The sequence below is a fragment of the Nyctereutes procyonoides genome, unplaced genomic scaffold (genome assembly GCF_905146905.1).
Source record: "Nyctereutes procyonoides isolate TBG_1078 unplaced genomic scaffold, NYPRO_anot_genome, whole genome shotgun sequence".
Taxonomy (NCBI): domain Eukaryota; kingdom Metazoa; phylum Chordata; class Mammalia; order Carnivora; family Canidae; genus Nyctereutes; species Nyctereutes procyonoides.
The window spans coordinates 31,280,380-32,371,657 of record NW_026575051.1 but is presented as its reverse complement, the minus strand read 5'-3'; the positions used below and the strand labels follow the sequence as shown (position 1 = coordinate 32,371,657).

At 35.4% G+C, this 1,091,278-nt stretch overlaps 1 protein-coding gene, 2 non-coding genes and 1 pseudogene across 3 annotated transcripts; 2 read left to right on the top strand and 2 right to left on the bottom strand.

Annotated features, from left to right (window-relative positions):
• Positions 1 to 2,657: 2,657 nt before the first annotated feature.
• Positions 2,658 to 7,837, top strand: LOC129512374 (ATP synthase subunit alpha, mitochondrial-like; annotated as a pseudogene).
• A 143,550-nt stretch (positions 7,838 to 151,387) lies between these two features.
• On the bottom strand, positions 151,388 to 151,493 carry LOC129513167 (U6 spliceosomal RNA). Its single transcript, XR_008665152.1, has one exon. It is a non-coding gene; the product is annotated as a U6 spliceosomal RNA (small nuclear RNA).
• Positions 151,494 to 223,620: 72,127 nt separating this feature from the next.
• ADGRB3 (adhesion G protein-coupled receptor B3) lies at positions 223,621 to 929,128 on the bottom strand. The gene is made up of 31 exons (XM_055329612.1): positions 929,033 to 929,128; positions 927,167 to 927,938; positions 654,983 to 655,093; positions 648,696 to 648,857; positions 642,590 to 642,767; positions 632,021 to 632,094; positions 631,404 to 631,568; positions 614,694 to 614,795; positions 614,216 to 614,322; positions 592,634 to 592,828; positions 574,561 to 574,629; positions 571,211 to 571,319; positions 537,139 to 537,291; positions 536,219 to 536,294; positions 522,595 to 522,697; positions 510,293 to 510,336; positions 379,277 to 379,403; positions 377,552 to 377,655; positions 373,381 to 373,483; positions 292,221 to 292,371; positions 289,568 to 289,637; positions 286,980 to 287,046; positions 284,327 to 284,412; positions 277,760 to 277,858; positions 277,264 to 277,435; positions 266,493 to 266,588; positions 264,986 to 265,025; positions 259,651 to 260,294; positions 249,618 to 249,653; positions 234,403 to 234,507; positions 223,621 to 224,414 (listed from the first exon to the last, which is right to left on the bottom strand). Exons 2-31 carry the CDS (start codon positions 927,921 to 927,923, stop codon positions 224,226 to 224,228), a joined length of 4,494 nt encoding a protein of 1,497 aa, XP_055185587.1. The 5' UTR covers positions 927,924 to 927,938; positions 929,033 to 929,128; the 3' UTR covers positions 223,621 to 224,225.
• On the top strand, positions 435,185 to 435,293 carry LOC129513242 (U6 spliceosomal RNA). Its single transcript, XR_008665204.1, has one exon. It is a non-coding gene; the product is annotated as a U6 spliceosomal RNA (small nuclear RNA).
• Positions 929,129 to 1,091,278: the final 162,150 nt, after the last annotated feature.

Below are 1,091,278 nucleotides of genomic sequence, written 5' to 3'. Positions count from 1 at the left end.
GAAATCATTTTTTGTCATATGACGGATAAAACTTTTTTTGTGTGTTTCTTATCTGACTATCTTGCTTTCTCTGCTATCATCACACTGGTCATATGAGCCAAATGTCTCAGCATTATCCAATTGGCTCTGATTTCTTACGTTCCCCTATCGGTTGAACTGTTCCTTCTTCCTGTTACACCCTTCCCTACTTTTTGTCTTAAGAAAATCCTTATTCTTAAGATCTCAGTTTTAACATTATCTCCTCAGGTACTCCTAAGTCTCCCAGACAGTTAGGTGGCACCTACTTTACTCACATGGCACCCTGTAAAGTGTGTTTTGATTTATTGCTTTGACATCTCCTGCCTCTGAATTGCAAGTGCTTGAACACCCTTCTGGGTTTGTCATCCTTGGTGCCTGGAATAATTCCTCGCACATGGAAGACACTGAGTTGATGGGTGATTTTGCTAGTTAGAAGCTCTAAGTCTGAATATATGGATTAAGCGTATATGAACTGCATGAGCTTAAGGGGATGTGTTTGTGTGTGTGTATTATATGTATATACACACCCACATACGGCCTGTTTTTAAGATTTATTTTGAAAATACTGCCATATTTGTCTTGAATACTACATATACATTTTATTACTGCTAGGAATACTTTGTTTTTATTTGTGTCAGATCAACGTCAACTTTTTATTTGGCTAGTTATTTTTTTAAAATATGTTTTTCTTCTTAGATTCTATACATTTGCTTCTTACCTATGTAGAAGTTTACTTTTATTCTAACAATGTTCCCCTCCCCCCATTCATGAAATGGTTTTAGCTTTATATTTTATAAAGCTGATTTAAGTGTTGTGACTTCACTAATGAAAGATATATTTTCTTTGAAGTCCTCTGAAAAAAATCTCTAGAGATCATCCATAATGATGACTCTAAAAGGTCAAGGCCTCTTATTTTATGCAAAGTTCAAACAAGTAATTAATTTGTTCAGCCATGCAGCAAGGTGCTGGCAAAATTGGGACCCTGGAACTGACTTCTATCTCGGTGCCACTATACCAAAAGAAATGAAAATGCATATTGTATTTTTTTTAAAAAAGGAAAAGGAAAAAAAAGCTCCAGGAAAACAGCAAGCAATACAGGAAAAAAACGTTTCAAAGTACACTACTGAGCTTTTTAGTGACTGCTGTGCATATAGCCATAGTAATATACTCTTAGAATTAATCCATAGAACATAGTAGACATTGATTATAGCACTGAATGTAAGTATCAACCTTGACAATGTAAAAAGACAGCTGTTAAAAATTGGAAGATTGAAAGAGCTGGTGGAAGAAGACCTAAGCAGAGAGGTTATTAATATCCTTCATGGGAGAGTGGTAAGGGGGTGGGGAGACATGAAGAAAGAAATTGAGAGATATTGTCTCTGGTAGAGGGAGCAAAGAAAAAAGGTGTGAGCATATTAAAATTATAAGGGTAACCAACAAAGCATCATAGAATACTAATAATTTGGGGGCTAGGGGAAGAAAGGCAAGCAAGGGGAAATTGTCTCAAGCAGGCAAAATTTTCTCACCATGGGAAGTCAATAGATATTTAAGATGGATAAACTTAGAAATAGCAATATATTGAAATGTAACAAAAGATTAAAGCAAGTATTATTTAAAAAGAACTCAGAAAATAAAGTCATTGCAATTATACATAAATATATCTTTGAATTTCATGGTAGCAAAGACAGACTACAATGGATGATGAAGTTTTATATTTGATAAAAGGAAGCACTAAATTCCTAGAGGTAATTTTTTTGGCACCAAAATTTAGAAGTTACATTGTGAATTTTTATGTAAAGAATGCTAATAATGAACAAATGTCTTTGCTAAAATTTAAATAGGCATAAGCAAGGAGACAGAATTTGGGAATACCAGGAAGAAATAGGTTGGCTACCAAGAAGCCTCAAAGTGAATTAGCTTTATCTATATACCATTTATTCATTCCACTCAGCAAATATCCAAGCTCCTACTTATTCCAGGCATTGGATGATAGCTACTGATTTTCTAGGATTGAAGAAGATAATCTCCATCCTTTCAGAACTTGGTCTAGGAATTTGTAGCCAAGGGGTTCTTGGCATTAACTGGACTTTATCAATATTTACTAGGATTGTATGTGTCTGTTATGAATACATTTAAAAAATCACTTTTATAAAAAAATAAAAAATAAAACTCACTTTTATCAAGTTAGAGTTACAATAGAAATCATTCCCATAACTAGAATGCTCTTCATCTCCAACCCACAACACGTCCTCTCTTCATGTCATAATCAGAAGGCTATTTGAGCATGCAATTGAAGTGATGTGAGAGAAGTAATTTTAAGGGGTATTTCAGGTATTTGGTGATGCTTGATTAAGTACTCAACTCTTTCAGCAAAGACCACCTCCAGAGTGACCAGATTGTTCAAGTTACCCAGATTGAGTTGTACTGCCCTGGACACAATCCTGTTCACATACCACTGTGTTTAACTGAATTTCAGTTGATACACTTCTAAAACCACCCATCATCTTCAACTGTGAAAACTTTCTTCTCAGAACAAAGCCAATAAGCAAATATTAAGTCATGATTTAGGGACAATGTTTCTGTGGAGAACTTAGCTAGTATGGTATGTAGTTTTCTGAATGGTTCCCTCATTGACTAATATGTGTTTCAGCTCTACATTGAAGCTGCTGGATGGTACTCAAATCAAGGTTGAGCTCCTTGACAAGTATGTAAAGAAATGTCTTCTGTTAATAGCGAAGAATAGGCAACAAAGTTAATACTTGGAAAAATTAGGGGGCACTTAGAGCTATTCCACTTCCATATCAAGAGCTAGGGTATTTGTAGGCCAAGACAAAATGTGTATCTAAAATAAATGTTATATTTGTACAGAGTTCATTCATTATCCAACTAGTGGTTACCATGTGCCAGAAACTATTCTGGACTTTATTTTAATATTTAATGAAAAGCTCCATCAAATTTGGTAATATCTAATGTCCTCACCAGTTCTAGTTCCTCTTTCTACTATATTTATCTGAAGTTTTTAAGGACCTCAGGTGTATGTGTGTAAATATTTGTACACACATGCATAAAATTTCATTTGATATAAGGGAAGACCAGTCTACCCAGTAAAAGAAGAAATGTAATGTTTATCCCTGATGTATACAATAACTTAAATGCTGACCAAACTATATAATTAAGTCTGAAAAGTCTTCCATAATGGAGAGATCTAATGATTCATTAATATGAACCAATATTTGAGGCCTAATATATAACAAGCTTATATGAACAGGAGACACATAAATGAAAAAATAAAATGATGCCTATTCTCAAAAGATGTTTAGAAACCATGGAGCAAATTCAAAAATAGAAAATGGTACTGTGAACAAATGATATAAAAGATACTATAGAATGCAGTGAAGCTAAGAGTGATATCTTGTAATGCTTAGGGAAGGCCTAAGACTTGAGATAAACAAATGTTAACAATTACAGGCAAAAATCATCCAACCAAAAAGAAACTGGCTTCTATTTAGTGAGCCTATGATGATCTTAGACAGTGGCAAGGAGCTAACTGTGGGGAAGTCTTGAAGAGGCCATGTGAGTGGGAAGGAGGGCTGCCTAAGAGGTGAGACAGACCAGTAACCCATGAGCAGAAAGTGTACAGCCTGTCTCAGCAGTAGCAATATGTAGTACTCTGAAACAAATGTCCTCTCAAAATTAGTCTCAGCCCTGGGAAAAAGAGGGGAATTCTAGAAGGGGGATTGTTAGTATATATGAAAAAGAACCTTTTCAAATGCTTTTAGCATGTTGTTTCATAGTTTGTGTTTTTAATGAACAAACTTAACTTTTATTCTGAGGTGATGTGAACTTGTAAAAGAATTTATACAATCCGAAGTTGTGGCTGACCAAGAATGGAGAAGGCAATGATCTCCAAAGCTATTTCACCAGGGATCTGTTTGACCCGTATCTTCTTATATGGAACCTAGTGGGAGAAATGATGGACAAAATGATCTATAAGGTACCTTCCACTTCTAATATTTGTGTACTATTTCTCTGTTGGTCATAGAGAATTATAAATGTGACTCCAGGGTTGAAAATTGTACTAATAATTTTTCTCTGAGTCACAGTTCCTGGATTTGTAAAGTTGGGATAATACTATCCCCTTCATAGAATTATTGGAGGCACTAAATTAGTATAAAATGCTTAGTATAGTGCCTTTTAGGTGGTAAACTCTCAATATTTATTAGCTATTGTTAGTTCTAAGATGGTTTCCTTTATTTCATAATGCTCTTTAATTATCAAATCTCCACACTATGTTTGAGAAATGATCCTATACCTCAGGATTAGGTTAAGTACCTAATAGATTCAAAGCTATTTTGTAGGTACTTCAAATAGATTTAATTCAAAATCTAAATACCTAATAGATTAAAAAACAAGCATTTAATTGTATTATGAAAGCTCAAAATATAAGAAACCCTAGAGAGTAAATATTTTTGAGACTTAAAAGAACTTTTGTAATATAAATCATCACTATTAATGTCTCTATTTTTTAGAGATCTTTTTTTTTCAGATTGTATTTCAAAACTCCAAATAATGAGATGCAAGTATACAACGTCCCAGTTATTTCAAGCATAGCAGCAATATGTTGTAGTTAGAGCACTAATTATGAAGCATAAGCCATTGTGCTCCACCTTCTTCACATTGCTCCCTTGCTGGGTTGCTTTGAAAAGACTACATTATAGCCTTTGTCTTCTAGGTTTTTGTTTTTCTGTTTACTTAAATGTTAAAAGTGAAGAATTTCTCTTCAGTTCCTCATGGGAACATAGTGAATTCAAAAAATAACACTGGTAAAGCTTTTTTTTCTTTTAAAGTGAATAAAATATTATACATGTGCCATCATTGTAAAGTGCAAAAACAAAGTAAAATGAATGTTTGCTGTCACTTTGCAATATATTACATAAGCTTGTCTCCTCATACACCTCCAGCAAGCTTGATTCCATCAACAGTGTGGTTAAAGTAGAAAGGACGGACCCCGGATCAAATTCCAACCTGAGTTACTTAGTAGCTGGGTGAACTTGGGCAAGTTATTTTACATCTATAATCCTATTCCTTCATTTGTAAAATAGGCTCACATTATCTACCCACCTGAGTTATCAAAATTCACAGCACCCAGAACATAGTAGGCACTCAATCAATATCACCAAGAACCACTTATACATACCTACAGCCGTTAGAAAGGCAGAGAGTTTTAAACTTGAAATGAATTTGAATACTTTTGGGTGGGGCATATATTCTCCAGTTGTCCATATTTCCAACCCAAAAGCATCACATGTGAAAATACATGTTCTAAGAAAGGCTTTTGAGTTTGGCCCTGGGCCTTGGGTTCCTCATCTAGAGTTCAGATGGATAAGCTTCCCAAAGGAGTGGTTAAATGAAAAACAAATTTATTTCCCCATTCATTTACTAACATTTCCTGTGGGCTGACTAAGAACAGAAGTGGAGAGCTACAAAGATATAATAAAGCATAGGCCCTGTCCAAAGAGTTTTCCATTCAATAGCAGTTTTTTCTGAAATTTGCAACTAAAATTATGTAGTATATTATGACCAGGGCAAATCAGTGTGGCAGTATTTAAAAGCATGTAAATACCAAAATATAGTGAATTAATTTTCTGTCTCACCTTTCTGTCGTCTTATTCTTAATCCTTTCCTAAAACTTTGAAAGCTGAACCTCTAAGTCTTCATCTATATGTCTTCAGGTGTCAGTTTTGGGTGTAAACATACAGTTTCACAGTATCCACAATGAACGACCCCCAGGAGGCTTTCTCAACGTGGGTAGCTGTCCATCATCTCAGCTTCTCCCTATTTAGTTGTTGAAGTAATCTCTGAGGATTTTGTTTCTCTCTTTCCGAACTATCCTTCTCTTTAGTTTGACAGAAAAAGAAACTTCAAAGGTGGAGGCTCCACATTTCCCAGCATGACTATTTTTCTCCTCGGGAAAAGGAATTTCTCCCCCACTCAGCCGTTGTGCCCCAGTCAGTCCGGAGGCTGCGGCAGCAGAGGAACTACCCGAAGAGAGGCTGCAGAGATGCTGTCGTATCCCCTTGGTCGTGGCCCACAACCTCCTTCAGTGGGCCGGGCTGGTCTCCAAAAATGCTTTGGGATCACCCTTCATTGCTGCAAGGAACCTCCATGCCTCTAACACTCGTCTTCAGAAGACTGGCACTGCTGAAGCGTCCTCTATCCTTGAAGAGCGTATTCTTGGAGCTGACACCTCAGTCGACCTTGAAGAGGCTGGGCATGCCCTAAGCACTAGGGATGGTATTGCCCATGTACACGGGCTGAGGAATATTCAGGCCAAAGAAATGGTAGAGTGTTCTTCAGGCTTAAAGGATATGTCTCCGAACTTGGAACCTGACAATGTTGGTGTTGTCATGTTTGGAAATGATGAACTAATTAAGGAAGGTGATACCGTAAAAAGAACAGGAGCCACTGTGGACGTTCCAGCTGGCCAGGAGCTGTTGGGCCATGTTGTAGATGCCATTGGTAATGCCATTGATGGAAAGGGTCCAGTTTGTTCCAAGACCCGTAGGTGACTTGGCCTGAGAGCCCTTGGGATCATTTCTCGAATCTGTGTGAGAACCAATGCAGACTGGCATCAAGGCTGTGGATAGGTTGGTGCCAACTGGTCGTGTTCAGCGTGAGCTGATTATTGGGCCGGCAAACTGGCAAAACGTCAATTGCTATTGACACAATCATTAATCAGAAACGTTTCAAAGACAGAACTGATGAAGTTATACTGTATCTACGTTGCTGTTGGTCAGAAGAGATTTACGGTTGCCCAGTTGGTGAAGAGACTTACAGATGCAGATGCCATGAAGTACACCCTTGTGGTGTCAGCTATTGCTTCTGATGCTGCTCCACTTCGGTACCTGGCTCCTTATTCTGGCTGTTCTATGGGAGAGTATTCTAGAGATAATGGCAAACATGCTTTGATCACCTACAATGACTTATCCACACAGGCTGTTGCTTATCGTCAGGTGTGTCTGCTGTTCCACCAGCCCCTGGTCGTGAAGCCTATCCAGGTGATGTGTTCTACCTACACTCCCGTCTGCTACAGAGAGCAGCCAAAATGAACAATTCTTTTGGTGGTGGCTTCTTGACTGCTTTACCAGTCATAGAAACACAAGCTGTGATGTGTCTGCTTACATTCCAACAAATGTCATTTCTGTCACTGATGGACAGATCTTCTTGGAAACAGAATTGTTCTACAAAGGTATCCGCCCTGCCATTAACGTCGGTTTGTCTGTGTCCCGTGTTGGATCTGCTGCCCAAACCAGGGCCATGAAGCAGGTGGCAGGTACCATGAAGCTGGAATTGGCTCAGTATTGTGAGGTTGCTGCTTTTGCCTAGTTGGGTTCTGACCTTGATGCTGCCACTTAACAACTCTTGAGTCGTGCTCTGCGATTGACTGAGTTGCTGAAGCAAGGACAGTGTTCTCCCATGGCTATTGAAGAATAAGTGACCATTATTTATGCTGGCGTAAGAGGATACCTTGATAAATTGGAGCCCAGCAAGATCACAAAGTTTGAGTGTGCTTTCTGGGCTCATGTTATCAGCCAGCACCAAGCCCTCTTGGGCAATATGAGGGCCGATGGAAAGATCGCAGAACAGCCAGATGCTAAGCTAAAAAAGATTGTAACAAACTTCTTGGCTGGATTTGAAGCTTAAACTCCTGTGGATTTACATCAAATGCCAGTTTGGTTTTGTTGTCATTTATTCTAGTAATCAGTTCCATTTGTAAAAGGATTACTCTCATGTTCCAGAGGTACAGAAATTACCTTAAAAATAAAGGTTCCATATTGCTTGGTGGAAAAATAAAAGGAAAAGGAATTTCTCACCTTTCCTTTTGTCAGTCAACTCTTTCTCCTGAACTTCTTTAAAACTTCTGCAAATTTTTGCCTTGATCCAGATTGCCTATATGTAAAAGGGCCAAACTTCCCCACCCCTATACATTAAAACAACTTTGAAAAATGCACCTAACAACTCAACACATTTAAAGCTAGATAAGAATTTGTTCCCATACTATAAATTTTTTAATGAGCTAATCAAAAACCAAACAAAAAAGAGTTTGCTCTTACTACATGAAAATCAATATCAAAGCTATACTCTCTGTTCTGACTGTCCTTTTGAAACAGAGACATAATAACATATATTTGTAAGATTTGCCACTTTCAGAATCATTAAAGAAAAGTAAAATAATTGGAATCTATAAATTTCCAGATGACTGCACAAAAGAGAAAGTGGAGCCAAGGGGATGCCCTGGCTATAGCCTCAGGAGCCCCATCTGAGGGATTTCTACTTCTGTGTCACCATTTACATAAATATCAGCTTGACTGATATTTAGTGAGGACAGTAACCACACCTTGTCATTCTCTTCAGACATGGCTTTGGTTGAGCCCTCCATCTCTGTCTCCTTTCTGACTTCCTACCCAGTCTCAGCAGGTTACCCCCACTTATTAACTCTGGGATCTGGGGTGACTTGCTGTGAGAATTAGCAATAGCATATGTAAAGTGCCTATAGGGATGCTTAACGTTTAGTAGGCATTCAGTAAAAGGTAGTTGCTATTATTTTACACACTGGTGTTCCTGCAAACAGAACTAGACCTTCCCAACAGTCTCTCTTAGTAGCTGGAATAATGGGTTGCTAATTGAGTCCATCCATCCACATTCTCCCACCCTCCCTGGGTAAAAGCCATCCCTGTTGGGAATGTTTAGGCATGTGGGCACAGCAGATGTTTTCTGTGAAAAGGAACTTGTGTGATTATTTCAAGGATTATATAGTTTTTGAAAATGTAAGGACCTTACTTAGTCTTTTATTCAACCTTCAATTAACAGATACTGAGAAGGTAATCTAGCTGTGGCTATGTTAAAATTTCAAGATGTATCATTCTTTACATTTACAGCAGCATTCCTACGACATTACTTGCCTGAGAGCAACAGTTACAAAGAGTCATGGGGGCTTACCAAATGGAAGCTCTTTCCATCAGAAACATATTGTGAACTTTTACTGTGTGCCAGACTCCAGGTGATGCTGAGATTACAAAGACAAACACAACCTGCAAGACAAAAATCCTTCCCCACCTTTGAGGAAGTCACATTTCATAAACGGGCTTACATAGGAGCTTTCAGAAAAGCAGATTATATGACTGAATGACAGAGTGTGTGAGGCAGATACTATCAACACTCTGTATCACTAAGACTCCTGTCCACCTATAAGTCATGGTTACCAACATTGTTTCCAAAATCCTTCAGCATCTTCTCCACAAATAATGTGTGACCTTCGCTAAACAGTTTTTTATTTGATTATAGGCCACTTGATCTGTAATGATGTTTTCCAGCATTTAGGCATTCTAGAACCCACCTTGCCCAGTGCATGTGTGTACCTCTGTTTCAACTCTTTTTTTTTTAGGATTTTATTTATTTATTTATAAGAGACACACACACAGAGAGAGAGAGAGAGAGAGAGAGAGAGAGAGAAAGAGGCAGAGACACAGGCAGAGGGAGAAGCAGGCTCCATGCAGGGAGCCCGATGTGGGACTCGACCCCGGGTCTCCAGGATCAAGCCCTGGGCTGAAGGCAGCGCTAAACCACTGAGCCACCCGGGCTGCCCATCTGTTTCAACTCTTAACTGTACCCAACAAGCTAGGAATTGATATATCAATTCCTTATCACTTTTTCCTGGCCAGAATACCAACTGTGGTTGTTTATTGTACCTCACTGATAATCAAGCATGAAAGAATCGGGGTTTTTATGATTAAAAATTAAAAGTGTGGATCCTTTTAAATATAAAAATCTTTAGGTAAACACCCTGGCAAAAGTAAAGGATTAGGAAATATTAATGCTGGGCTTTGATTTATGATGTTGAGATTTTAAAAATAAATATTTACAGACATGTAAAGAGATTCTTTCATACATACCAGAGAAAAGCAGGCTGCTCCATTCCTATACCTGTAGAAATTAGAAACAGTGCTGTGACTTCTGTGTTGTCTCTCTCTCTCATGTGCCTAAAACCCTAAGGCTTCCTGATTTGGGCACAGTGTAGTTTGTACTTTATTGTAAACGATACTAAGAATATTAATAAAATTGGCATTTCAAAAATATACTTTTCACCTACGTGTTCAATCCTGTATTTCCGTCCTTATTAAGACTTGGAATATTCATTCATTTTTGAAAGGAAAATGTCCCTGTTTAAAAGTAAAAAGGGTCAGTGGGGAAAATATAGCTTAGATTTCAGAAATTCACTATGGACACAAATTTTTGGAAGTTTATTTTAAGCTGTGCAAGGAGCTGATTTTGGTGTATGCATGCCTTCGACTAAAAAAATTATAGAATCTTGTCAACTTAGATAATAGTGTTTCATGTCAAGTTTCTTGTACTGTATCCTCACTTTTAGAAAAAAGGTAAGGATTGGTTAATATGGTGAAATCCATGATTCTATGGATTCTATGGATTCTATGGTTCTATGATTTTGCTCAGTTTAAATACCTTTAAATTTTTACTTTATATAACATGGATTTTTTGGGAGGTTACTATTATTAAAAACTGAGTTAAATTTACAAGGCAGAAGAGCAGCCCTTGTGGTAACTTGTTTGGTGTTCTGGCTGCTTGACTTCATCTTTCTCAAAATTTGGCTCCCATTCCAGAAGCATCAGCATCACAAGAAAGGTGATGAGAGGAAACTCTAATGGAGTTGATTTATCCAGATGGTACCCTGAAAATGTCCTCCACACTTCCCAGCTTTCCAGAGCAGCCTTTTCCCCTTTTCCCTTTGTCCTCTTCCACACTGTTTTTCCTCTGTATTTTTTAAAATTGATTAGTTTATTTTTATAATTTTTAAATAATATTTTAAAATTTAAATTCAATTTTTCAACATATAGTATAACAACCAGTGCTCATCTCATCATGTGCCCTCCTTAATGCCTGTTACCCAGTTACTTTTTCCCCTCAACCACCAACCCTTCTGCAACTCTTTGTTTCCCAGGTTTAGGAGTCTCTGTATTTTAGACTGTTTTTTTTTTTTTTTTTTTTTCAGACTGGTAAACCTGTTCTTAGCTGTGAGTTTCTTCCATTTTAGTTTGTCTATTAAAATTTTTAACTACTAATTATACATATATATTATATAATAATTATATAATTTAAATTTTAGTTAAGTGGCTATATATTAAAGTTTAAATGATCATATGCTACATAAATTAAAATCATTTAATTAAATAATATATACTTATTTTTCCTAGAAAGTCTATTTTTGTACTCTGATGTCTAATTCTAAGGTTTATCTTTAATTATTTTGTTTCTTCACTTCTTCCTCAAAAAGAATGCTTTGTTCTATTTTTATTATCAAGATGTAATTAGCATACAAATTACATTAGTTTCAAGTGTATAACATACTGATCTGACAATTCTATACATTACTCGGTGCTCACAATGATAAGTGTGGTTACCATACAACATTATGAAAATATTATTGGCTCTATTCCCAATGCTGTACTTTCATCTCTGTGACTTATTCATTTCATAACTAGAAGTTTGTACCATTTATTTATTTATTTATTTATTTATTTATTTATTTTATTTTATTTATGATAGTCACAGAGAGAGAGAGAGGCAGAGACACAGGCAGAGGGAGAAGCAGGCTCCATGCACTGGGAGCCCGATGTGGGATTCGATCCCAGGTCTCCAGGATCGCGCCCTGGGCCAAAGGCAGGCGCCAAACCGCTGCGCCACCCAGGGATCCCTCCTCTTAATCCCCTTTATCTATCTCACCCATCCCTGCTCCACTTCCCCCCTGCAATCACCAGTTTGTCCTCTGTATTTAAAGAATGCTTTATTCTTCCTTTTCTGGGGTTACACAGTCCCTTGAAGTATATTCTAATTTTGCCTTGCTTGCTCATATTATGTTTCTTCAACATTCAGATTGCTTTGCATCCTACATCACCATTCCCAGTGAGTGTCTGTTAGGGTGGATCAGTGGTGAATCACTTGACCAGTGATTGCCAGTTCTGGGAGAGAGAGATTCTCTGTCAACACAGGCAGGAAAGGGGGCAATTAAGCCCACCAGGTGGTTTCTGCCCTGAGCTTCCCCTCAACCAAGACTGTGAAGATGTAGCAAGCCCTCATAAGACCAAAGATAGCAAGCAAGCAAATACATTCTCCTGCGGTATCCTGTGGCCCCTCGGGGAACCACAGAAATCCCAACATGCTTCAGTCCTGAAGGAAAGGGCATCTGAACCACCTTTGGTACATCAGCTGTTTTAGTTTTCAAGGAAAATAATTTATATACCTACCTTCTCCACTGGGGATCATGCCACCTACCCTCCACCAGTCTGACTGCCCTGCTTGTTTGAATCCACCAAAGAAATGGAAGGGAAATGTGATCAAACTACTAGAAGAAAAATATTAGATGGCTTTGCTAATCCTAATAGTTCCTTTAGCAGATATTTTTATATCTCCTATGTATACAAAAGTATAACCTATGTGTAATAACATTTTGTTCCTTTTTATGAACAAGGGCTGAGTCATTCATTTTATTACTTTCCCCAACAAACGTGACTATTAGTTCTTTATAATTTAGCTTGAACCCAAGCTTTGGCACAACTTAACCACATCATTACAATATAAAGAAAACAGAGACATTGGGGTACCTGGGTGGCTCCGTGGTTGAGCGTCTGCCTTCAGCTCAGATCATGATCCCAGGGTGCTGGGATCAAGTCCAGCATGGGGAGCCTGCTTCTCCCTCTGACTAAGTGTCTGCCTCTCTCTCTCTGTCTCTCATGAATAAATAAAGTCTTTTTTAAAAATGGAGACATTGCATTGTATTTCCATGTAGGGAACAGATTCAGGCCTAAGTGTAAGAAAACTTTATAAGATGTGTTATCAGAGATTTAGATCCCATTCAGAAGCCATAAATAAAATCTTAAATACCACACTGTTAGATAAAAAATAAATACTTGCTACTAGGAGTCTTTTCCTACTAAGAATTGATTAGATTGGTTTATTATGGAAGTAATAAGTCCTTATTTTATTTCATTTTTATAGGTCTTTTTAAAATATTCTTTTTTTTTAAACATATATACAACCTTCTGAAGTACTACTGCATTACATAACCACTCATGTGAAATGTTCCTCCTGGGGTTGTGCACTGTAGCAACCCTGTCCATATATAACTTTACATAAATGTGTACATATGATCATACATGTACAATGATCACAAATTAGTGAAGTCTCTCTGAGTACCCCTCTTGCTCGGTAACTCTCTCTCCTTTTCATTTCTTTTTTTTATATATTTCCCTACCTCTGCAGACGATAAGCCATGTAGTGAACTACCACATTAGAAACTTCTTATATTATTCCACATTTAAATAACCATGTTTATAACTATATTTAAGTAATTATAGGTAATCTACAGAATCCTTTTTTTTTAGCCTTTGTTTTATAGGAGATATTATATGTTTATTTCTTTATTACTGGCTGTACAAATCTCAACAAATGCTCTGGAATATCACTATTTCCCTTAAAAATTCTTTTGCTTATTCTAAATATTATAGTTATTTTTTCAAATAAAACTTTCATCTGTAAAATACACAGATCTTAAATGTCTAATGACTTTTTTAAAAAAGATTTTATTTATTTGAGAGAGAGAGAGAGCACAAGTGGGGGTATGGGGTAAAAGGACAGGGAGAAGCAGACTCCTTGCTAAGCTGCCTGGGGATCCCAGGATTCTGAGCCTATGTCCTGAGCTGAAGGCAGACACTTAACCAACTAGACCACCCAGGCACCTCTAATTTAATGACTTTTGATATAATATACAAATTCTTGTAAGCAATACCCCAATCAAAACCTTCCATCATCTTAGAAATCCTCTGAGTGGCATCTTGACGTCTGGTTGTTGGCTATCACTGATAAGGCTGCTAAGAACATTTGCACACATGTTTTTGCGTGGGTAAGTTGATTCATTTGACAGACCAATGAATTGATTTATCGTGTAAGTATTAAATATAGCTAAAACTAAAAGGATGGAACATAGGAAGTGTTGGTGAGAATGCAGAAGCAACTGAACGGTCATGTGCTACTGGTGGGAATGAAAATGGAAGATGGTGGGAATGAAATGTACCATTTCATTTTTTTTTCCTTCATTTTAAGACTGCTTCTAAAAAAAGTTAAACAGGCATTACTGTATGACCTTGCCTTTCTACCACTTGGTGGTATTGAATGAAATGGATGCATCTTTCTTTCCTCCAGGACTGAAGAAAATTGATATTTCTGTGGTTCCCTGAGGGTGCACAGGTTGCAGCGGAAGAATGTATTTTTTTTGCTTGCTATCTTGTTCTTATGAGGGCTTGCTACATCTTCACAGTCTTGGTTGAGGGGAAGCTCAGGGCAAAAACCACCTGGTGGGCTTAATTGCCCCCTTTCCTGCCTGTGTTGACAGAGAATCTCTCTCTCCCAGAACTGGCAATCACTGGTCAAGTGATTCACCACTGATCCACCAGAACAGACACTCACTGGGGATGGTGATGGAGGATGCAAAGCAATCTGAATGTTGAAGAAACATAACATGAGCAAGCAAAGCAAAATTAGAATACACGTCAGGGGACTGTGTAACCCCAGAAAAGGGAAGTCACACCAATTGCAGAAAACAAAGCACTTCACTTTGAGGAAGTGAAGATACAAAAGAATTAAAAATAAATCTTAAAGAAATGACATTAGAACGCAAAAATAGACTTTCTGGGAAAGATATGTGTATATCATTTAAATGGTTTTAACATATATAGCATATGATCATTTGAACTTTAATATATAACCATCTAACCAGAACTTCATTAAAATTATATAGCTATTATATAATACATACATTTGGTAAGCATTAAAATTTTCAATAGATAATTTCTTATTACTGCCTTTTTTTTTAATTTTTGTTTATTTATGATAGTCACACACAGATAGAGAGAGAGAGGCAGAGACACAGGCAGAGGGAGAAGCAGGCTCCATGCACCGGGAGCCCGACGTGGGATTCGATCCCGGGTCTCCAGGATCGCGCCCTGGGCCAAAGGCAAGCGCCAAACCGCTGCGCCACCCAGGGATCCCGTTATTACTGCCTTAGGAGTCTTCTCTATTTAAGTGCAATTTAGACATCATCTAGTGATTTGAAAGGAAGTTTTTTTTGTTTCACAGATTTTGGGACTTCTTCCAATGAATGGTTCCCTCCTTTTGAGGATTGTTTTCTCTCAATTTTCACTCACTTTGGCAGACCTAAATCTTATCCTTGACATCTCAGGCAAATAAAATAGTTTTCTGCTTGAGTTCTGGTGACTCTGTTCCTTTTGGACTAAGGTAGGCCCTCAGGAAAAACGCTCCCTAAAAGTAGGTCTCAACCATGCATTTCCATTCTTTCAAGGCTCGAATCCCTTCCAATTTTTGTCTGTTTTTGATCACTCTCCATTGCTTTTAAATATTTTTTTAATATTTACATTTTATTCAGAATTTATCATTGTAATATGCAGGAGGTTGTCAGAGGTGGTTCTCTACGATGCCCCTACACATTGTATGACAGCTTCCGTCCCAGGCAATCTTTACAAGGATGTTTGAATAGAAAACACCCTTAGAAAATAGAAGTAGGTGCTCTGTTTTGCCATGAAAAATAGTCTTTTGATTTTGACCTAGGAATCTTATTTCATATGCTAGCATCGATTAAACTGTGGTAGGCTAAATAGAGTAAAATCACAGACTCTCCACAGCCCTTAATGACTCCTATATTTGTTATCCTACTTGTGGGCGACCACGTACAAGCGAGCCCTGAGAACCGTTGCTCAAGCCCTTTCTCAAGTGTCTACCAACTATTCACCCTTTAGGCTCCTGAGCCTTTTGAGTGAATGAGGGACGCAAGTCCGGGCCTGGTTTGGTTCAGTTACTCCAGCTAGTTCGTGGTCACCCACATTTCCCCCTTTTTTGTTTTAAGATTGAGGAAATGTAATTGAGCATCCATGTTGAATCTGTGCTGTCTTGCTTTGGCCTGAACCACACACCATGCAAAGAATGAAATAATCATAATAGTAAATATGATTATAAACATCCAGAATGAATATCTTAATAGGTTGCCTGGATTAAATCCGTGCAGGCCATCCAAGATATGAGCCACCATTTTAGCCGGGTTTGTCACACCTATTTGAGAATGACTGATAATGGAAATTTTCTTTTGCAACTTTAACAAATTAAGACTTATATTACTATGAAACCATATTCCTGGTAGATGTTTTTTAACTTGTCCCCATGTTACATTAGTGGCTTTTATAGGGGTGACACATATATGCTGAAACCCGCCATGGCAAACCAAGGACATCTGGGTTTTAAACAGGGTTAGCTGATTCCCTAGAAACTCTACTGCCTCTTCAAGCCCATCAAGAAGACTGAGAACCTTTTGATCTACACACTCCTGAGTAGACAGCGCATAAGAGATGTTTTTTGCTAAGTGGTTAACATATTGTGCTGTTTGTATACCCTGGGATAAGGCCACAGAGGCTGCAGCAGCAGTAGCTATAAGAGTAACCAAGGCAGTAATACCGGCCATCAACAGCCCAAGGAAGCGTTTCAATCTTTTCAATTGTAGCTGCATTTCCACAGCAAACTGATAACCATGATTAGCATACCAAGGGCCTTCAATCTCAACAGGTAATAGTAAATAAGGCGGTTGCATAGTCAAAAAGATAGTGACAGGACCTGTTTGAGGTGAGGGCAAGTGCACAGGCAAACAATTGGTTAATACACAATTTTTACATTCTAGTTCAAATAACATATCAGCTCCATTATTTTGCATAAAGGAAAAATTTGTTGTCCCATATCCCACCACCAATAGGAATGGCCTAGGCACACAGGCCCGTATAGTAAGATTAGAGTCCTTTGTGTTTGTGTAGCCGTTCTTAGCCATCTGTATCTTGGCTGGTCCCATAGTGGCTACCAATTTTGCAGAGTTCTGTGTAGTACATTTCTCCGACGGTGGAAAAAACTCTGGGTATAGTCACATTATGCATTGGTCGACCAGGTGGATATGCAATATAGCACAGAGGCTCCTTTCTTGTCATTCTCCACCAGTCTGTGATAGAAAATTCGGGGATGCCGTGAGGAGAGATGACCAAAGGTGTCTTCTGAAGGCACTCCATCCAAATAGGACCTAAAATAGCATAGGTTAAATCTTGAGGACAATTGGGGTACCCGGGAGGGTGCCTACCTTGTTGAGGGTCACTGGGAGGGGTGTCACCAGTGACCTCATAAACGATCCACCTTTCTTTCTTTTCTTTTTTTTTTTAGAGCTTTATTTTTTTTAATTTTTATTTATTTATGATAGTCACAGAGAGAGAGAGAGAGAGAGAGAGAGAGAGAGAGGCAGAGACACAGGCAGTGGGAGAAGCAGGCTCCATGCACCGGGAGCCCGATGTGGGATTCGATCCTGGGTCTCCAGGATCGCGCCCTGGGCTAAAGGCAGGCGCCAAACCGCTGTGCCACCCAGGGATCCCACGATCCACCTTTCTAACGTTATGTCAAGTTGGGATGGAGGGTTTTCATTCTTTTCCATTTCTGAGAGATATGTCACTATGTGAGGTACTGGCTGAACTACCAAGCAACCATTAACTGGTTTTTAGTTACATAGTGGCAATTGGAAACACAAGGGTACCTGAGCTACCAGGCCCGTTCAATTGATAGAATGGTTTGCAACCTCCATGCCATCAGAACTACTCCCTCCAAAATATTCTGTCATATTGGTGTGTATTTGGGGAGTAGGATCATCCCAAGTAACTCGCCTTATAGTAGGTGGGTCAGGTACATAGGCCCAATATACAGCCGCTTCGCCAACAGGAGGGGTTGTAATAGCTACTACAGTAAGAAGGATAATAAGTAAGGACTCATTAGGCTGTGTCTGTTCAGCCAGGCTTATCGCTTGATTGATCAGTTTCCTTATCCAGGCCCAATGGTGCGACAGGAGATGTCTCTTCCTTCTTTTTTGTGGGCGAGTTATCGTCACACTGGCTAGTCTCTGGCGTAGGGGCGAGGAGTCGACACCATCGTTCCGGGAGCCATCGCAGGGTGTCCTCATCCTGGAGGAAAATACAGACAAACCCACACCCCTTGCGAAGGACAGGGTCGGGGCCCTTCCAAATGCCAGTCAGTGGATCTTTCCACCTAGCGTAAGGGAGAGGAGAAAAATCTGGATGCCAAAACCGTTCAGCTACCGTCGGTCTTATATCATCAACATTCAAAAATTTTAAAATATAAAGAGTTAGAGTTAAATGCATATGGGGAGAGTATTTCACTGTTCCATGTAGTATCTCCCCCTCTTTTAATTTTTTAAGGTAAGATTTGAGAGTACTGTTAGCTCTTTCAACTATGGCTTGACCTTGTGAGTTGTAGAGAATTCCTGTAGAGTGCTTAATTTTAAAGGTAGCACAAAGGTTCTGGAAAGTTTTGGAGCTATAAACTGAGCCATTATCAGTTTTTATGGCCTTAGGGGTTCCCATTTGGGAGAAGGCTGAAAATAAATGATTTTGAACATCAGTAAAGGCTTCTCCAGAATGTGCAGTAGCGTGGATATATCCAGAGAAAGTATCAATAGAGATATGTATATATTTTAAGCGGCTGAAAGCAGGAAAGAGGGTAATATCCATTTGCCAAAGATGATTAGGCATCAGTCCTCTGGGATTAACTGAATAAGTAAGAACAGGATGGTGGATTGGACAGGCTGGATGGTTTTTTACTATTTGACGGGCCTCTTCTCTAGTGATGTGAAACTGTCTACGAAGAGCTGAGGCATTTTGATGAAAACTAGCATGACTCTGCGTGGCCAATTGTTTGTTGTTTGTGTTTGTTCTATAAGTATGAATAATGGTGTCAGCAATGTGGTTGCTTTCAGAGAGGGGACCAGGCAAATTAGTATGAGCCCGTATGTGGGATATAAAAATAGGAGGTTGCCTGGCCCATAATATTTGCTGAATACTAGAGAATAAGTGATATAGTTCTTCATCATTTGTGAGTATATAAGCGTGTGGCAAGGCTGGAACAGCTCGAGCCAGGTAGTGACTGTCAGTGAATAGACTGCAGAGTTTAGGAAACATTTGCAAAGCCAGTTGGACAGCCTTCAGTTCAGCTCTCTGTACTGACTTAGTGGGATAATGATTTTGATAAGTTGTTTTAGACTTAGAGGATTCCTTGTAAATTCCAAAGTGCCCTGTTTTATCAGCATTAACAAATATAGTGACGGCGTTAGCCAGAGATTCTGTTGCTATAATTGTAGAACTGAAGACAGACGTGGTAGAAAGAAATTGCAAAAGTCTGTCTGCGGGAAGAGGATATTTAAGTTGTCCGGGATAACAGGACAAAGCTATTTGCCAATTTAAACTTATACTAAATAAAGTTTGTACCTTATCTGCAGTTAATTAGTTTTGCCCATTGAGCCGACGTTCCGGCAGTCAATGGCTCTGCCCAGATGGTCTCCGTTTTCGTGGTTAGGGCTGCCCCCGTACACCTGACTCCTTTTTTTTAAATGTATGTATGTATGTATTTATTTATGATAGTCACAGAGAGAGAGACAGAGAGAGAGAGAGAGAGAGAGAGAGAGAGAGAGGCAGAGACACAGGCAGAGGGAGAAGCAGGCTCCATGCACCGGGAGCCCGACGTGGGATTCGATCCCCGGTCTCCAGGATCGCGCCCTGGGCCAAAGGAAGGCGCCAAACCGCTGCGCCACCCAGGGATCCCTCACCTGACTCCTTTTTAGACAAAACTGCTGCTCTTATCAAGAGCAGACTAACAAATTAAGGAAACTTTTGAACAGAAAGTAGACTTTCAATCTTATACTCTCGTACTTTAAAATCCATTTACTTTGATATTAGTTTGTCCTGACCACATCTAAAATTCCTTTTCAAGGACTTCCCTTCATAACACTTTTACATATTTTTTTGTATTTAGAATTTGTTTTAAGCCATTTTTTTTTCAGTCAGTCTCATTTGGGACAAAATTACTCTCTTCTTTTTTTTTTTTTTTTGAACAAAAATATATTCCCATTCCTTACATTTTTTTTACATATCTTTTTTTTTTTTACATACAGAGTTGCTTTTTTATTTTTCATTTTTTTATCAGTTATCAGTTTTATTTTAGCAGAGTTTTTTTATTTTTTTTATTTTTAGGAACCTTAGTGTCCAGTGAAAACTAAGGAGTAACCGATTTTTGAACATCAGAACTTTTTAGACGGCAAATTTATGAAACAGTTAAGCATAAAGCATGTTCATCAACAGATTTAAATCAACGTTTTAGTACTTTTCCTTGTTTGGAAAATACCTAGATGTCCAATGAATTTAATTTTATTTATCATCAACATGTGACTAAGGTTTTAGGTTACCAAGGACTTCGAAAGGTATCTTAACAATTACTTATGAAAACTTGTAAACAGACAATTAATTATCAATTTAGTCAATTTTTTTTACTAACAGATTGCATAAAGATAACAGAGCTAATGTGACTTTTAGTAAACCTCAATAGAATAAAAGTTTTAGGTTTAGTAGTGATAATTTTCAAGACCTGTTTACTATGTTTTATCTGGATCCATTTAAAGTTAATCAATTTGCTCCCCATCATTAATTTTTATCTGAGACACTGGTGGGAGAATCTGGAGGGGGCAGTGTTAAGTAATTGGTGGTGATGGTGACTCAATCACCAAATTATTATTTACTTTTGTTCCTCTGAAGAGGTCTGAACATCATTTTCAGGGAGGGATTCATGAGAGGGTATAGAGATTAATTCAAAAGTGTGTTGTGGATCTAAAATCTCTCTTATTTCCTCCCAAATTTGCATGGTGCCTGGAGGACAGGCCATAGGACCATGTTTTTTAAGTTGATTTTTAATTTCCTGCCCTACCCTTTGCCAGGCATCCAAACTGACAGTCCCTTCTTTTGGAAACCAGGGACACAAGTCTGATACAGTACAAAAGAATTGTTGCAAGGCCTTTTTAGAGACCTTGGACCCTTCTCGCTTCATAAGGGCCTGCAAAGCGGTCATAAAGAAGACCTGTTCCATAGATTGTGACTGTCCTATATTTTTTTACTCCTGTCGTGGCCCTAAGTAACTGGGCTCCCCTTACCTGATTGTCAGCGACGACTTACCTATATGTGCACCTCTCTTGCATGTGCTCAGGTCCCTGTTCGGGCGCCACTTGTTGTGCGCGCTGCGGCAACACGATCAGGGTCCTGAGGATTAAGGGATGAGGAAAATAAAAGAAAAGTAAAGAGATGGGGACAGGAGGGACACAGTGGATGATGTCCAAGCAGTGCCAGCTTTATTCAAGGTTTTACAACATTTTATAGCATGAGCAAAACAAAGCCAAGAAGGTGTTTATTTTTAGCAGGTTTGTGAAACCCTCCAAAGTTCCCCTTTCTCAGCATGCAAGACAGACTCACGGGTGCCAGAACACCTTGGTAAATAGATAAACTTGTTGCTCCAGATGTGCATACTTCAAAGGAATATTAGATATGGTAAACAGACCAGCAAGGACAGACAGACCCTTATTTACATTTATGACCACGTCAGAATAAGTTGTATCTATTGTGGGCGATCACATACAAGCGAGCCCTGAGAACCGTTGCTCAAGCCCTTTCTCAAGCGTCTACCAACTATTCACCCTTTAGGCTCTTGAGCCTTTTGAGTGAATGAGGGACGCAAGTCCGGGCCTGGTTTTGTTCAGTTACTCCAGCTAGTTCGTGGTCGCCCACACCTACTACTATTGGAAACTGAACCAGTTTCTTGTTTAAACACTGCATGATATTTCAGGATGTGTAGACATATTTATTCAATCATTCTCACATTGATTAAAATGATTTTTCTTCTCTTGCTCTTTCCCTCTGCCACTATGAATAATTTAATAATAAATGTACCCTTGTAAACAAAACCATTCTGTTCTGGTGTGTGTGGGTTTGTTTGTTTTTGTAATTTGATAGATTGCCAAGAAAATGATGATTTTGTCCTTATTGCAAATCTATTTACTTGTCTATTAACTCTGTTTATATCTTTTGCCATACAAAGTATTTAAGCTTTATGTAGTCAACTCTATCTGTACCAGTATTAAACATTGTTTTTTTAGCTCCAAAGTCCAAAGTCATTCCAAATATTGGAGCTAAGACTCTGCAAACCACTTTTGTCCTTGCAGCTGGCTTCTTGTTGGGTATGAAGCAGAGGTCCAAGATCAGGTTTAGGATCCTGGGCTCCTAGCGTCAGATAACCCCAATCTATTTTGTTCTCCCAGCCCTGGAGTAAGAGAGTATATGTGTGTGCATGTGCACATACTTCTTCCCGCAATTACTGTCTCGGGATTACCTCAGTGTCTTCTTGCTCATTGAATGCTCCAATAACTGTGTACCAAATTTGGCATATTAAATTCCCTTTGTTGAAATAATCAATGCATTTATTGCTTTCCTTACTGGATCCTGACTAACACGCAATTTTGTAAAAACTTGTAGGCTTTGATTTTTAATATATTTTCTAAATATTAGTTTGTACATGTCTTAGATTCCTTATAATACTTAATTTTCTATACATTGAAATATATATCTGAAATTTAGTTTTGGATTGTTGTATAAGAGAAAGATCACATTTTAATTTTTTCCTGATGAATACTCATTTGGAATAGCAGCCATGTATTAACTAATAGGGTTCTCCCATTGAGTTAATCATGTTAATTGTCATATATACTAAAATATTTCTGTAAACTGATTAGTTTTTAAAATACACTGCTTATTCCATATTGCATTATTATAGCAGCTTCATATTTTGATATTTAAAATTTCTGCTTCTACTTCTAGATGCTTAAGGCTGGAAATTTTAGAAAGTTATTAATTTTGATTTTGAAATATTAATCTAGTGTACAGTTTTTTCTCTAGATTTTTATTAATTCCAGAATATTTTTTCTAGAATATCTTTAGCTGATGGACTTATAATATATAAAGCTTAATTTGAATGAAGATAATATGTTAACATTGTTAAAACAATGTTTTTTGTTTTAAAATTTATTTCATCTGTTACTAATTTGGGTTTATAAAACTTTTGATCGATAATCTTTTGGTATATCTTTGCTCTCCATTTGCCTCAGACTTTCTCTGTCACTTGTAATCTTTGTATAGGTGAAATTTTAGTTTATTTCTTAGTATTGTCTAACAATGTCTTTTAATTGAAAATTTAAGTTCATTTAATGCCATGATTTTTCATATATGTAGACTTTTTCCTGTATATTTTATCGAGGTTTTTATTTATCCTGAATTTTTTTTTTTAGTTTCATTTTCTCCTTTCTCTCTCTCCTTTCTTTTCTTCTTTTGAATTGATCAGGCTGTATTGCATTGGGAATTATCTCTTTTCCTATTATTTCAGTCCATACTCTGAGAATGTAAAGCCAAGATATGGTCAATATCTTTATGCTCCCCTTAAACCAGAGATTGGTAAACTTTTTCTTTAATGGGGCAGATAGTAAATATTTAAGGTTTATCAGGTCATAGAATCATTCTGCAGCTACAACTGCCATCGTAGTATCAAAGCAGCCGTAGACACTAAATAAACAAGATGTTGTTGTGTTCCATTGAAGCTTTATTTATAAAAATAGATGCTGAGCTGCTACCAAGTGCCTAGAGGGTGGAGCCTCTTCAATGCCAAGGGTCCACATGATAGGGAATATCAAGACACAAACTATTGTGAGTTGAACTGTGCCCCACAAAAGTATATGTGGAAGTTCTAACTACCAGTATCTGTGATTACATCTGTAAAGACTTTATAGATATAATCAAACGGAAGTGAAGCCATACTGGATTGGGATGGACTATAAATCTAATGACTGGTGTTCCTCTAAGAAGGCCATTAAGAGATACAAACAAACACAACAGAGAAGATGGCCACGTGAAGGCAGAGGCAGAAATTAGAGTGATGCTGTTGCACCCAAGGAACACCAAGAATTGATGGCAACCACCAGGATCTAAGAAGAGGCCAGGAAGAATTTTTCCCTAGAAACTTCAGATGGATCAGAGCCCTACCAACTCCACCATTTTGGATCTATCCTCCCAAACTGTGAGAGAATAAATTTCTATTGTCTCAAAATATAAGAAAATAAGAGGCAGGGAAGGTTTAGTCCAAGCACTATAGTTCGTCAACCTCTGTCATGAGGATCAATTAGTTTAGAATGTTTCAATGCTAGCCATCCCATGCTTTTACAGCTGACATTCAAATGTTGCCATGATGGGGCTCCTGGGTGGTGCAGTTGGTTGAACATATGATTCTTGGTTTGGCTCAGGTCATGATCTTAGGGTAATGAGGTCAAGCCTGGCATCAGACTCCACACTCAGCCCAGAGTCTACTTGAGATTCTCTCTCCCTCTTCCTCTGCCCCTCTCCCACTCTCTCTCTCAAATAAATAAGTAAATAAGTAAATAAATAAATAAGTAAATAAATAAATAAATCTTTTTAAAAAATGTTGTCAGGAAACCTAGCAGTTTCTTTTTCAAAAAGGCTACAAATTGGATGTTATTTTATTGTTTTATTTTTATTATTGTTACCATTATTTTACATTAGTTTGTATTTAGATTTATCCATATATTTACCATTTAATTCATCATTTTTTCCTGTTTCTCATATATTAAGTGTGGAATGGTTTTATCTTGAATTGCAATTTTGGATTTTATTTTAGTGAATACAAATGGTGAAAACTTATTTATCTGAAAATGTTTTTATTTAACTCTCATTCCGGGGAAGTAGCTTCTTTGTGCATAAATATCTAAAAGTTAAAACTTACTCCACTGCCTTCTGGGTTCCGTTGTGTGCTGCTGGGAATGCAGCTGTCCATTGGTGCCCTTTCTCTCTAGCTGCCTAAAATGTCATTGGCAGTTTCATCATATTGTGTCTTGTTGTGGATTTCATTTGTTTAGTAGATATGTTGAGTATCTACTCTATGTTGAGCATACTTTTAGGAATTTGGGATAAATCAGGGAAGAATGAAGACAAAAACCTTCAAAGAAGATTATACTTTGTGGGAATAGGAAGAGACATAAAAAACAAGCATCATGAACAGTATGTTAGATATGTGCTACTGGGAAACAGTAGATCATAGTAAAGGTGACTAGGAATTCTGGGGGGATGGATCAAATTGCAGTGGAAAACAAGGTGGTCAGAATATGCTTCATTAAGAAAGCTATAGTAGAAGATGTGAATGAGAACATTGGCTAAATGGACATGTAAGGAGAAAGCACACTATGCAGAAGAAACAACTAAACTTAGGTCAAAATACTCTTATTGTATAGGAGTAATGGCACTGAGGTCAGTGTAGCTGGAATGGAGCAAGTATGAGAGCAATAGGAAGAAACAATAGAGAAGTACAGAGGGCACAGCATGCAGTGTTACTATAGAGATTGGATTTTATTCAACATTTTGAATAAAGGAGTGACAAAAAGTGACCTTTTTTAAAAAAGATTTTATTTATTTATTCATGAGAGACACAGGCAGAGGAAGAAGCAGGCTCCATGCAGGGAGCCTGATGTGGGACTTGATCCTGGGTCTCCAGGATCAGGCCCTGGTCTGAAGGCGGCGCTAAACCGCTGAGCCACCTGGGCTGCCTAAGGTGACCTGTTTTAAAAAGATCACTAACCAGCTTCTAAGTTGAGAATAGGTTTTAGGAAGCAAGGGTAGAAGCAGAGAGAACTGTAGAAATCTATTTCAGTAACTCCAGGGAGAGATGATGGTGACTTAGATTAAAGTTGCAGCAGTGATGGTGATAAGATGTGTTCAGATTCTGGATACATTTGGAAGGTAGGACCAACAGGATTTCTATTAGATTAGATGTGGAATGTGGGAAACAGTGGAGAGGTAAGGATCAGAGTAATCAATCACAGGATGGAATAGCATCAATCTCCCTTAGAATTCATTGGCCTTCTTCTAAATGAGGGTTATAATTGTAAAACAAAAAATTCTGGGAGATTCTCAGGCTTTATCTTTTTATTTCCCCTTTCTAGAATTCCAGTAAAATGTATATTAGACTCTTCTCTGTGGTTTTAAATCTTTTTGTTCATATTTTAAATCTGTTTCTCTGGGCTTCATTCTGAATTAACTTCTTCAGATTCACTATATACCTTAATCCAGATCTCTAATCTGATGTTTAATTTATATGCTGAGTTTTAATTTCATTAAAAAAAATTATCATTCCACTACCAAACACTCTCCCAAGGCAGTGAGATGACTCGTGTCTAGAGCTATTGTCATTTGCTCTCAGGAATCATTGCCCTTCATTGACTGATAGCCAATATCTTAAAAACTGTTGTTAATATTTTGTCTGTCTTGATATTTTGTTGTCTTAGTTGGAAGGTAAATCTGGTCCTTTATTACAACTTGGTTAGAAGAAGACATGACATGAAATATAACATTTAACCTGTGCTTAATAAAACGTTCCAGACAGAAGGTAGAGCAAATAAAAAAGTTTAAGACAGAAAGGTGCTTGACATATTCTAATCATTAAGAGAAGATGTGTTCTAATAACTAAATGAACAGTGAAAAGGAGAATTGTCTCAGATGAGGGTGGAAAGAAATGCAGAGCCCTGATCATGCAAGGATTTGATTACTTTGTTATCTTTGTATTTTTAATATATAAACTGCATATGTAGGTTTATGACTACTGTATCATCTTTATGAGTTGTGCCTTTTATACTGTTCTTTAATTCTATTTGGTCCTTTCAAACTTTAGTCGTACCTACTCTAAAATTAATATTATGATGTCTTTACTTTTGTTGAATTTGACTGGAATCTCTTTATTTGTAGTATACCTTTGTCATTTTGGTTGTTTTTTAAAGATTTTATCTATTTATTCATGAGAGACACACAGAGAGAGGCAGAGTATAGGCAAAGGGAGAAGCAGTTTTCACATGGGGAGCCTAATGCGGGATTCGATCCCAGGACCCCAGGATCATGCCCTGAGCCGAAGACAGACACTCAACCACTGAGCCACCCAGGTGTCCCTATGATTTTGTTTTGATTGTTTTTATAAACACTACATTGTCTTGGTTTGTTTTTTAAATGAATCTAACAATCTCTTTAATAGGCAGAGTTTATTCTCTTCCCTTTTTTCTCTAAGGATTGATACATTTTTAAAAAGATTTTATTTTTTTCTATTTGAGATGTAGAATGAGCAAGAGAGAGCATGAGTAGGTGGAGGGGCAGATGGAGAGGAAGAAACAGGCCCCCGGCAGAGCAGGGAGCCCAATGCAGGGCTTGATCACAGGACCCTGGATCATGACCTCAGCAGAAGGCAGATGCTTAACCAAATGAGCCACCCAGGCATTCCAGGATTGATACATTTTTATTTGATGATTTGCCTTATTTTAGTTTGTTTAACGATTTGATTTACATTGATTTTTCTCTTCTTTATTTTTGTAGTTTAGGTCAGTTTGCTGTTCATTTCTTTTTTTTTTTTTCTTTTGTTAATTTGGAAGCTGAACCACAGTTTTCCATTTCATGAATTATTACTTTGTACTCAAAATCTTTCATCTACTTCTCTACTATTATTTAAAATACATTGCCAATTATTTTGTCTATTCAGATGTTCTATTTTCCCACCTATCTGTTCTGTTTTTCCCTGCTCCCAAATTTTATTAGATGAGAACTGTATAATATTTTGACTTTCCTCCTTTCTTCTTTGTGTCACTCCCAACTACATGAAGCATCTGGAAAAATTTTGCTTTCCTTATATCATTTCTACTGTATTAATTCTTAGGTTTTGCCATATTGATTGTGGATTTTATATCCACAATTAGATCTAGATCACAATTAGAATTTCCATTGAATTTTATTTGTAAGAAACTACTTTGTTTTAGGGTGCTTGTTTTATGTTTAAATAACATTAAAATTAATAATAATATCATATGATTTAATGTCACATATAAAGTATATAATATACTATCATGACATATATTTCAATAACACTTCCACAGGGTCTAAGAGATGAATCTATTCAGACCTGTCCATGTTTTCCATTATTTCTTTTTTAGGTCTCCATCTTGAAGTCTCTGTTTTGCTTCATTATTTTCAGTTTGAGTAGAAAGTGTTTTCTAGATTATTGTTCTCAATTGGTGGAGTACGTGATATGCTCTCTAAAAGCTATACAAATAGCTTTTGGGTGGTATTTTTGGCTGGGTATAGAATTCCTAAATTACAATACTTTTTTCCCGTTAGTCTTCTAATTAGGTCTGTTGTAATTTGTTACAACAGCAATAGGAAATTAATATACCAATTTTTAAAATTTTAGACTGTGGTTTGATATATTTCTTGCACTGATTCTTTATGCTTGTAGTTCAAGGATCAAAAACATTAGCCTGTCTCTCACTTCTCCTACTAAAATAGCTATCTATCTATCCATCCATCTATCCATCCATCCATCCATCCATCCATCCATCCATCTAAGTATAATTAACATACAGTGTTACATTAGAGAAAGTGGATGAGTGGGGGAGGGGCAAAGGAGGAGAGAGAGAGAGAGGAAAGAGAGAGAGAGAGAGAATCTTAAGCAGGCTTTGTGACCAATGTGGAGCCTGATGTGGGGCTTGATCACAACCCTGAGATCATGACCTGAGCTGAAACCAAGAGTCAGATGCTTAACTAACTGAGCCACCCAGTTCCTCCTATTTTTTGGAATAATTTAAGAAGAATAGCTATTAGCTTTTCTTTTCTTTTATTTTTTTAAAAAGATTTTATTTATTTATTCGAGAGACAGAGAGAGAGAGGAAGAGAGAGAGAGAGAGAGGCAGAGACTCAAGCAGATGGAGAAGCAGGCTCCATGCAGGTAGCTGGAGGTGGGACTTGATCCCAGGTCTCCAGGATCAGGCCCTGGGCCAAAGGCAGGCGCCAAACTGCTGAGGCACCCGGCTGCCCCACTATTAGCTTTTTAAAAAATGTTTGGTAGCATTCACCTGTGAAGCCATCTGGTCCTGGACTTTTGTTTGTTGGGAGGTTTTTTTTTTTTAAGATTTTATTTATTTATTCATGAGAGACACACGGAGAGAGGCAGAGACATAGGCAGAGGGAGAAGCAGGCTCCCTGCAGGGAGCTTGATGTGAGACTTGATCCCAGGACCCCAGGATCATGACCTGAGCCAAAGGTAGATGCTCAACCACTGAGCCACCCAGGTGTCCCATGTTTGTTAGGAGTTTTTGATTACTGATTCAATTCATTTTTAATAATCATTCTGTTCAAATTTTCTATTTCTTCTTGATTTAGTTTTGGAAGCTGTTTCTAGGAATTGATCCATTTCTTCTAGGTCCGATTTTTGGCATGTAATTTTTCAACATTGTTATTGTTATTTCTTTTTGGGGACAGCAAAGCAAAGTTTATTGAGTGATAGTACAAATCTCCTGAAAAGGGAGGGAACCCAAGAAGGTTGCTCCCATTATATTTTCTTATAATTGTTTGTATTCTGTGGTGTCAGTTATTTCTCTCTTTTCAGTTCTCACTTTATTTATTTGAATTCCCCCTGCCCCTTTTTCTCTTTTTCATAAGTCTGGCTAAAGGTTTATCATTTTTAAAAATCTCTTGTTTCACTGACCTGTTCTATCAGGTTTTTAAAAATTTCTATTTGTTTATTTCTGCTTTAACATTTTTAAAAAGATTTTTATTTATTTATCATGAGAGAAACAGAGACATAGGCAGAGGGAGAAGCAGACTCCCTGTTGGGATCCCAATGTGAGACTCCATCCCAGGACCCTGAGATCACGATCTGAGCCAAAGCAGACACTCAACCACTGAGCTACCCAGGTGCTCTCTGCTTTAATCTTTATTACTTCTTTCCTCTCCTGGCTTTGGGCTTTGTTCTTCTTTAGGTTAAGTTTGGGTTGTTTATTTGAGATTTTTCTTACTTTTTGAGGTAAGCCTGTATTGCTATAATCTTGCCTCTTAGAATAGTTTTGCTGCATCCCAAAGATTTGGCACCATCGTGCTTTCATTTTTATTTGACTCCATGTAGGATTTAATTTCTTCTTTGATATATTGATTGACCCACTCATTGTTTTAATGTTACTTAACCTCCATTTATTGGTGTTCTTTTTAGATTTTTTTCTTGTGATTGATTGCTAGTTTCAGACTGTTGTGCTCAATTGTTGAGACTTATTTTGTGGCCTAACATGTGATCTATTCTGGAGAATGTTCCACCTGCACTTGAAAAGAATGTGTATTCCACTGTTTTTGAATGGAATGTTCTGAATATAATGTCAGATTCATGAGATACAATGTATCATTGAAAGCCATTGTTTCTTTGTTAATTTTCTGGCTGGATTATCTGTCTGTTGATGTAAGTGGAATGTTAATGTCCCCTACTGTTATTGCATTACCACCAATTTCTTCCTTTATGTTTGTTAGTAGTTGTTATACGTATTCAGGTGCTCCCATGGTGGTGCATAAATATTTACAATTATATCTTATTCTTGGATTTTTTTCCTGTTATGATGGTGCAGGGTCCTTCTTTGTCTCTTGTTAGTCTTTATTTTGTGAATCTCTTGACTGATTTTTAACCTGGAATTAATCCCCACAAATCATAAATCTCATGAAGTTAAGCCCTACTGTTTTTCAGAACCAAATGTTATGAGGACTTGTCTTCTCAGTATAGATCCCCAGTGTGTGGGTGCCTAGTGTGGTGTCCATTCCTCTCTATTAGGCTATAAGTCTCCTAATCAAAAAACCTGGAGGAAGCCTGCCTGTCTCCTGCTGTCTTTGTAGTCTCTCATGTTCCAGGCCAAGGATCACTCATTCCATCATTTCAGCTCTTCCTTGGTCTCTTCAGGGCCAGGGATTCTCTACATGCTTGCTCAGTGTTGCTATTGACGTTTCCACCTGGTATTCATAACACCTCGCTATGACCCTCCACCTAAGGCTTTCTAGTGCTGATCTCCAGGTTCTAACCCTGCCCCAACAGTTATCATCATACCATTTCTTTCATTTAGGAGGCCCACTGGGTGCAAAGTTTCACTTCATTTGGTTGCATGTTGGCACCATCAGCCATTTGACTCAAATGGGGAAGAATGATTGAAATTGGTGCTTGAAAAGAAAGATGCTATATTGAGGTCATTATCTTCCTGAATTCCACAATTGTGGATTTTTTTCTTTATACTTCTGAATAATTATTCTTCATATGTCTTATTTTTTCATTAAATTCAATGTATAGGGGTACTTGGGTGGCCCAGTGGTTGAGCATCTGCCTTCAGCTCAGGACTTAATCCTGGGGTCCTGGGATTGAGTCCTGCATCAGGTTCTGCTCAGGGAGCCTGCTTCTCCCTCTGCCTGTGTCTCTGCCTCTCTCTGTGTCTCCCATGAATAAATAAATAAGATCTTTTAAAATATATAAATTCAATATATATCATGTATTGATTATGTTTTTATAATCATATCATCTCCATTCAAGAATTTGTCTTCATCTCCAGTATTCTGGAGCATGTCTTCATTTGACTCCTTTAAAAAGGTTAATACATTTTCAGATACTCTGCATACCTGGGAATGTCATATTGCTTACTTTCCATACAAATAATACCTTGAATCATTTTTTGGACTATTTATGAGATTTCTTCAGATGCAACTCTTCCATTCTTGTCTTGATTGATCCAGAGGAGAAAAATGTTTCTCTGAATTTTTATTTTTGACCTCTTTAATACAATTCTACTTTCAAATTTTATGTTTGAAAATCATTTTTACTTGTAGCTAATTATTTTTTAAAACCTGAAACATGGAACATGGTGATGCCTATTCTAAGTTACAATTTTTGCTTATGTATGGGAATTTTTCTTAAGTTACATACTTTATTAGTGATGTCAACATCCATTCATCCTGTATTCTTTGGAAAATGCTGCCATTTTTAGGTTAAATTTCTTGCTTTGTTCTCCCTGAATGTCATCTTTCTGTGAATTTATAATATTTATAGTTATTTCTTCAGTGACCAGGATATGGTTGTTACTTTCATCTTCTATCTTACGGATTTGACATTTAGTCATGAGGCTTGCTTTTATAAGGTTTCAGGTGAGGTTAACATATATGAAAAGCCTACTGTATATGAGGAACAAATGTAATGTTAATATTATTTTTCACTAGAAAACTTCAATACACTGTATTATACAACTGTAGGACACCATTTACTTTATATTCCTCAGGGCTGTACAGTGGGATGTTTCTGACTAGCCTAGAAAATACCATAAATCTTGTTTTACATATGGAGAAACACAGAGAGGTTGAGTGATTTTTTGATGATGACATGGTGGATAAATAGCCAAATCAGTTTTAAACCCAGATCTTCAGACTCCAACTTTCACACTCTCTTTGTTCTATCATACAACAACTTCCCATAATAACCAGCTTTTGGCTGCTTCCAACAGTGATTTTATTTGGTCTATTACAGATTTCATTTTGTTTTTTACTTTATCCTGGGCTGTTCTTGTTTAATAGATGTCCTGTCCCTTTTTATCTCTTTGAGAATAGATTTTATCCCTTTTCTAAAATCTTCTTGCAGCAAATCTATTTTGGGGTTATGTTTATCTCTGAGCTCCCATAGTTTTGCTCTACTTTAGTGTTACAAAAGTTTTTCAATGATACAGATTTTTTTTTCTGCATACTCACACTATCTTGAATTTAATCTGTGGAACTTTTGTGTTTCTACTGAAAATTATCTTTGTGTGAATTTTTGCATAGTGTCCCATATATATGTGTGTGTATACCTTTATATGTGTATGTGTGTATACATACATGGAGATGGTACCTATCATTTTTGCTTATGTGTCTGCTTATTAACTTTAGAGAAATCCATACCCATCTACAAACATATAAATATTCCAACATTTTTGTAAAGGATGATTGCCCCTTGAAAAAACAATATTCTTTTTGTTGAATATCCCTCAGATTGCCCAAATCCCTATAAGGTAGGGCCACTTTCCCACATCACATTTAACATCTTATTAGAAACAAGTTCTTTCTATTGTAATTATTTTAACTCTACATTCTAAAACTCCCCTTCAAATAATAGGGGCTAACTTATTTTGGAAACTAGATTATTCTCAGTAGATGTTCTCAAGTTATCATGAATAGGAAAAAACAATCAGTACCTGCAAAATATCCACTTACATGACATCTCTTCAAAATGAATATGGGTTTATTTTATTATATTTCCTGCTTGTCTGATAATACTGAGGAATATTCTATTTGTTCATTTGAACTACTTTGTTTTGAACTGTTTGGCTTGGAGCAAAAAAGAAACTAAATTAATCAGGGTGGCATATTCCTGTCCAGTGACTTATATGAAATGAAATTGATAGCCTAGTCTTACATTATACAGATAGTCCTTGCTATTGAAATAAACTCTACATTTAGAAATTCACTTTTACTAAATATACAAGAAGAGAAAAACATTTATCTATCATTCTCAAACATGGTTGGTTTGCAAGCTGGCTTTGGCCCCACCTTACTTCTTTTGTCAAATTATTCAGACTGAAAATAGTTCAGGATAGTAAAAAATGACATGTTTGTTGTTCCCACTTATAATTTGTTAAGCTTACCTCATACATTAAATGAGTAGAGGGGTTAAATATTAAGGTCCATAAATTTTCAACAAGTAATTCAAAGCCCTTTTAATTATGTTTGTACCTCTAAACAACATTCCAATGACTTCAGTGTCTTGATATGGCATAGTTTCTAAGCTCTCAGAACTAGCACAAAATTATATAAAACATAATTTGACTAGTCAATGGTAATAGGAACTTAACCTGAACATATCCTGAGTCTTTGATTTTGTAGTCTTGGTTTGAGGTTTTGTCTTTTTTTTTTTAAATGTCTTCCTGTGAAACACTGGACCCAAGACTACTTTTAATAATCTGTAATTAATGTGTTGGGCTCCATCTTTTCAGAGTGGAAGTTCATTTCTTCTTGCAACTTTCTAATGCCTTGGAGATTTTGCTTGAGGCCTAGCATAATGGATATTTGCTACAGGACAAATCCAAGGAAGTCCAGTGCCATGAGGAGAGGATTTTCAGGCTTTTCCGAGGTCCCAATGATGATGATGATGATTATGCTGCTGCTGATGTCATCTAAATTAAGTAGTACTCCCAGGAAACTCATGACCATGGTCTCTGTTTCCATCAACAGCTGGAAGGAGCAGGGCTGTCTAAGATCCCTTGGGATATTCTTTCATATTCCACACAGAAAGATGAAAACTTTTTTTCCTTGCCTTATTTACTTAGACATTTCCAAATGCCCACTCATGAAGTATATCCACTAACTTTTCAGGGGTCTAAGAGGTATTGTAGAATGTTAATCCAGAGATTAATGAGGTACACATACCTGGATTTTAGCTAATTTTTTCTCAAATATAAAGTAGAATGCTCTGTACATATCAATTTTTAAAAGAACCAACACACACACACACAAATAAAAGAACCAACAGATTCTGAAATGTGTATGTATATAAGTCTATATATACTATAGCAGCTACCCCAAAATACCTTTTTTCTTAACATCTCATTGAAAGAATAAAAGATTAAGATCCAACAATACATGGTAAATTGGATAGCAATTCTATTAATTGCCAATTTGTGTGAAGGGTCTGTTTTGCCTTTTCAGTTATTATAATTATTTATAGGGCTTTCTTGAATTCACTTGCCTCAGTCTTCTGAACTCTAATATCTTAAATTTCTTTTTCTTCTAATTTAGAAGTTTTTAGGAAGTTCTTCAGGACTAGGACTATCATACTTTCACTGGATAAACACAAGAAACCACCATGAGGATATCCACAGAGGCCACAGAGGCTTGATGAGCACACCTCACCAAGCCATGGGGACACATGAGGTAAGAGTGGAAGGTAGGATGGGTGAAAGAAGATTAAAAAAATATGAGAATGAGGGCAACTTGGCAGCTCAGTTGGCTAAGCAACTGCCTTCGCTGGGCTCGGGTCATGGTCCTGAGGTCCTGGGATCCAGCCCTGCATTGGGGTTCCCTGCTCAGTAGGGAGCCTGCTTCCCCCTATTCCTCTGCCATTACCCCCTGTTTATGCTCTCACACTCCCACTCTCTCTCTCTCAAATAATAAATCTTTAAAAAAAATATTTAAAAAATCAACTCAGAGAATGAATAGAGAAACCAAGATAGTTAATAATCTACAAATGGAATTGGTTATCAATATTTACAACCTCTTGAATTTCAAAAAAATAGGATCAAATGTTGATCTAATCAAGATGTTAAACATAATATAAAATAAGTGGATTGGGAAATTTTAGGAAACCAAAATATGTGAAATACAAATGAAACTTTGGCATAAATGTGCTCAGAATTTATTATATCTACAGAACTGACAACATGCATGGATTTTTTTTACTGACACACAAATACATTTCCTGCCCCCAATACAAAATACTATAGCTCAATAAATACAAAAGTATATGTTACTCCACTTATAATTTGTATATACTACATATTTTAAAATGTCAGCCTACAATTTGATTCAATTTTCTTTCTAAAATTCACAATTATGCAAACAGTAAGTACATTTAATTCTATATAATTATAGCACAAAAAATACTTCCAGAAATATATAAATTTTATTTTTATTATATAGGACACATTTATTACTTTGGATGTAAAATATAAGACCCCAATTCCCTAATAAAAGTATCAGGTTCCAGTTTTAAAAGTTATTCTGTCTTATGGAAGTAAAATTTCTCCATTTAATGAGCTGTTTGACATCCAGATTTTAATATTCTTCTTAAAGCTTCAAGAAACTACTCTTCTATAATATGAAACAAAGTATTATTTTGATATATTCTGAACAAAAGAGAGGATAGAGATTAGAAGCTGAATGTCACATTGTTTTCTCTATTCCTAGGTTTTACTGTTTGCTAAGCAGCTGATATTGACAATAATTTTGAGAAAACTACATTTTTCCTCATATTTCTTTTCATCATAAGGATTTTATATGCTTCTCTGAGTTGTTAACTTTTCCTTTTTTGATCGGAGGTTTATTTCCTATTGTGTAATTGGCACGTATACACACATCCACCCTTTCCTCTAGAATAATTAGAATCATTTGCTAGCTGATAGCTTCAGCTGGGGTTTGGACTGGTGACTTAGGACACATTTTATTGTTTTCTAATTACTCAGCTGCAAATTAACGCGTGGATTTGGTTAGTCTTGCTTGGACTTCCTATACTTTGCCTATAAAGAGAGAATTCATTAACTTTCCTCTTTAAACATAGTGTCTGGTTGTTTCCTTGAGGGACAGTTCTTTTTAATGTGTGCCGTTGGCTAGAAAATGTAAGTGTGGGTCCATTTAATATAATTTTTATTCTAGTTGTTAAACTGGGTGTATCCAAAGTGGTGAGCCTCTGTAACATAATCAGAAATAGTCCAAACCTGCAACCTATCAGCCTAGAATGTCTTACTGGAGAAGTGGAAATTCATGTTAACATTTATATAACTTTTGAGGATTTAGGGATTTAAGATTTAGTTGGGAATTAGTGCCATCTTGTATTATGACCTCAATGCTTTCTCATTGCCTGCCCCTCAACAAACACTGCAGCCCTGCAAAAAAATTAGCATTTCCTCCTATTTGGAGTGGGGGGTCAATACAGAGAAGTAGGAGTGGGTGGCTTTGGGAGTAGGAAACTAATCCACCCTGGGTAACAGTTGTCCAGTTAATTGATGTTCAGAGGAAAAATATGAACACATTTATTTAATAACCTTGGGACCTAGGCAATTTGCCTGACTTCTCTAAACTTCTATTTCCTGATCTGTAAAATCGAGATAATCATGCCACTTGTGGCATTGGGTTGTTCTAAGAGTCAGGTAAGATAATTTAAGGAGCTTAGCATAGACCTCACACAGTGAAAGTTTGATAAATGGTGGATTTTCAGGACACTTTGTATTCCAATGTATACTGTGAACTTTCAAAGAGTGATACATGATTATTACTCTGTCTTGACTGCAGCTAACAGCATATCTTATTTTTCATTATGCATCTGGGATTATCATTTCGTAGAAACAACTTTAGAAGATACTTTTCAAGGGATGGTGTTTTATATACTACATTATAAGTATGTATTATAAAAAAAGGTAATTCCACAAATAAAATGCAAACTAATTTAAAAAAACAAGTAATAAAAAATTTGTTAATAATGTCAACTTTCTCTTTTAAGTCAATTCCCAATTATTTTAAATTTAAATACAACCACTTAAATATGTTAATACTGCTTTGCCAAGTCATCAGACAACATTCCTTGTTGCTTCTTATAGCTACAGTATCTATCACATATGGGCTTTCATTCTTGGCCACTTCTAGAATTGACGAAGGGCTTTCTCTTCCACTGCATATATAGACTTTGTGATATTATCTCCAAGATCATACAAATAGTCATTGTGATTTTGTGGTGTTTACTAAAGGCATTAATTGGTCATATAAAAATTTGTTTACGTATACTCTAATTTGGTATTTTCCCATTTTGTAATATAGTAGAAGAAGGGGAGAAGGGAATGGAAGTACTCAGGTCTCCTTACCTCTGAGCATCTCTGTCTATGCTTTCCACTGTTTATGTACATAAAGTAGGGTACCCCCCAATCTGACCTCATGATCCATTTAAATATAATCCTTCTCCTAGGGCCAGTGGTGACTCCATTATCCTATTGAGCACTGGGGGCTCAAACAGTGGTTATTTTTCTCCCCTCCCCCACAGTTTATTCACTTTGCCACAGGGAATAAATCAGTTGTTGAACACTGTAGAGTCTGTCCTTATATCTGCTGACTCATCCCTATTGTTATAGTCATCAGGCTAAGTTAAGATCCTTTTTATTCTTCACCTGAAAATAACTTCCTGCTTGATTCCCTTTTTCTAATCTCTTCCCATTCTTACCCTTTATCATGCTGCCAGATTAAGGTCTGAAAACATAGCCCTGACCTTTTCCTTAACCTGCTTAAAAAATATCTGTAGCTCCATACCCACTAAAAAATAAAACCTTTTTTCAAGTCAATTTAAGTTCCGATTACTTCATTATAAATATTAGTTCTCCTATGTCTCTACAGATTGAATTCAGCCCTCAGTATCCCACTGCCATTTTCTCCATAAAAACTACTCAAATTCTCTTCTCATTCCTCCTCACCTATCCAGCTCTAAAGAATACTTTTCTTCTGCCATATGTACTTTATTTTTACTTAGCAATTATAGCTATATCTGTACATACATACATATATACACACAGACACACACATATATAAAATACTTGGTAAATATAAAAAATACATCATGTTTTTACCAAGTAAAATTTATTTACATATATAAATGGATAATATGTATGTATATACATGTATATACATTTGTAAATACAAATCTCAACTACAACCATTTTATTTTATTTTTTTAAAAAGATCTTATTTATTTTATTCATGAGAACACAGAGAGAGAGAGAAAGGCAGAGACACAGGCAGAGGGAGAAGCAGGCTCCACGCTGGGAGCCTGATGTGGGACTCGAACCCGGGTCTCCAGGATCACACCCTGGGTGAAAGGCGGCACTAAACCGCTGAGCCACCCAGGCTGCCCTCAACTACAACCATTTTTAAGGTGAGCCTTTGTCTAAATCATTTTCGGCCTCTTCCACAGTACATAATAGAGAATCCATTTCTCCCTTGCCTGTCTGTGTCTCCTTTCTGGATGCAGAGGGCGACAGCTATTTGCTTTGGTTTTGCCCAGACTTGCCATTGGTCTGTGATACTAATACGAGTACCATTGCATCAGCTATGGTATACTATTGAACATGTACTGGAATACTGTGCTTTTTCTTTAAAAGTAAGTCTCCTTTGCCTCTTCACTGAATAAAGTTATATTCCTTCTTTATTCTTTCAGATTGAAATTGGTTTATATTCCAAGGGGGTTGAGGCCAGGTAAGAAACTATAACAGGGCAGAAGAACAGAAGAAATAATAGGTTCCAATCAAAGCACCAAAGAAAAATTAGAGAAACTAGACCAAAAGGATTTTATTTTAGTTACATGAGAAAAGGAAGATTATTCAGTCTACATGATAACTGGCCAAATCTGCTTTAATTATGAATTTTGAATCACCTTCTGTGTCAGTCCAACCCCTGATTAATGAACTAAATGGTGCTAAAATGAATTTGCCCATATTGAACATGGCCTAATGAGATTTCTTTATATAAAAAGATATTATTGGTATCAATCTTTCAAGAATTTAAAGAATGTCTTAAAGTCATTTGAGCAGTAGCCATCTTCCATTTTTTGTTTATTAAACAATTACCTGGTTTCTTTTTGATATTTCCTCATTTGTAATTTATTGAGCACCTACCATGTATCAACTTCTCTTTAAAAAAGTACACATCACCTTTTTCCTCAAAACTGTTACTGAAAAACTGCATTTAACCTGATATTTGTGATCTACTGACAAACAACTAAAAACAGTTGTCATTTCAAAGCTTTTTTCTCTTCCTTGTGTCTCCAACAGATGACATAAGTAAGTCTGCATCTTTCTTTTTTTTTTTTTAATCCCAACTCCTTTTCATGGTCCACTGTGTTTTCTCTGTATCCCTTGCTTCTTTTTGTTCCAAACCCTTCTTTCTTAAGATAGACTTTCTGAATCACTCCTTATCAGCAGGGAGTCAGGCTGCATGCAGAATAGTCAGAGGCAGACTATTGGAAACTTGCGGTTTTTTAATTTAAAGGTTGACTGGGTTACCCTGTAGGAGAGAGGTGTGTTGTTTGTTTGTTTGTTTTGTGTTTTTCTTTTCATGGATTCACAGAAAAGAAGTGGGCAAGGTGGTTCCCAGGAAGAAAAGTACTAGAAAATTGCAGCAATCATAAGCCCTGGGCAATGATAATAACAAAACCTTGTCTTAAGGTCACCTGACCTAAGCTACAGGAGTTAGGTTTTTCCTTTCTTGGGTTATTTGGCAAACCTACCCCTACAAAATTTGTACTGCAGCCTTAAATGTCTGCATATTGGCCTTCAGCCCTCAGTGAACATATGTGAACCTGGGTCACTACCCTTCCCATTTCTGCTCTACTTTCTATTCCCAACAGCTCAAGCTAGGCTTAAATTCTCCTTCAGCAAGGGACTCAATCCTCATCTAATGGTGACTCATGTGCAATGTTGCGAAATGAGAGCTCTTATGTAGGGACTGAAGAGGCATTGCCCTCAAGCTTATGTTAGGCCTAGGAGCTGGAGACTGTTGTGAAATGTTTGTAGAAATAAAAGAAAGAAGGAAAGGGGAGGAGGGCGGGGGGTGGGGGTGAATGGGTGACAGGCACGGAGGGGGACACTTGACGGGATGAGCACTGGGTGTTATTCTGTATGTTGGTAAATTGAACACCAATAAAAATTAATTTATAAAAAAATAAAAAAAATAAAAAATAAAAATAAAAAAAATAAAAAAAAAAAAAAGAAAGAAGGAGAGAATGGAAGAGAGGAAATCATGAAAAAAGTGGTAAATGGATAGGGAATGGGACTTCAGGAGACAAGTGTGGAAGATAAAACCTACAGCATTAGTTAGTAAAGCACTAACTGTTGTAAAAGATAAACCTACAAATTTCAATTATTTAATCCAAGAGAAATTTATTTCTTGCTCACAGAAGTCTAAAACAAGTGTTTCTGATTGTCAAGCAGCTGTTTTTCCAAGCTAGGATTCAGGGATGGATCCAGATTCTTCCCATTTTATGACCCTGCTACCTTTAGTGTGTGGCTTCTAAGCTACTCTACATCAAGCCAGAGGAGGCGACAAGAATTTATAATATCAAATGTGAAGTTATCCAGGCCTGGAAGTGTGAAACATCTCTTTATTCACATTGGCTAGAACTCAGTTATGTGGCATGGATGAAGGCAAGGGAGTCTGGAAATATAGTCTAGCTGAGTGCCCATGAAGAAAAGTGGGTTGGATAAATACCTAGCCAGTTTAACAACACTCACTTAATTTTGCACAAGGAAAACCCTGACTGTAACCCAAAAGTATAGGTCTATAGGTTGGAATTATCATATTTTTGCAATGAGAGCACTTAAAGGTTGAATAAAATCTAGAGAACATTTAGATTATATAGATTAACATCTCTCAAAAAAAAAAAAAAGATTGCCATCTCTGCCTTCTGATCATCTTAATGGCTAATGCTGATATTTTGGTTCCAACTTCTGGTCATAAAAATCTTGCAGAATCAAAGGCCTGATCCTGTTATACTAATGGAAACTTGATTGTATTCTTTGTCTAAGAGGGTCAAGCATGAGCAACAATGTTTTCCAAATATTTCTACTTTATAATAAACCACTACCATATATCTCTAAAAGATTTTAACCTATACAATGTCACTCTTTTAACATATGCAATATCATATATAAATATAGTCATACTTTCATATATATATGAAAGTACACCTTAGTAAAATCATTTTAAAGATAAAATTATAAAAAGTCAAAATGACCTAAGAAAGCTAATTCAGCTTCAGATTTTTAGATATTCCCTGTTATGTACCAAGGACTGTGTTAACAGAGATATATTTCTCCATCATTTATTAAGTTTGTTCAGGTCAGAGCAGAACTTGAGTCAACTTTTAGCTGGCTAACATTTCAATGGTACAGAATTCTGAGTTGAAACTTTTTTGTAGCACTTGAAATATGTCTTAGTGGTATTCATGGTTCCTAATAAATCTTTTGTCATTTATTTAATTATTTTCCCTATATATAAGATATTGTTTTTCTGCTTTTAAGGTTTTCTCTTTGTCTTTATGTTCAGAAGTTTAATTTTGACGTGTCTTGGTGTGAATTTCTTTGGATTTATCCTATTCATGATTTTATCAGCTTCTTGAATCTGTAGGCTTATGCCTCTTACCAGTTTTAAAAAGGTTTTCAATTATTTTTTCTTCAAGTATATTTCAGTCTCACCTTGTTCCTCTACTCTTTCCAGGACTCCAACGACAGAATGTTAGATCTTTCATTATAGTCCCATAGTTCCCTGAGGACCTTTTTTTACTTTTTTTTCCCAGTCTATCTTCGCCCTATTGTTTAGATTGTGTAATTTCTATTGCTCTATCTTCCAATTCACTGAGTCTTCCCATTATCTTTTTCTTTCTGCTGTTGAGCTCAGGTTCTGAACTTTTATTTTTGATTATTGTATTTTTCAGTTCTAAAATTCTCCTTTTTTAAAAAAAGATTTTATTTATTTATTTATTCATTCATGAGAGACACAGAGAGATAGAGAGAGGCAGAAACATAGGCAGAGGGAGAACCAGGCTCCCTGTAGGTAGACTGATGCAGAATTTGATCCCACGACCCCAGGATTACAACCTGAGCCAAAGTTAGATGTTCAACCACTGAGCCACTCAGGAGCCCCAGTTCTGAAATTTTCATTTGGATTTTCTGTATGTCTTCTATTTCTTTTTAAAGAACTTCTTCTTCTTCTTCTTCTTCTTCTTCTTCTTCTTCTTCTTTCTTTTTTCATTTGTTTCAAGTGTATTTATAATTGCTTGCTCAAGCATTTTTATCAGAGCTGTTTAAAACTTTTATCAGAAACTTCTGATCTGTGTCATCTTGGTATTAACATCTATTATCTTTTTTCATTCAGTTTGAGATCTTCCTGGTTTTCTTTTTTTTTAATTGAAAACTGGACATTTTCATATTAAGTTATAAATAAATTTTATTTTTATTTTTGAAAGATTTTATGTATTTATTCATGAAAGACACATAGACAGAGGCAGTGAGATAGATAGAGGGAGAAGCAGGCTCCTTGCAGGAAGCCTGATGTGGGACTCAATCCCAGAACCTCAGAATCACGACCTGAGCCAAAGCAGATGCTCCACCACTTAACTACCCAGGCATCCCTAAGTCAATTTTATTTTAATTGACTTTCTCTGAAACTGGCCTAGCAGGGGAAGTGGTGCAGGAGGTAGTCACCAAATGGTTTTATAAGTCCAGGTATCCCATTCAGACTGCTGATATCTCATTACTGTTGGGCAAGGGTAAGGGTTTCAGCTTCCCACATGGTTCCATGACACCATGTTTAGGATTGCTATGTTATATTGGGCAACACTGAAAGTCCTGACTCTTCCCTATGCCTCCTCTGACAACATTCCAGGAGAGAGGGAGTGGGACACTTCATTTCTGCTGGATAAGAATAAAAATTCAGACTTCTATGTTATCTCCACGAATACTGTAAGAGGTGGGGGTGTTACCAGATGGTGAATGTGAGCATCTTGGCTCCCTACTTGACCTTTATGACAAAAACCAGTGGGAGTGTTCAGATGCCTTGTTACTACCTTTAATGGGTAGAAGTCTAGGCTTCCACATCATTATTTTTGGGTATGTGGATGTAGGATAATTTCTGTGGTGTTTGTCTAGAACAGAGCAGTTATTATCTACAAGTTTTCTATCTTCCTGTGCTATACCTTTCCTGGTCCTTCGACTAAAGACAGCAGGCTTTTGTTGGAGGGTTTTTTTTTTTTTTTTTCTGGTGGCATTTCTGGGTTACTGGCTTCTTTAGGACCTAGTCTGGCATATATTTGGTAAAAGAAAATTGAGGGAACTTACCACAGTGTCATTTCTCAAGTCAAGTTTCCTAACCAGTCTGCTTTCTTCCCTCTATCCTTCATAGTCTTTTTATGTTGTTCTATATCTAACATATAGGGGTTTTAGTTGTACTTAGCAGGGCAATAGGGAAAAGCTTGTTTATCTTCTCAGAAATAGAAGTCTAGTCTTCATGAAATTTTTTTAACATGCTCAGATTTGTGTTAAGGAGTGAATTTGTTGTGATAAGCACTGGATATTGTATGGAAGTGTAGAATCATTACATTGCCCAACTGAAGTTAATATTATACTGTATGTCAACTAAATTGCATTTAAATAATTTTTTTTAAAAAAAGAAGGACCACTGTGAACATAGTAAGGCCTGTTACAGATCTAACAAGACTCAGAGTTAGATTGTGAGGATAAGGAAGATAACACAGGGACAGAAAAGATGGGAGTAAGAAAAATTGAGCGAAAGACCAGTCATATACATACCCTCTGACCCTAAAATCCTATATGACAATGGGAAGCTAGGGTGGATATATATTCTTCATAATATTTCATAATGATGTTATAGAAACAAAATAACATTAGTCAATGGAAATCAAACGGTTTTTTTTTAAAGTAAAGATGCAAATTGGACATTCCTTGAATTGATTTTCAGTGAATTGATTTACAACTGTTTCATGTAAGGCAGACAATGAGGTCTAATAGTTACAGGTTTTATGAAAAATCAGTAACTGATTTCATGAAACTCTTATGTCAATCTTCAGTAAAAGCTGATAACTAAACCTAATTCAGTGAAAGCAATTTTTGAAAATTATGCTAGTAACCATGTACTAACATTCATCAGTAATTTAATATGTCCAGTTACTAATATGTATTGCTTTCTATCATCTGATACAATTCATTGATAGCTATGGTTTAGGACCTTTTTTTGATCACTAACTCCTTTGAAAGCCTGATAAAAGTTGTAGAAACTATACAGAAACATGTAAAGAGATTTGATACCTGAGACACAGCATGATTAAATACTGGCTGGCAGCTGTTTGGACTGGCCAAGCATACATTCTTATTGGATTGTGCCTAAGACATACAGGTAGTTAAATATTTTAAATATAAGCCCTGCATTATCAACCCCTAATTTTGTATAAAATGTCAAGAAGTTCCTGAACACCCCCCAGATCTGTTTCTGAACCAATTAGATCGCATGTATGTTAAGGTAGGAGCTCCTGATCTAGATATGTATGGACTACTTATCTTTCAAAACATTTTCCATAAGTATTAGTTTTCTGATCCAGGTTTCTATTACTTAAGTCTGTTACTTTATCTTAGGCGAGGGTTATATACAATTAGAGATGGCTTCAGTACGTTCTCATTCATTATTTAATCAAATTTTGGCTATATTCCCAGCTTTAAGCATAACTCACTTACCTTGATTCTCAAGGCCTTCTGGAGACTTGAGTCCTTGACATTTAGCAGCTTCTCTTGGTATCAAGCTTTCCACAGCATCTCTTGTATAGATTGCTTTATGCTAGTCCCTTGTTTCTCAAATTACAGTATATGGATCAGCTGCATTGGGATCTTGTCAGAAAGGCAGGATTCATACCTATTGAACTAGGATGAAGATTTTAACAAGATCCCCAAGTGATTTGCATACTCTTAAAGTTTGAGAAGCAATTCTCTAGTAAATAATTTATTTCTTCAGCAAGATTGTGTTTGCCTCCAAGTACAGAGAAAAGTTAGAATATACTTTGTATAAGATGCTAGGTTACCCAACAGTGAATTTTAACTCTCTTTCCAAATGAATCTACATGTAGAATTTACTAAACTTCTCTAAAGATTTTGTTTCTCAGGTGAAAATTTGTTCTTGAGATTGAATTTGAAAGAATGTGTGCATTTGGTTGTCTCTCAACAATAATTCCCTTAAGACATCACACCAGATGATTGCAGTTTTCCATTTAGCCGGAATAGAACTACCTGAAATGATGTAAAAAGGCTCATCTCTTTTATAAATTTCAGAATCTTTATCTCTAATGCTGATGATGGGGATGGCTAGGGTTGCCAGATAAAATAGAGAACACCCAGATAAATTTGAATATCAGATGAGCAAGAAAATGCTTTTTCAATATAAGTATGTCCCAAATATTGTGTGAAACATCTTTAAATATTAAATATTCATGGAACATAGTTATACTAAAAATATTAATTGTTGATCTGAAGTTCAAACTTAATCGAATGACTTACAGTTTTATTTGTTAAGTCTGGCAACCCTGGAGGGCAAAACTTAAATGAAACAAATTAATGGGAAATCAGAAGATAATATTTGAATATCAATGTTTATATTTTGACATAAAACATAAAGGCACCCTGTGAGCCTCCTGAGATCACTTTCTTAGTGTCAGGAAAGCCAAATTTATTCCTACCAAATTGGTGGAGAAAGCGAATGGAAAGGACTTTGATTTTGTATTAATACAGGTCTTGCTTTTAAGAATGCATATACCTTTGATGTAACACATCAAGCACCAGTCCAAATCTCCAGTCTCCATGGTATGAGAAAACCAGGCATGCTACCAGGCAATTAGCTGTTGACAGCTGCTAAATTCAGTGGAGATTTCTGCAGTTATGTTCTTTGAGATGTTAAATTCTGGTGGCCTTGACTGCATAGCTACAGAGAGTGGGATTACTCCAATTTATTACAATGAACTGTCCTTGTAGAAGATGTACCTGTAGCTCGTTAGGCACGGAATAGGAAAATGCTTGTTAATTCTGTCTTATAACTCAACCTAAATTAAATTTGACAAGCATTCCAAAAATACATAATTTTCCAGGTAACCAGTTTCTTCAGCAGCTTAGATGATATGAAGAAGTAATAAATTGGATGACAATTAATTCCTTGGGTAACTTATTCCTATGAATTTATTTTATTTTAAGATTTTATTTATTTAATCATGAGAGACACAGAAAGAGAGGCAGAGGCACAGGCAGAAGAGAAGGCTTCATGAAGGGAGCCCTATGTGGGACTTGACACCGGGGCTCTGGGATCATGTCCTGAGCCAAAGGCAGACGCTCAACCACTGAGCCACCCACGCATTCCTATTCTTATGGATTTAGACTAGTTTGGGCTATAAAGTGCTCCTGGGTAGTTGTAGAGTGAATTATACCAGAGGAGTGTTTCCCATCAGCAATTTAAATGCTGCAAGCACACTGTTAGAGACTAATGCATTTCAGTGTACCATCATCTAAAGATGGAGAGGTTTTGTCTGTAGTAGATGGTAGAGTTGAACACTCAGTTGAGAAATCCATACTTTTCTCTTGGTTATTTCACCATCATAATGATGGCAAAAAACTTACTTTGTTTTTAAAAACTCTTTAGTATAGAAAATATCAAACAACCACAAAAGTAGAGAATATTATAATAAATTCCCAGGCACCTACAGCTCATTATCACAATGTTTCCTCTATTTCCTCTCTCCCTGTGGAATATTTAAAAAAAAAACCTCAGACATCATCTTTCACTTGTTTATAATATCAGACTGTATTTGAAATGCAAGGACTTACTTTCCTTTTAAAATATAGCTATGTTATCATCAGAATTTTCCCTAAATAAATAATAATTCTTTAGCATCAAATATCTAGTGATCCTATTCCCCTATCATTCTGTAAATATTAATTTTGTTTTTGTAGTTTGTCTGAATTGGTGTTAAAATAAGGTGTCATTTTATCTGTAGGTGTTTCATCCATCCCTTTTTTTTTCCTTGCTGATTTTTTTGTTAATAAATTCAGTATTTGACCTGTGAAATTTGTGAATTGCATTCCTGTATTATCATTTACATGTTCTTCTGCCCTTATTTCCTGTGAATTGGTAGTTAGAGCTAGAGGCTTCATCATAGTTAGGTTTAATTATTCTGGCAAAATTACTTCATAGGTGGTGCTGGGTATTTCCATCAGGAGGGACATAAAATTTAATTGTTTATGTTAGTATCATGATCACTGTAAAATGATGACATAAAAATCCATTTAATAATTGGATTAGTTATATAAAGAGAAACTTTTCCTCATTAACTGTTTGCTTATCTGAGGTATAGTACATGTAGGGAAAGCAGAAAAATGCTGGGTTATTTCACTTTATTTACCAGTTTTCAAAATTATGTTTTGGTTTCTTAGAATACCTCAAAGGTGATCAGTGAGATTTTTAAAAAAATTATTATTATGTACCCATGGACTGAAACATATTTCATATGTTGTAATGTATTGTAGTTATTATCCTTTCTGGTGCTCAAATTGTTCCAGTGGGAGCTTATTCACATTGATTCCTGAGTCCTTTTGACGTGATTCTAATGATTTTTCTTAGCTTCATTTTGTTTTTTGTTTTTTTTTTTCTGGGATACTAAGATTTTCTACGATCATTCTAGTCATTTTTTTTTTTTTTGCCCCAGAACTGGATAAATCATTTCTCCAAGGAGCCCTGGTTTCTGTCAGTGGGAAAAAGTATTTATAGACAACAACAATAACAGAATTAGTTACTCTATTCTTTCCAGGCAGGATTCTATTTTATCAGTGTAACTTCAGAATAGAGAGAGGTGGGATTGCTGGATCAAAGGGTAAATACATATGCAATATCAGAAATATAAATGTGAAACAGTTATAAAAACATATCATTTGATAAAATAATTCTTTAAATTTTATTTACATATTCATGAGTTTGGAAAAATAGTTTTTTAATTTTAATTTTTTAATTAATGTTTGCCTCATCAATTAGCCCAAAAAAGTATACAATAGTTTTTACTTAAAATTCACAACTGAATTTATAGATTTCACATATAAGTGAAATTATATGGTATTTGTCTTTCACTGTCTGGTTTATTTCACTTAGTATTATACTCTCTAGGACCTTCCACATTGTCAAAAATGGCAAGATTTCATCTTTTTTTAAGGCTGAGTAACATTTTGGTATCTATGTATATCATATATATCACATATATATATATTTCATTGTATATGTATACATATATATATCATATCTTCTGTATACATTCTTCTACTGATGGATACTTGGGTAGCTTGTGTCCATCTTGGCTATTATAAATAATGCTATAATGAATATAAGAGTGCATATACCTTTTTTGAGTTAGTGTTTTTGTTTTCCTTGGGTATATACCCAGTAGTGAAATTACTGGATCATATGATATTTCTATGAGTAAATTAAGAATGAAACTGGACTACCTTCTTATACCATACATAAATAAACTCAAAATGGATAAAAGACCTAAATGTGAGACCTAAAATCATAAAACTCCTAGAAGAGAATATAGTAAGTAATTTCCTTAACATTGGCTGTAGCAACATTGTTTTATATATGTCTCCTAAGGCAAGGGAAACAAAAGGAAAAATAAACTATTGGAACTACACAAAAATAAAATATTTTGCACAAAAAGGAAATCATTGGCAAAATGAAAAGGCAACCTACTGAGTGGGAGAAGATATTTGCAAATGATATATCTGATAAAAGGTTAATATCCAAACTATGTAAAGAACTTATATAACTAAACATACACAAAATAATCCAATAGAAAAATGGGCAGAAGACCTGAACAGACATATTTCCAAAGAAGTTATACAGATGGCTAACAGATACATGAAATGATGCTCAACATCACTCATCATCAGGGAGATGCAAATCAAAATCACAATGAAATGCCACCTTACACCCATCAGAATGGCTAGAATCAAAAAAGACAAGAAACGAAAAGTGTTGGTGAAGATGTGGAGACAAAGGAACCCTCATGCACTGTTGGTGGGGATGTAAATTTTCCACTGTGGAAAATGACATGGATGTTCCTTAAAAAATTAAAAGAACCCTATGATCAAAGTATTTTTTTGTAAGCTTATAGTATTTATAGTTCTGAAGTTAATAAAGCTTAAAACTTCTCTAAGACCTTTAGGAGACCCTTATAATTTAATTAGTGTATTAGTTTGCCAAGGCTGACATAACATAATTCCGCAGATTGGGTGGTTTGAACAATAGAAATTTACTTTCTCACACTTTTGGAGGACAGAAATCCAACATCAAGATATCAGCAAGTTTGGTTTCTCGTTAGACTTTTCTCCTTGGCTTGCAAACGGCCATCTTCTTCCTGGTTTCTCTTTGTGCACGCAAGTATTTGTGTCTGTTTTGGATTTGGGCCCACCCTAATAGCCTCATTTTGACTTAATCACCTATTTAAAGACTTATCTTCAAATACAGTCACATTCTGAGGTACTGGGGGTTAAGGGTTCAGCTATATGAACCTTAATAACCTTAATTTTGAGAAAACACATGCAGCCAATAACATGTCCAGTTCTCCATAGGGGTTGTGACATTTAGCATTTCCACGAACACTGCTTGGAAGGCCCCTTTCTTCACAATTTCATCAACATAATACCTTGCCAAACCTTTGAATTTTTGACAGAGTGTAAAGAACGATATCTCAGTGTAGTCACTTCTATAAACTATTTTATATAAACTATTTTATTGAAGTATGGCATGCATGAAGTTAAGTACACAAATATAATATATAGGGTATTATTAATTTTTCCAAAGTTAAGATACATATGCAGTCATTACCCAAACCAAGGGAGAATACTGTCAGTATCCCAGAAGCCTCTCTCTGTACCTCTTAAGTAATTTACCTCCTCTCTTAGATGACACTTAGATGACTTCTATTGCCAGATTCTTTTTGCCTATTTTTTGAACTTAATATAGATGACATCATATAGTAGGTACTCTTCTGTGCCTGAATCATTTTATTTCTATGAGATTCATCCATATTGTTTATTTAGCAATAAAATATCCCCTTTCATTATAAAATATCCCACTATATGAATATACTAGCGTTTATCCATTCTGTTTGTTTCTGGCATTTGGTTTGTTTCAAGTTTGAGGCTGTTTTGAATAATACTCAGCCTATGATGTAAGTACATTCAGCTTTAATAGGGAACAATTGATTTTCCAAAGTAGTACCAATTTACTCTAACAGTAGTGATTATGACCTCCAGTTGATACTCATCCCACCAACACTACACATGGTTAAATTATAAACATTTAGGTGGGTAAGAGATGGTTTCTTATAGTTTTAATTTGCTTTCTCTTGATGACTAATGATGTTGAGCACATTTTTATGTGCTTAGGGGCCATTTGTATCATCTTATTTGTAAAATATCTAGTCATTTCACTTGGCCATTTTTTCTCTCACCATGTTGTCTTTTTTTATACATTCTGGAAAAATCTGTTCTTTATGTTTTCTATATATGAGTCCTTTCTTGGATTTAGATATAACAAACAAAAAAAAGAGATATAACAAATATTTGCCCCTCTTCTGGGTTGCAAATTATTTTAATGATAAACTTTTATTTTAGAACAGTTTTAAGCTTGCAGAAAATCGCAGAGAGTACACAGCATTTCCATATACCCTACACCCAGTTTCCTCTATTATTATTTTCTTTTTTAAAATATTTTATTTATTTATTTGAGAGAGAAACAGAGATAGTGAGAGAGAACACAAGCAGTGGAGAGGGAGAGGCAAGCTCCTCACTGAGCAGGGAGCCTGATGTGGGGCTCAATCCCAGAACCCTGGATCATGACCAGAACCAAAGGCAGACACTTAACTGACTGAACCACCCAGGTACCCCTCAGTTTCCTCTATTATTACAGGGACACCTGGATGTCTCACTGGTTGGACATCTGCCTTTGGCTCAGGGCATGATCCCAGTCTGGGGATCAAGTCCTACATCAGGCTCCCTGTGAGGAGCCTGCTTCTCCCTCTGTCTGTTTCCCTGCCTCTCTCTGTGTCTCTCATGAATATATAAATAAAATCTTTTAAAAAAATCCTACATTAGTATTGTATATTTGTTATAATTAATGAATCGATATTGATACATTATTGTTAACTAAAGTTCATATTATCCAGATTTTCTTAGTTTTTAACTAATTTTTTTTCTGTTTTAGGATCTTATCTATGTTATCATGTTACATTTAAGTGTCATATCTTCTTAACCTCCTCTTGGTTGTGACAGTTTATTAGATTTCTCATTGTTTTTGATGGCCTTGTGAGTTTTTAAGGGTATTAGTCATGTATATTGTAGAATGCTCTTCATCAGAATTTGATGTTTTTCTCATGATTAGACTGGCATCATAGGCTTTTGGGAGGAAGACCATATAGATAAAGTGTCATTTTCATCGCATCATATCAAGAATAAAATACTTATCGACATGACTTGTTGCTGTGGATGTTAACCCTGCTCACCTGGTTGAGGTAGTGCTTGTCAGGTTTCTCTTTCAAAAAGTTTTTTCCCATTTACATACTGGACCCTTTAGAAGGAAGTCTCTGTCTTCAGCCCACACTTTCAGAGTGGAGAGTTCCACTGTTATACTCCCTATCCTTTAGGGCAGAGTATCTATATAAATTATTTGGAATTCTCTGCATGGAAAATATGTCTCTTCTCCCCAATTTATTAATTTATTTAATCAATTTATATCAATATGAACTCAAAGATATTAATTTACATTGTAATCCAATGCTATTTTATTTTGTTGTTCAAATTGTTTCAGCTTTGCCTGTTACGAGCTCTTTCATGGCTTCTGTGTCCCTTTGATGTACTCTCAATAATGTGGGATGTTTTTTTGAACACTTTCTGGCACTACAAGGATGTTCTAGTCTCATAAAATTCCTATTGAAGTCCTTGAATCAGCCATTTCTGTGAGAAGCTCTGATTCCCTTTATTGGAGAATGATAAAGAAGCCAAGATCAGGGCACTAAGTGGGTTCCTCACTCCTGGAGTATCATTGCTTCCAGGCCTTCTCATTTGATAGAGCAAGGCAATATATGTGTATATGCCATCCTGTGCGTGCACATGTATCTACACATATTTCCATGTGTAAACATTTGTATCTATGATAGTTAAATTAATTCACCTGATGAGTTTATACTCGGCTAAACCAATTCATATGCAGACTCTAATCCATAATTCATGGACTTTTTAGCTTCTTTTGCTTGTGTATCAATAACCTTCGATTCTAACAGAAAAATCTAGCTCCCACTATCTACCACCTATTCACTTAATTGTTCAATTCCAGTATACATATGTAGTGATTCCAGAATTTAAAAAAATATGCAGTCTTTTTTTTTTAAGATTTTATTTATTCATTCATGAGAGACACAGAGAGAGAGAGAAGCAGAGACACAGGCAGAGGCAGAAGCAGGCTCCAGGCAGGGAGCCCCACATGGGACTCAATCCAGGGTCTGCAGGATCAGGCCCTGGTGTGAAGGCGGCGCTAAACTGCTGAGCCACCCAGGCTGCCCAAGAATTATTAATTTTTTACATCTGAGGGATACAACTTTATCAAATAGAATATTGTTTCTTTTGCCTTTAGTGTTAAAGACACTTATTCCAGTTACCTAATTGAACACCCATCTCCTTCAGGGAAGTTGTTTCATAGTGTAAGACATTTAGATTGTTTTGTCATACTCTAAATCAACTTGTCCAAATCGCCATTTATGTGCTCCTACCAATTTGTGTCTTTGGTGACTTCTGCTCTAGGTAAGCGGATCTCTGTTGCTATATTAATCTGCCTGTGCCTATTTCCCTAGATTTTGGAGTGGTGGTTTGCCCTGAAATCCCATTTCTCCAATGGGTTAAGCAAATTTGTTTATATACAGTTTGTTTACATTTGTTCTTTAAGGAAAAGGTGACTTCCAATTTCTTTACATGTTGGAGATTTGGCTTGATTTTTTATACTCTTAATGATGTCTTTTGATGAATTGATGTGCTTTTTTTAAAAAATATTTTATTTATTTATTCATGAGAAACAGAGAGAGAGAGAAAGAGAGAGGCAGAGACACAGGTAGAGGGAGAAGCAGGCTCCATGCAGGGAGCCCAATGTGGGACTCGATCCTGGGTCTCCAGGATCACGCCCTGGGCTGAAGGCGGTGCTGAATCACTGAGCCACCCAGGCTGCCCAATTGATGTGCTTTTTAATGAAATCCAAATTATCATTTTTTAAATCTTTTTTTGGTTACTGTTTTTTTCTACTTTATTTAAGCAATATTTGCCTTCCAAGGTTGTAAAGCCTTTTTCTATATTTTTATCTAACAGCTTTATTGTTTTATCTTTCACATTTGATCTACGATCCATCTGAGATTCATGTTTGTGTGTGGTGGAGATGGAGTTAGGATTTACTTATTTTTCCCATGTGGATTTTCAATTGTTTCAGTACCATTTAATGAAAATTCCTTCCTTTTTCTACTATTTCTATTGCAGTTCACCTTCACTGAAAATTAAGTAATACCTATTTAGACTGTTTCTAAACTCTATTCTGTTCCAATGGTCTATTTGTTATTCATTATATCAATCACATTGTTTAATTACTGTAGCTTTAGAATGTCTTAATATTTGGTAGTGTAATGTCTTAATGTTTAGTAGTAAAAGTCCTTTAATTTTATGTTTCCTCAAAATTGTCTTCTCTATCATTGTCCCCTTGATTTCCATAAAAATTTTAGAATCAGTTTGTCACTTTCCACCAAAATCCCTGCTAAAATTTGAATGAAATTGCATTGAATCTGTAGAGTGATTTGAAGAAAATTGATAACTTAAAAATATTGAATGTTCCATCTTTGAGTAGTACAAAACTCCATTTATGTTGCTTTTATAAAATCTGGTGGGTTTTTTTCCCTGTAGTGTTTTTATTTATTTCTCAAATTAAGTCCTAGGTGGCTAATATTTTTGATGTTATTATAGATTGTTTTTTTTAAGTTCATTTTCTAATTATGCTTTTGTCTACTACATACAATAATAATTTTTATGTTGTCCTTATAGCTAGTTACCTTATTAATTTATTAAGTCTAGTAGTTTGTAATAAGCCTTTTACATTTTTCTGTGTATACTATTATATCATCTGTGAATAACAGTTGTACTTCTTCCTTTCGAGTCTTTATAACTTTTATTTGTTATTCTTGCCTTAGAGCAATGATGAGGACTTCTTCATATTGTTGAATAAAATCATAGTAGCTGACTTTCTAATTTTATTTTATTTTTAATTTATTTTTAAAAGATTTTAAAAATTTATTCATAAGAGACACACAGAGAGAAGCAGAGACATAGGCAGAGGGAGAAGCAGGCTCCCTTTGGTGAGCCTGATGTGGGACTCTATCCTAGGACCTGGGGATCATGACCTGAGCCAAAGGCAGACACTCAACCACTGAGTCACCCGGGTGTCCCGGACCTCCTTATTTTAGTCTCAATACCAGAGGATAAAGCTTACAGTATTTCAGCTTTAAGCAGGACATTTACTGGGTAGTCTCTTTTTTTTTTAGATTATATAATTATTCATATCATACAAAGAAATTTCTTTTTCATTCCTATTTAATAAAATTATATATAAATATATATATAATATATAGAAAGAATGAGTGGTAAATTTCTATCAAATTTTTTCTGTTGATATGATCTACATGTTTTTTCTCCTTATTTTGATAATGTGGTTAATTACATTAATTGATTTATGTATTTTTAAAAATTTACATTCATGGATTAAATCCAATGAGATCGTGATATATATATGTATATATATTATTAGATTTGATTTATTAGTTTTCTTATAGGTGTTTCACATCTATGTTGTGGGAGAAATTTTAATGCAGTTTTCATTTCTTGCAATATTCTTAGCAAGTATTGATATCAAAGTTATGCTGGCATCAGGGAAAGTGCACTTTCTTTTTAAAACCCTGGAAGAGTTTGCATAAGATTGATGTTATATATTTGAAAGAATTCACTAATGAGGTCATCTGGTCCTGGAGTTTTCTTGGTGAAAATGTTTTAAATTATAGACTACAGTGCTTTAATAGATATAGATGCATTTGATTTTCTGTTTTTTATTGTGTCAGTGTTGCTTAATTGGATTTTTAAAGAAATCTAATTTTTACTTAATCTGTTTAATATTTGCAAGATCTCTAGTGAAGTCCTTTTAACTCCAAAATTGGCAATTTATGTCTTCTTTGTCTTGATCACTTTTTCCCAAAGATTTATTGATTTGATTAGCTTTCCAAAAAAATCAATTTTTCGTTTTTAAAATTCATTTTCTTTTTTTAAGATTTATTTATTTATTTATTTATTTATTTATTTATTTATTTGAGAGAGAGATAGAGAAGAAGAGCAGGAGAGCTGGCAGTAGGGGCAGAAGGAGAGAGAATCCCAGGCAGACTTCATGGAGAGTGCAGAGCCCATGCGGGGCTCTATCTCAGTATCATGATCTGAGCCAAAACCAATAGTCAGATGTTCAACTGAATGCACCATCAAGGCATCCCTCCTCTTTTTGTTTTATATTTTATTTATTTCTGCTTTTTTCTGTCTTTTAAAGTCCTCCCTTCCACCTTCTTGGATCTTCCTTCTTTGTTTCCTTCCTCCTTTCTTCTTTCCTTTTTTTGTTCCTTCCCTCCCCTTACCCCCAATTTCTTTCTCCCCTTCAGGGAGCCTGATGTGAGACTCGATCCCAGGACCCTAGGATCATGACCTGAGCCAAAGGCAGATACTCAACCACTGAGCCATCCAGGCACCTTTATTGTTATATTCAATAATTTTCTGTTGTTGGAAATGTAAGTTGCTTCTAATTTTTAATGCTATACATGAGTCTACATATCTACCAACTTTTTTTGTGCAGTTTTCTTGTAAGAATGATGTATTTATCACCAAATTCAGACATTCTTTAAAAATTAATTTAGAAAATCACAAGCAATATTGAAAGGAAAGCTCAATTCCCTCCATTGGCCAATTTAATATACCTTTATATTCTGGCCTGGGAATATCTATAGGGTTCAACATTTCAAGCATTATCCAATTTAAGTAATACATGCTTTAGTATACATGAAGTTCCTCAAACAATGTGTTGGTGATAATATCAATTCTATGGTTAAGAAGCCTATAATTTCTTAGAAATACTGCTGTTGTACACATTTAATTCTAATATAAGGCAGAGGATTACAGAGATTTAATGGATGTATGGTGCTTATCACATAGCAAATGTTTGACTAATATGTTGAAATAAATTCTATTAAACATGATTCTATATCTCAGGGAAATGAGTGGATATTTGTGATGAGGAGAATACTGGAGAAGGCTCTATGCAGCAGCTAGTCTTTAAACTCTTCTGCCATAAGAGGACTACTCTGGGCAACAGCATGACCAAAGGCTTGAGAGTGGAGGCTCTCAAGAAAAAGAGTCTGCTGCAGCTGTGGATGATGCCAAAACACAAGGCCTTAAAATCTATGTATACATGTATTCTAGGTTAGCTGGTAAATACGGTCCTAAAAAATTATGTGGAATCTAATTTTTGTGAACTAATGGCTATTGTAGGGAGAATAAGCATTGTTCCTTTATTAAAGGGAAGAATTGTTTTTTAAATGTCTAATTTTTATCTAGATATTTACATAATAGTTTGGCTTCAAGTTGGCTATGTCTGTGTTATTATACTCTTCCCAGAGTTTAACAAAGTTATTTTGGTCTGTTTGTCTCTCTCTCTAAGATGACTGTACATAATAACTTATAGTTTGGGATTTGGGACTTAATTCATGCAAAAATAGACTTTTTGAATAGAGAGAATGTGAGTTATTTTCTGGAATTTATAAAAATAAGCATGGAAATGTAGGAATGTAATGTCTATAGTAAGAAAGAAAAAGGAGAAACAGAAAAGAAAGTCTTTGCTTTCATTATGTTTATCTCTGCTTCAACCCCTCTGTGGTGACTGGCAGGCCATTTGGAATTTGCTCGTTTCTTGCTTCCCTGTGCTCTGAAAAGCATCCAACTTCACTCCTTCATGGAAAATGTCTCTAGTATTATCCTAAGGGGTATGGTATCATCACCCTTTTATTTGATACAAGGCCAAAGCTACTGAAAGGTTAACTAGCAGTTATTTATAAAGCACTTCAGAAATAAAAAGTGTTCTACAAAAAACCAAGGTTATTAAGACATTGGCAGCATATATCAGAAAGTGGAAATTTTTCTGCTGGCTTCGTTTTTGCTTAATCTTTAAAAATGAAGATGTCAAACACTCAAATTTCAATTTAATTCAACAAATATTTATTGAGCACTATGATTTTCAGTTTGTAGACATAGATGAATAAAACTTGGTGCTTCCCCTAAAGAGGTTCAGTATTTAGTAGCTGGATACACAGATACACAGCTCATTATAATACAGGGTAAACTCCAAACTTTCCTCAAAATGGTAGAGAATCGGTAGTGTAGGTATCAAAGTGAGAGGGTACTTTTACCTGGAGTTAATTAGAGAAGAGTGATGTAGAAGGGACATTTGATCTGAGCCCTGAGGGATGGTAAATTTTTAAAAGAGTAAGTACTGAGGAAAGGGGATTTTAAGTAGAGGTAACTGAGGTTAGAAGTGGGAAAGGCATTTCAGGGAAAATAGGCTGTTAAGCCCAAACAGGGTCAGATTATAGAAGACCTTTAACCCTAGCCTAAGGAGGCAGTTGAGAGCTGCTGAAGGCTTCTGAGAGGGGGAAGTGAGGAAGGTAATGCCCAGGGCATGACTAGACAGAAAAAGTAGGCACTTGACAATTATTTATGTCATCCAATGGATCACACTTTTTTAAGGTACATTCTAATGCTGAGATCCGTTTCCTTGGATTAGTTCCTGTTTTCACTCAAGGTCATGGGTTAAGTTTCTGCTAAAATCTAAGTTGTGTTTTAATGGTATCTGTCCTCTACCTTGTAAAAATGCTTCTTTTTACTTTTTTCCCCCTACATCACCCACCAACATTGATCTCCTTTCTGCTTGGCTCAGCCTATTCCCCCAACCTCCTTGAAGACAAGGCCACTTTCCTATTCACTCTAGCACTGGCATCTCTAGTCAGGTTACTTTTGTCTTCCTACTGACTTTAGGTTTTAGTATTTCCCCAGATAATGGAGAGCTAGATGTACTTTCTGAACTTCTGATATTCCTTGTTCTAAGTTTTCAATGCTCAGTGTGACTCATTGTAGAGAAGAATGAGAGTAAAGTGTGAGTAAAACAAAAACAGAACCCTGACAGAGCGTGGAGAAGGAGATTCAAAGCATTTTTAAAACAAATTGAAAAAAAAATAAAATTAGAAAAAAATAAATAAAACAAATTGAACTCCAATAAAAATATGCAAAATAAAAAAAAACTATCCATTAAGCAAGATAATATCTCTGCCTCAGCTTCTTTGTGTATCAAAAGGAAAATAATAGTATCTACTGCATGGGGTTGTTAAAAAATTAAATTAGTTAATATTTTGAGCAAAATGTTTAGTGAGGTGACTTCTCCATGGTTGCCACTCAGTAAAGATGAACTTAAAACATAAAGGCAAAAATCTAATAGATATCTTAAAATAATTTTAACATGGAAACAATGTTATTTTTACTGAAACCCTTATTCTCATTCTACTTTCCCTTATTTTCTTTCTGCTTCATCTTGTTCCAGGTTCTTCTAGTATTTGTAACCTTGAGATAACATATCATAACCTGCTTTAAAGAAATTCTTCTCTCTCCCAGAAATCAACTAGTAGAAGGAAAGTCAAGTAACAGCCGGAGAGACACTACCTCAATTAAATAAGTGAGTTGTACTGAAATATTTCTTGCTTAACTCCAAATATCTTGGATTACTTCTTATAGATGAAGCATGGGCCATCTCAGCATGTTTTATCTGATGGTGATATGATCACATATTTTACTCAGCCAATTTCAGTCATATGATAACTTAGATTAGTGGTTCTCAATCAAGAGCAATTTTACACACACCCCTCTCTCACTCCCGAGAGTTTTTGGCAGTGTTTGGAAACATCTTTGTTTATCGAAAGTGGGATGTGTTACTGGCATCTCATGGATAAAGACCAGGGAGTCTGTTAAACATCCTATAATACATAAGATGGCTTTTACAACAAAGAAATACCCAGCCGCAAATGTAATAGTGCCAGAGTTGAGAAACTCTGGCTTACATTGAATCAGTCTACTCAGTGCCAGCTGAGAGCGAGGTTCTGAGGAGATGAGTGACTTACCAAGCATACTTGAATGGGGAATCCTGACCCAAGGCAGGTAGAATGACAGTTCTGTGATCCAGTGAAAATTTCCAACAATCACAGTGTGAAACAAACTCTGCCGATTTGTCAATTTTGTCAACATGATAGAAACAGGATATTCAGGGTATCACATGGCTGCAGGGCAGGGCTTAGGTAAATGACTGTTTTTGTGTTTCTTCTGATGGAGACCCTCCCAACAGGTATGAATGGTGACCTGGGACAGTTTGAGGACATTATCAGCTAAGTGGTTAGCTCAGCATTTTTAGCACATTGCAATGGAATCAAGAGAACAGGAAGAAAAGATGTCACAGAGACAGTTATTTAAATTATTTACAATAAGATAGATGTAAATGTTGGAATTAAAATATGTTCAAAATTCTTTGACATTCTCTTCAAAGGGTGAAACCTAATTCTCTTCCCTTTGAGTTTGGGTTGGACTTAGTAACTCACCTGTAATGATGGGCTAAAGCAGAAGTATGATATGTGACCTCTAAGGTTAGTTACAGAAGACATGTGATATCTGCCTTGCTCTCCTTTTTGGATCACTTGTTCCAGGGGAAGCCAGCTACCAGGTCATGAGAACACTAAAGTAGCTTGATGAAGAGGTATGTGTGACAAAAAATTGAGGCCAATAGCCATGTGAGTGAAGCATCTTGAAACAGGTCCTTGGCCTCAATTAAACCTTCAGATGAGTGTTTGAGAATAGCATGAAAATCCTAGCATGAGCCAGACCCCTCATTTTGAATTCCTGACCCCCAAAAACTGTGATAATGTGTACTTATTGTTTTAAGCTGAGAAATTTTGAAATAATTCATTAAGCATCAATATATAACAAACAAATACTCAGAAGGGAGTTTTTAAAGATTAATTTAGAGAGAGAGAAAAAGAGAGCACAAGTAGGGGGAGGGGCAGACAGAAGAAAAGAGAGACTCTTAAGGAATACTCCTAGCTGGATACAGAACCCAAAGCTGGGCTTGATCCCACAACCCTGAGACCATGACCTGAGCCAAAAATCAAGAGTTGGATGCTTGACTGACTAAGCCACCCAGGCACCCCATGAGTTGTTTTTTAATGACTGTTATAAATAGTATGCAGGCAGTTTGGGTATACCTTTTGAGGGGAGGGAGTCTCATTATCTATGTAAGAGATAGAATTTTGATTCAAAATTGTGTGGTTAAGAATATGGGCTCCTGGGCAGCCCCGGTGGCTCAGCAGTTTAGCGCCACCTTTGGCCCAGGGCGGGATCCTGGAGACCCAGGATTGAGTCCCATGTGGGGCTCCCTGCATGGAGCCTGCTTCTTGCTCTGCCTGTGTCTCTGCTTCTCTCTCTCTATCTCTCTATCAAATAAATAAAAAAAAAAGTAAAATCTTAAAAAAAAAAAAAGAATATGGGCTCCTGAACTAGACTGTCAAGGTTCTACGCTGACTAGCATTGTGACGCTGGATAGATTAATTTCTCAGGCTTTATAGTCTCTTCATTTAAAAAACAAAGATAATAAATAATAGTTATAAAGTGCTTATTAATATTTCTGGAATATAGTAAACATAAAACAAATATTAGCTGTTATTATTTCTGTAGTTCTATAACCTTACACTCAGATGGTGATTTATGTTTATAAAATTCTCTGCCTGCATTATCATAAATCTTGGAGGCTGGTTCGAATGGGACCAATGAATGAATTCTCAAATCAAGTTATTTAGGGCTATCTTCATCTGAGCTCTTGTCACTCACAGCTCTGGGCTTGTCTTGACATGGCAACACAGAAAGCCAATTGTGTTAGGACCATAGTAGCAGTTGCTTGTTAAATATTGTCATAAGAACAACCTCAAATATATTTGCATGAGAGACAAATTCGTAAAATGTTCATAGTTTTTAACAGCTTGGTTCTCAGTGAATGATCTTTCCCCTGAACTCATAAAGAAGACATATCTAGTTTTAGTACCAGGTAGGTTAATTTCTCAAAGAAGGAGAGTTGATCTCCAGTGTCTTATGCTCTTGCCTACAACTAACTTTTACCTTCTGGTTAATGTTGATGACAATGTTATGTGAATTTCAAGCATCTGGTACAAATCTGAAACTTGAAGTATAGAATTGCAAAATGAAATTTAAATTTACCAAAACTCTTCTCAGAACTACATTTCTATTTAAATAAGAGCTATCAGACCTGCTCCTGGCCATTTGCTTTCTCTGTTACATGTATCTGTGAGCTTTTAGAATAAACCCAGTGTTATGCACAGAATTTGCGTGTCCCTGAAATTCCATATGTTGAAAACCAAACTCCAATGTGATGGTATTAGGAGGTGAGGCTTTTTAGGGGTGACTAGTATTAGATGAAGTCTTCAACATGGAGCCCTCATGAATGGGATTAGATTAGAATGGGATTAGGATTGGAGAGAAAGTTTACATCCTATCCTTGTAAAGATACAACAAGAAGTCAGCAGCCTGCAACCTGCAAGAGGGTCCTTGCCAGCACAGTCTGTTGCTGTGAAAATCTTAAGATTTTCAGCTTCCAGAACAGTGCAAAAAAAATTTGTTGTTGATAAACTACTCATTTTATGATATTTTGTTATGCAGTCTGAGCTTAGACACCTAGGCATGGTTTACTAGACAGTGCCACAGTTGGGTTAATTGTGTACTTAACAAAGTGAGAGTAAAGCAGAGCAATCTATGGCTTTGGATATTTTTTATGATTATTTTAAACCTGGAAGTAGCATAATAAATGGGGAGAAATTTTAGAAAATTTTGCTGGGAGAATAAAATATAAGAAAATATACCAAGAGTATGTCTTTCCTGCTTTGAGTAGGAAATGGCAGATTTTCATCATGTTTATTAAAAAGTACCAAGAATAAAATTAAAGCACTTTTGAACTGTATGCACTTCTAAACTCTAAAAAAAGTACTACATGGCTCAAGAAACAGTAAATTAATAAAAGACAACTTGGTGACATTTGTTGTATGGGGAGGGAAATTTCCTTCATTAAAACTGACACTGTTTAAAAAATCTCAATGTCATCTCAAATCATGGTGCATTTTTGTGTGTGGCTAACCTGTTTACATCAAAAAATTTACTGAAATCAGTCTATGTTTTGTCATTTTTACTAAGGTAAAGTCTTTAGCAATAGCATTTCAAATCTTTCCTTGATATAAATTGCTGAAGTGATAGAAAGAAGAGAGGTAACTATTGGGGGAAAAATACTCCCCTTTTTGTAAGAAGAAAAATATTTTGAAACAAATTTTTTTTAATAAATTAGTATAACAGTAGTTTCAAATTTTTAGGGTTGTTACCAATATAAGTTATCATTATGAGTTAGTATTAATAAGGAATTTGGAACAGTGCCTTGCATAGAATACATATTATATAAGAGCTAGTTAAGTGCATAAATAAAAGAATTCTTAGGATTCAACCATTTAGGGAAGAAATAAATGCTAGTGACAATGCTCTATGAGATGAGTGACCAGAGGTATAATAGGAATGTAGCAGCAAGTAGCTGAACACTTATTTGTGTGATGACTTAGATCTGTTATCAAATGAAGCTGATCCAAATCATTCATATAGGTCTACAAAGGTTTTCTAGATATAACATGACACAGAATAGTTTTCTTGAATATTGAAAATGCTTTCCTCTTTTTTCCTTTGTTAGGGCTTCACCTCCAGTTGGTAGGTTCTAGATTAGTCTTTCAGATTTGTTCTTTAAGGATTTAGTGCTGAAGTTTTTTCATCAGAATGTTCCCTAACCTTATTATATTGTCCTTTGAATTTGTCTTGTGCAATTTCAACATGGTCTATCTTTCCAAAACACACACACACACACACACACACTTGGCAATCACAGAACTATCCCAACATGAATGTTAGACAAGTTTCTACTGAAGTTTGGATTTCTTGGTTGTCAGATTTCATTTACCCTCTAGGATGATTATTCAATATCAGGGAAGAAATGGTTGGAAATTCTGCTTCTTTCTGAAGTAAATTGAAACTTTCTGTGATAATCTTAATAATTCACATTTGCTTTAGGCTTTACAGTTTAAAAAACACTTTCTAGAAATTATCTCATTTGATTCTCACAACAGTCCTATAAAACATTAATAGTATTCGCTTTTTATCTGATGAGGAAACTGAGTCTCAGAGATTAAATTACCTACCCCAATATCACCACTATGTGTGAAGACTTTCCCTAAACTCTCTTCCTGACTAACCTTCAGTACATCACTCAAGGCACTTTAAAATCAGGATCAATCCGGGGTGCCTGGGTGGCAGATTTGGTTAAGTGTTTGGTTCATGTCGTGATCTCAGGGTCATGAGATTGAGCTCTGTGCTCAGAGCAGAGTCTGCTTGAGATTCTCTCTCCCTCTGCCCCTCCTGCTATGCCCCCTCTCTCTAAAATAAATAAATCTTTAAAAAAAAAAACTGGGATCAAGACCAAAAAATTCAAGATGGTTAGCAGTTTTTTCACTCTTTTAAAAAAAGTTTTCTGACAAATATGTTTCACCCTTCCTCCATAGTTGCTTAAGACAAGTTTGAGTCTCACTTAGCTGCCTATTAATGCTTTTGGTTTGAGATTTTTTGATTTTGTGGGAGGCAGAATTTTAAAGATGTCTCCCATCATTCCCATTTTCTTGCTATTCAAATTCCAAAGTAGGTATTACTATGAAGGGACTTTGCATATTTAATTAAGATAACTAATCAGATAACTTTAAAATAAGACTATCTTAGATTTTCTCAGCCAAAGAGGAAGTAAAAGAGAAAGCCAGAGGAATTAAAAGCATTATTGACTCCATATACAGTTGCTGGCTCAAAGATGGAGGAGGCCGTGTGGGAAGTCTGAGAATAATTCTGCCAACAACCAATGAGCTTGGGAAAAAAAAACCCCGAGCCCCATATGAAAACTGTAGCCCTGACTAATGCCTATGGGACCCTGGGCAGAGAATCCAACCACACTGTGCTGGACTTTTGGCTTATAGACATGTAAGATGATAAATGAGTATTGTTTTAAACTGCTAAATATATGATACTTTGTTATGCAACAATAGAAAACAAATACAGAGTTGTACATTTAAAGCCTATGAAATTTGAAGGAGAATACCTGTTATTTTTATTTACCATGTGCTTGGCCCCATTCACATGACCCTTTTCCTGGACACCAAGACGAGAGAGTAGTACAGTCTCCATTCATCATTGTCAAAAAGCACATGGCTCCAGGGGATTTTGAACAGCTCCTTCACATCTTATCAAGAGACTTTTACTACTCCCTAAGCAACAGTAACATTGTTCTATTTTATAAATAAAAGAGGTCTGAACCACTTTAAGAGGTCATACATTAAAAAAAAAAAGAGGTCATACATTGTGTAATTCCAATGGTGATGATGTTATCTGCTAAAGTGTATACATGCCACTTCATCTACCTAAACTGAGCAGGGCCACACACTTATTGTAGTCTCAACGCATTTTTTATTTTGTATGACTCTAACTGATCCCCTGGCACTAGACCAAAGGTCCCTTCTCCTCTTTGTACACTTGGGAAAAAAAATTCAGCCAGCACCTAAGTCCCATCTAATTGGGCATTTTGTTTGGACCATGAGTTGTATTCCTAGCTATTGTAGGCTTGTGTTCCTCAGAAATTCCTATGTTAAAGCCTTGTGCTCTATTACCTCAGAATGTGACCTTATTTGAAATAGGGTCATTATGGATGTAATTAATTAAAATGAATTCATACTAGAGTAGGGTGGATCTCCTAGTCTTTACTGGTATCCTAAAATTAAAAAAAAGGGAAAATTTAGAGACAGATATACACACATGAGGAGAATCTATACAGAAATGAAGACAGAGATCAGAATGATGCAGCAGAAGCCAAGGAATGCAAATCATTGCCAAAAGCTAGGAAACACATCTGGAACAGATCCTTTCCTCACTGCCCTTAGAAGGAACCAGCACTGCCAACACCTTGATCTTGGACCTCTACCTCTAGAACTGTGAGACTAAATTTATGTTGTGTAAGCTGCAGTTTGTGGTATTTTGTTTTGTTTTGCAAACTAATATACTAGGCAGTGTGGGAACCATTCCCAAATCAGCCCTCACTGTAGCTGATGAGTGGCAGAGATAACCTGTTCCACATGCTTGTGTCAATCTTGTTATAATTTTGCCCTTTTTGGCAAGCTTCTTCTGACACTACCAAAGTGTTCTGCAATCTGGTGTCATCTTTACACCTTTTCCCAATCAAGTCTGCCCATACAATCATATATTCATCAGATAACCTAAAGCTCCACATGGAGGAACATCAAGTAACAGAACCTAGAATAAGCATATAACTCATTAATGTGTGGTGGGCCAAATATCTAAGAGATAGTTTGTTACTTGTCATAAAAAAATTTTAAGTAAAGATGCAAAAAAATATTTCCAAAGAATTACCATAATTTTGTGAGTAAGCAAGGCATTGGGTTTTCTGAAGTTGACAAAATCAACTCATGGTCCTTTACATCAATATAAAAATTTACAATAGAGAAAGGTACCAGGGATTAAGTTTTTACTAATTATAATAATGTCTTGTATCAAAAGCAAAAAAAAAAAGTCAAGTATTTTTAACATTTTTCTGTCAAGTAAAGCATGCATTTAGCAACAGAATGTTTTTCTTATTCATATATTTAGCAACCTTAAGAGCTAGTGTTTGATAACAGGGAAAAAGGGATAATCCAGATTTGGGAACCATGGGTCTCACTTTCAGTTTCTTGACATTTTGCATGATTTTGAGCCATGGTTGTAACTCTTCTCTGCCTGGTTCTTCATCTGTGAAGTGGGAGTGGATGGGCTGCCACTATATTCTTCCCTAGGATGAAATACTAGCTGTGGAAATTAAGTTCGTTGAAAAATATGTCCAATATATATATATTCCCAAGGAAATAGGAAAACTATTTCTGTATACGTTTGTGTGAAAATTCATCTGTCACTGTGCCTTCCAAGTCCCAGCTTATTGGAATCATTTTCTATCAAGATTTGGTTGACAAGAGAGGAAAGTGAGCAGGGCATGGAAGCTAGAATTATAGGAATAGCAATAGGCAATGCCTGCATCAAAGGAACCAAGACTGGAAGCAGACCAGGAGGGGCAATTTCACTATTGTGAGCTTCTACATTTAATATTAGTATTGATATTGTCAATGCCATATGACATTTTGCAAATATGCTGAGGTTGGGATAATCTTCTGTATGTATGTGTGTACATGTATGTAAATATGTATGTAAATGCATATGCATGATTATATGTATATTAAACTGCTTGTATATATATGTATGTATATGTTTATAGATGTATATATATATACACACAAAATACTTTGAAGCTTCATAGAATGAAGACATATATAACAAGTACTTTATATAAATACTGAAGCAAAATGGGAAAGACATATATAATATGAATTTCCAGTTTTGAAAGATTTATCTAGCAATATTCACCCTTATGTTGTATTCTTAGATTTGGAGCCTTAAGAAACTCCTAAAATACAGTGTTGTGACAAGAAATCAAGTAGGCTAACTAGGGCAGATTGATCTAAAAAACTCATTATAAAATCTTACTCATGCTCCAAGGCTCAGTTATTTTTCTTTGAAATGTTTCTGGTCTCTCACTACCCTTTTCTGATGCCCCCAGCACGGAATTTATTCATTCCACTACTATAAATTTACCATATGGGATTAGCTCAGAAATTGCTTTCTCCCTTCCTCATACAAATACTTTGGAGTTTTGGTGCTGAGGCCACAGCAAGTGGCTAACACAGACACTGTCAGGACTGGATCTTTTATCTTTCCTCAACTCCAAGCAGAATGTCTGTAGCTTAGGGGCACTTGAGTGCATTTGATTCCATTGAATCCCTTGTGTTTGTGTGGAACATTGACTTATGCCTGTCTTCACATCAAGCCTCTAGTCACTGGTCATGCCTTTATTTCTCTGACTTCCTGTTTTTGTGACTTAAACTATTATTGAGATCCCTAGAATAAGGGATGACAGAGTCAATAAATATTCATTGAATAAGTAAATGAACTTCTACATGATTTGCTGCTGTGTAGTGCCACAGCTCAGATGCTGTGGTCAAACTTGTATTTAAACCCTATGGTGGCCACTTGTTAGCATTGTGATTGCGGGCAAGTCCCTTAATCTCTGTAAGCCTCATCAGTAATATGGAGCTAACAGTATTCACCTTATAAGGTTAGTTAAAAACAAAATGAGATAATCCATGTGATATATAATTACCTTATGATTTGCATTGTCTTTTTGTGTTTATGACCTGTAATTACAGGGGGCATTTTTATTCATGTTTATATCTTTAGAACCTCGTCCAATATACTCTGATTTAACCGTGAGTGGCAATGTTGGATAAATGACAGGGTCATGGCAGGTCACTGGAGTTTTTTTTTAAAGACTTTTTTGAAGCAGTTTTAGGTTCACAGCAAAACTGAGAGGAAAGTAAAGAGGACTCTTATATGCTCCCTATTCCCCAAACTGCACAGCCTTCCCCCACTATTGCCATGCCCCACCAGAGTGGTACATCTCTTACAACTGATGAACCTACATTGCACATCATAATATGATGGGTCACTGGAACTTTATAATGGCCTTCTCTACCCATTCACGTTCTTTCTGCTGGACTTGATTAGTCTTTTAAAACTTCTCAGTATTTTTCCAAATCCCTTATGAACAATGTCCAAGAAATCCAAACAAAGCCTTGAAAGGTGAGTCATAGAAAGAATCTTTGTTAAAGACCGTAAAGCATCCACTCCAATCATTGTAAGTAGGAGGGCTTACATGGCTGGAAGAGTAACAAGAAGAGCTGGAGGAACAGACCATAGGCTGGGGTTCCTAGAGACCTATTCCAAGACCATCCCCGGAGAGGGAGCTGTTGATACTGCTGGGTTCAAAAGGCTGTCATTGCTACAGAACCTTGGAACAATTGTTGTGACTGCCCCAAACCACACTGCTTTTCCCTCCACCCACCCTAGCTAAGCGGAGGCCCTGCATTCTCTTCCTTTTTAAATTACAGTCTAAATCAAAGTCTCATGCAGATGTGTTGACTGCAGAATCTGTCACATGCCTGCACTGCAGCAAATTCAGGTATTGGGATTCCATGATAGGAAGGAATGATCTGAAGGAAGCTCGGAGTGTTTATAGACTTGAAAGAAAGTCAGTGTTCTGGAGTAGAAGGAGTAAGGGAGTAAGACAGCTGTGTTGTGAAGTATGGGTTTATATGGCAGGACTTTTGTTGATCTGAATGAAATATATTAGGATGGATATTTAATCTTTCAATGGTTCAAGAACAGTACCACGTTAAAGAGAGAGAGAGAGAGAGAGAGAGAGAGAGAGAGAGAGAGAGAGAAGAGAGAAGAAAGAAGAGAGAAGAGAGAAGGAAGAGGAGAAAGGCTATCCAGTGAGGGGGGATATGGAAATATTTACTGGGACTTTAGGTAGTTCCCCTGGATTTTACTTGAGTTTTAATTGCTCATTCCTCAGATATCTCAGAAAGACAGGAGAGATAGATTACTTGGTTTTAAATAAAAGTATAGTCAGGGACAAAGAAAAAGTCTGTCATGCAGGGAGAGCATTTCTGGACTCAAAGCCTAGGGAAACTGCTTGTGTCTACTGGTTTATTCAAATAGGAAGCAAGGGTCACATTGATTTGCTTTCAGATGCGTCTCCTGCCAGGGCATAAGCTCTTGAAGCTGGGTAAATATTTCATGTCCCTGCCTTAGGCCAGGTTACTCTGACTTCTGACTGCTAGTTACCAATGAGACAATGTGCTACTAGCCTAAGATCCACATCTGTCTCACCTGAGATAAAAACATCTCCAAATTTCTTCCTCTGAAGGAAATGGGCATTAACAGTTTGTGAAATTGCCTCTTTAAAATCAGATATAAATTTTGCTTTTTGTTTTTTTTTTAAAGATTTTATTTATTTATTTATTTGAAAGAGAGAGAGAGAGAAAGTGTGAGCGCATGAGTGAGGGACGGGTAGAGGGAGAAGCAGACTCCCTGCCGAGCAGGGAGCCAGACATGGGGCTCTAAATCTACCAATCTTTTCATTTAGCATCCCTTCCTTCAATTATGTTCTACTTAGGGAATCTGTTTTCCTTTGCACTTTGTGCATATTCACATTTATTTCTATCAACCTCTTTTATAAGTTATCTTTTTATTTTTATCCACTAAATATTGTTAATTCTTTAACTTACCTGGACTATATTTTGAGTGAGGTGGTAAAGTGAGAAACTAGTTTTAAATATCTAGACATTAGGCAATTATTTCAGCATTATTGCTAAGACAGCATTCTTTTGCTACTGATTCATTCACAACTCTACTGTTCTGCTAAATTCTGATTTACAATATTGTCTGCTTCTGACTTCTGTGATAGTTCATTCATTCTGTCTGTTCTCATGTTATCTACTAAATTTGTACTCAGTTTTAATTGATGAAAAAGGTTTCCTCATTGCTTTCATATAAATTTTTTTTGCCTCTTCAATTTATTCTTTTAGCTGAATTAACTTTAGGATCACTTTTCAGTTTTTTAAAAAAATTACCGAAGGTTAAGTTGAAATTCATTAGAACAAAACATTAATTTGAGAGAGATTGGAATATTTACCACATTAAGTCTCTCCATTTAGTCGGGTTCTATTTATGTTTCTGAGAAATATTTAGTCATTTATACAATATAGATCCTGCAAACACTTTCAGATGTTTTTTCCTACATGTGCTAAATTTTCTTGTGCTAATAAAGTTTCATCCATTACATTTCTTTTTTTTTAATTTTATTTATTTATTTATGATAGTCACACACACACACAGAGGCAGAGACATAGGCAGAGGGAGAAGCAGGCTCCATGCACCAGGAGCCCGACGTGAGACTCGATCCCGGGTCTCCAGGATCGCGCCCTGGGCCAAAGGCAGGCGCTAAACCGCTGCGCCACCAGGGTTCCCATCCATTACATTTCTATGTGAATATTCTTGGTATTTAAAAAGGCTATTACTTTTGTAGCAGCCTACATTCATATATTCTGTTGATACTCTAAAAGCTCTTCCTCTGTTGATTCATTTGGGTTTTCTAAGTGCACAACTTTTCAATTTATTAAACTTCTGACTAAATTTTTTTATTGTGTCATCAAAAGTTCCAGATAGCATCAAGCAATAGCAGTAACTAGTAGCTGTATGCATATTATCTGTGCGTTGTCCCTCAATTTAAAGTAATTCTGTATATGTTTCTCAGTTATATATGAGGTTGGCTTATGGGCTAAAACATGTTTTCTACATCATGTTAAGGAAGTATTCTGCTCTTATTATTTTATTAGGAGATCAGTTGCTTGAAAATCAGGACTATTTGCTGAAAATTATCAAATGGCTTTAGACATGCCACCCCAATTAGTCTGAATTTTTCTTTTTGACCTATTAATAGGGATTATTATATTAATAAATCTTTATTCTTAAACTATTTTTGCTTTTATAAAATAAGCCCTGCTTGCCATAGGGTGCCATTCTTTTGATATTGTTCTAAATAATTTATTTTCACAACTCTATTTATGGTCATAATGGATTGTGGTTTTATTTTTGTTTTATCTTTTTAAAGGGTTGTTATTTAGTTTATACCAGCTTGGTAAAATAAACTCAGGTGACTTTATGATTCTTGTTTTGGTGGTGATAAGAGAGCATTTAACACTAGATTGAAATTCTTAACATATTTTTAAGTGTATAATACAGTATTAGTAGCTGTAGGTACGATGTTGTACAACAGATCTCAAGAACATATTCATTTTGTATAACTGAAACTTTATGCCTGTTGAATAGCTACATCAATCTCTTCCTCCTCCCAGTACCTGGCAACTACCATACTACTCTCTGGTTCTATGAGTTTGACTATTTTAGATACCTCATATAGTGAATTATATAGCATTTGTCCTTCTGTGATTGGATCATGTCATTTAGCATAAGGCCATGGTTCATCCATTTTGTGGCATATGGAAGGATTTCCTACTTTTTAAGGCTAAAATAATATTCCATTGTGTGTATATACCACATTTTCTTTATTCATTCATCAAGGGACATTTAGATTATTTCCATATTTTGGCTATTATATATAATGCCACAATAAATATAGGAGTACAAATATCTCTTTGAGATCTTGATATCAATTCCTTTGGATAAATACCTAGAGAGGGATTACTGTATCATATGGTAGTTCTATTTTTGATTTTTTGAGGAAATTCCATACTATTTTCTTTCCTACCAACATTCTACTTTCCCACCAGCAGTGTACAAGGGTCCTCCACATTCTCCCCAAGACTTGTTATCTTAAAACAAAAATAATAGCCACCCTAACAGGTATGAGGTAGTATTGTGGTTTTGATTTTCATTTCCCTGATGCTTACTGAAGTTATCATTTTTTTTTTAAATTTATGATAGTCACAGAGAGAGAGAGAGAGAGGCAGAGACGAAGGCAGAGGGAGAAGCAGGCTCCATGCACCGGGAGCCCGACGTGGGATTCGATCCCGGGTCTCCAGGATCGCGCCCTGGGCCAAAGGCAGGCGCCAAACCGCTGCGCCACCCAGAGATCCCCTGAAGTTAGCATTTTTTATCTACATCTTGCCCATTCATATCTTTTCTTTGGAGAAATTTCTATTCAAGCCCTTACTCATTTTTTAATAAACATTCTGGAACAGTTTATGTAGCATGACAGTCACTTTAAAGTTTAACCAAACTTACTAATAGCTTCTGTGGATCTAGTGACTTTTAGGGTTGTCAGTAATGCTTCTAAATTATTTTCTTTGGTGAGTGATTTCTTCCAATTTTATTTTAAGTTTTGAAGAAATTCAAAAAGAATGCTGAGTCAGAATGTGATGAACTGTCCTGGGTACATAGCTTGAAGAAGAAAGGACTTGTATGCATATCAACTTTTTCTTAAATCTTTTTTTTTTTTTTTTTTTTTTTTTGGTAAAACCTTCCAGCTCTGAGTGCCTGGAATTTCCATTCCAGACACCCGCTGCTTTATCCTCTCCCAGGAGAAAATGCTTTAGTCTTTTGGGTGGGAGAGAAGCAATTAGGGGGCTGTAACTGGAGAAGAGAAGTACAGATTTGCTTCTTAAATCATCTTACAACCACTCTTCTGTTTAGTGTCATTCTCAGAGGTAGCTGATACTGCCGAAGGCTGGGCCTTTGAGGGGATTCTATAGTGTAAACTAGCTGGCGATACCTACCACTGGCTAAAGATTCAGCTTTTTGGATCTGTTAGGTTAATCACTATGTATCCATCAGCTTCTCTTGTTTCCCAAGTCCTGTTAGTTCTGATGTCTCTGTCCTTGTGGATTTATACTGTATAAAAATCACTTCTAGTGAGATTTTGTGGGACAGTGAAGCTGCCTGCATTGTTTACTTCCATATTTTGGGGTGTCCTCTTTTTAAAAAACTTTTTATATTAAAAAATTTTAATTTATAAGAAAGCTGCAAGAACATTACCCTTAGGTTTATCAATTGTTAACATTTTTTAAATCAGATTTGCTTTATCTTTCTATATATCTATTGCATATTATTATTAGTTCGGCATCTATTTTGCAAAAAGCACATTCTCTTAATAACCATTATACAGTTATAAAATTCAGGAAATTTGACATTTTTTTAACATTGATCAGATATTATTATCTAAAAGACAGTCTGTATTCAAACTTTGCTAATGGCTGCAACAATGTCCCTCTAGCAACTGAGCTTCTTACAATGCATCTAGTTGTTGTGCTGCTATATATATCTCCAGACATGTGTATAACTATTATAGGGTATGAAAGGTAACTTGGAAGTCTTGGACTGGGGTAAATAAGGGTACAAACAATAGGATTTGTTCCAATGCTTTTTGGGAGACAAAACCTAAATGAAGCTTACTATCTTTGCATCTCAATCTTTAAGCAACAAAAATCATGTATTTAACTTACTAGGCATAAAGAAAGATAATGATAAATAAAGATGAGAACTTAAAAATGAAATTGAATTTGGTTACATGAGACAAATGTTGACATTACATATTTGTGGTCAAAAGTCATACAAGTATCATATCTTAGATACTCTTGAGCATTATTAAAGCAGTACAATAGAAGTAACTTAAAATCATCTTTACAAAATAGGTATTCCCTGACATGAAGTGGAAACTTTTATTATGAGCTATTAATTCTTTTAAAATGCTACCTATTGAATGATTTCATTCAAAATAATTTGGTAAAGTAAAATATAAGAACTGATATTTAGTGAAATCAGACTGTGATGACAACATAAAAGAATGTTTATGTGTCATAGTCACAAAATCAAATCAGGAAACAATAGGTTTAACATTTTATTTATGGATTTAAAGAAGAATCAGAGGTAACATTTAGAAGCAACTTATATCTATTTACTTCGGGTTTTTTAGGAAAACACACTCTGTGTGTACCCTGTTTTTCTTTCTTTCTTTCTTTCTTTCTTTCTTTCTTTCTTTCTTTCTTTCTTTCTTTCTTTCTTCCTTTTCTTTCTTTCTTTCTTTCTTTCTTTCTTTCTTTCTTCTTTCTTTCCTTTCTTCTTTCTTCTTCTTTCTCTCTCTCTCTCTTTTTTTTTTAGAGAAAGAGAGAGAGCGTGTGTGCACGTGAAGTAGGGGAGGGGCGGAGGGAGAAGGAGAGAGAGAATCTCAAGCAGGTTTCACACCCAGCACCCAGCCCAATGCAGGGCTTGATCTCATGACCTTGATATCATGATGTGAGATGAAATTAAGGCTCAAACAACTTCACTGACTGGGCCACCCAGGTGCCCCACCATGTTTTCTTTTTTATCCCACAGTCTGATAATTTTTGTGTTTTGTAATTTACTGTCCCTTCGGCCTTCATTTTGAGTTTGAGGTTTATGGGGTTGGGACTGAGGTGAAGTTAAAGGGAAGTTTCATGGTGTTGACACAGCCTCACCACCCATTACATTTAGGAATCCAGCTCGCTGATACTCCTTTATGTTATAATTAGACTTACAAGAATCTGATTGCCACCTGTGAATGCCAAATATGCTTCCACACTATGTTTCACATTTTATCTGCAGAGGCAGAGCACCCAGGAAACAACCAGCTTAAAGAATGTGCAAATTCACACCCCTGAACTGCTGAGAAATTCTTTAGCTCCAACTTAGTAACTGTCAGAGTGAGCTATATTTGCTCTCCCTGACTGACATGTAACAGAAGTTCAAGAAGTCACTTATTTTTCACTCCATTATTACAAATGTGACTAAAAATAGACATAGAATGCAGGGATTTTGCTCCAAAGTTGAAGAAATCATAGTGAGCAACACCTGCCACACAGAACATGGTAATTAGCTTAGATATTCCAGCTGGCCTTTCCTGGACTGTTGAGGACACCCAGACAGCTAGTGAGGGTTAGATTATCCTCTGAGCAGAAAGCCAGTGAGGAAATACTTTCCTTGGCTAAGAGGACTCACCAGCCAATGTGGGTGTCCTGGATAATTTCATTAAGACAGGGCACTCTTATGCTCAATTTTAATTCAGTCACAGTCTCCAAAATATTTCTTCTGGCATTGACATTTCCTGGGAGTAATTTGAAAGAGTGGAGGCATAATCAAGGAAATGAAATGTTTCTATTTCTCTACTAACTTTAGAACTGTAGTGGAATAAATGCCAAGGCTGAAACCTTAGCTGAATGTTCCCAGAAAAGAGGTAGTTACCACTTGATGAGAACAAGAGGAGAGACTGAAGAAAATGTCATCTATCCACAGACCACCAAATTGAGCCCAAGGTTGGGTGTATTATGAGCCCCAACACATAACTTCAACACTGAATTTAGATATATGTATGGCATGCATTATGACAAGAATTTAGTCTAGGATCCAGATGAATGTGTATGGAAGCAGCTGGATTCTACAAGATTACTCTCTTTAATTTTATGACTTTTAGTGAGTTGACAGCTCATGTCAGACAACCAGACTCCAACCTAAGTAATGGTGGGGGAAAGAAGCTTGTAAAGTGAAGCTGAAAAGGGCATGAGGAAAGCAAGTAGTACTTCTGAAATAATTGAAGATTTTTCAGAGCAGTTATATTGAATTTGAGCTTCTGGATTAAAAAAAAAATAGCATGTGAAGCACTGTCCTCCCTCCCTCCTTTCCTTCCTTCCTTCCTTCCTTCCTTCCTTCCTTCCTGCCTGCCTTCCTGCCTTCTTGCCTTCCTTCCTTTGTTCCTTCCTCCTTCTCCTCCCCCGCCCCCCCCCTTTTTTTTTCTCAGAAAAGCCATGATTTGTACTACTTTGGTGCTAAGAGGTAATGTGTGTAGGTTGATCTTTGGTATAGTATTAAATTGGGGTCATGCTGGTTTCATTCTGCTGATAAAGGGTTATGTGCAAACTTCATTTGCCATTCTTTCTACCCTGTCCCCTTCCAAACACAGAATGGTCTTCTATTTTTTTTTTTTTTTTTTTTTAGTCTTCACCTCTTTCAAAAGCTTGTTCACTTCACTTATCAATAGCGACACTGTTGTCTAAATCAATCTCTCTAGAGCAGTGTTTTTCAAACTGGAGGTCCTGATCTATTAGTAAGTCTTGAAAATCAATTTTGTAAGTTGCAACCAGCATTAAAGAAATAAAGTAGAAGGGAATATATGATACATTGCACAATGGGAAGAGTCCTGTTTTAATGAAATTGGTTTAGTTATATATGTATAAGTATACTACAATAAAATATAAATATATTCCTTAGTGTGGGACACAGATAAGAAAGGTTGAAAAATGCTGCCTAGGAAAGATGGGGATTCATTGGTAGCTGCTGTGGGAGTTTTCATAGGCAGTGGTGACAGTGTTTTGTTGATACTCTTGTTTTCTGACCTTGGAGTGGCATTAGTTTCCGTTTTCCAGGCCTTGTCCTTCAGATAGTTTAATAATCTCTCAATATCATTTAATTATTTTAACTGCCTAAGTGAACCAAAGTTGAACCATAGTAGCTTGCTAAGGTTTCTGTAGAGTAATGTAGAAGAGTTAAATGTTAATCCACCTAACACTGATGCTACAGAGCTATGAAATGGAAAGATCAGTCATAACTTGTCACAAATTCAGAATTAATGTAGTTTACCCCCCCCCCCCCAGGAAATACAAAGAAAGCTAATTTGAGTTCTCCAGTTAGGGCCAAACAGATCCTCCAATGAAGCAATGATACGGTTATTGGTAATAATATTTAGAATTTTAATAAAAATTAATATATCACATCATTCTTAGTTAATGTTCATTGAAAACGACTGTTATACTTGGCAGTTCAAAATGGAAAGGGTATAGAGGGCACAGTCACCAGATGAAATGGTTTCAAGTATTACAGTATGCCTCTGTGCTAATATTTAAATCCATATGTTAAACATTTATAAGGATTAGGATCTAAATGGAGTCCTAGGCTAGAGTATTATATATATCACTTCATTTATAGTGATATAATATGGTAAGCAATCTAAATATTGATCAATAGGGAATTTTAACAATTGGATATCTATACAATTGACTATTCAGTGAAAAAAGAAACTTTTCTTTATGTACTGACATGAAATAGTCTTTGAAAAAAGTTTAGTGAAAAAATCCAAGTGTAGACTAATTCTTTTTTTTTAATAATAAATTTATTTTTTATTGGTGTTCAATTTGCCAACATACAGAATAACACCCAGTGCTCATCCCGTCAAGTGCCCCCCTCAGTGCCCGTCACCCATTCACCCTCACCCCCCGCCCTCCTCCTCTTCCACCACCCCTAGTTTGTTTCCCAGTTAGGAGTCTTCATGTTCTGTCTCCCTTTCTGATATTCCCTACCCATTTCTTCTCCCTTCCCTTCTATTCCCTTTCACTATTATTTATATTCCCCAAATGAATGAGACCATATAATGTTTGTCCTTCTCCGATTGACTCATTTCATTCAGCATAATACCCTCCAGTTCCATCCACGTTGAAGCAAATGGTGGGTATTTGTCATTTCTAATGGCTGAGTAATATTCCATTGTGTACATAAACCACATCGTCTTTATCCATTCATCTTTCGATGGATACCGAGGCTCCTTCCACAGTTTGGCTATTGTGGACATTGCTGCTAGAAACATCGGGGTGCAGGTGTCCTGGTGTTTCATTTGGGGTAAATCCCCAGCAGTGCAATTGCTGGGTCGCAGGGCAGGTCTATTTTTACCTCTTTGAGGAACCTCCACACAGTTTTCCAGAGTGGCTGCACCAGTTCACATTCCCACCAACAGTGTAAGAGGGTTCCCCTTTCTCCACATCCTCTCCAACATTTGTTGTTTCCTGTCTTGTTAATTTTCCCCATTCTCACTGGTGTGAGGTGGTATTTCATTGTGGTTTTGATTTGTATTTCCCTGATGGCAAGTGATGCAGAGCATTTTCTCATGTGCGTGTTGGCCATGTCTATGTCTTCCTCTGTGAGATTTCTGTTCATGTCTAATTCATATAGGTAAGCCCTATTAGGTTCAAAAAAGAGAAAATTACATATTCATTTGCTTAGGCATAGAAATAACTATGGAAAAGCCACAAGAAACTGATGGCAAAGGAGAAAGGGGGACAGAGGTGGTTATTTTTCCTATTACCTTTAGGACATTTTGAATTTTGTATTTTAAAAAAATCAGTATATTTAAAATGAAAAACACCTTTTTACATGCTGATTTTTACCCGGCCTATCTGGTTTTTAAACTCATTTTGCTCTTTTTATCCAACCCTTAACATAATGAAAATTATAGGCTCCTAAAACTCTCCATTTGGTAGAATATGGAATTGAGGTAAGTAATTAGCCTTGATGAATCCTGAAATACTGGGGACCCTGCAGCTTGTGACTTTCCAGAGTAAAATTTGGCCCTTGTTACTTGGACCAAGTGTGTTTTGGCATATTGTAAGCGAGTAGCAACATCTGCTTTATTATTTTGCATAGAGTATGACCACTTGTGTTTTTACAAATGGCAGGTATTTAAAACATAACACCAAATGTGCACAAATAAAAATCCCCAGTGTTGAGGGCTCAAGTGCTATCATAACTCATTGATGCTTCTGAAATTGACTATTTTGTGCCACCCAGGATATCATTTGCTAAGATGAAACCCTTGCTAGTGTCTACTTCCTATCAAGGCATTGCTATGAATATATGATAAACAAAAATTATATTTTATATTTATGAAACAGATAAAAAAGTCTGATACAATATGCTAATTTCTATAAAAGACTGGAACCTATAGCAATAAGAACAGCATTTGGACCATAATTGTTTAAAGAACCCAAGAGAAAAGAAAATAATCAGATACCTTTTTTTTAATTAGATAACTTTTAATAGGATTCATATCTGTGCATTGGTTTAAGAATTAAAATGCCGACACTGTCTATAATTTCTATTTTTCCATTTCCTTTGATTTTTTCTAGTACTGGAATAAAATAAATCCAACATGGCTCTTTATTTTCTTTTAGAGCTCTTATTTGGTATATTTGATCTGTAAAAATAAATATTCTCATATCCATAGTATTTTTCAAGAACTTTAGATCAATTTCTTGAGACTAGCTAAGTAGGTGCTTTAATAATATTCTATATTCTGCAGAGTTTTATTAGTGGAGGTATAATTGTGAGATAAAACTTGTTTAAACTTCCAGGTTCAACTCTATAATATTTAATTCATTGCTTGCATTTTAAACGGTGTCATATTTTCCACTAATACAACTTTCATGCCATCTGTTGGGTGAGGGGATATTTGAAGTCATGCCAGTTGGCAGCAATAGTTATTGGTGAAGCTGAAATTTGGCACCTAATACCCTCCTCTTCTCTATCCCTACCACTTAATGCATTCATCCACCAATAAATGTACTTGAGTTATAGTGGATAGTGTTAAACAGTTCAGCCACTCACAGAGAGTCTCTTTCTCTCTCTTTCTATCTTTCAAATAGTGATCACAGTGAATTCTGGAGTAAAGACAATTACTCGTCTCAATATGAATTCTAGAATAGAAAATGTTATAGTCTGCTTCTCCCTCTGCCTCTCCACCCCTACCACCGTCACCCCCAGCTCATGCTTGTTCTCTCTCTCAAATAAATACATAAAATGTTAAAAATAAATAAATAAATCTCAATAGATCATGGATTTGGCAAGAATTTATAGAAGCTTCAGTGATATCCTTTGCTACCAAAGCTGATGTTCTCTTTCCTTATCTAGCTGTTGGTTGACTTCAGCAATACTAACACTTTGGATGCTGATTTAACTCAGATTATAGATGTTTCTTTCTTTCTTTTTCACTTTGTGGGGAGAGAGGGAGAGAGAAAGAATCTTTTTTTTTTTTTTAAGATTTATTTATTTATTTATGAGAGAGAGAGAGACAGAGAGAGACAGAGAAGCAGAGACACAGGAGGAAGGAGAAGCAGGCTCCATGCCGGGAGCCCGATGCGGGACTCGATCCGGTGACCCCAGGATCGCGCCCTGGGCCAAAGGCAGGCGCCAAACCGCTGAGCCACCCAGGGATCCCCAGAGAGAAAGAATCTTAAGCAGGCTCCACACCCAACATGGAGCCTGACTTGGGCTCCATCTCAGGACCCTGAGATCATGACCTGAGCCGAAATCAAGAGTCGGATGCTTAACCAACTGAGCCGCCCAGGTGCCCCTAGATATTAATTTTTAAAAAGAAACACCGTCGGGTTTTATCTGGTTAGAAAATTATTTTAAATAATGCAAACAAATTAATAATTCAAATTATATTTGCAAATATTATTAAAATTTCAGTTTCTTCTTAGTGATAATACATGCCTGATGATGCTTTTGCAGGTTCAAAATTCTTTAGGTAGTTATTGATAATCAGCTTCTGCCTTCCTGCAAAACTGCTATATATTCAATTTGAGCAATATTCAATTTGAAGCTCAGTTAGTCCTTTCCCAATGAGACATCTACACTTGTTTTTCCATTTGTATTCTCCAAACACAAACTCTCACAAGGATACTGCTAGACTGTTCCATTAGGAAAAGTGGTAAGGATATATCCTTGAATCACCTAGGTAGAATGACCTTATTTCAAAATGTCTTAGAGAAACTACCACTTCATCAATTACATGCATTAAACAGTGTTTTCTTCAGTTTTGCTTTTGATAATGACAAACTCTTCCTACTGAATCGAATGTTTTATATAGGGATACAGAGTAGTATCTAGAGAGCCAGCCTCAGAATTAAAAGCATGGACTTTGTAACAAACTAGGTTTCAGTTCAGATGTCAGATCAAGACTTAGTGTCTGTGTGACCTTGTGCAAGTACTGAATCTCTTGAGTGTCAGTTTTTATATATGAAATGGGAAAATAATTATATCCACATCAAAGACAGAATTAAATAACAGGTGTGATTTGTATTTTTCTTTTGTGGTCAACTGCTTTTGCTGTTTTGTTTGTTTGTCAAACATAGGGGAAGGGAGGGAAAAATAAAACAAGAGGGAATCAGAGAGGCAGACAAACCATAAGAGACTCCTAATCATAGGAAACAAACTGAGGGTTACTGGAGGGGAGGGAGTTGGGGGTGGTGGAGTAACTGGATGATGGACATTAAGGAGGGTACTTGATGTGATGAGCACTTGGTTGTTTTTTTTTTATTTTTAAAAAAATATTTATTTATTTATTCATTCATTCATTCATTCATTCATTCATTATGAGAGACACACAGAGAGAGTGGAAGAGACACAGGCAGAGGGAGAAGCAAGCTCCCTTCAAGGAGCCTGATGAGGGACTTGATCCCCAATCCCAGGATCATCCTGAGTCAAAGGCAGACGCTCAAACATTGAGCCACCCAAGCATCCCAAGCACTGGGTTTATATAAGACAGATGAATCACTGAACTTCGTCTGAAACTAATAATACACTATACGTTAATTAATTGATTTAAATTAAAGAAAAAAAGATTAAAAAAATAAAATAAAAATCTACATCCTGGCTCTAAAGACAGAATGTAATAAAAAAATCTTGATGTTTTACTTATTGATTTGTAATTTTGTTTTGTATGTAAAGTTAATAATTTGATTTATTTGTTGTTAACAATGGTTCCCAATTCATAGCTTTGCATTTTATGATATTTTAAATAAGTAGATTTAGAATTTTGGTGTCGGCAAAATTGCCTTATCCTCTCCAGACTATTTCTTCCATTATGCTTTATGTTAAGAAAGTCCTTCCTTATTCAGGGAGCATATATATATATATATAAAACTTGATTTTTATGCTTCAGTTTTACCTTTATTTCTTTATTTGTGATACATTTAGTGTATTATGTCATATGACATCATAAATGAATGTTCTTCCAAATAATTAGTAATTTACCCAGTGATATTAATTGAATAATCCTTCCACTTTTTCATGTTTTTAAAAATATTAAATCCTATTTTGCTAGGATTGACTTCTAGGCTATTTTTTTCTGTTACACTGATCTTTCTGTATATTGTTCTGTCTGTTCTTCACTGTTGAAAATTTTCTGTGTTTATAGCACACACATTACCACCTGGTGTGGCCAGGCTTCCTCCATTACACATTACCAGAATTTTTTTTGGGGGGGGGGTTCCTCCCATTTTTCAGATATGCTTTAGAATTTATGTAATATTTTTAATAAATTTTATTTTTGTTTTGAAAACATTGTACATGCACATGGTAAACAACAAACAATAGAATGAAAAACATTCCACCCAACCCTGACCCTTGTTGTCTACCCCAGAGGCAAATTACTTAGTGATTAAAAACTGTTCTGGAGGCAGAGTATATGGTTTCAAATCACAGCTTGCAGTTGCTGGTTATGTACCTTAGGGAAATTACTTAACCTCTCTGTGCCTCAGTTTCCTCATCTGAAATATGGGAATAATAATTTTATTAACATACAGAGTTGTTTTGATGATCAAATAATATAAGTAAACCATTTAGAACAATGCCTGGAATTGTAAGTGGTCTGTAAAACATAGCTATTGCTACCAATAACAAAAGTTTTTTGTAAATACTTCTAGAGATAGCCTATGCAGATAAAAGCACATGTGCTTTACACAAATGGAAGCAAGCCATGTACATGCTTCTGTAACTCTTTTTTTAATGGACTATGGAGATCACTCTATATGAGCATATATATATATATATATATATATATATATATATATATATATATCTGTACATTTTCTTTTTAAATAATGCATAATATATTCTTGTATAGATGTATTATTTATTGGAAGTCTTGTTAATGATTGTTGTTTCTAGTCTTTTGTGAGTACAAACAATGCTGCAATCTTTATGTACGCATATGCATATATTTGTTGATCAATTCCTTGAGGTGGAATTGCTGAATGAAAACATGTGTTCATATTAAATAGTAATAGACCTTTTTGACTTGACCTTTCCAGATATTGTATCAACTTGTATAGCCATCAGTAATGCATGATAGATTCGGTGTCAATGCACTATTATTAACACAAAGATCTATGAAGCTTGGCTTTTGCTAGTTTGAGAGGTGGACATTGGCCTCTCACAAATTTTTTTTTTAAGATTTTATTTATTTATTCATAGAAACACAGAGAGAGAATGAGAGGCAGAGACACGGGCAGAGGGAGAAGCAGGCTCCATGCCGAGAGCCTGACGTGGGACTCGATCCAGGGTCTCCAGGATCACACCCTGGGCCGAAGGTGGCGCTGAACCGCTGCATGACCAGGGCTGCCCGGCCTCTCACAATTCTAATTTGTATTTGCTTAACTATGGTTAAGGATCATTTCTTCTCTAAAGCTTTGAGATGTATATTTATTTTTATTTGAATAGTCAGTGAATATCTTTCGCCCACTTTTTATTGGAGATTTGGTCTTTCTTTATATTTATCTGTAAGATCTTTTTGAATATTAGGAATATTTGGTATTTGACAACTATGTGGCAAATATATTATCCCCATCTTTCATTTGTCTCTTATGTAGCTTATGAATTTTTTTGTGTGTTGCAGACATTTAGAGTTGCTATGTGGTCAAGTCAATATTTTTTCTTGTGACTTCTGGGTTTTGTTACTGGCTTCTGACTTTTCTTTTGAATCAAGAGCTTGGTAGTAGGTCACATATGGTCTTCTCTGGATCTTCTTTGTGTTATTTAGAAATGAGCTCAAGAGAATGAAGTGTTAGGAATAATACACTCAATTTGTGATAGTGATCTAACTCAATTTAACAGGTTTCAAGGCATGCCACCAGAAGATTAGAGTAATGGAGTCAGAAGAAGACAATCATTATTACATATATCTGTCATAGGAATGAGCTTAGTGTCCTCTCTAGATGAGGCTTCCTGCTGTTATGCTGTCCAACCTATAGGCCATAAAATAGAACTTCCATTTTGTCCCACTCGATAACTTCTTTTCTATGGGCAAATTACTAAAAGTGGAATTTTGGATCCAAGAACAGACATATTTTTAAGGTCTTTGATACCTATTCATGTATGATCACCCATAATTCGTAGAAATTGTTAACAATAGATTAGAGTCCCCTTTCCTAGAGTTCTTGTTAAAATTTTAAAATCTCTTCCAATTTGCAGGTGAAATACATAATCTCTTTAGTGGTATAATTTATATTTATTTAGTTGCTAGTGAGACAAAAATGTTTTCACTTGTATTCTTTCAGAAAATGATTATGTACTTAAATTGTTTTTTATTTTATGATATTTGGCCTTTTGTAATGGATTTATAAATGCTCATTATATACAGTTGATCCTTGAATAACACAAGTTTGAAATGTGTAGATGCACTTATACATGGATTTTTTTTTTGGTAAATATAGTATGGCACTGTAAATGTATTTTGTCTTCCTTAGATTTTTTTTTTACATTTTTAAAATTTTTAAAATTTAACTTCAATTTGCCAACATATAAGAAAACACCCAGTGCTCATGCCATCAAATGCCCTCCTTAGTGCTTGTCATCCAGTCACCTTATCCCCTTATAATTTTCTTAATAACATTTTTTTCTCTGGCTTGCTTTGTTGTAAGACTACATTATACAATGCATATAATAACTTACAAAATATGTGTTAAATCATCTATATTATCAGTAAGGCTTCCAATAGGCTTTAGTAGGTAAGTTTTGGGGGAGTCGTAAGTTATATGTAGATTTTTTACTATGTAGAGGGTCAGCACCCCAAGCTTTACATTATTCAAAGGTCAACTGTATTAAGATTTTAAATCCTTTAACTGTCATCTAGTGTAATGAATATTCAACAATCTAAAAGCTCTCCTAGATTTTAAAATATATGTATAAAAATACCTATATTTGATTTTTATACATCATTTTTCTATTTTGCTTTTACATATAAAGCTAATATAAATATAAATGTGTTCATAAATATAATTAAATGCCTATATAACTCTGTATTATTTCTTCTTAGATTTGAGATAACAATGTGACTAAAAAAGATATTAATTTATGGTGGCATATTGTTTTGAAATTTGTTTTTAAAAAGTCTCTTTGGGGGTACCTGGGTTGCTCAGTCTGTTAAGCATCTGCCTTTGGCTCTGATCATGATGGCAGGGTCCAGGGCTCTGAGAGCAAGCCATGCATCAGGCTCCCTGCTCAGTAAGGGAGTCTGTTTTTCACTCTTCCTCTGCCCCTCCCCCCACTTCATGATCTCTGTCTCTCTCTCAATTAAATAAATAAATAATATTTAAAAATAAAACACAATAAGAAAGCCTCTTTGTTAGAAGTTTTATGTAAGTTTTGGAAGTTATCCTTCTAAGTTTGTTTGAGGGAAAAGGACATTTTGCCTTTGTAATGTTGCTTCAGAAGATTTCTTTTATTAAGGAGTTTGAAGTATGTTTCTTTAGTTACTTACAAGATGAAATTTCTGCTGCCTTGTGTTCAATTACTTCAATTTATATAGATTTTTGAAGCTGGAAGATGCTTTGAAAGGGATTCTTCATGTCATTGAGCATATGCAATGCTCTCTTAAAACAAGCCATCATGTTGAAAGTCTATATAACTCAATTGTTTATCTGTTTCACAAAATATGCCTTACTGATCAATTTTAAGTCATTTTCTTGTGTTCCTGTTAATGCCTGCCTCAAGGTTTCAGGGTCAGTTTATCAAATACAACAGTAAGCACTACTACTACTAATACCTAACAGGTATTATATAGTTACACTGTGCCAGGTGTGTTCCAAGTATTTTTAATGTATTGTCATTAAACCTCACAAAAACTCTATAAAGTGAGTTATGGTATCATGTCCATTTTATAAATGAGAGAATTCAGGCACAGAGGATAACTTGCCCAAGATCATTCAGGTCAAAGAGCTAAGACTAGCTCTATGGAGCCCCAAATGAATCAGAAAATTGTATTTTTATATAAAATCTCCAAATTTGCTAATATTTTTAACTTAAGTAAATTTTAAATATTCTGTAAATTGAGAAAACTGGACTGCAACTTACAGAATGAAACTAGACCACTTTCTTACATTATACACAAAAATAAATTCAAAATGGATGCAAGGCATCAAATGTAGCCATCAAAATGGATCAAGGCTTTATCATTTGAGGTATGAAACCATCAAATTCCTAGAGGAGAACACTGGCAGCAACCTCTTTGACCTTGGCTGTAGCAACTTCTTACCAGACATGTTACCAGAGGTAAGGGAAACAAGAGCAAAAATGAACTATTGGGACTTCCTCAAGGTAAAGAGCTTCTACACAGTGAAGGAAATAATCAACAAAACTTAAAGGCCTTGAGTGATGAGCATTAAGGTGGGCATGTGATGTGATGAGCACTGGGTATTATATGCAATTAATGAGTTATCGAACTCTACATCTGAAACTAATGATGTAGTATATTTTGGCTAATTGAATTTAAATTAAAAAGATGAAAACAAACAAACAAACAAAAACCTCTAAAAGGTAGGCTATGGAATGGGAGAAAATATTTGCAAGTGACATATCTAATAAAAGGTTAGTATCCAAAATCTATAAAGAACTTGTCAAACTCAATACCCAAAAAACAAAATCCAGTTAACAAACGGGCAAAAGATAGGAATAGACACTTTTCCAAAGAAGATATCCAGAAGGCTAACATACACATGAAACGATGTTCTACATCATTCATCATCAGGGCAATACAAATCAAAACCACAATGAAATGAAATCACACAATGAAATACCACCTCACACCTGTCAGAATGGTAAAATTAACAACACAGGAAACAACAGATGTTGGTGAGGAAGTGGAGAAAGGGGAACACTCTTTCGCTGTTGGTGGGAATAAAAACTTGTGCAGCCACTCTGGAAAACAGTATGAAGATTCCTCAAAAAGTGAAAAGTAGAACTACCTTATAATCTAGTAATTGTACTATAAGGTATTTACCCAACGGATACAAAAATACAGATTTGAAGGAGTACATGCACCCAATGTTCATAGCAGCATTATCAACAATAGCCAAATTATGGAAAGAACCCAAATGTCCATCAACTGATGAATGGATAAAGAAAATGTGGTATATATATATATATACACAATAGATTATTACTGAGCCATCAAGAAGAATTAAGACTAGCCATCTGCAACCATGTGGTTGGAGTTAGAGTGTATTATGCTAAGCAAAATAAATCAGAGAAAGATACCACATGATTTCACTCATATGCGGAATTTAAGAAGCAAAGCAGATGCACATATAGAAGAGAGGGAAAAAAGAGAGAGGGAAACAAACCATAAGAGACTCTTAAAGATAGAGAACAACAACAACAAAAAAAGATAGAGAACAAACCGAGGGTTGATAGAGGGAGGTGAGCAGGAGGTAGGCTAGATGGGTGATGAATATTAAGGAGGGCACTTGATAAGATGAGCACTGTGTATTGTATGTAAGTGATGATGAATCACTGAATTCTATTCCTGAAACTAACATTGCACTGTGTATTAGCTAACTAGAATTTAAATTAAAAATTGAAAAGGAAAAATATTGTGTAAATCAACAAAATGCAGGCCATAGACAAAATATCTGTACACTGAATGCAGCCCTTGGCTGCCATTTCAGTTCAGATTTATAGGATTCCTTACTCATTTATATCTTTCAGGTACTCCTGGCTTTGCTCAATACTGCTGCTTTTCTGGATTTTCCTATGGGCCATCCATCATACTTGTCTCTACATTGTTAAGTTGGGCTTGCTCACTCATTTCTTCTGATTTAAAAGAACAAATAGGCACATCTGAAAAGAAGGAGAGAGTGGGAGGGAGAGAGGGAGAAACACACAGAGAGAAAGAAACAGAAAGAGAAGCTGTGGACATTTGAAGTACACTGAAATAGAATATGACAGTACTGTTGTGAGATTATCAGAAAATCTTACAAAGAAGCTATTCCTTCCTTCTTATTCCTTTTAGAGGTTCTGTGGACCTAAAAACTGCAGTGCTCTATCTCGTTAGTCAAGTGCATTATGTCTATTACAGGTTTATATTATCTCTTATCTCTGTCCTGTTGTCTATAACCTCCTTTTAGAGCTAGAAAACTCCTCATTTGAAATACCTTCCCTGTCCTCTTTCTTGTGTAACATTGGTCACAGTTATGCTCCTTTATGTTTTGGCATATATATTGCTAGCGATCCTGGTCTTCACATTTCAACTGTACTTTAATTGGGATATTTCATTTGAATCCCTAAGCTTGTCAGTTTCACACCGTCCTGCTCACAACATCCAGCAGAGAGCTCAGTCCCATCAGCTCTCTCCTCTCTGAGTTGACATGGTTGAAGTGCTCTACAGGCAAGGGATGCTTTTATTCCAGAAATAGAGAGAAACTTCGTGAACTGAAGGGCTGGTGTGTGACCTGCAAAACCAAAAATGGGATTGACTAAACTGGGACATCTCTGCCTCTTCCTGCTGCACTAAAATAGAATATATTCAGCTGACCCGATTTGTAGTCTGGTGTTTGAGTGCTCTTGTGATAAAGGCTACAATAATGACAGGGAATAAAATCTAAACAATCACCAGCATTAATATATATATATATATATATATATATATATATATCCATATATCTATATATAAATATAGATATATTTATGGAATTCATTTAAAGATATCTGATGTTACATTATGATTTTTTTAAAAGAGATCATGATTGAGGATTTACTTTTTATTATAGTTAAAAAAAAAAACTTCCCTCTCATTTTTTTTCAAAAGTACTCCTTTGAATCATGAAGTACTAAGCAACCAGATATATCATAAAAAATATATTTTTCCGTATTTTCTAAGCTTTCTATTTATATTTGTTTCATATTTAGAAAAAAAATACTTTTAAGACCAAAGGAAAAGGATTGAGGGTAAAGCAGAAAGGATGTTGTCAAAGTAGCCGTGCCGTACCTTTTTGTCACCTACCCTAGGATGCTCCAAAGAGCCAAATGAGGAATTACCCATGAGTAAAGAATATTTTTTACATTTTTAAATGTTTGGGAAACAAACAAACAAACAAAAAGAATAATATTTTGTGACATATAAAATTATATATAATTCAAATTCTATAAAGTTTTATTTAAAAAAGTTTTATTGGATTTGTGTATAGTGCTTTCATAGTATAGTCTAAATTATTTGCTATCTGCCCCTTTTCAAAGAAACTTGCTGATCCTTAAATCACAGTAAAATTTTTTACTATATCCTTCTTAATTTATAAAAAAATCAATGTGTTTTATTGATTGCTAGCTCACTCTTTTCTAGTTCAGCTGAAAGTTTTCCCCCAAATCATTACTTTATATATATTTGCTCTGCAAAATTATTTTTAGCTTTAACTTTAGTAAGACATGCCAATTATCCCTATTTCTATCTGTATTTGTGCAAAAAAATATTCCCAAGCAAATAAAAAATAAAACAAAACCTTGAGGCTATATCCAGTCTTTAGCAAAGCATAAAGGAAGAAGCAGAAGTGAAATTAGATTTAGGAAATAGTCCCTAGCATGTCACAATACTCTAACACTTTTATTGAGCCTCACCATCACCTGATAGAAGCCACTTGAATTGCCGATCTGCTCTCTAGCAATAATAAACACCATTTATTGTGATGTATAATGTAAATTCCATACTTATATTAGCATAAGCTGTCTTTGACAGTCTTGCCCCAAACTACTCCTTGTCTTATCTTCTAATACATACTTGTCTTGTACCCTCTGTCTCTGCCACAGCAAATCTTTCATTCTTCCCAATATATGCTTTTCCTAGTCCATCCATTTTCCTTACCTGAACCTTCTTGCTCACCATTATTATCTCTGTGTTTGAATGTACTCAAAATTTGTGATGACAATACCCTGTGGTCCAGATCATATATCCTCTTAATTTATTTCATTTCTATGGCATGATAATTTCATGTCTTCAAGAAGTAGAGGCGTTTCAGAAATAGGGATGCTTGGGTAGCTCAGTGGGTTAAGCATCTGCCTTCAGCTCAGTTCACAATCCTGGAGTCCTGGGATCGAGCCCCACATTGGGCTCTCTGCTTAGCAGGGACCCTGCTTCTCCCTCTCCCTCTGCCTGCTACTCCACCTGCTTGTGTTCTCTCTTTGTGTCAAATAAATAAATAATATCTTTAAAAAAAGATCATAGAGCAAAAGTTTTAATGTTCATTTGTTTCTCATTAAATAGATGTCCAAACTATACTTAGCTATTACTTCCATGTTCTTGGTCTTCCATTAAGGGGTGGGAAACTGAACAATCCTAGATCTAGACCTTGTTTTGCTTATATTTAGGTCATGGAATATAATGTATATAGTGAAGCAAAGAATTACAAGTTCTCACCTCCAGGGACTGGAAATGATATCCTAGTTCTCTATTTTTAGGGGCTAAATGGGAAGAAATTGTGGCTGCTGATGAAATTATTTACATCCTCCTTGAAGATTAATTCTTCCAAGTATGCAAAGGTTTAAAAAGTGCTTAAGCTAATAGCAGAAAATTAGCCCTCAAGAACTTGGAATATGGAACCCTGGGAAGGGAACTTTGAATATACTAGGTTTCCTTCTTTAGTGCAAACATGAAAACATCTCACAGGAAAAAAAATAAATGGATGCAGTAATCTTTGACATACCCTGCTTTGGAACAACAAACATATACTTATTAATATTATTTATTCTAATACAAATAAAATATTTTTTTCAGGAGGATAATAGGAGTTTGGGATTTTCTTTAAAATTTTCCATAGAAATCTGGCAAGTTCTACTCATATTTTAAATTTAGCTTTTGTTATACTCCTTAAATCTGCCAGGCAGAATTAATTACTTATCTTTTCTGCCTCCCAATATTTTATTCTGTCATAGTACTTAGTATTTTGTATTACACTTTATATTTCTGTCTCCTCACAAGAACTAAAAGCTTCTGGGAGAATATATGTATGGTATACATCTGCATAGAAAAGGATCTCACTAAAATGTTAATGACTATTAGCTTTAGATAGTAAGATTATTTGTGACCTTTTATTTTTTATCTTATTTTAAATTCAATTAATTAGCATATAGGGTATCATTAGTTTCAGATGTAGTTTCAGTTATATTTGTCAATTGTATATAACAGTTCTCATTACATCACGTGCCTTCCTTCATGCCCATCACCCATTTACCCATCCTCCACCCACGTCCCTTCCAGCAACCCTTAGTTTGTTTCCTATTGTTATGATTTGTCTCCCTCTCTGATTTAATCTTATTTTATTTTTCCTTACCTTCCCCTCTGATCCTCTATTTTGTATCTTAAATTCTACATATGATGAAACCATATGATAATTATCTTTCTCTGATTGGCCTATTTTGCTTAGCATAATACCCTCCAGTTCCATCTATATCATTTCAAATGGCAAGATTTCATTTTTTATGGCTGAGTAGTATTCCATTGCATATTTATAGCAGAACTTCTTTATCCATTCATCTGTTGATAGACATCTGGGATCTTTCCATAGTTGCCTATTGTGGACATTGCTGCTATCAACATTGGGCTGCAGGTGATCCTTCGGATCGCAAGGTTTGTGTCTTTTGGGTTAATACCTAGTAGTGCCTTTCCTTTTTTGTTTATTAAACTTTTGTTTTTTTTCTAATATTTTGTCATTTTTTCAGCAAGTATTTATTGGCTTTTTGCTAGTTATTGTTCTAGGCATGAGGTAATATGTAATCAGTAAAGCAAAACAGCAAAATCTCTGTTCTCATGGTTATATTCTTGTGGGAAGAAACAGATAAAAAACGTAAAAAATAAAAAGGAGGAGGAGAAAAAAGAATGAGGAAGGCAAAAAAAAGGAGGAGGAAGAGAAAAGAAGAGATAAGAAATAGTAAGAATAGTAATAGAGAGTGATTGATAATGGCTATAGATCATTTGGAAGTAAAAGCAAGTTAAAGTTTGGTTCCTAATAGGGAAAATCTTGTTAAATAGGGAATAATATATAGTATTTAGAAAATATAAGCATATTTGTATGCCAGAGACTCCGTTAACATATTCTCTGGCAGTAAAAATTTATTTTCAGAAAAAAATTGTACTGGAAACCTCAAATCCAAGCTGTGTAAAGCCTTTCTGCTGTTCTGGATAGTAGTGATGGGTGGGGATTAGATGGAGCTCTGGCCTCTCAGTCTCCTGACAACTCCACTAACTGCCTTTGCCCTTAAAGAAATAGAAATGTAAGGTACAGCCTAGTGACTATAGTTAATAATACTGTCTTGTATATTTGAAAATTGCTGAGAGTAGGTTTTTTTTTTTTTTTTTTTTTTTTTTTGAGAGAGAGAGCACACATTAGCCAATGAAGCAGGGCAGAGAGAGACGGAGAAAGAGAATCCTAATCAGGTTTCATGCCCAGGGTGGGTCTGATGTGGTGCTCAATCTCATGATGCTGAGATGACCTGAGCTGAAATCAAGAGTTGGAAGCTTGCTTAACCAACTAAGCCACTAAGCCACTTAGGCATCCTAAGGAAGTAGTTCTTAAAATTTCTCCTCACAAGAAAAAAAAATGTAACTATGCATGAGGATGAACGTTAACTAGACTTCTTATGGTAATCATTTTGCAATTTATTCAAATACCAAGTCATTAGGTCTCATGTACCTAATGAGATTTTATTTACATCTCAATAAAAAATGACTATTATTTGTAGATCTACCAGAATCTAGAATATATATATATATATATATATATATATATATATATATATATATGTATATATTTAAAGTTTGAAAGAGGAGTTAATTCATGAGTTAGATTCTTGGTAGAAATAGGTTAGGATGTTAAGAGCACAACTTTGAGAAGGAGGTGGGACATAGTTCTTTGGCAGAGAGAAATAAATATGAAAAAGGAGGAATCTACAGAAATGTTAGGATAATATCAGTGGTGGATTGGAATGATTTTAGCTCTGTCCACATACCTCCAGAATTATCACCAAAACTACCACAAGCAATCATCATCATCTTTAAAATGGGGATTTACTTTTTCTTGATATTATTTAAAATGTGAATAACTGACCTTTAGAATATTTTATGTTTATTGGCCCAAAACAATATGCTATCATGGAAACCAATGTGCCTGTTTGTAAATGCAATTTCAAGACTTGGATCCTAGTCCTCCCTGCAAACCAGATCAACACACTATGCCCGTCCTCTCTAAGGGCCAAAAGGAATGGGAAAAGAGAAATCACATTGGATAGCTACATTTTTCTCAGGGAAGTAGAAGGTTGGTTCATAGATATAAATTTGTGAATTTGAAAAAAAGGAAAAAGATATTTGGAGTGGGAATGAAAGGCACCTAATAAATAAAATGAATTTGGATAATGTGGCCTACAGGCATTCTCAGCTCTTACTATGATACACAGTTATTTGTTTTACTCATTTTCTTCCTTATCAGCAGTAACAGGTAATCATCTTTCCTACTTCCCTGAAAATTCACTCATTTAATCTCAAAATACTAATTTAACTATGATCTTAAACTATTGCCTTCACTACTGTTTACCTTATTTTCATTTGCCCATATGTACTATTAATCTAACATACTAGTAAAAGTATATAGTGTTGAACCACTTGGATAAACAACAGAATTCTGATGAAAAGAAATTTCAAATAGAGATTAGAGATAATGGGGCCCCTTTAATACACTGGGAAGAAGTTAAGAGTTGGATGTGACAAAGGATCTAATGTTATAGGTAGGTTATTACTGTTAACATAGATTCTGTATTGGGGCTAGGCTGATAAGAAACTATTATCTGTCCATCGAGGGAGGTAATTGTGAAATCTAATGATTGCTTCAAGGAAGAATAGGATGACAATTCTAAGGAGGAATCGATGCTTCTACTCCGATACAGGTCTAGGACTAGGGATTTAGTGGGTGTGACAGCTCCTTTGCTGTAGAACACTACCTATTAGTCCTGGAGTCAGGAGGTAGGTGAAGGGACCAGGTAATATTTAGGTCTCCCCCACACACACACTTAGTGAGAGATTTGACTGCTTCTGGAAGGGGAAAGGACAAAGTGATTTAGCCAACTGTGGGGGGAAAAAGAATAGTAAAACAATCAAATCTAAAATAGGAGGCAGGGCAACCCGGGTGGTCCAGCGGCTTAGCGCCGCCTTCAGCCCAGGTCCTGATCCTGGAGTCCTGGGATCGAGTACCACGTCGGGCTCCCTGCATGGAGCCTGCTTCTTCCTCTGTCCGTGTCTCTGCTTCTCTTTCTGTGTGTCTCTCATGAATAAATAAATAAAATCTTTAAAAAAAAATAAAATAAAATAGGAGGCAAATTATACATGACAGTAAGGTCCAGCCTTTGATCATATGGAGACATAGACATTAGTTTTTCCCATCTCTTGATAATTCCCCTCCTTATTCCTGGTGAAGTTCCTCTCTCTATGGCTGAGGGAGCTGGATTCCCTTACTGTGGTGCTTTCTGTTAGATTACCTTTGGCAGGAAGCTTCTAGACCTAGTCTACCTCCCACAGATCCTCAGACTTCCTTCTTTCTCATCATGATGTCAAAATGAGTGCTATGGATTGAATTGTGTCTCTTCTCCCTTCAACTCCCTAATTTATTTTTTGACTTTCTAATCTCCAATACCTCAGAACGATACCTTACTTGGAAATAGGGTCTTTGCAGATAATCAAATTAAGGTACGATCATTAGAGTAAGTCCTAATCCAACAGAGCTGTGTCCTTATAAATAGGGGAAATTTGGACACAGAGATAGAGACATAGGGAGAACACAGTGTGAAGATAGAGGGAGAGATGAGATAGTGTATCTATCTACAAGTCAAAAAACAAACAAACAAAAACAACAACAACAACAAAAAAACCTAAACAAAAAACCAAAAACACCAGATACCCAAAGGTCACCAGCAAACTTCCAGAAACTAGGAGGGAGGAATGGGACACATTGTTCTTCACAACCCTCCAAAGGAACCAACCCTGCTGATACCTTGATCTCAGATTTCTAGTTTCCAAAAATGTGATACAAAATATTTCTGTTGTTCAAGCCACAGAGCATGTGGTACTTTGTTACAGCAGTCCTAGCAAATTAATATATTGGGGGAAAGCAATTTAAGCAATTACTTTCTAAAGTAATAAGAACACATGACAAAGGCATTAGTATTGTCCCAGACTGTTCATAGTTCTTAACAATTGAGAACACCATGTGCATTTGAAGCTTGGGGGTGAAAAGTGGAGTAGGAAACAGGAAGTATGGTTGAAAATTTGTAATAAGAGCCATTATACCCTCAGGGTCACCTCTGCCACCTTCCACAAGTATGCAACATCCCAGCTGGAAACAGAGGCTTATCGTCTAAGAAGTCCACCCAGAGAAGCTCTGGATTAAAGGAGCAGAAAGTACAGCTGATAGGAGGGAAAACTGCAACATTGTACCTTTCTTTTTTTTTTTTAAACTTTTTTTTTAAATTTTTATTTATTTATGATAGTCAGAGAGAGAGAGAGAGAGAGAGAGAGAGAGAGAGAGAGAGAGGCAGAGACACAGGCAGAGGGAGAAGCAGGCTCCATGCCCTGGGAGCCCGACGTGGGATTCAATCCCAGGTCTCCAGGATCGCGCCCTGGGCCAAAGGTAGGCGCTAAACCGCTGCGCCACCCAGGGATCCCAACATTGTACCTTTCAACCAACATCTTTCCATTTCTTCCACCTCCCTGTCCTGGTAACCACTGTACCACTCTCTGCTTTTAAGTATTCAACTTTTTAAGATAACATATGTAAGTGAGACAATGCAGTTTCTTTCTTTCTTCTATGTCTGATTTATTTCACTTAGCATAATGTCTTCCAAGTTCATCCCTGTTGTTGCAAATGGCAGGACCTCCTTTTGAAAAGCTGAATAATATTCTATTTTCTGTATTTAAACCATGATTTCTTTATCCATTCATCCATTGCTGGACACTTAGATTGTTTCCATATCTTGGCTATTATGAATAATACTGCAAATAACAAGAGAACATAAGTGTCCTTTTAATTCACTGGTTTCATTTACTTTGGGTATATACCAGAAGAGGCAATGCTACATCATATGGTAATTCTATTTTTACTTTTTAAAATAAACCTCTACATTGTTTTCCATAATAGCTGTGCCAGGTTACATTCCCATCAACAGTGAATAAAGTTTCCCTTTTCTCCATATCCTCGCCTACACATTTTAAAAAAAATAATAGCCACTTTTAAGATATTTTAACTATATGGCAATCTAGGTGATAATTAGTCAAGTTTTATATTTTAAATTACAATTTTTGAAATTGTTTGTTAAAATAAAGAAGTATATCTAATTCTTGCAAAAAAACTTGAAATGTTAATAAAACCTGAGATTTTTAGCCACTGACTTCCCAGTTTCATATAAAAGGCAACTTGATTTCATCAATTATTTGTATTTTTTAAGAAACAAAATCAGTAGTCTAATAATGTGTATATAATCAAATAATTGATTTTTTCTTTTAAAAAAATCAGATAGTTTATAGATAATGTGTATATTTTTCAACATTTCCATTCTCAGTAGTCCTCTTTTCTAAACATTGCTAGAAATTTTAAGGAAACTAGAGATAATCTTTTTGTTGCTTCCTATTTTTCACTGCCTCTCTTCTTTCTCCAGGATGGGCACCTTAATTTTGAGAGGTGGTAATGGTGAGGGGGCATGTTTGTGGGATATGTTGCTTGCATTGCTCCAATGTTTGTATTACAGTTCAGTTTCCTTAATGAAATTTTTGGCTAAAAGCAAGCAGAAAGAGTACTCAGAGGAGTATTATCAGAGATAACATTTTGTGCTCTCTTGACTCATATGTTAATCAAAAGGAATTCACTTAATTGAGCCTTTTTAAATTTTTTAATGGAAAGTTCTCAGAAATCAACTGTAATCTAAATTCCCAAATGGAAAAATGGAAAATCAGCAAATTGAAAAACTTAACTAGATAAATGCATTTGTGTTTATTTTACACATCCTGATTATAATTGTAAAATATTTGCCATAAATGGGGTGAAATTTTTGGTAATGCAGCACAATTGCACATCTTTACTGTTGACAGTTTCTTTATTTAGATTCTATGAGCTCTTTATAATTCTTAATGACTTAGCCTGAAGCAACATTTTTTTTGTGTGTGTGTGTGAATGAAAGGTTTATCTATTCACAAGTGTAATGTTTTTGCAAAGAGTACTATTATAACACGATCTCCTTCCCGTGATAGGTAAAGGTCAAGCTCAGGAACTTCCTGTTATTATTGCAGATATTATTTTGGGTGTGCCATTATAGGAAAGATAAAGATCGGACTGGAACTGAGCCATCATGCACTTTATGCAGAGGGAAAATGTCAGAACCAGACAGAAGATAGTAGAATTTATAGCCATGATATAGGGGTGACCCCATCACTCTTGGATGGTACTACAAATTGGTAATGAGGACACCTCTGTGTCTAATTAATGCCAATTCTTCAGCATACAATATTTGTGACACATTCAATTTATGAAGTTCTCCATCTTCAAACTTTCCTAGAGTTTAAATTTAGTGATACCTGCTCCTACTGCCTCACTACTGAGATACGTATTGTGTCAATTGACCTTCAGAATTATGGAGAAGAATGAGAAAGAGATGTGCTTTTTTCAAATTAACCTATGATCACAGAAAAGTTACTTACCTTTTTATCACCCCAGTTTCACGTCCTGCCTTCTCATCACATCATAGAGATTTCATTTTTATTTATCTTTAATTTTTAACTTTTTAAAATTTATTTATTCATGAAAGACACACACACACACAGAGAGAGAGAGAGAGAGAGAGAGAGAGAGAGAGGCACAGACACAGGCAGAAGGAGAGGGAGAAGCAGGCTCCATGCAGGGAACCTGACGTGGGACTCGATCCCTGGTCTCCAGGATCACACCCTGGGCCGAAGGTGGCACTAAACCACTGAGCCATCCGGGCTGCCCTACATCATAGAAATTTCTGATAATAAACATTAGTGCCTTAAAATAGTATTTCACATACTATTGCTACACAATTGTTATTATTAAGGAAAAAGTTTTCAGAGTTACTGAAAGTAGAATGAAAGACTCCTAATTCTTCAGGGACACCTAAGTGTAAACTGCCTGGACAATTGTCTCTAACATCCAAGCAACCTGAGGTAGATTACCATGCATCCTATTCTTAGGCTCTCAGAGGATAGAAGACTATTCATTTCTGCAGGAGCCTCTATTGAACCAAGCTCCCTTTTCCTAGTGTAAATCTCATTTCAATAAAAATGTAAACCCATTTTCCCACCTTTTAAAGCCTTCATACTGGGGAAAAAGCTGGAAATATCCTTTATGTAAAATTTTTCTGTGTTTCAAAGTAGTTATAATCCCATTGCTTTCATTTCTGCAAATTAAAAAAACTCAAATGCTTTATTTGTTCTTCATAGGCTTTATTATTATCCTACCCATAATTTTGGCATGCCTTTTCAGGATCTTTCTCAAATTCTTCAAATTGCTTTTAAAATATAGAGATCAACATTAAGCTTGTACAAGTATGGGGGAATTATTGCCTGTTCTCATCTGGCCAACTCCTCTTAAGTATTGAATTCTTAAAGAACCCAGTCTTGACTCATAAGAAACTTAGGGTTTCTTATCAGTTCCCACTTTTTAAAAGTGGGGTCCTGTGGAAGCCAGTGATTTCCACAATTGTGGTAATGTTTGGTTCAGGACTCAAAGGATTGAGGAGTAAGGTGAAATCATCCCTTTTTCTGGCCCCACACTCATATTGTACCCCCATCGGAGAACTGTTGAATTTCTTTATCCTACTTTGGTAAAGATAGCATAATTAGGAACAAAAAATGTTTAAATACTTTGGGAATAAGAGAGCTATTAGTTGGCCAACTTGACATTACAATTTAGAGATATCTTCTCAATTAGTAGAAGTATGCCAGTGGTTGTTTTTTTAAAAAATCTGAAACTCTTTTGAAACTTCATATATATTTATCTATAATTTGTACATTAGTACATTTATGATAACACATACATATGTTTATTGTGTCTCCTCAGTGTGTTAGGCAGTGTGTAGAAAGGAAGCATAGTTCTGGTTTCCTATCATTTTGCAACACTGCAGCAGGTCACAAATAGAATATATGTCTGTATAAATATGACCGCATGTATTTAAAATATATAAATGTTATAATTCTGCTTTTCTACTTTAGAATTTATTGTTTATTTTTTTCTTATTAAGAAAAGCAAGGTAAACGTAACGTATATTGCCAGACACATGGATCTAAATATGACACATCTCACTTCTTTCCAGACTCATACTTTTTCTGAAATGAGCTGGAGTTTAAGAAAGATTTTTAATGAAGGAGGTATGATGTTTTAACAGATGGCAGATGGGAGCTTGTTCTAGGTTTTTGAAATAGCATAAACTGCCCTATAAAGCATCTATAGAAGTAGAGAAACAGAAGGGAAAATGAGTGGTGTTTCTTGATTAGTGTGCTGGTAACAGGTGGGGAATATGATGGAGGTGATATAGGTAGGCGGGCTGGGGAGAGTGAGGTGGACATCCAGACTTTCTGGCAAGGCAAGATAGAACACCACTGAAATCCTTTGAAGAAGAAGATAATTTTTGCAGCAGCAAAAGAGGAAGAACTAGCTTTTTGCTAATTGAGAAGAAATACAATACAGATAGTAAAGAGAAGACTTCACATATGGTGAACATTCAACCTGACTAGAAAGCATTCCAGCAACCCTGTCTAGCTTCCCACTGTTAATTTCCCCACCTAAGAATAGGTCTCTGAACTAAGTGCAATGAAGAACAAGTTTAAGGGAAGAATCTCTACTTTCCATAAACACCCACTCATCAGCATTCCAACACATGCATGCTACAACTACGTGGTACTGAATTTACAATGGTCAACAAAATAGTGATGGTTCTTAGTTCTTGTGGAGATTGTAATTTGGAGAGGAAAAAGAAAAAGTAAGCAAACAAGCAAATACCTTACAAATTGTTCTGGAAGCTACAAAGAGGAGATAACAGTGCATAGTAAGAGAGACTGTTGGGAAATGGAAGGGAGAGTGAGAAAATCATTTTGGAGAGCATCATATCAAGAAAAGTTTCCCTGAGGAGATGATATTTGAAGTTAGACATGAGATCAAAGAAGTTGGCAGCTAAGGGAAAGAAAGAGCATTCTAGGTAAAAGAAACAGCCTTTGTAATGATTTTTTGTGTGTGTGTGCCAAAACCCAGGAACAAATGTAATGATCTTAAGGAAAGAAAGAATTTAGTGTGTTTGAGAAGTTAAAGAGAGCCCATGTGCCTGGAATGTGAGATGCAAGAAGAGCGAAGAGCAGTGAGCCATGGGACAGGGCCAGAGCATGCAATCTTGTAGGCCATATTAAATTCTTTTATTTGGGATCCCTGGGTGGCGCAGCAGTTTGGCGCCTGCCTTTGGCCCAGGGCGCGATCCTGGAGACCCAGGATTGAATCCCACGTCGGGCTCCCGGTGCATGGGGCCTGCTTCTCCCTCTGCCTGTGTCTCTGCCTCTCTCTCTCTCCATATGTGACTATCATAAATAAATTTAAAAAAAATAAATAAATAATTTTATTTTATCCTAAGTGAAGTGGGAGGTAATTGGAGAGTTTTTTACAGGATTATGGCATGGCAAGATTTACGTTTTTATGAGATTGTTTTGGCGATTATATTGAAAATGAGTGGAGCAAAGTAGACAGGATTATACATAGATAAGATATAATAATTTAGGCAAGAAATGATGGTGGATTTCATTATATCAGGGTCAAGTTGAGACGAAGAAAAGTGAATGGAGTCAAGATATTTTTGTATTTGAATTGACAAGGCTTGAAGGTAGATTAATTATGAGTGATGACAAAGAAGGAGGAATCAAAAACAATCCCCAGCCTTGAGCAACCAGGTGAATACTGTTACCATCTGTGGGGATGTGGAAGACACACAGGAAAGAAATTGGGGGTCTGAGAATTGGAGGCACTATTTTTTAGATACATGAAATTTCCTGATGCCTATACCACATCTAATTGGAGATATCAAATAGTTGCTTAACATGTGAGTCTGGAGTTCAGAAAAGGTATCTGAACTATGCTATACATTGGGAAGTTATCAGCATATACTTGTTATGTGACATTTTTATATGGACATATATAGTGTAGCATACACCTATTCTGTGGATATGAGGTATTGAGGATATAAAAGCAAATATATTTTATCATGAAGTTAAATTTGCCATCTTTGATAGCTCAGGTCATATGAACTCTAGATTTTACTCAAGGATGGGCTTTGGTACCTAGCTCAATTTTACTTAAACAGAGTTTTGTGGGAATTTCAGGATGTATTTGAAGACAGCTGGCTTAATGGGTTTTGAAGATCGTGTTCTGCCCGGCAAAAGGTGAGAGAATATAATTAGGATTCTCTAATGCAAACCTTTAGCCCTCATCAGTTTTGCAATTACTGCCTTACTTCTGTAGTTGGGCTCGAAGGATTATTTTTTTCTTTGCCACTTCCACAAATGGTCGAGGGCATCTGTAGTAAGTCACCAATTAGAATCATTGCATTATTCTTCTTGCCTTTTAGCTATTGTAATAATAATCCTGATTAGCATTTTGTAGTAATCTTTTATGACTTCAAATTATTTTAAAAAGCACTAATTATTCCTCAGTATACTCTTGTGTTAAGGATGCAAAAATGGAAGAACAGGTAAATTGATGCCATTATGACAGCTGTTGTTTATTCAAACCTTCACTGAAATTGTTTGCTAGGTGAAATTTCTTACCTGGTGAGTGCATTTCATTTGCTATTTAAAAACAGAATGACAGAAAAACTACAACAGAGTTACAAAGAATGGTCACAGGAAAATTTGACCTCAATTATTCTAAAGACTGAGAAACTGAATCCTAGATAGCTGAACTATAGTCTGTACAACTATATAAGTACATAACTATATATAAACCTTTATAGCTTTATATATTGTATGCAATACATATAACTTTATATATTATATATAATTTTAGATATAACTATATATATAAAACTATAGATTTGTCTCTTTATCAGACATGGAATGTCAAATATTTACATAAAATATTTTGAAAATAGCCTTTCATCTTCTTAATCAGAACAAACTAAATATAATTTAATCTTTTGTAGATGATTTAGAATCATTGTTATGAACATTCACTGCTGTACTACACAATAATGTTGTCTTCCCAGAAGCTATGGAGTTTGTCTTCCAGTCTGTCCACAAGAGGGCCACAGACAGCTGTACTCTTGCCTTGATCTGCTTTCATTCCTTCTTGTTCCTGTTCCTGCCTATAACTCTTTTTTAACTGCTTCATTTACTTATTTCTCAATGTCATCAGACTAAGTCAATGCGTAAGGAGCTCTACTGAATAAAAATTCACAAATTTTAGAACATATAAATGTATCTTGGTTACTTTTTTGTTAAGCTCCTTACCTCTGTTTAGAGACATGAGTCACAATCAGAATAATATAAATCCACTATGTTACTTACTGATCTACCTACAGAATGATTCTACGTTACTATGTATAGATTCTCATTTGAACTACCATAGTACCACAAACCCAAGCAGAGATAGTAATGTAAAAAACCATCTGGAAACAGTGAATTCCATAGAGCTATGAACACAACTAATTTAAAATTTTACCATATGCATTTATTCCAGGAATAGAAGTCTGATTTAATAGTATTTTTAAAAATCAATAAATAGAATTCACATCAATAGATTAAGATATAAAAATAATATGATTGTCTCAGTGGATACAGTAAATGTTTCCTAAAATTCAGTAAATGTCTATAATAAAAATTATCAGAAAACTAGGAATAAAGGACTACTTTCTGAACATTATGAAGGGTATCTATAAAAACCTACAGCAAACAATATTCTTGATGAAATATTGAATTCTTTCCCTTGAAGTTGAGAATAAGACAAAGATATTCCCTCTCATCACTTCTATTTAACATTTATATTAGAAGTAAATCAAGGGGGAAAAAGGTAGAACTAGAAAGGTAGAAAGAAAACTGTCACATTTTTACATTGACATGATTACATTGGTAGAAAATCTTTTAAAAACTACAAATATTAAAAATAATGCAGTTAGTAAGGTTGCTGGATATAAGGTCAATATACAAAAATAAAATCATATAGATAAAAATAAATGTCGTGTGAGTGCATGAAACACAACAGAATATTGCTGAGAGAAATGAAACGATTTAACATGTTCATGAATTTAAAAATTTAATATTGGTAAAGAGTCAATTCTCCATAATTTTATTTGTATATTTAATTCAATCACAGTCACAATCCTGACAGTTTTTTAGTGGAAATTGACTAGCTGATACTAAAATTTAGATGGAAATTCAAAGGACCTAGACTAGAAAAGCTTGTCTTACCAAAGAAGAACAAAATTGGCAACATGAATACTAACATATTAGTTACCTATATCAAGGTAACTAACTAGTATATAGGTACACTTCAAACCTTTTGAGGGTATTGGCTAATAGTGGCCACAGGATACTGGAAATATTCTATATCTTTTTCTATGTTTTATGTTTTACCTCAATTTTAAAATAGAATAAAATTGGTTATTAGGAAGTCTCTATAATCAGTAATGTGTATCTGTTAAAGAGGATTTCACAGGCAAAAACACAAAGTACATAACAATAATCCACCACCAGGGGAGGAAGAATTTGTTTCCAAAGAATAGGAAATAATAGAGCAATATAAGAATAATGCTAAAATAACTGTTTAAAATCAAAAGAATAAATCAATGATTTATCAGAGACAAATGAAGAAATAGAATCTATGGAATAATGACAAAATAGTCTATGTATGTATTTTTGTATTCCTTCTGTCCTTCCTTCCTCCTTTCCTCAGGTCTGTTTAAATCTAAAACTCATGCTTTGTTCCTTTATCCCACTAAGTTACTGCCATAAACCATTACACAGATTAAAGAAACTATTTCAATTACCATATTGTTGTTGAAGTATTTAGATTCTAATGAAAGACAAAATTAGTAAAAATAGATTTGAAATTTGAGCATTTTTATTAAATATAAGAAAAATGAATTTGTATTCATATTTAAAATCCATATATTAATATATTCATCATACTTTCCATATATTAATTATAATAAAATACAATGCTTATAAAATCAAAAGAAGCTACAAAGTTCAAGTATTCTTGGATACATTATCTCTAAAAATATCTACGTATTGGCTCTGATGCAAACTAGTGAATCAATAACCCTTAAAAATTTTGAAGTAGAAATAACTTAATTGAAAATTATGAAATTAGCTTTTTTTCATCTTAAATTATAATCTTTTGATGGAAGCTGACAATGACTAGTTTATTTTTAATTGTGTTTGTTTACACATAAATATTAATCCTTTCCCAGGAAAATAAACTAATAATATAATGGATAAAGTATATAAACATGGTCAATACAGTATTTTGACACCTCTGATACCTAAACTCCAAAGTATTTCATTTACTTTGATATTCTAATGCAGTATGTGTAACTTGAACTGTACAAAAGAAGCTCGTCGAGTTAGCACCTTTTATTTGTTCTGAAAGAATGGAAATAAAATGTTTGCAAGATTGCAAGAGTTTATTGTTCTTTACCAGTAAGCTGAATTCTGGGTCATGACAATCCAGTAACATAGCTATAAAAATGAGTCAAGATGCAAATATTGGCCTTCTACTCAGAAAATAAATCACTTGAAAGGCTCAGCAGTATAATAAACTGACAATTCAAACAACTTGTCAGGATACATTTCTTGTCTTATGGCATGAACAAGTCATAAATTCAGACTAGAGGCTATATTTTGCCTTTTGTTTTTATTTTGGAAATTGTTATGGTGGGTGATTTATGGAGAATATTTAAGTTAGATGAATTTTTTACATTAGTGATGAATTTTATGGTTTGAAAATATAGAGTGTAGTTTAGTTGCCATACTTTGTGTCCTGAACATTGTTATGTTGGGTAAAGCTACTCTCAGATCCAGAAGAATATAGTCAATCCCATGACAGCTGACAACTATGCTCTTACATTTCTTCCTTGACACTTACTCTATTAATGCTAACTATTCAGCAAGGCAGTCTGTTATATTCAGTAGAGACAGCCAGGATTCACTTAGGGATACCCAGGAGATATGAGTTATCTTAGGGGAGTATATTCCTAAGGAATTTCATTCCTAGGTTTAGGAAAGTTAGTCCAATATTAGGTGGACTAAAGGAAGCAAAGGCCTTCTTGCATTAACATCTGGCATTGTTATATCTGGCTATCTCATAGTAAAGAAAGAAAGTTACTTTTAATTTTTAAATAGTTGAGGGGGGGGAGGATAAAGTTGGATAACTCTAGATGCCTCCTTGCATCTGCTGGAAGGAAAAGGTCATATATTTTAGAACTGAGACTTGGGTTTCAAAGCAAGAGAGTGATACTCAATCAGGAAACCCTTTCATCATAACTCCCCATATTATTCAATTACCCCTAAAAGCATATTGCTTTTTATTATTATTATCACCGTCATCATCATTATTTACTAAGCATTGAAAAACTTTGCCTCACCTTGTTGATTAAATAAAGTCAAACAATGTGACTTGTTTCAGTTGAAAGCATTGTTTCTGTTTGTGTGTGTGTGTGTGTGCTTTTTGCATATATCTATAGATTTTATATTTATGCTGCAAATCCATATAAACATCATTTCTTAAATGTACAGGAGTCATGCTATGTTGATGCATAATTTAGATGCTTTGGTCCTTTTTGCTCCAGTATAGGCCCAGGGTAGTGGGTTTTTTTTTTTTTTGTCATGTTTGAAACTATTCTCACTAATTATTAGTTTTGTAATCTGGGGCCCATCACTTTACCTCTCTAAGCCTCATTTTATTTCTTTACAGAATGTAGATAATAATTGTGCCTACTTTGCTGGGTTGTTGTGACACATTCAATACAATGCACGACAAGGAATAATATATGATAGGCATCCATGAAACTCTTAAAAAATTTTAGCCAACTCTTATTAAACAAAGTTTCCAGAGGTCAGGAATGATATTTATAGACAAGTCTCTTGGTAAAAATCCCATTCTTGCACAATATGCCTAAAGGCTTCTGATAAATGCTGTTTGATTGCATGATTCTGAATGATCAGATGAGAAGGATTCAGAATTTAGGAGCTTTCTGGTACCACAAATAAATGAGTCAGTAGAATATAAAGCAATAATAAATTAGAGATTCCATGGCATAATTTAGTAGCCTTTCAATGGTCTGTTAACTGTTCTTTGAAAATGGCATTGTCTTGCCTTAACCAAATTTACTACTGACATTAAGTGGAGAAATTAAAGACAGTTCTGTATTTGGTAGGGGTGGGTTTCTGACAATAGATCTGACAGCTTGGAACAGGAAGGGGCTGTCATGTTTAGGGAGCAGCATTAAGATCCTCTTGATCCTGGAATATGTCACCAGTTATTCACAGATATTTTTATTCCTATGTTTCCTTTGCAAAATAGGCTCATTGCAAATATATACATAATCTTGCACTTCTCAAATTTAAAAAAGAGAGAAAAAAACCCAAATCATTGGAATAGTAGAGAAAGTAATATCATGATAATAAATTTCAACTTCAGCTCTGAAGAGAGATCTCTCTGCTTTAATTTTGAGCATCTTCTAATTGTTTTCTTTAAAATAAACATTGTAGTTTCCATTTAAACCTAGGCATCAAATTCTCTTTAGGTTTTCTGACCATCCAGTTTATGCAGAAATGCTGGTCTTAAAATTAGCTAATCTACAATTTATATAGGGAGTTCTTGCATTTTCTCGTGATTTCTTTATTTGTATAACCGGGTAGATGGAATAATCCTTTGAGTTTACTGAGTTTTTCAGTTGTAAGGCTTTTTGTTGCTCCCTGCACTTCAACTTTTCTAAAATCATGTGCCTGGTATAGAGTTTAACTTCAAAATGAATTTAAGATTCTATTGCCTTGATAATTGCATAATATATCCTTGAGATTTATTGTGAAAAATGACTTTTAATGGCTAGAAAACATTATATTTATATACTTATACATATATTTAAAACATATATCTTTTAAAATTGCATATATATTTAAGAACTGATAATATTCATATTTATGTACCAAATCCACATGAAAAGTAAGACATTTATTTAATGGCAAGTATTATAGAGAAATATTTACTCCATGGAGTAGAGAAGAGATATTATTGATCTATTTTGAGACACAAATTATATATCGTGGGAATTCTAGTCTTCTCTGTCTTACACAGGGGGAAACAGAAGAACCAGACTCTAATTGCCAATATCTACTGTGTTCCAAAGACTTACTTATCATGACTCCTGAGAATCATGAAAAAAATATGAGTGAATGGCATATCAGGATTTATAGTCCATCATATTTTTCTTTCTCTTTTTTCAATTCATTTTTCTCTGAGGTTTTTTTGGAAAATGGTACAAGGTATATTTAAAACTTTAAATTGCTGATAGTTGAATCCATTGTTGAGTCCCTTTTCCCTTCTTATGGGAATCAGAAAAACCTGATTTGTGATTCGTAATTTTTAAAATCTGCATTTCCTATTTTCTCTTCCATTCTTTAGCTCTTATGTAGATTCTTTTTCATTGTCCTGCCACTGTGATTCTTTACAAAAAATTAAGACAGTGTTAGTACAGTAAGTGTAGCAGAGCCTGCTAATTGTCAACTCCAGAAAGAAACCTGGCATTTACTCCAAGCAGCAGATAGAGTCTCTAATTCCCAGCTTGCAGAGTGTGGTGGCAATCAGATATTGCTGGGTAGGGCTCCAAGGAAGGCTCCTCAAAGGGAGGAGATAGATGACTTGGTAGGACATGTGCCCTTTGTCTACACTTTGTCATTCTTCTTCCTGCCTGGAATGTGATAAAATGGACAGTAAAGTGACCTAAAGAAGGAAGCTATGTTCTACTGGTGGAGCAGAAAGTTATGAGGAACCTGGGTCATTGATAACTTTGGAGTTGCTAGACCTCCATTAAGCGAGAGAAATAAACCTTTGTCTTGCTTAGGCCATGTATTTGGTTTTCTATGATGCACAAACAAATCTAATCCCATAATACATTTATACAAGATTTTGGGGAGCTGTATTTCATAGAAAATTCAAATACATTTCATATTTTAAAAAATGTCTGCAGCAAATAGATGTATACACATAGGCACATTTATACATACATATATATGGACACACTTTTTCTCTATGGACACTTTCTAAATATGAAAGAGTATAAAAATTAAATAATAACCACTTATATTCCCATTACATAGATATATACATTGTTAAAGTGTTTTTCCTTCTATTCTTATTTTTTAACTATTTTTTTTTTTACAAAATTGAGATCATCTTTATACTTCTATACCTGCTTTTTTTTTTTTCATTTACAACTAGGTCATGAACATTTTTCCATATCATTAAATATTCTTCCAGAATCTAATTTTAATAATCACATAGTTGTCTATTTTTTTAATCTGCTGCAGTTAATTTACCTAATCTCTAATTGTTGGATATTTAAATTGTTCTCAACTTCTTACAAATTTTAAATCAATCTTTTTATACATCATGATTGTTTCTTTATAATAAATGTATGGAAATGACATTGTTAATCATGGTTTAAAGTGACTCAAACATTTCTAAAATTCTTGGCAAATTTGGTCAAATGGTTTTCCAAAAAGGACATTCCCTTTGTCCCTAATATAAAGTATGGCCATTTAAATTATATTGTATAAGTTGACTGATAAAAAGTGGTCTCTCTTTTTAAAATTTGATTGTGTTAATTTGATTATGAATGAAATCAGCTCTTTTTAATATATTTATAGGAAATCATATTTTTCTTATCGGTTTATAAAAGTGCATTAGACTTTAAAGATATCAACATTTTAGGGGTGCCTGGGTGGCTAAATCCGTTAAGTGGCTGACCCTTGATTTCGGCTCAGGTTATGATCTCAGGGTCCTGGAATCTAGCTGCGCATTGTACTCCACATCCAGCAGGGGGTCTGCTTAAGGAATCTCTCCCTCTATCCCTCCCCCCACACATGTGCTCTCTCTCTCTCTCTCTCTCTCTCAAATAAATCTTCTTTAAAAAAGGGGATATCGACATTTTAGTATTAATTTACATTGTCCTGCCTGGCATCTATAAATACTTAACAAATCTTTCTTAATTCTTTTAATATTTAATGATTGGAACATAGGAAAGATCCATTTTGGGTTTTAGCAGAAAATAAATGAGAGGTGTTCTGTTTTGGGTAAGTTGTTCTGGGGTGGTTTGGATGAGTTGTTCTGGGGTGTTTTGGATGAGTTGTTCTACAGCAGTATCCAGAGAGGGGTGTGGGCACTCATTGTGGTGTATGAAGAAAATATTAGAACTTCCATTTGTGTTCATTTTTAATTTTTAAAGGAATTAAGCTTTACTCAGTGTCCCCTGTGGATGCACACTGGCTGTCGCACATGGTCTCTGAGTTCTGTAGCAGGATATATTATGCATAGTAAGTGAGGTTTCCTGCACAGAGTTTAGATCTGCACTTAAGGGTGGGGGGGGGTGCTGACAATGGCACACTAATGTGTCTAATCAGGGCCCTGCCACACACTGACATTATTGGATAAGTGGATTCCCAGAATTTATTATTCAGTTTTAACTACATATACTTCAGGAATGGGAAAGAGTCTTAAATATTAATATGGGAATTGTAGTTTAAAAATTATATCAATATTGTAAGTGCGTGTGCACCACAACAAAGTGTTAGAGCTGACACTTCTCCCTGGTGTTCTTTGTCAATCACATTCATTGTTAAAAACAATGATCATCTTCTTGGATCTGACAGGGTCCACCAAATACATTCACAATTATCTGCATACAAGTTTTACATTAACAGTGAGTGAGAAAATGACTGCTTTTTGTATTATGGAGTTTATTGCAAGTGAGCATTTGGAAATTTTTCAACCTTTCAGCAATAAGAGAGCCAGTGATAAAGGGTTTTTTATATTTATATATACACATACAATCACATATGTGTGCATATGTACATACACACATATACACACTCACCACATTAAGAAACTTGAAACAATTCTCTACTTATCTTAGAAACTTACCTGGAATCTAACATATAACAAAATATTAAACTAAGATTTTCAAAAATAAGGCAGAGAGTTCAATAACATTGCACTCAATATATTTAGGCAATAAATAAATAAATAAAACTTAAAAGTACTGAAAATATTATATTGTAAATGTTTGTTACCTTTCATTTAAAATTTTTCTTTAGGTATTATAATGTATTCAGCATATTAATATACTAGTAAAATTATAAATATATATGTATATATATGTGCTGTATGATAAAAAATTTTGTACTGCTAGGAAAACATTATAGAAGAAGCTTAGAGACTGCTGATTGAGTAGAAAATTGGAAATTAGAATGAAAGACTGCCATTTTGTGGATAATTGAGCGATTAAAGGCACCCAGTGATTGTATGTTGAATGAGAAAAAGACTAACCAGAGAGCTGCTCTGTCTCATAACCCTTTCAAGTTGAATTGTAGATAGAAGCCTATAGGGAAAAATTCAGAATCTATACTAGAAACCAGAGTGAAAATGTGAAGGGCTTTGGGTCCAGCAGTCCCCAGCTTCAATGTTTCCACCATTTCCTAGTTGTATAATTTGAGCAATTTATTTCTCAGAAACTCAGGTTCCATGTACATAAAATGTAAGCAATACTCAATTCTTAGAACTACTTTAAGCATTTCTTAAGCAATGTATGGGATACTTAGCATTCTGCTTAGCACACAATACGTACTTCATAGTGACAAGTTTTCTTATGACATTCTTCAAAGCACATTTTCAGTAGCCAATTTGCTCAATGTTATGTCATTATTTGGGAAACTAAATATTCTAGCAATTATCAGATGAGGCTGAATTTCATTTGAGAATAGAAGTCACTACCATTTCTTTCATTATCATTACTAAAGTGAGATGAGCTGGTATTTAGTCCAATTTTACAATTTAGGATATATTTCTACTTGGTGTATAAGGTTATAAAAGATTTATATTACCTGTAGTATGTTCCAAAAGCATTTATGGTTAATTTTATCTCTGATCCCAGGCCATCTTGCATCTTAAATCCTTTTATTAGACTAGACATCACATCTTTTTGATTTCCCCCTTTGCTGTTTATTAAATCATGTTGCTTTATAAAATATCCCCATGCACTTTTATCTTGCCCTCCCATCTCTCCACCCATCCCCATTGTGCTCAAGACACTACTTTTAGACCATCTGTTCTTTAGACAGAACAGTGCTGCTGAACAGTGCTGCCTCCCTACCAGGAAATCTTGAAAACATCTTTTGTAGACTTTCCAGTTTATCTGCAGGTGCTGAGAAATTCATATTTTATCATCCCCAGGGGTCCAAATGCTATTCAGAAAACCCAGTCATTGAGCAAACCTTGTGTTTAATTACTGCTGTCAGTCACCTGTCAGCAGAAATGATGTACTCATCTTTGGCTTTTCATCTATGAACCCAAGAGGATGAGGATGAGGATGAGGATGAGGATAATGGCAGGCTAACTTGAATCTAGACATGCTTGGACATCCGTCCTCTTCCCACACAAATCTTTCCTAGCCTCTCCTTGTGATTCTTATGAACTCCCATGGTTTTATCTCTGCTTGCCCTAGGGCCCTGCCTGGTGTCTAGCTCTCAAACCCCATAACATAGGTAAGAGAAAAGTAGGCACCATGTGCAGTTTCTTTCTTTCTTTCTTTCTTTCTTTCTTTCTTTCTTTCTTTCTTTCTTTCTTTCTTTCTTCTTTCTTTCTTTCTTTTTTTCTTTCTTTCTTTCTTTTTTCTTTCTTTCTTTCTTTCTTTCTTTCTTTCTTTCTTTCTTTCTTTCTTTCTTTCTTCTTTCTTTCTTCTTTCTTTCTTTCTTTCTTTTTTTTCTTCTTCAGCTGTAACAGACATATAACTGTACGTTTAAGGTATATAATGTGTTAATTTACTACATTTGTATATTGCAATATGATTGCCACCATAGCTTTTAGCTAAAACCTCCATCATGTCCCACAATATCATCTCTTCTCTGTGGTAAGAACATTTAAGATCTAGTTTCTTAGTAACTTTGAAATATATGACACAGTACTGTTAACCATAATCACAGTGCTGTGCATCGGATCCCTGGAACTTATTCATCTTCTAACTACCAGTTTGTATCTTTTGAACAACATTTTCCAAACTCTGCCACCCGCCATTCCTTGGGAACCACCATTCTAATTTCTGTTTCTACAAATACTGTATGATATCACTTACATGTGGGATCTAAAAAAAAACAGTTCTTTTTTCTATAACAGCAGAAGAGTTTTTAATTCCATTTTTAAAAAATCAAATGGCCTTTTATTATTTACTTGTTAACAAACTATTTGTAGTACATATTGTATTTATTTCTATCTCCTTTTCTCCAGGATCTTAGAACAAACTGTATAGGACTGACTTGGGAAATGAGAGACATATTCACATTGTCATGTCACAGGTCAGTGATTCCTAAACTTGGCTGCACATCGAAATCATTTGGGAAAGTTTCCTTTTAATTGTAGGTTTAATTATATGTTCTGGACCTGAACTTAAGTTCCTAAAACTTGCTGAATGTGAATATTTGGGGTGGGGTTCAAGAATCCCACCAAACATTTCACCTCTGAGTGACAATCAGTGAGTGCTTCTGAACTACGTTCAAGAATCATATTTTCCTCCTACCTCAGAGCAAGGTCTGTGTTTCTTTTCTCCTTAATTTCTCTCCACATCCTCCATTTTTGGAGTTTTTCCGTAAGTGGTTTTCAAACCTTTCCTTCCTCATCATACATGATTACAGTAGGTGCAACAAGGAGATTGAAATTAAGGTATAATTGAAAGGACAAAGACAAATTAAGAGGCCTAATTCTCCCTGTAGAAAATAAGAGAAGAACCTTATCCCCATTCCTCTCCTTAGAGAATTGATTTTAGAAAACTCAAAATTGTATGTTTTTTTCCTTTCTTTAAAATTTTACAAATCCTTTTGAAAACTGCATAAGCCATTTGTCAGGTTTATGACCCATGGATGTCTTTCTCAAGGATCCAGAGTCAATTCTTTGAAATGTAAATATCAAGATAGAGAGCACCCATGTCTCCCAGTTGCTGTGGGGGGTAGAAACCTAACTTCAGTGGGTGCCTTGCTCCAAGTTGTAAAACTGCTTCCTGTTATAAAGATATGAGAAGTTTTTTCTCCCTTGGGTTAAAGCCAATTAGTTAACATGGATGGTCATTCCAATTACCAGGTAAAGTTAGGAGGAACTGGATGTGACCTATGGTTCTGTCAAGGCCTCTTACTTAAGGACTAGTTATTTATCTTGAAAACACATGGAATGGATTGTATCTGCCCAGCTACATGAAAGGGTGAGATTTCTTTCTGTCTTTGCAATCCCTGAGCAGACGGTGATGCACATCACATTCTAGTTTAATGTTTATACAATAATCCAAATGTTCTCTTTCTCTACTACATTTGTGGAGAGGATTTCTGTGCTGGGGGATTTTGTTTTTAATTGTATTTCCCCAACACAATCAGATAAGGGAGGGCTTATGTTTACAGTGAATAAGATCAATTTCACTGACTGGTATAGGCTCTGAAGACGACAAGGAAGAGAAATAAGAAAAAAGTGGACTGTAGTAGAATATCTAAGAGTAGATGGGGGCAAAAATGTATGAGTGACCTAAGACACCTAAGATGAATGGTTATGTTAAAATAAAAATCAGTGGCTCTTGTTCCTATTTTCGTAGTTACCTTGGGGTTGAGGTCTAAGAATGAAGCATCTGTAGGCTGTGGCTTTCCTAAAGGCAGGCAGGACTGGGCTGAAGGAGTAAGAGTTCTGTTTCAAACCGAGGCTGATGTGAGTTATGCAAAGAGTTATAACTTAATGACATATTCTCTTTAAGAAAAAGAAAATTTCTGACAAGCACTTCAAAAAAGTAACAACAACTGGCAAAGAAATCAAGACGACGAACAAAATGTTCAGTGAAACTGGAATAATCAGTCTTTGGGGATATGGACAGGAAGAGTTTAACTAAAACAAACACAAGATTTGAGAGCCACTCTGTTCCCATGCCATCTGACAAGTTTCTGCTTCTTCCATAAGTCTGCTGATAGGCAACTGTCTGCCTCGCCAGGGGAGGTTGGCCATAGAGCTACCTCAAATGGTAAGTGCAAAGAATTGGGAGTGAGCAGCCCTCATGCACTCCAAAAAATCAGTTCTCATATGGTTCTCATTCAGTGTTTCCTTCAGCTGCTCCTGATACTTACCTGTAGGTAGCCTTTTGGCTGACATCAGAATCTGTTCATTTGTAAGACTGTTCTAAGAGCTCTGCTAGAATTTAATGTGAAGAGACAGACTACACATCACCATCAAAGAACTGTAGGCTGAGTTTACCTAAATGGCCCCACAATTTGTGGATAAAGATTTAGTCTACGTCTGCAGTTCCACAGGGAGCGAACTACCTGGATGTTGGATCAGGAACCATTTTGAGTTCTGACATTTGAGTTCTTGACAAGCCAGTACACTTCTGTTTGTTTCATGAACTGGAACAAGTATAAACATTATCTGATAAACTTTCTGTTTTTTAGTTTACATATCTGTCTAGTGTGCTAGTATAGGCATGCTGAAGGCATGCTGGCATAACTTCTAGGGCCTCAAAACATCTCTTAAATAATAAAGGACATAAACCCTGAAAGTAGAATTAGACCCAGCGACTTCAGTGAGAGCATGGCACATCTGTCCAATTTCTTACACATAATGGTAATGTGCATTGTCTCATGAGGGTTTTCCTAGGCAGTGCAGAACTGTTTGCCTAAATGTTCATCATATGCACTTTTGTCTGACCTATCCTGGGACAGATCTTCCTTTGGCTGGGCTTACACATTGTGATTCAGGTATTAGAAGACATTCTGAGTTTTAAGAATGAGAACCTGTTACCTCATGAATAAGTGTGGCTCACTTTTGCTCAAATTTATTCAAATATATCCATCAGGTATTTAGTAGTTGTATATAGTATGAGGACCTTGGAAATAAAAATAAAACAAAATAAAGGATTCCAATTCTTTAAAAGTGTACACTCTCCTTGAGCATAAAAGTTCAAAACACGTGACTCAAAGAATGTAATAAAATATACAATCTTATTTGAATATATTGCACTTAATTTTAAGTAGTGAGAAAAAACAAACATACTTCAGGATATGTATAGACCTTTAATTGCTTTGAACAATTTGTAAAGGTGGTCAAATGGAGGAGGAGAAAGTGGGCTGTCTAGCACGAGCTAGAAGCATGAGCAGATGAATGGAAGTGTGGGAATAATCATAGCCAATTAACAAATTTTAAAGGTACTAGTCTCTGCAAAAAAATATTACTTACTGGAAAGCATATCACCTACGATGAAATACAAGTGACAAACACATCCTAATTAATGGAGGATCTTGTTTAACATAAAATTGTGTCTCTCACTATGTAAAAATCCTGAGTTATAGTAGAAACACTGATGTCAAGAACCCAGTATTGGTCTATTTTGTTGGTTGGCTATATATTAACTCCATGTCCAAAATAATTTTATAGCAAATGTTGGCTTTTCCAGTTATCTTGGCATCATTCCTTCTAGAAAGAAGGAGGCAGAGAGAAGGAAAGGGCATTTCCTTATTTTAGAGATACATCTTTCCTTTAAGGACACTTCCTGGAAGCTACATACACAAGTCCACTGGATTCTCATGGATTTCATTGGCTATAACAAGATGCAAGGGAAGCTGAGAAATTTAGTCTTTATTTCAGGCTGTCATGTGTTTAGCTAAAAAAATTAGAGGTTCTATTACTATAGAAGGTAAACATAAATATAGGGAACAACTAACCATCAATGCTATAGAAAGTGATGAGGTAAAAGAATACTTTGAATGAGTCTAGACCAGGGCCCTGTTAACTATTTTCTGTGAAGGACTGGAAAGTAAATATTTTAGGGTGTGTGAGCCATACAGTCTTTGGTGTAACTATTTCACTCTAACATAGGCAGTGGTACAAAAGAGCCATGGACAATAAGTAAAGGATCGTGGCTGTGTTCTAACGAGACTTGATTTACAAAAAGCAGATTGAAAGCAAAATTTTGCAGTGTTATATAGTTTTGTAATTCCTGCTCTAGATTATAAACTGGATTTGATCAGTAAGAGTCTTTGAAAATTTCATGTGAAGGGCAATGGGAGGATAGAAAACGTCATGGTAGAAAGACCACTGAGCTACTATTTGGGAGATCTTGAGTACAATCCTAGCCTACCACAAATTAGATTTACAAATTTGAGAAAGTCATTTTGCCTCACAGAATAACAGTTTCCTCATTTTGGTAATGAGAGGATTGAACAGAAACTCTCTAAACTTATTTTCAATTCTCAAAGACTGTGGAGATAGTGGAATTAAGATGTCTAATTGGGGGATGCCTGGGTGGCTCAGTGGATGAGTGTCTGCCTTCGGCTCAGGGTGTGATCCCAGGGTCCTGGGATCGAGTCCCACATTGGGCTCCCCATGGGGAGCCTGCTTCTCCCTCTGCCTCTCTTTCTGTTATCTCTCATGAATAAATAAATAAAATATTTTTTTAAAAGTGTCTAATTGGAAAAGTTTTGGAGGGATCCTGGTGAAATGGTGAAGCTAGGTCAATAAAATGGGTAAGCTAGGAAAAATAGAAAATTTAAGACATTTTAAAAGAAAAATAAACAGAAAACAAACGATGATTACTTAGATAGGGGCTTAAGGCTAGTCATAAAGTGCCTGCTAGATTTTGAACAACGGAGCTGAAGGGATGTTGGTTCCACATCAAAGATAAAAATGTAGAAGGAGATTCCATCTCTAGTAAAAATCCCAAGGAGATTTTTCTTCCCCAGTCCAGATTTTTCCCTTTTTTTGTCAGGAGTCAGCAAAGTTTTCCTGAAAAAGCCAAGCAGCAAAATATTTTAGGCTTTATGTGCCATACCGTCCCTGTCATAATGACTCTGTTCTACCCCTGTAGACAGCCAGCCAGAGACAGTATGTAAACAAATGAGCATGGCTGTGTTCCAATAAAATTTTATCAATGGACATTAAAATTTCAACTTCATATGATGTTCATGTATCACAATTATTCTTCTTTTGATTTTTTTAACCATTAAAAATGTAAAAACTATCTTAGCTTGCAGGCTATACAAAAACATGTGATGGACCAAATTTGGTCACATGAGCTATAATTTGTCTGTTCCTTTTCTATGTGCAAGCAGTTCTCTAGCAATAAGATTTCAGACCTCTCAACATTGTCATTCTGAGAGTGTGGAGGGAGAAACTGGGCATGGGTAGTTCTACCCTTTCTGTTCCCTTTGGTTTTAGGAGTTAGGAGTACACTTCATTCTGTTTCTCCAGAGAGGCTCTGCCAAATTGGGGATGTGATACACTATGTATTAAGGAAGACTTTTCTGGTCCCGTACAAGGTACATCTGTTGAGTTCTGGAATTCAGTATTGGGAAATTCACTAGGCCACATACATAAACTACACCCTTTGGTGGAGATTTATCTGGGTAATATTTTGACCTGCAGCATATTGATCTTATTGGGTTCAGAATGTGAACAGTAAGAGGAGAACTATTTAGCAGGCTACCTCAAATACCTTGAAAATTGGTATCTCTTCCTATGGACTAACAAATCATTGTTTCAGAGACTTGGTCACAGATGTCAGTGACTGGGAGTGCCTAGAATATATTAGTTAGTGCATAAATGAATGAATGTGCAAATGCTAAAGCAGGGGAAGGTCTAACTTAATACTCGGTCGGAATAGGATTCTGAATTGGGTCAGGGGACAGAGGTTGATGGACTGTAACCAAAACTGGGGTTATCCTCACACAGTTTTGAAACTACCTATCAGCTGATGCATATGGTTGTCAGTACTTTTTACTCAAGCTATTAGGATTTGTAGGAAAGACTGAAATGACTAAGAACTTGACTTAAACCAATAAACTCTTCCTAGTACAGATATATTGAATTTACTTTAGAGAAACAAACATAACTAACATGTACTTTTTAAATTTTGGAGCGATGTTTGAGAAAAAAAGTTAACTTCTTTTTAATAAAAAGTGTGTTTTTGTACATCTCAGAGGCAGAGAAAGAAAATCCATGAAAAAGAGATTTATTTGGACTCCTAATTAATGCATATAAATACAACAGGCAAATTGACAGCAATTACTAAAACTGCCATCCAGATTTAAAACCAGTGCTAAAGGATTTTACATTTCAGCTTTGTAAGCAATCTGGCCTCTTCTTTTCTTTTTCTTCTTAAGGTTTCTATTCTCTTCTAGAGAAGTTGGTCTAGAAAACACCATGCACCTATATCCCACCATGTGGCATCTGGGCATAGTATTTTCCTTAACTCCACCTTGGCTGTTCATTTTTTTTAAAAAGATTTTATTTATTTATTCATGAGAGACAGAAAGAGAGAAAGAGAGAGGCAGAGACACAGGCAGAGGGAGAAGCAGGCTCCATGCAGGAAGCCCAACATGGGACTCAATCCCAATTCTCCAGGATCACGCCCTGGGCTGAAGGCAGTGCTAAATCACTGAGCCACCGGGGCTGCCCTACCTTGGCTGCTCAAATGAAACTCTTTCTTCAACGTGCAGCCCAAGTTCCACATCCTTGAGAATGTCCTCCCTGAGTACCCCAACTCTCATTCATTTTCCCTTCTCTAAACTTGTAGCTCGAAAAATCTATTCCTTTTTATTCAGCAAGATGGATGTTGTTAACATTCAAGACCTACTCCCACTGATCATATACAGATCTTGACAGAACTATAGGGAAGTATTTTCTGGATCTATAGGCTCATTTTGTTGCATAGTATTTATAAAATTATTTTAAATAGGGCAGCCTGGGTGGCTCAGCAGTTTAGTGCTGCCTTCAGCCCAGGGTGTGATCCTGGAGACCCGGGATCAAGTCCCACGTCAGGCTCCCTGCAGGGAGCCTGCTTCTCCCTCTGCCTGTGTCTCTGCCTCTCTCATAAATAAATAAATATAATCTTTAAAAAATTATTTTAAATGTACTGAGTAGCTATAAATGACACACTGGTCACAATCACTCTTTGTGCAATTGGGCTTAATTATAGTAGATTGTGGGAGGTGTTCATTTTCCAGAGTTTTAATATAACTCCATCCCTTTACCTCCTGTTTAAAAAAGTCTAGCTGAATACAAGTGAAAGTGAAGTTTGGTATTAGGCAGTATTTCATTTATCTATTGCTGAGAAACAAACCAGCCAAAATTTAATGACATAAAACAATGATATTAATTTTGCTCACGTATCTGCAATTTGGGCATGGCTTGGTGGAATGCATGTACTTGGTGTCAGTAAGAGTGGCTCAGTGTGGGGGCCCAAGGGACTGATTCCAAGATGGCTTACTCACACAGCTGGCAAATTGGTGCTGGCTGCTGGTTGCCAGCTCAACCAGAGCTGAGAGACAGAGGTGTTAGTTCCTTTCCACGTGAGGCTCTCTGTGGGCTGCCTGGGTTTTTGCACAGGTGATATCTGCTTTCCCAAAGCAAATATCCCAAGAAAACAAGGCAAAAGTACATGGCACTTTTATGACCTTGACTCAGAAGTCACTTAATATCCATCTTCTCTACTTTGTTGGTTGAGGCAGTCTCAAAGACTTATCTAGGTTTAAGGGGAAGGAATATAAATGCTACTTCTTGTTAGAGCATAGCAATATTCTAGAACAGGATGTAGGATAGAAGGTATTGTTACAGACATCGTTGGAAAATATAGTATGTCACAATGGAGATAGCTTTAAAGGATATTAACAACTGATTATAACACACTAGTATTTAACATTTTATAGAGGTTCTGCTGACTCATAATTCAATGTTACAAATTTAATTTTAAATTTATCTTAAATTATTTTCTCATTGTCTTATGTGTGTATGCTTCATACCCCAAACTAGATTATATAGTGTCCCTCTTCGTCTCTCACTACTGTCTTCGGAGTGAATTTTAGTTTATCTGATATAAGGATGGCTACCCCTGCTTTCTTTTGCGAACCATTTGAATGGTAAATGGTTCTCCAACCTTTTATTTTCAGGTTGTAGGTGTCCTTCTGTCTAAAATGAGTCTCTTGTAGACAGCAAATAGATGGGTCCTGCTTTTTTATCCAGTCTGAAACCCTGCGCCTTTTGATGGGGTCATTAAGCCCGTTCACGTTCAGAGTTACTATTGACAGATATGAGTTTAGTGTCATCATGATATCTATTTAGTCCTTGTTTTTGTAGATTGTTCCACTGAACTTCTTCTTAAAGGGGAATTTTAAGAGTCCCCCTTAAAATTTCTTGCAGAGCTGGTTTGGAGGTCACATATTCTTTCAGTTCCTGCCTGTCTTGGAAGCTCTTTATCTCTCCTTCCATTTTGAATGAGAGCCTTGCTGGATAAAGTATTCTTGGTTGCATGTTCTTCTCATTTAGGACCCTGAATATATCCTGCCAGCCCTTTCTGGCCTGCCAGGTCTCTGTGGAGAGGTCTGCTGTTACCCTAATATTCCTCCCCATGAAAGTCAGGGACTTCTTGTCTCTTGCTGCTTTAAGGATCTTCTCTTTATCTTTGGAATTTGCAAGCTTCACTATTAGATGTCGAGGTGTTGAACGGTTTTTATTGATTTTAGGGGGGGATCTCTCTATTTCCTGGATCTGAATGCCTGTTTCCCTTCCCAGATTGGGAAAGTTTTCAGCTCGGATTTGTTCAAATACATATTCTGGCCCTCTGTCCCTTTCGGCGCCCTCGGGAACCCCAATTAAACGTAGATTTTTCTTCCTTAGAGTGTCATTTATTTCCCTTAATCTGTCTTCATGGTTCTTTAATTGTTTATCTCTTTTTTCCTCAGTTTCCCTCTTTGCCATTAACTTGTCTTCTATGTCACTCACTCGTTCTTCCACCTCGTTAACCCTCGTCGTTAGGACTTCTAGTTTGGATTGCATCTCATTCAATTGATTTTTAATTTCTGCCTGATTGGATCTAAATTCTGCAGTCATGAAGTCTCGTGAGTCCTTAATGCTTTTTTCTAGAGCCACCAGTAGCTGTATAATAGTGCTTCTGAATTGGCTTTCTGACATTGAATTGTAATCCAGATTTTGTAGCTCTGTGGGAGAGAGGGCTGTTTCTGATTCTTTCTTTTGAGGTGAGGTTTTCCTTCTAGTCATTTTGCTCAGTGCGGAGTGGCCAAAAACAAGTTGTATTGGGAGAATGAGAGAAAGAGAGAGAAGGAAAGAAAAGAGAAAAAGAAAAAAGAAAAAGGAAAGAAAAAGGAAAGAAGAGAAGAAAAAGGGAAAGAAAAAGAAAGAAAGGTGAAAAAAAAAGGGGGTGGGGGAAGCAATCAGAAATCAAAAAGAAAAGAAAAAAGAAAAGAAAAAAAAAACACGGGGGAGTATTTCTGTAGAGTTTGAGTCCCTTGACTTCCCCTGGAACTGGTCCGTCCAGCTGGTCTTCTGGGGGAGGGGCCTGTTGCGCTGATTTTCAGGTGTTAGCACTTGGGGGAGCTGCTCTGCCCCTGCCTGCTGCAGGGCTCAGAGGGGGTTGTTTACCCCGTGAGGTCTCAGGAGGAACAGTTGCAGTTGCTATGGCAACTCTGAAAGCCTGGATTCAGCCTCCGCAGGAACTCAGGGCTCTCGGCTCTCCGTCCGCAGGGCCTGGAGGCTCCGGGGCGGGGCCGCTGATCTGCTCAGCTCGGGGCAGGAGCGTCCTTGCTGTCCTGGGCCCTCCCGGCCTCTGCCTGTCCCGGGGGGAGGCCGTATCCTGGGCTGTGTCCCGGCGCCCTGTGCTCCGGGGCCTGCGTTGTTGGATTCGCGCTCCCGCCCCGCAGCCCCCTCCCTGGAGCCGCTCCTGAGCCCCTCCGAACTGCTCCGGTGCGTGCTGCAGCCCTTAGGGAGCTCGGAGCACTCTCCTGCGCTTGCAGGTGCCTGTTAGTGTCCCCGGGAGCCCGAGGGCATCCCCGCTCTCCTGGGTCCTGCTCCAACTCCCTGCGAGCCCCTTTCCGCCCGCCCGGGAAGGCTGGTGCAGCTCCTGCTCCTCCGGGACGGGGCTCTCCTGTCCTGGGGACACTCGCCCCGGCCTCAGCCCGGCTCCTCGCGGGGCCCCTCCCCCTCGGAGGCCTTTTGTTTCTTTATTTCTTTTCCCCGTCTTCCTACCTTGATAGAAGCGCGGACTTTTCTCACTGTAGCATTCCAGCTGGTCTCTCTTTAAATCTCAGGCCGAATTCGTAGATTTTCAGGATGGTTTGAAGGTTATCTAGGTAATTTGTTGGGGACAGGTGATTTGGGGACCCTACTCCTCCGCCATCTTGCCCCTCCTCTACCCCAAACTAGATTAAAGGGCAAGGACCATGCCATGTCTTATAATTTTTAACCTAGGTGAGAAATACTCATTGGGAGGTGAGTAGAGAATAGTTCATGCCATAAATTCTATCTAAATAAAGAAATCAGACATGTTTTAAGCAAAATCTGAGTAAATATCCAGTTGAGTATGTCAGTCATCTTGAGAGGTTCCACACCTTTTCCAAGGTAAAGGCTCTCCTGGATAACATTTTACAAATTCTTAGTACAACTTGCTTCTTGGGCTCTATCAGATGCCTGAAGATGTGTGAGATTTGGGGGGCTGGATGCTGGGACAGCATCACAAGTGGATGATCAGTGAAAATCAATCACGACTTTGCCAACAGCTTGGCCTAGAGGGCTCACTATAAGCTATCCAAGTCACACACACACACACACACACACACACACACTTTACATAGTATAAATACATGTCTATCTTTATATATACAGACACATAGATCAATCTAGATAGATCAATCTAGGTAAACAGATCACTCATGAATCTGGTCCCTTCTCTGCATTTCCACTGCCATAATCCTGAACTAAACCTCCATTATCTCTTACCAAGTTTCAGCATTCTCTTTGTCTCTGTTCTCTGTTTCTACTTTTGCTTACTGTGAGTTTATATCATAGTAATGAGAACAGATTTTTTTTTAAATGTAAATCAGGGGGCACCTGGGTGGCTCAGCGGTTGAGTATCTGCCTTTGGCTCAGGACTTGATCCTGGTGCCGGGATAGTCCCACATTGGGCTCCCTGCAAGGAGCCTGCTTCTCCCTTTGCCTCTGTCTCTGCCTCTATCTTGTATCTCTTGTGAATAAATAAATAAAATCTTTAAAAAAAATGTAAATCAGAATTCTGATTTATGTTACAGCATGGATGAATCTTGAAAACATTATGCTAAGTGAAAAAAACGAGACTCAAAGGACATATGTTGTAAGATTCCTGGCCTCTGCTTACCCTCTGGCCTCACCATTCCCATCTTCTGCTTTTGTTTGGTGGGGTTGTAGCCTACCTTGCCTCTGTGTTGCTCTTTGAATATGTTCACAGTGTTTCTCAAGGCTATTTCTCCTGCTGTGGCCTTATCTGGAATACTTCCTCCCCCCCCCCCATAATCTTCCATCACTCACTCCCTTATTTCCTTAGATCTCTGCTCAGCTGTCACCTTTACTGAGAAAACTTTTTTCTTCATCCTATTTAAGGACACTCAACATATCCCCTCACAACTTTACAGTTGCTTTTCTCTCTGCCCAGCTTTACTTTTCTTCATAAAACAACCACTAACTGGCATCATATTACAGATGCTTTTGTTTATTGTCTGTCTTCCCAGAGTACAAACGCTTGGCAGTTAGGGGCCTTGTGTGTCTTGCTCACTGCTATATCCCCAGTGCCCAGAACAGTGGTTAGAGGCATGAATGAATAAAATAAAAATAGGTTCTTTTATTTATGTAGTATAGTTGACCCTTGAACAACATGGTTTTGAACTGTGTGGGTCCACTTATATGTGAATTTTTAAAAAATAAATACAGTACAGTATTGTAAATGTATTTTCTTTTATTTATGATTTTTTAAAAAAGATTTTATCCATTTATTTGAAAGAGAGAGTCAGAGATAGCAACAGAGTGAGAGAGGGTACAAGCCAGAGAGGAGAGGGAGAAGCAGGCTCCCCACTGAGTAGGGAGCCCAATGCTGGGCTCAATCCCGGGGACTCTGGGATCATGACCTAAGCTGAAGGCAGACACTTAACAAATTAAGCCACCCAGGCACCCCTCTTTATGATTTTCTTAATAACATTTTCTCAGGACACCTGGGTGGCACAATAAGTGTCTGCCTTTGGCTCAGGTCATGATCCCAGGGTCGTGAGATCAAGCCTCACATCAGGCTCCCTGCTCATTAGGGAGCCTGCTTCTCCTTCTCCCTCTGCTTTCCTCCTGCTTGTGCTCTCTTGTTTTCTCTGTCATATAAGTAAATGAAATATTTTTTTAAAAATAACATTTTCTGGGGCAGCCCTAGTGGCTCAGTGGTTTAGCGCCACCTTCAGCCCAGGGCCTGATCCTGGAGACCCGGGATCAAGTCCCTTGTCGGGCTCCCTGCAATGGAGCCTGCTTCTCCCTCTGCCTGTGTCTCTGCCTCTCTGTGTGTCTCTCATGAATAAATAAATAAAATCTTTAAAAAAATAACATTTTCTTTGTTCTAGCTTACTTTATTATAAGAATAGAGCATGCAATATATGTAACATAAAATATGTGTTAATTGACCATTTATGTTATCACTAATGTTTCTAGTCAACAGAGGGCTATTACAAGTTAAGGTTTTTTTGGAGAGTCAAAGCTTATATGTAGATTTTCATCTGTGCTGGGGAGTTGGTGCTCCTAAACCTCACATTGTTTAAAGGTCACCTGTACTTAAATAATTTCAGTAGTACTATAACATGTATTCCCAAAATAATCCCAGAATATATTCTCAAAATCATTCTGGGGGTTTTCAGGGATATGTTATGTACCTTATATAGAATCACCAATGACAAATATTTAATGTATATTATGATCCAGTATATGGTTACAATTATTATCACAGCTCCATATTTATTATGTGTTTACAATATGTTCCAGGGACTGAGGTAAGAGCTTCATATATATTATTTTATTCACCTTAATAATAAATATATAAATTAAATAATATACTCTCATTTTATAGATGAGAAAATTAAGATTTAAAGCAATAACTTGCCCAGTGTTAGTCAGTTAGTGGCACTGATTTAAACCCAAATGGCTACTCATTATATTAGTCATAAAAATGATGCTGAAAATCAGGGTTTTTCAAACATGACTACAAATCAGAATTATTTGGGGAGTTTAAAAATGTTTTTAGATCTCAAACCCAGACCTATGTATTACATTAATATTTTGAACTAATAACTAAAGAATTATCTGATCCCATTTATTTTCTTATGTCCTGGCCTATTGAGTAAACTTTGCTACAGGTGAGGGTCCATAGATACCAGAACAACAACAACAAAAAGTCATTTAAAGCCCTAAATGGATTTTTTAAAATTCAAAGTAGACACAGTAATCAGAAAAACAAAACTTTTTAACGTGCTTTAGATTTCCAAAACCAAACCAAACCAACCCCACACGCTTGATGGGAAATGTTGGGATCCATATCTGTGAAAGGAAGTTTATCAGATTCTACTGTGAGCAATAGACTGAAGAAAAAATAGACAAGGAGCTTATTCCTTCCACTGGGAGAAAAGGTAAAAGCTCTCCAGGACTGGCTGCAAAGAGACTCAGACCCACATACTCTCTCTCACCTCACCCTTTTCATGGAGTCATCTCTTGTTCTCAGGAATGTAAAGCATAGAATTGTGGAAGCAGTAATGATGCAGCAACAGTGAAGATCAATCCAAGTATGACTATGTCCCCTGAGCCAGTTGGTGAAACTGTCTAACTGGGCAGAGGGAAGCAGTTATGAAAGTCAGGTGGTTTATCTCTGTCCTAAGCATCACTTAAAAGATATTTTTAAGAAATGCTATGTTTTATTAGAGCTCTAAATTCCAAATTGATCTCTCTCCCTCTCTCTCTGTGTGTGTGTGTGTGTGTGTTTGCGTGTGTATGTTTAATACCTTGGAATCATTGTGTACTTCTGATGAAAATTACTTTAAAAATAAACATAAAAGAAATAAAGATTTGGTTTGTAATACTTCTCAATCTAAGCATGTTTTAAGTCACAGTTTTTAATTGTATGCAGTGGGCTGACTTCTTTAAAAGTAGTATTCATGCCTTTCTGTAATCCCTTCTTTTTTTAAGATTTATTTATTTATTCGAAAGAGCACAAGTGGGAGGAGGGGCAGAGAAAGGGAATATCCAGACTCTCGCTGAGCATAGAGCCTGATGCAGGGCTCCATCATAACCCAGGAGACCAGGACCTGAGCTGAAACCAAGAGTTGGTCACTTAACCAAACGAGCCATCCAGGCACACCTGTAATCCCCTCTTCTTGAGTATGTGCTAGACCTAGTAATTTATTTCTAAGAGAAAGTGATGGGATGTCATTTCGATGATTAAGTTAACAAAAGCTGTGACTTACACTTTGGTAGGGTGCTCTCGCTTGCTAGAAGATTCTCTTTTGCATTCTTGGCTTTCTCACTTTGATGACGTAAGCTACAGTGTGGAAGAGGCTCATATGGAAAGAAACCAAGAGTGGCCTCTGGCCAACAGGTAGCAAGGAATGTCTACAGTCCACTCACAGGAATTAATTCCTGCTATCAACCACAAAAATGAGATTTGAAGTGAATTCTTCCCTAGTTGGGCATTGACCTCAGCCAGGCAACACCCCGATTGCAGCCTGTAAGAGACCCTGAAGCAGGAGCCACAGCTACACTAAATCTGGTCTTCTGACCTACAGAAACTGTGAGATAATACATCTTGTTGTTTTAAACCACTGTATTTTGGGGTGATTACTCACACAACAGTAGGTGACTAATATCCTGGGATAACTAAAGCAAATCTTAATCCTAACATCTGCAAGAAAATGAAATGAATCCCTGCTTTAGAAAATATAGCCACCCTAAACCAGGCGATTGATAAACAACTAGATATTTATCTTCCTTTGTATGACCTTCATTCCTTTTTTAAAAGGGTTCATCAATGAAAAACTAGTATTGGATTAAAAAAACAAAATACAGTAATTTTAGAAGTGCTCATCTTCGGTATGAATTATTTCACACTTTTTGCACTGAGCCCCATGTTCAGGGTTTGTTAAGTACCAAGTTTTGGTAGATGTTTCCAATAGTATTTTCTTTGTGCTCTGCACTGAATGATACAAATTGATGTTTGACCTCAATGATAATTCTGTAAGCCTATATTATAAACATATGCCAATTAAGCAGAAAGCAATAAATGTAAAACCAAGAATATATATATAGCTTTGGGCATAGGTCACTTGAGTTAGTGCTCCAACCATAGGCACCCATGCATTTGTATGAGTGTTGAGTTCCCATAACAAGAATCCATATTTTGTCAAGATTTCATTGTAACTCTCTCTGTAAATTCTCCTGCCAAGCCCATGTTGGAGAAAAAGCAGTAAAAATGGATTCCCTCACCTCATTAGAGAATTATAGTCCAGTAGTACTAAAATAATGATTGTCTCAAATGCCAATTACTCATTATTTCTTGCAAATCTTCAGTCTCACAAATCAAATTTGGGTTTACCAATTAGGTTTTATTCTGCTTCCTTTGGTGTGACCAAAGATAGCTTCTAATGTGACAAGTTGCATATGGATGAGTGAAAAGCCATGAATAGAAAGCAAGAATAAATTAGTTTTCTACCAATCATAGGCAGTAGCTTGCAATGGTCTTTGCCTTACAGATGTTTAATAAATACAGACCCTTCATGGTTGGAAACATTCATCCTGTGCTACTTGGACCAGATTCATATTGTTTAACAGTCTTACTCTATGAATTAGATGTTTCCTGGGAGATAACTGTTATGAGTGAGTTATTAAGATAACCTCACAGGAAAAATAAAAAAGAATGATTGCTTTTCAATGATGACACTTTGTTTAATGGGGCAATATTTTTCTTTACAGAACCTATTGCTTTCTGGCTAAAGGTAATGAGAATGCAGGCAGAGCTGTAGCCTGACATCAGTTATTTTCAGGGTGTGAGGGCTGGGACATCCCTTGCACCCCCCAGCGAACATTAAATGTAACTGACAGTGGGAATAAAGCTACTGCATTGAAATGGTTTACTAGTTTTTGCTTTTGTTTTTACAGAAACAGTATGCACAGCGAAATATAAATCAACATAGAGGCTGGGCTAAGTTTCCAGAGTTTAATATAAAAAAACATATGTGAAGAGGATTAATATGACTGCGCATTATACAATTAAGCAGTCATTTTTCCTTCAGCTCTCACATCAAACATCAATACTCATCTTTATAGCTATATAATTTATTGGTTTTATTAATAAGTGCTCATTTTGGGCAATTTAAAGAGTACAAAATATGAAAACATAAATGACCCATACTCTATTACATAGATCTGTGTTATTTTTTCTGCCATAAATCTGTGTGTGTGTGTGTGTTCAGCTTTGCTATTTACTATCCAATATTGAGCAAATTACTAAACTCTTTGTGTTTTGGCTTCTCCATCTCTAAAATGATGACAATAATAGTATTTTTCATAGGATTGTTGTGAAAATTAAATAAATTTATGCATATATATGCCTGGCACATGACAAATAAAACCTATTATTCTTAGGTACATATTGCTTGATTCAAATTGAAATTATATTATACAAAGTATTTTTTTAACAGCAACATCTTAGGAAAATTATTTCTAGTTCATAAAATAGTCTTTTACAATATGATTATAAATGGTTAGATAGTATTTTGTCATATGAATGTACCATAATTTAACAAATTACCTCTTATTAGATGTGTTACTTTTGTCATTATAAATATAATGTCACAACCAACATCGTTTTATCTCCATGTTTACCACAGATATGGCTCTTTCTTTAAAATAAAGATATAGAGAGGAAATTCTTGAATCAAATGACATTTATAATTTAAAGACTTTTGGTAAATACTGCCCATTTGCTCACCAACTGACACCTTCCATGGGAAATCTGTGAGTTCCTTTTTTTCCCAAACCCAAACAATATAAAAAATCCTCTTTACTCTCCTTATTCCTTAAAAAACCAAACCAACACCAATTTCAAAGCCTGTAACTATTTTAAATAGGTAAAAACAATACCTGAATTTCCATTTTTTAACTAGTGAAGCTGATTTTTATGTTTATTGATCCTTTCTATTTCTGTTCTTTTCTTTTTTCTTTTCTTTCTTTCTTTCTTTCTTTCTTCTTCTTCTTCTTCTTTCTTTCTTTCTTTCTTTTTTTTGTCTGGATCTCTGAAATCTTTATAATAGTTGCCATTAGGTGTAAATTTAGAGAAACTGTAAAGTCTCTTTCTATATCTTTAAGGACACATAGGCAATGCCATACCAAATTGGTACTCTGTTAAAACACAGGTACGTTAAGCTTCAGAAATTTTCAACTTAAAAGCTGACAAAGATTATTAAATCAGTTAATTATTGAACTGATCTGGTTTAAGAAACAAAATGTAAGTGAGGTTTTACTTGACTTGCTTCCACACGAGGGCTCTCAATGCTGCTAATCTTCAGTTTTGGAGGAAATTTTTCTTTTTAGAGATGCTAACATGAAGATTTTCTTAATGGTGAATTTCAATTTGGTTATTAATACCTTGGTTTTTAGGAATGTTCTACTCTTCCATGTGAAATAAAATGTAAAGTAAAATGTTACACATGATGTGATCAACTGAATAAAAAAATCCAAGAGCATCTACAAACTATTTGAACTGAGAAATCAGATCAAGTTTGCTGGATGCAAAAATCATTACACAAAAATTAACAACACTTCTATACTCCACCTAATTAGAATATGTGGTTTTTAAAGCTTATTCAGTATAGCAAGAAAATCTATATGGTATTTTTAAAAGATAAACTGAGACACACTGAATTTTTTAGAAGTATATTTGAGCATACATCAGTTGGAATCAGGCAGCACCCAACCAGAAGTGGTTAGGAAACTCCACCAACAGGAGTAAGGAGAGAGTTTCTATTTTATAGAGAAGATAGGGAAGCCAAGCATGGAAATTATTTGGTTGACTGTGGCTTAAGCAGTTGCTGTTATTTGGGAAAGCCTTATCTGGCAATTTGTGGTTGGTTGTTCCTAAGTTTCATTTTCTCTGGCTTAGTTTTTGATTATTATGGAGGCTACCAAAGTATTAGAGCCACCCCAGTCTAGTGGCCTCCTTGTTTAATCACTTTCATAGTATCTAAGAATAAATATAACAAAAGTCATTCAGTTCTCTTTTGGAGAGAATTTTAAATTTTTACTGAAGATAGATCTAAAAAATGGAGAGAAAATGGAAATACCATGTGTTGAAAGACTCAACATTGTTTCTATTTTGCACAAATTAATTAGTAAGTTCAATACTATTCTAATAAATCTCAGAAGTACTCTTCTTGGAACTTGATAAAGTTATTTTAAATTTGGATGGGACAGTGAAAGGCAAAGGATAGCCAACAGTTTCAAAGGAGAAGAAGAAGAGAAGATAGAAGAATATTTATTTATCCTACCTGAGTTCAAAACCTATAAAGTCATCATAATTAAAACGGTAATACTGGTACTGGATTAGACAAATAGGTCAAACTGAACAGAATTTAAAAATCTAAGAATAGACCCATGTTTATAATAACTTCTCAAAGGATGAATTTGCTCTATAAATTCATGGAGAAAGGATAACTATTGAAAATATGGTGCTGAGACAAAAATCACTATCTACATGATAAAAGTAAAATAATACTCTCAATATGTACTTTATAAAAAATCTCAGGTATATTAAAGACATATATAGGGGTACTTGGGTGTCTCAGTGATTGAGCATTTGCCGTGGGCTCTGGTAGTGAGCCTCGGGTCCTAGGATCGAGTCCCACATCAGGTTCCCCACAGGGAGCCTGCTTCTCACTCTGCCTATGTCTCTATCTCTCATTCTGTGTCTCTCATGAAGAAATAAAATCTTAAAGAAAAAGACCTATATAGAAAAGCCAAATTCTAAAAGTTTCATGAGAAAAATAGACAATATTTATGACATCAGGATCAAGAAGAGTTTCTTAAATAAGAAACAAAATGCACAAACCATGAATGAAAGTATTGATCAAGTTCTCTATATTAAACAATACCACTGAATGTAAAGATAAATTCCAAATTTGGAAAAGATATTTGCAAACTATAGATCTAACAAAGATTGATATTCCAAACACACAAAGAATATCTACCCCTCCTAAGAAAAGAAACACATATTTCTCTCTCTTTCTATGTGTGTGTGTGTGTGTGTGTGTGTGTGTCTACTTACCTACCTACCTACGTATGATTCATAGAAGAAAGCTGAATGGCTAATAAACATATGAAAATATGTTCAACCTTACTCATTGTTCCAGTCAGGGTCACTCAGGAAACATTAATCATACCAATTTTGAACAGGGAAGTTTTAATATAAAAAAACTAACTAGTAAAAAATGGTTAACTGCTAAAAGAAACTAAAAAGAACTCTAAGGATACAGAAGTTGCTAATGCATAAAACAGTTATTATTTCTAAGCTGAGGGAGAACGAATAAGAAATACTCTGCCTTCCTTCTCCCCTAAAGCTGTCAATGAAGGAAATTTGCCAGAAGACATGATCTGGAAAAGATCCAGATGAGCAACCAGCCAGGTGGCTGAGAAGTTTGCCAGAGCGCACGGGTAGGCTAGAGTCCAACTGTGCAGGCCACAAAGGTGAGTGTCTGCTAGCAGGTCTCTTGCATATGAATTTACCAGCTGCTTGCTCAACAGAAAAGGACACTGGATTGAAGAAGGGAAGCCTTCCTCTCAGTATGGCTTTGCACTCCCTCCAGTGACCTCTACTGATAGAACCTAACATAGAAGGACAAATATTTATAGGGTACAGCTTCAGTATCACAGAGCAGGACAAAAAAGAGTGGATTTGGAATTAAGAGTCAGTAAATTGATGCTGGCACACTGGTAATCAGGATAACGCGTGTAAAACAACAAGGAGATACTACTGACAAAACAACTAGGTATGAGAATAGCAAATATTCTCAAGGATGTGGGGAAATAAGAACAATCATACATTGCTAATGAGAATGTAATCAACAAGCCTATTTTGGATAACAGTTTGTCACTGAGCAAAGCTGAAGATAGGCATATCTTACAGCATGCAGTGCTACTTCTAGGTATATATCCTGGGACGGGGGGGGTGGTGGATATTGCACATGTGTATGGGGTGATGTGTATAATGATATCTATCTCAGATATATATTTAATGACCCCAAGTTGGGCATAACATAAATGTCTACCAGTTAGGGTATTATTCAATAAACTGTGGGATTTTTGTGGTATTTTAACTATGTAGCAATATAAAAGGATGTATTATCCCTAACTGCATCTACATTGATATTTTTCAACAATAATGGTGAGTTAAAAAAGAAAGTTGCAGAAGACTTTTTTAGTATGATGTGATTTATATAAGTTTTTACACCACACAGAAACATACGCCATATGAAAGATTAGTAAACTTATCTGTAAAGAGCCAAATAATAAATATCTTAGGCTTTGTGGGCCACATATAGTCTCTGTTACATATATGCTTCTTTTTTTCAGTCTTTTAAAAATAGAAAAACTTTCGTGACCCATTGGCCATATAGGACAGGCCAAGTCTAGATTTGGTACACAGACTATAATTTGCTGACTTCTGCTCTATATTGTTTATGGACATGTATGTATGTGAGAAAATGGATAGAAAATCTTTAATAATAGTGTCAAAATGGTGGCTACTTTCAGAGGAAGTAATATAATCAAATGGGTAAATTATGGCAGAATGTTAATATTTTCTGGCTTTAGGAGATGATGACATAAGATTATCTATTATGATCTTCCATATTTTCTGTATATTTAATATACTTCATAATTAAATATAACTTGAAAGAAAGCATAATGAAAACCCTGTGCATATATAGTTTGCAGATTGGGACTAGGAAACTATAGGTATGATCTAGTTAATAATAAGCAACAGAATTGTTTTCAATTTATTTTTGTATCATTTATATAAATATCTATATTTAGAATTAAAGCTAAGTGTCTTGTTTGCAATATCAGTTTATAATATCAGTTCTCCATAATATTTAGGAAGAGATAAGGGGAAAACTGTTTAAGAAAACAAAACATTCAAAAGATAGAGATAGAAGCCTAGATATAAAAGAGAAAATTATTTGAGGCAGATATTGAGTTTGTGATGAAAAAAGCTAAGGTAGACATAAAATCAGAGAGACCAAACTTTTAAAATGTTGGGTTTAAATGTTGAGTCAGTAGCTTCATATACATGCCCATATTATGGATTGGGGGCATAAGAAATTTTTTCCTATTCTTAAATTCTTATGGGAAAGCAGTAATATTTGAGTTAAAGAATACAAATCATGACAGATCTTATTTAACAGTCGTAGCATCTGCATTTAAAAATACCTTGGAATGCTATTGTTTTGGTAATGATAAAATCCGGGTCACAGAGAGCAGTGTTCTATAGAAATGCCAAGGAGATAGAGTCCTTTTTCAAAGTTGTTGGAGTTCTTAGGTTTCTGTTTTATCTCTGTTGAAGGTCGTAGGGCATCCTTTTTTTTAATGTGTAATGTAATGTAGTCTAACATTAAATGGAGTAGTCTTTTAATTTTAACTTACCTAACATCTTATTGTAATACTGCCAGGAAAGTAATTTTAAAAATATGACTGAACCAAAAATAGAGGTCATTATACAACAGCTAGTACATGCTTAAGGAGGTCAAAAGCTCTTTAGAAGCATTAAGTAAAATTTGTAGCTCTCTGGAGAAGTAAATAAATATTATTTTCCTATGGAGCAGTAATCTTGACCAAGAAGAGTATTGTGTTGTCATGAATGCTTAGTTCAAAGTCAAATGGTGAATCATTATCTAGGATGCACAGAAAATTTAGGATTCTCCTTCATATTCCCTTGAGAAGCTATTGCACAATTAAGACTCTAAGTGTTAATTATGGAAAAACCAACAAAAACCAAATAAACAAAAAACAAAGAAATAAAAGGCGAATGCAGCTTAGAACTAACGATAACATTAATTTTTATAATAAAGGACTTTCTTAGTTCTAAGAGTGTTCATCTAGTTGAACCACCCACACCTCTATCTTTGATTTCTGTGAGTGTAGTTTGATGATGATGGTTACTGCTAAATACCTCATGGTCATTCTCAGCTTATGACATGCATGGAAAACAACTTTAGCTTTGGGGAGAAATTTCCTCTAGAAACATGATATTCATTTTGGATGATGAAACAAGTAATATAACCAGCAATGTAAATGAATTGCTTATTAATGGCATGCATACAGTTAGGTCTACATAAAGTGAAAACCATTCTTAATGAGGAAATTTAATAATTGACACAAACGCTTGTAGGATATGGTCTTCTAGAGCATTTAAAATATATATCATTATATTTCAGGATGAAAAGGTGATTTTTCTCAGGTTCTAAGATATATGGTTAATAATCACTCAGCGATATTGCTACTTAGCCAGATATGCAATTAAAATGTTGCAAGATTCTAAGGTTGGTATTATAGAATAAGAGAAATGTTAGCAGTAAGTTTTCGATAGGCAATAAGATAGATTTTTCACAAGGTTCTAATAAATGGTGAGTACCTACTAAAGTTTATGAATCAGATGATCTGATTATTAATACATTAAACATTAAATAAATAGATTCCATTTGGGGCTTCATTTGGGAATTTGTTTTCTTAAAAAGGTGTTGCTATTGCTCCAATTTAAAATCTAACCATAAAATCCAAAGAATAAGTAAAACAAAAGCATCTGTATTACAGCACAGTTTAGCACATTTCCCAACATAATTGATTTCAGGGAATATTGCTGTGCTAGCATATTTCCTCTTCTAGCACTCCTGGGAATATTGGAGAAACAGGACAGCTACACTTAGTGCAGGGTTATAATAATAAGTTTAATTAAGATAAAACAACATTAATTCAATGGTTTGACTATGAAGTTGGCAACACTTCTTCCTCTGTCCTGCCAAAGTTATAATCTCATGAGTGTCTGTCGGCTGGTTTAGAAAAGCTGAATGAGGGGAGTTTTCCTTTCAGGCTTCCTTGAGGAAAGTGTACTTTCCTCTTGCACAGACAGTTCCTTGTTTACTCAATGCAATTACCTCTAAGACTCTTGGCACTGGTAAAATCCCAAAGTTGCCATCTCAACCTCATACCTATGTTGTTTATGTAAAAACTAGATTCTTGTGACAACGAACGTTTAATGATTTTTGCCACAGGATGGATAACTTCTCACTTTTGACCAGAAGGCTCAAAGGCTTTCTCGTGTGCAAATCCATCCCCTGGATATGAGATTGAAGAGAATTGTTGATGTGTCAACCAACCCCAGCATTTTACTAATTTGCTGATAATTAGGGCACATGAACCTGTTCAAACTATAGGGTAAGGATGGTTAGCACAAATATGACCTAAAGTCTATATTTACAAAGAGAGATGGAATTAATTAGGTCCAGAGTTATTCTCTTATTGAGAATGCCCTCTATGAGATCCCTCACAGATGAATCTTAGACTTTCTGTAGTAACAGATAATCCCATAATATATATTTCATATATATGTATATATTTCATATTTATTTTAATATTGGATGCTGTGGTTCTGCTGCATATGCCATTCCAGGATTGAGGATGAAGGAGAAGCCCAAATTTAGGACATGCTGATTTCGTTGCAAAGAGAAAAAGCAAGAGAGATGAAGAAAACTCAGAATGCCTCTTAAAGCTTAGATGCTGCATAAAACCTTGCTACTCAAAGTTTGGTCTAATGACTAGCAATTTCAACGTCACTTGGGAGGTTATTAGAAATACAGTATCTTGAGGCCCCACTAGACCTACTATATATGAACTTTCATTTTAACAAGATCTTTAAGTAATTCATAGACACATTAAAATTTGAGAAATGTGGTTGGTGTACATCATACTTCCTCATGATCATTGCCTTTCACATGACCAAGCTCAACATGAGTGAAGGAAGCACACAGGGAAACACCACAAGTTGTATAGCAAGTGACAGGGATAAATAATCTTTCAGGAAGACAGAAAAAAACAAAAACAAACAAACAAACAAACAAAACCTTGAAAAAAATACAATACCTAAAGCTGCTGTGTATAGCTGAGATTAATTATCTTTTGAGGCAGCCCATTTCAATTGTTGAATATAACAATCTAATTTTCAGCCATTGATTTTACTTTTTTCCTGAAGAAAGTATTTACTCTTCATTTCATAGAAAGTTTATTCAATGATTAAAATGCATTTCCTGTGTTATTCACTCACCTGGGTATTATTCAAATTAAACAGACCTCCTTTCTTCAACATTTTCCTTGGATTGTCCAGCTCACTATTCTGGCATATCTACTTCATAGCCAAACTGTTCAGGTGGGGTAAACTAGAATACTGAATGTGACTCTTTAGTATCTGCCCAGCATAAAAAAATAATGAGGATGTTTGATCTTTCTTTAATATAATATAATACTTCTATAATATGTTTGCATCAGATTTGCGGTAGTTTGCTATTGTGGGATCCTACTGTGTTTATGCCAATATCATAGAGCTTTTTCATATCAGCCACTATCAAACATTCCTTTCTCATTTGCATCCAAGCAATTGATTATTTGAAGTCATTATTAGGGCTTTACCTTAATTTTTTTTAATCTGCTGAATTTTCACTTGATTTTTCTTAATTCCAATTTATCTAATGATGTTATATAAGTTTTGGGTGTACAATATAGTGATTCAACAATTCTATGCATTACTCAGCACTCATCATGATAAATGCACTAATCCCCATCACCTATTTTACCCATCTCTGACTCATTTTCCTTTAGTTAAGATCTAATTTTTGTCCTTTATTATCTTGTTCGGTTGTTTTGTTTCTTAAATTCCACATGTGAATGAAACCATATTGTATTTGCCTTTCTCTGATTATTTCACCTACCATTACACTCTCTAGATCCATTCATGATGTTGCAAATGGCAAGATTTCATTCTTTTTTTATGATTGAGTACTATTCCATTGTGTTTATTTACCACATCTTCTTTATCCATTCATGTATCAATGGATGCTTGGGCTGCTTCTGTAATTCGGCTATTGTAAATAATGCTGCAATAAGCATAAGGAGTGCATAGATCTTCTCAAAAGAGTGTTTTCATATTCCCTGGGTAAATACTCAGTAGTGGAATTACTAGATCATATGGTTATTAGATTTTTAAGTTTTTCAGGAACCTCTATACTGTTTTCCACGGAGGCTGCATCAGTTTACATTCCCACCAACAGTGCACAAGTGCTTCTTTCTCCACATCCTCGTCAACACTTGTTGTTTCTTGAATTTTTGAGTTCAGCTATTTGGACACGTGTGAGGTGGTACCTCATTATGGTTTTGGTTTACATTTCCTTGATTTTGAGTGATGTTGAATGCCTTTTCTGTGTCTGCTGGCCGTCTGTATGTCTACTGACAAACTGTCTGTTCATGACTTCTGCCCCATTTTTTACTTGGGTTATGCACTTTGGGGGTGTCGTGTTTTACAAGTTCCTTATATATTTTGGATACTAATCCTTTATTGGATATATCATTTCCAAGCATCTTCTCCTGTTCTGTAGGTTGTATTTTAGTGTTGTTGATGGTTTCCTTTGCCGTGCAGAAGCATTTTATTTTGATGTAGTCCCAATAGTTTATTTTTGCTTTTGTTTCCCTTGCCAAAGGAGTCGTGTCTAGAATAATGTTGCTACATCCAACGCCAGAGAAATGACTGCCTGAGCTCTCTTCCAGGATTTTTATGGTTTCAGGTCTCATTTAGGACTTTAATCCAGTTTGAGTTTATTTTGGGGTATGGTGTAAGAAAGTGGTCCAGTTTCATTCTCTGGCCTGTAGCTGTCCAGTTTTCCTAACACCATTTGTTGAAGAGACTGTCTTTTCCCCCATTGCATATTCTTGCCTCTTTTGTTGAAGATTGATTGACCACGTAATTGTGGGTTTATTTCTGGACTCTCTGTTCGGTCCCACTGATCTATGTGTCTGTTTTTGTGCCAGGATCATACTGTTTTGGTTACTACGGCTTTGTCATAGATCTCGAAAACTGGGATTGCTCTACCTCTGGTTTTGTTGTTCTTCTTCAAAATTGCTTTGGCTATTTAGGGGCTCTTGTGGTTCCACCCAAGTTTTGGGATTATTTGTTCTGGGTCTGTGAAAAATGCTATTGGTAATTTTTTTTGGATTTTTAAAATTTATTTATTCATGAGAGACACAGAGAGAGAGGGAGGCAGAGACATAGGCAGAGGGAGAAGCAGGATCCATGCAGGGAGCCCCGATGCAGGACTCAATGCCAGGCCTCCAGGATCACACCCTTAGCCTAAGGCAGACGCCCAACTGCTGAGCCACCCAGGCATCCCTGCTATTGGTAATTTGATAGAGACTGCATCAGATCTGTAGATTGCTTTGGGTAGTATGGATATTTTAACAACATTTGCTCTTCCAATCCATGAGTATGGGATATTGTTCCATTTGTCTGTGTCAGCTCCAATTTCTTTCATTAATGTTTTAAGAGTTTTCAGAGTACAGGTCTTTGAACTTCCTGTTTCAGTTAATTCCCAGATATGTAATACTTTTTGGTGCAATTGTAATTGGGATCGTTTTCTTAATTTCTCTTGCTGTCTACCTCATTAATAGTGTATAGAAATGTAACATTTCTATTCTGTGTATTGATTTTGTATCTTGTGACCTTATTGACTTCATTTGTCAGTTCTAGTAGTTTTTGGTGGAGCGTTTCAGGTTTTCTATATATAGTATCATGTCATCTGCAAGTAGTAAAAGTTTTACTTCTTCCTTACCAGCTTGGATGACTTTTATTTCTTTCTTTTTACACATTTAAAAAAAGTTTTTATTAATTTGTATTTGAGAGAGAGAGTGTGTGCACAAGCACGGGGGAGGGGCAGCGGGAGAGGTGAAAGCAGTTTCCCTGCTGAACAGGAAGACCATGGGGCTAGATCCCGGGACCCTGTGATCATGACCTGATATGAAAGCAGACACTCAACCTATTGAGCCACCCAGGTACCCCTACTTGTCTTTTATTTCTTTTTGTTGTGTGATTGCTGTGGCTAGGACTTACAGTACTATATTAGATAAAAGTGGTGAGAATGGGCATCCTTGTCTTATTCCTGACCCTAGGGTAAAAAGTCTCAGGTTTTCACCATTGAGGATGATGTTATTTTGTTTTTTCATATATGATCTTTATTATACTGAGGTTTGTTCTCTCTAAACCTACTTGGTTGAGGGGTTTTGCCATGAATGGATGTTTACTTTGTCAAGTGTGCTTTCTGCATCAAGTAGATTTCAAAAACCTTATTTGTTCTCCCAACTCTTGTTTGTTAGTCAGGACTTTAAAGCCTTGAGTGATATGCTCTACATTCCTTCCAAGATTTTCCCATGCCTCCATTTTTGAAATGAATCCAAACTGTCTTAGAAGTTTGACAAGACTCAGGAATCCCTTATCTTGAGCCATTTCTATAGATTCACATAGGAGATATAATTTTATTATCTGGAGGAACCATGAATTCTTGCTGTTACATAAATCTTGAAGGAGATGAGGCTGATGAATCAAAATATTGGCTTTATGAGTTTTGTCAAACTCTCTGGGACAGTTTGGTTTCATTCTCATAACATAAGTGGCATCTGGGAGAAACTTTTATAGAAGCTCAGATCACTATGCATATAAAACCAAGGAATTAATAAGAGAGACTCTGAGAGTTGAGCTACTTTGGTGTAATATGTAACCCTTCATTTATGTGTTGAGATTTGCAGCATCGGTGTGTGAAAATTTCCAATATGGATGGGAAGGCTTAGGAGCATAAACTTCACAAGAACACTTGCAAAATCTGAAAGGCATAAGATTTGATAAAGTGCACAGATAAAGATCACAAAAAATCACGTTATGTTTTAGACTATGTAGTGGGTTGGAAGAACAATAGTAAAATTTTAACTGATGTTTTGTTCTTTACCTTGATTTTTTTAGAAAATCCTGACCACGTTCATTTTTTTAAAAATCCATATATACTCCAATAAGATTTCTATAATATCTGAATACTTGGATCCTCTGTATTTTTTAGAGTAGTTTTAAGTTCACAGCAATACTGAGCATAAGTTACATTTACCTCTTGCCCCAATACATGCACAGCCTTCCCCACCATCATGATTTAGTTCTTCCTTTCGTGAAAGGCGCTAAGAATCCCCAGCTAGTTCTGAGTATTTTATTAAATATTGTATCCTAATAATTTTTCAGAAGGTTAATATTTACTTTCCATGGGCCAAACCTCATACTTGTTTTTAACTTGTGATTGTTTCTTTCCTTCTGATTTACATTCTTTTACTCTCTGACTTCTTTATACTACCTATGATTCCCTCTGTTCCTTGGAATCGTTTTCTTCTTCCTTTCCTTCCCTCAAATGATAGGACCTATTGTTTTTGTGGTGTACATGATAATTGATGACATGATTATTATCACTAATGATTGTGCTGGATTATAGTAATATCAATTATACATGTTTGTACCTATAATTTACTTGGTGTTTGTTCTGTACCAGGCACTGTATGAAGCACCTAAAAAAAGCACTTCATTGACAGGTGAGACAACTGAGGCAGAAAGGCTTTGTGAGTTAGTGATTCTAACAATGGTAAGACATGCTACACAAGAGCAAAACCTTTTAATGCATTGTTTTCTATGCTGATCAGACAGTTTAATCTGGTGTCTTCATTGTAATAACTTATTTTTGGTATGACTGCACTGGTACACATCATGAGAGGAACATTTCTTTCTTTAGCTGACATGTACCTGCTTCAAGGGCTGTCCAATTGCTCTATGAAGAGACTTCTGCTTACTGCTCTGGCTCAGATTTCAGACCTACACAATAACAATCTCTTTACAACAATGAATTCCATATCAAGTAGATCTGTGTTTAACAGCCAAAAATCACTTTCTTTCAATTGCAGGGGACTGTGTCCATTCAAACAGAAGTTTCAGAGTTCACATTACTTTAAAAAGGGCAGAAAATATAGTTGGTTTAAATGCTCACATAGTATTGTGCTTTTTGCCATTGAATGGTTTAATCTCTAAAACTGCCTGATACAGACAACTGGTTTTTATTGCACAGTGGTTAGGCATGTAAGCTCGCAAGCTAGGCTGGCTTATTTAGTACTTGGCGTCATCACCACCTATGAAACTTGAGCAGATTACTAAACCTTTCTAAGAATCAGTTGCTTCCTCTGTAAAGTGGGAATCATGATTGAGCCTATAAAAATGTGTGGATTGAGGTGCCTGGGTGGCTCACTTAGTTAAGTGACTGAGTTGGTTTCAGCTTAGGTTGTGATCTCAGGGTCAGGAGATCAAGTCCCACATTGGGCTCTGTGCTTAGCACTCAGTCCACTTGGGACTCTTCCCCTCTGTCCTTCCTCCCTGTTCTCTCTCTCTCTTAAATAAATAATCTTTAAAAATAAATAAAATGTAATAAATAAATAAAATTGTGTGCATTAAATAAAATAGTATATGTAAAGCATTAAGTACAGTCTCTTATACATGGGGAAGCACTCAATATATATTAGAACCTACCATCATTATTACTAATAATAAATATATGCCTTTCCATCTATCTGTGGTGGTTTTCTCCTGTAAATATATAAAGGGCATACCATTTATTTCAACAAATATCATATGCTGAGTTGTACAGTTTATCTTGTTATAGAAATATTTTTCCCTCCATCTAGATTATAAGTCCCTGCATGAAAAGGTTCATGTTAATGTCATCATCCACATAAACTACCTATATGTATCTTTATTTAATATACATTTACATATGATTGACTGCAGGGTGCATATACTAGATAGACTTAACAAGTTGTGTTAAGTGAGTAATAAGTCATTCATTCAATACAGAAATTGAGAACCCACTATGTGCCTGGCACTATTTTAGGCTCTGGGTCTATCATAGCAAATAAAGCGGTTCTATTTCAAAGACAGAGGTTTTGTGTATTTCATTCTGTGGCAATTTGGGGTTGAGAACATGCTGGTGAAATATGAAAGTGTAAAGATATGGCTGGGAAATTTTTGATGTTGAGATGGTGAGATAGATCATAAGGAGGTCAAGATGTTGATTATGTTACAGGGAGGCCTGAGGTACTGTTCTCTTGAGTCATGAACTGCTGTACAATGTTCCCTTTAGCAGCTCGGTTTTTGCTTCCCTGTCTCATTACTGCTTTTCTGCCCCTGGCCCTGCCTGTCTCCAGTGTCCATCATTCATGCCTGTAGCACTTATTGGACTTTTTACTGTGACTCCAATGTTTGCTTAAATTGTGCCTGTCCTTTGATATTTATCTGATACGTTTATGTGGCACAGAGAGAGAGAGAGAGAACAGTTTATCCATTTAAGGCTGATAATAATTGATCAGAGGTAATCTATAAAAGAAAGTGGAGGCTAGGGTAATCAAATCTACTGCATATACTGTTTTTGTTTATGTAATAACCATCCATATAGTTTATGAAGATTAATCTGTGCTTAACATGCCAAAGAAAATGCACAGTACTACATGTAGATCATTTATATTCTCTTGATGCTGTATGGTAAGGACCAGAGGTGGAGAGGATAGATTAAAAGGTAATGAGCTCTTCATCTGAAATGTAAGCTTCTGGTGAGGCAGAGATTAAAAGAAGCTTTTCTACTTGTTGCAGTTATAAGAAAGCCAGTATTAGAGATGCTCCATTTTACTCATGAGATTTTTGGGCAAATATGCTCCACAACTACGATTCTATCTTCCTCCAGTTTGATCATATTCTCTCACTAATCTAGCAGCATCTGTTTCCCAAGTAATTTTTCACTCATTTCCTTATATTCTGCTGCACTGAGATATGACATTCAAGGATCCATTTAGTACATGCTGGGACAGTTAATAGTGCTGAATGACATCATTTTTGGTCACTCTGATACATTTAATGACAGAACTGAGACTGGATCAGCTACTTTTTCTCAACCCTGTCCTATTCAGTCTCTATCTTTCCTTCTGACTCATTACAAAAGGGATGAATCTTTAAAAAAGCTTCTTTCCTAACCCACCTCTACTCCTCTTGGACCTGAATAATATCCCTGAAAAGAAAACTCCACTGCTTTCTTGGTGCATCTTTCTCAAAGTTAAAACTTTGCCTAATCTATAATCTTAAAATTGTTCCATGGAGCTCACAGAACTCTAAGATAAAGTAATCAAGGCAGGCAGCTTAATTTAACAACAAAAGTAAGATACAAAATAGGTGGGGTGTCTGTATATTAAAAAGATACTAAATTTAAGTGTAGCGTGTGGCCTGTTATCAGATATTTTCAGCAGAGTCAACTCTACTAGCTCATTGAAAATCTTGTAAAGATTATGGATTGAGGGTCTTGAGCTCAGGGTAGGATGGGGTGGGTGCACTCTCGGGAAGTACTGGGATTCTCTCTCTTCTGTAGTTGACTTTGAAGAGTCAAAACTGAAGAGGTTCCATCACGTCTGTAAAAACCTAGTTGGTTCTCAGATTAAGAACAAGAAGCTTACCCAATTTGCTGATAAAAATACCTACCTGATAAATGATTTCTAAAAATTTGATTTGTAACTAAGAATTGTATTTTTCTACTTTATGTTAGGACTACAATTTAGAACTTTTTTAGTGCTAGAAGATACAAATTTTAAAAGCAAAAATTCCATTTTATTTTGCTTTTACTTTTTTGAAACTTTATTGTTCTGCGAACAGTTTTGGTTGACAGCAGACTTGTGAGGAACACATTGCCCATATATCCTCTGCATCTACCCTGGCGTAGCCACTTCTGTTAACATTGTTTCCCAACCCAGTGGTATTTTTATAACAGCTGATCAACCTGCACAGACACATCACTACCATACAAAGTCCACAGTAGATGTTAGGTTTTACTTTTGATGTTACACATTCTATGAGCTGGGACAAATTTGTAATTAATGTATCCCTAATTATAATACCACACAGAGTATTTTCACTACTCAAAAACCTCTGCTTTACCTATTTTTAAAATTCAAATATAATTAATATACAGTATTTAGTTGCAGGTGTACAATATAGTGGTTCAACAATACTATACATTCCTGAGTGCTCATCATGATAAATTACTCTTAATCCCATTCACCTATTTCATGCATTTCCTTACCCAGCTTCCTTCTAGGTACCATCAGTTTGTTTTCTATGATTAAAAATGTGCTTTTGGTTTGTCTTCTTTTTTTCTTATTCATTTATTTTGTTTCTTAAATTCTACCTATGAGTGATATCCCATAGTATTTGTCTTTCTCTGACTGACTTACTTCACTTATTTCACATCATCCCCTCTAGATGCATCCCTGTAGTTGCAAATGGCAAGATTTCATTCTTTTTTTTATGATTGAGTACTATTCCATTGTGTTTATTTACCACATCTTTATCCATTCATGTGTCAATGGATGCTTGGGCTGCTTCTGTAATTCGGCTATTGTAAATAATGCTGCAATAAGCATAAGGAGTGCATAGATCTTCTCAAAAGAGTCTTTTCATATTCCCTGGGTAAATACTCAGTAGTGGAATTACTAGATCATATGGTTATTAGATTTTTAAGTTTTTCAGGAACTCTATACTGTTTTCCACGGAGGCTGCATCAGTTTACATTCCCACCAACAGTGCACAAGTGCTTCTTTCTCCACATCCTCGTCAACACTTGTTGTTTCTTGAATTTTTGAGTTCAGCTATTTGGACACGTGTGAGGTGGTACCTCATTATGGTTTTGGTTTACATTTCCTTGATTTTGAGTGATGTTGAATGCCTTTTCTGTGTCTGCTGGCCGTCTGTATGTCTACTGACAAACTGTCTGTTCATGACTTCTGCCCCATTTTTTACTTGGGTTATGCACTTTGGGGGTGTCGTGTTTTACAAGTTCCTTATATATTTTGGATACTAATCCTTTATTGGATATATCATTTCCAAGCATCTTCTCCTGTTCTGTAGGTTGTATTTTAGTGTTGTTGATGGTTTCCTTTGCCGTGCAGAAGCATTTTATTTTGATGTAGTCCCAATAGTTTATTTTTGCTTTTGTTTCCCTTGCCAAAGGAGTCGTGTCTAGAATAATGTTGCTACATCCAACGCCAGAGAAATGACTGCCTGAGCTCTCTTCCAGGATTTTTATGGTTTCAGGTCTCATTTAGGACTTTAATCCAGTTTGAGTTTATTTTGGGGTATGGTGTAAGAAAGTGGTCCAGTTTCATTCTCTGGCCTGTAGCTGTCCAGTTTTCCTAACACCATTTGTTGAAGAGACTGTCTTTTCCCCCATTGCATATTCTTGCCTCTTTTGTTGAAGATTGATTGACCACGTAATTGTGGGTTTATTTCTGGACTCTCTGTTCGGTCCCACTGATCTATGTGTCTGTTTTTGTGCCAGGATCATACTGTTTTGGTTACTACGGCTTTGTCATAGATCTCGAAAACTGGGATTGCTCTACCTCTGGTTTTGTTGTTCTTCTTCAAAATTGCTTTGGCTATTTAGGGGCTCTTGTGGTTCCACCCAAGTTTTGGGATTATTTGTTCTGGGTCTGTGAAAAATGCTATTGGTAATTTTTTTTGGATTTTTAAAATTTATTTATTCATGAGAGACACAGAGAGAGAGGGAGGCAGAGACATAGGCAGAGGGAGAAGCAGGATCCATGCAGGGAGCCCCGATGCAGGACTCAATGCCAGGCCTCCAGGATCACACCCTTAGCCTAAGGCAGACGCCCAACTGCTGAGCCACCCAGGCATCCCTGCTATTGGTAATTTGATAGAGACTGCATCAGATCTGTAGATTGCTTTGGGTAGTATGGATATTTTAACAACATTTGCTCTTCCAATCCATGAGTATGGGATATTGTTCCATTTGTCTGTGTCAGCTCCAATTTCTTTCATTAATGTTTTAAGAGTTTTCAGAGTACAGGTCTTTGAACTTCCTGTTTCAGTTAATTCCCAGATATGTAATACTTTTTGGTGCAATTGTAATTGGGATCGTTTTCTTAATTTCTCTTGCTGTCTACTTCATTAATAGTGTATAGAAATGTAACATTTCTATTCTGTGTATTGATTTTGTATCTTGTGACCTTATTGACTTCATTTGTCAGTTCTAGTAGTTTTTGGTGGAGCGTTTCAGGTTTTCTATATATAGTATCATGTCATCTGCAAGTAGTAAAAGTTTTACTTCTTCCTTACCAGCTTGGATGACTTTTATTTCTTTTTGTTGTCTGACTGCTGTGGCTAGTACTTCCAGTGCTATGTTAAATAAAAGTGGTGAAAATAGACATCCTTGTTTTTTTCATGGTCTTATGGGGAAAGCTGTTTTTTTTCACCATTGAATATGATGTAAGCTGTGAGTTTTCATATATGGTCTTTATTATGCTGAGGTATGCTCCGTCTAAGCCTAATTTGTCAAGAGAGCCTTTTTTTTTTTATCATGAATAGTTGGTGTACTTTGTCAAATGCTTTTTCTGCACATATTGAGATAATCATTCGCTTTTATCCCTTGTCTTATTAATGTGATGTATCATTTTGATTGATTTGCAAATACTGAAGCCCTTTACATCTCTGGAATAAGTCCCACTTGATTGTGTTGAATGATTTTTTTTATGTGTCATTGGATTTGGTTTGCTAATATTTTGTTGAGGATATTTGCATGTCTGTTCATGAGAGATACTTGCCTGTAGTTGTCATTTTTTTGGTAATATCTTTATTTTGTTTTGGTGTCAAGGAATTGCTGGCCCGTTAGAATGAATTCGGAGTCTTTCCTTCCTCTTCTATTTTTTAGAATAGTTTGAGAATAATAGGTATTAAGTCTTCTTTAAATGTTTGGTAGCATTCACGTATTAAACTATCTGTTCCTGGACTTTCATTTTTGGGAGGTTTTTTTTTTATTACTGATTCAATTTGATTGCCAGTGATTGTTTAAATTTCTTATTTTTTCTTGGCTTACTTTTGGAAGGTTATGTGGTCCTAGGAATTTATCCATTTCTTCTAGGTTATCCAATTGTTGACATATGATTTTTTATTATCTCTTTTATTACTCTTTGTATTTCTGTGGTATCTGTTATTATTTCTCCTTTTTCATTTCTCATTTTACTTGAGTCCTCTCTCTTTCACTCTTTCTCTCTTTTTTTTAAGATAAGTCTGGCTAAAGGTTTATCAGTTTCATTGATATTTTCAAAGAACTAGCTCCTGGTTTTGTTAATGTATTTGATTGGGTTTGTTAGACATTATTTAATTTATTTGTACTATGATACTTATTCTTTCTTTTCTTCTACTGATTTTGTGTTTTGTTGGTTCTTGTTTTTCTAGCTCATTTTGGTGTGAAGTTAAATTGTTTATTTGAAATTTTTCTTGCTTCTTGTGGTAGAACTGTATTGCTATAAACTTTCCTCTCAGAACATCTTTTTATTCACCCAAAGATTTTGGACTGTTGTGGTTTCAATTTCATTTGTCCCCATGCATATTTTGATTTCCTCTTTGATTTCTTGGATGACTCATTCGCTGTTTAGTAGCATGTTATTTAACCTCCATGTATTGGTGTTCTTTACAGATTTTTTCTTGCAACGATTGGTAGTTTCATACCATTGTAGTTGGAAAAGATGCATTATATGATTTCAATCCTTCTCAATTTATTAAGATTTGTTTTGTGGCCAAACAAGTGCTCTTTTCTGGAGAATATTCCATGTGCACTTGAAAAGAATGTGTATTCCACTGTTCTGGGGTAGAATGTTCTGAATATATCTGTTAGATCCATCTGATCCATTGGATGTTGATATTTGGTCTGGAGGATCTATCTATTGATGTAAATGGGGTTTAAAGTCCCCTTCCATTATTGCTTTGCTATTGATTTCTTCCTTTATATCTGTTAATAGTTGCTTAAAATGTAAAATTTTAAGTTGAACACTAAGTTATCAACAAAGAGTCACTGTGCCTGAAGTTTGGTCTCTCCTACTTCTCATAATATAAATGCCCTGGGAAATATGCAAACAACCCCAGACCTCTATAGACAGTTTGAAAGCCACTGTGCTAGAATTTAAATTTCTAATAGGTTTCATAGACCAGTGGTTTAAAAGGACAGGCTCTAAAGCCAGATGATCTAGGTTCTAATTCTAGCTATGGAATTTACTAGTCTGATGAACTTGGTAACATCATTTGACTTTCTCTGCTTCATTTCCTTTAGCTCTAAAATGAGGATGATAATATCAAAATCATAAAGTTGTAAGAATTAAATGAGATATTATAGGGGTTCTTAACTATTTATTGCTATGGACCACTTTGGTGCAATTGAAAATAACATTTTTTTCCAATCCATAAAATAAAATATATTAAATCATAAAAGAAACCAACCAGGCAGCCCTTGTGGCTCAGTGGTTTAGCGCCGCCTTCAGCCCAGGGTGTGATCCTAGAGACCGGGGATTGAGTCCCATGTCAAGCTCCCTGGGTGGAGCCTACTTCTCCCTGTGTCTGTGCCTCTCTCTCTCTCTTTCTCTCTCTGTGTCTCTCATGAATAAATAAATAAAATCCTTAAAAAAAAAAGAAACCAACCAATCATTTTGAAATAGAGTTATTAAATTATTATATATATTTTAAAAATATTATTTATTTATTCATGAGAAACACACTGAGAGAAGCATAAGTAGAGAGAGAAGAAGACTCCTTGAAGGGAGCCTGATGCAGGACTTGATCCCCAGACCCTGGGATCATGCCCTGAGTTGAAGGCAGATGCTCAACCACTGAGCCACCCAGGAGTCCCAGAGTTATTAAATTATTAAAGATCATGTGATACAGTAGTATACATGATTCTTTACACATTAACAAGATCTGATGCTGAGTCTAATAACTCATAATTTCAATGTAGTGATGAGCATAAACAACTATTTCAAATTATATTTTGTAAGTGTAATGTGTGATGAAAATATTTGTGTTTTCTTTTGAAAGAAACACTAAATTTCTATTGAAAGGAGTGGTAAATTTCAGTTAAAGGTTATTGAAAATAAATATGTAATTTTTCTTATTTAAATTTCTGAATTCCTGAATTTTACTGGACTCCAAATTGAGAACCCTTGTAGTAGAGGGTTTTGCCATAGTATTTTACAGATTAGGTGTTTAAAGCCTACTTGTTACAGTTATTACCATCATCATCACCACTGTCATTATTACAGAAGGGAGAAATATATATTTGGAATTCTTAATTTAGCAATAATGTTTTAAGGTTCTTAGGAGATACTAAAAAAAGTTGAATATTTGCTAACAATATGGACTAAAATATGACAGTATCAACTTTTTTTAAAAATTGAAATTCAAATTAGCTAACATATGGTATAGTATTGGTTTCAAAAGTATAATATAGTGCTTCACCCCTTACATATAACACCCAGTGCTCATCCCAACAAGTGCCTTCCCTAATACCAATCATTCATTTAGTTCATCCACCCACCCTCCTCCCCTCCAGCAACCCTCGGTTTGTTCTTTTAACTACAGAATCTCTTATGGTTTGCCTCCCTCTCTGTTTTCTTTTTTCTTAGTAGAAACTCTATACAAGGATATTTTCTTAAAATCAAAATACCAAAATTTATAAATATGAACAATAAGATGACCTGCTATGTCTAAAGTGTTTTTCACTTTTGTTTTTCAGGGTTTTTTCCTTTTCAATGATAATCCTAATATGTTGTTAGGATATCCCATCTCATCAGTAATCTCCACATTTTGTCACACTAAATAGATAAATAATTTAGCTTTAAAAACCACTAGAAAATCTAAATATATAAATCTATTCAGAAGTCTCTTGAGAGACTGGCCCAAGAACAAGAACAATATTACTTGACTTTGCACAGGTTAGATTAGTTTTGCCTAATACATCTTAGTCTGGCTTAATTCAATCAACATTATCTTTCTGAGTTGCATCCATACTAAATTCATGTAGTTGAAGTTATTAGTTGCTGAATTGCATTCCATTGTGTGAATATATCACAATTTGTCCATTTTTCTTTATGGGCCATTAAGATATTTTCCAGTTTGTGGCCATTAAGAATGAATGTAACAGTTCTGGGTCTTAGTTGAACATGTGAATGATTACTGTTTGGCATTTACCCCTGAGTAGGATTATTGGGTCTAATTGTATAAGCTACCACATAAGATGGAATAATCAAATCAGACCCACATGAATCACAGAGATCTTATCTTAGCAAACTTTATTAAATAATTTCAATTTGAAGACAATTGAAAATTTCAGGAAGAGCAGAGAGAGGTTTAGGATATCAAAGGTAGTTTCCCAGGACCTGTCTTTTTCTGTCCAACATGTGGCTCAGAATAATAGATAAGATCTCTGTGTTACATCTGCAAAGTCACTTCATACAGCAGGAGCATTTAAATTGTGAAGCCAGAGAGCTGTGTACCTTAGGTGAAATCCTCTAGAGGGCCATCTCTCATATACCCTTGGTTCTTTTTCTATAGATAATCCTTAACCAGGACATCCTGACAAGGGTATTTCAGAGATAAGGTCACTTCTTCCTAGCAAATATCATTAGTCTATTTATCCACAAGTCCATTTATGAAGAAGATTAGACTGGATGACCCCAAGAGCCTTTCTCTCAAAGATTTTTCCTTGGTGTAGCGATTAGATCAAACCCAGTTGTTTTAACTCCTTCCTCTCAGCATAAGCAGCTTTAACAGATACTGCCAGCTTTACAAAGTGGTTGTATTCATTAATCTTCTAACAGTAGTATATGAGCATTCTCATTGCTCTATATCTTCACTAACACACTTCCCATTGTTTTTCATTTGTTTGCCGTTTCACATATATGGCAAGAGTGTAGTGAAATTTCTTTGTGGTTTTCATTTGCATTTCTCTGATGACTGGTAAAGCTGAAGTTTTCTTCATTGGCTTTTTGGATTTCCTCTTTTGGAAAGTGTTTGTTCAGCAATTTTTGCCCATTTTTGTAATGGATTTGTGTGCTCTTTTCCTATTGACCTCCAGGGGCTCTTTATATATTCAACATATTTTTTTTAAGACACGCATCACCATACACAGTTACAGAATTTAATTTTTTCTTGTGATGAGAACTTTTAAGATTTACTTTCTTAGCAATGTTCAAAAATATGAAATGCTTTATGACGTTGTGTGTCATCCTTGTACAGGGGTCTTGCTAATCCTCTCTGTATCTTTCTGATTTCAGTGTATATGGGCCAAAATGAGCATGAGAATACATTTTTTAAAGATAAACTGTTATGAATACTTTTTCCCACTTCATGTTCTGCCTTTATTTTCTTATTAGTAATTTTTTTGATGAGTAGCAGTTCTTAATTTTATTATCCAGTTTCCCATGTCTTTTTGAAATCTAAAGTGACGTACTAATGACCTTCTAAATTTCTTCATCCATTAGTCCTAATTTGGGAAATAAGGGATTCTGGAAAGCCATCTAAAAGATGATGCCTTAGAGGGAAGGAAGAGAATAACCATAAATGATTTAATGCCGCTTTGGTCATTTTGCATAACCACATAATTTACATTGTCATACCTTATGTTCTGATTGGTTGGCCCTGTTGCATTCTGACTATTTTGGCATTAGAAGATCTGAGAACTTGTGGCTTTTTTGGCTCAGTAGTATCTATTTGCTACTTTAGGTTCAAAATATGTTGCCTAATCCCTACTTTCCACATCAGATAAACAGAATTTATGTGTGTATTCTCTACCCAGTAGTAGAACCAAGTACATTCCATATCTCCTTTGTTTTCTAGATAAAAATATATATTTTTTAATTTTCAGAGAAAAATGGGCTTCATCACCAAGGTTCTTCTTCAGCCCCTTCTTAATGGTTCACTTGTTTGAATACAGCAATTGTAAGAAATTTGTCTATAGTTCTTACTCCTAAATATGTAACTGTGTTTTGGTATTGTCAGGTTTTGGATTTTAGCAATTTTGATAAGTACATAGTGATATATTCATTGTTGTTGTTTTAATTTGCAATTCTCTGATAACAAGGGATGTTATGCATATTTTCAAATGCCGACTTGTCATCTTTATATTCCCTGTGGTGAGGTGTCCAGATCTTTTGCCCATTTTCTCCTTGGTTACTTATATTATTACTATTATTAAGTTTTGAGTTATTTGTATATTTTTAATATAAGTCTTTTATCAGAGAGTGTTTTGCCTATATTATTACCCAATCTGGGCCTGTCTTCATTCTCTTAGTAGTATCTTTCACACACCAGAAGTTTTTAATCTTAATAAAGTCCAACATTTTTCTTCATGGATGTATTTTTGTATTGCATCTGAAAATTCTTTGCCATGCCCAAGAACACCTAAAATTCCTCCTGTGTTTTCTTCTAGATGTCTTATGGTTTTGCACTTTACATTTAGATCTATGATCCCTTGTGATTTGATTTTTGGAAATGGTAGAAAGACTGTGTTTAGATTTTTCTTTTTTTCAATGTAAGTGTCCAGTAGTTCCAGCACTACTTGTTGAAAAAACTCTCCCTTCTCTATTGAATTGCCTTTATTTTCTGTCAAAGATCCTTTGACTGTATCTGTGTGGGTCTGTTTCTGAGTTTTCTATTCTTTTCCATTGATCTATATGCCTATTCTTTTGCCAATACCATACTGTTCTGATTACCGTAGATTAGTAAATTTTGAAGTTAGTGTCAATCTTTAAACTTTATTCTTCTCTTTTAGTTATTTTTTTATTACTCCAGGTCTTTTGTCTTTCCATATAAACTTTAGAATCAGTTTGCTGATATCCATAATATAGCTAGCTGGGATAATGATTTGCTCTGAATCTATAGGCCAAATTGGGAACAAATGACATCCTAACCTTATTGAGTTTTCTGGTCTATGGACTTTCCATTTGTTTAGATTTATTTTTAAAGTTTTTTAAATCAAAATTTTGTAGTTTACACAAATATACAAACTCTGCACATTTTGTTAGATGTATTCTTTTGTACTTCATTTTTTTTGGTGCTATTGTAAATGGTATTGTATTTTTTTCACTTCAAATTCCAATTTTTCAATTCTGGTATGTAGGAAAGCAATCAACTTTCACATATAAACCTCATATCCTGTAACCTTATTGTAATTGTATATTAGTTTCAAGAGTTTTGTTATATATATACATGTCTTACTGTCCTTGCTAAGACTTTCAGTACAACATTGAATAGGTGTGGTGAAAAGGAACATTCTTACCTTCTCCCCATTATTAAGGAGACTCACTAGTTTATTAGCATAAGTATGATGTTACCTGCAGGGTTTTGTAGATGTTCTTATTCAAGCTGAAGAAGTTTCCCTCTATTCTAGGTTGCTGAAAGATTTGTTTTTTTTTTTAATTGTGAATAGATGTTGGATTTTATCAAATGCATTTTTTTGCATCAGTTGATAATGTCATAGGCTTTTTTCTTCTTTAGTCTGTTGATGTGGTGGATTACATTGATTGATTTTCAAATATTAAATCAGTCATGCCTGCCTGGTGTAAATATCACTTGGTCTATGTTGTATAATGATTTTTATACATTGTTGAATTTAATTTGCTAATATTTTGTTGAAAATTTTTGCATCTGTGTTCATGCATGGCCTTGTGGAATGAATTAGAAAGTATACCCTCTGCTTCTGTTTTCTGGAAAAGACTATGGAGGACTAGTATAATTTCTTCCCTAAATGTTTGGTAAAATACATCAGTAAAATCATATGGGCCTGGTATTTTGATTTCATTTCCTTAATAGATATAGAACTACTGAAGTTTTCTCTTTCTCCTTTTATCATGTCTCGTAGTTTGTATCTTTCCAGGAATTGATCCATTTCATTTAGTTATCAAGTTTGGGGGCATAGAGTTATTCATAAATTTTTTATTATCCTTTTACTATCCACAGGATCAGTAGAGATGAGCCTTCTTTTATTTATTTTAATGTTATATTTTCTCTCTTTTTTTCTTGGCTAGCCTGTAGGTTTATAAATTTTATTGAGCTTTTCAAAGAACCAGTTTTTAGTTTTGTTAGCTTTTTATATTGATTTCCTGATTTTAATTTTACTAATTTCTGCTCTCATTTTAATTATTTTTTTCCTCTGCCTGTTTTTGGCTTATATTTCTCCTCTTTCTCTCACACATACACTCACTCACTCACCACTCACTCATTCATTTAAATTTCCTAAAGAGGAAATTTAGATTATCAATTTTCAGATCTTCTTTTCTAAGCAATTAATAGCAATTTAATACTATAAATTTCCCTCTAAGCACTGCTTTTGTTGCATTTCACAAATTTTAACATTTTATTTTTATTGTCACTTAACTTCAAATATTTAAAAATTTCTCTTAAGACTTTTTCTTTGGTCATGTATTATTTATATGCTACTTAATGTCTAAACATTTTTGGATTTCAAGCCATCTTGCTATTATTGATTTCCAGTTTAATTCCATTGAGATCTAGAGCATACTTTGTATGATTTCTATTTTTAAAATAAATTCTTATGATACGTTTATGGCCCAGAATGTTGTCTATCTTGGTCCATACTCTATGCCAGCTTGAGGAGAATATGTGTATTTTTCTGTTGTTGAATGGAGTATTCAGTAAATATCAATTAAATCTATAGATTAAAAGTGCTGTTCAGTCAACTTTCCAATAAAAATATTTCACTCTATGGGATCCCTGGGTGGTGCAGCGGTTTGGCGCCTGCCTTTGGCCCAGGGCGCGATCCTGGAGACCCGGGATCGAATCCCATGTCAGGCTCCAGGTGCATGGAGCCTGCTTCTCCCTCTCCCTATATCTCTGCCTCTCTCTCTCTCTCTCTCTCTCTCTGTGACTATCATAAATAAATTTAAAAAAATTATAAAAAAATATTTCACTCTAAATTGGCACACATACCTTATAGCAAAGTATTTTCAATTTCTCCCTCTCATTCTTTATAACGTTGAGGTCCTTCAATTCACTTATCCATATGTTATCATCACCCAGTTGTATTAATTTGAAGACTTATCTATTATATCTAATAATAATAAGAAAAATTAAAAATCTAAATTTTGTTTTTACTTTCTTTGATGCCTGTCTCCTCCTCCTCCTCCTCCTTCTTCTTCTCCTCCTTCTTCTTCTTCTTTCTTCTTCTTCTTCTTCTTCTTCTTCTTCTTCTTCTTCTTCTTCTTCTTTCTTCTTCTTCTTCTTCCTCTTCCTCTTCTTCTTCTTCTACCATAGATCCAAGTTTCTGACCTATATATTGTTTTCTCCTCCAGGAAGAATCTCTAACATTTCTTATAGATAGCTTTAAGATTTTACTTCTCTTTCATTTTTGAAGGATAAATTCACTAGTATAGAATTTGAAGTTAATGGCCTTTTTTTTCTTTCAACAATGTAAATATTTCTTTCTACACTTCTCTGTTTGCATATTTTCAAGTAAGAAGTTCAATGGAATTGATATCCTTGTTTCTTTATAGGTAAGATGTCCTCTCACCACTACTGACTTATTTCAAGATTTTCTTTTTGTCTTTCATTTTCTACAGTTTGAATATGATATATTTAGGTTTATTTTATTTTTTTGTTATATTGCTTGCTTATTTTATATTTGCTTTATTTTATTTTATTTTATTTTTTATTTTTTTTTTTACAATAGTCATACAGAGAGAGAGAGGCAGAGACACAGGCAGAGGGAGAAGCAGGCTCCATGCACTGGGAGCCTGACGTGGGATTCCATCCCGGGTCTCCAGGATCACGCCCTGGGCCAAAGGCAGGCGCCAAACCGCTGCGCCACCCAGGGATCCCGCTTTATTTTATTTTATTGGAGCTTTTTGGACCTGTAGTTTGGTATTTACCATTAATTTTGGAAAATTCTTAACTATTAAAACTTTAAATATTCCCTTTTCCTTATTTATTTTTTAAGATTTTGAAATCTTGCATGCATAAACAGGGGGAGAAGGAGAAGCTGGGTCCTGGCTAAGTAGGGAGCCTGACATGGGTGGGGCTTGATCCTGGGATCATGGCCTAAGCTACCCAGGTGGCCCTGTCTTTGCCTTTTGAAATTTCAACTAAGTGTATTTTACACCTTTTGAAATTATTCCACAATTCTTGGATATTCTATTCTTTTTTTGTTTTTCCTGATTCTTTTTTATCTTTGCATTTCAGTTTTGGAAGCTTTTATTGACATATTTTCAAGTTCATAGACTCTTTCCTTTTTCATGTCCAATGTACTAATGAGCACACCAGAGGATTATGCAGTTCTGTTACTGAATTTCTGATTTTTAGTGGTTCCTTTTGATTCTTTCTTAGAGTTTCCATATTTCTACTTTCATTACCTATCTATTCCTGCCTGTTGTCTACTTTTTCTTGTAGAGATTTGATTATATTAATCATCATGATTTTAAATTCCTTATCTGATAATTCCAAAATCTGTGTCCTGAGTATGATGCTTTGTCTCTTCAAACAGTTTCTCCTTGCCTTTTAGCATGCATCGTAAAATTTTTTTTTTGAGATTATTTATTTGAGGGAGAGAGCAAGGGCGAGTGTGAATGGGTGGAGGGGCAGAGGGAGAGAATCTTCAAACAGACTCACTGCTGACCATGGAGCTTGTGCAGAGTTGGGGGTGGATCTCACCTTGCATGAGAGGAAGACCTTAGTTGAAACCAAGAGTGGGAGGCTTAACCCACTGAGCAACCCAGCCCCAACATGCATTGTAAATTTTTATTGAAAGTCAAGTATGATGTGTAGGTAATAGAAACTGGGACATTTATAAGCTTTAACAATAAGGCTTTACACTAATGTGGTTAGGATTTGGATTTTGTTTAATGTTTGCTGTAGCTGTAGGTGTCAAGAGCTTCAGCTTCCTCCTCTTCTCCCACCTGCTTTTGTCTCTGTTTCCCTGAATAACTCCTCTTAAACAGTATCTTTCTGGTAGCTCCTTCAGTGGATACCCTGGAGCTCTGTTGCTGTGGTGGTAAGGTGTAGGGCAGGGGTAAGTTTTGTAATGTTGTAATTAAAACTCAGTCTTTCAGAAGACCCATATCCCTGGACTGTGACCTTCCCAAGTATCTCTTCACTCCCCCCCCCCTTAGGTGAAATAGGATGGCTAGAAGGAAATGGAGTTGGTTAATTACACCTTTATTCCAAGTAGGATAAAGAACTTATAAAGTCTTTTCCCTTTGTTATGGAGAAAAACTGAGGATAATTCAAAATGGTTACTTTTCTCCTCCTCCTACTAGAACCATGAGGGGGCTTGTCTTGGATCTTCACTGTAAGAACCTATGGAGTTCCTGGGACTAAAACATTTAAAGGTGTGCCCCCTCACAAGACTGCACCCTCAGGTGTTCTCACTCTCAAATTAGTCCAGATTCCGCCTCCAGCAATTCACTAAAATTACATTTAAGTGTTTCCACCAATTAATGGATCCAGCAGCTGCTGCTCCAACAGATCTCTTATGTGATTCTATATATTTACCTTATCACTCCAGATTTTGGTAGCCCTGTCACTTTAGCTCTCTAATGGGTCCAGAAAAAGTCACTGATTTCTAGTTTGTTTAGCTTTGTTCTCATTGAAAGAATCAGAGTCACTACTTCTAAGCTTTTTACCTGTCAGAGCTGGAACTGGAGCTTGAATATCTTTTTTATAAATAAAAACATAAAACTTTGTATTTAACATTTCAATGAATATGGAATTTTCACAGAGTTTTTAAGTCAAGATGATTTTAAAATAAATAAAAGTGAATATATTGAAAAGTAGAGTAGTCAAATCTTATTTACCCAAAGGTTTATTTTACTTATAGATTGTCTGTAGCCCTGCCTTGTCACATTTTCCTTCAAGTGTTTCTGATTTGGAGCAATGTTCTTACTCATATAAGACTTAACTGAAGTGGTTGGAGTGGGGAAGAAAGAGGACAGAAAAAACATCTAAGATTTTTTTCTCTGTTGGAAGCATAACGTAAGCAGTAAGGAACAAGGTTGAGGTAAAGTGAAGTGTTGGGATTGTGGAAATGAATTATAATCTTTCTCAGGCCCCTAATTATCCCTAATTGAGTAGGCTAAGTAGAAAATAGGAGTAAAAAGAGCTTGGTGAATGCTATTAAGGGAAAGACCTTGCAAAGTGTGAGATTCATTCTCTTCACCTTGTGAAATTTTTCACTTCATTCGCAGTGGCTAACACAGTTTTCAAAGCCTTTATGTCATATTCATCATCAGAGAAGGCTTATCCTATTCAAGATTTGACAGTCTTTTAAAGACCTTCTTCTGTGATGGTTTGCCTCCACTAAAGAAGAAGGGCTATACATTAGTATTTGGGATGTTATATCACAAAATCTTTTTTAAAGATTTTATTTATTTGAAAGAGAGAGAGAGCTCCTGTGCATGCGCACATGCACAAGCATGGGGAGGAGCAGAAGGAGAGGGAGAAGCAGACTCTCCGCTGAGAAGGGGCTGATCTCAGAACCCGAGATCATAATCTGAGCCAAAGGTAAAGGCTTAACGGGCTGAGCCACCCAGGCACCCCTATATCATGAAATCTTTAATCCCTCCTCACATTAGCAGGTAATATCCTTGGAGCTTTCTTTCTGAAGAATATAGTATATTCTAATTTGGAAGGCAAGTAAAATGCTTTCACAAGCATTAGTGCTTAATTGACAATATACAGCTCTTGATGAAGTATCAGAACAATTTTGTTTTCCAAAAGAACTCCATCTATTAGTTACCCATTGCTGCTTTTAAAAATGGCCCCAAATTCAGTGGCTTAAAATCTTGTATTATCTTTCTGCTGTAAGGTGGCTCACTTAGTTGGCTGGCAATTTGATAGTGGCCATTGGTCTCAGAGACCTCAGCTTATTCCACCTGGGTCTCTCTGATGGATAGCTTGAGTGTCCTAATGGCATAGTGGCTGACTTCACCGAGAGTAAGCAACCCAAGAACCTAAACACCCAAAGTGGAATCTGTGATGTTCTTTATAACTTTAGCTTGAAATTCACTCCCACTATATTCTCTTAGATAACAGTAGCATGATTCAGCATGCCCTAAACAAGGGCATAAATAGCAGGAAGCACAATTATCAACAATAGCCAAATTATGGAAAGAGCCCCAGTGTCCATTGATTCGTGAGTGGATAAAGATGTGGTATGTACATCCAATAGAATATTACTCAGCCATCAAAAAGAATGAAATCTTGCCATTTGTAACCATGTGGGTGGAGGTAGAGTGTCTTATGCTAAGAGAAATAAATCAGAGACAAATATCTTATGATTTCACTCATATGGAGTTGAAGAAACAAAATAGATGAATATAGGGGGAGGTGGAAAAAGGAGAGAGAGAGAGAGGCAAACCATAAGAGACTAAACTGTAGAGAACAAACCGAGGATTGATGAAGGGGAGGTGGTGGGGGATGGGCTAGATGGGTGGTGGGCATTAAAGAGCGCATGGTTGTGTTGAGCACTGGGTATTCTATGTAAGTGATCAATCACTAAATTATAATTTTAAAACCAATATTACAGTATATGTTAATGAACTAGAATTTATATAAAAATTTGAGAAAAAAGAATACCATAAGAAAAAGTACTCTAAAAATTAAAAATAATATTATTGATTACTGTTTGTGGTGGGTCTAGATATTCACATTTTAAACATGAATTCCTATTTGTTTTTGAGGCTGATTATCAGAATTGGAGAAATACTGTGCTTTAATTCTTTCTAAAGCTACAAAATCTTAAGTGTGAGACCTAATGCCTATGTAAACACTATTTTCAGGATGTTTTCTATTTCTATTTTCTATTTTCTTTCTGAACTGAAAAAGAAAAAAAAAAAAAAAAGAAAGCATAGACCATCAAAGATAGCTTGGAAGCTCACTACTGCTTGAATATGTATTTCAAATTTTTAGAGGTATGTAATAATTTTTATCATTTTAAGATGTGTATATTTTATTTTATTTTTTTAATGTTAGTTTTTTTTAGAATTTATTTATGATAGTTACACACAGAGAGAGAGAGAGAGAGAGAGAGAGAGGCAGAGACACAGGCAGAGGGAGAAGCAGGCTCCATGCACCAGGAGCCCGACGTGGGATTCAATCCCGGGACTCCAGGATCGCACCCTGGGCCAAAGGCAGGCGCCACACCACTGCGCCACCCAGGGATCCCAAGATGTGTATATTTTAAATTACTTTTTTCCCCACACAATAGTTCCTTAGAAGTAAACCTCTGTTATTCACTGTTTTTTAATACTCCTAATTGTCTAATGGTTTAAATTATATTCTTTTTTTTCTCCAATATTATTCTTAAAAACTTAAGGAGAAAATATTTCTTTATAATAGCAATGTGAAAAGTTAGAGCCATCTACTAAAATCCAGTTCTGTGTCTTTGGAGGAGATAGTCCATATTGATAGGCGATAGTTCATATCCATATCTGTATTTTGTCCATAGTAAATTTTGAGGTTAGGTACATTCATGCTGTTATGGGTTTCACAAAGTTAAACATGCTTTGTTTTTTAGTTGCATTCTTTCAAAGCATTAGCTTTTAATAAGCTGCATTCACTGCAGATCTTTAAGAGGGGGCAATAATAAGCAGCATTTCCCAAAGTTATTGGAGCATGGAACACTTGGCCCTGAGGACATTTTGCATTGGTGTTTCATGAAACACACTTTAGGAAGTGTTAAATATCTTTTTTCACCCACATCTTGTCTCTATATAAAATTTAGCATTATCAGCAGTGTTTATGTTTGAACCTTTCTCCATACCTTCCTGGAGCTTATTTCTTCATGCTATAGGCGGCATGTTTGTTTTTTTTTTTTTTTTTTTTTAGGCAGCTGTCACCCAACTACATACAAATCTTCAAATAATCTTAAGTTTTTTTTAGGATAAAAACCAGTCCCTTTAATAAGTCTTTGCATAGTCTGGCCCCTTCACATGTGCCCCCTTTCTCTACATTCACACTGACTTTCTCTCAGTGTTCTACTACTTGCTATGCTCTTCCCACCCCAAGGGTTTTTGTTTGCTGTAACTTCTGCCTATATCTCTCTTACCTTCCCTTTGTACCAGATTAATTCCAACTTGTCTTTTGTACACAAGCTTGTATTACATGAAATGTCCCTCCTTATCTTACTCATTGAAAGCCCTCAATTATAAGCATGTTCTACCCTTTCAAGTACTTTGAAGTATTTTGTATTCATTTGTGTTATTATTTGATTACAGTCTGTCTCCCACAATAAGTTATAAGTTACACTCAAAGACTAATGCCCTAGCTGGCATTACTCCATCTCCTAGATATTGTACTGCTAATTAGCATTAAGATATTAAAATGCAATGTTATTTATTTATTTATTTATTTAATATATTTATAACTTACAACAAAATTTATCACTATTTAAATCTCTTATCCAAAATATTCTTCAGGGGCAGCCCGGGTGGCTCAGTGGTTTAGCGATGCCTTTAGCCCAGAGCCTGATCCTGGAAACCTGGGATCGAGTCCCATGTCAGGTTCCCTGCATGGAGCCTTCTTCTCCCTCTGCCTGTGTCTCTGCCTCTCTCTCTCTCTGTGTCTCTTATGAATATATAAATAAAAATAAAAGAAAAAAAACCAAAATATTCTTCACATTTAGTAAATGCATAATATTTGTCAATTGCTTTCTTAACAACCAGCAGTCACTACTGTCACCAGGTGAAAAGGGGGCGAAAGCTCCTTGGAGCATTACTTGTTAGGCTGAGGGCAATCTTAAGGTGAAGAATTTATTATTTTTATTTGCATGCTATAGTCTTCGATGGAGCCATCAAAGCAGTCTTCTTCATTACCCCATTATCAACACCAATATGTATTCATTCAATTAACTATGTTTAGGAAACTATAAAACATATAAAATAGCATTTAGTAAGAAAGTACAGCAGAAGTAGCTGCCATCCTATGCCATAGAAAACAATGGAGAAATTATTTGTATTATTTTTGCTAGTCCTAGGTAAAAGAATATTGGAAATAAATCTGAAGTAGAGCATTGTGAATGATGATGGTTTAGAATGTATAGGAGATACTGGATAGTGTCTATAGCAAACCTATTTCTAAGAAAATGCCACAAAAACCCTGGAAATAATCCAATAGTAAAGCATTTTAAAGCTGGGTTGGCAGTTTCATCAGTGATTGAATAGAATCTGAAAGGACTAGCATGGTGGTTTGAAAGAAATGCAGCAATAGCAGAAAGTAATACCAAGTTGCTACTTTGATGTTACTGCTGGATTTCAGAATTATTGAACTATAAAACTTGCCATGAAGAGTTGACTAAGGCATGTTGCCCACTTTCATTTAATTTGCTCTTCTTCTACTTTATTCCAAATAACCACAATCTCTTAACTTAAAGCAGAATCAAAATGGTCTTATAAACAGAGATACCAAGTTCTTGGAATTTGTCTATGGTTGTGCCTGTGGTATGGAGCCAGTCATTATGTATCTCTATATTTTATACCAGAAGTAAGCACATTTACTTAAAAATTTCACCAGAGAAGGTTCTTAAAATTCTGTTAGATTTTGAAATGGAAATTTTATATATCCTTCTGTAAATGGTGACAATGAGACAGAGTATGTATTTATAAAGGACTTATTAAATCTGGCATTCTGCTGTATAGTTTACATAAGATGTATTTGTTATGCTATTCAAATTATCATGTATAATTAATGTTATTGTTTTCAATGTAAGTATGCCATTTTGTTGATTTCGTACCCAAAGGAAGCCTCTTTATTTTCTTGCATTGTTGCAGAGTAAATTATGATTTCCACTAGCTTTTCTCCCCCACTAAACTCTAGTTATTCATTGCTATAGCATAGAAACTAGATTGCCCTACTCAGCGTCATTTCATCCCTCTTCTATATGGCCTTTTTATATTACAGAAATAGCCTTCAACAAATTACACTTTGAGACTCCCTTGCAGCTGGGCTTCTTCACATCTTTAGGTTTCTCCAAGCAGATATACCCACAGAAATGAGCAATGAGAGGGGCACAGTACCATAAAGAGAGAGAATTCTTCTGGCAGTATGTTTGAAAAAAATAACAAGGCCTGTGTCCTGGAGTGGAACAAATGAGGGGGATGTCTCAGGGGAGAGGATTGATGATCATATTCTGTAGGTGTTTGTAAGGGATTTAAAGCTTTTGGTTTTATTTTGAATGAGACTAGAAGCCATTGAAAGATTTTCAAGGAGGGACACATATGTGTAAATGGATTTACATTTTAAAGAGAGTGCTTTAGCTGATATGTTGAATAGAGATTGTAATGTGCCAAGGATGGAAAGAGGAAGAACAGTTGGAAAGTCATTGCAATATCCAAAAGGGAGGGATGTCTGGGTGGCTAAGTCAGAGAACTGAATAAGCATCTGCCTTCCGCTCAGGTAGTGATTTCCCCATCCTGGGATGGGCTGGAAGCTCAGTGAGGAGTCTGCTCCCTTTCCCTCTGCAGCCCCCCTTCTTCCTTTGTCTCTCAAATAAATAAATAAAATCTTAAAAAAATAATCTAAAAGGGAGATGATGATGGCTTCTGTTGGGTATTAACAATGGTGGGTGTTCTCAGATCTTGGGTATATTGTGAGGGCAGTGCCAAGGGATTTACTGGATTTTTCTCATCCCATATGAAGGATAACTCTTACACTAGAAAAGGTGAGTTGCCAGGTGTATCAAGGAGGAGAAAGGCTCTCCTCTTTCAAATACTGTCCATAAGCAAAGAAGGATGAAGACTGAGAAATAATTGGCAATGTGGATGTTATAGGTGACCTAGGTAAGAATAGTTTTGGTGAAATTAAGCATAAACAACATTTAATGGTTTAAGAAAGGATGAGAGGAGAGCAATTGAGACAGCATAGACCAAACTTTCAAGAAGTTTTGCTCTAGGAAAGCAAAGCAATAAAATGTGACCTGGCAACAAATAGAGAAAGGAACTTTTTTTTTTAAAATATGAGATAAACAACTGCATTGTTATGTTAATAGCAGAGAATATTTCTTGATGTAATACAGACAGCAGAGATTGGTAGAAAGATGTTGTTGAGTAGTAAACGAGAGAGAAATCATTATTCATGTCGATGGTTTGGTTTTAGATGGAAGTAGGGATAGTTCATCTCTAGTAATGGGCAAGAAGGCAGAGCATACAGGTATAGATACAGGTAGGGATCTGGAGGTGCTCTTAATTGCTTCAATTTTATCAGTGAGGTAGGACTCAAGACCAACTGCTGAAAGTGAATTTGGGGTAATTATTGGATCAATTAATAGTCACATGGTAATGAGATAGCTCTCAGAAGGTTAGTTCAGGCTGAATCAAATCTCCAGCCAATGCCTGTGCATGACTGGATATAGAATAGGGGAAGGTGAGTAGAGATAATTGAGTCTGAATTTTTCTAGGAGGATACCAGTAAGAACTAGGCAGGACATCAGGACCCCAATCAAGAAAACTGGGGCTCAGGGTAAGTACTGATTGCAGCAGTGGATGGGATCTGGAAAATACTTAGAAAATCAATGCAAACTAGGAAGGGGCACTGAAGAAGGGAGACTCAGTTTTGTGGGTATGGGATACCGAGAATCCATCCCATGGCTAGTTAGATCCTAGCAGAAACACTAGCCCCCATTCTACTAATATTCTGCTCAAGTACAAGGAAGGCTGAATGGGCATGTGGAAACCCTTTGTTGCTGGAGCTTGAGATCATTGGAATAAACAGAAAATTGCAGAATTCAGCTTGTTTTTAGTCTATCTACATAATGACAAATGATGGAATCCTATCAATTATGTTAATGTTTTGTCCACATAAGCATGTAAATTTGAGAAATAGCTGAGTATCCGGCTTGTTCCAATATGGTCCTGATATCTCAAAATAAGGCAATAATTTCTAAGTGAAGCAGTTTGTAAAATGTTGTGATAATATGCTCCTTATAAACAATTCAAATGTTTACACTGTAATATGTTATTCTGTGAGGAATATATGTCAGATGAGAAAGCTGTATGATAGAGAAGCAAAATACCCAAGATCACAAAGTGGTAAGTGACAAATTCAGAACCCAATTCTGATTTTGATTCAATGAATACTTACTAAGTTACTATGTGCCAGACACCTGCTGGGCAGTTTGCTTTGGCCTCCTTAGTTCCAGTCCTATGCTTTTTCTAAGAAAAACAACAACAACAACAACAAAAACTCCCAAAACTGAGAAAGCTTCTGTCACCAAAAGAATTATTTTTTTCTTCATGCTAGAAAATGTGAAATAATGTTGACATCTTATGTCCATCGATATACTCCTATTATTTTTATTAATAAATGGTTTCAACTAAATGGTTTCAACTTAAATCTGTAAATATTTTTATAAGCAGCTATCACTTTTTCTCCTGCAGAATTCTAATGCCTATCTTGCAACTTTTTTTGTTTAAAATATCATCTTTTGGGGGCATCTGGGTGGTTCAGTGGTTGAGCATCTGCCTTCAGCTCGGGGTATGATCCCAGTGTCCTGGGATCGAGTCCCACATCAAACTCCCCACAGGGAGCCTGCTTCTTCCTCTGCCTATGTCTCTGCATCTTTCTCTGTGTCTCTCATGAATGAATAAATAAATCTTTAAAAAAATAAAATAAAATATCTTTTTAAACTGTATATTGTAGAAATGAAGACTGTTTTCAATTTGTCAAAGAGGAGAAGTGTTGGTGTTGCCAGTATTATGGCAATTAATATCAGTGAATTCATGTCCTACCATTTTTCCAATGAATACTCAGGTTTTTACTTCAGACTAGTGTGCATAACAGAAAACTAAGAGGTGGTAAGAAGTTTGAGCCCCTTCTGCACTTGCATTCATCTTGTAGGCAGGTGTTTATAGCTACTTTAAATGAGTGTTCAGATAATATGGTGCATTTTGTCATCACTATGCCACAGCGAATAATCAGACTCAAGAAAGAGATCTGTGCTTAAAGAAATCTGTCAATAAGTTGACAAAGTTGATCTCTATAAAGAGCTAATGGGCTTGACTATTTAAGAGCTTGCTTGGGAGGGCATTATGAAGACAAAACTCCTAACAATGCCAGTAGCATTGCAGGCTAAAGCTTCAATTATTTACTGTACTAGGATTTTATGATCAATATTCCTTTAATTTATACAGTTTGGAAGAAAGATAGGACTTTATGTAGCAGTATTTCACTCTACCATCTGGGGAAGGTTGTTTTTAAAGAATATGTATGACTATTTGAAAATTCCATCATGATGTGTGAAACTTGGTATGGGTGATAATAAAACATATATATTAAAGGTCCTTCTTTAGGAAACAAGGGACTAGAAATTGGTATGCTTGTTCTAAGCGTATCCATCAAGGTCTCTGATTTTCCTTTGCCTAACCTGGTTGCTTTTCTGAAACCTAAATGGCTTCTTAATAGAGCCGTGTAAGTAGCAATGGGCAGAGTTACCTTCATAAAGAGTGAACATATTAGAGAAAATCCCAAAAGAATTTTCAGACTTATTTAAAAGCTGATTTTTTGTTAAAAGACCTAAACAAACTAGAACTGAGTGACTAGTCAGTTCCATTGCTAAAGAAGGTAATTTTTATTGTTTATAAATATCAAATACTTTTGGTGGGGCTGCCCCTACTGCTCCTACCTTGTGCCTTTAAATTTTGTATACTATTATGCATTAATTTTATTCATTTTTTGAATGAACCGTACTTTCATATGTTTCAGATATTAAAATAGTATCAAAAGGCATACATTGAGAAATTTTGCTCCTACCTCTGTTTCCTTCCATCCCCAAATATTTTCTTGATAATGTTTATAAGGCATCTCTAAGCTTTCTGGAGATGCAACCCTCCTTCTCAAAAGAAGATCCATTACAAGTCAAGTAAAGTGTTAAATGTCCTTGCTAGTTGTTTCATTGAATAATTACCATAGTAGGTAGGCAAAATTATAGAAAGCGTCAATGTTTTTCTTTTCCCTTTTGGTCTGCATAAACATATCCTCTCTTACAAGCGGAGAAATCTGTCTCTCTGGATTTGTACATATAACAAAATCAATATATACATGAAATGATTCAGTAGTCCAAAGGGAGAAGACAAATCAGATAAAATGGTCCCTGTGGAACTGACTACCTTAAGAAAAATGACAAATTAAAAAAATAGTAATGTGTCTATTCAACAAGATTCAAAGTGATCTTGCATTTATACAAACATAATTGGAAATTAGAAAGTTTTATTTCTGGTGACTCATGATTATGGAATTTGAAAAACACATTTGAGTCACTTGAGCCATGGTAGATACCACAGAAAAGTAGATTGGTGAATTAGGTTCTTGAGCTGTTTGTCTATCAGAGAACACAGAGGTAGAAAGTAAAGGAATAGGGTATAAGTGACATAGAGGATAGATCCAAAAAATCATATATAGGCATAATAAAAATACATAAAATTGTTTCCCAAATTGCTTGAATGTAATAGCCTCCTGAACATTTATGTGCTTGAATGTAATAGCCTCCTGAACATTTATGTAAAATTTCTGCTTCCTGTGCCCCTTCCTCAAAGATACTAGTCTAACATGCTGGGGTTTGAACTTAGGTATATCTGTTTTTCAAAATAAAAACATTGGGGATCCCTGGGTGGCTCAGCAGTTTAGTGCCTGCCTTCCACCCAGTGTGTGATACTGGAGTTCCAGGATCGAGTCCCACATCAGGCTCCCTGCATGGAGCCTGCTTCTCCCTCTGCCTGTGTCTCTGCCTCTCTCTCTCTGTGTCTCTTATGAATAAATAAATAAAATCTTAAAAAAAAAGAACATTACATGATTTTAACGATATGGAAATTTTAGGAAACACTGCCACAAATAAAAATATCAAGCTAACTTTAAAACAAAATTAAAAAATAAATACACACTATTTCTGAGAATTTAAAAAAGACTTATCTTCATAATAAAGGATACATAAAATACCAAGCAAAATTAATAAAAAGAGACACATTCTAGCAAATTGAATTTCAAAAATACAAGGCAACTCCTTTAAGTATCCAAACAGAAAAACTTATAAAAGACAAAAATCATTTGTCATACTTCAGCAAAACTAAATGTTAGAAGAATAGGAAGAAATGTCAACACAGTTTTGGTAGGAAGAATATATTCCCTGGAAAGCTGTTGTTCATTGGAGGACTAAGAAAGACATTTGCAGATGAGCAGCTCAAAGTATTTCATCTGTTTACTTCTCCTGCAATTATTACACAAAGAAGAATTTTAATTAAAAACTAGAGGAAATCCCAGAAAGGGGAGGGACACAAGGGGGAGCCCCCAAATCTATGTATAAACTCTTGAATCCTTGCCTGATTCTGGAACTGCTTGTGTGTGGAATAAGACTCCACCCATCTCCTGCCCACTGCTCCACTATCCAGCCTCTCTCTACCTACCCCAGACAAAATAACAGAGCTGCACAGAGATTTTTAGCGGCTGTCTGGATGCTGGGTAGATAGAATTTATAATTTGATTGCTACCAATCTAGTGGCATTTAGAAAATACCTCAGATTGTCCATGGAACCTGGAGGGTCATAGTTTAGGAGTAAGAACCATGTCTCAAGTGTAAGGACAAACTGAAATGCATATGCTTACACAAAGCCTGAAACCACACTTCCACACTCTCAAAGTGATCCTCTACTAATTTGTTTGTTGGAACAAAACTCAATACTCTTCAAAGGAAAATAACAGCCTTTTGTATTGGAATCCAAATGGGGAGTAAATAGATCAATAGAGTGGAATAGTTCATAAACAAACCCAAACAAACATACTGTATTAGGTAGCACTAGGTTCAGTTGAAGTTAACTGGGCAGGGGGGAACCCTCAAGATAGTAGTGGCTGAAAAAAAGTTCTACAGTGTGTCACTCGTGATTAGTATACAATAAAAGAAATCTAAATATATGAAGAAAAAATATAATTTATAGTCAAGAGAAAAATACAATTAATTATTCAGACCATGAAATTAGCAGACACAGACTTTAAAATAATTATAGTTAAAATGTTAAGGGATCTACAGAAAAAGATAGAAATAATAGGAAGAAAATAAGAAATTTCTAGAAAGATATACAAAGTCTAAAAAGAAACTAAATGAAAATACTAGATCTAAAAAAATTTTTGAAATAAAACTTACCTATATGTTTTTAATAAATGGCATAGGAACAACTGTTTGGGAGGGGGGGGAATTAGACTTCTCTCTGACACTCTGTAGCAGACAATATGATTCAAATGTAAAAATATGTAATTTTATATAAAAATGTGAAATAAAGTATTTAAAATAAAGCCATAAAATCTTTTAAAATATAGGTAATATTTACATTATTTTTTATTTCATACATTTTTTCTCTGCTTTTTGGAAGTTTTATTTTAATTCCAGCCCATTAATATACAATGTTATATTAGTTTCAGATGTACAATATAGTGATTCAGCACTTCCATACAATACCCAGTGCTCATCACAAGTGCCCTCCTTAATCCCCATCCCCTGTTTCACCCATCCCCCCCACCTCCTTCCCCTCTTGTTTCCATCAGTTCTCTATAACTAAGAGTCTTTTTCTTGGTTTCTCTCTTTTTCCATTTGCTCATTTGTTTTGTTTCTTAAATTCCACATGTGGGTGAAATCATATGGTATTTGTCTTTTTCTCACTGATTTATTTTGCTTATAACATTATACTCTCTGGCTCTTTGCAAATGGCAAAATTTCATTCTTTTTTATAGCTGAATAATATTCCATTTTTATATATGCACAAACACACATACATGCCACATCTTTATGCATTCATCAATCAATGGACACTTGGGCTGCTTCTCTTATTTGGCTATTATAAATAATGTTGCTATAAACATAGGAATGCATTTATCCATTTGAATTAGTGTTTCTGTATTCTTTGGGTAAATATTGAGTAGTGCAATTGCTGGATTGTAGGGTAATTCCTTTTAACTATTTTTTAAATCTTGAGGAAATATCATCAATGTTTTCCACATTGGCTGCACCAGTTTGCATTCCCACCAACAGTACAAAAGAGTTCTTTTTTTTCCCACATGCTCACCAACACCTGTTGTTTGTGTTTTTTTCTTCTAGCCATTCTGACAGGTGTGAGATGATTTCTCATTTTTCTTTCTTTCTTTCTTTCTTTCTTTCTTTCTTTCTTTCTTTCTTTCTTTCTTTCTTTCTTTCTATGAGAGACACAGAGAGAGGGAGAGAGAGGCAGAGACATAGGCAGAGGGAGAAGCAGGCTCCATGCAGGGAGCCCGACGTGGGACTTGATCCTGGGTCTCCAGGATCACGTCCTGGGTCGAAGGCGGCGCTAAACCTCTGAGCCACCCAGGGATCCCTTCTCGTTGTACTTTTGATGTGTACTTCCCTCATAAGTGATGTTGAGCATCTTTTCATGTATCTTTTGGCCATTTGTATGCCTTCTTTGGAAAAATGTCAAGCCTTCTGCCCATTTTTATATGAATTATTCATTTTTTGGTTATTGAATTTTATAAGTTCTTTATATATTTTGGATACTAATTATTTATTGGATATGCCATTTGCAAATATCTTCTCCCATTCCACAGGCTGACTTTTAGTTTTGTTGACTGTTTCCTTCACTGTGTGAAAGCTTTGTATTTTGATGTAGTCTCAATCGTTTATAAATTTTTTTTTAAAAAAAAGTTTGTACAAGGATCCCTGGGTGGCGCAGTGGTTTGGCGCCTGCCTTTGGCCCAGGGCGCGATCCTGGAGACCCGGGATCGAATCCCACGTCGGGCTCCCGGTGCATGGAGCCTGCTTCTCCCTCTGCCTGTGTCTCTGCCTCTCTCTCTCTCTCTCTCTCACTGTGTGCCTATCATAAATAAATAAAAATTAAAAAAAAAAGTTTGTACACTTGCTGCCATGTTGCGAATGACCTTCTCCACTTTAAGATAGTTTTATTGTAAAATGAATATCCTCCTAAATTAAAATACAAACTGGAAAAACATCTTTAACATATATGTTACCATTTTAATACAAAGATATCAATTAGTAGAATCAAAGTTCTAATAGAAAATTGGCAGAAAATAAGTTTAAAAAGAACCTTGTAAGTGAAGAAATACAGATGGCCAGGAAATGTGGAAAATATTCAGTCTCAGAGCAGTAAGAGATGCAAGTAAAAACAAGGGAGATGACATTTTTTGCTTATCAGATTAGCAGGTTAATGTAGTTTACAAAATATGTTGACAGCAATGTGGGGAACCGGGCATATATACTGTGTAATTGGAATGCAAAATAATATAACTTTTCTAGAAGGCATTCTATGAAACAATATATAAAAATTATTAAATATGGCATTCTCTTTGACTTGACATTTTAATTGTCAAAATGTATCCAAAGGAAACAAGTATGTGGAGACAGATATTCAATAATACACATATGTGTATACTTATAATACAAAAGAAACAATCTAGTTGCCCAAAATAAAGGCATTTGTCAAGTTACACTTCACTTATTTAATGTGTAAAGCCATTAACAATTATATTTTAGATGTATATTTCTTGCTACAATATATATAATATGTTAAGTGAAGAAAAGCAGGTTTTAAAATGAATCATATAATTATACTTTTGCTAAAAATTAGCGTCACACATTCATATACATATGTGTTTGTATAGGTAAGTCTCAGATAATACGCATCAAAATAGTAAACATAGTTATGTATGGGTGATGGAAATATAAGTGATTTTTAAAAAAATTGTTATTTATCTATGATAGTCACAGAGAGAGAGAGAGAGAGAGAGAGAGAGAGAGAGAGAGGCAGAGACACAGGCAGAGGGAGAAGCAGGCTCCATGCACCGGGAGCCCAACGTGGGATTCCATCCCGGGTCTCCAGGATCGCACCCCGGGCCAAAGGCAGGCGCCAAACTGCTGCGCCACCCAGGGATCCCTATAAGTGATATTTTTAAATTGTCTATGTAGGTTTCCTAAACAAAATGATACAAGTTAAACATAGTTTTTATAGACTTTTTTATCCTCCCTATGTTCTGGCTATATTCCATGTCACAAGCATGTTGAATAAATAAATAATCTTTAGAAAAATGAAGGATTACTGCATGTAACAATCAGCACTGCGGTTGAGTTGCACTTAGGGTTAAATAGGTTTCTGTAGGCTGGCATGTCCACCATGTATAATGTCGACAGTAGGAGCAAATATATTTGAGGTTTCAAATAACATCCTTTGGAATAAAAAGTATTGTAGGATAGGAACTTCATGTTCTGTTCTAATCACTCTGTCCCTTTGGCAATCACTTGCTCTTTAGGGCCATTATGAGTCTGAATAAACAAGAGACAATCTGTGTTCATACTTTGAGTGGCAAGTTTAATTTAGACAATCTACAAATTTGAGAAAAATATTCCGTCAACTCCCTGTGAGCTCTTTCCCCCCTCAAGTTGGCTAAAGCTTTTCCAGTCTTTCCATAGCCATGGTTGGGATCAAACATGTGTATATAGAGCTCTCAGTGCAATTTAGCATCAGCATCCAATGCAACTCAGTCAATTGTAAGCCCTCGAGAGCTCCTTTTAGAATCACATCTTTGGTTTCCCTGGTGATGTAGACATCTGCACTCATGTGAGAACAATACACAACTTTGTTATCAGAAGTATAAGCTACTTGAGTTGTGTACAGGAAGGAAGAAAATCAGAACCTGCATAGCATTTAGATTAAGCCTCTGGGGAAAAATGTGGAGAATTTAACTGGGAATATGCTATATGATGCTGAAATATTAAAATTGAATGTTTATAATCAAAGCCCAGTGAATGAGTAAACTTTTTTTCCTTTCTTCCTGGTTTAGATTTAAACCTCTAGTGGGAAACCACAGGCCCCTTTTAGCAATTTGTATTAAATTATTTTGTTGTTATTATTACAGGTAGTCTTTGCACAGTAGTGCAGGAGCATTAAATGGCTGTGGAACATGAAACCATGCGTTATGATCTCACTAATAAATGGGAAAAAAATGTATGATCTGGGACCATTAGAAATTGTTGCCCAAACATTAAAAACTTTCATTGTTGGTTTTAAGTATATAGGAAAATGTCTTTAAATCCTAAAACTCATATTTAATGGTGCTATTTAAAATATTAGAAACAATAATTACAGTGTTTCATTTAAAAAGATGATCGAGGGTAGTTTGAGCAGTTTTTGCCTTATTGTTGTCATCTAAACTATAATAGAAACTGAGCATCCTTCCATGCCTTGGCAATTGTCATACTCCTTTCTAAGTTTGGATCAGGTTTCACCATTTTATCCTTTGCCCTTTGAATGTTGTGAAATTATCTCCAAGAATTCCTTTAGTAAGAAGTTTTTTTTTAATTTTTTTTATTTTTATTTATTTATGATAGTCACACAGAGAAAGAGAGATTGAGGCAGAGACACAGGCAGAGGGAGAAGCAGGCTCCATGCACCGGGAGCCCGACGTGGGATTCGATCCCGGGGCTCCAGGATCACGCCCTGGGCCAAAGGCAGGCGCTAAACCGCTGCGCCACCCAGGGATCCCTAGTAAGAAGTTTTTGACAGAGTCGCTTCCTCTGGCACATGATCCTCCTTTTCCTCAAAACCACGTGCCTCATGTATGTCGACAGCTTCAGCTTCGCCTTTATTCTGTGCTCCGGCTACTTTAGGCCTCCCCAATAGCACCAGTGTCAACATCCATCCCACAGCCAACCAAGACTTTATTTAAATTCCATTCAAATCCTTCTCTCCCAGTGTTCTCACTTTTGGTTACTTTGCTGCGCTTTCATTTTTGTTGGCCAATTCCTTCTTTGATTACTCATTTTGATAATAAGTCACATGGATTTAAAACTGGGAAACAAACAGGGAGGCACCACAAGCAGGCACTATTGTATGTGCGAACTGAATGGGGTTATGCAGTAACCAATCACCGACAGACCTTGGAAAAAGTGATGTGATTGGTCACTGATCATGAAGCATATCTGTTATTTATCTTTGTTATAACATCTCACAGTTGTTATAACATGGTAACTGAAATTTGAATTGTACTGTTGGGAAACTGCTGTTATTTAAGCTGTGGTAACTAGAATTCTTGCAAAGTGAGGATGGTACTGGATTAGAATTATATGTTCAAAATTTAGATCAGAGGAGACAAATTCCTGTGGGGAAAACCAGAGCTGCTTCTCAATTTCTGGCAGCAAAATTCTTCTGAACTATTTTATATGTAACTGTGGGTTGAACAACAAATCATTTTGATGGCAGCACTATCCAAAAGACTTGGTTGCATTAATAGAGCTAATACACGTGTGGAGTACAGCTGATGTAGACCAAAACTGACACTCAGAGTGAGTCTGTTTGGCAGAATTGTAGAAATAGAATTGTTTGTCTCTGGGCATCAGAGGGAAATAAAGCAAGTTGGAAAAAATGATGGAGTGGTTCTGAACCTCATAAGAAAAGTAGAGACACTCCAATTTCAACAAGAGAGGGGTTTTCCACAAGGGCCCCTCATTATCTAAGTTAATTACATTAAAAATTTTTCCATTGTTTTCTTTCTTTTTGTGGCACAGTGAATTCTTTTTCCGAGGTCTAAATATCATGCAAAATAGAACATATTTTTAAAGAATGAAATGGATAACATAATATCCGAATGACTAAAATAAAATTTGAAAGAAGAAAAGTTTCTAATAAGGCAAAGATTGTGTAGTGAACATGAAAACTTTTTAAAAGGCAGTGGGTTGCACTTCTAAATCAATTAACAAAAACTTTTTTTTAACTTTAGAGTATGAAAGGATTTGTCAAAATAGCTTTTAGAAAAATAATAAGAATGCTCAAGAATATTAAAATAGTGTCAAGAGATCAGATCCGTGTTTTAATACATTTTGTGAATCAGGATTGGAGATTATAAAAGGTAAGAATTCTGTGCAGCATAGAATTGGTATTTGCAGCTTCATGAAAGGTAGATAAATGGAAACTTCAATACTGGGAGAGATGATCATAGAAGAACCCATACATATAGGAGCAATAAGTAAAGAGATTATGAGAACAGGTAGGAATAAATTCTATTTCATCTTCAGTTTTTATTCATTCCCAATGGTATTCCATTAGTAAATAAACAGAATGTGGCTCTGCTACTTAGGTTTGCTAGAATAATTGATAGAGTGCCTTGTGAATTGGATTGATTTCCCAAACTGGGTTTAGCAGGCTTGAAGAAGAGCAGTTGGGAATATTGCAATCTGGCTGACAAATCAAAGCCTGATGATAAATGTGAGTAGGTCCAGTTGGAGGTAGGAAGGAGCTGGTGGGGTGCCTCAGCAGTCACTATTAGATATGATCATAATTAGCATTTTTATTAGGGAATCTGAATAAGGAGTAAATATCAAGCTAATGAAACAGCTGAAAAATGAACTGGGAGCATTAGTTTATAGCAGTGAGTAATGTAATAAAATATAGGTAGGTAGAAACTGAAGACCTATAAGAAAGAAAAGAAAAACAAAAGGGAAATTTTGTTCAGTAAGATGATGAATCATTTCCACAAGGATTTTAATCTGAAATTCAATTATAAAGTACTCTAAAACTGCATAATAATAACTAAAGTTGCCTGCATAGACAATAAACCTGGGCATTATAAGTTGTGATCAGGGTTTTGTCATCCCCAGTAATTATTCTCCCTGCCTACACCCATATCTCATCTATGATAAAAAACAAAACAAAACAGAACAAAAAAAACACCAGAATGAATTGCCTGGGATTGGACTTCTATGGCCAGAATATCATACATATTGTCACATACACACATGTAAATAGTCTTTGACAATAAAGCCCATAAATATTTCCTTTGCTTATGAAGTAACATTGGAATCCCTTTTTCTAATCACAAATATGGTATGGAATATAAGCGTAGATTCATCCTGAGTACGAAGGGAGAGTGTGAGGTTATGAATACATGCTCAGGTTAAGCCCTGAGACATGGTCCCATTAGGAGGAGCAAGGATGCTGTATATATAAAACAAAAATTCCCAAGGAATAGGTCCTTGCTTCTTTCCTTCCTCCTCTTTTGTCCCTCCTTTGATTTTTTTCCCCCCTCACACATCTGGATATCCAAAGAACATACATGATGCTGGCCATTTTTAATCTCCAGAATAGCTTGCGCATTAAATTTTGCTATTCTCTGATTTATTAAGGCAGAACTCATCAATGACAAATGGATTTCAGTGCTTATTTTAAGATCATAGATCTAACTTTCAATAAGCAGGGTTTCTGAGGCTTTTGATGGCCAAGCAAGAAGCAGCTGGTGGTAGCTATAATTTAATACCAAAGCCAAATTCCAAACATGTTTCTGTTATTTAACATTTATACAATTGCTCCTTTGTTTGGAGCACGAGGCTGGCGCAATCATTGAAGCATCTGACTCCTGATCTCAGCTCAGGTCTTGATCTCAGAGTCCGAAGTTCCACGCCCAGCAGGGAGCCTACTTAAAAAAAAAATGAAAACAAAATAATAATCCTTAAAAAAGCCTATTGTTCCTATGTTCATTTGGAAAATTGAATGGGCAAATAACTTTTTAAATTTAATTGAACAGCAAAACCAATATAGCCAATGAAAACCAAATCAGAACCAACAAATTCACTTGAAAAGGCTTTCCTTGGCTACTCTCTACCCCCTAACTCAGAGAAAAAGAACAGCATTAATAGCAAACTAGAATAAAAGCTAAGGGCAAATATTTTTCTGGTCTCTATGGAAAAACTTTTCTTCAAGTTTTACCTTGTAGGTAAAATTGCAGTGATAAGAGCAATTATGTCTACTTTGCCTGAATAACCAAGGTATTCAAATCCACTCAAATCCGGTCTGTTCTAGCTGAGACTTGTTCTATTTTTTTCCTCAGAATATAAGTCCCCTCAGCAACCTGACAGATTCTTTGGTTGTCTTGTTACTGCCTCTAAACAAAGGGCACCCTCTTTTTTTCTGAATAAAGCAGCATTTTATAAGTGAAATGGTTTGAAAAGTAAACCTCTAACTCTCTAAAATCTTTTTCTTTATACCTCTACTGGAATTAAAAAACAAAAATCCGAAAGCAACCAATCAAAACAACAAAGACCATCACCAGCAAAAACAGAGCATCAAAGATTTTCACCTAAGGACACGTTCAAAACAAGGCAGGAAATGTAATGGAAACTGCAAAAACAAAACTAAAATCATTTATCACTTCCTTATAATGCTTCTTTGTTTAAATATAACTAGCAATTATTCTACCAGTTAAGCAATATAATCATTATATGTGGGAACAATTTCTCACTTAATTCTTTTTAAAAATTTTTTTGTTAAAATTCTTATTAAAGTATAGCTGATATAAAATAGTAAATTAGTTGCAGGTAGACAACATAGTGATTAGACAATGCTATCCATTGTTCAGTGGTCACCAAATAAATGTAGTTACCATGTCCCCATATAACATTAATACAGTATTACTGGCTGTGTTCCATGTGACATATTTTTCATCTCTGTGTCTTATTTATTTTATAACTGGAAGTTTATACCTCTCAATTCCTATTACCTATTTTATGCGTCTTCTGACACACCTCCCTTCTGGCAGCCACCAGTTCTTTGTATTTATGATCTGTTTCTGGTTTTGTTGTCTGTCGTTGGTGGTGGTGGTGCTTTTTTAGGGGTGTTTGGGTTTTGTTTTGTTTTTTTAATTTTTTTCAGACTCCATGTATAAGTGAAATCATACGCTATTTGTCTTTCTCTAACTTCATTTAGAATAAAGCCTCTAGGTCCTTCCATGTTGCTGCAAGTGGCAAGATCTCATCCTTTTTATGGCTAAATAAAATCTCCTTTATCCATTCATCCAGAGATAGACACCTAACATTACTTCTATATCTTGGCTATTGTAAATGATGCTATCATGAACATTGGGGTGCATATATTTTTTTCAAATTAGTGTTTTTGTTTTCTTTGGGTAGATACCCAGTAGTGGAATTACTGGATTGTACGGTAGTCCTATTTTTAACTTTTTGAAGAATCTGCATACTATCTAGCATATTAGATGCTACTATCGTATGAGGGTTCTATCTTCTCCACATCCTCGCCAACATTTGTTATTTCTTGTCTTTCTTATATTAGCCATGCTGTAAAGAGTGAGGGGACAGACATCTCACTGTGGTTTTGATTTGCATTTCCCTAATGATGAGTGATGTTGAGCACCTTTTCATGTGTCTGTTGGCCATCTGCATGATTTTGCAAAAATGTCTTAGGTCCTCTATCCATTTTTTAATTGAAATGTTAGGAATTTTTTGGTGTTGAGTTGTAGAAGTTCTTCATTTATTTTAGATATTAGCCCCTCAATGGATAGATCATTTGCAAATATTTTCACCCATTCAGTAGGTTGCCTTTTTGTTTTATTGTTAGTTTTCTTTGCTGTGCATAAGCTTTTTATTTTGGCATAAGCTCAATCGTTACATTTTGTTTTTATTTCCCTTGTCTGAGGGGACAGATCTAAAAAAAATACTGTTAAACCTAGTGTCCAAAAATTTACTGCCCATGTCTCCTTCTAGGAGTTTTATGTTTTCAGGTCTCATATCTAGATCTTTAATCCAATTCAAGCTTATCTTTGTGCATAGTGTGAGAAAGTGATTGAGTTTCATTCTTTTGCATATAGCTGTCCAGTTTTCCCAGCACCAATTTTTAAGGGATTGTCTTTCCTTCACTGTATATTCTTGTCTTCTTTGTCATAGATTAATTGGCCATAGAAGCATGGGTTTATTTCTGGGCTCTCTATCCTATTCTATTGATCCTCGTGTCTATTTTTATATCAGGACTATACTGTTTTGATTACTATAGCTCTGTAGTACACCTTGAAATGTGTATCTCATTGACTTATAACCTCCTGAGAATATAGTATCATTGTTCCTACTTTGCAAATGGAGAATGAGAGGCACGGAGAAAATCAGAACTTGCCTAGAGACACATAGTCTGAGAAGAAAGTTTTGAAGAACCCACACTCAACCAGCTCTGCCCTACCAAGCTACTCCCTTTATGTCCCATTTTTGGTAACTCCATGCTCAAGAAGTTAAAAAACATATCTCACTCATTTTGTAAATGAAGTTCAACAATATAGGTGGCTCAATGGCAATTCAGGTGGAACTCTTCAATTCTGGCTGAAGCATTTATTCTGTTTTCAATTTTCTAGTTGTAATTTAATATCCTACAGTACTAAATGAGTTTTTGTGTTGTGCTGCCTAGCCCCTGCAGAGTAGGCAAATGGATAGGGGTCTGCTTAGCAGGCAGATTTATGTTAATATATGATTGATGGAAAGGTTTTCTGCATTCTTCCTGAAGGGAAAAAGGCTGATTATGAACCTTAATTACATCTGTAGAATCTCTTTTGCGTATAACATAACATTATCATGGGTGTGATATCCCATGGCAGAGAAGAATGGATTATACAAAGCATGTGTAGCAAGAGGCAAGAATCTTGGAAGCCGGCTTAGAATTCTACCCAACGCCAAGTAGGAGATGTGAAATTTTTATTGCCTTACATAGAATAGAGAAAAATAAAAACAAAACACCAAAACAAAACACCCCATTTAGTCTATCTACCAATAGTTTTGAATTTTACCCAACTCCTGGGATCATGGAAAATAGCTACAGTTAAGAAATGCTGCCACTCTTTTTTATTTGGGAAAACTGCTCATGGAAATAACCACCATTCCCTCCATGACTTAGTTAAGACTCAGGAATACCTTCTTTGTTTACCTATAACAAGGCCAGATAAAGACCCTCTAATTCCCTAATCTTTGCCTCATAAATGATTAGCTAAACTGTTTGGTCTCCAATAATCAAAAGAAACAAACACCCATTAATCTGATTTGATCAAAGTCTAGTTAAACTTCTCTCCTTCCCACAGACCCCTGCACTTTGGTCCACCCTCAACTTGAATCAGCATACAGCTTCTCCTAATTGGCTCACCTCAGGGTAGAATGTTCTCTGATCTACTGTCCTGTCACTGCGCCATCCCTTTTCTCCTCTTCCCTACCTCAGGCTCTATCTAGTCCTGTTTATTCCTTCTATAAAAGAGAAGTCCCCTTCTGTGTAACTTGGAGAGGCTTCAGATCTTACAGTTAGAGAAGTCTCTTTTCAACCCTCTTGAAATAATCCTTTCAAATAAAAGTGTCTCCTTACCTAAGTCCCAGTTTATGGGTTTATTTTGGACTTCGTTTTCATCTTCGTTTTTTGGTTTTGGTGTTTTCTGGTCCATCTGTGCCCTTTAAGACAATATTCTCTTCAACTAATGTGAGTGATTTTTTTTAAATCATTCCTCCAAAAGCAGGACAATTATTCCTATATCTCAGGCTGCTGTGTCCTGAGACAATGACCCAAGTGAGCCATGCAGAAATCTCCACACAGCTATAGTTCCTTTCCTTGGAACAGTTAATTAAAATTACCCTTCTCACACTGCAATGAATTTAATCTGGTTTGCTTAAATTAACATTGGACTAAAATTAAAGTAAGAATTTTAAGGACGAAAATGGTAAGGAAAGGTCACAACAGTTTTAAATTTATGAGATTGCCCTAGGTGTTGGCAGTGTGTTAAAACTAGATTTATTTAGAGGCTAAGTTAGAATAAGAGATATCCTAGTCCTTTAATTTGGTTGTGCCCTGTGATCTATATGGAGTAAAACAAACCTTATCAAATCCATGGTCTTCAAATGAAGTCTTATAGCCTCTTCTAGGAAATATTAGTCATGTTACATTTTCATTTGGGATTTTTTTTAGATTTCTGATGAGATCAGTATGAACTTATAACTGATTTTTAATATATTTTCAAAAATCAAAAATTTTTCCTCATGGTAATTGGTCATTATTCCTTTATTTAATGATCAACTCTATTATGAGACACAAAATTAACTATTATGCCACAGTTAAAATTATGAGAGGACTAATTTGCTCTCTGATATTAGGTAGGTTCAAGGTTTTCAAAGCTTGAGTTAATGAAACTCTTTGGATTGAGAAAATTTAGACCTTTCCTTTCAAAGTCTCAACATTCTTTTCAAATTTTAAAAGCTCCATTTCTACCTGGAAGAGTTCATTTACCAGACAGAGATTTAAAAAGCAAGACAGGACTTAGAGCTTAGAATTAATGGAGTCAAGCAAGTTTTAAAATCTCTACTGGGCTGAATTATCAGTAATAAACACTAGATTTTTAGATTTGAACAATGTCCATTACTATACAACATCTATAATCTGGTCAAATTAATTTAAAGCACCTGTAATGTAAAACCTAAAGCCACTAGCAAAGCAGAAAATTTGCTTGATTTAATATGTCTCCTGTCTCATGTTAGCATAAATGTGGTGGTAATTTGATAAAGAATATAGGAAATCTGACTTATTGGGAATTAAGTAGATCCATGTCAAGTCATGTTATTATAATCTTCATCTGTTTTTTTTTTTTCTAGTTCATAGCTCACGTTTGAGGACACTGGACCATACTTTCTTAAAAGCTGATACAAAGGATTAAAATGAAATTACTTGGAATTTGGGTACCTATATATTTCTACAATTCTCTGAGTCTCATTAAATCTTTAAAATCAGATGAAAATTCTATAGATTAAAATATAGAAATAGTAGCATAGTAGGATTTTTGGCACCTTGGAACAAAGAAGAAATAGAATTGTTTCCTAAAATGTAATACTTCAGGTAGTTTTAGAAGAAACAGTAAAAGGAATTAATCTTGTCTAAATATTAAATTATTATTATACTAATATTATGTTTTAATCTTAATCTATGGATAAATGACCATATCAAGCAGAGTGTCATATAATGTTGAGATCCACCAAAAAAGTTATTTTAAAATATTCTCTTTTTCATTTCAAAACTTCTGCTTTTATTCATTATATTCTTTACTTCTAACCCAGAATGAGGAGAGAATTCTTTATTTCATTCCCTCTCACTCCCCCAGGCACCTTCTGTGTTTATTAAATCCTACTCCACTGGCTCCTATCTACCTGCCTCTGGATATTTTCAAGCCATTAATTTTCTCTTTTTGCTTCAAGGCCAATCTTTCCCTTCAAAGCCAATTTTTCTTAAGTTTATATATGCCTGTTTACTCATCTGTTAGGCCAAACTCTGTCCTCTGAGATGTGTCTATTTCCCAACCATTAGTGACTCAACATTTCTACTGATTGGTTATCAAAACCTTGAGAAGGAAAAAACCAAAAAACCAAAAAAGAGTAGCCATGTATCTAGAAGCGTGCACAACTCAGCCTTGGTTGTTGCACACTGGTCTGACTCTCACAACTAGACCATGGTATTCTTTTTGGACATAAACCATCTCAAAGAATATCAATTTCAGACAAAGTTACTCTAAGATCATGATAAGGTGGATGAGAAAGGTCACTGGGCAAACCTACAAAATACCAAACATCCCACCTTCTCTGATATGAGTGACTATTACTTCTTTACCAACTGTAGCTGTATTCTCATTCCAGCCTGCAGGTTTTTACAGGTAAGATTTGTGGAAATACTTAATCATAGGGCTGACTATGTGTATTTAAATGACCTGGATCCAGTCAGAGTACTCCGCATCCCTGACAACAACGTCATATTTCCTTTCCATGTGGAGAAAACCCCTTGGTAGTGAGGAAGAAGAATTAAGCCCACAAATTTTACAAAAGAGGGTTAGAAATGGAGACAGTGTCCTGAGGTCTCCATTATGATTCTCATCTTAAGTGTTCCTGAGGCCTCATGTATTTCTGCCTTTGCCAGAATTTGGCCATTCAACTGTTCCTTAGATTCTGGGAATTCATTAGTTTATCTTAGTTTCTTAGTTCCAGCTGGGTTTCTGTCACAGGGAGACTAAATATTCTAAACTGATAGCCTCATTCACTTTCCTCTGCTGGTGCCCATCCTGGTACTTTGGGGCCAGAATGCTAAACAAGAAGATAAATTGTGTTTCTGGTGGGAGAATTGTAAAGAAAGGGTATATTTAAAAACAGACTCTGCTGACCTTGACCAAGATCTAAAGGTTTGGTAAACATCCCTTGTTACATGTAGTTAAGACTTGTGCTAGATCTTTCTGTGATCCTCCAGACATTTTTTAATTCTGGAAAACACTCTAAGTGAAAAATGCCTTTTCATTTGAAAAGCAACATCCTTAGAGAATTTGTATGGGATGAACACGGCAGGAAAGTGAATGGTATATAAACTTTGAAAAGGAAAAGAAGAGACTAACATCTAGCTAAATAAACTATGTTCTGATTTTAATTTCCATTTTTTTCTTTAAAAATTATATTTAGTATTGAAAGGTACAGCTCTGCAGTTTTCAGAGATAATAAACCTGAATCTTGTAAATAAAAATAAATGAGCATCACTAACATGTTTTATTTTGTTACCATATTTCTCCCCTATCTGGAAAAAGATCCTCGTTAGTTAACAAGTAACTAAACATAAGAGAAGGGAGAGCCATGGTTTTCATATTTGGTTCTAGGCAACTTCTCTTTGTGATGAAAAATAATGTTATTGTTGCAGTAAATTAGTTCTTTGGAAGTCTCATGATTCCTAGACAAAGCCTTACCAGAGACCCAGAAAAAAAAGGACCAGAAGAAAGGATGTTTGATTTCTTGAAGTTAAAATGATGACATGGTTAATTGGGTGTTAGAATGAAAGAGTAATAACCCTGTCAAAGAAGTGTAGTTTCTTTTGATATTCTCATGTAATGTGGTCTGCTGAGGAGTCCTCAAAAGCCCTTGTCGATTTCTTGAATTATTCATTCAGGAAGTATTTATTGAGCACCTGTCCTATGCCATGGGCTATTCTAGATTCTACAGATACAGTGACAAACAGAATATACAGAGTCTCTGCCCTCAAGGAGCCTACATTCTCTAGTAGACAGCAATATAGTGAGAATCTGAGATATGGCTCATCTTCAAGCTTGCAAATAGTTCTAATTATAATGACCACCATCTCTCTATTGGACAAGAAATTTGTATTGACCACAATAGAAGTACAAAAGCAGGCTTCACTTAATGAATGTTACTGTGTAAAGCAAGTCCCTTTGGGCATGCTCTTGTACCTGAATACCTGCTTTGCAGATATATTGAGCCTGGTCATATGGGTAAAGTCATCAGCCCTCTTTTTTCTACTTGTAAGTGAACTATGTAATCTATTTTCCAAAGTAGGAATCCTTTAAAAGTGAGAGGAGGCACTAATAATAATTATGCTAGGACAAAAAGCATAAAGTTAGCTTTTATTCCTGACTAACTTTAGGAACTAACTTCCTGACCAGCCTTCTCCTGATCCCTTATTTCTATATGCTCAATCTGCTGATCAGAGCCATTCTGCTGGGGTGGTCTGATCTAAAACAGCCATCCTGTGCCACCTAGCAAGACTCTTGAGCTTCAGAAAAAACCTGGTTGATTCTGAGGACACAAAGGAGACTCCAATTTTAATTTCCCCAGTTTGCAGAGCTTCTCAAAACCGTCAGCAGGGAACCCTTGATATTTCGATGACTTCAACCCCAGTTCTACAAGGAAGGAGATATTCCTTACCCAGAATGACCAATTTTTATCAGCTTAAAATAAGGCTAAAGGACATGTTTGAATTTTTGGTTCTTGGGGCCCTATAAGCTAAGATTGCATTCTGTGAGAGCTTTTTACAGTGCTTCTGCTTGGTGATTTGGCAACTGAGAAATTCTTAGGGCTGCCACCCCAGATGAGTAGGGCAAGATGACATGACTTATTAAGGCCTTTCAGTTTCTTATCTTTATGATATAATACTTAATGCTTCATGAAAGTGACACTTTTACTAGACCAGGTAGTAAACCATGTAATCATTTTGCTTGACAAATGTTGATGCAGTAGATTAATGGCTTTGAATGCATTGTTGTTATTTGTCATTATTTAACCTGATTGTACTCCAATAGTATTGCTGTTGAGTAAGATACATTGTGTGTGCTTTAAGAAACATCTGTTGTGATATTTAAATCTCATATATAAGTGAAAATTGGGGTCAGAAACAGAGTAGGGGAGATTTAGGGAGAATCTTATGGTATCGGGGTGGGTAATTATTCAGTAATTATCAACTGTATTTCATTTGATGAATTAACCTACATTTCCTTCTGACTTCATTTGTTCAGCCCTCTTTCTAGCACTTTTCCTCAGAAATTCTGTGCTCCTTCCCACCACTAGTCTTTAGATCATTTCTAGAATGACCTGGAAGACCATATCAGTCTTGCTCTCTATTGAGGTCCCAATACCTTGAAGAGCTCATGATATAGAGGCTATAAATTGAATAAAGCAATAAAAATATTTTAGTAATTTATGTGGGTTGATAATGTGCAGGATGTTAGCAACTTTTGAAACACAAAAGTTGCCAAAATATGATCTATGCTCTTGAAAATTATTTGGCCACACTGTTTTCTTATGGATATATATATAATTTCAGTTAATGTATTTTTTTTTCTACTTTAGAGATTAAACAAGCATCTCTGTGATTTAACTGAGGTATATCTAACAAATATTTCTAAAACATAAACCCTAATCTATCATTTTAGTTTATTTATTTTGACTTGAAAGACTTCCTTCAAGAGTACCCTATTGAATGCAAATAAACTCTTGACTGTTAATAATCCTCAAGGCTGATATTAGCTCCCAAGTGACAGAACATGAGCCAGAGGAACACGGTGTCACCCGCAGTGTTCAGTTTGCCTCCAGTGTGCCCCACAAGGGCCCATAGTAATGTTTTTTACATGGGTTCCACAACACTTGAAAACCCACAGCTTTGTGGGAAAAGACTCCACAATAACCAGTATGTAATATATTCAAGATTATAGAATTTGCAAAATAGCAACCGTAGGCATGGTTTTTTCTTTTATGAATTTACAGCTGTTACTTTGTGGATAACAACCATGGATCAAGAGGTGGGAAAATATATACCTCTTATTTCAAATTAAGATAATCATCATCAGTTTTTAGAAAACTTATACGTGAAGGTATTAATGCTGCCTTGAAGTTTTGTGTTATTAGCTTTTCTTTATATTTAACTTCTTTGAAAATTTGGTACCAGTAGTGAAGATGAGGTTTTGATAGATGGAATGAAGACTGGTTTTGCCTTTGAAAAATGTGTTTACTCCTTGAGCACTCAAATCTTTCAAGGCAGCATTGGTAATTTGGAGAAAGCTGGGAGTGCTCCAGTTATGTTTTTGGCTATGAAGGACAGAATGTAACATCTCTGTATGTCAGATTTTCAGCTTCTTACAGAAGCATTGTTACTACTTTATAATTCAATTGCCTTACTTAATCAGAAAAATGCTATTATGGTGTAAAAATTTCCTCCAGCCTCTAGTGAGTGCTCTACAAAGCCATACTATTCTAAATATGTACTGTTGATTCAATGAAAGCATTAAAATGAAAATGAAATGTCCGACCAACAGGTTACAAAGATGTTCAAAGCACTAAATAGATGATGGTTTATAAAGAGTTTAGAAAATTTTAGATGACATGGAAAAATGTACTGTGGGTAAGGAGATATACAAAATTAAAATTATGAATCATCCTTTCTACATAAATTAATTTAACTAATTAACATTATGAAATCTTGGGCTTGTTATAGATTGACTGGAATGATGTAAGACTATTCTGACCTAGAGAATTGTCACCAGTGCCATTTAGACATTCTGAGAGCTAGGCAAGCTCTACCACATTTTATAAGCCCACACATTCATCTTCCATCCAAACATAATGGATCCAAATGTGTTACCCGACTAAGAAACAGAGAATGTCAACCCTGAGCTCATCTCTTTCTGAGGACAAATTTCTTTAAAATTTTTGAAAAAAAAGATAAAATTATATTTGAGAAGGTATGGTGCTATTATGAATAAATCATCTAATATAGTAAATAATATTTCACATCTGTTTATTAATATATGAAAACTAAAGCAATATGAAAAGCAATCATGTGAAATGTAAAATAAAACACGTTACAGATCATTCCTTAATATAAAAATCTCACTATTCTTCTGGCTCTAATAGAAAGGTTTTAGCTTTTATTTCACTTGTGAAATTTATGCATGCCTCTCTACTCTTCAATCTGTCTTCTTCTATTTATATATTATCATATCATGGAAAGAGAAGATGCCAAGGATATGCAGAGGCCAAGCCCACCCAGTTTGGTATTCTGAAATACAGATAAAAAATAAGTCCTGATGATGTGCAGAAGAAAGGAATTCTGCTTCTAGGACAGAAAGCAGTCTCCTACCACTTTTCTACCACTTATTTCTTCTGGGCTTGCTTGAAATAGGCAGTATTTATATTTTTTACAGTGGCATAGCAAAACTTCAAAAAAAATGTAAATGGATAAGCTGTGTTGGAAAGATTTTATTTCTGCCTCTTTTCCATATTGTGAGTTCTTTGTTAGGGTTGACTTTATCTACCTAACCATCCAACCCCACCACTTAGCAAAGTGTTTGGAACATATAAAGTCAGTACTCAAATTTTTTAGTGAATGAATGAATGAATGCGAAATATGTAAAGATGAGAATAAGAATGACCGAGACTAGGTCAAGTGTCAATGATGGGCAGAGGGGTCAGCAAATTTGTAACTCTTTACACACGTGCCTTCTCAGTGTGAGTTGCTATAAAGGTGTTTGTCTCTTTGCTCTCTTCCTTCTACTCTTTATTTTCATAGAAACATAAAATACATTAGCTTCACTCTTGCTTTGCCAATTGTCTGCTGCCTGGAGGTCCAGACTTCTGTTCCAAAAGAAAGCATATTCTCCTGTTTTGTTTTGTTTTGTTTTGTTTTCCCCCCAGAAGGACTGTTCTTCCTATACTTCATCAAATTATCTTGACCTTGACCTGAATATGGTAGCTTCTCATGTTTATGACTCAGGAGAGATCCTGAACATATGTATATATCAAATTTCTGAAAAAAATCACGTTTTGCTCAAGGGTTCTCAGTAATCCATTTCCAGCTAAAGTTCTCTTATTTTTTTCCATGTACTCCATATTAGCAAAAGGTCACATTTTGGGTTTTTCTGCTTCTTCTAGAGAGCTTTACTGATGAAAGCATCACTTCAAATTTCTCAAGTTTAACCTGTTGACAACTCTTTCCCTAAGGAAACTCCTGGTATTTATTTAAAAGTGTTTTTATTCATATTTTATGCTCTATTTAAAAAAACTTTATTGTGGGACGACTGGCATACAATAAACCATATATACTTAAAGTGCAAAATTAGTTAAGTTTTGAAGTATATTTTGCAGGAGAGGAAAAGCTTTTCCTTTACTCGTCTAGGTGTTTTTTGGCCAATGTGTTAATTAAATTGACATAAGATTAGCAGGGAAAAAATCAAATTTGATATTGCATGTACATGAAGACATGAGAAGCTCAAAGATAGACAACTGAGGCTTATGTGCCATCCTGAGCTAAGGAGGAGTTGAAATCGGGGCTTCAAAGAAAGACAATTCACAGGAGGATGAAAAGAGCAGATATTTGGTAAATAAATGTTTGTCATGTCAGGGAGGGACAATGAGACACAGAGAGGAATTTGAACAAACGGACTCTGCCTATATTCTTTATAAGTTTTCTCTGGTGGTAGTTCTCTTCCTAGATCAGGCCCTCTGTCTAAATTCTTGGAGGCAGTAAGGGGGAAGTAAAAAGTTCTTCCTGAGTGTGTTGGGCCTGACTTGTCTTCAGTTCAAAATAATCCACATGCCAAAGTGACACATTTTAGGGAGGCTCATTCTGAACTGCATTGGTATTCAGAGGTGAAACCATCACTAAAACCAGGAGAATTGACCTATTTGTCACTCCTGAATTGTATTTTGATCTCCAGGGCCATTCTCTTCAGGCCCTGAAAGAAGTAAGTTAAGGAGTAAACTCAGTTGGTTTTTATTTTTAGTTATTCTCTCTCTCCTTCCATTCCTGGGGTATTATTATAACTTATAAAAATGATTTTTTTTACAGTTTAAAATAATTCTATTACTTCTTCTATATGGCACTGCTGGGTGTTGCTTATGTTTTTTCTTATGGAAGGGACAGCAAGTTTCCCTGAATATCCATACTTCTGCTCTTCCTTTATAATAGCTACCCAGAGTTTTAGCTGGACAGACACGTGTTGTCTCAACAACCAAATTTCCCCATTTCCTTTGCGGTTAGGTGTGACCAGGTTCTGTCCACCGGGATGTAAGCAGAAGCAGTGAGTCCAAATGTCAGTTGTTCTCTTGAAGGGGAGTTTATGTGCTTCCCTTTTAGCTTTCTGATAGCCTAGAATGTGTCTTAGACCATGAGATCCAAACTGCAAGTTGATGGTGGCATCACCAACGGCAGAAGGAAGGGTGGCTTCGGACTTTTAGACCAAACTGTTCTGTGAGAGAAAAATAAGCTTCTGTCTTCTTGAAGACAGTGCTACTTGGGTTTTTTCATTACCAAACCCATATTGTAATTAGTGTACTTCTGTCTTATAATTAGGGAGGACTTCAATACAGCGTGGATAAGTGAACAAAACTGTACTTTGAGCTATCCTATTACAGTAATTATTTGTTTCTTCTAAAATAAACTCAAGGGTAAAAGTGGACTATTTGAAATCATTTCCAATGAGTACACTAAAAAACTCAGACATTTATTTAAGAAAATGTTTTAGCAAGATTGGCAACCTGATGTATTTACATAGCTGCTGCTTCTCAGACTTCAATATAGTTCCATGAAAGTGTGTTCCCAAGAATTGTCCTTTGGAAAATTACCTGGCTACATGTACTAGGCTCACTTATTATATCCAGAACATTAATATTCTTCTTTCTCTGGGTTATCACTGCTTTACCTTCATTGTAATGGCAGTTAGAAACTTTTCTACAATGATAACAAGATTTGATTTGATACCATCAAGTAAATAGCCCCAGCATGATGCTTTTTCAGTGCTCTGCCAGGAAGGACTGAGTATTAAATATATCATCATTTTATACTTTTTATATGCAGAAAGGCTAGTTTGACATTATCTCAGTGCCACAGCTGCACTGATTTTCATTGCTACCCTCACACCCCTCAACATTTGGAGCCCCTTTATTATAATGGAAGATATGTAATGAAGGTAGTTCTGAAAGGCTGTAACATGCAGACGTTTACCTCTGCCGAATTGAAATATCAGGCTCAGCAGAGGAACAGGTTGCCTAGCAACTGATACTGCAAGCTCCAGCGACTGCTCCTGCCCACTGAGATTGACAGGGGAGCCATCACAGGCTGCCTGTACCTTTCTATTTAGCAATTCTTCCAGTGAGACCAAAGCCTCCCCCGGGTGGGGGGTGGGAGGGGTTACATATTAACATTTAAAGAATGAATATGTATGTAACATATCTAATAAACTATATATAATATAGTTAGAAACTTTTCTTAGAAAAATCCCTATATTAATTGAGAGAATCTAGAAAATGAAGGAAGTAGAAAAAGGAGTATTTGAAAAAGACCAAGATAAAAAATGGACCTACTGCAGGCTATGGCTTTCCATTTTATATTGAAGTGCAGTTTATTTTGGCTGAGAGGCATGTCTAATGCATGCATGACTAGGCATGTCCAAGAAAATTTGTCTTAGACTCTAACAACCACGAATGACTTCTGAGTATTTGAACAGGTGGAAGTACATGTTTCCGTACACTGTTTTATACTTGTTATGTGTTGTGCTCAAATTGCTGAGCAGTACCAGCAGGCTGATTTAACAGTGCAAATTTTCATCCTCTGAGGACGTGATTTTTTGTTGTTGTTGTTATGGTCCAAATAATTAGCTCCCATGAAGTACTCCTTTTCTGTGCTGGTTCACAGATAGTATTTATTTATTGGAGTTTGTGAAATACGTAAAAATGAAACACCATTCGAAATGCATCTCTTTAAAATAAATTCAACGTCCTCTTGTGTGTGGAAGTCCTTTTGTGAAATGTTGAAGCCAGGAATTGAAACCTCTTTTGTTCTAAAGGAAAATGAAGAATTTATTTTCAGATCCTTCATATTCTGGAGACAAATCATTAATTATAACCTCTATCTTATTTCAAATAAAATTAAATTCATATTGTACCGTAAATTTCATCTAGATATTAATACTTTTATCCTCGTGACTCTAAAGCACATAACCCAGTTAGCCTAGTTTAAAAATACATAAACCTTCTGACCCAACAATTCCTCTAGTAGGAATTTATCTTCAAATAGGCTCCCGATACATGGAAATGTATAGGGTTAAGGAATTTTAATGCAACATCACTTACAAGAGCAAAAACCTGTTAACTTAAATGTCCATTAATAGGATACCAGTGATAAAACTATTGTATAATGGAATACTGGGGAACCATCATAAATAAATTTTTATAGGAAATATAACCAAGCTATATTGTTAAATAGATAAAAATTAAAGAAGAAAATATAAAGAAAACCCTGGAATAAATACATATTTATATACGGATATAAACTTTTACTTTTGGAGAAAATGTTTAGAGTGCACTGGAAAGTAGGGTAAGGAGGGATATTTTCTTGTTTACCATAAACTCCTTTGTCTTCAAAAAAATCACAAATATATTACTCTTATAATAAAAAATGCTAAAACACATATTGCTTAGTACCAATAGTAGTAAATGTATTATTTCTGTTTTGTGCAGACATACAAACTAAAAAAAAATCATATCATTTTAACCCAGCATCTTCAGAATCATCTTGTCTTTAATAATCCTGTTAGGGAAAAGATTATAGATGGTGTCCCTAGGTCTTCCTAGAGTCTTAAGAGTATTTCTAGGATCTTAACTAAATTAACTCATGAACTTTCTGAATTACAGGCAATTATCTTTTGAAGTCCTGAGAAGAGTTAGGGAATTAGGAAGTAGCAAATGTAATACTGTTCTTTCTTTCTCTCTTTGGAGCCCCAAAGCCAATAATATAATTATCTTCTATTAAGTCTATTTTATCCTCCAGGAAAATAATGAAAAAAATATTAATCAAGTGGAGCTGTGGCCTTATATCATCTCTTAAGCAGGGTATTTATGCAAGAATCCATAAAATACATATTTTATTTGGGAGGAAATTGTGTCTCTGCCTTGAATGATGATGTCTGCCATGTAACCACTCCCATGGAAACAGCTTATATGTTTGTTAAAGAAAAGTGATGACTAACTTAGTTGCCAGGAAGTTGATGGTTTAAGGGAATAGACAGATTTTATGACGGTTTCCTAAACTTGGTTGAAAAGGAGGTAGTTTAAACACAATCAATTTGGGTTTTTATTTACAGCAAGTGGATCTGGCTTCTGGTTACTGAAAGTTTCTGAAAGGAAGGTTAAACTCTGGGGACCTCTAAGTAAATATGGTACACACCCTGTAAAAGGATTAAAAGAGGAATGTGTGAGTTATTTACTAACTTGCACAATTACAGCGCTGAATAAGCCTGCCGCCCTTGAGAAGGACTCCATTCAGCCATCTGGTTTCCTATTCAAATGGTCTGTTTTGCTCAGGTTTGGGTTTTTTGCCTCAACCATCTCAGATTTTATATTTTTAGATATCCTCACCCTAAGGCAAACCCTCTTGACACATTGCCGACACAAAATGACAATGAGTGTCTCAAGCCAGGAAGCTTATTGAGCTCAGAGCTCAAGTCAGATAAGCCCTTACTCATCCTGGGCTTGTCTTTTCCTCCCTTCCCTCATCATATGGCTGAGCAGTGCAGCTCATCTTAAGGATAGCATCAGGAGATGGAAGAAGATAAAATGTACATGGTTTGTTTCATTTCTGTGTTTAAGATAGTGGTGTGATCTAAGGCACATTGGCCTGAAACGACTAAATTATGGCAGCTAGGTTCTGGTGCTGTCTCTGTCATTCTCAGCCTTCATCTCACCCTCTTCCTGAAAATTCAGGTTTTGAAATCAGACAGATTTGACTGCTTGTGACTGATTGGTTAACCTCTGAGTTTCTTAGGTTCCACATCATTAATACGGGGATTCTAATAACAAAATTGTTAGACTGTTTTGAGAATTAAATGAGAAAATGAGAATTAAATGAGAAAATACTTGGTAATATGTCTCAGCATAATGATTGGTAGATGTTAGGCAACTGTATTTTCTCCTCTTCCATGAAGAAAAAATACAACTTTTCCCCCCCAAAAGGAAGAAAAGCAAGTGAAGCAAGGATATTTTGTGTTGTCTTAACGATCTTTGAAATATTGATGTTGGTTATTTTGCAAGTTTATAATTGACAATGAGGTTGCCTCTCTGTGACCAGCTCTCTAAATAGCCCACTTTGCTCCCATTTTTGTTCATTTTTTTTTGCCTTCTTCTCCAGTCCAGGCAAGCATCCTGATTCCCACTCCTCTGAGCACGGGCTGCCTCCTTCTCTCATATGCTTTGTTCATAGGATTTTCCTTCCTGGAATGACTTTCTCTCTGTCTCTCTCTCTCTCTGTCTCTCTCTCTTAATCAACCCATCAAACTTACTCACTTTAAAAAGGTGTAGGTTAGGTTCCATCTATTCTATAAAGCCTTCTACCTACAGCTTACAATGACCTCTCCATTTCTTTTTTTTTTTTTTAAAGATTTTATTTATTTTTTTAATTTTTATTTATTTATGATAGAGAGAGAGAGAGAGAGAGAGAGAGAAAGAGGCAGAGACACAGGCAGAGGAAGAAACAGGCTCCATGCACCGGGAGCCCGACGTGGGATTCGATCCCGGGTCTCCAGGATCGCGCCCTGGGCCAAAGGCAGGCGCCAAACCGCTGCGCCACCCAGGGATCCCGACCTCTCCATTTCTTATACTCCTCTAGAGGAAAAGAGCAGGACTGAACTTTGCCTCTTCATTCAGGTCTGTTTCCTACAGTAATGCTAGAGTTTGCTTGGTGTAACTGCTTCACTTTTACCACACAGAGATCACCATGACCCGAAATCACCAGGCCCCTGGCTTATAAGTCTGTGTCTTTGGCCCTTCTATGTAGTACCTGAGAAACTCATTCTTCAAGATTTCTCTGTAGGTGCTTTTTTCAGTCTCCCCTCAAAGCTTTCCTCCTGTGTTCTCACTGTCCCATGGCAGTTCATTTCTTTTCTGGAGCACTTGCCTCAGTATAATGTGATGCTTCATCTGACTATACATCTATACTGTCTAAACTCTACATTTATACTGTAACGCAGGCCTCTCATGGGTAGGGGCTTTGTCTTATTCTTTTTATCCCTGGGTCTTGGAAATTAGAGTGTGCTTCATAAGAATGGGAAAAAATGAGTTAGTCTGTCAAGATTCTCAAATTGTATTATATGCCCAACCCATCTCTCTGAAAGATCCTGAGTGCTAGACTTTCATAACCACCATAGTACCTCCCAAATGATGGCACACAGTAGGTGTTCAATTGATACTTGTTTTTGGTGTGGTATCAATTCCTACCATCTGCTGCTGGGTATGCATGGAAGGTTATTGATGGTTACTTGTTGGTCTCCATAGGCCCAGAGACCTATGGGGACTTTTCATCTTTGATTACATTATTCTTTATGCTTTGGCCCACAAGAGCCAGCAGCATTGAGGGGGCTGGCTTTTTATTTCTCTACGATCACATTTTTACTTGCTGATGTAAAGAAAGCAAGTCCTGGACCGTGGATCCACATATTTTATTTAACAAGAGTATAAAAATAATTTACCTAAATATAAAAAAGTAAAAGCTAATTAGAAATTACAAACTAATCACATATCTTTTTAAGAATTGCACAATGTGTAATTTTCCAAAAGCAGTCACCGTTATTATCTAGTTGAAACTCTTTGAGAAAGAATAAAAGAATAACCTAACATCTGTTCCTGGTTTTAGGAATAGCTTTGGGCAGTTTTTATATAGAATAGGGGCTTACTACAACAAACTAACTCACATTCATTTCTTTGCAATATCCAGGGCACCCTATGTGAAATCACAAGGTCAATCAATGTCTAATGAATAAATAAATAATATAGTTGAAATGTTCTCGTACAATCCTGCCACTGGGGACTACCTTAAAGTAGATTTTCTTGAGCATGAAAAAGTCTACATTAAGCCAAATGTCATTGTAGAGAGTTTGCTCTTATACTATCAGCACCCCCTGACTACTAGCAGCTATGTCCTTTCTTTCAGGCACACTCTACTGTAGTAACTGATTTTTCCCCCACATAGATTAGAAATTTTATTTATATGTGAAATGTTACTCTGTCTTGGTTATTATTGCTGTGTAACAAAAAAATAAAAACTTTGTGGTGTGAAACCACCATCATTTAATTATGGTCAGAGATTCTGCAGGTCAGGAAATTGGATAGGGCACAGCAGTGATGCCTGGAACCTCAGCTGGGAGAACTCAGAGGTTGGAGATTGCTTAATGGCTGGCCACTGCATCATCTGGAGGCTTCTTCACTCCTACGTCCAGGCTGGATGACTCAAAGTCTAAAACTAGCAACCAGTATGCTGGCAAAGTGTCCTATTTATGTGACTTGGCTTCCTCACAGCATGATGACCTCAGGCTGGTCCAGGGCTTCAAGCACAAGTATCCTAGCAAGCAGGCTAAAACTTGTATTACTTTTTAGGATCCTGCCTCAGGTGTCACATAGTGTCACTTCCACTGTATACTATTGGTTGAAGCAGTCACAAGCCTTCAGAAAGTCCAGGAGTAGGGACATAGACTCTACCTCTCAATCAGAGGAATATCAAAGAATTTTGAGGCTATGATTTAAAATCACCACATTCTTATTTATAGAAATACATCAATACATCATGTTGACTATGGAAAGTCTTGAACATAAATATCCATAACTAGACCATAAAGGTACAACTATTGAACATCTGCTTTTTGCCAGCCTGTAAAAAACCTGCTGTGTGTCATTCTACTTAAATATAGTATTTTCAAATTACATCTGTGAAAAGCAAACCTTACAGTAGGTAGAGTAGACTGGAATTTAGGGGTCATTTGATTTAACTTCCCACGTAATACAGAAACTGTCTACTTTACCTTGCCCAACTATATTCCCCTTTGATACTTCCACCATAGGGAGCTACTTGTTTGTGAAGAGAGCTATTTGCTCACAACTTTCAATACTATAATTGTATTTTATTAATACTGAGTCAAAAGATGCTTCTTCTTTGATCTTGATTTTCCCTATTATAGCAATGCAAAATAAATATAATCCCTTTTTTGTATGACTACTTTTGTATGACTTCTTTTTAAATAGTTGAAGGAACGTAATATATGTCTTATGAGTTTTCCTTCTAGGCTATCTTCAGAACTTCAATCTTTAAGTCAATTACCTAAATGTCAGGACCTATATGTTCCTAACTATCTTCTTCTGAGTGGTTTCAGGTTTGCCCATGATCTTTTTAAAATGTAGTTTCAAAAGTAAATTCAGCATTCAGTACTTAAGTTGGTTAGTAAGCAATAAGCTACAGCTGAGAATACCTCCTCCTTTGATATGGACAATATATTCCTATTAACATAATCCAATATTGCATTTGCTATTTAAATTAGTCATATCCTAAAACTATCTTAGCACTTTTCATGCTAAATAGTCTTGCCTAGTCATTGTGAAGCCTCAGAGTCAGATGGCTAGGTTTCAGATTTTGGTCCATCATTTCTACCTATATGACCTTAAACTGAACACTCTGTGCCTTAGTTTTCTCATCTGTAAAATGAGGATAATAGCATTATTGTGAGCGTTAAAGAAGGACACTGTAAATAAGGTATTGAACCAAATCTATACTCAGTAAATATTAGCTATTGTTTTCAAGTAAACCCAATTTACATGAATCACAATTAAATCAGCCCCCTTTCTTCCTGTAACACGTGTTCTTGTGTAGTATTTTGAACATGAAGCGCATACCTTCAGATTATCCCTGTATATTCCATTGGGTTAGCTTGGAAACCATCTACTGCTATATATTTTATTCATTTTCTGTGTTTTAATATTGTAGGCATTCGGTCATCTGCAGGGTTGTTTGTTTGATGTACCTTCTCTGTCCTTATTAAAGCCACTGATAAATTATTGAATGTGATGAACAAAGGCCAAAGAACCAAATCAATGGAAATCCTTTCTCTCCTTCTCACCTGCTCCCCTCCATAATCCCTGCTCCCACACTACTCCTCTTCTTCTGAGTGATACTTCTGGAGTGCTCTGCCCAACCACTAATATCCTCACCACATGACCTGGCCTCAGACCTATATTATTTCTTCCAGTTCTGAAACTTCTGGGCTCTGAACAGTCCTGGTACATTGCAGACACTCAAAAAAGACCCAAGCCAGCATTCCAATAATTGGTGTTGGTGGTGTTTATGAAAACAATGATACAGTGATTCCAGGCCCAGAGGAAAAACCTTGTGATATGGTTCTGAGGGGGTAAATATTTGTTGTTTATATTTAGAAAACTTAGCCTTTGGTGATTGCAGTATAGGGTGTATATGCATGCGTGTGTGTGTGTGTGTGTGTGTGTGTGTGTGTCTTTGTGAAAAGAGGGAGGGAGGAAGGGAAAGAGGAAGTAAGAGAATAGGAGATAAGGAGCTAGAAAAGTAGAACTCAATTCTTAAGGGCTTTGAAAGCTTTATTAAAGAGCTGGCCTTCATCCAGTCAGCAGATTGGAACCGTAGAAGGTTTTCTAAAGTATGGCAGTGAAATAATTAGATTTTTGTTTTAGAAAGATAACTGCGGACAAGAATGGATAGGAGACTGAACTAAGGCAGTGGCGGAGGGGAAGGAGATAATGGAATTGACTGATAGAAGTTTGGAAGTGCTATCAATAGGAGTTGGTAGCTGATGGAAAGGAGGAAGGGTGAATGGGCAGAGAGGGATGCTGGTAACTCTGAGGTGTGTAGCTTGATTAGATGGGATGGATGATGGTGAGGATACCCCTGACTAAGGTAGAGAACAGTGCTAGGGAAGACAACGTCTTCAGTCCTGTACTCTTGGGAGTTTGTTAGCTTGAAGGGTAATAAGCAGATAGAAATGAGGTAAGGAGTTCAGAACAGGGAAGGTCTAATCTGTCAGTGGATTCCATCATCACCAACACAAACATGAATAAACCTTGTAAAGGCAGTGTTTTGGAATCTGTGCTGTCTCCCTGGCTTGCTCACTTTTTTTTTTTTAAATCTAGTTTGTTTGTTTGTTTTATAATGATTGTTATTCTTTATTTTTTTACATTTGTTTTTATTTAAGTTCAACTTGCCAACATATAGTATAACACCCAGTGGTCATCCCATCAAGTGCTCTCCTTAGTGCCCATCACCCAGTTACCCCATCCCCCCACCACCACCCCTTTGGCAACCCTTTGTTTGCCAGAGTTAGGAGTCTCTCATGGTTTGTCTCCCTCTCTTATTTTTCCCACTCATTTTCCCCTCCTTTCCCTTATAGTCTCTTTCACTATTTCTTATATTCCACATATGAGTGAAACCATGTGATGATTGTCCTTCTCCAATTGACTTACTTCACTCATATAATACCCTCAATTCCATCCATGTTGAAGCAAATGGTGGGTATTTGTCCTTTCTAATGGCTGAGTAATATTCCATTGTATGTATGTATATATCACATCTTTGTTCTCTATTCATCTGTCAAAGGACACCGAGGCTCCTTCCACAGGTTGGCTATTGTGGACATTGCTGCTATGAACATCAGGGTGCTGGTAAATCCCCAGTAGTGCAATTGCTGGGTCATAGGGTAGCTCTATTTTTAACTTCTTGAAGAACCTGCACACTGTTTTTCAGAGTGGCTGTACCAGTTTGCACTCCCACCAACAGTGCAAGAGGGTTCCCCCTTCTCCACATCCTCTCCAACATTTGTTGTTTCCTGCCTTGTCAATTTTTGCCATTCCCACTGGAATGAGGTGGTATCTCATTGTGGTTTTGATTTGTATTCCCCTGATGGCAAGTGATGCAGAGCATTTTCTCATGTGCTTGTTGGCCATGTCTATGTCTTCCTCTGTGAGATTTCTGTTCATGTCTTTTGCCCATTTCATGATGGATTGTTTGTTTCTTTGGTGTTGAGTTTAATGAGTTCTTTATAGATCTTGGAAACTAGCCCTTTATCTGATACGTCATTTGCAAATATCTTCTCCCATTCTGTAGGTTGTCTTTTAGTTTTGTTGACTGTTTCTTTTGCTGTGCAGAAGCTTTTTATCTTAAGTCCCAATAGTTCACTTTTGCTTTTGTTTCCCTTGCCTTCATAGATATATCTTCAGAAGTTACAGTGGCCAAGTTCAAAATGTTGTTGCCTCTGTTCTCCTCTAGGATTTTGATGGATTCTGGTCTCACATTTAGATCTTTCATCCATTTTGAGTTTATCTTTGTGTCTGGTGTAAGAGAATAGTTTCATTTTTCTGCATGTAGCTGTCCATTGAGAGTGACATTTTCTGTGGGCTTTTCATAAATGGTAAGATATTGAGAATGTTCCCTCTATCCCTACACTTTGAAGCATTTTAATCAGGCAAGGATGATGCATTTTGTCAAATGCTTTCTCTGCATCTACTGAGAGGATCATATTGTTCTTGTTTTTTCTTTCTTTATTTATTTTTTAAAATTTTTATTTATTATTTATGATAGTCACACACACACAGAGAGAGAGAGAGAGAGGCAGAGACACAGGCAGAGGGAGAAGCAGGCTCCACGCACCGGGAGCCCGACGTGGGATTCAATCCCGGTTCTCCAGGATCACGCCCTGGGCCAAAGGCAGGTGCCAAACCGCTGCGCCACCCAGGGATCCCTCTTGTTTTTTCTTTAATTGATGTGATCTATCAAATTGATTGTTTTATGAGTGTTGAACCAGCCTTGCATCCTGGAGATAAATCCCACTTGGTCATGGTGAATAATCCTCTTAATGTACTGTTGGATCCTATTGGCTAGTATCTTGGTGAGAATTTTTGCATCCATGTTCATCAGGGATATTGGTCTATAATTCTCCTTTTTGCTGGGGTCTTTGTTTGGTTTGGAATCAAGTTAATTCTGGCCTCATAAAATGAGTTTGGTGTCTTGCTCACCCTTGCAGCAGAATCCGAATTGCAGTTATTGGGTGCGATCTACTTATGTCTTCATCTATAACAACACCTACAGGGGAGAGGGCAGTCCTTTCTTCAGGATTTTAGGAAGATAATAGAAAAATAAGTTACAAATAAGAGAATCTACACTAAAAAACAAATTCAAAGTAAATACAGTTAAGTTCAAATTTAGTCATGGGCAATCTCTAATAAATAGTGGCACTCAGTCTCATCCAAATTCTGGACCTTTTACAGTGTGAAACTGGTGAGAATCTTTAGTCAGAGGTGGAGAAGATTATTTTCTTCCAGGTTCTCCTGGTCTTATTCTATATTCCATGCTGCTTTTGTCCCATTCCAGAAAGTGCTGCCCATAAATTCATCTGTAAGTGCTCACATTCTACTTTTAGAACACAGCCATTATTATGGTATTCAGAGGTTCCTTATTTCATGTTTTATCCCAAATATGTGTTCTCAGTTATCAATCCTGGAATTTCTTCTTCTGCTGTATGACTGGTCTGCTCTCCTTACCTTCAACTTGACTACCTTTTCTTTGTTTTGCCTTCATGTGCCCTGTACTCCATTCCAAGGGGAGGAAGAAAGAGGAGCTAAAGAATTCAATAGTAAGAAATTAAGAAAATATTCCAATAGTAAGAAATTAAGAAAATATTCAATAGTAAGAAATTAAGAAAATATTCCCTGCTTTTTTTTCATAGGCAGATTAACTTCCCAGTTGTGTCCAAATTAGAAACAGTTCCCCCCACTGGCAGATATTTACACACTATGATGCTTCTTGTATAATTGTATTAACACGCTTCGCAATCTCTTCTACTTCTGGATTTCACTGTCTTGTTGGCTCCCCATGAACAGTTGCGGTTAAAGCCATGAATGTAAATGAGCTACCCCAGGGAGACAGCAGAGACTTGATGATGGTCTCCTGATAAACAACAATATGTAAGGAAGAAAAAAACTGGCAGATGAGAATAAGAAGGAAATTTTACTGTGGTAGTTGTGTGTAGTACTGTGGTACTGTGTGTAGTTGTGGATCATCAATTCTACTTCTTTTTTCCTAAAATGTTCATAGGCCATTCATTTAATAATCTATTCTAGACTTCTGCCTGAGGTGGATGTTAAGTTCACTGATCTATAGTTTTTGGAATTCCTGGGATATTTGCCCATCTCACGCCTGGCATATTTCCCAGGTTCTGTTATCCTTCCGTGAATACACTGAGAGACTCTGAGTTCCCTACTGCTTGTTCTTCAGCATTTCCGCATACTATTCATCTGTTCCCTGAGGCTTATGTCCATTTAAAGGTGTGGGTGCTCTATCACCATCTCCTTGCCCCTTTCTGAAATTTAAATTCTGATTTTTTGATTACTCTTAGAAGTGATCTCAACTCTAGTTATGAAATAGGAAATGTTACAGGAAAATAAGTTCAAAACCTATGGAAAACAAATTAGAAAGGATATGTAACACAAAAATTCTCTGGTCTACCTATACTAAATTTCACACTCCAAAGCTGATTAATTTCACAGAGAATGGAATCTTTCTTTGAATGTATTTAATGTTCTTTTAGAACATTTTTATTCTGTTAAACTACTAATTTTTATTACCTGCCCTCACCCTTAAAGTCTCATGTGGATTTTACCTTTTCTCAGGTAATCACTTAAAGCTGTTAAGGACCAGGTCCAGTTGCATATACCAGAAGCCCATCAAAACAATGCTTAACCCATTGAGATATTTATATTTCACACAAATGAAAGGAGTCTAGTGGCAGGCCAGAACTCTTAGTGTGGTCCAAGAGTCATCAGAGACCTGGCTACCTTCTCTCTTGCTACTCTTTTGTGCTTTCATCGCCCATGACAGCCATCAATAATAGCCTTCACACTGGCATTACAGCCAACAGGATGGAATGAGAAGGGCAATCTTTCCTTTTAAAGAGATTTTTTTTTTTTTTTGGAAATGCAATGCAATACAGTCCTTTATATACAACCCATGGCCACACACAGCTGTGAGAGAGACTGGGAAATGTAGTCCTCTGACAGGATAACATTGTGAACAATTAAAAATCTAAGCTTTGTTTAAGAAAGAGAAGAATGGATTTCTGGCAAGCAACCAGCTATCTTTGCTATATTATTTTTCCTGAATTCATATTCTACTTATGAGAGATACTATTTATTTAGGATTGATTTTAAACAGCCTTGTTTTCTTGAATTTGAATGTAATTTTTTTTTCAATTTTACACTTCTTTCCATTAGCTGCCCAGCTTCATAATTACTTCTTAGCTAATCACAGGATGTTCTTAGATAGGTCAGTCTCAGCTCTCCTCAGCACAGTTCAATCAGTCTTTTGTAGGAGTCAGGGACAATGGAGGTGAGTGACAATCTCTTGATCTTTATATTAAGTTGTTGATGATTTTTGAGCTCTGAGATGAAATAATTCCTATCTGGATTTTGTAAACACTGGAGAACAAGTCATAGAGAAGAGAGACTTTAAAAATCACACACGTAGTTTCTGTTGTGTCTCCTGTACACTTCCATTCCTACATGGAAAAATATTTTTCAAATAAGGTTGCTATATGGGATGGCCCTGGCCTACATCCCACTATTTCTTCCTCCCTTAGCTATTTTGCCTTAGACACTATTAGGGCTTTCATTCCTCAACCCCTTTATTATTATGTCAGAGGTCATAGATACTAGGTCATATCTCCTGACTCTACTCTCTTAAAGGTGACATCTACTCTATAGGTTCAATTGATACCTATGAGCAGATTGTCCACATATGTATGTCTTCAGTACAAATATTTCCTTTCAATTGTACACTGACTACTCATTCCCCTAGATGACATCTTCTGTTGACTATCCCAAAACTATCTCAACTTGAACAAGCCCCAAATTAAATTCATGCTCTACATCCCTGCTTTTGTCTCCTACCCTAAGACTTTTCTTTAGGTGTTATCTGTTAGAGATTGTCACTAATATCCATCGGGTTGCAGAATCTGGACATCATAGCTATTTTTGATACCTTTCTTTTCCTCCCACCACCTACCCAACCCAATCTACATTCTGCTGACTTTACCATCTAACATTTAAATCCAATCACTTCTCTCCCTTTTTTTCGGCCATCATCTTATCTCAGATGACTGCCACCTTTCATTCACCTACTTTGCCACATTGTGATTTGTCTTTCCCAACTCTCTCCACCCAGCTCGTTTCTAGTTCTGTCCAGAGTAATGTTTTCAAAAGGCACATCTGAACACATCATTCTCTTGTTTAAAATACTTCACAGTTCCTCATTTTTTCTTGTGCTAAAGAGTTCCACAAGATAATCTACAACGCTCCATTTAATGTAGCAATGGCTAAGCCTCAAACTCTTGTGTATTCTTCAGCACATGACTTATTTGGAACTTCATTCTCTGTCTTACTCTTCCATCACAAGGACTTTGCATATGCTGATCTCCTCACCTTCTGCTTTTCACCCACATAACATGTAACACCTCCTCACCAGATTGATGCTCAATTACTATTATTTATGGATGTACTTATGAAGTTTGCAACCAGGTCAGATCCTCTTCTTATGTGCTCTCATGGTACTGTGTACTAGTGCTTCTCTTCCTCAGACACTTTATTTTAGGAATTTCTGATTAACAGTGGTCTCCATCACAAGACTGCAAGTTCCACAAGGTCTGGGATCATGTTTGTTTTCACCATTGTGTTCTCAGCTCTCAGAGCAGTTCCTGGCACACAGGAGACAATAATATTTGTTGACTGAATGGATGGCTATATAAGTCTTTTAGGACTGATGCTTTTTTGGGATGACATGGGTGAGGCTGCAATGGCAGTATGTGTTTAGACTGGGCTTTGTGTGTACCTGAAGGCAACAGCATGTCTTTTGCAGCTTTTACTGGTAAACAGAGCTGACTCCAAGCCAGACTGTGAAGCTTCTTTTGTGCCCTGTCTGTGTCCTTTGACTGCCTCTGTTTCTGTCCCCTTCTGCTCTCTACTCTCAAACTCTTTCACCTCTATTAAAACAGGAAAGCACCTGCCAACAGACATTTACACTTATTTTCATCACATGTCTCTACTTTCTGTGCCTGTTTTTCCCCTAGGTATTGATCCTTTACCTTCTCACCTTCAAATCTTCTCATTTTTAGTATCTGTCTCCTTCTTTAAAAGAGATATGGGTCTGAGACTGATCATTTTGCCTTTCCTCACCCTTCATTTTTTTTAAGCTTTATTCTGGGAGGAAGCTATGATCTTACAGGGCCAGAGCTGCTGGAAACACACTCTTAGGGACTAAGGAAGTTGAGAAGAATGGATCCTGTTATCATGGACTTCCCTTAGGACTCAGCTATCACAGCTGCTTATGATGCTTTGTGCAGTATTTTTCCTGCACAAGGACAGTTGGTCAAGTAGGTGGGAGGTGACTAAAATCTAGTACAGGCCTTGCTTGCCAAGGCATGCACCCTGTGTGGGTATGCCTCCACCCAGGAAAAGGGCGTTTTTCCTTCTGAGTTGTGCAAAGTTATCATAAGGGTCAGAGGCAATGCTGTAGACTGTGTTCTGCTCTCCCATGGAGATTTCTTTCTTTTTTTTTCCCCCCATGGGGTTTTTCAATCAACCTTTCTCCTGCCATGACTTCCAGCTGCTCTTGCCATGTCCTCTCTCCCTTTCTTACACTCCTGATTCTTCCCCTCAGCTCCTGTTCTGTCCTTTCTCTCATAACTCCCAAATTCATGTTTTATATTTTCCACTAATTCTATTATTTTATTATATACTTCTTTCTATAAATTTGTCTTTTATTTCTTTTTTTTAAGATTTTATTTATTCATTCATGAGAGACACACAGAGAGAGAGAGAGACAGAGACAGAGACACAGGCAGAGGGAGAAGCAGGCTCCATGCAGGGAGCCCGATGTGGGATTCAATTCTGGGTCTCCAGGATCACGCTCTGGGCTGAAGGTGGTGCTAAACTGCTGAGCCTCCCAGGCTGCCCTGTCTTTTATTTCTTAATTGAAGTAAAGTTGATATAAATATTATGTTAGTTTCAGGTATACCACATAGTGAATTGACATTTATGTACATTACAAAATGCTCACCATGATAAATATAGTTGCCATCTGTCACCATACAAAATTATTACAGTATTATTGAATATATTTCTTCTGCTATACTTTATATCCCTGAGACTTTACTTATAACTGCAAGTTTGTACTTCTTGATTTTGTACCTTTTTTGCCCATTCCCCACGCCCCCTTCCTTTTAGCAACCACCAGAAGGTGGTTATCTTCTATGTTTATGGGTTTGTTTCTGTTCTCTTTGTTTTACTTTTTAGATTCCACATCTAAGTGAAATCATACAGTATTTGTCTTTCTCTGACTTATTTTGCTTAGCTTATCCTCTTGGCTTATCCATTCATGTTGTCACAAATGGCAAACTTTAATTCTTTTTTTTTTTGATTGAAAAATATTCAATTTTTCACCACCAGGGCTGCCCAACACTTGTTATTTCTTATCTTTTTGATGCTAGCCATTATGACTGGTATGAGGTGATGTCTCATTGTTGGTTTGATTGGCATTTTCCTGATGATTAATGACATTGAACATCTTTTTATATGTCTGTTGGACATCAATATGTCTTTGGGAAAATATTTTGAGTTCTCTGTCCATTTTTAAGTCAGATTGTTTTGTTTGGTGTTGAGATGTAGGAGTTTTTAATACATTTTGATATTAACCCTTTATTGGACATAACTTAAAAATATCTTTTCCCATTCAGTGGATTCCCTTTTTATTTTGTTGATGGTTTTGTTTGCTGTGCAAAGGCTTTTTAGTTTGATGTAATACCAATTGTTTATTTTTGTTTCCCTTATCTGAGGAGAAAGATCCATATATATATGGATATATAGATGGATATAGATACAGATACACATGTAGATATAGATAGATAGATATATTGCTAAGGCCAATGTCCAAGAGTGTACTGCCTATGTTTTCCTTTCAGAGTTTTATGATTTCAGGTCTCATATTTAGGACTTTAATCCATTTTGAGTTTGTGTATGGTATGAAAAAAATGGTCAAGTTTTATTCTTTTGCATGTAACTGCCCTGTTTTTCCAGCACCATTTATTGAAGAGACTTCCTTTTCCCCATTGTATATTATTACCTCCTGTGTCACAAATTAATTGACCATATAAGCATAGGTTTATTTCTGGGCTTTCTATTCTGTTCCATTGATCTATGTGTCTGTTTTTGTGCCAGTACCATACACTTTTTGATTACTATAGCTTTGTAGTATGGTTTGAAATCTGGAAATGTGATGCTTTCAGTTTTGTTCTTTCTTAAGACTGCTTTGGCTATTCAGGGTCTTTCTTTTATGTTTATTTAAGTAACACATGCACAGGTTGAAAAGTCAAGTGGGTCTATAAGGCTTCTTAGGGGAAATAACAGACACTTGCCTGTTATGCCTCACCATTTCGTGTTTTTCATTGAAGTGTATATTCAACGCATACGTATTAAGGAACTTGTATATACCACACACCCAAGCACCTAAGTCCTTGAGATCCATGAATGAATAAAATAGACAAAAATCCCTGTCCACATAGACTTCTATCAGACTGAAGGACCATAGACAAAAAACAATACATATAATAAACAATAAATTATATGTCTGATTGTAGTAGGAGCAATGGGGGAGAAAACAGAGTAGGGAAAGGGGAATCCTGAGCATGGGAAGGAATTTCAGACAGAATTCTAAGAAAAGACCTGAGGGAGTGAATCGTTAAGGTGTGAAGATATCTCTCTTATATATGGAATTTAAGAAACAAAACAGAGGATCAAGGGAGAAGGGAGGAAAAATAAAACAAGATGAAATCAGAGAGGGAGGAAACCATAAGAGACTTTTAATCATAGAAAACAAATTGAGGATTACTAGAGGGTAGGGGGGTGGGGGGATGGGGTAACTGGGTGATGGATATTGAGGGCACGTGATGTAATGAGCACTGGGTATTATAGAATACTGATGAATCACTGACCTCTACCTCTGAAACCAATAGTATATTATATGTTAAAAAATTGAATTTACATAAAAATAATTTTTTAATTTTAATTTTTATTTATTTTTTAAGGATTTTTATTTATTTATTTGACAGAGAGACAGAATGACCACAAGCAGGGTAAGTGGCAGGCTCCCATGAGAAGCCCAATGCAGGGCTCAATCCCAAGCCGCCGGGATCATGACCCGAGCCAAAGGCAGATGCTTAACCAACTGAACCACCCAGGCACTCCTGATTAATTTTTTTTAAAAAGGCGTGCAGATATATGGGCAGATATTGATTCACGCAGACCAGACTGCACAGAACAAAGAAGCAGGCAGCAATGACTGCTGTGACTAGAAAATGTAGGAAGCTGATGTGGCTGAAACAGAGGCAGCAAAAGATAGAGGAAGAGATGAGAATAGGTGGGTAAAGGAGGAGTAAACCATTCAGGACATTGAAAATCAGGACAATAGCTTACAACTTTTGTAGCAGTTTCTACTGTTATTAAGTACATTTTATAAAATAGTAATACCGTTAATTTTGATTTTTTTGTTTTTGTTTTTAAGCAACTGTTTCTTCCATTTTCAATGACATGGTTTAACTCCTTCACCTCACCTTACCCATCATCAACACACATTTCACCCCTCCCCTTTTCCCAGTATAGTTATATAATTGTATTTATATCAATATCAATGATTCCATTATTATAACCATGTAAATGCTATTCACACAGTTGATCTGTATAGTATACTTTCTCTTTATCATTTGATTTCTATGGAGGTTCTGCTATCCTGGTGGTTCTCAGTGTGTGGTGCTTGGGCTCTAAGGGTCCCCAGCATCTTTTTAGGGGGTCTACAAATTCAAAACTGGTTTTACAGTAATACCAAGACAGTATTTGCCTTTTTCTTTCTTTTTTTCTAAATATTTATTCATTTATTTGAGAGAGAGAAAGAGAGAGAGAGAGAGAGACAGAGAGAGCATAAACACAAGGAAGGGAGGGGCAGAGGGAGAGAGCGAGAATCCCAAGCAGACTCTGGGCTGAATGCAGAGCCTGACATGGGGTTAAATCTCATGACCCATTAAATCATGACCTGAACTGAAACCGAGATTTGGACGTTTAATTAACTGAGCCACCCAGGTACCCCTTCAGTACAAATAAAGCAGTGGCATTAAACTTTACTAAAAGTTACTGTGTTGTTCTTCACTGCAAATCAGTCTCAGTACAAAACAACAACAAAAAAAGGAAAGCACAGCACAAAGCCAGTTTCACATAAGAATGACATTAATGGATCAGTAGGAATTGCTAATTGTATTAAATCTCAACCCTTGAGGGATGCCTGGGTGGCTCAGTGGTTGAACGTCTGCCTTTGGCTCAGGGCATGTTTCCAGGGTCCTGGGATCGAGTCCCACATCAGGCTTCCTGCATGGAGCCTGCTTCTCCCTCTGCCTGTGTCTCTGCCTCTCTCTCTCTTTGTGTGTCTCTCATGAATAAATAAATAAAATCTTAAAAAAAAATAGGTTATGGGTGTATTCTTGCCATTTTAAAATAAATGAATAAAATTTAAAATTAGCACTCTACATTTGAGCACAAGAAATATTTGGGACCCACTGTGCTGCAGGGCGGGCTTTACTAGGGATTCATTGTGCGTAGCCGCTTCACAGACAGCATCTTAGCATGTAACGGCAGTCTAGTGTTGTCCTCCATCTGCTAACTAGAAATCTCAGTGCAAGACAATGGGGGGAGCTCATGGTTGATGATAACCTTACCTTGGGACTGGGGAAGGGGGTCATATGGGAAGGTTCTTTAGGTAATATGAGGATACTTTCTTGATTGTTAGGAAGGAAACCTGGACTATAATGGTTTGGTGAAGTGAGCATTGAATCACGACATAAGGCACCTATCAGATTCATAGTGGGCAACCACTGCTCCAGATATTCCATGTGGATGCTTAGGGCGGCGGGGGGGAAACAACAAGGACATGGGTCTCCATGTGTTGAAATAGTGTGGGAGGGTCCAGCTTTTAAAGGTTGGGGTTAATTGGGCGATCTGTTGGGGGTGGTTCAGGGGGTGGCTAAGGGTTGGCGTGGGGGGTTTTTGTCTGGCGGGTGGGTTGTAAATGTTATTGACTAGCATGCTAGGGGAGGGGCAAAGATGGTGGGGGCGTAGGTGGGGGTTGCAATGTATTGAATGTGAGATTAAGGGGTGAACTTTGGGTATATGACTGGAATGTGTTGGTTCGAGTATAAGTGAAGGTGTCAGCGTGCTGTGGGTGGGGGGATGTATACTCCACAACGTGGGGTGTGGGGGGGTGCTAGGGGGGGAAAATTGATGACATTATAGTGAGGGGCGCCCTGGCTTGCATTTTAAGTTGGGGGTGAACTACGTGGGGTGGGATTTAGACGTAAGGCGATAACTGGTGCTGTCTGGGGGTTTATTGATTCGGGGGCATTTTTTGTTGTCAAATAAGGGTGCGTTTTGGCGGGTATGAGGAAGGGTTTAGGGGGTTTGCTAAGTTGAGTGTTGTATGGTGGTGTGAGGCTGGTTGAATTTTTTTAGTCACTGTATTCTGGGAGGTGGAAAGGGTATGGTGAGGCTTCCTGGCTGAATGTTGTATTTGCATAGTGGCGAGTTAATTAAGGTTGTTGGGTTATTCTTTGTGGGGGACGTGAGGGGGATGTATCTGGTTATCTGGATTTGTATTGGTGTGGATTATTATATAAAAATCGTTTACCTGGGGATATATTCAATTGTGGGCATGGTGTTCAAGGAATGAATTGAAGGTGTAGGGTGTGTGTTTGGGGGTGGGGGTGTTTCTGGTGTAGGTTGCGGGAGATTGTTGGTGGTTGTGGAAGTAGTTTCTGGGGTTTTAGTAAAAATGTCCTCGCTACCTTTCATTGTGGGACAGTAGAGAACTGAAGGGAATTTTCTGTATTACTTTAGCAGTTCAAGGTCCAATAAATCTTATAGACATATTTTCAAGTAAACATTGGCAAATTTTTCTTTTTGTACAGTATTCTTTTTCTAAGGAATAAGTGATCCCTGTATTTCTTTTAGAAATGGTAGATCAGACTCTGAGGTCAGTAAAACAGGATATTGCTGCATAGTTTGCAAATATTCTATTGTGTATGGAGAACCTAGGGTTAACCACTGCACTGGAGAAGCTTTTCTAGAATATTCCCAGATTTGGTATGGTAGGCAAAGTGAGGCTCAGGCTCAAGGTTAGGAAAGGTTTGGAGATTGCTGCTATAACCCTGCTGAGTGTCAAAACTCTGCAGAGGAGAAAGTCAGGTTAGGCAGGGCTCAATTCAGGATGTGACATTAGGTAAAATATAATCATTTACTGAACACTTACTTTATGTTAGAAAAAATGATTTTAGAAGCCAGATTCAGTTTGGAATCAAAGGGAGAAGACCTTTTATAGATAAGGTGAAGTAAATAAGTGACTACAGCTCACAAGGTTATGTGTACCCTCTTACCAACCAATATTAGTGATATATTTCACTTCAAATTCTTCCTCTCATTGACATCCCAAAATACCCTTTTAGTTTTACTGATTACATCAGGAAATGAGTCTCCAAGCTGGTAATCTACTTTTTAATAACTTAGTTCTTAATTGCTTTTGTTATTCTAGTGAGAAAAGAAAAAGATTTCTTTATTCTCAGAAAAAGGAGTAAATTATTGCTGCTGGTGGGTTTATATATTGGGTCAGGTCAATCTTACTGCATATTTCAATACCTCTTACACTCCCTGGAGAAAGAAAGCATTTTCATATCACATTTCCTATCACATTATGTAACTAGATTTTGTCACCAAAACAACAATGGACTCCATCCTATTTTCTGTGATGTGGTATGCAATGATGGACAGCAAATGCTAACTTTCTTCTCTTTTCCTATGATAGAGTTTGGGAGCATTTGTGATTTCACTTTAATTAAAAACAAATTTTCCTTCTTTGTCATAGATTGACTATATGATTGTGGGTTTATTTCTGGGCTTTCTATTCTATTCCGTTGATCTATTTGTCTATTTTAGTACTCGTCCCATACTGTTATGATTACTACAGCTTTGTAGTATATCTTGACATTTGGTATTGTGATACCTCCAACTTTGTTCTTCTTTCTCAGGATTGCTTGGCTATTCAGGATTTCCTGTGGTTCCCTACAAATTTTAGTATTATTTGTTCTGGTCTTGTGAAAAATGCTACTGGTATTTTGGTAGAGATTGCACTGAATCTGTAGATTGCTTTGGGTGATATGGACATCTTAACAATATTCTTTCAATCCATGAGCATGGAATGTCTTTCCATTTGTGTCACCTTCAGTTTCTATCATCACTGTTTTATAGTTTTCAGCATATAGATCTTTTACCTCTTCGGTTAAGTTTATTTCTAGGTATTTCATCCTTTTTGGTACAATTATAAATGGTAATATTTTCTTAATTTCTGTTTCTGATACTTCATTATCAGTGTATAGAAACATTACTGATTTCTGGGTATTAATTTTGTATCCTACAAATTCACATAATTCATTTATTACTTCTAGTAGTTTTTTGGTGGAGTCTTTAGGATGTTCTATGTATAGCATTTTGTTGTCTGCACACAGTAACAGTTTAACATCTTTCTTTTTCTTCTCTGATTGCCGCCATGACTAGGACTCCCAGTACTATGTTGAATAAATGTGATGAGAGTGGACATCCTTGTCTTGTTCCTCATCTTAGAAGAAAAGCTCTCAGTTTTTCACCATTGAGTATGATGTGATCTGTTGATTTTTCATATATTGCCTTTATTATGTTGAGGTATGTTTCTTCTAATCCCACTTTAAGAGTTGTCATGAATGGATGTTGAATCTTGTCAAATGCTTTTTCTGCATTTACTGAGATTATCTATGATTTTTGTCCTTTGTTTTGTTGATGTAGTGTAAATAATGGAACAGATGGTAGCTATACTTGTGGTGAACATAGCATAATGTATAAACCTGTCAAATAACTAAGTTGTACATCTGAAACTAATGTAACATTGTATGTGAACTATAGTAACATAAATTTAGAACAAAATCAATTTGCTAAAAATTTAAATTTTCAAAGCTTTCCTTATCAAATAGTAAAATGAGGCACGAATTTCTCCCCTCAGACAGAAGCATGAAACACTTTTATATCACTTACAAGCCATGGGCTAGTAATAAGGTGGTATTCATGAAGAGGGATTCATGTTCCAGAGACTTCTGCCATTGAATACAGAGTCACATGACTTCTTTACTACGTATATTTTCCCAATATTATCTTCATATATTTTGCTAATATGACTAATCTCAGTAGTCTATATTTTCTGGGTCAAAATATTTTATTGGAATCACAGTCTGAGTAGACCTCAAGAAAATTCAACACACTCTCTATCAGGTAGTAAAGTTATTAACTACTACTTTGCTGTCCCACTTCCTGCACAACTAGAAAAATAATTATGTCCATGAACAAATACCTGCTCCTGCTTTCCCTCTTCTTCTTTTCTTTCTTGCGTTCTTCTCCTCTGATCTTCTGGTTCGATAGATTTTCATCTCTTAACCATAAGTAATCAGAATAATTATTCCTTTAGACCTTTGGGAATAGTTAGCTTTTGTTTTTACCACCAGTCAATAGCCAAAGAAGAATGAACTCCTGAAGATAAAGAATCTTTATGAGTACTTTGGTAAAATATAAAAATGGACTTTAAGCAGATTGAAAAACAGCATTAGTTTCTGTAGATACAATATTTTGGTGGTACCATATTTCCCCTATGATTTTATACCATTTACTAGAGATCCAATTTTCTCTAGACATATAGGTAAAAAAAAAATCTGCATTAGAGAAAAGTTAAGCTTAATTGTTCACAATAACAAATGGAACACAGCTGGAATACTCCTGGAAACTAGTCTTTACAAAGTACCCTGTAGCTGAATAACCCTGTTGGTCTCTCTATATCTCATCTGTATCTCCATTATTTATCTGTTTTTTTTTTTTTTTTTCCCTTTCAATGTCTGCCATGCCTTGACATTACTTCACTTAAAATGCTTCTTGGGGATCCCTGGGTGGCGCAGCGGTTTGGCGCCTGCCTTTGGCCCAGGGCGCGATCCTGGAGAACCAGGATCGAATCCCACGTCGGGCTCCCGGTGCATGGAGCCTGCTTCTCCCTCTGCCTGTGTCTCTGCCCCTCTCTCTCTCTGTGTGACTATCATAAATAAATAAATTTAAAAAAAAAAAAAAAAAGCTTCTTGGCCTTTTTTTTTTTTGCAGTGTCTCCCAGGACTAAATGCCTCATAATCCCCATGAGTATTATATGCTTTTGCGTAGCAAAGAAACACATATTTGTTTCCTTGTCCCCAAATTTCTTTCTACATATGCCTTTTGTATTTCTCTCAACTTAGCTGTCAATTCTCATTTTCATACTTACTCTCTTCCTTCTACTCTCTCCCTGCCTCTCTTTTTCTCTACTCCTCCATCCACCAGCTGCTAAAAATAATGATTATGTTTTTAATCCATTTATTGTTGAAAAACCATAAACCATGCAGAGTAATAAATTGATGTTCATTATCTAATTTATATTTTTGAACACTTCTTTTCCATTTTTTATAAATTTTTTTAACAGAAAAACTTTGATGTGCAGGAATTTGCAATATCTAGGCTTTATAAGTATAACTTGAAACTTAAGAAAAAGAGAGTCAGGGCAGCCCCGGTGGCGCCGCGGTTTAGCGCCGCCTGCAGCCTGGAGTGTGATCCTGGAGATCCAGGATCAAGTCGCACATCGGGCTCCTTGCATGGAGCTTGCTTCTCCCTCTGCCTGTGTCTCTGCCTCTCTCTCTCTCTCTCTCTCTCTCTCTCTCTCTCTCTCTCTGTGTGTGTGTGTGTCTCATGAATAAATAAAATTTTAAAAAAACTTAAAAAAAAGAAAAAAAGAGAGTCATTACTAAATGACTTCAATTTCTGCATATGTGGTTGTGAGTACAAAGTAGAATGGATTGCTCACGCTCCTTAACCCTCAACTTAGCAAGTACTTCTGGGGCAGCCCTTGCTTGACCAGAGAGTATATGCACATACACGATTTTGCAGGCGTATGTTGTAGAACTAGGCAGATGCCTGTAAACGCCTACTAGCTTTTCTTAGAATAAAAGAAGCAAGATTTCTTCTAACAATAAAATAATTTTCAAAGATTTTTCTTTTTGAGTGTCAAGTGATAGATTCTGAAAAAATATCTACCATGCTAGAATTATAACATTGGAAGTTAATTATACTAATTAAAAGAGGGTCAGGAAGGTCTCTGCACAGCTGCGGTGAAGTGAAGCATTTGAAATTGTGGACAAGGGATAGCATCCGGCTATATAAACACATGGTTGTCATAATGTCGATGTCAACAGAAAAGATGTGCAACCTCAGCTCTGAGATGTCCCAGAAAACATGTCGGGTATACATATAAGCAGAAGGTCTCTGCTTGGGTTCCTCAGAAATCTGAATGCAATGTGATTATTAACAATTTCTTGGCTATTCCACAAAAGCACTTATAGAATTATTATTTTTTGTACAAAATGTACAAAACAATCTCTAGGGTATGAATCTCTTCTGATACCTTCATAAAAAAGATTTAAAGAAAGGCCACAACTGTAATTATAATTCAAGTATTTTTAAAAGCCTAATAAAGTTTTTCATGAGATAAATAATCCGCTCAAACAAAGAAACTGTGCTGATGATGATGCCTGGTCCCTGGTTAGGAGGCCATAGAATGGATTTCTATGAAAGACTATTTGCTGCCTAATTTGTCAGGGATAAAAGTTGTTTCGGACTGCTACTCTGCGCCTTTCTGTGGCAAAAGAAAAGCACTTGGCCCACACTGAGGCTAATGCGCCATCCCAAGCACCACTCCACCTAAGTCAATCAGCCTCAGTACAGTTTCACATGCACCTTCATGTTTCCTTCTTTAAGGTAGTTTGGTAAATGAATTTCCCAGAAAATGAGGACCCAGAGCAGTAAAAGTGCAGGACCATGATTGTAACTGAAGAGCTTCAATGCAAAGCATGGTTAAGTGTCATGCTTTAGTTTTGCACCTCCCTGTGAGAAAGGGTGGGTCCAATTATCTCTTGTCTGATGAATGACCAAGAATGATATTGTACAAATAAAGTGCTCTATCCCAAGTCTCACATCCAATGGACCATTTGATAGGGCTTATCTGCCTGGAGGATGGGTCCAAGGAACTCTAGAAGTGAAAAGGAAATGGGTAGTTGCCAGAAAGCTGGGTACACTTACACTCCCAAATCCTAAAACAAAGCAAAGAAAGTCCAAGTAGAATGGCTTTTGTGGTGGAGATGGTCTGTTCAGAGTGATTTTTGGAAAGGGTGGCAGCTGAAACTGTCTTCTAAGTGATGAGATGGCTGGACTCTGAGGGAGGAGGAGGCTCTGCCATGAACTCGCTCCATTCTTGATTCTGCTTTCCTGATCCTTGGGTCACTGGGAAGGTTAGGGAGCAAAAGGTCTCACCACTTGCTTCCAGTGCTCAATTTCCCTCTGCTCCCATGAAAGGGAAAATTGGTACAGAGCCATCATGCAAAAGCCCTGGACCATCCCCTCCACCCAGGCCCAGACATGAAAACCACTGGGCATGTTCTTATTTAAAGACATCAGATGGTCAGAGTTTGTACTGAAATATTTCTAAAGCTATTCAAATTAGTTTGGTTATTAATTCAAATAACAACTATGCATTATAAATCTGTAAAGGTATGAAAATATATCTGTAAATATACCTGGCCAATTTGACATTTGTATCATCACAATTATTACTCCTGCACTGGGTTAATGCTGAAGAAAGTTATTGTCATAATTTCTTAAGAACAACAAGCTACTCCTCCCATAATTAGAACTACTAGTTGCTAGACATTTTGTCCAAAATTCATGACAGTTTACTACAGGGGAAAAAAATCACAAGTCTGTTGTTGGACTGATATTCAAGAGAATTCTAGTAAGTTCTGGACACAGAGCTAATCTTCCTTTCATGGTTATTATGCTCCTTTTCACTTTGGAAATTCTATGAGAGGATAAAAACATAAATCCAAGACTATCTGTAACTTTTATTTACCTATATGATTCCCTGGCTAATGATGATGCTTACACGTAACTTGTGTCTTCATTTTACCTTGAGAGTCAAAATTTGTGATAATTGTCTCTTCAAAGGTCAGAGAATTTACAGTGGGACAAATCCAGGCTGTGTCCTAGCTCCTTCTTCACATTAATGACTTGATACCACTTCTTCATCAACTGGATATTTTACCATCCCTCCTCCACAAATTATAGAACAGAAAGATATAATTAATCTCCTGTAGTATACCCCCTCCTAACATGACTTTATGATCATGAGATAATATGACCATAAGTGATATCTCACCCTCTGATGTGATCATAATCTGCAAGTGTGACTTTAAATGAACAACTTCAAAGCCCTAATTGCAATTTTTAGTAAATATCTAATTGACTCATTATTGCTAATCTGTTACCTTATGTTACATTTTGTAGCCAGTTTATCCTACATGAATCACTGGAAAATTAAACCACTTCAAAATTAGATTTTCCATACATACCAAACTTAAAAAATACTTTAATGAACATAATATGGTTCAATAACCTGTTGATAATATTCTCCAAGCAAAAGTCATCATTTTGAGGTTCTATGATGTAGAGCTTTGGGATCTCAGTGCCCTTGTGTTGAACTAAACCTAAATCTGTGGGGTTTTTTTTAATTTTTATTTATTTATGATAGTCACACACACAGAGAGAGAGGCAGAGACACAGGCAGAGGGAGAAGCAGGCTCCATGCACCGGGAGCCCGACGTGGGATTCGATCCCGGGTCTCCAGGATCACGACCTGGGCCAAAGGCAGGCGCCAAACCGCTGCGCCACCCAGGGATCCCTAAATCTGTGTTTTGAGGAAGTTCTTGGTGGTTCTTTCCCAGTACTATTCTGTGTGAGAGAAAGTGATCCTTTGGATACTAATCCTCTTCTCCTTCATCCTACAGATCTCCCTGATTTCATCCCAAATATTTGCCAGCAAGTTTAACCTAAAACTTTCTGCTGCCAAAAAACTATTCAGAATTATTTGGAGCTAAGACTCTAGGCTAAACTGTGAGGATGAATCTTGGCTCTGCCATTTATTGCCTTATATGATATTGGCAAAGTTATAGATCTCAGTTTCTTTATTTGTAAAATGGAAATAATGAAAGAACCTGCTTTATAGGTTAGTTTTGAGGATTAAATGAATATTTATAAATATTTATAAAGTTTTATAAACACTTAGAAGAGCTTAAAATTATTACTAAAACTGTTTTGAGAAATCCTGTTCATGGGTAGTTTATTGAAGTATAATGTTCTCCTTTTCTTTTATTTTTTTCATTCAGCCAGATCATGGGATCAAGTACTAGATTTGTACTTGAAGCACAGTGTTTTGACTTTTGAAAGCTATTTTTGGTGACTGTATTTGGGTATTAAGTATTTACTTGTTTTAGGTGTTTCCAGAGAAGCAGAACCAATAGGGTGTGTCTGTGTGTGTGTGTGCATGTGTGTGCGTGTGTACATAGATTTATTTTAAGGAATTGAATCATGTGATTTGGGGACTGGCAAGTCTGATATCCAAAGAGCAGACTAGCAGCTGGAGATTCATGGAAAGGTTGATGTTGCATCTCTAGTCTGAAGATAGTCTGGAGGAAGATTCTTCTTCCTTGGGGGACCTCAGCCTTTTTCTCTTAAGGCCATCAGCTGATTTTGTGAGGCTCACCACCCACATTATGGAGGGTAATCTGCTTTACAGAAATTCTACTGAGTTATGTCAATCTTGTCAAAAAAATACTTCACCATGTCACCTAGATTGGTGTTTGATCAATATCTAGATACTGTGATCTAGTCAGGTTGAAATATAATTAACCATCACATTACTCTTCAAGAGAGGACACAAAAATTACCTTTGTAGCCCTCAGGGGTTTTATAAGGAGATTGTTGATAAAGAATTCAACATGTAATTCAGCATGAGGTTTTATGAGAGGCACTTCTTGGTTGATTTGTTTCTGTAGAGGAAGTGCTGGCCATTATCTTAGGCACACTATAAACTATGTAACTAACTGCAGTTTCTATGTGTATATTAGTTCAGAGCCATCATTTGGCACAGATTTAGATAGGAGTCTAGGACCTTGAGGCATACAATTTAGGTACTAAATTAATCTGTGTCATCTTGATTGTCCTTGCTCATTTTATTTTAAGTAACTTATTATTAATCAGTGCTTTTTACTTTTAAAAGATAGATTTATTTATTCATTCATTCATTCATTCATTCATGAGAGACTCAGAGTGAGGCAGAGACATAGAAAGACAGAGAAGCAGGCTCCTCACAGGGAGTCTGATGTGGGACTCAATCCCCCAACTCAGGATCATTCCCTGAGCCTAAGGCAGATGCTCAGCCACTGAGCTACCCAGGCATCCAGTGCCTTTTCCAGATATTCCTATTACATGTTCTTCTTTCTTTTCCTTATGGATCCATCAAGTTATTGCAATTGTTTGTTGGTCTGTGTGTCCCCAAAGATACTAAGTCCCTTGAAAATAGAGACCAAATTTTGTTCACTGTTGAATCACCACCTCCTAATACAGTATCTATACGGCAACTGGTTCGAAATAAATATTTGTCGCATACCATATATAGTTTTTAAACACCTTGACTCTACATCAGAATAAAGCACAACATACTTGCAACCTAAGATCATCTTGAAGTGTCTACATAAAATACTCTCTGAATTTTAGGAATGAAATTCTAGATCTGAGAGAGAGAGAGAGAAAAAGAGATATTAGATAATGCTAGGCATTCATCTGGAAAGTTGGCAAAACTCTAAATTGGTTAAAAGAATAGGAATTGAAATGCTGACCTTCAATTCCAATCTTCATGACTCTTTTCTTTGGTTGAAAATTACTTATTAAAAGGGATCTGAACCCTCTAACTGGAGTTTTGTGGTTTTGGCGAGGAGGAAGTTGTATTCAGAGACACTCCTCAAAAGGCTTGTAGGTCTTTTACATAGGTGTTTGCTATCAGAACAATCATTTTCACCATGAATTGTTTGTTTTCATGTAAGAAATGCTAGATGTATCCTGTCAGTGACTCTAGTGAGTTAAACTTATAAATAAGTCTTATATATTTAGCTAGTTTTCAGGTGTCAATCTGTTAGTTTACCTGTGACCAAGAAGGTCTAACTATTCTCCTCAGTTTAACTAAACTTTAGACAGGTAGCTTCTTCACTCTATGCCCCTGACCTCTCTGACTAGCAAGTTGTATGGTGTAAATGTACAAGTAATAGTCCAAACCAAGAGAGGATTGGTAAACTCAGATTAAGGAAAATTAAGTGTTCTAGATTATAATATTTACCATTTTCACTCTGGAATTATTTTTGTTTAAAGAGCTATAGTTATTGTTGGGGCACTGGGGTGGCTCATTTGGTTGAGTATTTGAATCAGTTTTGGCTCAGGTCATGATCTCAGGGTCACATCAGACTCTGTGCTCAGCAGAGAGTCTGCTTGAGGATTTCTCTCTCACTGTCTCCCTCTGCCCCTCTCCCCACTCACATTCTCTCTTTCAACTAGATAAATCTTTAAAAAAAAAGAACCATAGCTATTTTCTAATATTAGAAAATTCTTCCTATTAATCACTGCTGGTTGAACATTAATTTTTGAAAAAGTCTTCTCAATCCAGTGGGCTTGGTTTCTTACCCTATGACAGTGTTGAACTTTACCTGAGCCCTATACTCTTGGAAAACAGCAATAGTCAGGAATTCCCCACACCCTTTTGTGTTCTAGGAAACAACTTATTGCAAAAGAACCACCCTTGTGACATTGAATAAGACTCTCAGGTGAATCCAAATCCCTTGTATACTTATGACAAAGTCAGACACAGACCCTTGAAATTCCTATCCTTTGTCTCAGAAATTGGTAGGCGAATGGTTTGTCCCCACTGACCAATCTGAACAAAATACTTGCTAACTTAACTTTGCCAAACTTCAGTTAGGTGTCTCTCCCAGTCGGCTGGTCACAAAGAAAGACACGTCCAATTGAACTACCCAATCAGGCCGTCTGCTCACCTCACTCTACCACATCGGATTCTTTCTAGTCTTGTTGGCTTTTCCCTCTGAAAGAAAAGCCCTTTCTGCCTGGCATCTGGGATTCTTACAGGTTTTACAGTTGGGAGTGTTTTCCCTATTGCAATAGTTTTTTCAAAGGAAGTCTCTCCTTATCTAAGTCTGGATTTGTTTTTTGACACCTGAATATAATTGTCGTTTTCATTGGCTGATAACATTTCTTCTATCTGTATATTCTATGATTCTTGGTTCTGCTATTACTACCCCAGTTATGAATTTAACTACAGAAGTGTGTCAGGGGAAGATGATTTTGTCATTGTAGAAACCTTTGTGCAGATTGACGTGCTGGAGACATATTTGTTTTCATATTCTTCAATGAAGCAATATAAACGTGTGGCATTTTATTTTGACATAGAGAACTCGAAATAACTAGTAAACATTTTCTAAGAAGTTGTGAATGATTTCAAATCTGCAATCTAAATTTTCTGAAGCAGTGACTTAGTGACTGCAACTTCTTAAAATTGTGATCGTATGTTTTTAGAGAGTGTCTGAAGCCAATCTGAAAATTCGGGTTGGCCTTTCTGTCTCCTGCTGCATATATGCAAGTAATCACACAACTAGTGAGAAAGCAGCTACATTTGAAGAGGATTTGAAAGGTAAAGTGGTGCAAATAGAATTGCATAATGGACTATAGAACCAAATCTATTTAAGATCACTTGCTATTTTGATCAGCTATCCTTTTCTGCTACAATTAGCTACTGGCCTCACTACCTCTAAGTCAGCTGATGATACATATTTTCAGTTTTATGCCTCTACTACTAGCCTGAAAAGTATCTCCATGGGATTTGTGTTTATTGGAACTGGGGACTTAATCTGGAAGGGACAGTAGAAACTTCATGGAATGTTAATTAATTATTGCCTCATGTGGTAATCTTAAGGGCAAAAAGACAATATAGGGTAATAATAGCTTATAATATTTAAATAATATTATTACTTTCACATTTGAATTTTCCATCTTTAGTAGATTGTGAGCTACCTAAAACAGAGGCCCTATATTCTCCTGATAAACAAGTAAATACATAATAGTTATTCAAGAAACACTTTTGAATGTGTGACTTGATATGAATGCATGGCTGTAAGCAATACTAAAATAAATTCCACAAATAATTCAACAAACATTTATTGTGTGAACATTATTGTGCTAGGTCCCTTAAGAGGTACAAAAATGGATCAGACATGAATCCTGCCCTCCAGGCACTTACAGTCCACCAGAGGATATCAGAAATGTGTATAAATAACAAGGTAGAAGTTTTTTAAAAAGTCCTAAGAGAGGTACAGAAGCATTGCCATAAGAGTTCCCGGGAGAAATTATTTCTTGCTTGGAAAATCATGAAAAACTTTGTGAAGATGAAGTATGAGGTGGACCTTGAAGCATAAATAAAATTTAGATCTGGGGGAAGGGGAAGGCTTACCAGTCCAAGGGCACAAAGTTCTCAGCAGGTTGTGAATGCAATGGGCTCAGAGAGAACTGCCCAGGACTGTCGAAGGGGCAGCTGCAAGTCAGCTTTGGCAGGGTACATGTATATGCTCGTGCAGTGGAAACTTGCAAGAAGTGGACTAAAAAGAGAGCTTCCTTAAACTTATGATTCCTTGGTACTTACTGACCTGCCTGTGTTGTTTTCCTTATAGATTAAACAAAACAAAACAAAAAGCACCCCTACAACTTGACATCCCTCTTAGAGTAACAAAAAAAGTTACCCTAACATTTTCAAGTATGCAGTATCTGGTTAGCTTTCATATATTGATCTGATATTGAATTACTAGAACTAGAGAAAAATAGAAGTGAGAAAAATAGATTTCATTTTATGGCAGTGACTATTATAGTTGTACAAGAAATATTAGTCTAATATATTGAGTTTGTTTTCTAAACATAGAATTTACGTTTTCAAATATATGCTTATTGAGGTTTTTTTTTTTTTCCACTCAAGATTTTCCAGTTTGAAATGAGAAACTGCCTATATGGTTTTCATTCACTCTATAGGTTACGGAGATGGAGCTAAGCATGTGTATATATATGGATATGTAATATATACACACACACATATGTAGGTATATATACACACATATACATATATGCATATGTATGTATTTATAGATATGTGGATATAGAAAGAAATGAGAGAGAAATTTGCTAAATATTCCTATCACCAGAAAGTCATCTTATAAATTTAATAAACATTTAATATTACAATTACAGTATAATTAGCATGAAGTTTATTCTATAGAAAAATCACTCCTTAGTTATGTTATATTCTGCTGTTGCTTTTATTTTTAAAATCTGCTTAAAAATATATTTTTAACATCTTTACACTGAGAACATTCTAAGTATCTGACAGGAGTTCAGCCTGAGCTGGGCAGTTTTTAAGGCTCTAGCTTAGTGGTGCACTTGAGTGTTGAAGCACCTTTGTCTCTGGCTGGACTCATGGCCTGCAGGGCTGCGTCCCCAGGTCATGGGTAGCCGGAGCCAGCTCACTTTATTTTCTGACAGACCACACAAGACCATGCAGTTTAGGTTTAACAATAAACTAATCTAAAGAAACGTTCTAGGAATTTTGAAGACCTTAATCTCCTTTCTACTCCCTATACTTCCCTTAGACTGAAAGAAAGAATCTCATCATCCATTAAAAGGATGACAAAATTGCTGACATGCTTTGCACTATGTTTCTTTTAATGAAGCTTTGAGAAAGCAGAAGACATCACCGGTGTGGCTTTCCACTACAGAGGACACCAGGGACCAGCTTACCTCAGATTTCCCACTTTCAGACCAGACATAAAGCATCTACTAAATACAATCATTCCCCTTTTCCTTCTGCTAGAGAATATACAGATAAGATTTTTTAAAAAATCCTGAATAAGTTCGTTTTTTTGTATGCTATGAAGAACTATAGTACAAGTAGTTTCTTTTGTGAAACATGCAATGGACTTCATTACTTATAATAAACATTTTCCCTGTATTATTTTTTGTATGGCAACTTATTGTTTTCTACTAGTAGTTGTATTTTTGCCACGAGATAGAAAAAAACATAATATTTATGTAAGACTATGATGGCAGATTTCTGACAAGCCCCATTTACATGGTACATTGTTCCAAAGGATGTTTGAGTAGAAAATACAGAAGCATTATACAAACCTACTATTACATTTGAGAAATCATTAGCCTCAAAGGAGTAATAACGGTATGCTATTAAAACTGTGAATACATTTTCAGTATCTGTATTGAAAAAAAATTATAAATATGTAAATTTCTGTTCAACAAATCCAAAATAAAATGCACTAAAAAACTGATATGTAGACAAAAGTTTATTTACACCATACAACATTTTAAATATTTTATACACAGTTGCAGCAGAGAAAGCTACTCAGAGCTTTCTAGAGAAAACTGCAATAATAAAGATGTGAAATATATTATTCATATAAAAGTGAGATTATTACTTTATTGCATTTAAAGCAATGAAGAATGTAGCTCAACAAACATTCATTTAATGACAAAAACTTTGCTTTTATATTATAAAGTAAAAAGTGTAGTAATGGCCAAACAGACTGTTATAAACTTTAAAAACTGCATAAATATATACATTGTGCTTCATGGTGAAGTTTTTTGAAAACTAAACCATATGAAGCGGTTACAGCATGAATCGTTGCTTGAGGTTTATCTATAAAGATTACCTTACAAATCCATTCCACGGGTACTTACAACACAGGATGGTCAGAACTGTACACCTGGTCCTCTCTCCACTAGCCTTACTAGTGAGAAGTTACCATATGCAAACATCACTGACATTTGGCACATGAAGGTCCTGACATAGGATAGTCACACTGTCCAGATAGAAATGTCAGGCTTCCCAAGTCTTAAGTGTCAGTGCAATAAATTGTTTCATATCCACCTCAGTCCATTTTGATTTTGTTAAACTTCTGTTTGAAAGTCACCCTCTTGCACATCCAGAGGCAAATTCAGACACTTCTCCCACTCTGCTGGCCTCAGTTCCAAAGCATCCTTTGCCTCTGTATCTAAGACATTGATTGTGGTATAATGTTGGTATTCACTGGGGTTTTTGAAAGTGTCCCATGGATTCTTGTTTGGTGCTGGGTTTTCCTGTTGAGGAAAGAGGGGAAAGAGTCATTATTTGATGATGAGTATTACTGCTTGTTTAAGTTCCCAGGAAGAGAGCATGTTTGTGACCCTAATCCAGTTGATATGATTCAGAGATGATTTGAAATTGTGGCCAGCTGCAGGAAATGGTTTTGATTTTAGTTTTCTTTCATTGCACAAACTGATGAACACCTTCTTTATGTTATCCTAAAATTTTCCAGCAATCAAAGGAATTGAATAATTTATGGAAGGCAAAGTAGATGATGTTTTGTTTTGGGTATCTTGTGAAATGTCAGCATAGCTATATACTCAGGTAGGAAGGGGGTGTTACTGCAAAGACTAAATGTAGAAAATTTACGTATTTCGACAGAGCCTTTGGTGAGATAAAATTTGAAGATATGTAATGGGGCAGGTTATAAATAATAAAAACAGTCCCCCAAATGGCCATATTTCATAAAACTGAATTTCATTAACTTTGCTTAGTTTTTAAGAAATTATCCTTTTTAGAACATCAAAATGCTACTATGTCCTTTGTGTAATTTATTTTTTCACTGCTGTATATTCCACCACAGTTTTTTTAATGTATTTGGGCAGCACACTAATTCAGCAAAACTCATTCTTCCCTTTAAAGAACACAGCTTTCTCGAAAATATATCTAGCAATATAAGGGGTTAAGGAATGTCTACCAGCCAGAATTCCTTATGTTCCAAAGTATATACCGTCTTACTACTTAAGATTTAAGATATGCCTAATTATGACTCCACCCAGACCTTCTATGTTGTAGGGACACAATAAATATGAGTAGACATGATTCAAAGTTTCTATAGCCTGATTTTTTGTTAAGATTTAGAAGTGAACTTAATTTATTTTAAATAAGTGTTAAATGAGAGAATTTGAGTGGAATAGACCAAGCTGAGTGACATCAAAGAACAAGAAGGAAATCATAACTGAATTCTCTTTAGAACAAATTAAATTAAAACCCCTAAACAACTATAATTGTTGAATGTGTCCTTTATTCCTCCCCCTCCACCCTAAATTCTAGCCTACAACTGCTTATAATTAATTAGCAGGGGGTACATAAAACAGGTACTGCAATTATTGTCTGGGTTCTATTGAGGATATTAAAAATCACTCAAAAAAATCACTCTCAAGTATAGATAAAAGAGACAACCCTCTAGAAATTAAATTATTAAAATCCTCAATATATTAGATGTTTTTAACACATATAAACCTTAATCATGAGGAGATACAAGAAAACAATAGTTAATAGTTAAGATGTGATAAAGTTTTAACCTTTAGGATATGTGGAAGGGATTAATTCTGATTTAGTCCAATATCCTAAAGTCTTATGAACTATCTAGTCTTATAACTCTTCCCTTCCCCTCCTTCCTTGCTCCCTTCAACTAATATTTTTTAGCTGCTCTGTGTTGGGCATCATATTAGGCACTAGGGAGGATAAAGTGATAAATCAAGGATGGAAAGCCAACATGGTTCACTAGGAAGCATAAGATTTAAGGGGTGATTTAAGGTCCAAATTCCAGTTGCTCCATTTCATATGAATGTAACTCTGAGCGATATACTCAATTTCTATGAACTTCAACTTTAATATTTGCAAAACATGGATAAGTTTTATATTTGAGGCCAAAGGAATTGGCAAACTGCAGATTACCTATATTGTAGGGTTGCAAATTTTTTTAAAAAAAGTTAAGGAGCCTGGCCTAACACCTAGTATTAAATAAATGACCTTTATGTAGTAATTATACTTATTTTGAAGGTGTTTATAGTTAAATGAAGATATAAATATATAGATATATCTGCATCTATAAGGGGGTATGGACAAGGATGGAAACAAGGCTTCTTTTTGTGGAAAGCATATAACAGAATTGTCACAGAAGAATGAGCTTGGTCATAAAGATTTGTGTGATTGGAGGCTTGGTGGATGAACAGGCATGCATACTGAGAAGTAAAAATCCAGAGAACATGTGGATGGGACAACTCTGAGAAAAATAACCAATTCATTTTAATTGGAGTGAAAAAGAATAGAATAAACAGGCAGAAGGTGGATTGAAAAGCCAGATCATAAGGGACACGGTATGCCAGGCCACTCAATTTGGAATTTATTCTGTATGCAATAGGGAATAGTTGAACATTTCAGGGCACTACAGTGACCTGAATCATCAGTCACTGACTGAATGGTTCACTAGTGTGAATTCTGCTGCATCAAGCCACAGAGAGGACTTCTTCATCTTAGACAAAGGCTGTGTCTTTTTTTTTTTTTTAAATTTTTGTTTGTTTTATTTATTTATGATAGGCACACAGTGAGAGAGAGAGAAGCAGAGACACAGGCAGAGGGAGAAGCAGGCTCCATGCACCGGGAGCCCGACGTGGGATTCGATCCCGGGTCTCCAGGATCGCGCCCTGGGCCAAAGGCAGGCGCCAAACCGCTGCGCCACCCAGGGATCCCCAAAGGCTGTGTCTTAAAGGAGCTTTCTGGGAATCCTTAGTTTGACAAAGTTCAATTAATTCAGTCCTAAAAGGATTCAAGATATGTAAATTATTTGGCTTTGAAAATTATTTATGTTTGGAATAGATGTGATTTTCCATTTATATTTTGAAGATCAAGCACCACAGATCCATGAACTAAAATGGTCAATTTTAAACTTTGTCTGAATGTCTAGATTCCAACAATATTATTGCCAGTATGACTGACTGAATTTCTGAGGTTATATAATTAATAAGGTTGGATTTCTTGTTCATCTCCTCTGGCCTCCCATGGTATTCCCAGTAGTACTGTAGTTCTTGCCATTGTTCACAAATGTGTGGAAATCCTTTCGGTCTGAGACCCATGCTTCTTTAATGGTAAAGAACTACTGTACCCAGCAGTAGTACTCATACAAACAGAGCACCACATACACACAAAAAATCAAACAGTGAAGATAACTTAAGGGACCTAGAGAACAACATTGAGTGAAATAATATTTAAGGGTCCAAGAGAAGAGAGAGAAAGGGACAGAAAACTTACTTGAAAAAATAATAGTTGAAAATTCCTGACCTTGATGAAGGGAATAGACCTGTGGGTCAAGGAAGCCTAGATCTTTCCAAAATAAGATATACCCAGAGAGATCTGCACCAAGACACATTATAATTAAAATGTCAAAAGTTAAAGAAAAAAAACCTTAAAGGCAGTGGGAAAAAAATAAAACAAACAAACAAACTCAAACTTGTTATGTACAGGGAACCTCCATAAGTATATCAGCAGATTTTTTGGGAGAAACTGCAGGCTAGAAGAAAGTGGCATGATGTAGTCAATGCTGAAAGCAAAAATCCCAACTAAGAATACAAGGTAGTAAAAATAATGGCCACAACAATTAGTTATGGGAAACACAAAATAAGAGATGTGAAATGTGACATCAAAAACATCAAACATGGCAGGGTATTAAAATTTAGAGTTTTAAAATGTGTGCAAACTTAATTTGCTAACAACTTAATATAGATTGGCATATATATGTATACATATACATGCCTCATGGTAACAACAACGCTAAAACCTGTAGTAAATACATAAAATTAAAGAAAAGCATCAAACCATAATGGAAAAGAGCAAGAGAAGACAAAAGGAAAAGAGAACTACAAAAACAGATAGAAAACAAAGTGGCAATAAGTACATACCTATCTATAATTACTTTAAATGCAAGTAAATTCTTCCATCAGAAGATACAGAGTGGCTGAATGGATTAAAAAAAAAAAAACAAAACAAGACACATCTACATGCTGCCTATAAGAGACTCACCTCGGTTTAAGGACACACACAGACTAAAAGTGAACGTACGAGAAAAGATGTTGAATGCAAATGGAAACCAAGAGAAAGCTGGGGTAGCTATACTAAAAGTCAGACAAAATAGACTTTAAAACAAAGACTAATAAAAGACAATGGGCATTACATAATGATAAAGAATTCAATCCAGCAAGACGATATAACCTTGTACTCATGCACTCAACTTAGAAACACATAAATGAATAAAGCATATGTTAACAGACCTAAAGGAGAAATTGATAATGGTACAATTACACTAGGGGACTATTACACATGCAGACAGAAAGTCAAACATTAGACTTAAAGAATTCATTAAGCCAGATGGATTTAATAGATATATCCAGAACATTCCACGTAACAGCAGAATATGCATTCTTTTAAAGGGCACATGGAACATTCTCTAGGATAGGTTATGTGTTAGTTACAAAACAAGTCTCAATAAGTTTAAGATGACTGAAATTATATCAAGCATATTTTTAGAACATAACCCATGTAACTGAAAACCAATGATAATAATAAACAATATGCTACTCAACAACCAGTGGGTCAACAAAGAAATCAAAGAATACAATACCTTGAGACAAATAAAAATGAAAATAAAGGACACTAACATCTATATGATACAGAAAATGCAGTTCACAGGGATACAGGCCTACCTCAGGAAATAAGAAAAATCTCAAACATTCTAACTTTACTAGAAAAACAGAAGCAAAGCCCAAAGTTAGCAGAAGGGAGGAAATAAAAGATCAGAGTGGAAATAAATGAATAGAGACTAAAAAGACGATAGTGAAACAAAAAGCTGGTTCTTTGAAAAACTAAACAAAGTGTATAAGCTTTAGCTAGACTAAGAATAAAAAGAGAAAATGTTCCAATAAATAAAATCAGAAATGAAAGATGTTATAACTAATACCAAAAAAATAAAGCATCATAAGAAAATACTATGAATAATTTATGCCAATATATTGGACAACCTAGAATAAATGAGTACATTCCTAGAAACATACAATATTCCAAGACAGAATCATGAAGAAATACAAAATGAATAGACTGATTACTAGCAAGGAAATTGAATCAGTAATCAAAAACCTCCCAACAAACAAAAGTCCAGGCAGGACCAGATGGCTTCACTAGTGAATTCTATCAAGCAATCAAAGAAGATTTACTACCAGTCCTTCTCAAACTCTTCCAAAAAATTGAAAAAGAAGAAACGCTTTCAATCTCCTGAGGCCAATATTACCCTGATACCAAATCTAGACAAGGATGCCACACAAAAAAAGGAAATTACAATATCCCTGATGAACACAGATGTAAAAATCCTCAACAAAATACTAGCAAACTCAATTTTCAACAATATATTAAAAAGATATTCCATGATCACATCTGATTTATTTCATGTATGCAAGGATAGTTCAACATCTGAAAATCAATCAATGTGACACACCATATTAACAAGATGAAGGATAAAAGTCATATAAGCACTTCAACAGATGCAACTAACACATCTGACAAAATTCAACATGACTTTATAATAAAAAAGTCTTAAAAAGGTGGTTACAGAGGGAATGTACCTCAAGATAATAAAGGCCATATATGCCAAGCCCACAGCTAACACTATACTCAGAGATGCAAAGGAAAAGCTTTTCCTCTAAGATCAAGTACAAGACAAAGATGCCCACTCTTGCCACTTTTCTTCAGTACAGTATTGGTAGTCCTACCTGAAGCAATTAGGCAAGAAAAGGAAATAAATGACATCCAAATTGGAAAGAAGTAAGTAAAACTGTCTTATTTGTAAAGAACATAATTTTATGGGTAAAAAGCCCTATGGACTCCTCTAAAAAAACTGCTATAACCAATAAATTCAGTCAAGTTGCAGGATACACATACAAATATCCTTTATGTTTTCATACACTAACAACAAACTATCAGAGAAATCAAGGAAACAGTTCCGATTATACCAAAAAAGAATAAAGCAGGAATAAATTTAACCAAGGAGGTGTAAGACTTACACACAGAAAACTACCGAATTTGGTGAGTGATAATGAAGAAGTCACAAATAAATAGAAAGATATGCTATGTTCACAGACTTGAAGAATATTGCTCAAATGTCATATTACCCAAATATAATATTACCCATATTATATAGATTTAATATAATCCATGTTAAAATAGCAATGGCATTTTTCACAGAAATAGAAAAATTCTAAAATGTACATGGAACCATGAAAAATCCTAAATAACCAAGCTATCTGGAATAAGAAGAACAAAGCTGGAGCCATCATGCTCCCTGATTTCAAACTCTTATCACAGAGTTATAGTAATCAAAGCAGTATAGTATTGGCATAAAAACAGATATTTTGAATAATGGAACAGAATAAAGAGCCCAGAAATAAACCTATGCATATATGATCGATAAATTTATAACAAAGGAGGCACATCAAAACCACAATGAGATATTTCACACCTTTGGAAATGTCTATTACCAAAAAGACAAAAAATAAAAAGTGTTGACAATGATGTGGAGGAAAAGGAACCCTTGTGTACTGGTGCAGCCACTATGGAAAACAGTATGGAGGTTACTAAACTAAAAATAGAACTATCATATGATCCAGCAATTCCACTTCTGGGTATTTAAAGAAAATGAAAATACTGGTTTGAAAAGGCATATGCACCCTTATGTTCATTGCAGCATTATTTATGTGGCCAAGATATGGAAATAATAAAATGGATAAAGAAGATGTGGTTTATAGATATACAATGGGATACTACTCAGTCATAAAAAATAATGAAATTTTGCCCTTTTTGTGACAACATGTATAGACTAGAGGTTATTATGCTTATTATGAAATAAGTAAGACAAACACCATATGATTTCACTTATATGTAGGATATAAAAAACAAATGAAAAAACAAAACAAAACTCATAAGTGTAAAGAATACATTGCTGGTTGCCAGCAGGGAGGGGGTTTTGGAGGAAGGTGAAATGGGAAAAGGAGGTCAAAATATACACACTTCAAAGACAAATAAATCATGGGGATGTAATATATAGAATGAGATTATAGTTAACAATATTGTATATTACATCATTTTATATGCTGGCAGGAGGAAACTAGATTAACTAAGTGATCATTTTGCAGTATATACAAATATTAAACCATTACTAATATGTTATGTTAATTGTATCACAATAAAAGAATTACAAACTCAATATAAGTCAACATGGATGAAGCTTCTAAAGATGCTAATTTGGCCTTAGGGTATATACATAGAAATGGGATGTTAGCTGAATATGAGAATTCAAGGCCACCTGGACCATATGAAGGCCACCAGGGCATTTCCCATAGCTCAGGGTTCCAGGCCAGTCTAGCTGTCACTTCTGGGTAAGTCCCTTTCTTCCTCCCTCCCTCCATTCTTTTCTTTTCCTCCTTCCTTTTTTTTCTTCCTTTCCTCTCTTCTTTCTTTCCTTCCTTCTTCTAACCTACAATACTGGAGACAAGGGAATGAGAATTTGTTTATTCTATATTCTAAAAGAGTGAAGATTTGGAGAAGCTCCTTGGGGGGAAGGAATCTTGATGGAGAATAGTTTGTGAGACACATTCAAAGTAAAAGAATTCTTTCAACAGTGCCTTTTCTTTGTAGTGTGATTTAGATGTTGTCCTGCCTGGAAGCAGGGAAAGGGACTAAATGGTCTTTTGGGTTCCCTTTGATTCCCAAAATTCTACATAATTACCATCATTTGCAGTGCTAGGCAGGTGTTGTGAGTTAGTAGCCAGAAAAAAAGGAAAAGACTTTGAGATTTTTGTTTTGAAAATGTCTTTCTCCATCCAATTATGCGATTTTTCATTAGCAATGTGCCACACAAATTATGACTGAATTAAGGATAATGAACTCACTCACATGTTCATTATTAATCAAAACTGAATAAGGAACTCTTTTTTTTCCTGTTCTCAGATATTTAGGACAATAGTCAAGCAGCAGTGACAGCTCTATCCTTCCCACTCCTAACCTCCCAAATGATAAATATTTATAAATCTTTTCTAGAATAGGCGTGCTGCTGCAGAGATGTGGAGTAATTAGTAGGCTATTTTGGTTGTCAGGAAACTGAGATACAGATATTTGTGCCATTAATGATTTAATACCCAGACCATACAACAAGGGGAAATTACAATCATATTATAGCAGTCAGCCAGCTGTATCTGTTGCATAAGCCTTTCAGATTTGTAAACATAACCCTCTCTCTCTCTCTCTCTCTCTGTCTCTCTCTCTCTTTCTTTAGCAAATGAAGTTTCTTCCATTTATTTCAATGTTAGCTTTCAGTATTCCAAAATGAGTAGCTAATGTGTTTAGGTCTAATCTCAATGGTGCAATTCTCATTTGCCTGGCAAACTAAAAATTGATGGCTCAATATCAGGAGCAGATAAGAAAGAACCACTCACTACATTCAAGGGTCTTCTATATGCCCACTATTGTGTTGATGATACCAAGTAATGCATGATTCTTGCAATAAGGAGGAAAATAGGTTGATATACACGTGAATTATTTATGGACCATTTAAGAGTTAAGGTCTCTTGTATTTCTTATAATCTTCATTTACCAAACACGATTAAGGGATGCCTGAGTGGCTCAGCAGGCTAAGCATTTGTCTTCAGTTCAGGTCATGATCTCGAGGTCCTGGGATCGAGCACCATGTTGGGCTTCCTGTGGGGAGTCTGCTTCTCCCTCTCCCTCTGTCCCTCTCCCCCCTCCCCACTTGTGCTGTTTCACTCAAATAAATATATAAAAAATTTTTTCAAAAAGCCAAACATAGACTGAACTATCAGAAACATTCAATAAGCCAAGAACAGGTATGTACTGATAAATTACCATGACCAGCCTTGTACTAGTACTGAGAAGAATACAGGAGAAACAAAGGTACATAAATTCTGTTCATGTACTAGTACTGAGAGGAATACAGGAGAAACAAAGGTACATAAGTTCTTGTTCATGTACTAGTACTGAGAGGAATACAGGAGAAACAAAAGTACATAAATTCTTGTTCATGATAAACTGATGTTACTAATTAGGAAGCTAGGACTTAGACCCACAACACACATACCCAAGGCTCACTAGAGTTGGTGATCAAACACCAACACAAACACATGTCTCTTAGAGTGATATATATATGCCAGAATATCAGATGTTAGGAGGAGGGGAAGGACTGCAAAGGTATAAGGCAAAGCAGGAGTACCATATTTGGAGTGAGGAACAGTGGAGTCAGATGGTAGTCCAGCTCTATCTCTCATAGTTGAGTCTCAGCTTCTTAAACTCTCACATGCCCTTCCTGCTTTGGAAAGTGTTAAAAGTGTTATGAGAATAAAGAAAGCATTTACTCCTTTCTATTTTCTTTGTTCAATGTAGGAAAAATTGAGGGTTAGAAACCTGAGCTGGGTAACTTGTCCATGATCAGATAGTTCTTGGTTGAGCTTTGTACTCAAATAATCATGGAGCCTTCTCTGAAGCTATGACTGTGCCATGTCCACGGTAACTGCAAAATACCATTTGATGAATTCCTATGCTACGACTGTAGTAGTATGAATGAATGAGAAGAAAATAGTCTAACCAAATATCAATGCTTTCAATGTTGATGTGTTTCTCAAAACTCTTGTTATAGAACAAGTGAATCCTGAATTTCCTGGAGCCAAAACTTAACATTTTGGTTTCATGTAACAAAGTGAAACCAAGTATATATTCATATATGTATATGAATATAATGTATCTATATACATATATACACATACACATAATATAAAGAAATATGTAATTATATTTTTGACCTTAAAATGTCAGACATTCAAATTAAAATGTAAAAATTTAGTCAACTATTTGGGTGTTTGAATGATCATTTTAATGATGATAAAAGGGCCACATGAACCTAACACATTTTTGTTATATAACTAATTCCAATTAAAGCTTATAACTGATAATACATTTAAATACGAATAAAACTGCTTAAAGAGTCTATCATTCCTAGTTTGTTTCTTAGTATATTCCAAAATATATTGTGGAGCATTATTTTTTTTTCTATGTATGCCACTTCTGTGTTCACAAGACAATGAAAAGCTCCTGGAGGGCAAGGATAATGGCTGACAGGATATATCATTAGTGTGGTGCCAGGCACTGATGGAAGTAACACATACTCACCATACTACTTGTATTTGGTATATCCCGAAATCTGTCCAAAGTTTGAAACTTCTGATTCAGCTCCTGAAACAGTTCCATATGCCTCTTCCTTGTATGCATGACCTTCTGCAAAAGAAAATAGAAAGTCTCTCATTTCTAATTTGATTTACACATTTTAAGAAGAGACTTAATATTTTTGCTTTAACTAATAAGGAATGTAAGTTTGGCAGGAACCAGGAAGTCCCCAAAGACACCACAAATGCAAATAAGCTGCATCTAATCTTTGTTTCATAGTCAGCACTTCTTGAGCATGAAGAATTGGCTTTATTTCCACTTACAAGATTACCAAAATATAGTTTTCTCTTGTGGGTGCATTAAAAATGTAGCAGTCATTCCTGTGTAAGATTTTCATCATTCAAAGTTAAAGCTGTTTTACAAAAATTGTTGTAATATAAAAAAATGTTTAAAAATTTGGACTTGTAAAGCACCCAAGTCTCTCAATGTTTGTCATGGGAAATATTACTTTTTTTATGTTTTATTTCCATAAACACTAAAATCCTAGCTGGCTGTACTAAAGGGGGAACAAAATCCCAGTCACTGCCATTTAAGGCTGACTCAAAGCACTAAAGTGTCTGAAATATATGTGAGTTCTAAAATCTTAGAGTTTCCATGAATAATGATGGAGCTTTGCAGAAGGAAAATCTGACCCATAAGTTTCATTTATTTATTTTCAAGATGATACAGAATCTTACAAATTAGGCCTCAAAGCAAAAATTGTGTGGTTGATGAGCTTCTCAAATCACTGATACAAATATATTAATCCTCTTTCTTTTCTAAATATATTAATACTCTTCATCCTTGGTTACATCCTTTTCTCCCAACTTCATCATAATTCAACAAATAGAGTCCTAAATAAAAATGACCTCAGGGTAAATATCATGGACTGAATCTTTTTCTGTTACAGAGTATTTAACAGAGAAGATAAATTCCCTGTATTTACAAGTGTTATTTTAAAGGAGAAAATACCTTCCTAGATTTTAATTTTCTAAAAGTTAAAAATCGATATTTCAGTGATTTTTCAAGATTATGCCTCTATGTTTGTGCAAGATTCTATAGTATTTTAAAGCATGTGCTTCATAACTCAGCATTTGCTCATGTGGGCTTCATGGGTATATTATACTCATGCCTAAGCTATGATTTGAACATTTGGTCTATTGTTTTAATTACCAAGTATTTTCAAAAGTAAGGATTTGTTTTGGAAAAGAAATATATCTTTGGGGGAAGATCTATAATGCCTAATTTTCTTCTAAAAAGACACAGAGAACACAATCTTGAGGGGGGAAAAAAAGCAAGAGAGAAATGCAAATTAAATCTTTAACATATTTTAAAAAGTCTTATTCTCTGTTATGCCAAATTTAATTTCCTATATTTAATGAATCTCTGTGTTTAGGCAATACTTTGTTTAGCTAGTTTCTTCTGTTTTCATTAGCCTACTTTTATGAGAGAATTCTGACATTTTAAATCTTGTTCTTTTGCTCCTCTTAGTTGGCTGTTAACGAATCAGGTGCTTGAGGATGAGAACATGGCAACATTACTCATGATGAGGACATGAAACATAGCAAGCAATTACAGAGCGATTAACTCCCCATCAGTTTTGGGGAGAGTACAGGAAATAGATTTGCAGGATTTACAGAGAAACACCAGGCAAACATAATTTGACTAGCAATGGCTGATGGAGATTTATGAGAGGGAGGATTTGCATAAGCAACTCAGTGGAGGGATTTTGAGGACCACATAGCTGGCAAACATAATGAAATACATTTTATCCCTGGGGACGCAAATATTCCCATGTAGTACCAGGGCCTAAGACACTGATTAAAATACCGATTTGTGCTGTAAAAAATACCTTTTTAAAAAAACTATAGTCATCAGAATATGAACTCTGGCTCTAACTTTCAGATAATGTTTTTCATAATAATGAATCTTACCATGTAGTTAATTTTTTGCTAGGGTAGTAGGACTAAAGTCTTGCTACTGACATTTCTCTAAATATACTTCATTCTGTCAGTTAATACATATTCATGAGCATCACATATTGTACTAGATACTGAAGTAACAGGGATCCAGGTGCAAAATCCAGTAGAGTTTCCCCCCTCTTCTAGCTCAAGGTAGAATGGAGGGTATAGGCATTAATCACCTAAGAACACAAGTACATGTTATTTTAGAACTGAGATAAGTAAAACAAATGGTAAGGCTAATAAGAGTAAGTGATATGGGAATTCACTAAGATAAATGCAAATAGGGCAGATTCCCAAATTTTTACACACTTATTTTGAAGTTGAAAATTTTCAAATCAATTATTCCTCATCTTGTTTATTCTCTTTTCCATTTCCAAAATTCAGAGAATATCTGGTATAATTTTTATTTTTAAAATTTTTTAAAAGAGTGTATTTATTTATTCATGAGAGAAACAGAGAGAGAGAGGCAGAGACACAGGCAGGGAGAGAAGCAGGCTCCATGCAGGGAGCCCAATGGGGGACTCGATCCCCGGACTCCAGGATCACGCCCTGGGCTGAAAGCAGGTGCTAAACCACTGAGCCACCCAGGGATCCCCATCTGATAGAATTTTTAGTCACGTGCCCTTTCTTCAATGGGATTGTTCCTTTCCAAAGACAAGAAGCACATATACTCTTGTAAAGTAGTTGATGTTATTGGCACAGCTTCCTCATTTTAAGGTGTGCATGTGATGATTTTGTCTGTGTAGTCTCCATTTATCTTTCATCCTATGATAGGGTCCTGATTTTGCCTTGGGGGAGTTAGCCTTCCCACTTGATGGAAATGTCAATGGAGGTCCCTACTGTCTAGTGGCGGAAAGGTCAGTTTTTCCATATCCTTCCAACAAGGTTCTCTTCTGGTTGGTACTCAGTCACTCTCTGTCTCTTGCAACCAAATGTTTCTATTGAATAAAGCATGTTTAATGAAGCAAAGTGTTAAATCTATCCCACAACGAGGATATGTTAAATGATTATAGTTTTTACAATCATATTCTGATTGAATAGGTAGCAGCTGATTCTGAACTGAGTGGATTTTATTTTGAGGAGCTACAGTATTAAAATATACTCAGAAATATATATGGTGGACACAAATGTTATATAACCCAAAAACATTTTGCAACGTTCTACATAGGTTCATGAAAGCTACTCTGAATACTAAAGCTCATGGATGCTGTAAGGAAGATGGAAAGAAATTAAAATTTGGATGCTGAAATCTGGGGCCCTTCCTACATAGAAACATTACTTGCAAAAACATGCCAGATAGTCATTCTAATTTGAAATTATCACCTTGGCACAGCCAGAAATCACCATAGCAATGATGGCCTGGTGGTTCCAACAGAAGTACCACACTAGACCTGCCAATCAATAGCTTGCCTATCTGTCATGGGGTCAGTTTGATTTTCCATGCACGATTCCTTTCTGTTCACAGACTTAAGTACACCTTTCAGCTTTTTCAGTCAGGGAAGCTTCCATTGACATGGCAGCCAGAATCACAGTGAATACTGGAGAGTTTCCAACCCAGAAAAGTTTTGGGATAAAAATGTGGCTGGGTTTTAGTTTTCAAAAATAATAAGAGTTTCCCCTTATCTATTTGCTTCTCTAATTTTTATTTGTATTACTCATGCCTTTGATGGTTTTAACCACCTAATTCAAAGTTTTTGTGCTTCTAAATCTTACTGGTCCATTTTAAAATGGCTTTTTTTGGATTTTACTCACCTTACGGTTTCATCTGTTTACTTTTTTCTTTTGTGGCTGAAACATCTTGTGTCCGAAACAAATTGACTTCTGTGAAAAATTCAATTTTCTAAAACCTTGTGAAGATGATAAAACTATAACTCAAGTAGATTTTCTTCTTAAATAAGCAAATATATTCTAATTGCCACTATATATAAAATTCAGGTTGCTTGAGTTATAACTCTTGTCAAGTAACATAGGCATCTTTTGCAATAAAGAGAAATGCTCAGTAATGTTCCTTTCAGTCAGGTTATTATGACATCATTCTTTGAAGCTGCATATGAACCCTATCCTGAGAGGACCAGCAACCTAGCTACACAAAAATATCTCCTGATATAGCTTATTTCATAAAACTCTTATCTGTCATTTTATGTCTTTGTAACTCAAGAGAGGCTGTGTTTGCAGTCTTTTAATTGTTGATATGAAAGAAAAAGTGTTAGGTTGTGTAGTACTTTCATGAAATTTCAGATATTTGAGAAAAAAATCAGGATGTGAACAACCTGTATGTTTTGAGCACCTACTCTATCTCAGGCACTCTTTTAAATACTTGGGACATGTCAAATCTAACAGTTCTAGATCTGGAAAAACTTGGAATTTAGATTTTAGTTCCATCACTTTCAAATTGTATAGTCAGAAGCATAAAATGTAATCTCCCTGTAGCTCTAGTTTTAGCAGTCAGAATAACCTTACAGGGTTGTTCTGAAGATTTAAAAGGGATACATCACCTGTCACTAGAGGACATACGTAAGAGCCACTTAAGAAATGGTAGGCATTATTATCTTTCTCATACCTCACAATAACCCAGAGAGGTAGGAGTCATCATCTCACTTTGCTGACGAGGAAACTGAAGCTCAGGAGGCTAAGTAAAGGTCCCAAGCTCCCATCAGTGGTGAGACAGCTAGAATACACTCTGAATCCAAAGACAATTCTCTTTGCATGCTGCTATCTTAGATACATCCTATATTCAGGGAGCACCCTCCTATAGATTATTCAAGTTTATGACTTATTTAGATGGAAAAGTGAGTGAAAGAAACACTCTTGTTTCTTGTTACAGGTGCCTTCTGTAGCCAAGCCCATAAACTGGATATTGATCACCCTAAAACTATCCCATGGTACTGCAACTATCTTTGGAAGGGCTGTCTCCATGTCTTGTCTCTGAACACCTTGTGGACAGTGACTTCTCTTTGTATCCCTGACACACAGCGTTTGATATTTAGTAGGTGCTCAATTAATGTGCTCAATTAATAAATGAATTAGATGGCATATGTATACAGGCCATGGAAGGTGCCTGCAACAAGGAAGGCTGGCTATCTTAAGTCTTATCTTCTCTCCTATTTAAGGGGTCTCCCCACTGAAGAGGAGACTTCTTTTATTGGCCCCAGAGAGGAACACTCTTCAAATTCTATTGTGTCTCTCTTCAAATTTTATTATGCTTTCTTATTTTCCACATAAGTAGCTTATAAAGGGCCTGCAGGTGGGTTTGAAACTAACCACTTGGAAGTTTTGTTTTCTAAAATCAGAAGTATGAATCATAGAGTTGGGATTTAAGTCTGAACTACAGATAAGGTAGGCATTACTATATGTCAATGCCTGTTGACTGTTTTAGAAACTGTTTTAGAAACAGGGACATTTTTAGAAAAAGTTGGAGAATCTCTCAACTATAAACTTTAGATTATGGGGCCTGGGAATCATGTGCTGATAGAATTTAGAAACCACTTTGCCTAAATAACCTTTTCTAGCCTTAGGAATATAGACATCTATGCTCTCATTGTTCATATTTACTAGTATAAACAAACCTATGGTTATTTTTCTTTTTTTGTATTGCATAGGAGTCCTCAATCCAGAGTGGGCTGTTGAACATTAGTTTGAATTGATGGAAAACTAATGTTAAGGAGCAACACACACTGCAGGAATTAATCTTGATTTTTGAAGCTGTACTGTGAAAAAGGAATGATTTATGTACCTTTCTTGGCCAGAGTCCCAGAGTATCCTTAAGATAGAACCTGAAGCCCCATGGACTACCTGACATTACCAGTGTCTAGTTAAGATTCAAAAATATTTCCATTTAAATAATTATATATTCAGGACTTAGACAAAGGATCTAAAAAAACTGAATAAGGTAGGTATTATTTTTTATTATTTCACTGTCACCCAAGGATATACTTGGCTGCAAATATTTGCAACAGTTTAATTTAGCATTATAGAAAAGACAGATGCAGCATAAGATTAGATTGCTCAAATGTTTCCTCTCAAATTGTGCTGATTGCCTGACAGTGCACTTATTGTAGGAGTTCGGGACAAAGCAGAAAGGAGCTTATTATGAGTAAGATATTTCTTTGGAACTGTAAGCTTTATATTTTGAAAGTAATATAAATTTTATTTTCTATGCCACAGCTTAGCTGTATTCATAACAAAATAAAATTAATATAAAACATTTTATCTTACTTATATTCCCCCAAATCTACTAAAAATTCAAGTCCCCACAAAGATGGACATAATTATCCTGGTTAGATGCCTTTTTGTGCTCTCTGCTCACTCTTACTTCTCCTAAGTTTGAAAAGCATGGTTTACTGGATGTGTGGTGTTCATTAGGAACTTCAAAGGAATATTCTATGGTGTTTTTAAGAGGTTCCATGGAAGAATGTGACAAGGGATATCCTCATACATTTTTTAAGATTTTATTTATTTGGGAGAGGGAGATGGATACGGAGAGGGAGAGAGAGAGAGAGAGAGAGAGAGAGAGAGAGAGAGAGAGCAGGGGGAGCAACAGAGGGAGAGAGAGAAGCAGGCTCTCTGTTAAGCAGGAGCCTTATGTGGGACTTGATCACAGGATCCTGGGATCATGACCTGAGCCAAAGGCAGATGCTTAACCAACTGAGCCATTCAGGCACCCCATCTCCATGTTTTTTGAAGAGACGATAAAAATAAATACCCTTCTATGCATATATTTTTAACATGGAATGGATAACATTGTTGATTGTAATTTGAGACGTTTGCAACTGCATTCCTAGGAATTCCTTAAGATTTGCCCTCAATCCAAGATGACAATTTAAGCTATCTCCCTGATATTTCTCATTTAACATCTGATTAGGCACCTTAATCCCCAAGATATTAAAATGCAATTTGGCCTAACAAGATGTATGCTTGATTTTCCTAAATCTCTGTCTGTGATATTACTAGAAATCCAGGTTCAGACCTGCAGGATCCTCTTTCATCTGCTCCCCTATGTTCAGTTAAGAACCCTGTCCGTGTTCAGGTAAGGACCAAATCCAAAAATCTTGACTCTGCCACATCCCTTCATTCCTTTCTTTTGCTACCACTTCATTTTTCTTTTCTGGATTAGTCATTTCCGATTTTGTATTTCAACTTCCTCATTCACCCTACTCCAATCTTTCCTACCTATTACTGCCATAGTCATCTTTCTAAATTCCAGATCAGAGCAAATCATTCCCACTAAAAAACAAGCAGAACATAATAGAAAAGAAAGTTTTAGCAGCTTTTGGTAACAAATTAGGTAAAATTTCTTCCCTTGGAGTGCAAGCTCTTCACTATATGGTTTCTAAATTACTTCCCCCTTTTATCTATAGACCTCACATTTCAGTGAATTTTAATTTGCTTCTAGTTTCTTGAGTATGCCACACTTAAGTCAACCTCCATATCATTTCCTCTTCCTTTAATTTCCACCTGTCATTCATTGCCTTGAGTTGCATATCATGTAAATATCTTTGAAGTCCAGTGTGGCTGTCTTTGAGGTGTTAGCTCCTTAATCCATTTATTATAGTGGTCTTTGCCCCAACTCAGATATATTCTTTGATAACTTTTTATTCAAGTACACTGGTCTAATTTCAATTTTAAATTATTCTTTACATAATAATTTATTGAATGCCTACTATTGTGAAAATTAATAAAGGAATCCTCTTTCAAAATGGGGCAATCCATGAAGGGAGAACTCTCATGCACTACTACTCATCAAAATCTACATAACCAGTAGGAAAAAGAAAGATTTTCTCTCAACCTGGCAACAACAAGCTGCCTGCACATGAGTTAATAAGAAGCTGTCACCACTTCAAACTCTTTTTCCCCCCATAAACTTTTGTTCAAAACAACCCTTGCAACTTTCTCCTTTCCTCTATAAAAGGATGCTGTCCCACTTTGTTATCTGGACTTGCTTACTGTTTGCCATAGTTTGCATGCACCAAATTGCAATTCTTCTGCTATTCCCAAAAAACTCATTTGCTGCTCAGTAATATTTCTTGTTTAATTTTTAAAGTTGACATTATATAGTGTCAGAAGTAGGATAAGAAGGTGATGAATCTTGATGAACTAACAACTCCAGGCATTATGAATGGTAGCCACTTCAGCCTCTTGCATTATGAGTAATCTTTTTATTTTTGGCATGGTGAGCCTCTTGTCAGAGGCACGCTTCCTCCTTTTGGGTGAGCTCTCTGACTTTATTCTTGAAGGAATCAGCCTTTTGGTGACTACTTATTTGTTTGCCAAACCTTTGGTTTTAAAGTATGGGATCACAATCCTCTAAATTTTTCCCTAAGGATCTTCCTTCTGGGACCCTGGCCAATTTTGTATTCAAAACTATGGCCCTTCTTCATGTGTGTTCTTAATCAAATGGACCAACTGAACCCAAGATAATTTGAACTCCTATGGCTACTATGAAGAACTTTTTTTTTTTCCTGCAGAACCAAATTAGAAGACCACAGCTCTAAAATTAAACAGACTAAATAGGATGGCTATTTTAATTGGTACCTGGAGTCTTCCAAATGTATCCAAGACTCTAAAATCACTCTTTGCAAAATAAGGTTTCTAAATTAACCAAGACACATAAATAATTAAAAGTAAATAAAAGGGGCTCTGAGGCTACTATTTCCCTTCCCTGTCCTAATGGTCTCCAGTATCAGCTTCTTCTTTCCCTTCTGCACCACCCTCACCTACTCTATACCTTCTATACCCTCATCTACCAAACTATGGCCCATAATTAAAGAATTTATTAAACCCAGGGAGGAACCTCAAATGTTTTTATAAATGGATTACCTCCTGAAATTAGTGAATTAAAAAAAACAACACAATATCTTTAAGTGTCTTCTCTTTTTGCATCTCTCTATTTATGAAGACTATGTATGTATGTTATAGATATGGTATTTTTCTACTTCTGAGTGATATAACCAAAGCTAATTTATGAAATAAGCCCTATTAATTTGGCTTGAAAATGAAGCATTTATAAATTATCAGAAATGTAAAAGATACTAACTCAAATATTTTTCAGGTTCACATGATTTGGGAAAATATTTAATTTAATAGCAAGTTTAAGGCTGTTGTTTCAATCAAAATGTGTGTCTTTAGAGTTCTCAGCATTAAACATAAAACCTTCATTCTAGCTAGGTTTATTAAAAGTGCAGTAACTTCATGTTACTTCTTTTACAAAATTTGTGAGCAAGAAAATAGCTTAGGCTGGTGGTTAGTTATCTAATGTCTCAAGTTTTTGTGGGTAATCTAAACATAATTGTTAAGAATAAGTAAATTAAAATAAATGTAAGTAGGATAAAGAGTCTTTAGGTAAAGTTTTGCCAGGTTAAAAAAATGATGGATATTCACTGAATATATATATATATATATTTTCTAAATAAGATAGAAAATGGACACCTTAATTGACATAGGCTTATCCATTTCTGGCTTCTTTTTACAGGGAAACAAAAGATACTTGGGTCTATAAATGAACATGTTTTGCATCACATTGAAAAATTATACTTTGATAGAGTATATGTCTCTAGAAATTATGAAATGTACTCATGAAATTGCCAACCTAAAAAAAGCTATTGTAAAAGACAGTTCATAATAGCATACTTAGTTTTCATTAAAAATTAAGGTTTTTTAAGGGTTAAGAATTCTAATTAAGGTTTATAAGTGTAAACAATTCTAATTAACGTATATAATTAAAGCTGGTAGAAATAATAAGGGAAATAGCTCTGTATACAAGGAAAGTAGGGTATGTTTTTTGCTTAGAAAAAGTACAGGGTAAAAAAAAAGTATGAAGTATGGAGATACATTTCTGTTGAGGCAGATAGAAAGGATAGACTAAGATGGACATAAAAAGTTTTAGAAGGTCTGTGAAAAAATAATCTTGGAAAAACTTTTAATATGATCCAGCTAAATAAATTTGTTATAGGGGTTTAAAAATAAGTTTTAATATTAATAGTGTATTTATGTAAAATTGAACCATAATTTTCCTTTTATCTGCTAAGAGGACAAATTTTTCTTGGACTATTGGTCTGCTTCTGATAATAGATTATAAAAAGTTTTCCTTTATACTTTAATCTGGCTTTTTTAAAAAAAAAAGGATTCTATGTTTTTTTAAAATAATTTTCTGTATTTGCTGTCTTTAACAGGTCTCTGATTATGTAAGTTTTAACTCAGATCTATGTATCTTTCTGTATTTGCTTTTTAACAACTTCTATTGTTACCATGGTTAAATGGATAGCTAAGTATTATTTCATAATCCTATTTGACCCATGATACTATTTGACCAAATGTTCTAAAATCTTTTGATATTTTGGACAAATTTCCCCAAATCCAATTCTAAATAGTCTTTTTGACCTTGAACTAACTTTGGGTTTTCTTGAAATTTTCTAAAACATCACAATAGATTTGTTCTTTCTCCTTATAAAAAGAGAGATACTAAGCCCCTTAGGGTTATTCAATATGTTAAATTACATGAGAAACATTTTCAAATAAGTGAAAATAAACCATCTAAGGTTTTGTTATGCAGGTGAATGTTATTAACATAAATATTTTAGAAATTATGTGAAGTTCCTGGAAATCTGGTGTCTTGGTAAAATGTTATTGGCCATGATTCCAATTATCTTAAAATATATGGAAAACCAAATTTTCTTGTCAACTCCATCATAATGAACTTGCATCATATCTTTAATAATGGACATTTTAAGTCTTTTCATTTATAGGGAGTAACGTTTTTATTCAGATACTTTTACAAAATGTACCTACAGAAGTGATTTGTTTTCAAAGAGATTCATGGAAAGAACTCAGAAAAAAGTGCTGGTTTCTGATAACTTTGAGACCATAAAATTAAACTGGGTAAAAATTTCCAGAACTAATGTAAAAACTAGATTCAAGCAGAACAAGAATAACATGGCATTGAATGAATGGAGTAAGATTATTATAATTTTTATGACTCCTAGTTTTCAAATATTACTAGTCCTTCAATGTTTTGCTTGCTACATTAAAAGGACCCCCTTTTCTCCTCTCTTTAAAGCTATTCTCCTCTCTTTAAAGCTATATGAAATACAGCACTTTGGTAAAATATAACTTTGTAAACAGTGATGAAATATTTACTTTTTCTCCCTACCTGATCCCTCCAGAATTTGGAAACTCTTGAGTACTTTTTCACATGGCAATATACGTTGGTTATTTGCATAAATTCAATGAGAATCTGTTTTCCTTGTAATAATAAATAGAAATATTGGCTACTTTACCAAGGCTCTGATTGGATTATTTTCAGAGAGATGTACATAGACTCAGATTTTACAGGACAGTTTTTAAGGAACAAAGGCTACTTTATGGAGCCAATAAAGCTCCTCAGAAAAATCAAATTGGCACCTTGCTTACAAAGTTCTAGAAAAGCAGTTTTGAAAAGTGCTTATATGGTGAATTACTACTCTTGCTACACTTGAGGCAGGCCAAGTTTAATGCACACAAATTAGATATACTGTGATTATCTTTGGTAAAAATCAGGGTAAGTATAGAGAGAAAATTTATGTTTGTACCTTCGTCTGTATGATATTCTAATCCTGTTAATAAACTGTAATAGATCCCAAATTATTCTGGTTTTCTCAAGTATCTGCCTACCATACTCCCAACTAATGTTTCCATTTTTTCCCCCATGCTTCTGATTTGGAACAAAAACTGCCCTTGAACTTCTTTGAAAGGAACTATACCAGGTCCTCCTCATTACCCAAATGATAGCCAGACTTTGGGGGCTTGAATCTTGGACATACATTCCACAGCTAAAGATGGCTGCACCTGACATCTGGTCTTCCAAACCCTGGAGATTTTTCAATCAAATGGATAAGAAAGAGAAGTAGTTGACATTAAGGCAGATTGCTTCCACTCAAGACATCACATCAAGACTTTATATTTCAAATATTAAAGTCTGTCTTTTCCCCCTTATTGCCTTTATCTTGGCATTCTCCTGGAAAAATAAAGTCATCACCTGTATCTCCCAGACCATTGCTAAGGGTGATAAACTCTGGAATTTAGAACATTATTTTTTCAGGCAAAGAGAAAACCTGACTGATTCCTGACCTCTGATGTATTTAGCTGGTTACTTTCAGGTCTGGGTTCTTCATGTAGGATCTTATACAAACTAGATTTAATTTTTTTTAAATCTTATTTATTTAAGAGATAGAGAGAGAGAACACAAGCAAGAAGAGGGAGAGGGACAAGCAGACTCCCCATTGAGCATGGAGCCTGATGTGGGGCTTGATCTCATGACCTGAGATCATGATCTGAGCCAAGCCAAAATCAAAGAGTCAGACACTTAACCAACTGAGCCACCCAGGTGCCTCCACAAACTAGATTTATTATTATGCTTCTCTTTTTGTGTTGTACAATACTTTAAAAATTTTGTGCTTGTTGCCTGTCAAACCCTTGCAAAAATAAACTATCCAAGAGGATGATGTTGGTTCAATGTTTCAAGATGATCTCTAAAGCTTATAGCTTTGATAAGAGGTAGTCCTTAAATGGGAAATGCTTGAGAGCTCTCTATTCTATTCCTTGTTACTCATATGTGGCCTTAAACAGTTTCCAATAACCATGCTCTTTCCTTCCACAGTGGGATATGACAACCAGGAAAGGTCCTTCCTGGCACCAAGGGACAAAATCACTAAATACAGAAAACTGATTCTTGATTGACAGTGCTTTAAAGAAATGTTTAAAATAGTACCTTACAACTTCCTCTTTTCCTTCCAGGCTTGCATATCTGGAATTGCAATTCCCAAATAAACTCATTTGCTACATGATAACCTTGGTTTTTTAATTTAATTTTTAAGGTTGACACTATATATTAGATCTCTGCTTGGAGCTGAGAATGCAAGTCTAGTAAGGAATCTGGTCACAGAATAAAGGAATATCAATATTTTCTGTATACTCTCCTGAAAGTAAGAATTGATGTTATATCATTTTGACTAGTCAACACTTTGCTCTATTTATTGCTAAAAATGCAATGTTTTCTTGGAGATTGGCAACATGAAAGAACTTTTCCCCAGGTATAACATTTACTAGCCCATTTTTTATGTATATACAAAGTTGAGAGAATATTGTTATTGTGTATAGATTCTGGGGAGTGTATATGGTCTAAAGGGAAGCTATCTTCAGGAGCCCAGCATAGAAATCTGCTTGTAAATGGCAAAATGCCTATGTTGGCCACTGTGTGGTAAAGCTGATGGGGTGGGAATTGGGGGACTAGCAAGTAGTTTGAGATAAACAAAATTTATCCAGCATGAATTAAAGTGGAAGGAGGCAAGTCAGGCTCTTTGTCAAGGACCATCCACAAAGTACAAATATATCATATTAAAATTTATCAGCATTTGCATCTTGCAGTAATTTTTCTGAATACCATCTATGAGATATCTGCCACATAACTACAGTTGCACACAGACTAAGGAGAGTGGTACTAAAAAGTCTGTCAAGAAAATGCAATATCTCAAAGTGTCCTCCCACCTCCCAATTTTACACATCTAGCAATCATGCAATAACCATAGTAATTAAAGAGCTAACTACTCAGGGCTGTTGAGTTTTGACATCTTTCCATTACCAGTAAATGTTTTGATAATACCATGGTTATATGTTGGGATACTAAGCAGCAGGAAAAAAGCATCCGATTAAGGAATATGGTACCAGTTGCCATAGGGAATATATGAAAAAGGAATAGTTTTTCTAATGCTCCAAGTGATCCAATATGATTAGATTTCTTTTCAGAACTTATGATTATATAGCTTTGGTTCCCTTGAGGCTTAATTTTACATTTAGGTTTTTACTATATTTTGTCAATGTTGCCCCATGTATTAATTTCCACCTTCTTTCCTTTGTATTAACATAACTTATTGCTTTCAGGACAAAAAGAAATGTATACACAATGATCCTCTACTTTGGGTTACCTAAAGAATAGAAAAAAAATTATTTGTCCCCTAAAAGGCAATAAAAAAATGAAAAAAAAAAGATATCTGAATGTTTTTTTCTTTGTAGCCTAAAATTTAGGATAGAATGAAGTTTTTATCCTAGGCCACAGGTTGCTACAACTGAGATGCATCAGTAGGAAATTTTGCCACATAATCATTGAGGTCAGATTCATCATTATTATTTTGTTTCTTGTCTGAAAGCTTACTAAAAATGACCAAATCTCTTTGGACCCTTTTCAGGGTAAAACTAGAGCTTGTTCACCATTGTAGTAAATAAAAACAGTTAAGTCTCACTTTTGGTACCTGATATATATTGCTGAGCTACAAGATTCATCTACATTCACAAAATGATTGATTTAGGAGTTTCCATATCTGAAAGGCTTCCATAGTTTTAGGAATATCAGCTAAGATTCCCAAGTTCTATGTAAGCATCACAACAGTACAAATATGCTAGAGAAATTTATAATGTATTATATCCAATTATGTCAGCAGGCTATGAATCATATCCAATTATCAAGATGCATAAGTGCCTTTTATGTGACGCTCAAACATCATTAATTTTGTGCTTAGCATAAGCTGCTCAAATGGTATGATTTCAGTAATTTCTAGCATCGATATTACAACATCAATATAAATTCAATGCAAATTGGAAAATGAACATCTTCATCTTGTTTATATCTGTGAAAAGGCATTTACTGAACACAGGAGCACACTGAACCAACACTTACTATTGGAAAAAAGAATCTAGAATGTATCACAGAGAACCTAATAATAGGAATCAGTACATAAGGCAAGTCCCAGAGAAAGCCTAGCTAATCAGCTAAAGCATTCTCACTCTCTTCAGGTAGTCACTCAAGTAAAACCAATATAATTGTTATAAATGTGAGAAATGAAGCAACCAACATTCTTACCTCACAACAAACTGAATTAATCAAATCCAACTCTCACCATAAATTGCTCATTTGTCTTAATATTTATAAAATGAATTCTTTGTCCTGAATACCTCAGTTTGGCATATATCTAAGTCAATTAGAAGTTAAAAATTTTTTTCTACACCTAGTTTTATAGTATGGCTTTTAATTAAAAATGTTTCACTTCTCACTTAATTTTTAAAATGTAGAGCTCAAAAAAAATAAATAAAATGTAGAGCTCCTACATACTACAGAGTAATATTTTCAAGTAATTATATGTCAATTTTGAATTCAAGCAATTAAAATTATTTTAAAAATCCATAGAAACTTACCTCAAAGTCAAGGTCTGAATATCGTGATTTTCTTCTCTGTTAGATTTTTTAAAAGGAGAAAAACCAATATAAAGTTATGTTAAGTCATTCAAATAAAATGAAAATTATTATCTTCAATAAAATGACCTGCATCGTTGTATTACAAGTATTTCCTTCACATAAGAATATGTCAAAATTTTTATGATAAAAATCATTTAGTTATCTCAAAATTTCCCACAAGTTTATCTCCAGTCTGCATTTCTACCAAAATTTCTCTGGCCTTCTGTTTGAGTCCTAAAGTTCTGTATCTCTCAACCACAGATTTTTTTTGGTATTTGATCATTTTCCATGATCGGAAAATCCTAATTTCTGGTTCTTAGAAACTGAAGTATGTATTCTAATTTAGTAAATAATAATAATAATAATAATAATAGTCCACACCCTAGTGAAACATGAATGCAGATGTCAATATCTCAATGTTCGTCTGTGGCTTCTCTGTTAATCAGCTCCTGGATCTAGTTATACATCAGTATGTAGACAATAAGCCTGATAAAATCAGGAAAAATTACTTAAATGAAATTAGTGTGATTCTATAAATATTAGTGTAGGAAAGGTACACTTAACATGTGCTAATAGGGATTTGGTATTGAAGGAGATATCCGGTAGATATAGAAAATGTCCTCTAAATTTTTAGAGAACAAAAGCAAGTTTCCCATGTGAGGTTTGTTTTGTTTTAATTTGGATTTTTTTGGAGGAAGTGGGGGTAAAACAAAAAATAAACATTAGAAACAAGTAATATTTAGGCAGTCGAATATGTATTCCTAAAGACAAACTTTTTTTTTTCTTTCTCTTCTGCTATCCCAATACCTACCTTAAGTTCAATAACCTAACAGGGAATCCTATCCATGATAGTTGATTCTTGTAACTGCTAAATACTAGACAGACAGGCAGAAATACCATTTATTGAAAAACATGTCAACATTTTTGTAGCTAAAGTTACAATGTCACTGTAGAACCAGAGCCTCCCTATGCAACCAACTCCCCAAAGCATGCTTTACTAGACAGAAGGGGATATATTCTAAAAGAAAGATTTTGTTTAAAAAACAATCTATAAATTTTGAAATTATTTTATTTTGGTGGAGCTGGATCACAGAGTCCAGTCTTCAAGGTATGATCAAGGAGAGCATTGAGGAAATTGCTTTATTAAATGGAAATAGCCCGTTGATATCACTTTGATCTTGTCTCTAGTATCATGGTAGCCTAGCCCTGGTGACATCTTGGAAGGAGACAAGTGTATAGGAAGGCATTTCACCCAGGCCTCCTTTGCCATCTCCCGCCACTATTCTTATCTAACTGTATTGTATAAAAATCAGGCTTCAATGTAGTGCATCACTCTTTGCTGCGATATGCTATACTGAATGTCAGTATTTCCATTCTGCTCTTGAATGCTTTGCCTTCTTGGCACTGTGACTCAGCAGGATACTTTGTAAGTATATGTTAAGCAAAATTATTTTCTTAATACAGCAAAATGCAAGAATGGGAACAGTTTTAAGCAATCATTAGAGAAGATTAATCATGAGCTTTGAAGTCCATTTAAAAATTAGTGAGATCTTATGAAAAACTTTCAGCTAGCCAGCAGAGTAAGAGGCCCTTCTGCTGCATGAATTGAGGGGTCCTATGCCAAAGGTCTTAAGAACCGTATGTTGCTCTGTTTCCGAATGTACAGCTGTGTAGCCTAAGAACTGGGAATGCTGATGGACGCATGTCACTAAAGGTTCCATATTTTAGGAACAAGAAAAAAGATGGAAACCTAGAAGAACAGCAGAAAGAGATTTCGCTTCTGACAGCTGATGTCACCTATGCACCTACACTGATATAAAATATGAAAAAAAATGGATATACTCCTACAAATAGATTTCCTTCCCTTCTAAGTCCTATAAAATTTAAATTCTAACATAAAGCTATAGCATAACTAGCAGCATTGAAGGATTAGACTAAGAAATAAACAAATGAAAGATTTCAGTCAAAAGAGCTTAAAGATGAAGGTGGCGGGGATGAGCAGTGAAGATTTAAAAATTAGAGAATGGGAAAAATATGGCAGTTTGTCCTATTATTTTGTATACCCATAATACCGGCCAAGTATGACCCATAATACTGACCAAGTGTATCAACCTTTCATAGTTTATAAAGTACTTTAACATTTGTACTAACTGCCCTGTGGGATGGTCAGAAAAGTACTTTTTATACCTATTCCATGAATTAGGAACAATGAGGACCAGAATAGTTAAAATAACCTGTTTACTTCACCTGGGTAGTAAGCAAATGAGTTGGGATTCACACTCAGATCTTCTGACTCCAAACCTTGTGTTTTATCCACTGTCTCTCACTACTAGCTCAGTGGTAAGAGTGGCAATATTTTATAGCCAAGATGCCTGTGATATTTTTGCTGATTGTTACTAGAAATGTTACCAGTGATTTAGCAAGAATAATATTTGAGGACCCAGTCAACCCAAGAGGACAGAGATGTCTTCTATCCATAAAGTAAGGTCAGGCAGATTAACTTTTATTCATCAATTATATTTTAAAAGAGAAAAAAAAATCAATATGATACTTATTTGAGATAAAAATCTAATGGCAATATAAAAGAATTTGTGTTGACTACAACAACTTAAAAACCATTCAAAAAAAAAAAACCATTCAAACATGAGATACTTTATGAGCAATGATACAATAACAAATAGGAGCCAACCTGTACCTCCATGATGTATCTTCCATTGCAAAATCTAGTTTCTCTTAAAGAGATATCTGGCACTGGGAAATCATGGTGTAATGCAAGAACCAGAGTGTTCAATTTTATCATCCTTGGTATACAGTGCAGTATGTTGGAAAGTCTTTCAAAGCATTTAAAGTTTGTGGAAACTGACTGACTTATGTGTTTATTCAAATGTCCCTCTGAGTTTTCTGGGAAGTTACTGTAAGGTATAAAACTGGTTAGAAAAAGCGGTTATATGTTTAAAAAATGAGATTCTATCAATAAAAATAAGTCATAACAATTTTTCTGATTAAGTTGATAACCGAAGAACTGCTACACTTAAATTTAAAATAAGCCAGGGTGGTATTAAAATATTTCATGAAGATAGGAATCCCTCTGTCTATACATCCCCAACTTCTCAAATAACTTGATACAAAAATAAAAATAAACCTTTTTGTCATAGTGGGTGATAAAAAGAAATCTTTTCAGTTCTTCTATGTGGTTTCCTTTTCCTAATTTTCCATTTAGAATTCACCCTAACTTGTATTCTATCCTCAACACTCTATTAAAATTCTTGTCAAGGTCTCTGATGAGCTCCATCTGGTCAATTCCCAGGGTCAACTTTCTGTCCTTATCTTGCTGGACTGTCAGAGGCTTTTGAAATTTAATCATTTCCTCAAGAAAGCACATGATCTTAGCTTTTCTTTATCCCCCTCCTGTTTGCTGTAGCTCATTCTGAAGTGTCCTTTGGTGGCTCTTCCTTATCTTACTGTCTTCTAAGTGTTGAGTTCCTGAATTATCTTTTTTACCTCTTGTCTCCTGGATGATAGCATTCATTCCATGGTGGTAAATATCATCTTTTAAGTTCCAAACACTCTTTTCTTCTTCATTACAGTCTTCCCCATTACAGAAAATGTCATATATCTAGTTGGTCAAGTCAGACTTAGACATTTCGTTCCCCCCAATCTCTCACCCTGCATATCAAATCCACCAGCAATTGGTATCTATTCACCTCTGAAATCTCTCTTGATCCACCTATTCTTGTCCATCTCACTTTCACATCTACAATCAAAGACAGTCTCCTATTCTGTCTGGATAACTTTGGTAGCTCCCTAACTGTCCTCCAACTTTCTGCTCTATCCCCTCTCCTAGTACCACTGGATTCTGATCCTTTCCCCCAAACCATCAAAGGGATGGATGTATAGATGGATGGATGGGTGGAGAAATGATCCTGACAATCTTTCACTTAATAGTCCTTGTTTACTTCAGTTGTTTTACAAGGCTCTCCAAAATCTGGTTTCTTCTTCGTATGACTGACAATCTCTTAAGGAGCTCACCAATTGTTACACAGGACTTCTAATCCTGTGAAAATATTCCAAACTCTTTTCTATCTCTGTATTGTAGTTTCTTTTGCCTAAGACATCCCCTCATCCTCCAGATAGGTCCTCATAAGCCGTGTTCCTTCTTAACTTTACCCCATACAGCACTTCAAGAGACTCAGACCACCTTATCAAGTCTCTCCCTCACATCCATGGTCCTTACCCAGTCTAATACACTCTTAGATTACTCATTTGTTACCAATTAATTCTATATGTTTTCCATAGGGTTTATTCACCACAGGGAGAGGATCCACATCTGTCTTGATCACTTTTTATATCTTCAGCATCTACCAAAGGGCCTGGCCAATAATTCACAAAATTATTGATGAATAATTGAAGAAGGTACACTACAACAGCTAAACAAGTCCAAAATAATGACTTACTTCTTGTTTTTGTTTTTTGTTGTTTTTCTCATTCTTTGGGAGAATATAGATAAGTAGGCAAACTAAATACACAAAGAAAACCATTACGAATGAATTGACAGCCAAAAGGATCAAGACAACTGAGGGGAATGCAGGCTTATCATTAATGGAAGTTAAAAAAAAAAACAGGGAAATTTAAGAGTAAGGAAATGCACAAGAGCATGAGGCTATACAGAGGAATGCTTAGCAACTTTATGCATTGAGGCATCTCTCCATATCTAAATCCTCTAAAATGATGAATAGTTTCTCAAAGGGAATAATTCATTGTTTGTGTCACTTAAATTAAACTGGACCAAACACTAGAAAATTTGCTGCAAGGAATAAATTGCAGTGACTAATAAATGGCAGTATGATATGACTGCCATTAAAAGTTTTATTACAGAGTGAACAATGAACACACTCAATGAGAAAGCTTTGATACTAAATCCATTCAAAATATCTGTGAAAATAAAACCTGAGGATAATTAATTTTGAAAAATGACTTATTGCAGCTAATTTTGTTTGCATGCTTGCATAAAAGACAAAATTCTCAAATCTAGGAGCAAAAACAAAACACCAAAGAAGAACAAGCCCTCCTCTCACCACAGCTATGTGAGAAAAAAATGTAAAAAAAGGAAAAGTGACTTCTGCACAATGATCAGTTCTATAATGGTTCCTGTTAGAGTCTCCAAGCTCCCAAGTGAGGCTATAATATTTTGCCTAAGCCCTAAATACTGATTTAGCAGTACAGCATTGAAGCTTCTTTGCAGAAATTCAAGATATAATGGTAATGAAATAATAACAACACAAACTTACATCTAAAGTGCTTCTTATAATTCTCAAAGGGTTTTCACATACATTATCTAATTTGGTCCTCACCAGAGCTTTATGGGAGGTAACTGTGATGTGACATTATAGCTAACATGTTTTACCTTTAAAAACCATTATGGTGAGAGTTCTATAATTCATGTATAGAAAACTGGAGTATAAAAATAGAGGCTAGAATGGTGTCCCTTTCTATCCATTTACAAATTGAGGGAGACTTATCTGACAATGTTTTCAGATATATAGTTAAATTTATACTGAAAGGGTCAGAAAAGCTAGAGTAGCAAAACTTTCTGCTCTTGATAAAACCATTTTGTAATCTACTATCTAACTCTGACTAGTCATTAAGGGTTTCTGCATAAAGAAGTAAAATTAAGACACAATTTGTCAGGAGAATAAGAGGAACCACTTAACGTATTTACCTCTAAGCAAACTGTTTCATAAGAATTCTAGTGATAGTGAAGCTGAGAAGCCACATACAGGATTGCCAAGGTAACCTAGAGATTAGCAGAAGTAACTATCCCCCCAGGCTGGACAAAGGAACATGGCATTGTGACTTAAGCCCAGAGGCACCTGGGCAAAGCTGGAAGCATTAAGGAACTGTCACTAAAGAAACACAAAATGGTATCCAAAGCAGAATGTGCAGGGGAGAAATATCCAGGGATATTTTGGGATATCCCAGAAGTACAGGAACCTGCATCAACCTTGAGCGACACAGGGGGAAAAGGTGCAGAATGGGCCATGTGCCAAACAGGCCCAGGACATGCATACAAACTGGGAAGATTTTTGAGTGAGGAAATGTTTATTATTTAAATATAACAGCTACAGGCTTTGGAATAAATGCCACTGTTCCAAAGGTTGAAAGCAAATACTGACCCATTTTCTTATAATACCTAAAATTTTTCAAAGAATAAATAGAACCACAATCCAAAATTGAAACTGTTTCATAGTCCTCAAAACGACCTGAGAACTACGATACCTCAATATTTTCCCTACCTGCTCCATAGCACCTAGTGGTTACTTGCTTTATATACACACCAAATAATCAACACATTTTTTTCATTAATTGAAGGTGCATGACTTAAGTGCTGACAGTTTTATTCTTCAGTTTTAAAATATTTTAAAAATATTTATTTATTTATTTTGGAGGGGGCAAAGGAGAGGGAGAGAAATTCTCAAGCTGACTCCATGCTGAGCAAGGAGCCCGATGTGGGGCTAGATCCCATGACCTGCAAGATTATGACCTGAGCGAAAATCAAGAGTCAGACACTTAACTGACTAAGCCACCCAGGCACCTCTGACAGTTCTATTCTTCTTAACCTTAAAGCACTTAGAGGATATTGAGGGCTGGAGCCATTGTGAGGATTTCTACCATATTAAAATTGCAATTATCCTATTGTTGTGGAAACTGAATCTTTCAGAAACTAAAATTTTCAGAATTGCTCATCAAGCCCATTCTGAGAATGGATACAGTTTGGAAGATGGAAGATAACACATTATAAGAAAAAGAAGAAGAAGAAAAAAAGAAGATAATATTAGGCAGGGAGAAAATCTGGATAAGCTGTTATGCCAAGAAACTTTGTGCATTCATCAAACTTTTTTATACTCAATAACTGGAGGTTAGCTAAACAAACTCCCCTGGAGCCTAGAACCTTTTCTTCTGGCACTGCTTTCAGGATTGGGGAGCCTCCCTCCTTCTTCGTTGCCTCCCACTTATATGAATAAGTACTACACGCTTACCCACTCTTTGGCTTTCGTTTTCTCTCCCTCAAACTTTGGTTTTTCTTGCCTTCCCTCTTCCTTATGCCTACCACATGCTGTGCTACAAACTGGTAGCTTTTATCTTCTTTTCCTTCTCTCCCCAACTCCACCTCCCACCATGGCAATTTATGAATACCCACTTCTCTGGAAGAAACTTCCTGAATTAACATGAACATCGCTTTTATTCTATTCTTGAAAGGATCCAGATGCACCTGGGCATCCTTTGCCGCTGCAGCTTCCCGGGCTGGATGTTCCTGCGGTTTTGAACTTTCTTCTTGCTCAGAGTGGAAGATGACTCAAATTATTCTATGGCTTGGGCCTCATGTCAAATACATTTTCACCCACTTGTGTCTCTTCACGTTGTCTTCTAAGACTCCAGGCACCTCCTGGCCACTGTTGATCCTCTCTTTATGTAGATACTCCAGTCATCTTTTGGCTTTTTCTATGATGTCAGGATGTCATCTTCCCCACTGGCTGGCCCTGCAGATACAGTCTAGCAGAGTTGATAACTCCATTTGACAATGCGTCCCCCTGCTCATAAGGAAAGCTGCACCATCGACTTCATCTTCATGGGTCACAGTTCTATCTCCAAAATCTGCTAGTTGTGATACCTATGTTTTATCCATTTTGTGTCTTTATTCACCATAAGACCATGTGTCTGCAAGGGTTAAAACTAACTTTAAAGTTGCTCTCCTGCTAATGTCCAGACACATTACTGTCTCTTTTAGACAGCATAAAATTGATCAGGACAGAAAGATTCTTTTCCTGGATGTACTATGCAGTTGCTCTGTAACCTTGAATAAATTACTTTACTTTAAGGATTATAACAACTTATCCATTGCACAGAGGTGTTGTGAAGATTAATTAATTCATGTTTTTAAGGTGATTTGAGGATCTGCTAATGAAAAATGCTATATAAATGCTAATTTTTATTATTAATTCCCACATCTACATATTTTCTTTCAGCTGTCTCCTAAAATGGTCACCATAAGCAATTACTATTGAACTCTTTTAAAGAATGAAAATGAGGAACCGAATTTTCATTCTGAATCCTGAATTTTCTTCCTTTTCAAGATGTAAGCCTTGTGATCTCTAAGTTATTTAAATGCAGATCTTTTGGCTGAATCACAGTTATATATGATGCTTATACTTAATAATAAGGATATGGAGATTTGGAAAATTGCAAACTGAACAGAGGAACACTTGGAAATTTAGTCTATTGTTCAAGTACACACAACCTATACAATATCAAACCCAGAAAGGATTTTAGGCTTTTAGATGTAAAGCATTTTTATATTAAGTAAGATATTTTAATGCAATTTTATTCTAACCCCTTTAGCACATTTTAAATAGTCATTCTATAGAGAAGACTCATATGGTCATTATGATTTTCAAGTAGTACATCAGAATTATGATTACTCATGATGTTATATTATTATACTCACAACTCAGTGAAAATCCTTTTGAAACGTTTGTGATTTTGCATAAATATGTAGTTTGTACTTATGTGGCCATACTGTAATAGACCTCCTAGTCTCTGGGATACACAACTTAGAAAAAGAGAAATAGTAGTTATTCTGCTAATTCAGAAGGACAGGACACTTTTGTCTAGTGGTAGTGAGAGTTCCTGCCACTCTAGAATTAACTTGGCCTCACTGTCTCATGCTTTTGGTTCTGAGAGATGATTCATCTCAGAAACCCTATTCTGTTTAAGATTGATCTAGAATCTAGGGATTTATTCTAGATCCCATCTACTTTCCCATTTTTCCCATCTAGAAGTTTCTTGATCCAGTTGGGAAAAAAAGTCACAATCACACTACTCACCAAATTGCTCTAGCCTTACCAGATCTCTCTTCATGTTTACCTACTAGAAGGAATGGGTTTGTGAGGAGAAAGGGGGGACAACTGCCTCTGGGCACTTTTGAACACTAGAACATATAATGATCAGCATATTTCTGATGGAAAGGGTAAGCAACCAGTTATAGTGTCTTTCTCACATAGTGTCTTATGAAATGATCTATCATATTAAAACAATTCACAATACACACAAAAGAGTGCACGTATTGCATTGTATACTAAAGACACATTGTAATATATCAGCAGTAGGTTTACAGCAAAATTTCAAGGTACAAAATATAAAAGTCACATACAAAACAGTAACATGATATGTGGAAATAAAAAAATAAGACACATTCCTTAGATCTTACTTGATTGATTGTAATTTAATATGAATGATATTGACAACTGTTGACTATTGTGAACTTCACTTTATGAGTAGAAAAGAAACTGAGGGGACTTTGCTTTTATAGAAAAGTCATGTGGTCGGACCTCAGAGTCCTGACTCTTAATCGATCAATGTTCATTTCTCCCAAGAGTTCACAATTTAAGATAAAAAATTTTACTGGTCGTCATTATGCAAGGGCTGAGAGCAAAACATTTACTCTGAAAGATATTGATCTAACATAAAAATAGAGTTTATAATCAGAGTAATGGAAGACTCCACAGAAACATTCCAATTTTTTTTTTTTTAATGGATGCCTTCACACAGAAGATCCAGATTTGGGCTTAAAATGTAATACCATCCAGGAGCTATTTTAGCCACCAAAATATTATCTCTGGTACCTGAGAAACATCAGGAGGACCTTCTATTTTTCATCTTTATGAGTGTTCTACTTGGTTCCCATTTGAAATAATTATGACTGATATCCTTTTAAATATAGAGGGCTCCTTTTTCAAAACATGATCTTGAAAAAGAGCATTCTGATGTACCACTGGAAAAAAAAAAAGTATGTCTTGAATCTTAATCCCAACATGCCAAAAATTTTTGGATGATACATAACTGCAAAGAGTCACTCTTCTTCCTCAGTGTCATATGATTCAATTTCTTAAATATCAAATATTTCAAATATCAAGAAAAGGTTTATTCTATTGCTTACCTCTAATGAACTCATTGATATCGTTGACCCAGTTTCACTTCTTGATAGTCCTGCATTATCATCCAACTCAGAGGCCATGAAATTCTTCACAGCTGTGCGAGGCTCAAAGGGCAAATTCTGCATATGTTCCTGGGGTGCAAGGTGTTGATCTAAGTTCATATTGAACTGGTCCATGACAGGTGGATTCATGTTGAATTCCGGATTCACTTTGTAGTGCAATAGCCTTTCATGTGGCAAGGTTTCCATACCAATATTCATTTTGCTTTCCTCTTTCATTGATGGCTGGGTATTTACAGAACTTCTGGGCATCACGATATAGTCACTTTCCATCATTCTTTCTTGAGGATGGACTATGTCCATATCAGCTCCTCTCAAATTGTCATCGGTACATAAGTACACAGTTCTTCGCAATTCACTGTTTTCTTTTTTCAAACACTGATTGCCCAGCTCATTCATACTCATGGGCATATGCATACCCGTGGGTTGCTGGATAATGACTTTGGAAATGACGTTTCCAGGCAGTGTGGAATAGCTAAGCCCTTCAGGATTTGTTCCCTTTTCTTCTTCATCATCATTTAGAGAAATCCTAGAGAGTGTTCCTGTTATTGTTGCTGCTCGGCAAGGACCAATATCCTTATGAAGAACTGTAAATTAGGATATACAAATTCATAAAAGAAAGTTAATGTGTTTTTATTTTTTCACTACTGCATTTTGCCATCTTTCTATGAAACAATTTCCTGAAAAAATTAAAAAAATAATATTTAAAACATTATATATCTATTGTTTGTATATGGCTCAGATTACTCAATCACTCTTTATTGATTCTGACATGCCTTCATAGATCTCAGGTAGTTCATAGCTAAAACATATCTGAAAGTTGACTAATGGACTTCCAAAAATCTCAATACTATATGCATAGCTTTCCAGAGGAAAGACAGATACCAGAGAAGTTTCTCCATCAAGCTATTGCAAAGAGTTTAATGAAATCATGGATATATTTCACATGAATTTGACTTTCTCTCAAAGGCTTTTCCCCTAAAGAATTCTACAAGTTCTATTCATTAAAATACTTCTTGAAAGAGGTAATCAATGAGAATTTCATCCTACTGCATTAGAAATTCCTCCAAAATTATGCATGTTGAAAATTAATGAGCATTTATCTGTGAAGTCCATATGGTCAAGGTAGATACAGGGTTCAAAAGTATTTACCATCTTCAGTTCCATGTGGGGGAAAAAAAAAAAGAATTTCTTTACAAGATCAATCCATATGCTCGAATGCCCTCGAGGGGGTATTAAAATTGCCACTGATTTTAAGCAGGAAAAAACTGTATGAGCTTCTGAAAACTCTATCCAATTTAAAGCTTGAAAAATAATGACTTAGAAAAATTCAAAATGCATGATAACTGGCAGTAAGGGGGTGGTGGTGGAAATGAAAACATAAACCAAACCAAACCAAAATAAACTAACAAAAGAATTCAGAATTTTTAATTAAAATGTACTTTAGCATTTTTCTTGTCTCTATATGAGAAGAAAGTCATATTTAATAGATAATAATAGAATGACTTGAGGAATGCTTAGCTGTAAACAAATATCAATTTTGAGGTAGGGAAGAATGAAATTCTGAAGAAGTATTCTTGGTAGTTTTGGTACTGAAAGAAAACAGAAAAGCACTGTGTGCAAGGTGGCTTAACATGTGCACTTAACTCTCTGCTCTACCTACAAAGCAGAGCAATTGTTGCCAAAAATTTCTTTAGGCAGATGACTATAAAATATTTAGTTTGAAAAAAAATATTTAGTTTGTTGTTTCCTAATGAAAATTTCAGATACATTGAATTTTACCCATTTTTATTCAATTTTCCAATAGCATCATGATTATTCATTAAAGCAGAGATTAAAAAAACAGATTACATCTTTCCCAACTACAAAGAAGACTTCAAAATGATTTCAAACATGCATCATTCAAAAAAATGCATCATTCATGGAGTATCTTTTATCTTTAGAGATACTGTATTTCATTACTGTATTAGGTCTCTTTATTTCAGACACTAAAAATCCTGTTAAATCTGTATCTACATTTTTTTATTAATCCATAATTTGGTTGTAAGTTTTTGTATTTATTATTTTAAAAAGCAGAATAATTCAATTAAAAAAAGTTATTTCCCAACCTCAGATCAGTAATGAATTGCAGTTGCCAGAAAAAAATTATCTAAAAACATTACAGGGCAAAGCATGTTAAATTAACAGACTTAATGACATTATAAATAAAATACTTTAAAAAAACCTCCAAATTCAGGGAAGAATATTTTAAATCTTTAACTGCATGCAAAAACTAATCCAAAATTTAAAGCAGTACAATTTAAAGGCCCATTATGGGAACCAGTCACATTACTTTAAGGACATACATAATTTTATACTTTTATAAATATATTAGAAACTATAAAGTCAAGTTTGGTACTGAATATTGATTTTATTGTCTGTATTTGTACAAGATATGTTTATTTTGCATCATTAATATGATTTGCAGTTAGAGTTACCATATTTTTATCACATGACACAGCTATCTTTACTGAAAAATTGTGTATCTTAAGTATTTGGGGAAATATAATTCTTATGAAGTAGTGTATACTCCATATGTGAGATATGTCTGCCTCTTGGACTTGTTTAAAATGGATATCTAAATTTTGAATGGAAACATAAACAAATTCATATCACTTACACATACAAACATGATGTTGAAGTGATGAGACTTTTATGAGAAATTACGTTGTAAAAGGCAAAATGCAAACACAACACAGCAAGACAAAAAACGCCTATATATTTTGCATAATCAGTATATATTCCACCCTTTGGGAAAGTGAATTTCAACAAAATTTGGAGTCAACAAAACTCAGAGTCCATGAATTGAAGCTTTAAAATTGAATTGAACAGGAGGCCTCTAGAAAAACTCAGAGGCAAGCTCCTGATGAGCTGAGTTAAAAAGGGCACAGACAAAAAAAATGAAAACACCACAAAAATATTTTCCAATAAGATAATGGTCCTGGGCTGTATTAGGAGTACTAAATCCCAGAATGAAATGAAGTCTGGGGAGATGGAGTATATTTAACAAAAGAGCAGGCTTGGGGAGGATGGTCTAATACAATGGTTCTCCAGCATCACATGCATCAGACTACCTGGATGGCTTGTGAGAACACTGATAACTGTACCCCACCCCACAGTAGGTCTGGGGGAGGGCCTGAAAATCTGCACTTCTAACAAGTTCCCAGGTAATGCTAACATTGTAGGTCTGGACAGAACCATTTTTTTCCTCTTTTGGTTCTCTATCAAGAAGAACTGTATAAAGAGTACACCAAAAAAGGCTGAAAGGAAACTAATTAAATGTAGGAAAATAGGAATTAAATGAATACCTAATTATTTTAAAGAAAGTCAGGCTTCTGGACCCCAGACAAGTCACATCCATCTTAGAATACAGATGTAGAACCTGGCACCATGGCTAGTGATCTTTGAGAAATTATGGAGAGCAGATAGAGCAAAGGAAAATGTTTTATCAGTTTTCCAAAAACAGAAGTGGTAGACTTTGGAAACCAAACACTCACAAGATTGTTTCTTAGCAAAAAAAAAAAAAAAAAAAAAAAGATTGTTTCTTAGCAATATTTCTCTAGATATTAAACATGAAAGAGTGATTCCTAATACCCTACCCCCAGGCCTACTATGGGTTGCTAAGTTATGACAGTTTTTCTACTACTCTGCTATGACCATACTCTTCATAGAGTATTTTCACTGAATTCAGAAATGAGAATATGAACTTAGTCTCTCATTGTCTTGTGATTATGACAATTCTGTAATCTCAGAGCCTGCAAAGATGTTTTATAGTTATGAGCTGAATCTGAAAAGTATACTTAAAGGGAATCAGTGTGGGGTGGGTGGGAGGTGCCCTATAACCAAAGCAGGGTTCTATACTCACCGCCTTCCCATCCAACTCCTTTATTGACAGTTTGAATAAATATTTAGAAGGTATTCTTATCAAACTTTCAATACCCAAAAAATTTCAAACGGACAGAATGCTAACCTGATACTAGCAAAATAGCAAATAGAGATAAATGCAAGGCTAGATTTTTCTTCAAGGAAAAAATTCCAGAACCTTTAGATAATCCTCTGCCAGTAAAATTCTGACAACTACTAAAAAAAGTCTTAGGGATTTCAGATGACAACAAATTGCAAGTAGTAATGTACCAGGTGCTATGAAATGAGATGCAAATGTCGATAACATTAATATAAATAAAGAGCCAACTGTGAGAATTGCTGACATTTGGGCACAATCTAAAAATTATTAACAAATTGGAGGCTACGTGGGCGCCATGGCTGCTCAGGAGGGTGCTATGAGGAATAAATGAGGAACCACAGTTTGGTCTGGAAAAAAACGGCTTGGATTGGACATTTGCCTCCAAACATCTGGATACTTAGATGAAATAGATAGCCACTCTTATTCTAGTAGGCAGCACTAAAGTCAATGAATACAAGGTAAAAATAAGGTATATTATATATTCCAACAGAAAGAAGCATTTGCAACAGCTGGAATTATCCAAAAATGAAGAGATTCCTTTCAAACTCTTGAGTCATCTACCCCGGGTGAGAATTTAGCCCCAGACTGAGGACAGACATTGTTCCCAGGACCCCAGCCCTCTACGGCAGAGAGTGCTGCATGGTTTCTTCTTGGGCCCCACTAAGAATGTAGCAATGGCAGCAGCTATGATACACACAAACACACAGGATGTACTTCAACCTTGCAACAACCAATATTCCACAAATGATGAAAGTGAGGCAAAAAGAGGCCAAACTGGCCTTACACCTGACAACCAGTAAGCAGTGGAGCAGAAGTCTTACGTTTCCAAGTCCTCACTTTTCTGTTGTCACTGTGTTTCCTATTAACCATTCTTAGTTTCTCTGCCAATCCTCATTTTTCCTTCACCCCCTACTCTCTCCCCTCCACCACAATTTGCTATTACAATGCTTCCCTTTGAAAGGTTCTATTTATTAATCTACGTGAATACGTGATGTGTAAACTGCAGCACTGTCTTTAAAATCAAAATCATAAAATGATTTAACATCCCTAATGATATATTTTTTAAAATTTTTATTTATTTATGATAGTCACACACAGAGAGAAAGAGAGGCAGAGATACAGGCAGAGGGAGAAGCAGGCTCCATGCACTGGGAGCCCGACGTGGGACTCGATCCCAGGTCTCCAGGATCGCGCCCTGGGCCAAAGGCAGGCGCCAAACCGCTGCGCCACCCAGGGATCCCCCTAATGATATTTTCGAAATCCAAATATTCTTACCTGATCGACAGGCAATGTCTACATCCTTTTCAAAGTCTGTCTGTAACAACAAATAATAAGGTATAGGATCACCATTTAATGAAGACCTCAAGTGACTTTTATGCACTAGATTAACTGAAGTTTATAGATATCTGACTAGGCAGTACCAGATTATTGTTTTGTGTAAAAAAAGTTTCTCAGGGAATAACTGAATTGTTTTCATGCCTATTTCCTAGAGACCAAATGTTGAATTAAAACAATGGAAAAATGGTATAAAATTTTAATAAAGCAATACATTACCCATTGTCATCTTCAGTCAGGAGACTGACACCATATATAAAAGGATAGAGTTTCAAGGCAATTCTTTAAACCACAATAAAAAAACTATGTGCATGATTATGAACATATTTAAATAAATGTCTTTGCTATTTGTATTTGTAATATATTCACTTTGAATATATTGTTTATAATGTAGTATCTTATAATACAGCTTTGTCAAACCCTTAATAGTCAAACTAGGCTCTTCTAATGATCCATTTTCATTCAAATTGACAAAAGACTTTTAGAATTAGGAATTAAAATTGAAGATAAAACAATACTAATCTGGTCTACAACCTGCTATCATCCCCATATTTCCCACAAACTTTTAAACGATCAGTTAATTTTTTTAACATTAAATTAGTCCATCTTAATCGAGTTCTTTCAGTCATATACTGGAAGATATCATTTAGAAATTCTAAAATTTATTTTATATTTTAAGTTAGAAATTTCAGTATTTATTTGTTTCAATACAGAGTTGATAATTCCTTCTCAAGCCTGTTATTAGTATATCATTTCAACTATTTTATGTTGCCTAATCCAAAACCATTCATAGTAAATTGAGCATATTGTAAAAGAAATTTCCATTTAAGCCCTGCTTTTAATAAATCATAGTTTGAATTTTAGCTCATTTCTCAAAGACACCGAAGTGTTTATGTCTAAAGTATCGCTTAATCTCAACAATTGAGCTTGTATACAATGACTGACCTTTGATTGGAATTGTGGCTATGCCCTTCTACCTTAGGGCGGTGGTTCTAATCTTGGGCTGCATATTGGAATCACCAAGACCTGGGTCCCCACCCCCTCCCCAGAGATTCTGATTTCACTTGTCTGGAGTGTGGATTCTAATGCACAGCCAAGGCTAAGAACCATTGCTTTATGAACAGAAGTGCAGGTCCATAGTGTTCTGCCCTGTAAACATGCTTCCTGTGGATAAATTATTTTCCCTCATTCTGTGCATAGGTGCAAATATGCTCTGGTGTTGCATACAAACCCCACACTCAACACATCAGGGGGCCAGTAGCAGATCCAGGACTCCTAAACCATCGAGACAGAATGGTTATCCAGTATCTATAAATCTGTTAATGAACTAAAGCCAAAGTCACTCAAAATGGGACTTGGATACTATTTTAGTAGTAAGAATATTTTTTTTTATTCCTGTCACAAATCATGACTTAAATCACCAATAAGAAAGAAAATAAAAGCTCACCATTATTTGAGCGTGCCCATTAGGAAAAGAACTTGAAGAATCAGCATTGATGGGATCCTGACAGTTTCTCAATCGGCATCTAAATGCATCCTGAACCTGTAGGAGGGGAAAAAACCTATTAATTTTCTTCTCTCTTGGTAATGACCAGATACTGTCTATATAGGCAATCAACTTTGAAATGGTAACTCTCATTGTTTTAATTTAATACCCATTTTATTTACTTTTGTTTACTTCTTCACACATATACTGGTGACCCCAGACTTGATGTCACAGACATTTATCACTTGCCATAATCATTTTTTTAAAGATTTTATCTATTTATTCATGAGACACACACACACACAGAGAGAGAGAGAGAGAGAGAGAGAGAGAGGCAGAGGCACAGGCAAAGGGAGAAGCAGGCTCCATGCAGGGAGCCCGATGTGGGACTTGATCCTGAGACCCCAGATCACGCCCTAAACCGAAGGCAGATGCTCAACTGCTGAGCCACCCAGGTGTCCCCACTTGCCATAATCTATAGGGGAGAGTGCTGGGAACTCCTCAGTTTTCACCAGGGCTGCATCTGGCTGAAAATCAGTAATTCTTGCCAGAGGGCAGATTTATTTTCACTGCTACGAACTATGTGTACGTGTCTTTCAAGGGGGATTTATTACTTGGTATGGCATCATCTTCATAATAACTTTAAACATTGTGGAAATGAGATTACTCAATGATCTTTTGACTGGAATGGATTTGGGATTTTCCCTTTATGTCTCATGGAAGAGATCATACTGGGGAAAATATTTCTTGTCTCCCTTCAAGTACTATGTGCCCTGTTGTAAAAACAACACACAATGAAACAAAAAAAAGATAATACAAGTGCTTTTTCTGGTTGTCTTAGAAAAGACGAAGATCACTTTGAAAAGCCAAATTTCCTTAATAGGCAGTCACAATTGGATTCTAAGTAAAGACACACATATCACAAGGAAATTTGAAGAACATTAAATCCTTTATTAAACAAGTGAGTAAACACGAATAAATGAATAACACACAAATCAACTGATAGCTATTCTGATCATATGATGCCTTCATATTATCATGTCCTTTCTACTTCCTGTGGCTCATTAGGCTCCTAACAAGCTATTGACAGATATTATCACAAGTAGCTTCTTATCCCAGTCAATAGCAAGGTCATTTTATTCGTATTTTGTTGTTTTGACTTCACAGGACTGATACCCTCCTTCTAGTTTATTATAATCTGTTTTATTGGATTAAAAAACAAAGTAGAGACGATGTTGCATATCCCCGGTTTTACTGAAGTGCCATCATGCAAACAACCACAGTAAACACCTTAATGAACTATCTTTACTTTTGAAAAGCACCAACATAAAATATCCTGTCACAGTTCTGCTGTAAGATGTGCATAGTATACATATTGGCCAGAAGAAAACTGAGCTTATTGTTTTCAGCTCCTCTCACCCATGTCATAAGTCATTATTGCAAGATTTGGAAAGTGACACAGGATTTAGTCACTACCCCAGAGTTCTGGCCAACTTGTACAATAAGGAGACCTTTGTCAACTTCTTTTTCTCCAGGATTCATGTTCTAATCCTGATGATATAGCCACTAGAGCTGTGAATTTAGGGAGCGGAGGATGAACTCTTATCTCTTTTCTATCCTCTGATTCTAAATATTTCTAAATCTGAGATTTACTGGGAAAAAAAAGAATGAGGAGTTGCCTGATCTAAATGAGCAAGATAATTTCTTCTTTTTCCCTTCAAACACATCAATACAAGCATAGACTCAGTGAAATTGAGTCTTATCATCTTTTCTTAAAGAACTGAATAAATATTTAGAACTAAATCATCCAGCTTATCTCTCCTTGAAGGAGACAGAACATGGAAAAAGTTAGATTCTTTAGATAAAAATGCTCCAGGTTCCTCCTTTTTCAGTTAAGAATAGCTATAAGCCATAGAGTGACATAGTAATAATCAAAAATTGGTAATGAGTCTAGTGTCTGCCAGATGATTACTATTTGCTATACAGAAATCTACTCTGGGGAAAAACACTAAGAAAAGGTATCTGTTTGCAGAAAATGAAAAAATCAAAAGAACTAACGTCAGAAAACAGGTATGTGCTAATTTTCTGTTTGTGCCCCAAGGCAACTGTTAAAGCAGCACAATTTATAAAGGTAAATAAATAGTATGTTAGAAATATTGCCTTCTAGGATCCTGCCTGTCACATGAAGACTTTTTTTTTTTCAAATCTATTTCTAAATACTAGCATATATAACATATGAAAGTGGCACTTGGTAATACTAAACATTCATTTAACCGGTCCACGCTAACAACTATTTTCAGACCTTCAGAGTGTAGCTGTCAAGGATATTTTTGTCTGACAATGAAATATCGAAAAGCAACTTCTGTTAAATTTCTCTTCAAAATTCACTATCTGATTGCTTGAAGGAGATATAAAAGAAATCTAACTCTTTTTTCATAACATGCACATACAAAATCAGTACTTTAAACTACCAAATTCCCAAATATGACAATGGATTAAGGGCATTTCTACCCTAGAGAATGATGTCAGCTTTATGAATCAGTCAAAGCTATTCGGAAGAAACATAAAACAGAAAAGCATAAAAATTCTTCAGTAAATTCAAAGTCATTTTAATGATCATATAAATGCCATAATATAAGTGCTAGATTCTCTGACACATTTAGTGCTACTATTACTTCTAATTCAGAAAGTTTTGCAGGAGAAATTCCACTTGATTCCAAATACTCTGTTTGATTTTTACAAAATCTTAAAAATGTATTCAGGCAATCTACATGAATTAGTTTAACTATTTGTCCAACACTTTCAGGGAGGAATGATGAGGCTAGATTTCAATTTTTTTTAATTTTTATTTATTTATGATAGTCACAGAGAGAGAGAGAGAGAGAGGCGCAGAGACATAGGCAGAGGGAAAAGCAGGCTCCATGCACCGGGAGCCCGATGTGGGATTCGATCCTGGGTCTCCAGGATCGCGCCCTGGGCCAAAGGCAGGCGCCAAACCGCTGCGCCACCCAGGGATCCCGAGGCTAGATTTCATAATGAATATTTCTCAGCACAGAAAAAAGGATTTCAGGAGGTACAGTACCTGGAAAATATATCTGCAGCTATTTGGAAACATTTTGATAATTAACTGGATTTTCTATCAAGTAAACAAAAAGACTTTTATCTTTGGTGAATCAGTGAATTGTGTTAATGGAGAACAACTGGAATTTTTTAAAAAGCAAGTCTACAAGGACCATAATTCTAGACAAGAAGAAAGCATAAAAAACAAAGAGCCTATATTTGGCTATTCCATACTGACACTAAAATCTTCTGTGCCAATTGTCATATTTACAGTGCAGGACAATAATAGTCTTGGTGTTTCTTGCCTTGTGGTTAAGATTTGAAGAAAAACAATTGTTGAAAGATTTATATATTTATCTTAAACTCCTTCACCTGACTTAACTATTTGTGGGGAACAAGACACTTGTTTTAGGTAACAATTTAATTAAATAAGTTTTTATATAACTCCAAGCTCTTGCAATATTATCATTTTAAACTTACACTAGACCAGTACACACATTTTAAAAATAAGTTTGTCTTGAATAATTAAATATTTGACATATTACGGCACAATTAAAATCTAGCCTCCAAAATGTCCTCTCTTTACAATACTCCATCAAGAGGTCTTTAACCTTAATTGACGCCAGACAAAAGATTTAAAAGTATTGAGGAAGTAGCAAAGAATAGCTATGTAAATAGTCTTGGAATATTTAGGGCACTTTAAGGAAATCTAATGTCATGTTGGGAAATGAAAAGAGAATGTCAAGAAACATCTTAAAAAAACAAACAAACAAACAAACAAAAAAACAGAATAAGCCATCAAGGCTATCTTCTGAAAGTATCCAACAGAGCCACCACCAAAGTTATCCTGACTAGTTCCTGCTGGGGGCTGCTCCAAAAACTCCTGCAAAAGCTATCCATCTTTTTATTGTGGATGGTTTCCTGGGTGAGACATGAATTCAAAGAAGTTTGCAGGGGTGTGTCTTGCTTCCGTCTCCCTCCACGGGAGAGCGATCTGGTTCCTCTCAGGAGCAGCAAGCCCAGTTTCTCGGTTGGTCCTGACTCTGAAGGCAGCTGGCAGAGTGTCACTGCGAAAGTTGGTGCCAGATTTAGAGATTGCTGGGGAAGAGCACCGAGCAATGTTTGGCAGTGTTGCAATTTAGAGAAACCTCACGGAAAGAGCTGCACAGTGTGAGATGGGCTCTGTATTTAGCTACCGTGCAGCTCAGACCCCAAATCTTTACCTTTTAAGAAGACAGTTTTACTTCTAGATATTCTTGATTTCCTATTCCAGAGGATCATTTTAAGACAAGCAAGAAAATTAAGTTACATCCTTATAATTATTTGAGAGTGTTAGCTGGGGGTGGTGGGGCAGGGAAGGGAATTTCTTATGCATTCTATTTTTTTTTCCTGGATCTAATGTCTACTATTGTTTCTATGGATTCATATTAAACAAGTGATTCAGCTCTTTTTAATCATATTAAATTCCGTATAATTTAATCATTAAATGAACCAGTAAGATTATTCTCAATTTCATGTGTATCATCGTCAATTGACATAAATAACACAAATGACTTCACATTACAAAAGTATTACATGACTTCTCTGATAGCAAGGGAAAAAATGGGTTATCTTTTGCTTTACATGGAAGGAAAATATGGACTTCAGTCCTAACAACTAACAACTTTCTCCTGGAATCTTTTAACACCAAAGGACCTATCACTTACTCTCAAAATTATAGCCTTTTCCTTTTTTAAATATCAGTTTTGGGGGTAACATAACGCTTCCCTAGAGGGTATTTCACATATATGATCTGAAATAAAAATGTAACATTTCTTTAGCATGCAAATTAGAAAAGGAGGAAAGGAAATTCTATGTCAGACATTACTACCACTTATGCCTTCACAGAAGATACTTCACTTTAGCCTCATGACATCCACTTTAAGGCAGGAAATAAAAACTTAATTCATGATTTCTATTTTATATTTATTTTAAATTTCTATTCTAGACATAGTCAACCTTCTGCCACCAGTTTAACAATGTTGAAAGGTGGGATCCCAGGGAGCTGGAAGGAGTGGGAAGTGGGATTTGCCCATTCTTTTGGCCAGATACACAGAATAATTTTAGGTAGAACAAGCCATGATTTTTTACTACCTGGAAGACATGCCTGAGTTTGCCAATATTTGCCATAAACTCTGTGTCTCAATTTGTTCACTGATGCCACTTTATTCATCTGATTTCATGCTCTCGTTAAAGCTCCTAGAGCTCTGCCTGGGGTTGGAGAGCCACAGGTACAGATTAAGACTGATATACATATTCATAATATAATTATAATTATGCTCAAGTCAGAAAAGCCTAATCTGGAGGGAGAGGTAGGATTTATAAGACATGGAATAAGGGAGGTTGGTGATTTCTGGGAATAAGTATATAGGAATATAAGCATATGATCCTTGCTTATGTCAAGTCCATGTTCCTATTTAAAGGCAGTTTTGTGCTTTCCATTTTCTGTTCTGATAAAATACAGCTTCCTTGCAGGACCTGGAGCCATTCTCCCATTTCCAGGAAACAAACAAACAGGGATCCCTGGGTGGCGCAGCGGTTTGGCGCCTGCCTTTGGCCCAGGGCGCAATCCTGGAGACCCAGGATCGAATCCCACATCAGGCTCCCGGCGCATGGAGCCTGCTTCTCCCTCTGCCTGTGTCTCTGCCTCTCTCTCTCTCTCTCTCTCTCTCTCTGTGACTATCATAAATGAATTAAAAAAATTTTTTTCTAAAAAAAAAAAAAACCCAAATCTTTAAATGTATTTCTTCTTGAACTTTCAATTTGGCCTGATAAAGACAAGGCTTTTAGCAACTCTCACCTTTCTCCCTTAAATGTTTGTCCTTTTGAGTAAGCTGAAAAATCTTAGAATCAACAATTCCCTAACCCTCCCTCCCTGGACCGCTCACTAATTCTATGAAATTTATTGAACTTCTTCATGACGTGATACACAGTGGCCTTTTACCATGATCACTGAACACCGCAATGAGAAAGCTGTTAAATATCCCTTAATGCTGTGCACTCAAATGTTGTCAGTATTGTCTTTCTCTTGAGGCTACAGTTATAACCACGTTTTCAAAAAAACATTCTAGTGTCTAGGATCCTATGATTTGCTTTATGCCTCCAGGTACCCCAGATGGTCCCAGAGAAGACTACTCTATATTCACCACAGGCTCCATTCCATAGAAACCACATGCCTAGTAATCTCTCCCCATTTTCCTTTATTTGAAACTTTTACTTCCTTAATCCTTTGACCCCATATTTGCCCTAGGACCCATTACTTTCTGAGGTCTCCTATCTCCTACTCCCTCATCTCCAAAGACTAACTGGAACTCCTGCCTTCCCTCATTAAGGGAGTGCACAGACACACACTGCCATACTAATGAGTCATACCTAATTTCTCTGTAAATGGTCAGGCTTGGAGATTCATGCAACTCTCCACCAGAACTATAGCATATGCAATATGACCTCTTTTTAAATGGCTGTCTAGTTAACATTTATTTTTCTAATGGTTTGGGGAGAATATCGGTTTTAGATGAGATTGGTAAGGATGCTTGTCTGTTTTATGTATTCATTGTCATGTACTTGTAAATCATTTTGTTTATCTGTATTCTTTATGGAAATAAGACCAAATTGGAAATTGGAAGGGAAAAAAAGGCAGAGGGGAATGAGAGGAAGAGAGGAGGGAAAGAAAGAAAAAGCTGTTCATGTTTATTTCAAGCACTTTGTTACAAAATCACTTCACCGGTTTGGATGAAGATTCTGAGACCTCATCTGGTGCAGCCTAACCTCCTGCCGGTGCTGGGGGAAGAAAAAAGAGGATCTTGGCCCTTCTACTGCCACTACCCAGCAGCCACAGGACCCTCACCTACTGATACAACAAAGTCATCTATTTAAGCACTTGCCTTTTCCCTTCCATTTAGTGAAAGGGTTTTATTGTAGCTTATTTTGTATCACAATCTTGTTATTTTCCCCCTCTGACATTAAGCTGTAAGATTGTCTTAGAGCCAAGCACAGCCAGAGACAGGAGAGATGAGAAGAATGTGCAGGCACCAAGAAAGCGGTTTCCTAGCAACAGTAACTATTTCAAAGGTTTCATAACTTGTGTAGTTTGAATTTCCATAGCAATGTGGGGAATAGTAAATAGTAGATGTCGTTATGGGCTTAATGCAAATGAATTCTAATCAAGAAATGACGAATAAAAGAAGGAAGCATCTATATTTATTCTATTACATTCTGTCTTACAAGGTATTATACATATTAGCTTCCAAGATCTATGTTTTGTTGCTGAAAGTAATGTGTGGTGAATCGTTTGGTTTAATTATTTTTCTTCTTATTCCCTCCTCCTGTTGTTTTCTCTTTTGTCAGAGGTACCTACTAAAGCAATTCAATAGAGAAAGTTGCTCCAGAAGAAGCAGCTGTATTTTCAAGATTACAAATTTTATGAAATTTATATATTGAGATGTCAATCTGGAGGTCACAACAAATTGCTATGCAAATAATCAATTTGCTTCTTTTTTTTTAACGTTGAATATAATTGAGTTGACAATAACAAAGTGATCATTTCTCCCTTCCCTTCTGACTTGAAATGATTTGGTTTTAAAATTGGATCCACTAAAAGCAAAGGCACATTTAGAATAAATCAAGCCCCATACATATCACATTTAAAATGCCAGTTATACTATTTCGTTTCTTTTCTCCTTCTTAAACTGCAAGGCTATATTCCTCCCCTGTGTACACCCACCTCCTTCACAGGAAGACTGCAAAAGTAAATATAGGAAAAGGCTTTTGAATTCATATTGAAAGAATCATTAAAGACTACAAACGACCAAATTATGTTACTGCGTGTCAAAAATACACATAAATAAATATATGTATATTTGTATTCAGTCTCTCTCTAAATCAAAGGAAATATTTCTTACATTGCTTATACATTTTTAATAAAGAAAACCCATACAAATCATATTGGATTATTGTGAAAAATGTTTTAAAGTGAAAAAAGCAGTAAAGGGAAAATTGTATTCCCAAGATCACCTATGGGATTATCAGGTAGTTTGACAGGAGTCATTACCCAGTATTTTATAGGTAGCTAGCTAGACAATTTTCTTTGGTGTATTTTTATGGAACTTTTGTTCACAGAAGACACTGGGAATATGGGGAGATGCTCCTCATCTCTTGGACTGTGGTTAATGTTAGCGCAGTGTGACCACAGGTAATATGAGACAGACCTATTGCTGGTGTGTTAGGTGACATATAGGTAACAGATCAAAAAGATTCCTCTGAACCCAGTGAAGCCATCTTATGATGTGGTCCTCGGGATTTGCAAAACCCTTTTAAACAAGGTTCTTTTGGTTTTTCAGTAAAAACTTCCCTTGAGAAAGTCTGAAAGGGACTTGAAACTGAAATCTGCTCTGTGTACTTATAGCAGTGTTACAGGATATTTTTAAGGTCAATGCAAAAATAATGGATGTGTGATTTTTCGATTTCGGTGTTGGAATGATAATTATGACACTGCTATTAATTTATCAGCTATAAAACTATTCAATTTGAACTAATCATTGGAAATGCAATAATAACAGGGCCAATATTCATATTTTTACTTCCTACTAAAACAGCAAACTTATATTTACAGACATCTATTTTAGCAGAAGCATTTATTATGTGATTTGATTTAATTACCTTTAAATCATATTTTTCAGAGTTATTAGTCCAATTAGCAAGTATGGAAAAGTTCTGATGGAAATAAATTTTTGTGCCAAATATTTTTTTTCATGTAAACTGCAAAACTTTGATAATAAGCCATCAAAATATCCGGCACTTAAAAACCCAAATACTTTTTATCATAGCCTAGGACTATATAAAAAGCTTATTTCTGAAGAAAAAGAGAGGCTTGTTTAGAGATGGGACACTTTTCTTCTCTTTAAGACCTACTGTGTTAAATAAATTACATAAATACATTATGCATCTTGATTAAAACCCACAACTGTTCATTCTTATTTATCAATCAAAAATGTGTCATGTGTCTATTCACTTAGAACAATTTGTTACATAAACATATTACAGATAATATTAATGCAGAAGACCCACAAGATAGCTATAGTTGGAGAATAACAAAGCCCTAAGTTATTCAATTTCCCTTTTACTTAAATTTGGTCTACAAAGTATTGAATACTTTCAAGATTTTTAATGCTGATATCCTAAATAGAAATTTAGGATGAGGGAATTAAAAGGCTTGGCAACTATAAGCTACATTGTTGTTGTTGCTTTTAAGATTTTATTTATTTACTCATGAGAGACAGAGAGGCAGAGACATAGGCAGAGGGAGAAGCAGGTTCCCTGCAAGGAGCCCGATGCAGGACTTGATCCCAGGACCCCAGGATGACACCCTGAGCCAAAGGCAGACGCACAACCACTGAGCCGCCCAGGTGTCCCAGCATCAGGTTTTTAAATGATGAAATATTGCCTCCTTTGCAAAGTGAAGTCACTCTTCTTTTCATCATATAATGTTCTAGGAATACACATATGGGTTTATTGGTTTATTGCTGACATCTGTACCTTACTGAAGTAGCTCAGAAATATTGTTCTCTCCATCTGGTAAATCAGGTAAAAACCTTTGGTTACTTTCACATATCACTGTAAAAACTGTGTGGTGTGTAGTCATATGCACATGAGTCTTTCTGCAATGTGCACATCATAATGAAGTTCTCAAACAAGCTGGCTAATGCAAAGTGACAGTGTGGACCATTTCCTCAAAATTACCAGCATGGCACTGTGTCATTGTGTTTTAGTCACCAACATCCCCAGAGTAAACACTAAAATGACTCATAAACCTTGTAAATACAGTGTCAGTGCTTGCAAGCACTCAGCATAATTTTTGCACTGGTTGAAAAACAGTATTTGCTCCCTAAACAACTCACGTCCGACATCTATTGCTGCTCAGTGGATTTGGTGCAGGTTAGGGTCTCAATTCACGAAGGAGGACTTGTTTTCCTCACTGCTGACAATAAATCTCAACCATGACCTGAAGAAATGCTGTGATTATAGATCTACAGTTCCAGGGGACAATCACTGCCTTTTGTGTTTCATTGTGTACATTATTTTTTGGTATTTTCTAAGTATAAACATCCATCTCAGAATCATTTACCTTTAGCAACCTTACTTTAGTATAGAGACACAATAACTCTTCAGTAATCTTCAACATTTTCTATCTAAAATGAAATTAGTTTAAGGATGAAGGAATGGGATACACTGTGTGCAGAAGCATGAGTTTGGGAATGGGTTTAAGAGATATCATTGTACTATGATTATGAACTATGCCTCTCAAAAATATGCCACCCCACCCTCTTATCCACCAATGTTTCTAAAGGACTTCTCTCACCTAATGATGTCTCTTGAATATACTTTCCCTGGTTCCTGGCACCCCCAGGAGCATCTTCTCTCCACAGTCCGTTTTAACTGTCACTTTCAAGGTCCAAGGAGCCCTCTTGAACTTTGCCTTAAAGATTCCCCTTTAGCTTTAACTTTCCAATGGTTGTCTTTAGGGAGATGATTTTAATTTGAAGATATTAACATAAAAGATCCTATTGGTTAATAAGGAAAATATTCATCTAACCATCATCCCTCTCTCTGCCGGAGCAATTCTCTTTCCTCTTACCTCTCGCCGAAGAATGCAGTGGACCATGACTATCACAAAGCCTTGCAATGAATCAAACACAGCAAAAAGTATTTGAAACAATATGGAGCGTTTGTCTGTCATGGCCAGAACTGCAGACATCCACGTCAGAGCCAGAAGGGGCAACACCACACAGGAACTCCAGAGAGACGCCCTGTTGAGAGACCCAGAGAGCAACATTACGTAGCTGCATGTCACACCCCAGGCAATCTCCAAACCCCCGTCCAACAAAGCATTCTTGTATGTGGCACCAAGACCGTTAACTTGGAAACCATAAAGCAGAGAACACTGGATAATTTTATTTATTTTTTTATAGCCAATCCCACAATAGTTATAAAGGCAGTTGCCAATTATAAGTATTTAAGTATGCTCTTAGCTCCAATATTAGCAAACATGATATTTTTTTTTCCACAGTACCATTTTCTCACATGCACTGTAAAAGATTTGTAACAAGAAGATGTAAATGATTGGGACTAACATGGCGTTACTGGCGGTGGTGGCTGACAAAGCTGTTGTTGAAACTACTCCACACTTGGCACATTTGAGCGTCAAACCGCTATGAGGCTCACTCATCTGACTGCAAACAAACAGAACACCCACAAAAAGAACAAAATATTGAATTTTCACCAAAAAAAGTTGCCGCTGCAAGTTAGCTTTTAAAAACGATTTCATGCAGAAAAGTTTATTTATCAAAGATGAATGATCTAGGTGGTTTTAATGATGCAATTACACTACACATTATTTTTGTAATATTTACCTTTTAATTAGATGGGCCTTTGTGGCACGCAAAGCATATTTCCATCAATTATACCATAAATGGCCCTGTGTCTATGGTTCACAATTGTCCAATACACTGAGTTAACATAAGCATGTGCTTGTGTAGACATACAGTGAAAACCCTTTATTCAGACCCCTGATTATCAAACACACCAGAACTCCTAACTTCAAAGATTTTCATTATCATTTGCAGAAGGAAAAAATCTTCTGAAATGTAAACATGTATCTCAGAAGTCCAATATAAGAAGATATATATTTTAGGTCTTTAATCATTTGTGGGAGAAATAGTCTTTATCTCAACGGATTCATGTTTTGAAATTTCTCACAGCATCAATGAATCATCTACATTGTATCTACACTATATTATTTTAGGATGATCTGAATATAGGGCTGATAAAATTTGATGAAATATTACTTTATAATAAAAGGGGTGATATTTTAATGCTTTAATAAAACACATTTAACATTAAGTTCAAAATATTCTTTCTGAACAATTTTTCATAAGTTTCAATCCAACAGGATTTAATTGGTCTATTCTAGTCTGGAGGATTTCGCAGGTAAATTTGGATTCAAATAATTCAGATTCAACCTACTATATCATAGAAGCAAAGGCATGCTACACAAAAAACTTTGTGCACATTTTACTTTAGAAAAGAGTCCCTTGAAAATGACTGGTTTATTAGAACATAACTCTCTTATGAAAAATCAAAAAGAAATTACTTGAATCAAAGTTCAAAACATCTTGAAATAATTTTCTGTGGTACACTTTTCTTGTCCATTCTTTTGTGGTGCTAATGTCTAAAATACGTTTTCCCAGTAGGTCTTTTTAAAAACAATATTTAGTGGACATGTATGTAACAAAATTGGCAAAACAGAGAAAAATCATAAGATGATCATAATTCAGAATATCTGGTTTCTTTTAAAGAAGTGCACACGTTGGGGATCCCTGGGTGGCACAGCGGTTTAGCGCCTGCCTTTGGCCCACGGCGCGATCCTGGAGACCCTGGATCGAATCCCACATCGGGCTCCCGGTGCATGGAGCCTGCTTCTCCCTCTGCCTGTGTCTCTGCCTCTCTCTCTCTCTGTGTGACTATCAAAAATAAATAAAAATTAAAAAAAAAGAAGGGCACACGTTTTCAAATAGTGCTTGGATGAGACAATAAATCTGTAAGCTATTAAGTAAGTAGATTTATTGACCAGTAGACCCCCGGAGAAAAATCAAAGCTTTTAGAGTTAGATATGAGGGAAGGAAATATGATACTAAATCATTCATTTTACTGATTCAACCCAGGACATGTATCCTAGCACATGTGACCAAATTTTTCATAATAACAAATAAGTAATACTCTATCTAGCTTGGATCATGAGTGTCTCAATGGGCAAGCTATTGTGTTTGAAACTACTCCCAAAGGAATACCTACCTACAGCAGTATTCTCCACAGTGGCTGCACATCAGATATGCAGATCTGATGCACATCTGATGTGTATATATATATATATATATATATATATATATATATATAGTAAAACCCCAAAGGCTCCAATTCAATGGGGTTCAGGTGTCTGTGCCTTTTTGTTAAAGATAGTTATTTATTTATTTATTTATTTATTTATTTATTTATTTAGAGTGAATGAGGGAGAGAGAGAGAGAATGAATGGGGGAGGAGAGATAGAAAAGGAAGGAGAGGGAGAGACAATCTCAAGCAGACTCTACCCCAAGTGCAGAACCCACTGTAGGGCTCCGTCTTCCCACCCTAAGATCATGACTAGAGCCAAAACCAAGAGTTGGATGCTTAACCGACTAAGCCACCCAGTGCCCTGGGCATCTGTGTTTTTTAAAGTTCCACAGATTATTCTGAGAAAAGCAGGAATGCACACAATTGCCCTATTATATATTTGATATCTTCAATTTTGCTAAGCTCCATCAGACTAATATTTAAAAAATATGACTGATCTATTGTTTCTCTTTTCAGAGAAGATATGCTGTTTGGTATTTGTGCTTTGAACACAAATGTAGCTATCTTTCTCAATTTAGGAATACTGTCTCTAGGCTCTAAAATAAAATTGAAAAGCTAAAAATGACTAAAAATTAATTTTAATTTACTACACAATATAAGCAAGTGTTTTAGCCCTAAGAAAAACTCATTTGGCCTAAGTATGGGCTTTCCCAAAAACAAATTTTAAGCCATTATTCGAAATGCTTATTTCTCTTTGAGATTGATTTGTGATTGACTAAAATGCCTATACGTACTTCCCTTAGAGCTAACTGTCAAAAACTATGCTTGATGTTAACTGGTTGGACACTTTTGGAATTCTATTCTTAGATATATATGGAACAGAGGAATGATAGGTTACCCAGGGAGATAGAATATTTTCCCTAGTTTGTATGAGTGCTTCGGAAATAATATAGTATGAAGAACACATCATCTAAATGCTAACAAGGTTGCTGCAATGGGAAATAAAATATTATTTCTTTGTTACAGGGAAAAGTATACATTTATAAAATAAAAAATGCTAACAGTTAAAAAAAATTAATTTCCCATAAGTTCAAATGTTACCCTAACTACCAGGGCACCAACATGGTCATTTCACCTAGGTTATTCTGTTTGCTTCTGCGGGGTCTTGGAGTCTACTAGCTTCCTTTTCAAACCTTATTTTTCTTTGCTTAGAAAACAACAACAACAACAACAACAGCAAACTTCCCTGATGTGTTCATTATTGCTATTACATAAAATTCCCTTACAAGAAAATATTCCCTTTCCCTTTGGAAAAAGCTCATGGACAAGACCCTGGTAGTTTCCTTAATTTAAGGAAGATGAGGTAAAGCAATTTAAAATAGTAGATATGAAAGTTCCATTGCAAAAAAAAAAAAAAAAAAAAAAGAAAGAAAGAAAGAAAAGAAAAGAAAAAGAAAGAGAGAGAAAAAATTGAAATATTATGCTTGAGATATTTGTTAACCAGAAAAATACTCATATTTGAATATCTATGCCACTTTATCTTTTCTTTCTTTTCAGTTATTTTGTATAAGATGTATTAATTGCAATCAATCCCTCTGGTAAATATATTTCATGTATTAGAATAACAATATAATTGAATATTATAAAACTTGTCAAGCTAGTGTATTATTTCTTAAATATTCATTCATTCATTTCTTTATATTTATTAAACATGAACTATTGCTTGACAGTTTCTAATAATTAATTATAAAAAGGAGAAAGCAAACAAAAAAATGGGAAGAGGTACATATTGATTCTAGATAATAATGTTTCAAAAAACAATACTTGATATCTATATATTTCAACTTGAAATTTCAGGTCAACATTTATAATTAGGAGCATCAATTTTTAAATTAATTAGCTTCATGTTCAATGTTTCTTTAGTTAATTCTGATTACTTATTGTTCACTAAAGTCTTTATGACTGTCTTCACTGATTCTCTGTGGGCTAAAATTAACTTTAAATACTTATACCTTCAATTACACTTCAAAATAGTAAATTTCAATCGATACACACTTACGCAAAAATTGCATTTTTATATTATAGAAAAAGTCCTTAAAACCTAAAATCATAAAAAACCTCAAATCATTAACTTGTTAATAATTGTTTTCCACTTTGAATAGTAACCAGCATTCTGCTTTTATAACACATATTATCATTTCTATTTCTCCAGCAATGGCCTTTGAACTAGAAAACCATAGATTCAATTTTTCCAGTAAAGGGGATGTAACTTCTAATAATATTTTCATAAAGAGATGTTTTAAAATTAATACATAGATTAAAGTGGATAATTTCTAAATTCATAACATGACAATGCTGTTATTTCTCTTAAATGTATGTCATCTCTTACAGAGAACTATGTAAATCAAACTGGATATTACATATAAAGCAATTAAATGAGAAAAATATTGATGGCAAATTTAATAAATCATTAGCATTATACTCATTCTGATGATCTCATCTCTCGCTCCCTCTTTTTTTTTTTTTTTGACCACAACGTCATGAATGGTGGAATCTCAGAATCCCTTGACTGACAGAAGTCAAGATCATTTGAAAACAATCTGTTTTCTTCATTTAAATCATAACAGTAGCCATCATTTGCTGATTGAGTTCTTGTTATTTGTTATCTAATATATTCTTTGTACACATTATATTTCATATACTCTACCATGAGGCAGAAATGATTATCCCCATCTTATAGGTGAGAAGACTGAATTCCAGAATAACTAAATAACAGGCCCAAAGACACACATAGCCAGTAAATTGTAGAGCTAGATATTGAGTATGACTTTGTTTAAAAATATTTTTTACCTCAAAGCTTTATCCTAACCATATATATATATGGTATATATACCATATGTATACAGACCCACAGACACACAAATTTATGCCACTAGTGGTAGAACTGAGTTTCTATACTTCGTATTCACTATGATAAATTTATTCCTACATGATTAATATAGACAGAAATACTGAAGCTATTGCTCCAATTCCAACCATACACAGAAGACTACAAGAGTAATAGTGTGAAAGCTTCAAGTTCAAATGGTATAGAAAGCTCAGTGTCTGTGCCAGTTCAAGTTTACCTAAAGTTGCAATGGAGATTTATCTGAAGTGGAAAAAAAAGTCTCTAAGTGGGAAGTGACACCCCTCCTTTGGAAGGAATCTCCAATGATGTTTTCATTACATCATTGCAGTTCTAAAGCTTGATATGAATGATATCAATTTATAATATTTGAAGAATTAAAGCTAGTCTTTTACTAGGTGGAACAAAACCTAGATTACCATATAAATCACTGTATAGACTATAGAAACATAAAGGACTTAAAATTCTCACTGGTCAGTGATCAAATCCTGTGACTGTTAAATAATAGCATAAACTATTAAAGAAATAACAATTGTAGGATAAATTTTGGATGAAAGTACTGTTAAACAGAAAGGAGAGAGATATAAAGTTTTTATAAGAAAAAATACAAAGGGAAATTCAAAAGCATTAATATTTCGTTCAAATTTCTACAAATTTATGTGAGGTGGTGACCATGTAACCTTACAAAGCTGCTATCAACCTGCTTATGAAATGTTATTAGCCATTAAGTGTGGTGATATCACACTCTTAGACAGTAAAATTAAAGAAGATGCTTTTCTAAATTTTATAAGTGCTTAAAATGTACAAGTGAAAATTATGAATAAGTCTTCCTAGCAAGTTATAGTCAAAACATCATAAAAATGAAAATATATGACAAGAACCATGTTTCATAAGTGATTATTTCATGTGAAGAAATTTTCTGATATATACAATTAAAGAAAATGTAGTATTTATGCCCAACTACGGTTTGCTTGTCTTGATTCAGTTGTGTCACACACTTACATTATGTTCAACTGACCCTCCTGACCCAGACTAGGGGGCCTTGCTCACCTAAATATTTTAATACTGATTCAAAGGGGCACATGAACCTAATGTTTATAGCAGCGTTATCAACAATAGCCAAATTATGGAAAGAGCCTAAATATCCATCAACTGATGAACAGATAAAAAAGATGTGATATATCTTTATTTATATCTATAGATATCTATCTGACACACACAGTGGAAAAAATATTACTCAGCCATAAAAAGAATGCACTCTTGCCATCTGCAATGAGGTAGATGGAACTAGAGTATATTATCCTAAGTAAACTAAGTCAGAGAAGGATAAATACCGTATTTCACTTATATGTGAAATTTAAGAAACAAAGCAGATGAACATAGGGGAAGGAGGGGAAAAAAAAGAGAGAGAGAGGCAAACCCTAAGACACTCCTAACTATAAAACAAACTGAGGGTTGCTGGCAGGGGACGGTAGGGGATGGGCTAAGTGGGTGATGGGCATCAAGGAGGGTATGTGATGTGATGAGCCCTGGGTGTTATATGTTAAGTGATAAATCACTCAATTCTACTCCTGAAGCTATTATGTTAACCAACTAGAATTTAAATAAAAACTTAAAAATAACAAGTATTTTAAGTCCAACTGTAACATTTAATCGTATCTTTACAAACAGGCAATTTGCACAAACAAACCCAGATTTTCTTAATGGTCTTTTAAATTATTTTTAGATGTTGATCGCATTACTTAAGGATAGCACATCGAAACCTGAATGACACAGTCTACCAGACATACTGTTTCATCAGGAACAAAATTCAAAGCACACTTAAAATGCAGTCAATGATGAACTGGAATTGGAGTATGTGATTCACTGATTAAAGGACCTTCAAAATCCACCAATTGCAGCTTACCCGGCTCTGTGTTTGAGCTTTTTATCTAGGATCCCATCTCTGGAAACAAGTTTATTAAATACCAAAATGCCAATCACCATGTTGACCTGTCAAACAGAAACAAAGGTTGACCTTTCAATGATATTGAAGGGAATCAGGTCCCCCTTTTTCCTGAAAACCCTCTTTTATTAATTTATAACCATTTCTGAATTATATTGACAATAAAAACACCTCTCAAATATTTCATAAGTGCATAAAGGAACAGAACAATTTGACAGTGGTGTGCTCCTTTAAGTTTTAAAGTACATTAAGCACATTTAATGTCTACACTTTGCAGTTAACACTGAGGAAATTACCATTTAATTGTCTAACTTTTAAATGGTGCCATACTCTGCCAATCTGGTATTCTAAGTCACCCCTGATTAAAATCAATTGGCCAAATGAGTTTTACCATATGAGAGTCAAAAGATTTTCAGTCTCACGGTGTGAGACTAGGTTGAGCCCTGGCAGCCAAAGGTGCTAAAGATTTGCTAATTTCTCCAGCAACTGAGAGCAGAATGCCTACATTCTTCACGCAGTGTGGCTATTTCTCCTGTGAGTGGAGCACATTTTGATGTACCATGCTTTTCCAGAGGAAGGGGAAAGCCTATTCAACTCACCAGAATCCTTTAAGAGATGGACACTAACACCAATTTTTATAATGTGCTCTACTGAACACTTCTTAGCTTTTTCTAAGACTCCCTTATTCTCACTTAAAAGGTCTTTGCATAATACATCTGAAATGAAATCACGCGTATTTTTCTTTCTCAAGTAAAATTGCAAAAAGCTGTAGAGATAGCTGTGGTCTATTTGTAGCAGCTTATTATGTTAAGCAACCACAGTTCTCTAACCTACCAGTACTTCCTGATAAAGAAATCCAGTCCAACGCTGAAACCAAGATAATCAAGGAAAAATATTTTCTCCTTTTTTTCCTTCCTGCCCCTTACCCTCCATGATCAACAGAATCTTGGTGCATCCCCCAATACAAATAGTGAAGCCTTTACATTGAAACTAGAAGTTCACAAAAACCTGTTTTAAATTAAACAGGATGACTAGGAAAAAAGAAAAGAAAAGAAAAGAAAAAAGAAAAGATAGATTCCATTTCCCCAGCACATTGGCCAGATGAAATATAAAGCTGAAATCTATTTAACTCATAGTATAAGGAAGATCCAAAGCAACTGTTGGGTAGGGATTAGGAGTCATCACCTTTCATAGCTTCCCAACAAGATACCATTTGATCAAAAGCAAAACTTACTCATCTTCAATTTCTCACTATATGAACTAAGAAAAAAATTATATTCCAAGGATTCTATTAATCTATAATTTAATCGTGAGGGAATCCATCACTACTCCAAAGACTATATTTTGGTTTTTCAATTATACACATACTCTGTTTCTCCATTTTAGGGTTATATGTATATTACCTTTGTAGTTTAGGGAAATGATTCAATAGATTAAATAAGAATTCAATGCAGCAAACAAAAATGTGTCTAATAGCTTTCAATTTCCCTATACTCTTCTTTAACACTCATGCCTAGATTTTTTTCCTTTTTTTTCTTTTATTATTTTGTGAATCATGGACAGTTTTGCTCCCTGTTATAGTTTAGAGGAGGGAAAGCAAACCTTAAAGAATGAAAAAGTCATATAGAGTTCTTAAGAAAGATATGGTTAGCTTCTAATTTATTGAATGAATTGTTCAAGAAACCAAAGGGTAATGTTCCAATTAGAATTCTAATTGCACAGCAATGCAGCTCTTTGTATTTAATTTAGACCATTTTCCCCCTTACATTTTCCTTTAAAGATTTATAAGACAAGCAAGATTTGTAATCAATAATATCAGAATGAAAGAAAGAAAAGCAATTGGTAGAAAATTTTCATGTTTCCCTAATTACACATGTAAAGGAATTACTGTGTTCCCAAAAAGAAACATTTAAAATCCTTATGCACAAAATATGGCAGGGACTCTCAAGTGGGAGTGGTTTTTACACACAGGGAATATTGGGAAATGTCTGGGGATGTTTTTGACTTTTACCAACTGACAATCCTACTCTTATCTAGTGTAGAGCCCAGGGATCCTGCTGAACATCCTAAAATATAGAGGAGAGCCCCATGACAAACAAATATCTTGTCCAAAATTCTGTGGCACTGAAGTCAAAAAACTGTGACATCTGGACATGTATTTGCTTATTGATATTTGGTAGCAGGCAGCAGTTGTCAAGATTGAGAGATCTTAACAAGACAGATCATACAGAACAGTATTAAGGTGAAATGATAATAAATGAAGAAATTCTGTACATTTAACAAGGAAGAATTCGTTGAAACTTACTCAAACTTCTTCACAAATGTGAAATTATTGTAAGAGAAATCCCACACTCCCATGTTTAATAGTCTTCAGTCTTCAAAATAAGAATATTTTAGAGTAATAAAGGACTAAATAGCAGTTGATATTCAAATTAAAGTACTAACTAATAAGGAGTAATACATTTGGACTTTAAAATTTCTACAGAACAATAAAATAAAATAAAATAAATAAAATAAAATAAAATTTCTACAGAACAAATACAAAACCATCACTCTAATTGAAGCAAAGTAGTCTTTGTTGAATAAGAAAACAGATGTTGATTTTGATGTTTACCAGGACAACAGCGGCTGCAGGTCCAACAAAAGCGTAGAGTAGTCCTCCTTCAAGAGAGAGCCAGCAGCTAAAAATAACATCAGATAAAAACTAACAAAAATTAGTGATAAGTGTTAAACCACTGAAGTGTGATACAAATTACTTGAATTACGTACTTAGCATTTGAATTTTGGCACATTTCAAAGGTTTGTAATTAAACAAAAATGCATTAGGGAGATGTGGAAAAAGCTAAAATTAGAGCGTTTCATGTGTGAAAAATACTATATACCTTTCACAGAAGAGAAACTTTTATTATAAGGCAGTTAAAACATTTTAGACAAATTACTCTTTTGGTAAGGTTTTTATATTGACTTTCAGTACAAAGGTGACTATTACGCAAGTTTTGTAAAATGCTGCTTTATATCCATTATGAAAATTTTCAAATAATCTTTTAAGCAAGAACAGCATGCCTTTAGTCTTGCATATGTCATTTATGGGTTCTTCCTTGAGGCCACTGAGATATTGGGAGAAATTTGTTTAAAAGTTGCAGGGAATGGATAATCTGTATTTTGTTTGTTTTCCCCTTCTGATTTTACTTTTGCCCTAGACTACTAAGAAAATTCACTAAAGATAAGCTTTTGAATAAAAATAAGTGCAGCTGTGTTTATTCCAATTACTAAATTCACCAAGAGATGCAGGTTTACATTGATAGAGACATGGTAACCCATTTGAGTAAGAACGCTTATTCTCTCATAGCAGAGGGACATGAAGAAGACATGGGGCTCAGCACTGGAGGCTTCACAAGATGGCCTATGTGCATGTGTATGGTCCAGGAGAGTCAATATAAGGAAAACACCAGGAAATGTTTTATCTCCGTTGATGCAATGAGTCATGCTCACTACTTCATGCACCTATTTTTGACGTTTGACCCGGTCAATATTTCTTCTAGGTCTACAGAATCAACATGCTGGCTCCAAAATTAATGACAATTAATAATAACAATTAACAACAATTAATAATATCTGTTTTAAGAATAAATTTTCCTGTATTGGTTATGGTTCTGGTTATTTGACCTAGGCATTTGTTAAAACTCACAGAACTATACACTGAACAGCATGAATGTTACTCTGCATAAATTATACTTTAAAAAATTTTAATCCAGTAAATTATATATATGTATATATGTCTATCTACCTACACATACATGTCAATACATATATCAGTATATACATAATGCAAAAGTGTGTGTATGTGTGTATTCAAAGTCTGCATTTAGCTTATTTCTTCTTGCCATAAGAGTGGACAGATAAAATTCTGCTTTCCCACTTTGGGGTTGATATCTGTTTTTTAAATAAAATACCTGGAGAAAAAGCCTTTAGTATGATGGAACACTGTAGTCTAGTGTCTCTTAGACTGCCACTACATTTATACTATATTTTTCTGTAAGTTAATCTTCAAACTGATATGTACTCATTATATCATATTCAGTCTTAATCACAAACTCCTTTAAAAGTTAGACCCATGTCATCCACAATCCTATCTCTTTCTACACCCCAAACACAGTGCCTTTCAAATACTAGATTTATACCAAAGAATTATACTGTTGTAAAAAGTAATGGCTTAAAGGTAATAGTGCTGTAGAAAGCAAGACTCTACAACAGAGATTATCAGGGAATTTGCTTATTTGTGTGTTTATAATATAGATTGCAGAGGAAAAACAAGTGTTCTAATGACATGAGTTCTTAAAATTCCTTTGAAATTCCTTTCAGGTAGGCAGATGACATGATGTCTCTTGGCACAATCTCCATCTGGATGAACCCACCAGAAGGCCTAATTAGTGGTAATTCCTATTGCAAACCTGAAGACAAATAGAAAATCTCACTTTAAAAATTTATGCTTCTAAAAGATGTGCATATCTCTTTCTCCACTTCTCAACTGCCTCCACAGCTTGAAAGAGCAGATGAAGTAAAATATGAAAGTGTATTGTTTTACAATTTAAATATTAAACATAAACCTTACTTATAAATTCTCTCATAGAATTTATCAGTGTTATAGCTGTGTTATGATGGGCTGATACCATCCATACCCCTTTTCTTCCCTCTAATTTCTCCCAAAGCCTAAGCTTTTTCTAACATATAATCTACTGATTCCCCGATCTGTAAATTTTAGTATTACCCAAACATAGCAGCAAAACTTGAGCTAACATGACACAAATATATTGGTTGATACCAATATATATTATCAGCAGTGAAATCAGAAACTCAGATCAGAATCATATTCTAAAAGGTAAACACCAAGGCTTATTCAGTTCTTAAAAAATGTTATTTGTGATTAAACATACAGAGTAAATACTGAAACATTTTTAAATGCACTGGTCTCATGAAGCAAAGGGAAACTGAAACAAGGACTCTGAACAGGGCTTTAGCATTTATTTCTTAACCTCTGTGCACTGAAGCTACCTTACAGCATTCCGTACTAATGCAATTCCTACCATAGTTAATGACTCAGTGACAAAATGCAAGCCATCAGCGGTGCCAACCGAGACTAATGAAGCATATATGATGATTTACTTAATTATAAATATGATTTATCACTGTGGATGGACTTACTAGTGATCAGTGCCATATCCTTTCGTCCTTGTGAAGCCTACTGATGTGGCCACTACTAATGCTGGTAAACCTGCAAGAAAAATATTGTCACACTTCACATTCAGCCATAATCACTGTACACTCTGGCTCAAGAAAAGCTAGGATAGACTCAAAATGCTTACATTGGAGGAACTACCTTTGGATGAATTCTTGCATAAAGTATGTTTCCATCACAAAATTTCTTTCAAGTACAAAAAAATGAGAGCGACAGCTAGGTTTTTTAACTCAGTGCATTTCTCTAATGTTGCTAGGTTACCACCACATTTGACATAGGTTTAAAGGAAACTAATAACAGAGATTTAGTATATCTTTTAAGTTATTTTTTCCCTAGGGGTTTACACTGTTATAAAGGAAATTTATACTTATAAAATCAGAAAGGCAAAAAATGGATATTCTGCTGTGATGGAATATCACAGAATTGGAACATTCAAGTTGGCCCCATAGTGATCCACATCAAGTTGTACTTACAATAAGACAGAAAAAGTAAATCACATCACATAATTCTTTCTTTATGATTAACTTATAATAACAAGAATGGATCACGGTTAAAGGCCCTACAGAATTAATTTTGGGGCCTCCTGATTATCTTCCTTTAACAATCCTGAAGGGAGGTCAGAAAATACATGACAGTTTCTCTTCATGGACTTCTAGGTAGGTATCACTCCACACATTGCTCAGTACCTCTTGGAATTCAACTGCCTACATATCTGTGCAAATACTGACCTAACAGTCTTAGTTTATATTTATATGAATCACCCTTTCCTTACTCCAGTTCAGTGGACCATCCCTGTGTTTTGGTGAACAGAGCTCAACCTAATCTATGCTTTTTTTTTTTTTTTTTTTTTAATTTTGGTCATCACTTCTTTTCAGGAAGACGATGTTTGCCTTTTCAGGTTGAAAAATCCATCATCTAATTATCTTCTTGAGTATCTTCCACCCGTTTTCTTTCCTCCTATCGTTTCCCCTCCTTCTTGCCATTCTCCTCTGTGAGTCTTTTCAAGTGACATCACATTCCTTCATGAGGTTTAATGACAAAAACTATGAGAGCACCTCAGAGGGATACATCATATTTTTAAATAGATATACATCTCCCCCACCCCGTATACACACACACACATATATAGAGTTGACTTTTTTATTGACTAGACCAAGTTCATTAGAAAAAAAAAATCTCTCCTGTGTCATAGCTAAAGCATTAATAAACTTCATTCTGTACAATTTAGATTAATTTTTTTCTAGATTTATTATGTTTCACTTTGCCGTAATGAAATTCATATGCCACTAATCTGCCAATTCAGACTTCCCGATGGTCTAGCACCATCAGCTTAGCTTTTTTTGCTACCCAGAGTAGTTTCATATTATCTGTAACCTTGGAGATCAGCTGTGAGATCTCTCCTCATGCCATCTTTGGTAATGATGTTATTAAATAAGCTAGTTACCAATCCAGAAAATTGCCACTCTTTATACTTAAGGAAAGTCACTTACCTGAATTCCATATTTCTTGGATTTATGACACTAGATCATAACAAAAGTGTGCCCTGATTCAACACCAATCTAACTTTAGAAGGTCTTTGACATGAAATCCAGACAAAAGTTTTATGAAAGTATAAATAGAATACATTCTCCGATTTCTTCTTAATGGCTTTCCCATTTGCCTGTGCAAAGAGCCCTAATATGTTAATCACACATGACAGAATCTTGCTGAAACCTGATGGATACTCTTTAAGTGATCTTGATCCTACTTTTTCCAGTATAAATTATTCTGTTATTTTAATAAGACCACTTATTTGGAATTTTTCAGACTCCGTCAAGCATCCTATTCTCTAGTCTTCTGGTATATCAGGTATTTGTTGTATATTTGGCCCAAAATTCTGCCCCCCCCCCTTTTTTTTTAGTTCAAGTCTTCTGAAACTCAAAGGCAAAGATGACAAAACTCTGAGGTTTTCTGAAACTAGTTTCTTAAATTAATTAAACTAATTAATTCTAATTAAACATTAGAATTGGCCTTATGAAAAACAGATCTTCAAGGTGTCCATTTTATAAGGTAATATGAGAAGAACTTTTCCTAATAAAGATAAGCAAATAATTAGTTAATTCTCAGTCTGTCAACAATTCTATTTTTCCTCTCAGGACTCTACTGACTAGCTATGAGATTTCATTCATTCTCTAAATGACTTTCTTCCTGTTACATGGATAGTTGTAATCCTTAATTGCTTTGAGCTCTCTCAGAACAGACTTTTCAAATTTTTCTTGTGGGGAGTACACATGACTGGTAAACATGACTAGTACCTGGTTTGAGCCCAGAACATTTTAAAACATTTTGCATTTTCAGAACATATTAGTAGAGACCATTTTGCTTTTCTGCTCATAGCTATCCAAGCTATCACCATTGCTTAACTGACTGGCTGGCTACATGGCCATCCAATATTTACTCCTTTTTAAAGTTTCAAATGCTCAAAGAATGTTCAAAAATGACCTGCTTCATATATTTCTACTTCCATATATCAAATTGGACACAAAGAAAAGTAGCCTGGGGATAATCACACTCTACTGCTTCGTTATGTGTTCAAAGCCATTTTAACAAGAACATGAAAGGATATATTAATATGCTTACCCCATCCAAGGCACAAAAAACGTTTCCTTATAAGCCGTGTCCTAATTTTTCCAGTTACAGCCATATATGATTGCCACGCCTCAGTCAAAACCCAACAGAATGAAGCCAGGAAGAAAAAGTGCAAAAATGCAGTTGTGGTTGTACAGATGCTCTGTGGAAACAAAAAAGACTCACACTGAATATGGTGGTGGTGGCAGGAAATCATGTGTCCTCCAGAGGATAGTTAATCTTCAACTCACTGATATTATTTCAAATATCTACCTCTTCTGTGTGACAGAGCAATTATTTACAGAAATTAGAAACCCTGCAGTCTTTATGCTGTGTTCAATATCTGTGATAGAAAAAAAAGTCCTAAAAAAAAGTCCTAATTCCATTTGCATGTTCAATTTTTTATGAGAAGCCTAAATGTAAATTAAAACCCGGGGGAGATTACAATTATTACTTTACTTGAATTTTTTTTTCTTGAAATATAACTACAGGGAGTGGTCCTATCTTTAAGTTACTGACATCTTGCATAATTCTTTGGCTATATTCTTTATTCTCCCATTTTGGGTGATTATTCTTTATTGTTTTATCTGTATTGATGTTAATATTACATCCCAACAGACATCCAAAACAAAGAACTGCCTTTATACAAGTGAGATATTCCAAGTGTGAGAGCTATAAAACTGTAAAATGAGATTTGGCTAATAGCCTACTACAAAAAGCCATATGTATTTTAAAGTACTTAATACATTGTTCTGTATTATTACCTTACAATGTGTGTTGTAATCAAATCATTTTGAAAAGTTAATTTTGAGTCACTGGCAGTACACAGCCATGATTTCACAGATATTTTACTTTATGCAACTTAATCATTCTGAATGCACCAACATTAGTTACTTGTGACTCATGTGTAAAGATGAGCAGCTTCATTTTGGTAAGGGCTGCTACTTTTTTTTATTTGTGTAAATCTTGTTCAAATGAAGTCTTCATAAATCAAAGCCAGTAACTAACTACTCTCTTGTCAGTCTTAGACTTGTGATTTCCAAAAATTGAAAAGAGCAAAACATATAACTAGAAAAAAATAATAAAAAAACTCATTGACAGAGAAATAAAAGTACAACCTTCATGGTCTCGCCTCCACTCCACTATATTGCTAAAGCAGAATATCTTTGTAAAATTTTGGCCCAAATTATTCCTATTATTTGTTTATTCTATTGAAATTCACCAGATGTTAATTCAGATTTTTAGTTCTTTTAATCCTATAAAAATAACTTTACCATGTTTATCTCACCAGGTTTTTTTTAAATGCTCAGAGATAATGTACAGAAGCTGAGTAACACTGTGCTAGGCATATAGCATGTGCTTTAACTGATCATGGCCATAATCATCATTATTTTAAAAATAGTACTAAAAAGAGCACTACTAGTTTTCAGTATGTGATTCCTTATTCCATGTAGCCCTTAAATATACTCAGGTACTTAGATTTATTATCACAAAGATGGCAACTTTCAGTATGATAAAGTCATGGATTTCTAGCACCTTACACCTGCTTCAGACATAATGTAGTAGCTTTAACCAACTGTGATTCCTTCTATACTTGAGACACTGAGACTTTTCTTCCAAGTTAAGGCTTAAATATTTGCAGCTGACTACTTTGCTCATTCCTGATCTGTAGTTCCTGATCCCAATTTGAATTTCAAAGCTAACTCTTCCCTTTAATACCTGAAGACTAGTTACACTTTCTAATTCACCTGTCATTTCCTTCCACCAGTTTGTCTCATCTCAATTGTATGTGCTAGCAAAATTATCCCTTCTCCATTTTTAAACTATCAGTGTAAGATTATATAAAACAATGTAAAAATGTTGAAATGTTAAATGTGAAATACTGGATGCACTGAAATTTTGTAAGAGATAACTGCTCAATGTGTCAATACAGAGACTTTTAATTTGCACTTTCTATATTATGTTTGTTGCCTTGGGACTTTTTGGTATGTACTTAAAGTCTAATACAAATTGAAATACAAGTAATTTGGGGCTACTAACATTTATTTCAATAATCCATGTCTCTCTGGACAAGAATATTACTGCCACATGTGGAAAAAAAGTATAGTAACTAGAGAAATAAGAGCCATTTCTATGAGCAATAGCATTCTACTGTGATGAGATGAATATTTATATATATCTAGAAAGTGCTCTAACTTGAAGAAAAGCATCTCAACCTAAAGAATGTGTATATATGGACTAACGTGGTCTGAAATCACAAAGCTAATCTTACACAAAGAGTATAACAACATATATGTTCCTGGAAAATAAAGAAAGGGAGATACATTTTGCTTCATCATCATATGAAGAATCAGTATATATAACCTAAATCCCCAACAACAACCCAAAACGATCAATCTCCCTTGGAGAGATTTTTACACCAATAAATCTCAAACTCTGATTCATTTTTTCTATAAACAGGTTTATATCTTGTCATTTGTTCAGTTTTCTTACTATTGGACCCACTGTCATGACCTCCAGTTTTACAGCTTCTCCTTATTCACCCATGTGTTTGCTTTCAACTCCCACAATAGCTGAGTCTTGACAGCTTGCCATTCTAAACCTGAGACTCACTAGCACCACAATCACATCATTAAATTCTTCTGCTTATACTTGCCTTGCCAAACCTCAATTTGGTCCTTTACAACTGATGAGCATTGTTGACAAATATTACAAACTTGAAAGGGTTATTGAAATAGGGTATTGAAATTGGCAAACTGAGCACTGTTCATATAACTGTCACCCTCATGTATACCATTCACTCCAAATCCTTAGGGACAACAGAGAAGATTTCATAAAATAACTGGAAAGTAAAGAAGTATAAACTGTAATATATTGGAGACAGTGAGAGATGCCTGAAAAACAAAGCAGATGAATGGAGACAGAAGGATGCCCCAGCTCAAAGCAAGATATTAGAAGCAGAGATGAAGACATGGAAGTAGGGGATTAAGATACATGGTGACACACAGTGCTAACATCTGTTTGAAAGTACTTTCATAAGGAAAAAATAGATAAAATTTAAGGAAAAGCAGCATTTAAAGAAATATTATGGAAAAGCTTCTCAGAACTTCAAAGATCCTCTCGGTTGAAGGATAAATTAAAGATAAAACACACACGGGCGCGTGCACACACACACACACACACACACACATGCACACACCACAATATGTTGTGATGAAATTTGTGAATATCAAGAATAAAGAGAAAATCTTAAAAGCTGTCAGAGTCAAAAGAAAGATTACTCACAAAGAACTAAAAATCAAATTGACATCAGATTCCTTGCAACCCAGGATACAAGAAGACAGTAGAATAATATCTAAGCATTCTAAGGGAAAATAACTTTGAAGATACAATTCTACACCCACCAAAACTATTCAAGTGAGAGGAAGAAATAAAGGTATTTTTAGAATTAAAGGAACTTTGAAGTTTACTACATCAGGATTCTCTCTGAAAGAACTGCTAGATGATATAAGCCAATAATAATAAGAAATTACAGGAGGAGTGAATGAAATAAAAGACATAATGGGGGGATCCCTGGGTGGCGCAGTGGTTTGACGCCTGCCTTTGGCCTAGGGCGCAATCCTGGAGACCCGGGATCGAATCCCACGTCGGGCTCCCGGTGCGTGGAGCCTGCTTCTCCCTCTGCCGGTGTCTCTTCCCCTCTCTCTCTGTGTGTGTGTGACTATCATAAATAAATAAAAATTAAAAGAAAAAAAAAGACATAATGGGTAGCAAAGAGAGTAATAAAATACATTGTCTTAAAAATGTTTATTTAAAAGCTTGACTAAACATGTTTTAATTTTTAAAATACAACCACTAAGCTATCAAATTTAAAATAATATTAATGAAGGTTAAAATATGAGAGATAAGATCAGGAGAAAATAAAAGTACGCTAAGCCTTTTTGTTGTTGTTCTTAGGTATATGAGAAATACTAACTCTAAAGTTAGAAAAATGTTTGAACATTTATATTAGCAATGTTAAGGTAACCACAAAATATAGAAACAAATAATATATTTATAATATAGTAGAGAAAAACAGAACTAAAGAAAAATTAGCCTAATTAAGGGTGGGCAAAGGAACAAAAATAAGCTAGAAAATATGATAAATGAAAAAAAATAACAAAATTCCAAGGATATCAAAAATTATAGCAATGGGAATATTTTAAACTCATTATATAAAAGTTGAGGACTTTTATATTAGATAAAAAAAATCAAAATCTAGTAATGTATTTTAAAGAGACATATCTCAAACCCAATGACACAGGAAGATTAGGAATAAAGAGATTGAAAAGGACTACATTAAGCAAATGTTAACATGCAAAAATCAGATGTCACAATATTAATACTGAAAAAAAGCATTAAAAGATGAAGGACTTTTCACAGTGATAAAAGAAGCAGGTCATAAAGAAGTTTCCGAAACAACACACCTCTAAGAATTTTTGAAAATATGTGAAACAAAAACGAAGAAAACTACAGGAATAAACTGTCAAACTATGTTTATAATGAAAGACTTACTATGCATCTCTCAGAAAGTCATGGGAAATTTGGGCTCTTTCCATAGTTTGGCTATTGTTGACAATGCTGCTATTAAACATGAGGGTGCATGTTTCTCTCTGAATTAGCATTTCTGTATCATTTGAGTCAATAAAGAGAAGTGCAAATCTCTAGATTTGCTAGATCCCAAATGTCCATCAACTGACAAATGGATAAAGAAGTGGTATATACTGGAATATTACTCAGCCATAAAAGGATGAAATCTTGCCATTTGCAAAGACATGGATGGTCCTAATGAGTATTACACTGAGTGAAATAAGTCAGAAAATACAAATACCATATGATTTCACTCATATGTGGAATTTAAGAAACAAAAAAAATGATCATAGGGAAAAAAGAGAGAGGGGGCAAATCAAGAAACAAACTCTAAATTATAGGAAACAAAGTGATGGTTACCAGAGGGGAAGTGAGTGGTGAGATGAATTAAATAGGTGATGTGGGTCAAGGAGTGCACTTGTTGTGATGAGTACTGGGTATTGTACATAAGTGTTGAATCACTAAATTGTATACTTGAAACAAATACTACACTTTGTGTTAACTGGAATTTAAATAAAAACTTAAAAAAAAGAAATATATCTCCTTATTAAGAAACCTAAGAGGATCTATTTTTAAATTGTTAGAAATAATAAGAAGAATCAACAAACTGGCTAGATACAAGATAAATGCACAAAAACTTTATCTCTCCTCTCCCTTCCAAATCATGTTAAAATTACCAAGTTATTAAGACACAGTAAAAAGAACAGGCAGTAGACAACAGTGAACTCAAGATGTTGGCAAATTCAGATGTTGAGAGAAGAAGACTTAACTGACTTAGAGTAGCAGAAAATGTGATAGTGTAAGTGCTTATAGAGTATGGGAGTCAGCGATGGAAATATTGATGGCAATGGACCAAATTCACTCTGCAGACCTTCAGAAGGTTTTAATACTTGGAAACAACAGGGACCAGAAACAGAAGGATGACTCTGCATGGGGCTGAAAAAGAGAGAGGCTGGGTGAAAATCTATATACAGAAAAGCTGAAACTCTGTTTCCTCCCAAACTCAGTACAGTCCTGCACTGTCATAAGGAGGTGAGTCTCTGGAAAATTGAGTGGGTTCTGAACCCAAGCATCAGTTTCATTACAGTGTACAATGCAGATACAAGTGTAATATTAAACTCTAAGCACCCTCCTCTTATTTTCTCCTTACTTCTGTTCCCAGATGTCAGCAGGTCAGAGATTAAAATTCACCCCCAGAGGGGGAAAAATCTTCATATGCTGGCTCATCCTTCACTAACACTATGAAATCTACCTTTCAATAAGTCCATCTACCCATAGAACTTCAAGTCACTTTTTAGGGCCTTGCTTTTATATATGAATACACAGCCAAGGATATTCCGATAATTGAAAAAAATCTTCCAATATGGAAAAAAAGAAAAAGGCCAAGAAAAGAAAAAGTGGGGGAGTGTGGAGAAACTATAGAGGTAACAGAAAAATAAAAACTTCAAAAAACAGTCTAAGTTCTTCAGAAACAGAAAAGAAACTGCGCCTACAAAACAAAATCACTGGGGAAAAATAATCAGATGAAAGAAAAGGTCCTATTCATAATGCCAACAGAAATCATAAAATAACTCAAATACGGTTAAAAAATATGTGCAGAAAATCATAACATTGGGCAGCCCGGGTGGCTCAGCAGTTTAGCACCACCTTCAGCCCAGGGCCTGATCCTGAAGACCCAGGATCGAGTCCCATGTGGGGCTCCCTGCATGGAGCCTGCTTCTCCCTCTGTCTGTGTCTCTGCCTCTCCCTCTCTCTATGTGTCTCTCATGAATAAATAAATAAAATCTTAAAAAAAAATAAAGAAAATCATAACATTTAATTAAAGGACACAAAACAAGCTACCATTAAATAGAAAAATTTATTATGTACATGTATGTATTAGAGAATCAGTGTCCTACAAATGTCAATTTTTCCCAAACTGATAAATATATTCAATACAATTCCAATCAAATCTTAATTTTTTTCCTTTAGTTTGACAAGTTAATTCTAAATCACAGAGAAAACCAAAGAATAGTCCAGAAAGTCTAGAAAAAAGAGAGAAGCATAGAGTGTTTTTCCAATGATATAAAACAGAATAATATGTAGTCAGATGATTATCATCCCTATTTGCACATGAGGGTTTGGAGAGACTAAGAAACTTGGCCAAGGCCTCATGGTTAATGAGCGAGGAGGAGGAGTTAATACATTGTCTCTGGCCCCAGGGCTTGTGCATTTCCTTAACTACCTCATACTGTTTTCTGACAATATTTTTTGCATATCCATAGACTAATCCTCACAATCGTTTTTTATCCTCTCAACTTTCTTCCTTATTCTTAAACAGATAATCCTGCCTTCAACATTACTGATGAGGTGCAGACTATTCATATTATTGTTATCTTCATATTCCCTGCACTCCCTTAATTTCTCCCTTAATTTCATCTACCCACTTCCTCCTTTCTGAAGCAGGCCCTTCTCTTTCCAGGGTATGGCATAGTAGAGTTAAGAGATAGGTTCCTGGAGTTGCAACGTGGGTTCACACAATGACTGCTGCATTTACTGGTTGTTATTTACAATTTCTGTGCCTCTCTTTCCTCATACAAAAAAATGATGATAACTATAGCATCTACCTCATGAGACTGTTGTAAAGATTAAACAGCATGATATATGTAAATCTGATACATAATCACTTTGATCCTATAGTTGGTCAACTATATACTCTTCTCCTTTAGTTAGATCCTGAGATTACATAATCTCTTAGCCTACAAATCTATTGAAATCTCTATCTTCAACTAATCAATCAACCTTCTTTTAATTGGTTTATTCACAGTAGTTCTCACTGGGTTGTTTTTTTCCCTCTTTCCAATTGTGATCAAATTTCTTGAAAGATTAAAATAACCATCAGCTTCTTTACTACCTGTTTATAGGTTTTATTTCCATCTAGCATCTCCCTTGAATTTCCCTCTTACAGGAATCACTCATGACTATCTAATTTCCAAATCTAACAAATGGAATTTTTTAGATTTTTTTACTTTCCCCAAAAGACTTTGACCTTAACATTCTCACAAATTATTAGATTTTTACTGTAGGGTCTAAAATTCTACAATAGTATGAATATTGTCTAATTAAAAGTCTGACTGAATTCTAGAATTAATTTTTGCAATATATGTTTTCCCAGAAAATTTTATATTTTCCAATGTCTTACTATATGATTGTATATAATGTTCTTGTACATTTTAAGAAATACTATTTTTTTGCTTCTGAAGTTGCTTATCTATGTTTCCTATTTATCAAAGATGTCTGTTTTACTAATTTATTTAAAATTTTAATGATTCCTTAAGTCCAACTAGAAAGATATTACATTAGTACTGAGATGAATTTCTTAAAGTGTAAAATATAGTTATTTATTCTTTTCATTTGGCAGACTTTTAAGGTTTCTAAGAACAAAATACTATGTTTACCTTATTCCCAACATTCAAATAAATCAAAAGGTGTTAGCATTTAAAAATAAGCAATCATAGATACCTATTATGTAAATATTTCAAAAAGCAAAAAAGAAAATGTTTTTGATGAAAGATATAGGATATAAAAAAAATTCCATGGAATAGAGAATTCAGAGAAGCTTGCTTTTGCTAGAAATATGAAAAACAGAATTTTGAGATGAAACATTTCAGTAGAATATTTAGAAACTCTCAAACAGTACCAATATCTGCATACTTTAATTGCAGTATTTATGGAGAAATCAAGAATTATTTAAGTTACTGCAACATTTAAAAATCTTAGACAAGCTGAAATCATTCCTCCATATGAAGAAATTCTCATTTGAATTATTTAATTTCCTTCACTCACACACTAATTTGTCTATAATAAACAGACAACATGATGACTAGAGTTAATACTGCTATATGACATATAGGAAAGTTGAGAGTGAATCCTAAGAGTTCTCATCACAAGGAGAAATTTTTTCTTCATTTTTTTTTCTTCTTTGCATTGTATTTCTATGAGAAGATAGGTGATTTTGGCTGAATCCGTTGTAATCACTTCACAATATATGCCAAATCTAGCCATCACACCAAATGCCTTAAACTTATAGTGATGTATGTCATTTATTAATAAAACTAGAAAAATTATAAATATGTATATCTTGATATTCATGTGGAATAAAAACAAGTACAAGACATATACAATATAATTTTGAGATGCACCTGTAACTCCTTACATGTGAATGATGCTATGGGAAGAAATTCTGGTTCATCACTATAGTGATTTCAAAGACAGTTTTCTGTTACCTTTGTGCAAGCCCTTTTTATCCATTATCTTACTTATTTCACTCTCACAGTAACTTATTTTAAGTCTGCAAACAACAATTTTTTTGCAACAATGCTGTAAGGTAAATATTTTATAAATGAGGAGATGAAGCTCAGAGAGGTTAAATAACTTGTCTGAAGTTACACAATTAGCAAATGATGGAGCATATGCTCTTTTCATTACAACATATTGCCCTTTCCTGTGATTTTGCTGATATTTATATTACTATGATTATACTATACCCTTTCAAGCCAGTACAAATTGTTTTCAAATAGCAGTATGTAGATGATAAATGAATAGATGTTATAATATACAAACAAAACTGACATTAAATGATTAAGTTTGTTTTTTTTTTCCAAATCACTACCAACAGAAGAATGTACCATTTAAAAGTATAGTTTTGGTTATGAAGATTCCATCAACACGGGTGCAAATGTAGTTTGAGGTTATCTGGATAGAGCACCTTAATCCCAATAAGATGCCCGGGGGGCATTGTGCCTATCATCTTCATCATTTCATAAAATTAAATTAAAGGCTCATTCCATAGCTCCTGTCACTTGCTATATCAACAGCAATGTCATTTGTAGACAACTGACAAACGTCTCTCATATATCCAAATACTGAGTCTGTTCATTCTTCCTCTTGTATATAATGGAAAATATCAATAGAAGAGATTTGATAAGGCTTTAGTTTTCTCTTGAAAACTCTTGTTTCACCATTAAAAATTTGCAACGCTTGCTTAAAAACTATGGCACAAAGCTATGATGAGGAAACATTCTCTGACCCATCTTTTTTGAAAAAAATTAAAAAGCTTTGGAAAACCAGAAATTGCTAATATAAAGCCATGTGTGATATGAAATAATTAATGAAGAAATACAAGCAATTGATAGATGAGTACCTCAAACAATAACAATTTTTAATTGCTAGATTTTTATAATTTCATATTAAAATAAAACATTATTATTAAAAAGAAAAGAAATGCTAGTTAGATGTCAATAGAGATAAAAATCTGTTTGACAGATGTCAAAACGATGTATCTTGCAGAAAACATGTTCATATTTTGAAGACCTTGTAAAGTTTGTCACACATAACGGGAAAATCCGAGCCTTTGAAATGCGTCCTTTGGGAGTCCAAACATTTGTACATCATACACAGCAGATGCTGCATTATACACTGTTATCTCCAAGCTTAGAAAATAACAATTTTATTCAAAATGAAATATAATTAAGTCACTTGCTAAATAAGGCCAAGAGTTCAACTAAAGTTTTACTAATAATTCAGAAATTTTAAAATGTATTATAAGCTCTAAGATATCTCTAGGAATTGATTTATACTGTGTTCTATAACTGAAGAGAAAATCGATAGTCAGTGGATTTATATCTTCTGGTATAATTAAGTACCATATCTAGTCACTCAAAAAAGGATAGTCGTAATGAAAATACAAGGTTGCCTTCAACTTGTATCAAGCAGAGCAAACAAAACTGTAGCTCTGTTTCTGAGATTTTTTGACAAAATATTTCTCTGTGGATTTGGAAGGCAAAGGAAAGTAACACTTTTATATCAAGAAGAGATTTGTTTATTCTATTTATCGAGTTTAATCAGCAGTCAGACTTGGTGTCACAAGATTATTTCAATATAGAATGAAAATAGTTTTGGGGACACCTGGGTGGCTCAGTGGTTGAGTTTTTGGGGACACCTTTGGCTCAGGAAGTGATCCTGAGGTCCTAGGATTGAGTCCCACATTAGGCTCCCTGCAGGGACCTTGCTTCTCCCTCTGCCTGTGTTTCTGCCTCTCGTGTCTCTCATGAATAAATAAATAAAATCTTAAAAAAATAATTTTTGATACAGAGGTGGCATAGTATGAAAATGTCCTAACCGTCAGAGGCAGGCGGTTTTCAACCTTGATTGCACAGTGTTATCACCTGAAGAGCTCTAAAAATGTGGATCTATAAGTACTATTCCCTAAGATTCTGATCTAATCATTTGAGGGTGGAGCTTCTGTATTAGCATTGGTAAGGATCCCCGGGTAATTCTAATGTGCAGGCAGGGTCCACAATTAGCAACTTGAACAATCGCAGACTGACTCCTAGCAATGGAAGCTACCAAATGTGTGACCTTGCACAAATGATTCACTTCTGACAGCCTCAAAGTCTTTGATCTGTAAGATGAGAGTTAAAGTATCTACTACACTGGGTTACCTTAAAATTAGACATAATAAATGTAAAGTGTTTAGTTCTCAGTGGGTTCTAAAAAGTATTAAAAAATAATGACCATTCATGTAAATTCTTAACCCATCTGAGTAACTTATCTAGTCTTCACTAGTTCCTAAAGTTCTGGAAAGAGTAATGAAAATGGAGCCTTCTGCTATGCATTCATATTTTAATTTAGAATGATGTTAGAACTAATAGACTTCTTTATATAACCTGCTTTGAAAACAAAATCAAATAGCTAACAATGAAAGATGTGGGGAGAAAAAGAACAAAATAGAGTAATGCTGGCCTTGATGGTATTTTGGAAAAAGGCAGATTATCAGTTGATCTTGTCCTCTGGATTTCTCCAGATATCTGAAGGGAAACACCTGATGTTGAACAACCACAATAGTTGAATTATGCTAAATACTATAATTGGGCCAGTTATAGAACTCTGGGAATGGTGATTTAGGGAGATCTCAAAAGAACTCCTACTCCAAAATACCAATGTCAACCTTGAGATTGGATAGTTCCATACATGCTTACCTTTTAAATCCCTAGTTGCTTATCTCTAAGCCACCCAACCCCAGATATTTCAAACCCAACATGTCTAATAATTAACTTTTCACTTTCCCCATTGAGCTAGTTTCTCCTTTTGTGTAATGACTTCACTGACCTCTCTATTTCCATGACCTTAGATGGGGCCATCATTACTCTCTCCTAAACTATTAGTGACAGAGGGAGATTTCTGTGAAGAGACCACCCTTCTATTGGATCTACCTTCTTTGAAAAGAAGGAAGTGAAGCTGTAGAGCTAAATATGACAAGATGTTCCTGTTCTTTCCCCTCTACAAATTAAAAAAAGAAAGGTCTTAGAATATACCTGGCATATACTAAGTCCTAAATAAATATGAGTTGTAGTCATCAGTGTTTTAATAATAATTAGAAGGGGAGCTGAATATAAGATTTTTTACAATAAGAAATACTAAAATATGTTAAATGTTAAGTGATGAATCAAATAAGGAAACTGAATGGGGACACTTGACAGGATGAGCACTGGGTGTTATACTATATGTTGGCAAATTGAACTCCAATAAAAAAAAATACAAAAAAAAAAAAAAGGAACTGAATCAGGAAAGATAACTGATTGCATCAACTACAGAAGAAATCTGATAAAAATGAAATTTAAAGCGCATGAGAAGAACTGGCCTTTGATAAAAGAAAATCCTTTCTTGACTTAAAACATGTAAAAAGGAACAAAGTCTAGGTGAAAATGTAGATAAGATAAATGTAGTGGGAAGGTAACAGGATGGCTACCAAATTCTCTTTGGAATAGGAGTGGAGTCCATTGTTAAAGTTAAAGCTGTAAAAATGAGATAAATGGTTTAAATACATTTGAACAGACGAGAAATTCTTTGTTGATAACTGGAAAACCAGATAACATGGAAATGCCAGGCAGCATTGAAGCCTCTTTGATACATGCATGAAGTAATCATGCATGTATCAGCTCAAAACCAAAGACTATAGCACAGATCTCCCTCCAACCACCTCTGAAATCATGAATTTTAGTCTCCTGCAAAAGTAAAGAAATACTGGTTTTACTATTTTTCTAGAGGAGTTTTATCTGGGTCCCTGTTTTAATGGATCATCTGGTACATAGTTCCATATTCTTCCCCCTTTGACTACTCATGACACACTCCTTTACTACTAGGCCTAAGAAGATATAAACCAGCACTATAGGAAATAATGGAAGCTTCTACCAAGAACAAATCAAGATTTTCGTCCATTGGTTGGGAAGTGCTGAAATCACAATGTAACAAATCCCTTGTACTGAAGCAAGATTGAAGAAGGGTCTCAAGTTGCTTCTTATCTTTTAATAAACAATTACCTTTGAAAGTTTAGAATCCTACCAGGCTAGAGTCTCAGTTTCTCAGCAGGTGGAAAAGATGACTATGGTCAGAGTACTATAATTCTTATCGGCAAAAATAACAGATGGCAAAACAAACTATTTCCAGTACCATTACTTTTATAAGCAATGGCTATAAATACCTTTTTGGAAGACATTCATTTACTGGAAAAGAACAGTTTAGTCCAGGCAAACCGTAATCAGATCTTTTTCTTTACCATGTCTTAAAAGGTTGTATCATTGAGGAATTTAGGGTGAAAATATTTACTGAGTACCCAGTATATGAAAAATCTTGTATGAGGCAAGTTTTAAACATTTTACACAAAAATATAAAAAATTACATACTTGTAAAAACATCCTTGCAAGCAATTATGACATATGTGTGTTTAAAATGGATTACTGTAATGAGTAAAGAAGATAAGGATACTTCAAATTCTGAATTTACTTTTTTAATAAAATAGATTGTTAAAATTAATTTCTTTTATCAATATAAAATATAACTAAAAAGAAATATAAAATATAACTGAATTTTATTAGTACGGTTCACTTTTAAATCCAGACCCTAATCAAGACTAGCAAAAAGTTGATTGAAAGGAGGAAGGAAATACATTTCTTAAAAATTTTTATCTGAGAGAAAGAGAGAGAGAGGGAGGGAGGGAGGAAGGGAGCAGGAGAGGAGAGAATCTTAAGTAGACTCTCTGCTGAGTGGGGAGCCTGATGGGGAGCTTGATCTCACAACCCCTAGATCATGACCTGAGTCCAAATCAATGGCTGGATGCTCAACTGAATGAACCACCCAGGCACCCCAGGAAGTACATTATTTTACTTTATTTTTACAACGTTAAAAAATTAGTAGTGTATTACATAATAACCCTGAACTTTGTTTAGGAATGGTGACAACTGGATCACAATGTTTCTTGGTTGACCCCAAGCTTTATTATGAATCTCCTTTGGTTTCAACATGACATGTCCTGCTTTATATCATTTCCTCTTATCATATTTAAAATTTTTATTATAACCAAAGCAGTAAAAAGTGTCAAGAGGAAAATAGAAGCAAAATCCCAAAGACCACTATGTCAAAAATAGATTTTACCAAATATTTTAAGTATAGTCTTCTATTCTTATATTAGACTTTAAATTATACAGTTTAAAGTAATGTGGATGAGCTGAGAAACTCCCTCCATTTTTACTCACAAGTATAACAGTAGCATAGGGAGAGAAAAAGAGATCTGGGCCCAAGGGTGACAGGGAGAGGGTGAGGAGGGGTGGAGAAGGAGTTGAAATGTGTTCCCAGTCTTCCCCAAAGAGCTATAATTTCATTCTCCTCATTTTAAGAGGGTGAAAACTGTTCCTCTCACCCCACCTCCAACCTTGCCTCCCTCTATTCTTCTCTATACATTTTTGCCTTCTGAGGAGAGGCGTGGCAGTAGTCAAAGTTAGTATTGGAGCAGGAAAGAGAGAAGAAAGAGAATCCAATTACATCTAACAACCTGTCCTCCTACTTTGACCACAATGTCTTAATGCCAGGATTCCACAAGGAAGAGAGCTTTGTGCAGAATCGACTTGATTCAGATGAACCAAATAGGGTACTTTATAAATAACTGAATCATTTCAAATCAAGCTAATATTGTATAAATAATGTCTGTCTTTTCTAAGTACCTACTTATTTATCTTATTCAGTTCAATATGAATATGCCAAGTGTATATTTCTAAAAGGAATCAGATTATGATTCATATTCAGTTCTCAATTATAGCTTCTCAGTGCATGAAATATTCTCCTGTAGTAAATGAAGTACTTTGAGAGGAATACACATTCTTTCAGGTTTCTAGGATCCCATTTAGTGCATGACTATAGCACATAATGATTGTGTCTCAAAACAATGCAACACCTTTTTTTCCTCCAAGAATTCAAAATCACTTTCTCTTGTATTATCCTATTATTTGTTGGAAACTCCTATTCTTTGCTTATTTCATTGATTATAGCTTCTTGGGGTCAGGTTTGTTTTCTTTTTGTTAAGTCCAGTGGAATATCTAGCACATAAATTTTATCTAGTAAATAATTATTGCATGAAAAAATTAAGAAAATAACTCTTATGAATAATTTCAAGGAAGCTTTTGTTCTAAATATATATGCTCTTGCTTAAAGATAATTGAGGAATTTTTCATCATTGTTGTAGAGAAGACCAGCTTCCCCAATCCTTGCTCACTCCTTGCCCACATAACAGAACCTTAAAAAAAGTAGTATCTGTAGGGCAATCCAGAATAAAAAGTGGATTCCCCATCCTTTCATTTAAGGTCATATAATTAGATTCTTGCCAAGAGAAGATTAATGAAGACAGTATGGGAGACTTTGGAAAGTATCTTTTTCTTCTTTCTTTTTTCCCCTTTGTTATCAGATGGAATATTTACATGATGGCTGGAGCTAGAACAGCAATCTTGGACACTGAGGTGGAGATTGCAAGTGAGAAAAAATTCAGAAGGAAATGGGTCCCTAATGATCCAGGGAGCTGCCTACATTTATGTGAACATGAAATAAGCTTTTATCTTTTTTACATCACTCTCGTTTTGGATTTTTCCTATAATTTAGAGCCAAAGTTTAGCCTAAATATTACATTTGGTATCAGTACATAAAGGACAAACATGTATTATCGTGCTTTCTCTTGATAAAATATTATATATTGTGCTTAAATGTGACTGAAGAGCCAACTGGAATAAATTATACTTATTTTCCAAGCTCTGAAGTCAATCCAAATATTCACATTTTATTTAATAGTCTCTGAACTATATATTCCTAACTCCACTAAATCCCTGTCACTTAGCAATAATATCTGTACAGTAAGTTTTAAATAGAACTTTAATACTCTACTTTGGGACTCATGGGTGGCTCAGTCAGTTAAGCATCTGCCTTTGGCTAAGGTCATGACCTCAGGATCCTGGGATGGAGCCCCACATCTGGCTCTCTCTTCTGTGGGGAGTCTGCTTCTCCTTTTCCTTCTGCCCCTTCTCCCCTTCTTATAAGATCCCTCTCTCTCTCTCTCAAATAAATAAACAAAATCTCTTAAAAAATACTCTCTGTATCATTTGATCCTTATACCTAACAAGAAAAGCAGGTACAAGCACTGTAATTTTTATTTTATGGATGAACAAAACATGCCCAGTGAAGCTGAGTGACCTTCCCAAAGTCACACAGTAAGGACCCAAAGTCACGTCTTCTGATTTATTTCAGGTCTCATTTACTTTCCTTCACATCAAAAGGTCTTAGTGGATCTATCTGAACTAGGAATGACCTATATCATCTAAAATTATACTGGAGCAGATCTTAGACATTTAAAACTTCTCACTAAAGAAAATTTTTACATTGTTCCTCCCTGCCTTTCTAGTATACAGAAGTCAAGATTCCTGGGCTTTATATTGTCCCTAAGTTTGATATTACCACTAGAATTTACACTTGAGTTTAACATTTAATTCATAACATGGAATGAACCACCTCACACCTTATTTGGGATTCGGTGTTCTGTGGCAAAGAGTAACATGTGGCCCAGCCACAAACCCCAACTATTTCTCCAACAGCAAGACCACTTTCCCTGGTTCTTCCACTGGGATGTCTAGTTGGCTTGTAATGAATTAGAACTACTAACTATGTGATCCTTCCAGTACCTTTCAGTATAGATTCTGAAATTGAGAGGGCTCATAAGGAAAAATGTTCCTGCCTGTTTCAGTAAATAAGGCAGAAATAGGTCAAGTACAGCACTTCCAAAAGTGAGAAAAGTTTAAAAGAATCTAGGAGATATGGTTAAAATGTTCACTTAACTATTTTAAATAGGATGTTGATGGAACTCAAAATATACCAATATACAAATTATTTAAAAAAAAAGATTATGATACCTCACTTTTTTTTTTTAACTTGACTTATTTTTAATGTGGATCATTCAAGCATGGAGACATGGAGCTTTGTTTAAAAAGTAGCACTTGGCACAAGTGTGATTCTGAAATCCATAAGAAATTAAGCTACATTTTGTAATCAGTTTCAATATGATTGATTCTTTAATATCATAACTTTATAAAGGATAATGACATTAAGATAAATTATTAGAATCAAATAAAAGTCAATTAAAAGGAGTCATTACTGAGAATGTGATGCAGCTGTACATCATACTCTACTTTGAAACTAGGGTATGAGCCTAATCAGGAAAGCAAGGAAGTTGTTGGTGACAAAAAAGGCTATTTTTACAAACATAACTAATACAGTGTCTTGAGAAACAAAGGGTGAAGAGAAGGAAAAGGTTTCAGTCATGTAAACTACAAATTACAGTACAATGTAATAGGGGCTATTGTAAGAAGCTATGATTTCCAGGTGAGTAATATGATGATGGGATACTCTGGGGAAATCTTGCTTGACCACCAAAGTCGGTGATATGCTCTTGTATGTTCCACTGGTTGCTATCCTCCTGGATAAGTCTGTTTCACATTGCATTATCACAGCTTAATTGTCTGTCTCTACACTCCTTCCCCCACCCCCACATACACATTAGGATTAAAGTATCAGGAGGGAGCTTCCATTTGCTATATTTTGTTGCTGTCATCATTATGTCCCCAAAATTGAGTATTGAGCCTGACCTGTGTTAAGAAACAAAAACAGCTGCTGAATGAATGAATGAATGAATGAATGAGTGAATTATACTGAATGAATGAATACTTTACACTTCTTTATTTTTTATAGAGTGTAAGTAAAGACTTTATAGAAGTCTTTAGAAGTTTATAGAGTGTAAGTAAAGACTTTATAAGTCTTTACACTTCTATATTTATGGTTATTGATGTGGCTAGCTTATCTCCCTGAATGTAAGCTTCCTAAAGCATCTCTATTTTCAGTTCACCTCTCTATATGTTACTTTGGCTAGCATATGAGTTATCAATAAATCCATAAATGAAAAGATGTTCTTATTTTTTCCAAGAGTAAAAAGAGGCAACATGTTATATTTTATACATGATGAAGACTAGAGACTTTAGATAAAGGCAAAACAAAAGATCAATCTTAATGATCTTGCTTTTAAAAAGAAATTATGTGTTGGATGATAATACATCAAGACATCATTGGGCTTATGTAGATAATATTGTGATGTTTCTAGAGGATTCACTGACAAATTCTGTGGTAAAATATAGTATAATATACTCTGGATTTCTATGGTATAAAAGAAAATTCAAACTAATTTACTCATCCCTCCCCTCCCCCAATTTGAACATATATTTATAATCAATGATAAAGACTATACAAGGGCTTGAAAAGTAAGAGAAAGCTCTGTGGTCAAAGAAATAGCCCCAGGATGATTACTTACAAGAGTCTTAGGCCAGGTGGCCTATTTAGCTAGATCTTGACAAATGTGATCACACCGTGGGTCTGGTGCCTATGTGAGCTAGTTGGTTTTACTCTGTTTTTTTCTCCCCTTCCATCCCTCCCATCACAAACTCTGACACACTCATCTAATTGGCCCCAGAGTAACTGTGAAGGAACTTAAATGCAGAAAGACATAAATCTGACTCTTAGTTCTTAAAAAAGGATTAAAGTAAGTTAGGAGCATCTCGATCATAGCAGAAGGGCATCAACTTACTATAAATGAAAGATAATTTCACAGTTCTAGTCGGGAAGTAACTCATGTTCTACCAATCTCTATTAACCAGAAAAGTAAACTCTGTGAAAATAATAATAATCACTGTAATAATGGCTTGTGGAACTGCCACGATTTGAACATCTTATGATAAATAATCAGAGAAGGATTAAATAATGTCCCTTTGTCTTAGGATCAAATATATTTAGGAGAAATATAATTTAGGAAAATTGTATTTTTAATGACTACTAAAATTCCTTTGTTTTGTTTTGTTTTACTTTGTTTTGTTTCAATTTGAGTAGCTACTATGTGCCAGGTACTCCACTAAGTGATTAGCTGCATTTACTTCTAACCTACAAAGATCCTTCCAGAAAGTATTACTGTTTGTTATTACTATTACCATATTCAGATAAGGAAAATGGGGCTCCAATAGATTAAGCAACAAGATCAAGGTCCCATAAAATGTGATGAGGTATGCTGGGATTCAAATCCAGATTCCCTGAACTACGCAGCCCATGCTCCTATGACTCCATACTTCCTCTTAAATATTTGAAAACTACAGATTCACACATGATCCACAACAGACTTGGAGACTAAAACATGCTCTTAGCTATGATCCTTCACGTGCAAACCATTTTTTAAAAATAGAAAGACTAGTACATATCTTCAAAGTTGAAAATTGTTGATAGAAATAACTGCCCTGTCTATAGGGAGACAAACTGAGAAAAATAAAAACATAAGATATCTCTGAAGACAGGAGGAGTCAAAGTGGGATTCAAGAATATAACTCACTACCAACTACTGTAGAGTTAACTGCTGCATTCAGTATGACAAAAATGAAAAAGAAGAAACATGGGGACATGCAGCTTTGACAAACACACACTGAAAGATAACTCTGAAAGAAGCAAAATCATAGATTTTCCTTGAGTTTAAGGTACCTAAGATTCCAAATCAATAGAGTTAAAACATAAAGATGACAAAAAGTTGCAGCATCTAAGATAACTAGTTTCATTTTTATTAACATCCAGTAGCTATTTTTACCATATCCCCACTGCTAGTAGGAAAAGAGTCTAAGAAACATATTATCCAGGAGAGAAAAGAACATTTTAACTTTCTCTTTAAAAATCTTTTTATTTTTTGCATGTCTTTGAAGTCCTAGGATCAGGGGTTTAAACTTCTTTAACACATTCGGGTTATGTGCATGTTATATTTCTGTTTTGATTCAAAGTCTGGAGAAAATAAATGGGATTTCCATGATGATTTAATTATACACAAAATGTAATTTTTAAGGAGAAAATCTACAACATCAACAACCCAAGGTTTAAAATGTTCAAATTGCTTTGCTCTTCAGTTATAAACCAAGTGTTAAAATTTTGGTTCAACCTGAAAATTAGAAAATAAGTACACAACCTTGTGTTTTGTTTGTTTTTTTTTAAATTTATGATTTGGTGGAAATTTTTGCTTAGAATATTATTGAAAGAAGAACAAAACAGAAAGAAAAGTTAAAAGCAGATAAATGTGAAAGGTAAGTCCCAAATATACGCAGAGTTGACAGTATTCGCAGAGCAGGGAAAGCACCCTGAGGTCAAGGAGAGTATCTTTGAGAAGAGAGTCATAATTCACAGAAGACTGTTATTAAGCTGAAGATGGGGTTCTATTTTGTGACTAAACCAAACTCCAAACTCTTGAAACATAAAAGCTACTTTTTCCAGGCCTCTCATTAAACAAATGGTCTTTCAGACAGAGGTTAGTTTTATGTGAAATTAAAAAAAAAATCGTTTCTGTTATCCTGTAGGAGAGAAGATTTAGGGTGAAAATGAGCAATACAGGCAAACTTGAGATGAAATGGCCTCCAAAAAGGATCAGGTGATAGAAAAGGAAGTAAATAAAGGCCCAAACTTTGTAAGAAGGAATGTGTTGAGTGTTAAGAACTGCAGGACAGACTAGTAAGGAGGGTAACCTGACTAAACTTCAGATAGGCTTCTTCCTGACTATAGGCCACCTCCCTTTCCTCAGAGTATTTACTTTAGAGAACTTGGAATTATAAACTTTTTCTTGGCCACTTTGAGATGTAAATTTTTTACAGTGGGAACAGCAGAGGGGACAGCAGAGGGAGAGGGAGAAGCAGGGCTGCAGGGCTCTATCCCAGGACCCTGAGGTCACGATCTGAGCCGAAGGCAGATGCTTAACAACTGAGCCACCCAGGTGCCCTGGAAACGTCTTTCTTAAAAACTAGAAAGCAGGTCTTTGAAATGTATTCATCAAGAAGATGGTGTCCCTGTCGCCTAGTCTCTGCCAGAAGGTAAGAGCCAAATGTGGATAAGCAACCATGTGCAAACATGGATGGCCTAATCACACTGACCAACCTTCCCCCATCACCCTCTGGTACTTTCCATTAGGTGGCCCCAGCATTTAATGATATTCCCTCTTTTTGTTTTGGCAGAGTTGAGTTCAATCTCTTTACCCTATTTCAATTGTCTGTTTTCTCTGTTGCAATAAAAATGTTCTTTGCCCTTTTTTTTTTTAACTATTTTTAACAAGTCTCAGTGCAATTTTTCTTTTATAAGAGAAGAAGCTTGGTGCCACTGAATCCCTACGTGAGTAATCCTATCTGACTCTCATAGTGACTTCTGAATGTGTGAGGACACAGAAACTCCAAGAGGCCAAGCAACAAAGTAAATATACTTAGTAAGTGGAAGAACAGGACTTCAAACTATGACCTCTTTCTCAGTTAGGCCAAGTTCTTTCCACCTTCTATGTGAAAGAAAAAAGTAGTGACACAAATGACACATGTAAAAAAAAAGAAATTTGACAGAATTTGATTTTGAATATATTTTTCTTACTAAAATCATGCATCAAAACAAAACTAAAACTTCTATTTTGAGTGCAACTCAAAATAGTACTTTCTTGGTGTTCATGTGCTTGGCTGCTTCTCCCATTTGTAAGGTGCTCCTAATTACCAACCACGACCCTTCTTTCCAAGTTCATCTTGTATAATTTGTGAGCCATCTTTTGGAAATGTTTTATTCTCCTTTCACTTAAGGCCTTTGAAAACCAATATTCCCCCTCTCTTCATACCAGTCTTAGCAAGCTGCCTGCTGAGGGAGAAAAGCTCAGAGCTCTCTGCTTTGCCTCCCTCTGTCTTAATGATAGGAAATGAGAGTACTTTAGGTGGCTTTTCTTGAGGTAGAAGTTTCCATAAACTTTTCTAAGTGGTTTGGAATGGAATTAACAAAAAGCAGGAAGCAGTGACAGAGTGAGATTTCCCAGTATTTGCTGGGTTGGCATGTCTGTTCTATGGACATCATACATTGACACACAATCTCTATTGGAAACAACCATGACCTTCACTATCAACACCACAACAAAATTCAGAGCACCAAGGATTGCTGACCAAACTCTTAATGTTTCCACTGCTGATGTCATTGATGTAGTTGTGCATCATTTCAGCCGCATGGCCTTCCTGAGTGGAAGTCTGAGAAAGAGAGGAGTCAGGCTAAATGCTGCTTCAATGTGACAAGACTACAAGTAGAAGCCTATGAGATAGTCAAACTTTTACCCTGTTGATATCCTCAATCTTTTAAAAAGGCAATTACAGATTTTCAGAAAGAACAATGTCTAAAAATGGATCCATCATAATCCTAGGATGGAGTCTAATGAGCCATGGGATCCCTTGAAGGTGATGATAAGTTCAGAGTCTGAGTTCTGACTATTCTGCTGAGCACTCCGTAAAGCAACGTGTCTTGGTCTCTATCTCCCTCATAGGAATGGTATGAAGATAATATGACATAATTCAAGTGAATATATTTTGAAATAAAAGCTTGGTAAGTTAGGAGAATTATTTTTATTACCAAGAGAGTGGCCATCTGTTTCTGAAGAACTCAAGTGAGAACATGACTATTTGCTTTATATGGAGTAATTTTCAGATAATACGTTTTCATTGCCTCCTGTACTGGAACATTACTTGAGCTGAAAGATACTCTGTCTCATAAATTCTCTGACATGTGTAGTGCTCTAATTATTTGTAAGGAAGACATCAATTCAATTAACTTTTGATAAATACAGCCATGATCCAGAATGTGCACTTGGGAGATGGGAAAAGTAGGATAAGCAAGCAAGAATAATATAAGTGAATAAGTAATGAAGAGACTAGAAACATGGCTGAGTCTCTTGTTTGTAACTTGTTATTACAGGAAATAACCATCCATACTGGTTATTTACCATGATTAACCTTCATACATCTATTTAATTGCTTGAAATTTTTAGTGCAATTCTGTCAATTGTATTCACTACAGCTATTAACAATAATAACTCTATCTCACTTTGGACATCAGTTAGCTGAGTTCATATGGAAATTATGACAAAATGTTCCATGTTGGTGAGAGTCACCAACAAAGTGCAATTTACTGTTGGGCTTAAATGCCAACAGAAGCAATGAGGGTAACACAACTACTCAGGATAGTTGTAAAATATTATAGGTACAGTTTACATATGTACATATGATGCTACTGGTCTATTAAGTAAGAAATATTTTCTTGAATTTTCCCCCAAGATGTCAAAGAAATTTTCTGATTCATAGGTATATTTTAGTCTGGCCCCGACATGTGAACGAGGAGACTATGCCAACATTTGGAACAGAACAAACAAGGGAAGACAATGAATATAAACAATTGACCTTTCACGGCACTGTGGTTGATTATACTTTGCAGATTATTGACTTTCTTTCTTTGACTCCATTAAGAATGCTAGCTACTGTCAAAAATAAAGGTGGAATACTGCACATCTTTAATCTTTCAGGTGCTAGTGTTAGAGGCTACTGTGTTCCCTGTGTGGGTGTTTGCATGAGAAAGCATCTTTTCCTAGGATGGAGGAATTACCACAGGGAAACCCGCAGTCACTCTCACTCCTGCCTCTCTCCATTGCACAGTTCAAAGTGTGAAACACTATTGTTCCAGGGAGTATGACCTTTGCTCAGCCTTTGGAGCACCTGCCCACTCTCCTCTCAATGCACTACACTGTGGTCCTCCAGGGAAAAGCCTCAGGTTCTCCAGCTGCTCTTCCAGCATTGTTCGGGGAAAGGAAGTTCAGTTTGGAGATTGGAGGGGAGGAGAGCAGGATGCCCATTTGCCAGAAGATGAAGTTCTTTAATCTAGCCCCACTAGCTGCAATCCTGACCTAAGGCTTGATCTGCTTCTCAATTGGAAGTACAACGACAGTCAGAAACCCTGACTGAAAAACACAGGGAGAGATGGCAAACATTGATCAAATGAAGCTCCACTGTTTTGTTTCTGCTGTTGCTTTGTTATTTATAGATTAGATCTTGATTTCAAAGATCCTTGCATCTACTGACATAGATAATTGAAAATTGGCTGCAGTTTTTTAGTAACATCAGGCAGTAAAGTTGATTACTTTCTTTTTTCCCTTTATTGCCAAATCTTGGCACTGCCTGCCAGGTCAGTCAGAGCAGGTTTGCTGCAGTGAGAGAGTTACAAGCAAAGGTACAGAAGCCAGGAGTGACACAATATCATCAAATAGATCCTCAATTGTTCTCAGTAATTATGTTTTCAGTGATAAATTGGACAAGATAATATAGAATGCAGAATGTAAGTTTTAGCACCAAAATAAAAATTACAAAAAAATTTTTTGTTAGTAAAAAAAATCTTGTTTGTTAGTAAACAAAAGGGGGCGGTCCAGGGGGCAAAGATCAGAAGTCATTCCTGTGTCTTCCAGGACAAGAAAAACAACTAACCTAGGAACTGAATCATTATATAACCCAGGCAATATCTCTCCTGAAGCATTATCAAGAGACCAAATGTGAACATTTCCAGCCTCACTGCACAGGTTTTATCTTCATTATATAAGTACCATATGTGTAAGTCTTATTTTAAGAGCTAGCACTGCACTGTCCTAGTAGAATGACACGTGAAAAATATTCAATGTGGGAAGTGTCGGAGAGGATTGTAGAGAACCCAAAGGCTGCAGCTTGCCATCAAAGGCTCTATATTAGGTAAGAGACAGCATTTAGTCAAATCACTATCACTTTCCTGTCCCTCTGCTTGGCATGTTGAAATATTCCACTTCTATTTTTCTCCATCTGTCCTATTTACCTTGTAACTCCACATGCAAATTTAGGTACAGCTAAATATACAATGCCTTTTGAAATATGACTTATGAAATGTGCATGTGTTAGAAAAAGATTCAGATTTTCAGAAAACATTTTATACCTCTGAATCTATCTTTGAAATGAGGCCTATTTTCTTTAGCACAGATGAATATACAGAATGACCAATTGTGCACTGCAATCTTAATGCTTTTAAAAAAGCTTTTAAACAAGCTGTGTTAATCAAAGTGAAGTCAGGAAAACAGAAACCATTCTAGGTGTTTCAAGAAGAGTAAATTTAACACAGAGAATTGGTTAAACAAGAGAGAGAACTGCTGGAAGAACAGTGATGCAACTTGGAGATTAGCAACATAGGGAGATGGCACCACACCAACTTCAGAGGGTCTTCAAACTTGGTGGTAACCCTAGACCTGGAAAGATGAAACCTTGCTCTGGGCTCTTCACTTAAGAAGGCCCTACTGTGTTACTTCCCATCTATGTTCCATCCTAGCTGGGAAGAACTTCCCTACCATGGAAAAGAAACCTCTGAGGCAAGAGGACATACATACCCAGGTTCCATGCCCTGCCCCCTTTCAGACTAAAGTCTAGGTATACAAGTCCTTGGCTTTCCCTACGCAAGTAGAAGTAGAAGTCCATCCCAGGGTGTGAGTGGACCTTTCCCTGGGTCTACCTTCCAAGGGGCAGTACAGATCCTTAGAGCCCAGAGGATGCCAAAAGGAGGCAGTCATTTAAAGGGTCAACACAAACTAGATTGGGAGATAAGGGAAACTCTGGGTAAAGAATTCTTGGCTGAAGATTTAGGATTCTTATAGTTCCTAGATAGTGGGAAGAGAAAAGATTGACAGGTAGATAAGTAGCCAAGCCTTGGGTGTGGGAAATGAGAGCTAATGAATAAGCAAATATGGGTATTTATTCTGCAGATTCCCAAACAAGTGATATTTTCTTTTAATTTTTCATTATGAAGGTATATTTGTTCAAACTGAAAAAAAAATGGAAAATAACTACCTGTATTTGATGTATAACTTTTAAATATTGGACATAGATATGTGGGCCTCCTTTCCTATCCTTACCCTGGATCCTACAGATAGGACTAGCTGGATAAAGTGGAACTGCTAGAACCTTCTAGTGGGGGCTGGACTCATGATGGGGAGATGCTGAGTGGGTCATGGGACAGTTCAACAGGAACCAGAATCACAGAGAGGTGCAGTCACTGTAAGGAAAGAAATACCCTGACTTCACACCACCTCCTCTCCCCAGTCCTCCTTCACAGTATCCCATTGGCAGAGCCAGCCCAGAAGCCTGAAGGCAATGGAGTGTGACAAATACAATTCCCTGGGATTTGGAGAAGAGCAGAGCAGTGAAAGGGGCTGGGAATGGAAATAAGGGCAGACAGATGAAGGATGTCACACAAAACAAATAAACTAACGCATTCTGTTCCAGACTACAGTAGTCCTCCCCTATCTGTGGTTTCACTTTTCAGTTTCAGTCATCCACTGGGGGTCTTGGAATGTGTCCCGCGTGGATAAGGGGGGACTGCTGTACTTGACCTGGTTCAGAAACTCTAAGAGAAAAGAATGCATACTGTACCTGTCTTTATCTTATGTGCCATTTGCTTTCTAAATAAGGACAAAGAACTGGGGTGACCTGGAGGATAATATGTAACTCCTCACTATACTTCTTCATAATAATTATTCATCCCTCTATCTCTAGAAAACGTTTGCCAAGAGGTTAGGGGCTGCTATAGGCTTACTCATTGAAGAATCCACAACATACATAAAGTTGGATATCTTCTGTACACTGAGCCTCAGGTTAAGGAATATAGAAAATATTATTATGAGTAACTCCTGAATCTTAAAAACAATGCAGTTACTTAATGCTAATGGTATTAAGTTGGAATTCATAAAAATAATAAAGAAGAACATAAATAAGCAGCAGCAGAGTACTTGGGGAAAACCAAATTTCTACCTTGGAATCTTAATTCTGCTGTTTATAAATAGTTATTTATATCTTTCAGTGAAATTCTAAAGTTTCTGGAGCTTGGGTCTCACTTCTTTCAAATATGGATAATAGTATCAACCTTTTTAGTTATAAGTTCTAATTCATAGGCATAAATACCCTGGCACATATCTGTTATCTAGCAGATACTCAAGTAGTGCTTAATAATAACCATGATGATGATAATCACAGTAATAATGAGTAAGAAATTGATGGAATACTGAGGCTGAGCTGAGGGAGGGGACAAAACCACAAGGCTAATGAAGTAGCCCTCATTTCTATTTTCCAGAAAAGCAAATGAAGACATTTTCAAAAAAAAAAAATAATGCAAGAAATATTAAGAAGAGGATGACAAAGCTGCCCTTAGAAACCCATTTCCAGTGTTAAATATTTTATTCCTCACTGCTAATCTTAATGCTTTTACCAATATTTTTCTTTCTATATAATCAGATATGACTCAAAGTGAAAGCTGAACACAAATGGAATATCAGATATTCTTCTGGTAAAGATAATAAACTTTGGCTTAGAATTATCATAAGCAAAAAAAATGCTAGAGGTTTAAAAACTTCTTTAGAGTAAAGGTCAATCTTATATTCTTGTTTTATGTATTTTCATAGTAACTTAAACTTTAACATATCTTTAAAAAGTTATTAACTTCTTAAGGTGTTTCATAAGATTTTGCCCAGGGCACTGTTCTATGTGGTACACACTTCCAGAAGCTAGAAAATTCACTCTCTAGGGTTTTAGACTTTTACTATAATATTCATTTACTTATTTGTTTGAAATAAAGACTCTGCTTTTATTATAGCATTTAAGGCTTGCAAGAGAATAACAATGAGATAGAACTGCATAAGTATGTTTGAACATAACACATTTTGAATTTAAGGAGCTTTAGTCATATATCGACAAATATAATTAAAGACTTAGAATCCCACTCAGGTAAATAAGCAGTTAGCCTTCATCACTGCAGGATTAGGAAAACTTGACCGAAATCAGAAGTGACCTTTGCTGGGGGGAGGTGTATGGGTGTCTCCCTCTCTCTCTTCCCTCTCATCCTCCTGTGCCTCCAGCCAACAAGGGTTAATGTTTTGATGACACCATCATCAGCCCTTGTTACTAATTACCTCAGAACTCTGTCTCTAGCAACTTCTGCGATTGCTGCTTCCTGTTGCTGTCACTCCCTTCTGTAATTAACCTTGCTATTTTTAGCTACAAAGCACAGATCTTGTGGCAGGCTTCTTCAGGATTCTATTTTATATTTCAATGGCCGGTTACTGACTGATTTTTCTCCTGGGAAAGGGTCTATAATCACTCACTTACATTGATAATGGGGATGATCAGCCCTTCCCCACCACTCCCCTTTCATTCTCATCATATTCAGTACAATTAATCCTCTGAGTTTAGCAAGTGAGACTGAAATCTTTACTCTGGGCTGACTGGCCACCACTATGGTCCTTAGGTGTGTGCATATCAGCAACTGGTGAAGGTAAACTAAGAAAATCCAATGTTTCTGAGGGTCTTTATAAAACAGACTTCTTTCCTTACAGCTCAGAGGCTGCGTGCACTCGAAAGATGATAAGGTGATTCTCAGAATGGCTGTGCCCTGCACAGTTGCATATCACGGTGGCTGCCCACGGTGTGACATGCAGGCCAGCAAGACACAGCAGGACATAGTGCAACTAGCCAGTGTCAGACACCATGGAAAAGCACAGTGGTGAGCTAGAGAAACTGCTCTCCAGGCTCAGGCTGCTCACGCCCCTGTTTGTAGCTGAGATGAGAATGCATGGCAAGGATGCTTATGGGGACAGGAAAGCACACCTTCATTTGCCACCAATCAAACACCCTAGGGCCTGGTCTGTCATTGCTACGCAACCTGGCCTCTCCTGCTACATACAAGGCAGGTGTCGCCGGGGCATAAAACAGGGCCAGGTAACTGAGTGGGCTGGGCTTGAAAGAGATGCAGCTGCAAAGAAAAGTCTCTAAGGCCTGAAATAAAATCCATTCTTATTGGATTACAAAGGAGGAGAGGCAATGAGCAATACCTGCCTTTCATTTTTTTTTTCTTTGTTGTTGTTCTTTGGGGTTTCTTGTTTGTTTTTGTCAGAGTTCTATTAAAAGTGCTAAAATGAGGGATCCAAGGGTGGTGCAGCGGTTTGGCGCCTGCCTTTGGCCCAGGGCGCGATCCTGGAGATCCGGGATCGAATCCCACGTCGGGCTCCCGGTGCATGGAGCCTGCTTCTCCCTCTGCCTCTGTCTCTGCCTCTCTCTCTCTCTCTCTCTCTCTCTCTCTGTGACTATCATAAATAAATAAATTTTTAAAAAGTGCTAAAATGAAATTTTGGTTGTTTTGACAAACTGGGCCTTTATTGAGGCCCACATCTTTTCCAGTGAGTGAAAGTTGTGTTAGGGCCTCTGGTGTGTGGAGGATTTACTTAAGTAGTTTTGTCAGAGGTGTGATGTGTAAGGCAGCTCCAGGTTCTACCACTCCAAAGTGATCTCTTTCTTCCATGCTATGCTGCCTCCCTCCTTTGTGATTTGTTTCAATGACTAGCATTAGTGCCACTCTCTTGGGTAGAAAACTGGACTCTCTCTCGAGTGGTCACCTCCGAAATATCTTCATGTTACTCAATGATCTTTGGGACAGGGCCCGCCTCTCCAATTTTTCTTTTTTTTAAAGTAAACTCTACACCAAACATGGGCCTCGAACTCACAACCCTGAGATCAGGAGTCGAATGCCCTACTGACTGAGCCAACCAGACACCCCTCTCCAGTTATTTTAACATCTCATTAGCTAACTGCTTTTTTCGTTTCTTTGGAGGGGATGGGAGATACAAATAGACCACAAAAAAAAGGGAATAAACATAAGATGGAAATGTTTCACGTTGAGGGGTGGGGCGATGTGATACACACATCACATAGGGGATGTGTGTATATGTGGACTGATGGAGAAGGAAGTATGGAGTACAAAGAGGGACTCTGTTCCTTTGAATGACAGTTGACTCTGCTTCTATCAATAATGCGACTTGGACATATAAAAGAAAACTTGACAGAAATATTTTGTTGTTTTTTACCATTCCACATATAAAGGTGCCATTATTATCAGCATAAATTGTGTACCAGACCCAAAGGTAAGGTCTTTAATTAAAAACATATAAATAAACAACTACACTGGGAGAGCTAAAACCAAACACTTATCCAGAAAGTATACTAGTTTAAAGCTAATGACTCCCTTGGGGGAGACATATCTGCAAGAATTGCCATTGGATTGTTGAACCTTAAACCAATCTATCAAGATATAACAATGTAAAAAGATCTGAGTGAAAATTCATCTCAGTTGCTGGAGAATGGTAAGCAAAGAAAACTGTTTCAACTGCAATATAAAAAGTACTGTCAGAAACTAAGTTTAATGGCTACTGCAAGTTTCAGTTACCCAAATCACAGAACACACTGAGAATTCAAACCTCCACCTTTTATTTTTTTAAAGCAAGTTTCTGAAAGTTCCTCTATGCTTTAAAGCTACCTTCCCTAAACAATAGAATACAAGAATTAGTGCATTGAGACTCCTGGAGATAACATATATTAACTGGAATTTCTCAATTATAGAAGAGATTCAAATAGAAAATCAGGCCATCACACAAATCACTTTCATCTACAAGAACAATCTGGTTTATTAGAGAAGAAATTGACATGAGTTTGTATTCAAAGAGATGTGTATAATGAAAAAGAGTATGGGATTTGGTATCTAGGGCATCTGGGCTTAAATCTTGACTCTACCATATAGCTCTGTGACCTGGGCCTTTGTAAAGCCTCATTTTTTCAAAAGTAAAAAAACAGGGGGGGGGGGGCAATTACACTGTCTTTGGTTTGTTGTGAAGTTGCACTAAATCCACATTTGCAAAGGTACTCAGCTTGATGCCTGCTACATAAGAGACCCTGTTTCTCTTTCCTTAATGCAATAGTTTCTTCCATGAGAGATTATGTGGAATGCTGACATAATTTCATTTTTAAAATGGAATCCGCATGTTAGAAGTTTTCCCATTCTTCCCTCAACCCAAAGGAAACCTTAATTCATTTGGGGACTGATGGGTTTTTGCCAGTCCTTTTCACTTAGTTGTCCTTCTCCGGTCTGCAGGTGAGTGTTAAAAATACAGGCACAAAGTGCCATCAGAAAATGAAAAGCAAGCAGCTTACCTCTGAAGGGGAGAGGTAAAATACACATGCATGGTTATCATAGCTATTGCTGGTGCACGTGCACACACACACAGACACACACACACTCAAAAACTACAGCCTTCTGGGTATCTTCACATTTTCTTTGGGGGCAATTATGTTCATATGTTTTGAGCACAAACATACAATAAAATATTATATCATGTGAGTATAGGGTATCCAGAGCTACAAATCTCAAAATGGCTGTTCAGTGTGAAGTGGTTTAACACACTCTAGAATGTTGTGCCAGAGAAGGGACTCGGAAATATTAGGTTAAAGAAAATCAGTGCATCGTCATGCTAATATTAATCTTATCAGAGATGTTAACATGGTGGGTCACAAACATGCTGTGTATATAAATAGCACAGGTATTATATAGTCATTTAATTCCTAAAAAGAATGTGATGATTTTTACAGAACTTGATTCTACCTCTTTTTTTTTTTTTTTTTTAGGAGTTAGAATTTTTATTCTCTTTCCTTATGATAAGCTGCTCCCTAACCAAGAGTTGGATGAGTTTCACTGTGGATTTAAACATGGGGGGTTTTTACACATAGTATTTATGCAGGTTTCCAGTTTTTAAAATACTTCAATATGGTTTCTTCCTGGTCTAATATTTGTGATGGCAATGTTCTCTTACTTGGATCTTGAGTCATTTTCTTGGCAGGACTTCCTCTGGATCTGTGGATGTGCTGCTCACTCTAGCCCTCATTTAACAGTCTGGTCTTACTGCACCTGGGATGTCTGGCACACACAGCTTTTGGTGATAAGACAATTAAAAAGGGACAGGTAAATAGCATCTCCTTTGTAACTTGAAGCTCCTGCAATGCCGTCAGAATAAGCACTTCCAAGTAGGAAGCAAGAGGCCCCAGAACTAGCGTGGGAGGAAGTAGGATAGATAAGTAGCAGAGGAGGATATTAAAGAAAAAGATTGTGAGAAGAGAAGGGGCAAATTACAATTTCTAGAACTAGAAAAGAAAAAAAAAAGAATGATTAAGAATGAACTGTCGAGAAAAGTTATCCAATGCTAGCCTTCCCCCAGACAAATCATTTCTTGTTTATTTATCTTTATTTGGTTTTCTTGTTGTTTTTTGCAGCCTATTTTTTTAGAAGCAAGAGTGGAACAAGAGTGGGCCAAGGGACCATGAAGGCCCAAATTTCAGAGGTGAAACTGCCCACGTTGGGCAAAAGCCATTTAAGGAGGCGGGGACAGGATTCCTTTGCTTCCTTTAGTTGAGGAAGCATTTAATTAAATAACTTGTTTTACCTAAAACCTAGGCAGACCTATGCTGGTGGACCTGGAGGTAATGGGTAGGAAGAAAGAGCGGCCAGTCTCAAATAGGTCAGAATGAGTAATGAGTCCAGTCTAGGGCTGGACAGGGGTAGGGTGTGAAGAGATAATACAGAATCTTAAAGTACACACAGGAATTCTTGAGGAGGGCAGTGTCACAAGAGAGTGCTATTTTAAGAAGATATGTGAATGGGGTGGAGGATTGCTTGTAAGGAGAGGAAACTATGAGGCTGTTGGAGGAAGACAGGTTTGTAAAGACAGTAAAGGGACTAGACTACGAATGAACTCATCAAGAGTCAGGCTCAGAGGCTAGTTTATGTTCTTTTTCTGAACCATTCTGTATAGAAGCAGTCATTTCTGTTTTCTCTGGCAGAATTTCTTCTACAGACTTCTTAATACTGGGAACTGGTACCACCACCATCTCATGTCCTATGGATTAAACATTTATGCCTCTTGGGCAAACAAACCCAAAGTAAAAACTCATAAATTCTAAAGCTTTCTTTGAGCATCTTACTACTCCCCAAAGGTGTTAAGTGTTTTTTTTTTTATTGTCAACCTTAATCATTTTTTCCATTTCAGATGAATAACTGTACCCTTAATACTGTTTATCTGCAATTTCTTGCCAAGTTCATTTGTTAAATCCAACTTTCATTTTATTTCTTTAGTATTCTTCTTACAGTCCTCAATCCTCCCTGCTGGTTTTCTGCACCTACCATAAACTCTTATAATGATCATTTTTTTCTTCTTTCCATATTTTTAGTGAAGAAGATTAAGTCAGAACATGTAAGTAACTGGCTGTATACCAGTGACTAGACATCACAGGAAACTCCTTGAGTCAACTGTCAGGTTAAATGGCAATGTTCATATAAATCTAAACAAACCCAGGTTACTGTTGAGAGCAATCTACACAATGTCAAACTATCTAGCACAAGCAATCTACAGAATCTACAAAAAATTCCTGCTTCAGTTTGCATTTATATTCCTTTTAGAAAGATTCAGGGAAGGGGCTAGACGTTGAAAACCAATAATCAGGGCTCCATGCCCAATTTTACGTGATGCCTATCAGGTCTTAGTTGAGTGCCTGGCCAAGCTTACAGTCTTAATTCTGACAGTTTGCACCTCTCTCAAGTTGCCACTGTGGGAATCACAATGCTCATAGTCAAGCAGATCAAGTCAGCTGATATGGTTGTATTCTCTGACCTTTACCAAGAACACAACAGGGATCAATTATTTTCATTGCCTGATACAGTCCAGAGGAAAGCTGGACTGCAAATGTAGTGGAAAAAATAGGATGACTACGTGCAAAGTATACACACAAAGGCAGTGTGCCAGAAGGAAGAGATGAAAGGAACAAGGAAAGAGAGAACAAGGAAAAACAATGTAGATCCCAGGATTCTGCTCCAGACCAGCAATGCCAAGTAAGACGTACGGGGACAGATGCTCAGTTCTACTTTGCTTCTGACAAGCCTCCAAATATAAATCTTAAGAACAATGGGGATAAGAGCTTCTTCATCACTTACATAGAACAGCAGCAAAAGTAATTTTGGGTAAAAAAAAGAAGCATCCTTCCAGATCCCCTTTTGTGGAATAATAAGCCAGCAGCCCATGAGTCATTGCTGTGGTTTTGTTTGTTGGTTGGTTTGGTGGTTTGTTTTTGTTTTTGTTTTTGTCTTTTCAGGGAAGGGTGTACAGACTATATAGTCAGTATCTCATGGCACAGCATTTTAATGGGGGAATATGTGCAAAGCTCCATCTTATAGGTGACACCACCCTGCCTGAACATGCTTGATTGGTCTAAGTCAACGTTTAAGATGTGAATGCCTTCCCCATTTCTGGTGAGACTTGCTTAGAATATATGTGAATATGTCTGTATATCAAATGAGGAAGTACATACTGATTTACTGAAAAATAATAATCATAGGCCCAAAGTGAATTTACTGTTTTATAATTCCTATTTGTAATCACAGCTACTAGCTAGTGCTTTTTTTATCATATGCCAACCAATGTGCTAAACTTTTTTCACAAGAGAAGATAACTGAGGTATTAAGAAGTCAGGTAACTTGCCCAAGTTCACACAGCCATGATTTGAAATAGAGGTTCAAAACAATGTCCAGCTTCTTCAGGAGGTCTTCCTTAGTGGAATGAAGCAGCCCAGCCTCCCACTTGACCAAGAATATGATGACCTCTCCAAAAGACATGACAACTGTTATACAATCAGTTGGGTGGCAGCGTGCTCCCTCCCAAGCCCTGAGAAAAGGGTGAAGCATGAAATTGTCTGTAGGCCCCTGGGCTTGGCTGCTCTCTGGGGTATCATTGGTGTATCAGTCTTGTTTGATTTTCATTACAATCTAATCTCTTGCTCAAAGCATATTCTAATTGTGTCACTACCCTGTGACAAAACAAAAGCAAAAACAAATATCTTTTAATATATCTCTCAGTACCTCTGGCAATTTCCTAGAGAATAAAGTTCCAATTATTTTCCCAGGCTCATCTCCCTCTGTTCTGATATCCTGTCTTTGGAGCAGCCACTGGACTGCTAACAATCACTCTGCTCTTGCCTTGATTTTTCTCCTTCACATGTTTGCATCCTCATTACTCCATCTCTATTTCTTTTTCATTTTTTTAAGATTTTATTTATTTCAGAGAGACAACGTGAGCACGAGAGTGCATATAAGAGGGAGGAGGGAGAGAGGGAGAAGCAGGCTCCCAGCTGAGCAGGGAGCTCTACAGAGGGCTTGATCCCAGGACGCTAAGATCATGACCTGAGTGGAAAGCAGATACTTAATAGACCCAAGCCATGTAGGAGCCCCTCTATGTATTTTTCTATCTACATGTCCCTTGCTAGCTCAAATGCATTTGATCTACAGTGACATCCCTCCCTTGCTCTCACAGAATTCTACATGGAACCTCTTATCCTTCGTCTATCTTATAGTGCTTTGAATGCTAAGATGACTTCCCTACTATATTTTAAGCTACTTAAGGACAGGGGTTGTGCTATGCTTGTTGTTGTTATAACACTAGGTTTGGCAATGCTACCTAACCTAGTGATTGAGAGTATTAATACAATGAACTTACTTGCTAAGCTCCCATCCCACAGAATCAGATTTAGTTCTACACAGCTTATGGTCACCCAAGAAATATTAGTCAGTTTAAACTCAACAACAATCCTATTATTAATGCTTTTATATATTTTCCACCCTCTCATCTGTCCTCTATGAGAAAACAAAACAAAGCAAAACCCAAAATGACAAACTATTATAACTCTGACTTAAGCCCTTTAAGTACTTCTTGAAATTAAGATTTAAAAAAAATCAAATTATGAAAAATTATATTACTTATATGGAGGCCTAAGTGCATTTCCACTGACTTCTTACAAAAATAATTTAGACTTTTTGTTGCCTTCAGTAAGTCTCTCTCTTTCTCTCTCTCTTTAAGTTTAATTTTGTGAACTTGCAGCTATATATTGGTTGGGGTATTTTTTATTGCTCTTTTATTTTGGTGTCTAATATCCTTTTAGTTTCACAAAGCCCATCTTATCATTTGGTTCTGGGAATAAATATCAAGCATCTTATGGCTTCTCAAAACAGTGGGTGGGTTTCCACATAAGCTACTTTTTAAATCAGATGTTCCCATCCTGATTCATCCCCTTTGCCAAATGATTCTCCTTTGGCACCCTTTCTCTTGAGAAAACTGGGTGGGAGGCAGAAGTGAGACTCTATGTGGGACTGAGAAAGGAACTGATTTCCAGCCTAACCCCTGGGTGTATAGGGAGGGCCTTCTGGCGGAAGTGCAATGTGAGCCACACTTTTCTCTTTGTGAGCCTTGCCTGCTAGCCAGTGAACTATGGGAGATCTCCCTACTGAGGCTTTACTCTTTCCCCCTCTAGCGAATACATCTGAATCAGGATGCCAATAAATTCTTAAGGAAGCTAGTTTAGTCTGCCACCAGGGAATTAGCCTTTTCCTCCAGGGATTGGATATGCTGCACCAAATTTAATAAATTTCATTCTTTATCATAGCTATCCATTGTGTAATTTCAATTGGCTTCCAATACAGAGTAAAGCTTCCGTATTTGCCTTAGAGCAGATTCTTTCAAAATGAACCCTTCTCAATGGCTTCACTTATCTAATTCCTCTGGACCTTGGCAGGACAGGCTGCGCTGAGACCCACAGCAGCCTTGGCAGGACCTTGGGAGATTTGTATCCGGGAGACCCTGAAGCTGTGCAGATTGAGGTACACAGGCACAGAAGGGCAGGAGGCCCTCTACAGTGGCATGGACCCTCCCCACCCACTGGGACCAGGCCTCTAGGGTTGGCAAAGAGAGAAGCAACTGTTCTACCTTGGGGTGCAGCTCTCCTGTGCTAGGTTTCCAGAAGCAGCAGAATAGTCATACTGGCTGCCAAGTTGTGTAAGGCTCTCTCACACCACCAAAGAGGTCCTTCCTCTAGCTTCCCATCTATTCTATAGAATGTTTCCTGGAAAGTGAGTAAAAGTGCTAATCTTCCATGAATCAGGATTTGTGTCTGAAAACAGGCTCAAATTCCCTAATAAATACGTGTAAGAGCCTGGCTGTATATCCCTGTTGGACCCTCTATGTAGGCAGAGCATGCTGTTTTTGCCTCTCTTTCAGAGAATATTGGAACAGCAGAAAAGCAGCCACATAGAGGATCTGAATCAGAAAACATGCTCCAGTGGAAATGTATGCTCTAAATTACCAAACAAAGTTGTTCCTTGGTCTGTGGCTTAATTAAATGCTGCGAGGCTGACTGAATTGCTTAGTTCTCCAGGTAGCATTGTCCTTTTGACTAAGCTTTCCTACTAATTAATTTGGCCTGCTGCTGTATTTTCAGGAGGGGATTCTGAAAGACTGGTTACTAGGACATCTTAGTTTGACAGAAAGGAGATCCCACTGAGATTCTGTTTCCTGTTACAGAAAACTTGGTGGGTTTTTTTTTTTTCTCTCTCTCTCTTTTTCCATTATGTTTCTTATAAATTTTGTTTTTTTGTAGATACAGGAACATACAATTTTCTTCTGCCACTGAAGTCTACCTGGGGTATTGGCTATTCAGAGCCACTGGATACTTTTGTCTTTGAGAACTAGATCAGATACTTATATCATGTGCCAGTCATTAAACTTGGGTCTTGGGATTAGAGATATGGGTTAAAACCTGTTCTCTACCCCCAAGAAAGTGAAGCAAAGCCTTGGTTGGCACTTCCTGCATACAAGACACTCTTCTAAGTGCTTTACATATATTGACTCATTTAATCTTCACAACATTCATGTGAGATAGGTATTATTCTTCTCATTATATATATATATACGGTAACTGGGACACAGAGAGGTTAAAACACTTGCTCAAGGTCACATAACTAAGAAGTAACAGCGCTGGGATTCCAAGCTGGCAGGCTAAGGCCCAAGTCCTTGATTTTAATCATGATACTGCCTCAGAGGAAGACAGAGACTAGAGATAAATACACAACACTGATAGTGGTTGCATAATAGGGGTGGAGCTACAAATGGGAGATGGGGCAACGCTTCCTGGTGAGATCAGGGAAAGCTTTAAGATCCTTTAGCCACAAGGTGAAATGTTTTGTGGCTTTGTCCAGTGAAAGCCACAGGTGATCTGGCCTCACGCTTCTGTTACAACAAAGAATATTTTTCTGCATTAGCAGATTAAAGAGCAAAACTGAAAAACAGGAACATGTATTTTTAAAAGTCCCAATGCTTTGCCCTTCCTCCTGGCTCTGGCTCTCAGCTCTTTTCTGTGGAATGCATCTCCTGACAATCGCTAGGGAGCCCACCCAGGAAGCAGGAGCACAGATGCCCCACAACTGTGGGAAGTCAATAATACAGCAGCTGAAAGCAGTAAGAGGCTTTACTCTAATATAGTTTTCTTCTCTTGGAGGTTTTGTTGGAGACACAAGATACAAAGAGGGAGTAGTGACTGCCTAGTGTAAAAAGGTGAAATGCAAAGGTGGTTTCAGTCTAATGCACATGAATAGGACCTTCCCATCCTCCTATTTGCCCCCTCCTTTGTTTCCAGGAAAAGGAAATGTTGGAGAGGAGGTCATCAAGAGAATATGACCACCAGTTCACCTGTGAGCTGGACCTGGCATTCAGGGGCTTCTCACTCACCCCCCTGTCCTTGGACTGTGTGCTCCACTTGCCTTTCCTGCCCCCAGAGGCTGCCCCAAGGATACAGCCTTGAGATAGAAATGTGGTATTGAGACCTCTGGACAGTATACAAGACTGAACCCAGTAAGATCACTATAAACATTTAAGATTGTGGCAGGCAGATGCAGAGATCCACATTGCAGCTACCCAAGACAAGCCTCATAAGTCAGTTCCCCTGTTCATTAAACTTGCCACCCACCAGTCTGGATCAGTTTGCCTCTTTCTTTAGTCTGTCTTTTGCCCTCAGTGTATGGAGCCAGTACAGGAACCAACCATTGTTGAGCCAGCCCGATGATGGAAGAAATTGACTTTAGGAAAGAGGCATCTGAGAGGGAAATCCCACACTGGCCATGGACCTCTATGTCGGGGAGGGAGCCATATGTCAGATGCTTGTGGATTGCTATGTAAATATTGGGATGCCCTTAAAAGGCAAACTGGTCTAATGCGCTTGTTTGAGGAACTAGGCATCATATACTGAGGCAAAGAAGAGGAACGCATGGTTGCCGCAGGGGGCTGGTCTCAACTACGTGCTGTTCAACTGGACACAGATGCTCAGCTACAGGCTGAGGCACAAGTCAGAAAGTTGGAAGATGAGCTAAGATGAAAGAAGGATGTGCAGGTGTCCACTACTCTGCTGGCTTTGAGGCTAGCAGATGTGGGAGAGCAGGATAATCGACTGAAGACCTTAGTGTGTTACTCGGCAAGCCTAAGAAAGAACAAATTGTCTCGCATTATGGCCCAAATGCTTGTGACAACCTGATTGGGAAGATATGAGGTAAAATCCCCGAAAAAAAAAAAAATAATGAAAATCATGAGGGTGTTGTGGTGATCTGATGAGGAAATGGACAGGGTGCCCCATGCCATCCAACCCCCAATACAAAGGAAAACTTGAAATAGCAATTACCCTAGACTTTGGATAATAGAAAAAAAAAAACACACCCTGAAACCCCTGAGAGAAAACTTGCATTCTTTCTCCATCCCTTGAAGTTATAAATCTTGTCATGTCTTTAAAATGTAAGCACAGTTAGAGATAACCCAAACACTGCCCATAGGGACTGAAGTAAAAAAAATAAAAAAAATAAAATGAGGTAAGAGGCTTTTTAAATACAGACTTCAAGAGAAGCTCCCTTGCTCCCAAATTTAGTCCCTAGCCTCTGTAAGGTAACTCATTCAGGGCTACCCTTTGGGAATGAAAGCTATGGGCCCGTTTGTGTCTGTCAGCATGCTCATGTATGTCTATGGATGTATTCTTGTGTGTGTGATGTTCTCCTACCTCCTGAGGGTATGGTGAAAATTAATTTGCAAAAGAGTTAAGATTTTGTTTGTTTGTTTGTTTTTTGTCTCTACCTTCCCCCCCCCCCCCCAAACTGTTAGAAATAAAGATGAAAGAAAAGGACTGTATACACAGAGTGGGTCAGGAAAATAGAATGTTTTCTTTGGTGGGGGGTGGTAAGGAAAGACATGAAGGACATGTTTTGTTTTAAAGAGAAAAATAAAGAAATTAATTTTGTTCTAAAATAAAATGATTGTTCTGGGATTAAAAAAAGAGAGAGAGAGGGAGAAGAAAAGCTGAATGGATATATACAATTGTAGGTTTGTGAAAAAGAAATAACGAGAGAGGAATTTTATATGTAGTCAAGCTAAGATTAAAATGGATTTAAGTTAAAAAGAAGAAAAGAAAAATTTTAATATCAAAGGTATAGTAGTACAAAATTAGAATTTGGTTTCCTTTCAGTCAAAAGGACAAAGTTTTTTTAGATTATTGGTCTGCTTTTAATAAAAAAAAAAAAAGTAAACAAAAGTTTTTCTTTACCTTTAATGTAAACTGCCTAGAAAACGACAATTCCATTTTATCTTTATCAAGTCTTTGATTACTTAAGGAAACTGAGTTTTCTCTATTAAAAGCCGTAGTTTTTTACACCTGTGTAGTTTTGTGTATATGTTAAATTTTGTGGGAAACACTGTCAAATAAGAGACGCTCAACCTTTTTAGTGGCTATTTATAGGAAATTACTAAAAATATGGTATGTCCTGATATAATGTTGTAATTTTAAAACATATGTCACAGGGATGCCTGCGTGGCTCAGTGGTTGAGTGTCTGCCTTTGGCTCAGGGCGTGATCCCGGGGTCTGAGGATCAAGTCCCACATCCGGCTCCCTGTGAGGACTCTGCTTCTCCCTCTTCTTGTGTCTCTGCCTCGTCTCTCTCTGTCTCTCATGAGTAAATACATAAAAATCTTTTTTTTTTTAAAAAGTGAAAGTAACTTAAAAAAATAAAACAGATGTCACAGAAGTAACCAAACTCCTTTGTCAGCTGCACTATAATGACCTCTTATTGGACAGTTATTGTTTTACTCTGATGTTTTTGCAAAAGTGTTCCTACAAAGGTGCTTCATCTTCAAGGAGATTCATGGAAAATACTGGCAAATACAGGTGTCTGTGTGGAGGCCGAGAAAAATCAAGGCCATTCCACCTCAAGTTTATTTTTTTATTTTTTTAATTTTTTTTTAAATTTTTTTATTTATTTATGATAGTCACACACACATGCACACACACAGAGAAAGAGAGAGAGAGAGGCAGAGACACAGGCAGAGGGAGAAGCAGGCTCCATGCACCGGGAGCCCGATGTGGGATTCGATCCCTGGTCTCCAGGATCGTGCCCTGGGCCAAAGGCAGGCACCAAACCGCTGTGCCACCCAGGGATCCCTCAAGTTTAGCATTAGCACAAGTACAGCCATCTTAGGCCCCTGTGAATAAGAGCTGAACTTTACAGGAAAAACTGCAGAATGTCCTCAGCAGAGAATCCCATATCAGAAAGACAACAGAGCCCACACCCATGGCAGAAAGCCCCATATTAGAATGAGAACAGAGCTCAATGCCCTTGAAAGCCCACATCAGAATGTAAACAGAACTTCAGAAACTCCTCCACCCCTTCTGAAAATCCCGTAGACCAGCCCATAAAAAACCCAGCTGTAACCCACTTTGGGGTCCAAGTCCCTGCTCCGCAGTGTCGGGTATACTTGGACCCAAGCTCGAGCTTGTAAATAAACCCTCGTGCGCTTGCATTGGTGTCGGCTTCTTGGTAGTTTCTTGGATTCGCAATCTTGGGCACAACAGTCTGATAACTAAGATCATATCCCTGAACTGGGTAAGACTGAATTACACGAGATAATAACCCAAGAGCTGTCCCTATTCTCCTCCCCCTTCAGTGAAATAGGCTCATCAGGTCAATGATATAACATTTAACAGGTGAAGACTTGCCTCTGCTGCTGGACACTTCTGCAGGCTTCACTCGACTATCTATGAGTGAAAATATGGGCAGTGAACCCACAGAAAATTGAAGGTTCAGGCACCACCATAAAGTTCTAGGGAGTCAATTGGTCAGGTAAGGTATGTGTTTTTCCCAATGCCATGATTGAGAAAATACAAGCCTAACCAAGGCTTGTATACAAGAATACAAGAATATAAGAATATCAAAGAGAAGTAGTCTTTGTAGGTATTTGGGGATTTGGGAGGACTTTTAGTTCCCACCTGGCACAGTGTTTTCATCCCTTACTCTGCCTGGTAAAGAAAGAGCACATATAGGACAGGGAATCAGAGTAGCAAGCCACCTTTGAGAAGGCAGAAGTACTGGTGATGCATATTAAAGCTCTGGGCATCTCTCAAAGAGGGCCACCATTTATGTTAGATGTGTCTGTGACTCCAGAAAATATGAGTTCAGCACTATGATAAAGGCAATAGAAGAAGAGAGTACCACTAGGATTTTGGACCCACCTCTGGAAGGGGGCAGAAACCTCACAGCCCTCATAGAGAAATCTATATACCCTCATAGAACAACAGTTCCTAGCAGTGTACACAGCATTTCTCCAGAGGTTCTGGAACAAACTGCGGCAGCCAGTGGGCTGAACTCAGAGCAGTTGGGCAGGTGATGGCTCAGAGCCCTGGCCATTATTAATCCTTTCCACTGGCAGTTGGGCTACTTTACAGGGATTAAACTATGGCTTGGACCTTACAAAGTCAAAGGATGGATGATCATGAGTGTGTCCTTGTGGGGTCAGGATCTATAGAGGATATTTGGGTTTGCCTGCAAGAGCCTGAGGCAGTCCTCACGGTTTTCCACATCTCTGCTCATGAGTCAAGGATGCCCCCTTGCAATCAGGACTAGCCCTAGCAACTGACTGGCCCTTCAGCAGATGCAGTCATACCTCATTTTATTGCACTTCGCAGATAGTGTTGGGTTTTTTGTTTGTTTGTTTGGTTTGTTTTTTTACAAATTGGAAGTTCAAGATTTCCAGGGAGGAAATAACTGCAGATGTGGTGGAAACAGCAAGAGAACTAGAATTAGAAGTGGAGCCTGAAGATGTGACTGCATTGCTGAATCTCTTGATAAAACTTGAACAGATGAGCACTTGCTTCTTATGGATGAGCAGAGAGTGGTTTCTTGAGATGGAAACTACTCCTGGTGAAGATGCTGGGAAGATTGTTGAAATGACAACACGGGATTTAGAATATTGCATAAACTTCATTGACGAAGTTTTGGCAGGGTTTGAGAAGCCTTGACTCTAATTTTAAAAGAAGTTCTTTTATGGATGAAATGCCATCAAACAGCATCACATGCTACAGAGAAATCATTCATGAAAGACAGGTCAATCGATGCGGCAAACTTTATCATTGTCTTCTTTTAAGAAATTGCTACAGTCACCCCAGCCTTCAGCAACCACCACCCCGTCAGTCAGCAGCCATCAACACTGATGCAAGACTCTCTATCAGCAAAAAGATTCCAACCCACTGAAAGCTCAGAAGATGGTTAGGAGTTTTTTAGAAAAAAGGTATTTAATTAAGGTATGTACATTGTTTTTTAGACATAATGCTACTGCAAACTTAATAGACTACAGTATAATATAAACATAACTTTTATATGCATTAGGAAACCAAAAAATCCCCTTTGACTAGCTTTACTGCAGTGGCCTGGAACCAAACATAGTATCTCTAAGGTGTGTCTGAATAACAGATTGGGTGCATATGAAGAATGGACATTGTTGCACCTGGATGAGATGGCATATTGCCAATTATGTCAGATTATCCTTGAAATTTAGTGATGTGGTAATGCAGTACCAGCATGTCCTGTATGTTTCAAACAATGCCCAAGGCAACTGCCAAAGGAGTCTGGGGCCATTCACCAGAGTTTTCAACTGGTGAAGGATTGGTAAATGGACTATATTGGCCCTTCCCTCTGAGTGAGGGTTCTAAATATGCCCTGGTTTGTGTGAATACTGTCTAGCCTGATTTAGAATTTCCCCTGTCACCACACACACAAGGCTGTCACCACACAAACCAGCCTGCCACCAAAAGGAAATTACAGAAGTTCAGTACCATGTACAAATACCTTTATCAACTAGACAGTGATCAAAGGTCATGTTTCAAAAGTTATGATATGCAAGACTGGGCAAAAAAAAAAAATGGCCCATAGGACATTAAATGGAAGTTCCAATCTCCCCTATAACCTACAGGCAGGGTTGGTAAAGAAGAAAACTTGAATATTAAAATAGCAGATTAAATAACTAATAGGTAAAACCACCTTGGCTGAGTGGATTAAATAGCAGATTAAATAACTAATAGGTAAAACCACCTTGGCTGAGTGGTCCAATATTTCACACATTTGAATGATCAACCAGTTAAGTCCTGTTGCCCTGTATGCTACACCGGGGACCCTGGCTGAGGCATCCAGTGCCATAAAGGTATGGAAGTGGAGAGAAACAGCCATTGTCTCCACGCCTGTGAAGGAGCATTACCTACTGTAATTTGCAATGAGATGTCCCACCAGGATGGATGAGTACTTTGCACCCTTGTGTGAAGGGGATCTACTCAATCTCCACTGGGATCCCACTGTCTTGTTGGAAGTCACATCTACTAAAATACACTGTAACTGGAATGGAACACACACCATTGAAAGAGGGGAAAAGGTGGGAATTTTGGTCTGCTCTACCCTGCTATGAATACATCTCCTTACTCCTGACAGTGCTGTTTCACCTGGTCAACATGAATAGTACGCACACCCAGCCCAAATTCCTAAAGCTGCCACATTTCCCTCTCCTCAAGGCCAGGCAGGAACATTCTGTATTCCATGGTACGATCATTAGGACACTGTCTTTGTTCCCTCCATGCCCTGGAGGATGTTAAAACATACATATAAACCTTACTAAATCCACTAAACAAGGTTTAAATAATAGCCAGCAAAGCCTGCCTTTACTGAACACTGAAGTATCTCTAATGAGTAAAACTGACTTCAAAAATAAAATGGCCTTAGACATTATCACTGTCTCCCAAGGAGTCACCTGTGTCATTATCCAAAAAGAATGTTATATGTTCATACCTGATGAATCTATTAATGCATCATCTTTATTAAATCACATGAGGACACAATAAATGACCTAAGTGATCTAGCTAAGCTTAGGAAACTTAGTAAATCAATGGTTGGATCATGGAGTTCTTAGTGGGAAAAAAACTGTTACTGATTTGGGAAATCATTGTTTAATCTGTGTTTTCTCTCACATATACCTGTACTGTCGTTGTGGCATCTGCCTTCAGTGTAGCCAGAAAGCCACCACCAAGGGAGCCATCTTCATGCTGGTGAAATACGCTGCTGACCGTCCAAGGTACATTGCAAAAAAGGGGACATAAAAGATTGTAATAGCAGGTTATGAAACATAAAGTGTTGAGGTAGGCTATTGAGAGGACATGACTGTTGGTTGACAGGTGAGCTGGACTCCAGCAATCAGAATCTCTTCTCTCCTTCCCCTGTCCCTGGAATATGGGCTCCACTTGCCTTCCCTGCTCCCAGAAGATGCCCCTAGAATACAGCCTTGAAATAGAAATGTGGTTTTGAGACCATCTGGAATGTATACATGACTGAACTCAGTCTTAACTGAGTTCAACATAAACTTTTAAGATTCTGACAGGTCGGTGCGAAGATCTACTTTTCTTGTCTTGTGGCCACAAAGCAAGCCTCGCAAGTGACTTCTCTTGCTTATTAAATCTGCCACATGCCAATCTGGAGTGGTCTGCCTTTTTCTCTGGTTCCTTCCTGCCTTTTGTTTATGGGGCCAGCTTGTGAACCAATGGGAAAAACTTACTATCTCTTCTTAAGAGAGCTGGATTCTATAGACAGACATCAAGCTTTTACTCTTTGGCCAAAAGAGGTCCATATTTTAATTGATTCACTCATGGTATTATTAACCTTGAAATTGGTAATGTCAGGATGAAGCATATTTCTCAAAAATTTCAAAATTAGTCTTTCTGGGATATACAAAAATATAGAGAGAATTAATTCATGATAGGTCAAAAAATACATGATAGATCAGAATCAGTCAGAATCAATTTTTAAATGTAGGCAAGAAAACATTTAAGAAACAGCTAGATAAATACATTCTCTCTCTCTCTCTCTCTCTCTCTCTCTATATATATATATATATATATATATGCAATATATATATAGAATGTATTTTCCATATAGATGGAATACATTTCCATATAGATGGATATATATATATATATATAGAATGTATATATGGAATATATATAGAATGTATTTTTACATATGTGTGTGTATGTGTGTTTTTTTCTTTTTTCTTTTTCTTTTTTAAACTGTCAAGTGAGTTATCGAGGAAAACAGGAAGGGAAGTAATAAATGAATTCTTGGAATAGAATTCTTCTTCTAGGACTTTGAAGACCAGAACATTAAAAACCTTCTTTTTCTTTTCCAAGAATTCCATGAAGTTCCTTATTTCTGAATCATATCTAAATGTGATATTAGTGATAGTTTAAATATAGTGAGCACATTTCTGTATGCCAGGGCCTGCTACATATTTATATATCTTTTGTATTATCTTTAATACTCAAATAACCTCTAAGACCAACAATATTATTACTCTCATTTTGTAGACAAGGAAACTGAGGTCAAATTAGAGTAGAAAAACAAAGACATAAGAAGTTGAACCTTCAGCCTGATATTTTCACCAGGACACTGATCCATCTCTATAGCACACAATGAATAAATGCTTAATAATTATTTAAACCTGGTTGTTATGTCTTAAGCCCTTTTTTTAAAAATGCCTTGATGAAATGAGGATGAAATTATAGCAAAATGTTTCTTGCTTTCTCAGAAAAGCAACTGATTATAATGTACGAATACTTTTACTATAAAAATAGATTAAAACTGTTTTTCTAGGATGCCACACTGTATAGACCAGCCACTTTCCGCCCCCCACTATGTCTCAATAGTTCATTGACATTAGATTCTGTGCAAGTGGTGATGAATGTGTATCTCAACACCCTATTCTTTGAAAAGACAACTTTTCCTTGAAAGATATGTTCATAAAGCATCATTAAGAAAAAATATACCTTGGGACGCCTGGGTGGCTCAGTGGTAAAGCGTCTGCCTTCAGCCCAGAGTGTGATTCTGGAGTCCCAGGATCAAGTCCCACATCGGGCTCCCTGCATGGAGCCTGCTTCTCTCTCTGTCTATGTCTCTGCCTCTCTCTGTGTGTCTCATGAATAAATAAATAAAATCTTTTTTAAAAAAAAGGAAAAAAGAAAAAATACACCTCGGTGTCAGCTATACTAAAATTTTAACAAATTAAAAAAATGATACTTTGTATGCAAAATGCAGCACAATTCTTTCCAAGGATAGACCATCATTCTTGGTATGTGATGCAATCATTAAGGAGCAATAACAGTAATAGTTAACATCCATCAATTCCTTGCCTTGTGCAGATACTGTTCTCAGCACTTCACTTGTATTATCTCTATCCCTTACATCAACACTATGAGAGGATCGCTAATACCACCTTCATTTTACAGATTCTGAAACTAAAGCCAGAGTGACAAAATAACTTTCCCAGGCAGCCCCGGTGGCTCAGCTGTTTAGTGCCGCCTTCAGCCCAGGGCCTGATCCTGAGATCCAGGATCGAGTTCCGCGTTGGGCTCCCTGCATGGAGCCTGCTTCTCCCTCTGCCTCTCTCTCTTCCTCTCTCTCAATCTCTCTCTCTCTCTCTCTCTCTCTCTCTCTCTCTCTTCCTCTCTCTCTCTGTCTCTCATGAATAAATAAATAACATCTTTAAAAAAAATAACTTTCCCAAGATCTCAGAGCAAGTGGTGTCACCAGGAAGCTACACCTGGTGTAGCTTATGATCTTATGATCTTAACCATAATTTCTTCTATTTCCTGATGCAGTATTGATGATACTGGTAATCAAGAGCAAGAGGAGCTTTAGTTCCCTAGAAATCATTAGTAGCAGATCACTAATCTAAAATGATGCTAATGATGTGACCTGAACTTGACATTGTGGCAATTTATGCAAGGACAGCTGCAAACCCCTTTGAAGTCCTTCAGCAAGGCTTTACACTACAAACCCACAGCTCCTGCTTGGGCTGTGCCAGCCCAATGACTACTTGATGCATAGAATATCTTGTCTTGTCTTTATCAGTGTATCTAATATATTTATGCTGGATCTTATAAAATGCAAGACAATGGGCCACTCTATTCAGTAGAGAACAACAACGACTGGTATAGAACAGAGTTGTAAAAGTCCATTTTTAGGAGAGTGGGTGGAGCAGGGGTTTGGGACTATAGTAACGATTCTTTGTTTATGTTTTTGTTTTGTTTTGAGAGAGAGAGAGCGAGAGAGAGCAGGAGTGGAGGGGAGGCGCAGAGAAGGAGGCAGACTCTCCACTAAGCAGGTAGCCTGACGCAGGGTTCCATCCCAGGACCCTGGGACAGGACTGAGCCGAAGGCAGCTGCTTAACTGACTGAGCCACTTAGGCTCCCCAAAGATTATGTGTTCTTTTTTTTTTTTTTTTAAGATTTATTTATGATAGACACAGAGAGAGAGAGGCACAGGGAGAAGCAGGTTCCGTGCAGGGAGCCCGACGTGGGACTCGATCCCGGGACTCCAGGATCGCGCCCTGGGCCAAAGGCAGGCGCCAAACCGCCGAGCCACCCAGGGATCCCCAGATTATGTGTTCTTAAAGCACCCTATAAATAAATAGTCTTCATGAGGCTGGAAGGTCCTTAGGCTGATAAGCTATGAGGGAAAAAGCAGTGAGAGAAGCTAATTCACACTATCTGCATCTTGTCAATTTATTCCTTCTCAGAAGATAATTCTTTCTCTGGATTCTCCTCTGGTGGCTGATGAAAAGATCTTGGGATGTCCCTCCAGAGCCCCCGAAGAAAAGGGGTTAAAACTAGAAGCCTTTCACAAATATTATATACATTTATTGAAAAAACAAAACTTTCATAAGAATTTATTTGGCCATCTTTTTCATACAGAAACTTCCTTTTTCCCCATTCGCCTTGTGATATTTTTTATTTTAGCTTGATTCTGATTTAGAATGACTTATACTTGAGTGGTTGTTTATTTGCTTCTTTTTCAAAACTCATTTCAATGTCTCCTGACCACAGTCTTAATTCATAAGACTGCTTATTTTAATTTTTTTCTCTTCCATTGCCTCTTTGTTAATATCTTGATATTTAGTGTCATTTGTGACTGTAATTAAAATGGTTCTAATTTTCCTCTTCCTGATGATGTCTAGTCCCTCTCCCTAAGCATAAATGAAGATATTTCACAGAAATAGGGTAAATACCAGATGCTACAGAAATCCAGGAGAGTCTTGTCAATAATTCATCATTATTGTTTTCTACATCCTGTCCATATTTTTTACCTTATGGGAAAGCCCACTGTTGATGCCAAACTGGATTGAAGTAAGATTTTGTTACTAATATCATTTAACACCATGCAAAAAACAACAGTTAATATTTAATTACCATGGGGATGCTGCAATTAAAGTGAAGAGAAAAAAATGGCTAGGACTGACTTGGATTTGGTGAAATGACACTGAAAAATACCTTACAGCATATATATTTGAATATGTTATTTTCTTATTTTTTGAAGGATTCTCCTTTCCTCCCAGAAAGTACTGTCCCTTGAAACTCAGAAGAAATTTTTCCCTTAACCTTAAAAAGTATTTAGACATTATAAAAAATAAGTGTTTTCTTATAATCACATGCACTGAGAAAATATCTACAGGTCTACTGAATTTTTTAGAATTATACATAGCCCCGAGCATTATTTAATTCATAATCATATTTATTCAAGGGTCTTCTTTAACCAAAATATATCAAAAAGTAAAGCAAGAATGGATTATTTCATGTGTTTTATAGGACAAGATCTTAATATTTTTCACAGTAGTCGCTGGATCAATATAATATAATCTCAGTTATTTCCCACCCTCTTCCTGCCAAAAAAAAGAAAAAAAAAGTGAAGTTAAAAGACAAAAACCTTTACATAGAGCCTACAGTTGGGAATTCTAGGCCAACAAGTTATTATAATTACTAAGCAGTAATATTTCTTCCTCCCTTGCTCCTTCTCTTTCTAGTTTTCTTTTCAATTTTTAAAAACCATAAAGTCTAGACTCATGAGCACTTTTTCCTAAAGAATTCCAGTTGAAATAAAGATGGAAGAGGAAACTATAATGACAGTTCAAACTCTGAAGCACTTTTAGATTTTGTACAAGGAGTTCACTCTATTCAACGTAGTGCTGTGTGGGATTTTGGGAAGAGGCAACATTAGATCTCAACGCTTTTGACATCCCAAGCCTACACGGCATAACTGGGGAGTTCCTCTCGTGAATCCATGATATGCCCAACTGTTCACTTTAAGCATATTTCCTCTATCTTTCCTCTCAAGGAAAACAAATCTTCTCTAAACCGATGAGGAGTAGGTAATGGTTAATTATATAGTCTACCAAATGAAGAATGCTAAATGGATACGATGGGATGTGGAGCATGAGCAGTACATCAATGCATTTCTAAGACTTAGTTTCTCTCCTTGACCAAGGATCTCATTGATGTTTTATTCCTGCCCTGCCCAGAGCCTCCTTCACTAAGAAGAATATGCAAAGAGAGGATATAAGAAGGATTTTAAGCACCTTTCTGTTGCCTGATGGACTTGTTTCAGAGCACAGCCTCATCTGTCCAACTGGATTTAACCTACTATTTTGGCTAGAATAAAAAAAAGAAAGAAAGAAAGAAAGAAAGAAAGAAAGAAAGAAAGAAAGAAAGAAAGAAAGAAAGAAAGAAAAGAAACACAACTACCAACACGAAAGACAGTCTCTTTCTCAGCACATGTTTATTTCCCACACTGCTGCACGCTGCTTCAATAATGAACTCTACAATTCTTTGTTTGTTGGCATGAACACTGCAAGTCAGGTAAAAATGTTTAGCTGTGTGTGACCTGGGAATTGAAGAGTAAAACTCACAAAATTGGTTTGGCTTAGAACCTAAGAGTTTACCCAGAGGTGAAAGGTTTATGTACCATCATAGCAAACATTGATTTTTGTTTTTTCCTTCTCAGATATTTTAAAATGCAACTTGGAACTGCAAATACTTCAGTGTATGGATAATCTTTTTCATCTCCTTGAACTTGTTTTGCTCAAAATGCCCATTTCAGTTCCTTCTAGGTTAAACAAAGATTCATTGATCCAAGATTTCTCTATTCACATTTTTACCCCACTTCCTGAAGATATCTGCCACTACCACACCCTGGCACCAATTTCAAGATATACAGCTTGGTTTTCCAAAGCTGTCTTTTCTATTTTGATTCAATGCATTTTCTATATTTTAGATGGCTGGTGACTGATGAGAATTTATCCCAAGTACACCTCATTTTCCATAATCATAGCTCATATGATAAAGAGATAAAGTCTGGTAGACCACAGGCCCTCTCCTCCATTACTAGAAGAAACATGTTGCATCTGAAATCTTTGTGAACATTTCACAACTACTCAAGGTCATCTTGCTGTTTTCCCTCAGCATTAGTGGATTTATAGAGTCACAAAAGAAAGTTGAAAGCTGCCACATTATTTTTAAATGTTTTACATGTAAACATTCCCCAAATGGATCGACAAACTATCAAAACCAAAGGAAGGATTCTTTTAATTCTTAGAGTTCCTAATCCCCATTCACTATTTGATTCTATCTTCTACACACTCGTCCTGTTTTCAAATTCTTGAGTACTATAGACAGCCAACAGAAAGGATTTCCAAGTTTATAATACAAACCACATGGAGCTAAATGTTCCATTTTTCTAGATAGTATCATTTATTTTTTTTTAAATCATGCTGTATGTAGCCAATAAAACTACTCTTCTTAGTAGCCTCTTCTTCTTCTCAAGAAAACTGAAATGATAACTGCGTACATTCCTATATACAATCATGAACTTCAATCAGCAGAGCCCAACTAGATTAACACAGAAGTAAATTTTAACAGAAAATAGTTCTTTTAAAAATGATAATAAAGCAAATATAATCAAGAATCTAGAATAGAGGGAAAAACCTCAAACATATGAAATGACTTAAAAATTATTTATTGTGGGCCCAGATCTTCTCCCTCACCACCACCACTCTGCTCTTCTTATTAGATGCAGGGAAACAGGTGAGACTGCTGGTCTGATGTCAAATCTTTTCTCTTCCTCTGCCTCCTAAAGTCACCAATGCCTTTATGGCTGCTCTGTTCGAGCTCATCTCTTACGTGCCTGTAACAGACTTTCACTTTGCTTCTCTGCTTCTAGTCTCTCCTCATTCTACTTCATCCAGCACATTATAGCCAACTTTGTGTAAAGTACAGTGCTCTTCTGACATCACTCCCATGCCATTTGAGGCCCATCTCAATCCAGTTCCAGCTCTCCTCCTTTCTTTCCAGATATGCTTTGTGTTGTAATTGCACTGCAGCACTAGTTACTGTCCACTCATTCTGTGTTTCTTCTTGGCAAGGATATAAATAGATTTCCTATTTAAACCTTAACTCTCTTTCCAATTCCATGTCCTCCATAGAGCTTTCCCTAATTTCTACTTTCCATTCTTACTTTTGCTATGCAGAATTATTTCCTGTTTTCTCTCTTGAGCTAGACAATAACCACACTGTGTCCTAATTATCTGCTGACCTGCCTGTCGCTTCGAGGGCAGGCACTGGAACCCATTTGTCTCTGTGCCCCTAGCACCTGAATGAAAGGAAAGCTGCAACAATAAATCTCAGAATGTATTTCAAATCCAGATGGAAATTCTTCTATTTGGAACAAACTTTCCTATACCTACCCATTGGCCAGGACATGTGTGTGTATACATATGCACCTGTGTACATTTGCCTTTTTTGTTTTAGATCATTTAAAAATTTTCTTTCCTAGTCTTAATTATTTTTATTCTTAATTTGCTTGGAATTTTTTTTTGTATGTGAACTACTTCTTACCTTTCAGATGAGTACAGATATGTGGTATATGCAACAATAAGAACTGATGTCTTTGTGCACTGTGATTTTTATTAGTAAGCTAGGAAATATTCAAATGTTCTTAATGTGCCATACTTACTAAGTTAGGAATGAATTCATATTTAAGAAAGCCAAAGCCAAATAACAAAGCTGACACAAAAAGTCTTTCCAATTAATCTGGAATTTTAATTATAATATTTCATCCTGTTATTGGAAGGATGGTGTTTGTGTTTGCATGAGCTTTCAAGTACAAGTGAGAGCTGAAGAGCCCTAGAGCACATGATGAGAGGGAGGGATAGGGGAGAAGAAGAGACAGAGAGAGGTACTTGCATTTCTGACCTGAAACAAGTTAGATATGTTTCACATGATATTTTGACTTTAAAAAGACAATTTAAATTCAGGATAAAATGCTACATAATTAAGGGTAGTTTGATGTTTTCTTATTGATTTATACATTACTCAAAATGTTACTTGTAAATAGAAAATGAATCTGGATGAGTTCATTTTTTTAAAAAAATTGTTTTTGGACCTCAGGTGTACAAATACTGGATTAATCTTAATCTCTGATGTGTGAAACTCTCATTACTAATCTATCTATACATGGTTCTCTATTTTCTTACTTTATTTTATTTTATTTTATTTATTATTTTATCTTATCATGAGAGACACATAGAGAGAGGCAGAGACATAGGCAGAAAGAAAAACAGGCTCCCCGGGGGAAGCCTCAGGTGGGACTCAATCCCAGAACACCGGGACACAACCTGAGGCAAAAGCAGACACTCCAACCACTGAGCCACCCAGGTGCCCCATGGTTCTCTATTTTCATTCATTGATACATTTATTCATTGATGTATTAATAATGTAAAGTACCCATGCCTCAGCCACCCAGCACAAAAGACAGAACCTTGGAAATATATAGAGCCATCTGGTCCTCTGTCCACCAATTTCCTAGTCTCTTAATTTCTTAACTCTCATCCACTTTCCTTATTAGTTTATTTCATATTTACATATTCTCTCATTTAATCCCTCCTATGGGTAAAGGATGTCATTCTAGTTTTTTTACTAGAACAAAACACTGGAAAATTTATTCATTAATGACACAATGTGTGGCTTCCCTGATTTAATGCAAATTACACAATATACTTTTATGATAACTAATGATTTGAAGAATATTGTCAGCTAATCTAAGGCCAATGAAGAGAAAATTGTCATACTACCAATTTACTGAATTGCCTGAAAAAATGCCTGTTCCTTGTAAATTTTTCTATGTTAAAATATTATTAGTTATATATACTGTAAAAACAGCACAAAAACAAAAGATAATAACACATAGAAAATCAACTTGAATTAATTCACACCACTGTGTACTGTACCAAATGAATGTGGGGAAGGTGCCATTCCTAAACCATGAGGCAGTGAGGAAAATTTGAGAAGTCAGACCTTTTTCTCCCTGCGATTTGCAATATGATTATGGCTTATAGTTTAAATTGTTACTAAAATTTGATTGATTCAATTAAGTCAACTAGTGGTTTTGAGTTGGATCAACTCAGTCTCTACCTTCTTTAATTTCCTCCTCAATAATATATATATATCTATATTTTATATTATATATATACATATAAAATCTGTTCTAAAAGAATAATTTGATTATTCTTAAAGATTCTTTCAAAATAATATATAACCTTATTTTCTTTTCTCAATATTTAAGTCTTACAGATTGATTCATTTTATTGTTAAAAATATTTTTAATTTCATTTTGTTTTATATATATTATTAAGAGATATTTCTTTATTTAGCGTGAGAATGTGTGAGAGTGGGGGAAGGGACAAGGGGGTAAGGGAAGGAGGCGGAGAGGAAGAGAGAGAACCTCAAGCAGATTCCCTGAGTGTGGAGCCCAGTACAGAGCTCAATCCCAGGACCCTGAAATCATGACCTGAGCTGAAATCAAGAGTTGGATGCTTAACTGACTGGGCCACCGAAGCAACCCTAAGTATGCCCATAAGCCTACTCTTGAAACCAAACTCTGTAAAGTTCACTCAAGAGACACTGGCCAAATAAGAGCTGATGTTTGCAAAGAACAGAGGAAGTATTCCAAATCCCAAGGTTTATCTCTGTAACAGCCTTCTTGTTGCTATGTTAACAACAGTGTGCTCATTTACAATTAATTGATTTAACTGATGAATGTACTTAACATTATGTACCAAAAGCTCTAATCATGGAAAACCTAGTGATCTAAAATCCATCTCTGACAGGAATTCACTGCTGGAAGTCTAACATCAAAATGTCAGCCATAGTGGAACAACCATGCTCATTAAGTATAACAAACCCATGACAAACTCCAAAAACTTCCATAGCCATGCATGCAGCTCTAATGAGCCAAGGTATAAAGAAGAGAAACATTCTACTTTATACTTTTGTGTTACAAAAATGCTCCTTAATCAACAAATTTGTTCTCGAATCTTTAATTTTACAGTCTTTACTAGTGTGTTAGTACTACAAATATTTCTCATATTTGGTAAAAGAAATCTGTAGGACAGTGAAGTATAATGTAGCTTCTACAATATTTGTTTTTAAATTTCAAAAGGAAGTTATAATATAGGCAATCCTATTTGATAAAGTGTCAAGAATATGGTATGTTAAAAAATGAAACATAGTAATAAAAATTTTACTTATTTGACCACTTCTGAGTCCCTACTTCTGAAGTTATGTGATACTACAAAATGATTACTTCTGTGGACACATCAGTCAGCGATATTCCCTGATTTGGATTGAAATGTAAATAACTTAGTGCTAGTACTACTCTTATAGAAATATAAGGCTAACGCTAACTAAAGAAACACAAAAATTTGATAGATACATATTCATGCAATTCAAATTCTGATTAAGAGAACCACTTGAAATATAATTTTGAATGCATAATTATAAGCATAAACTATTTTGTCAAAATATATGTATCAGCTTAGTTCAAATTACAGGAAAGCCTATCACTTCAAAATGATCTTTTTACACTTAAGAACATTTTTAAATGATGGAGATTCTTAGTATTTTTATCCTTTTCAAGTGAAAGCTCAAGAAATATCTTTATTCAATAAAGACAATCTTAATACATCATTTTTCTTTATATTCTAATAAACACCTCTCTATTCTTTATTTTAGTGTGGCTGGGAATACTATTTCTGGAACTAGACAAACCTAAGTTCAATATTTGGTTCTGTCTATACTAACTGTGTGATCTTGGACAAGATGTTTAACATTTGTAGGTTTTAGCCTCCTCATTTCTAAAGTGGGGAAAATAAACAACCCAATTTTAATGAATTGTTTAAGGAATAAAGATGATTTATATAACATGCTTGATATAATGTTTTATAGAAAAAAATAAATGCTCAGTAAACATTGGATATCATAACAGTACTTATGATGATGATTTCAAGTAATTAGACTAACAGTCCAAACTGCACATGTGAATAGCTGAACCAGAAGGAATCTCCATGAACACTTGTTCATCTTATTTTAGAGAGGAAAACATCAAGGCCGAGAGAGTTTCAGTGACATCCCCATCACGTCAGCCTTTTTACTCCCTGTTAAGTGTTATATTAAGTAGTTTGCCCCCAGCCCTTGCTAGCCCATTTTAGGAATGGGTAACACAGGGAAGGTAGTGCTAAAGGTGAGGTGAAATGAGGCTTTTCTCTAATGAACAGAGAAATCTCATATGACAGAAAAGCGAAGTTAAATCACTGAATTGATTGCTCAGAAAATCAATATGAAGTTTCTATCCACAGAAATGCTTCCAAGCTGAGAACAAGGGGTCTGGAAGTCTGAGGAATAAAGGGCATGGGTCCATAAGACAGGATGTGTCAACACTTCTGTGTGGATACCCACAATGCCTTGGAAGGCTGAAAGCAAATCAGCCTTCCAGCTACCTTAAAATGTTAGTGGGGTCATCTTGTCAAAACCGTGATTGCTTAGAGAGAAGTCTAATAGGAACAGCAATAAATTCAACTGGATATAATGTCATAACTGTTTAATGTAATACATTGGAACTGACTTCTTACCTATCCAAAAAAGAAGCAGCCTCTTTGAGAGTACTCAGTTTAATAATATTGCTCGAGCAATTAAGATATAATAATTCCTTAGCTTTTAAATAATTTATTATGAACCTGGACTTTAAGTCTGTAATTGCACATATGTAAAAATTTTTTAAAATTATAATCATACATTGTAAAAAATGTTGGAAAAATTATATGACAAATCTTTATAGTTACGTATCCAAATACTATCACTTACTGTTCAAATCTTTATTGTCTGATTATTACTTTTTGGTCTGATTATTATTTTTAATAAGATCATAAAGTTGAAAAAAGTAATATAACCACATATAGCTGTAAAAAACATTCTAAATGCTTTTGAGTTTAATAAAAAAAAAGGAATCTTCAAAACTTCTTATTTTACAAATTGTGAATAAAAAATATTTTTGAGTTGAATATACTTTCTGGTTTGCAAATACATATATTCCACATCCTTGAGTATTTTAATATAAATCAGAAACAGAACTCTAACAAATCAGAATTTATTTATTGATGAATGAGCCATTATACAAAAGTAGCATTATTACCCTCATGCCATGCCTTTCAGGACTGCACTTAAGAGTTTACAGTTGTCAAAGTGAATGATGGCAACACTGCCAATGGATTTACTGCCCAGTGGCCAGAAAGTCAACATCACACACTTACGCCAGGATGATATGAGTCCCAAACCTAGTTGTAAACTGATTAATTTAAATCTCACTGAAAATTAAATGGAACCAAAATCGATTTTCAATTCAGTTTTAAATATTTATTTCATTATATCAATACTTTTAAGCTTTAAGTAGCTTCTATATAAAAGTATTTTATTTGATATATCAAATTTTATGTATATAATGTAGCTTTTCAAAGTCATCTAATAGGAAAAGATTATTGTCAAAATGTAACATTGAAACTAGTGAACAGATTAATACCCCAACAAGTACAAATCACTCCTATGTTCTATCTGTCATAATAAAGCTTTTGTAGACTGAGATTAGCCTTTTGTGCCAAGATCTCTAGAGAAAGTAATGTGCATTGAGCCTCAAGGGAAAACTTTCTATCTATATCTAACTAATGCTTCCAGAGACTTTGGGCTGCTCCCCTCGCTGTTGCAAAGTACACAAAAGTACTAAAAAACTAAAATAGCTATCTTTGAATTAAAAGCCAAGCAAACATACAAAAACATTCAGATTTTATTTTTTAGCCATTACTGTCAACAAGAAACAATTAACACCCTACATAGCCCTTTGAAAATACATACACAAATATCTGATTATTACCTTTAATTATTCAGTAAACATTTCATGCCATGAACCATATTTTCCTTTTCTGTGTCCTCTTTTTTTTTAAATTATCCAGCAGAAAAATTTTTTAAAACCGCTACTCACATAAACCGCACTGCCCTTTCCCAAAAAGATTAGAAAGCTTTTGAAAACTCTCCCTTTATCTTAATATATTTTCAGAAAGGATTCAAATAATTTGAAATATTTCTGTAATTCTTTTCAGTTATTAATAATGTAAATAATGGACCATGGAGAGGAACAAGGACTAAGGCAAGCAAACCACACTTGCCTTGAAGGAGTCATTTGTCTTTTGTAGATGAGCTGATTTTTCCAAAAAAAAGGGCAATTCACTTACCTCAGTCTATCATAGATTTGGGGTAAGCTAATTGAAGTGTCCTTCAGGACACACAGAAGCCAGCATTTGGGGAAAATAGATTGAAACTGTCCAGGAGCAATTTCTATTTTTAAAATTAACCAATAACCTCAAGCTTTTGAGGTATTTAAGTAGAGAAGTAGTATTTTTAATTTTTTTAAAAAGTAGGGCCAAAATTATTTCATTTTTAGAACATGTAATTTGGTAATTTTCATCTAAATTAGTTTCAATTTAGAGATGTTTTCATAATGAGGTTAAATTTTAATCAAATTTAGAGATGTGCTTTTTTTAAACTTTTTTTTTTTTAAAGATTGTATTTATTCATGAGAGACAAGCAGAGACATAGACAGAGGGAGAAGCAGGCTCCTTCCAGATAGCCCAATGGGAATTCCATCCCTGGACCCGGGATCACGCCCTGAGCCGAAGGCAGATGCTTAACTGCTGAGCAACCCAGGTGTCCCAGAGATGTGCTTTTTAAGAAAAATATATAATGTTAGGCAGTTTCTCCATCTGGAAAATAGGATTATGACAGGGTCCGCAAGGTTGTTTTAAGAATCAGATGTGAGATTTTAGCCACATTAATGACGAGTTTTCTTGTGGAGGTGGGGGTGAGTGAAGTTCTGTGAAAATATTTATATTTTGTTCTATGGACTACTGACTATTCTATCTGTATCAATCCCTTTGTTACCTTATGTTGTCTATTATAAACTACGTGACTCAATCCCGGCTGCATATCAGTACCACTGGTGATGCTTTTTACAAGTCTAGTTTCCTGGGCTCAACCCTCAGAGATTCTAATTCAGTCAATTTTACAGTTTAAGTCCTGGGACTCCCAGCTTTAAAAAACTTTCTGGGTGACTCTGATGAGCAGCCAGGATGAGAACTACTATATAAGGCAATCAATGTTCCACTTATTTGTTCCTGCTGAAAGGCTATTATATGGACTTCAGTAAGAGGTAGAAAGAGAGGGAGAAAGAGAGTAAGACGATTAATTATATTTGGATAGTGATCTTAGTAGGAGAGAAATGAATAGGACTGTGTTTCTTGAACAATGATCCAAACTTTCCAGAAATTTAATGCACCAATAAGATACAAAAAAAAAAAAAGAACAAGATCCTGAAGATATTGTAGGACAGCTAGTTTAGAAACAGATACTTTTCTGGGAATTATGTAAAAATATGTCTTTTAATCTTGAAAACAACTGTCATTACAATTCATTGCTGTTATTTTGTATCCTACAGGATAGCTTGGTGAGTATGTACAGTGAGTTTGGATGATTACCACCAAGAGGCACGTTTCTGAGAAGATCCAGAGTGACAACACAAGTAGGAGTTCAAGCAGGATAGTGAGACAGTACAGTCAGCATTCACATGACTCTTGGAGCAAGATACTCAAGTTATTATATCAATCCAAAAGAAAAGGGAGAGAAAGAAGACACACTTGTCTAGGGAGAAAGATGGTCTTAGGACAAAGACACATTGAAAACAAAGAGGATAAAAGATATGTTTAAGAAGATACAGTAATAAAGCCAGAAGAAAAATAGATTTTTAAGACTGACAGTTCCAGTTAAGACTAATCACAGTGAGAGTTTTTAGCACATGAAAGCAAAGCCCTACTGGGCTTTAAATAGCTATGCTTGGTTTCTAGGTGTAAATCTCCTTAGTCTATAGATCACAGATACTCTATTTGTATTTAACTTTTGTACTTCAAGTAAAATAAATTTCCCTAGAGAGATTCCTCCTCACTTTGTAAATTGGCTTTTTCAAGAAATCTTAATTGGATGTAGTTTTCAGTGTTTGTCTTTGATTTGGCAAAAAATGGGGAAAAGCAGTGAATAAGGATTATAATATATGTCCCCATCTCCATAGATGAGTGGATTTCTGTGTCCAAGGATATTGCTCTTGGACTCTGGAGCTGAACTGCTTGCCATGAGAGGTAAGGATATATATGGAGGGGGAGGAATATTTTCTTTACACAGAAGACGCCTAAATGAGGTTCACCCAGGCATCAGATAGCCAGCCAAAGCAGAGTTTCTGTTCTGTTTCTTTGCCAATTATTTCCTTTTATCAAATATGCCTCAGTTTCCTGCATTTTCCATTTGTAAAGTAAGGGTCTTGACTGAAATTAAATCATGAAGACATTATATGAATTCCTACATCCATCTCCCTTAGCATTTAATCTGTCTGAAATTTCACTTACCTAGAAGCCTCCCCAAATTAATCAAAAAAGCAGACTAATGATGTACTTGCACTTTAAAAACAGACTTGAAAATTTGAAGGTTGCAGTTTTCAAGTTTAGCTTCAATTTCTAAACACAGAGTGAACATATGGACTTACACATGAGGCAGATATGATACGTGTATCTCTGCTGGATTGCTGCTGCTTCCAGAGGGTACTGTCCTACACTGTGCTGCTGTTAAAAAATGTGAATGCTGCTTGAGAGAAACAGTGACTCCACTCATAAGTCATCCAACTTCTTTGTGTCAAATGCAATAGTCATTTAGATACCATCACATGCAAAATCTTCCTTCTCACCATCATGATCTTTCAAAGGAAAACCTGAGAGAGATTTTTCTGAAGCATGGCCAATTATATGTCTTAAATAAAGCAGATGAATGAGAATAAGGGTTTGTATCCCCCATGGGCATCAGTACATGAATAAGAATATTCACTGATGTCAGCCATGGTTCTGTACGTTAGTATGTAAAGAGAGTTGCTTCATTCCTTTGCCTCACAGACAGTAACCTGAAGAGAGTCAGCAGACTGATGTTTGTGGCTTCCTTTAATACCTCCCAAGAGCTATTTTCTACTAAAGATAAATGATACCTACAATTAACCCTAACTTTAGTCCTTATTTTCCAATAAATAGATTCATAATACTTCCTGAAACTTCTCCAGTTGACTAAATCCAAAATGACTCCCTTTTGTAGAGAAATCTGACATCTATATTTAGAAAAATGCTATGTGTAAAGTCTCAGATACACTATTATATTTAAAACTCAATTGTTGGAATTTTCATGGGGGTTGATAGGAAAAATTGAGGAACTGCCAATAAATGGTAGATTTTTTTTTTTTGAAACACAGAAGCAATTGAAAATAACATATTATGCCCATGGTTCTAACCACCCACTGACAAAACCATTTGTGTAAGTAAAGAATTCATATTCATAAGACCAAGGGGAACAAGGATAAAACATAAAAACTCCTTCTCAAAAGTGCTTGTCTTTCACTACTTCCAAGTCTTCCATGTTTTCTACTAAAGGACTTCTCATATCTAAAGTGCCAAAAATTTATCTATGTTTATTTAGAAAAATGAAATAAAATGAAGAGCCAGGAGTAAGCAGGTAAGTGAAATTATCCTTGTTTTTTTAAGGTAGGATCTCTATGAACCACCGTGATAACTCTAAATAAATAGTATTTTCTATAGCAGTAGCCAGAAGATGATATAAGGCCACTGTCTCAGATCCCATCCAAAGTACAATGACTTAACAAGAGATATGGCTATTCTTGGTCTTTTGTGGCATATTTTGCTACTTTTCTCCCCTAAAAATGTTACTCTTGCCTTATCCACGTATTCATAAGAGATATAGAATGCATTACAAGCAAGAAATGCTGACACTGATTATAAATGCTTATGACCTGTCAATAAAGATGGACCCTCAGGGCCCCTGGGTGGTTCATTTGGTTTTGTCACTTTGTCTCTGGTGGTGATCTTAGGATCCTGGGACCAAGCATCACCTCCCTGCTCAACAGGGAGTCTGCTTCTCCTTCTCCCTCTGCTCTTACCCCCTACTCATGCTTTCTCTTTCTCTCTCTCTCTCAAATAAATAAAATATATATATTTTTTAAAAAAGATGGACCCTCTATTTTCACCTACATTGTTTCATAAAACAGGAGATAATGCTATATTTATTCTAGTATTAACAAGACAAATACCAATGTACATTTGGAATTCTCAACTGAACTTTGATTTTTTCAATGCTGGTCACATTTGGGTATATAATATAGAATTCTCCTTTACATAAAAGTATAAAAATGCTGAGGAACCTGGGTAGTGCAGTCAGTTAAATGTCTGACTCTTGGTTTCAGCTCAGGTCATGATCTCAGGGTTGTGAGATCAAGTACTACATCAGGTTTCATACTCAGCGCAGAGTCTGCTTAGATTCTCTCTCTCTGCCCCCTTCAAAAATAAAAAAAAAAAAATCTTTTTAAAAAAGTGTAAAACTTCTTTGGTGTTCATTGGTAATTTTCACTTCCCAACCAAAGTGAAAATTCGTAGAAAGATAACCTAATTACCTAGGTCCATTTGCAGAAAGATAACCTAATTACCTAACCTAAACCAAAGATTTGCCATGGATTACTAAATATTAGATGTTGTATATAACAGCTTGAAAGATAATTCCATACTATAAAACATGAATTCATATATATGCATAAGTTTATTCATTTAGGACTTATTATGTGGCACTTGAATCAAAGAACAAAAAAAGATCTTGAACACTTGAATGCCTTTTCTAAGCTCTACAATTTTCTTTTCTTTTTTTAAAGATTTTATTTACTTATTCATGAGAGACAGAAAGAGAGAGGCAGAGACAGAGGCAGAGGGAGAAGCAGGCTCCATGTAGGGAGCCTGATGTGGCACTCGAACCCAGGACCGTGGGATCATGCCCTGAGCCTAAGGCAGACACTCAACCGCTGAGCCACCCAAGCGTCCCACCTCTACAATTTTCTAATAGATGTAATAAGTATATAGAAATTAGCCTATTTATATAACAATTTCTATTATATTCAGAAACCACTGAATCTGTATTTTAGGGTCAAACCTGTTTTCAATTCTCTACATTGATAGTTCTTCATTCTAGATGAACTTCGATTCCAAATGAACACCATAAAGAAGTTTTTTTCATTCTGCTCTAAAACCTACAAATCTACTGCAAGCTGAATTTAAGGTATTTCTGAAAGTCTATCAGTTTAACAGCTTGAGACCTTTTTCTTACAAAAACATGCATTTCCCTGCAGGGTTCTAAAAAGTTTCCCAGCAACACTCATTAAGAGAGGCCACAGCTATAGATTAGCCTTGCTGCTACCATTTTCCTTATAAAGTGTTTTTTGGTGACAATTTTCTATTCAGTAGTGCAACTGCATATAATTATTCAAATACAAAAGCCTGTTGTAAAAGAATGTGGAGATGATGGCAAAATCACCAAAAAGCAAATGAACTGCTTTGACTTTAGAGACAATTTTGTTGTTCACTGTATTTACTGACAATTACCATTAGGAAGGATTTTTGTGTGAGAGACTCAGGGCAGATTTGGTGCATTTGCAGAAAGATAATGTTCCTAAATACAGTTTAGATTGGTTCAGATGTATAATAAACAAAATAATTCACATCTTTGATATGCTGATGTATCATCACTAAATTACTGGGAGAAAATACAATAGCTACTGTTAATGTCTACATTTTAATACAGGGCCCAGGAAAATTAGAATATACGAATGAATAAAAGAAATGCTGGACTAAGATGGAGTTTATGGAAATAGCAATAAAAATACTGGACAAGGAGAGAATATCCCTTTTGTTTTCGTTCTAGATCAGACTCTTAGACTCAAAGCTATAAGAAAATTAAAGATGGTTTCCCTTTAACCCCTGCAAGCAGAGTCCAATACTCCTCTTGCTCCACCTCAGCCATCCAACTTCCATCAAACATATATACATATATTTGAATTTTGCTGCTAAGAAAATTGTTGCTGAGAAAACTTAATGGCTTACCTAAGATCATCTTTAGTTTAGTGACAGTTAAGATTTGAGACAAGGACCTTTGTGCTATGCCAAGTTGACTCTGAAATAGCTTCCAGAAGGAAGTCCTAATACTGAGACAAAGTAAATGGATGTATTTCTGTTCTGAGGAATGCTGCTCTCTTCTCCTTGTACTCCTTAAAGATAGGCAAATATACTTGTAGCGTAGGGCCTATTACTTTTGTGTATATGAATTACTGATTTGGGGACAATAGGACACAAAAGCCTGGTAAGATGCATGAGAGTATACTGCTTTGCTGTGTAAAAACAGACACAAAATATTTTTCCCAGAAGCTATACTCATCTCATCTGGTCTACTGTGCACTAAAAAGACAGGATACATTAAAAAAATTAGTTTGACTCTTAAAATGTCCCTTCTTTGCATCTTCTATCCCCATAAGAGAATTATAAAAACAAAAAATCTATAACTGAGCTCAAACCACATCACACACATAAACATACACACACATATACACACATATGATTTTATGTATTAAAAAATACTTTATACAAGGCAGCGCTACAGAAGAGATGATGTTTGGTCATGTAAAGTTAAATTAAACAATATTTTTAAGCTTCTAGTTAACTTTTTTCTAGTCTCTAACGCTAATTTTGTACTACAGCTTGTGATAAACTAAAAGGAAAACAGTGGCCCAGCTAAGAGGATTCCATTTATTTATTTTTATTCTCAGATATATTCAATGCCTTCTTTACATCTGATTACATTAATATAATGGGAATATATAATATTTGCTAGAAAAAATATTTGCTGGATTATACTCCATGGCAGTATCGAAAATAGAGAAGCAGGGGAAAAACAATTAATGTGTTCTCATTTAAACTTTACAAGGTTAAAACTAACCATATGTTCTTGAACATGGGCACAGGAGAAACCATTATTGCTGTGCAGTCAGAGGGCTGACAAATTGGCTGCAACAAGGCTAGTTATTGAAAACTTGTAAGCTATCTATTACTTAAAATTATTTCCCATGTAGGCCCAGCTCTTGTTGAATTTCATCTGCTTAGAGCTAAGAACTTGCATTAATTTACACTGTACTGACTCATTTTCTTATTAAGCAAATTTGAAATGATATGATATTTTTGGCTTTGCTGGATTTCTTTCTCTTAATATCTTATGCTTTTCTCCAAGAAGGTCAAAGAGTTTAATATTAATCTTCATAACATTGCTTTGGTATATTCTTATCCTTATTTGACATACAGTAAAGCTGAGATAAGTAGAAGATTACAAGGAATAGACTAACACAGGAGAAGTACTGACAGGCAAACTTCAGCCTTTTATTTCTTACCCTACCCTACCCCCCTACCCTATCCACCATTCCATTTTCTGTTGCAAGAACCAGGATGCCTATCAGAATCACCTGAAGAGTATTTTCAACTTAGTTGTGCAATTCCTGAGGGCATAGTAGAATTTGGAGGGGGTGTGGGGAAGGGAGATTGAAAACTCTCTATGTGGTTCTAAATACCTGTCTCCTTTACCCTGGTTGAGAATCACTAATGTCTTAGAGTAGTTTCCCAGTACATGCACTTATGTTCTTAAATATATTTCCCTTTATAAGTCATCCTTTTAAAAATGTTTATCCCATTATAACAAATTTCTAATTTTCATTCTGGGACCCTGGACTATACACCATTTAGTCTTCAGAAAATGGTTGTGAGAGCTAATATTTTTGACATATAAAGGTACCTCATTTCTTTAATGACTTTGTAATTTTCCCTTTGCTAAATGCACTAACTTTAATATTTTCATACTCAGTACAATTTCCAACTATTTTTCACTTCTATGTACATGTGGATTCAATATGCAAACATTTCTTATGTTGCCAAGTTATCCCTTTTACCAGTAATCTAGGAAAAGGACATTGATATTGCATATTATTCATGGCCTCCTTCAAGTTCCAAGAAAAAGACATAATTATGGCAGGGTGGGATTTTTAAAAGTAGAAAAATCAATTCCTTTCCATCAATATTATTCTTAACTCTGAAAACTGCTAGCTTTCCTCTCATCCCTAAGAATTCCTTTACTGATCTTGGAATTATCCCTACTAAGTAGAAATATTGTCTTTTTTTTTTTTTATCCTTCCCTGTGAATACAATTCCATCTCTGAAAATAGAACTTAAACATATTCTTCATATTGCTAGCTACAGAGATTTCATTCAAATCTCTCTCTTTTCTAGTAAATGGGCTCTGGAAGTTTAACAAGGATCCTCTTCTTAGCTGGCCATGAGGTCGGGGAACCTGCACAAATATATCCCAGCTTCTCCACAATAGAATTACAACCACATCTCTACAAATAGATAGGACTGCCAACAAGCATTAAATACACTGTGATGAGGTACCCTGCATGATACCCTAAAAAAATCTAGTTTTCCCTTGATGTGCATAGCTAAGCTCTATTATCACCAAAAGAAATTACAAGTGGGTATCCAGGGGAGAATGTACACTGAAAATGTACTTCTCTCACAAAATTCACACCATCTCCCTTTGAGGCCTTAATGCAGACCAGTCAACTAAATCTTAAACATGATCAGCAAACAAAATGAAATAATTAACTTTTCCCCCATCTGTCTATTGTGTTTTTGCCATTTGTTTTCAATTGAGTTTATCACCACTTACTAGCAGTGGAAATAGGTAAACAGTATTTTGTTTACTTCAGATGGCACTTTTCACTTACAACCAATAGCTAATGAAGCCAAATGAGAGGACTGCCGGATACAGGATTTGCAGGGATGCAAATGGATACAGGATAGAATATAAAACACATTTCAGGAAAAAAAAAATCAGTCCTTCTTGAATAAAAAAAGACACTAACAAAGAAAATCTGGGAAATGATTATAAGATTTATAACTTTAGGATTTAATGACCAAAACTGCACCACTTTTTCTTGACATGATAGAAACTAAAAGAAAAAAGATACTAATAGAAATAGTTATGCTACATACTCATATTTTCATGTTATTGATACAGCCTTCCAGGGATGTTTGGAAAAGCTTTCTAATAGTAAAACACAATTTAATACAGTAAGATTGTTTTCAGTATTTGAGGAAAAACAACAACAACAACAACATGCACACACAACCATGCTATTACTTTATTATTAAAAAGGACCAGGATCTATTAATGACATATTGGTAAGTGGCTTATTTTGCCTTTTGAATTTTTGTTACATTTGCATTAATAGGCAAAAGAGTGGCTATTTTTGGATATTTGGATGTTGATAAATTTAAAGGAAGCCAGACATAGAATAGTGTATACATTAAAAAAACAAAAACAAAACCCAAAAAACAACCTTATCAGTGAAATGTAAAAAATAAATGGTTGCTAGACAGAATATTCACTGATGTATTTTAAACTTGTTCTCATTCACTAGAAGTGAAGTCAGAGGGGGTTTGCTTGGCATAAATTCTGTCTTGTGCTCTTTTTTCCCTGTAATTTGAGAAATACTTTGCTCCCATATACAAAGTGTGCCACTAGCTTCTGATTCCCTGGAGAGGAGCACAGCTGCTTACTTTCTAACTCTCTACACATACTTTTCTTGTGTATACCTAGCCAAAAGAACATAAAGAGACATGCTGACATGCCTGAAGAGAACATGGTCCATGAACTTTTGATCTTAGATATAGTTTTGTTCTCAGCTGGTAATTACAAGCTCAAGAAGTTTCAAGGAAATAAATTAAGTCTGTAATTGCATGTGTTTTGATTGAAATATATAGCATTAAAAAACAGTCCCTGTTTTTAAAGAAAACATATTTAGGAAGCAATCAAATGAAAAGCCTCAAAAGAGTGAAGGATTGAAGGATCACAAAAAGGAAAGAAAAAATTGCTTGGAACAGAATATTTTCCCTAGAGAAGAATATAGATGGCCCTATGAACTCCGGATTCTCTTCCACTTTTTCTTCAACTTAAAACATGAGCATTATGTCATAGCCCAAAGGAACACTACAATTAGTGATGCTCTCTCTCCTTTCTCAGTAGCCTTATCTAATTGGTCATAAAATCTTTATGATTCTATTTCATGAAGCAGAGCCATACCCACTGCCACTAACTTAACAGTTATTGAAAGCAGATATCGGTTATAGACAAAGGATCTAGAAAAAGGATCTAGAGTAGACAAAATAATCTTGAAAAAGAAGAATGAAGTTAGAGAATTCAAATTTTCTGATTTCTAGACTTAATCTAAATTTTTTTCAAAGGTACGAAAGTAATTCAATGGGAGAAAAAGTCAGTTAGATATCAATATGGAATGAAATGAACCCTAACCCCTACATCATATCATACACACAAAAAAATAATTTGACATATGATAGATCTACATAAGAGGTAAAATTATAAGGCTTACAGAAAATAATATATCTTCAATATCTTCTAAAGAATAAGCAAAGATCTTTTTTTTATAGAGAACTCACAAAACAGAAACAATAAAAGAGAAATATGATAAAATATACTTCAGAAAATTAAAAACTTATATTCCGCAAAAGATGCCATTAATAAAATGCAAAGGTAAGCCACAGACAGAGAAAATTAATATGAAGGTATAATGTTATATAAATGAAAAAAATATATATATCAAAAGACTTGTATCCTAAATACATTTCAAAACCCCTTTCAAAGCAGTAATAAAAAGACAAACAATCGTATTTTTTAATGGAGGAAGAGCTTGAACAGAGACTTCCTAGCAATAAACATAAATGGCCTATAAGCACATGAAAAAATACTAAACCTAGTTAGCTATTAAGAAAATGTAAATTAAAATATTGGCAAGGATATGGAACACTGAACTATCACAGATTGCTGGTTAGTGTATAAGACAGTACAATAATTTTGGAAATCTGTTCAGTTCTTTTTTTTTAAGTTAAAAATACTCTAACTTGCCTTTAACCCAGTAATTCTACTCCTAAGTATTTATCCAAGAGAAATAAGAATATATGATCATACAAAAATTTATACATATAGTTTAAAGCAGCTTTATCCATAATAACAAAAAAATTGAAAACAATCTTAAGTCCTGCTATTTGGAGGTTGGATCAACAAACTGTTACATTCATACAATGGAATCATATTCAGCAATGTAAAGGAATTAACTAAGAATACACACGACAATATAGTTGCATCTCAAAAATACACTGAATGAAAAAAGCCAGACCAAAAAGGTACCCATATGAAATTCTTAAATAGACAAAACTGACATATGAGGACAGAAATCAGAACAATGGTTGCAACAGGGGGCGCAGTAGCCTGGGACAGGTCAGGGATAACTTTCTAGGGTGATGGTAATTTTTCATATTTTGACTATAGTATTGGTTATATAGGTACCTGTTGGTCAAACCTCAACATATGACTCATTGTGCAATTCACTGAATGTAAATTTTACCTCAATTAGAAGTTTATTGTGTGCCAGTTTGTTGTATCCTAGGTGTAATTTTACTTGATTCTCATAACATCCCCTCCCCACTGCTAGATTAGGAAAGAATAGTTTAACAATGGAGAATTATATATTTCCTTCATTCAGTGAAAGATATTTAGTGGGTGCTTGCTGCTATGTGCCAGGCACTGTGCTAGGCACTAGGTATGTAGTAAAAATCAAGTAGAGAATGTCCCTTCCCTTCTGAACTTAAATAAAACTAAGATGGCAAATTAAAGCAATGGTTATAAAGAAGAGAATGGGTTCAATGAGAAGGAGTAATGAAAAAACTATTGCAGTGTTTTAACTTGGGGGGAATGGGATTTCAGGGAAGTCTTCTGTGAAAAGGATATATATAAGTTAACAAGGCTAGCCTAAGAATGAAAGCAGATGAACTCTGGCAGAGGGAGGAATATATGAGAAAGCCCTAAGGCAGGGGAAATAGTTGTATGCTAGGCAAAGCACATAATTGATGGGACACTTTTTTAGTGGCCTTGCTAATAATTGCACCAGGACAAGAGGCACAAACCAGGCATACGGTCACCTGACTTATGGCTTATTAGCTACTTCTACAGTGATTCTAGTAGAAGGCCAACATGCCAGGAATACAGTGAATGGAAAAGTAATGAATATGAGGTGTTGAAGTGGGAGAAGTATTTAGAGGCCAGGTCATTTAGGAGCTTGTGGGCTAGATTATTTTGGATTTAATTCTGGGTGTAAAAGAAACTTCACTTATTTTAATTGAAGTGTTTTAAGCAAACAAGTGCCATGATCTGATTTACAATTTAAAAAGATCCCCAGGCTGGTGTGTGGAGCATGGTTAAATAACTTGACAAATGGTACATAGCCAGGAAATGGCAAAGCTTAAAAATCCCTCATTTAGAATAAGTGATGATCCTATTACACCTGGGATGATTAGCCACCTTACAGCAGATCATCCAGCCCCAGTCAAGCCTTCAGATGACTATGGCTCTCACATTTGGAATGCAGCCTCATGAGAGATTTGAAAGAGAACTGCCTGAATAGATTGCTCCCAAATTCCTGACTCATAGAAACTGTGAGGATTATATTTACTTTTAAGCCACTAAATTTGAGGTAATTTGTTATGCAGTAATAGAAAATATAGATTATTCATTTCATTTCTATAAAGGGTGTTCTTTCTTAGGTATAAAGGATTAACTTTGTAACTTTATTTTGAAAGCCAGGAAAATATGTAACAGAAGTTTCTGAATAGAAATAGATGCTATTAGTTCTAACAAAAAGAAATACGTAAATGAGAAAGAAAATCAGAAAAACAGAATTAATTCATATTTTGTAAAAGCCATCTACCACATTCCCATCCATTAGAAAATACCCTTTTGAAATACAAATAAAATTTAATGAACAATAAGAATATAAAATACACAAAGATGAAATTCATTTAAAATTCTTTATAGTCTGGATGCTGTGCATATATTAATGTATCATCTACCAAAGCCATGTCCATCTATAGAGATATATAAAAACTATGTATATTGTAGTTTACCACAGAACCACAAACAGGCCCTCATTGTGAATATTCATGAATTAAAATTTATCGATGTATTTCTCCTGTTAATCATTTCTTCTCTACATTACAACTGAAACCTTAATCTTTGATTCAGTACAGTAGCACCCTAGGATGACTATAAATATTTTAATTCACTCACTTTGAATTTCATACATCTTAAATTTTGGAGTTAAGACCTAGACTGAACTCAGTCACATGCCTATTTCTTTCTTCAAGGCTTAAAGTTTAAAATTAACTGACTAGCATCACAAAAGGAGTGAAAACCAAAGTTTAATCTTCAAACATGCTTATTTTTTTCTGGTAATAGGCATCGGTGTTTGTGCTTTAGTTCTAAAGTTTACCATAGTAATGCTTAAAATATACATAATAATAATAATCCAGCTTTTAGGATAGAGTGAGGACCAGAAGTGGAGAGGTTCAAAAACAAAACAAAACAAAACAAAACAAAAAAACAAAAAAAGAACTCTGTTCTGTGTATGGATGACTTTAGTGAAGATATAGCTCAGCCCTGCCATTTCTCTTTTCTGTGTCAGATGTTACTTTTCTGCCCAAGATTGTCAGATGACAGACTTTCTTTAATAGGAGCTTTAACAATTATGGCTGAACATTAAGAAGTCTTCTACAAAGACAGCCAGCTTTGTTGTCTCATGCAGTGGTCATTTGTTACCCACTTTTAGCTTCTTGAATTCATAAAATATCCTGCTTGGTTGAGGGTGATTTGATTCATGTTTAATTTTAATTTTTATATACTGTTAACTAATAGTTACCATATGTGAAGAAATTCTGTTTATTTCTTGCTTCCAAGGAAGGAATTCAAAGTGTTTTTTCACTCCTTTTTATCTCTGTGGAAGCCTTTTCAGAAATTGCTGAAGGTCTCCTGTTTTAGTTCTTCAGGTTACATGCACGGAGTAAACCTTGGGTAGACAACTTCAGAACTGAAGGTCATTCTGACATAAAAGCATCAGCCTAAAAATGGCCTAGCCTCATCTTACATTATAGTTTTCTCTAAGTCCAACCACATCCACTTCTGTCTAGGGTTGCTTTTGAGCTACAACAGCAAGACTGAGTCATTGTGATAGATGGTATGACCCACAAAACCTAAAATCTTCATTATGTGGTCCTTTACCTCAAAAGTTTGCCAACCCCTGAATTAGATTCTGAAGTATTTGTGAAAGGAGTTCTCTCTTATACTCTTCACCCATCTTACACTGAGACAAATTTTGCCTTGGTCAATGATCTTTAATAATAACCTTAATCCTCCTCTCTTCATCCCTTTTTCACCTTAGAGAGGTATAGCCCCAAAGTTTGTATAATGGGCCATGGAAAGCTCTATTATAATCTTACCTCAAGGGCTTTTGACTTTTGTGGGAATATGTGATTTAAAATAATTCACTTTATGCGGGCTTTTTTTTTTTTTTTAGCACTTTAGTACTTTACCGTGTATTCAGAATTCTCAAAACATAATCAGTTTTAATCATACAACATGGCTCCCTTGTTGACATTAGCCAAACTTCTAACCGGTTCATATTATGTACTGAGAAGAAGGAGAGTGAAAAGTCATTTCTCTATTGGCTTAATTCTAGGGAAGAAAAACAGATAATCTTCAACCTTTTTGCAAAGGCACAGGGCAAGAGTGGCTGCAGTGGATGTGGGATACCCTAGGAAGCACAAAAACTGCCCCTCTCCCCTACCAGAGAGTAGAAATGGAAGACCAAAAGCCCTATTAGAGGCTGTCCCATCCTGGAGAGAGAAAGGTTTTCTTTTTTTTCTTAAGATTTTGTTTATTTATTCATGAGAGACACACACAAAGAGAGAGACAGAGACAGAGACATTGGCAAAGGGAAAAGCAGGCTCCACTCAGGAAGCCCGATGTGGGACTCCATCCTGGGACTCTGGGATCACACCTTGAGGCAAAGGCAGACGCCCAACCGCTGAGCCACCCAGGCATCCAGAGAAGGGTATTTTTATAACTCATCTATCCAGAAGGAATGTCCTTTATTTCCCATGAAGTCAGTTTATGTACTAGAGATAGCTTTGAATGTGGGTGATGATTAGAAACTGCAGTTAATCTCCTGAATCCTACAGACCCACTGTTTGAAGCTGAGGAATGGCATAACCAGGCATTTACTTTTTATTTAAATTTAAGATATTTTTCACAGTAATATGAAAGATGAGATAACACAAACTAAAGCTAAATTAGCAGACCAGAGTTTAAAGAATGTTATGGTAGTCCAACTGAGAAATCATGAACGTCAGTGCTAAAGTTGGGGTAGTGAGGATGGAGACGAGGAATTGACCATATTAAGGAGTTTCTTTATATTGCCTGGAGAACCATTCTGCTGCTTGAGGATGAATGAACAAAGGTAATTAGAGTAGGCCTGGCATCTCTAAAGCAACTACCAGCATTGAAGCCTGAGACTTATGATCTACTTCTGCCCTGCTGAATGAATGAATGCTCACTCTGGGACTTTTGCCCAGCTTTGTAGTTTGACCTAAGAACACACACTGAGTGTGTAAACTGGCACTCAGGGTTATCTGGCTCCTGATATCTCAAACCATTTTAGTAACTCCTTATTGTCAAATAATTCCACTTTCATTTTCTTTGCTTGTTTCAAACCAATCCTTCATATTGATCTTTTGCTCTATTTTGAAATTGACTTTGATAATGTAATCTTTGACTTCTACCACACAAAACTAGAAATGTATAATCAGGGGCTAAGAAAGTTAAAGCTCACTCACTTTGTGATCAAAATAATCCTTCATTGCTGGGATCCTGGGAAAATCAGGAAACTAACCAACCATTCTGTTCTCTGGTTAGATAAAGGCTTTCAGAAATCTAGAAGAACCTTGGCAGAGTTAGTAAGATACCTCAAAATGGACTCAAATGAATCACACATAAGCTTATTACATTCAAATCCTTTTACAAACATCATAGCAAGTCAATAAATTAGATTTTAATAAATCTAAATAGGAAGCTTTAGCTTCAGCCATTAGGATCACACACACATTTGAGACATAATAAACATACATATGGGACATTATTGGTAGGAAATGAGTTCTATGAGAGGAATTATGAATAAGTACATTTCTTTTGAAGATTATGAACATTATTTTACATGATCTACCAAGTGAGAAGTTTCACATTTGTTAGGTTTCAGAGTCTTCTTAACTAAAACTCAGGAACCAGATCATCTTTAAATATGCCATCAATCATTTAGAGCTTAGAACAGGCACCAGGAAAATAGTCTTTATCAACATATTTCTTAGATCCTGTCTATGGTGGGAAATCCTAATCTTTATACAACTAACTACAACTACTAGCTTTGGAGGTATAGGCCCAAATGATGGACTCAAACAAATGTGTTTACTCATTCATCTGGTAAATATTATATACTTTATGTACTCAGACTATATTTTGGCAATAAATTTAAGAATACATGTAACCCAGCCCTACCCTAAGAAAAGTATAGTCTGGTTAGAAACAAATAGTATAATAAGAGATTGTAAGTATGCACTGGAAATTATGGAGTGCCAAAGATGGTGTACCTAAGAGTGGAAGGTAGAGAAAGGTTTCCTACACAAGAAAGGACCGAGCCGTGTAGGAGAATGAACATAAGCCAGATAAAGATGTTTGGGAAATAGAGTGGGGTGGAGGAGAGTAATAGCGCTTCAGGGCAGCAAGGGTAGCAAGGAAGAATAACCCATAAAATAATTTTGATAAAGTATAAGCAGCCTGATGTTGCTAGTGTGACAAAAGTCAGTAAAACAGAATGAGAATGGAGAGGTCAGCATAGGTCATGTTTAAGGTTTCTCAAGTTTTATAAGCTACAGAATCTTTCTCAATAAAATTTATTTCTGAGCCCCAATATATTACTGCAAGAAAATCAGTAAACAGAAACCTTTATAGACAAATAAAACATTTTTCACTACTTGTGTCTGAGCAGTTTGAAAATCACTTCAATAAGGAGGTGAGAAAGCAGCAACAAATGCATAGGGAAGTGAAATGGTCAGATTTGAATTTTCACTCCACGACTTGGGCCACAAGGTAGAGAGTATGTTTAATGATGCTGGAAGTGGTAGACCACTGAAGATAATTAGTACCTGACAGAGGAAAAAGCTGGCTTTGAGAAGCATGTGATGGTGTAACTGGCACAGGGGGGATGACTTATTGTATCTAATACCTGAGGTAGCAGACATTAAGGCTAGCTCTCACAATCTCAGCTTATGTAACTGGATTGGAGCCCACAGGAAACATGTTCAGTTTATACATAATGTGTTGGAATGTGAGGCAGGGATACAAATGGTGAATTTAGCAGTGAGCAGAAAATTGGACAAGAGGAAATCTGAAGCTCAGAGGAGAAGTAGAAATCAGATACACACCTGGGAATCATCATTATCATCATCACCATAATCACAGATACTGTTTAAGGAGTGCTTTAAAGTGCTGATAGGTACCATCTCATGTTACCTTGACGACACCACTATAAGGTAAGCGTTAACAAGAAGTTAAGGTCCAGAGAGACTGAGTATCATACTCAAGATCATATAATTAGGAAGTGGCAAGCTTAGGGTAGGGACTTAGGTCTATCTAGCTTAAAATGCCTGTTCAACCATCACCACCCAAGAGATGGTTATGTCCAAGGAAGTATGCAGAGCACTGAATCTCAAGAGGAGGGGCAGAACATTTCAGAGAGTACCAGGAGGGGAAGAATGGGTAGCTGAAAAGACATTTTCAATATTTTTTCTCAGATATTGAACACATACACATTCAAAGGCCAGACATGTAGGTAAATGGGTGAAGAATTTGGGCCTCCAGCAAAAAAAAGTCATGGAAGAAATAGGTACATTACAGGGTGCTTCACTTAATTAAATGTATTCAAATTTAAGATTTTACTTCTAAAAAAAACTCATAATCCTGACAACACAAAAACATCCTCCATTAGAATGACCGCTGCCTTTTAGTTTGGCCTATCTTTACTAATTATCTCTACACAAACTAAAGAACAAAAACAGTATTTTATAAAAGGGAAATAAGCATGAGATAAAGGAAAAAAAAACACTTTGTAGAGTGCTGACTCTTAAAAAGTGTCCTAACACAGAGAATTTTTATATTTTTAGTAAGAATGAATTAAAAGACATAGCTCATTATGTAGTTCAGTGGTCCGTACACCAAGAAACATGGGTTAAATTCCTCCTAAACAGTGCTAAGGAAATGTTTACCCATCTGAAATAATTTGAGAAGCTTCCTTTGATATGTTAATGAGAAGTTGTGTTGGGTTTCATAAGACCGAAGATAGTGTCTAACTGCCTTCTCACAGTTGACTATTATTTTTTAAATACTTAACTTTTAGGATGCCTTTTTAGGATGCTTATAATTTATTTCATAACACTTTGGTATTCTCAGTATAATACTATATATGTGCCAGTTAGTGTAACCTTTAAATCTAGGAGCTGTCCAGGAATGCACACACCAGGGTAGTCAGCCGGCACTATATTCAAAATGGCCATCCTCCAGAGGTGGCAACTCCAAGTCCTTTTGATCTAGGTAGATTTGTCCACACTCAACACTTACTTATCAAAATGACTATAAAAGGTTGGTCTTTATTGATGAACTCGTGTCTGGTTAATCACTATTGTGGGTGTATTAATGGGCTCCCTTTGATTAAAATAAAGGCTTAGGGATATGTGGACTAGCTAATATAATTAAACACTTCTTACTCTTGATGTAACTCTATGAAAGATTTCATTGAAGCCTATATCCAGCATGTCTTAGAGATGGGACCCACAGTTTTATCTCATTATTCTGTCTCCAGACATTCGAGTAGGAGGATTTCTGATTGCATCATGCTCACTAAAGGGCCCAGAAGACTGCTTCAAAAGTCTTGCTATGTCTACCTCAAGTGAATATTGCACACAAAGTGTGGTCAAAGTATCTAAAATGTCAAAGACTTAGGATTTTCACTGAGTTTATAAAACAGGTTTCTTCCTGATATGCTAATAAGTATTTATCTAAAAAAATATATAGCTGTGTGATAGAATCTGGACTTGATGTTCTTTCATTATAATCTGATAGCTTCTTTGTGGGAAAGAAGCTATCTCAGCATTTCAAACTTCTTGGGTGGCTACTATTGTCTAACAAAGAGAGAGAGAGAGAGAGAGAGAGAGAGAGAGAGAGAGAGAGAGAGATTTGCCAAATTTGGCTTCCATCAGTTAAAAAGCATGTTATGAAGTTTTTAATATGATAAATCATTTCAAAGTCTTTTGGAAAGAAGCATCTATATATTTTGTGATTTAGAAAAGCATACTCTCAATATGTTTCCAAAATAATCTTTGTTTTCTGCAAAACAGTAGGACCAAAAATAGTTTATATGGTTCAAAAAAATTGCATAGTTCTTCACAAAGTCTTCACAAACACATTTCAGTGATATATGAACATTTCAACCAGGGTTGAAGTTACACAGATATCCAAGGGCAATGACCCTTTATGAGAGAGTTTGAAATATAATGAAGCAATTTATCATTAAACTTTTAAATGTATTTTGAGAGATTTAAGAAACCACATTTGATTCCTTATTTTGCTATTAGTGATTGACTCAATAGCTTAAAGATTTGAATACCTCATACATTAAACAATAAATTATTTCAGCTTGTTTCTATCCTAATTCAAAAGAAATACTCAGTAATGAGATAATTGAGTCAATTAGATTCCAACAAGCAGTTCAGAGAAAGACCCCAATATGACACTTCAAAACTACTCTGGATATCAGCACCAAATACCAGTTTTCACACAAACTAGCCAGGACAACTCTCAGAGGTAGTACCAAATAACTTGTTCATCAAGAAGTACTCTCATGTGTTTCTATTTTACCAAATGTGGAATACTAAAGCATCAATCAAAAGTTACTAAGGAAGTCAAAAATAGAATTCTGATCAATTATAAAATGTCCACAGCAGCAATGGGGTCCTACACACTGTAGCCAGTGATCAATATTTTGTCTTTTTAAAATACTTTCCTGGAGTCTATACTGATCATTTGTTTATACAGATGATACATTTTGTATTTTCTCTTTCTTTTAAATCATTAATCCCAAATGTAGTCAGACAGGTATAGCTTTCATATACTGCTATTTCACATATAAAATGAAGTAGGATGAATTTAGTGATAAAATATATGATTCTTTTCCCCATAAATTTGATATAGTTAAACATGACTAAAAATAAAATCCCAGCGTTCACATTTTTCCCTTCTAGTCACAATGCTAGTGAATTATCCTAGGCTTGCAGAATCATCTATTCAGAGCCAGTAAAGCAAAATTAACATAGCATAAGAGAAAATCAATAATTTCTCAGTTTCTCATCATTGCTACCCCCTCCCAAAAGCTCTTCCCCATAAGCATCAATAACTGTAGCAGCAAAAATTATCATAGGCTATCTGGAACAGAACTACTATGGTCCCCAAACCATATGGAATCTATTGTGTAGTTAATTACCTGGGGAGACTATTTTTTTTTTCTAAGCCCATACCAGCTATTTCTTTTAATCAGAAAAGTAAAACTGGACTTGTCTTGTCTTTGACATTAAAATATTTGCAAATATCAAAAAGACATCTCCATGAAAACAACAACAACATTGAAAGGCTAGGAAAGGCAAAATGGCCAAGAAGAATGTAATTTCTTGAGACCAGTTTCTGAATACTATTACCAATTAGACCTATATAATATGGTAGTCACTGGCTGCATGTAGTCAGTGAGCACTTGAAATGTAGCTAGTCTAAATCTTGAGATGTATTATAAGTATAAAATACTGAAGACTTATAGAAATACAAAATATTTGTATTTACAGAAATATAAAATTCTGAAGACTAAATAAAAATATTATGAAATATTGCAATAACACTTAAAAATATTAATTATATGTTGAAATGGTCATCTCTTGGGTATACCGAGTTATATATACTATTAAAATTAATTTCATCTGTTTCTTTTAATTTTTAATGTCACTGATAAAATATTATAATTGCATATGTAACTTGCCTTTGTGGTTTACATTATATTTCTATTGGACAGGAATGATTTAGACAATAATCACTTTAATATGTAATAAACCTTGAGAAAAATTCTACCATTTGATCATCTGGCTTAGAATTTGTAAAAACTTTGCCATATACTATGAAACAATCTTAAAAGCATATTTCCTACTGAAGATCAGGTAGTTTTCCATATTGTAATGAGTGTTTGGAGGGTAAACAATGACAAAAAAAGGGGCTTTTGGTGGGAAAAAAAACAAAAAACAAACAACAAAACAAAAACTAACTATGGGCTTGAGCTAACTCTAGTTTGCTTTTTTTATGATTTCCAGACCCAATAAATAATCCTACCTCATGAGGAAAAGCTCTTCTTTTCTGCATGGAGTTCCAAGAACAAATAGTTCAAGAATTGTGAATAGGTGTTAACAAGCAAATGGGCCTTTCTAAGAGATGTGAAGCCCTGCCCAGGTAAACAGCCAAAAAAGTAAGGGTGAGTGAGATAAGTAATTTAGTAATTCCTAAGGGTTTACAGTCTCATCTTCTCTCCCTCTCTACTTCCTTCCCCTCACTTCCCCTCTCCTTCCTAGCTTGAGCCAGTGTTGACTCCCACTTTCTCTGGTGTTGGTTATTTTGTCCACTTCTTCCTCCTCTTCTAATTCCTGCTGGCATCTTGCTCAACCTTTCATCTTTCTCCTTTCTTCCTTTTCCCATTTAAATTTTTTTTAAAAAAATTATGATACATAGTCATAAAAAGGAAAAAAACAAAACAAAACATTCAAATACATGAAAGTTCTTTTTACTTCCACAGGGCCCTTTACAGGGTAGGGTTTTTAATTGTTTTTGTTTGGTCCTTCAGGGTTAGTTAACTCTCACTGGGGCTCTCCCTCTGGCCTAGACCAATATGGTTCAAGAAGAAATCTTCATTTAGAATCACCTAAGCAGATTCCTAGGCCCTAACTACCCAGATCCAAAATCAGATTCTTTGGGCTGTAATCAGCAGTCTTAGGAGCACAGGTTAGCAAAATAGACTATCCATAATTCTTGACATTGATATGTTCTACATATATCTAATTTATCAAAAGAACCTACTGAAAAGTACATTCAATTTTTTGTTTGTTTGTTTGTTTTTAATGACAGCTTCTGGGAAAGAAAGGAAGTTCAACTATTAGCTTTAGTAGTTGACAATAAAAAAGTTGAGAAAACAGGCCCAGATTAATCAGCAAATGTTATCAAGGCAATGTTTACCAGAATTCCTTTGAGACTGCATTAAATTAATTTAAGATTGCTAGTATGGGTTTCTTATATTCAGAGTAGTTTAATAAAGAAAGCTGATAGTCATTTCTGAAAAAGACAACGTCCTTCAACTCAATTCAATTTGTATGAATGGGACCTATACTTCTACATACTGCTCAAAGTGACTATGCAATTCAAGAATCTCAGTACTGGTTGAATATCAAAATGGTTTTTGAAGTAAAACTTTTTGAAAAGCATTAAATCTAGTGTTGCTTTTACCTAGCACTCTCTTCAATTGTTGCCAATAGACAATTTTGGGGTAGATTTTCACGATCTATGTTATACTCTTAAGCAATTTATAGTTGACTTTTAGGAATCAGTGTGTTAGTAAAGTAGACCAAAACCCAGGCAATTCTATTTACAATTAGGATAATGAATCAAAATTTGTGCTTTTGATGTTCCAAAACTTTGAACTCACAGAGCTTTGATAAAATGTTTAATAAACATATCTTTACTATTACAAACAGCCTCTCAATCCCCAGGAAATTAAGCCAAGGGAATGTATTTCTGGTCTAGATTAGGCAATACTTTTATTTAAAAACTAATGAAATAATTTTATTTAAAAGAATAATTGTCAGAAGTTCATTTTATGTGATTATCAATAATAAATTTATGTCAAAACATAAACACACAAATAGAATAACTACCAGTCATACCTTATTATGTGTCTGAGTCTGTCCAACCAGTATGAGGATGTTGGATGAGATGATAGACAGGCAGAAGTTAATTAGAATTATAGATCTTTCAGAGCGTATGTACCTAGCCAGAGAGAGAGAGAGAGAGAGAGTGTCCAACTTTAAAATTCAACAGAAAGATGAAGAATTCCATATTATGCAAATTGGTAAAATTCATCCAGAAAAGGAATCACTAAAATATATCCTTTATAGAAGAAAATATATGATTTTTTTAATAAAGATTATTCTTAGATACTCAATTTTATAGTGACATGGCATGTTCTAGAGTCCTTTAGGATAATTTTATTTTCTTTCAACATTAGTATGAACAACATGGCATTTCTGAAAGAGTCAAGGTTGTACATCTGCTATCAATATAATACTTTTTACTAAAAATATAAAGTTTCTTGGAAATACAATTACTATAATTACCATTATATATATGTTTATTATCATATAAAATCAATAGAAACCAAAAGGAAAAATCCCACACAGATTCTCATGTATCTCTGTATACTAGAAAGCAACCATTACTTCCACGAAACCATGAACACTCATCCACCATTTCAAACACTCAAATATTTTTAAATAATTTATTACTTTTTATATTATTATTTCCCTAACAAACTGCTCCAAAAAAAAGGAAAGAAAAAAAATGAATCTCATTTCCAAAAATTAGTCCAACCCACAAATGATAATTCATTAGGCTGGAAAATTACTTGGTGTCTGCCATATTTTATCCTTATGAAGAAGTGTTTGTATACAGTCTGCTATATAATTTTTAAGTGCATCAAGAATGTAAGCTATTGAGACAACTGCTCAGAATCCAATGTTCTACCAGTTGTTTACCCTGAAAGGGTAACAGTTATTTTGTTTTACTGTACCCTGTGGTAAATCACTGACTGACAGTAACAAAAAGACATACTTGTACTTGCTGTGTATTTGAGACTGTTCAATTTGTATTAGTACATGGAATCACTTTCCACAGCAGGCGTGTGTTTACTGTGCAGTGTTAGGTGGGGTGCCAGAGATCTGGAGGCATTCTTTGGAAAATAAAATCTATCAAAGTTCTTTCTCTATATCTGCCTTTGAAGAATATTTAGAGAGAAGTCCCACATTCCATCACATATTTGAGAAGACAAAGCAAAACAAAAATAGGAGTAAGAATAAAATACAAAAAGCTATTTCTTATTATAAAAAAATTTCCTTTCTTCACAAAACAGATCCAAATAGGAATAACCTAGGTCAATTCTCAATACAAAATGCCCTCAAGAGTTGCTTAACCTTGTCCCTGCACCATCAGTATCTAAAAATATAATAAACCACACACTGGGAAGCTAAAGACATCATCAAATATTAAGTTGTTTCTTCTTTTGTGAGTGGGAGATGTAACAAAAAGTTGAAGGGCTGCACAAAATTGACCCTTTATATGATATTAGTGGTTTCATGACAGCACAAGCACACATATAACATTATTAAAAGGGTTTCAGTGACATCATTTGCTCTGTAAATAGGAAAATCTTGGTGATAAAAGACCCAGACTAACCACCCTGAAGAATCTTTAGATATTTCTATTGTTCATTTATATTGAGTGAGATTATTGCCTTAAAATTTTCTATTAAATGTCTCAACTTCCAAAACTTTTTATAAACATATTTGAAGTTTTAAACAAAATTTGTAAATGCATCATTTCAGTACATAGATTAAAAAGATATGTTCAGTTGCTCTTTTATGTAATAATATAATGCTACAGACATATTTGTAGATGAAGAGGACATAACTTAGTGTATTAACTTTTTGATGAACATTTCTAATGAACTATAAGAGACATTAACAATTTTCAAAATACTACATTATATATAAAATAATTCTGATGTTCATACATTTTATAAATCAGAAAATTTTAAAATTTAAACTTTTTTTTTCATTTTTTAAAATTCAGTCAGCCAACATATATTACAATTCTCATATGGTTTCACTCATTTGTGGAAAATTTAAACTTTTTAATTAGAAAAAAGTCAGTAGGATCCTGAGTATTACCATAGAGTAATACCATACACTAATGTTACAAGATAAATTTTATGTTTATAAGATTTATTAAATTCATCATGCTACAAGATTCACTTAATAATTTAGGAATCTTCCTCTATAAAATTATTAATATTACTTCAATTCTTCTATTTATAGGGAATGAGTTAATTAGACACTAAATACTAGGAATCAGAATTTATGCTGTTTCTTGGTACTCTCTTCTACACCTCTCAGTTTTACATACTAACAGAGCCTTTCAGATGTTTGGATAATTCTTAGAAGATTAGTAAGTGATTTCCCTGGATTTTCTGGATTAAAGAAAAGTTTATTATGAACTAATTAATTTTGTGCTTCCTTATATATCATTTATACTGGCAGTGTTTGTGCTACTGTTAGCTATAGGTATTTAGGGATGAAAAAAAGGTAAAATTGGTACCTGAATCCTAAGTATTAAGAAATGGAACTTAGCTGTAATTACTTCAGTGAGTATGAATTATGACTATTGCAATTACTTAATATCCTGGCCATTAAACACTGCCTTATTTCCCAAAAAGTGCAGTTTAGCCAGTTGTGGGAGACAAAGTTGTCTTCTTCCTAGCCTTTGTCCATTTTACTCTTCCAATACCAGGGCAATGTCTACTTGACTGACCCCTTAAGCCTGGATTCCATTATTTATAATGCCATGCATAGACCAAACATTTCTTTCATTTCATGTGATTGGTCATATTTTTTCAGATTTTCAAAGAACCTTTATTATGTTCCTGTGTCAGTGGAACAAGAATGTGTACATATTTTTGTTTGAAGCATGAAAATTTTAATATCCTTGACAATTTAATATCTGGGTAATTAATTCTTATCCTCAAAGAGTGAACAATATAATAGACAGCATTTTTTTGGAAAGGATGTTAAATCAAATGACCTTTCCTTATTAAATTATAATTACTTCTTCAACTGAGTTGTTTTTTAACTTAAGTAACAGTAAAACACAAGGACTAGCTAGCTACTTTTACAATTTTATATTGCAAATATTCAGGAAATAATATATAATTGTCTATTTACTAATATAACCATTTTGAAACATTTTAAATAATCAAGATGGCTATAAAAATGTTTCACACTTAATAGTATTTATTATTTTAAAATATTTTATTTATTTATTCATGAGAGACACAGAGAGAGAGAGAAAGAGGCACAGACACAGGCAGAGGGCTCCATGCAGGGAGCCCAACATGGGACTCCTAGGACTTGATCCCGGGTCTTCAGGATCACGCCCTGGGCCAAAGGCAGTGCTAAACCGCTGAGCCACCCAGGCTGCCCACACACTTAATATTTTTAAATCCAACAGGAAGTTTGGCCATTTGGTTATGTACTGTTTATCAATATGTGAGTAGATATAATAAAATGTCTAAAATATACAGGTCTAACTTTTATTCATAGAAGGAATCTTAGAGAAATACTAAATTTTCATATACCACTCAAGCAGATGCAATTTCAAACATTGTAGAACAAAGTTTTCAATCATATCCCCTTGCTTATGTATTTTTTACTTCTTTAACCAATTTGTCCAAATCTGGCATTTTTGGAAATATTCAACCAAGAGGTCTTTCCAATAGCATTGTGGTATTATGTTAATGCATTAATAATATGAAGATTTACTCATTGTCTGGAATATACTGAAAGCGTGTGTTTAAATTCTTAAATTTAAAGCTTAAAACTTAAGAGTTTGGAGACCATATGTCTATAACAGAGAAATTACTTTGTACCAATTAAACTCTCAAACTCAATAGAAATTGGGATAAATAAAACAGACTGAACTTGGGGAGATAAGAATACCATGTTTGAGAGTAAGCAACTTGTTGAAAGCTACCATCATTTGAATTGGGAAGAAAAGTGTGTGTGTTTTGTTTATTTTCTCATCATACAAGAAAATTAGGTAATTTTATTATTATTACTATTATATTATTGAGTTCATTTATTCTAGTTCAATCACAGCAATTATAACTTTGTTCTAAGAATACTTCTTTTAGTAAATTAAAAAGAAAGGAGATACAATGATTATCATATTGCCAGATTTAATCTGAATAAGAGTATCCCATTTGAAGTGCATTATTTGATTACATACCTCCATAATGCTGCATAGACAACTGCGAGGGTGATCAAGGCCAAGCAAGAAAGGCCACTGCCTACTATTAGGGTAACTGAAGGTGTACCAGAGGATTCCATGATCTGTAAATTAAACAAAAGAAACACAAAAAGGAGAGATGATTTTTTATAAATGAAAATAACTTCTAAACTCAGCAAAACTAACCTAATACTCAAAACAGCCAATATAGTTGTTATAGTTACCAGATTATTACCCAGTAACCACTTTGTTCATATATTCTCAACCTCTAAAATGACTAATTCTGGCTCCCCCCCTCTCTCCCACTGTGAAGTAATAAAGGCCTTAGAGTTTTAAATGCTTGATTATGGCATATTACCCACTATGGCTTTCTACAATAAATAACTGAACCTAAAACTTGGTGAATATTCACATCTTAAATTTTCTTTATCTGAAATTTGAAGCAGCATTCATTTTTTTTCAACAAATATAGTCCAGTTATGTCACAGTATGCTTTTTGGTAAAATTTACTTCGATCTTCCCATTTATAACTCATTGTTACCCCAACCTGGTACCTAGATACTGAAAAATTTTCAAACTTTTTGACTTTTGACAACTTTTTCTAAGTCAAGCATTCTCTTATTTAATTTTACTTGCTTGGCCTGTAAGGCTATAGAAGAAAATAAAATTTCAAATGCAAGAACTTACAACATATTTTGTGGGGTTTTTTTTCTATTAACAAAATATGAAGAGATAATTTTCACAATACCAGTATCAGTCCCTAAATACATGACCTTGACAAATAAGCCTTATATATTTTAAGACAAATATAAAGATTGTAAGCAGTCACTGATTTGAGAGGTTTCTTTCTTTAGACACTAACATGATACTAACTAATGAGATCTGTTGTTTTTCTTATTTTTAATATTGGAAGTTTGAAGAAATACACTTTAACATCAAGTGTATTCCAATCCTTAGGTAAGCACATTAAATTATATTATGTATTTTTGTCAACAAAATAAGTAAGAAGAGTGAGGCATATTTAGGCCAAATTTAGACAGAAAGTCACATTCATCTTAATAATTATTCTTCAGCATTTCATTTTTTTTGGAAATAATTTTTCAAAATAGAGTTGATGAGGATATTATTTTTCTTTTAGACAGTTTATGCAGCTGTTTATATCAGAAACTAGTTTTTTTTTTTTTACAAGCTTAGACACTTTTAAGGAATGATTTTACAGTTTCAGGCAGTCCGTGCTTTCATGAAAACTTCATTTGTTTGTTTTTTTTTTAATAAATATCCAAGGACACCCCCAGAAAACCTGTACTGAAAATATCCAATGCAGATATGCAATATGTTTGGCTTATAGTGTCTGGGGTCTTCATTCTACTACCAACAGTATTCTCACAAATTCCCCGGACCACATTTCAGTTCTAAAATAAAGGTTAAGTTTGCAATTATTTTTATTTGAAAGTTTGTAGCATATTAGTAATATGATGGAGTACATCCTCAAAACTATACTGCAGAAATTTCAAGTTAGAAGACATAAAATTGAGTAGAATTTAGTTATAGCACACCAACTAGAATTCATTTTACCAAGCTACTGTAGCTAAGGAGGAGACGAACCCAATTTTGCCACCCTGCAACATTTTCCATTTCCCCTTTTAAAATGCAGTTCCCTGGAGAAACACTCTCCACAATGTCCCTGCCTTTGCATTAAAGCCTTGTTTTCCCTTTGTTACTTACTATTTCTCTAGGTTGCTGAGCCAAAATGGCGAAGGTAGAGAGACGATCACATAAGCATTTCGTATGGGATGCATCGGTAAGCACAGTTTTACATCCCTGGGTGGACCACGTTCCCAAAGACTCGTTCCTGCAAAGGGGGGGAGGTGGGGGGAGATCGGGATAAATACGCCTGACGGCCAAATCCGTAAAGAAGAAAATGCAGTTTAATTGAGAGAATCGTCTACTGTAATTCCCGTTCAGGAAAAAAAAAATCTACTTGTTGTTGAACAGAACGTAATTTAGATGCATCTCCAGTAATGCAAAGCGAGAGTGTTTGGAAAAAGCAAGCAGGCGGGTGCAGCGTGCAAAGAGCTGTCCAGCGCCGGAGGTGCTGAAACCAGGACTAGCTCTGTCCAGCCCTCTGCGAGGAACAGCAGCGGCGGTGGCAGCACGAGCAGCCGCCAGAGCGTTGGCAGCCACTTCCTATGCTCATCGGATCGTTTCAAACACTCAGAGTGTAAAGAGGCTTTTCAGATTTTCATACCAGCTCTGATTCTCGTCCTGTATTTTTGGATCGTGAATGCTGGCTTTTAAAATGCGGATTTCTCTGAAAAGCCTGCCTAAAAGGTTATATAGCTTGGGTTGGGTGATAGGATCTTTTCCGCTGCTGGTTAGGGATTTTTCCTCCCTTTAGAATTAGCTGCTGTGAAAATTTCACCCTGGAAACGGGAAGCAGCAGCAGCGGCATCAGCTGGTTACGACTCTCATTGCTTTTGCCTGGTATCCAGGGGAGGGGTAGGTTTCAGACATAAGCTTCCCACTCCACACTTCATTCAGCCCAACACGCCTCTGAAGCCCTTGACATTTCTTCCCCTGACCTGCCTCTCTGCCCTGGAGTAGAAACATTTAAGCTAACATCAAGTCTCCTAGAACATTTGGAAGAATAATCCTACCCCAAAGTCCAGTACGAAGGGGGAAAGAAGGGCCTGCTTCAATTTTCTCTTTGGTATTGCCATTCAAAATTCTAAAGCATATGGTTTATTTCCCACCCCAGCAGAACAATAAAAATGGTATCAACCTACGCTTTCTTAGTAGGGGGGCAAGAGAGGGGAGAACCCTTCCACCCTCAGCTGAACTACTCTGCAGGAAGAGGAAGAAAAAAAAAAAGCTAGAGAGTTTGACCAATCAACTTTATTATCATTACACGTGTTATATACTGAATGCACCACTTTTCTCCTCCCCTCCCCCAAGTATGGAAACTCTCCAACTAGCAAAACCTATGTATGTGTGTGTTTTAATTCTGAACCACATTATTATCTGTGTTAAAAATTACTCTAAAATTCGAGCAAACACCACATAATTTTGAATGTGGTGCTTTCGATTTCACCTACTCCATCCTTGAATGCCTAAAGCTATTGGGTTAAATATGCATGCAGTCTATTTCTGAGAGATTTAAATGAGAGGCTTCTCTGTGACAGTTGGACTTCCAAGCTGAGCTACAGAATATAATTCACACTATCCTTTTTGATATCTGGAAGCAATATTCTTAATATATATGACTTTTTATTATTAGTATTCATCACTCAGTACTCTTAATTACAAATTATTTTAAGAAGGAATACACTGTATTTGAGAAGGACAACATACAAATTTAACTAAGTTCACCCAAATACTTTTAAGTATTACCAATTCAAAATTAGGAGGTCTCTTTTCTTTCTCATAATGTCATGCCAAGTCAAATTTAAAAATATATATCAGTTATACCTTTAACCAACTGCAACAGTATTAAGTTCCAATTCTACCTAACCATAGCAGCATTCAATTTATTTCATTAGCTGTCTGTCTCTTATCTTCTTGAGACAAACAGTTAAGGCCAAATGAAAAACATTTAACTTAGTTGATAAAAGTTTAAAGAAAGATATAGTTAAGAGAACCTAACATGTTTTAAAGCATAACGTCTGCATTATTCATCCTGGATGGCAGCTCTCCTTTGATGCAGTATGTTTCCAAGGGGGAGTCTAGTGCTTAAACTTTCCACATCATGTAGCTATAATCAATAAAACAATCTAAGTCTTAATAAGGAAAAAAATACTTTACTGTAAGACTTCCTATGAGACAAATTTATATATTTGTATCCAGGTAGTTAAGAAAATGTTAGCATCACTAAACTTTGGCTGTCAGATATTAAGTCTATGTTCAATATAATGATGCTGGACTCTGAAGATCATGTAGATTTGACATGACATCGTTAGAAAAGTAGGTCAATTTATTTTGTTTGTTCAAGATTGCATTTCTGACCCGACCCAGCTCAGGCAAAATTGGAAAATGACACCAGTCTACATCAGCCCAAGTATGAAATACTACAAATCTTACTGGGCCCCTTTTCATGTGCACCTTCCTGAGGCTACACAGCCTGTGTCCCTACCTTTCTTTGGAATTATCATCTCTTTGTTGATTTTATCTGATTAAACTAATAAATAATATGAGTGATTGAGTATAGTGTGATGTACACTTCTCAGTTTAAAACAAGGACTAAAACAAAAAATAATGCATCTGATAGGAGAACATCAGAATTTGGAGCATTTGAGTAGTAGAGTAAAATCTTGAATGGTAAGAGGATAGCTACCAACTTCTACATTTGGTCACTCCCAAGAGCTGAACAATAAACATGATACCATTCTCATGTTATATTTTATATTGTTTCATAAAACCCCTTAATATTTTAAAACCATATAAACTCTAATAAGTTAGTTTCTAAATCACAAGCATACATGTCATTATTACAAGACCTATAGTATGTGTCATCTGTATTTTCAAATACTTCATAACTTATTCCTACTGTACAAAATTCTTTGAAAGCATGGTACACGTGTCTGATTGATTTCAGGGAGATCTTGTAAAGCAAACTCATATTTGGTAGAGCTAATGTGAAGCAAAAAGCTTTCCCAGTCCCCAAAGAACAAAGTTTTCAAACATGTGGATTATTCCAGCAGTCATATTATTCTTCCAATGTCATAGTTTTTTTCATGCTATGATTAATGGTATATCTATGAATTACTTTTAATTATTAAGTCTAGGTTGTCATAAATAAGGCAAACATGTACAATGAAATATCTATGAATACTAAAGATATAATAGACTGACAATGTCAGAAAAGAACACAAAATAATGATACAGATATACATGTTATACTGAAAATCACATATTTCTTTTTCACGATGTCTTTCCTGGGCATTAAAATTTATTTCAAATAGTTTTCAAAAATAACTAGGCCTGCAGAAATTCCATACAGCCAGCACATTCTTTGTGGGTTACACCTACATTCACCCATGTTAGCTGTTAGCTGTCATCTGTACCTCTTCTCCTTCTTCCTATTATTAGGCTGGCTAAAAGAAGAAGAATCTGCCTGTCCCAAGTATTCAAAAGTACATACCCACAAGCACAGAATTTTGTGAAAATATAAGACACAAAATCTATTACATTATAGTTTAATACTTATTTGAAGCCTTTCCCCAATTTCCTAACAGTCTACCTAGTTTCTTTTGGATCTGAGTATATCATTGATTTCCTGGGAGCTTTAAATAATATAGAATATGACTTTATTCTCTAGTATTTAAGACTACAGAAAAAATTATCTGTTCTCTTTGACAAAAAGTTGTTTGGTAAAGCCTGATAGCAAAAACTTTCAGTAACGCATCTCCAAACTGTTCCAAGAAATCAAACTTTATCTTTTGAAATATCAATATAACTCGACTTTTCACTTGAATCATTCTTTTATAAAACTGTCTATTCTGCTTTATAATAAATCAATGTGCAAAGTATTTAATAAGAATAAGTTATACACTTTAGGGGGGTTTATTATCTCTTAAGATATTAATGGTTCATTTATTTAAAATCAAAATAACTACAATGGCAATTCAAAAATTCACACACAATTTCTGAGTACACTATTCTTACGATGTATATATCCTGAAAGAAGTAATTGTTTCCCATAATAATAGTTATTAATTTCTAAAAATTAGGTGAATCTATATTATTTTTAATGTCTAGATTACACCCATGTAAATGATGTGTATATGGCTCTTGGTGTAAATTATTCCCACAGTAAATTTTGGAGTACAAATGAGCAAATGTTCTCAATTTTGAGTTGAAATAGTATTTGAGCGTAATTTCTACTCTTTAGACATTGCAAATATTGAAAATATTATTATCTCTAGCAACTGTTACTATGTCAAGAGAGTGAATAAAAAATTAGAAAGTTTTGCTAGATATAACCTTAGTGAGTACCTAGCCCATCGGTTTTCTATGCTTGATTACATTAAGATTATCTAGACACCTTTAAAAATTAAGCCCCAGGGTGGCTTAACACTCCCCAGATGATTCTAGTGTGCAGCCAGTGTTAAGAACCACTGATCCATCCCAACTACTTAGTTTTATAGACAAGAAAAGTGAAGTATGGAGAATTTAGGAAACTTGTTTTAAGTCAGAGTGAGAAGCAAAGTTGAGTTCCTCACTTCCATACTAAAAGTTTGTAAGACTAAATTTTAATTGCAATCTCTTTTAAAACAGAATGTAACATGTCCTATGAAGTTATAAGTTATATATAAATACACTTGCAAAATAATTTACACTTGTAACCATTTTGGCTCTAGTGTCAGAGTTTTAACAAACTGAGTTATCAATGGATAAAGTTAGCAAAAGGCAGGTAGTTGTCATACTCTATGGCATATATCTTATATTTAAGTAATATATTCTATGATACATTAAAGAAAAACATTGATTTTTATACCAATTTTTCATGACATAAAACATATCCTATATCTGTAGTGAGATCATTTACTGTTTGGGGTGATACAAAACCTTAAATTCCAAATTCTGAACACATAATAAGGTGTAAAAGTTGTGAATTATTTTTTCATTTTAAAAATGATATTCTCTTTATTGTGATTCAGTGGAAGATTGTTATTTAAAATTATGTTTATATCAATCATAATGATGACTGTATATAGTCACAATTATACTATTGTGTATGTATACATGTAACAATAAATAAAGAGTAACACCACATAAAGTATATATATTTCATTCAAAGGGATGAAATTAAGGAGCAGTTATTTTGCTACCACCAGAAAGAGCAGTTATCATACACTGTGCTGGGCCTAGAATTAACAGTGACCCCTCTATACCAAAACACTAGATTTCTAATTTGTTATAGAGAAATGAAGTAGTTCCAAGAATATTCTATATTTAGATCTTCCCTCACAATCCTCTGTGTCTATTAATGCTTCCCATACAACACTAGAATATTAGTTGATAAATTCATCTCACTTTCTTTAGTTATAAATTAAACTCTCCATGCCATACTAGAATCTAAGTATTTTTTGAAAACTGTATCTTTTTGCTTTGAAATCTCTGCCATGTGGCTTTTCACTTAGTAGGGACTAAATGATGTTTGTTTAGTTAATTTAATGATTATTTACATTTCAAGAAATGACTGTTAGTACTGCTGGATCCAGACAAATTGTCTTAGCTCTAATTCATTTGTTGTTCTTCAGCATATAGTGGAAATGTAATCTGAAGAGTATCAATGGAACTAAACAGGGTCATCTATTTGTTTTTGGTCTTCAAACGTCATTTGATGATGAATTCTGAAAGACTCAGCATGCTATAGTGATTATGTTCAATCCAGCAGCAAGACCTTCACTAACCAGTCAATAAGTATATAGTGTGTGCTTTTCAAATGCTAAAGTAGAAGACATATTTATTTTAAAAATAACATATTTTCTTTCTTAGAGAACTGATAATCTGATTGGGAATATAATTCTTCCCATCAAAAGGTACAATTTATTTCTTTTTCCTTTGAATCTTGGTAAACCTTATGACTTGATTTGATCAAAAGAATGCAGTGGAAATTATTTATGACATCTGAGCCTAGATTTCAGGAGACCTTGCAGTTTTTATTCCTATCATCTTTTCCACTATCAAGTGAAGTAGCCCAGGTGCACTTCACTGAATATAAGAGACAGCACCAACTACCAGACATGTGAATGAGACTATACTAGATCATCCAGCCCCAGGTTGAACTACCAGAGGAAACTGCAATCTCATGAATGACACCAGATGAAACCAGCAGAAGAACCAACCAGCTGAATCATACAATTGTGAGCAAATAAAATAGTTGCTGTTTTAAGCCATTAAGATTTGAGGAGGTTTGTTATATAATAACTGGTACACTATCCAATAATTTCTCATATGCCCTTTGTCTTTACCCTGATTTGTTGTTGCCCATGACACGTATCCCATCTAATGTATTAGGTATGTATTTTTAAAATCATTTTTTTGCCTGTCTTTATTTACTGAAATGTAAGCTTCTTGAGAACAGGAATATTGTTATGTTCACTTTAGTATTTCCAGATCCTAAGAGTGTCTGACACATGGTAGGTGCTGAATAAATGTTTGTCGAATAAATGCCCAGTACAGATTTTGACCTGATATAAAAAGTTGGACTTTCCTAGACTATAAATTCATTTGTTTATTTAACAAATATTTTTTCAGCATCTAATACAATGCAGACACTGAGCTAGGTTATTTTGTGGACATATAAGATTTGCACATTATCTTTTGGAGCTTGAGAGCTTCAGTGGAAATTATCTTGCAGGTATAGTGTCACTGCCTCTTTGTCATAAAATACACATTAAAACCAAGAACACATTGCCCTTAAGGGTCACTGAACGTCATTTACAAGAATGGTAGTACCAGTTTTATTGCCAGTAATAGCTTGTATTTATTTATTTATTTATTTATTTACCCTTAAAATCGTGGTAAGAACATTTAAAATGAGATCTTCCTAATTTTTTTTTAAGATTTTATTTATTCATTCATGAGAGACACATACATACACACACACACACACACACAGAGAGAGAGAGAGAGAGAGAGAGAGAGGCACAGACACAGGGAGAGAGAGAAGCAGGCTCCATTCAGGGAGCCCAATGTGGGACTCGATCCCGGGTCCCCAGGATCACACCCTAGGCTGAAAGCAGTGCTAAACTGCTGAGCCACCTGGGCTGCCCTCTTCCTAATTTTTTAAATGCACAATACAGTATTGACTATAGACACAATGTCGTACATCAGATTTCTAGAATTTATTCATCTTGCATAACTTAAATTTAATACCTGTTGAATAGAAATTCTCCATTTCCTCCTCCCCAAGCCCCTAGCAATTACCATTCCTAAAGTATAAGCAACAAAAGCAAAACTAGGCAAGTGGATTGTATCAAACTAAAAAGCTTCAGCGCAACAAAGGAAACAAATATCAGAGTGAAAAGGCAACCTCCAGAATGGGAGAAAATACCTGCTAACTATAGATCTGATAAGAGGCTAAAATCCAAAATACATAAGGAATTCCTATAACTCAATTGCAAAGCAAAAACAAAACTGACAAAGTGGAAAAATATTTTTTGTTGTTGTTTTTAAAATTGGAAATCATAAGAGTAGAAAAAAGTATGGGAAGAAATAACATTAAGGAAGCAAATCTACTGGGTTATAAATATGTATAAATATCCTCACCATAATTTATTAATAATTAAAGGTTAAAATATGCTAGCTGCCATCATTAATTAGTCAATAGGCAAATAATAATAATCACACTAATGAAAATAACACTTAACATTTACAGAATATCTAACTCAATGTTAGGTGCTATAGTAGATACTTTAAATATATATTTTTGAAACCTAAATAAGAAAATTAAGGTAGATATTGTTGTAATTATCCCAGATAGGATTATTGAAACAAATGGATTTAACGCCTCCATCTAGAATCATGAGGACCCTAGAGATATAAGAGCCTGGGGTTGGAAGTTGACTAGAGATCTCAATCTGCATAACAACCATGCAAGCCTTGGACTGCCTACCTTTGGCTTTATTATATGTTTAAAAGAAATAAATGGACCCATGAGATTGAGGCTATGCTAAAGCTTCCCAGCTGGTAAAGGACTGTGACAGGAATTGAACCCAAATCTGAAAGACTTTAAAGTAGATCTTCTTTTCTTTGTTCTTTCAGTGAGGAGTAGATACAACAAAAGCACACAATCAGAGTTAAGAACATGCAGGGACGGCACTCAGAAAGGGGACAGCATTTTGAGAATTAAAATCTCGAGTCCTCTGCCCTATTGTTTCTGAGTACCACAGCAAACATTTGTTTATATTTACTCTTTTTCATCTTCCTCTTAAGTGTGTTTCTTCCCTTTGAAATCCCAGATCCCTATGCACTTCTCCTTAGTTCAGGATTACACATATACTTCATTTTGCCTGTCTTTGGAATTCCGTGCCTGTATAGATTCCCTGTATAGAAGAAATCACATTTTACTTTCTCTTGTTAATCTGTCTCATGTCAATTTGATTCTTAGTTCAGCTAAGAAGAACTAGAAAGGCAGAGGAAAGTTTTCCTCCCCAGCAATACCTTGGGAAGAAATTACAAGATTTGCGAATTCTTTTATAGTTTTTAACAACTTCTAAGTCAAATCACCATACTATTAAATGTTATTTGCCAAAAGTATTTCCTAAAACAGTGTAAGAGGTACACTTATGATTCACAATAGTTTTCCATAGGCTAAAATTCTGACACAATAATATTCAACAGCAGAATCACTGAGTAAGCATCTTAGGCAGCTATTTGTATTACACTACTTTTTTCCCTCCATTCCATTTGAAATTATAATTATGATGTGGCTTGGCTGTAAACTGATCTAGTCATACTTCTGGCACTGGGTCACAGGTTAGCTGTTTTCTAAGTTAAAAATTTGAGCATATGTCTGTAATGTTAACCCAAATGAGAAGGATAGATCTCAACAATTTACTGTTGAGATGTGAAACTAAGACATCAATTAGAGGTTGAAGTTTAATTCACTCAAAATCCTGATGCTTTGTTTCTGGGATAGAGCTGGGGATATGTGATTTTGATATCAGAGTTCTTAGTTTCAAAAAATAGAAATCTTAAATCTTGAATTAATCATACTTCAAAAATATGATTCATTTCCTACATGGAAAATGCAAAAATCATTGGACATTTATATAGTTTAAATGACTACTTGGATGACATGATATTCTTAGAACTCTGACAAAAGGAAACCTGAATATTAGAGTAATGTTTCTCTGCTCACTTCCTCAGTATATTATGTGCAATTTGGGAACATGTATACTAATAGAAAGGAAATGGAAATGATTGGAGTGGCAGAAGAAAGTATACCATACACAAACACATAGAAATGAAATGAAGTGGTCTGCAATATGAAAAACTAAATTCAATTAAAATATAAACTAAGAAAATAATCTGTTCACAGCCAAGTGGTTCATAGTCACATATTTATTCAAGCAATTTTGTCCTAGCTCCAATATCACTCATTTGCAACTATTGAATTCTTTAAAAAGTAATCAATATCGCAGCATTGCAGTGTTTAAAGTCAAAAAGCTCATTCAATAAAAGTCAGGCTGCAAACATTTTGTACCTATGTGATGAGAGAGATAAGTACATGCACCAAATCAAACTATAATAATGGCGTCAGTAAATATTAGAATAACTTTTCATCAGGTTTTTTCCTTCTAATTAAAATTACACTCTGAATGTGTTTGTGACAAGTTTCAAAAGAGCTTGCCAGGTTTCCTCCTCTTTTACATTATCTATAGCACCTATAGGAAAACAAATATCTTTATCCTGAGTATAGTTTTTGTTGTCTGTGTGGATTTTTTGTTTGTTTGTTTTTTAAACCATAGATATGGCAATGGGAAATTTGGCTTCTTGTTTCAGCTGCATCGCACCAGAGTGCTATTATCTGGAGGAAGTCCTTAGCCTACTCAGGGACTCAGTGTTCTCATTTATAAAATTAGATAGTTGCATGTTCTACCTCACTTATAGAAATGTTGTGTTGATAAAACTGAAGATAATGGATATATTCATCAATTATTTATTTAGTGGATATATGAGCTAAGCATTATCAATGGGAATGAAAATCATATTTTTAAAAGTTAAGACTCCTAAATAAATGCAATTTATTGTGATGATCATATATACTGTTTTTTTGATAAGAAACCATGTCAGAGGAGTCAAGTGACATGAAAAAGATTTTTCATCAAAGATGATCTCTTATGGCAGCACCATAACATTTCTAGGTTTGACTAAGGGGAATGACTAAGTCCATGTTTAGATGACCCATAGTTAAAAGAAATAAAGTAACTAATGTCTTCTATGAAGAAGAAAGAGATTGGTATGAATTGAGTTTCACCAAGAATTTTTTTTTTGTTGTTACTATAAAGATTTTAAGAACTGACAACAGAATCCGAGATTACTGAAACTTTGGGGTCACATAACCACATGGCCAACAGCTAAATCACATTTTACATCACAGGTGGACTAGTGAAATATGAAGTAAAGTATATATTACCAGGGAAGGAATACATGTCATACTCTGACATGAAATGCAAAGGATGTAATCTATCTCCCAAATACTGCCATTAGCATGAAATCATCAATGAAAACCTTTCCTTCAAAGTACTTTCTTTGGATATTAGGAATATTAAAAATAAATGCTCTGTTAAGTATAGTCGAGAATAATATATGAAAGTACAAAAAAATGTAGTGATTTCTGCAACCTTCTGGCTTTGAGGGATCTTGAAGATAGATCTCTTTTGTGGGATGCCATAAATTACCCACCCCCCACACACAAAGCAAAAAAGATGTTAGGTAAGTGAGGGTAGAGTGGGTGCTATAGCTGAAAAGGGTTCACAGAGAAAGTATTGTTCTAAGACTCCAGAACATCTCATACCACTTATTTGCCAAGCTATACACTCCTGACTACATGGCAACTTAACCTGAGAGCAGCAATGGAAAGTCAAGGGAAGCCTGTGCTTTAATTCCTCAATGGTAAGATATGCAGAAAAGGATAATGAAGAGGCAGGAGTGTGTATGACTGAATTACGTAACGTGATTTTTTAAAGTTCAATGCTCAAATTGATTTTTTTAAAAGATTTATTTATTTATTTTAGAGAAAGAGACAGAGTAAGAGAGAGAGACCCTGTGCTCACTCACACAAGAGTCAGGGGAGGGGGAGAGGGAGAAAATCTCAAGCAAACTCCCCACTGAGTGTGGGGGCAGACAAAGGCTTGGTTTCATGACCCATGAGTTAATGACCTGAGCCCAACCCAAGAGTCTGACACTTAATTGACAGAGCCACTCAGGTGCTCCCTTAAGTTGATTTTTAAATTTTCATGAATACATTTGAAAAAGCAGTATTCTATGAATTTATGGATAGGTGAAATTAGGGCTTTTTAGGTGCTGATGTAGACACCCTGAAATACCAGCTTTCATAATTTGGAGAGTATGAAATTTTGCTTTAACCTCCTACGTTTGTAAATTTATATAAAATGCTTTCATGCCTTTTTTTGTACTAGGCATAGAGATTTCAAAGACTGAAAGACAAACATAGTCTCTGCTCTCAAGTACAATGGAGACAAATATACAGCTTGTCCATCCCCACCCAATTAAGAAAATTCCAAAACCTGGAACACAATTAGAAACTGTAGGTGTGTGGCTAGTGCTGTGGTGACAAACGGAGAGAACTATGTGAGCCCATTTCTCAAAAGTCTGGCATCTAAAGAAATATGTGTTGCCATATATTTGAATAAATGTGCATTATATTTTCCTATCATGCTGCTGCTCCTCTGGAACTATGGTTACTTTCTACATTAATAAGGCAAGCAGCGAAAATTCATGGTTGAAGGACATCAGTGAACCCTCCATGGCATAATTAACATTTTAATGAGCAGTCAAGGCCTTTCCTGTTTTGGATCTCAACTTTGTGTCTCCAGAGTGGATCTCAATCTGTTGAGCTCAGAGGATGAGGTGATTCTGTCTTAGTGAGATTTTAAATAAAAGTAGATTACATTGGCCACTATTTCATCTTGATATTGCCCTCTCTTTTGTTAGGAGAAAACTCACTCATATTTGAATGTGCCATGTCGGTGTCCAGCAACTAATTTTCAGCTCTAGTTTCCTTTTTAGTACATATAAAACATGTACCCACAACACTTACATTCCAAGAATGGCTAATTTTCAGTAACTGACTGACTAATTGCAAGTTCCCCTTATTTGTAAGGTGCAGTGGGCTAACTGCTACATGGGGACACAATAATTTGCAGAGGAAGCATTGGGTAATGCTTGTAATTTAATTATTTGCAAATCAAACTGCCTAATACACCAAAGGCACTAAACTTCTTCTTTGGTGACAAGTTTGAAGGTCATTAAAAAGCTATTTGTTTTGAGGTTTCAGAAAGTAAAGTACCTAAAAAATGTTCTAATGGATAGAAGAAACACTTTTATTCTCAGATAAAAATCTTTCAAAATATTAAAAACCAATCTCCTTATTTTCATTACTTAGGGAAAAAAAAATTAAAAACCTGTCATGAGAAAAATTCCTATGGGAAAGTTTCAAGTATCTTAAAAATGAAGCTTATAATAGGAAAGTCTTCTCTGTCATAATTAATATAGCATCACTAATATAAAAGTCTGGGCTTCTTCTCCCATCTTTCTATCTCCTTTCTGACTGCTGCAAACCCATTACTATAATGTACATTATAGTATAGCACAATATATGTTATAGTATTATTCTTGTTACATAAAGGCTGCAGAATCTCAGGAAATTTTGACATTTATTTCTTGGTGACAAGAAAGCATAGCTCAAGTTATCTCTAAAGATGTGAACATTAATAATCCACGCAGATAGTGAAGCAGTTCAACCACTACTTTAAATTTTGCTTACTGGTTCAGTCGTAAAAACCAAGGACATCATGCACATTTACCTATGAGTTACATAATCTTTTAGCAAAGTTGCATACTGCAGTTATGTTCATTGTATCCTTCAGTTATCATGTTTTTCTCTTAACCATAGTCAAGTATATAAAAAAGTTAAAATATAGATATGTCTGCCATAGTTAGTTGATAAATTTTATAAAGAATAGTTGTTACACATTATCTGCCAGTGAAGTAAATTTCATCTGAAGAAGAGGACTCCAAGTTCTCTAAAGAGAATCAGACATGAACATAATGTTACACAATATAAATAACCTAGTTTTGTAGCCAACTAACTAGAATACATAGAAAACCCTAGGAAATAAGAAATTTTCCTATTACGGATAAATTTGAGAAGACTGGTATAAAGACTGGGTATTCTCATAGTGGTATATAAAATTTATTTTGCACAATTCCCAACTTTGCAATTTTAACACAGAGAAACAAATTACCTATGCTCATACTTTTCTAATTCAGGCCATGGAATGTATCTTTAGTGTTCTAGAGTTTAACTGTGGCCATTCCCAGGGACAAACAGTTTCAACAACAGCCCTGGAAAGTATAATAACTACATTCTGGAGCAGTAGTTTTATATTACTAAGGCAACTTCTGGACCTTTTAATACATGAGACAAATGCTGATAGAAATCCATGGCATCTCCAAGTGAGAGTAAGGATATTTCATGAACTAAGTGCTGCTGTGGAAAATATTGAAGAACTCAGTTGATCAGAAAATCCATTGTGGATGACCCCACAAATTCTTACTGGCTCCAACTTCCAGTGAGTGTTACTTCTTTCCCCTTTCTGAGTTCTCTTCACCTACTTAGGCTCCTTTTTCTACCAGGCTTGCCAAACAAAGTCTTTATGGCAAAGTCAAGCACAAAAGAATAGGAAAAAGAGAACAAACTTGCTTTTGGAGTCTCCCGTCTATATCCTAGCAGTTCTGTGTGATTTCCTTTAGGTTCTGAGTACAGATATCCCTACAGTAACTCATTTTTCCATATCCTTATGAATTATGTTTCTTTTCAAATCTTATATGACAGGACAGAAAAGACTATTGTTCACTGTTACTCAGCTGCTCTTTTCTCTTCCCCCTCTTCCCCAAGAGCCAAAGTAGATTGAAGTGATTCCTGTTTATACTTCTACATCAGAACATAAACTGTCTAGGGCTGAAGTTTATATAGAATTCTGACATGAATAGGGAAAATACTACTAATGGATTCTAAGATTGGACTGTTTATTTATTTATTTATTTGTTGGGGGGAGAGACAGAAGGAGAGGGAAAGAGAGAATCTTAAGCAGGCTCCATGCTCAGTGCTAAGCCCAACACGGGGTTTGATCTCACAACCCTGAGATCATGACCTGACTTAATGACCTGAGCTGAAAACAAGAGTTGGATGCTTTACTTACTAAATCACCCAGGTGCTCCTCATCTTTTTTATTTTTTTGTTTTTTTATTAAATACCTATCTAGCTCCAAAGGAATGAAGGTAGGGGAGGCTACAGCTACACTACTCTTAATTTTACGAGATCCAAATCTTACTCTCAGATACACCTCAGGAATGATCCAAGGACAGAGAACTCTTCTACCTGGCAGTCAAGGGGACTGTGAAGAGAAGCAAATCAGGGTCTTTAATCATCTTAGATCTTAGCAGCACAAAGGAGAAAATATGCTAGAACCAAATCATCCATCTCCTGCAGCATCTTTCAGCCAAATCAAAGGCCCTGTGGGACCAGAGCTGAGATGTGCTGTAGCCCATGGGACAGTGGGTGACATACTGCTTCTTTCTCTTGTAGCCAAGCCACCTTGAACAAAACTGCATTCCTGCTGTCTCACACAGCCTTCCTTATCAGCCATGTTACTGAACTATAGATAATTTATGGCTGCAACACTCAGAAATAAGAGACAGGAAAAACAGATGCTCAGGGCTGGGTTTTGTCACTTTCCTGTGTGCTGCCTTTTGCTTCATGAAAATCATTTTCCCCCTATACAGGTTTAATTGCAATCACTATACATATGAGCTTTAAAGACCAGTCCTTATATTAGACCTGGTGTTCAGTGCAGTAATAATAAGCCTCCTCCCTTCTTTGTGACTACTGCCAGGCCTCCAGAGGGCTCATTTACTCTAATAGGACCACATGGTCACTATCTCCAGAAGAGTCTTTAGTGAAACTCCTTCTGGATGAGGCATCTACCCCACCCACTCAAGACTCAGAGAATCTGAGGATACACTCTTATAGTCATTAAGCTGGACTAGAAATAGTGGCTGAAAGGAGGCATGGGGCTACAAGTACCCTTATTGTTCCAGGAAATAGAATCATGCCCTTTAGTGTCTTTTCCTTTTTTCCCCAATAAACCCTGTTAAAAAAGAGACAACAGGCCCATAACAGAATAATTAGTGCTAAGGACATCTCCGAAGGAGACTTAATACCTAACTTAATTGCAAATTTAATCTCCTCTAGGAATGTAATCTTAACCAGTCAGTTCGGAATTTCCTGTTCAGCACTAGCGATGTAGTACAATTGACTGATCCTTCTTGTTCCCTAAAGAATGGTGACTTTGCCTGATAGAGTCTACTCTTTTCCTTGTCCCTCCATATTTTCTGTCTACAGAAGTATTCTAGATTGTATTGCTTCTCAGAGCTCCTTTCTATTTGCTAAATGGGATGCTGCTTGATTCATAGATCACTGAATAAAGCCAACTTGATCTTTAAATTTAATCAGTTGAATTTTGTTTTTTAACTGCACCTTCATGGTTTCAGGACAAGATAGGCTACAAATGAAAGTAAGGCTGGCAGCTCTGTGCCCCCTTTCATCTCTAAACCCAAAGGCATTCAGTTCCTCTGTTGATTAAGAGCTGATATCACCCATTGAAGAGAATCATTTAAACATCAAAGCCAGTGGGATCTTTTGTCCCTTAATTCTTTTTTTTTTTTTTTAAGATTTATTTATTGTTTGAGAGAGAGACAGAAAGAGAGCCTGAGTGCACACACATGGTGGGGGAGAGATACAAGGAGAGGGAGAGAGAGAATCTCAAGCTGACTCTCTGATGAATGTTGAACCCCCTGATGCAGATCTTGATTTTATGATCCTGAGATCATGATTTGAGTCTAAATCAAGTGTCAAATGCTTAACCAACTGAGCCACCCAGGCACCCACCTGTCCCTCAATTCTCATCACTGCTGCTCCACAAGTGATGGGTGGGCTCTTTCTAGTTATTTTGTTCAAGAAGATACTTTGTTCTGGGACTCCATAGGACTTTTCCAGGTCTATCTAGGCTACATTTCTGTTTCTACAGAACTGACACCCACAAGGTCTCATTTCATGTGTACTTGGAATGGCCTTGCTCAGAGACTCTAAATCTAAATGTTCTCTTTCCTCTAGTCTCTCACAGTAGATTCCATGATTATGGACTATTACTCAGTCCTAGTCTTACCATATTAATTGTACTGAGTGTTGGCTCAGCCTTACTTATATTTGCACTCTCCTTTGTCTGGGTGGACAGTATCAGGAACACCCACAGATAATCTCAGCAAGGCCCTGTGGGTGACCCTTCCTTTAACGAGGTGCTAAAAGCCCTTCAAATTACTTAGCTTCTCAATAGGAACCCTGATCTTGAATTGGTCTTAAGCAAATTTTCTCACTAACTCTAGGTATTCAAATGCAAATGACCCCAGGCAGCAGTCTTTGGAGATGGAAAGCAGTTCTGTTTAGAGCCATTAGAGCCTCTCAATCAAGCAAATTCTTTAGTTTAGGGCCTTCCATCCATCCTCTTAATAAAGTGCCTACAATTGTCAGGCATTTACTAGACTTTTAGGGAGAAGAAAAAGATACTCTGGGGGTGCTTGAGTGGCTCAGTTGGTTAAGCGCCCAACTCTTGATTTCGGCTCAGGTCACAATCTCATGGTTGTGAGACTGAACCTGGCTTCACAGCATTACACTCAGCAGGGAGTCTTGATGGAAATTCTCTCTCCTCCCTCTCTACCCCTCTCCTCCCCAAATAAATAAATCTAAAAAAAAAAAAAAAATACCCTGATGCTGAACCACTATAATACTTAAACTAGGGTCAGTATTTAGCAGCCTACAAATATGAACGGGGGAACACCCATTTATTTAGATTATAGTCTCCTATGCCAATAGAAATTTTGAAAATAACCTTTGTGTTCTAGAAAGTAGTCAAGGCAGCTAAATCAGTTCAGATTTGAATTTATTGTAACAATCTAGGTCAAATGTAAAGAATTACAGAGTTGACAACATTTTGCTTGAGGATTATCAGGATTTAAGAGATGCATTTCATTGTGTGAAAGACAGATACTCATACTTCTCCCCCTTGAACAAAAATGAGAGAATTTTGTTTTAATGGTGAGAGGTCTTTAAATAAGCCCTAAGAATATTACTATGAAAGAATAGATGAGACCACTACTAATGAGCCCTGGCAATTTTCCCCCTACTGCAGTCTTTAAAATGTTTCTAATAAGAATCATGGGAATAGGCTACATTAGTTTTCTTGTAGGTCTTTCAAATACCTTATTTAAGCAAAAAAGCTTGCGTTCAGTTAATATATTCCTGAAAAGAAAATGTCTAACTTTTAAAAGCAATAAACATTTCATAAGATGAAAAGTTTGAATGAAATATGTTTATATATATGTTTATGTTCCTTTTGTTACCCTTTTTTTAAAGCTAGGACTAAGAAAAAAGGAAAATGGGAAGAATCATACTTTATTTGTCCTCTCTTTTCTAACATTTTGAAATAATTTTAGACATAAAAATGCTGCAAAATAGTACACAGAATTCCTGTATGCCTTTACCCAGCTGTCCCCAATATGTTAATCTGACATAACTACAGTATAATTAATCTAAATCATGAAATTAACATTAGCATTTACTATTAACTAATCCATAAACCATATTTGAAATTCACCAACTGTACCTCTAATTCCCTTTTGTGATCCAGCATCCTGCAATGCAATTAGTTGTCAAGTTCCCTCAGTCTTCAATTTGGGACAGTTGTTATTTTTCATGATCTTGGCTACTGTGAAAAATGCTGACCACTTATTTTGTAAAATGGCCCTCTATTTAAGTGTGTGCTCATTATCTTAAGTATAGATTGAGGTTATGTATTTTTGACAGGAATGTAACAGAAGTGATGTTTTGCCCTTCTTGGTACATCATATCAGGAGATACATGATACACTTATTCCTGATGATGTTGACTCTGATCACTTGGTTAGGGGACATCTGCTATATTTCCCCAATTCTTCCATTTGTAAATAAATATCTTTTGGGGAAATGTATTTTCTTCTAAGATATGCACTCTTTCAGAAATTAAGACATAGATGATATTTTAGGTGCCCTCTTCTAGGGATAGAAAATATCTCATTTCCTTCTAGACACCAGTATGTTTTAAAATCACCTCCTGAGATTCCTGGGTAGCTCAGCGGTTTAGCGCCTGCCTTTGGCCCAGGATGTGATCCTGGAGTCCCGGGATCAAGTCCCACATTGGGCTCCTTGCATGGAGCCTGCTTCTCCCTCTGTCTATGTATCTGCCTCTCTCTCTCTGTGTCTCTCATGAATAAATAAATAAAATCTTAAAAAAAAAATAAAGTCACCTACTGATGGCTCCTCTGGAGAGTGCTCATCTTAATTTTAAAAGTTAGCAGAAAAACAAAAAACAAAAAACAAAACAAAACAAAACTTAGATTTGAGGAGTCAAGTCCATATAGCTAATGTCACTAGTACGGTAGCTGGTTTAGTTACTTTTTAGGTTGATCTTTGCCAGAATTTCCTTCCACAAATACAGTTGAGCTCTTAGATATAATGCTTTGCCCAATAATATAAAGGCAATCTCTTTTGCTTAGCAGAAAAATAAAATGGATCTGAATCATCAGGAAGAGAGGATGTTTTAACTCAGTACCCTAGTCAAGTAGCACTGACTGTAGTATTTAATAGGGCTCTTGACAACCCCTATCAGGTCCCATATCTGGTCATTTATTATTAAGCTGATGTGCCAGTATAATATCACCCCCATTGACAACTGGAACAAAAAAGATAAAGATTTTTAAATTCATCATACATATTCATGTCTCTGTGTCTTTGTTAATGTTGTTCCTCCTGCTTTGTTGTCCTGCTGCATGGGATATTCTTCTTTCACTAGCTCAGGTCAACTACCATGTCCTCATTGAAACCTTCCTTGATATCACACCTCAGGGTGGCTGGTTGTTCTAGCTCTGTGTTCTGACAGTATTCTTTATACTTGCTTAGAGCAAATAGCATATTATACAGTGGTTGATTATGGGGGGGAGGGTTCTTACACCCCTACTCAGTTTTCAGGTCCTCAACATCAAAGACTACTTTATTCTACTTGGAACCACCATATGTAGCTTTGAACATATAGACTGGTAAATGTTGAGCAAATGAACTACAAACTTCAAAAATATTAAAACAGTAAAGGCTGTATTATATTCTACTGATCTATTTATTGATCCATCTATCCAATCTTGCTTTACTTTTATCGTTATAGAAAGATTTATTTATTTTTTTAAAATTTTTTAAATTTTTTTTATTTATGATAGTCACACACACAGAGAGAGAGAGAGAGAGAGAGAGAGAGAGAGAGAGAGAGAGACAGAGACACAGGCAGAGGAAGAAGCAGGCTCCATGCACCGAGAGCCCCACGCGGGATTCCATCCCGGGTCTCTAAGATCACGCCCCCGGCCAAAGGCAGGCGCCAAACCGCTGCGCCACCCAGGGATCCCGTAGAGAAAGATTTAAAGTGACATTTAAATATATATAATAGGAGATAAAATGTTGAACAAAAATAGATGTGAAAAAGTGAGGCAGGGGGCACCTGGGTGGCTCAGTGGTTAAGCATCTGCATTTGACAAAGGGTCATGGGATCAAGTCCTGCATCAGGCTCCATGCAAGAAGCCTGCTTCTCCCTCTGCCTCTCTCTGTGTCTCATGAATAAATAAAATCTTTAGAAAAAAAGAAAGAAAAAGTGAGGCAGGAAGGAAGAGCCAGGAGTGTATCAAGCAAAGTACATGTTATAATGTCTTGCATTTTTGCTAGGGATGGGATCTAAAGTAAGCCATATATTAATATGGAAAAAAAATTCCTAAACTGTCATTAAAACCAAGGCACCATGCTGTGTAGCCACTAAATGTTGTGCATGATGATTCCTTTACCTAAAAACAAATATATGATAAATATTAATTCCTAAAAACAAACACAGCAATAACCCTAATTCATGAAAAAATATTTAGTGATTGCCTGGCAAGGTTTATTAAAGCAATGCACATGTACCTCTCACTCACATTTATGATTTTGAAACAAAGCTCCCTGGAAACCAGGGCATGTTACCCATAAGGTAAATGCCGTGTGAAAGTTAAGAGTAAAGCAACTCTGTTGGACTTTTTTCATTCCTAGAATTAATAAATATACAGTGAAGAAAATTATGCCCTCTTGAAAGCTTTTTTGAGGGGGAATGAGTGAGACATGAATAGCTGAATTTGTTCATGTACGTGCACTTTAATTTTGTGCTAAGTATTTACATTCACTACCAAAAAACACAAAGTGACTTCTCTGTGAAATGAAGACCTTATTTATCACTTTTACCCACTTGAGGATCTCATTAGATTGGTGGGTCAGACGGAAACATTATTTGATATTACAGAAACACTTTGGTCAGGCTATGCATTAGCTTTATTATACAAGATAATATCATTTTTCCTCTCACTGCTTTATTAATTTAAAACTAATATAATGTCTGCTACCTCCCATCACCTATCTACTTCTGCAAAGAGGCAGCTCAGGCCCACAGATCAACAAGAAATTTCTAAAATCAGCGGGACGAAAAACTGATTCAGACTTGCTGATAAAGGTTACACTCAAAGACCTTTAATCAAACATTACCCATTCTTCTTTTCTAACACATTAAGTTTTCTTATCAAACCAGTAGTTTCATCGTATGCAATGGGATTAGAAAGGGGATTACCTAGCCAATTAAATATTTCAAATATTCTGCCCACCAAATCAAGGAAGGAGCAGTACAGTCAGGGAGTACAATTTTATGAATGTTCATTAGTCTGGAAGAATAAAAGAAAAAGGGCATATTTCAGTTTCTACTGGAGTGTGTTTTTTTCCTTTAAACTAAAACTTTTCTGGAAAAAAAATACGACAGTCACCTCTAGCCTTAAAATTCATTTTGAAATGTTGTAAATTAGCTCTCTTGTTAGGTCACCTTTTGAAAAATTCAGTATTCCACATAAGATGGGAACTCAAAATAGTGTGTCTCAATTACTCTTAAATGTAAAGCCTTGGGCTTCTCCCACTTCAGGCTAAATAAACTCTTGCTCTCACTTTAATTTTTTAAATGTAGCTGCATGTGATGTTTTCATCAATTCAGCAAAGATAATTAAAAGACATTATTGGAAAAGGCCATCACCAAGCATATTTCCCAGGCAAATAAGCAACAAGTAGAATGAATTTTGATGCTTTTGCAGATACTTTATTATTGTAAGTGTGATTATAATCATATTTGATTTCTTGCAAATTCTCTATGTCAATACTGGAAATTAATTGTACTCCTATGTTAGGACTTACAGGGGCCAGAAAATATAAAACTTCCAGAAATGAGAGTGGATAGGTGTTGCAAAGAATAATATATGAGGTGGAGAGTAGAAAGCATTGTTACTGGAGAGATGGCCAGGGGCCAGTTACTAAAGGAATATAAAGGCTGCATTTTTAAGATTGGTCTTTGTATTGTAGATGAGGACAATATTGAAAGGTTTTAAAGGACAATGATGTGACTTCTGACACCAATAATTGGTAACAGGGGTGCAATCTCAGTGTAGCTATGAGTAACATAAAGGAATGAAGAGAATAAAGTAAAAGGAAGAAATTAAAAAAAGACAAGAGAAAGGGTTCTGCCACTTTTTTTTTTTAACCCTAAAGCCAAGATCTTGACAATGATTTTTTTTTTTTGCTAATGAATGACGTAGATAACAGAATGTAGTGGCTCAAATGATAATGACAATAAAATACGGCAATAATTATCTAATGTACTAGACAATGGGTTTGTATTTTGCAGGATTAAGATGTGTTCTAAAACTGTTTTCACAACCTCTTTGCATAATGCTGTCCTCATTTCACAAGTAGCTTTTTATTAAATATCTGTATTATTACCTGGAGCTCTTTTCAGGCATCTATACTATATCCTTTAGTGGTTGTGATCAATATGTTATGTGACTATGATTACTATCTGTCATAGTGTTAATTTTCACATAATATTTGCTGTTATAATTATGCACTAGCAGCTGGGAAGACTAATTTATTACTTGACTATTATCATTGAAGGTCATGTAACTCCAAAATCCTGTTAAAGCATTTGATCACATTTTGCATGTTCTGCCAGAGAAAGGCTTTCTTCTGGCAACTCTTCAGACTTCTGTGGACTTTATCACTTTTTTTAACCAGTGAAGCTGAAGCAAGTAGGTACTTATTTCTGGTGACTGCCAATAAAGAATCTGATTGCTTAAATGCCCTCTGTTCTCATACTCAGCTTTTCTTAATTAGGTAGTTGAAAGAGAGGGTGTTTATAAAAATTCAGCTATGTGTATACTCAACCATCAAATATTAGTTGGAGACTTAGTTCTAAATATTACTTGAAATCCAAAGTAGTAAACTTCATTGTATTCAGGTATACAGAAGAATACTTTCAATTCCACCTATGAGAAGGTCTATTAATATTGCAGATATAAATTGTGGCTTATAGGATGATTTTGAGACAAGCAGGAGAGTTTATCTACCCATCTAAGTATAAAGTGGAATGGAAAGCATAGATTGGAATGTTACAGAATGTATGATAAGTGGGATAATGTAACTGATAAAGCATTCATATCTTAGATGCAAAAGAAAAGAGTCAGGATCCATTTCAGCATGTGAAAAAGTATAGAGGCTTTTGGAATTTATCAAAGATCTCTCAGAAAACTTCAGTTAGACATTAGTACTATCTCAGAATTATTCTTAATATTAAAAAGCAAAATGGGAACCTAAAACATCAATTTAATGAGACAATCTGTCTATCAATATTAGAATATTTGTAACTAGGGGCACCTGGGTAGCTCAGTCAGTTAAGGGCCCTACTCTTGGTTTAGGTTCAGGTTGTGATCTCAGCATCCTATGAGCCTCGAGGAGCAGGACAGGGTTCCTCTCAGGAGGGATTCTGCTTCCCCCCATCCCTATACCTCTGCCCATCCCCTGCTTGGCAGTCTTTTTCTCTCTCTCCAAACTAAATAAGTAAATCTTTAAAAAACAATATTTATAACTAAAACACAGCCTCACTAAACACTTGTGAATTAACAGAAGCAGTATCTCCTCAAGATAAACCCAAGTTCAACTTCTTATACACAGAACACTCATAAAGGACTACAAAACACACTGGCAGACCAAGCTGACAAGTAAGAATCATGTGCCACTGGAATACTTTGAATAGAATTCAAAAGACAAAGAGCTCTATAGCAGAACTCAGCTTTTGACCCAGATAAGATTTTTGAGAGTAATGGTAATGCCATATCACTAGACCCTTATTTGTGTGATTTTTTTTTTGTTATTTGTGTATTTTTTAATCACAAAGGGTAAATAATAAAAGACATTGGTGTTTGATGAAATGACAGGTTGGACTGGAGAGGGGTGGGAATATTCTGAAGGTGATTGAAGTAATCTATTCAGGGAAAGAGTAGAATCCAAGTAGGAACTCCAGTATACAAAAGCTCCTGTGGAAGGAGAGACATATCATAAAATAGATGAAAGTGTCTGCTCCTGATTTTTTTTTATGGTAAGCTCCACATGCAGTGGAGGGCTCAAACCCACAACCCAAAGATCAAGACCCAAGCTGAAATCAAGAGTCAGAGGCTTATCCTATTGAGCCACCCAGGCACCCCTACTCCTGATACTTTAAATCAATAAATGATAACTATAGAAGAGGAGGTAGTCCAAAACAGAATTTCAGGAGTTGGTCATTTTTAGAAGTTAGGAAACAAACAAAAAATTGGATGAATACGATAAAATGAGAAGGATGGAGAAGTCAGAGAAAAAAATGTACAAGGCAAGAAAAATACACCCAAAAGGAGGAGGGTGGGAAAAAATAATGGTAGCGTAGGCAGTCAATAGTGCCAAATATTACAGAGAGAGGTGGTCCAGAAACAAACATCTGGGACAAGGTCCTGGAAACTCTAAGGAACCAGAGGAAGAAGCTACATCAAGCCAGAGCGGAAAGCATGAAGACGCAGCAACTGTAAACCATCCTGTGAAGATATTTTAGTAAAGAACTTCAAGAAATGAAGTATTAGTTCAAGAGAACCAGAACAATACTGTAAAATAAAGGAGAAATAATGATGGTGATTATTTGTTGTTTACTTCTTCAAAGGGAAAGGACCTGGTTGGAAATGCTTGAAGAAAGAGAGAAAACAAAGTACTATGTGGGACAAGGTCCTAGGAGGACAAAGACAGAGTGGGAAAGGAGTAGTGATTTCTGTGGTAAAGCTATGAAGTCGTATGTTCTGTGAATCATTTTTGTCATCTTACATTATTTAAATAAATGTATCTTTTTTGCATTTCTTTAGTGAACCAATAACCATAGCAAAATATGCTCTAAGTTTCCTTCTGAAACTGCATAATAGATTCTAGCTTTGGCTTAGAAAAAAACTTTCATTTCTTTAATTTCTGACTGCATTTAAAATTCCACTTTGCGGGTCTAGGAGTTGGCTTCTTCTAGTTTTCTGAAAACCACCTGCTTGCAGATCTCTGTTTTTGTCTGCAGCACAGTGGTGGTGTGTAGCTTGCTAAAGCCCTGTGGGTCTACCGGAAGTGCAGCAACAGAAACCTGCAGAGGCCTCACACATCTCCCAGCTGCTTTCCTTAGGTCATAATGGCCACTTGTCTAACAATGCTTAGATTTCAGTTTTGAACAGAAACATACTAAATGTGGTCAGAATCTTCAGTCAAGTGAAAATTACATGTTACATATAGGCAATACCCTGTTGGTGGCCTAGACCTTGATTCTCAACATTTAGTCTCAGGTGTCATCAGGGTTTGTGCTCAGACCTTTGCTCCTTTCTAATTCACATGTCTCTTCAGTAATTTGATCTGTCAATGTGGGTTTAATTTCACTTGTATACTGATGACAACAGATTGATGTTATAAAATTAGCCATAATGTTCTCTCTGCCACATCTGTGCTATACGCTTGCCAAACTAATGTCAAGGATAGGGTATCTAGAGATTTTCTTCAAGTTATCATTATCAAAATTGCTGTTTTTATGAAATGCAAGCACCACTCTTACCTTTTGGTTTCTCCCTCTCAGTTTCTTTAAACTTCATATTGTAAACCAACACCTTGAATAGGAGAATACCAGATCCCAAAAATCTTTTTGTATTTTTCTAATTAAAAATTCATTTGTGCTTTAAAAAGTGTACATAAACCAGAAAACTGATGACACCAAGGTCCAGTAATCTAAATATAAAAACACTTTACTTCTGCTTCGGAAAACAAATGCCAGAACTATGTGCATTTTCATCTTAAGAAATTCTGTTTTGTTTATCAGTGAAGGCTCAAAAACTTTAATACCAAAAAATAACCCCATTTGATTAGGATTATATCAGTTTCAAAGGACATGTATATACATGATCACTTTTAACTCATATAGAAATCTTGCAGTGCAAGAGAGGTGTTATTATTACCCTCATTTTGCAGCCGAGACCATGAAGAATACAGAGCTCAAATAACCTCCATAAGATCATCTGTAAATCAGGTAGCTGAGCTAAGGAGCTAGTCCAGGCATTTTGGATTTGGACCTCAAGATCTCTCTATAATTCCACATTACCTCCAAGCCATGTGTACTGTTTTTGAGAATGTTCATGGCTTCTATCATAGTAATGTTTTGTACTAAACAACTGTAAGATAAAACAGGATGTGTCTTTCTTCTCTTAGAGGCTAATCCAAACTTAGCTTTTAGAAACCTGTAGAAGTAATCTTGGTATGGCTGAATGTCAGGGAAAATTCTATCTTTCCTTGGGTACAATAAGAGAAGTTAATGTTTCTTTAATAATTATCACACACTAGGAACTCTTTTAAGTGCTTGAAGTGAATTATCTCATTTAGTTTTCACAATAATATTATAAAGATTATTATTATTATCCCCATCTTACCAATGTGGAAACTATGGCCACAGCAATTTAACTTACCCAGCTGGCTTAAAGCAGCAGTCTTATTCCAGAGCCTGTGTAGTTAACCTCTGTGCATATTCCCTTTTAACTAAAATATCTGGAATGCAACTGATCTTTTGAGAAAGCTTTTCCCCTAGAATAGTAATGTAGCACCTACAGAAGTGTTGGCAGAGACGTGCTGAGCAATGAAAAAGAAAAGTGAGGGAAATAAAGTTTTCAGAAGAATAAGTCTATCCACTTTAGAGATATTTACTGCCACACCCATAGCTGTTGGGAAGGGCATCATCTTTCAACACATTTCGTTTGACCTTCACTTGTACCCTTGGCCTGCCTTGGTGGCACCAAGTAATGATTTGTATTTGGTCACACATTCAGTTGCTCTATGGTTCTCATCATTTGCTCCAGCCCCTCAGCTAGATTCGTATTAAGTGATCAGACTTTTTTTTTGGATTTTGCTAGATGGTATGAGTAGTATATATAAAATGATATCCTGGCACTTAATCAATTAATTGGTCCTAAGTAAATGTACTTGCAACACACGATATTTGGATATCACTGACTCACTCATTCATTCATTAATTCAGTGGATTCACAAGATACTTAAAATAAAACTCAAACTCCTTCCAGATGACTGTAAGTCCTCATGGGATTTGGCCCTTGTTAATTACCCAGACTTATCTCTTACACCTTTCTCCTGTGCTCCCTTATTTCTATTTTTTTCTGTTGAATATGCCAAATTTATTCCTGTTTCAGAGCCTTTGTAGCTGCTGCTACCTTTGCAGAAGGTACAATCCTCAGATGCTCAATTCATTCAACTATCTCCTCAAAACCCATTTCTTCTAAGAGTCCAAAATCCTTCCTCATCACCTTATCCAAAACGCCATTCCACTACTCTCCTACTCTTCATCCTTTCATACTGCTTTTCCTTTATAACACTTACGGTAACTGCCATTGTATACTTTCATTCCCATTTTTCTACTCTAGAATATAAACTCATGAGAGCAGGGGCTCTTTCAGACTCATTCATCTCTATTTCTTGTGTCCTGAATTGCAGGTGCTTGAGTGCCTAGTCTTTTCCAAGAAATCTAGACCTAGATTTTGAATCCTGGCTATAGACCTTTGCTGGGAACTTGGGCAAGCCATAACCTTTGAACTGAAGGAGAGTATGCAAGGCAGGGCCTGACTCACGGGAATTGCTCCTAAGTATGAGGCTAGGGAAGTCTGCAGTTCTAGCAGGCCTTACAGGGAGGAAGGGTTGGGAATGTAATTATAAATAAAACTGACAAACTATGGCTCCCACAAAGTCCATATTCTGATGGGGAAGATTGATATAAAAATAATAATTATTTATTATAGCAGGTGGCAATGAGTTAATAAACTGAATAGCTATAGTACATACCACTTTTAAGAGGTTCAGAAGCACAGAAGTAGAAAATACTATCCTACCTGAAGAACTTACAATTATTCATATACATACAAAATAATTAAATGGCATGAAAAACCAAAGCAATGATTAGAGGTGTAAGGGTACTAGGGAATCAAAGGAGGTAATTTTTTTTTAAATTTTATTTATTTATTCATGAGAGACAGAGAAAGGGAGAGAGAGAGAGAGAGAGAGAGAGAGAGAGAGGCAGAGACACAGGCAGAGGGAGAAGCAGGCTCCCTAAAAGAAGCCTGATTCAGGACTCCATCCCAGACCTCAGGATCCCACCATAAGCCAAAAGCAGACCTCAAAAGCTGAGCCACCCAAGCATCCCGAAAGGAGGTAAGTTTTGAATTGAATAAGGGAAGATGGGATGGATGGATGTGTACAAAAGGGGAGAAAGCTTTATTCACTTGAGATTAAATCTTTGTCAAAGTACTTTATGAACCATTCTTTATTTCAAACTATCTTATTTCCTCCCAGCCTTTAAACTGTCTAGCCTCTTACCTTTGGTTGACATTATACTCACATCAATAAAACAGTTACACTTGATACGATATGTAATATGAAGGTTTAATTTACACCTGACTCCAAGCTTTTTCTGTGCCTTAGTTGTGAAAAATTAATTAGATGACAGAGGGGGCCAGAAGTTCCACACTTAGAACAGGTGAGTGGAAATATAAAGTTTTAATAGTCAGTGGAAATTTAACTTGAGTATCTGATATGCCTTATTTATTCATTTTCCATGAAATAGCATGCTCAAGGATATATATGTATTTGCATACATTTTCTTATTTTGAAGTCTTGAAATGAGTCAATATTTTGAGTTTTTCATTTAAATATGTAAGTGGGTAACTGAAGTGTACAAAAATAATCTTTAGAATAGTGATCATAATAACGTAGATCTATGTTAAGTATTCTTTCCATACACAAAGATATAATAAATAAGGGTGGGAGGAAAATTCTGCAGATGACAGATATGTTTATGGTCTAGATTATGATGATGATAGGTTTATACTAACCTCCAAATGAATCAAGTTGTATGACACCTCAATAAAGTAGTTTTAAAAAAAGAGTGTGTTGCTTTCAAAATTCAGACCAAACATAAATCTACTTACTTAAAATAATGTACATGTAGGCAACATTATAAACAAATACCATATGTAAAATACATTAAAAAATAAAAATGCTAAAATATTTTTGATTTGAGAAAATGACAAACTACCTGAATATTAACACGACTGAATATGAAAACAGAATATTAAGTTGAACAGTGAAAGCTCAATGCAAACTAACATCTGCTAGCAGGATTTTTATCTTTAATCTCTGTCTTGCACTCAAGGAACAGCACTGTAGATAGTATTACTATTAATAACATAATGATAAACTCTACTAGACACACACATATACATGTACACATATGGTTGGCAGAGTGCAAAATGTAATTATTTCTAGTTCTCACAATGACCTGGCAGGATGGTGGTATTATTTCCATGTTGCAAAGGAGATATTGAAGCCCTAAGAGGTAAAGTAACCTGCCTGCAATCATGCATCCAAATTCAGATCTGTCTGACCCAAAAGACTTTGCCTCATCCACTATGCCTCACTGCTTTTTGTTAGATGTGAAACAACCCTTTTGTGATAAACCAAAGAATTGTCTCCCCCACCCTTTTTAATAGTAAAGGGCAGAGGGATAGCTTCTGTAAGAGCAAAAATGTATGAAAGAATTTTGCTTGTGGCCAAGAATTCCCCATGATTGATATGTAGAGAAGAGTCTTCTATGCCAGAATAGCAGGACTGGTTTTTATTGTATACAGGAAGTTGTTATTCAACAATTTTGAGCCAGAAAGTGATAAGATCAGAGACTGGATTATAGAGGTACATTAAGTCTGAAGGCAAGAGACCAATCAGTAACAGCTCCTCATATGGCTATACTGGGGATTATATGTGTCCATTTTTCTGAAGTACTTAGAACAGACCTTGGTGTATAAAGAGTTGTGCAAGAATTAAACAATCAAGCCCTTGGTATTTTAACTACCCACTAGAGAATCTCTCTTATCCTAATGAATGTTACGTTCTTTTTCCTCTAGGGATACATCTGGACATATAAAAAATAGCATGGCGACCTTCTGTAAACACATACTTTAATTAACTAATTAATTTTTTATTGAGGTATAATTGACATAGAATCATTTTAGTTTCAGATGTACAACATAATTATTTGTTATTTGTATGTATAGATTGTGAAACTGACGTAGGAACGAGTTGGGGTAGGTAGAGAAAGATAAGGGAAAGACCCAGAGTCCGGCTCCTACCCATCCCAAGAAAACAGAGATAAGACAGTAAAAACAAAAAATAAACCAGGCTCCCTAGCTGCAAAATGTTAGGGAGTATCCCCCTTTAATGGCTACTAAGTAATCAGAGAAACTCACCAGATCACAAAGAAATATGTCATTAAGGTGTCATCAATAGTCCCTGCTCAAACCAAGATGGCACAAGAATCTCAAGGCCATGAGCTACCTGACTAGGCTCACAGAAATCCCAGATGTAGAGAAATATTATGGAGGAGATATTAACCTGAGAGAAGGGAATACCTTGTTTGGGTTCATGATATTTACAAAAACATCTTGTTTGTTATCATGATAGTTACAAGTCCACCATGTTTGTTCTAAATATCCACTCTGATATTGACAAGAATACAGAATACCATAAATTCACAAGAAATTTACCAAGTTCCCTGGTCAGTTTCCTGTAAAAGACAGACCATAAGAGCCCTCAGTGGCAACCCTGTCTGAACCCCTCTCACTGCTGAGAGCTTTCTCTGTATGTCTGCTTAATAAACTTCTATCACTTTGCTCACTCTCTATTATCCACAAGATTCATTCTTCGACTTTGTGAGACAAAAACCAAGCTCTCCTGTATCAAAATGACCAGGACGGTAAGTCTAATTAAATCTATTTTTATTTAATTTTTACATTTTTATTAAGTTTTTTTTTAAAGATTCTATTTATTTATTCATAGACACACACACACACACACAGAGAGAGAGAGAGAGAGAGAGAGGCAGAGACACAGGCAGAGGGAGAAGCATGCTCCATGCAGGGAGCCCGACGTGGGACTCGATCCTGGGTCCCCAGGATCACACCCTGGGCTGCAGGTGGCGCTAAACCGCTGTGCCACTGGGGCTGCCCAAGGTTTTATTTTAAAGTTAAGTCTCCCTTTTTTTTTTAAAGATTTTATTTATTTATGTATTTTATTGGTTTTTTAAATTTTTATTTTATTTTATTTTATTTTATTTTTTAAGAGAGAGAGCAAGCACACATGTGAGCATGGGGAGGAGGAAAGGAGCATGAGAGACAACATGAGCTGGAGGCAGAGCTCTATCCCAGAACTCAAAGATCACAACAGAAGCTAATACCAAGAGTCAGAGGCTCAACTTAATGAGCCACCTAGGTGCCCCAAATTAAGTCTCTCTTTTTAAATAAAAACAAAAGAAATTAACGACACCTTATTTGCTTTGCTCTTCCATTATGTAAATGTTATGGACTGATTCTTGACCTTCCAAATTAATATGTTGAAGTCACAAACCCCAGTATCTCAGAATATGATAAAGCCTTTAAAGAGGCGATTAAGTTAAAATGAGGCCCTTTGGTTGGGGTCCTAATCCAATAGGACTGGTATATTTGTAAGAAGACGAAGAGACACCAGGTGCACGCATGCACGCAGGAAAGACTATGTGAGGACACAGTGAGAAGGCCTTGTTTACTAGCCAGGGAGAGAGGCCCCAGGAGAAACCAAATCTGCTTACCCCTGATCTTGAACTTCCAGCCTCCAGAATTGTGAGAAAATAACTGTCTGTTGTTTAAGTCAACTAGCCTGTGGTATTTTGTTACCACAGCCCTAATGAACTAATGCAATTAGGTTGACCTGTTTAACATTTTATGGAGACCAGTATGATGACTCAGTTATTACATAGAACTCTAGTTAGGACTTTAATTCACATAAAATTGGCAAGGGAAAGATTTTTGTTATACAAAAGCTTATGAGGTTATGCACTTGTGTATTATAACATACATATCATACAATGAATGGAAACCTCTGTTTAAAAGTAATTTGAGATTCTCTGGGTAGTACAACTTTTAGTAAATTCATTTTTCCTTTGAAATCAATAGTTGTTTCCTAAACTCCAAATATCAAAAGATAAATAAAACCTTGTGACATATTTATGTTTTGGTCAAGCATAAAGAAAAAAAGAAAGTTTATTTAAATTGATGTTTTAGAAAGACAGCATAAGCCAGGGAGAGAAAAAGGGACTGCGAATACAGCTAGTACTCTGCTCAGTCTGGTGTTGTCTGGTCTTGTATATATAAAGGCTCTTTGTGTATTGGTTTCTTCAAATGTAAAAATAATAAATGAAACCTTAACCTCCCTGACAGGAATTTAGGAGAACGTGTGGATAGAATAGTAGCAGAATAATGAGTAAAATTAGGGCTTTCAATTGCTTCATGCACAATGAAGATCCAGTCAATCTCTTAAACTTTAGAGTACCTTCTTGCAATTTGTACAGCTTGGAAATATTTCCATTAATGAAACTCCGAATACTGAGAGGATTCAAGTCCAATTTTTCCAACAAGGATCCAGTAAAAAGTAGGTATGCATGGAAAGGCTTGTCTGTTAACTTCTAGGATATATGGGGTATCTTTCTCTCTTTCTCTCCAGATCCATTACCACTCAAACACAGTGGGACCAATGTGTCTGCCAACTCTAACTTATCTAAAAACACACCCCCATATCTGACCATGAAATCTAGCCATTTGTCTACTTAATAAATGAAAAACACTAGCAACTAATATTTACTGAGTACCTGCCAAATGCCAGACATTGCTTTCAGCTCTTTACAATGTATTAGCATATTAACATCTCATAATCTACTATTATTATACTTTGCTGAAATGAGGTAAGAGATACCAAGTGCCCAAGTCCACACAGCCAACAAGTATAGATTTGATCTCAAGGCCAGGCTGTGTAGACCCAGAAACTCCACTCAAACATCAAGCACTACAGGTTCTAATAATATAAAACTCTATTTCTGAGCATCAAAATCTCTCTAGCAATGTTTAGAGGGTAAGTGATTTGATTACAATCATGTGACTCATAAACAGCACAACCAGGTCTAGAAGCCAATGCATCTCACATTCAGGTTCATTCTCCTACAACAAAAAAATGTTTTGGGCAACAGAGAATGGAACTCAGGGCTAATTCACCTATTTACCTTAAGCTGCCAAACTATGCCTTTGTCAGGAAGGAATTAGAAAGACATTAAAAAATTCTACCAAGCTTCTGGAAAACCTGTAGAGGAGCTAGTTATAGCATCCAGCCTCAGAGATAAATGCCTTCTCCATAATGGTCTAGCCCTGTCAGTATCAGCATCACTTGACATATATAAGCCCCCTGAGAAGCATGGAACACTGTATTAACTGCTGTCTAAGGCCCAGTTCAATAAAACACCATGTACTTCCATCCCAGTCTATCTAGAGATGCTGTCTCCCATAGTTCTATGATTTTGAGTAAGTTTCCTTCCCATTTCCTTCACCATCTGTCATACACCTTACCTTTTTAAAAAATTAAAATGAATCCAAGCTTATTTTGTCTTGGAAATTTATGGCAACTCCTGTGGTAAATGGAAAAATAAGAAAGAGAAATTTCAAAATGGAACTTAATAGTTTACAAAGAGAAGCAATAAGGATGAGAAAGACAGGGAGAAGGAACATTATGGAAATGAAAATGCACACAGTGGATGGAGAAGAAGGATGGAGGAAAAATGGTAATTGGGAAAAGGAAAATGAGTACCACGTATCAGGTACTGGAATGAACAAGAGCTTCATCAATTTTCCTGGCTCTATTTTTTCCCCCTAGGAGACTGGACTTGGGCTTCCCATGGGTCAACTCCTGAAACAATGTCATCTTAATTGATGCTATATTTCAGAGTTCACATGGCACTTCACGTCCCGTAATTCATAGGGCAATCCTATGACATATTCAAAGTAGGTTAGTATTTTGCTCTGTAGGTAAGAACATTAAGATTCAGAGTGTTAAATAGTTTTGCAAAGATCAGACAGCTAGTCAGTGGCAGAGCTCAGGTGCTCTGACTACACGTGCCATGTTCTTTCTATGCCATGATGCTACTTCTGTAGTGTGTTCTACTGTTGGGTCATGGTGTCAGGAAAGGTGAACTAACTCTATTTCTCTTAGTCCTAAGCATCTTGATGTCTCCAGTGTTCACACACACACACACACACACACACACACACACACACACACACATTTTCTCTCTCTTTCTCTTTTCCTTCCCTGATTTTGTGTAAGACTGAGCTGAGAGGAGAGGCCTGAGAAAATGTATAGATACTGAATGAAGCACATCTGTATTCAGTAATGGATGTTATTTCCCTTCACCAAATCCTTTCTCATTGAGACAACAAATGCAGAGGACTAAATAAATCACAGAATATAGCTTTTATTTCAAGTATTTTTTCATGGTGGCAAGTACCTGCAATCTAGTGAGGTGACCACATGGCCTGCCTGCCTAGCTCTGAGAAGAGAGGAGCCAGCAGAAGATGGAATGCTGAGTCAGAGGAAGACATGACAAGACCTGGAGAGTGCAATTGGCTGTGGATAGGGTGGGAGCTTGATGAAAATATGGCAGACTATCTCACACAAGAATCTCAGAGAGTAAATTGAAGTCTTGATTTAAAAGCAAAAAGAATCTAGTTTAAGGTAACTTGATGATTTGAACTCATGATACTGAAATATAAGGAAAGGAATAACCATCAATATCAGTTTCCCCATAAAAATTCTAGGAAAATAGTAACTTACCAAGCATATGTTTCCTCCCCCAAATAACTGTATTTGTAGCAAAATGTTGTAGTCAGCAGTGAAAAAGTATGATAAATCCATGTAAATAAAAGCTCTCAGTGGGCAGGGAATGTTTTTGTATTGTTCACTGTTGTATCCCTCCTACTTACCTTAATGTGGAACATAATCGGCCCTCTAAAATTTGTTTAATAAATAAAAGACTATGAAGTAAAATATAAGTTAAGTATTTCAAAATATAAGTAAGATCTCCTAAAAAGAGGTCAGCATTACACATACAAAACAGCTGATAAACCACTGAAAGACTTCAAGTTTTAAAACCATTTTATCATTTTCTACTGTAAATGACAGAAGTGATAGGCCAAAAACCACAAGACTAAGATTAAAGCTAAGGATTTCTATATCACCAGGATCTTGCCTACCAAGTTGTCCTTCCCTTACTCCCCTCAACCTAGTTTCTAATTCCTTTTTCTAGACTTAGATAAAGAACAGTCACTCACAGTGGTCCTGTAAGTGCATGTTGTTGCTTTCGACTCAGCGAGGTGGAGTGAAAAAAACACTGACCTAGGAGTGAGAAGCCACGGGTTCCAGTCTCAGATTCACCACTATATATAATCTTAACTAAGATTCTTAATATATAGAGACTACTATTTCACTTCCAAGGGGGAAGTAATATTTGTTGAGAGAATCAGATGGAATTAAGTATACGAAAGTGTTTTGTAAACTCAATAGCATTGTACAAATACAAAACATTGTCATAGTTACGTTCTGTAAAGGATCTCTCTTTCCTTTTTTTTTTTTCTCTTTCCTAAAATAAGATTAGATGCTATTAGTAAACAAGATTCAAAGTGCTGTATGTATCTTACAAAGTAAAGAGACGAGGCTTTTATTGATGAGCAATCTAAGGTCAATGCTGAGTCACTTTAGCAAAAATTGGCCTAAATTATAATAGATGTGTCTATTTTAATTCTGAGAGATTCTCTAAGGAGAATAATATTGAACTAAATGATACTTTTACCAGACAGAATTCTTTTTCACAAAATGAATGTGAATATTAATATGTGTTAACTCCAGTTGCAGTCACATTAATAACATTCCTTTTTTTTTTCTTTTTTTTTAAATTTTTTATTTATTTATGATAGTCACAGAGAGAGAGAGAGAGAGGTAGAGACATAGGCAGAGGGAGAAGCAGGCTCCATGCACCGGGAGCCTGACATGGGATTCGATCCCGGGTCTCCAGGATCGCGCCCTGGGTCAAAGTCAGGCGCCAAACCACTGCGCCACCCAGGGATCCCATTAATAACATTCCTAATAAAGCAATAAAAGGTCTTTATGCCTCTTCTTGTGCTGAGTCAATAGCAAATCCTGAAATCTTTCACTGTTGCTACAAAATCTTTAATATGAAACAGCACCACTTTGGATAAACAGTGGTAAGAATTCTAAGGACAGAAAGGGCTGGTGCATATGCAAACATCAACCTATACTTGAACAGATAATCATTTTTAGGTGACTAGTTCCCATAGGAATTAACACCCAAGTATAGGGTCAAATACTGATGAACCATTCATGTCTCAATTCTGACTCCACTGCAGAAAATAACGTTATTGGTAAATTTCTGACATTCAAATGTTATTCTCGAACTATAGAACTGTATAGTACACAGACTGTTCCAGAAGAAATGATGATAATTTTAATGGATATCATTTCATAGAATGACTATGTGCAGGAAGAACATGAAACTACTTCCTGTTCTATTCAGTTTTAAAATATTTTACTTCATTTTTTTAAAGATTTTATTTATTTATTCATGAAAGACACACACACACACAGAGAGAGAGAGAGAGAGAGAGAGAGAGAGAGAGAGGCAGAGACACAGGCAGAGGGAGAAGCGGGCTCCATCCAGGGAGTCCAATGTGGGACTCAATCCTGGGACTCCAGGATCACGCCCTGGGCTCAAGGCAGGTGCTAAACCGCTGAGCCACCCAGGGATCCCCTGAAGAGGCATTTATAATTCAATTTTAGTTACTTGTTCAGTCCAATAAGGATAAATGGAGACAAATGATTTATCCAGATATGCACATCCCAAATGTGTCTGTTGTAATTAAGATAAATTTAAATGATTAATCTCAGACACATAGATATTTTAAAATGAGTTTATGTTTTTAAATATTAAAGCCTTGGACATATAATGGCCAAAAAATTGTATTAGTTGTGAAAAGTCATGAATTGTAACCTAGTAAAAAGAGACTCCAGGAGCGAGATATAGTAAAAATGCCCTTCAAATATTTCTTGGGTAATAGTTCCCAGAGCAAAAGGCATTATATGGAGAGTATTCCTTTTCCTATGTAATTATTATTGTATATATTTATTTTTTTAAACCTTAGAAAACAACCTCATAGTTTTATTAAAATGACAATATCACTCCATTCTCCCACCACATTTAGATCAAGGTGATAATAAATACATTATTAGCTATCTGAAAATACAAATATTTTAGAAAGAATCCTCTTAAAAAGAAACCACGCCTTAACATCATTTCTGCAAAGAACCAGTACCCTTAGTTTATCACCAATTTAGTCATCACTCAGACAAGCCACAAAATCGTTCATTCCTTGAATGACCCCAAACTAAAGGGACTTGACAGCCTCCAGGTCCTTTTACTTTTGCTGATTTCAGGACTCTCTGGACGAAGCAGAACTTGGTGACCAGCCAATGCTGGCTCATTCAGTATATCTAGCTGTGACTCCCTTTCACGTTCACTGTGCCTTCAATCTCCTTTCAAGAACCACTTTTGTCAGAAGCAGTAGAAGCTTCATAGAAAGGTGGACTTTTCAAAGTTCCTGTATGTAGAACATTTGCCTAGACAACGTCTGTCTTTGATTTGTGCTGAAACTGAAGTAACTAATTTTCATTCTGCTTTTAAACTGGTTAAGCTACAGGAAACAAAACTCATCAGGTAACAACTTCAAAGAGGATGATAAGTCTTAATGTGAATGGTGCTAAGAGAAGTTACTATTGATGGTACATCACTGTCTGAATTTGAATGTTACACGAGTCACATAATTTCCCTTTCAAGATAAAAATATCATTCAATAGAGACCTGATCTAATACAGGTTATTGTTAATTAGTTCCGTCAGAAACAATCATTAACGTATGCTCTCCTATAATTTTAGTAGATCACCAGTCAGTCTCAGAGAAATTATAGCAGCTATTATTGCCCGAAGCCTCATATCCGGTAAAAAAATCTTCTCTGACCCATAAAGCTTCAGATCCAACATTATGGGTAAATATGATATAGTTTTTAGTTTTTAGTTTTAAAATTGTTATTTAAATTACCTAGAAAGATTTTAAAGGCAAAAAATGATTTCATTTTCTCTTGAGAAAATGACACTCCCTTGTCCCATTCCCCCACTTATCATACAGGCCACACACATTGCAAAAACACAAAGCAGTATAAATCCTATGAAGAAATAAGTATTGTTTTTGACTCCTCCCTTCTAATTTCAGGGGAAAAATCACATTTCAAATGTTACTTTTACCATTCTAATTATTATTATCTCACAGCTGAACTTGGACATTGACAAATCATTTCAGCTTCATGTCTGCTTAAAGAACATTTTGCTGTGAGTATCCATAGGATTAGGGGCCAAAGCGATTGGTAATAGCATCACTTTGTTTTTTAAAAAAATGTACACACACACTCACACTTACCAGCTAGAATTTTAAAACTAGAATTTTAAAAACTAGAATTCTGACTTCCCTTCTTTTACTCAGTTTCATTACTTTGGTACTTTTGAACTTTGAGTTGGTATGTTTGCTACTAAAAAACAGACTCCTTAACACACAGACATTTTATTGGAAATATAAATTCAAAATGCATCAGATGCCAGATTCTTGTATAAGGCTGCCATTTAACATTTGGGAATCCACAATATGCTAATTGCTTCTCAGAGCATACAGAAGTCATCTTGTATTCTTTGCAACTTAAAAGTCAATGATAAGTAGGTTCTGCTTTTGAGAGATAAGACACATACACATATTTTATTTCCTTCAATTACATGAATAGAAACCTAAATAGAGCCTCCTGAAATAAGATCAACATATGCTCCTTGTAAAAGAAGTGATAAAAATGAGTGAGGTCCTTTAAAAGTTCAGAAAGCATTTTGCTATTCAGAGAGCATACAGTGTGAATAGTGGCAGATAAAAGGAAAGCAGAAATTCTAAGAAAGAAAACCCTGCTCCTTATACCAATATGCCATGTTCTGTTCTGTGCTGAAAATGTTCCTGGATCTGGTCTAATCTGGTGCTTGGGTTATATAGTAGTTTTTCGTTCATGAAAGGTGTGGCAGGGCTTATATACTCTCTTAGCAGTCCTGTGGCTAAAGGAGCTACCATCAAACCTTTTAATGTATCAGTGAATAAAAGTCTGTAAATCTGTAAGATGAGTTTTCATGCTGTAGTCTCTATTCTTGACAGGTCCTATGCCATTTATCAATATTAGATGAGGGAGGTTATATGTATAGTACAGCTTTTTGAATTTTCATTAAATTTAGCTTTCAAAATGGCATTATAAGTGAAGGCACACTTATTGCCTATGTTCTTCTGTATGTGTCACTTTCCATATGTTAAGGAAGCATTTCCTGGAAACTGGCTAATGTCATTTTAGATCATAAAATAATTTATGTAATATTAAAAAGTAAAATCAATTAAGGATGTGAACTCTTTAACACATTAGATTCTTTGTGAAGTCTAATTCCACGTGTGTATATGTGTAGGTGGCTTCTTGTGCTTAATTAAAAAGTAAAAGAAAACAAAACAAAACCCCCCAAAAACCCATCATACAGAGAACATACTTTTCTGTCCATTGTATTTTAATAATTTAAAACTTTAGGGACTCCTGGGTGGCTCAGCAGTTGAGCGTCTGCCTTTGGCTCAGGTCGTGATCCCAGAGTTCCGGGATTGGAGTCCCTGCATGGAGCCTGCTTCTCTCTCTGCCTGTGTCTCTGCCTCTTTCTGTGTGTCTCTTATGAATAAATAAATAAAATCTTAAAAAAAAACTAATTTAGGGTGGCTCAGCGGTTTAGCGCTGCCTTCGGCCTGGTCCTGGAGACCTGGGATCGAGTCCCACGTCAGGCTCCCTGCATTGAGCCTGCTTCTCCCTCTGCCTGTGTCTCTGCCTCTCTCTCTGTGTCTCTCATGAATAAATAAATAAAAATATTAAAAAAAAACTAATTTAAAACTTTAAGAGGAACCTAGGTAGCTCAGTCAGTTAAGGGTCTGACTCAATCTCAGCTCAGGTTTCATTCTCAGGGTTGTGAGTATGAGCCCTGTGTTGGGCTCCACACTGGGTGTGAAGCCTACTTAAAAAAAAAAAAAACAACAACAACAAACAAACAAACAAAAAAAAAAAACTAAGAATAGTAATTTAAAACTTTAAAATTAGACATTTTAAAAAATGATTATCAAGTAATTATCAAGTAAGTTTTAGGGCATATTATTTTCTGCCCCAACAAATATGCCCCATGAAAATTGTATTTAGGATAACAAGGAACTTTTTCAGAACATTTTTCCTTCATTATGGAGTTCTTTTTCTAGTTTACATGAAAGTAACTTCTATTCTTTTCACAGATGTGTATGCACTTTTTTTTTAAGAAGCCAATAAGATAAAATATTTTAAAAGGTCAAATTCCTCTAGCAGGGAGATAATGTCAAACTAGTTTATAACTTTAAAAATAAAAATAATGCTGCTTTTGGATTTTATTTTGGATGTTTTAGGATGGCAAATTCCATGATAGAAAATTGCTAAACTTTATGTACAACTAATGTACATACAGATTAGTGATGTATTCCACCTTGCTTTTTTCTTGTTTCTTGTTTGTTACGCTTTATTTTGTTGGTAGTGGTAGTAGCTATGATGGTGATAACTTGTTTTATTTAGGTTAGAGGGAAGGAAATTTACATCTACACCCCCCCCCCCCAGTTATAGGATAAAAGGCAAACTGTGGGATTCATCTGTTTGTTTCTTATAGCATTTAGGAAACATATGTACCAAGTGATGGAAATGACATTAGAAGCTAACAGACAGGAACTCATTTCTTCGTAATGGATGGACCTACAAAGAGTCATGACTTCAGTCATGATTTGCTAAGGCTATAAGGAGGTGGAAGTGCTTTGAAATTGTTGAATCCATTTCTTTATGGGCAAACATAAACTGTTTGGCCACCAGCCTCCGTTGTTATTTGATTTATTAAGATAAAAAAAAAAAAGCTTTACTCTTTTGCCTACATATTTTAACATTTTCTAGAGTTACTACATTAGCTTTTGTAAATTTATTTTTACTTCAACTGGAATAAACCTGCTGTGCTAATTAATATCATAATAACTTACCATAATATACAAAAGATTAAGGTCATAATTTATTTGTATTGTCCTTTCCATAAGGCACAAGAAATAATATTAGAATGTTTTCCATAAAAATGAGTTTACTCAGACCTATGAAACTTATCTTCATGCACATCTTTTCAAGTCCATAGTGTTTCAGAAAGTCTAATCTGAACTTCTTTATCATAGAGGAATCAAGATGTAAAGATGAGTTAACATTTATGATTAAAATGTGGATCTACTTTTATTCTTCACATATATCATTTTAAGTTTTTAATTGCAGATTGAGGGTAAAAATAAATTAATAATCTGGCCATGTCCTCTTAGAATTTGCTGAATGATTTTAATGTATAATAAGTACTTTGGTAAAGAGCTCTGTACCAGAATCTTGAGTCCACTGCATTCAGCAATTTAAACTTACTGAAGCACTTCACAAATTGGAATTCCAATTTGAAAGAATGAAGGTCTCCTAAAAACGTGAAGCACTCCGATAATTTTAAATTATTTTCTACTTTGTAAGTTCAGACTCCCCACTACTTATAAGAGAAGTACTTATAACCAAAAGGAAAGTACCACAATAATTTCAAATCACCATGTTTAGTGTAGGACAGTTTTAAGGCTCTGAAGTACTTATGGGTTTTCTTGTTTCATTTGAAGTCTTTCAATTTGAAAGTCGAGCAGTTTTTATAATGTAACAATTCAAAATGTGTTAAGTGATTTCAAATTTAACCAAAACTATGGCAAAAGTAGGGTACATATGGTGAGAGAAAAATAAAAACATAATAATATTTTACAGGGGAGTTAAATCTACAGGGGAGTTAAAATGTCCTATAAGTGGTATAAAATAATGGGGTGGGAAGGGTAAACATTCATGTAATAGAAATATCAGATTTTTTTCTTTTTTAATTAGCTCTGCTCAACATGGGGCTTGAACTCACAACCCAGAGATCAAATCACATGCTCAGGGTACCTGAATAGTTCAGCTAGTTAAGCCTCTGACTTGATTTCAGCTCAGGTCATGATCTCAGGATTTGTGAGATGGAGCCCCATGTGCTGGGGGTGGGGCCTGCTTAAGAGTCTCTCCCTCTTCTATTGCCCCTCCCCTGCTCCCTCTCTGAAAAAACACATAAAAGTTGAAAGCTCTGCAGCCTGAGCCAGCCATTGCCCCCCATCTAATATCAGATTTTTAAAGTAATAACCCAGAACATGTTCACTGACTTTTAAAAGGAAAGATTTAAAAAAGAACAAGATCTGTATGCTTTAGTTTTTCAATCTAGTTTGCTGGAGTCATTTTAGTCTCAAGAGAATCAGTCATATGTACTTTCCTGATTCTGTACTATTCTTAAACATGTTGGTAGCTTGAAATAAGTCATGGTAGGAGTATTTATGCCATCAAAATTGGCAAATACTACCAATTACGGCCTTTTTTCCTCCTGAGTCCGTTGGTAAACATTTCCTAGCATACTACTACTTACAGGTTTGTGCTATCCAATTAATTTCTTTGCTAGACTCTTCCAATTGTAAGGGGCAGTGATTCACTCTGGTTGCCTAAAATAATGGGGAGGATAATGGTGGTTTTGAAAGACTAAGGGGGAAAATAACTTGCAAACAAGAAGAGTCCCAGGTCAAGTAAGAAGAACCAAATAGTGAAGCACCAAGAACATCACTGAAATACCAACTTGAAGGTCAGTGCTTCAGAATCCAAGGCAGCTAGGTTCCTCAGCAGTAGTATCTTAGCTTGGGATTCCTTAGGTAGATTTCTGCTTCCATATGCAACTCTATGCTTATCTTCCCACTATTAGCTGCTTCTTCAAACTCTACTCTGCAACTTTTCTCTATTGTCGTAGCTTAGAGATGCTGAATTACTTATGACTCTGACACATGTTGTTTTAAGATCCCTCCTGCCTTATGTTTGCATCTGTGTGTATCTTTTCATTGTTAGTCCTTGCTTGCTGCCAAATACTTGATTCTTTCCATATTTTCAAGCCAAGAGCACAGAGGTTAGGAAATCTCATGAACCAATTTCTGTGATGGACATCTTCCATGAAGGTCCTCCTACTGGAATCACTGGATATTGAAGAATTTGTTTATTGTATATCTCCTCCAGATATTAATGGAAACACAATGTCAAGCAATATTGTCTCTAAATACAAGAAATTATGAATGTTTTGATTACAGAAAATCTAGTTTACTAAAGTACTAGAGTAAAAAAAAAAGAATAAGGTAAACAAGTACAAAAACAGCGGTATGGACATTCAAAAAGGGGGGGGCAGCTCTGTTTCTGGCTACATGACGGCAGTTTCAAGGCAAATAGTTTTAAATGGCCTTTGCAGATAGATTATTTATGAAACAAAGCTGAAAAAGATGGCATTCTAGGCAGAAAGAATCTGGGAGTTGTTGGGAATCATTATTCATAGGTCTATCACATTTTTTCCACATCTTTGGAGCAAGTCACTGACTGACATTTTTTTCTAGAATCTATGCCAAGATACAGATAGTATACCCCTTTAGAGCAAGGGATGGAAATTCTCCCTGTTAATTATAGAAGATTCCATTTTTCTGAGCTTAGTGTTCATTTATAACCCACCGTGAGTACTGGTATTGTCCCACTCCCTTCCTGTCAACCTGTGTGAAGTGGAGCTTGAAGAACTGGCACAAAAAACGCTGATACTCTGGCTCCTGTTTTTGCATCGAATAACAAACTATCCTTTGTCTCTGTTCCAGGAGTCTCATGCTATCTACCAGCATCCATGAAACCACTGGGCTAACTTAATAGACTGCAAGTAGGGGAAATCTCAGATTCTTCACAGTTCTTGAGGGAAGTGAGACATAACAGACCGTGCATGTTTCAAATACAGGCTGGATAGAGGAGACCTGGCAAGAATACTGGAAAATCTAGCAGGTTCCACTTGGTTTTTGATTGTCAGGATGAGGTGTTTTTATTTAGTTAAGTAGTCAGTGCTGAGCCACTATGAAGGTTTCTGAGCAGAGAAGTGGTATCAGGGACAATGTTTGAGAAAGGTTGTTTCTAACAGTGGTGTATACATAGGACTGATTTGAGTGGGGAGAGGAAGAATTAGGCAGTCCAGAGTGGAGACCACTGCGGGAATTATGACACCTGTCATTCAAGTCTTGTCTATGGCACGGCAGTAGGAATGGGGAGGTAGGCTTGCTTTGAGGCCCGGAACAGAAACAGAATTTATAGGAATTAGCTATTAGCCAAACTTAAAAAGGGAGAAAAACACAAGAGTTAATGATTCCAATAGAAGCTTAAAATGTCTACCTGTTTAATAGTTCTTTTAAACATAAAAGAATCAAACTTAAGGAGATAGTATTAAAATGAAGATAGAGATTTATGGGAAAAGATAATTATCACAATATTATTTATTATAGGGAAAAATGAAAATAATTTAAATATTCAGTGATAAGAAAACTATGCAGTGACCATGCAATTAAAATATTTGTTAAATATTCAAATTTAAAAATATTTGATGAGATACATTTCCTTAAAAGTTCCTTAATGAAAATATTTTTAAAACATTGGACTATATTCATTGATAATGTCTATGAAACAAAGGAAACATTTTTTTTTAAATGGTACAATATCAACTGTATAAAAATCTTCAAAAAATTTAAAGGAAATTTACCTATTAGCTAATGGAATTATGGATATTTCAACTCTGCACATCTTTACTTCTTAGATATTTTTTATAATGTATACCTACTACCTTTAAAAGTTTTTAAAAAATCATTTAAACAAAAAAAATGAGTTTAGGAATTCAATCTATAAGACTACCAAATGTAGTATTATCTTTTGCAAAATAAGAATATTACAAAGGAAGAGTAACATGAAGGATATATATTATATAGAATAAAACATCAAAATTAAATGAGCTATTTAATTTAAAATGAGAGCTTTATTATTTACCAGTAAGTGATTAAAAAAATCCCATTCTCTCATTCTCTGAAAACATTATCCTATCAGCTAAAGTATTTTCTCCAAGTATAGCTTAGTTGAAGCTTTGGAGTGAACACATTCCCATTCCTCCACGTATCCCCTTACTTTATGCTTTATCCACTTTCATCTAGGGGGTCATGAAAACTTCCAGGGTGCTCCCAACATTGTTTCCTTTGCTCTGCATCCTTAGGCTTTCTCCTGACTTGCACATTTTTCCATTCCCTGACCTTTTCTATCCACCTGACATTATTTTTCAGGATTTCTCTCCCTCTTTCTAGGTCCTCCTCTGTTCTATAGATAAGGACAAAGAATAGCAATGACCTACAATCAGAAAAAAAAAAAGAAAAAAACAAACAAAAAACAAAAAATAATGCTACAAGGTAAATTAACTGTTGGAATATCCCTTTCATTTCCTTAATGATTTAATCAAATAAAAATACAAGTGTCTATTTTCATGTATACTGCTACCTTCTTAGTCCAAGTTACCATTATTCCTCACTTTCTACTGCAAATAATTGTTCTGTTTTATCCAGTAAGTGTTCATAAAAATATAAATTATTAAGAAAATTAAAAAAAATTAAGGATGCAGACCATTGATTTATTCTTATGTTTAAAAAACTATCCAGTGCTTCCTAGTTCTCCTAGAAGAGAATTCAAATAGTTCTCCTGGTCTAGAGGGTCGTGTCTGATCTGGATCCTGCCTGAAACAGTCCATTCATTCCAGGCACACTGGCATCCTTTTCGTTTTCATCCTAGGCCACTCGGTCTGCCTATTCTTTCCGCTTGGAGTGCTTGGACCAGATCTCCTGTGGTAGGCTCTTTGTTGCCCCATAGTCTATAGCTCCAATGTCTGCTCCTCACAGAGGCCTCCCTGACTGCAAAGGACAGTTCCTCTCATTACTCCTATTTCTACTGGAAAGTCTCTCTTCCACTTGTTTACTTGTTTTAATCCTTCTTTTCCTCCAATAGGAGATAGATTCCCTGATAGCAGGAATCTTGTCTATGTTAGGTCACTGCTGCACCACCAAAAGAAGGACATGTTTAAACAGAGTTTTAGCCCTTCCACAATAGAACAAAATATCAGTGGTTGTAGAAAAAGATATTTATCCCCTCATTCACATAAAAGAAATGTAGGTTTGGGTAGTTAAAAGTGATATGGAGGCCCCATGATCTTTTTTTTTTTTTAATTGAAGTTCGATTTGCCAACATATAGTATAACACCCAGTGCTCATCCCATCAAGTGCTCTCCTCAGTGCCCGTCATTTAGTTACCCCATCCCCCGGTTTGTCTTCCCTTCCACTACCCTTTGTTCATTTCCCTGCATTAGGAGTCTCTCATGACCTTACTAGAAACTCAGGATCTAATCTTTCTGCTCCACCACTGTCAACACACAATCTCCAACTACAAGATCATACCATGGTCAAGAAAGCTGCCATAGCTGAAACCATGAAGTAGAAGACTTCCTGGAAGTCATACGTAACATCTTCACCTTGCATCTGACCAGAATTAATCATATTGCTATCACTCACTTCAAAGGGGACCAGGAAATATGGTATTTACTCTGTGTGGCAATGTGCCAGCGTCACACATTGAGATCCATTACCAAGGCAGAAGGAGAAGATGTGTACTGGGTAGCAGTCTCTCCCACAGGATATCAGGTTAGACAGGTTCCAAGGTTTAGTGATATAACCAAAGGCTCTCTTTTTGTCTCTCTGCTCTTTCTTCAGGTTTGCTCTTGGAGTAGTTATATAAGATCTCTATATAAAACTTTTTTGTTTACATCCAGAGAGACAGACAGACAGACAGACAGACATATCTCAGGTTATTTTCTCAATAGAGAGAGGGAGTATCTTTCCTATATACCCTAAAATATGTCTCCTGCAATCTCACTGGTCATAACTAAGTCAACAACTATATCCAGTGGGGAGGTTAAACTAATTCGCTTGGGTCTAAGTCACCTGCACCTTTAGAGCAAAAGAAATGGAGTTACCTTATCCCTAAGCAAAGGCACTGTGGGTAGGCCCTGGGGATACCTCATTAACAATCAAAATAATTACCCAGAGCAGGAAGAAAAGTTGAGTGGGTCATTTTGGGGGGTTATGCACATTTTTCAACCCAAGTCAAACAACGTGTCATAACAAGTGTTATCTCCTAGTTTTGTTCAATCTATTTGTTTTTATTTCTCATCCTCACTAACTAAAATCAACTCAGGAAGTAACACTGTCCAATATGGGGATCACTATGTGACTATTCAGCATTTCAAAGATGGCTAATATAAACTGATATATGTTAGAAGTATAAAATGCAACACTGGATTTCAAAGCCATAGTATGAAAAAAAGAACAGAAATCTCTCTTCATAAATAATTTTATATTGATTACATGTTAAATGTTAACATTTTATATATACTGGGTTAAATGAAAGATATTATTAGAATTTTACTTGTTTTACCTTTGAATGTGGCTACTAAAAATTACCATATATATGGATCTTATAATATGTCTGCTAGCCAACACAAACAAAATTATTGCCTTCTAAGAGACTACTTTACATGAGCTCTTCACCTTGACTACTTCTATCTTTAAACAAACTTGAACTACAACTCACACACTAACTGCACACCCAGCTCCTACTCCCTACTTACTTTTGGCGCTCTTGCCTTCATTCCATCTCTTCCATAAAGCCTTACCATGATTCCTTCCGGACTGGAAGTCACATCTTCCCCTTCTCTGGCTACCATACAACTCTTGCTGTGCAGATTTATGGCGGAGAACACACTTTGCTTTATAGTACAGTGAAATGTTTATATGTTTTAGCACTTCTATAGACTTCATCCTTTTCTAGGTAGAAGTTTTGCTTCTGAATCTTTGTATCTTCCCTTAATCCCTTGGCTATGATAGGAGTTAAACAAAATATCTGAGGATTGAGAATAAATAGTGCTGCTGAGAGAGACAAAGTGACAGGCCTATTCTGGAAGAGAGGCTGAGGAATTAGAGTGCTAGAGAAAAAGCAAGGGTCCAGAGGCTTTTGAAAGTGATGAAATACAAGTTATATGGCATAAAGAAAAAGAACACTTCCTATGAAAGCTAAAAGTATGCAGTTTAGAATCCACGTCATTCAGAGTATAGATCTAGGGGCTTTTTAAACAACAACAAAAAAATTTTCCCCTCCCACATACACTTGAACTAAAAATGGTTTAAGGGAAATCATTTTAGACTTGGCCTTACTATAAAAATTTAGAAAATTACTTTTGAGCGTCTCAAAGCAATTCAGTCTATAACAGTAGTAAAATGTTCATGACATTTCAGCATTCTGGGGCCCCTTGAGAACAGAGGTAAAGAAAATCCATCCAAAGTTTTTCCTTAGGGTCAACTTCCTTCATTAATGGTACTCAGAAATTGCAGTGCTTCCTGAAGCCTAAATGATCGTCTTCAGTTGACTTCCTGGTAGAATTATTAGGTTTCAAGAGCACACCAGAGAGCCTTCTAGCAAATTTTAAATTTTTCTGCACTTAGCAAGCCAAAGACCCCAAGGCTGCTATGACAGAACAAAGGCTACGCATGATAATCTAATTCAAGGTCAGTTTTAAACTATCATCTAAGCAGGCCACAGTTCCCAGGAAAAAGTTCATGAGCCACTGCATTAAGCAAGGTTGAATCTTCCCAAGATCTTAAATTAGAAACCAATAGTTACAGAATATTAACCTTTAGTTTTTTTCCCCCCAGAAGATCTTGTTTCCATTTCTGGTCAAAACTATCATCTTCAGCACATTCAACTTGCAAACTTCTTGCAAGATCCTCATACCTGCTGTATTTATTTAGACCAAGCTTTGTAATTACACTACTTGAGATAACCTACAGCACTGTAAAATATAAATTTATAATAAGAGAAATGGGCTAAGAAAACAAGGCTAGGTAAATAAACTATGCTCATAATTGCTAAATGTGGGCTACATATTTTAAAATAAGTTGCATTTTCAGTAGTCAGTTGTAAAATTATAAATGAAGATTTATAAGTGGATATTTGTTTTTTCAGTCCATCCACCAATCTGATCTAGTGATCTCTACTACCATCACTATCTATTCTTGTTAAGGTATATCTGTCCTCTAAACAGGATGACTACAGAGGAACTATCTTTTTGCCTCTGCACACTACCATATGCTTTTTTCAGTACAGCAGATACTCATTGCATTATTAGAAAGAGGTACTGAAAGGATGCCTGACTGGCTCAGTTGGTTGGTCCTCCAGCTCTTGACTGGCTCAGGTCATGATCTCAGGGTCATAAGATCAAACCCTGGGCAGCCCCGGTGGCTCAGCGGTTTAGCTCTGCCTTCAGTGCATGGGATCGAGTCCTGTGTCGGGCTCCCTGCATGGAGCCTGCTTCTCCCTCTGCCTGTGTCTCTGCCTCTCTCTCTCTCTCTCTGTCTCTCATGAATAAATAAATTTAAAAGTCTTAAAAAAAAAAAAAAAGATCAAACCCTGCATCAGGATCCATGCTGGACATGGAGCCTGCTTGGGATTCTCTCTCCTCTCCCATAGACCCTCCCCCTTCTCTCCCTTTAAGACATACCACATTTCTATGGTCAACATTATAAAATAATAACATGTCAAATTGAAATGTTATCTTAAAAAAAGTTTATGATGTTCTTTATAAATTTAGTTTGTAGTTCAACTGTGTATCAATTCTCGTAACAATTGTAGACTGAATTAAATTCTGACTTTTGCAACAAAATATAAGATAGGACAAAATGGCATTCTTTCAATAATTTTGGTAGGATATGGGTAATTCAATATTACTTACAGAAACTTCAGGAAATCACATCTTGTCAAATTTGAAATTTCAGTTTGCAATTGATTCTAAGTTGGATATTACATATGAATTATAATCAGTAAGGGACTATTAAAAGGCTTTGACTGGACGTGTGGGAAAATGCTACCGTGGATTGCATAAGGTGTTTTAATTGGGTAGGTGACTAGTTTTATAGAACATCATTTAATTGGAGAATATTTTCCTTATTTTAACCTTTGGTTCTCTATCAACTTCATAACTTAGGTACTTGGTGAATATTTAGGTAATTAGTATATCCCTACATTAACTAGTCAATTAACTTTATTTGTTCCTTCTCCATTGATTTTTTTTCCCACGCTAGAACTCTGCTTTTAATTCAAAGTTTAATTATTCAGATAGCTACAGTCATATTAGCCTAAAACTGTTCTTTAACTGATGAAATTGAACTCAGCATTTTCCCTGTCTCACTACTGGTAGTATACTTTAACTTTCTATTGATTAGGAAACTTTCCTTGATAGTCATGGACTCAATTTTTGGATTTGAAACTATGTATCAGGTAAGAATTTCAGACCAAGTAGTTAAGCATAAAATATGTGTAAATATATTTAATTTTCTAAAACTTAATTTCTAATATGAGCCTTAATTCTTCATCCAGGATCCAGGGACTTAAATAATTTCTCATTATGAGCAGATCATGCATTATCTCTTACTCTGGACTGCAAAGTCACCATTTAGATTTATCTAACTCCCTCTCAGCTGCTTCTCTATTCCTCCTGAGCACATAGGAAAAATTCTATTGCTGTGGGAAACTCACTGAGGTTACATAAGAATATTAACCATCTTAATGCTAGGACCCCATGCCCCTTACAGTAGCACCTGAGAACTCCATGAGGCTGACTTGGCCCTCTGTCCAGCTCTAATAAAGGCTGGCCAGCAATTTCTATGGTACAGCTTCTGCACCCTGTTGAAAGCAGAAAATTCTGGGGGCTGGTTTTTGTTTTGGGTCCACTTTAGGAATGTGGCACATGTTCCTTCTGTTCTTATATTCACAAACATATTGGTGGAAAACATATTATCTTCTGAGCCAGGAAAACATTATTTAGAATTGGTGTGAGAGGAAAAAAAAATCCCAGGAAAAGCCAAATCACTCAATTTAGATGTCTGGCAAGGAAATATAGGAAGAAACAGTGGAAGATCCTAAACCAATTTGGATTAAATTGTATGAACTAGAAGAATAGAGGCATAAAACTGAAATTAGGATCAGCTCTGGAAAAAGAAAGCTTTTTTTCTTTTCTATCTGAATTTTTGTCCTGAAGTTTGTACCTTCTGAAAACATGTATCTGTTACTTCTTATTTTAAAACCTGTGATGAATTTCTACCAAATAAAGAATAAAGTTCCTACTCCCCAAAATCCTCCTGATTTGGCTCCAACCTACATTTTCAACCCATTTTCTCTCTATACTACAAGCTATAGACACAATGATCTATTTGCCAAATTGCAAACAAGTACGGAAGCATACTTCAACTCAAACTGATCTCCATAGGTTGATGCACAAAACCAGCAATGAAGTGCCAAAAACGAGATGAGAGAAATAAGGCCTCCAACTCTCTGAGAGTTAAACTAAGTCAACATGTACCAGAACAGAGAAGATAAGAGTTTTTTTTTTTTTTTTTACAGGAATAGCAGGTTATTAAAGACTTGAAAATAATCTAATTGTTAGAACAAACATCAGTCAAAAGAATTTCTTAAATCTAAAATGGATTTATTATTAGTGGTAGAGTATCAATAGGGAAGGGACAGTCTGGAAGCAAATATTGGGAGTTGACTGTAATTACTCAGAGAGTTCCTTGTAATCACTGTTAGCACACAATGGGGTTGTCCCTATAATGCAGATTGAAGGATAGGATTACAGGACCTAATGATGCAACCCCAGTATTTAATATCTGTGAGCACAGGATCTGGGATACCTGGGTGGCTCAGTGGTTGAGCATCTGCCTTTGGCCCGGGTTGTGATCATGGGGTCTAGGATTGAGTTCCACATCAGGCTCCTCATGGGGGGGGGGGGGCTCCTCTCTCTCTCTCTCTCTCTCTCTCTCTGTGTGTGTGTGTGTGTGTGTCTCATGAATAAATAAGTAAAATCTTAAAAAAAAATCTATGAGGACAGGATCTTTGTCTTTTTTGATCACTGTTATACCTTTGGTGCATGGCTGGCGTATAGACATACTCTGTTGAAAAATTAAGTCTCACCAACTCCCACAGTTCTGATCTCTGTGTTCCTGGCAATTTTTTTAATTATGATGTAACTTCTCATACAGATAGGACAAAGAGTGGAGGTACTTATTAGTGAATGGGTTATGACTTAATAAAGCATTTTAGTTTTTTCATTGGTTTCTAGTGATTATGTATAAATTGAATCTTCTAAAAATTGATGATCCCTAGAAACACTAATAGTCAAGTTTGTAAATCTATAAAGCCCAGAGTGAGACCATGTGATCTACAGGGTGAGACTATTTGACCATACTACAGTTCTCCTCATTGTCAGGGTTATTCTGAGAGATCAAGTGATCTCCCTTTTTTGACACAGCTGTAATGCAGCACATACTTTCTCCAGGCTACAGAACTTGCCCAAACTATGGTTTTTATCATCTTCACTCATAAACCAGCCCTTCCGAGAAGTCTTCCCATGGGTTCCCTCTTCTGTATTCAGATTGCATATAAAGCAATCTGTCAAGAGATTAAATAGAGGGTGTTCTTCCATTGTTTTTTTTTTTTTTTAAGATTTTATTTATTCATGAAACACACACAGAGAGCAGCACAGACATAGGCAGAGGGAGAAACAGGCTCCATGCAGGGAGCCCGATGTGGGACTCGATCCCAGGACTCAGGGATCACGCATTGAGCCGAAGGCAGACGCTCAACCACTGAGCCACCCAGGCATCCTTTTTCCTCCATTGTTAAATGAAAACTAATGCCTGCCTTGCTGAAGTGTGGTGACTATTAGTGATAGCATAAGGTAAAATTCCAAATACATGGTGAGAGTACTCAGCTCTCAGCAAATGGCAGCTATTTTAAGTACTGCTTCAGCAATTTGTTGATATTTCTAATACTGTATCTCAATTCAATACATTTTAATAAGCATGTTTGCGGATTATCTTCTTGACTCAAGTAATTAAATGTAGCCTCTTTGTACCTTGGCTTTTTTGACTATAAAATATAGACAAAAATAATACCCAGACTCATTTGGATAAGTGTCTGCCTTTGGCTTGGGTCATGATCCAAGGGTCCTGAGATTGAGCCCTGAGTAGGGCTCCCTGCTCAGGGGGAAGTCTGCTTCTCTCTCTCTCTTTCTCAAATAAATAAATAAAATCTTTAAAAAAATAACACCTATTTCACAGAATTCTTGTGAAATTTATATTGTGTTATACATGTAAGTAGTTAGAACTGTGCCTCATGCCAATTGTAAGCTCATTATACTAGCCATTATTATTATTAGTAGTAATATTTCTAGAGCTTAGAGACTTGTGAATAAAGATAATTATTGTTAGATAAGCAACCCCATAGGTATATGAAAAGACCAAAGATGGCCCAAAGAACTAAAAATGCCTTTTATTACTGTTGGAGGAGGCCTCCTGGAAGTAGTATAATGTGAACTTGTGTTTGAAGGATAAGATTTACTAAGCAGATAAAAGATGGGGTTGTGAGATGAGAACACTGACTCCAGGAAGGTACATGGAGTCCAAGAGAACAGGGTGTATTTTGGGAAGTAGATTAAACTGGTACAGCTGGGGTATAAAGACAGGTTGAGGGTATGGCTGCTGGGGAGAGGGTAATGCCAGAAGAGGACACAGGGATGACACAGATCTTGTGTCCTACTAAAGAGTTTGTATTTTATCTTGAGATTCTTAGGTTAGAGTTCTTAGACCTTTGTTGGCTTAGGAAATGGGCCTCAGAAATACTATAAACACCTAGAAATTAAATATAAGATCTTGTAGATGCATTTTAAGTGGGAAAATGTTCATGGCTTTTGTCAGAGTTTTAAAAGGATCTCTAACCCTAAAGGGAAGAACCACTTTTACTGGTTGGACAGAAAGGATTTAAGCAGGATCAGGCTTGGTTTTAGAAAGGTCCCTCTAGTGGAAGAAAGCTGGCTGGGAGAGATTTGGATCCATGCCTGAGGAACCTGTTAATGGTCTGGCAGAGGGGCCTGAAGGAAGAGGGAAAGGAAAGGTGTGGAGAGAAAAGGGTGACTACTCTCCATTTGGCATTAAAATGACTAGTTCTTTCTTGTACAAGGATTTGTGGAATGTCTAATATGTGCCAGCACTGTGCTAGCTGCCAGAATAGAAAATTCTAGCCCTTACAGAACTTTGAAAGGAATAGAGGAAACAAACAATGGAAAATTATCTAATTATAGTTGTGATTAGTGCTGTGCCTCCCTTTCAAAAGAAATTTCCAGAGTTCAGGAGCCATGTTTTACTCATCTATCTTCTAACAGTAACTTGCGGACAAGAAATACTCGATTAATATCTATCTAATAGAATAAATATTTCATTTTATCCTGGTCTGCTGACTTGTTCTGAGGGATTACCTGTCCTGATAATAAACATATCTATATAGGTTTCCAGGATGGTGCTAATGTCTGTTTTATCCTTCAGTAACAAGATCCTGCTTTGTGAGACAAATCTTGTGCTAACCTAAAGTTTACAAGTCACAACATAATAAATTCATTTCTTTAAGGAATCATATCCAAGGAATCCAATCATTCCCAGGTATATGATTATATCTGCTTGCCTCTCTTCTCCTTTGGGGAAAAATACTAGAGATACAAAGCTAAAGTAGACATTATTTCTGCCTTCAAAGATCTCATAACAACATGGACAATTTGGTCTTTATGGCAGGGGATAATGATAGAGGAACAGGCTCATACCTGAAAGTTATCTCAACAGGCATCTAGAAATACTGATCTAGAATTTAGGAGAAATTAGGAGAAAGCCATGGTTGAAACTAGAAATGGCTCAAATAATGTAATAGTTTTCTGCATATGTACTTCTTTACTTTCTCAAATAATGCAATACTCTTACTAACTTAGTGAAAAGGTTATGTAATATTTACAATTCAACCAGCTCCTTCATCTATCGTCAGGTGATCTTGGGGACAGACATCTGCCTGTCCATCCTTTTGCAACTGGACTTTGGGTTACTTCAGTTATGATTCCCTAACTGAATGGATTAGCATTTGTAAGACTAAAAATGCAACATGTCTCTGCCACTTTTAATTTTTTTTGTATGGTTTACAGGGTTTCACTTACTAACTTTCTGAATAATAATTAGCCTTTTCAAAATTATGTCCATTTGTACTTTGCTGAGCATTAACTATTTATCTCAAGGTATATGAGTTGGGTGGGGAAGCACCTGGTTGCAGTAGAGGTAGAAACAACTGTTTGGTTAAAATAAAGAATCAGGTCTTTGATATATTTATAGATTCATGAGCTAACTTTTCTATTACTTTTGCTATGGCTAAAGTAATTTTTTTTAGATTGTATTTATTTATTTATTCATGAGAGACACACAGAGAGGTAGAGACATAGGCAAAGGGAGAAGCAGGCTCCTCGCAGGGAGCCCGATGTGGGAGTCGATCCCGGGAGTCTGGGATCATGCCCTGAGCCAAAGGCAGATGCTCAACCACTGAGCCACCCAGGTTCCCATGGCTAAAGTAATGTTAAGGAAAACACATTCATACATGGGCCCCTCTGTGAAATGAATGACTCAAAGCTGTCTTGGGATGATGTGATATGGTTAAGACATCTTTGCTCCCTTCTCTCTTTTTGAAATGATTAAGAGAATTGATAACAAGTTGAACTAAATGTCAGCCAAAATCAATAACCAGGAGGTGAAAGCAGGCTGAAGCAAGTGAATTGACTTCGGACATAAAAGCTGGCCAAGGGAATAGAATCCCCAGCCAGAGAGGCTAAACTGCCCTCTGGTGCCATGACAAAAGAAAATGAAACCTGCTATTGAAACTGGATGTAACCCACCCCAGAGGTTGGATGGGAATGGTTGATGGGATCAAGCAGGCTGCCTGCCTCAGCTAACAAGACAGCTTCTTAGTGCACAGTCTCAACCAGACTGTCAAGCTTCAGGAAAAAGTAAAATTACAACATCATGTATTTCTATGCAAAAATAATTGTAAAAATAACACTCAAGTCTACTCATGCTACACAATTTCCTACACTTTTTTTAAAAAAAATTTATTTATTTATGATAGTCACAGAGAGAGAGAGGCAGAGACACAGGCAGAGGGAGAAGAAGGCTCCATGCACCGGGAGCCCGACGTGGGATTCAATCCGGGGTCTCCAGGATCGCACCCTGGGCCAAAGGCAGGCGCCAAACCGCTGCGCCACCAAGGGATCCCAATTTCCTACACTTTTAAAGTCATTTACTTCATGCTTGCTTCGGCAGCACATATACTAAAATTGGAATCATACAGAGAAGATTAGCATGGCCCCTGTGTAAGGGTGACACACAAAAATTCGTGAAGCGTTCCATATTTATAAATAAATAAATAAATAAATAAATAAATAAATAAAGTCATTTACTTCTACTTTTAATTTTCTCTTCCTTTTATGGAATGGTGCTCCATTTTTATGTTGATTTTCCTAGTAATTTCAACAGTTGTGCCCTTGATTATATTATTAATTTGCAGTCTAGTCTAAGCTTTAGAGACAGTGATAGAGCAAGAGAGAGACACAGAAAATGAGAGAAAGAATGAGAGAAAGAGATCTATGTTTGAAGGGAAGGCCTGTACTTCTTTATTTAGAATGATCCATTGCCTTTATCTTGTAATGTTAGTGACCAAACCCAAAGTATCTTTTCTAATAGTCCAGGCCGAAACCACTCTTGATTCAAATATGCTCAAAGGTAAATAAAAGAACAATTTTATTTGCCTTCAATTGTTGAAACCTTTAATGGAATGTAACTCCACACAAATCTTTTTATAAATGTTGAAAGCTATTTTCAAATATTTTATTTATAGAGGAAGTTCAGAGCAAAATTTGGAGATATGATTGCTAAATATATTGACTAAGTATCGATTTTCAAAACATATAAGAATATTAATTATCCTAATATAAAGGTCACAGAGATTACTGAAACAGCTTCCTAAGTAGTCTCATCTCCATTTTCAGCACCTCTCCAAGCCGGATCCATTCATGGCACTTACTTGCTTAAATTTCTTTACAGCAATGGTTCTCTGATTATGGTCTCCAAATCAGTACCATCATCATCACCTTGACCACCACTAATTCTTGCTTCCTAGAACTGACACCCTTCTGTAGTTCCTTCCCAGTAAGTATGGGCTGGATTTAGTGACTTTTACTTCTCCCTGACAGAATACGGCAGATATAATGGGATGTCACTTCCAAAATTAGGTTACATAAACAAACAAAAAAACTGTGGCTTTTATCTTGGGGCCTCTCTCTTGCTTGCTATCTCAGAGGGAAGCCAGCTGCCATATTGTGAGTTGCCCTGTGGAGAGTCTACATAGCAAAGGACTAAGGGAGGTCTTCAGCTAACAGGCAGCACGGAACTGATGAAGCCCTCAGGCCAATAGCCTGAGTAGGAATCTTTGCAGTAACCTCATGAGTGATCTTAGAAGCAGTTCCTCCTTCAGTCAAGCTCTCAAACGAAACCAAAGCCCTAACTGATACATGACTTCAGCCTTCACCTGGATTCTTGACCCACAAAAACTGTGAGATAATAAATGTTAGTTCTTTTAAACCAATTAATTTGGTGATGATTTGTTATGCAACTATAGATAATGAATATCCCTGGGAACTTGATAAAAATACAAAATATGAGGATCTATTCCAGACCTAGTGAACCAGAAATTCCTGGGGTAGGGCCTAATAATCAGTGTTCTGACAAGACTTCCAGGTGATGCTGATGCATATTCAAATTTGAGAACCAGTAACTTACACAAGAAAGTCTAAAACAGGGATCCCTGGGTCGCGCAGCGGTTTGGCGCCTGCCTTTGGCCCAGGGCGCGATCCTGGAGACCCGGGATCGAATCCCACGTCGGGCTCCCGGTGCATGGAGCCTGCTTCTCCCTCTGCCTCTGTCTCTGCCTCTCTCTCTCTCTCTCTCTGTGACTATCATAAATAAATAAAAATTAAAAAAAAAAAGAATGAAATTCTAAAAAAAAAAAAAAAAAGTCTAAAACACTTAGCTAAGCCTACAAGATACATTCTATGGCTTTAAAACAAAAACAAAAAATCCTGTTCGCTCATCTTGTGTCATTAATCCCTAACAATTTTCCATTCCAACCCATTTCAGCAGCAGCAGTTGCAGATGAACATGTCTTAACAGCCATCAGCTGGCCTCTTAGATACTGAAAACTATGTTAACTACATATAGTATCTAGTTTATTAATAATTAGGAGAGTAATGATAAATACCACTTGTTGAGTACAGACTCCATAACAAATCACTCTCTGTATAACCGTCACATGAAAATTTACTAGCCACACTGTGAAAACTATAGTGTTATCACCCCATTTTAAAACTGAGGAAAACAAGTTTCAGAGATAAAGTCACTTGCCTTACATCACATGGAGAACTATTAGAGTCAATATTTAGCATGATTCTGACTGCAGAGTTTGCACATTGAGCCAATGGGTCACACTACTTCCTAGAATATGTAGACTGCAATTCTTTGAGTTCCCTGTGTCCTCTCTGGTCTCAAGGCCTCTTCCATCTAACTGCCTTTAGGAAACTGTCTAACTCTTTCTGGCAAATATAAATGCCTATTCTTCATGCTTAGTGAAAGCTTATTATATGCCTGAAAACATTCCAGATATTATAGATTTGGCACTAGAAGAAAAAAATAAACCAACAGACAAAAATTATTACATTGGAGCTTATATTCTATTTGGGGGTTGGGGAGACAACCTAAAAAGATATAAAAAATTAATAATTATTCTAGATAATGAGGAAGTAGCATATAATAACACAAGGAACATGTGTAGAAAATCTGGTAGTGGTGGAAGAAGTACGTTCTGATATTAAATACAATAGTTAGAGAGTCTCATGCTAAAGGACAGCATTTGAACAAATTTCTGATGTAGACCAAGAAGGGAGTTTGGGGTAGGAATTATCATGACTAGATAAAAGCAAGTGTAAAGGTCCTGAGGTGGGAGAGTGTCTGCCATGTTTGGAAACATCAAGGAACAAAATGCAGCTGGAGTGAGACAAGTTAAAGAGCAGGTAGCAGGTGATGAGGCCAGAGAAAGAATAGAAGAGAAACATCAAAAAGGGCCTTACAAACCATTGTAAAAATTTTGGAGTTTTCTCTGCATGGAACGGGAAATCACTAAAGGATGTTGAATAGAAGGATGTTGAATAGAAGGGCATGGCTTATTTTGTTGTTTAGCACTTTGGCTGATGTGTTGAGAATAGACTATATAGGCAAAGGTAGAAGCAAATAGACCAGTCAGAGTGGTTAGAAACCCGTTTTAATAATCTAGGGTCAAAAAAAAAATAATCTAGGGTCTATATCAGTGATCATGGAAGCTTGGGCCATAGTAACAACAGTGGGAATGCTGACATGATTAAATTCTGGATACATCTTAAAGACAGAGCTGACAGTATTTATTAAAGGATTTGATATGGAATGTGGAAGAAAAGGAGTCAACTTTTTTTGGTTTGAACAACTGAAAGGATGGAGTTGTCCTTTACTGAAATAGGGAAGAATGTGTAACATATAGATGTGGGGAGAAAGTTCAGGATTTTGGGTTTGGAATGTTAAGTTTGTGAAGCATGTTAGCTATCTAAATGGAGATATCCAAGGGGAAATCAGATATATGGAGACAGTCAGAGGAGTATTTGGTAACAGAGATGTAAATCTGGAAGTTATCTGTTAACACACAATATTTAAAATGATGAGACTAGATGAAATTGAGAAAATGAATATAGTAAAATCCTGATCACTCCTTGATTAAATGCATATACTCAAATATAGCCCTTTCTCACTCTTTTCTTATCTTCTTAAATCTTTGGTAAATATATATTATATGCTTGGCAACCAGCTAAACCTTACACCCAGTTTGCCTGCTTGTTCATTTGTCTCCCCACTAAAGCCAGAGTGTATTGAGCTAGGACCCATTTATATTCATGTTTCCATTCCAGGCACCTGGCATGTAGTAAGTTTATAATCCATGTTTTTTGAATAGTCTGTTAACTATAATCAACTCTATTAAGACTTGACATAGGAAAATAAGACAAAATCAATCAATTATAGTCCATACAGAATATGATTACCATGTTTAAAATGCAGATGGAATATAAGGGATTCAGTTTAGTCTGGAATCTTTACGTTCTATTTTATTATTAAAGACATATTAAGACATAAAACTTAAAAGTGGGTAAGGAAGTTAGGCCAGCATATGGAAGAAACTTCAGAAACAATGAAAGGAGATGCATTAGTGGGAGCTGAGGTCCAGTTTACTTATGAGTGTCTGCATTTCAGATTCTACACAAGAATCCAAAGGTCATCTTGAAACTTCAGACATTAGACTAAAGCCATACTTTCTCTGTGTTCTATACCTGAGTAAACCTGAGAATAATTTCCTAAGACATAGCAGAGAGGGGGGTTTTGGAACCCAAGAGAAGTAAGAGAAGATGTAATAACTCTCTAAGAAAACTAGAATTGGAAGTTCGATTCTGGCTTATTCAGATCAAAAAGATTGAAAAATTGTGATAATCAAATGAAATTATAGTCCACATTACTGTATACTTTGGAATTGGGAGACGACTAGCTCAGTCTGGAAAGTGCTCTTAGGTTCACTTTGAAGTAGACGAGAAAAAACTGAATGGAAGCAAATGAAAAAAATAATGTCTTCAAGCAGTTTTCAGAGAAAGCTGTCACAACACTTTAACAATGCTGACAGACTTATCAGAGAGGGACATTTCTTCCCCCATAATATCCTCCAGTGAGCAGTGTCATTAAAAAAGTTTATCAATAATGTGTATTCAAAATAAATTTAATTTTTCTGTTCCTATTTCTATGAAGCTATATTTAATTTGAATGAAGTGTAATCCTTAGCCAGATTATCTTTCAATTAGAACAATATTCATCTATTCATATTAATTCTGAGACTACTCATGCTTATTTATTTATTTATTACTTTCTTTGAATTTTAGCTGAGGGTGAGAAAATTAATAATATGTATTTTTCTTTTTTTATTTTTTTTAATATGTATTTTTCATTCTAAGTTTAATCACCTTAGATTATATGAAATTAAGAGTTAGAGTTATAAGAGATGGGGGGAGGAAGATTCAATTATCCAAAGCTATTTAATATAATTAAATAAATATTAATCAGGTTCATCTGGTGCCCAGGGAACTTCATCAACTGTTGTAGAGGAATGAGTGGACAAGCAAAAACAACAACTACAGCGACAACACAAAATCCCTGACTTCAAATTATTTGTAATACGGTAGGAAAGAATCATGGAAGGAAATAATGAATAAAAAAAGCATCATAAATGCTATTAGGATTCATATTTGAATGCGAAGATTAAGCAAGTGATGACATTAAAGAAATCTAGTTACTGTTTGTTGAAAAAAAAAAAGAATGAATTGGTAAAATGCATCAGACAGGATAATTCTATTCCAAGTAACAAAACACCAGTCCAAATATATCTAGGCTTAGATATAAAGAATTTATTAATAAATTGCACTAAAAAAGAACCCTAGATATAGGTAGTTCTATAGTTCAAGAGTTTTGTAGCTCAGTGATTACAGGATTCTAGTCAATTTGTAATACACTTGGACTTTTCCTTATCATTGCAAGTTGACCAACACCATTACAAATATCAATTCCTCACATAGAAATACTCAGAATCACAGAGAGGGACCTGGAATCTTTTCAGAAGAATATTTTTTTTTATTATTAAATTAAAGAGGTAATTTGTTGTCAGAAGCTTGCCTTTCCTCATTCTCCACTATGCCCACATGTTGCCCTATATTCCTTAGCTAGATGGCCAAGCCCAGAAATGAAGTCTGGGAAAGAATGTGTGACATTTGAGCTTTTGTTGGGAGACATGAGCTCTACCAAAAAAGAAAAAAAAAAAAAAAAAAAAAGGAAATTGCTGTGGAGTGGGAAAATAATATTGGATGCTCTCAGAAATATGATCCCCTTAGGTAATTTCTTTGAGCACTATATAATACCATCATCACCATCATCCCCCAACTGCAATGTCCTCACAATTTCTCCACTGGAATACAAAAGCTCCCTATATATCTATGCCCATGACCTCACCTGTGGTCTTCGGCATCTGATGCTTACAATTTACATCTCCATGCTTCAGTGGCTGGCTCTTTTATATTTTTACTTTTTTTTCTTTTTCTTTTACATTTTTAATAACCATTTTATATTACTTATCAACTGTTTTTCTTAGCACTTGATGAATACTAACTCATGCAATTCTCACACCAACCCTAGTGGGTAGGGTTGTTATCATTCTGATTATAAATGAGGAAACAGAGGCTCAATGAAATTAAGTAATTGGCCTATAGTTATACACTAATAAAGTGCTAGGTGGAATATGAAAAACAAGCCATTTGGATCCAGACTGGGCATCTTTACCACTTCGCTGTGCTAATTCCTCAGTGGCTTGAGGAAACATGGTGTCTGTTCTCACTTGCAAACTCAGACCTCTTGTAAGGAAGCTGGTTATTTTGAGAGTTTTAATAGACATTGTTATGACATAGCTTGGGTGAATAGTAACCTAGTTACCTAACATCCCTGGGCTTTAGTTTCTTAATTGGCAAAATGAAATACAAAAACCAACAAAACATGACCTCCAAAGTAATTTTCATCTTAAACATTCAATTACAGAATTAACAATTAACTGAAGTAGAATTGACTGAAGTTCAAAGTCAGACTCTTATTTCCGTAACAACACTAGTCTTCCTATTTCCATTTTTGTCTTTTTACAGTCCATTATCAACTCAGCGAGCTGGGAAATCTTTTAAAAATTAAACCAGTCCCAGTGTTCCCTTAAAGGGCCCCATATAATGTCCTCAGGACCCCACAGGATGTCTTCAGACTATCTATTTTCTTACCAACTATGCCCCCACAAGCTGGACTTTATTCCTTGCCATACTTAGTAAGGCCATTGTCCTTGTGTTCTTAGCAGCAAATCCTCTTGTCCCAGCTCTTTACAGGCTTCTCCTCACTCAGATTTCAACTCAAACATCACCTTCTCACAGTGGCTTTTGCTGGTCTGCCATCCACTAAGGCCCCCTGAGCCCCTTGGCTAATCCAATTCTTCATCACACTGTCCTGTTTTATTCTCTTCCCAGCATTTTCTCATTTTCTGAAATCATCTTGTTCATTAATTGGAGGGCAGAAACCATGCCCATTTTTAAAACTAATACCTAAAATAATGATAACTTGGTAAAAGGAGCTTCTCATTTCTGTGTAAAACAATCAAAATACTTTGGGGCTTAATTGAGATCAGGTTCATAATTAAACATTTTCAAATGAAATGAATGAGCATATATAAAACTAAATAAATAAGTGGTCTTCCATTTTGTATTTTTGACTTGTATTAAATATTTGTTATAAACATAAGGACATATACAGACACTGTCAGATCACCATATTAGTGAAAAGGACTAATTTTTTTTGGTAGTGGAGAGGTGTTATCTAAATATCAGTAGTCAAATAGTTACAGTCATGTGATTTCTCTCATTTACAGTTTCTAAATGAAGAAACAAATCTCTCTCCATTTTACTTAACTGTATCTTCCTCTTCTAAGAAGCAGTGAAAATTTATGTATTTTTGGAAACATATCAGTCTATGAAAAATTTTCAAATCATAGAGATTACTGTATTTAACATCTGCTTTAGAACACAGATTCCATATTAGATGACAGCAGAGTAACTGACTGGGATTGGTGAGAGTTGGCTGTTCTTAATTCCCTACCCTGTGATGTTTCAACTTCCTGCATCTAATAATCCTTTAAAAAACACTATTGGCTTAAATTTTGCAGTAATGTAGGATTTATAATGTACCTTGATAAAGAACAAAAGATATTCACTGATGTACATGATGGGATAATATTAAATTTTGTGCTTTCTTTTATTTTCTTAGAAGCAAACAGAACACTGTGAATTGTCATTTCTATTTTGGCAGATGGAAACAAGCACACAAAACCTGCCTGGTGGCCTATACCAAAATGTAGATGCTTAAAGTTAATGGAGGTGCAAAAAGAAAAAAAAAAGTTAATGGAGGTGCTATTTTAGGAGATATGGCTCGGAAGGGCAACAATGCTAAGGTGTGAAATACTCATTTTATTCCTTTCTCTCCTTTTCTTAGCTATAGTGGACATATTCTTTCACAAGAGGCAATTTGTCACTTTAGATTATTAGCTATAAGAAAATTGGGTTTCAAATACAAATTAATAAATCAGATTATAAATCAGTCAGATTTTAGAATATAGGTTTCCCCCATCCCACCCTTACTATCCGAAAGTAGAGCATTCCTATGAAACCTTTTGTAAGCAAAGAAATAATCATCATTTTGTAAAAGCAAAATCCTCTTTAAATTTCTTTCAGTTAGCAAAAACAATTACTAATGTAGGTCTTTCGTAAAAATAAAGTGTCGTATGGCAAACTTTCAGATAGAAGGGGTAGCCTGTACTTGTAAAGACTATTAGGGATTTCAGTGCTGCTAAGACTATTTAGAGTTTCAGTGTCATTTAAATAACCAAGTGCCAGGAAAATGTATTTTCAATGTTCTCTACTCTTTTTACTTTTAACTCATCAAAGTTACTGCAATTTTAAGACTTTTAAAAGCTGATCATTTTATGTATAAAGAATATATATGATCTCAGTAAATACAAACGGTCTTGGTAAAAAACAGGGAAATCCAATACCTGTGATTTGAATAAATGAATGGAGGGACAGATGACTCTACTGTGACAGATACAAATACTGTTCAGTTAAGCTGAGCATGTAAGGAGCATAAAGTGTGAGCTAGAGCCTATACTAGGCACTGAGGACATCCAATTGAAGGAGCAAGTCTTCAACCTTTAGACCTGCTCTCTAGGGTGGAGACTGACACTAACAGAAGCTCAGGACCATGTGCTATGTGTTAAGTAAGTGGTCAGTGAGGGGTGTTTTGGATAAACAGAAAGTGGATCTGACATGACCTGAACTGGCCATGAAGTGTATGGAGAGAGCTCTAGGCAGATGGAGCAGAATGAAACAAGGCGTGGATAGTGTAGTGAGTGGGGGGAAAGTACAAATGGATGACTACATGACATGACAAGGCACAAGTATTGGAGAAGACAGAACAATGGGAGATGGGGCTGGATCATGAAGGGCCTTCATCAATCATGCTGAAGAGCCTGCACTTTATTTAATGAGGTGTTGGGGAGCCATCAAAAGAGAAAATACTGTAGTGGAAAAATGGAAGATAGATTCCAGATCTAAAGACCAAAGGTCAAATCATGTCTCTTACGGCAGTTTTTTTTTTTTTTTTTTTTAATAGATGCAGGTCTCTCATCATCACATGAAGAGTAGGGGCTATCCTTAAAACCTGACACTGATCCATTATGGAGAGACAATGAGTAAGCAAAGGACTGTGGGCAAAGGAAATGCATGTATAAAAGGTGACTATAAAATCACCAATCAGTTTTGATGTGGCTCCAGGAATTAGATTCATTATTACATCATTATAGCTCATTCTGTTTTATTAAAATTAGGCAAGACCTACACTTACTATTGTGTCTCTAATGTAATTTAAATTATTCCTAAAAAAAAAAAAATCCTAATATTAACCTTTTTAGGGAGAGTCTGAGATACCTCAATGATCTTTATCTGATAGATTTCATTTGAAATTTCCCACATTTTTATATCGCCATGACATTAAAGTTGACAACTCTTCTTTAGGACAGGCTGTAGTGTTATACTTTGTTGAAAAAGAGCTTCCATGAAAGCCAGTTACAGCATTTGGAGAGTCAAAGTGTCAAACCTGTCATCTTTGTTGTTCTTTCCATTTACTTTCTCACCCTATTCTATAGTGCTTCCCAGGCTTCCCTGCTTCTTCCCATCCCAACTTATTTCATTTGTCTATGAGTCTTTAAGTATTAAATTTATCAAGCTTGAAAAACGACTGCAATACAATTCCCTGACTCTCAAAAGTTATATGTTCAGAAATGGGGAAAGGGTGAATCTTTTAGGATAACTTTATAAATGGTCTCCTTTTTGTCCCACCTGCCATGAGTCAATCTGTGTCTATGCTATCTTCCTCTGTCTTCTATAAACATTTTCTGCTTTTAACAGAGTTTTAGAACTGAAAATGTAATTCTTCATGTGAGTGTCTTGAGATTCCTACATTCCTACATTTAGAGGCAGTCTTCTTAATATCTGGGAGGACACTTTATGCAGAAGTCACTTCTATGGATATGTGTTGTTTGTTAGGAGATTCTAAGCTCAGCACCTGAAAATGTTTTATAATCTTTTCCTTAACATTGACTTATTTAGTAGAAAATATGATCATAAATTGAGAGCCTCAATGAAGTGCCATGACCCTTACTTTAGCCACCAATATAAATGACTTCTTTTATAATTTATTTAGACTGCATATACTGTTACAGTATAGTATAAAAAAATGCAAAAACAATTTCTCTACTTGCTCCACTAGCTTCTTAGACAACCAAATACTGTTGTAAAATACTACATAAAATCAATATAAATATGTCACTAAAAAATTCTTAAATGCGTATCAGTTTTGAAGGGTCAACTTTGATATTTATAAAACAAAATCACATGCCCAGTTCTGCTTAAGGATTCAGGCACTTAACACACTTGTAGATTTAAAAACTGTGAAGCCAAATAACTGCCCCTCTGAGTGAATTGGGACACACAGAATTAGCTATTTGTGTTCTTGTGATGAGGGGCAAGTCACTAACAGCACCTGTAATTAACCACCTGCTCCTCTAATTACAGAATCACAGATTAGATATTCTGGAAAGCAATTCGTGTTCCACATTTCAGATTAAAGATACAGATTTACATAATAGGAGAACATTTATCCCACTAATGGTTTCTAATAAATTCACACTCAATTTGCATTAAGAAGAGTCACATTTGGGACCTGAATTTAAACACGATCTTTTCAAGATTTTTCTCTGGATGCTGTGGAAGCTACAAGAAACAGTGGCTACTTAAGATAAATCCATTTGGAGGGATAAATATAGAATAATGAATGTATTTTTGACACATAAAAATCAGATTTAGAGCTTGAAAAGAAATAAGATTATTCTTTTCTCAGTCCAAAACATTGGCTTTAAAAAAAAAAAACAAAATTAAAATGCATTAGTGATATTTTTTGGGGCCCTTTCAAATAATATAACAACTTACCAAACCACTCACTGCATTAAAAATATAGGGACAGGAGACCCTAGATAGGATTTTAAGAAAAAGGTTAGTTTCACTCATTCATTCATATTCATTTAGTCCAACAGTTAGTGAGCATTTACTCTATGCCAGGCACATTTTAAATGTAGCAGTGAATATAAAAGACAGAAATCTTTCCCTTAATGTAACTTGTAGGAGCAGGAGCAAGTACTAAGCAGGATAAATAGGTAAAATAATACAGTATTTGACCAGTAAATGCTGAAGAGAATAAATGAAGTGGTGGAAGGAAGACAGGAAGAGTCAGTGTGGGGGCAGAGGGTTGATATTTCAGAAGAGTGGACAGAGAATGCTTCATCGAGAAGGTGATACTTGAGTAAACAGCTAACAGAAATGATAAAGCAAATCTCATAGCATTCTAGGTAGCACAAAGACTATTCTGTGGGTGGCTGGTATGAAGAAAAGCAAGGAGCAGAGTGAAATAGAGAACGAAGGGGAGAGCAGTAGGAAATCTGGTAGGAGAGGTGATCAGGGAGAAAGATATTCATGTAGAACCTTAAAGTTAATAGTACAGAGGTAGGTTTTTTACTTTGGGTGAATAGTCTGGGGGGAACTTGTTAACTGTTGGAATGGAAAGGGAAAAGTATGTTGTAAAATCTTTGAAGTTGAGAAATCGGGGTATCTGAGTTATGAACAGCCTAAGTACTCCATTTTAAAATGAGAAATCAAAGCACAGAACAATTAGGATTTGCCCATATATAGCTAGTAAGAAGCAGAGTTGGAACTTGAAGCTAAATTCTAACTCTATCACATATGCAGTCTCAACATTTCACAGGTTCAGGAAGAAATGTCTTAGCTTCAAGGAGACTAGAGATTGGTATTGATGAGTTTAAAAATCAGTGACCCTAAGCTGAACAATCAAATTACAAAGTGTTGGGGAAAAATGGAATTCTCCAACATTATGCTTTGATCTTGCTTTTGGCAAGTATTTCATTTATTGAATATCTTTAAACAGAGCATGTTTCATGGGGCGCCTGGGTAGCTCAGCTGGTGAAACATCTGCCTTCAGCTCAGGTCATGATCCTGGGGCCCTAGGATTGAGCCTGCATTGGGCTCACTGCTCAGTGGGGAGTCTGCTTCTCCCTCTCCCTCTGTGCTTGTGCTCTCTCTTTTGCTCTACCTCAAATAAATAAATTAAATCTCAAGGGGAAAAAAAACACAGAGCATGTTTCACAAAGATTTCAAGTAGTTAAACTGATCTGTGCCTATATTTTTTCTTTAGGGGTTAAAGTTGGTCTCAAAAATTGGTTTAGGGGAAATGTGATTTGCATATGCAAAATGTATCTGTCCTGTTCTATAGTTGGATATGAGTGTATGTGCACAGATAAGCAGTGCTTCACAGGAAAATGCTCTATGGCCACTTAGCTCAGTTGGTTAAGGCTTCACGGTAATTAAATTGGAGCAGGAGTTCTTCCCTATGTGGGCTTCTATCTTGGCCTCATCACAGCTGCAGAATGCATCCCAAACCCTGACCAGCTGTCTTGAAAATGCATGCCCTTGGTCAAAAGGACAGAGCCATAAAAGTCAATCACTATGGATGGAAAAAAGATTGCTCGAGAATATGCCATGCTCATAGTGGGTCAGCAGCATCCTTTTAATACTCACAAGCAACCCACTGATTAGTCTTGAGTTGGAGTAAAGCTGGTTACCTCCCTGACTCATAACAACAAAGGCAGATGAGCAGCAATTTTGTTTCTTGGTGTGAATGTCTGCGGGGGCCTCTGCTGAGCATTTCTCTCTCAGTGGGTCCCTCTGTGTGGGAGTATGTACATGTTCTAATCTGGGATGTGATCAAATAAGACTACATTTTGTTTTTCCTCTGTGTTCTTCTTGAAAGGCTCAGTCCAAATTCAGTTTTCATGAATTGTGCTACTCGAATCTTATGTATCAGGCACTAGAGGCTCTTGAATTCAGAGCATAAACTTAATGATATAATATTGCCAATTATATGTTGCTATTAAGTTTAAGTCTTTACACATTTTTCAAGATGCTGTGCTTGCATCTAAGATGCTAAGCTGCTAAAAGCTTTTGACAAGTTTTGACAGAGATCAGTTTCTAAAATGGCATATTCAATGAATCATGTAGGCTATAGTGCAGGAGGCAACACGTGATAGAGGCATGGATATGGATTCCAGTTCTAGTCTGTGCTGTGGCACTCAACAATTAATAAAACTTGAAATAGGGGCATTTCATTTCAATGGATCTTAGTATAATAACTGTGTCAGATAAAGTGATGTCTAAATTTCCTTCAAGACATATAATGTTTCTAGTGGGTTCACTTCCTACTGAAAGTTGTGAAAAATATATATTTGAAGTCAAGATAAATTAGTTGTTACTAACACCATGATCACTGGCACTGGAGAGACCTGTGTTGTCTCTGGTGAGCTTATATAATGAAAATAACTTAAAAACGTATCTCCTCATTTGTAAAACAAGAATTAAAACCCAGAAGCAATTTTTGGGAGGATTAATTTGGGTAACAAGTGAATGGCATGTAATAGTAAGAAATGTTAGCTATTGTCTCTTTCTCTACATATCCCTACATAGTTTATGTATATAAATAATTTTATTATACTAGTAATGCACAAGAAAAAAGTTTGTCACATAAATGCAACCTTATCCAACAGATACAGCTCATAATATGAGAGACAATGAAGATATACTCACAATAAAACCTGAGTGCAAAATACCTAAAATCCCTATATTGGCAGTTACTTTTTATACTCATAGAGTACTTGAGAACCCATCCTAAAAGTACTGAGTCCCACAGGTGTTTGTTGGCATTTGATTGTCAGTAGGGACAGTCCTTGTAAGGCCACTGCCAGGCTAGATGAGCACTGCCATCGGGGAGGTGAACAGCTGAGTGGCAGTGAGCTGTACAAGCCCAGGCTAGAAGGATGAGTCCTGTAAAGAGCTATCTTAGGGAAGCGCAGTATGAGCTTATGGTGAGCTTATCACTCAGTATGGTGATACCAGGTACCCAGTGTGGAGAAAAGGTGAGGTGAAAAAGATGAAAAGAGGGCTAAACAGCTCCCAAATCCCTGGGTCACTACATATTGAGTGACTGGACTTGGTTCAGCACTGCTTCCCTGCCACCCCCTACCCGCCACACAGACAGACATGGGAACTAGTTATCTCATGCTAAGCTACTTTTCTCAGTAGTGGTCAGTTTTCAAACAGAAATTCTTTGGCTTAGAGTTAACTCAAATCTGCTTATTCTGAATAGGGCCATGCACTAGTTAATTTTAAAGTAAAATAATTTGTTCCTCTAGCATCTTTTGATGGACATAATGCAATTTTTCTCATATGAACATTTTTCTTCTTATAACCTTTGATTTCCTTAACCATTTAAATTCTGATGTGAATTTCATCATATAGTTCTCCTTCTTAGTCTTAATGGCAGCTTTACAATGGAATATTCTTATTATTCATTATAATTTATTAACTTAGCACTTTATAACGTTAATGTTGTAAATATCATTAATTTAGAATTCAAGGAAGAAAAAAATAGCAGCCTCCAAAAATAAATCATTGCACCTGATAACTCATTTTAAACACCAAATAATGTTACTGGGCCAGTGTCCTCTCCCCAAGAAAAGAACGTATCAAAGAATCAAATAACTTGTCAATGGGTATGTGGAGGTTTGGGGTTGCTAAGTTTCATTTTAAATTTCACTCTAACTTTGGCACATTTATGTTGTGAACACTTGAACACTGGCTGCCACTGAATAAGTTTATCCATAACCTGTGACAATAGGATGATGGTATCATGTAGAATGATTACATAGCTATGCTTGAGCCTCAAAAAGACCCTGGAAATTGGCAGCTGAATATACATCAGGCACACACAAAGATTCCTGAAATAATTAACTACAAACTACTTGTAGCTACTATCTTCAACAACTGTTGTCCTGATTCTGGGACAACATTGATGAATAAAGTAGATGTGACAGAGATTGCCAACTATTCTCCAAAAATCTTTTTCCCTCTTCTTCCAGGGAACACAGTATACCATCTATTACAGGCTTCTTCCTTGTAGTTAGGTATGGTAATTATGTGCTTCCTTGTTTTTATTTAGGTAGGACACACTTTTAGCTGATACCCAAAAGAATGAACATAGAAGTAATAGGCCTGGGTCACTAAAACTTCCCATAATTGCTTTTCCACATTATTCTCCACTTTCTGTTGTCTGGAATGGACTTGGCGCCAAAGCAATGTCTGAAAACATGTTGAAGATGGAAACATGTCCATCAGGTGGGTTGCTGAATGACAACTTGGAGAAGGCCATCCTGCCAACCTCTTCACCTACTATACTTCCTGTTCTGTCAGCATGAGGAAGGGAAAGACATTGATTGTGTTTGAGTTATTGTAAATTAAGGAACATTTTCTTACAGAAACTGGTATACTACAATATAGTGAACACTACAATTTGAGAAATTGTTCTTTTAAGCCACTGAGATTTGTTTTTCATTTACCATAGCATAAGCTACTCCATCTAGAATTCCACTGATCACAGGAAATGTATTTTCATAGATTAATTTTAACATTTTATGAATTGGTGATCTCTTTAGGAAAGGATAAAAAAAATCACTGAATAGAACCAAAGAGGAATAGTTGTCTGAGAGAAAAAACAAGTCTGTTTAGAGACAAGGGGAGAGTGCAGACCTTTGTAAACTTTTGCATTAAGATTCCATACCTGGCACTCATGGAATGCAGAGTATAAGGGAGCACACTGGCTATCCAGTTTTCTTTCACATTTGAGGCTCAGAGAGATCTTATGAAAAAAATACTACTACACTGGTGTTGTAGGGAGAGGAAACATTTTTTATTGGAAAAAATATTTTTAAAAGGACACTAACAGGGATCCCTGGGTGGCTCAGTGGTTTGGCACCTGCCTTCGGCCCGGGGAGTGATCCTGGAGTCCAGGGATCCAGTCCCACATAGGGCTCTTTGCATGGAGCCTGCTTCTCCCTCTGCCTGTGTCTCTGCCTCTCTCTCTCTCATGAATAAATAAAATCTTTTTTTTTTTTTAAAAAAAGGACACTAACAGTGAGGAATTTAAGTCCTGTTTTTTACTCTATGAAATCAATGGCCTATAGAAGATATTATTTATTCATACTAGATAATGTATTTATACAACCAGAAAGTATCACACAGAGCATTATTCAAAGTAGATGAATATTTTCCTGTAACTGTACATGAAAACAAAATTGGCTGTTATTTGAAGTTCTGGGTTCTAAATACAGTCTGGCTAAAGGAAATGAAGACAGTCAAAGAGGAACTAAAATGATTAAAGGAAATGGTTCAAGACAGAAGAAAAAAAAATTCTTTATTTTGAAGATGGGGGGAAAAGATAGTAGGTAGAGAATAACCAAAAGGAATACAATCATGAGGGGAATTTTTAGAAAGAAATGCATTTTCTTGTGGAATTCCAAATTTATAGACCTATAGAAATAGACAAGAAGTTTAATACTAAATAAATCAAAGTAATTACTTTTCAATATAGTAAGATATGTATTTCTGTAGCAAAAAGCATTTGTAGCATTTAGTATGGGCTAAACAAGATATAAAGGACTTATTTGCATTTATAAGATATATAATCATAGAGAAAAATAGATGTTAGTTATATATTCCGAAGTTTGGGAGGGGGTTATCATATATTATGACTTTTTTTTACCTAGAAATTATTTTATGATACCCATGTTACTTACAGAATATGTAAGAAAAACATTTTACTCAGGATGACATTTCTTATGTTCTAATATTTTTAATAGCCTAAGTCATTACTTTATAACTATCTATGTATGTTTGTATATATACACATATACAGATACATGTGCACATATATATTTATATGCACAGATTTAAATATGTATCTATACATACCTGTATATATATATTCATGATAACTAAGGACATATTTCTGAAGCTATTTCCTTTCATTAAAGATATGCTAAGGAGGAGATATCACAAGTTATTATTTAATTTTGGTCCCTGTACTTTTCCTCCTTCCTCAGTAAGACTAAATCGAAGTTGGTATTTTCCTTTGTATTTCATTTCAATTACACAGGGAATCTCTTGTAGAGAGAACATTTTCTGTTTTATGTTCTGTTTATAGTCACAGACTAACCAGTTTTGGCTTTTCCAAATTCAACATTTGGCATTTTTTCTTTTTCTCTTAATTGTCCCTGTAGTCTCTTTTCCTGTTTATTATGGATCTTTTTATCCTCCAGCAGATTTTTGATAATCATAAATCAAAAATATGAGTTGCTGAATTTTCCAAGTCAGAGTCGAAATTGGTCTTTTGGTATCATTGAGACACAAGAGACTGCAAATTTCTAGTAATTATATACTTTGACTTGCTGGATTTTTTGAGCCAAGAATTTTTATTTTCTTTAAATAATGGCATTGAAAGTATAAATGCCATGTTGTCTATACTCTCAAAGTTTATATGTAAAAATTAATTCAAGTATAGCCTTTCTCCTTGCTTAATATGACAGTACATTTGTTCTGTTGAATTAAGAGAACTTCTTTAAAAAAGACAACTATATTTTTGGTGACATTAGTGTATAGAGTACATTTTTATGGGCCTTATTGAAATCAATGTTATCAGGTGAAAATCTGAAAACACTATTTAAAGAGTCCTGATGTAATGCATTAAAAATCCTTAACAAATAAAATATGCTTGTGATTTTTACTGAATAGTATTCACATCTGTTTGGCTACTTCTGGAAGAAAACAGAAGATAAGAAGTCTATAATGGACAACAAAAGTCATTACTTAGCATAAGCAGCTCTGTTACTTATTTGGAATTCAAAAAGCTTCTTATTTCAATGTCTATATAGTAAATGGTCCTTCATGTCTTTAGGGAGTACTTCAGGGTTCCTCTTAAATGAATTTCTCAATGTATTGAAATTTACACTCCTCAGAAAATACTGTGAAAAGAGAAGATCTTTCCACAAAACCAAAACCAAAACCAAAAAAAAAAAAAAAGAAAGAAAGAAAAGAAAAAGAAAACACTCTGATCAGGGACCGCTTGTTTGCAAAGGTGAAGTTTACATTTAGAAAATACACACATTAAAACCTATGTAGTCAATCTTCTCTGACTAAATGTATTCTATGGAGATATTACTCTTCAAATTTTCAAACCTAGTTTATATTTCCTTATTGTCCAGAGGCTCATGCATGATATTCAAACTGTCTCCAATTATTTTAGTTATATATGTACATAAGTCCCCTCAATTAGAGAATTCACTTTACTAGGCTCAGGGGACAGAAATGGTCCTTCTGATTTACTAGTATTATCCTCCTGTCTTCCTTTTTCTGAACTGGCTAATTTTACTACCATACTAAAAGAATGTAAGAAGAATCATATGTGCAATAGGACACACAAAGTACCATGTGGTTATGGAGAAGCAAAAGGCATACTCCTTAGTCTCAAGTATGTTCTCACAATTCAACTGGTAAAACAGACACAGAAAGTTATCTGACAATGATGTAGTGTATGACTGGCCACAGTAAATAATTAGTGCTCTAAAGGCTAATGTTATGCTTCAGTTATGCTGAAGAGGAAAAGCTTTAATGAGACAATAGTACTTGACCTGAGCTCTCATTGAAGGTAAGGGTTGAACTGGTAGAGAAGAGTGGAGAGCATGAATAGTGACAGCAAAAAAAAGGACACTGTAGGGGATGGTTTGCAGGGAAGTGTGTGTATTTAGTGCACAATTTGAATTGAGTGACAACTCAACTAGTCCCATTTAAATCCTGGTGCTTCAACTGTAAAGACACACATGGAAACTGTACATGTTGTAATTACACACCATGGACTTGTATTCAAACTTAAAAATACTTTCCTCAACATTGTTTGGTGCTAGATATAACGAGAATTTTTAGTGTCATCTCTCTACTCTATTTAAGTTAAAGATAATTTCAATATTAGCTTTCAGTACTCTACTATTTGACTTCCATGACAAGTCCATGATTTCTAATTAAATGTCTTATACCAAAAAGCTTTTGAGTTAAACATTCTTTTTTTTTCTAATTTCAGCTAATTTATGTTAGGTTTTAATCTTGGAATAATTAATGGCTATCTTTCAACACTTGAAATTCATGGCTTCTTTTCAGAACATCATTCCGTTTAATGATTCTTAATTCTCCTCCGGAAACTATTTTCACAAAAAAATATAATTAAAAATTGGGAGGAAATCAGCAAAAAACCCCACAAACAAAACAACACACAAAAAAACTTTCTATGTCCCATATGATTTAATATTTCACAAAGAAGAAAAGCATGCTCAGAAACAGACTTAGGATTTGTTAGGTGGAAGAACTATTAAATTCTCAAGCAGAAGAAAAGTGATACAGTAGGAAGGAGTGAAACACAGAAAGAAAGGATGGGAAAAGAATTTGCTAATCATATGCAGGTAAAATTTAACAAGCACAGACATTTGAAATAAACATAGCAATGACTAAATTTGGGAAGTATAAACATAAGGTATATATAAATGTCTGGAAAACAGTAATGGATAAGGCAGGAGTGCATGATGACAGGAGTTAAAGAACCTCAAATCATTGTATTCAGAAAAAGGTATGAGAATCGGATCCACATTACACTTTGTTAAATCAAGTTTATCATTTAAAAATGATGGGTAACTATTAAAAGATCTTCTGAAACCACAGAAGGGGGAAAAAAGAAAATAAAAAAGACTCAAGTATCCAAAAGACAGACAGAAAGGGAGAAAAAAAAAAGAAACCTGGAGTGAGACACTTGCAAATCTACATAATTCATAATAGCACCTTTTCCTCTGTTGGAAGGCTATTAGTGTCAATGAGGGATATGGGGGCTCTAAGAGAGCAAATAGGTTTTGGGTAAAAAGGAGTTGTGAACCAAGCATATTAGTTGGTCAAGACTAATGTATAACAAGAATGATAACTAAGGCTTTTCCAGCATCTTTCTTACCAACCAATCTCTACAAAAAATGGTTACAAATAATTAGAGTAGATTATTTACTAGGAAGGAAAATGTAATGAGACAGAGCATAGGAAAGGTACTCAAGTTGAGGACTGACCATATATTTTTGTATCAACAAAAAAATTTAGTATAAATCTCCCATATTCTGATTCTTTAGAATATAAAGATTCAGTGAATAGTAAAAAGCCATTGACAGTTCCAATTCAGTGAAAGGACTCTCCTAGCATCTTACCTGAACTGGTGTCTGCTATGGATTCACATGGAACTAAGATTGGAAGACTAAGAGATTACAGTGAATATAATCTGGGAAGCAATAATCTAACAGCAAGTGTGTAACTATTTAAGAATAGCACTTTTTAAAATTCTACATTTCCAATGTGTGATACTCTTTCCAGTCCACCAATATTGTTTTCTCAGGCTTTTATTATTTTACACCTTCTTCTTCCAATGTTCCTATTTCTTTTCTTTTATTCTTTCAAGTGACACTTAATTCTTTTCTCCTATTTTTTTTTTTACCATGAATTCCTTCACTTAAGCTAATTTCCTCCTTCATCCTTTTTTTTCCTTCATTGTTTCTTATTCCTTATTTCCTCGGTACTACTCTCCAACTTCTTTATTCTACCATTTTCTCTTTCACTTTTTTTAAAAAATAAATATTTATTTATTTCAGAGAGAGAGAGAAAGATGGGGGGCAGAGGAAGAGAGAGAGAGAATTCCAAGCAGATTCTCCGCTGAGCATGGAACCCAACATGGAGCTCCATCCCATGATCCCAATATCATAGACCCAAGCTGAAATCAAGAGTCAGATGTTTAATGGACTGAGCCCCCAGGCTCCCCGCTGTCTTTCACTTTTCTGTTTTCCCCTCATCTACATCATCTATAAACTTTTTAAAAAAGTTCTATTAGGTTCCACAGGAGCTAATCAAATCCTGCACCTATGCACTAAATTCCTATCCTCCAGTAGTAGACAGTATAAGTTAGGATTTGCATTACCTGGGCTCAAATTTTTGCAGTCTCACATACTAGTTGTGTGGGTTTGGCCATAACACTTTTGTATTTCAGACTAACTTCAGATTAACTCAACTGTAAAATGAAGGTAACAGTAATACCCATTAGGTTGTTAAGATGAAATTAATATATGTAAAGAATATAGAATAGAGCTTGATATAAGTCAGCATTTTATCTATTATTATATGCTCAAGACACTGTGTTAGTCCCTAAGTACACAGAGTTCAAATATGGCTACATGTTCAGAGGGAATTCATTATCTAATGGTGTTCCAGAAGGGTAAATCCCCCACCTAAGAAGAGGCTGACTAAAATCATTGCCACATGTAAAAAGAATTCACAACCTGAAAAGGGGCTGGTCTCCAGCTTATTGCAGCATTATTCACAATAGCCAAGATATGGAAACAACTCAAAAGTCCATCAATGGAAGAATGAGTAAAGAAGATATGCTCTGATGGGACTCTTGGGTGGCTCAGCGGTCTAGCGCCTGCCTTCAGCACAGGGTGTGATCCCAGAGTCCCAGGATGGAGTTCCACATGAGGCTCCCTGCATGGAGCCAACTTCTCCCTCTGCCTATATCTCTGCCTCTCTGTGTCTCTCATGAATAAATAAATAAAAACCTTAAAAAAAAAAAAGATATGCTCTGAGATTATTACCTCAGAGATAATGTGGGTTCAGTCCCTGAGCACTGCAATAAAGCAAATGTGACAATAAAGCTAGCTCAATTAATTTTTTGGTTTCCCAGTATATATAAAAGTTATGTTTATACTATAGTCTATTAACTGTGCAATGGCATTATGCCTAAAGAACCAACATATAACAATGTCTATAAAAATCCCCAATGTAGTTCATTAAAAAATGCTCTATATCTAAAAAATGCTAATCATCACTTGAACTTTCAGCAAGTCACAATCACTGATCGCAGATTACCATAACAGATGTAATAATGATAACATTTGAAATATCAGAAGGATTACCAAAAATGTGACACAGAGACATGAAGTAAGCAAATACAGAAGAATGACACTGATAGACTTATTCCATGCAGTCGCTACAAACCTTAAATTTGTAAAAAGTCCAGTATCTGTGAAGTGCAATAAAATGAGACATGTCTATATATTGTAATATAATTCAATCATGAGAAGGAACAAGATCGTACTGTTTGTGACAACATGGGTAGTCCCTAAATGCACACTGTTGAGTGAAATACATCAGAAAATGAAAAACAAATATATTATCATTTATATGTGGAATCTAAAAAAGCCAAATTTCTAAAAACAGAGCGTAGAACTGTGGTTACCAGGAGCTAAGGGTGGGGGAAATGGACAATGTTGGTCAAAGAGTACAAACTTCTAGTTCAATGAAAAATAAGCTTGGGGGCTCTATGCACAATACTATAACCACAGATAACAATACTACATACTTGAAAGTTGCTAAGGGACTAGATCTTAAATGTTGTCATTACAAAAAAGAAATGGTAATTATGGGACAAAATAGAGGTGCTAATGAAAGCTAAGGTGGTAATGGTATTGCATTATATAAGTGTATCCAATCAGCAGGTGTGCAACTTAAACATGCACAGTGTCATAGGTCAATAATAAAAGATTTAGATGAAACCCAGTTGATTCAGTGCAAATTCAGCAACCTGGAAAAGGAAGACATCTCAAATTGATCCTTAGATTCTTATAAAGATCGGGTGTTGTAAGGCTATAGGAAATAAAATTTATGATTAATTTTAAATGAGTATAGGAAGGCCCCCAAACTGGAGTAACTAAGTTCCTTGAAGATAGTCTGAAAATCAACAGTTTAAACAGTGTCAAACTTACACATTGAAAAATGGTGTGAGAAGAAAGTAGCACCATTCCATTTACATTTTTATTGTGTGTCTTGTTGAGAAAGTACTAAAAATAGATTGCTTGGCCTCAAGCCTAGATCAATGATTCTTGGAGCTTCTCCTCCTCCTTCTTTTCCTTTGGGATCAGGGTGGGTTTTTAACTACTGTGTGATTCACCAAATGGCAGAAAAAGACTTAAGAAATTCTATGGTTACAGTTACTATATATTAAAGGCAGAGAAGGAAATTTTTAAATGATCAGTATTATAGCAGAATAAATATTTATCTTCAAATCATGGACCACAGAATCCCCTAATAGCTCTCTTTGTTTAAACTGAGGTTTCAGATTTTACTAAATGACTCTAAGCTGTGGATTTTGTCATTTTGGCTTTGGAGAATTAAGTCTTTAAGTAAAATTGATGTGGCAAAGATAGAGAAATACATTTGACTTTCAAATAAAGGTACAGCTCTTAGATACTTTTTCTTATAAACAGAGAGATTATAGTGAGTTTAAGTAGAAGTGTCTTAAATACTGATAATAAGCATAGAGAGTTCACAATCAGCTTATATCTTTCACAGACTGGGTATAGCTTATCTACATTTTCTCACTAGAAAGAGAGTTAACAGATTTTTTTTTTTTTAATGGAGAATCTGTCCTTATGTGAACACATTATGCTGACTCTTAGCATTTGATTTCCTTTCTCTATAGGGAGACAGCTCTGGGATCTCTTTAGAGGTTGGGTATGAAGGAAGCATTCAAAGGCATCTGTGTCCAAATACCATGCCAGAAGGAACACTATTATCTTGGTAGCAGATTTGCTCTGTGGGCCCTTGCCTCACACAAATTCCTGGGTTCTGAAGCTGTCAGGTAGAAAAAAAAAAAAAATTTAGAAGTTGGGAAAAGCGGATTCTAAGCTGTTCTCAGTGTTAAGAGTTTTTGAAAGAAAGGTCTGAATAAGAGGTTTAGGAAAAAGTTCCAAATAAGAAGTTGATCTATTCTGGAATAAAACTGGATTTCTGCAATACAAACGAAGGAAGCTTAAGTTTTTTAATACTATGATGTAGTTGTTTTTTGTACATTGTCCTTAATATATTTTGAGTAGTTGATATTATAACCTCATTTTTATAACAGAAGAAAGACAGACACAAAAAAGCTATGGTAGGTCCAAGTTACTCAAAGATAGAGTAGAAACTGGATTAGAGGCTAAATTTGTAGTTTCAAACCTAGAAATAACCAGACCATCACACCCTCACTTGATGGTTAAAGAAAGGGTCACATTGATTGCATGTATTTTATGATATTGGGGAAATTTTTCTAATTATGGCTGACTCTAGCCATACTTATGTTCAACTATGAGAAACCAGGGAAACACATAAGCAACATAAATTTACAGCAGCAGTCATTTCTTCAGGATAAGAAGAGAAAATAAAAATTATGGAAGTCTTCATTTAGTAGTAGGTATCAGTATTTAACTTCCAAAAGAAAAATAAAACACTATGTGGCTAAATTTGTTTCTCTCTTAGTATTTTTAAAGCAACATAGACATCAAGGCTTGAATATGATTATGAAGGCAGTAATTACTATATGTGGAACAAAAAGCACAAGGCAATTTTTTTTTTACGGCAGATTTAGACATTATCTGATATTAAGGCTTCAATCCTCAAAAATAATTTTGTGTAGTTTATGGGTCAGACTGACCTGTACAGGATCAATTTTAACAGAAGTCCGAGATCAGAAATAGACTTATAATGAGAGAGAACACAGCTCAGGAACTGTCATGATAGAGAGGAACCATGTAATTTCGAACCAAAAAGAGATTTACATAGGGTGTTGTATACTTCTTTTCATACAACAGATGGCAAAAGACCCAGTTTGGAAATGACAATTTAGGAATACCATCTTCAATGACAAATATTCAAATACAAAGGCAAAAAACATAAAGTTTAATTCATTTCAAATTAATATCAATCAACCCATATGCAAATAATAATACGAGGATGTCAAGCGGGAAATGATCCCATAAATACTGTATTATCTTTTTCTCTCAAGTGCTGAATCTATTAATATTTACTGATTTCCTAAAATACGTTAAACAGAATCTGGTATAAAAGTCTAAATAAAAGTAATAACATGTGGGCTTGTACTGAATGTTTCAATGTCACCTCTAGACTTCAATTTACAGGGTTGAGAATAGAAGAGGAATCTCAGTTTCTAACTTTCCTTTCAGTTTTTAAAAGTACTGGGAATATAGTTTTGGGCATACCATAGGTGATCTGATCAGTCCAGGTGATAGCTATATTTGGGCCTTAGAGATTGCTAGAATATTAACAAACTGCCATGACAGTGCTTAAACCCAGTCTCAAAATACACATTTGAGTATTTTATCCATTGACAGTGAAACACAATCACTATTAATGGTAAATTAATTATTTTCATTAGACAACATTTGTGAAGCACCATAGTGTAACATACTTTGCTGGGTATTAAAAGTTCAAAATAATATGGTTAACAATCAACTTTAGGTGAACATGGAATCCTTTACATATTTATTTTAGAATTGTTCTTGGTTTTCTTTGACATGGTCTGAATCTCAATCTATAGTGACTTTCAACATGAAAACTAAATTCACCTTAATCTTATAAATGTATTCTTATCCTAGAGTTTTCCCGATCACTTCTAAATTAAAACATAGTGTCTTTTAGATGAATACAGTCATATTCAAACATTTCCATTGTCTTTTTCCATTCAATATTCTTTCCAAATTCTCCTTTCTCTAACTCTTGAACCTGATTAAAATCTGTGCCACAATAGGCCAAAGAATAGTTTTTCAAAGGGAGCCCAGTTACCCAGACAAATTGGTAACAGACTGTGAGTCTGGTTTTGGCCAGTTCTCTACTGGTCAATCGTTACTTCATCTGTCCAGTGAGCATATCCAGCTTCTGACCACCAAGTGGTCTGTTTGATGGTTTTGGGGAATTCAGCTAAGTACTCATACATAGTCTCTAAACTTCATTCATCCTTCTAAAAGATACTTCCAATGGTCAGCTTATTCACTTGCCTTTATGGGGTCCTTTACCTCACTGGGTAGAACATGGGAGTCCAAGCTACTTTCCTTGGTTATCTCTAGGCCCACAAAAACAAACAAACAAAAACAGAATGCCTACCACACAGGAAGAAACAGCAAGGAAAACAAAACAACACAAAACAGAATTCCCATCATGTTCATTTTGACTTTGCAGGATACTGGGGAAGGGGAATTTTTGATGTTTTCTAATTTATTTTTCCACTCTCTAATCTCTCTTCAGTCCTTTCATGATGATGTAGGAGTGGATTAAGAGGTCCTACAACCAAGTGAGTTCTAGCCAGGGAACTGGATGCTAAATTCCTTAATAGTTAAAATCCTTAGATGTGCTAGGGAGACATGTCCAATACATATCCCCATGGTAGGAACAGGGAAGACTAATGTATCTTTTGTTCTTCCTCTCTCCAGACTCCAACCCAATCTCACTTCCCTAAACTCTTATATCTTTCTGGCAGCAAACCCCAGTATATCTGCTCTGCCTCATGTTCAACTGGGGAAGAAGAAAGTCTGGACTGAGGGGAATAGTTTAATTAGGAGCTAAAGAGTTTAATCTCCATTGTTCTCTGCTTAGAGATTCCTCTCCAGTAATCCAGCAAACTCATCTTACAGCTGAAAGGGTCAAACTCTAGAGGAAAAGGAGGAAGGGAATCTTCGTGATACTCATCTTCTTCTATGGCAGAAGATACTCATCTTCTTCTATGTTTGGCCTTAGACTTCTATTCCATATTTAGACTCAGTTGCTGAAGTGAATAGCATAGGGAGTACAAATTAAAAGATACGGACTTGACCTGGCCCAAAATGTGGGATAGAGCACAAGTTTCTTTAGCTCTTTTCTGCTTCCTCAATTCACTGAAATTATGTAAATGCATTTTTCTTTTCTCTCTCTCTCTCTCTCTCTTTTTTTTTTTTTTTTTTTTTGAGAGGGAAAGAGAGAGAGCACATGAACAGGTAGAGGGGCAGAAGGGGAAAGAGAGAATCTTAAGTAGGCTCCATGCTTAGCATGAAGCCCAATGCGGGGCTCGATCTCACAACCCTGAGATCATGACCTGAGCCAAAATCAAGGGTCAAATGCCTAGCAGACTGAGCTACCCAGGTGTCCTGACATAAAATGTATTGTTAAGATAAGACCCGAGAGCCAAGTAGAAATTCTGAGAATATGAATACAGATAGAACTAGATTGAAAGAAAAGCCAGAGCATACAAAACTGCCTCCAACAGAGAATTGTATTCTTAAAGAAGTACTAGAGAACTTTATCCATTCATGTGTCAAAGGACATCATGAGAACTCTCAGAGTCATTAAAGAACTGAAATAAACAATTGCTGGCTAATCAGATCCCCTCTTCCTCTGTAAGGTAATTTGAGTTAAGTCTGAGAAGTTCTCAAAAGATGTGCCTAATCTCTCTGGGGAGAGTTTCTAGTATGGTGCTAGAGCTAAAGAAAGCATCAGATTGGAGGCTAAAGGAAGTTCTGGACTTCCATAGATATGGAAGAAACACCCACACAGAAAAGATAACATCTTCCAATAGGAACATTAAGTTGGCAATTGTCTGGTCTACCTGCTTGTTCACTGCCTAGGAATCTTAAAAAGAAGTCTGCCTATCTCCACCTCTACCTGGTGATACAGATCCTGCAGTGAGCCTTCCCACCCAAAGGACAGAGTTGGAGGAGAAAAAGAGCATCCCTCCATATCAGCTATGTACAAAAACCAAACAAAACAAAAACAAAAATCTACCATCTTTTATCCATTACTATGAACTGGCAAGTGAACTTCTCAAGGCATTTGAAAAAAAAAAAAAAAACAATAGCAAAAAGAAAAATGCTAGGAAATAGAAATAGAATGACAGACTCTAGGGGAAATGATATAATCTGACAAAGACAATAACTTCAATTTTTTTCTAATTGTTTTCCTCAGGGAAATTTCATAGCATATTGCATACATGAGAAAAAGAATAGGCTGTTATGTGGAAAGAATGAGTCAAAAAGAAAACATCCTTGGAAATTGAAGTTATACCTTAAATTTTAAAAAAATTCAGAGGAAGTACTCAATAATAAAATGAAGTTACTGAACATTAAATTAGTGACCTGGAAAATAAATAGCTAATATTAATTTATCATCCCAGATGAAGTCATTAACATGACATAATGTTCTTATAATGTAGGTATTATTATTACTACTGTGCTCATTTTATAGATGAAGAATCACAGACTATATTGAGATTGAGTAACTAGCTCAAGGATCCAGAACAGGTAAGTGGTAAATGCATAATTCTAACCTGGAGTGTGTAGTATAGAAAAAGACAAATATGTAGAAATTATAGAAAGAAACATTAAGACAGATGGAGATATCCAGAAAATCCATCATCTATCTTATAAGAATATTACAAAGGATGAAATAATGAAAAAGAGGAAATAAAGAAATAGAAGGAATTTTCCTTGGGTTGCAGAGAGATCAGAATCTTTAGCTACATGAGAACAACTTTTGGAAAAAGAAGATAAAACAACTACCTAGATACAAACTCTATGTCAAACATAAAGATAATGAGAAATGCTAAATGTTTCAGAGGTTTGAAATTATCATCTACAAAAGAAAAAAAAATAGTCACCTGCAATGCTGCATGGTTGGTGACTCTATAGCTTAATAGAGAAATAAATCCTAGAAGTTTAATTTTTAAGTAATTTCTCAATCCAATTAAAATGCAACAGGAAGAGAACTTTGGATGGAAGCCAAATCATGTACTCCCTGTGCCAGAATTCTCCAGGGGGTTCCTATTTCAGTCCAAGAAATTCAGTCCTTACAAAGGCCCACAAGGCTCTTTACATTTTGTATCTCATTCTCATTTCTTAAGTCTCACTGTCAGCCCTCTCTGGTCACAGTGGCCACCTTTTTACTCCTATATGTGCTCCAATTCCAAGCCTCTCTAGTATCTCTTCTGATCTCTCTTCCCCAAATATCTACATGGCTCATTCTTTCACAACCATCAGGTCTAGATTCAAATGTTACCTTCTTAGTGATTCCTTCTCTAGGCACTCTATGTAAAATTGCCTTTCCCTTACCTCTCCATTATTAATGTCCTTATCCCATTTTATCGTTTTCTGTAGCATATCATATTAAAAATAATTTGTGTATCTTATTTATTGCCTGCCTCCAACCACTGAAATATCATTTACAAGAGGGTGTAGATGTTTTTGAGTTTACCATTATATTACATGCATCCAGGTAGATGCTCAACATATATTTGCTGAATGAATGTGAACAATCTGCATGAATATTATGGAAGTAAAAGCTTCCAAAACAGTCACATTAGGATTGTCTTAAGTTGTACTTATATTAAGCAAACCTTTTAAACTTTATTATTTAATCCTACATATATTACTTTCACTCTCTATTCAGTGTATTAAAATACATAATGGTAGCTACCTTGTAACTTCTCAGACCAGTGAGATTAGTCTATATTCTGAATATTTATTCATTTCCATGTAGACTATACTTGCTCTCCAATCAGAAACCTAGAAAAATGATTAGGATGGCTAATAGGTCACACTTTTGTCTGAAAATCAGTATAGCAGAATCAAGCTGGTGTCAAAAATATTTGAAATGTTTTACACAAAACCCAGCAAAAAACGAAAATGTTAGTGACCTCAAATGTAAAAACTCATGCCACGTAACAACTCCTTTAAATCTTAAAACTGCTTTGCCACCACACAGACCTGGTCTTAGCAAATAGCTTAAATATCTTTGGTTGTAACAAAATGAAAGAACAATGAATTTTCCTGGAAAAGTGTTTCCAACAGTACATCTTTTATTTTTAAATTATCTGTAGACTTCTGTAAAACTCATAAACCTCATACCCTACTTTGTGGAAAAGTAGAAAAATGAGCCTAAAGATTGCAAACCAAATGTAAACAGATGTAAAAAGATAAATGCATATACTTAGAGAAGAAAATGGATATTGAAAAAGTTTTCTCTCTTATAGTAAAAAATACACACTTCTCTTATTTCTGTATCCAATTGAAGTAAATAGATTATTAAATTCAAACAGCCATTCTTTCTATTGAATTACACAAGTAACATCAGCAGTCTCTTTGCCAAGCAGTCATCTTTATTACCTGTGTTTTAAAGGTCTACCAAAATTTCAAGAGAAACTCTGATATTCCATTAGAATACCTTCCAATTGTAATCACTAATTTTTCTTCTTGAAAGCAAGAAGATATCAGAGAAAATAGAGGCAAATTCTAGGACCCCTCCCCTCCCCATCTCTAGCTTCTTGTCTCTTATCCTTGGTACTCATAAGGTGCTTTATATGCACAAGGTTGTTAATCTACATGGTTGTGCATATCAATTTGGTAACACAGTTACCATCATTATCTACCCTTTAAAGGTATACAAGTTATGGCTCAGGTAGAAAGACCATCTCGCCCAACTCAGTCAGGAATCCCTGGTCTTCTATTGTCAAAACCCATAATATTCCCATTCTGAAATAGTGGTCCCTGGTTCTTGCCTCTTGGAGACAATATACAATGTTTCTCAAGTTTGGGTGTGCATTAGAATCAACTGGCAGACTGCCTAAAGAACAGACTGCTGATTGGTAAGGTCTAGGATGGGGATGCATTTCTAACATGTTCCCAGATGATGCTGATACTGCTGATCCAGGAACCATACTTTGGGAAGCATTGCAATATACAAATATATATGGTCCGACCTTTAACAAAATGATTCAGAGCTCCAGACTCTAGTTCCTATCCCACAGATCTAATTCATGTGTAGATTTCTCCATTTTGTTAATGGCAACGCCATTCTTCTAGTAGCTCAGATCAACAAAGTCTTTGAAGCCATTCTTGAATCCCCTATATCTCAACAAACTCTAAATCTAATCTTTCAAACAATGTCCTGAGTCTACTACTTCTTACCACCTCTACTGGTACCATCCTCATGGAGACACCAGAATCTCTTACCCAGATTACTGCAATAGACCTGCCTACTTATGCCCTTCCCTACCCACAGCCTCCTGGGGCTGTTTAACACAGAACTACCACATAAATAAACTTTCTCATTTTCCTCCTCTTTGCTCACATCTTCCATCTCAATGAGAGCTATGCTGACCACATCTCACCACAATCTCCATCCAAATCACCTTGTTCTACTTTTTGGTTATTTTGTACCACATATTAACTTCTATAATGTAATTTGCTGTTTCTTATTCATTGTCTGTCTACTCATTTTAGAATTACATGCTCCAAGAGGACGGGAATCTTTGGCTTTTTTGCTCACTCATGTATTCCAAATCCCTACTATTGCCTCACACATAGTAGGCACAGATAAGTATTTGTTGAATGAATGAATGAATTCCTTCTCACCTAGCAGTTCATCATAGTCTGATAAGTCCATGCTAACGATCTGATCTTAGCATCAGCCATTCATCAATATTCTCTCTGAAACAACTTTTTAGCTCAGCTAGATACAGAAAACACAATTATCAATAATTGCTGACTTCTATGTAAATCAGAAATTTTCTGTGACAGTGATTAACTGGCAGAAAGGCATGTGGACTCAAACTATTATTAATAACAAATGTCAGCTTTGAGAAATCTGCAATGCAAAGTACCAGTATGTGTCCATTACAATAGCAGCTCCAATTCTTTCTGAATAGAATAAAATATGAACCAAATTATAGCTTATCTATCATATACTCTTAATTTCAAGGAAAAAAAATTAGGGCATATCTATCATATACTCTTAATTTCAAGGAAAAAATATTTAGAATATTGTTACCAAAAAAACAATTTAATTATAGATAGGCCAATTATAAATTTGATTAATTATTAAGTAATCACTTTCAAAACTTTATATGTTCCCACTTAAAATAAGTATATTAGTTACTGAGACATAAATGCATACTCTTTGGATAAAAAATGGTGGCCTATTTATGAGTTACTGGGAGCACTCAGACACTGAACACCTAGGGCTGTGATCAGACTCCTTCAACATCTAATCCAGTCTTCAGTGTAATGTGATGCCCTCCGCTGCAGAAGCTGGAAATCTAAACTATGACATGTCCCGGAGACCCCTGCAGCTAGGGTTCTGTTTTTTTTTTTTTTTTTTTTTTTTTTAAGATTTTATTTATTTACTCATGAGAGAGAGAGAGAGAGGCAGGCAGAGACACAGGCAGAGGGAGAAGCAGGCTCCATGCAGGGAGCCCGACGCGGGACTCGGTCCTCGGTCCCCAGGATCAGGCCTTGGGCTGAAGGTGGCGCTAAACCGCTGAGCCACCACGGCTGCCCGCAGCTAGGGTTCTGAATGTGATTTTGGTTTCACTAATTACATGCACTTGATTGAGGACTGATTTTACAACACAGGTAAATCAGAAAAGCAGCAGGGGGCCAAGAGTCCATTTTGCGTGTGGATGAGGAGTCTGAAACTTTCTCTCTCATGTGCAGCTTCTGGATTATGGCAGCAGCAGCACTTAACCAGGTGCTGGCCACATTCTGGGTTGAGGCTTTGGGGTCTCTTCTAGAAACTCAGCTGTCAATTCAGTAAAGCCACTTAATACTGTATGTTAACCTTGGTAGAATGAATTCTTTCTTGGCAATTTGAATATGCCCAGTAGAGAATCCCAAGACTGGTACATAGTCATCAATGTACAAGTTAAAATAAGTTTTTGATCTCTACAGGGGTGTACTATACCAGAATTACACCATATTGGGAAGGATCACAATGCTTATTTCATTCAACCTTCTCATCTTATAGGTGATGAAGTGGGAGCCAGTTACTTTCTCAATTTGATTGATGATAGAGCCATATCTAGACTCCAGAGGCCCCTGCCTACTTGGTCAAAGTAATTGTTGCTATCTCACATAGATCTGGGCCTACAAATATTAATCATATTGTACTGTTCCTTTGGTAACTTTGTGAAATGCATTTATTGGTTGAAGAGTCAGAAAGATGGGGATCCCTGGGTGGCTCAGCGGTTTAGTGCCTGCCTTTGGCCCAAGGCGTGATCCTGGAGTCCTGGGATTGAGTCCCACATTGGGCTCCCTGCATGGAGCCTGCTTCTCCCTCTGCCTGTGTCTCTGCCTCTCTCTCTCTCTCTTTCTCTCTCTCTCTCTCTGTCTCTCATGAATAAATAAATAAAATCTTAAAAAAAAAAAGATAGGGAAGGAAAATGTGGCCATCAGACAACATTGTTGTATGTATATACACACTTTAAGTTAGTCATTGTAGAAATGAATGATACAACTTTGCACCATGGATACTGGCAATGCCTAAACCAGGCAGTAGTGAAGAGAAAGTATGCTCCTTGGAGACCACTGTATAATAAGCTCCCAAACTTAATTTTCAATCTGATTCAATAAAACACATCATACTCAGACACAAGAAGATAAGACAATAGTTAGAGGACACTGAAAATTTGTCTTGGGTTTGGACCCTGCTGCCTTAAATCTCAAGATAATGACAAATTTTTAAATAAGCTGTCCTTGATTCACCACTCTTTGTTCTGAACTTGTTGAGATAATTAAATTTTAAAATAATGTTTATCCCTGAAGTATTACCTATTGCCTACAAGAGTTTGGCTTACTATAATATGGCTATGATATTACTTATTAGAGGGTGATGATTTAGAATGTACTACTATATCTTTTTCTATTTCCTCTTGCTTAATGACAGAAAAAAATTAATATGTGCCTGGTAGCCTGAGAACTACAAAACTCTCAGGAATGTGTGTTCAGTGGAATAACATACTTTATACATTAGCAGTAGATTATATACTTCAACATTAGTAGAAAATATAGATTTAATGGAATCCCGTGCAGCCCTACCAATACTTGTGGAAATGTCTATTGATCACATTAATGATACAATAGGTGAAAAAGCAGGGCATCAAACAGTATATAAAGCATAAACCTATTTTTGTAACTTTATTCTACCTATACCCATAGCCAGTCCCCCATCAACATCCATGCTAAATTAAAAGCTTTAATAATATGCACAAACATAAATGGCAGGATTACAAGCAATTTTTGTCTGTATATTTTTCTAAATTTTATTCAGGAAATTCATATTGTTTTTGTAATAAGAAAAAGATAGTAGGAGTAGAGAAAGAAAATAGCTGAAAATATCCCCATCGTTTTGACATCTGAAGTCAGCATGGCTCAGCTGGAGGAAAGGGGTAGCCAGGGAAGAGGATGCACAAGGCCCACCAGCCACAAGGGCCACTCTCCCTTCTCCTTGCTAAGTCCCCCTTCACAGGCACTAATGAAGCTTGCATAGGAGGGAGGCACATTAGTAAGCTCAGCATGCCTACTGTTGTAATGTGCTTTCACAAAGCTCTGCCCCAGGCAATAAGCCACCTGCCCAAGGACAATACTTTTGTTAATGAAAGTTTTCTTCTGAAAACCATACACCTGTATCATACTCTACCAGTGTTAACCTTAAAAAGTCACAACTGTTGTTTACTACTACAGCTTTCAGAAATTCCACCTTCTTAATACCACCTAGAGCAAGAAATTGCCTTCATTTTTCAATGTAATCAGTGGAAATAAGCACCCACAATCCCTTATTTCCCTGATCCCTCCTACAGTTTACATGGGTATTGTCAAAGAAAATTTTATTTCTTGCCACTTTGATCCTCATCTGTGTTTTGAAAAATAACTTTTGTGCCCAATAACTTTCAGGCCCATAGCCCTATCAAAACTGCGGGAAGCTAAGTGCAGTTTCTCTAATTTAGTTTTATTTGTGTCCTTAATGCATAAAAAGAGATTCAAGGGGGAAAGTAGATGTGTGAGTATTATGTGAAAACCCTCCATGATGGTTAGTTTTATGTGTTAGTTTAGCCAATATTTAGCTAGGCTCTGGTACCCAGTTGTTTGGTTAAACACTAGTCTAGATGTTGCTGTGAAGGTGTTTTGTAGATATGATGAATATTACCACCAGTTGTCTTTAAGCAGATTTTCCTCCATAACGTGGGTGGTCCTTATTTAATAGGTTAAAGGCCTTAAGAAAGAAAACTGAGGTTTCTTGGTGAACGAGGAATTCTACCCTCAAGACTGTAACAGAGATCCTGGCTAGGAGTCCAATCTGATGGCCTGCTCTATGGATTCTGGACTCAAGATTGCAAATCCACTCTTACCTGAATTCCAAGAACTTACCCCTTACCCAAATTCAAAACAGTATGCTGTTGGCATAAAAAATAGATGTATAGTTTGATGGAATAGAATAGAAAGGCCATAAATCAATCCATGCACTTATGGTCAATTAATTTATGACAAAGGAGCTAAGAATACACGGGGGGGGGGGGTGGCGCAGGGGTGGGAAAGACAGTCTGTTCAATAAATGGTGTTGGGAAAACTGGACAACCACATGCAAAAGAATCAATCTGGACCATTACCTTACTATACATAAAAATAAACTGAAAATGAATTAAAGACTTGAATATAAAACCTGAAACCATAAAACTAGAAAACAGACATTAAGCTTCTTGTCATAGGTCTTAGCACTGATTTTTGGATCTGACACTAAAAGCAAATAATACAAAAGCAAATTAAACAATGGGACTGTATCAAACTGAAAAGTTTAGCACAGCAAAGGAAACCATCAACAAAATGAATAGGCAATATATAGAATAGGTGAAAAATATTTGCAAATCAAATATCTGATGAGTTAATATGAAAAATACATAAAGAAGTCATATAACTCAATAGCATACACACACAAAACCTTATTTAAAAAATGCACAGAGGTTCTGAATAGGCATTTTTACAAAAAAGATATACAAATGTCCAATGGATACATGAAAACATACTCATAACCACTAGCCATCTGGGAAATACAAGTCAAAACCACCATGAGAGATCACCTCACACCTATTAGAATATATATATATATATATATATATATATATATATATATATATACAAGAAATAGGGAATCCCTGGGTGGCTCAGCGGTTTAGCGCCTGCCTTTGGCCCATGGCGCGATCCTGGAGTTCCGGGATCGAGTCCTGCATTGGGCTCCTGCCTTGGAGCCTGCTTCTCCCTCCTCCTGTGTCTCTGCCTCTCTCTCTCTCTCTCTCTCTCTCTCTCTCATAAATAAATGAATAAATAAATCTTAAAAAAATACAAGAAATAGTGTTGCTAAGAATGTGGGGAAAGGTAACCCTCATGCACTGTGCACTGCTGGTGAGAATGTAAATTGGTACAACCACCACTGAAAAAAGCGGAGGTTCCCTCAAAATTAAAATAGAGCTACTGTGTGATCCAGCAATTTCACTTCTCGGTATTTATCTGAAGAAAATGAAAGAACTAACTTGAAAAGATACATGTGCCCTCACATTCACTTCAGTATTACTTTTAACATCCAAGATATAGAAACAACCTAAGTGCCCACTAATAGATGATTGGATAAGGAAAATGTGGTATATTTCAAATAATGGTATAATTTTTTCAGCCATAAACAATGAAATCTTGCCATCTGCAAAAATATGAATGGACCTTGGGATGCCTGGGTGGCTCAGTGGTTGAGCATCTGCCTTTGGCTCAGGAATGATCCCTATCCCAGGATCGAGTCCCACGTTGGGCTCCCTGTGGGGAGCCTGCTTCTCCCTCTGTCTATGTCTCCCTCTGTGTCTCTCATGAATAAATAAATAAAATCTTTAAAAAATATGAATGGACCTTGAGGGCAATATTTTAAGTGAAATAAGTCAGAGGAAGACAAATACCAAATGGTCTCACTTAGGAATCTAAAACAAACAAAAACAAATTCATAGATACAAAGAACAGATTGGTGGTTGCTAGAGGTAGGGGTGAGGTGGGCTAAATGGATGAAGGAAGTCAAAATGTACAAACTTGCAATTGTAAAATTAATCATGGGAAGGTAATGTAGAATATGGTGACAACAGTTAGTTATACTGTATTACACATTTGAAAGTTGCCAAGAAAAAAATAGACCAAAACATCAACTCATACCCTGAATTCTCAAACTTCATTCATGAGGACTGGGGTTTGCTAGCCAGGTGGCATGAGGCAGACTCCTTATGAAGGAGGAGAATGTGGGCAGAGCAACTTCTAGTACCTGGGGCACCCAGCTGTTTCTTATCCCAGGACATACCTGATGCTCCCCTAGAACTCCCAAGGTCCCAGGGGATCAGGCTTCCTGGGAACTGGGAGAAGCCATCTCAATAGCAGTGCCCAGGGCCCAGTTCTGCTCTTTTCTGAGCCTCCCCAGTCAATCCTCCCCTGGTTCCTCCATCAGGACCAGCACTTACTCTGCCCATATAGGGAAAAAAAAAAAAAAAAAGTCTCTCTCTGTACTGCAGGTTTCCTATCTGTAAAAATGATGATAATAGCACTTATCTAACCACTGTTCTAAGAATTAAGAGTGAAGCACTTAGGGCAGTGCCTGAGACAATGTAAGTACTCTGGGAGAAGTGGCTTAAAAAAACAACAAAATCCATGTGAAGATGCTACTGGGATACTTCAACTTTCCTCCTAAAATGTTATTGTTGGGCCCATTCCCGTTGTAAGCACCAGAAACACTGTAGGGCTTGCACACTAATATTACACTGGGGAGCAGAGGAGATCAAGTAATGCAAATTTATATTTTAATATGCAGTTGAAAGAGAGCCCTTGGGCTGTATAAATTTGACCACACAGGTTGATTCAGGTGATGTGATTAATGTCTAAATCAGACCTAAAGTAATAGTCATTCAATTTTTTGATACTGCAAAACATTACTAGGAAAAGTCATAAAGATAAAAATTATGCCTACTGCTGCTCACAAAAAGGCTTTTTGAATAAATCACTTCCCAGAAGCAAAATAACTGACTAATAGCCTCAATCATGTAAGTTTATCCTTCTCATATTTTTATGCCAGGAAATGTAACAAATAATATACATTTCTGAACTTAGGTAATATATTAATATATTTAGTCATTTTGTATAAATGTTTACAGTCTATTGAAATGAGAATTTGCTCTTTCACTTAATTTATTTAGAATTAGAAACTGGAATTAGGCATTCTATTGTGGTTACTAATTATAACTTCATTTTATTTATTGATTTATTTAGAACTTTAATTTCCATTAATTTGTAAAGTCACATAAGAACTTGAAAAAATAAAAAAAAAAAAAAAGAACTTGAAAAAATATTTCTCTGGGGAGTAAGTAACTGGAGAGGAATGTAAATATGGATGTGTGTATGTGTATACTGTGTGTAAAATATACATAGTATAATGTATGTATAGATATCAGTATATAAATACGTATATGTATAAGAAGAATATTTATGAAAACATGGAGAAATATGTGTGTGGTGTATACTTTAATTTTCCCTAGTGCTCTTATCTTTATAGCATTAGGATCCTAGAGAGTTTGAGACTACATTTCCCTAGCTTTTATTGAAACCTGGTAGGATACATGTTTGTTTAAAGATTGATTGATTGATTGATTGATTGATTGATTTTAGAGAGAGAGAGAGAGAGAAAGTGAGACTGAGGGGAGGAGCAGAGGGAGAAAGAGAAAATCCTCAGACTCCCTGCTGAGTATGGAGCCCCAGGCAGGGCTGGATCCCTGGACCCTGAGTTCCTGACCTGAGCCAAAATCAAGAGTTAACCACTTATCCAACTGAGCCACCCTGGTGCCCCAGAACACATGATTTTGACTAAGTTTTGGTCAAAGGGATTTGACTAGAAGCAATATGAACATCTACCAAATCACATTTTATAATATTTACTCTCCACTTATTTTCCCATTTCTGATGGCTGGGAATGAGATACTAGCAGAGCAACTGCTCTTGATCCAGAGACAAAAGCCACATAAAGGATTGCAAAGTAGTACCATCAACCAAGGAGAATGAAGAAGTCTTCAGGTGACCATGTGGACCAGAACCACCCACCCTTCTTGTCTGGCTACCTACCTACAGAATATTAAGAAAAAAAGAAACTCCTTTCTTGTTTGAACCTCAAGATTTTTAGGTCTATTTGCTACAGTGGGTTACTCCACTTCCTAAATGTCACAGATTCCATTTATAATCAAGGAATCCCTGGCCGCAAATGACTGGATAATTTCTGCGCATGAAAGGATTCCAAATCATTGAAGTATAAGTGATTACTTCATGTCAACTGAAAATGACCCAGACCTCAACATACCCAGTATGCCACCCAACTGGAAAATAATTCTTTCATAATTTCTATTGATATTGTCATAGATTTTTGAACTTGATGGTTCATATGTATTCAATTGTTCTGTTTCTTCTGTTTTTCACAAGTCTGAACTGAAATGACATGTTCATTAAAAAAAGAGTTTATAGCATCAGTTACAATTATCTTGGTTCCATGTCATAGAACTCTACTCAAACTAACTGAACAATTAGACAAACATGTTGAGTTACTTAGTGGAAGAATATAGTGTTAGTGCTAAATTAAGCTGTGACTTGAGTCAGAAGCTCCACAGCACCAAGGATATGTTTTTATTTTCCTGTTTTTCCATGTTGTTTTCCTGTGTGATACTCTTATAATAATACTGGCTCTCTAAGGTCACAAGACGGCTGCAGGCAGACCAGGGCTATATCCTATCTTATTCAAGCCACAAAAAAATGGAAATTTGTTGTTCTAGAAAAAGTCATGTGGTACAGTTTTATTGGACAGCTTTAGATCACATATCTACCCCAAATCTATTGGGTTGCCATGATTTAGGCCAGTCAACATATCCCATTACTTTGGTTAGGAATGAGGTTGAACTTAAACAAAACACATGGCTTTATATGAAATAATGAGTTGATTGATTGATTCAAGAACAGCTGTAATTCTTCCCAGGAGGAATGGGAATATATGCTGGGTAGCAAAACAACACTGAATATATTTTAACCCCAGTTTATTTGGAAGATCCCTAAGTGACTCTGATGTGCTTAAATGAGATATGATTCTAATAATGTTTCTATGCAAGGAGCATCCTATATGTTGATAAAAGAGAACATCTTTATACCACAATATTATTTCATTAAAAACTAAGTCATCAAGAAAAGAAATCTACTCAATATTCTGAATAATGATAAATATATGTATTTTTTTAATTCCTAAATGTGTTCTACTTTTGTGCAGTTAAACATTTTCACAAAGGGAAAGTCTAATCATGATATTCTACTGAAAATCTGAAGAACAAGATTTCAAAATGTTCATATATGTAAAATGAAGATAACAAATATTTAGAAGGTTGTTAATTTTCCTGCTTCCTTTATATACCCTTGGTACTATCAACAACCTGGAAATTATGTACCGATTGTTTATATTTTATCACTTTTGATGGGCTTTGTGTTATTATACAAAATAAATGGGTTCTTAAAATTATTAATTTAAAAATAATTTTTTATATCCTACCATTTTAATCAGAAAAAGGGAATAGATAAGGATGAAATAGCTTTCAGGAGAAATGTTAAGAACTTGATCACATACCCATTAAAATATATTTTACAACAATCAATGAGATTTCATCTACACAAGAGACTTTTAAACTTTATAGGATGTTCTGTTTTTCTATAGCAATTTCCTATCTCAGTAGTGATACCTTTTTAAAATTATTTTTCAACAAAGTTAGAGTGACTAGACAATCATAATTGCCACTACTGTTAGGGATATTAACTCCAAAATATGGCTTTCTTCCATCTTTAACTCAATACATGGTATGTTTTAATCTCATGTTAAGCATGGGGACCCATCAGACTTAATACTACACACTCAAAAATGTGGCAATAGTTCATCTGATTAAAGAAAAAAAAAACAAAGAAGGCAACCATGTTATTATTGAGTCATTTCTATTTTGAAAATATAATGGCTATTGGTCATTAACAATAGTGACTATGACACCTTAAGTCAGCAAATATCTCATAACAGTTTATACATCAATTAGCCTTAGAAATCAAACTTGTTACACTAAGCCCAGCAAATAGATGTTAATCTTATCCTTTTCACCCCCACCAAGTCACCAAAACAGAGTTCTGAATAGTCACTGACTTGCCATCCTCAGTATTGAGTGGGAACAGAGGCTCTGCTATCAGACAACCTGGGATGAATTTCAACTCTTCACTTGCTACTTATGTAAAGTTGGACAAGTCACTTAACCTCTTTTATAAAGCACTGTTTTCTCATCTCTATAAAATAGGGCTAATAATATCTACCTCACAATCTGAGAATTAAATGAGACATTGAATGTGAAACCTATAGCCATGCTTTCTAGTAATCAATATTACTTATTATTATTACAATTTTTATAATTTATTTTTATTGAGTTTCATGGGGTCTAGTAGAACCACATATTGAGGTTTAAGGGAACATGGAAAATGAGGGGCTGGGATGGGTCAAGCTGGCAGAGAATATTTACTTTATTACTCTCACTGCCACTGATTTTGGAAGAATATTCAAATACTAAACAACAACAAAAACAAAACAAACAAAAAAACCCAAAACAACACTTCTACATCCTTCTTGAAAGTACAAGAGATACTTCCTCTTCTCCTTTTATTTCATTAATGATATATAATTTCAAAAGAAATCCAGTCTTGGCTAAAATATGTCATCAAATTGACTTTGTTTTGTTTATACTGAAAGAAATATTCCAATCCTAAAATCTTAGGGGCCACGACAGTAGGTAGTTTTTATTAAAACATAAATCAGATAATGTCACCCTCTAACTGAATGCCCTCCAGTGGTTTTACATTGCATTTAGATCAAAATCCAAGCTCTCTGACATGGCCAAACAGTTGGGTACCCGTGCAGCCCTTTGTGCCAAAGATAAATCCTGTTTGTCTTCTTGTTCTTCCATAATGATCAGTAGGGCCCCTTCCCCACCACTTTACTCTTTTTTGGGTTTCTCAGCTCAGAATATAAATTATGTAATCACTCTTCACATGAGGAGCAATTTATTTCCCATCCCACCTCTATCTGCTCCATACCATCACCATTTCAAGCCCCTGAGGGCACCAAACTCTTTCCTGCCTGAAGGCCTTCTACCCAGAACCCTCCTAGAGCCTTCCCTAGAACCCTCCAAATCTTTCTCAGGATAATTCTTACCTGTCATCCAGACCTCAGTTTGATTTTATTTCCTCAAAAAAGTTGTCTTGGATTTCCCCAAACTAAATTCTGACCTCTATTCTACTCTACTCTTCTGTCTCCTAACATCTCATCATTTACCATCTAACCCTTGCCACAATTTGACAACACACACACACACACACACACACACACACACACACACACACACGGGGTTTGTCTTTCTCACCTCCACACTCTAAATTAGAAGAGGTTAGCTGTTTTGCATATGATATTGGAGTTCTATCTCCCCCAAAGCCATTGTATAGGCATTCTTATCCTAATTTCAGAGATAAAATTCAAGAAAACAAGAAGCGTAACCAGTTACAGTTACAAGTTTACTTGACTTTATATACCATACATTTGCCTCAACCATTGATCTGATAGTTTATGCAAATACTCAGCCATTTGGCTGTACTCAATCTCAAGGGGTAGAGAGATTGCAATGTTAAGTAGAGGTCTCTTGGCCAAGGTTAGCAGTTTCAGTCCCTTCACAAAGGAGGTAATTTTTCACTAGCTACCATATTTCCCAATATACCAAAGATTATAAAAAGAAATGATTGGATTTGGCATCTGCCCTAAGTGCTTCAGTGGTACCATTGCCAGCAGGAAGACTGACTGCACTAATGGTACATTCTTCCAGTGGAGACTTTTAGACACTGTTGGGGATAGTCCCTTATCCATTCCTTACCATCTGGAGATTGATAAGCAACTTCTTAGTAACCCTCCTGCACAGACCTCTGGGGACAGCATCATCAGAACCCTCAAACCTTGCATCCTTTAGCAACTCAGATAAAAGGGACCCAGTCAGGAAAAGAGTGCTGCAGAAATGAGGTGGGGGAGACTCTAAAAAGGAGGGGAAGATATATAAATTGGGGACTCAAGATTATGGTGAAGATGAAAACAACCCTTGGAATGGAAACTCTATTCAACAGATATAGTGTGACAAGTATAATGTGTGCAATAATCATTGTTTCTCTCATGATTTAATTCAACTAAAAGAAGTGGGGGAAAAATGTGGCCTGAAGCTAGAATTCATAATCTTTCTCCAACTTACTCCACAATCCATGTAATTGAGACAGCTCTTTCCTCTTTGGCTGCCACTTTTTAGCTCAGTGATATTTAAAAACAAACAAACAATAAATAAATAAATATTAGTGTATTTTGTGACTGCTAATAATCCACACACTCTTGGTTGATTTCTACAATGACAAAGATGCAATCTTAAGAAGGGGTATAAGAAGCAAAAATCTTTTATTCCTAGAACCCTGTATAATAATTGGCACATAGTAAAAACAAAAAGTTATTAAATACATTATTTTCTTACATTATAATGTATGTTTAATGTGACATATCAAATAATGTATGTTTGGAAATGATCTTTATATGTTCACTGTACCAAAAAAGAAACACCAATTTTAGGAAACCTGAATTTTAGAAACTCTGGCTCATAAGGCAGAAATATATTTAAGGTCTTTCCTATTAAAAAAGCCAAATCAGTAAGAAAAGCACACTTACACACACCATGTAATTTTCTTACAGAAGGTTAACAAAGATTAGTCATAGAGTCTATTGTTTTGCTATTTAGAAAGAACATCAGAGATTTTTTTTAGAAATTCTTTGATTAAGATAATTATTGAACAAATGTATATAGAATAGTGGCATGAAGATCCTCATGAAGTAATATAAGTGTTGAAAGACTAGAGAATTGGGCCAGACTTATGTTCAAGTGCACTAAGGTGACTGGATCAAAATTACTTCCATTTTGTTTTTTTTTCTGGTATGAAATTTTCATACTGAATTTGTACAGACTCCATAGTTACACTGTAATATTCCCCTAATGGAAGACTTTAAGCACATTTAAATCCTGAGGTGATCTTTCTTCAGTTATTTAGGCATTCAGTTTGTCTTTTACATGGCCCGTAGCACACTGAGCATCTCTACACTGTACCAAATAGTACAGGCATGAACAAACAACTCACAATGAATGTTTTCTCAGAAGCACAGGCCTTTACAACGTAAGTCCCTTGAAGAAGATCGTTTTCTAGCTTTATAATACAGACTATAATTAAAGCCTTGGAAAATTGCTGAATCCATTAAATTTTCCTGGCAAATAAGTGTCTCTGACAAGTGATGATCACTGAATTAAGTTGGTTGAGAAACCAAAACTTTTACTTACTTAGATACTCTTCAAAAAGTGATATACTTTCTCTTGGGAGGGAGTAGGAAACAAAAACACATTTTCTCACATTTTCAGTGCCAGTTGGGACAGGAAAAATAAGGCCCAATAAAAGTAGTATGTGGCAGAAGTATGACTTCAACCTAGGCCTGTCAGGCTCTGCATACCACCATCCATTAAATGCAATTTACACCTCTTTACAAGTACATGCTTGGAAGTGCATGGCTAGACAGGCATATCTCAAGTAATAGTAACACTGGCATAATAATGTAAAATATGTAGAAATTTTAAATGTAAAACTAGTTTAAAGATGTTTAAAAAGTAACAAATTATCAAGTGTGATCATTTAAAAATAATATCCTTAGGTCATTATTATTTATTATATTATTTATATACATATTATATTATATATATTATATTATATATTATAATATATTTATTATATTATATTATTATATTATAATTATATTATTATAATATGTAACTTTTGCAGATATCTTTGGTAGCTCGATTAAGAAAAGAATAAAGCTTTTGGGAAAGTCTATTTCTTAATGAGATCATGGTAGTCTGTGTTTCTTTTTTTAATATGATTGTTTCCATGCTTTCTAGATAAAGACTCCTTCATTCTGTATTTATTAACTGATTTCATGGTATATTTGGCAGCTAGGGAAAAATCAACTTTTTAGTCAAGAAAAAAAAGGAGGTGAGGTACATAATTTTCTGTAAACTAGTCTGCAATGTTGTCAGGAAAACCAGTGCATGTTAGGAGGCTGATGAATGGTAAAGCCAACATCAGATTATTTGGCAGCCGTGGTATGGAACAAACACACAAATCTCAGATAGAAGATGACAATTCACAGTCTTACAACAAACTAGCATCCCAGGTGACCTGTTTTAGCTAACAATGCCTTATTATGACAGCCTTGCAATGAGAGATTAAAAGGATAATATACTAGGGGCAGCCTGGGTGGCTTAGCAGTTTAGTGCTGCCTTCAGCCCAGGGCGTGATCCTGGAGACCTGGGATCGAGTCACATGTCAGGCTCCCTGCATAGAGCCTGTTTCTCCCCCTGCCTGTGTCTCTGCCTGTGTACTCTGCCTCTCTCTCTCTCTCTCTCTCTCTCTCTCTCTCTCTCCCCACTTCTCTCTGTGTCTCTCAAGAATAAATAAATAAATTTTTTTAAAAAAAATTAAAGGATATTATACTAAATTGACCCCTAACAACAAATAAAAGTGTATATTGATTTCACAATTAATTTACATGCATATATAGAGAGAGCAGTGGTTCTCAATTGGGGGTGATTTTGTCTCCCAGGAAACATTTAACAATAACTCGAGATACTTATCATCATAATTAAGGTGTTACTGGCATTTAGTGGGTATAGCCCACTGATACTGATAAACATCCTATAGTGCCTCAGAAGAGCCTTGCACAAAAAAGAATTATCTAATCTTAAAATGTCAGGAGCATTGTGGTTGAGAAATCCTGACACAACAGAATAATTTGTTGAGATGTTGGTTTGTTACTTGTTCTTGTGTTTCTTCTTCCTCCATTCAACAAGGTCACCAAATCTCCGTAGTGCTAGACTACATCCAAATCTCAGTACTTCCACTCCACTAACTAGCTGGGTGACCTTGGGCAAGTTACTCAACCTGTCTTGTCCTTCTGCCCTCAATCTTCTCATCCATAAAAAATTTCCATTATAAGGATTATTTTGAGTATTAAGTAATTTTTCTTTTGTAAAAGTCTAAACTCACTGAGAAAGAATAGTAGATGTAACAAAATGTGGATGGGAATGAGGGTAAGGATAAGAGAAAGTGATGGACTCTGAGTCTGGACTAGACAGTAAAGGAGATTCCTCAGAATAAGAAGGAGGCAGAGTGCTTCATAAGTGTAAGGAGAGCTCCACACACAACATTGCTAGAAGAGTGCAGGAAGTTAGGGGAAGAGCTCCATGGTCCCTCAGTGTGCCAAGATCAAGCACTGGAAAGGATGTCCACGCCCAAAAGGCAAAGGAAGTAGCAGAAACACTGCTACTCTCTATGGTAGCCAAAGTGAAGTCAAGATCAATACAAGTCCCCAAATGTCCTCAGCAGATCCCTAAGACCTTTAGAGATGGATGAACAGAAGAGCAGACTGGGAGAAAGAGAAGAGTAGTATAATAATGGTAGACTGAATTTCCAGGGGACTCAATAGGATAGGGATCTCAAATGAGGTTACATTTAATTTTGAGAAAAATAAGTGATGGGACATTCTTGCAATCCAGAGTTGGTGGTGCACAAACTACACCTACCATGTATCCATTCCTATATCACTTACTATGCCTATTCATATTGATTTTCTACTTCATTTATTTGAGGATCCATTCTCAAGTCATTTGATATGAACCACAACGTTAGGACAAGTTCTTTTTCCAAATGATATCAGAACTATAAAAAATTCATATATTATGATTTGGAATCTCCCAAAAAGAAGGCATTCCAAAAGAAAACATCTTTTAGATGAAATTAGTAGATAATGAAATAGTAAAAGAGAATGCACATATTTATTTAAATTTCTTTGAAGCAGGCCACAAATGACTTGTTTAAATATGAATTGTTCCTGGAAACTTCCACAAAAGTGAATTACCAGAAAAATGGAAAGATTAAACAATGAAATATTAGATTATCGAGCAACTGGGTTTTTTTTACTAAACCAAATATTATGTTTTCAGGCTATTCTTTGGTTCTTTACCACAAATGTGGTTGGTTAGGATTTTCTACATGCTTTCTGTATCATATTAAAGAAAAGGGCAGAACATTCTTCACATAATAATTTTATTATGTTTGTATTTTTTTTTCCCAAAAGGCTGCAAGAAATCTAATAAAATAAACAACAACAAAAAAAAATCCCAAACTAAAATTTAACTACAAGCAGAATTTATGCTCTGTCCTGGACCTTCAACAAATTAAAATATGATGTTTCAGGGAATCTAGGATACAAACAAAAATTCCAACTTCATAACATATTATTATTCAGTGCCTGGCATATTCATCTATAATTTAAATATTAATGTCAGTGCCCATGAAAGCCTTGAGATTGTTAATTAGTTTGGTTTTAAATTCCTCCACTGTCACCACCTAATAATCCTTAACACAAATGCTTCTGCCTTAATGTATGTCACTTTATAATTATAAGAATATTCTGCACAAACTCGCTTGGATATCTAGATGACAAAGAGAGCTTTTTTGAACGCAAATGAAAAAGGAGCCATGTACTCACCCTTCCTCCCCACTTACACAGTTTGCTACAGGATGAAACTAAGGATGGCAGCTATAGGAAAGATGGTTTAAAATGTTAAGATTTTAAGAGATGCTCAAATATTTTTTTAAAAAATTGGGTAAAAGCCATAAATTTGTCATAATTAATAAATATCCAAAGGTTCACTGCTAAATGAAACTTTGTTTTTTTTTATCCCCTTAACCAACAGATTAAGAAGATATAGTTATGGAGACAGAAGGTAAGGACATTTTACTTGATTGAAAATTGGCACACTCTACTTATGATGTGTATAATTAAATCTATAAAAATAACTTGTTTAATGCAGTCATCTAAATGGAGCTACATAAAATAGTTTTTTCAGTACCTCATCGAAAATTAGCTTCTCTTGACATACTAGCATGGTCTAATTTCATTTCAGTATATAATACAACAATTTCATAGTTATGACCCATTTCTTTCCACTGAATGAAACAATTTCAGTATACCAGAAACCTTTGGACTCTCTGAAGTTCAATATAGCTGAATTTTATATGTATGTGGCCCAACATGGGTTATGCCATCTTTCTTACAGAGGTCAGCAGCTTTTTTATTTGTTAGTTTTTTGAGGACAACATCCAAGCACTGTGAAATTTTCATTTTGAAAATACCATGGAAATGAGTTCATTCAAAGCATATTTTTCCTGTTGATACTGTTGTCATGAGAACAAATACACAATATAACACAATGCCTTTTTTTCTTTTTAACAAAAAAATTCAGTAGGAAAAGAATAGTAAAAGAATGAAATGAATTACATTTTGGATTCTATGGTTGTCTATCTACTCTTATGGACCTATCTGAATAAATCTCAACATAAGAATGAGCTCCAGAATAAAATGAAAAACTTCAGTGATAATTTTATTCATGAGCCCACACATGAAGTATATCAAAAAAAGGTTACGGCTTCCTTTGAAAGAGGTCAGTAATATCTGGACTCTCATTACAAGTCCAATCTGTTCCATAAATCAGATGTGGCACAAGGTAGACTCTTTTTTACCAAGTAATCAGTACAAAATTACTGTAGCTCTATTTTCCATTTGGGTTTCACCAGTGTGCCTCTGTGGCCCTGATGTTCACTGATCCACACTTTAACATCACCTTATACTCATGGTGACATGAATGCTTCGGCTCCCTGTTAGCCCAGGGACTGTGGCCTCAATCACAAGGCCAGACACCTCTGGTTCCTAACACTATGTATTTAGATGGCTGCTTCTTAAAAGCTAAAACATATTATAGAACAAGTTGGTGTATCTTGAAAGGAGTTTCCTATGCACAAGAAAAGTGTACAAAAATATACATATTTGAAATATCTTTGCAGGCTTATTCTAAGGTACTCACCATACTGACTTATTTAACTCTCGATAAAAATTTCAGGAAAGGTGTTTCTCTGTTATTTGGTAGCACTTTACCTAGTTCACTAAAGCAAATTAAAATTATTCTAATGCGAAGGCTCCCAATAACTATGCAAATTTTGTATTTAAATGTTTTAAAATCTAGATTCTTAATATAGTATACTAGGAGGCAATATAGTATTCATACTGTGGTAGACTGTAGGGATCAAATCCTATTCTACCCTCGCTAGCTTAGTGATATTGGACAATTTTTTTTTGTTTTTATTTTGTGGTTTTTTTTTTTAATGTCTCTGTGCTTCATTTTCTATTGTGTAAGAATGGAGATGATACTATCCTATAGGGTTTTATGAGATTACATGTGTTTATATACTTATTTGTATCCTGCACATATAAAGTATCATGTAAATGTTTTTTGTATAGTATGATAAATAGAAGTTAAAATATATTTCCTTCAAGGTCTATTTTTTATTTTTAATTTATTTTTATTTAGAGAGAGAAAAGAGAGAGGCTACAAGCAGGGGAAGGGACAAAGGGCAAGGAAGAGAAAGAATCTCAAGCAGACTGCACTAAGTGTGGAGCCTAAGGCAGCGCTCGATATCATGACCCTGAGATTATGACCTGAGCTGAACCCAAGAGTTGGTGCTTAACTGAGTAAGCCACCCAGGTGCCCCCATAATCTATTTATATAAGAAAGGTATAAATGGCAACTGAAAACCCCAACAGTTTAGTGCCTATTTAATTCAGTCTTGTATTTTCCTTTTCTGCCCACCGTTCTGTAGCATATATACATGCTAAAGACTATATCTGACGTTCACACTTCTAGTCCTAAAGATCTTCAGTTCGCATCAAATCCTTCTAAGTCAAAAAAAAGAGATCAAATTGTTCCAAGAAAAAATTTAGGCAAAATTTCATGTATTATACAGCTTACTTAAAGGCCAACAATCCATACATGCTATATGCATGACCCTGCAGTGAACCAAACTGTTAATTTAAGCAGTTTTTCACCACAAGGATTTTTAGCTTACTTGAGGGGATTTTTTAGACATCGCAGAAACCACTAAAAAATGGTTTCAGATCCACGTTGCCCTTAATCTGGGACACCACGTAAGAAACGAAAACTTACTTTGAAATTTTAGGAAATGCTTTATCTCTTGTTTCCCAGATCATAACAATATTATCAGTGGTCTCCTTGTGTCTGGGGACACCTGTCCAACCCTGCAGCTGTGACTTAACAAACCTGTTTCTTCCTTCTTTCCTTCTCCCTCCTTCCTTCCTTCTTTTTCTCTCCCTTCTTCCCTCCCTTCTTTCCTTCCTCCAATCCTTCCTTCTCTTCCTTTTCTTGCTTTCATTAAATATGTACTTTTTCTAAGAAGGAACTTGACCTTGGGACACCTCAGTGGCTTAATCAGTTAAGCATCTGCCTTTGGCTTAGGTCATGATCACAGGGTCCTGGGATAGAGCCCTTCATGGAGCTCCCTGCTCAGAAGGCAGTCTGCTTCTCCCTCTTCCTCTGCGTCTCCCCCCACCATGTGCTTCCCCCCGCCTCAAATAAATAAATATAATCTTAAAAAAAGAACTTGACCTTAAAGACTGAACATTTAACAGTTACTATCTTTCTGGAATTACTATACAGATTTTTAAGGTAACCTTTGAAGAAGTTCTAGCAACCAGAACGCATCAAGGCCTTATCTTATTTGAAATTAAAAGCCAGTGTATGATCCATGATAGGTCTGCTTACATCCCCATTGGCCCATACAGGTTCAAAATATTTAATACATAAGACAGTCAACTATTTTATTTGAGTAATACTTCCTGGTTACTAATTAAAAACGGGGAGAATTTAGATTGTGCCTGTCTTTCTTTTTCTCTCTTAGAGCAAAGGCAACTTTTCTTAGGGATCTGAGTCACAGAAAAAAAAAATTAGTCTAGAGAAGCATGCATTTTTCATCTTTTATGCTAGATGCTGAAATTCGTAGTTGTGAATACCACTGTGTCTCTGGTTATTGCTCTGAGTGTAAAGAACCTGATATAAACTGCACTAAATTGGATGTACCTACCTCTCAATTGTACAACAGAATAAACAGAAACATAAAATACACAGTGTTCGTTGAAGATTATCCATCCTTCAATGCATAAATAACTTTTGGGGTGTTATTTTGAAGGCATTCTGGTCTCACTGAACAGTTATGGATTGGTACAAATGTGTTTTTGGTTTCTATTTTTTAGTTATTCTGCACCCTGTTACAATTCTCCAGGTAAATAATGAATAATATGTGTGTTTCACAGAATGTAAGGGGCAAAAGCAATCAAAATCAAAAAGTAAGGAAAATTAAAAGGAAAAGGTAATACATGAGATATATTTAAAAATTATAAATGTACACACAGTGATTTAGAGGGGATTCTGCACCCAAAAGAAGCAAACACATTTATACATATTCCTGGGCGAATGGGTATCTCTAATAAAAGTTAAAATAATATCTAGAGGGAGACTAGTAGGAGTTGTTTCTCATGAGAAATATGACTACTTAATTTGCTCAGATGTAAATGACTGTATGGCTAAATCTAATAATAAGGTTTACAAAATTGACTTTAAGAGTATTTTTTACATTTGAAATTACTCCACTGTTTCCTACTTGTGGATATTTATGGATATTTACACAAAAGCCACTAACATTTATATAAGGAAACAAAAGACTGAAAATATTGCATTTTCCACAAGTAAATCCTTATGAGTGATGTGATTAAGACCGATTAGCTTAGCTCAGTGTATGTGCTACTCGTCAGCCTTGGGACCATCTCACTCATGTATGAAATGACATTGTACTGGTGACACAGACCACATTTCTGCCTCTTGCGGATGAAGGCAATGTGTTTTTACCTCAAATGCCCATTTGGTAGCACACTCTGAGTATAAAGACTCAGGATTAATGAATAAAGATCTAGAAGTAGCAAGTCTAGCATAGGAAGGCCATCCTTTTGTGAAGCATATTGAAAAGAAGCAAAGGTTCCCTAAAATAGCTAGAAATTAAAGATTTACTTCAAAGGAACTCTGCACTAATTCATAAGAAAAAAAGATTTTCTGCTAATAATAGCATAGGAGGAGTCCTTATAACACATAATTGCCATACATAAGGAAATTAGCACTAGATGTAAGTTTTAGTAGACTCTGAAAGCAGAGAGAGTTGTGCTTAATCAGAACAGAAGCTGTTACCCTCTTAGGCAATCTGACCATATGGTTTCACCATAGGTCACCAGTTCCTTAAGTTAAGCTTTAAAAAGCTTTGTCACTATCAACATTTTAGATTGAATAATTCTTGTTGTGGGGGACTGTCCTGTGACTTGTAGGTTGAATAGCAGCATTCCTGTCTTCTCCCCAGTAGATGCTCCCACAGCCCTCTCATGACAACAAAAAATGTCGGCAGAAATTGCCGATGTCCTCTGAAAAGCAGTCACCCCCCAGGTATCAACCACTGGAAGGAACTTGATGTTGATATTAAAATTCCACACACCATATTTTTATAGATATTTAAATTAATTAAAAGAGTCCCAAACACCAGTTCTAAGAGCAAGCATTGGCACCAATGAAGTTTTCACTGAAGTGTGATAAAATAGAAAAATAAAGATGATATAGTGACTTTTCATCCTAAGAAAATGTACTTTATGATTTTTAATTACATTTTTAAGTTACCATTTTATGTGAAAAGTGACCTTTCTATAATGTCCTTATGGTAATAATGTTCCCTTTTATTTGGATTTTTTTTTCTAGAAAAGTAAGAACTTGATAGCCATTTGTTGGCAGCCCATACATAACATCTCAAGTTAATACATAGTAATTATGAGTATATATCTCCTAGTGTGGCTTAATTCATTCTCAAAAAAATCTTTTGCTGTCCCCATAGAATCCCAAGTTAAAACTTGCGCTAAGTGGTTGGTTCCAGCTGTGATGCTGGTCATCAAAGTAGCAACACTCAGGTGGGCTGAACTCCTACTTAAAAGTTTTACGTGTGTGTGTGTGTGTGTGTGTAAAGTAAATATAGGATTGGAAAATAATTGATAATGTTGGGGCAGTTTATTCAGGTCAAAAATCATTCACTGAGTAATTCAAGAAAATAATTTATTTTACCTAAATGATTTAAATCCAGCTGTGTAAATGAGGCCACTGAATATCTGGTTTTAATGCTAACAATTATATTTTTACTTTTTCTTTTTATATGGATCACTACAACTATTTCATTTAAAATAACTCATAAATGTTTAAATTAAAGATTTTTATCTGTTTCCTAGGGTCTTTTGAAGAAAGACTATAATTTTTTTTAGCTATGGTGAATATATTTGTATATTAAAATAATTTCAGCAAACACTTCCAAAGTGCATGGTACATCCAGATTTTTCCAACATCTGCAGCAGCCTACAGTATATATATATATATATATATATATATATATATATATATATATATATGTAATTTTGTAATGAAATGGCTCCAACATACAGCCTTAAGAAAAATATGTGGTGATGTTAGAGATGGCTTTGGAACTTAGAATTATTCTTGCTAGTGTAGAGAAAAGTAGCATCTATTGAGGCAAACTATCTTAAGCACACAGACATGATTGGTTAGTATACATTTAGCAATGCAAAAAATACTTTTCATTTAACAATTTCAGAGATCACAAAAACTACAATGTGCTTTCAGCAAAAGATTAATTAATTCATCCATGATCTGGTAATTATTTTTAAAAAGCACTTTCTTTAAGTGAAGTCATCCAGCTTAAAGCTGTACATTTAGTAATACTGTCATTCATTTGGAATGTTTAAATCTATATATCCATTTGTATTATTCTTATTAAGCTGATCATCGTGTATACCTTAAGCTGAATCCCAGATAATCTCATAATGTAGTAAGTGGCATCAACATGATCGATCTTAAAAATTATTAAACATTCCCAAAGATAAAATGAAACTGAATGTATTACTTAACTCTCATTGCCAGATATAGCTTTTAAAGTGAAATCGCTTTCTTAGTGTCCTCTTTTACTCTAACACTAGAGGACACCTGGGTCAGCTTCTAGTATTTATATACAGCAGAATTCAAATAGCTAACTCACAGAGAGAATGTGATTTCACTTTCTTTCAGACTCAGTGCAAATTCCATTTGGACTCCTGAGAGACCTTGAGATTCACTAAACATTTCATTTGAAATGTACTGTGTAGCATGGTTAAAACACAGGAGAGCAAAACCTCTGGGTGCCTGAACTGTTCCCTGAGATTAAATGAGGCACTTACAGAGGTCAGAAAGATATTGCCTGTCTTCCACTGTGAAGTTGAGATTTAATGTATTCGAGCAGGTGCATCAATGACTTCTAAAACTGAGTAGCAGCTATGAGAGCAGGCTCATGAGTAGAAATGATCTGGGCTAAGATTTTTATAAAGAGGAAAGTTAGGCACAAACTATAAGCAAAATTATACAGCTTGGGCTTAGGAAAATCATGACATTTTAAGTTAAAAAAAAAAAAACTAAGACCTTAGGTACTTTTTACAATAAGGAGTGGGAGAGCTAATGATATCCGTAATTATTTTAAGTATTCTAGCAGCATCAAAATAGTTAACATAATTTTAATGCTTCTCTTACTTTCAAAGAAAATCTGGATGTGCATAATAAATGCCTACAACAAATGACACATTTAATAGGTGATAAGCAAGGAAAGGTAAGAAATCCTCCTTCTTGAACAGAATACAATGGTTTTCAGTTAAAGGAAGTTCTCATAACTTTGAGACTTGGGTTGGTTTTACAACCTGATGTAAGGCATCATCACATAAAAATGGTAAACTGAATTTTAAACTTTTGACTATAACAGTTTGTAGTGAAAAATTAGGAAACCTAAAATATTCAACAATGACCTAAACGGACTTCTGGACTTTGTCATATTAGAACCTCTTTAACTGGAGTCTTTAAAATGTTCCAGAAAGAAATGGAAAGCTCTACTAAAAAATACAATGTGAGTCACAGAAAACTCTGCATCAGAACAATGGATACAATGCTGATTTTAATTAAAGGTTTTCTAGATGCCTGATCTTTACATTAGATTATTGTTCATTATATCTGCTCTGTGTGTGTATGCAATATTAACAGAGAAACAATCAAAACTGGCCTGATATAGGACATATATATAGAAAAAAACATACGCAATATAATGGTACAAATAAGCACACGTGTATGTATATGTGTGTGTGTTATACCTTCCTATGTTATTGAAGCAATAAATTGCAATAGGAATCTCTGTTTGCCTAGTTCTGAGGACCACTTTATGATTGCTTTGTGAGGCAAATAAATATCTTTCTTATGCCCAGAACTTATGGACTAAAAAGTAAAACAAAAAAAACCCCCCAAAAAACCAAAGCACTGAACTTTTTTTTAGACAAATTTATTAAAACATCTAGGCAAACTGAAAAATCTTATTGCTAAACATAATTTTCTTAGCCTGGACTTTAAAATTATTCACTAACCAATCTTCATTGTCTTACTATCTTAATTATCATTATTTTCACTAACTATGTTGGTTTTGCCTTTGAACTAATTTATTAACCCCCCTCAGTGTATGTGCTGTCAACAATGCCTCCGAGGTCATGTCTACCTGTCTGTGCATGATCCTTCACAAAATCCTTAAATCTTCTTTGCTAAAAGCCTTTCATGATCAAATTTTTGCTTTCTTATTGTCATTTTGAAACAATTAGGATTTGCAAAAATGATTCAATAAATCTACTTCTCTTCTACTTATTTTTGTCATTTAATCCACATTCTTCTTGAATGCTAGAACAGCGTGCTGACATAGTAAATGCCATATGTGAAAAGGAGCCTGCAGAAAATCATAAGGCCATTCAAAAACACTAGGTTTATTAATTCTGACTTGGACTATTTAGAACAAAGGAAACATGCCCAAGGGGGAGTAAGTTATGAAGCATGCTAGTACTTAACAAAGTCCTAAATTATGAAGACCACACTGATAATGCCTACTAATAGGTCCATAGCTTTGGTTTTCTTCATGTTGCTTAAGTCAGAGAAAGCTTGAGATCTGCATTATTTTAAGCCTTCTTAAAAGTGTGCTGATACATGCATCTTAAAATGTTCTTTTTTTAATATTAAAATGTTCTAAATAAGCTTTCCACCTTACATAGGCTTGATCTAGGCATTGGTGGTTTCTCAGCAAATGGGAAGGCATCCAAATATGACCCTTAAGCCACACCATCTGACTAGAGATTTAGACTATTTGTCTTATATAAACCAATCAATTTAAAAAAATTTAATGTTATGTTCTATACAGATAGTCATCCTTGAACATTTGAATGATACATAAGAAAGGAAGTGTATTTGATGTAATAACGAAAGCAAACATCTGATAACCACAGTTACAAACAAAGAATGACATACAAATTTCAGTATCAGCTGAATAATTCAGTCTTTCCTTTTCTGGCTGCCAATATAATTTGTATGCATGTATCAAAATGCTAAATATTAATTAGTCTACTGTTTGTGCTCAATCAGAAAGTAGAGTTTGGCTTAATAAACATCACTACCAGCACCTTTATTAGTAAGCAGTTAACCACAAATGAGTGAATAGTTTTGAAAAGAATTACCATCTTTAATCATTTCAACAATTAGTAGGTCAGAGCATGAAAGAACCATCAAAATTTCCTTCTAAAACAGAGGAAGAGTTCACACAAATAGGGTGTTGCATAGACTCTCTGCCTGGCCTACCTCACAGCTATTCTTGACTCTTCTCGTTCTCTCTGCCCTACATCCAGGGGGTCACCAAACTCTGTTGGTTTTAGCTCACAGATACCTCTCCGATCTGTCTATACCTCTTCATCCCACTTCCACTGTTCAAACATCTTATTGTCTGGCCTGGATTCCTGTAGGGGTCTCTGAAGAGGCCTCCAGCCTGTAGTCATGACCCCTCTGGTTCAGTTTCTTTCTCCATTACTACCTACATTTTTAAAATGTTTCCTTGTACACGTCTCTAGCTTATACAATTTTTGTGGCTCTCCATATCTTTTAAGAAAAAGTCCCAACTCCCTAGCAAAGCAAACACAGCTCTTCCTTCTCTTGCCCTAACTAACTTTCATTTCTGGAGGTCCCTACCCTGAGCTTAGGATGAAAGGTAGTTACTCTAAGTGCCTCAACTGTCACATATGCTGCTTATTCTGTTTTGGAAACTTCCTCTCTCTGCAACCCAACAATCCATCGACACTCCCCTATCTATTTAACAGGCTAATACCTTCAGAAATCATTCCAGGCACCACCTCTTCTGAGGGATCTTCCTTGAATCCCCAAGTCTTGACAAGTTCTGCTTTATATGCACTCTTTTGCTTATCAACTGTACCTACATGTTCACTTCTGTTTTCACCTCTAATTGTAACTTCTTGACAGCAGGGTCTGTGTTTATTAACTTGTAAGTTCTCTGGTGCCCAGAATAATGACTTGCACACCAGACATATTTCATACATGTTGGTTGGAAGCATCATCAACAAATCAAATCTCCAAAGACTTTTTTGATCATTTACTGTATGCAAAGACAGATGTGAGTTTGGGATGGGGTTAAAGGTGGGTGCAGAGGTAAATAAAATTGAGACTCTATCCCTAAGGGTTTATAACCTAGTTGGTGAAAAAAGTAAACTCATGAAAATTTCATTAGAAATGTTACTTGAAGTAAAAACTCGATAAATCTATAAGATATGGCATCAGTCTAATATTTCTCTTTCCAGAAGAAACATTGGGACCAATATAAAGGTGCTGGATGTTTCTAAAGTTCATTAAGGCAAGTTATTGATCTTGATAAAAGATAGAATAGGACATAAAGCTCAAGCATATATAAGGATGGCTACAGAATTTAATAGGAGTTCATTTTTAAGGTGAATGGGACTAGCAAAAAAGAAAAAGCCTGTGGGGAGGCCAAATAAATGAAGAAATAGGAGAGGATGTAAGTGCTAGAAATTTGAAGTCCTGAGAGAAGCTAGACAAAGAGGAATGAAGGGCCCAGGAGGTGGGGCCATGCCTACAGAGTGCTTAAAGGAAATCAAGTACAGACAGAAATTTAATCATAAGTAAAAGTTTATTTTTTTCATATTTTTCTAATCCTGTCCAAAACTACTCTAAACTTTTAAAATGATGATTTTTTTAAATTAATGGAAGATATGGAAGGCTATTTTTTAACATCCTTTTATGACTAAAATTAAACTATTGTGCTAAATTAATTAAAGTTCAGGAAAATTTCCTCTCCCTAGTAGTAAGAATACAGGAAATATGTTCATAACACTGCTATGGTAATTTCCCCTATGGTATTAGTTGTGACCAGAGCAAACATTAGGTACTAAATTATCTTTTCCAGACAATTAGGGTACTATGTCTTTTGCTGCATAGATAAGTTGCTAATTAACCTCCCATAGCTAGTTAGCTCAGTTATAGCCTTTTGCTAATGAAGAGCAAAGTCTTAATCTTCAAGTGGTTGAGCAAGCTTTATTTGACTTTGTGGTTACATCTCTAACATTTCCCTTAGAGACTGCAAGTTCCCTATCATGCTCACTATTTGTATCCTCCAGAACTTAACAGGTGCTTGACATATTGTAAGTCCCCAATGAATAGTTCTCAAATACATGAATGCATTAGATAAATAATTGAATAATTTATAGAATAAGTGAATGAATGGATGCTATGCCCCATCCACCATGTTTGCTATTTATTTGATTAATTTAAGGGAATTCACAAGTACTGGAAGACATGGCCACAGTGTACTTCTAGCCAAAAAATGGTCTGTCCAGGGACATTACCTATCACTTTAGTATATATAAAACATCACATGACAGTCAAATGTCACTGTGATCAGGCTTCCTAACATGCCCAACAAAGCTGAGGATCCAGAGGTACTGAGGATGTTCAGGATTTCATAGTCCATGAACTTACTGGAAAAGAGATCTCACAAGGTTTTAGAAGTATATGTAAAATTAACTTAATAGACTCAACTTGGCTATTTGATTTTGGCCTTAGGAAGCAGAAGTCTAGATAATGGAAAGTAGTAAGGGCACTTGAATAGTGGTTCTCAAATTTACTGTGTGTTAGGCCCACTTCAGAAGTTAAATCTGCTAAAAACAAAAACAAAAGCAAAAATAAACAAAAAAACTCCACACAATTCTTACATAGCCCCCAGATGTTGTCATTCAGTAGATCAGGGTTGGAGCAAAAATATGCATTTTTGATAAGTTTCCCTGTATTAGTGGTTCTAACTCAGGAATAATTTTGCCCTTCCCCATCTTTGGGGACATTTGCTGATCTCTGGAGACATCTTTGTTTGCCAAAGCTAATCGGAGTGGAGTGCAACTGCTATCCAGTGGGCAGAGGCCAGTGATCCTGCTAAACATCCTACAATGCCAAGGTTGAGGGACGCTGCCACTTGGTGGGGAGAGTGTGCTCTAGAAGCAACACTATCTCAGCCTGGAACATACCCATGAAACAGAAGAGGATGAAGTACCTCTAAGGAAGATTTAGATTAAATGAGGAGGATTGGAAACTGGTTCTTCACAACTATAAATTCCTTTACCAGGAACACTCACTTTCCAATAATGCTGGATAAATGTGATGTCAATGAATCACTAATTTACTTAGCCCTAACAATAAAGGCTCAGAGGAGTTCCTGATATTCACAGGTATACTGCAAGAGGGAGACTAGCTCAGGAAAAGAAATGATGTAAATGTTCATTCATTTGTTTATTCATTCAGCAAATATTCCTTTTAATATATAATCATTGACTATCTAATTGACATATATCAGGAAAAAAACATGAAATAGTATACCTTTATAAAGTTAACGATTATACCTGTGTCAGGATAATTCTCAATAAATAACTTGTATTAATAGTTTTTGACAAGTTTAATTACAGTTTGAAATGATTTCTGTCCTGCTGACATCCTATAACACTATTTAATAAAAAAATACTATTGCCTACTTTCAATAATAGAACTATGTAAATGACTTTACTGAGCATTTTCAATATCAGAAAGCAATATAATACTTGCTCTTTAGTGCTTCAAAGAATTTCCACTAATTAACCCTTTATCTCCTTAAAGTGAAATTATCACTTCCTAGTATTTCAAGACAACTACTGTAAGCCTCCTTTTCTAAACCTGTAATATCAACATATAAGAATCACTTCTTTCACCAACTGTGGTTGATTTACCCTTTAGTAGAACATATTAAGAACTTATCAGCAATTACGAAAATAATTTCCTTCTTTTATTGAAATGCTTTGCAGCCACTGCAGCTTAGCACATTATTATTCTGGGTGGCGTAGGTGTTTTGAAAGGCAGTGTGAAAATAAGAGCTTGAATTATAAATTCCTCCCATGAATACTGAATCATTTTATATTTTCTGTGGCAAAAAGAAGTGACTTCTCTTTCGAAGGAAAAAAAAAGAATAAGAACATTTTTAACTTTCAGGAACACACAAGTTTGTTGTATGGTATATATATTGTGCTAAATGACCTATCAACTTTAAAACAGCAATTTACCTTTCTATATATCTATAAAACTTAGCATTTTTATAAAACATATATATAGACAAGAAATAACCTATACAAATTTATTATAAAATGAAACACTTGTGTCAATTTTAATCCAGTAAGTACTTATTAAATACCTACATTGCTCCAGGAACTGTTCTAGGTGCTGAGAAAACAGAAATGGTAGTCAGCCTAGCAAGGGGATTCACCGAAATCCAGGGATGAGGAGAGTCTCCCTGAGAAAACCAATGACATCCAATACAATCTAGTAAGTTTTGCCTGAAACTGCAGAATATATATTTTCCTTTCCTTAGTTTTTGAAGAGGATCTTACATTTCAGCAACTTGTGATCTATCACTCAGATCAGGTTGAGAAAACCTATCAACATAGGACCTACATTGAGCTGAGAGGCATAAATGTCTTTTAGTCACAGTGTTTACTCATAGGATAGCTGCTCATCTGTGACACAGACTCATGGATGGTCTTAGGTCATTTCAAACAGAAGTGTTACATTTCTTTTAGCTGCAGCACAAGCTAGTTGTCTCTAAGTTATTTTCCAGGTTCCTCTATCTATACATTTTGCATAATTTCTTCTAACTTCCCAGCATCAGTTCAGTAGGCAAAGCTGTATGAATAAGAAGATACTCTATCTTCCACATGTTTCTATCATAGGAGAGGTGGATGGCAAACTTTCTACCCCCTAAATCGCAGCTATCTTGTTCTGAGACTTAAGTTGACAAAAATTTAAGAAAATAAATGAGATTCCTCTTGTAAGTAGCACATATGACAGTGGTCTAGGCCTTTTCTCTAGCTTCAATTTTAGTCTAGGCTCAAGTTATAAACTGTAAAGGATCCATATATGTGTATGATTCCCAAAAAAGCTTACAGGGTGTAGATTTTGGTAAGTAGTACTTTTATTGAATTGAATTCTGAGATGACATGGCACGTTATTACAACTATGCTTCTAATAAAATAGTTCAGACTGTAAGCAAAGTATTCCTTGCAGACCAGAGCAGTCTTTTTGGGTGGAGGAGGGGTCTTGCTGGTTAATAAAATTTCAGAATTTACTTAGTCAAATGTATATTTTAAGCACTTAGGCATCCACACATTGCCATTCCTGGGTAGCTGCCACTGTGATCCTCAGGATGATTTAAAAAACACTCTATAAGAAGTTTCTTCAATGATATTCCCATTTTCCTCCTCCCTCTCTCCATCAGCTTATGCTCCTGCTGAAAATTCAGGGCAATGAAACTTGCTCAATTCTTGCCAAAGTCCAGCTCTACAAATAGCACTAAAAAGCAGTCACAGAACAATACCAGTACATACTAAAGTAACTGCTTGTAGGAAATAGAGAGGATAGCTAATCTTCTGTATGTTATGTATTAGTAATATAGTGTTTTAGTTTTATATTGAAGATATCATTTTTAGTGCAGATGTCCAACTTTTTTATTTTTTTATAGACCATATTTATATGTTTTTAAAGTAACTTCTCTTGTTTTCAATCTTTGCAAAATAATGTCATCTGCAATAAGAACTCAATTTGACTCCAAATATAATTTGTAAGATATAGTGGTTATACTTGTTACTTGATTTATACTTCTCAAGTATAATTATTTATGTCCATTATATCAAGCTAATAAAATGATTAAGCAGTAGGTTTAATTTTCAAATTAAAATCATTACCCCTACTAAATCCTTTTTTATCCTATAGCTTTTCTTCAATGACTTCCATAGTTAAATCTACAGCCTACATATTTATTATTGAACCTTGAAATAATTTTCTTCACATTGACCTCAAGTTTACTAATTCCCTCAAATCTATATTTTATATACTTGGTAATGGAATAATATTAAGGGTTTAGGAGTTTAAAAGGTATTTACAAATACATATATAGTGAGTTGCTTGGTTAACAGCGTCTAAGGAAAGACAACATTAGTTATCTTTAATTGTTGAATATCTCTAACACCAAAGCTATAAATAGTTATTAACTATGGTGTAAGTGGGCATTTCTGAGGCATAAAAAAGGAGATAAAAAATTAAATATTAAGGAAAATTTCCAGTCTGTTGTTTATAGTATCTATAAGTAGGGGAAGTTTTTAGTCTGAGTCATTCAAAGAACTGAAAAGTATAGTTCTAAAATTATTTAATATGTATCCTCAGCCATTCAAAGCCTGGATCTTTTCTGAAATAGAACCACAGACATTAGCAAATTAAGAGAGGTTCAACAAGGGCCTATCCTTACCAGCCAGCTCCAGGTTGCTCCTATTAATACTATATCCATTAATATTTTAACAACATAATTTTAAAAATCCTGTCAAAAAGGTCTCTTGGAATCATCCCAAGCCCCTAAGAACAGTATAAATTGGTGAGAAATATTGGACGAATTCCCAGTTTTGCTTTTATTGATTTTTAAAACATTTAGTTTAACTAAATACTTTGAAAACTAACCTCAATGCCTTTATGAGGAAGAGGAGAAAAAGGGCAAGGTGCCGATTATGCATAAATTCTGATGAGAGCTTTCTTTGGCATTTTAGAGACTCTTGATCAGCAGCTTTTGGCCTTATTTTGTCCAGGTTAATTTTTTTCCCTTTTCATACTAATAATCTTTCTCAAGGTATTTGACACCTTGAAAAATTACTCTAACACCAAGTTTTCTATGATAATAAATTAAAGACTGTCAGATATTCAGGATAATACTCCTGGCACATCACAGAATCTTAAGATACCATTGATTATAGGAAGCACCATTATTTAATGTGTTTAAGTGGAAAATTCTTGCTAATTAATTTATGATAATGCTTTACTGTCACAAAGAATTGTTATTTATATGTATTTAAATCCCCTTTTAATACAAAAGAAACTACTTTTCCAGATACATGAGGCCATTATTCAGGCAAGGGAATATGAATAGCTATCCTTCCCTCTTAGAATCTCCCACAAAGAGGGGCACCGGGGTGGCTCAGTCAGTTAAGCATCTGACTCTTGATTTTGGCTCAGGTCACAACCTCAAGGTCCTGGGATTGAGCCCCATGATGGGCTCTCTGGCTTCCAGCTCTCTCAAGCTTTAAATTTGCTTGAGAATTCTCTCCCTCTCCCTCTGCCCCTCCCCCAGCTGGCACATGTGCATGCTACCTCACACTCTCTCTCAAATAAATCTTTACTAAAAAAAAGAAAAGAATCTCCTACTAATCAGCCAAGTAATCAGACAACCCACCCATGTTCCAAAGCATTTATTGATGTTTTAAATTTTCTTTAAAGTTTATTTATTTGGGGGGAGGGGTGGAGGGAAAAAGAGAGAGAGAAAAATCTCTAGCAGAATCTGGGTTGAGCACAGAGCTGAACACTGGGCTCCATCTTACCACCCTGAAATCATGACCTGAGCCAAAAATCAAGAGTCTGTCACTTAACTGACTGAGCCACTCAGGCGCCCCTATTGATGTTTTTTTTTTTTTTAAATATATGCCATATTTTAGTCACTGGGCCACGTTTATTGGAGCAGGTTTTTTGTTGATCTTTATGACCATCACATGCCCATTTTGTCTTTTAAGAAATGTCAATTTTAGAGTGATTAGAAATGTTGGAGTTAATTTTATTATCACATTTTTTGTACTACTGATTAAAAAGTCGAAGCTAATTTTCAGTTTAATATCCTGAAATAAGTAGGCAACCTTGCTGACAAATTGAAAGCCCTTAATTCTTATAGTATTTTCATTGAACTATGCAGAGGAATATTGTACAATAATATCCCTCCAAAATCTGTGGACTTTCCAGATTATTATTTATCTGGTAAATAATTACCTGTAGAAAATTATAAACCTAAATATCATTGGTAAAATTTTGGATTTAGAAATATCTATGAATAAGGCCACAGAGTTTTTCTTTCTGAATTCTAAGAGCTTGTAGAAAATTAATATTAAAGAATGGACTGCCCCTTTAGGGTTTTGTTATTGTTGTTTGTTTGTTTGTTTTATAAACAGACATGGCTTTTTGATTTAAAAAAAAAAACATTTTCCTTTTATATAATATGAACATCTTTAGGCTAGAATTTTTAGCTGTTTCAGTTTCAGAAAATATTTAACTTTCAAAGTTCATGTCTAGCATTTCTGTGGGCATTATACAACCTAATTGGATAGTTAAGATAATGACTACTTTGGTGCCAGAGGGACAGACATTTTAGACCACACACAGAACAGAATATATCAGATGAATGTGGAAGGCCAAACACTTGGAAAACTAACTGTAATAGGAAGAGACTTCTACCACCAAATATAACAGTTAGTTAGGTAGCACAAGAAAGCATCTGGTCGGAGAGAGGGGCAAGATGGCAGAAGAGTAGGGTCCCCAAATCACCTGTCCCCACCAAATTACCTAGATAACCTTCAAATCATCCTGAAAATCTACGAATTCGGCCTGAGATTTAAAGAGAGAACAGCTGGAATGCTACAGTGAGAAGAGTTCACGCTTCTATCAAGAGTTACAAAATCTGGATTACAATTCAATGTCAGAAAGCCAATTCAGAAGCACTATTATACAGCTACTGGTGGCTCTAGAAAAAAGTATAAAGGACTCAAGAGACTTCATGACTGCAGAATTTAGATCTAATCAGGCAGAAATTAAAAATCAATTGATTGAGATGCAATCCAAACTAGAAGTCCTAATGACGAGGGTTAACGAGGTGGAAGAACGAGTGAGTGACATAGAAGACAAGTTGATGGCAAAGAGGGAAACTGTGGAAAAAAGAGACAAACAATTAAAAGAGCATGAAGATAGATTAAGGGAAATAAACGACAGCCTGAGGAAGAAAAACCTACGTTTAATTGGGGTTCCCGAGGGCGCCGAAAGGGCCAGAGGGCCAGAATATGTATTTGAACAAATCCTAGCTGAAAACTTTCCCAATCTGGGAAGGGAAACAGGCATTCAGATCCAGGAAACAGAGAGACCCCCCCCAAAATCAATAAAAACCGTTCAACACCTCGACATTTAATAGTGAAGCTTGCAAATTCCAAAGATCCTTAAAGCAGCAAGAGACAAGAAATCCCTGACTTTTATGGGGAGGAGTATTAGGGTAACAGCAGACCTCTCCACAGAGATCTGGCAGGCCAGAAAGGGCTGGCAGGATATATTCAGGGTCCTAAATGAGAAGAACATGCAACCAAGAATACTTTATCCAGCAAGGCTCTCATTCAAAATGGAGGGAGAGATAAAGAGCTTCCAAGACAGGCAGGAACTGAAAGAAAGCATCTGGTCAAACATGAAAAAAACAGATGAATACTGAAGTGACACCTTCCACATTTTGGACACTTGTTAACCAAAAAACGTATAAATGAGTAGTGGCGTCTTTGGATAAGTTAATCAAAGGAGTACAAATAAATCAATTGAATTGCATGGCATTTTCCATTCTATTTTGATCAACTGCCCCTCCATGAAATTTTTACCTTCTAACAGACATATAATTTACTTACCTAGTCTATTTATGTTCTTGGACCCTCCCTGCACTCCTCCTCTATCTAAGCTCTATAACATAGGTATTTTTCTCTGTTCACTAATATATGTGCCAGGCACCTTGAATAGAAGAAAAAATAATAGGTTCTCTAGAAAAAATTTGTTATGTGAATCAATGAATTTATGGGGTTCTAACTATTTGCAAATCTCATTGGTAAGTACAGCAGAATTTACAAAGATAAATGTGACACACTGCCAGTTGCCAAGGTATTTGGGACTAGAAAGGAATATCAAATTGGTATAACATAAAGCAGAAAACATAAGGGTTATCAAAGGCAGAGGCATAAAGTATGGTACAGCAATGCTTCTCAACAGATATGCTATAGTGGTGAGCTGTTCAGATATTATAGGTGTAAGAAGATATTGATTTAGATGTCCTATTTTTAGCAATAAGAGTTTTGGATTTTTTTTCCAGTTTAGTTCTCCCATTTGAATACTGCTAAAATTGCTGAAATATATGATCAATCTGGGTGACCTCTAGACTGAATTTAGTTTAAGGGATCTGAGGTAGTAGTATCACCAAGGAGTCAGAAGAGGCAAATACAAACTGTCTTTGGAAGGACATACCTTTATCCAAAGCACCAAAGAATCCTCACAAATAATATTTTTAGGACAATAAGCATGACTTAATCTAGTATACTAGGATATAAGATACTATATCCTGAATGAGAATTAAAAGAAACAAAGAGCAAAAACAGACCCACAGAAATTTTAAATATAGGAATTATTAACCACAGGTAATAAGACAATGGTGTTTATTAAGTTAAAATAAATAAAACAGAACTTTGAAAATACCTGCATAAACTAGGATACTCCAAAAAGTAATCTAAAAGATTTAAAAAATATGTATCAAATGGACTCTAGAAATGAAAAAAATGACAACTTAAAATCAAAATTCTACAAATAATTAAATGACAGATTAGAAAAAAATGGAGAGAAATACTGAAGGTTAAAAATTAATTTCCAAAATATATAGCTGAGAAGAAAAAAAAAAACAGAAAATATGGAAGAGAGTTTATGATACCAGGAGAGTAGGAAGTAACATTCTTTAGAGTTCTAAATGAAGATAAGACAGATTATAGGTGAGTCTATATTTGTAAAAATAATTACTGAGAATTTTTCATAATTAATAGAGATAATGGTTTTCTCTACCCTTGGGGCAACCTACCCTTTTTCTGCTTGTGAACATTTTCATTCATTTACCCCAATGTGCTTTTAAATTATTTTGTACATATGCCAAGACAAGCAAAATGCTGGAAAACATTGTTTTGGGTAGGCATTAACAATTTTTCAGACAAAAACCAGATAATAAATATTGTAAAATATGTGGACCATATGGTTTTTGTTGCGGTGACTCAATACAATGATTGTAGGACAAAAGCAGCCACAAACACTATGTAAACAAATAGATGTTACTATATTCCAATAAAACTTTACCTATAAAAACAGGTATCAGTCTGCATTTGTCCCACAGTCTGTAGGCTTTAGTCTCCTAACCTCTACTTTAGAGGATCAGGCATTGATTACAATAAAAATACACGTGAGGACAATTTTCTCCAATATTAGCCCTCAGAATACTTTGTGGAAGGCATAATGCAATGTTTCTTGAATTTTACTGCTCAGACTAACGGGCATAATGAGTTGGTAACAATATTAGAGGTACATATATAGACTATATTAGTTAAAAAGGGATAATTTAGGAGCCCCTGGGTGGCTCAGTCAGTTAAAGATCTATCTTTGGCTCAGGTCATGTTCCTAGAGTCCTGTGTATGAGCCCTGCATTGGGCTTCCTACTCAGTGGGGAGCCTGCTTCTCCCTCTCCTCTCTGCTTGAGCTCTCTATTGTTATCTTTGTCTCTCTTTCAAATAAACAAATAAAATCTTTTTTAAAAAAGGATAATTTATACACTAACAAAGACAAAAATATACATTTAAGAAAACTAAATTAAATACCATAAAATCTATGATGAAATCAAAACATTCTAAAGAGCATTTAAATTTTTTGTTTTATTATTTTGCAAAGATTTATTTATTTGAGAGAGAGATAGAGATGAAAGAGACAGAGTATTCAAGGAGGAAGAGAAGAGAGAATGGGACAGGAGAATCTTAAGCCAACTCCCAGCTGAGCATGGAGTCCAACACAGGCCTCAATCCCAGGACCTTGAGATCATGACCTGAGCTGAAACCAAGAATCAGACACTCAACCAACTGAGCCACCAAGGTGCTGCAAGAAAACTGAAAACATTTTAAAGGATGAAAAAGAAATTTTTTTCTGAAGGAAGCTGAAACAAGTCATTTTGAATTACAATGGATTTATGAGGAAATACACAATTGTGGATATCACAAAACTTCAAAAGTAATGTACTAAGACAAAAAAACAAGAATAAAGAAAGCTCTATTTATTATATTGTATTGCTATTTTCTCAAATTATTATTTTTTTATTGATTTTATAATACTTTTAAAAGAACATGGTTGTTTTCCAAACAAAAGCAACATTTTATGATAAATCTGAAAACAAATAACTGTTATGAATTTGGGTGTGATTATTTCTGACCAAGATACAATATTTAAATTATTGGAGATTAGGTAAATTTTACTTTACAAGGACTAGTATTTTGATACCATAAAAGTTGAATATTCTCATTTCTGTTAGTGTGAGTATAATGAAAGGAAATAAAGCATAATAGCATAGTTTTATACAATTTGAGAATTGATCACTGAACCTGAATGGCTAATGAGTAATTCCATAGAATCCTGACATCTTAATTGTGTCTGTAATTGGATCCATATGGGCTCTGAATATACCAACAGAGACAAAATTATATTAAATACCAGTCAGAAATAATTATTTCTTACCACTCTCACTACAGAAGGGCTAACATTACTTAAGAGACTATCAAGTATAAATGAACATGATGATACCTAGGACATATACTCAACATATCAAAAGTTACACATAATAATGTTAATTTGGAAGACTGAACACCGTTCTTGTAATATAATCATGTAGTTTATTTCCAACGCATTGACTACCATGATGTACTCAGTTAAAGTTTAACATATTTTAAAGACTAATTTACTTCAGAGAGAGAGAGAGTATGTGCACATGCACGCACACACAAGCTGAGGCGGGGCAGAGGGAGAGGACCTCAAGCAGACTCCATTCTGAGCGCTGAGCCCCCCACCTCAGCTCAATCTAAGGACCCTGAGATCATGACCTGAGCTGAGACCAAGAGTCTGACTCTTAACCGACTAAGCCACTGAGGGCCCCCTAACATATTTTAAACTGAGTAATCTATGCAATAAAAGTAATAACACTTCTTGAAGATAAATAGTTTTCAAATCTTATGTCTGGTTAATTAAATCACTAAGAAATTCTAGAAACGCATCTACTGGAATCGTGGATATATGTATGTTGAAGATAATGAATACAGACTCATTGTCGTTCAAGAAAAGATTTCAGTTAGGTACAGGTCTGGAAAGAATGCTTCATCTAAAACAATAGGGGCATCCATTGTATTACTATTTTGCATAGCTGTTCTTTTTCTGTTTTCTTTCTCAACTACTGTATAAATTAAGTTTCCAACAAGATCTTTCCCTTGTTCTTTTGCTTCTTTATAATAATCATAAGAATATTAAGTTCTGTCCATATCAGTTTGCCAAGTCTGATACATTGTGAATAGGGCCTTATGAAAGAGCTTTATCATTTGGTTATCACTTGGAGGGGAAAGTTTGGCTACCTAATGATAACAATGCTTTGTATAATTGTGTCGAACTTCTAAAAGCTAACAGATCTTTCTTTAAGTGTATGTCTGACAGTTATGACATCATGTCTCCATAATGGCATGAGTATGTCAATCACCTGAAGAGCAAAGAAAATGATGGCGACCCCTCTAAAGTGATGGCATGAAGCCAGAGTGTTAGTTTTATATTTTTAGGAATCATATTGTCAGGTAAATGAAATGGTGACTTCCAACATAGAAGACAAAAGAGAGGGAAAAGTCCTGCTGATGAAAAAATAAGGATAATAGAAGAAAAGAAAAGAAATCAATTCAATTACTTAACTTTGAAATAAAACAAGCCAGTATCAGTCTCAATAAAAAATGTGACAATTGTTACTCCCAACTGCAACAAATCAGTTAGCAGTGTAGAAAAATGGAAAGCCCATTAGAAGTTTTTGTTTTCAACCACAAGGGAGGCACATAAGTTATAAATGGATTGGTAAAACTGTTTAGCAATAGTTAAGAAATCATAATTGAAATTCACATGATTGACACTCTGAAACATTTTCTGAAAACAAACATGATCCTTCACAGACCTGATAGCGTCAGATGGTGCTATTAAGACCCATGGAGGGATCCCTGGGTGGTGCAGCGGTTTAGCGCCTGCCTTTGGCCCAGGGCGCGATCCTGGAGACCCGGGATCGAATCCCACGTCAGGCTCCCGGTGCATGGAGCCTGCTTCTCCCTCTGCCTATGTCTCTCTCTCTCTCTCTATCATAAATAAATAAAAATTTAAAAAAAAATTAAAAAAAAAAAAGACCCATGGAGAAAGACCACAGGTTAATTAAAACAAAGGATTATGGGTTTTCTAGGGAATGTAGTCATCACACATGATACTCAAAATACAAATTTAAAGTATCCCAAAGAAGGCACAAATTATTACCCAAATGATAACTTTGTAAGCTATATTAAAGAAAATGCTATTTATTTATTTATTTATTTATTTATTTATTTATTTATTTAAGATTTTATTTACTTATTCATGAGAACACACACACACAGAGAGAGAGAGAGAGAGAGAGAGAGAGAGAGAGAGAGGCAGAGACACAGGCAGAGGGAGAAGCAGGCTCCATGCAGAGAGCCTGACGTGGGATTCGATCCTGGGTCTCCAGGATCATGCCCTGGGCTGAAGGCAGCTCTAAACTGCTGAGCCACCTGGGCTGCCCAGAAAATGTTTAAACATAGGGATCCCTGGGTGGCGCAGCGGTTTGGCGCCTGCCTTTGGCCCAGGGCGCGATCCTGGAGACCCGGGATCGAATCCCACGTCGGGCTCCCGGTGCGTGGAGCCTGCTTCTCCCTCTGCCTATGTCTCTGCCTCTCTCTCTCTCTCTGTGACTATCATAAATAAATAAAAATAAAAAAAATAAAAAAAATAAAATGTTTAAACATTAAAAAAAGGAAAAAACCACTTCTCCTAGCCAAAAAAGCCTATTTCTGAAGTGAGAAAGTACTTTCAATTTATTTCATGGGTCATCCATAATGAAACATCTTCTGCATCCTGTTAATTAGCTAGCCAAAGTGAGATAAAAATATATTTTGAAATTTTCTGAAACTATTGTACCCAATCAGAGTGAAATAAAAATGTCTTTGTTTGGGATTATCACAGTAATAGATTATCATTAGAAATAAAATTGATTGTTTATATGGACCTCAGTATTGTACCAAGCTGAAGCATTCTCCCTTCAAACTTCCAATGTTAGGTCGCATTGTTGCTAGAACTAATAAGATAAAACATAAATGGAAATAATTCTTAAAGAGAAACAGTACCTGAGAACTATTCAAATATTTATGCTTGTGCAAAACTAACCAGTTGAAGTACTTGTTGAATATATACTATGTGTGTATCTTCTGGGCATTAAGAGTGCAGTGGCGAATAAGAAAGATAAAATATCTCTCTCATGGCACTTACTTCCTAGTGGGGGAGACAGATAAAAGCAAACAAAAATAAATAAGAAATAAATAATGTGAAGAATATAAAATAGGCTGGTATAAAGGGAACAACAGACCATCCACTTTGAACTAGATGGTCAGAGACAACCTCAAGACAGAATGTTCAAAGAGGTACACGGAAGTACAGTTCATTTAATAAAATAAATTGAAAATTTCCTCAATACCATCAATATTAAGAATACTAAATCAATTATGATATACCTATAAAATGAGGCTCATACAAAAAAGCATAACATACGTAGTAAAGTTTTAAAATTTCCACAATATATTATAGAATTAAAAACTGAAGATGCCAATGTTACATACTGTATCATAGTACCTATGTAAAAATAGTATTAATTTCTAAGGCTGCATACATATGTCAATGCATAACTGGATGCCTGAAATTATACATAACAAATTATAGCTAGAAGTGATCTTGGGGAGATGAGTGGCTGTAGATAATCAAGGTGGTGGTGATTAATGGGGACTTTTGCCTCAGTAGTTATGTTTTAAAATTTTATAAGTAAAAGATACTTGGGTATTAATTTTGTTATCAAAAATTAATTTAAAAAATTAAAGGCAATTGAGTATTGCCAGAAGGGAGTAGTGGGCAAGATGAGTGAAGGAGGTCAAAAGCTAGAAACTTCCAGTTATACAATAAACAAGTCATGGAGGTATAATTTAGAGCATGATAACGATGGTTAATAACACTGTTGCATATTTGAATGTCGTTAAGAGAGTAAATCATTGAAGTTCTCATCGCAAGAAAAAAAACGTAACTGTGTGGTGATGGATGTTAACTAGACTTATTGTGGTGATCATTTTCCAATATATACAAATATCAGATGAATGTGTTGTACACCTAAGACAAATATAGTGTTATATATCAATTATGCCTCAAAGAAAAAGGTAAGACAATCTGATGACATAAACTAAAATTTTTTTTTTTTTTATAAATTTTTTTTTTTATTTGTTTATGATAGTTACAGAGAGAGAGAGAGAGGCATAGACACAGGCAGAGGGAGAAGCAGGCTCCATGCACCGGGAGCCCGACGTGGGATTCGATCCCGGGTCTCCAGGATCGCGCCCTGGGCCAAAGGCAGGCGCCATACCGCTGCGCCACCCAGGGATCCCCATAAACTAAAATTTTAAGACAACTTCTAATTTCAACTCTATGACTTCAATCTTGAAAAAATCATTTAAGTCAACTCTTTTCCTTATAAAAAGTAGAAGCCGTATCTCTTCACTACTACCTATACTTAGAGCACTTATACTCAAAGTTGAAATGATTGCATTGGTAAAGCTATTATGTATACAGATAAGCATGATCAGATAAGCATGATCAAAATAAAACTGATGTGAGGAAAACAAAGTTGTTTTAACCTTCATTGTTTAAAACTCATCCAGAAAACAATCTAATGATAAAACACTCTGGTAAAAGGTGTGATGGGACAGAAGTTCTGTCAGTTTTGATTACTTTTCAGGTACATCAAGGAAACATGAACTACACTGATCTCTTCAGGTAATCTACTTTGAAAGGCAGCTAACCACACCGCTGACTGAATAGTTTTCTTTAAGGACAACTTAAAAGTTGAATTTTATAAAGGCAAGACATGGGGGTTTTGTTTATTTGTTTGTTTGTCATGGATGGGAATGATGTTTTAGCAGATGTTGGAAAAGAGTATGATTGATTCCCCAAATTAGTGCTGACCTCAAACACTGATATTTTTATGAACTTAAAACCTTAGATATTCTGTAAAAGGAAACCAAGAGTCACACAATAGGGGAATGCTGTTTCTTCTCATAGTATTCCTTTAACAGTTCCAAAGGTCCTTAGGAATAACTAAAACTGGGATCCCTGGGTGGCGCAGCGGTTTGGCGCCTGCCTTTGGCCCAGGGCGCGATCCGGGAGACCCGGGATCGAATCCCACGTCGGGCTCCCGGTGCATGGAGCCTGCTTCTCCCTTTGCCTGTGTCTCTGCCTCTCTCTCTCTCTGTGACTATCATAAATAAATAAAAATTAAAAAAAAGGAATAACTAAGACTTCCTCTGTTTGAAGCACATTCCACCATTAAAAATATAATAAAACTAAATACAAGTCGGTTATTATTCATGAAGATATTCAAGTAGCTATAATCAGGAATTTAAGATGGTATATTTTTCTTAAGTACAAAATATTTAATTAGATTTTTGTAGCATTGCATTCTTCCCTTGGCTATACAACATATTAAACAGGGGCTCAGAATATACTATTAGAGTCTTCTCTGGCTATTGGTAAAGAACAAAGCTTGCAGAAATTTTACTATTCTGGATTTCTGTATTATATTTAAAAAAGAAAAAAATAATGACATCAGTGAGGGCATCCAGCTCATGTTATCACGAGGGCAAGTTAGGATTCTCCTTATGGCACTAAAGTTCCTTGGAAAAAAGGATCCCTAGGATATCAGAATCTATAGCAAATAATATGCCCAATATCACTGATTCATCATACAAATAAATACTGTAATGTAAAATCTATCAGTACCCTAGAAAACCATACTGACAGTAGGTTTGTTCTTTACCTAGAATTCTAGTTATGTCCTTCGTTTAGACTCTCCAGTAACTACTGGTGAGAGGTAAGTGACTCAATAAAACCTCAGCTGTAGATCAGATTTAGGGTTAAGAACACTGGGGAATCACAGAATACCTAGAACTCAACAACGTGGTACTCTATCTGACAGCATCTACATGGCACTATTAGCCTTTGGGATGATTGATATTTATCTCCCCTCCACACAAAACAAGGTTGTATAATCTGGAAATAAATGTACATGAGTATTTAAAGTGTAAGAGTCTAGCACTTAATCAGGGTTTTTTTTGCTCTGTGAGATCTTTCTTAAAATCTCATAGTATTACCAATGAGAGTAAGGTAGTTTTGAGAAGATATATTGCAATTACTTATACAAAGGAATGCATTGAAGAATTATTAATCCTTATTTATTGCAATTGTTTTCTATTGTCTTCATGAATTCATAAAATATATGAATAAGAAAATTAAACGTTAGTTAATGTTTTTATGACAAAAGAATTTGGAAGGGCCATATGAATAGCGCATTACTCTGATAATAGATTCAAGGTCATGGAAGTAATGTATTGGCTAAATGACCATGGAGATTGCTATTTTATTCTGCAATGCTGAGCTGAATGACTAGGGCAAAATGTTGCAATAGAATTTGAGCTTCTATGATTTTAAAATATTAGAGCTTTTAAAAAATCCTGATGGAATTTGCATTGCAATGTGCCTTACATATTAGGTAATGCAATCCTATCTTGGGACATAATCTGATGGCATCATCACACACAAACACATTCATCATCCTGTTCTGAAGATTCAAAAAGGAGAATGTTTTCTAAGTGTAACTCACATCCCACTAACTTATCATATTCTTGTTGACTATCAGGCAGCTGAAATAACTTAATGTGCTTTGAATATTTAACCCAAAGTAATATAAGAAAACATCTGTCACTTACGTTTTTGAGTCATCCCATAACACACAATAGGGATTCAAAGTACCCTAAAAATAAGCAGAGAAAGAATAAATGTCTCTTGAATACATACAACAAAAATGGAAGGTTTATGCGAAATCCAAACAGAATGGCAGATTTCTTATCTTGCAGTGTGATACTATTTTTTTTGCATAAAAATTTCGTATGTCCTTTTTCATAGATTTGGTGATGCATTTTACGAAATTCTAGTCATAAAGACAATACATTTATTATAAACATCACAACCTATATTTAGGGTTTTTTTTTGAAAAGTGAAAGTGAACCTTTTTTATAGCACAAGGTCCAACATCTGATAATTTCTATTTCAGTTTTTAATCTATAAAACATTAATTGCTGGATTATTTCTTTTCAGAAGACCAAAATATCTACAAAATTTAAATCACAGAGAAACATTCTATATTATGCACAGGTACAAACATCACCACTGCCATCCTCATCAACCTTCAGTTGGTCACCTTCCTGGGGGCAAGAGATAGTTGCATTTCCAGAGTGTTGGCTTGAAATAGCTGCTTTTTTTTTTCTAAAAATGGATTTATTATGTATAGTTGTATTTTTTTTAAAAAAAGGAATATTTTATTCAATAATGACAATGAATGAAATTAAAATCGATGCACCTCACAGCATTCTCTGAGTTGGTTTTCCCTTAAAGTATGGAAAATATATATGTCATTGAAAGGGATTTTTTTAAAAAGATTTTATTTATTTATTAGAGAGAGAGAGACAGAGAGAGAGAGACAGGCAGAGGGAGAGGTAGGCTCCATGCAGGGAGCCCGACATGGGACTTGATCCTGGGTCTCCAGGATCACACCCTGGGCTGAAGGCATCGCTAAACCTCTAAGCCACCGGGGCTGCCCAAAAGGGATTTTAAGTACAAATTTGTACCTCATATGCAAGCTCCTCTGCCCCAATGTGCCCCCTCTCCCTAGCAAGTCATTCATGGTTGCCTTCTTGGGGTGTACTTCACAATTAGCATGAACTAATTAAACCAGATCCACTATTTCATAACCTTTTTGTATGTCTTCTTAATGATAATAATTATACCTACTAAGTGAAGATGGAGATGGAAGCATAAAATGGGATATTCTTTTGAATTTGGAAAGAAATGCAAAGTCTAATCATTTCATTCCTATAAGCTTAAAATGTAAAAATGGTAAAATCCCAATAGAGCTGTTGTTATTTCTTGAAGACCATCTTATTCTTCTGAAATCAACTAGAGAAAATGCAGATGTGACCACATCTACACCACAGCAAAGTGTTTTTGTTTTGTTTTGTTTTGTTTTTTTCAATTGTTCACAATGTTATAAGTTCTCTCATTCTCCACACCACTTATTTCCTGGAGCACACACTTCTAAAGTGTGTTTAGGGAAACCATCCATGTGTATCCTACCTGTGCAGAACAAAGTGGTCATATTGCACCTCCCCTTTAGGTGCCATATTCCTAATGATGCAAGCTATCAGATCTTCCTTAGCTTGATTACTTACACATTGAAGTGTCCTAGGAGACCACTTGCTGAATTTTGATTTTGACATACATTCACTATTGACTCAAAACTTTTTAAATCATTACAGGATTAAGAAACAAAGATAGTAAATATGTTCTCATCCTATCAAGTCACTAATAAAAATGATGAATAGGCCAAGGCAGATAAAAGTTATAATCCTGAAACAAGCTACTGGCTCTGTTCCATAAGTGGACATGCTCCCTCTGCGACCTCCAGCTCCCACCCTCAGTCTTGTCTTTAAGTAGATAATCACTGAGGTATATCTAGCAAAACAACTTCTTTAAAAGGCTAGGCAGGTTCTTTGTGCAGTGTTGTCTTTCTAAATGCTGTTTGCTGGGTCCATTCTAGAATTTCATCAGAAATAAACATTAAAAATAGTGATTTTAAAATTTGTGAAATCCAACCCAATTTTATTTTTAATTTTAATTTTAATTAGGACATTTGACTAATTCCAAAATTTTAACTGTATTACCAAAAATCCCTCAAAGACCACATATCCAAGGTATGTTACTTCTTGCCAAATGCTCATACCTATAAACTATGCTCTTAGAGCATAAAAGCTCTCCTTTCCCTGAAAAAGGTAAAAATCCTATAGAAGTTGATGAGGAACACACATGTGGAATATTTATATAACAATAAAGAGACATATTTTTATAAGTGTCACTAGTCATAATATACTGTTTAATGGAGAAATAAGGAGCATTATGGCTCATGTTAGATCAAGTTTCATGAATTAAGTAGGTCTTAATGTGGTTCTATAGGAGGGATAGATCTGCAGAGGGTCATAGAAGGGAATGGTGCTTCAACTTGTTTTCTTTTCCTTCTTTTTAAAATAGTTTTCTTCCTCTGTCCTATGAGATTCTATCTGGTTTTGTTGAAATTTTCATTTCAATCTGTGACTTTCTAAGAAAGCCTTAGTATAACTACAATGTTGTATCATAAAGCTATGCTATATTCTATCAGGGTACTTGTTCATAAGAGCTCAAAACACTTTATAGAAAATAAATTTTCTTTGAAATCTCACAATAAGGGTATGGGAATACAAATTTCATGAATATAGAAACTAGTTATGGGTGAAGAACTGGAGATAATAGTTTTCTGAATCCAGTTCACTTCTTTTAGTAATGAATGAGTTAAAGTTAAATCTCTTTATAAACCAATATAGGATTAATATTTCAAATTTAGAGTTCATAACAGGTTACAACAAAAAATAGCATTAAAAAAGAAATATAACATGACCTTAATTGTTTGGGTATCTCTTTCTTTTTTATTCCTTAAAGAAACTATATATAAAAGTATAAAGGTGAGGAATGCTTATTCTACTTTTAATCCATGCCATTGTTAACTTTAATTTTATCTTCTACCTTCTTCATCCCTCATCACTTGGATCTTATTCCATACTTCTCTTCTTGTCCTTGTGAAATTTTAAGAAGCATCCATGTGACAATTATTATAGGTTCCAAAATGCACCACTCAATCTTGTGTTTCACGCTACATTCTGGAAACTACAGGACAGACACATTCATGTGTGAGCATTCATGTCTAGTTACCAACATATATAGGTCTGTGAACTGAGGTCAACTATTTAAACATTTGAAGATTAGGAAAATAAACAGAATAAACAAATTAGAGGAATCTTAGTATCTAGACTAGTTGCTTAAGGAAAAAGCATGAGCAATGGGAAACATGAAGCAAATATCAATGATGAATGAACTCTAAACAAGAAAAAAAACCGGCTAAAAAACCTGCTGCAAAACCACTTGCAAAATATTTGTTATAATTTTTAGATACTTTTCTCAAATGCACTCTGCTACAAGACGTGTTATGAGGGAAAAAAAGACATGTTATGAGGAATTTACAGGAAATCAATAACAGGAAATGGTGAGCGCAACAGAGAGTAACAAACCATAATGACATGAGCAAGAGGAAAATAGGCAAGCTGTGCACTAGCCTATAGCAGCAGATTTAAGAAATGCATTAAACTAAGGAAACAAACAATTCTCAGCCAAATGGGACAAGTGTGCTTAAGAAAATTCATTTACAAAGCTGTCAATATCATTGACACTTAAAATATTAAAACAGCATCGACTTGAAAACTTTTGGAAGGGATACTCTATTCTTGAAAAACATGTAAAAACAAGCAAGCAAAAAACCAAACAAACAACAAGTCTATATCTCCCTATAGTAAATTACAATCACTTAGTAAACACCTATTACATTCCAGGTACCATTTGAATCACCAAGGATGCAGCATTGAACAATTGAACAAAACAAAACTCTTGCTTCATAGACTTAATTCTAGTGAAGAGGGCAGGGAGAGAGACATAAACACATAAATATATAATATGCTGGATGGTAATCTGTGCTATGAGAAGTAAATGACAATGACAGGAAAGACTGGGAAATGAATGAATTGCAATCTTATATACGGGGAAGCCTTCACCTGTAAGATGATATTTAAGCAGAGATCTGAAGGAAGTTCATCACAGAAAAAATAAGAGTAAAGTCACAATAAAAATGAATCAAGATCAAACTTCTCTAATTTTTCTTTGGTGATTTTCAGTTCTGAATGAATTCAATCCACATGCTATAACACTCTTGCTATCTTAAGGTTTTCCAAGTATTTTCTCTGGACCTACTCTAAAATCAACTGGGGTGCTTATTAAAAATGTAGAGTCCACAAATTTTGAGATTGGGGCTACAACTAGGAACATGCATTTTAATTATTACGGCCTCCACCCAACATAATTTCTAGCCACATCAAATTTGAAGAAGCACTGCTCAAGACACATGCAACACAAATTATATGGTTTATTTACCCTGTGTTTCTTCAAACTTTCACATGCTTAGTGTTCATGTGACACAGTAACTTCAAAATCTAGAAACGTCTTAACTTTCTTGTACCTTTCATAGTCCTCTTAAAACAATATATCCTCCTGTCTATAGAGGCAAAGCAAGCAAATAGACAAAGCATCTAAGGGCATGAAGAAGGACAGTGACTTCATCAGAACCGTATCAACATTTCCAATTTTCTGACTCAGATGTTCCAGGATGACTCTCTCTATCACATCTTCTAGTGCATTGTACACTGACTTCTTGAATGTAGATGGAAGAATGATTGTTCTATAGATACTTCACTGTCTCTCTTTAATTTTCAAAATTTTAGACACAAAGGCATTGCATTAAAAGTACCTGGGTTTTGCTAAGCATATGTTCTTTTTCTTTCCCCACCAAAGCTTAATTGTAGTTGTTATATAGCTGCACAAATAGATTTTGGTAATTCCTTGAGAACATTTCCAAAATGATTGACCTGACCCATAAGACTATTTTATATCTTGTGTGTAATTTTAATACTACTTAAGAAAAGACACATTTAAAAAAGTCTAAGGAATGCATGCTATGGGAGGTAAGATCTTGATGGATGTAAATTTTTCCATAGTCAAATCTATGAAAGGTCACTAAAAGCTGGTAAGTTTAAGTACTTCTTTTAACATATAAACAGCTTCATAGTCCCTGAAAGTGTAATATACCACCCAAGCATATGATGCAGTTGAAAAGGTGTATAAAACTCAACAACAGAAAATGGTCTGTTGAATGTTCTCCAAATCCTTTTTCAAGGTTATCATAAGTAGTGTGCCATATTTTCATATTTTTAAATGATATTTAAAAGAACTAAATCTCATTCTAACACTCTCTTTCTCCTCCTTCTCCTTCTTCTTGAAAGGGTAGCTGACATCCTGAAGTCTAAAGAGCATCATTAAAACTGTAATACTATGCTTTTACTTAATAGGAGAATGGAGATAAAGGGACTTTTGGATAGATTTGTGAGGGTTCTGCAGAAAGCATCACATTGAGAACCAGTCAATACGGAAAAGAATGAGCTGGCTTTAACTAAAGCAGACTAATCTAAAGACCACTGAAGTGAGAAATGCAGACTATTGTTTTACCAGGATGAGTTGCATCCATGTTGCATAGCTTTTCTTGAGGAGTTGGCAGCTACTTAATTGGAACATAAAGAAACAGCTTATATTTAATTCAGCTTCTGCTATGTGGTTACTTACTAGCCCTCATTAACCAGATGACATGATTTTTGTGTATGTGATAATAGCCTGCCGCTCTAATTTCTGAGATATATCACTAACCGGAATGTACATTATTTCCCAATGAATATTGCCTATTTGACATATGGGAAACAATAAAAAGTAGAACCACCATCAGGAATTGTTTGTATGTGTGTTCTTCAGAGAAAATCATTGCCTCCATGTAAGTGTCTTAGAGTGTCTTGGCCATATATGATTATATGATTACATCATTTCCAATGATATCTGCACAGGAGTCTGATGCACCTCCCAATAAGCACATGGGTTATTTCCTAGGGGCAGAAATTACTCCAAATATTTCCTGAGTTGGAGTGGCAAATAACTTTAATTAAAAAATAGTTAAATGACTAGATTTCATATAGATAAAACATACAGCTTAAGCCTTTTCCTTTTACAGCCAAGAGGATATTATAATGTATCTTACCAATACTTTTATGGGATTGTAAAAGAAGCAATACTGACAGTGTTGTTTTGCAGCCAAGAGGATATTACAATGTATTTTACCAATACTTTTATGGGATTGTAGAAGAGGCAAGACTGACAGTGTTGTTTTGCACTGTTCCAGTCTATCATCTGCCAGCAGAGAAGTTTTACTAAATCGCTTCAAAAGCACAACATATGTACAAATGCCAGAGTTGCCTCAGATGTTCAGCACCTGGCTGCACAAGACCCTTCCTGTGGCCACCTAGGTGGTGCTGTCCTGTAGCATTCTCTGATTTTCTCTCACATCCCACCACCACTTCACAATGCTATTCTCACTGTCTGGTATCTCTTTTAATCAGGTTCCTAAAGTGCTGGTATGATAATCAGCAGGACAAAATTTAATCTCTAGTTGCTAATTAATTCTTATTGAATAATGCATCATTTTTGTATTATATCTGATTCAAAATGGCACTATTAATGTTTACATATATATTATCTTCATAATCTAAAATTAATTTTGCAATGTTCCAATGCAGGGTTATTAGTTTTCCACTGCTGCTGTAACAAATTACCATAAATAGCAGCAAAGAACAACATAAATTTATTATCTCACAGTTTCTGTAGGTCAGAAGTCTTGTGAGCTCAGCTGGACCTCTGTTCAAGAGATTCACAAGGCTGAAATCAAAGTATCGGCAAGATCGCACTGCTTTATGTAGAATCTAAGGATCAATCCATATTCAGGCTCATTCAAGTTTCAGCAAAAAGCAGTTCCTTGCAGTTGCAGGACTGAGGACCACATTTCCTTCCTGGTTGGCAAGCATGGGTTGTTTTCAGCGTTTAGGGGCTGCCTATACTACACCCCTTGGCTTGAGGCCTTCTTCCTCCACTGTCAAAATTAGCAATAGTAGATGAATCTTCATTATGTTGTATTTTTGACTACAGCCATAGGGAAAACTTGTCCACTTTTAATGGTTCAGGTGATTAAAGTGGACCTACCCGGATAATACATGATATTTTCCCCCATCTCAATGTCCTTACCCTTAATCACATCTGCAAAGTCTGTTTTGACATATAATACAACAGGTTCTGGAGATTAGGTAATGGGCATTTTGCGGGGAGGAGTATGGGTTGTGTGCCATACAGAGGTTGACTAACTCAATAGCCCAGAAGCCAAATCTGGCCTGCCACCTATTTTTGTAGATAAAATTTCATTACAGAACCACACCCATTCGTATATTGTTTGGCTGCCTTCATGCTCCAACAGCAGAACTGAGTAGATGGGACAGAGGCCATTATGGCTCACAAGTCTAAAGTATTTGCTATCTGACTCCTAACTGAAAAAGTTTGCTGACCATTGCTCCAAAAATAGTGTGATTATTCTAAAATCTTTTTGAAAAATTTTAACTATGTATTACGAATAAAATAAACTGAATTTGAAATGTAAGTGGGAAGATTGTTTATTCAAACTGGGGAATTTAGGATATAACCAGAAAAACAAAACAAAGAAAAAACCAACTGTAGCTAGAGAATGTCTATCTCAATTTCAGCCAGTGGCACAGCCATCAATCTGCTTGTATAGTTAGCATTTCAAAACTCTTCCATAAAAATTACCAACAGCTTTAGGCAGGAAAAAAAAAAGTCAGAAATCTCTTTCAAATAGATAAAAGCTAGGGTAGAAAAGTAATTCAAAAAATTAAAGGGATACAAACATCCCCTTGTAGAGATTATAGATGCATAGACTGGTCTTCCTTAAGCTTTGCCAAGTGATTTTTAATTCCTTAGGTTGTTATCAGTCTTTGATATTCATCAAAATACCCACTGATGAGTGCTGAAATCTCTTTTCATTGTTTCTCATGCTTATCTAACAGTAACAAGCATATTCATTATAGTCTTCCATTGTGTCTTCAGCTATGATTTACAAAGGCCAAGGCTCACAATTAATTTTAGTTTATACACATAAAACAGACTCCTTCATTTGTTTGCTTGATCTTATTAGTATGTAAGCAAATATGGCAAAGAAAACAAAACCTTGTACAAGCTCAAATTTCCATGAGAATTTTTGTGACTATGACCAATTTGAGAACTACGAATAAACCCCACAGATTTTTCTAAATGTTGAAAGACAGCAGTATCATGCTACCTAGACCATTAGAGTCATTTCTTCGAGGAAGAAACAGAAAAGCAAGACTGCAGAGACTGCAGGCCAGCATAGTCCAATCTATCCTTCCAACAGAAATGGAACTACATAAAAATATTTTTAAATTTGGAAAAAGAATGCATTTTTAGGCTAACAAAGTTGATAGAGCATGAGATAACCAAAATTAATTTACTTTCTTAGTCTTCTAACTCATCTTTAAAGATGGAGATGTTATACACCTTGGAAAGTCATATCTGTCTCAGATCTATCAGATCTGTCAGATCCAAGGCATCCTAATGCTGGGGGTGTGTGTGCACGCATGTGTGCATATATGATCATTCTACTATACTTATTTAGGACTCAATAATTATCTTCAAAAAAATAATAACTTTCCTTATGCATTAATCTAACAATATTGATAAGCATTAATTGTCACACTGAAGAAACTGGAAGTAACAGGAAAAATAAAATTATTTTTCTGGGAATGCAAATTTGATATTTTTTTCAATGCAAACAATTGCTATGCCTGAATACTAAGGACTACAAATCCGGCACTATAGGTCATCACAATAAAGCCATAAGCCCCCCAGACCTGAACTAAGAATAACATTTTAGTCATTAATGATTTATGAGCTGGGTAAAACTGCAATTGGCTTTGCTAAATACAATTTGGAATTTCAAGATTCCATATTCTACTACCTATCCCTATCAGTTCCCAAGGGCCCTATTATCTTTAACATACTTTAAATGCTATTTGTTAAAAGTCTTTTTAAAAGAATACATTTCATTTAGGAAATGTTTACAGACTTTTCTCTAGAATTGCTATAACCATTAATTCCTATTCTTCATTTTTTTCTACATGGTATATGAAACAAATATAATTTGCAAGTCATTACTGTTTTCCGAGTTCAGGAAAGTGTGGCACATACTATTGATATAAGAAAATAGGTGAAAGTAGACTTGATATTAGAAATATATCGTATCTAATACAGTTCCATTGTGAAGGCAATAACAGTGGTTACAATAAAATTTCAGTTTGTTCTAATCAATTTCTATTTTCATGTTTAAGATGTATCTTTTTTCACATTTTAGCAAAGACCATTATATTCCAGTGTAGGCTTTTTATTATCTCTTGAATGGAAATAAACTAAAATCAGTATATACTGAATATTTTTATAAAACCGGTAATAAATACTAAGATACTCAACAAGTGAGTTATACATCCTTTCCCTCAGTGAGTAGTATCGTATTTTACAAACTCTAATTGGGATGGTAAGTATAAATACAACAAGCATTAGAAATTCAAAAAAGGAGAGCACGAAAGACTGTATGTATTGTATGGATGAAGTGTGAAAGGTATTTATAAAATAAAGGAGAGAAATGAAGGATCCAGCCACCCAACGAGGCCCCATTGTGTAATTATTAATTGGTGTGGCCTCTGATGGTAGCTGGGCACTGCAAGGAAGAGTATAGTAGAAGCTAGTGAGAACCCTTGACAGCATTTTCTTCTCTAGCATAAGCTTTTCTTCTTCCACTTCTCTTCCCTCAGAGCCTCTTTCAATAGATTTGTCTATATGCTTGTATTTTTTTTTAGTTTTTTAAAAATATTTTATTTAAATTCAATTTGCCAACGTGTCTATATGCTTTTTTTTATTATTAAAGACTTTATTTATTTATTCATGAGAGACACACAGAGAGAGAGAGAGAGAGAGGCAGAGACATAGGCAGAGGGAGAAGCAGGTTCCATGCAGGGAGCCTGATGTGGGACTCAATCCTGGTCCAGGATCACACCCTGAGCCAGGGGCAGATGCTCAACTGCTGAGCCACTCAGGTATCCCTGTCCATATGCTTTTAAATAGAGGTCCATATGCTTTTAAATAGAGCAGAGACTGTATTGTTTTGAAAATCTGGTCAATGCATTCGCTCAAAATTGTGAAAGACAGAATTAGTTCTAAGTGACTTGTGATAATTATCACACCATTTTTAAACTCTGAATTTCACTGTCACTCCAAGTGTCTAGCTGGTGCTTAATAAAATGTATTGATGATAGATTCTGGTTTTCATATGTAAAAAGTAATTTTCTGTACATAGTTTATCTCCCTTGCAAATCAGCAGATGGAATATCCCCCTAGGAGAGAAGTTTACTCAGAGCTTAAATCTGTTCATTTCAAATAGTTTTACTGAATTAACCTAGTGAGACTGTTTTGTCAATACTATTTTTAAGATTACTCTTTCTTCAACTTATGAAAAAAATGTCATTTAATTAATATGTTCTTTAAATTCTCAATAGTGACTTTATTTAGGAAAGTTTTGTTAATGTTCACTTACATAAGTGTTTTCTCCATAAGAAACATGATATATTTTCTGACACTGTATTGCTTTTTTTAGTAAACAATTTGGAGAACTAGTATCTCCTAATATTTTTCACCAATGCTTATAACTGGTAGACATTGCCATAATAATAAAAACAAGCACATAAGTAAATAAATATTTTTTAAACAAATTTTGAACCTACGAAAAAATAAATTCTTTACTCAAAAGAATGTTTAAGGAATTCCCAGTGTTCAGTGTAGTGATCAGATTAGGTAGAGATGAGATTATTCTTAGTGTAAAGGAGGTAGATTTTATAAAAATAAACACATATTGAAATTAAATAGAACCTGTATGGTCACATTTTGGCAAAAGCAGAAAAAGACCTAATAGTTTAAGTATGAGTTGTGATGTTTAAAAGCCATTACAAAGAGATTTGAGATTTTCATTAAATAACCTAGGAAGCCTGAAGCATGTTAGTAAAAAGTGGTTTACAGGGAAGAAAATTGTCATTTTTTATGAAACTTAGATTGATTTTCTTTTATAAAACCTAGATTGATTTTGGAAACCAGAAATTATAAAATAGGAGAGAATTCATAGGTTTTGTAAACAAAAGGATGTGAATATAAATTCTGTTATGTCATTCACAAAGTTTATTGATTTGGGAAAATGACACTTTGTGCTTCTGTTATTTGTATGTAAAAGGTCAACCTCACAGAAACTTTGCAAGGAATTAAAAAAAAACTGTACACATGCAACACATGAGAGTGGCTTACATTAACACAGGGAGTAAAAAAGTATAATTAGGAGAACCTTAATAGGAATCACCTTCCTTGTCCCTACTTATTAATGATTTAAGCACTTAAAGTGAATATGTAAAGTATAGGTAGAAATTTTAAATTTCTATAGAAGGACTGAACAAGATTTAGAGAATTTCAGTTGCAGCTGGATGGATTTAAGAAAGCATTCTTGTGGGGCGGCCCTGGTGGTGCAGCGGTTTAGCGCCGCCTGCAGCCCAGGGTGTGATCCTGGAGACCCGGGATCGAGTCCCACATCAGGTTCCTTGCATGGGGCCTGCTTCTCTCTCTCTCTCTGTGTCTCTCATGAATAAATAAATAAAATATTAAAAAAAAAAGCATTCTTGTCATTCTGGAATGGGAGGTTTAGATTTGGATTACTGGAGTACCAAGGTAGTTTTAAGGAGACTTCTCTGATCCTTGACCTAGTACTTTCGAATGCCATCCCACCCATTTTCCTCCTCTGGGGTACCCTGAAGTTAATCATTCCCCTTTGTATTATGTTTATGACTTCTATTGCTGTATGCGTCTTAAAATTATGTATGTACATGGCAGTCTTCCTCAACACATGGTGAAACAGGTTCTTATTCATCTTGATCTCCTCCATTGCTTGGCTTAGAGCCCATTAAAGATGTTTACATAGATAAGAAATTCCATGATTATTAACCTGGACAAACTGAAGAGGTTTTATTATGGACAAAAGCATAGGATAATCTGGCATTTTTAAAAAATGCAATTCAGCATTTTAATAAAACATAATAAAAATAGTATTTAAACTATACAGTCACCAGAAGTACTGAGTTATCAAAAATGCACGTCACTTGGCATCTCCTGGCATTTTGTTTCTACATGATATATATCTTCATAAAAAATGACTCCATTTACAACTGTAAAAGTGTCTAGAAAATGTGTTCTGATCTAATCAAATGAGTGACTGTTAACCTTTTTTCAAAGGTAAATTCTATAAGAAATTCAATGCCACACGGATGATACTTACATTAGCCAAATGAGCTAGTTCTATCTCCAGGAACGAATCAGATGTTTTGGGTTCAGGCCTTATTGTGACCACGATGATTTTGGAATTAACGACAGTGTAATTTCTGAAACAGAGTAATTATGATTAAGAGGAGAAAGGATCGATGACAAGTATGAATTCCTACTGGTCAGTACATGAAATGCATGTTAAATAAATAAATATATCCTAATATATCTTAAGGAAAACAGAGAAACATTGGGCAAACAGATTTAAAGCATGATACTAAAGTACTACTCATGGAAAGCTACAGTTCTTTTTTCTTATAAACAAACCCTATCTACAACTAGAAAACTGAGGGGAAAAAGCTATTGCTGACTGTTACCATTTTAGATGCAGGGAAGATGAAAAAGCAGCAGCACTGACAAGCTTTCGATTACTTAAATCTGATTCACCTACAAGAGAGATGGATTGTGAATTCAAACCTTCAGGCAATCTTTAAATGAATATAATCCATTTATCTCAACGTGGACTTAACAGTTTTGTTCTCCAGGAGACCAAATATTCTTCTTCTAAAGTGCTATCTTGGCGTTTTTCAGACTATCTCAAAATTCATTAAGATGAATGATTGGAATGTGGGTTAGCATGAAAGCAAGTAGAGTTCAAATATAAATAAATGCTGTTGCTAATCACTGGCCATCATTCATTATAGCAATAGAGACTTACAGGCCACTTCTTTGTCTCAATATGCTCAATGTAAGAAATATATTTGCCTTTTGAAATATCTTACCATTACAGTTCACTCACAAAGAAGTTTTAAATATATTTACAAGCTACAAAACATTATCCATAAACATAAACTAATAAAACTGAATCAACTCTTTCTTATACATACGAGTTTTTATCCAACATATATAAAATGCCACACATCATCTGTTATTTAGAGATTTAAAGTTTTATTATACTTTTAACTATACATATTTCTTCCATTCCTTCTTTTTTATTTGAAATAAACCTGTTCTTCCATAGAACATGTACTATTCTGGGGAATTCGTAATAGGTATCAAAGATGAAGTCATTTAACTTTTTTTCCTTCTTTTTTGTTGTTTAAGGCATTATTTACAGATAACAAAATTCACCAATTTTAAGTGAGCAGTTTAATGCTTTCAGTAATTGTATACTACCATGTAAGCACCACCAAAATCAAGAGAGACAATCGGTTCCTCACCCTGAACAGTCTCTTTAAACTCTCTGTATCTGATCCCCTCCTGTTTCCAAGGTTCTAGGCAACCATGAACATGTTGCCACTATAATCATGCCTTTTCTAGAATTTCATTTAAATAGAATCATAAAATACATAGACTTTCATGTTTGATTTAATTCACTTAGCATAATGTTTTTGAGATTCATCCATTTTGTTTCTCTTTATAGCTACTCCATGATACAGCTGTAACAGTTTGCGATCTACTCATCAATTAAGTAAGCAACCTATGGGTTACGTCTAATTTTTAGCTTTTATGAATACTACTATTCATATTTTGTTATTATGAATAATTGGCATAGATACTTTCTATGTAGACATATGTTTTCAAAGGTTTTGGATAAAAACCTAGGAGTGGAATTGCTTGTGGTAGAAATGCGTTTAATTTTATAAGTCACTGCTACACTATTTCCAAAAATGGCTGTTCCATCAAAATCATATAATTCTAGTATTTCAGAACAATGTTGAACCTCACATTGTTTGTGAAACATTTTGTCTAATGTGGTGGGGTCTTTGCCATGATATTTCACCAAAAAGAATGCTGGCTCTGCCACCATAAGGAATTTATTATATTTAGTAATAGAGAGACTATAAACATATTTTGAGTTGGTAAGATTTTTTAACCCATTTTAGTTCATCTCTCATGTATTTAGTAATGTCAAATAACAAATTCTTAAACACTCAGAAAGCTTCATGGTATCTAACCTAACAGTCAAAAGTAAAAAAAAACAAAATATAAATTTGACTTTCTACTTCTTAGGGGAAGGTAGCTGCAAACAGAGAGGACTACTTAGTTGTCATTTATTTCATTTAATATAGTTGAAGGTAAGTTGCATTGAGAATGATATGAAGGTAAGTTCTAAATGCCAAGTTCCCTTTGCAATTTTATTATTCCTTGTTTCTCTGGGAATAAAAGTGTTCAAGGGATGAATAGATGGAATTAACAAAGCTGTGAGTTGGGGAATTAATTATACTAGTAGATATGACAGGACTCTCAGAGAATGACAAGGTGTATATAGCTTGGGCCTGGGGAGAATGTCAGTACCAAAATAATTATAGAGGTTTCTCCCAGAAAACAGTCTTGAGTGCAGAGATGCGAGTTCCTTTTCCAAATTAGCCTGAATATTTTTGAGTTCTGGGTGGGTTACCTTGAAACAAAAATATTTACATGTCACTTAAATTCATTTTGCCTTTTTATTCTGGTTCTATTTATAATCCCATTTTTCTCCTATAAATAAAACCAATGTCAATTTAACTCAACTGCTACTTATAATTAATAAATTTTGGTTAAATTTGATAGTATATCGATATTTTGTATTATTTTAAAAGTTGCATAAGTAGATCATTTACTGGAAAATACAAATAGGAGTATTCCAAATAGGAATTTATAATTTTTCAAGATATTTATGAAGCTCTCTTTGTGTGCTTGGGCATGTAGGAATTTTGACCCTGGGAAACTGGGGTATAGAAAGCAAAGTAGCCAAGTAGCCTTCTGTAGGGTATGTTACTCTGTGTTAGGTTTGTTAGCTTCTCACCTGACCTGATGGAGATGATCCTTAGAGGGCAGAGTCTGCCCTATGACTTTTGCTCTGTGCATGTGTATGTATGTGTGTGTGTATGTGAGAACTTACTTAGAATCCACCTGGGAAAAGATGCATGCCAATATAACTAACTACTAATATGTAACTATCTCTACCACAACATCCATTATGATATGTGTGTCTCCTTCTGCATGATCATAAGTTCAATGAGAGAAAGAATTTTATCTAGCATTTATATATCCTCATTTGCATTATGCTTTGCACATTTTAGTGCTAACACATGTTGAAATGTCATATTAAGTAAACACATAAAAACAAAACAAAAATATCAAACTTTTGACAAAGTTGGGGGATCCCTGGGTGGCGCAGCGGTTTGGCGCCTGCCTTTGGCCCAGGGCGCGATCCTGGAGACCCGGGATCGAATCCCACATCGGGCTCCCGGTGCATGGAGCCTGCTTCTCCCTCTGCCTGTGTCTCTGCCCCCCCCCCCTCTCTCTCTGTGACTATCATAAATAAATTAAAAAAAAAAAAAAACACCTCAAAGTTGGATTAAAGTGTATTGCTATTATCATGGTATTAAAATGCTTAATGAAGGAAAAATAAGCAAATATACATTATGCATGGGTCCCTTTTTAAAAAGTGTACAGTGTATGAAATTATCTTTAATTTATTCTATCAATTTATTCTAATTTACATAAGTGAGTAGCTGGCTCCTTATGTGCCCTGTCGGGCTTTGTGATCTACTAATGCTTCCTGGCTGGGTACACATTTGTATTCACTGCTAGGAAAGCAGATCTTATAGCCAAATGGATTTCATGACTGAAATAATAAAGTTCTTTTCTGTTCTTGAGATTTGTGCTAGTTGGTTGGGCTAAAACATTTAAAAATGTGTAGAGGTATTCAATCAAAGGAGACCCAAGTTATTCTTTACAATTATTACAAAGGCTTATGGTATTTAATGTACATGAACCATATCTTAAAGAAAGTAAAAAAAAAAAAGTGACTATAAAATGGAATGTAGCTGCTTACAAGAGACTCACTTTAGGTGTAAGGACATACACAGGCTGAAAGTGAAAGATGGAAAATGATGACCATGCAAGTGGTAACCAAAATAGAGCAAAGATGGCCATTTTTGTAATGGACAAAATAAACTTTAAGTCAAAAAACACATAATAAGAGACAAAGAACATTAAATATTAATAAAAGGGGCAATTCATCAGGGAGATATAACAATTATAAACATACACATACCTAACAGCAGAGTACCCAAATATATGAAGCAAATGTTGGTAGAACAGAAGGGAAAAATGGACGATGACACAAAATAGATTTCAATGCAATACCCCACTTTCATAATTGATAAATCAACCAGATAGTAAACAAATAAGAAACAGAGGACATGAATAACACTATAGACCAGTTGGACCTATATCTGTTAGGTTCAACAACAGCAGAATATACACTCTTATGCATATAGAGTATTCTCTGGTATAAACCACAGGTGATGCCACAGGAAGTCTTAATAAACTTAAGACAATTGAAATCATACTAAATATCTTTTCTGACCACAGTGGAATAAAACTAGAAACCAAAGGAAAAAGAAAAACTGGAAAAATCACAAATATGTGGAAATTAAATAAAACACTCTTGAACAATCAATGGACCAAAGGACAGATCACAAGAGAAATTGAAAATATCTTGAGACAAGTGAAAATGAAAACAACATACCAAAACTAATGGGATATAGCAAAATCACTACTAATACAGAAATATATAGGGGTAAATGCTTCCATTTCAAAAGAAGAAAGATCTCAAATCAACAACCTAATTTTATATCTCACAAAACTAGAAAAAAAAAAAACTCAACAAATTGAAACCAAAGTTAGCAGAAAGAAGGGAACAATAAAGATTAAGGAAAAAAAAATAAAATAAAGAACAGAAAAATAGAAAATATCTACCAAAATGAGTTAAGTTGTTTGAAAAAAAATCAACAAAATTAACAAACTATTAACTAGACTAATAAAAGAGAAAACTTAGGCAGCCTGGGCAGCTCAGCGGTTTAGCGCCGCCTTCAGCCCAGGGCATGATCCTGGAGACCCGGGATTGAGTCCCATGTCTGGCTCCCTGCATGGAGCCTGCTTCTCTCTCTGCCTGTGTCTCTGCCTCTCTCTACCTCTCTCGGTCTCTCTGTGTGTCTCTCATGAATAAATAAATAAAATCTTTAAAAAAAAAATGAAAACCAGAAATGAAGAGAGGAGACATTACAACTGATGACACAGAAATAAAAAGGATTACAAGAGACTACTATAAATAATTACATGCCAATGAGCTGGATAACTTAAAAGAAATGGATAAATTCCTATAAACATATGACCTACCAAGACTAAGATTCATGAAGAATTTTTTTTAAAAATGGAACAGTTCTATAATGAGTAGAGATTGAATCTGTAATCAAAAACTTCCCAACAAAGAAAAGCCCAAGAAGAGATGGCTTTGTCGAACAGTTCCACCAAACATGTAAAGAATTAACACCAATTTTTCTCAAACTTTTCAAAAACTTTGAAGAGGAGGACATACTTCCAAATTCATTTTATGAGACCCTCCTACCAAAATCAGAAAAAGATGTAAGAAATGAAAACTACAGGCCAATATTCCTGATGAATAGTGATCCAAAAATATCTAAACAAAATACTAGTAAATCAAATTCACATTAAATTCACTTATTAAAAAATATCATACAACATCATCAAGTGATAATTATTTCTGGGATGCAAGGATAGTTTAACGTATGAAAATCAAGGTAATATACCATATTAACAGAATGGAGGACTAAAACAACATGATTTGTCTCGATGCAGAAATGACATTTGAAAAAAATTCATTTTTTCAGGATTAAAAACTCTTAACAAATTAGGCATAGAAGGAATGTATCTCAACATAATAAAGAATATATATGAAAAATCATAGCTAACATTATACTCATGGTGAAAAACTGAAAGTGGGGTAGCCCGGGTGGTTCAGTGGTTTAGCACCACCTTCAGTCCAGGGAGTGATCCTGGAGAACATGGATCGAGTCCCACGTCGGGCTCCCTGCATGGAGCCTGCTTCTCCCTCTGTGTCTCTGCCTTTCTCTCTCTCTCTCTCTGTGTGTGTGTGTGTGTGTGTGTGTGTCTCATGAGTAAATAAATACAATATTAAAAAAAAAACTGAGTGTTCACTATTAGATCAGGAACAAGGCAAGGATGCCATCTACTGCTTCTATTCAGCATAGTATTGAATTGGTAATCAAAGCAATTAGATAAGAAAGAGAAATTATCTCTGTTCAAGGTGTAATTATATGTAGAAAACCCTAAGATTCCACAAAAAAAAAAAACCCTGACAGAACTAATTAACAAACTTAGCAAAGTTACAGGATACAACATTTACACTAAAAAATCAGTTGCATTTCTATACACTAACAAATAACCCAAAAAGTAAATTAAGAAAACAAATCCATTTATAATAGAATCAAAAAGAATAAAATACTTAGGAATGAATGTAAGGAAGTGAAAGACTTTTATACTGAAAACCAAAAAAATAAAAAAAATAAAATCTTGCTAATAGAAATCAAAGAAGACACATATAAATGGAAAGATGTCCCATATTCATGAAGTTGAAGACTCAATATTGTTAAAACGTTTGTACTACCCAAAGCAAACTAAAGATCACTGCAATTCCTATCAAAAATCCTGATGACACTTTTTTTTTACACAAATAGAAAAAAAAAACATGAAATTCTAAGGATTCTCAAAAAATTTTGAATAGTCAAAACAATATTTGCAAAGTGACAAAGCCAGAGGCCTCATAGTTTTGATCAAGGCCCCTTGATTTCAAAACATATTACAAAGCTACAGTAAGCCAAAACAGTATGGTACTGGAATAAAAACAAGTGACAGATACATAAACCAACTGAAATAGAAAGCCCAGAAATAAACCCTCTCATATAGGCTCAAATTATCTTTGACAATGGTGCCAACAATACACAATCATAAAAGATAATCTCTTCAACAAATGATGTTGGGAAAACTGTAAAAGGATGGAGTTAGACCCCTACATTGCCTCATATAACAAAATTAACTCAAAATAGATTAAATATCTAAACATAAGACTTGAAACTATAAAACTCCTAGAAGAAAATATAGGGGAAAAGCTTCATGACAGTGAATCTGACAATGATTGCTTTGATATGACATCAAAAGTACGGGCAACAAAAGCTAAACTAGACAAATGGTACTATATCAAATAAAAACTTCTGTGCAGTAAACAATCAACAGAGTGAAAAGGCAGTCTGTGGGATAAGAAAGAACATAAGCCATATATCTGTCAAATGGTTAGTATTGAGAATATATAAAGAAATCCTAAAACTCAATAACAAAACAAACAATAGGATTAAAAAATGGACAGAAGACTTAGACATCACTCCAAATAGGATATAGAGATGGCCAACAAGTATATGAAAAGATGCTCAATATCACTAATCACCAGGGAAATGTATATCAAAACCACAGTGAGATACCACTTTGTAGCTGTTAGGATGGCTACTATCCAAACAAATAAATCAAAAGGGGATCCCTGGGTAGCTCAGCGGTTTAGCACCTGCCTTTGGCCCAGGGTGCGATCCTGGAGTCCCAGGATCGAGTCCCACGTCGGGCTCCCAGCATGGAGCCTGCTTCTCCCTCCTCCTGTGTCTCTACCTCTTTCTCTCTCTCTATGTCTATCATGAATAAATAAATAAATAAATAAATAAATAAATAAATAAATAAATAAATCTATCTTTAAAAAAAACAAATAAATCAAAACAAAACAATAAAAAAACCCAGAAAATAACAAATGTTGGCATTGTTGTAGAGAAATGAAGCCTTGTGCACTGTTAGTGGGAATGTAAAGTGGTGCAGTTGCTATGGAAAACAGTATGAAGATTCTTCAAAAACTCAAAAATATAATTAGTATATGATGTATAAATTCCACTTCCGATCACATATCCAAAAGAAATGAAAACAGAATCTCAAAGAGATATACACACACCCTTGTTTATTGCAGCAATATTCATGATTGCCAAGAGGTGGAAGCATCCTATATATCTACTTGATAGATCATAGATAAAGAAAATATGGTATATACAGGCAGTAAAATATTATCCAGCCTTAAAAAAGAGGAAATTCTGTCATATGTTCCAGTAAAGATGAACATTAAAAACATTATGTTAGAGAAACAAGTCAGTCACAGAAAAACAAGTAATGCAGGATTCCACTTAAATGAGGTATCTAAAGTAGTCAAAATTTTAGAAACAGAAAGTCCCCAGAGGCTGGGAGGAGGTGAAAAAAAAAAAAAAAAAGGATGCTGTTGTTCAAAGAGTATACAGTTTCAATTTTGCAAAAGGAAAAAGTTTTAGAGATACATTGCACAATAAGGTGCATATAGTTAATACTATTAACTGCATCTAACTGCTGTTCTGTGCATCTTAAAAATAGTCAAGATGGGTAAATTTCATGTTATGTGCTTTTTACCACATTATAGAGAATGCAGCGCAGTGCATTTATAAATAAACATCAGTGGGGATTGTGGAACATATTGTGCAAATAAAGTATAATCAGATAAGTAAACAGTAAAATATGTTAATGGTTTAATAAAAATTATTAAAATTACTATAGCCTCTTTCCATTTTTAGAATTATATTTTATGTAGCTTCTAAATTGAGAGTTTTCATAATTGTTTCAAACAAGCCCCCCAGTTTAAATAAAGCCAAAACAAAATAGATGGTTTCATATATTCAGGAACTGGGACTTCATCAAAATCATTAATCTAAATATATTTGCTTTTAAAACTAAAATCAGCTGATGGTTGCTAAAAAGTAGGATTGAGCTAATTTAGAGCTTTAAAACTAATTAGAATTTCAAGGTAGGCTTACTAAGGGATGTAACACCTAGAACTACAAAGAAGTGATCAGAGATTTAAATTCTCTTTCAAAAGTTATAAAAAAAAGTTATAGCCAAATTAAACTCAGATTTTTGTAAATAATATACTGAATGCATAATAATATTTTATAATATTAGTTATGCAAATTTGTTATTCCCACAGATAATTTAATTTCTGGTGTCCTCACAATAGGATATTATAAAAAGATACAGGACATCATAAAACTACAATATGTTATTGAAAACTCAGAATGAAGAAGCAAGATCCAAAGCTTAGGTCCTGAAACTGAAGTACAGGTGCTCTTAAGAGAACTCAAGAATTTGAGGTTGAATGCCTTCAGAATGTATTGGTTTAAAAGTAATTATGTTTTCATTTTTTGATTATTTCTAATATGATTTAGTTCAATTGCTTTTCCCATTTGCTTTTAATTCCTATAATATACGAACTCAAATGAGTTCCATTTGCTAAATATGAAATATATTCCATGTCATTTATCTCTATTAGGTTGGTACACCTGACAGAAAATTAATGTGGTTTTGCATTACTCAAATTATTTTTTTCCCTTTTTGAAAGATAATTCAGACCACTACTGGCTTATGAGAACATTGTTGCTTTTTGTCCATCTGTATTTTTTCTGGCATTTTAATACTATAGTGAAATTTGCATATAATTTTAATTAGATCCTTTACAATATTGTGAATGTTAATAGCTACATTAAAATGCTTTTTTTTTATAGGACTATACCTTGCACATGTCCTACAGGAAAACTATACATTGTTCCTATACTCAAAAGTATTGTGATTTCCTGTAAGACTGGAATCTGACTATTAAATGAATCAGAAAATAGGATGTTTAAACTGTTTCTCGAGCTCTAGCTTGAGGGTATGATTGGATACACTTTTTTTTTCCCTTAGAGATAATTTCTATAACACAAATTCCTAGAAGTGGCTGTAATCAATGACAATGCATTTTTAAAGCCTCTTGCTATTGCCAGATTGTCTTACCAAAAGGTTATTACAGTTAAAAATCCTCACCAGAAGTTTGGGAGCTTGCCAGGTTGTGTGTAGTTCTTAATTTCTTGACTTGAGTGGGGGCTACATGTGGGTGGCCTCGCCTCTCCCAAAAGACCCTCTGGCCTTTGTTGGCCAGCCCTCATCTTAGCCCCCAAAATGGTGATGAGGGGCTAGGAAGAATGATAGCCTCATACCTTGATGTCAGTAGCCTGGGTTGGGGTCACCAAGTTGACACCCAAGTATCCTTGAGTTTGCTCATACACGGTCACTTTCTCCTTAACCTTAGAAGATGTTCTGAATAATATGTATTCACATTAATATCAAAGTGCACAGTTTGTAGTGCTCAAAAGAATCAATACTGGCATTGTAGAGGCAGCAAGGCAGTGGAAGAGTCCTGGTTTTGGCAGAGAAGACTTGAGTTGGATTAGAACTCAGTCACCTACTGTACATTTAGTCTTGGATAAGGTCACTGAACTAATAAGGAGGTCAGTTTCTCATGAGAAAAATTAGAATTCTAGATGGTACTAACCTTTAAAGGACCTTGCAGCACTAAATAATCTGGTTCTATACTTTTTGGCTATAGAAAATTATTCTAAGAGGGATAAAAGTGGAAGGCTAAGAACAGCACACATTTAGTTTGTACTTAAGTAGAGCATATTCCTTCAGTTAAAGGGACAATCTGAATCTACTTAATTGTAAAAGGGAAGATAATCAAACAGCAAAATAAAAATTGCAGCTCGAAGAATAGTTGAATGCATAGTAGGGCAAGAAAAGAAAAGAAATCTCTAAATAAAAGAGTCAACATGCAAAGTTATTTATGCCTATGTATAAAGGAAAATTTCTAAATTATATCTATTCAAAACATTACATCAAGTTCTCCTTTCTAGTCCCCATGAGAGAAATTATGCAAAGTATTGTTTTGAAAATGATTACATCAAAATATAAAATTTCTAGAAACTTAACAGCAAGCTTAACATTATTCAGTGTATGGGAAACTTGGCTCCAATAGTTTGAACAGATAATTAGTAAAATAATCACTCAGGAAAATGTGTCATGAAAATTTGGTAAATAATAAGTAAATATAAAGAGCAAATTTGTGTATTTTTTCATGTTGAATTGGAAGATTATTCTTTCCTATTGGGTTCAATTCACACAGTCCAATTTATAAGTAAAACAACAAAATATATGTATTTTTCTGTTCCTAAGATATTTGTATGGTATGTACACTAAATGCCTATTATTTTAAAAATGGCTTATGTAGAATATTCTATCAGATAAGATAATTATTCCAGTAAATGTTACTTGGACCTTTATTATTTATTAAACACTGTCATGGAATTTCGATAGTAGAGAAGATTTAAAAGAATTCAGACAGTAAGGTTAGCCGAGTTGCTGCTTAGTAAATATTTGTTCAGTGACTAAAACAAAGACACTACCCTTGTCCTCTAAAGGGCTTACTTCTCTTATTTAGCAGGTCTGTCATTGGTACGGTTACTAATTCAACTTTCTGGAAAGTTGAGTAGCCTTTTGAAAAGGAGAAGAAAATAAAACAAGCCTGAGAATGCTTCTTTATTTTATTTCACTGTATAAAATAAAAGAAAATGAGAAGTAAATGCTAATACTTCACCTTTCAAGTAGTATTTAACATTTCATTCTGAGCATTCCATTGTTATTGTTCCTGGTCAATAAATCTAAATATGAATATTGTTTTCCTATAGTCATTTACCTAATTATTTTATACATGGAAAGCATAAGTGGGTATATATACTCACATTAGCCCATTTCTTATATAAAGGTTGTTTAGGACTTTAAAGAATATGTCAGAACTGCACAATTCTATTTTACTGCAATAAAGACAAGGAATTTTTTAAGTTGGAAAGAACTTTTAAGTTCAACCCCACAATTTACATATAAAGAAGTCAACAACTTGTCCCCAAACTAATCTGAATCTGTTTTTGTCTCAGGTGGTATTGGGGGAACCACTGCTCTGGATTATTCCCTGCTTTAGCCATTAAATCACTCATAACATACTCATTAGATTACCCCAAATATTCAATTCCCTTGACCATAAGGTTATGAAACATGACATAATCTGACTTCAGTTGTGTGAGTGACTTCTGTGGTATTATGCAAAACAAGATTAATCATAATGCAACTTTGTTAGACATGTAGGAGATAAACTAATTCACAATCTAAAGCATTTTATGTTGAATATTTCATTTGCATTCACTCTATCCCTCAGCAGCAAATAGGATGAATATTGCACATCAAGGGACTTATGTTTTATTTATTTAGTTAGTTTTGTTAGTTTGTTTATTTTTTAAGGTGCTTATATTTTAAAGTTGAACTGAAGGCAGACAATTTCTGAATTACTGAATAAGTTTATAAATTTCCTGTTATGTGAAATTAAAATGAAAATCCTAGTCATCTGATTTTAAGTTAGTGTCTAATCTAGAGTTCTTGAAAGATTAGCTTCATACAAATGAATTCCCTATGGAAATAAGGGCCTAACTTTGAGTATCTGGGTACATTTAACTTTAGTACATTTCTTTTCAAATGAATACCATACACAATGTTAGAGGGAGTATAACTCTAAATCCATTTATCTGTAATTGTGCATTCCAATGCATTTTAGCAAAACCAGCGGCCAAGTGGAGAGTAAACTCATTAGTTTTGAAAATCTGTTATTGATAGAACAAAAGCAAACAGGCACAGATCTGATTAAAATTCAGAAAGTCCAAATTCCATCCAGGGAAGAAGGGAGTTAAAGAAAACTCAACTTCCCATAAGTTGTCTCTGTGCTTCTTTGGTTGAAGAAGAACCTGCATTGCAGCTAGAGATTTACTGACCATATTAATAATTTGTTGCACATGGGAAGATTTTCTCCAAAGAATCAAGACTAGTTACTGCTGTTGCAGAAAACTTAGTTGTTTCCTTGCAAGCCCATTTTTTCTGCTGGACTGCTCTCATTGTGTTTATTTATGAGACTATTTGTTATGCTTCTGGTATAACTGTACACATCATTCACAGTCTTTCCCCTCTAAAAATTTGAAGTTTTATTCAGAAGGGTGTAAGAACTCACTGCAAATGTGGCTGTGTTTAAGAGAAAAATAACAACAACAACAAACAACAACAGCAACAACTACCAACTTGGTCTCAGTCCTCCAGAAGGAGATGGGGTAGAGGAAATAGGTCATCATGAGTGATGGCATCACTACCCAAGTAGGTGGGAATGATATTTTCTGTGAGATCAGGGAAAGTAATTAAGACAATAGAGCAAATAAATTAATGCTCGTGGAATTACTATGTGTAATTGTTTCTTTTTATGTCTGGGAGGAAAGAAATCAATGGATTTCTTCCAAAAATAGTCCTCAATTTAACAACAGCATTTTTTCTTAATGTAGCTATAATTGAATATTTATTTAGAGGCAAATTGAGATCTTATGCAAGTGAAGAACAAAGCATTCATTCCCAGTCATCATGGCACTCCTTTCATTTCATGTAATGTTGATGAACAGTACCATTAAGTGCAAATAAAGAGAGAAGACAGATTAATTTTAAAACAACCCATTCTATTACAGAGATGAGTTTTTTCTTTTTCTTACTTTTTTTTTTTTTTCTCTCAGTCTTAAGGCAAGTCATGATTAGTTACAAAAGAATTGCAGGGGTATAATCAGAGACCAAAATTGTCTTTTCTAGTTGTTTTGAAGTGCATAATATGCTAATAAGCTGTTCATTAAATGGGTATTTTCTATTTAATTTAAGAAAGAGCCCTTTGTATTAACAAAGCTTGTTTGACTATTTTCATAGAATGAGCTATAATCACATTTTTGGAATAATTTACAAAGATTGTAACAGCTTATTACTTTGCAGCTTACCTCAAAGTGGGCAAAATTAGATCTAAGTTTTTGTACAGGACTGCTCCAAGAACAAATACCAATGATTCATCTAATTCTAGAAAAAATGAAATTAAAAATATTAGTGAAGTGACAAGAAAAATACTGTCTTATAAAATTTGTAATCTGCTCATTACAAGGGGATTCCAGTACTTGCTGATGCAAAGTTGAATAGAAGAAATGCCTTCCTAACCATGCATTAGACAGATTAGCCCACACACCATACATATTAATGGTAGCTCAAAAAGATGTGTTTTCAGTGCTTTTCTGTCATATGAAGAAGTAACCTTCCTTCATCAGGCTGAAGAGGCTACTGTAGTTGCAGCTGAGTTTCAATTCCCAATGATATGGGAAAAGAGAGACAATATTCTTTTGGACCCAAGCTAAAGGTCAAAATCTCCAAGGTAAAAAACAAGACTACAATGTCACTATCAAAAGTAGCCATTAACTTTAGAGGCTACTGAAGATGTTCTTAAAACTTAATTTTTTTTTCTTAAATTTGCTTTTATATACCAAAATAATATCTACAAACCAAAGCAAAAGTGAGGAAGAAATAAGAAATGACTGTGTGGAAAATGCAACATGTTTCCATACCTAAAATTAAACTATGCCACGTGCTCTACTCTGGGATGAAACTGTCAATATTGAAACCTAACCATGCCAAGCTTAGGTCTATAATTTGCACTCGTATTTCTTTTTTTCTATTTTAATGAGTCCTTTCCTCCATTAAATTCAGATTTAAAGACCAAATGTAAGTTTTCTATGTTTACAAAATTAGCTTAGATTCATGATTGTAGACTGTTACTAAGTTGTTTGACACAAGCAGATTTATATCTATTGCACTATTAAATTACCATATTATAACTGTTTGGTTCAAAGCTCAAATTATTTCACATATTTACCTTTTGATGATGACACAGGAGTAAAAATGCTTTTTGGAATGACTACTCTGTCTTCTGAGTTTCTTGCCCAGTCAACCATTCCCTTTCGTCCTTTCATTGGGAAGTTGATGTCTGTTAGAACAGAGGCTGCAGGAAGCTTCTGAATGCTAGCCACTATTAGAAAAGAAGTAATAATGTTAACTAAGATCTTTCAGTGTAATAAAAATTGACCAAATTAAACATTGCTATATTCAAAATAAAATTTTAAGCCAAAATTATATTTATCAGAGCCACAGAACAGACTTATTTCCTATTATTAGACAATGTTCATTAAGGTTGCCAATGCTTTTACCTATCAATCTAGATTTCAGTTGCGTTCTACAAGAATCATACAATGACAGTCCATGGAGAATATTCTAAGAAGACCAACATGTACTGCCATTAGTTGTTCATGGCTGACCTCCATTCCAATTGTCAGAAGTCCATACTGTATTTTTTGCTAAATATTTTGATTAACACACTTGATTCATAGGCTGAAATTTGCATTTAAATCTGAACTTTGTCTTCAGAACAAATTTTCCACATTTACATCTGAATGTTATCTTTGGAACAGATTTTTCATGGATTAAATGGGGGACCATGGAGGCATGGAAAGCAAAGTCATATTGCTCTTGGAGACAGAGCTGTGATAATCCAAATAATAAAGCACAAGTAATGCCATAACCACAGAGCCAATATCATATGCAGAAATATCCATTAAGGAGATCAATAACAAATTTTTAAAACATACTCCCACAATTGAAAGTAATAAATATGTACTTTGAATGGAGAATTGTGTCTTTACTTGCAATAAGTATTTTAATATATATTGAAAAAATTCATGAATGATATGTTTGTTAATGCCTGAATATTTATTTTATGTAACAATTATGTACACACATATATGTAATAAAACTATAATAATGAATACTTAAATGCTTGTTGATTATATACTTTTCCAATTAAGAAAATGGTACATACTTGTTCTACATTAAAGTTTCAGGTATGTCGTGAAACCTTAAATAGAAAGATATCAAAGAAAACTACAGAAGCTATTATAATAGTAAGCTAAAGTAAGAAACCATTCAGCTCCTCATAAGTGGATTTCATTCTGAAGAAACTTGTAATTTAAATCAAGAGAATGAAAATTAAGAATTTAACAATATTAGTTATATAAATATATTGCACCACTGGCTTAGTTCCAAATTGAAATGGTTATGTATTATTGTACTTTACTAAAGCTCTTTCAGGCTATTATAGACATCCATTATCAGCATAGGATGGAATTTCATTTGGCTTGTAATTTGACATAATAAGCTTAAAAAAAGGATTTTGTTACTAAATGTTGAAGGAAAGAGGGTGCTGAGTAACACATAAATTTGTTATGGATGTTAAATGCTGTTTTTGGATAGCAGCTGTAATTATTTTAGTTTCTTTAATTTTTCAAACAATATAGTCTTTGTTGTCCATAAATAATCCAGTTCACCTGTCCTGAAAGGTCCAAATTCTCCACTGCAAATAGATGGATAGGTCAGCAAATTGACAGCACATTCTTTCTTAAGGGTCCTTATATGCTTTATTCAGTCTGCAAAACTAAGTTCATCTGCTTCCAAGTCCCTTGACTCTAACTTTGGTTTTCTTGATATTTAAAGGATATTTATTTCACCTCTTTGCTCTAAAAACTGATGGAAAAAAAATGAAGGTTTTGCTGACTGCCACACAACTGGTTTCTGTCATAAAGGAACATAAACAAGAAATAGATTGCTGGACCCCAAAGTCTAATAATTCCTCTGTTTCTATACACCTTGGATAGAAAACAAAAATCAAATGAACCAAAAGAAGAAATTACAAATGGAGGAAGCACATTCTGTACCAGCTCTGATCACTTTATCTTGAATAAATTCTAGTCTAATGCCATACCCTTAAATATACAAAGTGATATAACTATACATGCTTGTATCTCACATGATGAAATCATTCTTCAGTTAAAGGCACTTTAGCTATTAAGTTATGACTATATAGATTAGATTGTACTTTTAAACACAGTCTAGATTAATAAATATAAAAATCAATTAGGATCATCTAATGTACAATTAGATGACAATTTTAAGTACTTCATGTTTTAAAAATGATGTCTACCGATATCTAAGGCTAGCATTTGAATCTTATCAGTCTATGAAGTCAGATCCCTTTTATAATGTGTTTACTGAAAATTTTGTATCTAGGAAGATACCTTAGATGACACTGTGGTTCTTCATGACTCTGACATGATTAACAAGAAATCTTATTTCCATATAGCAAAAATAATTTAAAGATGACTTTTATTTTCTCCTTCTTTTAGTACCTATACCAGTCACTCGGGCCAACTCAATCCTCAATCCCTTCCCTCTTTCACCCAGTTTAACTGTCCAAAACCCTTAGATAAAACTTAGATGCAGTCTTTAGGGAACTTGGAAGCTCAGATGTTAAGTGAATACCAAAGAGGTAAGATGAAAAATGAATGCCTTAAAGTATGCCAACTTTATACAAATGTGTCCAGTCCTGACAAAGGAACATAAATGCAAAGCATAAGTGCACAATCTCCATCCTCTGCTTCTGCAGTAATTGCTGCATTAAAACCAGTCATTGTGAGTGGTTAGATAATAGAGCATCTTTCCTCAAAAACTGAGAAAATGCCTTTCTTACAGAAGATTAAAGTGCTTAGAAGAAACCTCAAAGGACACAGTGTCCCTGAACAAATAGGCACATCTCAAATGCTCCAAGAATTATCCTAAATTTACTGTATCGTGTTTTCATTACAACACTAGATTTGATTTCTTATGCAATAAAAATAGGTGACTCATCACTGATAAACCTTGGAGCAAAACCAGCTGCACTTTCATTTTGCAATTTTAAAACCTTCATTTTGAATTTGGATAGTCAGCATCAAATTCTTTCTCATCAGAAAGCATAAGGAATTTTTCCAGTTGAATCTAAAGCATATGGGCTGCTTTTTGTTTGTTTTTGTTTTGCCACCAAAGCAGGGTGGAGCTTCTAACCTTGTTTCTGAGGAAAAACATGAGATTTTAGCACTTCGCCCTAATTGAGGTCCTGGAGAATGGCAGCTCTGTCAGGTAACGTCCTGCCAGGGAATGCAAATGGTCCACATACAAAAGTTGGAGGTAATTAATTTGATGTATCAGTTGCTTCATGGACAAGAATGGAAGGCAGGTAGCAGGAAAAGATGAGAGAGCCAAAGTGTGTGCATGAATGCTGGAGGGATGAACATAATGGGCATAGAGAGCCAACAGAGGAAAATCACAGTTTACTACAATGGTTCAAGTAAGGACTCTGGATCTGGGCCTGAGCTTCAAATCCTGATATTTTAGGGTAACTATAATGTCCTGTTTTTTTGTTTTGTTTTGTTTTGTTTTGTTTTTTCCAGGTCAGTCCCAGTTTATCTCTGTTTTGTATTATTATGAACAGCATCCACTATTACTCCCCAAACCCTCATTTTAGAAGATAAATTCCATATTCATCTTAGAAGTTGTGTAACACTGGGCCAATTGCCTAACTTCTCTGTGCCTCAATTTCTTCTTCTGTAACATGGGAATAATATTATCTGCCTTACTGGAATGTTGGAAGATGAAATAGGTTACTATATGTCAAGAGGCAAGAGACTGATGCCTAGAATAGTTTCTAGAACATACTAGTGTTAGCTACTAGTATGAAAGTATGTTTTCCCCTTTTCAAGTCCAAAGGAACTACCTCACTGTGTATTCTGTATTACAAATATTGGCTTTTGCATTAAACATCCTTTTTTTCATTGTGCTTCAATGACTTTAGGATTGAGATTACATATTTAAAACTTTATATTGAATATATATTGAATATATATGAATATATAACACATAACCAAAGGCAGGAAATGTGCTTAAATAGAGCTTACCCTTTAGAACTTAAATGTGCCACCTAGGGAGCTGAAGGTTCCTTATTATTCATTCTTTTTCCTTCTTTCCTTACCTCCCCCGTTCTCCTCTTCCTCTCCCTTCTCCTGGGCCTTTTTTCTTTTCCTCCCCCTCTTTCTCTCCTCCCTCCTTCCCTCTCTCTCTCCCTTTCCTTTTTCCAATAGAACCTTCCAGAGGGAAGAAGTTGACTTCCCTGGTTATTTGGTCACACAAAGTCAGCTAGGCTAAAAATCTCTATTGAAAAGGAAAATGACCACAACCTCAAAGACAAATGCAGTGTTACCATTGCCGCCAAGGCCAGCCTGCAAAGAGAACTTCAAAAGCACTACTCTTATGCGCTGACCTAAATGCTTAGGGTAGCAACTCATTTTCTATAAATGAGTAGAGGAGACTCCCAAGCAAGGACATATTATAATCATAAACAAAAGCGTGGGTGGATACTGAAATAGAAGTTTAAGGGATGCCTTAAAAGGGATATTGATGTTTCCGAAGTATTTAAAGTTTACATCATTTTTCATGTTGATTCAGAGGGAACAATTTACATATTAGGTCTTGACTCACCAATACTAGAAAATTGGATGGTTATCAAAATGGATTTGCTTGTGGAAAACATCACTCAAAATTACTAGACGGTCACCTCTACAATTTTGAAATCCTGTCAGAAAAATATGGCAAGGAAGGGACTATACATGGCTTCCGTGTGTTAGAAAGCAACTATTAGTTTTGTTTGTATACTTATAGCAAGCACAGAGAGACCGAGCAAAGCCTGCACATAGTGTGATCCCTTGGCAATTAGCATTTTAAAAGGCCGTGGTTTTCTATATTTATATAGCAATGCTGAGTGCCTTATAAAATACTGAGGGCCCTTGGGAGGGAAGGGAAGGACAGCTGATATTTATTGAACACTTGACATGACCTCAGCATTTGTTAGCCATTCCTTAATTTATTCAGTAAGTATGTATCAAATGGCTCAGTGCTAGGCACTGTTCTTAGCACAGCATTTAGGTAGGTGCTTTACATGTGATATCTTATTTAATATTTATTTATTTTTATTTATTTTTTTTTAAATTTTTATTTATTTATGATAGTGACAGAGAGAGAGAGAGAGGCAGAGACATAGGCAGAGGGAGAAGCAGGCTCCATGCACCGGGAGCCTGACGTGGGATTCGATCCCAGGTCTCCAGGATCGTGCCCTGGGCCAAAGGCAGGCGCTAAACCGCTGCGCCACCCAGGGATCCCTTATTTAATATTTAGAACAATCCTTACTTGATATTTAAGATAACCCTAGGAGGCATCATTATTATCAGTATCCTCATTGTTATTATCCCTATATTCATTTTACAAGTGAGGAAGTAGATTCTGTTTAAGTGATAACATTGTGATTCAATTCTCAGTTTGCCTACTCAGAAGTATATGATTTTGCACTGTGTGGTACAGTTTGATTTTACCCATATAAATTAACAGTAAATTTACTTTGTTTTACTGCAAGATATTTGCACTAAATATAAAAGACAGACATAATGATTCGATGAAAGGAAATAAAACTATTCTCACTTGTCCCAACAGGAGATCAAAACTGGGTACCACTGAAGAATGGTGATTATCAAAAGGAGATATATACACGTACTTTAATTTGTCCAGCATAACCTTTATGTTCTTTTTTTTTTAAGATTTTATGTATTTATTCATTATTCATGAGAGACAAACAGAGAGAGGCAGAGACACAGGCAGAGAGAGAAGCAGGTTCCCTGCAGGGAGCCTGATGCAAAACTGGATCCCAGGACCCTGGGATCACGACCTGAACCAAAGGCAGATGCTCAACCACTGAACCACCCAGGTGTCCCTAATCTTTATGTTCTAACATCTCTATAAAAAATCATATTTTAGGATTCTACAGCAGTACATGGTTTATAGGAAACAGTCAGACAGATTTTGGTTGTTCTTAATCAACCTGTTTCCTCCGTTTATTGGGTCTCTTTCCCCGAAAAGCTAAGATGGGAACACTGAGGGCCAAAGAGAAAGACAGGCTTGCCAGGAAACAGTCTGAAACCATCACTTCCCAAGAAACATAGCCCCTAGGCAAGAGTGTCTGCTACAGAGAAGTATCCCCAAGTCCCAGGATCAGTACACAGACATTTAGATGAGAAATATTCTTCCCATTAGGAATTTACAGGTTTTTCTTTTTCAGAGAAAGTGTAGGATCCTCTAATTATAATTTTCTAATTTTTATTTAAAGATTTATTTATTTACTTTTTAGAGAGAGAAAGCACAGTAGCAGGGGTTTGGGGGTAAAAGCAGATAGAGAATTCTGAAACAGACTCCCCACTGACCATGGACACTGACACAGCAAGGGACTGGATCCCATGAGAACATGAGAGAGATCATGATCATGTTCTGAGATCATGCTTGAGCAAAAAATCAAGAATCAGCTACTTAACGGACTGAGCTAACCAGGGGCCCCTAGGATCCTCTGATTTTTAAAAATAGACAAAGTAGGTACTCAAAATGTAACTATGTGATATATCAAGGATACTTTTTTCAGTTTGTTAGCTTTTAATGACATATATATTGAAACTTTATATTTAACCATTTTACATATCCCTTTCCATCATGAAAATAAAAAAAAAACTTGTAAATTACTTGTGAATCATTAGCTTCAGATTCTGTTTTTATCCATTGTCTGTTTTGTTTTTGTTTTTGTTTTATTTAAATATAAGCCTAGAAGTCCCTGCACAGCACGGCTTATTCTTCTTTCTGCCCACGGTATTTTTTTTTCCCCTTACAGTATTTTTGACAGACTTTAGTGCTCTCCATGAAGGAGTCCCTTAGCTTCTTCTCAGGTCACTTCTATATCCCTAACATTTAATCATACTTATGCACATGGTATGTCCATAGTCACACATGACTCTGGCTAAAGCTGAACTGTTTCAACCAGAAATTGGCAAACTACAACCCACAGGTCAAATATTTCCTATCAGCTCTTTTTGTAAGGTCTGCAAGCTAAAAATGGTTTTCACATTTTTAAATGATTGAAAAAATCAAAAGAATATTTCTTAGCATGTGAAAATTATATGAAATTTAAATTCCAGTGTCCACAAATGAAGTCTTACTGGAACACAGCCACATCCAGTCACTTACATACAATCTAAGATTGCTTTCTTGCAACAGTGGCAGAGTTCAACAGCTGCACTGAAAACTATGCAGTCCACAAACCCTAAAATATTTACTGTTTGGCCCTTTGCAGAGAAAGTATGCCTACCTCTGTTCTAGACATATGATGGAGAAGCTTTTTTTAAACAGTAAAATTTTTCTTTAAAGAGAAACCCATTCTAAAAAACATGGGTTTCTGTACTTATTCTGCTACCTATTGCATGTTTTCCCTACCTTTTCTTTCAATGCTACACTTAGTGGAGGAATTTTAGCTGATTAGATCATTTTTCTTTTAGTTTTCAAAAATAGTATGTTTTGTGGTCTTTTAGAGACAGACACTTTTTTAATAAATGTTCATCTTCTCTACCCAAGTAGTTCATGATTTTACATGTAACATAAATGCAATGTTATATGGGAGAGTCATTTTTGTATGTATATCCAGATAGTAAAAACAAATGAAATAGAAAAAGCTTTAGTGGGGTGCCTGGGAAGCCCAGTCAGTTTAGCATTGGACTTTTGATTTCAGCTCAGGTCATGATCTTAGGGTGATGAGACTGATCCCCACGTTGGGCTCTGCCCTCAGTGGGGAGTCTGCTTGAGATTCCCTCTCTCCCTCTGACCCTCCCCCTGCTTGTGCTCTTTCTCTAACAAATTAAAAAAATAAATAAATAAAATATTTTTTTAAAAAGAAAATGCTTTAGGAAACGTTTTCCTTCTTCTCCCAACCAGAGGAATTAAGAACAGAATTCCTGCAGATGAAGGAACATCAGATGATAATTAACCAAGTACTGAATAAGAAAGAGGAGAGAGAGAGACAGAGGAGAGGGAGAGTACATGCAACATTACTGACTTATTTCTTTTTACATGCACATGTCTGCATGTATGTGTATAATATGCTGTTTTGATATGTGAGCTGTTTTCAATCTTACTAGAGAAGAATTAAGCCAAGGACCTATTAGGAATTAGGCATCAGTGCAGGCAGCAAACAGCAACTAAAGCCAATAATCCAAGGGCTTTCCAAGATAGTGACTCATCCATTCCCAGAAAAGTAATAGCAATGACCAATGCTAAGGGGTGACAAGGGAAAAGAGATCATTGCAGACTCAGAAGCTCATTCTGGAAATTCATTCATCCAAAAAAATCTCTATTGAGTCCTGAGAATGTTTCAAGTGCTATCTTACTACTGATGATTTAACAACTGAACAAGAGACATGAAGTCTTGGCTTTGAAAGAGCTCACAGTCTAGTGGGGAATACACACAATTAGTAAGGGAACAAACAATCCAGATGAGGCTAGATTGTTAGAGTATAAAAGACGTAAAGGATGAGATAGAACATGGTTGTGTGGCTGAAGAAGGCCTCACTGAAGAGGTGCTGTCACGGGATCCCTGGGTGGCTCAGCAGTTTGGTGCCTGCCTTCAGCCCAGGATGTGATCCTGGAGACCAAGGATCAAGTCCCACATCAGGCTCCCTGCATGGAGCCTGCTTCTCCCTCTGCCTGTGTCTCTGCCTCTCTCTCTCTCTCTCTCTCTCTCTCTCTCTCTCTCTCTCTCTCTCATGAATAAATAAGTAAATCTTAAAAAAAAAAAAATGAAGAGGTGCTGTCCGGGCTGTGGTTTGGCAGCTGAGTATGGCACAGGGAAGAGGAAACTACCCGTGCAAACCTAGAGCCGGAAAAAGGCCTGTAATATTCCAGAACTATCAGAATAGTAGCATCTGGGTAGGAGGAATGGCATGAGTTTTTGAAAGGCATGAAATGAGGAAATTTAATATGTCCTAGAGAAATAGTAACACTTCTAATAGGGCAGAAAAGTTTAGGTAGAGAAATAGTAGGAGAAAAAGCTAAGTATGATATCATAGGCTAAGAGATCTAGAGCATGATCAAATTTAGAATTTGAAAATGTAAGTGAGATCCCTTATAATTAGAAGTGATAATTGATAATGTGGGCATTGATAAATCCTCCTGAAGAAAGAATATAATGGAAAGATTACTTTATTCAAAATATTATTTGACCACCCATAACATACCTGGCACAGTCATGGGCACTGAAAATATACCAGTGAACAAAAAAGTTAAAGTCTTTCTGATGGACTGGCATATTATGGGGTGGGGTGGGAGACAGACAAGGAAAACAGACAACTGGATAGAAATGTAAATGATATGATTAGAGATTAATGAGTGGGGTTGGGAAGTTTTCCTAAGTGAGGAAAGCTTCTTTGGTTACCTGGCATTTGTGCAAACATCTGTAAGAAGTGAGATGGTGAGTTATGCAGATATTAAGATGACAGGGGGAAAACAAAGCTAAGAAATGTAGTTTAGGAAAGGCTCACTTTTAGGTGTTAAAGAGAAATACACATAGAAAGATACCAAAAATAAATGGAGAGAGAAAAGAAAACTGCAATCGTGAACTAAGGAACAGAGAGATGCCTTTTAATAAGGACAAAGTGGCTTTAAAAGGAGTCAGAGGTTTTATAAAGATTATGGAGAAGAACCATTGTTTTGATTTGAAACCATACTTTAAGATTAGCTTCAGGTCATGCTCTATTGCAGAGGTTGGCCAACTTTTTCTATAAAAGGCCGAAAAATAATATTTTCAGCTTTGTGGGCCATTAGGCAATTACCCAATTCTGCTAATGTGATATGAAAACAGCCATAGACAATTCATAAATGAATGATCATGCAAGAAAACGTGTTTAATTATGTAATAAAAACTGTCTTGTGTGCTAGTATTGTATGTTTGTGTTTTATTTATTTATTTTTTTTAATTTTATTATTTATTCATCAGAATATGCAGAGAGGAGACAGAGAGAGAGGCAGAGGCACAGGCGGTGGGGAGAAGCAGGCTCCATGCAGGGAGCCCGATGTGGGACTCAATCCGTGGTCTCCAGGGTCACGCCCTGGGATGAAGGCAGGCGCTAAACCACTGAGCTACCTGGGCTTCCCTATGTGTGTGTTTTAATCCAACAAATGTTTATTGGGCAGAACTTTTGATTTCCCAGCACTAAAGCACTTTCTTCCCCAGTGTCACCTACCTTAATTGATGGTGCCACAGTCTACTCAAATGTTCAAACCAAAAACCTAAAGGTCATCTTGACTTCTGGTTTTTCCTTTGCCTCCTATGACTCATCCATCAACACATTCTCTCAGTATTATTTCTATAACATATCTTAAACCACTGTACTTTTATCTCCATTCCATTACCCTCTAGAAACTCCCAGAATCTCTAACCTGAGCTAATACAAGAGCTGCCTAACTGGTTTTCTTGATTCCACTCTTTTCTCTGAATTGCTTACTCTCTCAGAAACTAGAGTTACCTTTAAAAAATAGATAAATCAGATCATATTGTCCCCTTGCTTGAAATAATTCAATGGCTTTGCCAGGGCTCTTAGAATAAAATACAAATCTTATACAATGGCCTACAAGGCTTTGCATGGCTTGGCTTCTGTCTCTCTCTATGGTCACATTATACATGGCTGCTTGTTTACTGACCCAGATCAAATTGTACAGGTCTTTTCTTTTTCACCACAGGACTTTTCCTTTCTAACTAGAACATTATTTTCTATTCTTATCCTTGAGTCTCTGTTAACTTGGTCTGTTTTAACTGCCTTAGCTACAGAAATTCATCCCCTCCTCCAACTGTTCCTCTCTATTACATCACTGTTTATTTTCTTTATGGCCCTCTTCACAATTAAACATAGTCTAGTTTATGTAGATGTGTTTATTAGCGGTTTCCTATGCTAGACTATAAGCTCCAAAAGGAAACATATTTTCTCTGTTTACCACTGTATGATTGAATCCTAACATACAGTAGGTCTAACACAACTCATATATATATATATATATATATATATATATATAAATGAATGAAGTCTACCAACGATAAAATAGAAGAAACTGGGTTTAATGTGATAACTTTGGCCCCTGAAGACAAAAATATCTAGTTTTCTAACTACTTTGTGATCTTTGGCAAGTTATTTAATTGCTCTTCAGTTTAACCATCTATAAAAATTAATACCCTTTCATGAGGTTTAAGCTGAAGGCAGTTAGTTCATTGCCTACACATAGTAAGTAAGACACATTATATGTCACTTGCCTTTTATCCTTTATCTTAACCATTCTCTGCCTTGTGTAAAATATGGTGGAAAAATAAAAAAAGAAAAAGTCTTGAGTCAGAAAGATATTACAATCTAGTGAGACATCTGCTTCACACTAATATCTTAAGTATGGGCAGAATGGGTAATAAGAATGTTTCTTCTGAACTCCAAAACTGTCTATTGAACTATTCAGTTGGAAGTCTTCAAGAATCTTAAATGTAGCACATCTGAAGATTTACTCTTGATTTCTACTCACCCTTCATCTAAGGGTGACTTTTTGCATATAGTCATCCCATATCTATAAAGGGTACCTCCATCTACTCTTCCCCCAAGACAGAAAACAGGAAGTTATCCTTGACATGTCCATATTGTCATTCCCAGAATCTCATCATCACTGTGCTTGCTATTTTTTTCCAAAGCACAACTTAAAGTTGTCTTTTTATCTGTTTTGATTGCTACACATTTCATCAAATCTTTAAATTAAAAACTCACTATATTCACTACTTCCATTCTTCCTATGCACTTTCCACACTGCAATGAGAGTATTTTTTAAGCAGAGTTGAATCGTGTTACTTCCTGTTACACTTGTATCAGATAACAAAATTCTCTCCAGGGTCTCCATGACTTGATCCTTGACTTCCTCTTCAACATTACCTCATTACTTTCCCCATTTACAAGCACTCTCCAATCATACTTCTGTTCTTTCATTTAATAACAAACAGTTCTGGGACACTTGGGTGGCTCAGTGGTTGAGGTCTGCCTTTGGCTCAGGGCATGATCCGAGGGTCCTGGGATTTAATCCCACATCATGCTCCCTGTGGGGAGCCTGCTTCTCCCTCTGCCTATGTCTCTGCCTCTCCCTCTGTGTCTCTCATGAATAAATAAAATAATAATAAAATAAAATAAAATAAAATAAAATAAAATAAAATAAAATAAAATAAAATAAAATAAAATAAAATAAAATAAAACAGTCCTTTGATTAATTCTTATTTAACTCAGATCTTGGCTTGAATGCCAACCACTTTCTAGCACAGAGCAACCACTGCCTGCATATCTAAGTAAGAAACGTTAGTTAGCCTCTCTTCATATTATTTACCATGATTTAAATATGTCTATGAATGTATTTGTGTATATGCATTTTGATCTTAAAAATTGGTTTTCCTTGTATTTTCCCATATACAATAATACAAATTATATATTCATTCATTCATCTAGTAAGTTTTATATTTAAAAACTTAAAATTGGGATGCCTGGGTGGCTCAGCAGTTGAGCATCTGCCTTTGGCTCAAGGTGTGATTCTGGGGTTCTGGGATCAAGTCCCATATTGGGCTCCCTGCGTGGAGCCTGCTTCTCCCTCTGCCTATGTCTCTGCCTCTCTCTGTGTCTCTCATGAATAAATAAATAAAATCTTAAAAAAAGAAGAGAGAGAGAAAACTTAAAAAAATAAAATTGAAAACTTAAAATCTTCCCCACTAGAATGTAATCTCTGTAACAACAGAGATCAAGCATATTTGCCTCATCTTTTTGGGTCCAGAGGATAATTAGTACTTGGCAGACACTTAGTAAATATTGATTTAATATAATGAAAAAAGAAGAGCAAAGAACTAATTTTAACTTGGGAGGGGGAACTTGGCAACGTTCAACACATGACTCTAAAATAATGTAAATAAGAACAAAGAGATAACTTCAAGTTGTTCATAAAAATTCAGCCACTTCTGTAGCTCCTGGGTGGCTCAGTTACTTGAGTGTCAGACCTTTGGTTTTGGCTCAGGTCATGATCTCAGGGTCATGAGACTGAGCCTTTCGTGGGGCTATGTGAATGGGGAGTCTCCTTGAGATTCTCTCCTTTTCCTTCTGCCCCTCCCCCTACTTGTGCATGTGCACTCTCTCTCACTCTCTCTCTAATAAATAAATAAATCTAAAGAGAGAGAGAGAAATTTGGCCACTTCACCTTATCAAAAAGAAACCATGGGCCTTATGCCTTTTTCAAAATAGGGAGAACTGAAAAACTGAAAAAACCAAATACAGTTTTTTGAAGAAATAGCAGAGACAAATAGCAGTAACAAGAGACCATCTACTCAGCAGTTAAATACCAACCCTAGTGTTTTATCTCACTTGGCTCCACACTCTCACCTTCACTCTCAACCAAGTACAATCAATCCCATTTTGCAGACTAGTTTTGGATCCTTATGCCTCAAAAACACTTAATCCTCATGGCATTAGAGTAAAGATTTATGGGTTTACAGTCAGAATATAAACAAACTAAAGAATGGTGGGAAAAGTAATACATGAGCTCTACATTTGTGAACCTCATTTCTTTCCCATTAAGTTCAGAAAACATTTTTATTCTTTGAATCTTCAAACCAAAAAGCAAACAAAAAATAAAAATCTCCAACTAAACAATAATTTACTCTTCCTCCCCATACACATGCATGCACAAACACATAAAAACACACATTCTGCGATTAAATTGAGTGTTCTGTTTCATTATAATTTATATGTAGTTTAAAAGCACACAAATCAATTACAGTTTTCTTTCATTTATGTTGTCTAAATTATATTAACATACTTTTCTATTAAGAAACTAATATTTAAAATGTAAATATTCCACATTTCTAATATGCTAATTTTGAAATGTTGTACATTTTCATAATAAACTTTAAAATGGTAGGGGTTACCCTCTTTAGTAAGAATATTATACTTTAGGGAAAAAAATTTTTTAAAAAGGAAGGAGTAAGGGAAAGTTAAAGATAATTAATCTGGCAATGAGTTTGGGGAAAGTAAAAGGAGACAACCTAGAACAAAGGGACACAAGTATTAATGCTCCTAAATAACAAGACAGATTCTTTGAAAAGAGGAGGTTTATATTTCAAAAAGTAATAAAGTAGCCCAAATGGGTACTGAAGTTAATTATTAAAACATTTTGTAGTGGCAAATAAAATGTTTCAGTAACTTAATCTCAATTATATCTGTTTATATTCCTACTGCATTTTAGAGCCTTATTTCAATATATGAGGCTTTGATTTCAGAATACAGATGGATATATAATGTATTATTCAATATAATACATTACTTATTGACTATTTAGTCCCTACAACTATAACATTCTATTTTGTAGTTATTAGCTAAGGCTTAAATAAAATATTATCCAGTATATAAAGTTATATATGCTTTAAAGTTTATTATTATTGGATACACAATTCAGTTTAACTTTTATTAAAAAGCATCTTCATATTTGATGTAACTTAAAAAGAAACAACAAAAATAAAAAAAACTACTTTTCCCCTAAACCCAGAGTATAAATTTTAAAAATATCTGAAACAACTGCATTTCAGATGCAAACACCGATAAATATTTTAGAACATACACACACATCCATACTCACTCACACTTTTCTTTCATATTCATATGCCACAAACCAAAACATAAGATCAAATTAAAGAAATACATTAAACCAGCCACACAAGTAATATTTTTAAAGTTAAAAGTCTTCATGTGAAAAATGTAAGTGGGTGACAAAAGCCAAAAAAATATATTTTTGTCTGTTCAAAAGACATTATTTAAAGACAAAAGTGGGGCAGCCTGGATGGCTCAGGGGTTTAGTGCTTCCTTCAGCCCAGGGCCTGATTCTGGAGACCAGGGATCGAGTCCCACATCAGGCTATCTGCATGGAGCCTGCTTCTCTCTCTGCCTCTCTCTCTCTCTCTCTCTCTCTTTCTCTCTCTCTCTCTTTCTCTCTCTCTCTCTTTCTCTCTGTCTCTCATGAATAAATAAATGAAATCTTAAAAAAAAAAAGACAAAAGAGTCTAATTCACTTATGAATTCAAAGGATATAGTAACCCTAAAGAATTATTTGATGCATCTAGAGGGAAAATTGATACAGTTCTAAGGAATACAGGTGATGTATTACATGTTAAGGAGTAGAAATCATAAAATTAAAGCACAGGGAGCAGGACAAACTGGCAGAGGAGTAGGATTCTCACCTCTCCCAGCCCCTCCAACTTACCTAGAACACTTTCTAACCATCCTGAAAACCTATGAATTTGACCTCAGATTTAAAGAGAACAGCCTGAACGCTACAGAGAGAAGAGTTTTCACTTCTAACAAGGTAGGAAGGCGAAAAAAATTTTTAAAAAATCAAGCGGGGGAGGGGCCTGCGAAAAAAATAAAAAAAGAATCAAGTGAGGGAGGGCCCTGCGAGGAGCCGGGCTAAGGCCATGACGAGAGCCTCTGGACAGGAAAGCCCAGCCCTGGAGAAGTGGGAACTTTAAAAAATCTGCATCAGATTCCTCCCAGACGGAAAGGCACTCAGCAGGGAAATTGGGCCGAACCGCAGGAGGGGCAGTGGAGCCTCCAGGTTCCCGGGGTCACTAACAGAGGACGTGTACCCTGGGGGAAAGCACGCCATACACCGTGGGAAGGATCAGTAAAGGGCTGGAGGGGGCCCACCCCACGGGGCCTCGGGGAGAAGCCAGTGAGTCAGGGGGGTGGCTCGGGACAAGGGGGCTGCGCCCTGCTGCTTTCGGGAGCTGTGGCCCCTGGAGCGTGATTCCAGCAGCTCAGGCCCTGAATCCCAGGGCGTGGGGGGACACAGCCAGGATCCTGCACTCCCCCCGGGATGGATGGAGGTGGGGAGGGCACAGGACAGCGAGGGTGTTCCTGCCGGGCAACCCCGAGCTGTGCAGATCAGCCCCCCTCCACCCCCACCCCAGAGCATCCAGGCCAGCACAGACTGGGAGACTGTGGTGGTTACTGCGGGAGCTGACTCCAGGGCTGCAGGGCTGGCTGCTGCCAGTGGGGTTGTTCCTCCTGGTGTCACCCTGTGCCTGGGAGGGGCGGGGCCGCCAGGGAACAGAGGCCTCATGGGGTCAACAGCTTCCACTGAGCCCGGCACCCAGCAGGGGTGGAGGCAGCTCCCCCAGGTGCACACACCTGAAAGTCAGCACAGCAGCCCCTTCCCCACAAGACCAGCTGGAAGGACAGGGAAAGAGGAAGTTCTTGACCAAGCAGTGCTGGAATGCTCCAGGGGAAGTCGAGGGATTTACAGGATATAGAACCAGAGGATACCCCTCCTATTTTTTTTTCTTCCCTTTTCCAGTACAACTCGTTTTTATATCAGACTGTAAATTTCCATTTTTTCTCTTTTCCCACCTTAACTACAATATTTTACCACCTCCTCTTTTTAAGATTCTTCCTTTTTGACTTTCATATTTCTACAATTACAGGTCCTAGATATATTTTCCTCTTCTAGATTCCCTTCAACATATTCAACTTAATTTTGGGAGATATACAAGATATGTTTTTTTGTTTTGTGTTTTTGTTTTCTCTGCCTTATTTTGTTCTACAACGATGGAAGTTAATACCTTCTAAAACATGACCAACATGCACCCAGAACCAAGTGGAATACCGTACTGGCTCATTCTGTGAGATTCCTCATTACCATTTTGCCCCACTCTTTTATCTCATTTATGTTTTGGTGGTCAATGTTGGGGCTTTCTACAAATATTTCTGGTTTATATAAATTTGGGACTAAGCATCTTCTAACATGAAGAACTTAATATACTTAGAAACAAGAGGATCACCCTCTACCTCTAACTCAGGTAGACTACATTCTCCCTCCACTACAACTTCATCACCATCACCATCTCCCAGTCCCCCCCTCCTTTTTTTTTCTTTTCTCTTTTTCTTTTTTTTTTCTCTTCTTCTTTGGGATCCTTGGCCTTTTATATCTTACTACTTTGTTTAAAAATTTTTCACCTTAGTGGTCCTTTTGTTTCATTTCATTCCGATTTTTGTTTTTAATTTTTGGTCTCTGACCTAAGCAGAATCATGTAGGGTGAAATTTACTTAGGTCGTAGTTGATATTCTTGACTCAGCCCGTTCATACAGTCACTCTGCACTGAGAAAAATGACTAAAAAGAACTCACCACAAAAGAATCAGAAACAGTACTCTCTGCCACAGAGTTACAGAATTTGGATTACAATTCATTGTCAGAAAGCCAATTCAGAAGCACAATTATAAAGCTACTGGTGGCTCTGGAAAAAAGCATAAAGGAATCAAGAGACTTCATGACTGCAGAATTTACATCTAATCAGGCCAAAATTAAAAATCAATCAAACGAGATAAATCCAAACTGGAGGTCCTAACAATGAGGGTTAATGAGGTAGAAGAAAGAGTGAGCAACATAGAAGACAAGTTGATGACAAGGAAGAAAGCTGAGGAAAAAAGAGAAAAACAATTAAAAGACCATGAGGAAAGGTTAAGGGAAATAAATGATAGCCTCAGAAGGAAAAATCTACATAAAGTTGGGGTTCCAGAGGGACAGAAAGCATATTTGAACAAATCATAGCTCAGAACTTCCCTAATTTGGGGAGGGAAACAGGCATTCAGATCCAGGAGATAGAGGACCCCCCAAAAATCAATAAAAACCGTTCAACACCTCAACGTTTAATAGTAAAACTTGCAAATTCCAAAGATAAAGAGAAAATCCTTAAAGCAACAAGAGACAAGAGATCCCTAACTTATATGAGGAGAAATATTAGATTAACAGCAGACTTCTCAACAGACACCTGGCAGGCCAGAAAAGGCTGGCAGGATATATTTAGGGTCCTAAATGAGAAGAACATGCAGCCAAGAATACTTTATCCAGCAAGGCTCTCATTCAGAATAGAAGGAGAGATAAAGAGCTTCCAAGATAGGCAGAAACTGAAAGAATATGTGACTACCAAACTAGCTCTGCAAGAAATATTAAGGGGGACCCTGTAAAAGAAAGAGGATGCCCAAAGAAGCAATCCACAAAAACGAGGACTGAATAGGTATTACAATGACACTAAATTCATATCTTTCAATAGTAACTCTGAACGTGAATGGGCTAAATGACCCCATCAAAAGACGCAGGGTTTCAGACTGGATAAAAAAGCAAGACCCATCTATTTGCTGTCTACAAGATACTCATTTTAGAGCTAAGGACACCTACAGTCTGAAGATGAAATGTTGAAGAACCATTTACCATTCAAATGGTCCTCAAAAGAAAGCTGGGGTAGCAATCATCATATCAGATAAATTAAAGTTTATCCCAAAGACCGTAATAAGAGATGAAGAGGGAAACTATATCATACTTAAAGGGTGTATCCAACAAGAAGACCTAACAATCATGAATATTTATGCCCCTAATGTGGGAGCTGCCAAATATATCAATCAGTTAATAACCAAAGACATACTTAGATAATAATACACTAATAGTCGGAGACTTCAACATGGCACTTTTTGCAAATGACAGATTTTCTAAGCACAACATCTCCAAAGAAACAAGAGCTTTGGGTGGCCCCTGTGGCTCAGTGGTTAAGCCCCACTTTTGGCCCAGGGTGTGATCCTGGAGACCCAGGATCAAGTCCACATCGGGCTCCCTGCATGGAGCCTGCTCTCTCTCTGCCTGTGTTTCTGCGCCTCTCTCTCTCTGTGTGTCTCTCATGAATAAATAAATAAAATCTTTAAAAAAAAAAAAGAAAGAAAGAAAGAAACAGAGCTTTAAATGATACACTGGACCATATGGATTTCACAGATATTTACAGAACTTTGCATCCAAATGCAACTGAATACACATTCTTCTCAAGTGCACATGGAACTTTCTCCAGAATAGACCACATACTGGGTCACAGATCAGGTCTTAACTGATACCAAAAGATTGGGATTGCCCCCTCCATATTTTCAGACCATAATGGTTTGAAACTTGAACTCAATCACAAGAAGAAATTTGGAAGAAACTCAAACACTTGGAGATCCTGCTAAAAAAAATGAATGGGTCAACCAGGAAATTAGAGAAGAATTAAAAAAATTCATGGAAACTAATAAAAAGGAAGATACAACCATTCAAAATCTCTGGGGATACAGCAGAAGGAGTCCTAAGAGGGAAATACATTGCAACACAAGCATCCCTCAAAAATTTGGAAAAAACTCAAATACACATGCTAACCTCTCACCAAAAGGATCTGGAGAAAGAACAGCAAATAAAACCTACAACAAGCAGTAGAAGAGAGTTAATAAAGATTCAAGCAGAACTGAATGAAATAGAGACAAGAAGAACTGTAGAACAGATCAACAAAACCAGGAGTTGGTTCTTTGAAATAATTAATTAGATAAACCATTAGCCAGCCTTAATAAAAACAAAAGAGAAAAGACTCAAATTAATAAAATCATGAATGAAAAAGGAGAGATCACAACCAATACCAAGGAAATACAAACAATTTTAAAAACATATTATGAGCAGCAATACGCCAATAAATTAGGCAATCTAGAAGAAATGGACGCATTTCTGGAAAACCACAAACTACCAAAACTGGAACAGGAAGAAACAGAAAACTTGAACAGGCCAGTAACCAGGGAGGAAATTGAAGCAGTCATCAAAAACCTCCCAAGACACAAAAGTCCAGGGCCAGATGGCTTCCCAGGGGAATTCTATCAAACGTTTAAAAAAGAAACAATACCTATTCTACTAAAATAGTTCTGAAAGATAGAAAGGGACAGAATACTTCCAAACTCGTTTTATGAGGCCTTCATCACCTTAGTTCCAAAACCGGATAAAAAGCCCACCAACAAGGAGAATTATATATATTTATAATAACACTTTAAGGAAGACATTATTATCTATACTTTAGAAAGGAGCCATCTGACGGATTTAGAAATGAAATAACTGTAGAAGCTCAGCTCGTTGTGGTATAGTCAAGGTTTGCAGCTAAATCTAGCTCCAAAGTCAACATGCTTTCCTAGATGCAAAATGGCATCCCCGTTAACATTTACATAAGAGCACCAGTCTTTAATCTGAGTCATATTTTTCAGTTGTCAAATTCAGAGGAAAACTTATTTAATTGGAATTTGGCAAAAGAAGCAATTGAAAAGAGGAATAACTTAGCATTGAATTCTGGTATAACCAAATAAGAGTTTTTAAAAGGTGAAGCCATAAAAGGAGAAAAAAATTAAAATTTGTTAAAAAGGAATCAGAGTCTCTTTTCTCTTCACTTGTTATTGTTACAGAGGCAGACCACTATTGCCATGGAGAAAAGCAATTATTGCTATAGAGACAGTTAAAATGGAATTGTTTTTCATATTCACACAAACTCACAGCAACCTCCTTCTAATTCACTTTATAGCAAAACTGGAAAGATGGCATGCAGAATGCTAATTTTAGTAATTTCACATCTTTATTGTATAAACCAACAGAGACCAGAGGTATTATTTTATAATATTCAAATTTTGTTTTCAATTGGCTTTAGATTTTATGTTTCTATTCTGGCCTGTAAGTGTCTACCAGATCCTGAAGGAATTAACCTCTAACAGAAGAATGTAGGCACACTGGGGAAGATCTATCATTCCAACATGTTTTAGATACAACGTCTCCAGAGAACTAGGAAGTCACTTGGCCCTTATTCTAATCCCATCTCTAAAAGCCTTTTCCTAGTTGGAATCCTCTTCCTCTTCAGGATCTCTTGAATGGAGGCAAAACATTGATCCCTTTATGCAAAACTTCTTTTCATAGCTTCAATAGGGCACAGAAGGCATGAGCAACTTTTTTGCAAAAGCTTGTGTTCTTTGGGGCACCTGGGTGTCTCAGTTGAGATTGAGCACCCCATCAGGCTCCAAGCTCAGCATGGACTCTGCTTGGGATTCTCCCTTTCCCTCTACTCCTCCCAGCTGCTCTCTCTCTCTCTAGAAATAAATAAATAAAATCTTAAGAAAACAAACAAACAAAAAACAATCCCTGTTCTTTATAGAGAATAATTACAAAAAACTCAACCCCAAAATGTTTGTTATTAGGTTTATGTGTCAACATGTGAAAAAAAAAAACATGAATTCTGTCTATATTTTCATTAAAAATTTTGAAGTTTTGAAATTGTGTTTCTTGATTCAGAACAGCTTTCACAAGCCATGTCCAATAATACACCAAGATGTACCACCAAAGCATCTATCTTCACCATCTATGTTACATGCATTTTGTCCTTTAGGCTTTGAACTCTTTCTTATAGGTATACATAGCTAGCTAGGGAGGGGTCAATGTTTCCTCTGAGTTTTCCCATTCCTGTCCCAGTGTTGCTGAGCATTACTGTGCATTCTATGTTGTACATTTCTAAATGAAAGTCCTGTGACCTCATTTGTTTTCTTCAGACCACATTCATTTTCCCAGTAAATATAAAATCCAAGACAAATAATAGGCTTGAAAGCTGAAGATTTGGTCTTTATCCATTCTCCACTAGACAGCTATTGAAGGAACAGAGACTTAACGAGTAACAAGTTCACAAAATTTTCATTGGCTAAGAAATGTTATAAAAGTTTCCTTAAAGGTAATCAAAAATTCTTTAAAAATGTGTAATTGGCCAGAAAGCAATTTTAAAACTCATAATAAAGTAGATATATATGAAAAATACTACTACAAAAGAAAATAAAGGTCAGGGGTCATTTTACCTTGATGTAAAAATACAGAATACAGGAGTAAGATTTCCCCAGAGTCATATTAAAACTACAGTGAAGTTCTTTATATAATAGAAGTAGGTTAGAGTGTGGTTGGCTGAACAAGATAATGAAACAAATCTTTAACTTTCAATTACTAAGATGCAAAGGGATAAAAATGTATTGACTCTGAATGGGAAGCACTGATGTAAGACAAATTGTGTGAGTGACCTTAAAACCATGGAAGCAAGGTTATTAGGAGTAAGTAGTATCTTGAATATTTGGGAAAATGTTAATTTGGGAAATGCTGTATAATTAATATAAGGGATACCTTACCAAATTATTTTTTTGAAAGCATGACAAGTAAAAGAAAAAAAGCAAAGACATTTTCCTATATGTTGTACTCAAATGGTACTTCTGAAAAGAGTTCCTTAGAATAATAGCCACTGTCTGACACTAGGGAATTTTCATTCAATGTACACTCAAATAATGTATATGTAAGGAAGTAAGATAAAAGGCCTTCTAACACAGCAAAATGTAGACTCTATTCCTAACTATATTTAAACTGGGATAAGAAGCAAATGCTGTTAAAGATCTGGAGACCAAATGAGAAATTCACAGCAGAGAAGTAGTTAGAAGAGCTAGGAAATGGCATAATACAGGAATAATGGAGGAAAAGTTTAAGACATCTGGGTTACTTGAAATGAGAAATAATGGCTATTAATGATGCTTTCTCGTTTGAGTTTTTTAGGGACAAGAATCATTATTTAATGACTACATGAATAATTGTGTCTCGAATAGGCTGTATAAAATAGATTAGATGAGCCTAAAAATATTATGTAACTATTTTCACTTCAGTACCCTCTAAAGGAACATAGGCACACTGATTATTTGAAACACTGTAATATGATATATATTTTCTGCTTACGGTCCAAGTTATAACCATGATACTAGTACAACTTCAGATAACATATCTTAAGCTATAGAGATAAAGGTGCTTTGCAGAGACATTTCCAACTTAGGTACTTTAATATATTTTTTATTAAAAACATACTTCTATTTAAAAAGAAACTACAAAATAGTTTAAGTAGAATAGAGCTGACCAGTTTATGGCTGGAATTGGTTGACCCCTAAACATTTTTCCATTCTTGAGCTTCCATGACTTGATAAATAGAAGGAACATTAAAATGATAGGCAAAGTAGAATTCATTTCATCTGATAACTAGAAGCTCAATCTGAGTTAGAGCTTTAAAAAGTCATTTTAAGGAGTGATTTCATTCTAGCTTTTGCCCAGGAATTCAGATGGTGGAATGGTGACAGAAGGCTGATGGCTTCACAGTATAAAATTGCTTATACTGTGGAGCAATGATGTCTGCTGGACTCAGAAACAAGAATATATAAAACAAAAACTGCTGTGACTATAGTTACTAATACTGTATTATATATTTAAAAGTTACTGAGAGGGGCACCTTAGTGGCTCAGTCAATTAAGTGCCTGCTTTTAGCTCAGGTCATGATCTCAGGGTCCTGAGGTCAGGTCACACATCAGACTCTCTGCTCAGCAGGGAGTCTGCTTCTCTCTCCCTTTGCTTCTCCCTCCTGCTCTCCCTCTGTGCTCTCTCTTTCAAATAAATAAACAAATAAAGTCTTTAAAAAAAGGAACCATGTAGGATGTAGGCTGAGGGATACAGGCATATAGTGATATGATAATTCTTATTGGTCCAGATGTGAAAGCTCATTGGTTTAGACCAGATGCCAGTGGTAAGAGTGAGAAGAGGTCAGACCTGGAGACATTTTAAAGCTTGATCTTACAGAGTTTACTAATGGTTAAAACAGGATGTGAAAAGAATAGAGGACTCAAGAAAATGTCTCCAGTACATTTCCAAGAACTCAACTACAAAAATAAGACAGTTTTATGTCTAAATCTGTATCCCCTAAAGAAAAGTCAAAAACCTACTTTGGCAAACATTTAAATGTCTCTAAAGTTTAGGTTCCAAAGCAAGCCTGTCTTAGTTTATTTACTTTTTTCTTTTCTTATTCTTTCTAAAATTTTTATTAAGGTGTCATTGAGATATAACATTGTATTAGTTTTAGGTGTATAACATAATGATTTGATATTTGTATATATTAGGAAATGATGATACAAAACATTAATATTTATCACTACATTTAGTTACAATTTTTTTTTCTTGCAATGAGAGATTTTAAGATATGATCTGTTATGGGGCACCTGCTCAGTTGGTTGAGTGTTGGACTCTTGATTTCAGCTCCGGTCATAACCTCAGGATTGTGGGACTGAGCCCTGCATCAGCCTCTGAGCTGAGTGTGGAACCTGCTTGTGATTCTCTCTTTGTCTATCTCTGTTTCCACATCCCTGCCCTGACTTTGGAGCTCTCTCTCTATATCATAAATAAATAAATAAATAAATAAATAAATAAATAAATAAATAAATCAGCTGTCTTAGTAACTTTTACTTTTTTAAGATTTATTTATTTGAGAAAGAGAGAGCAAGAATTATTAGATTAGGACACAAATCAGATTAAGTCATGTTTCTACCCTTACATCTTTCAATGGTTTTGCATCTCCTTCAGACCTATAGTCATATGCCTTCCCCAGGCTGGCGCTCCCCCTTCCCTTTCTGACTTCATTTCTTCTCCCACCCCCTCAACTCCACACCACCTCAACTACTCCATCTTCACCTCCTTTAGTGCCTCTACTATATCAGGCAGAAGGATGCCTTATGACTCTTACACTTATTGTACTTTCTGCTTGAATTATTCTGTCCCCACTTATCACTGTGCCTCATGCTCCCAAGGCCTTCAGGTCCATATTCAAATATCACTACTTTGATTAGAAGTCTTCCATGACGATCCAGCCTAAAATGACTGTTTCCTCTTCATTGTCTACCCCCTTACCATGATGGATTGCTTTATTTCTTTTCATATCTCTTATAACCCCTGGACATGTTAGATGGTACTTCTTTGATGTCTGTCTGCTACAAAACATAAGTTCCATGAGAGCAAGAGTGTTGTCAGATTTGTTCCCTGAGAAATTCTCAGAACATAGAATAGCACATATTTATAGAATGGCACGTATTTATTGAATAAATGTCTAAATCCTTTTAAAGCCAAAAAATCCATATATCATTATCAATCTATTATAATGACATTAAGGAACACCTAAAATAGAGGTCTCAGCTGAGTGGAAGAGAGCCCCTGAGTAGTATGTCTTGCTTGCCACTAGAGGGGTCTAAGATAGCCTTTGTCAATAACCTCTCCAGGGCTTCTCCCTCCTTCCAGTGCCCTGCCATTTGAAACAGCAGATCCTAGGAAATACTATCAGATACCTTCTATTCAGTGAGAAGTAATCAAAGAACTCATAGTACTGCATACCATCCCAACTCATAGTTTAAAACTACGTTTGAACTATTTATTTTCTTAAGATAGTATTTGTTTAAAAAGAAAAGAAGAGAAAGGAAAAGAAGAAAAAAAAGAAAAGGAAAGAAAACAAAAAAGGGGAACAAACAGGTATTTTTAGTTTTTCATTTGTGATCTACATAAGGACACACCACTTGCTTCACGTGTCTAGCAAGAAAGAGCAGTAGTGAGCCATTAAGAGAAAGAAGAATCTGACACTTCCCGACTCAAGTCTAGCAGACTGAACCAACGTCAGGTGCTACAGATAAACAAAAAAAGATGATAAATTGTATATTCCTCAAGGTTGGTGTCAAGTGACTACAAGTGTCTGATTTTTAAAGAAAGAAAGCTAGAGATGGGGATATATGAACCACAAAAGTAAGCAATGATGGAAAGAAGATAAGCCTCAAAAAGAGAAGCCACTTTATTTTATAATTATATCATCAGATTGAAGGTTGATTTCTCAATCAAAGAACAAGATATTCTACCAAAGAAATGATTAAATTTATCAGTAGGTGTAAGAAATAACATAGATGTGATGTTGATGAGACAGCATTGTGGAGAGAAAAGAGATGTCAAAATTGTATTATGTCATTCTTCAGATTGAATTTGGATTCAATTTCAGAAAAATATCAAGTATGAATGTTCATTCTGAAAAGCCTAGTGTTTCCTATTTCTAAACCAAAATAGACAGTGATATTTAGCTTGGCAAAGAAAAATATCTCAACTTTAATGTTTTCAAGACACTGGCCTTATTGGATTACTGGAGAAGAACTGAAACTATACTTTCCAGAATCATATCTCTTAGGGTTTATATATAAGAACAACTTTTAAAATTCCTTACAACTGGAACTCTTCAGAAATTCTGTTTCTGGAGAAAAATATCCCTCCCTTACCCCCATCCTTACTCTGTAACCTGGCGTATAACAGGCCATTCATTTTTGTAGCACACTTTTCAAAAACAATTAGAACCTGGTCCCATCTTTCTTGGGCCCGGATCTGCTTTTACAGCAGGAAGAACAAAGCCACCAACTTTTACATAGCCCGGCTAATCATGGAAGTGTGTCCAGGCTTCAAGTAACTTGACTTTTAATTTTTTTTTTCTTGGCAGAGTAATGTAAAATTAAAATGGGGAAAGATATTTAATATTTAATACTAAGCTTTAAAAAGAAACCTGCTATCATTGCTATGTATCTTGATGCAAAGACTATGATGATAATAAAAGAAAGTACAGAAGACACTTGGCATTCAAAGAAAAAAAATAAAATAAAATTCCTTACAGCTAATAACTGTAATATTCTGTATTTTGAAATATTATTAGTCAAAAAATATTACCTTTTTATCTGATACTGTCAACTTTGAATAGTTCCTAAGGAATAGTTATGAGACAGTACTTAGGGGTGTATCAACATTCATCTATGCCAATTAAATCCTTGGAGATAATTGCATCAAAAAGCCAAGGATGTAATCCATTGAAAGCAGCTAAAGAATTCAGAAATTTAGATCCTGTTCATTGTGTCTGCACTTTTCCTGGAGTACTTTTAAGTTATATCATCAGCAGTCACATAAAATTTTTCTTAATTCTTAGTAACCTAATCTTTATTAGCAATTGATATTAGCCAAAGTATTCATTTTGAAATATTCTCTCTCTTCTACTAATTACACATCACTGATCTTATTCTGCCCTGTTCTGGGATTCTTTATACCTACTAGCTCCAACTATTCTGACTCTGACACCTGCCATGTTTTTATGTTTTGTTTTTCCCCCTCAGCATTGATTTTTATTCTGTAACATATAAACCTTCATCTAGTATAACATCTAAATTTTATTTAAACACAAAATACATTAATCTAGTTTTTGCTTGCTGTACCTAGAGATCTCTCCATAGACATATATACAGAATTTTAATTCATATATAATTGACATAAAACATTATATTAGTTTCAGGTATATAATATAATTATTTGATATTTGTATATTATGAAAGGATCACTATGATAAGTCTAGTTAACATCCATTATCACATGTGTTTACAATTTTTTTCTTTTTAGTAAGGACATCATCTTACATCTTTTCTTTCTTATTACTGTCCTGGTAGTTGAAAAAAAGAAACCTTTTATGACTTCAAATATCACTTTTATGCAGTTGATTATCAAATACATATGATAAATTTGACTTCTCTACTAAAGCCCAAGACTACACTTCATTTTTTCACTTAAGGGTTACACTTGCATCGAAACATTAATATGTGAGAAACACTCTTAAATGTTTGTTGAATAAATATAATCATAATTAATACTTTCTTTCTGATACCCTAAGTTATGAAATATTATCATTTCTACCTCAGATCTCAAATTCATAGCCATGATTTGGTTTCTATTCTTACTACCACTCATTCAAATCTTCCTTATCTCCATGGATTGTAAAAGGCCTTCCAGTTTCCATGTTTAAATCTTTATCAATTAAAAAAAATTCTATTTCTGCTCTAATATAAAGTCTTACCAGGATGGCTCTCATCAGGTCAAGATTTGGTAACTCCCTATTGTCTTCAGAATTCAGAACCATCCTACACCATGCCTCAGCATACTTCTCCAATTTTATTTCATTTTTCTTTACCTCTGCACATACACATTTTTATCAAAATAAACCACTTATCTGCTAAACACAGTCTCAACTTTGACAACTCTATACTGTTTTTGTTAAAAGACTGTTCTGGAGTGTAACCATCTCCTTGCCACTCATTGTCTTCATATTGAACTGTCAACAATTCAGTCATCCCTCAAAATTTACACTAAATGTTTCCTTCTTTGAGAAGTTTTCTAGATCCTAACCACAGAACGACATCTCTTGTAAGGAATCTCTGTGCATTTGGTTTATATGACACACACCAAAGTGTATTTTATTTACTTATATAATTATTTTTTTTTAAAAAGATTTTATTTATTTATTTATTTTATGAGAGACACAGAGAGAGAGGCAGAGAGACACAGACAGAGGGAGAAGTAGGCTCCCTATGGGGAGCCCAATACAGTACTCGATTTCAGGATCCTGGGATCATGACCTGAGCCAAATTCAGATGCTCAGTCACTGAGCCACCCAGGCACCCCTACTTATCTAATTCTTTTATGTCCACAATATCCTTTTGTAGAGAAAATTAGTCATTTATTTTAATGACTTGAATAACAGGAAAGGTTTTGCTTATAGGAAGAGATAATTTTCTTTTGATTTTAATTGAACAGAGTCAGTGGGCTAGCAACACATAAAACATCATTATCTTCCTTGAATTCAGTTTGATGAATACAATTCAAGTTATAAGTCCAAAACTAAAATACTTAAATTCTAAAGAATGGTCTATTCTTACCAATAAATAAAGTAAATATAAATGCTACTTGAAATTACAATGGAAAATTGATGGCTAAAACCATAATAAAAACTATAAAACATTCTGTTAAAGGTTTAGACAAATCCTTAGAACAATGGAAATCCATGCACATGCCTCATGGCTCTCGTCATGTAAGATCTCATACATTCTAGTCTGTCTTTGAATGGCAAATCACTGGTTCTCAAATAATGTTCTTTTATTTCCCTTTCAGTGTTTCACTTTCCTTGCTTTATGTTATTGCCTCCAAAAAAAATCTAAATATTTTTGAATCATGAGTCTAATTGTTATCCTTTGATTCTACTTTATACTGTAATTAACAGTTTCAAGAAAGAGAGAATGGTTAGCAAGACACAAGGGACATGAAGTTTGAAATATGGGAGGAGATTTAATTTGACAGTCAGGAGGTTCCAGAAAGCTTTTCTAAGAAGAGTTTCAGAGAAGTGATGAGGAAAACACTGGGCTGCAAGGGATTGAAGAGAAAATGTTCACAGAGAAAGAACAGAAAGTAAGTTTAAACAACTCTTCAAAGAATATTCTTGTTGAAGAAAAACAACTTTAACTCATATTAAATAATATTTATAGTCTCCCTGACCTAATGAATAAAAATAATATTTTAAAAATACATTGAAAAATTCACATCTTTTACTAAAACAAAAACCACTTAACCTGCCCAGCATATTTAGAACATTTAGAATGCAATTTTGTAATAAACTGAGACATACTGCAAATTGGAATCTCTCTGTACCATATCAATTTTTCATGTTCATTCATTTATTCAGTAATTATATAAGCTACTTAGTGTTTAGTTTTTAGTAAGTGCTCATTAACTTTCATTTATTATAATTATCATGTGTCTATTTTGAATGTCATATTCATATGTGAATATGAAAAATAAGTATTCTATTTAAGTTCAATCATTTTATAAATGCATTAGCTTGTTTAGCATTGGACCTTCCCCCTCCAAAAATGAACATGCATGCAATTATATCAAAACATGAACAGATTTTTTAGCATATAATAACATTTCATTTATCAGAAGCTGATACAGGTAGGGGCATTTTTTAGAATAAAGATACTTCAAAACTTTTCATTCATTTTACTTGAAGAAAATCTTTCTAAGATATGTCACTCATTTTCTTGTCATCTTAATCAAATTATAGGCACTTTTATCTTGAGGAATAAAGGCCATGATTTTTATTTTTTTTTATTTAATTTTTTAAAAATTAAAAAAAATATATTTATTTATGATAGTCACAGAGAGAGAAAGAGAGGCAGAGACATAGGCAGAAGGAGAAGCAGGCTCCATGCACCGGGAGCCCGATGTGGGATTCGATCCTGGGTCTCCAGGATCGCACCCTGGGCCAAAGGCAGGCGCTAAACCGCTGCGTCACCCAGGGATCCCAAGGCCATGATTTTTAGATATAAATTGTGATCTTAAGTCTTAGAATTAATGTTCTCAAAGGTTAGCCATGAGTTGGTTGTTCCTACAGAATGGGCTCCATACTCTGCTATATTCTTTCAGTACAGATTTGTCCCTATTGTTTCAGCATTTCAGCTATTATATTTGCTATATGTTTTTTACAGCACTATCTCTTCCAACTCATTCTATCTAAACCAGGAACCAAAAAACAGAAATCCTGAAACCATATTTAAAGTTGAAATAAAATAGTCTATCAGTAAGGTTCTGAGACTCTTATTACACTATATGGTCTTTATAATATTTATTTTTGGCTATCAACTGTATCCCAGAAAAGTGAGGTGGTAATGCATACAGGCTTTGTGGGAAAAAAAAATTAATCTACTAAAAGACATGATGACCTCTTGTGGTTCTTTAAGTAGTCTTAATCCAACACTCCCTGAAGAAAATGAGTATAAAGAATAAGCAAGCTTCCTTTAGTTACCTAGTCTCTACTTATTATTCATAAACTGTGTGCATATGTGTGTTTACATGGGCATACATGAGCACACATGCACACATGCATGCATATGTCTCTCTCTGTGTGTGTGTGTGTGTGTGTGCTTAGTATAACGAGCTTAATGTTGGTTAATTAATATTTGGACAAAGAATGTAAGACAAATGAATGACAACTCACATATTTCACAATTTGCTACTATAAATTATTCTCTGTGTGTGTCCTTGTCCAAAAACTTTGGAAATATCAGCTAAAACAATACAATGTTTTATATACACTAGCACCAAATTGTATAATACAAAGTATATGAATAATAATTATTATTTATATTATCTAATTTGATACCAGTAGATTGTGATGATTAATTACATGTGTCAATTTGACTAGGCTAAGGGTTGCCCAGATAACTGGTAAAACATTATTTCAGGGTGTATCTATGAGGATATTACTGGAAGACATTAGCCCATGAATCAGTTAAACTAAATAAAGAAGATCTCCCTCACTGATGCAAGTGGGCATGATCTGAGAGCTGAATAAAACACAAAGGCAAAGGGCACATTTGCTCTCTCCTTGAGCTGGGGCATTCATCTCCTGCCCTCAGACATTGGTGCTTCTGGTTCTCAGGCCTTCAGGTTTAGACTGGGAACTACTTGATCAGCTTTCCTGGACGCTAGCTTACAGACAGCAGATGGTGGGTCTTCTCAGCTTCCATAATTTCATGAGCCAATATTCCAAAATAAATCTCTTCCTATATATCTACTTATGTCTTATTGGTTCTGTTTCTCTAGAGAACCTAATATATTGATATACTTTGGAAAAGTCCAAAATATTATCGAGAATAACCTAATCTACTTCTAGACATTAAACTGTAAGTCAGTCTCTGGGCTAGTATTAGAAGGAAATCAACAATAAATAAAATCTCTTTTAGGTTGTACAATAATGTTTGGGATATTTATTCACAGAATATAACCTCTTTAAAAAACAAAATTATTTATACATAAGTGATCAGAAGGCCAAATGACACTGTCTTTACACAAGACTGAAAACAGTATAGACAATACTGGCTTTATTTGCAGCACTAAATTGCCTTGAGTTACTATATCTAATATACTTCTTAAAGTTTAGCAGTGATAAAGGAAGTAGGCAAACCTAGAAAACAGAATCTTAATGCAAAAAATGCACGAAGTTTTCAAATATATAATTTTAGTAAGTCAAAATAAAGAGTAATAAATGTTCATAATTTATGGGATTTTCATAGTAAATTATACTAGACTATAGAGGATTTTATTACTGTTATTCAAACAATGTACTTAAATCTAAATTTAAGTTTACTAGATTCTGAGATTGACATTTCTTTTTTTACAGTTTTTTTCCAAACTGAATAAATGCCATGTATCAATATGATACTTCTTTAAAAAGATTTTTTCATTATTTATTTATGAGAGAGAGAACATGGGGGGGAGGAGGAGGGCAGAGGGAGAGGGAGAGAGAGCCTTAAGCAGACTCAGTGCTGAACATGGAGACAGACGTGGGGCTCAATCTCACAACCCTGAGATCAAGACCTGAGCAGAAACCAGAGTTGGACACTCAACTGACTGTGCCACCTGGGCACCTTTCAATCTGGTACTTTTGATTAGCAATGGCTTTTAGAATTAGATGTTAACATTTGCAAAAAAGAATCAAAGAAACAATACCTCTGTGTGTTTTCCCCTTAGTCTTCCTTGTAAATTATTTTGTGAATGGACTAATCTGGCACAGCAGCCTTCGTGGGTCCTCCTCACCATAGAAGTCATAAAGCCCTTCAGAGAGTTGTTCCAGCTTGAATGACCAGCATCCCAAGGATCTCTCTAGGTTCTTCCTTCCCTGAGCTGGAAAATGCATAGCCCAATATACTATCCCCTTTTCTACAGAGTTGATCTTATTTCTCTTTGCCTAGCCATTTTTAGAATGGACATTTAATTTGGATTTTCTCTGATTTCTGAGTTTATTCTTTGACAAAGATACTATTTTTGGTCACCTTTTTCTTCTCATCACTCATTGCTTAGAGCAAGAGACAGTTCACTCCATTTCTGAACCAGCACAAGCTGCTAAACGCCCACTCAAAGGGAAAGTCTGGGTCTTCAAACTTCCTCAGAAGGTGGATTAAAACATAAATCTAACTGGAAGGTCTTATGCTGCATGAAGATAGTAGAGTGGCATGGAAATGCCCCCATTTAAGAACTGCACTGCATAGATCTTCCTCAACTAAAGAATATTATCAGCAATTAGTTATTACCCATTGCAGTTTGAGGTCATTCTGATGGAAGATATTTTAGGATCAATCACATAAGTTCCTTTAGGACTCGAATACCTTCAGAAGAAGTCAAGCATAAAGTGAACCAGCAAAAGTCTTAATCATTTATCTATATCTATATCTGTCATATATCCCATATATCCCATGTTTGTGTGTTCTGTACTAGTTGAATGCCTCTAGTCAAACACTCCACCAAGTTAGGTTTCTTGCTGATCCAGAAATTAAAGCTTAAACATACTATGAATATAAATCTGAGGCAAGCCATGTTTCTCTATAGTTCAGTGGTCTTCAGGGGAAGACTACTCAGGCATGACAAATGACAGAAAACTTGAATCACAACAACATTTGAGAAGAAACTTTTAAAGAAATGAGAAAACTGTAAATCTATATCAACTCAAGGGGATCCTTGAGCGGCTCAGCAGTTTAGTGACTGCCTTGGGCCCAGGGCATGATCCTGGAGTCCCAGGATCAAGTCCCACATCGGGCTCCCTGCATGGAGCCTGCTTCTCCCTCTGCCTGTGTTTCTGCCTCTCTCTCTCTCTCTCTCTGTCTGTCTCTCATGAATGAATAAATTTATTTTTTTTAAATATTAAAAAAATCTATATCAACTCAATAAATCAATATTTAAGGAGACTATTTCTTTGCTCTTGCCATGTTTTTTTACTACAAAGAGTAATCTGCCATTTGGTTAACATTACTGCTGTTGGCTCAAGGTGATTGTGGCACCGTTAAAGTGTGTGTAGGTGTTGCTTCTATGTGTAATTCCTCCATATTAGAGACAGCTTTAAAGCCAACTAAAGGAAGAAATATAATAGACATAAAGTCTTCACTTTATGTGCTCTGACAATACAAAATCCACCACAGAGGGCTCAGAGGAATCCACTGTGCCCTGGAAGTTACTCAGGAAAACCGCACCAGCAGCAATAGCACCATGACCATGACCCTTACAGCTATTCTGAAACATTCTACAACCTATGCTGATTCAGCACATCTTTGGGACATCTACCCAGAAACTAACTTGGCATCCTCATGAATAATATATGGAACATGAAGACTCATTTAAAAAAAAACACACAAAGATATATATTACATATTTTCAACATTAGGTCAGATAGCAACGAACATTTGGCAAATGGAAAAAGCAGTGCATATTCTCCTTTACATATACATGTGCAGACATAGGGGAGATAAACACTAGGAATCCATACAAATGCATGTATGTGTGTGTGTGTGTTTGTGTGTGTGTAATGTATATGTGATTGGGCCTATTTAAAAATCAGACATGAATTATTCATAATACATTACTTACATATGCTTGAGGATGAGCAATGACTATTACACTTAGAAATGTATGGCGAAGATACTTGCAATTTTTTTTAATTCAGTATGATTTGGAGGAAAAAAATCCCATTTCTTACCTACATTTCCAGTCATTAAGTATGAATTCTGAAAGTCCATCATCCCTATTCCAACAATGTGTATAAAATCTTCAATCACCTGCATTAACTCTATTGAGCCAGGATAAATCTACAAAAACAAGCAAAAATTAGAAGGAATGAAAAGCCTATATGATAGAATATATAACTGAAATAACAAAAACTACATAATGAGGTCACAAATGAGCTCAGATTTCTGTGAAGACATTTCTGCAACTGGCAGCAGTTGTATCTTTGAACCAACAGTTGAGAATGATACCAGGTGTCATACAGCAAGAACTCTGAAGGTGAAATGCTGCAGTGATTAATCCTCCATAAATTTAAGGAAACTAAAAATATCTAACAGATTGTATACTTGAAATTGCCCACCTTTACTTTTTATAGGATCCTTCCCTCACTTAAATAACAGTACAAACACTGAAATTTGGGGGCTTTTTATAATTTTTACTTACCTATATAATGGCCACTGGAAAATAAAACCACATTAATTGTCATCATGAAGATATTTACAAACTATTAAGTTCACCACAAAGTAACTTTTGTATCTTAGGAGTAACTTTTACTTTTATAACTGTAATAGCTATTGAATGAATAATACTTTTAGCAACAATTTCAGGATCATGACAATAGCTCTGGTGTGGGTGCTTCACATGTACATATACACAGCAGATCCAACACCATGCCACCTCACACACTGCAAACAGAGGAGTTTTTGCTTAAAGACAACCTGATATTGGCTATAGTTCATAGTGTGTGGGAAGTGAAGGCCATTTAGAAGGTTATATGAGTGTTGCTATGTGTAACCTATAATGCTTCTAAAGTCAGCCTGCATTATATAACTACATTAAAGCAGAAAGTCTTTTGAAGTTAGGTTCATTTCTTTTAGCCATTAAGCCCTACTGCCCCTTGTAGCCATTTAAAAAATTAAGTAGATTACAATTGTAGTGGCTTTATCTTTACAACGGCTAGTGCATAGGGGAAGAGACAGTCTCATCAGCAGAAAAGTACACAATCAGAGCTGGAAGGGAACCAGAGTAAGAGGGAGACATGTTGGGCAGGGCAGACAGCAGGTGCAATGTGTTAAGTTTACAGGAGATTGTGGCTGTGCCCTGCTAAAATTAAGACCCTGAGAATGCATAATATAGTTACATAAATTTGAAGACATGAATAATGGCTATTATATTCAGAGATGTGTGGCATGGATACCTGTAAATTTTTTAATTTGAGGAAAATTTTGGGAGAGATGTTATTTCTTACCTAGTTTCCAGTCATTAGATATGAATTCTGAGAGTTCATCATCACCATTCCAAAAATCTGCATGAAATTTCCATCAGCTCCAAGCTTTCTGCTACTGCTGTATTTTTTTCTACTGTTTTTGTGTAGGTGTATATGAGTATGTGTCGTGTAAGGGTAAATACAAATTAAAAATAAGAGGCTTAATTCTCTCTGCTGAAAATGAGAGACTCCCTCTCCCAGCCCCACATCCTTCACCCTTTTTCTTAAAACATTTACTTTTGAAAGCTAGTAATTGTTCTTTCCCTGTCTCTGTGCAATGTATGTAAATCTTTTTAAAAAGCTAAGTAGACTCTCCCCAGCTTAAAGACCCAGGGATGCCTTTCAGAGAGAGAAAGAGGTAATAACAAGGGGAACAGGGCCTTGATCTCTCATTTTCTATGGGAGGAGTGCTAACTTCAGCAGGCACCTTGCTCTAAGTTGCAAAACTACCTTCATGAAGATAGAAATCACTTCTTTTTTTAAGTAAAGCCAGTTAACTAACATCTGGTCACCCCATTGCCAGGTGAATTTAAGATGAATTCTGTGTGGCAAATGAAGTTCACTCTTTGTGCCACAAACTGGGAGACTCATTTGCCATGTGGCTGCATTTATAACAAAATCTTTTAGTAAAAGCTACAAAATAGTTGTTTATTTTTTTAACTTTGAGTAGTCATCTTTATTTATATCCAAGTAGTTATCTTTAAAAAGCTATTAAGGACTATCAGTACTGAAAAATATTTAAAAGATAAGAATATAGCTAACTCAAAATCACAAATAAATAGATGGATTAGGGATTCAGGATTTTCCATTGACAAGAAGTTGTACCACTACTCACTGTTCATTCAAGTTGGGACCTCACAGTAAATAATACCATCTGATGAACTACAGTCTTGTTTTAAAAAGAGTATTATACATTTGTTCTAAATATATCCATAATTAATAGTCTCCTGCATTCTGGAAAGATGTACTTAGCCTCTGCAGCTGTATTCTAGGGAAAGACACAATTTCCTTACAGTGGATGAATGAGGCTTTCCTCTAGAAAAAAGCCAAGGACAAATATATAATTCAAGCTAGCAGAAAAAGATAGATTTAGGGTCTTACACTAAGGACTGATCTTTTTTTCTTGCTATGGCCAGAAGCACAGAATTTGTACCTTATAATGAGGTAGATCCACACTGGACTATTTTTAGATCCCCAGCATAACAGGAATAAAGGGCATGCTTTGCTCCTGAAGGCCGAGAACATGATTATAAGGGGAAAAGGGACAGATAGTTCATTTAAACCTCAGAAAATATTCTTATTTTCAAGATTGCATTGTTCTCCTGGAATTAGCAATGGTCAAGTAGAAAACTTAAAGAATTTTAATACACAGTTAAATTAAATTTCCATAGGATTTTTAAAAGCATGCTTATTCTCCCTTTCTTAGACTTTAACCCTCTTTTTCTGTAATTAAAAAAAGTGTTATTAACCATACTTATGTCAGTATAGCACAAATTGCAGTGAAAGGTATTTTAAAACAATAATTAAATCAACAAGGGCACCTGCTATACTGATCATGTAGACCAGAAAGAGAAAAAAAAGCAGAATTCAAATTTTCTTATGAGAACTCATTTTTACAATTCTTGGCTTTGAATCCAAATGCACATCTGCATATGTGATCCAGATTATACATAGTGTGGTAGTAAATGCAAATGATTTTACTTGTTATCACCCCACAGTTAGGTTTGTAATATGTGCTTTTGGATTTGTTGTTTCTCCCATAGTCTGTAGGCAGGAAAGAAAACTGGTTGGTAAGGCATATAGTTACTATATATTGATACCTCAAAGTTATGAATTACTTAAACCCGTTTAGTTTTTGCACATTTATAATATCTTTCAGTCCACCGATCGTGAGGATAAAAGAGATCACTTATTTTCTCTAAAATTAGTATAACATAATCTAGGATGACTTTTCAAAGTCTCCTTTTATGTTCTTGAAACAGTAAGCCATTAATTTTTCACAGATTTTTTAAGCCTTACTTAGCCAATTTCAAGTATTGAAGCAGCTCCAATCTTACCTGCTGTGCATCCTCCCATTTTTCCTTGTTTTCTTCATCTAGAAGGTTGCTAACTATTTGAAAGAAGTTCTGCAAATTAAATTAGATAAAAGACTTAATGTTATATGAGGGGATATACTTTTCAAAAACATTCATTTGAACTGATTGTGTGATAATGGTATAAACAGTTTGTCATATTGCTTTCTGACCCTAAAATATTATTCTAGAAGATATCTGAGGGCCCTCTCTCAGCACCATACTTCCGGGATTTCTCTATACCTTCACATATATACCTCAGAAAACATCAGAATAGGTAAAATACTTATGTTTACTTACAATTATAGGTTTCATTATAGTCTCTATATCGTGTTCTGTTACACTATCTTATAATTATTCCTTGCAAATAAGTTTTCTTCCTTGAATACTGAAAATCCCTTGTATATGTCTAATTACAAGTTATCCAGTTAATTATGAACCATGATTGCCAGTTACACTGCTGTTCTGAAGAACACTGTAGTGAAGACACAGACTGTGGGTAAGGATGTGGCATGCGACAGACTTCCTCAGTTGGATCCTGGGTCTGTACTTCATGGCTATTATTTTTCTTTAACTTTTCCAACTACCTATTGCAAAGATGACATGGGCTTTTCCAAGTACCTGACATATAGCACATGGTAAGCGCTCAATAAATCCTAGCTATTTCAAATAATTATTCTTTTTTTAATATTTTATTTATTTATTTGAGAAAGAAGGTGAGCAGGAGAGCATGAGCAGGATCAGGGGCAGCGGGGGAAGCAGACTCCCCACTGAGGGAGGGAGCCCAGTGTGGGGCTGGATCCCAGTACTCTGGGTCATGACCTGAGATGAAGACAGATGCTTAACCCACTGAACCACCCAGGTGCCCCTCAAATAATTATGCTTTATCCTGTCTTTTGCCAGCCAGCCAAAATGGAGAGGGATGAATAGACATAGTAGCATGTCCCTATTCAAGTGCCAAATCCTCATCCTCATCCTTATGGCCTAACTGCTCAAGGCCTATTGGCTTTAGTGTTTGGTTTTCCCTTTCTGTGCAAATAGATGTGTTTGGGCACTCATGTTTCCCTTCCCACCTACACAGGGAAGACACTCAGTTCTGTTCATCCATGCAACCTCCCATTTCACACACGAGGGGTCTTTACCAGACAGAGACCTTCTTGTCCTCCCATACTAAACTGTGTCTTCAAAACGCAGGAGCCAGGAGAAGAGACCAGAGTGCCTGTTGAAAACTAATAGTGACTGGGGGTCACAGGTGACCTGGGAAGTGCAAAGTGAAGCCATGGCATTTATCTTAAGCTACATGGACAGGGGTCCTTTGGTTGTGTCCTCAAAACCCATCTCTTCTGCTTGGTTTGTAAGTAATGTACCAGGAGCACTGCCTCCTACTGATACATCAGCTCAGGACAGGAGCTCCCTGAGGGAAAAATAATCACAATTTTTTTAGACTCATCAGCCTTCCTCCCTATCTAGCTTTTCAAAAAAAGGTCTTATTTGGGGCATCTGGGTGGCTCAGTTGTTGAGCGTCTGCCTTTGGCTCAGGTCATGATCCTGGGATTAAGTCCCACATCAGGTTCCCCACAGGGAGCCTACTTCTCCCGCTGCCTATATCTCTGCCTTTCTGTGTCTCTCATGAATAAATAAATAAAATCTTTAATAATTTAAAAAAAAAAGGATCTTTATTCAAATTCCAAAGAAAGTCACCTGGGTGAAGAAAAACAAAGCTCCTCCATTTTCTCTTCTCTCGTGTTTTGAAGCTGTGAATATCTATATTTAATTGCCCTATTTGTACTATTTATTTTAATAATTCCTGGTAATCACATGGTTGAAACATGTTTCAAGTCACAGCCTTTGTAAAAGTCACAGAGTATTTTCTGCAACTCTTGAAAAAAACTGCAAGTCCTTTTTAGACCTGTTTTCAGTTGGTTTAACCTTTTCGTACTACCAGCCATTTTTTCCACTTAAAATTTCCTGGTTGGAGTGATAACATTTTAAGGGCTTAGTCCATTGAGCTGTAATTCTACCTATGGGCAGAAAGAATTAACCTTCAGAGTTCTCCAATTGCCTATGGCTGGTTAACTCAGTAGGGGACATGGTGTTAATGAGGCAAAAGTTGCAGATTTCATCCTCCTACATGCCAGTTAGCTGTGCTGAGGTCCATGACCGCGGTCTGCATCCTAACCCCTGCCAGCTTTCATACAAATGCATGCCGCCACTAACAAGAGACACCAAGAGAATGAGAAGCAATTTGTGCAAATGCATCTCTGTTTCTGAGAAAACATTTCACAAAGCATGTTTTACCAATAGTGGGTCAGTGACTCTGTGCTATACATGACGGCCAGAGAGCACACACAATTCCTTGATCAAAGTGATACATTCAGAGTTCAATTTTTCTCCTTAAATTGCCAATGGGCATATACAAAAAACATAAATTACTAAAATATACATTCAACTAAGCAAACAGAGAGTATAAGAAATGTTCTTGTATCACCTTCCAAGGCAATAAGTCAGACTTTACTAAACCAGGGTTGGGAAGTAGTACAGAATAAAGTTCTTCCTTGTCCCCGTCGATTGGAGTGGGAATGATCTGCTCTAAGACCATGCAGGCCACAGTGAGCTAAGGCTGAAAATCCAGTGAGGGGGAGGGCAGCACTTATGGGGAGACTGTCTTCCTTATTCATCAGCATATCCTCAGTCACACAATGCCTTGTCCTTGGCAGGTATTTAATAGAGTCCTAACTTAAAGGAAATAATGAAGTCACACAGCCACTACACAGCAGACTCTCGAATAAAACTCAAGCCCCATTCTTTTGAGCTGACCCTGCTCTCATCCCTGTACCAATTCACTTTGACATTTGCTCAAAGATCAGACTGAGAACAGAGTAGAATCAAACAGAGTAGTATTTTTTTGTGAAGGGGACATATAACATTTTAGGCCACTTGATTGAATTTTTGAGGAAAGTATGAAGCAACTTCCATGGCAGCAGATGCACTGCTCCCTAGAGTTCTTCAGGAACTCTGCTAATTCTGGTAGTATCTCTCTTTTGATGACTTATGGGTCAGGTCACTTATGTCAGCCCCTGAGTTGCAACTGTCAAGAAGCTTTTGTTTTTTGTTTTTATCAGTCCTGATCTCTGTGACCTAGACTGTTCTTTCTTTTTTTTTTTTTTTTTTTTTTTTTTTTTTTACCTAGACTGTTCTGAAAAATTATATCATTGGTCAAGTCTGAGTTTAGCACTGGAACAGGGCAGACCTGGTTTAAAATTTCCTCAATATTCATTAACTGTGTGGTTCTAGGCTAACGTTACTCACCTATGCCTTCCTTCTCTAACCCATAAGATAGAAATGATAGATAATGGCTGCCTACCAGAGCCATTGTGAAGCTTAGGGCTAATTCTTAGCACAGTATCTGACACGTGGTAAGTGCTCAATATATGGTGGCTTTATGATTTTATTCCCTTCATATTATCTTTTTTATGACCGGTGGCATGATTTGTATTTATGGTCACATTATGGTGAATATGTGCCTATAATGCTGCTATAGACTTCCACACCCAGGGGTTCACTCTCCTTCCTCTTTTATTGCCTCTTCCTCTCTAAGCAGTATGTAGAGCACAGAGCTTATTCACCACTGACTTCAGGACCTGTCATTTGTTGAGGAGACAATTGTCCTTCCTAAGAAATGTACTCTGCTGGGAGGGTTTTCAATGTGGTTATTATTGGACACCCATTAGGTGAGAGGCATTGCACAAACATTTGTTGGACACAAAGGTCAGAGGGTATGACTCTTCACTTACTCTTTGTAGGAAGTATTATGAGATTCCGTGTAGTAAATGTTATAAAGAAAAGCCATAAGTATTTCTGCCACATTTAGCCATATGAGACTAAAAGGCCACTCTATTTTATGCGAACTGGTAACTAATTATTTGTTTTACATCTGACTGGCTTCTGCTTGATAAATTTCTCACATACTATATAAAATTTTCTATAAATATACTAAAGAATATCTGAACATTTAGCTTTTACTGAATTCCTTGTGGGAACAGAGCTGTAGATTAAGCTAGTGATTTGAGATATCTGAGCTCCAGGAAAGAGCTGAGCTCTTCCTCTTAACCCATCAGCAAGATGTTTGGGCACTGAGAGACAAAGATAAGCCCTAAGGAATAGATTTAATAATGTAGAACTAAAAGTTGTAAAGGATCATGATAGTCTTTAAGGAATCATGATGGTCCTGACTAGAAACACAGGAGGACCATAAAAAGGCATTAAGGCTAAACAAAGAGGCAGGGACAAGCCATTAGGATAAGGATGCACAGACCAGACAGGCCATTGATTCCCCAGTCTGTACAGCAGTTGAGAGCTGCAAGGTCATGCATGATCTAGCCCCTTCTTATTGCTCCAATTCTATCTTAAGCTATCCTGCCCCAGTCTATATTGCAGGTTCATCAGACTTCTCCATTCATCCCACTCCTCTGGACCTATAAAATGATGTTAGCTTTCTTTGACTGTTCTACTTCCTGTTCTTTACTCAAATAACTCTTTCTTATTCTTCACATCTACATTTACATGCAACTCCCTCAAGAGAACCTTATCAGATCACCACCACAACAATCCTAAGTTTACAGGGTCTGCATATCCTGATTTTAATCAGTGAACATTGTTATTTTTCATTTATCAATATCTCATCATTTAAAATTGACAAAAAAGAAAAATCCATGGACAAAAGAAACTTTCAGTTCACAGAAGTAATCAACCATAAAAATATGATGTAAAGGAAGTGGTTATATAAGGGGCTCTTGTGCTCTCTCCTGATAGTTGGTTTCCCCTAAGACAGGATGAATTAATATGCATCTCTGGCTCCACTCCATCTCTACATCCCTGCATAAGCAACTCATCAAAACTACCATGCCGTGACTCAAGGATGAACAATTGCACTTTACCCTAACATAAAAGAAAAGATAGTGATGCAGGCAGCCACCCAGCTGTATAGCACCCACTTAAAAGGTGACAAACATGCTGACTTATAGTTGAATTGTATAGGCTTCTTTTCAATTATATCATCATTTTTTAAATTATGATATACTTGTATGATGGTCAGTTTAGGGCCAGTTTTCCCTCTACCATCCTATAATCTGGTTTTGTTCACCCTTATGCCCTAGTATAGCATAAGGCAAGGAAAATGTAAATACTCAAATATTTCAGAGTGATTAACTACATGCCTACTGTGCAGAAGACAATGGGCTAGGCACTGAAAGAATTTTTAAAAAATCAATAAATGGCCTCCACTTAATTATCTGCCTCCTTTCAAATTCAATACCCTCTTCAGCCATATATCAATGCCAGCAGGATCCTCACTATGTCCAGGAGAGGAGATTGCTTTTACAGATAAGAAAATTGACTATGTTGAATGAATATGAGATCAAATCCTTCCTATTTAAAATGGCATACTGAAGTCTTGAGGCCACCCTAAGCATAGACACATATTTCTTGGAATAGAAGTTGTAGGGCTTAAATAATGGACTGTAAGCAGCTGTGGATATTTGACTTTGGTCCTCAGGTTTAAATCCAGCAACAACTAATAAAGAAGGCCTCCTCTTCCAAAAACACAGCTCACTCTTTGGCAAACACAGCAAGCCCTCCCTACTACTATAATTACCACTGTCCCACCCCTGGCAGAATAAATTTGGTCATAGAATTGACACTTTGTTTAACAAAAGAGCAGCATAAAGAAAGTTATAAAAATATAACCAAGTCAGCAAAGCATCATGGGCTTTGGCAAGGAAGAAGACTGGAGAAAGGAACATCAGTAGGTAAGTTTTTCAATGGCTCAAAAGAGCAATTACAAAGACACAAAGGAGAACAGTGGATATGAGAATGTGAAGGTGAGGGAAGACATGGAAAATACTACAGAAGCATGAATGTATCCATCTATCTATCTATCTATTGCACACCTGTTAAATACCTGGTAGTGTTGTAAGTGCTGAGAATATCACAGTGAATAAGGAAGACACAGGAGGGTTCCTACTCTCATGGAGCCTACACTGTAGTGGATAAATAGAAAGCAATAAATAAGCAAATAAATAAAATGATTTCAGGTCATGATACAAAAGAAAAAAAAAACAGTTTATGGGAAAAGAATGATGGGTTGGGAAGGAGTGTGTGCACATTTATGCAAGACTGCTCTGGGTTGAATGTTCAGCAGGAAACATCTTTCTAATGAGGTGACATTTAAGCAGAGAACAGAATGGAAAGAAAGAGGCAGCTGTGGAAAGACCTGAGGAAGAGAGTTCCAGGAAAAATGGGAAGAAAAAGTACAATTTCCCAGGGTAAAGGGGATGGTATAGATAAGTTTAAAAAAAAAAAAAATTGAGAGAAAGCCAGGGTAGCTGTAGTGGTCTAAAACAGGGAGTGGATGTGGAGGAGGAGAGAATATGAACACAGGATAGAAAAGATAGGCAAGAGCTCAGATAAAGGGCCTTGATCCCAGGCTATAGTTATATGGCATGAGTTTCATTAGAAATAAAAGATCTGCCTCTGGCTGCTAAGTGGAAAACAAAGTGCAGAAGAGTGAGAGGGAAAACAAGGAGGTCAGAAAGTAGTCTGTCTTGCTTATTGAAGCCGGAGATGATGGTAGCTTGGTTTAGGGAAACAATATGACATGGTGACAGATTGCACAGAAGAGAGAAAACAGCATCAAAGATCAGTCTTTGGCTCCCAGCTCAGGCAATTTAGAATGATGATGTAGTTAGCTATGCTAAATACCAAAGAGGAAAAAGCAGTGTTGCAAAAGAAGACAGTTTCATTTTGTTCAGTCTGAGGATGAAGAGTGCATAATATATCTAAGAGAAGAGGCCCAGCAGGCCATTTTAACTACAGGTTGGAAGCTTAAAAGGTGAACATTTGTGAATCATTAGTTCTAGTTGAAAACTGGAGGGCAGCCCTGGTGGCGCAGCGGTTTAGCGCTGCCTGCAGCCCAGGGTGTGATCCTGGGGATCCAGGATCGAGTCCCACATCAGGCTCCTTGCATGGAGCCTGCTTCTCCCTCTGCCTGTCTCTCAGCCTCTCTCTCTCTCTCTCTCTCTCTGTGTGTGTGTGTGTGTCTCTCATGAATAAATAAAATCTTAAAAAAAAAAAAAGAAAACTGGAGCCTTTTGGGGGGTTAAAAAAAGATAATTCAGGAATAGAGCTGAATGGGATGAAGTCAAAGTTAAAGCACTGGTGACAGACTAGATAGGAAGAGGAATAAGTAAGAGAGATGGGAGATAAGAAGGTAGGAAGAGAAACAGGATTAAGAGGTGACAGAATAAAATTAATTCAGAAACAAGACACTCCACTAGGGAGATTAATCAAGAGGAGGTAGACTAAGCATTTAACAAACGTAAAAACCCAAAGAGGGTTCAAGGTGTAGTACAGTAAATCTCATGTATTTTTTCAGCCTCTAGGCACTTGGCCAACGACATATGGATGTGGAATATACAAAACCATGAACACACACAGATTACAGATGAAGACATAGATGACATATGTTCAACCTCCTCTGATCTGGCTGTGACTCTACTTCTTAGTCTTCTATTCAAAGAAGCATACAGAAGTGAAATTGAGAAATATCACTATACAAATAATCTTGGGTTTGTCCTAAAGTATTTTTTTAAACTAACCACCCCTAAAGAATACCTGAACTTATTTTTTTTATAAGTGAACAAACAAACAAAAAAAAGAAGTGAACAGACAAAATACTTCACAACAAATTAAGACATAGAATCATGATACTGTGGTTTAAATCTTTTATCTAATATATCTACCCAAACAGCACATGAACTAGCCATTGGCAATGAGAAACTATCAAGGTTCAGGAAGGAGGTCAGGAAACTATAATCCAGGATTCCCCCCTGGCAGGTTCTGGGACAAAGATATATAGGGAAGGTTTTTTCTTCTTCATCTGATCACAAATCTCACAGAAACTCTGACTCATTTTGAGAACTACATCAGAACATCGTTCTGGGAACACTGGCTGTCTTTCACACTAATCTCATTGCTCTGCCATGATGTAAGACAATTTGACCTGTAGAGTTTCTGAATCGCTCAGATGGGCAATTTTTTACTCAATGCTACCAGTCTGCCAGGCTAAGTTCAGGACCAAGGGCTCTAGCAGAAGGTAGCAAAGAGGGTGTGCTTTGAGGTGCAGTGGATGTGGGAGGCTAAGGGAAAAAAAAAAAAAAAAAGCCATCCAACCTTCAGTGCTTTCAGGCATGAGATAGGCACTATTCGAGGGCCCTTGTTTAAAAAAGAAAGGTGAAAAAGTTAGTGATACTTAAATGATTAAATATACTAAGGATTATTAACCAGAGGTAGCCTGGCAGAGCAGCCAAAATTATACAAACATAACTCAGTGTGGCAAAATCAGCCTCAAATCCAGACAGAGAAAAAAAAAATCCAGACAGAGGCTGCTTCTTCTTCTTCTTCTTCTTCTTCTTCTTCTTCTTCTTCTTCTCTCTTTTTACATTTTATTTCTTTATTTGAGTGAAGGAGAGAGAGAGAGAGAGAGCTCATCTGCACAAGCAAAGCAGGGAGGAGGAGAGGGAGAGGGAGAAGCAGACACCCCAGAATCCTGGGATCATGACCTGCACTGAAGGCAGATGCTTAAACCGACTGAGCCACCCAGGTGCTCCACAGAGGCTGCTTCTTAAGCAAGGAATGATATAACGATCTATTACCAAAGTTTGGGCAGTCCTGGCTGATACATCGAAGAGCCAGCATATGCAAGAAGCATGCACACATCACAAGTTTACCTGGCAACACTAAAGGCAGTAGCCATAGTAGGTCCTGTCCTGGTGTAAGACACCTTGCACATGGCTCTTTGCTAACAGGAAATTCTCATAGTCCTTCAAGATTTGCCATCATGGGCTGATTGTGTCCACTCCAGATATGAATGCTGAAGCCCTAACCCCCGGTCCCCCAGTGCCTCAGAATGTGGCTATATTTAGAGACAGAACATTTCAAGAGGTAATTAAGTTATAATGAGGCTGTTAGGGTGGAGCCTAATTCAATCTGATAAGAGTCCTTATAAGAAGAGGAAATCAGGGCACAGAGATACCAGGATCATGCACACATGGATAAAAAGGCTCTGTGAGGACACAGTGAGAAGGCAGCCAGATGCAAGCTAAGGAGATAGTTCTGGAGAAACCAAACCTGCTGACCTCTTAATCTTAGACTGCTACCTTCAGAATTGTGAGAAAATAAAGTTCCACTGGTTAAGCCACCCACTCTGGGGTATTTGTTATGGCAGCTCTAGCAAAATAATGCATTCCCTAATAATTTTTTAAAAGAAGAATCTTCGAGGGGAGCCTGGATGGCTCAGTTGGTTAAGCATTCCACTCTTGATTTTGGCTAAGGTCATGATCTCAGGGCCGTGGTATTGAGGCCCATGTTAGACTCTATGCTCAGTAGGGAGTCTGCTTGAGATTCTCTCTCTCCCTCTCCTTCTGCCTCTCTGCTGCTCATACATTCTCTTTCTCTAAAATAAATAAATCTTTAAAAAGAAGAAAGAAGAAAGAAAGAAAAGAAAGAAAGAAGAAAGAAAGAAAGAAAGAAAGAAAAGAAAGAAAGAAAGAAAGAAAGAAAGAAAGAAAGAAAGAAAGAAAGAAAAATCTTAGATGATAAGTGGGATCACAACAGAAAACTACCTGTATATTTTGCTAATGCAAATCCCAGTATTTCCTTGACTCCACAGGAAATAACGAGTAATTCTGAAAGGACAAAACTGTCAGATGTTTTATTGTATTCTTTTAAACCCAACCTAAATAAGTTATTTACATTATATGGCATTTACCAGTTGATAAGTGGTACTATGCATATTCTAAAAACTTTTTTTGCCTCCCTTCTGCTTCCCACCTGATTGTTGCACATACTTTGCAATGTCCTCTGGAGACTGTGAGTTTCCCTCGGCTAGCAGTCATCTTCTAAAGTTTGTTCTTGGTAGGACGTAATCATATTGATTTGTAAAGCAAAATTCATTGCTTAATATCTCATCCATTTAAGGACATTATTTGGTGCCAAATTTCTTATTTTCACCTTTATAATAAGGGTGAGGTTTAAATACTACCTAGAAAGAGCTGTTAGTTGTACAGGGCTCTCTGCCACAGAGAAACCATGGGAAATACTCTCAGCCTGGTAAGCACTGAAAATAGTAGCCGTTTATGACTGGGAGTGATTGCCAGCTGGGAGTTGTGGTCCTGTTCACAACTTGGTTCTCACTGAGCTAGAAATCCTGGTTATTGGTGTCAGCTATTCTCTACATCCACTTCCTTTCTATCTTTAAAAGGGCCTTGCAGTGTCAACCTTAAAGACTAATGCTTCTTTTCTGACTCCTATTTTCCTTGACACATTCTTTGTCCTTCTCCTCTGTAATAAGTGATTAAAAAAAAAAAAAGTGCCCATACCACCTTAGGCGGTCCCATGAGGAGCATCTGACCTTTCTTTCTAGAAGGAGAGATACCAAAGTACATATGTGCATTGGCAGCAGGTGACTGATCCAGATGCTTCAGGTTTTTGCTCCATCAGAATTTCAGCTTCTCAGATAATCAGAACAGCTACATTTCTTGAGCTTTTATTATGCTCCGTGTATTGTGTAAATTTTACATAGATAATTTAACTATGAGGTAGGTGCTACTACCCCATATAATGGAGGAGAAAATTGAGTCATAGAGAGGTCAAGTAACTTGTCTAGCATTCCATAGCTGGTAAGTGTCAGAGATGTGACCTGAGGCTCAGAGCAGGCACTCTTAATCATCACACTCTACTGCCTTCCCTAACTCTTCTACTTATGTTCAAGGAAATTATTAATCTTCCTGGTTGCACAGTGTTCTTTAAGCAAAGGATTTCAAGGTATCAGGTTGAGTCTTGAATGCTAACGCTGTGTCATAATTCCAACCCCAAGAGTCCTTACTGGATCTTATTTAGTCTAAAGAATTAGATTATTTGAACAGATGAGGCTTATCAGTACATGATAGCATTATATTATCATAGTAATAATTGCTTCCACATTTATCAATCTAGTCTTTTGTATGCAAAAAGTAAAAGTGTCTTATACTAAAACCACAGGAAAAATAACGCCCAATATTTTCCCTGGGTGACCTGCCACAATCGATGTGCAGCAGCATGAAGGAGGTCCACAGTGTAGCATGTATGTTTGTTCACCAAGAGTTTTAGGGGAAAAGATACTTGACTTATCTGAAATCACTAACTCTACTTTAGATTTAATTCCTTGGTCAGTTAACTTTGAAAATTTTATTTAGAATATGGCTTGCTTTTTAAAAAGAGACTGGAGGGGATCCCTGGCTGGCTCAGCAGTTTGGCGCCTGCCTTTGGCCGGGGGCGGTATCCTGGAGTCCCGGGATCGAGTCCCGGGATCGAGTCCCAAGTCGGGCTCCTGGCATGGAGCCTGCTTCTCCCTCCTCCTGTCTCTGCCCCTCTCTCTCTCTCTATGTCTATCATAAATAAATAAATTAATTTAAAAAATAAATAAAAAGAGACTGGAAGCTGAGGTTTGAACCTCCATGGTTGAGAAATAAATTACTCAAGCTTAGGGAATGTTTATTTTTTTTAATTTATGATAGGCACACAGTGAGAGAGAGAGGGGCAGAGACATAGGCAGAGGGAGAAGCAGGCCCCATGCACTGGGAGCCCGACGTGGGATTCGATCCCGGGTCTCCAGGATCCCGCTGTGGGCCAAAGGCAGGCGCTAAACCGCTGCACCACCCAAGGATCCCGCTTAGGGAATGTTTAGATGAACAAATGACTTTCAAATGTTAGGTGGTCACCTGATAGAGGGTCATGATCAACTTTTCATAACAAAATAGAAAGGAATAGAAAATACCTGAGTGTATCAAACACACTGAAGTTTTCAACTATAGTTTTTAAGATTTTATTTATCTGTTTATGAAAGACACACAGAGAGAGGCAGAGACATAGGCAGAGGTAGGCTTTCTGCGAGATGCCTGATGTGAAACTTGATTCTGAGACCTCGGGATCACAACCTGAGCCAAAGGCAGAACACTCAACCACTGAGCCAACCAGATGCCCCCAGTTTTCAATTATATACAGATGTAAATTTTGTCTCCTACAGTGGATCACATCCAAAGCATGTGCAAAATATTGAGTTAGATCAACAGAAGTTTTATCAGGAAACAGAGAAATACCCGAACAGAGATCAGTCTCTGCTTCCAGAGAGTTTGAGGGGCACAACACATGATGAGTCTTTGTGTATACTCCATGTGTATATGCTTTCCAATGTTTCCTTTATTCCTCAAATATAAACTATCTCAAGGGTCTCTCTTTCATTCCATTAAGAGATTATTCCTCCTTTGCTGATCCACTATCATGAAAGCATGCTTTCTTCTCTCTTCACCTCTAGGCCACTGCTGTAGCCTCTCCATGGGGTTCTTTCCCCCAATCTTCCTTTACTCACTAATCCTCATTATCTTCCTCTGCCAGACCATCTTTCTAAAAATACCATTTACATTTCAGTAACTCCATTGATAGAGAATCAAGTCCAAACTCTTCTCTGGCCTTGACTCTCCTGTCTTTATGATCCATCTACATCTTCCAACATATATCCCATTTTCTACGAGCCTTAGTCTCTTGAATGTACCATGCTCATATCACTTCTATGCCTTTGGTTGCACAGTTTGACTACTGTATCTGTGCCCAGCTTATTTCTCCAGATTGTGTCTCAAGTCCTAACTCTCCCATGAATTCTTTTCTTACTGGTGCCCTTCAGCTTTCTCTGTTTCTAGAATTCCTAGAAGTGAGGCATACTATACTTTATCTCTCTTCCTCATTAACACAGTTTACCCTCATCCATAAGTTGGATTTTTCCTCTTTCATTATATTGCAAGTGGCTTGAGAACAAGCCCATCTTTTACTGTTATGTTAAGAACTACAATACTAGCAATAATGGAATTATGGAGTACCCACTAGGTGCCAGAAACTTCACAAATATTATTATGCATAGATTATGTATTTAACTTATATTATTGCTAAGCTTCACAACAGCCCTGAAAAACAGTTACTGTCAATCTTTGTTTTTTGTGGATTCCATATTTGCAAACTGACTACTTGCAAAAATCTATTTGTAACCCCCAAATCAAAACTCAGTGCTTTTACAATCAGTCATGGACACGTGCAGAGTGGAAAAAATTTGAGTCTTACTATGCACATACATATACCCAGCTGAGGCCAAACATAGCAATGCTCTGACATTTTGTTTCAGCTTACATAGTGTAAAGAAGTTCCTTTCCATGGCTAATTAATTTTTTTAAAAAATTTTTTTCCATGGCTAATTTAATGCCCAGGTTGTTTTTTGTTTGTTTTGTTTCTTTTTGTGTGTGTGCTTTTTATTGGTGATTTCACTGTTTAAAATGTCCCATATTTCAGCACAGTGCTGAAAGACTACCTAGTTTTCTTAAACACAAAAGACTGTCATGTGCATTACAGAGAAAACATTGTATCAGGAAAACCTTTTCTGGCATGAGTTATAATGTCTTGGCTGTAAATTCAATGTTAATGATGAACAATATACCTTAAAAAACGATGTCTTTTAACAGTTACACACATAAAACAAGGTCATGTATTAATTGGTTGATGAACATGGTATGAAGAGATTCTCAAAGGAAACTCATCCTGTATTTTCCCTAGGAGTAAATGGTTCAGTATTCATTAATTTAGTGTTTGCTGCAACTTTATATAACTACCATGTATAACAAGAATGGACCATACTACTATATCTCCTTTATTACTTATTTAGATATGAAGAAATAAGGTAGAGAAATATTAAGGAATGTGTTTGAAGATACCAAAATAGTTATTAGACAAGTTAGAATTTCAACTTCCATACATCTGATTTAAAGTTCCAGTGTGTGTATTGCAAACTCAATCCTCTACTGATAGAATGAGTTTCACTACAAATTTTCCCAGGGGCTAGAAAATAAGTAAATGAACATGTTTTTCTCTCTTTCTCTTTTTCTCTCTAAATTGGATATTCAGAGTTTTTTTTGTGTGTGTATGAACAATGTAAATTTCCCCCAAATTACCATGTTATTCATATTCATTTATTAATTATTTCAACAAATAATTGGAGTATCTACTATGCTTCAAGACATAATCATTTCTCAACAGGCTTAAAATCTACTGCTGAAAACAGACCTAGAAACAAATAATTTGACTATTATCAGAGATGTTACAATGTTATGTAAGAAAAATGCTAGAAGTAGAGATATTTACAAGGTTTCAAAAGGCCAGACAATTAAGAAAAATTTGAATTCTGCTTGGGATTTGATGAAGAGACTTTTGAGTAGGAGGGATTTTTGTGCTGGATCTGGAAGGAACTTGTATCAGATTGGAAACAGGAAGGATAAACTACATAGAGAACTAAAATAGACTTAGAAATATGACAAAGCCCCAGGGTTTGGAAAAGACTATCAGAAGGGAAAAGACTTTTAGAATATCTTTTCTACCAGTTTCTAAAAATGAAACTATTACTATGCTTTATCATTCTAAGACATACAACCACACTTTATTTTTTCTCCAACTTTAGTAGGTTGTAGCCATCCTAGCTCAGTTTTATTGATGCATCAAATCAATCTTTTAGTAAATCCAGCATTACTAGGCATTTTAACTAAAATGCATTACACATAACTACATTGAAAAGAATGCATTCTCTTTAAATAATTTTGCTTAATCTTTTTTTATTCACAGTTTAAAAAAATGAAAAAACTCAGTGATACTTATATAATTACTAATTTTATTGTTAAGATTCTATGCTACATCTTGTTTGAGAAGAGAGGAATCCTGGAGCTTGTCTGGGATACAAAGATGGATCAGAAAAATGTCTTTTTCAAGATTTGCTAATAATGTGAGATATAAAGAGATATAGGAGAGAAAGTGCTATTGGAATTCAGAGGCTCAGAATACCAAAAAATTGCTTTAAAAGACTAAGACAGGGATCCCTGGGTGGCTCAGCAGTTTAGTGCCTGCCTTTGGCCCAGGGCGCGATCCTGGAGTCCTGGGATCGAGTCCCGTGTCGGCTCCAGCATGGAGCCTGCTTCTCCCTCTGCCTGTGTCTCTGCCTCTCTCTTTCTCTCTATCATGAATAAATAAATAAAATCTTAAAAAAAAATAAAAGACTAAGACAGACCAAGTCAGCCTGAGGGCACAGAGGAGGCAAAGACCAAGAGTTAAGAACATATAGTACAATCAAGAAGCAGGAAGTGGTGGAGCACCTGGGTATCTCAGTCAGTTAAGCGTCCAACTCTTAGCTTCAGCTCAGGCCATGATCTCAGGGTCATAGGCTTGAGCTCTATATTGGGCTCTATGCTCAGCAGAGAATCTGCTTGGAAGATTCTTCCCTCTGCCCCTTCTCACCCTCTAAAATAAATAAATTAATTTAAAAAAAGGAAGAAGAAGCACAAAGTAGTTCATTTGGCAACAAGTCTGTGAAGAGGAAAAGTGCCTCATGCATTTGGCTATAAAGATAGGTAACCTACATCCTGTGGAGTGTACTAGAAGATGACATAAAGGATTTGAGTTGTCATTCAGGGGGCCTTGGAGCTCCAGTGAAGGTTTCTGATCTAAGAAGTGACATAATCAGAGCTGTCCTAGGAGAACTAATAGGACTATGATGTACACGATGAATAGAGATGTAGGTAAAGATCTGAGGGAAGATGAAAGGAAAGAGACCATGGAAATAATGTAGGCTGAGGCAATGAAAGGCTAAATTAGGATAGCAGCAGTGGGAAAAGAGAGGAAAGAATGGATAGAAAAGATACTGTGTAGGCATATCCTATAAAAAAGGAAAAGAATGAAAAGTCAACATAAAATTATAATTCCAGCCTAAAGACCAATAATCCTACAAAGAGAAGTAGAATATGCAAGAAAACTTGCAATTCAAGATAAGCTTACTTTATGCCATATTAATCCTGATGTGCTAGCCAATAAGAAATGCCCAGAGCCCTTGGAAACAGAGGACTGAAGTTTAAGTAAGGTACAAGCGATGTTGAGTAAGGCTATAAATGAGAGTTTATAATCAAGGAAATATGATAAATATATATAATATTTCTATAAAATGGTGGAAAGTAGAACAAAAGTGGTCCAAAGTTGTCTTGGACTTCAGAAAATTGGAAGATCATTTTCAGATGGAGTTTGGGGCTTGCTGGTCCGGCATTCAGAAAGACTTGCTAGATCTAGGCTAAGATTCTGACAGACAGGGATGGAAGAAGGAATTCTAGAACAGGAGGGCATTCCAGAAGCCTGCAAAGACAATGAAATAGAAAAATTCAGTTCCTGTTTGTGAAGAAATGGTTAGGACACCAACATGCTGAGAATTTTGGGTAATGTGGAGGATTAGTAAGAGAGGGGGATGGAAATTTCTGACTATGCCAAAATGAAAACAAAATAAAAAGCAGAATTGCTCTAAGTCAAACCAGCTAATGTCCCCATGACTGGTTAAACTAATTGTTCATTCAGCCAATGCACTCTAATGAGTAACTCAATCAAAATATGTTCCCAGTATAACCTGGTAATCTTGATTTCTTCAGTTTCAGCATCTAAAAACCTTAAAGCCTTACACTATTAAAGGTTAAAGGTGGTTCTACAGATTGTTTAGTTTACCATTCTACCTGATGTTTCAACTGTATCTAATGTTTTTTGAAATTACAACTTTATTTTGCATCAGGGACTTCAGATGTTAGTTTTTAATGTAAATTCTAATGGATAGAAGTATTTCAGAACTACAGGGAAAATACTGACTTGGCTTACTTTATCGTGTTTTTCAAGTTTGAAAACTTTCATTCTTTGTAAAAAAAAAAGTGCTGGAAATGCTTAAATGACAATAACCTTCCATCCCCCACATTTTTACAAATAAAATTTATTCTTGGACACTGATGATAAAATATAAAACTCAGTACCAATAATTCTCATTTCAGTTACTTTCAGCAGCATATGAATATAATTTAAGTATCATATGTACCTCTATATAAATCAGGGGATCAATATTACTTATGAATGATTCCATGATTTCAAAAAGTCTTCTTTTCCTCTTTTCCTCAATAGCTGATTAAAACAAACCAAACAAAACAAAACAAGAAAAAAACCCTCTGCATTCTCCAAGTGAAATGCAAATAAAACTCCCAAACGAAGAGTCTGCTGAAAGAAAACTACCTGACCTGGGAGTTTTGCCAAACCCTTATTTTCATGAACTTTATGGGGAGATACAGGAAGAACATTATGCTGGAAATGCAGAAATCAACTCAGCATTCTTGGCAGCAGTACATTTTAGCCTAGAGCACAAAAGGAGTTAATTTTGAAATGCAAACAGGAGTTGCATTAAATGTGCTTTGTTTGCCATTCAACAAGCTTTGTTTTAATGGCAAAGGCAATACTGAAATTGGGTGAGTACTTAAACTTTATTATGGAAATAAAGGAGGTTGCTCTAGAAGTCTTCCATGACAAGAAAAACATACTGTGAAGAGTTACTGAATTTCTTATTTTCCTATCCAGAACAATTCTCTATTTGCCCAATATTTTCAAGCAATGATTCCACAAAATTAAATATGGCTTTCCTGCTTCTGATAGCAAAACCCCAAACAAAACTTAAACTATGTCTCCTTTGCATGTTATAGTTAATGTGCTTTCATTATGCTTAATGTGCTTTTAATAGTCTCTTATGGCAAGATGGTGATATTAAATGTGGAAATAAAATATCCATGATACAACCTTGAATTTGCTATAGTGCCTTTTATCTGAGGGCTCAAAACACTTTACACACATTCTCATTCAGCATCTCCTTGAGGTGTATTATGTGCATTTTATAGTTGAGGACACTGAGGTGTACAATGACTAAGGGAATTGAGGTCATTTCCAGAGTTCACACTAAGCACAACCTGAATATGTCCTCTGCAGGAGTGAGCACTCTCTCCCTCCAGGTCAGAAGACCTCAAAGTGGCTGCAGTACTGGATTCTCAGGGCCAAACCTGAGTCTTTTCCTTCAGGGGACTGTCTCTCTTACCTGGACACCATCAGACGCAGGGGTGTAATTTGCCCTTTTAAATGTGTCTGTTACATTTCTGAGAATTTCCACAGACATCAGAAGATCACCTGCATAGAAATTTTTCCTCTGAGTTAAATCCAACAGTGTCTTGGTCACCTGGGACATTCCATCACCTGCCAATACTCGTTGCCCCTTAGCAAGGTGTTCTTTGATCTGTGATGGTCAAAAGAACAGAACAAATATCAGAATCTTCATTGCTATTAATCTACATATTTCCATCAAACAAATTTATTTAAAATTGCAGAATTAACTTTAAAATAGCATTGCAAAACTGTAAATTTTGTGTATCCCACACTCAGATGGATAAGCAACCAGCATGCAAAAACTAACGAGCGTATACACTTTGGCAGGCATGACAGATTTGCCTTTTCTAGTCCTCCAAATACTCAATTGAACACATTGGGAAACGTTTGTACTAATTTGGATTTTTAATTGAGGTAAAAATTTAAAAACATGCATTTGTATATTATAAACAAGTGAGATAATTCAGCAAGGTGTGATCAGAGACAGGAGATTATAAGCATTTCAAAGTATGCATTTTTCTAACTTCCAGGAAAGATGGTGGAGTAGGAGGACCCTAAGCTCACCTTGTCACTCAAAAACAGCCAGCTAACACCCACATCAGTGTAAATAGCTGAGAAAATGACCCAAAGACTGGCAGAACAAACTCCACAGCTAACTGTAGAGAAGAGGTGACATCAGAGAGGATAGAAAGGATAGAGAAATGGGACTATTGGTAGCGGGGAGGGAGCTGGTGTTGAAGGGAGAAACAGACTGTCACACCAGGGAGCACACATAACGGAAGACGAATCCCCATAATATTTGGCTTTGAAAGCCAGAGGGGCCAAATTTCCTGAGTTTTTTACATGGGCAGGAGAGCCAGGGGGGGTGAGAGGAAACTGAGTTCCTGTCCTTAAGGAGATAACTCGACAAACAGCCCCATGGAGATACAGCACAGAAGCAGCAGTTTGAAAAATGCCTGGGATACATAGGAGGGAAAAGCATTTGTATACTAATCTTGTGCTTGAGGGGTAGGTATAACTGGAAGTCTTCTCCAGGAACAAAGGAACTGGCAGGCTCCATTTCCCTCCCCTGCCCAACCTAAACATACACTCACCTTCAGGAAACAGCTCCAGGCCAACGCTCATTACCCAACTTGCTAAAGGTACACCACAGCCATCAATTCTTCTGCAGACACACCCCCTCCAGCCAGGCCCCCACTGCAGGTTCCCTCCCATAGCAGAACCCCACAAACCTTGCAGGTTTGCCACTAGGCATTCGGTCAGCACACTTATGTAGATACACCACCTCCAACCCAGCCTGCCTTGATCCTCAACAGGTTTAAGTTATCTCCCACTAGCACAAAACCAGCTGGTACCACATGCCCTGCCCCCACATTCTCCTGCAGTTCAGTGCTACTACATCTCTGGTAAGTGCTTGATCTGAACCAACTTAAGTCCAAGGCAGCCCCAGACTGGCCCACTAACAACACAGGGATCAAACTTGCCCACAACAGGCAAGAGAGCTATTGCTGATGACAGGACTGAGGCAAAAGTGGCTCAGCCACAACAGTAGGGCACATGCAATACATAGGAGATACCTCTGAAGCTCCAGGTTCTGGTGAACAGGGGATATTACACTCCAGGGCACCATAAGCCCTCTTCAACATAAGGCCACTACTTTCAAGAGTAGAAGTAGTTAACTTTCCCAACACATAGAAACAGACACAAAGCATTAGACAAAATGACAAGACAGAGGAATATCAGGACAAAATCAAAGCAAGAAACCCAAATGAAATAGAGATAAGTAATATGCTTATAGAGAATTTAAAGTAAATCCATAAAGATACTCATGAGACTTGAGAAAAGAGTAGAAAACCTCAGTGAGACATTTATCAAAGAAAACAAAAAAGAACCAATTAGAGATGAAGAATTCAGTAAATGAAATAAAAATGCACAAGATATGTCAACAAGATACTTAGAAGCAGAATGAACAATTAGGATGCAAGACTTAAACTAGTTTGATGGACAGAGAAATCTGCCACCAATTTTTATATTTGCTTATCTCACAGGTCAAGGGAAGAACATCTTATAGTGTGGTATAAAAGCAAATTAAGGAAAGGTAAAGAGATAGCAATTGTCCATTATACTTTTACTTGTTTACTAAAAGGTCAATCTTGATCATCGTATGGCTAAATTTGTGATAAAATTAAATTTTCAAAAGGGTATGTAACAATAAAGAACTAACACACCAGAAATTATCGAAATAGTAAGGTTAATGTGTAATAACTGTAATTATCAATTTCCCATTAAGAAATGTGCCAACAAATCCTTTAAAGTATGCAATCAATCTGAACTAATCCAAAAGTTATGATTTTCTGAAAAAAACATATGTTACAAATTATCTTGACACTTCAAATGATACTTTTTTCAGACTCTAAAACTCTGTCTAAAAATATTCTGATTGGGCAGCCCCAGTGGCTCAGTGGTTTAGCACCACCTTTGGCCCAGGGCATGATCCTGGAGACCCAGGATGGAGTCCCACATCAGGCTCCCTGCGTGGATCCTGCTTTTCCCTCTGCCTGTGTCTCTGCCTCCCTCTCTTTCTCTCTCTGTGTGTTTCTCATGAATGAATAAATAAAATCTTAAAAAAATAAAAATATTTTGATAAAATAAACATCTTCGGAGACATACTCTATTTCCATTGTGTTATGCTAAAAAACGTAACACAGTTAGATGTTTTATTTCTTCCTATTTTCTTCTTTCATTACTCTTCCCATCTCTCCTCAGTGGCAGCCATTGGCTACTGACTAAAGCCCAAATGATTGGATGTCATAATGATCTAGCCCTTACATCTCTATAAAATCTTAATGGGCCTTGCTCTGGAGTGAATTAACATATTAAACCATGATACAGACATGGCATTGGCCAATCAGAAAGGAAACTGATCCTCAGAGTAAAAGGCAGCTGGTTTGCCAAAAAGATATGTACTACCAAGTTGAACTTCAGTTCTGCTATTGATAACTATTTGCAATTTTCTGTTCAGGTCATGTATGCCATAACTTCATGTTTTTACACTGAACATTTCACCCTCATACCTTACCGTAGCCTGTGTTGATGCACTTTTCCCCTCATTCATTATACAACATTAAGTACATGCCCACCTTAGGGCCCTTGAACTTGCTTTTCCTTTGGCTTGGAGTAGTCTTCCCACAGAGATTCACATGTGTTTTGTTTGTTCATTTGCTTTTTGTCAATTCCTCAGGTCTTACCTGACTCCCAGTATAAAATGGTATCCTTCTCATTCTCAATCAACTACCCTTCACTGTGCTCAAACTTACCAACCATTGTGTGTCTGTCTCTTGGATTATTTGTTTTTCTGCATCTCCCATGGGAAATATAAGACTAATGAAGAAAGAAGTCTTGTCTATTTTTTTACTGTTATATTCCCTGCACCTAGAGGACTTGCTCAGTATATTGAACAAATGAATTAAATGAACAAATGAATATATCGGTTTCCTTCTATGTTTATGTTAGGTATTAAGATTACGTTAGGCACACCTGAAAGCTGTCCTAGCTTATTTATCAACATAGAAAACATAGGAAACGGTGACATCAAACAGCATGGAATAAATAAACTTCCTGACTTAAAGAGACAATGCAGCTTCTGCCTGAAAAGTGTCCTGTTCAGTAGATACAGTGTGAGAAAAGTTTCAAAGAGACATGAAATCATTAGGGTCTACCTAATAAAACTCAGACTTCAGTTTTGTGCTAGCAGTGCAAATTACAGCTGTGATACTCAAAGCTGCAGAGAACTTGAATGTTCTCCATTAGGAATAAAATGCAGCAACAGTTGCCAAGGTAAACATCATCTAACTACTTCAGATCAGCTCTATTATTTTGGCAGCCCCTATTGCTGTCTATGAGGGATTTTACTCACACTCATCTAATGCATCCTTCCCTTCAAACAACAACATCATAACACTGACTTACATCTTCAGGAATAAAACATTTAGACATGTATTCTATTTGCAATAAAAATAGTACAGAAGGCAGTGGATGGCTCAACTAATCAGAGCTAGGAAAGGCAGTCTTTCATGTCTGGGTCAGCATCAAATGCAGCCCAAGTCAGTAGTAAATTAACATCTTTGCCATCTGACAGCTGCTTAACAGGCTTATGTGAAATGAGTTGTTCTCAGTCCAGCTCTTTGCAGACAGGTGCCCCGATTACAACACCAGCTCTCACAATTGGCACTAATTAGTATCCTTCCTGGCATTGTCTGTGAAAAGCACCCAGAACAAATATCTTGTAATATTTGTCCACATGAGTGTAGACTGTTGGCAGCATTTATAAAGGGTATAAAGAGTGTTCAGATAAGGCAGATTTCCATCCAGAACATATTTAGTTGAAAAATAATTCCAAGTTCTCAATCTTCCTTCCACAACACAAGTATACTGTGGAGGTTTCTCTCCTTACTTTAAGCCTACTCTTTTGCTACCCACTTCCAGAATGAACAATCCATGTTTATCTGCTGGACAGTTTTTCTCTTTTCTGGATCATGAAGAAGTAGAGTTCAGATTGCGCTTGCTCACCTTCCGTGTTCTCTATTTCAAATTGTCCTTCACTTGAACTCCACCTCTCTTCTTTTGTTTTTATCTCTATGATTTTATGAATGAACACTATGGTTATCTCTGATTTTGAATCCCATCCAGTCCTCCTCAATCTTTCCCTCTCACAAAAATATAGCCTGCATAGTATATCTTATTTTAAATACTGCAACTTTCCTTTCAACTACTGTCTTCTTTCTGTTTCTCTTCAAAATCAAAATCAGAAGTATGGAATCTGATTTGAAACCTAGAATTCTTTAAGTTGCAAATTAAACTCAACAATTACCTACTAATTAAGCATTGTCTCGGGACATCTTACTAGTATATTACATTTCAAGAATAGCTGGAATCACAAAACCTGGATTTAAATTGTGGTTGTACTGTTTACTACATGGGAAACTGGACAAATTGTTGTTTCCCTAGTATTATTTGATTTTTCTGTGAAAAGAAACAAATGTTATTATATGGTTGTTATGACAGATTAATACAAAGATAGAGGATAAAAGTAGATACTCAGTGACTATTACCCTTTCTTATCTTCCCATCTTCAATTTCTAAGTCCTCTGAATATTAGCTATGTACAGTTTCTTACATCCAGCCTTTTTACGTATAGGCAAGAGATTCATGCCAGTCCAGGTCTTCAGTACCACATCACGCTCATTACAATAGTCTCCTAATGGTATCACTGAGTCTCCCATGCTGAGCTATCCTACTTTCGCATCTCTGAACATGTCACTTCTCTGCTCAAAAAACACAAAAATAATCGCCCCCTCAAAATCCATCCATTTTCATATTAAATCAAATATACTCTCAATTGTTTGATTTACAAGGCCATCCAAATATAACCTTAACCTAAAATTCTAATATTTTATCTATCTCACTGTATCCACCCAACCCTATTCACCCATTATTTCTAGTAAGTCAGTGATTATTTCAGTCTTACTCTTCCATTTTTATTGTTACTTTTTTTTTTTTATTTACTTATGATAGAGAGAGAGAGAGAGGCAGAGACACAGGCAGAGGGAGAAGCAGGCTCCATGCACCGGGAGCCCGATGTGGGATTCGATCCCAGGTCTCCAGGATCGTGCCCCGGGCCAAAGACAGGCGCCAAACCGCTGCGCCACCCAGGGATCCCTTTATTGTTACTTAGTAACTTAATCCACTCTGCTTTGAATTCTTCAAATTAATGTTTACTATTATTATTGTTTTTTATTGATTTTTAAAAACTAGCAATACTTTTTAACCAGTCTATTTATTCACAGTTGCTTCTTAACAATTGCCTCTTGGGTTTTCTTCTTTCAGAGTGTATTTTACTTTTTTTTTCTAATCTTTAAGTGATTATTTTGATAGGGTTCTGTAAATGGTAACTCTTTCAATCTTAGTCTTACCTTTTTTAAAAGTTATACTCACTTTCAATTGATCTTTTAGATAACGATGCTTTTATTTTCTCCATAGTATTTTCATAATATGATTTTAGTGTCCTATTTGTTGCAAGTGCAAAGTCTCTTACATAGATAGCTGATCTTTTGTAAATTACCAACCCCCTTCCTTTTTTTGTGGTAGCTTTAATTTTTTTCTTTTTGTCTTTAGTATAATGCAGATTACATATATTTGAATTTGCTTTTATTAATTTAGGACTTTTTCAATCTGAGTATCATATCAGTCTTCAATTAAAAATCAAATTGTTATATACTCACTCAGAATGCTGCCTCTCCCACAATTCTTTGTGGTCTCTTTTTGGAATACATTTCTATTAAATGCATACTAAACTTTCTTGTTCTTGTCTTGATTTTATAAGTTATCTTTCATATTTTTCTTTTATAAATCTGTTCTGGCTTCTGAATGATGTTTTTCTGGGCTTAAATTCCAGATTATTAGTTCTTTCTTCAATTGTGTCTAATTGGCTATTTATTCTCTTCATTAACTGTAATGACAATGTTTTCCATTTATAGAAGTTCTATTTAATCTTTTTCATATTTTTCCATTCTTTAACTGTGCTTTCTGTTCTTTTAAAAAAACTCTTATATTAGTTTAAACAAATGTTATCATTCCTTTCATATTTTCTATGATTTTTACTTCTTACGTTGCTAATGATCTTGATTTGTTGATTCTCCCTAATGATATTTGTCATTATTGTCAACTCATATTTATTGAGATGCATTTATCATTTGGGAGGCCAAGCTGCTGGTTTGTGAGAGTTGTTACAAACTAGTTTTGAGTGTGTTCCTCTTAGTGTGGGGCCCTGAGGCAAGTCAATGATGATGAATCATCTTATGCTAATTTTCATATTAATTCCTTCTGTTTATAGGTCAGGTCAGACTAGGAGTTTCAGGGTTTTTTTAAAGATATTTATTTATTTATTTATTTATTTATTTATTTATGACACAGAGAGAGAGAGAGAGGGGCAGAGACACAGGCAGAGGGAGAAGCAGACCTCCATTCAGGGAGCCTGTTGTGGGACCTGATCCTGGGACCCCAGGATCATGCCCTGGGTTGAAGGCAGGAGCTAAACTGCTGAGCCACCCAGGGATCCCAAGTTTCAGTTTTTGAAAAGTGATCTGATTTGTTTCCTCTTACTTCTAAAAACCTCATATAAACTACATATTTCTTAGACACATCCTAGACCTATAGGTTTTTTAGGCCTCATGGGAGGCCAGAGCAGTGAAAATAGTGCCAGCTCACTGCAGGGACAAGGTATAGTATCACTGTTTGTGTGGGAGGGGGTCTTGTCAGTTATCTCCAAAGGGCTTTAGAATCAGCCTCCAGCACCTAGGACTCATACGTAATCTGAAATTCTCATAGGTTGGTGAATCATCAATTTTTCCCTAAAAGCTCTAGTTAGACTTTTTTCCCTTCTTCTAAGTTTCTGGTATCTAAAGATCTCCCTATCTTTCTTCTGAGCCCAGCTACAATGCAATATTCGCAAATATATTCTTGCTAAGGTTTATACAAAAGTCAGTATGATCTGTAAAGTGTCAACTTGGTCTGTCCCACTGTTCCACTACTGCTGCAGGTTCTTAATAACAACCAGACTGAACTAGTCACCATTTCCCAAAGAAAGTCCATGGATCCTGCCTTTGCTACCTGACTTAAGCTCTTCTATAACTTTAAATGTTCCCTCCAAATCCATTTGTCAAATTGTTATCTTTCTCTTTCCTGAATTCTTCTCAGATAACTGCAATCACGATATGATCTCTGTTTTCAAAACTCATAGAAGTACTCTTGCTCTATCTTATATTATTATAGTGTTTGTGTTCTTACCTTATCTATTGTACTAGACCATAAATTCCTAAAGGGCTTACAGTTTCTTATTCATGTATGTGTCCCCTGTAATTTCTAGCTTACTGTCTGCACACAAAGGTATCTGCTCAAAGGGCTTGCTAAATGAAACTGAAACTACAGAGGGATTTTCCCTTCTGTAACCATCAACTTCACTAGTTGACAAGATAAAAACATAGCAGTCCATGATTATTCAAAACAATGAAATATGCAATAATGGGGAACTTTCACATTCCCTGACACAATTACCTTTTAAAAGATATCTAATTAATATAAATAGGCAAATGTTTTCAGAAATTTTAAACATCTACAGATATAGTTACATAACTGCTACCTTTTGAAACAGAATAACAATTACAACAGTGATAAAGCACTTACTGAGAACCTCTAATATGACAAGCATGAGGCAAAATGTTTTACATGAGTTACCTCATTTGACTTTTAAAAAAACTATTGCAGGTTCCATGATTATTCACACTTTACAGAAAAGAGTATTGACTTAGTTTGTGAACTGCATTCCTCAGGATTATTTAGCTTTTGAATTGTACTAAGATTTAAGCTCAGGCAGTGGATTTCAGAGTTCCCACTCTTAACCACTACATGCTTAACTGTTAGAAACTGTCAAAATGTTTAAATGTTTAAAAATCATTCTCAGGCAGCCCTGGTGGCTCAGTGGTTTAGCGCTGCCTTCAGCCCAGGGCCTGATCCTGGAGACCCGGGATCGAGTCCCACCTCAGGCTCCCTGCATGGAGCCTGCTTCTCCCTCTGCCTGTGTCTCTGCCTGTGTCTCTACCTCTGTCTGTCTGTCTGTCTCTCTCTGTGTGTATCTCTCATAAATAAATAAATAAAATCTTTAAAAAATAATCATTCTCAATCACATTTGTTTCAAGGAGACACTAAATATTTTTTTCATATGAAAAAAAGAATACAAGAAGGAAGAGACTTGAAGCAACTTGCCAGGCTGTTGAGGTACTGCCAATTATTTGAGTAATGGTCATTATTTTGGGATGTAATGTGTAAATGTTCTAAAGCTATTTGCCAATATCTATAAAAGACTTTGTAAATAGTGTTATTCGAGTGGAGACAAAATTCTCCCATGGATATATCAAGGATTCTTTTTCCCTTAGGTTGTATTTTCTAATTTTCTTTTTAATTTAGTCATTGAAGTAGTTCAAGTTTATAATTTTAATATTTCCTTTAAAAATTGTAATTATCAGTAATTTAGTCTGCTCACACCGTAGCACTCTGTGAGCATCTTTGTTCTAAAGGGCAAGTCTTAAAAGTTTCTGTGTCATTCACATTTAATACTGTTGACAAGATCGACAGTGAAAGGAAAGGAGAAAAAAAAAACCTGAAGTCTAACAATAGTTGCTTTTCATAGTTCTGGATTAAGCCTCCTTGTTCTTTATATAGACAGATACAGTGAGGCTCATGGTTTAAAGAGTATATGTGTTTCTGAAATAACCTATTCTTTTCACTCTATGCCTCCTACTGCCAGCCACAGTTGTCTCTATTGTGTGAATTCTAAAAAAAGGTTTATCGTAGTCATTTTGTGCAAATGACACACTTTAAACATCATTTATTTATATATTATTTTCAGCATCAACTCCTACAATCCATCTGTAAGGTATATTAAAGGTTCTCACAGCTCTAAGTGGCTTCAATTAAAAGATAATTATACATGAAACTTCTTTTCATAAAACAATAATCTGAATATACACCTTTGCTTTGGTTCATAACTATCATTCTTCTAAGATCAAAGTCATTCATTAGATGATGGTATCAAATTATTTACAGATCTATCTGGTGTCTCCAGGAAAGAGAGATCATCTTGCATGGAAAAGAAAGCATACTTTTTGTTCTACTATACTAATGGTTCTTAATTCTGCCTCTATTTGATACAAAAAGCTTGTTGTATTCATCTTAGAGTTGTCCTAGGGTTAGGAGTTCAAATTTGAAAAGACAATTCTTATCTGGAGACAATTTGATGGAGAGATTTAGGTCTAGAATCTTCCTGCATAAATTATGTATGTGTTGCACAGAATCCAGGATAAATAACCTTTGGCCAGTGGGTATTTGGTATCACAATTTCTTGCCCCAGGAGTTCCTGAAGTGAGAGATAGTATGCCATGATTAGGAGGATTCCAATTTATTGTTATAAGAATAAATTGAATCATGAAGAAAACTGATGAAGAAAAGCGTATTAGGGATACACTATGCATAACTCCCTGTAAAACCTGTAAATTTCTAAAGAATAAGAGCATAGTAAATTTACCTAACAGGAAACACACACACACACACACACACACACACACACTAGCATTAGCCTTAATTTTTGGCTAGAATTAGTCAAAAGTACAATTCCTGAGCAAAGAACATGGGTAGATCAGATTTCTTTTCTTTTCTCAATACCAAATCAGTCTAGAAGCTCTTTTTTTTTTTTTTTTTTTTTTTTTTTTTTTTAGTCTAGAAGCTCTTATTAATATTCTGACCTGGGAAATAGATTAGAGCATGCTCTATGAGTTCAAAGCAGTATAGTAGTCATAGACTGAGACCCAAATTTCCAGAAACCACCTCAATGGGAGACAGAGCATTAAGTAACCCAATATTTCTCTATGTTTTTTTTTCAATTATATTTCCATTACTTAAATTTCCTAGTTCTTGTATCAGTCAGAATGAGATAGGTTATGCTGTGATAATAAACAACTTTAAAATATCAATGTCTAAAAAGAAAAATGTATTTCTCACTCATACTACATATGAACTGAGGTCCTCAGTAAGGCTTTGTTCATCATAGTCAATTAGGGGCTTAGGGTGATTGAGGTTGAAAGATTTTGCATTGGCAACAACATTTCCAGGCGCAACATGACAAAGGCCACTTTCATACACAGCCCATTCTAGTCACATGTATACACCTAACTTCAAGGAATGAAGTAACACAATCCTCCCACATGGAGGAAAATTAGATATCCCTTAACACAGTTATGTCTTGTGATGGTATGGAACTGGCCAGCAATCATTTAATTTCTTTGCATTCATCCACCAAAACTTTACCTTTTTTTACATTTTACTTTTCTTTTTACATTGTTTACCATTTTACTTCTTTGCATTCTTCTGACAAAACTTCAACCTTAGATAAAATCTACCACTGTGCTTCTTAAACTTTAATGTACATATGAATCACAGGAGGAGCTTTTCAAAATGCAAATTCTGACTGAGATGGTCTGGGACATGGTTTCAAATTCTACATTTCCTACAAGTTCCCAGGTGCTGCTTGCTGATACTTCTGGTCTTCAGAAAACATTTTGGCTCCAACAAATGCCTTCTCTGCACCTGCGTCCAAGTAGCTCAACTGTGCTAGAGAAAAATCACAACTAAACTGACTAGCTGCACTCTAAGTTCTTTATTTCAAACCTCAGTACAATACAACTTTTGGCAAACCCTAAGCACACCTGCCTCAAACTATTCTTTATTGTCCTGCCTTCCTCATTTCCGAAAATGACATTACCATCAGCCAAATGTGCTCACTCAACCTTAATGAAGGATAACTTCATCTCTCATCTGGAGTAGGCTTGACAGGTTCCAGTCCTGCTACCCTGTAGTCTATTCTTAGAGAATATCAGATGACTCTCTTTAATTATAATGAATTACAGCATTCCTTACTATTAAAGGCTTCCCATTGTATTTAGAATAAAATTCAAACTCCTAGCAAAGGTCTTCAAAGCATAGAATTATTTTTTCTCTACTTAGTTCTCCAACTTCATCTCATGACATTCTCTTCTTGCTCACTACATCTGGCCACTAGATCATCTTTCTCTTCCTTAAAGACTTCAAAGTTTTTCCAAGTATTATTCCCTCAAATAGAATGTATTCTTATTCTTTGATGCACTAATTCTCTTCACTCTTTGCATGTCTAGATCCATCTCATTTTTCAGGGCACAGCTTTAAATGTTATCCCCTCATAGAGACCTCTCTTTATCTTTTTTTTTTTTTTAAGATTTATTTATTTTATTCAGAGAGAGAGAGAGAGAGAGAGAAAGACTGAGAGGCAGAGACACAGGCAGAGGGAGAAGCAGGCTCCATGCAGAGAGCCCAACATGGGACTCGATCCCGGGTGTCCAGGATCACACCCCAGGCTATAAGCGGCACCAAACCGCTGCGCCACCGGGGCTGCCCTGACTTTCTTATCTAAAGCAGTCCCCAAACTTTATCTCCTACCTTGATACTTTGTTAATTTCCTCAACATATCACAATGTGTAGTTATATATCTTTTCCTGTCTATTTTATTTGTATGTGTCACATTCAAGTTTCATCTTCAGGCCCCTGCACTCTGTTGCACATAAAGGTCAGTAGATATTTTTAGAATAAGTTAATTGGTAATTGAATGGATAGATGAATGATTGAATAATAGGGTACATTTTCTTTTATAAAGATTTTTTTCCTTTGACATTAGCCTAATTCTCTATAAAGTATATTCTATTAAATCATCCTATGAATAAGTTTCAAGTCAATGAATTTCAATGGCTAAAACTAACCCTAATATTTCTTCTCCAAGTCACACTAAATCCATAATTTAGGAGAATCTTAAAATTCTCCTAGGTTTTTATAGATATAATTAGTAATACATTTTCAGTTTTAAAAAAGGAAGTAAAATATACCTTGAAAAGTATTTCATTATATATCTATAAAATGGATTCCTTTAAAATTTCCTAGGAAACATTATTATATGTATTTAATTTTTTTCTTTTTTATAATACAATTGAAATTTATTGGTTTAGTATAGTAATTCCTTTAAGGCTGATGCTTTTGCCACTAAAACTAGAAAAACTCTATATAAATTACAGAAATCATACTCCTTAGAGCATCAGAGAGCTATGGATGAAATAAACTAAATTTCCAGAAAAAAGGAGATCCTTTCTAAGGTAACCAACAATTTTAGTCATGGGTGTGGGGGTTTGTTAAATCTGGATAAAAAATGAGGGACAGGTGTAACTCTGGAAGAGGAGCTCTAGTGAAGAAAGAGAAATTAATGTTTTTCAGTTGCCCAGGGTTAGGGAAATGTATTAGAAATTTGAAGATTCCTAAAAATCTTACTGGAATTTTTCTCCATGAGACATTTGTAAGTTTTTGAAATGTGTAGGAAGCTGAGAAATTAAGATGAAAACTTCTAAAATGCAGAGTATAATTTTCTCCATCCTTGTTAAGTATGCATTTGGAAACAAATTTGAAGTTGCTTGGGCAGAAAGCACTGAGCTGGTACCTTTTGAAGGGCAGAACTGAATCCAATTTCTCAGTGCTGATGGGATAGGCAAACATAGGCTCTCCATCCAAAGCCTTTAACATACACAGTGGAGAAAGGAGGACTAAACAGAAATAGTCTTACTAAAACTGCAAATCATCCTCAACCCAGATCAAAAGTTGATTGCACTGAAGTATCAGCTCCTCACTGTATATGAATAACAAAGAAAAGGAGGAATGCTTTTAGTGGACACTGACCTTATCTAAACCCTACATGTGCTTTACACAATGTCTGACACTTAATAAAAATGAGTATATATGCCAGTTGATGTGATTAATAATATAAGCCCATTCACAAGTTATCCAGATATTAGATTTCATTGGTAAGTAATTTAAAATGACTATGGTTAAATTATTAAAGATAATGGAGAAGAAAAAAGGACAAAATAGTCTCTGTCAATTCTTTGATGGAGGATTCTACAAGAGTTGAAATCTTAAAAAACAAGACAAAACAAAAAAAAAACATTCAAAATGTATATTTTAGATCAGAAGTTAATGAACTCTAGCCTGTGGGTCAAATCTAGCCCATTGCCTGTTGTTGTACAAAGTTTTAATGGACCATTATCATGTTTACTTATTGTTTATGGCTATTCTTGTGCTATGACAGCAGAGTTGAATAGTTAGAATGGAGACTGTACAGGATGTAAAGTCTAAAATATGCACTGTCTTCTTGAAATATACTGTGAACTTTAACATATGAATTGCTTAGAACTCCAATATTTAGTTAACATCTTACTTCCTTTTTTTTCCCCCATCAACTTCTTTGGGGTAGATAGCATTCAATAAATGTGAGTTACTGTTATTTGCTGAATACTCTGTGAACTCAGAATTTTATTCGGGACCACATAGTTAGATAGTTTGGAATTGTGAGCTTGAACTCAGATCCTAAAACTTTAACTTGTGCTCCTGAATGAAAATAAGAGGCTTCTGTCCATTTTAAAGAAAATAATGTTCCTCAACTTTTCCTTGGCATTGTTGAGTTTTTCAATAATTATCTGAGCTCTGGGAGTGAGGGCTCTGACAAACTTGAAATTTGGCAACAAGAACAAAGAGGCATCCAGGGCTTGTCATGAGAACTTAACAAGGGTGTCTACACTCTTCCAGGAGGGGGTCATGTAATTAGAGGTATGTGTATATGAATGCACAAATAATGTTGCAATTAGTAATAATAATAGTTCATACTTACTGAATGTGTACTATGGTAACAGTTCCATTTAATTGGTCCTGGGTGACCCCACTATTGATGTTTTTAAAGAATTCCCATCCAATCATAATGTTCACCGAGGATTGAGAAACCTCTGATTTAGCTTCTTCTCCCTGCTTTCACCATCATCTGCTGTGTTCCAGCCATATCATATCACAAAAAACTGCCAGATCAAGTAACTCCTGTATCTCAGGTTCACTTACTGCCACTTAATTAATGACTATTTGAACACAAAAATCATCTGCTAGTTCTCCTGGCTGGCTGGGACATAGTATTGGGATCTTTGTTTCTTAATTGCTCATTAAAAAAAAACAAGACTTACATATTTTTTTTTGCTCAATAAATATCTGTTGTAAGCAAAAACTGTAGTGGCTATTGTCTTTCCTCTAAATAAGCTGCAGGAATAAAATTTATTATCCTCATTGAATCACTATATTGTACTCTTTTTTAATTTTTTTATATTTTTTAAAGATTTTATTTATTTACTCGCAAGAGACACAGAGAGAGTCAGAGGGAGAAGCAGGCTCCATGAAGGGAACCTGATGCGGGACTCAATCCCCAGTCTCCAGGATCAGGCCCTGGGCTGAAGGCGGCACTAAACCGCTGAGCAACCCGGGCTGCCCTCTATATTGTACTCTTAAGACTAATATAACACTGTCTGTTAACTACACTGGAATTAAAATAAAATAAAGAAAAAAGAAAAAAGTATTATCCTTTTAGGCAGTGTGCTAGGTATTTATGCAATGAGGTATTGTACAAAAATTGTTTTTTTTTTAAAGATTTTATTTTATTTTTTTTTCACCGATCTTTTTTTTTTAATTAATTTTATTGGTGTTCAATTTACCAACATACAGAATAACACCCAGTGCTCATCCCGTCAAGTTGTACAAAAATTGTTAAATGTGAAGAGTTTTATTACAATGGAGCAAAATTCACCTGCAAGGTAAAAAATATACAAAAAAAAAAAAAAAAAAGCAGCACATCTATTCTCTGTCTCTGTCTCTCTTTGTCTTTGTCTCTTTAGGTCTCTTTCCCTCTCTGTATTTCCTTCTTCCTTCAAGCCTCCCCTAAAGGAAGATACCTCTATTTCTATCTCTCTATCCTAATAAACCACCCACAGGAGAAACAAGTTCTCAAGCTAGGACTCAAGCTCTTTGGCATCCCCTTCCACAAAGTCAACCTTTTGATGATAGACTACTGCTCCTGCTTCCATATTTCTTTGTTTGTTAAATGAAGGTTTGAAAAGTAAGAGTTTTAAGGGACAATGACTTAAAAGGGAACATTTATACCTAACTCTTCATATTTCCATATGGAAAGCTTCCACTAGAGCAACGTCTTTGACCTTAACAATCTTCCATCACTCACTTCCAAGGAAAGAGGAATGACATATGCCTAATGAATTTAGGAAAAGGCATTGGTACATTTGGTTCAACTTTTATTTTAGAACTCTCTACATGCAGAAATATATATCCTGCCAGTTCTATGGAGTCTGTCAGTTTAAGTGTAGGGGAGTGTATGTGTGTGTGCATGTGTGTGCGCATGTATGTATGTGTATTTGTATGCGTGTAAAAGAGAGGAGGGAGAGAGAGAACAAGAAAAACTCTCTCTCAGAGAGAGAGAAAGGAGAGATAGGAAGAGGTTGTCTGTGATTCCCCAGGTATACCAGACACAGTGAGATCTGTTTGTTTAATCCAGGGAGAGACTGTCTGCCCCACTTCGCCCACAATATTCATTCTTGTTCTTCAAAGAGCTTTATGAGTAACAAAAAATAGTTTTCTCAGTTTGTCCGACTCCTCTACCTGTTTCTCAATGGATTCTAAAATTATTTCTACTTTGTATGGTATGAAATTCAGAAAATATCCCAGAATTTGAAAGGAAGTATTATGCTAATACAGGACTTTCAAGAATCCTATTACAGTTTATTCTACTCTCAATGTTTCAAAATTTTGTGCATTCATTTGTGATTTGTTTTTTTTTTATAAATAACAGTTGGATCATGTTTAATTTTATATCTTATAAGGTTTCCAACAACTTCCTGATTATTAGCTTATTGAAGTTCCTCTGCAATGGCCAGATAATTTCATAAAATAATGTCATCAATCACTCCACATTTCTAGATACTTTTGGGCTAGGAAAATTCCACATGAGGGATAATCCTTATTAATTTCATGTGGTTAAAATTCATGAACATTAAGTCTGGTGTATCACCTGAGAACCCTCCAGCTGCCAGTATGCTCCTATTGATTAGAAAAGTGGCAGAGTCATTCTTTATAAGCATCTATGGAATATCTAGTATATGCTTAGCATTGTGTTCGTTGGTAGAGAAATAAAGATTTAAAAAAAAAACATGGTTTCTGTCCTCAAGGAATTCAAACTAAATGTTCAGTGTGACGGATTAGTGATTTTATATATATTTTTTATTATTTATTTATTTATTTATTTATTTTTTGATTTTATATATTAAACTGATTAACAACGTCATTCTGTTTACCTCAATTGGGTTATAATTATGAGTTCATAGAACATACTGAACTAATGTTTTCACTGATGAAAAAATGTCATTTCAAAATTAGTTTATTACATATAATTTTGTAAAATGGGTATTTAAAATATTGTAATCTATGTGGATATGTACATGTATTGTACACGTGCATATGCACATGTAAAAGAGTTGGAAAACATCTACCTATTTAAAGTAATTCTGTGTAGTAGGTAACAACATTTAATGAGTTTTATAAGTAGAAAGGGGGCAAAAATGAAATCTCTTAAAGAAAATAGAACAATTAAATTGGGAAAATTGGACATCCACATGCAGAAGAATGAAACTAGACCACTCTCTTGCACCATACACAAAGATAAACTCAAAATGGATGAAAGATCTAAATGTGAGACAAGATTCCATCAAAATCCTAGAGGAGAACACAGGCAACACCCTTTTTGAACTTGGCCACAGTAACTTCTTGCAAGATACATCCACGAAAGCAAAAGAAACAAAAGCAAAAATGAGCTATTGGGACTTCATCAAGATAAGAAGCTTTTGCACAGCAAAGGATACAGTCAACAAAACTCAAAGACAACCTACAGAATGGGAGAAGATATTTGCAAATAACATATCAGATAAAGGGCTAGTTTCCAAAATCTATAAAGAACTTATTAAACTCAACACCAAAGAAACAAACAATCCAATCATGAAATGGGCAAAAGACATGAAGAGAAATCTCACAGAGGAAGACATAGACATGGCCAACATGCACATGAGAAAATGCTCTGCATCACTTGCCATCAGGGGAATACAAATCAAAACCACAATGAGATACCACCTCACACCAGTGAGAATGGGGGAAATTAACAAGGCAGGAAACAACAAATGTTGGAGAGGATGTGGAGAAAAGGGAACCCTCTTACACTGTTGGTGGGAACGTGAACTGGTGCAGCCACTCTGGAAAACTGTGTGGAGGTTCCTCAAAGAGTTAAAAATAGACCTGCCCTACGACCCAGCAATAGCACTGTTAGGGATTTACCCCAAAGATTCAGATGCAATGAAACGCCGGGACACCTGCACCCCGATGTTTCTAGCAGCAATGTCCACAATAGCCAAACTGTGGAGGGAGCCTCGGTGTCCATCGAAAGATGAATGGATAAAGAAGATGTGGTCTATGTATACAATGGAATATTACTCAGCCATTAGAAACGACAAATACCCACCATTTGCTTCAACGTGGATGGAACTGGAGGGTATTATGCTGAGTGAAGTAAGTCAATCGGAGAAGGACAAACAGTGTATGTTCTCATTCATTTGGGGAATATGAATAATAGTGAAAGGGAATATAAGGGAAGGGAGAAGAAATGTGTGGGAAATATCAGAAAGGGAGATAGAACATAGAGACTCCTAACTCTGGGAAATGAACTAGGAGTGGTGGAGGGGGAGGAGGGCGAGGGGTGGGGGTGAGTGGGTGACGGGCACTGAGGGGGACACTTGACAGGATGAGCACTGGGTGTTATTCTGTATGTTGGTAAATTGAACACCAATAAAATTTAATTTATTAAAATAAAAAAAAGAACAATTAAATTGTGAAATAATATTCTACTAAAGGAGAAGATACAGAGACTTCAAAGTAATTTTAGACTTTATGGCATCAGAACTATTTTTTATCACAAGTACTATCTAGCTTTGCTACTCAGACAAAGCATGAGAAGCAACAGGAGTAAGAGTATGAAGCGAAGTTGGCTTTATTTTCATCTCCAGTTGACTTATTAGAGTACACATGATTAAGTTGATGTATCAGGTAAGTATTATTTAAGGCACAGATTTGTCCTGTACTTCCCTAAATAAGTAAAGAAAATCATGACCCATAGGCCAGTATTAGATGTGTGTATGTATGCATATGTAAGTGTGGGTATATTTCTGTATGTGTATATAAACATAATTCATTTGTGATAATACATGTGACATCAATCTTATATACCCATCTTCTAACCACTCATCTATCTGCCTTCCTATCTATTCCTCCACCTGTATCTATTTATATTTTTCCACATGTACAGTTCACATTAATAATATGTTCAGTTCTAAAATTTTACTCTTTTTGAGATAATATTTTAATTTGATGTATTTTCTGTACATGTAGATATTAATACCTCCTGGTTACAAAGATCTTTAAGATTCTGTAAGCATTTCACATATATGGTATATCATCTGCTTTTCTCTAAAATCTCCAGAGATGTTAAGATGATGCCACCAGCTTCATTTTGCAAATAAACCAAGACTTGAGATCACAGGACTTTTCTGAAAAACACAAAACCTGAATTTGCCCTCATTACCAGAATTTAGGGCAGATGGTTTCAAATCAAAAGTTCAGGAGGTAGCATGGCCTCTAGAAAAGATGTTAAGCTTCGGAACAATTATACCTCCACAACTTTCATTCTTTGCCTCACAAAACTGGATTGTTCTCCTGTAGATTTTCAGATTCTTTGTAAATAAGCCAATGCAGGGATATCCACCTTGCGTATTTTGAGCATTGGAATTGGTTCATCAAAGTGCCCTGGTGCCTGTCTAGTACTTTGTAGGAGCTGAATACACACACTGCTTTTTATTCTATAATATCATGTATTTGATTTATGTATGCCAGTCAGCAAAGGCATAGATGCATTGGCTGTCAAATTATTGATTGAATGATTTCTATGGAATTCACAATTTGAGATCAATTCTTCTATTTCACAGAGTGTTTCTGTTTCTGTTCATTATCAGTTGATCTGTACTCACAGACTGCAAACCCATTTAAATATTACTATAGAGGTGCCTGGGTGGCTCAGTCAGTTGAGCATCTACCTTCGGCTCAGGTCATGATCCCGGGATCCTAGGATGGAGCCCTACATCAGACTCCCTGCTCTGCCTCCCTCTACCTCTGCCCTCCCCCTCTCTCTTTCTCTCATGAATAAATAAATAAAATGTGAAAAAAGCAAATAAATATTACTATATAAAGCACTTAATTTAGAAAGTAAAAACTTTCTGCAAACAAGTGATATTTCTTATTAACAAATTTATAAGAATTGATTTATGATTTACTTAATAAATGCAATTATTTCCATTCATTACTGGATTAACAATAGTTGAATATGGATATTATTAGGATTAAATAGACAAAGTTGAATGTCTATAATTAGAGAAAAATTAAATTCATAAGGGCATTTTTGGTTAATCTTAATTCTTAAATATATTGGTCTGAGTATTGACAGTTATTAGTAAAAGAAATTTTACATTTCATATTCTTACATTTTATATCACAAAACAAAGCTACATATTATATTCTGTGTGTATATATATGTGTATATATATGTGTGTATATGTATGTGTATGTGTATACATGTGTATGTATGTGTATACATATACACACATTTCAATTTTGACAGAAATAAGGCTCAGTGAAGCCAAATATCAATTACTGATATACACATAAATATATATTATTAAATATAGGTATTTGTGTGTATCCAGCATATATTGACATGCAGTAGGTCAGTATTTCTGTGTAACACCCATATGTATACGTATGTGTACATCTATTTATGTATTAATAATAGGAATAAGGTTCTGAGTAGTTACATAATTATCAATTCAATCACTATTACTGATTTGGTAAGTAAACATATTAGCATTTTGTTTTCGGATTTTTTAATGTGATTTTTTTTGTTTTTTTAATAATCAAGTATATTTACTGCATCAGTATGAGTAATTATTGTATGAGCTAAATCTCCATCTACAAGGAAGAATCTTCTTTAGATTTTTCTTTAAAAAAAAAAAGAATTGTGTATATATGTGGGTGACAGTAAAAAAGTTAAAAGAAAACATGATCTCAACAAAACTTAAAGTTTTTAAAATTAAACATCATCCTTGTCAATGTTCACCTTTCCAGCTGGTTCATGATCAAATCTGTTATAAACCCCACAATGTTTATTCAGTTTTTATTCATTGATGGAGTTCCTCCTGATTGTCAGGATGAAATGACAATAGTCTCCAATAATGACAATGACTTGCAATAAATAATCAAGCAAAATTTATCTGTGCTCAAAATATTCATACATCATATTTTTTGAATAATTCAATGATGTGTGGGAACAGAGGGGCTATTTTTGAGAAATTTGGCCCACTTAATCTTTTGCAAGTAATTAATTGGTGCAATCACATTGTCATTCTTTCAATGTCTTAATGTCAAAATGCAGGGAGAAATTTGATACCTAAGTGACACAGCTTATCATTTCCCAAGTACTAAAATGTTAAGGAACATAATTTAAAAATGTATGGTATTTTGAAGTCACTCTTATATGCTATTTCACACACAGTTACGCTGATCATGTTATACAGTGTAACTCCTATAGATAAAACTGAATAATAAATTTTGGTCAGGCCTTGTCCCCACTCGAAAAGGAATTCTTTCATTTAAATAGCAGGGTCCGTAAAAAGCCAAATCCTAGGAATGAAAGAGTTTAACACTGACTTCTAAAAATTAGCTTTCTGTCACATCACTTTTTCCTTCAGGCATTTTTTCAGAGATTTTGGCTGATTTGATTAGAAAGCAGAAGGTTAAATTCTCACACAGCGATCATGAGAAAAAAGAGAAACAGAGCAAGTACTAAAGCTGGCTTTGCACCTACTGAATGCTGCAAGTGTCTGTACTCATTTGATATGCATCTTGCAAAGCTCGGCTGTTCCCAGAAGGCCACTCCATGAAGGCTGAGAGAGCAGCGTCTGCTAGTGGTGCCTGAGAGTCACAAAGAACAGAGAGAAGCTTTATAACAGAGATGCTAGAAGGCATCATATCATTGGGAGGCAGGCTAAAAGCATTGGGTTTGTACATTCTGTTGCCTTAAAAAAACATGCATATGAAAATATTACGCTGATGATTTTTATAGCCCATGTGAATCACACAGAGAAACCACTGCATTAGCAATAATTTCTAGGTCTCTTCATTGGCTCCATCTATGAAGCACTTTACTAAAATTACTTTATGAATTGCTTATTGGGAAGATTTATCTTGCATAGAGGACAAAAGCATGACTTCATAAGCAACCATAGCATGCTGTTCGTGGATGGTCATCATCGGATAGGTTTGGGTGGGCCATCATACTTTACCTGTGGCATTCAGCGGGCACTGATTGAATGCCAAGTCACCTGCTGGGGTCCTTTTCCACACCATCGACATCAGATAATCCTCTGGGCATATTTCATAAGGTGCTGCAATTTAAAACAGAGGGATTCAAATGCCAGCAGTGTTTGTTTTTGTAAATATTGGCAATAAACGGTCCTCAAATGCATCTCTCTATCTGCAGAGCTCTTTTATTTTCCTTAACATGTATCATTTGCTGAAATCTTAGTGATGTCTTTATAAACAAAAAAAACACCAGGTTTCATTTGATTATCTTCAAAATCTTCACAAAAATGTTCTTTTCAAAGTGCTTACTGTGGAGACTTTTTTAAAAAGACATTTGAATTTGCTTATAAATTGAACATTACATTCAAGCATATAAATCAAAAATCTTTCCAATATTCATAATGTTTTGAAATATTGTGCAATAAAATGTTTTCCAATAAACTGAAAGCCGTATTAGAATTATTAACTCTAAGTGTTAAGACAAGTAAACATTAAGGGGAAAAATATGTAACTTTTTATTCTTCCTCCAAGAGCAATGATGTCAATCAGACTACATCATATAAAAATAAACTGATTTGATCTTTTGGCCTTCATATTTTCAAAAATTCAATTTAATTACTGAGATGATAAAGTTAAAGGGAATTTCAAGAATAACAGACGTTTACCAGAAATATTTTAATAGGAAGCCAAAGGCTTTGTGAAGTCTGTCTATACTGGGTCTAAACACCTTGCTGTCAATACAATTTGCTCCTGGATAGAACATACCCCTTTCTCTAGACACCTACTCTTGTGCTTTTCACACAGAACAGCCATGGATGTGTTCACATATTTGTTTTCCGTACTTGCTTGGCATCTTGTCTTCTCATCTTTGTATCCTGCACCTAAAGTTTTGTCTGGCACATAGAAGTTGTTCAAAATTGAATAAACAAATGAATCAATATTTGAATATATCAAAACCTTTAATAAGTACATAAGGACCAAAAAAATAAGTACCTCATAGGTATATACATGAGTGTGACTTCCTGGGAGAGATTTCTTCCTTTGAGGACAATATATGATTTAACCCATGCTGATCATAATCAACAGGCACTGATTCTACTTCCAAATTTATGAGATCATTAGGATATATTATAATTATTAGTGGGCAAGAATACAATTTGAGAAATTATAATCTTGAAATAATATTTTTTTAATCTGGGGTAGCAGGGGCAGAAACATTTGCTCTTCTTGGGGGTGGGGATCAGACAAAATGGGCAGAGGGGTTCCCAGTTTGCTAATCTCCATGGTCAGTGTGGAAGAGGGTGGTTACAGGTGTTTGGCTGGTGGTAGCTGATGCAACCCTTCATTTATTCTTCTGCTGTTTCTATTCTTGCCATATTGGAGGGACTGTCCCTACCTTCACGTGAGTTATATTATTTTTGCGTGTGATTTTTAAAAATTTTATAATTTTTGATTTTTTATTTATGATGACTCCACCTCTATTAATCATCACTAGTTGTAGGTCCAGCAGACTCCGTGGCAAATCATGCTCTTGGGTCCTGGGAAAGGGACAGGCCAGCCTGAGCTCTCCTGTCTCCCCTGTCACAGCCTGGACACGTAAGACAAGATAAGATGAATGGTTTAAACATGTGGGCATTTTAGAACTGAAAGTGACACTGAAAATCACCTATTCCATTTCCTTCTTTACAGATGAGGGCACCAAGGCCCTAAAGAGGCTTGTTCAAGGTGACTGAGCTGGTGGAGGAATCAACAGGACTAGAGTCTAGAATCCTAACTCCTCAGTAGCCTTTGCTTTGACTTCCTGCATATCTTCTTTGCTACTTGCAATTATTCAAGGTAATTGTTCTCATGCTCAGTTTATATATATATTATATGTATATGATATATATATATTATATATATATATATCATCTAGGTGCCCATTAAAATATTTAGGAACAGTTTCCAATTTAAGGAATCTTCGTTTGGTGGATGGTTTAGCAGACGATTCAACCTTTGCCAGCCCCATTTTCACAATATATTTCCACTTTACCCCACCAGTGATCTCCTAAGGGCCACACCTAATGCACTCATCTCAGTCATCACTCACTGGACTGTCACCACAGTGCTTTATACTCTGACTTCTCCCTCCTCCTTGAGAATACTTTCTCTGGGGTTCTAAAAAGCTATTATTCTCTCTCAGGGCTCCACCAGACACTTGGACAGTTCTTTCTTGGTCCTTGGCCCCTATGTCCTTTGCAGAATCATCCATGCCCAATTTTTTCCTTTGTTAAGTGCTTTCCTTAGATAATTTCAATGTATTAATAACAGTAATAGTAATAGTAATAATAGTGAGTATTAAAAGTCTTACATGCATGGACTCATTTAATCTTCCCCAATAATCTTATGAGGTAGAGATTAGTAGTCTCCTTTACCACATGGGGAAATAGGCAACAGAGAGATAAATAATAATAATAATTATTATTATAATTAATATAATTATATATAGTTATATAACTATTAATATTTAAGATTAAATAATGATATTATTATTATTTAAGATTCTAAACATTCTTTTTATTATGTATTGGTTCTAGAGGAAAAACTAAGTAAAGGAGTGGATGAATGGAGGAGGAGAGGGATGGGAGGCATCATCACCACCCCTCCCCCTTCAGGGGCCAAGTGTGCCCTTCTGACCTCTTCAACTTATCCAGGCAATGATGGGGGCAGGAGATCTTAGGCTGGCTTACCGGAACATCCATCCTGTACCATTTGAATGAGGGGGGAGAACCTCATTGGTCCACTCAGCATTTACCTGACCTATGCTATGCTCTGTTCTAGGGAGAGTCAGTGGTGTATGAGAGCAGCACTCTTGACCTCTTGGAGCTTCCAGTCAAAGGGAGGAGGCAGAAGGAAAACCAATTGAACATACCATTACATGAGGACAATTATGATAAGCTCTGCAAATAGAACTACAGAATGTTATTTCAATCTAAAATTTGAAGAACGGAGAAAGGCTTCTTGGAGGAAGTGACACTACTGTGACTGGCTGGCTGCCTGGAGTGCAGCGAGTGCTGTAGGCAGAGTGAACTGTATGTACAAAGACCTGGAGCAGAGAAGAGGTTGGGGCCTCAGAGCAGTGGAGTTGGAGGGAAGAATTTTAGGAGTATGGAATGATGGGCTGGTGGACAGGCTAACAGTAGTGCCTGCAGGGACCTACAGGCAGCTACTAAGGGTTAAACAAAATATCAACATAATTCAATTTTTAATTTTAAGATCGGTTTGGGTGATGGACATTAAGGAGAGCACGTGGTGTAATGAGTACTGGGTGTTATATAAGTCTGATGAATCACTGACCTCTACTACTGAAACCAAAAGTACATCATATGTTAATTTATTAAATTTAAATTAGGGCAGCCTGAGTGGGTCAGCGGTTTAGCGCGGCCTTCAGCCTAGGGCCTGTTCCTGGAGACCTTGGATCGAGTCTCAAGTCTCACATCAGGCTCCCTGCGTGGAGCCTGCTTCTCCCTCTGCCTGTGTCTCTGCTCTGTGTGTGTGTGTGTGTGTGTGTGTGTGTGTCTCATGAATAAATAAATAAAATTAAAAAAAATAAATTTAAATTAAAAAAACGAAAGCAAAAAAAAAAAAAAAGATCGGCTTGCTTTCTCTGGGCAAAAGGGATGGGAGAGTAGTAGGTAGGGCAAGACAATTGAAGAGGTTAATGCAGTCCTTCAGTGTTGAGACGATGGTGGCTTTAGGTAGGATCTTTAGACTACAGATGAAGAAAGGGGAATCCCTGGGTGGCTCAGTGGTTAAGTGCCTGCCTTTGGCCCAGGGCATAGTCCTGGAGACCCGGGATCTAGTCCCATGTCAGGCTCCCTGCATGGAGCCTGCTTCTCCCTCTGCCGCTCTCTATCTCTCTCTCATGAAAAAATAAATAAAATCTTAAAAAAAAAAAAAAAAAGAAAGAAAGAAAGAAAGGGTAGGCACAGATAAATTTAGAAAGTAGTAGACTAAATGATGTGAGGAATGAAGAATATTGCCTGATTTCTGAGCTGGAGAACTGGGCATAAAGTGGAACTATTTATTCTCTAGTATCTTCTACCTTTAATCCAATTTTCATGCCATATTAACAAAGTAATCTCCAAAATGAAGCTTAATCCCATAACTTGCTGCTTAAACCCTTTCCATGGTTCTCCAATACTGACAGGATAAAGATAACTATGCTCTCTGTGATAAATAAAGGCCCTTCTAGCAAGCTCTAAGCTAGCATTCTGGTTATGGTTCATATTTATACTCCTATACATCAGCCGCACAGAATTAATTCTCATCCTCCAAATATTCCACACCAGGTCACACATTCTCCTGTGTTTCCGTAAATGTGAACCAAAACTACTTTAGAATACGAAAAAGAGGAAAATCGTAATAAATGTTAAAACTCACAAACTACATTATACATAGTTTATGACATAATTGAATTCTATATAAAACAGCTAGTCTATTTTTAATAAAGGTACACCATTAATTAATCTATTAGAAACTTTACACTTATTCTTTTTTTTGTTCCATCTACACATCCACCTTCTGTTCAATATCTTTCTCCTTAAAACTTTATTTGTAATCCTTCACTTTCACTTCGCTTGTATTTTATTCCGTTTGTCAATGTTTTTAAACTACAATTTTCTTTAGTTCCATGATGAAATTTGAAATACATTTCATAAAAAGAGTTGTCAGAGCATTCATTTTTCTTTCTGATTTAATCTTGACCCAAACCAGTGAAGAAACTATTTGCACCCTAGACTTCCTCATTCCTCTGTTGTGGGTTCAGAAAGCTCTTCACACCTATTGTTATTCTGCCGAAAATCAGCCTCCTTCCCTGCGCCCTTCCCCCACCGTCGGCTGGCTGGTCAGAAGCTCTGGTAATTGCAAGCGTTAACCACTAGATGGCACAGGTGGGCCAACAGGGTGAAATGTTTACCGGGCTCGCAGCTGAAACTGATGAAGTTCAAAATTAAGGTGGGCAGAAGTAGTAATTGTCAGCTGGGGAATATATGGGTCAGCGCCTTTTTAATATATATATATATATATATATAATATATTATAATATATATTTTATATTATATATTATAATATATTAAAATATATTTTATATTATAATACACATTTTAAAATATATTTTATATTATATATTATAATATATTAAAATATATATATATATTTAAAGGTACAGTACTTGGGAAAAAAAGAAAATTTCTTCTTTTCCAGTAAGTACGACGTTTAGTGACAAAACCAGCCTCACTTACAAGGCCTTTCAATCAGACATCTTACCTCAGCTCCCATCCTCTCCACATTCAGCACCCCTGCCCCCCATACACTGACCCCTTTGATGCCTCTCTGATACTCCGGGAAGGCTTCAACCTCAGAGCTTGTACACTTGCTCTTTCTTTCCAGGATGTCCCTCTCTCTCCTGCCCAAATGTCTGCATGGTTTGTGTCTGCACTGCCTTTAATCTTTGGTGAAATCTTGCCTTTTCAGAGATTTCCTGACTTCTCTCAAAAACTCACATACCTTCTGTTTTATTTTTATCCAAAATGCCTGTTAACCTTATAACTCATACACCTTTTTTTCTAATTTTCTTATTTTGCATAACTACTATGTGTTTGTTTATTGCTTTCTCCTGCTAGAATGTGCACCATGAAGACAATAGTTTTTCTGTTTTGTTTCACTCTTAGAGCACATAGTACTTACAAGTCTAGCAAATGATAGGTGGATTAACTATGGGCATATATTTTAAACTAACAATTACCAAATACTTCCTAAAAAATCTCTTTTCCCATTACCTCAGTACTTAAGATGACAGAGAATGAGGATGATTCTGCAAAGAACAGTGGACAGTGTGTGTAAGTGTATGTGTGTGTGTAAGTAGCAGCGTAGGTAGGAATGTTCACTTAGGAAAAGTAAGAGAGGGAGTTGAACTACTGTAGTTTTCTTAAAAAATTAGCAAAAATGGGTTTTCCAGGGTACCAGGTATTGACAAAAGTTGACTTTCATAGGGCTATGACTGACTTGGCAAGAGTCCATGGAATCTTGGCCAGAATTCTCTAGTGTGATCTGTATATATCCAACCACAGCACTCAATTATTAATTCATATTTACCTAATGACAGTCAGTATGGTCTCCCTCACCCAGACCAAAACACAAAACAAGGAAACAAACAAAATCACAGTAATTTTTTAAACTTAAAGAGGTCAACAAACTTTGTTTTTCTCCACCATCAATTCATAAAGCTTTGGATTCATTGTGCTTCTCTCCATTGTAGATGGAGAGACACAGTACACAAATAATAAGAAAGGAAGATGACAGGGGAATCATAGATTCAAATTTGCAAATTTGCAGGATTTTCAGCTTTTTAGTAGCAATGTCAAATCCCACTTCTGCTTTAAATATTTTGACAAAGGTGATTTGGCATTCATTGAAGATTGTATCCATAAAGAGTTTAGTCCAGAAAATAAGTGTACTTGTGCTCATACCAAAAGCAAAACAGCCTATATATTATAATACAATTTTGTTTTCTTCCAACTTAGGCTTGTGAAGCCCCCAGGAGGAAACTTTTTGGGCTCTCAAAAGTGCCACTTGTGGAATTCATTCATTCCACAGATATTTACTAAGCACCCATAATGTGCCAATTACTTTATAAGATACTGCACAGGAAGAAAACAAACAAGAATAGTCAAGGTCTCTCAACTTCCATGATGGTGATGGAGACAATAAGGGGAGAAATTATAATACAGTGGGATGCCCACTGTGATCTGAGAAGTCCTGGCTGCTCTAGGAATACTTTAGGGGAAAGTATGTCATTGGAAGATTTCCAAAAGAAATTTCCAAGTTGAAGTGTAAAGGATAAGTAGGAGTTGGCCAGTGAGGAAGGGAAAAGTGTGCCTTGGAACCACATGTGGGAAGACCCAGGCAGCAAGGAGAACCTGGTATATCCAAGAAATTGGGAAAACTTCAGAATGGCTAGAGGACAAATTTGGGGATAAGTAGAGATGGGTAATTATGGGAGTGGGAGGGGTGATAAATGATAAGATAAACTAGGAGTTTGAATACAAGGGCAAGCAAAATTTGTTACAATGTGTTGAATGCTATACATGCAGTTTGGGGAATGGATTGAAAGAAAGTGAGACTAAAGTCAGGGGGCCCTATGACAACCTAAATGGGATAGTTAGGGAAGGGGCATGGTATCACAGGAAGTGGCAACTGGAAGGGGGTGAATTAAAAAATATCTAGTACAGAAAATGTGCTCAGCTCCATGGCTGGACATAGGGGGTGAAGAAGAGAGAGAAATAAAAGATGAAAGTTGGGTTTCCAGGAAAAGTGCTGGCTGTGCTCCATCCAGCTTCAGTTAGAGCGGGTGAGGAAGATACCAGTTGGGAGGGAATATGCTGAAAATAGTTTTGAGTTTGAGGTATATGAGCAACTCTTGACATTATCGAAAAGGCAGTTGGTTACAGAGCTAATGCGCAAGACAAAAACGTAAGCTAAAGAGACAGATTTGTGCTGTTGTTTCTTCTTCAATGCTATGTATATTTTGTAAATTAGAAAATACATAATTAGCTTACATCCCTATGCTCAAAATAAAAACATATTATTGTAGGGCAATATGAAGGGCTTATTTTTTATGCCTTAGCAAAATGGAACAGCAACTCTGTTCATCAACTGAAAGATGCCACTGTTTGCTATCACTAGTGCGAAGATTATAAAAACCCATTTGTAAGATACAACGGTACTTGAAGTCACAAGTATGTAGTTAGCATGCTGTCTTAAAACAAGGTAGCAATTACCTAGTGATTAGCTGTTAATCTGTCTATTCAAACTGATTTTCTGTCTCTTAAAAATAGCAAAAATTATACAGGGCTTAAATCAATTTGATGTGGAAAATTAGTTTTCACCCCTATGCTAGAATTTCAGCATTAAAGAGAAATTGATTCTACACTGTAGAGTTGGCAAGCAAGGGAAAAAAGAAAGAAAAAGAAAAAGAAAAAGAAAAAAATAAAAAAAAAATGCACTACCCATGACCCCAATTTCAGATTTCACTGGCTGGCAATTCATTAATTCTTATGTTTTGGGAATTCCCCATGCTGAGGGACACAGAGGTGAATGAGATAGTCTATGTGCTCACACAGCTTACAGCTCTAATTTCAGCAGGGAACACACTCCTGTAAAGAATTCATGGTGCTGCTTAGGTCTTAGGGGAAAAGAAGGGCGCTTATCGAACGTGTTTTGTAATAACATTTCTCACATAGAAATGGTTTTTATCAGTGTCAGGTTGAAAGAATGTACAATTATAACAGCAATATGCACGTATCACTATGACTTAGGCACTCTTTCAAGTGCATTACAGTTTTAAATTCATCTCATTCTCATAAGAATGAAGTAGATACAATTTTTAAATCTCTTTTTAAACACGAAGAGACTAAAGCATAGAGGAATCACTCCACGAGGAGGTGGTCCATAGACACTTGTCAATCAAACAAGTCTCTCAGTCCATTCTCTGAGAATCTTACACTCTCAGCAAGCATTTGTTGTAGTGGTTAACAAGGCATTTATATATTTTGCAAGAATTGGTCTCTAAGTCTCGAAGGTAGCAAACCATAAACTTTAAATTCATTAGCAGACAATGTGTGTTGCATTGCCTGTTTGAGGACTAGATAGTGTTTTTTACATACACACCATGGAAAAATTCTGATTAACCTGGTTTTAATCTTGTATTGCAATTTAAGCAGACAAGGTCACTCTAGCTCCAACCTGTCAACAAGATTATTTTTTTTAAAAAAGATAGCTAACACTAATTGTGAGGAATAGTTCTTTTTTTTTTTTTTAATATGAGGAACAGTTCTATATAACTATTTGCTAACTTAATGTGAGACAGTTTTATATTGGGGTACACTTGGAGTTTCTGCTAGAGAATTGCATTTATTTGCCTTTTTATATTAGCGTAGGAACTGTTGAGGATAACTGTGCATCATCACCTTTTCCAGGTCATGGAACATGTAGAAAATGGTAACATTTGGAGGCACACTAGGGTAACGGGCAAGACTACTCTAGGCTGGAGGCCACAGGCCACAGCCTCCTGTCTTGCCAGCTGCCCTGAGGCCTTCAAAATCTCTATTTGCGCGTATACCTGAGACCAATCCTAGCCTGACAGGTGGCTATGTGACAGCCTCGAGGAGCTCTGATGTAAATATGGGGCTGAGATTTAGGGAAATTGAGTAACTTACTATAAAAATACATATTTTTCTTATCTCCAACATCTCAATGACTTATTTCTAAAGAAGGAAGGTTCATGCCACAAATTGCAACTACAAAATAAAAATAGCATATTGTGCTAAAAATGTCTATTCAAATTCTACTTAGGTAAACTAATAGCATTTTGAAAGAGTAAAATGATTATAAAATGTAAGGCATTACTATCATAGTCATTTTGAAATTTGTATTCACATACTTTTACACAAATTATCGTATTTTCTATTGTATATTGTACTTTATACAAATGGTCCAGTCACAACGTTTATGATAAGGAATAAAAACATTCAAAAGAGCATATGATATGCCTAATGGCCTACATTCAACTAGGTTCAATGCAGAGGTGTTTTGGGAATCTGAAAATAGATAACTCATCTGTAATGGGCTGGAATTCCAGTTAAGAGATATAATAATATACAATAATAAAATATAGCAATATATAATATGGGAAGCACAAAGAAAATCTATAGGGGTTCAAAGAAGAAAGCAGCTGTGAAATTGTGGGAGAAATAAAAATGATTAAAGGAAGAGACACTTTTAATGGGCCGACCTCCCAAGATGCTTCCATGTTACCAGGCGAAGAGGGAAGCAGGACTGGGATACTTGGGAGCCCAGGTGAATAACAGTGCAAGCAACAGAGAGTAAGGACAGAGTATGTGCTTCCATACGCAGTCACCAGGGATGGGATCCATTATGCTATGTATATGTTTTATCTATAAATGAGTAGAGAGTGATGACCCTGGAAAGGAAATCAACTGATAGATGGAGATACTAGAATCCCAGGGATTCCAGTATGCATTGAATCGGGCGAGTAATAAGGAGCCACAGCACTTTTTTTTTTTTCTCTTTGAACGAGAGAGTCCATGACGAAGGTCACAAAAAGGGGAGGATAATCAGATAAACTTATCTGGAAGAGACTAGAAAAGATGGCTTTTGCAATAATATGGGTATTGGACAAAGAGGCCCTGAACTGGAATTATTTAATAATTATAATTACCTATAGCATTTTATAATTTCATACTTGATATGATCTCGAGCACATATTATTATCCCCATTTTGCATATGAGGACACTGAGGTCCAAAGCCAAACTTTGACTCCATATCCCAGGCTCTTTATGTTGCACTGCCCCTCCCGAATAGCAGGCAGTGTCCAGAGGAAGAGAAAGCAGGGCCACTAAAGAAAGATTTCATGGAGGTGGAATCCATCATGAGGAAAGGTAAGAATCAGAAATGACTTTAGCTGACAAGACAGATTTGGCAGTCAGACAGAAAAGCTCTCCTGCTGACACTGAGGATGATCGGCTGTCGCAGGTGGAAAGCTTTATCACATGTTTGCAATGGATGAGGCATAAAGATGCAGATTTGTGGGCACTGTTCACAAGTGATAGTTGAAGAGAGAGAGGGGGAGAGAGAGCAACCAAGAGCACCAGGGCAGGATCTTAGGTTTGTTCACAAGTCAGGACATACAAAGAGTGGGATATAAGTGAGGATGATAAACATTAAGGACTAATACTAAAGTTTAGTGTCTTGTAAACTTTAAACCCAAAGAGTAGTTTCACTAATTGCATTAATTTTTAATTTTAGTAATTTAGAAATAATGAAGTGGTTCAAAAATAGGTTTCTTTTTGTTATAAAAGCAATGTCAGGTGAAATGAAGAAATAAAGGATAGTAAAAAGTGCTGCTTAAATTTTCTGTTTTGAATTGAGACTGATCAGCATATTGCCCAATATTTCTAAATTGGACCAGGTAGGGTAATATAAGATTAAAATAAATTGTTATTTAGATTTCTGCTGTGACAGAAGCTGTGAGACTTTTTCCCAAAGTCTCAACTGATGAGCAACCTGATAAGACAAATTATGACAATAATTATCTCCATTGCAACAGGTTTGAATACTGGACATATAGTACTATCTGGTATACACGTGGAATATTTTAGACTCCAGTGGTTCTTCCTTAATTCTGCCTATAAAATTAAGCTGATTTGTTGCAGAACTGCAGCCTGGAGTAGGTAATAAAACCCATGTTTTTGAGGAGGATCAGATACTTTCTTAGATATTTATTAAACAATAGGTGCTCTCTCTTGCTTATGGAGAATCTTCAAGTTCTAATTTATTTTCCTATTTTTTAGAATGTATCTGAGGTGCCTTGGCATGAGTAAATAGAACATTTAGATGAAAGAAGTCAATACCAAGTGCCACCTACTCTCAACACTGAACTCAGTAGTTGGTTTTAGGCAAATCACTGGTGTGAACACTTGGGTGCAACATTGTTTGCTATGTTCAAAAATCTTCAGTGAAAACATATGCCTTAACCTTTAGAAACTGAATAAGTAATAATGTAATTCCTTAGAGGGTAAACACATAATGTTTGATAGAAAAATAATAAAAATCCCAATGGAGTAGGAGCTTCTTAAAAGTACTATTATTAGTGATTACTCTTGTGGTTTGGAATGAAAGAGGTAGAGCAGGTGCCAATTAGTATGTGAATATTTCAATATAGAGTAGTATACATTTTTTCCCCTTAAAAAAAGTAAATTTTACACTCACATATTGGGGTTTCTAATAATGATTATGTTTAGCTTTAAAATGCTAAATCCACAGGATTTAGAATGCTGACTTATTAACTAGTTAAACTCCTCTCTATCAAAGACAAACATAGTGATGGTGATTAATTCACCACTCCTCCAACTGGGAACTGAGGAAAGAAAAAGCCAATCAGAGCTAAGACCTCATTCTGCTCTCTGACACTTGCCCCCCTCCAAATATTATAAACCTGTGTAAGTATATAGTAGCTAATAGCCTGGAGGATAAGAGGCAGTGAAAATGTCCTCCTGCTCAGGAAGAGAGCTGCTAGAGATGGCAGGACTACGAATATCTGTGTCCTGGCAGTGTACAGCTCTATTTCAAACTTGTTCCAATGATACCCACATTGTTTCTTCTGCTCTCCATGGAACAGGAGCAATAGGAATTGGAAACTGAAAATCTGAAAATGACTAAATCATCACTTTTGGTCCACAACAACTAGTCAATAGCCTGAATATACATATATACATACATATATATATATATATATATATATATATATATATTTAAGTAACAACTATAAAGAGATCTTACTTTGGTTGAAGAATGAGTTGGTTAGGGATACTTGAAACGGATTGCTTGTATTAATTTACTACAGGAACAATCCCTCATTATTTGTGAAATGGTATGACAAAATAAAATTCTACAATCTTGTTTAGTAGAGATCTCAATTTTGACCAGTGTAGCTGATGTGGAGGACTGTTTTCCACCTTTTTGTTAATTTTATCACCTAATTTTTATTTATTTATTTATTTATTTATTTATTTATTTATTTATTTACTTATTTACTTACTTACTTATTTGTTTTTACTATAGGCCACTGCAACCCAAAGGTTAATCTGCAAAGGGTAATCTGCAGTATCATCAACATCACATGTAAGTTTGTTAGAAATGCAAATTTGAAGGCCCATACTGGACCTACTGAATCAGAATCTCGGGGGTTTGGTTTAGGAACCTGTGTTTTTTAAAAAAGCTCTCTGGGTGATTCTTAGGTGTGCTAAATTTGAAAGCACAAGTCCAGACAACGAGTAGAGGCATTCAAAGAAGACACGAGCTCAAAATAAGCAAGCTTTGTGATTCTTCCTACCAAAGCTAAATTAAAAGAAAATCACTCAGAAACTAAATGAAATCTCTCTTGGTCTTCAGAGAAGACATAATCCCATTGGACAGCAACCTTACAGAGATAAGGAACAGTCAGTCTCAGAATGGCATTTCTCCTAAGTGGGGAGGGGGCTTATAGTCACCCAATCACAGGGCACAAATTCCAATATGAATGCAGTACAATGTTTAAGACAAGTTTGGGATTACAAACATTACCGTTGACTAGCTTTGGTATGAATACTGAAGAGTTAAATATCACAATCATTGCTACATCTCTTGTCTAAGTTGCTATTACTGTATATATTATGATATGGATCTCTTATTTGCCAAGTATTTCTCAGCACATTCAACCTGTGAAAATATTCATTCACCATTTGTGCGCAGTAAAGCAATTGTAACTCCAAAAGGACATTTTATGTATAAATTAAGATTAAATTCTACCCATGAATGGTACATCCCAACTAGCATTACTCCTAATGACTAAAGAATAGTAGATCCAAGAATTGGTGCTATATGAATAGTCAGCCCCTCTCCTGGGAACAGAGCAAGGATGTTCCCAGGAAGCCTGCAAGGTTACATAGGCCAATCCATATCAGTAGCATTTGCCTTCTGAAGGATATTAACCAGGGAAATATTTGGGAAAAAAATACAGAGCCTAAAAATAGTATGTTTTCAAACTGTAGCAACACAAATTCTGAGAAGCTATTACCTTTCTACTATTTTAACCTTCAGTCTAGATGAACAATGAGATTGAAATCAATGAAATCATTATTTGGTGAATTTGGACAATTTAAAAATTAGGCATTTTTCTTTCCTGTAGCTACTCTATTCTTCAACAAACTATTTAAAATATACATATATAATTTTTTCATTCCTCTAATTCTCTTTTCTTATGAAGACAAAACATAATATTTTTGGTAATGAAGCTCTTTTTAATAAGTTAACTTTATCTATTTACCAGCAAAAAAATCTTATTTTGGGAAAAATATTTTTCATTTTCCATTTTTAGTACACATCGTAACAGCTTTTGATTAAATCCAGATGATTAATCATTATTGTCATTAATTATCCAGACAAAGATGTGCGTATATTATATTTCTCCTTCCTGACAACAGAGGATCTCTTGGCAAACTTGATTAATTTGTTTTGCATCCAAATTAAGTGAAGCGTAAAAATAAATACTGTAGTTTCCAGCAATCTGAAGAAAAATTAAGAATAAACAGTATGAAAAATAATACTAGGAAAAAAACACATCGTTTTAAAAGAAACATTTTTTCAGGCTTTGTCAGTGACAAAAATAGAAAAATGCCTTAGTAACTATTGAAAAAATTTAAAAGTCTTCTCAATTTATATTGTCAATATGAGAATTTGGAGCAATATAATGTGGAAATTAGGATTGCTTCTTATCATTTTGAGTTCACATGGCCTTAAGAATTAACAAAACTAATTTTAGATCTTTTTTAAGGTCTGAAAAATCCTACTGACATGTCATTACTCTCAGAGTCCAGTACACTGGACACAAAAATAATATATATTGACCACAGAGAAGTGATTGTGCAGAGTTGGAATGCCAATATATAAATCAAATCCACTATGGAAAACGGAGTTATTTATAAATCCTGCTCTCTTGACAAAATAATGTGGGAATGAGATGACTGCACGTAGAAAAGATAGAGGATAAACAGAAAATAAATCTTTATCTTGGTAAAAAACACTCTATACAGAGGCAGAGGCATATTTGAAATGAATAATTTTTGATGGATAATGTTGATTCATATACAGGTACTGGTTTAGGATGTTTTCAAAAGCTTGGTAATATATTAATTCACTCTATTCCTGTATAAGCACTAGTTTGTAAATTATTTAGCTGACTCAATAATTCATTTTAGTTTGAAAATGTTATTTATATACTTGGTGGTTTTAAGAGATTTCAAATATTATTGAAGAGAGTGAAATGAAAATGTTAAGGTTAATACCAAATGTATATATACCACAATATACACCACCAATATCTAACATACATAAAATATAAAAAAATTATAGCTTTATATGACGGTTTTTCAAACTGCCTTAAATCATGAAAGCCAGCAAACAAACCTAGCATATAAGGTATAATATCCTTTTAGTAAATAGATACGTAAAATGTTTTTTAAACAGCAGGTGGCAATCTTTGTAAATATGACTGCAACAACACCATTTTAACTCTATGTACACAGATGAAAGACAGTTTTAAAAGACCAGTTACGAACATTGGTATGCTTACACTAGTTTAGATACCTTCAAATATTAAAAGGGTCCTATTTAATTATGACTACTGTCCTAATGGAATTTCTTCCTGGTCATATAATGTTCTTGTTTAATACTTAATTCTTATGCATCCCAGGAGGAATTTCATAGAACTTACCTTTGGTAGGTCTCCTCAACAAAATCCTACTTGTTGGTTCCTTCTTATAGTTTTGAATGATTTGGCCTTAAGAATTAACAAAGCTAATTTTAGATCTTTTCTAAGCTCTAAAAAAATCCTCTTGACATATTGTCACTGTTAGAGTCCAGTTTCTATTGGCATTACTGTTGAACTGTGGACTGTCTTTAGAATTCTGACTATGGAGAAATACAAAGTTTTGACTCAGGGATATCACTTAGAATGACTTGTTTTGTTGTTGTTGTTGTTGTTCTCTAAATTGATGTAGTCACGTTTGGTAGAGACAGAAATCCACTGCTTTCTGAACTGAAAAGGAACCTCAAATACCTGTTCTTTCCATACCTACTGGAATCACACAGTCAGAGGAGAGAAGCTAGCCTGCCTACAAAGCATTACTTGCAGCACATGGACTCTAACAGGGTCTTCAAATGCTTTCAGTTCAGCACTTGCTTTATACCCAGCAGTGAAACTTAGAAATTTCACCCTATCATCTTTCTAGCATGTTTATAACAATTTTGCCTATGATATCATTCTAAAATCCTAATTTTCATTTATTTGAGTTCTCAATAGATCAATAATACTTATGGAATGTATGCACAATTTGGAAGGAATCTATCGTTAATGATTTTTTAAAAATAGATGATCAATAATCTGGGCAGTTTTTGACCTTGCCTTTTTTTTTTCTATGCTTATATGTAAGATCCTTTATTGTAGCAGTATTTCCATTCTTTCACTACTAATTAAGACCTTATATTTTCATTTTAAAATGTGTTCCTTATAGTAGAAAATGGCACAAGGGCAAGGAAATAGGGATGTCCAAAGTCCTACGTGGAGCTGGATTAACAGCAGATTTTAAAAGTTTCTAAATTTCAACAGCATCCCTTTATTTTCTCACTTAGCTATCTACCATGTCTTTCTATTTCTACTATGAATAATCTAAGGCAACTGGTTTTGTGTTCTCAGTAAACAAATATTTCATGAACAGAGTGAAAAAAAATTGTTCCCCAAACCAATTTAAATCCTATCTAGGTATGTTATTGTTCAATGTGGCTTCCTTCATATTGTCACATTTTTCAACGTGATTTTGCAGCAAATAATTTAAAAACCCACGGAAGAAATAGTCTATGACACATAAACAGAGGAAACCTCATAGGTTATGGAAACAAACAAACTGCCACTTATTGTTAGCAGTCCTCCAACTGAGGAAATGTTGCCCTTAATGATGATAGTTTTATTTTACTCCTTTTTTTTTTTTTTTAATAACAGAATATTTCCATTGGGATCATCTCAGTTCATTCTCACCAGGACAACGTTGCTCACTGCATCTTCTCACTTCTTCACCTGTGCCTTCACATTGCTGCCCTGTTACTGCAGCACCTTGACAAGTCCTCATTCGCCTTTCCCAGCCGCCATCACAGGATTTGGAACATCCGCTCCAATGACCCCACTGATTCCACTGACCATTTGCTGAAAGAAATGTGTCATGGTCAATGGCAGTAGCCTACTGCAACTGTTTTAGGAATTTGAAAATCTGAGGACCATTATTGTTTGTTTAGTTTTTATTAGTCTACTACGATGAATAAGCCTTATTCAAACATTTGACTTGCTAGTCAGATATAGAGCACTGTGAGTGTCACAAGTTTATATAAGTTTGTCAGAATCTTCAAATGGACACTGAAACTTATTTGTAAAAAGTGCAAGTTCAGTGCTGACCTGGATCAACTTAATCTAGATTTAATCTAAGAATCTCCAGAATTTTGTTGCTTTATTACTGTGACATATAGTAGAATGAGCTCTAGTACAATTGATTTCATTTATCAGAAATACATAATTATCTAATTATTCCATGACTGCCTCACATGGTTCTGTCACATTTTATAAATGGCAGGCATTCTTTAAATGTAGTGATCAGGCCTCACCTGTACACTCAGGGTTATAGCACTCTCTGCTTTCTGCCCATGGCCCTCTGCATTTCGATAGTTTCCATCTATATCTAACCATCATACACATAGTTTACCCCAACGTCTCCCATACCATACTCCATCCACCTTTTCCACCCCACTCTAAATCCCTATGAAACCCCATCCCCTTCTCACTCTCTCCTATAAATTCTCACAACCCACTCTCTTTGTACTGAGTCCCTACCCTACCCCAACCCTCTTTTAATCCTACCCCCCTTTTCATCCTATCCACCCATTCCCCACACATTCCACTCAGAAAACCAACCCGCACCCCGCCCCACCAAAACCAACTAAAACATCAACACTACTGTTAAACATACACTCCAAACAAAATCTCAACAAGCAACTCCCACATACATGTCAACTACCCACAATCCCTCCCAATTTACTTCTTCCCTACACCCCTCTCCTATCCAGTCAACCCACATACCACTGTCCACTCTGTATCATAAAACCTCTGTCCCACACCATCTAACCTGCAACCCACCCCATAACCCAACCAAACACACTATATAACCTTCACCACGACCCTCAAAACCTCTAATTCTTTATATATCCCCATTTATCTCCATATCAACAATTACCCACTAAATCCCCAAAAAACACATTTAACCAATCCAATCCAGTATAAGGCCCAAAATTGGATAGTACACCAAACAAATAAATGATTCTGAGAAATACAGAAATTAAAAGATTATGAATCCCATGCTCAAAAATCTTGTAATTTAGTAGAAGAATACATTATGCAGACAAATAAGTAAATAAAAGGTTAAAAGCAGTAACATCTTAATATGGTACATGAAGCCTTACAGATGACACATCATAACTACTTAGGGAAAATTATGTTAGATTAATATGGTAAGATTTGGATAATTTAGACAACAGAGACAGCATTCACAAAGGCATAATCCCATAGGCCACAAAATGCAAGTATGCAAAGGAATCAGGCAAAAATATTTACCCAATTTAGAATGCATAAACTAGAATATAAGTGTTATAAATGCACTCATATATGACTGTCTACTTTTCCCCATGTCATTCCATGGTTCTTAGTTTCATTATAGTGAAAGGGAATTCATCATAAATCCAAAGTTCCAACATAAGATGATACTGCTGTGAAAACCTATCCACCCATCCAAACAAACCAAAAAGCTTAGCAGAATATGTGTAAGTGCTGTCAGCCTAATTTCAGGCTTTGAAAGTAGCTATTAAGAAAGAAGATTGTTTAATAGGTATCTAGATCTACTTAATAAACCCTTTGTGAGATTAAAAAATCACAAAATGTCAATTTAATCATCCCATTCATGTAATTTTAGCATTTCACTTTATTAAAAGTATTTGATACAATTCTTATTGGCTATGTAGTCCATTTGCCAGACAAACAAGAGAAGGCTAGTGAATCGATGGAATGTTATAAATTAAGCATTTCCAAGAAGAACATATGCATTATATTTCAGGTATAAATGCTGAGATATTTAAAAATAAAAACTATTCATCACATGATTTGCTTAATATAAATTTTTATAACCATTTATCTAAGTACTACGAGGAATAAAGAGACTGCTTTTTTTGTTTGTTTATCGGATGCTTAACTGGGAATCCTTCAGCCCTTGCATTCAGGTTTGCTCTTCACTTGGCTGAGTATGGAGACAACAGAGAAAATCAACCCTCCTCCCTACCATCTACCCATCCCTGTATACTACAGACTTCCATCATATGTAAGAGATACACCTCAGAATCATTGCAAATCAAAAAATTTGAAAATACTTCAAAGCTTTCTTTCTAAAACTGTGTTCCTATTGAAGATAATTAACCTTTTGTTATTTGGTCAGAAAAGCATTACCAATAATTTGGGAAAATGGAAACACTCCGAACCTCTTCTAATGCACTTGTAGGTAAAGAATGACAAAGAAGCTACACTGTGACTCTACTAGACTCTGGGACAACTGTGGTGATAAAGATTCACCAAGCTCTGTTCTCATGGAATATATACTCTGAGGGGGTGGTGGAGACAGATGGTAAACAAGTAAATAAATGAATGAACAAGAGAGTTTCTGCCAGAACTGTTAAAAAGACAATGTAATTAAAGAGAGCAATGTGATAGGGTATGCTCATCCACGGCTCTCCGGAAAAAACACATGAGAGCCGAGTCCCGAGTCACTAACAGGAGCCAGAAGTGTGAAGATCTGGAAAATCTTCACATAAGAGCAGTCCTCAGGTCAAGAAAGTTTTGAGTCTTCCAAAAAAGAGAAAAGGCCAGGACTTGTTAGGGGACTATATGGTAGCCCAGACAAAGGTGATAGTGGCTTAGATTATGGTATCATCAATCGACATAGAAAGAAGTGGTTGAATTTGTGTTATTTTCCAAACATAGAGCTGATAGGTTGGTAGAGAGGTATGGAAAACCAGAGAATCAAGGTTAACTTTTAGGTTTCTGGCTTACTAAAACAGGTAAATGGTGGACCCTTTTACTGAACTAGGCTAGAATTGGATTCAAATAGGTCAGGGATTTTATAGCCCTGAAATCAAAATGTCTATTTTGAACACATTGAATTTGTGATGACATGATCATAATGCTGGAAGTCCTACATTAAATTAACTTTGTTTGAAACTATACCTCCTAAATGTATTTGAAATGCAATCATCCCTCTTCTCTTTTCCTTTTTTCACCCCCTTTTCTGGAACACTGCTTGTTAATATTGCATTAAAGTACGTAATTTCTTCTATAATGTGCAGCTAGGTTAACACCTTCTTAGACTTTTTCAATTTCTTTTCATTTCCATCATAAGAATTTCCAGTTGGATTTTTTATAGTGTCATTTTTCAATTTAGAAACTCCAAATGTCTATTACTTTATGAACCATCCTACAAAGGTGACTAAGAATAGAGAATAATAAGGCTGTGTTTTGAAGCCAGGAGAATGCTGAGAGATCAGCCCGTCTTACCATCACGTAATGTGTTTCCTTATACCACAATGTAACACTTGGGACAGTTAAAGTTTCAATTCAGCAATGTGACACATTACTAGATTTTCTGGATCCAGAATAATTAAAATTGTAAAGGCTAAATTGCTAGATTCCTGGGGTTTACTTTGTTATATGAACTTTCTCCTGCAATATATAGAGTTACAATTGTGTTCACCTGTCTTCCATGTACAGAGGCCTAATTATATTCAAATATGTTTTAATGAAAATACTGTGGTTCAGTCAATTTTCACATCTTTAGCAAAAACTGATGACAATACAGAATAGGATGGAGAACAATAGCCACAAGATAAAGCCATGAATATTTTGGATAATAAAACTATCATTTTGGCAACTCTTTTGGGTTGATTATTGCTGACTGATAAAGCTACCAGTGGCAGGTGGAGGGTTTGAGGAGAAGAGTTCTGTACTGTGGTATGGAGGCTATCTGATTTAGTGATGGCAAATTTGGAAAGCTCAAATTTTTACTGAGTTGAGAGTTACTCAGGGAACTAGAAAGATCTCTTGATGGTATTAACACTGAAATGTCAAAAGTCAACCTCTTGGCTTTGGGCATATGCCAAGACAGGCATTTGTCATTCTAAAATAAATCACGAAAGGGGAAAAATCAAAATGAAATATCATTTAAAAAAATAGAATTTAAAATAGAAGCAAGTCATTGTGATAAGGCTAAGAAGAATAAATAGTTGGAAAGTAAGTTAAGACAAAATTTGCTAGTAAAAGAAAGCAAGCCAGGATTAATAAAGATACAATTTTTAAAAAATCATATAAACTAAACACTGAAAGATCACCAGAACAATGTTAAAAATCTGAAATGACACAAAGTGACATTAGACCATTAGTACAACAGACCAGAAGGTTAAGAAGACAAAATGCAAATTAATTAAAGAACAGGTTAATGAGGCAGTATTTGAGTTTCAAATTCTAACATTTTCATGCAGAGACAACCAGAGACTTTTGAACCAAGGTCAGGCCAATGTTTAGCATCTTCCTGTTCATGGTCCTCACAGGAAGGGTTCCCGCAGAGGGACTGTGGGGACATCACCCTCTCCTACTTGCTGAGGAATCAAATTTTAGGTCTACAGGAGACTGAAGCCTCTTACTTTGGATAACAAGGGTTTGGGGTCCAGCTGTGTTCCTGAGGCCCATCTTTGGGTTATTCTTTCATTCTTCTTAGGTTTTGTAAGAGACTATGAATATACCTGAAAAAATACAACCTGACAGGATCTCTCTCAAGGTTCTGGACACAGGAACACATTTCTCAAATGCAGGACTCAACAGTGTGGCACAGCTCAAGCCCACAGACTGGCATAAGCCCTTATATATTTACTTCTCCCTAGTGTATAAACGATGTAGAAGTAATCTGTATGGGCCAAAGTCAGGCCACTCACAAATGTACCACTCTGATCTGTTGATTATTTTAAATAAAGATTACTTAAGAAGCAGCCAATGCAAAAATAATACTATGCCCCTGTCCTTGGTAACCAGAAAGTGAGAAGCAAATCTCCCATGTGCAAGGTACGCTCCTTGTGCTAGGGGGTAAAGAGACCTCCTTATCACCAGGGATAGGAACTTTAGAGCCTAGAAGACTATGTAAATAACTCTTGTTACTTTTTCTAATTCACTTCCTTGGCCCAAATTCTGTTTAGAATTCCTTATTAATTGAAGCTCCTAAAATTAAGTTTTCTATGTTCTGCTAATTCCTTTTTTTAAAATTTTTTTTAAGATTTTATTTATTTATTCATAGAGACAGAGAGAGGGAGAGGCAGAGACACAGGCAGAGGAAGAAGCAGGCATCATACAGAGAGCCTGACATGGGACTCGATCCAGGGTCTCCAAGATCACACCCTCGTCTGCAGGCGGCGCTAAACCGCTGCGCCACTGGGGCTGCCCTGTTCTGCTAATTCCTTACAGATTTATTGTCTGTCTAAAGGTATCAAAACTGCCTGTCTGGGTTATTTCTTTAGGTCTCAATTTCACTATTGGACCACTGTGCACGTGTAATAAAACTTTGAGTTTTTGATTCTTCAACTAGATAGAAGTCTTTGAAGGGTAGAAGGGAAAAATTTAAAGTCTTCTTCTACAAATCTCTTTGACTCTATGATTAAGGCTGTCCATAAGAAACAGAGCTCAAAAACTATCATAATATCCTGAATTAATTTTACCTATTTTTTCCAAATCCTTTACTGTTCAAGGAATATTATCATGAAAATCAAGATAAACATCCTCCACTTTATGTGGTTTTGTACTTTTCAAGAATCAGTCACCTATTTTTAATCATGTAACAATCCTCTGATATAGCAGGGTAATGAATTCTGGCTCCCTTTTACAAATGAGAAAATTGAGGTACAGAGAAGATGAATATGTTGCTTAAGTAAATATTTATAATTAAAGACTGAGACTGAACATTAATCCATGTCTTGTGAATTCCAGACCACTGCTTTTGCCACTGAATCATTTAATTAAATTCATTTCTACTTCTTTCAGCCTATAAATGAAAACTAATTTGTCAATAATTCTTTCATTTCTTTCAGCCTTCAATCTGTTATTCAATTATTACTGATCCCTACATTCTATATTATTTGTACTTTACTACACAAATTATATCAGAATAAGAACTGTCAAAACTGAAACAAAGAGGACCAAATTTGAATCACTCGTTCCTTCCATCTTTCAACTAGAGGGGGAAGAAAAGTAACACACTACAAAGAAAATTATTATAAACCTTGAGGCCTTGAACTAAGATTTTGAGATTTTATTTTCCCTAAAGTATTTAATTTTGGAAAAGGCTATATCAATTTTATTTTGGGGATACACATCTATATAATTTTAAGAGGGTCTCCCTAGGAAAATGTAAGCATTCCATTATCTCTAACACTTTTCTTTCTCCATTTAATAATATTAATAAAAATCAAAAACATTAAAACAAAAGCAGGTAAAATGATTAAATCACCCTAGAGGAGGAATCACTATCAAAGTGACATCCAGGAACTGGTCTGACACTTACAGCTAGACTCAATGTTGTTAGGGGCTTGCTTGGTGCTCATAGCGAGGCTGTGTTATCTCCTGTTGGATCTAAAACCATCACAGAGAACATTAACAGCAGACAAGGTCACTCTGAGACCCTGATAAAGTGAGATGAAATGAAACAAGGTCACAGCTCAACCCACAGAGTTCCAAACATTATCTTCTCTCAGCTAATATGAGTGACTGCCACTTCTTCATGAATTAAAGCAAGTTTTCCCTCCTCCTGGATAATTCATTAAGATACCTAATAACAGATTTTTCCCCCATCCAGACATTCTTTTTTTTTCAGACATTCTTAAATCCAGAACAAAGTCCCACTTCCTAAAACCCTCCTTAAAATCACCCCAAGCAAGCCCAAACTCTTAATAAATCTTTCTAACACCCTCTTAATGAGATGCTCCACCATTCCCTATGTTCATTTTCCCTCAATGCCAAGCATAGTGAGTCCAACTTGCCTAAGTAAAGTGTCATCCAGATGGTATTTGACTATAGGGTACCGACACAATAATAATACTGATACTTATATACGATTTGCTGTTCAGATTCTTACAGCATCTCACAAGTTCTGTAAAATGGGTATGCTATCGTCCCCATTTTATAGATGAAGAGATTAAGAATCAGAGGATTAACACAGTTATTAAAAGATGACACTTAAATTTAAGTAAGTGTTCTCTTGTGAAAGTCCAACTTCTGCCACATTACGTCAATGTTTTATTAAATACATACCCAGAAAATGTTCTGTAATTTTTGGAGGGGATGATAACTAAAAATTCGGATATGTCCAACAAGAAAATCCATTCAATAGTAATGTATTGGATGCTACCAGTACAAAGTTGCACAGAGAGATAAACAGGCAATAAAAGAAAATTTCCTCATATATACTAATTTATATTACTATGAATTTGATGTTTGATTAGGGATTGAAATGAAAATTCAGAGAAAAGGGAAAATATGGACCGCCAGAAATTATACATTTTGTGAGATAAAAACAGACCACAAAGACCATTGGACACACACATACATACACACACCCTTCCATAATATCACATTTAGCTATTAGTATAGATAAGAAAGGGAGGAACATGGGGTAACATTATGTTTATAGTCAAGGAATGAGTCATAGTAAATACTTTTTGTTGTTCTCTTTATCTCTCACCCACCTCCCTCCATCAACAATGGTTTCTGTTCTTGGACATGGTACACATTAATAACTGATAATTCATACTAGAAAATACCATAGAAACCCTTTCCTTTCTTTCCTCTCTACTTATTTGGATCCCAGGCAGATAGGTTTCCCTCACCTCAAAAGAAGTGGGAGAAAGTTGGACATTGACTAAGGAAAGTACCTGATGAAAACAGGATGTCATCTACCTTAAGGTTGATGTCAGAATTTGCATAAATAAAACATATTTCATTGTTTGATATGGACAATACACATCGGCCCTACATAGCATCCACTTCATTATGGTAATAATATGTATTTCTTAAAAGCATGATGTGGAATGCCATTCTGACGTGATCCCACACTAAAATATCATTGCCCTTTACCACAAGCCACATGGTCAGGTCTTGCAGAGTTGGTGAGTTGGTACCCAATTTGTTGTTTCAATTGTTCTGTTTCAATTGTTTCCTCTGTTCTCTGGTTCTTTGGCAATTCCCTAGCCAAAGGGAATCAAGTGTATAGGTCTTGGCCTGTTTTATTTATTAATGATATACTGCCTATCACAGTTTTATACCTTAAGACGTCTCCAGGTTCTCAGGTTGGATGTCTACAAGAAATGTAGGCTGAAATCACTGAGTTATCAAATTATCCCCTCTCTCCACTGAAGTGGAATCTTTATATGTGTTTATCAGAGCTGCATTTAACTTTTCATGTGCTTATGTCTGAATCCTTTGAAGAGATCACAGATTTCTTGAGATCAGGGACTCTATAGTCTTCTCAGTAGTGCCTTATATCTTGCTGACATATGATGATGCTTTTATATACAGTGAAGGCACCTGAATTTAGCTATGAGACAGTTAGTTTTAAGAATTCCAAATGTTTACACCGAATAAATCTTACATATTTCAAAAGCATAATGTCAATATGTTTGGTTAAATATAAAATATTTTTTTAAAAAATCATAGCTATTCGAATTCCCTTTGAAATAGAAAAGAAATTGGGATACAATATGGTAAGAGTTTTACATTTTTTATGATATAAGTAAATTCAAGAATGGAAATAATAGAAACAACACATAATAAATTTATAAAGTACCCAATATAGATCCATGGGAGAATATGAGCTAGGCCAGCTACAAATAATATAAACATAATTTCCCAAATTTAAAGACCTACACAAAAGAAACAAAATTCTAATGGTCTTAAAGTGATTCCAGTGACAGTATAATACTTTAAAACAAAACTAGCTTTAAAAAAAATGTGGTTACCATTTCAGTGATAAAAAAAAATTATGTCAAATTAGAAAAATGAGTTTTCTTATATGAATTCTAATAATTTAGCATTCTAATTTCTTGACCTCCAAGCGCTTTACTCTTCGAAAGTTCATGAAAAGTAGACTATGAGAAAAATGGTTGATAACATTTTAGCTGATCAGTGCCATTTTTATCTTTATACTGATGGGGATTAACCAAGGTAAAAGAAGTAATAAAAACTAATATATTAAAAGAAATTCTATAGTTAGTTATCACTTTTAATTTCCCCATATTATGTATTTTTTCACACTCCATGGACAAATAAGAATGAACTATATTTGACTCTCTGTAAGTGTCACAGCTCAGCAGTAAAAAAAAAAATCTAAAATTTGTAAAACTTGCTCAAATCTTTGGAAAAAAGACAGGGCATTTATGTGTGTGTGTGTGTGTGTGTGTGTGTGTGTGTGTGTGTGTGTGTGTTTGTGCATGTCTATGTACTAGTCTGCATGTTTATAGAGAGATAGAAATAACAGAACATAACTGATTTCATAAATAGATTTTCTGGGAATGATTTGCAAATAAGGAATCATAATTTTGACTCCCTAATATTCATAATTACATTAATATTGAATTATACAAGTTATATTCATAATTTATAGAACTCATTAAGTTCTAGGAGTAAATATAACTACTACATATTTAAATGGATATTCCTGATATAGGAACCTAGTTGTCTTTCCCTAAAGTAAAAAGGAACAAGCTTGTGAAATGACTGTTGCTTATGTACATTTTGGGGGACTTTCACAGTCTCAAGATGTTTTAGATAGTTAAAATTTCCAGAGGAACTGTATCACTGCCTCATTACAGGATATCCTCAATACAGGATATTACCTCGGGGAATTGAGAGTACAAATGGGATGGAAGGTGAGCTGGATAATATGTTTGGAGCACATTCCCAGGATCTCAGCTATGTTGCTTGCATGCAGAATGGCCAATGAAAAAGTCTCCCAAGGAGTAGATAAATGGTTATTTATATTGGTCTTTGCCATTATAGCTTTTGCCATTTGCCACTCATGTCTCTCTTCTTCTAAAATATGAATTGGCTAGTTCCTGGGAGATTCTATCATTTTTATGTGTGGATTTTCTCTCATAAGTTGTAAGCCCCTTGAATTGCAATCTTTTGCAATCAATCTTTTTCATTTTTTAGGTATTTGTTTTTTGTTTGAATGTTTCAACAACCTAAATAACAGCATTATAAGGACTTCTCTCTGAAAAATGGGTGAAATTATTAAGTACAGGTAAAAGAGCATTGAAACATTTTAAAGGAACTAAAATTTAGGATTACAAATATACTCTATGGGATCCCTGGGTGGCGCAGCGGTTTGGCGCCTGCCTTTGGCACAGGGCGCGATCCTGGAGACCCCGGATCGAATCCCACGTCAGGCTCCCAGTGCATGGGGCCTGCTTCTCCCTCTGCCTGTGTCTCTGCCTCTGTCTCTCTCTCTCTGACTATCATAAATAAATAAAAATTAAAAAAAACAAATATACTCTATGAACAGACTATACAGTCTTCATAATCACATGGAGTCATTTGTAAGCTAACCATCTTATGCATCTAGCAGTGAATCTATAAAGTCTGCTTTCCTAACAAATACTATCATTTTCACACATGGTCAGTGATGAATCCCTACTCCTTAACTGAATGATTACGAAACAATGACATGGGAAGGACTGCCTTTAAAAGCGTCTCTCCAGTTATAGTATCACGGCAATAGTCAGTCTTAAGCCTTTAGGACTCCTTATAATTTTTCCAGGAGGGAAAAGCTGAGTATAAATAAAATCTGAAAATAAATAAATAAATAAAATCTGAGTGGACAGAATTAATATACATATTTTTAGAAATTGAAGAAAGGTGAGCTTTGGTACTCAGTCAAGGAAATATTAAAGCCATTGCATATGACAGAATCAAGGAAAGAACTCAGTTTCAGGCAAGAAACAGTAACCAAAGGACACATTTTCCAATGTGATGGAATAAAAGTTGTAATATTTTCTATGTACACTAGGGGCTACATACAAAGTACACAAATACAAAGCGCTAAATACAGAATATGCTCACCTGGGCACAGAGCAATATTACAAGGCTTATGATGTGTTTCAGGTCCTTCACATGGCCTTCCTCCATACTGAGGAGGTGTGCACGACCTTGTTCTTGTTCTTTGGCCTCGACCACATGTAAATGAACATAAACTCCATGGTGACCACTCCTCCCATACTCCATGTACTGTAATAAAGCAAAGAAGCTTCAACAACAAAAGCAGAGAGATAAAGTCCAAGATTTTTTTTCTTAATTATGAAAGAAAAAAAATCATCAAGTAGATAAGAATGAAGATATCCTAAAAGCTCAGTTAACATTCTTAATGCCAAAACCCTACAAAAGTTAATTTGAAAATTCATTAAAATAATGCAAAATGGCATGTACTTTGTTTCTGTACTTGAACAGTTATTTATGTCATAAATTTAAATATTTTCTTTTTTAATGTAAATGCACCTCTCTTTCATGGTAGAGTGGTCATGAATTATTTTTAAATAAAAGTAATATAAACTTATAAGGTAGTATAGAAAACTAAATTTCTTATAACAGATATGATCTTCCAGAGTTATATTTGCATATAAGTATAAAAGGGCCAACTTAATTCTTCCAACAACTACAAAATTTCAGGATTCATGACTGATGGTGTCAAAAATGAAAAAAAAAATCTGAAAGTTAATGATACATATTTTAAATAGCTTATTAGCTTCATGTTTTAGAAAATAAATGTATTTTTTCCATTTTAAAAAAATGTGAGGGGATCCCTGGGTGGCGCAGCGGTTTGGCGCCTGCCTTTGGCCCAGGGCGCGATCCTGGAGACCCGGGATCGAATCCCACGTCGGGCTCCCGGTGCACGGAGCCTGCTTCTCCCTCTGCCTGTGTCTCTGCCTCTCTCTCCCTCTCTCTCTGTGTGACTATCATAAATAAATAAAAATTTAAAAAAAAAATGTGAGTATTTAAAGTCACTGTTTTTGAATAAGAGGGAAATTTCAAAAACTGTATCTGCTCGCATAAGATTCTCGTCTTTGCCCTCTTTTAAATTGACTGGCAAATATGAAGATTTCTTCCTTTTTGCAATAACTTGATATGCTGGAAATCCTGCTAATAAAAATTTCTAGAGAAAGCAAATGATCTAATTAGGATTATTCCTAACATAAGTATACATACATTGATACTTCAATTATGCCATTACAATGAATTCAAATTAGTAAGAAATATTAACATAATTTGTGTTCCTCCATAATAGCCACTGTGAATACATATTGACACATTTTGCAAGAAGTCCATTAGAGTTCTAAGTTTAGACCCTTCTTTGTCATGATCAAATCACCAATTTCATCCCAATTTTCAATATTTAGGATAGTAAGGAATAGCACTCTGTGGGTAATACAAATAAAAAGAAGCTGGGGAAAATGTGCTCTTTGGTTCAAAAGCTCCTGTCTTGATGTTGAGCCTCTGGTCTTAGTATGCTCTTAGGAGTTCATAAACATAAGTTTGATATGACACCAACTAGAATTAGGAGGGGAAGTAGAAATTTATAATGAGTGATGAAAAAAAATTCACTTTCTCTCAACATCGGTGGGGGTAAGCGGAATCAATATAAAGTGTCAGAGGAGTTATGCGAGTAAATATAGTATATCTAGAATATTTCACATATATATACTAACCAAGTTATTACTTTAAAAACACATATATAATACGTGTTTTAAAGTTATTACTTTAAAAACACATACATAATACTTTAATTCTTCTATTTATGCTATTGAGTTGCCTCAACTGGTTATGAAAATATATTGCAATGTTGAAAAAGCCAAGTTTGTGTAATAGTGAAAAATTCTTCAAGTTTCTGAGAAATTTGCTGGAAAATATATTTTTTAAATATTACATAGAAAAAAGTAAGATAGTGAAAGAAATTAATATATTTACATTTTTCTCATTTAAGTTGGAAAACCAAAGCACTTTGTATCCATTGTCATAAGAATAAATAATGAATCTGTATTTAACTCTAAGGAAAAAAATGCACATATACATATATTTATATATAGGTTATATATGATCAACGATAGCAAAATATTTTTAAAATATTATATGTGAATGTATTTTGTCATATAAAACATATATCTTTAATTGTTTGTTTCTTTTAATTACCAAGATTTCTCAATTTAAAAACAATCCTTTCTACCCCTATTATCTATATAATAGAAGTGTTTTAAATGTTAACAGACCATATCGTATTCATATTGCTGATCCTGTTAATTTTCTCCTCAATCAAATCACACTGCCCTGTATTCCTTGAACAAAGCCTGAAAAAAAAAAGTGCTAAACTGGAAGATTTTTCTCTATTAACCTCAAAGAAATGTTGATTAATCTTGATGGTTTAGTTAAATCATGAAGCTGGAATCCTTTGAAAAGTATGTTACTTCCTACTGTTTAACAATCTTTATTGTCCCATGGTGAAACTTCATGGCTCCTCCACAACATTTTTAAAAAATCAAAAAATACTTTTTTTATTTGAAAAGGAAAAAAATTATTAATATATTTTTTATTTTAGATACTATTGAATTAGTCAGAAATTATAACACATATCATAATTTTATAGATGCTATTCATAATATTTATGTTAAGGAATAAAGATATTTTATATTAGAGGCAAATTATTATATAAATTCTTTTACCTTTCAGTAAAGTATGAAAATCTGTAAATAATCTATTCATTTGGATAATATGCTTAATAAAATCAAGAAACTTAGATTAATCCATATTTATACTTTTCTTCTTTACTTAGACACTAGCTGTATTATCGCATCCCTACTCTGTGCTATCTAGAGGTGAAATGAGGAATATACGATATATAAATTATATTACTACCAGATTTCGAAATAAGCATACAAATTAACTTATAATTTACATTGATACATATAAAATAATTCCTTTAATTGAAAAGTTTTTTCCTTAAGAAATATATAGATGTGGATACTGTGACATTTACGAAAAAAAAAAATCGAAACTATTCCTCAGCCCAAATAAACTTCTAAAGGATTAGAAGACATATTGAGTAGACCAGTGGTTCTCAACCAGGGGTAATTTTGCCCCGCAGGGGACATTTAGCAACGTCCAGAGAAATTTTTGTGCTGAGTTATAAGAATTTTTGAAGAGCCTATAATGTCAAAGCAACAATGTGCAAAAGGCTGGGTGCCTTAGGATCCAGATTAGAAGTAACACATTATACTGCAATTTAATTAAGAAAACTCTTCTTTGAAATTAGAATAATACGGGTGAAAGGGGACTAATTTATAAGACTATGGATTAGGCTTTAGCAATGCAAATAAATACAAGCTCAAATTCTATTATTACACATATTTTATGGAAAGTGGCTTTGACATTCATTTTGTCCTTGTGTCATTTTCATTAATTAAATGCCAAACACTTGAATATCCACAATGTAACAACTAGGTTATTGATTCCTGAACTAATTTTCTTTTGGGAATTTAAAGTATTATTTTAGAAAGATACTTCCATCGTTTAGGTACTATTTAAGTTTTTAAATTCACTTTTGGTTTTTGTTTTCATGATATATCAAAAAAAGTGCATATTTACCAGCATGGCAAGTAACTGAACAAAATATTGAACACAACATATTTCATAACAAATATAATAACCATCTAAAAGATAGCCCAATTTCCTATAGTGAAATACTTATTCTATATTTTTAAAATAACGAAGTTGCTAAATTAGTGCTCAGTTTTAGAAAATTAAAGAAATCAATGAAACTTTCCATTCTCTTAAATTCAACATCTGAACTATCACAATGATTAAAAGATACATTTTTCTTATTGTCAGTACTATTTAACCAAATTTAGAAAGAAAAGTCTATAGTATATGAAGGTGAAGAGTAACTAATGATTAATATGTATTTCTTCAGTAAATGGTAGGAGGTTAAGAAATTAGGAAAAACTGTACAATCAGAATATAATTCAGTTTTCTAAACGTCAGACACAGAGTGAAAGGGAAAGCACTCTGGTCCCACTACAGATGCTCTCTTTGCCCAGTGAAGGGATTAATCAGCAGTCTCTGGCAGAAAGATGGAGGTTTCCATATGTCAACCATATGAATGCGCATGACAAGTGGTTGGAAAGTAAGCACTGTATGGAGAATTGTGAACACTTTAACACCCTCTCAGATTTCCACTTGGGTACCCATTTGCCATTAGACTCTACCCCCTTGTATGTTGAAGGGAATTTGACTTTTCAGAAGGATGCTGACAAGATAAATGTATATATCAAGCACAGCTTAATTCTCTATTGACACTTTTCTCATTCCCCAGAATAGGAAGCTTGATCCTGCAACCTTTAACATAAGTCCTGTAAATAGGAGCCAGCTTTAAGTATGAGACAACGTACTCTACCCACACCCAGCTGAAAATCCATAAGCATTTACTCATGGGGTCCTTTAAGGTATAAAATGTAGAAATTTGAAATTCTGGAAACCCCCAGGTCATTTTCCTTCTCTTGCCAAACAGACCTAGAATCTGTTCTCTGACCTTTGTTTTTTTTTGTCTTTTCATTGTTCTCCTCTTCCATGATCTCCATAAGCACTTTTTCCCTCTGATTTTTTTTTTCACTTGATGTTCCTTCTCATCTAGTTTAATTCCCACTGACTCTCATTGATTTATCTTGCTTTCAGTGGAAATTATTGCTGCTTCCTGCTAATTCTGTCTTGCCTTCCTCATAGTTTCCTGCCCTGTTTAGCTTTTACTTCTTCCTTCATCTGTGGCTTTGAATCTCCTCATTCCATTATAAAGGGATTTCCCATCTCATGTATCAGCTCTCCTCCACATTCTGCCCACCACTTCCTTTCTCTTTTGTTTCTTCCAGATTGTCTTTTCTTTTATTGTGACAAAAAAAAATACATAACAGAAAATTTATCATCTAGACTATTTTTAAGTGTACAATTCAGCAGTGTTAAATATATTCCCATTGTTGTAAAACAGTCTCCAGAACTTACTCATTTTGCAAATCAAAACCCTGTACCCATTAAAAAACAACTCCTCCAGACTGTCTTGTAATGGGCTGCCCTTGCTCATTCTGCTAGGAAATTGGGATTATCCCTGTCTTTCCCCCATGCCACCCACTCTCTACTCTTGCTTTTAGCAACTGCAAAATCAGCCATCTCTGGAAATGGAACTCATCAGAAACTTTTACACACAATTTAACAGATGAAAAGCTGCTGCAGTGCTGGTCCCTCTCTTTATACCCACACCTTTTGGAGGCTACTGGAAAGGCTGTGAATGCAAAATCAGTGTCAGCTGCAATGATCAATAAATTTGCATCACCCATTCATCAAATAGTTGAATAAAAATATAAACCTGGGGATTCATAATATCATGTGCTTTGGAATTCTTGAAAGAAAGCCCAAATTCCTTTTAGTACTTATTTTTACATGAAAGTCATTAATTTAAGAAGGAGGAATGCTTGTAATATGCACGTAGGCCTCAAATGAGAACAAAATGTTGATGTAACATGGAAAATCTCACCCTATGTGGACAAGTTACTGTGATGTGCTCCATTTAACATTGAGGATCCCCCCACCCGCCTCCATAATGGCCATAAGGTTTACAATGCAGTGGATTGCTCAGATGAGGACAGTCACTAGAATGAAATAAATTAACAGAATGTCCTTTGGATCAAGGGAATTACTTTCTCTGATAGAGCTAAATAAGTGATGTTTTCCTAAACAGCTGACTGCTTTAAAGATTGTATCAACCACTGCCTAAAACAATGACATTTCCAGTATGCCTGTAGTGCCTCAAACATTCAACTGGATGCTTTTACCACCTGGAATAAGGAAAGTTATTATAATCTCAAGTATTATTAGAAACAGATACAGAAATTTCAAGCATATAGTTACAGTGGAGCGGGAGTCACTTATGTAGTTTCCTGACTGCTCTGAAAGCAGAAATAATTACATATATAACAAAATTTTACAGTTGAATAAGAATTAAACTTATCCACTCTAATTAAAAAGTCTATACCCAGTTCATATGAAAATAACAAATCTTTCCAAATGCGTAGCATGACACAATTCAATAACATCCACAGTTGTAGTTGCTGCTAACACTACCTGGACAGAGGGCAGTGTTATTGCAAACCCTTGATTCTCTTAATGGGCCGCTGCAGTGTGTCCCGTAAGGTGATACACAAGTTCTGGTTCGCACCTGCGACCCTTGACCACAAGTAACTGAGCATGTGCTCCACTGGGACCACTCTTCCACACCAGATTCACCTGTGTGCAAGACAACAAATAAACATGAAATACTGTTTTGAATATTCATCTACTAAGCATCATACCAAGCTGACATTATGACATGCAAGAATAATTTAAATGTAAAAATGTGACACTACATCAAAAGGTACAAGGAAACATTTCAGAGAAAATACATGTAAAGAGAGATACATATTACACTGATGCAAGGTCCAAGTTTGTTATAACCTTGTTAGCAAAACTACTCTTCACAAAGACACTGTGCTACTGATACTACGAAGGGACCAGTTAGCATTTTTCAAAAACAATGATTGCTGAAAGGATTCTCTTAGAGCCAATCTAAGGCTTTGTCCTTTGGATAGGAGAGGAAGTAAAATGTATTGCTAAACTTACTCTGGCTTTCGTGAGCAGGGGTATATTGATGTATATATTTTACCCTAACCCTTTTTGGGTAGCCTCCTTTCTAATGCTGGATGAGGGGGAGCCCTGGGAGTTTGGGCATATCTAATTTTTATTGTGTTAAATACTGACTCTTATTTATAGTTTATTCCTAGAGCAATTCTTACTTTTCTATCCTATGACAGCTATTTATTTTGTGATAATTTGTTTAAAAACCTTCTGCTCACAATTTTCCTCATGATCTAGTGTAGAGGAGTGAGTTTTATTAAAATGAAGGAAGATTTCTCGTATGATTTCTATTAATTTATTCAAAATAGGGCCCTAAAAAGCCAATGGATGTCTGAATTCATTAATTTTCTTAGAGTAAGCATCCCACTAAAATTATGTCTAGTTTCTATTATTATGTAAGTCATGTCCCAAAAAGACTTAAAGTCAAGAATTTCTGAGACCATCACAATGGGCTTCCAATTCTATTCTGATATCATGTTCAGGATAGATTTTTAACACTGATTTGAAAACTTGCAGTTGCTTTTCCTCCCCAAATACAAAATTGGGGCATTTACCTGCCAGCAGGAAGAATTTAAATTATTTAGAAAGGTTTGCAGGTGAAGTAATTCTGAATATTTTGTATCACCGATTATATAAACCAAGGAACAATTTATAGTTTACAAATTCTGTTTTTAAAAAAGAATATGATAATCTATTTGTCCATCTTTTTTTTTTTTTTTTTTTGAAAGGTTAGTAAATGACTTGGAAATTACTTGCAGTGCTACTCAACGCAGCTGGTCCTTAGACTGGTACTCCAGGACAGAAGGAGGATGAACCAGAATGTAACTCAACTTGCTGAATTGAAATTCTACACTGAGAATTTCTTTTTTCCAAACAAACAAACAAAAAAGTCAGCTGAAATAAAACATGTGCTTGATAAAGTAGTTGAATTTACATTCTGGTATAAGCTTCTTATCTCCTCAGGGGCCCATTAAAAACTAGTTTGCAGATAAGCATAGGTCCACCAACCACAATTTGGGTAGCACCATTGTAAAGATTTGTGCTTAAATTGGTCTGCATTATGTACCCAGAGGCATAGATTAAAGGCATTTATGACTAGCTATATATCATAAGGGCACAGACAGTGGTAACTGGGATGATGCATTTCATTAAATAGGACTTTTTTTCAGCGTTGGATCAGTGTTTGTCCTGAAAGTACTCTATAGATTACCCTTGATTATTTAAGTCTTTTTTTCCCTTCACCAATTTATATTTAACTACTTCATAAAAATGTTATTGGATGATCATCTGAATAATATTTAAAAGCAAGCCTCATAATTTTTCTATTATGTTAAAGAATACTCTAAACATTAAACATTAAAAATGATTATTCTAGAACCCAATAATATGTTAATGGTTAAAACATATATCCACACATATATGTATATATGAATATATATATTTAGGGATGAAAAATTTAAAGTGTAAAATTCAGAAAAATATAATGCAAAGCTTTTTTTTGGGTATTTCAACCTGTGTTGTGATGAGAGTAAGTGACGTAGAAATATTACGGCTGTATCTTATTAACAGCAAGAAAATCTTGAACAATATGAATTCCAAAAGTAAAATGATAAAGATTATGAATAATATTAGTTACATTTTTCCACAAAAGCAGCCCTCTTACCCTTGCATTGTTATGCTGGCAGTAAAAATGTTTTAATCAAACTGAGCAATGCATCAGGATCAATATCTATTTTTAAATATATTTCTGTACAAATATTTAAAAATCTGGGTTGCTCCTGAATGTATACCATAATGATGTTGAACAGGCTAAGCAGTGATGCGTAGATCATAAGAGATTGGTAATTAGTGCTCAGAATTGGCCTTCTTCACTCACTCAAATTTATGGTTCATTTTGTTGATCAGAAACAAAATAAATAAATGAGTAAAATATATATTGGCTTTCAAATTACGAATCAAATTTTGCCACTCAAATACCAGCCTACCTACCAAAATGACCTCATTATATCTCCAATGGTATAGTTTCCAGTGACATTTCCACTAAAGAGTTATGATTTCCATGCTGCCACTTCATTCTGAAAAGACTATTCTAGTCAACCACTTTGGATGACTGTGAGAAACAGCTCATATACTTTATGAGAAAGATATATATATATTAAACTTGCTGACATTAAAATAGTGAAGTTTGATACAAAATATACTATTTTTAATATGTGTGTCTTTGAAGATAGCACAAACTTCTCTGGTTCGTTAACTTGTAACAGAAAAGCACATTAAACAGCATGGAGATGGCTTCAGTATCTAAGGCGCTATTTATCCTGACACAAACCATGAAAGGGGACTGAAAAAAACACTGCAATCAAAGTCAGAAGACCTGTGTTTGACAGGAAGCTCCTGAAAATTAGTTCTGTGACCTTGAGAAAGTCACTTTATGTCTCTGAAGCTTTCAATAAAATGGGTAATACATCTACCTCAAACTGTATGTGTGAGGATCAAAGCAGATCATAGATAAAAGTGGATTTTAAATTATAGACAAAATATTATTATCAAATGCTAGTATGTTTTGCTAGTATGTTAAAATCATTAAATTAGAAACATACTTTTATTTTTGTATTTCTGTTTTAGATAACATTCTATACATTACTAATAGAGACACTTTTCTCTGCTGGAATACAGGGCCACTTTTAAAACATGCTTGTAAGAGCTTTTGATGAGTACGATGTTAAAAAGCACCAGTAAGTGCAATTAAATTGTCTTAAGCCATCTTCTGGCATTTAATTTAGATGCCTATATTGAATATCTGTATCTTATCACTTTATTTTATTTCTCCTTACCATAAATATAAATTGTGCTTTTGGAGCACTGATCACTTATATTTAAACTAGTCTATCTCAATTACTGGACTGGCCAAAATGATCAAATTATTTTGATAAAGTAATATTACTTTACCAAATGTTACTCTTTTAAAAACAATTTCCACTCATGTTATTGCTCTATCGAAGCTTACTTTTCAGATACAGGGTTTACTGATCATATTGGTTGAAGAAGCCAGGTTATCATTTTGAGAAGTAATTCTTAATTATAAAGGCTTATAGTTTTACTTTGTTTTCCCCCATGACTAATATAAAATACATAATAATAATGTCTTTTATCATTCAGTTTTACCTCTATTGTATTTTTCTTCATTCTCAAACTATGTTAACAAATGTTTATCATTGTTTATATGTAACACAAATTTCCTGGTTTGAAAGACCAATAGAAAAGTTTTATAAGTAAACCCTAATTTTTGTAAGATTTGGTTGTGTGACACTTAGATGTATTCAATCGGACTAACTACCTTCACACCTACAGAGAGTATAATCTCAGAAAATATTGAAGGAAAAAACAGCCTCTCTCTAACTTTATAATTGCTTCATACCAAATGACATTTTAAAAACTATTTAAAATAATGCAGTTTTCCAGTCTTTTATCAGTATTGTAGTGATTTAAATTAAAAATAAGTATTATACATTTACCTATACTGTTTGTGCTTTAAAATAAAATAATAAATATTTATTGTGCATCAATTCAAGCAGCCAATCAATGTTTTCAGAATTTAAGTTTTCATTGCCTTCTCTGAATTATTGTTAACAATATACGGAAATGGTTTTAATGCTCCTCATGGATCTATTTAATAAGTGTCTAATCTACTCTACCAAATCATGTATATTTTATTTTATTTTATTTTTTTAGAGATTTTATTTATTTATTCATAGAGACACAGAGAGAGAGAGAGAGGGACAGAGGCAAGGCATAGGGAGAAGCAGGCTCCATGCAGGGAGCCTGACATGGGACTCGATTCAGGGTCCCCAGGATCAAACCCCAGGCTGCAGGCGGCGCTAAACCGCTGCGCCACCGGGGCTGCCCTCATGTATCATATTTTAGATACAAAACAATGCTTGAAAAAGAACCAGTAAATGAAAACAGAAATTAGTAATTTCTCACTAAGAAAACATAATGTTCCTTGTGATTTGAATTTGTAAAAAAGGTTTTGGCTTAAAACTGAATTCTCTTAGTTTATGTCATAGGCAAATATAAAAAGTGAATTTATATAAAGTCTCTTGGCCAATTTTTATAATATTTATGCATCAACTAACTTTACTACAATATTGGGAACTTAAAACTATAGCTCACTATTTCACTCCCAGAGACCCCACTTTTAAGAAGTTTCAGTAACCCAATGACTGACATCTCTTTAACAAAAAGGAAGAACATCTCTGATCTTGCAGAAATTCCCCTGTGAGATGACACCCAAAGGAGGCTGAGCCATCAGCCCATGCCCTATGCCTCTCTTTAGAGTCAAATATTTCCCAATTTCTGGTCAGTGGTTGGGACCTTTTGCTCTGTGCAAGGAGAAAAATACATTTAACAATTTGAAAATTTACTTGACCCTGGCAATGCACTTTTGGACCTGTTCAAGCAAATAGTAAAAATATATCACCTTTATTAAATAAGAAGTTGCACAAAAAGCAATCCAGATAAGCAAGTTTTCTTCAGTTTTAGGGTCTGGTTGCAACATATATATTTAAAAAGCTAAAAATATGTCCTTAATGTAGAATTTATTGTAAGCATCCTTCCTTTTGCAAGCATTCTTTGACCTACTTACAGCTAATGTGTTAAACTCTACTACTCACCCATTACCAAGAGCACAATCCATTAAGAATATTTGCATTTTAAGTTGTAGATTCAAATCTAAGGTTCAGAATAAATATCCTAAGAAAATATAAACTAAAGGAAATATTCATTCAAGAGAATTTCACCAAAATCAGTCAATGTCATGTCAAAAAGCTGATCAAGTACTTGACACTTCATTATTAATGGTAAAACAGATAATCCAGACTGGAATATATCAAACTTTATAAAGACATAGATAAAACTGTTAGTCTGCAATTTTCTGAAAATGTTCATAACACAGTTTAAATACATTTTCATCTAAAATGTACTCCATGCAATGTAAACAGATGGAATTATAGCCCATTTATTATGATGAACCAACATATGAATGCAATTAATTGTACTATATGTATATAAACAAATAAATTTTTTGAGGGAGGTATTTGAAAGTAATCTAATTAGTTTAGGATTAAAAATTTTACAAACCAGAAAGTGATTTTTGTTGATATTTAATTGTTTGGAATGCATTATAGCTTACTAATAAACACTGACCATTTTTTTTTATTATTTAGCTTATTGAGTAAAACTCTCTTTTCAAATAAAAAAAATAAATTCTGAAAAATGTTTCTAATTTCCATACATTTTAACATTTAATATTTATATGATGTATGACAATTGAAAAAAAATGTTTGACATCTTATTGCTAAGTTAATTTTCATCATTTAAAGACCTATTTAAAATTCTAATTCTAAAATGTCCTATAATAGCCAATTATTGATGGAATAACTCTGTTAACTTTAAAAGTTTAATGATACAGTTCAAGCAGTTAATTGATATAAGTAAATAATAATAGGTAAATCCTTAATGTCCCATACTGAAAGCAAAATAAATCTTACACATTTTTTTGTGCACTTTTCAACTCAAAGCTACTTCATTTATGGACTTTAACTGGTGACAGAAAAAAAAAATGGCTCAAAAAATATCAGCTCCAAAAACTGACAAATGTGCAGCAAAAGATTATGAAAACATGCAGTGGTTTCATTAAATTAACAACAATAAATAGAAAAATGTAACTAACGTATTACCAGTTTGTGCCATAAATTTAGCAGCATCAGCTTGCTCCTGAGGGACCCTTTTTTCATGAACAGATCGAGGTCGCTGACTTTTAATTGTATGATCTCCCATCATTCCAAATTCTAAAGACAGAATAAAGGTATATGAAAGCTTGTGTGTAGACATTTCTCACAAATTACATTACTGTCTCATGCAATATGTTCCTGCGTATACCTAGAAGCTACTGATTAAATTTACAATTCTAAATTTGCAAGGCTGAATCTACTTGGAATATTTCTAAACTACTTGGAATATTTCTAAACATATAGTCAAAAAATCTATAAACAAGAGCAAGGTTTCAAGAAACAGTAACAGTCGGTAGAATGACACATCAGGTTTTAAGTTAGCTTAATGAACAAATAGTGTACGCTTTTCTGATAATGTTTCCAAGCAATACATCAGAAAAAATACAACCACAGTGTTAACTGTTGTTTTTCAGAGAGAAAATCCTGACTGTATGACAGCCATTGTTCTGCTGAGTAGTAATTACCCCCCAAGTTTTTCAGCACTTTTCCTGTGGAATCAATATTCCTGTAACCTGGCTTTCCTAAGGCAAACATTCACTTAATGGAGTATTTGTCCAAAGATGGGGTTGCCCTTAGCGTCCTTTGAAAGCTAATTAAATACACGGTGGTTGAAGTAATTCTTATTCTCTTCTGCTCTGCCCCCAAATAGTTGCTCATCCCTTTTCTAACCATATGTAAGGCAGTGTTTTCTCTTTTAAAAGTTAGGTTTATAAAAGAGATGCTCCATGTTTCTGTTATTTTATTTAATCTTTTAAAGTTGTACCTCCTAGGAAAGGCAAAAAAAAATCTGGGCCCAACTCAGTGATAATGGGGAAGAGAAAAAAGTAAGTTGAATAAAAGACAGACTTCATGTAATATATTTTTGAAAAATTCATATGCTTGGAATTCTGCAAGAGTTCCATGCTTCTGGGACTGTTACTTTCAAATAATTTTAATAAAACAAAAGTCAAATTTATGGAATAGTTGTTGATTATGGCTCAGCAGAGGGTGGGTAGGAGAAGGGGATTCCTGAAGGGCTGGCTCTCATGGTGTTTCTGTTACATCGAGACAATTGTTGGGCCCTTAAGACCAGGACTTTAATTAATACAGGACAAAGATGATTGAGTAAAACATGTTCTACTGTTAGTGCAGATATATTGCCGGAACCAATGTCAAAATTTGAGAATGTATAATTTTATTTTTTCCAATTAATCTTTAATCTTTTGCTAAAATATTACAACTTTTGTGCAATTGAGCACTGTGTTTTGTAAACACTAATTTTACCTACATTTTTATTTTATGTAAGGAGAAAAGACTAGCACACATTTTTGTACATCCAGGCAAATTCCCACATAAATATGAATGTTTGACACTTGACAGATTGATTTGTCAGAAATTCTTTTCAGATATTCTACCCCAGAGAACATCCCAAGAGAAATCTGAGAAATCTAAATGTGTGTTTGTTTTTGTCAGTTTAGATAAAATCTAAGGCAGGAAATGGAAATCTTCATAAAACGTCAGTTGGCTTAATCTTGTAAAATTCATCATTATTTTCCACTGCTGCCAACACCCTCTCATTCCATTCATTTATGTATTCAGTATGTGCTGTCTAAACTATGTTTATTATGCTAATAAGAAGTATCTAATCACATATTGTTTAATGATTCTGGAAACTGGCTACTTAAGAAGTTATATCTAGACTTTTATGTACTACCCAGTATTTTTAAGTATTATGTGTAATTGGAAATTTTCTGGGTCTGAAACAGCAAAAGAAGTTCAATAGTAATTTTTACTAACATTATATTTTACCTTCTGTCCTCTTGAATTGATCATTTAAATTGTGTATGTGTGTGTGTATCACTGAGAACATTTAAGTCAGGATATATGTATGCATAAATAAGGTGCAGGCTTTGATGGTCACATTAAGGTCATTTTGGCACTTGGAGGGAAAAGGATACCAAAAGAAATTTTTCCATGCCTACCACTTTTTCTTCTGCTGCTGCTTCTTCTTTTCTTCTCCTCCCCCCGCCCCCCTTACAACCTCTTTTAGTAAGTAACTTTGTTACCTGTTCTAAAAGAAAACAATTCTTCAGTGGTAGCATGAGAATTGCTTACAATCTATATTCTAAGTGGATTATTTGTACAAGAACTAGAATCTTGAAGTTTATAGGTCTGAGTGTGTTGGTGGACATTGCTGAAAGAATTTTAAAAGTGTCATATTAAATTTTTAATGATTTCTCAAGTTTAAACACGAGTAAAGTACTTATCTTTAAAAATAGCATCTGTGGGAACTATTTCATATTATTAACTGGAATGTGATTTAAATCTCTCAAACAGAGATATAACACAAATTAAGTTTCAATTTTCTTCACTACGGTCACTTCTACTCAATTCTACTTATCTTCAGTCATCAATGTTATGTGAGCTTAGGGCTGACACCTAACACTGGGATATTTAGTACTGGCACAGTATTGAAGAAGAAATTCTTTAATCATCTATGAACTTGAATATATATATTTTGATAACTAAAGGTTTCAAATGGAAATTTTGATTATTTCTGTCAATACAATTTATCTGAAAAACCACTTTTAAAAACTGAGAATAGGACGGCTTGATATAACTAAGTTCCCTGTAAGATGGAAGACATACTAACAATTTTCTTTTTCTCAGGTGGAAAAACAACACTATGGTGGTATTTTTTTTAATGTTCCAGACCTATTCTTTCAGACCTAAAACAATCTGAATTTGTAAATGAATTGTGTAAACAATTATCTAACCAAGTGAGTTTCTTTTACCAATGTTTATGTGCCAAATGTTTGAAAAAAAAATACATCTTTGTTTGAGGGTTGTTGTCAATGGTTCTATCCATATCTCACAATGGGATATTTTCAAAACATGTGTGTTCCTTTTAATGATGATTTGATCTTCTTCACGTCTAATGAAAATAAAGGCCAGTTGAATCATCCAAACTTAGAAAAAAAATAAGCTATTAGTTTTGGTATTATTTTCTTATGTGGTGAATGTGAGTTGAGATAAACTTTTAACATTTACACTCTGAATAATAAAAGTTCTACATGGATTGTTGAATTATATTCATATGATTCTGAGTTGGCAAAGATAATATATACTACATTAGTTACACAAGGAAAAATAGCATAACCAAATAAAAAGATGATCTGCTTTGTGTGAGCGATGAAAAGCAAGTTATGAAATCCAATGAAGTAATATGCAGAATATTGTGTATGTATATACGGTACATGGCTTATGGAAACACAGGGTTATTTCCTACATCTTTATATTGATGGTATCAATGAAGTGGTGGGTAAATAACTATGCATGTATAAAACTCAAATGACTGGAGATGACTTTCATATTTAGGCACATTTCTCACACAATCTTTCAATATGCTTCTAGATGAAAAGCAGTAGTCTCTGGAAGACATACTCCAAGCTACATGAAAGAAAGGTTTCGAAAATTTATTGTCTTAAGAATAGTTTTATGTCTTCTCCTCCCTCATATATACAAGGATCATGAAGAAACAAAGAGACCTGAAAACTGACCCTTGATGGTCAATTGTTGGTTGTGAAGTTTTTTGTCTCGAAATCAAAGGCTCAAATAATGTGAAATTGCTGTCATCACTAAGTGAAAACACACACATCCATTTGTTATTTTATCAAATCTTTACTTTTTCAATGTGTAAGCAAGTGGAGCTATCAGATTAGTTGCTAAGTTATTACTGCAATCTATTCTGCAGTATAAATGTGAACGTTATCTGTTAACTATCTTTCCTTTGCATTTCCACAGAAACCATCCCAGCCCAGGTCACAGTTGTTTCTCAACAAACTCTCAAAGTTATGTCTTACTTATATTTTATGATCAAACTATCCAACTCCAATGCCACTACCTCCATCAACTGTTTCTTTCTTAAAATTTAATTAATTAATTAATCTGAGAAAGCCCAAGCGTGCATGAGAGAGAGAGAGAGAGAGAGAGAGACAGACAGAAAGAGCAAGCTGGGGGAGGGGTAGAGTGAGAAGGAGAAGCAGACCCCCTGGATAGGCAGGGAGCCCTATGCCAGGCTCAGTCCCAGGACCCTAGGATTATGACCTGAGCTGAAGGCAGATGCTTAACCGACTGAGCCATTCAGGTGCCCCCATGAACTATTTCCTAATCACCCAATCACTATCAGACTCTGTCTTTCTAAACTTCAATTTTATGTTGTAGCAATAATTTGACTTTCATTTGAATTTTCAGATTGTCTTATTCCGCATACTAGATTATAAACTTCTATGAGAATGAAATATGGTTTATGAGTTTTAAAATCACTTCCTACTTTGCACATAGCTGGGTTCATTATTTAGTTATTTCATAAATACATTTCATGTTAAGAGTTGCTTCTCCAAAATGTCAGATTCTAGATGTCTAGAACCCTTTTGTTAGCTTGCTTGGCGAATTGTTTGATGGGAAAGAAATAAAATTTTTAGGAAAGTACTTGAAAGTTAGTTATGTATGATCATGAAGGTCAACATTTCTTTTGTCAACAATGTAAGTTATCCATAAATATATTCAGGTTATAATTTAAATAATTGCAAAATTACTTTTTAATTTAATTTAATTTATTTTAATATTACTTTTTTAAAACTTAAATCTCAGGGACGTAAAACAAAGTTTAATGCCTTAAAAACAAAGCTTAATTTCTGTCAGTAAACATTTATTAATAACTTATGTGTTAGGCACTAAAGTTACAAAGATAAATGAAAAATAGGCTCTCACCTCTCTCCGAAGCTCCTAGCCCACAGAAGTCCTTTAAACATGACCTGAACCTTTGGTATACGTAAACTTTTTTATTTTAATCAAAAAATGAAGCTGTATTCATAGCCCACTTTCTATATTAATTTCCTAAATAGAATATCACCCTTAACTAGAATAACTTGCTAGTGTGTCTCTAAAGAGAAAAATAGATTTTTTTAAGCCATGCAACTGGACATCTGAAGTGACATTTCATTTGTCACAGCATAACAAGTATTTAACAAGGATATTAAATGTATAACTTGCTAGCAGAAGATTCTAACATCTAGCTGGATTATGGTGATATAGACAAATTCTGTAAAGAAGCAACCAGACATTTTCTGAAATATGATTATTATATTTAATGCATTCTAAGTTTGTATTTTGTCAGAAGCACGAGTTACTAAATGTGTTCATTTTTACACTTTTTGGAAATAAATTTGACACAATTATTTTGCATGCACATTTTTTTGTGTACATTAGAACTGGGAGGTATTTAGATAGTGAAGAGCAGTCCAAATTATTAGTCATTATGATGTCTATCTGTTTTCTGAGGTTTTTTTTTATTAAATTTTTTTTTAATTTTTTATTTATTTATGATAGTCACAGAGAAAGAGAGAGAGAGGCAGAGACATAGGCAGAGGGAGAAGCAGGCTCCATGCACCGGGAACCCGATATGGGATTCGATCCTGGGTCTCCAGGATCGTGCCCTGAGCCAAAGGCAGGCGCCAAACCGCTGCGCCACCCAGGGATCCCATGTTTTCTGAGGTTTTTTAAAAATGTTTTTTAACAATGGTCAGACTTCAAAATTATATTTTTCACTCAACAACTATTTTAGTGCCTACATAGTTAGGTGCTTTCTGAAAAGATAGAAATGTTGGGGAAAAGACTGCAGTATGTATTATCAAGGCATTTCTACAACCGGCATGAATGTTAGAAACAAGGAATGTTAAAATTAGACATTATTAACTGAAATCCTGAAGGACATTGGTTAAAAATACTATTGGTTATAAATACATTATTTTCATTTTCCCCAAGAACCAAACAGGAATAGAATATTTGGATAAAAGAGAATTTCCAAAGAATTCAAATATGAGAGTTAGATAATAAATTAAGAAATTCTAGGAAATATTTAAAATAACTTTGGGGAAAATGGAATTAATAATTAAGAAGTATTTAACATAAGGTAAAAATTAAGACACATTAAGAAATATTATAAATCAGAGAAATCCATCATTAAAATTTAAGAGGATAATGGTTATTCTTTCCTTTCTCAGTTCCATTGCCATAGTTAGATACTGGTTACAGGAACCAAGATGCTATTTCTCACAATAACAAAGTAGAATCTCACTTTTCAAAATATTCCTACAGAAATTATTTTTTTAGGTGATTGGCCATGACTCTGTTAAGTAGATAGGCAATTTTATGCCACTTCTAAAAATGGACAAAACAGAGAATGGTCAAAGGACACACTGCTAATATGTTTACAGAAAAATTTTAAATGTTGAGGAGTTTTCAGTTTTCAATTAAGTTGTTCAATTGTGAAACATAATATATTTTGTAGAAGTAATTATCACATATACTTAGCATATACTTACACATATTTTCTTTGACAATGGTGTTATATTTTAATTTATCTTTATTCAAAATAGGAACTTTGAAATAATTACATATAATGATGGATTTATTTTTAGTTATCCTCAAATATGTATGTGAAAATTATATAATAAAACAACTCATTTAGAAGAATTCCAGGAAATTTAGAGTTTAACCCTTAAATCATCATTTTTATTCTTATTTTGTCATCCTTCTGGAAAATGTTAGTAAATTGGATGCACCATTCCATATAAGAAATCATCAATGTGTGTAATCATGTAGGAATTATTTGTTAATATTTCTTATACATTAGACAATTGCATTTTTTGATCTCATCTCTTTTTGAGATAACTATTGAATTTTTATGAACTACCAGTAATGGTTTGCTTGAAAATTATTTTATTTGTTTGCAATAAGGAAAATAAATGCAGAAACACATAAATAATAAATGCAATTCTACTTCTAACAGTAAACTAGTAGCTGAATGTCTTTTCTTGTTGACCTGTGTTAGAATTTAATTTAGCACACTTGCATATCAGTGGCAAAATAAGATGCTTTACTATAAGCTTCAACACCTTCTGGCAGAGGACTAAAACTCTTACACCATAAGATTTGAATAATCTTATTGCTAAAGTGGTCCCCTAAGGCCCTAGGAAATAAAAAAATATAAGAAAGTACACTAAATTGTCTCTGGATAAATAATTCTATATATTCCTAATAAGAACAGGGCTTGGTTGATTTCCTGCCAAGCTTTCTGACATGCAGAGTGATCCTCTGTGGGCCAAGTAGACTCTAGAGATTTCCAAATGGAGGGGAATGCTGCTGCTTTGGGAGTGACAAAAGACTTGTCTTTCAGGCTTCCGTGGAAGGACAAAAATGAATGAGTCATCTAGGGATGGGAAGCCAAATTCTTTTGAAGGGAAACAGAAAGGCCCTAACAGTGATCTAAGAACTTAAGAAATGTGTGGTAGAGGATATGGAGAACTGAAGCAGTAAGATATTCAGGGTTTAGTACCACAAGTTGCTATTATTAATAGAAGATAAAGGGTAAAGAACAGGGCCAAGAGATATTCCTGAAGGGATTGGTGGGGAGGGAATCAGAAAGCTCTCTCATGCCTTACTAAGAACCCTGGAATGTATCTCTATTTGATTAAATGTGAAACCTTTGTAGGGGTTTAAGAAGCAATGAGCAAGAAATCATGGTTTAATTTGAATTTTAGATAAGAGTAATTGCGGAGCAGATAGCAGACTACAGGGAAACAAAATTAGGGCAGAATAAACTATGTGGAAGGTATTGTAATCACCCATGTAAGACTATTTGTAATTGGGTGGAGGACGAGGTTTGATGGAGAGCTTACTAACAGCTCTTAGCTTGCGTTAGCAGCTGGATGGGGGTACCCCCACTAGATAAGAATCAGAACCACACACAGAACACTGGGCAGTCCGAACTTCCTGCAGACTGAGTACATCTTTGGAACATTGGGTAAATTGTTGACAACTAGAGCAATTCTCAGTGCCCCCAAAAGTTTACAGGAAAAGTGTTTTGTAAGGAAGTCTTTGCTTAAAAAAAGTGACATTTTTTAAGTATACCTTTGATAGATATTACCTTTGTATATATTATGCATATTATATTCTATATATAATTGTATCATGTATTTATTTAGAATTTTTAAGAAAAATTATTCCCATCTAGTTTTTTTAAGATTTTATTTATTTATTCATGAGAGACACACACACACAGAGAGAGAGAGAGAGAGGCAGAGACATAGGCAGAGAGAAAAGCAGGCTCCATGCAGAAGTCCCATGTGGGACTTAATCCTCAGTCTCCAGGATCAAAACCTGGGCCAAAGGCAAGTGCCCAACCACTGAGCCACCCAGGAGTCCCTCCCATCTAATTTTTAAATGAAAGCTCATACTCATATGGTACTTTTCAACTTGCCAAAGTTCATTCTCATTTACTATCACAGTATAGTACAGAAAAAATTTAACTTAAAGCAATATCATGTATCAATATTTACTGAGAGAAATAATTTAATAAGATAGTCCATAAAAATAATTCATACATTCTACACTCCAGTTGAAAGTTAAAAGATTAGATAAGTTGCTTGGCCAAAACATTTCAATATATGAACAATAGATAATTCACGAAATGCCTGCTCTTTATGTAAGGCACTGGCATCCGGATAATTCTGACAAATCCTTATACGCATTTATCTTCAACTGAGTCTCATGGTCTCAAGGTTTACTAAAGGTTTACCTGGAGATATGAGAGAAGTACCTCGTTATTTTATACTTTTACTTATCCATTATGTTCATACAGAATTACTTTAGAGAATTTATAAATATCAAATTAAATGTTCTAAAGAGATTCTTAACTATAGGAAACAAACTAAGGGTTGTTGGAGGGGAGGTAGGTGGGAGGGTAGGGTAACTGGGTATTAAGGAGGGTATTAAGGATGGGTATTAAGGATGGGTATTAAGGAGGGCACTTGATGTCATGAGCATTGGGTATTGTATGCAATTGATGAATCTCTAAATTCTATCCCTGAAATTAATATTAGAGTATATGTTAACTAAATTGAATTTAAATAATTTTTTAAAGTAAATGCTTCTGGTCATGTTTTACCATTTACTGCTATATTTTTATAGATATTACAGATTTTTTTAGCTTAAAGCAGTATCACTGCTTACATATTTTCTGAAAGAAATATCAAAACTGACTTTCTTAATGAACATGATCATACTAAAACATACATATAACATTTATAATTTCTATAAATAACTATAATTCCATCCTAACTATTCCCTTAATATTTTAGCTTATTTATCAGGGACAAATGAAGATACATGTAAAATATTTTCAGTATTTTTCTAGGATATTAATTATCCTTAAAATCAAGGAACATATATTCAAACTTATTTCCATAAGTTATCATTATTAGTATTAAAGCACACATGGCATCCTACAGAGAACTAAAAATGTTTGGCCTCTTCACAGCAGTGCTTCATATACCTAAAGACTATTTTAACTGAACTGTAGGCTAAAGTTGAATGTAGAAGGTGGACAAATAAATGGGCAACCAGCAGGTACAGCTCTTATTTCAGAGAATCAAGCCTTAAGTTCTCTTGGCCAGTTTGCTCTTCTTGCAAAAGGCAATTCTGGGAACATGATTCCTAAAGTCTTTTAAGTTTTACAATACACTTTTTTCCCCTCAGGTCAGAAATTGGTCCAGGAACATATGTACTATCTCTCAGCAACAAAGAGGCCTACAGGACCTGACCAAGCTTGACTGATGGGTCTGTACTCAGACATACATGCACTAGAGTCTAAGTAAAACAGAGCGGTATTTGCTTCTAAACATTTTCTTACTTCAAGCAATGTTGAACAGTTAACTTGACCCATGTCTGAGCACTAAACGGAGGTTTACTTTGAGAAGTCTCAAATGGTCTAATACTTATCTAAACATATACATCTATGCTGTAGCTAGCATCTACACTGGAGAGGGATTTTTTTTTAAAGAAGATTATATATGTTTCCAAAGGTATTTGGAAATGAATGAATTCAGGTCATTCAACAAACATTAAAGAGGTATTCATTACATTCCATATGGTTTTTAAGTGTGAGTCTTATATATGTAACATATATAGTCACTTATATATGTAACATATAAAATCCCATCTCATCCTCTTCCTTTTACTAGGAAACTAAACCCACTGGCATTTATTATATTTACTAAAATGTAAAACTTATTTATTGCATCTTAATCTAGGGTTTCTCTTAACCAAGTATTTTGTTTTTTCTTCATTTTTCCCCTTTCTTAATATTTTTGGATCGACAGGAATTTTTTTGTCCTCTAGATCTCCTACTTCAATTATTCAAACATTATATACTAATTTTGTCACACATACTGAAATATAGTTCTAAATCTATCAATATCGTTAGTGAATCAGTATCTATATTCTTTCCCAAACCAACACAAGCATTTGGTGTACGGTCACTTGTCCTTTGCTTTGACACTCATATATCATTTATTTCCCAACTTGCTGTATTTACATACTGCTTCAATAATTTAGACTTAACCATTAGTTGTGTTAATTTCCTTGTCGATCTTCTTTCTTTGACTTGTTTTTAATTTTGCTACAGTATATTCTTAAACAGAGAAGGTCTAAAATTGATTCATCCTGCCCTCACACTTGAATTTTCATTTGGCTAGGCCTAAAAATTTAAGGTTAAGAAGGGTTTTTTTCCTCACTAAATTCTGAAGATACCTTTCACACTGAATCCTGGTATCCGTTGAGATGTCTTTTAGTAAGGGAGTCTTCTTTTCTTTCTGGTAGCTTTTCCAGCATTTTTCTTTTTATCTTTGGAGTTCTGAAATTTTACCAGTATGTGTCTAGACCTTGGTCTTTTCCATTCAGTTTGCTTGGTACTCCATGGCCCCTATCAACACGAGGATCCGCGAGGATCGGCATTCTAGCTGAGTACGCTGAATGAATGTGGTTTTTCCTGAGCCAACTTTCCCTCTTGCTCATTTTCTTCCATGTTCATTGGGGAGTTTGGGAGTTTCTGCAAGCTACACTCTGCTTTCATGTCAATCCCCTACAGATTCACTAAGAACTTCTCTGGGAAAACTGAACCCCCCATTTCTGATTTTTTAAAGAGTTAAGTGCACAACATATTACTTTTCCATTTCGTTCTCTTAACACTTCTTTTTCCTACTTACAGAAACCTTTCCAAGGAGTCCCTCTAGTTCCTCACTTCCCACTCACCCAACTATGGCAGGCAATCTGACTTCAACCTCTTCCTTGAATGAAACTGCTCTCTTGAAAGTCAGCTGCCTCTTAAAACTGTCACATTCATCTTGATCCTTTCAGCATTTGACACCCTCCCACCCTCCCCTATCCCATAACTTTTCTTAAAATGCTCACCTCCCTTGGCTTTCAAAGCTGACACTTTGAATCTCTTCCTCCTCCTGACTGCTTTTCTGCCTCCTTTATTTGCCTTCGTGACTGTTCATTCTCTAATGTGAATTTTCCCACAGCTCCTGCCTTAACATTCTTTCTCTCAGAAGTTCCAACCATTCCTAGACTAAGGTATCACTTTCTGGCCAACAATTATCAGCAGTCCTTAATCTTCTGGGCTGATCTACATCTTACAGACCACTTGCACTAGCACTACCGTGCCCCCTAGATATTTTGCTGGCAAACTTAGCATTTATGGAAACAAGTTAATCACTTCCCTGATGAGAGCGGCTCCTAGCTATGCATTTCAAATGTATCTTTAATAAATACACAGTGCTCAAAATAAACAGTTCACGAATTAATAAATAGCAAAATAAAACTAAAAGCTAACCAGGAATAATGCAGAAAATTGTTTTAGATGCATCAAAATATCTTGATGGGCCAGTTAGCTTATGTGAAGATAGACCCTAGGGCCTGATCTGAAAAGGTACATAACATAACAAAGTAATAGTTTGAAATTTACAGAGGCTGCCAGGGACAGAAGGTGAGTCTTATTAGGGACATCAGAAAAAGGACAGGTGAGGTTAACAGATCTTGGGAGAGGAATGAACAGAGAGTTATCCATAAAAGTGGTGGGAGGATAAGACCAGAAGAGAAATTGGAAATTCCCTGAGGAAGGACCATCAGAAGCAATTTTAATAGCAGTGATATTAAGGTTTAATGTATATACTGTGACAGGGTGAAACACCTTTCCACTAGAGTGAACTTTTATTAAAAGCTTACCTAACCAGTGTTAGAGATTGTTAAAATGATAAAAGAAAAAGATTAATTTCATATTAAGATTTATAAGGGGCAGAATAGAAAGGATGGCCCCAGAAACAACTACAAAACAATGGTTGATAATAGAGCTACATATATATGTAAGAGTGAATAGGAAAATATATAAGAAATACATGTGACCCATCTCTCAAAGAATCCTTAGGAATATTAGGGAGATATTAAATTTCTAGTTCTAAATTATGTGGCAGATCACACCAAGCATTCCTTTGAAAATTATAATAAAGATAGCCTTCAGAAGGCTGGAGAATTTGGGAGCACACTGATAACAACTCTAGATTATGGGTTGACATTCTTTTTTTTTTAAGATTTATTTATTTATTTATTCATGACAGACACACACACACACACACAGAGAGAGAGAGAGAGAGAGAGAGAGAGAGAGAGAGAGAGAGAGAGGCAGAGACACAGGCAGAGGGAGAAGCAGGCTCCATGCAGGGAGCCCAACGTGGGACTCAATCCTGGGTCTCCAGGATCACACCCCGGGCCAAAGCTGCGCTAAACCGCTGGGCCACCGGGGCTGCCCATGAGTTGACATTCTTAAACTGGTGTCTGGGAAGCTCATATTGGTAATGTAGATTAAACATGGTCCTTCTGCTGCTTTTATACTTTTGGCACTATATGTTAATGCTAACATAATTTAGCAAGGAGTCTAAAGTTGTTTCCTCATTATCATAGGTTAGGTTTCTATGGGCCTGTGGCCAAATGGCCAAAGACAGGCAAAAGGAGTTAAGAATGGCATTTCTTACATGCTAAATCCTTCCTTATTTCAGTTTTGGAGTTTTCTTCCTCCTCCACCCTAACTTTCACAGGTAACACTAGCTCTGATTACTCACTTGTAGTGAACTTTCCCACCAAGACTTAAGTGGGTGAAACAAGATTTTGCTTCTCTGAAAGAAAATAATGTCTCTTTTGTGTGGCAGTTTTTACTTTTTTAATGTTTTAGCTGTTGTTTCCAGTCAATTATAATCTCTCCTCAAATCTCTGTATTCTGTATATTATTATTTCCTTGCCAGAAGTTTGTGTCAGAGTGTGTGTTCCCAGCTGGGACATATCTAACCTAACAAGTTATTTTAAAATGGATATACTGGTTTTTGATGATTAAAGTTTGATGAGTCAACATCGTAAAATAGTTGTGCCAAATATCAACCTAAACTTTGGTTGCATTTTGAAAAGTATGGAATACTTAACACTTGGTTGTGGTTATCATTATTTTAAAAAGAAGAGTATTGATGAAGAAGAGTGCTCAGAAGTGTGGAAGTGTGACAACTGGTGAGGGTGGTCTTAAAAAATTATAGTTTATTATCAGGCTTATTTCAGAAATAAATTTTTGAGGACCCAATGATAAGACACTTTAGAGAATCAAATCTAGTAGGAAAATTAGGGAAAGCTTAAATAATCAGACGAGATCGGGCACGTTCAGGGTGGTATGGCCATAGACAAAAGCTTAAATAATCAAACTTTAGTATAGACTTATAAATGTGTTAAGTGCCATACAAATAAATTCTTATCAGAATAAAAATATTTAATTTGGATAAAAGAATAAGTGGCAATTTTCTTTGATTACTTGGAAACCTGTCCTGTAGCAGATGGATTATAAATAAAGTAGCTACACTGTTTATTAAGAACTCAAATCCATAGGAAGGACTGTGTAACAATCTGTGGTGCATAAAAAGAATGGATGGCCATATGAAGTATCAGGCTTTTGATCACAGGGAGTGCTTAAGCAGTGATTGTGTGACTAATGAATATTGCAGATATCATTCCTACATGGATCTATCCCTGATTCCTAGAGTTTGTGACATTTCTCTTTCCTTGAACCCCATATTCTCTCAATTTTTTTAACTCTGGTCATATCTCCATCCAAAGCATGTTCCAAATATGTCAATGTCTCTTCATCCCCACCACTACCACTCTCCCAGCTACCCCCAGCACTTGGACCATTGGAGTCATCTCCTAAGTGTCCGATGCTTACCCCTATCATGATTTCCCCTGCTTAAATACTTTCTCCACATAGCACACAGATAGGTCTTTTCAAAGGTAGAACAGGGGGTGCCTGAGCTGAAACCAAGCATTAAACTCTTAGTTTCAGCTCAGGTCATCATCTCATGATTGTGGTATTGAGCCCCAGGTCAGGCTCTGGGCTCAGTGTAGAGTCTGCTTCAGATTCTCTCTACTTCTCCCTCTCCCTTAACCCCCTCAAATAAAAAAAAATATAAATAAATAAATAAATAAATAAATAAATAAATAAATAAATAAACAGATAATGTAAGACATCTTCTTAAAGTCCTCTTACATATTCCCAATTCTTAGAATAAAATTCACACTCCTTATCCTGGCTTTTATGAAAAGCCAGCCACCGACTACTACTTCTCCAGCATCATCTCATCCTTCTCCCCATTACTCACCATGTTCTAGCCACACTGGCCTTCTTTTTAGCTTCTTAAATACACATAGCTCACTTCTCTACACTAATTTATATCTTTAACTGGGAAACTCTTTTGACATTTGCATAGCTGATTCATTCTTGTCATTTTTATCTAAGCTAAAATTTTACTTTCTTCAAGAGGCTCTCATTGACCACCAAATGCAAAGTACCTATATAGTTATTTTCTAAGACCTGATTGAAATTCTCTGCACAGGATGTATCAATACTTGTTTTAGGGTTTTGTTTAGTTATTTGTTTAATAATAGTATCCATCAACCCACTAAATGTGATCTTTATAAGAGTCTTATGTGTCTTGACCATCACTGTATCTTGTACCTTGCTAACTGATTAAAAAAATGCTTTGGAATGGAGAAAGAGAGGGAAAAGAGAGAGAGAGAAAAAAAAGGGAGACATTATTATTATTAAGTGACATCATGTTCTTAATCTTACTCATTGCATTCCTCAGATTTATCTTTCAATTCACAAGCACTTCCCTTGGCATGTCCAAGTGAGTGCTTAAGTCATCTAATCAATTTTTAATTTTGGGGACTGTTTTACTTTTGGTAATTCTAGTTTTTCCAAATGTATTTTCTTCTCTGTTGTTCTATATGTATTCTTTATTATTCTTTTTATAGTTTCATTAAAGATTCCCCCCACCCCTCTCAGTTTTTAGTGTGCTCCTTGCATTGTGTCCGCAGATTCTGCTTCCTGGTCTTTGTTTTCTCCTGTAGTTCATCTTGTTTTTATCTTACCTTATTTCTATTGAAAGTTCATCTTACACAGTATTTCCCCTGTGAAGCTACTATATGGCCTTAGTGTAAAAGTGTCTTTCCAGGGCAGCCTGGGTGGCTCAGCGGTTTAGTGCTGCCTTCAGGCCAGGGTGTGATCCTGGAGACCTGGGATCGAGACCTGGGATCGAGTCCCACATCGGGCTCCCTGCAAGGAGCCTGCTACTCCCTCTGCCTGTGTCTCTGCCTCTCTCCCTCTGTGTGTCTCATGAATAAATAAATAAAAAAAAAAAGTGTCCTTTCACAGCAGTAAATTTCTTGGTTTTATGTTGCTACATCAAAAGAGTATAAATTCACTGGGTACCCCTACATGGTATGTGCTAGAATTTGTTTCTTTTTTGAGGAGCAAGCTTCCTTTCCACTGTGTCCCAGGGCTATTGAGTGATGTTTCTCTAGAATTCCTTTGAAACAAAGGATAGTCTTTGAGGCTCCAGGCTATATGTAGTTTGATTGATTTAGTTCCCTAAACCTACATAGAGCAAGGAAGGACACTCTCCTCTCTTGGAAGTAGCACTGAAGTTCTAATTCTTACCCATTTGGAACTTATAACTGTGCAAAAGCCCCCAGCTTACTCTTAATATTGTATCTTTTATCTTTTATTGATGCTGTATGTCTTATGGGCACCTATACATTTCCCTTTTCAGCTTGGCTTATTTTTCTGTCTTGACATTTTATCCAGCCTTTCTATGAGTTTCTAGCAGATCTGGGATCCATCCACATTAGCTCATCTTGACCTGTTGCTATTTTTTTTTTTTTTACAATGAGTTAGGCACTATAATTAGGTGCTATCTTCCTCATGAGTTAGATTCTGTTATTAAATCCATTTTAGATATGGAAAATATGAGGTTTTAAGAGGTTATGGTACTTATCAATCATTATGCAGCTAAGATATATTGGTCCTGGGACTCAAAAAATCACATCTAATTGTTGCCCAAGCCATGTTCTCATGTGTAAGGCCATATAGCTAATAAGACCACTAGAACCCTTTTCAACCTTAAAATTAATTTATGTCCTTGCACTTTGCATGGTTTACTTCCCTAAATTGGGATATGTGGGTTTATGGTATTAATCATTGTGGGATATAGAATCAGGTAAATACATGCTCAGAGTTTTTATAGTCTCAGTGGCAGGTCCCTTCCAACTGCTTTGTAAGTTTTCCTTGGTACTCTATGGAAAGAAAAATATGCTAAATTAAGAGCTTCACAATGTGAAATGATATTAAGAATCCTTAAAAAAAGAGCAAAATCTTACAGTGTCATTAACATGAGGTTGGATATAATGGAAATATGTTAATGGTGAGTAATGTATCAAACGGTTTCTTCCTTAATATTTTCACCCCTGGCAACAGATGTCTTTTTAATTTTGCCTCCATTAAAATTTTCTTTATTAAGCATAAATAAGAAGATATATTTATATTTTCAATGAAGGATTTAAAAAGTGTGAATAGCAGGCTATAGTAGATTCATTCTGGAGGACATGCATATAAATTTATATATTCAATCCTTAACTTGCTGAAACTAAAAAGGCATTAATTTTTATGTCCTCTACAGATTGCAAAGGTTTTCTGATTCCAATTCTAATAAAAGAATAAAATTCTCACAACACTACTCAATTCTTCTTAGTAAATGGCTGAGAAAGAACTGAACTCCTTTACCAGACAAGCAATCTGTTAATTACTCACAAAGGTCAGAACTGAATCACACAAGAATTTAATTTTTCTGTGTAACAGTGCTCTATGTTTTTTCTCAAACCCTATGGTTTCAGAGAACCAGAGTTTCCCAATACCTCAAAACACTAGGTTGACCTCAAAACAAGTCTGGAAAAAATATCCTTCCAGACATTAAAAAATGAAACACGAACAACTACCAAATGATATTTGACATTTAAGAATGACCTTTGTGTCGCAAATAAAGTCATTTTCCAAAAAGCCAGCATTCAAACTTTCCCAGAAACAATTTGCAAATGAAAATACATCACCAGCTAAAGAAGTAATTACTAGCCATAAAGCTTTTCTTTTTTGCAAACACCATTGAAATTACTGAAGTTAAATGTCCAGATTAAGAAAAAAATGCTCCATCAATTCTCACATCATTTTTCCATACTGCTGAATCAGTTTTTATAACTCTACTGAATGTATGTTTTCTTTTTAATTTCTAAACCGTTTTCTCTTGCAGCCTCCTCTATGGATGGAGAGATTATCCTGGCATCCTGTGTTTCATTAAATTTAGTGACTTAGGACACCTAACACATGATTTGCTGTCTCTTGACTGCAGGTTTTTGCCCTCCAAATATCATATTGATTCTGTAAAGAAAACAATCTCCAGGCTTTAAGCAGCAGATTATTTGAAAAAGCATGGTCAGTACCATTTAAATCCTACCCTGGGACCAATCAGTAAGTGATATTCAGCAAATAACACTAACAAGGTAACATAAAGTGGTCCTATGAAATTAAGCTGAGAGTCTACATAAACGTGTGTCAGTATTTCCTTTTTTTGTGTGTGTGAGGACAAAAACATTTCTTTTTCTTTTCTTCTTCTTCTTCTTCTTCTTCTTCTTCTTCTTCTTCTTCTTCTATCCTTCTTTTCTTCTTCTTTTGATACAAACATTTCATTAGCACCTACTGCGTCATTACTGTTTGGCAGAAGGGATTTGCTGCCTCATTTATTTTTCTGTGAAAATAAGAATTCTTACTTTACCACCTACTGTAGAAGTGAAGAAATGAAGGAACATGCAATAATATCATTAGGCTATAAATAGAAGAGCTGAATTTTAAAATTAGGTGTGTCTGTGTTCGAGGCCAATGTTTTTTGTTCTACAATACTAAATGTAAATACACAAAGGCAGGGTATCCTTTCCCCATACAAAAGTAATTCAAATTCCTTGTAGAAAATAAAGACATCAGAAAAAAATATATTATGTGTATCTCTACTCCACTACCAAAAATTCTTACTACCATTATTTTTTAAGTTCTAGACTCATTTTGCGGGGGAGGGTTGCATATGTAGTAAGATGTTACGCTGTTTTTCTGAGAACTTAAGCCAGGAGTTAACTGCACAAAGATTTCATTATTAGGAACACATTTACTGAATTAAAATATTCAAAGTATCTTAGGGACATAAGGTCAACCTTTACCATTGAGAGTCATCCCAAGGTAATACTACTGGCAATTTTTTGTTTCCGTTTTTGTTTTTGTTTTTCCCAAAAAAAGAAGAAAAGGAGTAGGTCCTTAGAGAATCACTGGTAAATATAAGGGAAAATAAAACATTTCTTGATTGGACATGCACTTAAATTACCAGGCTTGCTGGCTACCTCTGGTGCTGCCAGATAAAGAAGAGAGAACACCAGTGGAAGATGTTTTTATGAGGCCATGTCAACTACAAATACAGGAGAGGATTAGTTTCTGCAGCTGAGGAAAAGGGATGAGGTTTTGGAAAACTTCAGGATTTAAAGACAAAAAGATTTAGAAGTAACAAATGTTACACTCTTAGGTTGAGTGTCTGCCTTTGGAGTAGGTTGTGATCCTGGGGTCCTAGGATTGAGTCCCACATCATGCTCCTTGCAGGGAGCCTGCTTCTCCCTCTGCCCATGTCTATGCCTCTCTTTGTGTGTCTCATGAATAAATAAATAAAATCTTAAAAAAAAGAAAGAAATAGAGAGGAAAGTAGAACTTTGATGTAAGATGAAGAGGAATAGTGAAAGCGGACCAAAAAATTAGGAGTGTTTCATTGGGGAATTCCAGCCAAGACACATTGAGTGAATAGAAGAGATACTCTTGGGGATTCAGGTTATGAGATTTGGAAATTAGGTAGTCATTGCTGACCCACAAGAATCAAATGATTTCCAAAAAAGATAAAAATGAAGTAAGTTGATTAGAAACACAAAAGCCTTAGAATTGATCATTGATCAATTAATTCAATATATGTGTCTTTTTGAGACTCTAAAAATCCAATGAGGAAATAAAAATACAAGTAACATTAAACAGACAATAAATAACTACAGAATGTATTGATTTTAATATTAAAGATAACATATTTATAAATATTCTTATTAGGATTTCTTTGAAATTAATAATTTTCAGAAAAATTAGCAATAACAATTTAAGAAGCAAGAGAAATATTTAGTTGTCCAATAAATCAAGGAGACAGAAAATGTGGTTAAAGAACTAAATGTAAATAAGGACCAGACTCATATATATTGGGGTGGGCTTTACTCTTAAACTTTTATAACAAAGTTATTTTCTGATATATACAAAAAGTTATAGGACTTGAAAATAATGAAAAGCTACCTAATTTGTTTTATAAAATTAGGAAAGCATGGATAGCAAAATATGACAAAGATGGTTAGAATTAAAAACCATAAAGCAAAATGATTTATGTGAAAATCCTAAATAAAATACTAGAATGGAATTAATAGTGCATGAAAGGGAAAAAAACACCTCTCACAACTAAGTAGGGTCTATCTGAGGAAGACATGCTAATATCAAGAAATCTTGGAGAAAAATACATTTAAATAGGTCTAGAGAAGCCTCAAATTTGCCAACTTTTACTAATTAGGATTATTTAAAAGTAGAAATCCTTAATATGGTTAGGAAAAATAACAAGCCTCAAATCAATAGTCCTATCATACTTAGTAATGAAACTCTGGAGACATCCTCATAAGTAATAAGTACAAAACAAGGATACTCATAACAACAATAATTATTTCATACTGGTTTGGAAGTCAATTCACCACTATTAGACTCAAAGCATTTATACAACAGGCAACAATGGGAAAAGAAACAAATTGTATTTGCAGGCAAAAGAATTACTTAGCTAGAAAGGCCAATTTTAAAATTGGTGGAATTAATAAGAGTTCATTATGCCTAAATATGTGATAAAAATATTCAGATTAATAGATTTGTTACATCAATGTAAATTACAAATAATTTCTAAAATCATACTAAAAACAAAGTGTGAAACAAGCAATTAATTTAACACTAATATTCAGAAGTCATATGAAGCAAAACAAATTTTAATCGGAATTTTGAGTGTGTCAGATGCTGCCTAGTGCTTCACCATATTATCTTATTTATTCCTTATAATTATCTTTTGTTTACATTTCATGTTCCTTTGAAGCATGGAAAGACGTAAAACTTGTCTGATGTCTCACAGCAAAGTGGCTGAGGGAGGGTGAATGAGGGAAGGAAATGAGGAAGGAAAGAGGGGAGGAAGTGGTGATGGCACAGGCAAATATTCAGTGATGTAATAGACTCTGCTGTGAGAGATGTACTGTACATAATACGAGATTTTTATCAGAAACATCATAATCTAAGATTGAATAACAAAACAGGGAAGATATCTGTGGCAATGTTGCCTGCACATATCATTAACAGACCAAAACCAAAACGATAATAACAATAAACATGCTCACTCCACTAGTAACCCAAATAAGATGAACTACAATAATAATAATAACATTTTTTTTGACAAAGAGACAGCATGAGGTGGGACAGGGGCCAGGGGGCATTAAGACAGATTCTCCCAAGTAAGCCCCAAACCCAGACCAAAGCCCAAAGCAGTGCTGGATCTCACTACCCTGCAATCATGACAAGAGCTGAAATCAAGAGTAGGACATTAAACTGACTGAGCCATCCAGGTGCCCCAAGAATAATTATTTTAATCTATGAGATTAGCAAAAATTAAAAGTTAGACAGTACTTTTCAGAGCATCATGAAATAAGTTGTCAAAGAATGCTACTGGAATTTATACTATTTCAAAACTTAGTCTTCTGCATTTTGGCAGTTTTTACTAGGAACTTTAAAATTGTCAATAACCTTTGATTCAGAAATTCTTTCTTAAATGTATCTGATTGGAAATCATAGAGATGTGGTCAAACATGTATGATCAAATGTATATTGCAGAATCACCCGTAATATCAAAAAATTAAAAACTAAGGAAGAACTAGTAAATAATGAAATTAATGCAGCACTTGAAATCCACTTTCTAAGAAATTTTAATGACAAAGGAAAATGTTCTTGTTACATTTATAAACAGTAAAAACAGAAACAAAATCAAACATAAAATCTAAAAAGAAAAAAAAAGAGGCCCACAGTATTTGTTTTTGTGAGATTAGAAAAATTTTCATATCTTTATAGTTGCATCTTTATAATTCATTGTTCTTTGTAGGTTATCCACAATGATTATAGAATATTCAAAAAAATCATTAAGGGATCATTTTTAAAAGTTGATGTTTATCAGTTTCTCTAAATTGGGGAGGGAACTAAATTTGTGTATTTAAGGAGAGTAGGTAGTGAGGAAATGAACACGGTGCTCAATTTCATTCATTCTGTAACTGAAAAGGAGTAAATTGGGACAATAGCCAGAGGGAAGACTAGAGTTTGAATATTTGGGAAACTTTTTAACCTAATTTGCAAAACTCATTTGAAGACAATCAAAGAACCGCTGTGAAGCAGACATGGGGGTGATCACCATTTCTGCTCAGTGCTGTGGAATGATGAGGCTGAAGATGGAGGTCATGGACCAGCCTGCAGCAGGTAGTCTCTCAAGTGGGACACCTGTAATTGTCTGCTTGGCCAATCAAGCAGAAAGGGAAGCCTGCTAGAGTTGTCATTGCTATTGTGATCAAAAGAGACCACAGCATATATTGCTGCAAAATACATCTATTCCCAAGTAGCCTTATAGTTTTGGTCCACAATAAAGAGTTTTTGCTCAATTCTCACGGACAGGAAAGTTAAGAGACGTCATAAAGAACAGGGTTAAATTACTATTAATTATTCTGAAAGCTAGAGGCTGAGGAAGAGGCTTTGTGGAGTTCATGTCAACTGGGGAAAGGATAAGAGCAGCATTAACAAAGTAGACCTGAGGATGAATTACAAAACCCTTATGTGTATCCTAAATGATATGTTGTTCATCTTTAGGAATAGAGCTCCAATAAACCACAACATAGTCTTGGACCTATTGGGGACTATTAATAAAGATATGTTTCTTGTATAATGGCGCTATACATTGGCCAGATGATACAAAATATGGGAGAAAGTCTCAACAACCTCAACATTCATTTTCTTCATTTGGATGTCATCCAATTTGAGTCCCATATCTGTGGTCTATAAACAGTGGTCATGTCCATCTTTATAAATGGGGTAAAATTCAATTCCCATGTAGCATCATCAATTTTATAAACATGCCTCATTTTAAATTAAGAGGTTAGAAAGACTGACATTCTTAATAGTCCTAACATTGCTGCAGTAATAGAAATCACAATAAAACTTCATTAGATTTGGGTGCTTGAGGAAGGAATCACATTGGGAATTAGTTTCAGTATTATAAACAGGACCACGGGAAGGATGTAAGTCAGAACAGAGAGCTCCTGGACCTCCATAGCTGAAAGTATGTCCACAGAAACATCTTAAATGTCTATCAATAAGCAAGAATTACATAAATTAGGATGCAGCCAAAATATAGAATATTTTGCAAGCAATAAAGTAAGCAGATCTATGTGTATTAGCTTGGAGGGAACTCCAAGGCACATTGTTGTGTGTCAGATTAACTACACTTGATTCCATTTATTCAGATTTTCACCAAAATATGTGTGTGTGTGTGTGTGTGTGTGTGTGTGTGTCTGCGTGGGTGCACACATAAATGCCTCAGAAGACACATGAACAGTGTATTGGCTATCTGTAGCAAAGTCAGATGGGGGAATGTTGAAGAAAAGTATGTACTCTTGTACTCTTTGGGGTTTTACAATGAGCATAAGTATATTCATGTATCAGCTAGGGTCATAAAAGTTTAAAAATGGGCACTGAACAGTTTTTGTTAAAAGTCTATGGCTTATAAAAAAAAACAGTCAAGTACAGGAAAATTCAGAAAGGTCCTAACCCTTGTAAGGCTACATAAATGTAAGAGGAGATTGTATACCTTACAGGCAGCTATAAATGAGGTGGTTCTGGTTTTGCTGGCACCTATAGGGAATTGGTTATTTAAAAGATGAGAATTAGGGAACTGTGACCAAGAAAGGAATTCTCACAATAAGAGACTATAGTGACAAATCACTGAACACCTCCACAACACTGCCCTGGCTTTTAGAATGGTGCAGATGTTTATCTCAAGTCTGAATTTCTGAATTTTTCTGATATCATATGGGGAAGAGTAGTGGGCAATATTCTTTGATTAGTGATTCATAATGAAAAAGGCAAACAATCTCTAGGCTACCGAAGAGATGACATGCTGTTTCTTGCTTAATGAAAGATAAATTAAAGTCATTTGACACTGCCATATGCTAGCAATCATTTCCCAAGCAGAAAAAAAAAAAAAAAAAGAAACCCAAAACATTACTACAGATGGTTTGATTTAGTGTCCTAAAAAGGTTGCAGGGAACAAACCTACTTTTTGTTAGTACATTTTTTGGTGGTATAGCAGACATAGTCTTCAGTGGTTTGAATAATAAAATATGTATGGCTATACCTGCCATTTTGAATGCGAGGTAGCAGTATGAATAATACCTATTTATGTGGAGACCACTTTCAGAATATAGATAAGAAAACACATGGTACAAAATTGTGGATTCTACACACACTAGAATGATGTTACTAAAAACCTAATGCCATGAGTGATAAAAGGTTTGCAGTGAGTCATCCATACTCTTAGTCATGCCCATTTTCTTATACTTCCTAAGATTAATTTATGTATTATGAATAATATGTTTCTTACAGATAAGAAGTAAAAAATTAACATAAACATTACCAATATAGTACCATTTCTCTCATTTAAAAATATGTAAAAATACTTTTAACAATATTAAACATTTTTAGAGAAAACCCTTAACCATAAAAATATTACCAGTCTAACTCAGTACATTGTTTTGCTTTTTAATTTTTTATTTAATTTTTAATTTTTATTTTAAGTAGGCTCCATTCCCAGTGCAGGGCTTGAACTTACAATCCTGAAACCAAAAGTCACATGCTCTACCTACGGAACCAACCAGGTACCCCTTGTTTTGCTTTATGCGGCTTTCTTTCTAAGCTTTGTCCTTATATATATTTGGATAATTTTGTTTTCTGTGTTTCTGTTTAAGATCACTTTAAAAGAATTTTCCATCACACTGTGTGGTGTACATGATTATTCTAAGTTTTCTTTTTTTAACTTGCATTTTAATGTATGATTTTGTTGTCCTATTGCTTGGCATTTAAGTTGTTAAAATTTCATAGCAGTATTATATAAGTCATGATAAAAAGGGCATTTTTAAAATATTATTTTCATTTTTAAAACTTTTATTGTAGTAAGTACATTTAACATGAGATCTACATTTTAAACATTTTTATTTACTTAGTGTGTGTCTAAAATGGTTCTCAATAACCTCGACCTTATAGCATTCACACCCTTCACCCTTATGTAGTCCCCCCAAGTAGAGTTTAGATGTCCAGAGTAAGTGTCTATTTTAGTAAGAATAAGTACTGCCCCTTGCATAATGGAAGTAGTCCAACTGGTTGAGCCTCTTAGAGAATCATGGCACATCACAGACTCGGTGTTAGGTTATGTTGCTAGTACACTGGACATTCAGTATTAGATGAAAGGAAGGCAAGAAAGGAAGGCAAATAGTAGATGTAGTGGGATGCCATTTCCTAAACTGGGATAGAAAAAGATTGTGAAAAAAAAAAAAGAAAAAGGTTGTGGATTCTTCTATTGAGTATGAACTCACATTCTCTTAGATCATTTGTCCTCGAGGAAGCCATCCACTGTGTTGTGAGGGTCATGGAAAGGCCCACGTAATAATAAACTAAAGTCTGCAAATAACCACGTGAGCAAGCCTGGAAGGAGAATCACCCTCCCCACTACATCATCAGTTGATTCTTCAGATGAGGCTGCATTATATATGTATATATGTACATATATAATATATACATATTATTACATATACATATAATATACACATTATATGTGTAATATATAATGTAAATGTAATAATATATATTATTACATATATATAATATACATATACCTATTACATATACATATAATAGTATTCCATTATATATATAATAGTATTCCATTATATATAATATAATTATATATATAATAGTATTGAATTATATATATGTACATAGTATATGTATACTATTATACATCTATATGTATACTATATATATTCAGCCATAAAATTAATGAAATCTTGCCATTTGCAACAACATGGATTGATCTAGAGAGTATAATGCTAAGCAAAATAAAAAAAAATCAATACTGTATCGTTTCACTCATATGTGGAATTTAAGAAACAAAACAGAGAAAGAAAGAGACAGACAAACCAGAAACAGAATCTTAACTATAGAGAACAAACTGATGGTTATCATAGGGAAGGTGGCTGTGATAATTTCAAAGACTGTCGTTGTTTTTGATGACATTAACAGTTGTGAAGAGTATTGGTTAGGTCTTATGTAGAATGTCCCTCAATTGGAGTTTGCCTGCTTTTCTCCTCATGATTAGACTGAAGTTATGGGATTTGCGGAGGAAGGTCACAGAGGTAAAGTGCCATTCTCATCAAATCATAGCAAGGGTAGATGCTATCAACTTGACTTATCACTGTTGTTGTTGACCCTGATCACCTGTCTGAGGTAGTGCTTCACTGGTTTCTCCACAGTAAAGTTATTTTTCCCCTCTTTCCCTCTTTGACAGGAGCTCACTATCTGTAGTCTGCATCTGATAGGTGGAGAGTCATGCTCTATTTCCACTACTTTTAAAATAGTGCCAGAAATAACTTGTCTCAAAGCAAATACTCTGAAGTTTTGCTAACGTGTGTTTCTTTACATTTCTTGTAGTAGACATATTAAACCTGAAGTGTTGATATTTCACAATAAAATTACCTCCATCTCTTCTTTCTGCAATCCTCTTTCCATTATCTAACCACTCTCCCACAGCTACCCACACCAATTTAGATCAATTGGTTGGCTTATGGCTAAATGTGTCTTAGCCTGGGTAATCAGGACTGATATTAAAGTCTAATACTTCAAAAATGCTGGGAAAAATAAAGTCTAAGGTTGATCTTGTAACCTAGAAGAGCTACCTCAAGTGGCTGTGGGGTGTGGCCAGGGACCAAGAGATTTACTGACTTTCAAACAAGAGAATTAGTTTTTTGCTTTGTTTAAAGTAATAGGTTCTGATTCCGCAAATCAAGTGTTAGAAACCACTTTTCCTTAGCAAGAATGTTAGTGAGGGTGGCAACAGAACCAAGCACCTAGTAGACAGGAATTTTTATCCTTGATAACATTGGATCAGGTGACAATTTTGAGTATTATTTCTCTTTAAAATTCTCAATGAGATATCAGATGTTCAAATCCCCATATTCATTCTCATTCCTCTTAAATGATTCTCTCTTTACCCACATATTTTGTGTTTGCTATTGAAGGAACAGATTTCTGATTGTGAAACTCATACACCTATGAAATTTTACCTTTACAAGTACGATTAATTAAGGCAGGAAGGCAATAGTTTGGAGAAGTTGTTGTCAATTAAAAAGAAAAAAACTGGTTCTTGACTAAAGCAAAATTCTTCTCAGAATTTCTGCTTGCTATTTAACTTTAAAATTGTCATTTTGGGGGAAAAAAGTTAATTATTTTTTTTAATTTTTATTTATTTATGATAGTCACAGAGAGATAGAGAGAGAGAGGCAGAGACACAGGCAGAGGGAGAAGCAGGTTCCATGCACCGGGAGCCTGACGTGGGATTCGATCCCGGGTCTCCAGGATCGCGCCCTGGGCCAAAGGCAAGCGCCAAACCGCTGCGCCACCCAGGGATCCCAAAAGTTAATTATTTATATCTCTGTGTCTTTTTTTTTTTTTTAACTAGCTGAGAGCAATTATAGGATGAGCACAGAAAAGAGAGACTGTTGTATCCCTTCATGGCAATCTCCGACCATGATCCCAAGGTAATTTGGATTTTTTCATCTGGTATTCCCTCCATATAGCATGTACCAGGACACAGAGGACATTCAGAAACTATTATAAATTCTTCAATTCTTTTATACACTTTTTTTCAAAACTAACTGATTATTAGCTGTCAGATCAACAAGTTCTAAGAGAAGAATAGCTTTCAAGGATTACTTACACTCTAATTCCTATCTTACTCTTGTTCATCATTAAATGCACATGTTCCTTTTAAAGGAAGCTTCCAGTTCCAATCACTTAAATCCACAAAAAAGGCTGTACTAATCTTGTTTTTGACTCTGTCTTTGTATCAGAACTTTAAGTTATCCACACGAAATTGTTGCCCACACAAAGATATAACATTGTTATTTGTTTTGCCTCTTGCCCATGGTTCCAGAATTTCTTTTAATAAGAAATAATCATGTATTTTATTTGTAAAAATTATTACCTTGACTCTTTGTTGTTTTTTTCTGTGTATTAGTATAGATAGGATTTGTTAATAACATAAACTGTCTCTTCAAGAATATATAAGTTGATAACCATTCAACAGAAAAACATTATCACTTAAATTCCCAGGTCCTCACCCTTAGGCATTTAGATTTCATTGATCTGCTGTGGGTCTTGGTGTGTGTATACACACACTGGTTCTCAGATAAGATAATTAGTTTTATTCTAATTTATTAGAATAAATATTTATTTATTTATAAATATATAAATATATTATAATATATAACATATTATAATATATAATATATTATAAAATATTATAAATATTATAATATATTATAAATATATATATAAAATACCACACCAATATTTCCTTGGTGTGTATATATATATATATATATATATATATACACACACACACATATATATGTATATATATATGTATTTATTTCTTTATTTTTGGCAAATTTCTTGTTGATTTTAAATCTCAGGAAATGCTTAGAAACATTAGTCTGGATAATTGACATGCTACGTAGTATATTATTCCTTTATCAGTATCCTTTATCAGTATCAAATTTCAAGACGGCTCATGTTTTAAGATGTGAAATATTTTAATGTGAGGGAGATTCAACTTATTCTTCTTAAGTAAGAGCATACACTGTGTATACCTCCTTTCCTGTAGAATGCACAATACAGCTACAGAGTATTGTACGGACCAATTTGTTCAATTCTACTTTGTTGGTGCATTCTAGAATGCCAAACTCAGAATGATGTTTTCTTAAGTAATACAAAAATTTGCAAAATCCTAGACAGTAAGTATCCATTCCACAAGACTTGCAAAATTAAAACAAAGGAAAATGCGTGTGTAAAGGACGTTATATTTCAAGTCAGTATGGCTTATTTCAAATAATTTGACACTTCCAGAAGCATAGTCTGCACAACATTGAACTTAGAAAAAAAAAATCAGAGTTATCAGATTCAGCAGCTTGTGAAGCCAATGGAATATTTTCTGAACTACGGAAAAGAGGATGCCAAAGTAGAGAAACCTCTGGGGAAAGATTATGCTAATAAATATGATCTGTTGCAGAAGAGGATGTCATCCAGACTTTTTGTCTCCTGTGCATATATATATATATATATATATAATAACACACCAAATATTTTTTTCACTAATTCCCTTTACCTATGAGATCTTGATTTTGACAACAGTGAGTTGTTTTTTTGTTTTTGTTTTTGTTTTTCCAAAAGTGATAATTTTGATAAGCTAAAGCATGCAGTTGGTTAGGGATTACAAAATGATAAATGGAATTTCATCTGATTATACACACTGAACATTGATATAAAAATATGTTAATTCACATAGCAAGTGGATTAATAGTTATTTGAAGTAACAAATTAAGCTTGTGTCTTAACTCATGATTTGAAGTGAAATGTTTATGTCAAAATTACTGGGGCACACCACATGTTCCTTAGACTCATTTAAATTTTTGAGTTCAGAATGAGTTAGTGTTTTGACGTAGCTATCTAAATAATTACTTCATTTGCATTTCACAGGCCATTAATGTAATTTTTTTTTCATTCTTACCAATCCATCTGTGTATACAACATGAGCTCACAAGGTAATTATCTACTTTCTTACATGCCCCTTTGGGCAAGGGAGGCAAATAAAGGAAGCACATAGTCTCTTGAGGACTCATGCTGTAAATTTCACCACTTGAGAGTCATCTGTTTTTATGTTCTCAAATTCTTTACCATAGGAGGCATACTTGAGCAACAAATTAACGACATAAACTTTCTAACTCACATAATATAAGACTCCTTTCCCAGAATAGGCATTTTGGAAGCTCAACAATTATATCAGAAAAACCTTTCATAGCTCAAACAATATGTCCCATTTTTATGTCCCAAGTTATCAGATTGCTAAAACAAAGGCCCATTTTCCTTTCATTTTTTAATGTAGGACATTAGCAGGAAAGTGCAGTTATTTCCATGTGTGGAAGTTTTTTGATTATCTAATTTAACAGACACAGCCTTCTAAGTAATGGGTCACAGGGTGACTATATTTAATTCAATAAAAAGATGAAAGAATTAGAAAAGAGATTCAAAAGAAAAGATATTTTATAGTATTATTCATAAGATTATCTACAATTCGGGGACAATTATAACTGGCCTTTTTTTATAATTGAAGCTTAATTTTATATTATTAAAATATCATTTAAAAGTAAATCACATATGTTGTCTATACTTATATTATCTATGCTCACTTAAGAAATTTTATGTTTTTCCAACTGACTCCTGTAGTTGCCCATTTGGTTATGGGACTAAGCCTCAATGAAGGAAGATCTATAAGTATTTGGATAAATTTAAAGTTAGAATCTATTCTTAGAATCCGAACTTTAAAAAAAAAAAAGAATCCAATTTTATTTCCTAGACCCTTAGTATTCATAAAGACTATACATTGCATAAAAAATTAAATACATGGGATTTAAATTTTAACTTCGATTTGGAAATATATTAAGCATTTATTCCACTCATACTTTGGGGTTGAAAACTTGCCCACTTCATTCTTACTATAGGGTTATACTGTTCCTTTCTTTTTTCTTTCTTTCACTTTCTTTCTCTTTTCTTTTTCTTTTTTTTTTCATTTTTATTTTTAAACTATTGATAGCAGTGGAACAGGAAACATAATACGGAAAAAAAAATCAGCTGGTTGCCCTGGAGACAGAGTTTCTTTTTTTAATTATTAGTAGATATGAACCCTTATTTTATTTACTTACTATTATTTTTTAATTTTATAAACCCTCATTTTCAATGCTAAGTAAAAATACTGATTTTTGTATATATAATTTTTTATATTTACCTTTTAAAGGATATATCTTAGACAAAGGTCTTTTATTTTAAAAACTTTAAAATGTTGCCCCATCAATTTCATTCCTAGTGAAATAAAATTGTATTGAAAGTATTATTCCCTGGTTACTCAAGTAATGGAAGCAGTTCAACAGGCCAGCTGCTTTATTTCACTCATACAATGAAAGTAAACAACTTGTTTTTCTGGGTGATAAATTGGTCCTTATTTCTCATACATTTCCAAGCAATAACAGGTCCTTTCTCTTTCTCTAATAAACTGCCAATCTGAGAACCATGGGTTTTATTTTATTTTGTTTTTTACATAGTAGTAACAGTAGTATCTATTTTCCATTATCATTGACAATTCCAGAAAATAACCTGAGCAAAAAATTTCCAGTGTTTTCAAGGGTCACAGAAGTTCAAAGAATAAATCAGAGGCAGGCATTAGGTGTGTAGCTAAGAAACACAATCTTCCTCTAAGGTAGGAAGAAACTGTGCAGAACTAGAGAGGCTAAGAATTCTAGACTTGAGGCTTTATAAAGTATAAAAGTTATGCAAATTCCTTATCTACTAAGTACTATCCAAATTGTATCTTTCATCTGGTATCATTTTAGTTTCTTCTGTTTAAATAGAAATTTTGAGATATATATTTTAACAACTTGTTTAAGTTTCTCTGAGCTTCATTTACTGAAATGCACTCATTCAACAATAACAAAAAAATATTGATGGAAACTTGTGTTTAGTAGTCACATATTCTTTCATTATCAGGCAGTCTTTTTTTTGATACATGATCAACACTCCACCAATAATTACCGCTCACATACCATAGGCCAGGCACTCTGATAGGCAATGAGAGATGTAAGACACACATAATCTCTGCCCTTAAGAAGTTTACAATCCAGCAGGGAGGCTGAGGGAATAAAGAAGTAAATGCGTACAAACTACAATCTGTGGCATAAAGGAAGTAAATTGAGTGCTGAGTTGGAGCATAATAGAGGCAAACTGGCTAATTTGGATAAGGGACTCTAGGAAGACCTCTCTGAGGACTGACACTTGAATGGAGATATAAACTACTAAAAGAAGTGAGTAGTGGAAATTGTGAGTAGCAGGAAGCATTAGAGAAACAAGGACAAAGGCATTGACCTGGAAAAGGATCAGTCAATTTGGGGAACTTGGCTGTTGTAACTAGAGTTTTGGTTTGGGAGAGTGAAGTTGGAGACCTCTTCTTTAGCTGTGATTCAGTGGTTTGAATGTTATTCCCAGACTCCAGAACCACTGGACAATTTAAGCAGGGGAAGGATATGTCCCAATTTATATTTCAGGGATGTCACCTGGTGGCTGAGTGGAAACTTGAGTGTATTAAGACAAGTTGTTTTAAGTCTCTATAATGGTGCTTATCAATTTAGTGGTCACTAGCTACATATGACTATATAAATTTAAATTAATTAAAATTAGGCAAGATTCAGCTTCTTGGGAGTCATATGTGCTTGCTGGCCAGCATACTGGACAGCACAGATAGACATATTTCCATCAGTACAGGGACATCCTCCCAGGCATTTCTGCTCAGGAATATTATCCTTATCTTCATGGTCTCCATTCTTCAGTTTATCCACCTCTCTACAGAATCTGCTAGCTGTAAGGTTACACTTAGCTTCCTCATCTTCATTTCTCATATTCCTGTCTCTTCTATTTCTATGGTTATTTCTATGCCTCTTTCCTCATCAGCTTCTCCCTTTTCTCTTCCTCTGTTCCAAACACAGCCTGTTGTACAGCTTCATAGGGCTCTTACGTTGGCAACTTAATTTCTCCATGTTCATAAACATATTGTTTTTTGGGAAGACCATGACCTCGTCCTTCCTCCTGTATTTTTTATTGGGGTGCCACCAGTCTCAAATCATCTGTCCTCCTTTCCCATTCAAGCAAGCATTCACTCAGTCGCTAAATCATAAATAATCTACCTTCATAATGCCTCTTGCATGCTTTTAATTCCAAAACTGCCTAATTAATTCTTGCCTAGGCTATAGTTATGAATTTCGTGATAAAATTAGTTCCAAACCAGCATCTGCAGCTAAATGTTTGTAAAGTTTGAACCAAGGTCTTCAAAGAGAAATATTGTTCAAAGAAACATAATGTTCTCCAAGTACTGCTATAAAAAATGTTGGATTTCTAACTTTATAGTTTTCTACTTTTTTCCATAGCTTGTTTGCTGTTTCAGAAACCTGCCCTATGCATTTCACCCTCAAACTTTGTTCCTGTTACCCTGTCTGCGAGACACCACTCCCATTTATGATTGTCCAAAGTTTCCTTTATTTAATACCCATTGTAAATGCTGTTTGCTCTCTGAAGCTGTTGTTAGATTTAAAACCTGATCTTTACTCAGATTGATTCTCAGTACAATTTTTAAATGTCTTTTTTTTCTTGACTTGAAGTTTCCCATCCTGCATTACAGAATTTAATAATGTACTATATCTTATAATCTCTGACAGTAAGAATAGCATATACATATTTATCTCCCAGGCAGCACCTACTTTTGTTATTTGATTGAATTAAATAGAGTATACAAACATCCTCAAGTTCATTACAGATTTTACTGTGGCTGTAAAGAAATATTCTGCCTTGATTTATCAAAGTATGAAAATAAGTCAAATGTCTTTATAAAGACTTTTCTAGTGTAACAATGTTCCATTAAAAAGGTTTGGGAGTGAGAACTGAAGGCTGCAGTCACTTTGGTAGTCACTCAGATGGATTGTTCTTACCTGTGAAAAGAAGCATAAAATGTTCTGTTTCGTCAGGGCAAAAGTGTTTGCTAAGGATAAATTGAAAATCATATGTGAAATTCTCAAGTGATTGTACTTACCTGTAAGTCAACCTTTGCCAAGATTTCAATTCCCAAATTCTTTAGCCCAAGATGAATGCCTGAGAACGTAAAAGTCATGATTTGCTCTTGGACTCAGCACAGTTCTCTTGATGGGCGGTACACACAATGAAAAATAGATAGGCTGACATCTTGATTAACTAATTCCCTTATTGCTTCCTTAGGAGTTTATTAAATGAAATGATTTCAACTAAAAAGTGCCTTTGTTTTTTTTTTTTTTAATTTTTTTAATTTTTTATTTATTTATGATAGTCACAGAGAGAGAGAGAGAGAGGTAGAGACACAGGGAGAGGGAGAAGCAGGCTCCATGCAGGGAGCCAGGTCTCCAGGATCAGGCCCTGGGCTGAAGGCCGGCGCTAAACCGCTGAGCCACCCGGGCTGCCCTTATTAATTTTAATTAAAACAGATATTGAATAAAGAGCTTAGTAAATTAGCACTAAATCACTATTACAATTAGCATTAAATTATTAATGTTAAACAAGACCAGTTGTTTAGCGTCTTGCCATATTCAGTACTTTTTTGCTATGGCACAGAAAACTATTTTGCAATGTAAGGACATACATAAAAAGTCTAATTATTTTAATATTCTTTTAAAACTGGTTGTGTTGGTTGATGATCATAAAGCATATTTAAGAACTTGATTTGAACACTCATGGAAAAATGGGCAAAGAATATGAATAGGCAGTTTGAATAGGAAAAATACAAATGAGCAATAACAGAAAAAAATAATGTTCACATATAGGTCACCCCCCCCAAATGCAAACTAAGATATATGTTCTTGCTAATAGACTGGTCATTGATTTATTGTTGTGGAAATGGCTATTCACACATTCTCTTGGGGATATAAGACAGTTTGAAATTACATATGACAAGTCTTAAATTTGTACAACTTTGACCCCAAGAGTGTTACTTTTAGGAATGATGTCACTTTAAAAAATAATCAGACAAGTGTGTGAATATGCACACACACATACATATACAAGTATGTATGTGTATGTACATTCACATATATATTAAAACAGTGTTGTAATAAAATATTCCTAAATCTATATGTGTGACTGCATATTTTTGCAACTGTATTTATAGTAGAAATTATTGAGAACCATTTAAGCATACAAAACAAGAAATTTACGAAACAAAATTTCAGAGTCTATAGGAATGATACTGATTACAGCTAGTCACTGAAAAGACATTCAAACTAATTATGAATTCAGAAAAGGTCACACAACAGTATATACAGAATGATCACATCTTCTGTATATAAAATATGAATCACATTTCTTTAACAGAAGTATATTTTAAGTATATGCAGAAGAAATAAACTGAGGGGAATTTAGGCTAACATTAACAGTAGTTATCTCTGGATGGTATGAATATGGCTGATTTAAATTCTAATTTTCTTAATTTGGAATAATTTTATCAAAATATTTATTTTAAAAAGCACTTTGAACTATTTTCTAATAATAAATAAGGCAGTATATTAAATCATAACTCATTGTTTGGAAATGAACTATGGTTAGGTCAAACTATGATTTTTGAAAGCCTATTACTGAACAAAGACAAAGAGAGAATATATGTGAGACAATCTCTATTTCTGACAAGTGTTACACTTCTACTTTCTGGGCAGAGAAAAATTACAGAAATAGTTACTTATGGTCATGATGACCTGAACTGTGCCTATTGGAAGACAGCCACGTGAGGAGTCACATTAATGAAATATGGCCAATAAGTAATGATCATTGTACTTCCAGGTTTACAAGAAACATTAGTTAGGGAGGGGGTGAGTAAATAATGGCAAATAAGGTAAACACCAGCTTGCTATATTAGGAGGCCAAAATACCAGAGTTTGACAACCCTGAAAATACAGATGCTTTCATCTACTATCATAACAAGCAAGTGAAATGTAGGCTACAAATAGTATATTCAGTTGGTGTGTAAGATATATAGCTTATTGGAAAATGTTAACTTAATGAATTATATAGTTCATCAAACATCCCAGTTGATTAAATGATTATAGAAACCATCCCCCAAATTTATGAGATACGAATTTCTGCCTTACACCTCACTTTTTCCTTGAGTTCCATATCCAATTACCCAGTCCTGTCTTTTCTGTTTTTGTTGTTGTTGTTGTTGTTGAGTTGTTTTTTGTTTGCTTGTTTGTTTGTTTTTTGCTTTCATTTGATCTCTCAAAAATACTTCTTCCTTCCTATTTTCATATCCATCACTCTACCGTTCCAGCCGTATACTGACTCAGGCCAGGATTTTGACTCAAGGCTTCTAAATTTCTAAATGATCATTTATTCTTTCCAATCTCTTTGTTAAGACTCTCTAGATACTTTGGATATGTCATTTTGATTCTAGCATTCCCCCACTCCAAAGCCTACAATGGTCCTTCAACATATATAATAAAGTACAAAATCTGAAGGCTAGCATTCCATATTTCTCACAATCGGATTGCCTGACTTCTGGTTATTCCACCAAATCTCAATCACCTCAAAGTATCTTCCACTTTTTTTTCCTATCATCTCCATTACTGCTAGTCCTGAGATGTCATAAATCCTCTTCTTAAATCGTTCAAATTCTTTCCATTTTTCAAGATCCGAAAAGAACTCCCTGAGCATCATGGGCTTCTGACAACTAACTAAGTAATTGTACGTGGCTTGCTTATTATTGTTCCTCTATTATTGTTCTGTACTGTTATTTAAATCTTTTATGATTAATTAACTTTCCATATGCTCATATCTTTTCAATTAAACTGGATTACAAACTCTCTGAGAGCAGACATTGTGTTTTATATCAGTAATCTTCAAGTTTGGGTATGAGTCCTCTCAGGAGGTACAGGAAGTCTTTTCAGTAACATTTTAAGATTCCTAAATTCCATTGTACTCTTGCCTGAAATTATCTCCTTGAAAAACCGAGCCTTTAGAAAAAAGGCAAATCATTTCTAAAACAAAGGGGAAAGAAGACACACCTCTCACCCATCCAGAATCTTATCTTCAGTGCATTGCACACACCTTTCTTCTTTCTTCCACACCTACCTCCCCTCTCAATCTGTCACTCTCAGATCTTTATTGTATTTAAGATGAAAGCCCTACTCATGCCTCAGGCTTCCCATGATGTACACTCTGCCCTCTCTCCAACTTCATCTCAGACCATGTGCCGGACCTGTGGACAATTTCACACCTCAGGGCTTTTCTATGAGCTCTCTTTTCCACCTGGAACACTGGCTACCCTCTTCACCTGGCTACGGCTTCCTCACTCTTCGGGCTTCAGCTTTAAGCTCTTGCTCTCTTACAGAAACAAGTACCAACTCACAATTTAATTTAGGTTTATTCTAGTATTGCCTCCCTGGACACCCTGTATGACATCTTTGCAGCACTTATCACAATTGCTACTTGGCTCCTTATTTGTGTGATTATGCAATGTTTGTCTCCTCCCAGAGCCAGAACCCCACAGCATGGGAACTACTCCATCCCTGTGCCTAGCAAGGTGCCTGGCATAAAGACAGTACTGAGAAACTATCTGCTGAAAAAGTAAGAGTATATATAAAGGTCTGTGTTGATTCCAAAAATGAAATCTATTTTAAACTTAGATGAATTTTGGAAATGCTGGAAACCAAAGCAGTGATCTCATTCATGTTAGACATGGAGGGGGAGCTTGGGTCCCACATTAAATGAGAGACAAAGCAGGCACTAATATGCACTTTGCATTCCTGTCAAAGTCTTTTTGAATTCTTCCATTCTTGCTCATAATATATGATTAAACAAATATTCATGGACATAATGTCAGTCTAGGCATATGCCTAACTTCTTGTTTGAGTTCAAGCCTCACTAAATCTCATTTTAATTAAATAAATAAGATGTCTATAGTTTAAAGCTATCTAGCCTCAGTATTTCCATCTATAAAGCATAATGGTTCATGAAAAGCAGCTTAGTGAGTATATCAGAAAACACATTACAAAATAGCTAATTTCTTTTTTCACTTTAGTATTTTGAAGAGTCTTGATCTTTCTTTTAATCATTTACCTAAAAGAAAGATAAATATATTTTTTAAAGATTTTACTTATTCATTTGAGAGAGAGAGAGAGAGAGAGAGAGAGAGAGAGAGAAAGAGAACACAAGTAGGGTGGGGAGCAGAGAGAGAGGGAGTATCAGACTCTGCTGAGAAGGAAGCCCCATGTGGGGCTCCATCCTGGTACCCCAGGATCATGACCTGAGCCAAAGCCAGATGCAGAACTGACTAAGTCACTAGGTGCCCCGGAAAGGTTAAAAATCATAATATGGTCAATTAAGAAGTAAGGATAATGAGATACATAAGAAAATTGATTCTTCTTATGTGCCTTTCTGTATGAGCAGTTTCACAGAGCACCCGAGAAAGCAAATTTGCCACCATGAACATTTTCTTGATCTGCAGGCTGGTTCCTCACATTGGACTACAAAACCCATAATAGAAGAGGCAGCTAATAGGATAAAGGAGGAGTCTATGGGCCACTAAAAAGAAAGAGGGTGAGCCCATCCACAGAGTAAAATTCAATTTAAAGAGACAATTACAAAGGGTATTAATACAGAATAGAGTAAGATGATGCAATGTGAAAGAAACATAGCCTTCTTTTAAGACCTTCAAAATAATAATTTTCTTAAAAATCACACCAAAACATTGTCATTCCACTGTATGCTTCCAATAAAATGGAAATTTGTAGCTCTTCAGATAAAAGAACAGTACTACATTTACATTGAAAACTTCCAACAGGAAATGAAAACTTCAGTATCCTGTAGCTTAAATGTTATACATGAAAGTATAATAACTATTATTTGTATGCAAACTACTATGTTTCCAATATTGAATCACTGCTTCAAAAGATCTTTTGAAATACCTTGAGACTCTACCATCTAAATATATTTTTTTTCTTGTGGTAATAGAGCCATTACTGATAATATCCATAATTTTCTGTGGAAATAAGATCCATATTATGTGCCAGGTTTAGAAAAAGCATTAGAGGAATATTCATGAAATGAATAGGAATGTAACATTTCTAAGTCAAAGTCAAATAACCTTAAGAGAACATTAATGATTGCTAATGGATCTAGTTTATCAGCACCTAGGAGGATACAACAGTGTACAAAAAAAGGATTCATAGATTTCATAGAAGCAATTAGAAATGGATTATTTTAATCACAGACCTGTGTACACAAAATCTGGATACAACTTGCCTAACAAAATAAAAACTATAATTACAACAATACTTAAATATACATCAAATATTTTGTTGACCTCAGTATGAAAAAGATGAATATCATAATAATTTTTACTCTTTTAAACTGAAATATAAAGGAAACAAAGCCATGTTTTGCTCATTTATCAAAAAAGCTAATTAAAAGCTAGCTCTTCGGGCAGCGCCGGTGGCTCAGCGGTTTGCCACTGCCTTCAGCCCAGGGTGTGATCCTGTAGACCCAGGATTGAGTCCCGTGTTGGGCTCCCTGCATGGAGACTGCTTCTCCCTCTCCCTGTGTCTCTGCCTCTCTCTCTCTCTCTCTCTGTCTCTGTCTCTCATGAATAAATAAACAAAATCTTAAAAAAAAAAAGAGCTAGCTCTTCAAAGAAAGGGCTACCTTGCAAAACACTAACCAAACTGTTCCACAATGAAGTCTAATCTTCAAGAGATTCCATGACCTCTGATCTCTGAGACTAAATCCCTGTAACCATTTGTTTATGATTTTTTCTGGCCCTAGTGATATTCCCTTTTAACAGGATTTCTGTCATGACTTATCCTCAAGCACCCACAGGTACTAAGCAGAATGCTACATGAAGAGAAAGAATGTGTCTTAGTCACCTTTATGTTGCACAGAATAGTGCCTTACATACCAATGCTCCCTCTGGAAATACAACTGACCCTCAAACAATGCAAGGGGTTAGGGGCATTTGACCATCCCACCTCCTACACAGTTGAAAATCCATGTGGAACTTTTGACTCTCCAAAAAGTTAACTACTAGAAGCCTACTGTTGATTAGAAGCCTTACTAATAACATAGCCGATTAGCACATATTTGTAAACTACATGTACATTATATGCTATATCTTATAATAAGGTAGAGAAAAGAAAATGTTATTTAGAAAATCACAATGAAGAGTACATTTATAGTACTGCAGTGTATTTATTTTTAAAAAATCCATTTATAAGTGGACCTGCACAGTTCAAAACCCGTATTCTTCAAGGATCAACTGTATATAGTAAACTGAACATAGTTCACCTGTTAAACATACACTAATTGAGAATCTACTATGGGCTAGTATTGTGTTAAGCACTAAACAAAACAAATATAGCCCTTACCCTCATGGAGTTAAATGCTTGACAGTGAGTAATAAAGCAACTGCAATAATGTGTGCAAGGTGCTCTGATACTTGAAAAGAGCATGCCATGGGTTGCTGGATGGTGAATTATTACATAGGGAAGCCTTTTGAAGGAAGACATTAAGACAAAGTGAGCCCTGATGAATGAGAAGGATGTAGGCAGGTAAAGGTGGGGTGCTTAATAAAAATGTTACCATGCTGTGTTAGTTGAATTAAAAAGTATCCAAAATAACAACATATAGGAATAAAGAGGAAACAGTCTCTGATGAGGCTGGAGGGATGGGCTTGTATAAAATGATAGAGACTTATAGAACACACAAGTGAACCTGTTCTAAGAACAAGAGGCAGATAGTGAAGGTTGACGAGTAGAGAAGGCACACAATAATGAATAAGTTAGCTTTTGAGAGAGATGACCCTGCAACATACAGAAAGATGCAAGGAAGCAAGATTTGTGATTTATCAGGCTCTAAATTGTGGAGTTGACCCTAATATATAAAAATATTCAACACATACTTTTTTAGTATTTCTTTTAAATAGCTTCAGGAAGAATGGTAGTTTAAAAATTGGACTATCATATTATTAAACTCCTTGCCCCAGACCCATTCAACTTGCAATAGAGTGCCATCCAATTAACCCTCCTAGTATATGGCATTTCCCTGGTTAAAAAAATATATATATACATATATATATGTATATGTATATATATATATATTTCTGCTTATAGTTTCCAATCACCAAAAGTCCAATTAAGAAAATAAAAAAAAAAATATCTCTCTTATGCCTAGATATTATAGGCAGCCAAATATTTGTAGAATAAAAATATGAATAAACTATATTAATTTGTTTTGAGGGATCATGGCTTTTTTGATTTTCTTATTCCTGTAGGTGGTCTACTAAAAGTGTCTCACCCTGAATTTTAGTTGCAAAGTCCTCTCTGGTGTCTCCTTTGAAAGTCTTCCTTATGAAAATACAAACCCTTTGGAAGAGAACTGACTTCGTAGTTATTTATACTGTACTATGAATTAGGAGAATTTTGTGGTGTCCTCTGTATTCACAGAATATCTAGCAAGCTTGAAATAAAAGTGTTGTTAGATGGAGTGGAAAGAGATGCTTAGGACGATGAGGCAGAAAAAAAGATAATTTAATGCAACAGAAGCCTTGACTGTGTAAGAATTTTTACACTTTAGGAAACATTTTGACTTACATGTCCTTTGTTAAAGTGATAACATTATGTAATTGTATAAGAAAACAGGACACTATTCATGTGGTAGAGATGATGCAAGCCATCTCTGACACTAAAACTTATTGCCATGCTTCACATTGACTGTAGAAGTTATTATCAGATAGGGCAGCCTATACTTAACATTGCATGATGTTGAGCTATGAGCCAGTACCCCATCACATTCTCCCCCATCCCTAAGCAGTGGCTGTGCTAATTTAGAAGTCAAAAAACAGCATCTTTGGCATACCAAACCTTTTGGTAATATAACAATGTCCCCTGATTTAGGAATCTCCCTGCTTTATAGAGATTCAAGCAGTCTGATCATACCTAGCTACTATTATAAAAGTGTTACAACACACACAATTCCATTTTATTGAAACTGGTTTGTAATCAACAATTTGTTAGGCTGTCAGGTAGACATGCTTTAAATGCAAAGTGCCAGCTGAAAAAATGTGAAAAGACTCAATATCTGCTTTGGCTCATTTGTTTCAAATTTTATTCAACATAAAGATCAACCAATGCCCCAAAATGACTTGGGCAGTGCATGATCTAAAATTTATGTAAAAGTCTAATCACAGAGTGAATTCAGGAAACATGCATAATTAAACTGTTGATTAATTATCTCATTTTGCTCATATTTTTCACTACTTATATATGTAACATACTACACAAAACCAAATGTTTTCATATATGGCTATTTTAAATTTGGAAATAGTAGACTCTTAGATATAGAATAGGAAATATAATCACAGGGAAGCAAGTAATTGAATGACAAGATCATTAAGAAAGAGTAACATCAAAAAAAAAGAAAGAAAGAAAGAAAGAAAGAAAGAGTAACATCCACCTAGGTGTGTTCCCATGCACATTCTCTCTCTCCCTCCCTCTATTTCTCCCAACTCCTCCACCCTACCTGACACCATGTAATGTTGACTTTATTCTAAACAAGGCAACTAGAAAATGAAAACTAAGGGATTTAATTTAGATGTGCATAAAAAAAGTTCTGATCGGTTTATATTTTAAATAATATATTGAATCAATGTGATACACTACATTAACAAAAAGAAAGATAAAAATCATTTTTTAAAGGTTACAGAAAAATCATTTGACAAAATTCAACATCCATTTTTGATAAAAACTCTCAACAAAGTGGGTATAAAGGGAATATACTTCAATATGATAAAGAGCATATATGACAAAGCCACAGCTCACATCATACTCAAAGGTGAAATGCTGAAAGCTTTGCCTCTAAGATCGGGAATAAGAGGATGCCTATTCTCACAGCTTTTATTTAACATACTAGAAGTTCTAGCCACAGCAATCAGGAAAGAAAAAGAAATAAAAGACATTCAAACTGGTAAGGAAGAAGTAAAACTCTCACTATATGCAGATGGCATTATGCTAAATAAAGAAAATCCTATCAACTCCCCCTCCCCAAAAAATACTTTTTAAAACTAGTAAATGAATTCATAAAAGTTGCAGGATACAAAATTAATATACAGAAATCTGCTGTTTTTATACATCAATAATAAACCATCATAAAGCAAAATTCAGAGAACAATTCCATTTACAACTATACCAAAAAGAATAAAATACCTAGGAACAAACTTAACCAAGAAAGTGAAAGACCTGTATCATGAAAATTGTAAGACATTGATGAAAGAAATTGAAGACAACACACAAAAAATGGAAAGATATACCATGCTCATGGATTGAAAGAATTAATATTGTTAAAATATCCATACTACCAAAAGCACTCTACAGATTCAATGGAATCCCTATCAAAATGCCAATGGCATTTTTCACAGAACTAGAACAAAGAATCCTAAAATTAGTATGGAACCACAAGGGACCTCAAATAGCCACAGCAATCTTTTTTTTTTTTTTTTTTTTTTTTTTTTTTTTTTTTTTTATGATAGTCACACAGAGAGAGAGAGAGACAGAGACACAGGCAGAGGGAGAAGCAGGCTCCATGCACCGGGAGCCCGACGTGGGATTCGATCCCAGGTCTCCAGGATCGTACCCCAGGCCAAAGGCAGGCGCCAAACCGCTGGGATCCCAGCCACAGCAATCTTGAGAAAGAGCAAAGTTGGAGGTATCACACGCCTTGATTTCAAACTATACTACAAAGCTATAGTAATCAAAATGGTATTGTACTAGCACAAAAACACACACATAAATCAATGGAACAAAATAGAGAGCCCAGAAATTAACCTATGTTTAAATAATTAATCTATGATGAAGGAGATAAGCATATACAATGGGGAAAAGATAGTCTTTTCAATAAATTGTGTTAGAAAAACTGGATAGCTACATATTAAAGAATGAAATGAGAACTATTTCACTAAAATAAATAAATAAATAAATAAATAAATAAATAAATAAATAAATAAATAAATAAATTCAAAGTGGACTGAAGAGCTAAATGTAACATCCAAAACTGTAAAACTTCTAAAAGAGAGCATAGGCAGTAAATTTTTGGACATATGCCTCAGCAATATTTTTTTTGTCTCTGTCTTCACAGGTGAGGGCAACAAAAGCAAAAATAAATAAAGTGTGACTACATCAAACTAAAAAGCTTTTGTACAACAAAGGAAACCATCAACAAACCAAAAGATAAACTACTGAATGGGAGAAGATATTTGCAAATGACATACCCACTAAGGGGTTACTTTCCAAAATATATAAAGCACTTATATAACTCAAAACCAAACAAACAATCTGATAAAATATGGGCAGAATACCTAAATAAATATCCTTCCAAAGAAAGCATACAGATGGCCAACAAACACATGAAAAGATGCTCCATATCACTAATCATCAGGGAAATGCAAATCAAAACCACAATTAGGTATCACTTCATACCAGTCAGAAGGACTAGTATCAAAAAGACCAGAAATAACAAGTATTAGTGAGGATGTAGAGAAAAGAGAATGCTTGCACACTGTTGGTGGGAATGTGAACTGTTGTAGCCACTATAGAAAACAGAATGTAGGTTTCTCAAAGAATTAGAAAACCAAAATACCATATGATTTAGCAATTCTACCTCTGGATATCTTCCCAAAGAAAATTAAAATCACCAATCTGAAAAGATACAGGGATCCTTATGCTCATTGCAGCTTTATTTACAGTAGCCAAGACATAGGAATATCCTTTGTTACATTGATAGATGAATGGATAAAAGAGATAAGATATATACACACCTTGGAATGTTACTCAGACACAAAAATAGGAATCTTGTTATTTGCAATAAATGATGTGCCTACAGTGTATTATGCTAAGCAAAATAAGTCAAAGACAAATACTTTCTGATTTCACTTATGTGTAAAATCTAAAAAACAAAACAAATGAACTAACAAAACAAACCAGGCTTATAAATAAAAAGAACAGATTGGTGGTTGCCAGGGGGGAGGAGGGAGGATAAACGGTGAAATAAGTGAAGGGGATTAAGAGGTACAAACTATTTTAAAACTTCCAGGTATAAAATAAGTAAGTCATGGGGAATAAAGTTAGAAAAAAAGAGAAGAAAAAAAAAAGAATATATTGAATCCTAATTTTACTTTAGTTTTTCTGTCACTGAGTCTTAGAAGGTAGGTAATAATTTTAATACTTTTTATCACAGAAGTTTTATTTATATCATGACCATTGGGTGAAAATCCTCAATGTGTGAGTTTCTGTGCTGAAATCAATTCAATCTTTATAAAAGTAATGTATTATTATATCTTCATCTTGCTGAATAGGAAACAGTTTTATACCAAACACTGCAGCTCTATAGCAATTACAATTAAAGTAGATCCAGAGTAAATGTAAATATTCTACCTCAAATTACCCCAATTTTGAGATTGATTCTGTCATCATTTCCCTTTATCGCAATTTGCTTAGAATTCTTATGTGACATATCTTTTAAAAAAATCCGAGCTATGCCTTTCATTATACCAATACACACAGCTGACAACTGTTACAAAGGCTTTATTATAAAACTGTTTAAAGATGGTAGAATAACAACTTCAGAATTTTTAGAAATAAAATGTTATGTGCAAAATCTGCACTGTACTCTGTTTGATTTCAGTTAATTGGCTTGCTCCTGTAACTGACTTTAGTCATCAATATTGATTATGTACTATGTGATCCTAAATAGGTTCAAGAACACTTAATCCACCCATCTTATTTTTATTTCCTTATTTTTATTTCTGTCACTCTCCTCTCTCTCTCATTCCCTGTTTCTTCCTTTCTCTTTCTCTCTCTCAAGGTACAAAATAGTCTTATTTAATTTTTACGGTACTGTGGTAGGTATCTATTATTTTGGTTCTCTGGAATATACATATGTATGTACACACACACACTCATTCTTCTAGTAAAGATTCTCATTTTTCCTCTGGAGAACCACATTTACTCCTGCTTTAGTCCATGTAGTTTGATGAGGCTAATGCTAACCCTGTTCTCTTCTTAAGAAGACTTGGGACCTAGCCCATCCAATCAGAGTTTACCAACTCATGATGATAATCTCAGGGATGAGAGTATAACTCAGGTTGCAATAATGAAAACCCTCTCTAGAACTTTCATTAGCACACTGGGAAGACATACCTAAGCTTTTTCTGCCAAGGATGCCAGTCAAGAGTAGTGGAAAACTTTGCTGGAAGATATTTACTGAGAATGAAGCCAACCAAAAGAAAAACAAAGGGAAGAGATGAAGAGTCAGATTTCTGACATTACTGTTTGAGCACCTAGATCCTGTCATTCAAGCCCCAGGGAAATTTCATTCCATAGGGTCAATAAACCCTTTCTCTTGCTTGAGCCATTTTGAGTAACTTACACAAAGGAAAGAATCCCAAAAAGAGCTGAAGTTGTCAAAGACTGCATACACTTTTATATCCTATATTCATCAAGACTACATATATCTCAATATAAATTAACAGATTATCCATTCTCCCACACATGGATCATTAGGTTCCCTCCAAATTTTCATTAATACAAGTAGCACAGAAATGAACACCTAAAACATGAAGCATTTTTATAGTTTAGATTATGTCTGTAATTTTTTTTAGATAATTACTGGGTGATTGCCATAAATCAATGGAGATCACTGCAAACACTGTACTCTCAGCAAAATTATTAAATTTTTTAGACAAACAAAATAAAAATATGTACATTATTTAACCTTCTGGACCAGCTATATAAATTTGGCTTTTAATGAAGTTACTTGAAATTTTATGTCTTTCTATAATAATGAAATAATCTTTTAATAAAATCTTCTGAAATTAAACAAGAACAAAAACATTAGAACATTTTCCAATAAAGCATAAGGATCAAAGGAAAAAGAATGACTATATAAAAAGTTATCCTAAACGGTTTTTGTGAATGTATCAAAATCTAAATACAATAAAATCAAATAAATTTTAGGTTTTATTTTTTTTAAGATTTTTTATTTACTTATTTGAGAGAGAAAGGAGAGAGCATGAATGGAGAGAGGGACAGAGGGACAAGCAGACTCCCATTAAGCAGGGAGCCCGATGTGAGGCTCAATCCCAGGACCCCAAGATAATGACCTGATTTTGGGTTTTAATAAAATGAAAATTCTTATAGCAACAAGACTTATAGTCTGTGGGAAAATGACATGATCCCCTATAAAAATTAAAAACACAAATTCAACTAAATATCATAGATTCTAGTCATTTTATCTCTTTTTCAAAAATATTTTTATTTATTTGAGAGAGAGAGAAAGAAAAAGAGAGCACAAGCAGGAGGAGAGGCAGAGGGAGAGAGAGACAGGAACTCATGCAGACTCCATGCTGAGCATGGAGCCAGACTTGGGGGCTGGATTCTAGGACTCTGAGATCATGACTTGAGCTAAAATTAAGAGCTGGCCACTTAACCATCTGAGCCACCGAAAAGCCCCTATTTGGTCTCTTAATGAAGTTAGTCATGAATGGCCTAATCTTGATTAGATACTTGAATAGTGAAATAAAATTACTTGCCCCAAATTTTTGAAAAAGAAAACAAGGATTTGAGTTACAGACCATATCAACTGAGTTGTCAATTATGCAAAAAAATCTACCTTTTATGATGATTATTCTAGTTAGTAACTAAGGTGTATTATTTACCAAAATCCTTGATATAAATTATTTTCAACCATATTTTCCCCTTTTATCTCCTATTACACATCAGTGTAAAATTTTTTTAAACAGATGAAGTAGAAGCAGGAAGATTTCTTTTTAACTTCGATAACTTCAGAAGGAATTTTCAGATATGCTTAATTATCCAAGATTCATTAAGATAGGAGATATTTTGAGGCCTAAGTACCTCTGCCTTCAATAAAGCATAAGCAGTGAATAAACATCAGTGAAAAACATGATGGGCTTTTTATGGGAATAAAGTATTTTTATGTGGATAGGCAAGTACTTTTTAATGTACCAAATTATGATACTGAGCTATCGCTTGATAAGGGATTGTCTTTGATCTAAATAAAAAAGTATGATAAATCCTAAATTGTTTCTTTTGAACATATGTACTATTATTTTTCATCATATTTTTCTAAATGGTGCCAACTTTCTATATATAACTGTTCTCAAATGCTGCCACCTAAAGGTTAAAGTTGGGTACAGACTAATATTGTCTAGAAATAAAAAAAAGTACAGTATCTGAAGATATACAAAAATCCAGTTATCTCATTACACCCAAACATCAATTCACATATACATTCATTTATATGAATTTTTATGAAGAGAAATCTAAACTTTTAAATTATTAATAAAATTTTATCAATGACTTTAGCAAAAAAGTAAATAAACCAAGAATGACTTAAATATGTATCAAAATAATACTAATAATACTATGACTAATAAAAATTAAAAAGATATTATATAGATCAGTTTACAGATTAAAAGTTTTTTTTTAAAGATTTTATTCATTCTTTCATGAGAGACAAAGAGAGAGAGAGGCAGAGACACTGACAGAGGGAGAAGCAGGCTCCACACAGGGAGCCCCACTGGGATTTGATCCTGAGTCTCCAGGATCACACCCTGGGCTGAAGGCGGCGCTAAACTGCTGAGCCACCAGGACTGCCCAGATTAAAAGGTTTGAAGTACTTATTTGCTGATCAAACATTTCAGATTAAGATACAGTTACATGGAACCCATTTAGTCAATGCATTATGGGCTAGATACAAAAGGATATTTCCAATTTAGAGAAAAGGTCAATAGAAGTCATTAATTCAAACTAGTTAAAATCATCGATAAAAAGCAAACTTAGCCATATACAAAAATATTGAATACACTCAGTCTGCAAATATTCTGCTAGAGGCAAATGTCCAGGTCTAATTTAGATGGTTAGGGTATATCCACAGGAAGACAATACTTAAATGAAACTATTAGCCAACTTAATGTTTTTGTAATGGTGCTTTTAGTAACCCATAAAAAGAATGTACAATACAATATTCTTAAATTCACACAATGCCATAATGCCATATGTAATTTATATCTCAATAAACTGGACAAACTAAATTATATAATTTACAATTAAATAAATTATACACAAAAGCAAAAATGAACAATAAGCATTTTCAGTGTCTATTCATCACTGTCTATAAAGATAAGTATTTTGGCCAAGTAAAAAGTATTCTAGGAAGAGGCTAGAGCTAATACCCTAGAAGAAAATGTAGTTATCCATCTGATGACATTATCTCAATCCCTTCACTAATGACTATATATTTACCAAAACCTTCTAGTAATAAGTTCAAGTCCCAAGCACTTCCTATGAAGTCATTATCTTGCAGAAATAAATAACGTATTGCTTTGATGTTTATATCCTTTTCTTATGAGATTAGTTAAGATGGATGTGTTTATCAAAACCTGACCATCTCTAGGTAGACTGATAAGGTTCAGTTTCAGAACTCACAAGGAAGACTCTGCAGAGCCCACAGTTAATGTAGGGAGTCCTTCACTAAATAGCAGGTCACCTGTTGGTTTGATATCTTTTTAGCTGTAATTCATCTTGTGGCTGTATATAGCTATCACTGGACAGGAAGCTCCATGGTTCATTTAACTTCTAAGCTCAATGCCTGGTATACTCAATATATATTTACTTATTGAATGAATAAATGACCGCTTCTCAGCCTTTTGGCTAAGATCAAGTGAACGAATAAATGAATCTTTTATACTTAAAAATTAAGATTATGTAGTTGCTTATGAAATTAGATATGAATAGAAATGTTTCAAATATAAAATTTTTAAAATTTGCATCCAACATAACTTGTACTTCATTCTAGTTTATGCTGTTGCATCGATTAGGAGACATTAACAAGTTAATTTCAGCACACAATGTACAGACTTGTAATTTTATTGGGTAAATTGGTATATACTAATAAGCTTGCATTTTCTTATTCTTCCTATTTGAATTAAAACGAAAACCTCAAAACTGCTTGTCTAATAAAATATTTTCAGGAAAATGTTCTCTTCTTAAAACCAAAACCATTTACTTGAAATAAAGTCATTTGTTTATATTTATTTCTTAATGTGATTAAAATAGTATCAACTATTAACATCATTAACGTCTAAAATATTCTTAACACTTGGGACTCCAATCCCACCTTTTTGTATATCTCAAGTAAAACAGTTTTCTTAATCCTTAAAATAGCAAATAATAATACCCACACCCTCATAGGAACATCATGTCAGCACAACAGTGATTGAAACAAAATTTCAATAAATGACAGACATATGTCAAGAAGAGGAAGGTTTGTTAATTAAATCAAGCTATTTCTTAACAATTCTATATACATTTTTTGCTAGATGTGATCCTATGACCACGTCATTAGCTTGGGGAAACTGTTTATTTTCTTTTTATTTTTTTTAAGATTTTGTTTATTTATTCAAGAGAGACACACAGAGAGAGGCAGAGACACAGGCAGAGGGAGAAGCAAGCTCCATGAAGGGAGCCCGACATGGACTCGAACCCAGGTCTCCACGGTCACTCCCTGGGCTGAAGGCGGCGCTAAACCGCCGAGCCATCCAGGACTGCCCATTATTTTCTGCGCAATAGCTCACTTTCAAGCTTCCCATTTATCCCCAGCAAATTTATCAGCAGATTCAAGCAAGTATCGATAAGAAAGAAAGCTAAGACCCAATGTTATCTTTACTGTTTTGCTTTTGAGAAAAAAAAAAAGGAATAAAAGAAAATACTTCATGTCTACCGACACTGATTCTTGCAGTGAGCCATCATCGGGGCTCTGAAGGAACAGGAAGTGCCTACCATCTGCATCAGAAGCACTTACCCTAACACATATGAGTTTTGGTTGGTAACATTAGGCATTGCAGGATCAAATCTGCTTTTAGTTTATACCTGTGCTCCTCACTGTATAATATTCAGTCAAAATCATACTTTGATTATGACTCTTTAAATTCAAAATTTTGAGGAGCCAACATCAACAAATGTATTACGTGAATCACGATCACAAAGTTTTGAGGACACATTCATATATAGACTGATGAATTGAACAATTTAGTTGCAAATTCCACGGAAGTCCCTAATAGTTATGTAACACACAGGCATCAATGTTAATAATTAATTAACAGAGGCTTTATTTGAATTTCATATATGGAATTATGCTAGAATATGGCTTTATCCATTTGAATTACTAAAATGCTAATATTTGCCTTCTCAATCTTCCTAAAATTATATGTTTTTTGTTTAAAGTATATAAATAGTGTTTTCAAGTTTGCCTAAATATGATGTTTAATGTACTGATTCCTATAAAGCTAATTCAGGAAACAGAAAGTTTTATTTACTATTAACTTTCTAAGAGGGTGTTACCCAGACTAAATGGTCCTTGAGGTAGCAATTTTTAAAAGTATTATTGAACAGTGTATAGTTCATAATTCATAATACATATTTTTGTAGAATTTATAGTCAGAAGAATTAGGCATAGAAACTTGAGGTGTTACTTGGAAATGTAATAATAAATCATGAGAGTGTATCATGTTATTTCCCAGAAGGTCGTGTTTTAAGAAAACAGTGACAGTGGCATTTATGTGAAATCATACATTTTTATGCTTGCCAAAATCACACTTGTAAATGATAGCATTTTTTACAGGGAATATTATCCCATCATATTAGAAAATCCTAACACTATCAACAATGTCACATGGCACACGAAATATACAGAGCCAGCAAAGCTGATAGTCAAATTTCAGAGTTGGCACATATTGTGATGAGCAGAATATTAACATCCAGGAATGTTAAGTAATGAATCATTATAATTTTATTATTTAACAACCAATATAATTTTTAGAGTTTTCATTTAATATTTAGAATTTTCTGAGTTATGTTAAGTAATTTGGTATAAAGAGAGAATATATGCTAAATTTTTATAAAATAAAAATGTCCTTTGAAACATACTGAATTACCTTTAGAGAAAAGTAATATCGGGTTTTTGAATATTTAATAAAGTTCCTAGTATAATGAAGTTATCATAATTTTACTTTCCTCTCATTTCCCTCCCCAAGAGTGAATATTTTATTAATATTGCTTCTTTGGTGAAGAACCTTAGATCTTGTAATGGCATCTTTACTTTTCACTGTTGGAATTCATAGTCAATAATTTAAGGTTGAATCTTATGCATTATTACTTTTACTTTATTGAAAATAACAATTGAAGGCATTGCTTTGTCACAGAATTTCCCTTGGGTCAAGAATCTTTACTCACCATTTCTCAACTTTTCTTATTTGATCCTTACTGTGAATAAACTGATGGCTATCTTATCACTGGCACTTAGCAATCACATCTGTTCTACTAAATGCTGTCCCAGTTATTTCTGCTCCAGGGATTAATGGCATTACATCTAGGGGATTTTCATTAGCTTTCAGAGAAAAAAAAAATGCATGAAACCTGGTTGTAATCCAAACCATCATCTTAGAGTAAGTAGCCAAACCTAAAATCATAATATATTCACTTGCTGTTAAGAAATGATTTTCAACATTTTTTTAAATACAAAGCTTATCATACCACATGTTAATACTATATTTTTTAAAGACATGTTGGAGGATTTATCACAATTTTAGTAATTGCAATCTTTAATTTAAAAATAGGTATCTCAGTTCTTTTGATTTTCAGTAGTGAAGTTTTGCAAAAGTCAGCATGTCTTCTAGTAGCTAAGGACAGAGAGAAACACATTTGGTCTTGAGTTTGTGGAAACCAGAGAAAGATGAGTCTATAGCCATTTGGTAACTCCATTTATGAGTACAAACACCCAAATATTCAATACATGTCTTTCCAAACCTTTCTTTGGGAGATGTGTGTATGAGTGTGTGTGTGTGTGTGTGTGTGTGTACATACATATACATACAGTTATCCTCTGCTTTTTGAAAGTTGCACCATTTTGCTTTTAAGGAAGACCTACATTAATACCTGTTTTCACTAGCTGAAAGAGATCCAAAGAAAACTTTCACTTTTCCAAAAAAGGTGAAAATAAAAAATAGTGTTCAGTGCTCGTTTTGCAGTGAACCATTATAGAGGCATCTGGCATCCTGAGCAGCAAGGGTGGCCCCGCCACACACACTCCTTCCTCAGCAGCTCAGCATCAGGCAGCTCTGTGCTTGATCTTCACTTACTGTGTGCATCCGTTAGCAACATGTATCCTAAGGTATCAGAAAAGTCTAAGAGAGGTTATTTTGGGGTCTGAGAATGCTAAAATATTTTTCCACATAAATTAATGTTAATTGCTTCTTCACTTTATTTTGGCTTATGAAGGGTTTATAGGAACAATCTGCTTTCAAATAGCAGGGGACACCTGTGTGTGTGTGTGTGTGTGTGTATGTATTATGTATACATATACACACATACATATCCACACATATCTATATATACATACATACATACACACACAGAGATACACATATATAAATGATCCTAGAATGTCTGAGCTTGCTCAAACAACCATAAAATATGTTAAAATTCTGTGATACCTAGCATTTGTCAAGGTGTCTCCAAATAGGTCACCAATGGAGAACCACCATGTTTTTCCTGTTCAGAGCAGTTAAGCACTAAAAAAGTCCATTTGAAGTCATACTTTGGGTTACACTTAAGAGTAAGTATAGCCATATAAACCATAAATCAGCTTGTACTATAGTTTTTATGGGTATGGTATTTTAAGAATTGTATCCTTAATTCAAATGATAAGGTAAAATAAAGCCCAGGATTACTCAAGTGTTCCTTTCCAAAGTCCTCTTACCAATCTTTTTGGGATATTACTTACCATACACTAAACACTAGAAAAGCATAATCTGGGGTATCTGAGGAGTATAGCAATGGTATTACTTAAGGCAATTAAAGAAAAATGAAGCTTAAAAAACACAATACACTTTCTATCTGACAAATTGATTGCCCTTCTATTATTTACTTTATCTTCCATACATTTCCTATTAAAATAGTTTTTATCCATATTTCTTCTGTTCAAATCATATGTTCCTAACAATTGCTATCTTCACTTTCCCCATACTTTTTTTTTCTCCTATTAATAACAACCTAGCTATTGAATTATGTAAAAGAAATAACAGGTGGCTAAGTCATCACACAGTACTTCCACAGGCAAACAAATGCTACCTAAGACTGGCACAGACTTATCTTCTAAGAGATTCTCATTTCCTGCAATTTAACAAAAAACATTAACTTACAAATATTGTAAATATTCCCTTAACTGAATTATAGTATGCTTTCCAAACACTGTCCAAATGTCAGAGCCTTAAGCATATGGGTATCTACATATTTTATTTATATGAAAAGTACAGGAAGAGAAAGTTAATTCATAAAATTTAATTAAAATCATAAAAATCATTTGTAATCAGTGAAAAATAATTTAATCTGCTGTAGAAAATCTTAGCACAAGTTTAAGCAGCAGAAATGATCTTACTAAGAAAGAGATCTAATGTGAAGAACGGACTTAACTCTAGTGAAATACTACTCCTTAAAAAGGTTCTCTCTTGATTCTGGAATAATAAAACAAATTTAATTGGACTGGAGGGTAATGGAGGTCTCACATGTTGAGGAGTATGACATATGTCCAATATATATCTGTTGCATACAAGAAACTTCCCTTTAGAAAAACATTAAAAAGAGAGAGAGGGAAGCAAACCGTAAAGACTCAACTACAGAGAACAAACTGAGGGTTGCTGGAAGGGAGGGGGCAGGGGATGGGCTAGATGGGTGTTGAACATTAAGGAGGGCACTTGTTGTGATGAGCACTGGGTGTTATATTTAAGTAATGAATCACTGAATTCATTATTCAATGAATATTCCTGATACCAATATTACACTATATATTAACTAACTATAATTTACATAATAAATTAAAAAACACACAAAATTTTATATGAAAGACTATCAAGGATTTTTTATCAGTGAATACACTAATGCATGCAAAAAACTTAAGCTTTTATCATTTACTTAAAGAAGAACATTTTAGAAGAACAGAACCTCCACATTGATGTTCAGAAGTCAAGTCATCCCCAATACACAATACAGGAAAAGGACATTTGAGAGCACATATTTTAATACTCTGACACGAACAACTCTTTCAACAAGAAAAACACTTATGATGCACTATAAATATCTGTTCAAAATAACATTATTCTTTATTGAGTAAAAAATTGATAGTATGCAGTCAGAAAAAAAAGATCTTTTCCCCCTCAATACAATCAATACAATTCTAAAAAAAAAAATCATTTAAATTCATCTAACCAAGTTAAAGATCATTTTGCAAGAGAAGGAATGTAAGTCTTCCTGCCCAGTCCCCTTTCCCTCTTCAATGAGTGATCTGTATCTAGCTTTTGAAAACATTAAAATAAATAATGCATTTATTAAATAAAAATGGAAAAAAGGTAATTCTTTTTCTTCCTTGAAATTAAAAATAGGCAGTACTTACAAATGTCTTAATTAACTAATTAATTAATCAATTAATTCTTAATTCTTCTTCATCGCTTTTGTCCTTATCTTTTATATGTTGAACTGGCTTTTCTCCCAAGCTTAGTAATTTTTTCATATTCAAAATCACATTGTCCAAGAGTAGTGGAAGATCATAAACACCAATGATGCATAAACCTTCCCTTAAAGACTCAGCTGGAATACTACAGACCAAAAGTAAGAATAAAATGGATAGGACTATATGAGCAGTACTTGAATTTGACACCTGGATTCATCCTTTTGAGCAGGCTATATTGGCCTTCACTTTGATAGAGTGATTTAATAACAATATCAAACACCTAGAATATAAAATGCACCAGGCTTTATTGCAAGTAAACCACATATATTTACTGATCTAGACTCCCAAAACACAATGAGGCAGTTATTATTTTCCCCTCTTACTTTAGAGATGAGGAAACTAAGCCCCAGAAATGTTCAGTAACGTGCTCAAGGTCACAGAGTTGATAAAAGTGCTGAGTTGGGATTTGAGGCCATGCACATTAACTCCAGAGATGCTAATCTTACCTACCCATTGCATTTCATTATTTAGAAAACTCAGGAGATCAATGAGATGTCAATGTTTTCACCTGTGAAGGATGGGTTAGCTCGGGGGTCAAAATTTTAAATGTCTTTGGAGGTTATACAGACATTAAATAGTGGAGTATACTGTTTATAAGATACTAGGGATGATGAGAACTGTAGAAACCTGGAGGACATGTGTTCCTTCTAAAGAAACTAGTTAACTGAGATTCACTTAATGGCTAGACAAGCCCAGTGTATTTTCAGAACAAGCTGAGACTCAAGCTTGTGAAAGTTCCAAATGTTGAAAATACTAAATAGGCCAAGAACAACTGTGGTTGAATGCTTCCTGTGAGCCACAGTTGGTAATTTCTCAACCAGCTGAGTTCTATGATTTCTTCCAGAGCCAATGCCCTAAAACTCATCTATAATACCAACCTGGCCATATATTTAATGCCATTTCTCAGGAAAACCTAAGAAAATGATGCCACTGGTTTTGAACCATGGTCATCCAGTGAAAACCATGTGGCTAACCATATTAAAAGGATGAGTTTGCCTTCTACAGCACAGGAATGTTACCTTTTATGCAAAGCTATGTGTGTATGTGTGTATGTGTCCCCTACAAAAAGGACTGAAACATAAATTGTTTTCTCAGATTCTTTATGTTACATTTGCTTTTACATCATATTTGTGAATTGAAAGTTCTGATTTGATTCTACAAATACTATTTATTAGATTTTACTGTTAGCTTTTATTCTTTGCATCAAAAATGCACAAATTGATCTTTGATTTTCTTGCATGATTTCACTCTCAGCTTTTCCAGTCTAGAAAATGTAAGCTTTCATAGATGCACTCTAAATTTGAACCATGCATTCGGCACATTCAAAACCATTACAAATATCCTTGAATTTTTTACTGCAGAAAATTTCTCTAAATAGTGTTAACGATAGTTGTAGTCATAGCTAAAGTGATACATATATAAAGAACTGTGTGTATCAACTATTTACATTTCTGAAGGCATTATGAGATTAGGAGTCTTTGTTTTTCATTTTCCCATATTTAGCAAGTGAAAGATAGATGGAATTAGTAATTGCAATGATAAATGCAGAATAATTGAAATGCAAGCAACTTGTAATTAGTTTCTCTTGGATGTACTTTACCTTTCAGACTGCTGAGAAGGATAAAATCTTTGAGGTTAAACTCATTAGTTTCTTAGGGATCTTCTGGAAGGGATTCATTGTGCGTTAAGAGGACATCAGCAAAACCAAAGCACAGAATTTTAGAGCTGGATGGGATATTGAGATGAAGTTTTCTCTCTCTCTCTCTCTCTCTCTCTCTCTCTCTCTCTCGCACACACACACACAAACACATGCACACACCTATCTGCAAGTCTTGTCTCTAGAGTTATATATTCAGTATATAAAATACTTCTCAGTTAGTATTCTTCTAGGAGTTTGTATTATTGTATTGCAAGGCTACACGTCATCACACATCTGGCATATGCCTACACGGAAATCACACAAATGTGTATCATAATATTTATTCAAAACATCTCAGAGAAAGATAATAATAGTTATCAAGGTTATGACAATTCCCTTAGCTAGATTTTCCAAAATAAAACCTAAAAATAGCAGCATTTTATTCTCTTAAAAAAGGCATTTTGGGATCAAGGGAAAATAAATGTTTGTTTTAAATGTGTGTTGGGAAACTCTCATATTATTGTTAAAGCCAATTTTGTGTTTCAGTTTAAAAACTGTTTTATTCTGTATGAAATGATCTGTGGTCCCCACTAAGAATGTCCTCCTAGAACTAACAGCATGCTGACCAGGACTAGTGCCAAAGTCGGAAACAAAGATTTTTTTTTTTAGGTAACCCACCTTCTGAAGAGAAGTGCCTATAACTGGTACCAGAACTCTCTCCCCTTGATCTCTAAGAATCAAGAATTACAGGCATTGAACCCTCCTCACTCCTTTCCTATCTCATAAATAGATGAAAAAAAGAACAGAGGTAAAGTAAGAGTCCTTCTGAACAATTTTATGTTATGGGTCAGAGGCAATTGCCTCTTCTCTCTGTGGGGGAAAGAAGGAGGAAGGCCTACCCCGGTGTTGCCTGGCTGAGTATCTGCTCACACAATAGATTGAGCTCATCTGACTCAGGCCTCTGAGCAACAGAGAATTGGAGGGGTGACAGCAAGGAGGGTAGACAAAAGGGCAGGCCTGGACCACCTTCATGCTCAGCATCTGGTATGGAAAGATGTGTCAGTTTAGAGATACTGAAGAGGGCAGAGGACGTTTTACTATGCCAGTAGTCCATCTACTCACTAGATGAAGGGACTCCTGCATTTAGAGGGTGTAAGTGTTCCACCCATGGTGAGGGTAAGAGGGCAAAAGGGTCATGTTCCAGAAGGATTCTTCCTCGCACCTAGGGAACTGAGCAGCAGGAAGCCCTGCAGGATCCTCCACAGCATGTACTTATGTGTCTCACAAGAGAACCAGCACTCCATCCTCTCATCATAGACAAAGTAAGCCCTGAAGAACAGGATGAGGCCTGAACAGACAGATCTTTCTCATCCCTTACCACTTTCCTCTCACTCACGGTCAAGTCTGGGCTTGGGAAGGACGAGAAAATAACAGTTTAATTAGGTTTGAAATAAAGTGTTTACCTGAACAAGGATTTTAAAAACCATATTCACAGGAAAACTGAGTAACATATTCAAAATCCTGTGAGGGGATAGGAAAGGGTCTGAAGACAAATGAAAGATTGAAGGGGCAAAATAACTCAGCAATTAACCTTGCTGAGTTAACCCCAATAAAGAGGGGTTACATCAAGAGTCAGGTTAGCATTGGTCTGTTTATTTGATTTTTTGAGTGTATATTTGAAGAAAAGGTACCTGAAACCAGTGGTACAATTAAACAGACCAAGATTAATGCAAGATTAATGCAGACCAAGATTGAGCCACCAGAATAGATGACAGGCAAATTCATCATTACTTCAAATCCTTCAACAGGCCAAAATAAAGAGAATTTAGGATATTATGTTTTTCCATTGGAGTTAGAGCCATTTTTCCATTGGAGTTAGAGCCTATGAAGACTGAGAATAAGAGTTCTGTTCTAGGGACGCCTGGGTGGCTCAGTGGTTGACCATCTGCCTTCAGCTCAGGGAGTGATCCCAGAGTTCCGGAATGAGTCCCACATCTCCATGAGAAGCCTGCTTCTCCCTCTGCCTATGTCTCTTTCTCTGTGTGTGTGTGTCTCTCATGAATAAATAAATAAAATCTTTAAGAAAAGGAGTCCTGCATCTAATCAACACCTCACTCAGGCCATACTTGCTTTCTTATTTACCTTACAAATTAATAACCTCAAGACAACCAACTATCTTCAGAAAACTAGTATTTCAAACTTCAGGGCCTGAGTAGGTGGATTTAAATAAAATGTATCAAGGTCTTAACTGAACCCAAGGGCTTCCAAAACAAATGAACTGGCCAGTTCCTCCACTACCCTAAGCAGAAAAGATGCTGTCTTCACACTATTAACTATTCACTAATACTAATTAGGATTAATGAGCAGAAACATAACATCAACTCCAAATAACAGCAGCTTAAACAAAAGAGAAGTAGTTTATTTTGCTCTTACTTCAGTGGCTTCATTGTCGACTTTCTCTCCACCATCTCTAGAGTGTGACTCTTACCCTCTCCTGGTCCAGGAGGGAGTTCTGAGCTCTAAGCAGCAAGATGGAGAGAGGGGCATAAAAGCCTCACTGCTTCCTTTAAGGCCGTGTCCTGGAGATGGTGCACTTTCTCTCTGTCTCATCGCCCAGAACTCAGTCACAAAGCGGCTCCTTCTTGGCCCCCATGGCCCCAGATGAGAGTGAAAGTTCTATTATTGTAGGAGAGAATATATAGAGCAACTAACAACAATAAGCAACTAGCAGTTGTTAATGCATCATTTTATGACAACCTGAACTCTACATAGATACAGTCATAGCTAGGAATTTGGGAATACATGTATTCTGGGTGGTCCAAATAATATTACAACTCCACGCACTAAGTTTGATGTACTTTATTCACACAAGAACCTTTCATATCTGCCTATCGGTTTTTACCCTGATTAAACAATTTTGATTACAGGGTATAAAGCTCACAGTTAAAAAGAAGTAACCAATATAAGAAAGAGTAGAAGAGATAATAAAGAAAACATACTGAATTAGGATGAGCTTTGGTAACTTGAAAGGAAATCTAATTAAGGAAAAGAAACCACTCAAACTGCACAAAGATCTCGAAGTATATATTGGTTAACTGAATTTAAATTAAAACAAAAACAAGAAATATTTAATATAAGGCACATGCCATTCACTCATCATTTTATCCTACAAGTACTACTGAAATAATAACTAAAGTTCACTATGAGCTTTCAAAAGGTTATGATCTTTTAAGGAAGGCAGGGTTAAATGTAATCCAGTTTTGGCATGGATAAGCTGAGCTAATTTCTATGCTTACAGGCAATAATCATCAGGCATTTGGAAAATTCAGCTATCCAGACAACCCATTCTGTAGATAAGCTAGATAGTTGAGAGTTTAATTTCATATTCCTAAGTGTGTTCATCAATAAACAACTTCCATATCCTTGTATATACAGATTTTTTAAATGTATGAGACTATAAACTGATTGCATTTCACTTAAGAGGACTATAAATTTTACTGAATATTAGTAACTAGGATTCATAGCCATTTTATAATTTTTTTAAGATTCTGTTTTTTTGAGAAAGAGAGAGAGAGCACAAGCAGGAGGAGGGGCAATGGGAGAGGGAAGAGCAGATTCCCCACTGAACAGGGAGCCAGATAAGGGACTTTATCCCAGGACCCTGAGATCATGACCTGAGCTGAAGGCAGATGCTTACCCGGCACTGCCTCAGGTAAGCATCTCACCTGAGTCATTCAGGTGTCCCACATTCTGATACTTTTTGTGACTTGCATCAAGTTACTCATTCTCTCTGAGCTTTGGTGTCCTAACTGCACCTTTGTAAAATGGGCTATCTTTTTCACAGATTCACGATGAAAACGTTTGTATAGTGTTAACACTGTTTGCTTTACGGTAAGCACAAAGTATCTTAGTCCCTTTCTGCTTTCTCCTGCATTATTATTATTTGTGTAATGGAATATTAGGATGGGCCACTTTCTGTTTCTATTTCATCCATGGCATCTATAGAATAGATAGCAGACACTGAAGTGAGTGAGATAAATATCCCCAAGACAGATTTTATAAAGAAATGGTTGAAAACCAATATCCTAACTTTTGGACAGATCAAGGATATCAAAGATGCTTGATATCAAGGATATCTGCTTAGGATGTGAAGCAGAGGGGATTGTGAAGACCTTTATCTGGAAAGTGTCATAGTAGTCCCCACCCTAAAGAAAAGTATTGCTAGAGTGAGAGTCTCTTCTCCTTCTCCTCAAAACTAATGATGGGGGTGCAGAGTGTAACAGGATACATTAGAGAGCTTGAAATAAATTATCTGTGTTTGGGAGGGCAGTGGCTGATTCACTTCTGAGGAAGCAAGAGTGGCCAAAGGCTGTAGGATATTACGATGATGGGAATAATAGTTAAAAAAATTAACATGCATTAATATAGCCTTTACAACATTCCAGACACTGTTCTAAGCACTTAATATATATTATCTTATTTAATTCTCACAACTTCATAAAGTGCACGAGGAATCCAACAGTTACACAGATAGAAAATGATATAGCTTGGGTTTAAAATGAGAAAATTTGTCTCCAAGAGCCCATGGGTTTCAAAATTATATGGGGTTAATTATCACTTACAATGGGGTTCAATCAAAATAAAGTAACTTGGTAATAAGAAAACCGAGGGGGGTAATTTTCATATGATCTCTTTGAAAATGAAACACTATGTATTTGTATATTTCTATGGCTGTGGTATACTGAGGAGTACATGGAATATTTTAGTCAGAGAACTGGTAATTAGTGGAATTGGGCTGCAAACCCAGGACAACTGAAATATAAAGTTCACTGTACTCAGATTCATAATGTGCAAATAGAGGATAACAGGATTTATTTAATATTGAGTTTTTCCTTTGAAAAAGCAAAGACTAGCAAAGTGGTTCTCAAAGTATGGCCCAGGAATTCCATGGGACACCCAGGACATTTTCGGGGGTCCATGAGGTAAAAATCATACGTAGGTAAAAAATCCATTTGAAGCACAAAACAGAGAAATGGATTTTGGTATAAGTGATGTGCAATGTGGAACTTTAGGGTATTACCAAAAACTCCCTATAATTATTGAAACGGATATTAGAGACTTTTTTCTAACTACTTGCGTGAGGACTGCTTTTCTTCTTATATATAGTCAAAACATCATATATATATACACACACAGTCTAATAAATATAGACTGTGACATATATATGACTATACATAGGTTATATGCTACATACATAGTGATATCATCATAGTCATACAGCATATACACAGTCAAAATTGCATACTACTGAATGCAGACATATGGAAATCCAACTATCTTCTATATCCCTAGACATTAAAGATATTTGAAAAACAAACAATGCCGCTCTTCTCACTACTTTTTGCTTTGTTTTGGAAAATACAGTCACTTTTCATAAAAGATTTTATTGCTTTTAAAATGTCACAAATGTAGTATCTTTGTTTCTAAATGGATTAATGCATTTTTAATTCCCCTCAGTTTTATTTCAATTAATGGATATAACCAACATAAACAAAAAGTTGAGGGGATCCTTAGTAAGGATGAAAAGTAGTTCTGAGTCCAAAAAGTTTGAGAAAAATCGGCCCATATTAGCTTCTCAATAAAGACCAGTACTTCCACCCTTCATTTTGTTAATAATAGGTACAAGGTTTTGTTTTGTCTTTTTAATCTTTAAAAAAATTATTTTTAATTGCAACTTAAAAGTATGTCATTCTATATGTAAGGGCTCTAAATGACTATGTTACTTAATTGTATAAACACTGTGGAATTGTTACTAATCCAGTACACTCTTAATATTTGGTAATACAATGAAGTCTCTGAGTTACAATGTTATTTTCTATTGTGTTTTGCACAGTAGAGTTTGTAATAATCTAGCATACTCTTAGAAATTGTTTTGTTTGATTATAGCACCTACTGGGAAATGAAAAAGGTATCTGATCCTGATGCCTGGGTGGCTCAGTGGTTGAAAGTCTGCTTTCAGCTCAGGGTGTGATCCTGGAGTGCCTGGATCAAGTCCCACATCAGGCTCCCTGCATGGAGCCTGCTTCTCCCTCTGCCTGTGTCTCTTCCTATCTCTCTTTGTGTCTCTCATGAATAAAGAAATAAATAAAATCTTTTTTTTTAATTTTTATTTATTTATTTATTTATGATAGTCACAGAGAGAGAGAGAGAGAGAGAGAGAGAGAGAGAGAGAGAGGCAGAGACACAGGCAGAGGGAGAAGCAGGCTCCATGCACCGGGAGCCCGATGTGGGACTCGATCCCGGGTCTCCGGGATCGCGCCCTGGGCCAAAGGCAGGCGCCAAACCGCTGCGCCACCCAGGGATCCCCAGAAATAAATAAAATCTTAAAAAAAAAAAACCAAGTATCTGATTATCTCAAGTGGAAGAGCAATCCATATAATATCCGAGGAAAAAGGGGTATTCTTTTAGCGTGATACAGTTAAGAAATCACTAATAATATCAAGTTATTTAACTAATAATTACAAATGCTGTTAATTTTGTTTTGTTTTCCCTAAAATATTGAAATTAATTAATTGTATGGATCATGAAGTTCCTATTGTGGCAGATTTTCATATCAACAATGGGCATAAAACTTTGAAGACAGTATAAATTAAAGCTCAACTTGCTATTTGTATTTAAAATTAAAGTTCCTGTTGTCTTTAAAAAAGTTTAATCCACAATCCTCTTGGCTATAGATATTCAAAAATATTAAAAGTTTATATCTAATAAGAGGAAGGCATAAAACAGTAAAACAGAGAACTCAAACTTTCATTAAGTTTATATTTAATAATACAGTGGACAGCCAAAGACCTGAGGCACAGGGGGGATGCTCTTTTAGGTCAAAATAAGTTTGGAAGCAGTTTCCTTTTTGACCAGAGCTGTCTTGCCTGGGTCTAGCTCCTTAGGCAGAGACAAGGAGAGATGAGAAGCTCCATGCAGGAGCAGGGTCCAGCAAGAGCTGGATATTCTCCATGAATGTTCCTGCCCCAAGGAGAGGTGAGGACGGCAAGCTGAGAAGCTGAGAAAGACCGTGAGCTCTGCAGCAATGGCGGGAGAGGTGGGGTGCAGAAGAGGGCAGAAACTGGGTCAAGTTCAAATCAGAAAGGCAAAGCAACAAAAACACAGAGAGGAGTGTGGCTGAGCTTCAGAGTTGAAGAGAAAGAAGCTTAATATGCAGTGGATAAGATCTGGCAGTTCAGTCTCTAAATCTGAAAAAGCTGGCACCAGCAGGTCATTTTTTTTTTCTCCACAGCCAAACCCTTTGTAGGGACAAGGATAGCCTCATCCAGGCTGATCACCTCTCTGCACCACCCAGCAGAGCTCGAAAAGCTGAGCCCTTGAACCTGCAAAGATGTAAACTAAATAGAGAAAAACTATTTCCAGAAAACTGGCAGCCACAGCCTGAGATCTGCAAAGATTGCACAAGAAAAGGAAATAATCAGTGCTATAGTGGGACAGTAGACAGACTGTGCACACAGAACCTTTGATTAAGCAAAGACAGAAAACCTTTAGAATATGTCTTGATAGGAGGAAGTAGCCATCCTTGTATAGATCACTACAAAACAAACACAGCCAGAAATGAACAGGTGGTGCAGAATTAAGAACTAGGATGATTAATAAAAGGTCTGCAGAACACACGGTTGAAGAAAATTCTCTTTGCACACATGTGGCTAAGGATTTCAGTACTTCCGCAGTTCTGAGAGACTAGAAGGAAACATGTGCTATCCATCTGATTCTTATTTATGTTTCAGTGTACTGTCTAATAAATCATATTGTATTCCATGTGTGATTTCAGCCATTCTCACATCATTTAGGCTGTATTCTGCAAGTCCACGTTAGAAGAACCTCTTCAGTTAGTGTTAAATGAAAATATTTGAAACAGATAGATCCCAAGCTGACAAATGCTGAGAATATTCCCAGGCTGAGCAGATAAGGAGTGCTGCACTACTTATAGAGCTATGTTTAACAAAGCGAGTCCTTTATAATTACATTTTTTAGCCAAAATATTAACAGGGATATTTAAGATTTTAGTTGTTTTCCCTATTGCCCACGTGTCTTTTCTCCATCTAATAACATTTCATATTTCCTATTTTCTTCAATAATGAATTTTTGTTTTTTACTTAGAAGGCTAAGAATCACTACAGAATGGAAAACACTATAAAATGTTTTGCCAAAAGATGAATGAAAATGTTCATTTACTTCAAACATATGATTATTAAATATCAATCTTTAAAATCTTTTGAAAACAATATAGATTATGAAATCTCCACTCAATTATAGCATAAGTTAATTGCTTTATTCCCAGATGAAATTTTTCTTCATATTTACTCTGGGCAATTTCTGTCAGATACTATTGTACAATGATATATCATAATTGGTTCTGCTTTGGCTTGTCATGATTGCATAAAAGATTAAAAGTTTACCCATGGGTAAAAATAAATTACATATACTAATGAATAAGAGTTCCATCAGAAAAAAATATCTGGGCTATAGAATTTATACAATGCAAACTATATATTATTTCAGGAATGAATTTAAATATCAAACTTGGCCAAACTGGCCAATCTGCATTAAGGAGATTTCTGCTGCTGAGCAATACACGTAGCTCATCATTTAGTATTCTAGTCACAAAGGTGACATGGTTTCCATTCCTGGCATTTTAGTCCATTGAGCCTAAAGAACTAACTCATTATTCCATACTCAGAGCCAACATTTTCTACTTGAGACACAATTCTAACAAAATTAATGTGAGATGAGGATGGCATTAATTCATTTCTAGCTAAATTAGTTCTCCAGACTTTGACAGGCTGCATAGTTACAGTGTACAGCATTGAAAGCTACATGGTTTTATACAATGAAAAATATATGCTTAAAACTGAAAAAACACAGTAGATCTTGCTTATGTAGATTCCCCCCCTTCCCGGGGACACTATTAAAAAAGGTGCCACTGAGTGTTGTATAAATCCAAAAGGTGGATCTCTTTTTATAACCAAATGTTTAATGAAGCCAAAATGCATTTATTTACCTCTGGAAGAAATCCATGGCCTTTATTAACTTTTTGACAATAATTGAGGTGTTTATCTACAGTCTAAAGATACACAAGTTACATACTAATACAGTACATACTAATATAGTATTAGTACATACTAATTCAGTTTTCTACTACTTATACAGATAATTTGAGTATTTTAATCAGAGATCTATTACCACATTTCTTTTATTTCCCTATATTAGTTTCACTTAATATATTCAATGTGACTAATTTAGCTACTTAAAGACTCCTGAACCTCTTTACAAAAATGCTTTTATCTGTGGAGCCCTTACTAATTAAAAATAAAAGACATAAAGTACAAATATAATTTTTTAATACAGAGTTCAATGCTACTACAAAATAAATAGATAAATCTGGACACTCATTATTAGAACAAATTTGTAAATAAGTACCTGGCATTTGATACATGACTTCTAAGCTCTTGGTTTTAAAATAGAAGAAATGTAAACTGTCAATTTATTAAGGAAGTGACAAAGTTACCACTGGATTAAAGTGGAAAGACTTAAAAATCTACTATAATAGATTGTAATAGTCAATGTTGAGATTAATAATTCATAGAAATTTTGAACATGTGCTTGTATCTTGCTCATATAAGAAAAGAAAGCTTGGTTCATTGCTCAATGTAAATTAATAGCTAATGTGTTTATGAATCAGTTGACCATACCAAAAAAGAAAATAAACTGTCTCCATGAAAATTGTATGTTTAAGACAACTTCTATTTACCATGCTGAAACTCTTCAAAAGTCATTTTACCTACCTAAAATCATCAGGGGAATAAAGCCAGGATATACTTAAGAACCATTCCAAAACATTATGATAAACTTTCTGTCATTAACGACAAATATTTTTATGCAAGATATTTTAAAAATGCCACAGTTCATGTAGCACAATTGCTTCAGAAATATAATGATTGTCAAAGATTATATTTGGTGTTTGGAAAATCATTCACTAAGTATTTGCTGAAGTTTAGACATTAAATAGGGACTTCTGAGTTAAGACGGCTAAAATATCTTTATGGAAATTTTCTCCACTGATCCTTAATAAAATGAACAACAAATGGTTGTATAAAAAATTACCAAGGGTATTGAGACAAGCAAAATAGGCTAACATAATACGATAATCTTCAAAAACTAATAAGCAAGACAGGGAGAAAGGAATGATGTGGAGGAAGCCTTGGAAAAAGAAGAAGAGAAGTAAGAGGTAGAAGAAGAGGGGGGAGAGACAAATGGACAGACAAACCATTGACCAGACACATGCTCCCTGGTGTGGTGTTGCTGACAGCAGTACAACTGGCATCTAATTCTGCCTCCACAGTCCACATTGCAGAATCACAAATTTTGACAGTTCTCACTAATAATGCTTAAAAGTAACCCAAGCATGTATCCATATTAGTAAAACAGAGCAGAAGTGAAGACTCTGGAGATAGGAAATAAATGGGAGGGTGGGCTCAAAGTCCAAGGGTTGGCTCTTCAGAAATCATATATACCCCTTATCCCCAAAGTTAGAGGGAGCGAATCCAGAATTGAGCATTTGATAAAATTTCAGATAGAGAAAAAAAATCTAACAATGACTATGTACCACCCCAGTTTAGCCTTCCCCATATGTTCATCTGCCGTTACCTCCCGCTATAGATAGTATGGATAAAAAAGCAAATGCACAGCCTTCAGTCTACAGCTTTGAAAGAAAAACTAACTGTGGTCTCAGAGACAATGGGAAGATTAAACATGTCAACTATATTCTAGCGAAGCAGATAGAACATCTCTTTGGAATTGCAAAGAAAGAAATGTCAACCACGTAAGGTGGAATTCCTCACAATTATTTCATTGTATAAAATAACATTAAGAATGTGCTTTCTAAGCTCAAAGATGAAACATTAACATTAACATTAAGAATGTGCTTTCTGAGCTCAAAGATGAAATGAAACAAATATATGAATATATGATATTTATGGCTATCATAAACTTAAGAACAGGAACTAAATGTATAGCAGTCTATATTAAGTTGAAAGTCATTTAAGTTCAAACACATTCTAAAAAAATCCTTTTTGTTTTTTGCTCCCCCCTTCAGGTTTCCTGTATATGCTGTCATGTTTTTTCATCTCAAAGATCTATTTATTTATTTTAGAGAGAGGGAAGGAGAGAAAGAGAGCCTGGGGTGTGAAGGAGCAGAGGGAGAGGGAGTCTTTCAAGTAGACTCCACACTGGGCACAGAACTCAATCTCAGGACCCTGAGATCACAACCTGAGTTGAAACCAAGAGGTGGATGCTCAACCAACTGCACCACCCAGGCACGCCCAATGCTGCCATGTTTTATGTCTCTTAATTTGTAATTTTCTTATGTCTAATTATGGCTTTTTTCCCACTTAAAGAAGCCTTTTTAAACATTTCTTGTAAGTCTGGGTAAGTGGGGATAAACTCCTTTAACTTTTGTTTGTCTGGGAAATTATTTAGCTCTTCTTCAAATCTGAATGATAACCTTGTCAGGTATTCTTGGTTGTCCTAGAGAGTATTATGCTAAATGAAATAAGCCAGATTGAGAAAGACAAATACTATATGATTTCACTCATATGAGGAACCTAAAAAAACTAATGGAAAAAGAGACTATCAGAAAGCAGGATCAGACATAAACAGAGAACAAATTGATGGCTGCCAGAGGGGAGGGGATGGACAAAATAGGTGAAGGAGAGTAGGGGATACAAACTTCCAGTTATGGAATGAATAACTCACAGGAATAAGAGGTGCAGCATAGGGAATATAATCAATGATGCTGAAATTGTGTTGTATGGGGACAGGGCACAGATGGGAGCTACACTAGTGGTAAGCACAGCATAATGTATAGAGTTGTCAAATCACTATGTTGTACATCTGAAACAAATGTAACATTTCATGTCAACTATACTCAGAGAGAGAGAGAGAGAGAGAAAGAAAAAAAAGACAGAAAGACACAAAGAAACAAAGAAAGAGGGAAGGAGGAAGGAAGGAGAGAAGAGAGAGGAACAAACTGAAGGTCAAAATTCCACCATTATGTAACAATACATAATTAAGAAACAGCAGAAACAAAATTGATTTGATGAAAAATCAAATAAGGACGTTGAAGAAACATTGAGGCTTACATAGTGAATGCTTATTTTTTTTAGTGTAAGAGATTAAAATGATTAGAACAAAACAAATACAGAAGCAAGACAAAGGGAATCAAGCATAAATTTGTGTCTGTGAAGTACAGAGCCCAACAAATGCAAGAGAAGATGCATTTTAAACCTATAATTCCTTCAAATTAAAAACAAAACAGAACAAAACCTGAACCTAAACATTGAAGAATATACTGTATTTCAAATAAATGTAGTACAAAACAGTCCATGCCAGGACGTGATCTAGTCAACCTACTCACTCCCCAGATTCCCTTATCCTCCTCAAAAATATTACTTCACGGGATGGAAAACATTAGGCTAGCAGCAGATTTTTCCAAGATTCAGCTCTTTATAATTAATAAACCAATGCCTCCAGTGGTCTAGGGTAACAGTAGTGTAATCCAAGAGCTCCATAACCACTTAAGATGTTACTCATGTGTAAAGGCACCTGGCAGGTATTCTCAAACAGGAGCAAATTAAGATACTGCAATACCCAGAAGCCGTTTTCACAAAGACAAACAAAACAAAACAAAACAAAACAAAACACCCAGAAACAAGTAAATGATCAATTCATCCAATTAAGAGATAAATGAAAATAAACACTGAAGAGTTGAGAATCCATGGGAGAAGGAACTGGTGGGGCACACTGAAATGAGTTACAGACAGAACTGTTAATGAAATTTCAAGGGATCTGAGGTTACAGAACAGAATATGCACGTTATCATATTCTTACATATCATGTAATAATAATATACTTTACCAAAATGAAAAGATGTGAAAGTGCTAATGTATTCTTTCAAACAGGGAATCAATGGAGTTAAAACTGAAATGGGTAGTTTTGAAAAATGACTCTAATCTTAAAAAGAAGTTTATAATTTCTTCTCAATCTTAACCTGTCCTCTTCTCCATTGCCTTTTGATCTTCTTTCCTCCCCTCTTTTACACTCCCTTTAACCTTAGATGCAAACTTTTTAGAAGTACTATATTGACCGAAGAATCATTTACTTGACACAAATTTTCTTCATTTTCATGTCACTTATTTTCGTCTATGAAATTCAAATAAAACCCTAGTTGGTTTTTAATTTAGAAACACATCTATACTATGATGTCCATATTATAAATTATCTCCATGCATTTATCAATCCATCTACCCACCCGTGCATTCATATCTCTGGGTGTGTTTCTGCACAGACAGAAGGGAACTGGTGCATCGAGACATGTATGGGATGGTGTTCAGCTAATTTTTTGTTGTTGTTGTTTTAAAGATTTTACTTATTCATGAGAGACACAGAGAGAGAGAGAGAGAGAGGCAGAGACATAGGCGGAGGGAGAAGCAGGCTCCATGCAGGGAGCCCGATGCGGGACTGGATCCTTGACCTAGATCATGCCCTGAGCCTAAGACAGATCCTCAACCACTGAGCTGCTCAGGTGTCCCTCATTCAGTCTTTTTAATTTAGATGTCAGTCTCTGCATTCTGGTCATTCTTTAGACTTTTCTGCAAAATCTCCAGATACAGATTTAAAAATGATTTTAATAAAAATATATCCAAGTATCCCCACTGGGAAAGATTTAATTTAAGGACATTGATATTTTCCAATAGCCCTTTTTCATGATTCAAGAATCATGATTCAAGATCAAAGCAGGTATTAATTTGTTTCAAAATCTTTCTGATAAACAACTCAAACGTTTCACTCATCACAAGTCTGAATGAGCATTAACACTTTTTTAAAAAGTAATCAACCTGGGAGAGCAATCTGTCTTTCTCTAGCAAAGTGTTTAAGTGTGGCCTTTTTCTTCACTAGGAAGGTACAACAAAAAGTGGGTTAGTCTTTAAACTGTCAGTGTTCAAAGTCAATGGATAATTCATAGAATGCTAATCCTATCTGAGGAAAAAGTTTTAATGTTAGTTCACTTGAAATGGTTACGTTTTATTAAATGTTGAGAGGATTGATCATTGAGAGAATAATAATTTTCAAGTTGAAACCAATTTGGTAAAACAAACAAAAATATGGCTTTCATGATTTTGTTCCTTATTCAGAATTTTTCCTTTACCTATTGATTTTGAAGTTGAGATTTAGTAAGACACATTAAAACCCTAAATAGATTTTAGTAAAATTATATAAATCTTGGTAGAAAAAAATCTCATGAACCTGAGAAAGAAAAGACCCTTTAAAAATCTAAGTATTTGGAAAAAAATATATATAAGTATTTGGCAGCTAGTATCTTAGATCAATGCAAAAGAATAGCCACTATATTGTTCATGTAAATAATACTGTTTATAAAAAATAATATCTTCCTCCCAAGACTCAGCATATTCATTGGGTAAAGCTAATTTTAGATTTTTTTTAAATTTTTATTTATTTATGATAGTCATACAGAGAGAGAGAGAGAGAGAGGCAGAGACACAGGCAGAGGGAGAAGCAGGCTCCATGCACCGGGAGCCCGACGTGGGATTCGATCCCGGGTCTCCAGGATCACGCCCTGGGCCAAAGGCAGGCGCCAAACCGCTGCGCCACCCAGGGATCCCCAGGTAAAGCTAATTTTAAATGAAAACATTTAAAACTTAAGTTTCCACCAGTCTTCTTAGTATTTCTTAGGAGTGAAGATCAGCATTTTCCCCTCTGTTTTTTAGAAGAAAGTTTTTATTGTTGTTATTATTAATAGCAATAAATAAAATGTCTTTTATTTATATAGTATTTACCAAAGTGCAAGGTAAAGTGAAGAGAGTATTGATTATCTAGAAGATTTATACTTTTACTCTCACCTCTGTTAAAAAAGAGAGACAACAGGCCTTAAACCCAGTCACTTTGTGCTAAATCCCATTATTAACAAACCAATAATAATACCTAACCTAAATGCAGTTTTAACCTCTCCCAGTAATGTAATCTTAAACCATTAAGTCTGGAATTTCCTGGTCAGCACTGGTGGGGTAAGCCATCCAACAGACACTAACCCCTGCTGTGACTCCCTCACTGCACTCTCCCACCCGCCCTAAAGAAAGATGAGGTCATCTGCTCTTTCCTGGTCCCCGCACCCCCTTGCCAGTTAAATCTCCCATCTTGTACAGCTTTCTGTAGAGCAACTTTTTATCTGCCGGATGGAATGCTGTGTCGTTCATGAATCACTGAATAAAGCCACTATGACCTTTCAATTTATTCAGTTGAATTTTGTTTTTTAACACCTCCCTTTATTGTTTTTTAATGTTTTTTTAATAGTTATCACTCCATAATTCTTTGTTTTAAGTGTTCTACTCCTCCCAATTTATAAACTTTTTTTCATTTTTATTCAGTGACATGTTACTTAATTTTACAATATGGTAATAAATTTTAACGTTTCCTCATTTAAATCTCTCACATGGTTAAATACTATTTTATGTTGATATCCTTTTTGGACTTAATTTCTCAGATATATAATTCAAGTTCCCAAAGTTTTTTTTTTTATAAATTAATTTTTATTGGTGTTCAATTTACCAACATACAGAATATCACCCAGTGCTCATCCCGTCAAGTGTCCCCCTCAGTGCCCGTCACCCATTCACCCCCACCCCCCGCCCTCCTCCCCCTCCCCCACCCCTAGTTCATTTCCCAGAGTTAGAAGTCTTTATGTTCTGTCTCCCTTTCTGATATTTCTTACACATTTCTTCTCCCTTCCCTTATATTCCCTTTCACTATTATTCATATTCCCCAAATGAATGAGAACATACACTGTTTGTCCTTCTCCGGTTACTGTGGCCAAGTTCAAAAAGGGTGTTGCCTGAGTTCTCCTCTAGGATTTTGATGGAATCTTGTCTCACATTTAGATCTTTCATCCATTTTGAGTTTATCTTTGTGTATGGTACAAGAGAGTGGTCCAGTTTCATTCTTCTGCATGTGGATGTCCAATTTTCCCAGCACCATTTATTGAAGAGACTGTCTTTCTTCCAGTGGATCGTCTTTCCTCCTTTATCAAATATTAGTTGACCATAAAGTTCAGGGTCCACTTCTGGGTTCTCTATTCTGTTCCATTGATCTATATGTCTGTTTTTGTGCCAGTACCACACTGTCTTGATGATCACAGCTTTGTAGTACAACCTGAAATCTGGCATTGTGATGCCCCCAGATATGGTTTTCTTTTTTAAAATTCCCCTGGCTGTTCGGGGTCTTTTCTGATTCCACACAAATCTTAAAATAATTTGTTCTAAGTCTCTGAAGAAAGTCCATGGTATTTTGATAGGGATTGCAATGAACGTGTAAATTGCCCTGGGTAACATTGACATTTTCACAATATTAATTCTGCCAATCCATGAACATGGAATATTTTTCCATCTCTTTGTGTCTTCCTCAATTTCTTTCAGAAGTGTTCTATAGTTTTTAGGGTATATTTTGAGAACCATTTGAATGGTAAATGGTTCTCCAACCTTTTATTTTCAGGTTGTAGGTGTCCTTCTGTCTAAAATGAGTCTCTTGTAGACAGCAAATAGATGGGTCCTGCTTTTTTATCCAGTCTGAAACCCTGCGCCTTTTGATGGGGTCATTGAGCCCGTTCACGTTCAGAGTTACTATTGACAGATATGAGTTTAGTGTCATCATGATATCTATTTAGTCCTTGTTTTTGTGGGTTGTTCCACTGAACTTCTTCTTAAAGGGGAATTTTAAGAGTCCCCCTTAAAATTTCTTGCAGAGCTGGTTTGGAGGTCACATATTCTTTCAGTTCCTGCCTGTCTTGGAAGCTCTTTATCTCTCCTTCCATTTTGAATGAGAGCCTTGCTGGATAAAGTATTCTTGGTTGCATGTTCTTCTCATTTAGGACCCTGAATATATCCTGCCAGCCCTTTCTGGCCTGCCAGGTCTCTGTGGAGAGGTCTGCTGTTACCCTAATATTCCTCCCCATGAAAGTCAGGGACTTCTTGTCTCTTGCTGCTTTAAGGATCTTCTCTTTATCTTTGGAATTTGCAAGCTTCACTATTAGATGTCGAGGTGTTGAACGGTTTTTATTGATTTTAGGGGGGGATCTCTCTATTTCCTGGATCTGAATGCCTGTTTCCCTTCCCAGATTGGGAAAGTTTTCAGCTAGGATTTGTTCAAATACATATTCTGGCCCTCTGTCCCTTTCGGCGCCCTCGGGAACCCCAATTAAACGTAGGTTTTTCTTCCTCAGGCTGTCGTTTATTTCCCTTAATCTGTCTTCATGGTCCTTCAATTGTTTATCTCTTTTTTCCTCAGTTTCCCTCTTTGCCATTAACTTGTCTTCTATGTCACTCACTTGTTCTTCCACCTCGTTAACCCTCGTCGTTAGGACCTCTAGTTTGGATTGCATCTCATTCAATTGATTTTTAATTTCTGCCTGATTGGATCTAAATTCTGCAGTCATGAAGTCTCATGAGGCCTTAATGCTTTTTTCTAGAGCCATCAGTAGCTGTATAATAGTGCTTCTGAATTGGCTTTCTGACATTGAAGTGTAATCCAGATTTTGTAACTCTGTGGGAGAGAGGGCTGTTTCTGATTCTTTCTTTTGAGTTGAGGTTTTCCTTCTAGTCATTTTGCTCAGTGCAGAGTGGCCAAAAACAAGTTGTATTGGAACACGGGGGGGTATCACTGGTCCGTCCAGCTGGTCTTCTGGGGGAGGGGCCTGCTGTGCTGATTTTCAGGTGTTAGCACTTGGGGGGAGCTACTCTGCCCCTGCCTGCTGCCGGGCTCAGCGGGGGTTGTTTACCCCGTGAGGCCCCAGGAGGAACAGCCGCAGTGGCGGGGCCAGCTGTGGAGCCCTGGAGTCAGCTCCCGCAGTAGCTCCAGAGCTCTCCGTCTGCAGGGCCTGGAGGCTCCGGGGCGGGGCCGCTGATCTGCTCAGCTCGGGACAGGAGCGTCCTCGCTGTCCTGGGCCCTCCCGGCCTCTGCCTGTCCCGGGGGAGGCCGGATCCTGGGCTGTGTCCCGGCGCCCTGTGCTCCGGGGCCTGCGCTGTGGGATTCGCGCTCCCGCCCCGCAGCCCCCTCCGCGGAGCCGCCGCCCGCGCCCCTCCGAGCTGCTCCGGCCCCGCCGTGAGCGCTGCAGCCCTTAGGGAGCTCGGCGCACTCTCCCGGGGCGCAGGTGTCTGTTAGTGTCCCCGGGAGCCCGAGGGCATCCCCGCCCTCCTGGGTCCTGCTCCAACTCCCTGCGAGCCCCTTTCCGCCCGGGAAGGTTGGTGCAGCTCCTGCTCCTCCGGGACGGGGCTCTCCTGTCCTGGGGACACTCGCCCCGGCCTCAGCCCGGCTCCTCGCGGGGCCCCTCCCCCTCGGAGGCCTTTTGTTCCTTTATTTCTCTTTCCCCGTCTTCCTACCTTGATAGAAGCGCGGACTCTTCTCACTGTAGCGTTCCAGCTGGTCTCTCTTTACATCTCAGGCCGAATTCGTAGATTTTCAGGATGATTTGAAGGTTATCTAGGTAATTTGGTGGGGACAGGTGGCTCGGGGACCCTGCTCTTCCGCCATCTTGCCCCTCCTCGAAAAGATTATCCCAAGTTCCCAAAGTTTTACATCATTTTTTTTCTTCTCTTCTTTTGCAAATGTAACTCTCTACTAATTCCTTTTTTTTTTTTTTTTTTTTTTTTACTAATTCCTTTTAGGATGGCTTTTATACTTTAATTACATCTTTTGATTTCATATGCTTTAACTGTGACCAGTAGGGAGCAGGAGTGTAAGGCTATGAATAGAGCCAATTCCAAACCACCAACAGGAGACTGGAACTCTCTCGATAGAAGGTAGCATCTATCCAAAGTTAGTTCATCAGAAAGTCTTACTCCTGAATGCCATGAAAGAATGACAGCGCAAACATTCCCAGGACAATAAGGGCTGTTCACATGGAAATGGTAAACCTGACCTTTTAGAGTAGTGCTGTCTTTTGACATTCTCTGTAATCAAGTCATCATATAAGAAGCTTTATGTTCTGAAGTTCATGGTTTCAGATAAACTTTGACTAAAATATGCTGTGACACTAGAGCAGGACAGCAGGATAATACCACTTTACCTGACTTTGTGAGAAGCTAGATGGTGTTGAAATTCCTAAAAAAAAAATGATAGAAGTCATACTTGTGTTTCTATAGTAGCTCACAAATAAAGGCCATGTTTTAAATTTTGAACCATTCTGTTCATGACTAGTTATAGCATGGGGTGAGAGAATATTTCAGATCATGTACCCATTTCAGTTTTTCTTCTTGTGTCGACTTCTAGGAACTAAAAGCCAATTCAGTCTCACATTAGGTCTAGTTTTTGCTTTGACATAATTTTAATTATCTGTTCATATTTTATATGCCTCTGTATGCCACTTCAAGCAGATTTTGGGCTAAATCGGGTGAATAAACACACAGAGACATGAGATAATTGGCAAAATAACCCTTTGAATTAGTTGAAACAGCATAGCCACTTTTCAAATAAGCATACCAGGCATGGAGAAGGAAAGCTACTCGTATAAATCAGATAGGTATGTAAGTAACAGTTCTAGAATTCTAAACTTAGAATCTTGAGTCCTGCTTAAACCAATGTTCTTTCCATTATCTTGTTTGTATGTGACTCTCATCTGCTAGGATATTGTTTCTTCAATGTGTTGTACTCAAATTTTTCTTTTAAAGATTTTATTTATTCATGAGTGGCACAGAGAGGTAGAGACACAGTTAGAGGAAGAAGCAGGCTCCTGTGGGGACCCCGATGAAGGACTCGATCCCAGGACCCCAGGATCACAACCTGAGCTGTGTATTTGCCAGTTAGATGTGTTCTCTGTAATACGCACCCCTTTAAAAATCTAGCTTTTGGGGCACCTGGGTGGCTCAGTGGTTGAGCGTCTGCCTCTGGCTCGGGACTCAGGCATCCCTGCACTCAATTTTTTTTTTTAATTTATTGATTAGAGAGAGAGTGTGAGTGCATGCAAGAGTACACTAGCAGTATACAGCAGTGATTTTAATTTTGCTAACAAAACACTTTATCAAATACAATAAATATATTATTACTTGCTGTTACATCTGAACTAGGTTGGTAACATTTGGAAAAGAAGGTATTACGGAATCAGGAGAGAAAAAGAGAAATGAAGTAAAGCCAGTTCAGCTCAGGAGTAAAAGCCTGTTTTTGCTGTTGCTTGTTTCCTTTAATACTGGGTTACGAGGGACAAAAGAATGTGAGGCAAATTACTGCACATGTCCTCAGAGTTATATTTCTGCAAATGTCGTGGTTAATAGATGAGCAACAAGGGGAGAGGGGACCAGGGTTAGAGCAGGCACATCTAATCAGTTCAGAATGTCCTTCTAATCTGTTTTGAAAGGAAACTGTCATGGGCAGAGCCAATGCTAATGCTGTGGTTTTAAGGAGACTTTGGGAAATGAGCCCTGATAATACATGAAAGCTCTGTAAAGTCCTTTTACAGCAAGCTTCTACTGACTGGTTTCTAAAGCCAGATTCTGGTATCCTGGTTAACAACTGTAGAGTTCCTGGGATTCCTTATCCATCATTTTCCAGGCTGGTATTTCCCAACACAGCTTTTTTTTTTTTTTCTTTCTGAATACTGCTTTTTCCTTGCTTTTTCCTTCTGACTATATTTTTCACATGAAAGCAAAACTTAGATATTGAAAATTTAAGATCCAGAATCAAGGCAATGATTATCAGAAGAGCCATGGAAGTTAATTTTGATTTGCTCTCCTAGTTCAGTTTGAGAGACTGTTCTGTAGTTGCTACTACAAATAGATTTTAAATCTGGTTAAATCCTCAGACAGCAGTATTCTCTTTGAAGAGAGTGAGTGGGAGTCCAAGTGCACAGGTAGCTTTCTAAATGATAAATCCACTCAGAGGGAAACTTGGCCTTCACAAGCTATGCAATAGACCCCAGGTCACCAAACCAATTTTTCAAATGAGAAGACTGTAATCCCATCTTGGAAAGGCTACCTTTAAGCCCATATCTATTTCTCAGGCTAGGGCCATAAAATATCCCTCAATGATATGTTTCCATGATTTCTGAAGTCTTCAAAAAGAGCAAACAACACTTTTTACTGACAACCCTTTCTTCTTTAAAGAACAGGCACTTTACAGAAATTATTGCATTTCTCAACCTCATGCCATACAAATTACACAGTAATTTTACCCTATTTTTATAAGATTATTTGAATAGTTGGGCAAATAACATATTTTAGTCAATGCTAATTGCAAAACAAATTCATTATACAAAAGTTCATTTTAATGCAAAATATATCAACTATTACTGACTTTAACACATTTTTGCACTTATTTTCATAGTTTGAATTACCAATATCTTTGATTAATGTTATATTCTTACCCATCTCATGATGTTTGCAAGTGTCAAAAAGATCAGCCTTATGAATCAAGATCCTTAATTAATTCCCGTACCCCAGAAAAATAGTCAGCAAGTTAGTTACATAGAGAGAAAAGTATTTCTCATCCAGTTCCTGGGTTTAGTGTATACGATATATGACTCTACAAAGTAATGCATTTCTTTCCATCAAAGGCTCTGACTATGAAAGAGCTGGTGGGGAATGTTGATAGCTGGAATGATGAGTGGAGAGTTGCAGAAGAGGAAAACTAAACAGGTTTTCAATTTCTCTAAATTAAGATCCTCAAAAGGAGGGTGACTTTTTTTTTGAAGAAGGAAAGACTTTTAATAAACTGAATGTACTATCAAATGAAAATAAAGTTTGAACTCATGTGCACCATATTTCCACGTATGATTTTTACCTTCATTTCACACATCCACTTTCACAGACATTGGACCCTTAAAATACGGTACATGAAGCTAAGGTAAGAAATTACACATTGTTGTTCACAACAATCTGAGAAAAATCATTTTTTCCAGGGAGATTAAACATCTATGGGCCCCTGCAGCAAGAAGTTCATAAGAATGTCAAAGGAACCTGGCCATATTTAAATGTTGAAATTTCCAGTTTACAATACTGAAGTAAGGCTGTCCCAGGCTGATTCTTCTTTCTGAAGCTAACCAATAAGAATACAAAAACGGGAAAGAGAAACATATCTTGGGTGAAACTAGAAAATGCCACAAACCTGAATCCTTATCTAGGAAGGCAGGTTGCCAAGAGTCGTGAAAATTGTACCTACTCCAGGGAAGAAAAAAATGAACCCATTCCACTGCAGCTCTCAGGCAGTTTATAACCTTCAGTGCCAAGCCAGTCAGTGTCCCTTATCTAGAAAGACAAGATCTGGGGTGTGGGCAGGTGAGCCTCTCCTTAAAGGTCTGCAGGGAGGGTGAAGCCAAATGAGAAAACATACATTCATGGAATCTTCAATGCTGCTTGGGCTTTTGGTTTGTCACTGAGGCAGCTGTGTTTTTGGTGTATGAGAGAAAAGGAGCATGCAATACCTGAGAATGGTGAAATGCAAGCATAAGTCACTGTTAGCCCAGTGAACCCACCAGCCAAGAGCAGAGGCAGTCTCCTTGCAGGGTGGAGGGCTAAGAAGGTCCAGGCCCAGAAGCAATCAACTATTACTACCCTTCAGCTCATCTATCCATGTTACACTCACAAAATTGCTGGGCCAGTAAAAAAGATAACCTCCACTGAATGATGAGCAGTAATTCAGGAAGAAAACCAATTTTAATCAAAACCAAACCAAACCAAACCAAAAAAAAAAGCCCCCCCACACACACATAGAGAAAATGACATGAAAAATAATGGCAAATAAAAAGTCTATAGCAGAAAAATTATGTTGTAAAACAGACAAGAAACTATAGTCCTTGAAACCTAAGAAATTGCCAAAATTGTGACTTCTTTAATGCGTGTACCAGAGGTGAAATTTGAGCTGGAAAAGCCAGAATAAAAATGAAAAAGGGAAAAAGAAAGATAACAAGATCATAGTTTATGTTTATATGGATTTGGGATGCAGTTTGGTTCTTTAATAATTCATCTAGACTATTTTCACTTACATTTAGGATAGAAAACTGAAAAATAAACATAACACATACTTCCATATAAAATAAGATTAAGGAAGCACCACACATCATTTGCAAATATTTTGTTTAAATATAAACTCTAGAAATTTGGTCACCTCAAATCACAGAAGATCAAACTCTTCAAATGTGCCAGTGATATAAATTCAAGCTGAATCAGGAAAATTGTATCAGTCCATGATGACCAAATTGCTGGCCCCTCTGTGCCATCTGGCAATGTCTATGCACCAGAAAGCAGTATGTGAATACATGGAAAGAGTTTAAGATAATATCTCCTTATTTAGCAGACTGACACCAAACACCTTATCTTGAAGTCCCACTGTAGAAGGTCAGGGTTTAGTGTTCTGATATTAACAATTTTTAAAAATTTTATTATTGAAGTATAGCTGATATAAAATGTTATATTCATTTCAGGTATAGAGCAAAATGATTAGACAATTCTATATATTATGCAATGCTCACCAAGGTAAGTATAGTTACCATCTGTCACCATATGTTATTAGAATATGGTGGACTGTATGGGCTGAACTTTTCATCCCCATAACTTATTTAGTTTATAACTAGGCATTTGTATTTCTTAATTCTCGTCACCTATTTCATCTACCCACCAGTTTGTTCTCTGCATTTATGAGTTTGTTTCTGCTTTTCTTTGTTTGCTTACTTTGGTTTTTTAGATTCCACATATAAATGAAATATGTTATTTGTCTTTGATTTATTTCACTTAGTGTAATACCCTCTAGTCCATTCATGTTGTCACAAATAGCAAGATCCCATTCTTCTTTTATGGCTCACTAAAATTCCATTGTGTGTGTGTGTGTGTGTGTGTGTGTGTGTGTATATATATATATATATATATATATATCTCACATCCTTTTTATCCATTCACCTATTCATGGAAACAAGTGGTTTCCATATCTTGGCCATAATAAATAAAGCTGCAATAAGCATAGGAGTGCACATATCTTTTCAAATTAGTGTTTTGTTTTCTTTGGCGAAATACCCACTTGTGAAATTGCTGGATCATACGATATTTCTGCTTTAAATTTTTTTTAAAGATTTTATTTATTTATTCATGAGAGATACCAAGAGAGAGAGGCAGAGACATAGGCAGAGAGAGAAGCAGGCTCCATGCAAGGAGCCCAAAGTGGGACTCAATCCCAGGACTCCAGAACCATGCTCCGGGTGGAAGGGAGGAGCTCAACAGCTGAGCCACCCAGGTGTCCCTCTGCTTCAAATTTTTCAGGAACTTTCATATTGTTTTCCACAGTGATTGCACCAATTTACATACCCAGTAACTATGTACAAGGGTTCCCTTTTCTCTATATTCTTGCCAATACTTGTTATTCTTATCTTTTTTTAAAAGATTTTATTTATTTGAGATAGAAATAGACAGAGAGCAGCAGGGGAGGGGGTGGGGAAGGGGGAAGCAGATTTCCTGCTGAGTACAGAGCCAAACGGGGTGGGGTGGGGGTGGGGGTATCATTCCCCAGACCACCAAGATCATGGTGGTCAGAAGCCCAACCATTCCATCTTAGGACCCCAAGATCTGACCTGAGCTGAAATCAGAGCCCCATCAAATGAGCCACCCAGGTGCCCCATTCCTTGTCTTTATGATACCAATCATTCTGACAGGTGTGAGGTGATATCTCATTGTGGTTTTGATTTGCATTTCCCTGATGACTACTGATATTGAGCATATTTTCATGCATCTGCCATCTGTGTGTCTTCTTTGGAAAAATGTCTACTCAGGTCCTCTGCTCATTTTTAAATCAGATTATTTGGGTTTTTTTGGCATTGAGTTGTAGAAGTTCTTATATAACTTGTATATTAATTATTTATCATTTGCAAATATCTTCTTCAATTCAGTTGGTGCTCTTTTCATTCTGTTGATAGTTTCCTTTGCTGTGCAAAAGTGTTTTATTTTGGTGTGATCCCAATAGTTGACCTTTGGTTTTGTTTCCCTTGTCTGAGGAAACAGATCCAGAAAAATACTGTTAAGGCCAATGTCTAAGAGATTACTACCTCTTTTTTTGTTTAGGAGTTGACAGTAATTTTTTCACTTTCTCTTACAATCTCCTCTAATAGGGTATGTCAAATATTTTAAGGGTTCAGATTCCATAAATAAATAAGTTTGATAGTTTTTAAATTATCTAGATTTTGGTTTTCTCAACTCATATATTTTCAATTTAACTAAGTAATAATTTTTAGTTCAAGAAAAAATATTTATGCCTGATTTGTCCAAAACTTAAAGGCTCAAGGTCTGACCTAGTTTCTTTAAAATACAGTCTTGAACTTTATTTTTTAAATAGTATTTCACATACCCTGCTCAATTTGGGCATGATCATAGTACTTTCTTGCTTTAATGATTGGAAGGAGAGGCCACCCATAGACATATTCTTCTAGACTCTCTCTACACTGAACAGATGGATCATCCATGAATAAATTCAGCAAACCTAACTCAGGATATAAAAGACTGTGGAAATATCAGGTTCAAATGTTCTCCTGAAGAATTTCAGCTTGGCTGCAATCTTTCAAATTCCTGATTTTTCACATTAAGTAGTTGTTTTTTCAGGTTGCTTTGCTCTATAATTCTGAACTCAGCATATGTGTGTATATGTATATTATTAACCATTATACATACAAAATATATGTGAATTTGTTATTCATTTTGTACTCATCCACACATACTTCACTTGGTACAACTTTGGTGTCTATATATTAAGAATTAAAGAGAGCAGGACATTGAGGACCTCAAGATACTGTTGTAAAGGCATATGACTTTGGGTATTACACAGACTAGAATATTGACCAGAGTTGTGCAAAATGGTACCAAAGAGTTTACTCTGTAGACTGACTACATTTTTTTCCCCTTTGTATAGCACAATTATGTTGATTTGTAAATAGGAATTGGTTTCCAGACTATCATTCACTTTTTCTTCATTTAACAATTCATGTCAAATATGTGTATAAATAAGCACTGTTATTGGTGCTAAGAGATCAGGCAGAAAAATCCTTGTCTGCATAGAGCTTACTGTCTTATATAAAGGAAAATATTTTTCTCTTGACTTGGTTATCCTATCAAACAAATTAACATTTTCTTTTTATTTTTTTATCTTTTCTGATTCCAGAAAAATACTTACTTTAAATTTTGGGGGGTAATGAATATGATTTTTTTCCAGTAATACTGGAGTTCAATTATTTATGATTTCCAAATTGCTTTTTAAAGACTAAATGTTAAGAAAAGTTATCTATTTTGAAAATAAATGTGAACAAATATTAATGAATTTCTATTCTTTTAGTAAGTTTAATAATATTTAGCTAATTTATACACTAATTTCAGGAAAATAGAAAGATAATAAGGATTCAAGTTTAAAAATACTTTTTTATCCTGGGGAGCCAAGGTGCTCAGTCTATTAAATGTCCAACTCTTGATTTCAGCTCAAGTCATGATCTAAGGGTTGGGAGACTGAGCCCCACACGGGGCTCAAATACTGGGCATGGAGCCTGCTTAAGATTCTATCTCCCTCTCCCTCTGCTCCACTCTCTCTCTAAAAAAAAAATTAATTTAAAAAATTATATAAATATGTTTTCATCTTAAAAGATAAGAATACTTACCAAGTTAAAATAGAGATGTTTTTTAATTTTAACTACTTGAAAATACAATGTAAAAATATTTTAGTTTAACATTTAGATTTTCAACTTTTAGATTGACTAAAGCCACAAACTGAATGACCTGACACTGAAAGGCATTTATAGTAATAGTATACCAGTAATAGTATAAAGTGAATAACTATAATATTTTCAAGCTCCTCTTCCATACTCACTAATTTTTAGATTGTTTTGAAGATACTATATTAAAACCAATTTTTAATGAAAAAAATTTGCATCCTATCTAGTGATTTCTTTTATTTATAAAACAATTTTCTTGAAATAATTCAGCATAAACAGTTACAAGTATAAAATGGAAACAAAAAACAGGAGGGTATCTTGGATTTTTAAATTACCTATGTATGTGGTCGGTGGCTATTTTGTTTAAAATCATACGCTATAGAAATAAACATGTCTTTTGAAAGTCTTCCTGAGACAGGCGTATCTTCCTTCCTGAAGTGTGAGCTGATTGTATTTCTGAGCATTCCACAGGTAACAGCACATAGGAAGGTACACACTGTGGCCAGAACCTAACAGGTCAATCAATATTAGAGGATCATCAATACAGGAGATTCAGATCTTAGGGCAGGGCAAAGAAATGTGCTGTCCCTGAAGAACAAACATATTACTGATCTAGACAGAATAGATAATGTTCTTTGAACTCATTTTCTAAGGATATAAATGGATTTGTAACGATTTCCCCACTTCTGTCTACCTACTGCCCCTTTATTTTTAACCAATATTGCATAGCTGTAAATGTGTTCAAGGTTAAGAGTGAACTTGTGGCTCTGAGAAAGGCAGCTAAAAGTGTGACATAAAATTCTAGCCCTTAGTAAATCCTGTTAGTATCATACTATAACCAATCTAATAATTAGTTAATGACATAATGAGAAAATTAGATTAAACAAGATAATTTGAAGAACTGTAAAACACAGCATGAGCTGTTATCATTGAGGTAGTACGCCAAATTAATCTTATCAAACCAGACATGCGGTATATCATTTTTGTTGATATGATATATTGAGAAAATGTTTTATTAGATCTCTAATTTTGTACTTTGGATCTGGAAGCAAAGCGATATGAGAAATTCAACAATGAGTCAGAGAGGAGTCCTCTCAACAGGTATATTAAGAGATTAGTTGAAGAGTTGAAATAGCTACCAAAATAATTATAAAACAAAGTAAAAAAAGGGGGGGGTGTCTTTACTGAGATTATAATGATAAAGACTTTAAAACAAATGCAAACATTATTGGTACTACACTTTATTCATGTTTATAGAAGCATAAATAGTTCTTTTAATAAATAAGCTAGATTTAAATGCATCATTATTATTTTGAAATATTTCCTAGGATTGCTGGAGAATATAACACAGTAAGAGGATTCTAAGCTCCCCTTGTTCCATGGACACACCGAGATAACAGCCACATCAGCACAACCAATCCAGAAAATGACTCAAAGACTAGCAGAATAGACTTTCCAGAATTAATCATAGAGAGGAGCACACATAGTTAAGGGTAGGAGGGGCAGAGATGCAGTCAGGAACCCAACTCCCAGCAAGACTAACTATAAATAGGAGGGACACCACCAGCACAGAGAAGGAAGAGAAAGTAGACATCATACCAGGCATCCCAGACATGGAGGGACCTGCACTGGAAGGACAAGTTCTCATGACATTTGCCTTGAAAATCAGGGGGGCTTTGCTTTATGAGTTGTTAAAAACCAACGGGACTTAACTCCAAGTACTTTAAAAAAATCAGCAGGCTTAGCTCTGGAGGAGCTGGGAGAGCCATAGGAAACTAGTCCCTTCCCTGACTATAAAAGCAGCAGTTTGAAAAGTGCCTAGTGTGTACACGAAGGAGATTACTTACTAATCACAGAGCATGTGCTACAGAGGCAGGGATCTTCAGGAGACTTCCCAAGAACAAAAGAGATGACAGGTGCCATTTCTCTCCCCTCTGCATGGTCTAGATAGCTAGGCCCTTGGGGGAACGAGCACAAACACTATCCAGCTACCTTGCTAACTTGGTGAACTTCACCCCTGTGTGTTCTCCTGCGGATCCACCTCATTCAACATGCTCCACTTGGCCAGAGTCCCTCTAAACTGCTCCTGCCCAGTCTTATCCTGCAAGGATTACACCACAGTGATGCTTGCCCTGGGACTAGGGGAAAATAACCACACACATCAATTAACTGCAGCCCCAGCAGCCCAGTGAACAGGTATCTGGTCTGACTGCTAACACCACTCAAATACAATCTTTCTACAATATCAACCCAAAAAGGCCATACCAAGACATAATATTAAAAAAGGCAAAAAGTAGTGATAAAGAGAGAATTTTAAAAGCAGCAAGAGGAAGAAAACAGTTACATATAAGAGAAATTCATAAGGCTATCAGCTGATTTTTCAGGAGAAACTGCAGGTCAGAAGACAGCAGTATGATATAGTTAAAGCTCTGAAAGGAAAATAACCTACAACCAAGATACTCTATCCAGCAAGGCTATCATTCAGAATACAAGGAAAGATACAGAGTTTCCCCAGACAAAAGTTAATGGAGTTCATCTTCACTAAGCCAGCCTTACAAGAAACATTAAAGGGAATTCGTTGAGTGAAAAGGTAAGACCATAATCAAGAGTGAGAAATTAAAAAATGGAAACATTTCACAGGTAAATAGAAACGTAATAAAAGTAGGAGATCAATCACTTATTAAACCAGTATGGAAGTTAAAGCACAAAAGCAGTAAAATCAATTTTATCTGTAAAAATCAGTCAAGGGATTCACAAAATAAATTAAGGTATGACATCATGCACATAAAACGTGAGGGGTGGTAAAAATTTAGCACTTTTAGATTGGGTTCAAATTTAAGCAATCATCAACCTAATTAGACTGCTATATTTGTAAGATATTATATATAAGCCTAATGGTAACTACAAATCAAAAATCTGTAATAGATATACAAAAAATAAATAGAAAAAAAATAAAAGCATATCACTAAAAACAGCCAACAAACCATAAGGGAAGAGAGCAAGAGAAGAAAGTGACAGAGAAGAACTACAAAAACAAAAGTAACAAAATGGCAATGAATACACACCTTTTGATAATTACTTTGAATGTAAATGAACTAAATGCTCTAATCAAAAGACCTAACATATATTCAGCACATTCCTCCAAAAGCAGTGAAATACATTCGTTTCAAGTGCTCATGTTACATTCTCCAGAATTGACTACATATTTAGTCACAAAACAACTCTCAATAAATTTAAAAAGACAGATAAAATCATGCATATTTTTCAAACATAATGGTATAAAACTAGAAATAATTCATAAGAAAAAATCTGAAAGAAACACAAATACATGGATGTTAGAGAACGTGCTCTAAACAATGTATAGGTCAACCAAGAATCAAAAAGGAAATAAAAAAAAATACACGGAAACAAATGGAAATGAAAACAAATCAGTCCAAAATCTTTGGGAGGTAGCAAAAGCTGTTCTAAGAGGGAAGATTATAGCAGTATAAGATTACTTCAAGAAGCAAGAAATATCTGAAATAAAAAATCTAACTTCACACCTAAAAGAGCTGGAAAGAGAATAAACAAAGCCCAAAGCTGGTAGAAGGAAGGAAATAATAAAGACTAGAGCAGAAATTAACAAAATAGAGACTAAAAAATAAAAACAGAATATATCAAGGAAGCCAGGAACTGATTCTTTGAAAAGAACAACAAAACTGAGGAACCTCTAGCCAGACACATTATAAAAAGAAAAGAGAGGACTCAAGTAATTAGAATCAGAAATGAAGGCAGAAAATAATGACAAACACCACAGAAATACAAAAGATTATAAAAAGAATACTCTGATAAATTATAAGCCAACAAACTGGGCAACCTAGAAGGAATGGATAAATTCCTAAAAACATACACTTCCAAAATGGAAATAGGAAGAAACAGAAAATTTGAACAGATTGATTACTACCAATGAAATTGAATCATTAATCAAAAAGACCCCAAGAAATAAAAGTCCAGGAGCAGTTGCCATCTCAGGTGAATTCTACCAAACATTTAAAGAAGAGTTAATATCTCTTCTTCTCAAACTATTCCAAAAAGTAAAACAAGAATGAAATCTTCCAAATTCATTCTGTAAGGCCAGCATTACCTTGATATCCAAACCAGATAAAGACACGAACAAAAAAGAAAACTACTGGCCAATATCTCTGATGAACATAGATGCAACATTCCTCAACAAAATATTAGTAAATTGAATCCAACAATATTTTTCTTTTAAAAAATCAGTCACAGGGTGACTGAGTGGCTCAGTTGGTTAAAGCATCTGACTCTTGATTTTGGCTCAGGTCATGATCTCAGGGTTGTGAAACTGAGCCCTATGTCAGGCTCCATGCTGGGTGTTAAACCTAGTTAAGATTCTCTCTCTCTCTCTTCCTCTGTCCCTCCTCATCCCCCTCTCTCCCAATTAATTAATTAATAAATTAAAAAATAAAAGATAAATAACTCATTTACCACAATCAGGTGGGATTGTTCTAGAGATACAAGAGTGCTTCAATAGTCACAGATCAATCAATGTGATAAATCACATTAATAAGAGAAAGGATAAAGCCATATGATCATACCAAGAGAAGCAGAAAAATCACAGGACAAGGTACAATATCCATTCATAATAAAAACTCTCAAAGTAGGTTTAAAGACAACAGACCTCAAGATACTAAAGGCCATATGTGAAAAATCTACAGATAACATCACACTCAACGAGAAACAAAAACAAAAAAAAACTCAGAGCTTTTCCTCTAAGATCAGGAACGAGACAAGGATGTCCACTCTCACCACTTTTATTCAACATAGTACCAGACTCAAGTCCTCGCTGCAGCCATTAGACAAAAGGCATGCAAACTGGCAAGGAAGAAGTAAAATATTCATTATTTGCAGATGACCTGACACTATATATAAAAAACTCTAAGGAATCCGTCAAAAAACTACTAGAACTGATAAATGAATTCAATAAGGTCACAGGATAGGAAATCAATATATAGAAATCAGTTGGGTTTTTATACACTAATAATGAAGTAGCAGAAATAGAAGTCCAGAAAACCCACTTACAACTGCACCAAAAAGAATGAAATACCTTGGATAAACTTAACCAAGAAAGTGAAAGATATGTATTTTGAAAATTCTAAAACATTGATGAAAGAAACTGAAGACAGCACAAACAAATGGAAATATATTCCATCCTCATAGCTTGAAAGAACAAATATTGTTGAACTGCCCATACCACCCAAAGCAATCCCTATCAAAATACCAACAGCATTTTTCACTAGAAAAAATAACCCTAAAATTTGCATGGAACCATAAAATACCCCAAACAGCTAACCAGTCTTTAAAAAAGAACAAAACCAAGGTATCACAATCCCACATTTTAAGATATACTAAAAAGCTGTAGTAATCAAAACAGTATGGCACTGACATAAAAACAGACACAGACATCAAAAGAACAGAGTCCAGAAATAAACCCACACTTTAATGGCCAATTCATCTATGACAAAGGAGGCAAGAATACACAGTCTCTCCACTAGCTTGTTAGGAAGCTGGACGGCTGTGTCCAAAAGAATGAAACTGGACCCCTTTCTTACACCATACACAGAAAAAAAATAGATTGAAGCCCTAAATGTGAGTCCTGAAGCCATAAATTCCTAGAAGAAAACATGGATAGTAATTTCTTTGTCAATAGCCTTAGAAACATTTTTTTAGATATGTCTCCTCAGGCGAGGGAAACAAAATCAAAATAACCTATCAAATTTATACCAAATAAAAAGCTTTTGCACAGCGAAAGAAACCATCAACAAAATGAAAAGACAACTTACTAAATGGGAGAAGATATCTGCAAATGATATATCCAATAAAAGGCTAATATACAAAATAAAGAACTTATACAATTCAACACCAAAAAAGAAAAAAATAAATAATAAGTAATCTGATTAAAAATGGCAGAGTACCTGTACAGACATTTCTCCAGATGGCCAACAGACACATGAAAAGATCAACATCATTAATAATCAGGGAAATGCAAATTAAGTACACAAGTGAGATATCACTTTACATCTGTCAAAATGGGCAAAATCAAAACCACATGAAATAAATGTTGGGGACGATGTGGAGAAAAGGGGATTTTTGTTCACTGTAGGTGGGAATGCAAATAGGTGCAGCCACTGTGAAGAACATTATAGAGGTTTCTCCAAAAAATTAAAAATGGAATTACTATATGATCTAGTAATTCCACTACTGAGTATTTGGCCAAAGGAAATGAAAACACTAACCTGAAAAGATATATGCATGATATATGTTTACTATAGCATCATTTACAATAGCCAAAATATGAAAGTAACTCTAGTGTCCCTTAGTAGATCAGTGGATAAAGAGGATACAGTACATTTATACAATGGAATATTACTTAGCCAGAAGAAAGAATGAAATCTGGCCACTTGAAAAAACATGGATGGATCTAAGGGATATGAAGCCAAGTGAAATAGGCCAGTCAGAGAAAGACAAATATCATTTCACTCATATGTGGAAGAGACAAAACAAATGAACAAAGAAAAAAAGAAAAAAAATACTCTTAAATATAGAGAATGAACTAATGGTTGTAAGAGGAGTGGTGGAGAGGATGAGCAAAATAGGTAAATGGTATTGAGAGTACACTTACATTGATGAGCACTGAGAGAAGTACAAAATTATTGAATTATTATAGATGTGAAACAATATAACACTGTATATTAATTATACTTGAAAAAATACTTTCAGAATATTTCAGGTTTTTTTTACCAAATATGTTTATGCCAAATACACTTAAGGATTTTATGTTAATTTTGTTTAATCCTAGTTGATTTCTGTATTCTTTGGATACAAAGTCCAATTTAGAATATATGTTTTAATGTTCAGGCAATTAAAAATAAAATATTCTGATTTAAATTCCTTAATACTGGAACTTTAAAAAAAAAAAAGGCAGCTGCTAAGTTCATACTTAATCATTGCCCATGATCCTGTCAGCAATGTCATCATTGGCTCTGTAAGTCCATTAAGTCGCTTTGGGCTCAGATCCTGTAGAGTGAGTCAAAGAGTTAAATATGGTGGAAGTTAAAATTTATGTGTGGTCTGAAAGAGAGTCTGGCACTCTAATGATGAATGGATGGACTTTACATATGAGGCAAGAAGATGTAATTTAGGATATAAGTAGGATAATTACTTTCCCCAATCTTTAGGGCACAATTTATTTTTCATTTCATTTGGCTTCCTGAAGAATCTGATTCTTTTGACTATTCTTAAAACTTACTCCCCCCTTCACTTCCATGTTTCCTTTTCTCCGTGTTCTCTTCTTAGCAATCTGATGACTTTTCTAGCTAATGGTTTCCTCAGTGTTCCACACTTGATTGTCTTCATGCCTTAGCCCACAGGCCGTCTCTAGGAGATCTCATTCACTGCTCTATTCAATACTTATATTCAATGACTCTGAAACCTTAAGAAGATAGACCTGCATATCCCATAGACAGAAGAATCACAGTTTTCAGTAATCTAATAAATACACCCATTTCCCTTCTTGAGTTATATACTCATTTTTTTCAACTGCTGAATGACCTTGCACCTAATGACTCCATAAAAATATAGAATGCTTCAAATACAACATACTTAAAATCTTTAAAACCAGTCTTTCCTTTGTCTTTTCTACTGTAACATTCATCATTTGCTGGTTGAGTAAATGAGAAAGAAGCTTTGTGATCATCTTTGGCATCTTTGTCCTTTTTACACTGATATTTAGTTCATTAACATTGTTCCTATCATGTCTCTATAAACATTTACAAAAGTGTTCCTTCTCTAATACTCATTTCCTGTCAATTCCTGACATTTTGAGCTGGTATGGTATTTTTGCATATACAATTTCTGGCCACCTGGGCATAAAAATTGTCAAAGAAATTAAATTCAGTAAGAGGATTTACCTTACTCCTCTAAAATTTAAGACGCCAGTTTTTTTAATTTAAACTGAAAGACATTATTGCTTTAAGACATTTCTTAAAGCAAATAACATATACCTGAGAGAAGTAGAATGGACATTCCTTTAGACAATGAAATTGCAGTTGGAACTGAAACATTAGGTTATAAGAAAAGTTGGTTCACATTACAAATTCCAATTCTGAATCTGAACCTTTGCTTACTTTGAATTTCTCTCCTTTTTTCTTTTCTATCTAGCATTTTTTTTGGTCCATGTAACAGTAAAGGGCAAGGTATTTTCAGTTCCTATACCATCATAGATCTGAAAATGTCAAAAATAATACTTGTTAGTAGAGACTGTTAACTGGCTCTGATTATGGAAATACTTGTGATATGCAAGAAATCAAGATTTGCTTTAAAATGAGCCTTATCTACCACTATTCTGTTTGAAGATGGAAGTTTAGACAGCTCTTATTACATCTGCTGTTGAGAGTAAAATCTTAGTTTCTTGCTTCTCTTGAACAATGTATAATAATTCTACTCACTGATAATTTTATAAACTCAGTATGTCTGAAAAGCAGATGTAGCTCTCTATTTCAAATATTCATTCTTCTCATTATGTTCTATTTTATATGAGATGATCTCGTTTCATCATCTAATAATAGTAAATTCCATTCAGAACATTATCTTCTATTTTAATCAATGTGCAAAATAGGACTTCTGTTATGTGATAGTCATTTAAATATGAATGTGGGAAAATTAATAACAATTAACCTGAATCATTTGACTTTTAAGTGAGCTCTTTTGATTACCCTTCAATTCAAAAGCAGATCCTAAGAAAGAAATACCTGACATTACTAAATGTATTTGTCAATAAAATTTTTTCCTGTTTTATATTAATCAGAAATAGGATATTGGGTATTAATACAGCTCTATCAAAAGCATGCTAAATGATTTATATTTTCTCATCCTCACGGTTTATTAACTTCTTTTCCAACAAGAAGTCACAACTAAGCAAGGTGACTTGGGAATTTTGGTGCTCTTCACTTTGAGTCAATCCAAGTCAAAGAATTAAACCTGGCACATAACCCACCTCAACATTCAACTTGCCAAAATTCACAACTCTTTGAAAAAAGATAAAATTATTTCTTTTTTTTAAGATTTTATTTATTTATTCATGAGAGACACACAGAGAGAGAGAAAGAGAGGCAGAGACACAGGCAGAGGGAGAAGCAGGCTCCATGCAGGGAGCCCGATGTGGGACTTGATCCCAGGACTCCAGGATCACGCCCTTGGCTGAAGGTGGCACTAAACCGCTGAGCCACCCGGGCTGCCCGATAAAATTGTTTCTAAAATATTAAATTAATTCTATATTGCTCCAAGTACAAGAATACCATCTTTTCTTTCCCTCTCTCTATTAATGCTAAAATAATGCAGAGTATTGCATTAAAGATGCAAGCAATTTTATATAATACTTCATCCCACCTTAATTTCTTCATTCCCTTGACTTTGCATAAAATTCTCCAGTCATTTTATGGCAGAAACTTGCAGGGCTGAATTTTGTTTCGGTACTGCAGCAGTGACCTTTTAACAGTTTATTTTAGAGGTTACATCAAACTTGTCCGTTCTACTTGAAGTATGAGATACTTAGGACATCAACAAAAATGATACTATGGGCCTTGAAGCTGCCCATTTATTGATGGAAACTTTTTAAAATTACAGGGTAATAGTAGGCAATCTCCTGTGGAACTCCATACTTGTAATTTCCATTGTTATCTTGTAAACTGGCCATCCAGTACACACACGTAGAGCAATGCAGCCGTCTCCCTTGCTCGATTACAGAACTGAGGTCTGTATTCCCTAAACTCCACTGCTAATCACAGAAGTAGTAAAAGTCAGAACCAAACACTTACTTTATTTGATTCCTCGTTTGATGCAATAGTTTCTAGTACTAGGCTTTAAATATTGTCGCAAGTCTTTTGATTGTTGAGTGTCAATAAAATATCTTAGCTACATAGTTTTACTCCTTGTTTTCTCAATTGTATATGCATTTGAATCTACAATAGAGCCACTGATTCAATCTTATTTTGCATAGATTTTGATTGCCAACCCTCTGTTCCCATAGTCCTACCCAAACTTCAAATTCAAAATCAACACACCCCACTAAAAACTCACTTTTAGAGACCAATGAACCTTTTATTTTAGTGAGCAAATATTATACACATTGAAAGCAGTGCTGTCTCTAAGTTGCATAAGCATAGTTAAAGGTTCTCAAATGTAAGCTAAGTTTTGGATGGCCAAATATCATTTTCTGTGTGAATCTTCCTGTTCTTTTGAAGAAAGTGCTAGATGATCATCTTTCAATGTAAAACTACTTGCTGCTCTATTGAGATGATGCTCTCAATAGATGCTCTATTTTCCTCACTAAATTATGTTATTGAGACAGCACAGAACTAATGACAATGATGAAAATTATCTGCTTTGTCTTTATACCACCTAAACTGAATAACAGAAGCACCTGTATTACTTACTTTGTGTCATATAATTGTAAATTAAGTGCATTTTTGGAATAAAAATATTTATTTTATAACATGTTTGTCAGTCCATAAATAATGAATGTCATTGTTTGCTACTCTGTATCCTACATGATCTTTATACATTTTAAGAGATGTGAACCCAGCTTAATGGTGAAGCTTAATGGTGCCATTGAAGCTTAATGGTGAAGACTGATTAAATCCTAATGGTAAAGGCTGATGTTAAAAGTATAGCTGTGAAAAGTGCTCTGAAGGACTGAATGAAACCAGGAATAGGGTGACCTAGAGGCAGGTGTAATAACATGTGCAAAGGCTCTGTGGCAAAGGGAAGCAAGACACTTTCAGAAACTGAAAGGCCATTGTGGCTGGGCCATGAAGAAAGGGACCAGAGCATGTGGGGCATTTTATGCTACCTTGACAAAGATGATGCCCTGCATTTGTAACAATATATGGATATTTCTGACAATCTTGGAGACTTATAAGAAAAAAAAGAAACTATCCATGAAACTCCTTAAAACAAACATCCTTTTACATCAGAGGCTCTCTGGGCACTTAGCAAAGGCCAACTCCAATTATGCTGCATTAAATTCATGCCTTCTCATCTATTTCAGAGCAAACCCCCAGGAGTTGCCCGTTTTTCTCCTACATCAGCAATTTCCCCCTCTACAAATATGCTGTTTTTTTCACCACCTAAAAAATACCCTTTCATCCAACTTTTCTTTTCTTTCTAGTTATGACCCCATTTTCTTGCTTTCCTGAAAAAAAAATCACTTCTCTTTCTTCTTATTCTCTCTTGAACTCACTCCAATCAGCCTCAAACTTGCCCTTCAAGTGCCAAGTTGTATGGTTAAATCACAGTCATCACTGTGATATTGTCAACACCACTTGGCACATTTGATCACTCCTTCACTGATTTCTAAGACACTACACTCACCTGCTTTCTCATCGAGTAAATGGCCTGATCAATTTCAATCTACTTTTCTCATTTCTCTTCATCTCCCAGAATCACAACATGGAGCTCCCCAAGACTCAATCCCTAGAATTTACCTTTTTCCTACCCTTACTACATTAAGGAGCTCCAGGAGTCCATTGAATGTCAGGACTTTAAACAGAATCAATATATTGATGCCACCCAAATGTATCGCTCCAGTTCTGACCTCTCTTCTAAGCTACTGTTCCATTTGAAATTTCCACTAGGATGTCTAATAAGCATCTCCAACCTAACATCCCCCAAACTGACCTTCTCCTCCAAATTCTATCTTCCCCATTGCAGGTAATGGTAATCCTTGCAATTGTTCAGACTAAGAAACATTCTTGACTCTTCTCTTTCATACCCCACAACCAGTCCATCAACAAATCTTGTAGGCTGTATCTTAAACATACCTCTAGAATCTGACCACATATCACCATCTCCACGTACATCACTCTGATCGAAAGTACCACCACTGGTCATCTGGGTTACTACAACAGCCTCGTGGAAGATCTTCCTGCTTTATCTTTGAGCAATTCCAATATATCTCAACACAGCAATGGGGCAGATCCCACTAAAACAAATCAGAGGACATCATTTCTCTTCGCAAAATCCTCCAAAAGCTCCCAGTTCCACTTGGAACTGAAGCCAAGTTTCTTCCAATATCTACACAGTCTGGCCCCTGTTACAGCTCCAAATTTGTCTGCATCTCCATAACTGCTCTGCTCTAGCCAAACTGACTCTGTTGCCTTTCCTTGTGCATATCCTGCCATTAGGGCTTTTGTTTTTACTGCTCCCTCTACCTCCATCATTCTTTCATATAACTTCACTACTATTTCCTCAGCTTCTTTAGGTCTTTCTTCTCAGAGAGGCCCTCCCTGACTTCCTTTTTCAAAGTATAAGTCCTGCACCCACTAACACTCTCTATAACTCTTTTCACAGTTTTTTCCTCTATAGCATTTATTGCCATCAGATATATAATGTGTGTTATTCTTTTTAATTATTGTCATGTTTACACTAGAATGTGAACTCTCTAAGGGGAGAGGATTTTGTCTGTTTTGCCAACTCATGCATTCCCAACACTGAAGACTATATCTGGTACATAGTGGACATCAACTATTTGTTGAAAATATAAATGAATGGTTCCCTCATAAGGAAAATTTTCTGGTACAAAAACAGGAAGAAAACTGACCATGGCAAATATTAGGGTCCCAAGAAGTTATTATAAAAAGTGGTAATATGAAGTTATGTTTCTTACTCTATGGAGAGTGAAAAACTATACTAATTTCATTATTTTGTTTCATTTATATATGACATATATATGTATATATGGATGAAAGTTCGGCTTAAATGTGAAATATTATACAATAAAAATTTTAAGTAATCTTGGATACCTGTGGAGCACCTAGAAAAAACAAATGCAAATCTTCCCTTGAAGAATATACAATAAAGGTCATTTCATCATCAGATGAAAATGTGCAAAAATATTCACTCACACTGCATATTTATTAAACACACAGGAAGCAAAGCTACCGTAAGCACAGTTTACCAAAAATAAAACAAACCAAAAATTAAAACCATAATTAGACCACAAGAGGTTCAGATTATAAAACTAACTGAATGCATATCATAAGATAAGCACATTTAAATGACTAAAGACACAAATAATGAACAAAAATATGTGAAAGCAATAATATACTATCAAAAAAGATGGGAAATATTAGGAAGTAAAACAAAAAGGACTGACAGAAATGTTTTCATTATGGTAGCGGTTGCATGACAATACAGATGTATCTAAACCTAATGAATTGTACACTTGAATCGGTAAAGTTTATTTTATGTAAATTATAATCAATAAAGGTGATTTTAAAGGAAGTTATAGAAAGAAAAAACATAGTCATTGAAAATAAAGATGCAGGGGCACCTGGGTGGCTCAGTGGTTGAGCATCTGCCTTTGGCTCAGGTTGCAATCCTTGGGTCCTGGGATCGAGTCCCCCATGGGACTCCCCACAGGGAGCCTGCTTCTCCCTCTGTCTAGGTCTCTGCCTCTCTCTTTCTGTCTCTCATGAATAAATAAATAAATAAATAAATAAATAAATAAATAAATAAATAAAATCTTTTTAAAAAATGAAAAGAAAGATGCAAAGGATGGTGTAAGCAGGAGGTTAATGATGATACGAAAAAAAGTGACTTAGAAGATAAAGCTGAAGAATGACTCAAAATTCCTCATAGAAATATAAAGAAAGGAAATAGGAAAGAGAAAATAAGAGACATGGAGAATAGGTGGGTCTCGCTTACATCCAACATGAGATGCACAATGAGAAAACTAATACAATGCAGGATGGGACATGCTCAAAGTGAAAATGGATAAAATTTCTCATAGTTAATAAAAGACCTCAGATGTAGAAGGCATAACCTATAGCAGTCAAATACAAAGATTCCACAGCTAGGCATATAGCAGTAAAACTTCACACCAGGGCAATGAGAAGAATATTAAAAGCTGTCAGAAAAAAAAAAACACCATAGGGAATAGCTATTAGACAACACAGAAACAAGAGAAATCTGAAGGTTATGTAGTACAATCTTTAGTTTTCAGAGAAAATAACATAGAATCGAATACCTACATAAATAATCATACCAGAATGAAGGAATTACTATGACATTTTTATATGAAATCTAAGAAAGTTTATCACTAACAGAAACTCGCTGAAGGAACTTCTAAGTGTGAGAAAGAGTGCTATGCAAGAAATAATAATTACTTAGTTTCATAAAGCAACTAAATTCTAGTTCCTGTTTCATAATATGACTCCTGTATTCCAAAGATCTTTTCAAACTTTTACTTGCATCATCTTACAGACCACACCAAGCTTGAAAGGTTTTGCTTCAAGATTAGCCAAAATATGAGTAGTTCTAAGAAAAATCACCCCACGTACAACCAGAAATAATAACCATGACAGGAAAAACAATGCTCATCATTATTTATTATAAAGGTCTCAAATAAAATAAAGACAAGAGCATACAAAGGAAAATATACTTTCTTTTGCATTACTGTAATAAGCATTTCCACTATTAAATAAATCTCGGAATATTAGTATCTATTTATCTTCCTCTCTATCTCTATCTAGCCTGTAAGCTCTTAAACAGTAAGATGGAAGAACTTGCTAAACCATTGTGTAGTAACTTCATTTTTTTATTGCAGAAGCAATAATTTCGCACTCAAAACATAAAAAATTATACATAAAATATCCATATTTGACATGCTCTATTTTTCCCTATGCACAACTTTTCAGAATTATGATCATATTGACTCTAGAATTTTGTGTTCTAATCCTCTCAACTAAGATGAATAGCACCCTTACCAAGCACCTTTTATTGGCCACATAATGCTCCACACTGGATAAACAAATCCTGCCTTTGCTCCTGTAGATGGTCTCTTCAGTTGCTGTAAATTACTTGACAGTGGTCATCATCTTTGTGCCTAAAACTGTTTATGCTTTATGTTTCTATCTTCCAGTCAGATTCTGACAAGTGGAATGGCATATTCTTTAGCTTGGGAAGCCATATGGCCTTCTTGTAGGATATGAAAGGAAATGATGCTTCCAAAGACTTTAACTTAGTGGCAGTGCAGCCTCTTCAAATTATCACTAACTTTAATCACCAGAGAGTCATTTAATCCAAAGTCTAAAATGAAGTGCCTCATAAAATGCTTGGATGACAATTCTTACTTCTGAAGATCACTATATAGTTTCTCAAGGTATAGTCCAAGGATCTAAACTGCAATATTATAAAAATAGACACACACACACATATATATACACACACATATATATATGTATTATGTATTTTAAATCTGTGTGATGAGCTATTCCTTCATGATGAGATCTGGTAGTCCAAAAAGACACCAGATGGATATTGAATGGCAGGTTTTAAATTTTTATTAAAAAAAAAAAAAAACAATGTGTGGGGATCCCTGGGTGGCTCAGCGATTTAGTGCCTGCCTTTGGCCCAGGGCGTGATCCTGGAGTCCCGGGATGGAGTCCCACGTTGGGCTCCCTGCATGGAGTCTGCTTCTCCCTTTGCCTGTGTCTCTGCCTCTCTCTCTCTGTCTCTCATGAATAAATGAATAAAAGCTTAAAACACACACACACACACACACACACACACAATGTGTAGAGAGGTGCTTGGGTGGATCAGTCAGTTAAGCGTCTACCTTCAGCTTAGGTCATGATCCCAGGGTCCTGGGATCGAGCCCCGCATCTGGCTCCCTGCTTAGTGGGGAGTCTGCCTTTTCCTCTCCCTTTGCCTCTCCCCCAGCTTGTCCCCCCTCTCCCTCCCTCTCTCTCTCTCAAATAAAAATCTTAAGGAAAAGAAAAACAATAGGAATTTTGACCTTCAGAGGACACAATAACTCTATTTGAAGAAAGCTTTTTGTTATTGGAGTTCAATTTGCAAAACATATAGCATAACACCCAGTGCTCATCCCATCAAGTGCCCCCCTCAGTGGCCGTCACCCAGTCACTCCCTACCCCCCGCCCACGTCCCTTTCCACCACCTCTTGTTCTTTTCCCAGAGTCTCTCATGTTCTGTCTTCCTTTCTGATATTTCCCACTCATTTTTTCTCCTTTCCCCTTTATTCCCTTCACTGCTCAGTGAAATAAGTCAATTGGAGAAGGACAAACATTATATGGTCTCATTCATTTGGGGAATATAAAAAATAGTTAAAGAAAGCTTTTAAACAAATTTCCTTAAGATAATGCAACTCAAATATAATAAATAATGGGTATTATAAATGGAACAAAATATGAGAAAAGTAAAAAATAGGAGAATATGAGAATAGTAAAAAAAGGAATGATTTCTCCAATATCAAAAAGATCTTGGAACGTCTGGGTGACTCAGTCAGTTAAGTGTCTGACTTCAGCTCAGGTCATGATCTCAGAGTCCTGGTATTGAGCTGTGTCAGGTTCTGGGCTCAGCGGGTAGTTTGCTGCTTCCTCTCTCTCTCCCTATCCCTGCTTATGCTCTCTTTCAAATAAATAAATGAAATATTTAAAAAAATGATCTCACCAGGCTGCTTTCGATCGTTGTGTTCTGATAAATTGTAAAATTGTATGCATCTAATCATAAATAATTATTTCATTTCTCCCTTAATTTCCTCTTTTTATGTCTTCTCCTTAATTTTCATATTAATTATTTTGGGGATGATGGGATTGGTTATTTAAGAAACTGTTAAACTGCATTTAACATATTTAGGAACATATTTGAGATCAGTCTCTCTTCTCTTTATTTCTAAATGCCTTCAGCATTCCTTCTTCTTATCTCATAGGCACATACATATCTAGGAGAGTCAGTGCAGCAACAGCCTTCAGGGCACAGAATCTGAAGTCAGACTCACAGAATTCACTAGCTCTCTGATGTTGAACAATTTACATAAAATCTTGGGTGCTTCAGCTTCTCCATCTATAAATGTAAATAATAACAGTGCCCTTTTCCATGACTGTTGTAAAATATTAAATGGATTAATGCCTATCTTAAGAAGAGTATCAGGAGCATACATATTATGAGTATTATCTGCAGCTTTTCAAATATCCAGTTGCATCATGGAACTAAATTCTTTGGTTTCTTATTAAGATACATGTCAAGAATTTATAAATAACTTCATTCATGATCAGAGAAGGACAAACATTATATGGTTTCATTCATTTGGGGAATATAAAAAATAGTGAAAGGGATTAAGTGGGAAAGGAGAGAAAATAAGTGGGAAATATCAGAGAGGGTGACAGAACATGAGAGACTCCTAACTCTCGTAAACAAACAAGGGGTAATGGAAGGGGAGGTGGGCGGGGGGTTGGGGTGACTGGGTTACAGGCATTGAGGGGTACACTTGACGGGATGGGCCCTGGATGTTATCTATATGTTGGCAAATCGAACTCCAATTAAAAAATATACAAAAAAATAACTTCACTCATGCAAAAAAAGTTTAAATACAATGATGCAATCTTGCTGTCATTTGAATTTATTAACATTAGCAATTCTTTTCCCAGCCTTTTCAATTTATATGATGCTATGCTAAATTTTGTAAATATTTTAGAAAAATAAAATGCAGATTATATATATGGACCATTTTACTCAACATTTAAAATTTTTATAGAAATAAATAAATAGGTGAGGCTGTGAAGTCATGCCATTGAAAAATATGTTATCAAATGGCAAAATGAGAACACTGTCAATACATGGCAAGAGTATTTGACTAATGTTTGTATTTAAATAATATATCAAGATGGTTTTGAATGAATAGTGTTTATTCAACTCAATAAATACTTCAGAGTATTGCACATTGGGCATTAGCCCAATGCACTAGCCATTGCAAGGTTAGTTTTCTAAGTAAGTGTAGTTTTTTTTTTTATTTTTATAAACTTATTTTTTTGGTGTTCAATTTGCCAACATATAGAATAACACCCAGTGCTCATCCCGTCAAGTGTCCATCTCAGTGCCTATCACCCAGTCACCCCTATCCCCCGCCCACCTCCCCTTCCACCACTCCTAGTTTGTTTCCCAGAGTTAGGGGTCTCCCATGTTCTGTCTCCCCTTCTGATAGTAAATGTAGTTTCTAAGTAAAATGTAGTCCCTGACTTTTTGGTGCTTACAGACAAAGGAAAGTAATGTACAAATAAACATGGCATAAAACATGATAATACAAGTGTTCCAGGACAAGGTAAAAACAAAGAACTGGGAGCTTCAATCATTTATTCATTTGATTAATATTTACAGAACATTCACTCTGACTTCTTAAAGTGCTTAGAATATAAAAATTAAATTAAAAATGGGGGAAAAATCCTTGTCTTGATGAAGCCTATATTCTTACAGGTATACAAAATGTATATCCTGGTCAAGTAATTAGAAAGAGATTCCTCAAAAAGGTGATATTTAAAAGGAGTCTGGAACAACAGAGCAGGCCGCTAAAGGACAGCTCCACACTCTTTATTATCCTTCATATCCTCAGTACTGAACACAATGTATGTGACTATTTAAGCATCATCTGTGTCTTTGCCTCAAATGTAGGAGACAATAGGGTACAGTCCTTGTTGATTCTGTGATGTCTTTAGTAAATCCAAATACTTCTGATATATTGCTTGAGGAGTTTTTAAGTATTGTAAGAAAAAAGAAGGAAGTCCAACTTCATTGGAATGAAATAAGACACATCTTCATAGCTTTTAGAGGCAGTATCGTGGGTATTTAATTTTGGAAGATTTCAAGAAAGCATTTAGGCTGATAGTTCCCAAGTTATCAGAAAGTAGTGTTCTGGACATATTCAGTTGCCTTGGCTCACTCTTCTTCTTCCCAGTGCCCACCACCCCAGATCTCCAACTGCTGCCTCTCAGATGAAAGCTGCAATCAAAACACTTCTACCTGTTTTAAAGAACAACTTTAACAAAATGTGTCTGTGGTTTAAGAGTGGTTGCTCGTGGAGGAACCAAGCAGCATTTAAAACAATTAAAAAACTTAAAAAAAAAAGAATGTTAGAACACTAATATTCTATTCCCAAAATCCTAAACTGTGCCAGCCACACAATAAATGCGCAAAAAGTTTTTGTCAAATAGGTGGACATAGGAGTCAATAAAAGGACAGGCACCTGAATAAAGAAAAAGAGAACAGGAAGAAACAGGAAGGAAAGGAGTGAGGGAGGAATGAAGGAAAAGAGGGAGATAATTATTTTAATAACCTATTATAATGGGAAGAAAGAAGAGTTTTATAAAAAAGAAAAACATGAGCAAGGTATAGAGATGTATACAGTTGCAATAGAATTGATTGCGTTCAATTAAATTAACAGGAGGGAGAGTACTAGGTATAAAGGTAGATCAGCTCCTCTGTGTAAGGCCTTACATGCCAGGTCAACGCAAACATCAATGGAAACTTTTGAAGAAAAATTATACAATCAGTGAGAATATTCAATAACCCTCTCCCAAGAGAGATGTAGATGGATTGGGGCAAGAAGAGAGATGATACAGAGATTGAAACAGCTCAGGCTAACCATAGAGGTAATAATAGTTGGAGAGTGATAGTGGGGGAAAAAGTACACAGTGATTTTGCAAAAAGACATGAAGGGAAATTCTACAGCACAAAACAAACAAGAAGCAAAAGGGAATCAGAGAGTCAAGTTTTGCTTTATAATTTCAAAGCTGATATTTACTAACAAAGAAATAAAGAAGAAATAACTTGCCATGGGCAGTGAGTTTTGCCTTGGGACTTCGGACTTTGCAGGACCCTATGTTACCTCCAGGCAGAAATACCCATCAGGAGCTGCACATACATGGAAGATGTCAGCACGACACACAGAGATTTGGGAGTCATGGCCCTAGAGGTGCTGACTAAACAAACACAATTTATGAGAGTGAGTGATACGCCAAAGAGTTACACAAAGAGCAGTCTTCTGAAGGTACCATGTAGTTGCAGACAGAAGAAGGCAGGCTAATAAAGAAGACAATGAATAGGGGATACATGCAGGATGGTGCAGAAGAGTTCAAAGGAGCACATATAGTGAAAGAAAGCCAGAGAAAGCACCAAATAGCGTAGACTTTGAGGAGGGGAGAGTGAAAATCGCCAGGCAGTTAGATGGTCACTGCAATGGTAATGAGCAGCTTTAATGGAGCGAAATGAGTGAAAGCCAGACTTTTTTAAAAAGATTTTATTTCATGAGAGACAGAGAGAGAGAGGCGGAGACACAGGCAGAGGGAGAAGCAGGCTTCCTGTGGGTAGCCTAATGTCGGACTCGATCCCAGGACCCCAGGATCATGACCTGAGCCAAAGGCAGACGCTCAACCACTGAGCCACCTAGGTGCCCCAAAAGTTGGATTTTTAAGGGTGTGTATCACAGGGAGCACATCTAACTGGCAAATACACAGCCGGTTACAAATGAAGATAGGTGTGTTCCACTGCTTTCAGATATGAAGGTGAGAAATATGAAATATATACTGAAGACTGGATAATTTCTATAACGGAATAAACAATATCCCACTCATTCAATCATCATTGCTACAACAGATGACAGCTGTGAAATTTCTAGATAAAGAAGCATCTGCCATGTGTACTGTTCCTTTTAAGTCAAATGTTTTATATACTGAAACATGTACTTATCAATCTTTTATAGAAACACTGTAGATTTCCTTGGAATTTCTCTCTCCTCAGGGAGTTGGTTTTCTTTAAGAATTTGAAAGAAAGAAAGTCTGGAAGATTAAAGAATGAAGAGGCTTTCCTGTCCTTGAATTTTCTGTATTTCAAATTTTTATATTAGCAAAATATCATAACGTTTCTTGGGTTCATCTGCCTGAGGACAAGAAGACTTGATAATTCATTCTGGAACAGCAGATAATTAGAGCTGCAGGTGATAAATAATTAAACTTGTATTTTTATGGGAGAAAAATTAGGTCCAAAAAAGTTTTGAGGGCCCAAGATTACATAGCTGGTGGGACATAGCCAAGACTTGAACCTTTTACTCCTTTCCAGTAAAGCTTTCACACTAGTTATGCCACTGACTTTAAGTTAAAATTCCCTCTCTCAGTGTTGCAAGTTGTTTCATTTCTCCAACAGCACTTTCACACATCACAACATCTTGGACCCAGCATTAGGAAAGGAAAGAAAAGGGAGGAGGGATTTGAGGATCTGCCACAGTCCAGGCATGCTGCTGGATGTTTATCAGTCCCGGGCTCCTTCAATCCTCAGTAAAGGAGGTGGGCACAGAGTTTCCGGTTCCACATGAAGGTGTGGTGACACTAAAGATGTGAGCCAACAAACTGTATCTAATTCCCAAGTCTGTGCTTTTATCCACCCAGACTGCAAGGAGAGTGTCTGGATGGAGAAGGCTGAGGGCCACACATGTGATTTGAATTAATTTTCTCTAAATCCTCTGGTCTGTGAGCCTCTTACCTAACATAGCAAAGGAGAAGGAATTGGTCCCAGTTACAAAAAGCTATTCTATTCCTTCAGTTTGGCTGCTTTAGAAAAGAAAAAGAGTGAGAAAGAGTAATTCAGTTACTCATCTTTTCTCCTTCCTTTCACCTCCAGCCAAAGACACCAATCATGACACTATACATGTAAACTACCAAAGTAGGCACATGACAACAAAAATTATGAAACCAGATCATTTTCCCCCTCAAAGTTCCCTCATACAACTTTCCTACATGTATCATAACCATTCTTTTTAATTTTCTCTCTGCTACTCACAAATGCATATGGCTTGAAAATCAGCATGAAATACAATCAGTTACAATTTATTTAGGACTTACCATGGAAGCCAGGCACTATCCCAGATACCACATAAACATTTTCACTAAAATTTATAGCCATCTTAAGAATTATTAGAAGGCCTACTTTACAAGAAGCATTTTGGATGTTGCTGGGTGTTTCCCTAGGTATTTCTTACATACAGTGTTTGTAATGCTTTCACTGATAAGTATTCTTTTACCATTCTGGTAGCATCTCTACATTAAACAGTCTTTTTATACTGTACAGGGGTACCAGCTGGAAAGAGTTTTCAGGTGTGGGAGGGGAGAAGCTAGTTAGAGGAGTAAAACTAATGCCTTAAAGGGAAGGAATACAGAGTCACAAATTTCATACATATAAGGACGAATAGAAATAATAAGCCCTTTGTGCCATTAATTACCTCATAATTGAGTAAACCCTTGCTAGTGGCATTTATCTCAAGTTACTGAAATACTGATATACTGATACTAGATAGTGAGTTTTTCTTCTCTTCATTTATTCAACACATAGTTATAAAATGCCAACAGTGGCCAAGCACATGGCACTGCTACTGGGTTAGCCTCTAAAGAAAACAGATGTTCTACCTTCAGAAATTAGAATCTAGCAGGAAAGAAAGGCATGGAATACAAACATATACAAGATCTTGGGTGTTGTGAAGATCAAAGCCAAGGAATATCTTAACAGTTCTGTTTGGGTTAGGAAATTTTCTCTACATATTTCCCAAATAATATTTGAGAGAACAGCATTTAGCAGTTTCATATCAGAGTAGTGAACTGCCAACATGAAATTTAGAAAGACATAGTGGAATAATATCCAACAGAGCAGAGTTTTAGTGAAGCACGGGAGTCAGGAGAAGCAAAACCCAGATCTCGGCTGAGGAGGGTAGGCTGGGTGCAGTGGGAGAGGTGGTACTGATGCTGAGGGTGCCCCCGAAGTCTCCCAACACTGGAAGGGGATTGGGATTCATAATTAAAGGAAATAAAGGGAGAACCAAACAACATTTGGAAATAATTCACACATTGGTTCAGGGTTTGGCCTGGTTTTTTGCCCTTTCTTCTTCTCACTAGTCATTCTTTTGGTGTGATTAAATTAATAACTTTAAGGCAAAGTAAGGAGAACAGACCTGCTTTCATGTAGTAGGAGAGGTAGCTTGAGAGCCATAAACATCCAGAGGAAAATAAATAACAAATTTATTTCATAAATAAGAATTTGTAAACCAAACTAATTAGAGTGAGGAGGAAAGAGCTTTCCTCTTTAATCTGGTTGTCATTAATACTGCAGAATTATTTTTGCACTCCTGTAGAGCTAATTACAAATCAATTTTCTATAATTAGATATTAATACTCTGTTATGTTTTCTAATAACTCTCCATTTAATGGTGTCATAACTCAGCACAGATTCTTAATCATTTCCATGATAATAAATAATCATAATTTTTATTTTAATAAGCATTGGCTATTTGTTCTAAACTAAAATTTCTAGGTTTATTTCAGATTTAATACATCTTGGTATATTAAAGAGTACCTAAATTAGTTATTCAGAGTCAATTTAATTTAGTTTGCAAATTTAAAATCAATGAAATAGCATTATTTTCCTCTCATATAATGTCAACTGATGTTTTGTACTTTCAAATGGAAACTTTTGTCCACTGTATTTAACTTTATTTGATCTTCTTAAAAATTTTATTCATCTTCCAGGGATGGATCCTTGATTGATTTCTCTGGGACCTTTCAAAGCTAAAAAAAGAAGAAAGGATGCGGAAAGACTTCCTCCCCAAATCCGCCTACACTATCAAAGATTTTCTTTCAAGATCTACAGTTTTATCATAATCAGATTAAAACCAAAGCACATATGCTCCAACAAATAGAAAAGAAAGCTGAAAAACATAAATTGATCCTATTTTAAAGGCTCCTTAATTTTATCAGATAAACTTTAATTTCAAAAGGTAATTTTCTCCTTTTACCATATTCTTCTTTAAAAATATTTTGTTCCAAAGTATTTTTATAGTCTAAAATTATGACATAGTGGGACATTATTATGTTAGAGAAAACTGCAAAAACACTTTGGAAGTTCCTTATTTTGAGGAGGATAACATTTTTCAGCTGAAAAGTTTAATAATGCTCTAAAGACAGTATGTAAAATTATTTTAAGAGTCTGGTGAATATTATCTATAAATTTGAGTATGATATATATGGTCATTATTATATTTTTTTAAAGTGTCAGAATATAGCTTTAACATAACCAAATTATTAGCTTGTTTTAGGAAATATGTAAAGCAATGCAAATATTAAAATTCTGTGGAGGATTTCCAGTTTTATATCTTCAACATAGGTTTATTTTTTGCAATTATACATTCATGTTATGTTTAAGGCCCATGAATTTTTTTCTTTGGCTGAATTTCATAATTCAGGAAGAGTTTTCATGGACCTACTCTATCAAACAGGGACTATACACACACACACACACATATATATATATTCACACATATATAGGTATTCTTGATAATCAAATCAGTCATATGCAGGTGTTTTGAAAGATGACTGTTCAGTACTAAAAGTATTTCTGAATTAATAAAAACAATACTAAGAAACGAAATATTCTCTTTGGGAAGTTGATAAGAAGGATCTCCTAAATCAATAAAATTACAGAGAATGCTGTTTGCTTCTTTCATAAGTATTAGGAAGTTCAGTTTACTTTGATAAATTTAGCCTGTTGGCTAATTAGACCAATGCTCTAATTACCTGATAGAAGGATTTACAACTAAGGCCCATGTGTTGAGATTCAGCATTTAGTTTGTGAACATAATAAACAAAGGAAAAGATTAAGAACTGAAATTTAAGTGCTAACTCAAACTCTGTATAGAACTCTCAGAGCATTTGAGTAAAGTGGCCTAAAGGATAGGCTAACAGATGTGAAACAAAACATTCCATTATTCATGGCAAATCAAATTCTTTTCACTGTTTGGTTCCTGCACCAACTGAGTTAATGTGAGCTTACATACTTGCTACATTGTATTATCAGATCTACTATCTGTTATGTTTGGAAGCCTGTTTGTACCTGTGACTATGTAACATATTTAGCTCATACTACATCAAGCACAATTGAGCCCCGTGAATTATATGGTACAAAAGTGGTGTGCTATATTGAGGATACTAAAAACATTTAGATTCCCTGGACTCAATTCGTAAAAAAAAAAAAAAAAAAAAAAATCCCTACGTAGCAATCTTTGTATACTGCCTGGTGGGAGCAACATTCATAATTAAGCACCTACTAAAGGACTGTGATTAGAATAAGCCTTATTGTAATACATAAGGCCACTGTCTTGTATAGTCATTCCCAAAGGACCTGGTCACATTAGGCAAGATACGAAGGATAAATAACTATGACAGTGATACTATTATCTATAAAGTACTATTAAAGTACTTCAAATGCTTCTATTGCCATTGGCACTTAATAAAATAATTTAATATACAGAAATATTTAAACTCTCTGAAATATACTTATCTACAACATATATATTCTTTTTTAAAAGTTAAATCAAAAATAGGTTAGTCTGATAAGTTATTCAATGTCCCCAAAAACCACTTTATACATTGCAAACTGACACTTTTTACTCATGCCTTTCCCTCTGCACCTCTTGCATCTGCTGAAACCCCACAAGCCATAAAAGTATGAGCCAAACAACTCTAACTTTACCATTATAATCTTTCCTTATCTACTACAGCTAAAAATGATCTCTTTCTAGCTAAATTCATATTCACTGACTTGATCACTCAAACAATATTTAGATTTTTAATACTACAATGTTTTTTGTGTGTCTATTTGTCTATTTTTCTACCATCATTTATCTATCTCTATATCTATGTTATATCCCATTTATGCAATAGTATACAGAAAAGTGCCTTATTCATTCTGATGTTCCATAAGCAACTGTTTAAAAAATTATGTGGCATGATGAAAAGCCCAACAGTATTAATAAACATGAAATACAAATCCTAGTCAGATCCATATCATATAGGTTTATGCCATATCTGAACTTAGGTAATTTTGTCTGTTCATATATAGATACAGAAAACGCAACAGGTTTCCAATACACAGAAAATGCAAGAGCCTAGGAATTAAAATTATCCCAGATTATTATTATTATATAAATAAAAGAGTGTAGTTCAAAGAATGCAAGTAGACATAATTGTTAATTTTATATTAAAGTACAGTATAGTAGGGCAGCCCCGGTGGCTCAGTGGTTCATTGCCACCTTTAGCCCAGGGTCTGATCCTGGAGGCCCAGGATCGAATCCCACGTAGGGCACTCTGCATGGAGCCTGCTTCTCCCTCTGCCTGTGTCTTTCCTCTCTCTGTGTGTGTCTCCCATGAATAAGTAAATATACTCTTAAAAAAAAAGTACAGTATAGTAATATATTCAGGCATTAAATATCTATTGACCATGTGAGGTTAAATGGAGTTTTGCTTTTTATCAATTTTGGAAGATATTTTTATATTTAAAGTAGTCCTCATAAAAAGGAAAGGGTGAGAAACTACAGAATGAATTCACGTTGTTATTTTTGTCAAATAATTTTAAAAACATGGTTAAAATTCCTAAAGCAGGTGTACTGAAAAGCACATTTTAAAATACCATTTTATCAATTTGCTTTCTAACTACCCACAAGTTTAGAGAAAAATACTGCTATTCTTTCTTTTTTACCTGATCCTTTTACCAGTGTCTATTTCCTTCCTACTTTTATTTAAGATTTTATTTATTTATTTATTTATTTATTTATGAGAGAGAAAGAGAGAGGCAGACAGAGAAGCAGGTTGTCGTCTGTACAGCAGGGAGCCTTTTGCGGGTCTCCATCCCAGGATCACGACCTGAACCAAAAACAGATGCTTAACTGACTGAGCCCAGGTGCCCCTCCTTCCTGTTTTAAAAATATTTTCATAATTTTTTTAATTGTTCTTACTCTATTTTATTTCTGTCCCAAACAGGTTTCATATTTAGGCTTTTTTCATAAAATTTTTCTAATTATCCTTTTTTAATATTCTTCCATTTAACTTCATTGTGATCTAAGCATTATCTATCTCATTACCACGTGTTGTGTTTTTCTTATCACCATGTGTGTATTGTGCAACCAGAGAAAACATTCACAATCTCCTACCTCAAACCACTTCTCTTCAAAGGAGAAAACTGAAGCCTGGAAAGGTAAGTTGATTTTCTCTGAGTCAAATTGTTAGTGACAGTGATAACTGGACATCAGTCTCCTAACTTCTACTACTGGTCTTTTTACTGCATCATGTGCCTACTCAGCCCCAAATATCAACAACTCAGGCATTTTTGGATAAGCACCTACTTCATGCCATGTCCATAAGTAACTAATGATCTTGTCATTACTGTAGTGTTCAGGGCAATGATTCTCAATGGGCTGGGGTTGGTGATAGTGGTGGTGATTCTTTCAAAAGCATTTATGTGACTTTTTTTTTCACTGAAATATAATTGGCATACTACATTTTATAGGACATTTCAGCTGCAGACAACCTTATTCTTTTCCATCCTAACAGTTCTGACATGCCTTACTCCTCATAGGAATCACAGTCTTCCCAATACAGCCTAAGTTACTGACCACAGTAAGATGGTTGTTGATCACTGATCCCTTGAGTGATTTTCCACTTACACCTCTACATGAGACAACAATAATGACAGAATGAAAATGAAATTGGTGAAATGCCAGAAAATAGTCAAATATTAACAATCTTTGGATCCCCATGAGGAAGCTAAAACTTCTAAAACATATGGTATAACCAGGCACCCACAAAATTCTCTTACTCCAAAGCTTAGAGCACTTTTGCAGAAAAAATAAAAATGAACTTTTCACTAAATAATATATGCTAAAATATGTATTTTTTGACATTAGATTTTCAAAGCTTTGAAAAGAATTGTCTTGATTTGCATAATATCCTTGTGTTGCAATTCAACTTCAAACATTAGAGGGAAAAGAGGCAGAGATTAATGTTTTTAACAGATTAAAATGTACCTGTCAAAAAGAGTTTCATAAGAAATGTGTTTTTTCATTAATAATCAATATTTTCAACACTGATATTGGTAATATTTTTTTAAATGAAGGAAGTCCAAAATTAGCATTTGACCTTTTGGACTGTGAATTCATCTCTTGTTTTTTTATGCTAATCTTTTTCTTAAATGAGAAAATTTATTTAAATTATATAGAGAAACAGGATTATACTCTCAGAAGTCATAATTAAAATATGCCCCCAAATGTATTTTTTTTAATTTAAGGAAAATCACTATTAACAAGGATCAAACTCCAACCATTATCTATTATTCAGATTGTATTTAAAATATTTTCCTGAACAAAATATGTTTCAACATCAATAGACTTATAGTAGATATGTTGGTATGCAAACAGTGTTGGTATCCAAATTCTTAAAATAATTTTTATGCTTCAGAAATTCAGAGAGAGGCTGTAGCTATGTGGCTTAATTATTGTGTTACGTAGACATTAATTACACTCATCATGTAGATTCTCTTGAAATAAAATCACTCTGTAAGTAAAAAGTCATCTTATCCTAAAATTCTCCTGCTGGAGTTTAAAGAATGCACCCTCCAAGAGTAGTGAATAGAGCAGGGTGAGTAAGTCCACAGCAGTTTCTGCTTTCCAGTGTGTTCCCCACAAAAACTTTATTTTCTTAGGTGCGTTCAGTGTTCTACGCTCTTCTTAATGCTTAAGGACAAGTCATAATCTATTAATAGATTTTCTAAGCCAATACAATTTTTTTTGATCAGGCCATGGGTCAGAATTTTCAATTAACTTTGCATTTTAATTCGATAGATTTCAAATTTCAGTGGCCACAAGATCATTTCTGGTGCTCATGAAAAATACAGATCCTTGAGCCTCATCCCAAGGGAATCTAACTTAGCAATACAGAGTAGCATAGGGGAAGCTCAACTTTTAACAAGCACACAGTGTTATTCTTTCCAGGTTGTCTTCAGAACACCCTTGGAAAAATCCTGTTGTAGTTAATTCTCTGCTAACAGCTTATGCACTGACTTTCTGTTCTTCACTAAGGACTCATGATATCTCCTCCCCTTTGTCTCCTTCCCATTTCTTCTTTTTCATCCTTCCAGTCCCTTCTTCCTCCCTGATGATAGTCTCCACTGAATAGATACAAAATGTACTTTACATAAGTTCCCTTTTATAGTATCTCTTGGATGTTAATGCATGCTGAGGGATATCATAACATACACAGTTATTACATCTGAAGTTTAACTAGGCATTCCATTTTATCCATTCATAGCATATAGTACTATGTGCAAAATAAAGACTGCTGAGAGTGGTGCCTAAACTGCTCAGGCAGTTAAGCGTCTGCCTTCAGCTCAGGTCTTGATCTGAGTCCAGGAGTCAGGGATGGAGCCCTGACAAGTGGCTCTCTGCTCAGCAGGGGGCCTGTTTCCTCCCTCTGACCCTCCCCACTCTCGTGCTCTCTCTCTCACTCACTGTCTCTCAAATAAATAAATAAAATCTTTGTTTTTTTTTTAATTGAGACTGTTTGGAGGATAAAAAAGATACACTCGGGATAGTATTGAAAAGAACTAAATTAGAAAAAGTCTTAAATGTACTTGCGAGTTAGGGGTAGCAAATGAAAGGTCTTGAAATGTGAGGCATTTTTCTCTTACCAGAGTATATGGGTAACAAGCCTGTCAGCCTGAGAACTGTTCCAATAACATTATCTGAACTAGAAGCCAAATCTCTACTTTGTATCCAGCTGACAAGGTGATAAATGACATCAACGAAACAAGCACTTCTGCCTTTGATTGTACTTTTGACACCACTAAATGTCAGGTCAGAAACTACCATACTGGAAAACATGGGGCCTGATTTAATTTTATTTGGCTTTATTTTTCCAGGGATAAAAAGGAAATTAGATCCATCTGGCCTTGAAATATTCTTACAGAACTAATTTTACAAATATTTTACAGCTTTCTTAAAAGCACTACAAAGTTATTGTGACTAGATTTTAAAGTCAGGAAGAGTAAATGGGAAGTAGCATACTTAATAAATGTTTTCATAACTCTCAGTCCATGAAAATCAACTATTAACTAATGATAAATTTACTCACTGAGCTGTTCTCAGTGGTTCCACTTATAAAGTAGCACAGAATCTCCTAGAAAAAAAAAACTCTAGGTTTTTTGCTTTTCTTAACATTTCACAGATTTCTGAACCCTCACTTATGTGAAATCTACATAAACACTTTTTAAATGCCTTAATCTGAAAGAATTTTGTCTATAAGCTACTGATACTTAGGATGCTGTTGCCTGTGTATCATTATCACACTGTTTCTACTTTTATCTTGAAATTTATGATCAAGTGACAAATATATCACTAGTCACTGTCATGCTAAGATAAATTATAACCATTTCAATGTGATATGAAAGGTATATTTTCAATATAACCATTATCTCAAAATGTTTATAACTAAAACGGTTTTATTTGAGATATTTTATGTGTTTAAGCAAATTCAGCAACTCGAGCTAAAGAGTTCTTTGGTTTCTGTTTTTACTGATATACCACCTCATACCTGTCAGAATGGCTAAAATCGACAGCACAGAAAACAACAGGTGTTGGTGAAGATGTGGAGAAAGGGGAACCATGGTGGGAGTGCAAACTGGAGCAGCCACTCTGGAAAACAGTATGGAGGTTCCTCAAAAAGTTCAAAATAGAACTACCCTACTATCCAGCGACTGCACTACTAGGTATTTACCCAAAGAATACAAAAATACTAATTCGAAGGGATACATGCACCCTAATATTTATAGCAGCACTATCAACAACAGCCAAATTACGGAAACAGCCCAAGAGTCCATCAACTGATGAATGGATTAAGAAGATGTGGTACATACACACACACAAACACACAAAAGGAATATTATTCAGTCATAAAAAAGAATGGAATCTTTCCCTTTGCAATGATGTGATTGAGCTGGAGAGTATTATGCTAAGCAAAATAAGTCAAAGAAAATACCATATGATTTTACTTATATGTGGAACTTAAGAAACAAAGCAAACAATCATAGAGAAAGATAAGAGAGAGACAAACCAAGAAACAGACTCTATAGAGAACTATAGAGAACAAACTGATGGTTACTAGAGGGGAGGTGAGTGGGGGGATGAGTTAAACTGGATAAAGGAGTGCACTTGTGATGGGTGTTGTATTTAAGTGTTGAATCACTAAACTAATCACTTGAGGGGCAGCCTGGCTGGCTTAGTGGTTTAGCACCACCTTCAGCCCAGGGCGTGATCCTGGAGACCCAGGATCAAGTCCCACACTGGGCTCCCTGCATGGAGCCTGCTTCTTCCTCTGCCTGTCTCTGCCTCTCTCTCTCTCTCTCTGTCTCTCATGAGTAAATAAATAAAATCTTAAAAAAAAACTATGATATATTCCAAAAAGGAAACACTATGCAGATAAGTCTGATTTATTGATGTGAAGATTGGTCAAAATGTAATGTTATAAAATTTCTGATTATAATTTGTGTACTCTTATTATTTATTAGATGCTCACATTTAAAAAATACACATATTTTATATGCATATTTGTAGACATAGTTGGAAAGGAAGATAGCTAGATATTTAAAATATTCAAGACATATTCTAATGTATTAACAGTTACTGTCTCTGGGAAATGGAATTTCTCTTCTTATTTCAGGCTGCTTGCTGAATTGTATCTCTACAATAAATATGAGTATTTGTAAATAGTCTTGTGAGGATTGTGTAAATTTTAGAACATCAAATCTCTAGACTATACTACCACAATTAAAATAAAAATTTAAAAGATTTTAGAAACATAAACAATTCTGTTTGGCAATATATGAATACACAAAATTGTATCCTGCTAAGATTCCAACATTGTATTATAAAACTAATCTGGAATGGAACATAGGACACTGATGCCAATGATTTAGTACTAAGTTCTGGAATTATGAGCTTTTTTTTTCCTTAACATTTTAAATGTTAATGCTATTACAAAGTTGTTTGAAAAAAAAAAAGTCTGAGCTCAGGTATGTACATCCAAAATCATAATCTATAAATATTAAAATCCTATCCTGAAGTTCACACATTCAGTAGTTATTTATTTCTGAACATCTGGTAAATTCATAAGGTCCTTACTGACTATAAAACTAGAATGTAGGTAGTGACTACATGAGTCTAAGTATTTAGACTAAAAGCTAACAAGTGTAATAATATGGATATTTTATTTATATTTGCTTGTAGGTAATGGCATGATGTCTGTATATTTTTAAAAGGACAAAAGCAAATCCCAGGAGTTGAAAAGTAATCCATCTTCACTTAATACCTTAATTGTATCAATCATAAACATTGAAAATGCAAACACTCTTAAAATTCTAAAAATACACGGGAATTATCACATAATGAGTTTAAGTGTGGAAAATAATTACCATGGCCATCATTATTTCATTTACAAACATCCGTAATACACAACCATTGTACTAGGCTCTGGCACATAAGTTCCTTATTCAGTCACCTGAGACATAGTTCCTGCCGATTGAACAGTATAATCTGGTTCTCCCACAGTTCAATGGCCATAGGCAACAGGAATTTTTATTTCTGGCTTCTCAGTGGATGAGAATTTCAGACTGTTCCTTGTGGGATGGGAGGTTCTTTCATGGGTTAATGTAAAATAAGATGGAATTTGTCCCATTTGCTTTCTTAAACATTTAATTTCACTCATTAGCAGGATGGAGTTCAAGAAAGTAAATGAAGTAAAATCAGACTGAGTAAAGAAGTAAGCTATCAGATGTGTGATCAATGTTTTTGGGAGATTAAGAATTTGTAAAATGTTCACACTCTACCTTGTTGAGTGTGCGTTCAGAGTATCGACTCATTTTAAGATGGCAGTTTTTCAGAACATGGTCTAAATATTAAAATAGAATAAGAAATCAGAGAAAAGTCAGAGAAGACAAATCATTAAAGATGAAAAAAACAAGAGCTACAGCTAGTATTAATTGAACTGGGATGAACTAACATGCAAAATAAACACTGAGAAATATTATACTTTAAAATATTGATTTAAAATATTTAATTTGGTTGTAGTAATTATGAGGATAAATAATTTCCCCTAATTATAGCCAATTCACCATTTCAATTGCTGAGAAACTTTTAAATTCAATTTCTGTCACTAATTTTTTTATGGATATATGTCGTATGAAAGAATATTATAGAGTTCCCCTCATCAAAAGCTTTGATGGAGGAAAGACTATCGGCAAATAAACCAATACTTAGTGATGACTTACACTGTGCTAAGCACAGTGAGTTCAAAGATTAATATAAACCCTAACGTAATTGAGGGAATAGTATAATGGGAAACAGAAAAAGTTTCCTAAGTACTTCCAAACTGTAATGTACATAAATAGTATAAGGCAACACAGAGGCAGTTACTAATTTTCCATGTAATAATCAGAGGAAGCAAGTGGCACCATGGGAATGATATTTGGGAGATAATTTGCAAGATAAGCATGACTTTCTCAAGTTGAAAAGTGTGAACAGCATTCTAGACAGAAAGCAACAGCATAGTCCAAGGCCTGAAGGTATGCATGTGTGTGATATTTTGGAGGCCTTTTGGTGTGGCTGCTAAAAAGGATGCATGAAAGTTAGATTGTATTAGGACTGGGAAAGGCTATGTATGATGTTTGTTACAAAGGTAATAGGGAGCCACTGATGATATTTCATGAAGGGCGTGAATGATCAGGCCTGTCCTAGAACTTGAGCTTCTAGCACACACAAAGAAAAAAAGAAAAACAGGAGCGATACTGGAAGATCCATACTCTGAAAGCTAAAAGTTGTTAGTATTTCATGAAAGAACAGGTGCTTGATGGTATCAAATGCTGGAGAACAGTGAAGAACATGAGAACACAGATGAAGACCACTGATCTGGACTCCAGCACCACCAGTGCAGTGGAAGTGAAAACCTGAGTTCATGGAATTGAAGAATAAACAGAAGTAAAGCAAGGTCATCTGAATCAACTAACATTTACATACATTTGTTCATCAAATAAAAAAACAAGCCATGAGCAATGTGGCAGTTGTTTGAAAAAGAGGCAGAAATACTGAAAGACATTGTTGTTTAAAATGAATAAGAGCAAAAACAAGTGTACTGTAGGATGACAGGAAGGAGACAGTGGAAAGGAAAATATCAAAGGTATGAGAGAGAAATATGGCAAAATCCCAGAAAGCAACTGAGAACACAGGTGTAAGATTTGGAAGGGGACACTATTCATGGGAGAGAGAGAAGCTGGAGTGAGAACATGAGTATGTTTGGAGCTTGAGGGATAGAATTCGTAGAGTTCACACCTAACAGTGGGTTTTTCAGTGAGTTAACTGAATGGTAACAGTAGTAGGATTGAAGGGTTGAAAAAAGCAGTGAGATTTGAATTGGCTGCTGTGGGGAATGAAAAATGTATGCCATTCTGGATAGGAAAAGGGACAGCAAAGTATCCTGGAAAGGCCCTATGAAGACAGAGATTATGAGTTGTATTGGAGTCAATAAGTAGTTACTGGATTCTCAGATAAATTGACATTTGATCCGAGTCTTTGAAGAAGAGATAGGATTTCAATAAGTAAAGAAAGATGACAAGGGCATTTCCATAAGAGAGATAAACATACAGGCCCAGAGGTGACTAAGTATGTGAGGTTTCTTGGCAAAATAATTTGGGGGCCAGTTGTCCAATAAAAGATATAGAGTAGAATATTAAAAAGAAGGTAAATAAGATTATGGCTAGAAAGGAGCATAAGAACACCACTAGGGTACCCCTGGTGGCTCAGCAGTTTAGCGCTGCCTTCAGCCCAGGGTGTGATCCTGGAGACCCAGGATCAAGTCCCACGTCGGGCTCCCTGCATGGAGCCTGCTTCTCCCTCTACCTTGTCTCTGCCTCTATCTATCTCTGTGTGTCTCTCGTGAATAAATAAATAAAACCTTAAAAAGAAAAAAGAACACCACTAGAAAGATAAATTGAAGTCAATGGAGAGGACCCTGACTGCCACAAAAAGAAACCTGAAACTCATTCTGCGGCAAATAGGGGAAAAGATATTAATAAGGGAATTGAACTAAATAGAGGACTTTAAAAAGGTAACTCTGGCAGGAATGTGGAACCCAGATTAGATTGATGGAGACTGTATTTATGGAACCATCTACCTAGAAAATCTAATTCCCAGCTCTTTGCACTAATAAATTCTAAAAACTTACTCAGTTTAACTTATTGAGTTGATTCATTAATCAAATAATTAGTTCAATTAGATTTGTATTTCAGCTGACCAGTTGTTTCAGTAAATACACATCAGTATGAACTTTTTGCTATACTATGCTATTTTCCACAAGTTCATGAACGTTCAGAAATTAAATATTAAGATTTTACATTCCTTATCAACGTTTTTTGAGTTCTCCATTCTCTAAGCAGAACTGGTCAAAATTATTGCTTTCATGTTACAAGTGAATACAATGTGAAGCTTGGAACACAAAAAGTTAACCAAGCATCCACTTTTCTTTTTTTTTTTTTCCACTTTTCTTTCCACATCCATAATGTGACACATCGACATACTGCCATGTTTGCTTCCCATCTCAAATAGTGCTCTCATTTCCAAGAGCATAGTAAAATTAATCCATCTACTCAATGTATTTAGACTGTATTCAATATTCAGTTACTGTGGCATTTGTGTGTGTGTGTGTGTGTGCGCGCATGTGTGTGTTGCTTAATTGGAAAGAGAAATAGTCTGAGATTTAGAGATTTGGGTACATGTATGAGTTCTACAAAATTCAGTTTTGTGTCCTTCATTGTATCAGTTAAATTTATTGTATTTCAATTTCTTCAAGTGAAAAATAAAGGAGCTGGATTATTTCCTTTCCTTGCCTGAGGCTCTAAAATACTACACATTTTTAAAAATCTAATTCATTATTGTGTGTTTTCAATGTCTTGCAAATCCCATAATCCATGTGGCAAAAGGTTCAGTCAGCTTAATCGTAGGCTGTGTCCTCTGCTGTGATTCAGACATGTCTGGACACATTTGTCAAACTAATGGGACAGACTGGAGAGGAGTGGATTTATGCATTCCATGTGAGTATCCTTCTTTGGCTTAACAAAGGGTGAGCACTGTGCTCTTGGTTAATAATTATAGGGAAGATCAAAAATGGAAAGGATAGAGACTCTCTTTTTGCTGAGTTTGAAATCTATTTGAAGTCCCAAATTGAAGGAGAGTGATGCTTACAGCCTCTGAGAAAAAAGCATGACACTGAGTAGGGAAGAGAAACATTTCTGTTAAGACCAGAAAGTTTGATGAACCCATGCCCTGGAAACTCCGAGAAATAACACAGGGCAGAGGACCAGACTAAGTTTTTCCATTATACACATGGGCAACAAACAAGCAAAATAATTAAATTAATGTTATACATATTAATTAAGCCTATACACACGGACCAGTGGAGCTAGAGAAAACTGAAATTAAATTTGGTCATGATCTCATCAGCAGCACAGAATCCTTTTTGCTTCTGTCTCAGAATAAAGTATTTATATTACATGGTTTGTGGGGTAAGTAAGTAAGCAAGCCTACTTGGCCAAAGGTATTTCTGGCTCTGAAGTCAGCCACTTCCCTCTTCCCTCTCCCATTTAGACACACATCTGTCTCTGTGGTCCCACAATAGCTATTTGCACCCATAATGATATTCTTCCTTCTGTACAATAATCTCATATAAAAATTAGTAATTTTTGAGCTAGTTCAAAGGCAGAATTGTTAATTTTTACAACTCTGTACTAACAATGTTTAACTTCTCTGACATATCAGTAGCAATGGACATAGTTAGCCCATGCCCTCTTTCTAGTAAAATGTTTATGACTGAAATTAACATCTAGGATCCCCCAAATCTCTCCCTGTTTCTTCTGACTCTCCTTGCTAGTGCCCTGATTCTGATTTGTGTAGCATGCCTCCAGGCTCAATACCTGTCTGCCTTTTCTGCCCGCCATGGTCCTCTAGTCTAAGTGATCTCAATAGCAGATATGCCGATGAGTCCTACATTATCTCCAGTTGGATCTCTCTCCAAACTCCAGAGGAAGATGACCAACCACGCACCTAACTGTTCTCTGTAAATGTACAAAATGCATCACAAGCTAAACATAGCCAAAAAAGAACTCTTAATTTTCCCTCTCCATATTTCCCCCAAACTTTGCTCTTCCCACATTTTAACTGCTCAGGCCAAAATCTAGTATTCCTTCTTGATCTTCTTTTTCCACACAATGAACTGAATCTGTCCATATATCAATATATTGATATACACACTGAATCTAAACACCCCTTAATTCTTCACCATCTCCCTGCTCCAAGACACCATGATATCCCTCCTAAAGTGCCGAGGGAGCTTTCTCACTAGTTTCTCTGCACCTACTCATGCCTCTTGCAATCAATTTTCTATGCCCAGCAGCCAGCATGATCTTTTAAAGACACAAATCAAAGCCTATCAATGTGATGGTCAAACCCTTAAGGATTTCCTTTTCAACTGGCATAAAGTCCAAACTCTTCTCTACTACAAGGTCACTTCCTATCTTTCCAAAATTCATTTCTTTCCCTACTCCCCACTTTGACTCTCTCCATCCCATGCCAAAACTATTTCTGTTTCATGATGTTTGTAGTCACTGGTCACTCTGCTTAAAATGTTTTTTTTTCCAGATCTTCACACAGGTGTCTGCTACATTCATTTTTCCAATTAAATATCACCTTCTCAGAGAGGCCTTTTTCTAACCATCTTATCTCAAATAGAATTTCCAGTGGACATCCTCCCTCTATTTGCTTATCTGCTTTAGTCTTCTTTATAGAATTTATGACTATCTAGAATTATTTAGGGGTTTTTTTGCACACTGTTTCCTCTGTAAATGTAAACTACCTAAGAACAGAAAATCAATATTTTATTTATATATAGAGCACCTACAGCATTATTGACATATAGTAATTATTCAATGATATTTCTTAAATTAATGAATAACTATTTTCCCCAAAACCTCTTTATTGTATGTTGCCTGTCTTTTGAGTAGTACCACTTCTTATTCTTACTCCAGGGTATGAAACCTAGAAGGAACGTTTGGCTTGTCTTCCTCACTGCTGAAATCCAATGAGCCACTAGTTACTGGTAAGATTCTCCCTCCTAAATAATCTCTTCCCTTCTCTATGGCACTTCCCTAGTGTAATGGCAACTAGGCTTGTGAGTTTGTGTTTCTGTTTTAATATTTTATTACCTGTATTTGGATTTTGTAACAATTTCGTCACTGGTCTCCCTAATCTACATCTGCACTCCTTTCTCCTCCTTTTACCCATCACTACGTTCTTTAAGCTGAAAAATTATTTTTTCTATGTTGTGAGTGTGTTCAATTATCTTTCTTGTTCTAAACCCTCCACTGGCTTCTGATAGACCAGAGGAGGATGTCTGAGGAATCAGGTGGATATCCAAAGCTTTTAACTCCTAGCCTGACCAGGACCTTACCTCCTCCGGTGCTCTCATGCTAGAATTTGAAAGCTGATGGACTTAGCATTCCTGAGCCACACAGGACATTTCAACAATCAACATATTGGTACAAAATATGAATACTTCGAATATCCTGTTCCCATTATCTTCCTCTTCCTAGAAAACTCTTGCTGTTTTAAAAATGCAATTTTGAAGTTCTTTCTCCAAGAAATGTTTTCTTAGTCTCTGGACTGAATCTCTTTCTTCAGTACCACTTCTGTATTTTAAATGTGCTTCTACTGTTGCACTCTGTATTTGGTGTTCCAAATCATTACCTTAAATGTTTGCCTCTCCTACTAACCTGAGAACCCTTTAGAGGTGAGAGCAATGTTTTATTCATCTTCTTCACGTCTAGATGAAGACCTAGAACAGACTTGAAGCACAGAAGGCTTTTGAATACATGAATATTTGCTGAACTCTATGAAAATATACTTCCATAAACTTATGTATGTGTTAGTTGTTTTTCAATAAATCATCCATTTTAATGAGTTTATTTTAAATTTTATTTAAACATCTCATCCCTCGGCTTGCAAAGTAAGTCTGTCACTAAGGAGAAGGGGGCAGGAAGAAGTTCTTTAATTTCAAAGTGCATCTTGTAGAGAATTGCTTCACACTAGAAATCAGAACAATGAGAACACCACAATAAGAAAGTATAAGTAGGAAGACAGAAAGCATGATAAGAATAGAAAAGGCACCTAGGTACATTCACCCGTGTGAATGTACCAGTCAAACTGAAATGCTTTTATATGGTTTACTAATAAAGCAAAAATATTATGTGATTTCAGCTTCCCTATTTAATGTCTACTGACCAAACAGAGGTGAAAGCATAAAGGACATTAGAAAAATCCAAATCTCGATCTGAGGAGTAGGACATGAGGAAAGGAAGGATGCCTTGTCTCCAGATAGCCAAACCAAGCAGAAGCATTTGGTAGACTGGGAGCTGGAAGCCTCTAATTCAAGTCAGTGATTTAATTTAATAAATTGGAGCCTCCATGCCAAGCCCTTAAGTACTCTGAGTCTCCATTCTCACTTTTGTAAAATGGGAAAATGATTCCTAAGGACCAAGGGCCCTGCCCATCAGTGGGTCCAGAATGCTTCTAGGGTTTCAGTGTGTGCAGGCATCTCTCTTCACTTCTGCAAGGGCAGGTTTTTCTGCTTGAAATGCCCTACCTTGGCCTGTTCTTCAGCTGCTGAAACTCAAATGAAAAATATTTTCAGAAAGCTTTCCTTTACAGCTCCAGGAAGCAATGAACATTTCTGCACATGGTTTGTTTTCCACAACTCATTTGTTCATATGTCTGTCTCCTCTTACTAGGCAGTGAGAGAGTAGGAGTCATGTTTTCCTCCCCTATGTACCAGATGCTTCTATTATGATGTTTGACTGATGCTAGACACTTAATGCATACTTGTGGAATAAATACAGAAATGACAAATATAAGGGATTATTATCACGGCTCTTGCATACTGACTTACTTCAGCTCCTAGATAGGCCTTGAGATAAAGAGAAGTAGACATTCTAGTCATAGAATGTTTTCTCCCCCCAAAACCCCTAGGAACTTAGGGAAACAGATACACTTTAGGTCTCTGGAAATATTTTTCAAATAGCTTTTATATCACCTGTGACATTCTTTTCTCTTAATTTTACAAAGCAGCATATGTAGCACAGATGTTAAGTATGCATAAAACTTATGAGTTTTTCTCTTTTTCTTCTATACTATTTTTTCCTCACAGAGGCTACCTACAAAAAATAGGCACTTAAGAAATCTCACCCTCGTGTCTGGCAATTCATTCTGTTTTATTTCATTTACAGAAAGAATTATGCCTAAATTGTTATGAATGGGCAAAGGTATCCCCTGGACTGATTGTATCAGAAGTTATAGAAGCAAACATTTCATTTCACAGTTTTCTGAATTTGGGTCATAATAGTAGAACTGTCACCAAGACAACCTGAGACTTATGCAGTGAACCTCAAAGATGGGGCAAACATAGTCCCAGAAGATGTGAATTCATAAAGTGCTTAACTGGAGCTTTCAGAAAAAATAGGAATTTCTCAGAAATCACTTGGAAAGTCTGGGAGCAGAATTACTATAGTTACTCTGGCATGAAACATATGAATAATTCTCAAAAGAATGGCAAAGATAATGAGAATACAAAGAATGGAGGAGTTGTCAGGCAGAGTAGCATTTAGATTTTTATGAATACAGGCCTTCAAAGAACTAAAGGAAAATTACATCTAGGCAGATTCCAGTCAATAATGTTGTATACATAAGAATTAGCTAGTAAGTGGTAACACACAGAATGAAATATCTTGGACTAATACTGAGTTCTAGGTAGATGCCAAGTGGTATATACAAACACACACATATATACTTCTTCATTTAATTCACTATAACCTTATAATTTATAATTATCGTTATTACAGGCGCAGAACAGTAGGATTCAAGAAGCTTATGAAACCTGACCAAGTAGCAGAGGAAACTTTGAACTCAAATCTCCCTGGCTCCAAGGCTTCTTTTTTTACACTTTTCACACCCGTGATTCTTAAGCACAGGCTTATCATTTACTTGGCAGCAAAACCAGAAGAGATTCACGAGGATGGAGACTGAAATTCTATGAATCAAACATTCTACAACATTATATAAAGCCATTAACACACTTTAAGTATGAAGCCTGAAAGTGTGTCTAGTTCATCGATAGGTCTTTAAAAAAAAAAGAAAAGAAAAAGAAAAATACTGCTTTAGAAAAATAATTATTAAGAAATTTTGGACTGTTAGAAATTCGATGAAAGGTACAAACTTTTCTTTAGAATGCTTTGCGTTTTAATTCAAGGTGTTCATGGACACCTTCAAGCTCATTCATGAACATTTCGTGTTTACTTAATACTTAAATCTTAACCTTTTTCCAAGGACTTGTGACAATTTTAGCTTTTAGATTCCCCATACATATTCAACCTTTAAAAATTAAAACTTGACTGAGGAAAAATTCTGATGTTTTGATTTGAGGAAAAACATTGATTTGACCTCTAGCTAGCTAAGAGCACCTTATGATTTGCATTTTTATCACTGTATCCTTGCATCTGATTATTTTAAGAAGAAATATATAATTACTCCTGTTTTTCATAGTAACCTTTAGTTTCTTGAATGTCTTATCAATCTTTGGAAAGAATATTATTTCCTTTGTTTTGGACCTCTGTGCCTTTCTATACTATATATTTTATTTCAAGTTATATGTTTTTCCTCCAGGATAATTTAATTTACCCATAGTTTATAAAAGATAACTTTAACTTCCTATTTTTATCTGCCTTCTTTTGAAATGTCTGGCTGGTTGCAGAACTAAAGATGTGTGATTGTTAAAGTCATGAGTTTCCAATGGCATATTCATGAAACAATGGCTAACAGTAACAATGAACACACCTTACAGTTCAGGGGCCCTGGAGTTTTAATGGCTATACAGAACTTCACTTTCACTTTCATGAGCATGTTACCAAAAATCCCCATTACTTGGCTCCACCTATGTACCTATGGCTTTAGTCAGTATTTTATGTTATCTCAAAATTAGCAAAAGTAATTATGGTTAAGAATAACAATTTATGAAAATTTTCATAGAACTTCCCCAGGAAATCAAGAACATTCTGGTTGATCTATGTCAACTGAAGGAAGAAATACGATATTCTACTATCTTAGGACTCCAGTAATGCCTGGCATTAAAACTTTCAAATTATCTGAGTACAGTTAACAGTCACATAGAGGACAAGATCAAGCTGGATTTAAGCGACAGAACTCCAATACCTTTGTGATCCTTTCTGCACACAGACCTCTCAGGGAGGATTAATGAAGAAGAGCTTCCAATCCTTGATTCAGCCTCTTACTGAATTGTATTTCTAACAGGCATATGGTGCATCACTGTAGCTCTCATTTACTTCAAAACTACAAAGGAAATAAAGCCACTAAAAGAGACCACCAGGTTGTAGATGTGCTAATTGTCACATCTTGGGTAAACTATTTCATTTCTTTAGGCCTCACCTTATATGTAAAGTGGGAATAATAATAGTGCTTGCTTTATAGGGTTGTTGTGAATATTAAGTAGATGAGCGTATAAAGTGATACATGATATGAGCTCAATATGCTGCAGCTATTACCACAGCATAAATTTCTCCTCCACATTGCATCTCATTTTATAGAAGAATAAAATGAGTTGGCTTGCATTTCACACTGATTCCATAGCTTTAATAATTCTTATATTTTATTAACCTATATTTATGGATTAGTATGAAATAGCACACACATGCATAAGCATACACTATCAAAATATTAAGATGGGTTAATGTCACATGATTCTCCCTTAAGGGATTATAATTTGATAGCCACATTTGCTTTGGCTATCTCTTTGAATCATTTCCAAATTTAAAGGACACATAAAATTTGCTAGTATACATAAGCAGTTTTACCATCTAGGAGTCCTGATGTTGGTTTGGTTATATTGTAGAAAGTAAGAAACAAGATATTTAAGCTGAAGTACTGCTTCTCACATACAAGTCCCAAACAGCACAGGTGATTTTTAACACTTAGAGTCCTAATGAGACAGCTTTACATGCATCTTGAGAAAGCAGTAGTGGAAAGGCTTACTCTGTCGTGGATGGAAGGGCAGTAAATAATACTAACTGTACCTAGTTTCCAGATTTAAAATATGAAGGATTATTTCAATGATGAATGTGATGGTAACTCATATAAACTAATTTGTAAATAGGGTGATAATTTTATCCAATTAAAAATTTTAAAGACAGAGTATAACCTTGAAGAAAATTATGGATGTCCTAAGAACAAATGCACGCATAGAGCTAAGATAGTAATTCACACTGTACTATGTAGTTAAATGGATAATCTATGGCTATAAACAGTGTATATAATGCACATACACTCATACAAAGAATTCAAAAGATAGAGTAATTTTAAAGATCAAAATCCAGCTATCTCCCCACAGGGGTGGCATGCTTCAGCAGCACAGCCCTGCAATATACAAACAGCCTAGAAGACCTACTACACAAGAACTTGTGCCATCTCCCTCTACTTAGTTACAACTAAGTGCCCACGCAGTCTTGCTTTAGGCTTATTAGGGGTCCTCCATTGAACCATAAAGCAAATATTTTAAAGAAAACAGAAAAAAATTACCAGAAATAATTCTGAATGCTGATACTAAGAAATAAGGGGAAAAAATAAACATGAGAAGAAGCTGTTATCTAGAATATCTAGAAATATGCTTCCTGGAAGTAGAGAATTATATTTGTGCAAGGATTATTTTGCTAGGTCTTCTCTGTGATGTAGGCATCACACATTGTCCATGGGGTAAGTCTAGGCATTTTCTCAGGTATCTGAATGCAAACACTTCTAGCTGGGGTACTAAGTATCCTAGTTATTAATATAAGAGAGTATTCTGTGCAGCTCTCCTGTACTAACATTTTAATATCAGGAAAAGGGTTTTTGGAGGTCCTGGGTCTAAACAGAGGGAGAAGATGAGAAGTACACTAGAACAGGATAGCAGGCATAGGCCTAGGTAAGAGCATGTAGGGATCCTTACAATGGACTATTCAGTGGGGGTATTTTCGTATTTATTTCAATCCTCCCCACACTAGTCGTCATGAAGCTTCATGTGGAACATTTGAAAATCTGACTTGTCCCTCCTAAATGACATGGAGGCATAAAAGGAGAGCAGAGAGCAAGAGTACTTCAACTGTGATCCATCTGAGCTACTGCAAGGGTGAAGAGTGGGAGTGTGGTGGTGCGGGGGCGGGGTTTGTATGGAGGGGGGTTGTTGACTGTTGGTGGAAAAGAAGCATCAGAGTATCCTTGTTTCTGCCCAACAAGAGATATATTTACAGTGCAGACTCCAAGCTTAAACTGCTTCTGCCAAAAGGGGTATAAAATGCCAGGGCTCTTAACAGTGAGAGGAAACGTGGATTGTGCAGAGCAAATAAAGCTGCCAGGACAGCATAGACACAGACGTGAAAGAATTCAGGTCAGAGAGATGGAGGGCTGCAGAACCACAGGGCAACAGTCACTTTAGATCACAGGGAAAGAAAAGCAAGACCTTACTCAGAATTTAAAGACCACTTAAAAAATCTAGGCACCTCCTATAACTTAGCAATAAGGGCTGTGAAATAAGACGGAACATTCTAGTTCTCGGGACAGGAGCACTGCTGATCACTGGTAAGGATCTTCAATGAACCAGAAGTCATGTCTGCTGTTTGTCTATGCTAGCTCCTCAGGGAGGAAGGCACACACAAATTCACAATCAATAAGCTGTACTCCCGCATCATTACTGAGTATGGAATTCAATCACTCTCGCCAATACACAGAACTTTAAATTATTTTTTGTAAAATAATTTTTAGAGATACTTGGCTCAGGAATGCCTTATGTAACTCTTCTAGTCAAGATTCTAAGCCTACAGGTGGTAAAAGAAGGAAAGCAATATTCATCTTTTAACCAAATTTTTTTCGTAGCAAAGATTATTTCTCTGGCTAAGCTCTAGGTTATATTAACACTGCTCTGGTTGACCATCTGTCCATTCTTATGGTGATCTTCAGACTTTGGACTCTGATTTCACTCCTAGAACTTGCCTTTCTGGATCTTCCAAACTATCATTTAGATTTATTCATGAACATTATTTTAATATCCGTGGCTTGGCTAAAAGATATATTGTACAATTTAACTGACTTCTAAATTAACTGATTTAAACATTTAAAAAATCATTTCCAACCTATAAGTTGAATAATACTTTTCCCTTTTTCATCAAAATCTCTTGCGGGCTCTATTTTAATTTTTTTTTTTTCAGGAAACCAGTTCAGATTGGGAAGACATGCTCATACTCTTATATATGTGGAGAATGAGTCATAGTTTTGTCATTCGAAGCCAGCAGCTCTCTAATGGCACAGCTAGAAGTGAAGCTCAAATCTTCTAACTCAAGAATCTGCAGTGTCTGTACACTGCCCAGCATTTAATTTTCCACAGTAGGAAACTGAATTTTCCTAAATAGTCAATTTCCATTGAAACAAAATCAGCCAAAGGAGTAAAAAAAGGAATAAAAATCATCAACTAATTTCTTCAGCATTTTATATCTTCATCACACTAATATTGCATAGATTTATATTTCACATACACACAGATATTCACACAATCTTTTTACTCCTTTTAAGAGAAAAAACTCTTGTCATTACCTGCACAGTCATGAATCACTCTGGGAATACATATACATGTGACCATCGTGTGGAAACACATAAATGAATATTCATTTTAGTATCACGATACTGACAATTTTAACTCTTTCCTCTGAATGAAGCCTATTGGCAAGTTAGAAGATATTACTAAGGAAACTACATTGTCATTTAAGGCTCTCAGATTATTTTTCTTTCATCAAGCATAAGTCAATTCCACTATAAGCTCATCAATATTAATTTTTTTTGTTCAGTAAGTAGTGGTGATGAAGCTGTAGGAGAACCAGAGAGTTCTCCATCCCTTCATCATGTGCTTATTAGCCATAATTAAATTCATTCGCTTCTCTACACTTTTTTATTTATCTAAACTGCTTTAATCACAAAACATGGCAATAATCTAGAGAATTTTGACATTTAAGTAAAAATAATGAACACAGGCAGCCTGGGTGGCTCAGCGGTTTAGCGCCGCCTTCAGCCTAGGGCGTGATCCTGGAGTCCCAGGGTCTAGTCCCACATCGGGGCTCCCTGCAGGCTCCCTGCATGGAGCCTGCTTCTCTCTCTCATTCTCTCTCTCTCTCATGAATAAATAAATAAAATCTTAAAAAAAGGATACTATTAAATGCTGCAAAGGAGAATAAAACAAGAAGAGGACATGGACTATTCCAGTATTAAGAATTCCTTCTGCTCTGCTGATACAAAGTTAGCTCCATTTAATACAGATGATGTATAACTCAAATGAGTGCCTACAAGAAAGTAAGATCAAAGAAAGCAAGAAAATAATTTTTCACCTGTTAGTGAGCAGACCAAAAACACGTTTCTACCTCTAAAGCACCTTGCAACATAATGGAAAACAGGTGAAGCTAAGTTTAAGGCTCATATAAAAGTATTAAATAGCTTTCTATTTACTGAAGAAATTGATATACTTGACAGGTGACATTTCTGAGAGGTAGACGATTGCCAGGGGAAAAAAATTAAATCCATCACAAAGTCTCTTACTGAGAAGCAATAAATGGCATATAGATATGAAGGGAAAGCACACCATATAGAAAAATTGGGGAGTCATATAGTAGTTTAATTCCTTTAAACATACACATAGCATAATTATTTCAGAATAATGAGAGATAATTTGAATTACCAAGAAAACTGTGAAAATACATAAAAAGTAACACTGGGCTGAACAAATATGCCAGTTGATGGTGTTGGCTGTGCTGATATTCAGTAGGTCTGTGGCAAAAATTTCACCTTGCTGCTCTTCACATTTTTCATCTTCAAATTGTAGCAAATACAGCTATGATACTAAACTCAATTATCCGAGGACTACATGTGAAAGTTCTGTGGTAAATATAAAGCTCTATAGCTCCATTTATTCAGATACTATTGTTTTAATTTTAAATTAAATTAATAAAGGGCCCAATCAAGCCTTTATAGCTGAAACCTGTCCAAATATCACCAACTTCTTATCTAGAACATGGATTTTCAAGCACTGAGAAATTGAGAAAGAATGGTAAATGGGTTGGATAGAGCTGGTGGCATGGGTAACATTTAAACTCAAATCCATTTTTTTAGGGCATCCTTCTAATATTCACTCAGTGGCCTAAACAGTGACCACATGCTATACATGCAGTTCATGATAGGCACCTAACTCTGCAGGCAGGATAGTAGTCTGAAAACAAAACTGGCACACAGCCATCAACAATTTCACACTTCCTTGTCAATGTAGTGTCTCCAGAGTATGATGCAGCTTCTGCATGATTCTTATCTCCCTTGCCTTTTATCTTTTCCAAATTCCTCCTGCCAAACTGTGCCTCAACAGTTCTGTATTAATCCGCCAGTAGCCGTGTTTGCCAGGCTCTTAGAAAATGTGATGCAGTATGATTGATAATGCTGCTGTGCTTGCCTGTTGGTCCACCTAGAGAAATCCTCACTCCTATTCCAAGTTCAACTTGAGTGTCTGGTCTCCTCTGAAGCTTGCCTCCCAGGCAAATTGGTCACTTCTTTTTTGGTACCTATCCTAGAACTTTGAAAACTTATTATACCTAGGGATGCAATATAGAGCAGGACAAGGAGCATGGATTTTAGAGTCAGAGAGTCTGCATCAGAATCGTGGCTATTCAGTCTTGTGACCCTTGACCTCTTAAAGTCTCAATTTTATCATCTGTAAAATGGACTGAATTCAAAGAGTGAAACAAGAAGCTGTATTTAAATCATTCGAGTTCCTGACATATAAATAGTACTCAAAAAGAGTTAGCAGCAGTAATATTGAGAGTGGTTTTTGTTTACATGATCATCTCCCCTTATAAAAGTGAAAATGTCTTCACAGCAGAGATAATGCCCATTTCCTCTTTACCCTTTGTGCTCTGCAACATGCCATCACGTCGTATTTCTATTAACAATGAGTATGCCCAGCGCAACACGATTTGGTATATTTGCTCTGAGCTCAATTCCTCACACTTCCTTTCTTCTGCTTGGGACACCTGTGGGTATGCAACTGTTTCCCTGGCTTCCTCGCTGGAATGCTTCCAGGTAGGTTTGGCCAGTGGGTGGCACTGGTCTAACAAGGTGCCTCTGCTCGCAGGGATTCAGCAACTGTACCTCTTCTCTGTCCCTCCTGGGTGAGGCATGGAGACAGCATGTGGTGATCATTAATCTTAGGATGGCTTCACATTCCTGTACTTGTTCTTCACCTCTTCTATCTCATTCTAACTACCATATTAAATTCTCCACGTTAAATTCCCTCTATTGATTTATCTGGCAGGAATATGTCTTTCTAGCTGAACCAGGAATTTTTTTTTTTTTTTGGATCTGACTTTTAGTCTTAGTGACCAGCAAAGTTTAAGTGGAGACAATATATTTGCTGTATTTCACAGAGCTGTTGCATGGGATCAAAGAAAATTTGGACATTTAAGTACTTTGAAACTATAAATTGTTGTACAAATACAACATTTTGCTCTTAATATTTTTGATTGGAAAGGGACAAGTTAGCTTCACTGATCTATAGCAGTGATGTTCTAAGCGATCCTGATGTTTTCAAAAGACACCATGCCTGTAATTTACACGGTTGAATAAAGGGGAGGACAAAGTCCAAAAGATAACTGATTTCGGCATAGCAGAAATTTATGAGCTCATAAGTCAGAAGACACTGATGGAAACAGTGAAAATTATGATTTTACTGAAGACAAGTAACTACTTGGACAACAGCCACCCTAGACTTTCCTCCAAGTCTTAATTTTTCAGATGAGCAACCACATTAAACTCCACAAGAATTCACACAATGGCAAGTTATATTACCCATTTAGTTGAAAACAACACAAATAAAAACAAAAGCAAAACACAAATGCAGATAGTAAGGCTTTGCTTGGCTTAAGAAATTCCAACTTTTAAGTAAATTTTTGAGTTCTGAAAAAAGACATATTACAGAACAGCTATCTGAAAAAAATTAATAAAATAATTAAGATTACTAATCACAATGAGATAATTAAGATGACAATTAAAACCTAAGATTTGTTAAATAATATTTTTAAAAAACTGGATAATTGTGAAATACAAATAAGTCTACAAGTTATTAGTGAACCAATGTAAGTTTCCTTGTTTTGATAATGTATTCTGGTTATATAAGATTTTATCATTGGGGGAAGCTAGGAACTCTTCTGTACTATTTTTGCAACTTCGTGTGAATCCAAAACTATTTCAAAATAATTTAAAAAAATACTGTGCTTAGTATGTCAAGAGGATGTATAATATATCAGAAAAAATCCATTAAAAAGTTGAAGTGCAAATTTTGAAGCCTTAAAAGGACTTTTTGCATGAAATTAGAAATGCAGTTCTTACTCTGCTACATAACTAATATACTGATGCATTTTAAAAATCACTCCACAAATATGTACTGTCAAGCCATTATGCACTGGATATGCTGTCACATTTTCCTCCTGATGTCTTTTATCATTTAAGTGCTGTTCTATCTTTTTTTTTTTTCTGATCCATCTTTCATTTGGCCATGGGTTCCAAGTAATTTAAGCTCCTCTGCTTGAGCTCTAGTCATCCCCCATGAACACCCAAGGACAACAAGTCACCAAATTCTCCACAGCTCACTTTTCAAAATGACAAACAGGCCATATAACTATCAGTCAAACAAGAGACTCTGATCAGTTCCTCGTGATATTTACCTCTCAGTCTGAGTACTAGAAGTAGAAGAAACATCTGGACAAATAGAACAGTTGTATTCTTAATCTGCAGATGTTTGAGACTGGGCTTGCAGATATCTTAGGGATATCCATTCCGAGTCTAGGGATCCCTACAGACTCAGGAAGACCCCTGAACCCCAGCTGTAATAGTGAGTACGACTATGTAATTTCACACAATTTTGACTTTCCTCCAGGTGAAAAATATATATACATACTTTTCTCTGAGACGATGAAATTTGTTACCTTCAAAGATATTCCTTTCAATGAAGCAAACTCATAAGAAAACTGCTCTATAGTCTGTCCTGGGACATTATTTCTTTCTAAAATGTTACTTCTGTCACACTGGCACAGCTTGAATAAGAAGTAAGGGAAGTAAAAAGACTGTTCCTCTTATTTCTTCCTTCTTTTGGCATAAATGAATGCTGTCTGAGAAAGTTCTTAGCCTCTCTGTTACTCGTATAAAAAATAAAGTACCTTATGTCTAATGTCTGTGATTAGCTTACATGAATTTGTCACAGTTTTTGGCACATGAGAAGCCCGCTTCCTGAAAAATAAAAAGCCAGAGGTAGGCATATAATTCAGAAAAATACCTGGGCATTGACTCTTTCTTCCCACTGATGATTCACACTAACTTTTAATTTCAAAGGCAGGTATGCCAAATATTGATAAATATTCCCTCCAGTAGTACTTCATGGTTTGTCAGAGTAAGTCTTCTCCAAAGGAGACATTATTGCTAAGGATGATAAGGCAGCAGCATAGTAAGAATTGAAGCTTCTAAATCTCTAGAGACCCAACATTGCCCAGGCAGCATCTCATGAGCTGTGTGTGACCCTGTTAGGGATTCTAGGGGGTGGGCATGAGATGTACATGACTGAGGAAGAGGAAAGGGAGAAAGGTAGCTCTATCATATCTACTTTAACTTTCAGGGCCACTTTTTTTCTGCTGTGATTCTTCTTTACCTAGTCTAATACACACACATACATATACATATATATGTGCCCATAATGTACATATATATAATGTATGCATTTTTTGTGAATAAATATACATATACACGGTTTTTTTAAGTTTTTTTTTTTTTTTTTAATTCATGAGAGACACACAGAGAGAGGCAGAGACAGGCAGAAGGAGAAGCAGGCTCCTCGCAGAGAGCCCAATGTGGGACTTGATCCCGGGACTCTGGGATCAGGCCCTGGGCTGAAGGCAGACACTCAACCGTTGAGCCACCCAGGCATCCCCATATACACGTTTTTAAAAAAATTCTTGACTAATAAAATTGAATGATCTCTTCTTGCCAATTCATTGCCCACTATAATCAGTGCAGCTCCAAGACTATCAGCTGCTATAATAATCATCAGTGCCTTCTTTCTTCACTGTAAGCTTCTCTCCATTTGAGATCAGAAATAGGGTTCCCATTTGCTATACTGATCCTTTGGAAACCTAATAGAGAAACCATGATTATACAATTTTGCTAGGTCCCAGCCAGAAGTGCCTTCCCTGTTCCACCAGATGGCAGTCCCGCATCAGGACAGAAAAAAAGGGATGGGGGCGGGGGGTGGTGGTGGTAGTATTTTGGATATAGAAGTATGTAATTTTGGTATTTTCTGCTATGCTATGGAAAAAACTGACAAATACACAGGTTGGTTAGTAAGAAATGAAATGTAGGTGTTTTGTACAAATTCATCACAACTGTTCTGCAAAAATAAAAAAGCAAACAATTGAAACTGCCTGAATTAAAAATATTTGGATGACTAACCTAAGCTCTGCTACATGACATTGCAAGAGTTGAAAACAAACTCACAAATCATAGAATGTGTGCAAGTCTGTGGTTATAGTCACTATCTGCACATGGATGGTATTCTAAATATACCTCAGCTTCAAAGTTACAGATTGCCTCAACTTTTTCATTTGGAAAGTGTGCATGACAATGCATTGCTGTTAGAATTAAGTTAGCATGCACACACATGAACAAGCTTCAAGGAATTGTCTTACTGTGGTAATAAAGGGACTCAGAAACACTTTGTTTTGCCCAAAAACATGGGGTGTGTGAAGCTTTTTCATCTGTCTCTCATAACATCTCTCACCAAATACCAGACTAGGTAGCTTTCACCCATTCCCTAGGGAAATTCGGTCAGTCCAGAAACACTCACACAACTCTCATGACAGTAGCTTGGCTATGCTCCAAGACTATGTCATTTGCTGGCAGTAAGTCAAGCTAATGAAATAGCATCTACTTCAGGATGCCTCATGTGACGGCCATGACGGGCTAAATGGCCAGTTCCATAGACAAGAATTGGTAGACCTACACTTGTAGCCTTTTAACTACTGAAACTGGCATCAACAGGCTTTGTTGCTTTATTGCTTTAAGGATGTGTTAGCTTACTAACTAGATCAGGATGATTTTGCTTTACATTGCTTATCAACATAGCACTTTTCAGCATGCTCCTGATATCAGCTAAATCAAAATTTAGCTTCAGCTTTCAATTTAGAATTTTTGAAGCAGATAATGTACATTTCTGCACACAAATCTTCTGGACCTTCACCTCCTCTCCATTGGGAGTCAGCTGTAAACACCTTTAAGAGATAGTTCACAATCTTCTCCATATATACATGTTAGCAAATCATTCCTACCTTTAGTCGTTTTTTTGGTCCCGGAGAGATCAATTAATTGACCTCCATTCCCAATTCTCCCTATTCTCTATTCTGTTCCCTATTACCTTCAGTTCCATCAGCAATTTTCTAGTATTAAAAAGTCTTGAGTTTCTTCTTTTTCAGTCACTTGCTACCATTTCCATGCGTCCAAACACATTTTCCTCTTGTTCCTGTGCCTTTTATCACTGGTCATTCTGGTTTTCACTGGAGGATGAATTTGTACTTGGCTCCCTAATATAAATTTATCTTGCATGACCCAACTATAAAGATATTCAGAGAAGGAAAACAATTTGAAAAAAAAATATTTTTGCATTCCTACCAAAACATAGGGGAAGGCTTATTTTTCTATTCAGGAAATACAATCAAAATGTCTATGTCTGCAGACATTTGTTAATTGCATCATTGTGCAAGTGAACTAAGGTCAGTGAATTTAACACAAAGTTTGTTGACAATGGTAAAAATACCATTATGCTTTCAGAGATAAGAAGACACAGTTACAAGCCATTACAATGGAAAGTTCAATTTCCCCTGCACATAGGGGAAAGCATAATGATGCAGCTTATCAAAATCTACATTTTATGATAGTTGGATTGCATTACAGCACAAAAGCAGATTTCACATATTATATTTAACCTTGGCAAAAAGAAAAAAGTATGTAGGTCTTCTAGGCTGATTTGCAATATTTTTTATAATCAAGCATCTAAATGGGTCACGATGTAACACTTTATATATTTTTCCTAACCCAAAGGCCATGTAGAAATTTGACCTAATTAAAGCTCTGCAAAGAGGTTTTTAACTTTTCCTCTACTGTGAATTTTACTTAGTTATAAAATGAAGATTAAAAATTTCTTTTTGATCATTTCATATAAAAATATTTAAAAAAATCAAAGTAGATTAATAGCTTTAGAAACAAATGTTGACACTTAGACCATAGCCTTTTATTGTGAGTACCCACTATAATTGGCACTATCATTTTTCTTAGATTTGTTTACTTTCCATTATTCATAATTGCTTCTTTTAATTGGACCAAGCTAGCTTCGTTTAGACTCCCCTTGAGAATGGTGTTGGCAGAAATGATTGGCAGTTCTCTCTCCCACACGGTGCCATCCTGAAATTGCAAATGTCAGTTAACAGGCTTCTCTCTCCAATGTTTAAGAGTGGGAGTCTGCATTTAGCAGAAAGTAGTCTGGGTGCACATATTTCTGAATAAATGTATGTGAAATTATGCATTCAAATTACAGAATCAAGGGACTTGAAAGGAAGCCAGAGAGGTCAACTACTCCATCCATGCCCAGCCTTCAAGTTCCTAGTCTATTCTGAAGCCACTCCAGGCAGGTGAAACTATATCCTACTTTTAAAAATCATTATAAGTAATCTCTCTTCAGTTGTCTATCGCTGAGGGTTAAGAAGAGCATCACTGACTTAATTCCGCAAGCAATTTTTTTCTTTGCATGACTTTTTGCACTAAGCCTCTTCATAGAGTTTCTGACCAGAAATAAAATGGCAAGTGTCATCCCCTTATTTTTTGTATCCAACTGAAATTGAGATACTCTTAAGCAGTGAGATGGCCAGTAAAGGGGGTAGTGGGATAAATAGAAGCTATCACAGTCATAGAGAGTCTGTGTTTGTCTCAACTTCTGAATCATCACTGAATACATACTCTAAGCACTAATGCATGTAAGAAAAATACTTGGCCACATTAATGAATGCTGGAGTGACACAGCACGACTTTACATGACCTCCAAATTCTTACTTGTAATACCACTCAACACAACAAAATAACAATATATTATTTAATGAATACTGTATGGATACACTGGTTTTCTAATAAATCAGTTAGGATTTCTTTAAAAAAAAAAAGAAAAGAAAAGTAAATGAAAAACTCTTTTGGCAGAGAGGCTGCCTGGATTCAAAATGAACTGAGGAACAGAAGAGAGGATGGTTCTCATGGTTAGGTCATAATTGGTAGTGGCTAAAGTAGAGAAATCTGTGGCAGGCCACATAAAAGAAGATGTAAGGCGCAAAATAGAGTATTGCTATTTTTATGTGTTATTGTTAAAATCTTGGAAGTCTTTATTTTTATTTTATTTGAAACAGTTACATGGTTCCTACTCCATGTCAATCATTGTTCTGAGTGTTTTATAAATATTAATTCATTCAACCTTGCACATCAAGGGTAAGTGTTAAGACTTGGGGGCTACTGTTAAAAAATATGTCATCAAGTTTTCCCTGGCCAGATGCTGTCTGATGGGAATTTTGCACAAAGGAGTTGAAATTCCTACCTTAATCTTCCTCTCTTCTCCCTAAAAAAAAGGCAGTTTGCCTTTCACTCCCCAAGGCCATCTCCAGCAACCTGCAGAGGTTAGAGGCCCACAAATGGCACCTGAAACAGAGGCAGCCACATTCCATTCTCTCAAGTCTAAGAAATGCAAGAGGGCGCTAACTCCCCCTGCCTGGTTCCTTACTCATTTCACCTGCTGATCATCCCCAGTCCCACCCCCTGTCAGGAACCACTGAGAAGTACAGACTGGAGTTGATATGGGTCCAGGTAAGGAAACCAACACTTTCTCCCGCCCCCCCCACCAAAGCAATTTGTTGTGACAGATTTCTAAGTAAGGATTAATGTGACTTAATTAATCCTCACAAGTAAATTCTCTTATTCTCATTTTACAGGTGAGGCAGTAGTCATGAGCCTCTCTCCCCATCTCCTAGACTTCCATGTCTTTTGCTCAATTATTCTCTTAAAAAGCTGAAATGCCTCTTGCCTATTAAAAATATGCTCTCTTCTAGAACTCTTCTCCTTATAGGATGAGGGCACATTTATAGATCAAGATTTTGCTTAGTGTCTGGAATGTATTTGTTGAATCCTGAACAGGTTTTTGCTAAAAGCGTGTTTGCTCCTGTGACAAATAGACTTGTTGATAAAATGTTACTATTGTAATTTCTGTTTGCTTCCAAATAACATATTTTGGGGGCCAACTGGGATGGATTTCTAGGCCTCCTATTGTATTTCCAATCTTGAGAAATGTTTCTCAGGAACAAAGGTTACTGAACCACTACCTTTTCCTGAACAGAAGTATCAGTAAAAAATAAAACAGCAATAAACATTAGGCTGCATGCCACTGCATGCCCAGTGCCCACGATCTTTCTCTTGCAATTAAAATATCTAAAAGTGTGTATAACTTTAAAAACAAAACTGGGGGGGGTGATTAATCTACTTTAATTTTGGGGTTGTTAAAACTAAATTCATTTATTCCTGGAAGCTATTCTGAGGAGATTCATACTAAAATAAATCTGCTCAAGTGGTGCCTGGCTGGCTCAGTTGGTGGAGCATGGGATGCTTGATCTCAGGGTTGTGAGTGTGAGCTCCACCTTTACCCTGGGTGTAGAGTTTACTTAAAAATAAAATCTTAGAAAAAAAAAAGTAAAAAAATTCACTCAAAACTCAGTGATTTTGTCCTCACCAAAAGAAAAGGAGGCAAAGTGGAAATTCAGCCTTATTATACCGAAAAAGACTCCAAGCTACACAAAAATAGATTATCAGAATTATGGAATTCAACTCTTTTTTTTTTAATTTTTTAAGTTTTTTTTTTAAATTTATGATAGTCACAGAGAGAGAGAGAGAGAGAGAGAGAGAGAGAGGCACAGACATAGGCAGAGGGAGAAGCAGGCCCCATGCACCGGGAGCCCGACGTGGGATTCGATCCCGGGTCTCCAGGATCGCGCCCTGGGTCAAAGGCAGGCACTAAACCCCTGCGCCACCCAGGGATCCCTGGAATGCAACTCTTAACCCTGATCTCTCTGCTTAACAGACCATCATTTAAAGAATCACAGGGTTCCCTCACTTATTCAGGAAATCCTTAGTTCACACAAATCACACAAAGAAATAGTCCATAAAAATAAAAACTTAACAATAAGCTTTACAAACTTAAAAAAAAATGAATGAAACCTGAAATGTATTTGGCATCACTCTATCTTCTTTAAAGATAATACACTGCATGTAATTTTATGGGTTTTTTTTTTTTGTGTGTGTGTGTGTAGTCTAGATATAAATTGTCTTCCCCTCCTTACCTCTTTGAGTTTACATATGAACCACCCACCTTACCGTTTATGTTCGAAAACATTATATATCTCTTTCTATCAGCCTTTCTTTGCCTTTCTCACATCTAGATCTTCATGATTTGTTGTTTCAATGAACCCAGTTCATCCCAGGTCACACCTCTGGTTTTACTTTTAAGCATCACTTCCCACACAAAGTCTCCCTTGAACCTCCAATCTGGACTACAGGTGCTTGCTGAGTTCTCATAGCACATGGACTTCCCAGAGCATAAGTTGTCACACAATATTCATAACTGCCAGCTTACTTTTCTGTACCCTTCATGAAAACCAAGCAAATGAGGGAAAGATTCACTTCCCACTCATTTTTTTAAGCTCTAGAGTTAGTACGGTGCCTAGCATCCAGCAGAGGTAAATATTTGTTGAATGAATGGATGCATTAGTGAACAAAAATGACTTACCTCACTGTGCACTAATAATGGGTCCTGTCAAGGTTCATGAACTGCACAGCACTACAAACAGTTAGTTATCAGTTTCATCAGTGTCTCTAGATTCAGGGTTGGGATGTTTAGAACAATATTAATTCTGTGAGCATAGCACAGGGTAGAAAATAGAACATAGCACAGGGTAGAAAATAGAACCTGTATTTTTGCAACTGTTGAATAGTAGCAAGAGGAGCCAGACTGGAGTCTGCCATGTACCGACTGGGCAACTTTGGGAAAATTACTTAGTTTCTCTAAGCCTTAACTTCCTTCTCTGTTAAATGAGAATAATAGTGATATTGAACCTACAGGCTGTTGTTGAGGAAAAAAATGAGATAAGGTATGAAAATGTTTTTTTATTAAAGATTTTATTTATTTGACACAGACATACAGCCAGAGAACGAAGTGGGAGGAACAGCAGAGGAGAGGGAGAAGGAGGCTCCCCACTTACTGGGGAGTCTGATGCAGGGTTGTATCTCAAGACCCCAGGATCAGGACCCCAGCCAAAGGCAGATGCTTAACCGACTGAACCACCCTGGCACCCTCTGCAAAACTTTTTCTTTTAACAACTCATAAAGAACTACTTACATGGTGTGTAATTACTATCGTTAACTTGTTAGAGCTATTTTTGCCAACATTACCAAGCTGTCTTTTTATTTTTGATTTTTATTCTGTTTGAAGTATCTTGACTTTTCTCATTAGACTAACTGACAGAATTGCAGATCTCTCAGAACTGATTACTAGTATGATAATTAATTACTGGCATTTTTTAAAATCACATGTTCCAGATAGGCCTTTTTTTTTTTATGCTGAACATCTCCATTCCCAAATCTGCATCTTGAATTTCATGCTTTCTTCCAAAATTCGGCCTAGTTGCATGAGATTCCTGGATATCTCAAATAAAGAGCCCTACCATTTCCTCAAAAATCCAAATCTGAAATTGCCTGTCCCAACCATAGCTTTACTTACCCTGGTTCAAAACTTCAGAAGAAACTGCAGTCCTCTCAGCCTTTATCCCTATCACTTACCCCCTCTTGCACACACATTATGTTGTGAGCATTTTCAGTTTTGCTTCTGCAATGATTCACATCAGTCTTCTCTATTACAATTTCACTACTCATTTGCCTGGGGAGTTGCTAAAGCTTAACTGGTTTACCTGAGCTGGGTTCTTTGCTATTCTGATTCCTCCAGCAAAGCACCCATGGAGCAATATTCCATTCCTAAGTACTACTCTCCTCACAGTGGTCCTCTGCTTATAAATAGTAGCAAGCAATAAACAGAGCCATTAAGGGCTTCCCACTCCCTTTGAAGGCCAAACTCCTTTATCAACAACTCAAAACCCCATACAGTTTGATCAACTGTGGCTGGGAAATAACCTCTTCTCCCTCAAGTTCAACTTTTTTTTTTTCCTGTCCTACAATCTCCCCTTCCCCTAGCTAGCTAGATGTCAAGGTGATCAGAGAGCTCCTTCCTTACTTATCCTATCTAACCTAGCACACTCAGGAAATGCCATTCTCAATCTCTTTATTCTGCTGTGTTTTTTTACGGGACACTTAAAACTGTGTGATGTTATTAACTTGCTTATTTGTTTATTGTCTGTGTTTCCTTGTTAGAATATAAGCTCATTGAGCACAGGGACTTTGTTTCATTTACTAGTGTATTGTCAGAATGTAGACTCAGATCAAGGACCAAAATAGTATTTATTGGAGAAATGAATGAATAGGATTGTTATCATATTAGCCTTTAAAATACAATCAGATATGTACACTTAAATCTCTTCAATTAGAATATAATCTATATATGAGCATAGTCACATGTCTTTTTTATATCCCCTTTAGAACTCCAGCATGGTCTCTGACTCTTTAGAGATGTTCAAAAATGGGGAATCAAATTAAATTATATGCATATATTGGGTATTTGATTTTTATTACTGCTCACTTTTCAGTTCCTTAGGGGGATAAAGAAAAACCTTTCTGTGCTCAGTTACTTTGTTTCTGAAATCACCAAAATCTGACACATGAAAACTGAAATATTTCCATAATCAAAGTAAAAGTTTATAAAACAAAAATGTAAAAGAAATTCAAGATAATTTACTGTGATGTACTAATGGCTGTACTCTTCACTTGATCAATATAAAAGAACCTTTACTTAGTGTTTATGGTCTAAGAGAAATAAATTGCATTTACTGACCACCCATGCTAGGCTAGTCACACTGTACCTACCCCTCTCTAAATTTATATGAATGCTAATAGGGAGCTCAGAAGGAGTAACTAATTTTTTAATGCCTAATAAGGAACTCTTACACAAATATTTGCTGAAGGAATGAAGTCCCCAATGTCACAAAGCAATGAATCAAGGATATGAAGCCAGGTGTGGCTGACTGCAGGAAGGACTCAGCTCTCCCCAAGGAACCACTACCCCATGCCCACTCTCAGGGATCACAACATATGGGTTCCAGCACTAGCCTTACCTCTAACCTCAACTTCTTGGAACTTCAGTTTATTCTTATTTATAATTAACAGGCTGGCAACATTTGATAAATGCTCTTCTAATTATAATGAGATCTAAAGAATAACGCTACATTATATCCTTAAAACTGAGAACAAATCTTTATATACTCTTTTAGAAACAAAATGAAGGTAAGTCTGCATGATAGGAAGAACAGAATATTAAGTCCTCCTTGCAAATAACCACCAGACCAGTTTACTAACAAGTTCCCACATGGAGAGAAAGTTAATTATTTCATCTACATTGCTTATGGGTATGATGTTATCAGGTATGGATCAAGTATAAAAATATAAAAGTCTACCAATAGTTTTATCAAAAATTTTTAGTTCTTTTTGGTTATTTTTAATTCTTTTTAGGTGCACAATACATTGCAGATGCTAATAAGAGGCAAAAAGGCGACAGATAAGACATAAAGTGATAGAAAAAGGGTCCACATCTTCTTGACTTTATAACTCAAGGCAGGGATGTTCATTACCAAAATTACAACATCAGTGATTTTGGCAACCACTTATCAGACACTGTTGTTCCTTTAATGTATTCCTTCCAGAGTGCCTGTTTTACTGGCCAAATAATCAATAAGAGCCCTGGGATAAAAATGAGCATGGAGTCTCAGAATTCAATTACTGAGGTTTGTGTATAAAACAGCAGAAAACAAAGTATGCAGATTTCTTTTCTCATCCTATTAGGATGGTAAAGACAGTGATTGTCAGTTGAAAATGAATAAGAGCCAGAGTAATTCAAAATACCGAAAGCCTAAAGATATGCCATGTTTTTAATGTTTCAGCCTCAGTTAATTTCAATAGGAAATCATGAAAAATTTAGGACATTCTCTCAATGGTGAATTCTCGGTTTCTTCTATCTTGAGTAAGAGGGGAAAAAGTCTAGAAATAAGTTTTACCTGATTGATAGCATTGCTTCTGTTAAATGTTTTTTTATGAATACAATTGAAAATTTTTTTATCAGAGCTTCCTTTCCTTAATACAGCAAAAGAAACTTAAAGAAACTTATTTTAAGTATTAAAAATAAGTATTATTTTTAATACTTAATATTCTCAAAAACAATAATGCTATGATTAGATCAAAATTCTCATCAATTTTATAGAAATGATTTATGAACCTTTATTCTAGAGTTCTTAATGTAGGCTGGAATATCTTCAGTAAGCTTATTTATGCAGCATATTAAATTAATTTACTTTATTTACATACAAATGCTTGCAATTAGAATAGGGACAAAAAACTGGCATGTGTGTTTTACATATTCGTTTTTAGTTTAATTAGATGAAACTTTCTTTTTTTAACATTTTATCTATTTGAGAGAGAGAGAGAGAATACAAGCAAGGGGGGCAGAGGAAAAGGGAGAGGGACAAGCAGACTCCCCGCTGACCAAGGAGCCCTACTCAGAACTGCATCCCAGGACCCAGAGATCATGACCTGAGCCAAAGTCAGACACTTAACCGACTGAGCCACCCAAGTGCCGCTAGATGAAGTTTTTTAAGTGTTGACAATGAATACACATCTTTCTTTTTTACCCTCTTTAACCTAAAGGATATTTACATAAAATAACTAAAAAATGATTTGAAATATTCTAGAACAAATTCAACCATTACCTCTAGAAAAATAATTTAGTGTGAGGTAGAAATTCTAAAATATAACAAGCACGATATTTTAATACCTATTATTTTATTCAGTGTTATATGCTTCGTGATGGATCTGCTGATTTACTAATATTTTCCAATTTTATCCTTCTCTTTATTGTCAACATCTAGGATATACTGACATATAAAACATAACAGCCATTTATTTTGATTATAAATGTTAACAGTATAAATATTAAGTTTAAAATTTTTAATTAGGGATCCCTGGGTGGCGTAGCGGTTTGGCGCCTGTCTTTGGCTCAGGGCGCGATCCTGGAGATCTGGGCTCCCAGTGCATGGAGCCTGCTTCTCCCTCTGCCTGTGTCTCTGCCTCTCTCTCTCTCTCTGTGATTATCATGAATAAATAAAAAAAAAAAATTAAAAAAAATAAAATTTTTAATTAAAACTTAAAACTTGTTTTTCAACAAAAAGTTATACTGTTATTTTCAAAGGAACAATTAATTATGTACAATTTTGCTCCTAAATATCTTAAGTGGTAATTTCCTAATTTAATTACAACAGTACTGTAATGTTATTTATTCTAATTCATAAAGTGTGAAAAATAGGCCAACCTACTCTGATTATTTCGATGTCAGTGATGTGTAGATACTATAACAAATAATTGATACAATAATTGATTGTATGTAGAAACATACAATTAAGGAGTTAAAAATACTCAGCCTTTAAACAATTTTACATTTTAAAGAAAGTCTAAAGTTATAGAGAAAATAGATAATATAGAAAGAATCTACTTCACCTGGCATTAGGAAATATAACTATGTGTAGTCTAGAAATGATGTGGTACCAAAAAACATGTGCTTTCATAGGTGGAACTGTTGTATATATATATTGGCAGGATGTCTGTAAGATAATGATCAATATGCATATGTTCCCTTAAAAAGCTCATACTATGGAGGAAGCAGCTACTATACTAATAGTACCTCCAAAAAAAAATGTTTAACCAAAAAATAATTTAACAGGTAACACAAAAAACTGGAAATAAATAATCTGAGCATTCAATGGAATAAGCTAGAAAGGAAAAATATATTAAACACGAGAAATGCACGGGAAAGAAAATAAGAGAAAAATGTGTATAAATGAAATAGAAACTAACAACAAAAAAACATGATTGATGTGTTCAATAAAAATAATTTGTTTTTTTTTTTGAAAAAGAATTCCCAAAATACCTGGCAAAACTAAACAAATATAAAATAAAAGCTCACATAATACAAAAATATAAGTGGATATAATCACATATAAATTTGTGATTTTAAAATTTGAAAACTGAGATTAAAATATGTCACTAGATTTAAAAACCTAAAAGAAACAATACTTTTCAAGAAATTTGTAAGCATATAAGAAATATACAAATCATCAGAAACTGACTAAAGAATAGAAACAGGTGCCTAGTCCAGAAGGTTTGGCATGAATTTTTTTCCCATAATTGAAATAAATAGATAATCCTTATATACATATATAGAAAAAAATCCAAAAGTACCCCATTTTATGAAACTTGTAAAAACTAGTATAACCTTGATCTTAGGACTATACAAAGCATCATGTGTAAATAAAATTATAAGCTTGTCAAGCTTATAAATAAAGATGAATTAAATAAGACAAGAACCTTGCAGGGATCAATAATGATAACACACTGTGAACTATGGAGCATAATTAACCAACCTTCTGCTCCAGTTGTATATTTAAAATATTTATATATCACAGACAAGAAGGGTTTTCTCAATGACAGTCCACATTTAGAAAACCTACCAATGTAAATTGATCACAAATATAAATGACTAAATGCATGATAAAAAACCAGAGTAGAAAGTAACTTCTTTAATCTATTAAAAATAGTTTTCCCTATTCCCAAAACAGACACATTTAAAATAAATACGATCTTTTTTTAAAATATGGTATTTTAATGGGATAACTTTACAACATTCCATAAGAATCAATGCACAAACACCTGCTCTTACTTCTGCTTTTCAACATTATACTAGAAGTCTAACCAGAGCAAAAATAGTTTTAAAAGTAAAAAAAGTGTATAAGAATCATAAAATTGAGTCAAAACTAACACATTTGCAGAAAATAGACATTTATAATCATTATGTGAATCCAGAGAATCTATACAGAAACTATTAGAATAATGAGAGAGTTCAAAAAGTTGCTGGATAAAAGGTCAGCATGTTAAATTTAATGATATTCTATTAAAACAGCAGTAATTGAATATAAATTTTAGTAAAGTTGAGGAATAAAATTTTATAAAATATACTGGAATAAAGCTTACCAAAATGGGAAACATTTTGCAAATGAAATTACACATTTTTATTGAAAGGCATAAAAAAAAGACATGAATAAATGAGGCAATGTAATGTGTTAAAATATTTAAAGATGTTAATTGCCCTATATTAATCAATGAATTCAATCCTAATCAAAATCTCTTCAGGAATTATTGGAAGAGCATTTTTGTGATATAAAGATAATGCTATTAAAGCAAAGAATGGAACATAATTTTAAAGCACAGATTTTTCAAAAATCTGTATTACTGAAGTATAGTTAACATGCAAAATTATATTAGTTTCAGATGTACAGCATAGTGATTAGACAATTCTATACATGGTACAACGTTCACCATGATAAGTGTAATTACCATCTGTCACCATGCAACATTTACTTTTTTTTTTTAACATGTACTTTTCATTTTATGACTGACTTTATAATTAGAAGTCTGTACCTCTTAATCCCCTTCACTATTTCACCTATCCCCATCCCTCATCCTCTACCCCAAAAACCCCCCACAACCACCAGTTTGTTCCCTGTCTTAGGACTCTGTTTTGTTTATTCGTTTGTTTTGTTCTTCAGATTGCACATATAAGTGAAATTTGTCTTGCTCTGTCTTACTTATTTCACTTAGCATTTATATCCTTTGGGTTCATCTCTGGGGTCAGAAATGACAAAATTCATTTTTTTTATGGCTGAGAATTATTCCATTTTAAAATTAGACCACATTTTTATCTATTCATCTATCAATGGACACTAAGGTTGCTGCTATAGCTTGCTATAGTAAATAATGCTGAAATTAACAAAAGGGTGCTTATATCTTTTTGAATGATGCTTTGTTTTCTTTGGGGAAATACCCAGTAGGAGAATTACTAGGTCAAATGGTATTTCTATTTTTTATTTTTTTGAGAAACCTCCATTTTATTTTCCATAATGGCTACCCTAATTTACATTCCAACTAACAGTGCATGAGGGTTCTCTTTCCTCCGCATCCTCACCACCACTTGTTATTGCTTGTCTTTCTGATATTAGCCATTCTGACTGGTGTGAGGTGCTATCTCATTTTGCTGTTGATTTGCATTTCCCTAATGTTTAGTGATACTGAGCATTTTTTTCATGTGTCTGTTGGCCATCTGTATGTCTTCTTTGGGAAAAAAAAATGTCTATTCAAGTCTTCTGCCTTTTTTTCTTTTTTTTTTAGTTAAATCATTTGTTTTTTCTTTTTTTTTTTGGTATTGAGTTGTGTAAGTTCTTTATATATTTGGGGTATTATATTACCATCTTATCAGTATCATTTACAAATATCTTCTCCCATTCAGTAGGTTACCTTTGCATTTTTTTTGATGGCTTCCTTCAATGTGCAAAAGCTTTTTATTTTGGTAGAGCCGCAATAACCTATGTGCTATTTTGTTTCCCTTGCCTGAGGAGACACAATTTTTTAAAGGAGTTTTATGGTTTCAGGTCTTACATTTAGGTATTTAATCTATTTTGATTTTATTTTTGTGTATGGAGTAAGAAAGTGGTCCAGTTTTATTCTTTTTAACAAGATTTATTTATTTATTTATTTATTTATTTATTTATTTATTTATTTATGAGAGTGAGCACAAGTGGCAGCGGACAGTTAGAAGCAGAGGGAGAGGGAGAAGCACGATCCCTACTTAAGGGAGGGCTTGATTCCAGGGACACTAGGGGTTTAAAAATAAATTAATAAAATACTATGAGCATGATATATATATATATATCTTTTCATTAGTTTATGTCATTTTTTTTATCAATGTCTTATACGTTTTAGAGTATAGGTCTTTTACTTCCTTGGTTATATTTATTGCTACACATTTTATTCTTTATGTTGCAATTGTAAATGGGGTTGTTTTCTTAATTTCTTTTGCTGTCTCATTATTAGTGTACAGATGCAACAGATTTCTGTATATTAGAAGATATTTTTAAAAGGAGTTCATCTCCAACATCCTGGCTCTTACTCTTCATTGGAAACATGTACAAAATTCATTTAGTTTTTTCTAATGCTGCTGTTTTGACTCTTCTTGGTGACCTCATCTTCATTTGATTCTGGTCCTGGAATTTTATAATCACTTTCAGAATGAGCCTCAGCAATCTGATATCCTGTCAACCCTTGCTGAAGCTATCACTCTTCTTTGTCTTCTGTTAATCTTTTGCTTGGTTGATTTTGCCTTTATACACCTGACAGGAGTTACATGTACTTCTTTATTCTTTTCACCCTCATTTTGAATAAGTCATAACATGTGTAGTATCCTGAGATGTTACAGCTCAGTTACCACATTCTTCATATATTTTTCTAACTAAATCTTGATTTACTCCAAAATTCTGACATGTTCTTTTACTTGCTTCAGAACTTCATTCAACAGAACTAGAAGATCTTTTGTCAAAAAGGTTTTGCAAAAAAAAAAAAAAAAAAAAAAGGTTTTGCATTAGCATTAAGTACTGATTGTAAGAATTATATGAGAGAACAATTGGGTGAAAAATTTTATAGAGTCAATGCCTGTTTGCATGCAAAAACATTAACTTTTTTAAAAGGTTTATTTGTTTATTAGAGGAGGAGGGCAGGGGGAAAGAGAGATTCTCAAGCAGACTCTGAGCTGGGCATAAGAGCTGGACACCATGACCCTGAGATCACAACCTGAGTCGAAACCAGGAGTTGGAGGCTTAATGAATTGAGCCACCCAGGTGCCCCTAAAAATGCTAGTTTTTTTTAAAAAAAGAATAAAAACAATCTCCTTAAAAAAAAAAAACAAAAAAAAAACAAAAAAAAAACTTCAAAACAAAAAATCTAAAGTGAGGTTAATGGTCAATGTTCAGTTGTACTTCCATTAAAGTCAGAAAGAATGTATTAAGATCAAGAACAATATATGAGTACCTGATATTTTTAATAACATCTAGTTAACATTTAAAATGTATATTCCAGGGACGCCTTGGTGGCTCAGTGGTTGAGCATCTGCCTTTGACTCAGGGTGTGATCCTGGTCCCGGGATCAAGTCCCACATCGGGCTACCTGTGGGGAGCCTACTTCTCCCTCTGCCTGTGTCTCTGCTTCTCTCTCTGTGTCTCTCATGAATAAATAAATAAAATCTTTAAAAATAAAATAAAATGTGCATTCCATATCATCCAGTAATTTTACTAGAAGGAAGAAATCCTTCAATATGTTTCAAAAGAGAGGAATAAGAAAATGATCATGCTAATTTATTTGTAAAGGGAAGAATCAACAAGCAATATAAATGTCTACCAATATGACATTACATGAATAAAATGAGAGTACTTTATTCTTTTGAATGGTTAAAACACAATATTTAAATTGATATTTCTTAATAAGCACATGTGTGTGCAAATGTGTGTATCATGAAGCTCACATAACTGTACTAAAGTGAAACCAACCTAAGTGACTACATACTTAGTATTTTCAACAAATGTAAGGAGTCAGGTTAAGGTTTTAATTATGACTCAGGAATGCCTGAGTGGGTCAGTGGTTGAGCATCTGCCTTTGGCTCAGGGCATGATCCTGGAGTTTCAGGCTACCTGCGTGGAGTCTGCTTCCCCTCCCTCTGCCTATGTCTCTGCCTCTCTCTCTCTCTCTGTGTGTCTCTTATGAATAAATAACATCTTTAAAAAAATAAAATAAAAATAAATTATCACTTAGAGTTTACTGAGGTACCTGAAGTCTAAACCCAATGCCCTTCTCATGAAGATTATAAAGATTATAAAGTATGATTCATAAAGGATTAAATGTGATATAAGTAAAACACTTATCAGAGTTCTTGACATAATTTAAGGTTTCAGCAAATGATAGGACTATATATATATAATTTTATTAATATATTATTATAAATGTATATGCTATTAATACATTATATTTTTACTATTTTATTATTATTACCATTACCATAATTCTCATTTTATTATTTATAAGTCTAATTCTTTGAAAATTTTATCTGGGTTCCAATTATCAGTTACCAAATGATAATATTATTTAACTTTAAATATATACTATAGCACTTAAAATTTACGCAAATATGTTTATGATTTATTTCATTGCTTTCATGTTTCGGTGAATGATGAGAAAGCAATCTTTCCTTTGTTACATTTTTTTCCTTTACTTTTCAAATAATTAATTACTAGTCCTATTTATGGAACAAATCTTTGATTTATCAATTTTTTTGGTCACATTTATCACTCTGTATTTTATTCATACTTGGGCTTATGCAAGGGTAATTAATTTTCCCTTATCTCAATGCTTTATCTGTACAATGCTAATAATTATGAGTTCACAATAAGGTTTAGCACGTAGCAGATCAAATTGTTCATTATTACTCACCTTTTTTTAAAAAAAAGCATATGCTATGTCTCACCCGTTTGCCCTTCCACATAAACACCTGTATTATTTTTCAAAGCTCTTAAAAAGTAGGTAGGAAAAGGAAAAGAAGAAGGAGGAAAAAGAGAAGAGAAGGTAAAGGAGAAGAAGGAAAGGGGAAGAGGAGATGGGATTAAAGCAGAGAGGAGATGAGAGGGGAAAAAGTCAACCTTAAAAAGACTACATCCAACCCTAAAAAGTAGTTTGGAAAATGGTGGTATATTTACATTACCCAGTTTTACCACCCATGGATATGGTAAATCTCTACAATGTTTATATGTTTTTATATATTTACTAGGTGGACATTTTACATTAAAGTAGCCTTTCAGTGTTGTGTCATGGTTTAAGTCACTATATGAATAATAATGAAAATCTGTCATTCTTATATAAAAATATGTGATATAACGTTACAGTATCTCCCAAATAAATGCAAACTTGACACAAGCATTATCTAATCAGCATCACAAGAACATTTTCCATTTTCAACTATCATTTGAAAGACAGGAATATATATAATGATGAGGAGAAAATCTGCCAGTAAAATATATTAGCATTTTCATATTTTAAAGTCTTAATCTAAGGAAAAACAAGTTTGCAATCCCCTAAAATATAACAGAATCTAAAGAAGGGGGCACTGGGTAGCTCAGTGGTTGAGCATCTGCCTTCGGCTCAGGGTGTGATCCTGGAGTCCTAGGATAGAGTCCTGCATCAGGCTCCCTGTGGGGAGCCTGTTTCTCCCTCTGCCTATGTCTCTGCCTCACTCTATGTGTCTCTCGTGAATAAATAAAATCTTAAAAAAAAAAGAAACCGAAAGAAAAGAGGGATGAGAAACAGGCCAATATGACAGCAATTATAGCCTATATGATAAGAGAAAATAAACGGCTCCTACATAATGTGGACCACTGAAGAACACCAAGCAAAGCCCACACAGGGACTGAACTTGGCAACCAAGGATGCCAAAGTGCAACCTGTGTTTCACTGGCACGTGTAAAAAACACCAGCAGACAGACAAGTCTGATTAAGAAGCCAAGGAGCCAGCACTGCGGGACTGAATGAGCATGCCAGAAACTGTCCATGAGGAGTGACTACCTGAGAACCTGGGTCGAGTCAAAAGAAGGAAACAAATAAACAAAAGGGTTTAGGACATTTGTATAAATATGTAAACAAAGCATCTCCTTTGAGAACATTTAGGGCACTGCTGGCCTCTTGTTTCCTCTCTCCCTGCTGCCTCTCTTGGAGCCTGGGAGATGGGGAATTCACTGGCCTGACAGGGCCTGTGAGCTGAACTGGGACTGCAGGAATTGCATTGCTGTTTGCTGCCTGGTACTGCAGGAATTGCACTGCTGTTTGCTGCCAGACGCAGCTGCTCTGTCCTTGGGGACCACCAAAGAATGAGAACACCCACTGTAGGAGGCAGTGGGAAAAGATGTCAATGGAATCAACTTTATTTTTCCAGCATAGAAATAACCCAAAGTATTTAGCTTGAAGCAAAATTAAAAAGGATATTTTAGAAATTATAAGTTTGGCAAAAAGAAAAATTATAGTATTTGAATATTTCCTCTTGGTTTCTACTATATGCCATATATCTAAATTGCACGTTGAATGCAGCTGACAAATTTATTCAGAGAACTGGACATACTGCTATTATAGTGTCCTGTGGTAGGCTCAGTAATTGGACACTGAATCTAGCTAGAATTCATACCCAGTTACGTTTTGCTGAGGGAAAATTTATCCTGGCAAATGGCATGATTTTTTCTAGCTAGAATTCTAAAAGGGATGCAGTCCACCTGCATGGACAGCTGCTACTTCACAGATTCTTTGCCAGCAGCCACTATTTAATAGAGTTGTGTGGACATTATGCTTGTTGTTTTCCTTCTGACAAAAAGCAAGATGAGCTGGACTTAAGATTTTTGCCTTCATTTGCTTTTCCTAGCTCCTATTTTATTTTTAGGAAACAATACTTGGTAGCGTCATTATATTTAGTTTTATCCAAAACAAATTTTTGATACTTTATAAATTACTTATTTTATTAGCATGGAAAATTAACCTCCTATACACTCCTAATTAGCTTTAAATATATTTTAACTTCTCTGTTAGAAAAAGACCTATCCGACTAACTACTTAGGAATTTAATCTCCTCCATTACTGAAGGATATGCCAACCACTTCTAGGGGAGAAATGTCCTTGAGATGTGTGTGTAACTGCCATTCTCAGAAACAACTCAAATACCTATTTTTTTCCTTCAACCTTGACCACATAAGGAAATGGCATAATTTTCAACCAATAAATGACTTCATTATGAAATGCTATACATATACATTATATGATGCTCAAATGTACTAAATTGCTTGTTTCTGCTTATATCTTGCACTTTTAATCAAGATTTAGTAAAAAAAAAAAAAAATCCCTAACTAGCAAATTGTCATTAAGTGTAATTTTCCAACGTAAAAACATTTTGACTAGAATGAAATCAAAGGTATAGTACCCAAACTAAAGTAAAATAAATAATTTCAGACAATTAAGAAATTCTTTTAGTTAATGAATAAAAAATTGTGAAATTTTCTTAGGTTAAATTTTATAATATATGGTAGTGTAATGAAATAATTTATGCTATTAACATTCATTTTCTTCAGCCACAGCCCTCATTTTCATCTCTCAATTGACCTAGTTTCCTGGACTTTTCTGGAAGGAAAAGTTATTTTGTACATATTAAGAGGATTTTCATTAATAGAAGAAATATTCCATATTTAAATTGCATTGTGTTTAAAGAATATATACATTAAGGAAATACTTTTTTTGGAAATATCTTGGAAACAAATGAATCAATTTGATGTAAAGATTTCATGAGCACCATTTGATATAAAAAATAAGGTAAGGATAAGGATTATTAGGTACAGATATGTGAATTATCTTTCAACAACTGAATAAAATAACTAAAACCAAAAAAAATTCACAGTAATGTATAAATAATTTTTTTACTCATAAAGAAATAGTAAATTAATTTAAATATTTTAAACTATATCAATTATATTTTCTTTTCATTTTGCCTCAAATATACAGAAAAATAAAGGTTTTTTTATTGGCTGTGAATAGCTATGTATTCAATATCACAACTGCAGACCACAAACCATTAAGTATTAACATGTATTTAAACTATCTAGATTTTCTATAATTCTGTATCTATTATTTTCTCATCAGGTAAGGAAAACGTCAAAGTAGGCTACTTGTTTTATGATATTTTATCATGGGTGCTTCTTCCAATGGAATGCTCTCTCAGATTCTTCACGCCCACAAGAGTCCATGGCCAGAATTTCATATTCTGGACACTTAGTATATTTAAATACCCTTGAAATTGTCTGTATATACTTAAATACTATGTGTATAAATTATACGCAGGCAGGTATATATAAAACTGTCAGTCTCAGAAATGACCTATTTGAGGGGCAAGCTGGCTGTAATTCAAAAATGAATGAAACAATGTAGATATCTTAAGCAGCTTTCAGAACAGGAATTAAGAGTGGTCAAATAGACATATAAATAACTTATACTACAAAGCAGACAACTTATATACCATAAAGCTGTAAAAAGTTCTCAATAAACATAACAGTAGGAATATTTAATCATTCATTCCCAAATGAGGGGCTGTAAAAATTGCTTTAAGAAGGAGAATAATAATTCAGCTGGACAGCATGTGCAGGAAGCAGAGATTAATAACATTTTGGACCAAAAGGACAATAAAAACTAAGGTGCAGAAAACTGAAAGTATGTGATGTCCTGTGGCTGAAACATGAGATGTAGAGAATAGTATTTTAGAAGGTAGGACAAAATAATAGCTGACATAATGACATATTACTGACCAATGGGTTTCAGCTGTAAGTTTGTTTTTACAAAGGAAGTGATACAGTGAAGCTATTTTCAACACTGCTTGTTACACTTGTTGTAACTTGTTCCACTGTTGGTGGAAGCAGATGATGTGTCAAGAAAAGAATAATTGAGTGAAAACATGACTACAGAGAACCTTGGATGTCTGACAACTAAAGTGATGATAATGGTTATATGGTGATGGTGACAGCAGTGATGGTGGAGTATGATGGTGATAGTGATGGTGATGGTGGAGTTAGTGATGTCAGGAACAAGTGTGGCAGTGACTACTTACTGAATTCTTCCCACAGATCATGAATTTGCCAAAAGTTAATACCCAGTATCGTTAATTTTTTTTTTTGCCTCCTTTACCCCGAACGTTAATAGCAAATCTCTGAGGACAGTTTGTCTCCAGGAGATTAATAAGCCTTAGAAGAATTAAATAGCTCTGCTAAGGTCACATAGTATCAGCAGCCAGAATGGAAAGTAGGTCTGTAAGGCTCCACAGTCCATATTTTTTTCCATGTTTCAAAGTTTTATTTAATTCTAGTTAGTTAACATATAGTGCAATATTAGTTTTAGAAGTAGAATTTAGTGATTTATCACTTAAATACAACACCCAGTGCTCATCATAAGTGCCCTCCTTAATTCCCATCACCCATTTAGCCCATCCTTCATCCACCTCCCTCCATCAACTCTCAGTTTGTTCTCCATATTTAAGAGTTTCTTATGGTTTGCCTCTCTTTTTCCCTTTCCCCTATATTCACCTGTTTTGTTTCTTAAACTCCATGTATGAGTGAAATCATATGGTATTTGTCTTTCTCTGAGAGACTTATTTTGCTTAACATAATACGTTCTAGTTTCATCCCACATCATTGCAAATGGCAAGATTTCGCTCTTTTTGATGACTGAGTAATATTCCATTATCTATCTACCTACCTATCTCTCTATCTCATATCTTCTTTATTCTTCAGTTGATGGAGATTTGAGATTTTTCCATAATTTGGCTATTGTTGATAATGCTGCCATAAACACCCTTCTAATCAATAGTCCATATATTTAGACTTTCACCATGGTGATTCCCATTTGTGATAGGAAAGGGCACACAATTTAAAAACCAGAGGATGTAATGAGCAGTTTCTGTCAAAGCTTCAAAAAGAATCAAGTAACAAGTGTACAAATATGATAAACATATACTAAAATCAGTCATTTTAGAGGTCACTGGTGATGTCAGAGAACAGTTTTCCTATGTAGTAACCATGGAAGCCGGACTATAAGGAACTGAAACATTGGTGGTAAGCATCCAGGAGTTTTTAGGGATATAAGGAGAGTCACGGTGTTATTTGAAGGAGGAAGGCAATATTAAAAGATGATTTTTTTCCCTTGTGCTTATTGCAACAGAAAGGTCTCAAGCATCTTCAGGGCTTACAAAAAAAATAATAACTGTAAGAGGTAAGAAAAAAAATTTCAGGAATATATGGGAAAATGAAGGGGCATAGCACTAGGGAAATGAAACTGTGTGTGATTAAAACACTGGTAATTAAGTTGGCCAAAGTAACAGATTTAGAAACTAGAGGCATTTTATTTTCAAATAAATGATGAGGTAGAGAATAAATCTTAGACTAAGAATTAGTTACAGTAGTGGGGTAGAAATAAGGGAACTGCCAAGATTCAGGTACTAAATTCAGAGGCTCTGCTTAGAAAAAGGCAGTGTCCAAGGATGAAATCATTTTTCAAAGTGCAGACAGATAAAGAGTTCATATAAAGTTGAGAGAGGTGAACAAAACAGCAACAGGGAAATCAGGAGAGATAAAACTCACACATCTGGGCAGGTGGAGAAAGAAGACTTTAAGACCAGGACAGGGTCCTGGTCAAAAGAGATTATGCTCTGAAAGAGGTTGTGTACTTCTTTGATAAAGAATAAAGGGAGGGATGATTGTGAAAACTACACAGATGACCAAACTAGAAGGAAGTTGAAGTAATCCTCAACAAATGTTTTCTAACTTCTCAGTTGGTAGGAATCTGGCAGGGTAGAGAAGAGAGTGTAAAGGTGTGAGAAGAATCAGAAGATATGTAACAGCCATTCTGGGGATATTAAGGCATGCTACAGATTTGCTGGGACCAATCCCATGAACTTGGCTGAATGCTACAGGATATTTCACAATGTTATGTGACGGCACATGTTATGTGATTAAATGTCCATTATCACACTGTGAAAAAACTATACCCAAACAATTTTAATCACTCCATAAACGTAAAAATGTGTTCTGTGCAGAAGCAGTGTATCTGCAACTATTAGAATACCAAGGGCTTTGGAATTAAACAGTCCCTGCTCCTTGAGGCAACTTCCTCCAACATTAGAGGCCATATGATAAACAAAACAAGCCCAAGCTCCCATCTGGTCTCTGTGTAGCATGGGCAGCCTGTGTATACCCTTAGTGATTTTTTTTTTTTATATCGAATATGGCCTGCAGTAAAGTGAGCACCTGCACTACAGGAAAATAAGCCATGGCCATTTTATCAAACAGATTTTGAAAACAAGGAGACTGTGCTTTTATTTGTTACTTTCCATATTTATTTAGGCAATCGCTTTCTTCCACAAGCCTAGCTTTCTATATTGCTCTGCACACATCATTCCCCTTGGATTTAAAGTGCTCTGCATAGGGAAAGGGAAGTACTGTATGCACTTGAAATATTATCTTATTAAATTGTTTTAGTTCTTAACTCTCATACCCATGGGGTAGATAGGAAGGAAGCAGTGTTATTTAATTATAAAGTAACTCTCTCCTTAACCAAATGTTTTAAATTATACCAAAGCAATTTTTTCATTGGTGGCATTTAAATGGAAGTTATATACAGCCATCTCCTGGGGCATTAGTACTCTGTCCTTTACCCTTAATTTGACCTGAAGAGATTTCCCAGAGCTGAGTTAGTCAGCAGGTGAAGGAAGCGGAAACATGCCAACATGCCCATTAATCGGAACTCTAGACTTAGAGAACACATATATCAATGTTTTCTAAAAGCTCTTTTTGAAAGAGCCTGGAAAAAGACAGGAGGGTTTTTCCTCTACCTGAGAATTATCTTTCCTTTAAAGTGCTTATTTTTTAAAAGAATTTTATTCTAGTGGAAAGCTAAACAAATGGACCATGTCTACATCAGAGGGCTGACACAAAGCAACAAAACACTGTTTATCAGAAAATGGAAAGTCTTAGGTGCAATGTTACAAAGCAAATGCCCTGAGTGAATTCTTCAGAAAAATATTTCTCCTGCCTGCGACCTTTCCACTGCCTAACAAACAAAGCATTCAGTTTCTGCTCTTCTGTCTTCTATCATAAATATTTTGAATTTCTCTCTCCCCTTGTGGTTTCTTCCCTCCTTCCTTCAAATACTGAAGGTTCAATTTTCCCTGGGCAGATCTCTGCTCCCTTCAAACTCCTGTTCTCTTTGTTCATCTTTCATTGATCACCTCTCACAGCGCAGCTGTTTTCAACTGTCCTTTCTTTCCTTTAGGTTCACATCAACCTCAACCTTGGCAGGTGGCTTCACCATCTAATTCTCCAAGAAAAATACAGAGAGACCACCAAATCTATCATGAGCTTAGTCCTAGAGCTGCCCTCTACTTCCACCAATAATTTTCCTCATCCTATCCTTACCCTATTCTATCTCTTGTCCTTCTTTCCAATGTTAAAAAATGGAGACATCCCATCCTGCTCAGTCAGGCCAAACGTCCCAGACACCTGACCAACATTTACTCCTTCTGAGGTGGCCTCTCACTTATCCTCATCAAAGGTAGCATATATATTGTCTCATTTGTCTGTTTCCTTCCTTCATGTCTTTAAACATACTCATATCTACAAATAATCTGGATGAAGAATCATCTTCTACCATCAAAATGTACTTGACTTTACTGCTCATTCATGTAGCCATTCTGAGACTCAGTTTTTCTCTCTTTAGTGCCTTCAAACTGGCTTCTGCTCCACTCATTTGTGTCATCTACAAACATGGTTATAGATCTATTCAGCCACAACATATGTAGCCACACTCACACACAAAACTCTTATGGACAGACATGCATGCATACATCCCATGGTCTTAGGGTTCTTTCTGCTTGACATTGTTATATTCAACTTGCCTAGTTTTTTTCCAACACCTTCCATACAAAGTATGAATACTGCTCAGAAGGGAGCACTGGGTCAAAGTCAAGAATACTGCTCAGGGGGAGCACCTGGGGGTCTCAGCGGTTGAGCGTCTGCCTTCAGCTCAGGGCATGATCCCAGGGTCTTGGGATCGAGTCCCAAATTGGGCTCCCCACAGGGAGCCTGCTTCTCTCCCTCTGCCTGTGTCTCTCTGCCTCTCTCTCTCTGTGTCTCTCATGAATAAATAAACCTTTTTTTAAAAAAAGAAAAAGATTTTATTTATTTATTCATGAGAGACACAGATTTTATTCATTTATTCATGAGAGACACACAGAGAGAGAGGCAGAGACACAGGCAGAGGGAGGAGCAGGCTCCATGCAGGGAGCCAGACATGGGACTCGATCCTGGGTTCCCAGGATCACGCCCTGGACTGAACATGGCACTAAACCGCTGAGCTACCCGGGCTGCCCATGAATAAATAAACCTTAAAAAAAAATAAAAAAGGATACTGCTCAGGATTCAGTCCTCAAACTTCTGCTCTGCATCTCAGTGACAGCATCCATGTTCATATCCACAACTTCTCAAATGTTGTTTTTTCAAATTTCCCTCTGCCTCCTTATTCTCTACTCACAAGTAACATCCCATGTATAAGCATTCCTAATATCAGATGAAGAGAGTCTCATCTAGATTTAGATTATGAGATACCTGAGCTTAGGAACCATATTTTCTATTTTATACACTTCTTATCTTTCAATTCCCCTGGAACAATAATTTGCAGATAGTGAGCATACAATGAAAATTTACTGATCTTCTATCAGGTGCTATGTTAAAAGCTGATAAGTAAAGAATACAAATAAAACCCAGTGCTTGTTTTCAGAGTCCGCCAGCATAGGCACAAAGCTGTGAATGCTATAGTAGTAGAAGCGCAGCATACCATGGGAGTGGACCGCAAAAGAGAAAGGCTTCACTTCCATCTCCAGGATTCTCCATTACACTTAATGATCGGCCACCTTTATCCAAATTTCCTGCCTTTCTCATTTCCTGGTCTTCAAGATCCTTCTCCTCCGGCCAGAGGGTTGGCAGAGAAGGAGAGTGTTCACTGACCAACGAAAGTCTAATTTTCCTAATCCCAGTGTTATGGTGATAACACTGTCTCATGATTAACATGAGGATCAAACGCACACTGTACCTGAAAGAAGTTTATACATTTTTTATCCTTATCTTTAATCTTTGACTTCCAGAGAAGAGTTAAACTTGCTTTCTAGCTGAATGAGTGACCCAAACCACAATGTGACATTAAGATTTCCCCCCAGGGACCTGCTCTTTTATAGAACTCACATTTCCTCTGGATTTATTTTCACTTCATATTTTTAGCTGTTACCTCAGAATGATATAGCCTCTCTGATTCCCAAAGTCCTTCTATTTAAGGTGATTTAATTTCTAAATCCCACTTTAAAATGACCTTGTGCTTTTTAAAAATTGCATCTCTAACAGTCTAGCAAAAATTTCCAAATTGGTACCCTTCCAAGACCTCAAACCAAATTTGTCATGTTGACTTAGGGATTCACCAGCCCCTCCAACCAGCACCAGGCTACATTATTTTTGTCAATCACATACCATTTTAAAAATGTACCAGGTTAGGAAAATGATTTTTCTTTATTTTCACTACCCTACCCTTACACTGTCACTGGTATTTTTGTGCACAAACTGTTCTCCCTGTAAATCATGCATAGTGTATTATACTACACTGTATCCTATCATCCTGGGTTGTGCCTTTTCCATAGTAACTCTTCCTGGTTTTGATGAAAATGTTGATAATGTGTGGTCATCTATTCAGGCTTACTCTGTTAACATTGTTCACAGGTCACAGGTACCTCTGTTTCTTGTGTCCTACCTCAAATGCTACCTCTGTTAAAAGTGAATACAACTCTTTAACTTTCCATTAGCAGCTACTTAAAGATTTCCAAAGCCAGCTCCATTCCTTTATAGCCCAAGGCCTACCTGAATCTTTGAGGTGACTTTGCTTCTAGTTTCTCCCATCATTAAAATATTTCACAGGTCTCTACCAGATTTACTCACTAAAATATGATCAACCAAAAATAATGAATCAAACATGGAATGTATGTGTCTGCACCCTCTGGAGTAAGAACTTCAAAGTTGCCTCTTGAACTGAACCCCAGCAGTTCAGTATGACACTTAAAAAGTGTCTGTCAGGAACATCTGGGTGGCTCAGTGGTTGAGCCTCTGACTTTGGCTCAGGTCATGATCCCAGGGTCCTGGGATCGAGTCCTGCATCAGGGTCCCCACAGGGAGCCTGCTTCTCCCTCTACCTATGTCTCTGCCTCTCTCTCTCTGCCTCTCATGAATAAATAAATAAAATCTTTAAAAAAATTATCTATCAACTGGACCCGTCTTCTCATTTCACATATTTCCTTTATTTAGTCTTTATATTTCTAATACTTGCTAATTCATGCCTTCATTTTCAGGAATATTTACCATAACTGAAAAGCCATTACTTTTTGGGGGGCTAAACCAATTCCTATAATCTCTTACTAAGCTGATCCCAAATCCCAGTTTTAATTTCTTATAATACTTATAATGGATTACCTTGTAATTTATTTATACATCACTTATTTTATCACTTCAAATTTTCAAGCACAATTTTTTATCCAATTCGATCACAGATTCCTGAACAGCTAGAACCTTTATTATAAATGTCTGTATTTTTGACAGTATCTGACATGGGCTGATGTGGTAGTCCGCTAATGATAATTGAATTGAATTAACACAGAATTACAGGAAATATATAATTAGTTCTCAGTCATTCATCTTACTACATTACATCCTCAGGGCACTTTACATTATTGTAGACAGAGGATTTACAGTGGTGTCACACACAAAGTTTGCGCTCTATAAATAATCATATATACTTAATACTTAAAGTAATTGAGATATGTCTTCCTGCATTTATTCTTTCTACATATGAAATAGGATTTTATAGCAGTGAATGGACTCCAATTTTGACCATGGCTGCAAACAGGGGAGTGAGGATAGGATATATTTGTGTTGTTCTTTTTAAACCATCAGTTTTTCTTATTTCTCTAACAGGTTGCATTTTAAATTATTTGCCTGCAAAATGCTTCCTCGATATGAGAGAAAATTTAATATGCTTTTTGGTTATGTAAATGTGTTATAATACCTAGGACACAACTATTTTGCGTAATGATATATTTTTAAATAGGTTTCTTCCTGTCTCCCTGAATTTATAACTCTGCCGCTTTGTTTTATTTTATTTTATTTGAATATGAAGGCTGATCTGTGACTGGGCAAAAGGGAGATGAGGTAGAAACTTGCTTTCCTCTGCTAAGCTTGGGCATATTAAGGGCAGTGGGATGCAGTGGACAGATAAGTGGTCCTAATTGTTTGGGAGTGACCTAGTTAAGGACAGTCTTATGGCGGGGGGGGGGGGGGAGAGGTAAACTGGCCTATAAAACGTGGCTGAAGGCAAAGCAAAGGACCCTTGCTCAACGAGGGATAACGTCTTGTCTTATGGAACGTGAGAGCAGTTGTACGTAGAACTGAGTTGTGGTCATTCTTGCCTGTGTGTGGCATTTCCAGTAAGTACTGTGAGACAGTCAAGTTTGGATTTAGCTATGCTCTCTGAGTGACAGGCAGTTTGTCCAGGTGGAAGAAAAGCCATCCTAGGAGATGGAAGCTGCCCTTGAGGGGCAAGAAACAACCCCAGAAAAGCAGGACAACAGTCTCAGTAACCCAGGGCAGATGAGTGGGAAAAGTAAGAGTTCCTTGGGACTCACAAAAATACATGGAAAAAGGAGCCTGGAAAAGGACACACTTCTTGCAGTTGGGCATGCTGCAGTCTAGACAAATGGCTGTTTGGGCATTAAAAGCTGATGTCTGATATCTGTAACATTTCAGTTAAATGCTTTAAAACTGTGCTGTTTATCTGACCCCTATTAAACACATCTTCCATCAATCCATACGTCCCCTCCGCAACTAGCACCTCTACCCCCATTCCATCTGCTGGTCAATGGTAGGTTTTAAAACACACAGCAAAAGAGATTGTTAAAAATAAGGCGGAGGGCAGCCCAGGTGGCTCAGCGGTTTACCACTGCCTTCAGCCCAGGGTGTGATCCTGGAGACCCGGGATCGAGTCCCACGTGGGGCTCCCTGCATGGAGCCTGCTTCTCCCTCTGCCTGTGTCTCTGCCTCTCTCTCTCTCTCTCTCTGTGTGTCTCTCATGAATAAATAAATAAAATCTTTAAAAAAATAAAATAAAAATAAAGCAGAGATGAATGGGTGTCTTGCAGTATAAAGAAACTGTTGTTAAATGCCAGAAAGGAAAAAAAAAGTGTTATGAACAAAGTTGTAAGCAAGATATAATTAAAAATTAATTGACCAGTTTCTTGTTAATATTTTGCTTCAGTGCAAATACATAGAAGAAGTACATTTGTTAATATGGAAAAATAAGGGCTAATGCATTCTAATTTGTGGATTAATTTATTCACAGGCTCTAAAGAATAGGAATACAAAAACACTGTTCTTGTGTAGTCAATAACGCATATGCCCAATTTTTACTTACTCTCTCCCACAAATCCATCCTCCCCTCAAGTCATATAGATTGAAACCATGTACTCAATATTGTATAGTTCAGAAACATAAAAAGCTTTTACAATTCAGCAATTACAAGAAATCCCGATGCTTCATGCAAGACTTTAATGCTAACTCAAATATAAAATATTCTACAAATTGTTACTTCTCTTTAGACCAATATTTTTTACTCTAACCACAAAATATGTGGATACTGATGTTTATGACAGCAATGTTAATTGCTGACTTTCAATAAACTCAGTTTTATAATATAGCTGCTGAAATTTTAATGTAAGTTGTTTATCCAGAATGGTCACAAGATAGATGCTCATTAATCAAATTTCCTGGTTTGCATAAAGATATTGTATGATGTGGGTCACCAAGTATCCAAGAATTTGAGTACATTAAAAGAGTTAATTCCTCATTTGTTATAAACAATCTAAGTTTTTATTGATTCAGATTGTGTTTCAGGAGCTTGTGCTATAATAGGATCATATATGTCCACCAATATCCTTACAGCTATGTAAACATACTGCCTAATGCACCAGGTCAGAAGGTGTTACCTATGTTTGACTATTATCACTTATTCATCAGTAGTCATAATCCTTGATTCTGAATACCAGAGTCTTTTTTTGTATTTGTATCTTGCAACTATTCCATGGCTGCTGCCGCAGAAATGTTAGAATAGGTAACCACAGGGATTAAACCATGATGATTTATGAAATATAACAACATTTTTTTTTCCTGACAACCGGTGTCATTGGACAGATTCACACTGACATAAAACTTCACCGTGGTGTAGTTATTTGAAACCACTTCTATTCAACATTACAATATGGGAGTAATTTATATGCAATATTGCCCATGAAACAGTAATACTGCTAATGACATTTTTTGTCAAATGGGAATATGAAGCCTGTGGGCATTTTGTTGCCAAGAAAACTTTCAATTAGATAATTCTATGTCTAGGTTTCATAATCTCCAATAAACTATTCAAGGGTTCTTCCATTTCACATTTTCTTTTTTTATATATTTTTATTTTTTGTTTTTTTTAATAAAAAATTTATTTTTTATTGGTGTTCAATTTGCCAACATACAGAATAACACCCAGTGCTCATCCCATCAAGTGCCCCCCTCAGTGCCCGTCACCCATTCACCCCCCCCTCCACCACCCCTAGTTCATTTCCCAGAGTTAGGAGTCTTTATGTTCTGTCTCCCTTTCTGATATTTCCCACACATTTCCTCTCCCTTCCCTTCTATTCCCTTTCACTATTTCTTATATTCCCCAAATGAATGAGAACATATACTGTTTGTCCTTCTCCGATTGACTCATTTCACTCAGCATAATACCCTCCAGTTCCATCCACATTGAAGCAAATGGTGGGCCATTTCACATTTTCATATCAACCTTCTTCCCTACTCCTTTATAATATTAAATTTGCAAATGAAAATTTTAAAATGATTTTATACACAGTTCAGAAACATAAGTCTATGTTGAAGTATATGGAAATGGTATATTCAGATTCTGAGTCAATTCTAGAAGATTCCTTCTGTTGCCTGAAAAAGAGTTCTATAGCTTCAAATCGATAAAAAGAATAATTGATCAAAAAGCATGCCATTTGACTGCACACCACAACAAGAAGTTCCTTTTTTTTTTCTTTTAGGATAAGTAAATTCCTCTTTTATTTAAAATAAAGTAAAAAAATAATAAATAAATTAAAATAAAATAAAATAAAGTTACTTCTAACTGGATTGGAAAGCCAAATAAGATTAAAAAATTTAATTCACTAGAGGTTGTATGAAAAGAAAGATATATGGCACCAGCTTCCATTCTCTAAAGGTTTAAATTTAATTCAGTGATAGTCACCTTAAAAAAAAAAAAGAGTAAAGTGAGCATTTGGAAGAGAAATAAGGGGCAGGAATGAATTCACAAGCATGGAGAATAGTGATGATTGTATGACAGGCACTTATTTAAAATTTACATTTCATTAGTGATTATATTTAAATATTGTTTTATTTCATTATTTAAAAGATTTTTTTTATTTATTCATGAGAAAGAGAGAAAGACATAGGCAGAAGGACAAGCAGGCTCTCTGAGGGGAGTCCAATCCAAGACTCAATCCTGGGACCCGGGATCACAACCTGAGCCAAAGGCAGCACTCAACCACTGAGTCACCCAGGTGCCCCTAAATGTTCTGTTTTAAAAATATTTTTTGTCCAGCACGTCCTCAGTGCTAAGGGAAAAAAAGGTGTTTTCTAGCAATTACTCTGTTATCAGTTTGAAGCTTTTTCTTATGCTCTGTCTCTGTCGAAAATGATTTCTCTCAAGAAATCCTGATTCTGTAGACACAGTTCAGGAAAGTGAAGTCTTTGGGGTTCCTGTGCCAGATCCTTTAGTTGTGCTTTTAGAACCTAAAATCAAAATGTCTGAGGCCTGAGCCTTGTTTTGAATTCAAGAGAATCTGTGCTGTTCCACTGTTATTTCAAAAGCCCATCAGGGTAGAGATTCAGAACATGATACCAACAAAAGGTCTAGGTTTAAAGTGCTCTATTTCAGCTTCCACCAGTCTATTGACAATAATCTTGTTTATTTTGCAATAGAATCTGCCAGTTTTAATAACCTTTCTTGTTAAAAATTTTATCTCCCGCAGCAAGGAGTTCTTAATCAATTGCTCCATTACCACAAACTCTGGCATGAATATGAATGTTATATAAATGTTTGCCTTTGAATGATTTCACTACTTGTGCTGCACACCATGCATATACAGATGACTTACTGCTCTCTGAGAAGCAATACTGAGCATCACATGTACATGAGCCTATTTTTCTGTCCACACAACCAGAGTCTTCAGTCAGATAGACTGTTTTCATATCTGTGGCGTTTTTTCATATACATGTATAAACATATACATACATAAACTTACATATTACATGTAATTATATAATTTAATTCACAGCAGAAAATTTAATTTCCTATTTCCTGAAGGGCTCACTGCCTCTTGTCATGCCTACCTGAACCTTGCATGAACCATCACTAGTATATGCAGCCTTAACAAGGCAGTGACTTATAGAAGCTTAAGATGGCTCTGAGCCTGTTGTTTTTTTGACAGATATATTCTGTCTAAAAGACAGAACAACCCAATAATGGCAAGTTCAAAAATCCCTAGGGAAAACAAGTGGACTCTGGGACTAAGAAAATAGAGTAAATATAATATATTAGAGTATATGAAAATCAAATTATCTTCAAAGAGTATTAAATAAAATTTAAATGTTAGTTTAAAAGGATTAGAGAGCCAAAAAATTACAAAAGAAACTAAATGAATGCTTTTGAAGAGTCTAGAAAACCAACAAAAGAAAAAATAAATAAGAGACAGAAAGCCCAAGGATAAATAGTAAAATGCTCTATGAGAAAAGAAGAATGAAAAGCAGAACAGTTTTGCAACCAAAGAAAGAGAATGCTAGAGGGCCAGTGAGAGAACTCATGTCAGAGGGCACTACGGCCTGAGCTCCATTAATTTATCTGATTATATAAAAATTATAGCCAATTCTATAGTGAGATTCTTCCTTAACAAATTACAGGAAGGTTTTTATAAATTAATAAGAAGATACAAATATCATAACAAAGAGGGAGAAGTTGTCTAGGGATATGAAAAAGAGATATCTAGAAAAAATATAAATCACTAATGAATATTAAAAATTTCTTATCTCATAGTAATCAAAGTAAATTGAAACAATATGATCATTAAATTACATTAGCAAATATTGTTAATTTTTTAGATAAATTATTTAAATTGTATTACCCAGTGTTGGCAAGGCGGTTATCAGAAAGGATATTCTTAAGTTTTATGAAGGTTAATTTGCAGCACTAAGTTTTTTTAAAAATGGGAAAACATAAATATCCATATCTATGATTGAGAATTCCAATTACAGGAGTGCTTCTGTAAGAAAATTTGTACAGAGTCATTCACTGCAGCATTTTTTGCAATAAAAATGGTCATCAATAGAAGAATGGCAAACAGTGACTGACAAATGCTGTGCTGTCAATAAAGGACATTATGATCAACATCACCTTTATTACAAACTATAAAAAAAGACACAGAAGGAAAGCTGTGTTATATTGTGAAGTGCAAAAGGCCAGGTGCGGCACACAATAAATAATAAAATCTCATTGGGGGAAAACAGAAACTAGATATGTTTATACTATATTATTACTAGGTATATTCTAAATTCATTTCTAAATGTATATAGATACAAATATATGATACAAGATAAATATATAAGTGATGTATATGTATGTGATGCACAAAATTCCTGTGAAAGCATGGAAGGATATCGATTTTTTTAATACTTTCTTATTGTTGTGAAGACACGCATAACATTTACCTTCTTAACTGTTTAAGTGTATAGTTGAGTAGTATTGAATATATTTATACTGTTGTGAAACATCTCTAGAACATTTTCATCTTTGATCTCTGAAAAATCAATAGCCGTTAAACAATAACTACCATTTTTCTCCGTTCTCTTTCAACTATACCAACTCATTTTTCAAAGAAAACCTTATTTCTCAGAATGAAGGGTACAGATAGTGTTTTTATTTTTCTCTTTCTCCTCTTACCAGAGGAAGTAGGAAAACTGTCATTTATATTTAAATGTATATCACCTGGTATCAGAAAGGCTCAACTCTTCATTCAGACATTTATGTTGTGATACACTATATAGACAGTATGTTTAAATAGGAGTTGGAAAATCTACAATGTATGCTGAATTTAAACTATTTTATAAACTATTTTATAATAGTTTAAATATAAACTATTTTATAAGAAGCTTCTCATTAGCAATGATTTATGTTAAGACTGAAAAAAATAACACACAAGCAATTTATTTTCTAGGATTTCTCTAAAAGTTGCAAGGCAACAGTAGTCTGTGAAAGACATCACTGACTCTTACAACTATTTTTTTTTCTTACAACTCTTATTTCAGAAAAAGTGTTGCTATGTAGCTTTCTTCAACTTTAGGCTAAATTTTTCATATTAGATAGATGCATATTCAGTTTTTAATTGAACTCTGACAAAGGAGTTTGGGCTTAAAATTTTTAAGAACTTTCTCATGTTCCCCTCTTACTAATGGAACATTATCACTTCTGAGTGATGAATAAGAGAATTTTCACACACAGCTAAAATATTATAAGGAAAACAATTTTTAGAAAATGGAAGATGGAAAAGAATATGTAAAAAACACATCCTCAGAAATACATATTTAAATTATTTTTTAGGCTCTAAGGAGTTAGCAACATGAATTCAACATGCTCCCTCAATAAGCTAGTTTTTTATTAGATTACCTTTCCACATATCTGGATGGAAAAGCCAGTGTGATCTAGTAGTAAAGAAAGCCAGGCTGCTTGTGCTCAAATACCAACACCACCACCTGCTAGCTGTGGAACCCCTGGGGTGGTGGCTTGGACTCTTCTGCCTCAGTTTCATAATCTGTATGGTGTGGATAAAAACAGTATTTCCTAGAAAACCAAAATATTTCTTTTTTTTTGTAATAATCCAGATCAACTTCCTGATTCCTTCAGCTAAAACGTAGATCATAATTTTCATGACAATTAGGAGCAGAGGTGGAGTCATGTAAAGGATTTACTTGGCCTCTATGTTTCAGTTTCCACAAACTCAATCTTTTTATGAGGATAGAAATGAAAGAAAAGGTTGTGTCCCAATCACTCCTTGATCCATGGGCCACAGAATGGATGTTGTTTTAACAGGCAAGAAAACATTAATTTCACTGAATATCTCCATCAGAGCTCTTCGGACACCACACGCATTGTCAATGTGCAGTCATATTTTGACAGGATTCTTTTTTCTGAACAGTAGTTCTCAACAGTGGGCTTAAAATAGTTAGTAAAAGCGTATTATAAACAGGCATGCTATCACTCAGGCATTGTTATTTCATTTATAGAGCACATGCAGAGTAGATTTAGTATAACTCTTACAGACCCTACGATTTCAGAATGGCAAATGAACACTGCCTTCAACTTAAAGTCACCAGCTGCATTAACCCCTAACAAAAGAGTTGCTCTGTCCTTTGAAGCCAGAAATTGACTTCTCCTCTCCAGCTATGGAAGTCCTAGATGGCATCTTCTTTCAATAGAAGGCTGTTTTGTCTACATTGAAAATCTGTTGTTTAGAGTAGCCACCTCTGTTAATTATTTCAGTTAGATCTTCTGGATAACTGGCTGCAGCTTCTACATCAGCACTTGATTGCATCATCTTCTACTTTGATGTTTTGGAGATGGCTTCTTTCCTTAAACCTCATGATCCAACATCTACTTGCTTCAAATTTTTCTTCTGAATCTTCCTCACCTCTCTCAGACTTCAAAGAATTGAAGAGGCAGGGCCTTGCTCTTAATTAGGCTTTGGCTTAAGGGAATGCTGTGGCTGCTTTGATCTATCTAGACCGCTAAAACTTTCTCCATATCAGCAACAAGGCAATTTCACTTTCTTATTACTCTTACGTTCACTGGAGTACCATTTTTGGTTTCCTTTGAGAACTTTTCCTTTGCCTTCACAATTTGGCCAGTATCTGGTGCAAGAGGCTTAGCTTTCAGCCTATCTCAGCTTTTGACATATCTTCCTCACTAAGCTTAATCATTTCCAGCTTTTGGTTTAAAGTGAAAGATATGCACTCTTCCTTTGACTGGAACACTGAGAGGCCTTTGCAGGTTATTGGTCTAATTGCAATATTGTTTTGTGTCAGAGAACAGGGAGGCCAGAAGAAAGGGAAAGAGACAAGGAACTGGCAGACAGTGGAGCAGGCACAAAACACAGAATACTTACTAAGTAAGTTCGCCATATGATATGGGGGCAGTTCATGGTGCCGCAAAACAATTACAATAGTAACATTAAAGATCCTCAATCACAGGTCACCACAACAAATATACTACTAATGAAAAGGTTTGAAATATTGGGAGAATTACCATAATGTGATACAGTGACACAAAGTGAGTGAATGTTGTTGGAAAAATGACACTGATAGATTTGCTCCATACTGGGTTGCCAGTATGTATTGAAGTATGTACAAACTTCAACTGGTAAAATACATAATATTTGCAAAGCGCAATAAAGTGAAGGACAATAATAAAACATTTGTCTGTAATTGGCATTAATCTCCTACAATTTTGCCTGTGTTGATGAATATTGTTGTTGACTTGAAAATGCCTACTGAACATCTTCCTTTACAGGCTACTATCTTTTACGATTACTAATACAGAAAGTTGAACCAAAGCAAAGAAAGTTACTTATAACTGAGTAGGTGAGAAAATGAAACTGAATGACTTCTGATAGCTTAAAATACAGTGAACTACAAGGGATGGCTTGATGTCCATTAATCAACCTACAATTTAGCATGTGAACATTATGTAAATTATATTTAGTAGTATGGATTTTTAAAAACTAAGTCAGAGTTAAGGAAGGAAAATTTACTTTCCTTACTTTACTTTCCTATCTTCCTACAGATTCGTCAACTAATCTGCAGCTCCTTTCCTTCTTGACTTTCAACACCACCCATCCCCACTCACAGCTGAGTTTATAGTTACAAAGTGAAACAAGCAGGAAAGTGTTTCCAAGTGCTATCAAGTTCACATATGTACCATTTACCTGCATCTGTACCTGTAGATTCTGGTTTCTTTCCTCTCCCTCCACGCTCCTATCTGAAGAAAGGTTCTCCAGTTGTGCATCAAAAACCATCCCTCTCTCATCTACTTAAGGGCAAGTTTTTATCCTCTTGGCTCCTTATGTCATCAATTTTTCCTGTCTTCAATATAATTATTGTCAATATACTAAAGCACATTAAACTTTTTCCCCACCTTAAAAACAAATCAAAACTCCCACCAGACCACACATAACTTCCCAATATTCAATTCATTTGTTTGCTCGACTCTCCAATGCTGGAAGAGATGTCTTTATTTATCGCTTCCAATCACTCTCTTCTCATTTACTCTTAAACCTAATCCATTTTTAATAAATATTTTAAAGATTTTATTTGTTTATTAGAGAGAGAGAGAGAGAGAGAGAGAGAGAGAGAGAGAGAGAGAGAATGAGCAGGAGAGAAGCAGAGGGAGAGGGACAAGAAGACTCTGAGTTGAGTGTAGAGCCCGACGTGGGGGTTGATCCCAAGACTCTGAGATCATAACTTGTGTGGAAATCAAGAGTTGGACGCTTCACTGACTGAGCCACCCACGTGCCCCAATCTTAATCCATTTATGTCATGCAGATTTTTGCCCTTTAAAACCGCACAGAAGTGAAGAACTTTCACTAAGGTCATCAGTGACCACCATGTTGCTAAGTCATCAGTCAGTGGTCTGTCCTCATTTACTTGCCTGACAGAATAATTTGAAACATTTGCTTATGCCCATTCCACTTTTTTGAACTACAGTACAGGACACCACACTCTTAGTTTTCTATCTTACTGATCAGTCCATCCCAGTCTCTGCTGAATACTCTTCGTGTCTCCAAAGGTTAATGTTGAAGTAACCAGATCTCTGCAAGTCCTAGTCGTCAAACCTCTCTCTTCTCTATCTAGAATCACTTTTCTAGGTAAGAAATACAATTTTTATTAATTTTAAATATCCATTGACAACCTCTATCTTTTTTATCACACCTTGGACCTCTCTTGAACTCCAGAGTAGCATGGACAGTGCATTTATGTGGATGTGAAATACACATCTCAGGTTTATAATGAGCCAAACCAAACTAGTACCCTTCCTATAAAACCTTCTTCTCCCATGGTCTTCCTCATCTCAGTAAATAAGTTGCTATGGCCCAAAACCTCTGATAGGCCCTGCTGATTACCCTCTTATTTTCATATTTTATGTCTAAGCATTCATGAAATCCTGTTGTCTCTTCCCTGAAAACGGCCAGACTCTAAAAATTTGTCACCATCTCCACTACCTTCTCCCAACTACCACAATTACCACCCTCATTCAGCACAGGTACAATTGTTTTCTCTTGTGCCTTTCAGGAATGCTCTCCTAACTATCTCCCTCCTAAGTGGTCTCCCAGCTTCCAATGTTGTCCTCCAACTATTCTTATCTGAGGGCTATGGTGATCCATTTATAACAACTATCAAAAAATGTCACTCCTCTACACAGAATCCTCTGATGATTTCACATCTCACTCAGAGAAACCAAAGTTCTCATAATGGTATGTCTGATAATATTAGCTCTGGCTCTCTCCTTTCCTCTCAGACTTCATCTGGTACTATTCCCTCCCTTCTTCAGTATGTACAAGCCAAAGTGTCCTGATGCTCTTCTTCTAAACTGCCAGCAATCCTCTTGTTTTATGTCTTTCCATTTACTATTTCTTCTGATGCTGTTTCCTCAAAATAGCAGCATGGTGCACTCCTATACCCCTTCTGATCCTTGCTCACATGTCATTTTCTTACTGAGGCCCTACTGAACACTCTATTAGAACTTTATTCCATTCTCCACAGCAACACTGTTCCTTTTCTCTTTTATTTTTCTTCATCCACCTGGCAGATTATATAAGTAATGGAGAATGTGTTTATTGTAGACTCTTACCCACTAAAATACGGATTCCCATTATTTCTTGTGTACCTTGTGTACTATTGTATCATTAACCCCTACAGTGGTGCGTGGCCCATAGGAAGTGTTCAATATTTATTTATTGTCGGAGACTTCCAGTTTGGTATTTCTTAGTTTTAGTTTGAAAGAATCTTTTATGGGTGGGAAGCTCAGCTTATTTTTGACCACTAAGATTACTACTAGATCATCAAGGGAGGAGAGATAGTCTTGTTTGAAACCTCAGTTTCTCTGGCCTCAGTTTCCTAGCATGGATCTCCACGGATCCCCCACCACTCCTGCCTTCTATCTAATGCCTGACAGTAACATCCATGTTGCATATGGGGAAAGTGGCAGGAACTTTTTTTTAAAAGATTTTATTTATTTATTCATGAGAGGCACAGAGAGAGAGAGAGAGAGAGAGAGAGAGAGAGAGAGAGAGAGGCAGAGACACAGGCAGAGGGAGAAGCAGGCTCCATGCTGGGAACCTGACATGGGACTCGATCCCGGGTCTCTAGGATCACACCCTGGGCCGAAGGCAGTGCTAAACCGCTGAGCCACCCGGGCTGCCCCAGGAACTTCTATTTTTCAAACCTGAATACCCAAATTCAAATCCTGATGCTAGCCTTAAGGAGCTAAAGAATTATTAAGAAACAGCACTCTTACTTTTCAAATGGAGATTTATAAACAAGTAACAACAAAAATCCCATTGAAAAATAAATGACTTTTAAACATGTAAAAAAATGTGCTACATCACTAATAAAATAAATGCAAAACACTATTGATATAAATTTTTCACTACTATATAACATATTACAAAATACTCTGTGCTATGAGGGTTCTGGAGAGCTGGTTCCTGGTGAAGGGAAAATTATTTGATACAACTCCTATAAGAGTAAGAGTATTAATAACTCTTCATACAGTAATTCCAGTTATGAGCAATAATAATCTGAGGTGCACATAAATATTTAACCATGAAGGTACTCATATTCACATGTTATACTGAAACATTAAAAAATGACCAACATTCTTTAAAATATCAAGCAAAATATGGTTTGTTCAGATGCTAGAGTGTATTATAGTCATGTGTAGTATTTCCTATTATGTAGGAAAGTGCTTATTATACTGTATCATAGAAAAATATTTTTTCTCTTCTCAAAGATTTATTTGAGAGAGAGAGAGAACGCCCAAGAACACACAGAGGGAGAAGCAGACTCCCCACTGAGCAGGGAGTCTGATGTGGGGCTCAATTCCAGAACCCTGAAATCATGACCCGAGCTGAAGGCAAATACTTAACCGGCTGAGCTATCCAGGGCCCCTAGTTAAAATATTCTTATCTAAAGGTATGGGGTATTAAAATGCTAAACATGAATAACTTAAGAATGTGTTAAAAATAGAGACATTGACTGACAAAATATAACAACTATTGCCAATGAGTGCCTCTGGGTGTTGGGACTACTCTAACATTAGCATTATGAAAATTACAATTACTATTGCTATTAAAAATACTACAGGGATCCCTGGGTGGCACAGCGGTTTGGCGCCTGCCTTTGGCCCAGGGCGCGATCCTGGAGACCCGGGATCGAATCCCACGTCGGGCTTCCAGTGCATGGAGCCTGCTTCTCCCTCTGCCTGTGTCTCTGCCTCTCTCTCTGTGTGTGACTATCATAAATAAATAAAAAATAAAAAAGAAAAAAAAAAAGAAAAAGAAAAAAAATAAAAATACTACAAAAAATTATTACACTAATAGTAGTTTTTAAATATTTGCCTACTCCCTTTAGGAATGTAGATAAATTCAAAGATGCTATATTAATTAAGCAACTAAAATTATTTGATATCCAGTCTTTTATTTTCACATAATTCAAGCTTTATTCTTCCTTAGTCATGTAAGTGCCCAAACCTTCTACAAAGCATCATAGTCAAGTCTCCCTGTTCCAGGCCCACCCTGTTACTTATCCATCCAGAAGTCCTTACCTGAGGGTCAGTATTAAATTAATCTTAACAGTATTTACACAGAACAGTAATATATATGCAATTAATAAAGCTCAACTAGCACAGCCACTCAAATTACAGGGAAGCAAATCTTGCTACCAATGGACATAAGCAATTAGAGATAAGTGGGGTTCATATTAATACAATTTAATATATTTTTATTTTCATGGAGATATTCACATTTATTTAGATGGTAAATTTTTAAGAAGTTCTATTTCAACTTACTGTGACTCTGATAAGAAGGACAATAATGATTCCAGTAATCTTGTTATTATCATAATAATGATTTCAAGTTTAAATAGGTCTATTCCACTATAAAACACTGATAAGCTCTTTGAAACCCCATCATTCTCTACCCAAAATACAAAATTCAAGGAAAACAATTATAATAAAATACTTCTTAGGGGAAGAGGAGAATTCAGTGGTTGCTGTGTTATGTGGATTAAAAATCTTTCACTCAAAACCTTTCACCCAAACTGAAGCATTCATCTGTTTTAAGACAGAAACTTGAAAAAAAAAACAAAAGTATTTTTTAAGAATTTGCCTCTAATATGGACTTATGCAATCTTCTTCTCTATAAATTAAATCAGTCTAATGGGGATCCCTGGGTGGCGCAGCGGTTTGGCGCCTGCCTTTGGCCCAGGGCGCGATCCTGGAGACCCGGGATCGAATCCCACGTCAGGCTCCCGGTGCATGGAGCCTGCTTCTCCCTCTGCCTGTGTCTCTGCCTCTCTCTCTCTCTCTCTCTCTCTCTCTCTCTCTCTCTCACTGTGTGCCTATCATAAATAAATAAAAATTTAAAAAAAAAAATTTCTAAATCAGTCTAATGTCTTAACCCACCACTGAATAACAGTTTCATGAAAGGCATGGTAACAGGGTAATCTCTAGTATCTAGGTTCAAACCTTTCCAGAGAATAAGCTTGAAGGTAAAATTTATCCCTCCTCATTTTGTTACAATCTCAACACTGAGCATGGTACAAAGATCCAAAATTTGTAATCAATTTTATTAGACAAATATTTAGTTTCCAAAGTATTTTGATAAAGGCATAATTGTATTGCAGGATCATCACAACCTCCTTGGTACTTTACAAACATTTGTTTAATAAAGTAATAGATGTATTTTCTATCACTAATCTGTAACACTATGTTTTCCTGTTTTCTTCTCTATTACATATATTTATACAGCTTTTAAATGTAATACAGTCTAATTTTTCTTGGATCCCATCAAACCAGCATTTTATCTTCTATCACAGAAAAGTTCTGAGTTCTGAGCAATGAATAGGCTTTCAGAAATTGGGATAAACCTATTTTTTCATGTCAGACATGCCTGAGATTTTACTATCTATATTCCACATTTTATTTAATAACCTTAATTCTAGAATTTATTCTAGAACTTGATCATTCATTCAACTAACATTTTTATCACATGATATATATATATACACTAGACATGCCATAAGAGCAGTGAATAAGACAGACTCAACTGCCTCTTGGAGGTAGCAGGCTAGAAGGGGAAAAAATACTGGACAAATAATGTCAGGTGAAAGTTTTGTAAAGGAGATAGTCATGGAGTTAATAGCCAATGATCCTAGCTAAAGAGAGTCTGGGAGAATGGTGACATGAGGGTAGTATTAAAAGCAGACAGAACAAAGATCATGAGGCAGGAAAAGTCAAGGTGAATTTTTAGTTACTAAAATGAGCCCCAGACGGCTTGGTACAGGATGAGGAAGGAGCTGAACAAGATGAGGTTGGAGATACAAAGATTTACTTCTTTAATTTTATTTTTTACCTTTCAACGAGAAACTAAAGATATTGAATTCAGAGTGATATGGTCAGTGATATAATCTATCACAATTTTTGAAATTTCTCTTAAATCTTTGTAACAGCATTGGTCATTTTCATAAGTAGTATTGACCATGTGTGATCTCTACATTTTAATCATTCATTCTACTCATTCAAGGACTGAATTTCCTAGCAGAAGACTTTATCAATTCAATAGAAATAGGAGGACTTGCAGGTGGCCTGATAAACTGACCTCTAATTTTCCATAAATAGACCTACTCTGGACCTAAACCCAGATTTTCCCATACCACATTACAATATATTCTTTCAACTCTAAGAATTGAGCATTCTTCCAAATATCTTTTTAAAACAGCAGTCCAGGAGTCTCTTCATTCTTCCTGTTGTCTCTGCAAGACAGATATACACTATCTAGACAGATTGCCTAGTAGCCCCCTTTTAAAGCCTTGAATGTTCTTGTCTTCTTATCCATCTCCAACCATTTTCATTACCATCCCCCAGTATGCAGGCCATTTCTCAATGTTTTTTACAGAATCTCTTTTTTTTTTCTACATTTAGCATCACCCTAGATAGACTTTTAATATCCAATCTAGATAGACTTTTAATATCCGATATGGATGGCCCTTTCAAAACTTCATGACCTCAAATTCAATGTTTTCTTGTATTTTCTCATTCCACACATGCCCAAGACTTAACCCACATAGTTATGGTAGGAAGAATAATTTTCTGTCACTCACCTCAGTGTTTTGATCCTTTACCCCATGGGTTTTCAAAAACCACAGAACTCCACATCCTTGTCTTCCTTGGTCTTTTTGATAAGTTAAAATATCACCACATATTATCTTTGCCAAAGGCTATCCCCAGCATGGATTAAGTCCAGTCAAGATAAAGGGGCAAAATGTAATTTTTGAATGTGAATGCCTACCTATGAATTGGGAGTAAGAACCCAACAGAAGTTTACCCTTCTAGTGGGTAAGCAGGAAAGAAGGAGGTAAGCCTTTAACAGAATTCCATAATTTCCAAAAACTCAGTTATAAAGAGAATATCAGAAATTGCTAAAACTAATGGTTTAAATGAACTTTTAATTATATATAGCTTTATTGATGTATAAGTATTCTTGTTTTCAGTTAATCATAAGTCTATGGGTAGTTTTTATTCTAGATGTTAATCTACAGATTGACAGTACATTGCTCTCTAGCACTACTGCTTGCTCTGATATCATTCACAGGCCTCCAGGTTATGTCAGAAGACAGAAAAAAAATCTTAATTTTGCAGAAAAGCAAGGAAAAACTTCGTTAGGGAGAAAACAAGAAGGAGTTAATGATTTATCTGAGCTATAGGCAAAAGACTAGTAAGTCAATGCATTGTTTCAGCAAGTTACTACAAGTCTATTACACGTTGCATTTTTCTTATAAAAATAAATTTAATTCCGTTGGGGTTTGATTTAAATTATTTATATTTGAGTTTTATGCAGGAATATAAATGATACTTTGATGTAATAACATAAACCATAATATAGTTATACTTCAATGCATACCTAAGCTCCATTTCAAGATGTCATGATGCATACAAACCAAATTACACAAAAAGAGCTTCTGAAAAAACAAAAGCTTAAAATTTTAATCTATGACATTAGAATATGATCTAAAATGCGAGCACATATTAGAAAGCTTAAAATTGGGATCCCTGGGTGGCGCAGCGGTTTGGCACCTGCCTTTGGCCCAGGGTGCGATCCTGGAGACCCGGGATCGAATCCCACATCAGGCTCCCGGTGCATGGAGCCTGCTTCTCCCTCTGCCTGTGTCTCTGCCTCTCTCTCTCTCTCTCTCTGTGACTATCATAAAAAAAAAAAAATAGAAAGCTTAAAATTTAGAACATGTTTTTAAAGATTATATCCTTCAAATAAATATATTTTGTATATTCTAATATGTATCATTAATGTTCAAACTCATAATTTTACACACATTTTGGATTACTGAGATTTTAGATACATAGTTTAAAATATAAGCTGACATATGCCTAAACCACATTATTTTTATTTGTAGTAGGACAATGAATCATATTATCTTACTTTTACAATCTAAAATCATATTTAATTTCAGGGATAAAAAGAAATGAGATATATTTGTATATTACTAGTATTTAGACATGTAGATTACATCATCACTGTGTACCAAAATTGATCACTGTTTATAAACATAATGGGCTTGATTAAATTAAATGGTATTCCTTAACAATTTTAATATATGTGTATACACATATATATGTGTAGATAAGTAGATAGGTAAATGAGCACATACATATATTATTCAGTGCCTTCAGATGGTTATTCTATAATTTTTGTTGTTTAATGAAGTGAAAAAACATGAATAGTACCCACATGGCTATATTTAGCTTATCTACTCATGAACACACTATATTTTTATAAGTCAGTTTAATTTTATTATTACTCCTTGTAATAGTGAAATAATTGCTTATGAAATAATCATTTGAAAACAATTTTCTAGTCTTACAGTTTTGTCCAATTCATTTACTTAAGACATTTTAGTAGTAACTTTTTTTTTTTTTTAGTAGTAACTATTTTTAAAAGAAAGTTGTTTCTAGGTATAAAAGCTATAACAGGGCAGCCCGGGTGGTGCAGCGGTTTAGCGCTGCCTTCAGTTCAGGACATGATCTTGGGGACCCGGGATCGAGTCCCATGTCGGGCTCCCTGCATGGAGCCTGCTTCTCCCTCTGCATGGAGCCTGCTTCTCCCTCTGCCTGTGTCTCTGCCTCTCTCTCTCTCTCTCTCTCTCTCTCATTTTCTCTCTGTGTTTCTCTCTCTCTCTGTGTCTATCATGAATAAATAAATAAAATATTTTAAAAATGCCAATTTCTATAGGAAAGAGACATGATGGTATGTAATTTCTGTATAAGCACTGAAGCTATTATACATAAATAAAAGATTTTTTTCACTATTTAATCATAGAGACAGACAAGTAAACAAATGGAATAAAATACAGTCTTATTTTCAAATACCAATTGCCTTATATTTCAAACATTCCTTTGCTATCAGATTCTAAATGCTAAGGCAAAGGCAGTTTCTTATTCATCTTTGTATTCCCAGAGCTGAGAACAGTGCTTTACCAGTTTATAACTTGGCACAATAGGTATTTGGCTTCTAGAAGTAGATCCATACTGTAAGAATATAGGGAAAAATGTGTATTTGTAAATGGAGAATCAATAAAGCAAGGAGAAAAGCCATTATCCGACTATGCTTCCCTCAGCACAGCACTGATGTTAACTGTTCTGAAAAGTGCCACCATAATAGCAACAGTAATTGCAACAACCACACAACAATAATTGAAACTTTGGCTCTGATTCTGTAAGTAGTTAGCATGGGAAAGAGATTCTCAGGGATTCTTCATGACCCCAACCTGGCTCAGTGCCCTTAACTGCTTGCCCTAGAGCACAAAAACCCCATACAAAATTCAGGCTATAGATCTATAAGAGCCAGAGAAATCCCTCCAGGATCTGCTGCATACTGGTCATTTGGAATCTTCCTGCTCTGGCCTTTTATCCACAGTTGTCCATCGTGCTCTCCAACTCTATAGACAGAGCCCTCTGAATGTCTGGTAATCTGGATGAGAGATCACATGGCGTATGATTTCCTTAGTATAATCAAGGTAATTAAAAATATAAACAATGTCTTACATTAATAACAGAAGCTTTTTGATACTTAGATAATACTTTTCAAGACAACTTGAGCATTTTGAAAGGATTTTTAAATTCAGTATTACACTTTCCAAAGGGACTCCATATTTTCCTGATTACTTATTCAAACGTTTTCCTCTGGGTACTGACCTCTAGATTTAGCATCAGTGACATCAACAAAGCTAACAAGAAGAGCTTTCACAGCAGCTCTGCCATCCAAGAGCATGGCTCAGAGCAGGGCAACCAGGCAGAGTGACAAGAACTCCTGTGGGCAGACTTAATACCACACTGTTAATACTGGTTTTGTTTTGTTTTACCTGATTACAATGCAATTTTTTTTCTCAATTTACTTACTAGTTCAAGTTTGAATTATCCTATCCTTACATTCTCTAAATTTCTTGCCTATTTCAGAGTGGCTTAGCTTAATCTGCTACTCACTCGTGAAAAAGGAGAGAGCTTATGTATGTCTTCTTAATGGAAAAAAAAATAGTACGTTGCAGAATTCTGGCTTGAGTATGAACTTCTGATAAGTCTACTGTCTGCCTGAGAACTACACTCCTACAGAGTATTTTTCCCATTTATGTCAGAGCTGTACAGCACTGTTTATTGGTTAGGTTTAGCAACCCTGAGTGCAAGCCATTTTTTTGAACCTTGGCTCTGTCTCTTGCTGGCTGTGTGACTTTGTGCCTCAATTTCCTCATCTGTAAAACAGGTCTAATAATAGACCCTATATCATAGGGATCCTATCTAGAACAAATGAAATGAATTATATATATATTATTTAGAAGAGTACCTGGCACATAGTACTCTGACAGTATCAATATGTGCATTTGTGGGGTTTGGGTTTTTTATATATAAAATAAACAATTTTGTGAAGCTAATTAGATATTTTATGTGGTCTGGAAGATTCAGTGGTTATGGAAAAGATCCTTCATGGTTTCAGAAAGTACTTTCTTTTGGTCCCATATTGCTAGACTGGGAGATGAGGGTTTTGTGGCATTCACAGATTGCCAAGAACTCAATCTGCATACATAAATCTAGATACAGAAAGATGTACTGCAACATTGTCAAATATCATCTGGACATTTAGTGGAAAGTATGGCTTAGGGAACTACCAAAGAGCAGCAAATATGTTATCAAGCTGCAAAGGAAATAAAAATGTACTTTAAAATGTCCCTTTAGTGTTCTCTGTCAATATTTTATTTTTCAAAGAACGTAGCCTATCTTCTAGGAATTTCATTAATGTGTTAAACCATCGAAATGTCAATTTGAGTGAAACTTACAAGCAAAAAGCCATTCTCATAGAAGAGTCAGAAAAATCAAATCAAGTAAGATTCAATAAAAATGCCCAGATAAAATCAAATGAAATAAATTTATATTAAGCTTCTGACAAATAAATGCCTGATTATTTCATTTTCCAAAACTATTAAAAGTTCAACAGTCCTCTTTGGTGAAGGAGTTCAGATGGACTCTGGAGAATTGTTTTTTATCATCTGACTGAGATGACAACCACTTTATCATCCAGAAAGACCCATTGCCAACTGGCTGGATGCAGTACACTTAAGTAACTTCACGCAAATTATACCTAGCACCAAATTTCTAATTTTTCATGTGATATTTGGATTTTCAAGGAATGCCTGTATAGAATATAAAGCTCCAATGTTCCATATATAGGACAAATCTTATGAGCCCTTTAAAATTAAATTGAGAAAGCCCCTGTGAAAGAAAACATATAATTGCAGTAACTCCTTATAACAAAAATCCTGTCTTAGTCTAAAAGGTAACTCTATGGAAAAAGTGAGCTAAATAACAATGCACCACCACAGATTTCCATGTATACCACTTCTGCTTTTTCTCCCAAGTTTACCTAATAGTACTGAAAGTAATTTGGAAACGCTGTTTAAACACAATCAACTAAGAAAGAACATCCTATTGATCACATCTTGGTGCTATTCTTCTGATAATATTTGAATCACCTTGATTACATTCAATTATATATATTTCTTTGACCTAAGGTTAATTTTTTCCCCAGGAGTTTGCAAGTATGTCATTATGGGCACCAAATAAGAAGCCTGGAAACAATTCTAGGTTTATTTATTTATTTTGTTGTTGTTGCATAGATATAGTGTCAGTGCATTTGTTTCGGTAGTTTCGACATAGTAAATTAATACTTTGAGAACTTGGCTCCACAAAGTTGCTAATTCTGAATCCCTCTATTATAGAGCCATTGAATGGCCAAACTGAAAGAGAGGTAGACATCAGGGTTCACAGAGCCAAATGCTTACGGAGGTCATGGCATAGTACAAGAGGACTTAAGGTATCCTAGAGAAAGCATTTCCGATTGAGGACATTAAAACTTTAAAAGTTGCCTGAGCTTGACCAAATAAGTCTTCACGGAACTTCAAAGACCTCCAGTTTCAAATCCTGACCTAGCCCAATAAGGAAACTAAGGCTCAGAAAGTGTGAAGTATCCAGAGGCACAAAGTATTGCACTTGGGGTAAAATCTTGGTTATCCGACTTCCATCTTAGTGCCTGCTCTCTTTTATCATTTTCCCTCTAAATGCAATGTCTATTATTTTATTCCAACAGCATTTGAACATGCATAAAATACAGCAGGTCTAACGAGAAGACATACAGGGCCAGAATCTTACATAACAGGAAATCAAGGTCAATCCTCAAGAATTCCATAGTTCTAGGGTCTTCATCTTGTCCTGAATATGGGAATATCTCCCATGTTCCATATATGGAAATAACCAAACCCTCCAAATAAAATATTTTCCATGTCTGTCACATGGTCCATCTAAATGCAGCTCAGCAGTTTCAATTCCTGGAAGAACAGATTGAGCTTTAAGACAGATGGCTGTAAACCATGCAGAACATTTCTTCAATGACACAGCTCATTTGTTTTTCTCTGCATAGAAATGACCTCTATCTTTCTGTTCATGCAGTAATGGATAATATACCAGACCAGGAATCAGGAGACCAATCCCAGACTGTTTTACAACTGACTGTGTGCACATATTGGGCAAGACACTTAACCTTTTTGATTCTAATTTCCTTCTCTCTAAATTGAGTAAGCCGATAAAAATAATCTACGAATTCCTTTTCCATATCCCTCTTCTTTCTTTTATGTGTCTGTACATACTTTTGGATGAGAAAAATTCTCTAAGATGATTAAAAAAAGTCAAGGAAGAAAAAATAATGTTCGATCACATATAATATTTGATAAATAATCTTCACCAGGACTAATCAAAATAAACACCAACCCTACAACACTTACCCCAACCCCACACTCTGGATCTTATCCACAAATATTATGGAAAAATTTATAGCCAATATTATTAATAGTTTCATAGTTGCCAAATTGATAGGCACCCTTCATAGTCTTTATCTTTCTTGTACTTGATGCAAAATTTAACATCTTTGTTAATTCTCCAGCTTTCCTGTTTTCTTTTTAACTACTATGAAAACACTCTCCCAGAATCTATATTTCTTTAATTAATTGAATTAATTCTGAGCTCTTGGCTCCTTTCCTCAGCTCTCCCTTTCAACTTCTGTCAATTGTCCCCTTTTTCACTGCACCCTGTGCTGTGCAGCCTCATCCCCTCTCAGAAACAGAACCACATTTGCTAAGGAATCTTAAATCCTAATCTCCCACTCTATCGTTTCTCCTAAGGTCAGATCAATTTTCTCAACTGCTTTCTTAATGTGACATAGGCAACTAAAAACCATCCTTACTCTCAAAACAGTTCTGCAGTCTACATTCTCCATGCCACCCAGGCTAGAACCACAGCGCCATTCTCAAGTTCTTGTTTTTTCTTCTTCTGACATCGAATTGGCCATCATCAATTCCATCCAATTTGTGGTGTAATTAAACACTGTTGGAAAACACATCCTTCTGGGTAAAAATCATCTTCCAGCTTAGTTTGGATCTTTGGCATGTAGTCTACCAGATTAGCCCCCTAATTAATTTCCATCATTCTATTTTTCTTCTATCCAATCCATCAAATGAACTTCTGTCTGAATTATCTTTTCTAAAGCAAATATGATTACATCATTCCCATTTCTTTAAAAACTCAAGAATCTAAATTGCATATTGGGTAAATCCTAAAATTCTCAATACATCCTGTAGCATATTTCAAATCCTAGATTGAAACCCTACTTTTGCCTCAGGGCATAGACTGTCTCTTGATAAACTTGTGATGTATGTTTATACTGCAATGCCCTTCAACGTCCCATCCCTTCCACCTAGAATATCCCAACCCCTGCCTAATCTATTAAGATTTCTTTTGCTCCTAAAGGTGATTGACAGCACAATTCTCTGACTCCCAGTAGCACAGTCACGAGGCCTGACAAATACAAATGCATTTGTGGACACTATGGGTCAGATCATTAAGCATTAAGACAGCATTAGAAATTCTGGCATGAAAAAAAAAAAAAGAAATTCTGGCATGTATGGTGGCTATATGGGTGCCTTTGTTATACCACTTATAATTGTATTTCTATTAAATGCACATGCACAGATCATGTCTTGCCCTTGTTTGTATTCCTCATGCCTGACAAACTGCTTAAGCACTTTCTTGATGAATTAAGTATATCGTTCTAGGATATTTTTCTCTCTAATGACAAAAGCTAAGGAAATAGAGAAGAATAAGAAAGCCTCTTCATAACAACTCATCAAGAGACATGAATTTTTACAGACAATTCACTCTTGTTTATATCTGCTTGTTATATGCATTAGGCTGGATATGCCAAGATCATAAATCCAGAAAACAAAAGGACACACAAAGTCAGTAATCAATTATCTTATTTGACACAGTAAAATTAAATTAAAATTAAATTTCAGATTAAAAATTTAATGTTATTTATTTTTGCTTACATCTATTACAGTTTTGTGGGAATTTTTTTGCATGTGGGTTTCTTATTATTATTATTATTTTAAAAGATGTTGCTAGTGTCCAGAAGGTAGAAAAGCTTATTTTCACCATAAGCAATACTTTATTAAATTACATACTTCCTGGGCAAAAAACTACTGAGACTTAAAGAACCGACCTGTAATTGACCTACATTTTGCCTATTCCCAAAAGTCAGTAAAAGCTCACTGAACCTCTAAATTACTTTCATATTCTCTATGTGACAGTGAAAATCTGTTTCTAGTCAGGGATTTGGAATCTGTGCAATAAAAGCTAAAAGGAATCAATGTATGGAAACTGGACTTTTAATCAAGTTTTATCAAGTAATAACATGATATCTATATGAATCGTGAAAGTACTATGATGGAGACTTCAACATTTCCTGGAGCAGTATGTAATAAGCAACATATAAAATAAATATCACTTGGATAAAAACATTTCTGCTGAGGCTGCTCCCTTAATATGCCACATGTACTTCTGTTAGATACACTAACACGTTATGCAAAAAAAATTACTTACATTCATTTTAACATCTAGGTCAAAATTTCTCAACCTTGGCACTACTGGACTGCGTATTTCTTTGATATGGAGGGCTGTCCTGTGCATTGTGGAATGTTTAGCAACATCCCTAAATGGTATGAGATGACACTAGAGGTCACTACCTCCCCTGAGATGTGACATCCAAACATGTCTCCAAACATTTTTTAAAAATATTTTATTAATTTATCTGAGAGAGAGACAGATAGTGAGAGAGCACATGAGCAGGGAGGAGAGGGAGAAGCAGGCTCCCCACTGAGCAGGGAGCCCAATGCAGGGCTCCATCCCAGAACCCTGGGATCACAATCCAAGGCAAAGGCAGATACCCAATTGAATGAGCCACCCAGATGTCCTGGTCTCATTTCTAAATAACCTCCAGTTGAGAACCACTGTGGCTACAGATGGTGAGCAACTTGGTTTGTATTTCTTTATATATTCACCACATAGCACCTCATCTGGCACACAGTAGATATTCAATATATGTTTCCTGAAAGATTAATGTTGACCTAGCCCAATAAGGAAACTAAGGCTCAGAAAGTGTGAAGTATCCAGAGGCACAAAGTATTGCACTTGGGGTAAAATCTAGGTTATCTGACTTCCATCTTAGTGCCTGCTCTCTTTTATCATTTTCTCGGAAATACTACAATTTCACGTCTTAGTTCTAAGGTATATCCAGTTCATAAGTACTGATGGAGGATGCTCCTGAATGAATTTAGAAAACCAACATCGTCTGACTTCCTTATTGGCAAGTTCCACAATTTTTTATGTGAAAGAAAACACAATTTCCAATCATACCTCTTCAGGGATTACAAATGTCTAGTCCAAGTGGAAAATAAGACTACTTTCTGAGTGTTAAACTGCTAAAGTTTTTTTATCTGAATCTATCACCTAACATATAAGACAGAAGCCATAAAAAGTCATCCTGAAGGGGGTCAAATGTCTCCGAGCTTAGCAGATCTTGGTTGTAACTTCACTAAATGTATTAACATCTGAAGATAGAAAACCAGTTAATGGATAGCTGCTCAATCTGGGAAAGACAGACAAAAGGGAAATTCATGGAGGCAAATGTCAGGTCTAATCATTGAAAAGACTGACACCATCTAACATGTTATCTTTTCACAAGTCAAATCTTCATATTATATTTTCATAAGCAAACTATGCAGGAAGCCAAGTTATCAGAAATTTGCTAGCTAAGCGTAAAATCAGAAAAATGCAAGTTGGTTATATGGCAGAATGTTTAATATCCCCAAGCACTGTTATGTGAATACAGCTGTGTCCATTGGCAAAAATTCACCAAAAGAATGCTGCTATATGGGAGTCTTGAAAGACCTCAGAGAAGCCTTCCAGAGACCACCCGCCTTCAGAAGCCTTTTGATGCATACAGTTTTCTCTGTGGAACTTCTTAGATTTTTTCTCTTGTCATTTTTGTTTGTTTTCATGGCTTCGTTTCTAAATGAACCTCACCATATGTAACAATTAAATGTAGAGAAGATGGGAGGAGGGTCTCTCTCTAAAATTATCCTCTAGGAAAAAAGAGTTGATTGATATTTGAGCCTTTACACAGTGCCTCATATTACAGGGCAATCACTAGTCACTTTATTTTTCAAAATAAAGTCCTATTTGGAAATATACATCAGCCTGAAATGGCCTCAGGCAATGAGGTTTGGGATACAGAAGTAATCTGATAAGAGTCTGTTAAAAAAAGGGAAAAAAAATTATAACACAAATTCATTCATTATTCAAGGCAGTATAACCCATCTTTTAAGTATCAATAATTTGTAGCATCTATGAATTTCACGATCAATTTTTTAAATCTTTACTTTCTGGAAATGAATACTTGTGGCTTGGGAAAAAAATCACACATGGATTCAAAGAATGCTGTATTTCAAATAATTTGGTAGGAAGTGATAATATTGTATATCTGCATTATATAACTCAAAAAAAAATAACCCTGGTGATTATATCATCACAACTGAACAAATGCATATGAATAGAATGAAGAAAGTGGTTTCATAAATGAGAGTAAAGAAAAATATTTGATAAAATTTTATTGCGTAGTTATATTAATAAAGTAAATATCATAAGTTAAAGAGATACTTACTCTGTTTCTAAAAGTTTATTCAGTTGTCTTCTTCTCTCCTCCCTAATGTAAAGATCTTCACATTGGAAAAGGAGAATTCACCTAATATTAGGGGTTGCTACCTCCTCAGGTACATAGATCCATTTAAAATATAATCTTGACATTTAAAAATATAATAAAATATGGTCTTCCCTTCCTCTGTTCTGCCTAGGAAATTTAGAGGAGAGCAGAGTACTTTATTTTAAATATATACATAAATATATTTTAAATATGGGATGTCTGGGTGGTTCAGTGGTTGAGCGTCTGCCTTCAGCTCAGGGCATGATCCTAATTGAGTCCTGCATCAGGTTCCCTACACGGAGCCTGCTTCTCCCTCTGCCTATGTCTCTGCCTCTCTCTGTCTCATGAATAAATAAATAGAAATTTAAAAAAAAATATATATATATATATTTTAAGTATATATATGTGTATACACACATATCAAATGATATAGATATCTATACATATGATACATATAATATCTATATTGATATATAGATATACTGAGATGGAGGTGATAATTTAAGTGGATGCATCACCCATTTTGGAGAGAATATTCAATGAGTGTTTTACTGCTCTCAGACTCTGCAAGATAACAACAGAAATGACTTCCTTCCACCCCCCTACTCCATTTCATCATATGCTGGATACGTCTCTTGTCTCTACCCCAAAGCAGGTGTATAGGTTTAAACACATCATTTCACAACTCCTTCAATTTGCACTCTTCCACAGCTGTGGGATTCTTATCAAATATGTGCATATACACAAGAAGTTTAATTAAAGTTCAGTAAACACAAGTGGAGCCATGGTAACTACACAAATAAGTTGGGGAAACACCAAAGCCCTCCATTGCTTCACTACTAATGATAATGCATCCAAAGCCCCTAGTCAGTCTCTCCCCGCCTTTGTCCCTTACATCTGCTCTGTCCCTTACAGCTACTCCATACCCGCCTCAGCATTAAGCAAACAAGCCCACATGTAGAATTGATATGTTTCTCATTCTTCATTCACCTGTATTTTGGCACCATTTACTCCTTTTTGTTATTATTTATTTCAGAGAGAGAGAGAGAGAGAGAGAGAGAATGCACAAACGCAGCAAGTGGGTGGAGGGGCAGAAGGATAGGAAGACAGAGAATCCTAAGCAAATTCCCTGCCAACTGCAGAGCCCATCACAGGACTCAATCCCAGGACCCTGAGATCATGATCTGAGCCGAAATCAAGAGTAGGTCTCTCAACTGACTAAGCTACCCAGGCTCCCCATGATTTACTCTTTCAATTAATGCTAAGTAATTACTGCAAATACAGGAAAACCATGAGAAAAAATGAAAGCTAGAGAGCTTGTATCTGTAAAAATTTTAGTCACACTTTTGGAATTGGATTCTAATTTGTTACATTCAAGCCTCAGAATGCTTAGCCAAAATATGAAGGATTACATATCTTTCCAATGTATAACTATTAACCAAACAGAGGCACCAGAGCTCCCTTACAGATTTTATTAAACAATTTTTTCTCTTCCTCTCACTCTTATTTTGTGCTATTTGTGTTTAAGTGGAATAATTTATAAATATGTCTATTTTTTCCTCTATCTAAATTCTCCAATATGGTATACACTATTATATTTTAATTTTATATTAATTAAAATTAAATTAAAATTCAGTTGTCTGGACACACAAGTTACATGTCAAGTGCTCAAAAGTGATGTGGTCTAGTGGCTACTGCAATTGAGCATAAAAAGAGAACACTTTCCATCATCTCATGAAGTTCTATTGGAGCACTGAATAATATCAAGAACAGGGACTTAAAAACAAAGGCAAGAATAGGGGAAGAGTTTATATTTCCTTTATTTGTATATTTACCAACTATCCATTCTTTCATCAGTTGTTTTATATAATTTACAGGTACCAAATCTCTACAAAATAATTCATTAAAATGCTAATATATAATTAGTATATTAATACATCACACAGGGCTCCTGGGTGGTTCAGTGGTTGAGCATCTGCCTTTGGCTCAGGTTGTGATCCCCAGGTCCTGGGATCAAGTCCCATACCAGGCTCCCTGCAGGGAGTCTGCTTCTCCCTCTGCCTTTATCTCTGCCTCTCTCTGTGTGTCTCTCATGAATATATAAATAAAATTAAAAAAAATTAAAAATACAGCACACATTCTAGTTCAGGGTTTGGCAAACTCTAAAGAACCAGAAGGTAAATATATTAGGCTTTGAAAATCATTCATCCTTTGAAAACCATCATCCTTGCTACCACTACTCAACTCTGCTGTTATAGCACAAAAGCAGTCTTAAACAATGTATAGTCAAATAGACATGACTGTGTTCCCATAAGACACTATTTACAAAACAGGCTATGGGCCGGAATTTGCCTGCAGACCATAATTTGCCAACCTCTGCTCTACTTGATAGATAAGCACCTACATAATAGGTAAAGAACTTTATATAGATGTAAGATACACTGTGATAAATGCTCTATATGTTCAATGTCTTATGGAAACCCAGGGTTGAGAGATAGATTTTGACTGAGTGAAATGAGGTAAATTTACTAGAGGAAGGGAAATTTGAAGTGGGTCTTAAAAGATTTGACCTCAGTAATTTGACCTCAGTAAGTAAATACAAAGAGAAGAGAACTTCTCCAAGAGGGAACAACGAAAGAAAAGACAAAAGGCTTAACACCATAGGACTTGTTCAATGAGTCAATGGTAGATCATTGTAACTGGAGCTGACAGAGGCACCAGAAACACATATTGGTTGGAGGCCATGATTCTTTTGAAAAATGTACTAGCATATTCTTTCCACACATCAACGGAAAGCAGAATTTCTCTAATTGGTCCATACACAACTGCACCATCTCTGGTGTTTGTTAAAATTTAGATTTCCAGGCCTCAATCACCAGAAGTTCCACTTCAGATTTGTTACTTAGAAATCTCCATTCTGAGCAAGTGCTGCTGTGATTCTGAGGCACATGAACACTGAGAACTGTTGACATATGTAGTTAGTTAAACTATCTCTAAACACATTTCCTTAATCATTTTAGACACGCTGAAGAGTTTTAACATTTAAAATAAGCTAAACACTTAAAACAGCTGAATTGTCTTAGAATTTTTATTGAGCCTGTTTTCTGCCTTCATCTTCTCTTCAAGGAAAAGTTTCCAAAAGTTTACTATTCACTGTTCCAAGTGGTTGAATAAGTTCCTTCTCATTCTAACTCATTTCAATTCATTGAACAAATCTGGGTTTAGCATATCATTTTATTGATGAATTTTTATACCTCAGTTATTCCCTTTTCCACGTCTCTGGAATGAAATGGAATGAAATATATAACTCCTTAAAATTATTCCCACTCACATCCATCCCTCGCTTCACATTTTCTTGATCAAATCATCTGTCCAATGGAATTTCTCCATATTTCTTCTTGAGACATCAATGAAGTTTACATAACATGGCAGATAGACACGTTGGCTTTAATAATTTATAAAGTCATAAGAAAAAATTTAGGCTACTTTTAATACCTTTGAATGAAGGCCTCTCTAATCAAAAGAAATGTATCAATTACTTTAAAAAGTCAAAAACCAGGTGGTTCAGTTAGTTAAGCATCCAATTTTTTTTTTTTTAAGATTTTGTTTATTTACTTGAGGGAGAGTTCAAGTGGGGGTGGGGTGGGCAGATGAAGAGGGACAAGCAGACTACTTGATGAGTAGGGAACCCAATGTGGGGCCCAATCCCAGGACCTGAGACAAAGGCAGACCCTAAATGACTGAGCTGCCCAGGTGCCTCAAGTGTCCAACTCTTGATCTCAGCTCAGGTCTTGATCACAGCTCAGGTCTTGATCTCAGGGTCATGAGTTCAAGCCCTACGTTGGGTTCCACCTTGGGCATGGAGCCTCCTTAAAAATGAATAAATAAATAATTTTTTTAGAAAAACGACAAAAAACAAAACAAAAAAAACTGGATGTCTCCAGTCCTTTCCCACTACAAGAGCTCTCTTAGGCCTAAGTGAGTTACCAGTAGAAACACTCATTCCTAACCAAACTACCTTGGGTTTCACTTATGTACTCTGAAACTCATTATTTCTCTTACCCATTCAGACCTTCTATAAAATAACCTTTATTTTCATCACTTTGAAAATCTAAGATATTTGCACACCAGAATTTGTTATGAAAACGTATTATAAACTACATCATTTTTTAATGTGAAGGCTTTTATTGAGTATAATTTAAATCGGTGATAATAGCACATATAATAGGGGCTCTAAATTTGGAATTATTATAAAATGCTGTGAATTATGTATAGAGCTATTGCTATAAGGACTTCCTTAAGAGTGCATACTTAACATTTAAAATTGTTGATATGGCAAAAATAAAAATTTCCCTTTAAGATTGTCCTTTATTTAAATGTTGTTCAAGGCAAATTGAAGCAATTTATTTATAAACATGTTATAAAATACACTGGCAGTTCTTGAAAAAGAGGGCCTTTTCAAACAAAACATTCTTGGGTAGAACTTGAAGACTGCTGAATATCCCATGTAGAGAGATAAGCACCTAAGTGAGAAACGAAGAAAGCCACTCTATCACAAGGTCTCTTCACGGAAATAAAGAACATGAGAAAATTAATAAATCCTACAATAAAGAAAAATATTTAAGTCATAAGTTTACAGGCTCAGAGAAAGTAAATAACTTGCAAAAGTCAGAGCTTATCTCTAGGGAACAGGAGGGTAAAATATTTTGCTTAGAAGCAGACTCTTCACAAATCTCTCAAATACTTCAGCAGACTTTCTAGTTTAAGAGTTAAAAGCAGTGACAAGTTTGAAAATGCTTAACAGCCGGTTCTCCTAGGGCAGCAGAAGATGGGAGATGGGTAAGGAAGGAAAGTGGAAGCTCTAATGCGTAGTGTTTGCCAATTTCTGTGGTATAGATACTCCTACTATGTGTGACTTCAAGCTACCGATGCGATCGATGTCTCTGAAAGTGTACTTGGGAAAAAATGCTAGCTCTCTAAGCTGGTAGGAGTGGCTCCAGTATACCTTCAGAAAAAAAAGCAAAACTAAAACTAAGCTGTGATACAGATTTTACCATGTATAAATAAATATGAAAAAGCAATCTATGGGATCCCTGGGTGGCGCAGCGATTTAGCGCCTGCCTTTGGCCCAGGGCGCGATCCTGGAGACCCAGGATCGAATCCCACGTCGGGCTCTCGGTGCATGGAGCCTGCTTCTCCCTCTGCCTATGTCTCTGCCTCTCTCTCTCACTGTGTGCCTATCATAAATAAATAAAATTAAAAAAAAAAAAAAAGAAAAAGCAATCTGACTTAGAGGACCAGTATAACTGGGTCCACATCTTTAGATTTTTATTGTCTTCATGGTTCTTTCATGATGAACACGGACATACTAAGGAGTTGCAGTGGATCAGGTAGGATAATAAGATTTCAAATCTACTCAAGTAGACTATAGTATATCTATGTTGATATCTATATCTATAGAGATATCCCTATCATAATGTATTTAATATATCTATATCATAATGCCATATCATCACATAAAATGAGATAATATGTACATCAGCAAGTCAAAATCTACTCTATAGATTAATGGAAACAGATGAATAGATCAACTCTAGATATTCCAGTGGTGTATTCATCAGAAAAAAGTACGGATTAAAAAAAAAAAAAACCTGATTTGGATGCCCAGATTACCAATTACAATTTATATAACCTTTAACTACTTTTGACTTGGTTGAACCTCAGTTTATTTATTAATCTAGATAATAGCAATCTTGATGGGAAAATGCTTGGCACTTAGTTGGAGCTCCTAATGGTTTAAATCCCAAACTCCAAACTCCAAACTCGGGGATCCCTGGGTGGCTCAGCAGTTTGGCGCCTGCCTTTGGCCCGGGGCGTGATCCTGGAGTCCCGGGATTGAGTCCTGCATCGGGCTCCCTGCATAGAGCTTGCTTCTCCCTCTGCCTGTTTCTATCTCTCTCTATGTCTATCTTGAATAAATAAATAAAATTAAAATTAATAAGTAAATCAATCAATCCCAAACTCTGTCAACATCCCCCCAACAAAAACAATCCATAAAAGAACAGTTGATCCTGTAGGTTGTCAATCCAAGACCCATTCCTCTTCTTACTTTTGGACATATTATTATGAATAACTTTCTTTTTATTACACAATTTTTAGCTCAATTATTTTCTGCTAATTGTAGCCAAGAGTGTCCTAATGGATACCAATGGAAATAACAAGGCTGACATAATCTCTGTGAGATTTAACATGATATATGTAAAGCACCAAGTGGAATGCTTGATACAAAGTACACTAGCTGCCCACACAGTTACTAAGTCATTTCTTCTCCTCCTTTTATAAATTTAGAAGGATAGATTAATAGTAATTTTTGAAATAGCATGCAAGATTAATGGAAGAATGAGCTATGCAGTGAGAATGAGCTCCAGGACAAATACACCATTCATTAGTCCTATGACTGGAGTAGACCCCAGTCTTTGGACTCTGAACCTTCTCCAATCCCTCAGTTGTCCATTTATTTAAAAGGGCCTAATATTGCCAACTGGAAAATATTATTGTGAGAAGTAACCAAGAAAAAGTAAGTGAAAAGATTACACAGACAATTGGTGCTTGATAAACATTAGTAAATGTGTTTTCTTCACAAGCCTCTACATAGAAGGAATATAGAACCAGGATAAAATAAAGAACAGACATGTCCTAAAGAATCTGCATAGCTACCAACTAGAGGATTATAGAAACTATACACTATTACACTTTCCAGAAATCCATTGGAGTCTCTCATGAAATTTCAGTGTACAAAGGTATAATTGTTATTAAAGTACTTCCCAATTATTTTTTAAAAGACTACAGTTTCATCCTAGTGCTCACTCTTTGCCATGTAATAAAAAGTTCAAGGTCTTTTATATTTTGTAATAAATAGAGGGGAATTATTTTTTTAATATTTATTTATTTATTTATTTATTTATTTATTTATTTATTTGAGAGAGAGAGAGCACACAAGTGTGGGGAGGGGCAGAGGAAGAGATTCTTGAAGCAGACTCCTCGCTCAGCACCAGTCCCAACAAGGGGCTCAATCCCAAGATGCATGAGATCATGACCTGAGCTGAAATCAAGAGTCAGTAATCAACTGAGCCACCCAGGCACCCCTTAAAGCAAATTATTTTGCAAAACTATATTGATGACACAGATGACTATTGCATTGTGCACTTTCTAATACACTTTGTATACATTGATTCATTTGATTTTCCTCATATCCTCAAATGTGACATGGGTCATATCAACTTTGTTTTAGAGATGAGAATACTCAATTTCTGAGAATTAACTCTCCAAGGGTTACAAAGCTGGGAGTGTCGGGAAAAAGAAAATTCAGATCTAATTTCAAAGTCTATACATTTTCAAACTGTCACTGCATCATAACAGGAGATATTTAAGACTCAAAAACAACCCCCAATGTTTTCATATTTCCCCCATCTTCCTGAAATGATTCATTGTTATTCTTTTTTTTTAAGATTTTATTTCTTTCCCCATGAGAGACACACAGAGAGAGAGAGAGAGACAGAGAGAGAGACAGAGAGGTAGAGACACAGGCAGAAGGAGAAGCAGGCTCTATGCAGGGAGCCTGATGTGGGACTGATCCCAGGACCCCAGGATCATGCCCTGGGCTGAAGGCGGCACTAAATCGCTGAGGCACCGGGCTGCCCTTCTTGTTATTCTTAAGCAAACCATATATTAAACTATAAAAATGATAGTCTCACAAGCCTGCCATTTTATAAACTTTTCAGTATTTTCCCCTTGATTCTGGTAACATGTATATTAAAAAAAAAAAAAGATTTTATTTATTTATTTGACAGAAAGAACACAAGTAGAGGGAGGGGCAGCAGGCAGAGGGAGAGAGAGAAGCAGGCTCCAGCTGAGCAGGGAGCCCTATGGGGCGCTCCATCCCAGGACCCTGGGATCATGACCTGAGCCAAAAGTGGGCGCTTACTAATAACTTAGCCACTCAGATGCCCCACATGTACATTTTAAATTGAAATACCTTCAAAACAATTTTTCAACATGCCAATAGTACTGTGGTACACAGAACATTCAATCAAGCTGTGTTTTCCTACCTTGCCAATATTTGTCATCATTTTTTTTTCCATATTATCCATGAGGTAAAATAAACAAATGAACCTCGGTGTGGTTAGTGCACACCTGTGCATCAGTCATCTGACTACCAGCCATATGGTGACAAAACTTTTGTAAACATTGTCAATAGCACCATATGACTTGAAAGAAGTGAAAAATATAATATGTGCAATAATGTTTTGACAAAAAAATCTCAGCATAATTGAATAACTTCTTAATTGTTTGGAAATGCTTTCCCTTACATTTTCTTATCTTTTGAAATGAAAAATATTGCCTAGGGTACCCACAGACTACAATGATGAGTGCTTAATAAATTTTGAAAATAATATATAATTAATAATTTTTTTCAATTCAAAAGACTATATCACAGAAATTAGAGTCTGACGTACAAATTGAAACAACCAAGGCATGCAAGTATTTCATGGAAATTCCCAGGCAACTGTTTATATTTTATAGAAAAGAACACATGTATATATTGTTTAGATTGTATGTTGCCAAAAAAACACATTTTAAAACATCAGCTGGCAAGTATTTATCACCCTTTTAATTAATAAAAATTATTCCATAATGATCCTTCCATAGAAAATATATTATTTATATTTTAACTGTAGAATATATATTTTTAATTAAGAAATCATTATAATACAAATTTTATAATAAACCTATTAATGCCCATGTAATAATTAGATAGTATATATTATTAACTATATATGTATTTATATATATAAATATCTATATCTCTATCTATATATATAGACAGATAGATAAATCATCCTGGGGAAAGAGGTATTTATTTCTACTTTCTAGGAGTAAAAATAAAATTTTAATATTAAGATAGAGATATGTGGGCATCCCGGGTGGCTCAGTGGTTTAGCACTGCCTTCAGCCTCAGGGCCTGATCTTCAAGACCAGGGATCGAGTCCCACGTCAGGCTCCCTGCATGGAGCCTGCTTCTCCCTCTGCCTGTGTCTCTGCCTCTCTCTCTCTCTCTCTCTCTCTCTCTCTCTCTCTCTTTCTGTGTCTCTCATGAATAAATAAAATCTTAAAAAAAAAAAGAGATATATACCTGAGGCCAACCTGTTTCCTGTTGAACTCCATTCTCAAGAGAGAATGCCATTCTCTCTTGTCTCCTCAAGGACTTCATGCCTGCACTTTATTTTTCCCATATCTCTTTCACATTACCAAAAAAAAAAAAAAAAAGTAGAGAGCTATGTGAGTAACTACAAGAGGAACTGCCTTTTGTTTCTCTTGGAGTGTTCAGGCTGAAGAAAAGATACTAGACAGGAAGTTATAACATACAGGTAAAAAGAAGGCAATCTGTTAACAAGAATGGTAGATATGAAAGAATCACAGTAGGAAATGAAAGTAGAAATGAAGTTAGCAAAACAAATAAAAATGTTAAGGCAGAGTTAAAAATTTCTATTTGATTCAGAAAGCAATGGACAGTTAGAGGAACCAAAAGGCAGACACAGAGCAGAGGTCAAGACCTACTGGACAAAACTGCTCCAGAATGATTTTGTTATCATATAAAATATGCCTAAGAATTGAAAAACATGAACTCCAGGACACCAGTGAAAAGGAAATTGGAATCTTTCAAATAGGAGGTTGACAGTGCCTACAATGGGAGCAGGTAGAAAATGGTAGCACTCTGATTATTTGACTCAGAACATTCTTTGAATGATTTGCTCACAAAAATTGAAAACTGTGGGAAAGTGCCTAATCCATTTACCTTTCTGTTCCACCAAGGTGTCATTTTGTTGTTGTTCATACCATATGTCATCCCTAATTAGACCATAAACCTGAGTTTGAATCGAAAAAAAAGGCTGAGAAGTACAAAATATCTGCTGATTCAAAGTATAACCTTCAACTACTTTAGTATAAGAAAGCCTTAATAATCCAAAATCAAAGCCAAAACAAAACAAAAAAAAAGATTTTCTGCCAGTGTTTGAATGTCAAAAAGGTATTTAAGCACATGTAACAAACAGGTCAAAATCTGTAAAATTCCATGATAAAGTTATACAAGAAAATTCTTCCATCCATTAGCAAAACCATCAGTATTCAATAAGAGATATTTTAAAAACATCAAAATTTTGAACTCTGAAAATTAAAGGTGGTAAGCCACCTCCACTGAAGAAGGGAGTATTCTTAACTGTTATGTAGTAAGCATTCCAAATGGTAATGATAGAAGTTGAGAAAGGTCTATTATCCAAGTAAATGGAAAAACGTAAAACCCAATCAACTGGTCTAAACACCAAAAGTCATAATTTACTGAATTTCTCTTTCATGCTTTTCAATCTGTTTTTCCTTGTCTCTCTCCAGGGACTCCTTATTTCCAAATCCTTCCTCCTGTATTTCTATTTCTTTGTTTCTAACTCTCCTCATTTTCCCAAGATTCCTTTTCTTACGAACTCTCACTTTTACCCCTACATTCCTTCTTCCTCTGATTTCTGAAAAGTGCAGGGTATTATTATCAGAATGTAGATTCCTAGTGATTTTGACAAGGTAGGAATAAAATATGCTACAGGCAAAAATTCACATTTGCATTCTAGTGTTAGAAGCAAAGCTATTAAAATGCAAACAATTTTTTAAAAAGAGTTTAAAATGAATTTGAAATAGTAGCTATTGAAATGCATGTGGTGTAGATCAAGACCAAAATTGCTAATATAGCTATGCCCTTTGCCTTTTTATTCATAGTTACCAAAAATTGCTGCCTCTTTATTTATTAAAGGATTTTTATCTCTGCTGAACTCAGATAAGTTGCAAAATAATGATGTTCCCCACATAAATTAAGCCATTGCTTAACTTCTGTTTCATAAAAATTTCAGTGTACTTTGGAAGTCAATACATTTATTAATAATACTTTTGGCCTCAGTCATTATTTTTGAATTTCGATTCTTACTTTTTAAAAATATTCTCCCTCAAGTTGTCTTTGTTTTCATAGCATATTTCAAGCCAAGGACGGAACCTTTAAGATACAGTCACATTAAAACTATGCCTTCCAACAAATTATGTTTCCCTAAAAGTCACTCCTTCCAAACCTATCTCATCCTAGGTAGGAAAGGCATTTTCATGGTACTTTAGCTAAAATAATAATAATAATAATAATAATAATAATAATAATAATAAATCATGCTAATGAGGTTTAACCTACTAAGGGGCAAGAAACATGTTTCTTTGGGTCATGTGATGAGTAACTATGAGGATAGAAGTTCATGGTGATTGAAGCCATGAATGTGAATTAATCAATTACAGTGGCTACAGAGAATGGAAGGTGGGCCGGCAAGCATTCTCTGGACCAGGTGGGCTAAGAGCTGACCCAACAGTCAAGTCAACCTCACTTTTCCTGGAGTCGAAATCTCATTGTTTTGCTGGGCTGGCTGAGACCCCATAAAAATCGAACACTGGCAGGGGAACACCCATGCAGAAAGTCAAAAGGCAATCTCAGGGAATATTAGAAAGCACATTTAGCTCCCATTTCATTTTGAATTAAGCATTCAGAGGACTAGCATTTCCATAACTGCCATTATTTGCTAATTTTGTACATTCTGTTTACTTTCTAAGAACTAACCATAAAAACTCATATAAAGAAGACATTATTTTATGTGCTGTTTTTGAAAACTGCATTGTCAAAGATGGATTAGAAATTACTACAGTTTACCAGTGTTCTGAAGGGGATAAGAGTTCAAGACAAACACAACGTCATAAAAGGTGAAAGAAGAGAGAGAGAGAAGGAAACGTAAGCAGGTCACACTCTTGGCACCAGGAAAGAAATAAGGCTTGAGTTGTGGATCTGGGATCTGAAAAGATAAAAATAGCATCATTTGCCCTCATTGCATGAGGATGGAGAGACTGACCTGGGTAGAAAAGCAAAGAATGTAGAGACACATATGGAGACTTTTTTTATATAATAAATTTATTTTTTATTGGTGTTCAATTTGCCAACATACAGATAACACCCAGTGCTCATCCCATCAAGTGCCCCCATCAGTGCCCATCACCCATTCACCCCCACCCCCACCTCCTCCCCTTCCACCACCCTTAGTTCGTTTCCCAGAGTTAGGAGTCTTTATGTTCTGTCTCCCTTTCTGATATTTCCCACACATTTCTTCTCCCTTCCCTTCTATTCCCTTTCACTATTATTTATATTCCCCAAATGAATGAGAACATATAATGTTTGTCCTTCTCCAATTGACTTACTTCACTCAGCATAATACCCTCCAGTTCCATCCACGTTGAAGCAAATGGTGGGTATTTGTCATTTCTAATGGCTGAGTAATATTCCATTGTGTACATAAACCACATATGGACTTACTAGGGTTCAATTCATAGCAGTTTAAGGGATGGACGGGGATAATGGAAACTAGGATAGTTTTCCTTTCCCCATCAAAATCTTTTATTTAGTTTAAGAAATGGAAAGGGAGAAGGAAGGAAAGGGGTCTCTCCTTCCAAAAAAATATTGTAGGAGGCAAACCCTCAGAAAGAAAACTAATGTGCAAACCTTCAGGGTTTCAGTTTCCCTACAGACCACTCTGCTGAGCCTAACCTAATGAGGAGAAACAATGGACGAAGAGTCACTCCCAAGTCGAAGGCTCTGAAATTAGGGGAGCCAGGGAGACCCTTTTTTTTTTCAAGGTTCTATTTATTTATTCATGAAAAACACACGGAGAGAGCTAGAGAAATAGACAGAGGGAGAAGCAGGCTCCCTCTGGGGAGCCCAATGCAGGACTCTGATCTCCAGGATCCTGCCCTGAGCGGATGCCCAACCACTGAACCACTCAGTGCCCCAGGGCAGCGCTTTAATCTGGAGTGGTTTCCGCACAGGAATCACCTTGAAGGTCAGTGGAGAGGCAAACTTTAGGGGTCTGGACGGTGCACTGGGATGGTTTCCCAGGCATTCCCTCAAGTTCCTTGTGGCCGGAGGAGAGAAGGTTCTGCCTTAAAACAGAACATGAGAGACTCCTAACTCTGGGAAATGAACAAGGGGTGGTAGAAAGGGAGGTGGGCGGGGGGGGGGGGGTGGGGGTGACTGGGTGATGGGCACTGAGGGGGGCACTTGATGGGATGAGCACTGAGTGTTATTCTATATGTTGGCAAATTGAACACCAATAAAAATAAATTTAAAAAATTAAAACAAAAATATTATAAAAAATAGTGTAGATGGGAACAGGAGCTGGTTCGTCTTTAAACACCCAATAAAATCACACTAGCAATGAGGAAAGGGATCAGATAAACTCAAATAACTCATCACTGAAAAATCCCAAACTCAGTAGAAAAGTTAGTAATAAAAGAAAGAGCAAAATACTAAGAACCACCCAGAATAAAAGATGTGGCAGTACAGGTACAAGTATGGTGAGCCAGAGGGCAAGAATAAAGCCCAGTGCACCAGCTTTGGAGCAGCAGCACTTAAAAACATTCGCAGGGACGCCTGGGTGGTTCAGTGGCTGAGCGTCTGCCTTTGGCTCAGGTCATGATCCTGGAGTCCTGGAATCAAGTTCTGCAGCAGGGGCCCCACAGGGAGCCTGCTTCTCCCTTTGCCTGTGTCTCTGCCTCTCTCTGTATGTCTCTCATGAATAAATAAAGTCTTGAAAAAAAAATAATAGCATTCACAGAGAATCAGGTGAAGAAAGGGGCTTCCGGGAAATGAGGTTTCCCTGGTTTTTCTGCTAAGAGTGTAGATTCAGAATACTTTTTAAAAGACACTATTTACATTTTTTTTGCTTAAAATTACAGATAAGATCATCCATTTTATATGTTTATTGTGAGGATTGAGTACAGTAATCTTTCAAAGCATTAAGCACAGTGCCCAGCACCCATTAAGTGTTCAGTACATGCTAAACATGTCAGTTATTATGATTATGATTATTTTAAAGTAAAAGTTAGACAAAAGATAGAGAAAACATTAAGAATAGCATAAGTAAGGACTAAAATGAAAGGCAGGAAGAACATAGTGATTTTCATTTCTCAGATACCAAAAAAGCATAATAATCTTCACCGAGAGAGAAATCCATCTACCTGAAGTAGTTCTTTAAGAGAAATTGTATATTTAGGTCATTTCTATAAACAGAAACTTCCCATTGCATATGTGGTTTGACACAAATAATGTATCCCAGTTTAATATTTTAACATAGTTGTGTCCTTGATGGAAAGGATATGCCTCTCCCCTCCCCAAATCACACTATTCATAGAAAAGAGCTGCTCTCCTCTTCACACACCGATCCACACATCCCACCATGTCCACAGGCTCCACACCTCCAGCTGAAGTGCCGGAACACATCTTAAACACTGGAAGTTTCTGAAGCTTGAGAGAACTAATAAAAAGCCCCCTGATTGGACCAACAGATTCATTAATGGAAAACATGCACTTAGTATTCAAGTAATCTTATTGTTATGTAAAATTATTTTCTTAGATCTGGCGCATATTTGTATGGGATGAAAGCATCATGTCATATAATTATTATAATTTTTGTCAAGTTAAATTAATTTGAAATAGTGTGATAGAGCTTAATACACATTTTACCTCTTGTAAAACGCGTTAGAATACGATTAGTATGCAGTACTCCACCTCAACTGGAAAAGAAAGAAATCAGTGTGACCAATGGAAATGTTATTTGCTATTAACTAGCTGAAACAGCAGCAGGTCTAAAGTATCTGCATCTCATTTTGGATTTAATTATTGCAATAACATCTCATTTGCTTCAAGGTATTACAATTATCTCCTGTTTTAAATTGAAAGGTATTTTAGAATGAATGTAGTTAATGAAGCAAAGGGTTCAAAATGTCCAGAGCGTTGAGCTTTAAAGTAGAACAACCTACATTTTAAACAAATCCTTACTAAAACAGTGCATGCAAAATGGATTTCCTTTCACCAAAACCCCAGTGTATGTGCCAACGAATGAGGTATAATGATTTTTTTTTCTGATTTCAATGCTATTAAGCAGGAAAATGACATTAGGTACAGATTGATAATAGGCATTGACATTAATCAAGCTCCAAAAAAAAGCTCACTTTCAGAAGTTCATAAGATACCATTTGCAAGTATGAAATATTCACTTAATTTTCTGTAAGACAAAACTGTTTAAAAAATGAAATCAAATGAAGCTTCAAATCTGATCTATATCAACAGCAAGCCATTATCTTGCTCTTAATTAGCCATTCTTGAAATAATTCAAAATATTTTTTTTAATATTCAGCACAGATGTCAGTGGTTAGGATCTTTTAAATTCTAGACCTGTTTAATTAGAAGAATCTTTAGTTTGTGTGTTTTAAAGACCTAACAATGTAAGATGATCCAAACTTCTATTAATTTTACAGATTGTATGTATCCATGAACTGAGCCTTTTAGAAATCTCATTGGAGAACGTCATTTTCTTTGGTAGGGATAGGAAGATAAGAGACAGGAATATACTGAAGAAGCTCAGGTCAGGGTGGACTTTGCCACTGGCCAAAAGGGTAGGCACATGGCTTCTAAGCCAAAGAAAATGTTTTAACTTCTTATATAATCAGAAGGAGAAAAATGAAAATAATCTAAGTTTGGGTTCTCTATCTCTCTCCTCTAGCTATCTCTCCAGGGGAAGAAGGAAAGTAAGAGGATAGTTCCCTTACCCTTTAATGGGATTAAAAAGTAAGAGAGATGGGTAGTCAAATATGACTCAGGACAAAAAAGATATAAATAAATAAATAAATAAATAAATAAATAAATAAATAAATAAATAAATAAATAAATAAATAAAAAAGATATAAATCAGCCCTGGAGATTTATGTAAAAATCTCATGTATCTCAAGTATAGAAGGTACCTTGGTCTCAAACTAACTAGAAAATCTCCAGATATTCTCTGTCTCTTTGGCCCTTTCTCAATCCCCAAATTTACCTTGGCTCTTTATCTCTGCTTCTCTCTGTGACTTGACTTTCCTGCATCTCCGCACAGCCCTCCACTTGCAAAGATTCTTTGCCCCTGAGGCTTCCTAACCTTCCCATTCCGATCTCCAGAGATAACTGACTTAATCTGGTTGACCTACCTGGTGTCAACCCCATCCCTTTGGTCACCCCTCTTGAGGCCCTGGGCAGTCCTATTCTCTAACAGGGCAGAGGTGGGGTTGGGGGTGGGAGGATCAGAATAATCTCATAGTTTTACGTTGCTGGGGTTCTTCCTAAAAATAACTCACCCCATTTTACTTTTCCATTTACTGTACTAGTTAATGTAATTATAATGACTTGATGAATTTATTTTGAATGAGAACAAAGATTATTTCTCAATAATTTAAGTATAATTACTCAATTTATCTCATACTTACATGAAATTATATTTTAATCTTTAGCCCATTTGATTGGCTATATTAATTGAACACTCAAATTGGAAGCAACTGATACATGGGTAAAAGTAAACTCATTTGTTTTTTCACTATGATTTTTTATAATAATAAATTATATAAATTTAAAATATTTTCTATTCCAAATACACACACACATACAGATAGACATACACAAATGATTTCACCTCACTCTAACAGAAGATATTTAACTAAAGTAGTTTCTTAAATTATATGGCTATAGAAGACAGACATGGAACTAGAAAGGAAAATATCTACAGAACACAATCAATTCAAGATGTGACTTAAAATCTATTTCAGCTTTATTTCAAGACCAAGTAAAATAAAATCTAACAAATGACCAGATCAAACAGGCTATATAAAAACCGATGAGCTTTTTGTCACTAGAACAGTCACTGTCAACCTTTCTTCAACATAATTGTAATTGTAAAATATGAGTGGATGTAACATTATATATGCATTAAAAAAATCCCTGTTGTAATATTAACTTTTAGTAAGTGCTTATTATGTCTGAGACTTGTTCTCAGAACTTAATTCATGTATCTCATATTATTCCACAACAAACAATATTGTTATCCCCATTACATAGACGTGGAAATTAATACACAGAGATATTAAGTAACTTGCCCACGGTCATAAAGCCAGTAAATGGCAGAGCCAAAATATGATCATTGCCAGCCTCACAGCATATATTCAAACACTGCTGCCACACAAACATAAAGATATACATACATGCTGTACACATACGGTCACCTCCATTATTCACAACAAGCTTTTCTTCCTCATAGGCTAGGTATAGCAAAATTTTATATATACCAAAGTAAATTTTTTCTGCTTTAACTACATTGCCATATCTTTTACTTCTTCAGCTCATTCTTGATATATTCAATTTATATATTAATTCTCAAATCAGAAGAAAGTTCAGAATTTAGGAACCTGAGATACAGTTTTTTGTTTTTTTGTTTTTTTTTGGGTTTTTTTTGGTGGGGGGTCCATACCCAGAATACCAGGAACAAGGAAATTACAGAGACCAACATACTAACATAATATAATGTGACTTGTATCTTTTCTTCCCTTTAATCTTGTACTTAGGAATTAGGTTTTGTTTTTCACATTTTATTGATGAGAAAAGAAGTTAAGAGAAAACGAATAACTTGTCTAAAGACACCTGCTAGTTAAAACCTGTACTGATTATTCTCCACTGACCCCTTGCAGTCTCCACTTACCCTTCCTCTGTCTTGCTCTATGCCTGGGAGACTGATCCCTTTACTTGGGCTCCCTTGCTTACTGGCCTTCTATTGTGTTGACCAATTGGGGTATTTTTTCTTCACTGTCCAATTCTCCTCATGTCCAGCTCCCTCCTTACTTGGTCACAACTTTAGCAATGGCTGCATTTTGTAAGCCCTATCTCCTACAATTTCCCTTCCTTTTGCCCCTCATAGTCTAGGGATAGCAACAGCTTCTCTGTTGCTAATGACAGGTTCTCTCTCCTTTATCAAACTATAGTCAAGAACCTCTGAATCCTCTGCTCTATTAGGCCTCAACCTCCAGACTTCTGTGTCTATCTTTCCACAGACCAATTTTTCTGCTATACCTAGGGTGGGAGGAACATAGCTAAGCCAGTCTTGAGGTACAGGGAAGTGGTTCAACCAACAACTTGGTTCTGGTACCAAGAAGTGAAGAGTAACTAGGCAAGTAAGAGAGGCAAGAATATTCTAGATAAGGTAAACAATAGCTGAGAGATCTGTGATCTGTTCCAGACATATAAAAAATGTAGCATTATTTTGTCTGGTAACTATTCTTAAATGCGTTTGTGATAATAAAAATATTTTTCCAGTGTTTCTCTAATTTATACTAATATAATTAGAGTTGTACATATATTTAAAATATATTAAATTTATGATACAGCTAATTACTGAGAAGATGTGATATCTTTTAAGACCCTTTTTAAATTTTTTTCACTTAAATTTAAAACCAGATTACACCTTATGTTATAGGATTTAATTTTTTAATGGAATTTTAAATTTCACCTTTTTTTTAAACTAATTTTTTTTTTTTAAGTAGCCTCAATGCCCAGTGTGGAATTCAATGCAGGGATTAAACTTATGGCCATGAGACCAAGACCTGAGCTGAGATCAAGAGTCAGTTGGACACTTAACCAACTGAGACACTCAGGTGCCTCTATACTCTCACTTTTAATCAAGTGATGTTTTCACGTGGCAAAAATACTTAGCAGACATTTATCAAATCAATGCATAAGTATACATACTTGTGGACTCCCAACTAAACTGAACATTTTGATTTTTTTGCTTGTTTGTTTAGAGCAAACCTGTACACTCAGCTTCTCTATTTAGGCTGCTCTTGAAATGAAATAATTTGTTCCTCATGAATTCTTTCAGGAGACAAAAATGTCAGATCATTGCAATGTGAGACTAAAAATTACGACTTCAATAGACTTGTAATCTAAAAATTATTGATAGAAATATTTTCTAAAAACAGTGAAAAGCGTTAAAGTAGGTGAATTCAAATTTGGTGCTGTTAAAAATAGCTGCTTCCTAGAGCATGCTGTTCTCTTCTTAACTTTTAATGAACTCTTGAAAGCTCACTTGAGAATGATAATCAGGTTGGCATTATTCTCTAAATGCCCCAAATCTAAAAACAGAGCAAAACTTCTACAACAACAAAGACATATGAGGTTAATAGCCTTGATACTTTACTAATACTATACTTACCTCAATATTTCAGGGAGTCTCTTTCTTACATTTTGTTAAAACAAACGAAAAAATTTGGAATACCTTTAAGTGCAGACATATAGAGAACAGTATGAAGCTTCCTCAAAAAAATAAAAAGTAGAACTACCATATGATCCAGTAATCCAACTTCTGAATATATATATCCAAAGGAAATGAAAATAGGATATCAAAGAGGTATCAGTACTCTCATGTTCATTGTAGCACTATTCACAATAGTCAACACATGGAAACAACCTAAGTATCATCAATGGATGAATGGTTAAAATTTGATAAGTCCTGGAGATCTACTACACAGTACATTATATACATTACATTTATAATGCATTATAAACATTAAACTTGCTAAGTGACTAGATCTTAAGTGTCCCACCACTAGAAAAATTAATAATCATGTGATACTACAGAGTATTAGCTAACTCCACAATGGCAACCATATTTCAATATAAATGTATCAAATCAGTATGTCCTGCACCTTAAACTTACACAATATGTCAATTGTACACCAATTTTAAAAAAGTAAATGCAAACACTGCTTTATAATAATCTGCACTTAAAATAATGAAACATTATTCAATAGTAAGATATAAATGATCATATAGGTTGTTAACAGGTATTAGGGACTTATATAATGACAATACTTGTGAGCTGCATGCAAAGGCTTCCTTTAATGGAGTATTTCAAGGGCAATATACTAATCTTAATGAATGAGGCTCCCTGTATTTAATATTTTAGGCATTTTGTTGAAATATCAGTTAAATCTTTGCAACAGGAAAGATTTCACTACTAGAAAGATTTCACTACTAGAAAAGTAGTGAAGTTAATAATAATGATCATCTTTTTACATTTCATGTTTGAATTTGGCCCTTTACTATAAGATGATGCTCCTAAAATCCCACCGTTATAGTCCTTGATGACCCACAAATAATGACAGTTTATGACACTATTTAAATGTTACTTGTTAATTTAATGCTTCTTGTTAATTTTTACCAAATTAGTAAGAGCAAAAATACTGAGAACTCTAAACCATTGATTCTGATGTCACAAAAATTGTTTTGAAATCCACAAAATTTTCTATTTTTCCAAAATTTTATCTGGAACATTTTCAAACCTATAGCAAAGCTGAAAGAATACTACAGTAAACAATTTCATACCTACTACCTTGAGTCTAGTATTAATGTTTTACTATTACTTTCTAATTATCTATCTACTATTAATCTTTCTAACCAATCATCAATCCGTATTATATTTGACGCATTCAAAAATACATTGGGGTGCTTGGGTAATGCAGTCAGTTAAGCATCCAACCCTTGGTTTCCAATCAGGTCACGACTTCAGGACCATGAAATTGAGCCCTGCATAGGGCTATGAGCACTCAGTGTGGAGTCTGCTTAAGATTCCTTCTCCTTCCCCTCTGTTCCTCCCCTCCTCCATGCTCTCTCTCTTTCAAATAAATAAATAAATAAATAAACAAATAGATAAATAAATAAATATTGACAATACTTATAAATCTGTTTACCTCATTTATTCAATTATTTGAATTATTTGTAAAAACGTTATGGTTACTTAAAAAGATTTTCAATAATACTGCTAAAAGCCCAAGTTTAAAATATTTAAAAATCATAGGTCTATCTTAATTAAATACTCTGTGAAATAATGGCCAAAAGTGATACGAATGGCATGTATGTTCTAATCCCATATAAATGTATCCAGAAAATAGAAGTAAATCCTACATATTTTATAATTCAGTCAAGGACATCCACCAGAGTAAAATTAGGAAGACAGAAACCATTCTAAGAGGTTCCAAAATACTAAAATATTACCATGAGATATGTATTGGTTCTTTTATCTTGGCTGATTACAATTATCCCAGTTTGATATGCATTCTTATTAATGAAATTAAAATAGTAAGAAGGCACAACATTCGGCAACAAGCAGTTCATTGGTTTGCTTCTTAGCCTCAGATCCCTTCCTAGGCTGCTCCTGCTCTATTCCAGGGGGCAGAGGGACTGCAAACTACCTTACCAACACTCAAATCATCAAGAAGTTTAAATATAATTTGATAAATTGAATAAATTCACTTAAGGACTATATCTAAAATTAAATTTTGAGACTCTAAGACTATTTATCAATTTGTGAAGGCAGAATCAAATTTCCCTAATGTTTTTTTGCTTCCCCCAAATTCAGAAAAAAAATAACACAAACACAAACTAAAAATAACACAAATGTCAAGTGTTTATGAACATTATGTCTATCTTTAAGGAGAAATTGGGTCAATGAAGAAATGTGAAAGAGGAGTGTCCTATTGTCATGTGTCTGTGGCATTTGATCTGGGAAACTTCTGATTTCCTTTTTTGAGGCAGAACAACAAAAATGAATAGCCTATATAAATGGCTTTCAAAGCACAGGAGAAAAATTGTTATTTTGCAAGCTGTCAATCAAGAGCCCTGAAACAAGATGTGGTAAAAAATGAGATCATTAAATAAAATAAACACGTTTCAAGGAGATATTCTGTTAATTTGAGATGATGCAGAGTTATAATCATAGTCCTGAACACTTTGCATACAAAAGGCTTTTTTTCTCTAATTATTTTACTCTCTATATATGTATATAGAGTATTTTATAGACAGATCTAGAATATTTTATATACATATAAAAATATGAGGAGGCTGAATAGGTTTCATCCGATGTGCCAGTTCAGCCTGGATCCCTCTACTGAGTATGAGCACGGGTCCTCATTTGGGCCAGGTGGGGAGGAACTCCTGAGTAGAGATCAACGGCAGTTAGAAAGGCTACAAGGAATAAGCAGAGATTCATATTTATTTGTCATCCTTTACCAATGCGTTACTCTGAAATTACCTCTTAGTCATTGGCTGTGAAATATTAAAGTGATAGAAATGATTTCTTGGCTTTAATACTGTATCCTTCTTAACACTGTAAGATTTATTTCAGAGGCCATATTTTTGCTGACAAAAAAATAAATGACAGTTTCATAACGGCAAGTTCCATTGGTTATTCCAATTATTTCAAAATGCTTTTCATGCTTCTTCAGTATAATAAAGATATCAATTAGGATGCCTATTCCTTTCATGTGATCTGATCTACAGAATTCCTGGACTAAATCTAAAAACTGTTAAAACTACTTATATTAGTTACAAAGAAGGAAAAGATCCAAAGGCTTCCCAATTTTATAACCAACAATTGGTTTATAAAAGGGTTTTCTGTTTGTTTTTCTTTTACTGAAACTGTTTAGATGTTGGTGGTTGGGGAAAAAACAAACATATTCAAAACAAAACCAAAGTAACATTGACCTTAATTCTGTATTTGTTTTAATGGAAGAAGTTAGAGGAGAAACATTACACTGGATCTTTTATACTTTCCTATGACTAGAAACACTAAATTGAATCCAACTCAGCATAGATTTTCTTTTTAATCTCTTCTTATATTAATTAGAGTTAAAAGTAGAAAGACAGGAATTTTCTGTTTTGAAAATAGATTTACCTGAGGGAAAAAAATGTATCATTTGCCTTTAAGAAGTATTAACTATTTGGTAGTGTACTTATGAAATGTCTACTTGAAAATTTGCTCTCAGCACAATTATTTTGAACTTGGAACTTTTGCTGGGCCTCTACAATAAAGCCTACATTCAGGACCATGCTCTGTCCCTGCTCTCTGACCCACACACCTGTATAGGCTTTGTGTTATTTATATAAATATCTGACTCTGCATTACAGTGATCATACCATGTTCATTTATTTTCTGTTTTACCTCTTCATCTCCTCTGACCCCTGGTTTGTTTATATATGTGTGCATTTGTGCATTTTACAGATTTCCTAATAATGGCTAGTAGACATCTCCATAAGTAATGAAGGAACAATTTAAGTAACAGGCTAAGAGTGCCTTTGAAAACCAGAGGCACCCCACATGCGCAAATGCTTAAGACTGACCTGTGCTGGAAACAAGAACTCCACTTCCCTCTGCAAAGGGGGACTCTGGTGTCCTCTGTTTATCTGTCCATGTCCCCACAGCTGGGAAGACAGCTTAAAGATAGGCACCGGATAGGAGGCTATACTGTCTTGCTTAACTGCTCTGGCTGGTGATATGCAATCATTTTTTTCCTTTTCTTATTTTTTCACTCTAATGGACAGCTATGGGAGTTTGTATTATTTTGTGATTGAGTCCATGCCAGCAGGTCTGATTTGGGTATCCAAATGAAAGATGCCCATTCAATTCAAAGGAACTTATGGGATGTTAAGAGAAGAGATTCTCTGATTAGAAGCAAATGTGATCTAATACCACTAGCTACTGCAGACAATACATTTTCAGCTTCTTCTAAAATGATCTCACATAATAAAACTCTCATCAGCCAAACTATGAAGATTCATTCCCTTATGCCAGTATTCAAAATAAATCATTACATCCCAAGAATATCTATTTGGCTTTATATAGATTTTTGAAATACAGGTCTCCGAAAATTTCTAGGAACAAATTGGTTGGATTTACTCTTAGAATTATCTCGTTTACATGGTTGGGCTTTTTCTCTCTATAGCAGTAATTTATACAAATAGATATACCAACCTGATAAGATTTATTAGCCTGAAGTATCTACAAATTGGAAACTCTTCATTCACAGAATAAGTTTCCCCAGTTACTGTTAAATATGGAAAAACTTATGTCTCTTCATGTTATAGGACTTGGCTTTTCAGGATTTGTGGTCCAAAATACATAGTGTGTAAGGAAATGTTTTTATTATAAATAAATGCTTCTTTTAAAACAATATTTTATATTCCTTTTTCTAGAGAAAAAAACTACAGGAAAGTTAGAGACTTTTCTTTAAGTGAAAAGAACACCAGATGGACATTAGAATCCCCTGGGAAGCTTTGCACAAATAATACAGACCTACCTATGCAAGATTCTGATTCAACAAGTCTGAAATAACATCTTTGATCTTATGCCAGTTACCTGTGTCTCTCTTGCTCGGTTTTACCTGGACATCACAAAGGCAGATTACATCACCATCTCCTCAATGAACCTTACCCAAACCCAAAATACCTCTCCTATTTTCTTTCCTAGCATCCTCTCTCGAACATATTTTCAACCCATTTCTTCTTATTACCAGGTTTTTCTTAATGCCCCGTGCCCATCACTAATCTTCAGAAAGGCAAAAATGATGTTTTACGTCTGTCACATGATAAGACAATGATGTCAGCTGAAATAAGAAGATTTAAAAATGAATGAAATAAATGAAGCAAATGAGCTAAGGTGATTAAATAAACAAAATAGAGCAATTAATAGACAATTTTATCTATGAATGGAAGTTTTCTATTTATTGTGAAAAAATCATTTCAATCCTTCATGGTGTAATTTAAGATCTTTCTGGTCTTTTCTCAGTGGTTTCTACTCTTTGTGTTATAATCTTTCACATTCTTAAATGATCACTGCCTCATTTAAACTTTCTCTAAGACTTGCTTTTCTTTGATTTACTGAGCTTTCCCAGTTTTGCTCACCATCAACCAAATAAGCATTCAATTTAAAACTGTTCTAAAATAAATAAATAAATAAATAAATAAATAAATAAATAAATAAATAAATAAAAATAAAACTGTTCTAAATTGGGAAACAATTCACTAAAATTAAAATATATTAATCCATTTGTTAGTTACAAATTCAACACAAATGACAAGCATTATAAAGTTTTATAATAGCTACAATATTTTATGCTTAGTAATTTATATCAACCTATCCATATCTATATTCATATTTATGTATACTATACATCCATTTGATTTTTGTGACAACTATAAATAGTAGGTATTATACTATTAATCCAATTTACAGATAAAGAAAAATAAATTTAAGTTTATATTATAACTAATCTGCACAATATTTGAATATTGATTGGTAGAGCCAGAATTCAACCTCAAGTTCCTCTGCCTGCAAATCATATGGCCTTTGAAAATATTCAATAGCAAAGAACCAGTCATGTTTCTAGGAACCAGGACAATATGGAAAATGTTGAAAGATGTCTGTCTTATCAAATGTTGAAGATTAAATGACAGGTGGTTGGGCAGCCCCCATGACTCAGCGGATTAGTGCCGCCTTCAGCCCAGGGCATGATCCTGGAGACCCAGGATCGAGTCCCATGTTGGGCTCCCTGCACAGAGCCTGCTTCTCCCTCTGCCTGTGTCTCTGCTGCTCTCTCTCTCTTTCTCTCTGTGTCTCATGAATAAATAAAATCTTTAAAAAATATATTAAAAAAATAAATGACAGGTGGCAAACAATGGCACTGCCCATTAGAAGAATGAGTAACCATGCTACACAATATTTTTCACTGAACAGAAGACAAGGAACACAAAGGATGATGGAATCCTTGCTTTCTGAACAGTGATCACCATTATGCTGAAATAAATAGCTAAGTCATTGCATTAGAATGATTGAAATTATTAATAAAATAACAACTAGGCACCTATTAGGAGGGCCAAAATCCAGAACACTCACAACACCAAATACCAATGAGGACGCAGAGCAACAAGAACTCTCATTCACTGCCAGTGGAAATGTAAAATGAGGGAATCCCTGGGTAGCTCAGTGGTTTAGTGCCTGCTTTTGGCCCAGGGCGTGACCCTGGAGTCCAGGATCGAGTTCCACATCAGGCTTCCTGCATGGAGCCTGCTTCTCCCTCTGCCTGTGTCTCTGCCTCTCTCTCTCACTGTGTCTCTCATGAATAAATAAATAAATAAAATCTTAAAAAAAAAAAGGAAATGTAAAATGATTCAGCAACTTTAGAACACAGTTTGGAAGTTTCTTATAAAACTAAACATACTCTTACCATACAATTCAAAAATGTACTCTTTGGTATTTACCCAAAGAGATTGAAAACTTAAGTCCCCACAAAGACCTGTACATGATATTTGTAGCAGCTTTATTCATAACTGCCAAAAGTTGGAAGCAACCAAGATATCCCCCAGTGTGTGAATAGATAAATGAAGCATGTTTCATTCAGATAATGGAATATTATTCAGCACTGAAAAAAATGAGCTATCATGCCATGAAAACACGTGGATAAAACTTAAATGCATTAAGTGAAAGAAGACGATCTGACAAAGCTACATCCCGTATGACTCCTCCAACTATGTGACAGTCTAGAAAAGGAAAAACTATGGAAACAGTAGAAAGATTGGCAGTTGTCAGGGTTGGCAAGGGTTGAAATGAATAGGCAGAAGAACACAGGAGATTTTTAGCCCAGTAAAAATAGTCTCTATGATTCCATAATGATGGATACATGTCATCATACCTTTGATAAAACCCATAGAAGGTACAACACCAAGAGTGAATCCTAATGTAAACAATGGACTTTGGACATTTATGATGTATCAATGTAGGTTCAGCAACTGTAGCAAATATATCAATCTTGTCAGGGATGTTGACATTGGGGGAGGCTTTGCATGTCTGGGGGAGGTGGATTAATAAGAGACCTTTATATCTCCCTCTCAATGTTGTTGCGAACCTAAAGCTGCTCTAAAAAATTTTTAAAAACTGATTAAAAAAACAATATAATCAACACCAAAGAATGTTATTATGAACGACTTAGCTTCCTAAACCAAAAATAAATGAGAGAAAAAAGCAAACCAGCATGGAAAGGTATTTCAAGTATTTTTAAAAGAATAATGTGAATGAATGAATGGCAGTTTATACGCTCAAAGAGAAAAAGTCAGTCAGCTGTCACTTAGAATAGGATAAACAAGGGTATCAATAAAAAATGCTCAAAAGCAGACCATATGTCAAAATTTCTAACTTTAAAAACATCTGAATCCTTTTTTTAAGAGGTCCATTCTAAAATGAACCATGAAGCAACTGGTTAATTAAATCGGGACAGCGATTTTATGGAATTTATCTTTGTTAATATAAACTCAAGAATGGTGTCCCACCAAAAAAGAATGGTGTTAATTTTGAGATGTTAAAAGCTGTATTTTTTTTTTTAAACTTAAAATCATGGTTGAACAATTTGTTTTCAGCAGGCTCCATGCCGGGAGCCTGACGTGGGACTCGGATCCCGGGTCTCCAGGATCAGGCCTTGGGCTAAAGTCAGTGCTAAACTGCTGAGCCACCCGGGCTGCCCCATGGTTGAACAATTTGATCTCAGGATTTGATCCATTCTTCACCCAGGTCCTCCGAGAGTAACTTCATAGAATTGTTTGTGGTCAGTTGTGGTCTTCATTTTCCTCCTACTAACTAATCTGACTAAAGTGAACAGGTAATAATTCTCTAGGAGTAAAAAGAACTGTACTACAAGAGATTTACACAACGGAATAAATTTACAGGAGAATGAAAGATCTCTTTGACTAATCAAAAGGATCTGTGGTTTTCTAGGCTTCCTTGAAAGCAAATGCATAAGCAATGTTAACTTCAATTTGACTAAATTTGCTTCATGTTGATCTTCTATAATACACAAATAATGGCTGATTTTCTAGAGTAAGGGACCTATACACTTTACAATCTCTAAAACAATTTAATGTTCAACTATTTGGAATCAGATTGGAAACTGCCTCTTAATTACTTATCATTAAGACAAATATTACATAAGTGTTTATAATCAGAATTTTTCATATAATGTGAAATATTATACTCTTGTTATAAATTTAAATGTCTTTAAAAGAAGTTCAAGGGGAGTTTTTGTTCTGTCAGAACAAAAATATACCCAAGAGTTTCTTTATACATTAATTCAGTTTTGATTTGTATTTTACTTTTAAACAAGACTGTGGAAAATTTCCTAATTTCCGTTTTAAGATTTTTTAGGATATAAAATTGACAAATGTCAATTTTCAAAAACACAGCAACATATAAAAATTTAAAACCTCAAACTCATAATGGCATTATTTTTTTAAAAAAACTTTTTTTTTAATTTTTATTTATTTATGATAGTCACAGAGAGAGAGAGAGAGAGAGAGAGAGGCAGAGACACAGGCAGAGGGAGAAGCAGGCTCCATGCACCGGGAGCCCGACGTGGGATTCGATCCCGGGTCTCCAGGATCGCGCCCTGGGCCAAAGGCAGGCGCCAAACCACTGCGCCACCCAGGGATCCCCATAATGGCATTATTAACATTATTGTATATATCCACTGTATTTTTAATGCAGGGGAAAAAATCAATATTGACTTGTTAATTTCAAAAACAGGCAGTTGATTCCAAAGTGACACAATAATCATGAAAGCCAGGCTTTGCTTAAAGAGAAAACGATAAATTCTAAAAGTTCCCTTCTAACTATTGAGATTCAAGCTTGGCTAATTTGGATCATAAAAGCTAACTGTGAACCATGGATAACAGGATTTAAGAGTAGTTTTGCCCAGGCAGGCAGAGGAATGGAAAGCCTTCAGTGGGGAGGTAGAGGAGATTCAGATAAACAGAACCTGAAAAGAGACTACTGCTTTGGGCCTCATCCAAATAAATACAGCAAGGGACTGAGAAAATCCAGAAATTCCAGATGTGCAAATTCCAGATGTGCAAATGGAGAATCCAAGAACATGCAAGCATTTGGCTCCTTTTCCTCACCACATTTAATGCGGCACAGGTATCTATTTTACATCTCTAGAATCCAAACCACTTAGAAATTATGCAGAAACTATCTGGACTCTCAGAGATCTTTGTCAGAGCCAGCAGTTTGATCCTGTCAACATTATGGTCAAACCAGGAGGGGACACCCAAAGTAAGAGCCATTAAAAACAGACCATGAGTCCTACTTATCTGGACTGTAATAGCAGGGGTGAAGCCATTGTCCAAACATCATACCCACCCAACCCCAGTCTTTAGAAGACCAAAAGAGACTCAGAGAATGGTATGCAATCAAGGGGTCCCTTACCTATCACCAGAAGGCATATTCATCCATGGGCTTTCTTTCGTAATCTGATGCCATCTTGGAAAGAGAAGGTGAAAGCTTCTATGAAAGACTGAAAATTTATTCAGAAAAAATCTTTCCCTGAAAGTTTAGGGTTTTTTTTTCCCTTTTTTTCTTGTAGGCAATCTGAGTTACTATGAGTAAAATTCAAGTTCAACATGCCATCCAGTACTTCCCAGATATGATTTTAGGACTTCATGAGAATTTGCAACTATAGCCATTTTTCAGAAGCCTCATATTTATCTCCTTTGTCATCTCTCTACTTTTAAGCAGCTACTTGTGCTATTCAATACAGTAGCCATTAGCCACATGGAGCAATTTAAGTTTAAATTCATTAAAACTGAATAAAATTAAAACTTCAGTTTCTCAGTCACACTAGCTGCATTCCAAGAGCTCCATAGCCACATGTGGCTAGTAGCTACCATGTTGAACAACAGAGATACAAAATATTTCCATCATCATGAGTTTTATTGGACTGCACTGACAATAGACTACAGTGTGTCTATTGCCTCATAACAAGAAATATAAAATAGCCCAACACAGAAAAGGAAGGAGCATTCCTGACTTTGGTTTCTAAAAGTTTACACTTGGCTTTTAGATATAAAGAGGAATCAAGGGCATAAACCCAGGTTAGATGGATAGAGTTTAATAGACTGAAGCTTCTCCAAAGACCGGAACTCTGGCCTGGGAAGCAAGGAGATAGTCATTAAGGGATAGACTCCAGAGATAGGAGAAAGGAGCAGTTGTTGGGATTTTGGAAAGCACAAAGTACCCATTTCCTTTGCCCTGATGTAGCCTGGAAACAACAAAATTATTGCCAACCATGAAAAGAGCGAGGGCACCAGAGCTTAAGAGACCAATCTGACAAGAACACATCATGTTTCTCAGGTTACCTATAGGAAAAATAATTGAGGGCCACAGAGGATGATGGACATCCCAGCAGACATCCATGTGCCTAGAAAGAGAACTTGAAAACAAAACGGATTAGTTCTCCCACATACATTTTCCTCCTCCCTATATCCATGACAGTGCTTTGATACTGGTTGCCCCTAAACTTGGATAAATCTCAAGCAACTGAGAGAGAAAGATTGTATCAAAGATTCACTGAAATTAGGTTTCTGCCATTCTACTAAATGGTGATTCCAAATGGATGTATATGTCTTACCACCCAAGTTAGGAACGATATTCATGTCCTTTATACTTTTTTATAAATAGGGTTCAGTATGTCAATTCACTAGGTCCCTGGCATCTTGCCTTGTGCAGAGAAAAACTGTCCATTTTGTCAACCATCCTAAATTTGCAAATGACACTTTTGAGTACTTTCCAAATTTAGGGGTAGATGCCATGTGTTCCTGGTAATTAATACCCATCTAATTTGTCAATTAGTATAGAACATCCCGTCCTGCTGATATCATAAGTTCAAGATGAAAAAAATATTTTGGTAATTCATAGGCATAAATATGCATGAAAATCAAAGAGCAATTCATATCAGAGAAAAGAAACATTAAGAATATAAGATATCATGCATTACTTACTTCTAAGCAATTCTAAAATTCTTCCTAAGGAATCAGGGAAAAGTGATATACCATGTTCCAGTTAACTGGTTTATGTTATATAACATGGAGGTTTCTAGAAAAAGCTTTCTAATAATTTAAAATTTCTTCAATGTGGAAGATCATGTCTAAAATATATAGGAGTACAATGTTCACTTTACTAGACTCATGATACACTTGGGTATGTTTCAAAAGATGGCCATATCCCAAGTCTGACAATTCATTTTATTCACTCTCTTTGTTGTGCAATTAATTTTCATAAGCCTAAAACTTGCAGTTGGAATAATAGGGACATATTGAGAAAAATGTGGTCACTGAACTGTATCATTCACTAAATTCACCAGAATAGAGATTTCTATTAGGAAAAATTTTACTTCAAGCATTTTCCCACTATTATTTCCTTCCTTAAGCTCACAGTTACCTTTAAAATTGAACATGCTGTCTGTTTTCAGCTTCTATGTTTCCTTAAATTGATTCTTCAGAGCTGAGGAGTCATAGAAATCCCAATGAATTTTTTTCAGTATGTTTTTAAGTGTGTGATTTTAAGAGCTCTTTTAAAAACATTATTTCATTATTGACATTTTTAAGGAGGCAATTCTCTCTGCACTAATACCTACCACTTTCACTTCTCTTTACAACCCTCTAAGCAGTAGGAAAAATCTTTCTCACAGCTCAAAGTAGAAGAGTCAAAAGGCAAACTTTTTAAAACAGTGATACCGTATTTCAAAATTCTATCAATTTCAAAATTGTACTAACACAACACAGCAATGAAATGTTCAGTGACCTCCAGCAGACAATATCAGTCTCAAACAACCACTTCAAAAATATCCCTAAAGCTTCCCTTGCTGGTTTGATTTTGGCATTAGTTAAGGACTATTGCTGGCGAATGAGTATTTCATGGGTTTTTGGGTAGCTAGAGTACATGTTTAAGTAACCCATGGTATATTTTACTTTTTTAAAAAAAAACCAAGGTACAGAAATAGTATAATATAGGTAGTATTTAAAAGTATTGCCTCAGTTCTTAAATAAAGTATTGCCTCAGTTCTTAAATGAAGGAAGGAGGGAAGGAAGGAAGGAGGGAGCACATACTTTGAGCCACACATTTTCAGTATCCTAGCTTGCTGTATTGCTATTCTTTTTTTCCATCTGTAATTTTAAATTTGGAAGAGAGAGATTTCATTGCTTTAAACACCATATGAACTTCCTAGAGAATAATCAAAGTAGTTATTCCATATGTAAACAGCATTTTAAATGACATCAAAGTTAATGGACTCTAAAAACTGATTTCAAGAGATTTTGCAGTTACTTCAAATGTTAGAAAATTTTATAATGTTTTAAATTTCCTAAGTATAAATCTGATATTATTTTGGGGAATAGATATTAAATATTCCTTCTTTCATACATATAATATGATCCTATATATTGAAATTAGTTCATCATAGATTTTGTGTATATGAATGTGTATATACATAGCTGCATAATTGTGTAAATACAGTAATTCTTTTGTCAATCCAAAACTCTAACAATATGTTTGTAAATTAAGATTTAGCTTCTTAAAAAAAAAAAAGATTTAGCTTCTTTTATTGAACTCATTCATATCTGTTAGGAAAAGGTAATGCATTTGAAATTTATAAGCAAACTACATGTGTAATTTTTTAAATGGAAGCTAAATTTATTTAGATATTTGTAAATCATGGTTATTTTAATTAAGGCTTAGTATAGTGCTCTCAAGCTGGATAGAAATAGAAGTTGGCACTTCAAGTGCTTACTATTATTATTGGGTGTCAACATTAACACCTATTGTAACTAGCTATGTACTGAAATAATCTGTAATCTGAAGTGTATACTTACACATTTATTTTAATGATGTGAAAATATGAATTAAATAAGACTACATTAATGTCTTTCCAATGACTGCCGTAGTACTTAAAATCATTTGATAAGAGAGTGGCAATTAAAGAATCAATGCATTTAAAATAATTTACACTTAGATGGGTGCATGATAAATTATAAATTTAAATAAATGTAAATGTCTTCAATCTGGGGAGTCCAACTAATTCAGTCAGATACTCGGTAATAAAGAAGTTTCCAGTAGTGTGTGTAAATTGCTGCTAGTCATAGCCACATCAATTTTAAAATTTCCCTGAGAGGGATAAAACTCAGACACTGCACATTCATCTATCAATCGACCAAATGCCAGGTCCTTGTTGCAAGGCTTTGGTATGTTCATGCAGCTGTGACTTAGCACTCTTACAAAGCCAGCAGCTATTTTCAGAAAGAAGAAAGAAAACATGATGAGAAACCTACCACCATGTCTACCACAATTCGGGCAGTTAATTAAGGAAAAAAGTCATGTCCTCTATAAAACGCATTCAGTTTTGTTAAGATCCAAATACTTGACTGATGCCCCTAGAACTAAAATAAGCACGGGATGATACCTAAACCTGTATGTATTTTAATCTCCTTTATCCTAAAGTCTGCAGTAATAACAAATGAGATAAAATCAGTGAAAAGAATTTCTGGCACACATGTATGAAGTTCCTAAGATGTGTAGAATTATGTGGCATTGTTGAGTAAAGTATCTAGTTGTTTGAAAGGAATATCCTATTCATCTTAAGAGATGATTATTGGTATTTTTAAAATTTATTTGGATAATTTCTTCTTTAAGAAAAATGTAACCCAGAGTGGGTTCTCTTTTTTTTTTTTTTTTTTTTTCAGAGTGGGTTCTCTATAAAGTAAATAAGAAAATAAAAATAAAATAATAAAGCATGGAGAAAAGATGAAAGAGGGAGTTATTATATTTGGAGTGCCAAACATATGTTAGAATACCAAATCAGAATTAGGTTAACCCCTGTAAATTGTTTTTATCCCTTATACTAGGCAGCCCTTATTCAGCCTCATATTATGAATGAGGAAACAGACTTCCAGGTTAAACTTAATTTCACAAAACTTGTAAAGTGAATCAAACCAAGCTTTTCTAAATAAAGAATCTACCTTCTATCTGTAACTTCATGAAAATAGATAAATTTGAATCATTCAGGAGTGGAGCACCTGAAGTGCCTCAGAGGTTGAGCATCTGCCTTTGGCTCACGTCATGATCCCAGGGTCCCAGAATCGAGTCCCACCCTCTCCTTCTGCCTATGTTTCTACCTCTCTCTGTGTCTCTCATGAATAAATTTTAAAAATGTTAAAAATTTTTAAAAAGAATCATTCAGGAATTATGAATGCAAATTTTTCTTAATTTTTTGTATATTTAATATATAAAGGAATTTGATCCCATTTATGCAGAGCATACCAGTAGGCAGAAATGCTCATCCTGACAGCAACAAGCCTACTATCACATCACACAAAAAGGAGTTACTCTGGGATGCCTGGGTGGCTCAGTGGTTGAGTGTTTGCCTGAGGCCCAGGGTGTGATCCTGGAGTCCTGGGATCGAGTCCCACATCGAGCTCCCTGCATGGAGCCTGCTTCTCCCTCTGCCTGTGTCTCTGCCTCTCTCACTGTGTCTCTCACAAATAAATATTTAAAATATTTGAAAGAAAAAGGAGTTGCTCCTTTTGCAATTTCAATTTTGAGAGGAGAAAACTTGTAGCCTCTAAACATACATTTAGGTTGGGCTTTCATGCCTCAAAACACACAGATCAACAAAAGGACACAGTACTATTTCCACATAGCTTTAGGTAAAGACCTTTCCGGCACACCAGAGTTGCAACAGCTGCACCACCAGTTGCTTCTGTCAGTTCACTAACACCTAAATGCTCTAATTTATAACCTCGTTAATTGCTCACTTCATTTCAGACTGCAGGATTCCTGAACTCAGGCTGCCTCTCACTTCCCAGGAAAGGCCTCCCTGTCACATCCTCTTAAACTGTCACCACGGACACGCTAGACAAGGACTACTACGCCAAGAAGTCCAAGTAGTGATTGCAGGAAGTCACTGATACAGAGATTGTAAGGATAACGATTAAGAATAGCAAAATACATACAAGAGGCAGGTGAAAGTCATCAGCAGGCTTGGAGATACTGCAGGCAAGGAAACTGCTCTGAACTTTTGTTTGCAGAATGATTGATTTTGTGCTTAAATTACAATTCACCCCCCCCTTTGATAATATGCACTTTTCACAAACATGTTTAGCAATAAATCCCTAAGTATCACATGACTATGATTTCAGAGCACCTTATAAATTTTTTTTTTTTATTTGTTCTATTTCTTTTAACCCCAATTATCAAACAAGAGAACAAGCAACAAAACCAATGGAACAAACAAAACCCTCAAGCAGTTTTCCTTTCTTTTTCATGTTGTTTTCATTAGTGGTAAAAGAGATTTCTCATAATGTTAGAAATTCATATAAACATACTTTCAGGTAATCAAATAGTAATCTACATAATTCCAGATCTTCTTGTAAAGGTATTTAGGATCTGTGTTGGTTAATCTTGGTTTATTCCCCCCACTATATTCATTGTCTGCTCTGCTTTGTGCCCTATGAACTGCAACACCCAGAGTCCCTTTCCTCTTAGCTTTCTGTTTGCAGCAGTCAGCTGGGAAAGCACCTCCCGAAAACCTAAGGCTTGAACTCTTTCAGGCTTTAAAGTTCAACTTCCTCCATTTTCCCTGTCAGGCGTGGACTAGTTGACAACTTCCCACCGTTGCCAGTACCATTTGTATCCCTGAACTTTTGACCACGTTTCTGTGAATAGCCCTTCCTTAAACTTTACTCAAGGAAACGCTCAGAAAGTGTTGTGTTTTGCTAGAACTCCAATACAAAGCTTCTTTGGAAAAAATATATAAATTGTGACAAAATAAAATAAGCAACAATCATGACAATGGAAAATCATTAATGGAAGGATTAAATAATGCCAGAGAAAAGACCAGATTTCAGAAACATATTCGAATCAGGTCCTTCTACTGGTAAAGGTAGATGGCAAATTTGATTCTAAGCTTTCAGAGGCCAGAGATGAGTGCAGTGAACTCAGAGAATCTTAAGCTTCAGGGCCGCTCATTTGCAGGGATCTAGTAAGGCCCTGTGAGGGAATCTCGCAACAAGTTTATATGGTAATTTCTTTTTGTAAAATTTGCATACATATGATATTTGATTGCAATCAATTAAGACCATTGTCTCTTTCCAAGACAACTTTATCTCTATCATATTGTCCCCTCTGTTGAGTGTCAATGGCCATGGGCAATTTGAGATCCAGCAATGGTAAAGATGGGTGATGGATCCACTTAGTTTGGGTTTATGGGATCAATTTATGTAGTCATAGTCATTTCTGTATGTTATCCATTATTGCTATCCTTCCTAAGATAAGGATGGATTCCTGGAACCCTCCTACTGGTTAATTTCCAGCTTCGTGACATGAAGGTTTTATCACAATAAGAGTATCTCCTACCATGCCCAGTAGTGGAAGCATGAGTAGTAGAGGAGAAAAAGGCTGGGAAAGGTACAGAGCATGAAGTGAGTTCTATGGGAAATTATTCCAGTCATCAGGTCTATATTAAACTCTAAGGGGAGATCTGGTTCTTATCAATGCCTAGTCAAAACAGAAGTTCTCTGTTACTGGCAATACACTTACCTGATAAACATACCATACTCTCTTATGGTTGGGAATTGTATGAAATAGAATCTATCAGAACATTTGAGTTTTTCAAGTAAAAAAAAAAAACTATACAAGTATCACAAACAGCAAATATGTTTTTGTGCAAGTTGTGTGTATTAATCTCAACTATGAGTAATAAAGTACATGCTAAAGGGAAGACTGAATTAATTTTCTATTTTCCTTAAGAGAAAAAAATGTAAAGTTGATATGTTATAAAGAAGTGATTAAAAAGTATGCAGTCAAAATGTAGGGAAAAACATGTTTTAAAGAGCTATCTCAGTCACTTTACTAAAATTTTTAAAGTATTGTTTTGTGTTTCATAATGTTTACAGCATTTGTTTTTAAAATTTGCATCTTCTTATGAATGTTTACTTGTCTTAAATGTTTGCTTTATATTTATATTTCTATACTCGTTCTTTTTAAAAAGGACTTGTTAAGATCCCACAAAACCTGTTTTTGTTTTGTTTTTCTTTTTTTTTTTTCCTTATGTTTCCCTGCTAGTGGTCAAGTAGAGATCACCAACTGGAAGAACATTAGCCCTCATATTAACAAAATATATATTTCTGTTAAGAGGAAGTAGTATATAATTCCTTGCACTAATGTCTAACCCACAGCTAACAATGTGCTAATAAAATAATATAAAATTTAGATGAGTAATAACAATTATGTTTCTAAAATTTTAAATACATAATATGTGGGAGAGAAAGTTTTTCAAGAAGTTAAACACATAATGCTTACTACATTCAGAGCATCCTCTCTATGTAAACACACACTGTATAGTTTACTTTATTGGGATTACTAGGGACATAAATTTAGAACAGGCCCTTCATAGAAAATCAAAACAGAAACACAGGATGTACTGTTATAATCATACTGGGAAGCATGTGATTGCATAAAAATCAGTGGAATGGATAATATAAGCTATAAACTTAAGTGAGTATGAAATATCTTGGCGTTTTGGAAAGAACAAATTGGAATAGGTGGAGTTCTATGTGCTCCTTCTCTCTAATAGAAATCCCAGCATGAAGAAAAAGATAAAATCATGACTCAAACTAAGTATCTTAGGGATTTGACCTTTTGAGATCTTTCATGTTTGGGTGAATATCAAGTATTCGACCCAATTAAGCATAGGTAAGTGAAGAGAAAATCATAGTATCTTAGAGTATGAAATTTTTAAATTTAAAGAGAAAGTAAAACTTTTAAAAAAAATTAGACTTAATCCAATTTAACCTTATTGGAACGCATGGCTGGCTCAGTCAGTGGAGCCTGCGACTCTTTATCTCTGGGTTATAAATTCAAGCCCCACACTGGATGTAGAGATTGCTTAAAAATAAAATCTTCAGGGGTCCCTGGGTGGCTCAGTCAATAAAGCATCTGTCTCTTGATTTTGGCTCAGGGTATGATCTCAGGTTTCTGAGATGGAGCCCCATCTACGTACGAGCTCTGTGCTCAGGAGAGAGTCTGCTTCAGATTCTCTTTCTCCCTCTCCCTCTGCCGCCCCCCTCCCCTCAAAAAGATAAACAAATCTTTAAAAAGTAAAAAATAAAATCTTTAAAAAAATAAAAAAATATATAGTTAACCTTATTGATCAGAGCATAAGGTCAGGGAGTAAAGGCAACATAAGGTTTAGAGTCACCCCCTGCATACTAGTTAAGCTCCTACAGTTTCCTGATAATGATCATGTTCATTGATCCACATTTTATCATCTATGAAATGATGAGGTTGGAGTTGAATTTCTTAGGTTCTTTCTCTAAGCCAAGCCTAATAACTTGGTTCTGTGAGTAGTGCCCAAATGTTAAGGACTCCAGCTTTCATGATTTAGTTTCCTTTTCTTTATTTTTTAAAAGATTTTATTTATTTATTCATGAGAGACATACAGAGAGAGAGAGAGACATAGGCAGAGGGAGAAGCAGGCTCCCTGTGGGGAGCCGGATATGGGACTCCATCCCAAGACCCTGGGATCACGACCTGAGCTGAACGCAGATGCTCAACCACTGTGCCACTCAGGTGTTCCACGACTTAGTTTTCTTTGACAAGTTACTCAATCTGACCTTGATTCAACTTCCCCAAGGGACAAATAGAGATAACAATATAGTTCTCTCTTTCTGCATGTATTTGGCAGGAATGGTGAAAAATTATATTGTTCTTACACTAAAATTTAAGAGTACCTTAGTGAACAATGTACCTCAAAAACACCACTTTATAAATGCTAGTACAGGGGGAAAATGAACTTAGGAACTTCCAGATATTCTACACGTGAAAATCAAGCAAATGAAAGAACATCTGCATTCTCTTTTTTAAAAATATATTTTATTTATTTAGTCATGAGACACAGAGAGAGAGGCAGAGACATAGGCAGAGGGAGAAGCAGGCTCCTCACAGGGAGCTGGATGTGGGACTCAATCCCTGGACTGGGATCACTCCCTGAGCCAAAGGCAGACGCTCAACTGCTGAGGCACCAGGTGTCCCACATCTGCATTCTCATAGCACTCTCTCTCACGCAGAATTTATCGAAATTGCTGCTTATATATTGATTCTTATAAGTTACATACTCAAATCTTCTCTGAAATACACGATTCATGGGGCATAGTATATACTAATTACACAATACAGTATGCATTTGTTGATTATTCATGAATCAATGAATGAATGCTGGTTAATAATGTGCAGAATTTCACTAACAGTATAGAAACAAGCATCGCCGCATAATTTTTTCTTTGACGAGAAGTTAGCTAGCTCACTTCCATTGCTTAGGCACAACTTCTCACAAACATACATGGCTGAAAACACGTTATTTCAAAGATGTACAGAAAGAGAAATCCCACAATCTTCCACAACAATCCATTTCATCAAAACACTTTTTCAAAAAATTCTTTATCCTTACAATTAGGGGCATGGAAATGCTAGGCTTGTGATACAGATTACTATATAGCACTCCCCTTTATCATTAGTCTGGAAAATCTCTTTACCCATCCCTGAATTCTCTGTTTTCTGAATCTCTTATCTTCCTCTTTCTTGGTTTACACCCCATTTTACTCTATACCACCTCAATCCTTGTAGGAAAGAATACTGAGAAAGAGAGATAGGGAGAAGCGAGAGAGACTCCCAACCAGGCTCCACACCCAGCACAGAGCCTATGTGGGGCTCAATCTCACAACCCTGAGATCGTGACCTGAGCAGAAATCAAGAGTCGTACATTTAAGAAACTGAGCCACCCAGATGCCCCTGGGAGACAAACTTTTGCAGTGTTTTGGACTTAATGTATCAATAGTCAACCTTTATATTAAATTATTTTTTTAAAGATTTTATTTACTTATTTGAGAGAGACAGAGATAGCAACAGAGAATACAAGTTAAGCTGCAGAGGAGATGGAGAAGCCGGCTCCCTGTGGAACAGGCAGCCAGATGCAGGAACCTGGGATCATGACCTAAGCCAAAGGGAAATGATTAACCAACTGAACCACCCAGGTGCCCCTGTATTAGATTATTGTGTAGCTGGGTATAGAATTCTTGATGAAAAAATCATTATACCTGAATTTGAAGGAATTCATTTTATATCTAGCTCATAATATCTCCATGAAATGACATTATAAGTCCCTAATATCTCTACTGTGTATGTACTATTTTTCCGTTTTGTTTTTCTGTAAACTTTTAAGATCTTCCTTCGCTCACAAAGTTTAGAAATTAATAATGATGTGTCTGTCATCCAGACCCGCCAATTTATTGTTCTGGGAAACCGGAACCAAATCTGGATACCATGACCTTTACTCCTAATTTCTAAAAAAAAATAATAATAATTGCTCTTTTTTTTTCATGATATTTTTCTATTTTTGGAACTGCTCTCAGACATTGCATCTTATAGATGGCTTCTACATATTTTTATTTTTTTCACTGTATCCCTATTTGTACTTTTTCAATTTCTATCACCTTTAATTTTATATTTCAACTTCATATACAAAAATTTTATTTTGCTTCTCAAGTTAATTCCTAAGAGTTCTTTCTCGTTTGTTGAATTTTTTTATATTTCTCATTTTGTTTCAGAGATGCAATATATTCTTTTATTTCTTCCATAATAATAATTTACAGCTTTTTTAAAGTGTTTTCTTTTGTTCTTGACAATCTTCATTTCCTTTGGGTTCTTAATATTGGAGGTTTTCCTTAACTTATGAAGTAAAGCACTAAATAAGTTGACTCAACACTGCCTGTTTATACAGGGAGTGTCCAATTAATGGTATTCACAGAAATACAAATCCAACTTTAGACTGGAGACATTCAACATTCAAGTATGTGAAGAAGGTCTTTGATCTGAGTTCAGTTTTTATTCATTCTTTCTCTGGAGCATGTAAGTGGTACCAATATTTGTGTTCAAGTGAAGTAAAAGAGTGAAACATGGTCTCTTTCTTCACATATTTTCATCCCCTATTTATCCAACATGTCATCCCAGCCTACTATCACTGTGGGAGCCAGGTCTGAACATTCCTTGGTCCGACGCTTCTATATTTTTTAAGTGTACTCTATATTTTTTAAACTACAGGCTTCTATTTAAAAAGACTGATTATTAAAGAGAATTTTATGGTGATTTTAATGATAAATATCAACTTAAAATTAAACTATATGGCTATATGGTATATGGCATCAGCTCTACTCCAAAAAAAAATCTATTTATGTATAACTAGTCTCTTATCTACTGTAAACATATCCTCATTTTTTTTCTGGAAAATTCCCCCATATTCACATTAGAATTTCTTAATATTTCAATTTACATCATATTGCTCTCATTTTTCTCCCAATGGAAATCAAGTCCCTCTTAATAAAGGCACTATTAAAAGAAAGGGCCTAATTAAAAGTAGGCCAAACATCTCAATTCAGATCTGTGACCCCATTATGAAATATAAGATCAAATCTTAAGAAATAGGCATACTCTTTGAGGCTGTTTAGAGTCTAAAGTATACATCTTTTTTTTAACTTTTTCTTTTGCTTCTGAGCTAATAAGATTATAAAAATACTAATTAAGCTTTCTTTTTCTTTCTCTTTTTTTGTAACCGACTTAACATGAACTATAACAAGCAATGCAGCAGAATTAAAATTAAGAAGCAAAGAGCCAGGAAAGGTGTTTTATAAGGGCTCAGGAACAAACCATATCAATAAATAAGATAGGTAGATAAATGATGTAGAATAAAGCCAGAGTGACAGAGAAAACTGGAGGGCAGACATGAGGGCTATCAAGAAACAAAACTGGAATATTACAAATTATTCTAAGAACATTACGAATTATTTTAAGACACAGATTATTCTAACATTTCAAATTATTCTAAGAATGAGGGTAAGACCAAGACTGAAAAACTAGCATTGTAGAGCTGGACTTATGTTGTGTCTGTATTGCCACATGTTGTGGAAATGTTAATTCATATGAAAATCTAGATTTTGAGTTTTTCTTCATACTGTGTGAGATCGAGTAAGGCTTGCCCCATTTCCAAATGACAGCACTCATTTGGAGACAGGGAGCAGATGTCCCCTCCAGACACTTTACTGATGTCCTCACTGCTCCTACAGTGTAGGCACTCCCTTCTACTTATACCTGGCACCTTCTACCCAGTGTTGTGCTTGCAGTATGTCCAGGTTGTTTGCATTTGCTGTGCCTGGTATGAGGTATTTTCAGACAGAATGATGACATCACCTTAAAGGTTAAATGCAGGGAAGTGTTAGCAAGTGTTTATAAGTCAGGTAATATCACTCTTCTGCTCACAAGCCTCCATTGGTGCCAAATCTCACTCTGAGTGGAAACTGAAGGCCCTGCAATGTTAATACAACCCCAGCCGCCAAGCCACAAAATTAATCAAGTCCAGTGACTCACTCAATAATCTTAATGTAAACATGTCTTAATATAAACATGTATTTCATATGAAGTGATGGAAAGTCACTGTGGAAAACTTAAAAAATAAAAAAATATTTAAAAGAAAAACATATTCATAATTCCACAATCAAAAATAATCACCACACTGGTTTTTAATGCACATATCTTTTTGTTATTCTGCTTTTTGAAACTGAATAATAATGATGATCCAAACAAATCTACCATGTCAATAAAAGTTTTTGGAACCATCTTTGTTTTGTGGCTCATGGCCTGATTCAAATTTTCCTAGAAATGTTGATGGTTAACTTTAAGTGTCAACTTGACTGGGCCACAGAGTGTCCAGATATTTAGTTAAACACTGTTCTGGGTGTGTCTGTAAAGGTGTTTCTGGATGAGAGTAACATCTGAATCAGTAGAATAAGTGAAGCAGATTGTCCTCTCTAATCTTAATGGGTTTCATCCAATCCATAGAAAACCTAAATAGAAAAACAAAACAAAACAAAAACAAAAACCAACAACACAATTTGTTCTCTCTGCCTTACTGTCTCCAAACTGGGACATTTTCCCCTCCTGCTCTTGGACTCGGACTCCAACTGGTACTTACACCATCTGCTCTTCTGCTTACTGACTGCAGATGCTGGGACTTCTCAACTTCCAGAACTACATGAGCCAATTCCTTATTATATATATTCTACTGGTTCCATATATATATATGAAATTTATATATTAGGTTATATATTTTATTGCTTCTGTTTCTCTGGAGAACCCAGACTAATAGAGTGAATAATAACTCAACCTGAAAGTTTATTAAAAAATAACCTAGAGAAAATGCATAGTTGTTTTCTTTTCTGACAGAGTCCTTGATTCTGTGGTTATAAATGTAGCAGTCATGAAACGTGTTTTTCCATCTATATAAATGTTCCAAGAAAGTGGAATTTTCTCACTCAAGTGTCAATAGAGTATACTGTACTTAAAATATGTTCTTCAAAAAGTTCTTTGGAAACATATTTGTTTTTAGAACTTTGCATGTAAAATATATCATAGAGGGATCCCTGGGTGGCGCAGCAGTTTGGCGCCTGCCTTTGGCCCAGGGCGCGATCCTGGAGACCCGGGATCAAGTCCCACGTCGGGCTCCCGGTGCATGGAGCCTGCTTCTCCCTCTGCCTGTGTCTCTGCCTCTCTCTCTCTCTGTGTGACTATCATAAATAAATAAAAAATAAAAAAATATATATATCATAGATACTTCCTTCTTACTTAGGGTCATCATTTTGCTCACCCAATAATGAACTGATTTGCAATGTGACTATTGTTCTGAGACTAGGAATTAGAGTAGTATCATCAGAAGAGTTTAGGTTCTGGGTGCAGACAATCCTTGGTTCTAAGTCCAGATCCATCTGTGTAATTTAGGAAGTTGCTTACTTCTGGAATGACCCAGTTTTCCCTTTAGAATTATGGAAACTATTCATCCTAAATAACTGAAATTTTGTACTCTTTAACAACTCCCATCATTCCTCTCCATGTCCCCCATCTGGCAACCACCATTCTCCCCTCTGCTTTTAGGAGTTCCACTTTTTCAGATCCCACACTTAAGTAAGATCAATAAACTCAACAAACAACAACAACAGCAACTCAAAGAGTTGAATGACTTATATACTGAAAATTATAAAATATTAATGAAAGAAATTAAAGGAGACATAGATAAATGTAAATGTATCTCATGTTCACGAATTGAAAGAATATTTGTTAAAATGTCCATACTACATACAGTGCTCTACAGATTCAATATAATCCATATCAAAATCTCAATGGCATCCTTTACAGAAATATATATTAAAAAAAACCACCTTAAAATTCATATGGAGTCACAAAAGACCCAGAGGAGCCAAAACAATCTTGAAGAAGAACAGAGCTAGAAGCGTCACACTTCCTCATTTCCAAATATATTACAAAGTCACAGTAATTAAACAAGTATGGCACTGGCATAAAAGCAGATATATTGACCAAATGGACAAAATAGGAAGCCCAGAAAATAATATACACATCTAAAGTCAATGGGTTTTAGACAAGGATACCAAGAATACATAATGGGGAAAGGATATACCCTTCAATAAATAGTTTTGGGAAAACTGAATAACTACACGCAAAAGAATGAAATTGGACCCTTATCTCACATGATATATAAAAATCAACTCAAAATGGAGTAAAAACTTAAATACAAGATCTGAAACTGTAAACCAATACAAGAAAAGAAGGGAAAGCTTCTTGATGTTGGTTGGGCAATGACTCTTTTAGATATGACACCCAAAGCAGAGGCAACAAAAGCAAAAATAGATAAGTGAGACTGAATCAAACTGATAAGCACACCAAAGGAAACAATCAATGGAGTGAAAAGGCAACCAACAAAATGGGAGAAAATATTTGCAAACTATGTATCTGATAAGGACTCAATCTCCAAAATACATAAGGAACTCAACTCAACATCAGTCAATCAATCAATAACTAAATTAAAAAATGGGCTAAGAACCCGAATAGATGTTTATACAAAGAAAACATACCAATGCTACTAGGTACATGAAAGGATTTTTCTTTTATCTTCTTTTTAAATATTTTATTTATTTATTAATGAGAGACACAGAAAGAGAGGCAGAGACATAGGCAGAGGGAGAAGCAGGTTCCCTGTGGGGAGCCTGATGCTGAATTCGATCCCAAGACCATGGGATCATGCCCTGAGCTGAAGGCAGATGCTCAACCACTGAGCCACCGAGGCATCTCAGATTTTTTTTGTTGTTGTTGCATTCTGTTTTCCTCCTCCTATACTGAACTGACAATATACCTATCAAGAATATTTTTCATTATTTGTCATAGTATTTAAGTGTTTTGATGATACTTTTCTTTCGAATGTATCAAGTTGTTTTTACTAGTTTCCCAATTGAAAATAATGTTGACTTCTTGCTTATCAGAGCCAATGTGATCAGTACAGACTTAGGTCCCAAATGGAAGGATTCATTAGCACTGGAAGATAGCACTGACTAACTTTTGCCAAGAAGTATGAGAGCAGAAGTTAATTCTAGTCCATACAAAGCAGGTGTGACTGCTCTGCAAGCTTTCCCCTTTCTCTGGTTGGATGCAAAAAGCACCATATTCCAAAGGGATGCAGGGCCTTAAAGGAGGGAATCTGAATCCTAGTATCACCTCAAGAAAGAAGGACACCCACAAACCAGGAACCCCTTCACTGAACATGAGCAAAAAATAGATTCTATATGTTCAGCCACTCAAACTTTGGAGTTGTTTCAACACAAATGTTACTCAAACTATTCTCTGATCAATCTCAGGGATTTCTTTGTCTAGACTTGAATATTTTCATAGTAATCTAACAAATATTTGATTTTATACAAGTGTCTCCTATACGATTTGAAAGTTAGAGAATCCCAGGATAAATATTTAAAGAAGGTTCATGGAAAACGTAAAACTCTAAGAAATGAATTAACCTGGGATTTAAATTTAAAAGAAATGGAGATAGGAAAAGCTATTACTTGCATTTGTGTGCCTAACACCAAAACACCTGCTGGGTAAGTCACTGGACAACTTAGAATAATACCCTTTTGAAATGTTGTTTATTATAATGTTCCCCTGATTTTGTTATTAGAATTACTAGAATTATTATTTTAATTTGCCAATTGTAGACTTTAACTGAATCCTGGAATTAATGGAATTTTAAAATTCTTGTAATACTAACAACCTTGCATATTAAAAATCATAAAATTAATGAAATTAGAAATTCATAAAAAGGATAGAGTCAAAACTTGTTAGATCGCAACAGGCAGGAATCCTGAAAATAATGGTCCAACACTGGACTTATACCCCAATCTCCTTTCTTTTACTCCACTTGACCTTCCTCTGAGCACACCCACACTCCAAATGATTTCAACCTTTCTTTATTTAAACCACAGTTTTTTATTCTACATACTAACTTTTACATGTTCTATAGCAGGGATCATAGGGGACACCGAGTAGCCACACCTAGGGTTCTATTTACTGAGAGTGGTGGGCTTGTTATGCAGTGGGGGAGAGGATGGCCCCTCTAAAGGGAGCACATTCTCCAGGCTCTAGGCAAAGCCTTGTGGGAATGTTGGTCTAGTGTTTCTGAATCTTTCGATTTTTTTTTTCCAGAAAACTTAACAACTCAGAGATATATGTGAAATTAACTTAATTTTTGAGACACTGGGAGGCAAGAAAAATATACTGTGGACACAGCCCTGCTGTGTGTGCTAAAGATTCAACCTATATGAAAATAACTGAGGGTATTTTAAATTGGTGAAGAAAATAAAAAGCAAAAATCATTCAGAAGCAAGGATACTTTGGCCCTCCTGTTGATTAAGCACAACGTAAGGAGACAAGATGCCTTTTTCTATTATTGTTTTATTAATGATGGATAGATTATCAATATTATGTTTTCCAGTACTATACCTGATGCCATCACATTTTCTTTTAATTTTTATGTAAGTGTATAGGAAAAAAAAACTTTGGATGCTTCTTTTTATGTAACCCATTTATACCAATAAATTCTAAATGTTCCCTTGAAACATTCAGGTGAGGAAAAAGACATAAAGGGTAAAGAGTAGTGATGTCTCATTAAAGATATTCTCAGCTAAACCTGTAGACAAGAAGAAAATAACTTAAAAAATAATTCTTAAGAAAACTAAGTTATCAAAGATTCGTACTGAACCAAAGCCAGAAAAAATGTACTGAAGACAGCATATCTTTTATTATTTAAGAAATCTATATACAGCATAAAAATAAACTTTCAGTTTCACAAAATACACACACTGTTTTGGTTTGTTGTGAGGCTTTTAAGAAATACAAATATCTAAATAAAAGAAACAACAGAGCCTTGCCAACATAAACCAACATAAAGTAAGCATTCTTGCCAAAATTTAATGTATGGAGTACTTACTCTGTGTACTCTTTGCCAAAAAAAAAAAAAAAAAAAAAAAAAAAAAAGCATACTAAATAGGATTCATTTAAGATTTCTAGAATCAAACAGAAAAATGTAATCAGAATAAACAATATCCTGAAATGGTTGGCTCCCAAGTAACTGCATTACTTTTTCAAATTGAATTAGAAATCATCAGAATTTAAAGAAAACTTGTCCTTTTGAGGAAGCTATTTCCATTTATGTGCAGGTTTTCGAAACCCAGAATTCTTAATAACTTAGAGCTGTCACATGTCTGAAGTTATATGCTCATAAGCACAATGTCATTAATTCAACATACGTACGTTAAAAAGCACATTGTACTCAGCACTATACCAAGAGCTATGGAAGACATAAAAGTAGTAAGATACTATCCCTGTCCTGGGGGATTTCACAGTCAAGCTAGGAATGAAAGACCATAGAAATAGAAAACAAACGAACAAAAAAAGTGCATAATAATGTAGCCTGAAAGAAATTCACAACATAGGTAGGTGCTTAAATAGCAGTTCTTTGGCTATGAGTTAGTTTTATTACACTTTCATTACAGCATTAGCATTATAGAAAGATAACACCGTCCATAAAAATGGTACAGTTTCATTGAGGGAACAAACAACAAAATGTTGGAAAATAATTTTAAAGGAGGGGTACTCTTTAGGTCAAAACAGTTTGAATAAATATGTGCAAAGTATTTTTATACAAATGCTAAAGTGGGAGAAAGGAAATAAACATGTTTTGGTCAGTGGAAAACAAAAAGGTGAACTGGCAAAGAGAACAGACCTTTTCATATTTATATAAAATTTTTAAGACAGGATGAATCTAATTAGAAAAGAAGAAAATCATCCCAGAGCAGCACTGACTTTTAAAAAACAACAGGTTCTTCAATTGCTACTTTTTCTGGGTTTGGGTCACTAGAAAAGTCTCCAAATTACAAAGTGACTAAAGCCTTGCCTAAAGCTCCTCCTCTAGGAAGAAATGGATTCAGGGTAAGGAGCTAGATCATCAAGGATGGTCTCTGGGTGCACCTGCAGAAGAGGTGACAGAGGGGCAGAGGAAAGCCCACAGTTTCCGTATCTGCAAATCTTTTGTCTCCATCCCTTTTCTCTTGTGGTTCCTTTCTGTTCCTAATCCTAATCTCACTTCCACTAGGTTTTCAGCTTTTTCTGTGAGTTGTTTTCCACTCTCCACCTTAAATGCATGTTTTAGCCTCTAAATTCACTTTGATTTTTCTTATTTTTATTTTAATTTTCAAGTTTATCTCTTAGCTCTACTATATTTTTTTAAAGTAAGCTCTCCGCCCACCGTCGGGCTTAACCTCACAACTCTGAAGAAGATCAGCATGCTCTACTGCCTGAACCATCCAGGCACCCCTAAATACAGTATCTTGGATTCTAATCCCAATTGTCATTTTTCTTTTTCTCTTTACTTTTGATCTTTTATATCTCTTGTCTTAAATCTTTTGTGGACCTGTTTCCTTTATTATATTTTATTTTGGTTACTGGTCTTAAGCCTAAACTCAAATTCCATAGCAATAGAGGCACCTGGGTGGCTCAGTGGTTGAGTGTCTGCCTTTGGCTCAGGTTGTGATCCCAGGGTTGTGAGATCAAGTCCTGCATCAGGCCCCTTGCAGGAAACCTGCTTCTCCCTCTGCCTATGTCTCTGCCTCTCTCTGTGTGTTTCTCATGAATAAATAAATAAAATCCTTCAAAAAAAATTTTAGAGCAATAATCGATCAATTATTTACATCCATTATTTTCTCTTTTGAAGAGACTACCAGCTTTAAGATGTTAGCTTGGAAGAGGGGCTGTCAGTGTGTCAGACTAAGGAGGATGGACATTATCTTTCTCCTAGCTACCCTAGCATCTTCTAACCATGGGTTCATAAGTTTGACCTGACAATACCAAATACTCACAACTAAACAACATTAAAGTTAGGACTAATATATATTAAATTTCAGTATTTGCAAAATTAACCAGAATGAGAACATCCTTTGATAGAGTCCTAAACCTTAACTTCAAACTGAATTTATCTCTTACTCTTGATCCATATTATCTGTCCTAGACAAAACCTAACTAATCCTATGAACCCTGAGCAAGTTCCTCTGCTCGATCAAAAGGGTTTTGGAAAAACATGTTTTTCGAAACTAAAGACACTTGGCTTTTAATGTTGCCTTTTTTGCTTAACTGGTCAAGCTCTAGCTCACACATCACCTAAACGTGAAGTCATTTATCCCCTTGTATAATAAACCAAGAGCTGCATCATGATCATGGCTCTCTCAAGATGCATTTATTTTTTTTTTCAAGATGCATTTAAATGCTAGCCCTTTGTATTTGCTTTTTCATCCCTAATAGATGGTAAACTTTTCAAAAACACAAAAATAAGATTTTTACTTGAATTCCTTTTGTGACACCAAGTATCGATTTGTACATATCTAGTATAATGGTGGTTTTAAATTTATAGCCACTTGTTTTTGTTTATAGCTATTTCAGGAGGAAAAAAATGCAGTCCTTTCTACCAAATCTTTTATGTCTCACATCTTCTAGAGTTATTTGCTTTTATAATCACATTATACTGCACCTGGTGCATATTTCCATCTAAAGTATTTGACAGAATCGCACACAAAAATGAAAGAAAGCACATGAATATCAGAAAACCCTTCATATATATGATGTCAACTCCCCAGACATCCTAAGAGATTCGGCCTCTAGTGCAGTATCTTACGGTCATGATTTTTGAATGGTCCTAAAAATAGATGTAAGATGCTTTCCAGGAAACTTCAAGATAATGGAGATACTCAGAAATAACTTTGGCTTTGAACTTTGTCCCTTATTTTAGAGTATAAAGAGTCCAGTTATTTGACATTTCCTTCCCCAAGGCTACTATGGCTTTGGCAACCCTTCAAGCAGTTGTTACTACTAATGGCAGAGTAGAACAGGAAGTAGAAAATTCCTAAATACCCTCAGTTTGGAGTGTAAAGATTTGTTGTAGGCCAGCCTACATGAAATATCAGAGTGTGGGACCTGCCTTGGGGGAATGAGACAATACATTTGAAAGCAAGGGGTTAAAAAAGAAAAAAAAAAAAAAAGAGAAAACCTTTCCCAATTCATCGATGGGTTAAAAAAAAGTCTAGAAAAATACTACCTTTTTTTTTTTTTTAAATCAAGGAAATTGTTTTGTCATCTCTGAAACCCAGGGAAGTAACAGAAAAAAGACTGCTAGTAAAACCCAAGCGACAATCATGTTAGGTTCCCAATAACATTTAAGAGTTTATCCTTTGCCCTCTTCTATTCCCAGAGCCTCTCTTATTTTAGGACAACTGCCCTCTCTGGCTAATCAAGGGCCCACAGTCAATTCCTCTCAGGGAGAGCAGGCAGCAAGAGAATCTGAGAATACAGTGTCTGAAGACTGATACAGCTGGGTTCTCAGGATGGCTCTATGCTGCATACTACTGCATATCTTCCCTTCTATGGGACCGAGTTTTTCTTCTGCTAAATAGCAATAATAATTAACTTCCCAGGGTTTCTATGGGAATTAAAATAGCTAATAGGAAGTAGAAACCCAAGCAAAAGTTCCCTTGCTTCCCTCCCTTTGCTCTTTCTGTATTAGTTGGGGTTCTCCAGAGAAACAGAACAGTAAGATGTGCATGTGTGTGCGGAAGGAGAGGAAGAGAGATTAAGAGATTCTGTTTAAGGAATTAGTTCACAGGACTGTGGAGTTGGCAGGTGTGAAATCTGCAGGACATGCCTGCAGCTGGAGCACCACGAAGAGGTGATGTTGCATCTCCATTCTGAGGATGATCTGGAGGCAGAATTCCTTCTTCCTCAGGAGACCTCAATCTTCTGCCCTAACTGCTTGGAGCAGGGACAGCCACATTATGGAGAGTAATTTGTGATTTAAATATTAATCACATCTAAAAAACACCTTTCTAGCAACATAGAGACAGATGTTTGACCAAAAACTGGGGACCACTGCCTAGCCAAGTTGACTCATACTATTAACTATCACAGTCCCTAATGCACAGGCAGTGTAACCCCATTTCACGGCAAACTCAACTCAGAAACCCCATGTTCTTGTGTACCAGACAGCTGAGTCCTTTACCAACAAAGGCAGGTAGGAAAATTGCAGCTCCTCAGAATACAAACAGGCCTCATCCATTCATTCAGCTCAACTAAATACTTTCTCAGTGCTAGCCCCTTTGGTACATATTTCTTGTCTAAAATTAATGGACCTGCCCTTATTTCCCACCAGAGCATAAGGGAGTATCATGCAAACTGTAACAAGGGACCCTGCCAAAGTTCAGGGAGTAAAAGAAAGCCTCCCTCGGAAAGTGATATTTAGGCCGGGAACTGAAGGATGAGTATATCTTAATTATACTCTAAGCATAGGGATAAGGGAAACTAGAGATCCTAATAGAAGAAAGAGCTTACATGTGCACCCTGAGATTTATAAAGGAGTTTAGTAATAGTCACCTAGGCAGATGATGGGAATAAAGACTGAGTAAAAATGAGTCTTTCTTACGGTTTCAAATTTAAGAAAACTGGGGTGAGGGTGGAGTGGGAGACACTGTTTCCCCACACCAACAAGCAATTCTCTGGACAGCAGCTAGCTGTCCTAGAATTTGACTCAATTCTGACACTATTTACCCAGAGACAGCAACAGATCCCATAAATTAAAGGTTCTGCCCCAAAAGATTGCCCCTGATACACAAATGTGAGATGCCAATCACAAGCCCAGGTTGTTACCTGTACTTCTAACAAACTGGCTATAAATGAGAGGTTCCCAAGACCCCCTCCTCAGGTTTGATAATTTGCTAGAGTGGCTCACAGAACTCAGAAGCATTTCACTTACTAAGTTTCTGAGTTTTTTTTAAAGATTCTATTTATTCATTCATGAGACACACAAAGAGAGGCAGAGACATAGGCAGAGGGAGAAGCAGGTTCCCTGTGGGGAGCCTGAGGTGGGACTGGATCCTAGGACTCCAGGATCACTCCCTGAGCTGAAGGCAGGCGTTCAACCACTGAGCCACCCAGCGTCCCTAGATTACTGGTTTATTATGAAAGGATATAACTCAGGAACAGCCAGATTGAAGAAACACATAGGGCAAGGTATGGGGAAGAGAGTTTCTAGATCTCCTTTAGGCACTCCAATCTACCAGCACCTCTACATGTTCACCAACTTGGAAGCTCTCTGAACTCTGTCCTTTTGGACTTTTAGGAAGGCTTCATTATACAGGCAGGATAGAACAAATCTCTCTTCCCCTGAGGTTGGAAAGGAGAGTGCATGGTTACTTAAAGTTCCAACCTTCTAATCACATCACTAGTTCACCTGGCAGGCAGCCCCCATCCTTATGTTACCTAAGGACTACGTAACAAAAGACAGTGTAGAAGACCAAAAATATATTTCTTATAAATCACAATATGCACCTTCCTAATATAAGTTCCTGTACTAATGATTTTGGATTACTAAAATCAACATTTCTCAGACTTTCTTATAAGTAGTTTTTTTTTTTTTTTAAGATTTTATTTATCTATTCATGAGAGACACAGAAAGAGAGGCAGAGACACAGGCAGAGGGAGAAACAGGCTCAATACAGGGAGCCCAATGTGGGACTCAATCCCGGAACTCCAGGATTAGGCCCTGGGCTGAAGGCAGGCACTCAACTGCTCAGCCAACCAGGCATCCCTTATAAGTAGGGTTCTTGATGTAACTTAGTTTCAGCTTATTAGACACGGTCTTATAAGATTTGGTAGAGAGATGATACCTGCCATAAGGATGCCCATTAAAGCATCTTGTCTATGAGGGCATTGGTTTATTAATGATGGTTGTCAAGGGTACCTGGGTGGCTCAGTCCATTAAGCACCTGACTTCAGCTCAGGTCCTGATTTCCAGGTCCTAGGATGGAGCCCAATGTCTGGCTTCATGCTCAGTGGGGTGTCTGCTTATCCCTATCCCACTTCCCCTCCCTCTGCTTGTGCTCTCTCTCTCTCTCTCTCTCTCAAATAAGTAAATAAAATATTTTTAAAAAATGGTCGTCGAAAGATAGGGCTTCAGTTTTTGCCTTTAGCAAAAGCAGAACAGTTTCAAGCCAATATTGACCTGGTAATTTCCTGTTCTCTGAATTGTGTAGCAAAAGGAATCATCAGTTTATTTATATTATATAGTATTTAGTAACTTAAAACCATAAACATTTATAATTTCTTGATTATGTGGATTGTTTGGGTGGTTCTCCTGATCTTAGGCTCAGACTAGGTGATGACATATGTGGGGCCATGGCTGGGTTGGTGAGGATGACTGGGTACAACTGGGATACCTAAAATTGCTGGGTCATCTCTCCTGTGGTCTCTCAGTTTCCAGGAGGCAAGTTCTAATTGCAAGCATTTTTCAATTCCCATTAGCCAAAGCAACTGTACTGTGTTTTTCAGACACAGTACATTTGACTGAAAACATGGCAACAATATTTTGCAGCTCTCCCATTCAATTGTCTGTTTCCCCACCTCTTGAATCTGAGCTAGCCTTGTTATTTATTTTGACAAATAAAATATGGTAGAAATAACCACACAGCTTAGAATTCTAGGCATGAAGAAGACTTGCAGTTTTTGCTCTTGCTTTTTTGGAACCCTGAGACAACCATGCTGTGAAAAAAACCAATCTAGCCTACCAGAGATCGAGGACACATGGAGGAAAGCCATCATGTCCAGCTGTTGTGAGTAAAGCCACCTTAGACACTTGAGCCCCAACAGAGTATCAAAGGAGAGGAGCAACATGGGCTGCTGTGCTGCAGTGCCCTTCAACTATATGAACATGTACTCCTAACAAGCCTTTTGTGCTTAAATAGCTACAGTGATTTCTGTGATTCGTAACTGAACTTTGACTTATTGCAATTTTTATTATAATGTATTACAGCATTAAATATAATATCTTCTGAGATTGGAAAGTCATAATATGATTATATAGTACTTTCCTATATGTTCTTTACGCTCACTGTAAAAAGTATTAGAAATCAACATTGGGAAGCAAATTAAATCAATCCATAGTCCTACAAGAGGTAAGGCTATTAACATTTAGGTGCGTTTCCACATAGTCCACAGACAAATACATAATTTAAAACCAAACTTTGAAAAAAAAAAAAATAAACTTTGGGGGCACCTAGGTGGCTCAGTTGGTTAAGCATCTGCCTTCTGCTCAAGTCATGATCCCAGAATCCTGGGATCGAGCTCTCCCTGTTGAGCAGGGAGCCTCCTTCTCTCTCTCCTTCTGCCTGCCACTCCCTCCACTTCTGTTCACTCTCTCTAAAAAAATAAATAGATAAAACCTCTTAAAAATTAAAACAAAACTTTGGCTTATACATTCACAATTTTTCTTTTTTTTCACTTAACATTATATCATGGTCTTTTTCTATGTTACCAAATATTCAAAACTATGAATTTCAATATTCATATTATTTCATAAAAAACATATCATTAATGAATTAATCATTTACTTATTATAAGGCACATGGATTTTTCCCAAATACTGATAGATGTAAAAATTATGAAAGAAGAGCACATAAAGATTTTTCTGAACATTCAGTTGTATTCTTAGGATGCAGAATTACTAGTTTAAAGCTCTTGAGATATATTAATATATATTTAAAAATATATATTTCTTTTTATGTTTTTTTTTTTTTTTTTACCAATAGTAGTCTAACAAAAGGCACCCATGATATCAATCTATTATTGGAAATTGTTTTGTAAATATTTTTCCCACTTGAAAATTTGGCTTTTAAGGTTTGTTTATAACATTTTCTAATATGTATTGTTTTTTCTTTTTTCCATTTTTGGTAGTTAATTTTATCAAGAATTTATTTTGTATTTCATCTATTTTTTTCCTTAAGGTTAAAATCCTGACATTATTTAAATGTCAATATTTTCTTCCAAATTTTATAATTACACATTCACATTAAACACAATGATCCATTTTACCCATCCAGACTTTTTTCTTTTCCTTTCAGCATAAGATTTGGGAGGAGAATTTAAACTTGGGTTAAGTTTTCCAAATGGCCCTCTAATTTTATGTGTTGAATAGTTAATTTCAACTGTATTTGTTTGTGATACTTGCCTTATCAAATACTAAGTTCCAATTTATACTGGGCTTTATATTAAATTTCCCTGATGTGTCATTTTCTTGGGTAAATACTGATACTTTTTACTTATAGCTTTATAATCACTTAATAATTGAGTTCTCTTCAAAGCTCTTACTGAAAAAAAATTACTAGAATTAAATTTTCAAGACTTTCTATTTAGATAATCCACTGAAATGATTGGGTGCCTGGATGGCTCAGTCTACTAAGTATCCAACTGTTGATTTCAGCTCAGGTCAAGATCTCAAGATTGTAGGATCAAGCCCCTTATTGGGCTCAGTGTTGAGCGTGGAGCATGCTTAGATTCTCTCTCTCTCTGCCCTTCCCCACTTCTTTCTCTTTTTCTCTCTTGCCCCTTTCCTCGCAAAAAAAAAAAAAAAAAAAAAAAAAAAAAAAAATCCACTGAAATACTGACTTTGAAAAAATTCACATTTTTATAATTATTAGATATATCCTCTCAAAAAATACCATATTTCTCCATTTAAAAAAACTGCATTCTTAAAAAATTTGCATTCTTTACCAAAGTGTTGTACCTTTTTTCACATATTGCTAATACACTTTTATTAAGGTTGTCTATAGCTACAGTTATAAAATTTTGCTATTGTTCCATTGTGAGAAGAATTTTTATCATATTGATTTAAATATACATCTGGAATACATATTAATTCTAAGAATTGTTTGGTTGACTCTCTAAAGTTCTACAATCTAAATTCATATTGACAGGTTTCCTAAAGTTTATTTTTGAGTCTATTGCCTTAGCTTATATTTTTTTAATTTTAAGACTTTTTATTTATTTATTCATGAGAGACAGAGAGAGGAAGAGACATAGGTGGAGGGAGAAGCAGGTTCCCTGCGGGGAGCCTGACGTGGGACTGGATCCCAGGACCCTGGGATCATGCTCTGAGCCAAAGGCAGATGCTCAACCATTGAGCCACCCTGGTGCCCCTATTGCCTTGGTTTAAACAAAGGACACAAAACTGCTGGCTCTAAGCACAGAATGATCTATGAATTCATATTTTCACATGCAAATCCTGTTTTAGCAGACACAGAAATCATCAAGTAGTTTGATGTGCTTTACTTTCATTTGTAATAGGGGCATCTGGGTAGCTCAGTTGGTTAAGTGTCTGCCTTTGGCTCAGGTCATGATTCCAGGGTCCTGAGATGGAGCCCCACATAAGGCTCAGCAGGTAGTCTGCTTCTCCCCTGGTCACGCTCTTTTGCTCTCTTTCAAATAAATAAATAAAATCTTTAAATTTGTAATAGTAAATTTTTAGTATTATTGTACTATGAGCAGATGATCAAGTTAAACCTTATCAAAGCCCCCCTTTTAAGTAATAAGTATATTCTTAGTCATTCTAAGACTATAAAGTGATCCTAGCTAATGAGATCAAGTTTAGTCTTCATATATCAGTTGTATTACTTTTTCTCCCTAATTAAAAACCATAACAAAACAAAACAAAGGACTATTTGTGTACAAAAGCCTGTTATTGGTTATGAACCACAACTCTAATCGGTTCCAAACAGACCTACTGATAGTAGCTGGTCAACTTTATATTTATAAAATAGTAAAAGTAATAATATTAATTTGGACCTAATATATTTTTTTGAAGAGTATAGGCCACTTCCCTTCAAGTTATCTAATTACCCTGATCATTGGATTACCCAAATACCATAACTTTTATGCCAAGATTTTTTATTCAGCATTATTTTTTTGGGGGGGTAATCATCCAATTATGCTTATGAAGTTCAAAATATTTACAGTTTTGACATTCACAAGTGTTCACAATTATTCTAAGAGAAAATGAAAGGAGCTTATGCTACACAACAGAATGAAATTAGCAAATGACAACATTGAAAATATAAGATAAAATTGACATTTGCCACTTTCTTAATAGTGCATTAATAATACACATTATTTTTTTTCTTGAAATATCTTTACAGACTGCAAAATATCAAGCATTTTAAAAAAGTATAATACATTATCCTCTGAGGCTTGTATCAAAATAGAAACTACCATTCACTCCCAAACAAATATGACAGTTACAGGTTCCATGAAAGAGTATAATGGTGGGGCAGGTGGTTCTTCAACTCTACTACGGAGGAACAATCTCATGGATATACAGAAACTTAAAGCTGGAAGAGATTGAAGATATATGTCTAAGAGTAAAAACTCCAAATTCCTTTAGCACTCACACACTTCACATAAATATATGAAGTTGCTATGCATAAACTCATACCAAGGGGCAGAGTCTGATGAGAGCTGGTGACCCCTTGCCCTGACTGAAAACATTTCAATTAAGAAATGCTTTAAACACTACACTGATACATCATAACACTTCTCCAGGCAGACTCAGGTCTGCTCATTGATGGTTTTAAAACTCACCTGTAAGAGATTTTAACGCAGAACATGAGACTCACAGAAAGTGTCTAAGGTCATGAAGACCTATGAGTATATTACAGCTAGTCTGGGATACATCCATCAATAATCAAATGACACTACATTAAACCTAAGAACATGTCTATTTATCACAGTTGGTGTTATCAGTTGGTGTTACATCAGTTGATGTACACTTTTAGTTACTCATTATTTATTTATTTATTCATGACCCAGGGAGAGATGCAGAGACATAGGCAGAGGGAGAGGCAAGCTCCCCGCAGGGAGCCTGATGCAGGACTTGATCTCAGGACCCTGGGATCATGACCTGAACAAAAGGCAGATGCTCAACCACTGACCAGGTGCCCTGTGTTAGATAAACTTTTAAGAGATCTTGTTGTATTGCTATATTTGAAAATATAGAAATTAGACAGTTGCATATTGATACTTCTGTGATATAAATTTATATCCATATGCCTACAGCTTATAATAATGTCAAAGTTTACTACATGAATATACTGATAGTAAGTTCCACTTTAAAGATTAAATTACTGAAATTATTTCACCAAGTATTACATTCAGAACAAAGTATTTATAGAGTTCTTAATTTGAAATCATTCAAAACTTAAGTTGAAATTCAAACAAAAAATAGATTTTTAATATTAGCTCCCCCTCATCAAAAGCCCCAACTATGTGATGATAATGATATACATGACTGCTAAACATTATCAGGTAATTATGATGATATGTGGTACTTGGTTAAACAATTTGCACATACATGTCTGTCTGCTTCATTAAACTTCAACACAGTTCTGTGTAATAGATACTTTTTTGTTTTTATCCTCAGAAATATACAAGTCATACTAAGATCTTATAATATTAATCTAGATAAAATGCTTTTGAGAAAAATATTTTGGCCTACTGTTAAAGACTACAGAGGATAACCATCTTTCTTAACTCTTCTTAATCTCTGAAACCCAACGGGCACAATAAAACACACATAAAGGGAAATACTCTACATTTTCACCATAAGCCTCTAAACACCAACTATAGAGAACTTATAAACATCATGGAATGTAAAGTGTTAGTACAGAGGGGGTACTTCATACTCACCTCACACACAAGATAGAGAGTTCCCTAAAGTATCCTGGCCACTCGAGAGGTGATACCTACCTGGTAAATGTGGAAGGGGAAGCAATCCCTTGACTTAAGGGATCCAATGTGATCTGTACACTAGGCATGCAAACACCAAAAACTAAGAGACATGACCTCAGGCAACCACCAGAAAGGAATTTAAAAATATATATATATAGTAAGTATGTGTGGAAAACTATAAATTCTGATGGAAGCTGCTCCAACTTATTCATTAGCAACCACGCTCTCTCCACCCCTAAAATACTTCCTCACATGCTGTCTTCCTATGTAATTTTTTAACAAATATTTGGAGGCAGACAAATGCAATAGTGAAGGGCAATGTGTTCTGGAGGTAGACTGCCTCTGGGAAGATCACCACCATTCTGCTACTCGAAGTCCTTGACAATACACAGAAATTCTTGCTCTCAGCTTCCTCATTTGGGCTAGAACAGCATGAGGACAATGGGATAAGATATTTCCTAAATATCAAACACACCTCAAACATTTTCACATTACTCAAAAGACGCAGATTTTAAGAATGATGGCCCATCAGCTTTATGTAGTAACAATATCATAAGATATTTAAAACTGTGATTATCTATTCTATTTTACAAATGTAGAGCATAGGGGAAATAAAATAAATTAGGACAAATGATAATTAACAAAAGGACAAATATCATTCAGTATATTTTGCTCCATTTTAAAATAACCCTTTTATCCCATGAATAGTATTTCTATGTTCATTCTGCTGACTGGGTGATTTTCCTACTGACTCTCATGCTTTTAGTGAAAATTAAATTGCACAGAAACTGCCACACTGCGGATGTTTTAGTTAGGCTACTTGCAATTTATAGATAATGCTAACTCTAAAGATCACATCTGTAATATACTAAAATATTTGAATCATCTTTGGCTTTTACATATTTAATAATGAAGTTTCTAGATGAAGAAGAAATGGTGGCAGGCCAGATACCCTGTTCAGCTCTTCATATTTAATTCATGTTGAAATCAAGGCAATTTGCTCATTGATAGCTGCAGAATTTCTATTTTAAAATTATTACTATTCAAAGCCATTAATGACTTCCAGAAAATGAAAGCAAAAATTTCAAGCAAGCAATTCTGAATTCTTTCTTATTAAAAGACAAAATGTTTCTTTCATAACCTTGAATTCCTACAACGCACTTCCTTCTATGGGCAGAACATATATGGATATTAATGGCAAATCTCTGCAAACACAGCCAATTTAAAAGGCAGAAAAATGGTTGCATGGTCTTGGATGATAATTTAATCCTATCAATCTCAAGTTGAAAAACTGCTAAAATGATTCATCAATATAAAGTTTTTTTTTCTTCAAATACTAAAGTGTGAGATTTGTGTTTCTACAAAACTCATTATGTAAATTTTTGGTAAAGCATACATTTTAAAATTCTTAGAAGAAAAAATTTTGATTCCAAAATCAAGCACTACTTCCAACATCTTTTCAAAATAGAACTGATGGGGACATGATAGTTACAGTTCTATGTAGATATTCATAAACTATAATCTATTTACGAAAAGCCACCAAAATTATCTTTAAACTCTAAATGGTCTTCTTACTTATGAAACTTTAGAAAAATGAATTAGAATAACAGATATAAGTTAAAAGAAAATATAAGTTGTTTAAATTTTTTTCTTATCTATTTTAGTTTTTATTTTGTGTAACTTGCTAAAAATTGATGAACTGGATACAATGAATATCATCTCTCTGACAATATTATACCATATCTGAAAAGAAATGCAACTTTATATAAATAATATCAATTCTTAAAGTGCCAAATGTTAATTTTTTTTCTCTTTTCATTTTCTCCTATAAGTGAATAGGTCTAGGATAGTAGGATAGGGATCTTATCGTTAATTTGTGGAACTGAGTTAATAAAGACAACAAGCACTATTTTCATGATTCCTTTGTGATACATTTATATATATATATATATATATATATATATATATATATATATATACTAGATTTTTTTAAAAAAAACTATTTATTTTACAGAGAGAGAGAGAGAGTGTGGCCCAGGGAAATGTAGAGGGAGAATCTCAAGCAGACTCCTTGCTGAGTAGGGCTCAATCCCACCAGCCTAAGATCATGACCTAAGCCAAACCAAGAGTCCGACACTCAACCAACTGAGCCACTCAGTTGCCTCATAGATAATAGATTTTTAACAGGAGTAAAACGGTATTCTTATAAATGAGACATTGTGGCAAAAATTTTCTATAACAAGTAGATTTTATATTCTAACATTATATGTAACACATATATAATATATAACAGCTTCATATTTTGACTCTTCTTGGCTTTCTTTTTTGCCTTACATAGCACTATTTTGACTCCCAATATTAGATTTTATAATGCTTTTGGAAAACATACAACTTCTAAAATGTATGTCCTATGATGACAGCTTTAAAGTCCTCACCAAAAAATCTAAAGCCTCAAGATCCCATTTTTACCTCTTATCACCTGAATACTCTTGAGGGCTCCCAATGATCTTGCCCTATCCTGTAGACCTCAATTCTCTCTCTCTCAGGTAATTATCATTTTTGATCATATGAAACAAATTATTCCCCTGAAAATTAACTTTGGCTACTTTCTACAATTATTTACTATTTTTCTCCAAAATTATTAAACATGCATTACATGAAAAGGACTATTCTAAACTCCTTACACTTAATTGTTTATGTGGCAAGTCCCATAGCTATTAAGCGACAGAACTATAATATGGAAGTCTATTTGCTTTTTCACAGGACATTGCCAATTTAATTATCTGCCAAAACCTCAGACTCATCATTTCTGAATCATACTGTATTCAATTTAAACCAGCTTCTCTTTGAAAATTCCGATCTTGGGCCAAAACCACAATCATCCTAATTCATGTCTTTTCTTTTTCCTTTCTGGTGCTTTATTTAAAAATGTGTCACCTCATGACATTTTAAATATCTCAAAGTGATCAAAATCCTTTTCATTATTGTTTTCCAATTACTACTATTTTAGTCATATTATCTTTGGATTACTACGTAAGTGCCATCACCAGTCCCTTCGAGATGTCTGGTACCCTAGATCCTTTCCCAGATACTCTAATTCCATTAGTTTACACTTCATTTAACCTCTACCTTCTTCCTAACAACTTCTTGCCTGCCTCCTACCACACCATCATCAAATTCCTTCTAAAGCTTCCCATTGTACTCGGATCAAAATCCAAGATATCTAGCCTAAATAAAGAACCCTCTGATCTGTCCCATCTAAGTCTGAGTGCACCCATACCTCTTATAATTCAACCTCTACATCTTTCAAGAATAGTCTGTAAACATTTCCTATATGTTAAAGCTATTTCTTTCATCTAAGTTATATTCTTGCCAAACTTTGAAAGCCCAATCTAAATCCTAATGGCCATGGACCATATTGACCTTTCATTTTTAACTACCTATAGTGCTTACTTCTTCCAATAATTGCAGAAATCTTAAATATTCTTCTCACTTTGGGTATATGTTAAATATATTCTTGATTTCTATTATATGAATCTAATTTCAAAGTCAAGAACATAACATATGCAACTGACTTGCATTTCTAGCTCATGTCACGGCATAACTAGAGATACTTCTTGGAAAACAAAGTTCTAAAACAAGCATTTTTGTATATAAAACAACTGAACTCAGTATACTACAAAACCCTGAGACACTATGTGTATTCTAGTGGTTATGTATTTGTGAACTATTATATAAAGTTCATCTTCGTATGATTTGCAAAAGGATCTCAGACAAAGAAAAAGGACAATACCAAGAATCATTTTCTTTCAGCCAATTATTCAACCTATCTCATATAAATTATGTATATGCCTCTACAACCACTATATGGCATGAATTAAATTAACTTTTTGCTAAAGAGAAGCAGCACCTGGCAAAACTCAATCCTATTCCTTGACAAAAGTTTAAAAACTAGAATTACTATTTCCATAAGAGTAACTATGAAAACAATATACCTTGCTATGCTACTGAAGCATTTAGAGATGAGACATTTTATTTTATATTTTTTATTTTTTGAAGATTTTCTTTATTTTTTAAGTTTTTATTTTTTTTACATTTTTAAAATTTTAATTCAATTTGACAAGAGATGAGACATTTTAAAAGAAATCCATTATGCATTATTTTACACAAACTTCAACTTTAACTTTAATTATTTTCACTCTAGAGATTTAGATATACAGGAGTAAAATTTTAAATGGAAGGGTATCAATTTGAGTGATTTTGAGGAACTTGAAAGGATAATTCACCAACTCTGATGTTTTCAAATATGAGTATAATAATCATTTATTTTTTTAATTTAAATTAGAAAATTAATTTTTTCACTGGGATCTGAGCATGCAAGCTCACTTCAAATTTTTAACTGAAAGCATTTTAAAGTTATCAACATAATAAATGGAAATAGGATAATTAATACATAGGGTGCCTGGGGATCTTCAGATCAGGTCATGATCCCACCAAGCCCCTGCTCAGCCTTAAGTCTGCTTCTCCCTCTCCCTCTGCCCCTCCCCCCCGGTTCATGCTCTTTCACTCTCTTCCTAGCACTCTCTTGCAAATAAATAAATAAAATCTAAAAAAGAAAAGAATGAATACATAAAAATAGGTCCATTTGAAAAAGTAAACGCAAAAAAAAGTCAACGCTTATAGTATTAAACATGCTATAGATACCTACATACTATACACACAAAATTTGTAATTTAACAAATACATTAAACATCTTTAAAGGTGTGTGCTCAGTCCTTATCTACTAATCAATTCAACACTAACGTTGTACTAAATATGACAGTGGCTTTTACTATGATACTGTTTATTTCCTTAAATGTGTTTATGTGAATTACGAAGAAATTCTATCGTAACTACCTGTGTCAACTATCAAGAGTTAGCTTTCTTTTCTCAATTGATATTAATGACATTGAAATCTCATTTTAATCAGCTATTTATATTTTGCATATAAATATCAGTTGATACTGTACAATTAAGGACTCTCAAATCTTCTTTTCTTAAGCCAATCCTTATAGCAAATGAAAGCAAGAATTAATAGTAGTTAATCCTTCCTAGTGTTTGTGTGTGCATGGGGGATCAGAGTAAAAGATGGTTACTGCTGGGTTAACTTTCATTACTACAGCTGTTAACCAGATGTTCAAGACAAATGAATTGCCTGGGAATGTTTTTCTAAATTCTTCTTCTTAATCTGTTAAATTATGCAAATGCTAGAATATTTTAATCATGTACCTAAAGTTCTGCTACAAAATTAGTATGATATAAGAATTCTGGAATAATTCAAATATGATACTTTTTAAAATTATAAAGTATAAAAATAATTATGCAGCTGACAGAATATGAGATATATTTGTGTTGTAATAAAAATGTAGTACGTATAAAAAATGAGAAACACAGACTAAAATTCTATTTATTGAAGAATATGTTTTCCTAGCACATGTAAATGTGAAAGAAATTCAAGAAAATATAAAATACATGAAGAGAAAATGGAAATAAGTCCTATATCTTCTAATATATGTGCACTTTTCAGATAACTATTTTTCAGTTATCTTTTCCTCTTTTTGTTTTATGACTGACATTGACCTACATAAAGTCTCTAAATTCCCCTTCTTAGAATAAATGGCATAGCTGTTCTTTTTATGAATTAAAGTAATTTTGTTTTGATTACTTCCTCTCAAGAAACCCTTAAATTTCCAAAACATTGAATCTCTATCATTCAAAAAGAAAAGTTGGCATCAGCTTGATTTTCAGTATTTTGAGTGTTATCACAAGTAAGAAAATTCCAAAGAATGATTTTAGTCAGAACAGATCAGGATTTATTCTTTTTCCCAGTTGGGTAGTATTCATTTTCAATGCCCAAGCAAATAAAAGTTGAGAATTTAAAAAGAACTTATCAAAATTAATTTAAAGACAAAGATTAAATAAAATATTCCCTAAAGTAGAGGATGAACTTTTCACCTCTGCTTCTTTTTATAAGTGTGCTGTATTTTCTAGTATTAGAGATGCTTAATCTAACTATAAACTATTTTTATCTAATGTAAATGGCATCTTACCAACCTAAAATCATTAACTTAAACAAGAAAAGATCATTGTAATTCTAATTTTATTTTGATCTTCTATGATGGTAATTACAGGAAAGATTAAGCACCTCATTGTGTTAATGTGGTGCTAAGTGAAGTTCAAGGTAATTAAACCAAAGTCTTTACCATCTATACTCTTGAAACCTTAGAAATTCCTATTTTTATAGGAGAAAAAAAAAACACTACACTTATCTAAATGAATATTTACATTAATTGCAAATGTAAAAATTTTAAAAATGTGTATTTATGAGTAAAAAAGTGTTTTTTATAAGCATTCTATGTCTCCGAGTAGGTCAAAATCAATATTGCTATTTTAATCACTTGGAAATTCCTTGGGAGAGATTATATTGAAGAAGTCTTAAATAATGGACTTTGCTAAAGAAGAAAGCTTCTGGGGCAGCCCAGGTGGCTCAGGGATTCAGTGCTGGCTTCAGCCCGAGGTGTGGTCCTGGAGACCTGGGATAGAGTCCCACATCAGGCTCTCTGAATGGAATGGAGCCTGCTCCTCCCTCTGCCTGTGTTCTGCTTCTCTCTCTCTCTTTCTGTGTCTTTCATGAATAAATAAATAAAATATTTTTAAAAAGAAGAAGAAGAAAGCTTCTTTATTCGTGAGGATCTACACACAGGCTACAGTTTGGAAAAGACTAAGATTCAGAAGGAGCATTAACACATTGGAGACTACTAAATACATACAAGGAAATGTATTTTGGAGAGTTTAAGATAAAACTTTACAGTATTTTAAGGCATCTTATAGTTACAAAGTATTGCATGAGTTAAGCACCATTTGAACTACAAATATTAGATCGTATATATCTTTATGGATTGGCTATATATTGTTAAGGATTAAGAAAAGGAATCAAATTCAGCTCCTCCCCTTTTCAGTGTGATACTGGGCCTTATCAGCCTCCCTTCCTAAGGGACTTGCTTATACAATTGCTCCCAGCAATGTCTACTATCTGCGGTCAATTTCTATTAACGGATTTCTAAAGTAGCCATTCCCCACCCATCTCAAGTTCACAGAAAAGCTTATGACACTGGAGGTCAAAGTTGTTTGATGCCAGTTTAGAAAGCTACAAGGCGAAATAAATATTTAGGCTGATACAACCTAAATGAAACAAGGTTTGTTTAAAAAATACGTATATAGTTCCATCTATTAAGTTTGCTATACTTGATGAAAAGCACAAAACTGAGTGCTTCTAAAAAGTGTTCCCCAAGTATTAGGTTTGCCAAAACCAACAAGTTGATGAATTTTTAAGTAAAAAGTATCTGCAAGCATTTTATCTACTAAAACCAGTGAGTAATCCCATTAAAACAATTGCATGGCTGGCTGCTAGAACACATTTGTCCTCTGAAACATTCCCACCTGTGACCTCTAAGGGACCGGTTTCAATCTGTAGTCTGTAGTCTTTTTAAAATGGATACAAAAATACTCCATGAAATTATGAAGCTCTATTAACATGCTTCTATATTTCAGTCAGTTTCAAAATCTTTTTTTTTTTAATGTTTATTTATTTATGATAGTCACAGAGAGAGAGAGAGAGAGAGAGAGGCGGAGACACAGGCAGAGGGAGAAGCAGGCTCCATGCACCGGGAGCCCGACGTGGGATTCGATCCCAGGGCTCCAGGATGGAGGCCTAGGCCAAAGGCAGGCGCTAAACCGCTGCGCCACCCAGGGATCCCTTTCAGTCAGTTTCAATACTTAAACTTACATGATGCAAAATTTACCTAATTTGTACTCCTTAAAGATAAATACACTTACTTTTCATTACTTGCTATGACACAGAAAACCTTGCTTATTTACATGTAGCCTTTGCCCCCTAGAGGAAAATAAGTAGTTCTGTAAGATTACAACTTCTCCCAGTTTCTTCTTGGTCAGCATTTATCTGTACTCATTCTCCTCTAATGCTAACGCTTGATTTTCCAAAGAAACAAAGGGAAGAAAAGATGTGTTTATTTTCAAACTCTTTTTTTCTGATTGACCTAAGAATATAATCTCACAATGAAGTGATTCACCATATTTCCAATCTTCCTCTGCAGATGAGGAAAGCTAGAGCTGAATACAACTGAAGTCATACTTTATTTTGGGCAGCCTAAAATTTAAGGTTTTCCATCACTTAAGCTGAATTAAGAGAATTGACCACTTCCACCTTATTCACCTTGTTAGTCTTAATGTTGTGTTTTGTACAGACTACATTTTTAAAAAAATGGCATAGAGATGATGTCTCTTTTACAGACACAGAAAATGTGATTCTCAAACATGAAGCAAACTGCCAAAGGTCACAAAGCTAGTGGAAAGCAGAGCTGAAAATCAAACTGAAATGTTTGAATGTGAAGCTCAAACTGTTATCGCTTCTACTGATTTAGAAAATAAAAAGAAAAACGAAGGGAATAGACTGTTTTCCCAAGGACAGATGATCAGAGTCTTACCTAAAAATATAAAGCCCAACAATCCATCCAACAATTTGTGATACTGAGCATCATAAGACAAGACCATTATTTCACATGAATATATGCCAATGAACTTAATTAATAAACCTAATCAAATTTGCAAGTTACTGTGGGCAACAGTAAGAACATTTTTGGATGCTGCTTCCCCTTTTGTAAATGGCCTACATGTATAGTACAGTTTGATTCTCCATGCAACCGTAGGAGTTTCAGACAGCCATTACTATTTTTACATCTGAGCAAACTGAAGCTCCAGCTCAGAGGTGACTTGACTTGTCTGACATTACTCAGACAGTAGTGGCAAATTTCATCCAGAAGGCAGTCATTCAGTCTTCCAATCTAAGTGCCCTTCAAATACAAAGGACTATAGAGAGTTAAAAATCTAATGTCACATTGCCGATTCTCTTGTTTAGAATGACAAAAATAAAAGTTTGATAAAAATTGAAAGCAAAGGGGCATCTGGGTGGCTCAGGCGGTGAAGCATCTCTACTCTTGATTTCAGCTCAGGTAATGATCTCAGGGTCATGGGATTGAGCCCCAAATGGGCTCCACGCTTAACACAGAGTTGGCTTGAGATATCCTCTCTCTCCCCACCAAACTGCACTCAAATGTTCTATCTGTCCCTTAAATAAATAAATAAACCTTTAAAAAACTGAAAGTAAAAAAATGTATGATCTTTTGAAAAATATAATATGGATTTATATTTCATTGACATTTTCTTACATCAAGTCTTAAATGATTAAAAAGCAGGCAGCAAGCAAGACATTTTTCCAGGAGATCTGACTCTGCTCAGAACGAAAAAGGGATTCACTGCAGGCCAAGACATACATTATAGTTTGTTTCATTTTAATATGCATATCAATCCTTAGGAAAAAAAAATCAGGATATACACTTTGATTTAACCAATAAATTCATATTGGTTTACTTATTTAAACCACAATATTATGGAGAAATGATTAGACAAAGGGACATAAAAATTTTCTGGAAAATACCCAGAAGATGAAGTTGCTTAGGAAGACAAAAATTAACACCACTTGTTGATTCAAGGGGATCCGGGTCTTCAGGAAAAAGTCAGTTGGGGCAATCATCCTTTGTCAAACAATCCATAAATATCACTGACCTGTCCATTTTAAGAGGAAAAGTGATGATGTTGTGAACATGGTGGTTCATTTTTGAAATCAGGAGTAAAGGAGAATAGACACAGTAGCTTAACTCAAGACTGTTTTTCTCAGGAACATGAGCATTCAGAAGGAAAAAGGGATTAAAGATACAGTGTATTTCTATAGACTAGGTGATCCAGAGGCATTTTAATTTCTGAGGTCAATGAAATGAATTGATTACTTTTTATCATGAATCAAAATTTTATTTGCTGTATTAAAAAACCCTAATGCAGTAAGGGTTCCAGAATTGTCCAATTAATGCAAGTTAACATGAACTGAGTCTCTACTATACAGTCCAAAAATCATGCTAAGTATTTTACATTAATTATTTTATTCAATCTCTTAGTTACCTCACTATAATAATCATCTCTTCACAGACAAAGAAGCCAAGGGTGACAAAAGTGTAATAATTCCCAGGGCCATAAAGTCAAAAGCAGAGAAAATGGGATCTGAACTCAGGAAGTCTAACTCAACTACTATAAAATTACCTTTTATGAGGAAATATCTAAAATCTGAAACTGAATTTATAAGCTGTGTGAACAGCTGTGTGATGGGTGGGACCTAGTAAGTACCTAAGTGCCAAAGAACGAAAATAATCCATGAATAAAGAGAATTTAAAAGAGTCTTAATTTGTTGTAACATGATATATGTGAATTTTTCAGAAACTTAAAAGAAAATTGCTTACTTTTTTTTTTTTTTAATTAAGTAGGCTCCACACCCAGTGTGGAGCCCAACGTGAGGCTTGAACTCAAGATCCTGTGATCAAGATCAGAGATCAAGAGTTAGATACTTAACTGACTGGGCCACCAGGTGCCCCCACTTTTGAAACTAACATTTGTTTATAACTTTTAGAAATCTGCTTGGCAAATGATTTACTCTTAAGTCCTAAGTAAAACTTCAATTTCTGATATTCAAGATCCACAGAATACTGCTCTGAATTTTTTATTAAAAACACTCCAAGTGAATTTTTGAATAGATTAACTTCAAGCTTAACTGTTACAAAAAGTATTTTTATTCTTTATCGTTCCTATGATCGTCTAAGTCACTCTAGCTAGTTAGACATATTTAGCGCATATTTAGTTAATAAATGCAGCTTAAAATATATCCTTAAAAGTGAAAAATGTCTATCTTTTCAAATCATATATAATACTTGTGATCATTTAATGTCATAAATCCATATATAAGTGAGTACTTGTATGTGATACATATCAATATAAACATGTGGGAAGTGAATTGACAGTTCACTCCACCCTTGGATTTTCTTCAGAATACAATACAAAATTGAAAAGAAAAAGAAAAAAAGCTTTGGTTTCTGTTTTCCCAGTTGCTTAATGGTTCTGTACCCCTCTTTGAATCCTGAGGTATGTCTCTTATAATTAATGAGCATACCATAATCCAAACTTCTTGAGCACGAGAAAGCCAGAAAAATAATGGAAGGCACAGCCCAGTAGAGCAAAACCTGCTAGTGTACACTAACATTGGGAAGAATACTTCACTCCCCCCCTCAGGAACCCACACAGGCTTGTTTATAGTTCATAGCAGCCTACTTTTCCCCCCGCCTGTCTCTCATGGGAGGTTAAGAATACTTCTCAACGTGACAAAAACCCACCTACTCAAAGGGAAGGTTAATTATTGCTCCATAATTAAACTCGCAAGAAAATTGTTAAGATTAATGAAGCAGTGCTTACTAAGTGATTACAAGCTCTCCATGAACTACCACAGAAATATCTCTTTACCAAAAACACCAACACATATATTGATAAGAGATTTTGCACAAATCATTTTAGTGAGGAATCTAGATCAACATATATAAATCAAACCTATGTATCTAAAAAGAAAAAAAAAGTAACATAAAAGGAAGAAAAACAGGGAGGGAAGGAAGAGAGAATGGAAACAGCAGGACAAGTTTTACCTTTCAGTAAGAACTACCATGCTAAAATAAATTTTTTCTACTTAGTTCTGTGATAATTATGACTCAGCAAAAGACTACCACAATACCCTCTCCAATCTGAGTAAGGTTGAGAATGCCGAAAAACCTAACAACTTTTTGAATAAATACCAAAAGAATGGTCTCTTGTAATATAAATGTACAATTACTGTAGCTATTTTAGTATTAATTTTAATTAGGCTAAGACATAAATTACTAACATATTGATAAATAACACCTAAAACAAGTTCCATAGTGTTGCCAGCAATAAATTCAAACACAGCTGCCCAGAGGACATTATGGACTATGCGGGTGAGTTCTTCCTCCCAAAATATCATTGACTGACATGGCCAGCATGTCATTATATTTGAATTACAACATATGTTACCAATGTGCCTAATCACCTTTTAGCAACACCAATCAGCACAACTACTCCCTATCTCCCTAATTGGACATTGTATCAGTTATATATGCTAGGTTAGGCTGTAGTAACAAAGGCAAACCCAAAATTCCCAGGGTCTCAAAACAGAAAAAGTTCTTCCTTGCTCACGCTTCCCAACTATCATGGGTCAGTAAAGGCATGAGGCAGGAGCCTTCTCTCATTTTAGACATTCAAGGACTCAAGATGACCAAGGTGCCCCTTCTCCTCAAGTACAGGTCTCGATGCCAGAGGTAAAGAAACTTTAATGCTTTCTTCCACCCAACCATTAGTGGGCCAGGATAGTAGAAGGCTGGAAATATGAAGAGCCTTCATAACACCTCAATTATCCACTCATATCTACAGAACACCAAAGCTAATAAACTTTTTGCTGTTGTTTTAATAAGTTTTCAGTTGTGGATATCCATTATATGTGAATAATCAAAGGAACTCAAAATAATTTTCACTATCCTATCATCTTTAGTTCATTCCAAGAAGTTTGACAGTTTGCAACTGAACTATTTGGGGATTAACAAAACCACACAGAAGAGTATCAAAATGGACAGCACCAAATATATTACATTTATAAAGATTTAAAATTGGGGCTTTTGTATTTATCAACTAAAGTTAAAGGATTTTAAATATAATATTCATTTTTCTAAATAAAAGAATTCTAAAATAATATTCATTTTTACCTAGGCAAACTAGAATGTGAGCCAGAGGCATAACTGGAATATGCAAATGTGCAGGAGGGATGGAAACCTAAGAAGAGGTTTGGGATTCGGATGACTGGAATGAAAAATGAAGTATTGTGGCATTCATCCAGAGGAACCACATTCAGCCACAGGACAAGCTGATTCTGGAGAAAGTCTGAAAGAAATGTTTACATGACAGCCACTAAAAATGGGTCATAAACATGTCTTATACAACGAGTGTGACAGAAAAAAGAGAAGGCATGGGGATCGCACCTTTAGCGTAAACACAGCATGGCTTCATTACACTAGGTCTCTGTAGAGCAAAGGCAGAAACACTAATGGCAGGCAGAAGATAGCAAGTGACCAGCAAATTGGATGAGACATGGCAGAAAAGTAAGAGAGTCAACTTACGGACATCCCCACAAGGCATCAGAGGTGCCTGAAAGGCATGATGGAATAGGCTGAGGCCTTGCCTGAGTTTTGGGAGTTAAACCCAGGCAAACTTTAGTCTGTTGAATGGGAAGGAGCAGGGGATGGAGAAAAATTAAGCACAGATAAATGGGCCATAGACATGGATCCCAAACAAATTAGGAATTTTGTTCTAAGCAAAATGCAGCAAAAACAAAATGGCAGTTCTTATACATTCTTGGTGATCAAGATGCTAAAAATTTTAGTTTCTCAGAGGAAGAGAAACTAAATGGCAAAATTTTTTTGCCATTAATTTTTCCTATAAGGCTTCATATGGAGGATTTACATTTCTGCAGTGGTTTTGCAAGCAGAGTTGCCTCTGGAGCCCACACAGGAAGAAAGGAGACTGATTAGGCAGGGCTCTAGGCCCCCTGCCCACTTCAACCGAAACAACTCCGTTTTTAAAAATCTTTTTTATATATTGGCTTTTATTTAGAAAAAAATGTTCCAGTGCTGAGAAAAAAAAAAAGTCATATTAATTCACATTCTACATGTACTTATTTCTTTCACCTTAATCAGTTCTTACTACTTAATGGCTCAACCTCTATTCTGCTTCCAAACTCTCTCCATTCCATTTCTGTGGTTTCTGTGGTCTCCGGATACAGAAGCCAGAGGCAAGCACACATAATATTTATTATGCCTGGAACTCAATTGTGCCCTTATCACCAATTGAACACCAAAACATGGTCATGAGAAAATTCCATCAGAAAATTTCAATGAGAAATCATTAAACAGATAAAAGCCATAGGTTTTTAAGACAGCAGATTTTAATATATTACAAATGATGGGGTTAAAATACTCTCTGCTGTGCAAATGGAACAATGATGCTCCACAGCTATTTACTTCATCATGCTTGAAAGTAAAACAACCTACTGAAAATTTTGTTTAAAAAGCAGTTGTGCTTGGTTAATTTCACAGGCATGTGTATTAAAAAATACATACTGTTTGCCCTACAAATGACAAAAACCAAGGCCAGCCAAAGAAAGCTGACCACAGCCTGACATATCTATAAAGAAAGCTGACCTCTCTCTGAGAAGCCAAAGTAAACTCAAATTTCTCAGTCTACAGTGCAGAAGCAGATCTTTGAAAGTTTGCCAGATTTATGTAGAAAGATTACATAAAGTAAACAGATTTTTATCTTCCCAAGGCGCCCTCTTTTCCACACTACAATTGTTATGAGTAGCTACATAAGAAGAAACATTTCCGAAAGAAACCAGTATACAATAAATAGTTGTTATGTATTACTGATTCAGAAAAATCATAAAGCTCTGTTTCAACATAATTGTGTGCACATAATTTTTGGAAATTACTTGGTTTTTTTTTTCCTCTTGAGACCCTTCCTTCATGTGAGAGGCAACAAACAGACTAACACAGAGAAAAAATTTAAAAACTGTAATTTTTATGATGAAACTTCAAAGGCAAACTTAGCTGCCTCAATTTGGTTTTTGTAATGAAACAAAGAAAGAAAAAATGCTTTTTGTGTGTCTTCTTGTTTTGCTTTGAGAGACACAGTGAAATCAATAAGCAAAATGAAACTGAAATTCTATTTTCATTTTACATTTTCCATCATTTCCACTTCCATTTACATTATAATGATATAAAATTACAACAAATCTTAATCTAGTCAGTATTTTTTAAATCTTATATGGGAACCTTGAAGTTATTTGCTTTTAAGGATCAATTCACAAATTTTTTTTTTAATATCCAGGCCAGTTTAAATGTTCTGGGGTCACATCAATGCTGAAAATGTATATATGCTGTATATGAATATATATATATATATATATATATATAAAATTTAAGAATTAGCTAAATAATCAACAAACCAACAAGTAAATCTACAAAAATACTTATAGAGCTTAAATTCAATGGAATTTTAAAGATGAACACATCAATTCTGAGAGAGAATTAAGTGTAAAAAAATACCATTTCTACTGAGCTAAAAAAAATAGGTCAACTGATTTTAATTTTCATTAACTCAATTCTTTAAATTCTTATTTCTTTGTTTACTTGGGCTGGTCTATCTGCAAAAGGGCTAATACTTACATGAGACCTTTAGCACATTAAAGGAAAGGATCAAAATTTAAAATGTGGGTTTCAAGCCAGTCTTATAAGAAATCAGAAATCATGTCACCACCAAAATTATACACCCCTATACTAGTCAGGGTCCCAGTAAGAAAAAGATGGTGTCCTCAAATAAGATAATTTGAGAAAAAAAATCTAGGCATGGATAGTGCTTGGTGAAACCAAGGAGAGAGCACATAGCACTCAGGGTTAGAAACAGCAGAGAGGGGCAGCTGGGGTGGCTTGGCAGTTGAGCGCCTGCCTTCAACCCAGGGTGTGATCCTGGAGACCGGGATCAAGTTCCACATCGGGCTCCCTGCATGGAGTCTGCTTCTCCCTCTGCCTGTGTCTCTGCCTCTCTCTCTCTCTCTCTCTCTCTCTCTCTCTCTCTCTGTCTCTAATAAATAAATAAAATCTTTAAAGAAACAGCAGAGCACTACTACCCACAGGTGGGAGGAGAGAGTGGCTGCCAGAGCTCAAAGGGTAAGTCCACCTGCCTGAAGCTGGGACTGTCAGTGAAGGAGAGAACCCAGACCTCTCCCCCCGCCCCCAACACTATTTCTCAATGTACCATAGAATAAACAATGTAAGACATCCTATTTCCTCAAAACACAGATTTCCCTAGAAAATAATAGTGAAAGGAAATCCTAGATAGGTGTTGCTAAATCAACTTAGTCTACACAGACTCTGAACTTGAAATACACTGCTCTTTAAATTTAATGAGCTTAGACTGAATATTGCTTTTTGAGATTGACATCACAGTGTTTAAATAATATATACTAAATAGAACAAAAATCTAATAGATGAAAGCTTTAATTTGTAAAGATACTGTAAGTAGTATAGTGAAGTATAGTCTGATTATTGTCCTGGCTAGATACCAGATTTTTTAAAAAATTTTTTATTTAATTATTCATGAGAAACAGAGATAGAGGCAGAGACATAGGCAGAGGGAGAGGTAGGCTGCCCTTGAGGAGCGTGATGCGAGACTCGATCCCAGGACCCCAGGATCACTACCTGAGCCAAAGGCAGATGCTCAACCACCGAACCACCCAGGCGCCCCCAGATTTTTTTTTTAATTAAACAGAAGAACTATCAAACAATATTAAGTGACTGTGCCTCTTTCATGTTATACAAATGGTATTAATATAAATCCCCAAAAGACTTAAATTCAGCTGAAATAATGTTCTCATCATGTTTGCAGATTGGGAATCCATTAACCAGGTAATATTTGGACTACGTAACACCTAACAGCCCTCATGCATCTGAGAATTTGTGATTCAGTTTCAAGCACTCCAAAAATAGTGAGAAAACCCAAAGTTCTGAAATTCTCTAGTTTTTCATTTGAACCGATTTGTATTAAATTTTTAGAGAAAGGAAAACCACAGTCTTTAGGGTATTCTATATATTCAGCACACGTCAATGGGACAAATAATATGTGTTTCACACAATTATTCCCCAAATAAAATAATATATGCAACAGAGCCTGGCAAACTGGAAAACATTTCCTCAATGTTAGGTTTTATTATATTCTTTAAATTTATAAACTGTTTATTATAATGCTTTACTCCCTTATATTTTCAGGAGCGATATTAGATGAAGCTTCTCCTTAAAAACATTTATTGGAGGGCAGCCCAGGTGGCTCAGCGGTTTAGTGCCACTTTCGGCCTGGGGCGTGATCCTGGAGACCCGGGATTGAGTCTCCCTGGAGACTCCCTGCGCATGGGGCTCCCTGCATGCAGCCTGCTTCTCCCTCTGCCTGTCTCTGCGCCACCACCCCCCCACCGTGTCTCTCATTAATAAATAAATAAAATCTTAAAAAATATATTTATTGGAGAACAAATTATTGTTTGGATATGCAAGCATAGAAATCAATTTTTAAAAAATTATCAAAACTTTTAAAATTACCTTAAAAGGAAGAAACACTCGTAGAAATGTCATGAAAGAAATACTGTGTAATACCTGGGAGAGATATGAATTACCTAGAAGAGATAATATTTCTGTGACATTTCTATCAACTTAACATATTTATTGCTAAAAAGTAATTTCATCAAGGTAGCCTTCTCTTTTTGATTCTCCAACTTTTTTAATGCTTTTTATTCTGTTTAAGTGTATTTAAGTCATATTCTAAATCAGGTGGTCCTTGAACAACATCGGCTTGAGTTGCACGAGTCCACTTATACATACATTTTTTAAAATAAATACAATATTATAAATGTATTTTCTCTTATGATTTTCTTAATAACATTTATTTTTTCTAGCTTGCTACAAGAATAGAATATATATATGTATATATGTGTATACACACACACACACACTATTTATAGAATTGGTAAGGCTTCCTGTCATTAGCGGCCTATTAGAAATTAAATTTTGGGGGTGTCAAAAATAGTATACAGATTTCCAACTGTGCCCATAGCTCCCCAGATGTTCAAGGGTCAACTGTTTTAAAATCTGGTTGTATCAGTATTCTAATATCTTTTCCATGCACATATTTTTTCTGTTTTCCCAAACAACAGAATATTCCCCAAAGAAACTTATTACCCAGAAGAAATAATTAGAGAATATAATATCCAGGATTAGGTTGGCAGGTAAATTATTTCATTTAACCCAGTGGAAACCAAACAGTAATCATTTTACCTTCATATTTTATAATGTTTTCCAATCATTAATGATTATGTGATGGGGATGGGCGTGGATATGGTGAAAATGCATATCAGCAAACATTTCAGATTTCAGAAAAGACTCCTATTCACTTAATTAATTTTGAGAGAAACAACTCCATACTAATGTACTCATTATGAATTTATTACTTATTGTCTTTCTGTTTATAGCAGAAATACGTTTCTTATTAACCTTTAACATACAGATAGCTAGGTCATTCTCTGCAAGTGAGCAAGATTCCTGAATGACAGTTGAAAGATAATGAACATAGAGCATGTAGCTTTTCATGGGGTCTTAGAGATCACATTTTGTAATTTTCCTTCAAGAAAACATCAGAATCTTCAAATGAGTAGTAAAAAAAATTTGTTTTCAATATCTGAATGTATAAGCCTTTGGGGAATCCTGGGGCTTACTGGTATGTGATTACAATCCAGTGAAAAACATACAAGATAGTCCTACATTTTTTTTCCAAATGGTTTAATATGGACTAGTATTTCAAGATAATTCCTTTTCAGAATACATTTCAAAACATGAGCTTAATTTTGTGTACTGCAGAAAAGAGTAAAATACTCATGGAACTGTTTAATTTAAATGGATTTGCAGGCTATCCACAATGATATCCAAAGGACATCTTTCCAGGCCCAGGGTGACTCACACACCACTAGCTTGATCTATTTGATATATTAGTCATGCCTCCATCAACACATAGGTACTGAGATGCTACCTTTTCTGTATCTATTACAAAATAGACATACATTCAAGATGCTTAATGATCCTTTGTTAAATTCCCTAAGTTCATAAGCAAGTTCATATAATTAAATGACAATCTGCTTCATTATTTATTATCAATTCTCTATTATTTATAGCCAAAAGATAAGAATAAAAAAGACATTCAAAAACTGAATTGAGAGCCTAATGTAACTTGAGCAATGGACTTGTGTTTTACATGTCCAATCCCATTTAATTCAACACTCTACTACCAAAGATTGATGAGTCAAGCTCAGTCACTTGTCAGATGCTACTAGGAGGCTGAGTCACTCTGGGGACTCAAGTGTACCTTACAACAAAATACCTTTCATTTCAATGAAGTGATATACTTAGAAAAATTGCATACCTCTCTGATTTTTATTAGTTAATTGATTTGGGAAAAAATCTCCACAGGGCTGACAGGAACTAAAATATTCCAGGCCATTAATTTTATTAGGCTTTTAAAATTCAGTACATGATGTCATTTCCTGTTCTCCTGTACCCTGAGAAATAAGCATTACCAATCTAATCTGAGAAGAGGAAAGTAGTAATACAGAGTAACAGTTATGATGTGGAAGAGAAGATTCAAACTCAGCTCTTTCTGGTTCAGGATTTTATTTTTTTATTTTTTATTTTTATTTTTTTATTTTTCTGGTTCAGGATTTTAAAGCCAGCAATAATTTTTTGAAAAAGTAAGACAAGTTTATTTTTGAATGAACACTGATTTGAGATCCAAGAGCCATATGACTTTAGGTAATATATACCAGAGTGATTCTAAAGAATACTACGTTTTATAAAAGTATTCAGTTTAACTATAAAATTGCTTCTTTTAGGAATGAAGTCAATAAGGTAATGCACGAAGCTGAAGTCAAGTAAAACTTTCTTGTCAATTTTGGAAGGAAACTACTACAGTACACTTATTTACAGCTATCATAAAAACCCACTGACACATCTTGGCAAATGTGTGCATGTATGAGACATAGGTGTACACACATAAATGTTCATGTTAATATTTTATCACCCACAAAAAATGTGTTGACACATAACGGAATTTTGTTTCACTAAATATTATATATAAATACACACACACACATATATATATGACATCTTAAATTATCAAAATTCTAAAATGACAAAAGTAAGAATTATGGCACTTTTCACTTTACTTGATCAGGCCTACAATTTTAATAATATTCTATTACTACACTTATAAATTATTAAACAAGAGTGAATAACAGAGGTGCTGAACTTGACATGCAGATATTCTTTTCCTCTTTCTTGGAAAGAATTTGCGTGTTTGTCTTCAAACTATGCAAGAGAGGATTTGGGAAATGTCATTACTGTGGAAGTAATGCTAGAGCCAGAGAGAGAAACATAAAGAGAAAGGAAGACAGTTAAACAGGGGTGCTTGGGTGGCTCAGTTAGTTAAGCATCTGCCTTCAGCTCAGGTCATGAACCTGGGGCTCTGGGGTCCTGGGATGGAGCCCCCTTCTTCCTCTCCCTCTGCCCTCACCACTTATTCTCTCTCTCTATCACAAATAAATACATCTTTTTAAAAGTTTTAAAAAAGATAGTTAAGCAGAAATTAGCAAATTTTCTTACCATGCTTTGGTGGGTAGCCATATGTAGAAAGTTATATGGATCATAATCTTTATATATATATATATATATATATATATATATATATAACACATAATCTTTATATATATATATAACATGTATATAAAACTAAGAATATTTCTTAATGATTCTATTCTTCTTGTTAAAAAGTGTTATTAAATAATATGTTGAGATCAGAAGCTGGCATAAGTAATACATTAATGGAATTGGAAATTATATAAATGATAGCTATCTTTCCCTAAATAAACCAGAAAGTAAAAGGTGGCCCCTTTCCCCAAATGATGTAGTTTTATTCTTTTGATTGTAACCAAGGTATTACTATCTTTCCTATTGAGATCTTTTTTGTTTTGTTCATTTAACATTCAATATTTACTAAAACTCTATTGTCATAGACAACTGATGACTCAGTCTTCATGCATGAAGAATTCCCAGGTCTAGTGGAGGGAAATGGAAATATAAATGGGAAATACACAGCAATATGATAAGTGCTAGAACAGAAGTACAGTACATGCAGAGCACCATGGGATGCAGCCAAGGGGCAGACCAAACTCTCAGGCTTTGCATCTTCAAGGAACAACAGACTCATGACGCCTTTCTGTATCTCAATAGAGTGCAGGATCATGGTAGTTATTTACAAAGGAAGTAAGACTCAATGACCATAAAGAGCAAGGTGAAAGGCTGCTGAACAGTTCTGAGGGCAAAAAGAGCAAGAGTAGAAAGAAATAAAAACACTGAGAGAGACACAAATTGCTCTAGATGACAAAATAGGTATCTAGAACTACAAACACACACACAACCCAGGCTCACTTTTACACAGGCACATAGTGAGACTTCCCTCGAGTGACAGAGTATCAAGGATTAGTACAGGCAGCGTGAAAAGACAAATGAGTATGTGTGTTCAGATTTCCTGGAATCTATACAGGGATCCCAATTTCCCTTCACATAAGTAGCACCATTGATATAAGTAGGAAACAAAGGTTCCATTAAGGCTTATTATGGGATTTAGATACTCTGGTAGAATTTTTCTGCCCAAACTGTTTCAGTTGCTTATTTTAGGTGAAGTACTGAGAATTAAGATCTTATATCACATCTTTTATTTTTAGCTTTATAGTCCAGAATCATCTATGGTAGAAAAAAAAGTGTCCTATAAAACGTAGCAAAGACCTCATGAATACATGCCAGTACCTCCCCAGACTTACATCTGAAAACCAAGTAAACAGCAATGTCATTTGAGTTTCCTTTTTAAAAACAGGTTATATACATTAAGTGCAGACAGTTTTTTTAAAAATACTGCCTGAAATAAGACATCGTTATTTTTAAGAGTCTTCATTATATTGATTTACTTGGATTTCAAATTTTCACATAAAAATTGGGGAATGGCAACTAAGTTTTTATAATGATGTATCACCTTCAAATATGTCAAACATGATTTTTAAAAAAGATACTTAAACGTACTAATGCTTAACACTTTAGTAAGGCATCAGTCCAATTATGTAGTTTTGTAATGTATTCAAGATAACATTTATAATTGTTGATGTCATCACTACCAACAGTGATGGTTTTCTTCTTGCTGTTTTCTGGCTATGAAATTCTTCGATATGTGAATGTATTATTAGCAAACATTATAGTAGAAGTCCTAAATCAACAAAACCAACATCCCAGACCTGGAAGCCTATAGTTTCCTCAAATATTAACTAAATATGATTTTATGATTTCAATGGATACATTCAAAATATTCAGAATTTGGTACACCACTGCCATCACCATCAGCACTGCACAAAACAACCTAAAACTGTATTTATTGCATATAAAGAGTCGTCTATCCAATTTGTGCCACTTCTATGATGTAATGAACATAGAAAATATTTCCACTCAAGGTTTTCGGTACTTAGTACAACAAATAAAACAGAAGTAAAAAAAAAAAAAAAAAAGCTGTGGAGAATAATTTTGTTATTTATTACCTTGATAACTTACAGGATAGTCTATTTTTCTATAGAAAATAGAAATCATATATTAATGTAAAATGAAGAATTTTTAAAGCGTTATTTTAAAACTTGGGATTACATGTTACCATATAAAGTAAAGACGTTTTGAAATAAAATTAGATATGAGTAGCACAACTGTATGTAATTGTTAACCTCTAACCTCGTGAATATCATTATATGGTAGTTTATTTGAAATGGTATTAAATAATTCTTTCATAAGATTTTACATATCATTTATATAAAATATTTAAGATTTAATATACTTTGCATAAATTGTACTAAGAGTCTGCAGATTTCCACATTCCTTTCCTACAACACAACATAGCCAAAAAGGTCTTCTTTGAATGAGGTAAGGAATGCTGTATATATTTTATAAGAATTACTTATAAATGCATCAGCTACAATTATGTCTTCAGGACTTACTTATCCTTACATTTCTGACTCAGAATACCTAAACAATTAATGAACACAAATTTAGAATAAGGAGAATACAGGCTGTGCAATTTTACTGATACAGTATATATTCTTCCCCTATTACATAAAGTTTTCCTAGTTCAGTTCATAGTAACAATTTTCACATAATCACTTATTTGTCTGTGGAGCTGTTCCTTTCTCATTTTGCCAGCTAACTAGCCAAAAGAAAAAGATGTGTTCCCACGTGACTGTGATATATACATCGAATGCCTAAAATCACTCATATTCTTACTCATTTACAAAACAAAAGGCTATCTAGTCCAACTTCTATAAATCCTAGCACTGTCTCAACCCACATCTCATGATCGTGACCTGCAAAACCTTTGAAAATCATGCTTAATATGCACACAATTTTGTTTTTGTCACTTGCTACCATTCACAAAAAAAGAAAAAAAAAAAAAGCTTCCAAAACTAGTTTCAAGTCCCACTCCTCATCCGCAGACAATTTCATGATGGAATTTTACCCACTGAAAAAACAGATTCTCTAGATTTTATTAAAACAACAATAAAACAGACAAATACTAGTTCTGATGTTAATTGTCTTATTAGCCAGCTTGTAGCATCACATTTTCTGTGTGTACTGTAGCTTCTTATTCTAGGGGACACTAATTAGTTTTAAATGGTGTTAAATACCATCCCTGCAGTTGCAAGTGCTTCTCTGGGATTTTTACTGGAGAAAAGAACTCCTGTAATTTAAAACCACTTTGTTTTCTTCAGCCACAGCTGTTAGCGAAACACTGACCTGTAGAAATCGGAAAGGTTTTCAGCCCTCTCTCATTGCCATTAGTCTGCATTTATTTTCTAACACATCTTCTCTCCATGTACCATTGCTCTTCCATAATCCCCATCCCCCAAATTGCTTTCAGTGGAGAAACCGCATTTAGCTAGTTAAGCCCTCCTCTCTCTTTCCCTCCCCCCTCCCCTTACAAAGCCTTGGCTACTCTTAAAGAAAATTCTCCAACAACGTGTCAATTTTATATTGGCCACAAAGACAACTTCTGTTGGGGGAGGGGGAGGAAAGAGGGACTGGAGCTTGGCTGTCCCTTTCCACAGACAGGGATCTTTGTGGCGATCAGAAAACATTTCCTGCATAAAAAATCAACACACTCTCTAGTTTCAGGGTTGGGGAGCGAGAACGAATGCGTATCAACCGTGTCCTCAAAGGAATGGAATCGCATCCGCTAACCTTCCAAACAGGAAAGTCATTTTCACAAAATATGTCAGCTTTCTTGCATTATTAAACATGATCCAAAATCTGAAATCCTCTGGTAGCTCCCCCACTGGGGATTGGGTGAAAGCTATAAATCACTCCTGTACTTTCTCTTTTTCCTCTGCATTTCCGTTGCACTATTTTTTCCATCTAGCTCGTCTCTGACACGCTCTCACTCTCCTCGTGTATATCAACAGGGGACCAAGAAGAGCAAAAATCCCGCAAGAGGGCTATCAGGTTTTACAGGATCAGCCTGTGTTTTAATTCTACCCTTCACCCCTGCCTCCAAGTGGCTTCACAGCCAGAAGACCCCAGAGTTTACGCTTCCAGTGGGGTTTCCTTGACCCACAAAAGAGCAAGTACGCAGGATTTATTGTGCAATGCATTTTTTTTTTTTTTAATTATCCGGCCTCTGGGGGAGGGGAGACACCCTTGTCTTCAGGTGTCAGAAAGTCATTTGGTCAAAACAGGCCTGCTATTGAGTTTGTGTCACTTTTTTGTCCTGCCTCCACAACTTGGGGCAGCACAACTAAAGGGGTCTCTTGGTTGAGACACGGAGATAGAGAGGGCAAAGGAGAGAGGAAGTAAAGAGTACTTTTTACAGGGCTACAGCATAAAGTAGAAATCCTACAAATCCACTTCACAGGAGTGTGAGTGAGAAAGAGAGCACATGTGTAGAGGTAGGTCTCCACAAGGGGCTGCAGCCCAATAAAGAACCCCCCTCCCCAACCTCCATCGCAAACTGGCTCCACATTTTTGCCTCTCTTTTCTCCTGAATATTCCATATACATTAACAGAGCATGTTGATGAGACCTACCCAATCCTCACTGCCCCATCTCTAAAATCTTGAAACCCAAAATTAGCTTAAGAGGCCTATATTAGTGAAGATCACAAATCAAATGACTCCAAAGATGATAAAGTTAAAGAGCAATGATTAAGCCCTTCTGTTGAAACAGAACATCTTAATGCCATCTCCCAACACCCCTCCCTCCCATCTCCCCCTCTCTACTGGGCACTTACCTTCTTTGGGCGGTCGCTTGGCCTCCCTGGTAAGATTGCAGACCTGGGTGGTTTGCAGCTCCTGGGTCAGACAGCCCTCGGTCTGCTCATTCAGGGGTAACACCACGTTATTTAACAAAACCAGCGACTGGTCGTCGATCCCCCACTCTCCCAAATGCTGAGGGCAGGTGCATTTTGTATACATGATCCCACATGATTCTGTTCTCCCATTTTCTGATTTTAAGCAGCTCTCCAACCAAGTGCATAATACATGGCAACCAAACTGGCTTGGGCTCACCTTGTTCAATACCAAAAACTCAAAAAAAGATTTCTGATCTTCTTCCCCTTTTTTCTGTAATCCTGGGAAATCAGTTGGAAACACCCGACGTATTTGAATAAAATTTTTATCATATTGTAGAAAAACGAAAGCATTCTTGGAATCGCAGAGTTGCATTATAGAATGATTCTTTCTTAAAAGATCCTTTATTTTTTCATGGGAAAAATGATCAAACTGATAAGCCAAGAGGGAAAAGTTAGAGCAGCTAAGGTCCTTTTTGGAAAATTTCAGGTAAATGCTATATTTGGTTGGATCTGGATTTTCCAGCGTCCAAGTGCAGTTTGTAAAGTTTTTGGGAAACATTTCACTTACAGAATACGATCCATAAATGACTCCCTTCACCAAAGTTGAACACCAGAAGTCTTGGGCAGCATTAAATCCAAACATAACCAGGAGATAGGTGGAAAATATATAAATCAGCAGGTTACGAACAGCCTTCATCCTATGTCATTTGGCCTGTAAAAATGGCAATGAAAGTAAAATGCAAGTAGGAGTCTTTGCGCATTGAAAAAAGAAACTCCTTCCAATATTACAGCCAGCTGTTTTCAAGACTTCAGTAAAAAAAAAAAAAAAAAAAAACCCTTTTTAAAAGAAGGGCAGGTAATTTTTTATTTTATAACGCTAGGAAATTATCTGTTGCTGTGTGAACAGCGCCCTCACGTGGTCACTCACAATGGCCAAATTCTCTACATTCAACTTAAAAATGATATTTAATATATGATTAACAGGAATGCTCTAATTTACCTACCAGGATTTCCTCCAAGTACATTATGATTCCATTGAAAGAAGAGGAAAACAGATCTTTTTAAAAATATCATAACCTAAATTTTAATTTTTGAAATATTTTTAAGCAACCAATACCTTTTCTCTCAGTCAGCCTGCAGTAAACATCATCACACAAACTCTAATCTGATAATCTGGGAACAGCTGTCATCACATTATTTCTTTTATCTTAAATATGAAAAGCAATCTCGATAAAGGATAGCCACAATTTTAAACACACGAATGACAATTTGTTGCAGATGAAACATCATCTCCCAAATGCCCATACTTGTCTTTGCAGGGACCACCGTGTGAACTGATGAGAATTCCTGTGCAAAAACACCGGCATTCATGTGGATCAACAGAATTTTAAAACCATCATCTGAGAAAGGGCATAGATGGGTAGATACATAGGAAAGACTTGTTGTTCAACATTACCACTGAGAACTAGGATTTAAAGCAGTCATTTCAATGTGACATGCCCTCTTGGGATACACAAAGTGGATCACTGTATCTGTATCCAAAGGCTAGATCAGTGAAAAATCCCAGAACCACAGTAATTGAGCTGGCTTCAGTCTTTTAATTTTTTTTTTTAATTAGGGCTATTTTATCTAGAGTTATCTACTGTAATTTAAGATTTACACATGGTAGATAAAAGACATTAGCATCTTCTTTCTAGCAGATTTCATTACTGAATTGCTCCCTTTCCAATAGGAGCTCCAAAGCTCCTTTTCTTTATGTTTTTCAACCTGGTCTTGCATAACAAAGTAATCCTTGGGTATATTTACCTCTGTAAGTTGTTATCCAAAAATAACTTGAATTTTTTCAGCTTTAACCTTTAAGAAGTTATCTCTTAGAATAAATGACACTGCTTTTTTGTTTAGCCTTTGAGCTGAGAAAAGTGATGCCAAGTTAATTATAAAAGTCTTTAGGCTGCAGTCTCTTCCACTGTTCTGTAAACAGAGACAGACATACAGACATATAGACAGTTAAGAGTTTTCGTGTCTTTGCCTGGGTCCTCTCTGAACCAAAGGTTTTAACAAAACCCTCTTCCTTCCCATTGCATAACACACACCAACGCATGCACACAAATACCAGTGACCGAAGTCCCTGAAGATAGATCTGCATTTTCCAGATTATAATTCAAGTTCTATGTCTTGATATAGGAGAAAACAGCCCCAACTCTAAATCTCTATATAGCAGCAGTTTAAAATAACATCAGAACTGCTGGGACTATCAAAACAGCGTTCTCCGTTTCAAGCATACAGATCAATGAATAATGCATTTTCTTCGGAGAAAATAAAGCCAATGAGCATTTAAAGGTTAAAAAATTGGGAAAGTTGCAGGAAATTCTGGAAATTATTTCCTTTTTTTTTTTTTTTTTTTTTTGCTGTAGCACTTTGCAGGCAATGCAGGTCTGCGCAGTGTTCTTCAGGGTAGAGTGTAGGCGTTGAGAGCCAATGTGACAATAAGTGTCTAAATTAGGAATTCCATCCATGAAAGGGGGCTTCATTTTATAATAGGCACCTCAAAAAGAGGTCGTATTTCTTTTCCTAATGATATCCAGTACTTTTGCTTCCATTTATGACAGTACATGTCTGCATTGCTGTGCTCATCAGGATTAGAAAGAGTGAGGAAATAGCTCTGATTTCACTTTCAGGCTTGCTCAAGAGAGCCCCCTCAATATAATGCTCTTTATTTTAATCCTTAAGCCACGGTGTGCGGAGCCTTGTTTTATTCTAAAGAATCGAAAACGAATCATTGAACTCTGCCGCCCCCCCCCACCCCACCCCCGCCCCCGGCTGCGGGGCCAGTTCAAACAATTGTATTTCCCTCTTTAGGAAAGAAAGAATGGGGTTGGGGCTGACTAAGGGACGGCTACCAAGGTCTCAAGGATGTTGCATTTATTTATTTATTTATTTTTTATTTTTTATTTATGTGTCTCCTGCTGAGAAGCAAACCGGCATTTAGTTTAGCTATTCTCAAAACTGATTTTTCTGGGTGACACTTTAGTTCAGTCGAACATAGACGGCGCCATCACTCCACTAAATGTTTTCCCCAATAGAAGACCCACTGCCTCCCCTTATCTTAACTTCGTCCTACCCTAAAAATCTCGCCTCATAAAATCACCCCGATCACATACAACCGTCAGGTCTCCTAGGTCTCCCTGCCTATTCCTTCCGACCCAGCACAATCTCTTGGAAAAAAAAAAAAAAAGAGAGAGAGAGAGAGAGAGACTTCTCTAACTTTTCAACTGCGGCGTTTAAGTAAACGCAGACAGCCGGGTTTGCTCGCAGCCCCTCCACCTGCCAGCAACAGCCTTTCCTCGCCCTGTCCTCCCTCCGCCAACACTGGACGAGAGCTTCTCGGTGGCGACCCCAGGCCGAGGGAAGGTGACCCCTGGACCCTTCCTTACCTTCCGCTCCGAAAGCTCGCGGAGGCTCTGCTCTAAGACACCAGCACCGGCACGCGTCCCAGCAACAGTGACGGAGAGACTCCCCTTCGGTCCCAGTCACCGTTGCCCATTTTCCCCGGCTCAGCTTCAAAAATCAGGATTTATCTTTTTTTTTTTTTAATGCACACTTAAGAGAATCAAAAGATCGGAGTAAAAAAGAAAAAAAAAATCCAAAAGGGGAGGGGTAGCAGCCACAAAAAAAAAAAAAAAAAAAAAAAGCCCCCAAGACCCCAGAGCCTGACGCCGTATGCAACTGAACCCAACCTCCAACCGAGGTGGGGGGGTGGGGGTGGGGGAAAGAAGCCCCCGCACACAGACTCTAAGGAAACCAACAAACAGCAACGAAAAAATATGCAAGTGGCTTCAAAGCGAGGATTCGCTTTTTTTTATCAATTCTACCCCCAACAAACCGATTAGCCAAGAAGCAAAGAAAGCGCCGAGACGAGAAGTGACCGGCGGCAGCAGCGGCTGCTGAGGCAGATTTGTTGGGGCGGTGGGTTTATTACGGGAGTATTCGTGGTCGGCTCGGAAGGCTCAAGCTCATGCTTTTTCCTCTTTCCGCTTTCCTCCCTCCTCCTCCTCCCCCCGCAGGTACTGATGGACGGACCGCGACTAAGGAGGGGGGGGGGGGGAGGAAAAAAAAAAAAAATCCTTGGCTGGTGATGTCGGAGAGCCGTTTGAATGCCCAGCGAGGAGGGGCGCGAGAGGGAGCGAGATAGTAAAGCTCTGTCTCGGGTGTGCGCGCCGGCTCTCCCCGGGCCGCGCGCGAAGGAGGGGGGCGGTGCGCGTCCCCGGGGTGCGCGCGCGCGCCCGTCTCCCGCGTGCTCGTGCGCGCGCTCCCCCCCCCCCCCCCCCCCCGCTGCGGCCGGCGCCCGTGCAGCGCGCTAGGCGGCCGGCTCCGAAGCTCGACGAGCGCTGCGCCCTCCCGGAGTTCTGCTCCCGAGGGCGCGGGCGGGTGTGTGTGCGAGGGAAGAGGAGGGGAGGCGGGGGGTGGGGGTGGGGGTGGGGGGGCTGCACGTCACGGCTACTCAAAACCAAGCACGTCCCGAAAGCAGTATTTTCTGCGTCTGGGAGGTTTTCGCATCCTCAGTTCCCACCGCTGGGGCTGGCGGCGACCAACTGTAAGAGAAACTCCCTGGGAGGCGAGGCTAGGGGGGTGCGGAGGGCTGGAAGGCGACTCTGGCGGGTGGGAAGTAAATACTGGACTTGATCGTCTTTTCTTTCTTCCAGCGCGGACCTGTCGCAGCCCAGGAGCTGTCGTTTCATCACCGGGATCCCGATGAATTGATCCGGTCCTCCGCGAGGGGGGCACATCTCAGCTCCCGAAACGCTGCGTGTCCCTCTCCGGCGGGAACAATACTAGTTTTTCCCAGCGAGGCTGCAATTAACATCTTATTTGTTCTGGGCTAGATACAGGCTTTGTCCGGACCGCGGTGCGGCGACCGAGGTTGGGCGTCTTGCATTGCTCTCTGCATGGCAATGGGATCGTGGTCGTGGGGTCTAAACTTTTGTGTTCTTAATGTATCTGATTCTTTTTCAAGTTTCCCTAGTAACAGGTTTGTGGCCAGGGGTGGGGGGGAAAGAAAAAAAGAGAACGAGAGAAAGGGGGAGGAAGAGCTACCAGATTCTCGATTTAGCAGCAAAAAAAAAAAAAAAAAAAGACGAATTTCTGTCACTCCCCACCTTTCCTATTTATTTATTTATTTATTTAGCCCCCTGGACGGTTGGCTGACAAGTATTTGATGAACCGGCTTCAGATACAATGCTGCAAAAGGTCATTCGCCTACTGATGATGTCTCTACTTGTAAACGCAGTTGGTGGTTTGCAAAACAAGTGGCAAAATAGTGTGGTGATATGGTGGGGGAGACCACAGTGGGTAATTCATTTAGTGTCGGAGTCTTCCTAAGGGTGAGTGGCTTGAGGGGCAGGTGAAGTGGAATAAAACAAATTTCCATCATTTTCTCCCCGTACACTTTCGACATTTTTCTTCCTCTTTTTGTTCCTCTCCCCTGGGGCAAATGGAGAGCTGAGAACGCCGTTTTAGAAGAGGACTGTGGTGAAAACAGAAAGATGCCAATGATCTTTTATTCCCTGGAGTTGTTTGAAACATTAAAATTGGCCCTTTACTTCTTAATACATATTAATAGGGTGACCCTCTTCAAGGCTTTCTCTTCTAGGACAAGTGTTCAGAATAACATCCTGTAAGGGAAACAGTTAATCATTCCCCAACCAACAAGCTTTAACCATGTTCCAGGAACATTCACGGGCTGAGAGAGCAGCCTGTGTGGCGTGTTGGTTTCTTGTCATTTTTGGTTCATTACAATGTTTTTTAATCATTTAAGGGAATGTGAAAGGAAAATAAGGTTTCCGTCCAGGGCATAATCCAAAACACTGTGTCTTAAGCAAACATGTTTTCTTTTAAACACAAACAACATTCAGCAATACAAAGGAGAGTTACATTTCCTTTATTTCAACTTCCATAGAGATTTTAATTATGATTTTTGTAAGACATTTTGGTCAGTTCTGTTATTTTGCCACAAGCAAAAATGGATATTAATGACAGATGCTATAAAATGGGAAAAAAAGGAGAGGAAACAATGTGGGGTTTAGATATATAGCTATCTTGCATCTAGTAATTTCTCACATTATCTTCAGACACTGTGATTTTGATGTTTCTTAGAAAATCTCAACGTCATGACATAGCGACATAAGAATAACAGCCGAAAGGGACAATTCAAAAAGACTTAATCCTAAATGGAAAGAAGTACTCATTCCCAGGGTCATTTATATTCAAGTAGAACACAGGGCTGGGTCAGGGAGAAAGCCACCCTTAATAAAGCACTTCACCCTTCACACTGTTTCCCATAACCTTCATAAATTGCAGGCTACTGAGCCAGCCTGATGATGATCCTGCTGAGGTATATTTATAGCAGATGATTTGTGGATGATAAATATGCCAAGCAAGGCACCATCTCCAGTAACCCCAGGCTGGTCTGACTTCCTCAGGGGGGTCATAATCAAGAATCACAAAAAGAACCATATATGGAGAATCTGCTCTCTGGACCCTGACAACAGCACAATCCAAAGGCAAACCGAGGAAGAGCCACCCTGATTCATGTCTGTACTATGTTCCATGTGAAAACACTGCTGACATATTGACCCAACAATAAAAAGAGCAGCAGTTTACACACTGTAGGCTCTCTGTGTCCTTTCCTCCCTATTGAGACTGGTCTGTTTTAATGCTTTAATATATTTTAAAAATCACCACTTCAGATTATAATTATCAGCCTTCATTTGCCTCTCACAAGTGCCCATGTGTATCTGTGTATGTACGTCTGTATGTATACAAACACAGATCTATATTTAACACATAATATATGTGTGTATATATGCATACATTATATATGTGTGTGTGTGTGTACACGTAATACGTTCATATGCTCATATGTATTTCAGTTATTACACGTATTTGGGAGCATGGTTTCATTAAGCTCTTTTATATTTCTCTTTAGTACTAAAGTATTCTCACACTAAAACTATCAGATTAGTTTTCTAAACTAATTTTCATTTAAGTTTCCTTGCCAGCTTTCGAAAGAACTATTAGGAAACCAGTGTTAACATATCAGAATATAAACTTGTATTTTAAATTGGCCCAGACATGTAAAGCTAAGAAGTCTTTCAAATTTATCTCTTCTATTATTTGTGCATTTTTAAAAGATTACTTCAGAAAACTGAGATTTCCAAACATAATCTTTTCCCTCTATTGCCTTTTTAGTTTTTTCTGTTTAGTCCTTCAATCTTTGAAGAAAAAAAAAAAAAACAAAAAACAAAAAGAACCCAAAGATCCTCCAGGATCATTGCTAAATTCAGTATCACCTATACAATTCTCAAACTTAAATGGTAAGAGTATGTTTTGAATATGCTTACCTAGTTTTCTTCCCACCGCTTTCTCTCATAGTCCTTGTGGTTTTACTATATTACCACTTTCAAGTTTTAGAACCTTTCTTCACTAAAGGCTTTAAGAAGCACAAGCAGGGGTACCTGGGCGGCTCAGCCAGTTAAGCATCTGACTCTTGATCTCAGGGTCGTGAGATAAAGAAAAAATAAATTTTAAAGGTGTAAAAAAAGAAGCACAAATAAATTTGTAGACTATTCCTTTTCAACATGCTCTAATTTTTCAATGCTTAATGTCTCCAGTACACATACACACAAAACTTTTGTAAACCACTAATTCCACAAAAAAGGAAATTAATGTAACAACTTCAGAGACACGAAGTTTATTATTTACTATAATCAATTAATATATTAATATTTTGTATTAATAAAATAATCAAAAGATTACATGATTAAATTGGCGAGGACTTACCCTACACTTAAAAGTAGCATATTTACTATGAACAGAAAGAACTCCTTTTTATTCTTCTCTTTCTCTCCCTCCCCTTACTCCTCTTCCTCCCCTTCTTTCTTCTTATTATGAAGTTTCTCAGGAACTAAACTGATTCTTGTTTCTTTGTCTAAAAACAAATTGGCCATTTTCTAATTGGGCACCCCAGAACAGAGAGTACATGACAAAAGTATTAAATGGTTGAAGGGTATAACAGAACAAAGGAGCATTATGAAATGATGGTTATCCTGGGCTATTTAGTCCAAACTTGCCTCATCTAGACATGGTCAGAGTAGTTTTTATTCAAAAAGGCCATTCACATCAAATTTCCATTTTTACCATTCTTTCTCTCTACAATGACACATGTAAAACACTTAAATTGGTAAAAAGTTTTTGGCCACAAATCCCCAAGGTTTCACTTGGGATTCAGGAAACCCCATGGGTAAGGTTACACATAATGTCACATTTGTGTGTTGTAGAAGTGTCTTGGAAAACATGGACTTTAAAAGCTCAAAATATATGTTTGTAGTTAAATGTGAATTCACTCCCAAATTCTTCCCTTGTCAGTTATTTATATCTACTTTTTAAAATATAAAGTTGCCATATATATATATATATATATATATATATATATGCCACTATCTTTCATTCTTATGATTTCAAATGAACTAGAAATGAAGATTCCTCATTTTTACCCCTGAACCTGACACTAATTATATACCTGCTTATGGATAAGAAGTTGCGCACTCTCTGGACTTTGGTTTCCTTACAGGAAAGGGCTTGACTAGGTAATTTCTATAGTTTCTCTTGATAGCTTCTACATAAAACAAGGTATCTCACAATACAGGGAAGCAATGAGAGACAAATGCGACAAAATCCTAGGCTAAGAAGAATCAAAACTGTTCTGCTCAAATGTTGGAAATGTTCTACTCTAGCTTAATTGTTAAGACCTGGCTAGCTTTATCAGCTTTGCCCTTCCTTCCTGACCACCATCTGCTAATGTAAAGACAACCCATTACATTCATTTTTTTCCCACACTATGATCAATTGTTTTCTCTCGGATTGAGTTCCAACCCTACCAATAATGATGACTAGAAGTAAAGTTATGAGGACCAGCGTATCTGTTGACCTTAACATCAGAGATTGAGGCCCATTGATTACCTGTTACTTCTGAAAGCTTGTGTCTCTCCAGGTCTGCTCCTTACTAATCCTGACTTACTCATTCCTATTATTTCTCTCTCAGCCAGATTCTCCCACTTGACCTTCTAGATCTCATTGGTCTTCTATTCCAACACACTTTTATGCAGAATGATCTCTATCTTCCATTGACTAAAACCTGCTATTTTGTGAAGACATGGCATCTCTTGGAACCGTGTCAAGTGGAACATGCATCTTTCTTCCATATTGTGATTAATAAGTGCTTATGGGTAAAAAGGATCAATGTCCTTGCTGTCTATTGCTGGTTTTGAATATTTACTTCTCATTTCACTTTTATATCCTTTTTTTTTTCTTGGAAGTTATGTACTTTTCCTTTGGCAGCCTCACTTCTTCCTCTTTGCTACATTCTTACTGCCTTCCAAATTTTACTTTTCATTCATGAAGTCCTTCTGCTGCTGGCTCGGTTTTCCCCTCCATCCCGTTTCCAGTCCTCTCATGTTTTCAACAGCCATGTAGATGGCTTAGATGGCACACATATTCTCAGACCCATTTCTGTATTTTCCTTCCACGAAATTCAGATCTTTAATCCATTCCTTTCCTAATTAGAGCCTGTGGTAGGCAACCTGTAACGTGTCCTTCAGTGATCCCTACTTCCTGTCATTTCTGCCATTACACAAAGGTGTAATCAACTCCTCTTGAGTGTGAGCTAGATTTAGAAACTTGCTTCTAGTGAGTAGGCAGCAGTGATAGTATGTCACTTCCAAGTTTCAGGTATAAAATGACTGTCTTCCATCTTGGGAGCTCTTTCATTCTCCCTTATAGCACTCACTCTGAGGTAAACCACTTGTCCTGCTGTGACACAGTCCTATGGAGAGACTCATGTGAGTTTGATTAGAAGCATATCTTCCACGCCTGTCAACAGCTACATGAATGAGTTTAGAAGTGGACATTCTCCCAGTCAGGTCTGAGATGTCCTCCTGGCCAACATCTTGGTAGTAGCCTTGTGAGATACCTTGAATGAGAACCACTCATCTAAGCTGCTCCTGGCTTCCTGATATGTGGAAACTATATGATATCAAATGTTTTTTGTTTCCAATTGCTAAGTTTGGGGATAACCTACCATGCAACAATAGCTAACTAATGCACACCCCAAGTATTCTATTCCTATTATTATAATAGCTATAACTTTCAACTTTCTATTACATTTTTATGGCTGAATCGCCATGCATACTGTATTGCACAACTGCTCTCTCTGAGCCAGCACCCATGAAGCAGTACACTGGTGAAGAAATTCACACCCTTAGGCAATCTGAAGTTTCTATGCATTCATAATCACCAGGTTCACATGGCCTCATCACAAAGGCTGTCGCTCATAACTTTCACTTATAAGCTCACTCTCCTATTATACCCTATGAATGTTTTGTAACTTTTACTCGATCATTAAAGCCTAAAGCTTATCTTCAACTCTTCAATTCTAACTGATAACTTTCTTTATTCTTCATTGATAAAACAGATATTATAGTATGGGAAGACCCTCATCTTACATAATGAATTCATTAAACGTGAGTCTTCACCTATTTTCTCCTTTCTTCCAGTGTCTATGGAGATATTGCTCTTATCTCAAAGGCCATCCCTTCCATACATATCTCAGACCTTCTTCACCCCACCATAAACCTCTCCCCATTCTGGGATAATTTCTACCAGTATGCAGATATTTTAAAGCAGTATGGCCATCCTAAAACAATTTTTAATTAATGGTCCCTATTTTTTATTTCCCCTTTATAAATAATCTTTAAAAAGTAGTCTATCACATTCCCTTTGTTCCATCACTTCTTCTCATTTGTCAATTCATTTTAATTGGCTTCCAGCCTCACTGTTCCACTGAAAAAGTTCTGACCAAGGTCACTAAGGGCCTTCCATGTTGCCAAGTTAATAGATATATATTTTTTCATTTTACTCCAACTTTTAGCACCATACCTTTTTAAAACCACTTCTTTCCATCTTGATTTATTTTATCATACCTTCCTAGACCTCACTGACTTCCCAGTCACTTGCTGTTTTTTCTTTTTTCCTGTATGAATTTGAAATTCCAGTTCCTTATTGATAACTGTTAAATCTAATTCCCTCATTTCTCTACCATATCTCCTTGGTGATCTAATACATCCTCTAATACTAAATATCACTAAAAGAATATATATATATATATATATGAGTAAAATTCCATTTTTTCTTTATCCATCTATCCATAGACACTTGGGTTGCTTCCATAATTTGACTATTGTAAATAAGGCTGCAATAAACTAAACATAGAGGTGAATATATCTTAGTTAAATTAGTGTTTTCATATTATTTGGGTAAATAAACCCACTATGGAATTACTGAATCATACAGTAATTCTACTTTTCATTTTCTGAGGATCCTCCATCATGTTTTCCATAATGGGTGTACCAATTTGCTTTGTAAAACAGTGCATGAATGTTTCTTTTTGTCCATATCCTTGTCAATACTTGTTTTTTATTTTAGCCAGTCTTACAAGTATGAGGTGATATATCTTATTGTAGTTTTAATTTGCATTTCCCTGATGATGAATGATGTTGAGCACCTTTTCATGTGTCTCTTGGCCATTTATATGTCTTGTTGGAGATGGAATATTATTCAGCCATAAAAGGAATGCAATCTTTCCATTTGCAAAACATGAATGACTCTAGAGAGTATAATGTTAAGTGAAGTGAGTCAATTGGAGAAAGATAAACACCACATAATTTCACTCATATGTGAAATTTAAGAAAATAAATGAACAAAGGAAAAAAAAGAAATAAACCAAAAAACAAATGCTACTCTAGAGAACAAACTGGTGGTTACCAGAAGGGAAGTAGGTGAGCGATGAGTGAAATAGGTAAAGGGGATTAAAGAGTAAAGTTATCATGATGGGCACTGTGTAACACATAGAATTGTTGAATCAGTATAGTATATACCTGAAACTAATATAACGTTCTATGTTTAGTATACTAGAAGTGAAATATAAATAAATAAATAAATAAATAAATAAATAAATAAATAAATAAATAAATAAATGGGAACCCTGGGTGGCGCAGTGGTTTAGCGCCTGTCTTTGGCCCAGGGCGCGATCCTGGAGACCTGGGATCGAATCCCACGTCGGGCTCCCGGTGCATGGAGCCTGCTTCTCCCTCTGCCTGTGTCTCTGCCTCTCTCTCTCTCTCTCTCTCTCTCTGTGACTATCATAAATAAATAAAAATTCAAAAAAATTTAAAAAAATAAATAAATAAAATGTCAAAAATGTATATGTGCATACATTCTTACATACAAACATATAATCACACACATATATTTCTTTAGCTAGGAATTGTCTTCTAAGCTCTAGATTTTTATGTAGTCAGTTGTCTAATTGATGTCTCAAAGTTTCATAGTCTCTCAATCCCACAGTCATCTTAGATTTAAGGTAATCAACACAAAACTGATTACTCCAAAGAAATGTATTCTTCCTCAGCTTTATCATCACAGGAAGTGACACCACTATCCACCCAATTATTTATCCTATAAGCAAGGGAATATTGTTTGCTGCCTCATTTTCTATCAGTCTCATGTTCAATGCCTTGTAAGTGCTGTCTGTTCCACTTTGTATTAGTTTGCCAGAACTGCCCTAACAAAATTTCACAGCCTGGATATCTTAAACAACAGACGTCTATTTTCTCACAGTTCTGGAGACTATGAGTCCAAGATCAATGTGCAGCATAGTTGATTTTCTCTGAGATCTCTTCATGGCTTGTAGGGGCCACACTCTTGCTATTTTTTCCCATGGTGGTCCCACTATGTATGCTGTACCTCTGGTGCCTCTGTATGTCCTGAACTTTTTTTTTTTTCAATAAGGCATCAGCTAGGTTGGATGGGGGCCCAGACCTCATTTTAATTTAATTGCCTTTTTAAGGACCTTATATCCAAAGATGATCACATTTTGGGATACTAAAGGTAGAGAGTCAACATATGAATTCAGAGGGGATAAAACTAAACCTATAACATACCACAAATATATCTCAATTCTAAAATTCTATCCCTTTTCACTGACATCTTTCTTTTCCTAAGCATGTGGTTTTTGCCTAGCCCAATATAATAATCTCCTAACTGGTGTTAAATACTCTTTGTTAATTTATTCCCAGTCAATTTTGCTCAAGGCGAAAAATGTGCCCTTTCAAAAAATGTTGAAATATTTTTGTTTCATTTTTTTGGCCCTATTACCAGTGGCGCATATAATATATCTACCTTGGGGTATCCAGGTGGCTCAGTGGTTGAGCATCTACCTTTGGCTCAGGGTGTGATACTGGGATCCTGGAATCAAGTCCCACGTTGGGCTTCTTGCAAGGAACCTGCTTCTCCCTCTGCCTATGTCTCTGCCTCTCTCTGTGTCTCTCTAAATAAATAAATAAAATATTCTAAAATAAATAAATAAATCCAACTCCTTAGTCATGTCCCGTAGTATGCTACATCATGTAATTCCTGTTTCCCTTTCATCTTAAGCCACCTTCTGCTTACTCATAATGCTCTGTGACATTAATTTTTTTCTGTATCTTAAACATACCATTTTCCCCCCTTTTTTATAGCTCTCCTATACAAGGAATGAACTTTCTTTCTCATGCTGTTGGGATAACATTCATTGGCTGCTCTTCTCTCATCCTTCAGATCTCATTTTGAAAATTATTTTTTCTTTTTAAACTTTGTATTTAGATTCAAGTTAGTTAACATAAAATGTAATATGGGTTTCAGTAGTACAATTTAGTGATTCATCACTTACATATAACACCCAGTGATCAACACAAGTGGCCTCCTTAATACTCATCACCCATTTAGCTCATCTCCTACCCACCTCTCTCCATCAACCCTTAATTTGTTCTCTATAGTTAAGTCTTTTATGGCATCCCTCTCTTTTGTTTTTCCTTTCCCTTATGTTCATCTGTTTTGTTTCTTTTTGTTTGTTGGTTTGGTTTGATTTGTTTCTTAAATTCTACATATGAGTGAAATCATATAGTATTTATTTTTCTCTGACTTACTTATTTCACTTAGCATAATACACTTTAGTTCCATCCACATTGTTGCAAAAGGGAAGATTTCATTCTTTTGATCACTGAGTAATATTTCTTTATCCATTCATCAATCAATGGATATTTGGGCCTTTCCATAATTTTGTTATTGTTTTTTTTTAATTTTTTATTTATTTATGACAGTCACTCACAGAGAGAGAGAAGAGAGGCAGAGACACAGGCAGAGGGAGAAGCAGGCTCTATGCACCGGGAGCCCGATGTGGGATTCGATCCCGGGTCTCCAGGATCGCGCCCTGGAGGCAGGCGCCAAAACGCTGCGCCACCCAGGGATCCCAATTTCGTTATTGTTGATAGTGCTTCTATAAACATTGGGGTACATGCGCCCTTTCAAATCAGTATTTTATATCCTTTGGATAATTAACTAATAGTGTAACTAATAGCTGGGGCATATGGTAATTCTATTCTTAACTTTTTGAGGAACCTCCATACTGTTTTCCAGAATGGCTGCACCAGTTTGCATTCCCATCAATGAAAATTCTCTCTTTAAGGAAGCTTTCTTTTTTTTTTTTTAAACCACCCAATGTATGGCCTTTTCTCTTTTATTCTCTTTCAAGATAATTACTTGTCTGTTTTATGTATTTGCTAATTTTTAGTTTTTAATTGTTCTTTGTTTTCCTCATTGGCCTGTAACTCCATTACAATATACTCTTGCCTAACATAGATGAAGGCACATTTTAAGTTCTTAATAGATATTTAGTGATGGAGTTGGTTGGTTGATATTTGCAACATGGTAAATTCCACATATTGGTATAACTTTGCCCATTGGAGTAATTTTATGTAACTTTGTAATTTTAATAACTATGTAAATTGTAGTTGTATCACAACTACAACAACTATGTAGTTGTATCACAACTACAATTCTCTCTTTTCTGGACCAAACACTTTATTTCCTTCAAACATTTCTCACGTGACATGGTCTCTAGAAGTTCTAATCTTTATGGTTCCTTTCCATTGAATTTGTCTCAGTTTGTCATAGCTCTTTGATGCCATAATTGTTGAAAGTGTAAAAACAAAAAATTCTATTTGTTCAGTTAAACATTCACTGAGTATCTACTTGGCCAGACTCTGTAGTTATAAGGATGAATATCTCATGATCTTCCATGTGAGGACAAAGGGCTTTCAACTCCCAGGAATGAATTAATCATTGATGTATTTAACACATAATTACTGAGCATATATTCCACATAAGTCATGTTGCAAGATGTTTGAGAGGCAACAGGAATAATTCCTGCCTTTGTGATGATTGCCTCTATTGGTAGAGATAGCTAATTAACAGCTAGCCACTACTTAATTATAACTTGCAAATGTGTCAAATGTCTCAGAGGATAAAGATACGATGTTATGATAGGTGTGGAGTGTGTGTGGTGAAGAAGGGAAATGTGAGACCTGGTGTGAGAGGACAGAGAGCATTTGCTTGAAGAACTGACATTTGATCAGAGATCTGAAGGACAATAATAGATTACAAATCATTCCAGGCAAGGGAAACAGAGAGTACAAAGTTATTGAGGCAGGAGGGAACAGAATACTTTCTAGAACAGAAAAGAAAACCTGAGAGGAATGAAAAGAATAAAGGAGTGACAATTGATGAATTTGTTGATAAAGATTAGGATAAAATCAATGGGTCTTTATTTCAACAGCAATTGAAGAATTACAAACAGAGAAGTCAATCACTCAGATTTACATTTTTGACAATTCATTCTCACTTTAGACTGAGGAGTGGCTTGAGGAAGGTAAGAATGGATGTGAAGAAACAAGAGAGTGGCAATTATGTAAGTGACAATGATGGCATTTATGGAGATGGAGAAGAGTATCCAAAAGACATTTAGAGGTAAAATCAATAGAATTTGTCAATGATTTGATATAGTAAGAATGGCTGAATTTGGATAAGGACATCTAGCAGTGAATCTGCATACTGCTGCCTCATACCAAGGTGACAGTCAGTTATAATACTTTGCTGGAATTATTTATTTATGGATTGTTTTTGTTTATTTATTCATACATACATATATACATACAATTGAATTTTTGATCCTATGCATGTGTGTGAGAGAGAGAAGAAGAGAGAAAAGAGAGAGAACTTCCAAGAACATGATAACTTAAAATAATAACAACCCTTTGCTTTTGTCATAAACATGCAACTTTCCGCTGGTGGGAAAGCTTGTCTCTGTGCCCTATAATATTGTTTGGGATAGATAGTTCAACTGTATCTGAAAAATCCACTTCCAAGAAGGCTTATTCACATGACTGACATTTTGTGCTGGCTGAGGGCCCAGCAGGAGTTGTACCACTTCACATCAGCCTCTCCAAAGGCCTACTTGGTCTTCCACATGGCATTGCAACTGCCTTCCATGAGTCAGTGTTCAGGAAAAGACAACTGCCAGTATATTAAGGCCTATGTCTGGAAATTGGCATAGCATCGCATCTGACATTATCCTATTAGTCAAAGCAGTCACTAAGCTTGCCCAGATTCAAAGAGCTTATGGAAGAAGAGGAGCATTTAGAAAGAATGTCTCTAGTCCATGATGCAATTACCTCTGTCAATGAAAGGAATGTTAAAGAATGTGTGATACATGATGCACATCCTGTTTATGGACATCTTCTTAGTGGATTATTTCACTTCAAAGGTTAAGTATTATTCTATAATCAATGACATCTGCATATCTGGTGTGCTTATCCAAGCTAGTGGACAATGTTAAATAAATCCATTTTAAATACAGTGTCCAGTAACGTACCACTAGAATCTTTATTAGAGTTTACATTTTTAGAGGGCTGGAATATTGTCTTATGCCACAAATTATCCTTTGGGACAGCAACCAATATATATTTATTGGATAGCACACTAACTGATATTCTTGTTACAGAGTGCTGTTTAACTAAAGAACCCATGTTAATCCTCCCTTTCCAAGAATATGCCAGATTATATCAAATGTTTTGGAATAAGAAGCACTTGCATTTTGCCTACAACATTCTTCTCTTGTAACGTTCCCAGCAGAGCTTAGCATATCCAGGATGGTTCCTACTTATCACCATTTTGGTTTTTATATATTCACAAACCACATATTAATAATTTATCCAGGGATCAGTATTGAATTCGTTAAACTATAATTTCTAAAAATAAGTTTTTCCCTTTTAAAATAAAGTCAATATCTACTATCTAAAACTTTCTCTTTCCTGTGCCCACTTCCTTTGCAAGATTTTTCAAAACTCATTGAAAATGGTTTCCTAAGAACTTTTATACTTTTTTTTTTTACATATACTGTGGAGTAATTTTTCTAGATGAGGACATTTGAATCAATATAAAATGTCTAAAGGTACTTTTACTCTTTTCTTGATTTCTTGAGTATCATCTCTCTCAAACATTACTGAACCATACCATACAAAGTGAAAGATCATTCATTTTTCTGGTAGAAGATGAAGTAAAAATAGATATTGAATAAAGTGACTTTCTCTCTGTATTCTTTGTCCTAAACATTCTGTGCCACGAACATAGTCTTCTTCAGATTTCCTGTTATTATTACATATTTAAACTTTTTTGTTTTACCTTTCTTTAAGTGGACATTTTTCTCTCTTTTTAATATCCTTAAAAAATTTTATATATGTTTGAGAGTCTATAGTGATGCAACTGTCTCTCAGAATTTAGGCCTTAATTAATAGGAGTTATGTAGATTATCCATTTTAATAATTTAAAAATATTTTTCCTTAAAGATAAAATGATCTGTAAAGAATTTCAAAGATTTTTGGATGGAAATTTGCTTACTAAACATTCTTCTATGTATTCTGATTTTTAATACCTTGAACAATTTGACAGGTTCAATTAATAGAAGAGGAATTTTTAAAAATAGGTCATCTTTTGATTTTGTTATGGAGGTTAAATCTCAGGAAAAATTGCCATTTCCATATCAACACTCTCTTTCTATGATCTTAGTTGCTCTACGAAGGGAAAAATTGATAAACAATTCTTATAAAGTTATTTTTTAAAAAGTCACCTAAACACCTTAATTGACTCTTTCAGTGTCAACATCTGAAATAATTTCTCTATATCCCAGAGTCTTCACAGTATTGCTCTGGAGTTGATGCTGTCCAGATTGTAGGCACAATATTCTTATCCTTAGAACATTAACTATAAAGAAACTATTCAGTGACTTAAAAGGAAAAACAAACTGCTAATTTGATATCAATTATCTAAATGCATCTTCATATTTTCTTTTTAAGAAAAAGAAGATATTTTCTTTATAGGAAAGAGAAGGGGATTCAGCATGGATTTTATTAATCTTTTCCCTCTGTGCCTCTCTTGAATCAAACTGAATGAGAACTAGTAAAAACTTCACTTTAATCTACCATTAAGATATAAAAATGCAGATCCATATCAGCGTATTCAGTTTCCCTATAGGCTAAAAATGAAGCATCCTTATTGAACAAATGTTATCTTCTGAATACCGAAGACATTAAACATAGAAAGAATTTCATGCTTCACACGTGCAACTTTATTTTATACAAAATTTCATTCTTCATGCTGTTCTAATTTAGGGCCTCCAGGAACAACAGAATATACATGAAACTATATTTTATTTTCTTCAAGAAAGTAACTTAAAAACTGGGAAAAAATCTAGATTAAGCACAAATATTGGCAATGGTAAATCATTTGGTTTATCTACTCTCCATTTTTCCACATAAAACATTGTCACATATTTATAAAATTGAATTATGGATCTTCCTAACTGTAAGCAACACTAGAAATGCTTCACTTCTTTGTTTCTGAAACTTATCCCATCATCAGTGGCAACAGGGGTGTTCATTAAAATACACACCCCTAAGCTCATTCCTCAAAGATTCTGATTGTCTTGGCTTTCCAGGGTATATTTGTAACTATGACCCCAAGATCTTACAATCATACAAGTTTGGAAAAGAATGGTACAGTTCAAGGTCCTCATTTTACAGATAAGGAAATAGACACAGGCATCAACAGTGAATTGTCCAATGTTACCTAGCCAGAGCTGAGATGAAATGCTAGGTTTTTATGGTCTAGGCTTACCATTTTCAAAATGATTTCTATTTTGATATTTTTATCTTAATTTCTAAATGAGATAATTATTTTTCTAATTTTCCAAAGTACATGTTTTTATTATTGGATCAGACTACATCAACAAAAATACATAGCATTATCATCTCTTACTTGATGATAAAACCTTGGCATTGTTTATCTTTCTGCACTGGGACCTGTGTTATAGCTGCTGAGAGTTGGCAACTTTCAGACAATGTGAAGTTATGCTAGTTGACCCATTTTGTCTGGGCCTTGATAAATTAAAAATGTTTACTCTAAAAAAAATGCTTAACTGCTGAAAGTTTTGATGGGTACACTTTGAAATTAATTAACTAAAATTGTGGATGAAATTCATGGAAGTACAAGAGGACTATTCATAGAACTAATAAAATTTTATTAATGCAAACATTTAAGAAGAATGTCTATTGTGCCTTTGTACCAGAAGCATGTGTGCCCATTTTAAATAATTCAAAGAAGATTATCATGGCCCACAGTGCAAAGATAACCAAAATTTGTTAGTGCTATGGGATAGATTTTGAGACAGACTAAAATTTGAATTCTGCGTTGGCCTTCTAATGACTGTGTAGACATGGCTATGTCACTTCACATTTGAGTCTCAGTATTTAAAAAAAAATTATTTATTAAGACTATACCACTTACTTCATATCACTGTCATGAAGATTGGGCATAACGTGAGAAGTGCCGAATTTGATGGAGGGAGTGAGAAGGACCTCAATGACTGGTAATTCTTGGCACTGTTTACAAGCATATTTATAATGACTCTGAGTCAAGCATTGGTGATATAAGGACAAATACAAGAATTTTTAGCTCTCAAGGCAAAGAAATGGTTTGACTTGGAGGAGTGGAAATAGTACTGAGCAGAGAGAAGAAAAAAAGACTCCACATCTAACATCATAATGGTCATTTACTTGTACTTAATTTAGACTAGACACTACTTGCTGTATCAAACACTCCTAGCACCCTGCAGAAAAAAGTTCAAAAGGGCTAATATACATACACCTACTCTGTGTTATGGCTTAACTGTTAAAAATGTAATTATTTAACCTTATTTGGTTATATATGATTTTTTCCCATGAAAAACAAAAAGAAAAAAGAGATGAAAAAACAACTATAGAAGAATATTTGAATTATACAGTTTTCTAGAGATAGTAACATTTATGCGATAAACTTTGGAGACTTACTGGTTATTAGTAAATTATGAACATATTTAAATTCTTTTCAAAAATATTACTTGTAGGACAGGATATGGATTTTTTAAGTTGTAAATATCTATACATAAATTTGTTCTCATTTGTGACTATAGCATATATTTATTAGTGACATATAATGTCATACAATATATTCAGATATATTCCTAATTATGTTGAATAGTTTTATATAATCAAAGTGGGTTAAATTAATAATAAGTTCAGGAACAATGTTAGCATTTTATTTTATTTTTTTTAATCTTTTTTTTTAATTTTTTTTTATTTATTTATTTATGATAGTCACATAGAATGAGAGAGAGAGAGGCAGAGACACAGGCAGAGGGAGAAGCAGGCTCCATGCACCGGGAGCCCGACGTGGGATTCGATCCCGGGTCTCCAGGATCGCGCCCTGGGCCAAAGGCAGGCGCCAAACTGCTGCGCCACCCAGGGATCCCCAATGTTAGCATTTTAAACTCAAATATAGTCTTATTGCAATGACAATGGGAGAAATAGTAAACTATCAAGATATCTATTTAAATTTTCCTACATATAAGACAATAAGACAATGGAACTGTAATCTTTAAACTTATTTTCCATTTTTGATTACTTAATAATTGTCTTATTTTCAAGGGTTGCACAAGGATGAATCGAAGACCTATGCTAATAATTTTCATGTTTTTTTCAACCCATGTAATTAAAAAATTTGTTAGATGAGACTTTGAATATAAAGTTTTATTCTGAGACAAATATTTCTAGCTAATGTCAAATTACTTATAATGTTCTGAAAAACATTCAAAGAATATGACTTTGACAGTATAATTGAATGCTTCCATAATAAAACCCAAATAATTGGAAAATTAAATTTCTGCCATGTGTTTACAGTAAAAAGCATTGTAATAGTCATTGAAAACAGTTCATATGAGTTTGCATTTAATATTAAATACTGCTGTTATTAGTTATTGACATTTTAAAAGTATTAAGTAGTGTTTTGGGACCTTTATTATGTGTTACTAAATTGCAACACTCCTTCCAAACAATTACTGGCTATAAGCGTTATTTTGACACAATACTAATATTTCTATTTTTTAAAAAAATTATTAAGTTTATTAATTAATGCAAAATGAGAAAAGGACTCATGGAAACTTTTGAAGAGGACATTATACAAATTGTCAGACAATTTTTACACTTCTGAGCTTCTAGAAATAATCGCTATATAGCCACGATAGCAAATCCTCATATCAATGCCCATGGAGTTCATAAAATCTTAGAATTCCATTGAAATTCAATAAGACTTTTAGAATCAAGTTATCTCCTCTGTTATGCAAAGAAAATTAATGTTGAAACCTGCATAGTGTATCAGATCCAGAATAATATATCAAAGAAGTTTCATTCCTCTTTGTATATTCTCATGTCCATTCGAATGTGGAATGGAGCCAGATTTTAAATTTAACAAATCTAAATTTTGATCAAATTCCTACATCATATGTTTGACATTTTTGATATTTTAATTTACTCTTTCTTTTTTTAAAAGATTTTATTTACTTATTTGTGAGAGACACAGAAAGAGAGAGGCAGAGACATAGGCAGAGGGTGAAGCAGGCACCATGCAGGGAGCCCAATGTAGGACTCAATCAGGAAACTCCAGGATCAGGCCTTGAGCTGAAGGCAGGCACTCAACCGCTGAGCCACCTAGGTGTCCCTTATTCTTTCTTTTTAACACATTCCCATCTCTTCTCAATCTGTTCAGTTATAAATTTATATGAGAGATACTGTTATCAGATAAGATTTTAAAAAATATTCAAAACCTGTGCAGGAGAAGGAAATATTTGATGATGCCCCTAGTAATGAAAATGAGCCAACCAATTTAGGTCATTTGCTTAGAAAATTAGGGGGTCTTTATTATTTATTATAATAGCTTCTATCATATAGATAGACGGATAGATGGATAGATCAATAGATCTGATGTCACTAGGAATCTTCTATGTCTCTTGAGTCTTATAAGAGGTGAATAATTGTTTATAATTATATATTATAAGTGTTGCTTTAGAGGTGCCTAGGTGGACCAGTTGATTGTCAGCCTTTGGCTCAGGTCATGATCCCAGAGTCCTGGGATCAAGCCTTCCCCCTCATTGAGCCCCACCTGGAGCCCCACACCCCAACCTGGCCGCCTCCTTGCTCAGCATGGAGTCTACTTCTTCCATTCCCTCTGCCTCTCCATACCCCTACTACCACCTGCTCATGCTATCCCTCTCTCTCTCAAATCAATAGATAAAATATTTTTTAAATACTTTAAAAACCCAACAGCCACCCAAACCATACATTAGATATTTATATTAAAATTCCATTTAATTATATAGTCATATTCCTCTTCTATCTTTTTCTCCTCCTCTCCAGAAACTGATTGAAAAATTTTCTTGGGATGCTTGGGTGGCTCAGAGGTTCAGTGTCTGCCTTTGGCCCAGGGAGTGATCCTGGAGCGGGATTGAGTCTCACATTGGGCTCCCTGCAGGGAGCCTGCTTCTCTCTGCCTTTGTCTCCACCTTTCTCTATGTCTCTCATGAATAAATAAAATCTTAAGATTTTTTTTTCTTGTTTTCAGTCTTGTCTTGTACCTCTGTATTGAAATACTACCTCCAAGCAACTCATCAATGTAGTTTTCCAAAAAAAAAAAAAAATACTTCCTCCCTAAGCAATGCTTTAGTACCAGCTGTAAAGATAATTTCAATCTTATTAGGTAAATCAGTGTCAGCATTGATATTGATATGATTGATCATATTTTTTATATTGTATTGGCTAAGAGGGTGAATTCTGGACCAGAATACTGGATTTAATTTGTGGTACTACTACTTATTTGAGTTTCTTAACTTCTGAACCTGTTTCCTTATCAGTAAGAAATGGAGAGAATAATGTTCACCTAATAGATTTGTTGTAGGATTACTGGTCAGGAGAGTTAAATATTGAGTTATCCCCAGTTCCTCAAATATAAAGTAGAGATAGTAATGATACCTGTTTCATAAAGTTATTGTGAGGTAAAAGTAAAAAGATGCAACAAAAATGCTTAGTACAGTCAATAGCACATGGCATACGGTGGTGAGCAATGTATTTTATTGCTATGCTATTAGTAATGGTAACTCAGTATCATTTTTCTATACATAATATATATTTAATATATCCAACAATTATAATTACTCACTTGTATTTATTCATTTATATTATTTTAATAATATATTTTACACACAATATTAAATCAGATATTTTATTATTATCTACACTATAAACAAGCCTTTCTATTTGGTCCATAAATCAAACTCAAACATTAGCATATATTTAATAGATAAATATAAAAATACCTAGGAAGAGACACTCTACATTTCATAGTCCTTGGTGTCCAAATAATTACTTAGTAGTAAATTTTACATTAAGAAAAGAAGATAATCTGTCATCTTTGTTATCTACTCACCTAGATGTTTAAAATAGAATGACAATCTTCTTGGTTTAGTCTTCATAGATTACCATTTCCTGTATATGTGTGTTTGTGTGTGTGTGTGCGCGCATGTGTGTGTGTTTTGATGAGGCTAACAGAGCAGTAAAGTAGAAAAAATACAAAAATCATGATAATAAACTAGATCAAAATGATTAACTTAGAAAAGCGTATATATCACAAAGGTAGATTAAGGCATATCTAGCTGCATCAAACAAATTATAATCAGAATAAATTAGTGGTATACGAGAGATTTCTGACCAAATACTTTGGCTAGGTTCATACTCAGTTACTTAGTTTGGCCTTTGTAGTAGTGACCTAGAAATGCTCTTAAATGTCCTTGCTTATTAAAATTATTTGTAATTATAGCAACAACACAATCTTATTCTAGATAGCATCTGAAAGAATCAGTGCAATGATCTCTTACCTCAAAGTCTAGGGTTTAAGAAAAAATTGTAATACACAGCTCTGTTCTCCTGGCTAAGTTCATATCCTCTTGATTTCAAGCCAATTTTTAATTGAATTCAGTTAATTTAATTGCTCCTCAGAGATGTCCATAAAATGTGCTCTTCCAAATTTCCTAGCAAAAGTGCCATTGTCTTTGCTCTGCATTCCCAAGCAGACAGCAAAACTGCCATCAAGCTCCGTCTTGCTCAACAATGACTCTTTAATGTGGTCATCTCATGTGCTTTGTATTTCAATTATAATTTAGAATGAATTAAAATCTATTTAAATGGATAGCATCATCTCTTAGGACTCTTGATGGAATTCCATTTCAGAACATTCTATTTCTCTAAGGTAGCACTGTAAAAAAGTGTGTCATATTATATACTCTTAATTTTGTATCATCAATCTTATTTCTCTTTACAATATAATCCCACATTTTCATATTCATCAAATAAAAATGGACTAGTGTGTTTATGCTATATATTCTTCATAGATGAAGCATCCACAGAGAAGGAAGCTTAAGTGAGAGGGTTTGTTGAGGAAAGATAAAGTCAGAGAGAACTGTGCAAACCAACATTGAAGTTCCAAACAAATAAATACAAATATTCAGTACTTCAGGGCACTACTACACATTCTGTTCTAAAAGCTGCTTTCTAGTCTTCTTTGAGCTCTTGGAAGCTGTCCTCTGGTCATGGTTATAGGTTTTATTGTACTAATAATAGGTATCTGAATTTTTATCATAGCACTCACTATGTCATTTTAACAAATATCATGATAATTAAGCACATTTTACTTTCCTTTTCCAATCTCTGTTCATGGCTTGACAATTTCAAGGGATTTTACTGCCTTACCAATAAAGGTCAGGTATTTCAATGTCATTTTTTTCTTGTCCATAAGTTACATTTTTTGTTCACCCATTGCTTCTTTATATTTATGCACATATTTTCTTTCCCTGTAACTCTTTATAAGAGGTTAAAAGTTTTAGATCCCATCTCACCTAAGTTATACTAATAAATAAGTCCCTCACTTTACATATGTTTACTGATTTATGGATATTTTATTTTTTTCGTATGTGCAATAAACGAGATTGGAAACAGGCTTGTTAACAATAATTAGGAGGCTGGAAGAAGCAGAGGAACAAATTGGTGACCTAGAAGACAAAATAATGGAAGATAATGAAGCTGAAAAAAGGGGAGAAAGAATTATGCAACATGAGAATAGACTTAGGGACTCCATCAAATGTAGTAACATTTGTTATTATGGAAATCTCAGAAGAAGAGAAAGAAAGGAGGGCAGAAAATTTATTTGAGGAAATAAACGCAGAAAACTTCTGTAATCTGGGGAAGGAAATAACATCCAGATCCAGGAGGTACAGACTACTCCCAACAAAATCAATAAAATCAGGCCAACAGTAAGACATATTTTAATTAAATTTGCAAAATATAGTGATAAAGAATAAATCTTAAAAGCAACAAGGCAAAAGAAGTCCTTAACTTACAAAGGAAAATCCATAAGGCCAGCATGGAAATTTATCAAGAGAGACTTGGCAAGCCAGAAGAAAAGTGGCAAGATATAGTCAAAGTACTGATTTGGAAAAATCTATAGCTAAGAATACTCTATCAAGCAAGGTCACCATTCAGAATAAAAAGAGAGATAAAGAGTTTTCCAAACAAAAACTAAAGGAGGCTATAACGACTAAACCAGCCCTACAAGAGATATTAAAGGAACTCTTTGAGTACAAGGAGAGACCCAAAATAACAAAGACAAGAAAGGATCAGAAAATCTCCAGAAACAACAACAAAACTAGTAATAAAATGGCAATAAATACATATCTGTCAATAATTACTTTGAATTTAAATGGACTAAACACTCCAGTCAAAAGTCCTAGAGTGTCAGAATGAATAAAATCTAGACCCATCTATATGCTGCCTACAAGAGACTCAATTTAGACCTAATGTCACTTGCAGATTGCATATACAAATTATTTGCATATGTAAATAATATATATCATTTCCTTTATTAAAAATGTGAAGTTCGAGAAAAAAATATTCAGAACTTAACACAGTAAGATTTGTATTTATATTTATCCAAATTGTTGCCTATGCATAAGTCCATTTAAATACTTATACACAATTGTATCATCCTGTATATAACGTTTTTAATGTATCTTTTAAAATTAAAAATGTAATTTTTAAATAATAAAGGGAATAGTGTAAAAGGATACATTTTACTTTTCAAATGTCAAAGCAATGAAGTGGAAAACCCATGCTACTAAATGAAACCGTTTATGTAAAGTTAGAGACATTTTAAATCCCATAATATGTGGCACACAGAATAATAAAAGTAAACAGCACATAAGAAAACATAAAAATTTCACAATAGGGGTTAACTTAGGTAAGGAGTAAAGAAAAAGGATAGTAATAAAAGTGTTTTAAAACCATCTGTTAGGTTTTATTTCTTTATAAAATAATCTGTGAAATAGGTTGCAAACATTTAACATTACTAAATTTGACTATATCATTCTGTTTTTTAAATTTTTATTTATTTATTTATTTATTTATTTATTTATTTATTTATTTATTTATTTATTTATTTATGATAGGCACACAGTGAGAGAGAGAGAGACAGAGACATAGGCAGAGGGAGAAGCAGGTTCCATGCAGGGAGCCCGACGTGGGACTCGATCCCGAGTCTCCAGGATCAGGCTCCGGGCTGAAGGCGGCGCTAAACCGCTGAGCCACAACGGCTGTCCTCATTCTGTTTTGTTTGTTTGTTTGTTTGTTTGTTTTATATTTATTTATTTATTTTTAATAAATTAATTTTTATTGGTGTTCAATTTACCAACATACAGAATAACACCCAGTGCTCATCCCGACAAGTGTCCCTCATTCTGTTTTTATACTAGTACCATAATGTTTTAATTACTATAGATTTGTAGATTGGTTTGAAATCAGTAAGTGTGATGTCTCCACCTTTGTACTTCTTTCTCAATATTGTTTTGGCTATTTGCAGTATTCTTTTTTTTTTTTTTGGTTGCATGTGAATTTTAGGATTTCTTTTTCTATTTTTGTAAAAAAAAATCAGGATTTTTTTGTAGACATTGCATTAAATCTGCAGATCCTTTTAGGTAGTATAGACATTTTAGCAATTTTAGTTCTTTCAACCCATAAATATGGGACATCTTTCAATTTATTAATGTCTTCTTCAATTTATTTCATTAATATTTTATAATTTTCAGCATACAGGTCTTTCAACTTATTGGTTAAATTTTTTAGTCAGTATTTCATTATTTTTAAAAATATTTTATTTATTTATTTGACAGAGAGAGAGAGAACATAAGCAGGAAAGTGGTAGGCAGAGAGAAAGGGAGAAGCAGGCTCCCTGTTGAGCAAGGAGCCCAATGTGGGGCTTAATCCCAGGACCCTGGGATCGTGACGTAGGCCAAAGGCAGACACTTAACCAACTGAGCCACCCAGGTGCCTCTTTTATTTTTAATACTATTGAAAATAAGATTGATTTCTTTTTTTAAAAAATTTTTTATTTATTTATGATAGTCACACAGAGAGAGAGAGAGAGGCAGAGACACAGGCAGAGGGAGAAGCAGGCTCCATGCACCGGGAGCCCGACGTGGGATTCCATCCCGGGTCTCCAGGATCGCCCCCTGGGCCAAAGGCAGGCGCTAAACCGCTGCGCCACCCAGGGATCCCAAGATTGATTTCTTAATTTCTCATTCTGTTACATCATCGTCAGTGTGTAGAAATGCAATAAAAATTTATATATTGATTCTGTATCCTGCAACTTTACCGAATTTTTAGTTCTGATAGTTCTTTGTTAGAGCCTTTAAATTTTTCTCTAAATAAGATCAGATCACCTGTAAACACACAATTACACTCTTTCCAGTTGGAAAATTTTTATTTATTTATTTTCTTGCTTAATTGCTCTGGCTTGGACTTTGAATACAATGTGGAATAAAAGTGACAAGAATTGGCATCTTTGTCTCATTGTTGATCTTAAAAAGCTTTCAGCATTTCACTGTTGAGTACATTAGCCATGAACTTGTCACATTTGGCCTTTATTAAATTGAGATACACTCCTTTATATCAATTTGTTGAGAGATTTTATCATAAAAGAATGTTGCATTTTGTCAAATGCTTAATCTGCATCAGTTGAGATAATTATATGATTTATATCCTTCATTTTGTTAATGTGTATCAGATTGATTGTTCTGCATTATACTAAGCCATCCCTACATCTCAAGCATAAATACCACATGATTATGATGTATGATCTTTTAATGTGCTACTGAATTCAGTGTGCTTGTATTTTGTTGAGGACTTTTGCATTTATATTCATCAGTGATATTTGGCTATAATTTTCTGTAGTGTGTTAGTCTGGCTTTGATACCAAGATAATATTGGCATCATAAAATGAATATAGAAGAATTCTCTACTCTTCAATTTCTTGGAATAGTCTGAGAAGAATTGATGTTAATTTTTGGTAGAACTCATAAGTGAAGGTACTTGGTCTGGGTTTCCCTTTGTTGGGAGAATTTTGTTTACAGATTCAATCTCTTTACTCCTTATTGTCTATTCACATTTTCTACTCTTCATGTTTCAGTCTTGGTATATATTCTAGGATTTTATCCTCTAGGTTATCCAATTTGTTGGTGTATAATCATTGATAGTAGTCTCTTATGACCCTTTGTATTTCTGTGTATTTCCAGTTTTATTTGTGATTTTGTTTGAGTCTTTTCTCTTTTTTTCTTAGTCTAGCTAAAGTTTTGTCAATTTTATTTACCTTTTCAAAAAAATAGCTCTGAGTTTTGTTGATCTTTTCTATTGTTTTTCTAGTTTCCATTCCATTTCCTTCTACTCTGATATTTGTTAATTCCTTCTTTTGGCTAAGTTTGGGATTAGTGTGTTCTTCATTTTACAGTTCCTTGAGGTGTAAAGTTAGGTGTATGATATACATATATATTTTTAATATAGATATTTGTCACTATAAACTTCCCTTTTAAAACTGCTTTCCTAAGTGTTGGTAAGTTGTATTTCTATTTTGGCTTTTCAAGACATTTTCTGATTTCCTTTTGATTTCATCTTTAACCTATTGGTTAAGAGTGTATTGTTTAATGTCCTCTCTAATGTTCCAGTACCATATTGTTTGTAACTCTGTAGTATATCTTGAAATATGGAATTGTGATACCTCTAGCTTTGTTCTTCTTTATCAAGACTGCTTTGGTTATCCAGGGTCTTTTGTGTTTCCATACAAGTTTTACTTTATTTGTTCTGGTTTTGTAAAAACTGTTGCTGATATTTTGATAGAGATTGCATTAAATCTATAGAATACTCTGAGTAGTACGGATATCTAAACAATATTGGTTCTTTCAATTAATGAACATGGAATATCTTTCCATTTGCTTATATTGTATTTAATGTTTCTAATCAGTGTTTTATGGTTTTCAGAGTATGGGTCTTTCTTTCATATGCTTGGTCAAGTTTTGTCCTAGGTATTTTATTATTTTTGGTGCAGTTATAAATAGGCTGGCTTTCTTAATTTCTTTTGCTGCTTCATTAATAGTGTATAGAAATGCAACAGATTTTTTGTTGAGACTTGTGTGGCCTAACATGTGATCTATTGTGGAATATATGTTCCATGTACACTTGAAAAGAATGTGTATTCTACTACTTTAGGGTGAAATGTTATGAATAAATCTATCTGGTCCAGTGTGTCATTCAAGCCACTATTTCCTTATTGATTTTCTGTTTGGATTATTTGTCTGTTTATGTAAGTGAGATGTTAAATTCCCCTACTATTATTATATTACTATTTATTACTTCCTTTATGTTTGTTATTAACTACTTGAGGTATTTGGGTGCTTCCATTGTAAGTGTATAAATATTTACAGTTCTTATGTCATCTTTTGGATTGTCCTCCTTATGATTAAATAGTGTCCTTCCTTGTCTCTTGTTAATATTCTTTATTTTGAAGTTCATTTTGTCCAATGTAAGTGTTGCTACAACAGCTTTCTTTTTACATCTATCTGCATGATAAATGCTTCTCCATCGCTTTGCTTTCAATCTGAACCTGGCTTTAGCTCTGAAGTGTCTTTCATTGGCAGCATATAGATGGGCTTTTTTTTTTTTTTTTAGATTTTATTTGTTTATTCATGACACACACACACACAGAGGCAGAGACATAGGCAGAGAGAGAAGCAGGCTCCATGCAGGGAGCCCAATGTGGGACTTGATCCTGGGGCTCCAGGATCATGCCCTGGGCCAAAGGCAGGCGCTGAACTGCTGAGCCATCCAGGCATCCCTGTTTATTTTTTTTTAATCCAACTTTAACCACCCTATATCTTTTTATTGGACTGTTTACATGCAACCTAATTATTGATAGCTATGCATTTATTGCTATTTTATTCCTTATCTTATGGTTGCTTTTGTAGTTTTCTTCTGATCTTTTTGTCTCTTGGTCTCCTCTCTCATGAATGCTTGGCTTTCTATAGTAACATACTTGGACTCCTTTTTCTTTATATTTGTGTATTTGTTATTGGTTATTGATTTGTAGCTACCATCAGGTTTGTATATAACATATTCTGTGTATAGTCATCTATATTAAGTTGATGGTGTCTTAAGTTTTCTTTACTCTTCTCCTTTCCACATGATAGGTATTTCCATTCCTTTATTTTGTGAGTCCATTGACTGACTTTATAGATATATTTATTTTTACTACTTTTGTGCCTCTTTCTTTCATTACTCTTGCTTAAAGTCTTTCCTCTCTCCTAAAATAGCCCCCTTTAACATTTCTATAGGGCTAATTTAGTGGTCATGAACTCCTTTAACTTTTGTTTGTCTGGGAAACTCTTTATTTCTCCTTCTATTTCAAATGTTAGCCTTGCTGGATAGAGTATATTTGGCTGTAAATTCTTTCCTTTCAGCACTTTGAATATATCATGTCACCTTCTTATGGCATGGAAAACTTCTGCTGAAAAATCTGCTGATAGCCTTATGAGGTTTCCCTTGTATGTTAACTTCTTTCATTTCTCTTGCTGCTTTAAACATTTTATTGTTATTTCTACTTTTTGTTTCCTTATTGTTAGGTGTCTTGGTGTGGATCTCTTCTGCTTTATTTTGTTGGGGGGGGTCTCTGTGCATCCTGGTTCTGGCTTTATGTTTCCCTCCCCAGATTAGGGAAGTTTTCAGCCATTGTTTCTTCAAATAAATTTTCTGCCACTTTTCTCTTGATTCTCCTCCTGGGATTCCTTACAATGTGAATGTTACTACATTTGATGATGTTGCTGATTTCCCTAAGTCTATTCTCATTTTGCATGTTTTTCTTTCCTTCACCTGCTCAGATTGATTACTTTCCATTATTCTGTTCTCCAGGTCATAGACTTTTTCTTCTGCCTCATTCAGTCTACTATTTATTCGATGTAATGCATTTTTAATTGCATGTATTATGTTCTTCATCTCTGATTATTATTCTTATCTTATCGTTAAGGATATCACTGATGCTCTTTACTTTTTTTCTCAAGTCTAGTGAGAATATTTATCATAAATCCTTTAATTTCTCCATCAGGCATATTGCTTACCTCTATTTCACCTATGTCCTTGCTGTAATTTTGTCTTATTTTTCATTTGGGACATATTTCTGTGTGTCCTCATTTTCCTTTATGCATAAAAGGTATTGTACTTATTTGCTAAGACTGTTGTAACAAAGTACCACAAATGGTTAGCTTACAAACAGAAATTTATCTTCTTACAGTTCTGAAGGCTAAAGATCTGAAGTCCAAGTGTCAGAAGAATTTAGTCATTTTGAGAAATCATAAGGGAAGAATCTATTTGAAGCCTCCCTTTGATTTATAGATGATTCTCATTTTGACTTATAGATGGCTGTTTTCTCTGTGTTTATTCACATTTTTCCCTTTTATGTGTGTCTATCTTTGCCAATGTTCCCTTTTTATAAGTCCACTAGTCATATTTGATTAGGGTCTGCTTTAATGAATTAATTTTAACTTAAGTTTATAAAGATCATATTTCCAAATAAGCTTACATTCTTAAGTATAGGGGGTTAGAACTCCAACACATCTTTTTGGAGGGGACACAATTCAACTTATACCTAGTATAATAGTATTATCTCATCATAAACTCATTGTGAAGATTGGTCGCATGTACTTAGCAAAGAATGTAACAGAGTTACATCAATATGAATATGAGCTAGAATCATGTTTTAAGATTCTTGTTCATATAATCATTCCATTTTTCTATTTAAATTATTTTTTGTTTGTAAGAGATGTTTGCACATGAACAATTTAGATTATAAATGTAAAAATATTTTCCTAGTTTTTCAAATTTTGTCATATTTTTATTATTTTAATTCACATAATTAAGAATAATTTTGTAAACAAATCTATTATCTTCTTTTTTAAAAAACATTTATTTATTTATTTTAAAGAGAGAGTATGAATATCAGAGGCAGAGGGAAAGAGAGACAGAATCCCAAGCAGACTCCACACTGAGTGCCTCAAGGCAGGGCTCAATCTCACGACTCTGAGATCATAACCTGAGCTGAAACCAAGAGTCAGATGCTTAACTGATCATGCCACCCAGGAGTCCCTATTATCTTCTTTATTAAATTATCCTTCCCCACTTTATTTTTATGTTCAGGAGAAGTTTTTCTCCACAAGAGAATGGAGGAAATGTTCTTCATTATTTTCTTCTAACTTTTTAAGGATTTGATTTCCCCATCTCCTCACACACCTCCCTCATGTGCATGTTCTACACAATCCCAACCCTTGATTGTGGGTAACCTCTATGAATATGATGAAAAACACTCCATTAGGTCATAGATAAGATAAAGGTATTTTGCAGACATAATTAGGATTCTTAATCAATTAAGTTAATCAAGAAGATTATCCTAGGTGAATCTGACTCAGGTGAGCCCTTTAAAATAGTCTGGAGGTCAAAAATGGGAAAAGCGGGCAGCCCCGTTGGCGCAGCGGTTTAGCGCCGCCTGCAGCCTGGGGTGTGATCTTGGAGACCCAGGATCGAGTCCCATATCGGGCTCCCTGCATGGAGCCTGCTTCTCCCTCTGCCTGTTTCTCTGCCTCTCTCTTCGCTCTCTCTGAATGAATAAATAAATAAATCTTTAAAAAAAAAGAAATGGGAAAAGCCAGAGAGACTCAAAGAGAAGAGGAGTTATTCTATTACCTGTTGGTTGGCAATCTGTTATCTTGTGAAGAGGGACATATTTCAGGGACAACAACTGAACAACCTCATTCCAATAACTGCAAGGCATTGAATTCTGCAACTAGTGAACTCGAAAGATGGCCATGAATATTAGTAAAGATAGTAGTCTGGGCTGCAGCATGAGTTTGTGTTTGTGAGATCCTGAACATAGAACCCAATAAATGTGCCCAGATGTGTGCAGACTCCTCACTCATGGAAACTGAAATAATTTATTTATGTTTTTTTAAAGCCATCCAATTTGTGACAATTTGTTATATAGTAACATAACTAATATTACTTATTTCCAGGACTATGCATGGATTCTGGATACCTAAAATGCCACATTTCTATTTCTAAATATTTATATATTCTTGAATCTCTTGGAAGAACCAATATGTTTAAACAGTTTGACTTTATAATATGATTTCACTCTGGTAATTAAAATTTCACCTTTTCATTTATTTTCCAGAACTTCCTGGACAATTTTCAAGTTTACTAAGTATAGATGAAAAAGTGGGGCATTATTCTTAAGGATTGAGAAACTTATTTATCCAAAGATAGCAGTAAAAAAATGAAAATAAAAGACATAGTTGGAGATAAATTATTTACGATATATATGTGAATATCTACTAACAGGTTTAAGTGTAATACAGAGGCCTTTAAATGTTTGTACCTATCAAGCTAACGTCAATAATTGTATAGCTAATTAAAGTTTATCAATGATTCAAGAAAGAACCAGATTAAAATGATTAACATGGTGGTTTAGCTTTGACATAAAGTTTTTTTTTTAAGTCAACTTAAAAAGAAATGCCTTAAACATTAAAAAAAAAAAACTCACTTGTGGGGATCCCTGGGTGGCTCAGCGGTTCAGCGCCTGCCTTTGGCCCAGGGTGTGATCCTGGAGTCCCGGGATCGACTCCCGCATCAGGCTTCCGTGGAGCCTGCTTCTCCCTCTGCCTGTGTCTCTGCCTCTCTCTGTGTGTCTCTCATTAATAAATAAATAAAATCTTAAAAAAAACTGACTTGTGAATATAAGAACTTTGACATGGGAAATGAAGTGATACTCAGGTACTCACCTTCACAAATACCATATTGTCCTGAAGTTAGAATAACTTTGTTTCCCCAATCTCTGATATGTACAAAAAAAGAAAATGGTAAGGGAAATGATTGAAGCCAGTGAAAGAATAATAAATTAGAAAGAGAAATGATTGCTCTGGATTATGCAAGTTTCCAACTGGCCTCCACTCCACTTGATTGGCCCTTCTCCAATCAAGACTACCTTTTGTTAGCAGAGAGAAGATAGGGAGAGAGGGAAAAAGGGAGAGAGAAAGTAGTGCATTTGGTTTATGCCAATAAACAATCCCTCAAGCCCATTGGCTGGGGAATCAAGAGGAACTAACTATGGCAAGTTTTTTGCAAACAGTGGAGGTCAAATTTTGAGGTTTTAGAAGTCTGTACCATTCACTGGAATCAAGTTGGGTGGGCAGTGGTGCTCTTGGGGAGAGGGAGGGAGAAGGCCTGGGAGCAGGTGGTGGACAGTGTGGTGTGGGCATCCCCTGAGTCACACTGGGAGAGAACATTCTCCTTCTTGCAGTACATTTGGAAGAGGTTATATTGCCTCTCCAAGGACAAGGGACATGGCAGGTGTCATTGAGCAGACATTCAGTAGAAGGAGACAAAGGTGCATGCAGAGGGCAGACAACCTGGTTGCAGCTTTTTGCTTGCTGAGTTTCACCATAGATGTCAGGCACCTGTGTGGCCATGTGACTTCTTTTCTGGGACAGAACACTGCTGGGCATAGCACTGTGAGGATCTCCTCTGAGGGTGGGAAGAGAGTCTGTGCCTTGTTGCCTCCTTTAGGATTTGGAGTTTTGATTCCTAACCAAGTGCCTAAGAACTGTGACACAGGAAAACTGTGGCACCCAATGTGCTGGTGGCCTGGGGCACAGACAGGTTGAAAGCGGGCATCTGACAGAAGCCTGGTACAGGAAGGGAGATTGTTTTGCTTTTCTGCGAGGGCTTCCTAAACAGCAGCATATGTGAGTTTCCCTCCCTGGGGACAAGAGGGTAGGGTGATACAATCTTCCATTCCTCACCCTACCCACCAGCAGAGTCAGACTACAGTGAGTAACACAGTACCATCAGTGGAGGCTAGAACTACTTACACCAAATTCCATCCCCCTGTGCCCTGCAGGGGCATCTTTACTAGGGTAGATCTGACTGAACCAGTTCAGGGGACCTCTCCCCAGGGACCAACTGCATTCACCAAGTCTACCAAGCATAAAGTGTTCCAAAGCTTTAGCTTCAGTTCTGAGGGAAATAGAACCAGGCTTTCTTTCCTTTCCTTTCCTTTCCTTTCCTTTCCTTTCCTTTCCTTTCCTTTCCTTTCCTTTCCTTTCCTTTCCTTTCTTTCCTTTCCTTTCCTTTCCTTCCTCTCCTCTCTTCTCCTTTCCTTTCTTTTTTCTTTTCTTTTCCTATCCTTTCCTTTCTTTTCTTTTTTTCTTTCCTTCTTTCTTTTTTTCCTTTTTTCTTTGGAATTAAGCTTACTGTTTTTTGTTGGTTTCTTGATTTGTTTTTCTTTGGTTCCTTTCCTTGCTTTTTGGATCAGCTTTTTTTCCCCCTCTTTTTATTTCTTTCCTTTTCTTTTTTTTTCTTTTTTATTTCTTTCTTTTTCTTTGGAATCAGACTTATAGTTTTTTGTTTATCTTTTTGTTTGCTTTTTTTGTTGTTGTTCCTTTCTTCTTCTTCTTCTTCTTTTTTGGATCAAACTTTTTGTTTTCTTTTTAAATCAGGCTTACTTTAACAAAAAATCAGAGCACACCTAGTTAAAGGTCCAAAACTCCCCATTGCAAGCAAGGAGGAACTCTGCAGGGTACTAACCTGTGGGAAACACAGCCAAAACACAACATCAGAGTGCACACAACATGTATCAGAAACACTTCCTGAAACTCTAGGCTGTGGACAGTGTATGATGCATTCTTAATATAGCATTATTCTCAGGGGCAGGAAATATAAGAAGCTTTCATAATATGCAAAAGACAGAAACCTAGACAAAATAACAAGATAGAGGTATTTTCCCCAAAAGAAAGATCAAAAAGAAATTCTAGGCAGGGATTTGCTCAAAACAGATATAAACAGTATATCTGAACAAGAATTTAGGACATCAGTCATAAGCATACTAGCTGGGCTTGAAAAATCATAGAAAACACGAAGGAAACTCTTGCGCAGAGATAAAAGATCTAAGAACTTTTCAGGCCAAAATAAAAAAGTGTAATAACTGACATGCAAATGGACTGGATGGAAGAATCAGAAGAATGAATAGGTGATATAGAAGCTAAAATTATGGAAAATAAAGAAGCTGAGAAGAAGATGGAAAGAAAACTACAAGATCACAAATATAGCTCTAGGAAACTCGGCAATTCCAGAAAGCACAATGATATCTATATCATAGCAGTACTAGAAAAAAAAGAGTGGGAAAAGGTGGCAAAGGTTTATTTGAATAAATTATAGCTGGGAATTTACCTAATCTGGGGAAGGAAACAGGCATTCAAGTCTAGGATGCACAGAGAACTCCCATCAAAGCCAACAAAATAGTTCAACACCAAGACATATAGTGAAACTTGGAAATGCAGAGATAAAGAAAGAATTCTGAAAGCAGTTAGAGACCAAAAGTCTTTAATTTACAAAAGTAGACACAGAAAGTTAGCAGATCTGTCCAGAGAAACCTCACAGGCCAGAAGAAAGTGGCATGATATATTCGACATGCCGAATGGTAAAAATATGTAGCCAAGAATACCTTATCCAGTAGACGTCTAATTCAGAATAGTAGGTGATTTAAGAGTTTCCAACAGAAGCAAAAACTGAAGGAGTTCATGAAAACTAGACAAATTCTGCAAGAAATATTAAAGGGGACACTTTGAGTGGGAAAGAGACCAAAAGCAACAAAGGCTAGAAAAAGAACAGAGAAAATCAATAGGAACAGTGACTTTACTGGTAATACAATGGCACTATAATTATATCTATCAATAATTACTCTGAATGTAAATGGACAAAATGCTCCAATCAAAAGACATATGGTATCAGAATAAGATAAAAACAACAACCCATAAATATGTCGCTTACATGAGACTCTTTTTGGACCCAAAGACACCTCCAGATTGAAATTCAGGGAGTGTAGGATCATCTATCATGCTAATAGATATCAAAAGAAAGCTGGAGTAGCCATACTTATATCAGACAAACTAGATTTTTTTTTAATAGAGGAAGAGAGAGAGATGGGGGAGGGGCAAAGGGTGAAGAACAGAATCTTAAGCAAGCTCCACACCCATCATAGAGCCCATTGCAAGGCTGGATCTCACAACCCTGAGATCATGACCTGAGCCAAAATCAAGAGTTGGATGCTTAACCAACTAAGCCACCCAGGTGTCCCTTAGACAACTAGATTTTAAATCAAAGACTGTAGTATGAGATGAAGAAGTGCACTCTATCATAATAAAAGTGTCTATTCAACAAGAAGATCTAATAATTTCAGATATTTACGTCCCCAACTTGGGAGCAGCCAAATATATACATCAATTAATAACAAACTTAAAGAAACTCATTGATAATAATATAATAATGATAGAATTTAACATTCCGCTCATAGCAGTGGATATATCATCCAAGCAGAAGGAAACAACGGGTTTGAATGACACACATGGTCACATGGGATTTATTCCTGGGCTGCAGAGTTGGTTCAATATCCACAAATAAATCAAAGTGAAGCGCCACATTAATAAAAGAAAGGATCAGAACCATATGATTCTTTCAGGAGATGTAGAAAAAACATTTGATAATATACAGCATCCTTTCTTGATAAAAACTCTTAACAAAGTAGGTATAGAAGGAACATAGCTCAACATTATAAAGGTCATATATGAAAGACCCACAGTTAGTATCATCGTCAATGGGAATAAACTGAGAGCTTTTCCTCTAATGTCAGGAACACAACAGGGATATCTACTCTCACCACTGTTGTTCAACATAGTACTGTAGATCCTAGTCTTATCAATTGGACAAAGAAATAAAAGACATCCAAATCAGCAAGGAAGTAGTCAAACTTTCACTCTTCACAGATGATATGATACTCTAAGTAGAAAACCCAAAAGACTCCACCAAAAAAAAAAAATTACTAGAACAGCAGAGTTGCAGGATATAAAATCAACATACAGAAATCTGTTGCATGTTTATACAAAAATAATGAAGCAGCAGAAAGAGAAATCAAGGAATCGATCCCAATTACAATTGCACCAACAATCATAAGATACCTATGAATAAATCTAACCAAAGAGCTTTACTGTACTCTGAAATATAGAACGCCTATGAAAGAAATTAAAGAAGATACAAAGAAATGGCGAAATATTCCATGTTCATGAATTGGGAGAATAATATTGTTAAAATAATTATACTACTCAAAGCAATCTATAGATTTAATGCAATCTCTATCAAAATAACACCAGTATTTTTCACAGAGCTAGAAAAAACAATTTTAAAATCTATATAGTACCACAAAAGATCCGAATAGCCAAAGAAATGTTGAAAAAGAAAACCAAAGCCATAGGCATCACAATTCTTCAAGCTGTATTAAAGAGCTGTAATTATCAACCAGTATGATGCTGGCACAAAAACAGATACATAGATCAAAGGAACAGAATAGAGAAACCACAAATGGACCTCCAACTATACTGTCAAAGACTATCCAATGGAAAAAGGATAGTGTCTTCAACAAATGGTGTTGGGGGACACCTATGTGGCTCAGTTGGTTAAGTGTCTGTCTTTGGCTCAGGGTCTTGGGTTGGAGTTCCACATCTGGCTTCCTGTTCAGCAGAGAGTCAGCTTCTCCTTCCCCCAGCCCTTCCCCTTCTCTGTGCTCCCCCTCCCCCCACTCCTTGTCTTCACTCTCTCTCTCTCTCTCTCTGAAATAAATAAGTAAATCTTTAAAAACAAACAAAAAACAAATAGTGTTGGGAAAACTCAACAGCCACCTGCAGAAGTATGAAACTGGACCACTGTCTTACACCATACACAAAAATAAATTCAAAATGGATTAAAGACCTAAATTGAGATAAGAATCCATCAAAATCCCAGAGAAGAATACAAGCAGTAAGTCTTTGACCTCTACTACAGCAAATACTTGCTAGACATGTCTCCAAAGGCAAGGCAAACAAGAGCAATAATGAACTACTGGGACTTCAAGATAAAAAACTTTTGCACAGCAAAGGAAATAGTCAATGAAACCAAAAGACAAACTACAGAATGGGAGAAGATATTTGCAAATGACATATGGGATAATGGGCTAGTATCCAAAATCTATAAAGAACTTATCAAACTCAACACTTAAAAAATAAATAATGTGTTTAAGAAATGGGCAGAAGACATGAATTGATATTTCTCCAGAGAAGATATAAAATGGCTAATGGACACACGAAAAATGCTCAGCATCATGCAACATCAGGGAAATACAAATCAAAACATCAGTGAGATACCATCTCACACCTGTCAGAATGGCTAAAATTAACAACTCAGGGAAAAAACAGATGTTGGCAAGGATGTGAAGAAAGGGGGAACTCTCTTATACTGTTGGTGGGAATGCAAACCAGTGTAGCCACTCTGAAAAATAGTGTGGAGGTTCTTCCAAAAGTTAAAAATAGAACTATCCTATGACCCAGCAATTGCAATACTAGTTATTTATTCAAAGGATAAAAAATACTGATTCAAAAGGTCATATGAACTTCGGTATTCATAGCAACAGTATCAACAATAACCAAATTATGGAAAGAGCCCAAATGATGTCCACTGACTGATAATGACTAAAGAAGATGTGTGCGTGTGTGTGCATGTGTGTGCGTGTGTGTGTAACGGAATATTACTCAGCCAGCAAAAAGAATGCAATGATGTGGATGGAACTAGTATGTATTTTGCTAAGTGAGATATGTCAGTCAGAGAATGACAAACACCATATGGCTTCACTCATGTGGGATTTAAAAAAACAAAACAGATGAATATAGGAGAAGGGAAGGAAAAATAAAATAAGATAAAAACAGAGATGGAGGCAAGCCATGAGAGACTCTTAACTATAGAGAACAAATTGAAGGTTGATGGAGGGAGGTGAGTGGGTGATGGGTGTTAAGGAGGGCACTTGTGATGAGCTCTGGGTATTACACGTAAGTGATGAAACACTAAATTCTACTTCTTAAACCAATAACTTGAATTTAAATAAAATCTCAGAAGAAGAAGAAAAGATTACTTTTTGTTGCCAGACTAATTGTCCTAAAGCATTATTTTTAGTATATCATTCTCCAATTCAGAAAATTTTAACTATATCGAATGTACTCTTTTCTGCTAGTCTTTTAAGATGACCCATAATCTTTCTTTATTATCCACACAGGTTCAGTTATGCTTCTCTTTTCAGAACTACTTCTTTTACCAGCCCAAAATTTCCTCATAATTTCTCTCTCCAATTCTTTTTTCAGGGTCTTTTTCAGTCATAAATTAAATTGAGTTTAATAAATATATTCACTGAGCTCCTCTACATAAGACACTGTGAGAGATGCTAAAATGATCCAAACACTGCCCTCACTGCTGCATACAGTGTCTTTTACATACCAGATGCTGAAAAAATACCAAAGGTAAGGAGAGAATAAATGAGTAGTACCATTATAAATACCCTATCTTTCCTTTTGCCCTTCATTTTTTTGAAAAAGAGTAGATATTAAGATTTATTTCCTCCAAGAATCCTCTTTAATTTTCTCTAATTCCTAATACTTTTTGTCTTCTAAAGAAGACAAAAGTATAGTATATAGTATATAGTACTATTTAAATTGTGATCCAAAGGCAAGGTTATAGTATATAGTACTTATAGTATATAGTACTATTTAGTATATAGTACTATTTAAATTATATAGTACTTATAGTATATAGTATATAGTACTATTTAAATTGTGATCCAAAGGCAAGGTTTACTAGAGATACAGGATCTTAGGCCTCACTTTAGAAATACTTAATTATAGGTTGCCTTTTAATAAGATTTTTGGTGATTTATAGGTACATAAAAATTTTAAGAACCAGTGGTTTGTACCATGGACTTTGACTTTTTAAAATATTATCAATATTATTGCCTATTGTTTCCCTTACTAGCTAATTTCTTACCTGTAAAGTATAGAGGTTTTCACACACCTCTGAATTCTCTTTTGGCAATTATTTACTTGATATATAAAAGACCCTAAAAATGCTATTTATTGATTGCATTCAGTCATTACCAAGACTTTAATAATTCATAACCTTTGTATTATATGTAATATGTGATATTTATTAATGATGGGAAATTATCATATAATATCACCACTTTACCAGAAGAAAATATTTAACATTGATATGGCAGTCTAACATACCTTTTATTTTCAAAAACTTACATTTTCTGATAATATTTTTTACAACTTTAAAATAATATCTAGAATCCAATGTAATTTAAAGTAGTTTAGTAGTTTAAGTAGTTTGAGTTTAGATGTAAAACCTTTCTGTCTAGAAGAGTCATTCCCTTCCTTTTGTGCCTTTCACGATGTTGGTATTTTTTAAAAAATCAAACCAGTTGTTTTATAGAATGTTCCTCAATATGAATTTGTCTGATGAGTACCTTATGATATTCAAATTAAATATTCTTTTGAAGTAACATTAAATAGGTAATGTGTTCTTCTCAGTATATCACAGCAGGAGGCACACAATGTCAGTATGTTCTATTATTGAAAGTTTTAATTTCAACAGCTTGATTGAGATGTCTGATAAGTTTTTTTTATTGCTAAGGTGTCCTTTTCTCTTATAATTAATAAGTTGTATATCGATATGAAATCTTTGAGATGATGTGAATATCCTATTTCCCAGCAATCATTCACCTAATGGTTTTAGTATCAACTGATGATTCCTTTCTGTATCATTTATTTTTTTAATGGTTTCTTTTTTTAAGATTTTTTTTATTTATTCATTATAGACAGAGAGAGAGAGAGGCAGAGACACAGGCAGAGGGAGAAGCAGGTTCCATGCCAGGAGACCGATGCGGGACTCGATCCTGGGACTCCAGGGTCGCACCCTGGGTTAAAGGCAGGCGCCAAACCGCTGAGCCACCTAGGGATCCCCTATTTTAATGGTTTCTAGAGGAATTTTAATCTGCCATTCCTTCTAATTTTATTATTCATCATTTTTCTGTAAAGAACAGTTTCTCTTTACCCCCTCCACTGTATTTTTGACTATCTCCAATGACTCAACACAGAGAGACACACATATTTGGTCTGTGATACTCCATTACTGTCCTTATTATTTTTGATATCAAAGTGTTTTAAGTAGAAACAGTTTCAAGCTAGCTTCTGTCTTCTAATATATCCTCTTCAGGTTTTGAGTACTTACTCTCGACATAGCAAAAAACAAAAAACAAAACATAAAAAGCCCAGACTTACTGGACTTGGACTTTTCACAACCCAGTCCTGGAATCTGCCATTGCTCCAGTAATCCTTCCCTCTTCTCTCTCTCTCTCTCTCTCTCTCTCTCTCTCTCTCTCTCTCTTTCTTTTGGTGAAAGACATTTAGTAAGCAAAATATGGGCACTGGATATGTTTATTGCTATTGAGAGATGATTGTTTCTAGACCCTTTCAGTGATTAGAACTGGCAAAGTGATTACTCATGTTGATATTTCCAAATCCAAAGCCATTTACTGGGTTTCTTCTCTCCTTCCTACACTTCATATTTACACCTTTCTTCTTTTTGAGAACCTTTGTTCTGAACAATATTAACGTATTTATTCATTCATTCCAGTTTCATACAAAGTGGTTTTAGAATTAAAACACAACAGCCCCCTCACCCAGTATGGTTCAGATATTTCTGTAGTTCATTCTGTTCTTAGATGAGTTTTTTTGAACCTGTTTAGTAAGAGAATTGTGGCCAAAATTATTTGTTCACCTTACAGATGGTCTCAGACTTATGAGAGTTCAACTTATAATTTTTCAACCTAATAATAATGCATAAGCACTATGCATTCAATAGAAACTTAAAGTTGAAATTCGAATTTTGATCTTTTCCCAGACCAGTGACATATAGGGAGATACTTTTCATGATGCTGGTCAGTGGTGGTCAGCAACAGCTCCTAGTCAGCCATGTGACCGCAAGTGTAAACAACAAACACAATTAGAACCATTCTGTACCCATACGACTCTTCTGTTTTTTCACTTTTATTATAGCATTCAATAAATTACATAACATACTCAACACTTTATAATAAATTACGTCTTGTGTTATCTTGTCCAATTGCCCACTAACCTAAGTGTTCTGAATACATTTAAGATAGGCTATGCTTAGCTATGATGTACAGTAGGCTAGATATATTAAATGAATTTTCAATTTACAATGGGTTTATCAGGATGTAACCCCATAGAAAATCTGTACTTGTATACAAAATTACTTCTACATATGTTGTAAATTTATATGCAGTTGTATTCATTTGGCTTTGATTCTTTGGATTTTATTTTTTTTTATTTTTTTTTTTATGATAGCCACAGAGAGAGAGAGGCAGAGACACAGGCAGAGGGAGAAGCAGGCTCCATGCACCGGGAGCCCGACGTGGGATTCGATCCCGGGTCTCCAGGATCGCGCCCTGGGCCAAAGGCAGGCGCCAAACCGCTGCGCCACCCAGGGATCCCAGATTCTTTGGATTTTAAATGTTTACCCCATCTTTGCTGATTTTATTTTTTTTTAACATATAAAATTTTGACATGGTTAAAAAGTCACTATATAATGAGTCAAATTCAAAGTTGTTTCATTCTTTTTCCTGTCCCTTCTATTTCATTCTCACAAATTGCCTATGCTGTAACCAATTACACTGATTTCTGATTTATCCTTCCTCTATTTCTTTTTGAAAGTTAAGCAAATGGGCACATATAATCTCATTTCTCTTTCTTTGTTACACAAAAGGCAGCACCCTATATAAACACTTTTCAATTTGGCTTTTTTTTAAAAAAAATGATGATTCCAGGGATCCCTGGGTGGCGCAGCGGTTTGGCGCCTGCCTTTGGCCCAGGGCGCGATCCTGGAGACCCAGGATCGAATCCCACGTCAGGCTCCCAGTGCATGAAGCCTGCTTCTCCATCTGCCTATGTCTCTGCCTCTCTCTCTCTCTCTCACTGTGTGCCTATCATAAATAAATAAAATAAAAATAAATTTAAAAAAAATAAAAAAATAAAAAAATGATGATTCCAGATATCTAGGATATTACTCTATATTACTTCATAGAGCTCTTCCTTATTCTTTCTTTCCAAGTCTTAATTTAAATTTCAATTAGTTAACATACAGTGTAATATTAGTTCCAGGTGGAGAATTTAGTGTTTCACCCCTTACATACAACGCCCAGTTATCATCAAAACAAATGCCCTTCTTAATGTCAATTGCCCATTTAACCCATCTCCCACTCACCTTCCCTCCTGTAACCCTCAGTTTGTTCTCTATAGTTACTGTTCTCTGGTTTGCCCTTTTTTTTTACTCTTGTTTTGTTTATTAAGTTTCACATATGTTTATTAAATCATGTGATATATTTCTTTCTCTGACTTATTTCACTTAGGGTAATACTCTGTGTTCTACCCATGTCAATGCAAATGGCAAGATTTCATTCTTCTTTTATGAATAAAGAAGATATGGTGTATATATATATATATGTATATATACAAGGAGTACTACTCATTCCTTTTTTAATATCTACACAGTACCTGGTTGCATGAATATCACTGTTTATTTAATCAATTAGCATTGAGATTATTTCCAATATTTGCTATTACAGATAATGCCACAACAAATAATCTTGTTTTGTGACTTTTCACAACAAAGATGGAGATGTATTTCCATGGATGAATACTTAGAAGTAGGATCGCTGGGTCAAAGGAGAAATGCATATGTAGTTTTCTTAGCTACATTTTTCTCCATTAGGGCATTTTGTATTACAAAAGACTTACATTAGTACAGTAACTTTTTTAAAAAATAGAAGTGAAAAATCCTCTTCAGATTTCTTTTGACTAGTAAAAGCTAATGTAAGTCTTTCTTAAAAGTGAAGTGGCCTATGTGAACTTTTGGAAAGCAGAGGATACGTGTTTTTTTAGAGTTCTCTCCTTAGAGGTTGCTATGGACTAAATGTGTCCTCTCCACCAGATTCATATATTGAATCCCTAACCCGAATGTGATGGTATTTGCAGTGAGGCCTTTGAGAATAATTAGGTTTAGATGAGGTCATGATCATGGGGCTCTCATAATGGAATTAGTGTCCTTATAAGAAGAGAAGCATATCAGAACTTGTTTTTGCTCCTTCATGGGAGGACAGAGCAAGTAAAAAGCCATCTGCAAGCCAGGAGGAGACCCTTCACCAGAACCAGACTATGCTTGCTTCTATTCTGCGACCTCCTGCCTCCAGAACAATGAGAAAATAAATTTCTGTTGTTTAAGCTACCCAGCTAATGATATTTATTTTTTTCATTCTTTTTTAAATTGAAATATAATGAACACACAGTGTTATAGATGTACAATATAATGATTCAGCAATTCTATACATTACTCAGTGCTCATCAAGACAGGTCTACTCTCACTCTCCTTTATCTATTTCACCCATCCTCTAAATTACCACCCTCTGACAACTATCAGTTATCTGTATTTATCTGCTTGTGTGTGTGTGTGTGTGTGTGTCTTTCTTCTTTTTTGTCTACTTATTTTGTTTCTTAAGTTCCACATATGGGTGGAATCATAGTGTTCGTCTTTCTCTAATTTATTGCACTTGGCATTATACCCTTTACTTAAGGCCATCCATGTTGTTGCAAATGGCAAGATCTCATTCTTTTTCACAATCGAGCAATATTCCATTATATATCTGTATCTGTGTATCACTTCTTCCTTTTTAAAAGATATTTATTTTAAGTAATCTTTATATTCAATGTGGAGCTCAGCCTTACAACTCTGAGATCAAGTTGCATGCTCTACTAACAGAGCTAGCTAGGTAGCCCTATATATCAAATCTTTTTTATGTTTTCACCTATGGATAGACATTTGGATTACTTCCATATCTTAGCTATTGTAAATAATGCTGCAATAAATATAGAGGTGCATATGTCTTTTCAAATTAGTGCTTTATTCTTTGGGTGAAATAAAAAAAAAAAAACATAAGAAATAACAAGTTTTGGTGACAATGTGGAAGAAGCCTCATGCCCTGTTGAAGAGAGTTCAAATTGGTGCAACCATTGTGGAAGACAGTATGGAGGTTCCGTAAATAATTAAAAATATAATTACAATATGATCCAGTAATTCCAGCTTGTGATATTTTGTTATGGCAACCAAACAAATTATTTTTTTTATAAATTAATTTTTATTGGTGTTCAATTTACCAACATACAGAATAACACCCAGTGCTCATCCCATCAAGTGTCCCCCTCAGTGCCCGTCACCCATTCACCCCCACCCCCCGCCCTCCTCCCCCTCCACCACCCCTAGTTCATTTCCCAGAGTTAGAAGTCTTTATGTTCTGTCTCCCTTTCTGATATTTCTCACACATTTCTTCTCCCTTCCCTTATATTCCCTTTCGCTATTATTCATATTCCCCAAATGAATGAGAACATACACTGTTTGTCCTTCTCCGGTTACTGTGGCCAAGTTCAAAAAGGGTGTTGCCTGAGTTCTTCTCTGGGATTTTGATGGAATCTTGTCTCACATTTAGATCTTTCATCTATTTTGAGTTTATCTTTGTGTATGGTGCAAGAGAGTGGTCCAGTTTCATTCTTCTGCATGTGGATGTCCAATTTTCCCAGCACCATTTATTGAAGAGACTGTCTATCTTCTAGTGGATCGTCTTTCCTCCTTTATCGTATATTAGTTGAGCATAAAGTTCAGGGTCCACTTCTGGGTTCTCTGTTCTGTTCCATTGATCTATATGTCTGTTTTTGTGCCAGTACCACACTGTCTTGATGAACACAGCTTTGTAGTACAACCTGAAATCTGGCATTGTGATGCCCCCAGATATGGTTTTCTTTTTTTAAAATTCCCCTGGCTGTTTGGGGTCTTTTCTGATTCCACACGAATCTTAAAATAATTTGTTCTAAGTCTCTGAAGAAAGTCCATGGTACTCTGCGCCTTTTGATGGGGTCATTAAGCCCATTCACGTTCAGAGTTACTTGAACTTCTTCTTAAAGGGGAGTTTTAAGAGTCCCCCTTAAAATTTCTTGCAGAGCTGGTTTGGAGGTCACATATTCTTTCAGTTCCTGCCTGTCTTGGAAGCTCTTTATCTCTCCTTCCATTTTGAATGAGAGCCTTGCTGGATAAAGTATTCTTGGTTGCATGTTCTTCTCATTTAGGACCCTGAATATATCCTGCCAGCCCTTTCTGGCCTGCCAGGTCTCTTTGGAGAGGTCTGCTGTTACCCTAATATTCCTCCCCATGAAAGTCAGGGACTTCTTGTCTCTTGCTGCTTTAAGGATCTTCTCTTTATCTTTGGAATTTGCAAGCTTCACTATTAGATGTCGAGGTGTTGAACGGTTTTTATTGATTTTAGGGGGGGATCTCTCTATTTCCTGGATCTGAATGCCTGTTTCCCTTCCCAGATTGGGAAAGTTTTCAGCTAGGATTTGTTCAAATACATATTCTGGCCCTCTGTCCCTTTCGGCGCCCTCGGGAACCCCAATTAAACGTAGGTTTTTCTTCCTTAGAGTGTCATTTATTTGCCTTAATCTGTCTTCGTGGTTCTTTAATTGTTTATCTCTTTTTTCCTCAGTTTCCCTCTTTGCCATTAACTTGTCTTCTATGTCACTCACTCGTTCTTCCACCTCGTTAACCCTCGTCGTTAGGACTTCTAGTTTGGATTGCATCTCATTCAATTGATTTTTAATTTCTGCCTGATTGGATCTAAATTCTGCAGTCATGAAGTCTCGTGAGGCCTTAATGCTTTTTTCTAGAGCCACCAGTAGCTGTAGAATAGTGCTTCTGAATTGGCTTTCTGACATTGAATTGTAATCCAGATTTTGTAACTCTGTGGGAGAGAGGGCTGTTTCTGATTCTTTCTTTTGAAGTGAGGTTTTCCTTCTAGTCATTTTGCTCAGTGCAGAGTGGCCAAAAACAAGTTGTATTGGAACACGGGGGAGTATCACTGGTCCGTCCAGCTGGTCTTCTGGGGGAGGGGCCTGCTGTGCTGATTTTCAGGTGTTAGCACTTGGGGGAGCTGCTCTGCCCCTGCCTGCTGCAGGGCTCAGCGGGGGTTGTTTACCCCGCCAGGCCCCAGGAGGAACAGTTGCAGTTGCTACGGCAACTCTGGAAGCCTGGATTCAGCCTCCGCAGGAACTACGGGGCTCGGGGCTCTCGGCTCTCCGTCCGCAGGGCCTGGAGGCTCCGGGGCGGGGCCGCTGATCTGCTCAGCTCGGGGCAGGAGCGTCCTCGCTGTCCTGGGCCCTCCCGGCCTCTGCCTGTCCCGGGGGAGGCCGGATCCTGGGCTGTGTCCCGGCGCCCTGTGCCCCGGGGCCTGCGCTGGTGGATTCGCGCTCCCGCCCCGCAGCCCCCTCCGCGGAGCCGCCGCCCGAGCCCCTCCGAGCTGCTCTGGCCCCGCCGTGCGCGCTGCAGCCCTTAGGGAGCTCGGAGCACTCCCCTGCGCTCGCAGGTGTCTGTTAGTGTCCCCGGGAGCCCGAGGGCATCCCCGCCCTCCTGGGTCCTGCTCCAACTCCCTGCGAGCCCCTTTCCGCCCGCCCGGGAAGGTTGGTGCAGCTCCTGCTCCTCCGGGACGGGGCTCTCCTGTCCTGGGGACACTCGCCCCGGCCTCAGCCCGGCTCCTCGCGGGGCCCCTCCCCCTCGGAGGCCTTTTGTTCCTTTATCTCTTTTTCCCCGTCTTCCTACCTTGATAGAAGCGCGAACTCTTCTCACTGTAGCATTCCAGCTGGTCTCTCTTTACATCTCAGGCCGAATTCGTAAATTTTCAGGATGGTTTGAAGGTTATCTAGGTAATTTGGTGGGGACAGGTGATTTGGGGACCCTGCTCTTCCGCCATCTTGCCCCTCCCCCCCAACCAAACAAATTAAAACAAAGATTTCTGCATAATCAATATTATCTTTTATTAAAGAATTATGTCACAGACCTTTTATATTTCCAGTGATAAATACATGCCTTCATTTTCCTGTGCCTAGTAAAGCATGTAAGAATGATGTTTCTGAGTATTTGTTTCAAAATCTTTATTTTTTTTAAAGATTTTACTTATTTATTCATGAGACACACACAGAGAGAGGGAGAGAGAGAGAGAGAGAGGGGCTGAGGGAGAAGCAGGCTCCATGCAAGGAGCCTGATGTGGGACTCGATCCCGGGTCTCCAGGATCACACCCTGGGCTGCAGGTGGCACGAAACCGCTGCACCACTGGGACTGCCCTCAAAATCTTTAATAGTTTGAATTATGGTTTGGAGAATATTTGCTTTTCTCCTACTTCCCCTTTGAGTGGAATGTGCTCCTGTCTCAGCATGTGTTGGATTTGGTCACCTGTCTTTTTGGCTCCGTGATAGGTTGAATGTGCCCCTTGACTCTGGGTTTGTCCACGTGACTTGCTGTGACCAAAGTATTATTGCAGTTGTGATGCAAGCAAAATTTGGAATGTGATGCCCAGTGAGGGTTGCATCTTGTTTTTCTGTCATTCTCATCAGAAGAGTATCCCCTATGTAGTTGCCACTCCTTCATCCCAGGTCTCCGCAGGAAACATATTAAGTAGAGGAGAGATGAGTAGGCTGCGAGCAGCCAACCCATCTGAAATCATAGCTTAAAATGGATTTTCAGATGTATGAGAAATAAATACTTGTTTCTGTATGTCATTGAGATTTTGTGGTTGATAATATAGCTTTTCATTTTGGAGGAATTTAAATTATTTTTGTTATATTTATCTTCTTCTCCTCCCTACCTAGTCCAATGGGCTATGCATGCTAAAAGAAATTCTTAGAAGCTTCACTGAAAGAGTTTGTCATGTGTTGGTATTGTAATAAGGAAAGGGATCTCTGTGGAAAAATCATATTGAATAAAATTAAATGCTACCTTTAAATTTCAGAACGAGAATACAGGTTGTTTCCAAGTACTGAATTATAGAGTTTATTTCCAATTTACCAATAGAAGTACTAAAACTTAAGAATTCAAAACAGATTTTAGAAAGCTCAAGGAGATACAGCTTTTCTAACAAAATATAGTATCCATTTAAAATCTATAAGGTGTCTTTAGATCTTCTTGGTTGAAATATAGAGAAAAATCTCTATTATCTGTAGTCTGTATTCTCATAAATGAAGAAATATAGTTTATTAAAAGAAGTTTACTATTTAAGTAGTATTTACCAATTATAAATTTAATATCAGGCATTCTTTGAAATTATATGCAAAGATATATACCAGAGAGAATAATCAATCCATGATTAATCATTTATACAATTTTGTTTTGTTTTGTTTTGGTAGAGAATTGTTGTAGGAGATAGATTCAAGAGGCTGGGAAAAGAGCATGTTTATTTTGCTTTGTGCTGCATATCAAGTACTCACCACTTAATAGTCTAAAATAAAATTTGCTGAATTAATGAATATTGATGAGGATCAACAATATTTTGTAGCAGGTGCTACAGACTGTGAAATAGCAGCTTCAAGATATATAACAGGTACGAGAGGCAGAATAGTGACATTCCAAAGATGTCCATGTCCTAGTCCACAGGTTCTGTGAATATGTTAGGTTACATGTCAAGATGGAATTAAGGTTGCAGTGGATTGAAGGATGCTTATCAGCTGAACTTGAGATGGGAAGATTAGCTTGAGTTATCATGTGGGCCCAATGAAACAGAAGGATACTTAAGAGTGGAAGAAGAAGGCAATCAAGTCAGAGGAGATGTGACTCTGGAGGAGGTTGGAGTGATTGTGTATAAGAAGGAGTGATTGTGTGTAAGAAGGACTCCATTCACCTTTGCTGGCTCTGAAGATGGAGGAAGGGTCCCACAAATCAAGGAATGCAGGCATCCTCTAAATGCTAGAAAAGGCAAAGAAACATGTCAAAAGCCTTTATAAAGAAATGAAGCCCTGATGTAGTGCTGAAGTTGCCTTGATTTTAGCTCAGCGAGACATCTGTCAGATTTCTGACCTCCTAAGAGATAAGGTAATAAATTTGTGCTATCCAGTCTGCTAAGTTTGTGGTAATTTGTTAAAGCAGCAATGGGAAACTAATATAGTAGGTTATTTGGTTCAATTGATTTTATCTGATTGCTGGTGCCGGCTGTTTTCTTAAGTTTGCTTAAAAATTCTATTAGGGAGTTGCAACTGCTCATTGTCCCTTGACCAACAAGCAAGTCTTCCTTTACCTATAAAAGCCACTATCTTTGATGAAATAGTTAGTGTTAGAGAAAACAATACATGCATGCAGTTGTGATGGCAGAAGAAGGTAACCCTCACATGTGTCTTCAATTAACTAACCCCACGAACAAGTGGGAGTCCTATTTTCGTCACACTGAGTTTCAAATGACAGCTTTTTCTTCTATGCTGGCTGCTGTGTCTTGGACTTGTAATAAGCCAGAGATAGTGCATCTTTCCATTAAATTCAAATATAACCAGAAGAATGATTCAAAGGTTACAAAAGCAAGTGACAACAAAACACCACACACACACAACTTGAGCTTACAGAAACCTGAAAAACATACATGCAAAACTTAGAAATTATCAATTTACTTGCTTAGATTTTTTCTTGGTTAATAAAAACTAATTTTCAAGTATAGACAAAGGAGCATAAAATCACAGAAAGCATTTCAAAATATCCGGTATAAGAATAAGGTTGTGATTGGTGATTAACATAGCTTGGAATTATAAATGAAAAGAAATAATAACTATTTTAAAGAAATATTTCATTCTTAAAGTAGAGCCTTTATTTTTCCTGTGTTTATAAAGCTGTCTTAATCCTCCTTCTGAACTGAATAGAAAACAAAATAAGAGAAAATTATATGCCCAGTTATTATAACTTGACTTTATACTTTTTCACAATTATAAAATTTATTTAAATTTTTAAACTTAATTTACCTTTTGGATAGTTTCTTCTAAAATAACTTAAACTGGTTTTGCAACTTTCAACACTCATGACAATCTTCAATTTGCTTTCCTACATGCACAGATAGAAATGAAATAAACTCCCTCTTGCACTGTTGGTGGAAATGTGAACCAGTGCAGCCACTCTGGAAAAATGTGTGGAGGTTCCTCAAAGAGTTAAAAATAGAACTGTCCTATGATCCAGCAATTGCACTGCTGGGGATTTACCCCAAAGATACAGATGCAGTGAAACGCCGGGACACCTGCACCCCGATGTTTCTAGCAGCAATGTCCACAATAGCCAAACTGTGGAAGGAGCCTCGGTGTCCATCGAAAGATGAATGGATAAAGAAGATGTGGTTTATGTATACAATGGAATATTCCTCAGCCATTAGAAACGACAAATACCCACCATTTGCTTCAACGTGGATGGAACTGGAGGGTATTATGCTGAGTGAAGTAAGTCAATCGGAGAAGGACAAACAGTGTATGTTCTCACTCATTTGGGGAATATAAAAAATAGTGAAAGGGAATAAAGGGGAAAGGAGAAAAAATGAGTGGGAAATATCAGAAAGGGACACAGAACATGAGAGACTCCTAACTCTGGGAAACGAACAAGGGGTAGTGGAAAGGGAGGTGGGCGGGGGGTGGGGGTGACTGGGTGACGGCCACTGAGGGGGGCACTTGACGGGATGAGCACTGGGTATTATGCTATATGTTGGCAAATTGAACTCCAATTAAAAAAATGTAAAAAAAATGAATAAATTAAAAAAATGAAATAAACTGAAAATTTGAGGGTGTATAAAAGCATTTTAGCTTCTAATAAAATGTTATTAAAGTTACTTTGGAATATTTAATAATCATGATATTTCTTATATTCAATACTATTCCTTTAATTACTTTTTGTATATTCAGCCAATTTAGGATTTTATCCTTATTTATTGCTCCTATAGAATTTTAAATGTCATTATTAATTACGTGCCAATGCTGAAAGTTTGATCTGATGAAATATGTAGCTTGTTATTTTCCAAAGATAAACTATTATTCACTTATTATGTCAAGGCTTAAATAATGACTTGGCTATGATACTTACAATTTTTTTGAAAAATCTATTTTATTTCACTATTAGAGCAATGATTAAAGCAAGTTATACATAATTCTTTTATGCTAATATTTCTCATCCATATTAAGTGTATTTTTTAGGGAAAAGAAGGAGTAGAGGAAAACTTTAGTGGAGAAGGGCAACATAGAATTTGAGTTCCTTGGGGATCCCTGGGTGGCTCAGCGGTTTAATGCCTGCTTTCGGCCCAGGGTGTGATCCTGGGGTCCCGGTATCGAGTCCCACATCTGGCTCCCTGCATGGAGCCTGCTTCTCCCTCTGCCTGTGTCTCTGCCTCTCTCTCTCTCATGAATAAATAAAATCTTAAAAAGAAAAGAATTTGAGTTCCTTGTTCATATTAAGAAATATACACATTGCTCTGATGATGAGTCAGCTTTCTGTATAATATTGTCACCACAATACTGGATGAAATATGTTTGAATTCATGCACAGTCCTTTGCAAAATGTCTTTATCCTTGTGATTGTTTTAGAATACATCTGCAAAAATCTGAAAATAAACTTACTTTAGAAAGTGGAATTATTAAAAATAATTCTCTCACCAACTTGTTTTCTTCTAAAATTTATATACTGTCAGTTATTGTAACTTTCTCTTATATTCTTTTAATTTCCAATATAGTTAACATAGTGTTAAATCTGTTTCAGGTGTATAATATAGGGATTCAACAATTCTGTACATTACTTAGTGCTCATCAGGGTAAGAATGCTCTTTAATCCTCTTTATCTGTATTTTCTTTTTTTTTTTTTATGATAGTCAGAGAGAGAGAGAGACGCAGAGACACAGGCAGAGGGAGAAGCAGGCTCCATGCACCGGGAGCCCGACACGGGACTCGATCCCAGGTCTCCAGGATCGTGCCCTGGGCTAAAGGCAGGCGCCAAACCGCTGAGCCACCCAGGGATCCCCCTGTCGTTCCCTTTTAATGATTTATTCTTTTTTTAAGTCTTCAATGTATTCTTTTTAAAAATCTTATTTAAATTCAATTAATTATTATGTATTGTTTATTAATGTATTGGTTTCTGAAGTAGAGGTCAGTGATTCATCAGTCTTATATAATATCCAGTACTCATTATGTCATATTCCTTCCTTAATTTTCATCACCTAGGCATCTCCACTTTTATATCTATCTACTCTTTTGAACAATTGTATGCACTATATGTTATAAACAAAATTGCTTACATAAAAGATTACTCTAGGTGACTTAAATAACTATATATGGAATATCTTTCTACCAATGTAGAAGGAAATATTAAACAATCTTGATAGCACACATCTCATCATAAGGGAAAAATCTGACTATTGAGATTATTTAAAAATTGATGATTTTTATGCAGTGAAAGAGACTATAGATGCTAGAATGGGACAAGACATTGTTGATAACTAAGATTATGTTGTATATCTTGAATATGCTAATCATTCCTTTTCTAAAATGAAGAAAGCATCCAAAATAGAAGATGAGCAAATGATTATGAAAAAACAATGAACGGTAAAGTAAATCCCAAATTTCACTAGTGTATGAGGAAATTTCAATGTTATCATAATCATATAAATGGAAATTAAAACAAACTTGGGGGATCCCTGGGTGGCGCATCGGTTTAGCGCCTGTCTTTGGCTCAGGGAGCGATCCTGGAGATCCGGGATCGAATCCCACGTCGGGCTCCCGGTGCATGGAGCCTGCTTCTCTCTCTGCCTGTGTCTCTGCCTCTGTGTGTGTGTGTGTGTGTGTGTGTGTGTGATTATCATGAGTAAATAAAAATTTAAAAAAAAAACTTGGGTCAGGGGATGGTTAAATAGGTGATGGGGATTAAGGAGGCACTTGTGATGAGGCACAGGGGTTGTATGGAAGTATTGAACCATTATATTACATATCTGAAATTAATATTACACTGTATATTAACTAACTAGAACTTAAATGAAAACTTAAAAGAAAGTGTGATTTCACTATACCACTCTTAGCCTAACCAAAAGTGGAAAGAAATATGATTTATATACATTTTGGGAATGATCAGGTCTCTCTGGTGAAATTGTAGATTGATATAGCCATTCTGTAGAAAAGTGTGCTATTGCTTATTCATCAGTTGCGTTCCTGAATATAAGTCTCAGAATAATTTTTATACAGATCCATTGGGGATTATGTATGTGTATGTTACTTGCAGCAAGTTATTTGTAGAAGTTAGCAGTTGAAAAGCCTTTTGGATGTCCATTACAAGGGAATAAATAAGTAAAATGTGCCTGATACATGCCATATTGTACTGCATTAGAAGTAAATGATTTGAAGTCCATATGTCAACACAGGCAGATCTTAACATAGTGCTTGATGAAAAAGCTGAGAAAGAATTAGATATAACATACTAGTCTGCATAAAAATTAAAAACAGAGGGGCATCTGGGTGGCTCAGTGGTTGAGCGTCTGCCTTTGGCTCAGGTCATAATCCTGGAATCCTGGGGATGGAGTCTGGAATCAGCCCCCCCCCCCCCTGCCGCCCCTCAGCAGGGAGGCTGCTTCTCACTCTGCCTGTCTTTACCCTCTCTCTCTGTGTCTCTCATGAATAAATGAAAAAAAAATCTTAAAAAAAAATTAAAAATACAAACCTACAAAACAATAGCATATGTTATAAAAATACATGCAGACAAAAGATTAAATGTTTGCCCATACAGAGAAGTTGAAGAGTACAGGTAATAAATAATTTTTTAAGGGTAAATAATCCCTATACAACTGTGTGATTTACAGTGAACCTTAATGATCAATTAAGAGACACCAAGTAAGAGCTCCTTTAATATTTTCTTTTTAAAAATATTTTATTTGATTTTTAAAATTAGCTTATTTTTTATATTTTATTTATTCATAAGAGACACAGAAAGAGAGGCAGAGACACAGGCAGAGGGAGAAGCAGGTTCCATGCAGGGAGCCTGATGTGGGACTTGATCCCGGGGCCCCAGAATCATGCCCTGAGCCAAAGGCAGAGACGCTCAACCACTGAGCCACCCAGGTGTTCCAGATTTTATTTGAGAGAGGGATAAGCAGACTCCCTGCTGAGCAGGGAGCCCAATGTGGGACCTGATCTCAGAGCCCCTGGGATCATGACTGGAGCTGAAGGCAGTTCCTTAAACCAACTGAGTACCCAGGCACCCTTTTTGATGTTTCAATAACAAAATGTGGCATAAGCACAATCCCTAAATCAAATGACTGTGGATAGGTGATTATTTTATAGCTTTTACAAAACAGAACAGAGCCTTAAGTATGAGGAATTAATTTTAAAAAAAGGGATTAAGAGTTATTCTGCTTGGTAGAATTGCAAAGTAAGCCATGATCTGTCAAAATATTTATAATCTATCTTAAAAAAACATGAAAAATCTGACATATGTTACATAAATCTCCAAAATTTATGCTGGAAATGTGTTGCCCAAAAGCCAATTGAGATATAGGGTGAGTATGAAATTTGAATTAATCTCCCATAGAAAGATAAAGCATGGATTTGTAATTGATATGAAACTGCATTTCCCCAAATACAAGTCAAAACAAAGTGGAATGGTACCTCCATGTTGGACACACTGTAATTAAAATATTTTTTAAAACTTTTATGTGCCATTTGTATGAATAGTATTATTACCTGGTAAGGGGGGACTACCTCCATGAATATACAGTATGCTAATTACAATTAATATAGTAGATATGAGAATTTTCCTTTATTAGATGAACGCTGATTGAAGGAGAATAAGATGGGGGAATGCTACTAATAATTTCTTCGACACAGAAAAAAAAATAATTGAGTACCAAGCATTTTGTCTCTTCCTGTCTAGGTATTCCACCTGTGATGCTATTATATTCATTTAACTTTTAATTTAGAAGAATTAACATTTTTTTTGTTTTATTCCAGGCCACTAGAGGAGTTAATAGTTGTCATGTCATTTGAAATTTGTCTTACTGCTGATTTATGGAAATAATCAAAATATATAATGAGACCTGCAAACCAATTAACAATATCCACTAGGGATTTTATAGGTTTAAAGCATGTCTTGATGATGGAAACAACTACATCATTAAATAGTTGCTCTAGTATACTGTTCTTATAAAGAGTCAACTTGGACTTTAGCAAGGCTAAAATACACCTGATTGTGTGATCATTGCATGTTAGAAAAACAAAAAGAATAATTATCCAATTCCGTGACTACAGAGAGATAAGAGCCTGTGCTCAAATAATTGGATAGAGATGAAAATTTTCTGCTTGACCCAATGTGCTATTTTTTATCCTATGGTTTTACATGATACTTGAAAAAATATGCTACTGGTGGATATTTGCCATTTCTAATGGCTGAGTAATATTCCATTGTATACATAAACCATATCTTCTTTATCCATTTTGCTTCAACGTGGATGGAACTGGAGGGTATTATGCTGAGTGAAGTAAGTCAATCGGAGAAGGACAAACATTATATGTTCTCATTCATTTGGGGAATATAAATAATAGTGAAAGGGAATATAAGGGAAGGGAGAAGAAATGTATGGGAAATATCAGAAAGGGAGACAGAACATGAAGACTCCTAACTCTGGGAAACGAACTAGGGGTGGTGGAAGGGGAGGAGGGCGGGGGGTGGGGTGACTGGGTGACGGGCACTGAGCGGGGTACTTGACAGGATGAGCACTGGGTGTTATTCTGTATGTTGGTAAATTGAACACCAATAAAAAATAAATATTAAAAAATATGCTACTATGCCAATATAAGCCTGATTTCATATAGAATTCTTGTTTTGTGCATTAGAACAAAGGACTTGGTTTAGACTGTATGGACAGTATTATTTTCCCCTCAAGCTAGGATAAACAAGGAGGTCTGAAAAACTGGAGCAGAAAAGAAGAGTCTAAGATCACTAGGATAACTTTGTGTTGTCTTCGGGATTTAACAAACTAATATAACTGCACTCTTAAATCCTCGCCTCAGGTATGGATGAGGAGGATGAAGGTTAAATTCTGAGAGTTAGGAAGCACTGGTTTTACTAACTCTGACTTAAATATATGAAATTTGTTTATTTTGAAGATTATACCAATGTCAAAATAGAAAGCTTGACTTACAAGAGCCATTTCTTTGAAGAGATCAGAGAGTGGCATTGATCTTTAAATATTTAAAAGTCATTATAAAATTCCACAGAATTGTCTCCTTCCTGCAATATTTAGAATTATTCCATCAGGAATTTGAGTACTAAAATATTGTGACAAAATGATTATGTGATTGGCTTGAAAGTCTCTGGCTTTCTGTGAGTCTGTCTCTGTGCTGGTGTCTCTCTCCCAGCAGGTGTGTGCACACATGCACACGGGAGTCTGTGTGTCTGTGCCTTGCTGTCTCTGTGTTTCTCCCTGTATCTCTCTCTATCTCTCTCTCCATCTCTCTGCATCTCTCTCCCCTACTGTTTGTGCATCCCTGCCTGTTTCTGCCTCTCTTTCATTAAAGCTGAGTGATGTATTACATTGCAGCCACCTTTAGTCATTTACATTACTGCACAGCCACCCACTGCTGGGTCCCATTCAGGCAAATAAGGAAACAATAGAGATTATGCATATTTTAAGTGCTTATTTTTATATTTGTGGGGGTAAATATTTCCTTCACTACCAACTATATAATCTGATATTTTACTATTTTTGTTACTTTCTTTAAGCCAAAACATACATTTTATTTTGACTAAAATAAAATGAGATATGGTTGCTTTAGATAACTTTTAAATAGAATACTGTGTTTGAATTCAAATATTTTATGAATGTGACAACCTGTCAGAATATATTTCTGTATTTTAAATGTATTAACACACTATAGAATTTTTAGAGCCAATGATGGCTTGCGATAATGATTAGAAACAGCTCAGAATGCTGGAATAACTATTCATTAATCTCTAGAGCTACTGATGGAGAGATTAAGGGGGAAGTGTCACACTATCTAATCTAGTTTTTAAAATCTCTAACTCACTATCATAGGGGAAAATAATTTATACTAGGCATGCATTGTAAATATGGCTTTATGCATTTTAAAAGCCTCAGAATTTATTCTTTTTACTTTAAAGAAAAACTCTGATAGGAATCCATATTTTATGACCAAAAACTATGGTTATAAGTTCTATTTTCAGTTTTAATTGAGGTCACAGGGAAAGTGAAGCAGCAGAATGTGAACATTTTCTTCAGAAAAATGGAGCTAAATGGCACCACCAAACCATGCTATTTAGGCAGCAAATGATGCACTTATCTCAAAAAAAAAAAAAAAAAAAAAAAAGGAAAATTCATCAAGAAAGCTCAGCACATACTTTGGACCTCAGTGTGTTGTCTAGCATCAATGTAGTCTTAAGCCCCAGATAATGAAAGAATCCTCTTTTGCTACCATTAGGATGGATAAGATATTATCTGATCGTAAACCAAGGTCTGGAGTCTTATTATCTTTGAATCTTAAAGTCTTCTGAATAATACAAGATCTAAAGCCTTGGTATAATGGTGATCTGGAAGTAACTATGTCTGACAAAATGATCTGTTTTTTTTCCACATAATGTTGATAATACCTTATAGTATTTTACAATATGCAAATATTTTATCTCTTGCAATTATAGCTCAACCAACCTTGGGCATAGATGTTATATCTACCTGTAATTTTTCAGTGGAAAAAACTAAAACTGAGAATTAATTAATGGCCATTTAATAATAAATGTAGATTTTGAATGTTGTTCATTTGATTCTAGGTGTTTTGTCCCTTTATTTCACTAGAGTTATCTCAAGGTACTATTTAAAAGGATCATTTTTTGACATGTTTAGACAACAGAACATTAAAAAAAATACATGATTTGGAAAGTTGAAACATCTTTGAAATGGAGGTTGTAGCAACATGGGAAGAACACTGAATTAATTACAAATGTAGAAGAATGTAGGTTCAGGTTTTGAAATTTTCACTTCGAAATGTGTGGATAGTATTAGACTATGGCTTTTCTAGATCTTGGTTTGTATATTTATAATAAATATTTATGCCACTCAGGATTGTTAGGGATTCAAGAATAATATCTATTATTTAAAACATATTATCTATGTCTCTATGCAGAAACTTGAAAAATGATCCACATAGAAAAGGGCCAGATAAGTCAGAAAATATGAAGACTAGCCCCCTTTTCTTTGTTTCGACGGCCAAATATTTAGCAAACACTGTCGAGTCATTGAGAAGTCAAGATTAGAACCTGGAAAATGACTTTCAAGACACTGGAAAAATGCTTCTTTTCCCTCTTCTTATATTTCCCCCCTTTCTAAGTCACACAAAGATTGTTTAATTTTAATTTTAAAGTGTCTCTAAGAATCTCTTTTGATAATTTTTTAGATTATTTTGATAATGGCTCTAGCTGACACTGATTAGATTTTCATCCAGATTTGTGGGGATCCCCTTAATGCAGCTGAAAGCTTTGCTATGAGTTTAACTTTCTGCAGCCTTCCCTGGAGCACTGTCTTTGGCTTCTGGAGCTGTTGACTTACTAGGAGGCCAGAAAATGACTGGGCCACAAGGGCCCTTACCTCATGGGAAACAGATTCTGTAATACAACTTATGTTCTAGAGCAGCAGTGGGATCAGGTTAAGGCTAGATTTCCCCTGAAACTACATCCTTCCTTCACTCTTCCCCTCTATTGATGCAGCTCCATTCACACTCTCTGTTCCTGAGAATAAGTCCTCTATACATCACAGGTGTAAGAATCTCTGTCTCAGGCTCTTCTAGGGAGCTTGACCTCAAACCAGGCTTTGATCCCTCTTATTTCAAAGCTCATAAGGCATGACATTTTACGTGGTTTTCAATACGGATCAAAAGACCAAACTTTGGTAGGAAATAAAAAAGCACTAGATTACTCAGATGAAAATGGGGAGAATAAATTTGAGTTGAGTCTGTTTGTTCACTTCATATGACTTTGTATAGGCCAATACAGGATAAAGAGTACATAGGTTGTGTTGCTGAGATGAAAATTATCTTTATAATATTACAGAAATGATGGGTCACTCAAGCCTCCTCAATAATCACTTTAATTTTAAAGCAGAATTCTCATATGTTCACTTCTCTCCCTTTTAAAATGATCATTTAAAGTACCTCTCCTGTATTGGATTTTTTTCACTTCTGTCTTTTCTTGTCTTCTTTATGCTTTATGTCTGGTAACTATAGATATGGATGCCCTTGTTCTCAGTGTAGAAATAGTTAATTTATGTATGTATTATATTTTCTGGACTGAGAGCAATGATGGATGTTTGTCCAGTACCATGTTATTTCCTAATAAGTCCCCACAGCAAACAGTATCCATTTTTAAAAGAGATTTTATTTATTCATGACACACACACACACACACAACAGAGAGAGAGAGAGAGAGAGAGAGAGAGAGAGAGAGTGAGTGAGAGAGAAGCAGAGACACAGGCAGAGGAAGAAACAGGCTCCATGCAGGGAGCCTGACATGGGACTGGATCCCAAGTCTCCAGGATCACTCCCTGGGCTGAAGGTGGCGCTAAACCGCTGGGTCACCTGGGCTACCCAGTATCCATTTTTGGAGGGAGTAGTTGTATATGGTTTCATAATTGCAGTGTTGCTATATATTTAACAGTAACAAAATTCATTCCTGACTTTTTTTTCCAAAATCTCAGGCTATTTATGACCATCCTCCCTGTTCTACCTTCACTTCTATTGTTCCTTGACTTTTCACCAAGTCAGTACTCAGCAGTATCTCAAACTTCTTGTTTGCACTTTCCTTTGTCATGTCCTTATGTCATCATCACATGTTATACTTTGTCATGTCAGTAGATCTCCCTGGATGCCCAATAGCCATAGATGACCTACCCGTCAGACCTACTCATTCTCTTCAGTACCTCCCCCCAGTGTGAGCAGGTTCATGAATACTGGCTGCCCATGAAGTCCTCATGAGAGGACTCAGAGTTGATGTCTTATCATAGCAGATGTTCACAAGGGAGAAAAATATTGAAAAAAAGGATGGATGACTGTACCACACAGGAAGTAAGATGGTGAGGGATATTGGCTTTGCTCTTAGTTTTTTCTTTGGAATAATTTACTGGCATTTTCTATTTAATTATTCAATTTGTGGTGACATTCACAAGGTAAATATTATTGCCTCCATTTTAAGATAAGAAAACTGGGTTCAGAAGGCTGAAGTAGTTTGAGTGTGTTACCAAGATTCAAACCCATATTTGTCTCCCTCAAAATAGGCCTTTTTAATTGTAATACCTGGAAACAATTTATTATATAATTAACTCCATAAATATTTCTGATCTGAAAATTTGAGTTGCTCATTCTCTGACATAGCTGGAATTAATAGCTGAAAAATATAGGCTCATATAAAAGTTCCTTAGGTACCTCAACAACCTCTTATGATTTTTATTCCACCTTTTTTTTTTAATCTTGTTGTAGAGTTGGGGATGTGCTGTGAAAGTTCCTGCTAATAATCTATCCACTTTCCAGAGTCTTTATCTTTTCTCTTGCACCCATTCTTCTGTAGACTTAACACTGCCCCCTCTCATTTTAACTTCATTTTTCTGTTTCTTAGGCCAGGGTACAATATTTTGTTTCACCAAAGGGCTTTAAAAAGTCATCTTTTTATCATTTATTCTAATCATTTTTCAATGCCTTCATATTTTTAACTCTGCAAAGGTTAGTGTTATGAGGATAAATGAGAGTGGCTCTAAGAAAATAGAGATGTACTATAATATCTCCACTCGTTTGAAATCGTTCAGGCTCACAGAGAAATACTATCTGTTGTGTTCTTTTGCTAGTCGGCAGTTTTTTGATGGATACAACATGTTCCTTCAATTCATCTCATGAGAAAGTGAAATAGTAGTTAGATCACAGATACAGTAGTGAGATCCCTGTATAGCCCTTAGAAAACAAATAATTAAAAATAAAATGTCGCTGTTTTGAAAACAAATATAACAGTTATTGGATACAGTAATGTAAAAAAAAAAAAGCCCATTAAGTTGTAATTGCTAGGGTGAGAAAGAAATCAGATTTTCCCTGCATATGCAGAAAACAAACACTGTGGAATCTGCCATTTAAGTTTTCTTCAACTAACCTCTCACAAAGGAAGTAATTTAAATGATGATAAATCAAAGAATTTTGTAATTAAAGAACAGCAACTTATTGTTCCATAAGAATCAGTCCATGCTAATAATTAGACTTGCTTCAAGCTTAATATAACTACAGTGAAGGCAAAAATATGATATGAAGTCACTATGCAATTCAAACAATAAAGATTTCCACAGATGGAGCATATACTTTGAATCTATTAGCAAGGTAGTAATTTTATATGTATCTAAAGTAAAGATACAATAGGGACACCAAATTTGCTGGCTTATTTGAGAGGGCATTGAAATATATGTAAAACCCATTGCATAGTGCTTAGATCCTGTGTGTGTGTGTTAGGTTAGCTATTGCTATTACAATTATATGGAAGTTTTATGATTGGGATAAAAATTCTGGCTCATGATAACTCAATAATTAGATTTGAGCAGTTATGCATACAAAGTATTAGGCTAGAAAGTTACTTTTTTAAAAATATGATATTTCAAAGTTTTTTAGAGTGAAAACTAAGGAATATTCTTTGAAGGACTGTTTCACTCTGATAGGAAAAGCATATGATTTGCAACCATCAAGAGATCAGAGCTGAAATGGGATCTCTATTTCTCTAGCCAGTTGTGGAGCAGTTTCACACCATTACCTTCAAGGGTTATGAGTCTATCACATGTCCATTAGTGCACCTACCAAAGACAAAACAAGGAGTTATTTCCACAGTTCATTCAGATAATGGATGAAAACTCACAAGAATTTCCAGATAGAATATCAAGATTATGCTGGGGAAAGAAAAAGTTTTGATTTTGAACATTTAGAAACCTAAAAGACAGCAAAATTACTGGGTAATATAGGATTTTGTTAGTTCCACAACTTCTAAAACAATATGAACAAACTGTATGAGATACGGTCTGTCAAAACTGAGATGGTTACTAAAAACCTTTAAGGATTTTATACACCTGAAGATCTATTACAAGTCTCACTTCATTTGTTTAATATTATTTTATTGGCTTCTACTGTTACAGATCTATACAACCAGATCTCCAATTTGGAATAACAGTAGATCTTTACAAATATAAATCAAGCAAGTAAATATCCATCCATGGAATACCTCATTATATAACAAATCTACCAAAAGCATAATCCTATAGATACATAAATTCTAATAAACCCACAGATTTCTATTTGACCAGATTCAAACAACACTTCCAAATACATCCACCATGCTATCTTAAGTGAAATTGTCCATTTAGTTTTTCCTTTTTATGAATAAGCATGGTAACATCAGTATATTCTTTATTTTTTATAGTTAGAGATCAAGGAGTCTTTCCTTTTTTCATAATTCAATATCAGGCACATTTTCTACATGCTGTATTTGTGTATGTTCTCTCAGGGTATTATGTGTTCTTATTGTAAATGAAATATATGGGGTAGCCCAGGTGGCTCAGCGGTTTAGCGCCGCCTTCAGCCCAGGGGCTGATCCTGGAGACCCGGGATCGAGTCCCATGTCGGGCTCCCTGCATGGAGCCTGCTTCTCTCTCTGCCTGTGTCTCTGCGCCTCTCTCTCTCTCTCTCTCTCTCTCTCTCTCTCTCTCTCTCTCTCTCTCTCTCTCTCTTTCTGTGTGTGTGTCTCTCATGAATAAATAATAAAACCTTAAAAAAAGAAATATATGTGTTGTTACTGTGTAGTAGCTGTTGCATTATACAATATTGTAACAAAGTCAAATGGCCACAGTAGTTGTTGTGGGCCAAAACATAAGTCTCCTACAGATAGTAAACTTCCTGGAGATCCTAGCACATGTGAATTTTCATTGCTCTCATGAACAATCTTTTGTGGACTTCTTGACCCCATCCTCTAGAAGTCAGGAGCAGGATAGATTGATGTAGGAGGAATCAGGAAGTGACACCTAATAAGGACTGGCCCTATTAACAGTTCTTGCTCCTAGAAAGACAAGAGGTACATGAGTGAGTCCCTAGGTATGGGTCCTCTTTGTGTGAGAGACTCAACCAAAGCATTGTTAAGGGTCAGGGTAGAATTGTAAGTCATCATTATCTGCTGAGCCTTCCTGTAAGAGATGTTGGTGGAGAAGAATAACTAGAGATGAAACACAATTAAGTTAAAATAGCACTCAAGTGAGAAAAGGGGACTTTTTCTTTCTTTCTTTTTTTTTTTTTTTTTTTTTGGTCTACTGGTGTAGGTGAAGATGCTTTTCTCTTCCTTCTCTTTTCATCTTTTACTGTCTCTTCTGTCTTTAAGAATTCAACTCATAATCTTCAACCTCTACTTGTTGCAGACTCCTGGAACCATTTGTTTTACCTTTCTCCCAATAAAATTCCATCTTACTATCCCTAGAATCTTTACATTCTCAGGCAGGGCTCTAAAATCTTATAATTTGCATTGTTTTTGGAAGTAAATATGTTTGAAAGTCTTGTCACACAGTTGCCTTGTAGAGATTACTTATGACAACAGATTGTCAGTTTCTAATGAGCTTAGAGCCATTTTAAAGTTGAAATTGTGAACAGTTCTTAGCATAATGCCTCTATTTAGTACATCAACTGGCTGGTGATATGAAATAACACTCCATTATACTGCATGCATTAACTGATATTTTTCTTTCCCTTTTCCAAGAATTATGTAAGTCTTACCCAGAAAATAAGATGTTGTAGCTAATATGGAAATCTTTATTCTTATAATTTGACTAGCTTTTTTTTTTAAAAAAAAAGGTAAAAATATTAACTTTAAAATAAGGTAAAGATCAAAGTATTTATTTGCTTATTAAAGATATAAAGTAGAGCCAAACTTTTATTGTTAGAAAGATACAATTCTTTAAGTATAAATTATTGTGTTAGAGCTAATTAAACAGATTTTGCTTTAAAAATAACAAAATTACTTCAACGTTAAAGAGAATAAATTGAACAGTTATAAAAGGACAAATTATGTATCAATGCCTTCTCTTATAATAAATGACAGCAACACATAAAAAATGTACCTTAGTACAAAATACTTATCTCTTTATTACATAATGGAAGGAAGGGCCAAGAAAACAACAGTGAGCAGAAAAAAAATTGAACAAAGGCTTCTGTCTAAATTGAGAACAAACTGAGAATTGAACAAAATATGTTTAAAAACAGTATCCTTTCCTTCCAGGCCAATACAGTGCCATGTCAGGATTCATACATTCAAAAGCAGAATAAAAGATGAATTTCAGTCCACAATCACCAGCTCCGACAAGTGTCCTTATGCAGGACATGGCCAATATACCTATTAAGAACATCCCTGATGATGATATTTTTAGATCATTGCTGTGCATGTGTTAGGAGTTAAAGAATATCAGAAGTATTTCCTTCCTAGCTTCACATTCTAGCTTTATATTTATAAGCAGATATTCTAGATAAAATGTGGGATAATCTTTTTTTTTTTAAATGTGGAATAATCTTGATGGTATCATTCCTTTTTATATATCCTGACACTATTATCACAAGCTTGGCTCATTTGACTCACCAGGTTTTTTTTTTTTTTTAATTTGAATTCTTTTGCGGGCTTCCCTAAAGTTTTCAAACCAGTTCATTATTTTTCACTAGGTGAATTTTGATGCCATTTACTTTTTCAAAATTTAACTTCATTTCTGGGGAGTGTCTTTTAGATACTCTCAGAGCATGATACAAAAATTAGGACTCAGCTCTTTAGAAAGTGGCACAAATTGCAAAGCTGTATTGCCTCTGATTTTTACTTATTATATAACCTTATCTGTTTGTCTGATTTTGATTGTTGCTCACTAATCTCTCCTAGTTCCTTAGTTTGATGTTGGCTGCAACTTGTGATTGCTATGCAATAGCTTCATGCTACTTTGTCATTTATCAAGTTCAAATTAAGCAACTGACCTTAGTAGGAATTTTCTGTCTTCCTTGGGCTCATATATTATTTAACATTTATTTCTAAGACTGCTCCATTTCTAACAGTGCAAACAGTGCATAGTAAACCATATTCTTCATTTTTTTGCTAGTATTTGTGACTACGCATAATCAATATATTACATCTCTTGATTCCCCTGAGTTAGGAAGCCTGTCATTCCATCATAAGATAGAATTTGACCCCAAAAAAGATAGAATTTGATCAATTTGAAAAATATGTTTATGCAGAAGTTCTGTTCTATTTTTCATGCTATTACAAAATCTTACAAATTGGTTTTGCTTGACATATTCTTATATTTTTCAACTAAAAATTATGACAGATGAGTAAAGTGGTATCTTTCATATTGTTAAAGGAACAAGGTCCAGTATAAGAAACGTGTCATGCACTTCTGTATTTTTACCATGGCAAAAGTTCCAACCATAGAGTGAGTGCTTAATAAAAGTTGAATTGAATTTCTTAGCCATTTTATAGATTATAGTGTCAGACTAGTTTCTTAGGTCTAAAAAGTGACAGCTATTAATTTTGTTGAAATCCTTAAAATTTATATAGATTTGGTGTACACCGAGGAACCTAAAATAGGAATCCTGCCCTACAATAACTAGAAATTTCTGCAAAAAACCCTCTTATGCCTTAAATTCTAAATGAGATGTGCCTTTAGGTTCAGTCAAGGATATTTTGTCCAAACTCAAAGTCATGTGTGTGCACATGCAGGTATGTATATTTTGATATTATATATGTCCTATTTTATGTAGGATTAGGAAATGTATTTTAAAAACTCTGAAACTATTTGAAGACTTGCATTTGTATGTATAGTGTGTGGTAATGGATAAAAGAATCCTTCCCAATCTTAAAGAATTTATAAAAGCATTATTTTGGTAAACAAACTGGAGTTTAATTTAGAAACTATCTCATCTACAGGACTGAGTGTAGGAATGTTTTATAATGCCTTGTTACAGAAAGAGCAGAAATGAGTGGACATGTGTAGGGTACATGTGGACAGAAAAGGGCCAGTAGTGAAGCGCAATGGAAGAAGTAAACTTCCTTTGGAATATAGCCTCCTGACTAATTAGTACAGAAAGGATAATCTTAATGCCATGCTATTTTTTTTCTTAAAAACCATAGAAACAAAAACATTTGTCTTAATTTTAAAGATCAGTTTAATTTTAGGTGCTTCTGGTTCTAAATGTGCATTTTCCCTGAATTCATTTCACTGACATTTTACTTCTCTGCCTCATGTAGTTTAGAAGTTTTGAAGACACAAAATAAGCTATCAAGCACTTTGGAATGCAACAAAAAACAAAGAAAAGCCCAGCAAATTACATTTAAACCTCAAGTCTATAGTGTGGGTCACTTTTTTAGGGTTGACTTGGTTTTTACATGAATTATAATGATGTTTTTTTTACATGGGAATTGTAATATTTAATATTGTTATCACAACAAGGAATAAACAATTGCTTAAGGAAATGGGTGATCCTTGTTCTCTTAGCTACAGTGCTGACTCAGTCATGCAGAACTAATTTCCTGGCGGTCTCTGAATGCACATAAAGCTGCTCTGTAGCTGCCGCTGACAATGAACTAGTGACTGGAAAAAGGAATCTTAAACACAGTCACATCTCCTGACTGTTAAAATCCTGTTCACAAGGCACGGTGATGTAATATACTGCACGACAGGAATAACATTTTTTTAAAAAAATGACTAAACAGTATACAAAGTTTCTCCTCTCCTATTTTTTTGGGTGTTGCTAGGCAACTAAATCATTTTTACATATATTCCTTAGAGCACCAAAATTCTATTTTGGGCTTTTCTCTCCTATGAGTAATTAAATGTTGAAAAGTTTGCTATATACATAATTTTATAGTAAATATTTGTCATGACATCTTAAACGAGGCAATTGTTTACTTCCCAATGACCATTTTAAAGAAAGTTCTAAAACAATTTGAGTAGAGAATTTTACAGGAAGAGTGTTACTATCTGATGCTTAGAAAGGAATATACCACTTTAAACAATTTGTAATCTAATTACATTGGTTAGCTTGCTAATTATTTATTGATTGGATAGATCAAGTGATTGGGTTTTGTTCAAAGTGCAAATATTGGAACCAAATTGATTTCTCAGATAGACTTCACTACTAAGCATAAATAAAGCTGAGCATTGCATCATACACTTACCCCATGTGGTTTTGCAAGAGATTAATTGTACTGGTAATCTCCTGGGCATGTAAAAGACTTTACTGCCCTCTAGTAGTTACAGGGTTTGTCAAATTCATTTGGGAAATAAATTGGATTTAGGAATTTAGAGCTATCTGAGAAAAAAGCAGCATCAGTATCTAAGAATAAATTAAATGTGTTAAAGCTAGAAATACGATAAAAAATTTCCCATCTTCTTCTTATTTTTTTTATTTTCTTATTTTTTCCCATCTTCTTATTATTACCATAAAATTCAATTAGAATACAAAAAGGATGCATCCTTTTTAATCAAACTTTATTGACCTTTTCATCACGAGTGATACCTTCTAATGAACATCAATTCTTTTGAAAGAGTTAAATATGAAGAAATAGGTTATTTTACATATTGGAAGTCATGATGTGGGATAAAAGGAGTTGGGGCTTTAAAAATACACAATTAAATTTATTAAAATAGATTAAGTTCAAAGCAATCATTTAACATTTTTACCTATTGAGTTGGTTGTTAATTTTAAATGTGAATAAACAATTTCACTTAACTTAAAAATAATGGGCCTCATTGACTTAATATACTTCTATTACTATTTTTCAAATCATCAAGCCCTAGACACTTGGAGTTAGAGGCAATCTTTATTTTATTTTGCCAAATAATTAATTGAGGAGGATTTTTTTTAACTTTCAAGTATTTGAAACTATTCAAATGTATTTGTCATGAATGTCTAATTCTAGCCTGTAAAATTTATGTTTTGGACATTTGGAGATTGCTTTTATTTGTGTGTTCCAGCTTATGACCAATTTCTGAAAATGTCTTCTGAAAAATTAAAGACCTACTTTCTATGTTAGGTAAAGAAGCTCAAAATGCCTATTAACATGTTTCCTTACTGGGTATATTGTACTATCATCCTGGCTTTTATCTTTCTACCTGTTCTGTCATAGGATGATTACTGTGATTTTAGTTTTTACATTTCAATTGCATTTCTCTCATTTGTCATTTTTCCCCCAACTGGTCTTCCAATCTATATTTTTCTTGCTGTATTATTTAACAGAGTCCTGTATATGTTATATTTTCATTGTGAATTTAACCTTCATCAGTATAAATGTTGGCTACATTTGTGTTTAATGTTAATATTCCAATTTTACTTTATTTTCTATGAGTTTTGCTCATAATTTTTAAGATTCTTTAAAAATATCATTTTGGTACTCTTATGAGCTGTTGTGGTGGACATCTTTTACTGTTTTTATTTGCTATTCTTTCCTTCCCTTTGTGAAACCTTTCTGCTTTGCTCCTGGAGGCTATTACATACTCTACCTTTGCTGCCACAGGGCTGGCTCTGTGATTCCCACACAGTAATTGGCTCAGAAAAGAATTTGTGGCTGCATTTGGGCCAATCAGTGTCCTTTCTTCTTCTGTGAATCACTCATCACTAATACTTCTTAAGTTTATAGTTTTGGCTTGTTTACATCTTGGTCACCACATGGAGAAAGCTCTCCAGTGAATCAAGTCAGAACAGGAAAATGAAGTGAAAGATGGAGAGCCCTAGAGCCCTCAAAAGGCTCTTTTGAGATACTGATTTCTATCATATCTGAAACGACTTGCATCTCTGTACTTCCCAATTGCTACATTAAAAATTGTAACATTGTTACATTAAAAAATCACTTACCTTTGATGATAGGCTGATATGCAGATTCTCCAATTACATGAGAGACATCCCGTATGGAAAGATAATCCTTTGAAAGCAAAGTTTTTTGTTTTTTTTTAAGATTTTATTTATTAATTCATGAGAGACAGAGGGAGGGGGGGGGGAAGCAGGCTCCATGCAGGGAGCCCGATGTGGGATTCGATCCCAGGACTCCAGGATTACTACCTGGGCGGAAGGCAGGCGCCAAACTGCTAAGCCACCCAAGGATCCCCAGCCACCCAAGGATCCCCTGAAAGCAAAGTTAAAACAAAGTGAAGATAAATACATTATTAATATGCCAATAAATTTTATATGTTGAGTTAGATTTCTGCTGCTAGAAGACAAGAGTCCTCACTAAAATAGAAATATGCAGTTACATATATATATATACTTAAATCTCAATCTGAGTCCTTTTTATATTTACTTTTTAATAAACATTTGTTAATATTTTGTAATTATAATTTGTTTTCAGTATCTCTCAAGATACTTAACCACCGTGGCATAGCATCTAAATGTTTTAAGTGCACAGTTTCTGGAAGTATTTTGCTTAGTTTCAATTCTGGCTTCCTGGTTCTGTGCAAATTGGCACTAAGTTAATTCACTTCTATACAGTAAGGGAAATGATACCTATATTGTAAGGTTCTTGTGAGAAATAAAATTACAGTTAACCCTTGAAAAATGCAAGGGATAGGGGTGCAAACATCCTGGGCAGTGGAAAAATCCATATAGAACTTTTAACTTCTACAAAACTTCCTGACTTCAGGAACAAAACTTTGATGGAACCAATTCAGAAAAAAGTGTCTATTGTTTAGACCTTGTTGTACAACAAAAAACTGGCTGGTGTCTATCATTTCCCTTCAAAGGTGGGAGGTTAGCAGCTTTATAGATAAGAGTAGTTCTTATCATAAACCTGATTCTACTTGTACAAAACAGCAGTTAGCCTATCCCTTACTGACTTAAATCTTAGTGCTTGCTGTTTTTTCTTATTAAGTGTCTTTTGTGGCATCTCCTCCCTACTGCCGCCCCCCACCCCAAATAGGGCACTTTTATTTGCATTAAAAATTGTTTAGTCAGAGATATCCTTTCTTCTCAATGATTTCCTTAGTGGTGTCTGGGAACTAACATCTGCTTGTTTGTGAGCAGAAGTTGCTTCTTCTGTTATTTTGACTTTTTTTCTTTTAAAGCCAATTCTCTTTCCAAAATTATCAAACCATCCTGTGCTGGCATTCAGTTCTCCAGATTAGATCTTTTTTCCCTCTTCATGCTTCTTTTTGAATCATATTAAAATCTATAGGTATGCCTTTCTTAGAGCAATCCTATACTTACATAAAAGCTGCATTTTTAATATGAGATAATGCAAGGTTTTCAGGCCTGCTAGTATAGCTGCAATGATAGCTTCATAAATTTTGTTTTATGAAATCATCCTTATGCTGGATTAGTTTATCTTGAAATGGTGGGCAACCACAGCAACAGTCCTCAACCTATCGTATATATCAAGCAATTCAGCTTTTTCTTGTAATGACATGACTTTTCTCTGCTTCCTGGGAGCACTTCCAGCATCACAAGTGACACTTTGTATGGGGTCTCATGATGTTTTTCCAGTTTTAAGGTATTGTACTAAACATGATGAAAAATACACAAGAGCCATGAGAGATAACTTTTTACTGTTATAAACAATTTACTGAGGAGATGAACTGCTCACACGGAAATTATTAACATCACACGGTGTTTTAAGCAGGAACTTGTGACACTTAAGCTCACTGCAATAGCAACAGGAAGTAGCTAAGAAGTTATTATGGTAGTATAGTATGTATTACAGTTAGTTTTATGCAGTTATTTAATATTCATGTTTCTTTACATTTCTCTTGACTGTAAATGGTACCTTGTATGGTTTGTGTGCATAAGTTCTGATATATTTTAACTTTTTAAGGTGTATTTGTGTATATTTCATGATAGTAAATGATAAAATAGACTAGTATTTACATACAATATATATTCATGATATACCTACCTTTTCTTAATTTTGTCAATATTTCTAGCCTATTTGTATCTGTTTTTTTCAAATTGTTACAAATCTTCAAAAGTTTTCCAATATTTTAATTTTTGAAAACCAGCATTTAAAAACTATTCTTCTCAAACTATTCCAAAAATAGAAGAGGAAGGAAAGCTTCTAAATTCATTCTATCAAGCCAATGTTACCCTGATTCCAAAACCAGAAAAAGATTACAAAAAGAGAACTTACAGGTCAACATCTCTAAACAGAGATGCAAAATCCTCAACAAAATATTAGCAAATCAAAATCTGAGATTATCCTAAAAAAACAAGAACATTTACCACAATCAAGTGGGATTTATTCCTGGGATGCACAGGTAGTGCAATACTGATGATAAATTTCTCAGTGTGATATATCACATCAACAAGAGAAAGAATGAAACAATTTCATCATTTTAACAGATGCAGAAAAAGCATTTGACAAAGGACAATATTTGTTCATGGTGTAAACCTACTCTATTTAATGTTTTTAAGGAATATATCTCAATGCAATAAAGGCCATATATGAAAAACCCACAGTTAACATTCAGGGAAAAACTGAGCTTTTCCCCTGAGATCAAGAATAAGGCAGAAATATCCACTCTCACCATTTTTATTCATCACAATACTGGAACTCTTAGCCATGGCAATCTGACAAGAAAAAAATAAAAGGCATCCAAACTGGTAAGAAGTAAAATTTTCACTATTTGCAAATGACATGATAGTGTATATAGAAAACCCTAAAGACTCTACCAAGAAATGACTAGAACTGATAAATGAATTCAGTAAAGTTGCAGGATACAAAATCAACATACAGAAATTGGTTGCACTTCTATCAACTAAGAATGAAGTAGTATAAGGAGAAATTAAGCAATTCCATTTATAAGTGTACCAAAAATAATAAAATACCTAGGAATAATCTTAACCAAGCAGGTGAAAGACTTCTACTCTGAAAACTAAAAAACATCAATGAGAGAAATTGAAGATGACATTTAACAAATGGAAAGATACCCCATGCTCCTGAATTGGAAGAACAAATATTGTTAAAACATACATACTATCCAAAGCAATCTACAAGTTTAATGTAATCTCTATCAAAATACCAACAGCATTTTTCACAAAATTAGAATAATCCTATAGGCTATATGGAGCCACAAAAGATGCCAAATAGACAAAGCAATCTTGAAAAAGAATAAAACTGGAAGTATCACAATCCCAGATTTTAAGATATACTATGAAACTATAGTAGTGAAAACAGGATGGTTGCAGCACAAAGATAGACCCATATATCAATGGCACAGAATAGAAAACCCAGAAATAAACCCACAGTTATATGGTCAATTAATCTTTGACAAAGAAGGTATGGGTATGCAATGGAAAGAACCAGTATTTTCAAATGATGTTTGGAAAACTGGGCAGCTACTTGCAAAAGACGCATACTAGATCACTTTCTTATACCAGTCACAAAAATAAACTCAAAATGGGTGAAGGATCTAAATGTGAGACCTGAAACCACAAAAACCCTAGAAGAAAATACAGGTAGTAATTTCTCTGACATTGACCATGCTAACATCTTTCTAGATATGTCTTCTGAGGCAAGGGCAAAAGCAAAAATAAGCTATTAGGACTAAATCAAAATAAAAAGCCCCTGCACAGTAAAGGAAAGAATCAACAGAACTAAAAGCCTACTGAATGGGAGAAGATATTTGCATATGATATATCTGATAAAGGGTTAGCATCCAAAATATATAAAGAAGTTACACAACTCAATACCCCCAAAACAATCCAAATTAAAAATGAGAAGAAATGAACAGACATTTCTCTAAAGAAAGCATAGATGTCCAACAGATACATGAAGAGGCATTCAATATCACTCATCATTAGGGAAGTGTAAATCAAAATCATAATGAGATATCCCTCATACCTGCCAGAATGACTAAAATTAAAAAAAAAAAAGAACAAGTGTGATGAGGGTGTGGAGAAAAAGGAACCCTTATGCACTGTTGGGGCAATGGAAACCGGTGCAGCCTCTGTGGAAAACAGTATGGGGTTCCTCCAAAAATTGAAAATAGAATTACTATGTAGTCCAGTAATTCCACTACTGGCTATTTATACAAACCATACAAAAACGATAGTTAAAGAAGATATATGCATTCCTGCATTTATTGCAGCATTTGCAATAGTCAAATTATAGAAGCAGTTCAAGTATCCATTGATATATGAATATATGTTTTTTTATGCATAGTTGAATATAACTCAGCCATAAAAAGGAAATCTTACCAGGTATAGCAACAAGGATTTATCGAGAGAGTGAGTATAATGCTGAGTGAAATAACTCAGTGAAAGACAAATACCATATGATTTCACTCATATGTGGAATTTAAGAAACAAAACAAATGAACAACAAAAAAGATATAAACAAAAAAAAATACTCTTAATGATGAACAAACTGATAGTTACCAGAGGAAAAGTGAGTAGGCATATGGGTGAAATAGGTGAGGGGGATTAAGAGAGTACACTTATCAGGATGAGCACTGAGTGATTTATAGAATCATTGAATCACTATATTGTATAACGGAAACTAATATAACACTGTATATTAAGTACGTTGGATTAAAATAAAAAGAGATCTTCATTTTAATGGACCTGTGCAGTTCAAACCTGTATTATTCAAGGGTCAACTTTATACATGATCTTATTAACAACTGAGCTATGCAAAGTGCTTAGAAAATAATGAGACATATACATGCTAAGGTTTTTATTTCACTTTAATTTTCCTTATCAATGAATTAAGTATTTATATTTTCTGTGATAGCTTCTTTTTCCATTTCAAAAAATTACCAATAGTTTATTTTTAAAGCATCTCTAGTTCTATATAAACTTAGTCATGGGTTAAATTTGTTTCTTTCTCATAATATTCAGAACAAAAAGAACTGCAGACAGATTTTCTTCCACAGAAACAGTTTTTTTTAAATGATTATACTTATGCTCATTACTTCTGTTTGTTTGCCTTTCTTCCTCAGCAGCACCTGTAAATCATGGACTGGGCCTCCATTCTCTGCCCTCCTCATTTATCATATATTTAACTTCCATCTATATTTCATTTTCCCTGGGTTCTTAGGAAGCTTTTTTCATTTTGTCACTTTTCTTTAGAGTGTTGATTCTCCTTTCTAGGGACTCTTACTAGGAAACTTAATTCCGATATTTTAGATACTTTTCATTTTGTTTTTCTGTTTTTATTGGAATCTCTTTTTACTTCTGAACCCTGAGTCATTCAGTCCATTGTCTTTTAATCTAATCTTTATATCATGTTTCAAAGTAGGTACATCTTGTATTTGTATTACAGTTGTACAAAGTAGATACTTTCCAAATACTTAGTTTCCTAGAAAAAAACTTAAAAATGTAGAATTTGTCTGGCAATCTCTGGAGAAGTTCTCTCTAACTCTTACATTGCAGACTATTCTATCCCTTTCTCTATTGTTGCTGATGATTTATTCATCTTAAACTAGAATAGTTCTATATAAAATTGATGTTTACCAACAGAGAAGATGTGAATTCTTTTGAATGCACATTAATGATTAGCTGAGCATTGGCCGGGTCCTTTGCAGTTTCCAAGTGTCCTGTCTAGATGTACACCCACTCACAAATTCCCATGACCTTGTAGCATTTGCACAAAACAACTTTAGTGGCTAAGAAAGAACTTTTTCCTACTCCCGTTGACTGGTTATCTCTGTGGGAAAAAAAATGTATTCCTCTATAATAAAATGTAATTAGTCCTTCTTCTTTGACCAAGAGGTATACATTAAAACACAACACAACACACACACACAATTTATGGAAGCTGTATCCAGGACACTCTCAGATTTCACTTTTAATACCACCTTTTATTCCGAAGCCAAAGAAAAAAGAGAATTCCTTGTCTGATAGGCTTACTTAGTTGATGAGTTAGTAAAACCCTAGAGGTTGTCTCTTTAAATTGATGAAGGGATAGATATATCTATGGTAATTGGGTAGTGTGAGAAGTGGCATCATTAGCATGGGATTAGGGTGGCAAAGAGTGGACTCCTCTCAGAAATTTCCACAGAGTAAAGAGTGAATATGAAGTTTCTGAATTGATAATCTCTGAGATTTTTGTAGTGGTGAATCTTAGACAGTTGGGGTCAATCTGACCCTAACAGGATTCATGTTTGATTCTGTAAATCTGGTTGATTGGTCAACGCATCCATTGATCAATATTAACTTTTCAATAACATTTCTTGTTGAAAGTATGTTAACTAATGTTCTGATCTTTCAGTGCTATTTTGATTTTTAAAACTTTTTGCAGCTATTCATATTAACATTTAATTGCTGTTTTATAATAAAACTATATTATACATAAACATTTTAATAGGCTTCAGTCCTACTAATGAATCAGACAACTTAATCTGAGAAGCTGTTATAAAATATGGATAGATCTTAGATAAAATTCATCACTTATAATTTAAGTGACCATTTGAGCATCCCCAAAACAAGCAAAACTCTGAGTCTTAAGAAAAGAAAAACCATAATACCAAAATAAGAGCAGTTGAATGCTTAAATTGACCATAGGCCATTCTGGAGGATTTTCAGTTTGATAACTAAGGGGTTTGGTTTTTAATGTCATCCTTGAGAGATAAAACAGGACCTTGTTTGATTGTATAGAAGGTAATGGGAAGGAATCAAAACCTTAAAGCACTAGGAATTTACCACCAGTAGCACAGTAAGACTTTTCTATATTTCTGTTTAGACTCTAGGTTAGAAAAACATTTTTACCTATGAATTTGTGACCAAGAGCCTAAATCTCAAATTGTTTGGATTGAAAATTTATACTATCTGTGTGGGCCAGAAAGCAACAGGTTGAGAACTTAAGATGAAGATATATCCCAAATCAAGAAGCATGTGGTAAAAAATGTAAAGATTCTCTACAGGAAAACAGAGACAACTCACTTATTAAAGGATTTCCATAGAGAAATTTTTATTTAAGATTAACTCAAGGATTTTTATCCCAGTAATGGTGAACTGTGCTAATTACACTAATCCTTTACTAAGAACAAATGGAAAAGTCGAATAAATATAGATCTAAATCTAGACCTAAACTAGACATTGCTATGGCCATAGCTTCATTAAAGCATGGGGAAATACCAATATAGGAAATACTTGGTCAGGATCTAGAAGAGGCTAGAGATGCAGAGACATGAGCACATCATTTGGGTCTGCTTTTATTCTGGAGACATTTGTCCATTTTGAAAGAGACTGACCGATAATCTGAACACCTGGGGAGTAATTTTGGCAATCTCATATTGCTAGGGGTCAGATGTTAAAGTCAAGGACCTGCCAAGTAATATGTTAATGAACATACTTTCTGTGAATGGAGACAGAGGTTGTACCCTAGGAATAAGTGTGAACCAGAAGTAGAAATAATCTAACAGGGACTATAGTTTAGCTTTATATCATCTCAATCCCTGAATTGGATTGTAATAAAATAACATTATTCTAGGCCTGGAATTATTTCTGTAATTTTTATATGCAATATCCACCACTCAATCAAAACTAACCAGACACATCAAGAAATAAGACAATATGATTCTAAACCATAACAAACAATAGATAATTGAAACAGAACCACAGGAGACCCAGATAATGAAGTTTTCAGAAAAAAGACATTAAAATAATTGTGCTTAATATGCACAATGAAATACAAGCAACATTGAGATTTTCAGCAGATAATTAGAGAATATAATAAAAACCAGATAGAAATTCTATAACTGAAAAACACAATAACCAAAATTAAGAGAGAACATGATGTCTTTAATGTAAACACTTGACCCACCCTCCAACATGTGCCCTCTCAGACTAGGTAATGTTCTAGGGTTATAGTAATTTTTTTTTATTTTCATGTATATAACCTTTTGTGAACTGACTCCAGGTGGTGGTTTTTTTAAAAGTTTTGCAAAATGCAATCTCATTTATAATGTATCTTCTATAAATTGATCAATTTTATTATATATATATGTGTATATTTATATAACTCTATTTCCATGCCTTATATATGTATATATCTACATCTACATCTACATATATATATCTACATATAACTACAAATATATATATTTCTATATTTAGTGTGCATATATTTTTTTGTTTTTTTTCTCATCCTTTGTGTGAATGGGCATCTAAGTGGTATCTCAATTAGACCCCATACTGAATCAATCCTTTGTGAGTATTTTAATGAAAAGTTGGAAGAAAAAGTAGGCACTGATTCTATCTGCATCTTATGTTTGAATATTTTTTATTTAATTCATTCAATCATCAAACTTTTCAAGATTATTTTGTTCAGCAATATATTGCTATGTACTGAAGTTTTAATGATGAACAAGATATATCCCCTCCCTCAATGAGCCTATGTACTAAATAAGAGATGATTAAGTAAACAAGAAATTAAATTTTAATACAATTAATTTTATGTTGGAAATAAGTACAAGATGGTAGCTTTTAGAATTATCTCTCACTCACTCTACAGGGAATGGGAAAGTCTTTTTGAAACAGTTGCATTTACCTAAGCCTGAAGTATCAGTATTTTTGAGGACTGGAAGGAATTGCATTTTAAGTGATACATTAAAACCTTTAATTCTGCCATGGATGGAGGAATAACTTAAGGTTAAGTGTAAGTGTCAGGGGAGATGAATCTATATATGATTACAAAGGATATTATCCCCATTTTGAAGAATTTTCTACTAGCAATGTGGAACTATTTAAGACATAAAAATAGGAAAATACTACAAATATTTTACTTTTCAAAAAATCCATCTAGAAGTAGTATGGTAAAAAGATTGGTCTAACCTAGAAAATAAGATATCCCTTACAGTAGTAATTCAGAAAAATTTTATATGACTCAAAGTTACCCTTAAGAGGAATCAAGAGAAGAGCATGCCTTCAATAAATAGCAAACAGATAGAATAGACAGGGCCTGGAAATTGGGTTGAATATAGAGAAAAGTGAGAGAGATGCCATAATGATAAATCCCACTTCCTGGCTTGCATAATGTGTATATGTTACTGCATTTGCACAGATAAGAATTTCTAGAGGTGGAGCAGATTCGAAGGGAAATTTGATTGGCCCAGTGGAAATCAAGTTTAGTTCAAATGCATAAGCACTGATATTTAAAATGTACAGTAAGAGCAAGTATAAAAGTATATAGTAACTCCATATCTAAACATAGAGTTGATATCAGGTTAGAAATCCATAGGAGTCTGGGTCAGCCAGTGGAGATAAGACATCTCCACGTATAGGGAGAGAAGGCATTAATACTGGGAAAGATATATAACTTGCCAAGGAAAGGCTGGATACTATCCACAAATTAAAAATAGGAAGCAGAGAAGTGACCTAATTAGTTGGAAAAGACGCTGTTGTGACAGTAAAGGAGCAGATTTGAAGAAACTGTGGGCTAGGGCTTGTGATTCAATTTAACCTTTGCAAATTATCATGTCCATGGGATAGGGAGGAAATCTAATGAGAACTGCTAAAGTCAGCTTTGTAGGAGATTAATGGCTAGAGCCTGATGTATAAAAATGGGCTTGTTCTAGACACTACTTTTTCTTTGGAGGAATCCCAACTTCTTATAAAATAGTCAAATCTCTTAGTTTGTGAAATCTAAAATTTTATAACACTAAGTTTTCCATCAAGTAAACCTGCAATGTAAAGTTAACCTAATCATGTACTGATTAAGTCCTAAATTGTATAGTCTTGAAGTAAATGTGTATATATATATATATACTTAAAACATGTTCTTTAGAAATCAAATTTACATGAATATATTTTTCTCAAAATTATAAAACTATCTCCTGGAATTGTTCATTTTATGATAATTGGATGCTTTATGTTTATCATTGCCAAAGAAGAAACTGTTGAGGTTGATCCCATCTAAATAAACATGATGAGTATTCTAAAAGCATTCATTCATGGGCTGTTTGAGGCAAAAAGAGAACTGTTAAATTGAGAGATTTTATTGCACATTTTACAAAACACTGTTATCCTTTTTAAGGCTAACATCTCCTTCAATTACTAAAATTTTAACACATAAACTTTATCTCCTAAAATATCCATTAATGATTCCTTACTTAAAATGGAATAATTAAATTTCTCCTGGCTACTCAAGTACTGATCACAACCACTTATGGTATATTTACAATATCTTTTAAGAATCATGTGGCTGAGGACACCTGAGTGGCTCAGTGATTGAGTGTCTGCCTTTGGCTCAGGGTGTGATCTCGGGGTCCTAGGATCAAGTTCCACATTGAGCTCCCCTCAGGGAACCTGCTTCTCCCTCTGCCTATGTCTCTGCCTCTCTCTCGGTGTCTCTCATAAATAAATAAAATCTTAAAAAAAAGAATCATGTGGCTAAGTAAATAATATGTTTGGGACCTCCAGATATAGCATAATTGGAGATTTCTTTGATAATATGCTATCGCTTTGTGTTCTAGGTTATGAAGAGCCGGAAATGGTTAGATGCATAGTTGCCATACATATTTGCCATTTATTGTCATTAAGTCGCTGAGTTTTACAATTCCTAGACTGATTAGTAAAAAATCAGTGACTTGATTATATATATATATATAAATTGTATATATACAATTTGTATATATTGTATATATAAATTCCAGTCCTCAATTTGTATATATAAATTGTATATATACAATTATATATATTTTTTAAGAGTTTTTTATTTATTCCTGAGAGAGAGAGAGATAGAGAGAGAGAGAGAGAGAGGCAGAGAGGCAGAGACACAGGCAGAGGGAGAAGCAGGCTCCATGCAGGGAGCCTGACGTGGTACTTGATCCCTGGACTTCAGATCACACCCTGGGCTGAAGGCGGCGCTAAACCGCTGAGCCACCCGGGCTGCCCTAGAGACAATTATATTATGAGAAGTGTAATTTTTCACTAGCTGAAATCTTCAACTTACCATATTTATTCTATGCTTCCAGCATAAAGAAAGGCACCCTTAAAGTGAATCTGTGTTTGATAGCAACAGAATCTAAAGATACAGAATACTATATTCAACACTTACCAAATTTCCTCTCTAAAATTTTCTTAATACGTAAAGGCTTAAGTTCCATTGGACAAGAGAGGTAGTGGCAGTTCAAGATTAACAACAAAAACATTTCTGTAGAAAGTATTGCTGCAGACTTACAGTAGGCTTTACAAAGACAGTATATCCAATGAAATGCTTATCCTCAACTAAAATAAAGCTCAGAAAAAGCACATACATATTCAACAGACAAGTTTTTATTTATTTGAAAATTATGACATATGTCCATAAACTCATTAATTAATGGTCATGAAAATCAGATATTTAAAATTACTGATGAACCAACACATCACAAAGACTATTTTTTTAGACTCTAGGTTTAATATACTTTGTATTTGCAATCATTATTACAACCAGCTTTTAAAATAGCACTTTAAAATACACAGAGCACTTTCTCATATATTAGTTAACTTAATGTATTTCTAATTTCAAATTTGTACCTAAAATAAAATCATAATTCAGTTTAATCTTTTTTTTTTCTGTAGAAGGTATCCTATAAAAGGGTATTATATATAGCATTAGTTTAATTTCAGGGTTGTTTTAGAAGAGTTATGAAAAGAGAACAAGTCATAATCAGACAACCCAGAAAAGCATGAATGATGTGACCATGAGTTACTCATTACATGTCTACAGACATTTTGCCGATATGGACAACAAAAGACATAGTCAACTACAACTCAATATTCAACCTGCTTTAAAATTGCTTAAAAATGATTTAAGGTCAGGATATAAGATTGCACATAGAAATAGTGGTGTTGAAACTATAGAATTCTAGTGTTGGAAGTTAAAAAAAAAAATGTTTCGGGGCAGACCCGGTGGCCCAGGGGTTTAGCGCCGCCTTCAGCCCTGGGTGTGATCCTGGAGACCCCGGATGGAGTCCCAAGTCGGTCTCCCTGCATGGAGCCTACTTCTCCCTCTGCCTGTGTCTCTGCCTCTCTCTTTCTCTCTGTGTCTGTTGTGAATAAATAAATAAAATCTTAAAAAAACTTATAAAAAATGTTTTGGAATATTCGATGAATATATTCATGGGTAAAATATAAAAAAGAAAAATGATTATAGGATAAGAACCTGAATGTCTTTCTTCTCTAAGCCCACCAGGGGTTCTAGTGCTAGTCTCCACCAACTCACTCTTTCATCATACTTCTTAGCATATTCTATCACTTCTTTTGTCTAGACTTCAGAGAAGTAGCAGAGATGTGTACTCTTAGGACAAAAAACCCCCACAAGGTTACATAAATGCTTTTTTAATGTATGAATCACAGAGCAATTCAAAATACCTAGTTATTGGATAAGGAAGGACAACAGAAACTGATTTCCTGCATAACTAGAGGTAACTTTGTAAGAAATTAGTAATTATCCATTAATAATACAATGCAAATGGTGGTAGAGCTATAATCATCTAGTTTCCCCTCTGTGGCCTCTAAATTCTCCAGTAGTAGTGTATCTTCTGGGTTGAGCAATGTAAAATCATTATTTCTGGTCTTTAAATAGAGTACACTTTTTGTTCAATGTTTCTTTCAAAAATAGTTTATCTTATTAGAGTATAAATCTTATTAGAGTATAATTCATTTTCCCCTATTTTTTATTGAGTGAATATATAGAGAAGATGTTTTCATGGCAAAAATAATGTCTGGCAACATATCTTGCCCACCCTTTTTAAAGCTAAATTTCTAGGCTGAAGATATAGTTTTTTGGGGAGGAAAGTGACTTTCACTGGGGAGACTGCATTATTTGCAGGGGATGGATCATATAAAATTTGAAAAATATGAAAACAGCATACAGATACATGTTCATTTCTTAGTATGAGAACCTATATGTTGTGTAAAATATTGCCTTATAACCTAGATCCAGATCAATTTTTAAGCCACTTATTGTCAATGGATTACCATCAGAGGGTCTCCTTTCCTGTGACTCATAAGTCCTCAAAAAGAAAAGTTTAATTTTCAAATATTTTTGTTTTTTAATTTTTTGTTTCATTTTGTTTTTTAATTTCAATTTCAATTGTTTTATATATAAATATGTATATATGAAAGCATTTCTATGTAAACATTTATAGATTTTTTTTAAATAAATTTCCTCAGTGCCTCAGGCTTGAAGTGACTAATCACTGAAATGTAGTCACAGTCATATCCAAATGTATGCCATGCTTCTTGAAATAGAAGGCATTAAAACGTCTAGTTTCTTACTGAATAGTTTAGTGCCTTGAGGGTTGTAGGAGGGGATGAGGTGATCATGTAAATTATAAATTTTCATATTACACATAAATTGGTTAAGCAAAAACTAAATGTATTAGTCTCCTAAGGCTTCCATAACAAGGCATCACAAACTGGGTTGTTTAAAGCAAAAGAAATTTGTTTTCTTGATTCTGGAGTCTAGAAGTCCAAAAACAAAGGTGTAGTCACTTTCTGAGGCTTTAGGGGAGGAGGCTTTCTTGTTTCATCCTAGCTTCTGGTATTTGCAGGCAATTCTTGTTCTTTGGCTTGTGGATGCATCCCTCTGTCTTCACATAGCTTTCTTCCTTGTGCATCTATTTTAGTGTCTCTCTTCACCTGCTTATAATGACATTGGACAGTAGTCACATTGATAGAGGCCTACCTTACTCCAGGGTAATCTTGTGTTAACTGAATTAATTACATATGCAATGGTTTTATTTCCAAATAAGCTATTATTGTAAGATTCCAGGAAGAACATGAAGTTTTGGTGGATATGGCTCAATTCAGTGCATTAAGCGATGCTTATCTCTCTCTCTCTCTCTTTTTATAAATCTCATCTTAGGAAAAAAGACCTTGAATTGAAGACTATATGATTAAATATCAAGAGATTTCACTTCTACTTTCAAGTTACAGTAAGTCTATTTGTCCTAAAATTTATTGAAATCTTAAATATTGAGATGGTACCGTATTTTATATGGGTTGAACAATGTATAAAATCATTGATATAAATGGATAGAGCCATTTACTGTAATTGCCCTTATATGTTTGATAAAAGAGAGATACAATTTGGGCAAAAGGATAGATGGAGTGTTAATGGGATTAATCAGTGTGCTGATGTGAATAGTGGCTTAAGTAGAACTGCCCTAAAGCAATAGGCACTTAAAAAGCAGCTATTTGGAAAAAACCTCATGTTTCAAGAATTCATGTGAGGTATTATTATGGTTAAGAAATTCAGGAATATGTCAAAATAACTATCATTTCTCATTTGTTATTTAATAAATATTTATTAAATATCAACCACGTATTAGCTCTATGTCAGTGATATGCCATGCAGATAGAAGAACAGATATGGTTTATAGTCTCAGTCCAAAACCTTGAGGAAACTTTTGTATCCTAGAATTTCCAGTGATAGCAACTTGAATTATAAAGGTTTATAATGTCTTTGTTGTCCTTTTTAAAACATTTTAAAAACATTTTTTAAGAATTACATAAAGAAAACCTAAGATATGAAAAGGCAATGGAAAGTATCATGTCATTCAATCCCACAACTTTTAATTATGTCTTATTTCACAAGTAGGACAATATTGATAAATGTTTAATAATTTCATATTGAATTACTATATAATTTTAAAGTGAGCTGTACTGTATTCTGCTGTCTGTCTTTGTTACAAATGTGCTTGTCAGAACACTAAGAACAATTTCTACCTGTCATGAAACACACTTATTTAATTCCAATAGTTCTCCTTGGGGGAATTTAAATTTTAGTAGTGTAATTGTATTGACAAGGTAGTCATATAATTTTTTAAGAGGTCAGCAGATTTTCTTTATTTTATTAAAATTTAATTTTTTAATTTTAATTACAGTGTAGCTAACATATATTGTTATATTAGTTTCAGCTGTACAATATAGTGATTTAACAATTCTGTATATTACTCAGTGCTCATCATGATAAATGTACTCATAAGCCCCTTTACCTATTTCACCCATTCTCCTACTCACTTCCCCTTTGGTAACCATCAGTTTGTTCTTCAAAGTTAAGAGTCTGTTATTGGGGATCCCTGGGTGGCGCAGCGGTTTGGCGCCTGCCTTTGGCCCAGGGCGCGATCCTGGAGACCCGGGATCGAATTCCATGTCGGGCTCCCGGTGCATGGAGCCTGCTTCTCTCTCTGTCTCTCTCTTTCTCTCTGTGTGACTATCATAAATAAATAAAAGAAAAAAAAAGAGTGTGTTTTGGTTTCATTTCTTTTTTTTTCTTTGTTCATTTGTTTTGTTTCTGAACCAAAGGGGTGTACATATATTTTTTCGATATTAGTGTTTTGTATTCTTTGGGTAAATAGGGTAAAAAGTAGTGCAATTGCCATGTCATATGGCAATTCTATTTTTATTTTTTTTTTTAGGAAACTCCATACTCTTTTCCACAGTAGTTGCACCAGTTTGCATTTCCACCAGTAGTGCAAGAGAGTTCCTTTTTCTCCACATCCTCATCAACACTTGTTTCTTGTGGTTTTGATTTTAGCCATTCTGACAGTTGTGAGGTACTATCTCATTGTAGTTTTGATGTGCTTTTCCCTGGTGAATAGTGAGGTTGAGCATCTTGTCATGTATTTGTTGGTTATCTATATGTCTTTAGAGAAATGTCTGTTGATATCATCTACCAATTTGCAGGCAATTCTTAATTGGATTGTTTGTTTTTTGGGGGTATTGGGTCATATAAGTTCTTTATATATTTTTGATACTAACCCTTTATTGGATATGCCATTTGTAAACATCTTCTTCCATTCAGTGATTTTGATGTAGTCCTAAGAGTTTATTTTTGCTTTTGTTTCCCTTGCTTCAGAAGACATCTAGAAAAATCATACAATGGCCAATATTAGAAAAATTACTGCCTGTGCTCTCTTCTAGAATTTTTTTTCATTCCAGGTCTCACATTTAGGTTCATAATCCATTTTGAGTTTATTTTTGTGTATAGTATAAGAATGAGGTCAGCAGAGTTTCTAATATTTTAGGGTACTTCTTTCAGTGAAAAGAAACTTTTTGGAACTTTATTGGTTGTTTCACATCTTCACACTATTGTTTGACAAGTTCCTGCTCCAGTTTTTTTGACTTTAAAAAATGAACAATTTTACTAATGTGACATATTTTAGAAATGTTTGAAGAGAATTTGGATCCAAATTTTCAAACAACAGAATAATATTTTTTTCTTTTTTCAACATAATTTGAGGTGACATCCATCAAATAGCACTGTATTGAGTAATAAGCTAGTGCATTTTATATATAAACAGACTAGAACTATAGTAAAATTAATTTCATACAAATTCGGAGATCAATCAAGAAATATTGTCAGATCCTGCATTTGTCATAATACGTTATTCAAAGAAGAATAAATTCTAGAGAACTAGATTTAACTCTAATGTTAATTCACTTATTTATTAAGTTACTCACTCAGTAAGTATTTGAGTGCCTAGTATGCTGTATCCATTGTTCACTTGGGATACATCAGTGGAAAAAAAGACCAAAAAATCCTATATTCAAGGAGCTTGCCTTCCAATATCAGGGAGACACTGAGCAATAAATGCAATAAATAAGTAAAATTAGAAAGTTTATAAAACTGTTATGGGAGGGCAGCCCGGGTGGCTCAGCGGTTTAGCGCTGCCTCCAGACCAGGGTGTGATCCTGGAGACTCTGGATCGAGTCCTGCATCAGGCTCCCTGCATGGAGCCTGCTTCTCCCTCTGCCTGTGTCTCTGCCTCATTCTCTCTCTCTCTGTGTCTCTCATGAATAAATAAATAAAGTCTTAAAAAAAAGTGTTATGGGAAGTGTTTTGGGAAAAGAACAATAAGAGTAAGGTAAGGGGAGTTAGGTATAGCACCTCTGGGGTGCTTATTTTATTAAGTAGAGTGGTCTGGAAAGATTGCATTGTGAATTTGAAATTTGAGCACAGACTTGGAAGTCTATGAAGGTAAAGAGCATTCCAAATAAATGAAATAAAGCAAAGGTTCTAAGGCAAGGTATTTGAAGTCAGCTAAGAGGTCAGAGTGGCTGGGATTTAATAAAAGAGAGAAGAACAGTGAAGAGGAGGTTAGAAAAATTGCTGGAGGGCCAGATCAAGTAGGACAAGCCATGCTAGGGAAGCCATGGTAAAGACATTGTTTTTCCTTTTAGGGAAATTGAGAAACATTTTAAGCAGATTAATGACTTGATCTTATTCATATTTTTAAAAGTTTACTGTTTTCTGAGTGACTAGAGAGGAATATGGTTAGAAGCAGAAAAAAGCTGTAGGATATTTTACTAATCCTAGTGAGAGACATTGGTGATGAACCAAAAATATTAGTAGTGGTAGATATAGTAATATGTGGTCAGATTCTGGATCTTTGAAGGTAGAGCTAACTAGAGTCCCCTCCACATTGAGTGTTGATTGTGAGCAGGGAAAAGAGTTTAGGATGTTGGTAAAAATTTTAGCTTAAGTAATAGGATCAATGGATTTGGTATCAAATGAGTTAGGAAAGTCTGTGTGGTGGGACAGGGTTTTGGCAGAAGATGTCCAGCTTTGGAAATACTGAAATTCTTTTGGGCACCTGGGTGACTCAGTCAGTCAAGCATCTAGCTCCAGCTGAGGTCATGATCTTGAAGTCCTGGATAGACCCCACCTAGGGCTCCCCCCTCATTGGAAATTCTGCTTCTCCCTCTGCCCCTCCTGCCTGCTCATGCTGTTTCTCTCTTACTCTCTCTCTCAAATAAATAAATAAATAAATAAGATCTTTTAAAAAAATACTGAAATTTTCCAAGGGAAAATGTCACTGGCAACTGAATTTCATAGTTTAACTTCGGAAAAGAAGGCTAGGAAAGTTGCAGAGGATGGGCTAAATGGAATATGAGTATTAAGGACGGCACTTGTTGTGATGTGCTGGGTGCTATATGAAAATACTGGATCACTAAACTCTATACCTGAAACCAATGTTACCGTATATGTTAGCTAACTAGAATTTAAATTAAAAATTGAAGTAAAAAAGAGTCAACAACAAAAATAGAAACAAAAAAAAACATTTCTGAATGGAAATTGTATTTAAATCTTTGAAAGTGAGCAACTATGAGTTTCTTTTGGCTACTGTTAACAAATTGTCACAAACTTGACAGCTTTAATAACAGAAAATTATTCTCACAATTTTGGATACCAGAATTCCAAAATCAGTTTATTTTCTCCTTTTCTTTCCTTTCCTTTTTTCCCCCCTTCATAATCAGTGTCTGACTCTATATCAAAGCATGATCTTTCCCTCTGGAGGCTAATGGATGCTTCATATCGTGTTTCAGCTTCTCATGCTTAGGCTTGAAGCTCCATCATTTACATGACTGCCTTCAAGTTCACATTGCATCGTTGTCTTCTGTCTCTGAAATCTACACCTCCCTTCCTTATAGATGGTTATATGTGATTGTTTTTAGGGCTCAAAAGAGTTAAATAAGATAACTTCCATCTCAAGATATTTATTTAATATATTTATTTAATAACATCTGCAAAACCGTTTTAAAATAAAGTAACATTCCCAGGACTTACTATCTTTATGGAGGGGGATCATTATTTAGTCTACTACACTCAGCAAAAGAATGAGTGTAGACATATAAGGATAAAATAATGAACACTTATTGCCTTTTTTATTATTTATAGCTTTATGGAGGTATAATTGAAGTATAATAAACTGCTCATATATTGTGTACTTTGTTGAATTTTGGCATATATACATCAGTGAAAACAACACTATTGAGGTGATAAATGTTTGCACCATCCTGAAAAGTTTTGTTGTTACCCTATGTAATCTGTCCCTCATCCCCTGCTCATACTAAAAAAATGATTTGCTTGATGTCATAGATTATTTTGAATTTTCTAGAATTAAAAAAATGGAATTATGCAATATGTGTTCTTTTCTGGTTGGTCTGGATTCATGTTACATAAAACATTGGTTTCATTCCTTTGTATTACTGAGTAGTAGTCCTTTGTATAAATATAATACAATATTTTTATATTTTGCTTTTTGACTAGTATTTGGTGAATATTCATCTAATGGCCTTCTTTAGATATATGCTTTATTTCTTTTTGGTAACTACCAAGAAGAGAGAAAGCTAGGTCTTATGTTAACTTTTAAATTTAAAAAAATATTTTAGAATAGTTTTAGAGTTATGGAAAATATGAAGAGATAGTAGACAGGATTCCTATGTACTCTTCATTTAGTTTTCTTTATTGCTCTTGAAATACACAAACTATGGTATTCTTGTTACAAAGAATGAAGAATACATGCTGTTATTTACTAAAGTAAATGCTTTATTTTAATTTCCTTGGTTTTTATCTAATATTCTTTTCTAGAATTCTATCAAGGATATCACATTACATTTAGTTATCACTCTCCTTAAGCTTGTCTAGACTGTGGCAATATTTTAGATTTCTTGATTTGATGACCTTCACAGTCTTTAGGCATACTGGTCAGGTATTTTGTAGAATGTCTTTCAATTTGGGTCTTTCTGGTGCTTTGCTCATGATGAGACAGGAACTATGTCTTGGGTGAAATGCAACACAACTAAAGTGCCATTCTTAACACATTCATATCCATGATATATGTTCTCAATATACTTTAGCACTGATAATGTTAATTTTGGTCACATGGGTGAGGCAGTGTTTGTCAGTTTCTCCATTGTAAGTTACTATTTTTCTCATGTGGTAATTTTAAAGAAACTCTGTTTCCAAAGTGATCATAATATATTTTATTTCCTCTATGAGAGTATTTTATTTGTATTTCCTTAATGACAAATATGATTAGCCTCTCTCCATGTGCATATTTGTTATCCATAGATATTCTTTGGAAAAGTATTGATTTTTTTCAAAATTTTTTTTTCATTTTGACATTAGCTTGTCGTTTTATAATTGAGTTGTAAACGTTTATTTTCTGGATATAAGTCTTTTATCAGATATGAAAATATTTCTCCAATTTTGTGTTTTAACTTTTATTTTTCATACACTTAGCATTTGGAGTGCAGAAATTTTTAATTTCAATACAGCATATTACACCTGAAGTTAATGTGGTGATCTGTAGCTATGTGACTAAATTAATGTACGGTAACCATTAAAGGGGAACTGACAAATATTACACAAAACCCATAACTATCTAGCTAGTAATCTACATTACTACATCTCTCTTGAGAAAAAAATGAGCAATTTTGTTCTAAAAATAAACATAGATATTTAAAATGTGTTCTGTCTGTGGAGAGTTCTATTTCAGTTTTTATTTTAGCTGTGACTATCTTTTAAAAATATTGTTGGTATGATTTTTAGTTTTTATTTTACTGATGTGTAGTTGATATACGGTGTTAATTTCAGGAATACAAGATAATGATTTGATAATTCAGTACATTAGGTATGCTCATCATGATAAGCTGATCATGGTAGTTCCTCTCTGTCACTCTATGCTGTTATTAATATATTATTAACTATATCCCCGATGCTGTATTTTTATCTGCATGATTTAGTTATTTTATAAGTGAAAGTTTGTACCTCTTAATATCCTTCACTTATTTAACCTATTCCAACCACTATTCCCCACGAACCCCCACTTCCCTGGCCACTACTAGTTTTGGTCTTTGTAGTTATTAGTCTGTTTCTTGTTTGGTTGTTTTTCTTTAATTCAAGCTAAGTAAAGTCATATGCTATTTATTTCTCTGACTTTCTTCATTAGTGTAATAATCTGTAGACCCATCCATGTTGTCACAAATGGCAAAAGTCTTTTTTTTTTTTTTTTGGTGGCTGCATAAAATTTATTTATTTATTTAATTATTTATTTTTAAAGTCTTTTTTTTTTTAAGATTTTACTTATTTATTCATGAGAGACGCACACACGCAGAGAGAGGCTGAGACACAGGCAGAGGGAGAAGCAGGTTCCATGCAAGGAGCCTGATGTGGGACTTGATCCTGGGTCCCCAGGATCATACCCTGGGCTGCAGGCGGTGCTAAACTGCTGTGCCATGGGGGCTGCCCTGCATAAAATTTATTATGTATACATATCTTAATTATCCATTCATCTATTGATAGACATATAGGTTGCCAATGTATCTTGGCTATTGTCAGTTATGTTGCATTAATCATAGGGGTGCAGGGGATCCCTGGGTGGCTTAGCGGTTTGGCGCCTGCCTTTGGCCCAGGGCGCGATCCTGGAGACCCGGGATCGAATCCCACGTCGGGCTCCCGGTGCATGGAGCCTGCTTCTCCCTCTGCCTGTGTCTCTGCCTCTCTCTCTCTCTCTCTCTCTCTGTGTGACTATCATAAATAAATAAAAACAAAAAAAATTAAAAAAAATCATAGGGGTGCATATCTAGTTTAGAATTAGTTTTTTAAAATTTCCCTTGGATAAAAACCCAGCCATAAAATCACTAATTAGTATGGTATTTCTACTTTTAATTCTGTGAGTAATTTCCATATTATATTTCCATATAGTTTCTGCACCAATTTACATTTCACCAACAGCATATGAGGGTTCCCTTTTCTCTAAATCATTGCCAATTCTTGTTCTTTGTTTGTTTTTTTTTTTTAATTCTTGATATGTCTTGTTTTTTGATATTAGCCATTATGACTGATGTGAGGTGACATTTCATTGTAGTATCAATTAGAATTTCCCTGCTGATAAGTGAAGTTGAGCATCTTTTTTGGCATCTGTTGGCCATCTTACATGTCTTTTTTGGAAAAATATCTGTTCAGGTCCTCTGCTCATTTTTTAATTAGTTTATTTATTTAATTTTTGTTGTTGAGTTATATGAGTTCTTTATAGTTTGGACATTAATTTTTTATCTGATATCATTTGCAAATATCTTTTCCCACTTAGTTGGTTGCCTTTTTGTTTTGTTGATGGTTTTCTTCACTGTGCAAAGATTTTTCAGTCTGATATGGTTCAGATTGTTTATTTTTATTTTTGTTGACCTGGCCTGAGTAGACATACCAGAAAAATACTGGTCAAATTATTGTCCAAGAGATTGCTGCTTATGTGTTCTAGGAATTTTATAGTTTCAGGTTTCAAATTTTGTTCTTTAATCCATTTTAAACTTATTTTTGTGTATAGTGTAAGAAAGTGGTCCAGTTTTATTCTCATGCATGTAATTGTCCAGTTTTTCCAGCACTTTTGTTAAAGAGATTATCTTTTCCTTAATGTGTATTCTATACCAGCTTTTATTTTCCATTTCTATTTGCTGGAATTTTTTTATCACTTCACTTTTTTAATTTTTAAAATTCTTTATTTTATTTTATTTTTATTTTTTAAATTTTTTTAAATTGGAGTTCAATTTGCCAACATAACACCCAGTGCTCATCCCATCAAGTGCCCCACTCAGTGCCCGTCACCTAGACACCCCATTCCCTGCCCACCTCCTTTTCTATCATCCTTTGTTCATTTCCCAAAGTTAAGGGTCTCTCATGTTCTGTCACCCTCACTGATATTTCCCACTCATTTTCTCTCCTTTCCCCTTTATTCCCTTTCACTATTTTTTATATTCCCCAAATGAATGAGACCATATAATGTTTGTCCTTCTCCAATTGACTTACCTCACTCAGCATAATAACCTCCAGTTCCATCCACGTTGAAGCAAATGGTGGGTATTTGTCGTTTCTAATGGCTGAGTAATATTCCATTGTATACATCGACCACATCTTCTTTATCCATTCATCTTTCAATGGACACCAAGGCTCCTTCCACAGTTTGGTTATTGTGGACATTGCTGCAATAAACATTGGGATGCAGGTGTCCTGCCGTTTCACTGCACCTGTATCTTTGAGGTAAATCCCCAGCAGTGCAATTGCTGGGTCATAGGGCAGTTCTATTTTTAACTCTTTGAGGAACCTCTACACAGTTTTCCAGAGTGGCTGTACCAGTTCACATTCCCACAAAACAGTGCAAGAGGGTTCCCCTTTCTCCACATCCTCTCCAACATTTGTTGTTTCCTGTCTTGTTAATTTTCTCCATTCTTACTGGTGTGAGGTGGTATTTCATTGTGGTTTTGATTTGTATTTCCCTGATGGCAAGTGATGCGGAGCATTTTCTCATGTGTTTGTTGGCCATGTCTCTGTCTTCCTTTGTGAAATTTCTGTTCATGTTGTTTTCCCATTTCATGATTGTATTGTTTCTTTATTTGATGTTGAGTTTAATAAGTTTTTTATAGATCTTGGATACTAGCCCTTTTTCTGATGTGTCATTTGCAAATATCTTCTCCCATTCCGTAGGTTGTCTTTTAGTTTTGTTGGCTGTTTCTTTTGCTGTGCAGAAGCTCTTTATCTTGATTAAGTCCCAATAATTCAGTTTTGGTTTGTTTCTCTTGCCTTCATAGATGTATCTTGCAAGAAGTTGCTGTGGCCAAGTTCAAAAAGGGTGTTGCCTGTGTTCTCCTCTAGGATTTTGATGGAATCTTGTCTCACATTTAGATCTTTCATCCACTTTGATTTTATCTTTGTATATGGTGTAAGAGAATGGTCTAGTTTCATTCTTCTGCATGTGGCTGTCCAATTTTCCCAGCACCATTTATTGAAGAGACTGTGGATAGTCTTTCCTGCTTTGTCAAATATTAGTTGACCATTGAGTGAGGGCATTTCTGGAATCTCTATTCTGTTCCATTAATTAGCAGAATCTACCTGCTTCAGATGGCAATACCATTTTAGTAGAAGATCCAGATACCTTGGTTGGGCTATCCAGGGAAGCATATATGCTTAATTAATTAAATCTGTTTACATCTAGTGAAAACAGATTTTTTTGACACTTCGTTTGGCTGCTAAAGCCACATTGAAATATCTACCTACCTTTTTGCAAAAATACATGATTTTATGGCTAAAAGCTACATCTGTTGCTGACAGTTTTATTAGCTATCTAAAGAGAAAAGAGTAAGAAGAGAGAAGAAATTAAAAAAGGATTTTCATTATATGAACTAAATATTTCAATAAGAATAAAGTTCCATTTTGTCCATGAAGACTCTACTTACTTAAAAGCTCATTAATTGTGACTACAGAATTTTGGAACTTATTATGTATGGACCCGGATTACACTGTAACTTTTTCCATTTTCTATTATAAGCTTGAAAACAAATACTTAGAAAGCATTTGAGACAGTGACAGCAACAAAATGTCAGAGTAAGAGATCCCTGCTTGTAAATCCCCTTAACAACAATAATTTGACAGCCATCCACAGACAAAAGTGTCTTTGTGGCAAGTTTAGGATCAAGGTAGGAGATTGTGAAATTCTAGGGGAGCCAGACCAAGAACGTCTCTTTTGAGGAAGCAGACCTCAGCCCAGGTGAGAGATTCACTGACTACAGATCCAGATAAAGACATCCAGCTCTGTAACTCTATGGACTAGGCTACAACCCCATTTGGCTTTGGTCCTGCCATGGGTAACAGGCCAAGACCTGGTTCTTGGCCTAAGGTGACCTGTAACACAGTTCTAGTCCCTCTTAGTTTCTAGTTTGCCAGTCCAAAATCATGTAGGAAACATACCTGTCTGAGCTCTAAGGTACATCTTTTGGCCTTGGTCCAATCAAATTGCAGATTCAGAAATGGCCCTGTAATTCAACTCCATCCTCTACCAGCTACAGTCTGGAAGTGGTCCTGCCTGCTCAGAAATTCACAAGAAAACACATTTTATCTGAGCCTTTGGAGGTAGGACTACTGGCTTTGGTCTGAGTGCAGATAATAAAGCAACCCTGTGACTTGGTTCCACTCTGAACTACAGTCTGGGACCAATACTGCCTTTCCAGGTTTCCCCCAATGACCTCTTTGGAACTCTTCTAGGGACCCAGGGGAAGCTACACCTGTCTGGCAAACCTGGTTACATGCATGCTATTAAACTCCACAGAGTGACTTAATGGATGAAAAAAAAAGTATACAACAATATCCTGTCTATGTTATCAGAACTGAAGGGAGAAATAGACAGCAATACAATAATAGGTAAGTTCAGTATTGCACTTTCATAAATGAATGGATCTTCCCAACAGAAAATCAATAAGAAAACATTGGACTTCAATAACTTTACTGACCTATCAGACATATATAGAACAGTTCATCCAACACAGCAGAATACACATTATTTTCAAGTACACACAAGCATCCTGCAAGAAAGACTATATTTTGGACCACAGAACAAATCTTAACAAATTTAAGTTTGAAATAATATCAAGCATTTTTTTCTGTCCAGTATTTATAAAGCTATAAATCAGTAACAGCAAAATTTAAAAATTCACGAACAAGAGGAAACTAAACTTCACACTCCCAAACAATCAATGAATCAAGGAAGAAGTCAAAAGGGAAATAAAAAAAGTTTTGAGATAGAGAAAAATGAAATATGAATGCCAGATCTTATGGGATGCAGAAGGAGCAGATCTATAAGGGAGCATTATAGTCACAAATGCCTACATTAACAAAAAGAAAAGCTACAAACAAGCTTATTCCAAGGATCTAAAAAAAGAACAAAATATTAAGCCCAAATTTAGCAGAAAGAAGGAAATAATAAAGGTTAGAGCAGAAATACATGAATTGAGACTAGAAAGATAATAGAAAAGAACAGCAAAACTAATAGTTGGTTTCTTGAAAAGATAAACATATTGATGAATCTTTAGCAAGACTGCCAGAAATAAAAGGACTGAATTATAAATGAAAGAGAAGATATTATAATTGATACTACAAATGCAAAAGATTATAAGAGACTATATGAACAGTTATATGCCAATAAATTAGAAAACCTAAAAGGAATTGATAAATTCCTGGAAGCCTACAAGTTTCCAAGACTGAATCATGAAAAAATAGAAAACATTAACAGACCAAAAATGATTAAGAAGATCGAAGCAGTAATCAAAAGCTCCCAAGAAAGAAAAACCAGAACAAGATACCTTCATGAGTGAGTTCTATTGCCTAAAGATTTGTCTATACTTTTCAAACTGTTCCAAAAAAATCAAAGAGGTATAAATATTTTCAAATTAATTGTATGAGGCCAGTATTACCTCATATCAAAGCTAGTCAAGAGACCTTTAAGAAAATAACATTCCAGGCTAATATCATGCAAAAATTCTCAACAAAATGCTATTAAACCAAATTCAACAGCACATTAAAAGACTCTACACAATGTGAAGTGGAATTTATCCGTGGGATGCAAGGATGGTTAAATATATGGAAATCAATAAACATTATATACCGTATCAACAGAATAAAGGTTAAAAACCATATAACCATTTCAATAAATGTGAGAAAAACACTTGACAAACTCAACATCCACTCATGAGAAAAACTAAACAAATTAGTATAGAAGGTATGCACCTTAACGTAATAAAGTCTATGTATGATCAGCCAACAGCTAACCTACTAATCAATGGTAGGAGGCTGAAAGTTTTTCCTCTAAGATCAAGAATAAAACAAGGGTATCCACTCTCACCATTTCTATTCAATATAATATTGGAAGTCTAGCCAGAGAAATTTGGCAAGGAAAGAAATAAATTTATCTAAATCAGGAAAGGAAGAAGTTAAATTTGTCTCTTTTTTACAGATGATATGATCTTACATAAGAAAACACTAAACACACCATCAAAGAGTGGTTAAAACTGAAATAAACTTTCAGGATATAAAATCAGTATATAAGATCAGTTGCATTTCTATAAATATTGAACAATTCAAAAAAGAAATTAAGAAAATTTACAATAACATTGAAAAGAATAAAATACTAAGGGAGAGATTTAACCAAGAAGGAGAAAGTTCTGTACACTGAAAATTATAAAATGTTGATAAAACAGATTGAAAAGACACAAATGGAAAAATACTCTGTGTTCATGGTTTAAAAGAACTATTATCAGTAAAATATCCACACTACCTAAAGTAACCTACACATTCAATGCAATCCCTATCAAAATCGCAGTGGCCTTTTTCATGTAAATAGAAAAAAATAATCCTAAAATCAATATGGAACCACAAAAAAATCTCAAATAGCCAAAGCAATCTTGAGAAAGAATAAGAAAACTGGAAGCATTATACTTCCTGATTTCAAACTATGTTATAAAGCTATACTAATCAAAACAGTATGGCACTGGCATAAAAGCAGACACATAGAGACCTAGGGAACAGAACTAAAAGCCTAGAAATAAACCCATGCATATTTAATCTTTGGCAAGGATGCTAAGAATAAACAAAGCAATGGTATTCTTTTCAAAAAATGGTGTTAGGAAAATTGAATAGCCACATACAAATAGCAAAATTAAACACCTTATCTTATGCCATACAGAAAATGGATTACACCATACTGAAAATGGATTAAAGACTTAAATACAAGACCTGAAACCATGAAACTTCTAGAAGAAAACAGGGGAAAAGCTCCTTGACCTTAGGCTTGGCAATGATTGGATTTCACACCAAAAGCATAAGAAACAAAAGCAAAAATAAACAAGTGGGATTGCATCAAACTAGAAGACTACTCTACTGCAAAATAAAACCCTTGTACACTATTGGTGGAAATGTAAATTGGTAAAGCCATCATGGAAAACGTATGGGGATTCATAAAAAGTTAAAAATGAAACTCCCAGATGGTCCAGCAATCCCATTTCTGGGTATATAACCAAAGGAAACGAAATCAATGTCTCTAAAAGAGATCTGTACTCACAATAGCCAAGATACAGAAACAACCATTGATAGATGATGAATGGATAAGACAACGTCTTATGTGATGGAGTATTAGTGTAAATTGGAAGGAAATCCTGCCATTTCCATGGAACCTAGAAGATATTATATCAAGTGGAATATGTCAGACATAGAAAAACAAATATTCATTTGTAAATTCTCATTTATAGGTAGAATAAAAAAATAAAACTCATAGAATCAGAGGGAATAGTAGTTGCCCAGAGCTGGGGATAAGGGGAAGTGAAGAGATGTTGCTGAAGGATACAGTTTTTCAGTTATAAGCTGAATAGTTTCAGGGGATCTATTGGAGCAGAATGGTGATCATAGTTAATATTGTGTACTAGAAACTTGCTAAAAGTAGTTCTTAAGTTTCTCTTTCACACACACATACACACACAAACACACAAGGTACCTATGTAAGGTGATGGGTATGTTAATTAACTTGATGATCATCACATGTGCACTTTCGAAAAATCATGTAAAATAATATTTTATTGAAATAATAGCTAATATTGAGTTAACTCCGTTTCAAAACCAGTAGTATACAACTATGGGAAATGCAAATAAAGCAAAATAATTAACTTTAAAATGCAGCAGGCCCTCACATACTCAATTGCATTCTTCTACATAAGAGATATCCAGATTTTATATATTTATATACGAGGCACACATAACATGGAAATAAATTTTGCTGTGTAGCATAACGCGGTGCTTAAATGATAAGCACACATAAGGCCTTTAGCACAATATTGGTGAATATCAATATTAAAATAATTGTACAATGAGGTTAATTTCATACAAATTATGATTTGTACAGTGTTTTATATACATTATCTAATTTTACCTTTATATTAAGACTATCAGTAAGGAATGTCCAATATCTGTAATTGGTATTATCTTCATGAATTCTGTAATTAACTATTATAACTTTTACACTTTTTACAATGGCTCCTAGAACCAGAATTTAAGTCTGAGTCCAAATTCTGTGCAGGTAACTACTATGGCCTACAGTTTCTTAACATTTCCTATTAATGCAAATTGTGGTCCAATGACATAATTATATAGAATGTGACTTATTTCCTGAGATTTGAAAAAGAAAACAAAATTGCATCTATATCTTGTATTTCTCACAGGACAAACTATGTTTCTATTACAGAGGTGGGGGGGAATATTCCTTTTGGTGTTTTGGATTCCAGGGAAGGAAAAAAAAACATTTTATTCAATTATGAAGCAATAATATAAATATTATACTAAATTTATTACTCAGAATAACTGTATAAGCACCTCTACTATCAAATCCAGTGACCAAATGATGATTTAAATAAATAGCTCCTTAAGAATTGGTAGTAATTACAAAATCTATATATTTTTTTTTCATTTTAAGTTTAGTAATAAAATGTTTTAATAAGTTAGGAACATAAAATGCACATCTGATTTATTTGTTAATAGATGGAAATGTAGGTATCAATTTACCAAGATGTTATATTTCCTATTATGATGTGAAAATGACCTCCAGTTCTCAAGAATTTACTAGAGCTTTGACAATATTTAACCAAATCATGGGATCTATTTTTTAGTGCATATTCACTGGCTCTAGATTTATAACTCTATAGAATAAATCTAACACTGCAAATATTCTAAAACAATTGTGTCTCTTTTTTCTTTATCTTGAACACAGATACTACATAGATATCTACCTATTTGTCAATATCTCCTTTCAAAAGTGGCTCACAGAAAATAAGAATGAGAATAATTCTTATTTTTGTTTTTTTCTTCTTAAAAAATAAAGACTGAGTTAAAAATGTTAAAATTATTTTAAATTCCAAGTGTCTGAAGTATTTCCCTTCCTTGGTCAAATATCAAAATTTGACCAGGATTATTTGATCCATTTGGCATATGTCATTGCTTCTGAAATTGCAATAATATATACAGATTGCCAAGCCCAATTTTAATGAATCTTAAAATTCATAAATGACCACAGAATATTTTATAAGCATTACACATTTTATGCTGAAAATTTCTCTTTTCTAATGCATTTACCAGGTCAAGTAAATACGAACAGGAAATAAAATATCTGTACAAAGGATAATTTTACATGTAATATAAAAGATGAGACTAAGAAACTTTTTGTTTGATTAGTGAGTCAAATTAAAGTATTATTTTCAATTATCTAACATCTACCACTACTAATTAATTGTACGTGGCAATTTTCCAATAGGCTTTATAGCTCTTATTTTAAAGTTTATCTCATGAAAGAAAAGAAAATTGTGAAGATAAAGCAGTTTTCTAATAGTTTTACATTTTGGGTATTTCAGGAGTTATGGAAGACTAAGTTATACTTTTGACCTTCTTCTTCTCTAATGTATACATAAATGATCTTGGAAGAAATTGACATTGAAAAATAGACATTCATAAGTTTTCTAGAACATATAGAGTAAAAGTCACCAGATAAATTATAATGCTCTCCTCAGGGAGACATTATAATTTTTGCTAGCAAAGGTATTAAGAAAATGGTTTATCAAAGGAAATTAGAAAAATTATTTCATATGAAAGCTGAATGATGACAATTTAAAATAATTTAAAAATATAAGTATAAAATATATTTAGAAATGAAGAATTTATATTTAAAAGTTATAAATGATAAAATATAGCTAATTATTACAAAGTTTCTATTTTGAATTTATTATCTAGTTAAATATATTTAAGAAGCAATAAACTACAGCTGACCCTTGAACAACAGGGATTTGAACTACATGGGTCCACTTATAAATGGATTTTTTTTTCAATAAATACAGTATAGTACTATAAATGTATTTTCCTTTCCTTAGGATTTTCCTAATAACATTTATTTTCTCTAGGTTACTTTATTGTTAGAATTCAGTATTTGATACAAATAACACAAAACGTGCTATATGACTATATTATTGGTAAGGATTCCTATCCACAGTAGGCTATTAGCGGTTAAGTTTTTGGGGAGTCAAAACTTATACTTAAATTAGAGTTAGATACTCCAAACCCTGGTGTTCTTCAGGGGTCAATTGTATTTTCTATTTGTAATTTTTAAAGTGATTATTATTTAAACCTTTTATCTCAATTTACACTTGCCATTCAAAATGTATGACAAGTAATTTAAGTGTATATGATATTCAACTTTATTGTTTGAAAGGAGAATCAGTTGATTTCTGACAATAGAAAGTTGATAGAATCCCCAGCTAATTACACATCAACTGATTTCTCATAAATAACTGAAAAACTTTTCAATACAATTAGAAATTTGAGAGTTAGCATTTTGACATGATCACTAAAATGTCACAAATTTGGAAACTTCCTCATAACTTTTATATCCTATAATTCTAAGTGTGTTTCTCTGCATATTCTTTCCCCAGGATCTCAACAGTACTATTATGAAAATAATTCTGAGTTCAAAAAGTCTTGAAAAATAATGGCTTAACAAAATTAAAGAGGCAGCTTTAGCTTTTGTAGGCTTTAACATTTCAAAGTGCCTTGCATACTGTAAAAAAAAAAAAAAAAAAACACAGTGAAACATTTCCTGAACTCATTTTATCATGGAATACTTATGAGACAAAATATTTTGGGGAGACTATTTTGTCCTATAGCAGAAAAAAACTATTTTGTATGGACTTATACTTTTGTAAAATACAATAAAAATAAAGACATATAAAATATGAAGTCCCATTATTTATAATTAGATCCAAAAGTCATAAAATTAACCTACAGAGTTACTAGAAGTATTCTTACATGCTTACTCTCCTTTTCTGTACTTCATCTCATCAGATTCTGAAAACACACAGGTGTTGACTGGCAACCATGCAGGGATCAGATTTTAAGTAGCAATTCTTTCCACAATACAGTTTGTGAAACACAGACTGATAACATTCCGTTGACTCCTATAACCTTAATGACAAATCAAAAGGAAAGTCATTCAGCTTTGCCTGGACTTTTCTGTTGAGGATAGCTGAGTATCTGTCAAATTATTGTATTTTTTAATTCCTTCCTTTCCTCTTTCCTCCTTTCCTCCCTCTCTCTCCCCCTTTCTCCCTTCTTTTCCATCTAATAGCAATAGTGATCCATTGCTTAATAAATCTTTCATCACAAACTGTAATTCTTTGTCAGGTATGGATGCTGTGGGAAATATAAATAAATAATTGTTCTCCCCTTGGGGTAATGGTATTTATAAAAGTTGTAATGTAAGTACAAGAATATCACAAAATAATATCAAATGGTGTGCAAAACTACCAATATCAGCAACTATTTGGTTGTTGATGATTTTATACCTATCCAAACCAGTTCTTACATTTATTTCAACAAAATATGGTATACTGGATGGAAGATAGGCTTATTAAATTACCTAGTCAGTTTATGTAAAACCAAATATATATGACCGTCAGTCAGTTAACTACATTCAGGTCACACAACTGGGAAAACTGTTTTGTATGTTTGATAAGACTATCTAGAAGGTTATCAATTTTATTAATCTTTTCAAACAAATAGCTTTTGTTTTCATTGATTTTTCTCCATTGATTTTCTCTTTTCCACCAATTTCTTCTCCTGTTTTTATTATTTCCTTCCATCTGTTCGCTTTTTGTATAATTGCTCTTCTTTTTCTTGTTTCTCAAGGTAGATGCTGAAATCATTGATTTTTAGCTCTTTCTATTTTTTAAGACAAATATTGATTGCTATAAATTTCCAAGCATGACTCCATTTATTCACACACATTTTGATATGTTCTATTTTTATGTTAATTCAGTTTAAAATATTTTCTAATTTTCTTGTGTTTTTTTTTGAAATGAGTTATTTAGAGGTGTGTTGTTTAAATTCCAAATTCTTGTTTTCCATATATATTTTTCTTATATATTCCTGGCATTGATTTATACTTTAATCCTATTGCAATTAGAGAAACAATACAGGGTTACCTCATTGTATCCTATTTCAGTTTATTGCGTTTTGCAGATATTGTTTTTTTTTTTTTTTTAATTGAAGGTTTGTGGCAACTGTGTGTCCAGCGAATCTATCAGCATCATTTTTCAACAGCAGTTGCCCACTTTGTTTGTCTCTGTGTCACATTTTGGTAAATCATGCAATATTTCAAACTTCTTCATTACTATTGTATTTGCTATGTTGACCTTTAATTAGTGATCCTGAATGTTACTGTTGTGTTTTAGAGCCCCAGAAACCATACAGTTAACTTAGTTGATAAATGTTGTATGTGGTTCTGACTGCTCCACTGACCAGCCTTTCACCCATTCCTCTTCCTCTGTATGGGCCTTCCATATTCCATGAAATACATCAGTATTGAAATTAGGCTAATTAATAACTCTACAATGACTTCTAAGTGTTCAAGTGAAAGGAAGAGTCTTACGTCTCTCTCTTAAAGTCAAAAGCTAGCAATAATTAAGCTTAGAGAGGAAAGCATGCCGAAAGCATGCCAAAAGCCAAGATAGGCCAAAAGCCAGGCCTTTTGCTCCGGTTAGCCAAATTGTGAATGCAAAGGAAAAGTTCTTGAAGTAAATTAAAAGTGCTACTCCAGTGAACACATGAATGACAAGGAAGCAAAATAGCCTTATTGCTGATATGAAGAAAGTTTTAGAAATCTGGATAGAAGATCAAAGCAGCCACAACATTCCCTTCAGCCAAAGCCTAATTCAGAGCAAGGCCTTAACTTTCTTTCAATTCTGTGAAAGTTGAAAGAGGGGAGGTAGATGCAGAAGAAATGTTTGAAGTTCGCAGAGGTTGGTTCACGGGGTTTAAGGAAAGACACTGTATAATATAAAAGCTCAAGGTGAAACAGCAAGTGCTGATGTAGAAGCTGCAGTAAGTGATCCAGATCGAGCTAAGATATTTAACAAACATGGCTGCACTAACCAACAGATTTTCAATGTAGATGAAACAGCTTTCATTGGAAGGAGAGGCCACGTAGAACTTTCATATCTAAAGAGGGAAATTCACTGCCTAGTTTCAGAGCTTCAAAAGATAGGCTGATAATGCAGCTGGTTACTTTAAGTTGAAGATAATGTTCATTTACTATTCCGAAAATTGTTATGTTAAATCTACTCTGCCTGTGCTCTATAAATGGACCTATAAAGTCTGGATGACAGCACATCCATTTACAACATGGTTTACTGAATATTTTAAGCCCACAGTTGAGAACTATCACTCAGAAAAAGGAGAAAGATTTATTTCAAAATACTATTGTTTATTGACAGTGCACCTGGTCTCCCAAAAGCTCTGATAGAGATATATCTGATAGATATATCTTGTGTATAGAGATATATACAAGATGAATGTTGTTTTCATGCCTGTTAATACAACAATCATTCTGTAACCCATGGATCAAAAAGTAATTTCAATTTTCAAATCATTATTTAAGAAACACATTTTGTAAGGCTATAGCTTCCATAGATGATTCCTCTGATATATCAGGACATTGGAAAATTTCTGGAAAGGAATCACCATTCAAGATGCCATTTCAAACATGTGTGATTCATGGAAAGAGGTCCAAATAGCAACATCAACAAGAGTTTGGAGGAAGTTGATTCCAACACTTATAATGACTATGAGAGATTCAAGACTTCAGTGTAGAATGTAACTGCAGATATAGTGGAAATAGCAAATGAACTAGAATTAGACATGGAGCCTGAAAATGTGACTGAGGAGGCTCAGTCTCACAACCCTGAGATCATGACCTGATCTAAAAACAAAAGTTTGAGCCCAACTGACTAAGCCACCCAGGCACCCCAAGGAGTTGCTTTTTATGGATGGCAAACAAAGCAGTTTCTTGAGATAGAAACTATTCCTGGTGAAGATGCTGAAGATTATTGAAATGATAACAAAGGATTTAGAATATTATATAAACTTAGTAGATAAAGCAGTGTCAGAGTTTGAGAGGCTTGCTTTCAACATTTAAGGAAGTTCTATGGGTAAGATTTCATCAAATGACATTGCATGCTACAGAGAATCATTCATGAAAGAAGAGTTAATTAATGTAGAAAAATTCATTGTTGTCTTTAAGAAATTGCCACAGCCTCCCCAATTTGAGCAACTACCACTCTCATCAGTCAGCATCCATCAACATCGAGGCAAAAGCAATAGAAAGACTATAACTCACTGAAAGCCCAGATGATGGCTAGCATTTTTTAGCAGTAATTTTTAGTTAAGGTATGTACACTGTGTCTGTGTTTAAGATTTTATTTATTCATGAGAGACAGAGAGAGGCAGAGACATAGGAAGAGGGAGAAGCAGGCTCCCTGCAGGGAGCCTGATGTGGGACTCAATCCCAGGACCCCAGGATCACGACCTGAGCCAAAGGCAGGTGGTTCAATCACTGAGCCACCTAGGCACCCTGTATGTTGTGTTTTTAGACATAACAAGGTCTCATACTTAATAGACTGCAGTGTAGCATAAGTATAACTTTTAAATTCATTGGGAAACAAAAAAATTATTTGACTTGCTTTGTTGAGATTTTGGGTTATTGTGGGGGTCTAAATTCAAACCCATAATATCCTTAAGGTATGCATCTATTTTATATTATTTAAATCCTTTAAAGTATATTAAGACTCAAAATACACATATTGAGACTCATTTTGTGGCTTAGATTACTGTCTATCTTGATGAATGATATATATGCTCTAGAAAGGAACATATTATGTAAATGTCATTAAAGGCAAGTCAGTTGATAAAGTTTTTAAGTACTTTTATATCTTCACATGACTTTTTAAAAATATTTTACTTATTCATCTGAGAGAGAGAAAGCATGAGCAGGAGGTGGGAGGGAGAGGAAGAAGCAGATTCCTCGTTGAGTAAGGAGCTTGTTCTATGTGTTAATTTTGTGCCAGTACCATACCGTTTTCATTACTACAGATTGGTTGTATACCTTGGAATCTGGATTGTTATAGTTCTAGTTTTGTTCTTCTTTTACAAGATTATTTGGTTATTCAGGGTCTTTTTTTTGGTTCCATACAAATTTTTCTAGTTTTTGGAATATAGGTCTTTCATCTTCTTGGTTGAAATTATTCCTAGGTATTTAATTTTATTATTTTTGGTGTATATATAAATAGAATTTTTTTTCTTAATTCCTCTTTCAGCTATTTCATTATTCAGGAATAGGAACACAACAAATTTCTGTATAGTGATTTTGCATCCTGCAACTTTACTGAATTTATTTATCAGTTCTAGTAGGTTTTTGTGCATCTTTTGGGTTTTCTATATACACTATCAAATCGTTTGCAAATAATGAAAGTTTTACTTCTCCCTTTTATTGCAAAAGGAGATGAGCCAAAAGGAGATGCTCAACCACTGAGCCACCTAGGTGCTCCTCCTCTTCTATTTTTTTTTAGAATAGTTTGAGAAAAACAGGCATTAATTATTCATTAAATATTTGGTAGAATTTGCATATGAATCTTTCTGATCCTGGGCCTTTGTTTGTTGGGAGTTTTTTAATAATAAATTTATTTTTTATTGGTGTTCAATTTGCCAACATACAGAATAACACCCAGTGCTCATCCCGTCAAGTGCCCCCCTCAGTACCCGTCACCCATTCACCCCCACCCCCCCGCCCTCCTCCCCTTCCACCACCCCTAGTTCGTTTCCCAGAGTTAGGAGTCTTTATGTTCTGTCTCCCTTTCTGATATTTCCCACACACTTCTTCTCCCTTCCCTTATATTTGTTGGGAGCTTTTTGATTATTGATTCAATTTAATTGCTACTACTTGGTCTTTTGAAATTTTCTATTTCTTCTTGACTGAATTTTGGGAAATTATATGTTTCTAGTAATTTATCTGTTTCTTCTAGGTTGTCCAGTTTGCTGGCATATACCTTTTCATAATATTTTCTTATACTCTTTTGTATTTCTGTGATGTTAGTTGTCATCTCTCTTCTTTTGTTTCTAATTTTATTTACTTGAGTTCTCTCTCTCTCTCTCTCTCTCTCTCTCTCTCTCTCTCTCTCTGAGTCTGGCTAAATGCTTATCAATTTTGTTCTTTTCAAAGAACCAGCTCCTGATGTCACCAATCGGTTTATTACTTTTTAAAAATTTCTATGTTATTTATTTCTGCTCTGATATTTATTTCCTTCCTTCTGAAATTGGGATGTTGTTTGTTTTCCTTTTTCTAGGTCCTTTGGTAGTAAGTTTAGGTCGTTTATTCTAGATTTTTCTTGATTCTTGAGGTAGGCCTGTATTGCTATAACTTCTGTTTTAGAATAGCTTTTGCTGCATCTCAAAGATTTTGGACTATTTTGTTTTCATTTTCATTTTTCTCCATGTACTTCTTTGATTTCTTCTTTGTTTTCCTGGTTGATCTATTCAATGTTTACCAGGGTGTTTATGAATTTCCATGTATTTGTGTTCTTGCAAAATTTTTTCTTGTGGAGATTTCTAGTTTCATAGTGTTGTAGCTGGATAAGATCTATGATGTGATTTCAACTTTTAGAATTTGTTGAGACATTTTTTAATAGCTCACATGTTCTGAAGAACATTCGGTGTGCACTTGAAAATGCATATTCCATTGTTTTAGGATAGAATGTTCTGAATATATCTGTTAAATCCATCTGGTCCAATGTGTCTTTCAAAGAACATTGGGACTCTTTTACCTTTTTAATTTTCTGCTTTTATGATTTATCCTTCCACATAAGTGGGGTGTCCAATTGCTCTGCTATTACGGTATTAGTGTTGATTTCTTAATGTCTTTTAATAGTTTCTTTTAATAGTTTATGTATTTGGGTGCTCTCATAATGTATGCATAAATATTTGGAATATTCTGTCTTTCTGGATTGTTACCTTCATACTCATGTAGAATTCCTTTATGTCTCTTGTTATAGTCTTTGTTTTAAACTCTATCTTGTCAAAAATAATAAAGTCTATTTTGTCTAATACAAATATTGCTACCTTAGCTCTCTTTTGCCTCCATTTACATGATAAATGTTGATTCATTCCTTCACTATCAATCTGCATGTATCTTTAGGTCTGAAATGAGTCTCTTGTAGGTAGTATATAGATGAGTCTTGCTTTTTTATCCATTAAGTCATCCTATATCTTTCGATTGGAACATTTAATCCATTACATTTAAAGTAATTATTGATAAGTATGGACATATTGCCATTTTCTTACCTGTTTTATCATTATTTTTGTACCTCTTGTTCCTTTCTTCTCTTGATCTCTTCCTTTTTGGTTTGATGGCTTTCTTTAATAATATACTTGGAATTCTTTCTTTTTATTTTTGCACATCTTTTGAAGGTTTTTGATTTTAGGTTACCCTTAGATTTATATGTATCATCCTATGTATTAAAAATCTATATGAGGTTAATGGTCACTCAAGTGTGCCCATTCTGAAAGCACTAAATTTACCCCCCTTTATTTTATATATGATGTTATACTTCTATTTAATGAATCCCTTGACTGACTTTTATAGGTATAATTGATTTTACTGCTTTTGTGCTTCTTGCTCCATAATGATTTTATAAGGAATTAACCTACTACTTTTATTATGTTTCTGTGTACCTGTGAATTTTTTCCTTTCCTAGTATTATTAGTCTTTATTATGGCCTTTTCTTCCCACTCAAATAATTTCCTTTCACATTTCTCATAAGGCTGGTTTAGTGGTGATGAGTTCCTTTTATTTTTGTTCATCTGGGAAACTATGTCCTTGTATTCTGAATGATAGGGTTTCTGAATAGAATATTTGTTGCAGATATATTCCTTTAGCACATTGAATATATCATGCCACTCTCTTCCTTACAAAATTTCTGCTGAAAAGTCAGCTGATAGCTTTATTGGGTTTACCTTATATGTACCTGTTTCCTTTCCTCTTGCTGCTTTAAAAATTCTCTCTTTGTCACACTTTTGCCATTTCAATTATTATGCATTTTGAAATGGACCTTCTTGTGTTGATTCTGTTGAGAAATCTCTTTGCCTCCTAGATATAGATATCTGTTATTATGCTCAATGATGTCACTAAGTTCCCTTAACCTATTTTCAGTTTTTATTATTCCTTTTCTTCTTTTTGTTGAGATTGGTTGCTTTCCTATTCTGTCTTCTAGCCTGGTGATCCACTCTTCTTCTTCCTCTAATCTACTATTTGTTCCATCTAGTATATTTTAATTTCAGTTATTGAGTTCTTCATTCTGTTTGGTTCTTTTTTATACTATTTTTAAATTTTTAGTAATTAAGTTGTGTGAAGTCTTTACATATTTTGGAAATGAACTTATTATCAGATATACCATTTGGTGAAGTCCCAATAATTTAAAGTTTGCTTTTCTCCCCTTCCTAAAGAAGACATACCTAATATATAAGAAATATATGATGTCAAAGAAATCACTGCCTACCATTTCTTATAGGGGTTTTATGGTTTCATATCTCATATTTAAGTCTCTAATCCATTTTGAATTTATTTTTGTGTCTGGTATAAGAAAGTGATAGCAGCCTAGTTTTCCCAGCACCATTTGTTGAAGAGACTATCTTTGTCTCATTGTATATTTTTTTGTCCTTTGCCATAGATTAATTAGTCATAAAAGCATGAGTTTATTTCTTGTCTCTCTTTTCCACCTATGTGTCTATTTATGCGCCAATATTATACTGTTTTGATTAGTATAGCTTTGTGCTTTATCTTGAAATCTGGGATCGTGGTACCTCCAGCTTTGTACTTCTCAACACTCTTTTCCTGTTCAGGGACTTTTGTTGTTTCATACAAATTTTAGGTTTAATTGTTCTAGTGCTATAAAAAGTAGCCTTCAATATTTTGATAGGGATTACATTAAATTTTTAGATTGCTTTTGATATTATGGTTTGCCAACATTTTGTTGAGTGTTTCACATCTATTTTTATTAGGGACATTGGCTGGTAGTTTTCTTTTGTGTGTGTGTGTGTGATATCCTTCTCTGGTTTTGGCATCAATATAATGCTGGCCTCTTAAAAGAATTCCTTTTTTAAAAGATTTTATTTATTTATTCATGAGAGACATAGAGAGAGACAAAGACATAGGCAGAGGGTGAAGCAGGCTCCCTGCAGGGAACCCCAGTGGGGACTTGATCCCAGGACCCCAAGATCATGCCCTGAGCCAAAGGCAGACGCTCAACTGCTGAGCCACCCAGGCATCCCAAAAGAATTCTTCAAGTAGGTTTCCTCTTCTTTTATAGAACAGTTTGAGAAGAATTGGTAGTAATTTTTCTGAGAGGCTAGTATAATTCAGTTAAATCTATCTAGTCATGGACTTTTGTTTATAGGGAGATTTTTATATACTGACTTATCTCTTTTCTAATAATTCATTTATTGAAATTTTTAAATTTATGATTCAGTTTTTATAGGCTATATATTTCTAGGAAATTTTTTATTCTTTGTTTTCAAATTTGACATGCATATTTGTTTATAATAGTCTCTTACAATCCTTTACGTACCTGTGGTATGAGTTGTAATGTCTCTTTCATATCTGATTTGAGTTCTTCCTCTGTTAATTATTTATGTCTGAAAACTGGGTTTTCTTTTTTAAAATATATTTTTAAAAATATATTTGATATCAGAAAGGGAGACAGAACATGGAAGACTCCTAACTCTGGGAAAAGAACTAGGGGTGGTGGAAGGGGAGGAGGGCAGGGGGTGGGGGTGACTGGTTGGTGGGCACTGAGGGGGGCACTTGACGGGATGAGCACTGGGTGTTATTGTGTATATTGGCAAATTGAACACCAATAAAAATAAATTTATTATTAAAAAATAAAATAAAATAAAAAGATATTTGGATTTTGTTCTGGCCATCATTTAACTTTTTGGGAGTAAATTTCATCTCTTTTTAAAGCTTGAGTTGAAGTTTTGTTTGCTGATTTAGGTTCATATTAACTATTGTTCAGGCTCTAATTTAGCCTTCTTACCTACTGAGTTGTAGCCCCTTTAAAACTTTACACAATGTCCTGTATAATGAGCCCTCTGCTTCTATCTAATGGGACCAAAAGTACTATTAAAAGTATGTAAAGTCTGGGAATTTTTTAGTCTATTTCTCTATACATAGATAATATTAAGCATACACATTCATTACTCATCCAAAGATTAGACATGACTCTTGTCCTGATTTTGTGCTCTACTATAAATTCTGGACACCTCAGCCTCTCTAAACTCCAATATCTTATTCTCCATTCCATGAGACTTCTGTCTTTGGATTTCTACTCTTAACAATTTAGCCTGAATTGACTCTGGGAAAATATTTGGGGGGAATCACAGGGCTCACTTTGTTTGATTCCCTTTGATGAAATACTCCTTAGCAACAAAAAGAACAAACTTCTGATTCATGTGGTAATTTGTGACTCTCAAGGGCATTATGCTGATTAAACAAAGGTCAATCTGAAAATGTCACATACTATATGATTCTATTTACATAACATTATTGAAACAACAAAATTATAGGGGCACCTGGGTGGTTCAGACAGTTAAGTATCTGACTCTGGTTTTGGCTCAAGCCATGATCTCAGCATAGTGTAATCAAGCCCCATGTCAGGCTCCATGCTCAGGGTAAAGTCTGCTTGAGATTCTCTACATCTACCACTCCCTGCCTTACTGCCCTCCTTCCCACTTGCATGAGTGCCCTGTCTCACAAATTAATTAATTCTTTAAAATCTTTTACAAATATATCAATCAATTAATAACCAAAGTGAATAAATACTTAGATAATAATACACTTGTACTTGGTGACTTCAATCTAGCACTTTCTATACTCGATAGGTCTTCTAAACACAGTATCTCTAAAGAAATGAGAGCTTTAAATGATACACTGGACCAGATGGATTTCACAGATATCTACAGAACTTTACATCCAAACTCAACTGAATACACGTTCTTCTCAAGTGCACATGGAACTTTCTACAGAATAGACCACATACTGGGTCACAAATTGGGTCTGAACCGATACCAAAAGATTGGGATCATCCCCTGCATATTCTCAGACAATAATGCCTTGAAATTAGAACTAAATCATAACAGGAAGTTTGTAAGGACCTCAAACACGTGGAGGTTAAGGACCATCCTGCTAAAAGATGAAAGGATCAACCAGGAAATTAAGAAAGAATTAAAAAGATTCATGGAAACTAATGAGATGAAGATACAACCGTTCAAAATCTTTGGGATGCAGCAAAAGCAGTCCTAAGGGGGAAATACATCGCAATACAAGCATCCATTCAAAAACTGGAAAGAACTCAAATACAAAAGCTAACCTTATACATAAAGGAGCTAGAGAAAAAACAGCAGATAGATCCTACACCCAGCAGAAGAAGAGAGTTAATAAAGATTTGAGCAGAAATCAATGAAATCGAGACCAGAAGAACTGTGGAACAGATCAACAAAACCAGGAGTTGGTTCTTTGAAAGAATTAATAAGATAGATAAACCATTAGCCAGTCTTATTAAAAAGTAGAGAGAGAAGACTCAAATTAATAAAATCATGAATGAGAAAGGAGAGAAAACTACCAACACCAAGGAAATACAAAAGATTTTAAAAACATATTATGAACAGCTCTATGCCAATAAATTAGGCAATCTAGAAGAAATGGACGCATTCCTGGAAAGTCACAAACTACCAAAACTGGAGCAGGAAAAAATAGAAAATCGGAACAGGCCAATAATCAAGGAGGAAATTGAAGCAGTCATCAAAAACCTCCCAAGACACAAGAGTCCAGGGCCAGATGGCTTCCCAGGGGAATTCTATCAAACGTTTAAAGAAGAAACCATACCTATTCTACTAAAGCTGTTTGGAAAGATAGAAAGAGATGGAGTACTTCCAAATTCACTCTATGAGGCCAGCATCACCTTAATTCCAAAACCAAAGACCCCACCAAAAAGGAGAATTACACCAATATCCCTGATGAACATGGATGCAAAAATTCTCAACAAGATACTAGCCAATAGGATCCAACAATCCATTGAGAAAATTATTCACCATGACCAAGTAGGATTTATCCCCGGGACACAAGGCTGGTTCAACGCTCGTAAAACAATCAATGTGATTCATCATATCAGCAAGAGAAAAACCAAGAACCATATGATCCTCTCATTAGATGCAGAGAAAGCATTTGACAAAATACAGCATCCATTCCTGATCAAAACTCTTCAGAGTGTAGGGATAGAGGAAACATTCCTCAACATCTTAAAAGCCATCTATGAAAAGCCCACAGCAAATGTCATTCTCAATGGGGAAGCAGTGGGAGCCTTTCCCCTAAGATCAGGAACAAGACAGGGATGTCCACTCTCACCACTGCTATTCAACATAGTACTGGAAGTCCTAGCCTCAGCAATCAGACAACAAAGAGACATTAAAGGCATTCAAATGGGCAAGAAGAAGTCAAACTCTCCCTCTTCGCCGATGACATGATACTCTACATAGAAAACCCAAAAGCCACCACCCCAAGATTGCTCAAACTCATACAGCAATTTGGTAGCGTGGCAGGATACAAAATCAATGCCCAGAAATCAATGGCATTTCTAGACAGTAACAATGAGACTGAAGAAAGAGAAATTAAGGAGTCAATCCCATTTACAATTGCACCCAAAAGCATAAGATACCTAGGAATAGACCTAACCAAAGAGGTAAAGGATCTAAACCCTAAAAACTATAGAACACTTCTGAAAGAAATTGAGGAAGACACAAAGAGATGGAAAAATATTCCATGCTCATGGATTGGCAGAATTAATATTGTGAAAATGTCCATGTTACCCAGGGCAATTTACACGTTTAATGCAATCCTTATCCAAATACCATGGACTTTCTTCAGAGAGTTAGAACAAATTATTTTAAGATTTGTGTGGAATCAGAAAAGACCCCGAATAGCCAGGGGAATTTTAAAAAAGAAAACCATATCTGGGGGCATCACAATGCCAGATTTCAGGTTGTACTACAAAGCTGTGGTCATCAAGACAGTGTGGTACTGGCACAAAAACAGACACATAGATCAATGGAACAGAATAGAGAACCCAGAAGTGGACCCTGAACTTTACGGTCAACTAATATTCGATAAAGGAGGAAAGACGATCCACTGGAAGAAAGACAGTCTCTTCAATAAATGGTGCTGGGAAAATTGAACATCCACATGCAGAAGAATGAAACTAGACCACTCTCTTGCACCATACACAAAGATAAACTCAAAATGGATGAAAGATCTAAATGTGAGACAAGATTCCATCAAAATCCTAGAGGAGAACACAGGCAACACCCTTTTTGAACTCGGCCACAGTAACTTCTTGCAAGATACATCCACGAAGGCAAAAGAAACAAAAGCAAAAATGAACTATTGGGACTTCATCAAGATAAGAAGCTTTTGCACAGCAAAGGATACAGTCAACAAAACTAAAAGACAACCTACAGAATGGGAGACGATATTTGCAAATGACGTATCAGATAAAGGGCTAGTTTCCAAGATCTATAAAGAACTCATTAAACTCAACAGCAAAGAAACAACCAATCCAATCATGAAATGGGCGAAAGACCTGAACAGAAATCTCACAGAGGAAGACATAGACATGGCCAACATGCACATGAGGAAATGCTCCGCATCACTTGCCATCAGGGAAATACAAATCAAAACCACAATGAGATACCACCTCACACCAGTGAGAATGGGGAAAATTAACAAGGCAGGAAACCACAAATGTTGGAGAGGATGCGGAGAAAAGGGAACCCTCTTACACTGTTGGTGGGAATGTGAACTGGGGCAGCCACTCTGGAAAACTGTGTGGAGGTTCCTCAAAGAGTTAAAAATAGACCTGCCCTACGACCCAGCAATTGCACTGTTAGGGTTTTACCCCAAAGATTCAGATGCAATGAAACGTCGGGACACCTGCACCCCGATGTTTCTAGCAGCAATGTCCACAATAGCCAAACTGTGGAAGGAGCCTTGGTGTCCTTCGAAAGATGAATGGATAAAGAAGATGTGGTTTATGTATACAATGGAATATTACTCAGCCATTAGAAACCACAAATACCCACCATTTGCTTCAACGTGGATGGAACTGGAGGGTATTATGCTGAGTGAAGTAAATCGATCGGAGAAGGACAAACATTGTATGTTCTCATTCATTTGGGGAATATAAATAATAGTGAAAGGGAATATAAGGGAAGGGAGAAGAAATGTGTGGGAGATATCAGAAAGGAACACAGAACATAAAGACTCCTAACTCTGGGAAACGAACTAGGGCTGGTGGAAGGGGAGGAAGGTGGGGAGTGGGGGTGAATGGGTGACGGGCACTGAGGGGGGCACTTGCTGGGATGAGCACCGGGTGTTTGTATGTTGGTAAATTGAACAGCAATAAAAAATTATTATAAAAAAAGAAACTTCAAAAAAATAAAAATAAATAAAAATAATAAAATTTTAGACTTGTAAAAAAGATTGGTGTTTTATAGGGGTTATGAATGTTGTTGGTGGGGTAATTGGGTGGGTGTTTTTTTGGGGGGTAGGTGTTTTAATAAAGTAGCACAAGGGATATCTTTGTGGTAATGAAATAAGCTTGTATCTGGACTGCAATTGTCATTTTCTCTGTATACGTATACAAGGATGTGATAAAATGGCATAGAAGCATATATCAACATTATGCCAATGTCATTTTTCTGGCTTTTATAATGCACTATAGTTATGTAAGCTTTATCCTTTGGGGGAAATTAGATAAAAAGTATATGGGACTTCCCTACTATTTTTGCTACTTTCTGTGCATCTGTAATTATTTCAAAATTAAAAGAAAAGAAAATCTCTTTTCATAAAGAAAGCTTCAGCAACAGATTGCTTGATTGGTAAATCCTGCCAAACATCAAAAGAATAAATAATAATATTTAACAATCCTTTTTTGAAAAATAGAAGAAGAGAGGAACTTTATAACTATTTTGTGATGAAAGTATAACCTTGGTACCCAAATTATAATTTGAAAAAGAAATTTTAATGGCAGCAAATAGCCTTCATAATATATATCTTTATAAAATATGTATCTTATAAAATAAGCAAATTAATTATATATATCTAAACAATCTATATAATCTATCTATATAATCTCTCTCTCTCTCTCTCTCTCTCTCTCTATATATATATATATATATATATATATATATCACCAAGTATGGTTAATCACAAGAATGAGTGGATATTCTAATATCTTAAAATCAAACAATATAATTTATATCCCTAAAAATATGAAGAGGAAAACTATATTACCACCTCAATAGACAAAGAAGTAAATATGTGACAAAATTTAACACCCATTTTTATTAAAAATACTCAAAAAAGTATAGAAAATAATTATTATAATCTGATGGTACTAAAATCCCACAGCTAAGAGTATACTTGGTTCTGATCTATGATTGCTTTCCCACAAGACTGGGACTATGGCAAAGATGCCTGTTTTCACATATTCTATTAAAAACTATAGTTCACGTCCTAGTCAGTTCAATAGTTCAATAAAACAAGAAAAAGACACAAAATAAAATAAAGGAAATAAATCTTGAAAAGGAAAGCTTTAACACCATTTTTATTCACAGAAACATGATTTATATGTACAAAGATGCATAAAGATTTTTAAAATGTAATTCATAAATGAACTTAATGATTTAAAAATACACATTCAATATAAATGTCAAATTTATTTTCTTACATTAGCAATAAACAAATGGAGAATAAAATTACAGTACAATATTTTAACAATTACATATAAAACATGGGAATAAATTTAGCCATAGATATGTAAGGTGCTTACATCAAGATATATGAAATACTGCAAATAGAAATTAAATACCTAAATAAATAGGGAGAAACACTATGTCATAATTTGGAATGGTCAATAATGTTTATAATAGTAGTTATATATAAAAGGATCTATAGGTTTAAGATACTTATCACAATTAGAATACCATTAAGAGACTTTCAGGGAAGATGGCAGAGTAGAAGGAACCTAAACTCACCTTATCCCATGGATACAACTAGAAAACACCCACATCAGTGTACATAACCCAGAAAATGATCCAAAGAGTGGCAGAACAGACTCTCCACAGCTAAATGTGGAGAAGAGGCCACATCATAGAGGGTAAGAAGGACAGAGATATGGTCCGAAGCTAAACAAACCTTGGGACTATCCACTGAAGGGAGGGATTATGAAGGTGCAAAAAGGGGAAAGAAACAGACTTTCATCCGAGGCATCCTGCTTAGAGGGAATCCACACAGGAGAGTGAATTCCTGTAACATTTAGCTTTGAAAACCAGATGGGCCCAACAGTCAGTGGGGCTTAACACCTGGAATTAAAAAAAAAAATAGTGGGATCACCTCTAGAAGAGCCATGAGAGTGGAATCCCTGCCCTTAAATAGAGAGCACAACAAGCAGCCTCACTGAGATGCAGCATATAAGTAGTATACTGGAAGGAGAGTTGTTTACTAATCTCAGAGCTTGTGCTAGAGGGGCAGAGATCCTTGGCGGCTTCTCCAAGAACACAGTGCCAACATTCTCTACCTAACTTGCAGACAGCATACCCTGATGCTGCATTTTCCTGAAAACCCACCCCCTTCAGCCAGGCCTCTACTCCATGTTCCCTCCCAAAGCAGATCCACACAAATGTTGCTAACGTCATGCCTTTGACCCTATATTGTCCTGTAGCCCTGCCCCTCCAATATGCCCTGGGTTGGAGCCCATGCAAAGTGCTCACAAGGCAGGCAGTGTGCAAGCAGCCCTGACAGGGGCCACCAGCATTCCAAACTGACTTCTGCCTAGAGGAAAAGGGATGATTAACCACATATACCATTCTGACTATGGCTCCAGCAGTGGGCTCAGGGCAGATATCTGGTCTGATTGTACGCTTCCCCAACAAAAGTTTCTCAGGGAACAGAAAGAGATGAGAGAGAAGGGAGCAGAAAATTTATGTGAAGAAATAATAGCTGAAAATATCCCATATCTAGAAAAGGAAACAGATATCTAGATCCAGGAGGCACAGACAGCTGCCAACAAAATCAATCCAAGGAAGCCTGCACCAAAACGCATAGTAATTAAATGGCAAAAGGTAACAATAAAGATATATTTTTAAAAGGCATTTATTTTGTTTTTTTAAGGATTAATATGAGAGGGGAGGGTGGTTCAGAGGGAAAGGAGAGAGAGTCATAAGGATATTCTGTGCTGGGTGTGAAGCCTCATACATGGTTTGATCTTATGACCCTGAGATCGTGGCCTGAACAGAAACCAAGAGTCAGATGCTTAACTGACTATACCACTTAGGCACCCCAAAGAGAAAACAGGTTATTGGCTGATTTTTCAGCAGAAACTTTGCAAGCCAGAGAAGAATGGCATAGACAAAATGAAGAAAAAAAAATCAGCCATGAATACCTTAGCCAGCAAGGTTATCATTCAAAATAGAAGGAAAGATAGTTTCCTAGACAAATACAAGTTAAAGGCATTCGTGACCACTAAACAAGCTCTACAAAAAAGTGTTGAAAGAGACTGAGTGGAGAGGAAAGATCATTAGCTGGAGTAGGGATGTAGGATGTACAAAAACAGTACAATTAGGTATAGCTATAGAAACCAGTCAAGGGATTCACAAAATAAAAAGATGTAAAGTATGACATTATAAACCTAAACATTGTGGGGACACTAATAAAGAATGGGTTCAAACATAAGTGGCCATCAACTTAATATAGGCTGATGTATGAATAGGATAGTATATACAAACCTAATGGTAACTATAAATCAATAACCAGTGATAGGTATGCAGAACATAAAGAGCTAGAAATCTAAGAATATTACTAAGAAAGCCAGCAAACTGTGAGAACAGAGAACTATACAAAAACCCCCACAAAAAAGTAACAAGCTGGCAAAAGGACATACCTATCAATAACTGTTCTGAATGTAAGTAGACTAACACACCGATCAAGACATTGGGTGATGGAATGGATAAACAGCAAAACATGCCTGTATGTTGCTTACACACGGGCTGTTTTTAGACCTAAAGAAACATGCTGTTTGAAAATGAAGGGATGGAAAAGCATTTACCATGAAAACAGAAGTGAAAAGAAAGCTGGGATAGCAGAACTTACATCAAACAAAATAGACTAAAAAAAAATAGACTGTAGTAAAAGATGAAGTACACTATTAATCATAAAAGGGACAATCCAACAAGAAGATATAATAATTATAAATATTTATGTACCCAATATGGGACCATCCAAAATATATAAAGCAGCTAATAACATAAAGGAAGTAACTGATAGTAATATGATAATAGTAGAGGAGGTATATATCCCTTGATATATACTCCACTTATATCAAGGGATCATAAAAACAGAATATTAAAAAGGTAGCAGAGGCTTTCTTTGACACACTGGGCCAGATGTATCTAACAGGAATATGCAGAACATTCCATCCTACAACAATGGAATACACATTTTCAAGTGTACATGGAATATTCTCTATAATAGATCACATGATCATATCATAAAACAAGTCTCAACAATTAAAAAAAATGGAAGTTATACCATGCATCTTTTCTGACCACATTGTTATTAAACTAGAAAACACCCACAAGAAAAAATTTGGCAAGACCACAAATACATGGAAGTTCATTAATATTCTACTAAACAATAAAAGGGTCAACCAATAAACCAAAGAAGAAATCAAAACAATATATGAAGACAAATGAATAAAAAAATAAAATTTAAAGAAGTGTTAATACATATTTTTTCAAACTATTCCAAAAAATAGAAGGAAAGCTTCAGAGTTCATGCTATGAGGCCAACATTACCCTGATACCCAAATCAGATAAACATACTACAAAAACAAAACAAAACTATAGGCTAATATCTCTGATGAATATAGATGCCAAAATTCTCAACAAAATACTAGCAAACCGAATCCAATAACATTAAAAAAATAATTCATCATAAGTAAGTGGGATTTATTCTGGGGTTATAAGGGAGGTACAATATTTGCAATTCAATCATGATATCATCAATAAGAGAAAGGATAAAAACCATATGATCATTTCAATAGATGCAGAAAAAGCATTTGACAAAGTACAACATCCAGTCATGAAAAAATAACACTCAGCAAGGTAGGTTTAGAGGGAAAATTACTTAACATAATAAAGACCATGTATGAAAAACCCACAGCTAATAGAGTCAGTGAGGAAAAACTGAGGGTTTTTTTCTAAGATCAAGATGAAAACAGGGGTGTCCACTTGCATCACTTTTATTAATGAGTAAGTCCCAGCCACAGCAATCAGACAAGAAAAATAAATGAAGCTCCTCCAAATTGATAAGGAAGAAGTTAAACTTTCACTATTTGCAGATGACATGATACATATACTCAAAACCCAAAAGACTTCAATAAACACTACTGATAAGTGAATTCAGGAAAGTCACAGAATCCAAATCAATGAACAGAAATCTATCACATTCATTTCTATCTATGAATAATGAAGCAAGAGAAAGCAATTAAGAAAACAACCACATATACACTTGAATCAAAAATAATAAAATACTTATTAGAAAGGCAAAAAATGCATACTATGAAAAATATAAAACAGTGATGAAAGACATTGAAGATTATACAAACAAATGGAAAGATGTGCAATGTTCAGGGTTGGAAGAATAAATATTGTTAAAATGGCCATACCACCCAAATCATCTACAGATTTAATGCAATTGCTATCAATACACCAAATATTTTTCATAGAACTGGCAAAAGTAATCCTTAAATTTGTATGGAACTATGGAAGACTCCTAATAACCAAAGAAATCTTGAAAAATAACAAAACTAGAGGTATCACAATACCAGTGATCAAAATATACTACAAAGCTTTAGTAATCAAAACAATATAATACTGAAATAAAAATAGACACATAGATAAATGGAGCAAAATAGAAATCCCAGGCATAAGCCCATAATTATATCATCAATTAATCTTCAACAAAGCAGGAAAGAATATCCAATGGGAAAAAGACCGTCTCTTCAACAAATGGTGTTGGGAAAACTGGACATATACATGCAAAAGAATGAAACAGGACTACTTCCTTATATCATTCACAAAAATAAACTTAAAATGGAGTAAAGACCTAAATGTGAAACCTGAAACCATAAAGATCCTAGAAGAGAGCATAGGCAGTAATTTCTTGGGCACTGGCCAAGATTTTTCTATATAAATCTTCTAAGGCCTAGAAACAAAAGCAAAAATTAACTATTGGGGTGAGATCAAAATTAAAAACTTTGGACAGCAAATGATACAATTGACAACACTAAAAGACTACATATGCAATGAGAGAATATATTTGCAAATGACATATCTAGTAAAGGGTTGGCATCCAAAATATATATAAAGCATTTATACAATGCAACACCAAAAAGCCTCAAATAATCCAATTTAAAAATGGGCAGAAGATATCAACATACATTTTTCCAAGGAAGACCTACAGATGGCCAATGGACACATGAAAAGATGCTCAGCATCACTGATCATCAAGGAAATGCAAATCAAAACCACAGTGAGACATCATTTGACACCTACCATAATGCCTAACCCAAAAACATAAGAAACAAGTGTTGGTAAGGATTTGGAGAAAGAACCATCTTTCACTGTTGGTGGGAATGTATACTGGTGCAGCTACTGTGGAAAATAGTATGGAGATTCCTCAAAAAATTAAAAATATAATTACCCATATGATCCAGCAATTCTTCTACTGGATATTTATCTAAAGAATATGAAAACACTAATTCAAAAAGATTTATGTACCTTTATGCTCATTGCAGCATTATTTACAATAGCCAAATTGTGGAAGTAGCCCAAATGTCTATTAACTGATGAATGGATAAAGAAGTTGTGGTATATAAATATATATACAATGGAATATTACTCGGTCATAAAAAATAAAATCTTGTCATTTGCAATAACACAGATGATCTAGGTAGTATAATGCTAAGTGAAATAAGTTAATCAGAGAAAGATAAGTACCATATTATTTCACTTATATATGGAATTTAAGAAACAGAACAAAGAGAAGAGACAAGCAAAAAACCAGACTTGATTCTACAGAACAAACTGCTAATTACCAGAGGGGAGGGGCATGGGTGGATTGGGGAAATAGATGAAGGTAATTAAGAGTACTTTTATCATGATGATCACTGAGTGATGTTTAGAATTGTTGAATCACTGTATTGTATACCTAAAATTTATAGAACAGTCTATGTTAACTAAACTGGATTTAAAATTTAAAAAAAATACCAGCAAGATATTTTGACAGAAATTGACAAGATGATTCTAAAATTTATATGAAAATGCAAAGGTTCTAAAATAGTAAAACCATTTTGAAAAAATAAAAACAAATTTAAATTATGTATACTACTTGTCAAAACTTACTGTTAAGCTGCAATAGTCAATTTAGGTATGATTTTGGATTAAGAATAGAAAAATAGATCAACTGAACCATATTGAGGCCAGAAATAGACCATATGTATCATAAGAAAATAATTAAAAATAAATTAGTATACGCTTTTTCATATTCTGAGATTGCTAATAAACATGTCAGGATAATAAAACTAAGAGAAATTCATTCTTGTTTTACATGAAATACCAAATACAGGTTTGATTTTTCCAGCAAGATAAAAACTTTAGCACGTGTTTAACCATCATTTTGAAAACCCACCTCAAAAGATTATTTAAAAATATAAAAATAGTATTCTTATACTTTCACTGTAAATGAATGAAACCATGATGAATCTAAAGACCAAATTTCCAGGTATTTCTGATAAATTGAGAGCAAATAGAGCAAAATTTAAGCACAATAATGTAGACAATTTCAGAAATTCTCTTTCAAGAATGATGGTATCATGTTAGATAAATCGAAAAACAACTGTCAGAATTTCATCACTCATTTTAGGGGGAGCAATAAAGTTACTATAGGTGACAAAAACAGAGGTAGACAATGAAAATCTTTTCATTTGAACTAAATTCACTGCCGCAGAAATTGAGCTGAATTTCACTACTTGGAAAAATTTCCAAACTAATAATCTCAGTTCACCAAGATCAAGTGAGAACACAAAAAACAAAATATAAACTATATATTATAATTCATAAAAGACATGACAATTTTCATGAAGTAAGGCTTGAAGTTATAGATCAAAATGGCTCATGACATGCCAGCCAAGATATGGTCATTCTGCAGACATTTGTTTTATAATGGTAAAGATAACATCTTATTAAATCACCAGGCAGAAAAATAAAACAATTTACTATGAAGGAAATAAAGATGAGTTTAGTCTTTAATACAGGATATCAGAAGATAATGAGTCAAATTGTGATGTAATTATTTGATACAGAAAAATTGTCATTTTTATATCATTGTGAAGAAAACAATCTTCCGATGTATGGCCATCAATTCTGTGGTGCTAGAGGCTTTTGTAGGTCATTATATCATCACAAATGGACAGTGTTTTGCTGGTTTCAACCAAGTCCTGCAAGAGAAAAATTTAATCTAGAACAGGTAATTTTACGAAAAAAATAAAGAAGTATTATGGGAAGTTCCCAGAAAAGGGGTTTCAGGGAGCCAGCTCAACTTTGGAGATCTCCACCTGTTTTTTTTTTTTATAATAAATTTATTTTTTATTGGTGTTCAATTTACCAACATACAGAATAACACCCAGTGCTCATCCCGTCAAGTGCCCCCCTCAGTGCCCATCACCCATTCACCCCCACCCCCCGCCCTCCTCCCCTTCCACCAGCCCTAGTTCGTTTCCCAGAGTTAGGAGTCTTTATGTTCTGTGTTCCTTTCTGATATTTCCCACACATTTCTTCTCAATTCCCTTATATTCCCTTTCACTATTATTCATATTCCCCAAATGAATGAGAACATACACTGTTCATCCTTCTCCGATTGACTTACTTCACTCAGCATAATACCCTCCAGTTCCATCCACGTTGAAGCAAATGGTGGGTATTTGTCGTTTCTAATGGCTGAGTAATATTCCATTGTATACATAAACCACATCTTCTTTATCCATTCATCTTTCGAAGGACACCGAGGCTCCTTCCACAGTTTGGCTATTGTGGACATTGCTGCTAGAAACATCGGGGTGCAGGTGTCCCAACGTTTCATTGCATCTGAATCTTTGGGGTAAAACCCTAACAGTGCAATTGCTGGGTCGTAGGGCAGGTCTATTTTTAACTCTTTGAGGAACCTCCACACAGTTTTCCAGAGTGGCTGCACCAGTTCACATTCCCACCAACAGTGTAAGAGGGTTCCCTTTTCTCCACATCCTCTCCAACATTTGTGGTTTCCTGCCTTGTTAATTTTCCCCATTCTCACTGGTGTGAGGTGGTATCTCATTGTGGTTTTGATTTGTATTTCCCTGATGGCAAGTGATGCGGAGCATTTCCTCATGTGCATGTTGGCCATGTCTATGTCTTCCTCTGTGAGATTTCTGTTCAGGTCTTTCGCCCATTTCATGATTGGATTGGTTGTTTCTTTGCTGTTGAGTTTAATGAGTTCTTTATAGATCTTGGAAACTAGCCCTTTATCTGATACGTCATTTGCAAATATCGTCTCCCATTCTGTAGGTTGTCTTTTAGTTTTGTTGACTGTATCCTTTGCTGTGCAAAAGCTTCTTATCTTGATGAAGTCCCAATAGTTCATTTTTGCTTTTGTTTCTTTTGCCTTCGTGGATGTATCTTGCAAGAAGTTACTGTGGCCGAGTTCAAAAAGGGTGTTGCCTGTGTTCTCCTCTAGGATTTTGATGGAATCTTGTCTCACATTTAGATCTTTCATCCATTTTGAGTTTATCTTTGTGTATGGTGCAAGAGAGTGGTCTAGTTTCATTCTTCTGCATGTGGATGTTCAATTTTCCCAGCACCATTTATTGAAGAGACTGTCTTTCTTCCAGTGGATCGTCTTTCCTCCTTTATCGAATATTAGTTGACCGTAAAGTTCAGGGTCCACTTCTGGGTTCTCTATTCTGTTCCATTGATCTATGTGTCTGTTTTTGTGCCAGTACCACACTGTCTTGATGACCACAGCTTTGTAGTACAACCTGAAATCTGGCATTGTGATGCCCCCAGATATGGTTTTCTTTTTTAAAATTCCCCTGGCTATTCGGGGTCTTTTCTGATTCCACACAAATCTTAAAATAATTTGTTCTAACTCTCTGAAGAAAGTCCATGGTATTTGGATAAGGATTGCATTAAACGTGTAAATTGCCCTGGGTAACATGGACATTTTCACAATATTAATTCTGCCAATCCATGAGCATGGAATATTTTTCCATCTCTTTGTGTCTTCCTCAATTTCTTTCAGAAGTGTTCTATAGTTTTTAGGGTTTAGATCCTTTACCTCTTTGGTTAGGTCTATTCCTAGGTATCTTATGCTTTTGGGTGCAATTGTAAATGGGATTGACTCCTTAATTTCTCTTTCTTCAGTCTCATTGTTAGTGTATAGAAATGCCATTGATTTCTGGGCATTGATTTTGTATCCTGCCACGCTACCAAATTGCTGTATGAGTTTGAGCAATCTTGGGGTGGTGGCTTTTGGGTTTTCTATGTAGAGTATCATGTCATCGGCGAAGAGGGAGAGTTTGACTTCTTCTTGCCCATTTGAATGCCTTTAATGTCTCTTTGTTGTCTGATTGCTGAGGCTAGGACTTCCAGTACTATGTTGAATAGCAGTGGTGAGAATGGACATCCCTGTCTTGTTCCTGATCTTAGGGGAAAGGCTCCCACTGCTTCCCCATTGAGAATGGAGATCTCCACTTGTAACTTCTTCTTCTGACTTGCAAACTTTTCATTCAATGACTGAATCTTTAGCATCCATCTTGGAATATGTAGTGATCTTTAGAATTAAACTCAGGCCTTTTTGGCTATAGAGCAGAAAGATAATTACTCAGAAGTGTTTTCCTTGGGCTACATCCTTCTAGTTTTCCTTTATGTAAGAGAAAATTAAACTCTCATTAATTTACTATACTTTTATTTTATTTATTTTGCTATATATCACCAAATCTAACTGGTAAAACTGGGTATAATAAATAAGGAAACAAACTTTTGTCCAGGTATATATTTACCAACCTCAAAGAAAGATTTTCACAATTTAGCTATGTAAATTGCTATGCAAATTATTGCTTATTGGAAGATCAAAGAGTCCTGGATTTTCTGTGATTACAGCACTAATGCTTAATTACTATGATGCTATACTCTAAACTTCTATATCATAGAACACTGATCTAAACATCCAAATCTTTACATGAATTTTTATGTGCTTTGTTTATTCTAGGTAGTAGTAATTTCTGGGTAATCAGGATATTTAAAATTAAATGTTAGAGTACCATCCATAAATACTGAAAAATGCTGCCAAAGAAATTTACCATGCGATTTAAAAGGTTTCCTTCCAACTCTGAGGACATAATTAGTCATATTAGCTAAGAGCAAACTTCTTGACTTAAAGCAATAGGAGGAATATGACCCCCAAAGAGCAATGTAACAAAGTAGAAACACTGCTTTCTATTTTTAGCCATTTATTTAAAGGTTGTTGTGTTTTCCTGAGCATAAGTTTCTTTTCTTTTTTTTTCTTAAAGATTTTATTTATTTGAGAGAGAGAGTATAAGCAGAGGTAGGGTAAGGGCAGAGGCACAAGCAGACTCCCCACTGAGTGAGGAGTCTGGCTCCAAGCTTGATTCCAGGACCCTGAGATCAGGATCTGACCCAAAGTCAGATGCCTTATCTACTGAGCCACCCAGGTACCCCCGATTATAACTTTCTTACTGGGGAGCTGTTCATGACCAAAAGTTGCTGACCAATTCATTTTTCACTGCAGTCTTTTTCAAAATACTATGTTATGCTGCAAACATGAAGGGGATGCAAATTAAACAAACTGATTATAATATGATTTAAGGATCACCAACTACACTAATATTTTCAATATTGATTATTTTAAAAATTACTATTCTTTGCAAAAATGCTTAACTTAGGTGAATGCTGTTTGAAATAATTGGTAAAAATTGATTGAATGACAAAAACTAATTCTAGGCAATGGAGAATAAAAATTGATAATCTTCTTTATGATTAATCCAAACTTAATGTAGAATTAAGTATATGAAATCAAAATTGTATTCATGGACTTGATGATTTAAAGTCATAAAACATTATACTTTAATGTGTTTTAAAAATATGATTCAAAGCTTTATTTTAGCTGGTGTAAGATCAAGATTGAAAAGAACGACAAAAATAAAGACTCACATGGCATTTATTTAAAACTATGGGGTTTCCATTCTTTAAATTAGAATCAAAATATTTTGAAATTACATATATATTTAGAAAACAAGTAACTTCTCTTTAAATGCCAAAATATATGATTTGTATATAGTTAGCATATATTTACTGTATCCTCTCACATTCCAGAAAGGATATGAATATGTAAATATACCAAAAATACATTGCTGCTAAAAAGAATACGCTTGTCTTAAATTTCTTTGGATCATGTTTTCATAGAGCTACTTCAAGGAACAAATAAAAACCAAAACTTACAGAAATATATCTCTAATGGATTTTTTTTTTGCCCAAAGGGACAGAGTTTAAAATAATAACATTATCAAATATTTAGCAAAAATTTTCCAACATCTCAAATTACTATTATAGTTATAATAAAAGCACTTTTCTCATATTCACTACTTACTAAGGGAATAATGGTATGGAGCAGTTAGTTAAGTGATAAAATACCAGTCATTTAACCTAAGCAATGCAAAAATATTACTGAAATATTAAAAATAATAAAGGTTTACTGATGAGAGATTTTCTGATTATTTTAGTTGTGCAGAATAGTACTCTATGAAAGTGATAGACCAATTCTATGACTCAGAGCAATAAGTGATGTAGGGAATATAGAAAAGCTAAGGAAAAGTGAGTTATGGTAATATAGGCATCAAACAGTATTTTATTATGGAAATTTGATATTGCCTCTTTCTGTTTATCAGAGAAAATCTAATCAAAATATTCTGTTATAATCTGTTTCAGTACATTAGTAGGGGTCTTCAGAAATAACCCCAACTACATTCTATTTTGTATCCTTATATGAGGGAAGGATAATATGGCAAGAGGACAACTCAAAGCATCTCAATAATAGGAATCCTGAATGTCATCCACTCCAAGTTCTTAAGGATATAAAATAGGAAACATAACCAGAGATTAAAGGCATGGAAGAACAAGTAACCAATTGTTAAGACTAGATCCTACTTCTCTTAATTTTTTCTAATCCAGTGTTCATGCTGGAATGGTTCCTTCAATTACTTCTACTTCCCTAAAACTCCCTCTTCCAGAGTGTTATTTTTATATTATTTTAAATTGCTCATTCTTTCAATGCTAATATTAAAATTTGGATTTTCTTATTTTAAAATTTTACTTAGAAATATTAATTTTATGTTAAATATGTAAAATATATTCAAATATTTCATTATTATGCTTGTAATTTTCTCAGCATAGTTTTAGAAGTATTTTCCATATTATTTTGGCAAAAAAAACCCTAAAAAAACAAATACTACAGCTCTCTCTCTCTCTCTCTCTCTCTCTCTCTCTCTCTCACACACACACACACACACATACACACACAAGTCAATGATGAAAGAGTTCTGGAAATTGTACTTCTAGGCATTCCTATGTGCCAGTTGTGTCCCTATCCTTTATACAACTTCATTATTTAAATTTCTTAGTGTCTCTTAACCTAAAATATTTTATCTTTTAGTTTCAGTTAAGTCTATGTCACTTGCTTTTGAGAGCAAGCATCTGAATGATGCAGGGTTTGAGGAGGCAGTGAGTCCCCCAGTTAGCTGAACTGAAAAGTTATCACTTCTAACTATAAAAAAGTACTTGGTTGACTCAGATATTGAGCATATGACTTGAACTCTAGCTTCAGACTTGATGAGAAACTATCAACACATTGAAGTAATTGTAGCCTTCAGCCAAGGGTTTTAAGATTGAAACAACTTACAGCACCACCTGAAAAGTTACAAAGAACATCAGCACAAATGTACAAATTTTTCTCTGAAGTCAACTCTATTGAGGTATAGCTTACATATTATAAATCTACCAATTTTAGATGTGTATTTTCAATGAATTTTGATAGACATCACTGCAATAAAGATACAAAATATTTCCACTTCCCCCAAAATTCTTTCCAGTCCTTTTGTGGTTAAATTCAGTCTCAGCATTGAGCATATCTGATCTGTTTTATGTCATTATAAATTAATTTTCCCTTTCCTGGAATTTTCCATAAGTAGAATAATTTGGTGTACTTTTTGAATCTATTCTTCTCCTATTTAGTAGTTTGTCTTCTCATTTTGTTGATGGTTTTCTTCACTGTGCAAAAAGCTTTTTGACACAATACCAATGGTTTACTTTTGCTTTTATTTCTGTTGCCCAAAGTGATGTACTTAGAAAAATGTTTCTATGGCTGATGTCTAAGAGATCATTGTTTATGTTTTAAGGATTTTTATGTTTTCAAGCCTCATATTTCGGTCTTTAATCCATTTAGAATTTAAATTTGTATATGGTGTAAGAAAGTGCTTCAGGTTTATTTTGCATGTAGCTGTCCAGTTTTTCCAGCACCATTTATTGAAAGACTTTTTCCCTATTGTATATTCTTCCCTTCTTTGTCATAGATTGACTATATAAATGTGGGTTTATTTCCGGTCCCTCTATCCTGTTCTATTAATCTATGTGTCTATTTTTGTGCCAGTACCATATTGTTTGATCACTACTGCTTTGTAGTAAATCTTGAAATCCGATGTTGTGATACCTCTAGTTTTCTTTTTTTAAAATAATTTTTATTCGAGTTTGATTTGCCAACATATAGTATAACACCCAGTGCTCATCCCATCACGTGTTCCTCTCAGTGCCCATCAGCCATTTACCCCAACCCCTCTGCCCACCTCCTCTTCCACTACTCCTTGTTCGTTTCCCAGAGTTAGGAGTCTCTCATGTTTTGTCATCCTCTCTGATTTTTCCCCACTCATTTTCTCTTCTTTCCTCTATGATCCCTTTTACTATTTTTTATATTCCCCATATAAGTGAAAACATATAATGTTTGTCCTTCTCTGATTGACTTACTTAGCTCAGCATAATACCCTCCAGTTCCATCCATGTTGAAACAAATGGTGCGTATTCATTGTTTTTAATGGCTGAGTGATATTCCATTGTATACAGAGACCACATCTTTATCCATTCATCTTTCAATGGACACCGAGGCTCCTTCCACAGTTTGGCTATTGTGGGCATTGCTGCTATTATCATTGGGGTGCAGGTGTCCCGGCGTTTCACTGCATCTGTATCTTTTCTTTCTCAGGATTGCTTTGGCTACTTAGGGTCTTTTGTGGATTTAATCCTAAATTTATTTAAAAATTTTAGGATTATTTGTTATAATTCTTCAAAACTGTTGTCAATATTTTCATAAGGATTGCATTGAATCTGTAGATAGCTTTGGGTAGTACAGACATTTTAACAACATTCCAAAGCATGGAATATCTTTCCATTTGTCTGTGTAATTTTCAATTCAATTGAATTCAATTCAATTTCTTTCAAAGGATACCATAAGACAAGTGTGAGAAGATATTTTCAACTCATATATCTGGTAAGAGTTTATTATCTAAAATATTGGAAAAATTCCTTTAAAAAGTAAAAATTCCTTTAAAAAGTAATCATTAAGAACTGGATAAAGATGCTAAAAAGAAAATGATAAAAGATATAAGTAGGTATTTCATAGTAGATAAAACATTAATGGCCAGTTAATAGAAACGCTGTTGAGCATCTTTAATAGTTGGAAAATGCAACCTAAAGTCATAATGAGGTAATATATAAACCTACAAGATTAGCAAAAGATAAAAAAGCTTTACATTACCAAATTTAATTGAACATTGGACCAACACGAATACTCAACTGCTGCTAATGTGAGGATAAACTGGCATAATTACTTTGGAAACTGTTTGACATTACCTAACAAAATTGGAAATGTGCATACCAACAAACTAGCAATTCTATTGCAAGATATGTAATCGAGACCCTTTACTGTACACCCGGAGATATTTAGAAACATTCATAATGCATTGTTTTAAATTACAAAAATAATGAAAGCAACTTAAATCACTACTAGGAAGGGAATATTAAATAAAATAAGGTATAAAAGAATGCAGTATGAAGTACAGCAATACACACAAACAGATCTTATTCTCAGCAAAATCTGTCGAATGAATAAAGTGATTAGAAAAGTTATAGAGTAGTATTCAATTTATATAAGTACCAACTTATACATAAATAAAAACATTATTTAGGAATATGTACATAGTTGGTATATGTAAAAGAAATTCAAAGAAAGAAGAAACAGAATAACAATCAACTATGTGGGGAGAAATAGAAATCTCATAGGATGAAATATAAAAAGGTTTTCAAAGGTATTGACAGAACTCTAATTCTTTTTTTTTACTCTAATTCTTTCTATGATACAGTCTTGAGTCTTCTTTGCTTGATACTCTTAATTATATATTTATTTTGTATATACTCTTTGTAGGTACATTTCATAATATTACTTTTTAAAGACAATGAAGACAACTGTAGAATACATCCATAAGCCTGCATAATTTCCAGTATAGTCTTTCAGAAATCTGACACCTTTACTATATAAAATGTTATCATATTTTCTAGGGACTCAGACTTCAGAGCTACACATATCTCTCACTAATATTTTCAAATATAATATTTTTACTGCCTATTTTTATCTTAAAATATCATTTAGTTGTAGGTATATGGTAGCAAAATACCTACTAGGTAATTAAGAATATAAACACTTTTTGGAACTATCAATATATGGGTCAGCTTGTCATAGTAGAAAGTTATTTCTGTTATTAAACGGATAACCTGGATTTGAATATCAGAACTTCTTCTCATTATTGGTTCCTGAGTTTGCTAATCTATAAAACAGTGATAACAAGAGCAGTCCCACAAGGTTATATAGTTTTTCCTCTTAGAAAAGGTGGCCAAGGTTCATTAGCAACAAGAAAATACATATAAATATTGAAAACATGGTTTCTGAAGACGGATCATTTCTGTGATAATTAGAATAGTTCTATTTTAATATTTTCATAACATAAAACACAGAAAAAGATTTTTTGTTTCTAGAATTTACCCTATTTTTTTTGGCCTTGAATTTTAAACATAAGAAAAAAGAACACACATTTGCTAGAGGACTTTGAAAATAGCTTATTTATGGCACTCAAAAATTGCTAGTATGGTATGCACATCGCCAATTTTGTTGGGTAATTATATACTAAAATTATTATTTTGCATGAAGAAATGTATCATGTGCATTTTACTACTTCCAGGGTTATCAGTCACAGATATAAGAAAGTTAGGTTAACTGTAGATAGGTAAAACATTTGACTATATTTGATCCATATAAGCCATCCAAAATGTGGGCTAGATTTACACATATTAATAACATATTTTTTAAATTAGAAAATACACTTTTTAGAATGCATAAGAACAATTCTAGTGTTAAAATGAAAGAATAATATGTGATATAAATTTAGAAAATATATTACTTATATGAAATAGAAAGAAAGAAAAATATAATAAATATAGAGCCAAGTTAGAGTTGCCTATTTGAGTAAAGCTCTGTTTTGTAAAACTAGGGTAACTATAATATTATTGGTTTTTACTGTGATATCATTTTTAAAAACATAATATTACTTGATGTTCTTAATATTGAATAAAAGTGGATCAGCTTTGGTTAAAAATATTAGTAGGAAATAGAAGTGCCTCCCTGACACTGTTCTTCCCTCTCCCTAAATTACCTGCTGAATATCTACTAATAAATTGGAAAAACAATGATAAAGGCATCTCTTCTTGTCTAAAACATCTCTACTTCCTACAAAGAATAAGTCATTGAACTAAAACATAGCTTCAGAGGTTAATCACTAATCTAAAATGGATGAAGTCTCTAAACAAAAAGTGTATTAAAAATATAGATAGGAATGTTAAAAGTTTGACAAGTCAGTTTGAACTGTAGACCATAGCTCAATAAAGTAATGCTTGGTTTCTCTACTAGAGAGATTGCTCAGTCCTCTGAGGTGTAGAATATTAGCATCAGCTGGGAGTTAGAGGAAAGTGGCATTAAACTGAGATACAGAGGGAACAAAACATGACCTTCCACCTTTTTTAAAAAAACAAAGTTTCTTCTGGAAATGAATGTATAATTATTCAGTCCAGGGGCCTCCTAAAATTTCAAAGCATGCATTCCTATCAATTATATTTTTAGTGTACATTTTCTAAATGTATGCATATTTATACATTATATCAATGCACCATATTACAAAAAGTTTGATAATATAAAACAAATAAAGACAGAAGTTAAAAAAGATGAGCTAAAAATACAAACAGATAGCAAAACCTTTTTATCCCTACAACCTAACCAATGTTTATGTTCTTCATGTCACATTGATTTTGTAACCTCTGTTGTAACTACTGTAAAAGAATAATTTGAAGTAGATGACGTCCATCCATGGTAGATTTCAGTTTTTCCCTCTTAAGATAAAGGCATGCATAATATTAGAGTACAGGTATTATGAGAATTATAAGAGACATTTTATTTTATTTTTTTAAAGTTTTTATTTATTTATGATAGTCACAGAGGGAGAGAGAGAGAGAGAGGCAGAGACACAGGCAGAGGGAGAAGCAGGCTCCATGCACCGGGAGCCCAATGTGGGATTTGATCCCGGGTCTCCAGGATCACGCCCTGGGCCAAAGGTAGGCGCCAAACCGCTGCGCCACACAGGGATCCCCTATAAGAGACATTTTAAATAACAGTGCTGACAGTGTTTGCATGTCTTATTCTAAAATTACATAATATGTTTTAGTGGGGGAATTCAATCTCTAATTATTTTCCTTTAAGTCTTTAAAGTTGTTTGAACAGAGTCAATTAAATCAGATTGTTCTTGATTTTTACTTTATTTTAGTAGCTTAGCTTATTTTAATTTTCAGAAAGCATCCTGTAGAATTGTTTAATATGCTCAAATTAGACATAGTTATATAGGATGATCATAAATGAGAATCAATTTATAAATATATAATGTTTATTGAAATCATAATTTAGTTTTGAGTGGTAGAGATTAGGAATTATAAAAAAGAAATATTTTAAAATTGATTATTGCCACAGATAGTCCTAAATTAAGAGCTTTTCAAATAAGTCATTGCTCTTCTTCTCTCTTGTGTGATATTTTTGTTGGAAATGGAGTAAAGGAAAATTCATGTCAACTGTGGATTTTTTATTAAAAAGCTCTCAAAGTTTGTTTTGGTCACTCTTCCCCCTGTTAGCCTATTAGAGGTATTCTACATTAATATTACATCATTTAATATACATGAGATTACAGGACATAAATATGCAAGTTGATAATGTTTTTGCCGCATTTTTAAAGTAAAAATTTCCATTTTACTACTCATACTTATGTCATTTTTTGCTGACTAAACCATATGTTAATTATTGGAAGTTAAATTTTTCCAAATATTCATTGGGCATGTGATCTACCTTCTAAATTTGAATTGTTGAAGGATATCTCTATATAGGAAGAAGAGAATGACACTGTCAGGTTTAGACAAAGAAATATTTCTTCTAGAAGAAAAATGTAAGCAAACAGATGTCAGATAAACAATATAAGATTGCTGGATTAATAGATTTCTGAAGGAAAAGCAAGGTAAAATAAAACAAAAATCCAGTTAATCTAAATTAATTTTTGTTTTTTTCTAGCTTTATTGAGATATAGTTGACATATAACATTATATAATTTAAGGTGTACATGTGCTGATTTGATACACAAATATATTATGAAATATTTACCACAGTAAGGTTAGTTAAAACATCCTTCACTTCACATTATTATTATTTTAGTTGCTATGCTGAGAACATTAAAGCTCTTCTCTCATAGCAACTTTCAAGTATATAATACAGTGTTGTTGACTGTAGTCCCCATACTTTAACCTTAGGTCCCCAGAATCTATTCTTTTTTTAAACTGAAAGTTTCTGCTCTTTGACAAACATCTACCCATCTCCTGCACCCTTTGGTATTTCACAATTAATATTCTACTCTGTTTCTGAGTCCACGTTTTTAGATTCCATATATAAATGAAGTCATCCAGTATTGGTCATTGTCTGACTTATTTTACTTAGCATAATGCCCTCAAGTTCCATTCATGGCTCTCATAAATGGCAGGATCTCCTTCTTTTTTATCGTTGAAAAATATTCTACTGTATATGTGTTGTTTTCACATCTTGGCATTTGTGAATAAATGAGGCAACTGGTATAGGAACACAGAGATCGCTGCAAGTTATGATTTCAACTTATTTGGATATATACTAAAAGTAAGATTGTTTTATCTCATGGTAATTCTATTTTTAATTTTTAAAAGAATCTCTATATTGTATTTCATAGTGGCTATAGCAATTTACATTCCTGCTGACACTGCACCAGGATTTCTTTTTCTCCACATTAGCATTTGCTATCTCTTGTCTTTTTAATAATGGCCATTCTAACAGTTGTGAGATGATTAGCAATATTGAATATTTTTTGTGTACTTGTTGGCCATTTGTATGTCTTCTTTAGAGAAAAGTCTTCTGCTAACTTTAGGCTTAGTTTGGTCTTGTTTTTCCAATTCCTCGAGTTATAAATTTTGGTTATTATTTAAGATGTTTCCTTGTGAAGGCCTTTCTATCCTTCCCTCTGAGTCCTGCTTACTGAATTTTGGTAGATTGTACTTTTTTATCTTTCTTGATATTAAAAAAAAAATCTCTTGTTATCATCTTTGACACTTGGTTGTTCAGAAGTGTATTGTTTAATTTCACATCTTCGTGGTATTCCCAGGTTTCTCCTGTTGTTGATATTTGCTTTTGAATTATTGTTGTCAGAAAAAAATATCTGCTATATGATTCAGTCTTTGAAAATTTGTTAACACTTGTTTTGTGACCTAACATATGATGTATCCTAGAGAATGTTCCGTGTTCACATAAGAACATATACTCTGATGTTGGATGGCATGTGTTGTATACTTCTGTTAGGTCTATTTGGTCTAAATTATAGGTCAAGTCCAGTGTTTCCTTGTTGATTTTCTGTCCAATCTAACCATTGTTCAAAGTAAAATGTTGAACAAAGTGAAATGTTGAAACGAAAGACATTTTCTTGTCTATTACTCCCTTCAGCCCTTTTAGTATTTGATTAATACATTTAAGTGTTCCAATGTGGGGTGCATATACAATTGTTATGTCTTCTTGATGGATTAACCTCTTTGTCATTATATAAGGGCCTCTTCATCTCATTACAAATTTTAGATTATAGTCTCTCTTATATAAATGTAGTATCCCCTGCACTCTCTTGATAGCAATTTTCATGGAATATACTTTTCCATTTCTTTTTTTTAATAAATTAATTTTTATTGGTGTTCAATTTACCAACATACAGAATAACACCCAGTGCTCATCCCGTCAAGTGCCCCCCTCAGTGCCCGTCACCCATTCACCCCCACCCCCCGCCCTCCTCCCCTTCCACCAGCCCTAGTTCCTTTCCCAGAGTTAGGAGTCTTTATGTTCTGTCTCCCTTTCTGATATTTCCCACACAGTTCTTCTCCCTTCCCTTATATTCCCTTTCACTATTATTCATATTCCCCAAATGAATGAGAACATACACTGTTTGTCTTTCTCCGATTGACTTACTTCACTCAGCATAATACCCTCCAGTTCCATCCACGTTGAAGCAAATGGTGGGTATTTGTCGTTTCTAATGGCTGAGGAATATTCCATTGTATACATAAACCACATCTTCTTTATCCATTCATCTTTCGATGGACACCAAGGCTCCTTCCACAGTTTGGCTATTGTGGACATTGCTGCTAGAAACATCTAGGTGCTTTCATAGCATCTGAATCTTTGGGGTAAATCCCTAACAGTGCAATTGCTGGGTCATAGGGCAGGTCTATTTTTAACTCTTTGAGGAACCTCCACACAGTTTTCCAGAGTGGCTGCACCAGTTCACATTCCCACCAACAGTGTAAGAAGGTTCCCTTTTCTCCACATCCTCTCCAACATTTGTGGTTTCCTGCCTTGTTACTTTTCCCCATTCTCACTGGTGTGAGGTGGTATCTCATTATGGTTTTGATTTGTATTTCCCTGATGGCAAGTGATGCGGAGCATTTCCTCATGTGCATGTTGGCCATGTCTATGTCTTCCTCTGTGAGATTTCTGTTCAGGTCTTTTGCCCATTTCATGATTGGATTGGTTGTTTCTTTGCTGTTGAGTTTAATGAGTTCTTTATAGATCTTGGAAACTAGCCCTTTATCTGATATGTTATATGCAAATATCGTCTCCCATTCTGTAGGTTGTCTTTTGAGTTTTGTTGACTGTATCCTTTGCTGTGCAAAAGATTCTTATCTTGATGAAGTCCCAATAGTTCATTTTTGCTTTTGTTTCTTTTGCTTTTGTGGATGTATCTTGCAAGAAGTTACTGTGGCTAAGTTCAAAAACGGTGTTGCCTGTGTTCTCCTCTAGGATTTTGATGTACTCTTTTCTCACATTTAGATCTTTCATCCATTTTGAGTTTATCTTTGTGTATGGTGAAAGAGAGTGGTCTAGTTTCATTCTTCTGCATGTGGATGTCCAATTTTCCCAGCACCATTTATTGAAGAGACTGTCTTTCTTCCAGTGGATCGTCTTTCCTCCTTTATCGAATGTTGGTTGACCGTAAAGTTCCGGGTGCACTTCTGGGTTCTCTATTCTGTTCCATTGATCTATGTGTCTGTTTTTGTGCCAGTACCACACTGTCTTGATGACCACAGCTTTGTAGTCCAACCCGAAATCTGGCATTGTGATGCCCCCAGATATGGTTTTCTTTTTTAAAATTCCCCTGGCTGTTTGGGGTGTTTTCTGATTCCACACAAATCTTAAAATAATTTGTTCTAACTCTCTGAAGAAAGTCCATGGTATTTGGATAGGAATTGCATTAAAAGTGTAAATTGCCCTGGGTAACATGGACATTTTCACAATATTAATTCTGCCAATCCATGAGCATGGAATATTTTCCATCTCTTTGTGTCTTCCTCAATTTCTTTCAGAAGTGTTCTATAGTTTTTAGGGTTTAGATCCTTTACCTCTTTGGTTAGGTCTATTCCTAGGTATCTTATGCTTTTGGGTGCAATTGTAAATGGGATTGACTCCTTAATTTCTCTTTCTTCAGTCTCATTGTTACTGTCTAGAAATGCCATTGATTTCTGGGCATTGATTTTGTATCCTGACATGCTACCAAATTGCTGTATGAGTTCTAGCAATCTTGGAGTGGAGACTTTTGGGTTTTCTATGTAGAGTATCATGTCATCGGCGAAGAGGGAGAGTTTGACTTCTTCTTTGCCCATTTGAATGCCTTAATGTCTCTTTGTTGTCTGATTGCTGAGGCTAGGACTTCCAGTACTATGTTGAATAGCAGTGGTGAGAGTGGACATCCCTGTCTTATTCCTGATCTTAGGGGAAAGGCTCCCAGTGCTTCCCCATTGAGAATGATATTTGCTGTGGGCTTTTCGTAGATGGCTTTTAAGATGTTGAGGAATGTTCCCTCTATCCCTACACTCTGAAGAGTTTTGATCAGGAATGATGCTGTATTTTGTCAAATGCTTTCTCTGCATCTAATGAGAGGATCATATGGTTCTTGGTTTTTCTCTTGCTGATGTGATGAATCACATTGATTGTTTTACGAGCGTTGAACCAGCCTTGTGTCCAGGGATAAATCCTACTTGGTCATGGTGAATAATTTTCTTAATGTGTTGTTGGATCCTATTGGCTAGTATCTTGTTGATAATTTTTGCACCCATGTTCATCAGGGATATTGGTCTGTAATTCTCCTTTTTGGTGGGGTCTTTGTCTGGTTTTGGAATTAAGGTGATGCTGGCCTCATAGAATGAATTTGGAAGTACTCCCTCTCTTTCTATCTTTCCAAACAGCTTTAGTAGAATAGGTATGGTTTCTTCTTTAAACGTTGGATAGAATTCCCCTGGGAAGCCATCTGGCCCTGGACTCTTGTGTCTTGGGAGGTTTTTGATGACTGCTTCAATTTCCTCCCTGGTTATTGGCCTGTTCAGGTTTTCTATTTCTTCCTGTTCCAGTTTTGGTAGTTTGTGACTTTCCAGGAATGCGTCCATTTCTTCTAGATTGCCTAATTTATTGGCGTAGAGCTGTTCATAATATGTTTTTAAAATCGTTTGTATTTCCTTGGTGTTGGTAGTGATCTCTCCTTTCTCATTCATGATTTTATTAATTTGAGTCTTCTTTTTTAATAAGGTTGGCTAATGGTTTATCTATCTTATTAATTCTTTCAAAGAACCAACTCCTGGTTCTATTGATCTGTTCCACAGTTCTTCTGGTCTCAATTTCGTTGAGTTCTGCTCGAATTTTAATTAACTCTCTTCTTCTGCTGGGCGTAGGGTCCATTCCCTTTTTTTTTCTCTAGCTCCTTTATGTGTAAGGTTAGCTTTTGTATTTGAGTTCTTTCCAGTTTTTGAATGGATGCTTGTATTGCGATGTATTTCCCCTCAGGACTGCTTTTGCTGCATCCCAAAGATTTTGAACGGTTGTATCTTCATCTCATTAGTTTCCACGAATCTTTTTAATTCTTCCTTAATTTCCTGGTTGACCCTTTTATCTTTTAGCAGGATGGTCCTTAACCTCCACGTGTTTGAGGTCCTTCCAAACTTCTTATTGTGATTGAGTGATTTCAAGGCATTATGGTCTGAGAATATGCAGGGGACGATCCCAATCTTTTGGTATCGGTTCAGACCCGATTTGTGACCCAGTATGTGGTCTATTCTGGAGAAAGTTCCATGTGCCCTTGAGAAGAATGTGTATTCAGTTGTGTTTGGATGTAAAGTTCTGTAGATATCTGTGAAATCCATCTGGTCCAGTGTATCATTTAAAGCTCTCGTTTCTTTGGAGATGTTGTGCTTAGAAGACCTATTGAGGGTAGAAAGAGCTAGATTGAAGTCACCAAGTATAAGTGTATTATTATCTAAGTATTTCTTCACTTTGGTTTTAATTCGTTTAAGTATTTGGCAGCTCCCACATTTGGGGCATATATATTGAGGATTGTTAAGTCCTCTTGCTGGATAGATCCTTTAAGTATGATATAGTGCCCCTCTTCATCTCTCACTACAGTCTTTAGGGTAAATTTTCGTTTATCTGATATAAGGATGGCTACCCCTGCTTTATTTTGAGAACCATTTGAATGGTAAATGGTTCTCCAACCTTTTATTTTCAGGCTGTAGGTGTCCTTATGTCTAAAATGAGTCTCTTGTAGACAGCAAATAGATGGGTCCTGCTTTTTTATCCAGTCTGAGACCCTGCGCCTTTTGATGGGGTCATTAAGCCCATTCACGTTCAGAGTTACTATTGACAGATATGAGTTTAGTGTCATCATGATATCTATTTAGTCCTTGTTTTTGTGGATTGTTCCACTGAACTTCTTCTTAAAGGGGAGTTTTAAGAGTCCCCCTTAAAACTTCTTGCAGAGCTGGTTTGGAGGTCACATATTCTTTCAGTTCCTGCCTGTCTTGGAAGCTCTTTATCTCTCCTTCCATTTTGAATGAGAGCCTTGCTGGATAAAGTATTCTTGGTTGCATGTTCTTCTCATTTAGGACCCTGAATATATCCTGCCAGCCCTTTCTGGCCTGCCACGTCTCTGTGGAGAGGTCTGCTGTTACCCTAATATTCCTCCCCATGAAAGTCAGGGACTTCTTGTCTCTTGCTGCTTTAAGGGTCTTCTCTTTATCTTTGGAATTTGCAAGCTTCACTATTAGATGTCGAGGTGTTGAACGGTTTTTATTGATTTTAGGGGGGATCTCTCTATTTCCTGGATCTGAATGCCTGTTTCCCTTCCCAGATTGGGAAAGTTTTCAGCTAGGATTTGTTCAAATACATATTCTGGCCCTCTGTCCCTTTTGGCGCCCTCGGGAACCCCAATTAAACGTAGGTTTTTCTTCCTTAGGCTGTCATTTATTTCCCTTAATCTGTCTTCATGGTCTTTTAATTGTCTGTCTCTTTTTTCCTCAGTTTCCCTCTTTGCCATTAACTTGTCTTCTATGTCACTCACTTGTTCTTCCACCTCGTTAACCCTCGTCATTAGGACTTCTAGTTTGGATTGCATCTCATTCAATTGATTTTTAATTTCTGCCTGACTGGATCTAAATTCTGCAGTCATGAAGTCTCGTGAGTCCTTAATGCTTTTTTCTAGAGCCACCAGTAGCTGTATAATAGTGCTTCTGAATTGGCTTTCTGACATTGAAGTGTAATCCAGATTTTGTAACTCTGTGGGAGAGAGGGCTGTTTCTGATTCTTTCTTTTGAGGTGAGGTTTTCCTTCTAGTCATTTTGCTCAGTGCAGAGTGGCGAAAAACAAGTTGTATTGGGAAAAGGAGAGAAAGAGAGAGAAGGAAAGAAAAGAGAAAAAGAAAAAAGAAAAAGAAGGGAAAAAAGGGAAAAAGAGAAAGAAAAAGAAAGAAAGGTGAAAAAAAAGGGTGCGGGGGATGCAATCAGAAATCAAAAAGAAAAGAAAAAAGAAAAAAAAACAAAAAACATGGGGGAGTATCTTCTGAATCTGTAGACTTTAAGTCCCTTGACTTCCCCTGGAACTGGTCCATCTAGCTGGTCTTCTGGGGGAGGGGCCCGCTGTGCTGATTTTCAGGTGTTAGCACTTGGGGGAGCTGCTCTGCCCCTGCCTGGTGCAGGGCTCAGCGGGGGTTGTTTACCCCGTGAGGCCCCAGGAGGAACAGCCGCAGTGGCTGGGCCAGCTCTGGAGCCCTGGAGTCAGCTCCCGCAGTAACTACGGGGCTCTCGGTCTGCAGGGCTTGGAGGCTCCGGGGCGGGGCCGCTGATCTGCTCAGCTCGGGCAGGAGCGTCCTCGCTGTCCTGGGCCCTCCCGGCCTCTGCCTGTCCCGGGGGAGGCCGGATCCTGGGCTGTGTCCCGGCGCCCTGTGCTCCGGGGCCTGCGCTGTGGGATTCGCGCTCCCGCCCCGCAGCCCCCTCCGCGGAGCCGCCGCCCGAGCCCCTCCGAGCTGCTCCGGCCCCGCCGTGCGCGCTGCAGCCCTTAGGGAGCTCGGCGCACTCCCCCGGGGCGCAGGTGTCTGTTAGTGTCCCTGGGAGCCCGAGGGCATCCCCGCCCTCCTGGGTCCTGCTCCAACTCCCTGCGAGCCCCTTTCCGCCCGCCCGGGAAGGTTGGTGCAGCTCCTGCTCCTCCGGGACGGGGCTCTCCCGTCCTGGGGACACTCGCCCCGGCCTCAGCCCGGCTCCTCGCGGGGCCCCTCCCCCTCGGAGGCCTTTTGTTCCTTTATTTCTTTTTCCCCGTCTTCCTACCTTGATAGAAGCGGGAACTCTTCTCACTGCAGCATTCCAGCTGGTCTCTCTTTAAATCTCAGGCCGAATTCGTAGATTTTCAGGATGATTTGAAGGTTATCTAGGTAATTTGGTGGGGACAGGTGATTTGGGGACCCTGCTCTTCCGCCATCTTGCCCCTCCTCCTACTTTTCCATTTCTTAACTTGGAGCCCATGTGTGTCATTAAACATGAAATGAGTCTCTTTTAAACAGCATAAAATGGTTCTTTGTTTTTTAATCCATTTATCCATTTTATGTCTTTTTTTTCTTTTTTTAAAATTTTTATTTACTTATGATAGTCACACACAGAGGGAGAGAGAGGCAGAGACATAGGCAGAGGGAGAAGCAGGCTCCATGCACCGGGAGCCGGACATGGGATTTGATCCCGGGTCTCCAGTATGGAGCCCCCGGCCAAAGGCAGGCACTAAACTGCTGCGCCACCCAGGGATCCCCATTTTATGTCTTTTGATTAGAGAATTAAACCATTTACATTTAAAGTAATTATTGATACATAAGAAGTTACTAATGCCATCTTGTTATTTTTTGGCTATTTTGTAGTTGATTTGTTACTACCTACCTTTGTAAATTGATGATTTTCTGTAGTTGTATTTTGTTCTTTTTATCATGTTTGTATTTAATATAGGATTTGTTTTGAAGTTAATCTAAAGTTTACTTGACATTTCTTCTTGACGTAACAGTCTATATTAAGCTAATATCTACTTAACTTTGCATATAAAACCTGCTTTTGATATACATATTTTTTACATAATATTTTTATATTGTGTATCTATTAACAAATACTTGTAAGCTATGTCTATTTTTAAAACTTTTGCTCTTTAACCTTATACCACATTTAAGTGGTTAACACACCACCATATTATATTAGAGTATTTGACATCTGACTCCATATATAGTTATCTTTACCTATTTGTTGTATATTTTCATGTTACTATTTGTGTCCTTTTGTTTCAGCTTGAAGGAATTCTTTCAGCATTTTTTGTAAGGCAGATCTAGTGCTGAACTCCTTCAACTTTTGCTTTGAAAGTCTTTATCTTGCCTTCAGCTGAATGACATCTTTGCTAAGTAAAGTTTTCTTGGTTGACAGTATTTTTCTTTCAGCACATTTTTCTTTTCCTCTTTCTTTTCTTTCTTTCTTTCTTTCTTTCTTTCTTTCTTTCTTTCTTTCTTTCTTTCTTTCTCTTTCTTTCTTTCTTTTTCTTATTAGAGCAGGGGTCAGGGGCAGAGAGAGAAAAAAATCATAAACAGGCTTCATGCCCAGTGTAGAAGCCAATGCAGACTCAATCTTATGACCCTGAGATCATGCCCTGAGCCAAAATCAAGAGTTGGATGACTGAGCCACCCAGGTGCCCCCCTTTTTTAGCACTTTATATCATTCTCCCTTGGCCATTAAAATTAGTGCTGAGAAATATGATAACCCATGGGGGCTTCCTTAGGTGAGATAGCGTTTCTCTTGCTGCTTTTAAAATTCTCTTTTGGTCTTTGATTTCTGTTATGATATTTATGGAGAGGATCATTTTGAATTGAAATTATGGAATTACATATTAGCTTCATGAACTTGAGTATCCAAATCTCTCCAGCAGTTTGAGAAGTTGCTTACTTATTATTTCTTTGAATATGACTTTTGCTACTTTGTTCTTCTCTTTTTCTAGGACTCCAAAGATACATAGATTGCTTCTTTTAATGGTATAATTCTCATAGACTATCTTCATTTCTTTTCATTCATTTATCTTTTTACTCTACTGCTGGATAATGTCAAATGATTTGTGTTTGAGCCCACTGTTACATACTTCTATTTGGTCTTGTCTGACATTGAGGTTTTTGTTTTATTTTGTCTTGTTTTGCTGTTGAAAGTTTCTATTGAATTCTTCAGTTCAGTTACTGTATTATCCAGCTCCAAAATTTATTTGGTTCTTTTTATGTTTACTATCTTTGTTGAACTTCTCTTTTTCCTTTGTATTGTTTTCCTGAGTTCATTAAACTATTTGTGCTCTCTTTTAGCTTCTTGAGTATCTTTAGAATAATTAGTTTGAATTCAATGTCAGATAATTCCTCTATCTCCATTTCATTAGGATTATTTATTGGAAGTGTTGTGTATTGCTCTGATGGTGTCATGTCTTTCTGCTTCTTTGTGATCCCTGCATCCTTGCATAAATTTCTGTACATATGGAGTGGCAACCTCTTCCAGACATTATGGACTGAGTGTGGTAAGGAGATACCTTCCCCTGTAGTGAGAGCCACATTGGAGCATAATTTGAAACCAGGCCTAGTGGGACAAGATGCCAAGTACAAGCTCCTCTGGACCTGGAGCCAGGTCCAGAGGAGCTTAATATCTCATTAGTTCAGACCATTGAAATCCACAACATTAACAACTGCATGGTATTTGGTGAGCACTGTGAGGGATCTTCCATGACTGCTAGTACTATTGGGATCCTGGGTGGCAACTTCTAGGTCTAGTGGTTACTGAGCAGAACAGGCAACAGTAGTGCTGCAGTGGGTACACACATGCAACTGCAAAGGTCAGCATTTGTATAGTGGCAGGGGCTGGTAGCTGATGCCCACATAGTGATGGGGGCTGGGGCCAGCAGCAAGGGCTAGAACCAACTGAGAATGCATTGTCAGATGCAAGGGCCCAGGAGGTTGTATGCATTCTTGTGACTGCAGGGTCTCAACCCACATGCATGACAGTGGAAGTCAGTGATGGGTGTAAGGCAAATGGGGTGCACATGCACAGCTCAGAGGCACTAGTTGTAAGATAGGCCAGTAGTACAGGCAACTAACAGGTGACTGGGCCAGAGCCTAGTCATAAATAGCTGAAGGTATGCTGGCTGTTGTCATGCTCTCTTGTTGCTGCAAGGTCTCCCCATGGATGCATGCCCATCAATGGAGGCTAATAAAAGGAGAAAGACTAGGGGTGTGCATGTGCACAGCTGGAGGGGCTAGCTACAGGTAAGCCCAGTGGAATAGTTCTAGGATGAGAGAGAGGATAAGTGCAGGCCAATAAAAAGCTGTGGGTGCTCTGGCTGTTGGCATCTACTTATTGTAACTGCAATGTCTGGCCATGGGCACATAACAGTGAAAGCTACTGGTACAGTTTGGGCCAAAGTTGGGCAGGTGCATAGTTGGAGGTGCTGGTTATATGTAAGCCTAAGGGTACAGGCTAGAGATTAGGGCCAAATCCAGGCTTATAAGCAGCTGTGGAGGCCTTGGCTGTCAGCATGCACTTCCATGGCTATAACATCTTGTTCCTAGCATGCACACAGCAGTAGTAGCTGATTATGAGAATGAAATTAGTGGCATACAAGTACACAGAGGGGATAGCTCCAGGCATGTACCCATATGGATGGGGGCAGCTATGAGGATATGGGCTGGAGTTTTGCACTCATATATTTACAGAGGCCCTGGCTGACTATAGGTGTGGATCATTGGCTGGGTGAGATGGGGGGAAGGGATGAAGGTGGCTAATGTCTGGAATGTGAATGTCTGTGAAGTAAACCCATGAAATCTCTATGGGGCCCTGAATCAGCTGTGGTAGTCATTTGTGCCTTCAGTGTTGAAAGCTTTGGGGTTCTCTGATAATAGGTCATTGGGAACTGTAGTTACTCCTACTGCCTGGCTGATATTGGTAGCCCTATGTTCTTTTTTCTTGTTCCTGTATCTATGCATCTGAGCTTTACTCATCTCTGAATGGGAAAAAAAAGTAGGTCTTTCATGTGGTGCCCTAAAAGGCTGAGGAAACCCCATTCTCCCTTTCCTGATGAGAGAAACTCTTTTAAGCTTAGGAAATCCCTCTTGGCACTCAGTCATGCCCACTTAGCGGTGGGATGATTTAGGCAAAATGAAGAAGTTTTCTCTTCCCTTTTTGTGCAGTTATTTTTATGTTTTTTATTTTTATTTTTATTTTTTTATTCTACTGTGTTGAAGATTTTAAAGTAGACTCTTGATGTTATACATAGCTGTTCTAGCTTTTGGATTGTTGTCTAACTCTTGATCTTTTGGGGAAAATGGAGGATGAATCTCTTACTTCACCATTTTAGTGACATCCGCCCCTTAAAATAATTTTTGAAAAATTTCCTCAAGCTTCCATGTTTCCTTGGTTTTAGCTACATAGAGTATTTATTTTGCTTTCAATAATGTTTTAGAGAGCAAGTTTTTTGAAAGCAGGTATGTTTGTAATTATGATACATAATTACCACTTCATAATTAATGTGTTACCCCTACTATTAGAAAGATATCTTCTGCTAAAAACAGACTAAGAAGACACTAATAATAATAGCTGGCATTTGTTGAGGCTAGTTATTATGCTTCAGTCTAAGGATTGTACATAAATCATCATACTGAATCTTACCATAGTCCTGTAAGTTAGGAAATATTACTTCTCTTGTTTAAAATGAATAAATTCAGGGGCTCCTGAGTGGCTCAGTTGGTTAAGTGTCTGCTTTTGGCTCAGGTCATGATCCCAAGGTTTAGGGACTGAGCCTCACATTGGGCTGCCTGCTCAGCAGGGAGCCTGCTTCTCCTTCTCCCTCTGCCTACCACTCCCCCTGTTTGCTTTCTCTCTCTGTCAAATAAATAAATAAAATCTTTAAAAAATATAATAAGAAAATGGATAAATTGAGCTTAGAGAGGCTTAAGAAGTTGCCTAAATTCACATAACTAAAAAATATTAGAGCAATGGAACTCAGTCCTATTATCAAATTAATTGTTAAAATCTCTATATCCAGGGATCCCTGGGTGGCGCAGTGGTTTGGCGTCTGCCTTTGACCCAGGGCGCGATCCTGGAGGCGCGGGATCGAGTCCCACGTCGGGCTCCCGGTGCATGGAGCCTGCTTCTCCCTCTGCCTGTGTCTCTGCCTCTCTCTCTCTCTCACTGTGTGCCTATCATAAAAAAAAAAAAAAAGTTAAAATCTCTATATCCAATATTTTACAAAACTTAAACCTTTGGGTTTTGAGTACATTTTCAGTTATATTTGAAAGATCTTTTAGAGAGTACATATATAATAAAAGAGAGTACATATATAAATAAAAGCAATATTATGTAATGCCACCATTTTGTTTCTGATGAATTAGAAAGAACCAAATGGTGTAAAATATGGATGTTCCTTACCCTTTACAGTTGAAAAAAAACTTCATATCAACATGGATACCTACAACAATTTATTCTGAGAGGAAGAGTCATACCTTGTTTCTGTTATTTTTTTTTTTTTACTAGATTGCTTGTATTTAGATCATACTGTGTATCTAAATGCTCAGGGCCTTCAACATATTGGGATACGTAAATGAATGCCTATGCCGACCATTTTTCCAGAGTGGAATGTATGAAAAAAATATATATATATATGATAGATAATTTGTAAATATAAATCTATATATATAAATTGTATTTTTTATACAATAGAATTAGATTATCGTTCCAGTTTTAGGAAAATAACTTCATTTCTACTCTTAGTAATATGTAGCAATCACAAGTAGATATCAATGGAGAAGTACTGTCTTAATTATTGTGTCACTACAGTATGGTCTGTCACTACAGTATTGTCTGTCTATAAATGTTTGGTGAGTGGATAAATTAAATATTGCTAATGTGGATAATAAATGTTTTCCTTCATTGTATATTCCTTGCGTTGTCACATGTGGTTGGCATAATTCCCATTTTTCTCTGTTTGAAGTTCTATTTTTACTACTCCATGAAGAAAAATATACTTCTTTAATAGGCTTTCTAATAGTTACTATTATCTACCTCTCCAAAAATAGTTTTATTTTTCAAATTATAACGCTTTATTGGCAATGTATTGGACAGATTTCCTAGCAACTCACTCAGAAATATATAGATTTTTTTTACAAACAATTTTGGGTTAGGGAACTTTTTAAAATTGAAGTATAATTAATATACATCATATTATTTTTAGGCATATAACATAATGACTCAATATTTTTATATACTGTAAAATGATCATAGTAAGTCTAGTTAACATCAATTACCAAACATAGATAAAACATTTTTTCTTGTGATAAGAACTTTTTTTAAGGATTTTATTTATTTATTTATTCATGAGAGACAGAGAGAGAGAGAGAGAGAGAGAAGCAGAGACATGGGCAGAGGGAGAAGCAGGCTCCATGCAGGGAGCCCAATGTGGGACTCGATTCCTGGGACTCCAGGATCGCGCCCTGGGCTGAAGGCAGGCACTAAACCGCTGGGCCACCCAGGGATCCCCATGATAAGAACTTTTAAGATTTATTTTCTTAGCAACTTTTACAACTTTCAAATATGTAATACAGATTATTAACTATAGTCACCATGCTGTATGCCACATCCCCATGACTTACTCATTTTATAGTTGGAATTTTGACTTATTCATTTTATAACTGGAATTTTAACTGCCTTCACACACTACATCTCTCCTCTTCCCCCCACCACTGGAATAATCACTCTGTTCTCTGTATTTAGAAGTTCAGGTTTCTTTTTAAGATTCCACATATAAGTGATATCATATGTCTTTTCTCTAACTTATTTCACTTAGTATACATTCTCAAGGTTCATCCATATTATGACAAATTGCATGATTATATTCTTTTTCATGGCTGAAAAATATTCCACACCCCCCCATTCCTTTATCATTCATTCATCAGCAGACACTTAGGTTTTTCTATGCCTTGGCTATTGTAAAGGTGATGAACTTGGGCGTGTATTTGTCTTTTTGAATTAGTGTTTTTGTTTTCTTTGGATGAACATCCAAAAGTGGAATTGCTAAATTATATATTATATATTTTTCCCTTTCTATTTTCAATGCTCTGAGAAACTCCATACTGTTTCCCACAGTGTCTGCAACTAACTACATTCCCACAAACAATGCACAAGTGGTCCTTTTCTCCACATCCTCTACCTTACTATTTCTTGTCTCTGTGATAATAGCAATACTAACACCTGTGGGTAACATACATTTGTGGTTTTGATTTCCATTTCTGTGATGACTAGAGATATTGAATATCTTTTACATATTGGCTATTTGTCGTTTTTGAAAAATGTCTATTCAGGTCTTCTGCCCACTTTTTAAACAAATTGTTTTGTTGTTTTTTGTTTTGTTATTGAGTCTTAGGTATTCCTTATATATTTTGGGTATTAAGCCCTCACTAGATATGTGATTTGCAAATGTTTTCTGTTATTCAGTAGGCTGCCTTACAAGGGATGGTTTCCCTTGCTGTAAAGAAGCTTCTGGGGTGCCTGGGTGGCTCAGGTAGTTCAGCATCTGACACTTGATTCTGTCTTAGGTCATGATCTCAGGGTCATGGCATTCAATCCCACATTGGGCTCCACATTCAGTGTGGAGTCGGCTTGAGATTCTCTCCCTCTGCACCCCCCCCAATCAATCAATCAATTTTAAAAAAATATTTATTTATTCATGAGAGACACAGAGAGAGAGAAAGGCATAGACATAGTCAGAGGGAGAAGCAGGCTCCCTGCAGGGAACTCAATGTGGGACTTCAATCTGGATCCAGATTCCAGTATCACCCCTGAGCCAAAGGTAGATGTCCAACCACTGAGGCACCCAGGCGTCTCTCAATCAATCAATTCTTTACAAAAAAAAAAAAAAAAAGCTTTTTAGTGTGATATAGTCCCACTTGTTTCTTTTTACACTCTCAGTAATTTAAGTTTTTCCTTTATCCATCTGAGAGTGGATGATATCTCTGATTTTAAATGATAGATCGTTATATCAAAAGATGCTTAATATTGCTTGAAAATCATTTTGCTAGAAACACCTTCATTGCTAACATCCTTAGTATACCTGCACTTCAGGCATTATAGAATGGGTACCCTTTTACTAACAGAAATAACTGTTGTTGTGAAAGAGAGTCATACTAATTCTGTAATGCATGTAGCAAATTGTGTAGGATATTTTTATTGAATATTTCTAAGGATGTACATGCCTGCTGTGTTGATAGAGTGCTTGGATGGGAAAAAAAAAAAAGATGTTTGGTACGCCTGCGTGGCTCAGCGGTTGAGCATCTGCCTTTGGGTCAGGGCGTGATCCTCAGGTTCAGGGATCGAATCCCACATCAGGCTTCCTGCATGGACCCTGCTTCTCCCTCTGCCTATGTCTCTGTCTCTCTCTCTATGTCTTTCATTAATGAATAAATAAAACTAAAAAAAAAAGATGCTTAATATTACTTCTAGCCCAAACCTTTGAACTTTCAAGAAATTATCATCTAATATTAATGATTCATTTATAACCAACATAGTATTGTGTATATTGTAAAAGGCAGTTGTTTCAGATGTTTAAAAATGTTTAACATCTATTAGATGTTAGATAATGACTTAGGACCTCATTTTCAATATAATACTTGTCTCTACTTAACAAATATTTCAATATAATATTTTAAATACTATGATATCAGAATAGAAGTATGAGTGGCATTATCATAGAAGTAGGTTGTATACAATAATAGTATGAATTACAAATAAGTCTAGAATGATGTCAGGCATAAAACTTGCAAAAATTAATAAATACAAATACATTTGCTAAGGGAGCACAGGCTGAACATAAACTAATTCATGGGACATAGAATATCCTGGCTAGGTCAGGGAAATATACATCCTAAGTTGGTAGGGGAAGGATAATACAAATAACACCCTTTATTCTCTTCATCTAGGCTTCATTTTTGTTAGCATTTTACAACATTCTTTGTCTCTGTGTCTTACAGGCTGACATTTTGTCCCATTATCCTTAGAAAATTTAATATGCATTTAAAAGAACAGGGATCCCTGGGTGGCGCAGCGGTTTGGCGCCTGCCTTTGGCCCAGGGCGCGATCCTGGAGACCCGGGATCGAATCCCACGTCGGGCTCCCGGTGCATGGAGCCTGCTTCTCCCTCTGCCTGTGTCTCTGCCTCTCTCTCTCTCTCTGTGACTATCATAAATAAATAAATAAATTAATTAATTAAAAAAATTACTTTAAAAAAATAAATAAAAGAACACAACTACATAACCAGAGTACCACAATCAAAATAAAGGTATTAATACTGATATACTAAAATCACCTAATCCACAAACTTTATTTGAAAATAACCAATTGTTTTAATAATGTCATTTATAACAAAGGTTTCAGTCCAGAATGATACACTAAATTTATGTTATGTCTCTTTAGTCTCCTTCAGTTTGGAAGAATTCCTCCATTTTTTCCTTAATTTTCAATATCTTGGCATTTTTGAAGTTTACATGTCAATTATTTTATAGAAAATCCTTCAATTTTGGTTTGTATTTTCTTCAAAATTAGATGCCATTGGCCAGTTATTCTGGAACATAGCATCTATGCAAAATACTCTTTTTACCTGACAGGTTCACATAGCATAAAATTATATAAAGTAAAATATATCTGTATGTCACTTCTTCTGGGGCTCCTATAATATATATGCTGGTACACTGAAACATTTCCCATATGTCCTTTGGCTCTGTTTTTTTTTTTTCTTTTTTCTTTTTTTCTGCTCAAGTTCTGATCTTAAAGTTTATCGATTATTTTGTTTAAATCTACTGTAGAAATTTTCTGATTTTTTAAAAATCAGTTATTATACTTTTAAGTTCCAGAGCATCTATTGTTTCCTTTTTATAATTTCTATTTTTTATTGATAATCCTCTTTGGTTCATAAATTGTTTTTCTATTTTCCTTTAGTTCTTTGTTCACGTCTTTTTTCTTAAAGCTTTTTTTAAAGTCTGTATTTCTTGTCATGTGTGGCCATTGAAATCTCTGTTGTTTTATCTCAGGGGTCAGCTAGTGACCTGACAGGAATTTCCTTAAATGTCTTGAGCCAAGTAAGAGACCACTTTACCTGGTCTTTACAATTCATCTATGAGCGGGGCACTTCTTCAATGGTTAGCCTACAGCTCTGTCTTCCCCTTATTCTTTTATGGATCCCATAGTTCTTTTATGGATCCCATAGCTCCACCAAAGGTGCAAGCACAGGTTGCTCCCATATCTTTTTTTTTTTTTTGAGTGTGTGTGTGCTTTGTACTCCCTCTTACCCCAATATATGTGGAGGCTCTGTGAGCTCTTATTTCCTCAAGAGACTTTTCCCCCTACCTTATTTTTTCTAGAGCTTTTGGGGCTTTCTATCACTTTCAGTGTTTGCTGTCTCCTATGGCATGTGGGCATGGATAGTATATATCTTAAACTGTTTCAACATATGTGGCTCCCTGAAATTCCACTCCCATCTGAGTAGGGTGGGATGAGTGTATGCAAAACAAAGCCAGCCTCTGTGCTAGTTCCTGAGGGAACTAAAGACATATCAAAATGAACAATTATAATATTTTAACAAGGTCCATATTAGCCTTCTGGAACCAGCATTCTGCACCAGGAAGAAACACTGGCTACCATCTCAGGCACTATCATCCCACTGAATGGTAGACAGTAGTCCATCAAGTAAAAATGCCACAACAATCTCTTACTAAAAATCAGCAGCCTTTTTCTTCATTAAGCAATCCTTTGGTTGATGAAAGTTTTGGATTATACTCTAGAGTTCCAAAGATTTTAAATCTGTCAATCTTTGTCATTTTGAAACTGTTTCAGTGGAGAGATTGGTTCCTAGAATAGTACTCTGCCATATTTTATAATGTCTTTTCTGTAGAAAATATTCTTATCTACACATTTCTTTATTGTTAATGTTTACCAACATATATTGAGCTCTAGATCTTAAATAGGAGTTGAATTCTGTTTCTATTTCTCTTTTGCATAAATGTGTTTTTCATTTATGAAATATCATTTACCTTTTTGACATCAAATTTCTTTATATTGTTCACACTTTCCATAATTAACTGCTTGTTTTACTTCTTTTCATTGATATTAGGTTTAATATGCTGGTATAGACCCCCTAGATATGAGCCATTTCCACAATGATCTACACTTTTGGAATGGGTAAATACTAGTTTTAGTCATCTATAAATATTCAAGCACTATGGAGAATGACAGTGATACAATCTTGTGTCCATTAGTATTTCTCCAAGAACATTTTCTTATTTAAACAAAAGTCTGTCTTGGTAGATATAAAATTTGGACTATGCATTCCTACATAACCAACTATGAAAATGAATATATAAATATTCTCAAAGTTAATGCACAGAGATTGGAGTTTTCTCATTAGTTTATTTTTTAACTTAATAAAATTTGATATTTTATCCATATTTTCCAGATACAACAGTTTAATCTAGAAAAAATTAACATTAATCCTGAATGAAATTGTTCAAATTAGAAAATAATTGCATTTAGTTAATTTAGTTGGCCACTCCAAACCATAAACATTACCTCAACCCTGTGGTTACCAATACAATTACTCTGGGGGAATTAGTTCAAATAATGATGCCTATTATCTTCTACATGCTATTCCTCACTTCAACATACACTTGGCTTGAGTAACCATGTAATATAAGTATTCAATTTAGAGACTTAAATTACATGTTGAGCTAATCAGATCAGACTCCTCTTTTAATGGAAATAATAAATGATAGAAGTCATAAATTCATTAAAGAAAACATGGATAATTGTTTTGAGATAACAGAATTTTCACAACATTCTTGAATTCAATTTCTTTCATTTTTATATAATGTATACATTATAATTGTTTCTAACTACAGTTTTCCTAAAATCCTCTGAAAAAGTGCAAAATTTTATCTGTAATCTGCAAGTATAACCATGCTTTATAATTGTATTCTCTGCTGTTTCTCCTTACAGTAGCCAGATGACAGATCACTGGCCCATTTGCTTTATAAAAGACTTGCTTCTACTGTATTTTGCTTGACTGCATTGAGATCTTTTATTAACATCTAACTACAGCAGCTTTATGTCTCTGGACTGCAAATAAGAATTACTCTGGGAGAGGTCTGGAACTTGTTCCATTATATACTGGACTGGGGCCAATAGCTGACGACTTGATTTTGAGTCTAGTGACAGATTTAATATCTGTTTGCTCAAGAAACCAAGAGATTTAAAACATGTGAAGAGCCTATACTATTCCCTGAGATATTATTATAACCTGAAATCTTAGTCATTATCTTCTGAGTTTGACAATTGGTTGTATTGAATGAAAACACAAAAATGAAGTAAAAAATATTTTTTAGCATTTGTTTTCATTACTATAAAATTATTTAACTCTGAGGAGTTGAAGAAATTATAATTTAATATTATTGTGGGGTCTATATTTTCAGATATATATTAAAATGAGAAAAATCTGGAGTATAGTTTTAAAAAGACAGGCCTCATAGTCTCCCATTAAAATTTATTTACATAGTCAATACTTCTATTACATGCTAGGCCCTATGCTAGGAATGTTTTATATTTATTTTAATTAATTTCTATGCTTTGTAAAGTAGGCTGTTTTTTTCTACTTTGTGCACAAAGAAAAATAGATTATAGATATTAAGTAACTTGGCCAAGTAATATTCTTATGAACAATAAACTAGTAAGGGTAGAGTAAAAATCCATTATCTTATTAGTTGGTTTTTCTACCCATAATAGCTCTCATGGTAAATAAAAGGTGACACCTATATCTTCCTTTATTTTTTTATTTATTTATGATAGAGAGAGAGAGAGAGAGAGAGAGAGAGAGAGAGAGAGGCAGAGACACAGGCAGAGGGAGAAGCAGGCTCCATGCACCGGGAGCCTGATGTGGGATTCGATCCTGGATCTCCAGGATCGCGCCCTGGGCCAAAGGCAGGCGCCAAACATCTGCGCCACCCAGGGATCCCTATATCTTCCTTTAGAGATTATAAAAACATAGGATTTGGGGGTTATGGAATTTAGTTATCTCCCTACAAATGAAGCTATTCGGGATGGAAAATTTGGGCAGCATTTCTACAAACATACAGGTAACTTAAGGATTAGTAGCACATCATATGGATGCTGACTAAACAAAATCCCAACAGAATTAGAGGTGGTGGTATTGTCTGTATTAAGAAGGGACTGACAGGAGAGGAAGTAGACTCAGAGTTAGAAAGTCATCTGAATTTATGATCACACCAATAATCTTCCATATACTCTTGTCTACAAATACAAACAATTGTCTCATATTTTCAATATTTTATAGCACATTATGTAAACATATTATAATGGCTAATTTTATGTGCAAACTCGACCGGGCCATGGTAGGCCCAGATATTTGCTCAGATCTTATTCTGGATGTTTCTATGAAGGTGTTTCTAGATGAGATTAATATTTAAATTGGTAGAATGAATAAAGAAGAATCAGTTGAAAGCTTCAATAATTTTTTTTTTAAAAAGACTGAGGTGAGAGAGAAAGCTGGCCGAGTAAGAGGATCCTGAGCTCACCGCTTTTCACAGACACAGAGGCAACAACTACATGTATTGCACCTCACTCTAAAAACATGAAGACTAATAGAACAAATCTTCCAAAGTTAAAGGTGTAAAGAGAAACCAACATCAAGAAGGGTAAGAAGGGCAGAAATGCACTCAGGCAACAAAAAACCTTTGCAGTGACCCACAACAGAAGAGATAGGCATGGAGGAACAAGGGAAACAAGCTAGATCCCAGTCACCTTTAGCCCTGAGAACCTGCACCAGATGGATGGTCCCCCATAAAAACTGGCTTTGAAAATCAGTGATACTTAACTTCAGAGGACCCAGAGGAAACTAAATCTTTACTCTTAAAGGGCAAGCATGCTATATTACTATCTGAGACTCAGCATGGAAGCAACAATTTGAAAAGCACCTGAGTTGTATGTGAAGATTTATTGACTAATGGTAAGATGTGTGCCAGAAGGGAAGGGGTCTGCAGAAACTTTCTCTGGGAGTGGAAGTGCTGGAAGAAGCCATTTTTCTGACCCTCCTTCTGCCTGGCTGGCCATACACTTGCAGAAGCCAGTTCTGACACCCTCTATCTACTTTGCTAGCACTGTTTGCCTTGCTCTGGCATTCTCTTGTAAACTGGCCCCACCCAATCCACCTTCCCAAGCAGATGCCCTTCCAAAGCAGCTTCCACTCTTCCATACATGGCAGACTCTTCAGGACTACTGAAACTCCAGAGTGATTTCTACCCCAAGGAAAGGGGAGATAAACCTAAACACCAGCACATTGCAGTGGCGGTAGCTAGACCTCTCAGCCACCCACTCTGGGAACAACTAGTACATTAGTAGAATTCATGTCTAGTCATTGCAGACAACAAGGCTGAGGGCATGCTCTGTCTACCAATGCACCTATAGTGTTGTGGGCCATCCATAATAGGAGGGCACATTCAGCTCATACAGAAGACACCCTTGAAGCACCTGGTCCTGGTGACCATTGGTTGGGGGGTGTTGCACTACTGGGCACCACAGAATACCTACTGCATAAGGCCACTACTTTCAATACAATGAGACATAGGTGTTCTACTGAATACATAGGAACAGATACAGAGACAGACAAAAAGAAAAGACAGAGAAATACATTTTTTAAAAGCAAAAATTTAACCTCCAGAAAAAGCTAACTGAAATGGAGACAAATCACCTATCTCTTTGAGTTCAAAGTAATGGTCATAAAGATACTCATAGGACTTGAGAGAAAAGGGGATGGACTGACAACTTCAACAAAGAGATAGAAAATATAAAAATATCCATTTATAGCTGAAGAATACAATAACCAGAATTAAAAATATACACTTGGGAGAATCAACAGCAGGTTAGAAGATGTAAAGGAAAGGATCAGCAATTTTAAAACACAGTAGTGGAAAGCAACCAAGGTGAACAGCAACAATAAGAAAAAAAGAAGAAGAAGATTAGGTTAAGGGTTCTCTAACAACAATATTAATCCTAGTAAGATTATATTAGAAGGATACCAGAAGAAGAAAAATGGGCAGAAAACTCATTTGAAGAAATAATAGTTGAAAACTCTCCTAACTGAGGAAAAGAAACAGATATTTAGGTTCAGGATACACAGCCCCAAACAAGAAGAACCCAAGGTGGTCTACACCAAGATACATAATTAAAATGATAAATTTAAAGATAACAGAAGAGAACTAAGAGCAGCAAGAGAAAAGCAAACAGTTACATACAAGGGAAACCCCATAAGGCTATCAGATGGATTTTCAACAGAAACTTTGCAGGATAGAACAGACTGACATGGTATATTCTAAATGCCAAAACAAAACAAACAAACAAACAACAAGCAAACAAACCCCTTTTTTAAATTTTTATTTATTTATGATAGTCACACACACACACACAGAGAGAGAGAGAGAGAGAGAGAGGCAGAGACATAGGCAGAGGGAGAAGCAGGCTCCATGCACCGGGAGCCCGACGTGGGATTCGATCCCGGGTCTCCAGGATCGCGCCCTGGGCCAAAGGCAGGCGCCAAACCGCTGCGCCACCCAGGGATCCCGCAAATAAACCTTTTAATAAAGAATACTCTGCATGGCAAGTTTATCAGTCAGAACTGAAGAAGAGATATACAGTTTCCTAGACAAACTACAGCTAAAATAGTTCATCACCACTAAACAGACCTTATAAAAATGTTAAAGGAACTTCTTTAAGTGGGAAAGTTAAGGCCATAATTAGAAGAAAATTCTGAAAGTAAAAAATTTTGCTAGTAAAACTAAACATACAGTAAAGGTAGTAGATCAGTAGATCTGTTTGTGTAACTCTGTTGCTTAGTAAAGAATCTCAAAGTATGTTCTCTATAAATGCTGATTAAGTTGAATTTTAGGTATTCATAAAATGCAAGTTCCAGTAAAGCTTTTGTGCAATTGTGTCTGGATAGTTCAGTTTTACAAGCAAGTAGAATTCTTATAATTCTTACGATACTTAAATTTGCTTACCCTTTTATGTTTTAAAACTACTTCTATAATAAATATGTATAGGCAAATGTAAGAGTCCATTTAAAAAATAAAAATAAAGTCATTACTAATGTTAAAAAAAAGAGATCAGTCTCTTCTAAAACTAGCATGAAGTTTAAGAGAAAAAGCAGTAAAATTATGTCTATGAAAATTATCAAAGGATACACAATATAAACAGATGTAAAATGTGATATCCTATACAAAAACTGGAATGAGAGGACTAAAAATGTAGTGCTTTTAGAATGTGTTCAGCATAAGTGATCATAAACATAATATACGCTATGATGAACATAGGATATTATGGATGAAATCAAGGTAACCAGAAACCAAACAACTATAATAGATATACAAATTAAAAAGAAAGAAATTCAGACATAATGTTTAAAAAGTTAGCAATTAGAAGGAAAGAATAAGAGAGGAACAGAGAACTATAAAAGTTACCAGAGAACAGGGATCCCTGGGTGGCGCAGTGGTTTGGCGCCTGCCTTTGGCCCAAGGCGCGATCCTGGAGACCCGGGATCGAATCCCACATTGGGCTCCTGGTGCATGGAGCCTGCTTCTCCCTCTGCCTATGTCTCTGCCTCTCTCTCTCTCTCTGTGGGACTATCATAAATAAATAAAAATTAAAAATTAAAAAAAAATTACCAGAGAACAATTAAGAAAATGGCAATGAGTACATACCTATCAATAATTGCTTTAAACAAAAATGGATTTAATGTTCTAATAGAAAAAAAATCATTGGGTGACTGAATAAAAAGTAAGATATATCTATATGCTGCCTATAGGAGACTCATTTCAGAACAAAAGACACATACAGACTAAAAGTGAAGGGATGGAAAAAGATATCCCATGCAAATAGAAGTAAAAAAAGATGGGGTAGCAATACTCCTATAAAAAAAAAGATAGATATAAAAACAAATATTGTGGAGACAAAGAAGAGTATTGCATAATGAAAAAGGATCACAGCGAGAGGATATAAAAAATATAAGTATCTATGCACTCAATATAGATGCACCTAAATATATAAATCAAGTATTATCAGATGTAAAGAGATAAACTGACAGTGACATAAAAATAGGGAACTTTAACACACCATTTATGTCAGTGGTTATATCATCTAGACAGAAAATCAATAAGGAACCAGTGTTTTTGAATGACATATTGGTCCAGATGGACTTAACAGATATATACAGAACAATACACACAAAAGCAGCAAAATATACAATCTTTTCAAGTACACATGGAACATTCTCCAGGATAGATCACATATTAGGCCACAAAACAAGTCTTAATAAATTTAAGAAGGTTGAAATCATATCAAGCATCTCTTCTGAATAAAATGGTAGGACACTAAAAATTAATTTCAAACAAATATGGAAAAAACACAAACACATGGAGATTCAAAACCTGGTATAAAATAACCAGTGTGTCATGAAGAAATCAGAGAGAGAGAAAAAAGTGGAAAACAATGAAAATGGAAATAGAATGGTTCAAAATCTTTGTGATGCAGCAAAATAGTTCTAAGAGGGCAGTTTATGGAGATACAGACCTACATCAAGAAACAAGAAAACTCTGAAGCAATCTAAAGGGACTTAAAAAAAGAATAAACAAGTCCTAAGATGAGTAGATAGTAAAGACCAGGGCAGAAATAAATGACGTAGGGATTAACCACAGGGAAAAAAAACAACAACAATAAATGAAGGGAGCTTGATAGATGGCAGAGGAGAAGGACCCTAAGCCCACATTTAGAACTAGGTATCACTTACATTGAGTAAAGAATCTGGAGAGCAATCTAAAAACTGGCAGAACAAACTCCACAACAAAATGCAGAGAAAAAGCCACATCTGTGAGTCTCTAGAAGAGGAAAAATGTTAGTCTGGAACTGCTCACAGGAAGAAAAGAACTGCAGGTGTCGAGAGGGGAAAGAAGTAGTCTCTAAGCACCAGAGAGGCCACACGGGGAGTACAAATCCCCATAACCTCCAGTTTTGAAAGCCAAAGGGGCTGGATTCTGTGAGTTTGTATGACCAGCAGAACGTGGAGCCTGGAGCTTTAAGTCAGGTGACTAAGCACTGTGTGAGTCAATAGAGCCAGTGATAGCTGGGTTCTTACACTTAGAGAGACAACAGCCTTCTGAGAGGCAACATAGAAGCAATAGTTGCCACAATGCCTGGGGCAATTGGGAAGGAGATCTGTTTCATAGGGATTTCAGAGCATGTTGGGTGACTTCTCAGAGAACAAAGGAGCTGGGCTGACAGGTCCCAATTTCCTCCCACACCCTCCATCATAAACACATAGGCAACTATGGGAGGCAGTGCTGCATAGATACATGTGCCCCACCCATAAATTCTCCTGAGGAAATGCCTATTGCAAGTCTGCTAGCCTCATTGCCCTGGGCTCAAAACAAATTTTGTTAACACCTCACATGCCCCACCCAGCCACTGTATGCATAGACATCACGTGCCATGGCTAGCTGCTACACACACAGATGCTGGGCAGCTGCAGTCAGCATCATTATGCCCTGGCCTAATTCCTGGCATCTGGCCTAGGAATGCAACACTATAGGACTTCTTTGTAAAGTCACTACGTTAAGAGCTGAAGATGTAGCTGACTTTCCTAACACAAAGAAAAAGATACAGAGAGATAGACAAATTGAGGAGATAGAGGAAAATGTCTCAAATGAAAGAAAAGGACAAACATCACAGCAAGAGATATGAGTGAAACAGAAATAAGTAATAAATACGTGTAATAGAGAATTTAAAGTAATGATCGTAAAGATACTCACTGGACTTCAGCAAGGGGTAGATGAAATCAGCAAGACCTAAGACAAAGATAACACATCACAGATGAAGAACTCAATGAATGATATTAGAAATACAATAGATGGAATAAATAGTAAGATACCGGAGGCAGAGGAACATATCAGTGATATTGAGGATAGAGTAATGGAAAGCAATGAAGCTGAACAGATGAGAGACAAATACCATATAATAATAGACTTAGATAACTCAGTAACACCATCATGTATAATACCATTCATATTATAGGGATTCCACAAGGAGAAGAAAGAGGAAAGGGGTAGAAAATATATTTGAAAGAATAATAGTTGAAAAATTCCTAAATCTGGAGGTGAAAGAGAGATCCATATTCAAGAGGCACAGAGACCCCCTCCAACAAATTCAACCCAAGGGAATCCACACCAGCACACGTACTAACTAAAATAGAAAAAAAAATTTAAAGATTGCAAGAGAAAATAAAACAGTTATACAAGAAGGAAACCCCATAAGGCTATCAGCTAGTTTTTCAGCAAAGACTTGGCAGGCCAGAAGGGAGTGGCACGACATATTCAAAGTGTTGAAAGGGAAAAATCTGAAGCCAAGAATACTCTATTCAGCAAGGCTATCATTCAGAATAGAAGAAGAGACAAAGAGTTTTCCTAGATTAAAAAAAAAAAGGTTAGAAGAATTTATTGCCACAAAACCAGCCCTACAATAAATGTTAAGGGGGATTCTGTGAGTGGAAAAGAAAAAATTGGGGCACCTGGGTGGCTCAGTTGGTTAAGTGCCCAACTCTTGATTTTGGCTCAGGTCATAAGCTCAGGGATGTGAGATCAAGCTGTTGGGCTCAGTGCTAGATGTGGCTCCTGCCTAAGATTCTCTTTCCCTCTCCCTATGCCCCTTCCCCCTAAAATCAATCAATCAATCTTTAAAAAGAAATGAAAACCATAAATAAGAGGAAAAAACACAAAAAAGAAAAAGGATAGATATATCTGTAAAAAATCAATCAAGAAAAACACAAGATAAAAGGCTATAAAATAGAACACTAAATGTCTGAAAGGTAGAAGGGAGAGGAATAAGAACTAATTCAACAAATGGGATGCCTGAGTATTTCAGTGGTTGAACATCTGCCTTCAGCTTGGGGTATGATCCTGGGGTCCTGTAACTGAGTCCTGCATCGGGTTCCCCACAGGAAGCCTGCTTCTCTCTCTGCCTATGTTTCTGCCTCTCCCTCTGTGTCTCTTAGGAATAAATAAACAAAATCTTTTAAAAAAAGAATTCAAAATTAAGCAAACATCAGCTTAGTATAGACTGCTGAATGCAGAAGATGTTATATATAAACTGAATGGTGACTACCAATCAAAAACAGTAATTGATATGCAAAAATTAAGTGTAAGAATCAAAGTATTTCACTAAAGAAAGCCAACTAATAATGAGAGAAGAGAGAAAGGAAAAGAGAATTACAAAAACAACCATTAAACAAGTAGCAAAATGGCAATAAATACACATATATCAGTAATTACTTCGAATGTAAATGGACTCAATTCTCCAATCACAACATAGGATTACAGAAGGATTAAAAAAAGAAGACCCACCTATATGCTGCCTACAAGAGACTTGTTTCACACCTAAGGTACATGCAGATTAAAAGTGAAAGGATGGAGAAACATTTATCATGAAAATGGAAGTGAAAAGAAAACTGGATTGGCAATACTTATATTGGACAAATAA

Excerpts from the sequence above, each read along its gene's own strand:
- ADGRB3 (XM_055329612.1), bottom strand. The coding sequence starts at position 927,923 with ATGAAGGCTGTTCGTAACCTGCTGATTTATATATTTTCCACCTATCTC. Across the intron at positions 266,589-277,263 it reads ACTGCATTCTTCGGCGAGAG|GTTCAGGATGCATTTAGATG; the intron begins GTAAGAGGAAAG and ends CCCCTCCTACAG. Across the intron at positions 224,415-234,402 it reads TACCAAATACAAGTAGTATG|GAAAACCCAGCACCAAACAA; the intron begins GTGAGTATGTGT and ends TTTCCTCAACAG.